Source organism: Ceratotherium simum, chromosome 31, assembly GCF_057802395.1.
Source record: "Ceratotherium simum simum isolate JZ-2026a chromosome 31, ASM5780239v1, whole genome shotgun sequence".
NCBI classification, from domain to species: domain Eukaryota; kingdom Metazoa; phylum Chordata; class Mammalia; order Perissodactyla; family Rhinocerotidae; genus Ceratotherium; species Ceratotherium simum.
This window is the reverse complement of record NC_141930.1, coordinates 3,592,044-4,745,476: the sequence shown is the minus strand read 5'-3', so window position 1 is coordinate 4,745,476 and position 1,153,433 is coordinate 3,592,044. Positions and strand designations below refer to the sequence as shown.

The window sequence follows — 1,153,433 nt, the reverse complement described above, 5'->3', positions numbered from 1 at the left end:
ATGAGAGGAAAGAGTGAGAAAAAATAAAACAGAAGATAGAGAGAGATGATCTAGGAAACAAGCAAAGAAAACAAAATAAAATAAATAAAGTAGAGGAAAGAGCACAATGCAAGCAAAATACGGGAGAAAGTAGAAGAAAACCCCTCAGAACTGAGATCCTATATGGTCTTGTTAAACCCACCCATAACTTCAACATACTCTCTTTTTTTATCATTAAACAATGTAGTATATTGCTAAATAAAATTTTAGTGTTGCTCATTAGCAATATATTGATCTCTGAGTAGCTATTACTCCGATCTAAAATAGAATAGAATAGGCACTGATTTACTTTTTTTAAACTGTAAAACTGTTTGAAAACATGTCAGTAAATGCCCGTCTTACTGAGTAGTGAAGGTTGTACTATTTTTCATGGGTGAAGAAATTGAGACAGAGAGTTATGCTCACTTACTGCATTAATTAGGGTAGGCTAAACAACTCTAAAAATAGACTCTGAAAATATAATCACTAAAACAATAGAATTTTGTTACTTGCTCACGTAACGGTTCAGGACAGTTATTCTGGGTTTCTATGTGCCTCTCTTGCATATGGTGATTCAGTGCCTAGGCTTCCTCCATTTTGGGTCAGCCTCTCCCACGACCTTATCATCTTTTGCATCACATTTAAGAAAAAGAAGAACATGGTTGAAACATAGGTATTCTCTTAAAAGCCCTGGCCTGGAAATAATTCACGTGCCTTCTGTTCACGTTCCATTGGGAAGAACATAACCACATGGACACACCTACTGGAAAGGTCTTCCTAGACATGAGTTTACTTGGCCTTTCAGCAGCACCTCACATCAATGACACATCTCTCTGATGATCTTTGTTCACTTGGCTTTTAGGATTCCATACTCTCTTAATGTATCCCTATCTAATTGACAATTCTTTTTCAGTCTCCTTCACTGTTTTCTTCTCTTTGACGTCTTCATATTAGAATTGTCTGGTACTCAACCCCTTAATCTAATTGTCTTCTCCATTCATAATCCTAAATCATTTGGTGATCTCACCCATGTTTGTGGTTTTATATATGATATATGCTAACAACTCCCAAAACTATCCAACTCAGACCTCTCTCAAGAACTCTAGGCACTTTTTCTCCAACTGTACACTTAACCTCTTCACTTGAATATGTACTGTATATCTCCAAGTTAACATGTCCAAAACTTAACTGATATCCTCTCTTCTTAAACCTGCGCCTCCTAATGCCTTCCCTAACTCAGCTGTTGACAACTCCATCCTTCCAATTGCTAAGATCAAAAAACAATCCCTGGGGGCCCGTCTGGTGGCGTGGTGATTGAGTTCGCATGCTCCACTTCAGCGGTCCGGGGTTCGTGGGTTTGGATCCTGGGTGTAGACCTACACACTGCTCGTCAAGCCATGCTGTGGTGGCATCCCACATGCAGAATGGAGAAAGATTGGTATGGATGTTGGCTCAGAGACAATCTTCTTCACCAAAAATAAAACCAGAATCCCTGACTTCTTTCATTTTCACATCTGAGATCCAATCCAAGAGAATGTCTGTTTGATTCTACCTGAAAAATATGCAGAATCCCAGCATTTCTCACCACTTCTGCCCATCTCAACTAGTCTAATTCACCACCATCTCTCTTCTACATTATTTCAATAATTTCTTAAACAATCTCACTGTGTCTAGGTTGCCTCCTACAGCCTATGCTCAACACACCAGCCAGGGTAATCCTTCTAAAAAAGTTAACATTTTAATTGAGATTATTTCACTGCTCAGCTCAAAACCCTGCAAATCTCCCCTTTTCACTGAGAGTAAAAGTCAAGTTATTTACAATGGCATATAAGGCCCTGACCCGTTTTATCTCTCTGATCCTTTACTAATGCTCTGCTCTCCCTCTTTGACTCCCAATTTTGCCCTCAAAGCTTCTTCCTTGTACATAACACCCTGTGGCCATATCTGAAATGGACATGTGGGAATACATTCTCCTGGAGGGCCATCCTCTTTTGCAATTCCCTTCTGCTGGTGGAAGCTTGGTAGCGTGAGGATAGATTTCAGGTCTGAACAGTCACTGGCTTTTTAGGCAAAGCTCATGGTTTCTTTGGCAGTAAAATTCCCTCAAAATTTGGTAGTTCTCTGATATGTTTTGTTTCTAGCATGTCTTGTGTGCTAGAGGCACAACCCAATTTCTTTGTCTAACAAAGAAATTAGTTATTTATTTATTAGTCCCACCATTTTTTTTTTAACCTTGATCTGCTGTTGGTTCTCCCTAAACTTAATGGTGGCTACACCCTGAAGCTATCTGAAATAATGAGCTTAGGTTTTCCCAACTCCTTAGAGCCCCCAGTTTCTAGGGTCGCTCTTTTCTTCCCTTTCTTTGCAAATCTATTAATTCCCATCTAACCTCATCTCCTATAATATCTTGCTGAAAGCTGTCAGCAGCAATCAACAGATGGTGACCTTCTCTGTGTTTTTCTACCTTTTCCCATAGATCTAAAAAAGCTCAACACATACTTGCTCTGCCTTCTAAATTATCTCATATGACAGTTTTATCAAATGTTTACAACAACTTGAAAGGATTCTCTCACTTTGTAAACTTCAATTTTTTTTTTTGCACTCCCTACCAGCTAAACCAGTATCACGTCTTGTAATCTTGTTATGGCAACACCCACCACCCGGTACAAATTTCTGTATTCTTACGAGTTACAATGAAGGCTGACTTCCTGTTCATATGAAAGGCAGGGCAAGTATTCTAGGCGACTCGTCTCCATGTATTGATTCAACAACCTAGACCATTTCATATTTCTATTCTGTTAGTCCATTGGGATTTCATTGTCATTTGTATCCAGAAGACAGAAGAGAAAGAAAGTACAGAGAAGACGCATGCTCTCTCTTAAAAGCTCTGGCCTAGAAATGACACATCAGTTTTGTTCACATTACACTTGAGAGAACCCGGTCTACATGTACTGTAAGGCAGGCTGAGAAACAGTCTATCCATATATTCACTACTATCCTATAAAAATGGAAGAGGATGGATTTTGGTAGAGAGCTAGCCATCGCTGCTGCCATTATCAGTTAAATCTTTGATTCTTAGATGCTAAGAGGAAATAGAAATCAAATGCCTCACTTTAGACACTTGTAATAATTGTGCTTAAAATAGGCATAGTATAAAATTCTAAATTTAAAAAGTAAATGGACAAATAGCTAAAATATCAATAAATGAGAAATTATAGGTTAAGTATATCCCATGTTGAAGTATTTGCATTAATAAAATAAATATTTTAGGAGGAAAATAGGCTAATAAAAATATTATTAAATTACCTCTTAAACTATCACATTAGGAATTATGGTAATAATTTGGAAACCATAGACATAATGGGGACTAAGTCCCAATTTTAATAATACATTGATTCAAAAATTAGGAGATAATTTAAAACATTTTGATATGTGGATTTTCCTTTTCTAGACTAAATTAGGATGTTTCTAGTAATAAATAACGTTCATAGAAAATTGAATGGTTCATAAAATTCTCATAAATTATTGATATTATCTCATCTATTTTCTAAATATGGAAATTTAAGATAAAGTAACATTTCCTGTATAATTTAAATTATTTTCCTTAGATATAAAGTGGGTAAATTTGAGACACAAGTAGAACTCAAGAAGTTTATATTATTTTAGTCCTATGCACAGAGGAGACATTTCTTTAGATGAAAATGGAGCATAGAGGTAACGCATTTTATGTCATTGCTAAATTGAGACTCTAGGTGAGATTCTCATCTCTAAAGAATCCTCGGTGAAAATGTACAATCTTTGAAAATCAGCCCTTCCAAAAGAGGAAATGTTAAAGCCATAATCACATCAGTGAACTCACTTTGTATTGAAGTTTACAGGTTCATCTAACTTCATTAAGTTTTTTTCCCCTTATTATTGCTGAAACAGAAAGATGGCAGGTGAATGTAGAAATTAATCCATTAGAGTGAACATGTTTCCGTTTCAGAGTATGTTAATTTCGTTTCTACTGTGTCAGCTTTAATTTGTCACTGAACCTAAAATGGGATAATGGCGCCAGCGTTTAAGTTCTCATACGTAGTCGAGGTTTTTCCTAGTTTTATAAAATTACATTTAGATTCCGTTGACACCGCTTAATGTATTACAAGGTAACATGTGTTGAGGCTTGGCTCCCAACGTGTCAAATTAAATCAAAATATAAATTAATTCAATGACAACTCTGAGTTGATATTTGCTTATTATGCTGTAAATTGATTTTGTGTGGAATCCCTGCAATTTAACCTAAAATTATATCAAGTACCTTTTCCATAAAAGAATTATTTGTTTTAATACCTTGGCTGTTCACTGTGCCAAACAACAGATACAATGATGCTTTATTTTTTGGAGGGGGAAGGAGGGAGCTGTGCAAAGATGGAGAAGTGAAGACAACTGCTAATAACCAGGGCTAATTTCAAGGATTCTATCCTCTCTTAATTCACTATGAACAGTCAAGATAGAATAAAACAGCTTTGAAAATTAAGAGCATAGAGATTTTAATACTCAAAATATCTATTTTTCTATATCTGTAACTCTAAGGTATTTGATTAAAAGATACTTATTCTTAGGAAAAATATTTTTTTATCAGTCACGTCTTAGTATAAGTGAAAACATCTCGCAAATAAAGTAGTTTGTTATGATAGGCAGGAAAAGAAGGGATCAAGGCAGAAGAGCTGTGATATGAACAACTGAATGTTTATTTGGAGAATGAATGAATAAGGAAGGAGTGAGTGAGAATAAGAGCAAATAGATTTTAGCAGTTCTGAATCCTCACACCTTTCAATCACACATTTTCCTTCTTATTGTGTCATCTACCATATTAAACCATTTATTTAGGATAATTTAGTAATTAATTCCCATTAAAGAATATCTTTGACACATCGCCCCACGTACTACAAAATTTAGGTGAAAAAATCATCTACTCAATATGTAACAAATAAAAGTCTCCTAGGAAATATTTTCAAAATATTTTTCACTATTAAATATTTTACAGTATTTTGTTTAAAATAAATTTTTATACATCTATTACATTTACATTCTTGACTATAACCAAATACTAAATGTCTGTAACATTTTATAGATTTAGATTTTCATCCTATATAACTCATCAAAATAGCTCAAACTAATTAGATTTCCCTTACTTCAGTTGTTAAAATAAAGTAGTACATTTTATTCACACTGATCTTACTGTCAAAAGAAATCAAGAACTGTATAGAAGCTGTGTTCAAAGTGCGTCAAATTGAAAGACCAGAAAATTCATGTGAATGTTACTTATGAAAATTCTTGGGCACTAGGACGAATTTCCCAAGCTCATCTATTTGATGAAATAGTCCTTAAGATCTTATATTTTTATTTGGGGATATATTTCTTTTTCTTGCTTAAATGATCTGACCTTTATTCTTGCTATCTTTGCACTGAATTAAGAAAAATAATATGGAATTTCTTATTATCTACTTTTTCACTATATTTAAATCTGCAAAAACATCCTATTTTTGATATCCTTTTTCATAATTTTCCTGTGAATCCCATACCAAAGAAAAGGAAATTAAAATTCAAATCTAAGAGTATTCATTACAAAAGTGAGAGCTGGGCAAAGAACTTGTTGTATTTACAACTCAGAAATATTTTCTAAAATTTTTACTATTTTTCCCATCGTTGCACCATATATACAATAGTTGTATGGTTATGACCATCGTAAATTATGAATATTTTATTTTCTTATCTTGAAGATGATATTTTAATTATAAAACATAATACATTGTTGTGGTAAAAAGTTAACCTCTATTACTACTCTGGAATATTTCTTACAGTCATACAATAATTTTATCTAACAATTTTAAAAATAAATAGTATGGAAATATTTATGCCTCTTAAAAGAAAGACAACATCAAATACATAAAGATTAAACAATTTAACTTTTATTTAGATTTGGAAGAGTTGAGGTATTTGATGAGTTATGTTAGATAAAACCTAATTCTTCATGAATGCTAACCAATGCAAATATATCATATGTTATGTATGGATAAATAATCACAGCAAAGTATATTAATTGAATGAATGCATTTAAATACTATTTTATCAGCTGCATAATTACCAATACATTTTTTTTTATCTTTAATGATTCTTCAATTCACATGCTTTTTAAATTAGTCTTTTTGGATTATCTAGATATAAAATGATATAACTTGGAATAATAATCGTGTATCTTTCATATCTCTGAATCCAGTTTCACATATAACTTGCTAGATTTTCAGGCCAATATTAAATACCATATTGTTGAGGGTCTAAAATATACTTTTACATGTTTAACACTTCTAAAATGTAGATGAATCTTTTTTTTTTTTTTTTAAGATTTTATTTATTCATTTTTTTCCCCCCAAAGCCCCAGTAGATAGTTGCATGTCATAGGTTCACATCCTTCTAGTTGCTGTACGTGGGACTCGGCCCCGGGTTGGACAGAGAAGTGGTGCCTTGGGGCGCGCCCGGGATCCGAACCCGGGCCGCCAGCATCAGAGCGCGCGCACTTAACTGCTAAGCCACGGAGCCGGCCCTGTAGATGAATCTTATATTTGTTCTATACATTTAATGTTACTATTTTTTAAACTATTATTAAATTGAAGGTAGTAATTAAACTTTATATCTTAGAATGTGAGCAATATGATAATTATAGTAGTTATAGCAACATTTTTTCTCTCCTGTTTTTAACTTGAGCAATTCTAGTCACTCAACTTTAACTGCAATAATACTAAAAGCTAGCGTTTATTTAGAATTTACTATGTACAAAGGATTGTTCTAAGAGCATTATGTTTATTAACTTATTTAATCCTCAAGAAAACCCTAAGAGGACGTACTATATTTATGCATATATTTCCAATGAAGAAATTGTAACACAATAACTTGCTAAGGCTTATGCAGCTGGTAGACAGTAGAATTTGGAGATGGGGAGGATTGACAAACTGTCTTCACAGACCAAAATTAATCTCTATGCTCTCTAACCTTCTTAGTATAACTGTTAGCTGACAGTTTACTACAAATAATCATTATTCTGTTAAAGCCATACTGCTTAATGCCTAATTCTTTAATGACTCTTTTTCTTTTTAAAGAAAGGATGAGTTTTAGCTTTTATCAAATCAATTTCAACAGGTATTCAGTAATCATATAAATGTTCTTATTAGTCATATAAATATATTTTATTATTGATTTCCCTTTTGTAAACTGAACAATATATCTAAGACAAAAAAAACATTTTTAGACAAAAATGTGGAAATGTGCTTCATGTAGAGCATAACGTTTACCAAAGTGTTTTATCGATTGTATCAGTACTTTTATTTATGTTAATATTTATTATTTATGGTGTGTTTTTGCCTTCATTCATTTTATTCTTACTTTCCATGGGATTAATATTTATCACCTTTCATCCACTCTGGGAATAAATTATTTGGTTGTAGGATATTATTCTGTTAGTATATTGGCTTTATTGCTATTTCTAGAAAAGTGAAATATATATACCATTATTTGTTCCAGCATTATCAGCATTTACCCCTGGTTGGTACCAGTTCCTGCCAGGGACGATATGAACTTGCATACAGGTCTTCATTTTGTTTTTTTACTTTGAAATATATGAAATATATAAAGCATGTTTATAACAACTGAGGAAATTCTACTTTTTAAAGATATTGTACCTCTTTATCCAGGAAGATTATATTTCTATTAATTTAATAAACTTTTATTATTTTTATGAAAAGCTCACATATTTATTCTATTGATATATTTTCCAGCTACTTCCAGTACAAAATCTACTGACTTCTGTATTTTTTTGTATTCATCAGTCTTACCTAATTCTATTTCTAAATTTTAATAACTCACGTTTAGATTTGGGTAGGGGGAGATTTCGATGTAAGCAATCATATCTGCTGCAAATAATGACAGTTTTTTTCATCCGGTGCATTTCTTGTAACTGTTATTTCCTTTTACTTGTCTAACTGCAATGGCTAAAACTTATGGTACAATGTTGAATAATGTGGTATATGTTGATATCACGGTCCTCTTCATGATTTTAAAAAATACATTCACATATCACTTTAAAGTATGCTTTTTAATATCTTTCTTCATGTTTTTTAATGACTTTCTCTTCCTAGGTTTCTTTATTATAAATGGACACTATTTATTTTTACTTTTTTGTATATATACTAACGTATTGACGTAACTTTTATGCTTTACTCTTTTAATGTAATACATTGCATTAAAATATTTTCTGATATTAAACAAGCCAAGAATTCCTGGAATAAGTATTCTTGGTTATTATATATTCTGGTTTTGTTTAGTTTTGATAATATATTGTTCAGAAATGTTGTAGCTATGTTTATCATTGAGATTGGTTTGTGATTTCATTTTTATCCTGATGTCTGATTTTAGTATCTAGTTAAATCCAGCATCATATAAACTGACAAGTGTTCCCTCTTTTCTATTCCCGAGAAGAGACTGTAAAAGTAGGAAACATCTGTGATATAAATTTTTAGAATAACTTACCGACAAAGCCAAATGAACTTATTGCTTTGAGAGATTTTGAATTCCATATTGAATTTATTTAATAGCTATATAACTTTTCATTATTTCTATTTCTTCCTGAGATGGCTTTTGAAACTTACTTTCCCTAGGGAAGTATCCATTATATCTAAAATTTCAAGTTTATTGGCATGATTTCAAGTTTATTGGCATAAAATTATTCATACTCTAAGTATATGTTTAGTTTCTCATACAAGTATAGTTCTTCCCCTTTTTTATCCTCTTTACAATTTATTTGTGACTTTCTTCTCTGGCTTATAATTTTCCTTCATTAATTTGAGCTAGTTGTGTGTCTTTTTTTTTTTTTTTTTTTTTTGTGAGGAGATCAGCCCTGTGCTAACATCCGTCAATCCTCCTCTTTTTTTGCTGAGGAAGACGGCCCTGGGCTAACATCTGTGCCCATCTTCCTCCACTTTATATGGGACGCCGCCACAGCATGGCCTGCCAAGCAGTGCGTCGGTGCGCGCCTGGGATCCGAACCAGCGAACCCCGGGCCGCCGCAGCGGAACGCGCGCACTTAACCGCTTGCGCCACCGGGCTGGCCCAGTTGTGTGTCTTTTATTAGTTGTTTCAAAGAACCAACTTTTGGTTTGGTGTATTCTACAGTATGTCTATTTCCAATCTCATTAATGTTTATGTTTATTATTTCATTCATTTTATTCTCTTTTATCTGTTTTTCTTTTTCTTACTCCTGAAATTAAATGCTTAGCTCATTAATTTTCAACTTTTCTTTATTTTTAACATGAATATTCAATATTATATATTTTTTCCTCTAAGTACCACTTTAGGAGCATTGTCCATATTTGATATGTGAAATTTTAACAATTATCTACTTTAATAATTTCTACTATCAGTTATATTTTTTAACTCATGAGTTATCTAGAATTGTTTACTTTTCTTATTTCCAAGCATACAAACATTTTCTTGCAGTTTATTTATTGTTGTTTTTTAAATAAATTACTTTATCTTCAGGAAATCTGAAATTTGTTGAAACTAGCTTATTGATTTTGAATGTGGTCAATTTTAATGAAGAGTTCCATATGTGATTAAAACAAATGAGAATTTTACAAACCTTTGCTGCAATTTCCTTTATGTGGCTATTAAAAATAGAAGCAAATTTATTTGTAAAGAAAGATAAATTAATGACTTCTTTAATTCATTATTTTTTAGGTTTTGTTACTTGCAAATAAAAACAATCCTAATGAATGCAATCACAAAGTGATGATAATGAACAAAAAAAAAATGTATCTTCATCTGTGGCATGGGACTTAATGACTCAACAATTTTACATAATATGTAACATGAACTTTCCATGATGCAATTTCTCTGAGTTTCACTATCTGCATTTTTAAAATGCTTTTATACTTCACTTTGGTCCAAAATAGCAACTCTATGTCATGTCATGTCTTCTCAAGACATGTTAGTACTGTCAAACAAACGTCTTTAGCTAATATTGGTTACTGTTATATTTTTATCATGATATTCTACTTGAAACACAGAACTAGTGTCCAAAGTCGGGTTTAGCATTTGTAGGAATAATATCAAATATCTTTTATAAATTCATTTGTACCCTAAGAACATTTGTTAGCCAAACTGGTTTACATATTTGAAATAAATTGTACATTAAGGCCAAATCATTTAAGTTTCAATTTGAGTAGATACTATTATTAGAGACCAAAGGTGAAACGACAAATAAGATAGCAGAACTGTCCTAGAATGATTCTTGCCATTTCAGTTACTGGTAAGTATAGTAGTTTATCACGATATCTGAACTATTGGATACTCAGTTAATATCAGTTATTCTCACCATACTGTTTTTCAGACATTGTTGATCATTGTGACAAAAATCCATGGCCCGAAGAGTGCAGAGCAATCCTCTGTCACTGCAAATAAATTTATCAAATTTCAAGAAAATTCACTTAAAACTTCCATTACCACATAGGCTTGTTCTTGACATGATCACCAATGTTAGAAGTGAAATCAGCACGAAAAAGCAACTTGGGTTTGTTTGAACGGTAAGAATAACTCATTTGGGCAAGCAATGTTTTATTCTCGTACATTTTATTGTGTATTATACATGCAAGTCTCACAGTGAAGGAAGGTAGGAAATGAAAAACAAAGCTGGACTTCAATTAGCTGATTTGCACTGATAATACAGAGCAATTATAAATAATGGAGGCATATCTTGGGCAAAGATATTATACTTATAATCATCATATGTATCAAAGAAGCCAGGAAATTCACAAAGAGATGTACTAGAGAAAATCTGATATATTTTTTAAGATTTTTTCCCCACTTAAAGGAAACCAGTCTACATCATATACCATATTGAGAAACTGTACATATTCCTGCTCTTTCTGCAGTCTGTATATTTAACACAGATGTATAGACACAACAGTCCCTGTGCACTTGAACTTGTATCAGCCCTAGGCTAATTTATTGTGGTAGATTGCATTATTTTTCAAAATATGTTCTACCTATTCCTGAACTCTAGAAGTCAGTTTTGACTATGTGACTTTCCTTGGGCAATAAAATGTGACTGGAAGTTTTGAGTGTGTTCCCAAGAAGAACTTTAAGAGTCATTGCATTTCCAACCTGCTCTTTGCTCTTTCTTCTCAGAGCTCACAATGGCCCAGATAGAGACTAATCCATCTCCCTGAGTCCCAGAGTGAAAACACGGAACTGATCCACAGCTGGACCTCAATGGATATGTAACAAACAGGTGACTGCAAGGCATTGCCCATTCTTCTCTTTACTAATAGGAATATTTATTGCAGTTATCTTTTCCCTTTCCAACATTATAAATTAAGTCTGTAGATGATATAACTCGTCATTTTAGTTCAGAAAACTCTAGATCAGAAGAATCTACATCCAAAGTCAATGTAGAGATCATCATGAGACCCTGACTTTGAGCTGGTGCTGTGATGGATAAGACTTTTAAGTTCTCTCTCGGGGAGGAAGTGAGGGTGTTTTACATGCAGAAAGAAAGTAAATGAATATATGTGATGGCAGGAATAAATTGTGAAAGAATATATTATTGTTCACATTATTTACTATTTTTTCCTAGTGGAAGATAGATCATTTAAATGAGTACAAGTAGCACATATCATTTCTAAACAGAAGCTTCAAGATCCATCATGTACTACAACACTTTCCTTTCCTTCTGCCACAATAAAGCGCTATCCCACTTAGAGACTGGTCCATCAGCTGAGGACCTAGATAAAGACATGTGCAGCAATCCTACAAGTAGCATGGGATTAGTATGTAACAAGAGTGAAAAATAAATATTCATTGTTGTAAGACATTAAGATTCTGGGGTCATTTCTTAATTGCAGCATATTTTAAACTAAGCTGAATTATAAATGCACGAAGTAATCAAAACCCAGTATTCTGGGAGGGAATTATCACTTTCAGGTGGAAATTGAGTACTCAGCCTCAGGAAGAACACAGATAAGAATATTAAGATGCATATATCACTTGCCTTTGCAGTTTAGTCTATCTTATCTTTGATGATTAGTTGATCATGGATATATGGACAATTTTTATATGAGAAAGATTCATATGGCTATTTTCCTCCGTATGTCTTCCCAATCTTTTTAATTGTTTCTGTTTCATTTTTTTAAATCTTTTTTGAACTTAACCCATGTATGCCCAAGCCAACATCATTTTTTACAGAGAAAATTTGGCTAAATATCAGATCCAGTCATTCAAGACAAATAATTAGAACAATATTTACAGAAAGCAAAAAGAGAATTTCAAATCATCAGCAGCCATTTTTTTAGTGGAAACCTAGAAAGATATATCCTTGAATAATGTACTGCTTTGCTAACCTAAAAATATAATCCATTGAGACATGATAATCATACTTCTTAGAGGGATATTTTTAGGATATCTTAATCAGCTAACACATATTAAGCTTCTAATAATCAGTAATGTATACCTGTTAACATTTTTATCCTAGTGCATGGTGATAGAGTATGTGATATAATCATTTTTCCATAAAAAATTAGTGCTTTACTATAGTTCTTTAAATGTATAAATGTAAAAAAGTTTACAAAAATGTATCTCTATGGGCCGACCCAGTGGTGTAGTGGTTATGTTTGCGCTCCACATTGGTGGCCCGGGGTTCACAGGTTCGGATCCCAGGCACAGACCAATGCACCACTTATCAAGCCATGCTGTGGTGGTGTCTTGTATAAAGTTGAGGAAGATGGGCACAGATGTTAGCCCAGGGCCAATCTTCTTCAGCAAAAAAGAGGAGGATTGGCAACAGATGTTAGCTCAGGGCTAATCTTCCTCAAAAAAAAAAAATGTATTCTCTAAAGATTTTTTATTTCTTTCATCAAAAAATATATTGTAAGAGTCTAATATGTGTAGGATACACTGTTAAATGCTGGGAATTTCTAGAGTTATAAGATACATTTTGCTCTTAAGGAATACTTAGCATCTTGTGGGTAAGACAAATTATTTTTTAAGGGAAAAAAATGTTATAGCCTAACATGTAGAACAGGTTTAATGCCAAGTAATTGATACAGATAGAAAGTTCTACAGGTTTCAAAGGAATGAGCGATCTCCAAGTATAGGCAGAGTGAGTAAAGATTTTACAGAGGGAATGGAATCAAGCGCTATTTGAAGGTTGAGTAGTATATATATAGGCAAGTGAAGTACAGAGATAACAGCTTTTTTTTTAAAGAAAAAGCTTGAAGTTAAAGTGATCATCACATTTTTAGGAAAACTCAAGACCTACTTTAGTTAGGACAGTTCATTTGTGAAGGGGAAGAATAAAAAATAAGGAGTCATTGAAAGTTTTTATAAAGGGATGACATCTAAAACAATATGCAAAGATAAGAAGTTAGACTTTAAATATAGATTTGGGAGTCATTATGTAAAGTCGTGTTTATAGAAGTCAACACCCAAAGGAGTGTGTGAAAAGAGAGAGAGATGGAGACCTATTATAAAGAGTAAGAAGAGAATGCCATTAAAGAGACTGAAAAGAAACTATGAAAAGGTGTAAGAGGAATGAGGAGAAGATAATTTCAAGAATTTTAAGGAACACACATCTCTGAAAACTATAAGAAATTGATGAAAGAAATTGAAGATGACACAAACAAATCAAAAGATATACCATGCTCATGGATTTGAAGAATTGATATTGTTAAAATGTCCATACTACCCAAAGCAACCTACAGATTCAATGCAATCCATATCAAAATACCAATGGCGGGGCTGGCCAGGTGGCGTAGCGGTCACGTTCACTTGCTCCACTTTGGCGGCCTGGGGTTCACAGGTTCGGATCTCAGGCTCGGACCTATGCATCGCTTATCAAGCCGTGCTGTGGCAGGCATCCCACATATAAAATAGAGGAAGATGGGCAGAGATGTTAGCACAGGGCCAACCTTTCTCAGCAAAAAGAGGAAGATTGGCAACAAATGTTAGCTCAGGGCTAATCTTCCTCACATACACAAAAAAAATACCAATGGCATTTTTTATAGAACTAGAACAAATAACCCTAAAATTTGTATGGAACCACAAAAGACTCCAAATAGCCAAAGTAATCTTGAGAAAGAAGAAGAAAGCTGGAGGTATCACACTTCCTGATTTCAAACTAGACTACAAATTAGATTTGTAGTGTTGATTTAGATTACTACATATGGTAATCAAAACTGTATGGCACTGGCACAAAGACAAACACATAGATCAATGGAACAGAATGGAGAGCCCAGAAATAAACCCACGATTATGTGATCAATTAATCTACGACAAAGAAGACAAGAATATATAATGGGGAAAAGACAATCTCTTCAATAAATGGTGTTGGGAAAACTGGATGCAAAAGAATGAAACTGGACCACTTTCTTACACTTATATTCAAAAATAAACTCCAAATGGATTAAAGACTTAAGCATAAGACCTTAAATCATAAAACTCCTAGAAGAAAACATAGATAGTCAGCTCTTTGACAGCAGTCTTAGCAATATTTTTTTGGATCTGTCTCCTCAGGCAAAAGCATCAAAAGCAAAAATAAACAAGTGGGATGGACTACATTAAACTAAGAAGTTTTGCACAGTGAAAAAAAAATCAACAAAACAAAAAGGCAATCTACTGAATTGGAGAAGATATTTTCAAACTGTGTATCCAATAAAGGGTTGATATCCAAAATATGTAAATAACTCATACAACTCAATATCAATGAAACAATCTGATTAAAAAATGGGCAGAGGACCTGTAGAGATATTTTTCCAAAGAAGGCACACAGATAGCCAACAGACACGTGAAAAGATGCTCAACATCTCTAATCATCAGGGCAATGCAAACCAAAACCACAGTGAGGTATCACTTCACATCTGTCAGAATCACTACCATCAAAAAGACAATAAATAACAAGTGTTGTCTAGGACGTGGAGAAAAGAGAATTCTCCTACACTGTTGATGGTAATGTAATTAATGCAACTACTATGGAAAACAGTATGTAAGTTCCTCCAAAAATTAAAAATAGAGCTACCATACAATACAGCAATTTCGTTTCTGAGTATTTATCTGAAGAAAATGAAAATACTAATTCAAAAAGATATATGCATCTCTATGTTCATTGCAGCATTATTTACAATAGCCAAGATATGGACGAAACCTAAGCATTCATTGATAGATGAATAGATAAAGAAGATGTGGTATATATACAATGGAATATTACTCAGCCATAAAAAAAGAATAAAATCTTGCCATTTGTGACAACATGGATGACCCTAGAGGGTATTATGCTAAGTAAAATAAGTCAAACAGAGAAAAACAAATAGAGCATAATTTCACAAACATATGGAATCTAAAAAAGGAAACAAATAAACAAAACAAAACAGAAACAAACTCATAGATACAAAGAACCAGCTGGTGGTAGCCAGAGAGAGGGGGTTTAGGGGATGGGCAAAATAGGTGAAAGGGATTAAGAGGTACAAACTTCTAGTTATAAAATAAGTCACAGGGATGTAATGTACAGCATAGGGAATATAGTCAATAATATTGTAATAACTGTACAGTGACATGTGGGCACAGACTTGCTGTGGTGATCATTTCTAATGTATATAAATATTGAATCACTATGTTGTACACCTGAAACTAATATAATATTTTATGTCAATTATACTTCAATTTACAAAAATAGTATGAAGTTTCCATCTTAAACTTGGATTAGATTCTGTGCTAAATATCAGCATTCTGGAACGTATTGAAATATTCCAGTAGGAATTATAGACTGAAAGGCATTTTTTAGCCTGGAAGTAAGCAAAATAGTGAGACCTAACCAGAAAGCGTTGGGCTCCTGACTATATATGATGTCTACACTACTCCATCCTGTTTTTACTAAAAATAAATATTTTAATAAACTCATCAAACTGTAGAACTTAAAAAAAAGAAAGAATATAATGGAACACAATTTTCAAGAGTGAGACATCAACAGTGTCAACACATTCTAACATCTTATACAAGGCAGGGGTAAAGAGCAAAAAAAGGTAGTTAAGATGTGCTTAGAAAATCAGTAACAGCTACAGATATGATGAGTAAGGTGTAGTCAGGATGATGAGTGGATCAAATAATGGGTATGAAACTCATTAAATTTTAAAGATTGCAAAATGGTTAGACTGTCAGTTATTCCCTATGGTGGCTGCCACCTGGTTACCATCAGCAAATAATTGTTGGAGAGTGGAGTGTGGCTACCTTAATAAATTTCATAACTGCAGAGTATACATTTAAATTTATATTTTAAATTTATGTCTGTTTATTAAAGTAATATGAATTTGATTGTGTAAAAATGAAATAAGATTGTTAAAAATCAAATATAACATTATCTTGACTCAGCCCTCCACACATTCACCTCTTGTAACTGCTTCTCCTGGTAATCACTCCCATATTTCTAAATAACATATTTACATTGCTATTTCCTGCTTTATCAACTTAGTAAATGAGGTTGGATTTTTTTTTTGGTTATGTTGTATTCAGCCAAACACACTTTATCTGTTACCCTCAGCATAATTAATCACCAAATTTAGATGCATTATTACTTAGTTCTGGTACATTTAAATAATGCTACTTATGTTTTTTATTTCTTATTCCATAGCATATATACAGTATTATTGACATTAAACATTAATATATCAGGATATGGAGATCGTTACCCTTCTAACTTTCTTTCTTCTTTCTCCCTTTTCTCCGATACTGTCAAGTGTACGTTCACTTTCAGATCGGCAAGGTTGATCACATTAAATCAGTAAAATTAGGTTCTCTGCTCTTTGCTTTAAGTTGATTTTAAAATTTGAAATGAATACATTTTCCTGTTATTATGAGCAATAAAATATTGATTATTGTAATGTTGAGAATTCTATCATTACAATTCAAGTCTTAGATGGTTTTATTTGTTTTTCTTGCAGTTATTAACTGCCTTTAAGAAGACTTAATCTATTTGCTTTTTCCATGTACTCTTTATTTTCTAACTATACCATTATGCTCTCTAAGTCTATGGAGATCATCTTCCCAGAACAATCTTACTTTTTCCCCCAATCTTGACATTTAAACCTGCATAACAGTTTCATTCTGGACTTTGTGTCATTGCTTTACTGGTTTAAATCCACTTTTTGATTTTTGTTTATTCCCTCTTTTTTGCTGAAGAACCTCTTAAAATAACATGCTAAGATAGGATGCATGATAAAAAAGCATTATGATTTCTTAAATGTCTAAAAAGGTTTTCATTCAATCTTCACACTTGATTGATAATTTCATTAGGCATAGAATTATCAGTAGAAGAACAAAGAACATTGGAGGCATTCATCCACTGTCTTCTCACATCCACTGTTGCTGAAATTTTGAAGTCAGTCAGTCTAATATCCTTTATTTATAGGTGATCTGTTTTGTTTTTGACTTGTTTTGTTTTTCAGTCGGGAATTTTAGGTTCTTCTCTTTAGCCTTAGAGGTCTCAACTTTCTCAATGTGGTAAATAGGTACTTGAGTCTAAATCGGTTTTCAAATCTAAAGTATTGTGTTGTTTAGCCAGGGAAATTCCCTGCATTATTTCTTTGATAATTTCTCCTTATGTTTTCTCTATTCTCTTTCTCAAATACCAATTAGTTGGATGTTTGACTTCCTGTTTTAATTGTCTACATTTCTAATTTTTAAATAATATTTCCTGACTTCCTTTATCTTATTTATTTGTGGGATATTTCCTTTTCCTTATCTTCCAAGCCTTCCACTGAATTTTAATTCTCACACTAAACATTTAATATCATTCTTTTTTGTGTTATAATCTTCCCTGTGTTATTGCATCTTATTCTTATTTTTTGTATTGTTTCTTCTTGTTGAGATACAATATCTTCCCGAATCTCTCTAATGTTACAAAGTTAAATTTTAGATTTTTTAAAAATGTGTTTTTGACCCCTAAATTATCACCGTTACACCAAAGTCATTTTGTGTGCTTCAATACATTGGGTTCTTTGATATTACAAATTTTTGTCTAAAGCTTTGTAATCTTTAGTTCTAAGAATGAGACAATAAAGGGCTGAGTGTACCTTCTAAGTAGTGTACATGGCTTATCAATTATTACTCTCAATAGGATGGGGACCTCATGCTTTGGGACCCTAAAATAAGAATACTCTGAGGCTCCCATGTCCATACTAATTACCTTAGTTCTCATCAGAGAGTTCATTCAGTTTCTTTAGTGAGGAGTGAGTGGTGTTAAATGACTGAAATGGAGAGAGGTGACTACTTAACCATTCCCCCTATTGATTTGTAATTAATCCCCTCATTTTCATCCCCATTCTTTAGTTGGCATGTCAATCAGCAACCCCTTCCCTCAACCCAAGTTCAACAAAGCACTTCTGCCATCCCCTTGGCTACAGCCTCCTACATACTTATCCCAGCCTCCAGCTTTGACTTCACCAGGCACTATTCCTCAATTTTCTTTTAGAACATATTAAGAAGGTTGACATTTTAATCTTGGTCATCAATCTCATTTCTTCAGTGTTGTGAATTTAAACTTTTTTTTTTTATTGGTTTATAACATTGTATAAATTTCAGGTGTACATCATTGTACTTCTATTTCTGCATGGATTACATCATGTTCTCATGTCCACCACCCAAATACTAATTATAATCCATCACCACACACATGTGCCCAATTATCCCTTTTGCCCTTCTCCCCCCCACCCTTCCCTTTTGGTAACCACCAATCCAATCTCTGTCTCTGTGTGTTTGTTTGTTGTTGTTATTATCTACTACTTAATGAGTGAGATCATATGGTATTTGACCTTCTCCCTCTGACTTATTTCACTTTGCATAATACCCTCTCCATTAATTTCATCTCACTGGCATGTCTGAAGGAAAGGAAGTTAAAAATGTGTGCTCATTCTCTCTCACTGATCCAGCAATACACAGTTTCCATTAATAATTTTTTAAAAGGGTGACAATAAAATGAATGATGATTTAATTGACTTTATTGGAAAAGTGAAAGTATACTTTGGCTACAATATACGACTCAGTCTTGCAGACCAAAATGATCTAGAGTGCATGGAACATTACATGTCTTTAATAAATAGGTTTTATTTGCTAGGGGAGTTAACACTTCTTTGAATCTTCTTCTGGAATAAGAAGGTCAAATTAGCAAGGAAAGAATTTCTTTTTATTTTACACATGTTTTTGGCATTATATCTTATGTGGTACCCCAAAAGCAGTATTTCAGTACATGACTATAATCAGGCTATAGCGTCTTTCCTTGCCTTGAGGACCACCCGAATAGATTAGAATGATGTAACTGGTTTTTCTATATGCAACTCTTAGAGTTAAGTGCTTGGTCAGAGCCTTCCTGTCATTATTCCTTTAGCCTATTTTTCTCTTTGTTAAATGTAGATTTGAATATGCATTATAAAATAGTGTAGGGTTTAATGACTTTCCATGACCTCCTCCACTCCAGTCCCACGTCTGCCCCTCCCAGATGTACCCCTGAGAGGTCTAAAATGCTAGAGGGCAAGTAGTTCTTACACACCAGGCTGTTATATGGCTCCTTTTGTAAACTGTTTCTTCTCTTGGATTTCCTTCACTTGATGCTCCACACTCCTACACACTTTTCCCTCCACTACTTGGAGAGCTCTGTGCTCAAAACTCAGCTCAGGCATCGTGGTACAACTTCCCCCAACTCCACCCCAACAGACGTCCCATAAAACAACTCCAGTGGCTTTCTCTGATCCTTCTCCCTCTCCCACACTTCCTGTGCATGTCTATTCAAGGTCCCTACTACATGGTGGTGAATATTTTTTTATGTGTTTATGTGTATTCCAGCCTCCCTTTTTAGACTATAAGACATTGGGGCTAATAGTGGATGCACATTAAAATTAGCTGGATAGCTTTAAAAATTAGGTAAGTCACCATGTTCTGGGATGGGGCCCATAAGATTTCAAAGCCCCCCAAGTGATTTCATGTGCACACAGTGGGGAGAACCACTGTCATTAGACCTCAGGAATAGGAACATGTTTTATTTGTCTTTGAAACTTTAGTCCCTGATACAATGCCTAAGACAGAGTGATTAAGATACTAAAAGGATACAGTATCAGCATATCGAATTTCATTAATCAAAATAAATAACTTCAAAATACACTTTAAACTTCTAATATTTCAAAACACTAAACAGTTATATTTTATCAAGCAATTAAAGTTCATATTTGAAAAATGCTTCTTGAGATTATTTAATGATGATCCACACAAGTTAATCCATGGAGAAAACATTACAGGAAAATAAGTATACCTAGCTTCATATGTGTATATTGCTCTATGGATAGCTAACTGTACACAAAACCAGACACACATACACACACATACACACACACTGATAGAGCTAGATTGTATATACCATTCTGGTACTATGGGTTCTCACTAATCAGGTTTTCAGAAATTAAGTCAGACTGCTGTGAAACGTGATTTAAAAGACGCTGATAGAAACTAAGTAAATATTAAAGCGTGCTGTCATAATGGGATTAGTTATATTTTCCCATCACATTGTTAAAATAAAAATAGAGAAAAGGAGCAAATAGAGACAGACAGAAATAAGTAACAAACAAAGGAGATCTCATCCTGAATTTACGGCTGGAGATTAGCACTGCAGGTAGACTAAGGTTTTGCTAAAGAAACCATTAGCAGAAAGCTTTGGATTCTATTGCCTGACACTGGCATTGAAAGAAAAAATACATATGGATAAACTGATGGACTGATAGCTTTATTTCATACAGAAAGCAGATCTCCAGAAATAGATTCTAATTCAAAAGAGTAGAAAAGTGTTTTATTTTGTTTTTTTTTGTTTCTGTCAGTAGCCATCTCAAATCCAATCTCTGGATAATAGAGATTGTTATAAAATGTTTTAGGTTATAAAGAAAGCATTCAGCATCCTTATCTGAGAGAATCTAGTGTATAGAATTCTTTGTAAAAGTTAATTTATAACATACTAAGTCACAGATTCTACTTTGGAAAAAAATTAAAATTGAATATTTGGTAAATGTGGCATGAATTACTTGAGAACTCAACACAAATAACTTGATGTCTATGTCAGCAGTTTGTGATGTAACCTAAGTGTCATGCATGTGAATCTCCTTATAAGGGCAGCCATGTTTGCCCTCACCCATGTCTTAATAATGACATCTTGTCATGTGGCAGTTCAGCCAAAGATAGGTGTTCTGCCCCATTAAAAAAAAAATCCTCAGAGGGTGCCCTTTCCGCATCAGGAACAGAAGAGTAACTTTTGATCTGGCTAATCAATAGGATATCTTTACATCTGCAGTACACTTTTCAAGGAACAAAAAAGCTTTTGAAAATATTTGTATTATCAGGTATGCACCTGCCCTTTGTCAGTAGTTCGGGGATATGTGGACATGAGACATATCAAAGAAAAATTATGCTGGTGAGAGTGTCAAACGGACAAGGCATACTTCATTCAAGGTTGTTGCGATGGGGAGAGAGACTGAACTCAACTCTGCTGAAGCACAAGGCAGGAAGGAGGCTTTTTAAGCACTGGGGTGAGCTGGTGGAAAAGTACTGGAGAATATTAACTGGGAAGCTGATCAGTGTGGTCAGGCCATCTGTGTTTGCTAATTGCCACTTATCAGGGTTAGGCTCCTACACTCTCACAGAGCCTGGGAGGTAGGGGGCGCTATCTCCTTTAACGCCATCAGTGGGATGGCTCCCAGGTCCTTGAGAAAGACCCAGGATATAAAACTGGCAAACAACTGGAAAAAGATTGACGTCACAAAGGGGCAAAGAAAGAATTTATAATTAAAATTTTTCTAAAGTAAATGGTCAAAGAGAGAGGTCAGGGTCCTATAGTCAGGAAGAAATCCATCTAAAATTTACTCACACTGAGGCAAACTTTTAGACAGTCTTGATTAGATATAAAGCAAAAAGATTAACTTTCAGGGTGCTGAAGGGTCTGTTACTGTTATTTACCAAGGTTGAGTATTTGCACAGTTCATCCACCAAGTGTGGGCAACTGCCTGGGTTCAAATCCCAGCTTTGCCATTTACTTATCATTATTATTATTATTATTACTTATTAGAATGGAAGGAAAAAAATAGTAAGGCAAAACAATGGTAGCATTTCTTTCCAAGTAAGAACATTGTTTGATTAAACCGCGCACCTTGACAGGACATCTAGATTATGGAAGGATAAACTCCAGTGTGGGCAGAGCGTGAAAAGAATTAAGCAGAAGCAAAAATCTTTTGCTGAGGTATCTGATGTTTCTTTCACAGCATAGAGGATAGGAGTAAAGTCTTGAAAAGGAGAAACAGCAGCAGAGTCAGAGGAAGTGAAGGGAAGGCCCTGAACCTCGTGGGGAGCATGGAGCCTGAAGAGAACAGTGGTCAGTGAGAAATTGCTGGGGGCGAGGGGCACAGAAGGAGTTTGAAGAACAGGCCTGTCTATCAATCAGCTTTCAATTGTTTGCAGTTCTGGGAGGCAAACTCTCCTTAGCCTCTCCCTGGCTCAGTAAAAACCTGCTACACACAACCGTCCTGTGAGGGTGGGGCTTCAGGGAAATCGGTGAATCGGAAGTAAAAGAATCGTCCTATTATGTGAAAGAAAAGAGAGGGAGAAAATGCAACAGAGCAGGAATTTGGAAGCACAGGTGGTCTACCACCACCAGAACCCCACTCCCACCCTCTTCAGAAACACTGGAGGATGAAATGGGAAGTGGAGGCAGTGAAACTGATTATTCCTTGAAGGGTAACACTGAAAAGACACTCAGGCAGCTGACAGTTGGGTTGTATGGAGACCAGGACAGTAATCTACTGGGCAGGATTAAAGTATAGATTTAAATAGGTCATGCAGGTGCCTAGTGTCCAGTCGTGATGAACTATGTTGTTATTATTGCTATTATAAGTGTGTGATTAGGAAAAAATAGCAGGATTCATTAATGAGATAGTTGGTAAAGATTGTGAATGCAAGTTGTTCATATAAAATCAGAGAAAAGGTTTTTGTACATTTCTATAAAAACTTGCCATAAGATTTGAATTCCAGTATACATTAAGTGATATGCTAAAACTTTTGTAGACACAAATGCAGAATACAATTTCTACCATGGCAAGTACGTATCAAAAGTAGATTCTGCACTCTCAGATTTTAAGTAATCGTATGCATATGTTTTACTCAATCACCAAACTTAAGGATTTAAATACATATTATGCTATAGTTCCTACAGAGGTAATAGAGCTCAGATCCACTCTCTAGTCCTTGCTTTTGAGCATTTTTGACTGTATATTTTGAAGGTTTTTTTAGCAGCCCCCAAAATAAGTAAGGTATACAGCTTATTGATTCCTTCATAACAGGCATTGTGGTTACATATATTATGTAATTTCACATTCATTTATTCATTAATTCAACAATTATTGAGAACTAACTATATTTAAAGGGCAGAGAAAATACCTATCCTCAAGAAATTTGTTATGTAGTGGGAAAGACTATTAAACAAATTATATTTAAACAATAGCATCTACTGTCTTTTAGGAAATATATATGTTTGGCTCTTTGTTTTAGAGGAAAATATGAACTACCACTAGATTTTCCCCCAAAAAGACATTGATTCATACACTGTTGCTGCTAATGTTATTTTTTTGAGAAACTCAGTTTGAGACTTCCTGGATCTGAAGAAAAACCTCCCATTTAGAGAAAGAGAATTCTTGTGAGCAATTTGGACACTCTGTAGGCTATACAAATGAGTGCAAAAGCCATCATTTCATCACACGAAATTTACTGTTGAGATAATTTAAAAGGTAACCATTTCAGAAAAGATGCAGTGCCATTTCCACTAAGGTTTCTGTTATTCAAGAAATAGGTACGCACTTGCTGATTTCATCTAATAGATTGTTCTATACACTCTGTATATTCTATTAAGTTCTGTACTGCTGAACTCTAGTCATTCTAATTTAATGATATTCATCTAACAAAATGAACACAAGGGGGCTCATATTTCAGTTAAATGTCCACTGAAGACAAGGCCTGTACCTGTAGAGTATGTGCTTTATATTTATACTTATCTCAACATGCTGTATAGAGGTCTTAAATATTAATTCCTATGATTGAAAATACACACAAATGACAAGTTAGAATGTTAATATTTTGCGTAACAATTATAGGATATTTTCTTCACAAGGAAAAAAAATTATGTTTCTTTTTTTAACCTTGTGGTGAACATCTACATTTGTTAAAGATGTCATTAAATAATTTCCCCTCTTCTTCAGGGCCTCCAGCTATTCATCAGCCTTTGAGGAGAGAGGGTGGTTTAAGCCTAACAGCAATAGAGTTAAAACAATATGCTAAAGAAAGTCAATGTAGGAACACATGAAAGCCATAAGGTGTAGAAGCAAAGATAAAATAGCTCTCTCTTTCTGGAAAAGAAAGAGGCAAAATAATTCAAGAGAGGACAAGAAGGGAAGAGAAACAGCAAGTTTAAGATTAAAAATGAAATGCATCACGCATATAAATGTGTGGATCAGAAAATGGGATGGCAGGACTCCTGAATGCTTGATCTACAGAAACAGCAAAAGGAAATTAAATGTTAAAAGGAAGAAATAAGATAGTTTGCTTTAGATTATATACTCATTTAAATCATCTGCTGGCTATATTTCCCAGGTTCTGGTTTTCTGGGGACACAGTCTGTTAAAGAGTTTTTCAAGGTCTCACTCTGTGTATTCTATAGGATTTCCAACACTTTTGAGTAAAGTTGAGAGATGATTGGATGGAAGCATTTTCTAAAATTATATACACAGACACGACTGTGTGTGTGAGTGTGTTGTGGGTGTGAATATTTAACTTTTAAATTGCCCTGAAGATACTCACTTTAAAGTATTTATATTGCTTAATGTTTAAGACAACTCTATAAGACAGGCGCTAGTCTTCCTATTTTAAAAATTAAAAGTCTCAGGAAGAGAGGCATCAAGTAAATTGGTCACAGTTTTAAACAGCCAACAGCTGAGGGGCTGTTATTCGAAAGCAGATGATCTGATTTCAGAAGCCCTTCCCTTAATAACTAGTCTAAATGTTACCAAACCAAGTGGGCTCGCCTCCTGGTGGGTTAAATAAGACTCTACACCAGTGGAAATTGTCTCACAAACTAAAGTGTATTTGCAGCAAATAGGAGACCATGAGGAATCATTTCCAAGGTCACGGAATACCCAAACAAAGGGAAGCAGGAACTTTTATTTCATTTGGGGAATGACTATTCAAAAGAGAGAGGTGGGTATTCACTTGCACAGGCTCAGTGGGAGAACATGCTTCCACATAATGAGGCCTAGGCTCCTCCTGGAGAGATCTTTGCGTTAAAAATAAGGCAAAGGTCAAGGGCGTAGCTCTTGTGGTGAGGCTTGGTCAGTTTCAGGATGGTTGGTGGTTACATCTCCTTAATACACAAAAGGAAAAGAAACAACTTGGAAAAACAGTTAATTGCTTCCAAACCCACCTTTGAGTTTCTCCAGTCACCTAGTCGGTCACATAAATAGACTCAAAAAAAAAAAGACAAACAAATTTTACTGCAATTGATTTTCAACATATGCATGGCCTTATGATTTTATTGATATTAAACTTCAATATTCAATATTTTAAAATTTTTAAGTATTTTTCTTTCTTGCAAGATTCCTAAAAGTTTTTGCACTTTACTGCTCTACTTTTTCTCTTAAAAGCATTGTCATTTCAATGGTATTTTAGTTTATGTAAAAATATGATTAATATTGAAATAATACATCAATGCTCATGAATTCTATAAAATCACAGAAAAGGAATATGAGAATTTAATATATCTGTAGAGTCCAAGTCACAGAGAAGTCAATGTTAGTACCTGAATAGACTTACGATCTCTTGAGATACAAAATTGAATTCATTACACTCTAGACTGTGAAATGATACAATTTTTTATGATCATGAAAGAGCTATTCATCTATTCATTGGAACCCATCTATACAGCAAAAATTGGGCATTGACCCCTAACAAGATTAAAATGTTAACTATAGAAAAATAAATTAGCTATGAAAAAATATTGTATATACACATGTAATTTGACAGCAATCCTTGCATCCTGTTTAAAGCAAATATTCTTATTCAGAAACTTTGTTTTCTATGGTGTTCATCATTCACTCAAAAGGGTGCATTCATTCATTCATAATAGGTAATTTGCAGCTGAAATGGCTTTATTTAGCATGTGGTTTTCTGGAGGAAAAAGTACTCACATTTCAGAGACCCTTTAAAATCGCAAACTATGGCTGAAAGCTGAAAATATGTTTAGATTCTAGGGTGGGAAATAAAGAATATTCTGGGAAACAGCACACAAACATGCAGTTAGTCAAATAAGGTCCACTACATCTGATATCAAATACAGTATTACCAAATCAGTTCAAAAAAGTAGATTCCACCTCCCACAATCGTGAAATAATTAATTAGACAGTAAACAATATTAAAAGGAAATATAAATAAGTTTTATATGCAAATACGAGGAAGAAAGGATCACAAAATCTTACAACTAGGAGAATAGTACTTCCCTTTATAAGGATAATTTCAATGAGGTATTGGAAGAGAAGAACATATTTCAATGTATTAAGAAATAAACGAACGTTGAGAAAATCAAAATCAAGAAAACAGGTTCATCTAGAATTTTTTGTAAATGTAAAGAGTGAAATAGGGCAAAAGCTGGAGGAAGATTCATCAATTTTGAATTTTTTCTTTGTTTTTTACATATAATAGACTGAGCCACATATAAAATGATTAGAAGACGTCACTGGTGAGAAAGCATTAAGACAGAAGAGGGAAATCGGATGAACATGGAAGTATGACCACAGAGCAGAAATGCAGATGTGGAATTCTGTGGACTCTCAACCCAGTGAAACAATCATAATTATTAAAAAAATAACCAACCATTTAAAGACTCTGGAAATTGCCCTAAGAGTATACAGCAAATAGAGAAACATTTGTTCAAGAAAATCTATTAAATCATGGTTAAAAAACAGTGAGAGGGCCGGCCCCGTGGCTTAGCGGTTAAGTGTGCACGCTCCACTACTGGCGCCCCGGGTTTGGATCCCGGGCGCGCACTGACAGACTGCTTCTCCGGCCATGCTGAGGTGGCGTCCCGTATACAGCAACTAGAAGGATGTGCAACTACGACATACAACTATCTACTGGGGCTTTGGGGAAAAAATGGAGGAGGATTGGCAATAGATGTTAGCTGAGGGCCAGTCTTCTTCAGCAAAAAAGAGGAGGATTAGCATGGATGTTAGCTCAGGGCTGATCTTCCTCACACACACACAAAAAAAAACCAGTAAGAGTCTGTGGCATTTGAGGCATGACGTGCTTCCTTTCCCCTCCACAGAAAAACGTGACAGAAGATCTACTCCATGTGGTATGGAGAACTTGAGTCTCCCCCACCACCAGCCCGCAGTCTAGGGCTTTAGTTCCTCTCTGGGGTGGCATGGCACCAGAATTTCTCATGCTCATCAAGCCCATGTAGCAGAGTGCCTATTCCAGGCAAGCACACTCAAGAGGTCTGTAGTTTTCTCTCCTCTCTCCAGCCCCCACATGTTCAGAGGAAGCTCTACACCACAGTAGGTCAAAAACACTAGACCCTGATTGTCCTTGTCCCGTAACAGATACACCAGGTGAAGATACAGTCAAAGAGAGCCCAGCCAAAGGCAAAAACCACCATCACTCATGGGGGAAGAATGTGTTAGGGTAACTGTGCATGCCCAATCTTGTAACCTTTAAGGAGTCACATGAGAAGCTGCACACAGTGTAGAAATATACCCAAGTCACTAAATACATAAACAAACAAACAAAAACACAAGACCTGAGGGAAGAGAGTATAGTATCCAGATAACATTTTACTACAATATATTATCTGAAATGTCTACTTTTCATCCAAAAAATAATATGAGACCTGCAAAGAAACAGGTAAGTGTGACCCACGAATAAGAAAAAAAGCAGGCAACAGAAACTGCTTTGAGAGGCCCCCTGTGTCAGACTTAGCAGACAAAGACTTCAAGGCAGCTATTATAAATATATTTTTAAAACTACAGGAAATCATTCTTATATATAAGTAAAGGAAGGTGTGATGTCAATACCACATCAAATTGAGAATATCAACAAAGAGATGTTTTTAAATACTTAAAAAGAACCAAATGGAACTTCAGGAGAAAAAAATACAATAAATGAAATGAAAAACTCAACAGGCAGTACAACAGTAGGTCTAAACTGGCGGAAGAAATCACCAGCAAACTTGAAGATAGACTAATAGAGATTATATCATCCAAATAACAGAGGGAAATGAAAGATAAAACAGAGGGAAAGAAAGGAGGCAAGCATCCTACATATGAAGTAGGGGAAGATGGGCACGGATGTTAGCCCACAGCCAATCATCCTCAGCAAAAAGAGGAGGATTGGCAATGGATGTTAGCTTGGGGCTAATCTTCCTCACCAAAAAAAAAAAAAAAAAAGAATCAAAGAACAAAATGTAGGAGCTAAAACTGCAAAACTCTTAGAAGAAAACACAGAGGTAAGTCTTCATGACCTTGAGTTTGGCAATGAATTCTTAAATTTGACATCAAAAGCATAAGCAATAAAAGAAAAAAAATTGGACTTCATCAATCAAAATTGAAGTCTTTTGTACATTAAAGGACACTATCAAGAATGTGAAAAGACATATATATCTGATAAGTGTCTAGTTATCCAGAATATATAAAGAACTCTTACAACTCAACAACAAAAAGACAAACAACCCAATTTAAAATGAGCAAAGGACATGAATAGACATTTCTCCAGAGAAGATATAAAAATGTCAATAAGCAATGAAAATATGTTCAACATCACTAGTCATTAGGAAAATGCAAATCAAAAACAAATGAAATAGCATTTCATACCTAGTAGAATGATAAGACAAAAAAAATTTCTCTGAAAAAAAGGAAAATAAGTTGGTGAGGATGTTGAGAAATTGGAAAACTTCATACCTGGCTGGTGGGAATGTAAAATGGTGCAGCTACTGTGAGAAACATCTTGGTGGTTCCTCAAAAAGATAAACAAAATTACCATATGCTCCAGCAATTCTACTCCTAGATATATACCCCAAAGAATTGAAAACAAGTATTCAAACAAATACTTGAACATGACTATTTATAGCAGCTCTACTCAAAATAGCCAAAAGATGGAAACAACACAAATGTCCTTCAACTGATAAGTGGATAAACAAATGTGGTACACTGTAATTGATTGAATAGTGTCCCCCCAAAAAATTCATGGCCGCCCAGAACATCAGAATGTGACGTTATTTGGATATAGGGTCTTTGAAGGTGTAATTAAGTTAAAGATCCAGATGAAATCGTACTGGATTAGGGTAGTCCATAAATCCAATGAGATATATATCCTTATAAGAGACAGAAAAGGACACACAGAGAAACAGACAATAAGATTATGTGAAAACAGATGCATGATTAAGGTCACACAGCTACCAGCCAAAGAACACCAATGATTACTGGGAGCCACCAGAAGCCAGGAATATACAAGGGAGAATTCTTCCCTACAATCTTCAGAGCAAGCATGGTCCTGACAACTGGATTTCAGACTTCTATCTTCCAGAACTATGTGAGAATAAATTTCTTTTGTTTTATACTATCAAGTTAGTGGTAATATGTCGTGGCAGCCTCAGGAAACTAATATATGTATATCTATACAATGAAATATTATTTATTCATACTGTCATTCTGATTCACTTGTATTCTTTTATGTCTCGGTGAGATACATACAGTAGAGTTGCAGCTACATTGATGTACTTGCTTATAGTTGAAAGTCAGTAATCCAAGTTTAAACCACATTAGCAGTCAATAATGATTGTGACTATTTGCCAGACATTTGTGGATTGTGACTATAATCCACTTTAAATTTGAGTGGATTCTGTCAAAAATCTGTACATTCATGGAAGTGTTTTATACGTTTGCATCATTTGATATTAATAAAATTTTCTCAACCAAAATTTGCCATAATATATCAGCCGTCTGATAATTTGTATGTGTTATAGAATAGGAGCCAATAGATTAATAATAAATCCTGCCAGTAAACAGTTTTTCAATTAATGTAGTTTAGAGATAATATGAAAAAAAAATCTCTGTTAGCCGTTGGTTCAAAAAGTTCCCTCATCAATTTCTTCAGTAGATTCTTTTTTTAAAATAAAAGTTGTAGGGGCCGACCTGGTGGCACAAGTGGTTAAGTGTGTGCGATCTGCTTTGGCGGCCCGGGGTTCGCCGGTTCGGATCCTGGGCGCGCACCAACGCACCACTTGTCAAGCCATGCTGTGGCCGCGTCCCATATAAAGTGGAGGAAGATGGGCATGGATGTTAGCCCAGGGCCAGTCTTCCTCAGCAAAACGAGGAGGATTGGCAGATGTTAGCTCAGGGCTGATCTTCCTCACAATGAAATAATAAAATAAAATAATAAAATAAATAAAAATTGTATATATTTAAGGTGTACAACATGATGTTTTGATATTCATATAAGTAGGGAAATGATTACTACAGTCAAACTGATTAACATATCCATCTCTTCACATAGTTACCTTTTTTTTATGGTGAGAGCACCTGAAATCTACTTCCTTACCAAATTTTCAGTATACAATACAGTATTATTAACTATAGTCATCATGCTGTACATTAGATCTTCAACTGAGGTTCTTTCTAAGACAATTTCCTGACATCTGCATCCTCTTCTCTTCCTGTTTCAACTTCCCTGAGGTGAAAATATTACATCAAAAGAGCCCAAGCATGATAGGAATGGGGATAGTTTAAACTACATGGAAAAATCTAGACGAAATCATCATTAGTCTCTACCTTGCAGAGACTTGTTGGTAACTTGCAATAACGTCTATAAATGCTTGCTTTGTTTCCACATACCTGCATGGTTTCAAGATCTTGCCCACCTCACATTTCCCACATCTTTATTACACTGCTCTCTGGAGAAAGATTTTCAAGGTTATCACTAAGACATCCTTTTGGGACTGCCCAAATACCCATGTTATTTATTAGAGTTCATTGGATAAGGAAGCACTTGTACAAGAATGAAAGAAGAATTCAAAGTTTCTACAAAGCAAATTAAAAAGTCAAAATATATTACCCTTCTTTCTTATTCACCATATCTCCTGAGAACAATGAACAGTGGTTTAGGCCCTCTAACTACAGTCTACAACCACTGCAAGCGAAAGCCAATTTCGTATTATTCTTCTTCAAGGTGAGAGTAAGTCATTGTCTACCTTTATACTAGGTGAAGAAGATGAGAAAGAGCACGATTAATAGTAGAAGTGAAATTTCAAATAGGTTTTGTGTAAAATAAAAAAGAATAATGCCTTTGAAACTCCCCCTTGCTAAAACAGTTACCCGCTTCTTGTAACCTAGTTTACATCTATCATTTTATTTGAATTCGAATCTTAAAATACATCTTTGGTTCATACAACCAGTGTGAATATCTCCACAAACTCCGGGTGTGAATACAGTCAGCGCTCACACATTTTTACAATGAGTTACCCGACGCCCCACACACTGTGGCAGCAGCAAAGGGGCAGGAAGGCAGAGGTGCTGCTGCACCTATGCAGCAGGGTGAGCCCTCAGGTCTGACTGGTCTACCCTGTCCTGCTTTTCCTGCCATGTAGTGTTCCTGTTGAAGCTTCGCCCTGCTCAAGGGGAGCAGACAATGCTCTCTAACCCCTCACCCCTGTTCAGACCCATGCACTGGCCTTGAAGTTTCTTGGGGGGAAGTATTCCCCTCTTTCAGCACTGAACTTAGCCTAAAGTCCGTGGATGACTTCCCAAGGTAACAGCTTTTGTTGTGAAGCACTTTTAGGTCCCATAACGCATCCTTTTAAGGTAAAAGCTGGCACAGGAAAGCTGGCAGGTCTGGGTAGGATAACTACCACCCAGTGATGGAGCATCATTATCCTCGCCTCCTTCTCAGGAATCCACCAAATAGAGAACAGTAGCTTTTTCTTTTAAAGACTCAGAAAACAACAAGACCAACAATAAATCCTTGATTTCAATCATCAGGCAACTAGCCTTCTACCAAGTCTCTAAGTGAAAATATCTTCACTAATTTTCCCAGCTTTTCTTACCATTCTAAGTGAGTCTAACTCCATTTCTATGTGGGAGAGTGAGGTAGTATCAGAGATTTCAAAATTACTATTATTATTATTATTATTTTTATTTTTTGGTGAGGAAGATTTTCCCTGAGCTAACATCCATGCTAATCCTCCTCTTTTTGCTGAGGAAGACTGGCCCTGAGCTAACATCTATTGCCAATCCTCCTTTTTTTCCCTTTTTCTCCCCAAAGCCCCAGTAGATAGCTGTATGTCGTAGTTGCACATCCTGCTAGCTGCTGTATGTGGGACGCCGCCTCAGCATGCCCGAACAAGTGGTGCATCAGTGCGCACCTGGGATACGAACCCAGGCCGTCAGTAGCAGAGAGCGCGCACTTGACCACTAAGCCAAGGGGCCGGCCCCCATTCTATATATTTTTAACAGCTTTCTTGAGATATAACTCACTTACCAAAAAATTGACCCATCTAAAGATTACAATTTAGTGTTTTTTGGTATATTCAGAGTTGTGCCACCATGATCACAGTCTAATTTTAGACCATTTTTGTCTCCCCCAACAGAAATTTCATACCTACTAGAACTCTCTCCCCGCCTTCCACTGCCAGCCCTTGGCTTACTATCTATAGATTTGCCTATTATGGACATTTCGCATCAGTGGAATCATACAATACGTGGTCCTTTGTGACTGGATTTTTTTCAAATAGGACAACTTTTTCAAGATTCATCCATGTTGAAGCATGCATCAGTACTTCATTCTTTTATTGCTATAAAATGGAAAATATTCCATTTTATAGATATACTACATTTTGTTTGTACATATATTAACAGATGGACATTTGGGCTGTAATGAATAATGCTGCTAGGAACATTCATGTACCAGTTTTTGTGTGGACAATGTTTTCATTTATCATGAATTTTCTGGAATTGCTGGATCAAATGATAACTCTACGTTTAACTTTTCAAGAAATCGCCAGGCTGTTTTCCAAAGCAGCTGCACCATGTTACATTCCCACATGCAATGTTCTCACCAACACTTCTTATTATCTCTTGTTTTTTATTTTCTTTGTATTATTATAGCCATCGTGGTAGGTAAGAAGTGGTATCTCACTGTGGTTTTGAATTGCATTCCCTGATAACTAATAACACTGAGCACTTTTTGTATGCTTATTGGCCATTTATAAATCTTCTCTGGAGAAATGTCTATCCAAATCCTCTGCATATTTTTTAATTGGCTTATTTGTATTTTATCATTGAGTTGTAGGAGTTCTGTATATATAATCTTATACATATACAATGATATGAGTCCCTTATAAGACATATGATTTGCAAATATTTTCTCCCATTCTTTAGGTCTTTATATTTTCTTGATGCATCCTTAGAAGCACAAAACTTTTAAATTTTTATGAAAATCAATTTATCTATTTTTGCTTTAGTTGTTTGTGCTTCTGGTGCTGTATCCAAGAAGTCTTTGCCTAATCTGAAGTCACAGAAATTGCTGATTTCTTCTAAGAGTTTTATTGTTTTAAGCTCTTATGTCTAGGTCTCTGATTCATTTTTATATAATTTTTGAGCCCAGTGTGAGGAAGGGTCCAACTTACTTCTTTTGTATGTGTATATCCAGTTGTTCCCATACCATTTGTTGAATTATTTGCCCATTGAATTACCTTAGCACCCCTATTGAAAACCAGTTAAGTATAAATATGAGTTTGTTTCTAAATTCCCAATTCTGCTTCATTGACCTATATTACTGTTGTTATGAAAGAATCACATCGCCTTGACTACTGTAGCTTTATAGTAAGTTTTAAAATGGTTTGGTATTAGAGTAATACTGTGTTCCTTCCTTCTACTTTTTTGAAGTATATATGAAGAATTGGCATGAATTCTCATTTAAATGTTTGGTAGAATTTACCAGTTAAGCCATCTAGGCTTGGGCTTTTCTTTGTGGAAGTTTTCTAATTTTGAATTCAATCTCTTTCATGGGTCTATTCAGATGTTCTATTTCACCTTGAGTAAGTTTTAGCAGTTTGCGTCTTCCTAGGAATTTGTCCCTTTCATATGAGTTACCTAATTAGTTGCTATCCAGTTGATAGTATTACCTTAAAACCTCTTTTATTTCTGTATGGTTGGCAGTAATGTCTCCTCTTTCATTCCTGGTATTCAGAATTTGTGTTTTCTATCTTTTTCCTTGGTCAGCCTACATAAAGTTTTGTCAATTTTTTTAATCTTTTCAAAGAACCACCTTTTGTGTTTTTTTAAATTTTCTGTTGTTTTTCTATTTCCTATTTCATTCATTTCTGCTCTAATCTTTATTATTTCCTTCCTTCTGATTGCTTTGAGTTTAGTTTGCTCTCATTTTCAGTGTCTCAAGGTAGAAGGTTAAGTTATTGATTGAAGAGCTTCTTTTTTAGTACAGATGCCTATAACTATAAATTTACTTCTAAGAACTGTTTTATCTGTTTTCCATATATTTTAGTATATTGTGTCTTCATTTCATTCATATTTCATCTCAAAATATTTTGTAACTTCTCTTGTAATTTCTTCTCTGAGCAACACCCTTCCTTTTCAGTAGAGCAGTTAATTACCTCTGGCGTTGACCTATCCTTAGAGAGGAGGAGAGGGTGGATGGGAGGAAGACAAGAAGTGCTCTGAGATTCCACTAGGATTCTCTTAGTGGGATCTCTGAACCAACTGCACACTGAACTCTAATGTGGTTCTAAATCCTGGGTGCACTTTGCTTTACTTTCCTTTATCTTTCTCAAGTCTCCCTTGAAATACGTGTACTTTTGATCTGCTATCCACACTCTTTTCTCTTCTCTTTTGAGCCCTAATTTTCTCTTTTGCTACATTTAAGCCTATCTTATTTTAAAAGAGTATGTATTAGGAAGAAATTAAATTTGTAAAAGTGTACATAATTAGTAAATTAAATTAGTAAAAGTAAGTTTGGAAAAGTGTCTATCAACTCATATGTATATGTGAATATACATGTATGTGTGTGTCAATATACATGTATGTGCATATATGTGGATATACATGTATGTGTATATATGTATATATAACTTTTTGTAAAATATATTTAACTTATTCAGCCCAAAATAGAACAGAATATTAGCAAATGTTTATTTATGCTTCTAGGACCTTATTTAACTACTGGCATTTTATTCTTTATAAAATATTGATAACATATTGTTGTATCATTAAGAATGTAGCACACACAGGCATAGTAAACAAACATACCAAAAAAGCCCACAAAAAACAGGAAACTGTGGTATAAATTCTGGGCTGATAGCAATATCGTAGTCCCTGGTAGAAGTTTGATATTTTCTCTCCTTGAACTGAACTATCACAAAAGACCATCTAGTTCTAGTTTGGGTCCATATTTCAAGTAATAATAGGAGTACTTTCAATGCTTTCCTTATGTTAGTAATTATGCATGTACTATCTTATTCAATCCTTACAGAAATTCCATGAGGTATGTGCTCTCCATATTACCATCTATTAGAGGAAGATTTGAACTTGTAGAGATACTTAAGCAACACAAAACACAAGCACTCAGGTCATGAGTTACAGAGCTCAGAGTGCCTGCCTTCTCAAGGGGGCTTGTAGCAAAGCTCTCTGGCTCAGCCAGAATCTATTACCATTGGGAAGTTAATGATTCAAGAGAAACATACATGATGTGAGCCGTGGTAGACCCTGTTAACACTGTTAAATGGTTGGAAACATGTTCTTGCTGTCCACTACATCTCCTACTCTCTTTCTCACCCTGATATCTCAGACAGCATTGTTATCAACCTACAGCAATGGTCATTCCAGGTAAAATGACTAGCTATTATTTGAGGTTCCTTAAAATAAAATGAGAATCTTGGTTTTTCTGAAATAACAGCATGAGGCAGAAAATTCACTCATCAAACTAACCACAAATCCCTAGTGTAGAGATACACATGGTTTTGCTGCCTGTGTCTCATGGAGGGCACAGATAAGACAATGTTGAATACATAGTTGGCAGGTGCATTTGCCTTGTATTCTTTGTGACATTTTATTGGCTCTCATTTTATTATGGGTAAAAGGGTAATGTCCATATAACAAAAAATGGCAAAAGAACTTTTCCTCCTTTTACTTATGCTTTGTTCTTTCTTTTCAAACAAGAAAATCGTAAGAGGTGTCTCCAGTTCAAATGAAGAATTATATATTGCAGTCAACACAGGATAGTAAAGAAAGAGCTCTGTATTTTTTTTTTTGATGTTTTAATAGTTTTTAACATTGTGAAATTTTGGGTTGTACATTTTTGTTTGTCCATCACCATATATATGTCTCCCTTCACCCCTTGTGCCCACCCCCCAACCCCATTGTCCCTGGTAACCACAATACAGTTTTCTCTGTCCATGTGTTGGTTTATATTCCACATATGAGTGAGATCATACAGTGTTTGTCTTTCTCTTTCTGGCTTACTTCACTTTACATAATACCCTCCAGGCTCATCCATGTTGTTGCAAATGGGACAATTTTGTCTTTTTTATGGCTGAGTAATATTCCATTGTATATATATACCACATTTTCTTGATCCAATCGTCAGTCGAGGGATGCTTAGGTTGCTTCCACTTCTTGGCTATAGTGAATAATGCTGCAATGAACATAGGGGTGCATAAGCCTCTTTGGATTGTTGATTTCAGGTTCATTGGATAGATTCCCAGTAGTGGGATGGCTGGATCATAGGGCATCTCTATTTTTAAGTCTTTGAGGAATCTCCATACCGTTTTCCATAGAGGCTGCACCAATTTGCATTCCCACCAGCTGTGTATGAGGGTTCCTGTTTCTCCACATCCTCTCCAACATTTGTTGTTTTTTGTCTTGGTGATTATAGCCATTCTAACATGTGTGAGGTGATATCTTAGTGTTGTTTTGATTTGCATTTCCCTGATGATTAATGATGTTGAACATCTTTTCATGTGCCTATTGGCCATCTGTATATCTTCTTTGGAGAAGTGTCTGTTCATTTCCTCTGCCCATTTTTTGATCGGGTTGTTTGTTTGCTTGTTGTTCAGTTGTGTGAGTTCTTTATATATTATGGAGATCAACCCCTTGTCAGAAGTATGTTTTGCAAATATTCTCTCCCAGCTGGTGGGTTGTCTATTCATCTCGATTCTGGTTTTGTTTGTCCTGTAGAAGCTCTTTAATCTGATAAAGTCCCACTTGTTTATTTTTTCATTAGTTTCCCTAGTCTGGGTAGGCATGTCATCCGAAAAGATTCCTTTATGACCAATGTCAAATAGTGTGTTGCCTATATTTTCTTCTATGAGTTTTATACTTTCAGGTATCATCTTCAGGTCTTTGATCCATTTTGAGTTAATTTTTGTGAATGGCGATAGCAGATGGTCCACTTTCATTCTTTTGTATATGGCTGTCCAGTTTTCCCAACACAATTTATTGAAGAGACTTTCTTTTCTCCATTGTATGTTGTTAGCTCCTTTGTCAAAAATTAGCTGTCCGTATATGTGTGGTTTTATTTCTGGGCTTTTAATTCTGTTCCATTGATCTCTGTGTCTGTTTTTGTGCCAGTACCATGCTGTTTTGATTACTATTGCTTTGTAGTATGTTTTGAAGTCAGGGATTGTGATGCCTCCTGCTTTGTTATTTTTTCTTAGGATTGCTTTAGCTATTCGGGGTCTTTTGTTGCCCCATATGAATTTTAGTATTCTTTTTTCTATTTCTGTGAAGAATGTCATTGGGATTCTGATTGGGATTGCATTGAATCTGTAGATTGCTTTAGGTAATATAGACATTTTAACTATGTTTATTCTTCTAATCCACGTGCATGGGATATCTTTCCATTTCTTTATGTCATCATTGATTTCTTTCAATAATGTCTTGTAGTTCTCATTGTATAGGTCTTTCACCTCCCTGGTAAGATTTCTTCCTAGGTATTTTATTCTTTTTGATGCAATTGTAAATGGTATTATCTTTTTGAGCTCTCTTTCTGTTAGGTCGTTATTAGCATACAGAAATGCAACTGATTTTTGTAGATTGATTTTGTACCCTGCAACTTTGCTGTAGTTGTTGATTATTTCTAATAGTTTTCCAATGGATTCTTTAGGGTTTTCTATATATAAAATCATGTCATCTGCAAATAGTGAGAGTTTCACTTCTTCGTTACCTCTTTGGATTCCTTTTATTCCTTTTTCTTGCCTAATTGCTCTGGCCAAAACCTCCAGTACTATGTTGAACAGGAGTGGTGAGAGTGGGCAGCCCTGCCTCGTTCCTGTTCTCAGAGGAATGGCTTTCTGTCTTTCCCCATTGAGTATGATGTTGGCTGTGGGTTTGTCATAAATAGCCTTTATTTTGTTGAGGTACTTTCCTTCTATTCCCATTTTGTTGAGAGTGTTTTCCTAAATGGATGTTGTATTTTGTCAAATGCCTTCTCTGTGTTTATTGAGATGACCATGTAGTTTTTATTCTTTGTTTTGTTGATGTGATGTATGACGTTGATTGATTTGCGGATGTTGAACCATCCCTGCATCCCTGGTATAAATCCCACTTGATCATGATGTATGATCTTTTTAATGTATTGCTGTATTCGGTTTGCCAATATTTTGTTGAGAATTTTTGCATCTATATTCATCAGCAATATTGGCCTGTAATTTTCTTTCTTTGTATTGTCTTTGTCTGGCTTTGGTATGAGGGTGATGTTGGCCTCGTAGAATGATTTAGGAAGTGTTCCATCTTCCTCTATTTTTTGGAATAGTTTGAGAAGGATGGGTATTAAATCTTCTTTGAATGTTTGGTAAAATTCACTGGAGAAGCCATCTGGTCCTGGACTTTTATTTTTTGGGAGGTTTTTGATTACTCTTTCAATCTCTTTACTTGTGATTGGTCTATTCAGATTCTCCATTTCTTCTTGGTTCAGTTTTGGGAGGTTGCACGAGTCTAAGAATTTATCCATTTCTACTAGATTGTCCAATTTGTTGGCATATAATTTCTCACAGTATTCCCTTATAACCCTCTGTATTTTCGTGGTATCTGTTGTAATTTCTCCTCTTTCATTTCTAATTTTATTTACTTGAGCCTTTTCTCTTTTTTTCTTAGTAAGCCTGGCTAAGGGTTTGTCGATTTTGTTTATCTTCTCAAAGAACCAACTCTTTGTTTCATTAATTCTTTCTACTGTTTTTTTGGTCTCAATTTCATTTATTTCTGCTCTCATTTTTATTATTTCTCTCCTTCTGCTGACTTTGAGCTTTGTTTGTTCTTCTTTTTCTGGTTCTGTTAGGTGTAATTTAAGGTTGCATATTTGGGCTTTTTCTTGTTTGTTAAGGTGGGCTTGTATCGCTATGAGTTTCCCTCTCAGGACCACTTTTGCTGCATCCCATATGGTTTGATATGGCATGTTATTATTTTCGTTTGTTTCCAGATAGTTTTTGATTTCTCCTTTAATTTCATCAATGATCCATTGGTTGTTCAGTAGCATGTTGTTTATTCTCCACATTTTTGTCACTTTCCCAGTTTTTTTTTCATGGTTCATTTCCAGTTTCATAGCCTTATGGTCTGAAAAGTTACTTGTTATGATTTCAATCTTCTTAAATTTATTGAGGCTTGCTTTGTTTCCCAACATATGGTCTATCCTAGAGAATGTTCCATGCGCGCTTGAGAAGAATGTGTAGTCAGCTGTTTTTGGATGGAGTGCTCTGTATACGTCTACTAGGTCCATATCGTCCAGTTTTTCATTTAAGTCCACTATTTCTTTATTGACATTTTGTCTGTATGATCTATCCATCGATGTAAGTGGGGCATTAAGATCCCCTATTATTGTGTTGTTGTTAATGTCTCCTTTTAGATTTGTTAATAGTTGCTTTATGTACATTGGTGCTCCTATGTTGGGTGCATATATATTTATAAGTGATATGTCTTCTTGGTGGAGTGTCCCTTTTATATTATATATTTCCCTTCCTTGTCTCCCTTAACCTGTTTTATCTTGAAGTCTACTTTGTCTGGTATGAGTATGGCAACACCTGCTTTCTTTTGTTTGCCATTAGCTTGGAGTATTGTCTCCCACCCTTTCACTCTGAGCCTGTGCTTGTCTTTAGAGCTGAGATGTGTTTCCTGGAGGCAGCATATTGTTGGGTCTTGCTTTTTAATCCATCCTGCCACTCTGTAACTTTTGATTGGAGAGTTCAATCCATTTACATTTAGGGTAATTATTGATATATGAGGGCTTAGTGTTGCTGTTTTGTCACTTATTTTCCAGTTCTTTTGCATTTCCTTTGTTTCTTGTCCCATTTGTTTCGGACTGCCAATTCTGTTTGGTTGTTCTGTCTTATGACTCTTCTAGTTTTCTCTTTGTTTATCATATGTGGTTTTGTTTTGATTATTTGTTTAGTGGTTACCTTGAGGTTTGTGTAAAAAATCTTGTGTATGAGATAGTCCATTATTTGATGGCCTACTATTTCCTTATACTAAGTCAATTCAATCACGTTCTTCTTCCCCTTCTAAGTCATTCTTGTTATACCTTATTCTGTCTTGTGTTGTGGCTGTGAGTTTACAGTGATGAGGTTAAAATTATTTTTGGTGAATTCCTTCCTTTGATCTTTGATTTTGGTGTTTAAGTGGTTGCTAACCTATTCCAGTAAAGATCTACTATTTTTCTGAGTTTGTCTACCTATTTTTCTCTGTGCTCCAAGCTTTGTATGCCCTTTCTCTTCTTTTTTCAGGCCTGAGGGCCTTCTTGAGTATTTCTTGTAGTGGGGGTCTCGTGGCCATGAACTCCCTTAGCTTTTGTTTATCTGAGAAAGTTACTATTTCTCCATCATATTTGAAGGATATTTTTGCTGGATAGAGTATTCCTGGCTGGAAGTTTTTGTCTTTCAGTATTTTGAATATATCATTCCAGTCTCTCCTAGCCTGTAAAGTTTCTGTTGAGAAATCTGCTGAGAGCCTCATGGGAGTTCCTTTGTACGTTATTTTTTGTTTTTGCCTAGCTGTCCTTAATATTGTTTCTTCATCATTGACTTTGGCTAGCCTTACCACTAGGTGTCGTGGAGAGGGCCTTTGCCTGTTGACTTATTTAGGTGATCTATTGGCTTCGCTTAGTGGTATTTCCTGCTCCTTCCCCAGATTTGGGAAGTTTTCAGCTATTATTTCCTCGAATAGGCTCTCTGTTCCTCTTTCCCTCTCTTCTCCCTCAGGAATACCTATAATTCTTATGTTACATTTCCTAATAGAGTCAGATATTTCTTGGAGACTTTCTTCATTTCTTTTTTTTTTTTTTAAATATACACAATTTTTATTTGTTAATAATACTTGAATAAAGCTGTGAGCTGCTCCCGGCGGCCATGAAGCTGGCAGCTTGTGAAGGCGGCGTTTTTCCTCTCCGGAAGGGAGTCTCTGCCTCTTCTACCCCAGTTAGGATTGTCCGTTGTTGCAGGAGTTTCTCTTACCCAGTTTTCAGTTCTGTCTCATGGGTAATTTTTCCACGAGTAGTTGTAAATTGGCTGTGTCCACGGGAGGAGGTGAGTTCAGAGTCTGCCTATGCCGCCATCTTGACTCCACCCCCTCTTCACTTCTTTTTAATCTTAGTTCTCTCTCCTCTTCCATCTGGAGCATACCTGTATTCCTATCCTCTAAAATTCTAATTCTTTCCTCCATATTGTCAGCTCTGTTCTTTAAAAATTCCAGATTCTCCTTTATCTCCTCCATTGTGTTCTTCATCTCCATCAGCACTGATTGGTTTTTCTTTATGATTTCAATCTCTTTTGTGAAGAAACTCCTAATCTCATTGAATTGTTTGTCTGTGTTGTCTCGTATTTCGTTGAGTGTTTTTATGATAGCTATTTTGAATCTCTGTCATTTAGGTTATGGATTTCTGTGTCTTCAGAGTTGGTTTCTGGATGTTTGTCATTTTCCTTCTGGTCTGGTGATTTCATGTATCTTTGCATTGTGGTTCTTGTATTGGCTTTGTTTTTCCTCATCCTGGAAATCTCTGGTTGCAATTTCCACCCGCCGCCACTGTGTAGGGGTAAAGGGCTGTATGATCTGAGCCTCCTGCGCTCTGCCATGGCTGTTCGCTGCGATCTTCAGGTCGCTTGGTCTGGTCTGGTCAGCTGAGCTGCAGGGTCCAGTTTGCGGAGATGGTAGGGGCGGTGTCTCCCTTTTGCCCACTGGGTCCCTGGCGTGGGGGTCTTCTCATTTGCCCCTCGTTATCTGCTCTTCTGGGTACTCAGATATTGATGGTACCCTGTAGCAGTTCTGAGTCCTCTATGTGAGAGTTTCCCACTGGCTGAGAAAGCCCAAAGAGCTACGGTTTCCCTGCAGAGGGCCACTCCTCACCCCTCTCTGGGAGCCGCACTGATCGAGATTGCTGATCTGATGGGGAGGGAGAGGAGTTCTCCTTGCCTCTCCCCACTTCCTCCAGGGGCTCAGCACGGTCCACTCTCAGATGTGTGGCTGTGTGGATCTTTCTAATCTTGCTTTTCACTGTCTAGGATTCCATTGTTGGTCTGTGTCTGTTCCTTTTGTTGTGTCTTATCAGGGGAAGAGTTTATGGGAAAGCTCACTCCACCATGACGCTGACGTCACCAAGAGCTCTGTATTTTTATATTGAAAATTATTTTATTTTTGGACCCAAAATATTAAGTGGTTTATGAGGTTCTAGGATGATTCACAAAGTAAATAGAAGATTGTAATTTTTCTACTTTATGATCTATTTACTAGTTGTAAAGGATTAACATCTCCAAATTTTACTGATACATTTTAATTTTTTGTGACTCTCAAATGAACAGCTTATGCGATAATTCATAAATGACAGAAATGTTTTGTGGTTAAAAAAAGAAAGACACCAAGAATGAGATAATTATGTATCAAATGGAAAGTATAATGGGAATTCTGTCTGAATAAAAACAATATAAATCCCATTACTTGTTGTGCTTAAGAATATGAAAAGATGCATTATGATGAAAATTATAATTTAATTGTGCAGCTAAGTAGCAGTATTTCTTCATACATAGTCAAAGAGATAAATTAAGAAAAAGCTGATTAAGTCCTAAAAATTAATCAGTGATTTATGAGGATGAGACAGGAGGATTGGTGCACAGCAGTGCTACTGAATGATTATTACAAGATTCTTTACAACCAAAAGGGTAGCTATTCCTTAAATAAGATTTACAAAGTGGGAGAGCAGGATAAAGAAGTGTATGCAAACAAAGGAAATAAACAGATACTGCCTAGAGGATTATTAAAAACGGATAAGGCACTGTGATCTAGTGATGCAACAGCATGTAAATCAGTCTAAGGAATTTCATCTTAAAATGAAACTTCTTCTAAAACTGTCAAATTGCCAGTAAAATTTCATTAAGATTTTTCAGCAACATAATATAATTTTTTGTAGTATTACAATGCAACAGATTATTTCTTCCAAGTAGGGAGACAGGGACCTGAGAAGTTAAGTTGACAAAAGTGAATGTCTTTGAAATCTTTAGAGGGCCAGTGCAGGGCAAACACCACAATTCTTTAAGAAGTCTCTCTCTCTGAAGTTCATTTATGTTTTCCACTGAGAAGACCTGAAATATTATTTTGCTAATATTGATTCTCATATAAAATATATGTCATTATTTTTTTGGTTCTGACACTAGGTAAGGATGCTTGGGGTGAAAAATGTCTAACTAATTAAGTCATATTTTCTCAATTTTTACTTTTAAGTGGAGTTCATTCCTAACACTTTTCTCATCTGAAGAAATGTAAGAGGCATTCATTTTAATTGGAAAAGAAATTTAGCTCATACAGAGTTGGCGGATGTACAGTTTTACTGATTACTTTTTTTTTCCCCCTAAGAAAACTGGTTACATGGTTAAGCTTAAAGATCAAGAAAGAGCAATCATTATGAGGCTGTTACATAAAGTTATAGCAAAGAGGTCAATTCAATAGAAAAGTGAGTTCACCTCACTCAATAAGTACAGCTTCTTTCTACCGTGGGGAAAAAACAACAATAAACATGTCACCTCACACTGTTAATGACTGTACATACTGTTAGAAATAGACTTGCAAAAGCCAAAATAATCAACCAAACTAAAAAGACAGCTTGACAAATGCGAGCATTTGCACTGAGAAAAAAAAATCATTTAAGCAAATCTTTTCTACAAGGTGGTTCAGTTTTAATGAGAGCAGGTGAGCGCTGGTTGAATGACCAGATGCTGTGATGTGTTTGCCTTGCTAGGTTAGCAAGCACTGAAATCCTAAAGTCACAACAGAAGCAAGTGACAGCACACAAATTAGTCCAGAGTCTGGAACAGCTGACTCGTTGTACCTTCTGCTACACTTGACTTCATAGGCTTTGGATTCAGAATAATATAATTTTATTCAAATATTCTCCTTGTGGAAATGAATGTCATCCTAAAAGTTAAAGAAATTAATAAAAGGAAGATATGATTTTGCCCTCCAAAACCTGCCGAGGTTTTAGAAGCATAGCTGTATCTAAGTAGGCAAAGTGAAATTGAAAGTTAAGAAAATTTATCTCCCTAACTTAAGGAGAAAATTTCCTCTTCCATTAGAGGGAAAAGAAAACATTTCAACATGACTGATTCAGGCTGAATATCTATATTGTCCAGATAGCTGCTTCACCTCACCACACCTGGTAAAGACAGTGTTTTGGCCTTGGTGTATTTAACATACATCATTAAAATTAACATGTAAATAGTGTTCTAGGTTTTTTAAGTCATACATCCAAGACAGACTTATCAGCTATTTTTCAGTAGGAGAAAGAAGGTTTTTGGAGATGATTTTGAGGATTATTTTGGTACTAGCTGGCAATCAAACCAAGCAGAAGTCTAAATAATGGGCTTTAGAAAGCGAAGCTCCCAGTTTCTCTTACATATCATGGGAAGATAGCATGAGGGTTTAGTGGAAGACTGTGCTGTGGAGTGAAACACGGCCCCAGCGGAATCAAAATAGCTACCATTTACTGAAGATCTGCTATTATGCAGGAACTGTGCTATATTTAAATAATCTTAGATGTTAAATCTTAACACTTTTGCCTCAGTGCCCCTGTAGAGTTGAGTGTACTACCAACACAAGAATAGCACAATGGATTTCTTTCTTGTATCCAGCTATACGTTAACATTTGCAAAGAGCCTAATTTATTATCTAGTAAAGAATAGTCACTTGATGGATGGTAGAAATTACTATATTATACTTATTTAACTTATTTTTCTTCCCCACTACACTGTACACAGGAAGTGCCATGTTGTATTCATTGGTGCGTCTCTAGTGCCTAGCATGAACATGGTAAATGCTTAATAAATATTTTTGAATGAATGAATGGTTATTTTGTTTCTATTACAAAGAAAATTGAAGGAAAGTAGAGAGGGAGTAAAAGAAGAAGAGAGAGAGAAAGAAGGAAGGAAGGAGGAAGATTCACTCCCCAAAATATGAGTATGTTGTTTGTGCCAGTAAAGCTGACTCAAATGGACAAGCATAATAACACGATGCTTATGACTATACAAATATGTCTCTTTAAGAACACAGTTGGCTTCTCTTTCATGGAGGAGCTCCGAGGTGTAAAGGTATGTTTAGAGGTAGCAAATAGGAAAATGTACAACATTGCTCTAGGAGAGTCATTGGACCCTTCAAGCAAGAGTCTGGCTTACCTGGGTCTTTGAGCCAGCAAAGAATTATAGGGGTTCACCCCTCTTGCATTAACTAAGAGTGATTCCAGGGGACTGCTAATGCAGACTAACAGAAGCATCTCCCCCACTCCAAGCCTCCTGAGTCATGAACGACCCTCGTACGCCAGTGAAAGCAATTTTGGCTTTTCGTCTCTGACATAGTCTCCCTCCTAAAGGGAAGATGTTAAATTAATTTTGTAGATTAAATGTCATTTAGAGTGAATTTGTTTGTGTGTGTGCCCTCAAAGGGTTTCAAAGAAGGGCTTGTTTAATAAGTGGAAATAATAAGTAAATAAAATGAACAATCTAATTTCCATCTTATAGCTAAGAATTTATATATCTGCTCCTGTCCAGCCATTAAAAATGAAGTAGTTAGCTCGTTAGTGGAGTACTGTGGTAACATGGATAAATTAGAGGTTAAGATTAGGTCCAATGGTAACCACATTGGAGGTTAGTATTTCAAGTACTATGCATTAAATGTATAAAAGACTCTGCACTTTTCTGAAATTAACCAACATGCCATGTGTTGTCCAAAGTAGGATATATATGCCTAGATCCTAAATACATAGACATTATAGCAATATTTACAAAGATCTTTATCAAAATAATATCTTAGGAATTATTATTAATTTGTATATTGCCTCAACGTTTCAATATCCAAAATTATCATAATTATCTTATGACCACTAGGTAAAACTACATCAAAAGTACATTTTTTAGTTTTATTTTCATTAAATTAATACTTCTGTTTCAACAAAGCTCTTAGTATTTTTGTTTTGAAACACACTTCAGTTACTAAGAAAAAAGATTTGCGTTAGTTTGATTTTTACAAGACATATTAATATACATGCTTTCTTTTTTTTTTTTTTTGTGAGGATGATCAGCCCTGAACTAACATCTGCCAATCCTCCTCCTTTTGCTGAGAAAGACTGGCCCTGGGCTAACATCCATGCCCATCTTCCTCCACTTTATATGGGATCATGCCACAGCATGGCTTGACAAGTGGTGCACCAGTGCGTGCCCCGGATCCGAACCGGTGAACCCTGGGCCGCCACAGAGGAGCGCGTGCACTTACCCATTTGCACCACCAGGCCGGCCCCATACATGCTTTCTTTTTAAGTGTAATTATAGATTTAAAAATGCAAAATAATAGCAACCAAACAAAAGCCTACAAGGCAAGTTTTTACTTAAACCTAGAGGGAAATTAACTGGAGCTTGTTTTGAGACAAATTAAACAACAAACAAACATTAGTGTGACCTAGAGTGGTTCAAATACTCAGAGCTGTAAGATTGAGTCTACTGCCCAGGGTCTGATCATCCCACCTAAGGGAACATGTGTTGGCACCGGAGAGGTGGTGCAGGAAGCTCACAAAAGTTACAGATTATCAGGCAATCTGATGCAAGAAAAATACCAGTCTTACAGAAAGATGGTTTGGGTTTTGTTTCTACTTAAAATACAAGGTATTGGAGCCAGCCCGGTGACATAGTGGTTAAGTGCCTGCGCTCCGCTTGGGCGGCCTGGGGTTCACAGATTCGGATCCCTGGTGCAGACCTATGCACCGCTTATCAAGCATGCCGTGGCAGGCATCCCATATAAAATACAGGAAGATGGGCAGAGATGTTAGCCCAGGGCTAATCTTCCTCACAAAAGTAAATAAGTAAATATTAAATAAATAAAATAAAATGCAAGGTATCTAGGATCAGTTTTGAGAACGTGCATATCCCTTCTCCAAACGTGTATTATAGATCCTGTAACAGGTATAGTCCTCACACTGCCAATATCTTCTGATCCTTTGGTTTAAAACCACAAACTATTAACAGATAAAATCTGTCCTTAATATTCTCTCAGTGAGTCATGTTTTGAAGCTGATTTCCTCCTTTCTACAAATGATAATCAATCAATAAAAATTTCAGAGCAATTGCTGACTCCCATTTCTTAAACCCAGTGAAATGCTAATCCAGCTGGTTGACCGTAGGTTGTTCCCATTTTCCTAGTTTTTCTCAATAATAAACTTCTTGACAATATGCCTTGTTTGGAAAACACGTAGATCTTCCTTCAATGAGTAACATGTAAATCTCAGCACATTAGCCTTTTAATGCCTAACATACTTATTTTATTTTACTTACACGTGTAAGCTACATCAAAATTACTTTGAGAAAATAAAGGATAAATAGGTTTTAGGATAAACTAAAACATGTCTTTTCCTACTGCAATAATTTAAGACTTTCATTTCTTTTTCCATTCTATTGAAATGTATGTACATGAAATTCCATTCCATGAAATATACAGCTCTCAGCCTCACTCCGGGGCTCATATAGAGGGATGTTTGAAGGCTAATGGTAAAGACGATGGAGAGACGAGCTCCACTTCCCTCCCAGTGAACATGTCACATACTCATTTCTAGGCCTGGCGAACTTAGTCCCAACGGCACATCTCCCCGCTGAGCCCACGCCTATATGCTTATTTTTCTCTTGGATACTTTTTATATTCCAGGTCTGTCACAAATATTTAAAAGAGCATGATTCTTCTCAGAAATGTTAAATATGACTTCAAATTTTTGTGTACTAAACATTCATAGAATGCTCATATTGGTTATCTTTTTTCAAAAGTGTAAAATTTGCAAAAAGAAATGAGAAGGGGCAGGTAAGAGGCTTTTATACTACTTCTCGTTGTTGGTTACTCTTTCAAAACTTCAAAGGGGTGTGAATTGGTGTGGTCAGGAGAGCGCGGGAGAAACGGTGTGACTGCAGTAGCAGGCAGGGGAGAGGACAGCGTAGTCAGAAGCAGTAAGCTTTCCCAATGGAAAAGGTTAAAGCAATAAAATGTGACCTAGGAAAAGACATGGAAATCAGAATGCACAGCACTGTTCTAGACGGGAAAAAAGACTTTTTGTCAATAAATTGAATATTAAATAGGAAAATAGAAAGTATCATAAATACATATGGAAGAAATAGGATTTGATACTTAAATATTGTCCAAATGGAGCCTGCGACCTCCTTACTAGGATGTCCTGGAGGCAGCTGATTCAGCTCTGCGTGTAAAAGGGATAGGTTTGTGCAACCTTGGTCAGAAGCAGGCAGAGATAAGAATGGATTTCAGCAAGAGCTGGCATGTTTGCAAACAAAATCAGAAATGAGATGGGTAGATCTCGACTGTAAAAATGGCCAGCAGCCAAATGACAGAGAAGTCAGGCAGAGACACGAATAGGCCAGAATCAGAGACCACAATTAAGATAATTCATAATTTTGTCACTGAGCAAAAGGTGTTGACCAAGTTCTACTTCCACAGAAAGATGATCCTAAGTTTCATTTACTATTATTTTCCTAGACCTAACACAACGCTGGAAACTTGGCGGTGTTCAATACATGCTCCTTAGATTAAAATTCCATAGTAAGAAAATGGAGTGAAGGCACGCAGAAGCAGAAATACACGGGAAGAAGACTAGGAATACAATAAGATCGCTTTCTCCGAAAAAGAGTTGTAGACACGATCTAAACCACTGTAAATCCTTATGGATATGTCATTTGACATCGGCTTTCCACAGTAACTGATCTCTAATTCTTCCTTAGCATTAATCTGACCTTCCTGATTTTTAGTTGAGCAGACAATTCCCCAGAACGCGTTATGAGACAATTCTCCATGGGTCTTTCATGTTTCTGCACATCTTTTCTTCCAGACTATCATTTCAAAGATGTTTGAGTAGCAAATAGCCTTGGAAGAGAGAGATGGACTCTCCCTGCAGAGTAATGGACAGATTTGTCTCCCAGCGAGGTAATAAAAATAATGTCTTCCTCTGGGACAAAGTTTGGGCAAGTGTTCTGGGAGTCCCCTTATAAGGTTGGGGTTTCCTAAGCACAGAGTTCCTCAGCTGTGACACAGACCCACTGTGTGCATTGCATCCACGTGGGCCCACATATGTGTGTCCCCCGTGAGCTCTGGGGAGCCAGGGACACTAATGCACACAGAAAGCTCATGTGGCCTGCTCTGCTGTGAGTAACAAAGTCCATTGCCTTTCTCCCGGAGTCTCATGTCTCCTGCCAGCATTTATGAAACTACAGCAGGCTAAATATTAGCTTGGAAGTAGGCTCAAGTCTCAGATACATCACAATTTTTGGTGGAATCAAGACTGTATTACCCAGTCTCACCTTCACTTAAGTAGTGACCATGAGACTAACTTCTGACTAATGGGGTTCCAGCAAAAGTGTTTTTTGACTTTCAGGACATGTCCTTGTAATTAGACACCCATATAATTTTATGACTTTCAGGATACGTTTTCATAATTCGAGACAGGCTTCTTGTATTCTTCCTGCTGGAGGAAATGTAGATGGAAGTGTTGAAGCTTCAGCATTCATCTGAGAACACAATTGACGTTAGGAATCAAATCCATGCAGTACTGAGCAATAGTATAGGTTCCATGGTCTCTGAGACGATACAAGATTTTATAAAATGCATTACTATAATTTTCTTTTTTTTAAGCTCTGCAATGTGCCGTGTCCATCATCTTGTTAAACAATGACCACTTATGAAGTCAGTAACCTCACAAAAACTCTATGCAAACATTACTGTAATCCTCATATTACAGATGAAGTAAATTGATGGTTATCAAACTTAAGAAATTTGGCCACCTAGGAAATGCACTCAACAGAAAGTATCACACAACTAGCAAATGGCAGTGAATTAGAAAACAGCAGGCCTGGGGTGCGAACTGTCCTCCTGAAGCTGCCAAACACTATGTCACCCTTTAAGCTCCAGAAGGGCAGGGAACATACCTGTTCATTCCACTACCATATACCCAGCACCTAGCAACATGCCTGAAACAAACTATGTAATCAATAGTAGGTAATCCATAAATATTTATTGAATGAATTAGGGAATTAAAGTCACTTATTCACTCTGACCCTCAGCTTCCTCATACATAACACCAGATAACAGAAATCTTGCAAAAATGTTTTAGGATTAGACATAATACATGAATAAGTTGTGCCATATATCATGCACCCAATTAATAGTTGTTGTAATTATTAAGCATATGTTAAGAAAAGGGGCAGTTGATTCACTCTGTTCTTCTAATCTCTAATGACCAATTTTGCTTCCAAAGGTTAATTATAGTAAACATATTAAACACAGAGAGACCCTATTTTATGCGTTTAGAGGTGACATATAAATTATAAGGCCAAATGTTGCTACATTAAAGAGATGTTTATAACTGACATAGGAGATAAACAGAGTGGATTGGATTTTATTGTCATTGCTTGTTTCATTTTTCACAATGGGTGAAGATCCTTTAAATACCACTCAGGTCAGAAATTGTCTTCTCTGTAGCAAATGAGAGATTATTTAGCCCTTACACAACGGTGAAGCCTAGAGATGCATACATTCCCAAACAGCTGCAGCACACATAATTAAAATGCACCTGTTGGTTGACAGCCTGCATTTGCCTTACCTCTAGCGTTTTCGTGGGCCTGATTTTAAAAAGCAAGTAGAAATAATAAACTATTGCTAAATAAATACAACTGATGAACAGTCTAAACCCAAATCTCTAAATATTGACCAATTACAGATGGAGACACTGAGAACTCCATAGATAATCTATCAAATCTAACATAAAGAAAGGGTCATTGCAAGATGAACAGAGACAGGTCAACATGCGATATAGAAAGGACAAGGGTGAGACAGAACTGGCATGATTAAAGAACAGGATCCTGTTGGAAGCAGAAGAGAGACAGTCCCTCTGTCCTTTCTGGATAAGGGCTTGACTAGGGACATAGTGGGAAAGAATTGGGTTAATACCAAACAAAAATCCTCTGGAATTATTTGTATACCTAAGACTTTATGTTACTGTATATAACTCAGCCAATAGTGTGAGCTCATTACTTATCAAAAAAGTAAAATATTAATAATTTTGTCCTTGTTGAGGTTTCTATAATGACCCTTTCAAGAGGTTTCCTAACAATAAGTACCTGATGCTAATTGTCACAAATGCTAATTGTCATTAAGATTCTTCCAAATAAGTTCTAGAGACCCAACATACAACATGGTGACTATTTATTGTATACTGGAAATTTGCTAAAAGAGTAGATCTCAGATGCTCTCACCACAAAAAAAAAAAGTGGTAACTACGTGAGGAGATGGACATGTTAATTATCTTGACTGAAGTAATCATTTCACTATATATATATATATACATCATGTTATACATCTTACATATACACAATTTTTATTTTAAAAAATAAAAGTTGAAAAAAAAGAGATTCTACTAAATATATGGGAGTACTATATTAAAAAGCATCCCTTATAGACGGTGACTGAAAAAGCCCTTCCAAATTGAGAGTGTCCTTTCTTGGTAGACATAGGAGAGATTTTAGGAGTTTCAACTAGGAAGAAATAAGAAAGGATATATCTAACACGTAAACAGATATTTTAGATTATTATTTGGTATTTCTTTTTGAAATTACTCCCTGTCTGGCTAAGTAAACCATAAATCACAGGATATATTGCTATAAAATTAATACTTTAAAAATAGGGAGAGATTTAGTAGTTCATTACTAGAACATTGTAGACCCGATTCTCCCTTACATAGCAGGTATCATATATTATTGCTGGTCCTATTTCTTGCTACAGATTTTATAACTATTTTGGGATATGGTCCTATTTCAGTCAGATTTAAACTCATTACTACATGCACTTGGCGTAAGAGAAATTATCTGTCATCTTACATTTGACAAGATGTTCTGCTGGGCTGTATATTTTAGGTTCAAATATAGACTCTGTCGTTTTGAGTCTTGTCTAGTTGGAATAAGTAACTAGGTGGAGAATACTGTATTTGTTTAATGCTTTACCTATAACTATGGCTAACCTAACATAGTCATTGATATATTTTCTTTGTTTCAATATGTTACGTGTTCAATTTTCTCACTATTTCTTACACTAGCTTCGATGGATGCCCAAACTTAAATGCACACTAATCATTGTTTAGGAAGTAGAATCCACATGTTCCATATCAGTATGAGAGCTGAGACAGCTGTGTTTTGGACTACACGCTCCATGACCGGTTCTGATATTTTTGTAAGAGCTACTATTTTGGAAGGCATCTTATGTATAAATGATCATCACGCGGCTAAAGGATGAAGTCATTTCAAACTACAAGGTAGGAAGAAAAAGTAATCTCTCCCCCCGAAGCCAGTTCTGCAAGTGTTTAACAGCATCATTGGCTATAAAATCAAATCTATTTCCCATGCTTTGTTCTTAATACTAGTTTTTACTTTTATTTAATTTTTCAGAATTGTTAAAATTTTGTATCTCAACCAATGGCATATCATCAATCTTCTTTTATAACATTATTCCCCAATTTTTAAATATTAAAATAAATTATAATAAAATTTACGTCCTTCCTTAATGAAACTTCTGACCTATTTCTTTCTGCCACCATGGTGTCTTCTATTTTAATAATTATTGAGTTCTTCCATATCTCAGGCAGGAAAGGCCTATTTCTTTTTTTTTTTTTTTTTTTTTTTTTTTTGTGAGGAGGATCAGCCCTGAGCTAACATCTGCCATTCCTCCTCTTTTTGCTGAGGAAGACTGGCCCTGGGCTAACATCCGTGCCCGTCTTCCTCCACTTTATATGGGACGCGGCCACAGCATGGCTTGACAAGCGGTGCATCAGTGAGGGCCTGGGATCCGAACCGGCGAACCCCGGGCCGCCGAAGCAGAGTGCGCACTTAACCCCTTGTGCCACCGGGCCGGCCCCAGGAAAGGCCTATTTCTAATATTTCTTATGACAGTATCGTGAAAACAAAACAAATTGACTCCAGTATGATTAATCTAATTCATCTTAAAATGGGATTCAGATCATAATTACAAATTAATTTTCCAAATCTATTATTTAGCAAACAAACCAATTATATAAAAGAGGAAAATATTCTAACTCTTACAACTCCTGAATATACATCATGGTGAAAATATCAAAATTTAAAAATGACAGCATCAAATTCAGATCATTAGTTTACAAGGGAAAATATTTGCAAGACTATTTTAAGACTATCACAAGAATTGAGCAGTATCTAAATCAGGGCCAAATATTGCCAATATGTGTGAGTGTATTTAAATATATGTATATGTTTGTAAAACTAGACTTGCCACGCTGTTGTTGTTTCCTGGTGGATAATAAGGAAGAAATCTCTGCAAAGTAGTCAGACAGCATTGTAGTGACATAGGAAAATGACATTGGCTCAAAAGTGCTGGGGAGAAAAAAATTGTGAATAAATATTTAGAAATTCAACAGGCAAGGTGAAATATAATAAAACACTGTCAGTTCTTCCTAGCAGGTTTTGATTGAGTGGGAAGTTAGTGATCTGGAGATGTGTTTTGACTAGAGCAACCAAATAAGTCTCGTCCAAGCTCAGACACTTTTGAGAGTGAAAATGACCACTATTAACAATCACACCAGGACAATAAGTACATCCCAATTAAACAAGGTAAGCAGACCACCAAAGCTAGCTGGATCGTTTTTAGAAATACTAGTAAAAAGCAGCTATTAGGAGAGGCTGGGCTGGCACCGTGTGAGGCCAACTCAAGTGCTGATGAGATACATAGACTGCACTGAAAATATATATATTTTTAAGAAAGATTTAATCCCATTCCACAAATTAGTTAAGATTTTACTCCAACATAATTTATAATCCATCTACTGATTACAACTACATGAAAAGTGATTTCTGGATGTTTCCCTCCCATTTCCATTGACACCTTCCTTCTCTCCACATTAAATGTCAAACGAGAAGCTAAGGAGGAAAATGTGGCTGAAAAGGTATCCGTAATTTTGACCTATTGACGTCACAATCAGAAAAAAGAGAAGCCACAGCTTCATAGACGAGCTTCCAAGAGAGACTGTGCCTCATGAGAAATCCTAAGTGTGCTATAAAGTGGCTGTTGAGTCACTTTTGATCAAACAGTATAATCTGAAATATTAACAAGTTTAATAATAATTATTACTATTTATTATTAGTATTGATAAGAATAGCTAACACAGAAAGTATTTAGTATGTACCAGGAACTCTTTCAAACACATTAATTATATAACTGCTTTAAATCTCATAACAACCTTGTGAGGTAGGTATGAATATTACCCCCATCTGCAGATGAAAAAAACTGAAGCACAGGGAGGTTATATAATATGCTCAAAGTCACACGACTAGTGGGTATCTGATTTGGGATTTGAATCTAAGCACTTTGGATCTAGAACGTTCACAGTTAAATGCCAAATAACAGAATTGTGGTTGTAAAGGCAGACTTGTCCAAAGACAGAATAAGCCTCCTGCTTACATAGAGAAATTGCAATAAATAAAGAACACATAGGAAGGGTCTTTCATTTGATGGTTAGACAACACAATATTCCTGTGAGGTCTGTTCATGCCCTCTAGGATTTTAGAATTATAAGAGATATTGTCCAACATTAAGGTAAAAAAATATATACATATATATATAACATTATGTATATTTAATATATTAGCAAATGACATAAAATATATATATACTAGCAAAAGAGGAAAATGGGGCCCAGAAAATATGAGATATTCCCATACTTACAGTACAGGTTAAAGACTAGAAGTTAGTTCTGATTATTAGCTTTTTTTTTTTGTCAATATAGAAAACTATACTGCAACTTTCACTTTTAGAGGTTATTGGCATATTTATGATTTAATATTAGCTTTTGATATTGACCACTAAGCAAATAATTTAATATTTCTGGATTCTAATTTTCTCATTTGTAAAATGGGTAAACTATTTCAACCAATTTCACAGCAAAAATTTTACAAATAAAAAATGCTACATTATTTTTTTTTACTATTACTTTTTACTGTGGAGCATAATATATATATACTAAGGGAACAAAATATGAATGTGCAACTCAAAAGATTGTCACAAAGTGAACCTCCATCCAACCACCCCAGAAGTTCAGAGGCTTCACTCCTGTGAACTCCTACTCATGATCCTCTCACTCGCCAAATGGAGCTGCCATTCCAACGTCTAACAACAGATTTTACGGCCTGCATTTGAACTGGGTGGGAACGGAATTGTATGATGTGCCTTCCTGGATTGGCTTTCTTTGATCAACATCATCTCCTAATTAGTTTCCCTTTCAGTATATTATCCCATTGAATGAAAACAATACAATTTATCCGTTATCCTCTTCATAGACATGGATTTTTTTCTGGGACTATTACAAATAATGCTGCTATGAACACTCTTCCTCATGTTTCTTTCTCTATGCTTGCACTAATTTAATTTGGAATTATTGGGTCATAGCGTATCTGTTGTTCAAACTTAGGTGATAATGTTAAATTCCAAAGAATATTTAAGTTGTTGGGGCTCTAGCAAGCCCAGAACTTCTTAATTCAATCAAAGATTGAGATAATGCAAAGCTGGGTTTCAGTCCTTGTGAGAGAAGATATATTTCTAATTGACTCTCACATGGTTGGTTCTTTATGCTACCAAGAGAAAGTTTTGTTGTTTTATCAGGGTTCCTCCTCTTTGGCTGACTCTAAATCCAAATTCTTCCCACTCACAGTCCTTGTATCATTCAAAACCACTGCTCAGCTTTTGAGCCTATCAGCTATTTTTTTAGGAACCAGCAAATTATTGCATAGAAAAAGTTCGCTCCATTTTTGATCTTTTCTCTCTGTGCTTGCAATGACTCATTCCCTTAGTCTCTTGGAAGCTCTTTTTTGTCTTCAATCAGATTTACCTTTTAACATAATTTTGTTTAATTTCAGCAGGAGGTTTTGTCTGAACCACCTGGTCTACAACTATGAGAAGTGGGGATCTTCAAGATATCAATATTTAATGGCAGCAGTAATACAGACTATCAGAAGTAATATAGAAGAAAAAAATCAAATCAATAAAAAATATAATTTATTGTATGAAGTGCTACTTGTAGGCATTCACAAAGAAAGCAAAGAAAAAAATACAAAAATACAAAAACAAAATGACTAAAGAAGACTCATCTGAAAGAAAAAAATGGAGAGTCAAACATAAATTATGAATATGCCAAAGTATCAGGCAATTGGAAAAATATATATAGTTAAAATTCAAAGAGAAACAGAAAACTCTGAAAAAATATATGATTTTTATAGGCAGATAGAAATGGCTCATCACATTCTAAAGTAAATCAATTAAAAGAAATCTGCATCGGGGCTTGCCCAGTTAAGTTCCCACCCTCCGCTCTGGCAGCCTGGGGTTCACGGGTTCGGATCGCAGCTGCAGACTTATGCACCGCTTACCAAGCCATGCTGTGGCAGCGTCCCATATAAAGTAGAGAAAGATGGACACCGGATGTTAGCTCAGGGCCAGTCTTCCTCAGCAAAAAAGAGGAGGATTGGCAATGGATGTTAGCTCAGGGCTAATCTTCCTCACAAAAAAACAAAAAAAAAAGAAAGAAAAGAGATCTGCATCTATGCACATATTAGTATTATCAATTATAGCTTGCAAATCACAATAAATAAAACAATATGTTTCCAATATGCAATAAAACTTGAAATTAATGAAAGTTATCTAAAAATCCAGTATCTTTCTTTTAAGCAATGTGATAAGCATTCCTAATGTTAAGTAGAAATCAAAAATGCAATTAGTCATTAACTCCCATCCAGTGGCATATATGTCATAGTTTATGGCATATAACCAAAGATACATTTAAAGGAAAATTGCCTGCTTTGACGTTATCATTGGTAATAGGGAACAATGAAAAGAAATTGCACCTTCACTACAGGAAGATTATGATGGAAAAACAAGCAAACAAGAAGCTATTCATAGAGATCAATTAGAAAACACGAAAGCAAGAGAAAGCGTTAAAAATTAGTTCAAGCTACGGTTCTTAAATAAACTCACACACACATACACGGAAACAGAGAGATTCAGAATAACATATTTAAAGGAAAAAAGAAAGAAGGGCAAAATAGATAAATTAGAAATGAGGAAGGCAATATATTCTCAGATATAGAGAAGATTTAAAATGAATTAAAGGACATACAATGTTATATTAGTTTTAGGTGTATAACACAGTGATTTAACATTTATATACATTATGAAGTGATCACCACAATAAGTCTAGTAACCATCTGTCACCTTACAAAGTTATTACAATACTATTGACTATATTCCCTATGCTGTACATTACATCCCTGTGACTTATTTTATAACTGGAAGTTTGTACCTCTTAATCCCCTCACCTGTTTCGCCCACATGGGGAGGTGGGCGCCCTCCCTGGGGACAACCAATTTGTTCTTTGTATCTATGAGTTTGTCTCTGTTTTGTTTTGTTTGTTTTGTTTTTTAGATTCCACGTATAAGTGAAATCGTATGGTATTTGTCTTTCTCTGTCTGACTTATTTTATTTAGCATAATTTTGTATGTCAACTATACTTCAATAAAAATATGAATAAAATAAAATAACCAAAAATAAAGGATTCTTCATCCAAATAAATAAATAAATAAAAATAAAATGAGTTAAAGGATTGAAATTAATATCTATGCTAATATCATTGACATTCTCCAATAAATAAATATTTTTCTATAAATAGTAATTAATCGATTTATTTGGGAAAAGGTGAGACCAACAAGCATAAAAGAAATAAAGTTAAACCTTTCCAAGAAAATCAATGAGATCAGATGATTTGAAGGTGATTTTTTTCCTAAATCCTTCAAAGAAGTTAATTCTCATGTTACATAAGTTGTGTCACAGTGTTAAAAAATGATAAGATGCTAATCAATTTGATTCAAAAGATACAAAAACTGACCAAGTATTAAAATGATAGTATTTACCAATGTTATTTTCAAAATAAATGCAAAAGTAATAAAATAAAATATTGGCAAATTGATTTTGACATTCTATTTCAAGAGTTATACAACATGACATTTTGGACTCATTGCTTAGGAATGTGATGATGGCTTAATATTAGTAAATTTAACTCATAAATAATATCAATATGTTAATGTAAAACATCATCATCTGGGTCAATGACAAAATACATTTTTTTCTCAAAAAAGATCAACCATTGGTGGAAATGTAAAATGGGACAGCCACTGTGGAAAACCATATGGCGGTTCCTCAAAAAATTAAAAATAGAATTACCACATTATCCAACAATTCCACTTCGGGGTATATACCCAACATAATTGAAAACTGGGACTCAAACACATACTTATACACTATGTTTATATCAGCACTATTCACAATTGCTAAAATGTGGAAGCAACCCAAGTGTTCATGGATGCATGAATGGATAAGCAAAATGTAGTATGTACATGTAATGGAATATTATTAAGCTTCAAAAAGAAGGAAATTCTTACACACGCTACAATGTGAACAAAACTTGAGGACATTATGCTAAGTGAAATAAGCCAGTCACAAAAACAAACAAATATTGTGTGATTCTACCTTTATGAGGTACTTAGAGTAGTCAAAATCATAGAGACAGAAAGTAGAATGCTGGTTGCCAGGAGCTGAGGCGGGGGGAAATTGAGAGTGATTGTTTAATGAGTGTAGAGTTTCAGTTTCAGAAGATGAAGAGTTATGGAGATGGGTTGTAGTAATGGCTGCACAACATTATGAAGATATTTAATACGACTGAACTGAACACTTAAAAATGGTTAAGAGGTGACGGATGTTAACTAGACTTATTGTGGTGATCATTTCACAATATATACAAATATTGAATCATTATGTTGTACACCTGAAACTGATATAATATTATATGTCAATTATACTTCATTAAGAAGAAGACAAAGAAAAAGACAAATATAATGTTACATGTCAATTTTATCTCAATAAAGAAAAAATGGTTAAGATGGTAATGTGTATTTTACCACAATATTATTTTCTAAAAAAACAATATGTAACAAGAATCAAGAGAACATAGTTTTGGGTTTTAAAAAAACTAGATGTTTACACAAACATTCATACCACTCAAAAATAATTTATAGTTTTAATATGATCTCAATCGAAAATGTCAAAGATTTGTGAGAATCTAGCAAAGTAATTTTCACAGTCATTTGGAAAAATGTATTTGGAATTGTAACCCCCCTCCCCAAAATAATGAGTAGGATGTGTAGATATCTTTATTTGTTTTCTGCTGCTGCATAAAAAATAGCCCCAACCTTAGCTTCATATAACCCAATTTATCATCTCACAGCTTTGTGGGTCAGGCATCTGGGCTGAGTCCTCTCAGGGTCTTGCAAGGCTGTAATCAAGGTGTCAGCCAGGCTTCATTTTCATCTGGAGATTTAACTGGGGAAAAATCTGGTTCCAACCTCATTTACTTCTTCATGGTTAGCAGGAGAATTCACGTCTCTCCAGTTGGCTAAGACAAAGTCTTATTTAACACAGCATAATTAAGGTAGTGAGATCCTTTGCCATACAAAGTATCCTAATCAAGAAACTAGCATACCACTACCTCTGCCACGTTCTACTCTACTGATTAGAAGTAAGTCTCGGGTTCCACCCACACTCAGGAGGAGGGAATTATACAAGGACACAACTTTTTGGGAGTCACCTTAGTGTGTGTCTGCCACAATATGTGCACTAATATGTATTACTAAGTAACAATATTTACAACATAATAGACAATTATAAAAGTGAAACAAAATATAAAGTTTAGCAATTAACTGTGTGTGTGTAAAACAATTTAACATATGGTAAAGGCAGCATTTAATATAGAGTGCAGCTAAAAATATTTATGTTTGTATGGATCATGAATCATTGAGTTACATAAAAGACAGTGGGGGAAGTAGGAAATGACCTTTCAGTTGTTTCTGTGTCATTATGCACACTCTAACTATACCTAGGCAAGCAATTCTCAGCCCAGCCCCATCTGCCTTATAAGTGGAGAATTTTCTCAGAATCTCATAGTGGGTCACCTTTCCATCATAATTTTCAGCACTGTTGTACATGACTGAATCTGTGTGTATGGGTGTGAGTGCATGTACACGGGTATTTTAGTGGAAACTATTAAGGATTGCATTAGTGCACAAGCCAATACAGATTTCTGACTCTCAGAATTTTATACTTCTTTATCCCATGGTAATGCTCTATACAGAGAAATCAAAAGTCCTTAAGAGCTAAAATCACTGTGGACATTGTCAACATTGGAATAAAGGTCAATTTAATGCAGTTTATAGACCCAAACACATTTTTCTGTATTCTGTTTGAAAAAAACTCCTAGTAGACAACTTACTCACTATCGAAAGAAGTTGAGAAGTTATGGAACGAAGAGGTAAATAAAGTTAGCACTAAATAAAACCATAGAAAAAAATAATCATAGTAACAGACTAAAAACTTTATTTTAGTCATCTTATTAAAATTCTAAAATTTCCTTTGTCCTTAGCAGTTTTATTTAAATATCTCAGAAACGGCAAATTTTTTCTATCATTGAGTCACATAAATACAGCCATATTCAGTTATCTCTTGATTTCTCAAAATCATGATAGAAACAAGCGGCAAAATTATAGAACATTAGCATTCTCACAACCAATTGACAATGCACTCTAGAAGATTATAGCTCTAAAAAATGAGACCAAAAGTAACAAAAAGATTTTAAGAAAATGAAATTGATCTGCAAAAAACTTAATAAACATATAATAACATAAAAAGCAAGCTTTATAAACATAAAATATACAAGTAGAAAAATATATAGCAATGGGGAAAAAGAGGAAGAAAGTAAATATTTTTCTATTTTAGGTTATTAAAAATTATTTTCATAATATTTTTATTCAATTGTTTCATTTTCCTCATAAAAACAATGGAGAGATTTGTCATGTAATGTTTGTAAAGGATACATTTCAGTTGTAGTTTAAGTATATTCCTTCTAAGTTCTGCAAACATTCTAAGTTCTGAAAGTCAAAAATAAAAAATGTTTTTGAACAATTAAATGTTTCCAAAAATAGGAACTAGAACACCTATTTGGAACAGATTATGAAACAGATTATGTTTTTTGTGTGTGTGAGGAAGATCAGCCCTGAGCTAACATCCATGCTAATCCTCCTCTTTTTGCTGAGGAAGACTGGCCCTGAGCTAACATCTATTGCCAATCCTCCTCCTTTTTTTTCCCCAAAGCCCCAGTAGATAGTTGTATGTCATAGCTGCACATCCTTCTAGTTGCTGTATGTGGGACGCCGCCTCACCATGGCCAGAGAAGCGGTGCGTCGTGTGCGCCCAGATCCAAACCCCAGCTGCCAGTAGCAGAGCACGCGCACTTAACCGCTAAGCCACAGGGCCGGCCCCACAGATTATGTTTTGATTTGATAAAAAAATACATGTGTAATCCACTTCAATCACAAAACATAAAAAATAACACCACCAGCATCTTCCAAAAAATTTTTAAGATTATAAAAGCATTTGTAAGGGAATTAATTGTAAAACATCTCTTTTTTGGAAATATCAAATATTTACTGCATTTGTAACCCAAAAAATACATTTAGAAGGAAAAAAAATCACAAGACGCACTCAGAGCAGCCTTGTTTATGTGAAGTGGTGATGTTGGTTTTTTCAGAGTTAATACTTTAAACTTAAAAAAAAAAAAAAAGCAAAGCCTCCAAAAGCCCAACTTTCTGGTAACCCCAAGTCTTCAGACGGTGAGTGCAAGAGCAAGATTGAATTTCAAAGGATGATATTTTTTCCTTTCATAACCCCAGATTCCGATTACGGGCAAGAACAGGACAATTTAAAAGCCAATCTTAAAAGTCACTTTAAAGAACAGCTGGCAGGTGAAACAGAAAGTACTCAGTTGTGCCCAGCCAAAATGAGCATCACATACCCATATAAAACATCCGTGCATGGGGACACAGCTAGTCTAATCCATCTGTTGTTGAAAAATATATAAATACAGTAAAAGAAGAGGTGAAGTCAATGGTCTGACTCTCCCTCTGAAGAAGCTTCTCCGCTCCACGTTCTGTGGCAGCTGTTCTAAACTGATTCAACTGGCCTCCCATTCATTTTTCTTGCATTTTAATTTTAGTTTTTTTCATGGGTTTTTCCCTTGTGGAACATGGCATATTTTTCTGATGACTTTCATGTTGTTACAAATGTGATGTCAGTGTCATTAAAATATCAGTGGACAAAAAAGGCAGAGTAAAGCATAGTTTAATTTAAAATTAATCTAGTTTTGAGGCCGGACCAGTGATGGAGTGGTTAAGTTTGTGCACTCTGTTTAGGCGGCCTGGGGTTCACAGGTTTGGATCCCAGGCATGGACCTACACACCTCTCATCAAGCCATGCTTGGTGGCGTACCATATACAAAATCAAAGAAGATGGGCACGAAGTTAGCTCAAGGTCAATCTTCCTCAGCAAAAAGAGGAACATTGGCAATGAATGTTAGCTCATGGCCAATCTCCCTCACCGAAAAAAAAAAAAAGTCTATTTTTCCACAAATACTGCCCGAGAAAAAAGAAAAATCTTGTAAGAGATACATTATCTGTTTTACTAATGTGTAATCCTGGTTAAACATCAAAGAATAAAATTTGATAAGGTGATTTATGGCTTCACCAATAAAAATGTACAAGTGATCACTGGTAAATTATCAGGATAGCTTATCAAACATTGCAATTAATGAAGCCTAGATAATCCTCATCTTATTTATTTATTTTTGAATAATTTATGTACTTATAATCATTGTTGCCTTAGTAAAACAAAATGCCAAGCAGAGTTGATAGCAGTTAGATACACAGACCACGATTCAGAATTGGGCATTGACTTGATCCAGAAATTTGAATTTATCACTCATCCATAACAGATAAGCTTTCAGGAACTAGTTAGTCAGACTCATAGGAATTTTTACCCCATTTCATTGGGCAGGTCTCTAAAGGAATAGAAGTCATTTATTTAATTACTCAACATATATTTATTGTGTGACTGTTGTGTGTATGCTAACACTGGGGAATATTGTTGACTAAGAAATATTCCCACCTCTCAGTGAGTTTATAGTTTAACAGAGGAGGATAAGGAAAGAAATTTCAGTTCAATGTCATGGCATACATAACATTCAAAATTCCACCTCTTTATTGTGTCTATAAAAGGCTTAAGAGTTTTAGTAATTAGCAAAATCAATATAAGAAATAAGTATGATGAGTCATTCATACAGAACTAAAATTCACTGAGGAGTTACTAATAGCAGAGTGACCTTCAGAACGAGATAAGGGATAGTATGACTTTTCGAAGCATTGATCAGACTTCTCCCTAATTACTGTGTGTCATTGTATCTGAAACTCCAGATGACAGTGACCACAAAACAAAAGCAGCACGGAAGTTGTGCTAAGTGAAGGCTGTGATGACGCGGTGCACCAAATCTATTTTTTCTTCTATTTTTAGGGCATTTATACAGTCCCCAATTTTTCCAATTTAATAAACATTCTTGTATATGCATTTTTGTACTTATGCTATTTTCTTATAACAAAAAGTTATATGTGGAATTTTTAGGTCAGAGAGAATATACTTGGAAAATTTTGACGGATATGGCCAGATTTCTTGAACAACTGTGATGCTTAACTCTTGTAATGATTATATGTGGAAAAGCCTATATTTCAGTTAAAACTCTATGCTCAGTAACTGCACTGTCCAGTATGGTAGCAACTGGCCATAGAGTACTATTCAAATTTAAAATTTAATTAATTAAAATTTAATTTCTTAGCGACACTAGTCATATGTCAAATGCTCAATAACCACGTATGGCTAATGGCTATCATATTTGATATGAAAGATATAGAAAATCTCCATCATCACAAATTTCTATTGGACAGCACTGTTCTGTGATGGTTTTGTCAATGTTTTTAGCCCTTTTCTGTCTGTTCTACTAAAGCAATATTTTGTTTTATACTTTTTTTACTAAGGTTGAACACATCTGTGCTTATTTTTTTTACATTTTAAAAAATCTTTACAAAGTGGAAATAGGAACCTATGACTTTCAGGTTTCATGTATTTTCCAGAGAGAGTTTATTGTTGTTCTTGTTGCGTGGTAAAGGTGATGATCAAGATGTTTAATTATGAAAAGATAACATAGTTTTCCTTTTGTTTCTGAGTTTTATATCTTAAACCGTTTTTTAAACCAAAATTTTAAAAATATTTTTTTAATTTATGTCTTTGATAGACCCAGAAATATGTCATGTGATGTATAAGGTAGAGAACTAACTTTTTATTTACATACGGCAAATCACCTGTCTATGTAACATTTTTTGATTAATTCTCCTTATGCCACTGTTTTGAAAAACTCTCATTATAACTTCCTAAAATATCAGTTCTATCCAGATCTTTTTGTAGACGCATAAACCTATTACATTCAGTTCCACTGGCAAGTCTATTTTTGCATGTTGTTAATTTGTGTTAAATAATATAGTTTTATATTACGTTTCAATATTTAACATCTTATTCTTTGTCTTAAATTTCCTAGGTATTTTCCCATGTTTCTTTTTGTAGGTGATGTCTGGAATAAATTTTTCATGGTCAAAAAATTTTTTGAATTATTTTTCAAATATTAAATTTGAATTTAGGAATGTCTATCTTTTTCTTAGAATGTTATATTTTATCAACCAGTTACATTGCATGTCTCTATATTTACCCCTTCTTTCTTCTTTCTTGGTAGAATGGTATGTCTTTTCACGTAAATCCTATACATTATTACTAAAATTTATTTATAGCTATATCATTACCATTAATACTATTGAGAATGGTTATTTCAATCTTATTTTCTAAGCAATTATTGGTGATAAATTTTTAAATTACTGATGTTTGTACATTCATCTTGCAACTGACCACAATCCTGAACTATTTTGTTGATTTTGATAGTTTTACCTTGATGTTTCTCTTTAATGCACATGATCATAACATCTGCAAATAATGATGCTAGTTAGAAAAATTAAAGTTCCCCTGGACTAAAGTCATTTTTGATGAGGTTGATTGCACTTTCTTTGTGCTTTGGCCCCTCCCCTATGGAATTAGCCCAAATGGACCATCTTCTCAGTGGTATCCTCTTGCCTCCAGATCTAACTCATCTGGACTAGGCAGCACTGTCCCATGTTGGAGTAAAGCCTGGCCACCTTTAAGAAACTGGCTTGGAGCAAAATGGCAAGAAGCAAGCCCGTGCTTTACCTTAGAGCCTCCTAGGAGCCATTAAATGCTGTTTACCCACAGTGAGAGAAGGAACTCAACGTATGACATATCCCATGTATTTCACAGTCTACCCACGCAGCCTTCACTAATCTCTTCAAAACAGAGAAAGTTGACAGAATATGTCAAACTTTCTTTAATTTCCTTCCTGGAAGATTGTAATGCTTTCCCGGGAAAGGAGGTTGTGCATCAGTTCCTAGTGTCTTCATCAATTTACCTAGAGGATTTTGTATCTGGCAGAATATTCTTGAGGTTGCGATTTGCTACCATCTCATTTTGCAATTTCATGGCTGATGAATTCTTGTCTTTTTATTATTTTTATTCTATTATCGATTTTATTCTATTATCTCCTCCTCTTTTCTTTCTAGACTTGTGTATTTTTGGTCCGGGAGGGCAGATGGTCTTATCATTCTCAGCTTCGCCTCTGACACTACAGAGTTTGGGTATTTACCTAAACACAAAGCTGCTCCCTCCCCGAAGGGCTGTGGAGCTGTGTGTAATTCCCAGCTAATCTCCAGCAGCAGTTTAGCATTTCCAAGAGTTTTCACAGTTACACACTGTTGTGAAACCAAAGAGAAATAAATGTAAAGTTATTAAGGTTTCAGAATGGTATAAAAATTTTATCTAAATGATGACTACTTTGTGCTTCTAATCATGTTGATAAGAAGATATCTGGAAGCTCCATGGGGTCTTCAGCCTTAGAGTCCTCCAGCGCTATTAATATTCTTTTCTACATCATCCGTCCGGGACAATAAATCTTGTTACTGTTTCCACTTCCTTAAGAGTTCTATCGCAGCTGAAAGCCTCCTGGGGTAGACAGGGCAGACGAATAATGATCCCCATTTTTAAAAGCCTTAGTCCCAGGCAAGATTTGGCTCTGTGAGGATCCCCACCAAGACTGATTTTCATATAGATGAAGAGCTTTTCTTATTCCATGTCCAAAGATGCAGCGGTCCCCAACCTTGCACATGCCGAGGAGTGCGTACATACCAAGAGGATTTTCTTACATCAACATTTTCCAGTCTGGAATTTGAGCTCGTGATAGCATCTTCATGAGAGACTAGACTAATAATCACAATATCACTGTGTATTGGAAGCTATGACAAAAAAAAAGGTGATGCAGAATAAAGTGGAAATTGATGATTAAAATTAGACTTACAGGGGCCGGCCCCATAGCTTAGCAGTTAACTGCGCACGCTCAGCTACAGGCAGCCCGGGTTCGGATCCCGGGCGCGCACCGACTCACTGCTTGTCTGGCCATGCTGAGGCGCGGCCCACATACAGCAACTAGAAGTATGTGTGCCTATGACGTACAACTATCTACTGGGGGCTTCAGGGAGAAAAGGGGAAAAAAAAAAGGAGGACGATTGGCAATAGATGTTAGCACAGGGCCGGTCTTTCTCAGCAAAAAGAGGACGATTGGCATGGATGTTAGCTCAGGGCTGATCTTCCTCACAAAAAAAAAAAAAAAATTAGACTTACATAGTGTTTTAAAATATTATTTATTGGTATTCAAAAATACAAAGATGTGGTTGGATTCCTATTATTTAAAAAACACTGAAGAGCTCATCTTTTTTATGCCTACACAGAGGCCAAAGCAACCAGAGTCATGACCAGCACAGGCATTTCAGTTACATTAGCAGTCGGTACCAATCGCTGTAGCTAAATCAGTCTTTCCATGATCAATATCAGTTGTGAAGATGCAAAGTTTATGTGAATTCTCAGGCTACAGTCAAATAGCCAGGTAAATTAGATAAATATCAATGGAGTGATACTATTAATAACAATTGTGAACTTGTTCTTCCATTATAATTTTGTTTTTATTGGATTAACAGGCTAATATGTAGCTTAATTTTAATTAGAAAATAACTTTTTAAGTTTTAAGATTATTCAAAAAATTATCTTAAAAATGATTCATTCCGTTTCTCCCCACTTCCCTCAAAAAAAAAAAGAATAAATGCATTACCACCCATATCCACCACAATTATAATGATGCTCACAGCTATGCCTGAGGCCCAGAGGAGGATGCGGGGAAAAGAAAGCAGTTTATTTGTAACTGTGATCAAAGTGTTTAGGCGTTTCCTTTACATTCGACATTCCATTTCTGTTATTACTTATGATTTCTCAATATTTGAATGTAAACAATATTGTGATTTTCTGACAACTAAATCATTATTTTCCTTCATAGTTTGTAATATCTCGTCCAACATTAACAATACACCCTGCCGTTAACTGTTGTGAGTGCATCTAAATACATTCATTGGCATTTGTTCTTAACATCACGTTTTATGTAATATAGACAATGTTTTTGAAACCTTCCTAAATATCTGTAGAATTTAAGGAGCTAAGGTTGAAGCATTGCTAAACATCTAGCAGCAGGACGTTGTGTGCTTCTGGTCTTCTCCGGATGTCTTTTCTCTGATCGGCAGCCTTTAAGATTCTCTTTGAGGCAGCAGAAAAGAGAGATCCAATAAATTGCAAAATTGAAGGGCAGAACGAGAGCAAAGACGAGGATTTCTATCAGCATTGACTCTCAACTCAAAACACTATTGTTTGGGAAGTCTGTGTATGTTTGTGCAATGAAAATATCTGTTCTGTAGTGATCACTGGTCAGTATAAAAGTAACACATGCACACACATGAAACATATTTATGCTGTACATCATACAATAAGACAATTTGAATACAAATTTAGGGTATATAGTACAAAGACAATCTTGAGATTTAAAATTTTGAAGTTACAGGAAAGGTCATATACTTCTTTTTTTAGTGTTATAAATTGACAAAGCTAGTTAGTGGATGGGCTGGAATCAGAACACAAGCCTTCAGATAGACTTGTTGTGTGCTTCCCGCTACACGATACCCCTAAATATGCAAGCAGGACCCAGGAGAGAAACGATCTCTGCCCAAAGAAAATACATTTTCCTCATACCGTACTCCAGATTTCAGAAGAGGAATTCTTTTGAAATCCTGGTAACTATGAAATATAGATTTCTGTGTTCATGAAGATATCAAAGTCATTGATTGGGCTTTCTTTGTAAAATTGTAACAGAATAATAAGGCCACTCTACAAACAATGTCAAAGAAAAGTGTGTTTTAGTTTGGACTGTACTTACTCTTGGATGAACCTGTCATTAAAGTGTAATGTTGACTCTTCACTCACTGCTTCTGAGCCTGCCACGTTTCTAAAGATGTGTTTCAGATTGCACCAATGTTTCTTTAGTACTTTTTGTTAATAGTCAATAATGTCAAATATTTTTGTTAATTAATACAATGAAAGTTCTTTAATATATTTTCACTCTATGTTGTATTTGGAAATAACATGGTTTTTGCTCACTATCAGATACTAAATTTAAATAAAAGATTGTATTGTTGCTTTTGACACTTAGTCACTGACTAAAAAAAGAATTGGCCATGATATGGCGAGCCACCAGGAATAATACTATGTGGTGTTTAACTTTATTAACTTTCCTTTAAACAATAATGTTGTCTGAACCTTTGGTGGCTATCATTCAATGTTCTATATCCATTTGTCATTCATCACTTCAGCAAATAGTTATTGAGTATCTAATGCAGTTTTCATATGTGGTTTGAATAAAGATTACAAAAATCGCTGCTGTCAAGTCTCTCATCATATATTTTAAGGCATATTTGTCCAGAAGGTGCTTTGCTTAAATGTAGTTAAACACTCTGGGTTAAAAGAGAAAATATATTTTTTAATATTTCATAGTTCTCAATTTTATTTTTAATATTATATAGGTCTACCTCCACATACTGCTCCTTGCTTTGGAACTAAAGAAAATAAATCTATATTTGAATGGCCAAGTCTCTTTCCTGTACATAACTTACAATAGGCATTAACAGTCTTATCGGGTGACTAGTTCAAAACCAGGTCCAGTCTCTTGCAAATTACTTGAGTTGAGGCAGGTATATCAACTATTCCAAGTTTCTGTCCCATTTTCATATTAATATTCCCCCACCCATAAGATTATTTTAAAAGCATTTCACAAGCAATAATGGCTGCACGTACTGGAGGTATAATAATAACAATAGCAATAAAATATAATGAAAAGACCATATCTAATCTAAGATCCACTGATTATATACTTTATACTTTATACTGAAGGAAATGTAATCAAGTTTCAAGTTAACCACCCATTACCCTCTTTCTTAGAATGTTGTTATTCATTCTATACTTTTTAAAGATTGTAGGTGTATGCTGCACCAATATGTAGCAGATATATACAGAAAATGATTATTTCTAAGTCAAATATCAGAACAGAATGACCTTGAAGTGAAGTGAAGTTCACTCTGAATTATGTGACTAGTGAAAAATATATGCCCATATTTTTAGGATTGACTATCTGAATATACAAATCTAGAGACATTTGAAAATTATTCCTTCTGCACACCAATGCTCTTTATGGGTATAGGGTTAATGAACTATTTGTCGAAACACTAAAAATCAGTCTATCCAAAATTGTCACATAGATGAAAAATGTTTGGTAATGACTGGCTTCAATGTTTATACAAAATTAGTAACATAATAAATTGAGAATGAGGTAGCAAAAACTGAAAGTGAGTATTGTGATACATTTGAAGTGAGAAGATAAAAATATTAAAACATTTTAAAAAGGGAATATTTATTATTTCTAGAAGAAAAAAGATTTCATGAAAAATAGAAATGCAATTATATAATACTAGTAAGGGTCTCAACTAGAAAATATTATCTATTATGATATCTGTAAGGGCAATAATTTTTTATGACTTTTTTTCTAACTTTGGTAATTTTTAACATTTGTTTCACATTTTTTATCAAAGTATTGTATTTTTCACCTTTTTAACTTTTTTTAATTGTGGCAAAATACGCATAACATAGAATTTATCATCTTAACCATTCTTAAGTTTACGGTTCAGAAGTGCTGAGTATATTGACCTTGTTGTGCAAACAATTTCCAGAACTCTTTTTATCTTGGAAACAAAAACTTTATCAAAAAAAAAAAAAAAACCCAGAAAATAATAATATAATATAGAGAAATTAGAACTTTTTCCACTGTTGGTGAGAATGTAAAATGGTGTAGCTACTATAGAAAACAGTATGGGGGTTCCTCAACAAATTAAAAATATAATTACCATATGATATAACAGTTCCACTTCTGGGTATATACTCAAAAGAATTGATAGTAAAGTTTCAGTGCTACACCCATGTTTATAGCGACATTATTCAAAATAGCCAAAACGTGGAAGAAACTTAAGTGTCCAATGACAAATGAATGAACAAACAATGTGATAGACACATACAACGAATATTATTCAGCATTAAAAATAAAGGAAATTCTGATACATGATACAACATGAGTGAAGCTTGAGGACATTATGCTAAGTGAAATAAGCCAGTCACAAAAAAGACAAATACTGTATGATTCCATTTATATGAAGTACCTAGAATAATCAGGTTAACAGAGACAGAAAGAAGAAGAGTGCTTCTCAGGGGCTGGGATAAGGGAGGAGTGGGGAGTTGTTGTTTAACGGGCATAGTAGTAGAAGAAATGGTTATGAATGATGTGTACTCTCTACTCTTAGCATAATAAAGATGTTGCAACTTTAACCAAATTATGAATGACTGAAGCAGGGGCATACGGTGGAGAATCAATGTATTCTTTTCTAAGGGTGAGGCTCTTTTCATGGACCTTAAAGTATTATAGTATTTCTTCTTCCAAGTATTATACTAGAGATTCATAAAAAAGAATGACTGTGATCTCAATTAAATGCGTCCAGGTTGTTGTGCCATTTGTTACTATTCATATGAGTCCTGTAATTCTCAATTTTCTCTACTTTATAGTGAGAGTTAATAATGCCTTTTCAGAATAGAGTTAAATAAAACTATCTTTATTTACAGATGACATGATCTTGTATATAAAATATCTAAGGGCCCACTAAAAAATTTTTAGAACTAATAAACAAGCTCATCAGGGATGCATGATACAAGATCAACATACAAAAATCAATTGTAGGGGCCAGCCCAGTGGCTTAGTGGTTAAGTTCATGCCCTTCACTTCCGCGTCCCGGGGTTCGCAGGTTCGGATCCAGGCATGGATCTACACTCCACTACTCAAGCCACGCTGTGGCAGGCGTCCCACATATAAAGTGGAGGAAGGTGGGCACAGATGTTGGTCCAGGGGGAATCTTCCTCAGCAAAAAAGAGGAGGATTGGCAACAGATGTTAGCTCACCAAAACAAACAAACAAAAAGTTCAATTATATTTCTATACAGTATCAATGAATAATCAAAAAATGAAATCAAGAAACAATTTCATTTACAATGGCATCAAAAAATAAAACACTTAGGAATAAACTTAACAAGTGCAAAGCTTATAACCTGAAAACTATAAGACATTGCTGAAAGAGATTTAAAAAGACTCAAATAAGTGGAAAGAATACCCATGTTCATGTATCAGGAAACTTAATATTGTTAAGACGGCAATATTCCCCAAATTGATCTATAAAGTGAATGCAATCTCTATCAAAATCCCAGCAGGGTTTTTTTTTTTTTTTGCAGAAATTGACAAGGTGATCCTAAAACTTATACAGAAATGTAAAACAATCTTCAGAAAACCAAAATGATATTGAAAAAGAACAAAATTGGAGGACTCACACTTCTCAATTTAAAAACTTATAATGAAGCTACAGTGATCAAGAATGTGTGGTTCTGGCATAAGGATAGATGGATATAGATAGGTAGATAGATAGAGATAGAAATATCAGTGGAACGGAACTAGGAGTTCAGAATAAAATCTTACAATAATGGTCAGTGAAATTTTGACAAGAGTCTCAAGACAATTCATTCAAAAAGAATAGTCTTTTCAACAAATGGTGCTAGAACAACTGGATGTTAACACGCAAAATAATAAAATTGGACCCCTTCCTCCTGCCATACACAAAAATGAACTGAAAGTGAATCATAAACATAAATATAAGAGCCAAAACTATAAAAGTCTTGGAAGAAAATATAGTAATTAATTTTTATGTCCTTGGGATAGGCAGTCTTCACAGATATCACCAAAAACACAAGGGACAAAATAAAAAGCAGATAAATTGGACTTCATCAAACTTAAAAACTTTTGTGTTTCAAAGGATATAATCAAGAAACTGAAAAGGCAACGCAGAAAAATGGAAGACTATGTTTTCAAATATAGGAATATTTATAATACATAAGGAATTTGAATTTATAATATAAATAATTCTTATAACTAAACAATAAAAAAGACAACCCAAATAAAAAATGGACAAAGCATCTAAGTAGACATTTCTCCAAAGAAAATATACAACTGGCTGATAAGCACATAAAAAATGCTTAGCAACACTAATTGTTAGGTACTTGCTAATGAAAACCACAAGGAGATACCCCTTCACATCCACTAGGATTGATATAAGCAAAAAGAGATAATAACAGATGGAGGCAAGGATATGGAGAAATTGAAGAACACATAGACATCTTATAGAAATGTAGCTCAGGGGCTGGCCCAGTGGTGTAGTGATTAAGCTCGTGGGCTCCACTTCGGTGGCCTGGGGTTCACAGGTTCAGATCCCAGGTGTGGACCTATGCACCACTTATCAAGCCATGCTGTGGCATTCATCCCACATATAAAGTAGAGGAAGATAGGGACTGATGTTAGCCCAGGGCCAATCTTCCTCAGCAAAAAGAGGAAGATTGGCAATGGGTGTTAGCTCAGGGCTAATCTTCCTCACCAAAAAAAAAAAAAAAAGAGAGAAATGTAAAATGATGCAGCCACTTTTGAAAAACTGTCCAGAAGTTTCTCAAAAGGTTAAACATACAGACACTGTGAACCAGCATTTGCACAGCTAGGTATATACTGAAGAGAAATAAAAACAAATTTGCACACCAGTGTACATAGTAGCTTTAGTCATAATAGTGGAAAAGTGGAAACAGACCAGATGTCCATCAACTGATGAATGGATTAATAAAATGTGGTAAATATACAATGGAGAGTTGACTGTGTTTAGTTACTTGTGTCCAAAGAGTAGGCTATGAAAAAAAGAGAAAAAAAATAAATATACAGTAGAGAAACTTGGCAAATACTACCCCGGCCAGGTGATTAAGGGAAACACGATCAGTGATAAGTAATGTTGACAACATGTACTCTTGTTATGTTAGGAGAAATGAGCTTCACTTCTTTGGTATTCTTACTAAAAACCTATGACCCTAGCCTAATCATGAGAAAAACCTCAAACTAATCCAAATTGAGGAATATTGTACAAAATGCCTATTCAGTACTCAAAACTGTCAAAGTCATGAAAAACTAAGGAAGTCTGAGAAACTGTCACAGCCAAGACGCACCTAAGGAGACATGACAGCTAAACGTAATGTGGTGCTCTGGAAGGAATCTTGAAACAGAAAATTATGTTAGATAAAAAGGAAGGAATCTGAATAGAATATGGACTTTAGTTAATTATAATGTATCAATATAGTTCATTAATACTAACAAATAGACCATACAAATATAAGATGTTAATAATGTAGGGAATTGGGTGTGCTGTATTCAATTAAATCTGCTGTTTTTCTGTAAATGTATAAAGTTCTACAAAAGCAAGTCTACTAAAAAAAAAATCTCATTTATAGTTGAAAAAATGTTACCTAATAACAATTCTAATCAAAAATAAGCATGAAGCCTATGGACAAAATTGTTTACATTTATTGAATTAAATAGATGGCAAATTTTCTACATTGCTTATAGATGAAAATATTCAATATCTTAGGTTCTCTCAAAATTATTCTGTTAAATCAATGCAGCCCAATAAAATTCAGTGTTTTTTGCAAAATTTGAAAATATCTCCCTAAAATTTATATAACATAGAGCCAATAATAGCCAAGACATTTTTAAGATAAAAAATTGTCTCTATTTTATTTTAAGACAAAAGATGGAGTATTTCAAACTGTAAGAGATCATTAGACTAATGAAACTGGATAAAGAAAACAGATGCAAACCCACAGTTTAATGGAAACTTTGTGTATGACAGTGGAAGCATTACACATCAGAGGAAAAAAAGATGAATTATTCAATAAAATGTGCTTGTTTAATTGGAGGTCTGTATGGAAAGAGATTAAAATATACCCTTATCTCATACCATGTTAAAAAAAATATATAAACTCCAGCTTTAACTAAAAACAAAAATAGGAAAAGAAAAACTTTTAGAAGAAATTAAGATATTATCTTCATAATATTATTAGTGCTGAATATAAGAGTTTTTTAGCTTACATTTGATCAACCCCACCACCAAAAATAAAGAAAAGTCAGAGTTAAGTATATATAGTTGAAGGCATCAGAAAGAACCAATTTAGCCATGTCCAAAAATGTGAAAACCCCGAAGAAACGTGAAGCACAGATTTGTGAGACCAGTATTTGGGGCTAACCCTCCTCTCAGGGCCCTTGCCCTCCTACGAATCGCAGGACGGACATCTGGGAATCTGAGCAGCCCTTGTAGCCACCTTACAGAACTGGAGAAACACAAGCTGGAGTTAAAGACCCATCGAAGTAGAGGCACTCTAGCAAGGAGGCCTGGATTTAAGATGGGTTTCCCCAAAGGAGTAAAGACAAACTGGAAATAGAATACCCCTCACAGAAAATTAAACCTCTCACTGAATCACCTCAATTCTTGATTTTAATAGGGATACTTACCTTTGCCTTAGCTAATATATGTACTCTGATTGATTGCTTATTCTTAAATGACAAGTAGGAGATAATCTCCTGGGTCTCTAGGCTGTGAACATTTAATGGCAATTTGTCTGCACGTTGATGAATATCCACATTACTGATACAAGTGCACACTAGTTTTCCAGCTAACATCTTTACTAAACAAAAGCTACTAGCCATAAATTTTAGGGCCACATTCTGACTTCAGTGGAATAAAGAGAGACCATCTTCCCAGTAGTGGTAAGACGTTTCCACTTGGGACAGAAATCTTCTAACCCACGCGCAGAGGTTAAGTCCTTGGTGTATGATCAGTGTCAGAATGCTCATTTCAGTGGCTCTTCTTACAGATTTAGAAGCATTTGGCATAAGGCTTTACTTTGTAAAGCTCCATACTTTCTTTTAATTACTTTAGTCCTCTGTTCACTGAGAATCATTTTGAGTCCTGACATCGTGGCAGGCATAATGCTTTTTACTAGGGACCTCAAACCTTAAGACCTCCAGGTACCACTGAAAAGAGGCATAAACCATAATTAAGGGGAAGACAATTCAGCCCTAAAGTCAAATTCAACAATCTCCCAAAAGCTTTCTGCGACAACTGGACTCACAATTCTGAGACGGAGTAGAAGGGATTATAATTCCTTCTGCACTACCTTAAATTATTTAGAGCTTCATGTGACATAAAGATGTCACTGCACAGTGAGACTACTTTGCCTGCTTCATTCACTGAATGAACAAACAAAACCAATTTAAAAGAAAAGAGGAAGTTTAGAACGTGGAAAGTAAAAAGTACCTTGCAAAGAAATGATTGAATAAAACTAGTCCATTATCTCAGAAAAATGGTTGATTTTTAACAAACTAAATTTAATTAAATGATGCAAAAAATTAATTTTAATGAGACTGCAAGAAATCAAAATTAATAAAATAGTCACACAATTATGATACACAAATATTCCATGTTCTATATAAATTTAAAAATTGTATTGTCTGCTATGCTTAAAAATGTTGTGATGATGATCTAGTTAAAGATCAAGTGTTTTATAAACGTTCAAGTAATAAAGTCCTAATTTTGAAAAACACTAGCTAGAGTATCTGATTACTAATATTAAATGACATTTCCTGGTGACACTAAAGAATGTAGGTACATCCATATGTGACCGTGACACTATGTCATTACTAATACTGATAGCAACTATTCTTAAACTTTAAAAATTTTGTGATTTTTTTGAGTATAAAAAGTCATTTTAATCATCGTATCTTTGTCTTTTTATTACCCAACAATGACTACGAGGAAAAAATAATTTATTCTTCTAGAAAGTGTTTCTACTTACACACAAAAATGGTGAATTCTGTACCTTCTGTACCTGATGTTATTTTGCCCTAGAGGTTACAAGTACTGGACCTTACATTGTGCCCTTAGACGATTGTTATGATTATTATCTTGAGCTCCTTTAATTTTGAAAAGAATTGCCTTTTAAACAATGTCATTTTATAAACAAATTCAAACTTTAATAGGTAATCGCACGGATAGCTCAGAAAATCGCTCTGTGTCTTGAGAGCCCAGATTAAATCGGTTTACAAATTAAAGGGGAGGGAGCAATTAGACAGCAACCCAGAGAACATTTTAAAAATTATTATATCTTTGGTGTCGAAGAAAAAAACAAATTGAAAATGAGTTCTGCCTTCCAAGAAGAGGCTGTTCTCCTTTTGCACTTTGGTTCTGCTGTTTGTGGCAGCTCTTTGGGCCCTACTCTTGGCGGCCCCAACCCCAGGTTTAGATGCCTCACTGGAGCATGTTTTAGACATAGAAGCTGTACTCCCTTCTTCTTTGAGACTATGGCCCTCTTGCTTTATTAGAAAATAATTAAGACGTTCAAAATTAGGTTGGAGGGTTGCCAACCTTTCCGTGGTTGCTTAAAGGGCAATGATTTGACAACATTTGTAACTAGGGAAACATTAAGGAGAAGATGCACAAAAGATGCACTTACATTTTCATAAAAATAAATTCTAAATGTAGTTACACACAGAAAAAGTTTTTATAGCTTAAATAATCTACTAAGTAGGAAACTAGAACACAAGCTTAATGCAAGATAGTTGGATGTTCTTATTTAGCACCAATATTGTTGAACTTGAGATTTTTTTGTTCACTTGCCAAAAATATCTAGTTTTCTGAAGTAAATAAACTTGATAATAATTCTTTTGATGGTCAGAATCATAGAAGAATTTAATTTTAAAGTGAAATCAGAAGAGAAAATTTCAATATACCTTATATAAACAAATGTATATAAATTATTAAAATAATATCAAATGAAATGTTAATCATATCCTGTGTTCTTTGATATTTCACAGACTATAGTTGTGTTTTCTTCTATGTATTCTTTATAAAATTAACGTATGAGTGAATATTATTGTTGAGGTTTTTTATTAAAATCATAAATTTTTTTCTCAGTTTCTCCAGATGTTTTTGTTTATTTCTCAATGTGCTATGTCAAATTCAAACCCCCTGGTTTTTGATCAAGATGATAAAATGTACATAATTATAAAATTTAAAATATTAGAAAGATATGAAATATATTTAATTAAATGATTATACTTCCCCCATCCTCAACATAGCGGCAGGATATTCTTAAAGATTATGACACTATGAAGCAGTGCTTTAAATAGATGTTAAAGTTACAGATAATTATTTAGCACTATCACAAGTCATTCTTTATGAACTTGGAGGACTCATGGATGGTAAGAGATATGCTAAAAATTGGAATTTGACCAAAGGAACAAAGGCAATACAATGGAGTAAAGATAGTCTTTTCAAGAAGTGCTACTGGAACAACTGGGTATCCATACGCCAAAATAAACAAATAAATAAATCTAGACACAGACATTATACCCTTCACAAAATTAACTCAAAATGGATCATAGACCTAAATATAAAATGCAACACTATAAAACTCCAAGAAGATACCAGGAGAAAACCTACATGACCTTGAGTGTAGTCATGCCTTCTTAAATACAACACCAAAGGCACAATCCATAAAAGAAATAACTGATAGGCTGGACTTCATTAAAATTAATAACTTCCACTCTGTGAAAGGCAATGTCAAGAGAATGAAAAAACAAGCCACAGACTAGGAGAAAATACATGCAAAGGACTATAATCCAAAATACACAAAGAACTCTTAAAACTCAACAATAAGAAAACAAACAATCCATTTTAAAATTTTAAAAATGGGCCAAAGAATTTAATAGACACCTCACTAAGAAAGATATATAGATTGCAAATAAGCATATGAATAGATGCTCTACCTCACTTGTCATCAGGAAAATGCAGATTAAAACAACAATGAGCTACTACATACTACACAGAATGGCCAAAATCTGGAACACCGACATCACCAAGTGCTGGTGAGGATGTGGAGAAAAGAAACTCTCATGAATTGTTGGTGGGAATGCAAAATGGTATAGCCACTTTGGAAGACAGTTTGGTGGTTTCTTATGAAACTAACATAGATTCATCCCTCAGTATGCGAGGGGATTGGTTCCAGGAGCCCCTGCAGATACCAAAATCTGCAGATGCTCAAGTCCCTTAGTTGGCCTTCCAAGTTCACAGGTTCCACATCTTCAGAGTCAACCAATCAACCAGTATGGGAATATTGTACTCTTACCATACAATCCAACAATCATTCTCTTCGTTATTTTCCCAAAGGAATTGAAAGCTTATGTTCATTCAAAAAACCTGCACGTGGATACTTATAGAAACTTTATTCATAATTGCCAAAACTTGGAAGAAACCAACATGTCCTTCAGTAGGTGAATAGATAAACTGTGGTACATCCAGACAATGGAATATTATACAGCACTAAAAAGAAATAAGCTATCAAGCCATGGAAAGACAAAGAGGAACCCTAAATTCATATTAATGAATGAAAGCAATCAATCTTAAAAGACTACACACTGTATGATTCCAATTACACTACATTCTGGAAAATGCGAAACTATGAAGATAATAAACAGATCGGTGTTGCCAATGGTTGGGAAGTGTGGAATAGGCAGGGCATAAACAATATTTAAGGCAGTGAAAATACTCTGTATGACACCATAATAATGGATACGTGTTATTATGCTTTTATACAAACCCATAGAATGTACACCAGCAAGAGTGAACCCAAAGGTAAACTTTGGACTTTGAGTAATTATGGTATGTCAACGTAGGTTCATCAACTGCAATAAATGCACCACTCTGGGGGAGGATGTTGTTAATGTGTAGGGGCCCCATGTGTAGGGGCCAAGGACATATGGAAATCTGTGTATTTTCCCTTCAATTTTGCTGTGAACATAAAACCACTCTAAAAATGTCTTAATTTCTTAAAAAAAAGGAAATCATATTTGTGTAATTAGTGAATACAAAGTGATTACATTTCTTATTCTAGACACTTTTATTTACACACATTCTAGTTTCTCTCCACATTCTCACCTCTTAGGATGTGATTTCCAAAGCTGGATGACAACTCCGGGTATGATCCTCTAAGGCTATGACATATGTCAAAAATAGTGTTTCTAAACTTGTTTTAAGCAACCTTTCTGTTTAGTCAGTTCAGGCTGCTGTAACAGAATACCACAGACTGAGGGGCTTATAAACAGCGGAAATTTATTCCTCACTGTTCTGGAGGCTGGCAAGTCCAAGATCAGAGTGTTAGCATGATGGTGTCTGATGAGAGCCCTCTTCCCGGTTGCAGACCTGACTTCTTGTTGTGTCTTCACGTGGTGGAAAAAGATCCAGAAAGCTCTCTGGGGTCCCCTTTATAAGGTCATTAATCACATTCATGAGGACACTACCCTCATAACTTATTACCTCCCAAAGGCCTCCACCTCCTAATACCATCACACTGAGGGTTAGGATTTCAAAGTATAATTTGAGGGGGTGGAGGACAAACATTCAGTCCATAACACTTACCTTGAGAAACCCAAATACTTCCCCCATTTTTAAGTGCTATTTGACATTCCAAATACATTATCCTGAATAACTAAGAACAAAAACAATTGCAAAAAGTCTAACTTTTATATCATCTCCAGATCCCAGATATGCCTCTCCCTAAAATGGTAATATTCCTTGCCTTTTAAGAATCAAGATCTAAAAACACCTTGAGAGACAGGCTTTCTCACTTAAATATAACAAAGTAAATATAAAGGTACCACATATAAGTGAAACAAACACAGAAAGAATTCTAATGATGAAAAAATACATGATTTAGTAACACCTATGTTGATGCCCTCCTAATCCAGCTTTATCCTTACATAGAATGTGGACTGTTGATGGACCAGGACTGCAAGCACATTAGGAACTGGCTACAAAAGTTAATGGAGTGTCCAAAGAATCTGCCTCCATTTGTTTAGTTTCTCAGAGAGAACAGCATCCAGTATGCAGGAAGGTGTATCCCTATGGCATCCTTAATATTCTTTCTGTAATGTTTAACTCATGCTTATATCTAGGCAGCCTGGTGTGTAGTTTTTCCCTTCGTGCTCCAGTCCTTGGTTTTATTTCTTCAACAGGCCGTAGGAAGGAAAGCTAATGGTTTGTGGTTTCACTTCACACGGTCTACTTTACACTAGCCAATTTTACTTCAGAATAATAATATTAAGGCAGTATTATTAACTACATGTCATAGCTGAGAAGACTGAGTCGAAACAAAAGTTGAACAGATACTTGTTGTGTTCTCTCTGAATCAGGTGCTGAGCACGACACAGGGAGTTGTGAGGAAGAAGTGCTGACTATGCTCAAGGAGCTAATAGATTTAGGGAGACAAACAGGAAGTCAGGTAATTCCAATACAACGAGGCTACTGCTGTGATACAAGTAGGCACAGAATATTATAGCAAAGTACAGAAGACATTGTCTTAACCCAGCCAGCAGGGCTCTAGGGAGGGCAATTCCTGAGTTTCGTCTTGAAGGCTGAGTAGGACTGAATCAAGCAAATGAACAAAAATTCCTATCTTTCCCAAAGAAAAGACACTATGGGAAGTATGATATTTGAAACTTCATCCTATATATGTGTGTGCATGTATATATATACATATACATACATACACATATACATATATGTATAATTGAGTATGTCTCACATAGAAAATGTCATGGAGATGAACATGGAGACATGAAATGGAGATGGAAAGGACAGATAGGTTATTAAGGTTCAAAGTGAAGGCTTCTGCGTGTCACGCTAACAGATTAAATTTTATTTTATAAACGAATAGAAAGACAGAGACAGTCAAATTTTTAATTTAGTTATGTTACTATGCAGAAAAAATTTGAGGAGGTCTGAGGCTAAAGCCAGTGAAACCAGTCAATAGATTAATATTAATAGTCCAGGCAAGAGATGGCAAACGTCTGAGTAGTGAAAACCAGAAATGATGGAAGGAAGGGAGCTATTTAGGAAATATTTAATAGGCTAGATTCATTCTGGGATATTAATTAGATGAGGATTCCGAGGAAAAATAGGACTTGAGAATGACCCACCGGTTTTACAGTTGGGTAACTGGGTGAGTAGTGGTGCCAATACATTAATTAGAAAGCATATGGTATTGTTTACTTTTTAGATGTTTTGAGTTAGAGGTAATTGTGGGACATTGAATTATTGACATTAAAATTTAGACTTATGGCTTTGGGACCTTCAACAGATGTTAGAGCTGAAAAAATAAATTTGTGGCTCTAAACCTAAAGAATGTAGTTAGAACACTGAAAGATGTCCTAACATTGTAGTTAGAACATTTAGGGATAGTTTAAGAATGTGAAGAGAAATTAGCAACAGCAGGAATTCTGGTGTATAACTTTTTTATTGCCACAGGTAAAACCATCCCAAAATGGATTAAAACAAAAATGGTAAGATGCTTTTCAAATCTCTGTGGGTTAGCTATATTTTTCTTCTGGCAATCGTGCCTGGGCTCACTCATGTGGCGGCATTTAACTTACAGATCACCTGGACGCTGGTCTCAGGTGAAACACGTGAGTCGACTGGGCTCTATTTTCTAAGAAATCTTTTATCACAGCATGCTTCTCAACATTTCAAGAGAGTGAAGGCTGACTCTGCAGTGTCTCGGGGCCTAGGCTCCAGATCTCAACAATGTCACTTCTACCACATTCTCTTGGTGTAAGCAAGACACAAAGCTAGCTCAGATTGGGGAGGGGAAATATACTCTACTACTTTTGAGAAGAAGCTGCAAAATATTGTGGTCATATTTTTCAATCTACCACATCTGGGAAACACCAATATATAAGTATAAGACATAGAAAGAAGAGGCTGAAAAAAATGAAACACAATTATCATAAGTGTAGAAGAATCATAAGAGAATTATGTCAGGAAGCCAAGGGAGAAAGAACATTCTTTTTAATTTAAGGGTTGGTTAACAGGTCAACATTCCTAGAGAGTTAAGGTACCGCTTGACCTAATAAACAGGTGTGACTATAGATGGTCCCCCACTTACGAAGGTTCAGCTTACTATTTTCCCACTTTACCATGGTGCTAAAGTGATACGCATTCAGTAGGAATCGTACTTCGAATTTTGAATTTTGATCTTTTCCTGGGCCAGCGATAGGTGGTACAATACTCTCTCGTGGTGCTAGGCAGAGGCACTGAGCCGCAGCTCCCAGTCAGCCACGCCATCATGAGGGTAAACAACCACTACACTGACAACCAGTCTGTACCCATACGACCATTCTGTTTTCACTTTCAGTAGAGTACTCAGTAAATTACATGAGATAGTCAACATTTTATTATAAAATAGGCTTTGTGTTAGATGATTTTGCCCAACTATAGGCTAATGTAAGCATTCTGAGCACATTTAAGGTGGGCTAGCCTAGGCTATGATGTTCTGTAGGTTAGGTGTATTAAATGCGTTTTTGACTTATGATATATTCAACTTATGATGGGTTTATTGGGACGTAACCCCATCGTAAGTCAAAGAAGATTTGTATTAGATCTAGTAATTAGAGGTCATCGGAGAACAGATTTAGTGGCAGAGTAGGGATAAAAGCCAGTTTGAAGTTTATTGAAAAGTGGATGAAGTAAGAAATGGAAATAGTCATGTTACATTATCCTTTCTAGAATTTTAGACGAGGAGAAAGTAGAAGGAGATTCAGAATCATATAAGGCTTGTATTTTTTTCAACGGGAGAGATATACCTACGTGCTTAAGAAAAGGAGCTAATAGAGAGATAAAGATTGGAGAGAGGTGGATATGAACAAGGATATAGAGACAGAAGCAGGGGAGAGTGATAGTACTGGAGTTGAAGAGGAAGAGCGATGAGAGGAAAAATGAAGAGACAGAGAGAGAGAGAAAGAGAGACAAAGACCACAGATAGAAATAAGCAGATACACACAGAAACAGAGACACACAGAGAAACAAACTCAGAGAAAGAGACACAGAAAGACAGAGAAACAGAAAAACAGATAGAGGCATAAAGACACTGAGAAAAGACACAGAGCGCCACATACACAGGCCCAAAGCTATAGAGAAAGACACAGGGAGACATGAAGATAGAGAGAGGCATACACACAGACTCTTGTGCCGTAGAAAGTCAGAAACAGATAAAGAGAGGGATGGAGGCAAAGAGAGATGAGACAGACACAAAGACAAAGACACAGTAACTGACACAGAGAATAAGAATAAACGGTTTCCCGAACCATTTGGAAAGGTTCGGGAATTGGGAGGAATGGGCACTGACAAGACCAAGGATTTCATTTCTGAAAATAGAAAGCAATTAGAATGAGTGCTGATACGTGTAAATTTACAGGAGTTGAGGGAAAGAAACACAGAATTCAAGTGTGATAGCCTCAATATTTTGGAAACGATTAGGAGATAAAATCTTTCTGCTGAAAACAAGAGACCTTGGGAGTTGCATGACAGCAGTGGTGTTAGCCAAGGGTGCATGTTACAATCAACTTGGAAGGTTTCTTTGAAAACACTGTTGCTTGGGCCCAACCTTCAGATTCTTATTTAATTGTTTTGGTGTGAGCCTAAGCGTCAGAAAATAAATCTCCCTAGGAGACTCAAAAACACAGGCAGGCTTAAGAATCCTTAAAAATAGCAATAAAGTTTTGGAATCATTCCCATGAGTAACGTTCCAGTGAGCAGCCCACGAGAGAGGGAGAGGATTGTTGGGTATATTCACAGCCCTGTGGAGATGGGACCTCCTCAATAGATAATCACACTACTCTACCTGGTCATGTGGGATTCTGTGTTAGTACTCAGCGGCCCAAGCCGAGAAGACGAGGAGATCATAGGATTATCTAGCAATGATGAGGCCAACGGGGTGCAATAGAAGAATCTGATGAGACGTAGTGAAAACGAAAAACAAAGATCTAGGTTTGTTAAGGAAGGAAGCCAGAAGTGTCCGGATAGAATGGAGGAAAATAAAGGAATTATGAAAGCGTAGCTATAAAGTAAAAGGACCTGTATGGCAAGGGCACGTTTGAGGTAAACATACAAAAGTTTAGGCCTAAAGATGGGTGATGGAGTTTAGAAATATCTAAAGTGCAACAGCTCTGGGTCCAGGGTCTGGAGTAGCTGGACAAGGTGAAATGGAGGCAAGGATCAACTGAAACTGAGGAGATTACAGAACTGCATCTGCCATGGTACAGAGGCCACCGACATTGAAGATAATGTCACTCAGGACAGTTTTTGTATTCAATAATTTAGGGATATTAATAACAAGGGAGATTAAATAATGGTTTGGAAACCAAAATAGAAAACTGAAAGAATGTGGCTAGATTAAGTCCCTTTCTTAAGATCATGAAAATAGCTGTACAGCACCTAGATCAGGGCCTGGTTCATAGTAAGCACTGAATAACTATTAGTTGTTATTACTATTACTATCATCATTAAGAAACAGCCAACACCAAATCTATACAACTCAAAAGTACGTGTCTTTTCAAATATACGAAGAAGTTTCGTTTCCTACATTATAACTATCCCCCAACCCCGACCAGTTCCCAGTGAAGAATAAAATTCTACTCTAAACTCAGCAAGTTAGCTAGAGTTGCTAACATAAAAATCTTTTCTGTCTCATTAAAACATTCTGACATGCAAACCTCTCAGATTAATGGAGTTGGTAAAGGCCCGGCTCTCCCCAGGGAGCCCTTTCTCTCAGCCCTTTCACTAATTACTACTGTTATAACCACAGTGACCTCAGGGAGGCACTGCTTTTAGCATTCTTACTTGGGTGAATCTAGGCCGATTAGAATATTAAACATCTTCTATAAAGTCTGGAGAACATCCATCAACAAATAGCATGCACAGTCAGTGACTCACAAGCCTGGCGCAGCAGAGTCCTGGGGAGATTTGAATTCTAACGTTTAGTGCGAATATCCAAGCTCATTTCTGATCAGCCCCTCAGGAGAGCAGATCCTTATGAACTCAGCTTGCCTGTGAGCTGAAGATCAACTCGGAAAAACACTGCGTTAACTCCAGGTTTTGCAAACTTGCTAATCATAAGAACCACCTAGGGTATTTACTAGAAATAAAAAATAAAAGTCTAGGCCTTTTTCCTGAAAAGTATTATTTAGTACCTATGAAATTGGACGTGGGAATCCATATTTATAAGAAGAACCTCCAGGTGATTCTTGTGATAAAGCAAGTTTGGAAAACTCTGCCCAAACTAACTTGAATCAATAGATTCTCGCTCTCCTCATCCAGTGAGGATTGCAGGTCTCCTAGAGCTTTGCTGTTCAAGGTGAGGTCAGAGGACCTGCAGCACTGTCATCACATAGAAGAATTTTAGAAATTCAGAATCTTGGACCCAACCTCAACCTAGTGAATCAGAAGCTGCATTCTGATAAAATCACCAAGTAATTAATAGGTTCATTAAAGTTTGAGGCTAGAGAGACTCCTGCCTAGCTAAAGAAACCAGTCTCTGCTCACCTCCAGCCAACTTTAATTTGGAAGACGTCATCTTTCCTTTCCCACTGGGGAGCATTTCCTGATTCCCGTTAGCCCCTCTTCTACAGGGATGCACCGAACAAGCTTCCCATATCTTTTGCTACTCCATCTTGGATAGGCTTTTTCTAACCCAACCCCCTAACCAACAAAAGTTGAGAATAACCATTGACCCACTTTCTTGGGTGATATTTCTCCTGAATCACCCACACCTCTGAACAGACAATACAGTTAGGACTAGGGAGAAGCTATGGAGAGATATATTCCAACTCAACTTTAGAAACAACCAAACTAAGAATCAGAGCTGTCCAGGGATGGCAAAAGGCAGATATCAGGGAGTAACTGTGAGTTGTGCTTCAGAGGAAGCTTCAAAGAACATGCTGGAAGACTATCTGACAGAATGCCGAAGAAAAGATTCCGGAACCTAATGTAAGGTTATAATTTCTTACTTTTAATACCTCTGCTAGTCATGATTTTCTTTGCTTACAAGATGTTAATATGTAATATTTTCATATCCTAGAAATTAATAAGATTATTCTTTATATCAGCGTTTTCCAAAGTCTGTTCTACATTTATGTTTATGTAATGTTATGTTTAAAAAATATGCGATAATTAAATAAGTTTCAGAACTAGTCATTGAACTAACAAGTTTTCATTATTGTACTTCTCAGAGCCTTTAACATCTTAATGTTCCTTGTGACTTTCCAAGGTGAGGACAGAGAATGCAGTGTTTTTCACCGTTATTTAACCATAGATTACCTTTTTTACAGAACTTCTCATAGCAGTATGTTCTGTGAAACACAATTTGGGGAATGAAAATACATAAAATATAAGTCCTCAAATGCATGAAATCCAATATTCTCTGCCACGTTAACGTGGGAAAATGATGCCGCTAATAAACATATGTCATCACAATGATGCAGTTTGTGACATTTTAACTTCCACATCTTTTAAAATATAAGGTACCCCGGTTCTATTAATAATCTTAGTATTTCTTCACCTAAGCTTTGCTGCATTTCACATGCTTGAAACACTAAAAAAATAAAATATTGCAATTTTTCTCCTTTTATTTCAAAAATGGAATTATTTAGGATATAAAAATGTGTTTTAAGTTGTTGCCATAGCACCAGGTGGTATTATCTGATTTTATTTTAATTTGGTAAGTCTGTGTTTTTATTAATGGCTATCAAAACAATCACCAAAATTGTAGAAAAAAATGTATTTCAAATCTAGGGTGTCTTCCTGGAGATAGATGCTTTGCCTGATTCATTTACATTTGAAAAATCTGACCCTTTCCCAAATTCTGCCATTGGTATAATAATTCAACAGGAGCTTGTTGCTTGGCAAAAACTCAAACTATCCTACCGGCCTCCATATTTGATGATGACAAATAAGGTATATAATGTGTGTATACATACAGGCGAATACACACAGGCACCTTTACACACTACAACCTGATGGGGTATTGCCAGTCCAATCATGTGGGCTGTCCTAATGATAGATGCTGATGATTGCCCAATTGCATCAGCAGCTGCCATTGGAATCTATTATTGAGATGGCTAAAATAGTCACATTGGCTTTACTGTGTTCTGGTCATTTCATGTTTATAGCTCAGCCTTTGCAAAGTCACTTTAAATGGATTCGAAATAAGACCATTTCTTCAATCAGCCTTCCTGACAACTAGTTCCATACTCCATACTGATGCAATAAAAATATTGTCATTTTTCCCTTTGCACCTCAAGAATGAAATAACACATGCTGTATAAACATTCTGATATTGAGATAATTTATCATCCAGAAAAGAATGAGATTCCAATATTACTTTGAAAGAGATGAGGAACTGCCAATGTAAACAGTCAGAGAGAATTCTCATTGTACTGAATCAGAATCATCTGAGCCCTTTTGGTGTTTTTCAATCCACATTTTACAAAGTAAATACACACTTAAATTGGTTATAATGTAAAATTGAAATGTATAATTTTGAATGGCCAACACATTATGTTTTTAAAAATCTATTTCCAACTTGAAAAATCTATTGGAAAGAAATTTTAGAGATTCCTTTAAAAATGAATTAGCTAAAATAATTTCAATAATTAAAACAGTGATTTAGAAGTTTATTTTGATAACACTAGAATACTTGATAACTCCAGTGCCCAGTTTCCTGGGAAACAGAATTACAGTTCAAATAACAAGAAGTGTATGAAAGCTATAGTTATGTCTGAGAACAGATCCTGTCTATGAGACCAGGGTTTGGCATATTGAGTCATGGTGTCTGTACATAAGCTATGCATATTAAAATAATTTTACCTTTTACTATTCAGGTCTGTGGCATGGATCCAATCATTTTAATTACCCAGAGATAAAATCAAGTCCATGCTACATCAGTTGCTTGAAAATGTACTAAATTGTCTGCCTTCTATACCTTTTTCTCTCCCATATCTAGTGCCTGAACTGTATTAACGTCCACATTAAGTTAGGATTTTTACTGCCTGCGTTTTCCTGTTTCCTCAGACCCAGTCTTGTGTTTCTAAGTAGAGACACTGGTTATCAGTGTAGGATAATGTTAAAGACGGAATGCTTGTGTCCTCTCAAAATTCATATGTGGAAGCCCACTCCCCATTGCAATGTTGTTTGGAGATGGGACCTTTGGGAGATAAGTAGGTTTAGACGGGCTCATGAGAGTGGGGCCATCATGATGGCATTAGTGAGTGTCCCTATAAGAAGAGACACTGGAGAGCTGAATTCTCTTTCTCTCCTTCACTTCTTCTCTCTCTCTCTTCTCTCGCCATCCACCCGCAAAGGCCCTTACCAAGAATGGAATCAGTCAGAGCTGTGAGAAATAACTTTTGCTATTTAAGCCACCCAGTCTACGGTATTTTGTTATAGCAGCCTGATCTGACTAAGAGAGATAGTGAGAAGAAAGAAGAAATAGAAAAATTATGAGCCTTGAGTTACATAGTCCCAAGTTTTCATTTCAGCTGGTCCACGTACTCTTCTGCCATTAAGAGATTATTCTGCTAGACCTCAATTTTTTATTTGGAAAATAATAATAATAAATACCTAGCTAGCCAGATTGTTCTGACAATCAAGGTAGATAATATACGTGAACCACCTTACACATACAAACTGCTCAGTGTGGGAGGTGTTGCTCTTAGGGCGATTTTTTTTCTTCATCTAATAATTTTTTGCCTATCTTTTATTTATAATTTTATGTTTTATTTTTGAAGAGTCTCTCTAAAGACGTTTAGTTGGATTTTTAAAAAATCAATATGAAATTGTGTGCCTTCTAAAATAAGAGATTTATCATTTAAACTTACTGACATAATTTATCTAATTGGCCCAAGCCCTGACACTTTGTTTTATTATTTACAACTCATAAATTTGGCTTTTATTATGTATGTTTTCCAAGAGAGACAATGCTTTCTTCGACTTTTTGTTCACCAGTGTTTTAAATCTTTTTCATTTTAAATCACTTTTCATTATTATCAAGTTTTGAAAAACATTTTTAAAGTAATAGATTCATAGCCATAAATATAATATATCACCAAACAAAATAGTACAGTATATTAATACTAGATTTCATTCTGGGAAAGGAGAATTCTGCTTTAGGAATTCAATATCGTATGTGACTACTTGATAGTTTTAAGGAATAAGAAAATATATAGACATCTTGATAAAACAGTAAAAGCTTTGGACAAAAATTTAACAATTATGCTTAGTAGGAAAAATTTAATAAATCAGAAAAAGGAAGAAAAGTCTTCATCTTGATTAAGACTTCCTACCAGAAAACTATGGCAAATATTGTGGTTATTGTGAAGGAAAATCAGGAATAAGATGATGAAGGACGCCTCTAGTTCATTTTGTTCTGAAAGGTCAAGCCAGTGGAATAAGGTGAGAAAAGTAACAGATGGTACAAGTACAGGAAAAGAATAAAATACACTGCTTTTACTTACAAATGATATATCCGTGCACCTAGAAAATCAAAGACAACTAATTGAAAATTATTATAAATAATAAGAGAGTTAAAAAAACTGTTTTAAAAATCAACAGTTAGGGGCTGGCCCGGTGGTGCAAGCAGTCAAGTGCGCGCACACCATTGCAGCGGCCCAGTGTTCGCCGGTTCGGATCCCAGGCACACACCGACACACAGCTTGGCAAGCCATGCTGTGGCGGCGTCCCATATAAAGTGGAGGAAGATGGGCATGGATGTTAGCCCAGGGCCAGTCTTCCTCAGCAAACAAAAAGAGGATTGGCAGATGTTAGCACAGGGTGGATCTCCTCATTAAAAAAAAAAAAAAAAAATCAACATTTAATAAAAGTACTTTTCTTATATCAGTAAAATAGAGATAAATAATTATAAAATGTATTGGATAAAGGTCAAATTTGTAATAAGAAATGAGAGTGAAAAACTTAAACATTCCCTCCTTACATAAAAAATTATTAAAGTTAGGCTAAAGAATAAATGAGTAAATGGAAATACTGTGTTCCTGCTTGAGAAAACTCAATTTATCAAATGATAAAGAAATGTCAACCAAAATTTTAAATGTGTGTGCTTTTGATCCAGCTCACCACTTCTAATACTCAACAGAAGAAAATTTGCACACCTACATACCAGGACATTCAAGCTTTGCTTGCGTTTTCAAAAGATTAAAAAAAAACAACAACATAGAAATGACCTAATTACATCAACAAGGTAATGGCAAAGAAGGATTTTCACTCCTTAAGCCATCAATTAATGCATTATGTGCGCAGTAAAGGATTAACTTAGTAAGTCTTGGTGGTGTACACCTTGTACATTATAAAGACAGGCTTGGCACTTGCCCCCAGCTCGTAGAAGGTAGCCTCTGAGCCCCTGGAATGCCCTGCCTGATAAGAATGTCTTTGTTTCCATGAGGGCTTTGGGCCATGGGATGTGGTCTATGTTAAGGACGTGATATATTGAGCCACATGGTGTCAGCTTAGCCTCCGGAGGGGATAGAGCTTCCCTGGTTGGGAATAGTTTGTGTGTGTTGTCCATCTTTTCTTTTAATTCATTTCACCCCTATTTTCATCTTAGCCACTGACTTTGAAATTCATTCTTTTCAGTATTTTTTTAGCTTATATTTTCCATATAATTGCTGTTTTCTGCTTCTGCTTCACAGAGGCTATGTGCTTCTAACTCATAAAAACACAAAAAACAAAACATCTTCTTAAAAAATTTCATCTCTACAGTCACATGAAAAGATGTTCAATATCACTAAATGTTAGGGAAATGCAAATCAAAACTACAATGAGATATCACCTCACACCCGTCAGAATGGCTATAATTACCAAGAAAAGAAATAACAAGTGTTGAGAGTCATGTCAGCAACATGGCGGAGTGAGCTGTTCCCTTTATCTCTCCCTGTTTGAACTACGACTAAGTGGACATTCATTGATCAACAGAGGAAACCCACACAGCACGGCACAATGCCTGAGAGACCCACACAGCTACACATCTGAGGGTGGATTGACTGACTCTCCAGGAAGTGGTGGCGATAGATGAGCACTCCCTGATCTTCCCTGGCAGCCCTGTGCATGTGCACGAAGACTTTCCAGCCTGGCACCAGCACCCACAGTACCGCTGCACCCCACAAGTGGGAACCCACCCCGGGGGCAACTGTAGGAAGAGGTGGCAGCAGACCTTAGCCCGCTCGTGATTGCTTCCTAGGCAGTGGGGGAGCCCACCATGCCCCTGTGGCCCCACGGGGTGGCCCTGGTTCAGTCCCCATGAGGAAGCCCCTCCCACCAAGCACAGCAGCCAGAGGGACTGCAAGAAGAGGCAGCAGCAGATCTATGTGCCAGGCGAGCACATTCCCAGCCCAGGCAAGTGCCCATAGTACCGCTGCACCCCAAAAGTGAGAACGCACCCCAGGGAAACTGTACGAAGAGGTGGTGGCAGCACTTATCCCACTGATGATCGCTTTCCCGGCAGTGGGGGAGCCCTATGTACTGCTGCAACCCCAAAGAGTGACCCAGGCTCAGTCCCTGCAAGGAATCCCTGCTCACCAAGCACTGTCTACACATGTGACCGAACACTCTCCAGGCCAACGCAACCACCCATAGCACCCCTACAACTTCTAGTGGATGGAGTGAGATCAGAAACTCAGGTCCTGCTTCCCTCTAGTGGTAGCATGTGGAATCTGCCTAATACTACCTAATGTAGTAATGACCTAATGCTATCACAAATGTGCTGACAAAAGATTAGTTCATCAAACACCATGAGAAACTACAGCAACAATTCAGACTAGAAGGAAAATGACAATTCTCCAGAAACCAATCCTGAAGGCACAGAAATTTACAATCTAAATGACAGAGAATTTAAAATAGTTGTCATGAAGAAATTCAACAAGTTACAAGAAAAATGAGAAAGACAGTTCAATGAGCTCAGGAATAAAATTAATAAGAAGAAAGAATACTTCACAAAAGAGATTGAAACTATTAAAAAAACAAGAGGAAATTCTGGATCTGAAGAACACAACTAATGAAATAAAAAATAATCTAGAATCCTTAAAAATAGAGCTGATGTTACAGAGGAAAGCTTTAGTGAGCTAGAGGTTAGAAATATAGAAATGCTACAGGTGTAGGAGGAGAGCGAACTATGATATTAAAAACATCAAGGAATTCTTTGACAATATCTGACTCAATTAAGAAAAGCGACATAAGGATCATAAGTATTCCAGAGGGAGAAGAGAGGGAGAAAAGAGTAGACAGCTTGTTCAAAGAAATAATAGCTGAGAGCTTCGCAAACCTTTGGAAGGAACTGGATTTACAAACACATGAAGTTCATAGAATACCTAAATACATGAATGCTAAAAGACCTTCTCCAAGGCATATAATAGTAAAACTGGCAAAAGTCAATGACAAACATAAAATATTAAGGGCAGCAAGGCAGAAGAAAATAACCTCCAAAGGAACCCCTATCAGCCTTTCAGCAGATTTCTCCCCAGAACCCTTACAGGTTAGGAGAGAATGGAATGATATGTTCAAAACACTGAAGGACAAAAACTTTTAGCCAAGAATACTCTACCCAGTGAGACTTTCCTTCAGATATGATGGAGAAATAAAAACTTTCTTGGATAAACAAAAGTTGGGGGAGTTCATTGCCACTAGACCTCCCATACAAGAAATGATTAAAGATGCCCTCACACCAAAAGCAAAAAGGCAAAGGTCTACAAAGCTTTGAGCAAGGAGATAAATAGATAGACAAATCAGAAAACTGCAGCTATCTGTCAGAACAGGGAATAAAATACTCAATTATAACTTAAAAGATAAAGGGAAGTAAAGAATCAAAATAACTATAAACACATCAGCTTACTCACAAACTCACAACACAAAACAGAATAATTTGTGACAACAATTAACTCAGAAGGGGAAGAGGAAAGGGATGAAATCTGCTTAGGCTAATGAAGATAAAAGGCTAGGAGAAAATGGACTGTCTCACTTATGAGATCTTTTATACAAACCTCATGGTAACCACTCAACAAAAAATCAGAGCAGTGGGGCCCGCCTGGTGGCGTAGTGCTTAAGTTCACACAATCTGCTTCTGTAGCCCGGGGTTCAAAGATTTGGATTCCAGGCACAAACCTACACACTGCTCAAGCCATGCTCTGGTGGCATCACACATGCAAAGTGGAGGAAGATCCACACAGATGTTAGCTCATGGACAGTCTTCCTCAAGCAAAAAGAGGAAGATTGGCAACAGATGATAGCTCAGGGCCAATCTTCCTCACCAAAAAAAAAAAAAAAGAAAAAAAGAAGAACAGAGCCACAATTCATACAAAAAGAGGAAACTTCCACAGAAAGCCACCAAAATCAAATGGCAGTCAGAAATACAAAGGAAGAAAAAGGACAGAAACATAGGACAACCGGAAAACAAGAGATAAAATGGCAGTATTAAGCCCTCATATGTCAATAATCTCTCTAAATGTAAATGGATTTAATTTTCCAGTAAAAAAACACAAAGTAGCTGGATGTATTAAAAAATAAGACCCAACAATATGCTGCCTCCAGGAAACACATCTCAGCCCTAAGGACAAACATAGGGTCAGAGTGAAAGGATGGAAGACGATACTCCAAGCTAATGGCAAACAAAAGAAAACAGGTGTTGAGATACTTATATTAGACAAAGCAGACTTCAGGTTAAAAAATACAATGAGAGACCACGAGGGGCAGTATATAGTGATAAAAGGGACATTCCACCAAGAGGACATAACACTTATTAATATAAACGCACCAAAGTACATAAAACAACTATTAACAGATCTAAAGAGAGACATCAAGAGCAACACAATAATAGTAGGGGAACTTAACACCCCACTTGCATCAATAGATAGATCATCCAGACATAAAGTCAACAAGGAAATAGTGGATTTAAATGAAATGCTTGATCAGATGGACTTAATAGATATATAGAGAGCATCCCATCCAAAAACAGCAGAATATACATCCTTCTCAAGTGCACATGGATCATTCCCAAAGATAGACCATATATTGGGAAACAAGGCAAGCCTCAATGAATTTAAGAAGATTGAATCATCTCAAGCATCTTTTCTGACCACAATGCTATGAAACTAGAAATCAACTGCAAGATAAATGCTGCGAATGTCACAAGCATGTGGGTCAATGAACAAATCAAAGGAGAAATTAAACACTGCCTGGACACAAATGAAAATGAAAATAAAACATACCAACTCCTATGGGATGCAGCAAAAGTGGTTATAAGAGGGAAATTCATAGCAATACAGGCCCACCTCAACAAACAAGAAAAATCTCAAATAAGTAATCTTAAACTGAACCTAACAGAACAAGAAAAAGAAGAATAAAAAAAGCCCAAAATCAGCAGAAGGAGGGAAATAATAAATATTAGAGCAGAAATAAATGAAATAGAGACTAAGAAAACAGTAGAAAGGATTAATGAAACAAAGAGATGGTTCTTTGAGAAGATAAACAAAATTGACAAACTGTTAGCCAGACTCACTAAGAAAAAAAGACAGAAGGCTCAAATAAATAAAATAGAAATGAAAGAGGAGAAATTACGACAGATACCACAGAAATACAAAGGATTATATGAGAATATTATGAAAAACTATATGCCCACAAATTGTACAACCTAGAAGAAATAGATAAATTCTTAGACTATACAGCCTCACAAAATTGAGTCAAGAAGAAATAGAGAATCTGAATAGACCAATCACAAGTAAAGAGATTGAAACAGTAATCAAAAATCTCCCAAAAAACAAAAGTCCAGGACAAGATGGTTTCTCTGGAGAATTCTACCAACCATTCAAAGAAGATTTAATACCTATCCTTCTCAAACTAATCTAAAAAATTGAAGAAGACAAAATACTTCCTAACTCATTTTATGAGGCCAACATCACCCTGAAATCAAAACCAGACAAGGACAACACAAAGAAGGAAAAATACAGGCCAATATCGCTGATGAACACAGATGCAAAAATCCTCAACAAAATACTGGCAAACCAACTACACCAATACATTAAAAGGATCGTACACCATGATCAAGTGGGATTTATCCAGGGATGATTCAACATCTGCAAATAAACCCATGTAATACAACACGTTAACAAAATGAGGAATAAGAATCACGTGATCATCTCAATAGATGCAGAGAATGAATTTGACAAGATCCAACATCCATTTATGATATAAACTCTCAACAAAATGGGTATAGAAGGAAAGTACCTCAACATAATAAGGACATATCATACTCAATGGTGAAAAACTGAAAGCCATCCCTCTGAGAACAGGAAGAAGATAAGAGTCCCCACTCTTGCCACTCCTATTCGATGTAGTACTGGAGGTTTTGGCCAGAGCAATTAGGCAAGAAAAAGAAAGAAAAGAAATACAAATTGGAAAGGAAGAAGTGAAACTCTCATTGTTTGCAGATGACATGATTCTATATATAGAAAATCCTAAAGAATCCATCAGAAAACAGTTAGAAATAATCAACTACAGCAAAGTTGCAAGGTACAAAATCAGCTTACAGAAATCAGTTGCATTTCTATACACTAACAATGAACTAGCAGAAAGAAAAGTCAAGTATACAATCCCATTTATAATCACAGCAAAAGGAACAACAAAAAGAACAAAATATCTAGGAAGAAATTTAACCAAAGAGGTGAAAGACCTATACACTGAAAACTGTAAGACATTATTGAAAGAAATTGAAGAAAACATAAAGAAATGGAAAGATATTCCATCCATGCTCATGGATTAGAAGAATAAACATATGTATAATGTGCATCCCACCTAAAGCAATCTACAGATTCAATGCAATCCCAATCAGAATTCCAATGACATTCTTCACAAAATGGAAGAAAAAATCCTGAAATTTACATGAAACAGCAAAGACCTCAAATATGCAAAGCAATCCTTAGAAATAGGAACAAAGCTGGAAGCATCCCAAGATCTGACTTCAAAATATACTACAAAGCTATAGTAACCAAAATAGCATGGTACTGGCACAAAAACAGACACACAGATCAATGGAACAGAAATGAAAGCCCAGGGGCTGGCCCAGCGGCATAGTGGTTAAGTTGGTGCACTCTGCTTTGGTGGCCCGGGGTTGGCAGGTTTGGATCCCAGGCACAGACCTACACACTGCTTATCAAGCCATGCTGTGGCAGCGTCCCATATAAAGTAGAGGAAGATGGGATGTTAGCCCAGGGCCAATTTTCCTCAGCAAAAAAGAGGAGGATTGGCAACAGATGTTAGCTCAGGGCTAACCTTCCTCAAAAAAAAAAAAAATGAAAGCCCAGAAATAAAACCACACATCTATGGACAGTGAATCTTCAACAAAGGAGCCAAGAACATACAATCGAGAAGGGAAAGTCTCTTCAATAAATAGTGCTGGGAAAACTGGACAGCCACATGCAAAAGAACTGAAGTAGACCATTATCTTGCACCACTCACAAAACTCAATTCACAGTGGATTAAAGACTTGAATGGAAGACCTGAAACCATAAAACTCCTAGAAAAAAATATAGGCAGTACATTGACATTGGTATTAGCAGCATCTTTTTGAATACCATGTCTACCCAGGCAAGGGAAACAAAAGGAAAAATTAACCAATGGGACTACATCAGACTAAAAATCTCCTGCAAAACACAGGAAACCATCAACAAAATGAAGACAACTCATCAACTAGGAGAAAATGTTTGCAAATCATATATCCAACAAGGGGTTAATTTCCAAAATATACAAAGAACTCATACAACTCAACAACAAAAAAACAAACAACCCCATCAGAATGGGGCAGAGGATATGAACAGACATTTTTCCAAAGAAGACATACAGATGGTCAACAGACACATGAAAGATGTTCAACATCCTAATTATCAGGGAAATGCAAATCAAAACTACAATGAGATATCACCTCACAGCAGTCATAATGGCTATAATTACCAGGACAAAAAACAACAAATGTTGGAGAGCATGTGGAGAAAAGGGAACCCTCACACACTGCTGGTGGGAATGCAAACTGGTCCAGCCACTATGGAAAACAGTATGAAGATTTCTCAAAATATTAAAAATAGAAATACCATATGATCCAGCTATCCCACTACAGGGTATTTATCCAAAGAACTTGAAATCAATGATCCAAAGAGATTTATGCAATCCTATGTTCATTGCAGCATTATTCACAATAGCTAAGACCTGTAAGCAACCCAAGTGCCCTTCTATGGATGAATGGATAAGGAAGATGTGGTCTATATATACAATGGAATGCCAGTAGCCACAAAAAAAAAAAAAGACAAAACCATTCCATTTGCAACAACATGGATGGTCCTTGAGGGTATGCTGATAAGCGAAATAAGCCAGACAGAGAAAGACAAATATTGCATGATGTCACTCATATATGACAGATAAACAAATACATGAATAAAGAGAGCAGGTAGTGGTTACCAGAGGGGAAGGTGGTTGAGGGTGGACAAAAGGGGAAGGGGGCACATACACACAGTGATGGACAAAAACTAAACTACTGGTGGTGAGCACAATGAAGTCTATCTAGAAATTGATAAATAATAATGTACATCTGAAATTACACAATGTTATAAAACATTATGATGTAAATAAAATAACAGAAAAAAATGAAATAACAAATGTGGAGAAAAGAGAACCCTCATACACTGCTGGTGAGAATGTAAATTGGAACAGCCACTAATGAAAACAGTATGGAGATTTCTCAAAAAATCAAAAAACAGGAATACCATACGATCCAGCTATTCCATTACTGGATACTTATCCAAAGAATATGAAATCAATAATTCAAAAGGATATATGCTCTCCTATGTTCATCGCAGCATTACTCACAATAGCTAAGACATGGAAGCGACCCAAGTGCCCATCAACTGAAGAATGGATAAAGAGGACGTAGTATACATATATACAATGGAATAATATAAAAATAAATCGAATACAATAAAAAAAAAGGCAAAATTGTGCCATTTGCAACAACATAGATGGATCTTGGGGGCATTATGCTCAGCAAAATAAGTCAGACAGAGAAAGACAAACACTGCACGATTTCACTCATATGTGGAAGATAAACAAATACATGGATAAGGAGAACAGATTAGTGGTTACCAGAGGGGAAAGGGGTGGGGGGGGAGGGCGAAAGGGGTAAAGGGGCACATATATATGGTGACGAATAAAACCTAGACTATTGGTGGCGAACACCACCAATACAGAAACTGATACATAATAATGTACACCTGAAATTTACACAATATTATAAGCCAATATGAACTTAATAAAATAATTTTTGAAAAATTACATTGAGATTTGCTCTTCTAATTCTTCAGGATAAGCTTTTAATTTCATTCTATAGCCTCTGATGAAGGCCATATTATTTTGTATTTTCTTCCTCAAATTAGAAGAGATTTGTCCAGACAGGGGGTTCACTAATAAATGCTAATATGACTTTCTACTTATTCCATTTTAGATCCACTCTGGTGTGAATAAAAATATTCTTGTGAAGTCTGCACACAGAGGGTAGGTTGTTTTCAAGGACTTGCAACCTTTTTTGCAGTGCCTATGGGCATAGCCTTCAGTAGAGTGCTGCTAAGTCAAAGTAGAGCCCCCAACGGCTCCATGGCTGGATCTCTCTCTGGATCTCTCATACGGTGAATTGATGGAAACACAAAAGACACTAATTATGCACTGTGAGCAGGACTCTTCCTTTGCCCACCATGACACACCCAGCCGTCCAAAACCTGCACACGGAGAATTTCACTATTTGAAATAGGACGCAGTGATTCACTCAGGTTCTATTGTTTTTCAGTTATCCACATGAACCATCAAATGAAATGCTAATGTAATTTGGGTCAGGAAAACAATACTTTGGGTTCTTCTCCAAGCAATGCCAACGCGATAGATGTTTGACTAGACCTGACTTGCTGGAAGAATCTTTGAAACAGCACCAACACAGCATAGAACAGACATTCTTTACCTCTACTTATTTTCAGGACAGTATGTTTGGATTTGCTGCATTACAAATGGCAAAACATAAATGCATCTTCAATTTCAGAAGTCATTTCATCACTAGAAGTTTTGTAGTTAGTGGAAAAACACTTCAGATTTTGCCAATCTGTTGACTCTCAAAAAACTTCACGGGCAGTGCTGTTAAAAGTTTTAATCCTCTTTCCTTCCTCATTAGGTATGTTAGATGATAGTTGGTTCAGGCTAAGAAAGAAACTGCTAAGGAGATATCATTTTACCAGAAGTCGCCCTTACACTGTTTCTAACAAAATAGAAAATATATTTCCACATAATAAATGGAGTAATTAATGGATCATCATTTTAAGCTTGAAATAGATAAACATAATTAAGCCTTAAAGTAATCGGGAAAGAGCTAAGAAGTCACCATTCCTTTCCAGGCTGTAATTGAATCAAACACACTTAATGATAACAAAATTATAGAAGGTTCCACATTTACAACCTCTTAACTTCTAGTATTGCCAAGGAAGGCTCAAAAGAAGAGAGGAGGCAGAAGGAGGTTGAACTAATTAGAGGACATACTAATTACTATGTTGATGTTTCAGCACAACTAGCTCACTAATAAATAGCAGAGTCCAAGCGCATGCCTACGATTTCATGTTGTCTGAAAAATCTCGGTGAATTTTCAAAGACACGTTTAGCATCCTTGTAGATTGCCTATGACCTTGTTAATTTGTAACAAAGCATCTCTAATACATTTATTTTAAAGTTTTCACCATTAAAAATTTTGTGTCTAAAGACCTGGGAGTTTGTAGCACACATGTTTTCACCTGCTGGCCTTGATGCTGTATGGATCCTGGACGACCCTCAGCATTGATACAGCAGAATTTGATTTCGTGTTTGTCTTCCTAGCGCAGCTCTGGTATTGACCTCAATCTCTTGTTTTTATTGTCCGTTAATTGGTATATACCCATATTTCTCTTGAGATAGGCATAAACCAATTAACTTCAAGTGTTTTGATGCAAAACTGATACTTTTCTTAGGCTGACAACTCTTGAGTACTTTGAATTGATCTGATGGCTGACATCAGAATTTCTGCAGACCAGTACACGTCTTCTCCAGCTTTGAGTCGTAGCTCGGTGTTCTGGAAGAACCTTGGTCAAATTCCCCTGTATGGAACTAAAAAAGACAGGACACACCCTCTCCCCCAACTCTCAGTATACAATTGATTTCCCCTCCTTCTTCAGAAAAAGAGTAAATTAAAATGTGAAACTACATAGTAGAGTAGACCAGAATAGACTCTGAAGCCGGGTAACTTCACTCGGAACGCTAGCTCGGTTACTTAGTAGAGAAGTGATATTGTACAAGATACTGAAACTTGGAGCAATAATAGAACTGACTTCATAGGATTGCTGTGATGATTATACGACTTAATTAGAACAATTATACTCGCAACAATCTGGGGGAGGAATTGCTTCTTTCGAAAACTCTGCCTGGTTGATGTTCTCATATAAATAATATGGAATGCAGAAGGCTATGCCCAATGGACTATCTTAAATAAAGTCGTTGTCCTGTATGTTATCTGTACACATAATTTTTGTAAATTAAGGTCAATAAAAGAAGTCAGAATATTTACCCTTTTAGAAGCAGGAGTCCAGTAGTAAGCAGAAACGAATAAATTTGTTTGCCTTTTCCCGTAAAAAAAACAAGTCCACATATTTAGGATCTTTTGAAAAACTAATCGTTCAAGCAGAGAGCTGAAATTAGTGTGGACAATAATGAGTTGCCATTTGCTTATTCACTCATAAGTATTCACTGAGTGCCTATTATGTGCAGAGCATTATTCTAGGCACTGGGGATATAAGACTGAGCAAAGCGAACAATTATCTCTGATCTATGGAACTTGAAAATAAGTGATACAGTTAAAAATCAAAAAGTAAAGTTAAAAAGTAGAAGAGGATTATGAGGTAGAGGGGTTTAGGACATCTGGGGGTGAGGTTACAATTTAAATAAATGCTCAAGGCAGTCCTTACTGAGAAGGTGAAATCTGAGAAAAGACCTAAAAGAATGTTTTTAATATCATTCTAATTAATGAATAAAGGGACCATTGGGGTGGACAGCTAAAAACTTTTCATAATCCTGAAATGTTGCCTAATTACTAAGTCTGGAGAAGTAAATAAACCCTGATTTTGACAAGGACCTAAAACACTTAAATAAATAAATGTTAATAATTTAACATCAGAGAAGGGCTTAGTTTTGTCTTTTCTGGGTACCAGGCTGTTGACAAAAATTGTCATATACAATTCCAAGCCTGGTTTCTATCATCTGTCTATCTAAGCATCATTCAATATAGAAAGATTATTTTATTTTAGACGATACAGGATTATCAAAAAAGATAACTGAAATAGGAACTACACACATTTTTTCAGAGTTAACTTAGGCTTATATGTATATTTAACCAATAGTGCAAGATCTATTGCTGAAGCTAGGACATGAATGCTAGACTAACTGAGGAAATACATTGCATTATAGATCTATTCCTTCTGCTGATTGCCTTTATTAATTACTGTCCCATGGTAAGCTTGGTCTCATCAATGTTTATCAAGCCCTTATTCTCACTCACCAATCAAGAGCTTGAAGAAATTTTCCTATGAGTGCGTTTTATCAATCGATTACTATGTGAGTTGATCCCCACAATCCAGTTTACAACAAGCTGAAGGCCTGCTTCCTTACACTCCCATGAGTGGATCAGTTCTGCTCCAGCCATTTCTATGAATTAGAAATGCTGAATTTTGCCTCCTTAGTGGAGCCAGGAGAGCATGACCACTTTGCACTCAAGTCAGACAGAATTTTGACAGCGGCGTTTAACACACAACCCAGCTGTGTAAACTTGGGCAATTTTTTTACCTTGTCTAAACCCAAGTTTCTTCCTATATAAAAATGGGAATAAGAATATCTACCTCAAAGGATTATAAAGAGAATTAAATAAGATAAAGCATATAAAGTTTAGAGCAGTGCTTAAAACATTATTAACGATCTATAAGATTAGCTCTTAAAAATTTTTGCTAAATGCTCTTCCAGACACACTCAAATAAAACCCACATGGGAGAAATCAGGTCTAGATACCTCTGGTATTCAATCTGCTCCTCAGAGCAGTATAGTCTCAATTGTGAACATCTTTCTTGAGGGGTTGTAGAATTCCTAGGCAGCCCTCGAGTTCAGTCTATAATCATTTCTAAGAGACAAGGGCACTGGATAACCCTAGTGAACATGACTACCCAGAACCAAACCAAGGAGTGTCACTTCAAGCTTACTAGTGAACTGAAATGAAAGGAATTAAATACAATAAGAAATTCTTCCCTATCTCAAATATGCATCCTGCTGTCACTGTCAAAGAAGAAATGTTTTTAGATGACTAAACCGACCTCTAGTATATGAATAATTATTACATAGAGAATAATTCAGAGCTGTTTTTTGCTTTAACAAAAAGCAAAACAAGAGGAAATAGACCTAGTTTGTAACATCAGGAGAGGTCATTGGAAGAGAAATGGAATCTCACACATTGAAAATCTTTAAGAGGCTGTCTGCCTCATTATCTCGGGTGGCTTAGGCAAAGCCACACTGTGGATGGAAGAATGGATCACATGCCCACATCTCTCCATTTCTCATTCTGTGCATCCATGATTCCACAATTGCACTTTCAGAGCCACCATTCAGGAGCAACATGAGAGGACATTAAAGTTTCTCCTAGAAAGAGATGATTTTCTATACAGGCGTAAAAATAGATCCAAGAGGTAGCTAAAGATTTTTAGAAGAAATATGTGTCCAATTTATATTTCACTTTCTAAAATTACAAGTCCACATTACTAGTTACTAGTAAATAAAAATTCACCAAGAAGTAAATTTGCTAGCCTAACTTGTTCTTTGGGAATAATAATTGTTTCCAGATGTTAACATTACAATAGTTATAACACAGTGTAGTATTATACAGTGTGACTTACAAAGAACAGGTACTTTTTTCTGTTTTAAAAGTATCACTAGCTCCTCTTTTCCTAGAAAATGTCCCTTATGAGTAGTAATAAACCACAGCCACCTCTAAGTTATTAAGTGTAATTGTCTGCTTTGTGGAACATTTGACCCATTGTTTCTTCTTCTCATTCTTCAGGATATTTTCCATTTTGGCAATTTTACTACTCATCCAAAACTACCCCAGTGGGTGAGCAGAGAAATAAAAAAGAGATAAAATATCCAACAGGTAATTGGCTCCTTTTTAACAGTATAGGAACAGTTTGATGGAGCTTGAATACGGCTGTTAAAATGAAGTTTGAAAATCGCCTATGATTGACAGAACACCTTCTATATTCAAATGAATTACAACACATGACCAAGGTTTGATTGTATTGAACTATAATTAGGTGTCTGCTTTATGTGGGGACTTTGCTTATCACAGATCATTCTTGTCACAAATTTTTTAAAATTCTGATAGTCTCCAAATATTTACATATAACCTTTATCTTTTAGCCACTGAAACCTTGTCCCCAAATGATTCTTATTTAAATTTAGTAATAATCACACCAAAGAAGAAATAAATTCTCTCAGGATTGATACAGGTCTTCTGTTTTCATCGAAAACAGCCAACAGCACATTCTATTTGTTCTTCCTTCTTTTGAAATAATTCAAGACACTCCCCAAGGAATATTTTTCTTTTCCTCAAACTGATACACTTCACTTTGAAAAATTTACTAATTTGAACTTAAATTTGCTTTCTTATGAGTCCACTCCCAGTCCACTTCATAATGCCTATAAACTGCCGCCTCTAAGAACAGAGATATTTGTGGTCTCCTGAGTTCTTGTTTCAGCAAACTATGCACATTCAGTTATTTTCATTTTTATTCTTAAGTCAATCCCTCCTGCTACTTCTCTTGTATTGCTCTTTTCTGATTTCCATCCTAGTTTTTATTTTATTTTCTTTCAGAGACAAGAAGTCAACGACATATTTTAAACATCTGCCTGGAGCTGTGCAAAAAGGTTCAGTGACCTTCCAGTTCTTTCCTGAAGTGACAGCTCCCCACCGCTTCCTAACAGGATCTTTAATAATGTACCAAGAATTCAATAGAAACTCATTCTAGATGAGAAAAAAAGTGTGAAGGGGACAAAAGGCAATTCATTTCACAACAGTCATTGAGAAATTATTTTTCAATCCAAAGGATTGCAAATGTGAGGATCTGATCTATTGGAAAATATCACTGAAAGAAAAGTACTAAGGAATATTTCCAAGCCTTTTGTCTAAAATTACTAAAAATTATTGAATTTGTGCCTAGAATAAAAAATTGTCTCTACTCCTTTCTTCATCTCTACCTAAAAGGTAAGTAGGTAATAAATTTTAATGGTTTAGATAATGCCTAAAGATACAGTTTATGCAATATAACCATGGCTGGAATTGGCTAGTTTGTTTTAAAATATCTCCTTTCATTGAAGTCAGAGTCACAGGTGCAATACCTTCTTCTCATGCCCTACCTCTCACACCCACACAAACACACACACACACCCTTTGATACCTTTCTCTAATGCAAACTACTCAGAGTAAGCTCTTTGATAGTAGAGACTTTTTAACTCATAGTTGTATCCCTTAAGCCCAAATAGAAGTGTAAATACATGTTGACTCAATTAATTAATTACTGAGTGAAAATAAGATAAATTGGATCAGACTATATGGATGACCAAGGCTAAAACCAATACTAAGACAGGAAGGAAATCATAAAATATTTTTTAAAAAGTCACCACGCATGTTCAAAGCCTGAGTCTAGAAATAATGCTTCTCATCTTTTTCCTTTCTTTTCTTTTGGAAAACATTAAACCCAAAGTATTACGTACAATTATAGTCTTCTGTCTTTAAAGCTCCCTCCTCTCATTAAACCTCAGAAATATAGGCATCTTACCTATTTAAAACAACACAAAAAGAAGTTAGTTACTGCAAGTTTATTCTAGAAAGTGTCATCATTCTCCTCACTAAGCAGCCCCTAGACTTTGTCACCTATCGTGAACAGTCTGGTAAATCTCACGCATGTGGGGAAAAACTGGCAACCCAGAATAAAATAAATATACTATCAAAATTTGCTAGAGGCTTAATTTTTTAAAAATCATTAAATATCTACCATCTTGGAGATGACTGAATGATCCATTGGAACAGTGATATCTATAAAACAATATATAGTGGATTTCTCAGAATAAAATTAATTTCTCTTGCAAATCCCTCATTAGTGCAGAAGTTCACAATCTTTCAGTGTTTTAATAAAGACAATTCATTCCTTTGACCTCTCTGTGATTATTCTCCTTCATAAAGAATGCTAAAAATAATTTGTATTAGCAAAGTTCATGTGACTTTCTATCTTGGACTCATTATGGATATATTAATTTTTGGAATTTTGGACGCTGATTTCCAAATTATACCAGATGATGAGTTTTTTATATCATTTGCTAACGGCCCCCTATGAATCCTAAATATTTTCTCTGGCAATCAGATAGATAAAGTTCTACTCTTTAACTTGAACGCCCTTCTATGGTACACTTGTCTCTCTCGCCTCCCGTCCTTTGTCACTGTTTTGTCCTTTTCTGATGCTTAAACCTTCTTCGGTCCTTCGTTTCAGGTGTAATTTGCAGCATGCATTTCACGCTTACTAGAATTCTCTCTTTTAAATGGTCAAACAACATAGTTTTAATTTTATTCCTTAATTTTTGTCCCCAGAAAAGCCCTTTTGCTTATAGCAAAGAGTGGTTACTCCTTCCCCTTCTAATTCCAGACTCTTGACTTGGTGAATCAAAACTGAAGCAGCAGCAGAAGCCTCTTGGCTTCTGTCACTCTTGATCTCGAGGCTAACACGAGCTGGCTCGAAGCTAAAATGGGCTTGATGTGGCCATGCCCGTCAGAGATGAGACTACGAAGCTGCACCTGTGTGTGGAATCTCTTCATGATCAGTACATGAATTTCATTCTAGAAACCAAGATAAAGTTGGCTAAGAAAGCTAACGATATTATAGTTTGTGGATTAATTTTTTTAATATGTGTTTTGTTTCCACATGATTACAAGTATTAAATTAAAACCATGTAAGGAGTAGAAACTTATAACCATCAGGTTTGTTTTTCCCTAATTTGAGCAAGTAGCATTTTTGTTTAGACGATATTGCCTCAAGGCCAAAGTTTCCCTTTCATCCTTCTAGTTCTACTCTATGCATCATTGTTATTTTCTATTACATTTTTAAAAACAAAAAGCTGATTGATATGAAGATTTCCCTTGATAATACTTCTTTTTCCATTTCCTGAGATTATGGTTTTAAGGAAAGCTGTGATATTTATTAAAATTTTTTAAATTTGATGCTTAAAATATAGAAAATCATAACATATTTTACATGGATCTATTTCACATTTTCCATTATTGAAAATGAAAAACTTAAATCAGATGCTTACACGTGTGTATATTTATATCACGGCTATTAACCATGATGAATTATGCAAAATATTTTAAAATAACTTCACTTTTACTTTTGTTTGGGGGAAAAATTTAAATTGTTTTACAGATAAATAAAATCAGAGTATACTCTATAGAGTAGAAGCATTTACTAATTCACAACAAATACTGGTACCTTTGAAGGGCATAATAGGGGCTGTGCTAACAAGTTGGATACAAAATTGGAATCTAAGATTTTAAGTATAAAAAATGCATAACACATCACAGAAAAATAAGCGAAATCACATTAAAATATATAAAGGGTCCAGGGTCAACCTGAGATGAAAAATTTGTCTTTCAGAGGAATGTGTTAGCAATAGAAGTACATACAAAATCAGCAGTGGAGAGCCATGTCTTGGCAGGGCCCGTGGAAACTCTGTCCAAGGAGATGGCTTCTCTGCCAGAGACTCAATCACACCAGGTCGTCTGGCAAACCCAGTCCTCCCGTACTCAGACGCCAATGAATATCTGGATCATAAGGCTTTCCCATGCTGCTTCAGCAAACTTCTGTGTATAATTTGGCTTCCAATGTAGACCTGCTTTAAGGGTTATTGTGCTGGCATGTTCCTGTAAATGTGCATGTCCACATGATAGCTCTATTTCTTTTTGGGAATTAGAAATTGGCAGTTGACAAGCTGGTCTTACGTATCATTTTTTGCGATGTATAATTTGAGACCGTACTCTGATGCATGGTAAGGGCTAAAAGTTATTCGTTGCATAAACGAATGAATAAATAAGGGGTAAATCCACATGCATTGCGAAAATACGATTAATATTGTGAACCTGTAGATGTGAGGACCAGACCAAGTGAATTCCCCACAGTGTAAGATGACACGTGAGACTTCTTGGCAATCTGACCGCCATCTTTGCCTGGCAGCACATTTACCTCATGCAGTGTTTTTCCTTTAAACTTTAACAAATGTTATCACTGTCTCTGAGAGCCACAAAAACATTTTTGTATTTTCCCATAAATAAAGAGAGAACAATACCTATTCTAAAAACAATTAAATATAATGAATCAAAAATACACATTTAAGTGTGTTCTCTTCCAAAACCCAGCTTTAAAGGTATTTTTTATAGATATAAACCCACCAGGTCAAATATAACAGTAAAAGAGACAATAGAACAAAAGTTTAGAATCTGAAGGCAGAAGAATAAGTGGGAACTAATTTAGAAAAAAAGAAAAATCAAGAAAACGGAAAACCTGCATCTAAAGCTAGTAATACAGGTAAAGCAGAGGGTAAATTTATTCTGCAGAACTTCTAGTAGGCCTAGAAGTAGATGGCAAAGGGCTCCTGGAAATAGGAATGAAGCTGCAATAAAATTAGGAAGGCTGGCAGAAAGTCTGTTTAAGAAGCAGTTAGGCCTCCCCACAGACTCTCTCACCCACACCGTGAGGGTGGGTGATGGCACCTACCCCCCCGGCAGAAGATTGAAGTTCGATTCTCTAAAGAGAGTAAATCAGTCTGAAAAAGCTAACCCAAATCTATCATAAACAAACACATGGAGACAGAGATTGGATTAGTGGTTACCAGAGGGGAAGCGGGGAGGGAGGAGGGCGAAAGGAATAATTCAGCACATGTGTGTGGTGATGGGTTGTAATTGGTATTTGGGTGGTGAACATGATGTAATCTATGCAGAAATAGAAGTATAATCATGTACACCTGAAATTTATACAATGTTATAAACCAATGTTACTTAAATAAACAAAAAATTAAAAAAAAAAAAAGAAAGCTAACCCAAATCTATCATGTCTCTAGGCTTCTCTCTGTTTATAGAAGCTACCAGTTGTGATAAAGGAACAAGTTAAACAAGACTACAAAGCACAATCAACCAATTCCAGTATGTAGAATATTCTCTAGTCTAAATAACCTGGTTTCTCCAAAAGTTCAATGGACCAAAAATAAAAAAGTGGCAGAATATTATTTCAGAATGAAAAAGAGTAATACACACAAAAAAATAAATGAAATGTGTGGAGTTTAGGTCTTGATTCAAACAAACCAACTATCAAAAGGAATCTTTAAGACAATGGGGAATATATCAATATATTCTAGGTCTAGGATGAGGATTCTGAAGCTATATTTGCCTAATAAGAAGATTACCAGAAGTGGAGGAAAATAAATAATAGATTTAACAGCAGATTTATAATTGTGAACATATTTACCACAGTTTGAGATAATGGTCTAAAACTAAGAAGATCCAAATAAAAATAAATATTAAAGCATGCAATTAAGTTCTTAAAAAAATAAGTAAATCATGTTGAAAAACAAGTTATGTAGTTATATTTGAGTTGATCTGAGGACCAACATCAGTAGACATGTTTGAGTTGGATGCCCAGAAAGCTAATGCAGTGTTATCCTTCATTAATAAACATATCTTCCCCAAATGAAACATTTAATATGTGTTTCATTATACTCTGGTCAGATCACATCAGCAATACCTCCCTGAATATAAGTACTTAGTTCCTACCAGACTGATTTTCTCACTTTCTGCTAAAAAGTCTATGCTTACTTCTTAAAAGTAAAGTTTCTCAATGTGGAATTTACAACAGTAAAATACACTCTTTTTTAGTGTGAAGTTCTATGATTTTTGCTAAGTGCACCTAGTTGTGTAGTCACTACTACAATCAATACATAAAACTGTTTAATTACTACAAAAATTTCTCTCAAAATCCTTTTAGCCACATCCCTCCCCCTCCCCCAATTCCTAGAAACCAACAACTTGTTTTCTGTCTCTACTGTTTGTATTTCCAAGAATACCGTATAAGTACTATGTAAAAGTACGTAGCCTGTTGATTCTGGCTTCTTTCACTTAGCGTAATGAACTTTTTTTTTTTTGCATGTATGAGTAGTTAATCCCTTTTTCTATGGTGTAGTATTCCACTGTGCAGATGGACAAGTTTTTTTATCCATTCATAATCAAAGGACATTTGAGTGGTTTCCAGTTTGGGGCTATTATCAGTAAAGTCGTCATAAATATTCACGTACAGATTCTTGCATGAACATGTGTCTTTATTTCTCTAAGATAAATCCCAAGAGTGGGATTACTGAGTCATAGGGTGAATGTATATTCAACTTTACAAGAAATTGGCAAACTGTTATATAAAGTAATTTGGGATTCCCGCTAGAAATGTATGAAAGTTCCGGTTGTTCCATATCCATATCAGCACTTGTTACTGGCGGTATCTTTGATTTTAGCCATTCTGTTAGGGGTATAGGGCATCTGATTGTGATTAATTTGCATTTCCTTGAGGACCAATGATGCCGAATGTATTTTCATTGCTTATTTGCCATCTGTATATTTTCTTTTGTGAAGTGGCTGTTTAAATCTTTTGCTCAATTGTTAAATTAGTTTGTTTTCATATTATTTAGAGTTGAGAGTTCTTTATATATCTTGAATGCGACTTCCTTATCAGATTTGTCTTGCAAATATTTTCTCCCACTCTGATGGCTTTGTCTTTTGATTTTCTCAACAGAATCTTTTTAAGAACAAAAGTTATTTATTTATGAAGTCTACTTTTTTCATTTTTTTTAATAAATTGTGCTTTTGGTGTTGTATCTAAGTAATCTTTCTGTAACCCAAGTTTACCAATTTACTGGTTTTTTTTCTAGAAGTTTTATAGTTTTAGGATTTACATTTAGGTCTATGATTAATTTTTTTGTTAATTATTTTATATGGTATGAGGTATGGGTTGAGGTTTATTATTTTACATATGGATGTCTAATTAGTCTACATCATTTGTTGAAAACACTATTCTTTCTCCGTAGGATTGCCTTTGGAGTTTTGTTGAAAATTATTACCATACATATGTGGGTCTATTTCCAGATTCTCTTTCTGTTTCATTGATTAACATGTCAATACTTTCACCAATACCACACAGTCTTGATTACTCTAGGTTTATAGCAACTCTTGAAATTGGATGGTGTGAGCCATCCAACTTTATTCTTCTTATTCAAAGTTGTTTTGGCTATTCTAGTTTTTCTATCTTCCTTTCTTTTTTTCTGTTCTTTTTTTCTGGGTTTTTTTGTGTTTTTTTTTGGTTTTCGGTTTTTGAGTTCTTTAGTTGATTCCTTTGAAACCAATGTCCTAGCTATCTTAGATAGCAAATCTTAAAAACATAGCTATAATCCCACATCAGTCATGAGGTCTTTGTGAGTGACTTTAGTTCTGTAATATTTTGTGACTTTTTTTCTCACTTGATACATTACCTTCCTATCAGGCAGCAATGTACCGGTCATAGTTCCAGAGGTAAACAGAAGGCACATTCTGATGGAATTCCAAAGAGACTAGAGAGATGAAAGCAAAGTTAGAGGACTCAGCAAATGTTTCGGCTCTGGGGTACTAGTAAATCGAGTGGTAAGCCTTCACCACTCCTTGGCCTGAAGGAGTAAGCGGAGGAACGAGTGTTATCAGAACCCAGCAATAATTAAGATCAAGTAAGAGGGGCTTCCCAGCTGGAGCTGTCGTCACAGAAGTGTTCAGCTACTGCTGCAGACTATGCAGGAAGGAAGTGGAGAAGAAATAGCTGGTCCTCTTTCTCCTCTGTTCTGTGATCCTCTGGCTACATCTCCTATTACCTGAAGCTTACTAGAAACAGGGAAAAAGATGTTCAAATATGCAGTCCAAGGAAGTAAGCACCCAGCGAGCAGCTCACCATGGAAAAGGGCAGACAATGGATCTAGAGAGCAAATGGAGAAGAGCAGCCCAGTAATCTGTTCCGTCCAGAACTCTGACTCAAGCGTGTCTCCACAGCTCACAAATTGCCAAGTTCAAAACAGTAATATATTGTAATTATACATCATTTTAGAGACTGCAGAGAAAACCAATGATCCAGTTAGAGACCATTTTGCTTTTTCCCATCACAAAAGCTCTGTTTTTTAAATGTACGAATATTTAAAATATGATCCATAGAAATGATATCATAAATATGATGATAATTAGAAATTTAAGCAGAAACTTTGAGATTACTTTTCTACTCATTCTACTTTGCTTTTATACAATGAGTTGCTCTTTGCATTATTTTCCATTTTCAAGGCTGGCTTTGGTCTCTGAATCATCCCAGAGTGGCTGTTGCTCATCAGAATGTAATTACTTACTTCTCCGAAAGCTGACATCTGTTTCTGGGCCAGTTATTTTCGGTGATTCAGCACCCCTCATCACATGAGCACTTCTACCTTTGCCCACTTTATGCCTCAGAATAACCAGAAGAGAAATAGTAAGTGAAATCATTTTGCTTCTAATTTGGTGTTAATAGGGCCTTTCCTCATCAAGCCTCTATTTTACCAAACTTACAAGATGTACCTATAAATAAATGTCCCCAGTCCATTGTATATAAGCAAGTTGCAGAGTTTCAGCATATGTTGTACCTTCTCTGTGTCTCATTCTCCACCAAATCCCATCGCATTGGAGCCTTGGTTCTCCTCTTAAGGGGGGTTTGGGGGGAAGAAGTGCAGGTAGGAAGCACTACTTTCATTTCAAGCTGAGACCTGGCTACAAACCAATGCATCTTCATGGTCCCTTAGTGAGGGGCTGCCTGTATGTGTATGGAGGGAGCAGAGCCCTGAAAAGGCAGGAAATGAGGAGAGACAGAAAGAGAACAGATATAATTAGAACTGATGCTACATTTAATTGAAAAAGAAAATGAGGGCTAGAGTAAGGGAGCAAATCACATTTACTTACTGGAAAAAATTGAAATATGGACTAACAAAATAAAATCATAATATCATGTCTATTTGAAAATATGTATTATTTAAATTTTACCAAGTGATTTCTGGTACTTATGACAATCAAACCATGCTACATATATGTGCATGAATAAAGGCTCTTGTGAGAAAAAACCTTTTGAATATTAGTGCTGTAAAGCCCTCTGTGATCACTGCAAAATGCATCAGGTACCTAATAATCCTTATATCTAGTGGACTAATGAGTTTGCAATCTTCAATTTATTTTTGAAGGAAATTGTGTAAAAATTATGTCAAAATTTATATTTTATATGAGTTAATACAAAATTATATACTTTGAGCTGAAATTTTATATCTAGGATGTTAAACAAAACAATTGGACCTATTTTTCCGATTACACAGCTTGTGTTTTGTGTTTGAGGTACCACATTTATAAAGGTTTTATCTGTCAGTCCCCACACTATAGAAATGTTGACAATAATACTTAGAGGCAATGATTTTCAAAATGAAAGAACAAAATGAAGACTTACTACATGTGCCATATGATCTGGACTATTCAGCATCAATGCCTTATTTCATTGCCTAATATTTCTTATTTGTATTAGCAGCCAAAACTTTGTATTAAGCATACACAAAGGAGCTTATGGAAAAATAAACAAACCAAAAAGAGAAGAAAGAAGAAACAAAGAAACATGGTTCTTAATTTCCAACTTATGAATTAGTTGATAATATCAATGTGATAAAACATATAGAACATAAAATAAGAGAAATACTTGATTTAGAACCGATTGCATTTTTAGCATATATATTTCATGGAAATTGTGTTAAAAGCTCATTTTTTCCTATTGCTTTAATTGGCAACTTAAAATATACATAATTCAGGATTATTTAGCCTATATACATAAAAATGTATGATTGGCAATATTAACCTGCTGTCTTATTAAATTTTTTAATACTTCATATTATGTCTTACATTGACAGATAAAAATTATATTGCTATTGATCTTTGGTATGCTGTCCTAATGAATTTTTATTGCTTCCTCTGTCCATTCATACATGACATCATTTTATTCATTACTTGGATGATTCTCTGTTGAAGCTCTTCTTTAATCTTACCCAATAATTCATTTAAAATTTCCCCCTCATATACATGTATATAAATGTGCTAAAAGCTCAAACAGAAGAAAATACTCTTACTTCAGTTGACTGAAGCTCTAATTATTTTTCTCCAGGAGCTCTTGAGCAATCACGTTCAATCTTACACCCTAGTGCAGTATTACTGCCATACAATTTTGTAAGCCTGAACTACTTAATACATATCTACCTAGAAATTGCAGAATCTTGCTCTGTGATAACTGGGGTATTTCACATGCTTGTAAGTGGCAAGAAACTTTTTACCTTCTTTAAAAAATGCTAATAGCAAAAGCATTATATGAAATAATAAATAAAATAAATGGAAAGAAAGAGGAAAACTGAAAATGAGAAAAAAAGAAAAATTCAGATCTGGGAAAATAATCAGATAACCCGAAAAATGAATTTAAAAATCAAACCAATGAGTTAATAGATGAAATACAGTTTAATTTCAAGTGAATATTTAATTGAATGTATTGGTAACTGGGATGGATTATATTAGCCAAAACTACCACAAATTTGGTGGCTAAAAACAACACAACACCAATTAATTATCTCCTGGTTGTGTAGGTCAGTGTCCTGGAATAGTGTGGCTCAGGCAGTTCTCTGCCCTGGGTTACACGAGGCCAAATTCAAGGTGTGGGCAGGTCTGTGTTCTTTTCTGGAGGTTCTGGAGATGAATCCTTTTCCCAACTCATTCGGGTTGTTGGCAGAATTCAGTTCCAGAATTTCCGGTCCCTGTTTCCTTGCTGGCAATCAGCTAGGGGGTTGTTCTTAGCTTATTGAGCCATCTACATTCCTTGGCTCATGGCTATCTTCTCCATCCTCAAAACGAGTAATGGAGGGCTGAGTCTCTCTCACACTTCAAATCTCTGATCCCCTTTTCTGCCTCATCTCTCCTCTCTTCCAGCAGGAGAAAGTCCTCTGATTTCAAGGGCTCGTGTGATTAGACTGAGCCCATCTGATAATTCAGGATAATCATCCCATTTCAAGATTTCTAACCTTAATCCCATCTGCAAAGTGCCTTTTGCATGTAAGGTAACAGATCCACAGGTTTCAGGGATTATGATGTGGACGTCTTGGGGGAGTGACGGAGCATTAGTCTCAATCGTGTTACCTACCTTTCCTCCAGCCTTCTTTATCTCCACTCCTCTCATGAATCCGGGCACCACAACCCACCGTTCCCCATAAAGGAGTGACAAGTTCACTTCCACCTTTGTTTTATTCACGCCTTCACCTGGGCCTGAAATACCTTTCTCACTATATCCTGCTTGTTTTCACCTCTCTTTTCTTTACGGCTCCAACTCAAATTCTACCCACTCATTGAATTCTTTCCTGTTTTTAGACCTGCAAATTCCATATCTGGAAGAATTTATAGACCTCAATGAGACTTTGGGTCTTTTCTTAGAATATAAAACCTTCTAGAGAAACAGCATAATTCAAGCCCTGAACTCAAACTGCCTGAGTTCAAATCCTGATTCTGTCACTATCTTAAAGTATAAGTCCCAGTTTCTCTGTTTACAGCAAGTGGCTAATAATAATACCGATCTCTTAGTTTTTGTGTGTTGGTGGGAGGATTATTGAGACAACACACTTAGAATTCTTAGAACCGTGCCTGCGAATAGTAGACCCTCAATGATAGTTATTGTTTCTATTTTATGTGTATCTCTAACAAATTCTCAAGGGCTACAAAAGTTCCTGAGGCATCAGTTAGGATACAAACAGTTTCAGCTGCAAATAACCGAAAATCTCTCTCAGACTGACTTAATTAATAAGAAAATGTACATTTGTACGATATGGCTGCATTGTTGCAACTATATCAAGAAGATTGATGCTACTGCAAGGATCATATTTATACATCATAACTCAGCAAAACGCAAAGGAAGAAGAGATACTATTGTTTTCTATGTCTTCCTTTTTAGGATGTGGAAATTTTTTCCAAATGCTCAAAATATACTTTTCATATGTTATTGGCCTAACCTATTTCACATACTCATTCCTCAACCCCTGGGTCCAGAAAGAAGTTTTCTTTCCCTAAGGCTGGATGGAGTTGGTGGTGGAAAAGGAGAGCTGGGATGGAAGGAAGGGGTGGGGGGTACCTTTATAAGACAGGCTTCTACCCAGAAGGAAGAAGTGGGAATGATTGCAGGGTAGACAACTAACATGCTATCTTCTACTGCAAATATACATTTATATCGCTTTTAAGTCATAGTATCTGTGATTACGTCCTGCATAAGGTAAGAGTTCTTGAAGTATTACTAATATTGGTGTTGCTGATGTTGAAATATTTTAAATAATATACAGGTTTTGATTAGCTCCAACAACATCCAATTACTCATTTTGTAGAATGTTTCATATTATTCTAATTATGCATTGATTTTATAACGTGTTAAATTCCTTACAAATAAACATGAATCTTTACAGGCTTATTTCTTGCAAGTTGATTCTTGTTCCCTTAAATATGCTATTAAAAATGGGGTGACATGAAATACACAGTATTGAAGACACAGGTTTGTGGCTCACAACAGCAGCCCCCATTTCATCTCAAGTCGCAATGGTTCCTTTGTGTCACTCCCTCTTTCCTCATTAACACACAAAACATACAATCTACAGCCCACCGGTAATACATTAATTGATTGACTTGACTTTACCCTTCTTTCAAAGTTGAGTGGGAAAATTATCCAAGGGGAAAATATTTTTCTCATTCAGACCCTTACTCAAACAATGGCCAGCCCTTTCTCCTCCCTTCATTTCTCTTGGTGAGAAGGTATTTCTGGAGTTCAGGCGGAATGTGCTCCACTTACATTTCGGTGATTTCGCTATTTTAAATCGAAAGGGCAGAGTGGAGCGTTATGCCTTCCTTTGATCCTTTCCCATCTATACTATTTCTAGCTTAAATTCCTTGAGAAAAATGCCAGGTATTGTGCCATTTGCTGTGAGAAATATAAAGGGGGTATGATATATACTCCTGGTCCTTAAGTAAATTACAGCATTATTATGGAAGCATCATGGATATACATATAAGTAATTTAGAAAACATTTATAATAGTATATAATTTTGTATTAAATAGATGATACTAAATGTATAGCTCGTAAGAGTTCAAAAAAGGTAGAAATTATTATGATTTGTACAAATTGAAAAACTTTGGAATCAAAATGTGTTGCTTTAATACTTTTATTCCTTAGTTATTTTGTATGAACTAACACAAAGTCTGCAATAAAGACTGTAACAAAATTTTAGAATTTTCATAATATATTTGGTTACATAAAAGAATCCTATATTATATGCCAATTTCAAAAACAGTATTGGGTTGAACAGCCCAATATGAGACTTTAAAAGAATAAAACATTGAAATAATTTTAAGAATGAATCCCTAGGTTTTCAATGTAAATGTTTAATAATTACCCATGCAAACTAGACTTGGGAATAAATGAACATAATGCAAAAATAGAAATCAAAGTTAAATATAGACATTGCTTTGAAATCTCAAAATCCGCTAAAATCATCAATTATCTTTATTTGGCAAAGAGAAGGCAATAACAGTAAAATGCATATCAGCACCAACTGTGATGTGAAATTTAAAGCTCTAAAACTCCATTAAAATCAGCCTGGTAATGATGTGCCATATGCACTGATCCACAGTTGCCGGAGGATCCCTAACCTGTGGCTTCTTTTTCTCTGTCACATTACCTTGTAAATAAGAATGAGTTGAGAATGTTTGCTTAAGTATTCATAAGATTGTACATAATATAAAGGTTGATGATTTTGGCAATGTATATTTTTCTTCTTGCCTTGTGACATACACTATATATCTGTGTTAATTTGGCACATATGCTTGTTTCCAAAGTAAATTTTAAATATAATGTAACAAAAGCTATTCATATAGAGTAAAACAAATTAGTCATTCTGACTGCTAATTTATATATGCATTCTGGTAAGGGAGCTGGTTTAATCGGATGATTACGGAGGCCTATTAATCAAAGCGCTGATCAGAAATCCTAAGAAAATGATCCATATTTCATCACCATCTTCCAAGGCACCCACTTCTTTACACTTCCGTATTGTTCACCTTCATGAATAATTCAGTGCCTTTTCTCTTTTCCTTATACTTACATCTCTTTCATTAACACCTGTGAAAGTCGAGATTTTATACTGAAGGTAGAAAAACCTCCAGCTCTAGCTGAACGTTTTCAATTTTTAGCTCAGAGAAATTATTAATAAATAAGCTCTGGGTCTATGAGATAAGTAAAATAACACTTTTATTTACATGTTCTTGGCAAATTGATTATTCACATTATTTTCCTTTTCCAGGCTTAGTGGTTTGTCCTTACTAAATAGGTATGCTGCCACTAGGATTTTCACAGGATGAGAAAACTATCTTTGAAATAACTACTTAACTGCACTTGAAATTTTTAAGGCTTCATGGATGAAATTTCATCTCCACCAAGTTAATTGACCAATCATCCATATTGTGAAATACATTACACATTTTTAGGAGTCTGGCACTGCTTACTTTTAGAATTAATTCATTAAAATTCTCTGCTATCAAGTGGCATAATCATAGGAACCTTAAATTGTATTACTTGAAGATATTAAAAGTCAAATATTCTAATCTCACATGACATTTCTCCTTTCTCCCTCTCTTCTTCCTTTCTTTCTCTTAGACGAATTATTCTAGAAAACTCTCATCTTTTTTTAAAAAGGAAAAGGGATTTGAATCAATACTGGCTTTGTCCCACTTTCTATCCACCTGTTTGCTCCCTGTCTTGCATTATTTTTTTCATTCTGAAAGGATCAAGATGGGAAAGCATGAATGTCCACTTACAATCACTTGGGGAAAAATAAAAGCTTGTTTTTGTTATATTATTTGCACACATTATAATGTATAACATAAGTCAACACACTTTTTCTGTAAAGGGCCAGCTAGTAAATATTTTCTACTCTGTAAGCCATGCAATATTTGTCTCAAGACATTTCTATCATTTCAGCACAAAAGCACTCTAAGATTATATACAGATGAATGAATGTGGATGTATGCCAATAAAACATATAATTTTCAGGGGCCTGCCCAGTGGTGTAGTAGTTAAGTTCGCGTGCTCTGCTTCAGCGGCCCGGGGTTCACAAGTTCGGATCCCAGGCACTAACCTATGCACTGCTTATCAAGCCATGCTGTGGCAGGCGTCCCACATGTGAAGTGGAGGAAGATGGGCATGGATGTTAGCTCAGGGCCAATCTTCCTCACCCCCCAAAAAAACAATATAATTTTCACATATCAAAATATTTTAATTAATTTTTGTAAATTAAATCTGAAAATATCTAAAACAATAATATCTAAAACAATAATATCTAAAAATATAAAAACCACTTTTAATTTTCTGTACCAAAATAAGTCTCAGGCCATATTTGGCTTGCCTGGTGTAAATTCCCTGGTATATAATAATACATATAATGGCTTCTAGTTATATCATGATTAAGATGAAAAACAATGAGTACACATGAAATAATATGCCCAAATCTCAAAATTTTTTCACGTCTGTGTTGCCTATTTGTGTGTGTATCTTCCTGCCTGATAAGATGTTATAATCAAAATACAATTTATATCAATATTTTCTCAAACCGTAATCATAATGGATGTGTCGACTCTGCCTAGTAAACATCTACAATCAATTCATATGCTCTGTAAATAACTTGTAAATATTCTTAGGACAAGGTTAAAACAATCCCTGCTAACTTCCTAATTTCCAGCTCCTGATCCTTCCACCTGAAAGTGCAAAATCTCTTGAACTGTGTGCATTTAGAGGTGCTGGCACTGTTATAGGTCCAAATCCGTTCATTTGTCTGTCCCACCTACAGACCCTAGAAAGACCAGACTAAGTATCTGTGATTCTCCTGAAGGATTGCTGTTAGACACTGTACTCATTGGAAATGCTTCCTTGATTATATTTTTAAAAGCAAATTTACAGCTCAGAGGAAAGTTCCTTTAAAAGAGTTTGTTTTATGTTTGTAAGTAAGCTAACTTACTTTTGCAGTTAAGGTTGTATATATTTGAATCACCGTTTCTTGTTTCTGGCTTGAATTTTTTTCATTTATTTAAAATGTATGTTTTAGGTCACAAAGAAACAGCAGCCTTTAGGGTTTTGTGTTTGTTTTGAACTTTATCACCTCTTTGCTATCAGAAACGTGATAAGGTGGGTAACCCTACGTAAAAGTTAGAGCAATTTTGCCCCCACCTAAAAAATATGAAATATATGAAAATATATTTCAAGGTAATCCATCATGGGGGTAGAGAAACATTTTCAGTTATCTCACTTGACCCTTATACTTTATTTATTTTTTTTTGGAATATTTTTATTTATTTTTATTTTTCTTTTTATTTTTTGTTTATTGCAGTAACATTGGTTTATAACATTGTATAAATTTCAGGTGTACATCATTATACTTCTATTTCTGCATAGATTACATCATGTTCTCCACCCAAATACTAATTACAACCCATCACCATACACTTGTGCCAAATTATCCCTTTGGCCCTCCTCCCTCCCCCCTTCCCCTCTGGTAACCACCAATCCAGTCTCTGTCTCTCTGTGTTTGTTTATTGTTGTTATTATCTACTACTTAATGAAGGAAATCATACGGTATTTGACCTTCTCCCTCTGACTTATTTCACTTTGCATAATACCCTCAATGTCCATCCATGTTGTCACAAATGGCTGGATTTCATCTTTTCTCGTGGCTGAGTAGTATTCCATTGTGTGTATATACCACATCTTCTTTATCCATTCATCCCTTGATGGGCACTTAGGTTGCTTCCAAGTCTTGGCTATTGTGAATAACGCTGCAATGAACATGGGGGTGCGTGTATCTTTATGCATTGGTGTTTTCAAGTTCTATGGATAAATACCCAGCAGTGGAATAGCTGGATCATATGGTAGTTCTATCCTTGATTTTTTGAGGAATCTGCATACTGTTTTCCATAGTGGCTGCACCAGTTTGCACTCCCACCAGCAGTGTATGAGAGTTCCCTTCTCTCCACATTCTCTCCAACACATGTTGTTTCCTGTCTTGTTAATTATAGCCATTCTGACAGGCTTGAGGTGATATCTCATTGTAGGGGTTAATCCCCAAAATATATAAAGAACTCATGCATCTCAACAACAAAAACCTAACAACCCAATTAAAAAATGGGCAAAAGACCTGAACAGACATTTCTCTAAAGAAGATGATATACAGATGGCCAACAGACACATGAAAAGATGTTCAAAATCATTAACTATCAGGGAAATGCAAATCAAAACTACAGTGCCCCTTATACTTTAGAACAGAAACAAATGTTCTTTATTTCATGTGTGCCCTGACTTCTGTATATTTTAGATCAGCAATAGTTTTGACAATGGCAAACTTCTATGACTAAACTTAGGATGGTAGCTATATATAATCGAACAACGAGAAATAAGGTCTCTCCCAGACTTTGACACATTCTATCCTTTTTGTAGGTCAGTTTGATTATAATATCAAGCCAGAGCAAGACCGATTTAGAACCATTTACAATAAATACACAGCATTTTTGCTTAACACAGATTCAGCCTCAGGTGCGTGCTATATTGGTACCTCTTGCCAGACATAGTAAAGCTACCTTTAATTGAACCTCACGACTGATGGTCTTTCTATTCTGAAAAGAATATGACTGATTTACTATAACAAAAATTTAAGCATTTGTTTTATTATATAGATCAATTGGAAGTAAACTCATCTTCTACCTAAATTTCTAGATTAATAATGTTTCCACTATTAACTAGTTTTATTTCAGATTACATCAGAATTCTCTTTTCTTACTTTATGTTTTGTGAGAGACTTATTATTTTTAGCCGCATAATGAGAAAAATGTGTTCTTGCCATGATTTCAATACATATTGAATAAAGTGTTTTTAAACACAAATGCACATAAAACAAGGTTATGTATTAGTTGGTTGGTGAAACTCTTGTGACCAGATGCTGCCTAGGAGTAGTGGTTCAGTATTCACGAATTCAGTGTTTACAATGACTTTATAAAACATGACTGCCACAAACAGAAATCAAAGGTACGTGTAGAGGGCTGGCCCCGTGGCTTAGTGGTTAAGTGCGCGCGCTCCGCTGCTGGTGGCCCGGGTTTGTATCTCGGGCGCGTGCAGAGGCACCGCTTCTCGAGCCATGCTGAGGCCGCGTCCCACATACACCAACTAGAAGGATGTGCAGCTATGACATACAGCTATCTACTGGGGCTTTGGGGGGAAAATAAATAAATAAAATAAATAAAAAATCAATAAAAATATGTACATGTAGAGTCAGGGCCAATTTTAATTCTTCTATGCGTAAAAATCATACGCTGGCTGATGTTGCTGACATGTTTTAGAAATGATAAACGACTAGAAAAAGTTGTTCTATGCAAAGTGGAAAGCAGTTAATTCGCAGAGAGAATAAGGAACAAAGAGACTAAGTATGTCCAAATGGAAAGAAAAAAAGAACATGGTTGGACATGATTTTCCAGTTCCCCTTCCAACATTATTTCCATATGACTCTTGATCAAGACAGCTTTAACATTCCCCTCAACCTGACTTAACTTTAGACGGGTTTCTTCCTGACTATAGGCCCTGGGCCTCCCTTTTCATGGAATATTTACTTTAGTAAATTTGCAATGGTAAATTCTTCCTCTGCCCCTTTGAGATATAAATCTCCCAGTCTCTTGCCAGTTTTACAACCCAGGAGTGTCTTTCTCAAAGACCTGAGAGTCATCCCTTTCAAATGTAATCACCAAGAAAGTGAGTGCCCTTATCTCTCAGTCTCTGTGAGAGGGTAGGAGCCTAACTTTTATCAAGATCAATGCCAACGAGCAAACACAGATGGTCTAATCATGACCAGTCTCCCTGCTGATGTCCTCCAGCACTTTCCCACCAACTCACTCCGGTGCTTAACAACCCTCCTGCCTTCTGTTTCCCCAGTTTGAGTTCAGTGTCTCTCCTTTATTTCAACAGTCTTGAATAAAGTCTTCTTTGCCTGTTTCACTTGCCTGGTTGAATTTCTCTTTGACATTCCCCTGCATCTGTTTTACTTGAAGTAGGCGTGAGTGTTTCTGGTGGCCGACAACACACATACACACACGTATACACTCTCTCACACACACTAGAAGGAGTAACGCAGTAATAAATTATTTCAGGATAGGGTGTAGGTGCTGATAAAGAGAGTCTTGTTTATTTTTCCCCCATGGAAAAAAACATCCATGATTTCAAAGAAAAATGAACTTGGTGGGAAGAGACAAAAAGGACAATCCATTCATTCAGAAGATCAGTTAATTTTTGTCTGCTACAAGTGCTGTCTCCTCCCCACGAATAATGATACGTGATTCCATTTGGAAAAACCTGAAAGTGTGTTATATTTTGCTTCTTAATGTATTAGGTAGGTGTACCATTTATCCTCTGCCATAATAATGTCGAGTAACAGAGAACCAAAATGCGTCAGTAGCATAAAACAATGAACATGCGTTTGGCTCATGTGTTTACAGAATTCAGCTGATCCGGGCTGGGCTCGGCTGATTCAGCTGCCCAGTAGAGGTCAGTAGGGGTCAGCTAGGCAGCTCTAAGGACCTGGCCTGGTCTCATTCACATAACTAGGGGTTTGTAAAGGATGTCCTGAGCTGAAAACTCAGACAATTTGGCTCTGTTCCATACATATTTCATCCCCCGACAGGCTAGCTCAGCCCATGTCCCCCGGCAGAGGAACAAAAGGCAAGTGGAAATGCAAAAATACATTTCCAAGTCTCTTTTGGCATCACATCAGCTAGCATAACATCTGATAACATCCTATTGAGCAAAACAAGTCACAAGGCTAATCCACATTCATGGCGGTGATGGTAGTGGTTGAGGGTAGGGAAGATAGTGAGAGACTGCAAGTCCCGTGGAAAAGAGCATGAATACAGGGAGGGACAGAGAATTGGGGTCTTTAATACACTTGATCTACTAGAGTAGAAATATGTTCTCTCATGCCTATTTCTGCTACCCTTTTTAGGTTTACGGTGGCCCACATTATCCCAGTGCTTGGAGGAAAAGCAGCTAATTACTTTGCAAATATATTTACACATATGGTTTCAGTGTAAATTCTATGATCCAAACTATCCTCTACTATGTGATATGATGAAATGCTGTATTTCAAATATATAATGAGCATGAGTCTCGGAATAATGAATTCTTTCACTCTTGGTTGAAATTTTTTCAATGTGCTGGGAATCTTTACTAGAAGAGGGAAGTTAAATATTAATAAAGTTCTCCTTTTGATGTATTTTAATTAAACTTGGGGTAGTTTTACATTTCACTTTAGCCTCTTGCATTATCTCACATTTTTGGGAAAAATTAAGGCAAAGGGCACACAGTGTTCATGTTTTATTAAAAACTGAAGCAAACTCAGTTAGTAGATGTTCAACTTTTTGCAGCACTATTAAGTGAGAACAAGTAACAAATCCCTGAAGCAGGGCCCCCACTCTTGATAAACCCACCATTGCATCTCATTTTAGGCAGGATTCTGTGTCTTTTCTTTGTTCACAAACAAAGACACTGCAGTCCAATTGTTTGTATTGGAGCTAAAATTATACAGATGTTTGATTCATTGTAGTCCTTGATTTTCTCTATCATCTTGCATTCTTGTGGGGCCGGCTAGAGTGTAATGCTTCCTAATGGTAATTGTCCTTGTCAGTCACAAGCAGCTGGTGGAAAAAAATTCATTTTGTAGTCTTTGAATTTCCCACTCTTTTACTTGAATTTATTTCAAAGCACAGTGGCAGACATGCTAATGGGGAAACTGGCATAAAGCAGGAAGTTTCCCCAAAACTCCAGATGTATGACTAGAAAGGTAAAAATTTAGAGACCCCACACTTCAGAATATACAATAATCTGTATTTTACTCTTTCTGCAAGAGATAGACATGCAAAGCATTAATTTACAAGTCATCAAAGAGAGGTTTATGTGGACGTTATCCAGAATTTTCAAATACTTTTGAATTTCTGGCTAAATTAGCCACTTGGTCCACTAATTAAATAACCACATCTACTAAGAAGCACACATGCAAAAAACAATCACCATCTCTGGACTATTTTGACCCTGAATTTGGGTTTGAGAAGAGAAAATTCCAGTTTCCTATCTTTCTCCATCATTACTACTCATATGATTGGGTATAAGCCTCTTCCATCTCTGAGTCTCAGTTCATCCTTGATATGAGTTAATATGATCTACTTCTCAAGGTATTGCAAGAGTTATAGGCAAAGCATACACAGGTCCCAGCTCGGTGCCAGATAGACTATTAGCATCATTGTCGTTATTATTAGACTTTGGAAGTCAAGAATATCTGTACAACACTAAGAATAAATTCAGCTTTCTAATTGATTGAAGCCCCAGATTAGCTATGCAGTGGCTAGTCACAGATTCTACCCACGTTATATGTGCAATGGGTTGGGTATTTTTTTTAGGGGGCTGCGATGGAGTGCGAGGTATTTTTGATTCACTTGATAAATTAATAATCTGGATAATTTAGGCAAAAAAACAACCAGCAACCAGTCCTAATTAAAGTGGTTGAAAATTGGTTTCTTTGATGAAAACGACCAAAATGAGAATGGTCTTAGAATCTGCCCCATGGGAAAGAATTGTGTTTAAAAGTGAGTTCTCTATGGAAGAAGTTCTTTGCAGCCCGGAGTTTTGGCTAACAGAGGTAACTTTGCTTATTTTCAAAATAACATGTCAAGATATATGAAGTTTTTATATACTCAAGTTGATTGAAAATGACACATCCTGTTGAAAGTGGAAAACATTAAATCATATTCTCTAGTCATAAATTTACTGTTCATAAGGAAAACTATTAAATTATATGAAAGAGTGACAGGGTAATCCTGGCACCAGTTGTCACGTCTGGGCTGTAAGCACTGTAAAAAAAAAATTGATTGTTTTTTGTATGTCTGTGGGGTATTTATAAAATCTTGTGGAATTTGGAGTTGTCTGAAATTACAGTAATATGCTAGCGGTAAATATAACCTAATCCCCTCTATTTGGGAAGTGCCATGATAGGCACTTCCACACACATTATCTCCTTTGGTGAGCTGGTGAAGCTAATCTTTTTGTTTACAAAAAAAGCAGTTTCTATAGATAACATCTTTGTTGAACAGCAAGATTTTTTGAATCAAGATGGTAGAGCAGCTCACTTGCTGTGGGTGCATTTGTGATTATCACATAAAGTAAGATACAGCAAGCAGGTATAGTTCACGTTAAATTATAAATTTCCAAATTTTGTTCTTTATTTTTAATGTGTACACAATAAAAAGAGTGGACATTACAGAAATTTAATGCTAATGTTTCTTTTTAAAATAAGAAATACAATACACATATGCACAAAATAATAGTCTCTGCTGGAAGTCCTAGCAAATCACTGATCCCAAGCATAAAAAGACAACTGTTAACCAACAAGTTTACACACAAACAGGGCTAGACTCAGAATATTACTGACTATCATAGAGTAAAATAGCAGATAAATGGTTTTTAATCTCAAAGAGCAGACAAAGTACAAAAGAAATAATACTAAATATTATATATAATATTTGGGTAGGTTAGCCTGAATACTCCACCTCAGTCTCCATTATCAGATCATGGCTTTTCTGCTGCCAACACCATGTACATTATGTTTTATTCTATTCTTATTTTATACACTCTTGTCACCCGCACCAGTCAGATCAGTGCAGTGGGCTCCCAGGTTCTTGGTCCACAGACACAAAAGAATTGGAGAGCGGACACACAGCAGAAGTTTTGACAGAGGAGGATTTATCAGCAAAGCGAAAGTACACCCCCAAGGGGAGGGGCGGCAGGCTCAAGGGGAGTAACTGCACCAAAGCTGTGCTTGTCCGTGGCTTTGGAATGTTGAGGGGGGTAGTGTCTTGGAAGGTGGACCACCCAAGGCTTTGTCTCCACCAACACGTTGGGAGGGGGAGATTTTTTCCTTACATAGGCATCTCCAGAACTGTCATGGCAGTGATCCCCTGCAAGGGGGATCAAAACCTCTATGCAAATAAGGGTATAATGAGGCTTGGAGCTGCTCTCTGTCAGGGTCAGGGGAGTGCTGCACATCCAAAGAGACGCTGCCCGGTAATTGGGAGGCTGCCCCTGGTGGAGTGACCTTGCTCCCAGCTCAAATCTATCTTCCTGCTTATCTCACTCGCACTGTGATCCCATCGACTCCCCTGGTGGCTGAAGCTGATGGCTCTGAAATCTAGAATTCCATTTCCAGCTCCTCTCCCCATCCCAACTCTGCATGCTCAGGATCCGACTGTTTGCTGGACATCTCTATTTGGTTTTCCAACAAGCAGCTCCATCTGACTACGTCCCAGAAACTTATCCTTTCTTTATATTCTTTATTTTAATTAGTGACCCTCTTAGGCACCCATAACGGAGACTGGAATTTAACCTGAAATTCTTTCAATATGCTCAATATCCACCTCTTAAATGCCTGTATTTTCCTCTCTATACCTATTACAAATGGTTCCTTAGTTCAGATCATCATTATTCTTGTATGGTTTCATGAAATACACGATACTGACATTTATTGTGTAATGCGATTGCTTAGCTGTGCCATTTGAGTGGTTGCAGTCTGTCTTTAAAGTCTGATGGTAATTTGAAGAAGTTGCCACAAGATGGTGTTTTCTTCTTTTTGGTTGATTAATTATAGACCTTTTAAACCTGGACTAAGCCATGTAAGATAGGTATGATTTATGAATTATATATTCATCATTGAAGGACTCATTATGATGTAGTCAATACGTATACATACAAACTATGAGAGAATGTACCAGTTAAAGTAAAATAGTGAGGAATATGATATCCAGGTCTAAGTCAGTGTTTTCAAAGTTTTGTACCCGATCTTGACTTGTTGGCAACATTGAGCACGGTAGTCCACATACACTACTAAGCTTCAAGGAGATTCTGCATTCTAATGAGAGGAACTCTGTCAACCAGATCATAATTTTACCTGCAGGGAGAAAGCAGCAGTAAGAGCTGATAAATTAAATTAGTTTCTAGTTTTGAAACTTTTGACTCTCTTAAGTTCCATGATGCCATAAGTTCCTGGGTCTTTTGTATTCAATATTCTTTTCTCCTCTATTGCAAATTTATCAGTTCCCAGGACTGTAATTTCTACGAAGATGACTCTCCATTCCAAAGCTCTAGAGTCAACTATTCTTTCTAGAACCACAAACACATTAAGATAAACCTATTTATTTTTCAAAACTCAATAGCTTCTCTTTACAACCTCAGATACGCTTATTTCTATAAAAGTCAAAACATAAAACTTCTCTCTTGGATAATTCCTCTTTCTCATTCTGTCCCTATCCACACATCGATCCAAAAAGATGTCACATTTTTAGGATTCTGTTTTGTTGCCTGAAGCTGTTCCTTGCTCTTTATCCTCATGACTTTAGGGCTTCATTTTCTATCTTCCAGCCCCTGAAGGCATTTTACTTTACATATATAAACACTCATATACATTGCACAGAAATGCACGCACACATGTACATACTTTTGTTTTTTGAAATAATAACCCCATATATACCTGTCAGATAATAGTTATAATATATTATGTATAATATATAATACAATAATGCAATATATATCTTGGTACATTTGTATCAATAGATAAAAATTTGTGTTTATGTCAAAGAGCTCATAGTCACTTTTTCAATTAATACATATAAATCTATGTCAGTCTTTATTACCTTCATGTCATGACATTATATGAATGTGCCATAAATAATTTTGATTTTTCTCCATAATGGACATTTAGGTTGTATCCAATTTTTTCACTATTACCAATAATGATATAGAGACTATCCTTATAAACATGTCTATACATGTTTATACAAGGTTTTTTTCCCCCTGTGAAATGGAATCTTATGTTATCAACCACTTGGGTTTGTACTTTTAAAATTTTTGTAACTACTTCAAGTTATCCTCCAAAAATGGTGCAATAATTTGCCTTATTAGCAAAGATAAGGGATTGCGTATTCTCCCATATATTTAACAATAAAGATATATATTTCCTGAACTTAGCATAAACTGTTATATTTTAAATTTACATTTATATATGTTTAGCAAGGTTCAACAACATTTAATATATTTATTGGCCATTTTTATTTCTACCTTGAATTTCCTGTTTATACCCTTTGCTCATTTTTCAATTGATTGTTTAAAATCTTCTATTCCATTTATTTGTAGGAGATTTTAACATAATATGTGTATATTTTGTTATTGTTCAAATGTCAATTCTCTCCACCTTTATCATAATTACTAATTTTATCAAATAGTGTTTCTATTTCCTGATTATACATACCCTTTTTGCTTCTCTGAATTTTCTTTTACAAACATGATATTTTTGTAATTAGGAAAAGAAAACATAAAATATATATATATACACACAAATACAGATATATTCCAATACATATAGATGTCTTTGAAGAGGTATTTAATAAAATATGATACACCCATAAGGTAGAATAATGTGCAAACAACAAAATGATGTTGTGGGAGTGTAATATTGTTATGAAAAGATGTTTTTAACAAACTGTTGAGTGAAAAAATGTTATAAAACAGCATGGCAAGAACTATCTACTTTTTGTCGTTTTTGTATAAAACAGATGATCGCATATGCATAGACAAAGTTAGGAAAAGCAAAAATCACCACCTCAAGGAAAATTATTTTTTATTATCATTATATTTTATACATATTTTAGTTCTTTTTATCTAATTTTTTTGGTATACATTTTTACTTTAATTTTCTCTTACATTTATATAAAAGTTAAAAGATATTAAATTTAAAAAATTGTTCTAAAGAAAAGTTATACTTGATATTAGTAATTATTTTGGACACATAGATGCAGGAAGCAATCACAAATAATGTCACCAAGATTCAAGTTCTTTCTAGGAATAACCTACTCAATGTTAATAAATCTAGTTATCCCCAGGTTCAAAGGGAAGATTTGAAGATTGGCCACAAAGTTCTGATACAGATGAAGCATGGATGGTGTTAAACGCATCTTGGAAAGGAGCAATCTGGGAATGGCATGTTTATGCTTCATTAAAAAAAAAAAAAAAAAAAGTGTTTTCCTTCTGTTACTGGCTTTACATCAAACACATAAACATGTCAACTCACCCCAGTAGAAGTGGCTCTTCTGAACTCAGCAAGTCACTTGGGGTTCACTTTACCTGCCAGGAGGTAAGTCCCTTTGCCTTCCCTTCTGTGCCATACCCTAGTCTTCCAGAAACTGCCCCCTACAACATTACAATGTGCAGTTCAACTGTCCTACGGTTAGAGTCTATCCATTGGGTCAGACTTAACTTGTTTCTCAAACTCTTCCTCCTGATGGAGGGTTTTCCATTACTGTGTTGCAGGGTGACTGTTCTCCACAGTTTAGCAACTCACATTTATTTGACTTCAATAAAATAAGCATTTACTCTTGAAATTTTGGCATGACTTTAACCTAGGATTTCCAGGTAAGTAAAATGTATTTTTTAAAAAGAGCCAAATCTATTTTTGTAGTAATGTGCACATTTTAAAAATATATCGACCATGTCAATGAAATTTAGAAAAATAGATACACAAGAATTTCTAGACACAAAATATATTTAGATGAAGTGAAATCCTCTTTATTTTTCATTGTGTTTTCACAAAATAGATACAGGATAGACACAGCAAAAGAGCTTTCCAGTACTCTTATAAAAAACATGTCAACCATGTTGTATACAGAACACCTCTATGGATGAAATGATAGTTCAGTGAGGATGCTGATTCAGTCTGTAGCATTGACAGAGACTGCCAGCTAGGGTACCACTTGCCAACTGGCACCTATTACACTGGCTTTTTCCCCTTACGATAATTGCTTATCAACTGGGAATTTCATTTATTCATTGGCACCATAAATTTAACTTCAGTTTATGAGGCAAGCTCTAATACCTCCAGAATTTTTGTCAATAAAATTATTTGAGATTTTTCACTAGACTAGTGTTTGAAAACATGGCATTATTGGTTGATTTTGTTCCTCTTCATTGCACTAATTGTTTATAAAAATTACACTCCATAAGCTTTTTGAGGAAACAAATACTTTAACGAGCACATCATTTTAAAAATTGAGGATAATTTAAGTGATGTAGGAGCCCAGGCACTAGGAATTTGCCTCGAATTGTTTTAAATGTATCATCCAGCAATCATTATTTCACTAAGTTATTCATAAGGAAAATTTAGAAAGATCATGATTTTATTTATGTCTACTCAAATGTGATTTAAGGACCCACTAGGCGACTGGTAGGAAACTTGCTTGTGCATAACCCCTCCCCCACTGACCACTATGCAATACGTTGAGGAGTTCTGCTACCACATGTACTGCAGGAGAGGGAAGGGGTAGAGGCAAATAATGGCTCAGATCCAGGATCCTGCACTAACTTGAAGCAGACTTCTACTACCACTGTGGGAAGAGTGAGAATCCCAAGAAAACTCTACCTCTGAGGCACAGGTGCAAAGGCCTCCAGGCCTCACATTCTGCATAAGATAATAGCAGCATACAACGGAAGAAAGATGAAGTCTCTGGCACACCGCAGATAACTCTAGCAACAATAAACCCAAATTTCACTCACCTTCAGATTGACTGACACAATACTGACTCTCTCCCACTTATGACAAGAAAAAGAAACAGGTATGCATATTTCTAGATGTAAGTATTAATCACCTCAGCCTCTACTGTTCTTTTACTTACAACGGCTAGCATTCCATCAAAAATTATGAAACATTTACAAAAGCAAAACACAGGAGTATAACTCTGGCCAGGAAGAGAAAACAGTAAAACAAAATAAACAAAACAAACAACAAAAAAAGTAGACCCAGAGACAAACCAAAATGTTGAAACTGTTAGATAGAGACTTATGTAGCCATGATTAATATATTAAATCATGTGGGTACAAGGTGAAAAAACATGCAGGAACAGGGAATTCAAGCAGAGAAATGGAAGTGTTCATAAAGAGTCAAAAGAAAATGCTAGAGGGCCGGCCCCATGGCTTAGCGGTTAAGTGCGCGCGCTCCGCTGCTGGTGGCCCGGGTTCGGATCCCGGGTGCGCACCGACGCACCGCTTCTCCGGCCATGCTGAGGCCGCGTCCCACGTACAGCAACTAGAAGGATGTGCAACTATGATATACAACTATCTACTGGGGCTTTGGGGGAAAAATAAATTAATTAATTAAAAAAAAAAGAAAATGCTAGAAAGGACAACCACTATATAAGAAATTAAGAATCCCTTTGATAGAATTATGATACTTGACAAAGCTGAGGAAAAAAATCAGTGAACTGAAAGAAAATTCAATGGAAAGTATCCAAACTGAAATAAAAAAAAGGAAAAAAACAACAACAAACTAGAAGATTCAAGAGCTGATGGATAATATAAACAAGCACACAGGTAATTAATATGTTATAGAATAGGTAACACCACAACCAATCAAGTTATCCTAATTCACATTTAGAAAGCTAAAATCAAAAATAATAATAATTATTTTCAAATTATCTCTAACATTCACAAGATAGGCCATATTCTGGGCATGAAAACAAAAGGTAAAAAAAAAAAACTAAACAAAATCATGAAGTATTTAGGTTGAATATCAAATTAGGGCTGTTTGACTATTTTTGACCTAGAAAAACAGCAGTTTCATATGGTTCAAAATAAAAAAGATGCATCCTCCCAAAAAAAAAAAAAAATGAAATGAAACTCAATAAATTTAAAAGGTTGAAATCATTCAAAGGGTGTTCTCTGAGCATAGGGGCATTAAGCTATAGATTTTTACAACATGATAATTTCCCAGAAAATACCTAGAAAATTCTGCAATGTTTAGAAATTAAACAACACACTTCTAAAGAATCCGTGGTCAAGAAATTACATAGTGAGAGAACATTCTAACCAGATGGATCAAGAAAAAATAAAGAGAGAATATGCAAGTCAACAATAGCAGAAATGATAGAGGGAATATCGCTACGGATTCTACAGACATTAAATGGATAATAGGAATATATTATGAACAACTTAATGCCAACGAATTCAACAACCTAGAAAAATAATCAGATCCCTTGGAAGACACAAACTATCTAAACTTATTCAAGAAAACATCAGTAACCTCCATAGCCCCATGTTTATTAGATAAATTGAATTTATAGTAAAAAAAAAATAATTTACTACAGACAAAATTTCAAGCCCAAAAGCCTTCACTGGGAAATTCTACGAAACATTTAAGTAAGAAATAAAAAGTCAATTTTACACAAACTCTTCCGAGAAATAGAAGAATAAGGACAATTTTTCAACTCATTTCATGAGGCCAGCCTTAGACTGGTACCAAAATCACAGACCTTACAAAAAAAGAAAACCATAGACTACTTTTCCTCTTGAACATGGACACAAAAATCCTTAAGTAAATTACAGCAAATTACATCTAACAATATATAAAAAGGACAATACATCTTGACCAAGTAAAATTTATTCCAAGAATACAAGGTTGATTCAAATTCTAAAGTTTTATTCAATGCATGCCACCATATCAAAACACTACATATTGAAAATGTTAGAAACATCACAATACATGCAGAAAAAACTTGATAAAATTTAATGTCAATTTATGTTAACACCAAGCAAACTAGTAATAGATACAAACTATCACAAACTGATAAAAAACATCTAGGATAAAAATATAGCTAACATCACACTAATAATGAAACGTTGAATCCTTTCCTACTGAGTATGAAATAATACAAAGGTACCCATACTTACTACTTCTATTCAACATTAATGCTGGAAGTCATAATGATTTACACAACGATTATTTTTCTTGCAATATGGCAAGAAAAATAAATTTGGAACAGAATAAATGAAACTATCTTGTTTCATAGACAACATGGTCATCTATATGGAATAATCCTAAGGAATATACAAAGAAAGGTACTAGACGGGCCAGCCCAGTGGCACAAGTGGTTAAGTGCGCATGCTCTGCTTCAGCGGCCCTGGGTTCACAGGTTCAGATCCCGGGTGCGCACCGACGCACCGCTTGTCAAGCCATGCTGTGGCAGTGTCTCATATAAACTAGAGGAAGATGGGCATGGATGTTAGCTCAGGGCCAATCTTCTTTAGCAAATAAAAAAGAGGAGGATTGGTATCAAATGTTAGCTCAGAGCTGATCTCCCTCACAAAAAGAAAAATAAGAAAGGTACTAGAGCTAATAAGCAAGTTAATCAATTTCAAAGGACAGAAGGTCAATATACAAAAATAAATTATATTTTTATATGGTAACAATAAGTATCTGGAAATTTAAATATTAAAATAATACCATTTAGAATGGCATGAAAATATGAAATAATTAGGAAAATTTGCAAAATATCTGCAAGACCAGTAAACCGAAATTTGCAGAATGTTGCTGAGAGACATTAAGGAAGAGCAAAATATATAGAGGTCTATTCTGTGTTCATATTTCAAAACACTACAAAATATTAAGATATCAATTCTTCTCAAATTGATCTAGAGATTCAGTGCAATCCCAGGAGGCTTTTTTCTGTAAAAATTGAGAACATAATGGCAAAAGTTATATTTAAATTCACTTCCAGTTTCCTGTCCAACATGTAAGGAGTTTGGAAATCGCTACTCTGGCCTAACAACAAGCAAAAAGCTAAGCACACTGCAAAATAAACAGCTCTTCGTGGATCCCTAAAGAGGGAGCAAACACAGCATAAACCACTGCTCCTAAGATTAGACAGATAGACGGGTGAACGGAAAGTGTCACAGCTTACAGGAACAGAGATTTAGGAAGAGAAACCACCATGGGGATCAGTGCCTGGGTAGGAAAACCTGAACTATAGTTGACAAATTGCTGGAGGTTCAGTACGGATAAGTCTGAGAGTTAAAAACTTCAAGGGGGCCCCGTTATAGGGAGGTCCACACAATATTGTGAGATTTACCTCCAGGACCTTGACCAGTTACCACAGAAATGCTGGAGAAAAATCCTCTCATTCTTCCATTAGGGAGAGGGGAAATGGGGCTATTTGGAAATACACTAGAGCACTCTGTTCTTAACAAGGCCTTCTCTCAGGGGAAACTAGTTAACCAGAGCCTGTAGACTATTATTAGAGCCTAACTGACCCAGAGGAAGGGAAATACCCAACTCCAGCCAGCTTATAGCTTTCCACATGGAAAAAGGGAAATACCCAACTTCAGCCCACTGTAGCCATCCTGTCCCACTTAAGGGGGGAGAGAAAACTGGAAAACTCTTGTGAAGTTAACAGTCCAGAATCATAGACTCACTAAAGACTGAGACCTAATGATAGGACTATAGAACCTTTCCCTCACACCACACCTCACTATCACATTACTAAAGGCCTATTTACAGCAGTTCCTTTTACCCATACATCATGTTTGGCTATCAAGAAAAAAATTACGAGGCATACCAAAAGGCAAAAAACAAAACTTGAAGAGAAAAAAACAAGCATTGGAACTAAACATGGCACAGATGTTGGAATTATCAGATTGGAAATTTAAAACAACTGTGAATACTAAGCAAAGAGTTCTAATGTCTGGATTAAGTAGACAGCATGCAAGAACAGATAGGCAATGTAAACAGAGAGATGGAAATCCTAAGAAAGAACCAAAAAGAAATACTAGAGGTCAAAAAACCGTAACAGAGAAGAATAAGCCTTTGATGGGCTTATTGCTAGACTGGGCATGGCTGCGGAAAGAATCTCTGAACTAGAGGATATATCAATAGAATCTTCAAAAACAAAAACCAATGAGAACAAAGACTGAAAAAAACAGAATATCCAAGGACTGTGGGACAACTATAGATGTGTAACGTATGCATAATGGGAATACCAGAAGGAGGAAAAAGAGAGACATAAGAAATATCTGAAAGAAAACCAACTGAGAATTTCCCCAAATTAATGTCAAACATCACACTACAGATCCAAGAACCTTACAGAACCCCCCCACCCAAGCAAGATAAATATCAAGAAAACTAAACCTAGGCACATCATTTTCGGACTGCAGAAAGTCAAAAGTAAAGAAAATATCCTGAAAGAAGCCAGGGAGAAAAAACACCTACAGAGAAGCAAAGATGAGAATTACATCCAACTTCTCCTCAGAAACCATGCAAGCAAGAAAAGAGTGGAGTGAAATATTTCAAGTGTTGAGAGAAAAAAACCACCAACCTTGAATTCTGATACCTAGAAATAATACCTACAATAATACCTAGAAAAATTATTCTTCAAAAGTGAAGGAGAAATAAAGACTTTTCAGACAAACAAAAATTGAGGGAATTTATTTCCAGTAGACCCACTTTGCAAAAAATGTTAAAAGAAGTTCTTTAGAGAAAAGAATAATGATATAGATCAGAAACTCAAATCTACATACAGAAAGGAAGAACATCAGAAAAGGAATAAGTCATAGTAAAATTAAAACTTTTATTTTTCTTATTCTTAATTGACCTAGTAGATAAAGATTTGTTCAAAATAATAATATCAACATTGTATTCGATTATGTATACTTATGTATATATCTTATGGACATACATATGCTTATGTTTGCTTATAGATAAGTGAAAAGAATGATAGCAATGATATAAGGGAGAGGAAGATGGAAACACAATTATTTTGTTATTATAAGATAATCACACAGCCCTTGAAGTAGTGCAGTGTAATTTATGAGTGGACTTGGATTAGTGGCAAATATATAATGTAAACTATAGCATGACTACTAAAAAAGGTTAAAAAAATGTATAACCAATATGCTAAGAAAGGAGACAAAATGGAATCATATGAAGTGCTCAAATAAAACCACAGTAGGTAGAGAAAGAGTGCAAGACAAAGTTAGGAACAAAGAACAAGAGAAAAAAAATAGGAAACAGTAATAAATATGGTAGATATTAACTGTTCTATATCAATAAACACTTTGAACCTCAACAGTCTAAATGTAACAATTAAATGGTGGAGATTGTCAGAGTGGATTAAAAAACAAGACCTAACTATATGTTGTCTACAAAAAATTTACTTTAAATGTAAAAACACACGTAGATTAAAAGTAAATGGATGGAGAAAAGTATATCATGATATGAGTAATCAAAATAAAGCAAGAGTATTGACAGTAATTTCAGGCAAATCAGACTTCAAAGGAAGGAAAATTATCATGCACAAAGAAGGGCATTACATAATAATAAAGAGGTTGATTTCCAAGAAGACATACAATCCTTAACCAGTATGTGCTAACAATAAAGCAGCAAACTATGATAGCCAAAAACAAATAGAATTGCAAAGAGAAATAGATGAATGTACTATCATAGTTGGAGACTTCAACAATTCTCTATCAGAAATGGAAAGATCTAGCACGCAGAAAGTCAATAAGGACAAAGTTGAACTAAACTATACAATTATTTGACTGGATATAATGGACATCTATAGATTGCTTCATTTAAAAACAGCGAAACACATACAACAATTCACTCTTCTCAAGATCACATAGAATATTCACCATGATAGACCACATTCTGGGCCATAATATGTACCAAACAAATTTAAAAGAATAGACATTATACAATGTCTGCTCTCAGATCATAATGAAATTTAACTAGAAATGAATAATACAAAGACAACTGTAAAATCCCACATATTCATGAAGATTAAAAAACACAGTTATAAATAACACAGAATCAAAGAAGAAATCTGAAGAGAAATTTAAAACTATTTTGAATTAAATGAAAATGAGAACACAACTTATCAAAATTGGTGGTATGCAGCAAAAGCAGTGCTTAGAGGGAAATTTATGGCATTAATGCATATATTAGAAAGAAGAAAGATCTACAAGCAGTAATCTAAGTTTCCACCTTAGGAAACTTAGAAAAAGGAGAAAATTAAATCCAAAGTAAGTACAAAAGAAGAACTAATACAAATAAGAGCAGAAACCAATGAAATTGAAAACAGGAAATCAATAGAGAAAATCAACAAAACTATATGATGATTCTTTGAAGAGATCAATAAAATCTATAATTCTTTAGCCAGGCTAACTAAGAAAAAAGGAGAGACAATACAAATTACTAATATCAGAAATGAAAGAGGGGGGCCAGCCCCGTGGCTTAGAGGTTAAGTGCGCGCGCTCCGCTGCTGGCAGTCTGGGTTCAGATCCCGGGCGCGCACCGATGCACCACTTCTCCAGCCATGCTGAGGCTGCGTTCCACATACAGCAACTAGAGGGATGTGCAACTATGACATACAACTGTCTACTGGGGCTTTGGGGGAAATAAATAAATAAATAAAAATTATAAAAAAAAAATAACTAGAAATGAAAGAGGGGACATCTCTATAGATCTTATGGACATTAAAATAATAATAAAGTAATACTGTGTACAACTCTATGCCCACAAATTTGATGACCTGGATGAAATGAACCCATTCCTTGAAAGATATAAGCTGCCTAAACTCATACGAGAAGAACTAGACAATCTAAATAGGCCCATATCTGTTGAAGAAATTGAGTCAATAACTAATAACCTTCCAAAACAGGAAGCACCAGGCTTAAGTGGGTTCACTAGTGAATTCTACCAAACATTTAAGGAAGAAATTATTCTAATTCTTTACAATCTCTTTTAGAGGATAGAAGCAGAGGGGCTATTTCCTAACACATTCTATGAAGCCAAGATTACTTTAATACCAAAACCAGACAAAGACACTACAAGAAAAGAAAATACAGACCAATATCTCTTATGAACATAGATGCAAAACTCCTCAACAACAAATAGCAAATGGAATTCAACAATGTATGAAAAGAATTACACAACATTACCAAGTGGTATTTATCCTGGTTATACTAGGCTTGTTCAGCATATGAAAATCAAATAATGTAATCCATTACATTGACAGATTACAACAGAAAATCACATGATCATATCAATAGATGCAAAGCATTTGACAAAATCCAACACCCACTCATGATACAATCTCTCAGTAAACTAGGAATAGAGGGGAACTTTCTCAACTTAATAAAGACTATCTGCAAAAAAACCTACAACTAACGTCATGCTTAAGGACGAAATTGAGAAATTTGCGAAACTCCAAGCTTTCTCACTAAGATTGGGAACAAGGATAGGATATCCCCTGTCACAACTGCTTTTCAACAACATATTCATTGTTCTGGCGAATGCAATAAGACCAAAAAACGAAATAAAGGTTACAGATTGAGAAGGAAGAAATAAAACTTTGTTCACAAACGACATGATCATCTATGTAGAAAATCTGGAAAAAAATCAACAAAAAACTCCTACAACCAATAAGTGATTCTGGCGAAGTTACAGGATACAAAACTAGTATACAAAAGTCAATCACTTTCCCGTATATCATCAATGAACAAGTGGAATTTAAAATTAAAAACACAATATCATTTACATTAGCCCTCAAAAAATGAAATACTTCAGTATAAATCTAACAAAATATGTACAAGATCTACATGTGGAAAACTACATAACTCTGATGAATGAAATCAAATCAGAACTAAATAAATGAAAAGATATTCCATGCTCATGGATAGGAAGATTCAATATTGTCAAGATATCAACTCCTTCCAATTTTATCTATAGATTCAATGGAGTCCCATTCAAAATCCCGGTAACTTACTTTGTGGTTATCAACAAAACTGATTCTAAACTTTATGTGGAGATGCGAAAGACTCAGAATAGACAACACAACATTGAAAGAGAAAAAGAAACTTGGAGGACTGACACTACCAACTGTAAGACTTACTATAAATCTCCAGTCACCAAGACAGTGTAGACCATTGAAAGAATAGACAAATAGATCAATGGAACACAGCAGAGAGCCCAGAAATACACCCACATAAATATAGTCCACTGCGCTTTGACAAAGGAGAAAAGGCAATACAATAGAGCAAAAATATTCTTTTCAACAAATGGTGCTGGAACAACTGGACATCCACATACAACAAAAAATGAATCTAGACACAGACCTTATACCTGTCACAAAAATTAACTCAAAATAGATCACAGACCTAAATGTAAAACGCAAAACTATAAAACTCTTAGAAGACAACATACGAGAAAACCTAGATGATCTTGGATATGGCGATGACTCTTTAGATACAACACCAAATGCATGATCCATGAAAGAAATAATGGATAAACTGGACTTCATTAAAATTAAAAACTTCTGGGGGCCGGCCCGGTGGCATAGCAGTTAAATTTGCATGCTCTGCTTTGGCAGCCTGGGGTTTGTAGGTTTGGATCCCGGGTGCAGATCTATGCACCACTTATCAAGCCACGCTGTCTTGGCATTCCATATAAAGTAGAGGAAGATGGGCACAGATGTTAGCCCAGGGCCAATCTTCCTCAGCAAAAAAGAGGAGGATTGCAATGGATGTTAACTCAGGGCTAATCTTCTTCAAACAGAAAATATTAAAAACTTCTGCTCTGCAAAAGACAATGTCAAAAGAATGAGAAGACAAGCCACAGACTGGGATAAAATTTGCAGAAGCATGTCTGATAAAAAAAACTATTATCCAAAATATACAAAGAACTCTTAAAACTCAGCAATAAAAAATTTAAAAACCCCATTAAAAATTGGCCCAAAGACCTTAACAAACACCTTACAAAGGAAGATATGCAGATGGAAAATAAGCATGTGAAAAGATGCTCCACATCATGTATCATCTGGCAAAAGCAAATTAAAACAATGAGATACCACTACACACCTATTAGAATGGCCAAAATCCAGAACACTGACAATGCCAAATGCTGGTGAGAGTGTAGAGCAACTGGAACTCTCATTCGTTGCTGGTGGGAATGCAAAATGGTGCAGCCACTTTGGAAGACAGTTTGGCAGGTTCTTTCAAAACTAAATATACTATTACCATATGATCCAGCAACTGCACTCCTTGGTATCTACCCAAAGGAGCTGAAAACTTACGTGAACTCAAAAACCTTCGTGTGGATGTTTATAGCAGCTTTAGACATAATTGCAAAACATAGAAGCAACTGAGACATTTTTCAGTAGGTGAATGGATAAATAAACTCTGGAACATCCAGACAATGGCTTATTATTCAGTGCTAAAAGAAAATGAGCTATCAAGCTATGAACAGACATGAAGAAAACTTTAATGCATATTGCTAAGTCAAAGAAGCCAATCTGAACAGGCTACATACTGTGTGTTTCCAGCTGTATGACATTCTGGAAAAGGAAAAATGATGGTGACAGTAAAAAGATCAGTGGTTTCCAAAGGTTAGAGGGAAAGGAGGGTTGAACAGGCAGAGCACAGAGGAATTTTAAGGTAGTGAAAGTATTCTGTATGATACTATAATGGCGGATATATGTCATTATACTTTTGTCCAAACTCATAGAATGTACAACACCAAGAGTGAACCCTCATATAAACTATGGACTTTGAGAAAAAAGGATGTGTCCATATAGATCCATTAACTTTAACAAAGGTACCACTCCAGTGGGAGAGGTTGATAATGGAGGAAGCTATGAATGTGTGGGGGCTGGGTTTATGGGAAATCTCTGTAACTTCCTTTCAATTTTGTTGTGAACCTAATACTGTTCTAAAAAAAATAGAATCTTTAAACATACATATATATATATATATATATATCTTTTTTTTTGCACTGAAAATCATGGTTCCTAAAGACTTTAGCATTTTGATTTACTTATATTCCTAATAGTTTCATATAAAATGTTAATATTATTGCTAATGATAACTACTGAATGCAGTTTAAAACATCTTTGCAGTTTAGTTTTTATCCTTTGACTATATCCTGCTAAGTATCCTAAATCAAAGTGCTATGTTATACAGTTACTTGAATTAATTTTGTTTGTGTGGTAATGTATATACATAAAATATAGTGCTAGGATACAATTAGCCATGGTGTTTGTACATGTTTTGATTAGCTTTTATTCTCAAATTTCTTTTCAAAGGTATTTTTATAGCAGACATACTTGCAAGGTAGAAATAAAATCTCCCTCCAGGCCAGAGGGTAGAATTGTTTGTTGACCAGGACAATAAAGATAATATTGTTCTCTGGGCAAAGTTTGGGCAGGTTTGCTAGCGGAGCTCGTATAAGATCTGGGGATTCCTAAGCTAAAGTTTCCTCTTCTGCAGCAGAAACCTACTGTGGGTGCTGCATTCACCTGGTCCCCTCTGCCTCACAAGTGCCTTTACGGGACTTGGGAGGCAAGAACTGATGTAAACATGATGCTCACGTTTCTTGCTGTGCCATGAATTATGAAGTCCTTTCCCAGGAGCGTCACATCTTCAGCCAGCATCTGTGAAACTGGGGCAGTCTATCTTGCCTAAATCTCAGATCCTTCACAGCTCTTCGTACAACTAGGTTCACTGTTTTCAGTTTGTTCTAAGTTTCATGTATTTCCTTTCCCCTTTTTGATTTAACTTTGCTTATATTTGAAATGAAATGTTGACCTGGTGCCAAAGTCAGATCTATAACAAGATTTCCACTCATGGAAATATTGCTTTCATCTTTGTCCCCATCCATCCAACTTTTTCTTTCCCTCTTTCTATAGGTAAGCATTTTTATTGGGGATTTTTGTGGTTGTTGATTCTTTATTGTGTTAAGTAGGAATATATATAAATAAAGATTATAGATAGATTTGATTAGATAGACAGATAGATAGATAGAGATGATAGATATAGACCAATGCCCACGAACAGACTTTCCTGAGATCCTGGAATTAACTGTAATAGGGCAATGGGGGATTTGAGGAACAATAAGAGATTGGCTAGTAAGAAGTAAGGGCCAAGATACAGATTTTGTTACAGAGGGAATGTCCATAGCTCACTAAATGGCATAGAAGCCCCTGTAGTGTCATGCCAGTAGAACTTGCTGGAAACTTGCCCTGGAGTTTCAGGGTTTGCTTCATTCAGACCCTATCCAACTATTTTCTGGGTGTACTACCCCACTCCTAAAAAATCAATATATAAAATATGAGCGGCAAGTACAGCAGTATGGTAATAAACTAGATCTCTGGGAAAGAAAAAAATGACAAAAAGTTCTGATTGTAGCATTTGCTCCTTTCCCTGGTGTAAATACTCCCACCATGGGGAAAATTTCAAGCTAACAACGTATCACTGACATGGAGTTAGATGTACAGGGGGCTGTACTGAACACAGGGTAACGCACAGAAACGGCTCTTCTGGTCTGGTACACTCTGGCTCCAGGAAGCCACTGAGTTGACATCCAGCAAATCATCTTGTTTAGAAATTGCCTTTCTCTTTTCATTTGCTTGAGGGCAAAGCTGCCCACAACTTACACTTGACTCTCTTCAATAATACGAACTTGAGGCAGTAGGCTGTCCCTTAGGGGTCCCAAAGTACTTGGTTCTCTTGGGGACGTAGTGTGTGTCTACTCCAATCCAACCAGGACGATGGTGATACGTTCACTCTAAATCCTATGCCCAAAACAGCCACCAGGTCCTGATCTTTTCACACCTTCCTGCTCATGTTCGTTTTTACATGACATTTGTTTTTATTCACCTTGTTTCCTACAGCCTTCCTATAATGGCCTGGCTCTTTTTGATGGTCCTCCCACTACCTGCTCATTTCAGACTCGCCCAATTCTTTTTTCCCCAGATCAGATCCTTCTTGGTTCTTGCTTTTTAAACTGTACATGGGCTTATATTGTCATCTCTTTTTTGTCAATATCAGCCTGTAGATCACAATTTATGTCTCCAATTATCTGTACATTTCTCTTTTTACCTACTACTTCTTCTCTGAGCATGCCACGCCGTCTGTGCCAATAGCAATGTATTATAAAACTATGACTGCAACGTGACTATGTTGTTATGAAGGCAAAAGAAATTACAGATATAAATATATAAAATGCACAGTGTAGATATAAACGTCACATATATGATAGAATTTGTATTTACTGAGAGTGTATATATATATCCTCTATATGACTCTATGTGACAGACTTTATAAACAGTAAAATACTATAAGGATTTTAATTGTAATTGCTAAAATTATTTATTAATGTAAAAAAACACTCAAGAAGACAGTGTTTTTTACCAATACTGTGAGAATTCTTGCATTTAAAAACTAATAATCTTTACAAAATTGGTTTGATAGATACTTTTCCACTGAGTCAATACACAAAAATATAAAAAATGAAAACTTCTCCCAACAAGAAGCTCAGTGAAGATTTTAAATGCTAAATTGAAAAAAAAGCAGAATTTGATACTTTAAAGCAGTATAATAAAACTTTTTTAATAATATACTACTCAAATAAAATGCTAGATACACCCTAAAATGTTAACAGTGGTTTTTCACAAAGTTATAGGATTGTGAGTGATTTTTTTTTATATATATATATTTTTTTTTTTTGCATTTTCCACTTTTCCCATAGTGAGCATGTATTACTCTTATAATGAGAAAAAAATTTTTTAAATAATGTCCAAAATTACATTTTTAAAAGAATATAATCAAGTCAATTTAGTTATTTCTTTTAAATACAATTAAAGTAGTAGAAGGGAATCATGGTACATTATTTTTAACACAAAGAAAAGCCATTTCTTCTTCCATTAAGTGAAAGGGCTGATTCAGCCATTAAAAACATTACGAGGAAATATCAGAGAATAACAAAAGTTTAGATATAACACATCTTAAAGTCATAGGGAACTACAAAAAGATTTTACAATTAGCAAATTTTGAAAAGCAGGGGGAAAGATGAGTCAATGAAGTGTTCAGACTGCTCTTCTGAAGCAGAGATTTTCAAACGCTCTCTGGTCATGGACCTCCTCCTTCAAAGGAGTCACACCCGGAGACCTGAAATACAGAGCAGGAAAATGGCCAGCGGCCATGGTGGAAATAAAGATGGGGCAACCTAGCTGCAGCCCCTTCCTTGATACCTCTGGGGCACAGTCTAAAGATCACTTTTCTGAAGTATAGACAAGAGCAATAAAATTAGAACTGAAAATAATAACAACAAGCAAGCCCGAGTGTATATAAGTATTATTTAATACTATGGGTATTAAAATATCCCAAATCCGTGCAATGAGTCTGTCAACAGTGACAGAAAAGAAAGGAAAAAATCAAAAAAAAGAAAGTATCCAGGCCCCAGAAGCTTACCCTGGCTAAAGGGCAGAGATTTGCGCTGGCAGCAGTTAATGAAAAGACGCAAAATGCTGTGTTGCAAGAAAGCAAAAAAAGAACACATTTTCATAATCACTACCTTACAGGAAAAAAACCTCTGATTTTGAATACACAATTGTGTAATACAACTGTGGTGTGCATAAGGCACCAAAAGAGCAAAATAAGGTTTATAAGTCTTAAAAGATCAGTTTATTCATTGGAAACAGCTTTATGTACATAATATACAATATAAAAACTGGCACAGGCAATTGTACCACAAGATCAAAATTAAGCATGACATTTCTATAGAACGCTAGATTGAAGAGGAGTAAAACCAATCCCAAATAATGTAAGCCAGGTAGAATGTGCTGCGTGTAGTTGTAATTAGTCTGTTGAATGAGTAGGATTGACAGGAGGATTTAGAAAAAATTTCTCTCCCTTTGCCCATTCAAACCCTTTCTGCGGGACAGCTTCTTCTCCTGCCTGTGGATGAGAACTAGTGCAAACCCAATAGCTTTTTCACTCATTCTCAGATAATTAAAAGGTGCCCAGATTCAATAATTGGTATACCTAGTCCTGTATAACAAAAATAAATAAACGCCAACTTTCATTTAAAGGTAAATCTCCAGTTTAGGTTCAATATCTTGTATCTTCAGCCCTTTGTTTTTAAAAAGGAAAGAGAAGGAAAGGAATGAGAAAAGGGAAGCTTGCAGAGGAGAGGAGAGGAGGGGAGAGGAGATGAGGGGAGGGGAAGAGAGGAGAGGGGAGGGAGGAAACTGGGGGAGAGGAGGGGAGGGAAGTGGAGGGGAGGAGAGGGAATGGGGGGAAAGGATGGGAGGGGAGGGAAGCGAGGGGGCAGGAGAGGAGGGGAAGGGAAAGGTAGGGAGGAGGGAGAGAGGAAGGAAGGGGAGAGGAAAATCTCCCATCTTCTTTTCAAGGTAAAGCGCCCTTGGACCTGCTTCAGGCCGGCAGGTTGAACGTTGAGCATCCTTAGCTGCATTTCTCTTTCCTGGTAGTCAGCTCCCCACCCCAGCTCTTCAGGCTGCCTCTGGTGTCCCCACGGCTGAAGAGGAAGAGGGAAGGGAAGGATAGATAAAGGAAAGAAAAAGCCATGCTTGACCAGCGTCAATCAAATCTGATCTCCATTTCTCATGACCTGACCAGAGGTTTAAAGCCGACTCTTTTTTTCTCCTGGCAGCTTTCCTTTCTGGGTCGTACTGACTGCAGCTGCCATGGGAAGAGGCAACCTCCTTTTTGTCTTGCTGCTTGAAATTCCCCATCAGGGTCTGTGTTTGTCCCCTCAGCTGACCAGGACACTATTTCACATCTGGCTCGGAGGAGTCACGCACTTTGGACCGCCCATCAGTGCAAGCAAGTTAATCCCCACAGAGCCTGTTCTGTGCTGTCCCGGCTCTCTCTGCCCCTCTGACCTCATGTCTCGTTTGACTGTGAGCATAATTCAGACATTTGTCCAGTGGGCCTCCCAGACTCCGTGTGACACAGTCAACTCTCACAGCAGTGTCCTCCTGGAATCTCCCCTCCCCAAGGCTTGGGGTGACTACTAAGCAAATTCTGCTCATCCCCACAGGGGAAGGGGAGGGGATCATGTCACAGTACTCTGACAACTTATCTGAAGAAATCCCCTCACTTCACTTCAACTTCAACCCTTTAATACCTCAAGTGGATGACTGTCTACAAAACCAGATTCATCCCTCTCTTCTGCCAGCACCACCACCTTACTGGAATGTGGGTGTACTTATCACCCGAGTTTTATATTTGCCTGTTGAACTTCAGCCAAGACTAAGACAAAAAGAGGGCCATTTTAACATCCTATAACATTAATTAATGGGGCAAAGGTGATTTTCTTCCCGTGCACATGAAATACAGCTCCCTCAGTGGTCCAGAAAATCATACGTGAAATGAAAACACGATTATAATGATAGAGAAACCTGTAATCGGATGAATCCCTTCAAAATATCCAAGAATAGCTAGATTCACATATATGATCCAGGTAAAATAATAAACCATTTCATCAATATAATTTATTCTAATAAACAATCCAATACAATAAAGGGTGAAGGGCAAAAATTAAATTAATTGAGCAATTGTCTCCCTGAAGGCAAATTATAATATTCTCTAACACACCTCACCCCCCCACCCCCAACCCCCACACACATACATTGCATTGATTAAACTGATGGTTGTTTCTTGTGATTTGGAAATGGATAAGAGCATATAAAAGATTCTAAATGTTTCTTAAGCTTTGCATAATGACTCTAGTACTTAGGAAACCACAGTAAAACAAAACCAAGCACAGTATATGTATAGAAACAAAAGTGAAGTGGATAATTGAACCAATTATCGTGAGCAGTCTTGCCTAATTTGCTAAAATAATCCCCCAAATTTCCAGATAATAACAATTAGAGGCTGTAAGTATAAAAGGTCTAGAGAGAGGAGTCATCTCAAACCAGGACTCCACTACTTGGCAATGAAGTGCTCTTGTTTTTTTTGGGAAACCAGGCTTTCTTATTTTCTGTTTAACGTGTAGTTACAGAAGGCGAGTCTCTTCCTCCGCGAAGAAACACTAACGAGCATACGCTAAAAGAGCTGAAGTCTGCTAGGGTGATCTGAAGACGCAGGGCAGTCTTATCCCTTGGTAATGGGAAAAAATACTTTATATTTTCTGGAAATTTTCCCTCCAGGCATTGATTTCTCTATTGTTTATTCCTCCCTCCTCATCTCCCTTCCTTTGTTTTCCAGTGAGTTGATCTGAGTACAGAAGGATGTTGGAACACGTTTTTTTACAAACTGTTAAAACATTTTTAGATTAGTTTTAGATTCTCAGAAGAGTTAGAAAACTATTTCCCTTACACCCCTCACGCAGTTTCCCCTATTGTAACATTTTACGTTACCAAGGTACGTTTGAAACAACTAAGAAACTAACATCTGCATGTTACTATAACCTCCACTGAGATTTCACTAGTTTTTCCGCTAGTCTTTTTCTGTCCCAGGATCCCATCCAGGGCACTACATTACATTTAGTTGACATGTCTCTTTAGTCTCCTCTCGTCTGTGACAGTTCCTCCGATTTTAGTTGTTTTTCATGACCTTGACAGGTTTTTGAACACCAGTAACATATTGTGTACATGTCTCTCAATTTGGATTTGTCTGATGTTTTTCTCACTGTAAGTCTGGGGTTAAAGGTTTTTAGGAAGAATATCATAGAAGTGAAGTGCTCTTCTCAGAGCCTAACAAGAGTACCTGTTATCAACGTGACTTATCACTGCCAAAGTTAACCTTGATCACTGGCCAAGGTCATGTTTGCCAGGTTTCTCCACCGTAAATTTAATTTCCTCTTTTCATATCCTATTCTTTGGAAGCAAGTAATTCTGTGCAGCCAACATTCAGGGGTGAGAGAAGTAAGGAAAATACATTTTAAAGTGCATAATTGTCCTTAATTACAAAGTAATCTTGAGTCTGATTCTTCCACTGAATGTAAAATCTGTAAGTTTAGCTGCATCATATTTTGAGAGGAAAACAGAGCAATTCCATGTAGATTTTCATATCGTTTCAATTCAAACATTTTTGCCTTCTCGCTGGTTGATACTGTGTGTGTATGTGCTTATTTATGTGTCTACACACACAAGAAATTAAGGTAAATATTTCAAACATAAATTTTTTAATATTTAAAGGAAACAGTGCATTTATAAACGCACAATACCTGATATATGACAGTAATTTGGCATTACACCAATAGTCTTGAGAGCTGAGTATACTTACAAATAACTTATCCCAATATTTAGAATGAGCCTATATTTTATATCACATGGATTACTATTAGTTAATATCCATTCTTTGTAGAAAAACAATGGAAAATAAAATTAATATGAAGAAAATTTAAATTGCCCATGATCTAAATGCATAGATTTGTAATGACATGTCATCAGCTATACGTACTCATAGTCTTTCTATTCAAAATGCCTTTCAGAATGGTTGTACCAGTTTATATTTTCTCCTGCAAGACAGAGAGTGCACTTTTCTTTTAAAGGTGTTGCAAAAATCAGTCTTTTGTTCAAACCTTAGGTAGACTTGTCATAAATAATTAGAGAAATATTCTCAAGCTTACACTTATATAAACTGTGATGCATGTATTTGGCATAGACTTTCCTCTTGCCAAGATAATTTTTCCATTACCCATGATCCATCAACTGGATTGTGTGAGAGAACAATAGCAATATTGCCCACGGGAACGTGGAGGCAAGATTGGCAGCTGAAAAAGAAACTATTAAAATGTAACATATTAGAACACCTTAAAGATACAGGTTACCTTTCAGTGCGGAATAAGATTTTTCCATAATTTAATTGAAGATAATAGCATTCACTTATACAATCAATATTGAGTACTTACTACATGACAGTTACTCTTCTAGGCATTTGAGTTTAAGAAAAATTGCCTGCCCTTTCAAGATCATATTGCAGCAGATTATTTCACAGGCACACCCCAGAGTTATTTAATCATCAAGCAAACATGTCTTTGTTTGACTTACTATTTACTGTTGACTAGAGCTCAGATTATGTGAAATTACTTGGTACTTGTAGACTTTTGTCTAGAAGAGATGCAAATGATTATTTTCTGATAGAATGTAACTCCAACTTTATTATTGTATTGTCCTGTAATACATTAACCAGTTTTGTATCTAAGCTATCAATACTATTCCTTCTTCAGTGCCTAATATACTCAGTTTCTTAAATGTGTTTTACTAACTTTACCACCCTGCTAGTCCTCTCATTAAGGAATTGAATAAATCTTTAACACATTGGTTTTTTGGGGGAGGGGCTTGTTTTTTGGGTTGGGTTTTTTTTTTTTGGTGAGAAAGATCGGCCCTGAGCTAACATCTGTGCCCATCTTCCCCTATTTTGTATATGGGATGCCACCACAGCATGGCTTGATAAGTGGTGCGTAGGTTGGCACCTGGGATCCTAACCTGCAAACCCCGGGCCACTGAAGCGGAGCATGAAAACATAACCACTACACCACTTGGCTGGCCCCAACACATTGTTTACTCAATATTGTTTGCGAGTCATTTTACTATGACATGAAGATACATTAGTGAGCAAAATAGTCAAAAAAAAACTTGTGCTCTTGTGAACTATACTGTGATGAGATAGAAACAATACAAAAACAATTAACATATATTGTGCTAGAAATTGATAATTATGTAGAGGAATAAAGTAAGAAAATAGGATAAGGAATGCAGGAATGGAAATTGTAATTTTAAATAGAGTGGTTAGGCAAGGCGTTGCTGTGAAAGTGATGTTTGAAAAATATTTGAGGGAAGTGAGAGGACAAGTCAGAGGAATTTCTAAGGGAAGATCATTTCTGGGAAGGGAGCACCGTGTTCAAGAGTCCTGCAGTGGGAGTATTCCAGGCACGACGGAGACAAGCTAGGAGACCAGAAATACATGGGGGCAGAAGAGAACGGCAGTATAGACTTCAGATTTTTACTATGATTGAGAGGGAAAGCTACTGGTGGTTTCTGAGTGTTTGCTGACATAATCTGATTTCTTTTTTAGAGGATCATTCTAGTTGCTCTGTTAAGAATGGATTGTGGGGTCAAAGGACAGAAGGAGGGAATCCTTTTAGGAGGTCATTGTAATACTACAGATGAGAGATGGCAGGGGTCTGGACCAGTGCGGCACTGATGGAGGATGTGAAAAGTATTCTTGTCTTAAGTATATTTTGTCATATGTGAAAAAATAATATGTCATATGCAAAAGGGATTAATCAGTCTGGCCAAATGGAAAAAAAAACAGAGCCAGTGTACCACGGAGTCAGTATTATGTCAATGAGCAACTGAGAGAGAAAAGCATTTCTTCCCCTTCTGCAGGATTTTCCTTACTGTGAGGAAAGGTTTTATGCCACTCTAGTTGAGGAACATTTTTACAGTTTTATTTTATGATTACAATACATTATTATTATGGAGCAATGGAAAAATACAGAACAGTATATACAAATTTTTGAAACAATTAATATCTGAAATGTTCCTTATCAAGGATTAAGTCAAGCAACAAAACCTCCACGTACTGTGATTTAGGCTAGTAGCCCTGGGACCCTGGGAGAGTATATTTTTTGGAGGGCGTTTTGGTTTTAATTTTAAGACATTTAATCCTTGTGCAAATAATATGTTACTAGAAAGAGAAATATATAAAACAGTTAAAGGCAAACCTTCCTTACTTGAAGCTGCCATTTGGGAACAGGAACCCCAATTGTTTAGGTCCGTTGCCTCTGTCCCAATCTTTGATGAGTCTCCAGGGATAGCCAGGGCCCAGGAGAGCATGGCAGGGTCTCTAACAGAGCATCACCTCACGAAACCCAGATAAACAGATACTTCCATTTGAAAGATATATGTTCAGTTATATATTTTTTCACAATAAATTATAGGTTAATAAAATAAAGTCAAAAGCAAGAAAAATAAATTCAGGGACACTCCTGAACTAGTCCTCTTTCTATTTAGCATTCTGAATAAATTCACTTGTTCTAAGAGTTTTAGGAAAGGCCGTCCAGTCAAAGGAAACCTTGGGCCAGGAGTTGGGACACTAGTCCAGTAAGCCAGTCCAAAGAACACTGTAGATTTATATTTCTGGTTCACAATGATCTCATTTGTTAAACTAAGTTGCAGGATCAGAATAGACTACTTACAAAATATTTCAACCACTTCCTCAAGAAGGAGTTGAGCTTTTGGATAAGATTTTTTAAATAAAAATAAAATATTAGAAAGAAAAGAAAAACATGTTTACTTAGTATGTGCTATGAGGCCTCTATTCTCTCATCCATCTCCACGTGTACAAAATACTATGAGATTAATGAGCATACTTTATTCATAAATGAAGAGCTGAGAGAGGGAACTTAACCTTTTAGAATGTCTATTAAACATCTAGCATTGATCTTATCAGATTGTGATCAATCAACATCATTTTCTTTGACTATAGTTTAAAAGTAAAAATAATTACAAGTTTTAAGAAGATCTTAGGACATATATTTATTTTAACTTAGTACAAACCACAAAGATAGACAATAAAAATTCACCCAGGAATCGGCCAGCGTTCACAATGTATATAGGTGGTGGATTGGTTTAAATAAAACCGGGTTATCTGAAGACCAAGTTCAGCACTTTCTACAACTACAGAAAATAGGAGACCAACTCAAAATAACCTCAGCAAGGACTAGAGACCGCTCCTGTGGCCTCTTTAGCTATCTCTTCTTACCAATAAGCCTTCATCCCACTTAACTGTCTTCTCTCTTTCTCTTCAAGCCACAAAATTGCCATCAACCCTATTGCTCTCTTCTTATCTTAACATACGGGATCTCCAGCCTTCCTCCCTCATCCCCACACACAAACTCAGAGTAGATGCATGCACTTTCTTAAGGAGCATCATCACCTCATTCTCAGCATCTCCTCTGCACACCCCCGCAATTTAAAAAAAAATTTTAACGACCTCCCTAGGGACTCATCTTTAATAGACAGTGGGGATTATGACTAATATTTAAGATTTAATGTTTTGTCCCTGTCACTTATATTCAACAAAAATAAAATCATGCAGCATACTTTGTAACCTACTTTTCTAGTTATAATTGTTATTTCCCCTATATTATTAAGTATTTTTCAACAACATCGTTTAATGGCTACCTATTGTTTGCCATTTATGTTGTCTCCAATGTTCTTTAATATTCGAAGGTTCCTATGTAGTCATCCTTTAAGTCAACTCTTTGATCACATCCGTGATTTCTCAGGAAAAATTCCTAGAAAATAAATTTTGGAGTCCAAGCACATAAACATTTTTAAGGCTGTTAATATATTTTACCAACATTCCCTCTGAGAAGTTTATTGATTTTGATTTTATTGCTTGCTAAAATGTTTTCACTCCTTTTATTTCTTGGATCTTATTTATCCAAATCATTAGTTTGATCCTGGACTGGCGTAGTTCCTTTTACACTTTACGGCAAGCTTTATTTAGGCACTTCTCCACCTGGATTATAGGTCATAATTGCTCACTTTTTATTTTACTGATACTTCGTATAGAAGTGTCTAAATCAGTTAGATTTGGCAGCTTACATGCTGTAGGTATGGAAAATACTAAAGAGTATTTCTCACTGCCTTCTTTATGTTTTTTTTCCCTCTTTTTTCCTGGGATAGCGTTAAACTACTATTTCAGGCTGCACAGTCAGCTCTGTGATTCAGAGATTCAGCATTTCTGTTTTCAACAATTGGACAGTAACCATTAAAGCCTAGGTCGCATAATTATGGAAAATTTTGCCAAAGTAGAAATTTGAATGGTGGCAATGTGAGTTTGGGTTGGGAGTGAGTCATTTAGTTAATGCATCTGCATCTCTCTGCGAGTTTTATTCACTGGAAGGCTCTTCTCTGGTATCTCTAGGGAAGCACTAATTCTTTTTTACTGTGAGAAATAGGGCCCAGAAAAAAATTCACCTAATAGAGTTGGAGTGGAAACAAGAGACAAAACAATAAGTTTCAAAAGGTTATGGATATTGTTGAGAAAATAGAAGTTTTGGTTAAATAAAGTGGCAGAAACTCTAAATTTGGTTGTGGATCTTATCTAAGCTATTTTTACATTCAGAGAAACCAGAGCAATTCTTGCCACTTTTCAGCAAGAGCATTGACTATATCGTGCATCAATATAGAGGTAAAGTCTGAGAGAGTATAAAAATTACTAACTTATGTTTTGAGAATATTCACAGCAAACACCTACCTCTTGAGGAAAATGCAATTCAGGTAAAACCCAGGAACCTGTACAAACATTTCCACAAAGGCTCTGAACACAATATTATTAGGAATAAACATTGATGTTGAGGGCCCAGCCTGGTGGTGTAGTGGTTAAGTGTGGGCACTCTGCTTCGTTGGCCTGGGGTTCACAGGTTCGGATCCCGGGTGCGGTCCTATGCACCACTCATCAAGCCATGCTGTGGCGGCATCCTATATACAAAAGTAGAGGAAAATTAGCACAGATATTAGCTCAGCGACAATCTTCCTCAAGCAAAAAGAGGAGGATTGGCAACAGACGTTAGCTCAGGGTCAATCTTCCTCACCAAAAAAAAAAGGTTGATGCTGAGAATTTTAAGAAGAATTGAACAGAAGAAGCAGCTTTAGCCAAGTCCTCCCAAGACAAAAAACTTCACAGAAGAGAAGGTCCAGAGGCCAGAAAAAATACTCAATGAAGACAAGCCTGTTTGTATTATAAGAAAGTGCCTTCCTGACCAGGCAAGCATTTAATCCATGCACTGCTCAGCAATAATCATCATTCATCACCACTGATTCTCTTTGCTGCCTCGGAGAAGTTCAGAGTTAGGTTACTACAGTAATAGTGTAATGTACTGTGGAGTTTATTTTAATGGCAGAATTAATTTTAACAGCTTTATAAATTACTTTAGTTCTGTATTTATAGAACCACTAAGGTTATAAAGGGGTCAGTCATATTTTCATTTATCCTTTACTGCATTTTTAAAGGAAATTATATGTTATTTTGGTATGAATGAATTAACAGACTCCAAAAGCTCTAAGGGTGTGGCCCTCAAGAATCTACTCTACTCTGGAACATAAGTTATGAGCTCCCTACCCTCAGCTGAATCTACCGGTATATACTTAACTGAATAATTCTCCCCAACAACTGCCTTCTCATGGGAATCAACAAATTCTGAAAAAATCTAAACAATTTTAAAAAGTAAAATGCTGATTAACCAAAGGTAAAACCAGGCTTCTTTGTAAGTACCACCATTATTTTTCTTTTTCATCCATCATGCTCTCTTGTTTTAAGTACAGGCTGTGACCAGCCAAAGAAGATATGAATTACAGAACCCAAATAGCTCCTCTCTCCAATGTGTAAAGTGTAAAAATTATATTTAAAAGTATAAAAGGTAAACCCGCTTATCAAAGGGCAATAGGAAAAGATGCTCTATGATAATTAGATGTTAAAATACTTAATATTTTATATGATGGCATCTTAAACTAACGTTTGAATTTAACTGAGATATTTTCTTAAGAATAATTACCTCTAAGACTATGGATTCTAGAAAAATCAAAATACTGTCAAACATATTTCAGTAAGTAGCAAATGAACCTCGCTTGCAACCATAAATCATTAGCCTTTAATCACCAGCCAATTTCTCAATAAGCTCATTGGTATGGAAACTCTAAGATACTCAAAGGATAGTTCTTGCCTATTGGGCATGCATGGTTGGCTTGCGTGTTTAATTACTGTTTATGCATTGGCAGGATCCAGGCTTTTGTATGTAATAAATAGAATGCTGTCACAGTGTCCAGATGGTTTTAGATGCAAGGCCCAGGGAGCATGTTTGGAGATTATAGGACTGATTCATTCTCTGTTTGCACCAGTTCAATTGTAAAAATCATGTAAATAGTATGCACATCAAGAATTCTGCATTATGGAAATAAATGTACTGCTATACTGGTCATTTTGAATGACATTTAAACTTTTTTTACCATCAGAAAATTTGAAGAAGTTTTGAAGCAAAATTAATGTCTTTGTTTAATATGATGTTCTTTTATTTTTGAAGGAGATAGGGAGACAATATCTACCTAGGGTCCAATCATTACCCTATAAAATGGGCTTTTCAAATAAATGAATATATGAACAGATGTTTTCTAATAACACCTCAAAACAATCCTTTCACATATTAAAAGAAATTCTCATTAGTCATAGTAGAGTTCTTAGTGATAAGTTGTAGAAATAACAAAAGTATATCTGCTGAAACACATTTTCTCCTGCTCCTTTTGACTTACTTTAATTTCACATTATAATAGTTTTAATGACAGGACTATAAAATAAAAGTGAATTAAACAAAATGTTTACCTACTGATAATTATTTATTTTCCTAATATGATTTATTTTTGGAAAATTCAGATCCAGATTGTTAAATTCAACTTTTGCTGAAATAGTAGAAAACTTTCGACATAAGGATATCCCAAAATCCTTCAATATTGTTCTAATTGGTTTGAATCATGAGTTTGCAGCCACTCGTATGAAAAGGAGGAAGATAAGAAACTTAAAGTTTTTTTTAAGTCCTCTTTTATATTACTGGGTTGAGGACTAAAGTTAGAATAAACTGGAAAAAAAAAAGAGAGAGAGAAAAGCCTTTCTTCAATTTCAAAGCCTAGGAGAATATTTTTATCCAGGAGTCTAGAATTGAGCCTTCATAGGTGTTTGCTGAAAAAACATTATAAGAAAGAAAATTGTTCCAAAACTAGTCTTCGACAGAATTTGTGAATTGATATGATCTATTATCCCTTCTGGGAAGTAATTAGTATTCCTGATAAAATGCTTCAGCAATTGTATAAGAGATGTCAATAATTTCAGAGTCACTTTGGAAAACCTCCCCACTTGTATGACATTCTTGGGAGGAGCCTAACCAGTCTTGAAGAGACTGTGATCTTTAGCCAACAAGCATTTTTAGGGAGAAGGAGAATACAGTTTAATAATGAATATCTAGCTACCCTAATTTCCCTATAAAATGTCTTTATGATTTGGCAGGTTTGAAATATAATTTTAACAAGTGGTCTTAACTGTTTGAGAAATTGCATTAACACTTCTTAGTATATCTAACCAAAGGACCAGTGAAAACCATGGATCAACTAACAGAGAAGTAACATGTTTGCATGAGAAATAATAGAAACAAAACAGTGAAACAGACCCACACACAAATGGCTGTTTGATTTATGACAAAGGCAACGTTGAAGTATATTGGGTAAAGCATGCTATTTTTATTAACAATGCTGAATCAATTGTATATCCATATGGATAAAAATTAATCTTGATCCCTGTCCCACATCATACATAAAAATCTATTCCCTATAACCAACAATTCCACTCCTTGTCATATACTCAACATAAATGTGTTAATATATTTACCAAAAATATGAGAAAGAAGGAGTGATGTCAGCACCATGGCAGAGTCAGCTCTTCCCTTAGTCTCTCCCTGCTAAGATACAGTGAAAAGGACATTCATAAACCAGCATAGGATGTTCACACAACAGACATCTGAAAGATCCATGCAGCTAAACATCTGAAGGTGGAGGTGCAGGAGCCCCCAGGAGGCAGTAGAAGGAGGTAAGGGGATCTCCTCTCCCTCCTAGATCTCCTCTCCCTCCCAAATGGCAGCATTCTAGGACGTGAGACCTTGCGCAGCAGCTGGCATGCAACTCTGAGAGGAGAGGGGGAAAGGACAGCCTTCATGGGAATGGCTTTGCTCTCAGAGTTGCCTTCTAGCCCATGAGAATGCTCTACACCAAGGAGGCTAAACAGTCACAGGGGCATCTTCACCAAGTCCAGCCCCAGGAAGGCAGACAGCGAGTGCAGAGCAGGAGTGCCCAGGATCGCGTATGTGAAAGAAAGTGCCCCTCCCTCCCCTGCCTGGTGCACTAGCTTGGCCAGTCAGCCAGAGGAGGGGACTCCTGCCAGAGCGCCTGTGTGCCTCCATGTGTGAAACAGCAGCGGATGGGGGCAAACACAGATGGGCCCTGTCAGAACAGCTTCCAAAGGACAGGCACAGGTGCCAGGGATCATGGCAGGCTCAGAATACAACAGCTCCTGTCCCCACTCAGTGGTGGCAGGTATAATCTGTGACCAGATACGACCACTAGGTGACGGCACAAGTCCACCATAAAATAGAATGAAGAGGTATATGAATACACCAGACCAGAAGGAAAATGACAAGTACCCAGACATTAATCCTGAAGGCACAGAAATTTATAATCTAAATGACAGAGAATCCAAAATAGTTATCATAAACAAACTCAATGAGTTACAAGTAAACTCAGACAGACAGTTCAATGAGCTCAGGAATGATATTAATGAACAGAGGGAATTCATCAGAAAAGAGATTGAAACTATTAAAAAAAATCAGAAATGTTGGAGATGAAAAACACAATGAATGAGATAAAGGAAAATCTGGAGTCCTTAAATAATAGAGCTGATATTATGGAGGAGAGAATTAGTAATTGAGAGGAAAGAAATATATAAATGCTTCAGATGAAGGAGGAGAGAAACTAAGACTAAAAAGAAATGGAGAAATTCTCCAAGAAATATCCAACTCAATTAGGAAATGCAACATAAGGATTAGAGGTCCTCCAGATAGGAGAACACAGGGAGAAAGGAGCAGAGAGCTTGTTCAAAGGAATAATAGCTGACAGCTTCCCAAACCTGGAGAAGGAAATGGAATTACATGTAAATGAAGCTAATAGAACTCCTAACTACATAAATGTAAAAAGACCTTCTCCAGGGCATATATTATTAAAACTGACAAGAGTCAATGACATAGAAAAACTATTAAGGGCAACAAGGCAGAAGAAAACAACCTACAAAGGAAAATCTATCAGGCTTTCAGCAGAACACTCAGCAGAAAACGTACAGGCTAGGAGAGAGTGGAATGATCTATTCAAAATTCTGAAAGACAAAACTTTCAGCCAAGAAAACTCTATCCAGTGAAAATATCTTTCAGATATGATGGAGAAATTAAAACTTTCCCAGATAAACAAAAACTGAGGGAGTTCATCCCCACAAGACCCCCCCCTTGCAAGAAATGCTCGAGAAGGCCCTCATACCCAAATGACAAAAAGAAAGGGTTTACAAAGCCTTCAGCAAGGAGATAAATAGATGAACAAAATCATAAAATTGCAGCTCTCTATCAGAACAAGTTAGCAAATGCTTAATTATAACATTAAAGATGAAGGAAAGGAAAACATCAAAAATAAGTATAATCACTTCATTTTAATCACAAACACAACACAAAACAGAATAAGTTGTGACAACAACAACTTAGATGGGGAAGAGGAAAGGGATGGAACCTGTGTAGTCTAAGGAAATAAGAGTCTAACAAAAAAAGGACTATCTCATCTACAAGATCTTTTATACAAACCTCATGTTAATCACTAAACAAAAAATCAGAACAGAGACACAAATGATAAATGAAGAGAAAACTGAGAAAACCATAACAGAGAACCACCAAACTGAAATGGCAGTTGGAAATACCTAGCATGAGAAAAAAGGGAAATACAGAACAACCAGAAAACAAGTGATACAATGGCAGTATTAAGCCCTCATATATCAATAATCACTCTAAATGTAAATGAATCGAATTGTCCAATCAAAAGAAACAGAGTGGGGCCAACCCCATGGCTTAGCGGTTAAGTGTGCGCACTCCGCTGCTGGCGGCCCAGGTTTGGATCCCGGGCATGCACCAACGCACCACTTCTCCGGCAATGCTAGGCCGCATCCCACGTACAGCAACTAGAAGGATGTGCATCTATGACATACAACTATCTACTGGGGCTTTGGGGGAAAAAATAAATAAATTAAAAAATTAAAAAAAAAAAAAAAAAGAAACAGAGTGGCTGGATGGATTAGAAAACAAGATCCAACAATATGCTGCCTCCAGGAAACACACCTCAGATCTAAAAACAAACACAGGCTCAGATTGAAGGGATGGAAGATGATACTCTAAGCTAACAACAAACAAAAGAAAGTAGGTATTGCCATACTTATGTCAAGATAAGTAGACTTCAAGATAAAAAGGCAATGAGAGACAAAGAGGGACAGTACATAATATTAAAAGGGAAACTGCAAGAAGAGGACATAAACTTATACATATATATGCACCCAATACAGGAAAAATAAAGTACATAAAGCAACTACCAATAGACCTAAAAGGAGAAATTAACAGCAACACAATGATAGTAGGGGACCTCAACAGCCTGCTTAAATCAATTGATAGACTATCCAAATAGAAAGTCAACAAGGAAACAGTGGATTTAAATGAAAAACTAAACCAGATGGACTTAATAGATATATATAAAATATTCCATCCAAAAACAGCAGAATACACATTCTTCTCAATGCACATAGAACATTCTCAAACATATACCATATTTTAGGAAACAAGGCAAGCCTCAACAAAATTAAGAAGATTTAAACATTATCAAGCATCATTTCCAGCCACAATGCTATGAAAAAATAGAAATCAACTACAGGAAAAAAGCTGGAAATGTCACAAATATGTGGAGACTAAACAACATGCTACTGACCAACAATTGGATCAGTGAAGAAAATAAAGGAGAAACCAAAAAATATCTGGAGACAGATGAAAATGAAAATAAACATTACCAAGTCATATGGGATGCAGCAAAAGTGGTCCTAAGAGGGAAATTCATAGCAATACTGGCCCACCTTAACAAACAAGAAAAATCTCATATAAGCAATCTTAAACTACATGTAACAGAACTAGAAAAAGAAGAACAAACAAAGCCCAAAGTCAGCAGAAGGAGGGAAATAATGAAAATTAGAGCAGAAATAAATGAAATTGATACAAAAAAAATAGTAGAAAGGATCACTGAAAATAAGAGCTAGTTCTTTGAGAAGATAAACAAAATCGACAAACCCTTAGCCAGACTCACTAAGAAAAAAAGAGAGAAGGTTCAAATAAATAAAATTAGAAATGAAAAAGGAGAAATTACAATGGATACCACAGAAAAACAAGGATTATAAGAGAATATTATGAAAAACTATATGTCAACAAATTGGACAATTCAAAAGAAATTGATAAATTTTTAGACTCATACAGCCTCCCAAACCTGAATCAAGAAGAAATAGAGATCTGAATAGACCAGTCACTAGCAAAGAGATTGAAATAGTAATAAAAAACTTCCCAAAAAACAAAAGTCCAAGACCAGATGGCTTCTCTCTGTAGGATAGGTATTAAATTTCTCTATCAAACATTCAAAGAAGATTTAATACCTAGCCTACTCAAACTATTCCAAAAAAATGAGGAAGATGGAATACTTCCTAAAACATTCTACTAGGCCAACATCACCCTGATCCCAAAGCCAGATAAGGACAACACAAAGAAGGAAAATTACAGGCCAATATCGCTGATGAACATAGATGAAAGAATCCTCAACAAAATATTGGTAAACTGAATACAGCAATACATTAGAAAGATCATACACCACCATCAAGTGGGATTTATACCAAGGACACAGGGATGGTTCATCATCTGCAAATCAATCAATGTCATACACCACTTTAACAAAATGAGGAATAAAAACCACATGATCATTTCAATAGATGCAGAGAAAGCATTTGACAAGATCCAACATCCATTTATGATAAAAACTCTCAGTAAAACAGGTGTAGAAGGAAAGTACTTCAGCATAATAAAGGCCATATATGACAAACCCATAGCAAACATCATACTCAATGTGGAAAAACTGAAAGTCATCCCTCTAAGAACAGGCATAAGACAAGTGTGCCCACTCTTACCACTCTTATTCAACATAGTACTGGAGGTTTTGGCCAGAGCAATTAGGCAAGAAAAAGAAATAAAAGATATCTGAATTGGAAAGGAAGAAGTGAAAATCTTGTTGTTTGCAGACAACATGATTGTATATATAGAAAACCCCAAAGAGTCCATCAGAAAACTAGTAGAAATTATCAACAACTACAGCAAAGTAGCAGGGTACAAAATCAACTTACAAAAATCAATTGTGTTTCTATACTCTAATAACAAACTAACAGAAAAAGAATTCACTTACAATCCCATTTACAATCCCAACAAAAAGAATAAAATATCTAGGAATAAATTTAACCAAGGAGGTGAAAGACCTATACAATGAAAATAATAAGACAATATTGTAAGAAATTGATGATGACATTAAGAAATGGAAAGATATCCCATGCATATGGATTGGAACAATAAACATAGGAACAATATCCATACTACCTAAAGCAATCTACAGATTCCATGCAATCCCAATAAGAATCCCAATAACATTCTTCATGGAAATAAATCAAAGAATCCTAAAATTCATATGGGGCAGCAAAAGACCCCGAATAGCCAAAGCAATCCTGAGAAAAAAGAACAAAGCTGGAGGAATCACAATCCTTGACTTCAAAATATACTACAAAGCTATAGTAATCAAGATGGTACTGGTACATGGTACTGGTAAAAAAACAGACACACGGATCAATGGAACAGAATTGAAAGCCCAGAAATAAAACCACACATCTATGGCCAGCAAATCTTTGGCAAAGGAGCAAAGAACATAAAATGGAGAAAGGACAGTCTCTTCAATAAATGGTATTGGGAAAACTGGACAGCCACATGCAAAAGAATGAAATTAGACCATCTGTTTTCGCCATACACAAAAATTAACTCAAAATGGATTAAAGACTTAAAGGTAAGACCTGAAACCGTATAACTCCTAGAAGAAAACATAGGCAGTACACTCTTTGACATCAGTCTTAGCAGCATCTTTTCAAATACCATGTCTACTTGGGCAAAGGAAACAAAAGAAAAAATAAACAAATGGGACTACATCAGACTAAAGAGCTTCTGCAAGGCAAAGGAAACCAAGAAGAAAATGAAAAGACAACTCACCAACTGGCAGAAAATATTTGCAAATCATATATCCAACAAGGTGTTAATCTCCAAAATATATAAAGAACTCATACAACTCAACAACAACAACAAAAAAACAACCTAATCAAAAAATGGGCAGAGGATATGAACAGACATTTTTCCAAAGAAGGTACACAGATGGCCAACAGGCACATGGAAAGATCTCCAACATCACTAATCATTAGGGAAATGCAAATCAAAACTACAATGACATATCACTTTACACCCATTAGAATGGCTATATTTACCAAGAAAAAAAACAACAAACGTTTGAGATGATTGGAGAAAATGTACCTTCATACAGTGTTAGTGGGAATGCAAACTGGTGCAGCCACTATGGAAAACAGTATGGAGATTTCCCAAAATATTAAAAATAGATATACCATATGACCCAGCTATTCCACTATTGTGTATTTATCCGAAGAACTTTAAATCAACAATTCAAAGAGATTTACACACCCCTGTGTTCATTGCAGCATTATTCACAATAGCCAAGACATGGAAGCAATCCAAGTGCCCACTGACTGGTGAATGGATAAAGAAGACATGGTATATATATACAATGGAATACTACTCAGCCATAAAAAAAGACAAAATCATCTCATTTGCAACAACAGGAATGGACTTCAAGGGTATTAAGTGAAACAAACCAGAGAAAGACAAACACCACAAGACTTCACTCATATGTGGAAGATAAACAAATACATGGGAAAAGAGAAGAGATTAGTGCTTACCAGAGGGGAAGGGGATTGGGGGGTTGGCTAAGGTGTAAAAGGGCACATTTGTATGGTGACAGATAAAAATTAGACTATTGGTGGTGAACAGGATGAAGTCTATACAGAAACTGATAATTAATGCTGTATACCTGAAATTTCACAGTGTTATAAACCATCATGACATCAATAAAGTAATTTAAAAAAGAGAAGATTCTCATTGCTGCTGACATCAGAAAATCCTGGTAAAGAATCCTACTCTGAAGAAAGTAGCACACACCTAAAGGCAAATTACCCCTTGTTTAGAACAATGGAAATCATTGCAATCACTTGCGATAAGAACTTCCCTGAACCAAACAGACAAGTCAAATTTGCAGAAAGAGGCTTGTAGATGAGGCATGGTGAAGAAGACCAGTCTGTGAGGAGACCTATGGCTTCCAAGATTTGTTGCGTGGAAGGCATGAAGCCTAAAAGATCTCTCTGCCTCTCTCTCTCTCACATACACACACACACGTGCGCGATCTGTGTCACAGAGAATTCTTACTAGCCAGAAACTAAACTTTATCCTCTTCTCAATATAAACATCTTGCTCCAAGAAGAACACATCTCATAGAAAGGTAAGTAATAATCACAAAGAAACCAAAAGGAATATAAGATGTCCCATGACAAAAGAAGAAAGAGAACATAAAAGGCAGATGGCAAGTAAAGAACGTTAGCCAGAAAATTCTCTTCAAACAGTAAATGAAAACTATGCCCATAATATTGTCATGGAAGTACAAAATAATACAAAAAGTTGAATTTATAAAACAAAAGACCAACGCAGAGATATAAGAATTCAAGAATAATATAGCAAGACAAGAGAAATAAACCATGAGCCAATAGAACTCAACAGAAATGGAATTTAAAAAATCAAGCTAAGTGGATGTGACAAATCCTATAACCTATCTGACATTGGCTAGGATGACAGGACAAGTCTTCAAAGAAGAGAAAAAAGTTAATATAGACCTTAAAGGATGAATGGAATTGAGTTCAATCAGAGGAAGAAAAGAAGTCCAGTCAAATATAACATGTGCAAAGGCATAAATGTATTTTCTGGGAGCTAAAAATGGTTTTCTGTATCTAAAGTACAAATATTAGGGAGAGAAAAATGATGGATGGGACTGAAATTGTAGATAAATACTGGATTATAGAGACTATTTTATGCCATGCTCATAAATGTAACTTCACCTTATTAGTAAAGGGGACACACTGGTGGTTTATATAAGAGGATTAACATGATCATTTGTATTTTAGAAAGACCACTCTGCCAGCAGTGAGGGAGGTGGATCGATTGAGATGAATATAGGGGGCAGACAAAGAAGTGAGAATAATGGTAATTCCTTTCAATAATCTAGATAAAATATAATGTCATAATTGTAGATTATGGCTGTGGGGATAGAAAAGTGTGGGGGAAAAATTAAGAAATATTCACTAAGAAATATCCACAAAACTGCTTGGCCAATGGAATACAGCAGGTGAGGAAAAGGGACACTAGACTCCAAGTTTCTGAATTACTTGAGTGGTTGAAGGACATCACAGCAAACAGTATGGAAACACTGCAGGATATGCAGGTTTGCTGGAGGGAAGCAGGAGGCAGAGATGAGTCACCCATAAGTGAGTATATTATAATAAACCATATAATCCAAATAATTATTGGAGTCTAATCAAAGATGATACTATACCAAAAGAGGAATACCAAAAAGATGTTGGCAAATTTTGGCTGTTGTTAAAATAAGGAAATCATCCATATGTTTTCACGTCAGATTTCATAAAGAATTTTTATCTAGCATGGTTTTAAATGCCTTAAAGTACTAAAAATCAACACAAATCGTATGTCTCTCAGTAGCTCTAAATGCTCAAAGGAGAATTTGCACAGAAATTAGATAATTTTGAAAAGTCAGTCTTTAAGGAAATCAACCTAAATTACTGAAATCATGTTATAGACTTGGTTAGGAAGCATGAGTACTCTCTACTTAAGAAAAATATTACCTTTCTTCTTTTCTTTCTAAAGTAATGGGTCCTTTGTTGCTTTGTCATATCGACAGTCCCAGGTAATAACAAATGCTTTTCTATTTATTTCAATCTTTTCATTTAGCTTTTACTTTCATGTTGACTAATATGATGGATATAATGCAGATTTTCTGTTGTGTTATAGCAATTTGAGGATACCGGCAACATCACTTAACAAAATACTGTGAAATGTTAGCACCAAGTAAAGCAGGCAGGATTTTAACACTGCAAAAGAAGTATAAGAGGACTTTCTGTTGACAAGGTACCACTGTGATGCTCTCCATTAAGTTGTACCACATTTCTTTATTTACCTGTAATGTTTCTTGCTACTACATAATGAACCAGGCACTATGCCTTTTCTTCGTTTGAGCCTTTCTTTAAATGCCCTTTTTTTGTAAGCGATTTGATTATATTCAGTTTCAGTTCTATTTGGCTGTTTTTGATTTTGATGAGATTTCTTCCTATGTGGTTATGAAACACATGACTTCCAAACAGATAAATGTTAATATAGTTCTTACATGTAAAGTCACAGCACAGAAAGATTTAGGGCAGAAGGGTATGTGTGACAGCTTTAACATACTTCATTGTAAATAGAATGAGGATGGTATGTATGCAGAAAAAAACCAATGTTCCTAATCACCCAGAGACCTGTGCCAGTGGCCATGGGATAAGCAAAGTTAAACGAGGCAACCTTTGCCCTTGTGAAATTTATCATGGACTTGCCATGAAAAGCAGGTGCTGTGGACTGAATTGTGTCCCTCTAAAATAAATATGTTAAAGCCATAACCTCCGATATGACTGCATCTGGAGAAAGGGTCTTTAGGTTATTAAGATTAAATGAGGTCATAAGGGTGGGTCCTAATCCAGTAAGACTGTGGCCTTATAAGAACATCTTTCTCTCCCTACCATGTGAGGACACATCGAGAATGTAGCCATCAGTAAGCCAGGAAGAGAGCTCTCACCAAAACCCGACCATGGTGGCACCCTGATCTCCGACTTCTAGCCTCCAAAATGGTGAGAAAATAAATTTCTGTGGTTTCAGCCATCTAGTCTATAGGATTTTGTCATGGTAGACTGAGCTGACTAATACAGCAGGTTTACAGTTACCTACAATCCAAGCAGGCTGCAATGCATGTCCTAGGAGCACCTGGGAGATGTTAATTCTGACTTGGAATACATGGGACAGAGTCAGGGGGAAAAAGAAGATGCTTTTGTAGTGATCCTTAAAAGATGAGCAATATTTCTATGAGCACAGATCATAAAGAAGAACGTTCCAACTGGATTAACTTGAACAAAGACACAGAAGTATGAGGTGTGTAGGGGGAATTATGGGTCGCTTGAAGGGTATGTGTATATGGGGAGAAAAGCAGAGGTGCAGAAAGAATGGAGAAGTGTATAACGTAAGATGAATGGGGAGAGGTGAGTGTTGGCATTTTGAGATACATCATAGCAGCCCTGTCTTACCTGCCAATTTAGAATCAATTTAAAAATAAGATAAAAACCTAAAGCAGATGAACAAAAAATAAGCATATTTCTTATTGATGAAGCTGATAACAGGTTATGTGAATCATATCTTGAGGTTAAAACCTGGCTTTATCTCAGCTTTTGTATGCCCCAAGCTCTCGGTACCATTTCTTTCTGCCACAGCTTTTTCTCAAGTGGTGGGAATAGAGCCATTGCTTGACCTCCTCCCTGTTCCTCCACTCCTCTCATGAAGTCCCAGCCTACCACAATTCTGCTGAGCCTTGTACATTCTTGCTTCAGGTCAATTCAGCCAAGATTAAAACAACCCCTTCCCTGTGGTTAAAGCTGCCATTAGCTGAAATGACATACGGAAGTCAAAAACCACATGTGACCAAAGGCTAAAAAGTGTCTGTCCAGGCCATATCAGGTAAAAGCTAAGTATCATAGACCGTAAAAACCAGTCGCAAGCACAATATGGGCTGCTACACACCACCAGAATTCTAACCTTACATGCCCGGCCCAACACAACCTTGATTTTCAAGTATTATTTTGTTCCCCAAATTTTACTCTCGTTTATTCCTCAAGATTTCAGCTCAGTGCAGCAGATGTTAGGGTTTTGAAGAGGTCAATATAGAACACTCCTCTTTCCCTCACTTGAGTTCTAAACCGAAGATGAAAGAAAAGTAAGACATACTGAGATTATTACTAGGAGTGTAACATATATGCAGGCAAGTAGGCGTCTTAGTACTGATGCCCAGAATTAGACATTACCCACCCAGTCGTCAAGAACTGAGCTAGGCTGGAAAGAGCTGAATTGCCAAGTGTCGGAGTAGTCAATCAAGACAACAAGCCAAAATGTAGCAGGCCGTGAGTCCGTTACTGCAATAGTGTAAGCAAGAGGCTCAACAGGAGGCCGTGCAGGCTCCCACAGTGTTCCGTTCTTCCCCATGAAACAGCGTTAGGTGGGTCAGCACAATGCAAGGATCCTTTCACTGCCAAGGGAGCCCAGAACGTTTTATGGACCCATGGACCAGAGGGAGAGAGAAGGAGAAGGGCTAAGAGCGGAAAGAACTGAGTACTGAGGCAGAGCGGAGACAAGTGCTGCGTGGGGAGGGCAGCTTTCCTCCACGATGCCTGCCAGGTGAAGCCTTTATAATTGCCTATGGTCAGGCCTGAAGCATCACACGTAGGATTTGGACCAAGAGCTGGGCTCCTCACTAGTCCCAACAGAGCTTGACCATCAAAGAGTTCTCCACCCTCTTCATCTGAGGGCATGTCCCTGTAAAACTCCAAGTACGGAAAAGCGCGTTTCTCACAGGTAGGGGAGAGGACATAAAGGCGCTGTGTATGCATTCTATTTTTCTCTCAAACTCCACAACAAAATAGGTCCCTCCTCTGCCTAAGGGAAGATTCAAATAAAGGAACAGAAGGAGGCCGGTAATTGAACATTAGTGGAGAACTCCAGAATTTTTAACTTCGATTTCCATACAGATTTATTCAAATCTTTTGACCAGTGACATTTTATGATTAAACATCAATCAATAAATAAACAAGATGCTCACAGATATCTATAATTATACAACTTTGAACAAAACGTTACCACCCAACGTGGGGCTTTCTGCTCGCTGCGAGACATGCCAATAGCCAAGAGGCAAGGTGGTAGGAGAAACAGGACTTTTTTATTACAGCTTGCTAGCAAGAGGGAAGATGGCCGACTCGTGTCCAAAAGAACCATCTTAAGGGGGCACGAAAACTTACAACATCTATATAGGCCATTGGGTTATTGGGGAGGGGGTGAGGAATGTTGACCCTCTGGTGTTACAGATGGGGAGTGCCCACACCAGATCTTTCAGTTTTCACTGATGATGGCTATCAGCATAGGCTCTCTGTTCAGGGGTCATCACATTCCTAAGGAACTCAAAAAAACAGAGTTATCATCTTTTCACAGCTGGGAGGTACATGCACAAACAAGGGCCGTAAAATCTACAGAGCAGTTAGACCCCCTGGAGGGTGCATATCCAGCTGGGTTAGATTGTCAGAGGTCATTCAAAGTTACAAAAGAGTTTTTCTTTCCTACAATGGCTACCTTCATGTCAATCTTGTCTTGAGCCGGTATCAAAAACATTTTATTTTTTTAGATTTTTAGTTTTTTCCTTTTCCTCAGATTTTTGGTATCGTGTAAAGTCAAGTCAGCTTACCAAAGTAAGAGGAGGATTCTGGAAAGAGGGCAGACAAACATACAGAGCAACTAGAATAGTCAAGCAAAAATACATGGACAATATGTACATTTAAAAAAAATTGACAACATACCCTCATGATTAACAAAATGCAAGCAGGGGGGGACAGACCCCTGATACTATCTTTGCATGAGAATAGGACAAGGAAGCAAAGGGGCATCGGATAAAACCTGAGAACTACCAAGTAATCAACAGGTACTTACATGAAAACTCAGCAAATCATTTTGAGAAAGCAGCTGAAATTGGGAGGGTGTACACCCCGGAAGGGAGAACAAGGGGTCTACGATAAGATCCAAAGATACAGAGTATTCTGCATCCTATGAACTCTTGGAACTAGTCTAATCTCTTTTCCATGGCAATAATCCATGCTGGGGAGAAATTTCTGTGACTAGAACTCAAAATAGAAATAATAGAAGCAAAAGAAAAAAGAGGTTAGGTAAAATCGAGGGAGAGCAACAACCAGGAGCTCTCATAAAATAAGTTGCTATATTCTTTATCTTTGCAAAAACAGCAGAAGAGAGAAATTTAGCTTCATGAAGTTAGAAATGCTATCTTAAAATTTCATAAAATTAATTTCATAGAAATAAAAGCAACAAAAATGACTCCCATACAAAATTATTATAAGAAAGAGAGAGACTAAGAAACAAAATGAAAAACATCCATAAAGACAATGAAATCAGGTCAGTGGAAATGTCAGCAAAACATCAATACATCCAACTCGATCAAAAGACAAAGGAAAAGTCATTCAAAATATGAAAGAACAACTATAACTCAAAAATGAGGTGACAGAAATCAGAAAAGAATTAGAAATAAAAGAAGCAGTTGTTTCTGAAATAAAGACTAAAAAGAGCAAATAACCAGGCAGTAAACATCTTAAGGGAAAAAGAAGATGGAAAAAAAAAGAAGAAACATTTTACAAATCAAAAAGAAATAATCAGGATTTTATATCCAGTCAAAATACTGTCAAGTAGAAAGGTTGCAACAAAGTTGTCATTAGCATGCAAGGTCTCAAGGCATGTTTTTCCCATGAGTCTTGCTTAAAATCTACTAAAGAATGAGGTTCATACACCCAAATGACTGCAAAGACTTTGACATAATGACTGGTTGTGAGAATTACAGAAATAGTGATTTACCTATAGAATCAAAATTAACGGAAGATATAAAGGAGTGAGTATAAAACGTATTGGCTGCAAGTTCTGAAGATGAGTACAATCAACTATGAATAAATAGGAGAGAATGGGTAAAGCATTTGCAAAAACCACTTTTTTAAACTAAATTGGTGCTAATGTTCGTATTATTATTCTAAAGAAGATTCTAATTTTATCATCCCCAGTACCCTTGCAGTTCAGGCCTTCAATGTGGGGAAGAGGAGATATGCATGTAAAAAAGAAAAAGTTAAATTTTACTGACTACGAATAGGAATTTCATATAAAATCAAAAGGTATTTTATTTTTAAAATATCTATAAATCTATGTCTTCTTCTGTGTACATGTCTATGTTTATGTAGAGAGATGATAGCTAGTTAGATGACAGATACACAAATAGGGGCTGGCCCAGTGGCATAGTGGTTAAGTCAGCTCGCTTCACTGCGGCAGCCTGGGGTTCGTAGGTTCAGATCCCTGGCACGGACCCAGGCACCGCTTGTCAGGCCATGCTGTGGCAGCGCCCCATATAAAGTAGAGGAAGATGAGCATGGATATTAGCCCAGGGCCAATCTTCCTCAGCAAAAAAAGAGGAGGATTGGCAACAGATGTCAGCTCAGGGCTAATCTTCCTCACAAAAAAATTAATGAATAAAATAAAATAGATACATAGATAGAACACACATATATAATTTCTAGTGCTGTTCGTTGGAAAATTCTAGAAACAATGATCAATCCATTAGGAATGACAATCCTTTGCCCAAATTGTGATCTCTAAATACCGTCTCCAGCTAAAAGGAAACAGGGCTACTTGGCTAATTTCGGGTCCGAGGCAGGAAATGTACAAGATACTATTTTTCTATAACGTTGCCAGAGAAGATCATTCTGATAACAAAACATCTGAGCAGAGATGTAATTGATGAGGGAGAGAATAAGCTGGATTTCTTGGAAAGAAGATTCCAGACAGAGCAAAGTCCGCAGGTGGAATTGTGTTTGCTGTATTGAGTAAAAGTAAGGAGGTCTTTGGGGCTGCAGCTCAGTAAGTGCTGGCACGAGTGATAGGAGATGGGCGGACGCTGTGGAGATGGGCCAGATCATGAAGGACTTTGTAGACCATTTTAAACAGTTTGGTTTTTCTCTGAGAGGAATAGTTCACAGAATTATTTTGAGCAGAGAAGTAACATGATCTGACTTCCATTTTAGAAGAATCACTCTGGCCACTATGTTGCATTAGATTATGGGGGGAAGAGAAAAAGTAAAACCAGGGAGACCAGGAGGAAGCCTACTGCAGTAACCTAGGCACGATGCAGGCTTGGACTTGCATGAGAGAGAAAGTGGTGAGGGGAGATGGTGGGATTCCAAACACCTCTTGAATATACAGTCAGCGGGTTTTGTGATGGTTGGATATAGGGTGTGAAAAAAAGAGAAAATTAAAGACCATCCCAAAGTCCTGGACCTGAGCAATCATAAAAAGGGAGATAGCAATTCCTGAGATGATGAAGACTGAGAGGTGCAGGTTATGAGAGGAAAAACCAAATGTTAAATTTTGCATAATTGTTCACTGTCATTATTAAAATATATTTGCTTTAAAATTTTCTTTTTTTCCCACTGCTGTATTTCATTAAAAATTGAGTCAGTCTTTGCAAAAGCATCTTTAATGTCACAGGCTTTGTGAAAATAAGGGCAATTTTTCAATCCATCTAACAGTTTTAAGAGTATGTCACCTTCACTTCTATCTGAGTTGTGAGAAATAGCACCTTTTCAATTTTAGGTCTGATTTTGTCCATGGAGATCTGATCCCATATACATATAATATTAAGACAGTTTCTTGAAAAATTTGTCTTATAAGTGTGAATATGTGATCTCAAAACATAAACCACTTATTATACCATAATAAATCCTAATACAGTTCTATAAAGTGGTCATTAAAGAAATAAAACACTACTTGCAATGGAGATATTGACACCAGGAAAAAAAACATTCAAACTTGGTAAATTCCTTTGACTGTAATCACAGCTAATGATCTCATTTAAAATGAACATTGGTTTTGACTGAGGTCATTTTAGAAAAGTGTGTCTTACCCAAATAGTATCTCTTGTCTAAAATAAAGTAACTGTGAAAGTACATTTTAATATGAAAGACAAGAAATGGCCATTCTCATGGTGTAAGGTGATATCTTAGTGTAGTTTTGATTTGCATTTTCCTGATGATTAGTGATGTTGAACATCTTTTCATATGCCTATTGCCCATCTGTATATCTTCCTTGGAAAAATGTCTGTTCATATCCTCTGCCCATTTTTTGATCAGGTTATTTGTTTTTGTTGTTCACGTGTGTGAGTTCTTTATATATTATGGAGATTAACCCCTTGTCAGATATATGGTTTGCAAATATTTTCTCCCAGCTGGTGGGTTGTCTTTTCATTTTTATCCTGGTTTCATTTGCCTTGCAGAAGCTCTTTAGTCTGATGAAGTCCCACTTGTTTATTTTTTCTTTTGTTTCCCTTGTCCAATTAGACATGGAATTCAAGAAGATCCCTTTATGACCAATGATGAATAGTGTACTGCTTACATTTTCTTCCAGGAGTTTTATAGTTTCAGGTCTCACCTTCAGGTGTTTGGTCCATTTTGAATTAATTTTTGTATATGGCGAAAGCAGATGGTCTACCTTCATTCTTTTGCAAGTGTCTGTCCAGTTTTCCCAGCACCATTTATTGAGGAGAATTTCTTTCTCCATTGTATGTTCTTTGCTCTTTTGCCGAAGATTAGCTGCCAGTAGATGTGAGGTTTCATTTCTGGGGTTTCAATTCTGCTCCATTGATCTGTGTGTCTGTTTTTGTACCAGTACCATGCTGTTTTGATTACTATCACTTTGTAGTATGTTTTGAAGTCAGAGATTGTGATGCCTCCAGCTTTGTTCTTCTTTCTCAGGATTGCTTTAGCTATTTGGGGTCTTTTGTTGCCCCATATGAATTTTAGGATTCTTTGTTCTATTTCCATGAAGAATGTCATAGGGAATCTGATTGCGATTGCATTGAATCTGTAGATTGCTTTAGGTAATATGGACATTTTAACTATGTTTATTCTTCCAATCCATGTACATGGGATATCTTTCCATTTCTTTATGTCGTCATCGATTTCTTTCAATAATGTCTTTTTTTTTTTTTTTAAAGATTTTATTTATTTATTTATTTTCCCCCCAAAGCTCCAGTGGATAGTTGTATGTCATAGCTGCACATCCTTCTAGTTGCTGTATGTGGGATGCGGCCTCAGCATGGCTGGAGAAGCGGTGTGTTGGTGCACTCCCGGGATCTGAACCCGGGCCGCCAGCATCGGAGAGCACGCACTTAACCTCTAAGCCACAGGGCCGGCCCCTCAATAATGTCTTATAGTTTTCATTGTATAGGTCTTTCACCTCCTTGGTTAAATTTATTCCTAGATATTTTATTCCTTTTGTTGTGATTGTAAATGGGATTATATTCTTGAGTTCTCTCTCTGTTAGTTCGTCATTAGAGTATAGAAAGGCAACTGATTTTTTTGTAAGTTGATTTTGTACCCTGCAACTTTGCTGTAGTTGTTGATTATTTCTAACAGTTTTCTGATGGATTCTTTAGGGTTTTCTATATATAAAATCAGGTCATCTGCAAACAGTGAGAGTTTCACTTCTTCATTGCCTATTTGGATTCCTTTTTCTTGCCTAATTGCTCTGGCCAGAACCTCCAGTACTGTGTTGAATAAGAGTGGCGAGAGTGGGCACCCTTGTCTTGTTCCTGTTCTCAGAGGGATAGCTTTCAGTTTTTCCCTGTTGAGTATGATGTTGGCTGTGGGTTTGTCATATATGGCCTTTATGATGTTGAAGTACTTTTCTTCTATACACATTTTGTTCAGAGTTTTTATCATAAATGGATGTTGGATCTTGTCAAACGCTTTCTCTGCATCTATTGAGATGATCATGTGGTTTTTATTCCTTATTTTGTTAATGTGGTGTATGACGTTGATTGATTTGCGGATGTTGAACCATCCTTGTGTCCCTGGTAAAAATCCCACTTGATAGTGGCATATGATCTTTCTAATGTATTGCTGTATTTGGTTTACCAATATTTTGTTGAGGATTTTTGCATCTATGTTCATCAGTGATATTGGCCTATAATAGTCCCTCTTTGTATTGTCCTTGTCTGGCATTGGTATCAGAGTGATGTTGGCCTTGTAGAATGTGTTAGGAAATGTTCCATCTTCTTGTATTTTTTGGAATAGTTTGAGAAGGATAGGTATTATCTTCTTTGAATGATTGGTAAAATTCTCCAGAGAAGCCTTCTGGTCCTGGACTTCTGTTTTTTTGGAGGTTTTTGATTACTCTTTCAATCTCTTTACTGGTGATTGGTTTGTTCAGATTCTCTACTTCTTCTTGATTCAGTTTTGGGAGGTTGTATGAGTCTCAGAATTTATCCATTTCTTTTAGATTGTCCAATTTGTTAGAATATAGCTTTCCATAGTATTCTCTTATAATCCTTTCTATTTCTGTGGTATCCATTGTGATTTCTCCTCTTTCATTTCTAATTTTATTTATTTGAGCCTTCTCTCTGTTTTTCTTGGTGAGTCTGGCTAAGGGTTTGTCAATTTTGTTTATGTTCTCAAAGAACTGGCTTTTTGTTTCATTAATCCTTTCCACTGTTTTTTGTTTTTTTTTTTTGTTTGTTTCAATTTCATTTATTTCTGCTCTAATTTTTATTATTTCCCTCCTTATGCTGACTTTGGGTTTTGTTTTGTTTCCTCTTCTTTTTCTAATTCTGTTAGGTGTAGTTTAAGATTGCTAGTTTGAGATTTTTCTTGTTTGTTAAGGTGGGCCTGTATTTCTTTGAATTTCCCTCTCAGGACTGCTTTTGCTGCATCCCATATGAGTTGGTATGGTGCATTTTCATTTTCATTTGTCACCAGATATTCTTTGATTTCTCCTTTAATTTCTTCAATGATCCATTTGTTGTTCAGTAGCATGTTGTTTAGTCTCCACATCTTTGTCACTTTCCCAGCTTTTTTCTTGTAGTTGATTTCTACTTTCATAACATTATGGTCAGAAAAGATGCTTGTTATGATTTCAATCTTCTTAAATTTATAGAGGTTTGCCTTGTTTCCCAGCATATGGTCTATCCTTGAGAATGTTCAATGAGTGCTTGAGAAGAATGTGTAATCTATTCTTTTTCATTGGCGTGCTCTGTATATATCTATTAAGTCCATCTGGTCTACTATTTCATTTAAGCCCACTATTTCTTTATTGACTTTCTGTTTGGATGATCTATCCATTGATGTAAGTGGGATGTTAAGGTCCCCTACTATTATTGTGCTGTTGTTGATATCTCCTTTTAGGTTTGTTAATAGTTGTTTATGTGCTTTCGTGCTCCTGTGTTGGGTGCATATATATTTGTAAGTGTTATGTCTTCTTGGTGGAGTGTCCCTTTTACCATTATATACTGCCCCTCTTTGTCTCTCATTACCTTTTTTATCTTGAAATCTACTTTGTCTGATATACGCATGGCAACACCTGCTTTCTTTTGTTTGCCATTAGCTTGGAGTATCGTCTTCTGTCCCTTTACTCTGAGCCTGTATTTGTCTTTACAGCTGAGATGTGTTTCCTGGAGGCAGCAAATTGTTGGGTCTTGTTTTTTAATCCATCCAGCCACTCTGTGTCTTTTGATTGGGGACTTAAATCCATTTACATTTAGAGTGATTATTGACATATGAGGGCTTAATGCTGCCATTTTATCTCGTTTTTCAGTTGTTATGTATTTCCCTTGTTTCTCATCCCGTGAATTTTGGACTGCTAACTCAGTTTGGTGGCTCTTTATGATGGTTTTCTCTTTATTTATCATTTGTGTCTTTGTTCAGATCTTTCGTCTGGTGGTTACCATGCGGTTCGTATAAAAGATCTCGTAGATGAGATAGTCCCTTCCCTGATAGCCTCTTATTCCCTTAGTCTAAGCAGCTTTCATCCCTTTCCTCTTCCCTTTCTCAATTGTTGTTGTCACAACTTATTCCATTATGTGTGGTGAATTTGTGGTTAAAATGAAGTGATAACATTTATTTTTCATGTTTTCTTTTCCTTTATCTTTTGAGTTATAATTAAGTGTTTGCTAATCTGTTCTGATAGAGTGTTGCAGTTTCTGATTATGTCTGCCTAATTATCTGCTTGGTCAAGGCTTTGTAAACCCTTTCTTTTTTTTCAGGTATGAGGGCTTTCTTCATCAAATCTTGTCGGTGAGCTCTTGTGGCAATGAAGTCCCTCAGCTTTTGTTTATCTGGGAAAGTTTTTATTTCTCCATCATATCTGAAGGATGTTTTCACTGGATATAGTATTCTTGGCTGAAAGTTTTGTCTTTCAAAATTTTGAATATATCATTCCACTCTCTCCTAGCCTGTAAGGTTTCTGCTGAAAAATCCGCTGAAAGCCTTATAGGGCTTCCTTTACAGGTTGTTCTCTTCTGCCTTGCTGCTCTTAATATTTTTTCTTTATCATTGACTTTTGCCAGCTTTACTAATATATGCCTTGGAGAAGGTCTTTTTACATTGGTGTAATTAGGAGTCCTGTTGTCTTCTTTTACATGTAATTCCAGCTCTTTCTCCAGGTTTGGGAAGTTCTCAGTTATTATTTCATTGAACAAGCTCTCTGCTCCTTTTTCCCTCTCTGCTCCCTTTGGAATACCTATAATCCTTATGTTGCATTTCCTAATTGAGTCAGATATTTCTCGGAGAATTTCTTCATTTCTTTTTAGTCTAAGTTCTCTCTCCTCCTCCATCTGAAGCATTTCTGTGTTTCTATCCTCCAGATTGCTAATTCTATCCTCCATATTATCAGCCCTGTTGTTTAAGGACTCCAGATTTTTCTTTATCTCATCCATTGTGCTTTTCATCTCTAACAATTCTGTTTGGTTTTTCTTTGTAGTTTAGATCTCTTTTGTGAAGAATTCCCTCGATGCAGTATTTTGGTTCCTGATTTCATTGAACTGTCTTTCAGAATTCCCTCGTAGCTCATTGAGTTTTCTTATGATGGCTCTCTTGAATTCTTTGTCATTTAGATCATAGATTTCCATGCCTTCAGGATTGGTTTCTGCGTGCTTATCTTTTTCCTTCTGGTCTGGAGTATTAATAAATTTCTTTATACCATTTGATGGAGTGGATGTGTGCCGGTGCATAGTGATAGTTTCTGGATGCAGGTTCCAGCTGGTGCCACTTGGGGAGGGCAGGAGCTATGTAATCTGAGCCCACTGCCACAATCCCTGTCATCTGTGCCTGTCCAAGCCTGGGTCACTCCTTGGGATCTCAGTGGCCCTGTGGGGTCTCCCACAGAATGGGAAAGTAGTCATGTGGTGGGCTCAGGGCCACCGTCACTTGCTCCCACAGACTCCGGGGGTTGTGTTCCCTGCTTCTGGGCACAGCAGTCCTATGGGTGTTCACAGCAGCCAGGAGCTTGTTTGCCCAGACTGTCATCTCAGCCACCCTCTGCTCCTAGGTCACACCAGCCATTGTACTTGGTGGGCGGGACTTCCCCTCTGGCACTGAGCCAATGCCAAAGCCACTCCCTGGGACCAGGTGAGATTGTGAATTCTCCCACCAGATGAGAGTGTGGTCACATGGGGGCTCAGGGCTACTGCTGCCTGCTCTCACAGTCCCACCAAGGCATGCTTCCCCACTTTGGGGCCACAGCAGTACTATGGGTGTCCACAGCAGCTGGAGCTTGTTCACCTGGACGGGGTTCCCAGCTGCTCTCTGCTCCTAGGTTACACCAGCCATTGTGCTTGGTGAATGGGACTTCCCCTTTGGGACTGAGCCAAAGCCACTTCCTGGGACCATGGTGGAGTTGTGGTTTCTGCCACTAGATGAAAGAGAGATCACATGGGGGCTTGGGGCCACTGCCACCCTCTCTCACAGTCCTGCTGAGACACGCTTTCTCCCTTTGGGGCAGCAGTAATATGGGTGTTCATGGCAGCCAGGAGCTTGTTCGCCTGAGTAGCAGCTCAGCTGCCCTCTGCTCCTAGGTAGCACCGGCTTTTGTGCTTGGTGGGAAGGGCTTCCCCACTGGGTCCAAGCCTGTGCTGCTCTCTGTGGGCTGCATGGCCCTGAGGGCTCCCTTACTAGACGAGGAAGTTATCACATGGGAGGCTCAGGGCTGCCATCACCTCTTTCCACAGTAGCACTGAGGTATGCTCCCAGCCTCGGGGCCAGAGTGGTGCTATGATCGCTCCAGCCAGGAAAGTAGTCGCACACATGTGCTGGGCTGCCTGGGGTCCAGAGGGTGCTCACCTATCTCCACCACCTCCTGGTGGGGGGAGTGGTAGTCCATCCACCTTCAGATATACAGCATCTCGGGTCTCTCAGGCATCCTGGTGTGCTGTGTGGGTATCCTCCGTTGATCGATGAATGTCCTTTTAGTAGTAGTTCAAAGGGGGAGAGACACAGGGGACAGCTCACTCCACCATGTTGCTGACATCACTCCCTGATTTACACTATCTTTAAGATAAAGACCTAAATCTCTAAATGCTCCAATGGCCCATCAAAATCTCCTCCCTACCAACTTCTCCTGGTTCATTGGCCTTCTTCAGTTCCTAGAAAGCCACCTGCCTCAGAATCTAATGTCTGCTGTGGCCTCCATCACCCGTCCTTCCACCTCACTCTCTCTCTCCAGTGAACTCCTACTCTCCTTTCATAACAACACTTGGTCTTTTTTCAAATAAAGATCTGTCATAGTGACAATAATATACTTAAATTTCTCTGATATACATTGAAGGAAAATCCTTATCATTTTCTTTGGTTAAATAAATTTGGCTGAATAAACAAAAATGTTCACTTAAGAAGCAGAAAAACGATCAAGAAATACATAATGCTAAAACAGGATGGTAAATTTCTGATAGCATCAAATAATTTTATGCATATTTTTCCAAAAATATTTTAAAATGCTAATTTTATATATTTGTCAAGGGAGATAATTAACATTGAATAATCAATACCAATAGAACAACATCTAAAAACCCCAGCATGAGTCACAGATAGTTTAATTGACAATGTTAATTTAAGTCCATAAACAATTATAATAGATGAAAGTGCAATAATCAAACAAATTCAGGTTTGTTTTTCCTCCATAATTGGTTGGCTTAACTAACCAAAGGAAGATTGGGTTTTACTTCTGACTCCAGTGACGTTAAGCATTAGACGTGGAGAAGTCAAATCAGTAGAGCAAAAATACTGAAGAGTGACTCAGAGGCCATGGTTGCTAAGAGTTGAAGAAAAAATGGTGGGTGACGAAGCCAAGATAAGAATGCCAACTCTTACTGCAAAAATGGTTCTAGGGAGAAGAAGAACACTATAATGCTAGATTAGATTGTAGGCTAAAGAGGGTCTTTTTCTTCTTCTTCCTCTCCCGCTCCTCCCCTCCCCTTTCCCCTCCTTCTCTTCTCCCTCCTCCTTGTCCCCATCCTCTTCCTCCTCCTTCTCCCCCTCCTCTTCCTCTCTCTCTCCCTCCTACCCTTCCTCCCTCTCCACCTCCCCCTCCTTCCCGTCCTCCTCTTCTCCTCCTCCTTCTTCTTCATCAGATTAGATACATTAGCTTGAGGATAGTTACAAGCTAAGAGTGCTAGTGTATAGATGGGTTGAAACTGAAGATGTGAGGGGCATTATTTGAACTGATATCATCAGAGGAGACTAGAGAGGATTTAGAGCACAGGTACAGTGATAGGTGTCAGACAAAGCTTAAGAAACATCAGGTTTACAGCCAAGCTGTAGAAATCATTAAATGAAGGTAGCGTAATGAATTGAGCACCCATGAGGTAGCACTTATGAGAAACTAGGATAGAAGAGTAATAAAGAGATGTGACAAAGAATAATAATGTACAGTTCTTTCCTTCAACACATTGGTAATATTGGGGGGAAAACAAAAGGAAAAGGAGAAGCCTTTACTATGTGGCGGGCCCTGTCCTGGACTCATTAAGTGCGTCATCTCACGTAATCCTGTAACCTCCTGAAAGGGAGCATTGTTATCTTCATTTCACAAAGATAATGATCCTGAAAAAGATCAAATAATTTGCCCAACTCACAAAGCTAGTAATTGACTGACTTGGGATTCAAGCCCAGATCTATTTGAATCTAAAACGTATCCTTTATCCATTAAGGTACACATTTGAAAAAAATGCATCAAACCCTAAATGGTCCTTATGTCCTCATGATGATCAAATATGTAGAAAATTGAACATTAGACAGTCGGATTTCACGGCCTTTCTGCCAAAATGAGATTGGTTGGTATGAGTAATCATATTTGTTATTCTGATTGCTTGGACAAAATAAAGTTTTGAGTATCAAAAGGCCATAAACAAAGTCATTTATATTAGGCATAAATCAAAATTGTAACAGAAAAAAAGATAAATTATTTTACAGACATGATTATGATATTTAAAACTTGTACATGTGCTCAGACATTTACATACTGGAAATATTTTGCAAATTAAAGAAAAGTAGAGTGGGGGCAACATCCAGCTTCTGCTAAAAGAAGCAAAGTTTTCAATACAAATTCAGATGTTTGGCAATTTCTCTAATTTAGTGAGAATATAAGCCATTCTTTTGATATCTAATGTGTCATTGTGTCCTTCATTATGATGCTAATAGCATTGCTGCTGTTGGTGCTTGACATGAAGCATCTGGTCCATTTGGACTGAGCTTCTGAATTTTCCCTAACAATACATGCATTAGGTCTCAAGCACTGCTATGTGTGCACGCTTATTGAACGAACTAAGGAATAGTAATTTGCATGCCTTTTCTGTTTATTCACACTTATTTTAGAATTTCTCAAACTAGAGTCAGCTTTCTAAATGTCTGGACACAGTCCTAGGTAGTTATGGGGTGGGAATTTTGAAAATCTAGAGGACAAACTGGTGACGACGGCAAGAGGGAGGCATAGGTGGGGTGACCACACAATTTATTAGCTCAACTGGAAGATGTTTTAGAGCAAAAACACTAAAATGTGTTGACACCAGCTCAACATGCCCTAACTCGGACTTGCCAAGGGAAACCAACGTGTAATTCCAGACTAGCTCCAAGTGACATGAATCTCTGAAAGGACCCATGCATCTCTCAATCCACCTTTGCCCTATCTGCGTCCAGTCTACTCTGCATATTGATTTGTCTGTGTTCAGTTGAACTCAGTGTCAGAAGACAGAGAAATGAAAAGAAAAATATTTTAGGATACCTCAGGGAAAATCAGCAGTTTAAGAAATTTGAAACCATTATCAGACTGTACCTTTCTGGAGGATAATAATGTATCTGATTTTATGTTTTTTAATACTACAATTCTTTTCACAATAGGAAACAATTAGAGACAATGGTGGTTATGTCATTATTAATTATTTAATTAACAAATATTTGCTACTATGGACTACAACTAGTAGCAGCTACTATGGTGATAGGAGAATAAATTAGATATAATCCCTGCCTTCACAGACAAGGGCAAAAATTTGTGATTAGTTCTACAACAGAAGAATTTAATGCATTTTAGATTGAGGATAAGTAATTGTACAGGCACTCAATAAAGCTGATTAATTCACAAAATAATAAACAAATTTTTCAGGTTGTGTATTAATATGAAATATTGAAAAGAATTAACATTGAAAATAATTTGTTGAACTCCCTCAACTGCTTAACGATATAGACTCTTCTTGGCTTATCACTAACTCACTGAGAACCTTGAGTTTACAACAATAAAAACGACACAAATGCACAGAATGCTTCAGAATGTGGTCTCAGCGATTTAAATGAACACAATTAGGTTTTATTCAATAAGAATATAATACTTAATGCATTTAATCAAATGTAAGGATCACTTGGCAATCTCACCAGAAATGTAAGTCACTGAATAATATGCGGAGTGCACCTAGCAGCAATGAAACTTTTGAGACCAATAACAGTATTTCATTTGATGCATCCAACACCTAAGATGTAAGCAAGGAAATAAAATTAAGTCAAGTAAAAAGCACAGTGTTGTTGTTTTTTTCTCTATTCCACACATATATTTGTTTAAGAGAGATCATTTTAGGGCCGGCCCTGTGGCTTGGTGGTTAAGTGCGTGCGCTGCGATGCTGGCGGCCCGGGTTCGGATCCCGGGTGCGCATCGAGGCACCACTTCTCTGTCCAGCCTGAGGCCGAGTCCCACATACAGCAACTAGAAGGGTGTGCAGCTGTGACATACAACTATCTACTGGGGCTTTGGGGGCAAAAAATAAATAAAATCTTTAAAAAAAAAAAAATAGAGATCATTTTAAAGGGCCATAATTTCCTTTGGACATAAACACTTCCAAGAATGAGATGGGGATGTCACACATTGGTAACCAAATTTCACAGGATACAGTACAGGACAACACTCAAGCAATTTTTGTATAAATTGTGGCACCACAAAAATAAAAGTACCCTCCCATTACTCAAAACAGGCTCACATTTCATTTAATAAATGCAAAGAGAACCCTTTCTGCATTTTTCAAAATTTAATTTAATTTAATGTTTATAGAAAAAGTAGAGAAAGTCAACAGGATTCTCAAGTCACATAGCCTCTGCTTAATCCCAAATCAAAACTTATCTGTTACCTAAAAATGTATGGGGTCTTCCTTGAAGGGTTTCTCAGACTGAACCATCCCCTAGAATTTAGAGAACACTGTTTATTACATTTATATATCATGGGACATTTCTGGTTGATAGACAATGTGAGGTGCTGGATCATAAGTATTATATAGCAAACTATCTAAGACCAGTGATAATATCTGGTTTGCTGCCTACATACCTGGGTATTAATTACCTAAAATAAATGGTAAACAGCTAAGGTAATGGATGATGATATAAGGTAATTTTATGTTCTTCCCAAGTGGTTTCTCTCCCATTGTCTCAAATTACACAAATCATTCTAAGGTACAACTCAAGTCTCTCTCATCACAATGCCACCTATATATTCTGACCCACAGTACTTCTTGTATCCACACTCTAATAATTATGGGTGCTTACTTTTTTGGCTTGGATGATTTATACTATCATATGCTTATTGAGTGTCTTCTGAATACTAGACTCTTCTTGGAAGTGAGCTCACAGCATTGAGCAAAACAAACACAAATTCCTGCCCTCATGGTGTTTATATTCCACTGGGAGACACAAACAATAAACAACACAAACAAGTAGATTATAGCATATGTTAAATGGTGATAAGCATTAATATATAGCATATATTAATGGTGACAAAACCACAGGCTTTCCAGGACCAGTTTGACTGACCCCATCTTATCAACAGAGTAATTAAGAGTGAAGAACTGAGACCTCTTGTCCAGTTCAGGCCAGTTGAGACCACCAACACATCAACTGGGCTTGCACAAATGCTTGATGAGTGACATTTTTGACGTCAAGGAGCTAAACACTCCACCCCCAGATGACAGGAACACTGCCATTTTGTGAACATGCATCCTATGAAGAGGCATGAAGCTTGACTACACTTGTGCAGATCATCAATTACCCCACTTCTCCTCACCTCCAATCATCTATCGCCACACTTCAGCCTGTCCTAGCCTACATCCCGTAAATTGTGCCCCAAGTCCTGGATCGGGGAGACAGATCTGAGGGCACACACTCCCTGTCTCCCTGCAGATCGATCTTGCAGAATAAAGCTAATTTCTTGTCCCAAAAGCTGATGCCATAATAATAGCTTTTTTTTTTAATGTGCATTGGTAGGAGAACCCTATTTGTGCAGTAACAGTGAGGTTATGGAGGAAAACAAAGCCTGCAAGAGGACTGGGAAGTATTGGGAGAGAACTGTCATTTTCAATAGGATGGTTACAGAAGGTCCAAAAGAGAAAGTGACATCTGAGTAAAGACCTCAAGGAAGTGGGGAGCATGCTGTGCAGTGCATAGGTTGACAGGTGTTCCAAGGGAGGCAACAGCAATTGCACAAGCTGTGGGGCGGGATTGTACCTCTCCTATTCCAAGAACAGCAAGAAGATCCTGAGCTCATGTGGCCTGAGCAGAGAAAACGAGGAAGACAGTGGAAAGAAACGACGTCAGAGAGCAAACAGAATGCAGACCAGGCAAGGACTTGTAGATCAAGGCAAGGGTGTGTTGTTTGACCTGACTTAATTCAACAGGGTCATTCCAGCTGCTGTATTGAAATAGTCTGAAGGGGTAAATGAAAAGACAGAAAGACTTTGGCTTGTAGACTCCCCAATGATTTTATTGGACTCATGATTTTTTGAGCACTGATGAATTAATTATCTCACTAAACACTCACAGTTAGTATTTAATAATTGCTTTATATTCATTACCTGGCAACTAAAACTTAAAGTACCTAATATTGAAGGCAAGCAGAATTTGCTTCACCAAAATATGTCTCTTTGGCATAAGAATTATCTTGAGTTGGTTTTTTTTTTTTTTTTGGTGAGGAAGATTAGCCCTGAGCTAACATCCCTTGCCAATCCTCCTGTTTTGCTGAGAAAGATCAGTCTTGGGGCAACATCTGTGCCCATCTTCCTCTACTGTATATGGGATGCCGCCACAGCGTGGCTTGACAAGTGGTGCGTCGGTCCACACCCAGTCTCAGAACCCCCCAAACCCTGGGCCACTGACACAGAGCGCATGAACTTACCAGTTACACTACCGAGCCGGGCCCTTGCACTGGTTATTTTTAAGAAATAGCAGACGCAGGAGAAACTGAAAAAGAGTAGAAGTTACCCCTTTGTAACAGAAATTTACACTTAGAAGGGAAATCTCCATCTGTAAGGGCGTTTCCCTCTCTGTACCAGGAAGAGGAAGATGACTAAAATTCTAAAACTGTTATCACTGGAGAAGGCAAAGACTTAAATTTGCACAACAACCATACCCTTGTTTATAGTGCTTTGCCTGATAACCTGCCATATCTGGTTCCTCCACCCGCAACATCTTCTTTTGTCTTTAGCTGGAGATGGTATTTAAGGTGGCGGCTTGCGCCATTTTGAGGAGTTACTCAGTTTTCCTGTGTGTCTCCCATGTTTACAGGAAGTATACACGTTATTAAACTTTTGTTGTGTTTGTTGTTTCTCTCCTGTTAATCTGTCTTTTATTACAGAGATGTCTCAGCCAAGAACCCAGAAGGGTGGAGGGAAAATTATTTTTCTCCCCTACAATATCATTCCATTTTCCTGATGTGGAAACTGAGATGTCAAGAGGTTAAGTAAACTGCCCTAAATCACATAGTAAGAGACAGAGCTGGAATTTGAAACCAAACCACCCAAATCTTGTTATACTTACTCAACAGCCTTCCCACACCTCTGCTCACCACTGATGATTGTGGAAAAAACCAACCTTGAGGTGAGAAGGACAAAAAGAAACTTTCAAGGTATGTTTTTACCAAGGTATAATTATTTTTATGATTAATTATTCAAATTTTTAACATTTTTTACCATGTCAGCCTTCTTCCTTCCACCATTTATAAGTTTAACATTTTGCTTTTACAGGTTTCAGATTTCCTAAGGGGAAGCTAAGTTTTTACCAGAAAGTCTTAAAATATTCGCTGTAAGAATATTGCAGATGCAGAGGTGTTCTAAAGCAATTAGCTGAGACCAAAAAAAAAAGAAAGAAAACAGTTAATGAAAACTTTGAGTCATTCAAGTCTATTTTGCCTCAAGGAAATAGCAAAAGATTTCTAGATAAATCACTTAGAGAAAGATGACAGGGGCTAATTCAAAAGGTTTTGAGTCTTCCCTGTAGTTCATGCCAATTTTGTTTGAAGATTAAGCTCTAATAATAGATTTCAATCTCTTTGGGCCTTGAACTTCTAATATTCGTTAATTCTCCTCAAATCTTTAAAGCGTGGATTTCTCACCTAGCATAGTGTCTAGCATTCAGTAGGCTCTCAATAGATAGCCGTTGACTGAATCAACGGATGAAAGAACAAATGAATTATTGGGACCAGACAATCCCAAACTCCACTCAGTCTCCATATGTAGAAGAGATTTTACATTCAATCCTAGTTAACTTTTCTAAAGAAAAAATAAATTCCAATATCAAAAAACTTAGAATTTCCTAACATTAAAATTCTGCCTGTCATAAAGGTATGAGAAGTTTGTTTTTCCTCTGGATAAAGCCAGTTAGCTAACATAGTCATCCCCATTACCAGGTTAAACTATGCATGGCAAAAGTGCTCTCAAGTCCTCTTACTTGAGAGCTAGTTATCATTTGTCTTGAGAACATGTGTGGAACAGGCTGTATCTGTTTGGTTGTATAAAAGGGAGAGATTCTTTCTGCTTTTGCAATCTTAGCAGATTACCTACGATGCACACTATTTTCTGGTTTGATGTTTATTGAATAATAAAACTCTTTTATTTCTTTATTATTTTTGTGGAGACCTTTTCTGCATTGGGAGAGGATTTTGTTTTTAATTTTATTTCCCCAACACCAGTTAACTGAGAAAACACATATCTATTATCAGGACAGCATTAAATTACGGTGATGTAAATCATTCATTCACAACCAATGCTTGGTGTAGCAGGAAGACTCTCTAGTTATTAGCCAGGAATTATTTTCAATTTTTTTATTGTATATTTGGCCTTTATAAAATATGAAGGAATATACAAAGAGAGGTAAGAAATATAGCAAAATAATTTCAAGTAATTAAAAAGCTAAATGATAGAACATTTTCGTCATTTCAGTTAGGCATCTGCCTAAGCATCCTAGATAATTAATATTCTAAAGTTTGCATGGTATAAATAAATCAATAAAGTAACCATTATGATACCAGGTGCAAAACGCTTTATCCATCAATTAATCAATGCATTCACTGAATACTGTATTTGAGTGACTAATGGGTGATAATCATTATTCTGGTCTCCGTATAGGATGCATTGTAATAAAATAGAATTTTCTAAAACACCTGAGAGCATTAACTGTTGAGTGTGGCAAACTGCCTCTCAATTTGACCAGTGTGGCTAGGAAGAGCCTTGGCCTAAAGAGACACAGACCGAACTGAGCATGTTTTATTTGACCAAATTCTGAGTATCAACCTCGTGCACAGAGCTGATTCCTTCTACTGCCTCTTCCCTACTTATTCCAGGAGGAATACAACCTGTGATAACAGCAGAGACATTCTTTTTCTTATCATAAACTAGATCATCAACATTGGTAAAAATATTGTGCTCCTGCTGGAAGCTCATTGTGCTTTCTCATTGATCAGTCTGCACTCTAGATCCAATAGGGATTCTGCCTTGCTCCCTGACTTACTGGCCAACACCTTTGAAAAGTAAAATGATTCATTAACGCATGAAAGCCAGATCCCATGACCCTCAGACGCTGGTTTCTTTAGAATAAATCCAATTCAATAAAAAAAAATCTATTCCTGAGGCCAGCCCGGTGGCAGAGTGGTTAAGTTCGCACGCTCCACTTTGGCAGTCCGGGGTTTGCAGGCTCAGATCCTGGGCACAGACCTACGCACTGCTCATCAAGCTGAGCTATGGTGGCATCCCATATACAAAATGGAGGAAGATGGGCACGGATGTTAGCTCAGGGCTAATCTTCTTCAGCAAAAAGAGGAAGATTGGCAAGGGATGTTAGCTCAGGGCCAGTCTTCCTCACCAAAAAAAAAAATATATTCCTTTTCTAACAGAATTAATATTAAATTACATGATTTTTTATTTTGCTTTACCAATTGTTCAGCATTTTTAAGAACAAGGAATACAATACTTAATTCAAATATTTTGTAAATAAATAATACTATGTACCTATAAGATTTTCTTGTGTTACATTTTCTCCTCAGCATAGATTTTTTAATCATCTTTGAGCAGTGATATAGTCATAGCAAAAGAATTTGATTATTTCCACTCCATAAGATTTTGTTCCATATATCTCAACTACGTATTTTTCGTGTGAATAACATTTTTATAATTTTGTATGGCATAATAATATACTTTACTGATTTACTTTCTACTGAATCTTTGCAGTTTTATCAGAATACTAACTTTAAAATGTGCATTTAATTTTTTGATATGATAATATCTGGCACAAAAGTTTAGAATATGAAAATTACTCGATAAAGTTTCATCTTTTAAGTCAGTAAATTGATGTAAAAGTACTCATATAGTTATGTAACTTGATATTTCATTCATTTCATTTATTTATTCAACATATATTTATTGAATCACACATGCATTCGTTTCATTTATTTATTCAACATGTATTTATTGAATCACATGTGAGCAAAAGACTCTGGCGGGTACTGCCTATGTTGAAATTAAGGCAATAAAAAGAAAAGTCAATAGATACGTACCTACAGGCTTGCCTGAGGAAACAGAAACTTGAGAGGAGAGAAAGGTGTCTAGACCCTAGTCCTCAATTTTGTACAGAGAAACCTAGGTCATTTTGAGACAATGATCTGCCTCTAGACAACATGTGTGTGCAATCAGAACTACCGCAAGCAAATGTTTATGGATTTATAATTTATGCTGAGAATATCTGATCTAATGATCCTAGTGATTTTTTTCTCTGTTAGTGAAGAATATTTAAGCAATTAAATAATGTGAGATTGTTTTGATACCATGGCAAAGCAAAAGGAATATGACAATTCTAAGTGCCACTATCACCAAATTGGACAGCCGGAAATACTCCTTCACCAGAGGAAGAACAAGATGTGCTGTGTGGTGGAGAGAAGGAGTTTTAGAGCCAGACACACCTTGACTCAAACCCCAATTCTGGTCTTTATTACTAGGGAGTCTTTAGGTAATCACTTTTTCCGCCTGAACTTTCTCATTTGCAAAATTAGTGTTTCTTGTAAAGAAAAAATCAGTCTGATATGCAGAAAAACAATTTACAGCATGACTGAAGTTTCTCAAAAGGGTACGAAAAGAAAAATTCTTTCAAAATATACCAAAACAAAAAAGTTCTTAAAATCTGTTTTCTTTGTCTTTGAATATTTTAGAGGGCAGTGCCTCCTGAGGGATGTGCAGGGCCCTGGGGAAATATTTTTTGTGGGTCCCTGCCAATATAAACAATTTATCTAAAATATGTAATACAAAACTCATGGGTCTGTATGAAGTATAACTATGTATCAAGGAATATCCAGACTAGTGGGTAGAGAAAAGGGATTACAGATTTGTTCATTCAGTGTATGTGAAGATCCTTCCTGGTGTTCAGGCACCTGTTTATGTCTAGAAATCATTTCCTCCTGTTCTTTAGTGTCAAATGTGTCGTTACTAGCTCATTTCATGTTTCTCACCATAAGAAAAAGGTAGCGACACTGTTATTACTCATAGTGCCCTGGCTTTTTGTAACCTGTTTATATTGAAACAGTTTAGACCTTCTTGCTTCTACAATTCCCTAATACTGTTCACTTAATGCTGGTTACATCCATACTCATGATTCTGGGTCATCCGTCATGATGTCTGTGTGTATTGGTTTCCAATTGACTTTCTTATACGTTATTCCTATGCTCAGGTCCCCCAAATGCAAATCTTAACCAGAGAATATAGAAAGAAATGTGAAAGATAATTCATTTTCTGATCATGTTAAACTTAGTATTGTAATTTTATAAACTAAACATAGAACACACCTTCCAGCCATGATTTCTTTTGAAATCTTTAGATGGCAACAACTGCAAACCTAGAATTTCATCTCTTTCAGTGTGGGCCATGATCTCTTTAGAGATTTATGTAATAGCTGTGACATGGGCATCTTCCATAGCACTCAACAATGAAACAAATGTTGAAAGAAAGGGCTTTTCCACCTTCTTCAGAATCACAATGGAAAACTTGTCTATTTCATTAGCAGCAAGCTTATTGCAATATGTCACACTGAGACAAAGGCACTGATGTGAAATATGTAGGAGGTAAGGCTGAAATCCAAATTACAAAACAGACCATTTCTTTGAAATACCATCAGTGATCAATCTACGAGCGCTTAGGTAATATTAGAGGAAAATGCCAGGCAAGCATCAGGTGAGTGTGCAACATTGTCTAAGACTTTTTACCATACAGGGATCCTGAGCTATGGGAATCCGGAACACAGTCTAATCCAAAATACTTAGCTGAAATAATATAATATAGTCCGTTTCAATTAAAGATTAAAACCAGGTCTCACCCGGGGTAGAATAATTTCCAAAAAAGCGGAAAATTCTTGCATTGCTCAGTGAAGCCCTAGCTTATCAATTCTGACTTATTTACGGGCATTGCTCTCTTTGGGTCCACAGGGACTTTGCGTCTTTGTGTCTCCAGCAGATACCACAGATCATGGATTTGCCAAACAAATCCTAGATCATTAGAGCTGACAAAATCATCTAGGGAAAGGAAGAAGCCTGATACTTAGAGAATGATCACTACATGCCTTGATAAGGAGAATTTTATTTTGTTTATTTTTCAAAAAACATAAATAGATAGATATTGTTATTTTCATTGCATTCAATTCTCTAAGCTGAAGGCCATAGATGAGGTTTTCATCTTATCAAGCAGGAGTTCAGCATTTATGCTGTGGCCAGGTGATCAGGTTCTCACCAATGGGATGTGAGCACAGAGGATGTGTGTGATTTCTGCCTCACTTGCTTAAAAGGAAATTGCTTGCCCTGGACATGTTCCTGTCTCTTTCCTTTATTCTGAGCTTTATTCTTTATTCTTAAAAATTTCACCACATACATAAAATTAGCATTCTTATCTAATGACCAAGTGTCAGAGACACACTGCAGACCCAGAGACTAGTGGTGATCCTTGATCCTAAGAGAGAGATCCTTGGTCTCACAATGATCTTGTGAAGTAGACATGCCCACAACCTAGACATGCCTGACACTTAGGTGAAAGCGAAGACAAGTGTCATCTTATTTACACCACTGTATTTTTTTTTTTTCATTCTTTTTGTTACAGCCACTTACCCTTTACTTTTCTAATTAATACAAGTGATTTTGTTCCTGGATGGCCTAGCTACCTAGCATTGGCTTTGAACTTGTGGAACTCTAATGGAATGTGGTGTATACTTTATGCTTAATGCTCATTCTCCATTGACTAGATTACCTGCAACTTCAATATTATGCCATAACATGCTGGTGCACCTATTTTTGTTGATCTATAATTAGAATATGTGAAACGTGAGCAAACCTTGCAAATGGAGGTAATTATCACAAGAATTGTTCAAATGGTCTACATTGTTTACAGCAAATCTCACAAAAAAATTCAGTATTTCTGTGTGTGACAAATACTAAATTCAAATCTGTTAAGAGTTGAATCTTGAATCCCATTGCTTTTGGTTTTTAACAATCACTTTGAATTCATTCAAGAACTCTGTTTAGCAAGTAGGAATTTTATATATATTTTTACATACTTTACATATTTTACATATCTATATAATTACATAGATATGAAGTTAAGAGAAATGTTTTGGAAGACTTCAGCCTTAAATCTTCAAATAAGCAAATGTACATACACTACATACAAAATAAAAAGAATATATATATAAATTTTTCATGATGGATATTTCATGTACTTGGTCCACATAGGCACCCCCAGAAACCTACATAGAAGCCACTTTTGTGCTCTGACCTGGAGTTGAAAAATTTCACCACATATGTAAAATTAGCACTATTATCTAATGACCAAAGGCTCCAAATTCCTACCTTTACAATTATCGCTTTTAGTTATCATGCTATTAGTAGAATTCTCCTACTAAATCTGTTGCCTGGCAGAACTAGTAACACAATAACAAAATAGAAAGTATGAAGGAATGAGACCAAAGAAAGATAATTTTGCTGTTGACAGGGAAAAGGGTAGAGTAGATGGGGCCAGCTGAGGAAAACCAGATCCAATGAGAGGGATGCTTTGGTTACCTAAATGGGCAGGCATGAAAAGAAACTGATACACAAAAGCACTAAGATGAGAAATAAAGGAGGAAAAGGGATGCTCAAGCTACATTCCTCCTGCTTCGCAGAGCTTTCACATCACAAGATACCAAGACACTTGCTCTGGACAAGCCTCTTACAAGATCTATAGCTGACCTCAGCTCCCTGTATTTATTCTCCTGGAATAATCACTTTGTAAAAGGGAAGAGTGATCTTAAGGGAGAGATTATAGCTAAAAAGATTTTGTCCAGGATATCCAGGAAGGATCAGTCTTTACAAGGTTAGGAGTTAATCTCTGCCACATACCATGTCTCATGGGTGGGACAGCTCTAAGGCTGTAAGCATTCTTGATCCCTTTAATCTATCTCTGCTCCTTGCAAGTTATAAGAAATTGTTTTATTTGAGACCGTCTCAGATTTGTTATTACAGGTGAGATCTCATTTCCTAGTTTTCCTGAATTAATCTATAGATGAGATGTGAAAAGAATAAATAAGGATGTGCTGGGAGAGGGTTACACAGATATGAAGTTAAGAGAAAATGTTTTGGAAGGCTTCAGTCTTAAATCTTCAAATAAGCAAATGTGCACATACTACATACACAAGAGAGGTTTCTATTTGTTAGATTTTAATAAGAAGAGGGAGGAAGAGAGCGAGGAGGAAAGGGGAAGAGAAGTTCACATTTGTGGAGTGAACGCTTACTTGTTACATGTTCTTCACACTGCATTAAATGTATACCACTGTTTATCATTTCCTTGTTGAAGACTTTCCTTGGTTGTGACCATCTCGAAATTTTTGAGGAGTATTGGTCAGATATGTTACCGAATGTACCCCAGTGGAGATTTTTCTCTGGTTAGACTGTGGTTAAGGGTTTGGGGGAGGAAGACCACAGGCAAAGTGTCATTCTCCTTACATCATAACAAGGATACATGCTCTTGACACAACTTATCGCTGTTAATGTTGACCTTGATCACTGGACTGAGTTAGTATTTGTCAAGTTTCTCCATTGCAGAGCTACCGTCTGCCCCTTTGCATACTGAATTCTTTAGAAGGAAGACACTATGTGCAGCCTGCGCTTAAATAGTGGGGACTATGCTCCCCTTCTTGAGGACAGTGTATCTATGTAAATTATTTGGAATTCATCTATACTGGAAATTTGTCCATTCTTCTTCATTTATTTATATGTTCAATCATTTAATCAAGTCAGTACGGACTCATGGATTTTTATTTTATGCTCTGGGTTATAATCCAATACTATAATTTATTGCTCAAATTTTTCCATCTTTGGCCATTGCGAGCTCTTTTCTTTGACTTCTGTGTCCCTTTGACTTAACTTCATCAATGTATTGTGAGGTTGTTTGCGGGTGTTTCTTTTTGAGCACTTCCTTACTTCCTGGCACTACAAGATGCTCCAGGATCACTTGTATGTCCCCTGCTCCAGCCCTAGGATCAGTCACTTTTCCAAGGAGTCCTGGTTCTTTTTATTGGAGAATGGCATTAGAAACCAAGATCTGGGTGCTGTGTGGACTAGCCCTTTTTTGAAATCTTGACTATCTTCATTCACCAGGCACTGAGAGCTTCTGGTCCAATCTGTTATTTCAAATTATTCTGTGCCTGTCCCTCAGACGTTGGTATTTTTTATCCACAATCCCTGCAGTTCACATTCTACAAGCTATTTGAGGGATTTCATCTATTTTCATGCCTTATAGTACCATCTGTATGCTTCTGGCTCCCAAATCTATCCCCCGACCTTCTTCCTGAGCTAGTCTCCAACTGCCTGATGGGCATAAATGATTGAATTCCACAGGTGCCTCAAACCAGACATTCCAAAGCTGAATTCACCATCTTTCTCTCACCAAATAGGTTACTCTTTTCCTACTCTCCATTAATTCCAGCATCCATCCAGCAACCCCTGAGTCACCAGAGTCATTTAAGTCTCTTCTACCTCTCTCATTCTGCCTCCCACTCAGCAGTCAACCCCTGTTCATTCTGCCTCTTGAGATTATCAAATCAACTTCCTCCTTTTTATTGCTTCACCTTCCTTAGTTCCAGTCTTTCCCAGCTCTCACACGCACTATTGCAAGTCTCACTGTCTCCGGTTTTGCCTTCTCAAAAGCATCCTCTAACCTGAGATCATGAGGATTTGTTATAAATGCTATTCAGACTCTATAGTTCCTCTGTATATCATATACCTTATACCATCAGACAGTAAAAAAAACAAAAACAAAAAAAAAAAAACATGGGCCTGTGTTTCTTTCATTATTATTGTTCCAGCACTTGGCACAAGCCTGACACAGAATAAAAGCATATACAAATAAAACATCTTGACCACACCAATACTCCAAATTTTTTATTAGCACTGTAGCACATGCTAGAGCAACAAAAGTCTTCAGAAGAGGTCTCTCAAGGTCTACCGAAAGTACTAAAGAATGAATTTCAAAAGTAAACATCAGCGTGACAGAGAGTGATCATAGAATCAATATAATAGCACTTTAAGGAAAACTTGATGATCAAAACGCAATGCTGTTTCTTTGTGCAGTTGTCTCTAATTGCTATGAAGCAAGGCTTGATGTAATACACTCATTTTTTGAAGCTACAGAGAATTTGTTACTACTAATAAAGAACTGAAATATGTGAATGATTTGCATGTTTGATAAATTAAATTTTCTCACATATCTATAAAAAAGTGTCTGTTTTACTTATTTCTAAGGTAATACATTCTCTTGAGAGGAGGAGTAAAGCTATGCTTAACGGTTAGCAAGCTGTTGACCCTAGGGAGTGCCGCATGCATTTGCACAGCCATCTTGGATGGAAAATCAGAGAGGCAAGAACTGCTTCTCTGCGTACCAGCAAAACAGAGCTGCCGCTGAGGTCTTCAGGACGACAAACTGCTTTCACCAACCACATCAGGCCAACTCAACATGATGGATCCCTTTCGTCTGTCCCTAAGGGATCACTCATTCATCCAAAATATTTACTCAACGAGCATTTACTCCAATGTGTGCAAAGCACCAGACTAGTGGAATTCCATGCCGGTAGTCATTACACACGTCATCCTGTTTAAAACTGGACACTCACATGTGTAACAAGTGTGCTTTCCATTAGTAAGTATGATTTATGCCTTAGCAAGTGTATAAATAACCAAAGTGTGTGTATATGTGTGTGTGCCAGAAATTTAAAGAATACAGAAATAATGCCATGAATTAATTCCAATATTCCACATTCTATTCTAGACCCCATCACTCGGCTTACTAGCAACTAGTATACTATGTTTATTTTTTTGTTCTATCCACTAATATTGTTTGTGACACAATTCAGAGTATAGAGTACCCCTCTGCTCTCAATGACTTTAGAATCTAGTTAGAAAGATAAGACTCTCTCTCTCTCTTCCATACAGACACACAATCACACACAGTGACACATATTGTTAAGTAAGGAGGTAAATCAAACAGAACAAAACAGTAGATATCCAAAATGAGTGGTATACATAAAATATTTTACTATCTATTTTTGCCTAGTGTGAAAATGTCTGAATGGATTTTCAACAAATTTCAGGAGTAGGTTTGGGACAAAGTACAGGCTATGTGGCATTCATGGAATTCACTTTGGGATGCCCAGGTGGCAACTCAAAGAGATCACAATAACGCCAAGAGCAGCTGAAATGGAAGTACAAGAGGCCCACGTGGATGCTAACTGCGATAGACCTGCCATACCAATAAGACAATTTGGGCAGAGAAAACACCGTTTTCAAACATAAGCTTCAAATGAAAAGTCACTAGGGCAGGAGCTTCAATTTGTAGGTGATGGTTTGTAATTGAGCTGCATCTTACATAGGGAGCTGTATGACGTACACTCCAAAGTAAAGAGCAACAGGGATTCACTTATAACTATTGTTTATAAATTTCAAAACAATATTGTGAAGGTCAGCAGACTGTTAAGTGTAATGGTTTCAGCTAAAGAAGAAATTGCTGTTTGCTAATCTGATCAGAGGGAAGCATTAGAATATGATTTTAATCGAATTTGAGTCTTTAGAAATGTCTATGTTTTGGGTTAAAAAGTAAAGCGTCTTAAGACAAAAAAAAGAGATACAGGGAAATAACTGGTTTTGAGTGCAGAATCCCAAGCCAGACCATTTTCCTCAGTTATTACACTGACGCGTTGGTGATATCTTAGCTTAGACTTCACTTCATTTCATCTCCCAAATCCCCAAATGTCAATCAAGCAGTTCCTTACAGTTCACTTCTCCGTGAATCCTGCTGCTTAAAAAGGGGGGTACATTCCTCTACATGGTATAACTTCTCTATATAAAATTCACCCAACTTCTGCTTCATTGAAAGATCATGTGACCCATTCCTTTTCTCAAGACCACACTGGATCCATTCTTACAACGCTCAAATTTAAAAAAAAAAAAAAATCAAACAAAATAAAATTGAAAATCCTATTTTAGTTGCTTTTCTCCCCTCAGGCATGCATTTTCTTTCTGTACTTTCAACTCTTTCCTGACCACACAGAAACTAACCCCTCTCTGCTATTTTCCCTTTCTGGGCAACTACTTGATAGGTATCATTTTTCAGTTCACATTAGTTAGGGAGCCCTCCTTTCATAGAATATTCTACATTCTTCTGCCAAGGTGTTGCTTTTAATTTTATAGGATTTCTTCACCTTAAAATTATGTGTGTGTGTGCATAAAATTAGTTTGGGCTGCTGTGCATTATAAATATCTAAAAGTAAAAAAACTTGTTACTGCTTTATAGTAGCTCTCAGGTTAGGGAGGCATAAAAAATGCTTTTTCATAATTCTTGTTTCGTGATGTTCTCAGGGGTTCAGTTTGAGCATTAAGTATTTTAAAATTGGTGTCAGTATGATTTATATCCTTGATTTTACCAACATTTTTATATCTTATTTTCAGCATCATAATACAAACCCTATAAAAATATCAAGAATTATAAATATTAGCCTATTAAAATAAATATAGACATTTTGTTTAAAGTTACTACATAGACATTATAATGTATAACAATTGAATTAAAGAACTCGTTTTTCAATGACTAAAAAGATAGGTTTTTTATAAGACAGTTTTATTGTTTCTTTACAATGCAGGAAAGTGTATATTTTCATATCATATTTTTTACCTTAAATATGTTGACAATTAGTTTCTGCTGACAGGGGGTAGAAATACTTTTCTCTTTTGATAAGTGAGTATCCTATTTGAGAAGAGCAGATTTACTTGTTTCAGAGAATTATGTGAACAGTTATATTCTAATTATGATGTTAGTCTGCATCAATAATTTTATACTCTAACAAATATCCGTCTTAACATGTCAATATTGCTACTGTTTGCAAGTATTCTAAGTTCAGTCTTTGCTTAGCATGTGCATTCTTCTTTAAAAAAAAAATTCCTAGGTCCGGCCCCATGGCACAGTGGTTCAAGTCCAGCATGCTCCACTTCAGTGGCCTGGGTTCGCATGTTCGGATCCTGGGCGTGGACCTTCACCACATACAAAATAGAGGAATATTGGCACAGATGTTAGCTCGGGGCTAATCTTCCCCATGCAAAAAAAAAGAGAGAGAGGAAGATTGGCAGCAGATGTTAGCTCAGAGAAAACCTTCCTCACCTTAAAAAAAAAAAAAAAATCCCATTTTAAGAAGTGATTCATGAAACCTACTGATTTTAAGTCAGTTTTATATTGCTACCTGCAGGTTGCATTTAAACTGACTATCAGTATCATAAACTCAAAGAATATGCTGCTTTTTGAAGAGATGCAGAGATAGGCAGTAAAAAAGAAAGGAATACATGAATAGCAATGCAGTTCACCGTAACTTACATCCCTCTTTAGGAATTCAGGGAGAACAAAGAAACAGCATTTAAAACAAAACACGAACAAAACCTTACTCATATCTGATGATTATTTTTAATTTACAAAAAAAAAATCTTAAATATTTCTAATCATCATAATAGTAATTTTCCATCATTTTTCATTTTTGTAAATAATCTAGTTTACCAGTTTCCATTTATAATTAACTTCTAATTATCCTTAGCAATGGGAAATTAGTATAAAACAGAGAAAATAAATTGGTAATGTTAAAATATCCACTTTTAACCATTTCTTTATTCAACTTTGACTAAAAAAATGCTTTTAGCTATTTTGCTGAGTTTTTAAAATTTCTTCCCCCAAATTTTCTGCAGCATTCAGACTGCTTCTTTATTGAATAAACAAATATTAAGTGCTAGTATTGCAGTTCCTGCACTGTACACCATGAATCTAGTTAAAAATTCTCAAAGATACAAAATTCCTGTTCTCATTTCTCTGAGTATCAGATAATAGATTTGTATATTTGGCAAACACTACTAGTTGCCTTAATAATACCTATTTTCTTCTTCTTCTTTGCTATCAAAATCTTAATTGTCTTAAAGTACTAGTTAAACGTAGTCACTTTCCTGTATTACCTTTTGCCTTTGACCTTCTCTCCTTTCTCCTGACCTGAAGGCAGCTAGGATGTCTGGAGTAGGAGCAGACATCTTGGTACCAGGACAGTGAAAGATGCAGTCTAGGCATAGCAGAGAAGACTCAGAGAAAACACTGAGTCCTTGAGGACTTCTGTAGACAATGCCCAGCCCTGGAAAATTGGGCTGTTGAAGCAGGATAGGGTGAGGGGGAAGTGGCAGCAATCAGACCTATAAATCATTCTTTGCTGCTATTAACCCAATCCAGGCACAAAAATAACTTCCTTTTTAATAGAGATTCTGAAAGTTTGGTTAGAATCCTTAAATTTTCTTAGGTAACGTCTTTTTTGTTTTTGGTGAGGAAGATTAGCCCTGAGCTAATATCTGTTGCCAATCCTCCTCTTTTTGCTGAGGAAGATTGGCCCTGGGCTAACATCCGTGCCCGTCTTCCTCTACCTTATAGGTGGGGCACCTGCCACAGCATGGCTTGACAAGCGGTGCACATGTCCATGCCTGGGAACCCCGGGCCACCAAAGCAGAGCATGCAAACTTAACCACTATGCCACCGAGCCAGCCCCAGGTAATATCATCTTTAATATGATACAAACATTCATTAAGACCCTTATGAGTTAATTTTGATTTAGGCAAAAGCATACTAAAGAAACCTTTAAAGTTTGCTTTCTTGTTCAAACTGCAAAGTATGAAGTTTATAGATATCAGATTACGCCATCTGCAAACTTAAGCAAGCTAAGTTAATTTTCTGGTTAGAAAAACGTAGTTTGGGTGCATTTAATAATTCCCTTCTTATTCTAATTGGATAATGTCAATCAGTTGAAATAAAATCTATTACTTTTCTAAGAAGTGTTTGAAGTTATTTTCACTGCCTGCCCCCACCACTGTCCAAGAAAGACAGCACAGGCCTTGTTATTCATGCCAGCTTTGGCGCTGTTTCAATTATCTCGTGGTTCAGGGAGTTGTTGGGTTTTAAATGGATACTCCCGCTATGGGAAATGGCTGCTGTTTTTCACCATATTTTCTTTTATCATCCGTAGATAATTAGTTCTGCCTGACAAAGCACATCACAAGGGACAACTCCATAGCTTTCATAAGCATCTCAGCAGTATCTTCCTTATGGCTAATTCTTCCTGAACCTGTTTAAAACTGCTTCATTATAATTATTATTCCTCATCACTCGTCCACACTATAAATATAGGCAGTATTAACAGTATATGTAGCAGATATCAGCATGTCATCTATTCAATGCTCCTAGATATTTTCGTAGCAGGAAATTGAAAACAAGCTTATTCTTCTGACACACAGCGTTGATACTCATACACCACCATTGGAGCCCTGAATGATTATTAATTCATCTTAAATTCCTAAATATATTACCTCCTCCCACTCTTTACATAAACTGAGTTAACATGAAGGATAACAGTTTCTCTCCTTCACATAAAATATCTGCAAATCATAAATGAATATCTCTGAGTACCAGTAAAATACATTTTTAAATTCTAAGATACTATCAAATAAAAGATGCAACATTTTTTAATGAAAGTTTCTCAAGAATGGAAAAACTTCTGTATTAAGTATATACACCTGTTGTGAAGTATAAGCCAATTAAAATATGCTAACATGTGAAAATGTGCTTCTTATAATGAAACAAATATGGTAATAACATTTATATACTGAGTTGATAATCACTTTTGAAAAAAAATTTATTGACGTATCTGTGCTCTCTACTTAAATTCTCTAACAGCTCTTTTTCCGTTTGCTCCCTTCTCTTACTTTTGTCTTTACCTCTAGATTCCTGAAACTTTAGTCCCTGTGTTCTCTCCAGGTATTTTCTTTGGAGAGCCCATCCATTCAAAGACCTTCAACTCTCAAAATCTATGCCAATTACTTTCAAGACTCTGAAGAGACAACTGGGAAATTTAGCTTATAAAAAGCACATTTTTCTTATTACCTACTGAGTAATTCCGTTTATATATCTAGCTGTCACTTCTAGCACAATATGTCCCCAAACTAACTTAACAACTTTTTCCAACACACATCGCAACAATAACTTATCCTCCTGCCTTTTTTTTCTTAAACAATGATACTTCTGTTTTCTCAGGAAATAAGTGGCATCAAATTGTCTTTTCTCTTTTCTTCTCAATCCTCCAAAATCTGGTTGCAAAGTCCTCTCAGTTCTCCCCTTAACACAGCTCTAGTGCCACTGTCACCACACTCGTTGGTTCAAAACCTCAAGAGTTTCCCAGGTGAAATTCAAAACTGGCTCCCATAAGAGGGTGAGGAGAGACCTAAGAAAGAGGCAGACACTCCAGATTGTAGGTGGCAGTTTTAATAAACAAGGGAACTTACATATGAGACTTGTCTTGGGCGGCCACAAGATAAGTACATCTCTGCACCTACCCCCCAGAACCTTAAAAGTTTGTATAGAAGCCTTAGTGGGGTGCAGTCATGTATACTGTCCAGATGGTCTCAATAACACATTAGTTTCTCAAGGCTGTGTTTTTGAAATGGCTCCCAGTGCGGGAACAGGGGGCAAAATGTACATTGCAAAGACTGAGGAAGAGGTAAGGAGCCTCTGATTGCCCACATCCAGCTCATATGTCAACCACAGTCACTTTCTCTCCATGACTTCCTCCAACAACAGTGGTGAGGTTTCTCCCTCAAGCATGACTAGCAGTAACAGGCTCCTCTACAGCTATGCTGTTCAGATTACACCATTTTCACAAAAGAGATATTTTTAGAATCTTTCTAATGCTTTTCTTCTGTATCATCTACTTCAGTACAAAATCACTTCTCTACTTTGAACACTCAGCAACATATGCCTCTCCTGACCACTCCTGCCTCCTTGAAACTTCCTAGTCTCCTTTGCATTCTGACAGCTCCTTTGCAGTCTTCTCAAATGGTGGTGTTCCTTAGGAGCTTGGTAAGAGCTTCAAGCCACGCTGCCTGAGTGTGAATTCTGGCTCTGCGGAATGGTGTGTGACCATGGGCAAATCACACTGCCTATCTGTGCCTCACCTTCCTCATCTGTAAAATGAGGATACTAATGATATCTCTGCCATATGGTTTGATAACTTTATCTGATTTTACCTATATTTGTTAGCTCTAGTTTAGATCTCTCTTCCGAGCTCCAGATACATATTTCCAATTATACAATGGAAATTTTCACTTGTATCTTTCACAGACATCTTCTTCCCTCACTCTCTGATCCCTCCTCCCTCACCTGCCCTCTCCTGCCTTCTCGATACTTCCTCCTACCTTTTAAAACTCTAAATTATCCTAAAAGGTCTAGCTTGGCTGTAACCATAATGTAAGAAATAAGATCATGTGCTGAGAGAGAAGAGAGCAGTGGAGGTGTAAAGGACTTGAGTTGAATGGGAAAAGAAGATTCCTGATGCGGAAAATGGACAAAAGAGAGAGAGAGCAATCGCAGGCAGGATTTTTAAAAGGCCATACTGCTGCGATTGGAGAGCCTTCATCTAGTGGCATGCACTGGGCATAGTGACTTGCTTCCTGTATCTTTGTCTTCCCAGCATCAAGCACGGTGTAGAGAGCATTGCAGGTCTTAAATCAAGCTCACTTCCATGAGCGAAAGAAACACATGGAGAAGCAAAAAATAAATGAATAAATAAATAAATAATGGTATCCATGCCTCTGAAATGTTTGCTCCCTGGCATTGCAGAGGGTCACAAATTAGCAGCATCTATAAAAGCAATCTAGCCTTGGGTAATTATTACCAGAAATAGAAGTTTCATAATACTGTTGAATTGTTATTTGGAACAGGCATCTTGCATTGTTAAAAGGATAATGATAAGTAGTTTCCTTCCATAGGTACATGGATATGGATACTTCTGGGAATGCTTTTAAGCTCAACATCCTGGCAGATCCTTAAGAATACAATTCTATTCAAAATCAGAGCTGTTTTTCGTTCGGCCTACTTATTGAAATAATTACCCTTAAAAACGTTCAGTCCCTTGCTGCTCTTTTTCGTCTTTGCCTCTTGGCAAGATTCTGGGTCTTCATAGAATGCATAGCCAAATCACCCAGTGCTTTTTCAAAAAAATTGTACCTATCTCCTGGTACCTACCCTGCCTCACACCGCTTTGGAGAAGTAGCCTGGCTCTCCAGCTGAGTAAATATACATGGCAGGCCCTGAAATTTCACAGAGAATATCGTTTCTACTGCATGAACGCCTGGTGTCTAAAGCGTACAGATGTCTATTCAGCAACACTCTCTATCAGCATTTCAGGCACGTGTCAAAGAATTCAACCATGATTGGACTATGATCCAATACTCTGGAAAAGCTTGCCTGAACATCTGATATTTAAGAATGTATAGGGAACACACAAACTGTCCGTTACTCCAGGTTCTCAAAAACTTAAACCTGTGTGATTAGAGTATAGAAAAAACAAACAGAATCCTGCAGAAATGCTTTCACTGAGTTGAGATTTATTATTAGGTCCTTAATTTTTATAGAAAGAAAATATAAAATATTTATTTGCAAATTATTTTGTATTTATTACATAAGAATCATTACAAAGATATAAGAAATAAACTCCTTTGAGGTCTCAGCATTATAAGTTAATCCTCCCTGGTCAACTCGTCTGTTTCCTTGATCAGTCAACGAGAACAAAGGTTCAGAGGGAAATTTAATCCCTTGTTAAGAAAACTAACTCATGCCAAATACCTGGTACATTAATTTATCTGTAACTTTGAAAGAAATTTTGTTTTATTTAAAAAAAATCAACTTTCTTGAAATCATGTTTAAAAAAATTTAAAAGAATGAAATAAGATCAATAAGCAAAGGTTTAGTTTATATTTTAGTCGGAATTTAAAATACTGAGAATATTTACCATAATATGCATTGATTCCCTTTTAACTAAATTTCAGATTTGAATAAAAACATCCAATTCTGAATTTTTGAATGCCTTTATGAGCTGTATTGTTAATGTGTCCTGGAGAAGCAAACTGAAGCAGAGTAAATTTGAGTAGATTTTAAGAGTCACATTAATAAAGTTTCATGGATGAGATTATTCCATCAGTTTTACCTATTGTGCATCCTCTGACCATGCTTGAACAGGTTAAAAAGTAATCCTAATATTGGTGGATAATTTGCAAGTATTCACATATTGTACAGTACCAAAGTAGCATTTCTTTAACTCGGAATAAATTTATTTCATAAAAACAAATGCATGTCTTTACAATCGTTATTTAAATTGTGCACAGCTTACAGGATATGAATGAGCATATTGTATAAGTTTTAATAGTCTATCTACCTACCTAATCTGTTTATCTAGTTGAGTGTTATACTTGCCAATTCATTGTCATATCCACTGGAATTTTGTTGTTGTTGATGAGAAAAAATACATTATAAATAACATTTAAATCAGTGTAAAATTATGATGTATTATGTTTCTGGATTCTTATAAAGGTCCTTATCCTGAGTAGAAGAGATTCTAGCTTTATTGGTAACTATACTCAAGTCCAGGAACATTTCATCAAGCAACAGAGCCGTTGTCTCTTCCCAGTAGGTTGCTGGAAGAAAATAAAGGATGCATTAATTTCTTTATTTCTTTTTTTGGTGAGGAAGATTGTCCCTGAGCTAACATCTGTTGCCAATCTTCCTCTTTTTGCTTGAAGAAGATTGTCACTGAGCGAACATCTGTGTCAGTCTTCCTCTACTTTATATGTGAGATGCTGGCACAGTATGGCTTGATGAGCCGTGTGTAAGTCTGCACCTGGGATCTGAAGCTGTGAGCCCCAGGCCACCAAAGCAGAGTGTGCGAACCCAACCACTACACCACTAGGCCAGCCCCAAGAATACACTACTTTTTGACAAAATTTTATCTACAAAATCCCTCCTCCCTGCAAAAAAGTAGTGTATTCTTGAATCAGGTATTTAAAATTTAAATTGCCACCCTTGTTTCTCTTTGTAAACTTTCACTTACTGTACTATAATATTTTGATAATAGAGTTTTAAATTAATTGTGCCTCCAGTAAACGTCTGAAGAATGTTTGTTGATTTCTTCTTATAAGCCTTAGAACATGATATATCTTCTGTTGTACAAATGACAAAAAATTACAGATTATTTTTACTTGTAAGAAAAACTAGTATCAAGTTTCAAGATTAAATTTTGTCTGGAATTTATACATTTCTATCTCAATAATACATGCTGTTCAACTTTTAAAAAAAATTAGTTACTATTTTTTCTTAAAAATAAGCAAAAAATGATGTATAACAAATTTTAAGGAAATCTTTTTATAGTTATGTAACAATAGAGAAAAGTCCTACATTTGATTCTATGTAATTTGTAAAGATAAATGCATCTGAAACAGGCACAAGGACTCATGTGACTACTTGTAATGAATGGCATACTGCTTTTCTGTGAGGTGACGCTTAACCGGAATGTTTGTGTATTTATAAGTTTGTAGTTTGAAATATTCATATTTTTCCCATTGGCCAACTCGTAGTTCATTATACTTTTATTTGGAAAGCCTGTGTTTGATCTTCGCTCTTGTTTTCTCTGGAGCTTTAGATGAATAAAATAACAAATAATTTACTACCCTGAAGCCAAACAGCCAAGGGCTGTGATCTTTTCAGATCTTAACAAGTTTGACCCCTCTCTACACTGAGGAGGGAGACGTCCATAGGGAAAAAAAGAATCTGGAGCATACAGACATACACACATCACATACATAATTGACTGCTTCTTAAAATCATTTTTTATCAAATGTCTATTCACACATTTGCTACAAATATACAACAGATTTTTATTAATTAAATAAAAGTAAAAGTCAAGCATTTAATGTATTAATATGTGGTATCCCCTCCTCACGTATATACACCAAATATGTATAATGGGAGATATAAGAGATCTGATTTCTGAGATAGACAGAACAAAGAGAGAAGAGAATGTTAAAGGAAATTAGGAATATAAAACAGAAAAGTTATATAAAAGCAATCTATTGATTGTCTCAATGAGACCAAAAAAAGAATCTGGAAAATACAGCTCTACACATACCACAAATTACATTTCCTATAATCATTTTTAAGGAAATGTCTATTCACACATTTGTTAGTACCAAAGTTGTACGTAAGCAAATACTGATGATTTAAGGGTTCAACTCTACAGTAAGAGGCTTCCAGAGCATATTGGCACGTGATTTGTCATCATAAAATCATTCTACTCTACGTATCTGGCTTTTGGAAACTCTTAATTTCATTCCTAAAAAAAGAAATTTTGTTTTCAAAAGGTAAGCTTCCCGTTAGTAGAAATAAATAACTTACTAAATTTCATGGAGATTAGAAGTGCCTCTTATTGACAGGTGCCCAAGACTTGATAATAACAAACTAATCTCATGCATTCATCTCTTGAATGCTATCAGCTTTAAGCAAACAACAAATGAATAACCTTTACCTCGAAGAAAAAATTTCAGAGTTTAAGTTAACATTGATATAATATTAATTGATAAATTAATATTGCTAAAATATATATCATCTCTAAACCCCAGGTTTTTAAAATTAAAACACGTAAACAAAGAGAAAAAATCAACAGGAGAATCATAACTGTAACTGCACAACTATACCATTGACTATAAAGGAGCTATTCCATACCTCCGAGTCTAAGATCTCATGGGTAGACAGTAGAATTCCAGTTTTCTCTCCTACATCTTCAAGATTCTTCTCCTTAGGCAAAATTAATTTTCCAATGAAACCATATTGTCTTCTATTACCAGCCTGGGTCATTAGGGTAAATAAATCTCTTGATTTTTAAACACAAGTGAAGATAGCTCTTCCTGGTTTTCTGTCTCTCTTTTTAAAAATGTTACTTCCTCTGGTATAGAGTTTTGTTAACCTCAGCAAGATTGTTTTCTCCTTTTCAGGCAACATTTAGTTTCACTAAAGAAACATATTGTAAAGTCTGCACTATTTTTCTGATGTACTTTTTGTCACATGTCTTTTAGGACTCCTCTGTGCGACCCAAATCTCTCCAGTGTTTGCACTTTTACATTTCTCATGGATTTTTCGGGAGATTTTCCAGGCCCCCCATCCAGTGCTCTTGGTCTTACAATTGGCCTTCTTCCTTCTTTCCTTTCTGTCTTTATTTCCTTTCCTTTTTTTCTGTTCACCTCCATTCCCATCCCCCCTTCTCCTCTGTACTATTCCCTTCCCCCGCACTCTTCTACCCACTATCATTTTCTCAATTTCTTAGCTTTAGTGACAGCACTTTGCCATTGAAATTGCTTTTGCCGTTGTGTGGTATTAGTGTTGTGTCTCAGGAGAGATGGAAGCCCTCTGCTGTTCCATGTTTTGGCCCCATGTCCCTGGGCAGAGTCTTTCAGAATCTGTTTCTGACTATGAGGACTTCACAACAGTATATAGGTCAAGCACCTGAAACACAGTAAGTAGTTATTCAATAGCACATATTTTTCCTTTACGATGCTCCTCACTTGCTTTTTGTTTTGTTTTGTATAAACTCTCTTTTTTGTTCCCTTCAGGTTTCTCATATGCTGCTGTTAATACATAACAAAGTGGTTTTTTTTTTTCCCGAGGAAGATTTGCCCTGAGTTAACGTCTGTGCCAATCTTCATCTATTTTTCAGTATGTCAGCCGCCGGCACAGCATGGTCGATAACCTAGTGGCATTCCACGTCTGGGATCCGAACCCATGAACCCGGGCCGCCGAAGCAGAACCTTAACCACTAGGCCACCAGGGCTGGCCCTAAAGAGTTTTAAAACTTACTTAATATTTTTAATTTTAGTACCTTTTCAGAGGCCTATTTCTATCTCTAAGATTGCCACATTTTCATTTGTAACTCTTCAAATCTAAAGAGATATCTTGGATAAATTTGCAGCTTCTAAATTTATAAACTGATATATTTTACATTCTCTTTAGAGCGGATGATTGGCAGATCAGTAATCAATGAATAGTAACAAATGGTGCAGAACACTGAACACGTCATGTGCTGCTCTTTTCCCTCTCTGTGCCTGACGTGTATTTATCAGGAAAGTCATCACAGCTTTCTGGTGTATACTCTCTGTCACTTTTGCCGGGGGTCACTTTATTGCAGAACTACACTGGATCTATTTAATGCAAAATAAACACATTCACACTAAGAATATTAGTAGGCATATTAATTTGTTTCAAATTTATTTTCTTAGCAATATACATATTTTATTAATTTTATATGGAAATAAATGAGTGTAAATACATCATAAGAAATTTTGATGTATACTTTATTCTACATATATGAATTTTGGGACTCCATAAAATAAATTATGTGAAGAGTGAAATAAGAAATATTAAAAATTACACTACACAGAAATTTTGATAGTTCTTTCTTCTTTATTTTACTCATGCTATATTATATTATTACTGTTTATTTTCATATCTTCTAATCACTTTTTTTTGACAATTTGTACAAATTATTTGATGAGTTTTGGTATTCACAATTCCTCCAAATAGAAATATTGGCAAAAGTAAAGAAAATCACCCAAACTTGAAAGGGAAGCATAAGTGAAGTATGTTCAAATGCAGGGATAGGACACATAATGAAAAAAAAAGTAAAATTAATCAAAAATAAAAATCACTAAGTTGTGAAAAAATTATCCAGCAAAACAAGAGAAAATGATTTGAGGGGATTGGATGTAAAAGGGTATATTTCAACCATGATATTGTAGCACATAATTTCTAAGTATATATGCATATGTAAAAACCATATATATGCACATATAATTCATGTATTTTTGACATTTTCTAATGGAAAAACATTGAGATTATGTAGCTTAGATTTCAAAATAGATTTTTCCTCAATCGTCATTATTTGTCTTCTCTTAAATTTGGTATACATTTCAATTATGAATCCCCAGGTCTTACTGTAGAATGGATACCAAAAGGAGCAATTCACAATTGTAACTTTGCTTTAAAAAGTTTCTATAGTTAACTCTGGAGGATAAGACCAGGAAGTATATGACCACATCTTTTGCACAGATTTTTGCTAAAGAAAAAATTAACCCCTTCATCTCCGCTTTTGAAGGTTTATTTCCTCCTCGTGTTTTATGGAATCAAAAAAGTTAATGAAAATATATGTACTCCCACTGTTATTTGTGGTGAATAATATAGCCAAATCAATTCCCACAAATTTATTTTAGATTTACTTGCTTTATTTAGAATATTATGCATTTGTTAATTGGTGTCAGTAACAGTACTGGAGAATACTTAGTATCTTTCATGTAATTTTTTGAAATATTTTATTCTAACTGTAAAACCAGATAAAATTTTGGTCCAATCCCACCTCTAACGTGTACTAACAATGGAATCCTTGGCAAATTGCTTAAATTCTCTGACTTTATTTTCCTAATCTGTAGAATGATAGTAATATCAACATCATAGAGCAGTTGCAAGAATTCAATGAGAGGCTACACTCAGTAAATACTAATTCTCGTCTTCTAACTTTGTTTGCTCTTGGTTTTAATGTGATGACACAACCTAAAAGATGAAAATGGCACGCTGGAAATAAAATAAATGGAATATTTTGAGCACCACACTCTAATTATGTAAGTAAACGGGAGAAATGCAGAGAGGATATTGATGTCTTGCTTTTTCTTCAGCAGAGCTGCATTTAACATAAAGGGGAGTCATTTTATTGAATAATAAAAGCCTGACAATCACTGTGATTGGCTGACGGCCATTGCTGCAGTGTAATTCTAAACAGCTTGTTTTTCAAAGTTCTTCTTGAATAACTCTTTAGAACCCCAGCATTGCCCAGCCTGCTTGCAAGGTTCAAAACTCGTTTTTAAAGTGAAATTTCTCACCTTTGAATCCTGCTGTGATATAAGAGATGGAAAAAAATGCATTGAAATAATATGTTCTAAAATAATTAAAATCAGATATTTTTTGACATGGAAGGAAAAATTTGGAAAATTTAGCAAACTAAGGTTTAAATGGCAGACAAAATGAACTCGTGACTCAGAGAAGAAAAGACCACATGTGAAGAGATCTTATTAAAAAAAAAAAAAGAAGCCCAACGGGTTTTACAGTGAAAAGCACAACATTTGATTTGTGTTATCCAGCTTAAAACCCTGTGACTTCTGAATAGAACTCAACAAGATTTCCAAGTTACCAAATCCACTTTTATGCATTCATCTTTCCCAGTGAGTATTTCTAATCAGCAATCTTCACTAAGTGGGTGTAGAGTTGGCAACTCACCAAAATAAATATTTAATAGTATTTTAATATTTATTTTAAATCTCTTTTATTTAAATTGTGGATCAATACTTTATTTGGCCAATGAATGCCGCCCAGAATGTTTGAGAAACACATTTGCTGTTGCAGCTCTCTGCAATGGACGTGTATTTAATTTTCAGAATTGCCCAGGTTAGATCATCTCTGATGGAGGCATTTGATCTTAAACGTCAACATCGGAAGTCTTGAGAGAAAGATCGGGGGCAGCAATCTGTGAACAGCAGAACTGTGTTAATTGCTCATGCTCAAACAGAGAGATGCCAATTAATTCCAGACAACCCGGATTCAAAGCAGCAGAGGGAAATGATCCTCATGTGAGTATTACACAAAACTGAAGAAAAATAGATGTGTTCCAGCGCCCCAAAAGCTGATTCTTGATCAGGCAGCAATAGAAGAATCTCAACGCACCCAGCGATTGGCTGATGGAATCTTGGTTCAGGCGACAGGCATCCTAAACCAGATGCTAGGTGGAGAAATCCCTCTCTCACCCTCACCTTCAGAATCCGCGGCTCAGCCACCTGGGCTCCCGCGGGCGGCGCCGCCGCCTCACTCCTGGCGCACGTCTCCCCCTCTCGACCGTCAAGTGCGCACTCCCGCGCCGACAGCACTAACACAATGGACTCACTTGTTTCCCTTGCACCTCTCCTTTGACTTCCAGCCCCAGCCCACAACTTGAGCAAGAGGCAAACAGGAGCCTCTTCAGCCCTGGAGCACTTCCAGACCGGCTGGGCAACACGCGCGCACACGCAGACCAAACAAACAAAGCCTGGCCCCCGAACGAATACATTAACGCCACCCACGCCCCCACCCATCGCTCTGCCACCCGCAGAAAGAAAGCCGGGACGGGGTTTCCTGAACGAGAGACGTTTGGGCTTGCAAACCGCAAACATGCCTCTCTCGTGACAGCAAGAGAGATGCTGCGCGTCCTGATGGCCATAAGATTGCTTTTACTGATCCCGTGACAACGCCCCCAGGATCGCGCTGAGCCAGGTTCCCCGAGAACCGCGAGGGGGAAGCGCAGGTGTAGGGAGAAGGAAGGAGGGATGAGAAATGGGAAATCAGAAAAACAAAACAAACAAACAAACAAACAATGCCTGCGTTCAATGGGGCTTTAATAGTGAAACTTCGGGAGAGAAAGGGATGCGCTGGGTCCCCAGGTAACCACGTTGAGATGGAAAATAGATGGCTACAGAAGCAAGTGGCAGGCAACGGCAACTTCGAGGAGAGCAGCAAGTTGCTCACCTCCTCCCAGGCGCCTGATCAGCGCCCCCCCCGCCCCGAGCCGCCCCGGCACCCGCGCCCCCATCGGAGGCGGCGCGGGCGGCGGCGACAGCAGGGTGGGCGGCAGCGGCGCGCCTCGGGCCCTGCCCGCCGTGCGTGTGCGTGTGCGTGTGCCCAGCCCCCGTGAGCGGCACCTGCTCGCCGGGCGCGCAGCGCAGGCCCCCTCGCCGCCGGTGCCGGGCCCCCGCCGCCGCCTCGCCAGCCGGAGCGGGGCTCCGCGGGCGCCTCCTCGCCGCCTCGGTCCGTCCCCGCCGCCTGCGAGTCAGCCTGGCCCCCAGTCACGTGTCCGCGCCCGAGGCAGAGCCGGAGAGAAAAAACCGCGCTCCCTTCCTTCTTCCACCGCCATACTGTATTTTATACCAAATCTCATTTTTATTCCAACATTTTACTCCCGCTCGGTGAGTACCTTCCTGGTGGCATTCTTGTCCTCTTCTTCTTTTTTTTTTTTTGTCCTTTTTTTTTGGTTTTTGTGTTTTTTTTTCTTCTTTTTTTTTTCCACTTCTTTGATTATTGTTTATATTTGGGAAAGCTGGACGAGCATGGTTTTGAGCCTTTTCCTGAATCCAAGTTTTTCTAGCATGCGATGGTTCTGTAGACGAGGCGCTGTGTCCGGGAGTCCGCGGCGGCCGTGCCGGTGGGAGCGACTCCGGAGTCTGGCAGAATATGCAACTGGTTTTATGGAAAAACAGCGATGTGAAGTATGGTGCCTATTTTTTTTCCTTTGTAGAAATAAAAAGCATGTTTCTAACTCTTTTTTTTTTTTTTTTGGGCATACTCTTTTTCTCATAAGATTTTTGTAGAGGTGGGATTTTACGGCAGTGTTTACAAGTTTGTGGCTTTGCAATACAGGTACAAACCACTGAGCAAAAAAGATATTAATTTTCTATTTTTTTGTGCCCTTTTTGGAAGCCGGTGAGAACAAATTCGTTTTTTTCCCCTCCTGTTTTTGATACCCATTGATAACATGAAACTTTTCTTGCAGCTGGTTACTGGGATTATTTTTACGCAAAATACTTTTTTCCTCCTTTAAATTAACTGACTTTTGCACATCCGACTTTTTTAAAAAACCGAGATAATTTTATGATAGATATCCTGATATCTATATCTATATTATCCCTTCTTTCTCTCCCTCCCCTCCCCGTAAATCAATTTTCAAATGATGGCAGTGGAAGGTTTTTCTGGAAAAAAAAAAAAAATGAAGTGCGGTTTGGTTTCCTTGTCAACGGAGGATGAAGTGAACAGCTGAGCAGCTCGCAGAGAGCAGGTACTTGGTCCCCTTGGAGGCGTTTCCCGGGTTTGCAGTGGCAACACTGGTCCTGGCAAAGAGATCTGTGTGTGTGTGTGTGCGCGCGCGTGTGTGTGTGCGCGCGCGCGCCTCCGGGCAGTGTCCGAGCCCGCGGTGGGGAAGCCGTGCCGGGAGCCAGGGAAAGCCAAAGTCTGTCCCCTGCCTCGGGATCGCGTTTGGATGCGCGCACAATACTGTCCCTCCCTCGGCTGCGCCCAGGTCGGCTCCGCGGCGGGGGCGTCTGCGCGGCCGCCGGCGGGCCCCGTAAGTTCTCCGAGGGCCACTTGCAGAGCTGGAGGGGCGAGGGCCGAGGATGCGCCCGGGCGACGGGGGGGAGCGGTGGCAGGGGCAGCATCCTCCCGAGGGGCTGGCTCCTGGCCACGCGGCCCGGGAGCTCGAGACCTTTCCAGATCCCCGAGGATGGCACGCTCGACTCCCGCTCCTCCTCTTGGCCATGAGTAAACAACGCAGTAGGTCTTTCCCAGCCGGCTTGGCTTGTTCCGAAGGATTTTGCTTTCTTAGCGGTGCTGCCTTTGGATCTTTCCTTTCCCTGTTGTGTTGCTTTGATTTTAAGTGCTTGCTGGCGTCTTCCAGGAGGTGGGGAAATGGTTACTTGCTACGATGGTCAGTTGGGTTTAATATTGAGGACGAAACTGTTAGTTTGCATTAATGAGATTACACCCCTAAGGTACAAAATTAGCCTTTTATTTGAGTTTTAGAGAGACAGTGTTTGCCCTCGTTTTAGCCACCTGATGGTGGTTCAGTAGTTATCCACTGAGAACTGGGCAGAGGACTGGATAGGGTTGATGATGGTGGTGGTTGATTTCGGTGTGGTGGCAGCGTACAGTGCTCAGTGTTGAATGTCTTCTGTGGAATTTTATGATTGTCCTGTTGCATGTTTCCAGTGTAATCTAGCACTACTTTCTGGAGATGTACCAGTTGGTAATAAAAGGCCTTTTCTGCAACTTAAAACAGTGACAGAGTCTGCTGGAAAACTTGCTGTCCCAATAAATTTCGTCTCATGCGTTAAATCTTAAAATGTGGAGGGTAACTATTATTTAAATGATTTGATTTTGAAGCTTTGATTTTCTTTCTTTTTTTTTCTTAAATGAAAAGTTCAGCCTTAAATTTATCATGTGTATATATATAATTTGGATTCTGTTAAAACGGATATAAAGCAAATGACATAACTTCTTACCTCTCTAAGTTTTCTTCTAGGTTACCTATAGACATGAAAACTAATTCCAACATACAGAAGGGCCGGTAACAGACAGGTTGATAACATATTACACTATGGCCTTTTCAGGCAAATATTTCTCTAAGTCTGTAACCTCAGTTTGTGGAATGAAAAGTTTTATGCCTATATTTCTTTACTTTTTGTAGTGAAAGAGTTAGGAGTCAAATGATCCTTTATCTGTGGAAGATTAAAATTTATTGTAATATCTAGAAAGCTATATTTTTTTATTCATAATGAACTCTCTCATTTTAAAGGTCTTTAGAAGTTGCCGTTTGAGTTATTTTTGTACTCACAGTGGCTGTTCTCTGTTAAGGAAGTCCTGTTGCATTTATGTAGTGAAGATAGTTATGTCCTGTCTGTGGACTTCCAGATTTCATATCTTGTAGGGCATACATCTAAGATTTGACACAAATATAATATTACTAAGATTTGATTTTTTTGTGTGTGTGTAGTGGGCACATTACTAAAATGTAGTCTTTCAATATGGTTTAAACAGCTAAAAAAATGTTAAAAAAGGCACTTACAACATTCTGTGTTTTTTTTTTTTTTATCATTTTTATCCTAGGAATGTACATAAGTAGAAATCTCATTTATTTAAAATGCAAGATAATGCATGTATATTTCTTTGCAGGTTGTAAGTCATTTAGTTCTTAGAGAGAGACAGAGTAAGTGAGAAAGGAAAAACTTGAGAAATAAACCAGAATTTGCACTAAGGACCAGTTGCTGCCCTAAGGGGGTGTAGTTGTGTCTTAAGAAGCTGTACTGTATGATGTTTCCAAATGAGATTGAAACCATAAGGAGGCAGAAGACGACGTTCATAGGATTTTAATGTGGGAACAAATGTGTAGTTGTACTTTGAATTCTGTAAATAAGGATCATGCTAAGCATCTTTAGTCATCTTAAGTTTTCGTTGTTGATTATATTATATATCTAGGTTACATTTCTATCTATTACATTCAGATTTTTGAAATTTCCCCCTCCATGAATCATATGGGGAATTCTACAACTCTTTAAACTGGTCACCTATTCTATGAGTTTTTTGGTGTAAAATATTTGAATGTGGTCTCCTAGAGTTAGCACCGCCTACTGGTTTCTCATGGAAGAATACTACTGTTCTTTCATTTAGCAAGCAACTCATCCAGATTCTGATCAACTTAATCATGCAGATTATTTTCAACTGCTTATTGAGAGAAAAAAATTACTTTGCAAGGAAAGAGGGCTTGGGAGGTGAAGGTGGGGGGTGAGGGAAAGAAGATACAGAAATTGGCTATTGGACCACTAACTGACCTTAAGTATTTTATTATCTGAATTGTGACAAAGAAATCATCACAAACTTAAAACAGCCTGTTAAATTTCTTAGAACTTTTATATGGGATGCCAAAATTTGGATATTTTGAAAAATCCTGGATTACTGAATTAATTTTAGTTTCTTTCCCAGTCTTGAACATTGTAGAGAAAGAAAGCTGCAGTTAAGAGTTCTGTCTTGAGTGTGTGGTCTGTCCAAGCGTTTTTAAAAGAAGCAAGTTTCATCATTAAGAATAAACATTTAATTACTTCTTATATTTATTCTTACACAGATATAAGCTAGCAAGTAGCACACTGATTTTTTTCTCAGTATGCATGAAGCAGCCACACTGGTGGTGTTATATATAAGGGGGAAAAGTTTCAAGCACATATTTATCAAGGTACTCTTATATTCTTAACTACAAAAGATATATAGCCTTTTTTAAAAAAAGATAGTTTATTTTCTCTAATTTTTATGAAAGGCTAGTGGTTTAAATAGCTACTATATTTATGCAAACAAACAATGCCTTTAGAATATAAAAATAATGCAATAGGAAAATAATGTGCATGCATTTGATATACCAAAAAGATTATATTTTCCTAGTTAAAAGAATCTTGTGCTATATGGATAACTGTTTCTTAAATAAAATAATCACTTTTCAATGCAGTTAGTAAAAAGCGTGTGGAAAAGCTCCTATGTCTGTTACATCCTTGCAAGCATTGCACTTGAGTAAAAGTGGGATGGTGCTTTGTTTACCTTGTACTGATACTGTAAGCAGCTAATGATACAGTGCATCAAGTCAAATCAGACTCTACGTTGGAACCAGAGGAGAAGTGAAGTGGATATTTAGCATTGTTTGCATGAAAAAGGGAAATTGAAGAAACTATTTTAATTACAATGTAATTAATTTATTCTCCTCTCTGACTTTTGAAAACTTTTATTTTTCAATGATATGTATTAAAAAATACAGTTATTTCTTCACTTCTTTTATCACACATCGATGAAGAAAATTCTATTTTGTATAACAAAAGTGAGGTCATGATGAATTTTATTCTTCTGTTTATGGCACTCAGGAAAGTAAATAAAAACTAATTTAAAAAATTCCTTCCTGATATGAAGTTACTGTTACCGTTTTCTTCTTGTTTCATTATTATGATTTCTTCTTCTGGTGACTTGCACAAATGCCTTTAAAATCCTGTTTTCATAATTCAGGATGATTTCTTTAATTTAATAAATTTCTCTGCAATAATTGACAGTTGCAACGTAAACTTTCACATTACTGACAAGGAGGACAATTAGTTTTGCTACACCATGATTTTGAGAACAATAGTTATTAAATAAAATTTAACTAAAAGCTAATTTCTGAGTGTACCCAAAGCTAGTTACACCTTTAACAACTGTTAATAAATATAATATTTGTCATCACTCCTCTTTTTATTGTTAAATTTGACCTGCAGAAAACATATATCTAACCCAGCTATTGCCAACTTTTAGTAGTTTTGCTTATTCTCACAGCTTTTAGATTTTCAGGAAAATAATTGGGGAATTGTTTTTGTTGTTCATTTGTTTTGTAAGACTTATGTTAAATAGCAAAATTACATTGTGGAAAATTGATTTTGTGTTTTTCTGATTCTCCCCCGATTTTAAAGTTGTTTGCTTTGCATTATCTTGCTGTCTTTTGGGACAGAATCCTGGAAAGTATGGAGGTGCTGATTTCTTTGTTCTCTCAATTCCCAGCCAGAGAAAGGGCAGTGAGAGAACCTCAGTTAGTGTTTAGGATAAATGTCTTCTGCCCTGTCCTTGCAGACTGCTTAGCTGGGGTCGAGACTGCAAGATTTATTTCTTGGGCCACGTGTCAATCTAAATGGAGAGGAGAATTATAGTGGAGAACATGGAAACCCTGTCGTGCTTTTCCGAGAGATGAAATAGAAGAAGGCATGACTGAGCACTAAGAAACACCAGAGATTTTATTTGCATTAATATGTTTTGTAAAATTACATCTAACTCATCAATTACTTTTTTTTTGCTTAGAATAATATATTTGAATATTTTGTCTGCACTTTAACAGTGGAAATTAATTGCATTCATACATAATCCATGTGTTCAGAGAAATGTTATACACATTTTAATAGCCATATGCTAAATTATAACAGGAACAACATATTTTTGAGTCAGTTTGGAAATTGTTAACAGGCTGGAGTAGGGAAAGGCTGTTTTCCCATTAAATCAAGGTGAGAGGAAAAGAAAAGGAGGGCTGATGTTTATTGATATGCCTGGTGAATGCACTTGCATTTGTTTTTCCCCTCCCTGAGGAGGTAGTATCACCATTATTTTGTTTTTGAGGAAAGCTGAGGCTTGGAGATATAACTTGATCAGACCACAGGTAGTCAAGGGGTAAGTGACAGGAGGGTCTGCATTGACACCTCCTGACCCTCCTCCCTTCTGTATACCAATGTTCCATTTGTGGAGAGGAAAATTTTTGTTGTTTCATTTAATATAAAACAGTATATATATATATTTATTCTTGGTACGTTATTTAAAATGACTCTAGTTTGGCAAGTTTTCACTAGTGTTTTGCTGTGGCCAGAAATAACAGAAAATGGCACCATTTACCCAGACTCTTCCTGGTCCTGAAAGGGCCTTCAGGTAACCATGCCATTACACATCTCTCTAGGACTATAGGATTTTTCTGAAGAGAGCCCAATACGTGGAAATTTGTGCTCTGTGGTGGGAACAAAATAGACAGTTCTGTGTCTGCAGTGGCTCTGTAGAGGCCCTGGGAAAAGCACTCAAAAAATATTTACTTACTGAGTACAAAATGTAGTCTCTACTCTTGAAGCTTTTCCAGTGTGATGTGGAAAATTAGACTTTTGCACAAGGAAAACTAAACAGCCAATTCTTTCATAACACATCAAGTCTATAAATATAGGTGTCTCTTCTGTCTACCAGCATCTCGCTATCAACATCATTTCCACCTCAGAATTTCACTGTTACACATATTTGGATGTGACATTTTTCAAGCTCATTTTATCTGTTTGTTAATAAGATAAAACGCATATAACTGTAACAGGTTATTTTAGGATGCTATTTTTAATTGCCTCTTCAAATGGATGAAAAAGTCTTCCATTAATAAATAGTTTCTTTGAAACTTCAAAAAGTGAATATTTTCTAATAAAGGATGGAAAACATAAACCACATTGGAGACAGTGTGAATGAACATGATGAAATGGATTTCAAAGATGATGGTAAATCTGTAAGTCCTTAAAATCAGTGGATCTGGAGGCCACGATGAAGGGAGTATTAAGGTTGACTTTGAGTTTTGGAATCTGGATATCTTGAAAACTAGTGGGAGAAAACCACTAGAAAATAAAAATATCTAGAGGAGAGCCTGATTTGATCGGGGGTGGGAGAAGGGTTCGGTTTTGGACATATCACCAACTTCAAGTTCCAACATTAACTACTGGATAAAATGACTGACGTGCAATTGAAATTTGGGTCTACAGCTAGAAAACACACTGAAAGCTAGAAAGAGATGCTACAAAATTAGCTACATTAGAACGTTAGGAGGGAATAACTCCGCTAAAGGCAAAAATTTGGGAAACACCTGCATTTTCCTGAGGGGATGTAAAAGGATTTGGTTCAAGGCAGAAAAAGAGCAAGAGGAGGATGGGCACTTAAACTTAGGAGAGTGTGTGTGTAAAGAGAGAAGTATTGTTGAGCAGGGCGAATGCTGCATAGGCTTAAAGGAAGGTGAGGCCTCAGGAAGAGGTCCTTGAATCTGTCATTAATAGTCGTTAATTTTAAGAAGAAACTAAGTGAATGAGACATATTAGACTTGAACAAACGAAAAGGCAGTCCATGATTCTGGATATAGTGTGACAGCAGCATAAAGAGGTCAGTTCCCAAGATTGTGTGTGTCAACGTACTTGTGTGTGTGTGTGTTTGTGTATGTGTGTGCACGTGCATGTAACGTGATCCCAATAGGAAGAACAGTAAGAAGTTGTTCTGGAACTAGGTAAATTGATTTTAAATTATATATAGAAAAATTAAAAAGCAGGCATGGCCCAGATAATTCTGAAAAAGAAGAGCAAAGAGGGGGCTAATGTATCAGATATTAAAATATACTATAAAGCTTTCTAAAATAAATATATTTACTAGCTCTGTCTGCTGAAAAGGCTTCCAAGCAGTGTCTCTCCAAAAACAATGAATACTTCTAGTGCACAGATCATGGCTTCTAAATACCATTTCCCACTCAAGGGACAGAGGCCTTTAGAGAATTGGCTGATTCCCCAAGTATGGGCAGAAAAAGTAGAAGATGAGCCTGGGATATCTCCCTGTGCCAGAAAGCAAGGAAATACCCCAAAACAAATGAGGTTGTATGAGCCTTATTTGTAAACTGTTACCTAAACGGGAGCCAGCTTGAAAGGCCTTCCAGTTGTCAAATTCAGATAAACTTGAACATCAAGAGTTGTTGGTTTGCAGGCTCGGGAGTTTCCTGGGTGAAATTGGAAACCGGTCTCTGTACTGTGGGCGAGGAGAGATGGAAGAAAGAGGCAGGCTACTCCAGATCGGTAGGTGGCAGGTGTAGTAAGCAAGGGAACTTACGTAGGAGGCTTGTCTTGGGCATCTGCAAGACGAGTACATCTCTGTTCCTGTTTGCCACAATCTTAAAAGTTTATAAAGAGGCCTTAACTGGGTTCAGTCATGAATTCAGTTCAGGTGGTCTCAACGACACTTTACTCTCTCAAGGCTGCATCCTTGAAATGGCTCCTAGTGGGGGAATGGTGGGTGGAATGTACCTTCCAAGGACAGGGGAGGGAGTGAGGAGCCTCTGATTGCCCAGATCCAGCTCTCAGGTCAACCCCTGGTCATGTCCTCTCATGACCTCCTCCAACAAGAGTGACTATAACCAGTTATAAAACATTGAATAAAGTAAAATCCATAGTAATACTCTAAATAAAAATTATAAAAAAGGAAAACAATTCTGATAGTAATTAAATTGAAAGAAATGGTTAGACTGCTTTTTAGGAGGAGCTCTTTTCTAGTTGATGAGGGATAGCTCTTCTTTACAAAATAATGTGAATTAATAAATGTAAGAAATGCTAGAATTAGAAAATTACTGTTTGTAACTCCCAGTGAAATAAATGATTCAGGCAAGAATCATCAACAGGTGCTAAAACCATCAGTTGAGTATTTTGGGAGATAATGTATTCTCATGGTACTCAAGTATGACTTCTTAATTGCATCTGGCAGTCACCTTGTTAATAACTGAGTGATCAGACCCAGCATCATTAATAGACAGCCTGACGCCATGAGCCTCCTGATGGATGCAGTGTGAAGTCTACAGCTCCATTTGTGAAACATTGTTGCCAGAACATTTAAGCTGAATCTAATAAAACCTGTTTAGACTTCTAGTTTACAGAAAAATACAGGGAAAGAGGAATAGGTTAAACTAAACCATGAAGAAATAATCAAACAAATTCACAAGATTTAGTATTCTGCACTGAAGATACCAGACATGTGGCCCAGTCTCTTCAAAAGTCATTGTCACTGTGGAGACTTTTCTAGAGTAAAAGAGACTGAAGACAACCAAATGCAGTGCTTGAAGCTTTATTTGATCCTAGTTAAGAACAAAAAAGCAGGATATAAAAGATCAAATTTTGGTAGAATTGGGAAAATTTGCATATGGGCTAGATAATAAATATTTTAAGAGATGCATGCTGAATTATTTAGGGATAAATGCCACGATGTCTGGAACCTAATTTCATGAGTCATTGTAAAGTGTGTGTGTGTGTGTGTGTAAAGCAAATCAGCATTTGTTAATAATTTTTGAATCCAGGTAGTGGTTGTGCAGATTACATTGTATTACTCTTTCAAATTATCTGTTTGAATTTTTTCAGTAAAAGTGTTGAAATTTATTAGTTGTCATTGAGAAAAAATATGCACATGAGGGTTAAATAGAAGCAGAAGTCGAGATGTCTATATTTATGGTCATATGGGGTCTTGAAGATATGAAAGCAAGAAGTAAGTGAAGTTTAATGTTAAATTGTGGGAATGAAACGTTACTCAAGGTGGAGCTGGCTGGTTGGCGTAGTGTTTGAGTTCACCCGCTCTGCTTCAGCGGCCTGGGGTTCGCAGGTTTGGATCCCGGGCACAGACCTATGCACTGCTTATCCAGCCATGCTGTGGCAGGCATCCCACATATAAAGTAGAGGAAGATGAGCACAGATGTTAGCTCGGGGCTAATCTTCCTCACACAAAAAAAATTTTACTCAGAGGAGTAATATTCTTGAAGGAAGGATATATTTTTAAGCCAGAATAAAGAAAATCTGAGTGTGTATTCAGTGTTTTCAGGATGGTATCCGCTAGCACGAAGAGATGGAGATATAAGAGGGAGGAAGGTCATTTTCAGGAGCAAGTTTCAGAATGTTCTAAGAAGGTTGATGTGATCAATAATAGTACAAGAAGAACTTGGTCACATCTTAGAAGTGGAAGGAAATTGAATCAGTTCCTTAGTTCATTTTATTCATTATTTATTTAGCCTTATTCTGGAGGATGGGGATTCACTGGTGAATGAGACTAATAACGACCCTGACTGCAGGGAGTTTGCAGTCTAGTGGCGACTTTTGTCTTCCCAGATAAGTGCAAGGTGGTATGTTGAGATGAACTGGTATGGGGAATAGCAGCTCGGGGAATGTAGCAGAGAACATGCAAGAAATCTAAAAAAGATTCTAGAGCCATAGGGAGGAACGTGGCAAAATTAACAACAATCTGTTGTCACTTTAGTCAACACAATTGCATCCCTTTCTCTAGCAGCACTTAACAGTCTGTAATCTGAATGGGTCAAGCAAACAACTGAGGTTTACGTGATTGGGAGATTAGCAAGGAGTGCCTAATGTAAAACAAAGAGCTGGGCTTTCTGGAGATAGTGAGCACATGGTAGAAAACACTGACCGTAAATCTGGGCTGGGAGAGGGGGCAGGCGCATCTCCAGGAGAGGAAGAAACTAAGAACAGGTGAGATTCGAAAGGCTGAAGGTCAGGATGAAAACTAATAGGAAGTTCACTGTTTTTAATAGAATGAGAGAGGTCCAAGGATGGATGGTTTTGGTCAGAGGAGGATGTTATATTTCTAGATTTTGCAAGTGGAGCAGAGTCAAGTGATGAACAAATTTTAGAGTTTGGGAAGACATGTAGCTAACTAAGGCAGGTGCTGCTGATGTTGAGAAGTTAAAGTGTTGTGAGGAGAGACTGAGTGTTAAAGGTGTAAGTTAGAGAAAGGGGATTATTTAAAATCCATATTTGCATGACAGGGAAAAAGGTGGAAAGGAAAACTTTAAAATGAGTGCTAGAAGTATCAATGACATTCCTGGAGGTTTATGAGGAATCGATGCCATAAAGGAATTTTTTTTTTTTCATGTATGACTTCTAGGATTTTAGTCCTTTCTTTTGGAGCATTATGAAGAAACCGTAGAAAAGTAATGTGTGTATTTATCTTGTTTGTGTTTGATTAGAATTTTCAGGTAATACAGAAATAAATTCTATGGAGGATACTGCAACCCAGAGTTGAGTATGGTAAGGAAGTCATTGACCAGAACCAGGGAAACTAGTATAGGATCCTACAATTAAATATTTTTTAAGTATGACAGCAAATGATTGGGATTTAACAGGTTAAGGAATGTTTGTTAATATATTTTGTCGTCTAGTTCAAACTTTTTTTTTTTTAATCAGAAGTCCAGTTAGCAGGTAGATGGACAGTGGCTGTTGTTACTGCTGGTTCTGTTGCTGCGTCTGCTGCCACTTCACTCCATTTATAGATCGTCCCTTCTGGACCAGACTGACTGCTAAATGCTTAATCATGATGTGCCTCCTCTCTGTAACACGAGGAAGAATATATTATTATCCTAGACAGTAACATCTAGGAGGAAATTGAGGATCAGACAGGTGACTTGTCACATATCTCAGTGCTGTCATATGGCTGAGTGAAAATCTGAACCCAAGCCTTTTTGGCTCCACAACTTGAATGTCCACCTCTGCGCCTTGTTTAAAAGATGGAGAAAAAGAGATACTATGATTGCTACATCAATAAGTCAGTGACATCTATTTAATAAAATAGACACACTCACAACAGCTCCCTGTGTATGGAAGACTTAAAAACACACAGTGCTTTTGTTTAGAACTGGGCTGCAGTAGGTTCCCATTCTTGTCCTTTTCAGAGTCTTCTCAGTTTCTGCTCTGGTCATAATTGTGAGATTTCGAACACTTCGTCATTCATTCTGCCACGATTTGTTGGGAATCTGCTATATCTAAGTCACTGTGTTTTAGGAGATCTAAAAAAGTTTAAAAACAGAACAAGATACAGGACGTACCCTCATGAACTGATCATTTACTTGGGGAGGGAAATGGTGCCCGTGAAAAGTGACAATGCGTAGAGTTATCAGAGTTAAGAAAAATGGAGATGATTGTTTATGGTTATTTAGATTATTAAGGCACGGGAAAAAATGTGGAATGCGGTGCCTCCTCCTGTTCTCCAGTGGTTTGTGATGTCCTTGGGTGGGGAGATTTGACAGTACTTGCTTTACACTGTGTTCCAAGTCAGGGATCTATGAGAGCATACGGGGACATGTGTAGTGGGAAAAGTAAAAGGGCCGAGGAGGAGGACACAAGCAACAAAAAGACTTAGAGAGGGCCATCCGGAGGGAAAATTGGCAGATGAAAAGGAATGATAGATTTTTTGAGGAAAAAGAGAGGTTAGCAGTAAAGAGAGAGAATTGATATTAAGTGTGTGATTGGGTTTATACACATTTTATGTGCTAAAATAGAGTCCATTGGTTGGGAAATGAATTTTATTTTGGAATATATTAAGATTACTCAAAGTTTCAAATAAAAATATCTTATTTGAAACTCTTAAATACTATAAAAAATATAAAATGAGTTCAGAAATATCTATGCTTTTAGATTTTTTAGATGGACAACAATATAGCTTTATTAATAATTTGGATTAGGTGAACCAATAGTATGAAAGTATTTTGTTTAATTTCTGAACCCATTCCATCGTGTTTTCACTCTTTGAATTTTAAAATTGCTAGATCTTCTCTCCCTATTCCAGACCTCTCCCTTGACATTGTCACAATTCTAGGAAAAAAAAAAAGAAAGAAGAAAAAAGAAAGGGCAGAAGAGGGGAGAGGGGAAGTAGAGGAGGAAGGGGGCAAAAGCAACGGCAAGACGTTCTCTAGATCAGCACTATCCAGGAGAAATGCTGTATAATGCCAGCCATGAAAGCAGGCCACCACAGATCATTTTAATCTTCTAGAAGACGCATTGAAAAAGTAAAAAGAAAGAGACAAAATTAATTTTCATTATATATATATATATATATATGTTTTTGGTCAGGAAGGTCAGCCCTGAGCTAACATCCGATGCCAATCCTCCTCATTTTGCTGAGGAAGACTGGCCCTGGGCTAACATCCGTGCCCATCTTTCTCTACTTTATATGGGACGCCACCACAGCATGGCTTGATAAGTGGTGCGTCCGTGCGCGTCTGGGATTCGAACCTGTGAACCCTGGGCTGCTGAAGCGGAGCGCGCCACTTAACCGCTGTGCCACCGGGCTGGCCCCCCATAATATATTTCCTGTAACCCAATCTATCAAAAATTATCATTTCAACATGTAATTAATATAAAACTATTTTAAAATATTCTACATTTTTTTGTACTAAGTCTTTGAAATCCACTTTGTATTTTACACATAGAGCACAGAACTAGCCGCGTTTCAAGTGCTCAGTAGCCGCATGTGCTAGGGGCTACCTCACGGGAGGATGCAGATCTGGAGGGTCAGAGGTTTCAGGACTGTGTCATGTTTTTAAATTCTTGTTGGCCTCTTGTTCCTTACCAGAGATTAGCCGAGATATATTTCTAAAATACTCTCTGATTGTCTCAATTTTAGCTTTCACTTTTTATTAAGAATCTAAACTCAAGTCCATTGAAGTTCATTTTTGCTAAAAAGTGATCTGCAAATATGGTCAGTATTTTGCGGAAATATTAACATTTATTCAATAAATGCTTCTTGAAAATCCGCTTTTTCACCATTCTCTGTGTCATGAGAATGGAGCTTTCAGTGAAGAAGGGACAGACAGGGATGAATTCTGTAAAAGGTAAAAATAAAGTTCAGGGTTAAAATGGTATCTTATTTTGTACTAAATCAGAGGATTTATTTCCTTATGTAATTCCACTCACAAAATATGACTCATAATAAAGTGAATGAAATCAAACTAATATTTAATGACCTATATGTAGCATGACACAGTAACTGAAAGAAACATGTCAAGTTTATGGAATATTATGATTTGTGTAATCTCCAAGATTAAAGAGATTTAGTATCTTTGATTAAAACTTATGAATCACCAATCTGATGGGGAAATATAAGCGTTGAATTTTGTTTCATTATCTCTCTTTATTTGGTTATTTTAGAGCTGAGCGTATGTCAGTATTCCCTTTACAAGGTGTGTCTTTGTGGTGAAGGGAATATGATCTTGTGAATGTGTGTGAGCCAGTGGGGCAGGGAATTAACTGCTTATAAACAGCTTTATGAAATAGTATTAGGTGTCTAGTTGCTGTACAGAATCAGATTAGAAGGAGTCATTCTCATTCTTTTTTGCACATTTATTTGATACTGTGTCTCTTTGTCCCTAAAAGATGCGTGACATTATTAAATTTACATAAATTTTACTATGAGGTAGATTTCCTGTTTTTGATACCCATGAAGGGAGTTCGAAATGCTGAAAGCATGTTACTTCAAGATTTGGGGTTCTGAGTTTTGGACTGAATGTGCCATGGTCTTCATTCAGACGTATAACTACATAGCTAATTTGTTTCAAACTATTAATGAACCAGTAATATGTTTGTTTCCTTCATGTCAAAAATGTTGTGAACTTAATATCTTTACTTATAGAGTGAGCATTATATTGATCTGTCTATCAGATCTTCAACTGGGGGATTATTCCTCAGTTCCTTTTGATCTGTGGTAAATGAGAGGCAGTTTACTATATCTAGCAGAAGCTTGAAATTCCATAATCTCAGGTTAGGTTTATATCATACCTGGGAGGAAAGATAGCTTTGGGTTTGTTGCAAGTGAAAATAAATTGTTTGGCCTTATAATTTTCTTTAAATAAAGAGCAGGAAGTGATATAGAATATTATTCATTCTCAAAATCCAAATTTTTAATTTTATACTTTTTTACATGATTTTCCTCCAAACAACTAGATTGATGCACATATTCTAAATAAATGCATATCTTTTAAAAAATGAAATGAAAAGGAAAAATTCTGAAAAAGTCTTACAGGGAAGCACTGTTATTGTGCTAGTGTTGATATTGAAACTTTAATCACACGCTAGCGAGAAGATTCAAAATTGCATCCCCCTGTGTATTCATATTATTTGGTATATAACCTTTCAGTTTTTGTTTAGATAAGTAATGATATAATTTATCATAAACACTTGTAATTATGTAATACATTGTATAATTTATATAGTTTACATATAATAATCACATAAATGTATATATATAATATTATAGTTAGAACTTTTCTTCACTTAAAATATACATTAAACACAGTCATTAACTGTTATTTGCAACATAATTTTAATGGTTATATAGTATTTCACTGTAGTAATGTACTTTGCCATACCCCATTGCAAATATTTTAGTTGGTTCTTTTCACTCTTTCTTTTGATTGTTATTTTAAATAATGTGTATTCCCATACTTAAATCTTTTTGTGTTTGTATTATTTCAATGTTGTAGCATGATATACACTTTTAATTTATGTGAATTCATACATTCTTTGGTCATATTTTTGGTGAAAACACAAGTGTAGCGCTTCACTCAGTGTTTAACCATAAATTTGTCTTCTTATGCAACAATGGCAGAAAAACTGACTGGGTTGGACTTACTTATAGATGATGTAAAAAACATGAAATCGGGCCGGCCCTGTGGCTTGGTGGTTAAGTGCGCGCGCTGCGATGCTGGTGGCCCGGGTTCAGATCCCGGGTGTGCATCGAGGCACCACTTCTCCATCCATCCTGAGGCCGAGTCCCACATGCAGCAACTAGAAGGATGTGCAGCTATGACATACAACTATCTACTGGGGCTTTGTGGGGAAAAAATAAAATAAATAAAATCTTTAAAAAAAAATAAATAAATAAAAAACATGAAATCGTGTGTAAGTAGTATCTGATCTGTCGAAGGTATTTTCAGGAGCAATTTTTACATACGTATCATGATGACTTTAGAACCTAACTAGTAGGAAATAGGCTGTGCAATTGCATTTTGTAGAATATTTTTCTTGCATAGGCAGTGACATTTTGAACATTTAATTAAAAAATTTACCAAACATCTTTAAATGTTATAATGATTTCTTAATATTTTCACCATCTATGTGTGTGTTGACTTTTGAATACTGTGGTTGCTTAATAGAAAAAATAACACTTTTTTTGGTAATATATCACTCATAGGTGAAAATTACTTGAAACATATAACATAAAAATAGTATTATGTGGGAAAAGAGTAGAGACATCAGAGCTCTTTTTTTTTTTTTGAGAGGAATATCAGCCCTGAGCTGACATCCGTGCTAATCCTCCTCTTTTTGGTGAGGAAGACTGGCTCTGAGCTAACATCTATTGCCAATCCTCCTCCTTTTTTTCCCCCAAAGCCCCAGTAGATAGTTGTATGTCGTAGTTGCACATCCTTCTAGTTGCTGTATGTGGGACGCGGCCTCAGCATGGCCAGACAAGCCGTGTGTCCGTGCGCGCCCAGGATCCGAACCCGGGCCGCCAGTAGCGGAGTGTGCGCACTTAACCGCTAAGCCATGGGGCCGGCCCCAGAGCTTTTTATTAATCATTTCCAGCAACGCAACAAAAGAATGTTAGTTATTTTCAAAAATAAAAGGAAATGAGAAGGATGCTCCTGGCATTTACCATTTATCACACAGGTGATTGGGTTTCTTACCTGCCACAGGGAGAGTGCCTGGTGCCGTGAATCTTTTCTAGAGAAGAGAGGCTGTACATGCATATCCTCCTTTTAAGTCCTGTTGAATTGCCAGGATGACTAGAGTTTGCTGAAAAGAACCATTTGGTGTCCTGTTTCATGTATGTTTGTGTGTGTGTGTGTGTGTGTGTGTGTGTGTGTTGCGTGATTCAAAATAGAATTCTGGAAAGTCCAGGAAAAAAATGATAACTTTTCCAGAAGATTATTCTAAACTAATCTTACTGGAATTTTTAAATGCTTTTCTTTCATTTACTCATGGGTTAACTAGGGTTTTTTTCCATCGCATTGTTGATGGTGGTAGTAAAACATGGTGCCACTCAAAATATAGTCTGTGGCCTCTTGGTTGCTGGTTGGAGACAAGCAATTGAGGCTTCCCTAGCAATTTTACAGAATAATTTTATTCACGTTGTATGTCTTTAATTTTTTTCCTTATTTTTCTAGCAATTTATTTTTATTGTATTTTATAAAATATTGGTTTAGGATTGGCTGGAAATATAAAAAAGGTCATTCACCACAAACTGCTTGAGAGGCACTGGTACAAAACATAGCACATTGCACTTATGCATTTTTAGTCCTGTCTAGGTTATATACTTCTTAAAAATAAAGACTGTAATTCTGTCAATCACCAACTTACGTTCAGTCATTCATTCATAAACACTTATGAGTTGACATAGTGTTAGTTACTGATACACAGAATGAATAAAACATTGTCCCATTCTCAGTGGTTCACAAGCTCTGGGGAGACTCACTGTATGAGGGTAGTTGCTCCAGTGATTGTAGATTCAGTAACCATTCCTAGAATGTAATTGTATTATTTAAATGAATATGTGTGCGTGTGTGTGTGTGTATATGCATATACTTCATTGTATGTATATATGTGTGTGTGTGTGTATATATGCATATACTTCATTGTATGTATATGTGTGTGTGTGTATATGCATATACTTCATTGTATGTATATATGTGTGTGTGTATATATGCATATACTTCATTGTATGTATATATATGTGTGTGTGTATATATATGCATATATTTCATTGTATGTATATGTGTGTGTATATATATGCATATATTTCATTGTATGTATATATGTGTGTGTATATATATGCATATACTTCATTGTATGTATATGTGTGTGTATATATATGCATATATTTCATTGTATGTATATGTGTGTGCATATATATGCATATATTTCATTGTATGTATATGTGTGTGTATATATATGCATATACTTCATTGTATGTATATGTGTGTGTATATATATATGCATATATTTCATTGTATGTATATGTGTGTGTGTATATATGCATATACTTCATTGTATGTATATGTGTGTGTGTGTATATATATGCATATATTTCATTGTATGTATATATGTGTGTGTATATATATGCATATATTTCATTGTATGTATATATGTGTGTGTGTATATATATGCATATATTTCATTGTATGTATATATGTGTGTGTATATGCATATATTTCATTGTATGTATATATGTGTGTGTGTGTGTATATATGCATATACTTCATTGTATGTATATGTGTGTGTGTATATATATGCATATATTTCATTGTATGTATATGTGTGTGTGTGTATATATATGCATATATTTCATTGTATGTATATATGTGTGTGTGTATATATATGCATATATTTCATTGTATGTATATATGTGTGTGTGTGTATATATGCATATATTTCATTGTATGTATATATGTGTGTGTGTGTATATGAACTCACAGTGTTGTTCGTTTTATAAACCTCTGGCATCATATGTGAATTGCGTAAAATTTCAAAAGTAATTATCACAGGCAACTCTTATTGCAATATTCTTATAATTTAATCATTCTGAATAAAAACAGAGAAATATCATGATATTACTAATATTCTCTCATAGTTCACCCAAAAGATCTGAGCAAATATCAGAATCATCTGTTGATGGATAGAGCTCCAGCTCAAAAAGAAAAGGAAAGACAAACACCAAAAATTCATCTTTTTTCTTTTCAGATTAAAATATCTGGAAGAATATTGATAAATTAAAATCTATAAATAATGTTTTGTGGTTGTCAAAATAAAATATGAGGAAATGAGATATTTTTTCGTCTTTACAAAGATTACACATATTTTGACTCGGTTCCTGTTGAACACATACAAACTTGCATTGTAACTACACATGTTATTACTGCCCGTGGATACATATTTTTACGAATCTCTGATCCACATCAATTTTGCCCGAGTGAAGTTACTTTGCTTTACGTTTGCCCATTTGTTTGTTGTTTGTTTTTACAAAAATGTCATCTCACTATACTGTGTTCCGCAAAGTACCACTGTGATATTTTGTTTTTCCATATTTGGTGAATTCTTAAATATATCTGTTTTGTGCATACCATATGTTCAACTACTGTCTCACATTTCTTCATAAAGCTTATATGGGTATTTCTATAATTACTTCCAAAAATAATTCTGAAGAGATAATTTTAGTAAGCAAAGAGGGTGTTCAGTGTTACTAGGTTTAGAAGATAATATATAATAGTTATTTGAATTCTTACCGTGGGCTAGTTATACAAATATGCCTAGGTCTCTGAAGTCCGTTATTTTTATTCCTATTTTATGGATGATGGACTGGAGGATCAGAGGGATTAAGTTACTTGCCCAAGGTAAGAGGCCTAGTAAGTAGCAGAGCTAAAACTTCAGCCCAGGTCAATCTACTTCTGAAAGCCTCTAATGCTGAACCACTAGGTTACTTTCATCTTGTAATATATGCTATATTAACTAGGATTTGATTATTTATAAATATGACCCTTTGTCTTAGTCTGTTTGGGCTGCTATAACAGAATACCATAGACTGGGTGGCTTATAAACAACAGAAGTTTATTTCTCACAGTTCTAGAGGCTAGGAAGTCCAAGAGCAAGGTACCGACAGATTCAGTGTCTCATGAGACCCCCTTTCTGGTACATAGATGTCTGTCCTCATGTTGCATTCTCACATGGCAGAAGGGACAAGGGAGCTCTGTGGGGTCTGTTTTATAAGAGCACTAATCCCATTCATGAGGGCTCGACCCTCATGACCTAATCACCTCCCACCTCCTAAGACCATCACGTTGGGAGTTACATTTTCAACATATGAATTTTAGAAGGACACAAACATTCAGTCCATAACACCCTTTCATTTGATGTTGATTGTTTTCCTGCCTGATAAAATGCATTTGACACTTCAGAATGTCTTCAAAGCCATTGACCTCAGATCATGTTCTCAGTGTACAGTTACTGAACCTTTGCTACCTGGCCCAAGCCAGCTAAAGTGACAACACTTTATAAATTATAAAGACCCACCCCCCTTATGGCTGTTGTCTCTGCCATCTCAAGGGAAAATAAACAAATCAGGATAAGGAAGGCCTTGTGGCTGGAAATCAACTGCATGAAGCCCTTTTCTGTTCAGGAATTAAGCATTGATCTGTTTGAATTGGAGAGGACTCCAGAAATTATAACCTGAAAATATTGCCCAGTCCTTCTCCAGCAGGTACACAAGGTATTAAAAGGAGAAGCCACTGCCAGTCTTTCACCTGGAGGTTTTGTGTTTTCAATATTCCTTGACTTCCAACTGAAGCATGTTACTTGAAGGAACAAGAAACCTAAGTTCAGTATATCTTTGGGTGTGTGTGTGTTAGAAATAGCAGTGCTTTTCTCAAACACTAAGTTAGCAATAAAAAGAACAAAGGAAAATCTGTGATTTCAAGGCATTTATCTTTGTGAGTCTGCCTTGAAAAGCATGCACAGAGAAGGAGAAAGAAATAGCAAATTATAAGTTCTAATCAATTTGGCAAATAAATGATGAGTATTATGTTAGTTTGCTAGGGCTGCCATAACAAAATACCACAGACTGATGGCTTAAACAACAGATATTTATTTTCTCACAATTCTGGAGGCCAGAAGTCCGAGATCAAGGTGTTGGCAGGTTTGGTTGTTTTGAGGCCTCTCTCCTTGTCTTGCACATGGCTGCCTTCTTGCTGTGTCCTCATAGGTCTTTCCTCTATATGCACACATCGTTGGTGTCTCAATCTCCTCTTATAAGAAGCCAGTAATATTTGATTAGGGCCACCCATATGACCTCATTTTGCCTTAATTACCTCTCTAAAGTCCCCATCTCCAAATATAGTCATGTGCTGAGGTACTGGGGGTTAGGACTTTACCATATGAATTTGGGGGGCCACAATTCAGTCTATAACAGGTATTATTCTAGAATGTTATCTACTATTCTAAGCACTGTGGGAAGTAGTAGGATATTACATCACAGTTCTGGCTTTCAAGAACTTCACAGTTCTGGGTGGGACAGGGTAAAATATCCATAACATGAGTGTGTGAGGGACTTCCTCATGGTACCTAAAATCAGGTGACCTCATTTGAGTAGCTGGGAAAATGTTCTTTACTCAGTCACTCGAAAGCTACGCGTTTTAAAAGGGTACTTTTCTTATTAGAAAATGTAGTTATTTCATTAAGGGTACATACATGACACAATGGAAAAACAGTTCAGTGGGAGCGTATGATTGAGGGTTGAATTAATGGTGTAAACATTCAATTAGAGGACAGTAAGAATTCAGTCTTTCAAGTGAGGAGTTTAAGGCATCAGTGGGTAGAATAACTGATTGGTGCTTTGGGGAGAGGTCAAGAGTAGAGAGAATAAGTCTGGAATTGTGTATCTCAGTGGAGGAGATAACGTGATAATTGAAATGAAAATGGATGAATGTGAGAATAAGGAATCGTAGGCAGGAAAGAGCTCCTGTTATGGCATTTACGCCCAATGTTGGTGAGTCAAAGCAAGGCAGACCAGTGAGGAGGTTGGAAAGATCGTGTAGTTCTGTGGAAGTGGAGAGAGAGATTATCCAGAACAAGAGGTCTATCAAAGTAGAGTCCATCAATGTAGAGTTCACAGTTTACTGTTTAAAAGTTCATAAATGCATTTAACTTGTAAAAGTGTTACTGAGAGTGAAGATTGTAGCCACAGAATCATATTAGCAGCTTTCAAATATAGATCAAGGGCACCATTTTGGGTCAACAATTTGCGTTTTCTTTATGTGTGGCGGTGCACATATCCCAGGATGCTCTGTAAGTAACACTGAAGACTGACTGACTACATGATGCTTCTTTCTGTAGAGTATTAAATTGTGAAATAGGTAATGAAAGTATTTGCATGAGAAAGTCATCATTACCACAGGAACCAAAACTTTTTAGAGTTTGAAATTATTTTTTTCATTGTCTTTACAAGATATTGGTTTTTAAGAAATAGGGATTTTCTGTCTTTATATCAGATAGACTAACAAATTAGAAAAATTGTCGTAAATTATCCTTTTGTCTTCAAAACATGATTAGGACATTAACCTTCTTAGGCTTACTGCCAGAGCTGGAAGGGCTTAACTGTGGATGGTAAATATTTTAACTAGTCGGTGATCAGCCCTGTTATTTGTAGCTGTGGTGGTTCTTAATCCCTTCAGGAGGAGTGTGAACTTTCAGGAAGGCGGGTTCTCAGCTCCTGAAGGATGGAGACCCGTGGAAAGGGTCTCAGCTGGCTTTGAACCTCACTTTGCACTTTCTTTCCCTGAGCCTCAGTTTCCTCATCTGTAGAAAGTGGTGCTAAGTTCCTTTGCCCTGGCTATTGGAATGATTGACAGAAAGAAACACTTTAGTGTTATTAAAATATATTATTGTTATTATTTCTTATTTAGATGTCTAATTTGAAAAAAAATAAGGATGTTTTTAGCAGGAGTCACAAGGCTGAAGAGGGTTCTTTAACGTGGCTGCATGAAAGTAGCAGCCCTGTCTCAGTATGAGCCCTATTGTGTCTGCCAACCCAGGGTAAAAGGGAGACCTAAGAAGGAAGGAGGCCATTTAGTTGGAAGATTGTATTGGCTGCATGAAGCTCCCATCCCTTTGGGAGTTATGAGACACTCTGCTTTAATTTTGAATTGGAGAAGCTTGTGTACACATACACACAGACACACAAATAATAATAATAATGATAAATAGAAACATTGAAAAGATCCAACTAACAAATAAGGAAATTATCCCCCCCCCAAAAAGCTGTGCATACAAGATATCACAAGGAGATGATTTTTGCAGGAGGTGTTATCTTTCTGATATTCTCTGACCAGCAGCAGATTCTCGTGCCATTTTCAAAGCAACACTACTGGCGACAGAACAAAACGTAACTGCTGGCTCTTTGTGAGTCCCCTTCATTGACCACTTTGTGGCCCCAGTTCTAAACTCTATGAAAGGGCCGGCCCCGTGGCTTGGTGGTTAAGTGCGCGCGCTCCGATGCTGGTGGCCCGGGTTCGGATCCCGGGCGCGCACCGAGGCACCACTTCTCCGTCCATCCTGAGGCCGAGTCCCACATACAGCAACTAGAAGGATGTGCAGCTATGACATACAACTATCTACTGGGGCTTTGGGGGAAAAAATAAATAAATAAAATCTTTAAACTCTATGAAAGCTTTTTGGTTTCGATCTGGTGTATTGTCTGGACCTTTTGAATCAGACACATCTGGACATAAATACTGGTTTTGCGTCCTCACCTCTAACAGCTTCCTTTTGTCATCTGGCAAGTGGGGGCACTCAGATCTGACTCTAATGGCTGCTGTGAGGATCACCTTGAATAAACTGAACCACCACATGACAATGCTCTCCATCAGTGATGGCTTCTTTCCTTTAACTCAGTGGCCTTCCATCCCATTTAGAGTCACCTGGGAGTTTTAACAAAATCTCAGCGCTCTGACTGCAGCCTCCAGACTCAGATTCATGGGGATGTAGGGTAGAGCTTGGAATTCTGCATATTCGCAGTTCCCCAGTTTATTTTAAGGTGCTACCGGGATGGGAAGCAGTGCTGTAATCCTATCAGGTAAATCAAAAACAATACAAAGTGGGGGGCTGGCCCAGTGGCATAGTGGTTAAGTTCATGTACTCCACTTCCGAGGTCCAGGGTTTGCAGGTTCAGATCCTGGGCATGGACTGATGCACCGCTCATCCAACCATGCTGTGGCAGCGTCCCACATACAAAATAGTGGAAGATGGGCAGAGATATTAGCTTAGAGCCAATCTTCCTCAGCAAAAAGAGGAAGATTGGCAACAGGTGTTAGCTCAGGGCCAATCTTCCTTGGCCCCCCCCCCAAAAAAAATTACAAAGTAGATTTAACATTCTGGTGTAGAGTTCCATCACCTTTCCACCCCCAGCTCTGTGTGTGTGTGCATGTGTGTGTACGTGCATGTGTGTTCCAGTATAATGACTGTTTCTGAACAGGCAACTACCATTTGTTTTGTAGGATATGCTGCTGCTTTGAATTTCTGATCTTATTTACTTTTGGTTGACAGCTTCTATAGTGTGATTATGAATTAATGCAGCTAGTTTTCTCATATGGCAAAACCCACACAAAGGCATTTATTAAGGAAGAGTGGTGACATCATTGGAATAAGTATCTGTCTCTGCAGCTGACAACTTTGGATTGACAATACACACGTCAGGGTGGATATTCTGATATGCTCTACAAATTAATCTCGCTTCTTTTATGCTGTCTAGTTTTATATCTTCAGAATTGTACAAGCTTAATCATAAATGTACATATATGTATGTGTATCTATAATTATATAAATAAGATGTATATATATAAATTTATACATATGTACATATTCACATTATTTAAATTATTGTTAGAGTCCCTGTATTGACAGCTGATAAGCCTTTAAGTCTTGTATTTAGCATTTTGATAACTGATATTCAATACATTATAGATTTCTCAAAATGGCTTTTTTTAGCAACCTCTTTCCATCACTGTAAGCATCAGTAGGGCTAGTGCCAGTGTGAGCTGCTTCTCTTTCTCGATTAGTCGGTCATCCGCAAAAACAGTATCTCATGAGCTTCCAAAAAACACAAGAAGGCTACCATGATGTAAACAAAATATATACAAGCACTTATGCAAGAGTCCAGGCAGAAATGAAGTGTAGATCACCTGCTGATCTGGATCATTCCCTCTACCAGTGCAGAAAATGGAGAAATGTTCATAATATGCTGTGTTTTGTTTTATTCATTGGCAGAATCCAAGTTGTAAGGTCATGGGCCACCTCAAGTTTACTTTCGAGTCTGCTGAACATGTTTTATTACATTTTATTTTCACAATCTTAATTCTTTTAAATGAGACTGTACCAGTCATGCTTGTATGAGAGACACGTGTACATGGATTACTCATTTCACTGTTTCCGTAAATTACCTCAGCAGTAGCAGCATCATAACCAATTTTGTGTAGCTAAGGTGTGCTGGGCGGTAATATATGTAAGACCAGCATAATCTCCATGTTGCTTATATAGTTGTAGTGAGCAATAATGCAGTTGTGTGTGATGCTTAAATGTTGGTTTCTTCCTGAATGTAGTTTATCATTTCATGATTACCAATAAAAATCAGCACCAATTCCTGAATACCTACCATGTGCCAGGTACTCTTAGTCATTTCTAGTATTTACACAATCCCTGAAATGTAGATGTCTTATTAACCCCATTTTGTAGATGATGGAACTGAAAACTTAGGTCAGGTGCCCATGTCACTCAGCAAGTAGCAGAGCACAGATTTGCAAATATGTCTTCTGACCCTCTGCCTGACCTCTTTCTTGACCATCATACCATTTCATCTTCATAACCTCAACTTCAGGATTGCTGTTACTTAAAGATCCTGAGAAATAGAGTTCCGGAAGCCTCGTAGTTAATTCTCTAACAACTTGTCTTGATTTAAAATGCACGGCTACTAGCTTTCCCATCACAGCTTGGACTGGGGCCTAAAATAGTCTATTGAGTGTTTGGTTGTATAAATGACTGCAGCAACTTGCCCATCTTCTCCATCAAGCTACTGAATAGTAATGTAATTAGATCCAGCACTTAGATTTTGTTCCTCCCATGATGTTTTTATCATTTGGTGATTAGATTACAATGTCAGTGATTAGCATGCATAGTTTCCCCACTCTGAGCAATAAGCAACTCTGTTCCATGTTTGAAGATGGCTGCTGGGTTAATGCAGTAACTGCTTGTACCTTGATCCAAAATTATATACTGATGAATGGTGGTGAATTCCAGGAAATTCAGGAAACTGATTTGTTGGCTGACATCAAGATGTGTTATGATTTGATATGGCTGTGTATAAATGTTTGCACTCAATCAGAACCCTGGGAAAATATATTTAGAATATAGAAGAGAGAATTCATGGAGCTGGAAAACCATCCCAGGGGAGAAATCTATGGAGACGGTATAATAATAATAGTAATGGTAATAATAATAATAATAGTAATAAAAACATTATCAAGAACTTATTTAGTACTTGTCTATTGCCAAGCTGGATTCTAAGCACATTGCATGTGTTCACACCTTTAATAATCACAGTAACCAGTGAGGAAACTGAGGTGTGGAAGGTGAGCCCAGGTTACAGAGTGGCAAAGCCAAGATTGCAGCTCAGGCGGTTTTATTCCAGATTCTATGTTCTTTTTTTATTTTCCAACAGCTATATTGAGGTATTACTGACATATAAAAACTGTATATATTTAAAGTATACAACTGTATGTTTTGATATATGTACACATTGTGAAATGATCACCATGATCATGCTAATTAACATATCCATCACCTCAAGATTCTGTGTTCTTAACCATTGTGAACTCTGCCTTTCAGAAAACCTCATGTGGATGTAAATGTAATTCTGAGTATAAAATGCAGATTTAATTTACATGAGGATTTCTAGCACAGAGATTAATAATTCTGAAGATAAATTTTTAGTAAAAATTATATTTTCCATGTAATACGATAGTGTTTCCTGACAAGTAATGGAAGTTTAATTTATTTCACATTGTACTTTTTTTGTGTATGAGGAAGGTCGGCCCTGAGCTAACATCTGTTGCCAGTCTTCCTCTTGTTTTTTTTTGCTTGAGGAAGATTGTCCCTGAGCTAACATTAGTGCCAGTCTTCCTCTGTTTTGTGTATGGGACACCGCGACAGCATGGCTGATGAGTGGTGCATCAGCGCGTGCCCAGGATCCCAACCTGCAAACCCTGGGCCGCCCAAGCGGAGCGAGTGGACTTAACCACTATGCCACCGGGCTGGCCCCTCCCATTGTATTTTTTAACATGAGAAATGCCATTCTAGTCTTCTGTCCTGCCATCACGATATTACCATCTTTTGTTTCTTTATGTTTTATATTTTCAAAACTGTGTCCAATGCACAAGTTGATGTGATGCCCACAATTCCTTTGTGTTTTGGGGGCAGATGTTGTTTTCTTAGTCTGTTAATAAAGAAATTAATCATAGAGACATGTAATGAGTAACACAAAGTCACTAGCAGGAGAATCCGAGGCTCAGCATGAGAGCACGCATTCGATCTCTGAAGAAGCAAAGGCTATCGCATCTTCCAGATTTTGATGAGATGGTTTCAGGCTTCAAGGTTTTAGTTCCGTGTGTGGAGCTGTGGGTGGAATGCAGGCAGCATAAATGGGGTAGAGGGGAGTTGAGAACCGCACAAATAGGAATGTTTCCATTGAAATACAAGACATAATTTCAGTATCTCACTGCAATTATATTGTTTGAATTTACAAATGTATGCTTGAAAAAGATCAGTGTTCTCTTAAACGTGCTTTTCTTTTCATAGCCTTTTCATATTTTGAAACAAGGTGTTCCATTGGCGATTTTTCTCATGATGAGTTTCATAAGAGATTTAGGTATGTAGCAGAAATGACATTTCAGTAGTAATTCAGTAATAAGATAAAGTTCTCCTTTTATTTTAAGTCTATCAGACCCAGTAGATTTCTTTTAACCTCTAGAAATTGTTCTTCATAACGTGCCTCAAGAATTATCTGTGTTCCCTTTCCCTTACTTTCTGGGTTATTCTCAGAATAGAGATGCAGTTGGTAACTGTCTTATTGTGTGAAAATAGATTTATGCATATAATAAGTTATTTTATGTTTACATTGATTATTATTTTGAAAATATGCATCAGTTTCCTTTTAAAGGATCCCCATTTTTCTTAAATTTATTTTATTTGGAATAACTGGGTTACATTTTTCCTCAAAAGGAAATTATGTTTGTGTGGGTGCGTGTGGACATGCATATTTTTGGTTCAAGATAAAAGTAATCACAACAGTGACATAAAATACATATTAAAAACCAACTGTAATAAATCCCTATTTGTCATTTTCAGAATAAGTCCTTGACATCAATTTCATATGTTTCCCATTAATTACACTTTGAGAAATATAACAATTCCATATTTGTATTTGGATTCTGTCCTCAGAATATGTATTTGAATGTTCAAAATTGGCATACATACACCATGGATAGTTATGTATACCATAATTATCAATGTATGTATCATAAATGCCCTCAATATACCTTGTTAGTGTAAGAATGATTTCCTTATAAATAAAAGTATGGACTTTTCACTGATATTATTGGAAGTTGAATGAAAAAAATGTTCTGCAGAATTTAATAAAAAAAAATTGTTGTTGTTAAATTTCCCCTATTTTTATTTCTAAATTGTTAACACTACTTCACTTTGCTTTGTCTTTAGCTAATTTAATTTGCTATTGCTGTGGTCTGTTACTGTTATCAGTTGTCACAGCCTGTACCTAATACTTGAGGCCAGTTATTTACAGAATATGCTAAATCAGGTCATATTACAGCTGTTACCCTTGAGTGGAAAAGATAAGGCAAGGTAATCAGACAGTAGGTAAATCATCTTTGAATAATGAAAATTGATAAGTTGCACATAAGAAATTTGTGTAATTTCATATATATAAAATAGGCAGTAGAGTTGTGGGTTTTTATGGTCAAACTTTATTTCTAATAATTAGATGCATTTATATAAATTGAGAGGGAATGTGTCTTTGTGCTTTATGAAATTTATATAAACTAAGTGGAGGAAATGTACTCCATTTGCATACATTTTCATATTTGGCAGGAATGCAATCACATATTTACCAAAAGGGCCTATTTACCTGAATATTCCTAAAATATGCAGTAATAATTTATTTTGCCTTTTTAGCTATGTGTTAAAAGCTTCAAATATTGTGAAAGAAGTAATTTAATACATCTACCATAAGAGCCATGATAACATATATGTATGTACACACATATATATATGTTTGTATAAATGGCAGGAATTAGTTGAGACATTTTTAGTGAATTGTATGGTAGCCCTCTTTCCAGGAAAAAACGTGTTGTGATTAACTCAGCGCTCCTCGAGGGGTGGTCTGCAGGACACAGCCACTCCACCAGTTTGTTTTGGGTCTGCCAGGACATGGAAACTGAGAGTTAGCATTTATGAATGTTTATAGCAAAGCGATAGAATAGTTTTTACCTATTGAGTCCGATAAACATTTTGGCTTATCATTTTGTATGTCATGTTTTGTTTCATTTTCCTAGTAATTAATTTTTATTTTATTAGTCCACAACAGGTTGAGAGGGGAGAAGGGAAGACTGGTCCTTCATTACAGATTTTAAAAAGCACTGATTTGTCTGATTCATGAATCCAAAAGTTCAATAGCACAACCAAAATGTGACACAAAATTTAATATTATTAGTGTTACTGAAAATACTGTACTATTTGAGTAAATGTCATGTCCATGATGATTTTTTGACATATAAAATGCAAAAACTGGCATTACCATTTGAATAACAAACATTTTATCGAAACGGTCATCACCTAAATGGATGCTAAAATGGATCCTTTCTGTTAATAAAGAAAATATTTAGACCTTATTATTCATTGATTCTGAATGATGAAAATGATCTTATATTAAAAATACTATTCATTTAAGGGGGATGAATATATTAAGTACAGATAAATTGAAATTTTAATTATATATGGAAAAAAGTCCTAGTCCCTACTTATTAATTTATCTCCTTGGCAACTTGCATCTTCATTTTTCTTTTCCCTGTCTTATAGACAATGGCCTGTTTATCTTTAAACTATGAGTCAACTAATCCTTCATTCTCTACTTCTGAGGATGTTTGGTTGACCTTTGTGATTTCTGGGTCACTCCACCCACACTAACACATCTATCCCCAAAGCTCACAGAGAAGAGCACAGACAAAGCATCTTTAAAGAATGTTCTTCAAATGACCTATTTGAATAACTAATATATGCACATATGCGCATGGGGAAAAAAAAAGGTACAAAAAGGTATAAACTAAAATTTAGGACTCCCTTAGCATCACTGAACCGAGTCCCTGGAAGAAACTACTGTAGGGCCCCTACTTGTGTGAGATAATGTAAATACAGTCTTTCCTCTTGTCCTCGGGGGATTGGTTCCAGGACCCCCATGGATACCAAAATCCTCAGAGGCTCCAGTACCTTACTCCACCCCTGCATATCCGTGGGTGCAGAACCTGCGGATACGGAGGGCCGACTCTATTCTCCCACGAAAAGACATATACTCACAAAAAATTCTTTATGAAGTCAGAATTTATAGTCTAGAGAAATATTTGAAAGTAAAGCATTGCTTTCGTAAACAGCGCCACTCATTTGCACTTACTGTTTGTCAGGCGCATTTCCTCTCCTCCTGCGATGCTGTGACCCAGGTGTGGCTGTCCCTATGGTGCGGATGGAAGCCAGCCTTCCACGTTGACGAGTCTGTAGGGATGCCGGCTCCTGAATCTGAGCCTTGGCTAGTTTGTTCCTGGAGTCTGTACAGAGATTTTGACTGTGATTTGATATACACATTTCTGAAAAATCTAACATTTTGCTACATTATGCACTACAGTTTATAGGGCTTATGGGGAAAATGGACCCAAGTTTATATAACTTACGTCTGTGTAACTAGACCATGAAGAAAAATATTATTTTAATAAACGTCTCAGCAGAGTTAAAGAGAAATGTAAAATTACTAATAATTAAAAAGTAATAGGACAAATGTAAGAATTTACCCTAAAAATGGTGAAAGTGGCAGGTAGAGAGGGAATAAGGAAGGGATAACCCTGGGAAGGATGGAGATGAGGAGAATGCACGAAGATCAGGAAAAAGCACGTAATAAGCACGTTCAAGACTGAGTAGCTGAGCCAAGAGGATGAAGGAGGCATAATAAGTTACTGCATTCCTGCTGCTTTCGGCTGTGCTAATGGACTTCGTGTTCGCCTGCGGCTACTTGGTGGCACAGACCCTTAACTTCTTGGGAAATATTCAGTACAAACCAGTGCTATCCAACAGAAATTTCTGCCAGGATGGAAGTGTTCTATATCTGCTCTGTTCAGCACGGGAGCCGCGTGTGCTAATCAACACTTAAAATGTGAATGCTGTGACTGAGCAACTGAATTTTAAATTTTATTTAATTTTAATTTATTTACATTTAAATAGTTACATGCAGCCAGTGGCTACCAAATTGGACATTTCGGGTATAAACCAACTGATTTCCGCCCTATACTAATAGTGCACTAATCCATTTGAGCTAATTCACTTTCCAGATGGAGATGGTGCAGCAGACCAGACTGGTCTCCTAACTGGTATGCTATGTTCCTGTCCTGAAATAAAATTGGAACTAGCCCACATATATATGCTGCTAGTAATTTAACATCTGTGATAATAACACAAAGGGTTGTAGTGGGTTAGAGTCCTAGTAAATAGAAGCCTACTCATCACTGAACGCAGCTTAGCCTCTGAGCTTGTGCAAACTTTCTGTATCATTAATATGTAAATCTTACCTTCAGTAGGTAAGCTCTTTCAGAACTGTGATTGACTTACTGTGTCCTTGTTTCCCTGTGGATAACCGTTCCAGATAAGCACATTTTGCATTTTAATTTGCTGTGTGAGTTTAGTTTTTAGAAACTACTGTGCCATTTAAGGTCAATATTTTTTATTAGAAAAAAGACTATTATAATTTCCAAAATAAAAATTGTGTAGGAAATGCGTATTGAAAATTAACTTTGTAAATACCTTAAAGTATTTAAAATACACTAAATATTAACTATATTTGAAAGAAATTATCTTTACTTGAAGTTGTATGTGAACATAACATTATTTTAAATAAAATAGTTAACAAAGGGGATGACACATTATGCAATATTGAAGAAACAGGCAGATATTTGACAATTAAGGCTAGATCAGCTACACACTGAGAGGGAAACAATTATGAATTAAAGTTGAGAACATGTTTTTAAAACCACTCATATCACAATCATATGTGTATTGTTTCATGCTTGGACAGCTTGATCTGTATGTAATAGAAATTCTCAGACCCACTTGAAGAGCAGAATTCTTGGAAAGATTTTGTAGTAGATCATCCTGGTGCCACTATCTGATCTTTTGGAAACATGCCTGTCTGATGTGCTCTGCATAATCAGGCTGAAAAATGATGGTTGAGGATAAAACTGGGATATTCTATAAAGTAGTTCTCATCGCTGACTCAATAGTTTAAGTATTGTGTTAACATGTTTTCTTAAGAAAAAATTAGACTCTTCAGAAGAGACGTTCTAGAACATTTTATTTTACCATTTGTGAAAAGTATAGGCAAGCCATTTCTTGAAAATTGTTAGACTAGTCATAGAAAATTTGATTTAAGCCACTTTCCAAGTTGATAACTGAGATGATGATAGTGCTTAAGTCTTTGTGGAAAGTAGGTGGGAGACATAACCTTTTATCATTGGAGAGAAGCTAATCAGGGTAGTTAGGCAATCCCAGTAGAAATATTGCCCAGTTGATGTCCTGCAAAAAAGATAGCTTCCTGTCCATCATCAAGTCTAAGAGGCCTTGGAATGTAAGATGCATCATTATTTTATGTACTGTTAAGGGGGAAAATGCTGTCAATTAAACTATGAGGTGCCCTCAATTGTATGACATAGCTTGCTTTCAGAGATGTCAAAAAGGGAAGAATATGTACCTAAGATGTTATGAAATAGGGTAATAATTTTTATCACAAAGAATCCCCTGGTGCAATAATTGTTGGAAATACTGCACACTGATATCAGGGAGACCTTCATGGCCTATGGGTTAGAACTCCAATGACGTTTCACTCCCTCTAGAGAATGTTCCTAAGTCCAAATCTGATTCAGATGTCCCTCTGGGCCCCCACAGCACCTGTGCACAGCTCCTTGGAAGCTTATACCAAAGGTCCATTTATTGCTCTTCTGTACCTATCACATGATTTCTAAAGCCTCTAGAGCATATGGTAGACTTTATTTAAATGTGTAGCATTGTGCCCAGTTGATGTTTGGTGCTAAATGACTCTTTCATGTGTGAATAAATGGATGAATAGTGAACAAAAGGGATGCTGATATAGTGGCCACAACACCAAATGATGTTCTTCCTTTTAAACTCTTCCAGTAGACTAACAGTATGATTTTCCCACGTCTGAATCCCAGTGCAGTGACATTTTCAGGTTATCCTGGAACCTGGAGAATTTAGTGCATACCCTTGGATGTGATATCAGTGTAAGGCCTGGAGTTAATTACAGTGAACATATATAAAAAACTAGGAAAGAAAAGTTGAGACTGTGTAATTTATAACTTTTGTGTTTTTTTTCAACATAATGACCCACTTGCTAATTTTCACTCACACTTTAAATTAAGTGTAACTTAAAAATGAATAAGATACGTCTGTATTTTTTCTTAACAAAATGGAGAAAGCATGCTTTTTTCAAAGGAAATGGATGAAGATGCACAGTGCAGCATAGCAAAAGCGAACAAAAGGAAATAAAAAGAAAATCTCATATTGAAAATTGTGAAGTCATAGTAACTGTAATGGGTCTAACACAGAGATTAGGATCTATGAGGTAAGGAAATAAGGATATGGGAGGCAGAGGATTGCTATTATTCCATTCTCCTACAAAAGTAATGATAAGAGAAGACATGTAGACAGGCAAAGAGGAATCATGACATTGGTCCAATATTCTTTCTATGACTGGAAGTTTCTTTAAAACTAAAGAAAATGGGGTCTTCTATATTTTGGCTAATAACGACACAATTCGATTTCTTAGAGGTCTTGATATTCCTAACCTAGTCATCTAAATGCACATTTGACTGGGGTACTCTGGAAAGTTTGGACACCCTCAGTTGCATAATGTGGATATGGTCATCCAGTTCTTCCTAACAGGGTAGCTAATTGTGATTACATAGTATATCGATTACTCATCTCTTAAAAATGTTGTGTAACTACTTTAAGAGATTAATACTGCCACTGTTGTAAACAATGATATAACCATAAGTACTTTAAGATTGCAAAAACATGTTTGTTCCATATTTGTATATTCAGTCATTCAGTTTGTCATTTATGGAAGTGTAATACATTTGATTTGGCTTGATATAACATGCCTGATTTTACTGTGAATCAAAAGCCAGTCTTTCTCTACATGGTGAAATATGCTATATTTTTGTCCCTGATACATTCACAACTGGAAAGCAGATATTCTTGTCTGTAACACTAACTTTTGGGAAGTGTCATTCATCCTGGAAATAATTGACAGAGAGCTCATTGTTTTATAAGACTTTTTTTAAAGATTGTGGTAAATGATATTAAAAAGAAGAGAAAACATAACCCATTTCCAAATGTCTTCCTGATTTTTACATAAGAGCATAATTTTTATGAACGCATAATGGCCATTTTGCAACAATTTCTGTATTAGCCAATATTTTATTTCCCCCAGGTGTTGAATCTACCCACTCACTTGAGTTTCTTTTACAGTGTGTTTCATACAATTAAACCAAACAAGCGGAACAATTTCTGTAAACCACAGTCCGGAAAAATTAAATAGAATTTGTACATAAGTGATTAGAAGTACATTATTAACATAACTAAAATTTTTTGTTTCCTATACTTCATTAAAATTTTTCTCAAATGTGTTCACTTTATTAATCTAAACTGTACTTAGTAAACCCCGCTAAACTATAAATAATTTAAAAATATTCTACTAAAATATTTATATCATATGATATTAGAATGTATCTTGCTGAACCCTTTACAGAAACGCTATCTTCAAGACTTTCAGATGAGGTAAAATATATAAAAATCAGTGTTTCCTCCTGATGATATGACTGTAAAAAAAATAATAATCGCTATTGCCTCGGAGTAAGTAGACTTTGAGATTCATTAACTACCTTAGTTTTGCTTTAGCTGTTAATCTGAGAAGGCATTTATTACTGTGCAATGTACAATATTACAATGAAATAGAGAATAGTCATTAATTAATTCTATTGGGAGATTTTGGTACCGCCATAAGCAAAATTTAAAAAATAAATTAATTTTATAGAGAAATAGAAAGTAGAATATGCACATAATGTGCACAAAGAAAAACAGAACTGCAAGTAATGATTCTCATGTTCATAGAGGGATTAGTAGTCGTAACTCAGGACTTCTTCACAGGAATGGAGGTGACAAGGGATAGAATTTGATGGGGAGGAAGTCAGCAAAGCCTGGCGGTTAAGTGTGTGAACTCCGAGGAAATCTTGGGTTTAGACACTTGCTGTGTTGATTACTAGCAATGAGATGTTATGCAAGTTACTTTTCTTCTCTAAACCTGGGCTTCATCAACATGTCATGGAATAAAGATAGTACCCAAAAGAAGGTGTTTAAAGAATTAAACAAGGTACTGTAAACAAGTGCCTTGCGTTAAACAAGGTAATATAAATGTTCATAGTAAAGCTAAAAAAATCTTACCTAGGGCCGGCCCTGTGGCTTGGTGGTTAAGTGCGCGCGCTGCGATGCTGGCGGCTCGGGTTCGGATCCCGGGTGCGCATCGAGGCACCACTTCTCCGTTCATCCTGAGGCCGAGTCCCACATACAGCAACTAGAAGGATGTGCAGCTACGACACACAACTATCCACTGGGGCTTTGGGGGGAAAAAATAAAATAAATAAAATCTTTAAAAAAATCTTACCTGGTATTATTAGATACCGGAAGTCCAAGTGATAGAAATGTGTTTTTCCCAATCATATCATGATACAAAAGGAAATCTAAATTAAGGTGAGAGGGCCGGCCCTGTGGCTTGGTGGTTAAGTGCGCGCGCTGCGATGCTGGCGGCCCGGGTTCGGATCCCGGATGCGCATCGAGGCACCACTTCTCTGTCCATCCTGAGGCCGAGTCCCACGTACAGCAACTAGAAGGGTGTGCAGCTATGGCATACAACTATCTACTGGGGCTTTGGGGGCAAAAAATAAAATAAATAAAATCTTTAAATTAAGGTGAGAAAAACGTAACACTGCTTCTATTACGGTGTCCGTATACTTGGATGTAGGAGTGCAGCTGGAGGGGTAGTGTCTGTATTCCTCGGATTCTGGTGCACCCCACCTTCCTGCCAGTCTTGTTTTTTAACACTAAGCAGGTGATTGCTGTGTTTTAGACATGACCTTAAGTAGTTATTTTTGTCTACCTATAATTTAACTATCCATTTTTGTATGTAGGTGTAGTATGACTGTTTTAAATATTTTGTGGTAAATGGATACTGTGCCTGTGATATTGGGCAAGTGAAATAAGCATTGCTTAATACCTGTGTAATGGGTACATTAATATTATCCCCCCTTGAGTTTTTTGAGGGACATTTGAGATTATTTTCTGAAATAGTACATTGTAAAACATAAATGGTATGCAGTGGTAAGTAATTATTATGCTTACAACACTTAAAGGAAATAAATTAAAATACTTTTTCAAGTACAAGTTGAAATTTACCCGTATAAATCAATAAAATTCCAAATTATTCATTGAACACCTACCATGTTCAATCCTCTAGGTTACATCTATGCTTTATTAAGAGACTAATTAACTTTGTTTATTCAACAATGCATATTTAGCAATACTTGTGTTAACCAGGGATACAGAAGCAGGTATGTAACCTTGACCCTGAATTAAAGTGCTAGTGGTGAGTACTATAATAGAAGTAAATGCAGTGAGGCATAGATACCTAGGCATGGGTCTTACTGATCAGAGGGTTTCCTGGGAGGGTTTCCTGAAGACAGTGATGCTTAAATCAGGGTGTGCAGAGCAATTTACTTTATCTTATTTAGGAGATAAGGAAAGGAGAGCACATGTCCACCTGTACCATGGGAATTTATGACTAACATTATTTTATGGGCTCAGTAAAACCTCCCTGAAAGGATGTATTCAATCACTTCGGTAGTAGTAATCTGGTCCCTGATGTCTAAGAGGTCCTTGAGGCTTCATATGCTACTGAGAACTAACTAGCTTCTGATGTAACAAGCCAGGGGTAAAGGGATGGGGGAAAATGCTGCAAGAAGACCAAGTCTTTGGTTGTGAGCTGAGGGTGGTGTGATTGGCCTTGACACACATATCCAGTTCAAATGAATCCTTGAAAAGGGACCCTTGTAGGAACCCGAGGAGCAGAGGAGGCCTTACTGTAGTATCCACTGCCTGCCACATCCGCCTTGGAGAGTTCCTCCATTAATGGAAGGCTGTGTCTTCAAACTTGAAGTGGGAATTTGGGTAACAGGTAGGTTGGAGGAGTCCTCTTTTCTCTCTCTCTCTCGTTCCCTCTCCCTCTCTCCCCGCTTCCCTCACTACCCCCTACCCTCCCTCCCTCCCTTCCTGTCTCTCTCTAAATGTCTAGATTTTAATATTGAATGCTCTTTTGGCCAATGAGGTTATGTTGGGAGGATGTTGATAGGCTCTTTTCTCTCCAGTTCTGGCTAGCTCAGAAGTGGTCACCCAGAATGAGATAAAGGTCAGGTAAAGCACTTGCCTCTCTGACTCTACTCAAGCGTGGCAGGGTAGTATGGGCAAGGACTGAGGTAAGAGTTTGGGATATTCACAATTGGAGAAGCAAGAGAGAGCTAAGCAACGCTATGTGAAAAGAAGACAGGTAGCAGGTGGCACATGGTTTGCGTGCCTGCATTTCTACCCTAGCCTTGGGACCCACAAATATTATGGAAGATCCAGCCTTCCTGTAAGTGTTCCTATCTCACTATCCACCCAGTTGCTCAAGCTAGACAGTTAGAAGTTATTAATTCTTCTCTTTGCCTTCCCCCTTTTATCTAATATTGTACAAGTCTTATACGTTCTTTCACGAAATGGATCTTGAATTTTTCCACTTTTTTTCCATCTCCATTGCCACCACCCTAAGCCAGGTTACATCATTTCTGGTCTAGATTTACTGAAATAGTCTCTTAACTAGACTTCATGTTTACACTCCAATCCATTCTCTACATAGTAGTTAGGCGTGGTCTTTCAAAAATGTAAATCAGAGGCTGGCCCAGTGGAGTAGTGGTTAAGTTTGCGAGCTCAGCCTCGGTGGCCTGGGGTTCAAAGGTTCGAATCCCAGGCAGGGACCAACACACCACTCATCAAGTCAGGCTATGGCGGTGTCCCACATACAAAATAGAGGAAGATGGGCACGGATGTTAGCTCAGAGCCAATCTTCCTCAGCAAAAAGAGAGAGATTGGCGACAGATGTTAGCTCAGGGCCGGTCTTCCTCACCAAAAAAAAAAAAAAAAAAGAATTGTAAATCAGATCATGTCAAAAGTTGGCTTAGCCCTCCAGCAGCTTTTCATGACACTTAGAACAAAATCCGAATTCCTCACAGTGACTTAGAAGGCCCAGCCTGATTTGGCTTCTGCTTATCTCTCCAACCTTGTCTTGTTCCCTCTTGATGACTATGTTTTAGCTACAGAGCCTTTTCAGTTCCTCAAAAAAACGTTATTTCTGCCCAGACTCTTGGCTGTTTCTCTGCATGGAGAGTCTGCCCTTAGCTTTTTGCGTGACTAGTTTCTTCTCATCTTTGATGTCTCAGATTTTATTGCCCCCACCCAGAGAGGCTTCTTTGGTCTCAACCTTGTACGGCTTCTCCCGCACCCGTTTTTGTCTCTCACAGCCCCCTGTGGATGTCCTTGGTAGCACTTAGCACAATCTAGACTGTGTGTGCTTGTTTACTTGTCTACTGTCAATTTGCTTCTTTGGAATGAATGCTCCATGAAGACAGAAACCACTCTTTTTCTCTATTCTATCTTTTTCACCCAGCCCTGTGCCTGGCCTGTGTGCAGATGCAATATGCTTTTGGAAGAATGAATGACTGAGAAGAAATGAGAAGTAGATTTTTTACTGAGTTTAATAGGAGTAGAGGAGCCTATTGCTATAGGTAGTAGCATATCAAAAATATAATTTTGGGACTAATGTATAGAGGGTTAGGAGTATTTAGATCAAAGAGGTATTGCATTTCTTCAGGTAAGATCTCAATCTTTACATCTTCACAAATTTCATATGTTAATTCAGATTAGAGCTTAATATTTTATTTAGATATTTGTTGAGTATCCAGACTTATATTCACACCTTCATTTGTCTTTATCTATTTCAATCTATTCTTATTACTCATTAAAAATAAAGCAACTATTACTCAACCCATCAATCAAAATACAAAGAATGTAACTAAAAGGAGACATAAAATTGCCCTACTTAAATTTTTAAATTTGGGAGAAATTATCATTCATAAGTCTGTTAAGAAAGTATGATAATTCATGCATGTTTGCAGGGACTATTTTGGAAAATAGATTACCTTGTGTGTAGTAGGTTAGATATTATTTCATGAAACTTGATTCAGTTATGTCGTTTGTACATATCTATGTTATCTGTCTATATTGGGCCTCAAGAAAAATGTATTTCTAGAAAGCATTCTGATAAAAAACATTTAAAAGCCCTGTTCTAGGTGCTATCATTCTAAAAACTTTGTGTCTAATTCTTGCTAGCTCCGTATCATGTGGAGTTTCATTGAGAGGGACTTCAACAGATATTTGGTTGCAGGTATAACCAGAAAATGATAATTTAATCAGTATTTTCCAAACAAAAGTTATGTAAGCTTTTTTTCCATAATTACAATTTTTTATTTAATTTTTAAATTTTTGTTTTTTGGTATTTTCATCTGAAAGTCCTTTTGTTGTATCAGAGTCACACTCTGGGATGATGTTTTCCCCAATCAGCTCTTCCTCCCGACTCCTGTTACTGTGAAGGAATGGTGTCAAGTTGATAAGAATTAATTACGGTTACAATAGTTATGGGCCATTAGGCACCATGCATCAAGTCTTAGAAATTAGTTTCATTATTGTAATAGTGATTTAGAAAACAATTTTTCCTCTCTGATTTTTTAAATTATTATTACTATCATATGTGACATTTGTGTGTACGTTTATCAAATATTAATCAAGGAACTGCCTTGTGCCTGCTTCTGCAAGTTAGAAGACGTCTTCCTAACCCACAGGGAACACGTGTTTCCGCGGAGAATACAGACTGGTACACAGAGAGCTGTACACAGTGGGATAAATGCTCCAAGAGGCACAGTATGCAGCTATAAGGGAGTGAATTGAGGAGACACTCCCTCATTCTTGAGTATTCAGTGAAAATTTCTTTGTCCTGAAAGTGTTATGTAATCTGAGACATAAAGGATGAGTAGAAGTTAGCAAAAAAAATGTGATTGTGGTAGTTAATGTTCTGGTCCTAGAGAACAGCATAGTATGGGGAATGAAGGCGGAGGAGGGCCATGAAATGGAACAGCAAGAGAAAGCCAAGTTAAGGAATTTAAACTCCATTCTGGGTGTAGAGGAGTTTTCAAGTGTATGAGAGAGCACGTGCAACGTCACCAGCATAGAAGAACTTTGATAGTGCTGCTAATCCAAGTACACTTGACTATGGCTGGGTTAGCACTAGACTTGAGAATAAGACTAGCACTGGACACAAAGGGTATCAACTGACAAAATTCTGCAACTTCTGCGTGCAGTTGGAAATGGTAACAACTTCAGCATTTAGAAGAGGAGCTCCAAAACTGTCAGCTAAAGGAAGCACCTGTATTTTCCTCATGGAGGTGGGGAAGGGCAATCATTTGCTATATGAAGTGTAAATGACTCAGCAAAGCTTCATCTTGTACATGCACACACACACACACACATACGCTAGACATATATAAAAACTTGTATGCCATTCCCATACTGTGGATTTTCTCCTTCTCCAGGAGTGGAAATCCTCCATAGAGGATTTCCTCTAAAAGGCTCTTAAAACTCAGGTCCCAGATCTTGCTGTAGTTTCATCTCATGCTATTCATTCATTCATTCATTCGTAATTTGAATATATACATACATTCAGTCAGTCAACGATTCAATTATTCAGCCATTTTTGGGGCAAAATTTATAAAACAAGGCATATTTCCTGGTTTCTTTGGTAGGCACAATGATCTGAAATGTAGTTCTCTGTCCTTGAAGAGAAAATAGAATGTGTTCAGAGTCATCATGGAAGTGTACATAAATTCCTCTGTGTCTTCATGAGGAAAAGTACTGGGATTTGAACTGAGTTTTGAAGATTGAGCAAGATTTGAATATGTAGGATGTGCAGCAGAGGACGAGCAAGTGCTAAATGCACAGAGGAGAAATGCATGTTCAATGGCAATAACCAAGTTCTCCTCGTACTGCTTCAACCAGGAGAGAATTTGGAACTGTTTATTCCATAATATCAATGTCCCATTCGGGTTCTTGAGCCTCACTTACTCCAAGAGCAGTCCACACTAACCTAAACACCTTTTTTTCCATTCCTGTCTATCATAATTATTTGTATATCTGCTCATATCTCTCACTAAATGTTAACATGACTCAGGTTTAAAATCGGAGTAACTGGAGAATAAATAGGGACTTGAAAATCGGGAAAAAGAATGGATCTTTTAGAAGAAAGAGAAATTATAGTTAAAATGAACTTTGAGGTGTTCCCTGTTCAACTTTCTCCTTTTATGGGTGAAGATGTAAGTTATGTGACATCCGGGGTTGATACTCTTGTAGTGGCAGCACTGGGACTAGAACTCATGGTTCCTGACTTGCAGCGACTTTCTTCCCATGATAAGAAAATCTGATTATTTAATACAGGGTAATAAAACTGCTTGCAGAATTAAAACCTGAGAACTAGAGTGTGATATAAATGAAATAGACAATTACTAAAATGATATTTACATATTCCTTTTTTGGTATGCCACTCCTAATTTGATAGCTGGTAGGACATAAATAACAAATAAATGAAATAATTTATACTTGACTAAACAAAATTTAACTTAATACAGCCCACAGATACAGGGTTTACTGTTAATTTCTATTAGTGCCAACAGACTACATAATGATATAGAAATTGCTTCAAATTCCTAATTTTTAAAAATATATGTGTAATAATTCATAGTTTTTCTATGGTAGCTGATTTAATTAAGGACATTTGCATTTTGTTCAGTAAGTTAAATATTTTATAAAATTTACAAGGTAATTTATACATGAAGAGTTATTTCCAACCCCAATAACGTTATTTAATATTGTAGAACAATTTGTGAAAATGACACATCTATTCATTTAATTTGTGTGAGGAAAATAATAAAATAATATGTATAAACATAACTCACATTTCCTTAAATTTAATATATTAGTGAATTTCATGAATTATCTTATGAATAATTTGAACAAATGCAGATTTTAGTATTTAAAAACTTATTTGCTTACATAAGTTAAAATATAAATTAGTTGTATAATATATTATTCTCTAGTTATTCTCCTTAGAAAGATTTCTTACAAATCCTGAAGAAATGGAGGTTTTTTTCAATCTTCATAGTAGTATAGTTACTACTATGGACACTAATTAATACTACTTATTACTATTTACTACTAATAGCTACCATTTTGGGGACATATTTTATGCCCAACACTGTACTAAATCCTTTACCTACATTATCTCATTTAATTCTAATAATATTCTTGCAAGTTTGTTATCATTATCTACATTTTATAGATGAGGAAATAGAATCTCACAGGGAATAAGGAATTTACTCAAACACCCGTTAAATATAAGAGGTGGTACTTAAGCCCAAAACTCTCTGATTGCAAAGCCTGTGCTCTTAACTTCCGTGGTAAACAGCCTTTATTCAGTCCATACATATTTCTTGAGCCTCCATATACCAGCGCTCTTTCAGATGCTGGGGATGTGATGATACATAAGAAAAGCTTTGGCCATTCTAGCCCTTCTCCAAGAAGAGAGGCCATTTAAACAAACAATTGCAATGGAATCTTACAGATGCTGTGAGAGAAAAGCGTAAGGACATAAGAAAATGGTGCGGGCATCAAATAAGGTGCTTTGTTTCTACCTAGGAATTTCAAGGAAAGGCTTTGTATAAGAAGGGATGCTTGAGATAAGACTAGAAAATAAGAAGCATTGGATGGATGAGAGAGGGAAGGATTGTCCAGATTTGGGAAAAGATAAGGAACCATGACACGGCATGGAGAAAAGTATAATTTTCAGATTGACTGAAGCACGAAATAAGGCTAGAGAAAAAGGCATATATATCAAACTACTTTATATCCAATAAGGAAGAGGTTATAATTTATTCCATGGTTATTGTGATACTGTTGATGATTTTATAGAATTGAAAAAATAGCCACATTTTTTCGGTATGATCACTCTGGATATAATGTGCAATCCATGAAAGGAGGCCACGCTGGAGCGCAGACTACCAGTGAAGAGGCTATGACAGTGGTTCAAGATGAGTGGCAAAGGACATTTTTAAAGACTGTAGTTTTTGTGTTCTTAACAAATACTTCTTTGGCTGTATGCTCCTAAGTAAATTTATGGAATTCTGTTTATTTCTTATATCCTTAAGTTATATGCTTATATCTGCAAATATTTTCATAGATATTGGATTATCATTAAGTTCATCAACCTCTAGGTAGTCTTTCCATCCTTTTCAAATACACTGCTATTGAATAACTAACACATTACAGGCCCTGTCCATGAGGAGACAGTTAAATATCCCAGGATTCTGGGCCAAATCTCCTCTTCCTTATCAGGAAATTGAGGTGCAAATTAGGAAACTGAGAAAAAGTAAAACCATATGGATTTGTCAAACATATCTAGTATATAGGTATTTAGTATAAGATAAAGGTGACATTTCAGATAATAGAAAAGGCAGATACTCCAAAAGAGGCCTTGATAAAACCAACTACTCATTTGGGGTGGGGGGAAAGTCTGGTGAGTACTTCACTCCTTATTCCAATATGAGTTCCAGATGCATGAGAGGTTTAGTTGTAAAAACAGAAACAATGAAAGTACCAACACAAAATTTGGGTGACTTAGAATGTAGAGGAGTTTTCAGTAAATGATACCAAATACAAAAATTCAAAGAGAAAGGAGAAGTTTGACTACATAAAACTTTAAAATTTTTCTACTGTGAAAAGAACATGTACAAGTTGAAAAAAAAAATGACTGTGAATATTGTTTTCAACATAAGTGAGATGTGAATGGTTAATATGGGCAATAAAATATGCAAATATATTCAGATTTGCTAATCTAATAAATGCAAAAAATGGTAATGAGATGTAATTTTAGCCTATCCATTTGAAAACTGGTTTTATTTAAGTTAACAGTATTCAGTGTTTTTCTGAGTGTATGAAAATGCGCACTTGAATGTACTGTTTGTGGGGATATAAATTGGTGTACTCTCTCTGAATTGTAGCTAAGTAATATGTATGGAAAATGTTTAAAAAGTGTTTATATTTAGCCATATAATATATATACCTCAAGGAATGTACTCTAAAGAGATAATCATACAAGTTAATAAAAATAATGTTGAACAAAGGTGTTTCTGTACAGTTATTTTTACAAGATCAAAACACTTGAAACAACTTTAATTCCTATCAGGAAGGGACTAGTTAAAAACTATATAATATGAAAATACAGCCATTAAACGTGGTAAAGTGGATTAATATTTGTGGACCTGGAAAATCCCTTGACATGTTGTAGATATCTCTTGGCAATTAGGTTTTGGGTAATTTCTTTCTTTTCCCAGTTTGGGTTTTTATTTATGACATATTTTTATAAACAGAGAAAAATAAAGTCGTCTCCATTTTGTAGGAAAAACCTGATGGATTTGGTGGAGATGTGCTTATTACTGTGGCAGGTCTTGGGTCTGCGCAAAACCACGAGACTATCACAGATGTAAGACTAATTCCAGATCCATCAGCTAAGTGGCTCAGAGCACCTAACTCACTCCAGCTTTGGTCTCCTTTAGTTTAGGAACTGAGTAGAATTAGAACTAATATTTGAGTTTCAGAATTTTGAGACAGCAGAAACAAGGACTGACTGTGCTTCCGTGTTACCATCATGCCACCTTCATTTTTCCAGTTATTCAACCTCAAAACACTGCGATGTTCTATGATGTTTCCCTTTCTTTGTCTTAGTCACCCTCACTGCTTACCAAGTCCCATTAATTCTTCCATCCATTCTTTGTATTCCACTTGGACCAACACCATCCTGTGCTCATGAGGCACGGACTTTCCAACTGGTCTTGTTTTCTTCCTGTCTCTTTCTCTTTATGCTAACATCACTGCCAGAGTAATGTTTGAAAATGGCGTGATTCAGCTCGAACTCTTTTAGTCATTTCCTATTACCTACTGGAGAGTGGCTTCCTTTCATTTTGTGCTCAGTTGTAGACTATGAAACTTTTAGTTGGGCAGCCATTGTGCCGTTGATGTACACCTGTCTGTCCAGTTTCATTTGTCTAGAATATCCTGCTGCGTGTTTGATTACCTTGCCTTTCTCTCCTTTTTTTTTTCTGACAGCTCTTTTACCATTTTATTTTTGTACCTTTCTCTGAAACAAATTGCAAACAGAAATATCATAAAGGAAAGCTAGATAACTCCCCTAATTTTCAGTGCATTAGGGATTTTTGGAAAAATTCCACAGTTAAATTGCTCATGTACTCTCAAGAGTCTAGTCATTGCTAATTAGTCCTTTTTGCTTGGCCATTTCTTCCCTTTGGTGGGTGGTGCCATTTGTCCATTTGTCTTTTGATTCATCTGAAAAAAAATGTATTCTTCCTTCTAAGAGCACTATTAAATATACCTTTTATCTTTTTTCCTGTTCTGTCTGATAAAATGACATGTTTTTGTCTCACATCTCTGAAAGAAATACATCATCCTGCAGTTTCTTCAACTAGATTCCTAGGCTTGAATGCCTGATGACCAGGCTAACACTGGAATCACGTCACATAGTTACCATTTCTTTTTTGTGATGAGAACCTTTAAGGTCTACTTTCTTAGCAACTTTTAAGTATAGAATATAGTATTATTAACTATAAGCACTGTGCTGGGCAATAGATCCCCAGAACTTATTTGTGCTTTAATCAGAAGTTTGTACCCTTTGACCAACATCTGTCCTTTTCCCCCTCCTCCCGCTCCTGGTAACTACCATTCTAGTCTTTGTTTCTATGAGTTGGGCTTTTTAGATTCCACGGATAAGTGAAATCATGCAATGTTTGTCTTTCTCTGTTACGCTTATTTCACTTGGCGTAATACCCTCAAGGTCGATCCATGTTGTCATAAACAGCAGGATGTTCTTATTTTTCGTGGCTGAGTTGTGTGTCTATTATGTTCCATTGTATATATATACCACATCTTCTTTATCTATTCATCCATTGATGGACACTTAGGTTGTTTCCATGTCTTGGCTATTGTGAATAATGCTGCAGTGCACGTGGGAGTGCATATATTTCTTTGAATTCCTGTTTTCATTTCCTTTGGATATATACCCAGAAGTGGAATTGCTGTATCATATGGTAGTTCTATTTTTTATTTTGTGAGGAGCCTCTCTACTATTTTCCTTAGTAGCTGCACCAGTTTACGTTCCCACCAATAGCACCCAAGGGTTCCCTTTTCTCTACATCCTTGCTAACTCTTGTTATGTCTGGTCTTTTTGATGACAACCATTCTCAAAGGTGTGAGGTGATATCTCATTGTGGTTATGATTTGCATTTCCCTGATGATTAATGATGTTTAGCACCTTTTCATGTACCTGTTGGCCATTTGAATGTCTTCTTTGGAAAAATGTCTATTTAGTTCGTCTGCCTTTTTTTTAAATTGAATTGTTTGTTTTTTTGCTATTGAGTTTATGAGTTCTTTATGTATTTTGGATATTAACCCCTTATCAGATATGTAATTTGCAAATTTTTTCTCCCGTTCTGTAGGTTGCCTTTTCATTTTATTGACGGTTTATAAAATTTGCAACATCTTAAAATCAGTTTTCTAAGAGGACATGTGATCTAATTTTGTTAAAGTATTTCCTGAATTTTAAACATTTTAGAAATAGTAGAAATGTTTTACTCTAAGTGGCCTTTTCTATTTTGTCTATTTTGAACATTTTAGGAAATTTTCATTCGATGTTTGCATTCTTCAACATTTATTTTCATTGAATTATAAATTTTACTTTTAGTTAACTCTAATGCAGTTTCATTTTAAGACATTTTTATCAATATAAAAATATTCAGAAGAGGTTGAAATACAGGTGAAGAAGTCAGTTAGGCAAATTGGTTTAGGGGAACGGAACTGCTTTAGACACGGGTGTCGATTATCAGTCTCCCCTCTCCTACAGTATATGACTTTGGAGTGTGCCCTTTTTACTTCATATACCAAAACTAAGGTCAAGAAACAATCCTCCTCCTTTCCTTCTCCCTCCCTGCTCCCTATCGCCCTCCTGCCTCTGCCCTTTAAAACAGGTTCACTGAACTACTTTTCTCTTCTCTGAGGCTAACAGATATAATTAGAACATCACAAAATAATGACTTTGATATTTATAGTTTTAGTGTTTATACTTAGAGGGTTACCCTTTCATCAACTTATTAAATTATTATTTCTTCTAGAATGTTCTATTTTCCCAAACATCCTTAGAATATATTTCACTATTAATTATTTACTGGAGTCCCCTCCAAGTTCTGGAAGAGCTTCTTAGTTACATAGTCTGTGGATATATCTATGGACTTAATTCACATAAGGGGTATCATTTTCTCATTTTAATAGTCTTTTCATGATCTTTATTTTATGCACTTTCTAAGCTCTTGGCTAAACAAAGTTCTCACGACCATAGCTGGTTTACAGATATACCTCAGATGGACAGTTATGACTCCTGAAGGGTAGTCATAGACAACTTTAATTCTGAATTTTGTATTGTCCCCCTGAGTTTGTATTCGGCTATTTGTGTTTCCATAATTTGAAGACCATTTAAAATTGTGTTGCTTAGAAGATAACCTCCTAAAGTTTTGCAAGATTTTGATACATTAGGCATGGAAGTCATAGAATGAGAACTCCAAAAATGCCATTAACTGTCTAGACTAATTTAACTGCAGAGGTGTCTCCTGGCGCTGGCAGTGTGCATGATTACTGTGTAACCATTCCATCTCCATAAATAAGGGAGCTGCATGACTTGGAACTCTTTGGCTAAGCGCTAAGAATGCTGGGATGAAAGAAAAAAATATGTGAGAAAAGTAACATACTTACATGAAATACATAAAATGTGAGAAAATATGTTTTTGAAAATTCTTTTTATAGTTTATCATATATGAATTACCTACATTGCTGCATGACTGCTTTGGCTTGAGGTCAAAAAATGAATAAGACTTTGTCCTTATCTTAGTGGGGCTTATAGCCCCCTGTGGAAAACAGGCAGGCTTAACAATAAGTAATATTTACTCTTTTAATTTAAAAAAAAATTGCTATTATGGAAATTGATAAAGGAGTGAACATTTCTAGGCTTGGGGGTTAGAAATATTGCATTGGAGATTGTCTTATGGTTCTAAATCCATTTAGTTATATGATTATGAATAAAAAGGCTGATGTTTTGAAATTAAATATTTGATTTAGAAATAATTGTACAAGAATGATGTAAAATATGGGAATTTACATTTTGGATATCAGAAATTACTTTATTTAACAAACATAGAATCCATTAAATTCATTTAGGAAGGCTAAAAAAATTTAATCAAAGTAGTTTAATCTTCTGACTTACCATTCTTTGGTTCCTTGTGGGTTTTCTGTGCTGGAAATAGAACCTGAGATGAAGATGAAACTTTGTGTAGATAACAGATTCCCTCAATAGTGCATTTACTCATCCTCTTTGCCTGTGGTCAGTGTATAATTTAGTTCTTTGGGGGCCATGTGGTGAAGGTCTGTGAAACACTTTACCTGCTTTAGTGTTATGATGTAGCTGAGGAACAGTTAAACCTAGATTGCCAGTTGTGACTGACGCAGAAGTAGTCAGATAGGCAACTTCAGTTATGAATTTTAGTGTGTCCTCCTCAATTTGTATTAAACCAATTTTTGTTGCCATAATTTGAAAACAGTGTGAAGTTGAGATGGCCAGAAGATAGCCTGAGGATGTCTAGCAAGATTTTGATATAAAAGATATATAAATCTTAGAAGGAGAACTCCAGAAATGGAATCTCCAATCTTATGGCTTACTGCGTCAGTGATGCTGATATCTCAACATAGCAGCTGATAATTAATAGTACTTTTAGTAAGTACTGTATTACCAGTTCAAATTAGATGAAGCTAGATTGATATGAAATGCTAAATATTATCTGATGCATTTCTTAGATATTACCAACATGATTCCAGTTTATTAAAACTGTTCTTATGGCTGTGTTTCGTTGTTTATTATGGCATTAGATAGTTTAGTTGTACCATGTGCATCCAGTATAATCGACCTGAGTAATATATTTTGCAATGTGTAATATATTTTGTAATACACACACACACACACACACACACAATGTATATATGGCATGTTTGGGAGGATGAGAACTGCAATGCTTCTTTTAGTCACATATTTACGAACAAGTTTTTGTTTATGCGTCTGTCTTATAAAGTTACTCAGGATAAAAAAGAAACAATGCAAACAAATGATTTATAGTAATCAAAGTTTATGTTAGGCAGATGCAAGGAACTGAGTGAGAATGAATTGTTTTTTTCCATCAACTGAACACTTACTAAGAGTTTCGATTCATAGGCTTTTCGCAACAGAAAGACCTGGCCCCTAGGAGGGTTCTCTCAGGCTGTTTGTTGCCATTCGGGGGTGAGTGTCCGGTAGAGTTTGAGCCTGCCCACAATGGGTGCCTTTTGTATTGTATAGTGATTCTGGCCTAATTCAGGTGATCAGGTTGCCATTTTATGTCTGTGTATGCCAGGCACCAGGGTTTGTGCCGAAAGGAAAAGAGACGTAGCAGAACTTTCCACATAGTGTGTCAGACGCAGATGTTGGAAGGACTCTGCCTTCTGATCACTCAGTATACTTTTCCAAACAGTATTTTCCTACAGTAACTTCAGTGATAACATTTCACCATGTCAAAAAACTCAGAGAGAAGTAATAAAAATGCAAAAGAAAAAGCTGGAAACAAAAGGAAAATGGTTCCAAGCTTCATACATGGGTAGAAGATAAAATAAAGGGAGATGACATGTACTTTAATAAAGTTTATTATACTTAAGAAAATACTATGGTGTTGTGTAATGTACTTAATTAGCTCCTAATTAATAGGTAAGCCTATTTGGTTTTTAGATGGTAAACTCTCTAGGTTCCTGCAGGATGATGATGCCTGTCTAAATTTGGTCTCTCCGAACATCCTGAAAAAAAAAAAAATCAACAAAGAAAGCAAGTAAAACTGCTATAACCCCTGCGTCCAGAATAACTAGGAGACAATACTACAGACTTTAGTATACGTCTACATGGGAAATCAGTGACATGATATCTGCAGGGCCAGTGCCAGAGCCCCTGCTGGACTGGAGCGTCAGGTGGAGACTCAGCAGTGAACAGGTGAGTGCAGCAGGATCCTGCTGGTGGCCAAACACAGACGAGACCACTCCCGGGAAAGAGGGAGAAGGGTTGAGAATCCGTCAGGCAGCTAGTGGATGACAGCACGGCTGCTGGAGCATCATCAAGACGGATCATAAAGGTATACAGAAGCAGAGGTGGCAGTGCTGGGAAGACACTGCCTCGGGGAGAAGAAAAGAGGAGGAATCGCCTAGAGGCTGAGAGGTGAAGGAAAGGAAAGAAGCAGTGGGCAGAAATTAAGGGTATTAAAGAGAGGGAAAAGTATCATGAAATCATACTGTCAACCCAGATAAAGAGGTCAGTTGAGGCAAGCTCAAAAAATAATGAGTTTATTCAAGAATAGCAGAGGACCACAGGCAAGGCCAAAGAGACAAAGGGAAGGGCAGCTTTTATTAGGTCTTCGGTGGAAATTGGGGAGGTTTGTTTTGAGTAAAAGTTCACTGGAGAAGAGCACGAGTTCCAGGTTGTGGTGGTTTCTCATTGGCTGTAGCCGTGGTTAGCGCGTTGTTTCTGGGGCGGGGAGAATCTTTCCTTTTCTTAAAAGCAAGAGATGAAATTCTCATGTGAATAATGTCCTCCCCTGTACCAGAGGAAAAGTTACATTTGTATCATGGCAGATAAGTAGTTGAGACCCAGAGAATTTTATACAAAGAGTTCTATACAAACGGACCTTGTTAAAATAATTCTGATCTTCCTTCCTCCTGCTGCTTATGTGGCTGCAGTGAGTGGTACCTGCCCCTTCAGGGCTTCCTGACTCCCTTTTAAATGAGGTTTTCCTTTATTTATTTTCATAATATGATGTATCATCCCTTTCTGTCCAATAGTTAATTTAAAAAAGTACACTTTATTATACCAAAGAAGAAGATACTCAAACAATAATGACAAAAAACTTCAAACCATTCACTCCTGTATAGAACCATTTTCTTGTTGATGCACAAAATCTCAAGAAAATTTAAAATGAGTAGAAAACATCTGGCAGCATCCAAACTACATCACTATAAGAAGAAAACAAAAAATCAGAATATTTTTAATCTAATGATTATACTTCCCGAATGCCACCCACAAAGCAGAAGGAAATGTAACGTTAAATAAGTATTATTGAGTAAGCATTTGCATGTGTGAAAGAGCACTCAAATTGGAAATTTAAAAACTTAGAATATGAATGGGCAAAAAAAACGAGAATATGAAACGAGTTGATAAAAATCAGGAAATTTGAGAAAATAGCATTATTTTAGGAAAAAAGACTAAAATTTCTTCCCAAAATGAAAGTAATTGTAAAATAGCTGTTAAAATATGAACCTGTAAGAAGACATTCATTATAATCATGACATAAATCTGAAATCGCTTGTACATCATTTAGTAAGATTAAAGTATCTTAAAGGAAGATCCACCCTTTCTCCTTCATACGACTGTAATCTGTTATGAAAAGTGAGGGTACGTTTTTTTTTTCAGACAGTCTGACATTCATTAGTGAGTGAAAAATTGGGAAATGTTTATAAAATATCTCTGTGGTGATTCCCAGAGGTTGATCCTATGCATATTACCAGAGAAACTGTTTTGTTGCAAATATTTTCATTGCATGGAATTTATCTATATGTGTGTGTATATATATACATATATATATATATTTTTTTTCTCTCTCTGTCCAATAGCTATAAGTTTCTTGAGGGCAGGCTCTGTCCTTTCATATTTATATTTCTGTTTCCAGAGCTTTTCACAATGCCACGTACATCCTAGGTACACGTGTTACCGTTTGCTCCATGAACTAGAGCACGTATCAACCAACAACTGCTTACCTTCTAGCAGGGGGACTCATATTTTTAGTAGAGAAGAAGTTTTGTTTTTATTATGTCTTGAAATTCATGGTGAACCCAATGAATCAGACCAAAGAGGGGTGTTGCCTGAGTTAGCAGGGAGCAGTGGGGAAGATGGAAGAGTGAGGAGGTCTTGAAGGGCAGTGACGGGGTGAGAGAGAAGACGTGGGAACCTGAAGGCTTCTCCCGTGGGGCCTCGTGGGCTTGTCACATTCTGAGTGGGCACAGAGAGGCAGCAGCCGGAAAGCAGAAGCACGGTGGCAGCTGCTGCCTCTCAACCTGCTAATTCCAGATCTCTCATCAACCGTATGAACTCCACGTAGTCTAGTTTTCCGACAGTCCATAGCGTGCATCTTGTTTCCTGTTAGCAGTTGTGGCTCAGAGGCCCTGCTGCGAGCCGTGGGCTTTCCCTAGGCTGTTGAAGCGTTAAAGGCGTCTCCTACCACGTCAGACACCAGACTCCCCTGTTACATGCAGCAGCTTCCTGTGTTGTAGATGCTGGGGAGCAACACAGCCAGACGGCGTGAAGCCACACGCACGCGTTACGGTTTTTCCTCTTGTTGTGTGGCTTGACAATTCTGTAGTTAATAGAAAATGTCTTTTAAAAAATTAAGATGTTGTCGTGATAGAGAGCAAGACCAATTTGCACCAACTGAACACTTATATAGCTTATAATTCATTCATGAACCACTCAAATTAAACATTCTGGTATTTTCTCATCTCTAATTGATCCTCTTCATGCATTGAACCATTAGGGCATTTTCTAATTTCAGTGAAACAGTAAAAATATCATAGTCAAATTAGAATATGCTTATCTGGTGAAAACTTTAGATGATGCAGATAATAAAAAGATAGCTGTGTTGTGTTTACAATGTGCCTGGCACTGCCCAAACTTTACATGTGTCAGCTCATTAAGTCCTCTTGGCAGTATGACATCGTCATTGTTATTGTTCCCATTTTACAGATGAGGACAGTGAGGCACAGTGAGGTTAATAACTCACTTAAGATCCCTCAGCTAGTAACTGCCAAGAGTCACACGAAGGCAGTCTGGTTCTGGTGTATGTGCCAGAAAACTGCATCATATTTGGTACTGTCTCCTCAAAATGGATTTTATATTGAAAAAGTGACAGATGAACAATAGAAAGCCAATATTTTAATTCATCGTTGAAGAATTTCTAGTAGTGATGACTAAGTTTTCTAATGTTATTTACCAGTGTCTGTCAATATTATTGTAGACAGACTAATTTAAAGTTAGATATTTCCTAAACCGGAATTGAGACAAATGAATAAAAAAAGAATTTCCCGTGGTTTCTGAATTTAGCTAAGTTTTAAGGGTATAAAATTAAATGGCAATGATATTTTTGATCAATTATCTTCATTTAAAAATTAAATAATGTGAAATTTGGATTTTCCAGAAAATTGTTCTATCTAGAATTCTCTTTAGTTCCAATCTGATGTGTTAACTCTCTTCCAAAACTCTAATTAGTGTCAATTGAGGTATTGCTGATTTTGATCCCCGGCTTCCTGATACCTAGAATATGGAAAGACCTGGCTTCTTTCCTATAATCATTTCCAATCCACAGATATTCATTGAGCACCTACTAAGTGCAACATTGTTGCAAAAAAGTAAACCTCTTCAGAGAACAGGCCCGATGGTAGGGAAGTCTGATTCTTCCAGAAGATCGAAAGGATGTCACAAAGTGATAACGTGATTCATTGCCACGTGAATAAAACAGACAGCAAGCACTATTGCGTTTCTGAGGGAGCAGAGAGCTCCTCAGACCTGACTTCATGAATAATGATGTTCTCATGGCAAGACTGGCTTGAATTCAGCATTTATGGGAAATTTTCAGTCAGTACTTGCAAAAGTCTTTCCAGCTAAGCTACAGACTTTTCATTTTAACAGGGAACAGGAGAAAGAGTGGAATTAAGAAGCTCAAATTTGAGAGCCAATGATACCCCAGGAGCAGCATTAAATGTTTAAAAAAAATGTGCATTTTTAAATTAAAGCAATACATAGAAATACCTTAAAAATAAAACAGTAGTAATAGGCTTATAAAGAAAAACAGCAGACACCACTCCGATCCCTCTACTTCTCTGTATTAAAAGGGAAAAACACTTTTAGATCCATTAAGTATTTCTTTTAATATTTACCTGCATATAGTAACATAATATAGGTATGCTATCATATATATATACACAGACACACACACACACAGACACACAGAATATATATATTAGGATATGATATTGTGATTTCCTATTATAATAACCAAATGTATGCACATACACACGCAAACTCACAAGTATGTATGAGTAGATGTGTGCACACACACAAATACTTCCCATCCTCACATTTTTCCCAAAACTTTTAGTGAGGTGCATTGTCAGTAGGATTGCTATTATTTCCCTTTAATATTCTTTTTTCCTTCATGGTCCCTGTTTTCTCCTGGTTTTATTTTTCTGCTTGTTTCCATTGGTCTCTCTTGGGAGGTTCCTCAAATGTCTGGTAATCCCTGGTTATGTTCATATTTAAGAGTAAGGCACTAAAAGCTCTGTGTGCTTGGGGTGGGGGTTGGAGAATGAAGAGAGGATGAGCAGGTTGACAGCTGATGAGTTTCCTAGAGGGTGATCAGTGATCTGGACTAAACTCTCTATCTAGATCTTCCAAGTATCAGAATCCACAGAACTTTTCCTTGAGGTTCGTCAGATTTTCCGAGTGGAACACTCTGGTTTTCTAACTGGGAGGTACGCACCCCTCTGCCATGTTCTGGAAGCTCAGTGAGGGAAGAGAGCTGAGGGCCCCGGTGTGAAATATGTAGACTTCACTAATTACCGCCCCCCCCACCATTTTGCTTCATGGCTAATTTGCCTTATTCTTCCCCTTGCTGTGCCTAATGTCCTCCACTTCAGGGTCTCTTGGATTTTAATTCTCAAGAGATAACCCCCTTTGCAGGATCGAGTAGTTGTGGTGTAGTGGCCTGAGGGGTTGTTACCTGGCTGCATGAGTTGGAGTTCTGCATTCTGAATTGGGGGTTCTGGGGGACATGAATCAGTGTTCCCTCATTTGCTATTTATCTTGGAAGTCAGATGCTATTTATCTTGGAAGTCAGACTGCCTCTACTCTGGTGGCTCACTTGCCGTTCTTCTAAGAGCTTCCCAACAGCTTAAAGGGGTGTGATTCTCTTATTTGTTGTTTTCTTTCTCCTTTTCATTTTGTTCATGTAGTTTAGGAAAATTTTGTTCTTTACTACCATCTTAGTGATTGAGGGGCAGGGACAGGAGATGAACGAGCATGTTCAATCTGCCACAATGAAATAGAAGCAGTTATTTTTTTTATAGCTATTTCTTATAAGCTTCCCAGTAAGCCTGTGAAGTTATCCCATTTAACATATGAAGAGATCAAGATTCAACTAAGGTTAAATAACTTAGCAAAGAGGTTTGATTCAAAAGCTTATACTTTTCCCCCTGGTTCCCAGGAAGAAGAAAGGAACATGAGAATACAGGATTCCAAACTTTATAACATTAAGGACCACTGTTTAATATTCCCTTATATTTTTTGCTTCATATAATTTTATCTACTGTGCAAACTGTATATATGAAGTTATACACCATTGCATTATTTTCCCTTTTTATGTTCATCCAAAAACAGGCAAGTTTTCTGAACAGCGTGAGTAGACAGAGTTGTCCCACAAATCAAGGGCCTCCTTTCTTCCAGTTTTCAATATCATTTTTATACTTTCCTGTAAGTCATCCTGAAGGCCATCAGACTTCCACTAACAGATTTCTTTTCGAAACCTTTCTACCTCTGTCCACCATGCAGCCTCAAAGCTGCTGAAACATTTTTAGTTTTTTGTTAGGGCAGCACCTCACTACCAGGTCTTAGTTGTGTTTGCTGCTAACCCAATTCCCTCACAGCCTATCAGCTTAAAACAAAAATGGTCATTTAGTGTCTCTCACATTTGTGGGTCATGAGTTCAGGCAGCACAGGAGGTATGGCTTGTCTGTGCATCACCGTATCTGGGGACCAGCTGGAAGAATCAAAGCTTGGGAGCTGGAATCATCAGAAGTCTCCTTTACTCACTTCTGAAGGTAGATGCTGGCTGTTACTTGGGACTCATGAAGAACTGTGAAGGATCTGAGATTGTACTCAACGTGTAATGGATCGCAAACGCTGGCAGAAGATACAACACTCCTGAATTAGAGACAAAAGACTTCCTTCCTCAGGGCACAGCAGGCGGCATGATTTTCAAGTTCACATCCTCACTGTTGTCCTTAAGACCCATGGTGGGGCGGCACGGAGAGACTCAGGTGGATGCTGCACGTGTAATGGGTGGACAGCACAGCCTGGGAACCCTGAGCTTAGGAAACCCCAATCTTTTCAAAGGGTTGCACGCAAACTTGCCTGAACTTTGTACTGGAGGGCAACCTGGTCTTTATTATTCTCTTGGTCAGCAACAAATCGACCTGGCTGCAAAGGGAGACACTATCTGCATCTCCCAAGGTTGTTTGCTACACAAACATCCTTGGAAAGAGTATTCAGAACAAAGGACAGAGTCTCTGCTCATAAGATGTGCAGAAACACAAAAGACCCATTGGGAAGTTTCTCTCAACGCAAGAAAGAAGAGAATGGATATTTAAAAATAGTTAGCAGCGACTGACACACTGCCTATTAGGGCAAACTGAGTTATGAACAAATAATTTTACTAAAGTATAATAAGTAGAAAGGAATTTGGATTTCTTATATTGGTGGCCTAAAGGCAATCTGGTAAATTCTGCTCATGGGCTTTGATTCAGAGGAGGCTTCAAATAGAAAATGCTTGAAGGGAGCAAATTAGGTGCTGAGGAAATCTTCACACACTTACTGTCATCATTGTCATTAGCTGTTTGGGCAAATGCAGATGACTCATCACATCTAAGAGGCTTGAGTAGTTTTGGATGGCAAATTTTCTTAAGAACATTTATTAACATTTAAGTAAATGTTTAGCCTGGAGAAGGGTAGACTCGGGAGTATGCATGATGCCATCTTTAAATAATCTGAAGGAATGCTGTAGGGTGGTGGCGAAGGAGGTGTAGATGGCTCCAGAATGCAGAATCAGGATCAGCGAGTTAAGATTATGGGGAGGCAGATTTACTCTCACTACAAAGAAGAACCTTTTAATAATTAAAGCACAGCCCGGGAGAAATCTTAATTGACAAAGAGAAAGTGCAGCTTTGAAAGCAAATGCAGAGAGCTTCACAGAGAAGAAAGCATGGAGGAATCCAGCCCTGAATACTGTAATGTCATGTGTTGGTGTTCAGAAGCTAAGGTCAGATAGCAAAATGGTAGCAGTGGCGGTGGCCCCACAAGAGAACTGCTTTTTATAAGAGTGACAAGCATTTGTCCAGTTTAAGTTAGACAATGAAAGACTGAAGAAGGCCGAGTGCCCTGAAGTTAACTGGCAAGGACCATTGTGTCCCCGCAAGAGGTAGATGACAACACCTGGGAAGACAGTGGCAACTGACTCCCTCCCCGCTTTTCCCTTCCTTTTCCTTTCCCTTCCTCCCTCTCCCTTTCCTTCCCTCCTTTCCTTCCTTCCTTTCTTTATTTCATCATATAAGAATGTACTTTGTGCCTGGCACTATGCTCACACCAAAGGTTGCAGTAAGGAACAGAATTTGTAGTCTTTACTTTTGAGAAACTGACAAGTTAGTGAGAGAAACAAAACAAATAATATGACTGCAAATCATAAATACTCTGGAAGAAGTAGACAAGGTGCTGTATGGAAGAGATTTACAGGGGAGAACTAAATTATACTGGGACAATGGAAAAGTTCCTCTGAGTAAGTGGTATTGAAGCTGAGCTCAAAAGCCAAGTAAGAGACTGCCAGGTAAAGAAAGCGCGGACTGTCATAGAAGACATGATGGGAAAGACCTTAGCACATTCAGAACTGACAGAAGGCTGCCCATGTGGCTGGAGCAAAGCTGATGTGGGGAAGTGATCTGAGATGAGGTTGGAGAACTGGGTAGGGTCTGAAAGCTGAACTTTGCCTCTGCTTGGAAGCCTGATTGGTGGTGATTAGGTGTGCAGGGGGATGGACCTCCAGGTGGTTATTACCACCGTCCAGGTGGGATGTGTTGGTGGCACGGACTAAAGAGCTGGCTTTGGAGGAGGAGGGACATAGATGGATGCTTTTCAACACTGATGAGTAGAAGAATATACCAATTCTTCAAGAAAAAGGACTGGTCACCCACCAACATTATTTTCTAATTGACATCAGTTGCCTATGGCCCTCGGAAAGCATGGTGGTTGAGAACACAGGCTCTGGAGGGAGCCTGGTTGTGTCCAGATCTTAGCTCTACCACTTAGTAGCTGCCTGAACTTGGGCGGGTCCTGCCTTCAGATCCCTCATCTGTAAAATAAGCTTTGTAGAAGTACCTGTTTTATAGGGTTTGTGAGATCTCAAAATCGTAACGATGATTTGTGGAGAGACACCACAGGCAAAATACATAAGTTTCTTTAAGGAAGTTTACAAGAACTTAACTGGGTGGCGATGGTTGTGCAAAGCAGGGGACTTTCCACCTTATCTCCATTGGGTGAGCAAGTGTCCCACGCCTTCAAGTACATCGAATGTGCCCTCGCGTTCACGTGACGCTTGGGTCTTTCTTGATATTTCCTTGGCCAAGCTTCCGTGATGCCTTAAACCCTTTTGGCTTGTTCCAGGGTTTATGCATTGGTCATTAGGTGCATATAACTGGGACTAGCAGTCCCAGTGTGTTACTGAATTTTTATCAAGGATAGCATACCAGGTGTAGTGTCTTTTAACAGGTCAAAGATTTAAGTCTGTTTGAAGTTTATTCCTGCAACTTTGTGCAATGATTTAATGAGGTTATTTGTATAAAAAATGGGGCCCACATCTGGATAATTGTAATGCACGATAGAATGCAGCCCTTAATTATTAGTGGATTGTTAAATACATCTGTGGTTTAGTTTTAGTTTTTCTAAATTCTGTTCTAAATTTCTTTTCTAAAAAGAATGTCTTTTGTTATTTTCCAAGGACCTATAATAAAGTACCCCTTCAAGTGTGATAATCCAGACATGTCTAAAGGAAGTGAACCAGCTCACCATCTGCTCACAGTTCTGCTATTTAGGCAGGGATAACAGTAAAAACAGTCTGCCAGAATTTCAGTTATGCAAATACAAATAAACAGTGGAACCCAGACTATCCTTGCTTTGCATTAATTTGTAAGTCTTAAAAACAATACTCCAATAGAAACAATCCCTCTATGTAATATTGTGTCGAATGAATATATTTCATAAAAGCGCTTTGTTCAAAGTTTCAAAATATAAACAATTTTTGTGCTTAAGGTTACTGAACTAATAAATTATAATCATATTAATAATAACAATAATAATCATCGATAAGGAGCATGTAGATTTATTCCTCCCTCAATTTGCTTGGGGGTACCTTTATGTACTTAAGAAGAAAAAATAGGACCACCAATTTATGTGCTAGGTACCAGAATATCTGACTGAGACAAGTTTGGTTGGTTACATCAGCCTGTCTTCAGGATGCTTATAACGAAATTGGCCAGGTCTAGGCTTACAGCTTGAGGAACGATTCGGGGGGCTCCTGGGAGTCATCAGAAGTAAGGATTAGCCGGTAATGGTCCTCCTCAGCAACTGTGTCCAGCAAGCCTGGACCAAATAATCTGCTGACAGGCAAAGAATGCTGTGCCTTTCCCAGCGAATAACACCTGATATATCCCTCTTAGTACACCTAGGAGCTCTTGGTTGTCAGAATTCATACATCATTAATGATCATTCTAATATTGTTTCCCCAGAATGATCACAACAGTAATTTGATCCTCTCGTCTCTTGCTGCTCATACATTCTGCTTCTGCATAGTCCTTAGTCATCTTGTGTTCTCATCCAGAACTTTCTCTGCTGGTGATAGATTTGTATTGTGAAGCTGCAGATGGGCAAAAAATGCTTCCTTTCAACCCTCTCTCTGTTCTGATGTTATCAGAGATTTTGAGTTGAGAATCTATAGAGTGAGGAGACAGGGAAAGAGAGAAAGGAAGAAATATCACTTTGTAGTCATGTCTCTCTTTTATATATTTGTTTATTTCATAGTCATGGAGGGACTATTTCCTGAGCGATAGTCGTTATTCATTGTGATAAACATAAAAGACACAACATTATGAACAACAATGAACTGTGCAGACCATATTGAAACAGCTGAACATAAAAATATAAGAACGGAGATATTTTAAAAACCTGGTATTACCAAATTGAGGTAAGGAATTAAAAGGAGTGCCTGGAATTTGACAAATTAAATGTAAAAATTACTCATGTTCTTCCTTTGCCTTACTAGAATTTACTGTAATTATCCAGGTACAGTTATTTGACATCTGTTAGGATTTCTCTCAATTTTGCAGTTACTTGGAAGTGGTAGAAGAAATCACACAAACGTTTATTCCTCGTCTATCTGAGATCCACATCAATGAGGGACATATACAGCACTAGTCTCATTTAAAACTTTCTCCTTAAGATACTCCAGCAACCTAACTTTTATCAATAAGCTATTAAAATTTAAAACTTTGCCAACACATTTCTGAGAAACTAAGTGAAACTTTTACTTATATTTTTTAAGAATTCTACTATTTTTAAAGGTCAAAAGACAATGACTTGGGGGCCAGCCCGGTGGCACAAGCGGTTGGGTGCACGTGCTCCGCTTCCTCGGCCCGGGATTTGCAGGTTCAGATCCTGGGCGCGTACCGACACACTGCTTGTCAAGCCATGCTGTGGCGGCGTTCCACATAAAGTGGAGGAAAATGGGCACGGATGTTGGCTCAGGGCCAATCTTCCTCAGCAAAAAGGGGAGGATTGGCATTGGATGTTGGCTCAGGGCTGATCTTCCTCACACACACACACAAAAAAGACAATGACTTAAGGAAGTGATAAAAGGTGAATATGGAATCCTGTATAGTCTTAAAACTGAGTGAGTTAAATATTTGCTCTGCATTTTATAGTAGACTAAACTGAATTCTAGAAAATCAGAGGAGGCCACTAGATTGTTTCAAAGCCGGGACCAAACTCAGGTTTCTTGATGTTTTTAGGGAAGGTCCTTTTCCACCCTACTGTACTACATTTAGAAGAAGGTTCTAAATCTTGAAAACATTTCCCAGAAAAAGAAAATATGAAAAATAATAACACCTGGATTAATTTATTATTATTTTTTAGTTCAGAATTTTTTATTTATACACACATAATTGAGCTATTAATAACACAATAACAGGAAAATATAAAAAGCTAAATTTTTTAAAGTAAGGAAAATGTTTTGAAAACTAGTCCAAAAATTTATAAAAATATTAGTACAGAATTTGTGATTTTATTCTTATTTTTGATAAGTTTATTACAAAGTCCAATGTCTTGCTTCATTAAACAGCTAAGGTAAGAAACTGAAAATCAATTTCCCTACATATACTTTTTAATTTTAGGGAAACAGTCTTTCTAGCACTGAAAAATTTTAATATCATGACAGTTGAGTAGCAGTTAAAATCTTGTTCTGGAATTAAAAAAAAATTTTTTTGACTTCCAATTCCAGATAAGCAACTGAGCAGTTGGTACAAAGCAGAACTTCAGGTATGTGCTGTCTTCTTGTTTCATATATATTCTGTTTAATTTATATTCAAGTTTAGTGTGGTAATGTTCCAGTTTTAAGTGACTTTTTCCTGTTAGCCTAGAGAAATAATAGCTATTTTTGGTATTGTTACAGACAAAACTTTGCTTAATATATTAATTATAGGAAATTACAAGATAGAAATATAGAATTATGTGGATTTTACTTAGAAAAAATGGGAACAAACAGTATACACATACTGCTGAATTGCTTTAAAAAAATCACATACAAAGTTTAGTACTGTAGTCAGTGCTGATTTTCCTTAGTTTAAAATGTGATTTTTCAAACAGAGCCTGCCATATACTTTCTCAAAGGCTTTTACCACAGATTTATCAGCAAGTCAAAGGAAAAATAGGGTGGAATGAATAGAAAATAGAGTGCCAAGCAATCCAGTTTCCACTTCCAACCTTAGTACATTAGAAGGTAACCATTCTAAAGTCAGATTTTGAAACAGTATCTCTGCCTTCTACTTCTTCTCGGGCTTAGCATGTCAGATGATTTTTATATTTTCTTTGCAAAGCTATTTGCTTCTAATTCTCCAATATTAAATACTCTCTCAAAGTTCTAAAAGGAGCAATGTTGAAAGAGCGTTTCCTGTACACAATATGACAGATAAGAAAGCTCTAGGTAATATTTCCAAGTTGTTTTTACCTACTGGTCCTTTTTTATTTCACCACACTCTTGTAAAGATGGAGATTGGGAAGATATTCTCTTTATAGAACTGTGAAAACTGAAGCAAGTAACATTTAAATGATGGGTTTGTCCTTGTACACTGTTGAAGGGAATATAAATTGGTGCAGCCATTAAGGAAAATAGTATGGAGGTTCCTCAAAAAATTAGAAATAGAACTACCATGTGAGCCAGCAATCCCACTTCTGAGTACATATCCAAAGGTAATGAAATCACAATCTTGAAGGGATATCTGCACTCCCATGTTCATTGTAGCATTATGGGCAACAGCCAAGCTATGGAAACAACCCAAGTGTCCATCTATGGGTGAATGGATAAGCAAAATGTGGGAAATATATAAAATGGAATAGTATTCAGCCATGAGAAAGAAGGCAGTACTGCCATTTGTGACAATGTGGATGGACCTTGAGGGCATTAGGTGAAATGAAGCAAGTCAGACAGAGAAAGACAAATACCATATGATCTCACTTAGGTGTGGAATCTAAAAGAGATGAACTCATAGAACAGAGAGTAGATTAGTTGTTGCCAGGGGCTGGGCAGGCAGGTTGGGGGAAAGGGGTGATGTTGGTTAAAGGGTACAAACTTCCAGTTATAAGATGAATAAGTTCTGGAGATCTGATGTGCAGCGGGGTGACGATGGTTAACAACACCGTATGATATACTTGAAAGTAGCTAACAGAGTAGATCTTAAATGTTCTCACCACACGCACGCACGCACACACGCTCGCACGAAGGTAACTGTGAGGTGATGGGTGTATTAACTAACTTTATTGTGGTAATCATTTCCCAATATGAATATGTACATGTATCAAGTCATCATTGTATTTTACACCTTAAACTGATAAAGTGTTATAAGTTGATTATAGCTCAATAAAGCTGGGGAAAAATAAACAGACAACAACAACAAAAAATGATGGGTTGGCATCATCGAGGTCCTGGAATGCAGACCTCAGACCAGAACTCGGAAGCTCTGCTGCTCAGATCAAATGACCAGACTGTTTTTGTGACGATGTCGTATCAGGATACAGAAACAGATTTAAGGTGTTAGTATATTTAAATTGAATTTTGGTAGTAATTTACTTTCATTGTCAAAGAGTACAAGTTTCCTGGTACAAAATGTGTTAACTGTTACAACAGTAAAATGATCTACTCAATACCACTTTAGGAATTAGTGGTCTGGTGGCAGAGCAACGTGGTTAAGGGCTGAGACTCTGGGGCTCCCTAGTTGGCATCTGGTCTCCGCCTGTATTAGTTGTGGGACCTTGGACAAGTTATTTTATCCTTCTGTGTCTTAACTGCCTCTTCTGTAAAATGGGAATGGTAAATAGTCCCTTCAGCCTGGAGATTTCAGAATGACCACGTGAGTTAATACACACAGAGCGCTCGACAGGGCACTGGTGTGTTGTGTTATGTGAGTTAGCCGTTCATTTCTGATAACATTCATCAGATTTTGTATTATGTTTATTCATATTTTGCATATCTGTAGGCTGCAGAGTCTCCCTGTGGTAAGAAGCTACAGCAGGTTATACGGAAGTTCATTTAATAAACAGGAGGGCTGGGAATTCTGGTATATGAGAGGTAGGCACTGCTTTCAAGGAGCTTACAGACTAGTAAGAAAGACAGAAGAACCGAGCTAACGGCTGCGGTTGGTGAAGTGTTAGGGGAACCGTCTGTGAAGGTTGCTATGCCTGCAGAGAGGGGGATGTGGAACCAGTGAGGGAAGAATTCCTTAAGCCTGGAGCCGGGCTGGGCTCGTGGGCCGCACTTCACTCATCCGCTGACTCGGCCCTCATTCATCCGTTCCCCCATCTGTTCAATATCTAATGAGTTCCCACTGTTTTACATCAGAATATTAAATTGTGATTTAAAGAAAATAACTTCTCTCCTCTTCTGGAGTCTGGAGTTTAGTTAGGTGGACTGATACTAAACAATAAATATATTATGTAAAAAAAAATTCCACTTTGACTGAAATTAATATACTTGTCTTTGTGTGTATATTTAACATTACCCTTCTATCATGTTTTCTTTCAAATGGTTTTGTTCTTTTTTTTTTGGAAAGAACATATAGTTGATTTTTATTTTCAATCTTCAAACCTTTGTCTTTTAATAAGGGCATGAATCCATTTACTTTTGCTGTCTCAGCTGTTAGACTCTTAAATTTAGTGCTTTCTTTACTGCTTTACTGTTTAGCTTGTTTGCCTGCCTGTTTATTTATGCATTTGTTTCCTTCTTTTGATATGTGGAATTTATTTTCATTACTGTTAGTTTTTCTCTAATGATTTGGAGAGATTTAGCTTCTGTTAAAAACTCTTCTATTAGTTTCATTTTACTTATTAAAAAAACATACTTGAATCTATGCTTCTCTATTAATGTTAGTAAGGAAATTATATCAGCTCCTAGTATACAAAATGAGGGAATTAGCACTCTTTACTTCTCCTGTGCCCTCAAGCACTCATTTCACAGGTTTTGTTAATATAACATTATATAAAGTTAACTGTTATGTTTTTATCTTTAAGTCACAATTATATTTTGTGGTGTAACATATTTAAGACAAACATTGAGAGAAACCGTTATATTTCACTGTTTTCAACATACTCGGTCAACACTGTTAGTAAATCATGTCTTGCCTATTATTACAGTTTGTTTTATTTCTAGACAGCTGGTGCTCATATTTGGGCATAAATTTTTAAGAGTGCCATGAAGGTATTCTATCAGAAGACAAGTTCTTTTGCTTCAGACGTGAATCACAATATTAACTAGTTATAAGATTCTCTATAGAACACAGGTTAAAGAAAACTCACAAATGTCTATAGGGTTCAAGCTATAAATGTAAATCGTGGTGTGCCAGATGTAAGGTAACAGATAAAGCCTATGGCGAAATGGAGAAGTGCAGACCTATTCTGAAGGCATTCATATTCAATTTATTTTTAGGCAGAGAAGAAAAAAGAACTGACTGTAGGCCATGTTTGGCTCATGGATAGCTAGTGTTTCCATAGACATTGCCTGTAAGATTTTTATAATTTGGTGGTGAGGAGGAGAAGTCTGAGGCAAACATGATTCCTGATGTACATGACCTGATTTTTCTATCTGGATTTTTTTCTCCCTTATTCCTTGAAATAAAGAGAAAAAAAAGTTCCCTGGAATAGGCTGCTTCTGTTTTTTAGTAAAGTTGAAATATAATCAGTAATCCCTTTCGATGTTCAAACTCAGGTTTTGCATAAAATTATTTTACTTTTGAATGTTATTTCCATGTCATGAGTTCTGGTCTTTTCTTTAAGACTATCAGCGCCCCACTTTTCAGTTTCTTCTGTATGTCTTTGTTTTCCCTGCCTTCCTGGAGAGTCAGCTCAAGTTTGTCGTTTACATTACGGATTCAGTTTCCTGCGTAAGGACCCTGTTGTTTCGCTTCAAATTCTGATTTCAGTTTTACCATTTTACTTACATTTAATGAAACTTCTTTCCTAATCTCCTATGCCTTTTATATGATGTATACTTACCTCTCAACCACTTTCACTATCCTTCTTAAAAATGTGTGTGTGTGTGCGTGTGTTTGTAGCCTCATGTTACTTCATTTACTGTTGAATGACAAGAGGTGTTTCCATGCCCGGTATTTGAAGAGGAATTGATTGGGAAAGACAGACTGATTGTCCTGTCACCGAGCCCCCTTGGGTGCTGTTACAGTGCTTTTCTTGGATCTTACATCAGAAAAGTTCTTTATGTATAAATGTTCTAGCCGTATGTTTTGGATCCTGTATTTGTGTGCTTCTTGTGGGTCTCTTGAACCAGGAAATCTCTCACCCACTGCCTGGCTAGTAAAGTAGAATGTATTCCTGGATAATTTAAAGCAATATTTCTTCTGACATCATTGATACAGAAAAGCTTTTCTCTCACAGTTTATCTTGGTTCCATCCCTTTCTACTGCCAACTCCCCATTTCAAGATGCAGCCCACCATTGCCTCTTTACTTTGGCCCAATCCACATTGCTTTTCGGGAATTAAAATCCCTAAATGGAGGAAAATTTTATTGCCTATTCTTTTGTAAGTAGGGTGACCAACTTATCCCAATTTGCCCAGCTCTTACTGGTTTTAGCACCGCAAGTCTCACATCCAGGGGATGTCCATAGCTCTGGGCAAGCTGGAATGTTTGGTCACTTTATTCACAACCCATGCCAGCTTTTAGTGAACAGAAAATTTCAAATTTTCTCGAGGTTCTGTTCCTTCCAGTGGACCATGTTCCTTTTTACCTCCATTGAAAATTATTTATCTTTTTAGTAGCAACGTTAGTCAAGTTGATTGTATCTTATGTTGTTTATATTTTGAAAGCAATGACCTACTTTTTGTTTTAAAAATATAAGTTTAATTCATAATATTGAATCTACTTGTTCAATTTATGGGTGTCTTTCCAGCCTAGGCAATTCTGATGCTTGCCTAGCCTGTGCTCAAATGATGCAGACAGGGAAGTACAAATGGAAAGAATGCGATGGGAAATTTGGTCCCTGTGTTGGTTAATTTTATGTATCAGCTTGACTGGGCTAAGGGATACCCAGATAGCTGGTATCTGGGTGTGTCTGTGAGAGTGTTTCTGGAAGAGATTAACAGTTGAATTGGTGAGCTAAGTAAAGCAGATGGCCCTCCCCAATGTGGGTGGGCATCCTCCAACCTGTTGAGGGCCTGAATAGAACAAAAAGCCCAAGGGAAGGCCAATACACTCTTTCTGTTTGAGCCCGACGTGCATCTCCTCCTGCCCTTGGACATCAGTGCTTCCTGGTTCTCAGGCCTTCAGACTGTAATTGAGACTTACACCACTGGCCCGCCTGGTTCTCAGGCCTTTGGATTCAGACTGGATTATACCACCAGGCTTCTTGGGTCTCCAGCTTGCAGATGACAGATTATGGGATTTCTCGGCCTCCATAATAGCGTGAGCCAATTTGTATAATAAATCTTCATATAGGATATATGTATATATCCTATTGCTTCTGTTTTTTTTGGAGAACCTTGACTAATACAACCCCTCAACTAGCTGTTTTAGAAAAGTCTGTGGGGTCTGCAGGACCTGTGATCAGTGAAGCCCTTGTGCCTTTAACACTGGGACATGCGTTGGGAAGAGGGATGGGTAAATTCTCCTTTATCTGGTTTAGCCGCACCCTCCTTCCTGAGGGCTCCAACTGCCTTTGGTTTTTGAAAATGTGTCCTGAGTTCTAGAATATCAGTACTATGGGACTTCTAAAGTGTGCGTGTGATATGTGTTAAACGAAATGAAAAAGGAAAGATATGTCAATTTTGTATCACAAAATGGTACGTGCCTGAACTGAAAGTCTTAATTATTTTTAAAACTTAATTCAAAAAATAATGAGGGGCTGGCCCGGTGGCGTAGTGGTTAAGTTCGTATGCTCCGCTTCAGTGGCCTGGATTCACGGGTTGGGATCCTGGGCGTGGACCTACGCACTGCTCATCAAGCCATGCTTTGGTGGTGTCCCACATAGAGCAACTAGAAGGATGTACAACTGTGACATACAACTATCTGCTGGGGCTTTGGGGAGAAAAAAGGAAAAAAGGAGGAAGATTGGGAACAGATGTTAGCGCAGGGCCAATCTTCCTCAAAAAAAAAAAATACTTAATGAATACCTTCTATATGTAAAGTACTGTACTGGAATGTGTAGGACATAAAACTTTAGATGCAGTCTCTGCTTTCCAAGAATTTCCCTTATAGTATGTAAGAGTTGCCAAACCCAGATTATTAGACTCTAAAGCCTGGGACGTCATGTAAAAGTGATTTAAAAGTGCTGGAAAGAGATTATTTCTGGTTGGTGGAGATCATAAATTTATTTAAGATCATGTTAAAAGATATGTTGAGGGCCGGCCCTGTGGCTTGGTGGTTAAGTGCGCGCGCTGCAATGCTGGTGGCCCGGGTTCGGATCCCGGGTGCGCATCGAGGCACCACTTCTCCGTCCATCCTGAGGCCGAGTCCCACGTGCAGCAACTAGAGGGATGTGCAGCTATGACATACAACTGTCTACTGGGGCTTTGGGGGGAAAAAATTAAATAAATAAAATCTTTAAAAAAAAAAAAAAAAAAGATATGTTGAATTTAGGTAGACAGCATTGGGAGAAGCATATGAAAACCTTTAGTCAGAATACACAGAAGTGGGTAAGATCAGGATGTATTTGAAAATTCAAAAGAAGCTGAGTTTAACTGATGCCTCGGGTCATTGATGGAGATTAGTGCAAGTTATTCTGGAAAGTTCCGTTAGGACCAATGGGTGGAGGGCTTTGAGATCTAGACATAGGGGTTTGACTTTTTTTAATCACCTGAATTTTTTAATAGAGAAACTCTATTTACATTTTTATCGATAGAATGTTGCCTAACAGTAGACACTCAATAAGATATTTATGTAAAATGAAGTGATAATAATATAATTGCAGTTGCAAATCTGGAATGGCTCTGTATGTGCTTAAAGTGCACTTACTTTTTTTTTCAGAAATTTCATTTAAATTTGTCAATACCAATTTTATGAAAATAGATGAATGAATGAGATATTGCATATAATTTCACTGTAGACTAAATTAGAAGGCTTCTCCCCCTTTTATCATCGGGAGGATAAATAAGGATAGCACTTAACAAAATTATTATCATTATGAGTAAGGTTTCATTTAAAAATATTTTGAAAGTCATAGATTGAATATCATGAAATACCCAGTGTCAGGGCAAAAGAAGCAGTTTGCCACAATTACACGGGTCCACTAAAGGCCAGGGCTGCAAAGGGTATGTCTGATTACTGGTGAAGGGTATAATTATCTCCGAGGTTGAGAAGGGTGAAATGTTTGGCTTGTTTGCCAACATCTGTCAGCTGTTTCAGGGCGCCGTGTTTTCTGTTCTAGTTTTTAAAACGCCTTAATACAATATTCTCCAATGTGCCAGGCAATAGTGGAGTTATGTGCAAAAGTATATGCAGGTTTTTCTTTGTGCGTATGTTCTTCCACAAAGAAGAACATTTCTAATTTCTGAAAAGGATCTTTTATTTGCCAGCAGAAATCTGTTTTGACACATTACAGTTTTCACTAAGTCAGGGTGTGTTTTTTAAATCAAACAGCAGGTCAAGGGTTTCCTGTGTAATAAGTGGGAGTGACTTACATTAGAAGACATTCTCTGACATAAAACAATGTCCGAAGGTCGTGCTGGCTGTCCTGAGGACCTGGAGAGTGATCTTGGCTCTACTTGATGTTCTCATATTGTCTACTTTCTTAAAAAAATGAGATCTTCCTGCAGCTGTGGTAGAGAAAGTGAGCTGGATTTGGGTAACAGAAACTTACCTGCATCAGGGAAATCCTACTTATTGACTGTATAACTTTCAACATGTGACTTAACCTCTCTCTGTCTGTCTCCATTCACTTTGCTTATTCTAAGGGCCTTAAGTGAATTATTTATGTAATTCTCAGAGAACTCTAGGGAGTAGGTACCGTAACAGTCAGCCCCACTTTCTAAATTAGGAAATGGAAATACAAAGAAATTAAGTAATTCACCTGGCTGGATAGCATGTAAGCCTAGGAATTGAACCGGGCTTCTGTAACCTTATCCACTTTCTTCTTTACCCAACACTGTCTACTTTATAGGATTCTTTTGAGGATTAAGTGAAATAATGCCTGAAGACAGTAGGTGTTTATTAAATGATTTGTGATTCTGAATATAAACTTTTGGGAAGTAGAGATTTTAAAAAAGGGGTTATTTTTTTTTTTTTTGGTGAGGAAGATCAGCCCTGAGCTAACATCCATGCTAATCCTCCTCATTTTCCTAAGGAAGACCGGCTCTGAGCTAAGATCTATTGCCAATCCTCCTCGTTTTCTTCCCCAAAGCCCCAGTAGATAGCTGTTTGTCATAGTTGCACATCCTTCTAGTTGCTGTATGTGGGACGCAGCCTCAACGTGGCCAGAGAAGCAGTGTGTCGGTGCGCACCCGGGATCCGAACCCGGGCCGCCAGTAGCGGAGCGAGCACACTTAACCGCTAAGCCACTGGGCTGGCCCAAAAAGGGGTTAGTTTTTTAACAAAAAAAAAATTATGCTTTATAAAATAAAGAAAACTTTCGGGAAAAAGATTGTGTGAACAATCTGGCCAGTAAGGTAATTGGAAAACATTCAGGTGGTTAGTAGAACCCCAATTGCAGCCTGAATTACTTTATGGAGCATTAGGTCACAGATTATTGAATCTTAGAATGATAGAGGAAAATTGACGCAGGATTTCATTGTTTTTGCCTATTTAAATTCCAATTACCAAAGGCTATGCCCGGAGTTGAAGGGTCATACTCAGAGCAATGACACTTGGAAGAAATGAAGACCCACCTAATTATTTAATGGGACTGCCGAATGCCAAGTACAGCCATAAAATGCTAAAAGTTCATAGCAGGCAAGTCTTTTGGTGTCATGAATTTTCATCACCATCATCCTGGTGATACTAACATATGCCTTCTAACACCCGGTCAGAAATTACATCACGCCTGGTTTGTGGTCAGTGGGTGGTTGGTTAGGATTGGCTCCAGGGCAGTAGGCAGTAGATTCACGTCACACCCAAAGCATCTTTTCTCTGATTCCATCAGCTTTCCTAACTGGATAGATACATTTCCTGAATTTGCATTGGCTTGATTTTCCCAGTAAAGATTTAAAATAGAAAAACATGTTTGTTAAGGATATGGATTTGTGGGTATTTTAAACATATTTATTATTTGGGGACCAAGGTATTCTGTGAAAAAAATTTTTAATTAGACATCATTTCTAGATGAGACTATTAGGACAAAGCTGCCTTTCAGCAAGTTGGATAGTAACAGGGAAGACGCGGGTGTAGAGAGTGTATGTTTTGGAACATTGATTTTAGAGTCCTTGTTGAGTATCTATGTGAGAATTCTGGAAGTTAACTAGACATATAGTTCTAGAACTTACAGGAGAAATAGTCACTGTAGACATTGCTTTGAGAACCACCAGCTTGTTTGGGGCCTGAAGTGTGGGAGCTGAGGCAGCCACGTGCACAGTGTGTTGTTTCCCAGATTTTGAGTAAGGTGGAGGATGGATTGCGATGATGGGGTTTCTTATGGCCTTTTTCTGCTATTTTTTAAATCATTGAATTTGATGAGCACACAGAAAGCGGGTGGGTTTTTCAGGATTTCAGATATCATCAAAATGAGTGGCATAAGTATTGTACTTGATGAAAAAATCGGAATTCAGTTACTTTCATTTGACTGGAATCAGTGTCTGAAAACAAAACGAAAATTTAGAGGAAGAAATATTAAATTTTACATTCAGGTTGAAATGTTAAACACAGCCCTACAGAAAAGATAGCAAAGCTAGCCTTTAAGAGGCTTAGTTTGAAGGTAAACTAGGTGTTTTTTTGTACACAAGTGGCTCGTCCCTTCTGCAGCTCCCCTCCCCCCACACAAATGAACAAGTTGCAGTACTGGATTGTCTCAACAAAAGACGTTGTCTGCAAAATTTGTGTCTAAGTGTTGGTTTATTGTTTCTATTCCTCTTTCTCGTTCTTCTTCAGATCTGTAACCTGTTTAGAAAAATGATGCCAGTTGGATGGGCGATGAGTGGATCTGTAACTTAGGTACTGCGAAGTTAATGCAAAGACTGTTTCAGAAATTTTTACCAAGATGACGTGGGGAGCATATTAGCTGCCTGCAAATAATTGAAGGGTTGTTACTGTTTATCTTCCCACGTAAATTCACTTTTTTATATTTCTTCACAAACTTATTCCCCTAATCATCTTTCAAGGCTCAGTTCTAGAAACGCCTTCTCTGTGAGGCCCCGCCTCATGTTCCCAGGTGGATGGACCACTCTCTCTCTTTTGTGTTCTCTTTGTGTCTCTGCCCCATCCTTAAAGCCTGACCACTGCCCACATTGAAGGAAGTTAATGTGTTGACATGTTTGTGTCTCCACTAGACTGTGAGGGATATAAGAGCGTAGACCTTGTCTTACTAACGTGCACCATTCGTATCTGTAGCCCGAGTCTTTGTTCAATTCCTGACAATATGCTTTTGTGCTGAATTGGACTAGGTGTGGAATAGAAATGTTCTGTGATGCTCTGGAGGAAAGAAGTAGGGACAGAGGGCAGAAGTGACAAGGACACAGATGATTTAAGCTCATTACTAACAATTAGAGCTGTCTGAAAACAAAATGACCCGCCTTTACAATGTAGGTCAAGCACAAGGTGAATGATAATGCAGAAGAGATGTTGCACAGCCTGACCTCTGAATTCCGTCCAACTCCCGTGTTCTCTGCCATACATTGTGCTCATGTGTCATTAACTACCCTCTTGGGTTGTCTTCAAAAGTACTTTCATATATATTATCTCATTTATTTGAACAAATTCCCTGTGATGTATGTAGGGACAGGTATTATCACTCTAATTGTGCAGTAAAATGAGGCATAAAGAAGTTCAGTGACTTGAACAGGGATATTCCGTCAGCATTAAATTTGAGATCAGAATGTCGCCTTCTTCATAGTAGTTTAGTAATTTGTTTTAAATAGGATGTCTGAAATTATCTGATTCGGACATTTGGAGTATTCAGATATTCATTGAGAAATATGTTTTTTCCTGCTATGCTTTTATTCATGCTTAATTTAAAAAAAAATGATCAAACCACTGTTTGTCTTTTTCTGGCCACTTTTTTTGTGTGTGTGTGAGGAAGATCGGCCCTGAGCTAACATCTGCCAATCCTCTTTTTGCTGAGGAAGACTGGCCCTGGGCTAACATTCATGCCCATCTTCTTCTACTTTATATGAGACGCCGCCACAGCATGGCCCAACAAGCGGTGCGTCAGTGCGCGCCCGGGATCCGAACCGGCGAACCCCGGGCCGCCGCAGCGGAGAGCGCGCACTTAACTGCTTGTGCCACCGGCCACTTTTAATTGTCGTGCTACTAGTGGTTCTGCACAGCCAGGACCACAAGAGAAAACCATATAATATAAAACAGTGCCCATGAGGAAGTGCGTGGTAACATGCCACACATTTAATCAGTCTGGGTGTGTGACAGAAGCCCCCAACTGTGAGCACACATGCTGCCTTCCATGTTGGGGCCCCCAGGGGTGGGGCCCAGGCTATTGCAGGTCAGGGGTCAGATCTGACAGAGATGGCTGGCTTCAGTGCATGTCCTGGAGAGGCTAGAGATGGAGAGGAGTCATCGTGAATTGCATTAGACACCTATTATGCATTTTATTTTATGTTCTACCTGGGTTCCCAGTCTGGCGGCTATACAAGAAGAATTGTGCTTAAAGTTACAGATTTCCCAAATTAGGGTTAAATGGCATATGAGGAAAGTAGAGGGATCATTTCAGTTAGCTATTTCTATGTAACAAACTGCGCTGGAACTTAGTGCCTTAACACAACAGCAGTTCTTTTTCTCATGATTCTGTGCAGTGATGTTCCTCTGATGGTCTCAGATATGATCCCTCAGGAGGCTACACTCATCTGATGGTTGGGCTGGGGTTTCAGCCAGAGCCCCTTAGTTCTCCCCCATGTGGCCTGCCCAGACGGCTAGCTTCCTGTCTCACAACACGGTGATCTGAGGGTTCTGAGAAAGAGAAATGGAAAAGCTGGCAGTCCTGTTATGGCCTTGACTCTGAAGTCCAGGAATGTCACCTCAGCCACCTTCTGTTGATTAGAGCAGCTCCCCCAGCTCAGAGTAAAGGGGAAGACAAATCGACCGCATCTCTGGATGGTAGGAGCGGTGTGTGTCAAAAGGATAAAGCGGATTGTTGGTGGCCATTGTTGTATACAGCCTATCACAATGACAGACCAGGAAAATAGAAACACGCAGAGAGGGAAGATGTGGGTTTGGAATTGCAATGCTAATTTATCAAGATCATAGAAACAATCACCTAAAAATTATATGAATGATGCTTCTCTGTACATTGATTAGAAGCCCTAACAAACAATCCCAATTTTCTTAGAGTTAAACAATTTGTCATTAATTTTGTTGTTACGATTATGCTTTTCCTATCTGTTTAGTTATTTTTGTAATTTTGGGGTGTGATAAACATTTTCTGAAATATAGCAGATGATATTACTGGGAATGCAAATTTCTATCATCCATATATTGATTATTTAACTGGGCTGCCTTAAGATACTTCAATTATGTTTAAATATGATCAGTCCCACTGACTTTTGTTTAACTGCAGTAAATTGTTTCCAAAGATTCATTATAATTATAATTATAATGCATTACTTAGTTTTTGATTGATTACTGAATTTTTTTCAGATAGAATTGGACTAATTTTTGAATAGATTTTTAAGTCAAATTCCTTAACAAATATCTAACTTATTTATAAGTTCTCTCAGCAAAATGCTGAGTCCTATTTGCCTTCATTTACCACTTATTGATTCATGTATAACAAAAGTTCAGTTTTCTCTGTATGCTATTTTGAAATCTGAAAATATGGCTCTACAATATTAGTCCAAAATGTTTGGGCTTGTTTTCATTAATTTTACCTGGATTTATTTATTTTCTAGGCATTTGATGTTTGCATATTTCATTTTTAACATATGTCGTATTGCTTTAATTATTTATGACATTAAATAGCCATCTTAGTGATTTTAAGATGTATAGATTGCTTTTTTGAGGCTCATTCCATCAATTCAGGTTTTTGTAAGTTTAAAAAATAAAATCCATAAGTTTATAAATTAATTGCCTGGCAATAGACGTCACATAATAAAACACTTGACAGAGTAAATTTTGTCTCATTACTTATTAAACTCAAAGCTATATTTTAAAAAATTCTTCTATTTCATCACTAACATCCTTAGAATATTTTCATGGTGATAAAGCCAGCCCTTCTCAGTTGATAGAAATTTGCATGACACCAGTAACTGTAGGAGTCCTTGTTCCAGATCAGAAGGTTTTGATAAGGTTCTCTGTTTGTAGATGTTATTAATTTCAGTGTTTCAAGCCTAGTCCTCTGCTTTAACATTTCATTCTGGCAACTGTGTTATTTCACTAGTGGAGAATATAGTGTGCTTTTTTTATTGAGGCTTTTATATGCATAAGAGTGTTTGTTCTGACTCACACTGGAGACTCAAAATAACATTTCCAGTTTACTTATGAGCTAAGAGTATTTACAAATCTGAGTTGAAAACAGACAGTCTTTCAATGTGTTTATCAAAATGTTTATAATTTCTTTTTCTGGTGACATCAAATAATAAATATTGAATAAAGTCCAAATCTGTTTCTTGACCATTTCTGTAGAGAAAAAGTAAACAAAACTGTAATTTATTGGCTTTTATAACTGTTTTTTATATTGAAAGATAATACATATTTAACAAGTATAATTTAACAAATTGTCTTATCCTGGTCTGTGAAATAACTACCATGATTATTTTTTTATAGATTTTTGAATTGGTAAAGAGAAAGAAAATGTTTCTAAGTTCTTAGGTAAATTGTGCAGAGCATTCTGGAGCAGTAGTTTTCCAACCTTTTGGCGATCTATTAATGGGTCATGAAACCAATTTTTTAGGTTAAATTCAGCGTTTTTAAAAGAGTGGAAGAGAATTGACTATAATAGATTAGAATAGAAAATAGCAGAGTACAGCGGTGCATAGTGAAGAGTAGAAGTTTTGTGAAAGTTTTATTCATTTATATGTAGTCCGACACTGCGTAAAGTGTGCCTCTAGCTGAGGGTCGTGGTCAAATCACTTTGAAAGCCACCTGTCTGGAGGTAACTTTATTTAGTTCTTCAGTAACAAATTTAAGCCTTACTGTTGAACTGAAGTTAGTGTCTCGAACTGTATTTTGATGAAACAAAGATTACTTTAAAGATGAGTGATTATTAATTAGAAAAAGTATGAAATTTTGGTCTTACAGGTTTTAATTAAATATTGGCCTACTGTATTAGATGCTTGTCTTTAATATTGAAATACCTGTGACTCATCTATTGACTTACCTCTAAGTTTTCAGTTTCTTCTTCATAACCATAGGACAATTATCAGTCATTCTTGAAGTATTTTGACAGGAAACTTCTCGTTGATAGAAGTAAGTGTGTTGATTCAGAGGACAGAATCTTGTATTGTTTAGAAATAGTGAGGTTCTATTAATTTTATGTAATCATGACTTGACAAGCTACTTTCAAAATGAGATCATGTATATAAGAAATCTATGTAGTAAATAATGCCAATTCTCCAATTTTGAATAGAATTTAAATCTATTTTATGCATAAATGTCTGTAGTTGTTAATCAAAACTTGATATATTACTTTGGTATTGAAGACTGTTTTTTTATTTTTAGCAATTAGTCATTCATGTATTTATTGATCATGCCTTGGTTTAGCATTCTGCTAAAGTCCCAAAGGTGTTATTCTTCCTATATGAAACCAGCATTTTAGCTGGGGAGACAAATAAATGCTCATGAAATTCATGAGCTCCTCACAGTCAAATGATGTATATTCATATTTATAACTGTTACATCACCAGCAGTTTCTTTAACAAAACCTCAGTATTGTTGAATGAATGGATGATTGAATGAATTAATTGAAATAATCTGGGGAAAACTGTGACATTGCTCATGAGTTTATCATGTAGTCTGAGGAGGGATGAAATCGTATGAGCTCAAGTCATTTGGAAGAGGTTCTGAAAGAGATTGGACTACAGTTGAATTTTAAAGGCGAGAAAGGGATGTGTTCTAGGTTGGAGAGACTGCGTGAGCAGAACTACTGTCATGAACTGGATGTGTTTGTAAAGCCTGCCCTTCCCTACCTCTTTTCTCTTTCCAAAGGAAAACAACTTTGATATCTAGGTGATATCTAGGCTTTGACATCTAGGTGGTTGTGGTAGGCAGAATAATGGCACCCTAAAGTTGTCTACACACTAATCCTGAGAACCTACGAATGTTACCTTACACACAAAAGGGACTTTGTACGTGTGGTTAAGGAAATGGACCTTGAGATGGAGAGATAATCATGGACTATCTGGTTGGGCCCGAACTAATCACATGAGTCCTTAAAAGCAGATAAACTTTCCTTGCTGTAGTCAGAGAGAGATGCTTGACAGAAGGAGGAAAGATTCAAACTATGAGAGAGACTTGACTCCCATTACTGGCTTTGAATGTGGAAGAAGGAGCCGTGAGGCAAGGAATATGGGTGGCCTCTAAAAGCTGGGATCCATCCTCAGCTGACAGCCAGGAAGGGAAGAGGGATCTCAGCTCTGCAGTCACATGGAACTAAATTCTCTCAACAACCTGAGTGAGCAAGGCAATGGATCCTCCTCCAGAGCCTCCAGAAGGGAATGTAGCCATGTGACATCTTGATTTTGGCATGGTGAGACCTGTGTCAGGCTTCCGATACACAGAACTATAACATATTTGTGCTGTTTAAGCCAGTAAGTTTCTGGTAATTTGTTACAGCAGCATAGACTCTAACGCAAGGATGGTATGTTTTGGAACACCACCTCTTCTCTTTTTGCATCTCTTTGGAACAGAAGTGAGCGCTGGACCCAAAGGCATCCGGTCCACAGGTTAGCCAGTGTATGCAAACTCTAGCTTACATAGGGTCGTATAAACTCGTCCCGGCTCAATGGTAGACTTGGCCAATTAAATTCTCTCTGTTTCTTTCTCTGGACTTTGTACTAGCATAAAAAGGAAAAAAGTTGATGATTTGTGATATATGTTGTAGCTAAAAGATCATGAGGTAAATCAGGGCTGAAAGCCTTGATGGTCCAGGTGCAAGATATGAAGTAATGGAAAATAAGAAACCAGGAGCCACCAGAGGATGGTTGTCAGTGTAGAGACAGGAATCAAGCAGGCGTGCAGAAAAAAGTGGAGACCTCACAGTCCTTGACGTAGAGACGGATCGGTGGCCCCTTTGCAAGTTCCGGACCCCATTTTGTACTCCGTATATATTTTTCCAATAGACTGCTTTTTCCTTTAAATAATTTAAAGGAGTCATCTTTATTTAAAACCCAACAAGCCTAAATTATACGTGAACATTGTCTGTGAGTAGCTTTTGAAAAAGCCGGTTAAAATGGTTTAATGCGGAGAATTCAGAAAGAGGAAACTGTGCCAAGAAGGCAGAAAGAGAAGAGATAGAAAGATGGAAAAATAACCAACAGAACCTCAAGACTTCCTTTATGAAAGCACATGGAGAAACTACATTTATGGTGGGTAACTTGTCCCAGGCCAGTATCATTTTATAGGAATAATAAAAGCAGGAGAGGAATGCACGATGAGTAGGTTCCACAATATCTTAGGCATGAGGGCCTCAGTAGCTCTCTCAGTCAGTTCGCGGTTCAGGCAGCTGAAAATAACTCCATGACTGGTTTTGATAGGTACCACCTTTTTCCTAGTTAACCAGTCTTGAAATCTACCACTCACAGCCTTCTACCCACTAACATAATTTTTTTTATCAAGACTGGATATTGCAATCTTTGAGTAGTTCTAGTTCTCATTTTCATCCCTTTCTTTTTCCTACAGTCCTCATCCTGGCCTGATCATGTCTTGATTTGCCAACTCCATGAGCCTCCTTTCTCTCGTCTTTTCCATCTGGTCTCACCTAGATAGAGCACCACAATAATCATTTAAAACTCCTTATGATCTTGTTGCTTCCTGGGTCAAAAACTTTAAATGGTTCCCTGATGTTTGTAGGCTCCTCCGTAGTATAGCTTGCAAGGTACTCAGCAGCCTGGTTTTAACTTTCATTTGTCATGCCTCATATCCCATTAGACTTCTCCAGAAATCATCTTCACCAGCCAACTTGGCTCATTCCGAGTCCCCAGAATATACCTCTTGGTTTTCTGCCAGTGTGGTTCTTGCCGGTCTCTTCCCTCTCACCTTCAGGGTACTCCTTGGCGCGTTCTGCCCAGTCAAACCCTTGTCCTCTGTTGTTTAGTGTCTTTCAGACTACGAAATGCTTTGCCTCTGGAATGGATTGTGCTTCTATTCTTTTAATAACGAGGAAAAGGAGACTTCAGAGCTCCAAGAGAACAAGACCAACAATGTTATATTTCCTTTCTTCCCTATCCAGTGCAGTGTCAGATCATAATAGGATTTTTCCAATATCACTTTCGTCTTTAGTCCTGAAGGTGGGAATCTGCACACATCAAACTCTCCTAGACTGCAAAGCTTGGTGGACAGATCAGGGTAGCCCTCTGCCCAGGAGTGTTTGGACCCCTTGTTTTTCATTACTTTCCCTGGGACAGAGATGGAGAGCTCCTGGTGAAAGCAAATGACAACCTCAGTAGGTGAATGCCAGTCCTTTCAATTGGTGCAGGAAACAAAGGGACACCTGTCTCCCTAATCAGGATTCAGGGACTTACACCGGAAAGAGTATAAACACAGGGCCTTAAGCAGCAGATGTGCTCATTATTCACTCTCAGAGCAGATCTGCGGGAATCTCACAGGAAAGGGCAGAGTGATCTTGTTGGCAGTCTTGGTAAAGGAAAGTGATCATCATCTATTCCTTTCATTTTTCACAGAAAGGAAAATTGTTTCATGGTAATCTATGAGTTTCAGGACCCAGTTGATTATTTTCCTGAGAATCCCTCAGAATATCTGGGTCTAATTCTTAATCCTTTGAGCTCTATTGCCTAAAATTTCCTGAATTCTGAACTCCCAAAACCTATAGTACTGAGAGCATACATTGATGATTAATCACGGAGTGGCTGATGTCACTTATTTTTCACCTTTCACTGTTATTTAAATTGTGTATTGTGTTTTAATATCTATTTTTTGTCACACCTCCTTAACCAAATTATAAGGTCCTTGAAGGTAGCCACCACTGCATGTTTTTTGTTGTATTTCCAAAGGTGAACACCCAGAGCTTTCATTCAAATAATATTTACTGAGCATTTACTATGAGTCAGTTTCTCTCATGGACACACCCACATCTTGCCTATGTTAGGTTCTTTTTCTCCTCTCTAGAATGCCATTTAAAAATATCTGTTAGCGAGAAGACAGACCCAGAAAACTGCAGCCAAAAAAATTGCTTGATTATTCCTTGAATGTTCACTGATATCTTTGCACTGGATACTGAATATCTTATATTATACCTGATTGGACCAAAATATTTCAGAGTTTAGGCTCAACAGCTGGGAGCTGTTTCTCACCAGGATATACAGAAACTCCATCACTGCAATGAAGTCAGAGTGGAGAGAATTCCGTGCATTTTGACTGTATCAGATGGGAGGTGCTCTGTTGCTGCATTTGCTTCCCTAAAGGCTTGCTACCACAACTGCCAGTGTTTACCACTGTCAAACTTACTCCATTTTCTCAGGATATTAAAAAAATGGATAATAAGCAGAATAGTTTCAAGTGAGGATTGCAGAGAAAACTTCGACGAGGATCCCTGAGAATAACTTAAACAATTTGTGGCAGCTGTGAACTGTAGGGCTAATCGTATGTGAAGTGAAGCTATCAGAAATAGGGTACATCTTTTTTAACAAATGCTTCAGGAGATTGGGACTCGAAGAGATAGTCAGAATCAGTGAGGTGTTATTCAAATAGCTGCAGTCATAAACTGATGACAACATTTTGTCTGTTTATAGGGGCCATTTGGAAGGCCATCAGTCTTCTGCCTCTTTCAGCCATACCCGTATACTTGTAAATCATAATCACCTCCATGAGAGGCATCACTCTTAAAAGCAATCTGTAATCCAACGTATAATGTGTATAATATGTGAACCTCTCATATTACAACACAGAAAAATGCATAATACAAAACAAAGCTCCAAAGAAATAATAGGAAATCTCAAGAAGTGATGTGGGAACCCACAGGCGAAACAGTAAGCAAAGGCAATACTGTGTCCCAGGGGGTATCAGTTGAATGCGTGGAGGGGGACAGGAGATGTGGCCTGGGCTTACATGAAGTAGGGGCCTAAAACTGAGGCCCCTTCCTAAAGCTGGGACCCCCTAGTGAAAGGAGGATTAGAAAAAGTCTGCCCTCTGTCCAAGGAAACTGGTCATCTTTCAGGCTCTGAGTTGAAAAAAGATTCTGTGGGAGATTTCAGTCCCCTCCACATGCATGAATGTGGAGTCTGATTTAAACACCACTGCAGGATGTGGAGATCCCAAAGAGAAACAGCTGAAACCTCCTGAGACCGGGGGAAGCAAACATGAAACCTCCCTGCAGGGATGTTTCCACAAGCCTGGGGTAGCAGACTGTCACCAGAAGATGGAGAGAGAAAAGGTAAATTTGAAAAAACGTCATTTTCAGACGGAGAGTCTGCCCTCCAAAAGACATCTGCTGAACGAACCACTGAAGGTTATGCTTCAGTGCAACGGAAGTTTGAATCCAGGAAGAATTTCTCACAACTCCACAATAAAAAGACAAAGAACTCAAATTAAAAATGAATAAAGGATCAGAATAGACATTTCTCCAAAGAAGATAAACAAATGGACAATAAGCATGTGAGCAGATGCTCAACATCATTAGCCATTAGAGAAATACAAACCAAAATCATAATGAAATACCACTGCGTACCCACTAGAATGGCTATAATTAAAAAGACTGATAATAGTAAGTGTTGGTGAAGATGTGGAGAAATTAGAACCCTCATACATTTTGGGTGGGAATGTAAAATGATGCAACCATTTTGGAAAACAGTTTGGCAGTTCCTCAAAATGTTAAACATATAGAGTTAACCATATGACCCTGCATTTCCACTCCTAGGTATATGAGAATTGAAAATATATGTTCACATAAAAACTTGGACATGGCTGTTCATTGCAGCATTATTCATAATAGCTAAAGCTGGAACAACTCAAATGTCCATCAGCTGATGAGTGGGTAAATAAAACGTGGTATATCTGTACAGTGGAATGTTATTTAAAATAAAAAAGGAATGAAGTGTTGATATATGCTACAACACGGATGAACCTTGAATCTTGAAAACATTATAAGTGACAGAAGCCTCTCATAAAACCACTTATTGTATGATTATGCTTATGTGAAATGTCCAGAATAGGCAAATCCCAGAGAGAGAAAGTATGTAAGTGGTTACCAGGGGCTGGGGTAATGGGGAGTGAAGACTAACTGCTAATGGATATGGGGTTTTGTTTGGGGGTGATGAAAATGTCTTAAAATTAGACACAACTCTGTTGAGTTGTGGAAAAAAAAAAAAGCAATCTGCAGTCCAGTGTATAATGTGTAGGTTCAAATACATACAAGTGTTTTTCAGGAAATCGTTGGGGGTAAACTTGGCCTAAAGTAAAATAAAATCCAGTAAAATAAAATAAATAGTAATATTAATAAGGGAAACTAATAATCAATGTATTATTCTGTAGTTTATTATATTGCTTTGTATTTTATTTCCTTTCTATCCTTGTTTCCCTAAACCATAGGAATATCCACCTTACAATTATTACAGTGTAGCAACAATTTTCAGTGTTAATTGGAAGTAAAAATGTAGAACAGAGGCCATCCTGGGACTACTCCTTTCTGCCGAGTTGGTTGTTTTGTTTAGTCTATCCAAGCAATTTCTGTAATGAAGTATTTCTGCTAGCTGTCATGTCTGTAGCCTTCTCTAACCAGAAGGAAAACTGGGTGGGTCCTTTGCTGTCTCACATCCTAATGAACTTTCCCTACTTTGTTTGTTTGGCTTGTGAGTTCTTCTAAGGCAAGGGAAGCATATTATTTAATAGGGATGGGGAAAAAAAGGCTTGAATTTATGCTATAATCTGTTAGCATGTATAGTCAAATTAAGGACATTTAAAAAAGTCATTATAACACTCTCACTGCTACATATAATAAATCCAGAAGATGAGAGAGTGCTAAGTATTTGGTACTGAGCATAAATGGTGGAATCACATTGCATTTACAGATGTAGTAAACTGCCAGTGTTGCTGCTTCTCAGGGGATCACTATGAGTTTATAACATTCTTTCTCTTGATCTTTTACCTCTTTGAAGAGCAAGATCTCTTATTTTACACTGTAGGAATTATATAGTTAATATGGGAAGGAATGACTCTACTGCATAGTGAGATTAGAAGTATATTGATGAATACAGATGAATTAAAAACTAATTAGTTTGAAATTTATGGACTGGTGGCCACTTATGCCATGACACGTTGAATGCTCTAGTAAGCAACTGCATTATTCAACAGAAGTCTTAGTGAGAGTGATTGACAGATGTGGGGATGCAGGTCTCTTGTCATGAATACAGATGGAGCCAGAGGGAGCTTTTGTTCTCTAGTTATTATTTAATGATTGTATCTTGTAAAATATATTCTTTAATTGTTGTCTGAATTAAGCCTACTTGTTTGGGCTTTCTGTTCTTTCAGTTTTCATTCTTATGTCTATTTTAAGTTCTTTAGGAATTATAAACCACATGTTGTCGATGACGGGAAAATATAGCCCATTAAGTTTAATAATAGTTCAGGCTGATTAGCAACGGCTGAGTAATATCAAATTGACTTCAGTAATGTATTTAATGTGCACCAACAATTCTAATTATTATTTTAAGAAAGATCATCAACACTGCGTGTTTATGATTCAATACGATATGCATGGTCAATAGTTTTTCCTATTTTTATAAATATTTGTTGGGAGACGTGGGTGTTAGTTAATACTTGTTGAATCATAAAAATAAAAATCCAAACATATTATTGGAAAATTAAAGAAAATAATAATGTAGACATTTAATTGAAGCACATTTTTTGGATCATTGACACTTGAAAATTATAGCAGAAATGTTTATCTTGATCATTTCCAAAAGTTTTTAAGGGTAAGAATGCAAATAAGCTAGTTTTTTTATTGCATAATTTTACTGTTAGAAAGCCTCAATCATAGCCAACTCTTCCTTGTTCATAATAATATTGTTGTGTGAAAGGACCACAGACTCAGGCATTGGCATTTATATGTCACATCACATGTAGGCAGCAGTGACGCTCACCCGTGAAGGATTGAACCACGAGAGCCCAGTTCCTTACAAGTCGGAAGAGCAGACTGTCTTTTGTGCCTGCATCTACCAAGACCTCCTCTAGGATCTGCCTTGTGACCAACTAAGGGAGAGCAGAGAGCTGGTCACTCTCTTAGGAGGAACAGGTGGCACAAATAGTGGTCAATGGGAGTGGCGATGCTGGAACTCATCATAAAATAACAGATTTCAAAGATGCTATTTGAAAGGTTTTTGATGACTGACCTATGACAAAAGCAAACATAGATTTGAATAGAGGTTAAATTGAAATTTTGAAAATAGAGGTTAACATTTGAAAACATAAGTCTTCAGAATAATTGTTCAGAGAAGAAAGGGGATGATACCAACATTGAAGAGCTGTAAAGGAATTCTGGTTTGTTTAAGGGAGTACAACATTAGTGGGGGCTGGCCCTGTGGCTTAGCGGTTAAGTGCGCACGCTCTGCTACTGGCGGCCCTGGTTCGGATCCCAGGCATGCACTGACGCACCGCTTCTCCAGCCATGCTGAGGCGGCGTCCCACATACAGCAACTAGAAGGATGTGCAACTATGATGTACAACTATCTGCTGGGGCTTTGGGGAGAAAAAGGGTAAAAAGAAAAGGAGGAGGGGCCAGCCCGGTGGCGCAAGTGGTTAAGTGTGCGCGCTCCGCTGCGGCGGCCCCGGGGTTCGCTGGTTCGGATCCCGGGCGCGCACCGATGCACTGCTTGGCAAGCCATGCTGTGGCGGCGTCCCATATAAAGTGGAGGAAGATGGGCACAGATGTTAGCCCAGGGCCGTCTTCCTCAGCAAAAAAAGAGGAGGATTGGCAGATGTTAGCACAGGGCTGATCTCCTCACAAAAAAAAAAAAAAAAAAAAAAGAAAAGGAGGAGGATTGGCAATAGATATTAGCTCAGGGCCGGTCTTCCTCAGCAAAAAGAGGAGGATTGGCATGGATGTTAGCTCAGTGCTGATCTTCCTCAAAAAAAAAAAAGAACAAAAACCAAAAAACAAAATTAGGGGTCTCTTGACTTGAGTTTTCAACAGACTACTTGACATGAAGTTCATATATATATACGTGTGGTGTGTGTGTGTGTGGGTGCGTGTGTGTGTGTATCATTTTCACATATCTTTCTATAAACTATTATTATGCAATGTACTGGCCTAAGGGTGACATTGTAATATTATAATATTCATATAGAATGTCTCATTTGACCTTATTTATTCTTGATTATTAGTATTTAAAATAAGAAAGTAGAAGAAATTCCTTCCACATTTCTTAAAGTTTTGAAGATACGAAATTAAACATTTTTAAAATTTAAAAGTAGTTTTTACTCCCTGAGTCTAACAAATCACAGTGAATGAGTTAACTTAGAGGTAGATGAAGGGACACCACACATGGGAGTCCAGTGTGTGGACAATCTTATGGAGCTGAGGTTTCCAACCCTGCCATAAATTCATAATGTTACGAGGAATATTATCTCTTCTTTCTGCGCTAAAGTTTTCCTTACGCAGTTTTTAAAAATTACACATTTTTTGTTATAATGCTATAAGAAATCCATTTTTGCTATAGACCTCACAAGATTAAAGTCAATGCTTTTAATTTTGTCTCTTTGGTATGCTTGTATTTGTGTTGAAAAAGTTGTATCTTCCTATTCAAAATTTTTATGTCAGACTAGGTCACAGAATACACACACATGCACATATATTTGAAACTAGAAACAAACAATTCAGAAATAACTTTAAAAATCAAAAGAAGCCCATTCACCATAGCATCTAAAAGATGTAAGTGTAAAAAACTAAAATTATGAAACTTCTAAATGAAAACTTAGTAGAGTATCCTTGTAATGTAGGGATTAGGAAGAGATTTCCTAGCGTGACAAAAATAAAAAACGATAAATTGAACTTTAAAAAAATTCAACATGTTTGCTCTTCAAAAGACAACATAAAATAAAAAGACAAGCTAGAGAGTGGAAGAAAATATTTGCAAAACATGTATCTGAAAAAGAACTTGTATTCCAAAACATATAAAGAGCATTTTTTTTTTTTTGGAAGGAAGATTAGCCCTGAGCTAACATCCGATGCCAATCCTCCTCTTTTTGCTGAGGAAGATTGGCCCTGAGCTAACATCCATGCCCATCTTCCTCTACTTTATATGGGACGCCGTACAGCATGGCTTGACAAGCGGTGCGTTGGTGCGCGCCTGGGATCCGAACCTGCGATCCCCACGCCGCTGAAGCAGAGCACACGCACTTAACCACTACACCACTGGGCCAGCCCCAAAGAGCATTTGTTTTAAATGCAATTTTTTAGAGCTGTTTTAGGTTTAAAGTGAAATTGAGAGGAAGGTACAGAGAGTTTCCATATACCCCCTGCCCCTACACAGGCATAGCCTCTCCCGTTATCAATATCACTCACCAGAATGGTACATTTGTGGTTTTTGTGTTTTTGTTTTTTCACCAAGGATGAACCTACATTGACACATCATAATTACTCAAGGTCCATAGTTAACTGTAGGGTTCACTTTTGATTTTGAACATTCTAAGGGTTTGGGCAAATGTGTAATGACAGATGTCCACCATTATAATATCATACAGAGTATGCCACTGCTCTAAAAATCCTCTGTGCTCTGCCTATTCATCTCGTCCCTCCTCACTACCCACCCCTGACAAAAACTGATCTTTTTACTGTCTCCATAGTTTTGCCTTTTACAGAATGTCCTATTGTCACTATCATACATTATATAACTTTTTCATATTGATTCTTTCACTTAGTAATATGCATTTAAGTTTCCTCCATGTCTTTTCATGGCTTCATAGCTCATTTCTTTTTAGGGCTGAAGAATATTCTATTGTCTGGATGTACCACAATTTATTTATCTGTTCACCTACTGAAGGACATCTTGTTTGCCTCTAAGTTTGGGAAATTATGAATAAAGTCACTATAGACATCCACGTGCAGGGTTTTGTCAAGACAAGTTTTCAACTTCTTTGGGTTAAATAATGGAATACTACCCAGCAATAAACAGAAGGAACTACTGATATATGCAACAACATGAATGAAACTCAAAAAATATTATTCAAAGTGAAAGAAGCCAACCACAAGAGACTATATATAATATTGTTTCACTTAGTTTGAAGTTCCAGGCAAGGCAAAGCTGTAGATACAGAAAGCAGATCTGTGGTTGCCTGGGGGTGGGAGTCAGAGTGGAGATTGACTGTAAATGAACACATGGCAATTTTGGAGGTGATGAAAGCCTTTTAAAACTTATTGTGGTGATGGCTGCACAACTGTATAAATATCCTAAAATGGAACTGTGCCCTTAAAGTAGGTGAATTTTATGATACTAAGTTAACTCAGTAGAGCTGTTAAAAATTACTAGGCTACCCTCAAAATGAGATTTTAAGATTATTTTCTATTATTAGTGGAAAAAGTGTATATATATTTAATTAAAAGAGAGACATTGAAGGCAAAAGCATCCATCTGGAGAGAAGACAAGGAGTACCACCTGTTGGATTTCAGAGTGGCTTTCATTAACTTGGTAAATTTACTGTGATGGAACATCTGGGTGAGAAACCTAATTTTATCAGCAAAATGAGAAATATCGTTGTCACGTGGGTCAGAATACTAGTGTACATATAACTAGTTTGTTTACAACTGTAAACAGAACTACATAGCAAGCGAAATGACAATTTAATTTATAAATCATCATGAAAATACATTGGGATATTTTGGGGAAGAAAAGAGGCAAGAATTTCAGCCTATATGAGTGGCTTATAAGCTACATCGTAATCAGAAAATTTCTTGATAAACACAACTTAAAACTAGTGCAATTAAATAGAGAAAGGTGATATTTACTGGTATCAGCATAAAACAGCTTATTCACCCTATTTTGCAGCAGGGATGGCCTTTTCCATGGCCACCCAGACCCCTCAGATAGATGATATAGATATAAATATAGCTATCCATACAGATATGGATAGAGATAGTTATGTTCATTTGCTAGATTGACTCCTTTCAGTCTAGCAATTATTCAGGCCTACTTAGGCGGATTTGCATTTTTCAGCCCTGAAAATTAATTTGTTGATCATAATGTTTTATAGTCATAGGGCGAATTTGTTGCTTTTTATATTAGTTATCTATTACTCTATAATCAAAGCTTAGCACCTTAGAACGCCAAACATTTATTATCCCAGTCTCTGTAGATCAGGAATCTGGGGTCTGGATGCCTCTCTGACTCAGGGCCACTCAGAGACTGCAATCAAATGATCTCAAGGCCCTAGTGGGGGAGCATCCACTTCTAAGCTCACTCACATGTGGCCCTTGGCCTCAGGTCCTCTCTGACTGTTGGCCAGGTACCTGCCATGTAGGCCTCTCCACAGGGCAGCTCGCAGTATGGCGACTGGCTTCCCTCAGAGCAAGTAAGCAAGAGAACAAGAAGAGCTTCCAAGTGAAAGCCACAGTCGTTTTGTTACTGATCTCAGAAGTAAATCCTGTTGTCTCTGCCACACCGTATTCAATAGAAATGAGTTCATTAAATCCCCACTCGAGGGGATAGGATCACACAAGGGCCTAACTACCAGGAGATTGGGACCACTGGGGGTCACCTTAGAGGAGGCCTACCACCTCTTTCTTTACGTGCTTTAGTAGAACTCTCACTTCAGCTGCTAGCATTATTTATGCATGTCATTGATGGTGAAAATATATAGTTCCCACAAAGAAGGACTGAATTAGATGTAGTAGGTGTAAGATTCTTTTATTAATAACTTTATGGCAAAAGCTTTGTCATTAAAAATCAGACAGTATAGGGGTTGGCCCAGTGACGTAGTTGTTAAGTTCACGGACCCTGCTTTGGCGGCCCAGGGTTCGCAGGTTCAGATCCCGGGTGTGAACCTACGTGCTGCTTATCAAGCCATGCTGCACCAGCATCCCGTATACAAAATAGAGGAAGATGGGCAGGGATGTTAGCTGCAGGACAATCTCCCTCACCAAAAAAATAAATAAATAAAAAAAATCAGACAATATAATAAGAAAGGAGAGAGGAGATATATTTTGTTTGGTGAGGGGGGTGAGAGGTAAATAGCATAAGCATCATGCTCCCGTGTAAATTGTTACCATCTGTTTTTTATTTAGCATCAGTCTGTTGGAGATGTAAGAAAACCAGGAACAAGTAACCACAGAAGAGACATCTTGGGTGTCCCCCTTGTCTGCTGCCTCTGCATTCCTTTCTCTTTCTAAAACATATAACCACTTTTTCATTAGTTAATTGACAAGAAACACATTTTTTCCCCCATCAAGCTGTTACGAAGCCCCCAAAATCCAGAGTCTGATCAAATGCCAAGAATGATGTTGTTCTCAAATATGAATATGGAATGTGAATTTAAAAAAATCTTAATACTGAAATGTGGTGGTGGATTGGTGGTGGTGGTGGTACATGCGTGTGCCTTAGTTTAGTAAGCCATGGCTAAATGTTACAAGTCTGAGAAAAAGGCCTTTAATTTTTTCTCCATAATAATTTTTTTAATGATATTTTATTTACTGTTATTATCTTGCTTTGCTGTTTAATATGTGTATTATTAAAATATAATAATTGAGAAAGAAAATACACTAGTGTTCTTTCTTGGTTAAATTCAGGAAGCCTAGCTGTGTATTCTGTATTTAGTACTCTGCATAATCTGTACACAGGATCGTGATAGGAGGCTTACTCACTTTTAGGTAATATTTAGCTAAGTAGCTAAGAAGAAAGAATAGCATTTTTGTTCTCTAAAGTAAAACTAAAAGCATAGATTTTTGTATCTATGATTTCTTTTTTCAACACTAAAGCAAATCAAAAACTTATTTTTTTAAAAATCTCACGGCTGATTGGTAAAACTGGCTGACACTATGAGAGACACTATTCCTTTGGTCTTGATATTTTTGTGTAATTCGGGAATTTTATGTCTTTAAGTCATGGAAATCCAATTCAAATGAGCACAGGCAAAACTGAGATTTTATTGCAAGACTCCTGTATCACTGAAGAGAGGATTAAAAGACAGAACTACATGAATGTCTAGAATCCTGCCAAGACTCTGTCTTATCTCTTCTCACAGTAGGTTTTCACCATATGGCGTATGAGAGACACAGTCTTCAAAGATCCACGACTTAGATCTCTGCCACCAGAGTGAAAAATCCCAGAGATATTCTCTGATAGCTCTGGGTTGGGTAAGGTGTCCACCCTGAGATCAGTCACCCGTGTCCAGAGGGTCAAGATCCTGTAATTGACCCATCAGCTACAACCCAGCAGGTGGTGTCATACACAAACATTATGAAAGTTATAAATCAACTTCTTTTGGCCTTTAAGCCTAATATATTTTTATAGAGAGTTCTAGTTAGTCATTTTTATGGAGAGTTCTATTAAAAATATAACAAACTCTGTCTCAGTTCTCCATGCTTGTGCTGGAACTCAAGATAGAGTAGAAGGAGGAACAGTTTTCAGAGGAAGGGAAGAATGCTGGGAAAGTAAAAAAAAAAAATGCCATTGCCCTCTCCAAACCTCTCATGTTTTTGAAAACTTGGCCTGCTATTTGATGAGTCTGTTGTGCAAATATATTAATTCCAATTCAACTTGCTAATATAGTATCTTATAACTCTCTTGGGAAGTGGAACATGTAGGTACATGAGTTGGATACCAGTATTAAATTTAGACTTCTTATGCAAGTAACTTAAATGTCCAAAGTCAGTACTAATTTTTCTCAATTGAACATTCATTTCTTTCTCAAGGATAGCCTTTGGGAAGATAAAGTAGCCCATCTAGTCAGTTTTTCTAATTTCTTAGCAAGTTCTTTACAGATGTCATGCTTGAAATGAGTTAGCTAGGAGTCAGTGGCCTTGAGACAACATTGTATTTTGGTTCTATAAGGCAAAAATTAAGTTAACTTGAGCAAAATAATTTTAAAAATTTGGTATCATTCACCTCACACTCACTAGCCTACACTCAGTGGCATGTAAGAAATCATATTGTTTTTTCATCATTATGCATTTGCTCTTATAACAGCTGTGCCATTTCTATATATTATTTATATATGTACATAACCTTTGCAGTCAAAAGAGCCCATTGATAATAAGCTGTTTTGTTTTTTGTGTCTGCGTTAATAATTTATGATGTTTTGGAAAGGAGATGAGCTGTAGATACTGACTTTGAGTCTAGCCCTGCCACTTATTAGCCAATGTGACTGTGAGTGTCTTACGGTCATGGAGCCGTATACTCAGCTGCATTGTTGGGAAGGTTAAGTGCTATGGCATCATTGCAATAAGCATGAGGCATCTTTGTGGACCGTGAAGGGTCTCAGCTAATGTGATTTCCCTTCCCTATCTTTACTGACCCTCGCTTCCACAACTCTTCACCTCCTTGCATTTTACAAAGCACTTTCTTATAATTTGTGCTTTTTGAATCTTGTAATTTCTTTATGTGGTAAGAAAAGAATCTGCCATCTCTATTTTGCAGTTAAGCAACGTGAGAAGGTTGAAAGTAGTAGACATTAGGTGTACTTCTGGAAAGTTTAACAGAAGACATCTGAGCAAGTCATCCTATTACTCAATCTTTGTGTCCTTATAAGCAGACAACAGTGGGGTGAAAAGGAATTTAAGGAGAATCACTGAGGACAAGGAAGAGATGAGTGTTAAATTAGGTATGATATTTACAGGTTAAATTGGACTAAATTTACACTTGCTCTAGAAATCCTTCAGGGACAGGGAAGCGTAGTAACTAGAGAAAACACAAAATGATTTAAGATTTGTACCCCAGTGAAGTTTAGACTTTTCAATAAAGCATTCATAATTACTGGATTAGAATCTTATGTTAAAACACACGTTTATCCTCAGCAATTTTTTCCCTAAAGAATAATGGCAATGCTGACATAACAATGAAGAAAGCGCACAGATGTTGGAAAAATGTTCACCTCTGTGTCTTTTTGTGCCTCTACTACCTGTTCTCCTTACTCTTTCAGTATTTACGTAGCACTGACTATGTTTGGGACACTCTTCCTAGTGGTTTTTGCAGCCAATAAGATAGACAAGTTTTACACACATATTAGGGAGTTTATATTCAAATTTGGAAAGAAATTTAGCAAACAAATTCAAAAATGAGGCAGTTTCAGGTGGCGGTAAGTGCTATGGAGAAAATGAAAATTAAATGTTTTACTTTCCTTTTGCTCTTAGTGGCTCAAAGCAAGACAGATTTATTCTCCTACAGTTCTGGAGGTCAGAGTTTAAAATCAAGCTGTCAGCAGGGCTGTGTTATATCTGGAGGCTTCAGGGAGTGTCTGTTTCCTTGCCTTTTTCATCTTCTAGGGGTTCCCTGCTTTCATTGACTCATGGCCCCTTCCTTGCATCACTCCAATCTCTTGCTTCCATCATTATATCTTCTGCTACTGATTTTGAACCTCTTGCTTCTCTCTTACAAAGACCCTTGTTATTATGTTTGGAGCCCACTCAGATAATCCAGGATAATCCATCACAAAATCCTTACTTTAATCTCATTTGCAAAGTCTCTTTTGCCATATAAAGTAACATGTACCCAGATTCTTGGGATTAGGTCTTGGACATCTTGGGTCAGAAACTTTTTTCAGCCTACCAAGTGAAGCTAACTGAGAGAATGATCTAGAATGGGCGAGGCACCTTCATAGAGGGTGATCACAGGTGATTTATCCGAAGTGGTAATAGTTGAGCTGAAGGCTAAATGCTGAAAGAATATGCATATAAAGCTTTTGTCTATGGTAGACTACTCTTGATGTACAACATACATTCCTTGCACTTGACGGCCATTTTATTAGTAGAATTAAGATTGATCAAATTGTTATATAACATGTTGTGGTTACAATTTCCTCATTACCAGGAACCAGTGTTGACAGTCTTTGGGAGTGGGAGAGAGAAACAAATCTTGAGCCCTAATAGTTGTAGTGGTGAGTGGAAGCCGTGAATTATACAGGTTCAGGGATCACACTGTAGTGGCTTTCTCTGAAAATAATTATTAGTACATATCAGAGGGGAGAGTCTATTGATTCCTCATAACTCCAACGTTAAATTTGAGTCTCAATCAGGAATATACAGTAGTATTCTTCCATTTGCCCTTGAAAACTTTAAACAGCAAAATATTTACATTAAATTTCAGCAACTAATGATATCTCGGAGGGCCCTAGATAAGAATTGCTCATAGGACAGAGAACAATATATCAAACTTTACACATAGAAAATATTAATTTAGAGATATATTTAAAAGTTTAATTGAGGGGGCCGGCCCCGTGGCATAGCAGTTAAGTGCGCATGCTCTGCTGCCGTCGGCCCGGGTTCAGATCCCAGGCACACACCGATGCACAGCTTGTCAGACCATGCTGTGGCAGTGGCCCATATAAAGTGGAGGAAGATGGGCATGGATGTTAGCCCAGGGCCAGTCTTCATCAGCAAAAAGAGGAGGATTGGCATGGTTGTTAGCTCAGGGCTGATCTTCCTCACAAAAAAAAAAAAAAATTATTTGAAAGGCAGGATGTCATATATCCACTTACTTTCCCTGAAACACCAAAATATACAACGCTCTACCAAAGATTTTTACTTTTCTAGTTTACATAACAAAATATGTTTATATTTCTAATCTAGGGAGTTGGAAATTTTCAAATGGAAATATCATAAGAAACATGTAATATGTTTTTATTTCTGGATTTAAAACCAACTCATTTCTGAATTTAACACCATACACATGATGAACACCACACAAACTAAATAATGGTCCATGAGATTTCAAAGACCCTGACTTTTCTTTGCACTGATCATGCTTCCTTGAATTTATCATATCTCAGCTTTGAATTCATTGTACCCAGAATTGTACTGGAGCATCCTAGGTGATCCATACAATTTCTTGGGGAAAATTTAGATTGAGGTTTCTTGTATATATATATATAAAGTATATATATATATATATATATATACTTTAAATATATATATTTAAAGTAGAAGAGGAGTAGTGTGTTCCCTTCCATAAGTGGTTAGTCTACACGAAAAAAAATCATTTGGGAGGAAATAATATTTTTTGCTGTGATCCCATGAGGTAAAAACAGGAAGAGCTTTTTTCGCTTAGGTTTATTTTCCAGCTTTAAAACTCTGGCTGCTGTGAGCCTGTGTTTTCGCACGTTGATGTGTATGAGGAGGAGGTGTGTTATCACCAGGACAGAGGCTTCTGTGGGTGAGAAGTCCACACTGATGGCTGTGCCCCACTTTCATTAGCACTGAGAAGGGTGTTAACATGCTTATAAGGAGATTTTTCATAAGCTTGAGTCCTGACTTGCTTCTAAGTGTTATTCTGGATTGAAGACCCCACTTGTGGTGGGAAGTCTAAGAGGAGCAATTTCTTAAAACTACTTGGGACACTGCAATATCCTAAATATCCCTGGAGAATTTCTAGATGTACGAACAAATGCAAGGTTCTTTTCTTTTTTTTTTTTTCTAACATTGATTTAATCATGTCAATTTTGCTCTCTCTCTTAAGTATCATCTTCCCTTGGAGGGAAAAGCGGGATAGGGTATTTCATATTTCCTTATCAAACACTATATCTGTTTGAGTTACTTATTTTTCTCAAAAGTTGATTTAAAAATGTAGGGTTTTACGACATATGAATGAAAGAATTTAGCACTGTAAGCCAAACATAACTCCCCCCAGAGTGTCCTCTCCTGAGCGTGTACCACCGTTTAACTTCACCCCCCCTGACGTTTGCTCTACTTCCCTTCCCAGTGTTCTCTTCTTCAAACTCTAGCGTGTGAATTATCAAATGGCTTTTGGAGAGCTCAGCAGGAGCTAGTCTGCCCTAAAGGTCCACCTCTAAACTTTCCTTCTTTAATCTATCCACCTGAAAGTAATAAGAAAATCATAAGAGCCGTTTCATATATATATATTTATATATCAGGTAATTTTACCCTCTCCCCCCAGCCTTGTTTGAAAGCCTCCAGTGACTTCCCATTTCACTTGAACAAAACCCTGAATTCTACCATGATCTAGCGCCTGCCTACCTTTTTAATTTCATCTAAATGCCTCTCTTCTCTCTGTCCTCTGTGCTTCAGCCACGGAGGTATCCTTTCCGTCGTCAGAACCAATGCCAAGTTCTTTGCTGCCTTGTGAATTTACTTAGGATGTTTCTTCTCCTTGGAAATCTCTTCTCCCTGTTTTATATGTGTTTGCCTTCCTTTTATCCTTCAGTCTTTGTTTTAGGAAGTGCATTCTCAGAGAGACCTTCCTCTCCTAGGAATTTTGTCTAAGTGGCTCGTCTCTGTTATCCTCTGTGTGCATTGTACGGCATATATACACTATATAGTACTGAAAAATATTTTAATTATGTGCATATGTATTTGTTAGGTTGTTTATAGCCCCTCTTTCTCAGTAGATTGTAAGTTCCACAAAGTCAGAGACCCTCTCACTTTCTTCTCTAGTATATGCCCAGTGCTTAGTAGCACGGCTGGCACATAGCAATTGTGAAAGCATATTTGGATGAATTAGTAAGTAAATAAAACAGTATTAATTTTTTTCTTTCTCCTCACTCTATACTGTCATCCCTTTCAAACTGTGAACTTTTTGGCTTCCTGGGAGTAAAAAGGCAGCAGGGGTGGGGGGTTGGAGGTGGCTCATAACTCAAAGGTTCATCCTTCAACTGCACAAAGACTGGACCACAGTTTTCCAAGGTCCTGTTTATTTATTTGTTTTGCCATTTTTACTGAGGTTTTGGTATTGATCAAAGGAGAAAGCAGTTTTAATGGCTGAGGAGCAGACATCCAAGTAAGAGATAAAAATAAAATATATGAGGTCACCAAAATCGGGGACGGTGTAGAGGTCACACACACTTTATGGGCTAGACCAAATACCAGAAGGGGAAATTACAGAATTCTTATTTATTTATTTTTTTTTAGATTACAAAAGTGAGGTGAGCCAAGAAAACCATTGGAACTTGGCAAAATGGAGCAGAGCATTCAACTCAATGTGAATTATGTGCTTCAATCCTGGTTGGCACAGAAGTTAGACATCTCTCCTTCCTGTTTCTAATAATAAGATAATATACATAGAAATGTGGTGTGTAGTAATTACAAGTGTAGCTGTTGGTATTCTAGCTAACTCCTTTTTGAAGAAAAAAAAAGTTTAGAGAAGAGATTTGGAAAGAATTTGTGTTACAAGGAATAAGATAATGATGTACAAATTTTGAGTTATGTATAAAAGTGTTAACATGAGCCTTCTATTGGATACTTGGCCTAGGCATGGCTGACCTGCTGCTTTCTCTTGACTTTAAAGTCCTTGTGGGCAAAAATCACGTACTTGCACGTTCGTGCTATCTTCCTGCCCTGCTTGTCAACAGCACTAGAAATGACACAGAAGGAGTCAAAGATAAAGGCAGAAAGCTCCCTCTCGTGTTAAAAGATAGTCTCATGAGGAGAAAAGCTGTTTCCTCTGTTCCCTCTTTGTTTGTGGGATGCTCGTTTGAGGACATGATCCTGGAGAGGTAGCATCCATCTTGTGACCATCATGTAATTAACCTGTGGAAAAAATTCCAATATGATGTTGCAGTTGATTAAAAGAGGCTAATGCGGTGTATCATGTTGATTGATTTGTGGATGTTGAACCATCCTTGCATCCCTGGAATAAATCCCACTTGATCATGGTGTATGATCTTTTTAGGGTATTGTTGTATTTGATTTGCTAGGATTTTTGCATTGATGTTCATCAGTGATATTGGCCTGTAATTTTCTTTTCTTGTGTTGTTCTTGTCTGATTTTGGTATCAGGGTGATGTTGGCTTCATACAATGAGTTAGGAAGCTTCCTCTCCTCTTCAATTTTTTGGAAGAGTTTGAGAAGGATAGGTATTACGTCTTCTTTGAATGTTTGGTAGAATTCACCAGGGAAGCTGTCTGGTTCTGGACTTTTATTTTTTGGGGGGGTTTTGATTACTGTTTTGATCTCCTTACTGGTGATTGCCCTATTCAAATTCTCTGTTTCTTCTTAATTCAGTTTTGGAAGGTTGTATGATTCTAAGAATTTATCCATTTCTTCTAGGTTATCCAATTTGTTGGCATATAGCTTTTTGTAGTATTCTCTTATAATCTGTTGTATTTCTGAGTTGTTTGTTGTAATTTCTCTTCTTTCATTTTGGATTTTGCTTCTTTGAGCCTTCTCTCTTTTTTTCTTGGTGAGTCTAGCTAAAGGTTTGTCAATTTTGTTTGTCTTTTCAGAGAACCAGCTCTTGGTTTCGTTGATTTTATCCATTGTTTTTTTAGTCTCTGTTTCATTTATTTCTGCTCTGATTTTTACTATTTCCCTCCTACTGATTTTGAGTTTTGTTTGTTCTTCTTTTTACACTTCCTTTACGTGCACTGTTAGATTCTTTATTTGAGATTTTTCGTGTTTGTGGACATACGCCTGTATTACTATAAACTTCCCTCTTAGAACCACTTTTGCTGTATCCCATAAATTCTGGAATGTCATATTTTCATTTTCATTTGTCTCCAGGTATTTTTTGATTTCTCCTTTTATTTCTTCATTGACCCAATCGTTGTTCAGTAGCAGTTTGCTTAATCTCCATGTATTTGGGGCTTTTCTGATTTTCTTCCTATAGTTAATTTCTAGTTTCATACCACTGTGGTCAGAAAAGATACTTGGTATTATTTCAGTCTTCTTAAATTTATTGAGACTTGTTTTGCGGGCTAATGTGTGATCAATCCTGGAGAATGTTCCATGTGCATTTGAAAAGAATGTGTATTCTTTGGTTTTTGGATGGAATGTTCCATATATATCTACTAAGTCCATTGGGTTTAGTGTGTCATTTAAGGCCAATGTTTCCTTATTGATCTTCTGTTTGGATTATCTATCCATTGGTGTAAGTGGAGTGTTAAAGTCCCCTACTATTATTGCGTTACTGTCTGTTTCTCCTTTTATGTCTGTTAATAATTGCTTTATATATTTAGGTGCTCCTATGTTGGGAGCGTAGATATTTACAAGTGTTATATCCTCTTGTTGGATTGTTCCCATGACCATTATGTAGTGCCCTTCTTTGTCTCTTGTTATAGTTTTTGTTTTAAAGTCTGTGTTGTCTGATATGAGTATTGCTACCCCAGCTTTCTTTTCATTTCCATTTGCGTGGAGTATCTTTTTCCATCCCTTCACTTTCAGTTTTTGAGTGTCTTTAGGTCTGAAGTGTGTCTCTTATATGCAGAATATATATGGGTCTTGTTTTTTTATCCAGTCAGCCACCCTATGCCTTTTGATTGGAGCATTTAGTCCATTGACATTTAGAGTAGCTACTGATAAGTATGTACTTACTGCCGTTTTTAACTTTTTTTCTGGGTATTTAGTAGTTCTTCTCTGTTCCTTTCTTCTCCTCTTGCTCTCTTCTTTTGTGGTTTGCTGGCTTTCTTTAGTATTATTTTTGGGTTCCCTTATACCACATTAACAAAATGAAGAATAAAAATCACATGATCATCTCAATAGATGCAGAGAAAGAATTTGACAAGATACAGCATCCATTTATGATAAAAACTCCGAATAAAATGGGTATAGAAGCAAAGTACCTCAACATAATAAAGGCCATCTATGACAAACCCACAGCTAATATCATCCTCAATGATGAAAAATTGAAAGCTATCCCTCTAAAAACAGGAACCAGACAAGGATGCCCACTTTCACCACTCATATTTAACATAGTATTGGAAGTTCCAGCCAAAGCAATTAGGCAAGAAAAAGAAATAAAAAGGATCCAAATTGGAAAGGAAGAAGTAAAACTTTCTCTATTTGCAGATGACATGATTTTATATGTAGAAAATCATAAAGAATCCACCAAAAAACTTTTAGAAACAATAAATGAACACGGTAAAGTTGTAGGATACAAAATCAACATACAAAAATCAGTTGCGTTTCTATACACTAACAACGAAGTAGCAGAAAGAGAAATTAAGAATAAAATCCCATTTACAATTGCAATTAAAAGAATAAAATACCTAGGAATAAACTTAAGCAAAGAAGTGAAACATCTGTACACTGAAATCTATAAAACATTGATGAAACAAATTGAAGAAAACACAAAGAAATGGAAAGATATTCTGTGCTCTTAGATTGGAAGAATTGAGAAAGTTAAAATATCCACACTTCCTAAAGCAATCTATAGATTCAATGCCATCCCTGTCAAATTTCCAACAACATTTTTCACAGAAATAAAACAAAGAATCCTAAAATTTATACGGAAAAACAGAAGACCCCAAATAGCCAAAGCAATCCTGAGAAAAAGAACAAAGCTGGAGGTATCACACTCCCTGATTTCAAAATATATTACAAAGCTATAGTAACCAAAACAGCATGGTACTGGCACAAAAACAGACACACAGATCAATGGAATAGAATCAAGAGCCCAGAAATAAACCCACGTATCTATGGACAGCTAATTTTTGACAAGGGAGCCAACAATACAATGGAGAAAGGAAAGTCTCTTCAATAAATGGTGTTGGGAAAACTGGACAGCCACATGCAAAAAATGAAAGTAGACCATTATCTTACACCATACAGAAAAAGTAACTCAGAATGGACTAAAGACTTGAATGTAAGACCTGAAACCATGAAACTTCCAGAAGAAAACATAAGCAGTACACTCTTCAACATCGGTCTTGGCAACATATTTTCAGGTACCGTGTCTGACCGGGCAAGGGAAACAATAGAAAAAATAAACAAATGGGACTACATCAAACTGAAAGGCTTCTGCACAGCAAAGGAAACCATCAACAAAATGAAAAGGCAACCTAACAATTGGGAGAAGATATTTGCAAGCCATATATCTGATAACGGGTTAATCTCCAAAATATATAAAGAACTCATACATCTCAAGAACAAAAAAGCTAACACCCCAATTGAAAAATGGGAAAAAGACTTGAACAAACATTTCTTCAAAGAAGGTATACAGATCGCCAACAGGCACGTGAAAAGATGTTCAACATCATTAACTATTAGGGAAATGCAAATCAAAACTACAATGAGATATCACCTCACACCCGTCAAAATGGCTATAATTAACAAGACAGGAAACAACAAGTGTTGGAGAGGATGTGGAGAGAAGGGAACTTTCACACAGTGCTGATGGGAGGGCACACTGGTGCAGCCACTATGGAAAACAGTGTGGAGATTCCTCAAAAATTTAAGAATAGAACTACCATACAATCCAGCTATTCCACTGCTGGGTATTTATTCAAAGAATGTGAAATCACAGATGCGTAGAGGTACGTGCACCCCTGTGTTCATTGCAGCATTATTCACAATAGCCAAGACTTGGAAGCAACCTAAGAGTCCATCAAGGGACGAATGGATAAAGAAGATGTGGTATATATACACAATGGAATACTACTCAGCCATAAGAAACGATGAAATCCAGCCATTTGTGACAACATGGATGGATGTTGAGGGTATTATGCTAAGCGAAATAAGCCAGAGGGAGAAGGTCGAATATTGTATAATCTCACTGATAAGTAGAAAATAAAAACAACATCACATAGAGACAGAGATTGGATTGGTGGTTACCAGAGGAGAAGTGGGGAGGGAGGAGGGAGAAAAGGATGATTAGGCACATGTGTATGGTGCTGGATTGTGATTAGTCTTTGGGAATTGAACATGATGTAATCTATGCAGAAATAGAAGTATAATGATGTACATCTGAAATTTACACAATGTTATAAACCAATGTTACCACAATTAAAACAAACAAACAAAAAACACAGGTGCCAAACAATTAATTAATTAATTAAAAAATAAGAGGCTAGGTCCTTGTATAATCACTGAACAACCCTTGGAACCAGCGTAATTTTAGTTATCAGTTAATGTTCTTATGATTTAGGCCACAGTTAGTTGGATTTTCTATTATTTGTAGCCAAAAGTGTCCCTTAGAGATTTATTGCTCTTATTATCACCCAGGATTCTGGGCTTACCCAAGACAAGGGGGGGGCAGGTAGCATATCTAAAGGATCCAAAATTTCCTCAGAGATGGAAACTTGGAGCATATATGATGTCACATAATTCTCATCATTAGTGAAATGACTGATACCCAGAAGTGAATACATATTCTAGTGGAATAATAATAGGTGTTGGTTATATTTATTAAATGGAGCATTACTTCTAGACCAGTTAAAAAATTAAAAAAGATTGCAGGATAGCTTATTAAAGATATCAATTAAAATAGGATATTATTCTATAATACACAATGTAATTTTGTCTTAAAGGCTAAAGAAAAGATAGAACAACAAATTAAGTAGCTGCGAATAGTTGCCAAAGTAGGCTTTAGAGAATTATTCCTGTGTTATAATAAAATGTGGCTAAAGAAAATATTACAATGAGAAGCAATCCCACTCATTCAATGACACGCATAAAGTCTTTCCTTCCCCAGATTACCAGGTGTGAAAATATCTTATTTAGTAACACTATTTTCTTCCAATTTTCCATTATGTAAAAGGTTAGTTATTCTCAGAAAGTCAAGCAGTAACGCAGAAAATTGTTCTGTTTCAATGATTGTTTTTTAGCTTCTAAAATCATCTGTAGTTCAACGTTAGAGAAATGTATAATGTTAGGCTATATAAAATTCATTTTTATTCCCTTATAATAGTGACATTGGTGTTTTGTTAAACAAGCCACTGCATTTCCATCTAAGTAATGAAATGTTTAGATTCTTAAATACATCACTTAGAAATATTTAAGGACCAGTTATGTAGCTTTCAATTATTTCTTATTTACAGGTGTTTTTGCCATTCTATAACAGAATTGTTCAAGGAGAGCTCTGCAGGAAAATAGAGAGATTTTCAGTGCAAAGGAGTCATAGATCGTTAACAGTATTTAACCTTATTACAGTGAGCCTGGGCATTCCCTAGAGATTTTTAGATGAAAGGAGTCTGTGAAGTCATTAGATGAAAGAGGCATGGGTTAAAACTCATTTGGCAGAGACCCTTCATATACCCAGTAATGGCAGAAGATGGTTAAGGCCAAGCTCTCTCTTTATACCTAGTATTTTTTCCATTATCTTAAAATATCTACTTTGCATTATATTAATTGCAGTGAAAGATATAATAATTTGGAAACCTAAAATTAGTGTCATTTCTAATGCTAGGAGCATATTCAACACAAGGCCTGTTTGCCTGTCTGTATTCAAACTGCAATATTCAAGTGAATTCCCTTCTCTGAAAAAAAAAAAAGTGAAGTACAAAGGAGTGGAAAGTGGAGAAGACAGAAAAGGAGAAATGAGAGGAGATAAACATAATTGTATCTGATGTTGGAAAGCAAAAACTTAGTAAGTTCCTTTGTTTTTTTCATTCCAACACATTTATTTAGTCTCCATAAGATTCCGGATACTGTATGAATTCCAAACGTAGCTGTCTTATATCGAGCTGGGAGCTTTGACCAAACCCATCATAACTATGACAACTACAATGATTCATTTCAATGCCACAATTCAAAAATCTTACAAGAGCTGAAAGATTTAAAAAGTCATTTAAGTGTATATTCCAGAGAATACAAAATATGTCATGTGATTTAAGAGTTATCATTAACTAATAATGCATGGAGGGCTAATCGTTAGATGATAAAACTGTTAGTACGATCTACACTTGACCCCGCTTTTTTAAGATGGGGAACTGAGCCTAAGGACAAGCATACTAGTGGGGGACAGATGATGAATAAACAAAAATAAATCATATATGTGATGAATGGTTATGAATGCTATGGAGCATGGAGCTATGGGATGGAAGTTACCTTTTTAAATAAAGAGGTGACTGAGAAGATGCTATTTGATCAAGGCCTGAAGGAGGCAAGAGAAAGAGTTATATGACTATTTTGGGAAGAGGATTCTAACCTCGGGGACAGTAAGTGCAAAGAGCCTGCGGTAAAAGCATGTCTAACATGTTGGAGGAACAGCAAGAAGGTCCATGTGACTGATGGGGAGTAGGTAAGGCAGAACAGTCATGGGAAATGCGCTCACACAGAATAAGAGGCAATTGTACACAAAGTTGAGGACCTTTTCTTTTACTGAGTGAGACTGGAAGTTATTGGAGAGTTTTGAGTGGAGGAGTAACATGATTTGATTTAAATTTTAAAAGGATGCCCATGTGTGCTGTGGTGATGGAAGTAGCCAGACCACTGAGAAGCCTATTGCAATAATAAAAGTGAAAAAGTGAGAAATGATGGTGGTTTAGACCCCAGTGGCGTGGTGACAGATGCTCAGATTATACAATGAAGATTTAAGTGGTAGATTTGTTGACAGTTGGATTTATGGTATGAGAGAAAGGGTGGAGTCAAGAATGACGTGAATATTTTTGACTTGTGTAACTGAAAGGATGGAGGTGCCCTCAGATGGCACAAATGTGTCTTTTGTCTGACCATGTTTGGTTATGTGCAAGCAGAAACAAAGTATGGTGAGAGCTAGATCCAACCAAGAGTGACTTTTGCTATGTTAGTAAGAGAGGCAAGGGAGATGTTAAGGAGTTGGGTATATATGCAGAACAAGTTATGATTATGATGGACCAAACCATTTAATATGGATAAGTAAAAAAGGTGAGGATGTGATGGAGGTGGGAGTGGATGAGGTAGAGATCACATCATGGAAAAGAAGAGGTCAAGAACCTATGCGGGCAGGTTATGGGGAGATCATTGAAAACCAGCAATTACAAGTTAGTGCTGGAGAGAGTAACAGTAAACCAGGAGCTGAAATCCTCCAGGAAGAGGGGAATTAACCAGGTGGTTGGTAGATGAATGAAATAATGGGAGGTCACGGGTGAGTTCTGATTACATGACATTTAAAAGAGGAGATTTTGAGAAGAAAGGGGGGAAATGTACTGGAAATGGCAAAGAGAAAAAAACCCTATTGTTTCATGGGCTGTGGGAGAGAAAACAACCACCGTAACAGGGCTCTAAGTGGAGCGTTATCCTCAGGGGTACAGGGGATGCAATTAGAGTAAGAGGATGATGGGAATATGATGGGAGAAGAGAGTGTGTGGGTAAAGAATTTTGCTGAGAACTGAACATGAATTCTAGGAGAGCCAGTGGTTTCAGAATTGGAGAGTGGTGGGTGATGGGGTCAATCAGGGGAAAGTAGACAGCTGTAAAAGGTTATTGTTGGGGTTGAGAGGTGACCTTGGAAACTGGGCTTCTTGAGATAACTGATGGATAGGAGTCCTCACTTCACTCAGTACTGAGGTTACTGAGATCAAATCATGTTACCATCAAATCTCAGTTACCACAGAACTGTGCAAAGTGGGGACTGCTGATTTCTTGAAATAAAAGGAATAAAGAGATTAATCTGGCTTCAGTGGGCAAATGAAACCAACAGGCTGAGTCTCAGGTTGGAAGTTAAGCTAGTGTGCACGTGGAAATAGTAAGCATAGTGTTGGAGGTATGCAGGGCACCAAAAGTATTGGTTACAGCAGTGGTTCTGTAATATTTCTGCAAGTTAGAAACATCTGGAACCTTTAAAAAATCCCGATGCCCAGGCCACACTCCAAGGCATCAGTATTTTTTAACATTCCCCAAGTTGACTCCAATGGGCAGCCAAGTTTGAGGACCATCGTGCTTCAGTATCTCTTAATTCTATGATAGTCCAGTCATGGAAAGCATCTGTCATGTCATCATTGCCGATTTTCTCTTCTTCACCTGTTATCTGTTCAAACTGTGACAGGGCCTCATTTTTCATTGGTTTAGTTTGCTATATAAATAGCTGTAGAAGTCACATTCATCAATCACATTGAATTCTGTGTCTGTGGAAGATTTGTAATGTCACATTGTGCTCCTTTGGCATTTAGTTGCATATTATTGTTCTATTGCATTTTAACGCCCTGTTTGAAACCACATTAGCCAACAAAGATGTTGACCTCAAGTATGGGAAGAGATGCAAGATATTTTCATTTTACAATTTCTTTGCTTTCTGCAATAAAAACCTGCGTGTGGTTATATGTAAGAGGAAAATATTTTTCTCTGATGTATTTTATTTGCTTCATAATACTTATAATTTTTTTAAGCAGTTAGTATCATTGAACATTTAATGTTTTTTTACTATCATAAATCACACTTTACTAAATACAATAATGCATATCATTTTATGCCTTCAAAGCAAAAATTGCATTGGACAAAGTTAAACAGGCAAGGCAGGTTTTATTTAAAGTTATCACAGTGGTGGAGAGAGAGTCTAAGAAACAAAGGGCAGAATTTTTGAGCACTGGGGTGAGAGGGAGACCAGAGGCCATCTGTGTTTGCTAATTGGTTTCTCTCAAAGGAAAAGTAAACTTTCTTTTATCTTTGTGACAGGAGGTAGTTTTATAATTTGGAGCAAGGCACCAGTAGAAGTCAGGTTCCTACCCTCCTACAGAAACTGGGGGACGGGGGCACCATCTTCCTTGATGTTTACATTTCAAAGAGAAGGCTTCCAGGTCCTTGAGAAAGATCCTCCTGGGTTGTAAAACAGGCTTTTAAAAAAGATTTATATCTCAAAGGGCAGACAGAGAATTTACAATTGCAAGTTTTCTAAAGTAAATGCTCTAAGACAAGGGAAATTAGAGCCTAGAGTCAGGAAGAAGTCTGTCTAAAGTTTAGTCAAGCTGGGAGAAGGTTAAGGTTATTTTGATCAATGCACACTTCAAATTATTTCTTTAGGAAGAGTTGTGAATTGCTAGGTGAGTGCAAGAATGCTTTTAAAACATTTGATACATATTGCAAAATTGCCATCAGAATTTTTTTCTATGTATACTTTCACTAGTTAGTAGAGTATGAGGGTTTCCATTTTCCTATGTGTGTGCCAACATGGGTTTGTTAAAAGACACTATTTCCAGCTTTATTTTTATTTTGATCAATTTGTAAGTGAAGAATGGAGTATCACACTTTTGATTACCAATGAGATTAAACTTTACAAGTATATTTATTCCCCATTTGCAATTCTCCTGTTGGGAATTGCCATTTCATGAAGTTTTTAATTTATGTTTTGTAGAGTTTATATTATTTTTAAAAGAAACCTGCAGTGTCATCTTGCTTAAGGGTTCATAAATGGGAGAGAAATCAGTACAATGTACCAAGAGCTGACTACAAATCTAGGTCTTTCTCTTTTCCCTGAAAATTTCAAACTTCAGTTTTCACTGGATTCCTTCGTTGTGAATAAGAACAACTGCAGTAAGAGAATATGTTTAGTTTGAGGATGTTTTCTTCACTTTTGCTTCAGGCAAAAGAAATTGCTGTGTCTTGGCTTTAGTAAAATATTAGACAATGACATTTCTGTTGCATAGAAGACAGTCACTGCTTGTTGGAGGGAGGAAGGAGTGGCTAAATATTTTACAGGATACATGAAATGACAATCAAAACTCTGACTAAGGAAAGACAAACCTTCCTCTCTGTGTCTCCCACCCTTTCCCCCAGCAACAACCACCCACCCACACTTTAACATACCAAGATATGTATCTTATGTGTTTCAACTTGTTATATCAAATATTCTTGGTTGTAACACATTCATTGTCATCTCTTGTTTACATACTTTTGTCTTTTTAAGAGTCCTCATCTCTATATGTTCATTAAATACTGCAAGCTTCAATTTTTCTCAGAAAGAGCTATAAATCACTGGAGAAAAGTAGTACATTGAAATGTAATTCTACTTTTGACGTCTTCCAGATCTCTTTCTTTTCTGTGTCTTTTACTTTTATTCTCCTGTCTCTTTCAAATAATTAATGCATTGATTTGCCTATTGTGAAATAGACACTATTCTTTAGGGTTGAAATACTGAAATGACCCTGCAAGCTGATTACATATAGAGGAGACAATCAGACAAGCATATAATTTCAGTGCGGTGTGTTTAGACATAGGCTTCAACAAAGGTAGAAACTGTGTTGGGCCGGCTCCGTGGCTTAGCGGTTAAGTGCGCGCGCTCTGATGCTGGCGGCCCGGGTTCGGATCCCGGGAGCGCCCCGAGGCACCACTTCTCCGTCCAACGTTAGGCCGAGTCCCACGTACAGCAACTGGAAGGATGTGAACCTATGACATACAACTATCTACTGGGGCTTTGGGGGGAAAAAACTGAATAAATAAAATCTTTAAAAAAAAAAAAAAAAAGAAACTGTGTGAAATAAGGGAAGGGGAGAAACTAAAGTTTATCAAGTGCCTTCTAACTGCCAAACCCTAAGAGAAGTCCAATCTTATTTAAATAAGGAGCACTGTAGACTCAAGGATCCTTGAGAAACACTGTTTTATATTTAATTTTGTCTTCTCAGAGTTTACCATGGAACCTGGCACATAGCAGGCATTAAATAAATGTTTGCTGAGTGGATATATAGAAGCTTAGGAAGTGAGGGGCATTGAATTTGGTCTTAAAGGATGTGTAGAATAAATGAGCATTTTTTAATCTAAAATTCTTTAATATAGTATACAAGTTTTCATAATTTTATGGATATCAAAAATATTAGTTGAATTATATTTCTGTCTATAATAAATATTCATTATAAAAATGTTGATTTTAAATCATTCTAAAGAACTAAAGCTGACATTTTATTGATTAGTTAATAACACAACTTTATTGCTGATTGAGAATAATGAAAACTAGTAAAATACTATGTGATGTGTGTTAATCATGAAAATTTTCTTATTGTAAATATGATAGGCACCCAGTTTCAGGAAGGCTTATCATTTGAATGGAGAGGGCCTGCCTTTGTAAAAATGACAATTTTGGTCTCAATTCATAAACAATAAAATGGCATTATATCTTTGTAGAGCCTCAGGGAAGCTAATTGATAATAACTTATGCTTTCTCTAATGAGCTGTTGGTTAGATGAGGAAAGATATTATCTTAAATTTCTCGTGGTTCAATGCCAAGAAAGTAAATAAAATAAAATTATAAATATATGTAATCTACATTTATAGGGATTATAAATATTATGTAATGCATATATTAGGAATATATATTGGTTATATATATGGAGCATATATTTGGAATATACATATATGGAATATATGTGGAATGTATATGTGGAACACATACATTAAATACATACATATGTGTATCTGCGTACACTTTGCAGTTCCATCTACCCTAGAACCCCCAAGTTACAAATGGATACTATTCTATTCTCCTCATATTGCTGATTTGAAAGTTGAGTCTCACAAATTTTTCTTACCACCATGAGATTGTTAACAGAGAACACTTGGTTAAAACACCTGGCCTCAGGCCCCATTGAAATAGTGCCTTATTCAGCCTTCTGTTTCCACATCATGTTCCTATCTTTTGAACATTGGTAATGCTAATAAATTTCTTCACTGTTAGGTTTTTACTTAATATGGTAATGGAGAAAACGAAAAGAGGAATTGAAAAGAAACACTTCTAGATTTAAAATGCAAGAAAAGAATTAACTATAAATACCAACAAACTCACCAGTAAGGGAAAATTTAAAAAGAAATAAAGAAAAAGAGAGAGAGAAACAAAAAAAGAAAGAACAATTGTTGATTGTGAGTCTCTATTAATGAACATTTATATGGCCGTAATGACAGAATCCTATGTCACCTGAATGTCAGTTGCCTGGGGTTCCCCCAGATCCTCTGGTCTTGTGAGGTTATTCTTCCTTTAATATGTAAGTAAAATTTAAGTAAGTTTCCATCCCAATTATTATAGAAAAGTCAGCATTTCCCCCACACTAGCTATAGGAATTCTTGTGATCTACATTTTTCCCAGTCACCTCTTTGCCCGATTTCACATTTCCACTGAATTCCCTGCCTTCTGATGTCTTTTGTACATTCTGTGTTGATGTAAACACTGGCATCATTTTTCTCTGGTTCTCCAGATCAGTCATGATCACAAAGCTCTTGAATGTAGCAGTCTCCTAACATTTTGGGTAGTACAGCATAGAAACAATAAGACAGTGATTATTAGAAGATTATTAGAATGCTAATCTTAACCGTCTCACAGTCATTCCCCCTCAAGGAACTTTGCACAGCCTGTCATTTGTCATCAGACATTGGTGCCCTCATGGCCTCACCTTGTGTGAGAGTCACTGGGATTCACCCTCCCCGCCCTGTAAGCGTTGAAACCTTCCTCCTTGTTTCACCTTCTTCTTGTACCTCTTTGCTTCTCGCATTTTATTATGCATAAAATTCAGTTCTCTGTTTTTCCTGTTTTATGCCCCAAACAACCTGTAATCTTATTTTCCTGAGTAGTCATCCACCCTGGAGAAAAATTGTGTTCCTTTCTCGGAAGGCACATTGTATGATTTCTCTTGTCCTTGCACGAGAAATTGTAGGGAATTTTTTCCCTCTCCAATCTATGTAAGAAAAAAAAATTTAAGTCCTTTATATTCTACTTTTTAATTTATTTTCTACCTTTTTCAAAAATAGATACTTAGAAAATGTCATTGGCATTTAGGAAGAGCTTAAAGATACTAAATGGACAATTTAGCGTGATTGTAAGTAGCGCTGAAGGAGATAAAAGTGAATTGCGATTAGATAACCAGGTATTGATCTAAAGAATGAAAAATGAGAGATGTAGAAGACTGTTTTTTAAAAAGTGGCAGGGTTTGACGGTGAATTTCCTATGTGAACTAGATTATGTTGTTCAGGAATGCTTGCTTATTGGTATCCTCAATTTCATAAGAAGACATCAGAGCTCAGTTGACATGAGAACTCTTGGGTGGGCAAGGAATTCATCAATTTCTATTAAAAGCTTGACTGAAAAATTAGTAGTTCTGAAGCATATGTGGCAATTCGTTCATCTGGAAGCTTCTGTATTTTTCAAATCCTGTTGTCAAAAGCTGGCTCCTGTGGGAAGCAAGAGGGACCCCCAAAATGAGAACAAATAAAGGCAGGGCTTGTTATCACAGTGGAGTCAGCCATCACCACTTGTGTTTGGCAGAGACTCAAAGGCAAATGGCAGTGGGGAAGCTTAGAGTAAAGAACATCTAGGAAGGTATAGTTTTGCTCTGATCAGAGGTTGTTGGCATGGGGAAGCTGGAGATGGGTTATCTGGAATAGGGGAGGGAGGGCATCTTTTGTGATTGGTTGGGGAAGGTATTTGACTTTCTCTGGTTGGTCTTGACTCAGAAGCAGGGCCAAAAGTCAGGGAAGCTGACAGTCATTGACCAAGTCCTGACCCTTCTGAGGTGGTTGCTGCAGAGATCGTGGGTCAGAGTTCTGTTGTCATATATGGTCTTCCTTCCCCAAACATTGCCAACAGAACCTGCTGGTAAGACAAAGCTGAGTTTATTGCTTATCTGGTTGAGGGAGAATGCTACCTCACAAAGCTTTGACAGTGTTTTGGGGTGGGGGAAGTTAAAAGTCAGAATTTGTTGAGCATTGGAATTTTGATTTAAGGGGAGTCTCCAAAGTGGGAGAAGGGTTGATTAAAGTTGAGTAAGGATAAGGATAAACAGTCCAGGATTGGTTTAAGCAGAAAGGTAAGGATTGTGAAGTGAGTGATTGAACTGCCTGTCGATGGTTTCCACTGAAGAGATCTTTAGGGTGGTTCCTATATGAAGAGTCAAGCCATCTGCTTGGGCAAGAGACTCCTGGAGAAAGAGTCATGCTAACGAAGGCAGAGCAGGAGCAAATCCATGTTAATAAAGACAGTAGGTGTGGTTTTGGTTCTCAGTGTGCAGGCTGAGTGATTGACGAAGCCCAAATCTTCTTTGTTCCTCTTAGATGCCATTGTCCTGTGTTGAAGGTTGCATAATATATGAAATAGCCTTGTTAAATTCATAGTCACATTTACACAAAGCAATTTGCCAGAACTGTACACTGCATCCCATTTCAGGGTAGTGTTCTCTGCAAATACTGTCTGTTCCACATAAAGGTCTCCCATATGGGTCTAAGAATCCTTGTGTCATTTGGAACTTGACCTTGTTCTTCACCTTGTTTGGTCCTGCTGATGACAGAAGGGACACTTTCTCTGGGACAAAATCAGACAAAGAAGTTTGCATATCCGAAGCGTGGTAGTGTGAACTATGCTTTCTTCTCCAGCTCGTACCAGGAGACTTGGAGCTGATGGGCAGAAGCCACTGAGGTGGGAAAGCAGTGCTGGCTCTCCTGACTGGTGGCAAGATAGGTATTGTCCTCAGGGAGGGGACAGGGCAGGTGGCTTCAGAATGTCCACGAAGCGGATTTTTCATGAAGTTGTGTTTGCGTGACAATCATGCATCCTTTTTTACTATATGTGTCTTTCAAGTAACTTGAAGAGGTATTATCCTCAGAACCATAACTTAGCATCTACTACTGGCTGAATGGATGTTTCCTACAGAGGTAGTAATTATTCAAGGTGTGGAAATTTCCCTAATGATGAACTCAGATCAGAGAGTTCAAAGTCAAAAGATTCCCAGGCAACCAGAGTATGGTCTTAGTGAGCCATGCTTTTAATCTCATACTATATCCCAGGATACATCTTTCCTGGGGCTGTGACATCTTACCCTGTTCTTTTTTTTTTTTTTTTTTTTTTAAGATTTTATTTATTCAGTTTTTTCCCCCCAAAGCCCCAGTAGACAGTTGTATGTCATAGGTTCACATCCTTCTAGTTGCTGTACGTGGGACCCGGCCTCGTGTTGGAGGGAGAAGTGGTGCCTCGGGGCGTTCCCGGGATCCGAACCCGGGTCGCCAGCATCAGAGCGCGAGCACTTAACCGCCAAGCCACAGAGCCGGCCCTCTTACCCTGTTCTGCACATTCATTTTCACCTGCACATTCATTTTCACCTTCCCTAGAGAAGGCCCCAGGCTCCTTCTGTTAATTATTCCATCCGGTTTCCAGAGCTCTGCATGCAAAAATATGGCATGCTGAATCACCAGAAATCCTCTTTTATCCATTCCTTAGGGAAGGAGACATTCTTCTCTTGCATTTCTTTGACTGAGAGGTACACCATTAAAGAAACATGTAGGAAAAATTAAATGTGCTCCAAACTTACCTGGTTCTTCTGAAATCTAAAGTAATCGGTAGTTTCTTTTGCTTAAAAAAAATCAATCAACTGGGTAATGAGCATCTGGTAGTGACACTCGCACACTACTGCACAACTAAATGAACATGTAATGTTGATCAGCTGATTATTGTACTTTGATTTGTTGCCTAAAGAGTTTACAAATGTTGGCATTGTTGCTTTTATGGAGTAGATGTATATCTTATGGGAGGGCCTTTAAGTAAGCAACTTAAATTCTACGCACCACAGTGTGGAAGAAATTGGAAGACTGTGGATAAATGTGTTGTCAGATTAGAATTAAGAGAGTACAGGTAATTTTTACTTTGTATGGTAATGCAAGACCATAAAAATGACTGTGCAAGCTGAAACTATGCAAAGCAAGCTTAGTAATCCACAGGGAAAATTATGATTGCTCTGTGATCTTTAAATTTTTGTCAAAACATCAAAAACTCTCTTACTCTAAGTTGTAAATGTATAAGGAAATAAAAAACTGCGAAACTAATGTTTATTTAGTATACTGTAATTTAAAATATTAGAAACATTGAGAATTAAAGTGTTTTATTTCTTTTAAATAACTTATTATAGTTTGAAAAGTATTTGCCTTCCTCTTCTCATCATATAGCTTATGATACTGAGTGAACATCTTTTCTCTGCCTTGGCAAGTTGTCATATTCCTTTCTAAGTCTGGATCAGGATCCAATATTTTATCCATTGCACTTGCCATATTGTAAAATATATCTGAGAGTTTCTTTATCGGAAGCTGGGGACTGGACTATCCGAGAAGGTCAATGGAAAGCCATTTAGGGTTATATGTAGGCAGAGAAATGAGATAAGCAGCTTTGCATTTTTATAAAGGTGTCTGTGCAGCATTTTAGAAAATTGAATGGTGTTGAGGAGGGGCACTAGGGTCTGGAGGGGGTTTAATTATGAATCAAATGGGAGACAGGAGAGAGGGAAGAAGAATTAATTAATGCAACATATAAGGCTTAAACAATAGAGTATATGGACATGCTGTGCATTGAGGCAGGAAACTTAACAGGTTTGTGTAGTAAAATGATTGTAGGGTCAATTGGACCCCCGGAATTGATATGCATGAACTGATTTTACAGGAATGAAGTGGGTTTGGGAATTCTGGAAAGAGGATATTTTTCTGCCAAGATTCTTGTGGGGAGTGTCAGGGATGATGGAGAGACAGGGTATCTGCTTCTTGACTCTGCCCTAATGACCAGGTCAAAGCCTTAGGAAAAAAAAAAGGAGGTCTGTAAATAAAAGTAAAACATGCTTTTCCATGAGGGCCTCAATGACACAGGTATCAATGCTACAGTACACAGGTGACTGTGTTGCCAGGGTTTGGGTTAGCAGTGTTCTCACCATTCCTGTGTGAAATAAAATCTGGCTCTGGCGCAATGAGAAGTGAAGTCAGCGTGTTTGGCTGCTTAAGGGTGAGCAGCTTTTGGAAAACAGGAAAGCACCGGGGGAGGGGACACTGTTCTCTAAAGAGCACTGGCAGGAGACCTTGCTGGAGGGAGTCCTCCAGCTTCCTTTGAGGCAGTGAGCTTCCATAAGGATGCTGGAGCACAGGAATAAGAAATGACTGGTAAAGAACTTCTATCGGACAGCTGAAGGACTCTCAGAAATAATTTGGAAGACTTTGAGATGGGGAATCTTAGGTCTTGTACATATGTAGGTGGGAGTCTGTGAACCAGAGAAATTGAATATCAATACTAGTATGATTTCATTTATACCAACATTCTGTTGAGGTTAGGGAACATGCAGGGTACATTTTCACTAGTAATAATACATTAAATTATTCTCTACATGTATCTGTCTCTTTTACTAAACTGCAATCTGGTGGTTGACATAGTGACATATTGATGTTTCTTTCTTTGTAATAACACAGACCTGGCACTAGAAACAAAATAAATAAATGCTAGCTCAATGAATGAATAAATGAATGAATTATAGACATAATATATAGTTGTTATTCAGATTACGTTACTTATGTTGGATAAAATGTGTTGTCTATCATTTACCCTGCTTAAGACTAAACTGTGTGAGTTAGAATTTAGTAATGAAGAGATGCATTACAAACAATACAAAAAACATTTCCAGATAACATTTAATAGCTTTACAAGTGTGTTTTAATGAACTTTAAAATGTAGCTTCCCCTGTAATTGCTGACAACTGTGTGGTTGTAGGTTGAAGATCAGGCATGCTTATCAGAGGTTCTATTGACTTATACTCGTTCTATTTATTGATTACTTAATTAGTTTCCAAGATAGCTAATCAGAGAAAGATGTGGGTATTTAGGAGTCTTTCATTAAACCATGCTAAGAAATTTAAAACAGAAATGTGTGACCTGAAACTAAAGCTTAGTAACGGCAGAGCTCCTGAGGACCCTGGATGTAATGTAACACTCAGTCATGAGTAAAATAGTTACAATTTAATATTTCTATTTTCTTCTTCAGAATAACAGTGTTTTCTTTTTGGTCCTTTGGATGGAGAAAAATATCGCCTGTACACATCTATGGTTGTATGAGTATTTCAGTTTCCATCTGAATCCTAGATTAGCAGAAGTAAATGCACATTTCTATGGCCTATATATATATTAAACATGTGTAAGTTCTGACACTTTTTCTTTTCATTAGAAATATATTGGTAAAATATGAAATTCATCCTGTCTTTTTCATGTTTTAAAGTTGTATTTCTAAATCCAAATCAATTTTGTATTTCTGTTCAACTATTTACTGACATAATATAATATGTTAGTGAAATCCTTTACCTACCAATTATTTAACTTCAGTTACCTTCTTTTGAAAATGAGTTCTCTCCCTCTTTTTTTTTTTTTTAAAGATTTTATTTATTTATTTTTCCCCCCAAAGCCCCAGTAGATAGTTGTGTGTCATAGCTGCACATCCTTCTAGTTGCTGTATGTGGGACGCGGCCTCAGCATGGCCGGAGAAGCAGCACGTCGGTGCGAGCCCGGGATCCGAACTCGGGTCGCCAGCAGTGGAGCGCGCTCACTTAACCACCAAGCCACGGGGCCGGCCCTCTCCCTCTTTTTTAAATCAGTTCAAAACCACTAGCATTTTACAATCTTATTCTTCTCTGTTCTATGTCAAATGAATTCCCACAGATATTTTACGCTATTTTTGAAAAAAGGAGCAACTTCTAATTTTCTACTCTCTTACAAGCACACAAGTTTTAAAAGAAAAGTCAGAAGATTATTTTGCTTCTTCAACATTAGTGTGGATTTGATTAGATGGTTTGCTGCCCTATTTTTCTTAATATTAGAGTTAATCACAAGAAATCAGAATAGATGAGGTTGTACAATAATGAAAGCAAAATTTTAATGGTGTGTGATTAACTTGAGGTTTGAACTATGTACACTGAGATAAGAACATTTATTCTAGAGAATTCTAGATGCTGACTTGACTGTGGTAAACTCATTAAACAATTTCTCATCTGGGAATTTTTATGGACTAGTGATGAAGGCTTTTATTGTCAAGTCACATTGTTTTTTTATTAAAACTGTTTTTCATATGACTTTTAGAAAACAAAAGTTACAGAGCTGATTTGTGCAAAGTACTTGCGCCTAAAAGAATGGGAAATTGAGATGATGAAACTAGAAGACAGCTTTAGTTTTTCTGTTTTAAGCTTAAAACCTAGGAGTTATATGAACTATTGAGTTAAAAAAAATGCCACTCATTTATTCATTCTTTCATGCTAGCATATAACCAATATTTATTAAGCATATAATATTTGCTCATGTGAAAATCAAATCAGAGATCATTTTGTTTCAGGGTAAATTGTTTTCGTTTAAAAATTCTTAGCATGGAGTAGTAATACCTTTAGCTCTCACTGATTCCTTCCTTTTTTTTTTTTTTGTGAGGAAGATCAGCCCTGAGCTAACATCCATGCCAATCCTCCTCTTTTTGCCAAGGAAGACTGGCCTTGAGCTGACATCTGTGCCCATCTTCCTCCACTTTATGTGGGATGCTGCCACAGCATGGCCTGACAAGCAGTGCATTAGTGCGTGCCCGGGATCCGAACCCAGGCCACCAGCAGTGGAGTGCACACAGTTAACCGCTATGCCACGGGGCCATCCCCACTGATTCCTTCCTTTAATAATTCATCTAGTCATTCAGCTGATATTTATTCAGCAACAGATGCTCATTTACATAAAATAAGAAACATTATGTTCAGGAATTGGGGAGATGACAAATACATAGTTATTTAGGAAATATGAATAAGCTTTAATTTAGTGGAATATATACGGGGGCAATTAGGAAAAAATCTGTATAGATTTAATTGCGTGAAATGTGAGGAAGGAGAACAGAAATTGCGTGACAAACAAGCAAATGAAAAAAATTTACGTTTTCCAACTTCCTTGAATTATATCCATTTATTTTCTTTTATTTATAGATAATTTAGGAGCATAAATTGGATTCATAATGTGTCATTTGTCATATAGTTTATTAAAAAGCTTGTATTCTACCTTCTAAACACATTCCTACTCTTCCTCCATTAATGGTAAGGAAACTACACTTGTTGGTAATTGAATATAATAGTGACCATTCATTCTAGGAAGTAACATAGTCTCCTTTACTGAATAGTTCATCACCAGTGGGATGATTTGGGTTGGGAAACTGAAGGTAAAGTAAAATGTTAATGTGAAATGACGAAAGGCTTTCTACAACTGTAGGGGAAGAAAACAGAAGAAAAGCACGTAGCTCCGGTGTCTTAAGGCAAAGAGATTTTCAAAAACTAGTAACCTTTATCAATGGCAAAAATTATTCCAACATTGTTCAAAATAAAACTTAGATATCTATGACTATGCCTAAATTGGATTTCTTAAGCAAATATTTTGGCTGTGATGAGTTTTTTGGGACACTTATAAATGATAAATGAAAAGAAAAAATAATGTTTCTAAAGTTAGATAATTGATGGATCTGCTAGCTATGTTGATTCTGGAGCCCTGTTTACTTGGCTAAGTGTTTTCAGACCATCTTCTAACAAGTATAGCTCAACCTTTGGTGTTGCAGCGGATACGGTGGCGCTCCTCCTTGACCCTTCTTAGGGCGAATGTGCCCATCCCCAGTTGCCCGGAGTAGCAGGGGCATCTCACTTCAACTTCAGGAAACTGCCTGGGCCAAGGTTAAACCTCATCTCAGGGGACAGCCTCTAGCCAGCCACTGACAAGCTGATGCAGGAACACAAAGGCCTGGCCCCTTGCCTCAATTCAGGACAACTTTGAAGGAACTACCACTGCCTGACAGTGAAGAGCAGGGGAAGTGACCGCTCAGCCTAAAAGATGTGAGGATTAAGGGTCTTGGACAAAGATGAAGGACAAAGCCTTCCCGTAACTCTAGGAGACTTGTTCTACAAAAGCAGAATCCTTACTTATCCTGAGGAGAGCAAGGTGAATTACTAGAGTTCTCTGCCCTGGTGCTTAAGATCAGCATCAAGAAAACTGGGGAGAGACATTGTAAATTACTCTGAGGGAACTTTTTCCAGTCTTAGTGCGTTCATCATAGAACATGGAAAGAGACTGTCTGAAAGCCTTCTAGTTCCTTCTTTCTTGAGTGGATGTGAGAAGAGTGACAAGTTCTATCATAGTAACTTTGTGAACAAGGCCGACTTAGCTAATTCCTTCAGAGGCAGCAACTGAAGCTTGAGGCCGCTAGTGATTGGGGGACTCACATTGGCAGCCGCCAAGATGTTTTACAGTCAGTACAGAGGTAGGAACCGTGATCTTTCTGTGAGTCAGGATGAACCCCTTTTGGGAATTACACTGTGCATTTATAGGGAGAGTAGACTTGCCTTCCTCCTTCCTTGTTGATTCAGCCACTTATGGGTACACTTCACCCCGTCTATAATGTAATAAATCAATCTTAGTCTAAACCCATCTGGACAGGCATCTTTGCTTTAAAACCTAGGAAAATGCAAACAGTGGGTCTTCACTGAGTATCATGAGTCAGGGCTCAAATGGAGAGTTAAACTGGATCCTACAGAAAATTAAAGAGAGATTAGAAAGTCTTCCTTCCCTTCTCAATTCTAGTTTATGTGTTTTTACTCTTCACAGCCAAATTTTTTAAAATGCATAACTATATATATATGTAAATTAAATTCCTTCATTGAGTAAAGTAGTATTAATTAAAAATGACATTCAGGACAAATATTTCTTCTTTCTCCTTATGAAAATTACTCAAGGCCAGAAGGAGAATAGAAAAAACCTTCTAATTATATTTTTGGTGATAGTAAGTTAGACGGGCTGCCAACACGTGCAGAGGGAGAAGAGGTGAATGAGGAAGAAAGAGGAGTGGGGACCCTACGGCCACACGTCTCAGAAAGCCAATCAGTTCACTCTTCAAAGATGCAGAGCACGTTCTGAGACGTAAGACCAGATCCTTTATTTGAAGAGGTCAGAATGGGGTGCATTAGCTTGAGTCAGGAATCTCCCAGAAGATAGTTTGTTTCCTACAAACAGAGAGTGGGGATAAATAAAGAATATGTACTCAAGCCACGTTTTTAGGAAAAAGTCTGTCTCCATAGCAGGGGAAATAAGGAAGTCCTTTTGTGAAAAAAAAAAATAGTTGCCTCTCTCCATTAGCTGTTAAGAAGTAAAGGCTAATTGAACTCAAAACTCTGGGTCAAGAAAAAAAATAATCCCACTTATCGTGGACCATAACTCTGATGTCTCCTGAACACAAACCACATATAAATGGCTCTGCAGGGAAAAACTCAGAAACTTAAAGGATGAGTAATCAAAAAGGAATCAAGAAAATGTCTATACAAAGATTCTATAAGAAAAAAACCCCCACAATGAAATGAAGATAAAAGGCAGAAAACAGAAAAAAGAATACTTACAAAAAATAAATATGGCCACATAGAAGATAAAAATTTTAACCATTGTGCCAGAAATTTAAAAATCTTATGCATCTATGAGCAAGTATCAAATGTAGAGAAACAAGAGCTCACGGAATATGTGGAAAGATGAGAGACCTGTTATTATTACGTCTTAAGTCTGAAAATCTGCAACAGTCTTCCCTCCCTCCCAGGTTTTTTCATGCCGTTGATTTGTTGAATGCTGGCACTTTCTTGGTCTTTTCCTCATGTGGTCAACAGAAGGTTTCAGACAATGAGCAAATGGTCCTTAAATGGTTTGTTGACTACAGATGTCCAGTCATGCCACCCAGAGTAAGGAAGAAGGCACTCTACTTTTCCCATAGTTTATTCATGGTAGGCAGTGAAGCTGTAGCAACCGCCACCAGCCAAAAGTCATTGTGAGAGGCTGGTGATTGTATTACTCCATGGATTTTAATGATGCATCCCAATTTTAGAGATGTTAAAATGTGAAAAAAATGTGCATCTTAAAATTGACAGAATATATTAAAATGAACTGTCAGGGCCGGCTCCGTGGCTTAGCGGTTAAGTGCGCGCGCTCTGATACTGGCGGCCCGGGTTCGGATCCCGGGCGCGCCCCAAGGCACCACTTCTCCGTCCAGCGCGAGGCCGAGTCCCACGTACAGCAACTAGAAGGATGTGAACCTATGACATACAACTAACTATCTGCTGGGGCTTTGGGGGGAAAAAAATGAATAAATAAAATCTTTAAAAAAAAAAAAAAAAAAAAAAAAAAAATGAACTGTCAAAACCAAGAAAAACACCTGTGATATAAATAAACAAAAATGAGTTACGTATAACTGTTAAAAGAAAAGAAAAAGAATGTTGTGTGTGATCACAAATCAAAGCCCAATTTTGTCCTTCCAACAACACATACTTCTATATTAAAGTGATTCTTAAAGATAGATAACATAAGCATGATAAAAAATCATGAGCAAAGATAGACAAAACAAATGCCAATAAACAGATATCAAGGGTTGTGACCATTATACAAAATGTTGAATTAAGGCCAATAACTAACTGCTAATTGACATACAATTACAGTGTAAAGTATATATGACACAATGAAGGTAAAGCACTTACAATTATTTTATAAACAAACAATATAGCATAAACATCTGTAAAAGCAAAAACCATAGGAGATAGAATTAAATAGAACAGAATCACATTATTAGTAGAAAACTTTAATTTACCTGGCTCAGTCCATGATAAGTTAAACAAAAATAAAGAATATCTAAATAATGTAATTAGGTAGGTGTATTAAGTTAATATTTCTATACTGCTATAACCTAAAAAGATCAAATATACCTTCTTTTTAGTATCAATGGAAAATTAATAGGGATTGATAACATCTTAGATTATAAAGACAGTCTCAATTAGAAAAAACTAGCAGTAGTGCAGAAAACATTCTCTAGCACATCAAAACGAGAAATTAATAACAACATTAAAAAGTAAAAGACTTGGACCACTTTGATATTAAAAACAAAACATAGTCTGTAAAAAACTCCTATTTGAAAAGTAACTAAAATAAAACATTGTATCGGCCGGCCCCGTGGCTTAGCGGTTAAGTGCTCGCGCTCTGCTGCTGGCGGCCCGGGTTCAGATCCTGGGCGCGCACCGACGCACCGCTTCTCGGGCCATGCTGAGGCCGCGTCCCACATACAGCAACTAGAAGGATGTGCAGCTATGACATACAACTATCTACTGAGGCTTTAAGGGGAAAAAAATAAATAAATAAAATCTAAAATAAAAAAAAATAAAAAAAAAAATAAAACGTAGATATTCTAGAAAATAATAAAATGAAAATGTGCAGTTGGAATAAAGGCAGCAAAACTCAGAGACATATTCACACACACATTTATATTGGTAAAAAACTAAAAAGAAATTAAATAAATTAAGCATGTAATTTATGAAAAAAATGGACTTATGAAAAGCAGGAAACATTAATAATGGTAAAATTGGGAAATGAATTGAAAAAAAAAAAAAACAATAAAACTTCTTAAAAAGAGAAATCTCAAAGCTAGTTTTTTGAAAGAAAAAGAAATTAAAACAAATTAAAAAAGGAAAAAAATTAAGCAAAATGGAAGAATGCACTGTGACCAAAAATAAATAAATAAACAAATAAATAGATACCAAGGGGGAAATAATCATACATAGAGATGAAAATTTTAATATACACATATATTATTTACACATACATATTTACATGTATTGTTGCATGTATATTACATATTTATATATCTGTATATAATAGTGTTTTTCAGGTATACAGTCATCATCTCTGCAAATAATGATCAGTTAACTGGAAAACACATCAAGAAAATAAACTGAAAAGTTATTATAAACAATAAAAGAATTTAGCAAGTAAAATAAATAACTTTTTCTATTCACAAACAACATTGTTTAAACATAAAATGGTAGAAAAGACTCCTTTTTACTCTACTAGTAAAACCAAAATACTATAAATATACCTATAGAAATGTCTAAGACCTAGATGAAGGTTATTCTATGTACCTGGAAGATTGAACTTCCAAAAGAGCATTTATTATCTGTAAATTAGTCTCTGAAATTCACATGATCCCAGTAAAATACCATGGGGATTGTTTTCGTAACTGATGGCATAATTTCTAAATAATAAGAACAGAATAAGTAGCTAAAAGAAAAAAATCTGAAAATGAAGAGTAATGAGGCAAAACTAGCCTTACTAGATATTGAGATTTATTTTAAACTTCAATCATTTGAGAAATGTGGTACTATATATATATATATATGCATAGAGAGATTCTTGGAACAACAGCAAAAACAAAAACAGAAATAGAGCAAATACGTATGGGGATTTAGTATAAAAATAAAAGTGAAATTCAAATCTGATGGATTATGCAATAAATGATGTTGGGACAATCTTGTATCTACCTGGAAAAAAATAAATTGGGGACCATATGTAATACCTTAAACCTTCAGCATTCCAAATTGAGCAAAAAATATATATATAATGAAAAGAAATAAGAAACCAGAAAAATATTAGAATAAAATTGATTATATACACACATATATGTATTATAACATGTAAATGTGTGTATACATATATGTATGTACAAGGCTTTTGTAAGTATGATACAAAACTCAAACCCAGTTAAAAACATATGTAAAAGCATTTAAAAAAAATTCTGCAGACACATTACCATAAGCAAAATACAATGACAAAAATTACAGACTGTGATATATATTTTTCTAAGATATATATAGAGAGAGCTTAATAAGTTGGTAGGAAAAAGATGAAAAAATCAGTAGAAAAAATAGGCTAAAGATATGACCAAACAATTCAGAAAAAATAAATAGCTCTTAAACATCTCAAACGGCTTCAAAATCACTCTCTGGCGTGTGGTTTTGAAGAGGCAGGTGCGTCATGCATAGCTGGAAAGCACTGTGGCAGCCGTTAGTGAAATTACCATGCACATCTAAGAATTTTCCTGTGGATACATTCCCATGTGTATAAGAGGGTATAGATTAAAATTTATTCACTTAATATTATTTGTGATAATGAAACATTATCACATGTATGTTTACTAGTTTTATACCATCTATATAAAACTCCTTGTATAAAAGGGAGGCAAAGAATACTTATACATATTTGTTGAATATGCAAAAATATATACCTAGATTTGTATAGAAGAGACTGATACAATTTGCAACTGATAGGAAGAGGAATTACAATTCTGAGAGAGAATGGTATGCTGGGAGACAGTTCAGTGAGTGCCTTTTTTGTACCTCCTGAATTTTGAACCAGGTCATTGCCTTACCTTAAACAAAATAGTGAAAAGAATTTCAGAGGAATCTAAGCATCAATCAAAATTGGTTGAATTAGCTGCCCGATTTCTTGTTAATCTAAGCCCAGTCAAATAGACTTTGCTTATTAAAGTACAATGAGGATTCCTGTAACCCTTTTATGGATGGTAACCCAAGAGCAGAGGATAGTCCATTAGCTGCATAGTTTATAGCCAATTCTAAATATTTAATCTGAGTGAGAAATTGACTACATTCTGCTGTCCCACTGCCTGGCAAATTTTTTTTCTGAATCAAGGACACAAATATTAAAATTGTATAGAATATCTCCTTGAATTTTTAACTTTCATGAAAATCATAGGTTGCCTTGATAATAGTTCATTAAAAGTTGGAGTAAGACTTGGCATTTAGCACATCTGATGCTCTTCAGTCCAATTACTTGGCGAAAATATAAGGAATCTAATACTTTGTAAAATTACTATTTTCAGTTTGGGGAATTGCACATGAGCGTGAGTACTGATGTATGTAAAACTTGTGTCTTCCACTTTTCGTTAACTAAGGCCCAGATAATCATACATTTAGGAAGTCCTTTAACCTCATGTTTCTATCAGAATTTTACCAAAGCCGTCTTTACTCTGATTTCCCAGAAATTACTATTACTTCTCTTGCTAATCAATTTACTCTTTGGTACCTCCATCCTAAGTCTGCCTAAATGCCTGGTTTGCAATTTACATTTTCCGTTTACAGAAATTCTGGCTGAGAAAGACATGGAAAAGTACTGGTGGTGTTCCTTTCTGTAACAATGTTTCGTGAACTTGGGAGCATTCATTAGACTTCTCTCAAAAAGTATGTGTGTAATATCATGCTCAAAAATGAGAAAGATAAATTTTACTTCTATACGTTTTGTCAATTATTAACGTTTGTGTTAACATTTTATTAGTTGATACAGAAAATTAGGTAGGAAATTAAAAAAGGTCATTTTTAGCCATTACACGTGGGTTCTGGCAAGTATGTTAAGGGTAAAAGCAAAATCTTAGTGATTTATTATTTTGTCCTATATCCTGTCTACTGTTTGCTTAAACATTGTTAAATTTAACTGTAGCTGTTTTCCTAGTGTCTCTATTTATTTTTTATTTCAGCATGTTCTCATTCTGTACCCGTAAATTCAGTGATTTAAAGTCAGCATCTGTCAAGAATTTGAAATTTAAGAGACTACTCTTTTGTACATCTAGAATCTTTATCAATCTCTATTCGGACTGGGTGAAAAATAGGCACAGAGAGGGGCCTCCCTATTTCAATAGAAAAAATAATTTACTAAACCCTTTTTAAATAAAACATAATTTGAAGTTACTAGAGAGCTTCATTTTGTGTGTGTGTGTGATCATTTGCTAGGCACGATTTTAGTTATGGATCTGATTAGTTTTGAACAGCACACGTTAATTAAAATTTAATAACACTTCATTTAATTAGGTTAGGTATTCTCAAAAGCACTCCAAAGCTAGATTTTATGATTCATAGAAGCAAAAATACCCACTTCTTACTCAACATAATCATCACATGTTAAAAGAGATATAGTGGGAACAGCAGGGATGAAGCACATACAAATCAGTACCAAATATTATTTTGTGATATTTTAGCTACACATCACCCTTAGCTCCTAAATTAACTCATCTTTCATAGTGTAAGATACAGTATGAGATTGAAAACACTGTGTTAGATGCTGGGGGCAAAGCAAAGATGAATAAAACAGCCTCTGACCACAAGGATATTAAATCTAGTAGGATTAAACAAAAGGAGTTTTATGATGGCACGTTAGAATTTCCGAAGTAGAGGCTCTGTAATTCAGCAGCGGAATGTGGGTCTTTCCCATCTTGCTGCCCTGTTATCTTGACCTTGTTTTCTTGTTCCTCATGATGTCAAGATGGCTGCCTTCGTTCTGGGGTCGTGTGGCAAGGTTTGTGGAAGAGGGGAGGAGGAGAGATGAGATGTGTTTTTTTAGCAACGAGGAAATATTTTCAGAAGCCCTCAAGCAGATTTCCCATCATATCGTGTCGGTCAAAATCATGCCACACCCTGTTTCTAAGCTAATAACTAACAGAGGGAATGGGTTTGCCCTGATGGGCTCACTGAAGCACGTGGTCCTGTCAAGAGGGGTTTCAACTGAACAAAATTCAGGCCTGTGCTAGTGAGGAGGAAAGGGAAAGGGGATGGATCTTGTGTAGGTGACTATCAGTGTCTGCTTTCTTACTGACGATTTTTGAGGGGAGCAGTGTCATGTCAGAACCGTGCTTTTTGTCTTGGCAAGTGAAGTGTAATTTGGCACAATTAGAAAAGCACAGTCCTAGTTTCATGGAAGTCGGCTATTTTATGCTCTCTTTTCTTCTTTCCTTCCTTTCTTTCATTGATTTCAATTATTAAATATTTATATCTATCACAAATCCTTGCCTTTTTTCCTCTTAAATATCATTTCCTTTCGTCTTGACCTTAGTCTGTTACCATTATTTCTTTTGTAGACAACCAAAATAGCTATAAAACGTTACCGTAATCCACTATCAACCTCCTGCGATAGAAGTGGCTACATTATTTGTAAGGCAAGAAGATGCAAGGCTTTTTTCCAGAAATTATTACATCTTTAATATGGCAACAGCAGAGCATTAAGCCAAGCCTGTGGCCCTGTGGAACTGCGCAGGCCACATGGCCATGAAACTGGTCCAGCTTTACAGTTTGTGCTCCTTCGTATCCCCAAAGAGATCTTTCCTATTGCTGCTAGGATGAGAACCTACATCCTTATATGAGCTAACTCTTACCAGCCTAATTCTCCATCTCCATCTACAACGTGCTAGCTCCTACTCTTAACTCTCTGGTCTCCAGCCATAGTATTATTTTCTTTCACTGCCCCTCTTATAACCATGTCACTGGACATTTGCACATGCTATTCCCTCTGCCTGCCCCTCCGTTGCTGTTTATCTTTCAACTCATACCATTCATCACAGCCTCTTAAAAACTTCACTGGCTTCGTAATTGTGGAAAACTTCTATCATGGGGTGCTCCTCTGTTGTAGCAATTGTAACATTTATAAATAAATGTATTCTTTTTTTTTGCACCCTTTAATTTTGTTTTTACCACCTTACTGGCCATCTGGTCAGGAAGATCAAGTGTTTTTATTTGTTGATTAAAACCTTGCTGCCTTGCACAGTACTAGGCATATAAAAGGGTCTGAATAAATACTCAGCAATTGAATGGCAGTGTGGGCGTGAGGAGAAGAGAGTGGAGAACAGGACAGACCCAGTTTTTGCCATCATGATGTTTATGGTGTAGACAAACTAACAATGAGATTCTACGAAGCTAATATATCAGTTTCATTATCTGTAATATTTTTAAATATTTTAAATTAAGTCAATGAAAGATGGTTTATTAGTATTTTCCTCTTTGTGAAATCTTATAGTTTTTATTTGTGAGAATAGAATGGCCTGCCGACATGTGTTGGTTTTGTTACCGATAAAACTGTTCTGCTCAGGAACGGCCATTAACAGAGTTAAGTGAATTGAAGTGCTTAGCACACTCTGCACTGATGCTCCACCAAGAACTGTTCTCTTAAGTGAATTTGAAATATACATATGCTTCCCCATGTGGCTGAGTGTCAGCCAATTATACCATTGCATCAGGAGCAGGAACATGGTGTTTGTGTGGGTATCTGGAAGAAGGTTCATCTCCCTTCTACATTCATAGGATAAGAAGATTAATTCCACTTATATTTAAAATGGAGAAATTGTTATGTTTACTCATAATGCTAAGGCTGTCTTAAGTCAACTGGAAAGAATTTGTCAATATTTTGTCATGATACTGTGTCTTCATAATGAATATAGATGGTAAAGTTTTTCTGAAAATGTTTGACTTTTCCAAAGGGTCAGATTTGGCCATTTGTCTGAGGTAGTTTTAATACATCTATTAGGAAGACTCTAAACTGCATTTATGTTGTGAATAGCTGGCCAAGTGCACAACCTTCTCTCCTGCTAAGAAGTTGGAAGGGTTATGTTCCTTTTCATTGTCTGTGATAGCAAGGCAGAGGGAGGGCTGCCTTAAGTTCTCGGGTTGTGGCAGATGCCAGCAGACATGCTCGAAAGTCCTTTGCTGGTCATCTTTTAACTTCCCATTCCTTTAATCATAGCTAGGAGACAGGTCTTGTAGAAAGTTTTGATATTTTACAAATGTAAGTAAAGCTTTTATTAACATTTTTTGAGTCATTGGTGCATAGAAAAAGCTTAGAAAAGGTGAAGCTATTTGAGGTGAAGAAACACGTTTTTTTCCATCCTTTCATCACTTAAATATATTAGAATGTGTTCCTGTTAAACTTCCAAGGAAAATGTATCTTTTGAACTGTGTTAGTCATAAAAGAAATTTTTTTCAAAGGTACAAATTCTCTAAGGTAATTTGTGAAAATGGAATTCAAACATGTGACTAGTTTTGTTCTCTTTCTTGTTCCACAATTTATTTTTAAATATATATGTAAAATTCTTGCATTATACTTCAAATACATAAATGGTGTCAGTATACATAAGACTTTAAATAAAATATTTTTCATTTTAAAACATAAGCTGGGTAAATGCTTTCTCCAAATTCGAATTCCAGTGTTTATAGTGGAAATTCAAATTTCTGTAGAAGTATTGGTTTTATAGGAAAGCACACACATATATCAAAGTCATAATAATGATATCAGAATCAGATTTACTATATTTTGCTTAGGTTCTTCGTGAAATGCATAATACCAACTGTAATATGAAATAAAGCTCAGACATTCTGAGCTCAACGTTTTCCTGATGCATTCAGTTTGCCATTCCCCTCCCCACTCTCTCTCTCTCTGTGTGTGTATGTATATATATATATGTGCACCATGTATACCTACACGTGCTTATGTATATATGGTATATACATATATATGTGTGTGTATGTATATATGGGTGTATATGTATGTGCCACATACATATATATATAGAGACAATACACACATGCAAAAAAATCTATATCCCACTCACAATTTATTTCACTGTAGTAAAGTTGCACTCCATACATAATTATAAATTTATATACATATTTGTCTTGTGTGTTGGCTACATAACACACTTAAATGCAAATACAAAATATGTAGAACTTTATATTTGTGGTTGCTTTTGAAGTCAAAATGAAATGGAGTTTATTGGTGGGTTCAGCAAATGGTTACTTAATATCTGTTACGTGTGGGAACACAATGACCTTGTTCCTACTGTTGGTATCCAGGCTTCTTTTCTCCCAGTGCCTTTCTGTGTATCTATTTTTTTGTTTGACTTAAACGAACTAGAGTTAGAAAAATAAAACATGATTTTATATTCTTCATGGTTCCAGCTAAGATTATTAGGAAAATTTTATTGCTTTTTACAATAAAAAGCTCTGATTATTGGCTAACTTAAGAACTTCCAGGAGTAAAAGGAAAACTGGTGCCCTGCAGTTTGCCATGAAAGTAAGACTTACTTAGACTTGATGACCTACATGGCACCATTCTTCAACTTCTTTTCATTTTTTGAGATGTCTCAAAATAGCTAAATTTCCTAATGAAATGTCATTGTTTAAAGAAGATTATCATTTGTATGGCTATGAAAAGCTTTTTCTTGGTACAGTAACAGAGAGAAGAAGAAGGGAAGAAAGGGCAAGTAACGAGGAAAGGAAGAGATTTAAAAGCAGGAATGAGACTTGTGATTTTAACTTCAACGTGTAGTGATCTTGGAAATCATTCCTGCCCTTACAACAACAAAATGCTGAACGAACTGAAAATCAAGGGATTTTCTTGGACACATCAGAGAATTGAGGTCTCCTGGCAAACTGCCATGCTGAAATCTGGAGAGACAAGCTAATCCTGAGGCACGTCCAAGATCGGCCTACCTGGGGCATAAACTGGTTAAGGAACACTTAAATGGTAATTTTCGTGAATTGGAGGCTGTAGACTAATGTGATTGTGGAAAAGTTCTGAGGGGTACAGTCTTAGGGGGTATCCCCATATTGTCCTGGGTTTTATCTCCTGAGGAACTGAGAAGGATCGTCTCATGGTTCTGGAAGGGAGAGGGGAGAAGTAATTGTTATGAAATATGTCCAGAGCATTCACCATCACAAAGACCAGCTCTCCAGGGGGAAAGACCTTACTAGAGCCTTGTCCAAAATCGGAAGGGGGTTTCTTCTACCACAGCCCCTCTAGACTTCCGGTGTCACCTGCAGTGGTGGAGGGTACTAAGAAATCCTTGTGAAGGTCACAGTCTGGGGACATAGGGCCACTAAAAGACTGAGACTTAATCATGAAAATGTAGAACTCTTCCCCTTCTCCACACCTTACCACTGTGCCAACAGATCTCCAGTATAGTAAAATGTATATATATATATTGCTATATCCAGTATATATATATATATATATATATATATATATACTGCTATATAGTCTTTATATAGCTGAATTAAAAGGTTATAACTGAAAGGGCTTCAAGCCACAGATTTAGATGTGAAGGAATGGAGAAAGATATGCCGTGCTCAAAAGAAAGCTGTAGCAGCTGTTTTAATTTCAGACAAAGCAGATATCAGAACAAGGAAAATTATCAGTGGTATAGAGAGTACAAAGAAATTCACTAGTTTGTAAGTGACAGAGGCAGGAATCAAAGCCAGAGGCCCTACTTTAACCAAGACAGGACTTTGTTGACACTGCAGATATGGGGTTAAGGCTACCTTTTATGAAGCTGAGCTCATATCTAGAATGGATGGCTCAAATCTGGAATGGATTTATTCATCAGTATGCATGTACAGGGTGACCAGTGCCTGGTAATGTATTCCCATTTTTTCCAGATCCTTTCCCTAATTGGTCTCCAGCCTCCCTGACTCCAGCCCACCCTCTTGGTTCTCACATCTTCCTCCCCTTTGCTATAAATCTTATTTTCCTCTGCAGATCAATTTAGCGCTACAGGGATGTTGTCATCAAATACCCTACATCCATCACTTCATATGATTTAAAGTAGTAAAAAGGCTATTATAATAAAGTTGGTGACTTTGCAGGTAGAAGTTGCGAGTATCAACTGTTCTTGGGTAATGGGACCAGGATTGGGGTAGAAGCTAGATAAAGGAGGTGATTAAAGTAAGAAAGCCTTTTCTCCCCCTAAATTGTGACAAAATATCCCTGAAAGCAAAGCTGTGCTGCAGTACATTGCATGATTCTTAAGGGCAAGGTCTGTAACTTATTCATCTCTGACGCCTCCAACTTGGGATTTTGTAAATAAACGTTGTTTTAATGTCAGATGTTACAATCCTTCATAATCATTTAAAATAGTAAAACATGCCTCAAATTTTAGGAAAGGCTCATAAATATCTGATAAATATATTGCATACAAAATTAAATATATTTTATACAAAGGAATGTGGTGTGTTATTCATATAACACATAAATAATATAACTCTGTTTTATCATAAATTTGGCCTACATCTAAAAGGCTAGTTATAAAAAACATTTCTATTTTCTTGTTCCTTTAAATTTAAAAGTTTGTTAGAAGGTTTAGATGACCTTGGTTTCTGAAACTGTGAATAATGCTTTCCTTTGATCTCAGTATATGTCCCTTAACAAACAAAAAGTCATTCTATTTCTTGGCCTAGAGTTGAGCTCTTTTAAAAAAAGTCTGTTTTCCTCTTTGCAATTCAATGCACAGTGTTAAATTGATAAATCAGCACATTAGTAGGTAAAGGCGCTTGAAATGTAGTTCTAAATTAAATATGTTCAAATAAACCAAATGAGGAAAATCATGGACTGCCTATATGACCACACATACTAAATTCCAGGGACTTACCACAAAAGGAAGTTTCACTTATATTCTGATTTCCATCATTTATCATCAAACAAGTGTTTTGTCACTTAAAATTTTAAACATACCATCTTACAACAGATGAGTGCCACAATATGACTTGTGCAGCAATTATTCTGGTAATCACAGGGTTGGAATACTAGAACGTGTTAAAGGAGATTGGAGTGTCACTACAGGGGTTATGTAATCATCTTTTAAAATATTTTCTTTTTGAGTCTCTTGTGTTATATAGTTGGATCATTTAATATAGTTAATAGCATATTGGAAACAATAGGTCTGTGCTGCAGTGAATTTTGAAGTATGCATGTGTGTGTGTTTATGATAGTGGGTGGATTGCGAATGATGATACTTTATCTAATAAACAAGTATTTTAATGCATTTAAAGATCTGTTTCACTAATTGGTTTAAGAGTAGTAGATTGGTGATTAGCTATTTAACTAAGAAGACTGGTTATTTGTTGACTATCTTGGTTATTTTACTGTTGAACTAATCATATGTTTTAATGTCATATATGGTTAATTCCCTTTCCTTCCCTCCATCTTTCCTCCCCTCCTTCCTATGACTGTGGATAACATTATTCACAGTTTATACTTCAAACAAGGTGAACTTTGAGTGGTAGTGTAGTTTAGAGCCATTTACTAGTGACCTTTCTTAACCATTCCATGATTCCACGACTTCCTCATTTAGAGCCAAACTCATCGAGTTCTTTTGAACATTAAAATTCTCAATATATTGAGAATCAGTTCAGTGGAATTTCATCACAAGGATTGTATACCTTTTGGAATCTTTCAAGTACCTATTTATATTTTTTTCAGTAAATAATTGTTTTTCAGTAAACATTTTACTTAAAAAAATTAATTTTTGGTTACCGATATGATGCTTTTGTTTTTACATTATTTAGTATTACTACTATAGAACTATTAGTGCTTCTCTAGATCCCACTCCACAGATCAGTGAAGGTAAACTTCTGTAAGATTTCTCACTTGGAGAAACCAGTTGTCACCGCTTTACTTCCTAACTGGATTCTGAAGGTGTTAAATTCACAATTTTGTCACTAACATGTGCCTCCTGCATAACCCATAATGACGTGCTTTCATCAGGAAATGTTCCTAAATATTTCATGCAGAGGAGCTTTTTGCCATTTACCTCCTGCACTGTTACTTCCTGTGGAACTCTTAGTTCTATGAAGCTCGGATTGAACTGTGTGTACATACTTCATCTATGCCCAGATTTTTAATAACCCTTCTCATTGTAGCATAAGGATTGCTGTCATAGGGGGAAAGGAGTGCCATTTCCCTTTTTATTTCCTATGTCCACATTTCTGTGGAACTTGCAGTGGAGGTCACCGGGTCCACTTTTATAGATTCACTGTTATGGGGAGAGAACGTCTCACAATTCACTCTCGAATACTACCTTCATTATTTCTTTGTCATCAAACAGTGTATTTTCTTTTAATCACCAAATGATTCTCCTTTCTTACATTCTTGATGTCCTAGTCCATTTCATTCACTGAATTTTATATTTCCCCTTTCCTGGATAAATTTAGTGGTTATATTGTTGTCTTGACAGCCTCTGCAGTGACCACAAAATCACTCTTCAAAACTGATGAACAAAACTGATGAAATATCCTGAACTCACTTCCTTGATATCCTCAGCTCCCCTAGCTTTTGATGTTCCTTCATTTCAGCCACCAGTGGCAATGCCAAGTCATGAAGTGTCATCACTCAGAAGTCCTCCACCTTCAAGTTGACAGTCTCAAAGATAGACAGTGACCATTGTCTGTTTCTTTATTTTCTTGACAGGTAACAAACACTGAACCGACAATTGACAAATTTGAACCTGATTTAACCATCCTGTATATTCTTCTCCATTCGTCCACCTCTGTTCCTAAGCTAGAGATGAAGGTTATTTGTTTCAGTATTGCCCCGTTAGTATCACAAGGTAGCTTGCCTGTTGGCCTTCAAAAGTTCTGCTTTGCGAACACCATTCTTCTATATGGGTAGCAAGTGACTTGGTCTGTGTCTCTTGGAGAAAAATACAAAGAATAAAAACATTTGTGGCCATTTATTTATTTAGAAACAGTAAGTAGGTAAGAGTTATTGCAAACTCCTAAATTTGTTTCATATTAATAATTTAATATACATATATGATTGTATACATTATAACGCCGTATATGCATATACACGTATAGTGCCATACGTATGTGATTGTATAAATTATGATGCCTGGTTTTCAATGAAAATTCTGTTTGTTTATGACTCTAATCCTTAGTATGCTATTTTAGACAACATCTCTCTTCTGGTCCATTTTAAACTGTATCAGTTTCTAGCCTTTCTGATTGCTTCTCTACTAATGGCCACTTATTGTCCTAATTGGACTGTTCGCTTCCTTTTCTAGGAGATAAAATTCACTTGTTTTCTCTTCGCACTTAGCTAATTGCTTAACTTTTTCTAATTGAAATAATGTTTACAATAGGGACACAGTTGAAAATTTTGTTTCTTTAGCTTATGCCTTAAACATTTAGATGTTTTTATTTTAAAATAATATCATAACAGGAAGGAATATTTTAAATTACTATACCAGCCCAATAAACAGATATTTTCATATTTCTGTAGTAACATATTTTAGGATCAAAACATTGGCATTCGGGGGCCGGCTCTGTGGCTTGGCGGTTAAGTGCGCGCGCTCTGATGCTGGCGGCCCGGGTTCGGATCCTGGGCGCGCCCCAAGGCACCACTTCTCCGTCCAGCGCGGGGCCGAGTCCCACGTACAGCAACTAGAAGGATGTGAACCTATGACATACAACTATCTGCTGGGGCTTTGGGGGGAAAAAAATGAATAAATAAAATCTTAAAAAAAAAAAAAAAAAACATTGGCATTCGGTATATTAATTATAGCTATATTAAATTTATTTTTATATAGTTAAGGTAAAAATGTAATCCTACATGACAGACATCAAAATGAGAGTTGTTTAGGGGCCGGCCCCGTGGCATACCGGTTAAGTGCACGCACTCCGCTGCTGGCGGCCCGGGTTGGGATCCCGGGCGGGCACTGATGCACCGCTTGTCAGGCCATGCTGTAGCGGCGTCCCACATAAAGTGGAGGAAGATAGGCACAGACGTTAGCCCAGGGCCGGTCTTCCTCAGCAAAAAGAGGAGGATTGGCATGGATGTTAGCTCAGGGCTGAGCTTCCTCACAAAAGAAAAAAAAAAAAATGTGAGAGTTGTTTAAAACCATAATTTTTTTTCACATGACAACTACGTCCTTTCCCTTTAAGGGTCTGACCCGGAATTTGCATACATTCCAGTGTCCAGTGCTGATCCCACTGGACAGAACTTACTTGCAAGAGAGGCTTTAAATACAGTTATTTTTCTATGCAGCCATGAGCTTGGCTTAAAATAGAGACTCTACTACTAAGGAATAAAGTGTTAGTGGATGTTGGGAGGCAACTAGCAGTCTCCGCCTCCTGTGTTAATAAGAATTCTCCCTTCATATTTCAAAAAAAAAATACTTTGTTGAGCTCCCACCATATGCCAGATCCAGAGAACTTAAACATGAATGGAATATCTTTACCCCAAAGTTTATAAGAAGTAGTTGTGACAGGGAGTGGTAGAGCATAGGAGTAAAATGCAACGTAAACTCAGGAATGGGGGAGATTAACTCAGTTTGGGGTGAAGAGGGGGTTGAGAAACACTTCAGATAAGATTGGGCATTAGTAAAAGAATTTTAATTTAAGTAGAATTTTCCGGGTGAAGAGTGGGCTAAGACGTTGGTGAAGGTAATGAAGGGTAACAGAACATGCCACTTTGGTATATTGATTATTTTGAGCTATAGACACTTGAAAGACAGCAAACGCAGGTCGAGATTTTCTCTGCACTCTCTTTATCTGCCTGAAGAGAGATCCACCAAAAGGAACTCACGTATCAACAATGTCCTTCCCAGAATTTTCATCAACCAGGCAAGATTGACTCTTATCACAGCAGAGGAGGCTAGAAGTCCACACCACACCCTGACAAACTTTGTCACCATCATACCTCCCATCTATTCTTCCGGGAGCCCATTCACCTTTCCTAAAATTCATTTACCGTTCTCTAAGAGGCCTACATCCTCCGTCCCCTTTCCCTATTAAGATAATATTTAATCCCGAATTCTAAGCCACCGCAGGGAGTTACTCATTTTCTCCTCAGTACCTCTCTTGTATACGTGAGGCATACGTGTTAATAAACTTCTGTTTCTCTCTTGTTAATCTGTTTTTTATTACAGGAGTCTTAGCCAAAAACTCAGAAGTGTAGAGAGAAAAGTATTTTTCCTCTCCTACAGTAGTGAGATGTACTATGAAAACAAGCTATGTTATGACATGGCGCAATATAGAGAACAGGAATAAGTTCAACATGGCAGTACGTAGGGAGTTAGTTTGTAGAGGTAATGTGGTAGGAGATGCATCTCAGCCTACAGAGGTATCTTGTGTGGTGTGAGGAGAATGGCCATGTATGTTTGAATTTCATCATATACATCAGGGATCCACAAATGAGGGCCCATGTGCCAAATCCTGCCTGCCACCAGTTTTTGTAAATAAAGTTTAATTGGAACACAATCACAGGTACTTGTTTACCTTAGGGATCTATGGCTGCCTTCCTGCTCCAATGGCAGAGTTGAGTAGTTGTGACAGATACAGGAAGATCCACAAAACCTGAAATATTTTCTAGCTGGCCCTTCACAGGAAAAGATTGCCACCTCCCCACAATAAACAGCGATTTCTCTTTGGAGGTTTTAAAGCAGTAGAAACTCATTAACGGGAGCTCTTTTAAGAGAATGTGGAATAACAACTTACTTATTTTGGATATCTTGATAAAATATTTTTTTGTTTTGCTTTGTTTTTGTTTTATTGTTAATAGAGACTATGCTTGGAGATTAAAATACAACAGAAGCAGAAAAGCAGGCACTATAAATAGTTTGTTTCCTGCCACTGGGGAAAGCAATTCAAAAAGGATTAAGTAAAGAGTTTGCCAAAAAGGTGTTAGAGTTTGCTTAAGAAGGACGAACACTTCTACATTGAAAGAATGGATGGGCTTTGGTTGCTATTTTAATTAATGCTTGAGTTTGTCTTTCGTTTAGAACTTTCACAGTAACATTAATTATTGGGAATCATCTTGGCTATGTGCCTTGTCACCTAACACAATAGGAGCTGTTACAGTAGAGCGGTTCTGGGCCATGACAAATACTGAACAACTGCAGAGAACGTTTGGGTGAGCTCACCCTCTGTAGACCTAGAAATTTGTCAGTTTTCAGAATGACTTCTTTCAAAACCAAGTTACCCCAGGTTTTCTTGAACTTGAAGCTCTTTAAGAGCTCTTCATGAAGTTGTCATAAGGTATTAATGCACAATGAGCATCACTCATTAAGTCTACATTAATCTGTCAGACATTGTATTTCAAATAATTACTGCCTATTGCGTTACCTTTGTCCTCTGTGAGCTTTAATTTCACACGTCAACAGCAATCGCTTCGGCGTGCGATATTTGTGGATACAAAAAAGTCTTGCCGTGGCAAATGTGTACTTGAACGATGATGCCTTAAGCCACGAACTCTTGCACTTTTGTTTGCTTCACATATTACCATATTCTTTCATGGGGTTTTAAGGTTTAGTGTCACTTGTGTAATTTTTTCTATTCCATTGTTGTAAATAAAAGTATTTTCTCTTTTATTAATGCAGTATAAATCACTGTTACCTGTTATTAAATAAGCCGACTTTGTTTGAAATCCTGTGTTCCTCCCGATAATTTGATTTCCCATCAATTCCTTGCTATAGACAATCATGCTATAGAACAACCTTTGGTTTTGTATAGTGAGGATGTGGGCTAATCTGATGCCTTTAGATGCAGCCATGAGTCTTTCTGTTTTCAGTGAAGCACTGCCGTGTTGGAAAATATATCGGATAAATCCCTTCAAGACTTATTTTAAAAGCACTATTTCACAGTTAAAACATGAAAAACAAACTGGTAAATAAAAAAAAGTATATTATCATGAGTATGTAAAGAACTCATAAATATCATAAATAAAAACTCATATCTCAATAAAAGTTAAACAAAAATGTTGACATTCAATTCACAGTGTTGATACAAATGGCTAATAAATATGTGAAGAGAGACATAACCTCTATGGAATAAAAGAAAGGCAAATGAAAAGCCTAATGAAATAGTGATATTTCTACTTCTACTCACTATAAATGTGAATAAAAAGTATTAGCTCCAATAGTGGCTAGCATCCATAAAAACATAAACACTCTAATCTACTGTTCACAAGTGTACAGTTCTTAGTCTTTCTAGAAGAGAGTTTGGCTATATGTACCACATTTTAAGTGTTATGCCATTTATATACACATTTTAGTAATTTTGTAAGAATTGATGCTAAGGAAATAGTTGAACAAGAGCATAAAGATGTATGCATAAGAACTACTCATGACAGCATTGTTGGTGCTGAGAATAAACTAGAAATAACCAAAGTTGTCATCCACTGGTAATTGGCAAAGTGCTATACGGTGCATTCATCAAATGGATGTTATTCAGCTACTATACTATAAATGAGTAAAAGTAATAGTTTCTTTCTTTTCCAAATACTCTTCCCTTTGCTTCCTTCACAGCATACCTGTATTTGCCTCAAAGTCTGTGGATTTTGCCTCTCTTTGAAGGCTTATCCTCTCCTAACTAGCAGTTAAATTTTGGATTTCACAAAGTTCTCCCCAAGACTGACTTTCCCTCTCATACTCTCTCCCTCACTCATATTTTTTCAAACTGTGGGTGGAGACCCAGTCATGAATCATGAAATCAATACAATGGGTAGTAACCAATATTGTAAATGTTTATTGGAAGAGAAATAGCGTGGACAAAGGTACAGAAATGGTGGTATGTTTGAGGAATTTCATGAAGTTCTATAAAACTAAACCATTGTGTTCATTTGGACAAGATCTAAGACTTGAGTCTGGTGAGAAAGGCCATACAAGGCATTGTATACTGTGCAAAATTGATAGTATTTTATCTTGAAGTGATGAAGAGACACTGTTTTTTGTGTGTGTGTGAGAAAGATCAGCCCTGATCTAACATCCATGCCCATCCTCCTCTTTTTGCTGAGGAAGACCAGCCCTGAGCCAACATCCATGCCCATCTTCCTCCACTTTATGTGGGACGCCGCCATAGCATGGCTTGACAAATGGTGCATCGGTGCGCGCCCGGGATGTGAACCTGGGCCACCAGCAGCGGAACGCGTACAATTAACCGCTACACCACAGGGCTGGCCCTGAGACACTGATATTTTAAGCTGGATTTTATTGAGGAATTTAATGTACTTAACTCTCTTTATAAACAAGAACAGTGCATATTTATTCCCTTTACTGGAAGTGTACATAAGACGTTCTGACATATCCTGATGCCTAGGACGATATCCAGGCTCACCAAAACATCTTTGCAGAAACTGAGCTTATATCAAGAGTCTTTGAGGACCTCTTTGAGCAACTAGTCACCATATTCGTCACGGTATTTTCAGGGTTGTTGCATTTATAACAATCATCTATGATCTTTACTATTAAAGCAGTAGCCCAGAGCATGTATGTCTGAGTCACAGAAAGAAGAATGCTCATCTTATCCTGTGCAGCTATGATATGTGTAAACTCTGGAGCCACAGCATCAAATTATCATAATAATCCTCATATCATTTAGATGCAGTAAAGTTACCTTTTAAGGTAGCTGCTATATTGGACTGGTTATAGGACTCTGTGAACTTGGACTCCATTTCTTTCCTGAAGCCATCTTCAAAAGTCCCATATAAGTTTGTTGTTCGTTATGTATCCTGGTCAGTGCTGGTGAGTGCTATGCTCATATGTTGGCAGAGTCCATAACAGGGATGAAGGAGGACTTTGTGAATAAGAAAAACTTATCTGAAAAGCCTATGCAAATTAATTTTCTCCCAAAATGTTTGTCATAGAAATAAATTTAGCTATGAATAAGCGGTGCAGAAATAGAGTTGGTCAGTTTATCATTGTCTTATTTCCTCCTATCAATGACAACATTTGAATAAATTCTAGAATGTATTACACATGTCCTGACTTACTGAGCATAATATTCTGTAGACAACACATAGTTTCCACCTTTTCTTGATGATTCAGAGTCGCCATTGTAGTTTTGCAAGCCATAATACTTCCTTAAATTTATATAATGCATTATAGTAAATAGGTATATGATGTATTATTTGAATCACGTGAAATTACATGTTTATGCTATGAAATTCTTAAAATAGTTAAATCAACCCCATGCTCCAACATTTTGGGGTTCTCGAAACTATAGGTTTTCTGCCCTCAGTGTCTTATGGGATTTTAACTTTCTCTTAGTGCTGTAGGCAATGTGGCTTTCTCAAATAATGCCTTCCTTGTAAGGAAAGGACAATGACTTTTTTGCGTTAACACAGAAGGGCATTTTGTTAAAATATCAGTCTGCAGTGTCATTTCACTTTGTTTTTTTGAGCCTTCTGGGGCTGGTTGCCTATCACATACCTTTTTTTTTTTTCTCAAGAAAGTACAGAAGGCACATCGGAAGGGGTAGTGTCTGAGCTTGAGAAAAGGGAAATGAAAGGATTATACAACGTTTGATCCAGTGCCCATCACTTTTGTATGTATATACATAGTCTGATTCAAAAGAAAAGACAGAAGACAAAGGGGAAGGAGAAGATGCTCAGGAGAAATGTAAATAACAGGATTCTACAAGGTTTGATCCTATAAAAAAATCAAAGAAACAAAAAACAAGTAACCAATCAGTGAGAGAACAAGCTAATAAAGAGCAATCTTAACTCTATTTATGTTTAGTGAAGACCATTGATCATAGTATTTCAGGTTCTTAAAGATTTCCCCTTTTCATTGTCTCCAAGTTTATTATTTTTAAACTCTTCCCTATTTCCCTATTATTGCTGGCTGCTAGTGTCTGTCTTCCTAGTGACCTTTAAAAGAGGATCTAAGAGCTGAGAAAAGACTCTAATGGAGGCATGCCCAGATAATGGCAGCAAAGACAGTCCCCAGAGGCCCTTCTTTGGATTCAGAAAAGAGCCAGAGGGGAGGAGGGGTGACCTGGAAACTAAACTGAGATCCAGAAGTGAACTCAGACAATTAAATCTTACAGAAGGTCCCTGGGTGATTTCCCTAAAAATATATCAGCGGTCCTGTTATTTCATGCCACTTAGGCATAAAAGCAGACTGTATTCTAGTACCTTCCTAAACAAAGGAGCAAAATTTCCAGAAGAGGAGAGGAAGACAGAAATACTTAAATATTTTTATATCTCATACCTACTTTAGACTCCATTTACCTTTGGTTAATTGTATGCTACTTATTTGTTTGTTTTTGCTTTTTAAAAATTTTTTTCCCTGCCAGGAGAATGACCTCAAGCTTAACTTTGAATTAACACTTTTTAAAAAATTATTGTGGTAAGAATGCTTAACATGAGATCTATCCTCTCAACAAATTTTAAGTGTACAATACATTATTGTTGACTGTAGGTACAATGTTTTCCAGCAGATCTCCAGTGGTTATTGTCTTACTGAAACTTTATGATAACTCCCCATTTCCCCTTCCCCCTGAATTCACATTTTAAATAACCAATTCATGGTCCTGCCTTTGTCTGCTATTGTTGGACCTTTAACTATATTGTTTTAGTTGTTTGATCCATCTTTCGTGAATATCAGTGAGATAACATATGAAAGTGCCCAGTAAAGAACCTGACAGGCCAGAGGTGCCCTTTAATATTAGTGATCTTCTTGTAAATAAAACATCCTGTGTTAGCCACTATGAAAACTCTTAAGATGAATTAAAAACAGAGTCTGTCCTTAGAAAGTTCTCAGTCTATTAGGGAAAAACAATACATGCATGTTAATACAGTCATGCACCACATAACAACATTCCGGTCAACGACAGACAGCGTATACAATGGCGGTCCCATAAGATTAGTACCATATAGCCTAGGTATATAGTAGGCTATAGCATCTAGGTTTGTGTAAGTTCACTCTATGATGTTCACACAATGAGGAAATTGCCTAACAACATATTTCTCAGAATGTATCCCCATTGTTCGGCGACGCATGACTATAATAGTTAAAATAGAAAAATCTTAGGAGGGAGCCAGATAAAGTCTTTTGACTTTTGACTTTGAAATGACCACTCATTGTCTACCCCCATTTCCCTAATAACACTTTATGCGGATTTTCCTTATCTTCCTTATCTGGCTGGGTCAGCAGTGGTTACCTCCCTAATACATATGAGTTGGTCTAAAAAGCTTGCAGACTCTCCTTCATTTCGAGAAGAATTTCTGACATGCTACAGCTAATTGAGTCAAACAGCTTATGTGGGAATTGAAGGTTATGATAGCTGTCTTCGGCAAAGTCAATGGTTGCATACTTTTAGATAAGGTAATGCTCTAGAGTATACACCTCAATAGTAAATATTTTTTTTTAGAATTTGATCAGAGAGGCTAGTCTAAGGCTAGTCTATGTTATTTAAAAAAAAATAGATTTTAGCACTTTTCGCTCACCATATTCAACATTTTAAATCATTTATGTATTTGATCACCAGAAAAAATAGTACCGGCCCGTGGAAAGTTGAATTCATCAGCCTTGTCTTTATCTACCTCAATGGAGCTGCTCTCGAGCTGTCTGGTGTTCACACGGGGGAAATCTCATTTCCTGATTGCGTTTGGTTCCTGACAAGCTGCATATGTTTTCATTTTGACACCAGCATTCTGCATTTTAAATTCCATGCTATTTGCATGGACATCTGGGTACATATGGACAATCTTTGACTTACTCTCTCCACACTATCGCAGAATTAATTATCTCTGCGTTGACTCTGGATATAATGGGAACACTGAGATTTTGAGGAAAGAATTAGTTTTTACACCATTCTTCTAGAGTTAAAGGCATTAATCACAATAGCAAATTTCTTTTTAGATTTATATTTAAGGAATGTGACACTGGTGAATGGTAGCGTGTGGGATAAATGTGGAAGAAACGTTTACAGTGTTTTCATCCTGATGTCAGCATCATAGAATATGTTTTAATTGGCTCTTCTCTACTTTCTACTGCCCTTTAATTGATACCATGGTCCAGGTAAAATGGGTCCTTTTCACCATCATTTTAGACTTTGTTGTAGCTGTCTCCAGTCTGGTTGATTAGTGGAATTAGAGAGTTCAGCTTTGATATTTGAGGAACTTAGTGAAAAACAAAACAAATCCAGCTCACTTGTCTTGAGGAAGAAGTTTTCCCTCTTGCCTCTTTTCAATGAATTGTTCAAAACAAAACAAATCAAAAGCAAAACATTTATTTATGTCTAGAAAATGTAGACTTAAACCCCCTAGTTTCTGATTTTTTGAAATATATTAAGAGTCAGGAACAAATGGCATTTTAAGTCTTGGTCAGGTTAGTGAAGTCACATGCAAAATAAAAATCAGAAGTGATTACCTTCAGAAGTGGGGTCATATCAAAAGAAAAGTTGACTACAAATATGACATTGTCTGCATACATTCAGATGTAATACATCATTTGGGGGAGATAAGGGTGGACCGTTAGTTTTGGTAATGACATTCTGCCACAATCACCTGAGGTATGAATTTGGTGAGTGGGCCTGTGGATTCCCAGATTCTGACTGACTAATGAAAAATGTTTTTCCTCTAGCTTTGTATTCCCAAGTCAACTGCCTTGAACCCTGTAGACTACAAGTTAGCATCTGATTGCTCCTTCATATAGCACAGTTGACTAAACTTCATACTGAATAAAGCATTCTACGAAAATGTCCTGTCTCTAGAACACTCCTTGTACCACTCAATCCTGTAAATTCCTGTCCTTGCCAGTGCTTACCTTTATTAACTTTACTAGTATGGTCCTCTTTGGTTAGGCTCAGAGTGATTTTGTTTTCATTTTTAAAGAAGAGCCAACAGTTCTTTTTTATTTATGATAGATTCCAAATTTTGCTTGGCTCTGTTTCTTTAGACAGGCACCTGTTATGGGCTAAGGAGTTTGAAATCAGTATAGAACTCATATTATTCAGGTTTTCTTAGAACCAACCTCTCAGTTCTACTGCAAAATCCAATATTACAAATATGTAAGGCTGACTTGTCCTCTTCAGCCTCATATCCTCCCACCTGCCTTTGTTGTTGCCTTAGTCACGTGGACTCGTTTCGAATTCTCACACTCATTTGTCTCTTTACTCATGCATGGCCTCTGTATTTACTCTTCCCTCTTTCTGAATCGTCATGTCCCAGATGTTTGAATAGCTGCTGCTTCGTGTTATTCAGAATTAGGCCCAAATTAATCTTTTTGCCATATGTCCCCCATCTAATTGCTTCACTGTTTTATTTTTCCATAGCGCTCAGCACTGTCTAGACCAGTGCTGTCCAATATGGTAGCCACGAGCCACATGTAACTATTTAAATTCGAATTCCTTAAAACTAAATGAAATTAAGAATTCAGTTTCTCAGTCAGTCACACTAGCCATATGACAGGTGTTCAAGGGCCACCTGTAGCTGGTGGATGCTGTATGCATAGCACTGATCTAGAACTGCTATCTTCAGTTATTCCTTTTCTCTTTAATTGTCTATTTATTCTCTACGGACACTTCTCCCAACCCGCTTTTTGCCACTCTCAACTAGAATATAAAACCCGGGAAAACTGAGATCTTATTTATCTCCTTCACTGGTGTTTCTCCAAGCCAGGAAGAATTTGACAAATAGTAGATTCTCAGTGAACATTTTCTCAGTAAATAAATTAATGAATATTAAAGACCAGAATGAATGGGTTTCAAATGTGCTATTCCAGAATATCGGTCAACCTTTAGAAGGATGTTTCTCAATATTCAACTGATTTAAACATGAAAAACATGTACTGTAAGTCTTCTAGTTTAGTTTAGTTTTGACCTATTTGTCTTGGATTCATTGGAAAGTAACACTTCCTAAAGAGTTAGATGTTCTATGGATGTTTTCCTAAGTTTGTTTATTTGTTTATCTTTATTTATTTATTTTTTAAATTTTTTGTTTATTGCAGTAACATTGGTTTATAACATTGTATAAATTTCAGGTGTACATCATTATACTTCTATTTCTGCATAGATTACATTATCTTTAATGTTACACTCATTTATACAGGATTATAACTACATCCCTCTCCAGGCTAAAATCTTTCCAAAGTATCTTAGTATTTTGTTGTCACTGTTTATTTTGGTTTGGTTTGGTTTTTAATCATTTTCTGCTTATAAGTGAGACTGGGCATCTTATGTTTGTTAGTCATTTGTAGTTTCCTCTGATCCAGTTTAACTTCTTAACTCCTTTCAAAAATTCCTGTGGACTGAGGAAGGAGATCTTTTGTTGTAGTTGTTGCTGTTGTTTAAGGAAAACAAGAGTAAAATATTGTTAGGTGTTAGGAACTGAATATTTTTGTCTCCTCAAAATTCATCTTGAAAACCTAACCCCCAATCTGATAGTATTTGGAGATGGGGCCTTTGGAAGGTGATTAGGGTTAGATGAGGTCATGCCGGAACATTTCACTTTGGAATGTGTGAGTACACGCCCCACATTGTTTTGTTCTCTGCTTTTGGGGCATCAGCAAAAACTGAGACAGAAACAAGCCGGTGTAACACCCAGTATAGTGAGTATTTCCTCCAAAGGCAATGAAGTAAACCTTTGGAGCTCCTGTCCTCCTAGAGAGAGAAACAAATGTATAGTTTAATTTCTAATGGGAAATCCTTGTACTCAAGTAAGAAGACCAAGACTAATAATCCTAATAGTCTGACATATAACATGTGTGGACATTAACAAGAGTATAAAAACATTCTGTGGAACTTGCCGTATTTTTAGGATTGTTTGGTTACACTGCTGTCTATATAATAGTGGCTTCTCTGCATGGAGTACAGGAGAATTTTCTCTGTCTTCCGTTCCAGGAATAGTTTTACTTCTCTTGACTAGCTAATTATTTTTTTAATATTATGGAGACTACAGTTGACTATTTTCCACTTGTGAAGAATGCTGTATCCGTTGGAGCTAATATGGTTGTTCACCTCTAGAAAATGTGCAAAACTTCAAGATATATGTTTTGTCTAGATACGACCCAAGCTTATTTTATTTTCTTTCCCTTCTTTTTTCTTTGCTTGCATTTCCTCACTTTTCTCTTCACTTATAGCCTCGCATTTTTAAACAAATCATTCTGACAACAAAGTAAAGCATACATAAATTTATTGGAAGGATAGATCTTCATATTTTATTTCGTATCAGGAGAGAACCTCATTCCCACTTTCTACATGTTTTAGGGACAAGGTAGGATATTTTTAAAGTATATAAAAAGGTAAGTGTTCTCATATATCCTTTTAGCGTGGTTGGGGAATCATTTAAAAATCAGACAAGACAAATCTGTAGTTATTAGGAGATTATCATGGTTCTTTAGATGATCAACTCTAAAGATACAGGCCTTCTTTCTTTTTCATGGTTTTAAACAGCTTCTGAGGACGGTTTAAATAGAGCCACAACCATAACTGCAGCTGACACTGAAACAGAAAGTGAGGGCCACCCATTAAGAGGTCCGGGACTGAGACCTGCCTGTGGTGTGCTGTGGAGCAGAAATGATGCTGCCTGCACATTTAGCAGAGCCCAGGAGAGCAAGACACTCCATAGACACAAGTTTGAACACTACTACGTTTACAATGGATTAAATGTAAGACTGAAATCTACACACAGCTTATTGTTTGCTATCTCATTTGTTTTTATTTGGGGATAATTATACTGTGTGTGTGTGTGTGTGTGTGTGTTTGCACACGTCTGTGTGTGTGGTTTTTTTAGTTGGCTTACTGTTGGGTTTTTTAAAAGTAGAGTAGTATGTTATAGCAACTGGCTGTGTCTGATGTCTGATATACTTTGAAAGGCTTAATTCAATTATTACATTTTTACTTGAAGCCTACATCACAAAATCACACACAATGGAAAGCTAGACTGTTACGATTCTATTTTCACAAGTATTTGAGTGCATATTTGATTTGTTTCAATGTTGTTAGAAAATTAATATGGCATTATTTTTCTGATGATGTTTCCCATTGGAGTCTCCATAGAAATGGGGCTAATAATGCCAGCTCATTCAAGGAATATAGCTTCAGGAATTAATGTGTTTTTTTTTCCTTTATATTGAAATGGTAGTTTTCTAATAGAGATGCTGATTGTTGTGCATTCAGATATCTTTAAAGGAATACTTAATTCAGAATTGAGTGCAAAGAAGCTACAGAAGATTATTCATCCGTGTAGGTACAATTATATTGTGGTAGATAATGGATTTGTGTTATTCTTAATATCTATACATGGCTACAGCGAGACTGAAGTTGTTTTTGTAACTTTTCAGTACATTGAACGAAAGGAAAGTATGACAGTAGAAAGCATCTGATAAATTAAATGTGACATGTTTTTTATCCATATAAAATGGTTTCTGAGCAGCTGGTAATTGCGAATATTTCAGCAGTCATTTTTGATGTGGAATACTTGTTCTGTGTTCAACACTAATGAGTTGTGAGTTGTACTTCATCAAATTGACAGTTTCCTTACTTTTGTAAATAGGCTTCTGATACACCTTGTAAAAGCTGGTAAAAGAGACCCAATTCACCTTTTAAGCACATGGGCTTTACTCTTCTCTCTCTCTCTCTAAGTTTTACCATCAACTTTTTCTCTAAGGGAAGATACTATAAAGAAAGGCAGGCATTCACTAGGTCCTCAGTAAATTCTAGCATCATGCTGGGTGCCATAATATTTATTATCCATTGGATAATTATCATAGCTCAAATCAGCTTAAAGAAAAAAGTGAAACTATGTATCGGCTAAAATAATAAATGTGTGCACCAAGAAATTACAGATTCTTTAAAGTGTTTTCAGGGGGCCGGCCCCGTGGCTTAGCGGTTAAGTGCGTGCTCTCCGCTGCCGGCGGCCCGGGTTCGGATCCCGGGTGCGCACCGAGGCACCACTCCTCCAGCCATGCTGAGGCCGCATCCCACATACAGCAACTAGAAGGATGTGCAGCTATGACAGACAACCATGTACTGGGGCTTTGGGGGAAAAATAAATAAATAAAATCTTTAAAGTGTTTTCAGATTAAATACTCGTTTTTAATATAAATTATTTTTAGAGAATAAAATATACTTTATATTTCTCCAACTTTTTAAAAGTTTAAATAATATTTTCACAACACTAATCTTCGTAATAATCCTGTGAAATGAGAAGTTTATGCACGATCGCATTCTATGGGTGAGGGAGTTACATAGAGATGAGTGTTAGTCATCACGGGGCAGACTCCTACGCTTTCATACATAGCAGTGTTTTCACTAAGAGAGAGAAAGAAATTAATCTAACCGTACTAGGAACATGGAAGCACGTAGAATAAGAATTACCCAAAGAGAACTAGAGATGTCAAGATCAATTAATCAGGAAGTATGTTTTAACAAATCTAAAAGGCTGTAATTGGCTGTGGTACTGGAATGAAAAAAACACCTTGGAACTGATTATTATTAGCGATATTAACCCATCTCATTCTCTGGGGGAACGTTATATACTAAGATTTCTTTTCAAACAAGCAAAATATTATAAACTTTGAGTGGAGATGAAACTTAATGTTCAAGTTGTAAGCTGAGCTGGTACAGCTGCTGCCAGCCTTTCAAATCAATCAGCCCCCTTTGATCTGTTTTGCACTTTGGGTTTCTATGTAATATTTCCCGGGAAAAAAGAGGTCTGCCTAACTAACACATTTTCTGACTGCCAGTCATGTATATCTTCAGGCAAACTTCCAGTGATAATAATTTAGAATCTGACTAATAGACATAATCATGATGACACCTTATGCTTTTATAGAACATTGCTATTTCCAAGGAATTTCATTTTGATGCTTCTGGAAATATGTCAAAATTGGTAACCTGCAATCCCTTCTGAAACAAAAGCCTAGAAATTCTAAATAAAATGTAAGAAACTTCTTTTATAAAGGCACAGATGAGCTCACAAATAATTAAGGGATATCTTCAGAAGCCAAAAACCAAAAGAACACCAAAGTCCAGGTGGGTCAGAGATGAAGGTGGGGTCAACCCAGGGCTAAGGGGGGGTTGGGTTGGATTTCAGTCCAGAAGCTTGTGATTTCCTAATTGCCCACGTGAAGAAAATTGCAACTTAGTCTAGTGCATAAATTGGAACCACCAAAAGACTGCGACCTAGAGGGACTAGAAAACAATTCCTCCATCAGCACAGGGAAATGACAAGGAGACTTGCAGTTAGCTGAAATCTACTTGTGGCTCTTCCTCGTCCTGCCAGCAGGAAGACCTAAGGCAAGTGCGGTGCTTCTCCATGAAGTCGCTCTTTCACTTTATGAGACAGTTATCATTGTCTCTGCTACACCTTGGCTTTCCTAGATTAAACATTCCCATTTGATTCAAATGTGTTTATGTGGCATAGTCTTTAGTGTTACAAAATCATATTAACCTTCCTCTTACGTTGGTTAAACGTACTGGTTAACATGTAAAAATGCTGTGTTCAAGTTATAGCTCTTTTGAGCCCAATTTCTTTGACTCTAAAATTGAGATAATTGTTGCTTGAGACATGGATGAGGTAGGTAGACATGCAGTCCCTTCACAGTTGGCACATAGTAAGTGCTTCATTTTTCCCTTTATATTTGTCTATAGTACAATATCAGTATTGCTTTTATGTCCCTATAATCCTCTTACATCAGTGTGCACCAGTTGTAAAGAAAACCATTGTATGGATGCACTTCACTTACCTTAAAGTCACTTCAAGTCACTCTTCAATAATAATAAATACCCATCATTTGAAAGTGGTTGAAAGAGTTTTTGGAGTCAGCCAGCCTTGGGTTGTCGAGTTCCACCTCTTAACACTAACTTTAATGGGAACCTGGAAAATTCACTTAACATCTTTTCCTTCAGTTTTCCCGTGTGTAGAATATAGTAGACAGTAACAGGTCATACGTCATAGAATTGTAATGAAGATTTAATTAGGTTACACATGTAGAGTGATTAGCACAGAGCATGGCACATAATAGAGGTTAGATGCTATTATTATCCTTATGGTTATGAATACGGGCAAGAAAAAATATTGTTAACTGGACTGAACTGACAAGTTAAATGAAATATAAACACACACAGACACACACACACACATTAAAGTCGATATACTGATAGGAGAACCAAACTGTTACTCAGGAAACCATTACTCAGAAAATAGAGACAAAAAAAGAAGAGTCTATTATAAAGTCAGGCAAATTCACGGTAGCAAAAATTTTAATAATACCTTGACAGTGAATGAGGGTACAGAACACTGTTTAAAAAATATTGATACATAAAACTGAAAAAGCGTAGTCCTCCCAAGTCAGTTCGTATGAGAACAGCCAGGCCTACACAAATGAATTGCTGTGAAGGCATCAGCACAGAGATAACAGAGGAATATTTAATACATTTCACAGAAAATGAAAATTAAACAAACCAAAAGCTTTGGCATTTAAAGGAGCGAGTTTCCATTATCTAAAGAAATCACTGAAGTAGGTGTTTATTTCCAAATGATGATGGATAAGCCAAGGGTTTCCATAATTGCTTACTGAATAGATAAATGTTTGACCTAGGCTTCATATGCCAATTACTCCTGAATGTGGTTCACTGGGACTCAGCTAGCCAAGGTAATGCAGATTCATCTCATGTCACTTCTGCATGCCTGGGTAATATTTTGTTTCAAGTTGTGCTTTGCTTTGGTTTCCTTTGGTATATCAGTATATTACAGAAAAAGAAATGATCTGGATGGGAAAATCTGATGAAGCTGGTATTTTTGTAGAAAAAGGCCTCTAGCTTTTTCTACTATTTGGAATTTGAAATAAGGGTCACAATGGAAATATGCAAATCTCTCAAATGCAAGAAACTCGGCAAAGTGACATAAAGTGCTTAGCCATTGATCATTTGGTAGGCATCATAGAAATAAAGAATTAGATCACTCTGCATTCAAAGTGGATCACAAATTAACAGCTGTGAGTCCTAGTATTAAAGAATAATTTCTATCCAAGGGGGGTGTATTTCAAAAATTTAGTTCTATAGGTTACCTCTTAATGAAAATTCATGGGAAAATCCTCTCACAGAAAGGGACAAAGGATATTTATTGTCAATAGGTTGATGCTATTGACGAGTTGTACTCACAGTGGTATGAAATATTAGTTCTGTCAGCTTCTTTGAATTTATGGGACTTTTGCGGACCTTCAGCAATGCGGATAAGCCTTGCTGTGCTCACTCAGAATATCGGATACATCCTCCTTGCACTTTGAAAAGCAAATAGAGTACGTACATTTATCAATCCTGACATCGATCCTTTTCTACCTAGCTCAGCAAAGAATAGTCTAAATAATGCAAAATTGAAAAACTGGAAAGCCAAACTGAATAAGCAATCTTATATTTTATAATTGAAATATTTAAAGATATAAGCAAATTAAGTAAATCTACTCTGATTTAAAGTAATTATTTTTCTTTTCTTAATTCTCTCTCTCTGAAGGAACTACATATAAACAGATGAATAACCACAATCTGATATATTTTTGCAATTGAAAATAAAACAGAAACAACTTACATAGAAATTTACATGTCATTGTATAGAAGCTACACTGGGATATGGCCATTGGTTTATTGATCATGTTTAGAAAAATCCTGAACGTGTCTAATTTCACATTAAAATGATTAGTCCTACTTAAAATTTGTATTTAGCATTAAGAATGTGATCTTGTGTACCTGGAATTTCATTTTTCATAAAGCCATTTGCCACAGAGGAAGAGAACTTTGAAATGGAATTTATTTCCACTTCAGTTCATATTTTATAGCAATTGTAACCGATGATCTCACAGAGGAATATATGATTGAGCATAATACAAATTAAACTATTAAGAAATGCTTGTAATTCTGACAGTTAATCAAGAAAAAACATTTTTTGTTGTATAAAAGTTAGAAAACTGTATTGTTCTTCAAAAGAAATACTCAGTAACCATACTTTTAAATTCTACAATTTTCTTTTTCTTTCTTTTTTTAAAAGGGTACTTTATGTAAAGTAGGGTAACACACAAATACTTTCAAAGGCCAGGCAGAGGCCTAAGTGAATAAATGACATAAGTGGGGAATGTGTAAGAGTACGACACCAGCCTGGTTGTAGTTTGACCCTCGTAACACTTGCCTCATTATATTTACTATTAAAATTGCTTGGGAGGCAAAGAGAATATGTTCGTGGGGTGTCCTGGGCTGGGTAAAACCACCAACTACAGCTTCCTATTTAATGTTAACTCAGAAGATGCACCCACATCCTGTTAGCTCAATGGTACTTGTATGCTTTGCATTAGGAAATACTAGCCTCTTCCCACAAAGGCAGTTTGGAAAAATGTCATCATAGAAGTGAAATAAAATGCCGTATAATTACTCTACTAACGGGTGTCTATCTCAGTCTCCTCCTTTCCAGTCCATACACTTTACACTTACCCCAATATTATCTTTTGGATACACGGATCTTTTCACATCTTCCCTAAGTAATTAATGAATATAGTTGGTCGAAATGATATCACCTTTGAAGTAAAGTCTAAACTCTTTTTGAATGTGACCAAAATCTTTTAAAGTGCCTTCCAGCCAGTTTCTCTCATCCCCACTTCTCCCTGTCTGCCCTCCTTCCATGTTCTAGAAATGGAAGCTCATTCATTCACTTACCCACTAGTGGAAACCGAGCACCGATGACGAGCCAGGCACCATGTTAGATGGTGGTGTTAAAAATCAGTGAACCAGAAAGACCCCATCCCATTCTTGGGGACCTTTACAGAAGCCAGTGAGGATGACAGATGTTAACCCAACAATTGTCATTGTGGTGAGTGCTATGGAAAAGTTCAGGTACCGGGCACTGTGCAGCAGTTTCTAAATTGACTGTCATACTTCCTCTATCCGCCCTTCCCCTCTGTGAAGCCTTCTCTTCACCCTCCAGCTTGCATTAATTTTCCCTTTGTGGGACCACCATGGTGCCTTCTGTGCATATCTATCGTTTGGCTTCTCCATAATTACTCTGAATGCAATGGTTTGCTTGCTTGGGTATTTCCATCCTGGACTGGAGTTTGTTAAGGGCAAGTGCTTTATTTTATCTTCCTTTGTAGCCACAGCCCTTGGCGAGGTGCCTGGCTCTACAGTAAGTATTCAGTGAATATCTGAGGAATAGAATATGGCATTACTTAATGTTTTTAAATACATAAATAAATATTTAAAGAAATTAACGTCCAGCATCTGACTAGATTTGCCAAATTCAGGTGATTATACAACGTTAGATGCTTCTGTTTATGGTGTCAACGATTGACTGACAGGCTGGCCTTTCTTTAAACACAATTTCATTGCTCATGTTGATTTTTGTGTTACAAATGGTTACCATTTATCCTGAGAGTATATTTATATTTACAGTAGGGATTTAATAAATATGTATTGCATGAATGAATGAATGAATGGTTATTCTTGTTGTAGGGTAAATGGATACATGAAAGTTTCTAATGTTACCTTCAGGCCTGAAATTTTTATGCCAGCATATTGATTATATTGGAGACTTGAAAATTAATGCAGTCCATAGCTCAAAAGTAAACATGTCAGAATACGTGAGAGTATACACAAAAATTCTAATAATAAGGAATTAACGTTTATGAAGTATTTGTAAGAAATGAGCGTGTTTACTACTGTAATATTTTTTAGCCTCTCCATCTTGTTATTAGTAAGAACTGTAAGCTCTTGACTTTTTTGCTTTGCTGTCCTTCCCATTTCTTTTCCATTTCTTCATCTTCTATCCTCTGACACCCCATCCATATCAGGTCTGTGGTATCTCCAACCTTTACCATGTTAAGGTTTCTCTTTCCTTCTCTAACCACTGGTGACTTCATTTTCTGTCTATTCCTACTTTAACTGTGATTCTGGGCTTCAGAGGAGCCTTCCTAATTTATCCTCTTTAAGGTGAATATCCTGTCCCTTGTTGATTAGTTAGAATCTGTTCCTATTTAGGTTTTTTTTTTTTTTTTTGGTGAGGAAGATTGGCCCTGAGCTAACATCTGTGCCCATCTTCCTCCATTGTGTATGTGGGACACTACCACAGTATGGCTTGATGAGCAGTGCATCCGTCCACGCCCAGGATTCAAACCTGCGAACCCCGGGCCGCCAAAGGGGAGCACGCAAACTTAACCACTACACCACTGGGCTGGCCCCATAGAATCTGTTCCTGTTTAGTTTTGATCTAACGCATCCTTCTTCTTTTCTCCAAAACTACTCTTTACCTAGAGGTTCACTTTGGTTCTAATCTAGGCAAGGACATAGGTCCCTATTGTCTCTTTTCTGAGCAGACAAAATAAAGTATGCATAAATGCGTCCACATCTTTTAGTCCTCCCATCATTCGTGTCGCTTCCCATTGACGGGAATTAACAAGTCCAGCTTCTCTGCAGAGGGTTAGTGTCTGCATCTTTGCTTTTTCGTTTCTGTTGCCAAATTGACTACCGAGTAAAGAGCTCACCATTGGGCATCGTTGTGCCAGGCCATCTTGTCAGAGGCTGTGGCTTCTCCAGCGATCAAGTTTGCTGTCTGAAGCTATGACTGAGCTTGAAATTGTCTTGCGTGCATTTTTCCCCATATCCTTTGTCTCCTGTTCCTCCGTTTCAGCTCACCTTGCGAGAGCTCATTGGACGTCCCACTGGCATCCGTTCCTCCCAGGCCGTTTTGCAGCTAGATCGCCGTGAACGTCACTCTGCAAAGCTGGTTAGTTTACCCAGTCAGTTGTCCATTTAATGTACAGAAGTGTCTGGGTAGAACTGATCAGATCGTTGCACAATGCCAGGCAATTAGACCACCAGGAGCTATTACTGCTTTATTGACCTTCAGCATTTTTCTGGAGTTCAAAAGGATAAGAAAACCATGTTCCAGCAGCTTCTCAAAGATATTCAATTTAAACATCGAATTCAATCCTACCAATATTTATTGAGAACCAACTTATTTACAGGTTCCAGGTCTAGGGAAAAAAAGTTGTGAGAGTGAAGGTTTGCGGTGTGTGTGTGTAAGTTAACACAAGAAAAGTGGAGAGTTCTGGCAGTCCTGGTCCACTCACTTATGGCTAGAGTTGCCCTCACCTGTGGGCTGAGTCCTGCCCAGCTCCTCAGGCAACCTCACACAGGCTGGGCAGAGAAGAGCAGCCCAGCACTGCAAGTGTGGATTTGCTGCCCCGCGCCCTGGGATCATTGTGTCTAAGATTAGTGTCTCGGCTCTCCCAGGTCAAGGAAGCAACCACTCAGAGACCATGTTTCCTGACTTCTCGTGGGTTTGCCTTCTTACCTAAGTTTTATCGTATTTTCAGACCACACTAGGAGGAGAACCAGGACCTAAAACCCAATTTATTTGCTAAAGATTCCAGGTACTCTATTTAGTACTTACCACCTGCCCCTCTCTGGGGCGAGGTCCACAAATTAGACAATTCACCCAGAACTATGCTGTTGCCCCTTTCTCGTCTGTGTGAGAACAACTTGTACTGAGGGGTCTGCTAAGCACTTTGCATAGATTATATCCAGTTCGCACAGTAACGTCATACATGACAGTTTAAGAAACTGAACAGGTAGGAGATCTGAGCTACAAACCAGCATCAGTCTCTGACTTAGTTTTGGGTACCATGAGTCCTCTAGAACCCTGTTGCTACACCCTCCTGAGCAGAGTGGACACCTCCGGTTAGCAGATCAATCATGTGTAGTTACCTGAGCTTCAAATTCTGGAGTCTGCCTTGATATTTTTTCTCCTCCCAACTCAATCTTGTAACCCATCAGTATCGGTCATTGTTCTTCATTGCAATCAACAGATGCAGGCTCTGAATAGCAGAGGTGTTCATTATAAGGTATTCGGTAGCTCACAGAATAGGTGGGAGTCCTGTAGAACCAGGCTTGAGGCTGTGTCTTCGGGAGATGAGCTCAGAAGCATGCCACAAGAGCATTAGCCCAGAAGCTACTGTGCAGTAAAATGGAGGAATGCCCACCATCCCAGTGAGGTTAAGTCTGAGCCAAGAACTTGACCTTCATTTGGGTCACTATTGTCCCTGACGCTGTCACCAGGAATATCCAGATGCCACTGCAGAACCTCTAAACCTCCAACAGAAATAGAAGCTACTTCCTCTCATTCCTGTTCAAATGCAAGTGTTTCTTGATCTCTGGAGCCTGGATCACATGTGGGCATCCCAACTGTAAGGGAATTGGGGGAATCTCATGTTGGGCGTCGGAATTGAAATGATGAAACTCATGTTTTGAAAATTTCTTCAAGCACCAAAGGGTTTTTCAAAAGACAAAGTCCACCACAGTTGGCTAGCCCTGTGACTTAATTACCCTGGTATACCCCCTACTCCAAAAATCTCCTCCAGTCCACCAACTCACAGTGGTCTGAAATGCAGATCAGGCCCCAAATGCAAACTTCAATAATCATTTGCTCTACTGCAGAACCATGCAGAAGCAGCTGCAGTTGAGTGCTCTTGTGCAAGGCTTTTTGTAAAATGAAGAAATTGTTTCCTAATATTTGCCTGTGAATTCAAGTTTTAAATTTATTTTTCTTGTTTTTATAATGTTCTTTTGAAATCTATATTGCTCCTCTTCACCCAGTACTACACTGATCTGCCTGGGACCTCTGAGATGAAATAAATGTCAGTCAGTCAGTCAGTAAGTAAATAAGTAAGTAAGTAAGTAAAAACAAGTCATGGGTACATTGCTCCAGAATCAGGGCACTAGTAAACTTCACAAAGGCACATTAATCAGAGTGCTGCACGATTTACAAGGACAAGTGGCCCCTTCTCATTATTATTATGATAATGTTGCCAAATAATCAAAACACAAATAAAACTCTCCAGTGGAAAGTAGCTAAGAATAATTAGTGGCGAGGAGTTTTGTGGGGACTAAAATGCCATAATTAGAAGGGAGGATTTGGAGCACTATGTGAAGGAGAGGGATTGATAGGTGAGTTATTTTCTCTGCTCAGGAGAGCTTTTTCAGCTGTCTTTGTTCAGTGGTAAAATGGAGTTATTTTGGAGTAGAAAATGACCCTGAGCTCTAAGAACCTGGGACCTCTTTGTGATGGTGGGGGGCTTGTGTTATGGAATGGTTTTTTGAAATTACGTTGTTAATAGCAAAACAAACTATCAAAAATAATAATGATGGAGCCGGCCCAGTGGCATAGTGGTTAAGTTCACGTGCTCAGCTTCAGTGGCCAGGGGTTCGCAGGTTCGGATCCCAGGCGCAGACCTATGCACTGCTTATTAAGCCATGTTGTGGCAGGCACCTCACGTATAAAGTAGAGGAAGATGGGCACGGATATTAGCCCAGGGCCAATCTTCCTCAGCAAAAAAGAGGAGGATTGGCTACAGATGTTAGCGCAGGGCTAATCTTCCTCACCAAAAAAACAAAAGCAACAAACAAAAATAATAATGATAAACAATTTATTCCTTTCTGTTTGGTCTGGGTTACCCTTCCTTTGAACTTTAAATCTCATACAATATTACATTAAAGTGAAACGTTTATTTGATACCCTGTTGAAATCAGTTCAATACTGAATGATAATTTACTGTCACCTAGAATCTGATTAAGTATTTTGTTTAGAATGTTCTAAACTGATTAATTACTAAGAGGAAACAAAATCTGAATTCATTTGCCCGTAATCCTTTTCTAAAAGTGATCATATTGTGTATTTATATTCACATGGTTTATTCCTCAGGCTATTTCTTACTGTTGTTTACTTTGAATGTGAATTTTGTCTTTGGATAGCCATTGTAAAGGGTGACTAACTCTTTATGATTTGTACTTAGCGTCACAGAATCCCATGATCCAGAGGGGCTTTTCCACCTCTCTGGGTGACTTGTATTTGCTTCTTCTACATTGCTGGCCAGTGAATGATTGACTTGCCTCTGCAATACCCCTAGACTGTGGCCAGCTAGCTACTCTTGAATATAGCTCATTTCATCTGTGGATTGTTCTCTCTATTTGATAAATCTGAAATTTTATTAATCTGAAATTTTTCTCTTGGCAGCCTCTTCTCATTTGTCCTAGTTAGTTGCCTTAAGATTAGTAATTTTTGTTTTCCGTTTTTTTGCTATCAGGGCATACTATGGTTGCTCCACAACTTTGTTGGAGGGTATATAAAGTGCTTGATAGTGCAGAAATACACATGTGCTTGTATATTCCTAATAATAAATCTGTCAGCATTTTCAATACATTGGTCCCATTTCAATTTAGTTATGAAAAAAAAAAGAATTTAAGTTTATAGAGACTAAATGGGATGGGAGTGAGAGTTTGCAGGGTGACCTAGAGAAGATAATTTCACAGCATGCAATAAGGGTTAATTTTTATACGGAAATATGCATGTATAAGCCTGACTCTTACCCTGCAGTGGAGAGGAAGCTGTGCAGAAGGTTCTTTATTGACCTTAAAGCAAGTTGATTTGAAGAGCTCCGCAGTTAAGAAAGCTTTATCCCCCAATATCTTTTTAATTGTTCCTTTGTAAGTGGAAATACTGGAAGGTTTTCTTTTTCCCTCAATTTGCTGTTCCAGAGCTAGTCACACAAATCCTCCTGTGCTGAGTCCAGAGGAAAAGAGCCCCCATGTTCTTGCTTTTACCCAGTTCTTCCTCTGGTTATACTCCTGAGTAATGTAGAACCTCTGAAAAACTGAGGCCCCTTCAACAAGTTGCTGTTTTTTATTATATTCACTTCATTTATATAAATTGCACCAGAGTTAATGAGTAGGAAATTAATAATGAAATGTAATCAACGGTGATAGAGAAAATAAGCATTGAGAGTAAACAAATCTTTAAAAAATCCCAATAGATACAGTTCAAATAAAATTAAGATATTTGAAAGGCCAATTGGTATGCTTTTGTGGTACCTGTGGCGGGGTACCACTTTGATTCCCATTTTATAAATGAGGGAACTGAGGATCAGACAGCTTAAATCATTTCCCCACAGCCACATGACTAGCAGGTGATGCAGACTAGGTGATTGGATTAAATGTGGAGTTAGGTGGCTGTTAAAAACTTTTAGTGAAACGGAAAGGGAACTAATATCTGTTGAATGCAAACTCTATGACAAGTAACCTACTCTCATTTGATGCTCAGTTATTTCTCCTTCCCACCCTATGGGTGAGGTATTAGCATCTCCATTTTGCAGATAAAGAAGCAAAGGCTAGGAGGAGTTAAGCCGTTTTCCCACATTGCCCACTTGGTGTAGGCAGCAAGGCTGGCATTTGAGCATTGAGCTCTGACGGCAGAACCTACGCCTTTTCTGCTCTACAAAAGAATTGTAAACTCTTTTAAGCAGGAAGATACTTTATTTGAATAAACTGTCTTGCAAAAACCCAAGCTGGTTAAGGTGCCCATCACTTAGTCCCCTTGGTGGGCCATCCCCAGACTTTGCCAGGGGACCCGGGGGTCTGAAAGCGCCCACACTGCCGTGCTGCTTCAAGCCAGTCCAGCCTGTTAGAGTTCACAATTACGGATAATTTCACAGGCCCACACTCTGTCTTAACACATACATGCACGGTCCTCCCATATAACTGTTGTTGATGCAACAAGTATTTATTGAGTACCTACTGTGTGCCAAGCTGTCTTCTAGGTATTGGGGAATATAAAGACCACGTTCTGGGCCTTTGTAGAGTGTTCATGGTTTCCACTGTCATCACTACTCCGTTGAGTCATTTAACATACTGTCTTGGTTATATGTGTACAAATTCCGTCTCCTACTAGATTCTGTGCCTCTATGGGACAGAAATTGTGTTTGATTAGTTTTTGTTTCTCCCACAGACATCTACCACAGCAGTATTCCCAGAGCATCCCTTCTTTTACGTTTTTTTCAATCCTAGGCATATAACATACAGTTTCATAAAATCCATTCCTCCACTTAAATAGATTCCAACTGTGACAATGTTTATAATTTCCCATAGCTTGAAATTTCATGAAATTTCTACTTTTAGAAATGCAAATTTGCAACTAATCAATGAGTCGCTCAGAAAGTATGATTCATTCTTTGGTTGTAAGGCCTTCTGAGATTGTTAGAAGGTGTGAGACTGAACATTGACTGACTTTCTAACTTAAGAAAAACATTTCGACCACCTAAAAAGAGTGGGTTTCTGAGCATTTGTTAGGGGCCTGGGAGTTGTTCCTCCGAGTGGGGTTATCAGTGCTGAGTAAATGCTTTTTTTCTTTTTTTCAATAAAGTCTTCTAAAATGAAATGTATTTTCATTCCTATTTGATAGTGTCATAAAATATCTTTGTTCTCGTTAAAGCTGTTATATTACAAAATGATCATTTTACATAAAAGGTTTTCAGTTTTCAAACGCAAATATATTTGTTATTAAATATTCTAGGATATTTTTTGAAAGTCTGCAGTTACTGCCAATGAGTAACCATGGCAAAGTGCTTTTGCGTAGGTCTTTGCGTGCCTGAGGCAATAACTGTTTTTTAAAAGCAAAATTTTTCACATGGTCCTTTTCGTTTTCAGGATTTATTTATTTATTTTTCCAAGCTTTATTGAGTTATAATTGGCAAAACTGTATGATATTTAAAGCGTACAACATGATGATTTGATACATGTATACATTGTGAAAGGATTCCCACCCATTAAGTTAGTTAACATATCCATACCTCACATATATATTTTTTTCTTTTTTGGTGAGAATATTTAAGATCTGCTCTCTTAGCAAATTTCAGTTATACAATACAGAATAGCGTGTTATCAATTATAGTCACCATGCTATACAGTAGATCCTCAGACCTTATTCATCTTATACTGAAAGTCTGTATTCTTTTACCAACCTTTCCCTATTTCCTCCACCCCCCAGCTCCTGCCCTGGCAACCACTTTTCTACTCTCTGTTTCTAGGAGTTTGACTTTTTTTTTAAGATTCCCTATATAAGTGATTCCATGCAGTATTTGTCTTTCTCTGTCTGGTTTATTTCATTTAGTATAATGCCCTCCAGGTTCATCCATGTTGTTTCAAACGACAGAATTTCCTTCTTTTTTAAGGCTGAATAAGACATTGTGTATATTATATAATGCATGTTATATATACCGCACTTTATTTATCCATTCATCCATTGACTGATGCTTAGGTTGTTGCCATGCGTTGGCTATTGTGAGTAACACTGTTATGAACATGAGAGTACATATATTTCAAGATAATGATTTCATTTCCTTGAGATTTATACCCAGAACTGGGATTGTCGGATTATAATATAGTGCTATTTTTAATTTCTTTTTTTTTTCTTTTACCTATTTTTTTTTCTAATTTTTTGTTTATTGCAGTAACATTGGTTTATAACATTGTATAAATTTCAGGTGTACATCATTATACTTCTATTTCTGCATAGATTACATCATGTTCACCACCCAAATACTAATTACAACCCATCACCACACACATGTGCCAAATTATCCCTTTCACCCTCCTCCCTCCCCCTTCCCCTCTGGTGACCACCAATCCAATCTCTGTCTGTATGTTGTTTGTTTATTGTTGTTATTATCTACTACTTAAGGAAGGAAATCATACAGTATTTGACCTTCTCCCTCTGACTTATTTCACTTTGCATAATACCCTCAGTGTCCATCCATCTTGTCACAAATGGCTGGATTTCATCGTTTCTTATGGCTGAGTAGTATTCCCTTGTATATATATACCATATCTTCTTTATCCATTCGTCCCTTGATGGGCACTTAGGTTGCTTCCAAGTCTTGGCTATTGTGAATAAGGCTGCAATGAACACAGGGGTGCATGTATCCTTACGCATTGGTGTTTTCAAGTTCTTTGGATAAATACCCAGCAGTAGAATAGCTGGATCATATGGTAGTTCTATCCTTGATTTTTTGAGGAATCTCCATACTGTTTTCCATAGTGGCTGCAGCAGTTTGCACTCCCACCAGCAGTGTATGAGAGTTCCCTTCTCTCCACATCCTCTCCAACACATGTTGTTTCCTGTCTTGTTAATTATAGCCATTCTGACAGGCGTGAGGCGATATCTCATTGTAGTTTTGATTTGCATTTCCCTGATAGTTAATGATGTTGAACATCTTTTCATGTGTCTATTGGCCATCTGTATATCTTCTTTGGAGAAATGTCTGTTCAGGTCTTTTGCCCATTTTTTAATTGGGTTGTTAGTTATTTTGTTGTTGAGATGCATGAGTTCTTTATATATTTTAGAGATTAAGCCCTTATCAGATGTATGGTTTGCAAATATCTTCTCCCAATTGTTAGGTTGTCTTTTCGTTTTGTTGATGGTTTTCTTTGCTGTGCAGAAGCTTTTTAGTTTGACGTAGTCCCATTTGTTTATTTTTTTTATTGTTTATCTTGCCCTGTCAGACATGGTGCTTGAAAATATGTTGCTAAGACCGATGTCGAAGAGCGTACTGCCTATGTTTTCTTCTAGAAGTTTCATAGTTTCAGGTCTTACATTCAAGTTTTTAATCTATTTCGAGTTAATTTTTGTGTATGGTGTAAGGTAAGGGTCTACTTTCATTTTTTTGCACATGGCTATCCAGTTTTCCCAACACCATTTGTTGAAGAGACTTTCTTTTCTCCATTGTATGTTCTTGGCTCCTTTGTCAAAGATTAGCTGTCCATAGATGTGTGGGTTTATTTCTGGGCTTTCGATTCTATTCCATTGATCTGTGTGTCTGTTTTTGTGCCAGTACCATGCTGTTTTGGTTACTATAGCTTTGTAGTATATTTTGAAATCAGGGAGTGTGATACCTCCAGCTTTGTTCTTTTTTCTCAGGATTCCTTTAGCTATTCGGAGTCTTTTGTTGTTCCATATAAATTTTAGGATTCTTTGTTCTATTTCTGTGAAAAGTGTTGTTGGAACTTTGATAGGGATTGCATTGAATCTATAAATTGCTTTAGGCAGTATGGACATCTTAACTATGTTAATTCTTCCAATCCAAAAGCATGGAATATCTTTCCATTTCTTTGTGTCTTCTTCAATTTCTTTCAGCAATGTTTTATAGTTTTCAGTGTACAGATCTTTCACCTCTTTGGTTAAGTTTATTCCCGGGTATTTTATTCTTTTTGTTGCAATTGTAAATGGGATTGTATTCTTAATTTCTCTTTCTGCTACTTCGTTGCTAGTGTATAGAAATGCAACTGATTTTTGTATGTTGATTTTGTATCCTACAACTTTACCATATTTGTTTATTACTTCTAAAAGTTTTCTGGTAGATTCTTTAGGGTTTTCTATGTATAAAATCATGTCATCTGCAAATAGTGACAGTTTTACTTCTTCCTTTCCAATTTGGATCCCTTTTATTTCTTTCTCTTGCCTGATTGCTCTGGCTAGAACTTCCAGTACTATGTTAAATAGGAGTGGGGACAGTAGGCATCCTTGTCTGGTTCCTGTTCTTAGAGGGATAGCTTTCAGTTTTTCACCATTGAGGATGATATTAGCTGTGGGTTTGTCATATATGGCCTTTATTATGTTGAGGTACTGAGGGCTTGTTGTTGGGTGGGGCCAGTCTCTAGGGTGGGCTGCCCACCCTGGCTGAGCTGGATTAAATCCATGCTCTAGCGGGTGGGGCAGACCCTGGGCTAGCAGGCCCCAGGGAGAACTCCAATGGCGTCTGTGTTAGCATGCCCACACTAGGCCACAACAATGGCCGCCGCCAATGTCCCAGTCCCTGGAGAGGTCTCACCTCTCACCGAGATGCACTCAAGGCCTATCAGGTGAGTCTCTTTTCACCAAAGGACTGTGCACCTTTCTTACTGGTGATTTTAGGATGCTTTCTGAAATGGGTGAGTTTGCACGCAGGCCCTTTAAGAGCCGGTTTTAATTTCTTTGTGAACCAGCTTTTCTGGCGGTGCTCCCCTATGCTTTAGTAGCAGGCAAAGGCAGATATTATGCCACTGGTGTCGATTGTGCTGGGTCCACAAAATGCCCCCAGCGGGGGCGCTCCCCGGCTCAGGGCCCCGCGCCTCCAGGGAGGCTGCGTACCTGTGAGCTGCTCCCGGCGGCCGTGACGCTGGCGGCTTGTGAAGGCGGCGTTTTTCCTCTCCAGAAGGGAGTCTCTGCCTCTTCCACCTCAGTTAGGATTGTCCGTTGTTGCAGGAGTTCCTCTCATCCAGTTTTCAGTTCTGTCTCAGGGGTGATTTTTCCACGAGTAGTTGTAAATTGGCTGTGTCCGCGGGAGGAGGTGAGTTCAGAGTCTGCCTACGCCGCCATCTTGACTTCTCTCCTATTTTTAATTACTTGAGAAACCTCCCTACTGTTTTCCATAGTGGCTACACGAGTTTATATTCCTACCAACACTGCACAAGGGTTCCCTTTTCTCCACATCCTCGCCAGCACTTGTTATCTCTTGTCTTTTTGATAGTAGCCATCCTAACAGGTGAGAGGTGATATCTCACTGTGATTTTTATTTGCATTTCCCTAATGATTAGTGATGTTGAGCACCTTTTCATGTGCCTGTTGGCCATTAAATGTCTTCTTTAGAAAAATGTCTATCTGCATCCTATGTGCCTTTTTTATTTATTTGTTTTTTTGTTATCAAGTTGTATGAGTTTCTTCTAAATTTTAGGTGTTAATCACGTGTCAAATATGTGATTTGCAAATATATTCTCCCATTCCGTAGGTTGCCTTTTCATTTGATTATGGTTTCCTTTGCTATGTAGAAGCTTTTCAGTTTGATGAGGTCCCACTTGTTTATTTTTGCTTTTGTTGCCTTTGCTTGTGGTGTCAAATCCAAAAAATCATTGCCAAGACCATTGTCAAGGAGCTTGCCCTCTATGTTTTCTTCTAGAAGTTTTACTATTTCGGGTCTTACATTCAAATCTTTAAACTGTTTTGAGTTGATTCTTGTGTATGGTGTGAGATGGGGTCCAATTTCATTCGTTTTCATGTGACTGTCCAGTTTTCCCATTGTCATTAATTGATGAGACTATCCTTTCCCCATTGTATATTCTTGGCTCCTTTGTCATAAATTAATTGACTATATATGTATGAGTTTATTTCTGGGCTCTCTATTCTATTCTGTTGATCTATGTGTTTGTTTTTATTGCCAATACCATATTGTTTTGATTACTATTGCTTTGTAATATAATTTGAAATCAAGATGTGTGATGCCTCCAGCTTTGTTCTTCTTTCTCAAGATTGCTTTGGTAATTCAGGGTTTTTGGTAGTTCCATACAAATTTTAGGATTGTTTCTTCTATTTCTGTGCAAATTGACATTGGAATTTTGATAGGAATTGCATTGAATCTGTAGACCATTTTGGGTAGATATGGACATTTTAATAATATTAATCCATGAACATGGAGTATCTTTCCATTTATTTGTGTCTTCTTCAGTGTAGTTTATCAGTGTCTTATACTTTTCAGTGTATATTTCTTCTCCTTGGTTTAATTTATTCCTAAGTGTTTTATTCTTTTTGATGCAGTTGCAAATGGGATTGTTTTCTTAATTTCTCTTTCTGATAGTTCCTTATTTGCATATAGAAACGCAACTGATTTTTGTGTATTGATTTTTGTATCTTGTAACTTTGTTGAAATTGTTTATTAATTCTAACAGTTTTATGATGGAGTGTTTAGGGTTTTCTATATATAAGATCATGTCATCTGCAAATAGAGACAATTTTACTTCTTCCTTTTTGATTGGATGCCTTTTATTTCTTTTTCTTGCCTAACTAGGACTACCAGTACTAGGTTGACTAAAAGCAGTGAGAGTGGGCATCCTTGTCTTGTTCCTGATCTTAGAAGAAAAGCTTTCAGCTTTTTACCATTTGGTATGATGTTAGCTGTTAGCTTGTCATATATGGCCTATATTATGCTGAATATATTCCCTCTATGCCCACTTTCTTGGGAGTTTTTATTGTGAATAGATGTTGAATTTTGTCAAATGCCTTTTCTGCATCTATTGAGGTCATCATATGATATTTAGCCTTCATTTTGTCAATATGATGTATCACATTGATTGATTTGTGGATGTTGAACCATCCTTGCATTTCTGGAATAAATCTCATTTGATCGTGGTGTATGATCCTTTTAATGTATTGTTGAATTTGGTTTGCTAATATTTTGTTGAGGAATTTGCATCTATGTTCATCAGGGTTATTGGCCTATAATTATTTTCTTGTAGTATCCTTGCCTGGATTTGGTGTCAGGATAATGCTGGCCTTGTAAAATGAGTTTGGAGTTGTTTTCTCCACTTCTGTTTTAGGGAAGAGTGTGAGAAGGATTGGTATTAATTCTTCTTTAAACTTTTGGTGGAAGTTCACTGGTGAAGCCATCTGGTCCTGGTCTTTTCTTTCTTGGGAGGTTTTTGATTACTGATTCAGTGTCTTTACTAGTAATTGGTCTGTTGAGATTTTCTGTTTCTTTATGATTTAGCCTTGTGAGGTTGTATGTTTCAAGGAACTTATCTATTTCTTCTATGTTGTCCAATTTTTTAGCATATAATTGTTCATGGTAGTCTCTTATGATCTTTTGTGTTTGTGTGGTATCAGTTGTAATGTCTTCTCTTTCATTACTACTTTTATTTCTTCACATCCTCTCTCTCTTTTTTTTGGTAGTCTAGCTAAAGGTTTGTCTATTTTGTATGTCTTTTCAAAAAAATAGCTCTTAGTTTCATTAATCCTTTCTATTTTCCTTTTAGTCTCTATTTCATTTATTTCCATTCTGATCTTTGTTTCTTCATATGGTCCTTTAAAGGAGAATTCATTGTGGCTACCTGAAGAAATTATTAGAAGCAATGTTAAAGATTATAATTTTATACAGTATAATAATAATTTTTTCCTTTGAACTTAGTGAAAACCACCTTGATTGAGAATAGTTTGATAGAATTTTCTAGTTTCTAGAAGGCATTTTACCAAATTTATTGGACAAACTTTGTAATCCTACACTCCTGCCCTAATGGATGATGTCCCTTAAAGTAAAACATAAAACCAACTCTGGGAAGTTCCTATAAGTTTTTACTCAATGCTTTTGGTGTGCAGTGGGGTTGGGATTATCCACCATACACCATGAAGCAAACCTCCTAAGAAATCCTTTTCCTACTCTTGCTCTCCAGGGTCACCTTCATCAAGACAGCTTTCTATAGCCATGACAGCTCAATTTCTCCTTAGTCTCTTTTTCAAAATTTCAGCTCTAGCTTTAGGCCTTTCTCATTCCAGTTTGACCCTCTTCTCCCCCGTTCTTAACTTTTCTTTTTCTATGGCATGTGATTCATTCTTGTGTAAATCAGTTTAGCCTCTCAAGGCTTCTTCTAATTTTTCTCTATATTAAATTTCTAAATTGGTACAAGAATCCTTGGAGCTAAGCTGAGCAATGGAAGAGTCCTCCTAAGAGGGTGCAGATAGCCGAAAGCTGTGTCTATTTATACTTTGGTATTTTTGTGCTTATCACAGTGAGAGTTTCAGATTTTAATTTACTTTTGGTTAATAGTCCTTTGGGAAGGCCACACTGATAGGGCTTCACAAATGGCTTTACTTGGATAAATTTACCACCTTCCAGGGAAAAGGCTTCAGCTTTTAATGCATCTTGATTTTTGTCAGCATACCAGGGGTGCTTCTATCTCATACTGATCACAATTATATGAGACCAGTGTGTAAAATCAGAATAATTAATTTGTATTGGCAAATACAATTTTTTTTTCTTTGCTGAGGAAGATTCGCCCTGAGCTAACATCTGTTGCCAATCTTCCTCTATTTTTTATGTGAGCCGCCACCACAGCATGGCCTCTGACAAGTGGTGTAGGTCTGCGCCTAGGAAGCGAACCCAGGCCACCAAAGCAGAACATGCCGAACTTAACCACTAGGCCACTGGGGCTGGCCCAGGAAATATAATTTTTAAGTGGACCACACTCTTTGTTTGATATGCCACGTTCATTTCCTCCCTGAGGAAGACCTAGGCAGAGCCAAATTTTACGCTAGGAAAATTGTTTGCTATGTCTAGAATCAGAACAAGGGGGATTAAATAGTTCATTCTTCCATTCATTCTACCAGTATTATTTGGTCACTTAGTCTAAGACGAGGGCTCTGCAGGGAACTAGGACTATAATGATAAATATGTCATGTCAACTGCCCTCACGTTGCATATTTTGGTGGGAGACAGCACTAAAGTGAGAATTACAAAAACTAATTTTGAAGGAAAATCCGTGTTCAATGAGAGTGAATAACTCCTGGCTGAACGAATATGTGGGTTAGAAAAGGCTTTTCCAAGGAAGTGATAATTTAAGCTGACTTTATCTGAAAGTGACTATGAATTAGTGATGAAAAGTGAGTTTGTGTGTGGAGTGCTGGTAGTGATCGTGATGGTGATGGTAGAGGAAGAGTTTTCCAGGCAAAGGGAACAGCGTGGCTCACGTACAGATTGTGGAATTGATTTTATATACCTGGTTAAGGATTTGGGCTTTGTTCTGCAGCAAGAGGAAGCTTTTTTTCCTGAGACGACTAATGTGATTAAATTTATATTTTACAAAGGTAAGTCTGTTATGGGTAGAGAATATGATAGAGGGTGAGGGAGATTCAGAAGGCCAATTAGAAGGCTGTAGCAGAAAGTGCAGATAGAATGTGCTGGTCCTTTGAAAGAGGAAAAAGAGAACTGTAGATGGATTTCCACATATTTATGAGGTCGGAGCAACAGTATTTAAGACTGATTAGATGTGGGGGATGGATAGTTATAAAAATAACTCTGAGGTTATTGGCATTAACAGCTGGGCAAATGGTGGCATGGAGCAGTGGATGATAACCAGATTTGAACGGAAGACGTTAAATTCAGTGTTGTATTAGGTGCAACTAATTTAGGCTGCAAAAAATCTAAATAATGGTCATTTAAACTGTGTAATCTTCCCTATCCCCCCAAATCAAGAAGATTGAGAGAGTAGTTCCAAGGGGTCCGTTGCTTCAGTGGCCTTTTGCCTTTTAGGCAAACCTTGTTGCCTCATTGTCACAAAATGACTGTAGCAAACATAATGTTCTTGTTGAAGGCTGAGGATGGAAGAGTAAAATCTTAACAAACTCTCCTCTTATCCACCCCGCTTTTTTTTTTTGGTGAGGAAGATTGTTCTTGAACTAGCGTCTGTTGCCACTCTTCCTCTATTTTGTATGTGGGATGCCGCCACAGCTTGGCTTGATGAGTAGTGTAGGTCCATGCCCAGAATCCAAACCCATGAACCTCGGGACGCTGAAGCGGAGTGCGCAAACCCAACCACTACACCGTGGAGCTGGCCCTTCTTTCCCCTTTGAGAATAAGCAATAAGCAAAGGTTTTCCCCCGAGACTACCGGAAGACATCCTCGTAGGTTTCCCCTGGTGTTGGCCTCCCGTAACTGCAAAGGATGTTGAACGTTTGGTAAAAGAGAAAGTTATCATCACAGTTGGCTTAGAATAGTGGTTCTCAACCCTATTAGACACCAAACTCCCTTTTAGTAATCTGAAATGAAATTCATAGACAGTATAATTTACCTATGTGTATAACCTCACAATAAAAAATATATAATGCTCTATTCGTCATAAAACAGAGAAATAAAAGAATATGTAAATGTTTAGGCCCGATTCCAAATGAGATAATTGGTTGTTTGCAACTGTATATAGAATGGGGTACATGATGTTTGCAGAAATGTGTAGAATCACCACAACACAGTAGTGGTGATGCAGACGGACACATATGTGCTATATTGGTGTCACAAACAGAATGAGTGGCGTTGCTATCACCTTTTCTAAAGTGTTGAACAACTCTTGGTAACACTGAATAAATCCAACTACAGTGTTTTCTTGATTAGCATGCCAGTTGCAATCCTGGTGGCAATCGAAGCGTGCATGGAATGCAGAACAATTCTTTGATGTGTACTTTTGTCCCTCACATTGCAGGAAGACACTCCCTGGATCCCACCAACCTATGCCAGTAGCACCCCTAATCGTTGTGACAAGCAAATTTCCAGGAAAAAAAAGTGTAATTGGGACACTATAGATCAGAGTAGAAATGTAAGATCAACTGAAGGCAGAGAAAGATTGATCCCTGGTTTTGAGTGACATCTCATACATTCCCACAGCTATTACAGATATTCACTACAAAGTTAAATTAAAGGTTACCCTATTCTAATTCTTCTTATGTGTCTAGCCTAAGGAGTCTGATTAATTCTGTCCAGGATAACTCTAATTGTAAGGTTAAAGTTTTCTTGGGAAATCTTGCTCAGTACCTTAGGCACTGGGGAAGTGTATCCTAGTGATGTCAAAGTGCATTAAAAAAAAACAACTTTGAATCCAGTTTTTCAGGACTTTCAGTGAAATACCTAATTTATATATTTGCATCTCTAGAAAACTTTGTCATTGTTTTAGTATGTTTTCTTTTAAGTTATTGGCTGCTGGCTATTTGCCCATTAGATATCAAAAGTTAAAAAGTAGTTAATCTTGAAAACCGTTAACTGCAAAACAACAAGAAATTAATTACTGTAATAAAGGTTGCTTTCATTAGAGTTTAAATGTCATTTTTTTTTTCCTCTGCTACATGAAGGAAATAAGAATTTTGTCTGCGATCTGGTTTTCCATTTGCATGGACAGCTTAATAAAAGAAAGGAAAATAATTTTGAAAAACATAGTATTCTTAGAAGCCATTCAAATTACATTTTGCATTTAAGGTAAATTAGGACCATTTCACCAAGTGAAACAGTTGCAAATAGCAAATAGAAATAGATGTTGAAAAATGCATTAGCTATTATGAGTCATATTTTATTAATCTTCATTTTGAATTTTTTAGTGAAGTCATTGGTCTTAAAATTTCTTAATCCTCTTTAAAAATTCAGTTTTGGTAAGAAATGATCATTTTGTTAATTTATCAAGCAAAAATGAAACATTTTGGGAGTAGGACTTACAGTGGAGAGAGAATGCCCCAGAATCATAGCTTTTAGGCAAGAAGAAAAAATTGCACGTGTGTGTTTGTGAGTGTGCATGTGTGTTCCATAAAATAATAAAGAAAATGCCTTTATGAATGTGTGAAATTATGTAGCTTATTGCTATGAGATTTGAGATAAGGGAACTATAAAGTAGGATTGATTAGCAAAAGATTAAAGCAGAGATTAGTGAATGATGGATTAGCAAATGATGAGCATGGTTTTTAGCAGGGTCTTGAAGGAAATGATGGATGTGCGGTGGCGAGAATGCTGAGAAAAATATGGAGAAAATAAAGCAGTCCTGAACTGGACATGTAAGAATGGCTTGGCTGTGCTGTTGAAACTGCGTTAATGAGGAGTTGAAAAATGCTTCAAAATATGAATGTTAAGAGAATGAGGAGATTGTGGGTTTAATGTCCCAGATTCAGGTGACAGAAATGTAAAAATCTTCTAGAGATGCTTTAGGTAGGAAGGTGGTGTTACAAGCACTGTATGCAAAGTAGTTTTCATGGTGTCTTATTGGAAAAGGGCAAGGTTAGGGGGATCCAGAACAGATATGAAGTTGTTGAGGGAGTTCAATCATGAGGTGACCAAGGACTAGATGATTAGACTGCTGATAAAAAAAATATAGACGATAGAAGTAGAACCTGGTAATAAGAAAAATGAAATGATATTTATATGTGTGTATGTATATAGATAGATATAGATATATATACCTATATATACCCATACTATTTAACCATGTTAATCAATTTTATTAACTATGACTTAAAGCAAGTATTATTTCTCCCCATTATTTTTCAGTACATAACCCTAATTTTATTTCCTTAAGGATGGGGGTGGGCTTGGGGGACTCTGAATTATAAGGTAAAGATCCTTAAATTATTTTGAGACATGGTTTTAAAAGTGCAATCAAACTCAGACGAAAATTTCCATAATTTAATGCTGTTGTCTTGTAGGTTTCTACTGAATCAGCATAAAGCAGATTTGTGAAATTAACCATATATCCTTGCAAAGTGAATAGAATGAAGGATTGAATTAGCTACTGGATTGGTAATGATTTACTAGTAGATTCAAAGATAAATTTATTGTATCAAAGTAAGAAAACATTTATTCTGTTTGTAATTCACTTGTGGATTTAATATTTAAATCTTTAATGTCTTTAACTATCTCCAGGAACCATTTCTTTTATTTTAGCTTAAAATAGAAGCATTTTTAGTCATAGCTAATAATCATACCTGTACATTTTCATATTTTGTCTAGTCACTTTGAAAATACTAATTTCACTAAAATAATTATATAATAAAATGAAGACCAAACTCTCACAGTTTGTGTATAATAAACTGACATGTTTAGAATCCGAATTAACTCCTGCAGTAACAAGATATGCTCTGAGAGGAAAATAAACTCCTCATTTTTGTAAAATTTAATAATCTCCAAATAAAATTTCTAATATACAATTTTATAGGTGTATTTACTATACCTGCACTGTGCAATCCAGTAACAACTAGCCACATGTCTCATTAAATTTAAATTAATGAAAATTAAATACAATTAAAAATAGTGTGTGTTCGTCTCTTGCTGTGGAGCACAGGAGTGCTATGTGAATAATCTTTGATCTTTAATTTAGAGTTTACTTGTTGCAACTAGTGCTAGAATTTGGAAACCCCATAGTCTTGCCAACTATCAAGAAATATTTTCTGAGACCCTCCCAGGTAAGCACTTGTGCTGGACCATTCAGGTGAACATTTTGTATGAACCCAGTAAAGGTTGCTGTGAATCTTCTAAGACATTGTATTCACTTAAAGACTTCTTATTTGTAAAAGACTGCAATATTCAGGAACTTTCTAGTGAAAGAGACACTGAAAAGTTCAAGAAAGTTTTCATGAGTTACTCATGCCAGTGAAGATTGAAGGTCAATGAATAAGACAATACAGTAAGCCTCCACTCTTAATCTTGACTACAAATAGCACAAGAGGAAGCATAGGGCGCAAAGATACTCTAGAATAAGAGATTTTAGTTAGATATAAAGAAGTGTTTCCTGGTGTGGAAGTAATTGCACACTGGGAGGATTTATTGAGTGAGGTTGTGGTATTTTTGGAAATCTTTAAAAATAGAATACATTCCCATCCCTCTAGGGAGGTATGTGATATGCCTGCAGGCATTGAGTGTGGGGATGAATTGGATTCATTGCCATGGTTTTTCCACACCAGCAATTCTATGAATCTGTAGAGGACAATAAAATTGGATAATTCTCACTGTGTTCTTCAGGGAGTCAGGTTTCCAGACTGCTTTTTCTAAGGGTGAATCAGTGCCAAAATATTGCATTCAACAACTTTTCAAATACCAGAAAGAAAAAAAAAAAACCCTGAAAAATACGAAATGTTAGTGTTTTGCCACTTTAAGAAGCAGTGTTTCGGGGCCGGCCCTGTGGCTTGGTGGTTAAGTGCGCGCGCTGCAATGCTGGCGGCCCGGGTTCGGATCCCGGGTGCGCATTGAGGCACCACTTCTCCGTCCATCCTGAGGCCGAGTCCCACATGCCGCAACTAGAAGGATGTGCAGCTATGACATACAACTATCTGCTGGGGCTTTGGGGGGAAAAAATAAAATAAATAAAATCTTTAAAAAAAAAAAAAAAAAAAAAAGAAGCAGTGTTTCTTGAGGTAGATTAGCATTTCCTATCCTCTAGAAAGAATGAAAGCACCACTAGTGCTAGTGTAAGCACCACTATTGGAAAAATCTCGAATTCCTATTATGCTACTGAGTCGAAGGAAAATTGTATTTACTGTGATTTGAAAATACATATGAAATAATGATCTGTGCCTTGAGTCTGGATGACAAAATTAGTTTTACACATTTGTCAATCTGTGTGAAAATATTCCATCAGAATTACACGAGTTTGGTGCTCCAGCCCCTTGGAATTTGTTCCAGCACTCCAACGTTCAAGCCTGCAGCCGTGCTGGAAAAGAGGCACCGAGGTCAGAGCCACAGAGAACCAAGAAGTTGGGAAGTGGCCCACTCACACTCACCAGGGAGACACTGAAGGAGCTGGGCGAGAGGAAACTGGGGCAGTAGACCTGAGAGCTTGCTGCCTTGGAGGCTGGCAGGGCTGCGTCAGAGTTGCAGCGAATCTAGTAGTCACACGTCATGTACATCAAAGAAGAAATCCAGAGCCACAACTTGCCTGAAAAGCCAATGACTGTTTTTTCATCCATTGATGTAATTTTTAGCCAGGTTTAAAACGGAAAGCAAAAGCAAGACAGGCTGAGTCCTACTTTCAAGGCAGAACTTGGGGGAATCAGAAATCAAAGGCTGGAGGCAGGCGGCGTTCTAAATCTGCAGAAACCTGTGTTTGAGAATAGCTGACCGAATAAACAAAGGAAACTGACACTGGAAGGAGAACATTCTCAAGGGAGATGCGTAGGTGAGGAAGTAAGATAAATGGTCTGTGTGAGGCTTCACCAGAGAGAGTGTCCTTTAATAGGATGTAGCAGAACAAGACCCTGCTTTGGGGTTAGACACACACAAGTTTATTCTCACACCCCGGCTCTATGATTCTGAGCAAGATACTTAATCTCTGTCTCCTCGTCTCATAAATCCCAAGAATAATTCTTATATTCCAGGTTGTTGTATTTAAAATCGAACAATTACTGTGCCTGATAATGCAGTAGAGAAACAATGAATATTGTCATGTTGAAGTTTCAGTGGGTGGGAAGAAACTTGAGCATTTATTCATTGCTTCATTTCGTCATTCATTCAGTAAATATTTCTTGAATGTACACAGAATGCCGGAGAGTGCTAGAAGCAGAGGATACAATCAGGAGATAGTGTATTTGTTCTTAAGTTGCCTGACCATGGTTAAGCTTTCCTTAGAATACAGATCACTGCTAGCAAAGTATGAGCACAATTCTCGGTATACAGAGGAAGGCACCAAGAATTAAGTGAGGTACAGGGAGGAATTGCAGCTGAGTTGGGTGTTTGTTCTTACTGGGGTGATAATGGTTTTAGGCACATCAACATATCATGTGTCCCTAATTATTCCCTCCAGAGGGATTTCTTCTTCTCTGGTCATAGCACTTTAGCCAATTGAGGAGCTACTATAGGCTTTCATATACTTTTCTATAAAAATTATATCAGAGTTTGAGTAGGAAAGCAGAACCACCATAAGCAATTTAGACTAGGGCTTTTATTTATTATTGGGATTAAACATTACACAGTTATATTAAACACTGGGAAAATAAAAGTCTGGAAAGAGGTGATTAGAGGATCAGGAAAAAAACACTAATTAATGGTGAATAAGTTCTATGGGAAGCTGCTACCTGTGCATGTGGTGGTGGGCATTAAGTCACTGAAGCTCAGCTGGGCAGCTTTATCTCTTTTGCTTTATCTCTTTAAAGCAGAGATAAAGCAAAAACAAGCCAGGATCTATGACCACAGCCTGGAACCCAGAAGGACAAAACTGCAACCTACCAGGACAAACTGGAAGCCACATCTAAACTCAGTGTTGTTGGTTATCTGCAGAAGAAGCTGGTGGTGTTCACCAGGGGTCTGCAGATGCACCTCGCTCAGGACAGAGAAGCTGGAAGAGGATGAGGAGAAGGGTGAGTTTGGATGAACTACCAGTTTGGCTGCTTTCCTATGCCAATAATGAGAGCCATCAGATCAGCCACAGTGTGAGTGCATGCAGTGGCTCCTGGGGCCCTGCACAAACCTCGTGAGGATAACGAGTGATGCTTTACCTGTGCCTTCCAGATATCCTGCTTATTCCTGTGTGATGGACCAAACCCAATATCACACAGGAAAGGGAATTCTGGGAAATTTAGTTTTTGGCCTTGCTAGGTGAGCACAGTGCAAAACCACCCTTGAGAAGAGGGAAGCCCTTTAGTATCATTGTCCCGTAGACCAACTCTGTGCAGGGTGATTCCATTTAACCCTTTCTGCATCAGTGATTCTCAAGAGGAGGAGGCCTTGGGAAGAGTAGAGGCAGGTAAATAAGGAGAGGCATCCAAGAATCCCTTGGGGAGCATTTTCTAACTGCTCACCTCTGCTTCTGTTTCTCCCCATCCCAACGCCCTGAGATTTTAATTCTGGATTTGGGTGTAGAGCAGAACTCACCCTGCTGCCGCCGAAAAATCACAGCACAGCAAGTGACCAATGCTGGTGGAAATGTGCTCCTTCCATTGGGTATGTGCCTGTGGAATAGAGATGAGAACCACTGTTTTGTATTACGTAATACTATTTGTTTGTTTTTACTGATGGACTCTTGGCTCCTTAAAGGCAGGAAGAGTCTTGTGTAACTTTTCTTCTGTCCTACGTACTCCCCTACAAGTTATATATAGTCTTCTTATACAGTAACTCGCAGCTCTCAAACTCAGGTGCCCTCAAGGGCCAGACATTCAATTCAAATGTGCGACCAAAGAGGGTGGTGGGGGCTGAGTGTAGAACTAGAGTAGGCATTATTAACCTGAAGCCATTAAAATGGGGGGGAGGTGGGAGGAAGGGGAGGGAGAGGGAGAGATAGAGAATGAGGGAGGTTGGTAGGGGAAAGATCAAACAAAATGCATATTCCATTACCACCTGCCCCACCCCCTAGTATAATTACAGCTGGGGACCTTTACACCACAACTGCCATCACTTCTGAGAAAATGGTGGAGGTTGCCATTTTCATATACAAAATTTACTTCTAATACTAGGAATATAAGGTTCACTCAATGTGACTTATATTAAGGAATCAATTATTGTGGATTATACTGTGACCAGCAAATGATGTTCATAAGCAATACAGATATATAACAGTTTCAACAATAACTGTCTAATGAAAAGTAAAATAAAAATATTTTAATATTTCAATGAAGTAGCATATGACCTACTAAAAAAGGTTTTTGTTGCAATTTTATCAATATAAGTTGGAAAAATAAGAAGTATGTTAATACATAACTTTGCCTTATTCTTTCCCCCCAAGTAATAAATTATTAGGAGTTTAATAACATTAGAAGTGTGATGGTGACGTGGTATTGAATAAAATGTCATCTAGTATTATGATTAAATTAAATTACTAAAAGAGTAAATGATACTGAATTAGTTATTTATGTTAGTAAAAATTCTGTGTTGTGATAAAAACTTATGTTTCATAAATGCTAACATAAAACATTGCGTTGCATTTATTAATTTTATAAACAATACTTATTAGGAAAGTATATTCTATACTAGTTCTTTAGTTCTTAATTTTTTCTAGTTGTTCAAATTAAGCTTTTCAAATGTTGCTAAAGTATTACATCAGAAGATTAATTGAACACATTTTAAGAGAAGATAATGTATGACTCAGAAAAGTCTACCATATATGGGTTTGAGAAATTTAGAGAAAATCTTATTTTCAGCTCCAAAGAAATAGTTTTTAATTGTTTTTAACTTAACATATGTCCCGCCCATGCATTTCAGTGCACAGCCCTCATCTGGCCGTAAGAGGCACCATTGAACTTTGATAGGTAATAAACCAGGGATGACAACTGACGTGGTTGGTGCTTTGAAGGTGTTTGCTGATAAACAAATAAATGAATGAATAAGTAAATATATGAACAATTTCTACCCTTTGATTGGTTACCTAGTCTTCCTTTTAATGGTAAACTATCTGCTAGTCAGTTATTAAAATAAGTAGCTGTTTGGGAGTTCTGAGAGATATATATATATGTATGATGCACTTTCTACTTTACATAAGGTTCCGCCAGTCTTTTCTTACATATCGAAGACACAAATACTTCACTCATATATTCATTCAATAGTTTTCTCATTTCCAGTTAGACACTACTTGTTTTTCCTTTTCAAATTGTATTAATAACCTATAAATCAGTCCTCATCTGTAGGATGAGACAGATTTACAGTGTTACAAAACTAATGTTGGCCACAAAATCAATACATTGCCTACAGTCTATAAGCTATTTACATACAAAATTGATGTTAGTAGTTGTAACCCAATTTATATCATAAATAAAAGGATAAAAAATTGAACAATTAAAAAGAAATTACTGGCTGTGAAACCTACCATTGATAGTGTCTAGAAAATTAAAGTAAGTGTATTTTATGGAAACAGTGAGGTACATAAGATGGAAGAAGCATAAAGCTTTAAGAGTCAGTGAGCCTGGGTGCTAAATCAATACTGACATTATATTAATCAGGGTTCTTGTTTGCAAGCAACAGAAAGCAATTATGGGTTTTAAACCTAAAAAGAATTTTTTGGAAGGAAATGGTTAGCTCATAGAATTGGACAGAAGGCTGGAAAATTGACAGAAACCACAGACTTAGAAATCATTAGGAACCTAAGGCATCTATCTGGCAAAATCATGCCTTTGGATTAATGGCTAGGATGTCCCTGCTACTGGTACTGGACCCCACAGTGACCCCACTGACACTGTTGGCCCTGACACCACGCATAGATGCATCACTGTGGCTGCTGGTGTAGTCGGTTCTTAACTGCCCTTAATTCTTTGATCACTTGCTATTGATTCGTAGTCCCAGGTGATGTCCAATGGGTGACCTGAGTCACATCTTTATGCTCTGATGCCTGGAGTCAGAGAACAATTCACTGGAATTTTCAGGTTCTGCTGTGAGAGGTAAGACCCTACCTCTAACCAAAACACGTAGGAAGGCAGAGTCTCCAAAATCAGAAGAGGATGTGTATGTATTAAAATGACAAGTGAGCACTAGAACCATTAAAAAGTTGTGTGATCTAAGATGGTGAATCATTCAACTTCTTTGGATGTAATTTTTAAACCAGCAAAGGCCGAAAAATCGATAATGTCTACCTTCATACAGCAGAGGTTTTAAGTTCAGTTAGAAAGATAATGCAAGTACTCTGTCCAAACAACAACAGGAGCAACTGATGAGGATCTGAACCAGTGGGAGTGAAATGGTCGAGTGTGAGGAAAATTTTTACACTATTTGATAACTAACGATATCAGAGATGGAAGAGGATGCTTATGAGATGTTCGGCCAGGGTAACTTGGAGGGTAGTCAGCTTTGTATCTGGATGGTGTGTGCTCGTGTGTTCATGGGTTCAGCACATCCATTAACACCATAATAACAGCTAGATATTATTACTTTTAAGGCACATTTTCACCAGAGTGGTGAACAGGATGAGAGAATCAGTGTAGTAGGAAATTGACTCTGTGTGACACGACATAGTAATCTTTCAGGTTATTTACAGCAGAAAATGGGGCAAACTATGTTGTGGAGTTTGGGGAAAAACATTCTATAGAAATTCTCTTGAAAACAAAGCCACCTACATAGCAATTGGAGAGAAATATATCTTGTTTTCTCATAATACCATTATATGTTGTTTCATATCTTTCAATATAGTTTACATCTGTCAGAAAAAAAGTCACTATTTTTCAGATGCCTTAAAAAGTCCAAAGGTTAGCATCAGCGTAGAAGTACTCCGATATTTTTCAGAATCTTTTGATTTTAGCAAATTGCATTACGAGACGTAACAGGCTCTCCTATACTTTTCTTTTGATAAGAAATAACACTTTGATAGCACCTCTCATCCCAGACTGCTTCAGTATTATCATAATTGTCCCCTATCCTTTTGCTTTATCTCATCATTTAGTTTAGGTGTCTAAGCAAATAACTAATATTGAAAGGTCTCAAACCACAGTGGACTAGAATTTTAAAAAGCCAAGTTTCATTGATGGAAAGTTTTAAAAAGAGATTCTAGATCCACGCTGTCACCAACTCTTTGAGCTTAGGAAAGTCACTTTTTCCTCCCTTTTTCAGTTGTCTCATGTGGCAATGAGGGCATGTCCCAAATGATCTCTAAGGTCACTCTCATCTCTAAATTGACGTGATTCTATCACACCTCTCCTTACTTCAACAAGCCACAAACTCGCACTCTATGCAAAAGGTGCATTGAGTTGATGTTTCTTGACATATCTAACTCTCCTGTTAAGAATGTGCAGCTGTGAACGGGAAGTTAAAGTGTAAGAAACACAAACTTCCATGTGTCTGTTGGGATAGGTGCTATCTCACTCTCTCTTTCAGAAAGAGAAATATAGATACAAGATATAAATATAAATAGATCTCTCTGTGTATTACATGTGTATTCTTAAATTATGGTACACATAATTTATGAGTATTTATATTTGTGCTATTATAATTCTGATACACAGTCCCTTATCTAAAACCCATAGAGACATGTTCTGGAATTTATAATTAGAAAAGTAGAATAATGCATATTCCATGTTTTGTGTAACACCTCCAGGAGCATTTGGTCAGCAACCCATAATCAAAATATTTCTACATTGAAGTATATTTAATATTCATGAATAAACTTGGCATTTGAAGTTTTATAATGTACATGTATTACTTACAATAAAATAAAAATACCATTAAAAAAAGAAAATAAACAGAATATCGTGTTTAGAAAATACACCTTCAAGGTTTAAAAAAAAAAAAAACTACAGTGGCCTCACATCAAGTTCATGCTAAAGTTGTCTGGCAAATTAGTTTAGATCAGACCAGGTTTTGCCATCAAATGAATTAAAACCTTTAGTTTTAAGAGATGTTTTGGATTTTAGCTGTGTGCATAATGGATTTTGAACATGTTATGTGAATGTTTTGTCTGACTAGAAACCCCCTCTTTTTGGAAGCAGCATTTGGGTTCGCTTCTGCTTCCTGGTGTCTACAGGCCACATGCTTTGCTGGACACAGTTGCTTGCCCACCTGTGGGCCTTTATCTCCAGCTAGGACAATCATATTCTTCCACGGGATTTTTTAATTCGGGCAAAGGCCTGAGCACACCTGTCACTTTCTCTCTGGTGGCAGAGGTTTGAGAGCTGTCAGGAGCCATGTTTCTTGGCTTATGGAAATCGTTTGGCCACATAGAGAGGGAATGAGAGTAGCCTGTATGGAGACGCAGCAGTGAGAACTGGAGAGCGTCCTGTCAGCACTGCAGTCCCTGGTTCTTGTTCCTGAAGCATCCCATTTGCAACTCTCACCTTGCCAACATTTTTATGGTCCCTGTGGAATTAATGAACCAATAGATTTCCATTTACATATAATCGTTTGAGCTGAGTTGCAGTTATTTTCATTCAAAAGAGCCCAAACCAAGAATAGAAATATCTTTGTTTAGCTGCAAATATTCATTTTTATATTTGAGCACTTCCATTTGTCTTCCATTCCTGCAGAGTAACCCAGGTGCCCATTAATCTCTAAATGGCATGCCTTTTTAATCACAGGTAATGCTATGGTAACAAATTAACTCTGAAACCTCCTTTGCTTAACCCAACAAAAGTTTGTTTCTTGCTCACAGCACATCTAAGTCAGCTTGCAGAGAGCTCTGCTTCACATGTCACTCATGGGCTTGAGTGACAGAGGTTCCACCATCTTTTACCTTCACCATTTGGGGAACGTGGCCTCCTGGTCACTGTTAGAGGAGGAGAGAACTGAAGGATCAGCACTTGCACTGAAATGCGTGGGCCATGAGTGACACACTCCACTTCTGTGCTCAGCCTGTTGTCCAGAAAGAGGCAGTGACTCCATTGGCTGCAGAGGAGGGCTGGTGGTGCTGAGTGTGGAGAGCAGTGCTGGTTACTTAGTGAGCGGCATCCACACTGTCCTCTTGGAATCTAGTAAAGTCTAGACTGGAGAACTGGCGTCAAACTTAACAATTGTGATGGACAAAACATTTTTCTTTGAAAAAAATTAATTGATGGAAGTCAAAGGAAAGGAGATTGAGAGCAGCCTCTGTGGGAGGCTGTGTGCCAACTTTCTGTCAATAAGTGCTTCTGATTGGAGCTGTGGTTTCTGCAGATCGTTTCTCCTCTGACTGTGAATACTCCTCTCAGTTCAGTGCAATGCTTTCCTACAGATCTTCTGATCTAGATTTAAAGGATGGAGGAAGAGAACTTGGGGATGGGGGGAGCAGATTGTGGAAACATTTGAGAAGGATTTCTTTCTCCTTTAATCACTAGTTTTACTTTCACTCAAGCAATTACTTTAGACTGTCTTAAATCAGGAGTATATTTATTTTGAACCTTTTAACACTGCAAATGAACTAACTGAGTTTTGCATTCTAAAAGAAGAAGGAGAACAAATGATACCAGTGACTAGGAAATACAATCTCTCAGGTAATGCTTCAGTTTAAGCAGTTATGGGAAAGTGCTCTCCCATTAAAATACATTAGCCTATAGCAAACCATTAAAAAATTCTAATGAATCCTTCTCTTCCCAAAGAGAACTATTTAAGCATTCAATCAATTAATATAATGGATTAAAATAGAACATCATTTGGTGGCACAGTTTCAAAACAGAAGGATGAGAGACATTCAGATAGTGAACGTTCAACACAAGCTGTGATTTCAGCAGGGAGTCTTATTTGGCCTTTCTTCATTTTAATTCCATCAATTTCAAATTTTATTCACAGCAATGTGATACAAAAAATTCCAACAGTGATGCTGTACAAAACCCTGCAAGTTTCGAATAATTTTGGTCTTTGTCACCATTTTGTTTCTAAGGATATGCATTTATATTCTTTTGCTAGGAGGAATGACTCAGTATTTCTCCCAGTGAGCATTGAAGGTTAAGTTTTAAGAGCCAATGAGTATTTGGTTTCACTGTGTTTAAGGACAATACTACTTATCTGATTTAAAATGGTTATGAGTAAAAGTTTGGGTAAGTGAGAAGACTAAGGTGAATTACCTAACCTCCTGAACCCATTGCTTACATAATAGGATTGTCAAGAATAAGAAGTTATTACTTTCACATAAATGAAAGGTGTTTTCAGAATAGTTTGAACTAATATGGGAAATTACACACACAACCAGACACACACACACACACACACACAACCTTACACACATAAAGTGGTGTTTTGTGTTTGAGTGTATACCGACCATGAGTCTTGTAAATGAGGAGCCATGTGCTGTGTTCATTTAAAGTAGTCTTTTAGAGTGGAAAGGGACAGAAACAGGAAGAAAGGAAACCAAAGAAGGTTCCAAGCTGTGAAAGAGTAAGTGTGCTGCGAGTGAAGATCAGTATAGAATCTTCAGTAAAGCTAGATGCGGGTGGTTAGCGCCGTGTGTTAGAACTTGAATAAGTACACAAACGACAGATGGATAGGTGCTCAGAAATATGTTCAGTACCGTAAATGAGCAAACATGTAGAAGCTTGGCGGCAGGGTGAGAGCAGTACAGTGTGTTCACTTCGTAGGAATACGAGGTGAGGATTGCTGTGTGGTCGATAGGTATAGAAAGCCTCAGATTATCAGCGGTGGCAGAATTGCCTTGTTCCAGAGATATGAGAGAAAGAGAGTCTCAGTAATGAGATTATTATTATCATCTGTGGGTAAAAATCCTCAAATCCTGCTAGTACTGAAAGATAAAATAATTAGGCAGAGACAACCTGGCCTGTGATGTTGAGAATAGGGATTAATTGTGCTAACTCCCTTTTCCTCGTAATCCATTTCTCTCATGCCTTCTCACAGAAGCCCATTGATTTTGCGTTATGTTTAGTTTCTTAAAAGTCTCCCAAAATCTGTACACCTGCTGTCTTCTCCATCCCCTGTTACAGGAAACTTCTTCAATTCCCATTTATTTAGTCTTTACCATGTCCCAGAAGCTGGGCTAAACACAATGTATTTAATATTATCTGATTAAACAAATTGGTGATAACAGGCATTGACATTATTTTATTCCTCACCATGAAACATTTCTGTGGACAATATCCTAGGAGGGAGATGTTTAGAGATGTTTAATGTAAGATATTTAGTGATGTTTAGTGACGTTTTATACCTCTCACTCTTCCTCCCCACCAAACAAACAAAAACCACAAAACTACCCATAACTTATTATTTCCTCATTATATTTCTATATTGGATCTTTTATGATTGTGACAGCAACTATAGAGAAAATAAAAATTGGCAGCAACTGAAGTAATTTATATATAAACTGTACTAGAGATTTCAAGACTTAAAGAAAGAAGAATAACGTTGGAGACAGGGTACCTCTTGATTACTAGTGGAGGAAGTCCAGTATTCCTTTACAGATCCACAACATCAAATAAAAGTTACTGGGCCCATTTTCATGAACATCCATGACTGGAATCTACCACTGTGGCAAAAGAAAGGCCAGGTGTTTGCCTTCTGTGAACCCTGGCAGGTGAGGGGCAGACATTGACCTACATTCAACCCATCATAAGCATCCTCTTGGTGTTCGTTTAGTCTGGATGTGTCATTAAGAAACAGGAACAGTTTAAAATCTATTCCACAACAGCAGCCTGCGTACAGTAGGGGAGGTGGGAGCCATAGAGCCAGAAGCAGTTTAAAAACACAGTCTTCATGAGGCAATCTTGGCTGTGGAGCTAACCAGCAGGCTTCCTTTGATTTCTAAACATTTTCAAGCCAGAATCACCCTCATTCCCATTGATTCTACGGGCTGCCTATCTCCTATCCATTTAGGTCATTTTCTATTCAAGATATCCAGAGTCATTTTCTATTCTTTGTTATCAAGAATCTTGACTGCCAGCCACATACAGTACCCAAATACTGTAGTGGATACAAATTGTCCTAGTTTCCGCTGTGAGGCAAGTCTCTAATGAACTATGTGATTCTTTGCTGTTGTGAGCTTCTTAAAGTTTAGATTTATAACTTATCATATTTTTACTGCTTCCAGCCTGCAAGAGAGCAGTGAGCACATAGTGATGTTTAATATATACCTCTTGAATGAAAAAATGAAGTAGGTGTTTTATGCTAATTCAATGGAAGTTTGATCTTCACAGATTCAAAGACTAAAAACTATTTATAAAACGCACTGAAGCCAGTAACATGAAACTATAGAGAGAATTACTTAATCACATCTTTGTGAAAATTGAGCACAGGGATGTTAATGGTGCAACAGTGGTATGCAAATGTATGCCACATGCTTTACTGAGGACTATCATTTTTAATGATTTTGAATCACTTTGCTAAAAAATATTGTAATAAACAGTAATGAACATTTAACCTAATTTGCTGAAGTAGATGTAAATAATTTATAAAGACAATGTCATCCAACAAAGGACTTTGAAAATATCTCAGGGTGAAATGTGAAGTCCTAAGCCAAAATGTATTCACTACTCTGTACAGTGGTCAATGTACCAGAGTCCTGGCTGATTAAACAATGTGACTGCCATCCATCAGGGCTCCAAAAAAGACTAGTAATTTCCATTGTCTTGTCTTACAAACTGATGGACTAAAAGATGCAGAATAGATTGAGGAAAGGTGATAGTTTCAGAAAGGGGAAAGCTTCTAGAATGCTCTGAAGGAATAAGTAAATATGTTTACAAGGAAAATGTACCATACATAATGTATTTGCAGCTTTAAGAAGCCCTTTATAAAGGGTGAACACACCAAAGACCATTTAAAATTTAAGTCGCCGTAGGATGGCATATTTTGTCATGGGTAGAGAATTGACTTAGAGGCAAGAAACAAGGGGTAAAACTTCTTCGCGTGGAAAAATGTGGACTAAACCTCAGTACTGGGAACAGTTTCATTTTACATTTTTACAAAGGATCTGACAAGAATGTATGCCCAGTGTAATTTGTAATTTGGCAGATAATACTAAGGATTTCCAGGTGTGCCAGAAATATTTCAAGTGGATCTGAGTGAAGAAAATAAAATTGTATTTGAGTTTTATTGTCAACAAATGTGAGATAATGCTTTGGAAGCAAGTGATATGTGTAAGTCGGAAGGTTACTGCTTAGCTGCCTATGTCAGGGTCAATTACTCACACATAGTGGGGCCTATGACAAATAGTACGACAAAGACAGAACCCCCTGGTCATGGGGAGGCTGGCACATATAAGGCTTGGCATCTCCCATTGAGGAAGCTGGGTACTTGTCAAGTTGTGAAGATTGAGCCTCACATGACTGGAATAAAAGAAATTGAATTACCGGAACGTGGATACAACAGAGTAGCCAGATCAGTGGAGAAACAGGCCAAGGTTGGAGCAGCAGTCACTGCAGATTCGCTTCACCCTGATGTTCGTGAATTTCTTCATTTCTTATTCATCAAGAGCATCTTCCTATCTTTCTGATTAAAGTTCATCTTGTCTGACCGTGGGGGCCAGCTGCATTGTGCCATTCAACATCATTGAGCCTGACCTGGGGAGAAGCATCTGGGCAACTCACCTTACCCTGCTGGAATACTATAGCAACCTTAGACCTCAGATATGGAGAAAAAGAATACAGTGAAGCTGAATAAGAGCCACTGAAATGAAAAAAAAAAAAAAAGACTATGGTTTTCAAATGAGAAAAGCATGCAAAAATAATCTAAAATATAGTATTTTAGGATTAAGAGGGAGAAAAGTTAATGAAATTATGGCTGGTACTGATAGACTACACCCAGATATATTTTCCAAACTCCTGGAGTGATTTGTGAAAAAATAATACATCAGTGGATTCTAGACTCTTGAAGTATCATGAGTGGTGTCAGATAAAAGTACAGTTTATTGAAGGGCCTAGGAGTCTGAATCCAGTGCCCTAAGGGAGTTCCATGAGCAGGCAAGTTTGGACACTGATATATAGAGTGTGTGTTTAATTTGTGGCTCTGATAACCCTCAAACTGTGGTGCAGGCTGGACAATAAATACAATCTTGAAGAGTTTAAATAAATTAATAGATGGTATAGTTATATCCATAATGGGCTATTAAGGAAAACTGCATGTATTGCTTTGGCAAAAAGCCTAATTGTTTTGAGGTGACATCAATAAGGGCAACTATGTTTTCCCACAAAAGATTTTTCTCTGTAGATAATCCATCCTTCACAGTCGGCGGCAATAAGGAATTTGTGCTCATCTGCTCTAAAGCAGGCGTGGAGCCTTATGTCTTTAGGAACAGGTGTGTTTCGGTTTTCTTGAATTTGTGCGACAGTCCTTTTCCATGCTAACACTTCTCGAAGCATCTTTATATTTTATCCATCCTCTTCTCAGATACACCCTCTTATCCTAGGAACTAGGGAAATAGGATTATCGTCATGTGAACAGTTGTGAATTCACATCTTTCCAAGCAAATGTCAAAACTCTCAATCCTCAAAACCGGGGTTGGCTGACCTTATCCCTAACCAGAGCTCCCCAAAGTTTTCAAGATATGAACAAATGATAATTACTGATGTTACCGAAGTTGTCAGTGTACACCATCTTGAAGAAGAAATAATATGTGAGGATGGTGAGTGAATATTTTCTTATGGTTTATTTAAAGAATTTAACAAAGAAATAAGATTAGTGACTGAATGATGGTGCCCATTTGGTGTTTTTGAAGTAATGTTTTAATATAGTCGCTTCTTTCTAGGACACGTTATTTTGAGAAGTTCTTGTTTGGAAACACGAACTGAGTTTTGTTCTTAATTATCCTTAAGCAACTGTAATCAAAAATAGATTTCCACTTAATTTTACCTTCCAGGTAATGATATTTATGCTCACATCCCTTTACACATTCTTAGTTCTCTGTAAACTGCAACATAAAGTTTAAAATGTTGTTTAGCCATCTGATTTTATCTCTGGTGCTTTGAATTCCCAGTATTAAAACAACTGTTGGTCATGACTTGCTCTATTTAACTCTTTCAGTACATAAAACCTGTGATTAGACAAATTCTTATTTCCAAAAACAAATGCGCATTTGAGAGTTTAATTTCTTTGTTTCTTTAGTATTTTGTGTCTTGCTTAGACATATCACAAGAAATAATATATGTACATTTAAAATTCAATTTCATAGACACCAGCATCCCTCTGAGAACAACAGATGAGCTTGGGAAACTGGAGAATTGGCCTTTGTAAAATCTCACTATGGTTGTGGTTGAGTTATTTATTTATAAAACGGGCAAAAGACTTTACTCATAAACAATAGCTTTTTGTAATAGCGAACAGAGTCCAGAATTAGGATAATCATGTGGTTTCCACAAGATCCAGCTGACTAGCCATGTTGAGATGGGAACTTCTTGCCTTGAGACACTTCATTTGGCTTTTCCACTGATCTGCAGAGCAAAATAAAGCTCCTTACCCTGCTTTGAGTATGCTATAATATGGTGTATGATTACTTTAGCGTCATAGTTTATTGCTTCAGTAGAATTCATAGAATTTTCCTATTTATTGAGCGCTCGCCACATGCCAGATAGGTGCTCTAGCTCTGTATTTCTGTTTTTTGATCCTTTACATGAACTGCTGGTGGTCTGTGAACTTGGACTTCAAGTTCAGTTTTGCTCTTGGAAGCTGCCTGTTGTCTCAGTACCTGCTCGACTGTTGATTGCTGCCTGTTTTCGCAGACTCAGCTCTGTGTTCTGTGGGTATGTCCACACCCCTTTCTCATTTAGATCAGGCTCCAGCCAGGAACAAGGAAATTTACATCTGAGCAGTACATTAAAAGAAACAAAATTCTAATTACCTCCTTGGGAAATCTCACTGTAGGAGGCATTGGGAAGATACTTAGAATTTTGGTAATCCTCCAATGGATTAGTTAATGATGATTATTTAATTGTAAGTATTATCGATAATAATAGTGTTGAGAGAGGTGATCAAATTAGCACTAGATTAAAGTGTTTTTCATGGTTTTAAAAATGTAGTTTATGTCACCTTGACTGATTGCACAACTTTCGCTTACATACAGTGAGGTCAATAGTTATTAAAGCTGTGCATGCAAGTACTTGTAGATAAAAGAGTACTACTTCCTAGTGTTCGTATTACTCTGTCAGCATATTGATGTATATTCCTGATATCAGCTTTAATAATAAATGCAACTTGAAATAAACTTAGTGATAATTTTAAAAATTTCCCATGGGTGCCAACTTATAAAAGATTTTCATCTAAACTGTACTCTCCTACAAGATCTGTGAAAATATGCCTTTTATTTGCTTTAATGCTGGTTGATTAATGTTAGAAGGTTTACACTGAGAATTTTCATGAATAACCTGATTTCCCAAGATGTTTAGCTAGTTGTGTTTTATCCGTTACTCCATAAAATGATGAGAAATATTTTTTTTTTTTTGGTGAGGAAGATCAGCCCTGAGCTAACATCCATGCTAATCCTCCTCATTTTGCTGAGGAAGACCAGCTCTGAGCTAACATCTATTGCCAAACTTCCTCCTTTTTTTTTCCCCCAAAGCCCCAGTAGATAGTTGTATGTCATAGTTGCACATCATTCTAGTTGCTGCATGTGGGACACGGCCTCAGCATGGCCGGAGAAGCGGTGCGTGCCCGGGATCTGAACCCGGGCCGCCAGTAGCAGCAGAGCATGCGCACTTAACCACTAAGCCCCTGGGGCCGGCCCAAGTGATGAGAAATTTTAATGCTGGTAGTCTATATGCTTCTCAAAATATTAGATGATGTATTACTGTAGAAATAATATGCATTTTGGTGTCAGGCCTCTGTGAGAATTCTGACTTTACCCGATTTGATGTTGTACAGGTTACGAATTCCTCTAAAACTTTGGTTTATTCATCTGCAAAATGGGGAGAGTGATGCCTATTTCATAAACTCCCTCACTCCTCACATCCAGTCCGTTATTGAGCCCTGTAATTTCTTCTCTAAAATCTATATAAGAGGCATAACATTCCTGAGATATAAACCAATGTACTTTCTTCCTTGGTAGTTTCTAGTCCCATACTTCTACATCAAGAGCCACCTCTGGGGCCGGCCCCGTGGCTTAGTGGTTAAGTGCGTGCACTCCGCTACTGGCCGCCCAGGTTTGGATCCCGGGTGCTCACCGACGCACTGCTTCTCCGGCCACGCTGAGGCCGTGTCCCACATACAGCAGCTAGAAGGATGTGCAACTATGACATACGACTATGTACTGGGGCTTTGGGGAAAAAAAGGAGGAGGATTGGCAATAGATGTTAGCTCAGGGCTGGTCTTCCTCAGCAGAAAGAGGAGGATTAGCATGGATGTCAGCTCAGGGCTGATCTTCCTCACCAAAAAAAAAAATAGCCACCCCTGTGGAAACTTTGCTGGAGAGTTATTTTTGCATTACGTAGTGGATACTGTTTCTTTCTAAGTTCATTAGGCCATGAGGCTTCCTGCCCCTACGAACGAGGGCCAGATGATATAAGATAAATTTAGATTGGATGGGAAGAAAAATAGGAAAGCTTGTTCGTTTTTCTCCTATAGAATGTAGGAAAAAAGAAGTTAGCAGCCAAGCACATGTCTCTTTCTGTTTAAAATTCTAGATGTGGAAAGGGGTTAGGGAAAAGCCAAAAGCAGCAGGTGCGTGTGTCTCCTGTTATAAACTTGGGACAAGCCTGCAGCTGCACAGGATAGGCCAGCATCCATGGGGAGACCCTAGCAGAGTAGAAAAGCAGTATTACAAAATGTTTAAGAGAAGAGAGGGTCTAAATTAACCATCCCAGCGTGGCCTAGAGGGATGCAGACGTTTCTGTCTGCTTTGTGGTGGGAAGCATGATACATGCATTAGGAAGCAGTGTACTTGCATCAGGGCCTCCGTGATGGAGCATGAAGCGTGTCCCCTACAGAAGCTGAGGGTTGGGCAGCTTTGGTAGCAGCTGAGGGAGGACATGGTTGATTTCAGAAGGTCCACCAGTACCACCAAGAGGCAAGTTGAGTCCAAATCAACAAGAAGAGGACCTCTGGGTCCTAATATTCATGATACAGCAGAACAAGAGTCCATCGGGAACAGATCCCAGTTAGAGAAGCCAGGAAGACTCCCAGGGACCAGGTGGTGGAGAGATTCCAAAGGACAGGCCAGGCCCTGCCTCCTCTGCCCTAGAGGAGAGCGTTGAAGCATCCTTCTTCACCCAAGTCACGTGGTCCTGTAGTATCTTCTATCATTTTAGAGTTCTACTATTTATATCTAGGTCTTTAATCCGCTAAGATTTGTTTATGTGTCTATATCTGTATGAAGAGTAGTCAGGATCTAATTTTACCTTTTTCCATGTGGATAATTTCTTGTTCTAGCACCATTTATTAAAAAGGCATTTCTTTCCGTATTGAATTATAATCCACCACTGTCAAACAGTATTTCTCTTCTAAATTATCTATATCTGTCTGTCTATCTATCTATCTATCTATCTACCTACCTACCTACCTACCTAGCTACCTACCTATCTACCTACCTACCTATCTATCTACCTACCTATGGATTCTAATCTATTCCAGTTGTCTATTTGTCCATCCCTATATAATTCGGTACTCCATGTTTATTTATTGCCACAGTTTTAAAGTTAATCTTGGTATCTGGCAGGGAATGAGCCTTACCTTTGTTCTTTTCTTCAAAATTGAAATGTCTGAGCTCTTCTTGGCAGTTTACTCTCTTATAAATTTTTGGGTCAGGTTCTCTAATTCTGTGGGAAGCTTTACTAAGATTTTGATTGAAATTGATGTCAATTTGTAGATAAATTCAGAGACAACAGGAATATTTGCAGTATTGAGTGTCCTCCATCCAACAATATGCATAACACCCTCACACTCTTCTTCTGGTCTGCTACAGTCCCTCAGTAATATTTTGTGAATTTCCAAAGAACAGCTTGTGCGTCTTCTGTTGGGCATTCCTGGGCCCCTTATTATTTTGTTGCTATTGTGAAAGGGTGTTTTTTTTTTTTTTACCACTTATTCTCCCAAATCAGCTGTTTCTGGTATGAAGGCATGTTATTGATTTTATGTTGATATTTCACCCAGCATCTTGAGATTGGCAGCAATCTCATAAGTTCGGATACTTTACTGATTCTCTAGGATTTAATGTGTAAGCAAATTTATAGTTTACAAATACAGTTTTGTCTCTTCCTTACCAATTTTAACATTAATAGAAGTTTAGATAGATGGATCGTTATTATATTCCTAATTTTATGGGAATGTTTTTTAAATGCGTCCGTGAAGTATTGTGTTTACATTTTTGGTAGCTATTCTTTATCAAGTTAAGGAATTTAACTTCCTTTCTTTTCTAAGAGTATTTCTATGCAATAGATGTTGTATTTTATTCAGTATTTTTTTTTCCTTTTATTGAGATTGTTACGTGGTTTGCCTTTTTTAACCTATTAAATGAAATGTTACTTTAGTAGATTTTCTCATGTTGAAGCATACTCTGGTGACCCCAACTCCCTTCCCATTGTACTCAAACTGCCCTAAGTTTACCTGTGACCTAATTACTAGGTCAATTAACCTGTTTTCATCCTTCATTCAATTCAATTTTCTTGGTGCATCTAACATTGCCTGCTGTCTTCTTGATATAGTTTTCTTCATTAGTTTCTGTGATACTATTTTTCTTTGATTTTCTTTTTATCTGCCTGATCATTATTTCTGTGGCTTTTTTTTCTTGCCATTCTCCCCTCTAAATATTAATGAATTTGTACATAGGAAAAAACTAGAAATCATCTTTTGAAACCTTAAAGGCCTGATGTTAAGGATTACATACGTTTCGTTGATGATTGGAAACATAATCTCTGTCTAGTGCAGTTATTGAATGCCTCTAAATTATCAATCAATTATATGAGAAAATTAATATCATCAAAAGTTTATTTTTTTGCATTAGAGATATTTCCACTCTTCTGTCTCTATAATGACTGGGAAAATCATACATAAGAATGTCACTAAATGAACATGTGCTGGTTAAAATACATTTGGGATGAGAATAAAATATACGTTCTTTATCAACATTAAACCAGCACTACGATAAAAAAAAAATACAGCAGAGAAGTTTTTTTTTCTTGAAATATGATTGACAAATCTCTTTTGAAATAGTTATTCTTAAGATTGTCTAATTTTTTCCCAAAGTTTTACATTCCCAAGTAAGTCTTCATCTTGCAAAAATCTGTACATAGTGTATACTGATACGTAAAGAAAATGCATCAACTAAGCAGATTGTTCAATGATGGTTTGGATTATCAAACATTTGCCAGTTAAATTCAATATTACTGTATAAATTTAAAGAATTAACTGAAATTAACATAATTTATTTGTTCTGTTATTAAGTAACCAAAATTGTAAAGTTCTTTATGCTATTTTTTTTTTTATTTTTTTTTTTAAAGATTTTATTTATTCATTTTTTTCCCCCCAAAGCCCCAGTAGATAGTTGTATGTCATAGGTTCACATCCTTCTAGTTGCTGTACGTGGGACTCGGTCTCGCGTTGGACGGAGAAGTGGTGCCTCGGGGCGCGCCCGGGATCCGAACCCGGGCCGCCAGCATCAGAGCGCGCGCACTTAACCGCTAAGCCACGGAGCCGGCCCAACTTTATGCTATTTTATATGCTTATTAGGGTAATTGTAATTATTCATTTTTATTTAAAAATTAAATGATGTTAAGCATGCAGTGGTTGATGAATATAATAATATTTATCATTGAATTATAAATCATCTTGCCTCCAGCTGCCAACTTGAAATGCCAAGCAGTTCACTGATCTTCATATTTCATGTAGTGTTGAAACCTTTATGGTCCCTGTGCTTCCGTATGGAAAACAGCAATACTCATCAACACTTTATGCCTCGTGAAACAAAAGGCGTTATTTCATTTGTGAGATTCTTTTGTAATAAAGACTGATCGAATCTCCTCTCTTATTTTCTTTGTAACTTTAAATGATGGTAGGCAGGCAGAAGTCCCCATTGTGGGTGTTTATTTGTTTTCTCCGTGGTAGTAGACTGACCACAAGCTCAGCGAGGGTAGGCGGCAGGTTTATCTTATTTGCCCTTATAGTCTCAGTGCTTAACTAATGCATGGTTAGCATGAATGAATGCATTTATTTTCAAATATTTTGTTTTTACCTTTTTGGATATAATTCTTAATTAATATGATCCACCCCTAAGTCCTCATTACTGCTTGGTGCCTGAGGGTGTCAGAGCAATATTAAGGCATGTTGCCTCCTGTCAGAGGCCTTCAGTGTTACTGAAGATACAGGTTAATGAATATGGATCAATATAAGGCATTACATATTTAAGATCTTACTTGAGTATCACAGAGTATAAATCATGTCGGTATTCATAAAAGAGGACCTTCCACAGAGAACGAGAATTATAGAAGTGATAGTTGAGTAAAGCTTAGGGGAGAAATATTTGCAACAAACAGGGAACCTTTGCTTCCCACATGTTTGGAGCAAGACATTGAGGGCTTGGGGAAGGAAAGATCGTAAAGCAGTGGAGGGGCTAGCAAGACCCAGGACCATTAAAAAAGAAAAGAGAGTGTTTGGAAATTGGGTGGCATTTGTATGTTGATAATAAATGATTCCAAAAGGCAGGTAAAATGCTTTTTATTGTAAGGAGTACAAAAAATAGGGATCTAATGATTAATGATTATTTGTGAGGAAAAGAATCATTGATGGTGTATTGCAGTAGCCAAAGTAGATTGTAAGTTGGATTAACTGACGTACAGTGTGGAATTGAGAGAGGGAAGACCTGGATTTAGGTGGAAACAGCAGGAATGAAAGGAAGAAAAAGATGAGGTGATTGATTTCAGATAGGTAAATGAAAAAGACATGAGCCAACTAAAACTAAGTTATCATACTTGGGTAAAGAAATGAACTGAGGTTCTGTAGTTAAGAGATAGGAAAATTGAGAGATGAGGGTTAGTTTTTGACATATGAAATTTGACATGATAGCCAGATACTTATACGGAAATGTCTGAAAGAAAGACTAAGGAAGCTACTTAAAACTATATTATGCAAAATAATTGCCCTGTCCCACCTACCATATCAGATATACATACATGTTCACACAGTTTATTCTCTTTAATTGTGCCTATTTCTTCTAGAACATTTCCATCTACAGATTTTATTTAGTTAGTTTTCACTAATTCTGATTTCTATAAATTATTTTATAAATGCTGTAAGTACATCAGTAGGCTAGTGTAGATATCGAGAAGAGTGAAAGGTTATACACTCATTTTAAATACAAAATTACCTATTTGAGAAAGATATAAAGGTTCCTTTTCTTTAAAACGGGGCTGATAATTCTTGCCCTACCTAGCTCAGAATTGTTGTGAAGATCAGAAGAGATGATGGGTATGGAAGCACTTTGAAAACTAAAATCCTTTACAAATGTAAGTTATCATCATTATGATTATACAGTGCCCTCTACATGAACCTGAAATCATTTTCAATTTTCATCTATCATGTCACTCTTCTAATTCCTGTAGAGCATGTCCCACAAGATTTTTATCATAGAACTCTTTTAATCAACGACAAATGCATTTTCATGAAAGCATAATATTGTTTCTCTAATATTCTTTGAACTCTGGATGAGACTAATACACATTTCAAGGACCATTATACTTCTGAGAGTTTTTCTCTATCTCTTTCATTTTATAGCTTTCTTTTCCCCTTTTTACGTGGGTGCAATGAAATGATTTCATCAGGTAAACTACCATGTAAAAATTTAACTGTCAATCCCATCCTCCTTTCCCCTAACTTTATCTTTTCCCACCACTATGTGAATCTGAATTCTCTGATCAGCACCACCCATGGGCTCCACCAACTGGCACCAGCCTGTCCTAGGAATCAAACCAGACATTGAAGGTATTGTAAGAACATGGCACCGTCAGCCTCATCATTTAGTGCAGCTTGGAAGTGGGGCTTGGTTCCAACTAGACCCAAGAGCTGTTGTGTCAAAGAAAGTTCTTAATTTTTCTTAAGTCTTTCTATGCTTCTCCCCCATCCATCCCTTCATCAAATAAATACTGCCCCAATGCTTGCAGTGTTTGTTTGGCCATTGACATAATAATAACAACAAGAATGGCACAATTCCATGGGTAAACACAGATTTTATGATTAACATCTCCTTCCACCCACCACATCCAGGAAAGTAAAGCACATACTTCAGTCAGCTTCTCTAGATGTGCAGTATATATTAAAACATTTTCCATGAATATGAGTAATCAAATGCTCTATTTAAATTAAAATTGCTATTTTTGGAAAAATATAGCAAATTTAATTGTTATAATACTGGACTAATTTTACTTTCCAAACCTCTTAAAGAATAGAAGCATTGCTGATTGGAATATGAAGTGCAAGGAGTTAAATTGAATCAACTTCTAAGAACTATATAAATCAGTTTTTGGATAAACCAAATTTTAGATATGTACTGTTATTTTTTTGAAGAAGTCCTTATAAATCATCTAATCATATGAGAGAAAGAAATTAGAATAGAAATGAACCTTAGGTAATGTTCTTACTTCATCTACTCTATGAAGGAATCATTTTAGACCAAAAAGGACAGGGATTGCGATTCCCCATCCACCTACCTTCAGTCCTCAATTCTGGAGGGCTTCTTCCTAGTTTCCTAGGTCCTGGGAGGAGTAGCCACATTGTTCTGGACCATTGCTTCTGTCTTCATTCCTTGATACTGCTTTCCTGGAATCTTCCACATGCCCTCTGCTCAAGATTGACTCTCTTTGTATCAGAACTTGACTAGACAAGTCCTAAGTTGATGCAGCCCTTTGTCCTCTGCATCATGGCTTTCCTAGCTGCACCTGTCAGGGCCAGCCTTTGGTGTTAGATCTCGGACATCCCGCAGACCACACCCGGGAAGCTGGCCTGTGGCTGGCCCTGAGCTCAACTGACAATTCATGCTCCTCATCGAAGTCTATTAGCCAGGTCCACCGTGCTTCCTATCTCAGAGGGCAGGGTGGGGGACTGACTCTAGGACAGTGCGCCACATTCTTCCCACTGTATCATTCTGCTGCCTAACAAGAGGCCCTCATTATGTTTCACCCTGATGATTTTAACTCTCTCTCTTTTTCCTGGCACTTATACAAAGAAGTGCGAGCATCCACTTAGGGAAGAGGGCATCCTGTGAGAGCGGGGTCTTTTCTGATACTTGGATTAGGTCACCGGGTCACTGCAGATTTATAGAGAAAAGAGAAGCGCTACACTTGAGAATTTGCTGTAATTACCAGAAGCTCCAAACCTGTGATTACCGTTGCTACTCTGAGAACTTCAAGAGAAGCCTCCTCAGTTAGCCTTTGCCCTCATCCATCTTGACTTTCTTGCCATATTTCTCTACTTTCACCTTTGTTAAGATTTATAGTAGAAATAGAAATTTAAAAATCCAGCTGAAGGTTTTTAGACTAGTATAAAGAATATATATTTTTTAAATTTATTTGATGCCTAACATGCTTCAAAGTCAGTATAAAGAATATATATTTTTTAAATTTATTTGATGCCTAACATGCTTCAAAGTCAGAAGAGAAATTTCAATGGTGTTAATATACTTAATTGTTCATTTTAACAAAAATTGAAGAGAGTCAACCGACATTTTCAGCATTTGAGCCCATAATATAAGATTTATGTACTCCATTTTTCCAACATAAGACTTCTTTACTCCATTTTAAAGATGAGGACATTAATGGCCATCGCAGATGAGGATAGTGGAGGTCAGAGAGCTCATAGCTTTGCCTGATTCCACGACGGCAGACTGTCAGGCTGCAGTACCGTACTTCTGGGTTCTGTGTAGAGATCCCTACATGGCAGTGACGAGTTCCTTGCTTAAGTTCACACCTTAGCTCCACGTTGTCTTCAGGGTAAAGGAACAAGGAAGATTACAAGGACTTTCATTGTGTCACTCCATCCTATAGCTGTGTTCTCTTCTTGCTACTTCAGCCATTCGGAACCTCGTGTAGAGCCCATCATTTGGAAATTTTATCCTTCTTTTTGACCTGGATAACTGACTCCTAGTTTGGGGGCATATCCTTTGGGAAAGCATAAGTGTGGTCCTAGCTGGCCTCAGATGACATCTTGTGCAATCTCCATTTGAGCCATTAGTACCGTTAATGTACCGCTCTGGTTCCCTTAGATTAAGCTTCTGATGGTAGAGACTGCTTTTTTCTTTTTTGTTTCCTCTTTTTCTTCATCTATAAAATAAACATAAGAATAGCTACCTTGGAGATTTATTGGGAGGATTAGAGGTAATGCATGTAAGTAAAGTAACTGACAGTGCCAGAGACATGGTAATAAAACTAACAATAACTCATGTTTATTAAACTCATTTTCTGTGTGCCAGCTACTATGGTGGGCATTTACCTTGTATTATCTGTAATCCTTATGTAATGATTTTATTCAATAGCCTGAACCCAAAACCAATAGAAGCAGAAAACACTTTTACATTTTTTCTTCAACCATGTTATCCAATCTTCTGACCCTGCAATCTGATACATGTTAGGCAGAGGCCATAGTTTTTCAGACCTTCAGTTATAAACACAATTTAATTTCAATAGTTAACATTTATTTTCAGTTAGTAAAATTTCCAGGCTATCCTTAATTCAAATAAAATTCAAAACGTCTGCATTCCCTCCAGTTCGGGCCCGACACTAGCCCTAGCCCTGCGTTTCAGAATAGTTTTTGTCTTCACTAGGATTTTTCTAGTCTCTCACAGTAATCGGTACCTCTGTCATTGGTGGGAGCTGGCTGCCTTGTGGGTTCTCCTTGTAGGCTCTTTAGGGCCCTGCCTTCTCCCCCATAACACCACTATTTGGGATCTCAAATCTCTGACAGGCGACATAATGTGTTTTCGCTGTCATCCAGCTCCAACACACAGCAGCCAGTCCCACCACCTCCTTCTGCTGGGGTTCGCTTACCTCGGCAGGTTATTCTTTTTAGTAGGATCCCATAAAGACAGCAAATTACTTTCTGTGGGATGCACTGAGCCCAGAGGTCCTGCAGGCATGCTTGTCGTGCCAAGTAATGGACTGTAGGTCTGCCTGTCTGCTGTCTTCTCTCCTTGCTCTGCTCGTATATAGACTGCTCTGGCCAGCATCCTGCTTTCTGAATTCTCCAGGAGGGAAAGGGGCAGTCATCTGAATGTTCATATGTTCCCCCAAACTCTAGCGGCCACATGTCAGCTTGTTGCAGAATCTTCTCATCACAGTGGTCATGCAAAGATTGGCCTGCACATTTCTGCAGCTCAGCAAGCCTGTGGTCGGAATTGAGACACTAGTCTCCTGTCTCAGAAGTGCCCCACTCCCTGTGGTCGGAATTGAGACACTAGTCTCCTGTCTCAGAAGTGCCCCACTCCCTGTGTTACTGAACCAAGTGGGCTCGCCTCCAGGTGAGTTAAGTAAGACTCTACACCAGTGGAAGTTGTTTCACAAAGTAAACTGTATTTGTAGCAGATAGGGGACCATGAGGAATCACTTCCAAAGTCATGGAAGCCCTGAACAAAGGGAAGCAGGAACTTTTATTTCGGTTGGGGAATGAGTATTCAAAAGGGAGAGGTGGGTATTCACTTGCACAGGCTCAGTTGGAGAACATGCTTCCACATAATGAGACCTAAGCTTCTCCTGGAGAGATCTTTGTGTTAAAAATAAGGCAAAGGTCATGGGCATAGCCCTTGTAGTGAGGCTTGGTCAGTTTCAGGATGGCTGGTGGTTACATCTCCTTAGTATACAAAAGGGAAAGAACAACATGGAAAAACAGTTAATTGCTTCCAAAACCACCTTTGAGTTTCTCGAGGTGCTTAGTCAGTGACACCTACTCTTAGATCTCTGGGAGCTGGCCCCCTTGGAAATGTGTGCAGAGCATGTGTGCGGGAGAGCAGATGAGCCCGGACCCCTCCCTTGGATGATGTCTCGTTGCCTTGATGACTGTCTCTCTCAACGCGCTCCTTAATTCTGCTTTGATAGGCCAGATGAGGTGTTGGGTTGGGAGCCAGCTTGGCTGCTGGTTAGGAAACCCTAGCAGAGGTGCCTTGCAGCTGCTCTTGAGAATTCTTTCTCTCATTGTTTTCAATTTAGGGCTTTAGCTGAAATGTTTGAAGTAACAGGAAAAGCCCTGCTTCACAGCTTGTTGTATATAAAGCCCTCACTTACATCTGAAGAAACTGTGCCGCTAGAAGTTACGTTATTTTTCTGTGGCCACTAAACTTATTTAGTGAAGGTCGAAACCCAATTTGCTTCTAGGTTAGTCTGATCCCAAACTGACTGTTCTGTTCACTGTGCTGTTCACCTGAGAAGGGGATTGTTCCATTGTTTACCACTGGGCACCTACAAGTTGAGATAGACAGCAATGGCGCTCTTTGGGATTCATTCTAGATACTTACAACCTAAAGTGGAGCTTAGATGCTGTAGGCATATTGAGGCTTACCCAGCTTAATTGACTTCTGCATTTGTGCTGGTAACTATCCGTCTTTTTCCCCCAGTAAGTGAAGAAACATGTGATATAGCTAGTGCTGTGTCTAGCTCATTGTGAGAGTTCAATAAATATTTGTTAAATGAAAGACTGCAGAAATTCAAGTCAGCTGATGCACCTACTCCTAGAGAGTAGTGGCGGCTGTTGAGTTTTGTCGAGTGCTTCCATTGTGTAGATCTCAGTGTTGCTCATCCATCCATCATCAACCCTTACATTCGAGGAAATGTCTTTAGCATTTTTATTGGATGATAACACGTGTCTTATATGCAACTGGGAAAAATACCAGGCTTTTGAAATCAGCCTTATTGTGTCAGAGTTGAAAATTTAATCAGCGAGAACCAATTTAAAAGAGCCAAGCTGGAGCAAAATCTAGAGACTTCTAACCTTAAATGCAAAATCCTTTTCTGCTTCATTATAGCCTCAACTTTCTTTCAGCTTTTAAATTAAAAAAAAAAAAAAATGCTGATAAATGGCCACTGCAGAAAAGCATAATATAGTACAATAGTTATTTTTCTCTCGATGTTCAGAGGGAAAAAAATCGGGATAAATCCCAGGGATCTTTGAGAAATTTTAGAAACTGTTGTCTCTTTCAGGTTTATTTATTAAAGATCAATTAGTAAAAATGCCTCTGGAAATATTTAGTCCTTTTCTTATAGACAATATCATTTATTCATAGAATCTATTGAAGAGATTTACGTATAAAATTATGAGTGAAAACCAAAAATATTAAATTCAGCTACAGTTGCTTTATATGGTCTGATATCTTTACACCTAGTGCATTTGCAGCACACGTCAAACATTTACAAACACATCTCTGTATATGAGATTCCAGAAAATGGAAAACTGTAGGGAGAGAAAGCTGAGCAGTGGTTGCCTGAGCGAATCCGGCAAGAGGCTTGATTGTGAAGGGGCAGAGGAAGCTTTTTCAGGAGTTGGAAATGCTCTAGATCTTGATGGTGGTGGTTACAGGAATATTTCCCAGTTCCAAAATTTATCAAATGGTATACTTAGAATGGGTGAATCCTTTGTATCCACATTATTTTTCAATAAACCTGGGGGAGTGGAGAAGAAAAAAATCTTTGTTACTGAGTTTAGGCCATTTTACTTGTAATATTTTTTATTCTGGTAAAGTGGATAGGACCATGGTAAGCTGTCTACTTCAACTATGTTCTGCATGGAATGATAATAAAATCTCAAGTTCAAATTATCCTAAAAATCATTTAGTCTAATCCTTCCTTCCTTCCTTTGCTCTTCACTTAGTTAGTTGGCATTAATGAGCAGCTTTCTGTGTGCTAGTTGCTGGATATGTGAAGTTGGATAGGGCATAGTCCTTGCCTTGGGGAAGTGTATTAGTTATCTATGGCTGTGTAACAAATCATCCCAAAATTTAGTGGCTTAAAACAACACATATTTATCCCCTTACAGTTTCTGTGAGTCAGAAATCCAGGAACGGCTGACCTGGGTCTTCTCTTTCAGAACGTCTTACAACGCTGAGGTCAAATGTGAGCCAGGCCTGAGATCTCATCTGAAAGCTCAACTGGTAAAGGGTCTGCTTCCAAACTCACTGATGTAGCTGTGGCAGGATTCAGGACCTTGAGTGCTGTTCGACCTACTGCCTTAGTTCCTTGCTGACTGTTGACTGGAAGCTGCTCTCACTTCCTTGGCAAGTGACCCTCTCCCATGTGACCCCTTCATCAAAGAGTGCAGAATGAGAAGGCAATAGAGAGAGTCAGTGAGGAAGATGGAGTCCCAGTCTTTTCTAACACAATGATAGAGATGACATTCCCTCAGCATTGCTGTGTGCTCTTTGTTAGAAGCAAGTTCCTCAGGAGAAAGGAATTAACAAGGACATCGACACCAGGATGCAGGGATCATCAGCAGGTATCTTACATGCTGCTTACCACAGGAAGTCTAGTTGATTCAACTAACTCTTCAGACTTAATCCACCAAGAAGCCATCTAGCAAGTGCTTCAATTCTTTCATTTTACAGAATAGTGCGTGAGAGTGGGGGCTTTATAATAATCAGACTCTTTATTTAACTTCTGGTTCTACCCTTACTAGCCATCGGTCTTGGAATTTATTAAACTCTTTAAGCATCAATTCCATCACCATAAAATTGTGCATACCTGATAAAGTGGCTACAAAAATTAAATATAAACTTAATAAAATTAAATAATAAATATAAAGCTCTGAGCATGGTACCTGGAAAACAGTAAGCATTCAATAAATGTGAATTATTTTGTTATTATCCTTGTACAAATCTTATTCCTGACCTGAAATCTAGCTCTCTGAAACTTCTTCTTGTTGAGCATAGTTGAAAAACTTGAGGCTCACTGATCAAGTCATATTCCCTTTCAAATGCTAGCCCTGCCTTTAATTTACATCAGAAGACAGCATATATGTTGCCTTCCTTTTCTCCTCTCCTCTGCACATTCCAGGCTTTTCCTGTTTCTACAAATGTTCCTTATGTAACATGATTTCAAGCCTGCAGGTCACTTTCTTCTTGTCAGATTATAAGCCATTTGTAAGTCATCACACAAAACCGATAAGAAATGTCAGGTATAGTTTATTCTACACAAAAGGGATTATTATTAGATAAATACAGAAATATATAAATAGATTATTAATAATAGCATGGATCTCCTATCATTCTGGAACAATTTGAAGTAGTTAGATGTTAACTAACACAATGATATTCATGAATGTTCTTCTTGAAAATGATAGTAGTTTACAAATGATCTGATGGGGGATGTTAATATTATTTAACATGTATTAAAAGTTTTAAAAGCACATGTATTTTTTTAAAAGATTTAAATATATCCATTTTATGTAATATATTGCTTTGTTATTCATAGATTAATTATCAAGTAAAATATTTCACTTGTGCTTTAATAGTAATTTTTGCAAAAAGTATACTAACTGTTCACAAAGTCAGCAAGTTGTTAGACACATGTTTGAGCTTTTCATATGCACGTAGATTAGGTCCTAGATCGGATGCTTTTGAATTATCTTGAAGTAACAATAATATTTATGGATTATTTTATTTGAAAATTTCTCCTTAAGATGATTGACTTGTTTCATTAAGGACTTCTTTTAAAAATACTAGCATATATTTGAAATGAGACTTGTGTAAAAAACCATTTATTTAGTTGTTAAAAGTTGGTTGAATTCCAGGTCTGTGTGTAATATTTCAACTAGTGATGTTATTTATTTATTTATTTTTGGGGGGAGGAAGATTGGCCCTGAGCTAACATCTGTGGCCAATCTTCCTCATTTTGTTGAGGAATATTGGCTCAGAGCTAACATCTGTGCCCATCTTCCTCTATTTTGTACGTGAAACACCGCCACAGCATGGCTTGATGAGTGGTGCATCGGTCCGTGCCCAGGATTCAAACCTGCAAACCCTGGGCCGCCGAAGTGGAGTGCACGAACTTAACCACTATGCCAGCTGGATCGCCTCAACCAGCGATGTTATTTTGCTTTAAAAAGTCTGGAAAGATAAAAGTAGATTTTGTCTTTTAACATATAGCTATCTCAAATAGTTTCATTCATTTGCTCATTCATTTATTCATTCATTCAATAAACATTAAAAAGCACTTATTTTTGCTCTAGGTACTGAGTATCCATGCACTTGCAGACCAGAAGGGGAAATTAATGAAAATTGCTTTGATATAGATAATTGATCTTACCTATATTTGAAATATCCAGTTATTCTTAACAGAGAGTAGCAACTCAGAAATTTACATATTTTAAAAATTTATCAGTAAGCTTCTTAAAGTTTTGTGAAATATGGTTTTAGAAAATATTACTTTGAAAAAATCGGTCACATTACAATTATTGAGATTGTCTTCTGTGTTTGTTTATAATCAAGCCATCTGGGGTCTAATATCTACTGTGTAAATACTTCTATTCAACAGTTAACTTAGTTATTACAACCTTATTGTAGACAGAATAATGGTCCCCCAAAGATGTCCACCTCTTCATCCCCAGCACCTGTGAATAGGTTATCTTACCTGGCAAAGAGACTTTGCTGATGTGATTAAGTTAAGGATCTTGAGATGGGAAAATAATCCTGGGTTATTTAGTGGGGCCCAATGTAATCACAGGGTCCTTAGAAGATGAAAGCAAGAAGATCAAAGGGGGAAGAAGATGGGATGAAGAAGCAGAGGTTGGATATGCTTTGTACACGAAGGAAGAGGCTCCAGCCAAGGAATGTGGGCAGCCTCTAGAAGCTGGAAAAAGCAAGGAAACCAATTCTCCTCAGAGCCTCCAGAAGGAATGCAGCACTGCCTACACGTTAATCTTAGTCCCATCGGACCCATTTTGGACTTCTGCCTTCCAGAACTGTAGAATAAATTTGCACTGTTTTAAGTCTCTAAGTTTGTGGTACTTTGTTAAAGCAGCAATAGGAAACTAATACAGACCTACACAGCAATAACACTTCAAATGGCCTCTGTGTCGGTAATTTAATAAAAATCACAGCTTCATTTACCAGGTGAATCACTGCAGAGATCTTACCTATTAGAGCAGAACGTGAAACCTTTTCATTATTTCTGGGGAAACACAGGTAGGATAGCTGCTGACTCAACCTGTCACGCCAACCAAGTCTTCAAGGGGAGCAAGGCCACATAAAAGCAAGTGCTGGTGGAACCTAGGCCAGAGCCATTACATTTGTCAATTGTCATAGCGTCTTTTTAACTGAGTCCCCAGATGCCCCTGGAATTTTAGGAAACAACTTAAGAATAAAGCATTTGCATGTGAATACTTGAGATGCTTCCTCGACTGTCACACGTTCATGACGGAGCCTCTCCTGGTGGGAACCTGTGTGGTGCTCTTTGCATGTCCACTGCAGACACGCAGAAGCTGAGCCCTGTGCTGCCCCTCCTGTGTTCGGGGAGTGTTCAGTGTTACAGAGACCGATGCTCTTTTGTATAGAGTGAGGGGAGAAGCTGTAAGAGCTTCTATATGCCTTTATTTTTGGAACTAGAGTTCATTAAAGCTTGCTCTGGCTTTCTTCACTGCCATCTTTCTTCCTTCTTATGAATTATTCAGCGCAGATTTCAGTTGAGGTAAATAGTCTGATTTGAAGGTTTTTGTATCTGGATTTAGATGCAACGAGAAGTGTTAAATGCTCAGAATTTTAAGTGTACAGAGTGGCAGAGACTCAGCTATGAAGATGGAAGACATTGGCTGTGAATGCTCTGGGGCTGCTGTTGCGACTCCGGCTTGGTGCTATTAGTCATTCTGAAGTAGGCAGGCATTATGGTGCCTGCAGTATAAATCAGACTTTACAGAGTGCTCGGTCCCCATGCACTGGGAACATTCTAATCCACTTCTCAGTTAACAGAACATTTTTTGATTTTACAAGGTAAAGTTTCCCTTTTTTATTTAACCTTGCCCCAATGCATTATTAATCTCCATTATTTTTCAGGTATCATATACCAAACAACAAAACATTTTAGCCTACATGTTTCTCTTGGATAAGATGAAGTTTTAAGTTTTTTTTTTTGGTGAGGAAGAGTAGCCCTCAGCTAACATCTGTTGCCAATCCTCCTCTTTTTGCTGAGGAAGATTGGCCCTGGGCTAACATCCGTGCCCATCTTCCTCTACTTTGTATACGGGACGCAGCCACAGCATGGCTTGACAAGCAGTGCGTAGGTCTGTGCTAGGGATCCAAACCTGCAAACCCTGGGCCGCCAAAGAGGAACACGGCGATTTAACCGCTACGCCACTTGGCTGGCCTTGAGGTTATAAGTTTTGAGTTTTTGTTTCAACAAATAATGTGAAAGCTAAGAAAACCTATGAAACATTTCACTTTTATAAAACTCAAGGTAAGCCCAGTTTCTTCCTTTATAGTAATCTCTTCCTTCGATTCTGTGTCTCAATTTTAATTTTTTAAACACTTAGCTTGTGGCGTTACATACCTGAAAAAACGATATGTGAAACACATGGCTGAAAACCACATTGCTTTGGAACTAATGGGCAGAATTGGTTCAGTGCAATGTAGCACATTTAAAAACCAATCCCAGGAAACCTTATTATAGTTCTGTCATCTGCTACAATTCACTTCCCTAATGTCAGTTTCTGTTAAAGCAGTCTACATAAAATTATGTTCGTGAAATTATGCCCAGGTGGTACTGTTTTTAGGCATAGATTTTATTCATGTTCTCTGCTCTAAAACACAGTTTCATTAGCAGCGGGGGTTTCATTTACTAAAAAATAATTAACATTTATTAATCACTATATGCTAGAGCATGTTCTATCTAGTTTGTATGCGTTAACTAAGTTCATGCTCACAATAACTCTACGATATAATTTCTGTTAGTATCCCATCTTATAGCTGGAAAGTTGCTTGCAGAACACGGTCTTCAATCAGTTTGTCTGACATCAAAGTCCATGTTTTTAAATACTCAGTCAGAGATTGCCAATTCAAACATACTCAGAAAGGCTGATTTGTGAAGTTGCTCAGTATAATGCAATATGGCATGATGGGGACTGCAGCAAATTGTTCACAATTTAAATGCATTTACATTTAAACTACACACCGGGCAACCCATGCGTATTTGTATGCTGTATTCAGCTCTCAGCCCTCTGGTTTTAAAGTCTACACAAAGCCACACTGCTTTCAAAAGCTTTCATTTATATGCATAATTATTCCTTTACTCGTTTCAATCTTATTCAAGTTTTACCAGGGAATGTAAATATGTAGAGAAGAGAACTACTTTGTCCTATTACCCTTTCATGGCAAAGGCCTGCCCATTAGCCCAGTCATATGGTCTGTCTGGTCTTAGGACAGGATCTGAGCCTGAGGGAGATATTAAAATCAGGGGAATGTTCAGACTCAAAAGCCAAGGGAAAATTTGAGTTCTGAGGAGGGCACATAAACTGAAGGAGCTAGAAGAATGTCTTAAGATCTAGCATGCAACACTAGTTGTCTTATGGCTCTGAATATGAGAGTGATGGCAGCTACTGAAGGGAACCGGGGCAATACTTCTAAACCAGCTTGGTATTTTGTAGGTGACTGTCTCAGCCATGGTGTAAGGCAGATGTGGGTCATTTTTAAGGGAGATGGGATGAAATGTATGTAATTTTTGCATGTAAAAATTTAAAGACCAACAAGTTGCTTAAATCCTCTAAGAAAAAGCTATGGAAAAGCTGTGTAGGTACCATTAGTTTCTTTAAGCTTGAAGTCCACTTAAGGGATTTTCATTGGCCAGGTGTCAACCAATAAAGAAAGGTAGGGAAACATTTGCCACTTTTTTCATTATTTAAGGAGGAAATATATTTTTGTGTGAATTAACACAATGTTTCAGGATAATTTATATTTAATTAAGTTGTCCCTTCTCAAAAATCTAATAGCTCCTCATTTTAGTTGCTGCAGACATCCTTAATTTGATGTTATTTACGTTCTCTGGTCTTTAATTTTCATGAAGCTGGGTGTGTGATTTATAAGCTTTTTTTCAGTGGATGTGCTGATAAAATATGAAATTTGAAAATCACGGAGACTGTGCTTGATCAGGTTCTGGTCAGCTCTAAAATTCAACAGGTCAACAGTCAGTTGTGACAAGGCCCTTCATTACCTGGTAACCCTTTCTACCATAATGCACTTAATGCCCTTTCGTTTTTCTGTTCTATTGCATTCTTTCGCAAAAGGAATTTCTTTGAATTCTTGACTCAGTGGTTGGGTGTGGGGAAAGCTTCCTCACCACTAGGGGGCATTTGAAAACATCTAAGGGAATTCTGTGTTTTCTCCATAACCCAAGGAATAAAGGGGGCCCTGCTACTAGCATTTAGTAGCCAGAAATCAAGGATGTTAACGTTTTGCTGTAGATGGAAAAATCTTCTCATGCAAAAGGTGAATAGCAGCCTTTTTGAGAAATATTGTAGTGGGTCATGTTCTTGCAGTTTGCAAAACACTGCAGTAGAACTGATTCCTTTTCTGATTAGGACTTTCATTTCTCGGTTTGCTCACGCTCTCTGTCTCGAGCACCTCTCCCAGGTACCCTGTCGAAATCCTCTTTGCTCTTCAAGGCTCAGCTCAGATCTCATGTTCTTTGTGAAGTCACTTTTAAGCCTCTCACTTCACTTAAACTCGGGGATCTTTGTCCTTCTTGATGGCCCTTATGTAATCTCTCTCTGGAACATAAGCTTGAATAATCTCCAAAGGCATAGGCAACTTGAGAAAAATGTTGCTCGCTTTTTCATTTCTGCTTTTAACATCAGGTTTGGCAAAGGGCCTTGTAGATGGTCAAAAGATATGGCTTCTATTTTCTTTAGTTTTATTTATATTAAATTGATCCTCCTATAAAGAAATAGACAATAAATAATGAAATAGTAATGACTCGTCCTCACTCACAAAAGCATCACCATGTTCAACATGTTGCCTAAGATAAGCAAGCCTGAGACCTCCACCTAACTTTGTTCGTTTGTGGTTAACTCACTATAGGAACTCCATTGAGAGTAGAATATGAAACCTGTTTTTTAATGTCCTTTGTTGTTGGTTGTCTTGAATCCATGACTTAAATTTCAATATATAGACTACCTAATGGTAATAAAGGTTTTTCTAGAAAGAAAGGTAGTTTACAGGGCTTCTCTAAAAAAATTTTAAAATATATGATTAACTACCTACCAATTGACTGAAACAAGACCGGGTCTCATTGGCCCACTGCCCTAGTTCAAACTCAGTAAAGGAGTCAACACTATTCTGCAGCCTGATGATCTGCAGCCTGTTAAGAAACAGGGAGTGTTTGACTCCTGTCTTCTGTTGGTAGTGAAGGTAGCTGCTGCCGATATCATTTCCAAGACTTACATCTGGAAACTACGTGCTCTTTCATATTTTCAACTCCTCTCAAAAAGATTCATATTTCCTTTGGGTTATAGTTTTAAAGATGACTTTGATATTAAAGTTTTAATAAGAGAATAGAATTGTTTCTTTCAATATACTAGTCTATTTTTGTAGGATATTATTTAAAGCCATAGATAATGAGGAGACTATTCTAAATTTTAAGTTAGCATAATGATCCATACGTGTTTTCATTCTTGATGGGTGATGGCCATAAGCTAGAAAAACAAGGAAAGGGAATTACGGACTTTTGCTAAATATGAAGGAAGCAAGGTGATTCTGTGGCATTTAAGACCTAAAAGAAAAAGAAAAAAGTTCCGTTACCTACGTCTCCTATTTTATTCTGAATTTGCGTCAGTGTTTTGTTTAAGTAAGGGAGTATTGGATATGTGTTTATGTTTTTTAAGTCATATTCAGGACATTGATTTTTCCACATTCTTAAACGGCTACATAAATAGTGTGAATGTTGAATAGCTGAAGTAACACTTCTGGAATTCTATATGTATCTAAGTGTTATGTATGTATATCTAGGTGCTTATTATTGCTTTTTTTCCAGTTAGAGTGTGGATTTCCAGGATTTAGGAAGTCCAGTTGTATTTCATCTTGAGACCTTGGGTTGTAGAACCACTTTGAAAATCAATTTGGTAATATGAAGTCATGTAGGGGTGGTGATGAAAATAAATGAAAAAAAATTCTATTACTTTTTGTTTGGTTTACTAAATAACATTTGGGAATATAATATTAGGTAAATATATTCAAATATATTCTGAATCAGAAAGTGCTGGGTAAGTACAAAATAAGAGGTGGCACTTCTGGGCATTTTCTTATGATATAATATCACCATTTTGAATAAACTGTTTACACAAACATATGCATGCTGCCTCTTACCTCGGAAAGTGAAAAACTGAATACTTATATTAAGTTTATATAATCAGGAAACATTTTGACCACCATGGCCTTAGAGTCTAAGGCATGTTGAAATAAATAACATACTAATGCTCTCTAGAAGCATTAAAGAACCTTATGCATTCAGTACTTGCTGGAATTTGTCCTTTTCGGCACTGAAAGGAGATGATGGGTGATTACACTGTCAAAACTTCCAGTCCTCAAGTATAATCTTCAAAGGAGTGCTGGTGCTGACATAGAATAATTTTAATAGACTTTGAAACATCTAGAAACAGAAGAAAAATTGCGCAGTAGCAAGGAACATTGCCAGTATAATTTTTTAAAATTATTTTATTGAGGACATATTGGCTTATAACATTGTATAAATTTCAGGTGTACATTATTATATATCATTTTCTGTATAGACTGCATCGTGTTCGCCACCAATAGTCTAGTTTTTATCCATCACCATACGTATGTGCCCCTTTATCCCTTTTGCCCTCCCCCCACCCTATTCTCCTCTAGTAACCACTAATCCGTTCTCCTTATCCGAGTGTTTATCTTCCAGACATGATTGACATCATATGGTGTTTGTCTTTCTGTCTGGCTTATTTTTCTTAGCATAATGAGATCCATCCATGTTGTTGCAAATGGCACGATTTTGTCTTCTTTATGGCTGAGTATTCCATTGTATGTATATACCACACCTTCTATGAGCAGTGCGTAGGTCTGCACCCAGGATCCAATCCTGAGAACCCTGGGCCGCCAAAGCAGGGTGGGCGATCTTAACCATTACGCCACTGGGCCGGCTACTTGACCATTTTTAAGTGTACAGTTCAGTAGTGTTAAGTATATTTTCATTGCTGTGCAACAGATCTCCAGAACTTTTTCATCTTGCAAAACTGAAACTCAGTACCCATTCAATAACAACTCCCTATGTCCCTCTCTCACCAGTCTCTGGTAACCACCATTTTGCTTTCCATTTCTATGACTATGACTACTTTACATACCTCATATAAATGGAATCATACAGTATTTGTTGTTTTTGTGACTGGCTTATTTCACTGAGTATAATGTCCTCAAGGGCCATCCATGTTGTAATATGTCACAGTATTTCTTTCCTTTTTAGGTTTGAATAATATTCCATTATATGTTTTTACCACATTTTGTTTATCCATTCATCTGCTAATGAACATGTGAACTACTTCTATTTCTTGGCATTGTGAATAATGCTGCTGTGAACATGAGTGTGAAAATGTTTATTTGAGACCCTGTTTTCAATTCTTTTGGATATATACCAAGAACTGGGATTTCTAGTTCTATTTTTTAATTTTTTGAGAACTAACATACAATTTTTCTATGGTAGTTGTATTATTTTAAAATCCCACCAACAGAGTACAAAGGTTCCCTTTGATCATTTTTTAATTGGGTTATTTATCTGTTTGTTATTAAATTGTGATAGTTTTTTAATATATTTCTAACACATTTCTAAATAAAACTACTGCATGGACTGATACAGTATTTACCTATTGTTATGGTTAAGAGTGTAAGCTATAGTTCTAGAATCAGAATACAAACTCTGTGGCCTTGGATAAGCTCTGTAAGGTCTCCATCCCTCCATTTCCTTTTCTATGGAATGGGGATGATAGTAGTACGTACAGCATAGGTTTCGTTTGAGGGAGAAATCAGGCGTGGCATGAATGGCATGCAAAGGAATGCCTGACAGATGATAAATCCTCAATACTTGTTACTTATTATAATTACCAATGTTTTTCTTTCAGATATGTGTATCAGCTTGTTTTTACAACTTGAATTCTGTGGTATATTTGTACATCTTCTTGTAAATTTTCAGTGGTAAATCCCTTTACTGGTTTCTGTTCTTGTTGAGCATGGCTGGGGGTGGGAAGATGGCGCCACTGCACAGCTTACTGCGTTCCCTCATCACGCTAATACAGAAGACATAAACAGTTTTATTTTTTAAAAACTTTCTGTTATGGTAAGTTTCAAGCATGCAAAGGTAGAGATAATGATTGAAGGAACCCTATATACCTATCACCAAATTCACCAATGATCAACAGTGGCAAACAGTGTTAGGATAAATAATTTACAGAGATAATGAAAACATCTTGACTCAGACTGAACAAGTTCAGTATCCCATGGATTTTTATCTACCTGTTGGTGTAATAAACTTCCCTATGTCTCTGTCACAAAGAAATATGTTTGCTGATGTTATTCTGTCTTTAGACAGAGGGGTAGGGGGAACACAAATTATGTGAATGTAGAATCAACTTTTACTGGAAAATGAAATTTTAAATTATGAGTTTCTAAAATTGGTTTACTTTGCAAAACTGGTTCTATTAATAAAACATGTTGATATATTTTTCATCATCGTAATAATATTAGCTATAAATATTGTTTGCTTACTATGAATCAGGCCCAATATCATCTCAATTCTCACAGAAACCCCTATTAATTAAGAAGTACCATAATTATCATTATGTAGATGAAGAAATTGAAGCTTATTACTGGTTAATAAATTGTCCAAACCAAGTGATAGGACTTGAATATAAATCCAGGGCTGTCTCCAGACCCTACTCCTGGCCACTATGGCATATCTCAAAGCATTTTACAATCATTAGCCTAATAATCCAGGAATAAGAAAGCTATGAAATATTACTTTATTTAAAAAGGAAGTTTTTGATGTATTTATCATTTTAATTATATAGTCATGCATTGCTTAAAGATAGGGATATGTCCTAAGAAAGGCTTTGTTAGGTGATTTCATCATTGTGTGAACATCTTAGGGTGTACTTGCAAATACCTAGATGGTATAACCTACTACACACCTAGGCTATATGGTGCTAATCTTATGGGACCACTGTCCTATATACTGTCTGTCATTGACTGAAATGTCATTATGTGGTGCATGGCTGTACCTGCAATGATATCACTTTAAAAACTATGTTATTTTGGCTGGGCCAGCTATCACACTAATAGACTCAAATATATGTGATGGCACAAAACAATAGAACATTCTTTCTTATTCAGTTTGTCAGCAGGGGGTGAGTGAACAATTGTCCATTCAGCCCTCCTCTGTTCAGTCATTCAGGAGCCCAGGCCTGTTGAGGCTCTTCTATCTTCAACACCTGGCTTTTTGAAACGAAGCAGTTTGCAATAGGTCCATAATGCATCATCTGCCTCACTGGGCAATCCCCAAAAAGAGAGAAGGGTGAACAAGTCAAATCTCCTTGTAAGCAGGCTGACTAATGACAGGCTTCCTAGAAAACACTACGCTGGTGATATTTACTGTCAGGAGAGGTTTTTGTTTGTTTGTTTGTTTTAATCTGTGGAATGTTCCTGGTCTGAGATTGGCATGCAAATCTATGAATTTATGGAGCATATCTCCCTGAAATATGTCACATAAACTACATAAAAATTGAAGTATAACATGTAGATGTTTCATGAATAAAATCTCTCTTTTGTATAAGAGATGACTTTGTTTATCACTTAAAAACTCATGTTAAATCTGGGCAAGAGTGAGTCCTTAGGTGGTCCTATCCTTTGCCCTGCTTTGCCTTGCCTCCTGGTATCCTGGAACTTATCAGTAAGACTTGATATTAGATGAGATCTGTGATCTTGGGGGTCTGACTCAACAGTCCAGAGCTTGCAGTGTTGGCCTGGTGGGTGCAGGAAGGATTCCCCGTTCCAGCCAGTGTAAAGGGCAAAAAGCTCATAGGAGCACCCAGGAAAGGATTTTATTTTATGGCCTGGAAATGGTGCACAGTCCTTGCTCAGGCATTTGCGTCTGGAACTCAGCCATGTGGCGTCATACCTAATTGCAAGAGAGCCTGTGAAATGTAGTCCAGCTGTGGGCCCAGAAAGAAGAGGCGAATGTGGGTTGGGCGAGTTGCTACCAGTTTGTTAAAACTCATTCTAGAAAAGTAATTAAAATATTAATGGAGCAAAGCTAGTAGGTAGAAGAACCAAGATAGGGACATGCTTCTAACTACTATGGTGCTTTTCAAAGCACTTGTAGCCATCAGTCAAGGAATCTAGGAATAAGAGTGTCATGGAGGTAGGGTTGCCGGATTAAATACAGGACACCCACACTACAAGTGGGACGTGCTTGTACTAAAAGCTCATTCAGTGTTTACTTGAAATTTAAATTTAACTGATGCCCTGTATTTTTATTTGCTAAACCTAGCAACCCCACAAGTAGAATTACTATGTAAGAAAAAAAAGAGAAACTATTGATTATGCATTAAATTTTTCTATTAATATTTGTAATAATATTACCCTTGAATGCTTAGCACAGTGGTGTAATTAACCATAGCCATCCTCGCATGGAAAAAGTAGTGGGATAATTCTGTTGATTATATTATGGGGAAAAAGTGTATGTTTAACTTCCCTAAGGGAGGATAAGACTAGGATTAGAAGCCATGTCCACTCATCACTAGATCATGTGTAATCTTGCATAAACTAATTTTAATAGAAAATATTTTAACAGAAAATATTTTAACATTTGAAATTACATTAAATGTATGTCAGGACATATTTTTGTATTTCCGTTGAGTTCCTATTTACTCATGTATGATATGCATTATTTTATCCATTATATATTCAAAATTATTTGAATATTACACTAGGTATTATAGGACATATAAGTGAAAATTAACCCTAATTATCTCTGATTCTTTACAATGGAATAATTTATTATCAAAACTGGACACTATTGAGAGGGAAAAGGATGCCCTTAATAGTTACTCCAGGACAACAGGTGACAATGGGATAGTATTGACCAAATGGGGACAGATAGTCATTCCGGTGGGCCACCTTATTTTAAGCTTTGGGATCATAGAATTTTAGAGGAGGAGAGCTATCATAAACCTCATTTAGTATGGTCTGATTTTATAGACTAAGAAATCTGAGGCCCAGTGAAAATAAACGATATTTTCTGTAGGTTAATGATTCCATTCAAGTTGATGGCATTTTTTAATGAGTAGTGATTGATATGACACTTTCTCCATCATTCAGCGCCCTTGTGTTGGACCCACGATCACTATATTCTAAAACAATATTAGTTTCATCTGAGGCTCTAAAGGCCAGAATTAAATCTGAACACATTAACAACAGATATCTGTATTCATTCCTTCAGAACACAAATTCACTTCTTCCAAACCTATTAAGAATTAAGTATGTGTTTCATGAAGTTTTTATATATATCTATTTATTTACTTCATCTTATAGTCCAGACTGTCTTTTCTATATTCTAATGACTCTATGCTGTTGTAGAACAAATGGCTTGTCACTCTTTGACAGCTCATGGAGCTGAACCAGGAAATGGCCAAGCCACAGAATCTCAGAATCTGCCATTAATATGGTCTCTGGTAAAGGTAAGAGCAGAAACACATCTCCTTTGGTGTTTCTAGAGGTAGCTAAATGTTATTTTCGCTTGAAGTTACTGTATTAATCTTTGAGTGCCTACTTTATGCCAAACACACGTTTTTAATTGTTAAACAGGAAAAACACTTTCTGAAAATTTAATTACTCCCAAGATTACATATATTTAAACTTTCTCTTTTGTTCACCGTAATGTAAGAGGAGAGACAGTATTAGGTGATGTTAAGATTCTGTACTCTAGAACCAGACGGCCGGGGTTCAAATCCTGATGCTATAACACTCCCTAATTTGCGAAACAGGGACAGGTTTCCTAACCACTCTGCTCCTCAGTGTTCTCATCTTTGAAATGGGATTTATAATATTAATAACTGCATGATCTTGTTAAAAGAGTGTTCTGTCATATATTAAGCACACAATAAATAAACTTTCATCATTGTATTATTTCTTCCCAACAAAATAGATCCTTCTTTTCATTGCCCTGTTAGTTTTGCTTTATTTTTTTTTTAAATATAAACTTGTAAACAGTAAACTAGTTAAAATAGCAAGACATTGTTTGCAATATGTAGTTTTTTAATTAATTTTTAAGGTCAAATTTCAAAAGAGAATGACCCCTTTAATATACTACAGTGATATTATATTAACTTTTTGGGCATTTTACACATTAAGTAAAAAACATGATTTCTTAATAAGAGCCATTTCCTCTGTTTGATGACAAGTTCATTTATTTTATCATTGTCATCTTCCTAACTCATAAAGAAAATATTACTCAAATATTTAAGTTGGAATTTTCAAGTGTATAATATTAAGAATGAAGTAGGAGAATACAGTTATTTTCTACTTGAATTCCCAGCTTGTGATATACAAACAAAATAAGAAAGGAAATAAACTCGAGGATGAACCTTGTTTTAGTAAGTTATAGGGTTTCTACTGAAAGTGGGAGATATTTCTTCTTTCAAAAGCACCCAAGATCAATAAATGGTCTTATGCTGGATTTAGAAACTAAGATAACAGTTTTTTCAAAATTTGCTTAAAGATGAAATAAACACTGTATAGATGAGAATTTGGCAATAATCAGAACAGAATTTTTTTTCCAAAAGATATATCTCGTTTACGGCATAATCAATTCACATAGTTTATATTTGACTTTTGTCCATACTATTGTCATTAAGAATACTTACTCCAACAGCTGTGTTTTTCACTCTCATGCCTGAACTGCAGAACGTTATTAGAAAAAATGAGAAGATCTTGCTAATGGCGTCCACTACCTATGAAGTTTCAGATTAGCTCTCAGCTGATATTTCAGTCTTTCTTTTCTTTTTTTCCTATTTTTGAGTGACTTCATTTTGTAGTCTTTTCAGTGGCTTTTCCAATATTTTACTCTTCCCCTCGGTTTTACCACTCTGTTTCTATTCCCTTTTTCTCTAACCACGTGATCTCGAGCCCTTCAGTATGGGGGTCATTGAACACATTTCACTTTTTTCCTGGTTTTATTCTCTAGAACAAGCAGTTCATATTCAACAGTTTTCTCCAAGTGTCTGTTTGCAATTTACTTTAGCAAGCACGGCCCTCACCATTGTGAGGATTAAATGAGATAATCTGTGTAAGCATTTAGCATAATGCCAGGCACATAATAATGATGGCTATTCCTTCCCTTTTTCCCTATTAAATAGTGGGTAAAGATTCAACCATGGATTATTTGTTTAAATACTTTTCTTTTAGTTAAATTATTTGCCTTTGAAAATAAGGTACTTTTCCAACTGTTGGAAATTGCCATGTCTTCTAATATCCAAAAATAACTGCATAAAATAGTGGTTAGGAGCAAGGGGGCAGAAGCCAGACTCCCTGGACTCAAATCCCACCTTTGCCACTTACAAACTGTGGGACGAATATCCAGACACTTAAACTTGCCTCTGTTTCCTCATTGGCAAGGTGGGGGTTATAAGAGAATCTATACTCAGGGTGGTAAAGAGAAGGAAGTATGCTAATATATGCAAAGTGCTTAGAAGTGCCTGGCACATGATGAATACTCAAAAATGGTACTATTACTGGTTTTACAATATTTAACATTCATTATTTCAGCAAATATTTATTGAAACCCTATTAATTCTTTTTTTAAAATTTATTATTATTATTATTTTTTTCTTGCGGAAGATTAGCCCTGAGCTAACATCTGTGCCAGTCTCCCTCTACTTTATGTGTGGGTCGCCTCCACAGCATGGCTGACAAGTGGTGTAGGTCCATGCCCAGGATCTGAATCCATGAACCCAGGCTGCCAAAGCAGAGAGCACCAAACTTAACCACTACACCACAGGGCCAGCCCCCGAAACCCTGTTTATTCTTAATGACTATGATTGGTTTTAGATTACAATGACAATTAAAAATATATTCCTTTAAGTCGAGAGGAAAAAATATTAGTGAAATAAATACAAAAATACAAATAAAACTACAAACTATATCAAGACCTGGGAAGGAAAGTGGCAAGTGGACTGAGGGATCTGATTGAATCTGGAAAATCGAGCAAGTCTGAGATCCTATGGATGAGAAGGTTCTCACTAGAATTTGATTTAATTTTTTCTGATAGAGGTAATGTTTTGTTTTCTGAATATAGTAAAAGCCAAAGCATTATCAATGTTCTTTACCTGATAGTTCACTTTGATTCTCCTTCTCACGTGGATCCGAGACTGTCCCTCACTAAGGAAAGCAGGACATTGTTGGTCTAGGGAGATTTTACTGTGGGTTTCATTTCTATCACAAGTGAATTGCAAATCCCAAATGCTTCTACCTTCTAAGATGATATTAGTGGTTGTGATACCAAGGTCCCATTTTACTCCATTAATAACTTCCTAATTATAGATTCCTTTTCCTTTAATTTCAGCCTTTATATTAATGATAAAAGTAATCTGCAATCTCTCTCAAATAACGTTTATTCTAAAAGCAATTAAGTAGATATCTTCTTGGCTTCTTAGAGAGAAAATAGATTTAGACATGCAGGGAAAACTTTGTCATTAAGGGGCCAGGTAAGTACAATTCCCTAACAGTCAATGCTACAAGGAATTCGGCTCAAGTGGAGGCATATAGTACAAAGTAAAAGAGATTTTGACCGCAAATTCCAAAGGGCACTTGTAATTGTTAAACTTACCAAGAGGTTATGAAAGCAAAACCCTACAGACTTTGGAGGATAGATGGCAAGTTCACTAAAAGGACAGGAGAGAAGAGGAAACAAAAAGAAAGAATACAACAGAGAAGAAGCAAGGGATTAATAAAGGTTTTGCTAAAGAAGAATTTACTATAATGCCTTTCTCACTGTCATTTTATGATACTAATTATATGTATATATTACTAATTCTATAAATACTAAGTATGTAATTATATACATAATTGAAATGGAATTTTTTTGGGTTCTTCAAAATGCATTGTCAAAATTCGAAGTCTCCAACAAAACTGGTCATTTTAAGATACCTAAGAGCAAGTTCTGGGAATTTAAAAATGTTTAGGTACTTTTTAAAGTTTCAGTATATTTTTCACTTATATGTTTCCCAATTATCTTTGTATCTTGTGCAGCATTTTTATTAATGTAAAGAATTATAAAAGAATATCATGTATATTTATTTAGAAATATTTCAGTTTTTTGGGGAAAAGTAGGTGTTATTCTGACTGGACATGATATGTTTACAGATAAAGGACAAAAAAAACTTCCCTTTCTTACCAGACCCAGCTATAGTGATACCCAATTTCTATATATTTAGATGTGTTTTGGATGACCAGCTTAATTTAGTTGGGCATTCCAACATCTTTCTCTATATGTCTTGCATATGAAAAGAGAGAATTTATCTCACTTTGCCTTATTTTTTAATCATTCTCTGGAATATATTCCTTGTAGAAAGGCTTAGATTTAAAGTTGTCAAACACGGTTGATCTTCAATTAGAAGATTCATAAAAGTGCAAATTGTTATAACTTCTATCTTATGCTTTACTCAAAGTGAAGGAGAAGTGCATAAAGTTTTATATGAATTGAATAGATAATTTTCACTTTACAAATGATTTGCATATAGAACGAGTATTATTGTGGAGAGTTCCTAATGTAATCAAGATGGGTTTCTTGTTTCCTATTTTGTCATGAACCATATCTTTCATCATTAGTGTGTAGCGTAGATTTTGCTGGCTGGCGTATATATTCGAATCTTATTTTTCTTTGTATGGCATATATGTCAGAACGGTTTTCTGTTTGTTGAAAATCTCATTACAATTTGCTGGGGATTTTTTTAGATTTTTTAATCTAACCTCAAATCCTTTTTTTGAAATAAAGGAATCTAAATATGAATTAATAAAAGCATATACTTAAACAAAGCTTCTAGTGTATTCAAAAGAAAAATGGTCTCACAAAGTTACTCCCTTTTGGTCCCCCCATGAGATTTATCATTTTCTCCTAATCTCATAATGACACTTTACTAATTTGTAAATTTTCTTGAAAATCATATTCATCTCTGTTAATATAAATTCTGCATCAATCGATGTTTATTCTTTGTGTAAAGAAAATTCAACCTTTTTGCTATTTTTATTCACTTTTGATCTCTTCCTGATGGTCATACTTCTATTTTATTATTAGTTCATTAATGTGAATTTCCCAGGAGAAAGTTTGCTAAAAATAGCCTCTCTTACCATATGTGACTGTGGCTCAGAAAGTTTACCTACATCTGTGTTTCGAACCACTAAATGTCTTTGGTTTCTGTTATGGCAGGTGAAGGGAAGTAAATGAAGAGGTAGACGAAATATTTTCATTGTCTGGTGCAGAATAGAGTTAGATCATCTATTATTCCTATGTTTTTGTGCTTTACACTGTGATTTCATTGAATCTAAGATAAATTTTGAACACAGTTGATGTGCAGATGTATTTAAGATTCGACCTGGTAATTTAGAAGTGCTGGTACCATTTTATCACTACAGGTGAAGTTCTGAATATCTGGAAAGGAGTCATTTTTGTTTCTTTGTCTGTTTGCATTTTTTCATGACTTGTTGGTGTTTATACTTTATTTTCCCTCAAAATAGTAAAAATGTTGTTGTGGGAGAGAGGTCTGTATTCTGGGAGAGAAGTCTATACTGCAGCCCGATTATACAGCCCAGGGAATCTGGAGTAAGGGAGGTCAGTCAGTGCTGGTTCTCAACCCTGAGCACGTGGGCACCATCTGGAGCTCTGGAGACACAGGATTAGATCTAGACCCTAGACACACTCAAATCCAAGACTCAGGGTGGGTCCTAGGCAGCCATAATTTCTAAATTCATAGGTGATAGTGATGGACTGTCAAGACTGAAAACAGTATTTCACGCATTTAATCCTCAAGAAAGAATATAAGGATTCACATGGTTTCTTACTAGCAGAACTGAAATTAGAATTAGGCCACTTGATAGTCCCTCCATGATAACATACTGTCTCTGTTTTTATTTATTTATTTATTTTTTTGGTGAGGAAGATTAGCCCTGAGCTAACTCTGTTGCCAATCGTCCTCTTTTTGCTGAGGAAGATTGGCCCGGGGCTAACATCTGCGCCCTTCTTCCTCTACTGTATATGGGACGCCGCCACAGCATGGCTTGATAAGCAGTGCGTAGGTCCGGGCCCCGGGATCTGAATATGCGAACCTCAGGCCGAGGAAGCAGAGAGTGTGAACTTAACCGCTGTATGCCACCAGGCAGGCCGCCTGTCTCTGTTTTTAAAGAATGGAAGTATTCTATTTGTAGACACATTTTTAGTTAAACCAGAAACTTGGTATCCAGTTTCGTTGCTTGGATCCAACAGCCTATTCTGCAATTCTGACTGAATGATTAAATTTCCCTGTGCCCGAGAGGCACTGTGTCCTTATGTGCAGACCACATCTAGAAATGAAAAACTGATATTTTTGTATAGTTAACAGAAATAAATTACTGAGTTACCCTGGCAGTATCACTTAATTACTTAATCTTAATATGCGTGTATAGAATTTTCGTGTATTTTTATAGGAAATGCACTGATTCTTTGTTATTAACACAGTTCCTTCTCATTCATTCGAAAATTGTTAAAACTCTAACACATCTGTCAATTCTCTCAAATACCAACATCAGACTTTTTTAATGCCAACTAAAATGAGTGAGTAAGGATCATTTAAAGATAAGTTAAAATTTTTAGGTGTCTTTGTATCAATTTACTACCTGTTTGGCACTTTGAGATTTCTTATATGAGAATGTCCCTCTGGCAATGAAAAAGACTCCTGTTCTTCATATATCCACTGAGTTTTTATTACCTCAATATTTATTGAGCATCTATTATGTACCAAGTGCAACTTAGCAGCTGGGAATACAAAGATAAGCAAAATTATACCTCATGCTGGGCCTCATTACACATACAAACTACTGGTCAAGACAGACGTTAAATTTCATACAAATAAATGTAGACCTCAACCTGTGACAAGTGCAGCAATCCAGGGAGCTAACCTAGTCTGTGGTAGGAACGGGGTGGACAAAGGACCAAGAGAAGGTAAGGCTTCCCTGAGAAGGTGGCACTTCAGCAAGCTCCAATGATAAGGAGACGTTAGATAGGCAACGAGGATGGATGATGGCTCTCATATGAAGAGAGAAGAGTAAATTCAAAGATTTGATACTTTCAAGGACTGGAAGAAAAATGGAAAGTGGAAAGTGGGATTTTTACAAGTATTAATTGGAACCATTTTTCATATGTTTTTATGTAGTTACTCTTACCTTTGTATAGGAAATGTATTGAATTTGTGAGTTTAGTTTTACTGAAGGTCATCAAAAACTAGGATGACCATTTTCCTGATTTGCCCTTGTATAACTGTCCTAATGTACACTTTTCCAGACTTAATTATTAATAGTGACCTTTTTACTCTCAAATGTGTTCCAGTTTGGATGATACATTTTATGGTCAGTCTATCTAAAATGAAAGCCAATACTTTTTACTCAATCCTTAGATCTAGTTACAGAGAAAGGAATTTTTGTGAATGCATACCCTAAGAAAGCACAGTCTTCTTAGCTATTGTTTTGCACAGTTGCTTGCTGTAGAGCAATAAGCTAACAGCCAACCAACCAACATTTTTACTTTTTCCCTCTCTTTCTTTCTTTTCTTATTCCTTTTCAAAATGGAGCCAATATGTATGGAATGTCTACACTACGTCTGGCCAAATGCTAGGCAATGAGTATCTAGTAGTGAAATAGGCAGGAACTAGAACGAAAAAAAGGGAAACGATGAATTTGAGGAAGGTTTTGAGAGAGCATAGGAACAGCTGTAATATGTGCACTGGTTAGGAGAAGAAAAAAAGGATATTTTTAGAAGTACTGTGGGAGACTAGTGTCCTTTTCTTGGTGTTTCAAAAATACGAAGGGAGTCTGTTCTTCTTGATTCTTCATGCCCAAAGCTCCAGGCACCAGCTTGGCAAGGCAGGGCCCTCTTTGGAGGGTAGAGCTTAAAAAGTGCAAATTACAGTCCTCATGATTCAGTAGATGGAGGAAAAATGGCGGAAACACCTTCTTGTAGAGCGTGGACTATTTTCTTATGATGGTGGCACTACTTTTCTCGGGGATTGCAACAAAATTCAGGGGGCTGGCACGATGTCATAAAATCAGATGGAGACACCCAGCCCATGGTTGAGTAGGCACAGTGTGAGATTGCTGCCTTCAGAGATCAAGTTGGGAAGAGGGTATGCATTCTCTCTATGCTGAATTCCCCATACTTAAATACCCTAACGGTGTCTCCGGGAGAGGAGACAGGCAGGACGTGAGCCCACATCAGAGACACACTTCATGTGTATGTTTACATCGCTCTCCTCTCCAATTCTTTCTTTTCTCCTCTATTCCAGAGATCCCTAGTACTTCTCCACTGGGAACACACTAAAATCCTAGCAAGTATTTTTAAAATTCTGTGGGTTGTCTCAGAACCTCAGCTTTTGGAAATCAAAAGCACAGAATTTTGCTTTTCTATTCTGTTTTTTTTTTTTTTTTTGCAGTAAAAGCACCATCTTGAAGACATAAAGATCTTTTTCCCCCCACTAAGTGGCTGAATGGGGGATGATCAAGTGGCTTAAAGGAAATATAGGAATAGAAATTCATCCTGTAATTCATCACCCGGTTTCCTGGCGGGTAGTAATTGCTGACCTCTTCATATTCTGGTTAAAGTCCCCAGCTACTCACACTTGACAAGATCTGTAGTGTCTGATACAGGCATCCTCTTGCAGTGTGGTGGTTAAAAATATGGACTCTGAAGTCAGAGGGTGGGGTTTGAATTCTGACTGTTATTTACTGATTATGGGATGTTGAGCACATTATTTAACCTCTCTGTATATCTGTTTCCTCATCTGTAAAATGGAGATAATAATAAAGCCTTCCTCATTTATTCTGTTGGGAATAGAATGATGTAATTCGTATGAAACACACAGCACAGTCCTTAGCATGTATTAGGCACTAAGTAAATGTTAGCTAGTGTTGTAAATGTTTAATGACAACTTAATTTGCATGCTGTCCAGAAATGTTCCTGGCTGACTAGAATTAGTTTAGCAGAAGGAGGGGAAAGTCTGACCCCAAACCCCCTGCTCCCAATAGAAATGAATCATTCTGTTGCTAGAATGCAGTTAAGACTCTAAACTCCACGTTTAGTGCTTAACTAAAACTTACATTCACTTGAATATAAGTGGGACTCTGAATTTAGTTTCCTGGTTTTATTATAATTCCATTAAGATCATTAAATTCAGTAAATTCAGTGTCTGTCTCCCTCTAGAAACCAACCATTTGCTTCTTTTGTTCTCCTTACCTCTTTCACAGAACTGACATCCTTCAGCCTTCTCCATTTTATCACCTGGAACTTCATTTCAATCTTAAGTAGCCTCCCTTGCATTGTCTTAACGTTTTCTTAATAATTTGCAAAACTTTCTTGTGCTAAGGACAACCTCCTTCTCTCCTTAACACATCACTTCCTCTCTGGTGGCTGCTGTGCTGTCTCTCCATTTCCACCTGTGGAAATGTTGAGGTGCAAAGAAGATACGGTGAGCACCTCAATTCCCGTTGCTGCTTTCCAGCTGTTTCAGTCCGGCCCCCTTCTCTGTGGCCAGTGCTCTCCAGCCATGCTATGTTTTATTTGTTCTTGTGTCCCTCTGGTAGATTCATGGAGACTTTGCTTTGTGGCTCACAGTCTTCCTGTTCACCATAATTTATGCCATCACTAGGGCACCTTCCTCAACCCCTTTGATACCAATGTCCGTTAACTCTGTTTTGCTTTAGCCACCTCACTGTTTGTCATCACTGCTGACTCGGCTTCCTTCCTTCTGCCTGGAACTCACTGTGCAACCTTTCCACCTTCTTTACCCTGTTCTGCACCTGTACCATTCTCCTTCAGTACTGGCTTAATCTCCTGATTTACTTGTCTAGTCCTATACTGAGAGGCCTATTACAACTGCTAATACGAATTTATATTAACTTTTACGTGTTCTTCAGCAGCTTTTTGTCTAATTTTTCAAAATAGCAATTCTCACCTTTTCTCTCCAGCTAATTATCAAACTTGGTATCCTATCCTGACTCCACTGGAAGGATGTCACTGTGAAGGATCTCTGGAAACGTGATCAGCCCAACAGTGGGATCCAATTGCAACATCAGTTGTTAGGAAGCAAGATTTGTGTGTGTGTGTGTGCGAATGTGTGCATGTGTGTGTGCGTGTGTGGTGCTTGTCAACAGTTGACAGAACCTGAGGTGACAAGTCAATGTGAGTTTGGTTACTGCCATTGCAACATCTGTGCAGCATCACTTGGGGCATTGGAACCAGGAAATAAAATGTACATGTATTATCCAAAGTATAAAGAAATCGGGATAACAGTATATTCTGTTACTTCATCTTTCACTGAGAATCTCTCCAGATAGCTCCTTGAGCTGAGATCCAGGGCTATTTTGCTAATATTAAAGGCCCATTTCCCAAGATAAAAACCAAAGGAGGGGTATCACCTCCGATATTCAAAATGGAGAACACCATTTCGGTGTTTGGGAGAAGACCGAGTGTTAAAAAGCATTTTAACACAATGCCATACATCGTCATTTGCCTCAGCTTTAGAATCGCCTCTCAGCCAGACTCCCAGCCTTTTGCTTCAGCCCCTCCAGTCCGTTCTTCTCGCTGACGCCAGGGTCTTCTTTGTGTAAAGCAAAACAGATAGTGCCGTGTCCCTATCATACTGTATCTAGGAGTGGCTCTCAAATTTAAACTTCCATAAAAGCATCTGGGGAACTAGGTAAAACAATGATTTCTGGACTGCAGCCTACAGATTGAGATTCTGAGCTTTGCCCCAGTAATCTGCATTTTAATTAAGCATTCTGTGTTTCTCTATTGCTACTGCTCTAAAAATCACGTTTTGAGAAAACATTGAGCTACAGAATGATGTCCAAACATATTTACATGAAACAAAAGACCTTTCACCTTCCGTTCTTTAGGATCATTTTCTGCCATCTTTCCTTCCGTATCCTGCCCTTCCGCCTTAGGTGTTACTGGTCTTCTCAGGTTCTCTCTCCACTCTGTATGTATGTATATATATACATATACATACATACGTGCATAAAATGGTTTAATATATTTTAAGTTTATATTCAAATTATTTAAAAAATGTAGAATTTTATAGAATAAACTCTTAATTTGTTAATTATTATTTCCTTTTTTTTTTTTTAACATATTTTTCTTTCGCAAAGCTCATATCAGACTAAAAAGATTCAGGTGGCCAGATGGTTATTGATCATGAGGGCTTTTGATTCTGTATTCATAAAGTTTGCATCATTTCTAAGGAGCCTCACACATATCTTGGCTTCATTCTAACATGGGTTATGAAAAATTGGTTTCAATTCAGATTTAGAGTTTGTGATTTACATTCATTTGTCTTTTATAGAGTACAGCTGGTCAGAAATGGCTCGTGGTTAAACAAAATCTTAAGCACAGAGTTCTTGTTCTAAATGGATTTAGTCAGCCTTAATCCAATTAAAGATTTATCTCTTTCCTTGACCCTTTGTCAATGCCTTTGCCTATTGCTTCCGGAAATTAAATTAGAAATTTTATTATAATATCTGTGTCATTTTCTATCCTTTATGTTTATTTACTCACACGCACACAGACACACATAGAGACACACACACACAATAGGCTCATGAGATGAAGGAACTCAGAAAGAAAACATATGTAAATGGAAAGTTACCTGTTATAATGTAATTACCAGGGACCCTCTACTTTAATCTCCTAATTTATCTGACAAACTAGAAGTTAAATGTGGAAGAAATTAAGTGTTAATTATGCCTACCAAAACATGACAATTTATAATTCATAAACCTCGTTTAAGGTAGGACACACAAACACTATTTTAAGGGAGAAATTGCCTATTGTTCAATTTTTCTTCTTTTATACATTCTCTTGGACTTTTTTTTCACATAAAAGATTTATAGTTTGGTTTTTTTTTTTATGTTTGTTTTAAGGTAATTTATGTCCACTTTTCTTTATCCAAGAAAGCCAAGCAAAGCGAAACAAAACCAAAATCCTTTTTGATAGGAAAAGGCAGAGTGCCTGAGAGAGAGGTGTAAGGAAGGGGCAAGAAGCAGCATATTCTATGGTTTAATGCTCCGGGCTTACAAAAGCGTGGTGTTGGAATGGTAATTGGATTTCTGAGCATTGCTTTTGAGAATAGACTGCTTAAATCATTGAAAAGGAAATCATTGCAGAAATGCAGCAGTGAAGAATGGCACGGGCTGTTTGAGTCCTTACAAAACGAGAATAACATAAGGAACAATGAAGAACTGGTTTAGTGCTGTTGAGATTTGACATCTTTAAAAACCTGATATTGTAGCTGTAGTTTTGATCTTTATTCCTTTGTTGAATAAAACCCCAGTGCATTTTGGACGAATATCTTAAATGAGGACTGAAATAAATGAGACCTTTTAAATGCTTTTAGAGGAAAAAAAAGAAACCACATTTTTTCCCAAAGGCTGTATGAAAAATAGATGTGGACGGGTATACATCTCTATTTTTAGTTTGTTTGACATGTTTACCTCTGAGGGAGTTGAATTTCCATTCTTAAAATGTTAGAAGATCCCTATATCCCTAAACTTTCATGTAAATGGAGTGTCTGGCAAATAGTAAGCATTTAAAAATTATTTTGATGTGCTAGGGGAGGTGTGGGGGTTGGAGGTGGGGCAGGGGAAGGGCTGGGCATTAGCCTCTGAAAATCTCCAATTATGTTTCCCATCAGCAATTTTAAGTAAAACATTGCATTTACTAGGCAAATAGAGTTTACGACATGTCCCCAGCCCTCTTTTCAGCCATGCCTACCCATTACCCATGTGTTTCATGAACATGGGCAAGACTTTTACCTTCAGCTAATTTACACGTATTGCTCCTGCCCCAAATTTTAGCATTTTGCTCTAAAAGAACCAAGACGAAAAAACAAGAGAACATACATTTCTGGGAAAGTTTGCTAAACAAATTGTACCATTTTTCATGAAGATATACCAAATAGATTTTCACTTATCCCTGTTAAATTTGCCTCGGAAGAAACATTTGTTGAGCGTGTTCCCTGTGCTAGACAATTAGCTGGTTACCTTAATCATATATTTAATGTATTTCTCACAATAATTTTTTCTTTATTTTACAGTGAGAGAATGAAAAACTCAGATAGGGATAAAAATTCCTCAAGGACACCATAGCTAGGATTTCAATCCAGTTCTAGCTGACTCAAAAGCATTTCATTTCCTCTATCATGCAGTCATATATTTTAAGCATTAGTTATATTTGAAGACAGCTTTGTCTTTGGGGAATATTCATTGCTTTCTGGAGATTCTTTTTATTTCTATACTCTGTTGTTAAGTTCAAATGCAGATGTACTCTTTTTGTTCAAAGAGGAAAGAAAGTCACTTACAAAGGGGTAATGTGCAAAGATTCCTCTACCGGAGACCCACCTTAATAGAGACAATGAAAACTGCTGTAAGAAAACCCATGAGTGCCAGTGGTTTATTCTGGTGTAAAATTTGAAATGATTTCATGAAAGGATTTTCAGGAAGGAAATTTTCGAAATTAGAAGCTTCATGTTTTATCTATGCACTGTCATTCCAGGTCGGGGTTTAAGTGCACAGATCACCAACATTAGAGTTACCTATTTGAAGCAAACACTCAAATACAATTTTCTCTTTTTCTCAAAGAATATGTTTGTGCTTCCTCATTTATCAAAAAATATTCTGAGGTATAAAATCAAAATCATTGGGCTATGGAAAAAGCCATGCTATTTAAAAAATCGTCCAGCACAGAGCACAAGTGTACTTTTTAAATAAAGTTATGAATAATAGTTTTGAGTTTTTTCATATCGTGAGCATTATTTATTGTAAAATTTCCTCGCTAGATGGCTTCAGAGTATATGAGTAAAAATGTGTAAATTACTGCTGACTGTTGAGGCAGATGAAGGTGGTGAGGAAAATGGGCCTCTACTGTAACCTTTTCTAACTGGGGTTAATTTCACTGTTTCTCACTGTCCCCTGGGATGGGCCAGTGTCTGCCACACCATCGAGGCAGGATGTAATGGCAAACGGTGTGTGAGCCCCTTCGTCACTCAGCTGGGTTTTGTGATGTCCCGTTGACTTCTTGTGCGATGTTTAGCTTGTCAGTGAATCTGTCTGCGTATGAGTTTCTCTTCTGCAAAGTGGGGCATTAACGTCCATCTCATAAAATTTGAGGGGAGAATTAACCAACCAATGCGATATAATAGTGGTAGCTGGCATGTACTAAGCACTCAACAGTGTGTCCACAATCCTCTTATCTTTACAAGCATTAGCATATTTAGCATCCACAAGGTATGTCTGTTAGGCTACGTCCTTGCACCGATGTGGAAACCGAGGGGCAGAGGGGGAAGTCACACGGCAGAGAACTGTCAGAACCAGCACTGGGAAGCCAGGCATTTAACTCCACAGACCAAAGCACTGTACGCGTGACCAGTGTACTATGCTGACTCCCACCACCTACAGCACACTCAATTTCTTTAAAACATATCTCTATCTGTCTGTCTATCTCTATCATCTATCTATCTCTTTATCTAGTTATGTGTTGAATTATGTCCCCCTAAATGATATGTTGAAATCCCAACCCACCTCAGACTGTGACCTCATTTGGGAACAGGGTCGTTGCCGATGTAATTAGTTAAGATGAGGTCATACTGGAGTAGAGTGGACCCCTGATCCAGTATGACTAGTGTCCTCATCAGGTGACGTGAACAGAGAAAGGAAGACTCCGTGTGAGGGTGGGGGCAGAGATGGAGTTATGCGACTGCATCCAAAGGAGCATCGATGAGTGTGGACCACCACCAGAGGCCAAAAAGAGGCCAAGAAGGACTCTACCCAGAGTCTCAGAGGGATAATGGCCCTGCTGATATAGGGATTTCCGACTTCTACCTTCCAGAACTGTGAGACAGTAAATTTCTGTGCTTTAAATTCCCTATTTTGTTAGTTTGTGGCCTTTTGTGATGGCAGCTCTAGAAAACTTAATATATCTATGTAATATAAAATATATATTTATAGTATACATAATATTTATATTATATAATGTATATATAACTGTGAACAAAATGTCAGCTATAATAATCACTCAATAAATGTTTGCTCCTGTCTTTATATAGATTAGTACTATAGGAATCTGTGCTTATGGGAATCTTTTTAAAAAGTCAAACATTTTCTATATGTAATTTTCTAAAGTTAAAAATCTGTAGAACCTTGGAATTCTCATGTACTCCGTCAGGAAACAGATAAATATCTCTGTAGACAGAGGTGTTTCTTTTCCCTTCAGCCAGGTGACAAATATACCCAGAACTTGCATTCATAATTTCTACAACTCTTAGAATTTATGGCACTCATGTGAGCATTTAGGTCTATACTGCCGTGTTGTGTTTATTTTTGTTTCATATATGTTATTTTCTTGCTGTATTTAGATTGTAAATTCTTAGAGGGTAGGCATTATATTTTGTACTTTTGTAAAATATGTGACACCTAAAACAGGATGATGTTTACACGTGGTATATAATATATATTTTGTTCAAATTCTATACCATGACAATAACTATTTTTCCATCTCTGGTATTCAGATCAGGAATTTGTATGTGGGAACCTCCATTGTTCAGCTTAATGGTGTCTTCTATTTTCAAGCAGAACATGGCAGGAAAGTATATTATTGTGCTAAGGCTGCCATAACAAAGTACCACAGACTGGGTGGCTTAAGACAACAAAATTTTATTGCCTCACCATTTTGGAGGCTAGAACTCGGAGATCAACATGTCGACAGGGCTGGTTTCTTCTGAGGCCTCTCTTCTTCCCTTGTAGATGGCGTCTTCTCCTGTGTTTTCACATGGTTTTCCCTCTGTGCCCTGCTGTGTCCAAATCTCCTCTTATAAGAACATCAACCATATTGTATTAGGACCCACCCTAATGACCTCATTTCAACTTAATTACCTCTTTAAAGACCCTATCTCCAAATATAGTCACATTTTGAAGTCCTGGGGGTTAAGACTTTAATATATAAATTTCGGGGGACACAATTCAGCCCCAAACAGAAGGCGTGAAATAGCTTATGTCTGTACAGATTTTTAGCTGAGGACCTAAGTAACTAGAAAGCCCTTGAAATCTTTGAATGTAGAATTGATAAGAGTAGCTAACACTTTTCTTTAAAAGCAAATTTAGTACCATGCCAAGAAAAGTCAAAGTGTAATAGTGACAAAACTGTTTCTCAACCTGGTAATTTTCTTGAGATAAGAAAAGAATATGTATATTTACCTTATTTAAGAAATTTGAGATTTTGTTTTTGTTGATGTTTAGTTTGTTGAAATACCTTACTAAACTGGCAATATGTGTTTTGATTTCAGTGTAGTAATCTCTATTATTTCAAGTAATAATTTTAAAAAAATAATGAATGGGAAGGAGATAAACTGATATTCTGAAGACACTAACAGATATTCAAAGAATATGACATGACCTCTTCCATTGCCCCAACCGGATTTTAGATGGAATGAAAATGCATTAGCCTCTTGAAGGATACACTGTCTCTATTTGAGGAACTCTGAAGAGTAAGAAAAACAGATAGTGTGGAAAAAAAAGAAAGCTTTTACATCCTTTGATGTGTAGGATTCCGTGATTCTATGAATCTATGGTTATTTCTCTCTGACCCAGAGCTTAACAGCCTACACCAATATTAGAATTCATAGCTATATCTAATTCAAATTTATTTCCATACGTGAGAAGGGATGTGATTTCCTTCTTCTCTAAAAAACGTCTTGTGTAGACATAACATTATCACTCTGTTATTGGTGGAGATGTTACAAATCTTGGATGAAAATTTTTTCTCAAAGTGAAAATTTATGGTGCTAAGTATATCAGTTCACATCATACAATATCTGAAAAGAAGAAGATTAAATAATAATTTGTAGTTTGCAGAACTTTCAGAGCAAATAGAATAAAATCTCTTATTCAGAAGGGACATTTAATGGATTCCAGATACATATATTAATATAATTAAAGTGGTGATGTGCCACAATTAGTTCATACTACCCACAGTGTGACAAGATTGGGACATGTGAGGTGCTTTACTTAGGTTTTGTTATTTTTATCTGAAAATATCATAGACCTTCCCTACATTTTCCTTGTTTCCCAGGAATCGGATATTCAGGGCAATCACTACCATACTTACCAGAGAGACTGTGGCTAGTCTTTCATCCCTGAAGTCTATTAGCTCTTAGTTCTAGAACTGGCCTTTTCTTTCACTCCTGAAAACTAGGCATTAACTGTGTTTTAAGTCCAGGATCCACTCTTCCCTAATCCATCTTGGCACAGTATCCCCAGGACTCACTCCCTTAGAGCTGTCTTTCTGCGGGGAGATGCGGGATGGAAGGAAAGGATGCTTCCTTCCCTGGAAGCATGGTTGTTGTGGATTAATAACGTCCTTCCAGCAGTCATAGGAGACGTTTTTTTCCAACTTGCTTCCTTTCCTCTGATGTGCCCTCCCCACTGTCCGGGTAGGACTGTTCCTGTTTGGATAACATAGGGGATGTGTCTAGATGTCTCCAACTCAACTGAATGCTAATTTCAAGGCTAGGTATACATAATACAAGCATGAACCATGATATGACTTTCTTAGTGTGCACTTCGATGTAAGCATTGTTTTAGTTTGTTTTTTATCTCATCCTTTTTGTGGGCTTCTTGTGACACATAAGCTACTTGTGTCATCTGTAGTTCTGTTTTCAGTATTTTATTTTTCTGCAGCACGGAGGCTAGATTAATTGTGATTAATATTTTGTTGTTTTTCATATATGTGTGATTTTATTTTGTTCATAGTTTGCATTTGATCTGTACTCCTAATTTTAATAATTAAAACACAGATGACTATATTAACATTTCCTTCAGCCAAATTTAATAACTTGTCAGATTCTTGCGGTCACACTTAAGACAAATGTGTTTTAAAATGTGTTAACATATAGATTTCTTTGCAAATAAAAAGTCATTTGATTGGCTATGCTGGATTTGTACTTGATAATCCTTCACTCTTGCATACCAATAATCTTCACTGTCCAGCCTAAATTTCAGACTTTTTAAAAGTAGTGTGATGCATAATGATATGTACAGTCCTAACTACTTTCAGAAACAAAATTTAAATCAGTACGGTAATATAATAGAATCACTATTAAGTCAATATCTGCAAGTTATGTTATTTTACATTTGCAAATCATTATAGTTACGGCAGAATATAGGAACTTACTATGAACTTTTATAAGAGAGAAAATTCTTACAGCATTTCATATGTGAGCAACTTTAGATATTCAAGTTTGAGGGAGGTAATTTGGAGTATTCAGTTGGCCAACACTAGTGATATTTATTTTCATCTCTTTGCATGCATACTTCCTTCAAGGACTAAATAAATATATATTTGTTAAGGTCACAGTGATCCCTCTTATGACATCTAAAATTTTGACACGTCCCTAACTCTGAGAGAGACAAGATAGTGAGGTGATTGACAGCAAGAGCCTGAGTTCAAATTCTAGCTTTTAGAACTTCTGAGAAATGGAGATAAAAATAGTTTCCGCTTCCTATAGGACTGTTTAGGGGGACTGGATCAGATAGTGGGACACGGCAAGTGCTCAGGAGTGAAGCTACTCTTATAATTCATCTGCTGTTTTCCCACCCTCCAGCAAAGACTGATCTTTTCATCCCTATAGTTTTACCTTGGCAAGAAGGTCATATAAACATAAACTCACCACATGTAGTCTTTTTTAAGTATTGCTTCTTCTTGCACTTAGCATTTGAGATTTATCCGTTGTGTTTCATGTCTCAATATCCATTTCTGTTTATCCTGAGTAATATTCCACTGTATGGATGTGCCACAGTTTATCCATTCCAGACTGAGGGATATTTGAGTTGTTTTCAGGTTTGGGCCATTATGAACAAAGCCACTACAAATATCTACCTACAGGTTTTTAGGTGAACATAGGTTTTCATTGAATGGTTAAATCTCTAGGAGTGGGATTCCTGGGACATATGGTGAATGTACGTTAAAGAGTAGAAGGATTTCATCGTTTCTTATGGCTGATGGGTTGTAATTAGTATTTTGGTGGTGAACATGATGTAATCTATGCAGAAATAGAAGTATAATGATGTACACCTGAAATTTTTACAATGTTATAAACCAATGTTACTGCAATAAACAAAAAATTAAAAAAAAAAGAGTATAGGGAGAAAAACTATTTTCTAAAGTAGTTTTACCATTTTTCATTCTCACGAGAAATAAATGAGAGTTTCAAATTTTTTTCACTTAGTGTTATCAAGATTTTGTCTGTTTGTTTATGTTTTGCAATTCTAATAGTTGTGTTGTGGTGACGTACTTTTTTTAAGAAAAAATACATTTTCTTCAAGCGTATTAAAATATAAAATGTCTTCAAATTAACTTGGAATTCTGAATTTGTACATTTTCTTTAAAGAGAATTTCACATTTTCTCCCTTCCTTCAGACTTTTCTGGGGGAGAAGCTTTGGCTGGCTCTTCAGTTTCATTTTCTAGGGGTTTTAGAAGGTACTCTGAGATCTCTGAAGATTTAAAATTACTTAAGAAGTGGTTGCTGTCTTCAAGTTGCTCATAATTTATTGGAATTACTGAGGTAGAGCCCTGAATATAGGCCTGAGCAGATGTAGGAGAGAAGCCACAGTCCAGTCCCACAATTGAATGGGTGAATTTTGTTGATTGGTCCACGGATTAGAAAAGTAGGTGTGATGTTTATGACAATAGGGGAGAAGAGAGCATTGAAAGATCATATTTGGAGATTCAAAATTACCTTCATTTTTGAGCTAGCTACAGTAATATTTATTCTTTTCCAGTTTGTTAGAACCCTTAAATATGAACAGTGGCGTATTGAGGTCTATGGAGCAGGTGGAATAGCGAATGCAGGAGATAGAGGAACTGAGAAAGGAGACCTAGACAGTGCACTGAATAAAATCTAAGCTCTGTGCCATCTTAAATGGACAAATTCTTTTATGTTATGATTTATTTAAGCATCAATAATATTAATAAAAATTTTGATAGTTCATCTAAATTCAAAAATTAAGAGTTTTCTTTTAACGTCTTCTAATTCGCCTCCTCACCTCCCTACCCATCACAATTCATGTCCCGTGATAAGCACTGGGGCCTTTTTCGGGATAAATGGGCTTTCACTTGTGACTGTCGTCCTTAAACTGTTGACTCCTGTCCTTAGAATGGTCTGGTAGTCATTTGTGGGGGTACTTGGTATGGTAAGGGATAGAGAGCATCTTCCACTTGGCTTTGAAAATTCTTCTCTGGGTCAAAGTACACCCAAATGGTTTTCTCATAGTCGGATATAGGCTTGTGTTCCTCTGACCACTATTTAAAGAAAAACTGAACATTAAGTAAAAATACAAGAAAAAAGAAATGCTTTTTAAAAAACTGCTATTTTAAACAGAAGGCAATGTCACTGAACATTTGGATATAAGAAAGCAGCAAAAAAGGCAAAAAGAAAGAAAGGCAGGAAAAGCTATGGAAATGCATTTGAGATGTTTGTTACTCTGTTACATGCTTTTACTTTTCAAACTCTTCTAAAATTTAAATTTTCTTCCCACACTCATTTTTGTATAAATATGAAAAAAGACTATAAATATACATCATTGTGATGACACAGCTAAATTTAAGTGCTAACAAAATATTTTATGGATGCCCTGTTTTTAAATTGGGATCAGTTTATTTTAGCTTTTGCAATTTGATTCTAATTAAATGCTTCAAATTTGCATGCTGCATATAGAATCTATTTTCCTCAGTATCAAAACCTTTATAGAGCTTTTATTATTGGTTCATCCCCTTGTTTCTCATACATTGACTATTTTTGCTTGCTCTCTACATATTAGAAACTATAAAAAGCTCTGAGGACACACAATTGAATAAGACCTAGTTCCTAACCCCAAGGTGCTTAACCGTCACATGTGGGGTGAAGTTTCCACGGGAGCCCCTGTTGTAGAAGAGAGACAGAGGTTGAGTCAGTAATTTCTGGGCTGTGTTGAAGGATGAATAGAGTGGCTTTCCTGTCACAGGAGACTGCATTCAAAGAGATGACAAAGTGTTGAACTGCATGTTTGGATGCCGGCTTAGGGAGGGGGATATTCTATGCACTGTTTTTGTATTGCAAAGATCAAAGCAGGGGATAACGGAAAACAGCTGGGGTTTGGTCAGGAAAGAACTTGTATGTCATGCTGCAGTCATACCTGTCTACCCAGCACTTACTGAGTGGGAGTCAGCATACTGTGCTGGTCAAGTTTAGAGGACTTTGATTTGTGGAGTCAAAATGTCTGGCTTCCAACGTTGGTTCTGACGCTTCTGTGCAGTGTGACCTCCCTTTCTGTCCATCAGGTGGCCTGGAAAGGGAGGTGGCCTAACAGACATACCTTATAAGGCTATTGTGAGGGTGAAATATGCTAATGCCTGTAAAGATGAGAAGATCACAGACACATCATCGTTAAGTACTCAGTACAAGCCAGCTACCATTAGTACATTACTATATTGGTCGGTTAATTCTCCCTGCAATTTTTATGAGTTGAGAGTTAGTAAATGCCCTGCTTTACAGAAGAGAAACTCATACTCAGAGAGGTTAACTGACAAGCCTAACCTCACTCAGGAAATAAATGGTACCACCTACAAAGCAGCGTTAGAGGCTGTTTTTTCCTGCAATAAGGAAATAACTTCAGGGAGTATTGCTTCTATGACAATCTGAACTGGAGAGTCATGGACCCTTGTTAGGTAAGAAGCCCAAAATGAAGACAAAGAGAATGACTAGCATGTCCTAGAGATTTTTACCTTTAGTTAATGTGTGGGAACTCCCCTGTCACAGCCTGCAGCTCTCTCTAACCCAGGAGGAGCAGTAGAGCTGGTCGGTTGCCTCGTGGTGCAAACGTGGAGTGGGAATCTGTTCACAGATGAAGAGCCTGGCGTATACGGGCTTCATGCATGTTCACTCACTCTCCTCATGTAAACCCTTAGTTCCCTGCTTGCTAGAGAGTGGGTGCTCAGGTCAGGTCCTACGATCACAATCTCAGTGCCTGTGGGAACCAGGCAGACACTGAGTGAAGCAGCCAGCTTAGTTCCATAATGGTTTCTTAAGTTGGTTCTTCGTACGCAGAATGAATTCTTTCTTTGACTTTTTCTTGAAGGACACAGTCCTCGTGTTTAACTTTAATTTTTCCACTTTTGATATTGACTTGGATATAAAAAGTGCTTCACTTTCCTCTTACTTCTATGCTAATAAATAAAATAATACAAACTCGATGATGAATAACTCAAAGGCCATCGAGTTGGTAGAGAATGGTAGGTACGCTGAAGTGGGGAAAACCTGCCACACCTAAGCAAACATACTATGTAGTTCTGCCTCATTGCTGATGGATGAAGACCTAATATTTTCATTTTTATAGTTTTTCAATGGAAGCTAGAGGAGTGGAATTTTATGTTTTATCTTATTTTTATGTGTGGATAAATAATTAAAATGAAAAAAATACAAAACAGAACAATGCATGGGCCATCAATATGTGAGTCAGCCAAAAGAAACACATTGTTGACCCCTCAGCCAGCTCCCTCTATCTAGGTAAGGAAAATACTAGGAGAGTTTTCATCAGAAAAGAGAAATGTTTAGATTTGCATGCTAGATAGATCATTCTAGCAGACACATTTGTCTACCTGTGTTATCACTCTAGAGGTTGCAGTGAACCCATGAAAGAAGATGAGATTTCCAGAGACATAGGTAAAGTGGAATAATCAAGGAGTCTGTGGTTGAATCTTGGGCATAACCAATAACGAGAGAGAAGCCCATGGAAGAAACAGAAGGAATGCTCAGAGAGGAGAAATAAGTTTAAGAAGGAAGAAGCATCATAAGCTTCAGAAGGACCCAGTAAAATAAAGACTAAAAAAGTCCTTTAGTTTTGGTAGCTTGACTTCACTGGGAAATGAATACAAGGAGTTTTGGTAGAATGGAAGAGTTGTAGTGGCCAATGTATGTTACTCTTTTGAGAAATTTAGTGGAATTAGGTATCAGGAAAGGGTTTATTTTTATGAAAGAGACTTAAAAATATTTATTATCAGGGAAATTTCTACAATGTTTACTCTAAAGGTGGAAGGAAACTGAACTGTCTTTTATTAGCAGTTACCAAATGCCAGTTTCGGATGTTTCTGGGTTATCTCATTAATTCTCACAACCATGCTGAAATGTAGCTAACCATCCTTCTGTTATAGAAGAGGGAAGCTGAGTGTCACAGAAGTCTCACATCTTTCGGGAAGTTACATGACTTGCTATCTACCCAACAGCTGTTCTAGAAAGATTTAAGGTAATATAGACGGATTATTTAGTACGTGATTAGGAACCAGGAGATAACTAGTCTCTACTCTTCTCTTTACAGCACATTACCAATTTTTGTATTAAAATTGTTACACATTTTGTTTGCTTCTTACATGTCATAGTTCTAATTTTGATTGGGAAGTAAATCGTCAAAAATATATTTTTTTCATTTTATAGTCGGAAAAACTGAAAGAGAGGAGAGATGACTGCTGGTATTTAATACTATTTTATATTTTGTTATCAATAGTGGATTATGCTATAAAATTCACAACTTCATATTTAGTCAGGATCAAACTACCTTCTTTTCATTTGTTTGCAATGTGTTTGAATTAATTGGAAAACATGGGCTCCCTCTTGTGACAAAATCAATGATTTTAAATGCTTTTTTTGTGTGACAAACTAGATCACCCATCTATGTTCTTTTAATAGTTTTTAAATAGTATTATGTATAAAATTAATTAATCATTTCATATTCCTCTTTTCTCTGATAATTAATTCTTCCAATTTTTTAAAAAAGAGACCAGTATTTGATTCCAATTTGTGTTTAAAAATGTATGTAATATTTTCAAATATTGAATTTCAGAGTTGTGTTGAAAATATCAAGAAAAAGAGGAAAGAACAAACTTGACTTCCCTTCTTCTATATGTTAGATGTGCTGTTAGATGTTTTTGAAAACTCTTCGGAGAAATTAGATTAGTCCTTGTAATCTTTTCTGATTGACTGGCGCTCCAAGCTATGCACATAATTTACTTTATGTTCTGTATTTCCCTGTGTTTGGTAGGTGTGCTCATATTTCCTAAAACATGTAGTGTCTCTCTGCACACTGTTCATGCGTACTGTCTCTACATTCCTCAACGAAGCAGCATGCACATTGACCTACTGGGAATGCCCACGATGAGAAGATCTAACCAAGAAAGAATAAAAATTACAGTTATTTTTGAAATGAAAGATTATATGCTGTGTGTCTATGTATCCGTGTGTGAGTGTGTGTCTGTAAGAGAGTGTAGTGAAAAAAAAAAAGAAAGAAAGAAAAACATTTAGTAGTTATATTCACGGACCTAGCTCTGAAAGGGTCTTTTAAGGGCATCTCAATATCAGGCTGTGAATTAAAAGAACTGGATTTAATCTTGGCACTGTCATGAACTACTTACATGGCCTTGGGCAAGTCATTTTCCTTCTTGGAATGTCTGTTTTCTCACCTATATAATAAGGTAATTGGACTAAATCAGTGCTTTTCAACTTGTTCTCTGCAGGAACGCATCTGTGGGAAATGACATATTTCCTTGGATCACTTGAGTATTAATTATTAAGACTATGTCTGTGGGGTGATAGAATAGGGACTTGGTGGTGGCACGGGTGAATATAAAGACATCAGGAGTGAGGGCTGTGAAAGCAGGGCATCCCCTGCTAGTTAATAATAAATAAGCTACATTCCCAGTTTTGTTTTCCAAGATTTTATAATGGCTTAAACATTTTGGCAATGCCATGCTGGTAGTTAGTGTGAGAGCCAGGACTGGAATTTTAATCTCCTGTTCATATTATTATTTTTTTATTTCTATCATTCACAAATGGCCCAGCATTTTACAGGAATCATAAACTATATAGGCTGTATATCGCCCACCAACTTCCAACACTTACAAGGCAGGGCGTGGGCTTTCCTTTCCTCTCCAAGTTCTGTGTGTCAGTCTACTTTTTCTTGCACAGGCCTTCTTCAGTCATTCATGTTACTTGTGTAACTCCAAGAGGCACTTCAATTTCTGGCCCTAACTGACATGTTAGTGTCTACTTTTCATTACCCACGTCGCTGGTGTTGCATTTTGCCCCGCGAACTTCAGTGCCACCTGTCCCTACTCAGGTAGAGCCACGGGGGGCAGCTGCCAGGTTCTTCACCTGCTCAGGAGCACACTCCACTTCTGAGTCTTCTTGTCAGGATCCCTACTCTCCTCTTTCTGTCATGTTCCTGGGTGTCTCTCCTTTTTGAGTGATCCCTGTGTGGACGACTTGCCTTGCCTTTGAGTTTGCTATTGTTTCTAGATGCCATATCTCAGAGCACACCCCGGTCCACTATCTGTGGCCCACAGACCAGTCCTTCCCTTTACCCTACACCTTATCCACGTCCCGATTCGTCTGAGAGAGAGGTCAGTGAAGCAACGGCAATGGGTGGCTGGATCCTGATACTTCACGCTCTGTCATTCATTCATTCTTCTTTTAAGCTAAAAACATTTATTGAATGACTACAATGTAATAATAAGCTCCATTTTGCATCAAGAAATTTGGAACTAGATGAAGACCCTCTGTGGGAAGCCCAGGACAGAGAACGGGTTCTGATTGTTCAGGGACATATGAAAAAACGAGATGGACATGGGTATATTGGTGTGGACGGCCAGAGCTAAAAATGCATGCATGGTTTTGTTCATTCGGGAAAATCTATTGTTTGCCTTCTGTGTGCTGAATACTGTTTTAAGATTCTACTGAGAAAGACAGACACAAAGGAAGTGAACGCATTCTAATGTACATTATATTGTGGGTGGTCGTGGTAGAACATACAAAATTCTGTGTGTGAGCAGTACCAGGAGCCCTCATTCTGCCTGAGCTTTTGTACTGAGAGAAGGATTTGGTATGGCTTAATATATAAATGAGTTTGTATGTAAGTGACCAGAGTCGGTGTCAATTTTTTGTTGTTGTAGTTGTTACAATAGGTAAATTACTAGGAAGGGGCTCCATAGGTGGAAGGAGGGACCTTCCATTTATTAGCAACCACCCTCCAGCCCAACCACCCTACCATACTTACCTAGTTTCTTGTCCTAAGTGTTATATGGGTTTGTTTGTGTGCATGTGTGTGAGTGTGTGTGTGTGTGCGTGTGGTAGGCAGAGAGTTTAGAGGTTTCCTGTTTTGGTTGTTGACATGTTTGAATTGAGGGAAAATTTCCATTTGATGACTTGTTAAAAGTAATGTTAATTTTAAAAAGTTTTTTTTTATTTTTTGCCTCAATTCAGTTTCTGGCTCCCTACATAAACAAACAGTTTATGAAGAGAGATGATGAACAACTTTCGCACAGGTTTATTCACACTCTAGAATTTGTGCTCACTTAAAGCACTGCTAGAGGCTGTTGTTGGTTTTCTCTGTAATAGGAAAATAACTTCAGAGTATTGCCTCTGTGACTCTCTGATTTGGGAAATTACTGACCTTATATAGAATGAAGACAAAGAGAACAACTGGCATGCCTTTCCTGAGACCTGGGGATCTGGACTTTAGTTAATGTTGGGGAACCACCTTTCACAGCCTGAAGCTTCTGTCTAACCCACCAGTGAGCAGTAGAGCTGTTGGCTGCCTTGTGGTGTGAACAGGGCCTGGAATCTCATCACAGATGAAAATCTTAGGATATATGAGTTTCATGCACGTCTACTCTCTCCACATTTAAAACCCTTAGTACCATGCCTGGTTCAGAGTGCACGCTGGGTCGTGATAGTTCCCTTCCTCTTCTCTCTGCTTTGCATTCTTCCAAAAGAAATTGAGGATCTGAAGTGCTGTCATGGGCCACTTTATCCTCACATGCAATGATAATATACCAGAATCCAGCGAACACGTGATCCAGTCCCATCCAGATGGTGCAACCAGAATATTAAGCTCATAGCACAGGGGTCGTGAATTATTTGATTTTCTTCCTGGTCTCACTGTTTTTATGCTAATTGCAGAATGATCTCCTCTCAGGAGATTACAAAATAAGTCCTTATAAAGCAGAACTTTGCCTCTTCTAAAGTATGTCTGTGTTTATATTGATTTTTCTTTTTTTTTTTTTTTTATTAATTGCTATTTTAGTTCAGGATAGAGCAGGGCTGTGGGAGGTGCCGTCCTCTTCCCAGATGCAGATGTGGTCGGCTTGGCAGGCTCCAGAGCAGAGAGGGGTGTGATGTTCCTTGATGGTTTCTGGAAAGAAACAGCGTGTGATCCTCTTTGAGTGCTGCTTGCAGAGCTCCCTCCCATGTCTCACAACCCTTTCCTTTACAGTTGTCTTCTGTCTTCCACCATAAGCGTCCCCACACGCTCTTCGGCTAAACCCAGGGGCCGAGTAAGGGAGTTGCCACTTTAGCTGTTCAGTGCCGTGCTGCTGCGGTCCACAGCCTTGGTTCCCCAGCTCTGCTCCACCTGAGAGTTTCTATTTGGGAACTCGGAACATGAGCGTTTTGAAGCTAAGGTTCAAAATCGATGCATTGTCGTATAGTGGTTGTTAATAAATCTAGACTGAATAAAAAAAATAGACTAAATTAATTTTTTCCCAAAAATATCCTCTCTCCCCTGATTGATTTACATTATTAATTTTATTCTTCCACCTAATCTTTAGAATTTGCTCCTAACATGAGGAGGCGCTCAGGGGAAGCAGTGTATAGAAGTGTGTTGATACATATAATTTCTCTTTTTTGCCTGATTGTTGCTTTTAGCAAATCCTAGAGGAAATAGTTAAGTAGCTATCTGCCTTTAGTAGACTGTGTGATGCTCAGGGCAGGGACCGTATCTTACTCGTTTTCACGTCCCATGACACCAGCTTGTGTCTGAACTTGCAGGTGTTCAGTAAAGAATGACTGGATGAGTGGTATCATTGTTCAGATTTTTTTATATCTATGAAAAGTTCTAGAAGTATTTTAACTTATACATATAATTAAAGCTTTGGCTATCACTCCAGAAAATACCATTTAAAATGGTACAGCATAAGTTACTGGATCAGGATTCTGTAGAACTAATAAGGTCACTATATAGTTTGGTTCTGATGCAGTTTACATATATATTAAAGAATGATTACTAAGAAGATGACTGCTTTAAAGAGCCCGGGAGAACCGGGAAACTTTTGACAGGGGAAATCAGAAATGTGCAGTCCAGTGAAGAATTAAACTACTGGGAGTAATAATATGGGCTGATGCACTCAATATAGCAGTAATGCCCTCTGAGAAGGATAGGAAATAATTCAGTTCCTCCAGGCTGCATGGAAGCTAAATACAGTATAACAAGAAATAGTAGCAGTACTCATTACGTCTGATTGCTAATTACCCCTTTGAATGATTCAGTTATGCCTGCAACTAGATAATTAGTTTAGTAATTTATGGCTGCAGCGCAAACTAGTATTTTAATTTTCGCAGCACAATTTTCACAATACCTACAGTTCAGATAATATCTTTCTTTTTTATTCAATTTTAAATTGCTTTTTTGAAGGCCTATAAAAGAGCAAAAATCCTTGCATTTTTTTCCCACATGCATTTCATGCCAAAGTTAGGCACTTTATGGAATTTTATTTAACTTTCAACTGCAGGAAAATAACACCTTATTAAGTCCTGTTTCATTATGCTTAATTTTTCCAATTTTCTTGGCAAAAGGGGTGAAATTTTTTAAAAGATTCTATCAAGTGACTCAATTTAACAGCTGCCAAATTTCGTGTTCCGAAAAGACATTGAACATTTGGTAAGCCACCTTCTCTTCTGACACATTTCTGCTCCGGGCAAGAGTTCTGTTTATGTCTGGGTATCTTTTCTCAATACCTAGGAGTAGCCAGCTGAGTACAGCTGTGCCCACTCCCACCAAATTCGAGGTGGTGCATACACAGGTCGAGAACTATCAGATCGTAGGAAGATTCTAGTGTTGTCTCGTATTCCTTTCGGAGTTGATGTGATTAATTCTGGTCAAAGAAAGTAGAATTGAGTCACTGAGTAAATTTTGGCCTTGGATCCATTTCCTCTTGATTCCACTTGCATTCCTCCGAAATTCCAGCTGCCTTGCTGGGATTTATAGTGAGATAAAGGTTATTATCTTAAAACATTTGGTCATCTTTCATAAACACTTATTTTTAGTTCAACATTCTCATCAGCCTTTAGGTTACGTCCCAAATTCACATAGTGGTAAGAAAGTAAATCTGAGAGAGAAAGAGAGAAATTGATATTATGATGTGCTAAAAAATTCTGATTACTCCAATATAATTTCAGGTCTGCTGTCCAAAGGCAACATTGATCAATTAAATTCACATGACGATTTCAGTTTAATTATATATTTATTTTCTTTATTTGTGTACATAGTGGATACATTTGCCAAATTGCTGAGCGATGTTATGAATTAAGATTTGACTTAAAAAGGTGCCTTATTTAGCTTTTGGATTATGAGGCTTGAATTCTGAGTAGCTGATAGAAAAGGTGCAGCTTTAAGATCAATGTAATTAATACTGGGTAACAAGAAAATGCTTAGAACAACAAATTTAAAAAATCTCATTAAGTGCTTGGTTTTACCATCCTAACATATTAAAATGAATGCTTATAATACTAGTTGACACTACTGGACACATTGGCCTTGTGGCTAAGAGTTTTTAGCCAGCATCTCAGAATTAAGAATATTTGGCATTACTTGTCACTCCCCTTTGCTTTCTGCTTGGTACTTTGTTTTTTCCTGTAATACAATTACAAAATGCCCAGGGTTTGTATTTGCCATATTTTTCTTGTACCCGATATTTACCAGTGCTGGATCAGTGTTCTAAAGGGCAGCCCTGACAGGGTTATTTCAGTGAACATCAGGCTGGTGTTTATTACAGACTGAATCTCTGCCCTTTATTGCCAGCAGTCTTACTTGAAATATGTGTTCCTTGACCCATTTAATAAATGGTTCCTCATAGATAGGGCACTGCAACTCCTCCTTTTTTCTATGGATGCTCTATAAAAAAGTTTCTTACCCATAAGGCAGTCCGTCTAACCATCAAAGCATCATATTGACCTTTCCAACTTTGTTCAGGGTGACAGTTGGCTGGTTGTTGATGCTTCTTTTTTACCTAAGTTGCTAACTGGAACTCTAACAGAATTTTGTGCTGTCAGAGTCTGAGGCCGGTCAACTGTCTTCAGATTTGTAGTTCATTCATTTTAACTTATTTCACTACTAATTGTTTATATCCTAATAAAATGCAGCTGTAACAAAGTATATAAATGTATAAGTAAGTTAGAGACAAAATTTACATGTGGGTAGATTTTTGCCAATATTATAAAGTCCAATAATATCTTTTTGCCTATATTGTGAGAGTATTTTGGTTCTCCTCCCACTAGTAACAAATGAAGTAAATGTTGGTTATCAATACAGATATGGTATGTCAATAAATGAACTAGTTGTTGCTGGAACTCTTTGGAAGAAAGATACTATAAATCTGTGTTTCCATTGTCTCAGCCAGCTGAAAATTTTCAAGAGTTAAAGAAATGTCACGGCTCTCACAGTTGTGTTGTTCACAGAACATTATTGTATGTGGTGTTGAACTTTTCCTGTATTTTTCTACACTTCTTTCTTGACCTTTATTTTTCTAAATATAAAATAAAATAGATCATTAGATAAAAATATCTAAAAGGAATGAAAAATTTTCTTCTTTGCATTTCTGTTTGTGTGTATCTATAATTAAGACATTTTGGGACATTTTCCCTCAGAGGAAAAGTTAGTCCCTTTTCAGACCTTATAAATTTGATTTACAGGGACCACCTTTATCTTATTTGAGTACACTGCTTAAAATAGATGCAGTACAGTATTTCCTGCTGGGTCTTATCAGAGCTTTTAAAGAATTAATTAGACTGTCATAGAATTTGATACTTCTGAGTGCAAAGAATTCTCCTCATAATTCCTTGATATGTGATATTTTACATTATATTTATATGAGTAAGTAATATTTTACACACACACCCTCACACACGTGCATGTATGTATACATACATGTACAACTGGAGTTCTTGGCTATTTAAAAGTACAAAAAATCCAGAGGTGCTTAACAATTTCCTAAACTAGAGACTCTTCACTATAGGTACTTCAGACATGATATTTATGGAAGTAATGCTGTGAGGGAGCAGTGAGTGTGGGTATAATGATTGGTGAGGAAGCAACATTTTATCATACAATTTATTTATATGTCCTGTTAAGTTCATTGAGCTACATACCAAGAATGCATTTTAGGGGTAAGGAATATAAACGAGCAAGCCAGAGTGCATGCCCACAAAGAATTTAAAATCTAACAGGAGGGGGCCGGCCCTGTGGCTTGGTGGTTAAGTGCGCGCGCTGCGATGCTGGTGGCCCGGGTTCGGATCCCGGGTGCGCATCGAGGCACCACTTCTCCGTTCATCCTGAGGCCGAGTCCCACATACAGCAACTGGAAGGATGTGCAGCTATGACATACAACTATCCACTGGGGCTTTGGGAAAAATAAAATAAATAAAAAAAAAAAATAAAAAATAAAAAATAAAATAAAATCTAACAGGAGAGATAAATGAGCACATATAATTTACAAACAGTCAAAACAAGAGACTGCAGTCAGAGAAATATACTCAGAGTGCTGAGGCAACGTGGAGAAAGGAAAGGACAACTAACTTATTCTTGAACAGTTGTCTTGGACTGATGCTGATTTTCTCCTTATTCAGGGGCATGGTGTCAATGACGTGAGCTTATTCAGAGACGAATTAAATAAGCCTGATGGTTTCATTAACATTATCTCAAAAGAGTTTCATTGACTTAAAAAAAATCTTGTATACTTTGGGAGCATGTAGGTAGGTATAAGCAGAAAAAGAGAACATTTTGGAGCCTTAAGTGGAAATGAAACTTGGACTGACTTTCTCTTGGAGAAATCTTGTACCATTTTATTTATTTGTTTGTTTGTTTATCCTATTTATTTGTTTGTTTATCTATTTATCTATCTATTTATTCATTTTTACCAGACCCAAGTATAAGCTAACTCAGTCTAAAACATAAAAGGCTGGCAGAAGTTATGATTCGGGTATAAAATCTTAGGATTAGATATATTAAATGAACTTCATGTGCTTCCAGAATTCCAATGTCAGAAGTAGCTCAACTGGTCTCAAGGGAGGCTCAATGCTTCTACCAAGAACAACAGGAATATATTGCGATGTGAGGGTCCTGTCAGGTGGGTACCAGCAAGAAGGCGATGGAGCCTCTTCCACGTAGGGAAGACAGTAGGACAGAATGCCTGTCCAGACCAGAGTCACATTCTAGAGGCGCAAGGTGGGGGCGGTGCAGCCAGCGTCAGGTAGATACACAGTTAGAGATCTAGAAGTTCTGTGTTTATTTGGGGAGATGGGGCAAACCTTCTTGAAAATCTGATGTGAGCTTTTGAACTCTATCTAGAAAATTGTAAATACACACAAACTGTTGTCTATAACTTCATGGGCTTCTTAGACTACCTGAAACCTTTGCCAGGTTAAGGACCAGTGGTTTAAGTGAGGGCAGGGATAATGGAAGGAGGGTGTTTTCCTGCAGTTTATAAAGAGCCTCATATCTCAAATCAGCCTGAATGGTGTTCGAGGTGACATCTTTGTCCCTGATGGAAACAATGTTAAAACAATGAGCTGGGCGCCTGGGACTGGAGGTCATTCAGTTGACTTGGCCACAGGCACTGGCTGAATCTTTGGTGGCACCTCTTTGAAGCTTTCCTTCAGTTGGCATATTCTTTGTCATCTAGTTTAAGAACTAATTCATACATCTAATCCTTCAGGAAGCTCTCTCTCCTTTAACATTCGGTGTTGGGTACCTTTTTTATACCATAGTACCCTTCCATAATAGAGTCACAGATTTTTTGGAGAATGGGCTGTGTCTTATTCGTTTCTGAATCCCTGTTCCCAGCACAGTGCCAGGCACATGGGAGGTACTCATGAAATCTTCATTTTATGAATGAATAAAAACCAACAGTTGTGTACAGCAGGTTTTGCTCCGTGCTAGAAACTAAAAGACTCTTCACAGTTTCAGGAAGGCCAAATCAATGCATAAAAGAGTCGTATAACCTGAAACAGGTTATTTTACACGGCTTGAATTGGGATAGCTATACACGGTATAATATAAAATGCTCTGCCATGCAAAGGGAAGCAAAAATGAGCCCAGCATTGCACGGAATTTGGGAACGTCGATTAGGAAACAATTCTAAAGCGGAGGCCTATTGTGTGAATAAATCTCTAGCTGAGTTAATAGGTCTCCCCTGATTGTTCCGTAATGTCACTTCATAACAGACTCTGCTTTGTGCATGTTAACCCTTTTTTTCTCATTGAAATTGTTCGGCGCTCCAGGACTGGATAAGGCATACCTTGAGTCTGGTATAAAAGATAAGGCATTCACTGTGGAATACGAAACCAGAAAAATGGGATTATTTTCTTCCAACAGGAAAAAAGAGATCATTATGAGAGGAGAGGAAGCCTTTAATCAGAGCAAGGAAGAACAAGTTCAAATAGAATAAATCTGTGATTTAGCCATCTTCCGGAAGTACTGATGTTTGCTCAAAGAAATACCTCAAATTGCTCAGATTTTGGTATTTGTTGAGAAAATACAGTATTTTATAGGATTCTGGACCATTTTCTTCGTATCAAAGAATTATGTCATTCCAGATTTAAATATCAAAAAATAGATTTAACCTAAACCTGATAGAAGAAAAAATCAATCACAAAAACCCACAATAATCAAATCTCAAAAGCTTCTTTATATTTACTTATTTTCTGAAATATTAATGTTAGTTCAGTTATTCAATCTCTTGCTTTTAGGAGCTCTAAGTTAACTGGGCTGAAATTGTCCTTAAAAGTCCGTTTCTGTATAAATTTCCACGACTGTTTTATCATCGTACTTGTAATCTTAGAAATTTGTTTGTCCCCAAAGCAATTTACATGAGAGCTTACACATGGTCAGTTAATCTAGTCTGATTGCCTAAAATCTTTCTAGTGGTACCTCAGTTCCAACCTGTCTTCATCCGTGCTGTTTCCTCTGCTTAGAACCCTAACCTCAACCTCGACTTTATCTGATAAATGTCTAACCCCCATTTATCCTTTAGAACTCAGATCAAGTACACCTTCTCTCCTGCTTCAGTCTCTTTCAGATGTCTCTCCTCTCTGTTCCTTGAGCAAAGTGTGCACAACTCTAAAATACAATTGTCTCTTTGCTCCACTTTGGCTCCTTGAGACACAGACAGTGTGAGAGGCTACTCTCTAGAGCCTAGCACAGATGTTGGACTATCGTTGATTTCAGATGTTTTTCGGTACATTAATGGATGACTTTTCAAGCTCCAATCTTAAACCTATTCTAAGCACTTTACATTTATTATCTCATTTAGTACAACATCCATCTGAACTTGGTATCACCATTATACCCCAGAGGAAGCCAGAGGCTACTGAGGTTTAGAGAGGGTAGGTTACTTGCTGGAGCTTAGACAACTGGTCAGGGGCACAGTCACAGTAATAATCCTGGGCATCTGCCTCTGGGGCACATGCTCTTCCTTGTTGTGTGCTCTGTTCCCTAACCTGATTATATCTTTGAAGGTATTGGATTATTGACCTTCTTCGAAAGAGAACAGTGAATGCTCATTGCTTATCATGCATGCTCTAAGTGTTTATTAACCTCTTTCTAGCCATTAATTCATTAAATATTTATTGCCTGCCTACTATGAGCCAGGCACTGGGAGTATGCACATGAGTAAGATACACACTACAGGTGAGGGAGATTCATAAGGGCAAAACATATCATTTACATTCTATTTTGTTGATGTGTTTTGTTAGCATTGCATCATAGGAAATTTTGGTCTACATTACTTCATCTTAGAATAAGTACAATTACATTACTCCGAAAAAATTTTTAAATTTCATTCTCTGTCATTTAGGCATTTGACTCTGACAAAGATATTAAAGTACTTGTCATAGTGAATTATCATAATTGTCCTTAATAGATGCTAAATTTTAGGAGTTGCGTTGAGCATCCATACATTTCTCTGCAATACACAGAGTTTATAAAACTATTAGAAAATAAAAGCACTAATCTAAGGGTAAGAATGTCTTTTTTTTGTACTGACAATGCAAATGCTTATCTAAAAATACCTGATTTTATTCTCTTTTTACAGCCACACACAACTTTAACACTTCTAGAATCTTAGTTTTCTTTCCGATTGTTATTCTGAAGAAGAAGTGGAATACAGGGTTTGGAAGTTGTATTTGCTCTGCATTAATAAAATCAGTAAAAGCTGTTTCCCCCTCACCCCTAAATTACACAGCAACGACTCACGGAACAGATAAGGGATCTTACAAGATGTCCTTTTTACAGGCACTTTCTAAACCTAGCTCTGGGTAATATAAACATTGGAGTCTACTTTTAAATTTTTAAATACTCCTTGTTGGCAGGCATTTTGTTTCCATTGATAGCATTTTCCTTCCCTGAATTAACTGTGATCTAGTGGGCCATTTCACTCTTTACTAAAGGTACTGCAGAGTTCTAACCACATGTAACATGTTGTTTTGCAGTGTTCTAGAAGAAGGATATCTTAACATTTCCATGTTTAGAAACATTTCTTCACAAGAAAAGAATCACTTTATAATTGTGCTGTGGTATGACATCACTGTAGATTTATATAACTTTGTGGCTTGTGTGTATTTTATGCATTCTCATATATTTTGTGCCTTGTCTTATTTCATTACCCCAGTTATGGGACTCACTCAGCTATTGTTTATTTCTAATGTCTTTTTGTCACAACATTAATCCCACTCTTTTATTTTTTTTATTGATAACAAACATAATTTTATGCCAAAGTGCAATTATGATTCTTCAATAATTCAGTAATTTTGCAATCTTTTAAGAAAAAATATTTTAAAAAAAGAAAGAAGAAAAAGATTTAAAATAAGTCTTCTAAAAGACAGCCTTGACTGTATCAGTATACTCTTTTACATCATTGATGGAAACACTTATTAATTATGACCAAGTGGTGATATTTTGAGATTATAGGTGGTAACTAGGCAAGATGCAAGATTTAATGCTCTGTTCAAATTTTTACTGTTGAAAATATGACTGAAGGGTGTATTTGTGCTGTTGCTCAGAAGTTACTTAGCTCCTTTAAGCTTCTGAGGTATCTATCTATTTATCTATCTATCTACCTCACCTTCCTGCTAGGATGAGTAGTATAATTAAGTTAGGTAAGATATATTCCAGTGGCTGGTTCTTAGGAAACAATAAATAGTAGGTAAAAGTAATTCTAGTTTAATTTGTCCTTTTTTAATCCATGTATGGTGGATCATGGTTGAATGATAATGCTTATGGTTACCTAAATTTGTATTCTTTTCAGCCTGTCTCATTATTTGTACATGCCTTTCTCCTCTCTGCTCATCTTGAACTAATAAAATTGAATTACTCTTTTGAACTGAATTTTAGGTCAGACAGCGTTAGATTTTCTCTCCTTGGTGTTTAAGGAAAGAAACTTGGTTTTTGCTTTTTATATTATTACCACTTACAATGTATTGAACTTGTTAGGTAACTGTTTGTCTTCTGAATTACACAATGACATCCACAAGACACCAAACTCTCTTATGTATGCTTTTAGCCCCAGTGCCGAGCGTAGCGTCTGCTGTGTAGTAGATCCTCAGTAGGTATTTTTTTAAACTGTTGAATAGTAAACAGTATAAAAGAACTTAGGCATCTGCTCAAAAATTAAATTTTAGAGCCAAATAAATTAACATCCTGTTAACGTCAACTTAATTCTTTAACTTGTCAGGAAATAACATTTGAATTGTTTGAAATAATCAACTTCAACTGTACTTCTCTCTAATAGTTCCTTGCATTGTGAGAGTTGATATTTTTGTTGTTTAAATGATATGAAAAATGTTAAAGATGATAAACATGTCATCCTGCATCTTAATATCCTGGCCCAGTGTAGATAGTTGTAGAAATTTCCATATAGATAAAACCATGAGGTCACAAAAGTACAATTCTGTATTTCTAACCATGGCTCAAAATTAAATCTTTTCACCACTCATTTTAAGGAACACTGTTAAAGTTCTATATCATATCTAAAATTGTTCTTATGTTTATTGTTGGTTATATCAAGTCTTCAGTCTTGGAACAGAAATTCATTTCTTTTCCAAATTTGGCTTCACATGACACTGTTATATGCTTTCTCCTAGTATAGAGCTGCTCTGTTATCTTTCCTTTCTTTCCTCTTAAGGAAAAAGATGCATTGAAGCATTTGTTTTGAGAAAAAAGATTTCAAACTTTTAAAATACATTTCACAATCATATAAAAAGAAAAGTTAGATCAAAGTTGGAACCTACCGGTCTTTATTATGCTACTTTAAGGTACTGATAGGAAGAATGATATAACACATAGGAGTATTTTAGTTAACTTGAAAAAATAAAAATAGGATTTTATTTTACTTATTATGGCACTAAAATATAAAATCTTAAAACAATTTTGATAAATGGTTACTTATAAAGCCATCTTATAAGCAGATGAATTTTTAGCAGATCACCCTCTACTCCAAATAGCGCATATATATTTATTTTTTTTAAATGAAGTGAGAAAGCATAAGAATGAAGATTTCTCAGGGGAACAAAAGTCATTATGATCAATTAATTTATTATATTTTCAAATCAAAGCATCTGATATCAGAAACTGTTGAGATACAGTGAGAGTAAGATGTAAAAGTAAAAAAAGATAATAAGCCAAACAAATACAAGCCAGTTTGTTCATAATATTTTATTACATATTTACTGAGCTTCTACTCTGTATGTAAAAGCTCATGGAATAGATGTATACATAACAGATGATTGTGTATGGTGTGATAAATGCTATGATTGACATCTACAAAAGGGTCCATGAGACCATCTAGAAGGGACATCTAACCAAGACTGAAGGGTCTAGGAAAACTTTCTACAAAATGTTGTGTCCAGGGGCCGGCCCGGTGGCGTAGCGGTTAAGTGCACGCGCTCCGCTGCAGCAGCCCAGGGTTTGGATCCCAGGCGTGCACTGGCGCACTGCTTGTCAAGCCGTGCTGTGGTGGTGTCCCATATAAAGTAAAGGAAGATGGGCACAGGTGTTAGCCCAAGGCCAATCTTCCTCAGCAAAAAGAGGAGGATTGGCAGATGTTAGCTCAGGCCTGATCTTCCTCACGAAAAAAAAAATGTTGCATCTGAATTGAGTCTTGAAAAAGTAGGAGGCATAACTAGATGACAGGAAGGAAAAGGAAATGTATTTCAAACAGGTGATTAAGAGATTAGAGCAAATATGGCAAATCAGGGAATTGTGTGGGAGTATAAGCTGTAGGTGGAAGTGAAGAGACTTAAAAATGAGGAGACAGCAAGAGTTCAAATCCTTAAGGGCTGTAGGTCAAGTTAAGTTTATCCTAAAATCAATGGGGAGTCATTCAAAGACGTTAAGCAGAAGTGCCAATGTCAGTCTTACATCTTTTTCGTTGGAGGAATGGAGGCAAAGATGTTTGTAACCAAGGAGAGGAGGAGCATGGAGAGAAGGGAGAGAATTCACCCTTTGATGGCTTCCATTTTCTCTATAAATAAAGTGCTGAAATCGTCTCCTGTGAGTGAGGAAGAACGGAGTGGAGTAGCATGTTTATGGAATGTGGTGAAGACTTAAAATATCAAACGTGGGGTAATGAGACAGAGAACTGACCGCGGGAGCTGTAAGAAGTGATTGCTGTGCAGTGTAGAACTTCCTCTTCAGTTTGTCACCGCACTGGTTCACATACTCTCTCCTTTCTTGCAAGTCTGTGGGAAAGGCCAGAAAACACTGCCAGCTAAGTCCCTAAAGCACAGAAATCTTGGTTTTTATGTTGATTTGAAATTTAGGTTTTACCAGATACAGGAAACAGGAACAAGGGTTAAAACTTCTGGAGAGCAGCCAAAGGGATGAACTATGGGATCTTGACTAGATACAGGTGGGAGTGAAGATAGGATGGAGCAGATAGATTAGACATTTAATGCTGAATAGTCTAGAACATGTGTAGAAGGAACAAGGGTATAAGAATCTTGAAAGGATAGAAAGGTGTGTTGAAAGTGCAGAATATTGGAGTTTAAATTTTTTTTTTTTTTTTGTGAGGAAGATCAGCCCTGAGCTAACATCCATGCTAATCCTCCTCTTTTTGCTGAGGAAGACTGGCCCTGGGCTAACATCTGTGCCCATCTTCCTCCACTTTATATGGGACACCGCCACAGCATGGCCTGAGAAGCGGTGCATCGGTGCGTGCCCAGGATCCGAACCTCGGCTGCCAGCAGCAGAGCGTGCGCACTTAACCGCTACACCACGGGGCCAGCCCTGGAGTTTAAAATTTTAAAGGTGGAAGAATTCTGGCAAAGTCCAAGAGATTCACCTGAAAAACAATTAGAAACAATGATATAATTTCGTAAAAGAGCAAGGTGAAAATTAATTTAAACAATCAATAGTCTTAAAGCATCTCATCATTTTCACTTCTAGGATTTATTCACCAGAAAGTAATTTAGGGTGGCACAAATATTATTAACAACCTAGGATGTTCATCAGAGCCTTATAAATAATGGCAAATGATTTCAAACAACTTGGAAGTGCAATAACCGAGGAGGACTTAAATAAATTATGATAAATGAAAATATTTGTGGAAGAATAAATTGGTAGAACCTTTATGGAGGCAATTTGGTCTTGTCCATCAATTTTAAAAGCAAATACCATTCCATCAGGAATTCCACTTCTATGAGTTTGCCCTACAGATATATTTATACACATGCAAAATGAAGAATGCACAAGATATTTTGTTGCTACATTGTTTGTAGGAGTTAAATGCCCATCTGTAGGGAACTGCATGGGCACATTATGGCACGTCCATCAAATGACAGATTATGAAACTATAAAAACTAACGTGAAAACTCTTTACTGATGCGAAATGTTCTCCAAGATACGTTGTTAATTTAAAAAGAAAAACCACAAGGTTCAGAACAGAGTTTGTGGTATAATGCCATCTATATAAAAAGGGGGACCGTCCATGCATATATTTACATATATATGTATAAATTATTTTCAGATAAATTCATAAAAAAATGATAGCATTAGTTGCTGGTTGAGAAGAGAATTTGGAGGGTGAGGGGGCCATACATGGAGAAAGAACTTTCATAGCATTTCATTGTATATCTTTTCATTCTTTATGAATTTTGAATCATAAGAATGTATTACCATTTGGAAATTTTAAAAAATCAAACTACTGATGTGATAAATCTTAAGCATAAAAGTTATTGCAAAATTTTATTTTAGTGTCTTGGAAATATGTTCAAAATAGTGAACTTGGGAGTAGGGGAGAGAAAATTACTAGAGTATATATATACTATTAACATAATACAGGCATAGTAAAGTGATAAGCAAGTACACCCGAAAATATCAATAGTGGATAGAACAGGTGGTAGGATTGGATTGCAAGCAATTTTTATTCTCTTCTTTTTGTTAAAGTGCATTTTGAATATATATCAGATATATACATTTGAATATATATATCAATGCATATATATATGCATTATTTACATTTGGGTAAATTGGACCAATGTATCATTTTTATTTTATTACTAAAGGGGAAAATATTTTTAAAAAATATTTATAGATAATCCCTGAAACTCCATTCTTTCAAATGTGGAAACCATGTTTTAGATACTTTGCAATAAAATTTAATAAAGATGAGTGCGAGATCATCTATAACATCATTCATTTGAATAAATGGCCAGTCCTGTGACAGATGTACCTGCTAAGAACTTTATTTGTCACTTCGAATAAAATATATTCACTGATATAAATTAAGAGAATATTGCAGGATGAGTCTCCAAGAGAAATCTAATGAAGAGTAATATAGATTGTTAGAAGGCCCACATAATTCACAGCTAAAATGAATGGCCATTCTGTTTTACATCTTCAGCATAATTGACAGTAAAGAAGTGACTTACGTTAAACATTCAGATAAATGAGCATATCCTGTAAGAACAGTGTCTGCAAAATCTTGGTTTCAGCCAGAAGCTAGGAATTTTAGTAAAATTATAAAATAAAATCTGAAATACCTCTGTATTTTTTCACTTGCTAGTTCATAAGTCTATTAAATGTATAGTCATTAGAGAGATCAAAAAACGATGATAGACTTGTTCATGGCATAAAATAGTTGTTTTTAAAAGTTTATATTGAATGCATCTGTTGTAATTTGGATTAGATTCTTTGAAATATCTTTTAATTGAAGATTTTTAGAAACTTTTGTAAACTCCTAAGCACTAAGATTATATAAACGTTCATCCTCCTCTCCTCGTCTCCACTATTATTAGCATGATGCATTTTTTACAATTGCTGAACCAATATTGGCATATTGTTAATAACTGAAGTCCATAGTATACATTAGGGTTCACTCGTTTGTTGTACATTCTATTTGACAAATGTCTGATGCCAGGTGCCCACCATGACAGTATCATATAGAATATTTTCACTGCCCCAGCAATGCATTTGCCCAAATCGCAACACCGTTTTCTGTTCCTGTTAGTCACGAATGGAAGTTTTTGTAGCTCCACTTTCTTGTCAGCATTTGGTGCTGTCAGTGTTTTGGGTTTGAGCCATTCTAATAGCTGCATGGTGGTATCTCACTAGTGTTTTCATTTGCATTTCCCTGTTGACATACGATGTTGAGCATCTTTTTATGTCTTATTTGTCAATATCTTATTTGGTGAGGTGACTATTGAGAGATTTGCCCATTTTGTAATTGGGTTGTTTGTTTTCTTATTGTTGCGTTATAAGAGTTCTTTGTGTATTTTGGATACCAGTCCTTTTGCAAATATTTATTTTCTCCCCGTCTGTAACTTGTTCCATTCTCTGACCGGAGTCCTTCACAGAGCAGAAGTTTTTATTTTAATTAAGTCCAACTTATTTTTTTTTTCTTTCATGGATTGTGCTGTTGGTTTTGTATCTAGAAAGTCATTGCCAAACCTAAGGTCACTAGATTTTCAACTATGTTGTCTTCTAGGAGTTTTATAGTTTTTCATTTTACATTGAGGTCTATGATTCATTTTGAATTAACTTTTGTGAAAGGCATGAGGTCTCTATCTAAATTCGCTTATTTGCACCTGGAAGTCCAGTTGTTCCAGAATCATTTCTGAAAAAGTCTTCATTTACAAAAGTATTTTTCCTATTTTATTTCTTGACTTTCTAGTCCCACTCACAAATTGCATAGCTTCAAGCTCATTTCTACTTTCTACTCCAAATTCTCTCCCTACTATACCACACTTTTAGAAGAAATCTTCCGTGTTTTTCCAACCACTTGCCTAATCCAGGAATCTCTTCTGTAGCATCCCTGACTTGTCATCAAATCTTCATTAAGGGGTGGGTGACAACTTCGTAAAGCAGTCCATCCCTTTGTTGAATAACCCAAGTTATATTTCACTCATTCATTCAACATATATTGCACACCCACTGTGTGTCGGATATTGGACTAAGAAGTTTTATTATACTGAGCCTAATACCGTAAGATCCCCGTTCCAATCTCTTGAGAATATACAAACATCTATTTCCTCTTCTATATCATTGATGTTGATGTATGTTAGAGTGCCTTTCACTTCCTCTCTCAGTTTAACACTTTCCTGTTCTTTCAGACATCCCTAATGTGACATTGTCAAACCTTTTATCAGGGTGAAATTTCATTTTTCTGTGCTCCTCTCAAAATGTTATTTACTCAGGGATAAGCATATTGCTCTGGAAGTTATTCATCTGGTGTAATGCACAATAGTCTACTTTCTATGACCTGGACAATATCCTCTGTTAATTAAACCTTAAATCATTGGTATTTTTGCTGCCAAAATGGCATAATGCACCATTATATTAAATTCATTATGAAAATAACATTTTCCAAATGGTCATATTAAATATTATTATTTTTTTATTGATGTTTTAATAGTTTTTTTTGTTGTTGTTTTTGTGAGGAAGATCAGCCCTGAGCAAACCTCCATGCTAATCCTCCTCTTTTTGCTGAGGAAGATGGGCTCTGAGCTAACATCTATTGCCAATCCTCCTCCTTTTTTTCCCCAAAGCCCCAGTAGATAATTGTGTGTCATAGTTGCACATCCTTCTAGTTGCTGTATGTGGGACGCGGCCTCAGCATGGCCGGAGAAGCGGTGCATCGGTGCGCGCCCGGAATCTGAACCTGGGCCGCCGGTAGCGCAGCGCGCACTTAACTGCTAAGCCACGGGGCCGGCCCCTTAATAGTTTTTTTAACATTGTGAAAATTTGGGTTGTACATTTTTGTTTGTCCATCACCATATATATGACTCCCTTCACCCCTTGTGCCCACCCTCCACCCCCATTGCCCCTGGTAACCACAATACAGTTTTCTCTGTCCATGTGTTGGTTTATATTCCACATATGAGTGAGATCATACAGTGTTTGTCTTTCTCTTTCTGGCTTACTTCACTTAACATAATACCCTGCAGGCCCATTCATGTTGTTGCAAATGGGACAATTTTGTCTTTTTTTATGGCTGAGTAGTATTCCATTGTATATATATATACCACATCTTCTTGATCCAATCGTCAGTCGAGGGACACTTAGGTTGCTTCCACTTCTTTATATACTATGGAGATCAACCCCTTGTCAGATGTATGTTTTGCAAATATTCTCTCCCAGCTGGTGGGTTGTCTGTTCATCTTGATTCTGGTTTCGTTTGTCTTCTAGAAGCTCTTTAATGTAAGTCCAACTTGTTTATTTTTTCTTTAGTTTCCCTAGTCTGGGTAGGCATGTCATCCAAAAAGATTCCTTTATGACCAATGTCAAATAGTGTGTTGTCTATATTTTCTTCTATGTGTTTTATAGTTTCCGGTCTCACCTTCAGGTCTTTGATCCATTTTGAGTTAATTTTTGTCAATGGCGATAGCACATGGTCCACTTTCATTCTTTTGCATGTGGCTGTCCAGTTTTACCAACACCATTTATTGAAGAAACTTTCCTTTCTCCATTGTATGTTCTTAGCTCCTTTGTAGAAGAGTAGCTGTCCGTATATGTGTGGTTTTATTTCTCGGCTTTCAATTCTGTTCCATTGATCTGTGTGTCTGTTTTTGTACCAGTACCATGCTGTTTTGATTACTATTGCTTTGTAGTATGTTTTGAAGTCAGGGATTCTGATGCCTCCTGCTTTCTTCTTTTTTCTTAGGATTGGTTTAGCTATTCGGGGTCTTTTGTTGCCACATATAAATTTTAGTATTCTTTTTTCTATTTCTGTGAAGAAGGTCATTGGGATTCTGATTGGGATTGCATTGAATTTGTCGATTGCTTTAGGTAATATAGACATTTTAATTATGTTTATTCTTCCAATCCACGTGCATGGGATATCTTTCCATTTCATTATGTCATCATCGATTTCTTTCAATAATGTCTTGTAGTTTTCATTGTATAGGTCATTCACCTCCATGGTAAGATTTATTCCTAGGTATTTTATTCTTTTTGATGCAATTGTAAATGGTATTATCTTTTTGAGCTCTCTTTCTGTTAGTTCATTATTAGCATACAGAAATGCAACTGATTTTTGTAGATTGATTTTGAACCCTGCAACTTTGCTCTAGTTGTTGATTATTTCTAATAGTTTTCCAACAGATTCATTAGGGTTTTCTATATATAAAATCATGTCATCTGAAAATACTGAGAGTTTCACTTCTTCGTTACCTCTTTGGATTTCTTTTATTCCTTTTTCTTGCCTAATTGCTCTGGCCAAAACCTCCAGTACTATGGTGAACAGGAGTGGTGAGAGTGGGCAGCCCTGCCTCGTTCCTGATCTCAGAGGAATGGCTTTCAGTCTTTCCCCGATGAGTATGATGTTGGCTGTGGGTTTGTCATAAATAGCCTTTATTATGTTGAGGTACTTTCCTTCTATTTCCATTTTGTTGAGAGTTTTTATCATAAATGGATGTTGTATCTTGTCAAATGCCTTCTCTGTGTTTATTGAGATGACCATGTGGTTTTTATTCTTTGTTTTGTTGATGTGATGTACCATGATTGATTTGTGGATGTTGAACCATCCCTGCGTCCCTGGTATAAATCCCACTTGATCATGGTGTATGATCTTTTTAATGTATTGCTGTATTTGGTGTGCCAATATTTTGTTGAGGATTTTTGCATCTATGTTCATCAGTGATAGCGGCCTGTAATTTTCTTTCTTTGTATTGTCTTTGTCTGGCTTTGGTATCAGGGTGATGTTGGCCTCGTAGAATGATTTAGGAAGTGTTCCATCTTCCTCTATTTTTTGGGATAGTTTAAGAAGGATGGGTATTAAATCTTCTTTGAATGTTTGGTAAAATTCACCAGAGAAGCCATCTGGTCCTGGACTTTTATTTTTTGGGAGATTTTTGATTACTATTTCAATCTCTTTACTTGTGATTGGTTTATTCAGATTCTCCATTTCTTCTTGGTTCAGTTTTGGGAGGTTGTATGAGTCTAAGAATTTATCCATTTCTTCTATATTGTCCAATTTGTTGGCATATAATTTCTCATAGTATTCTGTTATAATCCTTTCTATTTCTGTGGTATCCATTGTAATTTCTCCTCTTTCATTTCTAATTATATTTACTTGAGCCTTTTCTCTTTTTTTCTTAGTAAGCCTGGCTAAGGGTTTGTCGATTTTGTTTATCTTCTCAAAGAACCAGCTCTTTGTTTCATTAATCCTTTCTACTGTTTTTTTGGTCTCAATTTCATTTATTTCTGCTCTGATGTTTATTATTTCTCTCCTACTGCTGACTTTGGGCTTTGTTTGTTCTTCTATTTCTAGTTCTGTTAGGTGTAATGTAAGGTTGCTTATTTGGGCTTTTTCTTGTTTGTTAAGTTGGGCTTGTATTGCTATGAGTTTCCCTCTCAGGACCACTTTTGCTGCATCCCATATGGTTTGGTATGGCATATTTTCATTTTCATTTGTTTCCAGATAGTTTTTGATTTCTCCTTTAATTTCATCAATGATCCATTGGTTGTTCAGTAGCACGTTGTTTAATCTCCACATTTTTGTCACTTTCCCAGTTTTTTTTTCGTGGTTCGTTTCCAGTTTCCTAGCATTATGGTCTGAAAAGATGCTTGCTGTGATTTCAGTCTTCTTAAATTTGTTGAGTCTTGCTTTGTTTCCCAACATATGGTCTATCCTTGAGAATGTTCCATGCGCACTTGAGAAGAATGTGTAGTCAGCTGTTTTTGGATGGAGTGCTCTGTATATGTCTACTAGGTCCATCTCGTCCAGTTTTTCATTTAAGTCTACTATTTCTTTATTGACGTTTTGTCTGGATGATCTATCCATTGATGTAAGTGGGGTATTGAGATCCCCTACTGTTATTGCGTTGTTGTTAATGTCTCCTTTTAGGTTTGTTAATAGTTGCTTTATGTACACTGGTGCTCCTGTGTTGGGGGCATATATATTTATAAGTGATATGTCTTCTTGGTAGAGTGTCCCTTTCATCATTATGTATCCCTTCTTTGTCTTTCTTAACCTGTTTTATCTTGACGTTTACTTTGTCTGATATGAGTATGGCAACACCTGCTTTCTTTTGTTTGCCATTAGATTGGAGTATTGTCTTCTACCCTTTCACTCTGATCCTGTGCTTGTCTTTAGTGCTGAGATGTGTTTCCTGGAGGCAGCATATTGTTGGGTCTTGCTTTTTAATCCATCCTGCCACTCTGTATCTTTTGATTGGAGAGTTCAATCCATTTACATTTAGGGTAATTATTGATATATGAGGGCTTAATGTTGCTGTTTTGTCACTTATTTTCTGGTTCTTTTGCGTTTCCTTTGTTTCTTGTCCCATTTGTTTCGGACTGCCAATTCAGTTTGGTTGTTCTGTCTTATGACTCTTCTAGTTTTCTCTTTGTTTAGGTTTTGTTTTGATTATTTGTTTAGTGGTTACCTTGAGGTTTGTGTAAAAAATCTTGTGTATGAGATATTCCATTATCTGATGTCCTCCTATTTCCTTATACTAAGTCAATTCAATCACTTTCCTCTTCCCCATCTAAGTCATTCTTGTTATAACTTATTCTATCTTGTGTTGTGGCTGTGTGTTTATAGTGATGAGGTTAAATTTATTTTTGGGGAATTCCTTCCTTTGATCTTTGATTTTAGTATTTAAGTGGTTGCTAACCTATTCCAGTAAAGATCTGTTATTTTTCTGAGTTTATCTACCTATTTTTCTCCTTGCTCCAAGCTCTGTATTCCCTTTCTCTTCTTTTGTTCAGGCCTGAGTGCCTTCTTGAGTGTTTCTTGTAGTGGGGGTTCTCGTGGCCATGAACTCCCTTAGCTTTTGTTTATCTGGGAGAGTTACTATTTCTCCATCATATTTGAAGGATATTTTTGCTGAATAGAGTATTCCTGGCTGGAAGTTTTTGTCTTTTAGTATTTTGAATATATCATTCCAGTCTCTCCTAGCCTGTAAAGTTTCTGTTGAGAAATCCGCTGAGAGCCTGATGGGAGTTCCTTTGTATTTTATTTTTTGTTTTTGTCTAGCTGCCCTTAATATTGTTTCTTTGTCATTGACTCTGGCTAGCCTTACCACTAGGTGTCGTGGTGTGGGCCTTTGCCTGTTGATGTATTTAGGTGACCTGTTGGCTTCGCTTACTGGTATTTCCTGCTCCTTCCCCAGATTTGGGAAATTCTCAGCTGTTATTTCCTTGAATAGGCTCTCTGTTCCTCTTTTCCTCTCTTCTCCCTCAGGAATACCTGTAATTCTTACATTACATTTCCTAATAGAGGCAAATATTTCTCGGAGACTTTCTTCATTTATTTTTAGTCTTAGATCTCTCTCTTCTCCCATCTGGAGCATATCTGTATTCCTATCCTCTAAAATGCTAATTCTTTCCTCCATATTGTCAGCTCTGTTCTTTAAAGATTCCAGATTCTCCTTTATCTCCTCCATTGTGTTATTCATCTCCATCAGCACTGATTGGTTTTTCTTTATGATTTCAATCTCTTTTTTGAAGAAACTCCTAATCTTATTGAATTGTTTGTCTGTGTTGTCTCGTATTTCATTGAGTGTTTTTATGATAGCTATTTTGAAATCTCTGTTGTTTAGATTATGGATTTCTGTGTCTTCAGGGTTGGTTTCTGGGTGCTTGTCATTTTCCTTCTGGTCTGGTGATTTCATGTATCTTTGCATTGTGGTTCCTGTATTAGCTTTGTTTTTCCTCATCCTGGAAATCTCTGGTTGCAATTCCCACCCGCTGCCACTGTGTGGTGGTAAAGGCTGTGTAATCTCAACCCCCTGCACTCTGCCGTGGTTTTTCCACTGTGATCACTGGTTCGGATCGATTGGTCTGGTCTGCCGCAGATCGCTTGGCCTGGTCTGGTCGGCTGATCTGCAGGGTCTGGTTTGGGGGGGGCTCTCGCTATTGGCCTCTCGGTCCCTGGCGTGGGGGGCTTCTCTGTTCACCCCTCCTTATCCTCTCTCTGGGGTGCTCAGATGTTGATGGTACCCTGTAGCTGTTCTGAGTCCTCTGTGCTGGAGTTTCCCACTGGCTGAGAAAGCCCGCAGAGCTATGGTTTCCCCACTGAGGGCTGCCCCTCCCCTCTCTATGGGAGCCGCCAGGACCAGGATCGCTGGTCTGAGGGGGAGGGAGAGGAGTTCTCCTTACCTCTCCCCGCTTCCTCCAGGGGCCCAGCACATTCCACTCTCAGATGTGCAGCAGTGTGGATCTTTCCGATCTAGCTTTTCACTGTCTGGGATTCCGTTGTTGGTCTGTGACTGTTCCTTTTGTTGTATCTTATCAGGGGAAGAGTTCTCGGGAAGGCTCACTCCGCCATGACGCTGATGTCATATGGGCCAGGCAGTGTTCCAGGATAAAGGGATATGGCAGTGAACAGGAACAAAAGATCCCTGTCTTCATAAAGCACCATTCTGGGGTTCCGAGGGAGAGGAACACGGATGCCGCAGTTTTCCCAGTCCAATATTATTTTTTAAGTGTGTAAAATCTCAATATGATGAGATGGCTTGAAGGAATGTAGGAGTCGGAGACTAATTTTAATTGACTATTTTTAATTTAATTGAACATTATATCAAGGTATCCAAAGAGGCCATGTACTATAATAGGAAAAATGCTGGATTTGGCATTGAGAGACCCAGATTTAGAGTATATCTGATACATATTAGCTGGTTGTCCTCAAGTAAATCATTTAACTTCTTTCAGCATCAAGTTACTCTGCTGTAAAATAATGACGATAACAATGCTTGCCCCATCTATCTTGTAGTGAGTTTTGAGAAATTAATGTGGAAACATATATGAAAACAGTTTTTAGATAAGGTTCACTGAAGAATAATTTACATACAGTTAAAATCACCTTTTTTAGTGTACAGTTCAATTAGTTTTGACAGATCATATGGTTACATATGCTTCACCACAATCATGGTATAAAACAAGCCCATCACCCCACACATACCCACCACACTCTTTGTAGTCAACCCCTAGCAACCCCTAGCAATCTATGTCTGTATAGTTTTGCCTCTTCCAGAATATTATATAAATGGAATCATATTTGGTGTGGCTTTCTTCACTTTTCATAATATTCTCTTAGACTCATCCATGGTGTTGTATTTATCAGTATTTGTTCTTTTTTATTGATGTATGAAGAAAAGATGTTTTTAATTGTATTGAAATCCAATTAATCTATTTTGAGGAAAAAATTTCTTTCATAAAAAAATTATTATTAAGTTACTTGGTTGAATAAAAGTACACATCTATTTGCATAAAATATAGACAGTAGCATTTTAACAGTTCTCTTAAGCCTGCACCGTGATCTTAGAAATATTTATCTATTTCTTTCAGATGAAAACTGAATTCCCAAGGCCATAGTTTTCAAAAAATATAACTTTGTAATGTTTGTAGTCATAGAGTTTGAGATGAAATTAGAAACAGGAGGTGGTTTTCCTGAAACAGGTGGGATTGAAAGGCCAAGGTGTGACTGATTGTGTGGGATTTTTTTCCTGTTGCCAAAAAAAGCCTTTTTGAGCTGAACAAGAAAGGTATAAAATTAAAGTAATTGCACACTTCGACTTTGAGTAGCAACGTGAAATCTTGCTGGCAATTTGATGTTTTACTGACATCGCGGCCTGCTAGCCTGTTGTGAGACACAGCAGATATGAATGCTGTGTATTTTCCCCAATGATTCTCTGAATGATCTTGGGGAGTAGCTCTTAGGAGATGCCAGCGGCGTGCCGGCAGAAGGCCAGCTTGCGTTCCAGAGCCTGCCTCTTCAAATCCGAAAGTTATTCCATGCCCTGTTTTTTGTTTGTTCCGAATTCACTAGTCATTGTATATAATTATATGTTAGAGGGATGATTACAGACCAACGAATTACAATCAAACTTGGCTTGTTAGCATATAGAGCTTCGGTTCTTAATCACGATCGTTTAAGCAGGAGCTCACCCTCCCTGAAATGCAGATGCTGTGTTCCTATCATTTGGACATCCTCAAATCAGACCCTGTTGATGTATCACAAAGAGCATTTTGGTGTCATCTGTTCATCATTGTCACTTTTCTGTGACACTGGGCATTGCCTCCTGGCTTTAAGATCGTTTGTGAAACTGGGATAAATACATGGCCAGTGTATCAGAAGTATGATTTCTCCTAAAAATTGTGCTATTTTTCTAATTGTTTTTTAAGTAGAAAATTAAATTACACCACCTTGGTGAAAATATATATTGAATTAGTGTATTGAAAAGTTATTGCTATAAATGGAAATATGCATTTTTAAAATAAAGCTTTTGATTGAGGCTTTTTAGTATAAGACAGAAAATAATAACAAGGGTTAGAAGTTTCTCAGTCTCCCAAATGTCACATCTTCATAAATTAGGAAAATTAGGATTATAATACAGCCAACATTCTACAAAAATCAACAAGTAAGCATTTTATAAAGCAAACCTCATTTGAAAGATGCAGCATAAATCTTAACTGTGACCTTGGGCAAATTTCTTAACCTTCGTAAGCATCGGTTCTGCATCTGTAAAATGAGAATACTAACCTCTCTCGAGGGATTTTATGAGGCTAAAATGCATTATATTGGTAAAGTTCTTGAGATAATTACTTGGCTTGTAAAAAAACACTATGGAGTGTTTTTATGTAAAAGAAATAAATCGGGCAATTCTGGCAGTACACTGAGTTACAATACTTGGACAATGACACAGGAATTAGAGGCTCAGTGTTTGTCTGTTACAAGGAACTGCAAACTTAGCAGAAACACTTCTATGGCTTTATTCATGATTGGTTCTTTAATCTTTATCCTTTTATAAAACTATTCTAATAGTTTACTCTGGATTGGCTAATTTCTCGCCTACTGCTAATCCCAGTAGCCACGTATTCAGTAGGACTTGGGAAAATAGCTTTCCCAATTTGTTCCTTCATTTGATATTCATTCCTTCATCACTTATTCAGTCATTCAGAACCTACTGTGGCCTTGGCTGTACAAATTTGTGTGTATAAGGTTAGCTGCCTTTCTTTTCCTCTTTTAAGGGAGATACCTATATGAATTTTTATAATACAAGGGGAAAAAAGAAGTTTGATGGCAGAAGAAAGATGAAGATAAAATTCCCCGGGGAGTTCAGAAGTGTGGTGCTGTTGGTTCCCTCTAAGAGAGGGGGAAGGCTTTAAATTGAGCTGAAGGAATGGTAGGTTTGGGACACGCAGAGAGACAATTCCAGGCAAAGAAAACTGAGAATGAAGAAGTCAAGAAAAGTATCTTAATGTTTAGGGAGACAGCCCATTTGAACAGAATATGTAAAGTACAGAAAGAGGCTGGGGGAAATCAGGTTGGGAATACAGTTAGATCAGGTCACAGAGAGACTTGAATACAAGGGAAGGCCTTTTGCTGTATTCACTGGACAGAGTGGGGCCTTCCTAGGGTGTGCACTCAAATCTGAAAAAAAAGTAGACAAGTTCAGATCTTTTAGTGACATCAAGCTGGCCGCCATTTTGAGGTTGAACGAGGATGAAAAATATCTTTTCACTTGTTCATTCTTACTTTTCCAAAATCTCTCCTTCATTCTAACAGCTCCAAAGATATTATTGTCTTCAGGAAGCTGTTTTATGGGGGTTGCCTCCTAGCTTACTCACTTACAAGGGTTTATTTTAATGGAATTGTCTCTGAAACTGTGCTGCAAAACTCTTCTTGTGGCATCTGTGAGACCACAGTCCTTGATTTTCGTGAGTCACAGCTTTAGTACTCTGTCTGCCAAAAATGAGGAAAAAATTAGAAAGCTTTAAATGAATCTCTTGTAGTCTGTGGGGAGGGCGAAGGAGCAAGTGTGTTCAGTTTCCTTTAGAATAATCTGTGTATTAGTAGTTTGACTTATTTTTGTTCCTCTTTTGCCTTTGGAGCTGCCTTATTCAGACTTTTTTAAGAATTAAACTCTCAATAGGTAATGTAATATTTGTGCTACAAATTCTTAAGATGAATCTAATTTAAATTGTATACTTAAAAACGAAAGAATGTCAAAAAAAAAGTTTTATATTCAGCAGATAATCCAGTTAGGTCAATAATGTTAGAGTACATTTGAATCTGCCAGAAGGGAAATGTTAGATTTTAAAAGCTAATAATAATGCTTTAATAATCTTTAAAATACTTTTGTGAAGAACTAAGTGAAAAATTAAAAGTGCATGCATGCAGTTAGCCACGTTTAATAGAAAATACTCAAATACGAATTAAATTTACATATTACTTTTACTAATAGATCTCTCTTAAATTATTTTTCAAACTTTAGATGTTTTAAAGAATGAAATCTTCCAGTTTATTTAATATTTTTCAGTTTTTAAAAAAATAGTCCTCTGGGGCTGGCCTGGTGGCATAGTGGTTAAGTTCGTGTGCCCCGCTTTGGCGGCCCAGCGTTCACGGGTTTGGATCCCTGGCGCAGACCTGCGCACTGCTCATGGGGCCATGCTCTGGTGGCATCCCACATACAAAATAGAGGAAGATGGGCACAGATGTTAGCTCAGGGCTAATCTTCCTCAGCAAAAAGAGGAGGGTTGGCAATGGATGTTAGCTCAGAGCCAGTCTTCCTCACCAAAAAAAAAAAAAAAAAAGTTCTCTTGTGATAAAGTATTTTCAATACAATGTCTGGCATCCCATGTATTTAACTTTTTTTGTGTAATTCTGTATACATTTCTTTTTAACAACATCTTTTGAGTTGTCATTAGTTAACTATTAGAAATCATTTTAAGTTGAGAAAATCTTAACATTTCAACCTATTAGATGAAATCAGTCCTATTTCAAGAAATGAAATTTTCATACATTTATAGGCTTCAAGCCATTATTCTTTATCTTACATTTGTTACCTTGCACTGGCATAAGAAACCTGCATATTATGCAAATAATTTTCTTTTATATGAAGTGTTGGGGTTATTGATATTAGTATTTTAAATACTATTATCATTATTAAGCATATTAAGACTAATTTTTAAAATCTCTGCCTCAAAGAATAAAATGGAATTTGATTTATTCATATGAAATTCGTGTTACTGTTACTTCAAGTGACTTCTAATTCAAGGAGTTATTGTTTCTGATGTATTAAGTGGCGTAGCCATGAGAGTCTCTTGATTATGAGATATGGGATGAAATAAAAGATGGGTTTATTTGCTGTTTTGGTAATTGACTTACTGCCAGTTTCACCTCTGTAGGCACCATCTTTAGTAGAATATTTAAAATGGGAAAGAAATGGAGGTTTACTAGTAAAATGAAGTGTTGACTAAAGATTATTTCAAAGTGGAAAGGTTAAATCGGCTGGGAGCAAAATTTTAACAGCACATTCTTTCCACTTAGTAGCTCCATGCTTGTGCCTGTAAAAGGTCTTATTGTTATTTTTCCCAAAAGTTTGGAAATCTTTGGAATTGTTTGAGTGAAAAGAAAAATCTTTTTAAGAAAAGTGGTAAGAACTCTTTAGGGAAAAGTAAATTTCTGAGTATTTTTCCCTACTAGAAATGTGTGTTAATTAGTTACAAACTATTTTTATAACGAAGAAATGGGGTAAGTACATGTTTATGAGCAAATTGCAGGTGCAACAGTACATTTTCTAGCTCTTTAAAGTGTTGTGTATGTGGAATACGTTTGTCCAATGGAATTTTGAGTTCTGTAGGTTACTACCTAGGAAATATTTTTGCCATTGTAGAATGTAATAATCTCTCAGGCTTTATCTTGATTTTCGTCCTGAAAGTGACAGGGCCAGTCTCATGGCACTGTGAAGAGACATCTCTGCAAATGTACTTCCTGGAAGTGCTTTTGCTGAGGAAACTTCAATTTTTAAAAGTATCTTTATTCATTAGAGTAAGTTCTGTGGGGTGAGTGTGATATACACCATACTCTGCTATCTATTTCTTTGAAATAAGGAAATAGATAAATCGCTGATGTAAAGGTAACTGCTTTTTAAAGACATTTAAAAATGTATAAAACAAGTTTAGACAGATTGGAAAAGTGTCTAATATAAAATTTCTGAGGACAAATATCTCTAGCTTAGTGAAGTGTGAGAAAGATACAAAAATGTGTTTAGACATATACTAATGAGAGGGGATAAAAGTTTCTTACGTTTTATGAGGACAGTGAATTGTGATAAATTGTTAGCTGGTAAATTAGATAATTAGTGTTAAAAGAAATTTCTGGGGCACAAGATTTTTTTTGTACCTTGTGGCTAAAGAAATTATTGGAGATATGGTCTCTAGGATTATTTTCATCCTACTGTGGTTACTATTGTCTTATTACTATGCAGTGGATCAAGTCTGTTGCTTATTGAATGAATACTTTGAAGAAAGTATATTAGGTTGGCATATTCTAGGTCAAATGCATGATATATAAAAATACTGACTATTTAGTCAAAGGAATTACAATACAGAAGATTTATTAATTTGGCATTAAAGTTACTAAAGGATGCAAGGTAAAATGTAAATCACTTTAAGAGATCAGTAGGATTCTACTATTAACAGGCATTTATTCAGTAAATATTTGAGTTATTATTAGTATCGGGGATGAAATGGTGAATGAAAACGGAAACACCCCCTGACTTCCTGCATCTTACAGTCTCAGGTAGAGGTGGTGGAGGGGGAGACATACAAGACATAGACATGAAACAGTCTATATGGAAAATCGCCAACAAGGAGGGGTAGGTGGTGGCAGAGGGCTGTGTAGTGGGGGTTTTTGACCTAGGTGGGGAGGTCAGAGGCTATGTCAATTAAAATGTAAGATGAATGTCATCCTATTTCATATATCCAATTGATTATGCATATCACAGGAAAGTTAACATTGAATCATTTCTAGATAATATTTTTATCTTCCACAAACAACCTATTAAATAGCGGAAATACTTTTCAAGCTTCCACTTCCGTAGAATGCCTTAGCTCTTGTGGAAAATATGTCTTGCTTTCTAAAAAGGTCAAAATCAAGAAAGATAAAGTATTTTATTCTTCATCTGGTTTTTATCTCATCAAATTGCTATTCTTTCAGCCCTTTTATCATTCTTCCCTTGAGGTTAACAGAGAAGTTTACTTGCTAATAATCTCTAAAGATTTTGAGCCAATGCCTTATTCCCCCTGATCCCTGAAGGTTCTTGTCTCACGTTTACTCTCTTCCAATCCATATTTATCACTAAGAGTATCTTTATTCCCTCATTGCCACATTTCTCAAATACATTTACTCTGTTTATAAAGATATCCGTGGAACCAGAGCAAACACATTTGTCGTGCTCTCCGAGGCTTCTGAAGTGCTACTGATTTGTGGAAAATGTTGGAGCTATGCAATGATGCAGCAAATGCAGAAAGAGCTGCAACTTTAGAGAGAAGTTTGAATTCAGTTTTGAACATTTGCGGTTTGAAGAGGTCCAGTAGGTAACGGCAGTAGCTACACGTAGACTTCGGGTGTCAGTACATCTGTAGCGGAACCGATTCTGTAGCGTTAGATTTTTATGTGGTAATTAAGGCATGGTTTTGGAAAGTGAGGTGATTCAGAGACACTGTTGAATAAAAGAAACACAGGAAGACCTCAGTGCTCCTCACACAGAGCACGAACATTGTGATAAAAGATTTGGGATCATAATATGCCACTCTTTTTGCTTCTGTCTGATTCACTTATCCCTTTGTAAAGTACAAATCTTACTCCTACTTTATTTTCTAGATTAAATCTCAACTCTTTTTGTTCTTATTGTCTACACGATGGCTATATTTGTCATTTTGACTTAACTCACAGATGGCCTTCTTCTTTACATCGTTCATGTATCCGTGTCTTATTTTTTTAACCGAATTGTCAGTGTTGGGAGACAGGGTATCTCCTTTAGCATCTAACTCTGTGTGTTTCTCACCATAACCACTCTCTGGATGTGTCTAAAGTTAATAACGATGACCTCCAGTTCCCTGGCATAATCACTTTATCCAATGACAAAAATACTAAGCAGGTTTTTGAAAGTTGAATTTCAGTGAAAAGAATTGGATTACAGCTTCATAGAAAGTGATTTTTAACATTTCATCTTGATACTCAGAACAAAGACAATAATATTTCTAGCATTATTTCTCATAAAATGACTCGGTGATATCCTTAACTCCCTTCAGGGTTCAGAGGAAGATATGACACTTGTCAAATAGGCTTAAACAATAATTGCATCAGATCAGACAAGTATATCAGAATAGAAGCTCCTTTTTTCCATAGGTAAGAAATAGTTTTCATTAATTTTTTAATGTCTCCAACTAAAATGTTTGTTGGAAAAATGAAGTTTTAAAAAATTTCACAAATAAAACAATATATTTTTTTCTTCTTTAAAATTCCCTTCTCATTTCTTTCAAGCGTGAAGTTTCGGTGAGGCAGTGTCTGTAAAAGCCTTTGAGATACAGAATATGTATTAGTGTTGTGTATTACTTATATGATTTAAAAACCCAAGAGTTTTATATATGTTTATATGTGTGTCACTCATTTATAGTGATTTTTTCCTTAACAAAATCCACCTCTACACCCACTCAGAATATACCAATTGAGCACTACTCTGACCATAAATGCATCCTGGTTAAATAGGTGAAAAGATTGCCCCTGATGGTGAGAATTTATTGCCAAATGGAGGAAAGGCAATGATGAATAAATTAAAAATACAGCACAGTATAACATGTGCTCTGACTGAGGGAGGTAACTGAGTGGCATAGGAGAATGGACAAGGAAATCTAATCAAATGTCTAAATGAAAATAACTGCCATAGCCAGTTTTCTATGATAATCACTTTCTGCACAAACAAAAATACTAAGCAGTCTATCAATATTGTCTACATATCAGAATCATCTATTTTTGCTTTAAAAGTCATGGATGCCAGGCCCTACTCTTAATAAGATGAAACAGAATTCCTGGGGATGGAAACTGTTCCTCTGTAATTTTTAAAAAGCTCTAGATATTATTTTAATGAGCTCTCTAATTAGCTTACCATGCTTCCTGTTTGCCCAGGACAGTCTTGGCACATTCTCTCTCTTTCTCTCTTTCTCTCTCTCTCTGGACAGTTTCTGCCCAGAGGCTCTCTCCTTCAGATGCTCTCTTCAGGCTGTGTGACCACCACCTCCCCATGTCCCTTCCGACACTACACACAGGGCTCTGCACATCCCTGGTAGATTCCCCTTAATCTCATACACCTTTGTAAATAATCTCTCTGTTAAACTCTCCTAAATTACCCCAAATTAGCTGTGCCTTCCTTTTTCTGAAGATCTTGATTGTTTGTCATCATTATACACAAATGTTACCTGACGATTGGTTACTTAAAACAAAGTTCCTGTTTTGGATGCAAAATCAGTCTCTCCTGATTCCTCCTGTAGACATTATAATCAAAGATGGGCAACATAGCGTAAAAAAAGAGAAAGTTTGGGCCAACTCTTTTATTAATCTTTTGTGATGGCAGGAGATTACTTTCCCAAAATGACCAGCACCTGTGTTTAGGATTCAGCTAGTGCCTGACATTCCAAAACTAAGGATTAGTTTCACCTTGGGAAGCGATAAATGTAATCATTTTATTTCATATCTTTAAGATGGTTGATCAATTGATAGTTTTTGGTGTCTTTGTTCTGGAAACTAGTATTTTGTTGGCATAATTAATGCCTATTCCCTCTTTTTTTTTGCTTTGTGAGGAAGATCAGCACTGAGCTAACATCTGATGCCAATCCTCCTCTTTTTGCTGAGGAAGATTGGCCCTGGGCTAACATCCATGCCCATCTTCCTCTACTTTATATGGGACATCGCCACAGCATGGCTTGACAAGCAGTGCATAGGTCTGCGCCGGGGATCTGAACCTGCGAACCCCGGGCCACCGAAGTGTCGTGGGCAAAACTTACCCGCTACACCACTGGGCGGTCCCCCTGCTTATTCTTATAGGAGAGAAAACCTAGTTCAGCAAGAGGTACGCTTACTCTTTTCCAGATTACTTGGCTACTACTTATACTGTTGCCCCCTCCACCCAAGTCTGATTTCTAGACATTAAAAACAATGTGTATCATAGTCCTTAAGTAGTCTCAATAAAAATCCAGCTGTTTTCCATTTGAGCTAGTCTTCCCAGAGTGGATCACTGAATCTGCTGAGAATTTGGAAACATTAACCACTTCAGATCATCAGGCATCATTTAATGTCCAGCACTTGTTATAGACTAAATTTGATTGAAGCTGGAAATTGCATCCTGAGATTTGAAATTCAAGGCTGGGTTAAGCAAATGGATTCTGATCCATAGTAGCATCATAGACAAATCTTACTGAGAAAAGAGAGAGAGAGAGAGCATACTGGGAACTATTGTTATTTCAAAGGAATTGATATCAATTAATTCCTAGATATTTACTGAGCACCTAGGATATGCCCTGTTTGAAATAGTTAACAATATTTTTCAATTTAACTATCTAGCACCTATGAACTAGTAGATCAGCGAGGCCCAACTCTTGACCACTTGCTCCTATTGTTGTCAAATAAGAGGCTTTGATTATTAATTAATTATATTTAAAGCTGAATATAAACAATAATATTATTCTGAACTGTTAAAGAGCTAGCCATCTAATGTATATTCTAAATTTGGAACATTATGAAGAATAACTGGAAAATATAAAATAGAAAGGTGCCCTTTAATTGTGAGTAACTCGGGACTCTGACTCATCTTCACTATCAAAAGGAAACTAAAATGGGTTAATGATCTTGAATTTGACTGTACATTTGTGCTTCTAATGATCTTGCCTCAGCGAGGGAAAAAAATGCTTACTTTAAGAGCTGTCTACAGGATTCCCTTAGGAAGACAACTGTCTTTATTTAGGATTGCCCCTTAATGAGTGCCTTTGGCTTTGTAATTAAGGACTTCCGTGCACATCCTAGATTGGATAGAGTAGGAAAAACAGATAGCTTAAGAGCTTGGTGGGAGAAACTACTCTGCAGAAAGATATACAGAGAGAGAGAGAATTTTTGGAGAGAGAATTTTGGAGGATGTAGGCAAATAAGTGAAAGAGGAGATGGGGAGAAGAAAGTCAAGAAATGTAGTGATAGGCTAGGGTTCAAAATAGAAAGAGAGTGTTGGAATTCTTATTGGGCTCAAAAGAGAAGCCATTTTCTGGAGATCCTAGTAGAAGGTATAAGGACCAGTGATAGCAGAAGTGACTTCTATATCCCTCTAGATTGCTGATTCTGAGTAATAAAACACAGCTGTGAAAGTATGCCCAAGGTAGATTTAGTAATCTGGGTTGTAATTAGTTTTCTTTGCAACTGAAGGATGGCCTTATAAAGTGAGGATCTAGTAAAGTAAAGGTGCTTAGTGCAAAAGGTTGAAAGTAAATTAAATTACTTCCATATTTCTGTAATTTTTTTTATATTAGTATAATGTTTAGTATCATCTAAGTTTACAGATCTCTGAACATATTTGCTACAGATTACATACTTTGTTATCAAAGCCAATTATTATGAAGAGCAGAAACGGAGGCGAGTGTGAAGCAGAAGGAGGTGTAGAAGTCTTGGGAAAAGCAAGATATAAAGGAGAATTAGAACTCGAGAACAGTCAATCTGTAAGAGATTATTTGTGCCGTCAACACATCCATCACCTCCAAAAGTTTCCTCCTACTCACTTTGTTTTTTATACATGTCTCCAGACTCATTAAGTTATACATTAAATATGCACAGCTTTTTTTGGTCAATTATACCTCAATAAAGTAGTTTCTAAAAAAAGATTAATGACTATTGTACATTGTATTTTTCTAAATCTCATTATTCAATTGTTTGCTAGATTATCTGGAAATACAGTTGCATTTTGTCTATAGACTTTGCATCCTATAATGTTACAAAATTGAAGTATTAATTTTCTAGATTTTTTGGTAACATTTATAAGGATGTTTTCTATAAACAATGGTGTCGTTATGGATGATGACCATTATACTTCTTCCTTTCCAATCTTTATGCCTCTTATTTCTTTTTCTTGGAGTATTGCACTGTCTAGAAATTCCAGTGTTGAAATAGAGGTGGTAATATCAGACATCTTTTCCTGGCTCCTTCTCTTTGGGGAATAAGGATTAATACTTCACCATTATATATGGTGTAGATTTTTCATAGGTGACTTTATCAGATTGAGGAAGTTCCCATCTATTCCCATTTTGAATTTTATCAAAAAGATATTTTCGTCAATATTCACAGAAGTTCTGTTTATACTAAGTAAAACCTGGAAACAATCCAAATATCCATCTATAAGAGAATGGGTCAAAAAATTGAATGGATAATAAAAAAAGTGATATATACATACAACAGAATACTTAGCAATAAAAAAGAAAGGAACTACTAATAATGTACCAACATGGATAAATCTTACAGGGATTATGCAAAGCATAAGAAACTAGACAGAAAAGAGTTAATATTTCATTCCATTTGTATGATGACCTAGAAAAAGTACAACTAATTTATGGAATTAGAAGTTAAAAGATGATTATGTGAGGCTGGATAGTGGGGTTTGACTGGGAATTGACAAAAGAAGAAATGGGTGAAGCGTTTTTGTTCTTTTTTGTTTGTTTAAATAAATTGACTTAAAAAAAATAAAGTCAGTGAACTCAAAAAAAATAAATAAATAAAAATGAACATACCTGAGCATGGCTTGATTGACTCAAATTTCCAGTAATATTCAAGTTAGGTCCTAATTCTCAGAATTAATACATTTGCAAATTTTTAGGTTCCAATGACAAATATGCTTAATTTTTTAAAGAAAAATTTTAGGATTCTGAATTTGACACTACTTTATCAGTTCAATTTATTAATGCTTGAAATTGAAACTCATACAATTATATATCCTTAGATAATCTCTAGTTTACCTTTTTAAAATTCATAATAATTCTTGAGCATTAGTCAAAATGCTGAAGTTTGACTCTAGGACTTAAAATCTTTACTGTAAATATGTTATCAACAAAATGAGTCCGTTAAATACAACTGTTCCTGTGATTCAAAAAGGCAGTGGTCTAGGGGGCCAGCCCCATGGCCTAGTGGTTAAGTTTGGCGTGCTCCACTTCGGTGACCTGGGTTCAGTTCCCGGGCATGGACCTACACCACCTGTCCATGGCCATGCTGTGGTGGCGACCCACATACAAAATAGAGGAAGCTTGGCACACATGTTAGCTCAGGGCCAACCTTCCTCAAAAAAAAAAAAAAAAAAGGCAATGGTCTACTCAAGAACTGCTTTGTCATTCCCTATACAGAATAGACAAGCATCTGATGTTGGCTGAAATATAGACTTATTGCAATAAAGAAAGGAAGGACCAGAATCTAATCTTCCTTGGTTGTTTTAAGACCGACCCCATGGAAGAAGCACACGCTTCCCCACTGATAATCCAGGTATCGGAAACAGTCTAGTCCCCTAAGTTTCCATTAAAAAGAAAAGACAGTAGAGTATTCTGGGGTGATAGAAATGCCCTATCTCTTGCTTAGGTGGTGTTGTGTAAATGTATACAATTGTCAACCCTCATAAAAGTGCTAATTTTTAATGTATGTAAATAATACCTAATTTTAAAAAGAAAAAAAAAGACCAAACTGAACATTTAAAAAGGAACTGTGTTCTAATATTGTTCTAAAAATTTATATCCAAAACTGTGTAAGGAAAATTGATAAGTTTATTCACTAGTGGTTTTCTTCGATTAATATATGCTTATGCTTTACTTTAGTACTTAAAACCATAAAATTAAAAAATAATAAGTTAATTGGTAGAACCACATTATTGAGAATAGAGGAATAACATCTTTTTTCTTTTTTTTAATTTTCCAAATGAGGATAAAGGCAGTATCCCATATTTGATAGCATTTATGGAAAAGGTATGCTGTGTAACAAAGTTATTTCCATCTTTAATCCTATGGTCTGTAGTAAATGTGACTTGCTGGTGTGGTTACAATGATTATTTAGCACAACCAATTTATTTTGTTTGTTACTTTTTTGTGTGCTCATTTATGCTCAAAGAATAGTTTTGTTTCGTTTTTTAACTCTTAAATGATTCAACTGTTTATCTGTACTCTTTTGCAAGCAAGTAGACTCTTAAATTCCACTCAACTTTCAGCAACCTCAAAAATCTCCCTCAGTCTGTAATTGCCTACAGTCAAGCTGCTGAAAATACTCGTGTAAAGAGACCAGCAGGACATAGACAAGCATAACAAAGAGCTGTGTATGTCAAGTTGTATGTTTTTCAACAGCGGTTCACAGTACTTGCTTTTATTTTTAAAATTGCTATAGAAAGTTGTGTGTCTGTTTTATCTCCTGCTCTTGTAGATGTAAGATGATCTCCACTAATGCACACATTACTAGAAGAATTGCATTATAACCAAATAATTTGGTGTGGCATGGCATGAGTTTTAATAGTATTTGCGTTTTTATCGGAAATAATGACACCCTTGTAGGTCACTGATTCACTGTCGATAAATGGAAGTCCTAAGCAGACACATTGTGAAAATAGTTTGATTTTGTGCCTCGATTGGTAAGACACTTAATATAAGAAGTGTATTTGAAATTATTTTTCTGTATCGTGTTTAAATTAACATCCTTATGTAAAAGATAATAATTTTGTGATTCTTTCCTGTAAGTATACCTTTAAAAGATCTTGAAAATACATAAACCAGAGAATTAGAACAAAACATGGCATTCAGTATTCATAGAGATTTAGCATTTAAAATAAAGATAAGATTATTTGTTCCAATTTCTAATTGCAGATTTCAGTGTTACCTCTGAATGTGATTTTATTTTCCTCTGATTTACATACTTGCATAACATGGTGATGCTCTGCTAAAACTCTGAAAAGGTAGACCTTAAAATTTTCATCTGGAGATTTAGATATCCGATTTCCAAACACTAGAGTCCTCTTCGTCTTCTCCTTGAGATGTAGAGTATGAGTTGCTGCTGCAGTGTAGACCCTGTGAAGTCACTGAAGACCTCTGAGTGCTTGTGGTGCATCAGGCTACGATACTGTGACTGATTAATAACTTTCTTAGGATGCTAATACTCTGAAAATTTCAACGTCATCTTAATAGTCCTCTGCTCTCTATTTAATAACACAAATGATTGCAAATCACTTAAATAATGTGGGCTTTGTCCTTAGGCTTAATTCCATCTGTATGCAACCAAGCAGGACATCATCAGCTCCAGGGTGGGAAATGGGATAATTGATGAAAGGATGAGGTGATTAATTGGGAGGGCAGTTATCATCAAGAAAGAACAGAGAGATAGAAGCTATTATATTTTTGCAAAGCTGTTAGGAGTCAAAACAGACTGGATTGGAATTGAAAGACATTTCTAAACAAAAGCCTGCCGTTTTTACATGCAATGTTGTTTTCCCAGACAGAATATACAGTTTTACTTTGGAATATTTCATATCTTCTTTCATTCATTCATTTTTTGTATTTTCTGTTCCTGTTTTAATATATAGGTCTCCTTTTGGATGGATGTTATTGAATTACATCAATTCGGAGATGTAAATAATTTTTCCATTTTATTGTTTCCAAAATTAAGATGCATTTTTAAATTGACGTGTGTTCGAGGCAGCTTCTTTTTCTGCAAAAACTTTCGAGTCGACAGGTTTTCTTGAAATAGATAGCACCTTAGAAATCAAGAAAAAAGGGTCATTCAATAAACTCATTCATTTAACAAATATTTATTGAGCACCTGCTCTGCCAGGAATAAGGCTAGATGCTACGAAAGCTGTAGCAAGGACAGACAAGATTTCAATCTTCTTAGAGGTCTTGAAGATAAAATAAATGTGTAAACAATTAGATTGAAAGAACAAGTGCAGAGGCAAGGAGGTGTGAAATGTCACAGGGTACACAGGGAATGAAGAGTAGTCTGGTAGAACCGTAGTGTAGGGCAGTTTCTCTCAAACTGGAGTAATGAACAGAAGGCTCCAAAAGGAAAGAAATATCTTGCCTATCTGTAGTTTTGACTTATTATTTTTATATGTGTATTATTTGTTTTATTCTACAAGAGTCCAAAACATATTTATTTGTTAAATATGAACAAAATCACAAAACCAATTAAAATCTAATTATCGACATTAATATAAAGTGATATGTAGGTGTTGTTTTGGAGCATGGTGACCTCCAACTAGGCAATGAACTACTTTTTTTAGCTGAGGAAGATTCACCCTGAGCTAACATCTGTGCCAATCTTTCTGTATTTTTTAATATGTAGGCTGCCAGCACAGCATGGCTGCTAACAGTGGTGTAGGTCCGAGCCCAGGAACTGAACGTGGGGCTGCTGAAATGGAGCACGCTGAACTTAACCACTAGGCCACCGAGGCTGGCCCTGAACTAGTTTTTTAACTAATTTTTTGACTGATCTGTGAATTGGATAGGCCCATATAAGTATATCAAAAATGACATCATTAAAATCGTGACTAACAATGGCTAGTATAATTGAGTGCATGTTATAGGCCGAACTGTGTACCAGCTTTTTTCCAGGTGATGTCTTAGTTTTGCAAAGACTTTTTCAAGCAGCTTTGTGTATATCTGATGGATGTCCTCTTCCTCTCTGGTTGCCCCCCTCAGGCATCTTTGCTGATTTATCCTCTTCTCCTAACTTCCTAATGTCTGAGTGCTTTAGAGTTCCATCCTTGGTTCTATATCCTCTATCCTTTGGTAATCTCCTTTGGTCCTGTGGATTTCATTTCCCTCTATACGCTAGCAACCATCACCTTTCTATATCTAACCCAAACTTCTCTCCCATACTCCAAACTCATGTATTAAGCTACCTAATTGATCTCACCACTCATCTCATACTCAACATATCCAAATTTGAATTCCTGATCTTCTCACCAAACCTGTTTCTTTTATAGCCTTCATCCTCTCAGTTGATGACAATTCTATTCTTACAATTATTTGGGACAAAAATCTTAGAGTTTTTCTTGACTTATTTTTTCCTCTCATCTCAGATCCAAAGTTGTCCAGGAAATTAAATGGATTTACCATCAAAATGTATCCAGAATGAAGCCTGCTCTCACAGCCTTCCCTCTTGTCACTCTTGTCCAAGCCACAGTTATGTCTTGCCTGTATTTTGCAATAGCCTCCTAATCAGTTTCCGTTCTTCTATGCTTACTCTCCCATAATCCATTACAATGCATTCTCCAGAAAGCTACCAGTGTGGTTATTTTATCATGTAGGTCACTCCTCTAACGAGACAAAAAAAGTTGTCTTGAAAAAGTCACCCTGAATGAGAGTCAAAATTCTGACAATGGCTTACAGGGACCCGTGTGAGCTGCCCCCTAACTCTCCATGTTATGGAGCATGACAGCAGTGTACCTAAAATGTGTGACACACATAGTGGATTGTTGTTTAAGACCCCCTCCTCTATACAACAAAATATGTTGAGTAATAACCATGAAGTGAAACAAGTAATGATAATAGCCAGGCAGAAAACCCGCACAGTGAAAATTTTCTTTTATTGAATTTTGCGTATCTATATTCATGCCACTAAATATAATGAATTAAAAAAATAAAGCAAGTGTTCAGTACAAAAAAGCAAAACGTGATGCTTAATACTTCTAAATTATACTAATACATTTTTTGAAAAAAAAGAAAACCTCATACCCATGTTTTAGTTGGTTGCAACAATAAATAGTAACATTCTGTTTTCCAGTTTTAATTTCTGCGAATTTTCAGTGACTTTGTCCAAATTAGTCTACTTTGTATATTCACGTTCAACAGACAATGTGAATAGATTTGTTAATATGGCTATGCTCATAGTTGGTGAGAGAACACGTTATTAGTTTTCATTTCAAAAGGTATCTTTCACATGAAACAAGAGATATACACAAAAATAGAAAACAATTAACATAAGACTTAATTTGAAAGAGATGCATAAAAATCCCATTTCGCAATAAATTCCAGAAAATTTACGAATACATAAAAACAGCAAGTAATTACATCAAATGATGGAAGTGAAGTAACTCAAATTCACTTTCTTCCTCTTTATAATCGCGGTATCATTCTTGTTTATATCTAGCCTGCTGTTTAAGGGTAGGGATATGTGGTAACACAGGGGTTGGAGATACGAACTGTGCCTACAGTGGGTTCAAATGACACAAAAGTTCACAAATTTACTCTTGAAAGTAATGATGTCTCAGAGACTGTATAACAAAGTTGTCTGAAATAATGTCTATGTAGAATACAATATTTTTTTCTTTTTAAGGCTAGATAATAAAAACAGGACAATTTGAAACTTACAAATAAAGCATTAAAATGCAAAACTGACCAAAGCAATTGTTTCGAACTTAGACCGACCAAGAATGTTTTCAGAGAAAGTATTTTTCACTGACGCTGGTTAGAATTGCCTGGGCCCTGGTGTGCTCCTCTCACTGCTCTACCCTTGGCAGGCTGCTGGATTGTGGGACAATAATAAGAAAACTGAGATAAATATGCTTCAATAGCGTTCTTTGGATATATTTGCAGAAGTCAGGTTCTGCTTCACTGCTCTTCTACTGTGGCTGAATATTTGATATACAATAAATGTACACTGGAACTGGTGTTTCATTAATAGAAAAAGACCTTTAAATTGTGAAATTATTTCCCAGTCTTTTATTATAGGACAGGGGTCAACAAACTGTGGCCCACAGGTCAAAGCTGGCCTGCTACCAGTTTTTGTAAATGAAGTTTTATTGAAACACAGCCACATTCATTCATTTACATATTGTCTATGGCTACTTTTGAGCTACAATGGCAGAATTGAGTACTTGAAACAGATATCAAATGGCCTGCAAAGACTAAAATTTATACTATCTGTCCCTTTACAAAAAAAATTGCAAACACCTTCTCTATTACATTTGCGTACACAGAATTAGGTGTTAAAGTTTACTTTATAATGAATTTATTTATTGAACTGTGTTAGTGAGAAACAGAAAAGCAAATAAAATTGATCTAGTTTGCCTAGGATGTATGCAGTAAGTGATTTACTGTCAGAGAGAAGTGTTATTGAGGCAACAGTGTTTCTTAACATGACTGTGAAGCCAACAGAGGGAAGATATTTATGTCCATGGAGTGAGATTATGAAACATTAACTCCGCATTTGCATTAATATTGGAACCAAAATAGCATTTGTAGAGAAAGGATGATTGAAGCGTTAGCATCCGTGCAAGGTAGGGTAACAGGAAATAATTTATCATGAGATGATTTATTAACTTCACTTTATAGAGACAGTTATTTTCAGGGTACAAATACTTCATATCTGGAAATGATTGCAACAAATGTAATTTTTTTTTCCCTTCAGCATAAGTTGTATTACCTGCTTCACAAGTTCAGTGGTGCAAATATGGTTGAATATTGTACTTATCCAATTAATTGTATGAGTTATCACCTATCCACTTTAGAAAAAGCTTCTTATCAACTTTTTGAGGCCTCGTCAACATCTAGAATTGCTATGGTTTGGAGGCTTTCTTAGTCTAAAATCACACAGATGGATAGTTGGGACTCAGTACCCAAGAGGTTCCCATTTTCAAATTTCATTCATAATGATTTAAATTTGCATTCAAATACATTTCTAATATTCATTCATGTTTTTAGAGATCCTTCATATGGAGAAAGGGTTCCATTTATCTTGTGGTATTTTGTAAACAGAACTGAAGACCCCAGGAGGAGTTATGAGGATTCAAAACTTGGAAAAACTTTTCCCAAAATAAGAATAGCTTTATTGTTTCCCCTGATGATATAAGTAATACATGATAATTTTTAAAAATTAAGGAAAGCATAGGTAAGAAAATAAAAATATCTGAAGTTCAAATACAAAAATCTTTTTGCTAACTCTCACTCATCCTGCCTTTTGTATAAATAGCCCCACGCATACTGTTGAGGAAAATGAGATCATGTAATTCATGGCATTTTCATGAGAGGTAATTGTAAAAAAATAGCCTTAAAAAATATGGCTCACTCATTTTTCTCCCCCTTTGCCTTACACTCTCTAACCTTACCTGTCCCCAAACCAAATAACCAGAATTAGTGATATTGTATGTCTGTCTAGACCTTAGAATCCTTTTAGTATTTTCTCTATCATATTCTAGTTCCCAGGGATATAAATGAGGAAACCTTACACTATCTGATTATTTCCCTGTAAGTTACTTGTTTTTTTGTCTAGAGGTCATAAAATCTCTGGACCTTGACTGGGATATGGCTATGTGTACTTTTTGGGGAAAAAAAATTCCTGTCTGGAGTTAGCCTTTTTGTGATGCAAAATTAAATCTTTCTTTAAACTAGGGAAATTTTCTGTTCTTACCTTTTGACTTGGTGCTCCTTCTCCGTGAGTTAATGTTTTTCCTTCTAATGTGACTTGTATTTGCCTTTTCTGTCTCCTGGCTTGTCATAACCTCCTCATTGTTGTGTTTCCCCTGATTATTTTTATCTTTTGTACATGTTTGTTATGTGTTTTGAGATATATTTTGCTTCTTGGGAGTGAACAATGTTTTGTCTTTTAGTTTCTGAAGTCCTAAAGGCTTTATGCTGGATTTCTCATTAGGGGGCCCTTCCTTCCTTCCTTCCTTCTTCCCTCCCTTGCTTCCTCCCTCCCTCCCTCCCTCCCTCTGTCCCATGAAAAGAAAGACATGGAGGAAAGTTAAATACATATTACTAAGTGAAAGAAGCCAATCTGAGAAGTCTACATACTGTATGATTTAAACTACATGATGTTCTGGAAAAGGCAAAACTATAGAGACAGTATTTTCCTTCCTTCCTCCCTTCTTCTTTCTCGCCTCCCTGCCTCCCTCCCTTCCTTGTTTTCCCCGTGTGAGAGAGTGGTTATCTTTCTCCTGTAGCTACTCTACTAGGAGCCCCCTATTCTAGTACTCTTTCCCCCCCCAGTTCTCAGGTCTCAGGCTCTTTGTTATTCTGTCGTATCTTCTCATGTCTTTGGTAGTGCGTGGAGCAGTTCAAGCTGGTGGGAGGCAATGAACCGACAGATGGAGAAGGCGCGGCACTGTCTTCTGGTGAGGTACCAGCCCATAGGCTCTCTGTCCCCCACGGAGCAGCCTCTAAGCTGCCAGGTCTCTTTGGTCTCAAGGCGTAGACCAATCTCAGGCTCAGGGATATGGCAGACCTCAACCTACTTGGGCAGCTTTCAAAGCAGTTCTTACCAAGCCAGGGACACTCAGTCATTTCTCCTTTCAAGGGGTGGGCTGCCAGGGATGGCCATGCGAGCCGTGCATGGCTCCACTGCAGGGGCCACCAGGCCTGTAGATTATCATGACATTGGCGTCTGTAATGCTGCAGCCCTGTCCTGTGGGCCAGGAAGAGTTGAATTTTCACCTTGGGCCACTCTGCTCCATTCCTCAGCATTCCTGAGTGGGTCACAGGGCAGCAAAGTCATTCTCCCTATGCATGCAGAGTGCAAATCCTCCACACACACATGGAACACTTGCATCTGTTAGTCTTGTTCTGGGTCTCCCAAGAGAGTTTGTTAGATTCAGTGCATGGTGGGGTGGAGCTCTGGAAAGTGGCCCTAACATTTTCTCAGAATCACTTTTTATTTTCACAAGAACCAAAGAGGAGAGCTCCAGGAAAAAACTTTCTACTATCTAGTGATTTTTTTTTGCTGAGGAAGATTGGCCCTGAGCTAACGTCTGTGCCCATCTTCCTCTATTTTGTATATGGGATGCCTCCACAGGATGGCTTGATGAGTGGTGAGTAGGTCTGCACTCGGGATCCGAACTTGTGAACCCCGGGCCGCTGAAGCAGAGCACGTGAACTTAACCACTATGCCACTGGGCTGGCCCCTCTAGCGGTATTTTTATAAAACAAATTTGAATGGCTTATAAAATAAGTAGATCACTACGATCAGAATTAGTATTATAGATTTTTTTAAAGACAATTTTTTTTTAGGGTGGTTTTAGGTTCACAGCAGAATTGAGAGGAAGGTACAGCAATTTCCCATATACCCGCTGACCCCACACATGCATAGCTTCATCTATTATCAGCATCCCCCACCGGACTGGTAGGTACATTTGTTACAATTGACAGACGTACACTGATGTATTATAACCACCCAAATCCGTAGTTTACATCACTGTTCGTTCTTGGTGGTGTACATTCTGTGGGTTTGGACAAATGTATAATGACATGCATCCATCATTATAGTATTACACAGAGTATTTTCACTGCCCTAAAAATCCTCTGTGCTCTGCCTATTCACCACCCGGCAACCCTTAGCCATCACTGATCTTTTTACTGTCCGTATAGTTTTGCCTTTTCCAGAATGTCATATAGTTGGAGTCATACAGTATGTAGCCTTTTGAGATTGGCTTCTTTCACTTAATAATATGCATTTAAGGTTCCTCCAGGTCTTTTCATGGCTTAATAGCTCATCCCTTTTTCACGCTGAATAATATTCCATTGTCTGGATGGATGGCAGTTTATCTATCCATTCACCTACTAAAGGACTTCCAAGTTTGGCAATTATGGTTACTTCCAAGTTTGGCAATTATGAGTAAAGCTGCTATAAACATCCATGTGCAGATTTTTGTGTGGACATTCCTTTGGGTAAATACCAAGAGAGCGTGGTGGCTCAATAATATGTCAAGAATATGTTTAGTTTTGTAAGCAACTGCTAAACTGTCTTCCAAAGTGGCTGTACCATTTTGCATTCCTGCTAGCGATGAATGAGCATCCCTGTTGCTCCACAGCCTCATCAACACTTGGTTGTCAGTGTTCCAGATTTTGGCCTTTCTAACAGGTGTGCAGTCTTACAGATTTTTGATGATGGTCTCTCATGGATGCTGTAGAATTGATTCCTAAGTTGGGAAGCAATTGGTCCTATAGCACTTCTAGATTTCTTTCAGTTCTGTGTTTCTATTAGAGCATTAGATCTAATCCTTCATTCTTACTCTCATGTTCCTCATCATTTTACTATTTTTTGTGAAATTATGGAAAATAAGAGATGAAAATTTATGTTACCCTAGTTTTAAAGGCAAAATTTTTGATACTAACAAAGCAATTTCCTGGAAGTCACACAATAATTCTATTATAGAATCTGTATTTAACTGAGAACTATAAACAATATACTCTTTTTTTAGTACTCTAACATTGCCACTTAACAAAAACTGAGAATTAATTTGATAGAATGCAAATTTTAAATATATTGTATAATGTAGTGAGGGTTTTTCCCTTCTTTTCCACTTTACTCTTTCAATTACACAAGTAATATAGACCCATGCTTTAAAAAAATAAAATAAATGATATATAATGAAAAATAACTTTCCATTCCAAACTCAGAAGAATAACTCTGCACTTGGAAGCAGCCACTCTTAAGAAACCTAACTTGGGTATATAATTCAAATGTATAGCTATAGCAGAGCTTTTAAAAGAGATTTGATTACAAAATATTTTTCAAATATTTAAATACTGTGTTATATCCATGTTCCCAAAGCAAACAAACAGAAACTACAATAAATCTTCCTTACTCTCTGGATTACGTTCAAACTCTTTTGCTTAGCATTCAAAATCTGCACAGTGTGACCTTAATTTATCTTTTCAGCCGATCTCCAAACTGCTTCTTTATAAGTATGTAATGCACTCATCAAACTGAATATTCTATGAAGCTAGTCATGTTTTTTTAATCTTTTGAAATCTCTGCTCTTTAACTAACTATTCAAATGCCTGCATAAAGTGTACTGGATACCGTAAGGAGATTATGTTTTTCCCTCCTGTGAATACCCATGATACAAATGGGTACACATTATATAAATGAATGAATACATCTTTAACAAGGCATTACACATAATAGTTTCTTGTGTTATATTTGTATTTATGGTTATATTTGCCCTTTAATAGATTATAAACTCCCAGAGGGGTCCCAGTACTATATATTTTCCACACCATAACTCCTACTTAGAGTAGACATGACATGCATTCATCTTTGATGTATGCAATAGAGACTAAGATGTTCACTTCAGCTCCTCCTTGCGGAACAAATTTCTGTTAAAAATACTGACCTGCAAGTTAGCAAATGGTGCATACTTTATATGCTTTTTTTAGATGTCTCTAATGTACTACACGGATTCTGTCTTTTTACAGGATAACTGGAACAGTGTCAGAGGGGTGTAAAATATTTTGAGACATTGTGATAGTTTATTAAGAACTCTGTTGATTTAAAAATTTTTATTTTCTGTTTTATATTCAGTGTTCCTTAATTTCCGTTTTGAAAATAGCCATCAAAAGATGATATTTTAAACAAATATATCTCAAAATAAAAATGTACAATTTCATAATTTTCCATATTTATGTGGCATATGGAAGCTTTTAGGAACAAGTAACTAATTTATTAATACAAGGATATGGTATTTGGAAATTGTTTTAACTATCTCAATGATCTTTAGTTTCCACTTATCTTCACTCGGAAAACTTTAGGTACTCACCTTTTTTTTTTTTTTTTTTTGTGAGGAGATCAGCCCTGTGCTAACATCTGCCAATCCTCCTCTTTTTTTGCTGAGAAAGACTGGCCATGGGCTAACATCCATGCACATCTTCCTCCACTTTATATGGGACGCCGCCACAGCATGGCTTGCCAAGCAGTGCGTCGGTGCGCACCCGGGATCCGAACTGGCGAACCTCAGGCCACCGCAGCAGAACGCGCGCACTTAACCACTTGTGCCGCCGGGCCAGCCCCGGTACTCACCTTTTTTAATCTTACTTTTTAAAAATGTAAAATTAAGTAAAGTTTCATATTTTCTCTTCTGTCCATTTGTAACAGTTGGTTCTATTGCACCAGTATGAATAGAAGCAAATGCATAAGGCATCTCTTCAGAAGAAGCAGGGATGGGGAACCATTGGGTTACCAGTTACTGGTTACTACTTAGTATTGTGTAATGGAAAGATAATAGATTTTGATGGTAGACAAACAGACCACTTTTCCACTCACTAGCTGTATGCTTTCGAAAAAGTCATTTAACTTCTCTGAGTTTCCATCCCCTTATTTATAAAATATTTTATATAGTTTGCTGAGATCATCTGCCTTTTCTATTAGAAAAGTTGCCCTTTGTGGTAAAACAAAGGATTTCAGTTAGTGAGACTATTGATAGCAGCAAAAAAAGAAAACTATACAGAAATCATTATTTTGGTTTTGTTATTCCAGGTTTAGTCATCATATTAGTTTATATTGGGCCATTCAGACCCCAGTCTCTTTTGCATGCAAACAAGCAAGGTAGTGAAAGGACTGATTATATATGAAATATCAAAAATAGTCATGGTCTAAAGTTTGCAAACCAGTTAGTACTGACGCCAGGTGTTCAGTTTTGGGTTGGGTGACTGCATTTGAAATGCCGTAGATTCCTTCAAAAGGAAATTTAACAAGACTGACAGGATCTTGTCCTTTCCAGCGTTGTTTGGATGCTTCTGTAATGACAATCAATTCACAATCACGGCTTTATTGGCACAATTCTCTAACCAAGCAAATGAAGCTGAGTATACAGTTAAATCATTTCAAGACAAAACTATCAGTCTCAGAATGAACCCTCTTAGTGAAGCAAACCTTAGATTATCTATATCTATGAAAAAATATGTGAATACGTTCTTATATATGAATATCTATGAACATGTATCTAACTATATATACATACATATATCTAAATATATATACATATATACATCCACCCTGACTTAGCTTTCCAAGAACACTTCAAGTCACAGTCAAGCAGATTTAAAGAAGTATAATTGCAGTTTTATCTTCAACCTTCTCCCACTTTTTAGCATTTATTATAGGTAATCAGTGTAGTGTTAGGACAGTTTTGATATTTTTTCCATGGTGTTAAGGCCCCCAAATCCAGAAAACCAAAAATCTTCCTCTCATTCCTGTTGGAATTCCAAAAGAAGCTCAACACATGAAGAATAACTGATAAGAACTCAAATATTCGTTAATAATAGCTCCTTGAGCACTCAATGTTCTAATTCAAAGCTCTGGAAAAACTAGGTGATAATTCCACCTAGGTGCCTGGTCTAAGATGGGGCCTCTTCCCACCCATGAAAACCTCCATCCAGATCTTGGGATCCTCCCACCTTCTGGTAGTAGGTGGAGAACTGTAAGTACTGCAGGATGGTATATAAACTCGTCTCTGGGGTCACTACTCTCAAACGTGTGTGTAGAGGCAGAACAAGAAAGAGGGAACCTACAGAGCATCTTGTGAGGCCTTAATCCACTTTTTCACTCACATCCACAAAACAGGGAACAGAGTGTTGTTTATACCTCTCACAATGTGGTGACGACACCTACTGGTAACTGTGGCTAGTTAGATGACTTAAAATCAATTCTTAAAATAGTTAACTTAAAATAGTTAAACCAGTTTAACTATTCCTTCCTGATATGTGTGTGTGTGTAGAATGGAAAGAGTGGAGTTTGGGTAGGAAGTTAACTTTTCTACCCTTTCGTAATGTACTAAACTCTTAAGATGGTATAAGTAAGGATAGCATTGCAAAGCTTATTAGCAGTGGTTTCTTTCATCTATATCATGCACACAATTTCAGAAGAGGAAATAAATGATTTTGAATTTTGTTTTTATTTTTGACTGGTAAAGAAATCATCCCATTCCTATTTGCTGGAAGCCAACATAACTCCACTGTAATTATTAACCACCAAGAGCCACGTGATTATCATATGTCCTTGCAGAAGCTAGTGTAGTAATACCCAGACATATAAATTAGAAATTCATAAAAGAGTTTCCTTCTCCAAATGAATAAGCTCTCTTGAGTTTGCCTGTCGTAGACTGAGTATCATCACCCTGGGATATTATTTCCATTATATGATTAGCTCTTCAAAATTCTAACTACTTTGGTGAGCAATATCAAGTCCTTCTTTTCATATTCAGTGTCATTTTCTGTAATTGAATTGAATAACAACCGTTATTCATAATTCCATTAATTACTTACTTTGACTAAAAAGCCTCATTGCAACTACTAATAGATCTCCTTTTAGGCCTTGTTAACATGGCACCTCAAATAAAGCACTCGACGCCTGATAGCAAGATGTACTTCTAACCTTCCTAGTATTGAATGTGCCCATTAATAGTACTTTTAACCTCTAGTCAGGAAAGTAGGAGATGATGGAATTGCTATATATTTAAGTTTAATCATCAAAGCTTCTTTGGAGCTCTATAAATTTGGTTCTTATTCACATCTGGATGAAACTGCTTTTTTCCAATGTATTCTTTTAAGAGAAACAGGGTAATGATGATACACTTTTCAACAAACTGTTACGTATTATCAAAGATGTGAAAGCAAACCATAGCCACAATACTGAGAAAGTTGCGTTGTTATATTTCCTGAGAAGATAGGAAGAACTTTATGTAATTCCCCAAAAACAAGTCCAGAAAATATCTAGTATGATAATTATATTCAAAGCTTTTTTTCTTTTACCTAGCTATATTAGTGAACTACTATTTATTCAGGGGATAAAAGGTTTTTTGCTGATTTTTTTCTCTTCTAAGCTGCCTTATCAGTGCGTGCTTCATTAGCCAAAACTTTATTAAGTATTTACTATGGGAACGGTCTTGTGAGTAAAAGGCAGAAATACAATATGGAGAATAGGCAACCAGCTTTCTTAAATAGCTAGCTTACATTATGGTGGAGGGGCTTATCATGATTTTTTTTTTTAAATCTCTTCTTCAAACTAGACATTCCTCCTTGTTATCAATAGAATACTGGTTTGGGGAAAGCAGGAGTAAAATTGAGTTAGTGATTTGTGAGGTTTATTAGCAAATCTTAAAGAAACAAAATGATGACCACAATCAAGTAATTAACATATCCATCACCATGGCCTCACCTAGTAACCTCCCCCCCCCACCGCCATGCCCCATCTCCCTCCACCCCCCCTCCACTTACCCACCCCAGCCATGAGAATGCTTGTCTACTCTCTTAGCAAATTGCAAGTATACAGCACAGTATTGTTAACTATAGTCACCATGCTGTTCCTTAGATCTTTAGAACTTATTCATCTTGCATAGCAGAAACTTTGTAGCCTTTGACCGTTATCCTCCCATTTCCCCCTCCCACCCAGCCTCTGGCAACCGCCATTCTACCGTTTGCTTCTATGAGTTTGACTATTTAAGATTCCACATATAAGTGATATCATTTCACAGTGTATGGTGTATGTGTATATCAAAACATCAAGTTGTACACCATAAATATATACAGTTTCTACTTGTTAATTATATCTCAATAGAGCTGAAAAAAAAAGAAACAAAATGGGAGACACTGAAAATCGTTAATACTATCTGAGAATTATTTTTTATTCAAATTATATTTACCCATATTACCACCTTTTAACCAAAGAAACAGTTGTGTGTTTTAAGCATTGAACACAGATGGTAGAGACCTGTTGTGTATTGTGCTCCTGTAAGTGGGATTTAGGGAGCTCCCAGGCAAGAAAAACCAATCCAGAAGAAATCATGGTGTTTACTCATAATTCTAGGGAAATGTCCAAGCTTGGGCTTAAGTGAGGGATCATAAAACCCACTGGCATCTCCTGATTTGAGAATTTATAAATAAGATGATTTTTAAATAATTTCTTTTCTCCTACATCCAGGATGATCTAAAGCAGTATAAATTTATCACCATGTACGTAATACTTAAAACACCTTTTTACAAAACTGAAATATGATGATTTAAAAAACCTAATTTTTAAAATGTTGCAAATGGTTGCTTTTCAGTGTCTTTTAGAGTTGCAGTGTTTATTTTGCAACCTTTTTTTCTAGCCTTTTGCTTCATGACATCTGGTAAACGTTGCTGATAATCAAGGCTGCATAACTTACAACATCTACAATCAGTATGTAATCAAATCTGATGAAAAAACATTTACACATGCTTATTTCATTCCTATATATATATATATAGATTTTTTTTTAATGAACTGTTTTTAAGTGCTGCTATTAACATCTTATCCTGTAGCTCTGGAACAGGGAAATTTCTTTTTGTTATTGATGTCCTGGCCTGAATGGGAATATTCAAAATTAATGTGGTACTCATGATGGCAATTAAAATCCAGGTCTTTATGTTCTATTTTCTTTGTCATTGTCTCCAATTGAATACTGGTTTGGGGGTTAATATGGATATTTGTAGGAAAACCTGCATTCTGAGGCGTCACTTCTAAATACTTGGCATCCAAAAAATGTTACCAAATGAAAATTAATTGCTTTTCATAAAAAAAGGACATTTTACAACACTGTGTGATCATGTTAAAATAATGACTGGCCTCACTAATGGAAATTAAATGTGGTGCTGGGTCTCTGACAGTGTGGCCTGGGAGCTAGGTTTGCATGTAAAAGTGCAATTTCTATCCCCACTGAGTCAATTTTGATTCTTAACATCATTAGTTCTGTCAAATAATTAATTTTGTTGACAAGACTAAGTTGAGAATATAGAACCTCCCTCTCATATATTATAATTATTTGGAATGACGAGATGATGTTAAACAATAATCCTCAATTCTGGCTGTCAAACTTGATCAGATCGTTTCTTTTACTACCTCTGAGATTCATGTCAATAACCTTGAATGTAACATATAAGTCATCATCTATCTATAATGCCGTTTATATAGTAAATATTTTAGATTTTAGTCATTGAATTTGCTTTGTGTGTGTGTGTGTGTAGGAAAGGTTACTGTTTTTACAAAACACTGCAATTCCCCAGGAAGTAAGTTCTAAGCCAGTTTTCAAGTTTTAATATACTATTTTCTGAAACTCTTTAAAATGGTGCAGTTATGTAAATTGTTCTGTTTCTTTTGCTCTCCGAAGTTAAATAGCATTTTAAAAATACACACTATTTGCCCTTCAAATGTCATTACACATCCAATTTAACTTCCTTCATAGATATTTTAGAACACTAGAAATAATGAATCATGTCTTAACATATAGTCACACATACACACAATTTATTTATTAGCCAACATAATTCTTCACAAAACTGTGAAACTTTGGTGATATTCCAATTAAAATCATCAAAATACTTGCTATTTAAGATTATTCTGTAAGTTCATGGTCCGTGTAATAAGACATAAACATAATATTTTTCAGAATGATCATTTCCTACAGACTACATTAAAACCAATATACTTAAACTGAAAACTCACTGGGATAAATATGAGTGTTCAAGAGAGTTAGATTATATTGACCTATTGATATATTAGTCTATTGATCGATGTCTGTTTTTAAATCTACATTTCTCTCTGTGTCTCTCTGTGTCTCGCTCTCTCACAAACTCAGAATCTTTGGGAATGGCTCCCAAATTGTAATTAAAAAAAAAACAACAACAGCTCCTTAGGTTGTCCTTTTGTACAGCCAGGAGTGGAACCTGTTGATCTGGATTCATAAATTATAGAATTTTACTCAAGAATTTAAAAAGGAGCCTTAAGCAAATGAGAATATACCAGCCATATTTCCAGAAGGCAAGATTGACTATGGTGAAGATGCAGGTTTTTTCCCCAATTGTTAAGTTATAGTTTGTGTAGCAATCCAATCACATACTAATTTTTTAAAACGATGTGGCAAATGACAGATGATTCTGGAGTTATCTAAGAGTAGACAGGCCTGTCTCTGTGTGCTATTTGAAAGGAAATGCAGTAAGGAGAGCAGCTCTGTTAGACATTCACACGCACACATAGCTGTGCATACGATAATGAGCGCAGCCCTGATGTATATAAGAACATATTGTATCCCACAGGATATGTTGCAGCCCATTAGCTAAATAGATGATTATTTAGTAAATGGTGTTAGAATAATTGGCTGTTCTTAGGGGAAAAAATCAGATGGAGTTTCACTCAACGTGATGAAAGTCTATAAATCCTATACAGCCCTTGACCAAGTCATTTTTATTCTAGGAATGTATAATTAGGCTAAAAAGTAAAATGCACAAAGATGTAGGCTTAATTACTATTTGTAATAGAGAAAAAATGAGCAGCTCTAAAAGTCCAATACTAACTAAATTATTATGATAGAATATAAATTGTAAAAATAAAATACCAAATTTTTATTTGTAAAACATGATTAAGAAATACATTATAAGGAAATATGATAGAGTTAATTATATTATTTTTGAAGTTGTTTTTATTCCTGTGTGTTTTTAGTTTTCTCAGTTTCCACATTTTTAAACAAATATGAATTTATCATGAGATGAAAAACAAAAACAACTTATATCACATACTATTTATAGGAATTAATTTATTCACAAAAGCCTTAAATTTCACTGAATATCATAAATTTACCTAGAAAAATAGCTTTGAAAATTTTGCTCTATATGGAGACTTAACATTGAAATGCCCTTTTTCTTTAATTAATCTGTATGTTTAGCTCCAACAAAGACCCATACCGTTTTTTTTCAGTACTTCTCACTTTGTTTTATTTAGTTGGTTGGTACCTCCAGTGCCATGTTGAATGGAAGTGGTCAAGGGGAGCATACTCGGATCATTCCCAATTATATAGGGGAGAACTTCAAGTTCTCACCTTTAAAAATGTCCAGCATTGATTTTATTTCCAGCTTTATTGAGATATAATTGACATATAACATTGTGTAACTTTAAGGTGTACAATGTGATAATTTGATACATGGATATGAAAGATCTACTCTTTAAAGAAACTGGAAAAGTAATTAAGAGTATATTTTGGGGGCTGGCCTGGTGGCGCAGGTGGTTAAGTGCACGTGCTCCACTGTGGCGGCCCAGGGTTTGCCGTTTCGGATCCCTGGCGCGCACCGACGCACTGCTTGGCAAGCCATGCTGTGGTGGCGTCCCATATAAAAAAAGTGGAGGAAGATGGGCATGGATGTTAGCCAGGGCCAGTTTTCCTCAGCAAAAAAAAGAGGAGGATTGGCTGATGTTAGCACAGGGCTGATACCCTCACCAAAAAAAAATAATAAAAATAAAATACTTCAAAAAAGAAAAAAAAGAATATATTTTGAAGAATGAATTTAAGAGAAAAATTTGAAAAGTAAGAGTATTAAAGAATCTTTTGACCCATTCGTTTTAATATCAGAATAATGAGAAATGTTGGCAGAGCTATAGAGAAAATATTATTGACTAAAATGGAAATTCCAAAGTAATATCTCATTATATGTGGGAATTTAATATGTTAAGAGGCCTCATTTGTTTTCAATGGAAGAAATGATAGTATAGTCAATAAATAATATTGACATATTTGGCCATCTGTCTGTAAGAAAACAATTCTACCTCTAAACCTATAAAAATAGTGAAAGCAAAGCAAACCAAACCAAAAATAACCAGTAGATTGTAAAGATCTAGAAGTAAAGATTAAATAATCAAGTACTAGAAAAATATAGGAAAATATGCATTAATATATATATTATATATTAATCAAGACATGAAACCCAAATGATTTAAAGGAAAAGATTAATGTATCTGATTTCATAAGAATAAAAATTCCTTGCTGATAAGTCACCATTAAGTCAAAATAAAAAGAGAATCTTAGGAGATACTTAAGTAAAATAAAGAATTACTATGTTTACTGTGTAAAGAACACCTAAAAGTTGACAATACAATACAATTAACCCACCTTAAAAAAGTGGAAAAATGATGCTAAAGGCAATTCTAAAAGGAGAAAAAGCAAGTGGATAATAAATATATGAAATTATGTTAAAAGTCATCAATAGAGAAATGGAAAGGGAAATAACAATGAGCTCTCCATTTTATCCATCAGATTAGAGCTTGCCAATTAAAACTTTTATTATTAAGCTTTTAATATTAAACTTTTTAAAATATTAAACTTTTAATAATGTTTAATGCTTTTGTGGGAATGGGGAAATTGATATCCTCATGTTTTTGGTGGAACTGTGGATTGCTATGAATTTTGATTTTGGAGGTTAATATTGCAGTAGCTAATAAAAATTGAAATATGTATATAATTTAACTACGTAATCACTTTTGATATTTTTTCTGTGTAAATAAAAGCACCAATATCTTAAGCATACATGTATCAAATATTTTTAAAATATTGATTGCAATTGTTTGCATGGTGATTGTATAAGGGAATGGTTAAACAAATTTAATCTGTTGTGGGAATTATTATGCAAGATTTAAAAAGGATGAGTCACTTTGTATGTACTGGCCTAAAAGGATGTCCATATTACATTGTTCAGTAATATAAGCCAGTTGCAAATAATGTGTATGATTCAATGCTCAAATGTGTTAGGCAAGTTATGGAGTACAGTAATGCATCACTTAACAACGAGGATACGTTCTGAGAAATGCGTCGTTAGGTGATTTCATCATTGTGCAAACATCATAGAGTGTGCTTACACAAACCTAGATGGTGTAGCCTACTACAGACCTACCTATATGGTGTAGCCTTTTGCTCCTAGGCTGCAAACCTGTACAGCATGTTACTGTGCTGAATACTGTAGGCAACTGTAACATAATTATAAATATTTGTGTATCTAAACATATCTAAACACAAAACACGTGCAGTAAAAATATGGTATAAAAGATTAAAAAATGGCACACCTGTACAGGGCACTTACCATGAATGGAGCTTGCAAGACTGGAAGTTGCTCTGGGTGAGTCAGTGAGCGAGTGGTGAGTGAATGTGAAGGCCTAGGACATTACTGTATGTTATGTAGACTTTACAAACACTCTAGACTTAGGCTACACTAAATTAAAAAAAGATATTTTTCTTTCTTCAATAATATACTAATCTTAGCCTATTATAAATTTTTAACTTACAAACTTAAAAACGTTTTTAACTTTTCGACTCTTTTGTAATAACACTTAGCTTAAAACGTGAACGACATTGTACAATTGTACAAAAATGTCTTCTTTCTTTATATCCTTATTCTATAAACCTTTTTCTATTTAATTTTTTTTTTTTTACGTTTTATACTTTTTTATTAAAAACTAACGCACAAACACACGTTAGCCCAGGCCTGCACAGGGTCAGGATCATCGATATCACCGTCTTCCACCTCCACATCTTGTCCCCCTGGAACGTCTTCAGGGGCAATAACACACATGGAGCTATGATAACACATCTCCTATGATAACAATGCCTTCTTCCGGAATACCTCTTGAAGGACCTGCCCGAGGATCTTCTTGAGGAGGTGTCACCCTTTTCAGAAGTATGTCCATGGTGGTTTGCTTCATTTTGGTTTTTTTTCATCACAGATTTGCTTGTAAGCAGATAATGCACCACGGACATTTCATTCTATTAATGAAAACCTTTTGATGTTGAGGTCTGTATTTGCAAACTTTTTAAGGAGCTTATCGAGGTCTGCAAAAGCTTCTGCTAGACCCTTCATTGTGAATTTTCTTGAGGGTTCTTTTTTTCCTCTGCAGTTTCCTTTTCTCCAGCTGCTTCTTCAGCTATGCGTTCGTGTTCTATTCCAACAATTCCTCATTAGTCAGTTCCTCATGAACCACCTCTAGTAGTTCCTCGATGTCATCCTCATCTACACCCAGGTTAAAGTTATTTGCTGTTTCAACCACAGCCTTGTTTTTTGCCACCTCCTCATCCTTGGAAAATCCTTTGAAGGCATGGATGAACCTCTTGAGTGTCTTCTTCCAGATGCCATTCATACAATGCTTGGTGACATCACTGCAAGCTCAAACAAGGTTCTTGATGCAGTCAGTCCTTCCAGAATTACATCAGTAACTTCTTGCTGTCTTCCTCAGTTGCAGCAATAGCCTAGGAAGTGGTCCTCCTCAGGTGGTAGGCTCTAAGAGCTGCTATAACTCCTTGATCCATTGGTTGGATCAAAAGTGTAGTGTTTGGAGGGAGAAACACTGCTTTGATATTGGGATGAAGATCACCAATAAGAGGAGGATGTTCTGGAGCATTATCAACAATAAGCAAAATCTTTAAAGGTATGTTATTCTTCAAACAGTACTTCTCCATTTCCCTGGCACAGCAATTCAGGAGGGCGTCTTGGAAGAGGAGCTGGGTCATCCATGACTTCTTACTGCTCCTGTAGTTCACTGACAGTATGTGCTTACTGATATGCTTGAAGGCCCTGGGGTTCTCCCTGTGCCAGATCACAAAGGGTTTAAGTTTGTAGCCTGCAACATTGCCCCCAAGCAAGACTGTTATCCTGTCCTTAAAAGCCCTGAAACCTGGCATCGACTTGGCCTCCTTATGGATGAAAGTCCCATCAGGCATCCATTTACAGATTAGGGAGTTTTCATCCATATTGAATATTTGCTCTGGCAAGTAATTTACCTCCACAGTCAGCTTATCTAGAGTTTCCAAAAATTCGTCAGCTGCCTCACATGAGCACTCGCAGACTCACCACTCACTTTCATGTTATGTAATGAGCAACAATTCTTGAATCATTTACACCACCCAGAGCTAGCAGTAAATTTAACATCATAATCGTCTCCAGCCTTCTCTTTCAATATCGCAAACAAACTTTTTGCTTTGGCCATGATTGTCATGGTGCTGAGAGGGATATGCTTCTGTGTCTGATCTTCAATCCAGGTCATTAGAAGTTTCTCCACGTCTGATATAGGTCTTTCTCAAATGTTTATTAGTCTCATTGCCTATAATACAGCAGATCCTTTAACCAGCTTTTGTCTCTTCGTTCTTGTTCTTCAAGATCATAGCTGTGATGGAATGGGACATCCTGACTGGCAAGCAACTTATTTTCCACCTGTGTGGTCCTTAATCATTTTTAATTTCATTTCCAGGTCAATCACTTGATGTGGCCCCTTACTGGCAACTTTAGCAGTGGATTTTGTATGCTTAGGGGCCACGATGAACAAAACAACATAAGATTAAATCAAGCACAAGAGAAAATGATGCAGTCAAGAGACTTGGTAAAAACGAGATGTATGAGGATGCTGCCAACGTAACATAGCATACTATTTTATAGTAAATTTTTTTTTAATAAGTAGAAAAAGTACACTCTAAAATAATGATAAAAGGTATAGTATAGTATAGCAAATACCTAAACCAGTAATATAGTCGTTATCATTATCAAGTATTATGTACTGTACATAATTGTGTGTGCTATACTTTTATACGTTTGGCAGCACAGTAGGTTTGATTACAACAGCATCACCACAAACATGTGAATAACGCCTTGTGCTTAAGCCTTTATGACAACTATGACATCACTAGGCGATAGGAATTTTTCAGCTCCAATATAAGCTTATGGGACCGCTGTCAGATAGGTGGTTCGTCGTTGACTGAAACATTATTATGTGTGCCTGAATGTATACAGAGACAGACACACAGGCACATGAACATACAAAGTAAAGTTATATCAAGTTCCAGATTTAGTCAATCAAAGATAAAGAATAAGTACAGAGAAGGAGTGGAGGCGGCATACTGCTGCATATACTCCCTCTGCCCCAAAGCCATGAGCTGGGAGGTTGGAGAGGCTCAATTATTGCTACACTTGCTCCCCTGCTCATTTAAATCACCAATTGGGAAAAAGTTAACCTGTCAATCTATTTCATGCTGGGTATGGGAATGTTACAAATATTGAGCTCTCCTGTTTTATGGGGCAGATTCAGTACAAGCAGCACCTCATTCTCGTCTGAGGGGAGAAGAGAGTCAGATGCCACATGTCCGTGAACAATACGTCTCTTCAGCCTCTTGGGATTCCCATTGACCAGATTCTGATTCCATACCCTTTAATTTTCTTGATTCTAAAACAGAGTTCCAACTGGGCTCCACAATTCCTGTAACGTTCCCCTCTTCCATTACATTTTGGTGCCTAAAAATTTGGTACATTCTTATATATGTTTTGTGTATGTTTACAGGTGCTTCAAACAAGATGGACAAATACACATTAAACAAGTCGCATTTTATCATTATATACTGCCCCTCTTTGTCTCTCGTTACCTGTTTTATCTTGAAGTCTACTTTGTCTGATATAAGTATGGCACCACGTGCTTTCTTTTGTTTGCCATTAGCTTGGAGTATCATCTTCCATCCCTTCACTCTGAGCCTGTGTGTGTCTTTAGAGCTGAGATGTGTTTCCTGGAGGCAACATATTGTTGGGTCTTGTGTTTTAATACATCCTGCCACTCTGTGTCTTTTGATTGGAGAATTCAATCCATTTACATTTAGAGTGATTATTGATGTATGAGGGCTTAATGCTGCCATTTTATTGCTCATTTTCCAGTTCTTCTGGATTTCCCCTGTCTCTCGCCCCGTGTGTTTCAGACTACCAATTCAGTTTGGTAGTACTCTAGGATGGTTTCCTTAGTTTTCTCTTTATTTATCATTTGTATCTCTGTTCTGATTATTTGTTTAGTGGTTACCATGAGGTTTGTATAAAAAATCTCGTAAATGAGATGGTCCATTTTCTGATAGCCTCTTATTTCCTTAGACTAAGCCAATTCCATCCCTTCCCTCTTCCCCTTCTAAGTTATTATTCTCACAACTTATTCCAACTTGTGTTATGAGTTTGTGTTTAAAATGATGAGATTATATTTATTTTTTATGTTTCTGTTCCCTTTATCTTTAATGTTATATTGTTTGCTAACCTCTTCTGTTAGAGAGCTGCAATTTCCTGAGTTTGTCTACCTATTTTCCTCCTGCTCAAGGCCTTGTAACCCTTTTCTTTGTTTTTTCAGGTATGAGAGCCTTCTTGAGCATTTCTTGTAGGGGGGAGTCTTGTGGTGATGAACTCCCTTAGATTTGTTTATCTTGGAAAATTTTTATTTCTCCATCATATCTGAAGGATATTTTCACTGGATAGAGTATTCTTGGGTGAAAGTTTTTGTCTTTCAGAATTTTGAATATATAAATGCACTCTTTCCTGGCCGGTAAGGTTTCTACTGAGAAATCCACTGAAAGCCTGATAGCTGTTCATTTGTAAGTTATTTTCTTCTGCCTTGCTGCCCGTAATATTTTTTCTTTGTCATTGACTTTTACCAGCTTTACTACTGTATGCCTTGGACAAGGTCATTTTACATTGATGTAATTAGGAGTTATGTTGGCTTCTTCCACTTGTATTTCCAGCTCCTTCCCCAGGTTTGGGAATTTATCAGCTATTATTTCTTTGAACAAGCTTTCTGCTCCGTTCTTCCTCTCTTCTCCCTCTGGAATACCTGTAATCCTTATGTTGCATTTCCTAATTGAGTTGGATATTTCTCAGAGAATTTCTTCATTTCTTTTTAGTCTTATTTCTCTCTGCTCCTCCGTCTGAAGCATTTGTATATTTCTGTCCTCCAAGCTGCTAATTCTGTCCTCCATAATATCAGCGCTGTCGTTCAGGGATTCCAGATTTTTCTTTGTCTTGTCCATTGTTTTTCATCTCCAATATTTCTGATAGGTTTTACTTTATAGTTTCAATATCTTTTGTGAAGAATTTCCTTCTTTCATTGAACTGTCTTTCTGTATTTTCTTGTAACTTATTGAGTTCTTTTATGATAGCTATTTTGAATTCTATGTCATTTAGATTATAAATTTCTATGCCTTCAGGATTGATTTCTGGATGCTTGTCATTTTCCTTCTGGTCTGAAGTATTAATGTATTTTTTCCTACTGTTTGATGGTGTGGATTTCTGACTCCTCATAGTGATAGTATCTGGTTGCAGCTTCCACCTGCCACCACTGGGTGGGGGTCAAGAGCTGTGTATTCTGAGCCCGCTGTGATCCATGGCTCCCTTGCTCACAGCGGCTGCTTTTCTATCATATGTGCAGGTGCTCTGGCTGACCGGCTGAGCTGGAGCAGCGGGCAGGTGGAGGGGTGCTTTCTTTGGCCTGTTTAATCCCAGGTGCTTTCTCGCTCTGCCCTCACTGTCTGCTCTCCTGGGGTGCTGGCTTGATGAAGACACCCCCGCAGTAGCTTAGTCAACTCTGTGTGGGGCTTTCCCGCAGGCTGTGAGGGAACTTGGAGAGTGAAGGTGTTCCTGCAGAGGGCCGCCCCTCCCCCCTCTCCTCTGAGACCTGCATGTGGTCCAGAGCCCAGGGTCACTGCCGTTTGGGAAGGAGAGGAGGTCTGCTTACCTCCTTCGACTTCCTCCAGGGTGGTCCAGTACCTCCACGTTCAGACATATGGCTGCATGGGTCTCTCAGAAGTCTTTTGTGTTGTGTGAATGTCTTCTGTTGGTATATGGATGCTCTTTTTGCTGTATATTAGTGGGGGGAGTGTAAGGGGGAAAGCTCACTCTGCTATGATGCTGACATCACTAAACGAGTCACAATTTAGGGAGAGAAGCGGTGCGTTAATAGTGGAAGGCAGGATTAATTTTTATTTATACATTTTTCTGCGTTGTTTCACTTGTTATATACTAAGAATTAATTGTATTATTTTTGTCAGTTAAAATTTTTTTCAGGAAAGGAAATAGCTAAAATAAAAAGAAACAAAATAATATGGAAAATTTTGGATGATTTAATATTAAATGAAAAAAATTGAAAATTTCATGGGATTGGAAACAGTTTTAAAATGGTAACTTCAAAATAGAAACCATAGAGCCAGTGCAGTGGCATAGTGGTTAAGTTCACGCTCTCTGCTTCAGCCGCCTGGGGTTTGCAGGTTCGGATCCCAGGCACAGACACATGCAGGCAGCATCCCACGTACAAAAGAGAGGTAGATGGGCACATATGGTAGCTCAGAGGTAGTCTTCCTCAGCAAAAAGAGGAGGATTGGCAATGGATGTTAGCTCAGAGCCCGTCTTCCTCACACCAAAAAAATAGAAAACATTAAAAACTATCAGAGAAATTCATTAAAATTTTAATAATAGTTATTAAGTGGTAAGGTTAAGGTTCATAAAAATGTTGGCATAGTACAAGGTGCCTGGAAGCACTGAATATATGGTGGCTATTTTTATTTCTATTGTCATTTTTAGTTATGTGCAACTATCATTGCTTGTTTTTCTATTTTTTGTATCTTCTTTAAATTCTTTTTAGCATATTCAGAGCAGAACTCCATAATTACTATTTTAATGGTAGCAGTGACAAAGTTAGCTCTGATAAAATTGACCATGACATTAGAATGGTACTATTCTCCGAAAATTCTGGTTCAGTTCATTTCTATGCACCATCGTTACTTTTCCTTTACGACCAACTCTTGCAATTAGATCACTGTGCTGTCACTAATATCTTAAGTGTTGACTGTGTATCCAGGTATTGTAATAATTGCCTTCATCTCCGTTCCAGCTTTATGAGAAAATTGATACCATCATCCCAATCTTACAGACACGGTAAATGAAGGCGAGGGAAATTAAATAACTTTCTCATAGACATAAGCTGAGAAGAAATGATGCTTCCATTTGAACGAAGGCCACCTGACTCAAGATTCTATGCTTTCAGTATTCTCTTCTTGCCTCGATCTATAACTTAATTCATAGAAAATTGGATTTTTCCAAGTTTTGTCTCTGTCACTCATTATTACAAAGTTTACAACTCAAATTATTGTTTTCTAAAACACTAATAATCAAAATATTTTGTGAAGTATTAGGTTATTAGATTTTCTTTCAGGTTTGGAAATATATTTAGTTATGTCAAATAAAATGATTTTTCTTATGAATAGGAAGTTAAGTATTTAGTTGTTCTAAATCTCATTAGAATTAAAAATGTTTTTGAAATTTAAGTAAAATAATATAATAGGTCTCACTTTATCCAAAAATGTGATTTCAATTATTCAGCAGGTTAAAACAAGTAAATCTACATTTTCATAAGATACCCATACTGTGTGTGACTTTTAAATAGTTTAGTTGAGCTAGAATTCAAGAAAGATTTTACCTGGTTGAAATATCATTTTTAGATTGAATCCTTTCAGGCTAAGTCAATCTGCTCTTTAAATTTCTGTGATACCAGATATTTTGCTCTCTTCTGAAGGTAACAAAGGTAATAGATGCTTCTACGTCTGAAACCTGTCACAAGGCAGAGCTCAGTTTATCCCAGAATTGTATATACTTATGTAGTCAGAGAAAAGCTGTCATCTAGCTTGTATTTGTCTAGAAACCACTGTGCTTGGACAAAGTGTCTAGAACACACTATAGAACTAGGTTGTCTTTCATTGATGAAATTAATGATGGTGGAATTTGCATTTTCCTCCTCTGTTTCCACTCTGCACTGTCCCGCTCCCATCTCCTTTTCTTAAAGAAAAACAAAAACACTCTAGAATTACTAGGATACTATCCCCACAGCCTATTTATCCATTAGATCTAGAAATGTAATTATTTCAGTGTATGATTCTGTTTTGATTCATCCTTATTGACTGCAGGTGCACAGAATTGAATTAATAATAATTCTCAGTTTGTGAGACAAAGGCATCATTGGTCCACGCGTGACCCATTTTATTCTCATTAATTATTTAATTATCAGATACCAAAATCTAATTATGGATTCTTCAAGTGTGCAGTTCTCTCATGATGCAATACACAGAAATTGTGGCAGGGTGGGATAAACTAATAGACTTCCAGTCTGAAATTCAGGCTGTGGCATCTGGTTAGTACCTTGTAATTAGGAGGAAATAAAAAGGTCTCTCTAAGTACAAAGTATATTAATTTGCCATCAAGGATGGATTGTCAAGTCTCATTAAGTGCGTAGGGTTTTTGTTTGCCCCTTTGTCACTCTGTGAGACAGGAGATAGCCCTAGTGACTTTACAACTAACAGAGGTTTATTTTTACCTCCAACGGCAGTGCACGTTTGGCACAGAGAAGGTCCTACCCCGCATTCGTAGAGGTGAGCTCTAGCCAACGACTTTGGACACTGTTGTAGACAGTTACAAGCAGTTCACTTGAGTTTATATTTTACATAGGAATTACTAGGTCATGATGATGGTATATTTCACAATTAGCTGAAAGAGAATTGCAGGTTTTTTCTCTGGTAGGCCTTGTGTACAATGCCGATCCTTTCTGAAGGAGAAAAATTAAGGATATATTTTACAAGTTGATACCTGGCAGTAGATTAATGACTAACATTTCTAAGACTCTGCATCCAGGAATTTAAATAAACTTGTTAACTTGATGCATTAGAGTCAATGTGCTCTTGTCACTATCATTGTAAAGGGAAATGATTCAGAGAAAAAAATTAAAGGAAAGCATGTTAAATGCATGGAAAGGTCTTATAGTACTTCAGAAACACTATTTTTTAAGATTATTATCCCTCAGAATAGAATTCTAATACCAGGAGATGTTCAAGTTCACATACCTTGAGAAGAAAATAATATCCTCTAATTCATGAACTAGTTAAGCACTTTTCCAAGTGCTTGAGACCTTCACTAAAATAATAGTGATTGAGTTAATTCAATGGTTTACACTAAGATGCATCACAAGTAGAAGGAGCATTGTAAGACGTAAGTGCTACAATAGGTGTTAGCTGGGCTGGGACTTAGCCCTGTAGTTCTATGATCAACGTCACTGGACACTTGAACCTAGTTGCTTTCTATGTAAACAGCACCAATGGTACACGTCCCATCTACTTCACAAGGTTATTATAAGAATCAACAAGATAATAGTAGTTAAGCATTTTGTGAGCTTCAAATTGCTATATAAGTACAGAACATAATTTAAATGAAAAATCCTGAAAGGAACCATAGTATGACAGATATGCTGATTGTTAACATTTATTAAACTAGTATTATATGCTAAGTACTGTACGAACTATCTGTAATATTTTTTTAAAAGCTGAATTTTTCAATGTTTGCCTTATGCTTCGGTTTTATTTCATACAAAGATATAACCCATTCTACTCAGAGGAAATCAAGAATGCAGAGAAGTTAAGCATTTTGCCTCAGATCATTTCTTAGGCTACTGCCGCTCCTGTTATACCAGTCTGATGGTACATTTTAAGAATTCTAATAATAAAGGAGTTCAAAAAAGTCTTTTCAATTCAGGTAGGCATATTTTACAGAATTTAAGGATTAATTGTAACTAGATTTTTAAAGTAGGCTAAATATCAATGAACATGTAAATGAACATGATAATGACTATATTTCTTTAATAAATAACTAAATTTGGGATCCCAAAAATGTTTTTCTACTTATACATTTGCTTGCCTAAATACTTTTAGGAAAAAACATATAGCATGTTGATTACATATGTATTATGTTATAAAAGGTATTTGGTTGAAGAAAGAGAAATTTTTGAAAACAATACAATTCCCTATATCCTACAGTTTATGGTCGAAGGGAGTTATCTGCCTGGATGGACACATCTTTTGATGTGCAGATCACTAAGGTTGATGCTAGAGCTTCAAGGCAGTGCTTCCAAGGAGAGATCATCTAAGAACAAGAAGGAATAGCCTTAGATTAAGTGCATTTGAGTTGCTCCTCTTCCTTGTTGAATCCTCCAATATTGAAATTTTGCAATGAGTTGTGCTACTGTGTGAGGCATAGTAGCATGAGGGAATGGAATGAGGTAGGCATTGGTCTGAATCCAGACTCCGCTATTTCATAGTTGGGTCACCTTTGACAAGTTAGCCTCTGTGTGCATCATGCTGTTGATCTGTAGAATGTGCATAATACTACCTTGCTTGTCGTATTTTTACATTCAGTGATAACTTATGAACTATCTAAGACAGCGTTTGACAAGTGTTGGAGCCCACCAAGGGGCAGCTGTTGATAACCCAGTGGAGAACTGACAGGATGAAGTCCACCTAAAAACCTTGATAGTTGTCTTGGTTTTTTGTTTGTTAGTTTCGTTTTTCCCCTTGGCAGCTCTTTCTTTTCTTTTTCTCTTCTTAATTTTCAAACATTTAAGAGGTGTCATACTTCTGTTTTTTTGTTTATTTGTTTTGGCTTTAAACCTGTCTCTCACTGTCATTTCTTTGCTTGGAGGTTGTAACTTCTCACCAACCCACCCAACATTGACTCTGCCTCTGCTCTGTATTAGCACACTGTCTACTTGTGCAAAGCGAAACAGACGTAAGCCCTGACATTGTTGAAATAGTGCTTTTTTTTTTTTTTGTGAGGAAGATTGGCCCTGAGCTAACATCTGTTGCCAATCTTCCTCTTTTCGCTTAAGGAAGATTGTCCTTGAGCTAACATCTGTGCCACTCTTCCCACTATTTGATATGTGGGATTCTGCCACAGCATGGCTTGATGAGCAGTGTGTGGGTCCGCACCTGGGATCTGAACCTGCGAGCCCTGGGCTGCCGAAGTGGAGCGTGCAAACTTAACCACAACGTCACTGGACAGGCTCCAAAATAGTGCTTTCTTAAGTGTTTAAAATGTACGTAATTACTCCAGATAATAGGGATTAGTTTTCCCTTGCATTTTGGTCCTTACCTTAGTGCCTTAGTGAAGTAACTTAGCAGCCAGAAGACAGTATTTAACAAATGGTGGGTGTCCATGGGGGATGTGGCTGCTGATTCTCATTGAACTTCTCAATGCACAAACTCATGATCTTGGGCCTTTTCTTGAGCTCTCCTCTTTGAGATTTGATATCAGGAAATGTAATATCTTGTTACATTCAAATAAGATTTCAATAGTTTAGTTTTTAAATTATGCATATATTCTACAATTAACTCTCTTGTTGAGAATCACTATAATTTATATAAATTAATTGTCTTATAAAATACAAAATATGGAAGAAACTTAATATTAATGAAAAGTTATCTAATATAAACTCCTTCTTTGAAGATAAGAAACACCAGTGTGTGAGACCCACCTAGGTCTTCTGACTCACTTTAGCTTTACAAGGTAAAGTACAATGCTTCTAAAAATAGTAGCATCTTTAGGAATTTGCTGTTATTGAAGAGTCGTAAGAACTATTAATGTGTTAAGAGCTTTTGATTGTTACATTTTGTTTGATCTCCAGTGTTTTTAAAATTTAACAATAGGCATCAGTTTTGTTTCTGTCTAAGAAGAGGCATGATGTGCCCTCAGCCCAATTCTAAGCAGCCTTTGTGTAGTGTGTGATTGTAGCCTACAGATGTGGGCTATCCCAGAAAGAGATAGGGTTTTGCAGGTGCTACTATTATTATAGATGAGGAAGTCCCCTAGAGCCCTTAGAGTTCTAGCAGATGATCCCCCTAGAAGTGGCTGTTATATGTAAAGTGTTTTATGGAAACTTAGAGATAATCGGATAACACTACAAATAATGCCTGCTGAATATGCAGTAGGTACGAATGTATCAGCACTCTTAAAAATCATTTTGGCTTCTGGACTTTCAAGCCTGTAAAGCCTACTTATGTAGTTACAATACCTATGTTTTTCTGTATAAATCTTTGCAAAGTCAAGGTCATTACTGTTTGCGTTTATGACCCTAAGTGATATTCAATTTTATTTTACCGAATAAACTACATAGCTATCAACTAAACAATAACTACATATAGTGATAGCTATTATTTCTAAATATACTTCAGTGAAATATAAGCTTTTTCTTTATACAATGGAGAGAATCACTCCCCATCCAATTTTTTTAAAAGCTCTTCTTTCCTGTTTGAATCTATTGTGTATCATGAGTGCTAAAATGTTTTCATAAAGAGGAATGTTTTTATACACCATTTTAGAATAATGGGATCCATTCCAAATATGGAATTACATGACCTTTAATTCAGTACTGAGCATATATTCCTTTCAACACTGCTCATAAAAACTGTGAAGATGTTTAAAAACATACAATTAGTAATAGTAGTCAAAAGTATTTCTTACATATCTCTGGTTCTCAAAATTGTGCTGCTTCTCTTTCCAGAAATGATAATCTCCGCCAGACTGTGTATTTCAATCTATTTAGTTTACATATATGTTTAATTTACATAGGCTTTTCTATTTGATGTAGATGGTTGGTCATGCCAGAAAGGACAGAAATCAGTATCTTTGCATGTATAGGACAAATATATATATATATATATATATATATATATAAGGATGGAATAATTTTTTAGTTGATACAACACGGAAAATAGATATTTCTTGCTAATGAGATAGGACAGAGCCTTTTACAAATGTTAACCTATCACAAAGATTTTCTCCTCCAAAAGAATCTCTGTCCGCTTCTGTCAGGAATGTTGACCCAACAAAATTCATCATACAATCGTTGAAAGCAATGGATTTACCAATGAATACTGTCTTATAAAATTATCTCAAAATTACAAAAAGAAAATAATCTAGTTGTTATTTGCCTGTTTGGGGAGTTGGAGTAATAGAGTTGATATAGATGTATATATTTAATTCAGTTATTAAAGAACTAAAGAGAATAGTAGATATTTATACACCCATTCATTTACTTTTTAATCTTCATTTACAAATTTAAATGAACTCAGTGAAAGTTAAGCACCTAATGTGTTCAAAACCCTGAGCTAATTATATGACAGTTAAAATGTATATTATATATACACACACACACACACACATATAATGTATAATATATGTCATCTCTGCATTTAACTTAAGAAGAAAATAAGAGAAGCATGAAAGGATAGATATAGGCCATAAATAGTTCACTTTGCTCCTACATATTTTTCCCTAAAATTATGTATACAATCAAACATACAACCAGTTTATCCCTGCTTGCAAAATGTTGTATAACTCATTGACCAGAGATTTAACTATCTTAAATGAAACCATACCCTGGAGAAGCTATTTTGTTGCTTATATTTTGGAGCTGCATGATTTACCTCAGCGATATAGTTTGAAATATTTTAAATAATAATATTTAATAAAGTCTGAGGTAAATTTATATGTGAAGTTCGTTTTGAAACTCTGCAGTGACAACTCTTCCGAACCAAATGCATGTCTTTCGAACCAAATTCATGTCAAGTCAAAGTTGAGTCTCTTTAATGTGAAGAAAGGATAGAAGACCTTTGCTGCAAGACTATATAAAGCCAGAGACTCAACACCATTCTCCGCTTTGCGGGTCTAAGTTTCGCTGGGTGTCAGGTCCCCAGAAGAATAGCCCACTGCAGATTGCATCCCTCTCCAGAGTAGGGTTCTCTTCAGCTGTGGATCCAGGTTCCATGTTGTTCTGAGAGATGCAGAGCCATGCTGGCTACATCTCGTCATGTTGGTTCAGTGCCGACATTTGTAAATTATAAACCATTTCTGTCAGTGTTCGTGTGTGCAATTTACCATGTGCGTATTGATTTCCATCTCATCCCAGAAGCTAACAGGAACTCAATACAGCATATTTCTAAATAAATACAGCAGTGTGCATAAAATTGGCCCATCTTTGGAATCTGACCTTCCCAGAATATCACCCTCATAGACTATTTCATTATTTGTAGCAGAAATTGTAGCATTGTTGGTAGCAGCACCTCAAATTTGTAGGAGAAATTTCTAACATAAACATTTAAAAAGAGCCCTGGCCACACTGTAACCTGAATACATGACATGTACACTCTAGATGCAGCTTCGATCCACATAACCATCCTGATCCCTCTGAAGGCTATTGAAAGCTTTGCTTGCAAAATCAAGGACTCAAAGAGAAGATGCATGAAAATGAAAGTCATTTTTGAAAGTATGTGTACAGACCAAAACATCAGGACTTCTGTAACATTAAGTCCTTACTATGTATATGCCAGTGATGCTCAAGGCTATGTCATAATACCAAAGGTGAGATACCTGTAGAATCACGATAGCTCATGAGTACATGATAAATATCAATCAAGGCTGTGATATGTCGCTTGTTAATTAAAACCTCTCCAGTAGTTGATTCACAAAATCCCCTTTTGAGAACAATGTGCTAAGTTCAAAATTACAATGATCTCAGGTATAATATTATTGGAAGCTGTGTCATATCTCCAGAGGACCCTGCAAAAGCACTTTGGGACCTGATGTAAAGCACTAGAAGTTAGAGTCCAAATCCAGCATCAGAGAAGTTATCAGATTACCAGAAAATCACCTGAGAACATGGAGGTATTGAAAGGGGAGATGTAATGTTCCTTGGATCAACTCAATGTACCTGAAAATAGATAAATATAATTTTCACTGAAGAAAAATAATCTAGGGCATGAATTTCTAACCTATCCATGTATTCTGAATAATAACTAAGCTAGCACATTTCTGAATCTATTCCTATGTGCCAGATACTGTTTAGCGTTTTACTACATCTCTTTTAAGCCTCTTAATAGTCATGTCAGTAGTTGCTATTACTATTCCTAAATTACAGATGGAAAACTGAGCATCAAAGAAGTTAAATAACTGCTCAAAGGTACTCATCTAGAAAGACGCAGAGCTGAGATGGGAATCCTTGTTCGTATACCTCTAAAGATAACATTTGTAAAAACAAAGGTATGTTTCCTTCCCCAAGTCTGACAAGTTATACTAGTTACGCGAATATTAAAACCTAGTGGAAAGTCTATGTGGAGACTACAACCATCTAGTGAATTAAGACACCTAGTGGCATAGTTATACTTACAGTCAACCCTCTCCTTGCTATTATTTCTGGAATAAGATCTTAACAAATCTTAACTTTTACTAAGCTTATAAATAGGTGATCATTAATAATAATCCTAAAGCTTTAATTCAGATAAGGGGATCCATAATTTTTAATTTCTACATTCCCTGGGATTTTCTGTTGTTTTGTGGAAATTCTGCCTTATATAGTTAAGGGGAGAGGAGAATTGGAAAGTCTTGGATATCATCAAAGACTACTGCATCAATAGGGATAGGATTTATTCCACCAAACAGAAATTATTTTCTGAATCAGTTATTTGCAATACGTGGATTGCCAGATGATATCATTTGTAACACTGCACCTGCATTCATTGCAGTTGAATTTAAGGAATTTGTAAACAAGAACTTTATCTGACCTAGACATATAGTAGGCATTTTCACTATATCATTTTTATTGCTACTTAATACAACCCCAAACATTCAAGTTTGTGGAGGGAAATTCACCATTGCACCTATTGTAGGGCGTTTATTTATATTTAAGAGAGTACAGAAATTTCAGGGGATTGGATGTGGGATTTAAAACCTTTCACTCTAAGGCCAGTCTTCCAAAGCTACATCACTAATGATTGAAAGTTGTTCGCCTCTGCAGGCAGTTTAGTAGCCTACATGAACTCACTTAGTGGTCTGAATTTAACTCCTGAGGGAACTGTCGTGATTGACAGTTTGAACAAAGAGGACAACAGTGGAATGGCTCTGTTAATGAGTAGTGAGTGAATTTCTCCTGTGGGCATGACAATGTGTTCCTCCTGCAATTTAGCTTTAAGTGGCCTGAGAGTTTTAAAAAGGGGAAAGATGTTTTATTCAGTGGAGGAATATGGGGGCTAGAGCAGAGTTTTATTCCAGTGAATACACAAGAAGAATCCTCTTACTATTTATCCATTGCTGGCCTCATATAATACGTCAATTAGAAATGAAAATTAGGATGCTTTCGCTTCGAATCTCCATATTTACCTTATTAAACTTCATTAATGTGAACTCTGTCATGCCATTTATTATTGTGTGACTCACAGAAGGTGGCAAATACAAATTTATATGTTTTCTTCTCTACTTTATAGTATTTCAGGGAAACTCTAGTTACAGTCAGTAAATTGGTGGATCTTATAAATTCTGAGGAAAAATTTATCAGAACAATCTCTGGGCATTCTCAAGATACTGTGTTACCTGGAAATCTTGATATAATTCTTATTATAAATCACAGACTACATCTTAGCAGTCTGTGGCTATTCCCTTCAGCATAATGAATAGTTACGGTGGTGAAGAGGCCTCTGAATATAGAACCCTTGGACAGTATAGTGATTGGTCTCTTCCTTAAGTAACTTGCAACACTTTTCTGGAAACACGCTTTTCCTCTTTCCCAGAGGAAAAAAGGTGGAACTCTCTCCTTACTACCATTAAGTGAATGAATATTTAATAAGCACTTAAACCAATGACAGGTATATAATAAGAGCTCTGCGATTGTTAAATATGAAATCAGGGGCCGGCCCTGTGGCGTAGTGGTTAAGTGCGTGTGCTCCGCTGCTGGCGACTCGGGTTCGGATCCCAAGAGGGTGCACCGAGGCACCACTTGTCAAGCCATGCTGTGGCGGCGTCCCATATAAAGTAGAGGAAGATGTGTACAGATGTTAGCCCAGGGCCAGTCTTCCTCAGCAAAAAGAGGAGGATTGGCATGGATGTTAGCTCAGGGCTGATCTTCCTCACAAAAAAAACAAAAAAATATGAAGTAAGTGTTGCAGAACCGCTTTGGAGATAGGTTTAATGATTTATAGACCGTCTTTTAAAATTCAAAATCTCCTAAATGGAACCCCTTTTAGCAGTGTTTACAACAGGCATTATAAAAGAAGAGTTACGTGACAAAGAATGAAGTGTCACTGGTTATTTGTTACATACTTTACTCTGACTGCGTGGTCCCATCCCACTAAGGGATCTTTTCAAATTGGTCTTGGTTTCTACATGGATGGGATTGACCAGTCACAGACTAAGGTAATGGTGCCTCCTGGTCCATGGCCCTCTGCCAAATAGCAGTCAGTGCCAAAGGGTTGTGTCTGTCCTGGATGCTCCATCCCTGGTACTATAGATACAGCACCAATCACACCATCTCCAGTGACTCAGAGGCAGCTTGTTTCTTGATTGTTCCATTTCTCAAGACCCTTATAACACAAGTGAGTACTAACCCTGATTGACCTATTTCCTCCAGTCAAGTAGGAGTCTAATTATTGTTGATTTGACTTTTCTGTATAACTCAATCTTCTGCCTAGGTCATGTTCACCAGTGGAAAGTTATCTTGGAAGAATAATTACAGTCAGTATCTTAGACAACTTGTGTTACTAAAAGTTCTATTTTGCAGAGGAGAAAGCTTTTAAGAATGTCTCAGTAAATTTCCTAGAATTATATCAATTTGTTCATATTCCAGAGAATATGAGTGTACCTCAGAATAACCCCATGAAGTGAATACTTTTGAGTTTAACTACCATATGGTTTTATTTCTTTGGATCTTGTTTTTAATTTAAAATTGATGGTTAATTTTCCTTATTTGTAAAAATTTCATTGGAATATTTTACATTGAATGTAGTGATCAGATAGATAGACAATGCTTACATGATCCCTGATACAGTAGATACAACACCAGTCACAAAGTCTCTAATTGCTCCAAGGAACTTTGTTCCATTTCCCCAAAACTCCAAACACAAGTGGGTTCCTACCCTCGGGTGATGTGAAGGTCTATTGACTAAATTATGTCCCCTCAAAATTCATATGTTGATGTCCTAACCCTCGTTGTGATATTATTTGGAAGTGGGGCCTTTGGGAAGTAATTAGGTTTACATGAGGTCATGTGAGTAGGACCCCCATGATGGGGTCAGTGTCCTTTTAAGATGAGGAAGAGAGGCCAGAGCTGTATTGCTCTCCACTATGTGAAGACACAGTAAGAAGGTGGCCATCTGCAAGCCAGGAAGAGAGCTCTCACCAGGAACTGAATCTATTGGCACTTTGATCTTAGACTTCTAGCCTTCAGAACTGTGAGAAATAAATGTCTGCTGTTGAAGCCCCCCAGGCTATGGTATTTGTTTTAGCAGTCCAAGCTGACTACTGCATGAACAAAGAAAGGGGTTGAACTGGTGATATGTTCCCTACTTTACTCCTGCTGCTTGGCCTGGCCTAGCCAGTGTTCTTTCGCGATTTCCACATGGATGTGTTTGACCCCTCACGAACCTACATGGTGGTCCCGTGTGGACCATAACTCTGCCAAATAATGGTGGGATCTTCAGCACTTCATTAAATGCTTCCCAAGAGATGGTTTAGCACGTATCATTACTCCTTGTTTACAAAATTTCAATCATTTACTAATTTATATTTTCCAAAATAATTTTAATTCAGTTTAACACAAAAGTTGATTAATATTGCAAATTCTTAACTAAGTTTGAAATGTTGACTTACCAATATCCATTGATTTCTAATTTTATAGTTATGATTGCCAATACAAAATCATTAACTTTTTGTAACTATAGTTAGTACATTATCTATACCTATATATTTATTTTTACTCTCCAGTCAGCTACTTAATCTCAATCTTCAGATGAAAAATGCTTATTTCTTAGTAGTTAATGATTCTATTCAAATGTAATCACTGTTATTAAGATATTTTAGCTAGCATTGTTTGCTTTACAAAATTAATGCCATTCTTATTTTTATATAGTAATTTTTTCTTTTGCTTATAATACTATATTAAATTTTCATGTTCTACCTTGAGCTGTTGGATGAAATACTATTATTTGCCTAATTTTTAAAATCTTTCTACATCCTGTGCGGTGGCATTTTAAACCATATTTTTTCCTAAAATATCTCATATTAATCAATTTTCTGTGAAATTTATCTATCACCTTCATTATCAGTGATTCCTTATTAAGAGCAAAATATTTTATGTCTTTAAATCTTTTTACATACAAACTAGTAGCTAAAAAGGAAAATGGAAACTGGGTTTCTAGGTTCTTCTATGGAGCTATTGCCACAATATTATACTCGGTGCCTGGAGCACGCAGTTCAAAAAAGTATAAAGAATAATTAGATGTGAATATGATTAATATGTTTCCCAAAACTTTGTGAGTAGGAAATTTCAGCTTTGCTCTGAATATTGTTTGTAGTTGTGGTAACTGAATTGCAATAGTAAGATAGGAAGGCTGCTGAAGATCAAGACTTTTACCACGTAGTGTCTTTAGTTTCTTTATAATCAACCATTAAAATCTTTAATAAACATTGAGCTCATACTATTGTAACACCAATATATTAAAATATAATATGTAGATTTAAAAAAATGTGCATTTAACAAAGGAAATCAGGATAATTCTTATTACATTTTTAAATAGTGATGACTCTGTTGTTTTGCCTGAAAAGCTCCAAACATGAATTCATTTTTCTCTGTATACGAGGGAATTATGCTGTTTCTGTTTATTAGCACCAGCCCAGCTAAGCTCTTAAACAAACTTCATTTACTTCTTTTCAGAAATCAGAGTATCCCTCTCTTATTTAGCTCGTGTTCTGCCCGTTCCTCCTATTCAGCCTAATGAATCAGAAAATACTGTGAATATAGTAGCTAGGGAAGAGCTGGTAGGCAGCAAAACAGCCACTCCTGGTGGGAGTGGAGAGGTAGTCCACCTTTCTGGAAAAAAGCTGAGGATTGATAACTAAACTAGAGTTTTTTTCCATCTCACTTAACCCAGGAATTTCAATACTTGGAATTTATCCTTACTAAATTTGCCAAAGTATTCATCTGAGTTGCTTTTGTGATCTGGAAAAATCGGAAACAAGCTAAATGCTCATCAAGAGAATGAAGAAAACGATGGTATAGCTTTATTACTATGCAGCTATTTAAGTTATGTCCACTAAGATTATTTAACAACATAATAAAATGGGTGTTGAAATAATAAGTCATGGCACTTGGTATGTAAATTATGATGGTTTTTTTTTTTCTAATTTACAACTTTTTTCCTAAGTGCTAGAAAGAAATGACAAAGAACATACACCAAAATTTTAACAGTAAATATCTTCAGATTGCGATTATATTTTTTCCTTCATATATATATATATATTACCTTTCATATATACATATTCCCTAAAAATCTTTACTTTTCAAAAGCATTATTTGGCTTATTTCAGGAAGCAGTTTGAGGATTAAGAATTGAATCTTTGTCATAATTGTGATAGTTATTTTTATGAATGATAGAGGTGTCACCAAATATACTTGGTGATTTCCCCATGGCAAATCGATATCAGAAGATTTTTCACAAAATAGCATTTATGATGCTTAAGATCTATTGAAGAATTATCACTGCCTTGGTAGATATAAGTTATATCTTTGTAAATTATAGAAGGTTTTCTGAAGAATAAATTCAACCTTTTCCTTGCATAAATACATTAGTTTATTTCAATTCTGTTTTTCACTTTTTCTAATTATAAATCTAAGCAATTTTATACCAACTTGTTTAATGAAACAATTATTGAAGTACGTGTAAATGAGTTAAAACTAATTTGGAAAACAACTGTCTCCTGCATACTGAGAAATTAACTGTATGCCTGTTGAATTCTTATGATATCCTTTAATGATTAATTCAAATACCTTCTGCTTCAAGAAGTTTTCTCTGGTCTTCTCAATTGGGTATGATTTGTCTCTTTTCAGAAATTACAGCTTTAGATTGTATATCTTGCAGCATTTGCTGGGTTTTACCTTACACTCTATTACTTATTTGAATACTAGCTCTAGATGTCAGCAGATGATAACTTTTAGGGTACAGTCTGTTCTTTCTTATTCATTTTTGTATCCCTTTAATCTTTTCCCAGGTTCTTGAATAGCTTATGTATTAATATTGCTGCCTGACTTTCTTGAATACCTGGGTATTTCTTGTTGTTATTATTCTTATTTTTGTTGTTCATTCATTTTCTGGTGTGAGTGTGTCTGAATGAATTAAAATTTAGATTGGAAATTCAAGACCACGAAATCAAGAGAGGGGTAGAATTTCCTGCCCTGTTAATTTTGTCTGCTTCAAAAATGTTTTCTCTAAAATACACTTGAACGTTGCCTTTAATTCGTAATTGATGTAACCCTTTTAGATTTAAAGGTAGAAATCTCCTTCAAACACAAATAAAAAGGCTTTATTTGTTCTAAACACATTCTTTATGATTTTACAGAGCATTCACTATCTCAGTCTGATATTTCCAGAATGCAAACCCCACTCTTAAATTAGTCCTCTTATGACAGCTATTTGAACTTTCTATTTGTTCTTCTGAAATATATCTAATACCATCATATCTTTGGACCAGAAACATACCCCCAAAATACCTAAATAGCCCAATTATTTCTGATTTGTATTAACCTAGGTTTCTAAAAGACCCGAGTCCTGTTAGCCTTTTTGGGTAGAGAAATCCACTAAAATATTGCTTTAATTTTAATTGAGTAAAATTAAAAATTCAGTACCTCAATCACACCAGCAACATTTTAAGCCCTAACAAGTCACATTGGGTTGTTGACTACCTTTGTGGATAGTACAGATATTGTAGAATGTTTCCATCACTGCAGAAAGTTCGATGGGGCAGCAGTGGTTGGGTTTATCTTTTACCATGCAGCAGCTTTCATGGACACTTGACACTAGCTCCCTTCTAACGTCTAACTTCAAAACAAAGAGACGAGTTCTAGGTTTAGTTGCATTTTCACTGAAAAATTCATTTTTTCCTTGTCATTTGTTTTGTAGTTATAACATCTTGTTCTCCATCTTTTTTTCTTACAAGGTAAGCATTTTTCCAGTGCCTGAGAGCTCCCTGATTTTTCTCTTTATCACTGGTTTTGAGTAATTTGATTATGATGTGTCTGGGTGTGGTTCAGTGAGATTCTTGGATCTGCAATCATATAATGGTCATTACATTTGGAAGATTTTGGCCATTATTTTTTTGAATGTTTTTGCCCTCCTGGAAATGTAGATACATGTATATTAAACAGCTTGATACTGTCATGTAACTCACTGAGGCTCTGTTTATTTTTTTCAGTGTTTTATCACTATGATACATTTTGGATAGTCACTATTTCTGCAACTTCATATTCACAAACCTGTTCTTCTGCAGTCTTATCGCCTATAATATCCATCAACTGTATTTTTTTATTTTAATTATTGTGGTTTTCATCTTTAGAGGTTCCATTTGATTCTTTTTTATATCTTTAATTTCTTTCTTGGTTATGGGTCCTATTTTCTGATTCTTGGGATCTCTAGGAGACTTTGACTGGATGCTAAAGATTTTGTATTTTATGTTGTTGAGTATCTGAGTTCTATTTTTTTAAAAGAAGTGTAGTGCTTTGCTCTGATAGACATTTAGATTGTTTTTGGTTTAGTTTGATCATCTTGGGACTTGTTTTTAAGTTTTGTTAGGATGGTCCCAGAGTACCTTTTCTGTAGGGACCATTTATCCCCATTACTAAGGCCTGGCCCTTCTGATGTCTAAACTTGATACTCCAGAGCCAATATGGACTCTGCAATGTTGCTGGTAGGAATTGAATGATTCTCAGCCTCTTTTGGGTCTGGGAACTGTTCAGCTCACAGATTTCTAGTCACTTTTTAACCAGCCTCTTAGAAGGTCACCCTTTGCAGGCATATCCTAGGAATCAGCATAGATTCAAGGGACCCCTGAGACCATTTCTGGAGTTACTTTTCTGTATAGCTCTCTTCTCTCTAGACATCTGCCTCACAAATTCTTGCTTCCTCATATATCCTGAACTCTGATCTCTGTCGGCTCAACTCAGTAAGACCCCAGCTCTGATTTTGGTTACACACACACACACACACGCATGCACACACATACACACACACACACACCAGGTCTGTGACCTGAAATATGCTTTCCAGGTAGAAAGCTGGGCTATTCTAGGCCTTACTTTGTTTCTTTTCTCTCAGATGTCCTGGCTATGCACTGCCTGTGGTTTAGTGTCTGAAAAAAAGTTGTTTCATGTATATTAGCCTGGTTTTCTAGTTGTTTGAGTGGAAAGGGTTAATTTAACCCCTGTTATTCCGTCCTGGCTGAAAACGGAAGTCCTTCAACGGGTGGAAGATTCATGTAATGTGGAAGCACAAGCTAAATACTACACTATGAGTTAAAGCTTGATTTTGCAGAAAATGTTGAAATGATAATGACCAACACTACGACAAAACTCTTTCATTATTGTAAACACTGATAGAAACTGGCAAGTCAGTCTTTGTGTGAGAGATTAGACACATATAGATTTTCAGGTGATTAAGGTCGTTAGGTAGAATTACACAATTGGCAGTTTGGAGTTAAGTTATGAGAGTCATCTATATAGAGTAAAAGGATGGAGACAGAGGAAGTGTGTTGACATTTACAGTGAGAATTCAGAGTACAGCTATGTCCTCATATTAAATTAAACTCAGAGTTGCTGTCAAAGACAGACCACTGGACTCCATGGGTCTGTTCCAATCTAATAATTTTTGTGTTTGCATTTAGCTAACTTATCCCTGTCCAGGAAATAAAATGTCAACCATAAAAGTTGTTTATTCTTGAAAGTAACTCTATGATATATCTAAAAATATTTATCACATAAGAGTAAAAAGAAAATATTATTTCTATGGATTGTGTTACTGATGTTGGCCTGGAGTGGTAAGAAAGATAACCACCAATCCATTCTGGAGCCAAAAAAATGGATTTTTAGTGTATTTTTCCCCTCAGTGTGATTAAAATACACTAGATTATATAAAGAAGCTAAATATTTGTTTAAAATACATATATATACACCTTGATTTTTCTTGTTTGAGTTGATTCTCAGAGAATTTTTTTGTCTTGGTATGCAATAGCTCAAGTTGCAAAATTAAAAAGAAATTATCAGCTTTCCTTTCCTTCAACCTTCACCTTGAATAATTCATAAAGAAACTATTTAAATGTTGCTAAGCTGAAATAAAACAAGGCAGCAATATAATCCTTGTTTTTAATGATGCCATAATGTTTATGTGAATAACTAAATGCTTGTGAAATCAGCGTTCATTGTAAAAATATATGTATAATGGAGTGCCCAATATTTAGTAAAATTTTAATAATCCAAGATGTAGTAATTAATAGCATAATTTGAAACATTTTTATGTTACTTGGTTGCTCTTGATTTCAGAAGTAGCTGGTTTAAGTGCATAGTGAGTAAATTTTCAAGCACATCCAATTCACATGCTTTAAGATTTCCACCTCTTTAATGCTCAATTTAGAAATGTCGTTTAAATTATTTTTTAAAAATACGATACACATTAATTATTTTTATAGCGATATAAAGATTTTTTTAAAAGATTTTAAAGATTTTAAAAGAGAATCTTCATATAAAAATATATTTGTCACTGATAAAACTTATCAATTAGCTAATGTTCAACAATGATCATCAATGTCAGAGATTGTATCCTTGTTGAAATTTTAGTTTCACCATATTGGTTTTTTTAAATTGTTAGGCACTTTAGAAGATGGTGCCTGGCAAAAAAAAAAAAAAAAAAAAAGATGCTTAATAAATATTGTTGAATGAATGAATTTTTAAAACCTTAAAAAAATAAATCTATAAGTGCTTGAGTACTTAAAAATAAAGGTTTCAGTGAGTTGAATTAAGCACAATTAAAGACTCTGCCAAGCTCAGAAAACAGTTTTTAGAAATACTTGCAGTCCTTAGGCAACACAGGAGCCGTTAGTTAAATGAATTTAAAATGACCTTAAGAATAGAAATTTCAACACAGATACCCCAGGCTACTAATTTGCTGATCATTGATGAAAACTAGCTACACATGCTGCTTTCTTTTCTGAAGCTGACATTTGATATTGGTGGAATGAAACAGAATGTACAGAATTAATTCTGGTCAAATCCCTTGTTTTCAAAATCATGTTTTTCTTATGTTTCTCATGTTATTTTCTAATTAAATTTTTGATTTTTAATACCTTTTTTTTCTCTTCCACAGCTTTTAATGGACTGAATTGTTAGTTTCGGATAGAAGAGTTCTGATAATGAAATAGCCAATATGTCTGCCTTTCACAGAAAATGTAGAAATAAAAATGCATGTTCTCAACAATAAATGGAGATTACAGTACCATATTCCATCGTCAGACCTTAGCCATACTGGAATTTCTTTCTCGTTGATAGAATAAGGGGGCTTATTCCTTAAACTTGCTTCTGAAAAATTGATAGACTTAAAAATTTAAAAAAAACTACAAAATATTTAGTCGTTATGCCAGGCTGAATTTTGGATAAATAAATCAGAATTTGTTTATAACTATATACTAAGTGATGAGTGTTTTCTTACTGAATTTTGCAATGCAATGTTCAATTTTATATTACTAAATTTTCTTTTCAAGAAAATCAGTAATACTTAGGGATTTGAAGTTACCTGGTACGCTACTGAAAAACTGTTAAAAGCCAGTGGTATCCATTGAATCTAATTATTTTCCCCTTGATTGTTTGTTATTTTTTCTTTAAGGATTAAAACAAGGTGAGCCGACCATGACTGGCAAAACACAGACCAGCAATGTCACCAATAAGAACGACCCCAAGTCCATCAACTCCCGTGTTTTCATCGGCAACCTAAATACAGCCATTGTCAAGAAAGTTGACATTGAAGCCATTTTCTCAAAGTATGGAAAAATAGTCGGATGCTCAGTTCACAAAGGTTACGCCTTCGTACAGTACATGAGTGAGCGACACGCAAGAGCTGCGGTGGCCGGGGAAAATGCCAGGATCATCGCGGGCCAGCCACTCGGTAAGTCATGCTCAGTTAGGGATTTCACATTACGTTCCAGTCTCTGCACATATCTGGATGTGGTCTTACTGTTTAAAAGCCAGCACTACCGTAATATTGATCTCTTCCTTAACCAATTATAGTGCTTGTATATTTATAACTTATATTATTTTCTTGTTCTCATTTGTTTTACATATAAGTGTCTTATTTTCTATACACATTTATAAACAAGATTGTAGGGGAGGAAGACAATTCCCCTACCATCTAGGTCCTTCTGGCTGGTCTAAGAATTAAAGTGACATGAGACAGAATAACAGGAGAAAATAATACAAAGCTTTATAACTTGTATGCAGGAGAGAAACTCAGAAAAACTGAGTAACTCTCCAGAATGGCCAAAGCCGCCACCTTAAATACCACTTTCACCTAAAGACAAAGGAGGATGCTGGGGATAGTGGCTTGAGGCTTCAAAGGCGATGAAAATGCAAACATTTGTTAAACAAGTATTTGCTGGGCCAGCTATAGAGGATGTTATCTTCTGGTGCTAACTCCTTCCTGGAACAGGCCTTCTATCTTAAATTCTTTTAGACAGTTAGGAGGAAGGGCAAAGTTTCTTTCAGAGTCTTTTGTTCTTAAAAATAATCAAGCTGAAGGGACACATTTTGAGGTGGCCAATTCTGATCCCCTACAAGATCAAGTCTGCTCTGTAATACTTGTTACTTCCACCACCCCTAACGGGGCCAGACAAATAAAAAATATGCATCGCATTTAACTTCATTTAACTTGAAGTGGTGTCTGTCTTCCAGAAAACACTACGCTAAGCAAAAAAATAACTTTGAATTTATGCATATAGCATTTGCTCTGAGAGGCTAATCTATTTTCCTCATTTCCTGTTTTTATTTTTGGGGGAGAAGGGATAGGAAATAGCAGAAGGCAGTAAATCTTGAGAACTGGAAAAAGAATATAACGCCCTCTTTCTTATCTTGTCAGGAATCTTATACATCGTGCCTGGTCAATCATGCATTAATCAGATTTATGTCTAATGTCCAAGGAATAATGTAGTTTTTTCAAAGAAAGGAGAAAAATATAGTCAGAAGTAAAATGAAAATACTTAGAAGAAAAAGTTTTTTAATAAATATGTAGGTAAAACATAAAAATTAGACTATTTTTCTACATGAGGAAAAAGTAAAATTAATACATCCTTGATGATTCCTTAATTTATATTTCTCGTCCTGTCCAGATTCATATATTAAACTAGTTATACAGTGTCTTCTCTTGGACATCCAACAGACATCTCAGCTTTATATGCCCAGAACAAAATTCTTTATTTTTTACACCCCCAACTTCTTCCACCCCCAGGCTTCTCCATCACAATAAATGGAACCTCCCTTTATCCAGTTTTTCAAACAAAAACCTGGGCTCGGTGTTAACCCTGATTTTTGTCTTCCCCCTATGCTCCAAATATAATCCATCATCACGTTTGTTGCCATCAATACATCCCAAACTCAATCACCATTTAAATCTGTACCAATAGCCATCTCATACAGGCCACCGTTATATCTCAGGTGGACTTCTAGAATAACCCCCTAACTGGGCTGCCTCATTCCACTCTTGCCAGAGTCCCTTTAGAAATGTAGATGAGATTATGCCATTAACCTGCTCTTAAACCTCTTACTGCATTTCCGTCTCACCCAGAATAAGCTTTATATCCTACCTACAGGGCCCCACACTACCACACCTTCAGCTCCATCTTCTTCTCTCTGCCTTGTCCCACGTTAGCAATGCTGGCCATCTTGATATGCCTCAGACAGTCTAAGATTGCTCCTTCTCAGAGGCTTTGGATTGCTGTTCCCTCTGCTCAGAAGACAGGTCTTTGCTAATTATTTGGTGCCTGCTTTATTGTGTGCTGTTGCTTGAATTTTACTTCCCCAGAGAAGCTTTTCCTGACCAAACTATCTAAACTAGAAGAGTCTTCTGCTCTCTTACCTACGCTGTCTATTCCATTATGGTACTTTATATTTTTTTCATAGCTTTCTTCAGTATCTGGAATTACGTATTTTAATTTATGATGTTACCCCTATCATGTCCACAGACATAAAGGTGAAGGAGCATATAAAGGAAACAAGCTAAAAGCATAAACAAATCAAGTTAGAAGAGTGTTAAGAATATTGTATTATCAAGTTATATAACATAATTATGAAAATGTTTGGGAAGGTGTGGGATTCAATACAATGAGGGTGAAGTCTGAGGTAATAATCTTGAGGAGAAAAAGAGGTGTTTTACATAAGTTTTTGCTATAGACCCATAAATAATCATTACCATATAGGAATATAGTTTTTATTTACATTTCTCCAATTCATTTTTATATATTCTAAAGAGAGATAATGCTTTCCAAAAGACATTGGGAAGTTTTTAATTTGTCCCTTTTTGTTTTCCTTAATGTCCTCATTCTACCTGTTTACTTTGCTATGGGAATTTTATGATCATTTTTGTTTTTCTTTCTAAGTTGAAATTCTTATTTCAGGACCACATCTGAGCCAATATCAGAAAAGTACCCATTTATTGCCTGTTATTGTTATGAAACTAGCACATAATCATAGAAATACATTTACTTATTATTTTTTAAAAATTAATTACCAGGGCCGGCTTAGTGGTTAAGTGCGCACGCTCCGCTACTGGCAGCCAAGGTTCGGATCCCGGGCACGCACCGACGTACCGCTTCTCCAGCCATGCTGAGGCCGCATCCCACATACAGCAACTAGAAGGATGTGCAACTATGACATGCAACTATCTACCAGGGCTTTGGGGAAAAAAAAAAAAGGAGGAGAATTGGCAATAGATGTTAGCTCAGAGCCGGTCTTCCTCAGCAAAAAAAGGAAGATTAGCATGGATGTTAGCTCAGGGCCAGTCTTCCTCAGCAAAAAGAGGAAGATTAGCATGGATGTTAGCTCAGGGCTGATCTTCCTCACACACACAAAAAGAAATTAATTACCAATATAAGGTCAATTAAAAGTCCAATTCACTTACTAGTGAACTATAGCTAATTTTCCAGAATCTTGTTTCCTATTACCGCTCAGTTGATTGCTATCCTTTTGAGAAGAATGCAATGGGGAAGGAGAAATAACCACACTAAAAATTTATTGCCTTATTTAGAAAATCCCAAGGGAAAAAATGATGACACCAAATCACTATGCTTTGAGAGGCACAGATTTAAGTTGTGCTTCTAATAAGACACCATTCCTCATTCCCAGTCTTTCCTCTCGGATCCTCTCTTGGTTGTATCCTCAGGTTAATCTCTGGAGCGTGTATCTTAATTGGCCATAATCACACCTTCTGCCAATCCAAGGCAAAAATTTTTTTCTTTTAGTTGAAATCTACTTTTTCACTACTTGTGTCTAAGCTGAATATCTTTTCATACAAAGCAATTGCTTTATAATTTAATTAATAACTTTGCTTTTCAGGTCAAGTGTCGGAATATACCCACCTTTTCTTAAACCACATTGCTAGAAATTCAAGCAAAGGCTTGTCTCCCAGTTGTTCCTTATAGGGAGCTGGTTGCTCAGTCAAGTCTTGAAGAAGACCCTTAGTTTTTCACGAGATATACCCATTTCTTGCTTTAAGTACTATACAGTCATGCGTCACTTAACAACAGGGGTACGTTCTGAGAAATGCGTCGTTGGGCAATTTCATCGTTGTGTGAGCATCATAGAGTGTACTTACACAAACCTGGACGGTATAGCCTACCACACACCTTGACTCTATGGCGCTAATCTTATGGGACCACTATCATATATGCCATCCGTCATTGAATGAAATGTCATTATGTGGTGTGTGACTGCACCTTTGTTTTTAGTAACAGAGGAAAACTTAGGTTTAGGTAAATCACTTGCTTCTTGAGTTTTTTGACTCTCAAATAAACCCTTTATGATTTGCAACCCCCACTAAACCCTACACACCCTTAAGTTGAAGTGAATTGATGATGGATCAAATAATAGACAACTGTCATAAGAAATTGATATTAGCTTCATATACCACAAGCTGTCTAAGCACACTTCTTTCCCTTTAGAGCAAGGAGGAAATTAACGTTGATTAAGCCATGCACTGGGCTAGTACTTTACCCATATTATCTTATTTGATCTCAATGCATATTCAGTATCTTCTACATAGAAACAATCTTTTCTTATCACTACATGTTTAAAAATATTTATATACAATTTAGAGATTAGAATTAAACATCAGTAGTACCAGAAAAATTAAACATCATAATGTGAGTTTTTATAGTTCTGTGGAGATTATAGATATATCCTTAAGCTAAGAATAGGCTATGCATGTGATGAAACCTGGCATTTATTAAATGGAAAATATTAATAGCTATTTTGATTCTGCAAGTAAAGGGGACACTGAAGGGTTTTAAGTTGGGAAGTAATATGTTGAAATTCTTTTATTGAAAGAATAATCCATCAGCAGTTTGATGGATAGATTAGGGTAATATAAAACTAGAAACAGGGACATGTGTTGGGATCCTGGTGAGAGAAGTTAGGTTTCAAATTGTGGAAATGAAGAGGGAAAAATGAGGAAAATGAGGTAGGATCGATAGGCTTCAACAACTAGTTGGCACAATGGGTGATGAAAGGACAAGACAGAAGAATCAAGAATCATTCCCGTATTTCTGGGTTGAGTTTTCTGTTGGATAGTTTTGCAAATCACTAGGATGATGGAGAATGATTTCCCAAGGGAAAAAGTTTTTCATGTAAGACAATGAGTTCAGGACTGAATAGATGTATTAAGGTTGGTGTGAATGCCTGAGGATATCCAGGTGTATGTATTTAGTAGAATCTTGGATACACAGGTCCGAGCTAAAAGGAGAGATTTGGACTAAGAGGAGAGATTTGAGAATCATCAACACAGACAGTGTTAAAGCTACAGAAATGGATAAGCTTGCCAGGGAAAGTATACAGAGTGAGGAGAACATTGGCTGAAGACAGATCTGTGGAGAAATTTTTAAGGCAATAAAAAGAACCTTTCTGATAAGCCCTCTGCAAATCTAGATCTAAATAATTTCTACACAGCTATTTGACAACTCTAAGCTGTAGTTACCATGGTCTTCCTAGACTTCCTGCATGGGATAACTACTTTCTGAGCTGTAGAGTCCTTAAGTCACTTCCCTTAAACTGCTAATGATTTCCAAACTTCCAAGGCCATATGTGCAAAATGTTCTTATTGGTTCTAATATTTAAAAATCTTATTTATGAGAGCATGGTTTCTTTCCACATCAGTGTCTTCTATATCCAGTGCCATCTGCCCAGCTGAGTAGCAGAGAAAACTTTATCTACCTTGCCAAGTTTCATTATCTGCCTCTAATAAAACCATTGGCATAAAAAGAAATGTTCCTCAGACCAATTGCAAGTCAACCATTGCAGACCCAGTCAGGGTAATTTTACTCACTCGACTACGTTAGTACACCTGAAAGTTTAAGAACAAGGATTCCATATATTTGTATTATAAAATATCCCATCTCTGTCTGGAGAAAACATCTTTTATCATGAAATTATCATCAAATTCTGATTTGAAATTTTAAATAAGTATATATTTTACATTCTTTTCAAATTCATATAAAATGAGAAATAGTTTTAGAAATTTCTGAATCCCACCTAAAAATTGCAGTGCATGGAGGAACTAAGGGAGTTAAGAAATTGGAGCTCAAAATACTGGAACTCTAATCTGGATTCTGAAAGTAGGTCCCAGTCTAAGGTCTTGATTAACTACGTTGACAAAAATTACTGAATTCTATACCATAACAAATAAAAAGGCACCTTGAATTAGTTCAATAGTCCATCCATTTTATAACATGATAATGAACCCAAGGAATGTTTTACTGAAGGAAAAGTTGGTTTCCTGACCTTATTTCTCTTAAAGGCATATAGCAGAGAAGGTCCTAGATATTTTCACATAGGCATCTTTGCAGTAGACACCTTTGCCGCAAACATTTTTGCCTCCTAACTTATTGGCCGTAAGGCAATTTTGCTGTAAAAGATAAAATAACAGAAAATAAAAGAGGGACATTAAAAAGGACATGATGAAACATGAAAAATAATGAAATTAAAAACACTTTATTGCAAAATACAAAATATTTGAATACATTTAAAATGTGTGTAGATTCATGGCAATACTGTGCAAATAACTAATTTTATTTTGTGGGTTGTACCTAAGCACTTGTGTTCAAAGTCTTTCATTGATAGTATTATACGTACATATATTGTTTTGCTTGTTGATTCACCTGCTTGTTTGGCATCCATTGCGCTTGTTCATTTTTGCTGAAATTTCTTCCTTCTTTAAGAGAGGTATCAGTTTCCAAATACTAGGATGCGTATTGGTAAGTGAGCTTTGTGTTGTGTTGTGAAAAACCTTCTACACTGTTGTTTCTTCTTGGTGTATTGTCACGTGTCTGTCGGTAGATGTTCCATTGTTCTTGGGAAATGTGGAGCGATGATTGATATAATATAGAAATGGGAGTACTGCGTCAATGGAGAAATGAAACCAGACTCTCAACCAGCTGAAACCAAACCGTCAATCAGTTATTTTATCTTTTACGATAAAATTGCCTTACAGACAATTAGTTGTGCAGCGAAAATGCTTGCAGCAAAGCTGTTTATGGTAAAGAAGCTTAGGGCAGAAATACCAGACACAACCACATAAACTAATAATTAAGGTGGTATTTTTTCCCTTGAGGTTAGACTCCTGTATACTTTTTACTCCAGAGCAATTAAACAAAAATACTTATTTCCTCAAACTGCCAAGAATGTCTCCTTTTATTTTTTTTTTTAACCTGTGATGAAGGCATGTCGTAGACGTGATTGTGAGGGAGGCATATTTATTTTGGGTGCCTTCCTCCCTCATTTCTATGCTATGTTCTTTAACGTTTATGCCTTTCTTTCTTTTTTTTTTTAATTTGTTTATTTATTTTTTCCCCCAAGCCCCAGCAGATTGTTGCATGTCATAGCTGCACATCATTCTAGTTGCTGTATGTGGGACGTGGCCTCAGCATGGCCGGAGAAGCGGTGCCTCGGTGCGAGCCCAGGATCCGAACCCGGGCCGCCAGCAGCGGAGCTCACGCACTTAACCGCTGAGCCACGGGGCCGGCCCTGCCTTTGTTTCTCAGTTCGCAGTTCACTCATTCAGACTTTGGCGACATGTGACCTCATGCCAGGCTGTGTGCCCAGGCTGTGACACTTTTCAAAATCACCCTCACTTCTTTTTCCAGTTGTTGTCTCCTCTTCTCATTCCCAGGCAACAGTTGGCTGCCTGAGGAAATTTCCCTGATAAATACCCTTTATCATATGTTTGGAGATTTGATAATTGAATACATAAAAGGATTTCAAATAAATACACTGAGTGGAAAGGTGGATTGTTGGTATTGCTGCCTCCCAAGCACCCTTCGGAGCATACCCTGTGGGTATTATACGGAAAAGGAAACTTGGCCGACACTTAATGTAGTTGCTTTTATACATTTTCAGTTCTTCAGCACATCTTTTGCACCACAGTGGGGAAAACATATCCATTTTGATCCCTGGGTTCCTGCCTTGAATATGTAATGGAGGATTGCTAAATCTTCAGTGGAAAAGAACAGTTGATTGCATTTTGATCCACGTTACTTGGGGATTCCTACAAAATCAGAATCTGGCAATGAGATTATTCTGAATAATTTTTGTAGAAAATTATCTCAATTTGGTTATTTAATTTATTTTAATAAAATTTAAATTTAAAAAGGTGAAATACTAAAATCTCCTCTTAATATTTCATTGAATTTGGATTGTAAGTTTTGTCAATATTGGAAATATTTATTCGTTGCATTTTTAATCTAAATTTAGTCATCCCAACATTTTCTTCTCAAACATGTTATGTGAAAGGTGAAAAAAACTTTTTAAATGTTTAATACTGAGAATTTTTTTATGAAAGGTCCTTTCATAAAGTGTCCTTTTGTACCAAAATATCATGCAGAGGTTGGAGACGAAGTCTAGATCAGTGCCAATTTCTACTGATTACACTGGCTTGATTACACACATGCTATAGGTAAACATTCGTAATGTCTTTATTTTTAGATTATTTCACTGTTATGCTGCTTGCAAAAGACAAAATTTATGAACTTAAGAATTCAGTTATTCATAGTAGGAGGAACCCAACACAAAAACGTAATTTGTCTATAGAGATCATTCTCGCTCTAAAACCTGTATACAGATTCCCATTGTTGAGGAGCAGTCTAGCTTAGGAAAAGAATACATAAAATAGAAAATTAAATTAATTGCATTACATTATAAACATCTTGCAAATGCTGAAGGAATTCAAAGGAGGGGCAGGATGAATAGAGATTGTTAATTTTAAAGATTTTATTTATTTAATTTTTTCCCCCCAAAGCCCCAGTAGATAGTTGTATGTCATAGCTGCACATCCTTCTAGTTGCTGTATGTGGGACTCGGCCTCAGGATGGACGGAGAAGTGGTGCCTTTATGCGCACCCGGGATCCGAACCCGGGCCACCAGCATTGCAGTGCGCGCACTTAACCACCAAGCCACAGGGCCGGCCCGAGATTGTTAATTTTAAATTAAATCTAGTTAATATTCTTAATCCCGACCATGAATGCATTGGTAGAAAGGAAGATATTGGAGAGCGATGCTGAGTAAGGGTAAAGAAGAAGAAAACAGACAAATGCTAGTAACGATCCATTGAGCACACCCTAGAAGTGATGGATTTCAAATGTGTTTTTATCCTGAGCTACCATTTTTCATCCAGAGTGATCTTTTCAAAATACAAATCTAATCATGTCACCCTCTGATAAAACCTTTCATTGATTTCTCATTGTTTTCAGAAAAAAACCTGAAACTCTTGTGGTGGCCTATATCATTTGTTTCTTGCTCATTTGCATACTTACATCATCATCCTCTTAGCCTGGCTCAGTGCTCCATCTAAATTGACTTCTATAAGTTCTTTGAACAAGTCATCTTCTTTCCCTCACCAGGACCTTTGCACATGCTGTTTGACTCTGTAGAATGTCTTTCCCTACTAAGCTCCCCGCCACTTCACCTCACTTCCCTTCACTTGCCTATTTATCCTTCAGATCTCAGATCAAAAGTCCTTACTTTAAGGAAACCTACTTGGGTCCCTCATACGTAGTTAGAATGTTTTACTTCCTTTGTGAGCATGTATCTTCTCTTCATTTATATTTTATATTTACTATTTTGTAATTAGTATCTATTCCTTCTCCCTCTAGGGTCAGTTCCTTGAGAGCATTTACTACATATATTTATATTAATCTTTTCAGCACCTAGCAGAGTGCTAACACTTCCGTGGCAAATGCTCAGTAAGTATGTGTTGGGTGAATGGTTGGCTGGTTGGAGGTACAGATGGATTTCACTAAAGGGCTTTTCTCCCATTGAAAAGAGCAACATGAGAAGACAAAAACAGAGAGGAAGAAGGAGGAGGAAGAGGAAGAGTAGGAGGAAGAGGAAGAGGGGGAGAAAGAAGGAGAAGGGGCGGGTTGCAAGCTCCCTGGAAAGCAAGTAGCTACAGTTTGGGGTTGCTGTAAAGAGAAGGCACTGTGCCCTCTGTGTAGGGTGACTAGTGTCAGGGGGAAATTCCTATCTTCACCCCTCTTGAGTTCTTATGGCTGGACTAATAATAAAATTGACACAAGACCAGATTAACAGGAGAAAAACCAATTTAATACATATGCGTTGGAGATTGTAAAAATCATGCTCTTCGAGATGGGCAAAGCAGGCTGCTTTTATATCTTTTCATACAAACAAATGATAAATTTGTGAGGAATGACAGGACAAAGAATCATAGATTTAGGGTACATAATAAGAGACGAATTTAAACAGAGTTTAGGCTCAAGGTACTAAATTAGTAAACTTACATATGCTTTTATTTACCAAAGATAACTGTATATCATGTTAACTTGAAAAACTTTGGAATACTTGGATAATTTTATATCATGTTAACTTGAAAAACTTTATTCTATTTAGAAATAATTTATATAAGCACTTACTTTAAGTAAACAGAGCTCTTTAAAAATCAATTTTGATAAAATCATCTGGAGGTAGAAAAATACCATATTTATAACATACTTACATGCACATAGACAGACAAAAACAGAGATCTTATAGCTTATAATTTAAAATTTGAGCCATGAATCAGGTACAATACAAAACCCTCTAGGTTATAAATAATAGTGTCTCTAGCATATAGAACAGGTTAAAGTTAGCTACTTAAAAGGTTTTTATTTTAATATTTGTGGAGAAGATTTTTAAAATTCTTATTTGCCCTAGACAAGGAGGCTGTGAATTAGATTTTGGGCAAGAGAGCCTTTCTAACAGCTTGCATTTTAAAATGGAATACTTTTCGCTTTCTTTTTTCCTTTAAACTCAGGTTTTACCAATTGAGGTAGCCAGGCTTAGTTTCAGGTGATTGTGGGCTGTTATCTCCTGAGGTGGTTATAGTCCAAACACATGAAAATTTACAACTTCAAAGGACGGAGAGAGAATACTGCAGGCTTCTTTTTCCTAGGAGTTTTGGGATAATTGCTATAAATTCTTCCTGCCTTTCCTAAGTGCAGGATGGTTGTACTTTCAATGTCCTGATTTTTATTTTTAACATATAGCCAATTTAAAAGATCTATCGTCTGGCCATTGACAAGTAGGATCTTAACGACTCAAACCAATAGGCCTTTTATGGCTTAACCATGGACGTAAGAGGTGTCCCCAAAAAGGAGAGTGCCAAGGATGCAGCTCTTACCAGATCCCAAACTTCACTCCCAGAGGATAGTCTAAGAAAGCAAAGGCCTTCATTGCACAGGCAGTAAGATCAGTGTAGTGAAAATGGTGTCTCTGGTCTTCACAGGAATATGGGATGCCTCCTGTCACAGACCCGCTAATCTGTGACACTGGGCAGGCACTACTGGAGTGGAATTTTTCCAGCACTAACAAGCAACAAAAGTTGAGATGACAAAAGTCCCTTATGGACTGGGACCCCTTATGACAAACTCCCCTGAGAGCTGGCACGGCAAGACAAAGAGAGTGCCTATTGTGACTGTGTGTCTTGGAACTCCAGTCTATATGATTGGCCACCAGCTGCACTCCGTAATGCACCTTCTGGGTGATGGAGACCAGAGAAAATATTTTCACTGGTCACAAAGCCGGGGTCTCAGGACGTAGAACAAGATGGAAGGAAAAACCGCCTCTGTTTTTCACGTGAGGACCCACAGCAAAGGTTGTCTAAATAGACGTGGGTCTGGTCAGAATGGGGAGTGTAAAACTCCCCACTCTGTGAGTCTGGCAAGAACAGCAGGCTTATAAAGGGCTATTTCTGCTGTCCTGCTCTGTGATTCTTCCTCCTTATGACAAATTACACAACAGACAGAGACAAAGGAAAACAGTGATTGTCTGTGGGAGGAAAGGATCAACAAAAATCAAGAGTACTCCTTTAGAAATACCAGTCGCTAAAGTCCCAAGGAACTGATTCCACAAATATTTTCTCCTGTTAATCTAAATTTAGAGAGACAGAAAAAAGATTGTCATCACTCTCGTTCTCATCAAATCCCACAGACAGAGATCTAGAAGGCTGACATGGTAAGAAAGCTTACCTTTTCTGGATGGCTTCTGTGTCAGATGTCCCAGGATCTCTTAGCTGCAGCACTGATGGAGAGAAAGCAGTCTCCTAGCTGATGACTCTCCTGCCTGGCTCGCCAAAACTGTCAGGGAGGGGCAGATATCCCCTGCTTTTATCCCTCTTGAGTTCTTATGGCTAGATTAATAATAAAGTTGACATAAGACCAGATTAACAGGAGAAAAAACAATTTAATATGTATGTATTGGACATCATAAAAATGATGCTCTTTGAGATGGGCAAAGCAGGCTGCTTTTGTATCTTTCTACACAAACAATAAATTTGTAAAGAAAGACAGGACAAGGAAACGTAGGTCTGGGTGTGTAATAACAGGAGGGTAAATAGTTTAGGCTTGAGTTAATAAATTATTAAAAGTAACCAGGTTTGCTTATACGGGCTTCTCAGCCCTGAATTCTCTAGCTATGGTAATAAGGGTGTCTCTCTCCTGGTATGCAGAGGGTACCTTTCACATGTGAGATTTATTTCCTGCTTTCAGGGAGAACAGAGAGAGGAGGGTCAAAATGCCCCCTTTTTTGTTTGCATTGGCTGCTTATCAATAACTTTAATTCAAAATAATCAATATGCCATTATAGAATATTCCGAGGTGGCCTGCCCTGGGCCATAACACTAGGTATTCAGTCTCTCTAAAGTCACACACCTCAGAGGTAGCTATTCAATAAGCCTGATTTAATTTTTTCTAAATATAATCCAGTCTTTAATAAGCGTGAAATATTAACACACACATATTTTATTCAAAGGTTATAGAAAATGATATAGTAGTTTAAAGAAAGATTTTATTCATGGAAAACTTCCTCTACATTCCTTAAAATGACATCCTTTCATAGTTTTCTCTTATGAATAGCTGGATATTTGCGTGGTAATTCATCATTGTCAAAGCTTTTTCAAGCACAGATTATCTTCTTTGATTCTCACAACAATGCCGAGAGGTAAGTACTATGAGTATTTATGCCCATTCTTCTGGCTAGGAACTGAAGCTCAGAGAAGTTCACTTGCCTTATATCACACAAATGGTGGTGTAGGATATCAAACTCACATATCTGACCCTAATTATTTTCACTATTTATTCTTGCCAGCAATTCTTTTCCAATCAGTATATCAGTAGAGTGACTATAGACTTTATCATCCAAACCAGGATGCTTCTGAGAGTGAGAAGGGATGCTATTAATGATTATACTGTGACATCAGGCTTAAATCAGGATGGTCCTGGACAAACATGAATGTGTGGTTCTTATTATCTATTGCCTTTGTACTTAAGTAAAGTGGACTTATTAACTTACTTGATCGTTCTCATAGGACAAATATTGTCTAGTATATTAGTTAAAGTATGCCAGCCTCAGTATCAGATAAACACTGACATTTCAGTAGTTAATACAATGGAAATTTATTTTTTCCTTCCATACATTTATTTTTGCCTCACGAACAGTGACCTGAGGAGGAGATGGGGTGGGGCTGGAGGCTCTCTTCTATTTTACCCAGGGACCAGGCTGTATGAAGTTCTAACAGCTTTCAGTGAGTGGCTACCATGGATCTGGGAAGAAGTCAAACCAGCAGACAGGTGAAAAGAGAGGGAGGATGATGCTCTGGCAGTTTTGCAGTTGAAGCCTGGAAGTGGTGCTCATCCTCTCTACCTACGTTCCATTGACCACACCTAGATGCAGGTGGAGCTGGGCAGCCATTCCCACCAGTAACCGTGTAAGCAGGAAGAATATAAATCTTCAGTGGGAAGTTAGCTTCTTTGCCACATGTAATTGAATGACTTGGAGAAGTTATTCACTAAGAATTCGTTTCCTAATCTGTAAAATGGAAATAGTGGGGCTTAGTTCACAGTGCAATGCAGAATTCATGTTTATACAGTGCTTAGAACCTTGCCTGCATATGGTACATACCTTGTGGTAAACATTTCTACATGGGGATTTCAGACTCTGAAATCATTCTAGTGCTATGAGAAATCCTCTTTTTTTGGCTGCACCATGCTGAACAGATTCTGAATAGATGGTACAGGCAGGCTATGATAGGAGAGTCAGTAGTTTCAGGTAATTACAGGTGTGATGGGAGATGACTCTAGGGAAGGAGTGATTTAAAATCAGTGTTCAAAGGAAGGGCAGGTATGGAAAGGTAATTCCAGGTGAATGAAGCGTTATACCTGGAGTCCTAATTCGGACAGAAGAGAATAAAGCCCTTTGGGTGAAGAAGCGGGCTCCTGGAGAAAAGTGGAGGGAGAGAGATTGATTCCAGGCTGTGGAGGGTCTTGAATGCCATACTGATGATTCCAAGTGTGTAGAAATACTTATGAGATTGTATTTGGTGTAATGAAGACTGACTTCAAAAGACTATCTTATATTAGTTAACTATCATCTGACTTGCTGTAATGTTTTAATTATGTAACATTATTTAATATGCACATTGATTTCCTCTTACTGTTGGGATATTCTTCTTCATTCATTTGTCAAATAATTATTAATTCTCTGTTTCAGCCAGGACATCAGCTTGAGTGAGGTCCTCTGGGAATAAAGATTACACTCAGATGTAGTGCAATTGTCACCAGCTACTTGATGAATATTTTAAATTTATTTATTTATTGTTGTTGTAAGATAATTGTCATTAAGTAATATGGTGCCTGTATTTTGCAGTTTTGGGTGAACTGTGTATAGCGATACATGTCTTTAGAGCAGTGTTTCCTAACCTTGGCTATATTGAAATTTTGGGCCTTTGTTTTGGGTGCCAGTCCTGTGCATTGTAGGATGTTTAGAAGCATCTCTGACATCTACCTACTAGATGCCAGTAGCACCCACTCCCAATAGCAACAACCAGAAATGTGTCCTTATGTTACAAAATGTTCTCTGAGGGGCAAAATTACCTCTGGCTAAGAATCACTACTTCAGAGTAATCATAGCAAAATAAACTCCATTAATTCAGAAATGTTATAATAGTTTTAATCAAGATAAACTATGTGAAAGCAATGCTTTGAATTCTTTTGACAATAACTCATAATTTATAGTCAGGATAGATCTTTTCCAGTTATCTAGAAAGCAAAACTCTGTGTGTGCATTTCAGAGCAATTACAATAATGTATTTATGACCATAGCTTGCCACTTGTGTCACCAGTTTGTTTTAATTCTTAAAAAGACAAAAACACCAGAAACAAATTGATCTATCGATACAGTTGACATGTTTATGTGTTTACTGATTGTAAACAAAAAAAAAAGCTTTTTAAAACAAGCCCTACCTCTTCACATCCTTAATATAATGTCTTTTATTGATGTGATTTTTTTCATTAAATCCTTCCATTCGAACATTTCAGATCACCACTAGAAATTATGAAGAAAAAGAAAGGCTTGTAAAAGTGCTAAGTGAAAGATACTGTTTTCTGAGGCTACTCAGATGCTCAAGATGATGTTCAAATATGTACTATTCAATAGTACCACTGAGAGCCTGTTACAACAAAGAAAGTAAGAATTGCGTCATCCCCAGTTGATGTTTTCTCTAAGAAATACATTAGTTTTACCATTGCATCCGTCCTGGTCCATTTGGGTAACTATTATTCTCCTGCATACGTCTTCAGGTACAAATGAGATGCAGTGTGTGAACGCCTAGTAAGGACAGATTGACAGAGAGCCTGGGCTGAAGTGATGAGTACAGATAATCATTTTGGACAACGTCGTCTATTGCAGGTCCCCTTGAGACGTGCACAAACCTTGTGGGGGCTTCTGAGTCGTGAAAATCTTGTAGAAAACATCCAAAGAATGCTGCCAGTAATAAAGAACACTTCTAGCAAGACACCATTGTATAAACCTATTACCATTTGTACTGAAAAAAATATAAAAAGTTTTCTAGCTTCTGCCTCAATCTCTAAAGAACATATTGTCATCATACTTTCTCAACTTGATAGTTTGACAAAACTTCCACTTCCCAAGATATAAATCAGAAGTTAATCCTTCAGCTAATTAGAACATTTGCTGCAATGAGAATATGAAATTTGACTTAGTAAATCTTTGCATTTTTCTTCCTTTGAAACTATTTGCCATTCTTGCTTTCTTTCTCCACTAAAGAAATGTCCAACACATTCCTTTATTTTAAACAATCAATTTTCCAACAAACTTTATGTTATCCAGATATTAAAGTGGTTATCAACTGCAAAATGTTATCTTTAGATGACCATTATATTTGTTTTCAAAAATCTATTCACAAGGCTGCGAAGGATCTTCAATGGTATACTTGATTGGAGGTGTAAAGAATTATTTATGAGATGGTGTTTAGTATCTGTCATTTTTATTTCCTCTTTTCTGTGGTTGACAGAAATATGTTGCCACTCTAAAATAGTAGATTTTAATAATAACATTTTTATGTATATGTCTTTTCACTCATCAGCCTTCTCAAAGAAGTTCAATATTCACTCTATTACATTTGAAAAATTATCTTTCCAGCATCCTTCTTGGAAGCTAGATAATTAATTAAATTAATCCTATTTTACAAATAAGGAAATTCTATAATGTACTGAATGTTAAAGAGATCGTGGTTTCATGAAGACAAAAGTCTTGGAACTTCCTTGTAAGATTTTTCAAAGTTACTGTAAGTTATTCTTAGTTTTACTATCCAAAAGTATACATAATAGCTGGTAATTGTTTAAGAAGTCTTCATCCTTTTCCTCCTTCCATCTTCATCCTCCGTTGTTTACAGATAATAAGTATTAAAAACAGCACTCTGTGAGCTGCAAAGCGCAATACACATTTTGGTAAATTAAACAGAGCTACTTAATATGCTGTAAACAAATGCTAATTAGCAAACTTCCACGATAGAGTGAATTATAGAACTAACGGTCTGTCAACCAGGGAGATACGTGGCTCCACATATGATAGAAAGCCTGGGGGATTTTCTTTATGTCTCTAAAATTGGTTATTTGACTCAGTCACTGAACCTGAATTAGTGAAAGCAGTGGTAGACGCTGTTCATCAGCAATTTCTTCACGAAGACTCACTGGAAACTCCTGAGCAACACTTAGAAGGATCGTATAGTTCTAAATTATTCCCTAGAACAAAACTGGACATAATCATAGATAAAACTCAGTACCTCAAGTTATCCTTTAATCTTGTTAATAAAATGTCTGAAAGTCACTTGTGAATTGATTTCAGAATACTGTACTAATATGAACATTTATTCTTTCAACAGTATGGAATTGTGGAATGTGTTAGATGCTTGCCAACAGATATTAAGCTCTAGAGGGGCAAAGAAACGCAGTGCCACACCAAAATAAAAGCAAAGTAAAGCAAAATAATACAATACAATAAAATAGGTGATTCCCCTTGGAAAATATTTTAATTGTGGAGTAAAATATGTATACATAAAGTAACATGCAAATGAAGATGGAAAATAGAAGGGAAAGCATGATATAATGCAAATCAAGTACCATAAAAGGATAAATTATTGTTAAGTTTTTCAGGGCAATTGCAGAGTAAAATATGTGTGTATGGAATAACGTACAATAGGAGGTGGAAAATAATTAAGATGAAGCATATTGTAATGCACACCATCCAGTGCTGCAGGAATTTTGAAAAGGAATACACTATTGTAAGGTTGTTTAGAGAAGGTCTTTCAGGAAATATAAGTTTGAATTTAAAGAGCTTGGAAACAGTCAATCTAAAATACGTGGCAAAAAATTAGAATATTAAACCTCAAGAAAATTTTTAGATACTGCAATTTCTAATTTATTTGAATTGTAACTAAATACAGAAATTGAAATTATAGCTTCCAGTGTTTGTGAAAGATGGTGGTTAAGATCACAGTCTCTGGACGCAGGCTTCCCATGTTAGACTTCCAGCTTTCCAGTTCGGAGCTGCGTAATTTGGGGCAAGTTGCTAAAGGTCTCAGTGCTCTTCCCTTGTCTGTAAAATGGAGATAATCTTAAGACGTCCTACCTCACAGAGTTGTTGTGAAGATTAAATGCATCAATATGTGTAAAATGCTTAAAACATTGCCTGGGACATACAACATTCTATAAAAACCAAAGGCAAGTAAAAGGGCGAGGCATCCTATTAAGTGCTCTTGTTCTATGGTTCTCAAAACCTACAGATGAATTCGGAGACGTGGAATCCTAGTCCTAGATTTTCAGCTTCCTGGAGGTGTTGAGCCTGTCCAAGAATTGATCCTTTCTGGGCTCTGTTTTCCTCATCTGTGAGGAAACTATGGCTGTGAATCCCCAGGGAGGCCTCACCTCCATTATGGTTTGTGCTATTTCTGTCCTCTTGAAGAAATCTTTGCCTACTCCACGGTTATGAAGACATCCTCCTGTGTTTCCTTCTAAGGGGCTTTTTTTGTTTTGTTTTACGATTTACATTTGGATTTTAATAGATCTGGAGCTGAATTTTTTGTATGGTGCATGTTAGTGAACAAATCTACTTATTTCCATATGAATATCCAATTAACTCCATTTTTTGAAGAAACTGTTGTTTCCTCACTGCCCTAAAATGTCAATGTGGACATAGAACAAGTGGTATATTATATATATGTAAATATTTATATATATTATTGACTATATTTTATATACAATTATATATAGAATTTTTATTTAATATCAATTTATGCATATAATTACATATATGCTATAGATATTATACTATAAATAGTACTGATACTCCTGTAAATGGCAACATTTTGGACATTTCATTTCCTAATTGTTCATTACTGGTATATTTATTGATATACTCACAGATCGTCTAAATTGACTTATTAATTCTAATAGTTTACCATATATTTTTTGTATATTCTGCGTGTACTACCAGGTCTCTTGCAAATAATGGCAGTTTTATTTCTTATCTTCCAATACGTATGCATGTCCTTCCTTGCCTTGTTACATTGGCTAGTTTCCAAAATAATATTAAAGAAGAGTAGTGGTAGCAGACATATTTTTCTCATTACATGAGGCACTTGTCAATATTTTGCTATTATCATTCACCATAGGACTTTATTTTTGTGGAATATCCCTATCAAATTAAGAAAGTTCTCCTTATGTTTCTAGTTGACTATTAATTTTTACTGAATTATATCCAATTTTTGCTATATATATGGAAATGAATATTTGATTTTTCTTCTTTATTCTGTTAATGTGAAGAACTACAATTGATCTTTGAGTGTTAAATCAATTTCACACTCCTGGAATCAATGCAACATGGTAATGAAATCTAGTCTTTTTTTCGTTTTTACCTCTATGTTCATGACAGAGATTGGGAAATTGGCCTGTAATTTTTTTTTCTTGTTATGTCCTTACCTATTTTGCTATAGAGGAGATGCTGACCTCATAAAATGAACTGGGAAGGGCTCCTTTTCCTGTACTCTGGAGGAGTTTGTGTGTGATTGGTGTCACTTCTTGATAGATATTTGGAGAATTCACCAACAATACCATTTGGGCCAGGAGTATTTTGTGGAAAGATCTTTAATACAGATTCAATTACTTTAATAGACATAAGACTATTTAAATTTTTTAAATTATTCTTGTGTCAGTTGTGGAGAGATAAGTTTTCCAAGGGATGTGCTAATTTGATAGACATTTTCAAATGTATTAGCATAAAGTTGTTCATAGTATTCTCATCCTTTGTTGTCTTATGGATCTTTAAGTGATGTCTTTCTGTCTTCTAATCCTAATGTTGGTAATTTTTGCCTTAACTTTCTTTCTTTTTTTTTTTTTTTTTTGATTTTTTTTTTTATTTATTTTATCTTTTTGCCCCCAAAGCCCCAGTAGATAGTTGCATGTCATAGCTGCACACCCTTCTAGTTGCTGTATGTGGGACTCGGCCTCAGGATGGACAGAGAAGTGGTGCCTTGATGCGCACCCGGGATCCGAACCTGGGCCGCCAGCATCGCAGCGCGCGCACTTAACCACCAAGCCACAGGGCCGGCCCTTAACTTTCTTTCTTAGTCAGTTTGGTCATCTATTCAGATAACCAAATCACATCTTTGTGTATTTTCTCTATTGCACGTTTATTTTGGTGTCATTACTCTGTAATCTTATCTTTATTATTTCTTTTCTTCTACTCTGTTTGGTTTAGTATGCTACTCTTTCTATAATATAACTTCATGGATGAATACTTAGATAATTGATTTTCAGCTTTTCATGTTTTCTAAAATGCGTTAATTCTAGAATCCTCTCTGAGCATAGCTTTAGCTTCAACTTGCAAGTTCTAATACATCATACTTTCAGAATCAATTAGTTAATAAATACTTTCTAATTCACATTGATATTTCTTCTTTGATCCATTGGTTATTTAGAAAGTTTGTTACTGAATTTATACTTTTAAAAATTGATTTTAGCTTAATTTCACTGCAACCAGAGAATAAATTAATTAAAATTCAATACAATTTTTTATAACTGTGTATGCAGTCAGTTTTGATTAATTGTTCCATATGCAACTGACAGTCTATGAATTCTGCTGCTGTTCTGTGCAGCCTTCTTTGTGTCAAAGGGGCAAAAATTGCTAATTGAATTTCTGTGATCTGCTGTATCATTATTGATTTTTGTCTTCTTTTCCATCAGTTATTATGAGAGAGAAATCATGATTATGGATTCATCTTTTTAGTTATTTTAATTTTTACTTTTTATGTTTGAAGCAATAATATTTGGTAAATACAAACTTGAAATTATTGTATCTTTCTAATGGATTCTTCCTTTTATTAGTATGATCTCTCTCTCTCTAGTAATTGTTTTTGTCCTAAAGAAAACTGTTATCTAATCTTAATATAGCTGAACTCACTTCCTTTTGATTAATGTTTGTATGGTATATCATTTTTCATCTATTTTAATTTCAGTGATTCTGTGTCTTAATATTTAAGACATACTTGTAAGCAAAATATAACCTTTTAAAAATACAGTTTACCAGTGTTTGTCTTTTAATTAGAATAATCTTTTCACATTTAATTACTGATATATTTGAATTTATATCTACAAGTTTTCTATTTTTTCTTTGTTCCATGGGTTGCATGTTAATTTTTCTTTCTTGTCTATTTTAGATTAATCTTTCTTTTATTATTTTGCATTTTCAATTCTATTAGCTTGTAATATACAAACTTTTACTCTTCCTGTAGAATTACCCCAGAGACTGTGGCAGAGACCCTTGATTCATTAGATACTGTATATTGTCCTTCATACTACTTCCCTGATAATTCTAGGTGCATAAGATACTTTAAATTCATTCACTCCCTTACCTTTTGTGTTACAATTGTCATGAATTTTAATTTTGCATATATTTTGCTTCGTATCTTTTCGTTTTATTTTGGAGATTTTTGAGCGTATATAAAAGTGAAGGGAATAGTATAATAAACTATATGTATACATGACCCCATCTTAGCAATTAGCAGTACACAAGAATATTATTTTTTCTAAATCACAACCATGTCCTTCTTACTCCCTGTATTGTTTTGAAGCAAATCCCAGACATATCATTTAATCTGTAAATACCCCAGTCTACGTATATATATAATACGATTTTTAAAGAAAACGTAACCACAATATCATGATCTCACCAAATATAATTGGTACAGCTCCTTGATATCCATCTAGTAGTAATTCCCTGTTTTCACAATTTCCTTTCTTATAATTTTTATAAATTAATTTCTTTGAATTGGAATTCAAATAAGGTACAGAGATTGAGTTTGTTGATGTGTCCCTAAGTGTCTTAATATATAGGCTTTCCTAATACATTCCTCATCTCCCCCTCATTTTACCTGTTGAAAGAACTGGGTCATCTGTCCTATAAGGTTTCACAAGTTCTACAGTTTGGTGATTGCATCCCTGTGGTATCATTTAACATGCTTCTCTGTTCCTGGTACTTCCTGCAAATTGTTGTATCTAGAGGCTTGATCAGATTCAGGTGGAATTTTTAAAGATTTCTTCATGGGTGATTGTATGCATTTTCATCAAAAGGTACATATCTGATTTTCTCTCCTTTTGTGATGCTAATAGCCACTGAATTTGGTAATCTACTTCTATCATTTTTCTTTGTTTATTAGCTGTAATTATTCTAAAAGAGAAACTTCTTTTATCATGTATTTGGTTGCCCCGAGTTATTATTATATAGAAAAAAAGAGGATAACATTCTTTCCCTATATACTAATATTCAAAAGTAAAGTGGTTCCCTAACATTCTCTAAAGATTAAAAATGAGTTTTAAAAAATAGTTAATTTTATGAGCTCAAGAATTAAACATAGATGATGTGTTTCAGTCCCTTGCAGTTGTAATTTCAATTAATGGTCAAATTATCCTGACTTGCCTGTGGCACCATATTCACATTGTTTCCTAGGTCATTTTGACATAACTTTAGTAGTCTTTGATAGTTGCTCTTATTTCTGATATGACAAAATGTTCCAGGATCATAATTTCCTGCCACATACTGGGAATCAGCCCGTTCTACAAAGAGCTCTAAACCATTTGGTGGGAAATGTTATTTAGACCCAATATTCTGGTTGCTAAGGGGGCTCATTGCTACTGAATTTTTGCTACGCTTGTTTCAGTAGTCAGAGCTAGGATACACACACACACACACACACACACACACACACACACACACGAAAAAATCATTCCAAGTTTATACAGATACTTCCTATTAACAGTCGCGACTACAGGAATTTTAGTTAACCTCATCAATCTTACATCTACATTTCCTTTCAACATTGCCAGAAATCTCTCTTCTGAACTATACTTTTTAATTACTCATTTGATCGTCCAATAATGCACATATAAGAGTCTTAGAAAATCATTATCGGCAGCATCAACACCGTTATGATTTCTGAAACTAGTTTAATTTTTTTCATAGAGAATATTTTACTAGGTAAAAATAACAAAATTATTATGCTTTAAAGTCACTTGGAGTGGTTCTTCTCTGTGAGGTTATGTCATCAAGTAGATACCCAATTATAATGTTTGATTATTAGGAATTACTTTCTTAACTTTATCGATGTATAAATGATATACAAAAAATTTGCAAATATTTTATGTATACATAATGATGAGTTTGGACACGTGCAAACATCTGTGACACCACTACCACAATCAAGATACTAACCTTATTCATCACCTCCAAAAATTTCATGTTCTTTTGTATGTTTTTTTTTTTGTGGTAAGAACACTTAACATGAAATCTATCCTATTAACATATTTTAAGGTGCACAATACCATATTGCTAACTATAGGCATTATGTTGTACAGCAGATCTCTAGAAGTTATTCGTTTTGTATCACAGAAACTTTATACCCATTGAGCAAGAATTCCTTACTTCCCCAGCCCTGAGCCCCTGGCAGCCACCATTCTATTCTCTGCTTCTATGAGTCTGACTGTTTTAAATACTTCATATAAGGAGAATTATGAAGTATTTGTCCGTCTGTGACTGGCTTATTTCACTTAGCATAATGTCTTCAAGGTACATCTGCATCAAACTAAAAGTCTTCTGCATGGTAAAGGAAACAATCAACAGAGGTAAAAAGGCAGCCTAGGGCCGGCCCTGTGGCTTGGTGGTTAAGTGCGCGCGCTGCGATGCTGGCGGCCCGGGTTCGGATCCCGGGTGCGCATCAAGGCACCACTTCTCCGTCCATCCTGAGGCCGAGTCCCACATACAGCAACTAGAAGGATGTGCAGCTATGACATACAACTATCTACTGGGGTTTTGGGGGGAAAAAAATAAAATAAATAAAATCTTAAAAAAAAAAAAAAAGGCAGCCTATATAATGGGAGAAAATGCAAACCATCTTTCTGATAAGAGATTAATATCCAAAACATATAAGAATCTCCTACAACTCAATAGCAAAAAAACAACCCGATTAAAAAAATGGACATAGGAATTGAAGAGTCATTTCTCCAAAGACATACAAATCGCCATAGGTATATGAAAAAGGGCTTAACATCATTAATCTTCAGGGAAATGCAGATAAGAACCACAAAGAGATGTTATCTCACACCTGTTAAGAGGGATATTATCAAAAAAAAACAAAAGATAAAAAATGTTGGCGAGGATTGGAGAAATTGGAACCCTTGTACACTGTTAGTGGGAATGTAAAACAGTGCAGCCACTATAAAAAACATACGGAGGTTGCTCAAAAATTAAAATAGAGCTATCATACAATCCAGCAATCCTACTCCTGGATACTTATCCAAAAGAATTGAAATCAGGATCCCAAGATATTTGCACTCTCATGTTCATTGCAGTATTATTAACAATAGCTAAGATATGGAAGCAACTCTATGCCCATGACACATGAATGAGTAAAGAAAATGTGGTATATATATAAAATGGAATATTATTCAGCCTCAAAAAAGAAGGGAATTCTGCTATGTGCTTTTCTTAAGCTTATTTTGTTTTACAACCATGTACAATACTTATGTGATTCCAAAATCAAGATAAAAGTAAGATATATTCAAAGCAGTTTATCTTTTGCTCTATCCCCTGTAACCAATGCTCTCTGCCCCACTTGTCATTTTTTAAAAAATAGCTATCTATTTATCTATGTATCTACCTATCATCTAAGATCTAATGTATCTACCTGTATACCCTCTGTTTTAGATAAGGATGACATACTAAAAATACTTCTGTCTGTTTCGTTTTTACTTAACAGTCTATTCCAGTAACAATTCCATATCTATGAGATGCTCTCATTCTTTCTTACAGCTGCATAGTACATTATCGTGTAGGTGTTCCGTGTACCATAGTTTATTCAATAAGACCTCTGAGATGGGCATTTGAGGTTTCTCAGTCTTTTCCTATTGCAACAATGCTACAATAAATAACCTTGTGACGTGTTCTTTCATATTTTACTCAGGGTGCTCTGGGATGGATTCCTAGAAAAGAGAGTGCTGTGTCAAATAGTAAAAACATATTACATTTTGCTCAAAATTCCCAAATATCTTACCTATAGATCTTGTTCTTACATTCTGTCTGGAAGTGCATGGCAGTGCCTTTTTCCCACAGCCTCACTAAAAGGATATGTTCTAAGACTTGATTTTCCATCTGATGGATGATAAAGGGCAGCTCCTATCATTATAATTTGCATATCTCTCATTATGAGTGATGTGAGTTGCCAATATTTTTGCTGTACATTATTTTTGTTTTCATTTTACTTGTGGAAATTTTTAAAATAACTGTTTAATTAAATTCATTAATCTTTTCACTGTTACTTCTTGAGTCACATTTATATAAAATTTTTCCACTCCTAGGTTCTATAAGAATTTATCCATTTTTTTCTTCTTATGAATTTTTATTGTTTCTATTTATTTCTCTGATCCATTTGAAATTTATCCTGATGATATTGTAAGGAATTGGTCCAACTTTACTATACTCTGTATGACTATCAGGATATATAATCATCACTTATTTTAAAATCCATCTTTTCCTCAATGATTTTAAATCCTGCCTCTATGGTATACTAAATTTCCATGAGCCACTGGTTCTATTTTTGGATTTTCTTTCCTGTTCCGTTGGTCTGTCTGACTCAAAACCTGTCGGTTCTAAACTGTTTTCATTAAAGGAGAGTATGTCCTGACATCTGGTAGGCCATGTCGCTCCTTAACGCTCTTCTTTTTCAAAAATGTTCTCTCTGTACCTGCTAGTTCTCTCTTTCAAATGATTTTTTCATTCAAATTTTCTGAATACAGAAAAAAATATTTTTATTGGGTTTGCTTTAAATCGGTAAATTAACGTGGAAGATTTACTTTTTTGTGGTGTTGAGACTATAACCAAGCGTGTGGCGTGTACTTCTCTTTGCCCAGATCTACTTTCATCTCTTTCAGCAGTGTTTTATAGTTTACTTCACGTATATTCCTCACATACATTTCTTGTCAAGTTTCTGCTTTAGTATATATTATTTTAATTTTGTTAGTATAAATGGAGTCTTTTCTTACATTTTATCATTTTTCTTATCTCTTGTAAGTAATTTTGTTATATATATAAATACTATTTTTTTGATAATATGACAATGATTTACTTTACTAAATTCTGTATTTTTTAAGTGGTCCTGTCTTTTTTAAGTGGCCCTATTGATATTTTCCAGGTGTCCAAGGATATAATCATATCTGAAAATAAACATGTTTTGTAGCTCCATTTATAATTATTATTGTATTTTCTTATCAAATTATATTAAGCTCCAAAAGAAATTTAAATATTATTGGAAGTAGTGAATGTTCTTGTGTTACTCCTGATTTTGTGGGAAATTTTCTTATATCCCCACATTAAGATTCTGGTTTTGAGGATGGAGTTTATGTTTGTGTGTGCGTGAATGTGTGTGTGTGTGAGAGAGAGAGGAATTTTAATGTAAATGTGTACTGAATTTTATCAAAGATCTTTTTAGCATCTATTGAGATGATCATATGACTTTTATCACAGCTCTATTAATGTGATGTATTTATACAAATAATGAATTTCTTAATATTACATCATCCTTGCATTTACTAGAATAAACCAAACTTGATCATGTGTTTGGTATTGTGCTGCTGGATTCTGGTAGATGAATTTTAGAATTTAGAATTTTATGCTTTTATAAATGAATTTGGTTTTTTGAAGAATTCTTGGTCAGATTTTGACAATATTATTATTATTATTATTATTATTATTATTATTATTATTATTATTATTAGTTAGGAAGATCAGCCCTGAGCTAACATCTGCCAATCCTCCTCTTTTTGCTGAGGAAGACTGGCCCTGGGCTAACATCTGTGCCCATCTTCCTCCACTTTATATGGGACGCCGCCACAGCATGGCTTGACAAGCGGTGCGTCGGTGCGTGCCTGGGATCTGAACCAGCAAACCCCGGGCCACCGCAGCAGAGCGTGCACACTTAACCACTTGTGCCACTGGGCTGGCCCCTGACAATATTATTATACTCTGTGCATTATATGAGTTTGGAAGTATTCCTTCTTTTTCTGTGCTTGGGGTAGGTTAAGTAGGTTTGAGATGATCTGATCTTTCAAAGATTTGGTAGGATTCCCATGGGTATCCTACTGTGCTTGGATAACTGTCTGTGTTCAGAGTGTTTGGGTGTAGGTGTAACTCTTAAATTACTTTGTTTATATCTTCAATAATAATTGTGGTTTCTCACCTCCCCCCACCCTCTTAATTTTGATCAGGATAGTTAGTTCTTTGTCTATTTTATTGAACTTTTCAAAGAATAAGCTCTTGGATTTATTTGTTTTATTTTTAATTATTCTTTACAATTTTTCTTTTTCCTAGCTTTTTAAGTCTTAGTTTTTATTCTTAATTTTGATTTTTAAATTGATAGAGGTTTTTAGTGTTATTTGTGGCATTTCATACTTTATCCTTTCATTTTTATTTTCTAAAATTCTGTAATTTTACTTTACTCTTGGATCCAGTTACTTAATATTCTCTTTTATTTCTAGGAAGACCTTTTCATTGTTATTAATTTCTTGTCTTATTGAGGTTTTCTTTGTGGCCTAAGATGATGCCATATTTTGATGAACATTCATGTGAACGTCCCATGTCAACTTCAAGAGGTAAAGTCTCCAGTATTGTTTTTTATAATTTTATATATTATAATAATGTCTACCTTGCCTATTATGTTATTTAGGTCTTCTATACTAATTTTTAAATTCTCACCAGGAGTACTTATCTATGTTTCCAGTGGTTTTTGTTGTCTGAAATTTGACTTTAGCAGATTCCTCAGGAAGGCTCATGGGAATAATATTCCCTGAGTTACTGCATTTTTCCTCAAAGTTGTGGCTTTTATCGTTGAAGGTCAGTTTGACGTGATATAAAATTCATGTTTTACCTTTGCTTTCCGTGTTTCTTAAATACCTTGTTGCATGGTCTTCTGCTGTAAAGCTTTGCTGTAGAATTATGATGACTGACTTTCTTTCCATTATGAGTGACTTGGTGTTTCTGATTGAACGCCCAAAGGATTTTTAATCAATGTTTTAAAAGACACTTTGGCTGGACTACCTGTTGGTGTCGGCTGTTTTGGGTCAATTTTCCCAGGTATTCAGTATGTTCTTTTAATACATATTTTCAAGTTACCTTTTCTTTAGAGATAGTGTTCTCAAATTATAATTTATAGTTATTAATTTACGTTGTTTGAGGTTTCTTTGTTATCTTCTACGTCTATCACTTTTTCTCAAATTCTTTGTATCTTTTTTCTTCACTTATTTTTGGCTTTTAAAATTTACCTCCTTTCCACCTCTATTTCTATCTGCTGTGTGTATTTTTCATATGTCCCTTATAACTTCGATTTTCTTTATGAAATTATTTTTTCTATTATTTCCAAAATTTCCTGAGTTCTGTCACATATTTACAGATATCTACTCCACTCGCCATATTTCAGAGATTTTCTTATTCTGATTTGTGGAGTTATGTCATAGCTTCTATAATTTCCTTACAATTTTTAGCTCATTTCGAAATCATAGGTTATATTTGTTTTGTTTGTGGCCGTGTCTTTCTGCTGTGCTTTTATTTGCAGCATGAATATTTTTTCTTCCTTATTTTATTTTATTTTCTCTTAACATCTATTTTGGGACTTACGTGTGGTCTATTTCTGTTTCTCATTTTAAAATGAAGTCCCTTTTCTAATGTTTTTAGAAGAGAGCAGTGGGGCAGACTAGGTTTTCTAGTTTCACAACTCTAGAATGCTTACTTCCGTTGCTTTCACCATGTGATTTTAAAACGTGGCCTCTTACAATTTGGGATCTCCTTCCCATGTTCTCTCCCTCAATTTTATCTGAACCATTTCTTTTCTTTTTTGTTTCACCCTTATTGTGCTTTTCTGTTAAATTTAAAATTTATTCTCTGCAATGTCTTTTCCTTGTGGCATTTTGCTTGCAATTAAAAATAATTGCCAAATAAATGCCAAATAAAAAAATGGCATTACTGGTTGTTAGTTGAGAGGTTAAAAGCTGAAAGCTTCTCTCAAACAAAAATGTTTCCTCAAAATTCAGACTCTTCTTACCCACACGTTGGATAGTAAGAGCCTCTAAAGGTTTTGGCTGCTATTTCCATCCGGACCTGTTTCATTTGCTAAGAGTAATTACTTGTAATGCTGGAACATTCCTGTTCTCAGAGCCATCAGAAGCCCAGTTATGTTTACCCTCTTCCTCCCACACAGATGCAGTAACACTGGATAGGACTTACGGCAGGTGATGATTTCTCTCCACGTACTTGCTCATTCTCGGAGGTTCGTGGCCGTACCTTTGTCAGGAGCTCAGCTGAGCTGGAGAGGGCTGAGCTGCAGGATATCAGAGTAGCCGATCAAAACAGGAGCCGAAATGGAAGTGACAGTCAAGCCTTTCATCACTTGCTGTGATGGTAGGAGCAAGAGACTAAGCTGAGGGAAGTACCAACTCCTCCCTGTTCCATTCTTCCTAAGGACTGAGATGGCGGGGGAGGGTCAGGGGGTCAGCACAGGTGTGGGGGCCATCTCACTGCTGAGGGAGTCGTGAACAAAAGGCTCCTGCCGTTTTCACATGAAAAGATGTTCAACATCACTGGTTATCAGGGAAATGCAAATCAAAACTACAATGAGATGTCACCTCACATCCGTCAGAATGGCTATAATTAACAAGACAGGAAACAACGTGTGTTCGAGAGGATGTGGCGAGAAGGGAACCCCCATACACTGCTGGTGGGAGTGCAAACTGGTGCAGCCTCTATGGAAAACAGTATGGAGATTCCTCAAAAAAGTATAAATAGAAATACCATATGATCCAGCTATTCCACTACTGGGTCTTTATCCAAAGAACACAAAAATACTAATTCAAAAAGATATCTGCACCCCTGTGTTCACTGCAGCATTATTCACAATAGCCAAGACTTGGAAACAACCTAATAGCCTATTGATGGATTAATGGATAAAGAAGATGTGGTATATAAGTATGTAGTGGAATACTACTCAGCCATAAAAAAGATGAAATCTTGCCATTTGTGACAACATAGATGGACGTTGAGGGTATTATGCTGAGTGAAATAAGTCAGATGGAGAAAGACAAATACCATATGATTTCACTTATATGTGGAAGATAGAAAAACAACAATAACAAACACACACGTAGATATAGAGAACAGATTGGAGGTTTTCAGAGTGGAAGCGGGGTGAAGGGAGGGTAAAGGGGGGCATTTTCACGGTGAGGGGTGGAGACTAGACTTTTAGTGGTGAACACAAGGTAGTGTATACAGAAGTCGAAATATACTGATGTATACCTAAAATTTATGTAATGTTATAAACCAGTGCTACCTTAATTAAAAAATAAACAAAACAAACATGCACACACACAAAGGCTCCTGCCATTTTATGTACTCAGGGGCTAAGGGAAGGGCAAGGGGGTAGGACTAGGTGTGGAAAAGTATTAGATACTGAGTCAGAGGTGAGAAAACTGTCTTCGAGTTTTGCTACCTCCCCCCTGACAAGGAGCTCTTGGCCGAGACTCAGAGGAAGACATCTGGGGAAGGTTCCAAATGAAGAGACTTCTGAATGGGGATGCGTGGGCTAGGAATGCAGATATACGTAGGAGCGTGGCTGGCCGGCGGGCCCTAGTCCTTGACTGCAGCTCCCTTCAGAAACTGCCAGGCTTGTGCACCAAGACTGGTATGGGGAGGGCAGCCTCCCCTGTGAGGCCTGCCAGGCAAAGCCTTTGTAATTGCCTGTGGTTGAGCCCGAAAAGCACACATAGAGTTTTTGGCCAAGAGCTGAATTCCTCAACCTTGTTAATGATATTTGTTGTATATGTCGTATTTGGATTTTTCGTTTCACCATCCTAGTCGCTCTGTTTTTATGGAAGTATTTGTAGAGATCAAAATCCATGCCGTCACCACCAACCTGCTTGGAATACTCTCTGCATATATTTTAAGGAACGTTAGATTATGTTTTTGTTGTTCCGTACAGCCAATAACCATTAATGTTTACCCGGATATCTACCCTTCCTGTTATTCATCATTCCTTCCTTCTTTGCCGTGTTTCTCTCCGAAGAACTCCTTTTAGTATTTCATTAATATTGCTCTGATTGTAAAAATTTCTCTCAGTTTCTTTTATCTGGCAATCAATCTGTCTCTCCTTTTCCTTTGGCTTCCCTTTTGAAGGTCATTTTCACAAGCTATAAAAACTAGGTTGGCAGTTATTTTCTTTCAGTACTTTAAAGATGCCAAAGATGTCCTACAGGAAATAATAATGCTATTTTCTAAAAATTGAACAGTCTTACTAGCATAGTGATTAAAGTTTAATCAAAATATGTGAACAAAATATTGCTTTATGTTCCTCCCATGGTATTGAAAATATTTATAGGTTCTAGACTTTACATAGTATTATAACATTCCTTGCTTAACCACTTAATCATTAAAAGTGAACCTAAAAATCTGCCTATGTAGATTTAGTTAAATCTTAGTTTATTCTTTTCCAAAAAGAAACTCATATACTTGATTTATTATATATCTTTCTAGGTTACTTTGCAAAAGTGGGTTTATAGCAGAAATAGTATGGGCCTTTATATCATTGAGTATAAAAATGATAAACGCAGAGTTTCTAGAAATACTGTTATTCTGAAAATTTTCTCTAATATTAAAAATAAAATAAATTAAGGTTTATTATAATAAATAAAGGCTTTCTAAATTTCTTAGTGAATTTTTACCTTTTTAAAATTTACTGGCTCTGAAACATCATGAAAGAAATATAGAAACAGAAATTGTTTTTCAAGGTAAGGAAATAATTATATCATTGCAATGGAGTCCAAGTTGTATAACATCACTTATGATATAAACATAACCTAATATTTAAAAGAAAATGAAGCACAGACAAGAATTTTCAAAGCTACTGATATTTATACAAACCAAAGAGGTACTAGCAAAGGAATATGGCATTTCTTTCCCAGTTTTTCCACTGAATGACTCTGTTTTTTATTAAAATAGAAATTTTACTAAAATTAAGTTTATTATATTTAGTGTAATTTCCTGTTTTATTTTTTTCTTATTGAAATTTAGAATTCTACCAGATAAAGTCTAGAGAAGAATACAAATGGTACATGAAGTCAGCCTTTTTGAAATAATTATAACAGAAATGTCAAGCTTTTTTGTGACAATCTAACTTCTCATTGTTTCAATTAACAAGTTTTTTTAAAAACAAATGATTTGTTGATCAGCCTAGTTGTTGCTGATTTGAATCTCAGAATCATTTAAATCCCGATCTAGCTGTAGTCCTGGGATGAATAGATTATTTCATATATATGTGCTGGATGAAAGAACGTGGTATAAATAAGAGAGGAAGTTGAGATGGTGAGTTAATTAGGTGAGGCTTTTTCTCTATAAAAGGTGACTTTTGAGTTAAAATCTTAAGTAATTAATGAGTTGGTGAGCTGAAGATAAGTACATTCTATTTAAGAGGAATACCTTGAGAAAGGAAAAACTGTAAGAAAATTCAGAAGTGGATAATATGTAGAGAGGTACTTAATAGCAGTGAGTGATTACACTGGAGAGCAAGGAAAGGTAAAGCTAGATAGTGGGGACATGTTGAGGGCAGAGGGCCACATCCAGGTTATTCATGGTCGTGTCCCCATCTCCTAGGCTAGGGCATGGTGCTGAACAAATATTTGTTGAGATAAATCCATGTCATTTCTTCCATGGTTGGACCCAGATAGTAACTGTGTAAGTGAAAAGGAATCATTTAATCATTCATTTATCCTCAGCTCTGCTTTGAATGCCTACCGTAAAGCGAATAGAACAGCGCCCCGTTCTACAGATCTTCAGATTTTTCTGGAGGCTACAGAGTGACAGAAATATATATAATTTTAGTACGTTTTGATAGGTTCAAAAGTGGAGTGATGAATAAAGTAGGAGTAACTCTGTCAGGACCTTTAGGAGAGGCAGTTTTATGACTTGGTCATAGGATATAGAAAATGAAAAAAAAAAGTGAGAGAAGACGAGTTTGAAAATCACTCCAAAGCTCAGCAGAACTGGGACCAGTGTAGTTTCAGAGAATTCTAGGAAAATAGAAATAAGATGGTTATAGTTCCACTTAAATTTAGAACATATTTTTTGTGTGTTACCTACTATGTAAACTGTGGTGAGATGTGTATTTCTTTGGGAAAGGGGATGCAGCGATGGTAGCTGTGTCACAGTGGGGTCATTGTTGGTGATTTTCTAGGTCCATCTGTCTTCCAATATGGCCTCACCCATGCACACATCCTGTTCTTGTAAGATAAAGCAACCAGCCCAATTTTACAGATGAGAATAGTACCATTCATAAGCCACAGCAAACAATCCTGCTCTGAAATCTGTGGCTGCTTTCTTGATGCTGCCTGGTCTTACAATCTTGGCTGTTGTTCTAACCTACTCTGATTTTGGATCTTTGTTTTGACTTTGGCTTCCTACTTAGACCCACCTTGTTCTTCGTATTCCAACTGCTGATATCTTGTTGCAGCTTAATGGGGTAGAGGGCTCGTGTTGATTCAATCCCATTCACCAGCCTCATGTTTAAAATATTTCCATGTAAGAAGCAGCTTTTGAAATAGGCAAGTTTTTATATTTAAAGAGTCCTCAACATAAGACAGAGTGATAACAGAGACGTGGCTAGTGAATAAAGTGGTTAAAGATGCTGGGGTAGGAGTGGGGGTCAAAGGGCGTGAGAGAGAATAGAAGTCCATACAGGGGTGCGTGCACACACACACACAGACACAGACACACAGATACATACATAAACCAGCTGCATGAGGAAAGAAGAAATCTTAGACTATTATTTGAAAAAAAATTTAATATTACCATATACAAATGTTAAACAATTTCAAATTCATGTAAATTAAAAGCAATCAAATCTTAAATAATTTGCTGAGAAAAAGACACCACTCCTTCTTGCCCAGCGTGGAGGAAAGGCCAACGGCGTGTACTGGTGCTGAGAAATTGTTTCCTGCAGAGCTTGCCTCGGAGCCTCACGCCGCCCCTCAAGTGAGGCGTGTTTGGGGGATTGAGCTGTGTACCTCAAATTGTTTCAAGGCAAAAATAGCAGAACTAAACCTTAGAAATGTTCCTAGAAGAGTATCTAACAAATTACTTAGTAACTTCTAAAGAGAATTAGAATAACCTTTTCTTAAGGTGTTTAGATCACCATGAAAATTAGTAGTTTTCTGGCCTCTGTGCCTGGAAAAAAAAATGAATGGGAATTTAATGAAAATCGGGTCGTAAACCCAAGTAAAATCAAGGTATAGGTGACGGTGGACCTTTAAGAAAATTAATGCTCTTAGCCGTTGCTGCCTAATTTCCTTTTTTATATGTGTATCTATGTTAGTAGATATTTATACACTATTAGCCTAGTCATAGGAAGTGGTGGAGACAGAAAGAGTAACTATTGTACAAACATTGGCTGTGAGATGATCATCTTTCCAAACACATAACTATTTTAAAATACTTTAGAATACTAAATTAAACTCTAAGAAAAGCCTTTAAAACAAAGAAATAGTGTGACATAATCACATTCTTAATAGAGTTTTATTTTCTCATATTCCTTTAATTCTCTTACTGAATTGAAACTTAATAGGTTTCTTTTAGAGACTTGATTATCATGATGCAATAGCAGTTTTATAATAAATTAAGTAAAATTAAGTAATCATGGCTGAAAGACATGTATTCATGTTTGTAGGCAACAATGTTTTATCATTAGCTGAAATCATCTCAATATTTTTCACTTTAAGTTAATTAGACTATCACACATTTAAGAAACTGGAAATGTAACAATTTATTGCAATTTCTGGCAATTCACTGTTTCGTTTTTCAGCCAGAATGTGTTCACTAAAATGTGAAGTCCATCTTTTGAACAGAACATAGTATTAAAGTGATGGTGTTAATTATCGTCTAGTGTTTCCGTTCTACATAAATATAAATATTACACATCCGGTTACCAAGTATCTTTGTCTATGCAAGGAACATTATCAAACAAGCATAGACCAAAGAAGCAAAAGTATAAAACGTTCCAAGTTATATTCCAATCACTGTTGCTGTCAATCAACAAATGCCACAGAGATTCTAGACACGCGGTTCCAATAACACTTAGAACCATTCTGACCCATCATTTTCTCCAACAACAGGTAGCTCCTGCCTCAGAAGAATCCTTTCACCCACATGTTCCATTTCCTACCACAAACTAAATTGTGGTCGTTTCCATCCCCGTTTCACTAACTCCTTTGCAACAGGTCCTCGTACACAACAGTATCTTGGCCCCAGATAAATCCAAGTAAATCAAAGGTAAATGTCTAAAGCGTTCTTTAGGCCAAACGTAGAATTTTTGATAAATTATTTCTTCAAAAAAGAAAAGTCTGGCAAAGTGTCAACTTTCATAGTGTGAATCCTATACTTTTGGACCATTTGAGTAATTTTTCAAGGATAATTTTGAGTCTATACCATTTTTTGCCTTTATGTGCTATCTCTAGATCCTAACTGTATAACATGTTTACTCCCCTGTATTTATTTGTTTAACACTGTCCTCCTCATCTAAACAGTAACTTCCATGACAGTGGGGGCAAACCTCTGTTGTATACACACTGGCGCATTCCTGATGGCTGCCACTAGCCTGTTATGCATACATGTTCATTCATTGGGCTCTCGATAGGTCCTGGAGAACCTCACTAGGCTGTTCTATGCCACAGATTCATTGGAGGACATCTCTCTCATCTCTCTCACCAACTGGTACAACTCCATTCTGGGAACCCCTTTCCTAACCAATGAACATTTGAATAAATAAAAGTAATGCTAAGGTTTGGGTTAGAAATTTCCATTTAGTAATATATTCTAAGGTTTCTTTTAGTTTGTTGGAAATAGATTGAGCTTCTCAAATGTGGCCTCTTATCTTCTGGAAACAGCCCCAGGCTCAACATGTAGAACATCTCCTAAGTATGTGAGCATCGTTGTAGCCTGTATGACATATTCTCCATTTAGATATCTCAACAGTGTATACATAACAATCAAGCTGCTGGCTAACAGCTTAGAGTGAAATAAATATATTAACATGTAGAGACTTGCACTAGAAAGAACAGGTCAAGGGTAGTGTATATAGTTTTCACTGTTTTGAATGATTTGCTTTTGTAAAAAATTGTGAACATTAGTAAGAACGTCAGAACTTAAAATGACCTGCTCACTTGGGCTTGCCTCTACAGCATGTTTTCATAGAATTTTTGCACTCCCTTCCCAGATTAATTGCTTTCCTGTCATATACATTTGCAGGAACTATGTGACAAATGATAAAAACAAAGTAAGGTCATTTTATTTGATTAAGGACAAGAATGATTTATGCAAAATAGCATTAAAAATGACTATTTAAATTGCACATTACCTGTACTTTTCAGAATTAAAACAGAGGGGTGTGATGTATAGAGATGATGGATGAGGGAGAAAAGGAAGCATATTAATGTATGAAGTAGCTAAAACTTCTAAAAGGAGATTCAAGATTTTTACATTAAGTACCTCATAGAATACCTAGAATAAAGCTCTGAGATAGATATTATTAATTTATTATCTTAGATGGAAAAATCAAGGCAAAGAGGGTTTGCTCAAACCCAAACAGCTAGTGAGCATCAGATTTGGAGTCTCATCAAGGCTGCTTGATTCCAAAGACTGAGATCCTGGCCGCCATGAGCGACTTGTACAAGACAAGAGAATTATTTTTATTGTTGAATCACATTCCTAACACTTTCTTTACACTGGCAATTTTTGTAACCTTGGTCTCAATTTTTTTTCTTTGCTGAGGAAGATTTGCCCTGAGCTAACATCCATGCCAGTCTTCTTCTATTTTGTATGTGGGTCTCTGCCACGGCATGGCCACTGATGAGTGTTGTACGTCCACACCTGGGAACCGAACCCGGACCACTGAAGTGGAGTGCACTGAACTTAACCACTCGGCCATGGGGACGGCCCTATTGGTCTCAGTTGTTGACTCCTTCCACACCCTTGCCGTGACTCCCTGTAGGCAGAGTATTTTTCCACCCTGTTGTGAGAGTTGCTGATGAAACTTCTTTTGACTAATTAGACATTGAGGGAACATGATAAATCCTACTTCTAAGGAGAAGCTTTAAATGCACTCACATGGTTTGATTTTTCCGCTTCTGTTCCTGCCCTTTGTTAAGACTACACCGTGTCTTGAGTCAGGCTGCTCCTTCAGCCTGAGTCTTTGAGAAGGCAATAGTGCTGATCTGAACACCGACCACACCGACCACAGCCTGAGCAGAGGCAGAACAGCTGAACTGCCGCCGCTGGCATATAATTTGAACGGGAAGCAAATACTAAAGCCATTAATGTGTGGGGGTTAGTTGATGCCCAGCATAACTTAGAGAACCTGATTAATTCATTTATCAAGCAGCTAGGAAATAGTCTCAGATCTAACTTGATAATTGGTAGCATTTTTTACAATAAAAAACTAACTTGTCACAATTCTTTTTTCATGTGTATAGAAAGCAGAAAGTTGTTCTAGCAATATATTTTAATGCTACATAGACAGACTACTGTTTTTCAGCATAGTTTGGTTGTCCTGATGTCAGGAAAGGGCTTCTATGAAAATATATATCCCCACTATGGTATTAGGTGATAGAAATTCATTCATTTTGTTTAAGCATTGCTTTCTCTATGAAGGCAGTTTTTATAAATATTCCTAGAAGTGGTTGCTCATTCTGTGAGCGATGCTTTCCTGCGCCATGTGTTCATCATAGTAATTTTCTCCGTGATTGGACAGGCCTGGGGTGGACCCAGAGCAATCAGTAGTTACTGGATGGAAGGGAAAGGAGAGGAATCTGAAAGCAGAGGGAAAAAGTGGCACAGGCCGAGAAATAAAAGGGTTATTGTGACTTCCTTTATATCACTATCTTCATTTTATATCACAATCTGCAATCAGCAAGTGTATTCTTAGAGCTTTAGCATTCTCTGTGAACATTTTGTTGTCTTTATTATGATATGTGAATAAGAATGATACATGCATAATCTGAATCATATAAATGACCACCTTTTAATTGTGTATATCACACAATTTCAGTGCTAGAGTTTGTAAAAATTTGTATTTACAATGGAGTTGGCACCAAGTATCACGGTTATAATTTCCTGGGCTAATGAGAAAAGAACAAATACTGATGTAATATACAGGCCATTGTTACATTTGAGTGAAGTTAAATTCGCAAGACTTCAAGTCCACTGCCCAAAGGAAGATTTTGCAATACTTTAACAAGAAAAGCCGTATAATGCAGTCATTAGGAGCATAGCTCTGGGGAGTAAGATAATGAAGAAGTCTAAATGACCTGCGCCATACAGTGAAATAATATGTTCATTTTATAAGCTGAGATTTAGTTTCATGATACAACATTATCCATCACATTAAATGAATGTTGACAGTTTGAATTTATTGATATTATGGTTTTAATTTTATTTAATTTATGTCAGTCTTATTTTATATGTATAAGTTATAAGCATAAAGAGTCTATACTTAATTTCATATAAAGAGTTTATACGTAGCTTCATATTTACATGTTTTAAGTACTATAATAAATATAACCTAACTCAACACTGAGGTTTGCAAGAATTTTGCTTTTCCCTTATAGAGTTCTACTCATTACAAAACAATACTATTTTTAAGGTATAAATAAATAAATAAATGTATATAGTATATATATATATAGAGAGAGAGAGAATATGTATATATCCTTAGACTTATGAAAAGAGAAAACTATCAAATTTCCAGGTGAGATTCTCAAGTGATTTTACTTTATAAATTTTCCCTACTCTAAGAAGCAGAGCATGGGGTAGAGAATCTGTGTTGGGTAAATGAACATTGAGAGAGGATGCGATTAGGAGTCTTGAATCCATAATCTACTCTACTCTAAGGAAGTTTGGGAGGTGGTGGTGACACAGCCTACTCTTGACAAAGCTCTGTTTTAATTTTATGTGAATTATGATATCTAATAAAAGCAGGCAAACTAATGATACATGAGAAAATATTTTTTTGTTTGAAATCTAGAAATCTCTGCTGATGAAATTTAGAATTCTTTAAAGATAGTCATCCAGTTCACTGCAACAACAGCAATAAAAGGCTTTGATCACAGTCACTAGTGTCTTTATGCCAGGATCTGAGAATATTGACATGCACTCCAGGTGCTTATGTTCTCATGCTGAATAAAGAATTCCTTGTCCTAAGTTCAGTCCATCCTTAACTGTTGACTCCTTGGCTTGCTGTGAATCTAGCTGCTGCACCCTTCAACCCAGGTTGGTCTTTTCAGATGTTCTCCTGCACAGCTGGGTACCCACTAGATGCCCTGCGGTGCTCTGGACCACAGCCCAATCCCACCGGAGAGCTCAGGAGTGAGACTCCTTTGAAATATCCTCTTCTTCCTGAAATAGTACAGTTTGTTCATTGGAATATCTGAGTATTTCATGATGTAGGGGAGGCAGAAATTTTTCTCTCCCCTTCTAAGTTCTTCTGGCTGGTCTAAGAATTAAATTGACATGAGATAGAATAATAGGAGAAAATCAAACAAGTTTAATAACATGTATACATGAGAGAAACCCCAGAAAACAGTAACTCACCAAAATGGCCAAAGGCACCACCTTAGATACCCTCTTCAGCTAAAGACAAAAGAAGATGTTGGGGATGGGGGTTTGGGACTTCAAAGGGGAGGAAGGGAATTCACATGGAGATGGAAAAGCAAATGTTTGGTAAACAAATGTTTTCCATGCCTTGTAGAGACAATGGGACATGGGGAGGACTTTGATCAAATGGGCCTTGCTAGGTTCCTCCCTGTCTACCACACCTAGTTTATATTATACTGTAGTTATCTATGGTGAGAGCTCCTTCCTGGGACAGGCCTTCTATCTTAAATTTTTGGGAGCAGTTAGGGGGAAGATCAGAGTTTCTTCCTGACTATTTTGTTCCTAAAAATAGTCAAGCCAAAGAGATACATTTTAGGGTAGCAAATTCTCTCTGCTACAGTGAGTAAAGTACACCAGATTCTGAGTGTGATCATTGTAAACTATTCTTCAAAATAACATTGGATACAGAAATTTCATGCACAGAAATTTCTTCCTTGAGGCTGATCCAGCCAATGCACCTGTTTTCCTGACCAAATTCCCCTTGATTATAAGTGACACAAACTTTTATCCGTGGAAAAAAATGCATCAAACCTTTTTCCTCTTCTTTCAACTGCCCCTTACGATTTATTTGAAGCTGTTGTTTCCTTATGAAAAGATATTACTGCCAAACTGACATTTAAAAGGTGAGAAGTCACTGTTCGTGAGCTGGCCTAGTTGTTTCATTTAAGGACTTTCTTTTACTTGTAAAAGATTGGAGTATTTCTTGTATTCCATTTAAGACTAGTTTTCAAAAATTTGTTTTGGAATGATAGTTGCTATTTCTGTTAGATGAAATGACTTCTGTAGGTTTAATTTATTTCCTAGTTTTGCAATTATCAGGGTTTTTTCTTTTTTTTTCTTGAGTTTATGTTGACCTATATATACTAAAATTTGAATTTAAAATTTCTGGCTGCTGGAGATGAAAGTTCTCCTGCAGAGATAATTAGGCAGTATGGATGTAGTTGTCCACACATGCTGTAAATTTCAGTGAAGATTGTCCTCTGTAATTGCTTTTAGCACTGTCTGATTTTCTCCTTGGCACCATGCTTTGAGTTTAGCGGCACCTGAAAGACATCATTCTCTTCCTCCTGAAAAAATTTGCGAGCCTTTACCCTCTGCACTGTACCGAGACTGGGAAGGAACACAGTAGCAATCAACAATAATGGTAACCTATAAATAATATAATAATATCATGTTAAACATTAATCACATTTTTGTGTAATTATAATCATATTATTTTCCTGAAAAATAATTGAATCTTCATTACCAGAGGCCCAAAATAGCACTTTCCATTCATTTGTGTGGCTCTTCATCTAACATTTTTGTGGAAATTACTGAGCAATGTTTTCTATTTATTTGGGAAAAGATGATAAAATAGTAGTTTTATCCTTATATTGGTAGTTTGATTAATGAAGTGTTTTTTTGCAGAAAGTTTATAAGTATTTAAGAATTATTTTGAAATCATAAAAATGCACAGTGTGAAGACATATAGAAATAATTGTACTTAGGAGCAAGAGTGGAATTTTCTTTGAAGCAAATAGGAATTTTATTTAACCTCCTATGCAACCACAAAATACATCTAAGGATAATCCCAAAAAGCAGAAATAAGATCCTTTTTGTCTTTTATTTTTTAAACTTTGAAGCCATCAGCATGGCTTTTTCTATAACTCATCTGGCAGTTGGGAAAATACTTACATCTTTTCAAATTAAATTTGCATTTCATGCTGATTTATTTTTCATGTAAATGTAACTTTAGCTTATTATATTGGACTGCTATTTTCGTTAATAATAGGAGCATTAGAAGTGGTGTAATAGAATGGGAAAAAATATGTTACTGCAATAAGGCAACAATCTGGCTGATAAAAATACTGTTAATGGCAGTGATAACTTATCTCAGAGTATAGGTAGCTCAGTTTGGGGAAAGTTAGACCTCACAGGATGTGACCAGGCTGTGGTTAAGTATTTAAAATAGATAAAATCATGTTAGAGCAGGGCGGTGACACAGGTCAGCTGTGGAGGGGCAAGACATGGGAGGAAAGGAGGCTGCTCGGAGACCATGAGGGTTGGTGGTGAGTTCCCAGGGAGCTGTAGGGGCTTAATGAGCGAGAGCACTGAACCCAGTGGCATGAAAGCAATATATTAGGGTTTTTTAAGTTGCCTGAAACAGATAACTTAACTCTGGCTACCTAAGAACGAACAGAATTTGTTGGACAGCTATGTGGGAGCTTCGCATATCCCTGAGGAGACTGGAGAACCAGACATGGAACACAGTAAATCCATAGGGTCTCTAGGGTCTAAAGAGCATGATGCTTCCTGGACTCTGGGGGCACATTTTCAGTTTTCCTTCTTATGCGTGATTCAGGTTATAAGGAGAGAGCATCTGCCGAGCTTGGGTTACCCATCTACTCTTGGCTAGAGAAAGGCAACACCTTAAATAAAGCTCTCACTGGGGCTATAAAAATAGGAGAAGAGGCAATTTCTCAAAAGAAGAAACTGCCAAAAGAAGATGAAATGGATGCTAAACAACAACAACGAATAATAATTAATAACGATAGTAACAAAAGGTAGAAACTGTCTAATGCCGTGGATAATTCTCTAGATATCTAACAGCTTCTGAAGGAACAACAGAACAACAGTAGAGGCATCCTAGTGTGGGATATAATGATATTTTTGTTAGGGAAGCTACCATGATCATTCATTCATTCATTCATTGCTGTTTCAGTTTCTTAATTGTGATTACTATTTTCAGCAAAGCTTTTCTTCCCCTAAAACCTGATGCTTCTCTTTGCCAAAGAATCATCTTCTGAGAGACTCACCTCTTATTCTGCATTTGGAAAGATTTTGGCTCAGACTAACACAGTTTAGGGTAAATCACTGTATTGGTGGCAACTGAGACTGGAGGCCAAACTTCAGTTGGGAAGAGAGGACAAGGTGGGCACAGATGCTTGGGGGTTCTTCACAGAGGGGCAGACCATTGCCCTGTTATCCGTTTGGAGAAGACATTCTAAGAGAGAGTTTCAGGTCCGTCTGAGAACTTTTAGATTCAGTGCTCTTGGCTTGATCAGTTAGCTATTCTCTCTTTCTGGATGTCTCTCGTGATGAAATGGATGTTTTCTTCTTTCTTCCAGAGTTTGTGCCTATGCGGCAAAGGAATCATCTTTGAGGTTGAGTGAAATAGGGGAACTCTGAGATCTTAAAAGTTTTATTATATTTTTCAGAAGGTTCTGCTTTTCTTCTTTTAAGAAGTCTTTATTAAATACAGTAGGTCAAGCATTGTGTCAATTAAAGCCAATCTCTGGAAATCTAATGCTTCTTAAACCAGGGACCCAACAATAGTAGTGTTTAGGATTGCATATGCTGCCTATTGCATTTTTTTCTTCAATAAATGGTGGTGATATGAAAAAGATTATGAAACCTCTCAGGGAAAATACCAAAGTTAATGAATTAATTAATCTAAGTTTTTAATTATACTATCCTAATTAGAACTAGGTATACATGAATACCTAAAATATATGTAAAAATTAATATCTAGGTAATGACTCTAGTAGAGAAAGAAAATTAGCAAACATACAAATTGTGTTTCATTGTATGTTTCTCTTTGCAAAGCTAATTGCTAAGGAAACCACCTTAGTTAAGGTCATTAGAAAATCATCCAGGTTCTTTGAAGTATTACTAGAGCCTGTATCTATGAATTATTTTCAACTAGGTCTTTCAGATTTTTTCCCAACAGTCATTCTCTGATTTCTATATGTAAGATGGCTTTATCTGCTGTCATTTCACAGAGGCCCACAGCTATGCCAAGCTTCAGGACCTATAGTTCAATTTAACTTTCAAGTGTTTGCTCATCTGCTCTGCTTATGTTAGTGATTAAATGTGCAAACTCAATAGCCAGATGCTCTTGGATTCAAATCTTGACCACACCAGTTGCTAGTTGTGATTTTGTGAAAAAAATGCCTCCAAGTTTCCTTCTAGCTGCAAAATGGGGAATCTAAACAATACCTGCTGCATGCATGTAAAACAGTTAGCTGGGTTCTGGTACGTGATAAGCATTGGAAAGACAATAGCCATTTCTACATCATTGTTCAGTTCAACTGGCTTCTCTTCTTACAAAGTCATTCTGGAAGAGTTCCATTTGAATGACCCTTGTTTTGATCTTGATTGATTGGACAGCCATAGAAAACTCATATGTCTTGTCATTCAACGTTCAGTAGAATCCCTCTAGAAGATTGGTTACAGTCAGTTCTTTAGTTTTGTTTGCATTTTGACCTAATAGTCCTGCTTTTTGTCTCCTATTGTTTGATTATGAGGAATATAATTATGCAGTGAAAAAGAACAGCATTCTATGTATTTCCTGAAGTACCTTGGTATTGCGTATAGTTTTCCTGGCACGGGGTTATTTGCAATCTTGACGTCCTTTAGACCTAGGAGTGACTCAAGTGTTTACAATACAGTTATTTAAAGGCATTAGATAACCCTTAACTGTAAGCTCCACAATGGTGTATGCTAATTATTCTCTAACTGACACATTATGGCCCCACCCCAAATGTGCTTGACCCTCAATGGCAAAGGCTAGGGACAGCAATAAAAAGTTATTGCCTGGCACAATTGTCTGTAACTCATACCAACTCAGAAAAACCACAAAGGGAATGAACTGCACCATCTCCCAGCATCAGAGTTCAACAATGCAGCAGTGCAGAACGTCAGAACAAGGGAGGCCATTCTGACATACTTGGTTTATACCCTCACAATCTACAGAGGCATTCCAGGCACACGTGGTGCTAAGGATGTCCTGTAGCTCCCAGGTCCTATGCAGCGCCTCTGCAGTATTTACCCTCCAAGCCCTCCCCCATGGCTTCTTCTCACATCCCTCAAATTTGCCCAATTCCTTCCACCAGAGGAGGGCTTGTCAGCTATCATGTGACTCCATCTCTGATTGATATTTACTTTATTTGCATATGGTTTTACTCATTGCAACATCATTTACATAAGGAGAGAGAACTGTAGCTGGCCATCAGAGTTAAAGCCTGCACAGTCCTTTCTGCCTCCCTGGTCAACTTCAGCCATGACATTGAAGCTTTCTATTTTTAATAGTATCAAAACCTTAGAAGCAAAACTTGTCTCGTCCACATCTTCCTATATGGTTTTGGCCAACACATATACTCCTAAATTCACCACTTTAATATTTCTACTAATACACTTATATTAAAATAATCTACAAATCATTTCAAAGCAAGCAGAATTATGAGATTATTTCTTTACACATTCTTTAACTAAATTCAATTTATATGCATATTATGTAATCTAATGAAGTCTCTTAATCTGGTAAAATATATTTCTGAATCTCTCTTGATCAATATTGACTATTAAGGGTTGCTAGCAGTGCCTGTCTTGCTCACTGTTAAATCGCGATCACTTAACTAAGTGCTTGGCACATAATAGATTTTCAGTATGTGTTTGTTGATTGAATGAATCAAACAACTGTTCTAGAATGTGTGGATATTTTCAGGATTTGGGTTATAGCAATATTTAGAGGATAGACAGCATTGATCACTTCATCAGCTAATAATTTATTTTTATAGCAGTTCTTATTAAACAAGCAAACAAATAAATAAACATTTGAGGCATCCATGCCAGTTGTCTTGAAATATCCACAGCAGCATTAGCCTGCTAAGTTTACATATTATTCTGTATTAGGATGAGGCCCAATCAAAGGTTAGGACCTAGAACTGGCATGGAGAATGGAGTCCAAGATGCCAAGAATAATATCAAAATGTAATGGGAAAAAAAAAGAATTTCAACCAGTTGTATTTTTAGGGGTTCCAGCAAGTGGGCAAATGATGGTAATAGGAAATTCATGGGGAAAGGGTCTCAAAAATGAAACAGAGGCAGGCAGCTTTCGCAGCGGCCACTATTGGGCAGTGGGCCGGACTTGTGACCCAGGGGCCTTTCTGCCCTGCGTGGAGGGGCACAAGCCCGCAGGGCACTTAAAGAGTTGGGGAAGGAGGCTTAGGAAGATGGAGATAAGAATAGACCTCCTTGCCACTTTTCTCTTTACAAATCACTACTAACTACATTAACTATCACCTTGTTATACAAAGTGTGGTCTGCAGACCAGAAACATCTACCCCGCCTGGGAGACACGGGGCCCAACTGGAGGCCTACTGAACCAGTGTCTGCATTTTACTAAAGTCTCCAGGTGATTCTGGCGCACATTGAAGTTAGGGAAGCATCATGCTAATCTCCTGAGGTGGTCAGAGACTGGGGATACCATGCAGAGAGGCCTGGGGCACAGGACTTAATCACCATATGTGCATTGACGGAGCCTGTGGCTTTATAGCGTAGAGTCCTTGGGATATGAGGGTCAGAATGCCTGGAAAGAGCTTGGCCTGCAGAGAAATGTCACTTCTGGGAAGGAATGTCAGTCACGGTTACACAGGCAGTCTAGGAGTACCTACCTGGTGATTGGTTTGTAACAGATGAACTGCACAGGGCAGCCGGGTCTCTACTGGCCCTGAGGATGGGACAGTGCTGGCCTTGGCATCAGGGAACCCTGAGAGCAGCGAGATTTCCTGACACCTTCAGTGGAGGCCTGGTGGCTCGCCAGCTGGTGTGTTACAGGCCCACAGAAACGGATAGCGCAGTTATTTCTATGTAAGATTCTATAGCATCTTGACCCGATTCTCGTAAGAAAATAGGCTCATGAGAAAAAACAAAAACACAATGCCCCTCAGAGTACAGAGAAATTATACAGAGGATGCACAAGAAAAGTAATCACCACGGGCATCCTCTAAGGAGAAAGAACGACGTGAAGAGGAAGACAGTTACTTTCCCCAAACAAAGAAAAATAATAAAAGAAGCAATTGAGGGATTCTACTGCATAAACATCTATACTAGAAGGACAAAAGCAGATCTGAATATAAAAATTCGGTAAGTGAATTAAAGAAGACGACAGTAACTGCTAAGAATCAGATTATTATCTTAGAACATCTAGAATAAGAAATATTTCAAAACACAAAGTGAAAATGTACGAGGTAGAAACCATAATGGAAGAGATAAGAGACAAGACATTCTAAGGTAGCACTATATAGGAGTTACAAAGGAAAAGTTAGAGGTGGAGGAAAATCAATACATAAAGACATAATAGAGAAAATTTCCGAGTCTGCATATTGAAAGGGTTCCAGGAAGGCTTGAATACAAAAGACGTTACTTAGACATATCCTGCTAAAATTCTCAAAATACGAACCTTAAAAAAAAATGACAAGCTTTCATGCAAAAATAAAAATAACCTAGAAAAAGAATAGTCTGGCATCATGCTTCTAATCTACAATGCTAAAAGCAGGAAGACAATAGAATAACATCTACAGACTGTCAATGAAGGAAAAAGTTTATGAGCTAACAGGTATATATTGTCAAAACACCATTTGTCTGTCAGGAAAAAACACTGGCAAGAAGATAAGGATTCAGAGACTATATCCATCCTGTACCTCATTTGTCAAAAATACTCTTAAAATTACCGTGTTAAAAGTACTCTTAATGATTCAGAACACAGACCTTAGAAAAGGAGAAGGCAGGTGCTAAGGAAATGGTGGTGAGCAAGGAAACTTGCATAGTTCATTTGTGTGCATGTGTGTATATGTTTGTGTGTGAATCTAAGTGAATAACGTTAGAGTGACTCGGAATTTGTAATAGAATTGCTAAATACAGATTTTTGTGATAAAAGAAATATACTTAAAGAAAAACCCAGTAGTTGTAATTAAGAGTTGTAAATAATCTGAGTAAAGTCAAGGCCTTGGAGGAAGACAGTTAGTAAGTAAAGCTAAGACCTTCTCCTGTGGAGAGGGAAGATGAGAGAGAGCAGTGCAGAGGTGAGAGCATTTTAAAGTCTGTGGAACTGGGAGAGAGGAGAGAAGAAGGGGGGATAGGGTTCCTTAGGAGGTGGGGGAGGGTGGATATAGGTGATATTTTATTTTATAAAATAGAGAAATATGTGTTTATGATAGTGGAGATGGGGAGTAAACATCTCATGAAATGGAAAAAGTAACTGCATAAAATAGTTATCAGCCAGCAGGTGGTGCCTCTGATGTCAGCCACGAGGCCAAAGTCCCGTTATCCCGAGTAGGACTGGAGTAGCGTATAGGAAGATTTGATGCCAAGAGTCAGAGGGTTGTGTTAGAAGTACTTAAATTTCTCCTGAGTTGACAGTGGAGGCAAATGTTTAACATGGATGTTAGTCAGTGCCATTTGATATTCTAATAATCACTTGATAGCTTTAGGATTATAAAACTATGAGTACTGTTTTTATTATATTTTTCCAGCAATGTCTGGTAATTTGAGGTTTCTTATTTTTTGGATTCTGGAATTGGAGCAAGTATTTTCATTATTCATCATTAATGTGAAAAAAATAGCCTTTTTTAGCAGTGAAAGTTATCAGATGGCTTATCAGATTGCTTACAGTTATGGCTGGAATCTTTGAATCCACATCTGAACTCACTCTGAACACATCCAAAATGATTGCAAACTTCTCATGGGATTGTTAGGACTTTCCTTTCAACTGTAAACTGTTCCTCTATGTGATTGTTAATCTCCTAGGTGCCAATCTCTACAGTTTAGCTTGGCCAGTCAAGAGACTATATTTAACTCATCTAAAGGTTCTCAGAAAATAGAGTATGCATGCCTATGTGATGTAACTGTAGATGATCACAATTTCTTCATCTTAGTCTCAATTTCCTCATCTATGAAATGGGAATAATGGTTTAACTGTGAACAGCCCTGGGCAATCTGAGTCAATCTGTGTCCTCACTTCTGGGTCTCTTTTCTGCCTCCAGCTGCTCACTCAGGATCTCTAAGGCCCCAGAGGCCAGAGGGATAGGAAATTTCTTCAGTAGGACTGTGTCGGCGTCATTTCGTGACTTAAATCCTGGCTCTAGTCTACTCCAAGAGATGTATATCTTCAAAAAGAGGAACAAGAGGTGTCCTTATTGGAGAAAACCTAAGAACGGTGAATGTATCCATTTATTCACAAGTTTATCACAAGTCACAGAACCACGTGGACGTACTTGGAGATAGGGATGGGCATGGTTGATAAAAAATGGAAGCTTTTCCTTACTCCACAGTTACCATTATTATCACAGCAATTTCATCTAGCAACCCCACATGATTATTAACAAACTCAAGTCTCTTAAAATGTAAAATATAGGTATAATCTCATGGAAACTGATATTAGAAATAGAAAATAATTATATATGATTAAAATAATTATGTGTTCTTCAATTTGAAATCTTTCAAATAGTTGTTTAGCATTTGGATAGGTGTACTCTTTCCATATTTAATCTGACTTTCTTGGAACAATTTTGTGCAGAGATGTAACTTTAGGTTTCAGGGGAACCTAAGAGAAAACTCTGTGCTTTATCTTAGAAACACCAGTAGTTTGGGACAGATTTAGAGCCTTTAGTGTAAGCAACAGCTGAGTGATTAAATTGGGTAACTTCTTTTTTTTTTTTCTAATTTCCCAGCGGTCAGTATGTTGCAGTGAACTTAAATCTTTTCTTTGTTGTTTTTATGTGCAGGAAATTGCTTCACTAGAAATAAACATTCTTTTTCTTAAACTGTGGTTAAAGATAATGTTTTAAAGGGATATCTCTGTGTTATTTTACTTTTTTTTTTTTTTTTTTTTAAAGATTTTATTTATTCAGTTTTTTCCCCCCAAAGCCCCAGTAGATAGTTGTATGTCATAGGTTCACATCCTTCTAGTTGCTGTACGTGGGACTCGGCCTCACGTTGGATGGAGAAGTGGTGCCTCGGGGCGCTCCCGGGATCCGAACCCGGGCCGCCAGCATCAGAGCGCGCACACTTAACCGCTAAGCCACGGAGCCGGCCCTGTGTTATTTTACTTTTAAGGCTTAAGATATTATGAATCTGTTGCTTATTTTAATAACATGATTCTGTATATATTTGAGAGATGTACTTATAGATTTTTCCAAATGTTATGTTTAATTGCTTTTTTATTTTTACATTTGTGGGCCATGATTTTAACAATATAAACAGACTTCAGTATGCATTCAGAGGTTCCTACATTTTTACATTTATGTGAATGTGTATTTGAAAATTGACCTGGAAGAAATGAGAATATATCTATACAATATGAAAAGAAAAAAGGTCTTCACATAAACTACTTTCAAGTGACTGGGTGTTATCTTATAGTTGTCTTACCTCGCTCATATTTAATTCTTCTAACTATGTTTGTTCCATCAATTCCAGCCTCAGGGTCAATATAATTGATGAAAAAAGTCGTCCAAAAATATAAGTTAAATAGCTCTGCCTTTCTCTTTCATCTCTTGATATAAGTCTCCTTTTAGTATGTGCTCTTACGGACTCAGAATAATGAATCTTAGAAAGCAAGAGGATATTAGATCTCTCTAGCCCAGTCTCATACACAGTGTAGAAATGCCCCGTATTGTCTGTTACAAATGGTAATTAGGCTTCTCTTGAACACTTTCAAGAATGACTACTAGCACTGTGAAATATATCCTTGGACTAAACTTAAATCTGTATTTTTATAATGTTTACTATTGTCCTAAGCTCGCCATCTGCATCTTTAGAGAAGCCTAAAACCTTATCCATATAATATCCATTAGATATTTAAAGACTGCTATCGTTGTCCTATGAAAGTCTTATTTTTTCTCTCTACTAAAAAGCCCCAATCCCTTCAACATTCTTCCCATGAATGGTTTCTACACCTTTTGTTGTTTTACTGCTTGTCCTTGCCTGATTTCTGCCCAGATTGTTGGTAACTTTTGTAAACAGTGGGGATTTTTAATATATAATGACTTTTTCAACTATTGTCTGAACGCTAGAAAGGAAGGTTTTGCTAGGGCCTGAATCTCTCTAACTACACTTTATCATATTTATGTTAATGCAACCCAAGTTTAATGGATGCTAACTTAGCAATGCTTTATTTTACATTGTAGTGATTTTTCAATCAAAAAAATATTAAAATCTTATTCATATAAAATACTATTTAGGCAAGTGCCCTTTCATGCTGTGTTCATGCAATTTATTGATCTGAATGTAAAGCCAAGGCTTCATATGTATCACTGCTGACATTCATTGTGTTAGTTTTGTTTCATAGTTTCCCTTCAGAAAATTCTTTTAAAATTTGTATTCTATTTTCTAATATATTAGCAAACTCTCCCAGACTTGAGTCACCTACTTTCTGGTAACTAATGAGTGGGACAGTATTACATTATATCCTAGAGAGTCTCTCCAGGACTATATAAATTATGTATTTAGATGATAGGTTAATTAATACTGAGTGCAAAATTTCAAAGACTTACAAATACACCAAACTATATGTTTATATAGCCAAATTTCTCTAATGTTGCCTATTTAGCTAGCACAGGAAATTTTATGAAGTATCTTGCCAAATCCAGATTTTCAATTTCTGAAGCATTTAACTTATGTACCATTTCTAGTATCAAAACAGGACATATTTATTTTAGTATCATTTAGTCTTACTAAACTCATGCTAGTTTCTAAAGAGGATTCTTATGATTAAGTAAGATTATGTTGTGTATGAAAATGTTTTATAAATTTTACAAATACTATGCATTATAAGGCGTTACTAAGGGTTAAAAAAAGATCTGTTTAATAATAATCTGTTCTAAAATTTTTCTCGACGGCATTAAACATTCTGATCAGGAGTTTTATAATCTTCAACAGCTCGTAGAAAGAGAACTAGTAAATAATAAATCTCAGTAAATGCTTATAGAATGAATGCATGAATGAATGCCTGTAGTTGGTTGTGATGAAGTGTCAACTGAAGCACGTGCCTTGGGAACCCATGTGGTAGCTTCACTTGGCCAGTATGACAGTAGGATGACTACAAGGACTGTGGTGTGGGATGGATTCTTTTGAGTGCACTAGAGGGATAACAGAGAGAAAATGACAAGCTCGAGCATGTTAACTCTCAACTTAAATCACTATTTTAGAATCATAGAGCTTCCATAATAGTCCTAAACTAAGCTCTTCTTTCTGGTAGCTACAGGGTTGATATTGCTGAAAATCAAACACAAAATGTAACTGTGTGGGCTGCTGTATTACAATGCTAGTTAAATTCACAGTCTCAGCAAATTTCTCTTGTGAAAGTTAGGGCATTGATTGATAAAGAATGGGACTCTCAATCTTGGAGTAGGTACATCGTTTTGGGTGCAGATGAAACTGACAATATTGAGCTCCTAAATCACATGAGACTCCTATCTCTTTGAGAGTAGCTTTCCTTCCAGTATCTCAGGACACTAGCCTTCTTCTGCTTGAAAACCCTGTGATAGCCTCATCAGGAGTGAACATCTTGAAAGAGGATGTCAGTTTTCAAGACCTACACTCTCTCTTGCTACTAGACCTGTAACTAGGATCAAATCTCAGCATGTTCCAAGAGAGACAGGTACATAATATCACCCAGGAGGGAATAGCTTACACACCAAAAGAGTTGCAATTCTTTGCAAATATATGTTGACAAAAACCTGAGGAATGAATGGGGATGAATTTTAAGGATGTTTGACCAAGGAGAGCAGAATAAAAACCCAAATATGGCTGAATTTGTTGATAAGGGTGTATCTGCTAGAGATTCTGGGGTTTTTTAATTTAATTTTTAAAATTTATTTTCATATTGAAATATAATTACTATAGAACATTGTGTAAATTTAAAGTGTAAAACATGTTGATTTGATACATTTATATATTGCAATATGATTTACCACATAGTGTTAGCTGACACCCTGTCACATCACATAATTATAATTTCTTTTCGTGGTGGGAACAATTAAGGAGATTCTGTTTTTAATGTGTTAGCTTGTGCAGCGGGAGACGGCTCTGAAAGATTACTTGGTTCATTGACTTAAAGTTGGACTCTATAGCAGTAGCCTACAGTTAATGAGGTTGACGTGCCAAAGCTACTCTGACATGATGTGGAAGAAAGAATCCAAAGATTTAGGGAGTTAGAAATTCTGGACTGGACTTATCATGTGCATCTATGTTCCATGAGAAGGCCCAGAGACGTGGCCCTCAGTAAGGCATTGAGAAATACGTTATTTCTTGAAAAGCTCTGTGGTTACTCTCCTTTCATGGCCAGGTATGACTGTAGGGCAGGATTTTTTAATCTAGGCACTACTGACATTTTGGATAGGATAATTCTTTGTTTTGGGGGGCTGTCCTGTGGATTGCAGGATATTTGACAGCATTCCTGGTCTTTACCCTCTAGATGCCCGTGTTACCTTCCCCCAAGTCATGACAATCAAAAATGTCTCCAGATATTGCCAGATGTGCCCTGGAGAGAACAAACTTAATCCTGGGTGAGAATCTCTGTTCTACACGGTAACATCTGTATTAATTTCCTATTGCTGCTGTAACAGATTTTCAGAGATTTAGTGGTTTAAACCAACACGAATTTATTCTTCTACATTTATGGAAGTCAGAACTCTGAAATAAGTCTTACAGGGATAGATCTGAGATATCAGCAGGGCTGCTTTCTTCTTTAGATTCCAGCTGAAAATCTGTTCCTTGTCTCTTTCAGCTTCTAGAGACAGCTCATGGCCCCTTTCTCCATATTCAAAGCCAGTAGCATCTCCTCCCTCCAACCTCCTGTCTCTCTCTTCAAAGGACCCTTGTGATTATGTTGGACCCACCTGGATAATCCAGGACGAACTCTCCAAATCAGGATCCTTAACTTAACTATATCTGCAAAGTCCATTTGACCATGTAATGTAATGTATTCACAGGTTCCTGACATTAGGATATGGACATCTTTGCAGGAAGGCATGGAGGACATGATTCAGCCTAGTGCACTACCATTAAAATGAGTTCCCTGATTTCAGTGGGGATCATAGGATCTCACAGAAGCAGAAGCCCGTGGCAGCATTTAATTGCCAAAGACAGGTGGGGGCATCTACTCTAAAGCAGGGACATATAGGCAATCAGAACACCTTGGCCCATGGAAATTTTTGGAGGTGGTAATTGGTGATGGTGTCCTTAGGGCCAGAATATGTGGGTAAACTACTAGAATATCACTTGGTTTATATCACTGAAAAAGCTCTGGGTCTGTAGCCGTAAACCTGACTTGAGTCTCCACAATGATGAGCCGTGGCTTCCTGCTCCCTTTCCTGACCTATGTCAATTCACAGATCCAGAGTCCCTTGGGTTAAGGGGAGGCCAAGTCCCCTTGAGAAAGTACCTTGCACCACTGAGACAAGGATGAAAGTCTACACCATAAATCTCCCTCCAATCCTTCCTCTAAAGGATGTGGACCGTTTACATAAACCACATTTGAGTATGTAATTTCGACCATTTACAAAGTGACCCACCAGATTGCTAGTTTTGAGTGGAGACCAGAGGAAGAGAAGGCTCTGCAGCACATTCAGGCTGCAGTGCAAGCTTCCTTGCCACAAAGGCCTCATGATCTAGAAGATCCAGTAATGATACTTGAAGTGTCTATGGCAAAGAGGATTGCTGTACAGAGCCTCTGGCAAGCAGACCTCTAGGTTTTGCACCATATATATGCATTCTTCTGCAGATAATTACCCTCCTTTTGAGAAACAGCTTCTGATTTGCTATGGGGCCTTGGTAGAGACTACTGAATATCTAATCATGGGACATCAAGTGTCCATGTGGCCTGAGCTTCCCAACATGAAGGGGGTGTTGGGCATGGGCAGCAGTAGTCTGTCACGAAATGCAAATGGTGTAAAAGAGATGGAGTTTGGGCAGATCCAAGAAGTTCTGGAGGGTAAAGTGATTTGCAAGAGCAGGCATTTCAGGTTCCTTTGACATGAACCGTGTAGTGACTATAACTAACTAGGTATTTTAAAGAACATCTGAAGCACACCTCTTTCTGAGGACAAATTAACTACTGAGTTTTCCTGAAGCTACTGTTGAGTATGCCTTTATTTCCAGCCTGATGCAGTGAGGGAGATTTAGAGTCACATTACTGTGGGTTCAAATTTTAACTTGGCTATTCACTCCCACTGTGAATCTTGGACAATTTACATAACTTTCAGAGCTACCTCAGTTTCCTCATCTGTAAAATGTGAGTAATACCACGTGCCTCAAAGAATTATTAAGATTAAATAAAATAATTTGCATGAAGTAAATAGAACAGCACACAATTATTAGTTTCCTTCTTTTCATTATCCCATCCCTCCCCCAGTAACTGAAGATGAAAAGGATTAATTGCCTTGTGCCTTAGTACGTTGAACACAAAACCAATTCATTTGAATTAGGTCAGGCAAAAGTTCTGTCATTTGGCTACTAGTATCCATCCATAATGGAAGTATTATGGTGTGTGTTTTTTCACAGGGACCATTAGACTGTAGGCCATTTGGCTGTCTTTAGAAGAAAGAATGATGATCTCGAATTGCATAGAACATTTCGTGCTTTCTCATGCCATATCCTTTACTCTTTGCCTTTTTAAGAGAAAGTCCTTCTGCAACAAGAGAATTTTTAAGCTATGTCCTGATGATATTCTGCTATATTGGAACAAAAAATGACAAATACCCAAATAAATTCACTCTGTGAAAAAGTGATGGGGCAGGGATGGGGACTATGAAACAACAAACAATTAAAATATGTTTCTGGATTAGGAACTGAATTAAACACTGAATGACTAATGGTTTTAGAAAGATATGGCAAAACCAAGGATTTCTTTTTCCTTCCTTATATATGCTAGAGCCACTTATTTTTCTGTTTGATTCACATTATTCTTATTATGGAACAGCAGGCACTTTTGCTTCCCTTAGCCGTTTTATGCATGTACTACAAATGCATAGTGACTCTGGATGTCTGTTCAGAAATAATGTAACCAAATGAGACCTCATGCCCATGATTTTTCAGATGGCTGCAGACCTTTGTGGTTCAATTATCTAAATTAATGAAGGAATAGAATCAGACAGCTAATCTTGAGAGTGGATAATCCAACATCTACTGGGTAATGTAGGATTTAAAAAGATTGAAATAAGAGCCAGGCGATATAGCTATAGTTTTTTGAAAACAGTAATTATTATTATTATTATTATTTTGAGGAAGATTGGCCTTGAGCTAACATCTGTTGCCAATCTTCCTCCTTTTTTCCTTTTTCCTCCACAAAGTCCCTGTAGGTAGTTGTATGTCATAGTTGTGCATCCTTCCAGTTGTAAAACTAGTAATTATTTTTGAGTAATCTTTTTAAATTATTGAAACTCACTGGGCCTCAGTTTCCCCAACTCTTTAAAATAAGGGAGTTAACACTATTTTCTACAACCAAGATACTCTCGAGTCTGTGATTTTATTAGATTTTTCCAAGTGACTGTGTTCGTAGATTTGAGTATAATTTCCTCATTTACAGCTTCTTTTTAAACTCCTCCCATCTCCTAGAACAACTTCCTATTCTTCATTTTCATTGATATGGAAAGAATCACGTCTTAGAGTGATTCAAACTCTCAGCCTAAGAATTGACCATACTGCTCTTTCCTCTCATTTTTCCTCGTGACTCTCATAGGACTGAGAGGCCTATTAATGGTTTAGTTTCGAAGGCCTTCTCCGGTCTTTCTGGGCTACAGAGTGTGTTAGAAAGAACACACACTTAGGCCATAAGGAGCCTTCAAAAGGCCTATAGTAGTAAAGTGTGTTATTATTTGCACAAAAAGTTTAAACTAATGTTTACTATAGGTATAATAAGTGAAAAGTGTTTTTGCAATGTAGAGGTTAGTGGTTGTCAAAATTTGGGTAGTATCAAATCATAGGTTATATTTTTAAAGGCCTGAGTCCCGCCCCAGAAGGAGGTACTTTGGGTGGGGAGGGATAGATAGTTGTTGTTTTAACAAACAGGCTCCCTAGAAGATTCTGAATCATTGAAATTTACCCATTGCCATACACCAATATTTACAGCCTAAATATCAACACATCCTCCCTCTTAATTAGAGTGATATAATGTGTTCTCTAAACGGGGGCTCATTTGAGAGTGAGAGAGAGAGCTCTCTTCAATAATTATTTCAGTACAAAAGACATAAAACAGGACTTTTAGGGCAAACCAGGGACAACACTTAATGTATAACCTTTTTTGTAGGACCATCCAAAACTCAAAATAGTAAAACTTCTTTAAGAGAAAATTGGGAAACTTTCTTGTAAAAAGGAAGTAAGTTCTTTTTGAATCACTTTATGTAAATATCTCAAACTGTGTAATATTTTCCTCAACACCCCTCCAACTCATATTGTCTACATGGTACAAAGCTAGATTGTTTTGAGGATAATGCAGGTTTCTGAAAACAGAATATGAATAGCAAGTCACAACCTGGCTTGTCTTTTAATCCTTCCGTTAAATTAACTATTTGACATATTGTGGAAACAGACCTAGAGATTTCTTTGTTAGTAAGCAAGGCTTTATAGGGAGATAAAAAAAGATTCATTATATGGTCATTTCTTTGATCAAATTGCAATCAAATGAATGAAATTGAAGTCATACACATGAGCTAAAGTAGGTTGATGTTATAAGCAGAAGAAAATCAACATTAAATTCATGCTGAATAAAGACTTCTAAGGAAAAAACTCAGTAATGAATGGATTTACCTGGGAGAAGGGAGTTTTAATAAACATTTAAAGAGAAAGAGAGAGATAGTTTTCAGATTAAATAAGAGAAGAAAGATATTTCAAAAAAAATGCAGGGGCCGGCCCCAAGGCATAGTAGTTAAGTTCGCGTGCTCCACTTCGGCAGCCCAGGGTTCGCAAGTTCGAATCCCGGGCGCGGACGTACACACTGCTCATCAAGCCATGCTGTGGTGGCATCCCACACGTAAAATAGAGGAAGATTGGCACAGATATTAGCTTAAAGCCAGTCTTCCTCAATCAAAAAGAGGGAGGTTAGTAACGGATGTTAGCTCAGGGCCAATCTTCCTCACTAAAGAACAAAAAAGCAGTAATAAGTGAATGTGATCAGCCTCAGAGATGTGATCTAAGCTTTGCTGGTTGTGATGGTTAAGTTTTGTGTCAACTTGGCAGAGCTGTGATGTCCAGTCACATGGTCAAGTACTAGTCTAGATGTTGCTTTGAAGATATTGTACATGTGATTAACATCTACGGTTAGTTGACTTTCAGGTAAAGGATGTTACCCTTGGTGATGTGGATGGGCCTCATCCAGTCAATTGAAGGCTTTAAGAATGAAAACTGAGATTTCCAGTGATGTCTGACTTACATAATTTCTAATGAGAAGACTGTGGCAATCTTCGCTCCTATGTACAAAATATGTATTTTTTTCCTCTGATTCCCTTTAAAATTTTCTCTTTTTCACTGATTTTCAGCAATTTGATTAGGATCTGCTTTGATATGGTTGTCTTTTGGTTTATCCAGCTTAGGCTTTTGACTGGTCTTGGATCTGTAAGTTGATAGGTTTCATTAAATCTGGAATATTTTTCAATTTTCGGCTTTCCCTTCCTTCTTGAACTCCAATTCACGTATGTTAAACATCTTGATATTTTTCAGCAGTTTACTGAAGTACTTACCTTTTTTTTTCATTTATTTTTCTCTGTGCTTCAGTTTGAGTATTTGCTATTGCTGTGTCTTCACTGATCTCAGAGTACTGTCAAATCAGCTACTAATGCCATCTATTGAGTTCTTCACTTCTGATATTGTATTTTTAATCCATTGGGGTTCATTTCGGCTCTTTTATATACCATTCATTTCCTCTTCATTATATTTATGTTTTCCTTTAATTTTGCACCTACGTATGATATCTCAGAGAGACTCCTGTGCAGATTTTGGATCTGTTTATCAACGTAACTCCATTTTCTCTAGTCCTTTCCCTAGGTATCACAGCTGCCTCAATTTTCCCAGACATATATCCCTGCCTCCTCAACTCAGAAAGCCTACTGTTTCTGCTTCTCTGCACTCCTCCCTGCCTTTCCTGCACAAGGATCTGGACAGAGCCCCCCCGGCAGAAAGCTGGGATGGTTATCATAGGATTCTCTTCACGTGTTTCCTTCTTCTCTGTTCTCTGTCCTGTGCTGTCTGCTGTCCAATGTCTGATCATGTTTGTTTCACATATATTGTTCAGGTTTTTAGTTGTTTATGGCAGTAGGGCAAGATGATTTTAGTAACTCTGTCATAGCTGAAAGCAAATTATGCCTTATTTCGCATTTTTTAAACCATCAATAAAGTTAAATATTAGAGTATGTCTCCATTCTTCTGTCATCAGACTAAAACTTGATTAAGAATTCTTATCATGTTCTTTTCTTTTGTGTCCATAATTGAATCATAGTTGTTTATGTGGCATACCAGGTAAAAGTCCCTGGAATGCAGAAAATGCTGGCTATTTTCGCCCAGTGTCATGATAATCACAATAAGGTTTTGCTTTAATTTCACTCTCTTGATGATGCAGAAGTCTACCCCCTCAGACTTGTGAATTAAAAAGGAAAAAAGTTGACTGTGGTTAATAATAATATTACCTTTTTTTTCTGCAGTAGAAATTAAAAGTCTTTTTTGTTTATTTTATTGCTACTGAATCTCCCATTAAAGTCTCATGTATGTCTGTTGCTGATCTATAACTCAATACTAAATATGTGTGTCTATTTTTTTATATTCAAATATAAACATAGAATATTGTATTTTAAATATATGCCTTTATATGAAATAGTGAAAGCTCATTTAAAAAATCCTTTAAAATGTAACTAAAGATAGTTTGAAAGACTCGCTTCCCTCCATAGAATCTCAGAAGGGGTACAATTGTTTTGCCTGAGTTTAGTTTGAGAATAAATTTTTCCATGAAGCAATTTACTTCACATTTTTAGGCATTAATGCTGGTCAATAATTGTCCAGTGCAGCATGGAAAGTGTTCTCCCTCACAAGATGGAGGAAGACAGTTCAGTCAATAAAGGATCATTCTTTGGGGGCCTGTCTTGCTGATGCAGCAAAAGTTCATTGTTAATGCACAGGTCCATCAATGAGAACCTGTGTGCCATAACGGATATACACGTGGACATTCCCTTCTTTTTATTAATCAGGTCAGGGCGATGGGAGAGAATTCTCTCATTGCATATCCAAGAGTCTATATTTGAAAATTAAGATAAGTGATGTCAGAAACCTAAATCTGATGATTGCTTCTGAGACAGCAAGAGACGGAAGGCAGGCCCAGCTTTGGTTCCCCTACAGTCTTTAGAAATGGGAATACCTGACGTGAAACAAGTGATTATTCTATTTACGTCCCGAATTGTAAAACAAAAAGAGTATTTTGCAATAGTTTATCCAATAGTTCACCTTAAAAAGGAAAGTGTCACAATCATATATTTGATCATAAAATAATCTACCATAAGGAGCAATCAGTGTATATTTTCTTCAATCATTTACTTGTCGGTTTAAAAAAAAAAAGACTCATTAAAACTGTATATTTTAGACTGTGAAAGTGAAAACTTCATTTACGTGCTCTGTGAAATTCTTGTTAGTTTCTTCTTTACCCTCGAAATATAAATAACACAAGCACTGTAGTATTAAGGAATATTGTAGATAAGTTATAAGTATAGAGAAGACTTTTTAAAGCTTGTGTTTTGATTACTCTAAATAAAATTCAGTTCCACTGTGAGATATTTATATTTAATTTCAGATTTCATGGGAACACATGCTGAAATTTAGAAAACTTGTGCCAACTTTTATTTTGCCTGTGCCTGCAGACAAATCCGTGGCTGAATTGGGTGGCAGATGCGTTTGTTTTTTGTGACCAGAATTGCATGCCTTCAGGCGAGACGTTTGCTCTGCGGGTTGACACAGGTGCCACCACTGCCTGTAGCTGTGTGGCTTGAGGTTAAGACCACAGTCTCCAGAAATAGACATCTTGAAACTGAACCCCACATTTGCTCACTGAGTGACCTTGGGCACATTACTCTATGCCTTAGTTTATTTATGTGTAAAATGAAGAGAATCACAGTATCTACCCCACAGCAGTTTGTAAAGGTTATATGAATGTATATATATTGCTTGAAACAATATCTGGCATATAGTAAGCCAGCAACAATTGCAATAGTACCAGTAGCAGTAATAATAATATCTCGTCTCTCGACAAATATATTTTACCTGCCTGGCTCCTGAAGACCTTTGAATTTGTGACAGAAGCTCTAAACCTTAGTCAGATTTTTACACTGTTCCAGAACATAATGGCTGGTGGTTGTTGGTGGAACTCTTGGCCAATCTGCTTTCTTGTCTAAAACACCTATTTCTCTTTTCGTAATCCCACCGTGTTGACTGTTTTCTTGTTCACTGAACTTTTGACTGTACAGAGAAGCTGACAGGTGTCTTCCCAGAGGTGACACCAACTGCTCCACACAGCTGTTATCTGGCAGTTTTCAGGTATTTCCGGGAAGAGCGCGTGACGGAAAGGCCATCAGACAAGCAGGCCAACAGTTGCTCGTGGCATAATTACCCACCTCTAGAGGGAAGGAAACAGTCAATCTCACAGTTTTTAGTCAGGCTGACGCTATCCACCTGTTTTGCAAGGTACAGTCACAGAGTTCAATAGTTGATTGACTGACGCTGAGGAGGAAAGGCTAAGTGTCAGGCTTTTACGATGACGCTGGAGGCTGCTCTCCAGCAGCCTGGGAGGCAGACTGAAGTCTGGAATTAAGAGTGACAGAGGAATGGCGAGCGGGAAAGAGAAGACTGTGTTAGCTGGAAAAAAGAAATCAGCCCGTGGTTAGAGTCTGCCTTGGTTTTGATTAGGGGTAGAGAGGCTAAAATGTATACTGCTTTATCTTTGCACAATTATTTCAACATTCAAAAGAAAAAGTTCCATGATTTTACCAAAATAAAACTTTAACTCTCCTTACTTTTGAAATGTTAATCAAAATTCCCTCCTTTTATTAACAGTTCCCAAGATATTGAGATTCTGTTTAAAGATCATTTTATTTATTACATTTTTATCACTCTGGTCTCTGCTTTAAGAGGTGTGAAAATCTAGGAAAATATAAGTAAATTGCATGATAAGAGGTTGGAGGGTAGAGAAAATAAATTTAAAGTTGATGAGAAAATAAAGAAAATATGTGAAAACTTTTGATTCATGGTATTTTAGTGTACAAATAAAGAAATGAATTTAAAATAATCAGAATTTTAAATAGTGCAACAAAATAGTAAACAAAGCATCCTTACTTTAACAAAATTCAGCATCTCATGAGACACCATTAGCTTTCTTGTGTGTTTCTAACACCAAGTCTTTTCCCCCCTTATTTTGGAATGACAGGCAATTAAAATTCATATATCAGTCATTTGGGTTATAGAAGTCATTGGATAAACCAAAATGTTTTCTTGCTTTTTAGAATTGGAAAAAATTGTGGGAAGATGAGAATTATTAATTAGATTCAGTTCTATTTTCTTTCATTAATAAGTATCTAATAATTTTTAAGAAAGAATAATGGTTTAGTCCAGTTCTGTCCAATACATATACCATGTGAACTGCAGTTAAATTTTAAATTTTCTAGGAGTCAAATTAACAGAAACAAGTAAGAAGAAACAGATGAAACTACTTTGTAATGTATTTTATTTAACCCACTATCCAAAATATTATCATTTCAACATGTAATCAATATAAAAACCATTGAGATAATGTCCAAAGTATTATTTTAGTTGTTAGTCAATATAAAATTATTAATGAGATTTTTTTTTTATGTCTTTTTTCATACTAAGTTTTCAAACTCCGTGTGTATTTTACACTAAGAGCACATCTCAGTTTCATCACTAGCCATACGTGGCTAGTGGCTAGCTAACCATATCCAATAGCACAGATTTAGACAATTTTACCTTCATTTCATTCATTCATTCATTTTGTCCTTGAAATCCATAAGTGAAATATTAATTAAAGGAAGATGTATTTTTCTGGTCTATATTACATACTAAACTATATTTTTAAGTTCTATTTGGTAATATTCTATTTTCAGCTAAAGAAGGTATACTGTTAGAGGTGTACCTCAGGTGTATCTTATCATTATCAATATTGTTAAAATTATGAAAAACATTGTTCCAATTGCTATTGCTGCATAACAAATTACCAAAAATCTTTTCAGGATAAGACAACCATTTTATTAGGCTCACAGATTCCATGGTCAGTTTTAAAAGGGCAGAGCAGGAGTCTCGTGTCTCTAATACACACGTTCTGGAGCCTTGAATGTGAGGCTGGAAGGCTGGAGAATGGCTCAGTGTCTGGGAACTGGAGTCCTCTGGAATCTTTTTCATTCACATATCTGGTGCCTAATCTGGGAGAACTCGAAGACAAGAACTGCCAACTGCAGCACCCACATGTGGCCTCTCTGCAGCCTGCCCTCCTCACAACATGGCGCCTCTGGTTAGCTGGGCCTTTCACAGGGGGGCTCAGGGCGCCAAATGCAGGTGTTCCAGCAAATAAGACCCAAGTTGCGTTGCCTTATAGGACTTAGCCTTAGAAGTCCCACAATGTCATTTCCACTCCTTTCTGTGGTTACAGGCAAGTCATTAAGATCAGTCAACATTCAAAGGGAGCTGACATAGACCTCACCTCTCCATCTGAGTGTCAAAGAACTTAAGAAAATGTTTCAAAACTACCACATAATTTTGCTTTCTGAAAACTTGGCTTCCCCACATCTGCAGTTATGTGTGATCTATGATTCTTCTCAGTCTTTATCTATTGTAACTCCAGATGTTGAATGTACTCAGAGATTCATCAGAGACTTCATGTCTGTATGCCCAGAGTCTGGCGTAATGTCACCTTATTGCACCCATAATTTATGGAGTTGTGAGGGTGGCATTAGCTGATAACATGGTAAGTATTCTGCAGAGGCTTGGCACACGGTGTGTGTTCAATAACTGTTAGCTTTAAGTGTCTTAGAGAGCCATTCCCATAATGATCAATCTCTCTTTATGTTCCAGCTCTACGACTTGCAACATGCTTTGCCTTGATTAAGTTACTTGAATTTTCTCTAAATCTCTGTTTCCCTGTAAAAGGAAGGGCATAATAGTCCATTTTATAGGATGTTAATAGTATTAAATGGAATAATCCATATAAAATGCTTAATATAGTGTCTGGTACACAGTAAGCAAAGTATTTTAAGAAACTTTGTCCAGAAGTTTTAACTCTGACAAATTTCTCCATGGATTATTCCGTGGAGAAAGGACTTTTAATCAAGAATGTGGAGGAAGAGGTAACTAATCCATTCCAATCAGTAGAGAGAGGACAATTCTGGAGTAGTTTAATTACGCTATATTTTATCACATAAGATTATTTGTGTTCTTGAAATAGTCTAAGACTAATCAAATCAAGTGAATTTCCAGATTGATATTAATCATCACTGGGTATCTATTGAAAACATTTATAATTAGTTAAATAAAATTAGGATAATAAGGCATCTTCTTACATGAATGATTCTTACCTTAGTGTAGAATGTTGAGAAAAAAGAATTCCACACAAAGCTTCATTGTGATTTCCCTATCTGTATCTCTCAGTACATCCAGTCCTTTTTAAAAGGCTAAGAAATTGCTGATGGTTTTGCTTTTTATATACATTTAACCATAACTTCATACTCCAATAATGACTATCAGAGTTTAAAACTGGTTAATTTTACCAATAAAGATTGAAGAGTGCTTGAATTATCCTGGTAACTATTGCTATAGCGAATGTAACTTGGACTTTTGTTCAAATTTTACTTTTATTTTCTAAACAGTGCAAAGGTATAAATCCATAAAGAATCATACCGTCTTGGAAATGGTACACCAGCCTGGTGTGTTAACTGCAGCTCTTTCCCCACTCTACAATTTAACTGAAAAAGAGAGCCAAGCATCCCAATTATTGTTAAAGGAGCTCTCGCCCATCATTTGTTCACATGGCCCATTTGATTTGTGTTGCTACAAACATGTAATGTTTTCTGGAACATTGTTATTTCCTCCTATTTATAGTTCACAGACAATGCTAAAAAACTGTTTAAAAATCTAGAGGAAGCTGTTTAGTAAAAACATCACTGAGGTAAGAATTAGGAGAGCTGGGTTCTAGTCCTTTCTCAGCTGCTAACAAGGTAACTGATTTTGAGCTCGTCCCCAAGCCCTCCAGACTGGTTTGATGTATAATGGCTGGTGTGGTCTAGAATCTATAAGGGCATTTACCTACAAATGTCTTTGATTTCATAAAATATGCTGTAGATTTGTCTTATTGTAATGACCGATATTAAATATATAATTTTTTATAGACTAAAAGTTACATATAGTTTGGGATGCTATGAGACACTAATTTAAATTTCCTTTATTCCTAAGTAATTGATGGCATTCTTGACTTATTTTCTGACTCTATCATCTCTCTGCACACTAAGAAACATTGAGCTGCCTTAATAACAGAGATCAATAATAGTGATTTGGTCCTTGATTTCCTTGTCCCTGTATTCTACTTTTCTGGTAAAAACTGATCGAACATTTTCTTCATCTTCTGACAAACAACAGTGCTCTTTTCATGAAGTAAAATAACTTTATAACTCAAGCCTATATGGTAAATTAATCTACAACGAAGGAGGCAAGAATATACAATAGGGAAAATACAATCTCTTCAATAAATGCTGTTGTTAAAACGGGACAGATACAAGCAAAAGAATGAACCTGGACCACTTTCTTACACCATATACAAAATTAAACTCAAAATGGATTAAAAACTTAAATGTAAGACCTGAAACCATAAAACTCCTAGAAGAAAGCGTAGGTAGTAAACTCTTTGACATTGATCTTAGCAATATTCTTTTGGATTTGTCTCCTCAGGCAAAGGCAACAAAAGCAAAAATAAACAAATGGGACTACATCAAACTAAAAAGCTTTTGCACAGCAAAGGAAACGAGCAATAAAACAAAAAGACAACACACTGAATGGGAGAATATATTTGAAAATGATATATCTGATAAGAGGTTAATATCCAAAATATATAAAGAACTCATAAAATTCAATGTCAGAAAAACAAACAATCCAATTAAAAAGTGGGCAGAGGACCTGAATAGACATTTTCCCAAAGAAGACATACAGATGGCCAACAGGTACATGAAAAGATGCTCAGCATTGCTAATCATCAGGGAAACGCAAATCAAAATCACGAGGCGGTATCACCTCACACCTGTCAGAATGACTATTATCAAAAAACAATAAATAACAAGTGTTGGTGAAGATGTGGAGAAAAGGGAACCCTCATGCACTGTTGGTAGGAATGCAAATTGGTGCAACCACTATGGAAAACAGTCTAGAGGTCCTCAAAAAATTAAAAATAGAACTACCATATGATCCAGCAAAACCACTTAAGGATATTTATCCAAAGAAAATGAAAACACTAGTTTGAAAAGATATATGCACCTCTATGTTCATTGCAGCACTATTTACGTTAGCCAAGGTATGGAAGCAACCTAAATCTTCATCTATAGATGAATGGATAAAGAAAATGTGGTATATATACAACAGAATATTATTCATTCATAAAAAAGAGTGAAATTCTCCCATTTGTGACAACATGAGTGAATTTAGAGTGTATTATGCTAAGTGAAATAAACCAGACAGAGAAAGAAGAACATCATATGATTTCACTTATATGGGGAGTATAAAACAAAATAAAAAAGAAACAGACTCGTAGATACAGAGAACACATTAGTGGTTACCAGAGGGGAGGGGAGTCAGGGGAAGGGCAAAATAGGTGAAGGGGGTAATAGGTATAAACTTCCAATCATAAAATAAGTAAATCATGGGGATGTAATACACAGCATAGGGAATATGGTCAACAATATTGTAATAAATTTGTATGGTGACAGATGGTTACTAGTCTTATCAGGGTGATCATTTTGTGATGTAAATAAATGTCAAATCACTATGTTGTACATCTGATATTGTATATCAACTATACTTCAATTAAAAAAAGAGAAAATAAAATAACTTTATAGACTTCTTACTCTTCAGTCCACATGTGAACTGAGTGAAATCAGAAGTGTGGCTGGCTAGGCTAAGAATGCTTCCAGAGTGTCGAGTTTGAAGGTTTTTCAAATTAATTGTTGAATTCCTGAATATCAGTAATAAAATCAGTTGATGAAAACTGTGTCTGTGTGTAGTAAACTTTCTTCCTATCTACTTTCAGATCATACAATGATCTTTAAATTGTTTTATATTTCTGGAAAAATGAAGGAAACATGCTTGAATAATTGTAATATTTATCCTCCCCCCAAAAAACTTTAACATTTTTGATGAATAGTATATGCTAGGCATTGCTTGGAGGCTAAATATCTTGCATTATTAAATCTTTGCCACTCTTGTGATATAAGCTATTACTGAAAAGTCAAGAAAATAGGCTTAGAAATGGTGAAGTTATTAACCACAGTTATTCATCTGGAAAGGTACAGAGCCTGAATATAACGCATGATTGCAAAGTTTAGCTTAACCACATACTTGATGATAGTATATATATTTTTACTTGGAAAAAAAATCTGGGTGATATCAGAACAGATTATATGGCAGAACACATACAGGGGAATTTATGGAAACAAATTTACCACATTCACATAATTTCTTACCTTTCTTAAATATCTTTGGGGACTGAATATTTAATAAATATTTTAGAAATTAAATATATTTATAGGGATTTAATCATTTTGGATTATTTATTACTATTGTTTTAAAAAGTTGTTAATATTTATGTATTTTCTTTCTAGTTTCTCCTTCCATGAAATAATATCATTTTGCAATCACTTGAGATGTGCAGAAGCAAAAGAAACTTGACTGAAAGTTGTGTTAAAGAGCTGAGATCCAAGAGTTGAAAAAAAACGAAAGAAAAAAAACAATGACATAGAAATAGTAGGTCCACTAAAACACATCTCCTTTCCATCTCCAAATACCTTCTTAGGATCATGGAGAAACTGCTAGACAGGTGATTTTTCACTTCCACTAAAAGCTTTTTATGCACATCTTTCCCCAGAGCCACTGTGTTCAGTGCCGTGTTACTCAGCGTCTAGAGTACTGCAGCCCTTGTTCCTGCCCCACTGCTTGTTCAGTGATTAATTTATGCGGGGTCCCTCCTCCACTTGAGATGCTTGAGTTAATCTTCTCCCAGAGTGTGCACTTGAGTCCTTCTGGTTGTTGTAGGGTTTTTTTGACAATGGTGATGAAATTGCATTAAGCAAGTTAGAATCTCTCCCTTTTCTCTTAAGCGTCAGGTATTGATGTCTGCGCCACGATGTCACTCGTTCTTTTCCTGAATGCATTAACCTTCATTCTCTGTGTTTGTGTCTGGTCTGTCTGTCTAATTCAGGATAAAAGCCCTCTGGGAAAAGTCTGATTCAGTGCTGTGTACATTCTAAAGTTACTGCATGAGCTCAGCAAACGTTTATTAATGAAGATAATTGTCAACGTTATTAGCGGATATTATTGATTCATATTAGTGATAATAATATGCATTGATTACTACTGGAAAGAGGTAACTAGGTCTAAGTTTCCTTAATGAGGGAAGTACGGTTAATGTGTGTGTGTGCGTATGCCTTATGCTTCATTTAAATATATTTTAATCTAAAATAATCATGAAGATAGGCAAAATACATGTAAATGTTGTTTGTCTTGACATTTGAGTTGATTTAGAAAATGCCTTTTATTTGTGCACTAACATTTTGCCAAATGCACTGAGTAATCTGCTACATATTGGAGACAAAGGAGAAGCAAGAAATAGTCCCTGCATTGGTCTTCAAGTTGGCCATCGTGCAGGGTACACAACAGTGAGCAGGTGCTTGCTGTCCTGGGTGTGGAAGGCTGAGATGCTGGGTCAGGTGTGGAAAGGGGAAAGGTGTGGGATCCCTTAGGAAATTTGCTTTTTAGGATACTTTCCTGATTCTAGAAGGGGACTAGCCTTGTTGAGCACTACCATGTACCAGCCAAATTTGAGCTCCAGAAGAATCTTAAGAGGTATTTCATTTCCATTTTCGTGTGAGAAAACTGCAACTTAGGGTAGTTTGTGGTTGACTCGTCCAAGGTCACAGAGCAGAGATTTGAATCCAGGTCTGCTGTACCCAAAGCCTAAACTCTGTCTGTCTCCTTCATGACTCCCAAATAAAGCCTTAAGATCCAAGCAGTTAGACAGTTAGGAAGCCTTCTCTCATTTGATATATTAATGGATGTATAATCAACCTATAATTTGAATAATTGATAGTTATTATCCATAAAAGAATAGCAACTAATATCTAAATGCTTAGTCTCAAGCTAATATGGTAAAGGTGAGCTGGAAAATCATACTGAGTAATGTTTTCTTTTCTTTAAAAAACTGTCTATTGCAAGTTTCTAGGGCTAAAGGTAAATCTAATATTCTTCTTATTTTTTCTAAATATATCTCACGACCTGATAAAACTCTGGACTTATTGGAGAGGCATGTTCTTTTTTTATGCTTTGACCCAGTATTGTTAGAGTACCACATAATATATTTTTGCGATCCCTACATCACTGTAAGAAAATTAGATAACTCATTTTCGTTCAGTTTGTCTGGGTTAAAGAGCAGCATTGGGGTTTCAGCTGTCCAAGCCTGAGAAATGGATCTCTGCTGGACGCGTCATTAAACACAACAGTTAGCAACTTCTGCACAGGCTCCAAGTAGCAGCACTCATGCTGGAGGAGAAACAAAGTACGAATGTAGCCCAGGTAAATGCTCATTTGTTTTTACTGGATGTTGCATTTTACCTATTCATAGAACATAGGGTTATGGACTAAAGATACATTAAAGCTGGATCTTTTCTTCACTCATTCTAATGGCAAAACTGAGATACAGCATTTTCAGCTAAAGGTTAGAGTATCAGATTAGATTTTCTATTAATTTCTAGATTCACTTGAGGTTGCAAGCTTCCTTTTTTTTTGAATCTGGAATAGCAAGAGAATATGTCCTAGAGAATCCCTCACTTCTTAAGGCGTTGATAATTGACTTTAACCTATGGTCCATTCCCTCTTCAGAGGGACACATTGAATTTCAGAATGCTTTATATTACTTTTTAAATGTCATTTTAAAATATCTGTTCCTCAAATTGTGTTCCAGGGACACTTGTTCCATAAGATATAATAGTAGTTTATGTAGAAAAATGTGGTGTTGTGTAAACAAAATTAAATAAGTAGTTTTTTTCTATAACGCTTTTTAGAACTGTTCATCACCCAGGGGTGGGTTATAGTATGCAACATTTCCAAACTGATTTGACTAGGAAAGCTTTTGTGATTATAAACAAAATTAAGAATTTTCCGTGAAAAACACTACATTACTCATACTATGCCATAGTTATTAACTGAGATTTTAAATTAAGTACTTATATGTATATAAAACATAAGGACCAGTAGAATGGGACTTTCTGTATGTCTCAGATTATTGCTGAAACTCCAAAAATGAGAACAACAGGTTATAACTAGTCCACAATCTACTAAGAATGGCTAAACACATTCACAGTAACTGAGTACTAGACAACAGACATGCTCAGCATTTTTTAACTCTCCTTCAACCCATGTAAGAGAAGGCTAGAAATTGAACAGGATGGTGGCAGAAAGCCATGGAAGTAGAGTTGTCAGCCTCATAGAGAATATTACATCATTTCCTATGCCCACTTCTCCTATTCCCCACCCATGCCACCCCCCTCACCACACACACACACACACACACACACACACACACACACACACGGGAGGGGACCGCCATTCTCTCCTCTAAGCCAAGAGAACCACTTTCAAAACTTTGGGGTCTCCTGAAATATCCAGAGTAGCACAGGTCTCCTTAGTTGATGAAGTGCTGAGCTATAGAAATGCGTGAAGACTAACATGTGCATTTGAGAGACGCTCAGCAAGATAATTCTTAAGAAAGCTTGACGTGGATCATTAAATTAAGAAAACACAGAGATTAGTACTTGATTCTCATGCCTAGGTTTTTCCAAACTGTGGACAGTTATGATAAAAATAAAAGGGGGGGAGGAGATGGGATAAGGAACGAGGTCTGCATTTCTGCATTTCCAGAATATGTTGAATATATGATTTTGCAATGAACCACGTGGTTCAAGCAGTCTCAAGATGACTTGGGCACAAGAGCTGCTTGATAGACAGAAAAGAGCTGTTAAGTTGTGCCGCTGGGAACGGTTGCTGGAGGTGGGAAGAGTTTAGAGCTTACCTAACCCACGTAAGGGGACTGTGCAGTACTGTGGGTGGGGAGTATTTTACAGGGCAGTGTCTCTGCAAAAGTCACAAATGCCCCACAAAAAAGCCAGTGTTTGTAGACGTGCCATAGTGGAGGGCCTGATAGGCATCCAGTATTAGCCAAGGGAGAACCACAGAGGAGCTAGTACGTAAGACTTTTGTTCATTTGCCCAAAATTCCTCCTCCCTTGCATTGACCCTGGAAAATACAGAAGATAGAGATAGAAGGAGAGCTAAAGACTAAGCCACGCTTCCTTCCCCAATGCGGGTCCAGGAACCACAGTTTGGGTGTAAAATGAAGGGAAAAGAAGAGCGTACACTGGATGTAAATGTAAACTTTAAATTTATTTAGGACTGGAGTTATTAATAACTAAGAGTTATTTTTCTTTTTGTTTTTGTTCGCTCCCCATCCCCTTGATATAGGACGTGTTCTAATCATTGACAGTGACTGTAAAGCTAAAGGATCTGAGAGGGATTCCCCAAAGACCTTATTGAACATAGGGATTTGAGAAAAATAAAGCTTTTTTCTAATTTATCCTATTAGATTCAGCCTGTCCAGTATGCCAGTTACAGACATTATGTTTAATTTCCTTGTGATTAATTTCATGTTGAATTATCAAGTTACTGTTTTAGTTAAAATAATACAAATTTACTATCTTCAGATGAGGTTAATTATACCACAATCTCAGAAGTAGCATGTATTTCATATACAGGTACATAATTTATATATAATAGTTTATGAAATATTAATGAACATAATTCATTATGAAAGTATATATATTTTATAATATCAGATTATGTATCGGGAAAATACTTTTAAACAGCTAATATTGTATTTTATTATCCTAATTCATAGCTAAAAGCCCAATTATTGTATTAATCATATTCAGCTGATCGTATCTAGTCATGTCAGAACCAGAGGGCTAATGGCGACTTAAATTAACTCTCTGTGTCAAATTTTAGGAGAAGAACAATAAGAATGCCAAAAAGGGGAAAAGAAACATATGAATATGAAATAAACTCAGACACTCGGTATTGTAAAATTGTCAAAAAGTTGTATGTAATATTTTTATATCATGTACCTGGTGGCAAAGCCACGTCATCATATTATCTGTACATTGAGCATGATAAATTGATTGTGTTCTGATGAGAGGATCTAATTACTTAGAGAAATGAAGAGGGCATCTGAAAGCTCTTTGGCTCCAGTGACCATACATTATCATTAATGACACTGAACCCTGTGTGGTTTAACTTCTCTGTTCTGAACAGTTTGGAGCACACAATCTTCCTCATTCATTTCTTTAGAGAAAGGTCAGATAATTAATTTAACATCCTCCTAAAAATAGTAAGGGGCAATATCACATGAAATCATACAATGGTGATCAGAGGTTTTGAACTTCAATTTTTTTTTCAGTCCTTGCTAAACATTCGTACATAACAAACATTAAGCTTATACATAATCTTTGGTTCAACATATAATTGCAAAACTCATTCAGTAATTTCTGTAGCATATCTTGTGATCCTAAAATTATGTTGTAACCTGGCTATAACCATAAAACAGAATCAAGATTCAAAATTATTTCCACAGGCTGGAATTCAAGGTTAAAATCAGTAAGATGAGATTTACCAGGGGAAATGAAAACTTGTGTATTTCAGCTTAAATGATCATTTGTGCAAATATAGCATAGGGTCACATATGCTGAGAAATGAATAGCTGAATAAGAGCCCAGTTGAGGGTGAGAATATCGCACAATATTTGAAGGACACTCATGTGGAAGGAGGATTAGAGCTGTATGCAGGTGAAACTATGGAGTTTATCTTAGTTTTTTTTGTTTTTGTTTTTAATTTTTTTATTATTGATGTTTTATTAGTTTTTAACATTGTGAAATTTTGGGTTGTACATTTTTGTTTGTCCATCACCATATATATGTCTCCCTTCACCCCTTGTGCCCACCCCCCAGCCCCATTGTCCCTGGTAACCACAATACACTTTTCTCTGTCCATGTGTTGGTTTATATTCCACATATGAGTGAGATCATACAGTGTTTGTCTTTCTCCTTCTGGCTTACTTCACTTAACATAATACCCTGCAGGCCCATTCATGTTGTTGCCAATGGGATGATTTTGTCTTTTTTATGGCTGAGTGGTATTCCATTGTATACATATACCACATTTTCTTAATCCAATCGTCAGTCGAGGGACACTTAGGTTGCTTCCACTTCTTGGCTATAGTGAATCATGCTGCAATGAACATAGGGGCGCATCAGCCTCTTTGGATTGTTGATTTCAGGTTCATTGGATAGATTCCCAGTAGTGGGATGGCTGGGTCATAGGGCATCTCTATTTTTAATTCTTTGAGGCATCTCCATACCGTTTTCCATAGAGGCTGCACCAGTTTGCATTCCCACCAGCTGTGTATGAGGGTTCCTGTTTCTCCACATCCTCTCCAACATTCGTTGTGTTTTGTCTTGGTGATTATAGCCATTCTAACGGGTGTGAGGTGATATCTTAGTGTTGTTTTGATTTGCATTTCCCTGATGATTAGTGATGTTGAACATCTTTTCATGTGCCTATTGGCCATCTGTATATCTTCTTTGGAGAAGTGTCTTTTCATTTCTTCTGCCCATTTTTTGATCGGGTTGTTTGTTTTTTCGTTGTTCAGTTGTGTGAGTTCCTTATATATTATGGAGATCAACCCCTTGTATCTTAGACAGTTTTTAATTCAGGAAATAACATGTTAATACCCAGAGCTATCAAATATGGAAAAGACTGCTTTGCAAGATGGTGAGTGCTTTCTCCCTGGTGTCTTTGGATACTTCCAAGCAATGACTATGTAACTATGTCAGGAAAGTGGATTATATAAAAGGCATTTTTGCCATCAAATCTGAAAGAAATGATTATTTCACTTCCAAGGTCCCTTCTGATTTTAAGATTCCTGGATTGTGTTTTTTTCACTTATATAACCCATCAACTCTCTCATTGACATTTATATTCTGTCTTATTAATTATAGGTATTTATGTAAATGTCTAGTTCCTTTATAGATTTTTTTCCTATACAGAGAATTCCATAAGATTAGTAACTACATTTTAATTATACTTGTAGGCGGTCCAGAAGCACATGCCAAATATTTAAGTATATTATGAAATTAATATACAATAGTACTTTCTTAACACCATGTAAGAGAAATATTTACTATACTATTAAAATAACGTTTTCATTCCTTTCAAGAACTGTGAAGAGTCTGAGGTTTTACCCAACTTGCATGCTAACAAGCTAGCCTGCCTCAGTTTGATGGATGCTGACTGAATACCCAAGATTGGTGGGTCAGAGGATACCCCAGTTTCATGAATGTTAACGAAAGACCCAAGACTCCTGGCTTAGGGAGAAAGGACTTTATTACTCACACTAGAGCAAAGATCATGAGCATCAGCATATGAGTCAGTTCCCCTTGCCACCAGATCTCAGGAAAGTAATGCAGATGGGCCAAGATGGCGCACACATACCCCGTGGATTGCATGACAGGAGAGAAATCCAAGCTTGTTTAGAGAACTCCAGATCGTTTATAATGGTAGTACCATGTTTTCCCTCTGCTCCAGAAGGAGAACATATCTCTATCATCCTAGGCTGTTTCCTCTACAAATATCTTTGGAAAGATAGTTCGAAGAAAATTTAGTTAGTGCCTCTCATAAGACATGCAGAAACACAAGAGACCCATGGAGAATTGTCTCCCAACAATACACTCATAAAGTGCTTCTACATTGTGCACTAAAAAAGGCAATGTTTGAGCCAGACTTTGGTGTAGCACTGTGTGACAATGATGGGAAAAAGAATGAACATGGAAAATAAAATTTACAGATCTAATGCATCAGAAGTGACCTCAAGACTGTGAATTACCTTTAGATAAATAATCCGTACCTAGAATCTGCAGTGGCTATCTACTAAATCTCACGTGGCTTTTATTTATTGTTAGGACACCTCTGGTTTTATCTTCACAATAGTTTATTTCTTCTTTGTTGTTTAGTTATTACTTTTGTACCTTTGTTTGTATTGTAGCTCTTATTTTACTGGCGACAAACGTGAGCAGCTAAGCAGTGCATTTTGGGGGAGCCAGTGATGTTAACCAGGATATGGGAGACTTAAAAAAAAAAAAAAGAAAAAGAAAAACCATGACCTGTAAAACACAATTTCCAAAAACACAGGTCCTCTATAGACATTTCTGTAACTTCCATACCTCAGAGACCAGCAGTTCTATTTAAAAGCCATAGGAAGATGATAGTAAATATTATCATGAAAGTATACAGGGACAGGACTCTTTTTTACTTTATAGTTTTAGAAATAGTAAGTTTCTTTTAAAAAATAACAGTGCTCACTCTATTCATAAATAACCAAGGCTTTCATTCTTTACTTTTCCTCTATAGATAGGCAAGGTTTGTAAATTGAAACAGATCTGACTATTTAGGATGTCCGAAATGTATGATTTAAATTTCTTTAAACTCCTTGGAACTTTTTGCTATAAATAATCCCTAATTTTAATCTCACTGAATCTGTTGTCATCATTAACATCAAACACTGCTTATGAAGGACTTAGTTGAATGTGGGCCTTTGAATACTATTGAGCAAAGATAATTAATGCATACTAACAACAAGTAGATGATTATAATGGGATATATTATCCAGATATTATACTAACTGGAAGAGAGGAAATATCCAATAACTATGGTTGAACTCAGAAGACTGGGTTTATGAGGGCAAAGAATAAAATTTACAACTTTCAGAAAATGTTTCAATGATCATAAAAAGAACTGCATACCATATTTTCTTTATTAAATTTGTCATTTCTGCCTTCCTCACTCTGATTTGCACACAAGGATAAGGATATTGTCCATTAATAGATAAACATTGTCTGATCTAATATACACAATTTTAGCCCACGAGCTAATTGAGAATCGCTGAGACATGCCTCTTGGGGGAATGTACCGCCTTGGTGATTTGTGAGACTACATTAAGAGCACCAACATTAAACTCCCTGTTACAGTATCATATATGACTGCTTTTACACATCGTCTACTTAGAGTAAATTTTTAAATGTACTTATTTGGATCTTATCCTTTCACTTTTGTATAAGAATAATTAAGTGAATATCCTACTCATCTCAGAAGAAAAAACGGTGTATTTATACGCCAGCCCGAGTTTTCAGAGAGGCCCTTGTCCTTTCAGTGTAACAAGGTGTTCTGAGCATGGACGCTGGTGAAAAGAGAGCTGGGTGGAATCCTGACTCAACCCCTAACTCTTGGTGCTAGCTTCAAGAAGTTATTTAATCACTCTGATTTAATCTTCAGTTTCTCCTGTTTAATGATGACAGTATCTACCAGATTAGGGTCATGCATATTAAATGAGACAATATATACAAAGGACTGAGCATAGTTCCTTGCACATACTAACTATGTGATTTCAGCTTTTCTGGGTGTCGATTTCCTTAACTCTAAAAATAAGATTAGACTATATGATCTTCATGGCCTTTCCAGCTCTAACTTTACATACAAACTGTGCCCTCTGTTGGATTTTTACCTGGGGTTCCTCTTTTGCTGTTGCCTATTGTTCTGCTCAGTTTTACTATCTTTCTAATGCAATTTTTAGATCCAGTGAGTATATAAGATCTAGGGTCTAGAACACAGATGTACGATCATGAATGTATTCCACAGCCTCATGACAGACATCTAATATCCAGACAGGGTTTGTAAGGATTTTTAGTGCATAGTCTTGCTACTCTCCTGGCTCTATCAAAGTTCACCTTTGATAACTAGCTCAGTGATGAGGATGAGAGAGAGAAAGAGAGAGAGAGATTGAATTCCATCACATGAATTTTACAGCTTGGATATTACCGAGATTATGATTGCAAAGGATGAGGGATAGGATATGACAGAAACCATAGGTATCTAACGGAATTACAGTTCCAAGATACAGACCCTGTTTCCACTGAGAATGGCTCTTGTCATGCAGAAATGCAGCCCGTATCTGGTAAAGGCCAACTGACCAAATGTTATTAGATAGTAACTCAATTGTCTCCTAAAATCTAGACATTATCTGATACTACGTTAGACATTTAAAGTAGTTTAGAAACTCTTTTTCAGCATGCAAAATAGCAGTAAGTGGTGTCTCTAATATCTTTCATGAGAAAATTACTACAGAGCTAATTTAGAATTTATATGGGAGGCATATGACTCAATAATTACCTATTTCTATAAAAAGTATACCCATTTTCTTTGAGGTTGTAACTGTAGGTGTTTTATTTTTTTAGAGGGGAGTATTATACACATACATATAAGTATTATAAATGACCTCAGGGCCACTGTACTATGCAGAAGTTCTGATGGTTTCTTCCCTTGTACTCCAATGTAGTTACAAATTTTGTACTTGAAGTAGATAATCATTGATATATCTGATATATCCCTTTCACTTCACTAGATTATAACTAACTAGAGAACTGTCTTAGTCATTGATATAACATTAGAACACATAAAACTCCATCATTCATGCCACTGAGTACATATGTGCTGAAACAAGATGAAGTTGGACACGATTTTCTCTATTGATCTAAAAATTTCAAAACTCATCTTAATATCTCTTAAATGGATATATTCCTGTCTCTTAGAATGTTTCTGCAAATTTTATATACTTTTCTGATAGAAAAGCTGTCTTGGCTTCTCCAAAGCATCTTAAGTGTTCTTCCTAATTTGGGTCTATGGGGTTCATTTGAATAGCATCGAGGCTTTTTTCCTTGGCTATAATCAAAATACCCTGAGTATCTTCTATCTGAGCAGGTCAGCTAGTCTACGTCTCTACTTCCGTGACACAGGAAATGCACCTTCCCTCTTCAAAAATCTTATAAAATATACCTTCCTTTATGAGGCTTTCCTGAAATCCTCCAGATACAATTAGTTGAACTGTTCTCTCTAAGCTAACAATGTTTTGTGAACACTTGTTATAACAGTCATCAATTTCTCTTGTAGTCTGTCTTTGTCTCCTTTGTTAAAAGTGGATTACCTCGTTCCAACAACAACCAACATCTCTTGGTTATGCCATCATGAGGGTGCCCTCCTTGAGTCCCCTACATTGAGCATATTACTTGGAGTACAAGGGGCGAACAAACCACAAGCTCTCTCATGCTCACTTGCATCCAGCCCAAATGATACTGAGCAGAATAGAGTGCTATAAAAACTATCACCTACAAAATATCATTTCCAAAGTACCAGCTCCTCTGTTAACATCCCCTATATTATTCCCAAGGGAAAGAAATATTTTGCATTTCTCAGAATTGGCTGAGGTTACCACCATGAGGTTGCAGACTAAACTGCTTCTAAAAATGCTTATCCTTTACCATGCCACCTAAATGAAAATGGATCTCTGCATTTTAAATTATTTTTATACTAAGGAGAGAGAAAGTATACGAACATTTGTTATTTTGTTACTTTCAAAATGTTGACATAAATTATAATTATACAATAAAAACACTTTTCCCTGTGATATCTTTAATACCATCATTTAAAAAACTGTATTTCTATAAGTTTCAGAGTTCCTGAAATGAAATAGAGTCCTTTGAAAGAAAATTGAGGCCACAGTGGATTTATTTTGTACATCAGATATGTCACCTTTGGCCACTACATTAGTTTCCTAGGGCTGCTGTTAACAAAGTACCACAAACTGCGTTGCTTAAAACAAAAGAAATTAATTTTCTCACAATTTTGGAGGTTAGAAATCTGAAATTAAGGTGTCAACTGGTGTTGGTTCCTTCTGAGTTTCTGGTGACGGCCAGCAATCCTTGATGTTCCTTGGCTTATAGATGCGTCACTCCAACCTCTGCCTTGTTATCACATGGCATTAATTATCCCTGTGTGTCTCTGTCCCTTCTTTTTATAAGGTCATTAGTCATATTGGATTAGAGCTCACCCTAATGACCCCATTTTAACGTGATTACATCTGCAAAGACTATCTCCAAATACAGTTGCAATCACAAGTACTAGGAGTTAGGACTTCAACATATATATTCATATCAAATATTTATGTATTATCACATCAAACATTTATGTGTTTGGAGGACACAATTTAACCCCTAAAAGGCGCCACTCAAAAGTTAAGTCAGGGTTTATAATTCTAGCCCCAGAAAAAGACAGACACTGTTTGAAATTCATAGCTTTAACTATACTAAAAAGCACTATTGGGTCTTTTCAGGGTCGTTTATCTATGAGTATTGGTATATCAGTTTTGTATTAGGAAAACATTTGGGCATAGCATACATTATAAACAGAAAAACTATTTTAAATTAAGTAGTAGGTTTTATAGGAAGATCAGTGAACTTGTATTCTAGACACTTGATTTTGCAGTACAGGATGCTATTGACAGTATGAATATTGAAACCTAGGCTAGTCTCTTAACCCCTTCTATAGATTTTCAAAATGTAATTTAAGAAGGAAGTCCAGGAAGATGCCTATAATACATAATGATATATTGATTCTTTCTTAACGAGTAAAACTTTGAAATTACTTAAAAATAAGAAAATCTCTATTTGAACCAAGACTTCCCCCAGATAAACCTATGGGAATTCTCTGCTGGATATCTACCGCTAACACCCAAGAGAAGAATGGTTTCTGCTCGTAAGATTTGGAGATTTTCCCTTTAATTCTTATTAAAGATCTTTCTGAATAATGGCATGGCTTTATAACACACACTGAGAGTGTAGACGGTGGAATTGCAGACATCTTTATTTAAAATTTTCTGTTAGCATCTTCCGGATTCATAAAATAGAGACAAACTTATATTACATTATGTAGTAGCAAGAGTGGTTCTTGTAATGGAAAACGTGGAAAAGGAGCAGATTGGTATATGTGACACACAGCAAGAATTCAAGGGAATGGGAAAAGACATATTGCTATAATTTTTGGACATTGAAAAGTTTTTAAGAAGCTAGTAGAATCCAGCTTGTTTTTTATAATAGCTTTTTGAGATATAATTCACATACCATACAATTCATCCATTTAGAGTATACAATTCAATGATTTTTAGTATATTCACAGGGTTATGTAATTATCACCATAATCCATTTTAGAGCATTCTCATCACCCAATAAAAGAGACCCCATGCCCTTTAGCAGCACCCACTCCCCATTCCCCATCCACCCCCAGTCCTAGCTGTTTTCTGTCTCTATGTATTTGCTTATTCTGGAAATTCTCTATAAATGAAATCATATGAACTGTGGTCTTTTGTGACTGGCTTCTTTCCCTTAATATAATATTTTCAAGGCTCATCCATGATGTATCATATGGATATACCACATTTTATTTATCCATTTATCAGTTAATGCAAATTTTGGTTTTTCTGCTATTTGGCTATTATGAATAATGTTACTGTGAACCTTTCTGTACAAGTTTTTGGGTGCACATTGGTTTTCATTTCTCTTGGTTATATACTTAGGAATGGAATTGCTGAGTCATGTGGTAATTTGTTGTTTAACCTTTGGAGGAACTGCAAGACTGTTTTCCAAAGTGCCACCATTATATATTCCCACTAGCAATGTATAAGTGTTTCAATTTCTCCACATCCTTGTCAGCATTTATTATTGTCTGCCTGTGATTGTAGCCATTCTAGTGGCTGTGAAATGGTATCTCATTTTAATTTGCATTCCCCTGATGGATAGGTAATGATGTTGAACATCTTTTAATGCACTTATTGGCCATTGGTACATCTTCTTTGGAGAAATGCTTACTTTTATCCGATATATGATTTATAAATATGTTTCCCCATTCTGTGTGTTGACTTTTCACTTTCTTGATGTGTCCTTCAAAACACAAAAATTTTTAATTTTGATGAAGTCCAACTTATCTATTTTTTCTTTGGTTGTTTGTACTTTAGGTGTCATATGTAAGAAAACATTGTCTTATCCAAGATCCCTAACAATTATGTCTATGTTCTTCTAAGAGTTTTATAGTTTTAGCTCTTACATTTAGGTCTTTGGTCCATTTTGAGTTAATTTTTATACACGGTGTGAGGTAGGGATCTAAACTTATTCTTTCTGCTTCTGTAGTTCTTACTTTACCTACAGTCTAATTCAAACTCTCTCCTGTATATCTGATCTCTACCTCATGAATTCTGCTCACTCATAACTTCTGGTTGCTCATAGTTTCTGCAACTCAAGCCTTCGGCTATTTCATATTGTCTGAGTTCTGACTTAAAGATTCTTGGCTTCTGTTCCATCAACTGATAAACGTTCTCCATGGATCTCTAATCTCCAGTTCAGAGTCCTGAAAAAGGAAATCTGACTGATACTAAACACTATGAACTCTATTTTGGTAGAGCTTTTGAGAAGATCCCCAGCAGCTTATCAGTTGGCTTTTCTCTAGTAAAGGCACACACTTTGTGCATTTACCCTCTAATAGGGGATCATATGAAATAGAATATGGACACTTAGTATGTTAGATATGCAGCCATGTGGCTTCTCACAGAGCAGAAGTCATGGACATGTTAGAAGGTAAGCTTTAGAAATTTCAGGCATTTGTGGTTTTACATATCCAATGTAAACCACTGACTACAAATCATTTATAATTTCATAGACTGTATTTTTTCTCTCCAAGCTGATTCATTTCAAGCAGAGGCCAGAATAGCTTGTTTGTTCTTCCCCTTAGTCCTAGGGGAACACTGAATATATTTCTTTGGTTTGAGATGTAACTTTTCCTTTACAAAGTGAACATCTTCCATCATAGCTGCCTAAGTCCAGGTCGAGTCTCTCTACCTTCACCTAGATTGAACACACCCCTATGTGCACCACTCTTTCTCAGAACCTTCCCATCTACTGTTCACGTTCCTCCTCTACATGGCTGTACCCCATGACCCACTATTATTTTTCTCACTGTCCCATTCATGGTAGCATTTGTGCTCATTTTAATGACTCTTGTTGCTTTTTCTTTTGTTTTTCTTTTTTTTCTTTTTTTGTGAGGAAGATCAGCCCTGAGCTAACATCCATGCTAATCCTCCTCTTATTGCTGAGGAAGACCGGCTCTGAGCTAACGTCTATTGCCAATCCTCCTCCTTTTTTCTCCCCAAAGCCCCAGTAGATAGTTGTATGTCATAGTTGCACATCCTTCTAGTTGCTGTATGTGAGACGCAGCCTCAGCATGGCTGGGCAAGTGGTGCATCGGTGCACACTGGGGATCCAAACCTGGGCCGCCAGTAGCAGAGTGCACGCACTTAACCACTAAGCCATGGGGCCGGCCCTCTTGTAGCTTTTTCTATGTCAACTCCAACCATGTTTTTTTACAGATCTTAACATTTTCTACTTAGCTTCCTTTACATCCATATCTTGACCCTAATCTTCATTCAATTTATATATCTGGCTTCTAATTTTTCAGCCCACTTTCAGTATCATCTGTCAATCAACCTAATACTTAAAAAGCATATTATCTCTAAAATATTTATTCTCACTTAATAACTTAACTGTTTGTCGGGGATAGAAAGAGTCATAGTGCAATCTACAATAGACAAAATAGGATATTTTGAGCAATATAATCATGTCTGACATTTAATGATGTACTAAAAAAACTTCTAGGTTATTAAATTATTCCTCATAAGACAAAAAGGTCTTCTCTTTTTTGGTCATAAGTGGAAACTTTTTAAGGATTTAGTTCATAATAGGATTATATTGAAATTCATATAACATAAAAATGAACATAATTTGTTATAATATTCAGAATATTTTTATTGTTATTAATAGCAATGGGGAGCAAATAGCTGAAGCATTATACTTTACCTAAAAAAATGTGCAAACAACAATAAACCTGGCAATTTTAATAGAGAATAAGTTTTACTTTTATAGCACAAATCATTATTTCTCCTGTCTGCCACAATTATTACTTCAGTTAAAACCAAATGTGCTTTCGGCTAACATAGGAGAGGAGACATTTTCATGTTAACAGTCCTGAGATTTTTTTTAACCTAAATGATTCCAACCTATTGATCCTAGATCCAGATCTTCAAATAAAACTGATTTATTTCATTAAATGGAATATTTAAGCCAGAGAAGTCTATCAAGTTGGGGTTTCAGCCTGAATGAACCACCTCCATTTAGAAAATTGATCTTCCAGTCACACTTTTATTAACCTTGAGTTTTTAGAGCATGGCTGCTTTTAAAGAGAGAGAGAGAAAGAGAAATCATCTCCAGTAACATTTTATATCATTGACAGGTTAGAGACGAGACATTAGAGATAACTAACTTTGTGGTATATAACGTCCCTGCACACAAGCAAAATGAATAATGCTCTTATTTAAATACGCAAGCTAGATAACATGTGAGGCAGCAAGGAGGAAGTAAGTGCCAACGAATAGCTACTAGGACACAGTGCATACTGGTAACCCTAAAAAAGAAAAAAAAACCCTCTGGTAAAAATAGTAACTCCTCAGTGATGACTTTTATGCACCAAATTATGATATCTCTAAGTTAATAAATTACTGAACCATGTTTATGAACAGTTGGAAATGTCCCTGGGCAAGCAATTATGTGTCTTGCCTCTTGACTCGTTAAGGCATTGTTGGGATGTGATTTACCTGGATCTACAGAATTTGGTATTCAGAATTAACTGGACACGAGGTGACCATCTCAATCTAAGCAGCTTTCAAAGTGCTAGAATATTTACCAGAAACTAATAGATTGATTAATGAGGCTGTTTGCTGGAGTAGCTGGAATGCATGTTTGAAGCCCAATGGAACTAGAGTTGAATCCTAGCAGCAGCACTTGACGTTTTGTGTCTTTGGGTAAGTTTCTTAGCTTCCATTACCCCTTTAAAGTGCAAATAATATGGCTTTCATGGATATGTATGTTAGAAAAAATGTTTGTAACTGAGCTTTCTAAAAGGGCGTTGCTCTATAAATGGTGGCAGTAAAACATGAAGCGTAACTGCCAAGGGCCGTTGAAAATTCCATCTTCCGGCAACAGCATTTGTTTCTCTGTAGAAAATCACAGGGAGTGAAATTAAAATCAGAAGATTTCTTTTGGTGCCCGAGAAATCAGAGCGAGAGGCATTTGCACCATGAGCCTGATGTTTAAGGTATGCATCTCCAAAGTAGAAAAAAAAACAAGTTACATGAAAACTGAGCAGGCGTGGTCTTGAGCGAGGATAACCCTTCCAGGGAGCAAGGTTGGAGAAACTCAGACATCTTCTTCCCAAACCACTCATTCTTTCCTTCTGGTCACCACATTCCAAGTGACACACAAGTTCCTTAGACACTACATGAGAACTTGCTCAGATAAGAATTTCTGAGGCATTCTATTAGTTTACTATCAAATGGACAAAATCGGCTATGCAAATTGTAACACCTAAGTCATCACGTACTATACTAAATTGATCCATATTTTAGCTCTTTCAATTGTGTGTTTTTTTCTCAGTGACTGCAGTGATTTGAATACCATGTTTCTCTTCTCTCTGGCAAAGTCTCATTATGTACGCCCCTCTGATACCTGGTCCTAAATTCTCAGGAGAGTCTGGTCTGGTGCCATCAGTTTTCCAGGGTTAGGAGAAACAATCTTGCCCAGCAAAGAACACCTTCTTTCCTCATACATTTTTGTTAAGCAGTGCCTCTTGCCAATTTAAGTAACCCGAAATTCATTGGCCTTAACTGCTTTATTGTTTCTGATTCCCCCTGTGGCCAGAGAGTCTGGTGAGAGCAAGGATTACAATGAAGCCAACCTAACCCAATTACAGAAGCAGAAGTGAGTTACTTTTCCCATTGTCTCTAGTTTTTCTCCAAGCGACTCTTTGATACCTACAGGCACATGTATACTGGTCCCAACTCCTCTGGAGAATTCTTCATCACCCAGCTGGGGGAATAGAGAGGAAAGGAATCCCTGGGTTTACAAGCATTTTTTCTTTCAGTGATTTTCTTTGGCTTGCCCTTGCCCTAGCTTCCTTCCTCCTGCTCTTCGCTGGGACTTGTCTTGTGTATAGCAGCTAGAGGAACTCATTGATATCAACGGAGCGGAAAGGGAGAGACTGGTAGAGTCACCTACAGAAGCGGGATGAGAGCGGAAGGTAATAGAAGATAAATAATAGTAAGATGGAAAACAAGAGGCTACAGAGTCAACAAACTGGGTATCAGCTTCAATAGGAAAATGAACCATTTTAAAAGCTGGCTTCTCTGAAATAAGAAAATTTGAAATAAGGCAAGTTGCCCGGGACAGTGAAGTATGTTCATAAATATAAAATCAGAGAGAACAGGAGAAAGTTTTCTAAAGTAAGGAAACATGGCTTTAGTTAGTCCAGTGGAATAAGGCCTTGATCTCCACGGCTCTTAAGTTTCTTAGAATTCTCTGAATCTATCATTGTATGCCCTAAACTGGACCCTCTTCCCCTAATTCTCTATAATTTTTGGTGATACCACCATCTACCTAGTCATTCACTCTAGAAACTTGTATATTTTTTGTAATTCCCGCCTTATGTTCATCTCTTAATTACCAAATTCTGCTGATTTATTGCCCAAATATTCTTGATTTTTCCCCTTTCCTTTCAGTCTCTACTACCAATATCCTTGTTCAGGCTCACTTAATTCTCATAGTGAGTGAATGAAATAGCCTCTTCATAGGTATCTCTGACTCCGGTCCATCTCATTCCAACCCGTGCTCCGTAGATTTGGCCAGAGTGATGTATCTAAACAAGGGTGAGCAAGCGACACAGCTTGTGAGCCACATCTTACCTGCCGTCTACTTTTCTATGACCCACACACGAAAAATAATTTTTACATTTTTAAATGGTTTTGAAAAAAATCAAAGAAGAGTAATGTTTTATTACACATGAAAATTACATGAAGCTCAAATTTCAGTGTCCACACATAAAGCTTTATTGCAGCCTGGCCACGCTCCTTTGTCTACTTGTTGTCTGCTGGTGTTTCTGCGCTTTACCAGCAGAGTTGAGTAGTTGCGACAGGGACCATAGGGCCCATTAAGTCTAAAATGTTTACTATCTGGCCCTTAGCAGAAAACGTTTGCCCACCCCTGCCCTAAAGCATAAAGATGACCCCATTGCTCCTCTGCTCAAAATCTTTTAGTGATACTTCATCACCTGCAAGATAAGCCTCGGCTCCCGAGCATGACACACTGACCTCGGTTTTCTGGGCTCTTCGACTCTCCAGCCTCAGCCTCCTTCGTGTTGTTACCTTCTGCAATATTAACGCCCGGCCTGGGTTCCTAGTGTCAACTTACACAAACCCGTTTAAAGAGGAAAAAAGTTTATTTGGGATCAAAGACTTGAAATCCATGTAGCAACGATTCAGGCTGAAGCCCGAGTAGTGTCCCAATTAAACAGTGAAAGCAAGGGGTTTTTAGGAGAAAAGGAAGGAGATAATTACATGAGTGGAAAGAGGAAAGAAAAAAAACTTTCTATTGGTGTTAACAAGCTAAGCTCCTCTTGGCTCTACCTGCTTGGTTGTTGATTCTGTCTTCACAAAGTCCACATTCGTCAGTCTTATGACCAGGATGTCCATTCCCCCGCTGACTTCTCAAACAATTGCTTGTAAAACAATTACCATTTTGGCCCAGTCCAAAGGTTTGTCCCAGTCGAAACTTAAGACACAAGCCAAGCGAGGCAGTTCCCTGGAATGGCTGCTCCAGCTCTATTTTAAAACAGCTCCTCTTACGTCAGTTTTCACACTGGCTTGTCTCCCTGGAATGCCACACTCCTCCCTTTTTGTTGAGGTATATGTTTCTCATCCCTTTAGAGGGAGCGCTGGGGTCGTCTCCTCCAGGGAGTCTCTCTGGACCTCCCCTTAGAATGATGCGGCCTCCCTGACTTCTGCTGTCCCACGTGCCACATTATTTTATGAGCACTGATTTGTGTGTGTGTCTGAGTAGCAAGCTCTGGATCTCAAGCCCATTGGCTGGAAAAGGGTCTTGTTTATTTTTCCATCCCTAGTGAATATCACAGAGACTCACACTTAATATTGGCTCAATCAGTGTTTGTTGAATAAATTAAAAAGCTGACGTATAAGTTAATTGACAATAGGTTTAAAAGAGAGCTTTAAAGATTTTATTTATTCAGTTTTTTCCCCCCAAAGCCCCAGTAGATAGTTGTATGTCATAGGTTCACATCCTTCTAGTTGCTGTACGTGGGACTCGGCCTCACGTTGGACGGAGAAGTGGTGCCTCGGGGCGCTCCCGGGATCCGAACCCGGGCCGCCAGCATCAGAGCGCGCGCACTTAACCGCTAAGCCACGGAGCCGGCCCTAAAAGAGAGCTTTAAATATAATTATAAAAAATTCTATAAAATTTTAAAAAGTATTCTATAACAAAAAGTAACATTAAAATTATTTTCAAACATTTAATTTTGATATATCATTATAAAAATATATGATTTTCAGTGTGGGGACATTGCAGCAAGAAATATATAAACTTAAGCTAATTTCTTTAGATGCAAAAATAAATTTCTATCGTAGGACTGGATAACGCATTTAATAAATATTTAAATAACTCAGCTTTCCATTATCCCTTATTATCATGTGTCAGTGGCCATTAAAAATTTCATAAATGTGCTATGATTATAAATAAAGAAAATTAACGATTCCTGTAGCTGAAATATTTTATATGCAGAATCGCGACTAGAAGAAAAGATTTAGTATGGTAGCATTAAATTTCTGGATGATACTTTGCATTTATTTTGTAAGTCAAGAAACTATATTGCAAAATAAGCCACTTCCTCCCATAGAAGTTAGTAAAAGAACCACAGTAAATGTCACTATTTAAATATAATAAAATGTCATTAAAAAAAAATCTAAGATGATATATATCTGTTAAACTTACTACTATGATTAAAATTTACTCAATTATTGAAATTAAAAAGGAATTACTTCCTTTGATATCTCTAACTAGGAAAAAAAACATCTAATGTTAAAAGTGTTTTATCGGGGCCAGCCCGGTGGCGCAAGCGGTTAAGTGCGCGCGCTCCGCTGCGGTGGCCCGGGGTTCGCTGGTTCGGATCCCGGGCACGCACCGACGCACTGCTTGGCAAGCCATGCTGTGGCGGCGTCCCATATAAAGTGGAGGAAGATGTGCACGGATGTTAGCCCAGGGCCGTCTTCCTCAGCAAAAAAAGAGGAGGATTGGCGGATGTTAGCACAGGGCTGATCTCCTCACAAAAAAAAAAGTGTTTTATCATTCATTACTTTTATTGCACCTTCCCTCCACAAAAGCATTTGGATTGATTCAATTACATGTAAATGTATGTGTATGTGTTTCTTAAACAAAGGAAGCTTTGCTTCTGATATGAAAAAAAAAAATTGTGTTTTCCTGAAACTAATTGTTCCAAAAGGAACACTCTGCTTTCATTGTTGCAGAGTGATGTGAGAAATTGGTCCAGGATTTAACAGGATATATATATTATTTCTTTTGTCATTACCTGTATAACCCCATTAATTTTCATGGCCTGATCTAATTTGATGATGGTGTCACTTTCTGTTTTGAATCTAATTTTTACGTTGCCCATCTTTGGCAAATTGATGAGTAGTATCCTCAGCACATACACTTGTGGGTTTTCACAGGTTTTTTTTAATCACTATTTGACTTATTTATTCCCAAAACTTTTGATTTGAAAACTTGCTTTTATTATTTTGCTTTAATATTGGTTTGGTTATTTTGCCTTTTTTCTTTAAAAAACAAAGTAGCTAGTGTAATCTTTAATTAAACTCTGTCCCCTAAGTAGGACTCATCCTTAGTTCATCAAATGTAATCCTTTTTTTTAACCATGTGAAATAATAGCATCTCTCCAGGGGCTGAGCTGAAGCATTTGGTTCTTTTTTGAACAGACAAATCAGGGACTGATTGTAAGCTATTTTCTACATTTTTGGTTTCTGCAGACCCTTTCTCTCAGCTGGACTTATTTAGTTTATCTAGTGACCATCCACTCGCTGGTATTTGCCCGCTGAGCACACACTCTTGCTTTTGCACACTGTGTGGAAAGGTCTGCTCTTTAAGAAGTTAATAGGTAAAGAGAAGTTGGTATCTGAGGCAAAATGTTTTCCCAGGAGGACCTTCATCGCTGACATTTGCTTTCCTTCCAGATTTCACAGTCTGAATTTGCAGGCCTTTGGGGCTCCATGCACAGCCCATCTGTTGGAGCAGACCTATGCCAAGATGATTTGGATATGACTGAGACGAATGAGGAGGGAGTTTGAAAAAATTACTTTCATAACCATTTTTTTTCTTTTAATGCAAAACCTCTCTGTTGGAATGAACATGATTCCACCATCCTGAACAAACTGACAGCATGATATTAGAAACAAAAATCAAGCAGAGCCTTTTGAAATGTCCATTTATATTGAGAAAGGTGTTAGATGTAATGTTTTGTGTGTTTCTATTCAACAGTTTGCATCCTCATGCTGTTGTCAGCTTGGTGCGGTTGGTTATCATCAAGAATTTAGTTAAATTCAACAACAGGTTCAGGAAACATTTAGTGAGTTGCTATAACATATGAAGCAAGGTTATAGAAAATTTTAGATATAGAAAGATATCTAAGATGTGGTTCCTTCCCTCAAGAAAGTTCGTTCCCTTCAAAAAGGCATGGCAGAGCTAAGAGAATAATGTAAATGCATTTGATATATCCAGATAGGATACTATTGATATTGATACCAATTATATCTTGGTTCTTCAATTATATCTTATTACTTCACTAAAGTGCATTATATATTATCTCAATTTAATCTTATAACAAGTTGTCCCCATTTTACAGGGGAAGAGACTGGAGATGCAGACAAGTGATGGCCCAGGTTGGATAGGTAGTCAGGAGTGTAGCCTGGCTGTCTTATCCCCAAACCTATGATATTTACCATTCAGCTACAAGGCTTAGTGGAAGCAAAGACAGAGAACGGGAAAACAAAAATGTGTTCAATGCTGTGGCAGATGAATACCTCCACTAGAGATGCTTTTACATCATTTTTACCCATCATCTGTACATCATCATCATCACCCCTTCTCCCTTCCCTAAACACAGACACAGAGCCAGAGCTGCTGCCGCTATCTGGCAACATGGGAAAAAAACCAAGAGAGTTCCATAGACCTTGGCTCAGCTGAGTTGATAACCATCAGTGGCAGCTGTCTTTCTCCACACTTATTATTAAGTGAGAAGAACAACACCCCGTCGGTTGAAGCCATTGTAAAGCAGGTTTCCTGTTATTTGCAGCGGAACAGAAATTTAAATAACAACAAAATCCATCTGGAACCTAAACTTCTGAAGCTATGGTGCTCTCGTCGTTTTCCTCCTTTTGTACATTTCCGCTGGCCTTGATTTGCATGGCTCTACTTATTCTCGATTTTGGAATAAGTGGTTAGCTCGCTGCATTTCTTCTGTAGACCCTTTCCTTCATTTCCTTCCTCTCAGTGCTATTCCCCAAGGTTCCATTCTCTTCTTTTCTCCAGCTTTATTGAGGTATACAACCTTGCGTAAGTTTAAGGTGTACAAAGTGTTGGTTTGACACCCTTGTCTATTGCAGTATGATGACCACATAGCGTTACTAACCCCTCTCACCTCATGTAATTCCCATTTCTTTCTTGTGGTGAGAACATTTAAGATCTACTCTTTCAGCGACTTTCCAGCATATAATACAGTATTATTAACTCCATTCACCCCCATGCTGTACCTTACATCCCTATTTCCCACGCCCAAGTATTGTTTTTCTGATTTCATTGAATTGTCTTTCTGTGTTTTCTTATAGCTCATTGAGTTTCCTTAAAACAGTTATTTTGCATTCTTTCTCAGGTATATCTCAGATCTCCAGTCTTTGGGATCAGTCGCTGGAAGATTATTGTGATCCTTTGGTGATGTCGTGTTTTCTTGATTTTTCGTGTTCCTTGAAGTCTTGCGTTGCTGTCTTTGCATATGAAGTGGCAGTCACCTCCTCCAGTCTTCACTAACCGCCTGTGGGAGAGAAGAGCTTTCCCTCAGCCCTAAGGCTAGGGCTTCTGAGGCTTTCTCCAGCCATCTGTGGATGCACCTGCTCCATGCTTCTTGCTGCCTCTTGTGGCAGAATTCTTGAGCTTGTATGCCTTTTCTCTATCCTGCAATGCTCAAGGCTGGGTGCGGACAGCCTCCTTTTTGTTTTCCAAAAGGTAGAATTAAAGCTCGAGTCTGTGGTCTCCCCCTGGCCCACAGATTCCACCTGGCTTTTTGTGTGTGCTCGTTAGCCATCTGCCAAAGCTTGCTCTTGCCTTCCAGTATGTTCACAGGAAGCTGGCTACAGAGTAGGGGGTTGGGTGGGGAGGTGCACAGAGCGCTGGGAATGTCCATGGGCCAGTTGGGGGGAATCTGCAGGCGAGGTGTCCCCAGCGGCTTATGGAGTCCACAACACAATTAGTTGGATCCATGTCCTTTTAACGCCCTCTGAGAGTCCTATCTGCCACTCTCCCAGCCTCTTCCTGCCCCTAGTCCTGCAGCTCACGATTCAGTACTCAGGATGAGGCTGGAAAGAAACGAGCTTCTTTGGCAGTGTCCCACACAGCTGGGGGAGCTGGGCACTTACTCATGTGCTCTCACCTCCCCCCTGGGAGAAATCAGGGCACTGCAGGGTCCACAGCCAGGACTAGGTCTGCATGCTTATTACCCTACTCATGGGTGAGACTCCTCCTGGGTCCCTTGGTGTATGGTGCTGGGTCCCCTGGCACCCACAAAGGCACTCTTGTCCATGGATGGATACTGAATTGTCATTGTTGAGGGGGAGACAAAAACGAGATGTTTTATTCAGCCATGATGCTGACATCACTCCCGAGTTTCCATGCTTGTCTTCTAATTTTCTCACTACATACTCTCTGAGTTCACTCACCCCTTGTTGTCAAATGTATTGTTGCCATAAAAGTGTCCTAACCATGCCATCAGATGCATTTGACTCCCCAGCATATATCCTAGCCCTTTCCCCTGAGCTCCAGACCGAAATACATCCAACAACCACCTCAAGTTCAAAACACTCAACATCTACTGCTCATCTTTCCATACAAATCATGTTTTCTTATCTACTCAGTTGCCCATGTCAGAAATCTAGAAGTCCTTTTAGACTTCTCTACATTCTCCCCTTATTTCCTGTCAGTCACCGAATTCTGTCCATTTGTAGTAACTCTTGGGTCTATTTATTCCACCTTTACAGCCACTAACTGGGCCTAAGCTCTCACAGCACTTCTTGCCTGAATTACTGCAGCAGGCCTTGGTGGATCTCCCTGACTCTGGCCTGCCCCCCTCATTCCAGTCAATTCCCCTACATTCTTCCCAGAGTGATTTTCTTTTTTTTTTTTTTTTTTTTGAGAGTTGATCTTTTTTTAAAGATGCTTCCTATTTTTTTCTTTTTTTGAGGAAGATTGGCCCTGAGCTAGCATCTGTTGCCAGTCTTCTTCCTTTTTTCTCCCCAAAGTCTCAGTCGATAGTTGTATGTCACAATTGTGCATCCTTCTAGTTTCTCTATGTGGGATGCTGCCTCAGCATGGCTTGATGAGTGGTGTGTAGGTCTGCGCCCAGGATCCGAACTGGTGAACCCCAGGCCGCCAAAGCAGAGCATGCAAATTTAAACGCTATGGCACCGGGCGTTTAAAAACCCCAGAGTGATTTTCTGTAATAAAAATGCATTGGTGCTATGTGTCCACTGAGATCCTTGGAGGATTTTCCAGAGTTTTGAAGACTTACTGCAAACTTTTAGCATGACATTTCTGATCTCTGCTTTGTTATCTAGTCTTCTCTCTGGCTATCCTGTTCCTTGCACTCATTTCCATTTCTCCACAAAAGAAATAGTTCCTAAGCTTGTGATACGGGTGAGAGCCAGACTAGCTGCTGCAGTTACAGTCTTTTCCTGACCCTCATCCAGCTTACAGTTGAGTGGGGGAGACAGACAACTTAAAAAGTCAACAAAATGGGATCAGCCTCTGGTTAGTAAAATACAAGAAATAGATTTCTATCATTGAGAATAATGGCGGGAGAGAGGATTTTGTATTGCCTGGTCTGTGAAGGTCTCATGGAGGAGATAAAATTTAAGTTGAGACTTAAAGGATGAGAAGAACTCAGCCACATTAAGTGTTGAGGGTAAGAATAGCCCAGGCATAAAGAATGCAATTACAAACGTCTTGAAGAGGTAAGGAGTCTGGCAGGTTCTAGAAATTTTGAGAAGGCCAATGAGGGAAGAGAATAAGTAGTGGGCGGGATGGTGCTAAAATGAGCTATTTGTAATTCCCCCCGAATGTGACATACTCTCTATTGCCTCTTCTTTGTACGTGCTTTTTATGATTATTATTACTATTATTATAATTAATATTACCTAAAAAGCTTCCTTCTTCTATGTTTGTCAGGTTAAATTCTAATCTTCTTTCAAATTCCTTTGGGAAACAGGGGTGAGTACCCCGTCTCTGTCTTCTCATCTCACACTGTGAATAGCTCTGACGGCAATCATCCCGTTCTAAAGTAATTACTTGTTTGTTTCCACCATTAGACTAAATTCCTTATAGGCCTATCCTGGGACTTATTCATCTTTAAATCAACAGTCTCTAGCAGAGAGCCTCGTATATAATTAGAACCTGATAAATGCTTATTGGATAAACAGATGAATGAATGAAGAATTGTGACTCTTATTGTATGGTAGTTGAGAAAATATGGAAGGAGGAGGGAGAAGGGGGGGGAAGAAGGGACTCTGCTGCAGGTGTGAGGTTTCCCTTGGCCTCGCAATCACGCCGTGAGGGGAGGGCTGTCCTCCTGCCACTTTAGAGCAGAGGGACAGAGGCGAGAGAGGTCAGGGAGCTCACCAGATTGGCACCTGAGTAGGTGACAGAGCTAGGATGTGACTGACCCCTAGCCCGGCCGGCTGCAGAGCAAATGCAGCCCTTATTTTGAAAACTAGACTTAAATAGTAAGTGATGCTTTCTCTGACATACTTGGACGTTCGCACTGTGGGCTACAGATATGTTCTTGCTGCTATTATGATTTGATTAAATCTAATATCTGTGTGGCTCGCTGCCACTGCATTGGGGTCTCTGCTAAAATGTCACCTCTTGAGAAATGCTTTCCCTGAGTCCATGTTAAGACAGACCTCACCGTCCCTGCTGTAGACCGTCTGTCACAGCTTTTTATGTTTTATTATTATTATTTTTAAAACACCTGTCCCTACCTGGCATTTTCTATTCATTTGTCTACTCTTTATGAGAGCAGAGCCTCTCGTTCAGAACCTGTGTGGAACCAGTGACTTGGATGAGAAAGCTAATCCTCAGCTCCTTCTTCCTTCACAGTTTTCTCTGACCAATTAGAAATAAGGTGGATATTTTTCTCCTCTTATGAAATAGAGTGCCTTTCTCCTAACAGCACAGCTTTAGACTCATCTATTCAAACCCCTCTAATGATAAATAATGAATTTCCATGTCCTCCCTACTCAAATGTTTTATTCTGGGTTGCTTGTATGCTATGAAAGTTGGGAAAATACGCTAAGTAACATGAGGATAATTGTCTGTCAATACAGGGTCTCCATTTTGGCTGTCTTTTTGCTTATTTCAACCACTTTTATCCTAAACCTTTGCTGCTTACATAAAGGGCACACAGTAACACATGCAAGAAGGTAAATCTGAGTGCCCTCCGTGCAAATGTGAGATTGATGTGGAATACACTGACGGCTGTCTGTACCCCTAGTGCCAAAAATAGAGTCCCGTTTTATTGCTTCTACCAGCAGGGTGTACTGTACTTCCTTGCAAGAATTCCTACATACTTCTAATTTGAATTTCTGCAAGGAATTTAAGGCATTTCTACAAATATATTGCAAATACAGGGAGACAGACCACACACTCTTTAAGAAGTTATTGTCTCTGAGATTGTAGTGCATTTTAATAGGGTTGATTTCCATCTATTCTTATTCCTTACCTTAACCTCATAGGAATTTGAAATCCATCGATGTGTCACATTCTGGATTTGTTACCAAGAGAAACTTAACTGTCAGGTTTCCTGTTCCCTTTTAGAGGATGAAGAATGCTCTGTAGCTTTTACTTATTATACGTGATAGATGAAGGAAAACAACGAATGCAACAAATGGTTAAGACAGAAAGGTAAATCTTTGAAAAGCACTTTGGTGCCACCATGTGGTGAAGATTTGGTATTTTCGAAACTATCTTGGGATGTTGGACTCTTCAAACATTCTACTTGCATACACAATTTTTGTTCCATTACCTTCCTAAAATCTAGCTCCCCATTATCCTTGAAAAGGTGAATTTTTATTATAAAGTAAATCAAGGGAAGTCTCAGAAATTGATTTGGAGAACGTTTAACTTTTCAAGCAAAGTGCTCTTTCTCTCTTTTTTTTTCCTTTGAATGTGAAGTAGAGGGGAAGTCTTAACTTACAAACTTCATTTAAGGATTTCCAATAAAAGAACAGTATCTTTGAACTAAATCAATTCCTCTTACTTGGATTTCCCTTTTAGGACACAACCTCAGGCGTGTGTATCTTCTGTGTTCTAATCAAAAGAGCGTCATCCCTCTGACTTTTTTTTTTATTTACAAACATTAATATGGCTTATTGGGAAGTAGAGATTATTCTAAGGAATTCACAAAAAGTAACATTTAATCCTCTGGGCAACGCTTGGTGGTAGGTACTGTCACCACGACCATCATCATCATCATCCCCAGATTCCATTCTTTACCACTGAGCTCTGCTCCCTCTTCCATGGTAGACCCCTCTGCACTGCACATTGCCCGTGGATAACCTGCTGCCCATTTCCATCAGCCTCTAACTTCTGCAGAATCTCTCACTTACAATCTTCGTTCCCAACCTACAGGCTCAGCCCTGTTCAGTTCGTTAGGTGATCCCAAATGGGGTAGGTGGGTCCGTGTCAGTAGCCACAGTATCATTCTGTACACTGAATCCATTATTAGTCCTTTTGTTTCAAACCTAGATTCTGCTGTGGCAGGGACAAGCCCTGTAAATGCTCAGGTCCACCGGCAGTCTTATTCTCCCTCCCTATGCTGTTGGGCAGACCAGCATGAACTCTGCCTCAATAACCTAGCACACCACTTCCCCACGGGGGAGAAACACAACCCTGTATTCTGACCTCCTCCAAGAGACTGAACTAGGATGGCTGTGGCCAGTTGACATCAATCTTTCTATTGAAATGCCCCCACTGCCAGGTTAAACCTACCAGGGCTGAGCTTATGTAGCTGGAGCCCTTTGCGGAGTTCATTAGTCTGCAGGTACTCCCTTACAAGCCAGCCTCAGACCCGTGTCCATTCTGCTAGCCCCTGACCCCCTCCTAACTCCTCCTCGGCACATGTTATGGAGATCACAGTAGGTTTCGAGCCAAAATTGGCCCAGTTTTCTCCATTGCTCTCTGCTGCGAAACATCCCCACTTGTTTTGTGTGCTTCCCTATTCCCGTGATGCTCCTGGACCCTCATAGACACATCAGATATCTTCCTTTTCTTTATAACGCTGTTGGCTGGTATTCTCCATCTTTCCCAAAGCTTTCTCTCGTAAATTAACCTGAGGTAGGAAGTTTACTTCTTTCTTCAGTCACGGGAAATAGAATATACCATTGCCTGCAAAAATCCCTCAATTATTTGAGCAGGAACATGCCATAATTACTAGTAACCTTGCTCCTCAAAATAACTCCTAAATTTAGTGTTTTGTTGCATGTGTGTCTGAAATCGTGGAATTGAGAAAGACTGAGAGTGCTTTTTTATGTATTTTTAATTAAAAAACACAAGGACATAGCTTTAGAGCCTGGTACCATTTGGCGTATACAGAAAATAACATGAAGTCCTGAATAATTTAGTTGAATCTTATTTATTTTAATTCTCCCCTGAAGGTACCAATATATTTTGTTTTTCTATGCAGAAGTGAAGGGTCTTTCACTGCACACATGTAGCTCAAATATGGCTGATACGTGCTTCTAAATGTTACCTGACCTGATGGAGCATAACCAGGGCCTCTTATACACGGCCCTCCGTTTTTGTACAGTTAATAGAGGTTGTCTTGTGATAATGCATATTTTATTGCAAGAAGAGTATTTAAAAAGTCTAGCCATTGAAGACAAATATGCTATACATATATATATATTTAAGGCCATTATATAAGGGGGAAAAACTCAGTGTGGTGTACAGGAAAGATCAGGAGTCACAGAATTCAGTTCCAATTCTGTTCCTGACTATATTAATCACTTATCAGTATTTTATTTCAGTGAAAACTTTTTATGTTAATTGGGAAAATAATGCTGTCCTTCTGGAAGTGGTGTGTCACTGGTATGTGTGTGTCTGTGTGTACGTGTGTGATTCAAGATGATAAATCTAAAGTGTCGTACATGTGACTGCTACATTTTACTTATTCTATAATTTCTTAAACTTTTAACTCAGTTTAGTAAAACGAAAACAACATTTCTGGCGCTTCTTTTTTTTCCTTCTCTAGGTCTCTCCCGATTTTTCTCCTCCCGCCTTCTCTTCTGTTCCCCTTTTCTTCCCTCTCTTTTCTTTTAAAAAGCAGTAGAATATGAAAAAGAAGCAATATGTATCACATTTTTATAGACCAACTGCTTAACTTCCTTTGACCCTCTCTGGTCAGAGTATAGATATGATTTGCAGTAATTTGATACTAAATTTAGGAACGTTTGTACTGGCAATTTTGGTTGGAGAGTAATTAAATATGATTCAGATCCTTAAACTGATTTTTAAATTGCAAAAATACATCTCTTATGTTCCAGATTAGAGATAAATTAGCAAAATATTGATATCGCAAAATGGTAACTGAGGAGGAAGGCGCCTTAGCAACAGAGGAGAAAAGACAGTGGCCAGGTCAGCAGCCTGGGTGTGTGCTGGGCAGGTCACTGGCTGACCATTTTCCTCCTGTTGCTGAATGATGTAAAACAGGGATATCAGCTCTTTGCTCTGCCCAGCTGATACAGGTATTGTGAGAATGAAAGGAGACACACAGTACATCTGAACGGTCTTTAGAAACTGTGACGTGCTCTAACAATATAGTTATTTATGAAAGTGTTGAGAAAGGTGCAATTTAGAATATGTTTTTCCTCAATATATTAAGAGAAACTAACAATTTTCTTACCTTTTTCCCTAACACATATGACTTTGAGACTTTCATGTGATGCTGTTTTATAATTAACACAAAGAAATTTATCCATGGCTTCAACAATCCCTGCTCCTTCTAAAATTCCATTTACCAGAGATTTTGAAAATATCTCTGCTTTCGGTTTTTTTTTTAACAAAATTTATTTTATATTTAAAAGAAACAGGCCTCCTAAGGCTGTTTAACTCCTATTTAATTTAAATGTACACCTAGCTAATGACTGTTTGACTGAGTAATCACCTCATAAAAAGCACAAAAGTAATTTATGCTGAAAGATTGAAAGATTGGTGATAGACCAATTTTAAGGAAATATAATTTTATATGCATATATACATATACACATAAATATAAAAATCATATAAAAAGTGAAAATGTGTATTAATTAAATAATTTCCAAATCAAAATTGAGAAGTATTAAGTTGGCAGACAGTTAAAGATGGCATTGAGACCCCAAAAATTGCAAGCCACCAAGCAGTAGCCAAAATAAGAAACTATCCAGATTGTTCCGAAATGGTCTAGCAGATCTCTTTAAGTGACACAATGTTGTATAAATGTTTGCTGTTGTATAATACTGGGGCACTTACTAGATCTGGAACTAGTGTTTTGGGGGCGTCATATTAAGACCTATAGTTTGAAGCCTTTTTTCTCAGTATGGTTATGGATGAAGCCAATTCATACACAAACACTTGACCAATAATATTTCTTCATTATGCTAAGAAATTTTCTAATTTACAAAGGCTGTTTCAGCAGGCATATTTTTATTTAAAATTTGAATCAGGTCAGCTATCCAACAGTTTTCTCAAATGTGTTCTAACATCCCCTGAGCCCATAGGTAGACAGAACCCCCAATCATTGTGTAAGCCCCCCGCTCCTCTGTTGTGAAACTGTAGAAAGCAGGGTCGTTCAGTCAACTGAGCAACTGCTTCACCTGCCCCAGACTCTGAGCTTTAGGGAGCCCCACGCTGTCCTCCGCCCACTGTTGATCTTCTCACCTGCTGAGGAATCGGTAGGTCCAAGGGTGCGTGCATACTCAGAACCTGTCTCTTTCTTCTCAGTAGGTGTTTCTCAGACTTTCAAGGGGGATGGACCAGTTTTCTCCCCCTACTCTGTTGAGGGTCAATCCTTTGATAAAATACAATAAACAAAAATTCCTAGAAAGATAAAATTTATTTTAAAAGACATTTAAATTTCAAACTTCTAATTGTTTCGTCTTCACATCAACAGACATGAAATTACTCTATCAAGTTGCTGTGAAGTTTCTTAGCTCTTACTCTCAATTTTTGTACATATGCCCTTGAGTTCCAGGAACAAAGAGTTTACAGAGAGCAGCTGTCCATGGACACACATTGAGTAGCACTTGGAAACCACAAGACCCCAAAATTCCCTATCCAAAGGCCCCAAGCCAGCTCCAAGGGCCTGGAGCCTCTCCTCCAGGTTCATTATCTCAAGGATGTTAAGGAACCCCTAAGCCCAAGGGGTAGCCCAGGAACAGCTGTTGGCTGGGGCTATGGGGCTGTGGCTGGAGGACTGGGTCTAGAAGGAGAAGAGAGGGGCCCAGGCCCCCAGCAGTGCCTCCTTTACCCACTTACCCCCTCCCTGCAAATACTGCAGTCGGGCTGGGATGGCATTGCTGTTCCGTCAGTGCTTCTCTGCTCCTGGGGGTCCTGCTGCTGCCCAGCCCCGGGGTCCCTTGGGTCCAGTCCCCCTGGAAAGGCGGTACCAGTCCTGTAGTTCTCGCCTGCCCCCCCACGTCGTATTTGCCCGGGGCTGCGGGCTTTCACTTTCTGTGCACTTGTTCCATGTTCCCATCGAAGGTTATTCCTGTTTCCTCCCTGAGAATGATCCTGTTAAAGGACTAGCAGCTTCTTAGAGGGAAATAAAGTGTGCTTATCTTAAATGCATAGATTCCCAAGATTTTTGTAGGAAGGACACAGGTTTTCTGTTAGCTGCTCTAACAATTCATTGCCACATGACCTCTGAGAAGTCTGTTGATGACTCTGGTCCTGGACGCAGCTCTGCAGCGATTCCTCGGTTCAGTTTAGTTCAGCGGGGACGTGATGTGTGCCTGCAGTGGGTCAGGCACCGCACCGGGTGCTGGGAATATACACTGCATAAGCCCAAGCCCAGCCACTCAAGGCGTGTACAGTCCAATTGGCATTTTTAGAACAGATATGGGATCTGAAGTCCAGAGAGTTGAGCAAGTTACCCCAAATCTCACAGCTACTACGTGGGAAAAAGAGCTTCAGACCAGGCCTTTGGCTCAGAGTCCAGTGTCCTTTCCAGTTCACTGTTCTTCCTTCCAAGTTCTAGCTTCCTTCCTTCCAAGCTAGCAGAAATTTCTGAGTTTTGTCAGTCTTTGCTGCCTGCTGTATACAACCAAGGGATCTGTGTAATCAGGAGGTTCTGCCATGTCTCTTAAATCCCTTCCAGTTTCTAGAAGGCCTGGAGTAGAGGAAGGAGTCAGGAGGCTGGAAGTCACACACCTCAGATTTAAACTGTGTGTCTTACTTTACATTTTCTCCTTTCAACTTAACCTCTCAATCTCGGTTTCCTCATCTATGAAATGGGAATCATGTCTACTTGGTAGAGGTAGCATGAGAATTAAAGATAATGATTTATGTAAAAGTAACTATCACCAATACTGCCTTATATTAAGAATGCAGTAAATGAAAATTCCTTTTCCTTTCTCATCCATTTCTTGAAACCCAAACCCTTGAACCCATTAGACGTAAATGCACATGTTAAAAATATTTACTAGGAGGTACAAATTCACTATAACTATCACCTGGTTTAATACTGGATTTTTTTTAATCAATAGACTGTTTGGGGGAACAATTTTAGATGTACAGAAAAAATAGAACAGACACTGCAAAAGTACCTATATAATCCCAGTGCCCCCTTGCACAGTTTTCCCTATTATTAACATCTGATACGTTTGCTGCAATTAATGAACCAATATTGATACATTATTATTAGCCAAAGTCCATAATTTATTCAGATTCCCTTAGTTTTTTTTGTTGTTGTTGTTTATTGTGGTAACAGGGGTTTATAACATTGTATAAATTTCAGGTGTACATCATTATACTTCTGTTTCTGCATGGATTACATCATGTACTCATGTTCACCACCCAAATACTAATTACAATCCATCACCACACACATGTGCCTAATTATCCCTTTCGCCCTCCCCCCTCTGGTAACCACCAATCCAATCTCTGTCTGTATGTTTTTGTTTGTTGTTGTTATTATCTACTACTTAATGAGTGAGATCATACGGTATTTGACCTTCTCCCTCTGACTTATTTTACTTTGCATAATACCCTCAATGTCCATCCAAGTTGTCACAAATGGCTGGATTTCATTGTTCCTTATGGCTGAGTAGTATTCCATTGTGTATATATACCACATCTTCCTTATCCATTCTTCCCTTGATGGGCACTTAGGTTGCTTCCACGTCTTGGCTATTGTGAATAACACTGCAATGAACAGAGGGGTGCGGGTATCTTTACGCATTGGTGTTTTCACGTTCTTTGGATAAATCCTATCCAGGATACCACATTACATTTAATCGTCATGTCTCCTTAGGATTCTCTTGGCTGTGACAGATTTTCCTTGTTTTTGATGACCTTGATAGTTTTGAGGAGTGCGGACAGGTATATCATAAGATATACCCTTCTGTTGGATGTTGTCTGATGTTTTTGTCATGGTTAGACTGGGATTATAGGTTTTTGGAAAGAGGACCACGGAGGTAAAACGCCGTTTTCATCACATCATATCGAGGGTCCATACTATCACCATGTTGACCACCGATGGTGGTGACCTCTGCCAAGTGGCTGAAGTAGTGCTGGTCAGGTTTCTCCGCTGTAAAGTTACTCTCCCGGAGCCCCTGTTTGTACAATACTCTTTGAAAGGAACTCATTATGCACAGCCCATACTTGAAGAGTGAGGGATTATGCCCCTTCCTCCTTAGGATGGAGTATCTACATAATTTATTTGGAATTCTTCTCCTGCATTTATAAATTTATTCAACTATTTATTTATATCAGTATGCTGTCATGGAGCCAGCCTGGTGGTCTAGCGGTTAGGATTTGGTGCTCTCACCACCGCAGCCTGGGTTCATCTCCCGGTCAGGGAACCACACCACCCATCTGTCAGTTGTCATACTGTGGCAGCTACGTGTTGCTGTGATGCTGAAAGCTACGCCACGGGTATTTCAAATACCAGCAGGGTCACCCATGGTGGACAGGTTTCAGTGGAGCTTCCAGACGAAGACAGACTAGGAAGAAGGACCTGGCCACTCACTTCTGAAAAAATTGGCCATGAAAACCCTATGAATAGCAGCAGAGCATTGTCTGGTATAGTTCTGGAAGGGGAGAGGATGGTGCAGAAAGACCAGGCAAGGTCCTGCTCTGCTGTACACAGGGTCGCTAGGAGTCAGAATCAACTTGACTTCAACAAATGGAGTCATGGATCTGTATTTTATTTTGGAGTTATAATCCAATATTACTTTCTTTATTTTGTTGCTCAAAGTGTTCCGGCTTTGGCCACTGGGAGCTCTTTCAGTTGGTTCCTGTGCCTTTTGACATACCCCATCAATGTGTGTGTGTGTGTGTGTGTGTGTGTGTTTGTGTGGGTGTGTGTGAGGAGGAGTGTTTGTTTGTTGTAGCATTTCCTTACTCTCTGACACTACAAGATGTTCCAGCCTCATATTGTCTGTTTCCTGTCCCAGTCCTAGAATCAACCATTTCTCCTCTTTCTAATGGAGAACGAAATTGGAAACTAAGATCTGGCCATAGGCGTCTCGTTGCTTCTTGTTGAGTGCCATTTCTTTTAGACATTTGATTTTAATGGCCACATTCATGGTGTTCTTTTATCACAGTTTATTCTACCTTGCAGAATATTGAAAATGATATTTTAAGAAGAGGCCATTGAGTGCTTTTTGGAAATATTTTATTCACATAGGGTTTTCCAGTAAGTGATTTCTGGTTTGATGTGTAGAAAGTGTCAATAACTTCCTATAAGTTATTATGTACATCAAAGAGGTAAAGTGATTAATTTTATAGAAAATAAATGCTGATATACACATTTTTTCCATTTTGCCAACACTGTGTTTTTCCTCCCAGTTGTTTTCTGGGACTGAGGGGGTTCCCAGAACTTGAGACTTTCAGTTTTAACACCAGGAAAGTCTTGAGCAAGCACTGACAAGGTGGCCACCCTGTCCATGGCTCTTATAACAATTATAATGAGGCATTAGGCATAGAGAGACTTAGATAGGGGCGTAGGTGTGTGTATTTACATGTGTGTGTCTACACACACACATGAAAGTTGGGATCATATCTGAATATTTTCATCACAATATCCCTTGCTGAATGCCTGGTTCACAGTAGGCACTAAATAAATATTTGTAAATTAAATGAATGATTGATTATATTAATTAATGAATCTATAACAGGTTTGATTAACGCAATAATTATATGGTTGAATAGCCAGTTAAGTATTTGCATATTACATTTCTGTTTGTAGAAATATTTTTACCTACTTTCTCTTTATTGTAGTAGTTCATTAGTCCACATTTTCTCTATGCCGTTGATATGTTGTAATGCTGAGGATAATTTAGAAACTTCAATATTGTAGCCACATCTGTAGTGGGTTCATGTTCCCAATAATACAAAGCATTATCATCCTGATAGACAAAATATAGGATTTGCATTTGTGAGCTTGAACATTTTTTCCTATATTTATCTTTTTATTTTTTTATATAAATTTGTTCTTCCTGTTTTTTGCAATTTTTGTCTTTGTGTATTTGTCTTACTAATAAGGGCTCTTTCGGAGTAATGCTATTAGCCTCTTCTCTATCATACACTGAACTTTTTCTCTCAGATTGTGGTTTGTCTTTTTTGCCACATAGAAGATTTCTATTTGGGGAAATTTTTTTGGTTTGGGTAGGCAAATATGTTTATTATTTCTTTATGATTTGTGGCCTTGGTGTCATTAGTGAGACTTAAAAAAATGCTATTTGTTACAAAAACAGCATCAAAAGTGGCCCAGGTGGCTGTCTGTGTATTACCAAGTCACGAGTACCCAGTTATATCTGTTCCTAAAATGGCAGAAGTCACAAAATCAGGGCAGAAAACCATTGTTAGGTTGTGATAGTTTCCCTGGGACAAAGTCTCCCATTCGTAGGCTGAGCGGTGTCATCTATCAGCCTGCACAAGACCACTCATGCATTTTATACAGCCAATAAGCAGCCCTTGCCTGCTATGGGAAGTAACTCTGAGAAAGAAAATAGATCAGCCTGTGACTGCACTCCTGAAAGGAGACACGCAGGGACTCTAAAAACTTCAGTATTCTTTTTGGCTTCAGTATTCTTTTTGAGAGAATGTGCTTTTTTTATTTGAGGTATCTAATTTTCTTTTGTTTTTATTACAACAATATAGAAACTTTTGGTAAATGTACAAGGCTGTGCTACTTGGGAAAAAGTACAACGCCGTGCTGCAACTGCTCTGTGTGGTTTGGTGCAAAAGGGAAAGTGACAAAAGTCATTTAAATGTCCTCTGAATAAACAAGAGATAAAAAGAGTAAGACAAGTTCTGTTCAATATGTTTGGAACAGCACTGCTAATGTCATTTTAAAATGCATGCTTATGAATCCATAATGACACTGGACAAAGAAAAACTTGCCACTGCATGTAAATTGCTTGTATTTTATGTAACTTAGTTATGGTAGTAACATTTACTGTGCAAAATGGATTATGTTCCCTCTTTCCTTTGAAGGTGGTTGCAGAGTGTGCTTGCTTGTGAGCCAAGTTCGTGGAGTGCAGAAGCTCCTGGAAAGATTAGGGGCATAAGAGTTGCTTTAGGTAAAGAAGTTAATCAAATGCTGGAAAATATAAAATATGTAAGTAAACAGGGAATTTCAATATAAAAGATTTAAAAATGAGCAGAGTTGTGCTTGTCTTACAGAATTACTGTCAAAAGCTCCAAAGCCTCTATTTTCATAAGAACTTAAAATGAATCCTTTTAAAACTATCAATTTTAGCTCAAGAAACGCTTAGTTGCAAACACAGTAGAAACATAAAAGATATACTTCTTTAAAAATAAACATCCCTGAACTTTTTACTGCGTATTGATTCTTTCAGGAAATCAGTGAAGGAGCTGCTATTGTTATCCCCATTTTAGATGAAGAAATTGAGACACAGAGAGGTTAAGTATGTTATCTGAGGTTACACAGTAACTGAGTAGATAGCAGTTCAGTGTAGATAATTGGTAACTGGGCCCAATAAACTAAACTATATAATTATACCTCATCAGGCTGGGAAAAGAATTACAAAAGAGGTATATAACTGAGCCACTGACTAAAAGTATCTTCCTAGCTTGTCAGATACTATTATTTCTGAATCATCAAAACTGCATTTTAACGACTAGAGACACTCCCTAGAGCAATGATTCCTAAATTGAATTGTATAAAAGAATTACTGCATGAAAATACTATTAAAAATTAGGTTTCCAGGGCTGCAGCCCTAGAGATTCTGAGCTAGTTGGCCTGGGGGGAGGCTGGTCGCCTGTGTTCCCAGGTGGGTTTGTTGCAGGTTGGACTGGGCTGGTCTGTTTCCCAGGGCCTGCTGTCACAGGCAGCTGGTGCCTTATTGAGGAGCACAGGGAAACTGCTTACGATCTCTCTCTGAGTGAAAGAGGGATCTACGTTACTAAAAAGGGCAAGAAGAAACTCACTTGTAATATTAGACGAGCAATATTCATTAAAGCAAAGTGGAAATGCATTTGAGAGTGAGTCTGGCAACACTTTAAGCCTCTGAATATCCTTGCCAATAGTCGCAGAAGCAGCCAAGTGGAAGTAGTGAGGCCATCCTGTAATAATAATAATGCTAACCTAATACTTATGAACAGTCCTCCTGTCCCTGTCACTGCACTAAGTGTTATACACGTATTATTTAATTTAGCAACTCTTACCATCCCCATCCTGCAAGTGAAGGCTCTGAGACTCAGAGAAGTTATGTGATTTGCCTAAACTCACACAGGAATGGGCAAAGCGAAGACGCGGACCCATTTCTGCTCTGCCTCCATCAGTGCTTGTCAAAACAGCGTGCACACCAGCCCTCTTTGGATCTTGTGACATGCACATTCAGATTCAGAAGGTCTGGGTGGAGCCCAGGAGTCTCCCGTTCTGAAAAGCTCTCAGGCTGTCAATGCTTCTGGTCAGAGCCAGCTACATGGTTTGCAGGGTCCAGCGCAAAATGAAACCGTGGGGCCTCTGGTTCAAAAAGTAATAATTTCTAAACCGCAGAGCGTTGAATCAAGTGCAGTCCTTCTCAGCACGGGGCCCTGTGTGCCTGCCCAGGCCGCAGGCCCATGGAGCCACACTGTGGAAATCACTGTGACATATAGTCGGTCTGTCTTGCTCTGGATCTAGCTAGTGGACGGGAAGGCAGGGGTTCTAAATTCACACCCACCCTCTAAGGCACGACTATTATGAATATGTGTAATGCCGACCTCATGTGGATTCCTAAATCCTTGCAGTGCTAATTTAACCATTATTTTCAAGTCCCTCTTCTGTGAAATTAATTTACTGTGACCCCTTGGCAAAGCACTTGCTAATCATGAGGTTATATCTGCATAATTATTCTTAATAGTATCAATAATTTAATTTAAATGTTTGAGTTAAAACCTAAAATGCATGAATTAATCAGGAGAAGCCACAGTGAGTGGATATTATTGCATCAATAATAAAATTGTGGAGGGAATAATTCAAGACAAAAGTTGTAAAAGTGAGAATGGGAGCTTTGCTGTTGCAGGAAGGAGAGGAAAGATGTTTTGACGCCACAAAGCGGCGAGAGCAGTGGATGGCAACCTAGAGGGAAGCAAGGGAAAAGCTCATCCCAAGTTATATTTCAGCGTGAAAGGCTTGTTCAAAGTTTATTCTAGGAAGAATATAGAAGTGCTTGCTTGATTGGTAGTGTCGAATAAATCCCAAATGTGCTTTTCTTTGAGCTCAGAATTCACTCTCAGATATGAGCATTTATTATTTACTGGGCCAGATTATGTTCCAGGCACTGAAAAATTTTAGAACCTAATCGGGGCAATTGAACTCTGAGCAGGCTTTACAGAGTGAGGCATCATTGCCTGGAAAAATGGCAGCAACAAACCTGGGGAGGAGAAGAATGTCCTTAGGGTTAGTGTGTCCAGGCACTCAACAGAGTCTCCTGGGCATTAGTATAATTATTCTAGGGAAGTCCCTTTCACAGGCCCTAAAACAATTCCCTGTCTATTTTCCTTTGTTCTATGGAAAAATCAGAGCACCAATGTAGTGTATAGACACTGCCAGGGTAAAGTCTTATGGATCATGAAAAGCTCATGTAGAAAATAATAAGAGAGAAAGGAAGCAGAAATACTTTTTAGTTTGAAAAATAAACATCTCCATGTGTCCAGTCCTAAGATTTGAAATATATATCCCAAGTTGTTACCTGTATGTAAAATAGCTCTTAGCAGATTGATTTATTAGTGTAAGATCTGAACTCTTGTTCTGAAGAGTAAGAATTAGATAGACTCTGCACCTTTCTGAGATAGCTGTGTAAAATTGTAAGGGGTATCTCTTTTTAAGGCATTGTACATGTCACATATGCTTAAAAATCCAAGACGCAACTAACTAAAAGTTAGTCATGATTATAATATGCACATTTCTCATACATAAATGATAATAATGATGATAAGTCCAACAGAAATTTAATTGTGGCCCTGAATAAAGAAATTGCTCTAAGCTGTATTCCATTGTCAAATATTAGTTCAGTTCCATTTCTTGGCTATGACGTGCTGTCAGATTTGTTCTTTTACTTTATTGTAAACCTTCAATGGGAGCGGGCTGCTCACTTGGTAAAGAATTAATAGGTCAAATTATAATATTGTCTAAAAGCATGAAACATTATTTTGATCTAGCTGACCACATGAAATAATGATTACTACCCAAATTTAATTGTAAAAGACATTCCTTGCTACATGTAGGAAGTCTAGTGGTGAGGGTGGATGTGTTTATGAAATTAATAAATCCCCAAATTGGCATTTTAAAAAATATTTTACTCCATAGGTCTCCCAATTGCCCAGTGGTATGTCACCAACGCTAATCAGAGTTAAGTTTGTGTTCTCCTATATTGAGATCATTACCGACCTTGATAAAAGTTCTTTTAGAGGAATGTGGGGAGGGAATTCTCAATTGGAGTGCCTGAAGGAGACACTGCAGGGTGAGAACATGAAATCAAGGATTACAAATAGCTCTCTGAAGGATTTTTTGTTGTTCAGTAAGAGAACACGTGAGGGCAGGAAACAGGTTGATGTCGAGCATATTGACATGGAGTTGCGTGTGCGAATTCCAGCTGTGCCACCAGCAGCTGCATTTATGTGCCTGCATTGTCTTAATCCTGCCTGGCTTTACCCTCTGAATGATTTGTCAGTAAAGTTCTGAATATCTAAAGAACACAGAAAATTGACTCCCGTTCTCTACCGCTGTTGTATTAGTTTCTGACCACACGATGGAGTCCTTTCTTCACATTTCCTCATACTGATTTTTCTTTTAAGAAAATCCATCCAGGTGAATACTATATGTAACAAAAGACATTTAAACTATTAGAATATTCCTCCGAAAATTCAGGTTCCATTTGACAAGGAAAATGAAAATTGATTCAATGAGTGTTCACAACCAGTCACAGATTATTTCAGATGAAATTTGAGATTGCTGAGAAATATTAATTTAGGAACATCGATTTTAATAATTATTAAAAGAGACACTGAAAAAGCATAAATATATAACTGAGAACAGAATGCTGTTTCACAGTGATTAATTTAATACAAATTTTGTAAGTCTGAATCAAGTTTTGAATTTATTTAAAATAGGTGAATGATTGTACACAAGCTTATTATCAAGTTATATCATATGTATGTTTTTGCCAATTTTTAATATATATGACCAAAGCTTATCAGTCTTTGATCTTTCAGTAGTGTTTTAGAATAAAATAATAATGATAGCAACTGGTATTGGTGAGCACCTTACAGTTTGCTATGTTTTCACAGGCTTTTTTTCAAGTGATGCTGAAGGACCAAGAAAATCCTTATTCCAGGGAAAACTTAAAGACCTCACAGATTCTGGACAGAATAAAAATTGGTACCATGACCTCCCTTCACCTTACATATTTATACCACCCCCGGTATACCCTTGTTCTTTAACAATGTATCTTTAATTTGATATCCTAAATATGTTACAATGCTTTTAAATTATTACATCAGTAGAAGCTTCATGAACCATGAACCATGTTCATGGTTCTTGTCATTTCTGGGCTGGATTGAATGACCTAAAAATGGCTTCTAAAATCTTAAATTTAGCATTCCTCTCCCAAGTTCAAAGAATCCCATTTTTTCTCATTAAGTGGTACAGTCATTTTGGAATGATCCCTCTCCTAGACTGTGATACTTTTCTAGTTCTCTGTTCAGAACCTGGGTCCCTGACATTCTTCTCATAGGTGGCATCTTTGTGTTAAGGCACTCTTTGGAGGAAGCCTCAGTGGTGATACATGCATTCTTAGCCTCACTGTCACCCAAGGTTCTTCCCACTGCTCTCTGGACAGAAGTCTCATTGAATTCACTGACAGTGGCCAGGTTGACAAATTAATGGACAAATTTTAGTTTTTATCTCTTAGGGTCTCTCACTGATACACATGGCATTTCCTTCTTCTTACAGCACTGTATTCTCCTAGGTCTCTTGCTATGTTCCAGGCCACTCTTTCTCAGTTTTCTTTTCCCTATCTTCTTTACTTCTGACACTGTATTCTGGTAAATACCAGATTTATCTCTCTAGCTCAGACTTCTCTAAGCTCAAATCTTAGTGCTAAAGTTGAATAATGGCATGATCATCCATCTTCTCACTTGTTCAAGTCAGAAACCTGATGCCCATCCCTGATTCCCCTTTCTCTTTAACGCCCATATCCAAATCCAATCCATTAACATACCATCAATCCTATTTCAAATTGTACAATCACTAAATGAACTTCTTTCTATTTCCATTGCCATCAGCTGATCCACTCTGTCATTTCCCACTTAGACTGTCATATTGGCCTCCTAATTGGTGTCGTGTCTCTCTTCTCCCTCTTTCAATCCATTCTTTAGAACCTCAGTCCAAGTCATCTTATAAAAATATAAGTAAACATAGTGTCATTCATTGTGTAAAACTCTCTAACGACTCACTATTGGATACAGAATAAAATCCTTACTGCTTACCTATTGATATGGTTTGACTGGTATTTACCTCTCCTCCCATATCTCCAGTCACCCTTCCCTCTTCTCATCGTTCTACAGCCACCAGCCTTTATGCATCTTCTCTGCTCACTGAGTACTTCCTTCCTGCACAGGATGTACCAGGATGCATTTCCCATGGCTCTTTCTCATCTTTCAAGTTTCAAATTAAGTAATACCTCTTTAGAAAAGCCTCTCTGACTACCCTATTCCATATGATCTCTGCTAGACTTTATTGTTTATCTTCTTTATAGTACTTGTTAATTTGTTAGCATTTGTTTTTCTTCATCCTGAAGCACCTTAGAAGGTAGACCAACGTGCTTTTGCTCCCTACAGCATTTAAATCCTACATAGTAGGTGATTATTAATATTCACTAAAGGAGTGAATGAATGTATTTTTGTAACTGTAGGCCATTTTTGCATTTGTGGACTATTGTGTAGCCCATACAACAGTTAAATTCTGAAGAAATCACCATGGAAAGTGACAAGAGATCATGAAATTTTATTGACAAATGTTTGGGGATAGGGTGCTGATATGGAGGATCATCTAGCTAGGGTGCTGCTAAAGAAAGCCCCAGTGGGGAGAGGGGTAGAGAGAGAGGCCCAATGGAAAAGACAAGTAGCATTTTGCGTGAGAATCCACATCTCAGATTGAGATGCACATGAAGGATATTTTGGTAAAAATAGAAAAACAAAAACATTAATGCTGAAAGATCCCATTTCAGTCGTCTGGCCAGTAAGAGAAATACAGAAGATAATTTTCTGAAACAGATGACACAGCTGGCGTATATATAAAATATAATTGCAATTATAGACAGCTGAACTATTTCGATTCCTGATTGGCTCAACAAAAAGCAGAGCATTTGATTATGTCTGGACCTGGACTCAGAATTATAATACATTGGAAGTGACTACAGAAAGAATCTAGCCTGCTATTGAAATTGAATCCTCTCAATCCCTTCCCTAGTTTTTCTCTATGCATAAATTACCTTCTAATAATATGTAATTTATTTATTTTACTATTGTCCATCATGCCTTATTAGTGTGTATACTCTAAGAAGGCAGGACTTTTTGTCTATTTTGTTCACCCCTACATCTCCTGTACCTCAATAGTAGATACTCAATAAACTTCTGTTGAATGGATAGAAATAAAAATGAACAATATTTTACCGGCCGTGTTGGAAAATATTAAAGAGAAAATAATTGTGAGAGTGTGGGGAAAATACTTCAAGAATGTGCATATACTTAGGCTTAAACACTATTTCTGGAAAGTAGTTCCCATCCTAGGAAAATAAGAGAGCATACAAGGATGTTCATTGCAACATGTTCATAATAATAGTAGATGAAACCTAATAATCCTCAATAATAGCAGATTCATTAAACAGATTCTGCAACATCCATGCATTGCAAACCTAAGCAAACAATAAAAATGATGTCAGTAGGATGTAAAAAGGTTTTGCATACATTTCTCAGTGAAAACTAAGCTCGTATGGCAGAACAGTATGTATAGTATGTGTAGTAATATGTAATAGGACCATATGTTTGTGTGTTTGTGCATGTCTGTGCATGCACACAGAGTTTCATAGACTAAATCTTGAAAGGTTATATAGTACAATGTTAAAAGTGGTTATCTAGTGGGATTATGTATGATAATTTCCCCCCTTTTAGGTGTCTAATTGTTCTACAATGAATATGAATTTTGGAGTGAAAATAAATGGTTGTATACTTTTAAAAAAGAACCTTTAATCTAGAAATGTTATCAATAATTATACTGAGGTCCAAAAAAGCTAAATGACCTCTTAAAGGTCATACACATCTTAACTTTCCTTTGTAAGAGAGCTATCTCTGAGAACCTGGGAAAAGGGATAAGGACTGGGTACTCCAAGCTTAATTCTAATCACCAAAACAGAACATCACCTAAGTGAAGAGAACTTTAGGAGAATCAGACAATGCCATTTAGAATTTGTTCCAGCCGAGATTAGCATAGAAAATTTAAAAAGAAAAAAAGGAAAGGTAGGATCTTAATTGAAAATATAATGCAGAATGGGTAGAAGACTGTGGAAACTGAAAATTCGACACCACAAAGGTTCTACTGGTTAGGAACAAGGGAGCCATTCTAGACACAGCTTAGCTACACACTGTGCTTTCCAATGAACTCAGAACTGGGACCCGACTAATGTGAAAGGATGGGTTTGTAACCCAGGACAGATAGATGATTATTGCCGGTGAGGCCAAATAGCTTTCAAAATCTTTAAACAAGAAAATGACCTAAGCTCAAACAGAAGGAACTATGATGAGTAAGTTTGATTGCTAGGAATAAGCATTTGTCTAAAGGAATTTTTGGGACACTTTTATGAGTTAGATATTCTGCCAAGCATTGGAGCGTCTATTACTACTTTGTTAAAAGTTGAAAGCGGCAGAGATGAATGACACAATCCCTCTTGTACCTCCACATGTTCCTCAGTGAAGCTCAGCTGCAAATGAGAAAGTGTAAGAACTTGATGTTGAGGAAATTGAAGGCCAAAATGTTTTCTTGGCTTCTAGTTTCCTTATTAAACTGGAAAGTGTTAAAAGAGAGTGGTAATGTCTGTATTCCCAGTGCCTAGCTCAATGGCTATGGCAGCATAAACACTGCATAAATGTCTGTGAAGGAGAGGAGAACTGCAAATATTATCAGAAAAAAGATAAATATTTTAATAAGTCCATCTGCATTTCCAAGGAATTAAATTCTATAATACAGGAAGAAAAACTTACACACGAGATTAGATTTTTTAAAAACCAAGGGGCTTTGGGTGCAGGCCAGGTGGTGTAGTGGTTAAGTTCGCACGTTCTGCTTCGGCGTCCCTGGGTTCGCAGGTTTGGATCCCGGGCACGGACCAACGCACTGCTTATCAAGCCATGCTGTGACAGGCGTCCCACATACAAAGTACAGGAAGATGAGCACGGATGTTAGCCCAGGGCCATTCTTCATCAGCAAAAAGAGGAAGATTGGCTATAGATGTTAGCTTGGGGCTAATCTTCCTCAAAAAAAAAAAAAAAAAACAAGGAACTTTGCATAGTATTAGAAGATTGAAACATAAATGTTTGTATTATCAAGAGCTAAAATGAAAAATGATTGCATACTGTTTTCATTGCTGTAGCTTAATATAATTTGAAATAAGGAAGTGTGATGCCTCCAGCTTGGTTTTTTTCAAGACTATTTTGGCTATTTGGGGTTTTTTGTGGTTCCCAATGAATTTTAGAATTAGTTTTTCTATTTCTGTAAAAAAAGTCGTTAGGATTTTAACAGAAATTGCATTGAATCTGTAGATTGCTTTGGGCAGTATGGACATTTTAACAATATTAAATCTTCCAATTCATGAACATGGATTGTCTTTCTATTTATTTGTGTCTTCTTTAATTTCTTTCATCAACATTTTGTAGTTTTCAGTGTACAAGTCCTTCACTATTTCATAAGTTTATTCCTATGTATTTTATTCTTTTTGATACTATTATAAATGGGATTGCTTCCTTTTTTTTTTCTTGCTGGGGAAGATGTGCCCTGAGCTAACATCTGTTGACCATATTCCTCCTTTATTTTTGTATGTGAGCTGCCACCGCACATGGCCACTGACAGATGAGTGGTGTGGTTCCGCACCTGGGAACCGAACCCGGGCCACCAAAGCAGATTGCGCCAAACTTTAACCACTAGGCCAGTGGGGCTGGCCTTCATATTGCTTTCTTAATTTCTTTTTTAGATAATTTATTGCTAGGGTATAGAAATGCAGCTGGCAGGAAGACGGACATATAGACCAATGGTGCAGAAATAAACCAACATATATATGATTGACTCATCTTCAACAAGAGTGTCAAGAACACACAATTGAGAAAGAATAGTCAGTCTCTTCAACAAATAGTGTTGGGAAAACTGGATATCTACATGCAAAAGAATGAATTTGGACCATTATCTTATACCATACACAAAAATGAACTCAAAATGGATCAGAGACTTAAACATAAGACCTGAAATTGTAAAACTCCTAGAAGAAAACATAAGGAGAAGCTTCGTGACATTCATCTTGGCAACGATTTCTTGGATATGACACCAAAAGCACAGGCAACAGCAGCAAAAATAGACAAGTGGGACTACATCAAACTAAAAAGATTCTGCACAGCACAGGAAATAATCAACAGAGTGAAAAGGCAAACTACAGAATGAGAGAAAGTATTTGCGAATCATATATCTGATAAGAGTCAATATCAAAAATATATAAGGAACACCTTCAACTCAATAGCAAAAAAAAATAAAAATAATAACCCAATTGAAAAATGGGCAAAGGACTTGAAAAAATAAATGTCTTCTCCAGAGAAGACATACAAATGACCAACAGGTATATGAAAGAGTATTCAACAGCACTAATCAGGAAAATCACAAACCAAAACCACAATGAGATATCACCTCACATCTGTTAGGGTGGCTATTATCAAACAAATGAAAGATAATTGTTGATGAGGATGTGGAGAAATTGGAACCCTTATACGTCATCAGTGGGAATGTAAAATAGTGCAGCCACTATGGGAAACATATGGAGGTTCCTTTAAAAATTAAGAATAGAACTACCATATAATCCAACAATCCTACTCCTGGCTATTTACCCAAAAGAAGTGAGATTAGGATCTCAAAGACATATTTGCACCCCTATGTCAACTGCAGCATTATTCACAATAGTCAAGATGTGGCAACAACCTGAATGTCCCTTGGTGAATAAATGGATCAAGAAATTTCGGCATACGTAAATGGAATATTATTCAGCCTTAAAAAAGAAGGACATCCTGCCATGTGTGACAACATGGATGAACCTGGAGGACATTAAGCTAAGTGAAATAAGCAGTCACAGAAAGACAAATACTGCATAATTCTACTTAGATGAAGAATCTAGAATAATCAAACATAGAAGTAGAGAGTAGCATGGTGGTTGCCAGCAGTTGGGGGAAGGGGAAAATTGGAGTTGCTGTTCAACGAGATGAAGTTTCAGTTATACAAATGATTAAGTTCTAGAGATCAGCTGTTCTACATTGTGTTTATAGTTAACCACACTGTATTGTACACTTCAATATTTGTTAAGAGAGTAGATCTCATGTTATGTGTTCTTACCACAAGAAAAAAATTATTGCATAAGCAACAGATTGATGAACTTGATGCTAATCCCAAGTAAAATTCTAGAAGGCATACATTTGTTTTAGGAACATTCTGGAAGAAAAGTGGTGATCATGAAAGGACAGCATGAAATCACTAACAAGCCCCACACCCCATTTCCTTTTCTGATAGTGTCACTAGGTCGATAAATTTAGTAAATGCCTTTGTAACATCTCTGCATTTTAGCAAAGTCCAATTGATTTTCTTTTTTGATTACTGAAAATCTAGTAAGATCCATATTCATATATATATACATATATATAGAGAGATGTCTATCTATCTATTGAGAGAGAGAGATATATATATATGTATACAGGTTTCCCCTGCTATCCAAAAGTTTGCTTTATGCAACTTCACTTTTACGAAAGACAAACACTAGTATGTACTTATTTTTGCTAACCAAAAGAAATTTGAAGAGGATTTTCACTTTTATGACAAAAAGAGAAAATAGCATTCAGTGCTTGTTTAGTGGTGAGCGGTTATAGAGACCACATGCACCCTGAGCAGCGAGTGGCGCTGCCAAGCTCCTCCCCAGGGAAGTACCCTCAGCATCTCAGCATCCAGCTGCCATGGCTTTGAACTGTGACTGTGAGCATCTGTGCTTTATCTCAGTTTATTTTGACAGGTTCCTTTTTGGGTCTAGGAACGCTCAAAAATTTTTCTCATATAGATTAGTGGTAACTGCTTCTTTGCTTTAGGCCATTTCGGCTGACCAAGGTTTTCATAGAAATGCTCCACTTTTGGACAGCGAGGGAAATCTGTATGTGCATACTGCATACTTGTATATGTGCACACACATGCATGTACAAACACACACAGTCTACTATTATCTTCATGTTTCTGTCCGAACTTTACATTCAGTATGTCCCAGTATAGTATGACCTTGACTTATTCTAGCTGAAAGCAACGCTAAATGCTATTATTTTGTAAAGGGCTGCACAGAGACTATTTGAAAGATGGTTTTGTGGAAAGCCTCATGAATATCTCCAAACAGGCATTATTTTGAATAGGAAATGAAGGAAAGCATTTCCCAGAGAAATATACAGTATTTTCATCTCAGTGGCATTGAGTTCCCACTACGCACACTTCACTCCGATGGCCTTGAATAAGTAACTGACTCAATATGATCCTATTTTCAGAGCACAGCTCTATAATGTCTTCATGCTGTGTGTATCACATTTCCATTCAGAATGGAATAGATTTCAATTTAAATATCTATCTCACAAATGTTTATGATAGTAACTGTAATTGGTTGCACTTTTTCTGGCCATAAATTGGAGAGCTGAGCTATAGATTTAGAGTTAACATAAATTAATTTCTTTACTACGACTGATAGAATTGGGCATTTTTTCCCCTAGTATTGTCTGTGGTTTTTAGAATTCTAGAGACTTGGTCTTGAGCGAATGTCCATTTAATGCACTCTTCTAGAGATATACTGTAAACTATGTTTGTGTTACTTCAAAATATCCTGTTTCAGCAATAAAGTTTGTAGCTAGATGAGGTGACAAGCTGATGACCCCCAGATAGAGTTTGGACCATAGGAGATGACGGCTTATCAGCTCAGGTCAATACAGTGGAAACTGCATCTCCTTTGCTCTCTTTTCTTCCCCTTGTTCTTTATTTTTAGCTGCACAATTTGAAAGAGCCAAAGATAGCAGTTCCAATAAAAATCACATATTCAAATTTATTTGGCATTTAATTGAAATACAGCAACTTTACAAAACAACATCTTGATTAATTTCATAGATAAAAATTCCTTTTGGTAAAAATGTTATTTCTTTTTAGTTTAGGATAAGAGAGAACAATACTGCATCATGCATGTTTGAAGCAAGAAAATAACCAACAACAGCAACAACAAAGAATTAAAAAACAAGCTATGAGTCAATACTAACTAAAGATTAAATTTCATATGACATTTGGGACATGAAGACCAAACAACTTATTTTTGCATAAATGCTAACTTTACTGGTCATATCATTCCAAATTAGAGCAGATGAGTGTGTCTGCGTCTCACCTGTTGTCACTGTTAAGACAGAGGCGTCCGGGCCTCATAGAAAGAGTCAGAGATGATAATCAGTCAAACCTCGATTTGAATCCTGGCCCCAGGATTGGGGCCAATTTACAAGATTTACAATTGTTTTGATTTGGGGGCAAGTTACTTAACTATTTTAAGCCTTGTCTTCAAAATGGACTTACAAGGAGGGTTGACTAATGATCAAATGATATAATGAATGTAAATAACTTAGCACAGTTCCTGCCAAACAAAATGCCTCGTGAATTACAGTCGTCCTCGTAGCTGTAGTTGTAAGGGTTGCAGATGAGACTGAGCTTCCGCCTGACAGTGTTCACTTTAATATTAGGTTAGAATGTTTCATTATTAGATATTTTTTTGTGCGTGATTTCCAAACTGAAATAAGAGTACACATATAAATAATATAACACGCTCTAATCACACAGATTTATGTGCTGCCCCTAAACATTTCCTCTTCATTTATGCCTCTTTCCTCCATGCTTTTGACCAACATCCTCTGTCTGCTGGCCATCCTCTTCCCCGGTCTTCATGTCTGCTTTTCAAATCCGAGCTGAACCACTATATCTTCCATGAAGCCTTTTCAGATATTACAATTCAACTAAATCTATCCCTCTCTGCCATTCCCGAGTATTTTTCATTTTCTTAAGTTTTTAAAGCTATTTTTGAAATGATTGTCTGCCCCATGAGACTGTGAGCTATTGGAGCCAAAACACTCCATGTTCTCAATTTTATATTCTCCAGGTTCCTAACACAGCCTCGTGTGCTTAATGCATTTATTTGTTCGCCACGAAATTTTCTAGCCTTTTCTATTTGCAAGGCACTGAGGATACAACAGTAAGCAAGACATCCATAATAATAGGTAATAATAACAAATAAATGTTTATTTGCAGTAAAGATTTTACTTTTCTAGTTGTCACATTTCTAGCAGCCTCTGTAGTCAGGAACACAGCCATGGACCTGAGGAAAAGGGAAAAGTCTCTGAATGCTAATGAAAACAATTCTCATACAGACCATGACTGACTCTGTAAGAGGCTCAGCACTCAGGTCAGAGTATACTGACTTAGTAATATATGTAAAATTAAATTAAGAAATTCATATATTAGTCATCTGGTTTCCACTGGCAACCATCAGTCCTCTCCGGGTCCAGGGACCATAGATTGTAATCAAGAGTGGGTGGGAATCACTTGGAACAGACTCGATGACAGCGTGATAAAGTGTCAGCAGTTAGGGATGATACAGAATAAATAATAAGAACGGCAAGCTGGGCCTTTTAGTGGGAGAACAGCCAACTCAGCCCATGTCAATAGACTCTGAAGGGTTCCTACTGAGTAGAAATAAAGTAGACATCACCAAGGATGAGCATACCTTCAACAAACAGTCAGTCCTTTTTGGCTATAAAACTATTTAGCATCAGCTAAGATGAATGCAATCATCATAACAAACAGGTCCAGAAACTAGAAGGGGCCACAGACAATAACAAAGAACCACTGGGCTTACACAGGAAATGATGATCATGGCAGTGCCTCCAAGTTGAGGACACTCTAAAGTGTGTTTGTAAGCTGTCTTGACCAAAATAAGAATTCTAGAACTACTTAGGATTTTTTTCACACGTGGATAAAATTTTACTGAGTATGATATTATAGATAATTAAAAGACATATTCCATATATTGGGGAAATTCAGCGAGTCAAGACCCATGTTGATTGAAGCATCACTTGGATTAATAATAGACAGAACTCAGCTATGCATTCAACAAAAAGAACAGTGGGGATAGCAATACTCAGGCATAATAATTCCAAAATGCCTTCTGTCTAATTTGAGATTGTATTCCTTGTGGAGCCTGGAGTTGGGATTATGGCATAAAATGAGAAGAGGATTGCCGTATGTCTGGCTTCCTGGAAGTGCTTAGCAGTACTAAGAGGATATTAGCTTTAGATTAACAACGGTCAAACTCATATTTCAGTAGATATGTTTAGTTGACAGCTGATTAGACAGTTGAGCTCATCAACTAGGGCTCAATTTGAGATGCAGTTGTTGGAGTCATCAGCATATAAATTACAGTTGAAACATAGAATTAGGTACACACATCACCAGATGGAGTGAATAGAGTGTGAAGGCAGGGAATCTTCTAGGATCAAAGTTTAAACAATGGGAGAAATTCAATAAAAAACAGAAAGAATGTTCGAAGAGGTAGGGGGAAACCATAGTTCTGTGTATCACAGAGAGAGAACTCCAAGGAGTTGGGGAGGTCAACACGTTAAATTGACAACCACTCCAATGTTCACAAACTCATTCTATTGATACCCAAATGGTGGGGAAATGATAAACCACTATGTTCCTCTAGGTTGGTTCCACTGCGTTTATTGAGTTGAAGCCCTTTACCCTGTAAATTACACTCACAATTCTGTTTCTGAGCCTGGAAAGTCTACGTGTTTATATTCATCATGTAGTTAGGGAGGGCCTGCTGTTTGTGAGATAATGGTGGTATAAGGGTATATGAGATAGTTATGGTTCCTGATTCCTGCCATTACGAAGTGTACATCCTATTTCCTGAGGGTGGTGTTTGTTGAACATTTATAATACACTAAGCAATGTGCTAAGTACTTTATATACATTTTCTCATTTAATTCTCACAACAATTCTACTAGGAAGTATGTTATATTATTATCCATATTTACTGAAGACAAAATCAAAAATTGAAAGAATATTTAATTGCTATGTTATGCTTGGAGAAGATCTAAGAAATCCAATTATCTTCTGCTTTACATCTCTTCCAATTTTTTATAGTAGCTGTCATGCCTTCTAAGTGCTATCTTCTACAGAAGAGCTAGTCCTATTATGACAAAATATTCAGGCCTTTTGTTTTCCTGGATAAGTTTATCAGGATACGCTATATATGCACAACGACTTTTTCAAAAGCATTTTTGGATATAGTCTTTCAATCACAATAGAATAATCACTTCCCGTATTGTGGAAACTCCAATGCTACTGATGTTATATTCAGCTTTTTAGCAGTTATATACCCTGTTGAGAGATTTAAATAAAAGTCATAAAAACCTCTAGCTCTTCTCATATAAAGTAAAATTATGTCACCTTGTCCTTGGATATGAACGATTTTGGGGTCATTATTTCTTTAGGTCTAGGAGATATAATAAAATGGCATTGAAAGGATAGATCTAGGAGGGACCTTATTCAACATGAGGCTCTTATGATGCCTAGAATATATGTATTCAATACATTTTAGGCTTGCAGGACATTTGGTCCTGTCCAAAACGTCCATAAGAATATTTGGCCCATCCCAAATGGTTTTGGACAGGACCAACTATCAAGGACCTTTTGGCGTGGACCAAATATACTCACAGACACTTTGGACAGGACCAAATGTCAATGACCTTGTCACATGGACCAAAGTCTTAGGACATTTTAGACAGGACCGAATGTCTGCTAATCTTCTCCTTGTAGTTTGTTATGTGCAAGCAAGTTGTTTCAGTATCATGGAGGAACCCTTCCTGTGAGAGATGTGATATAAGTAGGACAAGTTAAGAAATATACATGTTTCATTTATAAGAGTAACGCTATCTAGAAGAAACTCCAGTGGGAGCTCTCCCCTTGTGCATCTTGGCTCTGTCAGTTGGGTGATCTGTGGGAGGGCAGCATCACTGTATCATCTGTCTGGCTCGCGAGCCAGTGTGTAATACATTCCCACAAGAGCAGCATTTCACTTCTTCCTTTTATCATCATCCAAATGTTTCTCGCCTTTTTTCTGCCCACTGAGTCTTGGATCGTTTACAGGTGTTTATCTTGTTGATAAACAGGGCTATTCCACACTTACTTTTTAGATTGGTTTCTTTTTCAGGAAGAAAATCCTTCCACTGCCATAAAAATCTATCACCCAGAGTGACGTGTATTTTTTTGGAATGTGAGGAGAGGAAAAAATCTATAGCAGTATTAAAGTGCATCTTCAAATCTATTTAAGGATGAGATAATATCTTATGTTCCTCGCAGAAAAACACCCTCACAGTTTATTTCTCACTGTTTCATTCAAACGGAATGGCTGTTTATCCTGACTTTCTAACTGTTCTGCTATTGCTTGTCTTCATCTATGCGAAGCTTGAGTTTAGTGTCATATCTGAAAGTTAAGATAGGAATATAGTCGAACTACTTTACTCTTAAGAAAATACACATAGAGCTATGTATATGCTTGTTAAAATTTAATTATAGTATTAAAGGTTTCTATACTTCAAGTTCCAAAATTCTATGTTTATGAGTCTACCATGGGAGAAAAAGTATTGTTTCATTTGATGTTATTGGAGTGGCTAATCCACATTCCAGAGCGTCCTAAATGTACCAATGTACCTAAACATCCTGAAATGTTTGTAATACTTTTCCGTAGACTTATAGGCAGTGATAATGGGGAAATGGAAGAAAATTGAGGCTAAAGGAGAACCATGTATCTCAATACTGGTCACTGATATATTTTATGGTTGCTTACCACATGTGTTTTCTTGTATATTAATCCATTCTTTTAACTTATGATGGGTAGTGAATGAAAGGCAGGAATAGAAGTACAGTATGTTCCATGGTAACTAAAATACTCTTGAATAAAACTGTGCTTATTCCTTTCTTAAATTTTACTACAACTCAATATAACAATGTTTCCAGTAAGGAAGAGGGGAAGTTGTAGAGAATGCTGGAGCGCCGAATTGCAGGCATTTCATCTCAACAATGGGATAAGATTCCATCGGTTCAGTTTTTGTTTTCTCTAGGATGGTTTTGCTCTTTCAAATCAATATTCCCACATATTTAAGGACATCAGGAGTTAGATTTGCAACTATTATTATTATTATTATTATTAAATGCATCCAAGGGTCAGGTGACTCTTTACTAGGAGATTTTTATGCATTTTCTCCTACTCTCACATCAAGCCTGCAAGGACATTATGATTCCCATTTCACAGGGAAGAAAAACAGATTGTTTATTTATTCATTCAACAAGTATTTACTGAGCATCTACTATGTGCTAGGCTTTATTCTAAAAATTTGGTATACATCAATTAAAAGCAGCTAAAATACTTGTCCTCATGGGCTGACATTCTAGTAATAAGTTTACTCATGTATTATTAGACATAATGTCTATAATTATTAGACAATAATTATTGCCTATATTGTCTATATAATATATGTCTATAATTATTAGACATAATACGTGAGTAAATTGTATATTAGAAGTTGATGCATTCTTTGGAAAAAAGAAAAAGTAGAGCAGTGTAAGGAAGATCTAGATTGCTGGAATAATCATAGAGGAATTTTAGCATTATGAAGTGTCATTTTTTTTTCCTCATTTAATGTTTTTGGCTTATATTTTACTTTATTTGGCACCAGGATTGCAAGCTCTGCATTCTTATGTTTAATCTCGTCTAGTAAACCTTTACTCATTCTGTTGGTTTTTAGCCTTTGAAATCACTGTGTTTTGGGTTTATCTCATGTATGTAACATCGAGTTTGGTTCTGCTTTATAAGCCACTTTGAAAATCTATTTTTTATTAAATACGTATTAGTCATGTTTACTGACGAGTAATATGTTGGGTCTCAATTCTGTCATAGTATCTTATGTGGTAATTACTGTGTGTATTAGGTCATCTTATTTTTACTCTTTTTCCTCTCTAATATTTTATATGTCCTCTTTGTTTTTGATATTGTTTCTTTAATTTGTTTATACTATATTTTGGTATTTATAAAGGTTTCTATTTTTGTTCTGGTGGTTATCTTTGCTTTAATATTTATACAATGATCTTAATTCTCCTTTTACTCTCTCTTTTAAAAGTTTACTATCTCTTCTGTCAGTTTTATTGGTATCTTTCAACTGCTACATAATACAGGTGCAATAGGCAATGAACTAATTCTACTTTCCTCTCTCCTTCTCATTTTTTCTTTGTTTCATTCTTCCACTTGTCAAAACATATCATGTTTATATAGTCTTCTCCCTGTGACTAAGACTTTTTAGTCTTAGTTCTTAGTTTTATAATCAAATATATAGGGCCGGCCTGTGGCTTAGCGGTTAAGTGCGCGTGCTCCGCTACTGGCGGCCCGGGTTCAGATCCCAGGCGTGGACCGACGCACCGCTTGTCCTGCCATGCTGAGGCCATGTCCCACATACAGCAACTAGAAGGATGTGCAACTATGACATACAACTATCTACTGGAGCTTTGGGGAGAAAAAGGGAAAAAAAAAAAGGGGGAGGATTGGCAATAGATGTTAGCTCAGGGCTGGTCTTCGTCACACACAAAAAAAATATGAAATGGTCACCGTCAATCCTTTTGGGAGAATTTCTCCAGTCAACTCTTGATTGAATGAAGCTCATCCTCTAGAAGATTTCTCCAGGATGGCATGTGTATTCTCTGAGTTTTTGCACACTCAAAATTGTTTTTTCTATTGCTTTGACACTTGAAGGACTTAGCTGGTGTCAAGATTTCTTTGTTTCTTGAAAATGCTGCTTCATGCTGCCTTGCTTTATATTTCATTTCGAGAAGTCTGATTGCCTACTTTTCGTACCTTTGTACTCTATCATCTCTCTGCCTGGAGGTGCTGAGGATGCTTTATTTTTCGTTAAACTCTATTAGTTTTGCTCAGATATGTCTTGGAATTGCTTGTTCTAGTTCAGTTTGTCCTGATACTCATTTGTCCCTTTCAATGTTCAGATTCAGGTCTTGTTTTATTTTCTAGAAAGTTTTCTTGGATTATAGTTTTAAATATTAGTTCCGGGCCAGCCCCGTGGCTTAGCAGTTAAGTGCGTGTGCTCTGCTGCTGGCGGCCCCCATTCCGATCCCGGGCGTGCACTGATGCAGGCTTCTCCGGCCATGCTGAGGCCGCATCCCACATACAGCAACTAGAAGGATGTGCAGCTATGACATACAACTATCCACTGGGGCTTTGGGGGAAAAATAAATAAATAAAATTATTAAAAAATAAATAAATAAATAAATAAATAAATATTAGTTCCATTCTATGGTTTTGATTTTCTTAGTCAAGGACTCCAGACATACAGATGTTGGACATCCTTTGCCCATCTTCCATTTCAGTCACTTTCTGATCTCTTCTATTTTCCTTTTTTATATTATTTTCATTCTTCTGGTTGATTTTCTCTTTCATCAAGGCCCTTTATAAAATTTTCACTTGAATCCATTCTCTCTTGGACATCTTATAATTTAATCTTTATTTGTGGTATTTAATCTGTTTCTTCTAGCTGTTTCCTGAGTTCAGTTAATTCCCATTTTATTTCTTCCTCTTTTTAACCATTTCTGCTCTCAATTTTTGTATTTCTAATGCAGAGTGTTTTAAAATCATTCCCAAGGGCTTATTTGAGGATATTTAGTTCATTTGGTGTGTTGTGTTACAGTTCTCTTCAGTTTTTTGGTGGGTTTTGTGGGGAGAGTTTTCATCAGCTGAAATGCTTTGATTCACTTTCACTGATTTTTCGTCATAGTTTTGTATGGGTGTAGTCTGCTCTTTTCTGTTCCTATATACTTCCTATTTTGAGAGTGCCCACATGTTTTAGTTCTGCCCTATTCCGTATAGCTTCTTTTATGAATAGTGTTTTTGATGGCATTGTGGTGAGTGGAGAGGTTGGTGTGTTTTTTTCTCTTTTGTTTCTTTGGTTTCTTTAATTTTCTCCTCTTGTTTCCATCTTTTCCTTCACAGCCATATATACAAGTTGTCCCTCCCCATCTTAATTCACTTGCTTCCTTCTTTTTCCCCCAAGCAATGACTCCCTACAGTTGCCACTTCCAGCTCCACTCGCTTTCCCTTAACCCAGTGCTGTGAACACTGAGTCCTGACCTGTGGTCAGTACGTTGGCAATGAGTATTGAGCTTTCTCTCTCTACTGATGGTTTCATTTGGGTTTTATCTAAGTCATTGCCACTCCTTTACTCTTTTTTTTTTCTGTGAGGAAGATCAGCCCTGAGCTAACATCTGTTGCCAATCCTCCTCTTTTTGGTGAGGAAGATTGGCCCTGGGCTAACATCCATGCCCATCTTCCTCTACTTTATATGTGGGACGCTGCCACAGCATGGTTTGATAAGTGGTGTGTAGGTCTGCACCTGGGATCCGAACCTGAGATCCGAACCTGTGAATCCCCGGGCCACCAAAGCGAAGTGCATGAACTGAACCACTACGCCACTGACCCAGCCCCTCATCTGCTCTTTTTAACTGAGTCTCTTAAGCCTCCCCTCTCTCTCCCTCTCCACACCCACAGGCTTGCAGGGCAGGCATGGAAAAGCTATTGGAAAGTTTTTCTTCTATGGGCAATTTGAGGGTCACTGCATTTTCTGTTTCCTACTGTTGCTGAAGGTGTGGATCATCTGTGGTTTTATTTGCTCTCCTTGTTAGTTTTATAGGTTTTGGGGGGAGAGTGAGTGACGAGATTCAAATTCAGGCAGCCACCATTGTCCTCCAAACGCATAGACCATAGGGTCACAGAGGACATTTTAATGAGAAAGTTATATTAAAGAAAGACTTGAAGGCAATTAGGAAGTTATTCATGGGGATTTGGGGGCAGAAACCTTCCAGGCAGAAGAAACAGCGTGAAGGTCCTGAGGTGTGAGCGTGTCTGGCACGTCGGAAGAACAGAAATGAGGGGGCTGCAGCGGACTGTGGATGTAGGGAAAAGAATAGGATTAGAGGTCAGAGAAATAAGGAGATGGGGTATATTTGTAAGAGCTGAACTAACTTGCCTGAGGATTGCAGTTGGGGGAGCTGGTTTTCACACCTGCATCTGTCTCCATGCCTTGTGCTCTTTGCACAATATAGTGTTGGTATTCATAAAGAGTTTAATGAAGTTCGTCCATAATAAAACTGTAGCCCAGAATCTCCAATTTTGGGCTGATAAAATAATCTCCCAGTATAGAAGTGTGATAGGACTTTGTGGACCCAACTTATCTCTGTTATTCACCTTTCCCTTGAGCCTGTCACGCATTTCCACTCTCCTCTCTTACATGCTTCTAGGAAAGTAGTGAACCCTCTCAATACGGAATTTAAAACAAATAGCCCTTTACATTATACCTTTATACCTTTAAAAAATGTAGTAAATACAACAACTGAGACAATAAACCAAAGATTTATTACAAGCAAAAGGGAAACAATGAAGTAAATACTACCACTACTACTAAAATCCATAGTACTAACATTATGTAGTGCTTACTATGTGCTGGGACTATTATAATTGCCTCACATACAATAAATCATTAATTCCTCAGCAACCCTAAGAACTAGGTGTCCTCTCATTAATCCTATTTTAAAGATGAAGAAATTGAGGCAGAGTTAAGCAACTTCCCCAAGGCCTTCCCCGACGTTTAGATGATCTGGTATATACAATAAAGATTTCCTGTCCTCAGGATTCCCCTTCCTGGATCCAGACCTCCATCCAAGTGCAAGTGTACATATATTATCTCTACAGAATCTATTGGACCATGAGAGGGAGGTTAAGTCCATTCTTCTACTATGTTTTTCCTATATGACTATTTCCCTCTTGCCTTCATTCCCTGATAATTGACACTGTGATGGAATCTTCTTTGTCATATAACTCCACCACTTCCTTAGCAAGGGGATATGTTCTTCCCTTTTACCCACAAGAAAGAAACTCTACAGCATTCTTGCTGGAAATAAACTGGGGTAAGAGTGTGGGTTTCTTTAAAATAACCTAGTGGAGATTGTAAAACCTCTCTTCTGTGTGCTCAGTTTCATTTTTCTAATATTTTTGTTTCTAGTTACTAAGTTCATTGAAAAAGACAGGAAATTTTGATCTCTCTTTTGTTTTGTCTTATGGTTCACTAGATACATGCTCTCTCATCATGAGCATCTGGGACCATCTGAAAAAGAAAGATGAGTGAAGGAACCTTTTTCTAAGTATATTTCATTTAAGGCCTCAGCATTAAACACTATTTATTCAAATAAATGAGTCACTTAGGCTTTTAGGCAACAAACTCAAATAAATGAATGAATGCATTAGGTTAAAAGGATGCGTAAAATTGTAAGCTGATAATTAAGGCACAGGGCAATGTGTGCTCTAGATAGATGCAGGAGGAGCACAGAGACCCATGTTCTCTACGTCAGACAAGACAGGGTGGTGCATCCCGGTCCCCCCTCTTCCCATGTTCTATCAGAGGAATGTCAGGCTGTGGATCTCCTTCCTTGCATCGTGAAAGAGGGCATTATAGAGAGCTGTCAAAGATCCAGGTATCTACACAGTGACACCTACACACCTTTACTGAAGTCACAAACGAGAGGGAGCATTTCCTACGTGTGCCTAGTACATAGAAGTCATTCAGCAGAAATGTATTGAACTTGGAGACATGAGTGGTCACAGAGGAGCACTGTAGGTGCCTCCTTGTTCTAGTGAATTTAGGGGGAGTTCAAAGAAAAGACAAATTTCTTCTCTTGCGTGGCTTAAGTTAGCATGAGATATTGGAGACGTTTTTGTTAGGCACAGGATTAAAATGTCATAGCTCGTGGCAGTAGAAGAGCATTTCAAGAGTCCTAGATTCAAATCCTAGTTACACCACTGACTAGATATTCACTCGCTTACTCATTCATTCATTAACAAATGTTTATGGAGCACCTGCTCTGTGCCAGGCACTGTTCTGGTGCTGGGATGGCAGTCATGAAGAAAACAGGTAAAACTTCTTGTATCATGCAGCTTATATCCTGTGGAGAGACAGAGACACGAAAAAAGACACACTAGTAAAATATAAGTATATTATAGTAGTAATTACTAAACAGTGAAAGGGGAAATGAAGTAATGTAGAGGGGCATGGTGTCAAAAATCTTAGGCGGGATAGCTAGGGAAAGACTTGCTGAAAAAGTGACATTTGAATTAAAAACCTGAAAAACATGAGGGCTTCATGCAAGATGTTTAATCTTTCTATGCTTTTCCCTCATCTATAATTTGGGGAAGAATTAAATTGAATGCTCCGTGTCAAAGTGTCTAACTAAGTAATGGCACCTAACTGGTGTTCTTTACAAAATTGTCTTTTTAATGCCCACGTTCAAAGTTAAAACCACAAGGGATTGTGTCAATGGTCCTCCAGCAGAGTTTAAATGCTTTTTTGTTTTTTGAAAAGACATTCGACGGAGCCAGTTAATCTTGGGAAGAATATTTTGGCCTCTGATTAGACATTTCAGCATGAATATCACTTGTGGAGGGGGGCTCCTGCAGACACATTAAAGCAAGTTTTCATTAGTGATTAGAAGGCAACAGCAGATTCCAAGCATGCAGTGTGAATTTGCTGCTATATCTGAATGCATCGACTGCTGTCAGTGTCGATGGCTCAGACACTCATTTTACTCAGCACTAACAAAAAATGAGGGAAAAAAGTCTATGTTTTATTCATTCAGTACTAATTTGCATGTGGTTTGATTAGAAAGTAAAGCCATGCAGTCAATAGATGGTGCCAGAGATTTGGTTCTTACTGCAAGGCCAAAATTAGTTTGTTGATAATCTCTTGTGCAAGGATTCTGACTTCTTTTCTCTGCTCGTGTTAAATGTTTCTCATACATGGGGAATTATTAACATAAGAAAATCTAGAACTTTATGTTAGATTCACATTACATACATGGAGTGGATGCTTACAAATCTCTTCAAAAAATGTTTAAATGTGTACATTTCAAATGAGTTAGAAAGGAAAGAATTTAATTCTAATGTTTTATAATCATAAGATAAACTTGTTCAACAATTTAGTAAAAATATTATATACATTATTTGAATATATATACAATGTATAATTGAATTATGAATGTATATGTGTGTGTATTTATATATACACACGTATGTATTTTAATAATATTGGAATAGCTTTTATTTATATATACACACACATATATATTTTAATAATATTGGAATGTGTATGTATTTATATATATAAACACATACGTATTTTAATAATATGGGAATAGCTTAACAAAAATTATACAGGAAATACATGGTGGTTTCATCTTCCTATGAGAGGAAGATTCATCACCAAATCTTTTCTGTTGGGATGTTCTTCTGGATGGGGGGCACCATGTCTTAAATCATCCATCAGCCCTTTAAACATAGTGACAATACATAGTGCTCATTCATCCAGTAAATATTTGTTGAATTAAAATCCCTTATAGTGATATCTTGTTTTCAAGATCTCCCACCCTTTGTATTATTTTTATAAAACAGTTTAGTAATTAATTAATATTCAACCTTTTCTTAAATATACATAATGATTGTGTACATTTTATCCAAACTTTGTTACAGATCCTTTCAGATCATGGAATATATGAATTTTTAAATCCACTTATAACAGTGCCAGGCAACATGGAAAGCACAATATAAATGTTGTTATTACTATTATTAATATAGTTAATATCATTAATATAGTTAATAGTTATAATATGATTAATAAGATATATGGAACCACAATGTTAGATTCTTATTTCTAGGCACAAGCAGTGAAGATAAAAATATGTATTGTATCAAGTGAATTCTAATTATAAGGCAAATAGGAAAATTTATTGAAACACAGAAGTGTACTTCAAACTCCAAGTTTTGGCAGCAGTTAAGTTTAGAGCTAGAAACAAATGCTTTCCATGTCATAAATGCAGTTTTGACGTTATTTCATCTGAAAAAGTTTAAAGTGCCAAAAATAAGCAACAGAATATGTAAATTTGTCATTTGAAATACATTACAGACTATGTAAATTGACAAAAGTTAAGATGACGACTGAAAATTATGACAATTTCATAAAACATTATGTTATGAAAGATAGTTAGAAATAGACATTTCAGTAGAAAGATGGGGAAATAATAGTAATCACTGAAGTCAATTTTGGGAGCAAAGTAAGTATCGTATTAAGCCAATTGTGGAGATGTGGAGCGGAATGTCAAATTATGGGATAAGCCTGGGAAAAAGCAGGTTGATTGGATTAAGGTGATTTAAAAGAGTAGAGAAAGGGTCTGAATAGCTTGAGTCTCAGATAATAAGAATATGTCAATAAGTCTTTGTATAGAAAGCATCTTAGAATCTTTTGCCAGCACCCTGAAATTTGTATTTGAGGTGAAAATTGAACAACAATGTTATTCAATCTCAAGAGCCTAGAGTGTCCCATAAGGATTCCAGTCTCGTGTTTACCCATAGGAATCTGAAATGTAAAGCAGTTTAGTGCCAAATGTGTTTCTACAAGTAAATACAGCATTGGACTGTAATTTTACGAGGAGGGGAAAAATTTTAATTTCTTCTACCAAAGAAACTTTCGTTATCAAAACTTACCATTTTAAATCATCAATCTGATACCTAAAAACTTAGAAATTACTTCTCTATTATGAGGTTCATCGTTCTAATATCAATACTATGGATACTATATTTCATGATTCCATCATTTCAATTATTATGATTTTAGTTAAAGAAATAAGGATAACACAATTATTTATGCCACAGTGTGCTCAGACCCACTTCTGGTTACTCCGATACTCACTGAGTAACTATAGTTCTATACTTCTATGGCCTTAGAGTAACTTAGCCCGGGAAAGTTTTATAATATCCCCTTTCAATAACTTCTACAATAATTGAACATAATTCTTTCCACCTCCCATCTTTGCTTAGATCCCACTCCTAAAATGGCTGTGTATTGGACACATATGTGTTTTCATGTGAATAAATCCTCCCAAGCAACCGTGAGTTAGGTGTTATAACTCCTCATTGTGGGTCTAAAACAGCCTGTGTAATGTGTTGAAACTTATAAAGGGAGTCAGAGGTAAGGCTGTGATGCAATTCTAGATCTGCTTAACTCTAAAACTCTTGTTCGATCTACCTCTGGGGCCCATATATTCTGGTTTTCTAAGACGGTTCTGACTTATGCTATTCTGGGTTAGCATTTGCCTTCCACCAAAGTGTCCTATTTTGGATGATAAATTATACGGTTACTCTAGATCCCACTAAGAAACCAGGATTATTTAATCAGAATTCAGACATTGCATCAATTCACTACAAAGCTAGAAATGTGGTTTCTACTTTCAGCGCTTAAAAAAAAAATAAAAAAGAGAATCTGAATATCTGTTCAAGTTAGTGTCTATAAGACATTTTCATAAATATCATTGTGTCCACCAATTAGTCCAACACTGAAGACAAACAGGATATGAAACTTGTGGGTGAGTACTGAAGGTTAATATTAGAATTTTTTGCATGCTACAAATATGCTTCCTTTAGAAAGAATTTGTCCCTGGGTAAAATTCATTAATAAAGGATACTCTTCTTCGGGTGCTTATAATTTCCTGCCACTATTTTTTTAATTGATATACAACAAAATAGGTTGTTTCTTCAGCCAAGAGAGTTTTAAGAATATCATAATCAAAATAATTATACACAAATATAGACAAACTGAGAATGAGGTCAAAGTCCTTAAACGGCCTGTAGAGCCATACACACACCCTCAACCCAGACTTCATCTCCATGTACTCCCCCTTTTGCTCATCTGCTCCAGCCACACTAGCTTCCTTGCTCCCCTGGAACATATCAAGCTCCCTCCTCCCACAGAACCTTTGCAATTGCTGTTCCCTATACTTAGAAATGCTTTTCCTTCTGTGATCCCCAGGGCTTCTTTTTCTCCTCCTTCAGGTCTTTGCTCAAATGCCATCTTCTAGTGGAGACCTCTTTAATTGATCTAAAACAGCAACTCCCCCATTCTCCACACCTTATTTTTTTCCCTACTTTAATCTTTTCCATAAAACTTGCACTTTCTATCATACTCTACTTATTTTTTATACTTATTCTCTGTCTTCTCCCTCTAAAATGTAAGCCCCTTGAGAGTTAAGCCCATTTTGTTTTGATTTGTTTGGGGAAGGGTTTTTTGGGTCTATTTTTTTTTCAACAATATTATTGCAATGTTTAACACAGTGTCTGGCATACTGTAGGTCAATAAATATTTGTTGACCAAGAGAATGAAGAAATAGATTATGGATATGCTGAGTTGCAGCTTAGAGATGGTGCTTGGACTCTCTTGTTGGGAGTATGTTTCAGAGATCAGCAGTATGATCCACAGCAACAGCAACCCCTTTTGGTTACTCATGTTGTTAGCGATCGCTGAGAACCAGCAATGGTTAGCACTTTATGTACTTGTATATTACCAAAGCTCACAATAATGCTACAAGCTGGATATGAAGTTAAATAATTTGCCTCTTTCTCAGTTATCAAAGGGTAGAGGGGTCAATTCAAAACCAAAGTCAGTTGTTTGTTTTTCCTGTTACAATGGGACATGTTTGCAGTGTGACCAAATCTAAAGATGTAGGACTGGTTTTCACTCCTGGATTGTGGACCCCGCAGTGTTACACCAGGTACACTTGAAGAGCTGATTTCCAGGGGCCTAAGACAGCTTTCTTTCTGATATTATTGAGGTTTTCATTTGCTAGGCAAGTTTTAATCAATGACTCTATTGACAGCCTTGAAAAATAGTTGTTCCCTTGAAATAACTTTTTCCATTTATAGGAATATTACCAGTCTCATTGAGGTTAATCCATGAAGATGAGAATATGAAGGGAACTAATATCACCGACTGATTACTGACTGTGTGTTAGGCACACTCAGTCCTCATTCAAACCTTATGAGATATTAGTATGCTGATTTATAGTAAGAAAACCAGATTCTAGAAACTAGCTTCACAATGCTTGGTGACTAATAAGCATTCAAAAAGTGTTAGTGCCTTTACTTCCTTCAATACCTCTTAGATCTCCAACATCCTATTATTATACTTGAAAAATGAATGTAAACATATAAACATCCAAAATTGAATGTGGATTTCCTATAAGTTAGGGGAATTGTGAAAATTAAAGAAAGAATTATCTGTGTATTTTTAAACATGCTTTAAATGCATATAAAATGAGTAAAACTCATTATATCTTAAAATGCATTAGGTTTAAGGAACCATATGAGATAAATCAATTGACTGTTTTCCCATTAAATATCTAAAGTAGCCGGGACAGTTTTCTCTTCCATTTTGCTTGACTCTGATTGTAATTTTATAGCTGAAATCATTCTAAAACACATAGGACAATGGAAAAATGTTTTACGTGGCAAAAATGAGCTCGCTTGAAGCTGCTGATTCAGATTTTAGATAATGGGAAAAATTATTTCAGAGACCACATTATGAGAGTGCAAGAAATTTCAGCGGCTGACACCGTAAAGATTTTCACTGTACTTTTAAGGGATGCTAAAAATCTCTAGGCCTCAACAGACCTAGCATATAGTGACAATCCAGAAATTGCTCTGCCGTTTCAATGGCAATTTCTTTTTTGAACTATATAATTGATGTTGGGTTTTCTTCAATCTCTTGTGCCCTCAAAAATGGTCTAGAGCAGTGCCTGGTACATAGTAGTCACTTATTAAATGTTTGTACATTTGTCAAAATGGTTTCCTCTTAGTGGAAAACAAAAAAGTATGCTCTCACAGTTAAAATTTCCATCAACTCGAAAGAATTGCATTAAAAGGAAGTCTCTCTGCCCTGAATCCCAGTTCTGCTGCCAAATGAAACCAACTAAAGTTTCCTGGAAGACTTCAAGCTGGCAGGGAGCATTCATGTGGATACCTGCTCCCTGATAATACTACATTAGTAAAAGGGCTGAAAAGGGTATCATTAGCAAGTTTTACAAAGAACAGAAGAGAGTCCATCTGCAGATGAATGCCTTCAACAAATTTCAAGAGGACAAATTTGGATGGAAGAAAGTTGAGTGAGAAAATAGAGGAGAGCAAGTCTCATGCTGAAACAACACTGTAATGGAGGGGCAAGGGTCACTTGAGGATGTCTTTCCTAAAAGTGGGGGAATAAACCAAGAAAGAAGGTAGGAGATCCAGGAAATTGTGGATCTAATTCCAGATGAGACTGTACAACAGGGCTAGAGAAAGACCAGCCCTGGTGAAGTAACCCCACCAGATGGAGGAGGGGCTAGGGGAGGGGGATTCCAGGGGGAGAATATCTCAAACAGGGAGGGATGCCTTCATTTAACTACAGTGCTGTTCTCTTTGCTTTATGAAGTAATATCTATTTATAAATAGTATTTCTCTGTATTCACTCCTTCTCCCTCTCACCCCTGGTAATTATGAAAGTGTATACACAGGAAATTGTGGATAAGCCACATGGTTTCAGAAACAGCAGGAGATGTGCCAAAGACAGACAGAGTCATCAGTACTAATGATCACATAGAAAGAGGTTCCAACAATTTGTCACAAGATGATGGATCAGGCGATAGCCCAAGAGGAGACCTGACCACCCAGAGCTGATGCCATCTGCTGGGAGATGAAGCCTCTCTCTGTGACCCTAATCATTATAAAAAGATACAGATAAGGAAAAGTGAAATAAATAGTGTTATGGACTGAATGTTTGTGTCCTGTTAAAATTCACGTGCTGAAGTCCTAACCCTCAGTGTGGTGGTGTTAGGAGGTGGGGCCTTCAGGAGATAATTAGGTCATGAGAGCTCCATCCACGTGAATGGTATTAGTGCCCCTATAAAAGGGACCCCAGAGCGCTCCTTCACCCTCTTTCCACCAGGTGGGGATACTACGAGAAGTCAGCAATCTGTAACCCAAAACAAGGCTCCCACCAGGACACAACCATGCTGGCACCCTGGTCTCTAACTTTCAGCCTCCAGAACTGTGAGAAATAAATTTCTGTGGTTGAGAAGCCACCCAGTCTAGGGTATTTTGTGATAGCAGCCAGAGCTAAAACAAATAGAAAACTGAAGTAGATGGACATTCTGTGGCTAGGACTCTTCAGATGCGGTAGTGAAACGGGGAGGCACTGGGAAAGGAGTTGGGGCAGAAAAGAAAAAAGAGGGGACTTGTTAAATCTTGTTAAACCAGATTCTCCTTTTGGCCTTATGTATCAGTTTGTAGCCAGACATGGGCTCCCTCAAGAGATAAGGGCTCCCCAGTAGAAAAAGAGTGAGTGGAGGTCTTACTGGACTGACTCTGACTTGTCTCCAGAGAAGACAGGGCTACAAGCGGGTGACTGAGAGACAGCACCTGGTGAATTTTTCTCTAGGACCAGTGGTTTTAGGCTGCACCGCATTCTGCTTATTGGCCTGTCTCCAGGTTACTGGCGGAGGTGCTAGTCAGACTAAAACAGTGTTGTTGCAGGTTGAGTTCACCAGGAAGCCAACTCTGAGATGGAAGTCAGTATGACGATGCTGGAGGGTCTAGGCAAACTTTGTCAGAAAGGAAATATAATAACCAATAGGCTTTACATAGCCACAATAATATACACATTCATGGTGTTTTCCTTTTATATTCAACCTGTTGACATGCAGAAGATTGATGGTTATAAGACCAAATGCATTGGCTCCTCACATTAATAGTCAAAACTTAAAATTTTAACTGATGTTTGCGGGTAGAAGGTGGAGAGGAGAGACAGAAAGGGTAGGGTGACAGGACGAAGTGAGAAAGCAAATGCCGTCTATAATAATGAGACAAGAAATGGAGGTTTAACTGTATTATTCCTTTACCTGGTTACCAACAGAGGAATAAAAATAGATACATGACTTTATTGAAAGTAAGGACAACTGAGAAACAGTGATGGTGTAAATGACCTATCTCATATGACAGTAGGAAGTCAAAAGATGTAATTGGAAGTAGCTAAATCAAGGGAAGCCGTAGAATCGCATTATTTAGAGAAATGTAAGAAACCACCTGGAGGATTTTTTTAAAGCTGTTAGAAAGTGATTTTTCCTAAGGATCAATACCAAAAGTAGAGAAGAGCGAGGCAGAGAATGATTAATTTTATTTATTAACCTTTCACTCTATTTAAATTGCTAAATATTTATACATGCAAAGTGCCTTTAAATTTTAAAAGTTTCTTCTATATGTTTCTAGAAATTGTCTATGCGCATAAAAGTACACTTTTGATATACATACAATCATTCTTGTCCTGCACCTATGTTATTGATACTTTTTTGCTTATTAGCTTATTTGTTACTCCAAACTACAGTATTGAATAATATTCCATAATTTATTTAACTAGTACCCAATAGGGGATGTGTAAATATATTGTAGATTTTCTGAAGATGTTGAATCCATATCCCTTCCCACAAACAGTATACGAGAATGCCTGTTTCTTCTTCTGTCCTTTGTTAAAAATGTATATTTTACACATTTTACCTTTATGATGGGTAAAAAATATGTATTCTTATTGATTTATGTGCATTTCTTTAGTTATGAATGATATTAGCACATTTTCAAAAGCTCATAAGTTTTTTTCTGTGATGTATATACTCACATTCCTTGATATATGCTTGAATATTAGCTATTTTCTTATTTGTAAAATTTCTTTCATATAATAAAAATTTATCACATTATCATAGTTTTTAATCTTTTATTTGCGTTGTGACCATTTTTTATTTGTAACTTTAAAAATCATATGTAGAAAGAACTGTGTAGTCTGTGTAGTATTAGAATGACATCAAACTAATCAAACTTAAAAAAAGTTTTTGTCTCTGTGTGTCTTGTGGGGACGCTCTTTCTTAATCTAAGATTATAAAGAAAATAGAACATATTTCTTCTAAGAACGTTGTGATTATATTTATATCATTAAAACTGTGACCCACTTGAAGATATTTTAGAGTAAGAAATAAAGTATTTTTTTCTGTGTCAATTTAGTTGTCCCAACATGATTTATTTCAATAAAACATCTTTTCCTTCTGATATGCAATGCTACTTCATAATGATATTAATTAGATTATTGTGAAGCAATTTCTGAAATATCTCTAGCATTTCATTTATATGTATCCGTACAAACACTAGTACCAACTAGTTTATATATCATAGCTTTATGATGTGTTTATCTATTTTAACATCTGATAGGACTTATCCCATTCAATCTTATTATTTTCATTCCCTCCCCGCCTGCCCAAAATCCTCTCTGTTCTTACATGTTTATTTTACTACTTGATCTGTAGATCACCTTGTCAAGTTTCCCAAAATAATGTTCACGTTTTTCTGCTTGTTTGTTTGCTTTTCTGGGGAAAGGATGTATTGTGTTGGATTTATAAATGAATGTGATCGAACGCATATCTTTACAATGTTGAGTTTGCCTATCCAAATATAAAGGATATAGTGCCATTTTGTCAAATATTCATTTGGGGTTATATTATAGAAGTTTCGCATCAATAGTCGTAAATGTGATTGGTCCGTAGTTTTTACTTGTTTATTTTATAGTTGTATCTTTATCAGGTTTTAGTTTCAATGGTATGTTGAAGTTTTTAAAAGAAGCTTGCAGTGTTAAAGTTTTTTTCTAATCTTCACAAGCTCTGGATCAGGTTAAATAATAGAGAAGCATCATTGCCCTGGAAATTTGGTTGGTGGTACATTTGAAATCATATAAGCATGACATTTTACAACTTTCTCAGTTCCCTCTACTACAGTTGTCCTGCCTGGGCTTAATATTCTTTCTATAGAAAAAATACTTATTCTAAATTTTCAAATTTATGTACATAGTTTAAAATTGAGAATTATTTTAATTTTCTCTTTAATTATTTCTCCCATTAATATTTCTAACTTAGTGATTTATTCTGTTGTTTCTTAATAAGTTTATTAAGTAGTTTGTCTATTTTATTAGTTCTTTCAAAGAACCACATGCTGGATTTACATATTAGTTCTACTACATTTGTACTTTCTAAATATCGTTAATTTCTGTCTTTTTAAATTTTTCCCATCTGTTTCATTAGATTTATTTTACTTATTTTATTTTTTGCTTACTAATTATCTCATTTAATTTATATTTTATTATTTAGATGTGTAGTATTTAAGACTATGAATTTTCCTGTAGTGACAACTTTGACCTATATCATAGACTCCGATTTTTAGTGTTTTTTAATTATTATATTTTAGACATTCTATAATTTTGTTTTTGCTTTTCCTTAGATTACAGGTTTTTATCTTAAGATATTTTTCAAAGAGGATTCTATTTTTTAATTTTTTATTTGATATGGTCATCAGAGAATAAGATATATGTTTGTAAATTGTGGAATTCACTGATGTTATAACTGGGTCTTAATATAGAGCAAATTTTGAACATGTACCCAAGGGAATTTGAAAAGAAAGTGTATATTCTATTTTTAGGGTATAGAGTTAAATATATTGATATACATCTAAAATGCCTTACCATATTAACTATGCTATATATATGTATATATATCCTATACATTTTTACCATTTTTGGCCTGCTTGATATGTCATAGATTAAGAAATCTGATTTAAAATCACCCACTTCTCTGATAAGTCTATTTCATTCTGCTACTGTTTCTCTTTCATTTCTGCTTTATGAATTTTGGATGACAAATCTTTATTGTGGATTATACAATATATGTAATCCTGTCTTATTTAATGATTTGGCCTTCAAGTCAAACATGATTTTTATTGTTGTAACAATCTCTCCATTCTTTTTGTTTGCATGTATCTGTGGTGAAGTTCTAGATTCTCTGAGTTATTTTTTTATAGGTATCGCTTTCATTTATGGCAATAGTTTTTTTCTACGTATGTTTCTTTCGTTACATACGTTTTTTGAGAAACAAAAGGGAGCTTTTCCAAAGCAAATGGTCATTTATTTCTCGATTTTGCTCCTTTTCTTCCCAGATAAACTGGCCTGGCCAGCATAGAAAGAATTCTGCAAAACTCCTTTTTTTCTCTTTTCCTTGAGCTGGAGAGAGCTCTACCTAGTCATACTCACATTTTTATTTTACTTATTTATTTATTTAGTGGACCCATATTCCTTATAGTTGTCCAAATTTAAAAGTTGCTTTCCTCATGGTCTTACAAGACCTTCAATTTTACTTCTCACAGGAAACAAAAAAGTCAATCCAGAAGAGAAGTTTGGAAACTATGAAACCCTTGAGTCAACACATGACCTCTTTTCTAGCTCCTTAACTTCACTCGATTTCTTCTCTTAAATGTACTCACGTCTCTCAATCCATAAAATATTCCGATGGCTTCTCATTGCTCTCAGGATAATGCCCAGTCTCCTTCACATGGCTCATCATGCCATTCGTTATGGAATTGTACTTTCTTTTCCTACCTTGCTTCTGAAAACTTCTTGCGCTCTATGCTACAGTCACACTTACATATATTTTAGCTCCTTGATCAGTTTATGGATCTTATTTGGATCTGTATTTGAAAAGTGTATAAAGAAACATATTTTTGAGACAATCAAAGAAATTTGACTAGTATCTGGATTTTTTAAATTATAGTTATGTTTGTAGATGTGATGAGAGTAAGGTGGTTTAAATGAACAAATCTTATCCTTTAGATATACATGCTGAGATACTTATGGAAAACATGATATAATGTCTGGATTTGGTTCAAAATAATATGGGATTGGATAGTAGATAAAACGAAGTTGTTTTGAGCTGATAATTTTTTAAGCTGGATAATGTGTGCATGGTATTCATTACATTAATCTCTTGACTTCCATGTATGTTTGAAACTTTCCATAATAAAAATAAAGAAAAACACAGGTCTAGACTACAGCATCTGATTTAAGCTATTTTTCTGCTCTCTTATATCATCAAATGAGGGATCTTACTGAAAGGGACCATCTGGCAACAAGGCATGGAAAGCAATACTGGACCAGATTTTGCTTAATCTATCCAGTATTTTCTGGAATATGGATGTGTTTGGTCTTAGCACACTGAGAACCAGCAGCCGCCTTAATGGCAACACGCAATAACAGATTTTGGATCTGTATGTGTTTTCGTAGTAAAACAAAGGTAACAAACTTTGATTCTGCCAACCATGGTTGACTCTATTTTTGCATTAGAATTAGCTTTAGTACATATACCCAACCACAACATATTTTGCAGTGCTATGAAATACTTGTTTTTCTCTCTATTGGCTTCATAGCTGGTGTCACCTACTTCTTTTTTTTTTTTTTTTTTGGTGAGAAAGATTAGTCCCTGAGCTAACATCTGTGCCAGTCTTCCTCTACTTTGTATGTGGGTCACCACCATAGCATGGCTCGACCAGTGGTGTAGGTTTGTGCCCAAGATCCAAACCTGCACACCTGGGCTGCCAAAGCAGAGCGTGCCAGACTTAACAACTCTGCCATGGGGCTGGCCCCATGTGTGACTTACTTCTGAGGAGCACCAGAGTGAGGATGCTCTCTTGAAAAAGAGCTTTCATATTCGTTCACATGAACAAAATATACATATGAAGTGAGTGTGCATGTGTTCACACACACAGAGACATATGGTTATCTCTCTGAGCCAGGCTCTGGACTAGGATCTGAGGCTGTAACAGTGAACCCTGTACTCACAGGAGGTTAGAGTTTGGGAGACAGAAAGGGATGGGAAGGCATTAAAAACAGATACAGAGCAATTCTTCATTCTGACCCACAATTGTATCTCCTCAAGAGCTTAAAAAATTCTTATCCCGTCCAAAATCAAATGAACAAGAATCTCTGGAGATGGGACAAACTCTAAGGGTTTTTAAAATTTCCCCCAGTGATACTAATGCATAGCAAGTATTGAGAACACTGATAAAGAGCAAGCTTTGCCAGCCTTTATCTGAAATCAGATAAAAAACTGTGGTTTTTTTTGTCACCTGTCTTCCATTGCTTCCTGTAGCTCCACACTCCCAGATCTGGCAAGGTGAAAAAAAGGAGTTACAAAGCTAAGAGAAATAGCAAGTTGATAATGCTTGGAGTTTATTCATTTATTTATTCTGCAAACATTTATTGGGTACCTAGTATGTACTGTGTGATGGGCACTCTGGTAGTTGCCAGTAATACAAAATTACCAAGACAGTGTCCCTGCTCTATCTATTGGGAGAGACAGGTAAATAATCTGATTACAGACCCTAATGCTAAGTGCTGAGTTATGAAGATAAATTTCAATTAGCCAAGGAAAAATGAGGAAGTGGAGTGGGTTTATTCAAACAGAGGAAAGAAGTCTCCCTCTCTTTTTTCTGTTTTTTCCATTTAATTCATTTATGTAAGAAAAATGGGTGATTTGTCCTATGAAATTATTCATTTTAATCTTCTAATTTTTTAAGTAAATTGTTCCCACTGCTCCTGTATTTCCTATAAACTGCTAGTTAAATCTAGAGACTTGATCAGATTCAAGTTTTGGCAGGAATACTTCATAGATAGTGTTGAGTACTTTCATCAAGAGTCTAATGCTCTCTGTTTGTCCCTCTTTTCGGATTTTAGTGACCATTTATGCTCGTTGCCTAAATCTAGTATTTCATCAAGGACTCCAAAATGGTGATTTTCTATTATTCGTAAATTTGCTGTAATATTTCCGTGAAAAGAAACTTTCTCTGATCAACTCTTTAGTTATGCTGCAATACTGTGGGTGTAGGAAAATCAAGATAAACGCTTGATTCTTTATCACTTTTCAAAATAATGAGTTGGTTCTTTAATATCATTTAAAGGTGACTGATGAAGCATTTTTCCCACTATCATTAGGAATTCATTGTTTTAAATATTTAATTTTTTGTGTGTGTGAGGAACATCGGCCCTGAGCTAACATCTGTTGCCAATCCTCCTCTTTTTGCTGAGGAATATTGGCCCTGGGCTAACGTGCGTGCCCATCTTCCTCTACTTTATATGGGACTCTGCCACAGAATGGCTTGATAAGCGGCTCGTTGGTCCACGCCCGGGATCCGAACCTGAGAACCCCGGGCTACCAATGCGGAGCACAGGAACTTAACCACTATGCCACCAGGCCGGCCCTAAATAGTTGATGTTTTCAATCTATTATGGCTACTTTTTTTTCTCAAATTGTTTCAACTTTAATCAGTGAGAAACACCTCAAGTTGGCTCCAAAGAACTTTAGACAAGTTCTGAGTCATCTCTTGATAGCTTCTTTGTTTCTGGTGTGATAGAATGTAACTGACTTACCTCGTACCTTTCCTGATCCACGCCTGAATCAGCCAGTCCTTCCAAGTACCTTAGTGAGAAATGGTGTATAGGGACCCATTCCGAAGCTTATGCCCGTATTCATATAAACTGGAGAAGACGGTGGTGCTATTCTGAGAATGAATGAGAAGAATGGGTATTTCCACATAGGCTGTGGAGTGTGTGGTGCTGTGTGAGGAAATCGTGCCTTAGAGACAAGAATTCCTTCCTAGGCTTTCTCACTGCTATATTTAAACCTTCTAGGCAGATATGTATAGGCTTTCTGTCCTTTCTTCCATAGCTTACCTTTTGGATGAAGAAAAGGCAGGTGATACTTGCCAGCAATTATTTTATAAATTACTGCCACTGCATATCATGGAACCCTGTGTCTGTCAAGGTAGATGATGATCAGAAAATGTTTATTGAGTAGTCACTATGTTAGATACAGAGGATTCAAACATGATTAAGACTTTATTTCACATTGTCGTTCAGCTTTCCATAGTGTTTCCACTAGTGATGGATGCTACGGGGGGAGCCCAGAGGAGGAAGTAGTAAATTCCTCCTGAATGAAAGAAAGAAGTGTTCATGGAGTAAGAAGTTTTTGAGTAAAGATTTTGAAAGGAGTAAAACTCTGGTGTGTATGTGTGCGTGTGGGGGGTGTGGAGAAGAGGGTGTAGGATATTATTTAAAACAGAGCAGAAGGAATAAAGTCTCGATCTCAAAGTTGAAAGGACAGTTGGTCCGTGTGGTTGCAGGATAAAGTGCCTGGGTGGAAGTTCGAATATTATACTGAGAAGACACTTTGGGTCAGTTTATTAAGGCAATGAGGCCACTTACAAAGTTACTATCTCAACTTGGGTAATTCCAGAGGGAAATAAGTAGAGAAGCAGATGCTGAGACACTGTATAGATAGAGCAGTCATCCTGGTGAGTGAATGTGAGGGATGATTTAAAGATGACAAAGTAATTTTGTTTATGAAGACTGATATTACAGCCTGGTTGATAATGGGGTGAGACTAAACCAGGGTAGTTAGAGCTCAGGAGGGACTCAATAAGACGGAGAATGATATTAAAGAACTTATAAAATCAAGCACCATAAAGGAATCAAGAAGTAAACAATCGAGAATCAGAGAGACTCAGTAATAGATGAGTTATTTGGCAGAAGGACTGACTGAGGTTAAGTGGCTTGTTCAACATCACATTCATTCATTCATTCATTCATTCATTCATTCATATGAATGGATATTCACATCCATCCTTTCACATTCTTTCTGCCAGGGTCAGTCTTCTCAGCATAATATTTGAACTCCCACTCAGGCACTTTATACTGCAAACACCCTTTCAACTTTGAAATCACTGTAATATTCATGGAACCGTGCTAGGTGCAAGAAACACAAAGAAAAGTGAAACTTGGTCCTGCCCTTGGAGCTGTTACAATATGGTGGTAAATCACCACTAGCAGGTGACAGAAAGCTGGGATTAGAAGCCAGACCTCTGACCTAGCGTTGATTTTGTCACACCACCCCTACTCTCTCCCATCTCATTGGGTCCTCTCCTCACTCTTTGACTGTAATTTAAGCCAAAGTTAACACGGTATTTGCCCACTTTTGCTAACCGTTGATGTTATAGCTGATCGTGAATAATCTCTGTGCTTGGGCAGGGTCATGTGGGCCTTGGGAGTGTGTCAGAACACTTATGTGCTTCTGAGCGTGTTTAGGATCAACTCTGTCCAATGCCAATGTCAAGGATTCATAACACCTTTTCAATATAATATGACAGTTCACTCGCCCTCAAGTACCGGGCGAGCTTCCATCACCAGTGGAGTAGGTATGTCTGACTTTTGTGCTAGCTCTGAACCATAGATTAGTAAATGACAAATTCTTAAAAAAAAATTAAATAAGCATATTTATTAAACTTAAACTTCATTTATTTTCCATCAAACACTAACTTGAAATATTTTACTTCTTAATGCATCTCTGTGAATAGAGCAGTTTGCAAACTAAGAATGTGCGTTTAAACTAATTCTTAGTCCTTTAACTCTCTCTTTATGTTCATCTTCCTTCATTTAGTCTTAAAACACCCCCAGGCGGTCGGTGCTAACTCTTGCTTATTTGACGTAAAAATTCTTGAGAGCTTGTTCCTCTGCAGCGGGGTTTGATTTTTCGCTTTAAGGCGTCTTCTCTGTTTCCCACTGACGAGAAAGAAAACCCCATCTTCTTCTGTCTCCTACACTGATCTCCCACCGCTGTTGGGAACCTGGTTATGGACTTCCTGCCCAGGATCAGTTCTAACCTTTTTCCCCTAAGAAGACACCTAAAGGACTTCATAGGTCTTTTGTTTTTGTTTCTATATTTTTCCCATTTAAGGAATTATTCATAATTCTTTCTGCCTGGAGTTCAACTCATTTTGAACACAGTGCTTGTACACCAATGAACAATTTCTGATTGGACGGTGCCCTTAGAAAGCCTTCTGGATGAAAATGTCAGAGATCTCATTTTTCTCAAAAAGAGATGATTGTAAAAAAATGTGAGGATTTTAGTAATGCATTTTTACCAAGAAGTTCTGGTTTCTAGAAATGTGTTCATCTAATTCTGTTGGACACATTTGCAAAGACCTTGCTATGCCAGCTTGATTATGGTCTCAAAAAAGAGTTACAGAATTTTTAGAATTGGAAGAGATCTTAGAGGTTGGACTGTTCACATCTCTCATTTTTCAGGTGATTTCGCTGAGGCCTACAGAAAGGTGGGCACTGCTGGATAATTTAGGTTTCAGTGGAGGGCTGGGTTTAGACCTGGATTTCCTCTTCCCTCCCCACTGCTCTCTCTCTTTGTACTACATTCTTCAACATCATCACCTCCTCCTGGAGTTCTCTCTGGCCTCTTCCTACTTCTTCCACAGGCCAGATTGTATAGCCGGGTGATTACACAGGACTTTCTAAGTACTGAAAAGTTAGTTCTTATTATCATTATCTCATCAAGACTGAATAATCCTGGTGGATGGGATAATTTATCTTTTTCTCCAGCATTTTTTTGTTAGTATATACTGAAAACTCAATAAATATGCCTTAAACAAAATAACCCCATCTGCCTGTTAGCGTGGTCTGTTCTTGCTTACTAGGTCAAGAAATCCAAGATTACAGAAAATTTTAGATTTTCTTCAAAGTAAACACAGTTTGACTTCAATTTGTTCCTTAGATCTAGTCTTACTTATTTTTACCTAAAATTTGATTATAAGAAGGTATATGCCAATATTTGAGATGGAAAAAAAAAGGAAGTCTACTTTTCAGCAGCTTTCAGTTTTTAAAACATAAATATACTCAGTTAAATTGAAGGGAAGGATTTTTAAAACATAAAACCCATAGCAAATAAGATTTATTGTACTTCCCATTCTGAACGGTTTAAGAAATATGTGATTCTGAAAGTTTAGTAAATAAATATTTCAATTGAAAATTAACTTGATTTTTTCCATGAACCTTCTTAGATAGGCTTATTAAATGTTTTTATTTTTTAATTATAATGTAACACTGGATAATTTAGGTGATTTCAGAGATTGGTATGAGGAATTTCTTTTTTCAAAAATATGTATTCAAATATAACCAATTCATCAATTCTGTTGTTTTTCCACTAATGTTTTTAACTAAGTTTTCTTAATAAAGGCTTACAAAATACCTCTTAAATATAAGATAAAGGGGAAGTGAATGGAATTGCCTGGTTCCTCAAATATTAATTTAAAATTTACTTAAAACTACAAAAATTACCACCTAAAACTTGGGGAATATTTTCAAAACTAAATTACAAACTGAAATTTTAGAAGTTGATATTTGACTTAGGGAGCAAATATTTGATGATATTCATGCCTCAGATACAAATATTTTCAAATTCATATATTTTCTTCTGCAAGGCCAACTTTGTCTCCTCTGTCGAATCCCTTAATATTTTACGGTTATGGATACTTATAAAAAGTCTGTCTTTTCTAGTCCCCCCTTTTCCATTAAATGTTACATTACCCAGGCCTTTTTGTTGTAGTTTATAGGCGTTTATAGGTATGATGGTGATAGGAGATGTTACTTTTTTTTTGCTGAGGAAGATTAGCCCTGAGCTAACATCTGTGCCAATCCTCCTCTATTTTGTATGTGGGTCGCTGCCACAGCATGGCTGACAAGTGGTATAGGTCCACGCCTGGGATCTGAACCTGCAAACCCAGGTCACTGAAGTGGAGCACACCGAACCTAACCACTACACCATGGGGCTGGCCCCAAGATATTGCTTTTTAAACATCCTTACTTGAAAATATATTTTCCCTTTTGGAGTTTTTCTGATCCATGAAATCCCAAAGACAAGGAATCACTGATCTAGAAATGTGAATATTAAATTGGGGTTGCTTATACTATGATTATATTAGAAGTGAAGTTTATTCCTTCCTCCAAATAATCTGTGGTATTTTGTAGATGTCCATATAGCAGAAATAGTCTTATTTTGTGGCCTGCATGTACATATACAAAGCTTGATTGCAAGCATAACACTTTTCTTCCTATGGTTTTTTTGCTGTTGTTGTTGAGGAAGATTAGCCCTGAGCTAACATCTGTGCCAGTCTTCCTCTATTTTGTGTGTAGGTCACCACCACAGGATAGCTTGATGAGTGGTGTAGGTCCACGCCCAGGATCTGAACCTGTGAACCCAGGCTGCTAAAGCAGAGCACACTGAACTCAACCACTACACCATGGGGCCAGCCCCTTTCTGTGCATTTTTTATGAAGCTGTTGCAATCAAAACCATGTCCTGTCACTCCCAATGTGCTCCCAAATCCCATGTCCCAAATAGCATTTAGTCAGGTGAGCAGACGGAGTTTACAGTGAATCCATGAGATATCTGAATCTATCTCCATGGATTTCAATGTGCTATGCTTAATAGAAGATGACCATTTAAGGTCCCCACTCAATCGTAACCCAGTGTTATGGATTCTGTTAAGCTAAATAATAGCTAGTTATGCCACACTTATGCCCCACCCAAATGACTGTTGAGGGCCTTCTGCGCTCGAAGTTATGGGGGAACACAAAAATTAATGCAGAAACTGTAATCCTCTCAAAATGTTTTCAGTTGCTTAGGCTTGATTGCATATACATGGATAAGTGTAATGTACTCTTACACTTGGGGGAAGAAATGAGGGGTCAAAGGATGGAAGATGCAGAAAAACTTCATCAAGATGGAGGCATTCGAGTTAAGCCTTAAAGACTTAACTTATTTTTCTCCAGCTGTTAATATCTTGGATAAAATAATGTTTGATTTTGATTTGTCCTTATTAAATAGACTAATCAAGAGTTAAAATTGTTACAGTAGTGAAATGCGTTATGAACAGCATGGTTCAGTTATTTTCAGACAGTACTAAATCTGGATGGGAGATGATATAAACAGTTAAACCTGGTCAAGGTACTGCTTGTAATCTTAAAAGGAAATAAAAGAAAGTATGATAAATGGGAATAAGAATAGATCACCTACTAAGAAATGGTATGTGGTAAGATAAAGAACAAATAATTTGCCTCTATCTTAATAATCACAGCAAAATACGTTTTTCAGAGACTTTTTGAATCAGAAAATTGTACCTACAACATATTCTATCTAACAATTTAAACTGGTAATAAACCTGGAAATAGAAAAGAATAAAGATTGCTTCTGAATGGAAAATGCTTAAAACCAGCAGTATTTATTGATATTTTGTGCAATAAAGGAAAATAAAAGATGCAATTACTTCAGCTTCTTTCTCAAAGTTGTTTTTAAGGAAAACTTCTTAGAGCAATGGCTAACCTGGCTCCCACAAGAGATGACTTTTTTATGACATTTTCAATGTACCTTCAGTGCATGTACTTCTAGTCTAAATTATTAGCCTGAACTACTTTCACTTTACCCACTTCAGAGAGCATTTTTCAAGAAGTAAACACATAGAGCACAAGTGGAAAATAAAGCCACTTTCTCTTTCTCCATTTATAGGAGGTTGAACTTCTTTGGATTGCTGGAACTATAGATTTTTCAGAATGTGTGCTTCAGAGTGAAGTCAAGTGATATTACTTTTCTCTCAAATTACAAGCCAACTGAAAAAGAATCATTGGTTTTAAATTCCAACTATGTTATAAGTTATACAGAGCACCTTGCTTTGCTTGCTTTTTTTTTTAACACTGTCTGTATGAGAATGGACAAATTCTAATTACTACGGCTGAATTGTCCAGCTTTATGGATTACCTCCTGTGCCCAGGACCACCTCTGCCTACATAACGTGGAGCGTTTTTTAGTACAACCAACAACAGATGTGTGATGAATTTAAAAAGAGGCTACAAAAGGTCAGGAAAATAATTTGAATCTACTTCATCATGGAATTCCTTCTTGAGTCTCTTTCTTATTTTACCACTTCCTAAAGAAAACTAATGCTAAACGAGTATTAGTGCATAAAAGAAATAATAGTAACAGCTGTCATTCATTGAATACATGGTACTTGTGCCAAGTCACTATGCTGGGCACATTTGGTTGTTTATTCAACAAATATTGAGTACTCACTATACATGTGGTAGTACAGAAGGAATTAGGAAAAGGAAGGTGATCACTACCCTCAAGGAACTTATAATCAAATGTCAAGAGATGTGTCTAAGGCAATGAGAAAGATATGCAGTGGGAATTATGAAAGCATAGACTAGCCTGAGGCAAAGCTTTCGGGAAGTTGAGGATTGAGCTGCATATTGAAGGATGATTAGAAGATTTGCACATAAAGATGAAGAAAAATGACATCCCAAACAGAGAAGTTGTGTGGACAGAGTTTTGATGAAAAAACAGTATATGTGTTTAAGGAGCTATGGAGAATTTGGCATTTGAGAGGTGGGGACTGGCAAGAGTTAAGGCTGGGAAGGTGTGTAGAGCTAAAGTCATCAAAGAACTGGTATGACATGTTAAGAGATTTAAACTTTATCCTATAGGTTTGGGAAGCCAATCAAGAGTTTCAAAGGTTCTGCATAGACATATCTTATACACATGTCAGGGGAGAGTTTGTATTTATGGGGATGTATTAACTAGAACTGCTGAAACAAAATACTATAGACTGAGGGGCTTAAACAGAAGAAATATATTTTCTCGAAGTTCTGGAGGCTGGGAAGTCCAACACCAAGGTGATGGCAAGGTGGGTTTCATTCTGAGGCCTCTTCCCTTGGCTTTTGGGGGGCCACCATCCTGCTGTGTGCTCACGTGACCTCTACTTTGCGCTTGAGCCTGGGGAGAATGAGAGCAAGCTCTCCAGTGTCTCTTCTTCCAAGGACCCTAATCTTATCATGAGGCCCCCATCTTTACCACCTCACTAACCTTAACTACCTCCGCAAGGCCCCATCCCCAAATAACATCACATTAGGGGGTAGGGCTTCGATATACGGATTTGATGGGGAGAACATAAACGTTCAGCCCATAACAGGAGAGAAAAAAGCTATTGTAGTAATAAAGGGGAGGGATAATGAGGCTTTCAGTCAAAGGTGGTACGATACATGGAAGGAAGGAATAGGAGAGCACTATGCAGTGAAATCAATGGGTTTTGGTGATTGATTGCTTGGAGCTGAGGGAGAAAAAGCAGTCTACTTTTTTCCATCTCTGTTGTCACCCATCAACTCCAAGCCACCAGGTGAGGCTACTGCACTAACCTTTATGGTAGCTTCCTCCCTGCACTTCACCCAACTCCCACCCATTTTCTACACTGCAGCCCCCCCAACCTCCACCCCCGCCACCCTCCTCAGCACCCTCCAGCCGTAATGATCCTCAAGAGCTTCTTTGAAGTATCAATTCTTTCCTGCTTCAGGGCATTTGCAGATTCTACTGGAGAAAATAGGTAAGTAAACAAATAAATGCCAGCCAATATGCTAAGGACCACTGAATCACAAAGGGGTAAGCAGCTAATGGGAATACAGTCGGTTTTGCTATAATGCAACAAACGCTTTTTTTTTAAAAATCACAGCACTATGCAGAATTGTGCAGTACAAAACCACAGGACTAATGAGAAAATTGGGTTTAGAACACAACATTCAAAAATTTCCTCAGTGACATATTTTTTAAAAATTATATTATTATAGTAAAAATGGTAGGATTGTCTATCTATATTGACAGTTAAGAGATATATAAGTAATCCAATACATGGGATATTTTTGCCTTAAAATCGGAAGTTTGCTTGTGGCACCGGAAGAGCTGCCATTGTGAGTTCCTGCGAGGTAGAGAAAGGACAGCGAGTTGAAATCAGAGGGAAGGCTGTAGCAGATGCAGATGGATGTGGCACATACACACAGTGATTTCCTCACGGAGGAGATCACACAAGAGCATCCTCAGATTGTTCCCTTGTATCAATAGCTTTGGAACGAATTCACGTTTTCAAAACAAGCGTTATGGCAGAACTGAGTACAATTGTGCCTAGGGAACAATTGTTGGGAGAAGCATCACAAAGGAGGTAACACTTGAACTGAGTCTTGAAACATGAAAAAGTGTGTACCAGTGGAAAAGAGGGAAGGGATCTGGGCAAATAGAACAGTGTGCATAGAGGGGCCTAGGGTATGAAAAAGAACGTCATGTTTGGCAAACTACCCAATGTCTGATTTTCCTGTGTTAATCCGTCATATTGTTTCTTTTTTGAAATTATTTTCCTCATAGTAATTGTTTTAATTTGCCGCCTTTTCCAAACATTTGGAATGTTTTATTTCTCATAATTTGGGGAAAAATGACTTGTCTTCGTTTGATGTTTAAAATCTTCGTTATATACATGTGCTTTTATTTTTGTGTAATTCACCAGATAACGTGACAACATTGTACACATTTCAAATGCCTTCATTCCTGACAACTGAATTGGCTTTGCCTTAATGTTAAATATTACAAGTAGTCCTTCCAGATCCCAAAATAAGGAAATATCATTCACATGCTTGAAATGACTAAAATGGCAACTTTATAAATTCTAATCCAGGGATAATCATGTTTTCATTTTATGTGTATTCTGAAATATTACAAACTTAAAGGCTAAAATTAATATTGGTTATAATTTTAAATTCAGCCAAAGAAATATTGCTCCTAGGGGTTTAATTTAACTTAGTCTATTACAAGTTAATAAAATATAAGATGTGTTCTTGTAGTACATGGATTCATTAAATCAATTAGCAATCACTTATTAAATGCCCTCCATGTGTGTAATACAATCTTTGGGTTTGTGATTCTATTTCATTTCAATTCATATCATGTAATTTCCGTTGCTCCCTTCTGTGCTGAGTATTATGGATATGTTCTCAGAACACTCCTGATGAAAGCACACGGAATGGAAAAAAATACTTCAGTGAAAAATAACAATATTCTTTAATTCACTCAAATGATTGTGTTAATTGATTTCCTGATAGACAAGGGCCTTGTTTTTCCACTTGGATGATCAAATTTATTTTAGAGTCTAATCCTTTGAGGACACTGCAATCTAAGTTTTTCTGTAACTTACTACTTCACGCTGGTAAATATCTTTACTACATGGAGCAGTCACTTGAAATACAGGATATTGTGATAATGAAAAAATATGTTGCATAATCAGCAAAATCATTGAACCTATTCAAACTACGTGAAGTACATTGTCTCCTTTGGAGTTCCATGAAGTGTTCTACAGAAATATTCTAAGTGCTTTTATTTTTTGAAAAAGTTCTGCATTATTTTAGTGTTCTGGGTATTCATTTACTCTCCAGCCACCCCTCGAGGACACTTGTTCAACTGAAATCTCTGTGATAGTTACTGTAGTGACTCTTATTATCTAAGGACTAGTGTGTAGGTCCTTTGATTCTTATTTTCCTTTTCTGTTCTCCCACTTGCCCTTTTGCTCATTTCACTTTACTCACTTTGCTGGTTTTGGTACTTTGCAGATGAGAATAATATGAGAAAGAATATAAATTCATATCAGTTAATTCTGTTACTCTTTATTATGATGCATCAAAGAAAAGACAATAAAATGGATAAATGAGAATTTTAGGTATTTCATTTATTCAGCTTATCCCTCCAAATCCCATTGATTAAGCTACTTCTCTATTCCTTATAGTTTTTTTCTCTTTTCTTTAACTTTAGAATGAATATTTGTAATGTAAAACAATTCTAGATAAAACTTGCCTTTATGTTTTAAATAATATGTCATGTTCCTCAGAGTAGAATTTATTCCGAAGAGACCTTGGAATCCTATCATCTAACAATGGTAGGTGACAAAATAAGAAGATACAAGTAAAGTCAAGTACACGTCCAATGATAAGATGCAAGTAGAGTAAATTAGAAATCACTGATGTAAAAGAACAATTATATATTTTTTAAATTACCTGCCATTATCACATACAAATAATGTAGAAGATGGAATCCGTCTTTAAGTTCTACAGCCAAATATTAAATAATTAAAACAAATCCAGGAAATGGAGAGGAGAAAGTGGATGGTGCAGTTGAAAGAACTGGATTGTGAGGACCCAGTTTTTGGAGATAGCATCTGTTATTTCATATATTTAGAAAAATTTATCAGTGAAGCTACGTCAGAGAAATGTGAATCTACAGGGGAAAAAATGACATAACTGCTTTAGAATGGTGTGATTGCCAAAATCCTTATCCTTGTAAAAGTGATTTTTTGAGGTTAAAAAGGAAAAGAAATCTAGCATCTGTAAGCATTTTACGGTTATAACATTTTTACAGGCAAGTTAAAGCACTGTTTGGAGCATTTCCACATGGCTGGAATTTATTAAACCTAAAAGTTAAAATTACTTTCTTCGGTTTTATTAGAGTACAAACATTTTGTATTGTTTTTCTGGATAACTTTATAAAAGATCTAGAAGTGATAAATGTGCTTGTGATGAACTGCTCCAGAAGGAAAGCCGAAGGGACCTTGGTTTCTGTCGTATATAAAAGTCTGGCATTCGGGTTTTAAGGAGGGTTATCTTTCTCTACACATCTCTCTTGAGATTGAATCTGAGACATTCTAACCATCTCTGGCTCACTGAAAGTACAGATTATGTTTTAACTTTCTAAATCTCTTTGCTGGAGGAAAATTAAATTGTGCATTCTAATAAGAACAGTTTATTTTCATCAAGTAGTTGAAGTGAGAGTGAATTGAGAAAGGGTCCAATATGATTCAAAAATGAAGAGTAAGACCTCCAAATGATTATCTGATTATATCCCTTCCTAAGGAATTATCACAGCCTTGTTTAATTTAAGAATGCTTAATATTAAGCGCACCTCCTAAGCTACAAATAATGGCATTATTTTTCCCCTCATAGTCTGGTGTGGAGATGGTGAGGCCTGTGACAGAGAGATGCTCCGAGTGCTATGAAAACCACAGAGGAGAGTGGCTCTAACTCTCCTGAGGAAAGACAGGGAAAGGATATTCCACACAGAGAGAAAGTACGTGCAAAAGAAGCGATGCTAAAATCAGTGGAATGGTAAAATATAGTCTATATTTTCTCTTGTGCATAGATGCAAAAATCCAAACAAGAGCAAAATATTAGCAATTCAAATGTGGTGACCCATAGAAAGGCTAACATATCATGATCACATTGGGTTTATTCTAGAAATGCAGGTCTGGTGGAAATTTTAAAACCAACCAAAATATTTCAGAATAAATAAGAAAAAATTATATGCATCAGTAGATGCAGAAAAAATTTGAACAATTCAAAATCTATTCATGATAAAAGCTCTAGAAAATAGAAGGGAATGTCTTTAACATAATTAGGAGTTTCTGAAAATAAAAATATATCCATACAAGAGCAAAATCATACTTAGTGGTGAATTATTGAAAGTATTTGCCCTGAAATGAAGAGTGAGAAAAGGATGCCCACTTTCACCACTGATATTCAGTATTACACTGGAGGTCATAGCCATTGCAGAAAGGAATAAAAACTATCTTTGTTTACAGATAGCTTGATGGATGTATAGAAAATCTAAAACAATATAGATTGTTTTAATCAATTAGAATTAGTTTAGCAAATCTAAAAGGTCAGTATGCAAGGTCAATTTTTTCTATATAGCATAAAAAGCAATAAAGACATAGAAAATGAAATTTTAAAGGCATATAATTTAAAACAGCTTTCAAAAATTCCCATATTTCAGAATAAATGTAATTGAAGATGTGGAAGACCTCTACACAATCTGCAAAACCTGTTCATAAATTGTAAGATCTACTATTAAGATATCAATTCTCACCAAATTAATCTATAGATTCAATGCAGTCCTAATCAAAATTCCAATAATTTTAAAATCAAAACTAACAATCTTATTTTAAAATTTAATATGGAAATATACTCATAAAAACACTCTTGAAGCAAAAAAAAAAAAAAAGGTAGACTTACACCACTAGATATCAAGACTTACTATCAAGTTACAATAATTAAGGCAATGTGTGTGGTAATGGTGCAAGGATAAAACAACAGACTCATGGAAATGAATATATTCATTTCCAGAAATAGATTCATGCATATACGGTCAATTGATGTGTAACAAAGGTGACACTGCAGTGTAGGAGGGACAGGATAGTCTTTGTAAACTGTGTGGGATAAATTGGATCTTCATAAATTAAAAAAAAAAAACTGAAAAAAAAAAAAAAGCACTAATCTTGACCCCCTACCTCACACCATATAAAAAAAGTAATTTCAATGATATTGGAGATCAAAATGTGAAAATAATAAAATTTCTGTAAGGAATCATAAGAGCATATTTCATTATCTTGGGGAGTGCCAAGCTTTCTTAAAGAAAATAATAGCCACAACAGGAAAAAATTGAAAAATTAGACCTCATTAAAAATAAGAACTGTGTTTTTCAAATGCATCATTTAGAGAGTGAAAAGCAAGCCACAGTGTGTGTGTGTGTGTGCATATGTGTATATATATGTAAAACAAAGGACACCTACAAATAAAATTTTTTAAAAACACTGAAAATTCAACAGAAAAACAGAATAACTTGAAAGAGCACTTCAGAAAAGAGGATATACAAATGAACAAAATAACAATGGTTTTCAACCTATTCATCGTTAGGGAAATGTAAATTAAAACTATAGTGATATTTCATACACACACCCCAGAATGATTAAAATAAATACACTGACAAATGTTGGCAAGGATGTGAAAGATCTAGAACTCCCGTGCATTGCTGGTGGGAGTGTAAATTTGATGTAAGCACTTTGGAAAACATTATACAGCTACAATAATTAAAGCAAGGTCTTGTCATAGCTATTAAGGTTGATCACACATTACCTTATGAATTAGTAATTCTACTCCTAGATATAAATATATGCCCCCTAAAAACAAATATATATGTTTACCAAAAGACTTCTACAAATATATTCATAATAGTATTGTTTCTAATCACCCCAAAGTAGAAAACACCCAAAAGTCCATCAACAGTAGAATGGACAAAAAAATTATAGTGTATTAATACCATCAAATACTATGTAGTAATGAAAATAGACTATTATGACACCCAACAACATGTTCAAAGATCACAAACATAATTTTGAAGCACAAGAAGCCAAATATAAGAGTATATAGGGTATAATTCTATTTATGTAAAGTTCAAAAGCAGATACAACTAATTTATGGTGTTTTGAGTTGGTGTGGTGGTTAACTTTGAGAAGAGGTGACTGGGAAGAGACAGGAAAGGGACAATTTCTTGATCTGGGTACTGATTGCATAGTGTGTTCACTTTGTAAAATGTATCAATCTTCACATTTATCCGCTTTACACTTCTCTGTGTGTATATTATTCTTTAATATAAATTTTACTCACATGAGTATTACCTACAGAAGTATTAGTCTGGGCTTTTGGTGTCATGTTTTCAGTCATTGTCTTCCCAGTGGAAGTGGTAAACATTTTTATGAGCAAAGACTAACTTGTACCTCTTGTGCAATCCATTGGTACTGTTCCCATGGATTTAATTAATTTAATGGAAGCCATTAGATACTTTATAGTGGAGAGAAACATGACAGGATTTTTGTTTTAAAAATGTTATCACTGTTATTTAGAGAAATTGCTTAATTTTCTCTGGTTTATACTATTTGAGGTAGAGTAATGCATCAAATGGACTTATTATGACATTTCTTATATTCCAACTCACCACAGATGATGAATATGATGGGCAGGCATATCATCCCTTCCAAGCTCTTTCTAGCATCCCTTGCTCTGCTTCACAACCTGGGAAGCTAAAAATGCAAAGCGTGAGCCTTCTGGTTTGCTGATGTAGATTGTAACAGGCATAGCGTGGTTCAGGAGCTAGCTATTTTTTCCTAATCCTCAAGGCTTATTAGTTGTAGCCATGGCAGTGGTAGCATGATTCTAAAATAGACGGCTAAAATCCTGCTTTACACTCAGAAAGAGGCTTCTTGAGCGTAGAAACGGCAGCAGCTACTCTGGCTGCTCAGTTCTGCGCTGCAGCTTTGAGAGCCTTGATGCAAGCTCAACTTAAAGTCTGTTTCTTCCTTGCTCTCAATGATTCTGTAAGCTAGTTAATGCCTTGTAGTAAATTCCTTTCTGTATAAGAAGCTAGAGGTGAATTGATAACAAAAGAACGTAGTCAGCATTCCATACAAGGATCAAGATTTTTAATTAAATGGATAAACAACTTTTATCCTGGTCTATAGTTAGAGTTTAATCCTAGCCCTCTCATCTATGATCTCATGGAATAGTAACTGAACATAAGTTTTGTCAGTTTAATTCCATCACCACTCTTGAAAACTTGCAAGTAACAAGCTCTACCTTTATTAAGTCCAGTAGCATCCTCCATGTAATTATAAATATCAGGGTCTGCATGAGAAAAGCACCCATCAGGTGTTGTTGTACCACTAAATAGTGAGTCTTTGAAGTTGTAATTTACCTTCTCCCATTTGCTCATTATGCCAGGTCATTGTATTTGCCTGGTGCTCGTGGATCAATGGGTGCAAGGGTCTCCTATCGTATTTAGATTTGTTTAAGAGTTGATTTACTCTCAAAATGGAGTGGAGGGGAAATATGAAACTTGTAACGGTTCACACACACACACACACACACACATACACAAATACACACACTCAGAATCTGGTCTATTCAAAACATGAAGTATTGGATATCATGGCCATTTCTTTAGTCAAAGAAGTAGAGAATCGTTTCCCTAAAAATCACAAAAGAGGGTATTGGTGATTTACTTAGTTTTCCCTCATGGCATTAAGCCACCTTTAACACTATTTTTTGCAATATAATGGCTATTAAGCAACTTTGTGCATGCATGCCTCTTGATGGATTGTTTCTTATTTGACAATTAAACAAGTCATGTAACATTTTATTGAGCAGCTACTAAGCACTCTTATTGAGCACAAAGAGTGTTGGGCACTATGGGAGATATGAAGCTACCTAAGAAACTGACTCTCTCCTCAAAGAGCCTATACTCTTGTGGGAGAGGCAGACAGAAATATTTACATTTAATTATAAAACAAATCAAACTGTAGTTTGTTGTGGTAGATTGTGGTCAATATTATAAATAAATTATTGTGTGGGTATAGAAGAAGGAGAAACAAATCCCCAAACAAGGGTTTTAGCGAAAGCATTAGGAAAGATGTTTTATTTGAGTTAAAGAAGATAGAAAGGAGGATCTTTCAAAAAATAAACATCATGAACAAATATTATTAATAGACATTAAGTTTATGGAACAAACTAGATCTACATGCTTTGCCCATATTATGGAGTTTAGGGGAAACTAAGATTATGAAAGAAGAAAAGTTGCGGTCAGATTATGGAAGCTCATAAATGTCATGCTAAGAATTTTAGATGTCATTCTCCATTTATTTGGAAGCCACTTAAGCAAGGTACCAAAATATGAGGGAGTCAGAAAGAATTTCTGGTAGCAATGTGAAAACTAGGTTGGCCAGTTAAAAGATTAGAGCTGAGAGGCCTCTACATTAGTAGTGGGGTGATTTGAGTGGAAAAAATGTGGTGATAATAGGAATGGGGAGGAGCAACCTACATGAGAGGGAAATGTTGGTAAATTAGTAATAACAAGACTAGTTATGACAGAAGGAACCGTAGAACAGGACCAGTCATAGAAACTTGAGTATGGTATACCATTCACTCAATGCAGTAGGCAGAATAATGACCTTCTTAAAATGCCCATGTCCTAATCCCCAGAATTGAGACTATGTTAATTTACATGGCAAAAGAGACTTTGCAGATATGGTTAAATTAAAGATGTCGAGATGGGAGGAGATTATCCTGGATTATCTGGATGGGCCCATGTAATTAGGAAGATCCTCATAAGATGGAGACAGGAGGGTCAACATGAGGAAAAGGAGATGTGACAATGGGAACAGCTGTTGAAGTAATGCACTTTGAAGATGGAGGAAGAGGCCGTAAGTCGAGAAATGCCAGCATCCCCTAGAAGCTGGGAAAGGCAAGGAAATGGATTCCCCAGATTCTACTCTGAAGCATCTAGATGGAAGGCAACACTGCCTACAACTTAATTTTAGATTTTTGACCTCCAGAATTCAAGAAAATAAATTTGTGTTTTTTTAAGCCACTATTATTATGGTAATATGTTACAACAGCAATATGAAACAAATAAAGATTTTGGTATCTAAAAGTGGAATGTAGCGGTTATAAACAACTGAAATTCTGGAAGTGGCTTTGGAATTGGGTAATCGCTAGAGGCTGGAGGAATTCTGAGCATGATATAAATCCTAGATTGCTTTCAACAGACTGTTAGTAGAAACATGGATGTGAAAGATGCTGCTAGGCAGGACTCAGAAGGAAGTAGGGAGCATGGTAGAGAAAATCTATGTTGTCTTAGAGAATACTTAACTCATAATAAGCAGACTGTTGATAGAAATAAGGACATTAAATCTGAGTTGAGAGATGCTGGTGAGGGCTCAAAAGGAAATAAGGGACATGTTATTGAAAACTGGAGGAAAGGGGGTCTTTGCTATATAATGGTAGAAAGCTTAGCTGAATTATGTCCTACTGTCTTGTGTAAAGCAGACGAACCATTATGTGGCACGTTTAATACAGGTATGTGGTAAGTGATGAACTTGCATATTTAGCTGAGGAAATTTCCAAGCAATATGTTGAAGATATGACCTGATTTCTTCTTGCTGTTTACAATAAAATGCAAGAAGAAAGAGATAAATTCAGGAAAGAACTATTAGGCAAAGAGGAACAAGATTTGGTGATGTGAAAAATTCTCAGTCTATCCAGACTGCAAAAGATGCTAAGATAAGGAGATTCAGTCAGGAAGACGTGCTCTGGAGATATTGCAAAGAGAGTGGCTGGACAGCCTTTTGCTAGTGCTTTGAAAGGATAGAAAGGCCAGTGTGTTCACTCACACAGAGGGCTCTTGGAGGAGATAGGCATGTGTCTCATGGAGCTTCTCAGCCATCTCTGCAGAAGCCAGGAAGAGAGGTGAGATTATCCCCAAAAGAATTGTGGAGGACCTTCTTGTCTAATGGAGTGAAGCCCCATGCCATGTATGGGAGACCCACAAAGTTCTTGAGGATATTATACAAGCAGAAAGACTGCTAGTTTGAACTGAAAGGTACTGAGAGAGGACAAAATAAACAAAAGCTGCTGGACTCACAAATTTCTGCAGACAGGAAACAATATGATAAAACTCCTCTACTGCAAACATGTGCTACCCTCAAGAGACAATAAGGATGACTCTTCAGGCACAGCCTCAGGCCCAGAGGATAGAACCATGGGCCCAGAGGGCAAAGCTGTGGTCCCAGAGGGAGGAACCAAGAACCACAGAGGATTATTCCCAGACCTTAAAACGTAGTGGAGTTTTCCCATTTGGATTTGGGACTTTCGAGGTGATGAGATGAGATTCTGAACATTGAGTTGAGCTGTAATGGATTGAGACTTCTCAGGATGTATTTCGCACGTGGCATAGACATGACTCTTTGGGAGCTAGAGTGCTGTGGTAGAGAGAATAATGACTTTCCTAAGACGTCCACAACTTAATCCCACTCGTGTATATGTGGAATTTGCGTATATGTTGCCTTATGTGGCACAAGGGATTTTGCAGATATGATTAAATTAAGGATCTGAGAATGCTGGAAGCATCCTGGAATATCCGGGTGGGCCATTGTAATCACAAGGATCCTTACAGGAGAGAAGCAGGAGAGTCAAAGTAAGAAAAAGGAAGTATGCCAATGGAACCAGGGTTGGAGTGACGCACTTTTAAGGTGGAAGAAGGGGCCATGAGCCAAGGAAGGCAAGCAACCTCTGGAAGCTGGAAAAGGCAAGAAAACAGATTCTCCTCTGAATTCTTCAGAAAGAATGTAGCCTGGCCAACACCTTATTTTGAACTTCTGATTTACCAAATGATGAGAATAAATTTGTACTATTTTAAGCCACTAAATTTGTTAATTTGTTACAGCAAAAGTAGAAAACCAATACACTCATTCATTTCATAAATGAAATGTAGAGCAGCGAGTGTATCTCAGCCACTGGGCTGGCTGCTAGGGATATAGTAGCAAATGAGATAGACATAGTGGATTCTAGTTTTATGGTATGTTGTAATCTGGCCGGAAAAAGAGGAAGAGAAGCATGTTTTTTGCACATGTTGGATTTGATATGACTTTTTTTTTTTTAAGTGGGGAAGATTGGCCCTGAGCTACCATCTGTTGCCAATCTTCCCCTTTTTGCTTGAGGAAGATTGTCCCTGAGCTAACATCTATGCCCCTCTTCCTCTATTTTTCTATGTGGGACTCTGCCACAGCATGGCTTGACGAGTGGTGTAGGTCCACGCCTGGGATCCGAACCCGAGAACCTGGGCCACTGAAGTGAAGTGTGCCAAACTTAACCACTATGCCACCAGCCTGGCCCACATGATATGACTTTTGAACATGTGCATGAGTATATTTAGTAATAACAGCTAATGCTTATGCTAGTCACTGTTCTAAGTACTTTTTATATATTAACTCATTTAATTCTTATAATAATCCTGTGAGGGTGTTATAGACGAGGAAACTTTTACAGATGAGAAAACCGTGATATGGATGTATAAAGCCACTTGCCCCGGATCACACAGCTGGTCAGTGGCAGAACTATCATCAAATAAACCAAGCCAGTCTGTCTCCAGAATCTTGAGTTTTAAAACACCTTTTAGCAACTCTGCAATTTGGATCTGTAGTTTTACATATTTGGATCTATAAATATAAATTTGATACTGGTAAGGAAAACAAGAAACAACAATGGCATAGAAGCCAAGGAATGGAGTTTTCAAGAAAAAGATAATAATTAACATTGTCAAATGTTGATTAATGTCAAGTAGAATGAGGATTAACCAGAAATGCCTTGATTTGGTATTCTTAACATAAAAGTTTTCTTATTACCATTTTCTGAAGTCGTATTTATTAACCACTCTCTCTCAGTAATATGTCAGGTTTTTGCACATATTTTTTCAGCAGTTTATTTGTTTCAGCTGTTTCAGTATATTTGGACAGCTGTCACTAACCCATTCATGTCATGGGCACCAACTCACATACATATATCTTGGCTAACATTTCTATGATGCCCTCTAGGACAGATATAATTTATTCTGCTTCCACTGAAATTTCCCAGGACGTCTTCTCCAATGATGTGCATGGAGTTAGCTCTTGTCAGATACTTATTGACACTGTTACATGGCTTTCTATCACCACTCACTTCCACTTTTGCAGAACTAGAACCAGCACTTAGAGTGTCAGAGTACTGAATACATTTATCCTCTTTGATACAGACAGATATTTTAATTGATATTTTCATTAAAACAGTCTTTTTAAAAACGTTTGGATTCACATATTTATCGATTAGTAAACAAAATTTCAAGATTAGGACCATGGCTATTTTATATTCCTCTGCCCCCTTGTATCTTGTGCAAATACATACTTAATAAGTATTTGTGGAATGAAGTGATGAGGCATAGAATTCTCATTACTATTGTCTTAATTTGAGTAATGAATTGTTGTTTGGAGTATATTACAAACTGGTAACAAACAACACAAGAATAACTTCTATCAACATTATTTGTTGGATATCAATTGTGTACTGTCGTCCACTTTGTACATCAACATGTTCCTAGAAGCTTTCCACCAATCTCAGTAATTCTCCCATTAAAACTTTATGGCCACCTGTGACTCTATTATTCCAGCACTCCCTCCACAGCACTCATCCACACAGCCTCAGAGAAGAGCGGACCAGCTTACTGTCAAGGGCTGTTTTTTTGTACATTGTCATAGGACCACACATGTGCTTTCAGACCACCTATTTTTGAGCTTCTAGAATATATTCTTTCATGTTGTCACTCAATTAATTTCTGTATTCCCCGCTAAAATAGAAGCTACATGAACGATCGTGTCTGTTTTTGCTCATCATTGCATTACGTAGATGGCACAATTTGAGTGCACGAAGTATATGTATTGGACATACGAAAAAAAATAAGGTTTAGATTAAATTTTAACAAGGGATCATATGTGGAGTCCTAAACTTTATAATAAAGAATCAAGTTAATCTGATCCAGGTGGGAACATAGGTATTTATGCTACTGGAAATACAAACCATCAACTCCCCCAGAAAACACTAAAAGCAAAACATAAATTTTTTTCTTGTTGAATCAGGATCAGGTAGTTACAGTCTGAACTCCCAGTTCCTTTTCTGTTATACTATTTTCTTACAAACATTTCCTTAAGTAGTCTTAGAAGTTAGGAACCAAAGGTTTCTAAAATTGAATAATCACCTCTCCACATGCCGTATTTGTGTTCATATTTTGTGATCCCCCTAATGACTCATTTAAGTATTTACTGCACAGTCCAGGTGAGCTTCCTAAAGCTTTCCAAGGCATGATTGAAAGATAACATGAGATTTACTGTTCACCAGACTAAAGGAGATGTTTTGGAAAATAAAATTTGAGATTCTTTTTCCCACCCATAGTTCCTGTTTCTGTATGTAAGGCCATTTAAGTAAACATCTAGAAACGGTTTTTATAACGAGAAGAGAGTCGTGAATTTCATTTACATATTTACTGTTCACATACGGCTGTGCTGGTAATGGCAAATGCAGAGTTTATTCAAATAGTCGTCTTTGAACACACATTCGAGGGCAAAGATTATCCAGGTAGTTCTGAGGCCTTTAGCAGACACAAACACACACAAAATGAGGATTGGAACTGGATTCCTGAAATACCCTCGGGCTGTATAATGCTAAATTATACCTGAAAATTCAATCTATTCAACTCAGCAGGCTGAAGTAGCTCATCAATGTGATAATTATAACTAAACATGCACAGGAAAGGAATCAGGAGAACAGGACTGCTGTGTATACTACTTTGGTAGGCTGGCTGAAATGAATTCTATTAATATATAGTTAAGATATTTTATGCGTATTTTACATTGGAAATGATTAGAAATTTTGGAGTAATAATTTTGATGTTGTCATTAGGAATCAAAATATGCTGAATGTGATCCATAAATAGAAATTCCTGTTTAGCTAGTATGTTTTAAAAGTCCAAAAAGAATCAGATATCTGGGGGCTGGCCTGGCGGCGTAGCACTTGGGTTCGTGTGCTCTGCTTCCGCGGCCCCAGGATTCGCTGGTTTGGATCCTGGGCGTGGACCTGCTCACCGCTCAGCAAGCCGTGCTGAGGTGGCATCCCACGTAGGAGAGCCAGAACTCTATAACTATGGTATACAACCATGTACTGGGGCTTTGGGGAGAAAAAAAGAGGAAAAAAAAAAAAAAAGAATCACATATCTTAGTGTTGGTCTTTGTCTATTTTAAATACTATATTTTTAAACCATAGACAAACCATGGTGATATCTAGTCCAATATTTTCAAGATTTTATGTGTGTGTGTGTGTGTGTGTGTGTGTGTGTACTTAACCTTCTGACCTAATTTTATCTATTTTTAATTGGAAACTTTCTCTGGGTCCTTCTAACACGTTTGATTCATTTCCCTGAAGAACATTCTCTGAGTCCATACTGGACCTTATGTTAATACAAATATATCACATGCATTGATTAGGCTCCTAATCTGCCATTACATAAATATCTTTAGAATCTTTGTATATGCATCTCTAGAATCCTTTATTTGGAGTACACAGGATGAGTGAAAATCAGAATGCATTCTATATTGAAATCTTGTATATGAAATTTGTTCCCTCATTGTCTCACACATTAAAAGCAGTTATATTTTCCAAAATAATAGCAGTAACCTCAGCAATTCAAACTGAAGTAAAATCCTAGATAGTGTTCTCTGTTCTCTGCTGTTTTCTGAGTTTGGTTTCATTGTCTAACATGTATTTGTTCAATACATATAATATAGTGGGATCATGGATTGGACATGGCTTTGGAGTTCACATACTTGGATTCAAATTCCAGGTCTGCTTCTTGCCAGCTTTGTGAACTTGACACTTGAACCTCAGTTCCCTTATCTGTAAAATGAGATAATAACTTCTTCCTCACATAGCTGTTTTGAGATTAAATAAAGTTATGTTAATTAAAATACCTGGCACAAAGTAAGCACTTAATAATCGTTTGTATGATTCCATTCAACTTCTGTAATTAGTCAACTATTTTTAAGTAAAATATCTCATATGTATTTCTATTGCTTATGTTATGAAACTAATGTTGGTGGACTCTAGGGGTGATGATGCGAAATGATAATATTCAGTCCTAACCATAATAAGATATACTCTTTAAGGGAGAAAATACAAGGAATCATACAGCAAAGTGCTAAATCCTACGGTTCAGCCTTTTTTTAGCATCTTGTACTTATTCCCTGCCTCATACCAGAATTTGAAGTGACTTACTCTCCACTTATACTCCACTACCATAATTATGATATACATATTATTTATAGATTATATAGATATAATTATATAGATAAAAGACGGCAGAGGAATAAACAATAGAATAAAGGGAAAGACCAGATGCTCTAGTGTAGAGGCTAGAGAGAAGAGAGTCAGGGCAAGTGTGATGGAAGAAGTTGACTGAGATTGAATCAGCCAGAAAAAGAGAAAGGCAGCACCCTGGAAAACCAGCACTTTGTGCAGTAGGACTTTTAGCACTTTATTTCTCCATGGAGATTTGCTACCCCTGCCTTCCTCTCCTTCAGGTGCGACTTGCTGGTCACCACCATTGCCCTGCATCTTCTGTGCTTCATTAAGGATCTTCTCCAGCTACAGTCTGGCCACTGGAGTATGACTCACTCTCCAAGCACTCCCAGACACTGTTTTGTTAGGTAGCTCTACAACTCACAACGCTGTGTTTTTTAAGATAGGTAGGTAGGTGGATGGATAGATAGATAGATAGATAGATAGACAGATAGATAGATGATAGACAGATGATAGATAGATGGATGGATGGATAGATGGATGGAAGAATGGATGGATGGATGGATGGATAAATGATAGATAGGTAGATGGATGGATAGATAAGATTGATCGATAGAGGATACATAGAGAGATGATAGATAGATAGATAGATAGATAGATAGATAGATGATGGATAGATGGAAGGAAGAATGGATGGATTGATGGATGGATGGATGGATGGATGGAAGAATGGATGGATGGATGGATGGATGGGGGGAAGGAGGGAGAGATGGGTGTATGGATGGATGAATGGGTGGATGGAAGAATGGATGGATTGATGGATGGATGGATAAATGATAGGTAGATGGATGGATAGATCGATCAATAGATGGATAGATAGATAGATAGATAGATAGATAGATAGATAATAGAGTATATATTTCTTACTTTGTAAATGGTTATAGTGAAATTCTACACATAATTTTCATAACCATAGAAACTATTGTGACTTTAAGGATGTTTTTAATATCTCACCATTATTCCTTGTGAACTCTGTAATATTCCTCCATCTCAGGACACAGTGGAGATGCTGTGTCTGAGACAGAGTTGTGAGCTACTGAGGAAGTGTTTTTCATAAATGAAACACCTCCAAGGAACATGGTACAGTGATTCCCCCTCATCATGCCCACCCCCAGTGAACACTGTTATTGTGTACGTATGTCTGTGATGTAATTTGTTACAGATGCAGTACCTTTTATGTGGCTGTCATCCCAAAGAGCCTTCGTACTTCTTTACATCTAGAATTGCTACATCTTTAGTAACAGCCAACATGTGTTAAAATATTTTGAAGTGAGGTAAACTATTTACACAGGCATAAATAACTTGCTTCAAACTTTTAGTTATAATCTCTAGGAAATTCAAGGTTAATTTAGTTGTATTTGCATTAGTCTTCTTTTAAAAAAAATTATTTTAGTAACCATTAAGTATTTGGACCTATCCAAAGGATGTGATTAAAAAGATAGAATGCCATTATTCTGGAGGCAATCCAAATTTATCCAAATATAAATGGGAAAATAAGACCACTAAGAACATAAAACTAAGTCTGAATAATCAAATTTAGGCTAAAAGAAAAGAAAGATGAAACTGAGATAAGACGGAATGGAAACCCCAAAGAAAGAGAAGCAGGCAAAAGCAAGAATGCTCAAAAACAATTACCACTAGGGAGATTCAGTGAAAATAAAATCAATTTAATGTGAGTTTAAAAGAAAAATATTTTAACTGTGTTTAATACTTGTAAGTACTAAATATTTTTAAATTTTAATGATTTCAAAGACTTCTTTGATATTGGGAGCATAAGGAACTGGAGAAAGTCCAAACAAAGGAATAAAGGCTTAATAATTATAGCTTACAAAAAAATCTTAGAAAAGACTTTTCCAGATTCATAAAAACATTTAATGAACCAAACTGAGGATTACAGAATTGACTTGGTGTTCATTTCTCTTTCAACAACAGTCAAGTATAAAGAAGCTTCATTCTGGAAATTTTTCCGTCATTTGAACCAATATTACAAATGAAAACGTGGACTGAACGTTAGGAGGTGTTACGTTTCCTCAGATTTAAAAAAGAACAATGATAAATATGTTAGTAAAATGAGGTACTAGATGAAATAACAAGAAGATTTTTTAATATGATAGCCACTCAATATTTTAATTAATAACTACTTTTAGATTATCCACTAACAGGAGAGCACTTGACTTTGGGCAAATAGATATGGGTCCGGTTCCAGAGGTATTAGGCAAGACAGCAAATCACTTAATATAGACAGGTACAGAAGATGTGAATATATTGTCTTAAATTGTTGAAAAGATGGATTGGATTTTCTGGGGTTGAAAATTATTTGGATGTTATCTCTGAAAGGACCTGAGGAAAGGACTTTTGTCAAGAACGTATAAGGATTGTACTAGCGAGGAGATGTTTCGATAAAGAAGGCGGAGTTCCTATCTGAGAGGAAAAGAGGCAGAGTGCCCACTGGGACAGCTGGCGTGATAACAAGGGGAGGTACAGAAGATTTGTACATGGTGCTGTAGTGATAAGAATGACACAAGAGAAAGGTTGACTGTAGGTAACTTTCTGTCAAACCTGAGATCAGCTAACCAAAGGAGAGCTGAAATACTACTCATAGCACTTTGGGAAATAATTTCAGAGCTGGTGTGTTCAGGGGGAAAAGCCCTGGGATACGAAGGGAGTCCTGAATTGAAGGCCCTGCTGGAGGTGCCTGGTTCAAGTGCTGGAGTTTATCCCCCTCAGGCCCCTTCCCTTTCCATCCAGCAAACTGGTAAGAGCTGTCTGTTGTGGACCAGACCCCTGTAGATGAAGAATTCTGGCAACATAGCTTCCTTACACCTTTTCAATTTTAACGTTTTATTATTCTAGTAACTCTCTGAAATATAGGTATCACACAGTTCAAGTTACATATTTCTACACAGTCTACATACTATGTTTTGATAAAATTCTTAGAAGTTTTATCAAAACCAACACTTATTGTAATTTTTAAACCAGATAAGGATTTCAGAACTCCGGGTGGTCTAATAATTTTGTACCCTTCGTGTTCTTTCAATGTTCTTTCAGTGCTTCACTTGAAGGAAAGGATGAGGGCTGGGCATGGGAGGAGAGGGGTGAGGTGACGCGTATGGGAAAGGCAGTCACCCCTGCTGCAGAGGGCAGCAGACCTCTTGTCCCAAGAAGTTGCTATGCTTCTGAACTTGAATGTTCCTGCCAGCAGCCAAAGATCTGCAGTTAATTGCATTCGGCCCTCTTAGAAGCTATTTTAGCACCACTAGTTGTTATGGAAACATGTCCCTTGTGGGTCCTCATCCCCTGTTGCCTAAACAGCTACAGAGAGCGTCCCTCAACCTTACATGGCATGTTACATCGCACTGGCTCTGGAGAGAGCTCAGCCAGTTCAAAGCAGGGCACTGCCTCTTGTTCTCTGTGAGACTTAGAACAATTAATCTCTCAGCCTCATTTTACTGGAACATAAAATGAGGACGATAATAATAAAATGAAGATGATGATGATAATAATAAATCTATCATAGGATTCTTTTCGGTGTTCAATGAGTAATGCATATAAAACTCTTGGAAGAGAGCCTGGCACCTGACGTGGACTCCCTAGATGAACGTGAGCTCTCCTTCACCCACTCAGTGTTCACTCGCTGTGATGAGTTCCAGCAAACATCATTCCCTTGATTGCAGTGCATTGCCAGTGACATTATGGTGACCCTTTTATGTAAGTCTTCCAAGCAGCTACCCAGGGCACTGCCCCTTAAGCCAGTCCTAAAATCACATTTGTCTAGTTCCCAATAAAATGCTCTCAACACGACTATGTAAGTCATGCGGTGTCCCTGAGTGTTACCTGTGCTTGGCCTCACTTGGCTGAAGTTGACGCCTTTCTAAAACGCAGGTGGGGACAGCTGAGTAACAGAACTGTTGTGAAGATTATCGGACATGGCGTATATTTGGCACAGTGCTTGACACCAGCAAAAAGCAGCGTGCTCACTCTCTCTCTCATTCACACACACACACACACACACACACGTACACACACACACACATTCGTTCCTTCTTTTTCTTTCTGTTTGTTATTCTCTTACTGTTAGAAGGCATCTCCTCGGGCTGGCCCTGTGGCTCAGCGGTTGAGTGCGCGCTCTGCTGCTGGCGGCCCGGGTTCGGATCCCGGGCGCGCACCAACACACCGCTTCTCCGGCCGTGCTGAGGCCGCGTCCCACATACAGCAACTAGAAGGATGTGCAACTGTGACATACAACTATCTACTGGGGCTTTGGGGGAAAAAAGGAGGAAGATTGGCAATAGATGTTAGCTCAGAGCCGGTCTTTCTCAGCGAAAAGAGGAGGATTAGCATGAATGTTAGCTCAGGGCTGATCTTCCTCACAAAAAAAAAAAAAAGGCATCTCCTCTCTTACTTTGCCAGATACTTTTATTTCTAGCTACTTTCTTCCATCGAAAAAAAGGAAACACGTTGATATAATCATTTGATTTTAGATGAGAACTCATCCTTCCCAATTTGTCAATACTTACTGAATTTTGTTTTAAATACTGAGTATAAAGATTGACTCTATTAAAGAAAATCACAATGCAGGGAGTAGACAGGGAGATATTTTATGAAGCAAGCAGTGCTTCTTTTGGCCTCTGAAATTATAGGCATAGAGCCTATTTTAAAGACAAAACAATTCTATTCAGTCTGGATTCTTGAAGAAGGTAGGGGAAAAAGAAAAATGAGATGCCTGGACCTGTCCTCTCTCTTCAACTGCCCTTTCTGTCCCTATGTCTACATTCTTCCTCTCCATTCCTCTGTCTGGAAGTTCCCCAGGATCTGCTTTACCGAGGCCTTCTTGTGTCCCTCAGCCACTGCCCCTGCCTCACTCTCGTCTTCCCACCTGTACTCAAGAAGTTGGCCTTCATTCATCAGGTATAGTTGATGGTTTAAAGCCTTCCAGGATTTAAGCCACTAGGCCATCATATAGGGTTCAAGAGGGTATGGTCTCTATGCCCTGAGGTTAGAAAAGTAATGTGGGAAGGGATTGATACGATCTAAATCCCTACATGGAACCTAAGAAGTTCAACCTGGTACAAGGTTGGGAGGGCAAAAGTAAGCCAAACACCAATGAGTATGAGTCAGGATATGTGTTTTAGCATGTATCTGTGTATGTGTGAGATGAGTGAAGCTTGGTGGTGGTGGGGGGGGTTTGCTGTATCTTCACACCTGTGAGTATATACAATTTCATCGAAATCAGTGAACTCATTCAACTTAACCTTAGGGCCAAAAGATAGATGTGAAATGACAGGTATTTGCTTTAAGTAAAAAAGTAACTAGTCAATAAGCATGAATTTGGCTATCGTCTGAATTCATTGAAAAATAATCTGTGGCTGTATTGTCTTTATAATTTAAATTTGTTTATAAAAAGTCATTTTTTCATCAGATATTTGCCGAGAGCTTACTCTGTGCCGGGCACTGACTGCTCTCTGGACGTACATCTCTGAAGAAAGGAAAGCCCTGTCCTCTGGAAGCTTATGTTCTAATAGGCAGAGACAGACAGGAGGAAAACAAACAAGCAGATGCAGACTATTTCAGGTGATTGTAAAGTGCTGGGGAGAAAAATGAAGCAGGTAAGGGGTTGTGGAATGTAAGGTACGTTATATGCCATTCAGAAAAGGCCTACTTATTTCATTTACTGAAGTATTTTAATCTCACTATTAGAGAAACCCAAGGAAAATCCTTCCAGTGTTTCATGTTGTATGCAGCTAAATACAGATATGACTATGCCTCGTGGTAAGATACACCCATAGTGGTCTTTGACAAAGAGTCTTACTAAACAGTGCAGTTTGTTAGTCAAAAGTCAAGGAAACTGGGGGGCTGGCCCAGTGGCGTAGCGGTTAAGTTCGCATGTTCCACTTCAGCAGCCCAGGTTCGCTGGTTTGCATCCTGGGCATGGACCTACTCACCACTCATCAAGCCATGCTGAGGGGGCGTCCCACACAGAAGAGCTACAACTCTACAACTGTGATATACAACTATGTACTGGGGCTTTGGGGAGAAAAAAGTAAAACAAAGAAGAAGATTGGCAACAGATGTTAGCACAGGGCCAATCTTCCTCAAAAAAAAAAAAAGAAGCGTTGGAGGTCGAGTCTTTAAAAAAATAAAATCAAGGAAACTGGACAGGAATACTGCTGAAAACTTGTTGAAATGCTATTCTTGATGTCTGTGATTATGAAATGTTATAATTAGTTAAGTAACATATTCTTGACACTGAGATAATCTTTATTGAGAAGAGTCGTGGAGATGGTATCTCCTGCTATCAATAAGTAGCCTGAGTTTGTTAACACTAAGAAGGAATTTTGGCAGTTGAAAATGTCTTCTGGCGGCTCAGTGGTGTAGTGGTTATGTTTGCGTGCTCCGCTTTGGCGGCCCAGGGTTCGCAGGTTCGGATCCCAGGTGCAGACCCACACACTGATCATCAAACCATGCTGTGACAGCGTCCCACATACAAAATAGAGGAAGATGGGCACAGATGTTAGCTCAGGGCTAGTCTTCCTCACCAAAAAAATAATAAAAAAAAAAAAGAACATAAATCCATTTTGGGACCAGTGGCATAGTGGTTAAGTTCACATGCTCTGCTTCGGCAGCCTGGGGTTCACAGGTTCAAATTCCAGGCATGGACCAACACAGCGCTCATCAAGCCATGCTGTGGTGGCATCCCACATACAAAAATGGACGACGATGGGCATGGATGTTAGCTCAGGGCCAATCTTCCTCACCAAAAATAAAAAAAAAAGAAAATGTCTTCTGCTTTTGGCTGAAACTTAATGCATAATCAGAAGGTCTTATTACATAGAAATTCAGCACTGGTGTATAAATCCTTCTGTATTTTAAATAAAAACTGCATTTCAGACACCCTAACTAGCACAGAGAGATGTGAAATCATACACTCTTTTGGAGTGTTGGGGAGGGTAGTGTTCCTGAGCTTCTGCTGGGGGCCAGGCATTGCTCTCAGAGCAGAGAGTGTGACATGAAGACAAAACTTCTACACTGTCCAGTTGAGGTGACAGTGTGGAACATGCTCAGATAAGGATATGCCCCAAACACTATGACGATAGGGGTCCAAGGATTAAAATGAGGAGGCAGCAGTGAAGATGTGAGAGCTTCATGAAAGACTTCTTTGAGGAGGGAACAGAGTGCCTGGCACACAGTAGGTTCCCTGAGCCCCAGTCCCTACTGTGTGCCCCTTCTATGCTGGGGATGTAATGTGAAAACACGCGATTCCGGCTTTGCCTGAGAAGCAGTTTGAGGAAACAGACAAATCTAAAAGTGATCATTGCTTTAATAATTGAACATACAAAGCGCATTGGGAGCACAGAGAAGGAAAGAATTTGGCAGTTTCAAAATAAAACACAGATCTAAATATTCTAGAGTGGCTAAAAGACATATGAATCCAAAGGATAGTTTCTAACTTCTGTAAATATCAAACAAGGGTTTTTATATTTCATTTTTAGATTTTCAGTCTTACTGTTCTTGCTAAGTCTATGAATCCATTAATGCAACGTGCTTCAAGCAGAGCACTTGAATAGTGCAGATTTTATTAGAGAACTTAGGTGATACTGGTTTTGGGGAGGTGAAGGAAATACAGTTTTCTCTAGAAGATTTGCATGAGATAGAGTGGTTACAGGCTGTAGCATCTCCCCTGTAATTTTATGAGAATGGTATTACCCTGGCTTTCACTGTGTGATTGCTGGTTACCTTCTGTCAGCCAGCAACAGTCTTACTGCAAAGCGGGAGCTCAACCCGTCTCTTTGTCTCCGTGGTCAGAGCAATTACTTCTTAGAAAGTCGGATTTTTTCAGAATGACCATGTACAGGAGCAAACGCAGACATCAGAGATGTAAGTAAATTCTGACCCAACTTTTTTGTCTGACTGTGGTGGGAGAAGCCTACTTGATTCTTAAAAGACTAATCATGACTTGTTCAGATATATCCTGGTAGTAGGAAAGATATTGTAGCTTTTTTCACCCTAACCTTTATCTTTGTCCCTGTTTCATGCTTGAAAGATAAGGGGAGAGGGGATAATTCACTTGTTACTATGGAAACCTTTGGAAAGGTTTACAAAATCAACAGAGAAACAGATCAGATGCAATTTCAGTCTAGCTCAGCATCCTTCATTCAGGCATGATCACTGGATACTCCTCTCTCTCTCTCTCTCTCTTTTTTTTTTCTCCAGAGTGCTGGGTTTTCTTTCCTGAAAGTCTATCGAAAGGTTTTGGAAGCTAGCCTAAAACTTCTATTTATTCATCCAATTTCAATTAGACCTCTCAGGGGAAATAAAACAGTTCAGAATGGAGGGGAGAGAGTTAATTGTAAATGACAAGATGATATTTAACAGGATATTCATTGCCCAACTTCTTGGTCCAGAGCATATTTGGAACATAATTCACTACAGGCACCATTACAAAGGGTTAAAAGGAGTCATCTGTAATCCCCCCTAAAGGAACAGATTCTGACTGAAAAAGAGCAGCACGATTACCCTGGCTTAAAGTCCAGAACAAAGATGATTATGGATCTGAAAGCCATTAGGATTTAGCTAAACATCAGAGAGTCTTGAAATAAAACTGTGTTTTATGATAAAGCAATATGCCTGTCATGAAATCTTTCCAATCCCATCTCTCTGTAGTAAGCCCAACTCTTATCACTCTACCTTTTCTATTGTCTAGAGTAAATATCGCCGTAGTAGCCCAGTGTATCCTGTCCCTGATTTCATTCACCAGCTTAGACAGGTAACTACAACTTGTTCTATAGTCAAAGTCTGCACTTTTTCATTATTCCTTAAGATGTCTTTAGATGTTATCAAATATTTTAAAACACAGAAAGACTATCAGCAACAATTACTCTATCAAAAGGCCAAAATATGATAGAAATGTCCTATTTTTTGTGTGATAATATTTTTTTTAGTCTATTTTCACCTAAGACCTGAATAATAACATTTCTCTTGTTCAGAGAAGTTTTATGCACCACAGGAAGCTCCGAGGGCCAGGACTGCCAGTTTGATTCTGTATGCCTGATTGCCTTTTGATGCCATTCTTTTTTGTGATTGAGAAACAACATATGATAACTGCTACTTTTTTCTTATAAAAATGATGGGCTCAAAGTCTACCAATATATTGCTGATTAATTTCCTTGTGATTTCCTGCCACAAGAATGAATCTAAATTATGCATGTGCTTGAGAACAATCTTGCACCTTTGCTCCTGTATCTTTTATACACGCCCTCATTTTTTTTCCATATGGGTAATCATCACCTTAATGCACATGGCAAATAAAAGATTCACAGAAAAATTGTACTGAGTCTCTTCCCATAAATGTGCTTGCTGAAGTCTGCGATTAAGCAGCAAGAAGAAATTGTGAATTACAGGGGACAAGTCAGAAGATGTGTAATTATACAGGCATGAACACAGTAGGGTGTACTGAATGGTTTAGTTAAAAAAACCTAATGTGTTACTTATGTTTAACTGTATCAGTTAGCTGTATTATATTGCGTAACTGTTTCTATATTCTAATCATATAAAATATTGGAGAGCAAGAAGATAATAAAATTAAAGCATATAGAAAGCTTAGCAATAAAAGAAAATAGAATCCTTAAATGAATTTCTATCTTACAGTAATAATATTTGCAAAAGTGGAATGTAATTCAATTGTTTGCTATCCAGTGGGTATTAAAAAAATATCTGAATTATCCCATCACCAAAATCCACTTCATTTCCATTCTCAGTCATACCTTTTATGTGTGTGTTTTTGATCTTGTAAAAGGCATAAACTAACCTGGAGGCAGTTGTAATCCAATTAAGTCAATAATTGCACACTTAAAATCTCAATGTGGGAAAGAAGGAAAGGGTCCTTAGGATTTTCTTTAAACCTGAAATAGTACCTAAATAAACTTTCCAATTCCCTCATTCCCTAAGGATTTAATGTAATATCCTTTAGTAAAAATAATACAACTTTCTTTTAGAGGACCCAACGAGAGAAATAAGAAGGGTGTGTGTGGCTATGCCAGGGGCTTGAGGAGAGGGAGAGCAAACATACTTGCAAAAGACATTTTAAAGTATAAACTGCACTAAGCCTTTGGAAATTCATGTGGGACTCTTAAATCCTTTCCCCACTCGTGTCTAGATTGGTTATTTATAATTCCCTATAGAGGGGGGGGGGGCAAGAAGTGCTTCTGATGGAGCAACCGCTATGGAAAACGAAACAGCTTCCGTGTTCATTCAGATAGCAGATCTCACCTGTGCATAACAGCATAATGACTTTCAATTAGGTGCAGAATTTGTTGAGCGGTGTTAAGAAATGTTTGCATATGTCAAACATCGATTTTGCCAGAGCCAAACAGGTAGAAACCACTTAAAGAAACTCTAATATAAGTAAATCTGCTTTTACAAATTAGATTAAGGTGGGAATCATCATTAGTATAAATAACTTTTTCCTTTAGAGTTTAAATACTGAATTTTTTCATATGAATGACATGAAACTATTTATTAAAGTGTGCAGTTTATGTTTAAATTTTCAAAAATTCATCTTATGCATAAAACAGGGTATACCTCTAACCTCCTTTGCTGAAATTCCGGATGACCTTGAGAAAACATTTTTTGGTTTTTAAAGGAAACATAAAGATAAATTCTTAAGGATGAATATGTTTTTGAGATACAGACTTAGAGAAAAACTAGAGTAGAATCCAGATGATATTACGTATAGAATTTTGAAAATACCACAATCTCCATACCACACAAAGAAAACAGTGTGCATCTACTTTTAGATATGTAACATCTCATCTTATTTTACTAAATAGGAACAGATACTCATTTATGGTTGCTAATGAAATGTTTGGGCGGTCTTATCTATCTTATTATGGAAATCCTTGGTGAGATCACTTCAGAAACCTGAATATCAGCCATCGTCCTCTACCTGTAATCTTGGCCAATGTCTATTATCTCTGTGGGTTGAAATTTCTTCTTCTATAACATTAGCAGACTGTACAGAGACGATGTTTTCTACAGTGTCTTTCATCTCTAATTCTGATTGCTTCCAGAACATGGGACTCCTCATGTAATTCTCCTACTCAAAGACATTTGATAGGTTCTCATTACCTAGACTGGGCTCTGGGCTCACGTGGTTCAGATCCATGTCACCATGGATTTACTGCAAGGGGGCTTAGTGTCCATATGAGCATTAATCATTGCCTGTATAAAGATGAAAAACATATGTATATACACATATATGTATATCATATACATGTACATATATACACAAATACTACTTTTTGGTTCTAAAATGATATATTTAATAAAAACAAATGTATTTAAAAGGTGGTACTAAATTTATAATAGCTTTTAATGCTGTATATTTTATTATTTTTTTAAAAACAACTATATCACACAGGGGTCTAATTATGTTTCAATGTTAAAAAAAAGAAGTGTTCTCATATTCCCAAATGTTGGGATCACTGAACTGGAAAATGAAACACAAACATGACCTTGTAACACAGACGTTTACATCATTGTCACTCACTGCATACTTTCTTTCTGATACCACCTGTTCTAGCCTGTATCAGTCTACTGGATTATCCCCCAAATTCATCATAGACTCTCTTAACTCCATGCCTTTGCCCACACCTCTTGCTGCTAATGGGTGGTCTCCACCCATGTCTTCATGCATAGAAATCGTCTCTGGTCAAGGTTTCACTCAAATGCTGCATCCTTTATAAAGGTGTCTCCAGTTTCCAACTCAAATTTCTCTTTTTCTTCTCTCTCTTCAGATGATGTATTTTAATTTTATTTACACTTTCTATGTTCTGTCTTATATATTGAAAATTATCTGTTTATTCTAAATTATCTGTTTATTCTACTAATTTTTCATGTGAGGTACCTTTTATTCTTGTTTGAAGCATTCTCAGAGCATAATACAATGCTCTGACCATAACAATCCATAACTGTCTAGTGAAGTTTATTCACTTAAGGAAATATTTATTGATCATCTGTTATATTACTTTCTAGACACTCCTCTAGTGCTGTTGCTATGGCAATGAACAAAACAAAGTTCTATTGGAGAAGGGAATATGACACAAATAAATATATAACATGCCATGTGATGCTAAGTACTATGGAGAAAAATAAAGCAAGTAAAGGGGAAAGAGAATTTGGAAAGAGGGGTGGAGAATTGCTATTTTCTGTAGAGTAGTGAGGAAAAGCCACTATAATTAAGGTGACATTTGATCAAACACCAGAAGAAAACAGGGGAGCAGGCTCTGCTTCTTCCTGGATAGTTCCACCTAGAACAGCATGTGCAAAGTCCCTGGGGTACTTAGGATATTGGAAGACCACAAAGAAGGCATTAAGTGGAGTTAATGTGAAAAGATATGAGATCAAGAAAGCATCAGGGGCATTGGATGGGTAAAGTAAGACATAGAATTTAATGGAACAGTATATTTTATTTGTAACTTAATTCAGATATAATACGTATTTACTAACTTTTAAGAAACACTATCCATACTTCTAAGTGACTCATGCAATATTTTTATTAAAATGACAGTTGGGAGAATGATGTTTTAAAATCATTACACTTTATGCTAGGCAAAGCATCTAATCATTAATTAGAAGAGAATCAAACTGTGATCATCCAGAGGTCAGAAAGATATTATTTGAACAAGAGTACTTTCTGATTTATCTTCTTGTAAATATTTTTGTATTCTTGATATATTGACTTTCTCTCTCTTTAAAAATCGTGCTATGATAAAAAAATAAATTAATAGTTTGATAGAATTGTTGTAAAGCTTCTTGAGACGTTGGCAGGAAGAAACAAGACTGCTGCCAGTCTTAACTGATGTAGAATTGGTGTCTTAGCGGTCAAGATAGATAATAGGTTTGATGTTCTGTAATTGCTGGAACATGAGTTGTCTAGGCTATCGCATCTTTATTACTACATTCTATCTTATACAAACCTTTATTGTAAGTTTTTTTGGAAACTATTACAAGTTGCATAGCAAAGATAAAAATGGATTATTAGACAAATATTTATATTGATACCATAGGTAATTGTGAAGATAAAAGTAATCATTGATTCAATTCCCAAATTATTTCATATCTCAAATGTTGACACTATTACAAAACCAGTTGAAGAGCCATATGATCTGGGTTTAAAATATTTTCTGTAAGTTTACACTGAAAGAAAATGATTTGAGGCTTAATAGGTAAGGCTCTCTGGAGGCCACTATTAAATTGAATTCTTGAATTCTCTATTATTGATGCTTGTTGGGAATTCTAGTCTGACATTTGAAATCTCTTCAGTCTTTTTTCTCTCAAGTTCCAAATATGAATTCTAGAACTGGTATAGGTTGAGAGCTTGGAGCTTTGTCCATTCCTGCATGGAATCATGTCTGCATGGATAGAATTGGGGCTGTCTGACTGAGCGCGCTCCACAGGATCACAGTTGCCAGTTTGGGAGCAGAGATGTACAAAGGCTGCCTGGCGACACTGCTGGTACAGATTGAGCTTATGTGGAAACACATATCAGTCTGCCTCACATCCTTAATCACTTGCTTTCTTTGCTTTTAGAGTCTCCAGCCTGGGACTAGCTCCACTTGCCAGGACACTTATTCATTTTTTTTCTCTCTCATGATCTATTCTATGTGTTTTTCTATTTAACAGTGCTCCCAAGTCAAAGGTCACTTTTGTAAAAGGTGAGCATTTGTGCATTTTCTCTTAACTTCTCTGTTTTCAGAAAACAACTTGGCTATCATATATCACCTCATCTTTTAGTCTCTTTCTTCTAAGAATCTGTGCTGTATTTATATCTAGACCTATGTAAAAACCATGGCATTGACTCTGCCCCCAGTTGTTCAAGTAAATGTTCTCTACAGAATGTCATTTATCACTCAAAGAATGTTACCGTTAAAAATAATGTGGATTTGTATTTATTTAAAACAAATGATACATGTGAAGCAACGAGGCTCTTAGCAAAGTCAGATTGGTGTGAAAGTAGATATCAATATATCTCTTTGAAATACTGTCATAAATGCAGGGATTTTTACATGATTTGAAGAAAAGATGACCATTCGCAAGCATTGATGGAGAGTGGGAAGATACAGGAAATTGTCTCTGTATAGTCTAACACCTCCCACCTTTGGAAGCTTACAACGGAACTTTCTTAAAAACCGTGATCTGATATAGTTGTGCTTTTTGGAGAGTCTGTCTATTTGGTTGAGCCACATTAAATTGTCATTTTTGTAAGTCAAAAGTGGCAATTTCATATGGTTAAATCTAAATACCAGCTATCACAAAAATCAGCACAAAAAAGGGTCGGAGGACAGAGAGATGGAAAGCCATCACACCAGCACTAGTTGGCATTAGAAGTCAAGGGCATTTCTGGTTAAACTGAGGATGAGTACTTGATGTATTAAAAGAACAGAATTAAGTAAGGGAGTGTATTCATTATTGCTCTTTAGGATCTGTAAGATTAAACCTTCCACAAAGAAATAGAAAGTGTATTCAGGCTTATCAACATAGAGTAATTAGATGACATATTTTTGCAAGTGACACATCTAACTAGACTTTAAAGATCACTAAAACTTTTCTAGAAATTGCCTACCACCCACCAAACTTAAAATGTTTATTATAAAAATTTGAATTCTGCTTTTATATGATTTTATCATTAGAACTTTGCTTTTATCCAAATGGAAAATGAGACAGCAGTAAAGGAATTAATAATAATACCAAAAACCATAAAAACAACATTTGACATTTATTGAATTCTTATTATACGCCAGGTACTGTTTTAAGCATTTTGTTATATGTGACTAATGTAATTTATGTAATAGATCAATAATAAAACAGGTAAGAGCAATAACTTAGTAATCTGTGGCACTTTTTTATTGCAATTTCAAAATGTTATTTATAATTTTGATATCTAGTCTATAGGAAATTGGACACACAAAGTTCGATTAAAATATGTATATTGACTAGGATGAAAGAATAAGCTTATTTGTCCCCTAAGGAAACTAAGTGATTAACTTTATGGGCCAGCCCCGTGGCCTAGTGGTTAAGTTTGGTGCGCTCCTCTTTGGGGAGCCAAGTTTGGTTCCCAGGTGTGAACCTACAGTACTCGTCAGCGGACATGCTGTGGCAGCGACCCACATACAACGTAGAGGAAGAGGGCACGGATGTTAGCTCAGGGCGAATCTTCCTCAGAAAAAAAAAAAATAAAGAAATTAACTTTAAAAGGCAAAATATATTGTTTGACCAATATCCCTCTTCTTTGAATCATATAAAAACAGAAAAAATCTCCTGAGGAGAAGTTTTACATGTATATGCAAATGAAATATTCACATATGAATGCATTTGCCTGTCTCCTCTGCAAAAAGATAAAAGGTTTCCAGAATTTAGAAAAGCAAAGTTCTCTGCAATGATGTAGTAATCCGTTGTGAGTCGTTACGCTCTTCTTGGTCTAGAACAGCTAAATTGTTTGGCATAAACTTTAATTCATTTTCCTTTCTGTAGTTATTGATTTTCTTGGCATTATTTAGTGACTTGACTCTCATTCCGACTATGGAATTTCTGACACCTTTAGTTATATACCGATACATTATATATGTGTTAATGCTGACTCAAAGTCTTAATGGTCTCATATCATTGACATCGTATTATCTCTGGATCTTCATTTGTATTTGAAATAAAAATAAAATCCACATCTATTTCCTTAAATTTATGGAGTGTGAAGCATATATTTTGGTACTGTTTCATGCCTTAGGCTCCTTGCCATTGGAAAGTGTTATAAGTATATTTTATATTATATGATTCTTTTGACCCTTAGTGAACTTGAAACTGCCTTAAAGGAACAGCTGGATGTATTTCCTTAAATAAACACACATTGTTCTTCAAATTGCTGGTATCTGTCTTCCTAATGGGCTCCTCAGGCAATGGGAATCTTGACTTTGAATTCACCTCTGCTGGGTTCATGTAGATGTCTGTTTTACACCTATTTTCCCCCCATATTTGAACAGTGCATTTCAACTCCAGTTTGTTTTTAAATGTACAACATAGAATCATAACCTATCCTTTACCTGTACTCTCAGATTATAATATTGTTGGTATTTTATTTTATATAATAATTAAATATAACAAAAAATATCAAAATTATTTGACACCTGTAAATGCATACAGACTACTGGAATGTTTAATACTATCTAATTTATAGTGTCAGTAATTAATGAGAGGCTAGTTCACAATTAAATAAAAATACACTTACACAAAATCAGAAAACATTTCTTTTTAATTGGAGTAGGAGGAAAAATTCATTTACTTTGTCACTTCTGGCTTTGCTGAGGTAGTAAGGGAAAAATGGCCACTTGAATTTTAAAAGTGATCATAAAATTTTTCTCAGCACTGAATTTGTCCTCCCAGAGCTATTATATGAAACTCGCCTTTTTCCAATGATCATTTCTAACGTAAAAGATACACTCAACTTTTATTAATGGGTACAGAATCGCCCAAAGAGACTGTAGCAATGATACTCTATGAAGGCTTCTAGAATTTGTTTGTTTATTCACTATTTACACAGAAATATTTTTCAGATTATTCACCATGCCAGTTTTCCAGAACCCAAGCTAAATTTTGAGAGAGGATTCTATTTGAAGGGACATGAAAATTTATTTGAAATTGCAAGAAAGACAAATCATGTAAAATTCTATGTTAAAAATATTGTTTGTTACTTGGATATTTAGGAAAGAAGTTAATAAGCAAGAACAGGAACAAGATATAAGAAATTGTGCCATGAACATCATAGATATGTTTGTTCCCGGGATTCTCTTTGGGGTCTATGGAAATTGGTCTCTGGAAATTGGAACCATGCTAAATTATCCAGTTTTCTTCTACTAAAAACAGTTGTCCATCAGGTTAAAGACACTATAAATTGTTTTTGTCCTATGGAAACAGCCATCTGACATATTCAGTTGTTTGGGGAGATACTAATCATTAGCAATACCATTTCTCCTAGATTACTACTGACAGTAATTAAATCAACAGTTGTAGTAATTTGCCGTATACTTCAAGCCCAATTAAGTGCGTCTTGCTTTGCTTATCTGGCTGTTAAAGGATAAAGTGGCTTGGGGCCCAAAATTCTCAGTAAGTTGCCCACCTTACTGATTTTTACCAACATTAACTTAGGATTAGGTTGCAGCATATAAGAAATATTTGTTGTAATAATCTTTTTCCGAAAACATGTTCTAAATATTGTAATTCGGTGTTATCACGTCAGTTATGACAATATAACTTCACTTTGGGACCAGGATCATTAAATCTGGAAATGTATAAGGTATGCTGCAATGACTCTATATCCCATTAAACTTTGTAACTAACGTTCCGATCACTGGTATAGACGGCTACTTGAAATATGACTGTCAAACGATTCTTTGTCCTTGGAGACTTTCCAGTGCACATTTTTTTATACATTGCTGTAGCTTTTTATGTACTTAATAACAGTATAGCTTCATAACAAATACTTGCCATTGCCATATTTATGTGGTAATAAAAGCTAAAGATACTCTTTATGAAGTCATTTATGGCCTTCAGTAATTATTGACTTTTTCATGACTAATGCAAAATGGTATGACTTAAGAAAAATTATAAACTTCTCCCCTATGTTTATTTGTCATGACTAACATTTATAGAATCTTTTTGGTTGTTATATCCTGGATATTTTATTATCTTCCATCTAGAAGAGTAAAATAGTAGAGCTCTCCAATCAGGTTATTATCTAATTGTTAAGATTTTGTTGTATTTATTGGATGGCAGTATATATCTCCATCACCTGTCCTAATTTAAATAAACTTTAACTGCCAAATCTCCTGAAAAACTAAGTCTAAAGGCCATTTCAGTTGACAAGGAAGCATCGTCACTTGATGTTATCAACTAAAAGTTTTATAGATTGCTCATTTCAGTTATTCAGTTTCTACATCAGTATTAATTGAAAGCCAGAATATTATTTATCCAACTAAACTTTATTACTTAGTTGTTATAGTGAACAGATTCTTCAATCATTGTGTAAAAGCCTATGTTAAGAAAGCATTGTTTAATTTTATGACTTTAAGAAGACTTACGAGGCATTTCTCCATCAGGTATTCTCTTATTTTGCAGAATCATTTCTTGCCACCCCACTTGCGTATTCCAGTTTAATGTACAATAAATACTGAATTTTCTTGCTGTTCTCTGAGGAATTCTTTCCATCATTAGCTCCTTATGTTGCTTCTTCTATTGAGAATATTCACCTCTCCTATCTTACTTAATTCCTACTCATCCTTCGGGTGCCAGCTTAGACAGTCACCTCCTACTGATTAATTTCTCTAAGCTCCTCATGGCTAGAAGAGTTGTCTTTTTAAGTATTCCTTTGTACACTGTGTGTGCCCTCTGTGTAAATTATAATGTATCCAGTCATTTGGCTACAACCTTAGAAGACAGAGACCGATCCCTTTGTTCATCTCTATGTCCCCAGCATGGTCGGGCACCAAGAAGCCCTCAATAAATAGTTGTTGAAGATTGAAAGGAATAGATTGTCTAACTTACGTACCTGTTTCAGCAACTAGAAATTGCAGTCAATTGCTCCAAGTGAATCACCATGATATAGTCTATTGATTAAATACCTTTTGTCTTTTTGTATTCACGAATATCCATGGATGATGTTTATCAGCTAAGGCCTTTTTGGTCTCAGCTTCTGAAGTTATTTTGTCTACTAAAACTCTATTTCTTAAGAGGTATTAAAAGCAATCTAAAAATATTTATGTCCTGAGTAATTTAACAATGTTTACCCAAAATTTAAAGCACACTTTGGAAGTGACATGAAATGCATATGGTGGCTTTCTCCCAAGGACTTCTGTTGCACTAATCGTTGAGCAACTATGCTAGTTTCTGGTTAATTTAATGCTTCCAGATGTTTGTACTATTATGTTTTAAGAACTGAAGACTTATAGCTGATAACACAGTCAGAATTAAAATCTGCTTCTCCACATTCTCAGTTTTTTCCTCCTATCCAGGGTTGGCTCTGCTGCTAGGTTTCATTATTGCTTAAATCAATTTTGCATCAGGTAGAGGAACAAGTTGTTTGTTTCTCCACAGATTTGTAGCTATTTATCTCAGCAGTAACTCAGTGATTGATTTTTTTCAGACCTTAACATCACAAAGACACAGACTAGGAGTAACTTGAACCAAGTCCAGAACACACTGGCTGAATCTATGGAAGTTAAGGCTTGATGTCATATATAATAGATCTGTGTCACTAATTTGTTATGCCACTTTTAAATTTTGGGATATAATTAGAATGGTCATATAAAGTAATTTTACTGCCTACTTTCTTCTCTTCTTTCATTGCCCTTTTCATTATTCTTGCTACTCGGTAGTGGTATCAACTGGAAATTCTTGAATTGTAACTAAAAGTGACCTCATTTCCAAAGCATTTAAAGTTATTGTAAGTGAAAGCTCTCTCAAGAGCTTTCAGTGTTTCAAATAGGTGGATGTACAATTTGTGTCAATAATGAATATTGCACATTTGATTGGCCTGAATGGTGAGCACACAAACTTTTTTCTCAGCACTGGCAAATTTCTGACATAAAAGCTTAGAATGGAACAGTTGAAAAGAAGCTATTAGAGTAATGCAGAGACTCTGAAAGGATCTCCATGCTACACTTTTTTCTTTTCTGAGCATAATTGAGATTTCCAAGAATTTTTACTGAGGGGTCATTTTATTTTCTGGACTTTGTAATTGAAAAAAAGATGAAATTGTCAGAGGAGCAATAAGGAGTTCAATAAAGAATTGAAAGCAAAATATTATATGCTTGATAAATTTATCTCAAGCTTCTTACCTGAGTTGGTTAGAGCACCAAGCTAAAGTATCCAAGGTCACAGATTTGAGCTCTCTGTGGCATGCATGGTTTACCCTCTTTCTGATTCATGGACCACTATGGCCATCCTGCCCAGCCATCCTTCGAAGGATCTGGTTCCAGGATAACACTGGACGAAAGAAGGAAGACAAACCAGACTAGGGCCAATACACAATACACATCAGAACTACAATGTCTCAAAGTGAATATACTGCAAGCTTTATGGATATATATTATTTGTGTCATATTTCTTGTGATACTTTCATATACAAAAGAGAACACACTTATGTTTGAATAAACAATTATTTGTTTCATTTTAACTTATGAATATAGTGAAATGCAACCAGCTTAACTTTCTTTTTGATCAAGTGTCAAGTTCACATACTTGGAATTTCATAGAATACAAAATATCTACAATTTCAAAAAAGGCTTGTTTTACAGAGGGATGGTAAATTAGTCTCAATATTTTTATTATAGCTTTTTCATTAACATATCAGGCATAAGTTAAATTTTAGATAATTTAAAGGATACTGACATAATAAAGTATGCTATTGTCTTTTCCCACAAGGCGTTCAAATGAGTGTGACTGAATTTCTCTAAGAAATTTTGCTTTACTTACCATGAAAGAACCTGAGAAGCTAAGATTTGTTTCATTGAGGAAGACTTAGGATGGATTCAAGTACTACTATGAGTAGAATTAGTAGGAAAAGTTCCAATTTTATCTAGTTAGGATAACAGCATGTCATGGCATCTTTCTTAATAAGCATAAATGTTACACTTCCACTAACAGTGCAAACCACAAACTACTGATTTGCTTCCAATTTGAATCTAAAGTTATCATGTTCCTCGCACTTAATCACAGTGTTTCACAGACTTGAATCAGATTAGACAGAATTGTCAGGACTTTATTCTGATTCCATGCTTCACTTTTTGTAAAGGTAACCTAGCAATCACACAGAATCAAGCAAAAAGACTGCAGGGTTGTCTAGGCTAACTTCCTCATTTCATAGAGGAGGAATGGGTTTGTCTCATTGCCCATCAGAAATGATGACCATAAAAGTGCCTGCCCCCCTTCCTTCTTTGGGAGACTAGAGGTTTATTCAACACTAGTTATTTCATTAAAAAAATAATAATAACTTTATTACTGAAAAGTTAAGGTTTAATAGGAATCCACATGATAGTATTTTTCTCTTCTATTTAAATAACTAACATCAATTTTCAAGTAGTTCTTTTTGTTATTGCAATAGTCTAGCTTCCTATTTACAGCCACTTTTTCTATGCTCGTCAATCCCCCCCCAACCCTTTCTTATATGCTTTTCTGTCACCCTTTATTATCTCTATTAAAGTGCTCATGACATTGTAAATTATATTTCTTTCTTTGCGTAACTCTCTCCAGGAAACTATGATAACTAAAACTTGTTTTTTTTTAAATCTTATATCACCTTACCTGGCTCTGTGCCTGGTTCAGGGTAGGATCTCAATGAGCGTTTGATGAATGAATTCACTAATATTGTTGAGTCTCTGGCTTTAGTTTTTTATCTTCCACTTTTATTATATTTTAAACTCATTCTGCTTACGTTCAGTAACGTAGATAAATTAACACATATATTTACTTTTCTAACAGGATTGTACCTGAGGGAGCCATAACATTATTGGCAGTTTCTAAAATTGTGCATGGCTACAGAGGTTGTTTAGTAAATTCCTTTTCGTCGTTGCCAATTTAACAACTATTCCAAATAATTTAATAAGTTTACATTGCCTATCTTTCAGTAACTATATAAATAGCAGGTTTCATATCTGAATTAGAAATCATTCATCATCATTTATTCTCCCCGTTAGAGTGCTAAGCACATTTGTTAAAGATATTCAGTTAGCTATCTATTTGTCTATGTTACGGGAAAAATGTCCAAGGCTCTTGACCTACTACTCCAATTTCTGGCAAACTTAAAAAGTACTATCTTTGATATCTCCTCGTTCTCTTTTGGCCCAGAGCCTCAGGCTTTGATTGAAGACTTCTAAAGGAACTTGTTTTGGCCTCTATCTGTTACTTGCCAAATCACTTTAAAACCAAGCCAAAAAAAAGAAAAGAAAAGAAAAGAAAATCCTCTTCCACATTATATCAATGTAATAACCAAAATTCTCAATTATTCCTTTGGATCTTATTTCAGCATTTCCCCCACACAGTGCACATTACGTTGTTTAAGATTTTACAGGCAGGTTCCTTATGTCCCTGGAATTTGCACTTGGAAGTTCACCAGATAATTATCAAATCAATAGTCCATAATTAAACTCTAAGTCGGTATATTTCACAATGCTTAATTAATCTTCCCCATTGGAAAACTTCAACGCTATTTTCATAATGAGAATAGTATTACGAGCTCTAAAAATATTTTATTTTGTGATCACCTATTAATTATGAAGCATAGCTGTATTCACTTTTATCCTTAGTATACAATTAACCTGCTGTTTATCATGGTCTGAATTTTATTGTGGGTAAGGTGGTTATATATACTTTAATTTTATATATTTAATGAATAGTCTATAATTTTCCCACTGCCTAAGATCTGTCTAAACCAGTACTATTTTTTAATCATCTGAGTACAGCTGTTCTTCAAGTGTGTTGTGTCAAAAGTGTCATCTTCAGGGCCAGCCTGGTGGCGTAGTGGTCAAGTTCACGCTCTCCACTTCTGGCGGCCTGGGGTTCGTGGGTTTGCATCCCAGGCGCAGACCTATGCAGCACTCATCAAGCCATGCTGTGGGGGCGTCCCACATAAAGTAGAGGAAGATGGGCATGGATGTTAGCCCAGGGCCAATCTTCCTCAGCAAAAAAGAGGAGGATTGGCATCAGATGTTAGCTCAGGGCTAATCTTCCTCATAAAAAAAAAATAAAAAATGTCATTTTCATCTTTCAGGAAGTGTCTCAGGCACAGTTTTTTTCGTTCTAGATATAATTGCTAAGGTCATTAAATAATATATGAAGATACATTGTCACGACAAAAGACCAACCAAGAGTGGATAGAGGCCACACTTGTTTCTTTTTCCATTACTGTAGAAATTTGATTTGTGATAATGGCAGTTAATTATTTTGAACAATGAATCCAATCAACCTAGTCAGTTTACCAAGGCAAAAGGATAGTCTTAAATGTGAACTTTGATAAGATTGGAATGGACTACTAAAAGAGATTAATTAGCTTGATGCATGCTTTAATCAAAGCAGGGTTGGTGTGCCCTTTAGTAGATAATACATCTGTTCACACATAAAAGAATGATGTTTCTTTAAAACACTTAATTTTCAGTTCCCTTAATAACAATAATTTTTACATTAGCAATGTTCTAGTTGAGTGCGAACATTATGTGGTATATGTATGAGTCCTTCAATTTAGAAAAATGAGTTACTATGAGATAATAAAACTGCCAGAACGCAGATACGTGAAGCTCATAATGAATGATACAGCTTCCTATATGCTCTGCTCATAAACATTAGAAATGATGAAAAGCTCAATCTAACTGTAAGCAACCTGCATAAATATATTTTATGATTTTTTTTCCCTGGATGCATATAGGAGTAGCAAACACATTTAATAATATTGAGCAATCTTAGTTTGAAATCATCAATATCCTTTGCATTTAAAGTTAGGATTATGAAAATAATTATGCTTTACAAGCACGTAGGGTTATATTTTCATTGGCTATAAAACAATAAAATATTACCACTTCACAAAATTTTAAGATTAAAGTATTTATTATTAAAGTAAATCCAACTATGTAAAATAGTCTTAAAGCAACTTGAATATATAAAATTAAGAAATCTTTAAATAACCATCATTTTGAATAATTGCATGTATAGACAAACCTGCTCACTGGTAACATAATTGATCCAGATTACACTTATATAACTTTCTTTTTGGAGATGTAGTCCTATGTAGTGTCTTTCTTACAGATAATGTTTAAAAAATTAGGGAAAGTCCAAAAAAGATGTTTTAGTTACTACCTTGCAGTTTACTTGAGTATTGTGGACTATAACTAAAAGATAATCATTAACCTAATATGATTTGAACTCTATTTAGACTTTCAAAAGGGATAAATAACACAGCAATAGACCATTTCTAACAATAATACTTATGAAACAGAATTTGGCTTAAATCCATGTTTGAAAACAAAACATGCAATACCATATCAAATATCCAAAAATATATATATATGATCTAGAAAGAATTTACTTTACTACTCATGGTATAAGAGAAGCAATTTCCAAGAATTTGCTCTATTTTTCTTGCTCTCGTCAAATTTTACCAAGTCTTTTTCACGGGTCCGGCTCAAGTTACTTTTAAGTAACAAAAGCATTAAATTCATTTACATATTTAGCAAACATTTATTCAATGAGAAATGTACTACTCTAGGCCTTGTAGGCATTGTGAATATCCATGAGGTCGTCTCCATTCTCAAGAAGTTCACACAAACACAATCCAAGGTTGTGCACAAAATTCCCTTATAGTCTTGTAAAAATAAGATTATTTCTGCCGTAATATTTAAAACTGGAAGGACGGGTAGACTGTTGGTAATGAGAAGAAGGGAGGAGAGGATAGAATGAAAAAGAAAAAGAGACTTGGGAGATACTAGGTGTTTTTAGAGAATGAAGAGGGGTTAAGTTTATCCCCAAGTTAGAATTCCCCTTGAATAGCTCTACTGGAAAGGGGGTTCTGAGATTTAAATATAAATAGACATCAGATTGGAAGATCTTCAATGGTATACTTAGAAGTGTGACATTCTTTCTATGATGATATCAACTATTGAGTGTCTCCTAAGATGTATGAGGCACGATTCTAAGCATCTGAATGTATTATCTCAGCTGACTTTCCCTCAAGCCTATAAGGAGCTATTATCTCCACCTTACAGAAGAGGACATCAAGCCTTAGAGACACGCAATAAGTTCCCCCCAAATTGGTGAGTGCCTGAGCCAAAAAACAAAAACAAAAAAAAACAACCCTTTTTGAGTCCAAAGGCCTAACTCCTCACCGTAGTTCCATTCCATATACCCTCAACGAGGAGATATGAACGGTTCTGAGCAGGACAAGGGGACATGACAAAAATAGTAGTTTAGGAACATTCATCAGACAGGACTGTGTCACATGATTTGGAAGTAGCAACACTAGAAGCAGTGACACATATTATTCATCTTAGTAGAGGAATAAAATTATAAAAGCCAGTAGTTGGTGGTGGTAATGAGAATGGAAAGAAAAGGGCTAATACAAAAGAGAGAATGAAAAGAATCCTTGAGAGATGAATGAATGAGTATGTTCAGGAGTAGGAAGAAGAAGGGGGAGGAGGAGAAAGAGGACAGAGATGCTGATGGTGGTGGGTGGGTGGGGGAGGAAGAGGAGAAAATGGAGATGGTACAGGAGAAGAAGGTACAGGAGAAGAAGGTACAGGAGAAATCGGGGGCAGAGGAGAAGAGGAAGTGAGAAGGGAAGCAGGAGCATTTATTTGCTAAAAAATCCCATTTGACAAAAAGTGAACTAAGCAAGTAAGCTACGTAGAATACTTTATTACTTTTCAGGACAACTCGATGTGTTAGGTGTTGTTATCTCCAATTAGAAGAAGCGGAGACAAAGGCTTGGAAAGCCTCTCTTGCCTGTGGCCACAGAGCCTGCAGATATGAAGCTGAGATCAGCACCCACCAAGTTGGATGCGGGAGCTGGTGCTCACTTGGCCTTCCCAGTAACTCTGTGTAGTGAGCAGGGTGGGGTTGTTAATCCTCTTTTAAGCATAAGGCTCAGAGGAGTATTTTACCTGAAAGCATAGAGCAAGGTTTTCTGCTTTAAAAATCTTCTATTCTGAAGTACAGAGAAGCAACACACATAATGATTATGCAAGCAATATATCTGATAATCATCTTTGAAGCCTCTTTCTCCTTCGTCTTCCATCTTTAATCCATCACCTAACCTCACTGATTTTATCTCTTAAATTGTTCTGTAATCCATCCACTCTGTCCACCTGCACGGCTACCTAGCTATTGCAAGCATTAGCTATGTTGTATCTCGGCTGCTGCAGCAGCCTTCTAAAGGGTGCCTCCCACATCTGTTATTTGCATGGTGCAATTTGTTGTTTATACTCTAGCCAGGGTGATGTTTTTAAAACCCAAATCTAGTCTTCACATTCAGCTCCCCAAAATAAAACTAAAATAATAATATAAAACACCTGTAATGGTTTCTATTGCACTTAGAAAAGACCAAAGTGCTTCAACGACCTAGAAGGTACCTTACAGGCAGACAGGTCCATCTCTGTACCTTCAGCCTATTTACGTGTAGCTCTTGCACCTCAGCCACACTGATGTCATTTCCCGTCCTTCAACAGTCTAGGACTTCATGCTGTTCCCTTTTGGAAAATACTCTGCAGTCTCCACCCCCACTCTCCACCCTTTCCTTGTTCAACACACATTTCCTGTCCTTCAGACCTCAGGTCAGATGTAACTTCCTCAGGAATCTTCCTTTATAGGCCCTCATAGCTCTCCATGCTTTTCCTACAGAACCCTCACCTCTGCTGGTAAATTCACAGGTGTGTTTCTTATTTAACATCTGTCCCTCCTGTTCATCTGGAAGTGCCGTGAGAAAGGAATCACGTGTTTTGCTCACTGTTTCATCCCTAGAACCTGCACCCAAGGTAGAGTAGATTTTCAGTAAATGTTTGCTGAATCAACCGTGAATGATGAATAGCCCTGTCTGTGTTTAAATTCTGGCCCCTCCATTTACTAAATGCATGGCCTTGGGTAATTTTCTTAAACTCCACAAGCTTTTTTTTTCCCCCATCAGAGAAAAAAGGATAGTCATAATCTAATGAGTAAGATTATTTATATAAAGCTCTTAACATATACAAAGTACTTAAAAAATAGCTATTGTTATACTACAAAATATCAGAGATCCCAAAGAACAAAACTAACATTTATTGAGGGGGAAATGCCTTACTATAAATTAAATAAAAATAAAATACATTTTAATGTTGAGGTAGTGCCTAAAAAGGAAGTAACGTGTATAATTTACTTGACGAGGCTAATTTTATAATCATGATTTTTAAATGCTTACTTTTAAAATTAATATGCATTTTGCCCTTTTGGGGCCCAGAGTCAGATATTAGTTTTTGGGAAAATCAGAATGACAAATAAAAATGGAGACTGTGGCCCACTGTACTATTAAGTTGTTTTTTTTTGGTACACTGATGCTTACAGCTATCAAGTAAATGGAGACAGTGAAGAGCATTTAAATGGACCACCAGCTTACGGATCCAGAAGCAAGTATAAGGCAGTAAACTTCATGTTATACTCAGTTGTAGTCCTGTCATCTGTCATCTGTATGTCGTTTGTTTCAGATCCCTAGGATATACTTTCTCCTTCACCTGTACCATACAAAAATTTCCTCGTGTTACCAAATTAGGAAATTAAACTAGGTAAAACTATAGGATTCCTTAATATTCTGACACTCCATTGTTTTACCTCTAATCTACTACCCTGTCAAGTAGAGTTCATCAGCACAATGCTTTATGTGAAGATATATAATGAAAAACTATGTAATGTTAGTGTTAGTACTGGAAATAGAAAGATGAAGTTAGTCCTAAAGACGGAGGAAGTGGCAACATAATATGGTGGCATTTATAGGAAAAGAACTAAATTTTAGTCTGAACTTTACAGTGCTGGTCTTGGAATCAAGTGGGCCAAAGTTGGAATCCCTCTCTGCCCCCGCCAGCCTTTTTGCTCATCTATGCATTGGTAATGATAACGGGATTTACATCATGTGTTTGTTTTACTACGTGGGAAAATATCTGTACAACCCTTAGCCCTGTGCAGAGGGCACAGTGAGCCCTTGATGAATGGGAGTCAGTATTGAAACACCTGACCCGTCACCATCAGCCAACTCCAGAGATGCGAATGATTTGCCTGCACATAAGGTGTCACCCACCTCTGGATTAAATGTTCAAAGGAGACTAACAAAAATAGTAAAAAAGACAGAATGAATGCTTGCTATCGCTGCAAAATAAATGTGAGTTTTGACCTACATACAAAGTATTTTTTTGTTTGAAAATACACACAGTCATTTTATTTGGGGATATTGTTGCAAATAAGTCTTACTCTTTGTGTGCGAACCATATGATTTATGCACACAGATTGTAACGTACAAATTCTGCGTAGTCTATTTGAATCAGCAAGTGGGCAGCCAGATTTATCTCTGCTTATCCTTGAATAGCTTCCGTTGTTAATTCCATTTTCTATTCCTCTTTTGCCTATCACCACTTAATTTAAATCTCTGATAAACTAAATGGAATAGTTTTTATAGCGGAAAAAAAAAAATTTTTAATCATCTTTTTAAAAGATTATAATTGGCTAAAACAATGATTTTGGTTATAGTGTCTGTTCTTATTAGTTTTTACCTTAAGAGAACATTTATGCCAAAGATCATTTTTTTTCATTTTTAAGGTATAGCCTTTAAAAATCTTTCAATTACTATTTCTTTATTGTTAAAATTGCATAATATAACAGAGTTATATTTTGAGTCTTGTGGATGGAAACATTCAGCTGTGAGAGCAAAAAGATTTATGTCATTCAATATATATATGAATAGAATTTTAGAAGCAATATATTTAGCCCTAGAATGCCAAAATGCATCCTATTGTTTTGTGACATTCTGTTCTTGTCAGTCACTAAAGACATGCTGATTATTCTTATATGAATGATCTAATCTAAGTGTCTGTATCTTGACTGTTCTAACTGAAAATAGCACTATCTATGAAAAGGGAAAAAATGATGTATGAGGTATTCATTAACGTGAATGCTGAAGGTACAGATAAATGTAAAAACATGGATAGAGTGGGAAGTATATAGTGAAGTAATTATGATAAGTTACACCAAGGTACCCAGGAAGACAAATGGAAAGAACCAACATTAAATAAATTAATTTCAAATTAAACACATGGGTTTGAATAAGACTCATATAAATATGCTGTTATAAGTTATGACCTAACACAATATGCTACACAAATATTATATATAGCATATATATGTGTCGGTGTGTGTATATATATATATATATATGTATATATATATATATATATCTCAAATATCTCATTTATCAGGAAGTTCATTGATATTTTTACTGGCCACAAATGGGCAGAAGCAAAGTTGTGCTTGTCATGTTGATGGACTATCCATTACCACCTTAGACCCTTCTCAGTACTAAGAGGAGGCTACCCAAGAAGTAGCCTGGACATCAGCAGCCTAGATAATGAATTTTGGGCACTTCTTCCTGCAATGCTGTTGCAAGTTGTTCTTGCCCTGTATTGTCCCCAGGACCTAGAACAATGTCTACCACATAGGAGTCATGCAATAAAAATTAATGAAGGACAGAAGGAGAAAAATCCTATCCAACTCAAAATACTTGAGTTCCTTGAGTTAAAAATCAATAGAACTTATAGACAAAGAATTTTAAAATTTTCCTCTCACTATATTCTACAAACTCTACCGTACATGGCTTCTGAAACCAAAGAGAACCAAGTTTAGCTATGTATCAGTCATGCAGTAGAGTTTCCCGTATGCCAACAGCCAACTGAGCGTCAGCCCATCTGCATGTACTCAGTCTACAGGACTGAGCCTCTAACCTGGTGGTACATGCATGCTCCATGTCCTTTCTTAGGCTGTCATGCTAGTCTGAAACCCAGTCCACTTGACTGAAACACTGACAATCTACTCTTTTTATTAGGACCCCTACATGGGGAGGTTCTCTCCAGCCATGAATTAGGCTTCTGGTTGAACTCGAATCAATCTTCCTAAAAGGAGGATGCTACCATCCAGCTATGAGTAAAAAGCATCCCCTTTCCTTAATATCCAAACACTGAGAGAGAAAAGACAGGTTCAGAGATGGTATTCAGGATGTCTGCTCAGACATTGCAATTTTTATTTCTGACCATGCTCTTTGGAGACTAGCCTTTCAATCAGTCCCAAAATATTACAACGTCAAACACGTGCAATTATGACACATTATTTCCTAAAATATTCATCTAAAACTGCACTACTCAAACACTAACTGTAGCCAGACTTGCGTAGCGATGTGAGAGACATAGGAGACAGATTTGATCCCAGTTAATTTCAATTTCATAGGGAACAAAGAACTACAATAATGAGCAAACTATTCTAATTTAAAAAGTTTTTTTTCTCGGTGCAGTAAATATACTCGTATACTGGGAAGAGGTAATGTTGTTTCCAAAGATACCTGAATTCCACATCAGCACAAAAAATATGTGTTAAGATCTGTACAAACAGCCCTGGGCTAGGGGTTTGATCCAGTAGTTAATGTGCTGCATCTTTTTTGATAAGAAGATGACAAAAAATCTCATCTTCTCTTCCTAGCAAGTATAATTTGGGAGATTACTAAAAACAAGTAAACGATAGTGTAAGATAGAATATAGCCCAGTGGAAATTTTAGTTAGTATTCCTGTGTTATAGAAGCTGAGAAATTGAAAAATTTTCATGGGACAGATGAAATATGAACTAGACATGTAAAGTATGTAAGAATAGCTTGGGATCTCAAAACATCAGATTTGTGAAGTGTCTCATCATATTTCCTATTGTCTACCATATGTGATGTTATTAGGTAAACATTTCTATTTCCATTGAACTATAATTCCTCCAAGCAACATGCTTGGAGGGCCATTCTCAGGTACCTCACAATTGAATTTGTTTGTTGATTCTGAATTACATGTCCCGTAAGAAAATATTCACCCATTTCTTCTTGAGTATCCAGAGTTGCTTGCTATGTCCATCTAAAGCTCATTTACTTGATGTTTGGAACAGTTATTGTTCTTATTGTTATCTACTTCATGATAGATATGAAATTATCCCTTTCCCAACACCTGATGTGAAAATATGCTTAAAGAAATATTTCACGTGTTTTCTTTTCTTAAGTTCTATTCAGCTCGTCTCCAAATTTTGAAAGACCGAGAGATCCTAATATTACTACTAAAATAATGCTACATTTATGGAGCTCTTACTTGCCAGGTTCTATACTACGAATTCACATTTTACAGATGAAGAAACTATGGCTTAAAGAGGTTAAGTAGCTCAAAGAGGTATAGAGAGAAAGCCAAAACATGGAATTTCTGTCTGGTCCCAAATGCCATGATCTAAATCACCACACATTTAGGCAGAACTATTTTTAAAACTAGGGATCATTGGGCTGGCCCCGTGGCTTAGCGGTTAAGTGCGTGCCCTCCGCTACTGGCGGCCCAGGGTCAGATCCCGGGCACACCCGACGCACCTCTTCTCCGGCCATGCTGAGGCCACGTCCCACATACAGCAACTAGAAGGATGTGCAACTATGACATACAACTATCTACTGGGGCTTTGGGGAAAAAAAAGGAGGAGGATTAGCAATAGATGTTAGCTCAGAGCCCGTCTTCCTCAGCAAAAGAGGAGGATTAGCATGGATGTTAGCTCAGGGCTGATCTTCCTCACAAAAAAAAACAAAAACAAAACTAGGAATCATTGCAAAACTATTAGTTGTTATTATTAGCAGTTACACTTAACTTTTTGTTACAGTAAACTTAAAGGTAAATAAATACTTAATTTCATCTTAACTCATAAGGTATGTTAACAAATATAAGTATCATATTGATTTTATTTTGACCTTTATGCAACATTGCTCAGTATTAGCCTATGTATCATTAATAGTCAAACTTTTAAGGGAGATATTTTATGACCTTTTTTTCCCTTCAGCCTGAATAATCTACATCTGGAGATTTCCCTGTATAACTAAATGTTATCTCAGACTTTTATATAATATACATAGACTAGTGCTTCTGGAAGGCACACATAACAAGTAAAGAACATTCTCATATGAAATGTCTGTGTCTAATTCCAAGATAATTAGACTAATTTTCAGATCCAGTTTGTGAAAATCAATCACATATTTTCATTAAAAAAATATTGATTTCTTGCTCTATGTCAGACATTGTGATAGGCGTTGATATGTGGTCAAATTAGATATGATTCCTTCTCTTGATGAACTTGCAGCCAAATAAAATATTCAGTAAATCAATGGTTGTACTAGGTGCCATGATAGAGGGAAGCACAGAATGTATGAGAGCCAAGGAAGCATCACTCAAATCATATAGTGTAATTACAGAAGGCTGGGAGAGGTGTTGCATGAGTTGAGTTTTGAAGAGTAGGAATTCAGAAGAAGAAAGAGGAGAAAGACATTCCTGGTGGAGAAAACAGAGGAACGGCGTGAAGAAGTACAAAGACGTTCTTAAGAGAGATGGTCGAGACTAGGCAAGAGCCAGGCTATAATTCACTTAGGTGCCAAAATAAAGATCTGAATGCTATCCTGACATCTATGAGAAGTCATTGCCAGACTATTAGCAGCAAGTGAAGATAGCTCTTCCAAGCACAGTTAAAACTTGGACTTGCACCATTGTCGAGAATGCTCTTAAAGATATCTTTCATACCCTTTGTTATTTTGTATTTTTTGCCTTCTCCCTAAATGGAACAGTCATTAGGGAAGGCGTAAGCCTTTGCAGCTACACCTTGAGCACAGCACAATTGTATATTGTTATCAACACGAGCATCATAGATAACAAAATATTACTCTACAGTAATTGGACATAGTTTAGTAGGCTATGAACCGTAACTCTGAATATCTTGACATTTGTGTCCCTAAGGTCTTGGAAATAACTGTAACATTATAGTAAATGTAGTTAAGCTTAATGGAATTGTCTACCTGTAACTACCCAATGGAACTTAATTGTAAAATTAAACATTTATTCCTAAACTAACCAGTCAGTATGAAGCTGATTAAGAGATGAAAGTCCCATAAAATAGAAACTATTTTATTAACATATGAATATATATCATGTTTTTGAAGATGATGTGGGAATTGCCAGCAAAAATCTAAAATTAAATAATGGAAATGTTACAATTAATTAATGAGTCTATTATTAAGATATAATTTTTACTCTGAAAGTTTAAATTTGTATGTTTCTTCTTCCATGGTTCCCATTGAAAATTAAGCTCATTGGGATGATTATACTTGGCTAAAAATGTTCAGGTCTAATGCTATGGTTTTATTTTGTAGGTTCATAAATGGTTATCAAATGCTTTTGTTGGTTCATAAACAATTTTCAAATGATTCCTATTGTTTTACCACCAGAAAGAGAATTGTCTCAGATGTTAGTTAATCAATTGAATTAAAGAGCTTATGGTTAATACAAAAGAAACTAGGAAAAATTAAAATCAAATAGAAGCATGTCAAATAAGATAATTTAAACAAACAACTAGATAAATGCTAAGGAAATGAAGAGTATAGACATGAAGAGATATGAATTAGAGGGAATTTTTCAAGGAGAAATATTTTGATCTATGTCTTGAAGAAAGTAATGGAAATTATTGAGCAGGAAAAGGTGAAAATGATATTTCAGGTAGAAGAAATAGTTTTGAACAAAATCCTAAAGGTAACAAGTAGCAATGTATTTAGAGGATGGATTAAAGTGATTCACTTGAAGGAAGTAGATGAATCATTTTTAATAATAATGAAACATCACTTTGGAAAAATGCAACTGAGAAGTATTAGTTGAGTATGATTTAATGGGAATCTTTAAACTTTGATACAAAAAACAGTCAAAACTAACTGGGATGCCATAATACAAACAGTGAAAAGATATAAAAAAAGGATTGAAGTAACATATATAAGATGAATAGAATAAGAAATCCAGGTATTAGCTCAGGTGTGTGTTGTGATGGGTTTGTTTGAGAGCGGTGCCTACAACGATAGAAAAGAGTCAGTGTATCATGAGAGCTTAGTTCCAAGGTAAACTGGAGAATAAAGAGAACTGAAGAATAAGTCTAAGAATCATGGTCAAGTGATGTGAAAAAATTGGGAGAAGACGGCAGTGTTAGTGCTTACGAAAGAGCAGCTGGGAAAGGTATCTTTAGGGAAGGAAGACAGCTTAGTTTTCTACTTTATACTTTAGGTATGCATAATGTCCCTCTGAAAACAGAAGACTTCAAAAACTAAGTGAAAGATTTTGAAAGATCTAGATTTATCCATGGGAAGAGTTCTGAACCTTGGAGAGTCAGTTACTCCTGCAGTGTGAAGCCCTGAGAAAAAAGAACAAAAGACTAAGTACTGAGGGTAGTCGTCAAAGGTCAGGAGAAGAAAGGACAAAGCTCTTCTCGCTCACCGGTAGCAGAGTAAAAGCAGCCAGCGAGAGAAGAAATTATACAACAGAGAGACTATAATTTATTCTAAAAAGGAAGTCAGTGACTTAAAGGAAACATTTTAAGGTTTCGTTGACCTGCCCACAACACATTCATACATTTCTGAACTTGCATTATAACTCCAGAGGTTAAAAAATGAATCACCAAAATTGAATTGTATAGTGTGTGAGGTTGATGGCTCTGCACAAATGGCTGAGAAGTTTCTGTATTGTTCCAGCACAAGCTTTTAGTAATTGAAAGCTCTCCTAGTCTTAGCTCAATGGTTCAGTGATGACAAGTCCCTAGAAATGCATAGGTAATGAGAGGATTATGTTCCCAATGTAACTGAAGTGCCAGATGACACCCATTGGGGTTGCTATTATAATTATACACTAATATATTATGTCGTCTGAGGGCTGAAGAGTCTTGCAAAAAACATGAAGGAAGGAAGAAGGGAGAGAAAGAAGGAAGGAGGGAGGATGTTTTTGTATTTTATCAGGGGGCCATCAGAGAAAGAGTTATGGTTTATCAAACCATAGTCCTCAAAACAGACTTGGGGAAATGGTTATTTTAAAGGGATCTGACTCCCCTCCTACCTATCTCTAGTACATCGCTTTAGTGTCATACCCTGGATGAAACTCAGCAAAGGCCTGGAAAGGAAAGGACATCATGGCTCATGTGGTACTTGGAAAAGATGACGATGACAGCACTGCTACCCCTCTGGGACACTGCTTGCATTGGTCTCCTCCAGGCTGGCTATCCATCACTCCATTCCCACTGTCTGTTCCTCAAGAGTGATGTTCCAGAATGCCTTTGTAATTTACAGAAGAAAATGTCACCTTGAAAAGAAAGAGAATTTGCCCCATAGCATACAAGCCCTCCCGTAGTCCCTCCTTGTCAGAGGAAAATATTTAGTTTAATGAGATTTAATTTTTATTACCTTCTGTACTGTATATTCTTTTAGTTGCTAGCTGACTAAAAATATGAACCAATATCATCTAAGGTTTGGAAATTAGACTGGCCTGTTATTTCCAAGGGCATATTTTTTTTCATTTTGGTTCTCTTTCCCTTGAGCCTGGGGGTGGTGGGGAGGGGAGGCTGAAGATGAGGGAAGATAAAAATGAGGTGAGAAGAAACAAACAGGAAGTTTATAGTCATATAAGGATTAATGTTTTAAAGAGCTCGAATGTCCTTGATAACATATTACAGGTTTAGATAGAGAAAACACTGGCAAGGCTCTCGACAGGCGTTATACGTGACAACCTTATAAATTTAATGGATAAATGTCCAGTATAATATCAAATACCTTCATGGACAATTGGTTGGCATTTTTATATATAATAGCAAAAGTTTCTGCCAACAAAAGGAGTCAGCATTCAGATAATACAGTACTTTTGAAAAATTTTTGAATGCTAGCCCTGGTTGCCTAGTGGTTAAGTTCGCATGCTTGCTTCGCTGGCCCAGGTTCGGTTCCTTGGTGCAGAGCTCCAACACTCGTCAGTGGCCATGTTGTAGTGGTGGCTCACATACAAAATAGAGGAAGAATGGCCACAGATGTTAGCTCAGGGTGAATCTTCCTCAGCAAAAAAAAAAAAAAAAAAAAAGAATTTGAGACATTTCAAACTAACATTAAATTTTATTTTTTTCTGGAGAAATGTCCTTAGCAAATAGTATAGAATTATAAGCATGGGATAAATGATCAATAAATGAAAAAAAATTATAAATATTATTATAGTTTTAGAAGTTAATTGGAACAAAAATATTTGTTAAAAAAGGTTAATCCTAAGAAGTTAAGTATATGCAAAAAAAATACATCCACATAATTGATTCCCTTCTTTGTCAAGTTCTTTCAGCTCTCTGCCTTCAGTCACATGTGTCATAACTGTGGCTCCAGGGAGCGAGAAAGATCTCGAGAAAACTGGGACAGGTAAGACACCAGCTCCTACAGGTCAATGATTTTGATGTGCACCAAGCATTAAAAGCAAGGAAATGCAGGTATAATGGAACACCCCCCAAGGGAAAATAATATCTTTCCTAGATAATAAATTACACGTTGGTCCTGATGAAGTGTTACAGAGCATTAGGCTGCCCTTCAGCAGTCGGATTAGGTTATCCATCAGGCTGACTTGTGCACATATAGTTTAAATCAGGAAAGAAGAGAGAGATGTCCTAAATTCTATGTGCTCCTAAGGGGAAAAATAATTGAAAGCAAAAGTTAATGCTGATTATTGACCAAGTGAGGTCACTGAATAACATTAAGCTTGGCATTATTCAATTTATCCATCCCTTTTCTGGTGCCTGATAGAGTTATTTCTCTTCTGCTATTTCCCGGCAATCCCAAGAAAATAAATTACAGTCACAGTATCTACTAGTTTTTAAAATGTATTCAATTATTTTTGTAGCACTTTTGATAGCTGTAACACTTGCTAACTTAAGACAAATTGACTGCAAGATTAATGTAATCATTTCTATAGAAAGCATTTCAAAGCTTTAAAATGACAGCATTCTAAAAAAAGATAGTGATTCCCTGACACAAGATAAAGCTAAATGGAGAAGTTTTTTACTCTGTGTTCTTTCTCTGCTTCAAAGGTCACTTTGTATTTGCATTCTACTCCTTACTCCTTCATTTGAAACACTTGGGCCACAGTATCAGAAAATAAAAGATATTACCAAAGGAAATGTCGTTTAGCATTCTTGCTGATTATCTTCCCTTCATCAAGCGAAAAGTGCCTCTTGTGGAAACACTGTCAATTTATGCTCAATTTGTGAAGCTATATTGGTCTAAGGAAGGGGTTGTAACATTTCAGTCACCAATTTTATTCATACCTAGAGAGTTACAGGATAGGACTAAGTGTTAGAGAAGCTGCCACCACTTAGTCTGCGGAAGAAAACCCTGAGGAGTAACTGAATGGCTTTAAGCTGATTGAGACAACCAAGAACATCTGGTCACACTTTAAGTGCTGTGACAAAAAAGACGAAGACAGAGGGGCCGGCCTGGTGGCATAGCGGTTAAATTCACACGCTCCGCTTCGGTGGCCCAGGGTTCGCAGTTTCAGATCCCAGGCACAGACCTGCGCATCACTCATCAAGCCATGCTGTGGCGGCCTCCCATATACAAAAAATTGGGAGGATGGGCACAGATGTTAGCTCAGGGCCAATCTCCCTCAGCAAAAAGAGGAAGATTGGCAATGAATGTTAGCTCAGGGCCGATCTCCCTCGCACACACACAAAAAAAGACCAAGACATAGGCTGTCTAGAAATAAATATGTACTTTTTTTTAGTCAACATCAAAAGGAAATTAGAGATAGGAATATTGTTCAGTCTTAAAAAGGAAATAAATTCTGGCACGTGCTACTACGTGGATGAAGCTTGAAGACGTTCAACTTAGTGAAATAAACCAGTCACAAAAGGACAAATATTGTATGATTCCACCTGTACGAGGTACCTAGAGAGGTCAAACTCATAGAAACAGAAAGTAGAATGGTGGCTGCCAGGGGCAGGGGAGATGGGGAAGTGGGGAGTTATTGTTAAATGAGCGTGGAATTTCAGTTTGGGAAGATGAAAAAGTTCCAGAGATGGATGGCGGTGATGGTTGCACAACAATGTTAACTTAATGCCAACATCCGTAATTCTAAGCTTAAAGCTTCCTGAAACACCCGACCATACAGATGCTGATCCCTACCCGGCTGGACAGGTGCAAGGAGGCAGTCTGAGCCCCACTGTGTGATGCCCGGATCCAAACCAAGTGTTGTTTGTTTTGCCTAAAAATGCTGCTGGATTGAACCAGACATTCTCCTGCCATTGTCTCTCTCAAGCAAAGCGGGAAGCCACACTTTAAAGAGACAAAGAATTTTGAGCTTACCCCAGCCCATGCAGAGTGTCCACTGCTCGACCTTTGTGGGGAAGAAACTAGATTGCATTAAATTGTACAACAATCTCGTTGAAAACACACCTCAGCCTGTCTATCAGTCAAGTATTACTTGTGAACCACTCTTTGAAAATCGCCAATCTAAACTACTCACAAAAAGATGAAGATTATTCAAGGTTTTTTAAAAGGAGAGTCACTAACTCTGATCCAGAATTGCCTTCCATTTTGCTGATCTGAAATTAGAACAAATCATTCCATTTGGAGGAGCAGAGATCTAGGATTGGTATCAGGATGGTGGTCCCGATTCAGACCTTTTCAACTTTGTGGGAGATGATGAAGGGTAGATGATGATATTAAAACCTTGAAGTACAGGCAGTTCTGCTATAATGCTTGTTCTGAAACTGTGCATTTGTTCCCAAGTAATTGATCTAGCAAGGAATCATTTAAGCGTAGTGTGAATTTTCTGCTTGTGTATACATGAGTTCATCTAGGAGAAACATTAGGTGAGCAGAGCTGAACCCAGCTGAACCCAGCTTAATAGGTTCAATCCCCATCCCCAAACACACACACACACACACACCTTGAGCATCCACCAACTACCTCAGTTCACTGGACACCTTACTCCATCCCTATCTGGAGTTACAACCTTCCCTTTGATTTCAGATCCCCCTCCTTCAACCAGTTCCTATTAATTCACAAGCTGCAACCCTTCCAAGACCCACTCCTACAAGAAAATGTCAGGTCTTTTTTCAAAATAAAGTGCCATGGTTTTTGTAGTGCTTATGTATCTCTTAATGGCTTAGCATGTGTAAAACTGTACTATCATTTTTATTAGGAATTTTTTTAAACGGATCACCGATGAAGTTTTCGAGTGCTCTGCAACAACCTGAATTTTCCGCCAGCCCTGTGGTTTTTATTGTGCAATAGCACAGTGAAGTTTAGGGACACGTATGTGCCATAACAGAAGTGACTGTGTTGTGTAAGTTGGGTGGCAGATTTGCTCTCCACTGCTCAGTAGCACAAACAAAATGTGGCTGCTTTATTTTTCTACAGTTATCCAATTTTCTTCATGAGGATCCCACTTGCTGGGTAGTATATAGAATTTTACTCTCGTGAGGCATCTCTTATTTATGCAAGGAATGACCTTCTCTGACCTCTCCTTCCAGAACCCAAAACAGAAACTGGGCAAAACCCCTGTAATTCTGTCTTTTCCTTCAACCCAGTTATTGGATTTATGATGTTTATCTCTCACTACCTACCTCCTGCTTCCATCCCTGTCTCCTTCTTCCCATACCCCTTGGGGCTAAAAGTGTGTGATTTCCACCTCTATATTTTTTGACTTGGACCTCTCTTGCATATTATTCCTCTTACAGAGGCAACTACCTCCTGTTTCAGCCAGATTAGTGGAAGCGCTAGCCACCTCAGGCTATGGAAGGACCTAGATTGAGTCAGCAGGGTGTCTCCTGATATGTACTAAGAGTAAAAGAATAGAGGAAATCCTTTTTTCTCTCACCAAAGCCTGGCTCTCAAGATTATTTTCTAGCTGCAGTCTCAGAAATCCTACTCTGGATCTCCAAATTCAAAAATTGACTTTTTTCCAACTTGTATTCCTGCAATAACAATTTGAATCCTCTCAGAAGGCAACAGATAACTCTCACAGGATGGGAGAAGTCACTCAAAAGGAAATGTAAAATAATAATGAATTTGTTCAGCAAATATTAGTTCTATCACAAGTATATGAGCTTCTCTTTGGGTTGGCATAGGTACAGTACTTTACATCAGAAAGAAAAATTATGAATATTGAGAAAAGGATAGAACTCTGAAATTTTAGTGGTGCTTTGAACACATTGAGGAAAGTCTTACATTTCTCAAATTCTTGGATTCAAATCAGACGATTTTGCAAAAAGTAACTTTCTACTCCAGAAAGAGCACAGCAGTTTCTTCATCAAGTCATAACCCAAGCTTGATATTCGGTGAAAAGAGAGTAAGAGGATTAGTCATCCTCCATAAAGAGGAGCTCTGTGGCCTTTTTATTTTGTTGGGTTAGACCACCAAACACAACTCTTGAAAGACATTGTTTTTTTTTTTTTGCTGAGGAAGATTTGCCCTAAGCTAATGTCTGTTGCCAATCTTCCTCTTTTTGCTTGAGGAAGATTTGCCCTTAGCTAACATCTGTGCCAGTGTCCCTCTATTTTGTATGTGGGTCGCCACCACAGCATGGTCTCTGATGTGTGATGTATGTCCGTGCCTGGGAACTGAACCTGGGCCGCTGAAGCAGAGTGCACCGAACTTAACCACTAGGCCACGGGGCCGGCTCCAAGGCATTCTTTCTCATAGCTTGTAGGTAGAAAAATAAATTCTATTTATTCCCTGATAAGAAATTATGTAAAAATGGTCTAGTTCTGCCAAGATAGTTCAACAAGAAACTAGCTCCACTCATAAAGTTAAAGGAATGTAGAGAAATCTGTTGGAAAATACTTGAATCTCATACATTCAACAACAATACAGTCATTTAAAATAATTAGTAAAATTTACTTAATAACCAAATAATAGGCTACCATTTTAAGATACTTAATGTCTCACTTGAGATTTGTATGTAGATATTTAAATGCTGTTTTTTTTGTGTGTGTGTGAGGAAGATCAGCGCTGAGCTAACATCTGTACCAATCCTCCTCTTTTTGCTGAGGAAGACTGGCCCTGGGCTAACATCCATGCCTATGTTCCTCCACTTTATATGGGACGCCACCACAGCATGGCCTGACAAGTGGTGCCTCGATGCGCGCCCGGGATCTGAACCTGGGCCGCAGGCAACGGAATGCGTGCACTTAACCTCTAGACCACGTGGCCGGCCCCTTTAAATGCTATTTTTTATTTAAATGAATATTCAATTTATTAAAGTTACACATTTAAATCTTAATTTTCTTAAGAATTTAGGTTCATTCATCTTATATTTTTAAATTCAATTTATACATTTGGTAATTGTATTAAAATAAGAATAATTACATGTTCTTTGATTAATGTTCAACTTAATTCTCTTTTAAGACATTGAATTTCACTATGGGGAAGAGTTAAACCCATTTACAAACAGTTAATTATATTATCTTAAACACTTATGACATTAAATATATAACTTTAGAACTTATGGTTTTCTCAATATTTTAAATGCTTTTCCTAGGCAGTTCTCATAAATATTATCAAATTATAATTATTATTTCAAATACCTTAAATAACACATTAAACAGATTACACTAAGTATTTTAAACTTAGGAAAATAATAGTAATTTGTTTTACTATAGTAACTTGATTTAATTTGTCATTTTTCTACTTATTCTTTAATCTTTTCAGGGTTTTAAAGATAGTTACTTAGGTAAGGAAAACAGAGTTACCATTGTAGTCAGAATCCAAGCCACGATATAGATATTTATCTCTTAATCACATATTGGAGCCCAAAGGAAAACCTTGGACCCTACATTCTTTCAGGTGCTAACCAAATCACAAGTAAACACCCTGAAACTTTTCTTAGAGTTGATTTCCAAATGCTAGGTCAAAAATAAAAGCGAAGTCCACATATTTCAGCTGAGAATTACTCTTACTTAGTAAATCACTTGTTCTCCTTGTCCCATTTTATCTTAATTCCTTTAAACTGTTTTTAGCTGATTGGGTAGGAAAGTATAATTCTGTAACCCCCCCTTAAGTTTCAGGTAAATTCCAACACAACTTGAATGTATTCATCTAATCTTCTTACTGCTTGAGAGGATTCTGCATTCTTTTCATATTTTTTCATCTTCCAACTCTTGGCCATGATTCAACAGAGAGTTTATTAACATAAACGTAATATATTTGTGGGTAGAAATGGTAGGTCTGGAGTGGAATGTTAAGCACAATTTACCTAAATGTCTAATAAAATGTGCATCTTCCAGTCCTCATAGTATGAGCTTGAATAATCTTTGTATAATATGGATGGAAGATGGGTAAGAGAGGAGAGGAGCAGCTCAGATGAAAAATGAGATCTAATTCTAGCCTAGCTCCTGTATTTAATCTTTGGAAAATCTCTAAGGACAGGATGACCTATTATTATAATAATCCTGCCCCATGTTCCTATATCTGAAATTCTTTGAGTTACTTAAAGAATAAAGGAAGCAGTATATTGACTTTAAAGTTTTTGAAGCCCATAGCTACTAGAGCAAAAAAATGTAGCTTACAGCAAAACATCTCTTTCTCATGTCAGCATTCTACACGAATGGAACACTTCAAATAGATTGACTTTGCATCTTGACTTCAAACTATGCTAATATTTAGTCCTTTGATCAGAATCTGGAATCTGTTACTGGTTGAATGCAAATGTTTAATTAGTATTTGTTTAATAATATATAATTATGTAACCATAATAGAAATTTCTCAAATATTGTTATCAATACAAGGCATTACTATTTAACCTATTAATTGTATTTGATGTAGGTTTTGATCTAATGAAAATATCATTAACCAGGCATTTTCCCCAGTTTTCTCTTATGTCCTTTGTCTCTTTTCTACTTTTCTTGGTAATCCTCAGTTGCCCTAACATCTGTTTCTCTGCAATTAACTTGATCATTTTTGGTTTTGCTACTTTCTGAAAAGAGAATTCTCTGTAGTGACAGCAGCACTGCTCTGGGAATTGAACTGCACAATAAGTTAACCTCCCCATTGTCTAATAACTAGTTAAGTGAGGCAGTGAAGTTAAAAAAAATTTATATGCCAAATGTTCAAAGAAATGTAGATTAAAATCTACACACAGGAATTCTTTGATAACAGATAATGGGAGTTGTAAGAAAATATAAGTATTATTACCTTTTCCCAATGTTTGTTACCCAAGACACTACCATTGTTTAAAACCTTTTCACTTTTCATCTACATTATTTTAATAGTCCTTAACTGATCTCTCCATCTGGTGTATTTGCTTGTAACACTTTCCCTACAGTCTTGTGGCCATATCACTTTACTTTAAGTGGGAGGAGAAGGGAAAAAGGGACTATAGACACTGCCTTCTTACATATCTGACCTTGGAAAAATGTTAGTCCTTTTGTAGTTATATCATTCTGCTTTTCAGCCTATTTTATGTGATCATGATAAATGTGAGTGATGACCTAAAAAGGCTTTCTTAACAAGGAGTTCAGTCTCTGGTAAGACCAGGTCTTTGGTCTGATACCCAACTAGAGGCATCACTCCAAAGTGTTCTGATGTGTGTGCACATTTTGCCCCCATGTTGAGACAATTTCAGGCAAGCCTATGGCTACAAATCCCAACTACCCTTCGTGGATAACCCATACTTGTTGTTAGTGGGCCCGAGAAGAATCTGGATTTGAATTATGAATTCAAAGAGGTGATTCTTGGCCCTCTCTACTTGACCATCCCATCTTACCTTCTTCCCAGTTCCCTTTCTCCTCTGCAGGTAGCACAAGGAGGATCAGACAAGCTGAGTGATTATGTAGTCATCTAAAGGTGGAGCTAAATATCAGTCTTCCTTTCATGTTGAAATCCTTACACTTTATGAGTGATTTTCTTGGTATCTCCTGCCCTTGGATTCAGAGATGTATACCAGTTGGGTACCACTTTCTCTTTTCTCAATGTGAAGATGAAAGGAGCGGATAGTTCACAAGTACTGCACACTCCCAAAAGGCAACTGTCCCCATCCCAACATCCCAACACCTCATCTTTTATTGAATGGGGGACAGAGAAATAAGGAGGAGGGAGGGGTGCTAGATGGCACCACCCAGTAGGTGGTAGGGATGGTAGGGGAGGTAGATAATAATAATAATAATTACTATTATTATTATTATCAATAATTAAAATAATAATAACTATAACACCAGCTAACCATTGAGTGCATTACATGCCAGGCTCTCTCCAAGTGTGTTACACATATTAATTCATTTAATTATGAATTATGAGGTATTACAATTTTTTTTTTTTTGCGGGACAAGGTTAGGTAATTTGCCCAAGTTTTCAGTCTAGTCAGCGTTGGAGCTAGAATTTGATTCCAGGCAGTCTGGCTCCTGAGCCTGGTTCTAAGATTAGCTAGGAATATACTGATGCTTAGGCACCAAGGGACATTGACACAACCGTCGAGATGACCTAGGCAGAGTGCAGATGTGCAATTTGAAGGAGCTTTTGGGACAAGGCAAAACTACATAATTATGCTCTAAAGCTAGGAGAGAGGGGATGGATCAGAAGAAAGTGCCGATGTGGCCCATCAAATCTATGTCGATCAGATCTATCTCTATGTATCTAGGCCCAGTCCTCTCTGCTACAAAAAGATGCTATGTCTCCTAAACCAAGTAGCAGGCTTTTGTGCGTGAAAATCATTGTTGACCCCATATCTGTCTTTTCTGTCTCAACTACACACATGAATAACATCTGTCAACAGAAGCACCTTCTCAAGTCTTCAAGGACACTGATATATAGCAGGCACTTTAAATCTCAATAGTCTCCTCCTTTTGTATTTACCGTATCACTGGGTCCACATGTTGAACACACGCTGCAACCATAAATAAACTGGACTTCGATTCAGTCTTGAGACGTCAAACTGAAATGTTTAAGTATTTTCATAGAATTGGCCAACTGTTGTTTTTACTGAATGAGTAGATTTTGCAACATAGTTGAATTAGTGAGCAGGTGTATGAGTATTGTGTCTGCATGAAACTGGCTCTTTAAGAAATAGGAAATGATCTGTCAATATTATGTTACTTTATAATATTGAACCACATATATTTTAAGTATTAATACAAAGGTAATAGAAGAATTATGTGGCCACAGTAGAGATCCAAGAAGACTCTAGTTCTATAATATTGTGACTAAATTTGTATTCCACTTAATCATTCTTGACTGCAAAGGTTTTGTGACTTGACAGCTATTATAAAAAAAAGTAAACTATGGCATATTGTAAAAAAAAAGAAAACCTGTTACTGAGTGTTCTTGACATTTGACAACGCCATTAAGCTAAAAGTATTGAAGACAGAGTTTTAAATCATGTGAGCTGTGGTTAAGCTGGACTTTTCTAGAAAGGTTTACAGAAAACTTGTTATAATTTATTGCTATGAATAAATAGAGGCCACATACGTTTTTCTGAATTTTTGAGATTAGTAATATACTCATAAAGTATAAGGGACATATATTATGTGGACCAATATACCACGGATTTATTACCCCTATGGCCCCACAACCACACGCCACCCCAAAAAAGATAGGAATATTTGAAATATGGAGTGATAAAATGTTTCAGACATGTTTTCAGGTGCCTGATTTCTGATAAAGAAGAAAAGAAACAAGTAAAGTAAAGAAGAGAGGTTGGAGATAGGGAGATAGAGCTTTAGTGATAGGTGGCCCTCAAAAGGAAGGGAAAAGATTATGGGACTAGCACACAAAACTACCCGGACTTCAGTGAATCGTGTAGGGCATTGTCACGATTGTCAGTGGCAGTCCCCTTTCCTTTCCCATAGATAGAAGCTGAAACATGTTAAAACATTCTAATGAAAGTTAAATCCTCGTCATGAACCACACGTACAATTGCAAAATGCTTCCTTTGCGGGCTTTGAATTGCCACCTTTCTAAGAATAAATGCTGATGGCTTAATGCCCTTTTATTTATGTACATATTTTAGGAACCCACTAGTAACACATGTCTATCTTCCCAACAATCGGATTATTAACATAATCATTTATACAGCATCACCTGCTGGTCCTGGAGTCCCACTCTGAGGAGAGAAGCAGTGTGCATCTTTAATTATATTCATATTTTAATATTCATATTGCTGATGACGTTTTCTTGTCATGATTTATTATCTAAGCTTCATATTCGAGGCAAAGGCATTATAAGACGCGTTTTAAAAGGTTGTTCTATTTTTTCATTAGCAGAACTAATTGATTTGTAGATGAGCACATTTTCCTTTACATAATGGAAGCATATTTTGATTACTCTGTGAATAAAATCACAATTACTGTTCTCTTTTTAAAGTGTACAAAAATTGTTTTTCTTCTTTACGAATTTCTTACTTGATTTAGGGACAATGAATGTGAACTCAACCATTCTTATTTGAAATTTCCTCTGGTGCTACGTCTTGTCCCCTTCCTAATTAAGCAGTGATGACATACGTATTGACACACCAGCAAGGAGAATTTAAATTAAGGAGGAAAAGTGCTTCTGAGGAGTAGCATTCCATATCCTCTATGTAGCAATAAGGACCTAATCTGTTATTGCTGAATATGAATAGAATTTAGAAATATTTTTAATAACATGAATATTGGACTCTATACTGTTAATTAAACTCAGATCAGTTGTGATATCAAATTTCACTGTAGCAGTAGAGGCCATTACAAAATAAAAGTATATAACCCCTATCCACTAGAAATTTCCTTAGGAGTTAGTTTCAAATGATAAAACTAGTTCTGAAAATAATAAAGGACACTGATTTATATAAAAGTACAGTTTTCCCTCCTGCAACATTTAGGTATGGCAATTCACTCAACCTCACGGGGAAAATAGCCCTCACGTGCAGTTTCTGTATCTCCTTTATATTCGTACATGGAGATGATTTACATACTGGTCAATATTAAGCTAGATTCGGGGAACTATATTTTAGCAATTCAGGAGCAATGGATTAGATTAACTAACACTTCCATTTAAAAGAAGTTGTGAGCACTGAGTTTGTTATCTGAATGTTAGTGAAATTAAAAATGAAGACAAGGAGAGGACCTGGTGCGTGTCGTGTAGTAAGTATAGTGTGGCTAGTACGTATATTTGGTTAGCCGAGACAAATTATACTCATAAAGGAAAAAAAAAATGTGCGATTTCAATAATCATATTCAATTTGAAATTCAACACGAAAGTATCATGAAGTAAATGGTTATTTTCTTTATTTAATGGATATATATATATAAATATATTAGGCTGGAAGTCATTAAATTTTCTAAATTGCAGTCTGGAGAATATTTCTATATAGCAAAGTAGAAAACCCATTGATTAATCTCAGTTTGTGGCATGCTTTGTTCCATTAAGTATATACTCCAAAGGAAAAGCAAAATATAAGAGAAGAAAGAACAAAGGAAAAAACTAGAGGTTAATTGCCTTTGTTGATCTCAAGTAGTTTTGACAGCTCTGGTCCATTAAAATATGTGTAAAAGTGGATGAATGTATTCTTAGTAAAACTGTGTGTTTTGAGAAATTTTATTCTCAACATTGAGGTTTTAATTCCATTTATAATCTGACTAATAAAAGCTGACTAAAATGTATTTATGGAAATATCAGCTTTTATTGCATACATTGGTACACTAAAAATATTGGATGATTTTCTCATAACTTTCCAATGGAATGTGCACATTCACATCAGAGTTTATCTGGAAAAAAGAAGCAATATTCACCTAATTAGCATTTTTTCCTTTTCTGGTTATTTTCTCTCTTTTGGTAGGTAGATAAAAACCTTAGAGTAATTGTATTAGTTACCTATCACTATGTAACAAGTTACCCCAAAGTCTTAACGCCTAAAATTACAAACATTTATTATTTCACCATTTTTCTGGGTCAGGAATCTGAGAGTAGCTTACCTGGGTGGTTCTGGGATAGAGTCTCTCACAAGGCTGCCAACAGGGGTCAGGTGGGGCCACAACTATCCAAAGGTTTGATGGGGGAGGATATTCCTCCATGGTCACCCATGTGGTTGCTGGCAGGGCCTGGTTCTTCACCATGTGGCCTCTCCACAGGGCGCCTGATGACATGGCAGCCAGCTCCCTCAGAACGAGGAAGAAATCCAAGAGAAAATGAGAGTGCACCCAAGAGGGAAGACAGTCTTTTTATAACCTAATCTAGGAAGTGATATCCCATTTTCTGCCACATTCTATTCATTAGAAGTCAGTCACACATTCTATTCATTAGAATTAAGTCCAGCCCACACTCAAGCTGAGGTGAATTACATTCTGCTTCTTGAAGGAAAGAGTATTGTATTAGTTTTCTACTGCTGCTATAACATATTGTCGTAAACTTAGTGGATTAAGACCATACAAATTTACTATCTTGGAGTTTTGTAGGTCACAGTCCAGCACAGTTTTCACTGGGCAAAAGTAAGAGTGTCAGCTGGGTGGAGTTCCTTTCTGGATGCTCTTGGGGAAAATCTGTTTCCTTGTCTTTTCTAGCTTCTAAAGTCTTCCCACAATTCTTTGCTCATGGCTCCCTTCTTCCATGTCCAAAGCCAACAATGGTGAGCTGAGTCCTTCTCCCATTGCATCACTCCGACCTTCTCTTCTTCCTACCTCTTACAAATTTAAGGACCATTGTGACTGCATTGAGCCCACCCAGATAATCTAGGATAATCTCCCTATTTTAAAATCAGCTTAATTTCTCTTAGCTGTGTAATGTAATATAGTAACAGGTTCTGTGAATTAGGGTGTGCACGTCTTCCAGGGACTATTATCCTGCCTGTGACATGTAGGAAAGAAATTGTGGACATATTTTTTAAACTAACACAGTAATCAGTCAATATTAAATAACGCCCCTAGAATCTACGTCCTTCCCAAATACACACACTCAAGATCCTGTCCCTTCTGAATATTCCTCAAAAGCTGCTAAGTACGAACCTATGTAGCAAACTCCTTGCATTAGTTATTCACTATCCAATGGAGATAAGCATCTCTACTTGTGGCTGCCGAGAGCCAGAGGATAAAATTTATACTCTTAAAGCAGGATCAGGTAATGGGGTGTAGTTGAGGAAGGTACCTCTGTGGTCAGAAAGAATCTAGTTTGAATGTGTGTTCTTCCAGAATACTAGCTGAGCGGCCTTGTACACGTTACTCGTCTCTCTTGCCTAAGGCTTTGCTACCTGTTAAATAGGGAAAGTAATGTTAATATTGCATAAATATTGTGTAAATTAGTTTATAATTCAAAAATTTATTAGTTATTTAGTCTTCTCTGTTGTCCAAAACCTAGTATATTTTTATAAAATGGCTACTATTAACCCCACTACATATCTGTGATATTAACTTTTTCCTCCAATGTCCATAAATCACTAATAAACAATATTTCTTTAAAGTCATATTCTAGACCCTCCAACAATGATTTGTACTTCTGAGCTCCTAAGACAGGTACCTAACCTAGACATCAAGAATTCCTTTTGAGGAAAAAATCAAAAATAGAACTACCATATGATCCAGCAATTCCACTTCTGGGTATTTATCTGAAGGAAACAAAAATCTTGAAAGATATCTGCACCCCCATGTTCATTGCAGCATTTTTCATAGTAGCCAAGACATGGAAACTACTGAAGTGTTCATCAGTGAATGAATAGATTAAGAAAATGTGCTATATATACACAGTGGAATATTATTTAGCCATAAAAAAGAAAGAAAACCTGTCACTTGCAGCAACATGGATGAAACTTGAGGACATTATGCTAAGCGAAATAAGTCAGATAGAGAAAGACAAGTACCGTATGATATCACTTACATGTGGAATATAAAAAACAAAAACAAAAACAACCAAGCTCATGGAGATAGAAAACAGATTAGTGGTTGCCAGAGGCAAGGGGTTGGGGGTGAAAGGTGGGCAAAATGGGTGAAAGTGGTCAAAAGATACAAACTTCCAATTATAAAACAAATAAATCATGGGGATGTAATGTACACTATGGTGACTATGGTTGATAATACTGAACTGTATATTTGAAAGTTACTAAGAGAGTGGATCTCAAAAGTTCTTATCACAGGAAAAAAATTGTAACTGTGTGTGGTGATGGTTGTTAACTAGACTTATTGTGATGATCATTTTACAATATATGTATATATCAAATCATTATTCTTGTACATGTGAAACCAATATAATGTTATATGTCGATTATATCTCAATAAAAACAAATAAATAAAAATTAAAAAAAATTTTCTTATGACAAATCACATATTGTGCTGGCTTCCCATCTTATGGGCAATTCCTAGCATAATAGTCTGAAAGCCTTTTAATAACAATGATTAATGGTTTTATTCATAAATTTTTAATAGGCCAGATACTAATTTATCTATGTGTCTTTTGATGTTTATTTATTTTTTTGGTTTTTGTTTGGGTTTTTTTGTGAGGAAGATCAGCCCTGAGCTAACATCCATGCCAATCCTCCTCTTTTTGCTGAGGAAGACTGGCCCTGGGCTAACATCTGTGCCCATTTTCCTCTACTTTATATGGGACGCCGCCACAGCATGGCCTGACAAGCGGTGCATCAGTGCGCTCCCGGGATCCGAACCCGGGCCACCAACAGCAGAGCGCATGCACTTAACCACTACGCCATGGGGCCGGCCCTAGATGTTTATTTTAAATCAAAACCCTTATTGTTGCATAACCTATTAAATGAAAACTGTGAAATTGATGACATTATTTCTAAATGGTATTGTAAATTTATTTTAACAATTTAACATTGAAGATAAAATTTTGTGATTTTTGCAGTGACGATATAAATACAAATTTGGGTGGAACACAGCATGGTGGTAAAAATAATATTCTTAGTAAATTATGAAACCTATGGAGCAGAAATGTACTTGGAGTTGGTTATGGTATATAAATAATTCATAATTGCATCAAACAAGCTGTGATTGTCTACTAATTTATGCAAACTGAACTGTATCACATTTTATAAATATTTTCATGTTTATACTGTCAAAAAACAGAACCATGAAAATTTTCGTGATGAATCCGATTATGAACTAAAAAGAAAACATTAACATATTATTACAGAATCTCCCTCTTTGCTGCCTATCATCAAGTGAATTTTAGAAGTGTTTTAGCTTTTCAAGAACTGCTTTGTAAATCCTTTAAGTTTTGGTTACATTTTGTTCAAAATTAGTTGGAAATCTCTAACCAAAATGTTCAGCAAAATTCAGAGTTTGAAATTTTTAAAGAATTTCAATTATTAAAAGTAAATCTCATAAATGAAAAGACAAATTCTTACAGAAGCAATGAATAGAGTAAATAAATTAAACAATGAGAGCTCTAAAGGTATACAAGATTTAATTCTGATTTTTCTATTATAATGCCTTGGTATATCTCAACTTGAAGGAAGAGTCTCTTGATGGATCTCCTACTTATAATTAGTTATATTTTGTACAGAATGAAATGAACTTGAGAATGCCTGTGGGTGTATGGCTTTTACATTTTATGAGACATTCAAAAGAATATTAAGACATTTCTGAAAGGTTGTATCTTATAAAAATATGTCAAGAAAAGACAGTACCTATGAAAATATTTGGGCTGATATATTTTCACATATCAATACAAAAATAGAATTGAGAATATTTTCCACTTATAATTGTCTCTGAGCTTATCATTTTCCTCAGCACCTTTAGAAGTATTTTCTCAATTAAAAATATATTTGATGGGGCCAGCCCGGTGGCGTAGCAGTTGAGTTCACACACTCCGTTTTGGAGGTCCGGAGCTTGCGGGTTCTGATCCCAGGCATGGACCGATGCACCACTCGTCAAGCCAGGCTGTGGCGTCATCCCATATAAAGTAGAGGAAGATGGGCACAGATGTTAGCCCAAGGCCAATCTTCCTCAGCGGAAAGAGGAGGATTGGCAACAGATGTTAGCTCAGGGCTGATCTTCCTCAAAAAAAAAAATATATATCTATATATCTATATATATATTTGCAAAGCAGAGTTATTTGAAAGTGTCACTAATGTCAAAACTATTCATAATAAAATGCAAATTTAAAGAAAACTTGAGAAATTTTGTGAAAATTTAAAAATATGATGATTGAAAAAATAAATTTTAGATAAAAACGTAGGTGACACAGGATATGAGATGATTTGTTAAATAAACTGGTGAAAGCACCATGGAAAACTACTCGATTTATGTTATTTTTAATATTCAGCTAATCAATATAAATTTGTTTTAATTTTGCTTTATTCCAAACAGATTTATTAAAAGAATTTTGTTTTTTTAATTTTTTTTGATTACCACTCTTTATAGAACCAGGGCTATAATAAATCAATTTGTTGATCAATTAAATAAATTTTCAATGTTATATAATTTTAATGACCTATTCACACTCAGGAGCGACCTATTTAGATACTAAGTTGTGTGGTCACCCTAACCATAACCTTGTTCAGGACTCTACTGTTTGCCTTCGACAGCCATGTTGAGTCACAGAAGTTCTGGTCATACATTGACTAATTCATTGATTAAGTCTTTCATGTATTCAACAAACATTTATTAACCTGCATATATTAGGCAAATCTTCTGGATACTTTGAATATATTTGTGAACAAAACAGACAAAGATCCCTGGCTTCATGGAGCCAACAGTTTAGCATGGGGGGGGTCACCTAGCAATAAACAAGGGACCTAATAAATAAATAAATTGTATATTGTATGAGGAGGTTATAAATGCTTTGGAAAACACAAATTAAAGCAGGGTACTGGAGATTCTGAGTGTTGGGAGTGTAGGGAAATGAAATGTTGCAATGTTAAATAGGCGAGAAGATGACATTTGAGCAAAGATTTGAAGGGAATGGGGAAGCTAACCCCGGAATTGTCTAGGAGGAGAGCAAACTGCAGGCCTGGAGAGAAGCAGCAGCTAAAGCAAAGGGCAGGGATGTGCCTGGCATGCTTGAGAAGCAACAGGAGGACCAGGTAGCTGGAGGGGAGGAAGATGGGGGAAGGTGGTAGGATGTGAGGTGCCAAGGGCGAGAGAGGGAATGGGGCTGGATACAGAGAGCAGATGCGTACAGGTGGCACGATTTGAAAGTCCTCTAAACAGTTTTGCTTAAGCAATATCTGGCAGGGTTTTTCTCTGATTACGTTTCGTGTATCCTTTTCCTTAGCTTAGCTTGGCTTTATTAGTGAGTATCAGCTATCCCACTTCGCTCCTGTTTTTGGTGAAGGATCTTACATCCTTTGTATCTCCTTGATTTCTTGCTGTGTCTTTCAGGTTTGCATTCTCGGTCAGAGAGCTGTCTGAAGTTTTGCTTTCTTATGGAATTCTTAACAATAAGATTGAATTTAATGGCTTTCTACTTAGATTTTATGAAAAATTAATCTTTTTAAAAAATAAAATTGACATATTTGGCAATTTGCCAGTAAATTATATAAGTCTCGTCAAGAACAATAGATTTATTTGTTTTTTATTTTTATTTTATTGTTTATTTATTTTTATTTTTTGTCCCTGAGCTAACATCTGTTGCAAATCTTCCTCTTTGTGCTTGAGAAAGATTAGCCCTGAGCTAACGTCTGTGCCCATCTTCCTCTATTTTGTATATGGGATGCCGCCACTGGGTGGCTTGATAAGTGGTGCATGGGTCCACGCTGGGGATCTGAACCTGAGAACCTGGGGCCACTGAAGTGGACTTAACCACTGCCCCACTGGGCCTACCCGGCAATACTTATTAGCTGTGCTATCCTATGCAAATAACTTATGCTTTCTCAACTTCAGTTTCTACAAATGAGAATTGACAATACCACAGCACAATATTATTGTGAGAATTATTTTTTAATGTGTGTTAAAATATGACCAACTGTTAGATGATATACAAACACTAGCAACTATGATTATCGTCAAAGTTGATGTTAAGATAGCATTATTCCATTCTAAGCCTTTAGAAAAGCATTTTTCAAATTTCTTCCCTAAAAGCTTTATTTTTCTGCTCAGAATTCTTAATATTTTATTTTCAAAACACTTAAAAAAATAAAACCCTTAAAATATAGTTGAAGGAGGGAATTTAAGCTAAATGTGTTGCGAACCAATGCTTCTCAAACCTGAATGTGAATAGAAATCACCTGAATCTTGTTAAAATGCAGTTTCTGATTCATTAGGTCTGGGGTGGAACCTGGATCCTGCATTTCTAACAGGCTCCTAGACAATGCAGATGCTGCTTGTCTGCCAACCAAACTCTGAGTATCAGAGTTGTATACCACTCTCCACGTAAAATGCATTTAGCTATTTGTGAATTATAAAATACCTAGTACAGTAGCTTTGGTGTTTTAAACGCTAAATACAGTCACCACGAAAAAGACCTGAGAAAATAAAATCCGTATATACATTTATGAAAAGAGAGAAATGAGACAAGGAAAGGAATAGAGAGAAGCAATACCCAACTCGAGAGTCTATTTTAATTAACTGGTGGAAATCTGAGAGTTCTCCAGGAAACTGATAATCCAGACTGTTGGTTGAATTTTACTTTCCTTAAGGAGTATTTTTTCCTCAAGTATGAAACTAAACAAACTCCTGGGATGCAAAGAAATTAATAGTAGTGAACATATTGCTAAGATTATTTTCCACCAGGTATTTTGGTCTTAATTATCATAACATTTGTCTCCACTATTAACGTCAATAGATCATTTGTAAAATTCTGAAGCAAGGTCTTCAATGTACTCAGGGTGCTTCTGGTGGGCATTTATCTGAATTTTATATTTGATTCATTTGGTTTCTGAAGACTTTATCTCTTAAGAAAACATATTGTCCTTCATTTTTACCTTTGTGGAGCTAAAGATGTTCATGGAACGTAGAAAAAAAATATTCGAAAAATTTATCCAAAATGATACAGGAGACAAATGATAGAAAAAAATGAGACAAGTAGAGAGCTTTAGGAATTAAATTCAAATTTGATGATTATTACCATTTGGTGTTTGCTTTGTGACCTGTATGAGAATGTGCTTGTGTTCTCTGCTAGATAACTTTAAACTAGACATTGATTCAACATGCACCAAAGCCACAAAGTTTCAAGTTTCATGGCCACTTATGCTTCAAGGCAAATCTAAAGTATTTTGACAGTTAGCTAATGGGATTTTTGATGGGAAAAGCCAAATAAAACAAACAAACAAAAGAACAGAAACAGCTCTCTGTACCTCAACGGATAGAGCGGAGGCTTTTGAAGAGTTTGCTGGTAGACGTGGGTCTACGAACCTGCCGACATTAGAACCGGTGTCTTGGGAGGAAACCACCTTAGATGCCAAGAACAGATCCTTAAGGGCATCTCAGCGATGGAGGATGGTGCACCGTGTTCCCAAGGTGTGAAGTCTACATCTCTACTATGACGTTTGTCACATCTGCTATAGTTAGCTGCAGGTTTCTCTTTCTCTGTGATGTCCTGGAGCACACAGACAATGTTCCCATCCATTTGCCCAATACCTAGCACCGTACCAGGCATGTTCTGTATGTTCAATAATTATTTGATCAATGAAAATGAACAATTTGGTGCATTTTTAATTTTCTTCTTAACATAACTTTTGAGCAAGGGTATAGAAAAGGGTATTCAAATATGCATGCCCACTTTTCTTACTTCAGTTTCTATTGGGGAAAAAGCTGTTTGAATCTAAATAAGTCACATACAGTGATCAGACTTACCAGGTAACTAGTAATAATTTCAGGTTTCCACTTTTATTTGTCCTTGCAGACAGAACCTGGGAGCATAGAGCATTTTCTGGTAACAAATGGGAACCTGGCCAGCCAGCCATCTTTGCATTAGCATTCTAATAACCAGAGGCCAACGCGCCATAGTGCTGTGTCAGAACTAATTTATGAAACTAGGTCCACAGGCTCATTAAAATGGTCACAATTCAGTGACTGCCCAGTAAAATTAGACTACAGTTTCATTCCCATAACGGTGAGTATTTTAACACACTATTAAGGACATATTTCAAGTGTTAAAACTAGCTTTGATTCTGCAAAGGGAAAAACAACAAGATTCTGTAAATGGGAAACCATTTACTTTTGTACAAAATTGGCCCCACTCTCAGCTTTAGGCTCAAAATGCTTCAGATGTTGATATTTTAGAGCACCGGGTGGCTGTACTTGTATTTGCCAATCTGGTGCATTTTGTCCTCAGAGTGAAGGTGCTTCTGGGCAGCTCCAGCAAACTAGAGGGCCGGGAACCCACCCGACCAAGGCGGCTCAGCTGCGAGTCCAATGCATTTCCCCCATTGCTACCAGACAAATCTCCCTACCGCGCTTATTTAATCATCCTCCTCCCCCCTGATGCCCGAACTCCTAGACACGCAGGGTCCATTGCTTTACAGGCTGCTTTCCACAGCCACACCGGGAGTGAGGGGCAGAGAAGGCGTGACATCCAAAACCTGGTTAAGAGCAATGAGTTAGTAGGGAAAGCTCTGAACTGGGAGTCTGGTGTGGCTGACTCTCATCTCCCTCAGGGCAGGGGCAGAGTAGCCCCTCTCCCGCTAGTTCGGTGCCTGGCACACAGCCGTGCTCAATAATAAAGGCGGTTTTAGTGAACTGAGTTAACGATATTATCATGACAGCCATTTAATTTCTCAGTATCTCAAACATCTATATATGTGATGTGGGAGTAATGGTTCCCACACTGCTTATCCCACAGCATTGTTCTGAGGATCTAAACTGTTAATAACTGCAAAAACACTTTTTAATGGTATGGTGCTTTTACTGGGGTAATGTATGGTTATATTCATTCACTTGTCAAACATAGCAGACTATTTTCTTTATCTCCTGAATTTCTAGTCCATGGAACAGTAATGAACCCCTAAATCTTCTAAATGTGAACAATAAGAGACTCTGAATGACTTTTCCTGGCAGTCTATATGCCATCGCTGAATTATTTAAACTTTTGTTTAAACCTGGGGGAGGAAGCAAAACAAAAATTCCCAAGAATAAAGATATTACTGTTAACTAGTTCCTTTAGAAAAATGTTTCTTTTAATTCCTTCCCCATCTAAATATAACATTGGTAACATGGATGCCTTATTATAACGTAAGGTAAACGTCACTTTGACATCAAGCTTATATCTCTCTAGAAGTGGCAGATGCCAGCAGGGGTCACTAGTGGTGGAGGTAAGTAGCAAGTGTCTGTTTATTGCAGCATTGTGAATAATATGTAATTAAAAGATTAACTTGGAGCCAGCCTGATGGCGTAGTGGTTGATTTCGTGTGCTCTTCTTTGGTGGCTTGAGGTTCGCAGGTTCGAATCCTGGGCACGAACTGATGCACTGCTCGTCAAGCCATGTGTGTTGGCGTCCCGTATAAAAACAGAGGAAGGTGGGTACAGATGTTGGCTCAGGGCTAATCTTCCTTAGCAAAAAGAGGATTGGCAACGGATGTTAGCTCACACCCAATCTTCCCCCCCACACACACAAAAAGATTGAATTGACTTTCCAAACGAGGAAATTCCAAATTGAATACATGGCAAAGAAGTAAATGTAAAATATTTTTTTTCCTAAATATTTCTGGGTATCTCATAAACCAGTGGTCTGGGGGAGCTCTGTTTTGCTGGCTGCTAACAGAAGTGCCATCCGAAAAATACTCTGTGTTCATAAATATCTGAAAACATTTGAGTTAAACACTATTGAATTTTTTTTCCAGAGTCCTATCCTTTAATATGCAGTGCAAATATTCAAGAAAGGGATATATTAGAGCATTTTCACCAAACTTATTTTACTACGGTATATTTGGCAACATACCTATTAACATCTTTTAAACGTTGTTACGTTGTTCAGATAAACGGCCCTTAGGAAGCGTGCTGACAAAGTGCGTTTGGTTAGACACACTACCACCCATGCAAGCATAACCTTCTGGTTGGTATGAATTTAATGGACCAATAGACTCATTGAGCCGCCACTGGGTAAACAACACTGTGAGGGATGCTGAAGGGCATAAGAAGTTGAGTGAAATTATGACTGCCCTTTAGAAGTCCAGAGTCAAAGGGAGCAATCGTTCAGTAGTCAGTACCATTGGAATGACGGAAGAAAGTAAAACGGGGGTGCAAAGAGGGAAAGGCACATCTATTTGGGTGTAGAATTGGAGGTATATTCCCAAGAGTCACAAGCATGAAATAATACAATGCTGTTACTATCATCCTTAGTAGTATGCTAATGGGAATTGGTCAAATAAATATATTCACATGTGTTGGCTATCATTTCTGAAGATGACACTTTGGGACAGTACCTGCCTCCATTTGCCTCATCTCATTTACCTCAAATCAGAATAGTTTCAGCTCATTGACTTTTTTCAGTTCTGTAACTTCATAGTTATTTTTGTCATGGTATATTGACATCGCTTATTTAGTTTAAAAATAAAGAAGAAAACTGATTAATTTTTTTAGAACATTTAATACATTTTTAAAGTAATTTACTGTGAAAAGATGTAGTTAGCGGCTCAACGGGATATTTTTCAATTGTTTGAATCTGAGGTTTAATGTTAGAAGTAGTACATTTTTTTTCCTAGTATTTTTTGGTGGTAACTTGAAATATTGAAACCTCAAAGTAGACACGGGATCTATTCTATGAGCCTCTTAGTTGGTGCTTTGTTGTTAGTGCCGTTGAGTTGATTCCCACTCCTAATGACCCTGAGTACAGCAGAGTGGAACCTTGCTGGGTCTTTTGCACCATCGTTTCACCTTTCCAGCGCTATACCAGACAATGCTGCACTGCTATTCACAGGTTTCATGGCCAATTTTTTCAGAAGTGGGTGGCCAGGTCCTTCTTCCTAGTCTGTCTTAGTCTGGAAGCTTTGCTGAAACCTGTCCACTGTGAATGACCCTGCTGGTATTTCAAATATCGGTGGCATAGCTTTCAGCATCACAGCAACACACAGCAACCACAGTATGACAATGGACAGATGGATGGTGTACTTCCCTGACTGGGAAACAAACCTGGGCTGAGACGATGAGACCGCTGAACCTTAACCACTAGACCACCAGGGCTGGTGTTGGTGCTCACAGAGGTTCACAATGCAGCGTGATGAAATACAAGTACCCTCCCCACTCCATGTGGAGGTCGGCTGTCTCCAGTCGTCTCCCAGCCCAGGTAAAGCTTTAGCTCTGTCTGCTTTGACCCTATGACTGGGAAGGAGGGGGGAGTTCTTCCACAGAGGTGTGATGTGTAGAGCACTCAAACAGAAACTCTTCAAGAGACTTCTTTTTAATGTTGCTTGCCTAGTTTTTCCAATCATTTCTACAAAAATATGATTCTTAATAGCCAGGTAATAGAGTCCATCAGGTACATAGGTACATCTACAGGTACTTCTGCATAACAGGTAGGAATTTAACTAGGAGTGTTTGGAATCTCCCAAAAGAATTTGTTGAGAAGGATTAAACCCACATCCTTTTTCGAGGATAATATAAGATTTCTAAATACTAGTATTTGGTATGAATCTGTTTGCCAACTCAAGAATTTAAGAAACAACACTTTATTTTCTGTATCTCAATGTTTTACTCCAAAGCTGCTATCTTGTGAGACTGGCAGAAAATTGAACCCTCGTCATTCTTCCTCTTGCCCTCCCTGTGGTGACTTACATGGGGCCAGGACAACCAGGGAAAGAGGCCTCGGGAAGGCTCTCCATCGTTGACCATGACGTTTACTGCTAAGAAACCATTTACTCTGTTTGGATGGTCCCTTCAAGGCCACCAGCTCTTGAGGCATGAGAATCTGCACCTTGGCTTCCAAATAAGCTGGGTTTTCTGACGACACAATTAAATCTTGTATTTATCAAGTTCAATACAAAGGAAATGCTCGTGCATCCAGACCTGGGCAAGGCTTTGTGATCACTGATTAACTGGGCTCACTGCCCCCTGTCCCTTCTCCCTTGACTACGTCTCTGTCCACTAACAGCAGATTTTGGATGATTTTCACTGTAGCAGTGAAAAATATATAGATTTGCATATTTAAATATAAGTGTTCACACATTCGAAGGAAAATTGTGCATTTGAACACTATTCAGTCTATCAGGAACAAAAGATTTTCTTCTGCATTTCTTAATACCTTTGAACAGAGGCTGATGTCTGGAAACACTGAGTTTAACAGCCTTTCTCGAAAGGCTTTGCATTGCATGTATATGCCATGAAACTCCTAAGTGTTTTATTTATTTATGAGAAAAAAATTACATTTTCAGTTCATAAGTCATGGTGTCTAAGCTAGAAACATATACACTGTGTCTTAGGACAGTTCATGAACGTGTACCCTCTACCGTCATTACAGAGTTTATCAAATAACAGAAATCTGTGTTTGTTTCACTTGCATTTTGGTTCCAACCCTGTCACATCGGAAAGGTTCAGACAGCCTCCATCTTGGTTGTGCCTTATTCCAAATCATACAAGAGTCACTGTCTTCAGTATTCATTCTCAGGACTGTCCTCTACTCAGAACCCAAGTTATATCCCACTGAAATTAGATGTCAAGTTCAAATTAGGGTCTCTAGTGAGATTCTCACACCCAGTAATCCACCCTCCTCCAACTGCTCTTCTTTCCTACCTTTTCCCCACTCAGAGTCTCTGCTGAAACCACGTGTTCACCAAAACCCACTGCCTCTGACCTGAATATTTACAATACACAACTGACAATCTTTGTTCCCATTTTTTAAAAATTCTTTATTAAAGTATATGCAAAATAAAATTTATGGTATATTTAAGTTATAAGGAATGAGGCTGTGTTGTAAACCCATATTCCCACTGCCCAGTGTAAGAAGTAGCACATTGTGATGTACTGTCAATCCCTCTGGATGTCCTTCCCACGTCCTTCACCTGTTTCTGCTCCTTTAGAGGTGACCTTCATCCTGAATTCGTTGTTTATCTCTGCTTGCTTTTCTTTAGTTTTTTTATTACATATATTTTCCTTCCTATGCAATATATTGTTTACATTTCTATTTTAATTTACGTGAAAGGATTCATTCTGTCAGTGTTTTTCCATGACATTATTTTTTGCTCCATGTTATGTTCCTGAGATTCATCAGTTCATCAGTGTAGTTGCCTGTGGCTCTAAGTCTTTCTCTCTCCTCTTTTTTTAACTGTTGTAAAGTGTTCCATTTTGTAAATATATCACCTTTATCCAGTTACCTGTTAGTGGATATTTGTGTTTTTTCCAAGAATTTTTTCTATTTTAGTGTACTGCAATGAACATTCCTATACATATCTCATGGGTCACATATGCAGTTCTTTAGGTGCATACCTCCTGGTTCATAGGGATTGAGATTTTTTTTTTTTTTAAATTTTTTGTGAGGAGGACTAGCCCTGAGCTAACATCCAATGCCAATCCTCCCCTTTTTTCTTGAGGAAGAGTGGCCCTGAGCTAACACCTGTGCCCATCTTCCTCTACTTTATATAGGATGCCGCCACAGCATGGCTTACCAAGCGGTGCGTCAGTGAGCGCCTGGGATCCGAACCTGCGAACCCCAGGCCGCCAAAGTGGTGCGCACGCACTTAACCACTTGCGCCACCGGGCCAGCCCAGGGTTTGAGCATTTTAAGTTTATTAGAAACTGCCAAATTATTTTCCAAAATAGTTGTAACAATTTATGCTGGTACTTGCAATGTACACACATTCCAGTTGCTTCAAAATATCATTAACTCTTTCTATTAGACTCTTAATGGCTCTCACAGTGTTTAAATTTGCATGTTCCGTTACTAATGAGGTTGGGAATCTTTTCACATGTGTATTCAGCATTCATATTCCCTCTTCTATAAAGTGCCTTTACTAGTTTTTTGCTCAATTTTCTATTTGGTGGTTTGTCTTTTTTCCTATCATATGAATGAGGTCTTTATATATTCCAGAAACAAATGCTTATTCAAGGATTTCTTCATCCAGTTTGTGGCTTTTCTTTTCATTGTCTTTATGTAACTATTGATGAGCAGAAATTCTTAATTTTAATGTAGTAGAATTTATCAATCTTATATTTTAAGACTAGTGCCTTTTATGTTTGGTTTAAGATTATCCTTCCATACTCTGACCTCATAGAGATATTCTATTATATTGCCTCCTAAACATTTATATTTTTGCCTTTCACATTTAAGTTTTTATTCCAATGGTAATTGATTTCTTGTATGGTGTAAGGTAGAAGTCCAATTTCATATTCGTCCTTGTGGGGAACCAATTGTTACAGCCTCAAAGATCTATCCTTGACTCCCTGATCTGCTATGCCAGCTCTATCATGATCCAGGTATCCATACATGTGTGTATCAATTTGAGGGTTCTCTACTCTGTTCCATTGGTTCCTTTTCTACCTTTGTACCAATACTATAATTACTATTGCTTTAAAATAAATCTTAATAGGGAAGTTTCCCAACTTTGCTTTTTTTTCTCAAGTGTATCATGGCTGTTTTAGACCCTTTGCTCTATCACATAAATTTTAGAATCAACTTATCAAACTCCAAGAAGACATAAAAAGAATATTTGAGGATTTTATTGGAATTGTATGCAACCAATAAATCAACTTGGGGAAAATTGACATATTTATTATATCCAGTCTTCCAATTTCTCTGTATTTATGTAAGATTACTGTAAAATCTTCCAATACAGTTTTATAATTTTCTCCATAAACATTTTAAAAATTTTGTAATATATTTATCCCTAGGTACTGCACTTTTATACTATATAAATTACGTCTTTTAAAATTATATTTAAAAGTATGTATTGCTGTGTAGAGATATGCAATTGAATTTTATATATTGGCTTTGAATCCAATAAACTTACTAAACTTTCTTATTGATTGTAATAAACTGTGGATGCTTTGGAGTTTTTATGTTATCAGCAACTATGACGGTTTCATTTCTTCTTTCCCACTTCTGATATTGTTTTCCTGTCTTATTTCACAGACTAGGATATCCAGGACAATGCTGTACAGAGATGGTGACAGTGGATGCCCTTTTAAATTCCTTGATCTTAAAGAAAATGTGTCCAATATCTCACTATTAAGTATGGTGTTTTCTATAGGTTCTTTGTAGATATCCTTTATTAGGTGGAAGGAAGAAGTTTCCTTTTCTTCCTAGTTAAGGATTTTATCACATATGGATGTTGAATTAGATAATCATATGTTTCATATCCTTTAATGTGGACACTGTGTCCTGTCCCCTCCGATCCACAGAAACATGAGAATAATGCTCAAGTTCTAGCGTCAACAAACATCTTCAAGGAACAAGCCAGGTTCAGTGTCCCCTTCCATCTGAGTTCCTGCTTTCACCCACATGTAGGCTTCTGTGAACTCCTTACTTTCTTGCTAGCTCAATTTTCTATTTTTTAAAAAGAGATACATTATATTTTATATGGAAATTCTGGTTGTTTTCAGGGTTGGTTGGCTCAGTGTATTGAGTCCACTGTACAAGACATGGAAGTCTTACTTTCTTTTCTGTCAAAATAATGTCCCTCACTTCTTTCAAAGCTTCTCTTGAAGTTTGCTTTCTTTAGATTTTCCTTTCTATTATCCTTTGGAAATTTTGACTTCACTTTCCAGTTGTTTATGTCACTTCCTAAACCTTTGCCACTCAACTTTCCAATTTCTTAAGAGTTTTACACATTTTTTTAAAGATTGAGTTTGGCCAGTTGTATGCATATACTGTTTCGTCATCTACTTAAGCATCTTCTTGTCTTATTTTAGGGACTTGATCATATTTTCAGTTCATGAAGACAAAGGATGTGCTTTCTTGTTTTTCTGACCATCCCAGAATTCTGTAACTGCACATTCCAGTGGCTGAGTGCTTTTTGCAGTTCTTTCGGTAAAGCTGGTATGTTTTACAACTTCACCCTTCTGAGTCCTTTTCTACGTGGATGGAAAAGATATTACTATGGGAAATTTAATAATTTCTTTTACGAACAAAGCTGAGTCCCATGCAATAGCTGTGCAAACTGAGACATTCCTGGCAAAAAATCCAAATCAGAAGGATATCTCATTTTCTCTCTCTCTCTCTCTTCATTTTTAATAAACATTACTGATTCCTCTTACCTTGCCTGAATATTTTCTTTCTTCATAGCATTTATCACCTTCTAATATGTTATATACTTTGTTATTTATTATGTTTGCCGCTTATTGTCTATCTCATCCAGTAGGACGTGAGTTCCACAGGGCGTGGATCTAATCTGTTTTGTGCATGACGAGTCTCACACAAGACCTGCCTAGACAGAACAGGGGCTCCATAAATACCTGTTGAATGAATGAATGGCATTTAACACTTGCATAGGCAAATGGCAAAAAGGAAAAGAAAACTCTATGACTTGCTTTTCTCAAATGGTTTAATATTTTCTTAATCAGTGCTGTTTATTTTATGCTTTTAGATATCAACATGGCAGGGGAACCCAAACCATACAGACCAAAACCTGGAAACAAGAGGCCCCTTTCTGCACTTTATAGGTAAGTATGCGAGCACTGTTTCACTACATGTAGTTATGAAAATTTCTTGCTACGTTGAAAGGCAATGTAACCTATAAGGCAAAAAACATTTTGAAGAACAGTCTTCACTGGCATACAATACATCATGCATCACTTAAAAACAGGGATATGTTCTGAGAAATGAGTCATTAGGCAATTTTGTGATCGTGCCAACATCATAGAGTGTACTTATGCAAACCTAGATGGTATAGCCTACTACACACCTAGGCTGTGTGGTACTCATCTTATGGGACCACTGGTATATATGTGGTCCTTAGTCGACTGAAACATCATTATGCTGTACATGACTGTACAACAAAATGCTGACGGTCAACGTATAAATATATCACGCAGCATTGTCAGGGATATTGGATGCCTAACTTTCTCATCTCTGCTTAAACAATCCACAAGATATTTTTCTAATAAAATCTAATAAAAATCTCTAATGATTCTACTTGGCAAGTGGTGGAAAGTCAATATTTGTTGACTACTGAATGCAATGTGCTGTAGGTGTTTTACATACATTGTTTAATTTAATGTAATTTTTACAACAATCTTGCAATGTAGATATTGCTATTCTCATCATACAGATCAAGAACCTGATATACGATTTCTTAGAGATTTTCCCTAGGTCACAGCATTGGTAAATGATAGCGCCAATACTCAAACTCATGGTTTCTGCTGCCACACTGAATTCTTTCCACTTGGTCATTCAGCCTCTTTTGTTACAAAGCACATGTATATCTCTCTTCTCCAGAGAGATATATCTAATTCCTTTAACCTTTCCTGATATACTTCGGTCTGAGTCAATCTAATATTCTGATCTTTTCTCTCTGCATGCCCCAATTTATCAGTGTCCACATGTATAATCTCAATTCCAGGTGGCTAGAGTAGATTATATTTAACATCTTTATTGTTCTGTATATACTGCCATTAGGTTTAAAAAAATCCCTTGATTTGGGGAAGAAGACCAGAATAATTCATGTAACTTTTGGTTCCATGAGTTCTTTAAAAATAGCCACTTTTGAAAAAAAAAGTCATGTTTTGCTGTTAAGCCATATGTCCCACTTCATGTACTTTTGCCATTGATTTTTGTACTGTGAGTGCTGACTTTGCACCCATCTCTATTAAATTCCCTTTTCTTAGACTTAGCCAATTGTTCCAGGCTATTGAGCTCTCCTATCATCCAATTTATTCGGTCCTCTCTCAGATATGCATCGTTCCATCAGTGTCCACGTCCAAAGAGCTAATGTAAGTGTCTAGCAAGGCCCTCTTTTTTCCTGATAGCGTTTGGATAAAGGAGAATTGAGTTATACATGTTAAGATTCATTATGTTCTGATATAGTATAGTAAGAAGAGTTCTCAAAAGATAGCTTGGAGGCATTTCCTTTTCTTTGTTCTCTGAAAACTAGCACATCTCCTTCTCAGCCACTCACAGCCTCATTTCCTGAACTATAAAACAAGAGGGTTGGAAGTAGATGAGTTCTAAGGTCCTAGTCACACCTAACACCCTAGGGCTCTCTAACATATGACCGTTAGAGACTTTAAAAGATATATATTGGAAATATAACTTAATTGCTCTCATTATTTTGGCTGTCAATTTAATTTTAATAAAAAATTTTATATAAAAATGGAAAGCTACAGGACTTAACAATGTTGATAATTGGTCATGAAGCAGTATTGATGTTAACGGTCAGAGATAAAGTCCCCAACAAAAAGCAAATGATACTTTCTGCACCTTTTTTTGAGGTAAAGGGCAATGTTTATAAAACTGAGAAATGCAAATTATTTTTTGGTCAAATTTATTTTTAAATGTATCCATAGAGCTGCAGCTAATGCAGAACATTTGAAAAGTCATATTTTCAAATATTATCAAAACAAGCTGGCAATAGCTTTTCTTCTCATCAAAGAGTTACTACTATCTGTGTGATGATGTTAATTTTCATATTTTCCCTGTTCTTGGAGTGTTTTGATTTTTTTATGAGAATAGAAGCTTATGACAAGAAGCAAATGTCTTAACTGTTATTTCTCTATTACTAAGTTATGTTGAATTGTGAATTCAAAAGAATTAGAAGCAGAAAAGTTCATTTAAATCTGGTATGTTGTATACAAACCACATTAGTGGGGAAATGCTTATTTTTCCTGTTTTCATCTGTTTACACAAATGAAGGCTGAGGTGCACTGAAATTTCAAAATGGTAACAAAGAAAACAAAAGAGAATGAACGTGCAGCAGAGGAGGCCCTGTTGTATACCCTTTCCCATTCTTATGGAATGGGAAAGCTTATTAACACCTTACTTTTATGTAGACAAACTGCGTTTTCGTGGCCATTATTCATCTGTTCACCACAGTACTCCACAAGGTTGGTATTACGTGCTTTGCTTTATAAATGAGAAAACTAAGTTCCCGAGACAATACAGGATTCGCCCGAAGTCGGGTAACGAGGTTAGGAACCGAACTCTGGGTTTCAGCCTTCAAGTCCACTGATCTTGCCACTAGATCACAGCTCCCCAAATTCTCTCCCCTGCTACCAGCTAAACAATACAATTATAAAAAGCAGAGATTCCTGCCCACCCGAACCACAATCAGTTATATTTCTGGCCATGATTTCCACGCCAGCAGGTGGCAAAGACTATACACTATACACAGCATAAGAACAAGAGTGACCCCCTATTTGCGTGATCATAGGGCACAGATTTTGAGCATCAAGTTCTTTATCTAATATAATAGTTGCATAATTTTCTTGACAGAATACAATTGCGTAATTAAGATGAGAGCACGTGGCTCGGCCGGTGCAGGGAATGTGGTAGCAGCTTGAAAGGGCTGGATTCTGCTTTCCCACTCTTTGCATTTTTGGGTCTGTTTCCTCATCTGTAAAATGAGAGAGCTGGAATAATTTCATTTGCTCATTCATTCATTCATACATGCAAGACATATGTACTGTGTGTCTACTATGGTCTAGGCACTGTGGTAGCTGCTCTTCTGCAAATGACACAGAAAATACCAAGGCTGCTTGGCAAGGAGAGAGCACAATGAAAGAAAAGTGGAATATTTTTATGGCTATTGATCACCTCTGATTAGCCTTCATGCTCTAAACTGCCATGTCTCCATCTCTATTCACTCCATTGGGGATGTAAATTATCTGCTCTCAGACTCTCTTCTTTACCTATGTCCATTTTATCTCCATCATCAACCACAAAGTAGTATTTACATGGAATATCCACTGAGGCATGATTTTGTTTTGTTACTTCTTTTAATGGGATTTTTAATTTAGCCAAACAACCTTCACTAAGTGTTTATCGTGTGCCTTAATTAACATGGTATATATAGAAGGCACAAAAATTTTTTAAAAACGTAGAGAAGCTTCAGAATATTTACTGTCTTATGCATGAGTTAGATACACATATAAATAAGGAATGTAAATGAAGTATGCATACAGTTCTGTAAGAAAATAAATGAGAGTTACTGATTCTGCCTAGGGGAGGGGAGTGAAAATCTGGATGACAATCGAGCCTGCTTCTAAATGAGCAGGCATTCATTCAGCAGACAAAGACAAAGAAGGGCATGCCACCAAAGAAGACATGTGCCGGGGCAAAGGCACAGAGATAAAAAGAACATCTCACGGTGGGAGCTAGGATAGCCTACTTGGTGGAGAACGAGTGACTGGAACGTCATGGCAGCCTGGGGTGTAAGGATCCATATGCCTGCTTATCAGCTTAAGGAGGTTTGGCTTTTATTCTGCAGACAACAAGACACCATTTGAATATGGTGAGTGATGGGAAATGGAGTGTAAGGAAGGGTGAGAGTCACAGATATGTCCCAGGTTTCTAGCTTAGGCAACTGGGGGAATGATCACGTGGTTCCGATAGAAGAAATAGGAAGGTCATGGCAAGCAGCAGCAGGCTCAGGTATAAGGTTGGGGGAAGGAAGCAAAAAAGAAATCATTCCAGTCTTGGACACAAATTCCTGAAGACACACAATTCATTAAAATAGCACTTATACTAAAAATGTCTCCTTTTAGAGGCTATTTGTAAATGAAACATAATTAATCATTTGTGAACCTTCCATAAATATTAGATCTACTCCTAATGGTGAAGAGCAAATCCATTCTCTAGGGAAAATATTGTAATTTTTAATAAATTGCTGCTTCAAATGTGCTATGTACTAACACAGTGTCTATAGTGTTCTAAAATAATAATTCTCCCCCAGGAAGTAACTTTCCCAGAATGCCAAGTTCCAATTAATGCTAAATAATTGCTAAATGAGAATAATTGTGTGATGGTTTTGCGAATGCTTGTAAAGGAGACAGACCTTTCCTCTCTGATGTGAGTAAAGCCAATAAGCAGAGAACAAAGGTACTATTTATCAGAGCTGAACAAGTACAGGTTTTCATTCACGTAGAGGAGCCCTCCCGTCACAGGGAGCACAGCTCAGTAAGACACGTAAAACATACAGTTTCATCCCACTCACTGCATGGATATTACTAGGTATCATGCCCAAAGATGGTTTTTTGGCTGTTATGCAGATGCCTTTCATAGCAACCTTCCCACCCCACACAGATGACCGTAGGAATTAAGATTGTTACTGCAAGTAACTTCAAGGCTCCTTAAGATTGTCAAAGGATAACCTATAGTGTCACCATTATAAGATCATCACAATGGTGGTGGTAGCCATGAATGTGGGTTGTATTATGAGAACTTCAATGAACAAAAAATTTTCTGAGCGTGGGCCAAGTAAGGTGACTGCAGCAAAATATCTCTGGTGATTTGTTTACCATTGGACCTACATGAGTTCTCTTACCATTCTTTATGGTGACTCTGGAACATCCTCAAGTGACCCAAAATGTCCCTTACAACCTTGGCAATAGAAACAAAACAATGGAAGCTAATTTCAGGTAATGGTAAATAGCAAAAATCAAATATAGAGGAAAAGTACCCTGGACATTTCCATTTCGCTGACTTGTTCTGTTTGCTGAGAAATTTTTACTGATTAGAAATGTTTATTGATTATTTTATATATTTTATGTCTCCTTTTATGATATCAAGGGTAATACACATTCACTTTCGGAAGCTGAATACTTCCAGTGTCAATGCCTCCCTTTGCACAGGTACGGGCTTCCGTTTCACCTACCTCGCCAGGTGGGCCCACTCAGAACACCATCTAAGAATAGACCCCGTGGTTTTTGAACCAAGTGTGAGGAGGAGAGGGAAACGTTACTCCTACCCCCCTAATGCATCTGTCCTTCTGAAACAGACACAAGCCCAGGCACTGACACGCCTACAAGGTTCAATTGGAAAGTGTGTTGTTGCTGGGTCTGCGTAGCAAGTGCAGTCTCTTGTAGCTCCAGATCCAATCTTTCCTGGGCAATCAAATTACTGACACGGAAAAGTGGGGTCACCAATATCCACAAGAGAAAATATTAAAAAAATGTCCACTTCTAAAACTCAAAGCTGAATATCCATACATCCGGGTAATTGAGGGTGAGTTCTCTTTAATTCACACTTCGCAAAGGAACACTGAAAGGCTGTTGAACCAGAACAGGTCCCACTCACTCACTTTGTTGATGGTTTATAATCGTGCAAATGTTTTATATGAGTCTGTTTGGTGGAAAGAGTGTAAGGCAGGCCTGGCTCCTAAAATCAGCACTGCATTACCAGTGGTCTGAACGTGATCTCTTGTTCCTTAGCTTCCTCAGCTGCATACAGGAAGGATAAAAGTTTCCTGAAAGATGATATATTTAAGGAGCCTGGAACTCATAGATGCTCTACAAATTTTAGTTATTCTCATTATTATGATTATTCAAAGAAAAAGATCTATAATAAAGTGTTTTAAGAAGTAATTTTAAATGGGCCTTGAGCTATGATAATGTTGCTAAAATTCACAGTCGACTAAACAGGTTAACATTTCCTATAACAGCCTACAGAAGAGATTTTTTTTTTTAAAGATGATATTTACTTATAGTACGTCCCTCTTATTTCAACAGTAAGCAAATGTAATTTATAAACCTTTTAATTTAAAATGTTTAAAGAAATGCTGACACAATACCCATTAAAATAGTTCTGCTGCAGGCAATTCTCTGCTAGGTTAAAGAATGGCCTCTTTTCAGTCTTCTGTTATGTTTTCAATGTGTAAATATTCATGAATATCTTCTTGCATATGGAAAGAACACAGCAGCAGTAAAAGGAGACTGGGTGGTGCAATTCTTTAATGCAGACAATCCATCTCAAAGCCTTTTTGAAACATGACAGTTGTATTGGTTTGATTTGAGGTAATTTATGATAAAATCAAAGGAAGCAAACCATGCAACCAATTTTAAAAAGAGGTAAATAATAAAGCCAAGAATTAAGTGAGAGCTGGGGGGTGGGGTGGGCAGGTAGGATCAGGCAAATTATACTTAGAAAACTTATGTAACAATAAGGCATTTCAAGTGAGCATCAAACTCAGCTATGAGATTCCTGGCAGTCAAGGCTAAAAGGGGGAGCGTGATGAATTATGTGATCATCTATTAAAAGAGAGTACTCCAATCTGTGATAAGAAACTATTGTTTTCCCTAACTCTCCCTTCTGAGAGAAACTTATCACATATGAAACCATATAAACAGCATAGTAATACTACCCTCAGTAGCAGTTATACAACACACACACATACATACACATACACACTCATGCACACAAAATATTTTTAAAATAATGGAATTTTTCTTAGGAAGTCTCTCAATGAAAGCCAAGGATAAACTGCATTAGAACAAGCCACGTAGTCTTCCTTTCTGCTTCTCACATGGCATTTCACTGTCTTGTGACAAACTGCATGAAACTCAAAAAGAGTGATGTTCCCAGAAGGCTAGATCTACATGGCAGCCCAGGTTTAAATGACCCACATAGCTGCATTCTGAGAGGAGACAGAAGGCAAGAGTGGGCTGACCCCTTGGTTGGCTTGTCTACCCAGCCCCAAGGACTGGAAGAAAAAGACTATGCTTGGATGTTTATAGCCTTTCACACAAGGACCTGTTACTTGATACCCCTCCTCTGGGGTGGCGAGAAATGGAAAAGCAATGGTAAACCTAGCATGGGATGGAAGAGGCTGAAATTTCACCTCATCCTCACAGTTGGCAGGTGCAAAGGAAGATGCAAATTTTTTCTTCTAGTTGGTAATTTTACTGTACTTCAGCACTGCGTAAAATAGTTGCTCTCTTTCATTTGGGAAAACAGGGTTTTCTGTTGAAACAAAGCCTCCTCATCAGCAGGACTCTAGTGTCATGGCCTCTTATGCTCTATGCTCTTTGTGTCTCGCTTCGTGCTTTGCATCATGGGGTGTTCAAGTTAGAGCACTGACACTAACACTGCCGGTCCCCACCGGGGCGCAGGGGGATGGTGGGCATCCTGCATTGCTGGGTCATTGTGTGAGTACTCCCTGTCTGGGAGGAAGGTGCTTTCCAGATTTTATCTTCCAAAAGATAATGCCCTTGCTTGCTCACAAGATGGAGTGTCTTCACTGTCAGTGCTGATTTCATCATTTTGTTTTTTTGGTCATTATCTTTAGATCCGGTGACCTGTTATTTTAGGACAGCCCTCGGCAGAGAATTTAGGGCCTTGAACTTCCAAACTAGGATATATTTACAAGTTGGTTGTTTTTAATTTTGAAGAGTTAAATCATTCCTTTTTGCCCTCCAAGGGCTCATATCCCTTCTGTCTTCTCAATCTACACATTAAGTCCAAAATTCCAGGATATGTTCCCCATTCCACAAGGCTACAGAGAAGGGAGCATGAAAGAAACTGAAATGTATCCAAAGTCTTATTTTTAAACAAATCAATTTAAAGACTAAAAATTCTTCCGTGTGGGAGTGGTACCATCTCTTTACACTGTTTTTAATATAATTAAAAACAAAATCTTCTCCCAACCCAGAAATCCTCTCTATAAAGATAGTAGAGGAAAAAAACCATTTTTAAAATAAACGTTAACCCAGAATGTGATAGGCATCATAGGTAATCTACTCAGAAATCACAGAGACAGAAAGAAATCTCACCCTTTAAATAGCGAAGCAGATATAGCCCATTCCATATATGTTCTCAAGGTAAACAATAACTAGTCCTCAAGTAAGAGGATCTGACAGCACCATTTGCCATGCATAGTTTATCATAAATTCACCTTAATTGGGGTGACCATCTTTGTTAACAAATTGACAGTTGGCTTTATCCAAAGGAAAATCAAACTTCTCATATCTTTATGACAGGTAATAGTTTGCAACTTGGAAAACCTAAGTTAGCCTCCTACCCTCCCACAAGGGTAGGGGCACTACCTCCCTTGACACTTACATTTCGAAGAGATGGCGCCCAGGTCCTGAGAAAAGACATCCATGGGTCATGGAGGGTTATCTAGTCTTCAAAAGGGTTTAGGTAAGTTTCAGAAAGAGAAGAAAGTCCTGACAATGACAACTTTTCTAAAGTGAATGCTCAAAGAAAAAGGAGGAGGGAAATCTCTTCCCTTATTTTCAAGAGGGAGTATTAAAACAAGTTTTTAGGCTTTTGTCTCCATGTTTATTTATTAATTTTTTTTTTTTTTTTTTTGGTGAGGAAGAGTGGCCCTGAGCTAACATCTGTGCCAATCTTCCTCTGTTTTGTATGTGGGACGCTGCCTCAGCATAGCTGGATGAGCAGTGTGTAGGTCCATGCCCAGGATCTGAACCCACAAACCTCAGGCCGCCAAAGCGGAGTGTGAAAACTTAACCACTATGCCACTGGGCTGGCCCCTCAATTTCTTTTTTTTTTTTTTTTTTTTTTTTTATTTATTTATTTATTTTTTTTGTTTATTGCAGTAACATTGGTTTATAACATTGTAAAAATTTCAGGTGTAGTATCTGTTCTTATCAGTTTAATACCCTCAATTTCTTTTAAAAGTACAGTTGAGAGTGATGTTGAAGTGCCGGCTCATGTAAGATTGAGGAGCAGTTCCTTTTATGGTACCCCTTCCCCAGATGTTTGTACCCCCTCACTGGTGGCTCCCCTGAAGCCCCAGGGCTTCTCCTGTAACGTTCCCATCACACAGAGAGGGATGCTTTGTGACCAGACTGACAGCTTATCTTCTAACAACAGGAAAAAAAACTAGTAGTAAGAAAAGTTGTCATGATATAAAGAATGTCTGAGTCCATACAAAACGAGGAGAGGAGAAAAGATGAAATGAATATTTATAATATAGATAGATGTGATTGGATTAATGAGAAACCAACAGCTCCTCTTCCTCTGTCATCTTTTCTCACCTTTATGGTGCGAATGATTTTTTCAACCACATGGAACTATTTTATAAAATTAACTAATTCTATTATCTTTATAAAAATTTATTTTCCCCTGGTCAATTAAAGTTCAAAAATACTCATCACAGGGGCCACCCTGTGGCGTAGCGGTTAAGTGGGTGTGCTCCGCTGCTGGCAGCCTAGGTTCCGATCCTGGGCCCGCACCAATGCACCGCTTGTCAGGCCATGCTGTGGCGGCATCCCACACAAAGTGGAGGAAGACCGGCATGGATGTTAGTTCAGGGCTAGTTTTCCTCAGCAAAAAGGGGAGGATTGGCATGGATGTTAGCTCAGGGATGATCTTCCTCACAAAAAAAAAAAAAAAATAGTCATCACAAATTATGAGCTAATAGAAAATGTTGAGTTATAGATAGAGTTTGAAGTTCTAATTATGAGCAAGTTCTGCACAGCAAAAAAAGTGGTTTAAAGTTTCTGAGCATTGGTTGGCTTTAAATATATTAATTAGAAAATAATCCACAATTTTTTTGTAAACATTACATAAACTATTTGGTGTCTTTGCAAGAATAATGCTTCTGATTGAATTATAAGGACTAAAAGTGAAGCTAGAAATGCCTCCTTTTTCGATGTCGAGACAGATGAGGGCAAAAAAGCAATATAGTCTCCCCAGGTCATCCATCAGCCAGGGGTGATGAATACTTCTCACGAAAATTAGTTCTTTTGGAAATTAGTGAACTCTGTTAAACTTTCAAAATTTCTTTCTAGTGGAATGATAACATGATTGATGATTCATCCTTATTGGCACTGTTAAATATCAGATTACTCAGAGTACTGAGGGATCTTCTTCTACATCCGAGTGCTGACGTATATTTTGTTTATGTTTACTGTAAGGTAGACTCACAGGACAAGCGGCTTGGTGTGAGCTCAGCATATTACATTCCAAATGAAACTGAGATGATACATAGTTTGCACTTTAATCTTTGTCTGAAATATCTTCTCTCTGGCAAAATCTCTGCTTGTGTGTCAGAATCACTCAGTCCTGAAAGACATCAGTGGGCATTAGAAGGAGCCCTGGATTGAAAGTCAGGAAACCTGCACCGACTTCCTCTATGTGCTACCACCTGCCCAGCCGACTAGGAGATTATAAGCAATCCAACCTCTTTTAAGCCCAGTTTTCTCATAATAACATGAAGGAGCTGAGATAAACCATTTCTTAGTTTATTCCCATTTCTAACATTTTGGGATTCTGCTATTTACTTTCTAATCCAGACACTAAAGTAAGACATAGGTGCTTCAGTAACGTGTTTATTCCTTTTTTCCGTCAAACTCTATCCATTATCTTAAAATATTCATATCTTTTGACTAAGTAATTCTATTTCTAGAAGTATATCTAAGAAAATAATGCTAAATGTTTAAGAATGTAAAAAAAAAAAAATGAAATTATTCCCAAGATGTTCTGTGCAGTTTTATTTATAATATTGAGTCATCTTATCCAACCCAATTATTATGCAATAATAGATATGGCATGTCCGTTAGATGGACTGTTCACAAAGTGTTCATAATGACATGGGAAAAGATTTAAGATTTGAGTAGTGAAAAAAAGCAAAATTATATAAACAGCACATATCACAGTATCTAAGTACAGGCATACCTCATTTTATTGCACTTCACTTTATTGCGCTTTGCAGATAACTGCATTTTTTACAAGACCCTCCACCAGGAAAAACATTATGACTCATCCATTGAAGGCTCAGATGATGGTTAGCATTTTTTAGCAATAAAGTTTTTTTTTAATTAAGGTATGTACATTTTTTAGACATGTTCTTGCACACCTAATGGACTACAGTATATAGGGCAGACATAACTTTTATATGCCCTGGCAAACCAAAAAATTCGTGTGAATCACTTTATTGAGAAATTTGCTTTATTGCAGTGGTCTGGAATGGAACCCACAGTATCTCCAAAGTATGCCTGTGTATTAACAGCATTTATTATATAAACAGACGATGGAAACTATTTAACAAATGAAACAAACATATTCAGAGAAAAAATAGAGATCAAAATATTGGCTATAATTGTCCAGACAGTAAGAATATGGTTGATATTTTTCTTGTAACTTTAATACCTATTGCAAATTTTCTTTAATGAGAATTTTATAACCACAAAAAAAAAAAAAGAGAGAGAGAGAGAGAATTAAAAACCGGATTTTTCCAGTGGTGGATGAGAAACATCGCACAAAAGCATATGCATGCAGGCAAGAAGGAGGACTTTTTGTGGTTGGTGTTGTAGAAAATCAGATTATTAAATTAAACAGATACAGCTGTTCATCTTTAGAACTAGACTCCTGTAGTTACCATGGTTATTAGAAAAGTTAATTTTCTAAAAGGGCAGCTTCATTAACACTCGTCTTACAGATCAGCACAGGCCAGGAGCCCTGTGCGGAGAGGCAGTTACTGCCAGGGCTAAGTGCCGGAAGTGGCCTGTCCGTCAGAGGATGCCACATCAGGATTAGGAGCTCGGCATGCGGGGGGAGTGGAAGGAGCCCTGTGCAGGGGGAAAGCAGCTAAAGTCATCTCATCTCCAAAAATGGAGAAGTCAAAATTTATGAGCCCTTAAGTGGTGCAGTCAAATAAGTGATCAGGAATGCATGGTGATGGCATTTCCTCTGACTGCGGGTTAGTGAGCCATGAATACGACAATGGCGCCTGCCAGACAGTGACTGTTCCTCGTTGTATTTACTTCAGCCAGCTTTGCTGCTGCCGCTGCTTTGCAGGGCACAGCGTAGAGAGCTACAAATAGTAACAGAATAGTTTGAACGAGGCCCAGGTTACAGCCTAAGGTACGCAGAGCATGGGACATGGCAAAAAGAGAGGGCACGGGTTCTGTGTTCCTGACTCTTAACAGAGGGAATCTATGAATGCAGGACAACCAATGGTAATGAGTCTGAGTACAGTAAACGCATCAGAATGCGCTTTTCATGAAAATGCTACAACAACCAATAGCTGAGTTTAAAAAGGAGATAGAGGACGACCCAAAAAATACAGAGAATGATGTGTGAAATAGCATTTCGAGTTGGATTGCTTAGCAACTGTTATGGGCATTTTAAGTCCTATTCTTACTAAAACTATCCATGAAATTATGGTGAAGACATTATTGTAGTATTGTGAGAATTCTAGAATGTACGTAGAATTGGAACTTCTAATTTCTTGATTTGCTGAAGATTGTCTTTTTCTCTCTATTTTTTTTTTGTAACTTTCTATTACCTAAACTCAATATAGCAAATCTCAGGTTTAGAGGGTTGAGAAAAGAAACATTATATGAGCAGTATTTGAAAATACGAACTAAATGGAGTGTAAAAAAGTTGAAACATACGGCAAGAAAAAAAAGATATTATGAAAGAAAGAAGTATTATCAGGCATCCATTTTAACTGAAAAATCAAACATTTTTAAAAATATAATGCTGAAGAAATAAAAGGCAAGAAAGAATAGCCTTATGTGTAGATGAAGCGCAATGGGGACAGGCTCTTATTAGACCGACAGTCTATACACAGTCTGGCCAGAGAAAGTTGCCATCCAGTGGCCCAGTCAATGAGCCACAGGTCCCTGGCCACAGACCCAGATCCAGAACAAAGCTCCAGTCCTGGGCTATTGACTGAAAAAGACTGGAAAGGCAGCTGCGCAACGCAGTCAGCTGGTCTCCATGACGGATCTCGGGGTAGCAGCCATTAGAACTTATTAGGAGCCAAGACAGAAACCAAATTTTAGAGACAACGCAAATTGGTAGAGACAAGAATGAAGGACAAAATAAATATTTCACGTGGGGTCAGCCCTGAGAGCCTGTCATGGAATGATGGAGCCTTGGAGAGGATTTCTGATCCTAGCAACTGTGATGGACCACATGTTCTCCAGCCTGGAAGGATGACTTATCTCTAAGCCTCTGTTAAGAGAGCTGGCTCAGGGATTGACCGGGGGCAGCCCATATTAGAGACTCTCAGTGGACCTAGTGGAGGAGGAGGAAATACAGATTCACTAATATAGTCATTTGTCAAGTAATTATTAAGCACCTACTGGACACTGTTTTGGGCACTGAGGATATGTCACTTAACAAAATAGACAAAAGTCTCTGACCTTGCCTTCAGGGTGAGGTAAGTGATAATAAACAAAAGTGAACAATTAAATTAACCATAAGTTAGAAGGTAGGAGGTGTTATAGGAAATGTAAAGCAAGGAAGGAGGGATAGGGAATGGGAAGAGGAGGAGTGTTGCACTTTTGAATAGGGTGGTCTGTGAAGACCGGGCTGAGACGGAGATGTTTGAGCAAAGACTTGAAGGAGGTGATGAGCGGGTAAGCTTCTACGTGGGGGAAAAGCCTTCTGGGCAGAGGGACTAGCAGCATACAGGTCCTGAAGCAGAAGCATAGTCATGAGTTTAAGAAAAAGCCAGGAGGCCGGTGTTTCCAGAGTGAAGTCAAATGAAGCTGGGGGCTGGGAGGAGGTACGAGGATGACGGTAGAGATATTATGGGGGCACCAAATCACGTAAAGCCCCGTGGAGCACTGAAGTTCTTTGATTTTTACTCTGAGTGAAATGGAGAGCTTTTGGAAGGTTTTAAGCAAAGAACTTACATTCTGAAAGGTCATTTAGCTTTATGGTGAGAACAGGTTCTGAAAGAATGAAGGAGGATCATGGGGAAACAGGCAGGAGTTTATAGTGACTCAGATAAAGTGGGAGCAACTGAGATGAAAAAAGTGGTGATGTTATGGATATATTTTGAAAATAGAGCCAAAAAACTTACTGATAGGTTGAATGTGAACTGTGAGAGAAAGAACAGAGTCAAGGATATTATTATCTACTGCTAGATAAAATTTACTGGCTTAAAAAATCATTATTTGCATATTCTGCAATCTGGGCTGGGTTCGGTTGAGTGGGTCTGCTCTATGTGGTCTCCAGGATGGCTTCTGCACTTACATATCTGTACCTCGGCTGGAAGAGCTGTGGTGGCGGAGCATCTTTCTCCGCGTGGTCCCTCCGTAGGGTTAGCTTAGACTTTATCACAGCACAGCGGTCTCAAAGTGATCAGAGTTTTACATAGTGACTGCGTTCAAGAAGGAGGAAGAAGCTGCCCGTCCTCATAAAATCTGGGTTGAAAGTTCCGCAGTGTCACATCTGCCACATTCTATTCATGAAAGCAGGTCACAAGCCCAGTCTATATACAAGCTGAGGGGACACAGACGCCACCTCTTGATGGGTGGAGGGAAGGAGTTGATGAGGGCCATCTAGCCTCCATAGATGTCTCCAGGGTTTTTGGATTGAGCCTCTGGACTTACCAAGTTGCAATTAATGAGATGAGGAGTGCTCACAGTAGAGGTTGGAATAGGCCAAGGTGGGTGGTAGAGATTAGGAGTTGACTTTGTGGACATGTTAAAATTGAGATCTCTATTAGACATCTGAGTGAAGATGTCAAGTAGACAGTTGAATACCCAACCTGGAGTTCAGGGAGAGGTCTGCACTGGATGTCCTCATTTGTGAGTCGTCAGTATGTACACGGTATTCAAAGCCAAGAGACTGGATGAGAACAAACACCAAAGGAATAATGAAACATAGGAAAGAGAAGAATTCCCAGGACTGAGCTCTAGAACACACTAATATTCGAAGTCAGGAGCTAGCAAAGGTGACTCAAAAGAAACAACTAGTAAGGTACCCCCACTGGGGCTGGCTGGTACGAAACCCAGTAAAGAAAATGTTTTCAGGAAGAAGTAATCAGCTGGGTCAAGTGCTCTGCAAAGTTCACGTTAACCGATAATTCACCAGTGGACTGAGCATTGTGGAGACTGTTGGAGACTTTAACAAGACTGTGTCCATCAGGGTTGGGGTCATGGCTCAATCCTGCAGTTAACACAGGGAGCAGCCCAGGACGGGGTGGGACCTGGGACTGTAAATCCACACTCATAAAATGGCTACAGTTGCAGGGCTGGAGGGACACTGACATGAAGCCAAAAGGCAGCCCTGCCAGTCAGGTAGAGCTTCCAATAGAGTCCAGGAGGAGGCAGTATTGAGTAATCCGGGCAGATGATTGGCATCACACAGTTTTGTCAGCATGTGGCAGTTACGGTCATTAAATTCTGACATTAAGTGCCAGGATTTAATTTTTTCAAAGAACAGGGGTCACGGTGGGGAGCTGAGTCTGGAAGGGGCTGAGGTTACCAAGACAGGAACTCAGGCAGGAGATGAATCTGCCAGACAAGTCTGTCACTGGGAAGAGGGCGGAAACACAGGTAAGCAAAACATGTGCAAAAATGAGTTGTTGTTCCCCAACATGGTAGGCGTTAGCTACAACTTAGGCTGAATGGGTTTCAAGTGTTTTACTAAGAGAAGGCGGAGGAGAGGGTGCGGCTGCCCCTGGGACCTGAACGGGTAAGAGAATGTGGGGCACAGGTGAAGAGTGTGCACTGGAAGGAGAGGGTGAGGGAGGCTTGTGAGGACAAAGGTCAACTGCTCATCTCAACCTACACTGGCTAGCCCTGTGAATACGTGTGTTATGTCATTTAGCACCATTTACACTCTGCACAGCTTATTATCGCTGGCATTCAAAAGATTGCGCAGAATTGTATTGACTCTGATATCTTTATTTAAAATGGAGGGGAAAAAAGATAAATGACATCAGAACTCTGCAGAGAGCAGGACTGCGGATTGAGACCTGAAAATGGATAACCCTGTGCTTACCTGCTTCCCAGTCTGCGCTCCTGGCAGATGCCGTTTCTCGGTAGGATTTCACAGCTGTTAGCAAGTAACTAAATAAGACAGTTGAAAGAGACAGCCGAGCAGCTACTTGCTAGTTTTTCTTAAATTTACTTCCTTTTACTGCATAGGTTTGGAACTGAGATGAGCAAATCTTCCAACCAGAAAATAATTGAGTTTGAAAGACTCTCTTTCCAGAAAATCGTTTTTCTTATTGTAATGGAAAGATCCACAGAGTTGTGTGCACTCTCTTCCAATGTGGGGTGTGGTGAGGTTAATTCTGGAATCATAGTGGAGAAAGGTGATATTCTGCCTTGGCCTGATATCTACCATGCCTATCTCCAGGGCTGTTGGAGAAAGCAGTTCAGGTCTCCCGGGAGAATCTGCCAACGGGTAATGATCTCTCTTGCCAGGAGGTTCTTCTTTATACTTCATAGCCATTCCTCTGGCTGCATTTCAATCCTCCGGGTAGAGTTATGAAAGAACGTTACAGCCGGTCCCAGGAAGTTGAGCCCTGCAGCCTCGATTTCCAATGTGGCGAAAGTCATAACTGTGAGTGTCAAGGCTGCCAGTGAGATTCTTGGTTGATGCAAGAGCCATTCGTTAACCTGTCCCTGGAGTGTGGAGCACAGACGGTGGTAACTGCAGATGGAACTTACCCAGGGGCCCGCTGATAGCCTAAAGCAGGGATTTCAGTTGGGCAGGAAAGCCCTTGGAAAAGGTATCACAGGAGGGGAATAAGGGGAATTCTCTGCTTTTTACCCCAGAGAAATGGAACCTATTGTAGGCAAATCCCACCACCGGAGTGAAGGAGCCTGGCTGTCCTCATCTTTGTGGTAAATCTGATGCTCTTTTAATGGCCAACAATAGCATACAGGAAAATGGTACAAATATACTATAATATTAAGGACTCAAAGTCTTAATCAGATTGCGTGAGTCATCATCGCACTGTATGACTTTCTAGCTTTAAGATCTTGGGAAAATTCCTCAATCCCTCTCTGCCTCAGTTTCCTATGTATAAAATAGAGACAACAATGGTACCAACTTCACAGGGATGTTATGAGGGTTAAATGTGCTAAAATGTTTAGAATAGTGTGTCAATTCAAAATATTGGCTATTATCATAAATGAGACATTAAGAATCTATTATTATTCGTACACATTGGCATATGGACTGTATGTCTAGAACCCTAGGTTCTGCTGCATACGTTATACTTCTTTATTCCTTTTGTAAGTTTGAGCAAATTCTATGCTTTCTATTGGCACAGAGTTGGTAAATACATATTTGGACACTATTCTTCTCTTTTCCTTCCTATTTCTGTGGCAGACTTAGGTTGATTACAGCCCCCTACACCCTGAATCCTGGGTAGGTTTTAGAATTCTTGTCAATACTTTGTTCCCGGCAGCCACCATCAATTAGTCAGAATTGACATGAAAATTAAAACTTATTTGACCTCTCAGCTTTCGAGCACACAAGCTTTTAAGGAAATGATTATTCCCACTCTCAGCCACGTCAGACTATCCCATCATGTCTCACCCAGAACTCTGCTTTGCCACAAATTTCTCAATGTAGTTGATGGGACATCACAAAAGGCCACACTTGGGATCATACTTGTGCATCTGTCATAACTCTACACCCTTATAGGAGGCCACACCTGGAAAGGGCTCTGGTTGGCACGAGAATGCCCTATGAGTGACTGCCCATGGTCGGTGGACAACGATGTCTTGGACTCTTATTCTACGGAAGACGTTGACTGACAAGTCACCCTCAGTCTTCTTTGGGCGCATAGAGGTGGAGAGGTTGGTGCCTGTTCAGGGCAGTCTTCTCCCCATTCATGCACCAAGGAAGCTTGTTCTTCCTAACAAGCCTCTTGTCACCGCAGCAGGAGCTCCGAGGGTGCGTCTCCTGGGCATTTAGGCCCTGGATGGCCAGTGCAGAAGCCTGGGCTGCTTTTGCTTTTGTTTTTTCTCTTCAGGTGAGGAGAGGAGAACAGCCGAGAGAATAAGTACCACAGATAGATTCTGATTTTCACTGGATGTCAAAGAACTCACCTGCCGTTACCTGTGCATACCCTGTCCCTGTTACATAAAGAAGACTCTCATGTGTTTGTTTTTTAAGTCTTTTGGAAACGAATGAATTTTTAAGAATACTGACAGAATTGTGTCATTTTTTAATATGCAAAATGTTCAGTAAAGGAAGAGATCTAAGAATCACATAAGAAGTACTTATCTTTGATCAAAATCATCATCTTTTGCTCACATTTAATCGTTTACCTTGAAAACAAGCCTGTTTAAATCAGAAGGCCTTGGACTGATAGAAATGTCATGTGGATGTGTTTATATTACAAATGGCTAATGAGGAAATGTAGAATAAATTTTAAATATCAAAATAAGGTTCCTATAATCCTTAAGAAGGTTATTAAGCTATGTGAGAAATAGCATATCAAATTATTTCGTAAATGAGGAGCAATTAACTCATCGTGAGTTAACTCTTGCTTAACCTGGACCTGACTCATGCCCCATATGGGGCCAGATAGACCAGAGGTCCAGCCAGCATAGCATTTATTGTGTTCTTTATCCTTTCTTAGAGCATAATGCAGAGGCTAAAAGTATAGACTTTGGAGTCAGGCCTGTGGTTGAATTCAGACTCCATCACTGTGCTGTGTGACTTTGAGAAAATTACTTGATCTTTCTGAACTTTAGTTTTCTCATCTGCTGTTATCAAAATTACGTGTATTAATAAGCTCTGGTTGTGGTGACCATTATTATACTCTCCCAGGCTTTGTGGAGAGAGGGTGGGGCAGATAGGAGTCAGCCACACTCTTCTTCTCTACATAAAACGTCTGCACCCACGTTTGTCTTTAAAACACTATTTGAAATGCAGATAAAGAACAATCCTTTTTGATAAAAAAAGTAAGCAGTAAAAAATTCCTCCATCACTTTAATGGATTAATTCATTCCTTCCTAGGTTGACAAACTAGATTTAAAACATCACTAGATTTCAATACTAGTTTTGGCCTGAAAAATCAACTCTGATCTGTATCTGAGAATGTAATGCTGCTCCAGTTCTCTCCCTTTCTAGCTTAGGTTATGCACACATGAGCTACTTCCAGAGAGAAATCTTCTTTTCTTTATTTACTCCCATCTTCACAGAACAGATTGAAGGCCAGCAACATAGATCTGGACACAGAATTGCTCACTCAGTCCACATTCGGGGGCCTCTGCTGTGTGCTGGGTGCCATGCTGGTTACAGGTCAATACAAATGGCTGAACAGTTCTCCTGCCCCTTTTTGAGCCTTGTATCTACACACATAAAGAGATGTGATCCCGTATCTCTCTCCTCAACCGTTTTCTTCCCATTCCCCACACTCTCTCTGGGTGCCCACATTCTCTCCATTGATGTGATATCCTAACTGTGCATTGACGACATGACTCCTAAGTCTGTATTTCCAGCCCAGATCTCTTGCCTGAATTCCAGACCCACATTTTCATCTGTTGTCCCTGCATATCTTCACCAACACATGCCAATATGATTCATTAATATATAACTGCTACACCAACATATTCCCCAACCTAGACTCCCTATATCTGCTAACTGGCCCTGAATCCAGGAACAAGGATCAGAGGACTCATGGATAAAAAATAATAATAACAATGTTGGCTAACATTTATTAAGCATTTATTTATCTATACATTTATTCACTTATCTAATTAACTTAGATATCTAATGTATTCAGTTATTTATTATCTAATTCTCACAACAGCCCTATGAGTTAGGTCTGTTATTACCTCCATTTTGCAGATGAGATCATTGAGGCACAAAGAGGAGTGCCCTACTTTTCCCAGGCCACACAGCCAGAAGGTGATAGAGTCGGGACTAGAATCAGGCAGCCTGATTCTAGAACCTGTCCCCTTACGCCCTTTGGTGCATCCATCTTAAATGTAGGTCAGGGCTTGGGTTGTCCTTGCTAAAGAGAATAGATCAGAAGGTAGTAAACAGTGTTGCTGCTCAGCAGTTGTAACTACAAAATCCTATAAATATAGTAGGGCAGCAGACTTACACGGCACTTTGGATTCGTAAAAAACCACTAGTCTCACAAAACCAAGGCACTTGAAGTCATTTCTGCAAAAAACGTGGTATATGCCAAAGCACAGGGATGTGAGAAAGGAAGACGCTGCCCAGACAGTGAGCAGTTGGCTCAGCTTGGCTGGAGCAGGGACTCTGTAGGCTGAAGCGGGAGCAGGACAAAGCCTGGGAAGATGCACTAGAACCAGGCCGTGAATGAACCTTTAGTTATATTAAAGGATTTGGACTTCACTCTGTAGTCAAAAGATGGAAGTAGGGGTGGGGGAGTGGGGCAGGGGAAGCTCATCCGACAAAGTCATTGCTGAGAGCCTCTTATGAAGTAGGTATGAATCCGGGTACTGGAAATACAGTGAGTTCCTACCTTCAAGGGCTCTGCAGTCTGAATAGGGAGCTTGGAAAATACACTGGCAATTTTTAGTACGTCGTGATTAAGTGTTACCGGCTGCTGTGAGAACAGTTATGAAGCACTGCTGACCAACCTCTGGTGCCTTACAGGAAAATACTTCCTAGAAGCACTCGGAGATTTGTAACGAAGGAAATTACATGATCATATTTGTATCACAGAAAGATAGTTCTTTTAGTATATATGGCTTTTCCAAAGAAATACTAAAGAAGGAAGGTCATTGAGGAGATTATTCTAATAGCCCACATAAAAGTTGATGATCACTTGAACTGTGATAAGAATTGAGAGGTGAGAGCGGAATGAAGAGGCTTTTGGCAACAGAAACAACAGAATTGGGAGGATCCACTGAATGTGAGTGTTCTTGGAAAAGAGTTAATGAAAGATTCTAATCTTTCTCATTAGGGCACCTAAGTGGCTGATTATACCGTTGAGTTAGTGATAAAGAAGGAACAGCAGAATGAGGGAGGAAGACAATGAATTTGGTTCGGAACATGTTCAGTGAAAGGCACCTATGATTGGAGATGTATGGTGGGCAGCTATGGCCACGAGACATAAATAGAGTGATGCTAGAGACGTAAGTTTGGGAATATCCAGCATGTCAACTCAATCTGAAACTAGATGACATTTCTCAGTAGAGCACAGAAAGTATAAAGAGAGGAAATGTGACAGTGCCATAAGGCACGTATAAGAAAAACAAAACAAACAAAAAACAAAATAAATTGATGAGAGGCAACACAACATGTGCCATACAGCACATAAACTTGGGAGCCAGAATGCTTAAACTCAAATCCTAGCTCAACCACTTGTTAGCTGTGTGACCTTAGGCAATGTACTTAGCATCTTTGGGTATCCGATTCCTCATCTGTAAAATGAGATCTACCTCAGTGGGTACCATGACGTTTAAATAAATTAATGTTTATAAAGCATTTTGAATAATGTCTGGCCCTTAGTAAATACAATTTAGTTTTTCTGTTGTTGTTGTTAAATACAAAGTATTATAAATCCTTTAGCCCCGAATATTGATCTTCATTTTGCATTCTTTTTTATATCTTTATCGTGCCTTATTTTCCTGAAGGCTATGGTTTGTTAATCTTATTCTACTCCTAATTCTGGTGAGTCCTGCATGAAGCATTATTAAATTCACTACTTATTTCATGTTGAAAGTAAATCTTAGGGAAGATAAAAATCAGTCCTTTTCTTTGCAAAACAATTACCTTATTAAAAACTCAGAAAATTTCTCTCTGGGCATATCACAATGTAATCATCTGATTCTAAGAATTAAACTGATAAAAAATCTTTTCCAAAGGGATGTTTCTCCTACTGTTTTTCTTCTTTTACATGTTTTTTTTCACTTTTCAGGACTAAAATAACAAAAGTGAGCTTTTCATATATTCAAGCAGTTTCTGCTCTTAGAGTTACCACCTATCTTTGGCATAATCATGGCCATCAGGGTCCACTCTGTGCCAGGATCTGTGCTAGTCACTCTGAATACATATTCTCATAGTCTTCACAGCAGGCCTTTGAGTTGGCTATGATGTTTGCTATATAATTAGTGATAAAAATCTAAGAATCTCTGAACCATCTCAAAGCTATGGAAGTTGACTCCATGTAATGAACCATGACTGAGCAGTTGGTTACAAAGCAGAGCATCGTTCAACATGGGCCAGTTGTCACTTTCCTCTGCAGTGTGTCATCATTTTGAGGATGAGACATGAGGTGGGCTGGCCTGGTGGTGACTCCCCACCAAGATGTCATGCTCTACTTTATCACTGACAGCGCTCAGGAGTCCTGGTACTTATGTTTGTCTTCAGTGGCTTAGGGTGATGAATGAGTAACCATCTTTCCTTTCTGCTCAACTCATAGAGCATTATCAAGCACCTCCCACATGGGATCACCCATTAGAAGGGTTAACACAGAACTGTCAGGAGTTTTTTGCCTAGGCAGAGGTGAAAGTTTAACGTTCTTACCAGTCTGAATGAAACTGTAAGTTAGCCTTTTAACCCAGGACTATTGTCCTGAGAATACATCATAATGATGGAGATAGTAAGTATTGGAAGCTCAGAGATAGGACTGTCACTGTAAGATGAAGGTTTCAGGATTCGCTTCATGAAGGAGCTCGATTGAGATAAGCTCAAAAGATAACCAGATCATGCATAGGGAAAGGAAAGAAAAAACAGTATTCTGGTATAGAAATAGAGTGCTTAAAGACACCAAAGCAAAGCTAACCCAGATTTGTTTGGGCAATAAATAGACAAGTTTCCCAGAATGAAGTGGTTAGTAAGAGAAGTGATCAAAAACAGCATGGAAAGCTGGTGTGAGGCATGTTTGTGAAGAGCTTTCAAATGACAAGCTAAACAGTTTGGGCATCATCCTAAGGTTATTGAAATTGTCAAGAAAAGTAGGGACATGAAAATAGCATTTTAGGGGAATTAATCTGTCAGTAGGGTCAGAGACTGGATTCGTGGTGTAGAGAAGGAATTCAAATTATTCTGAACTTCGAAGTCTGGGAGAATATTTTGATATATATTAAAACAAAGAATGCCTATTTTGAGAGGTTGTTTCTAATTCCTCCCAATAATATAATCATATTGCATGCGATGGCACACTTTCTTCTGTAAAGACCATATAGAAATATCTTAAGATCATGGACATACAGTCCCTGTTACAACCACTCAACTTGCTGCTTTAGCACAAAAGCAGCCTTAAACAATATGTAAATGAATAAGCATGACTGTGTCCCAATGAATTTATTTATGGACACTGAAATTTGAAGTTCACATAATTTTCACGTGTCAGAAAATATTATTATTCCTTTGATCTTTTCCAACCATTTAAAAATGTAAAAAGCATTCTCAGCTTGTGGGTTGTATAAAATCAGGTGGTGAGTGGGACTGGGCCCATAGGCAAGAGTCTGCAAACCCCTGATTTGTAGAACATCAGTCAGAACTCTCAGTCCTATGTCATTTTGAAAACTTTGAATTCTCTTAAGTCTTCAGTCTTCTTAAGTCTTCTATAGCTCATTTGGGAGGAGACGGTTGAAGTGGTGAGTGAAATGCTAAAAGTCGAAGAAGACAACTAACTAGTTAGTAAGACTAACCTTATTAACCACTGGGATCAGTGTGGCAACATTTTCCCCTATACACTCCAATCCAACAGCTGCTTGTCTGAAACCTTCAGAAAAAAGGAAAATCAATCCATAAATACTGCTTCAAACACATTCTGAACTCAGCATTTTAGTAATCACACAGGGAAGGCAAAAGTGGGGGGTCCTGCTTTTACTCTTGTTGTTTATGATCCTTAAGGAAAGCGGTATGATGCAGTCCTTAAACAAATGGTGCAGGGGGCAGCACTGAAGGAAGCTTAGTGCGAGACCAGCGTGTCGAGTTGGATGCAACTGTGAGCAGAGGGTTTACATTTGGAGAGACAGGCTAGGCTGGGGTAAGGAATGAGAACTAGGCTGGGAATCGAGTACAGAGGGGGATGTGGAAGTCACATAAAGGAAGAGTTGACGGAACATTGCTAACTGAGATGTGGAGGATGAAAAAGAGACGAGTCAGATATTAAGTGTTTCGGAATTCTTTCACCATATTATTCATTGCCACTAAGAAGCATGCAGCAGTGAGAGGCGAGGGGGACAGCGTAGGCAGTGGGAGGGGGGAGCTAGGAGGCTGGAGGCTAGCACCTCACCCACGAATCACACACGTACGCTAAGTCTGGAATATGTTAGGCTGAAATTGTTGGCGAGTATAGAGAGAAGGGGTCCCATTAATACCCACATGTTATATGTTTTTCAAGTGTTATTAGATGGGAAATAAGGGAGAAGTGATATTGTCACGATGTTGACAGTCCCAATAAGTAAATAGTCTCCGGCACCACATTATAAAGAACCCTCTCATTTCTTCAAGGAAATTTCTTTGGATCATTTAGCACTGGTCATGTCTTAGAAAAACAGGCATATCCAAACATATTTCACTATTTATCTTCAACTTTTTTCCCTTAATTCTGTTTACTTATCCATATCTTAAATGTACGGGAAAAACAAACACACAATATGGCAAATAATTTACATGGAGGTATGGATAATATTGGAATTCAGGAAAGGAAAAGGTTGCGTAAATATACACCTCCAACTCTTAACACCAACTATCGGTTTCCTCTGCTTCTTCCCTGCCTGCTGCTGTTCAGAGGGGTTGGTAGGGCGCCCGCTCCCTGAAGGAGTCCCTTCCTGCTGTGATTGTTCACTCCAGGCGTCATGGCGTGTGGCAGAGACCATGTCAGCTCTGCCCATGAGTGGACCCAGGCCTATTTCTCATAAGCTATTTTTTATACACAGAGAATGGAATAGAGAAAAGAGATTATTGCCTTCATTGTTTAAATTCATAGAAAAGTCAAGTTTTTTGGCCTAATTCTAAGACAGTCGCTTCAATTATCCACTTCAATATGTAAAAATAATCCGCTAGTGCTCACTAAATGTTTGTTGTGGAATTAAATTTCCTGCCATTTTCCTACAACTATTTATATATAAATAAAATACTTTAAAGTATGAAAGCTTCTTAAAAATTTTCAACACCAGGATTTGGATGAAAATCTGCTCACTATTTGCATCCATTTCCCCCATAACCATATGTTTAAGAAACTGGTGTGAAAGTAAAGTGGCCAGTTTACAACTAGTGGCTGGTCTCCTTAATTATTAATTTGGAAATATTTAGAAGTGGATCTTTTCCTGATTTATTTACCTTTTGCAAAGCATATGTGGTTAATTTATGAAATCAGAAAGTTAGCTGGAAGCAATCCTAGCCTAATATATAATGGGCAAAGCAGGCCCCAGACGGGTTTTGAATTGGCTTGCTCAAGATGTCACAACTAAACAGACACCAGGATTACAGTTCTCCTTTACTATGTGAGGACATACAAAAAATACCTGGTTTTTAGGAGGCACCAAGGAGGCAGGAGGAGCCTAACCTGTGGCCTGACTCCCCCTGCCCCCTGTAGTGTTCCTCCCATAAATGACCATGAACCGTATGCTGCTTCTCTCTTCATTGCAGAATATTTACTGGAAATAAATTATCCAGCCAATATGTAACCAAATACATTACAAATTACCTCACTACTACAGCCACCACAAACAGATATATCAAAACTTCTAGAAACAGATTACTGTAAAAAAAAAAATTGAGTGCAAATTAGAATTAGACTAACAATGTTAATATCTTCATGTATCATTTAGATTATACGTTCCCATTCCAAGTCTGTCTCATTTTATTTAGCCTCTGCATTAATCCAGCCAGCATTTGAATTAGTCCAGATTAGGTCTTCATATATTATTTTTAGCTTTTTACTGATGCTAAATTGTGTATTTTCATCCAAACACGTAAAGTAATTCTGTCAGATTCCTACAAAAGCAATTTTTAAGTGTACAGCAAGTTGTTATGTTAAAATAAATTTTTCATTTTTTTTTCATAGACTCGAGTCAAAGGAGCCTTTCCTGTCTGTTGGGTGAGTATATGTCTAAATATTCCAAATCTCAGTTCTTTAATTGATTTTTAATTCAAATTAACAAGGTCCTCTGAGATGGTAGTTTGAGTCATTTAACCCATGTTCAAAGTCATAACATCATCGGATGCATCATTTCCTCAGCAAATTTGCTATCCACATTTTATAAAGACTTCACTAAAATGCTCCCTAGGCTGTTTTGTGACCTCAGAAATTCAACTAATGAATGTATATGAAATCCTGTATCCTCTGTATAAGCCCAAAAGGTGCACAGTGATTATCTATATTCTTATCATGTAAAGATATGCTCAGATTGGTTTTAAAAATTCCTCTGAACCACAGCTTCTCTATTCCTAGTCTGTCTACTCATTTTTGTATTGTTGCCTTTCAGTCTACTCTACTCATTATTTCTTCTGTCTTTTTCTCTGTTTCTGTCTCCAAAATCTACATCTACCTTTTCTCCTTTTCCCTCATTTCACTTTTTTTTCTCCACTCCACTCACACTGACTGTGTCTCTGAACACAAAGCTGAGGAACCCTGAAGCAGGTTCAGTAAGATGAACATCTGGCTTCTCTGATGGTACCATTCTGAGTCACAACACATGTTCTAATAATAATGTATTATTGACGAGAATACACATGTACTATTTTCAGCATTTAACTAATTAAGAATCAGCAAAGTTGTTTTTACTGATCTATCAAATAATACTTTGGCTAATACATTAAAATGTAATAGGTACTTTCGCATGCTCAGCATTAAGGTTGATGTTGTAAAGTAGCAAAAATGTTGGAAGATATGCTGTCTAGCTTAGAGGAAATCATGCTGCATTTGATGAGAAAAAAAGTTACATATAGGCAGTCACTATACTCATGCTTAATGACCAGAGACATGCGATGAGGTTAGATTTTTAAATGACCACATCAGTTTTCTTTTATTACTTTGCGGCCTTTGAATCTTTCTGTCACTCCTTGAGTAACGTAGTTCCTTCTCCCCTTCTGCTCCTCATAAAAGTGTTTCAGGAAGCCCTTTGAATCACAAGAATCAAAATAATGGTTATGGATGCTGGGAGAGAAAAATGTAGTAGATGCATTTATTGGAGGACTTCGTGAAAAATGAAAGGTCAAGTTGATCTAGTCCAAAAAAATCGTTAGAGCGTGCTTCTCTCCTTCTTTGATCATCAGCTCCTATTGTTAGAAATCCTGATGCCTGAAGAAGTCTTTTATTTTGAATGCCGATCTGTCGTGCGCTCAAGTCAAGGGGGCTGAAATAGCTTCTCTTCATGCCTCACTTAACACAGTTTCTCTCCAGCATTTGCTGTTCTCTCGACGACTTTGAGATGGAATGTATTTTTTATTGCATACCTCTGTTTTACAAGGGCAGACCCTAAGTAATCTTCGTTTTAAACTTATCAGGAGTTTAGAGCTCAGTGTTAGAGCCCTGAGAAAAAGTTTCCAAAAAAGAATGATGTATCACTCAGCAAATAATCAAAATGGGAAAACTGGCATGGCCATGAGAAGATAGTGCGTTTCTTAGATGTGTCTTCTAAGTAAAGTGGGGTAGAACATGCAACCCAAATGGTTCTGCTGAACTGGATATTTTAATTTATAGCTAAATTTCTCCATTCCCCTCCAGGAAAACGATTTTAAACAAGATTGTCCAAAAGTATGTATGAATCTCTCTCCTGACCCTGTTCAGTAAGAGGATAGGGTCTTATTGAATATAATGAACACATATGAGCCTACTAGGCAACAGGTAGTCTACTATAAGAGCCATTATTCAAATCTGTGACTTTTAATTCAGTCACTTGCCACAGGGAATAAATGCATGAGGTATGGTCTATGGTACCAGTTGACATGTGAGTATATAACATTGAGTCTTGCTAGGACCCTGCACACCTCACTTTCGTTGATTTAAATTCTGTGTTCATTAAAAAAATTATATTAATGAATAAATCAATGCTAAATATTGCATACTTCAGTCCATTGCCTGTAAGTGTCTTAAAGCACTTGTGAATATATGCTTCTAGAAGTGGCTTTTACCCTCATAGGCTCCAAAATTTATAAGCCGACTGTATTAGTTTAGGCAGTTACTTCAACTCCCAAGGCTGAGATCCTTATTTGTGAAATGGAGATAAAATAAGATAATTTAGATCAAGTATTTGACACTGTTCTTGGCACATAGGAATTGCTCATAAATTTTAGCTATTATTACAGTTCTAGAGGGTGTAGTCATGTAAAATACTCTAAAAAATCAATCAGAGAGCTCTGAAATAGTTCAGAGAATAAAGCTGCAATTTTACAGGCTTTGCTTTGAGTTACATGTGGAAACCAAAAGAAGTTTTTATAATGGAGAGAAAAAAATAAAAATTGTGAATGGAATAAGCTATCAAACAAGATGAGTACAGATATTCTGTTTCACACTTTAATGACGAACACCAATAATTGTCATTTAAATTTTTAAATGGAAAGACATATTGATAAATTTTTAATGTGCATCTCTTCTTAATATAAATTAGGGAGAAAAATTACTCCTTTCATAAATGTGCTACCAGGAGTTATGAAATAAACCTTTTAAATGTAACAACATAAACTCAATTGGAATATACCAATTAAAAAATTTGTCACTGAAAGTTATAATACAAAGATAAATTTGCTTACGGAAAAAGATCAGGGAATTGTGAAAGGAAGTTAAGCGAAATCTCAGATCTCAGACCTTCAACTACACACTGATATAAGAGGAACTTCCTTCGTATGCACTAGTAAATGATTAACACAATAATATCATTAGGAAAAGTAAAAACTAAACTTTAGCCTAGAGAGAGCCATGCTTGTTCATCCCAGAGTCTCATTTTGTTCACCCAGCATAGGTCAACAGATGCAGGGTTTTCCAAGGCTATCTGAGCAATTCTGATACCAGCCAGGCCTGGAAACCACTGTCTACATCATGCTTGAATCTTCCCACATCCTTTCCTTATGTGCACACACAGGCTGTCCTTATAGACATTGACAGTCTCTGAAATCTCAGAAAATCTTTGAAATATAGCTTCCCGTAGTCTCTCCCTGTTTTGGGTGAATATGGTGGAGGTGGACACACTGATCTAGAACTGTCTTGGAGTTCATCCATCAGAGACCAGGATACACGTAGAGAGACCAGAAGGTGTGCTGTGGAAGCCTCAGTAGTGTGGAAGGAGCACACTGCCTGGGCTCAGGTGCATAAACACTCATTCTGATGTTGTCCTAGACCTAAGGCGTGGACTATATTGAATTTTAAATTATTATATAATATAATTTAAATATTTAATAAATAATTTTATTAGATATTAATAAAACGTTTTCTATTTTAAATTATTATAAATATATTTTGTATAAATGTAGAATTTATGTGTAATATATGTTACATATATAAATTTATTATATAATAAAATATATTTTTATTATAAATAAAATAATTTAAATAATAGATTTAACAATTAAAATTCTTTCCCATCTCACTCACCTAACAGTAAAATCAGTTAACCAACCTTCTTTTTCCGCACAGAGCTTAGGCTGGAGTGCTAAATGAGTACTAAATGGCTGATATTCTACTCGTCCTCAAAACATTGCATTTTAGAGCAATTAAGAAAACTGTCTTGGCAAATGCTTCCTTTTATGTGGCGTCGGATAGATTCTGATTTTGGAAACAAGCTGGGAGAAAATAGGCATCAAGTTTGCCTTTAGAAAAGTGAACAACAACCGAGTGATCGTCTCAGTTAAGATTCTAAGATATAAATCTTAGTTTAAAACCAGTCTTGCCTTGAAAAAGGTTTTTATAGCTTTTTAGTAAAAAATACAGATGAGGGGGGCCCACCTGGTGGTGTAGTGGTTACATTTGCACGCTCCGCTTCGGCGGCCCGGGTTTAGCAGGGTCGGAACCCCGGGCGCGGGCCTGCACGCCACGTGTCAGGCCATGCTGTGGCGGCGTCCCATATAAGGTAGAGGAAGATGAGCACAGACGTTTGCCCTGGGACAGTTTTCTTCAGCCAAAAGAGGAGGATTGGCATCAGATGAGAGCTCAGGGCTAATCTTCTTCACTAAAAACAGAAATACAGATGAGGGGAAACACAGCTCCTGCTCATTTGGTGTGAGATTCACAGTGTAAGAGGATGTGTCAAGACAACGCGTGAGTTCTCTTCAAGCTCAAGTGACTGTCGACACTTTGCAGACGCGGAGCCACTTGAAGAATATACTCAAGGCACCAAATGAAAATTTCCATGTGAATTTTTTCTTCTTACCTCTTCGGCATGAAGTTGACCTTTTTAAAACAAGACTTTTGATATGAATCAGTCATATTTTGGAATTGAAACTTTGATTCATACCAGTTTTTAACTTGATGAATTGTTGCATGTGGGGCTTTATTATGAGAATGATTATTGCATGGGTAAAAAGTTTTTTAGACTTTTCCCACTGTATTAGTATAATTTAAATACCTCAAAATAATTTAAAACTTATATTGATATAACTCAGAATATATTATTTCTCAGGCTTGGCTGAGAGACATTCAAAAACACATCAAGGATAAAAATAGCAAAATTATTATATTTACCTCCATTGAGACACTGGCTCTATGAGTGAGCTGATGATGGCCTTGCCAAGCCTGGATCTCCTGCATCCTCTGAGATGTGCTGGACCTCTTCCACTAAGTCCAGACAAGAGGGAGTGAGCACTGCCAGGGGAGCAAGTCTCGCCCTGCATTCAAGACAGAGCCTCACAGAACTGCTCACAGCTGTATTTTGTTAAATGGTTTTCCTTGGGGAGTATTTCCCCCTTTTCTTTCCAGTCTTGGAACTGAATTTAGATCTTCAGTATTCTTCTGCTGTTGTGAAAAACGTTATCAGACCTAGACAGTCCTATGAGGTCAAAGATTCACACTATTTTACTCTCACCCAGGTTTTGTACGAGACTTTGTATTTAGTAGCAGATGCTATACATTATTAAACTACTAGCTACCTGTTTTAATAGCCTAAATTCTGTAATTTGATTTCCTTGGTTTGAATCTCATTCTGTTACTTCCTAGCTATGTGCCTTGAGCAATTTGTTTAACTCCTCTGAGCCTCCATTTTCTCACCTGAGGTAATAACTAACTCTTAGGGCTGTCATGAATGAGATAATATTGCAAAGTGCTTAGAGCAGTGTCTGGAACATAGTAAACAGGAAATAAATATCAATTATTATCAATATTCTGTGTAACAACTAAGTTATAAATCTTTCCTAAAGGAGTAAGCTCCACTGAATTACAGAAATTCCAATTAATTGAATCCAAATGCCTGAATATTCTAGAAGTGTGGTAATGGAATTGAATTCTGGGAATAGAAGTTCAGAAGAAAGTGAAATCAGTGCAGGAATGAAGGATAGCCTCACTCGGGAGATCTTTGAGGAAGATAGAAAAAAATTAAAAAGTAGCATCAAGACAGGAAGATAATTCTGGAAGGTACTTAGATTTATATAAAATATTGAGTACAATATTAAAAACTTTAATAATAGCATGAAAAAGGGAAAGCAATACCAATTTAGGGATAGTTCTAGTAGAACATCAAAAAGTAAAAACAGAATTATATGACTGCTCTAATTAAGAGGTTGTCTTGATTTAGGAATTGAGAAGTTGGAGAAATTGGCCAGATTGTCAGGAAAATTTTCAAGATAAAACGTAGGACCTGAGTTTATCCTCAAGGTGAGGTAAGAATTCAACAGGGAAGTATTAAGAGTAACATTCCTGGGAGAAAGAATCTGGTGAGTGGCAGCAGTGAAAGGAAACTGTACCAAGCATATCACACATCCCCGTCTAGCAAGCTTGAAGGTTCATGAAAAGACAGAAGAGAGATAAGATGAATAGTGGATGTATATTGAGAAATTATATGAATGCAAGGAGCTTCCTTTTTATTCTATGAATTCAGTAGAGTCATTGTATATTGTATGTTTGTTTCCTTGTCTGTTTTGTTTTTAACTGAAGAGTGATGTTATCAAAAGTGAGGTCATAGTAAGGCCACTTCGAAAGCTGTTGCAATAGTTCAGGCATGACTTGAAAAGACTCAGAAATTGAGCGGAATGAAATCACCTCACACCTGTTAGAATGGCTATTATCAAAAAGACAAAAGATAACAAGTGTTGGTGAGGAGGTGGAAAAAAGGGAATCCTTGTACGCTGTTGGTGGGAATGTAAATTGGTGCAGCCACTATGGAAAACAGTATAGAGTTTTCTCAAAAAATTAAAATAGAACTACCATATGATACAGCAATGGCACTTCTGGGTATATATACAAAGGACATGAAATCAGTATCTCAAAGAGATATCTGCATTTCTGTGTTAATTGCAGCATTATTCACAATAGCCAAGATATGGAAATAACCTAAGTGTCCATCAACAGATGAATAGATACAGAAAATATGATATGATATATATGTGCATAGATATATACACACATATATATACATACACACTGGAGTATTATTCAACCTTTAAAAAGAAGGAAATTCTGCCATTTGTGACAACATAGATAAAACTGCAGGACATTATGCTAAATGAAATAAGCTAGACACAGAAAGACAAATGCTGCATGATCTCGCTTATATATGGAAGCTAAAATAGCCAAACTCAGAAACAAATAGTAGAACGGTGGTTGCCAGGGAGGTGAGAGAAATGGGGAGACAAAGTTTCAGTTATGCAGGTTCAGTAAGTTCTGAGAATCTAATGTACAGCGTGGTGACTACAGTTAATAATACTGTATTGTATACTTGAAATTTGCTAAAAAAGTAGATCTTAAGTGTTCTCACCACACATAAAAAAGTAACTATGTGAGATGATGGATATGTTAATTAGCTTGATTGTGGTAATCATTTCACAATGCATACATATATCAATCACATTGTACACCTTAAATATATACAATTTTCACTTGTCAAAAAAAATAAGATCTCAAAAAGAAAAAAGAATGGAAAGGAAATGCCTGATGAGGTATCATTATCTTTAAGTGAGTGGTGGAGAGATGGTGGGATCATGGTTACAGAGTGACAAGCTAAAATCCAGGTGTAGTGACAAAACTAAGATAAAGTTAACCAGAAACTGTCCCTAAGCTGTAAACACACCCATCTGACGTCATGGAATCACTGATGGCCAATGACGGTGTGGTTTCAATTTTCTCTAGGACTCCAGGGAAAAAGGGATAAGGGGATAAACCCAATTTTCCTTTCCTAAAAATCTATTCTTTAAAATTTTTTCAGACTCAGTGTTACCACAAAATTAATGATTCCTTTAGCCACTGTGCTTGTGTAATGTTTTTCCCGAGGCCCTCCAGGCTCCTCCTCTGGAGGGTGCGCAAAGTTTCCACAGCGCTATTTTTGTAATCGAAAGCAGTTGCGCTTTGAGGCTCGATGCTGCAACTGTAATCTTAATTTATCAACCTGCCACTCAGCGAAATGCTGTAAAAACAGTTGAAAGCTTAAACCCATCATTTATTTCTGCACCTGTCAATGGCACTCTTCTGCACTTGTCAGAATCATTTAAACTGCGCTGTGATGGCATATACAATATCACCAATAAATTGGGTAATCAATCATGTATGTATATATTTTGACAGTGGTGTCTTGAATGCATGGGTTCCAGGACCCATTTTTAAGAAGCGAGAATTCATTCCTCTTCAATAATAGAATACGGTAGAGTCATCAAAAACAGTCTTCCTAGTCCTTACAATTTAAAAATGTCTTAGGAAACAGAGGGGCTGATTGTGACTGAAATGGCTTTTATTTCTTCAGTGAAATGTTCTCCTGAGGGAAAAGGAAGTAATTGCAGATTATAGCAGGCAGGAATCTAGTGTTACTTGGAGGGAAGAAAATACATAGGACCATTAAGTAGATTTATTTAAGTTCTGCTTTTAAAGAAAGCAGTGGTGCAGGACTTTATAGCTGATGATATTTCAAAAGAGTGTTATCAGCACTTCCACTACTATTTAATCCGTTCATATAATAAAGTGTCACGTTAAGCCAAATGTCACAGTTCACATCAGTTTTACTTTGAAAATTGGTATCATTATATACCATAGGCACACCCCCCAAATCTGGATGAGATTTTTGATCATAATAAATTAAGGCATTTAAAAATCAATCTATCATTTGAGATATATATGCATATATGTATAGAGAGAAAAAAGCACCTATTCAATTATTAAATCCATTCAACCCAACAACAAATCTCATGTCATACGGGCTATATGTCTATTTAAGATAAAATGTTGTTAAAATCATAACAAATAATGATGGTTAAATAATCTAACTCTACCCTGTAAACTCTTGGCCCTAGCAATCCTTACTGCTTAATTATTATAAAAACGCAAGTCTAATGAGAAGTCCTTTAAAATCTATGGAAGATTTATGATCACTTCATATCACACAATTCTGAATTAGCCAAAATAATTTATAAACATCAGATACCCATACATAAGAACATAAACAACTAAACTTGGCATATATAAAGCCTCTTTCATAAGAAGAACTATTCTTAAGTGATGTTACGGAATCAAATTAAAATGTCCAAAGCTTTGACAGGTATATTAATTTATACAACTGCCATTGTTTTCTCATTTCCACCAGAACTGTTTTCAAGGAATATGAGATTTTTAAAGTGTCAGTCGCATCGGAAAGTATAAATGTATACTCTGACTGATGAAAGATATATTTATTGAACGCATATGTGAGTGAAATAGAAATGGTGGCTCAGATTACTTAGATGTCATATGCAGAAATACTACATAAAGAGAGTACTATTGTACTTAGATGTCATATGCAGAAATACTACATAAAGAGAGTACTATTTATTCCATTTGAAATAGGATCTTGGTCTCATATACTTTTAAAATCAGTCTTGAAAACACTCACTCACTAGGAATAAGTATGCAAAATAAATAAAGTGCTTTCATTTCATTCGTTTGAAATCAACCCACCTCTAAGGAAAGAAAACTAATTAAGCTTACTTGAAAACAATCAATTCTTTCTCCTTTTTTTAACTGCATAAAATATACCTAAAGCTGACTTTCCAATCGAATCACATTTGATTATCTAAATAATTTCCTGGCAGTATAAACAGAGCTCTTCTTATAAGGTTCAAAGTGTTGATTAGCCTTTATTTTCTTTGTTCAATGAGTCTTTACTGATTCTCATGTAGAGAAAATAGATACTATAACTCTTTTAATACTATACAACTGAGGCACAGAGATATAGTGTAATCTCCATAAAGACACAGAGTGATGGCAGCCGTTTTGGAATGGAATCCAGCCTGGGGCTTTTGCTTAAAGAACTGCCAGTTTCATGCATGCTGACACTTCACACTCTCTTCTGAGTTTCATATTCCTTTGAATCATCATGAACATCTAAATAATAGCTTTAATTATTCAGGAAAATAATTATGTACATAGAAACTTATTTATTGCTTTTAGAGGCATTGTGAAATCCAGATTTGCATCATAAAAGTACTGGCAAAGTTTTAAAGTCTCACTCCCCAATTAAATTCTGTTCATTCAGCCAAGAAGGACTCATCTTTATCTCATCAATCTCAAAATGTGACCTTTTCAACACTTTTAATGACGTCTTCAAAGTACAGAATACTTTTTGATTCAAAAGGTTTACTACTTAACGCTGCAGAACAAATCAGTGATCACCGTGTAATCGATAGCTGCCAAATATTAGCAAAAGCCAGACATCACTTATGCTTTAAGAGCTTATCAAGAAAAAAAATGCATTGAGCAGCTATAGTTGACAGCAGTTTGTCATGCCAACTAAAGTAGATATGAAAATGAAAAATCAGCCTCCAAATGTTTCATGTTTTTAGAAACCTTATTATTTCTTTGGTGAAAGTTTTACTACATCGTATTCAGAATTTACCATTGGAATCTGCAGGCCACGTTCAATTTCAAAATGATGTAACCGTGCCAGTGGTTTAATTCAACAGTAGGCAACCCTTGACTATAGCATCCCCTTAGCTTCAATGAAAAGCATGCAAAAGATGAAACACTTGATGAGACTTTAGCCATTTCTTCCCGATATTGGCTAAATTATCATATCATACAAGTGGTATTTCAACGAAGTATATGTTGTAGCCCAATTGGATACTAAAAATCTTGAGAAAAGCCTTCTAAAAAGCAAGGCTCTCTAGAGAAGTTATTTTAAAAATGTGGTCCCTAATCTTGGGCCTTTGAGTATCAACATTAATTTCCACAGGCCCATGAAAGGCTAAGTACTCCAAATTCCCATGTAAGACCACTAAGTCACAGCTTAGGGGGCTGCCAAGAAATTAAGGCATTCATTTCCTCAGTCACCAGGTTTTGGTTTGAAACTCTTGAGAAACAATTTGAAAGCATTGCTGCCCTTTGTACAATGAACAGCTGTCCAATTTCATTAAGTACATCAATTCATTATTTGAAGGGCACTGTGTGTATGCAAAATACTGTGTGTAACAGTGTCAGCTGCTATTCTAAACCAGCCAACTAGACAGGAATAGTTTCATTACTGTGATTGAATATTGAACTTTCCTTCCATATTACAAAGATCACAACACCAAATTATCAGTGCTGGAGAATTTAGTAAAGTATTTAGAGACACTTATCTTTGACAATGACAGATGAAGGATGGCACCAAATTATATAGACTTAAATGTCAAATATGTTGAAAAATTCTGCAATTCACATTATTTTTGAGAACATTGTTAATTGCTTAACATGTAAACCTTCAAGGTGCAAACCAGGGGTTAAATATTAGAAATGGATGTTATGATGCTATTTCATTCTAATCAAGACTTCATTTCCAGGATCTTTATCTTTATTTCTGAATATCAATTCAATTATATTTGGATGAGATTTATTCTGTACAAATTTCTGTTTGAGTCATCTTGCTACACGCAAAGCAAAATACAAAGGTGAACTAGACCAGTGTTTCTCATAGTGGATTCAGTAAAAGAGTGCCAATCCATCCATGAATTGTTTTTTTACCAGTTTGTGACTACTGAAGTACAGAAAGGAAGAGAAAGCATTTAGAAACTTTTATAGCATTTTGATACTGCTGTGACATCCAAGAGTATGATTTTGTATTTTATGAAATTAACAGCCTGTGATAGATTGGAAATTTTAAAAATAGCCTGGTCCCTCACCACAATAAGTTGAGAAGATTTGGACAAGACTTTTAGTCTTTGCCTTCAAGGACGTTATCATCCAATGAAGAGAATAAAAACAAATAAGCTGGTATCTATAATACAAAACATTGCTTGGTAACTCTAATCTCCTAAAGGAGATAAAATAAAAATGGGCAAATATCTGTAATGTAAGGCATTACTTGATAACTCCTGAAAGACAGGTTGTAAACAGAAAGTTGTGGGACTATTAATACATGATGGGACACGGTCAGGCAGGTTTGGTTTCTACTCTGGAGATAGCTATTAAGACCATTTGGCTGCACCAAAGGATATCTTAGAAGAGACACTGAATGACGTAACTGAAAAATTATACGAGCACATCAAGGGAGACTGGAAAGCACTGACTATGTTTCAACCTTTCTTCAACTCCCTCTCCCCTCTCCCCTCCCCTGCCTCCTCTTCTCTTTCTTTCCCTCTCTCCTCTTCCTGTTCCCCGACTACTGTCTCTCTCTCTCACTCTCCTTCTTTTCTCCCCTCCTCCCTCTCCTCCTCTTCCTTTCCCTCTCTCTTCTTCTCTCTCCTCCTATTCTCTTACTTCCTCCCCTCTGTTCTTCCTCTCCACCTCCTTCACCTTTCTGCTTCTTTTTCATTTTCTTCATTTTAAAAATGTATGCCTTCAAAAAGGAGCTTTTGTCCTCTTGTCTGGACCTCAGTGGCCCCTCTTTGCTTTGCAATCGATTTCACCATTAGAAGGAAAGTTAGTATATGTGAAATGTTTACCAGGTGCCAGAAATCACTTAGTTCCTAACACCCTAACCTGTCCTCTAGCTTCAGTGTTGAGAAAAAAACTACTACCACTATCTCAGTGGCCTATAGAAAAATTAGAGTAACCCAAAAATGCCATTATTTTTTAACATTAGACCAGGATGAGACGTCTCTTTATTTAAGACTTAGCAGTTTATCCTCTCTGAGGAAATTTTCCCAGAAGACCTGGAGATACTGACATTTTGTAATCCCAACAAACCCCTAGGACCCTGCCCTATCATAGTCCAATGAGATCTCCAGTCAACAAGCCCTGCACATGTACACACACAGACACACACAGACACACACACACACACACACACACAGCTTCCAGTCAGGTTTTTGGGGCCTTGCTCTGAATTATGACCAACCAGCGAAGGATCACCAGATATCCAAGAAAATACTCTCTAACATGAAAGAAAGAAACCCCAGAGAAAATCAGAACTTCACAGAAATAAAGGGAATATAGGGAGTATAAAACTAAACTAAATAACCAAACAAGAAAAATCCTTAAAACCTATAATTACTATCCCTAGATTTAGGAAAATATATCATATCTATGTGAAAAGTATATTATTAAAAATTAACATATGGTGAAAATGAAAATTTATTAGAAACTAAAAACATTATAGCAGAAATGAAAAATTCAATAGAAGTTTGGAATATGAACTTAAAAGATCAAAAAGACAAAGAGAGGGAAAGCAGTAAAGAAATGACTTAAAAGTAATTAGAGACTTACTCCAGGAGTACAATATCAAGTAGTAGTTGTTTCACAAAGAGAAAACAGAGGATATTATCAAATAAGTAATATGAGAAAATGGTCTAAAACTGAAAGATATGAGTTTTCAAATAGAAAGGTACTCAGCACAGTGAATGAAGGATGACCCAAACTAAGGCCGATGAATTGTTACAGATAAGAAGAAGAACTTAAAACTTCCAGTAGAGGAATAAAAGCCACATACGAAGACTAGGAATCAGAGTGACATCAAATTTCTCAACTTTAGAAAATTGCAAACACTGGAATAATTCCTTCAAAATTCTGAGAGAAAATGATATCCAACCTGAAGACCCAGACTGTTAATTCCACCAAACAGACTATCAATCAAGCATGAAGACAGGAAAAGATACAATCGACTCTTGTTATTTGTGGTAGTTATATTCTATAAAGGCCCTACAACTACTGCCTTAGCAAATACTGAACCATTACTCCTAGAGGAAATACAGGGTTAAGTTCTTGTGAGCCTCTGGTCACATTTTTATTAACCAATTGATACATAACCTTGCTTTATGTGTGTTTCTGTTTAAAGCTTATTTTCTATATGTTGTTGATTCATTGACATCGAACTCATAGCCACAGCACTATAACTCACGCCTGAAGGAAGCTCATCCAACGTACGTATTTTCTCCCTAAGGCACATACAGCCTTCTTGTGCTTAGGAACACTAGACGGTACTGCAGCACTTTGGTTGGGGGCCATTTCAAACAGCAAAGTCACCAACAAAAGGTACAAAAATACAGAAGACGTGGCACTAAATAGACCATGAAAACTACACTTGTTTATGGTGTGAGAGCTGAAACAAGAAGGCACTGCGTCGCCATGTTCAGTCTCAGCTGGGAATGTGCTACTTTGGTAACTCAAATTTTTTGCCACTCTGTGCATGTCAGTGAATGACCTTAAAAGCACTGAGAGTATTGACTTGGGGGTTACAAATAAACTTTGCAAATTCCCAAATATGAAATTCATGGATAATGAGAATCAACTGTATTTTGAAGAGAAGTCTCAGGATGATAAAGAGGACCAGTCTGGGTTCCAGGACAACTCCAGGAAGAATGAAAAAATTAGGCCGTTAATAAATACCAAGTAGACAACAATTTTTACAAGAAGGAAATGTAATCATTGCACAATCTATTGCTCGACTATAAATAATATTTATGTCATCATAACAAAGTAAACACTGAATATTGACTTAAAACAGAAGAGAATTAATGAGAAAAAAACCTATGGAAACCAACGAAAAAACTCTTAAGTACAAGTAAACAAAGCAAAATTCTGAGGGTTCAAAGAGAACTCATTTCTCTGAATAAGATTTAATTCTATTCAGAATGAATAGGTGATCAAAAGGTACAAATTTCCAGTTATATGATTAATAAGTCCAAGAGATGTAATGTACAGCACCATGACTAACTGTATTATATATTTGAAAGTTGCTAAAAGAGTAAATCTTAAAAGTCCTCATCACAAGAAAAAAAATTTTAATTGTATGTGGTGATGATTGTTAACTAAACTTATTCTGGTAATCATTTCAAAATATATACATATATCAAATCATTATATTGTACACATCAAAATAATACAATGTTATATGTCAATTATATCTTAATAAAAAACGATTTAACTCTATAAACTGATGAGTATTATAGAAATTGTCTGTTTCTTCTGCTCAATAATGCTGAGAAGGAAAGTACTTCTAAGAAACATTAGTAGGTTATAATTAGAAGAGATTAATCTAGAAAATATCAGTTGACTGTTTAACAAAACTCCAGATTCAATACAATGCCTCCGGTGAAGCAGTCGATGCCAGATATGATACTATGGGAGGGAGAGAAGCCAATAAATGATATTAGGAAAAAACTTGATGAATGTTCCCTGAGGAAAATAGACAAAAGTGACAAAATGAGAAGAAAAATAAATGGATGACTGTTGATTGATTTTAATCTATAAATAATAGGTATTCCCAAAGAGAACAATTTTACAGAGCATTAAAGAGTCAATAATGAAAGGCAAAATATAGTTCAATGTTTTTTTTTAAAATGAAGTTTTTAAAATTTTAAATGTAAAGAAACCATAGGTATCCATGTCAAAAAACTTTTAAAAAGCAAACTTTGGGAGCAAAAATAAAGTTGGACTCAGTTTTCCCTGTGATGTGTACTGCTGTGAAGACAATAATGGAGGTATTTTTGAGGGAAAGAATTCTGTGTTCAGCTATGTCGTTTTTCATGTATGGAGGTCATAGAAAGACATCAAGAGGAAATATGCTGTACCATGTATGTAACCCAGACAGAATTCTATCAAGGTAGCTGCTGACCTGGTTTGTCTACCCTGGACGCTAGCATTGCAAGGATCAACTCAATTTGTAAAAATATGTTTAACAATTATTTAGTCATGTTCTTTAAGCTGAGGACTTCATGAAGAGGACAACACGATTTGTTGAGAGAATGTCTCTGGGAGAAAAATGATAGTGGTGGGAGACTATCTCTTGTAGAAACATGTAATCTAGGGATAAAAACTGGCATCTTAATCAGTGGGAATAAAAAAGAAACCACAACAATAATCTATGTTTATACGTGAAGGTAATAATTGACAGAGCGTGCAAACCAAATCAATAGGAGTGGAAGAATTATTCGATATGCCATTTTTGCTTCTATACTATTTGTAGGAAACATGCATCTTAGGTAACATGTGCTCAGTGCAATATGAATTTGTAATAAAAAGAATATAGAAGACATATATGAGTAACTAAGCATTTGGGGAAAATGGGCAATTTAAAAAAAACCAAGTACATGTGCATAATGAAAGACAAAGTTTAGTATAGTATATAAAGATTTACTAAAGTCTTCAAGACATTTTTGAATAATGGTGATAAAAGCTATCCTCCTAATTTTAATTTAAATGGTTTTGCTATTTTATATTAAGATAACAATTCTTTCTTGTTTGGGGGACATACCTATTATATCTAAGTAGTTTTACTCTTACTATTTTGCTTAGAATATATTACAAGGTATGTCTCTGAAATTTTATCAAATGCCTCTTGAGCATCTACTGATGAAAATCATACTTTTTTCTCCTTTCATTTGTTTTTGTGCCAGATTACGCTGATAGATTTCCAGACCTGAGCCTGATATTAATTTCCTCTCTCTGGTGTACTTTGCCTTATTGAATTGCCTTTTACTAGTGAGATTAAGACTGAACTCCTTTCTTTTTCATCTTTCGTCTTTAGCAATGAGCACACCTAAAGCTATGTTTTTCTGAGTCAAGTTCTTACTATGTTCCATAGGTTTTGGAAGAAGCGTTCTTTTTATTTCTTTCTGGATAATATGAAAATTCAATTTTGATTTCTTCTTTAATCTGCATTTGATTGAGGGAGTCAAAGAGACTAGAACTGGTGCTAAACGGAAAGGGAGCCAGATTCAGGTCACTACCTTCCTAAAACCTGTGTGTGAAGAGCTGAGTCTCACATTTCAACAATGTAATTTGATTTTAATAAAATCATGAAATTCCAACTTGGAAGAAATCCCAGGACTATGTAATGCACTAATTCTCTTCTCTACAAAATCTACAAATTGCTTTCAGGCTCTTCTTGAGGCACACGTGTCTGTTAAACTGTGTTGTGCAAGATCATACAATGTTTTGTCAGGGTATTTTCCTTTTTATGATTCTATTCTCTTTCCCAAACTATGAGACGCTCTATATATTTGGAACTCGTTAGTCTATTTCTTTGTTACATTTAGCAGTATCATTCTTCCTTGTAATTACCACTCTTTAATACTTGTTGTGCTTTCTGGAGCCATGATGAATAAATTCAATGCCTCTTCCACCAGACAATCTTTCAAATATTTACACAGTTAGCTGCCTTCCTTCCCAAAGGCTTTCTCTAGACCAAACATCCTTATTTAATTCAACCATTTTCATATAGGGTCATCATTTTGAGACTAATTACCATTCTAATTTCTTTCATCTGTATGCATTCCAGTTGGCTAAATATCCTTCTGAAACGTCTCTGAGATACACTAAACTAAATATTTCCAGGGATATCTCAAAAGTGAAAGACCTGTGGAATTATTATCTCCTTTTTTTAAAGAGACTACATTCCATTTAATGCCTACTAAGATTTCATTAGCTTTATGGTAGTGTTATCACAATCACGGCTTATATTGGGCTTGCAGTTGACAAAAATACGTAAATATTTCTTAAACCAATACCTGGTAAACCATAGACAATGTGGTTTATGCTCTGGACTTTATTTGGTCATATTGATGCCTTGGTTGTCTCATTTATAAAATCAGGATAATATTAGTACTAATTCATAGGATTTTTAAGACAATTTAATGATCTGATAGATATAAAACACTCAGAACAGTGACTGATAAATGCTAAGCATTCAGTAAACGTTAGCCGTTAGCATTATTATCATTATTATCATCCCTTTTGACATCACTCTCAAACATTTCTATAAGCTAGTCTCTGCCATGAAGAACATGAGCAGATGATATATTTACCCTTGAAGGAAAACTTTAGAAAAATCAGTATAATCCAGTAAGTTAAATAATAATAATAATAAAAATATCAACTACACAAGCTATGAAAAATGTTCATTTATAAATAGACAACCCACACCCTTTGACTATGTGTCACATATGGTCATTCTCAAACATGTAGGATACAAGTATGCCTAAAGTGGGTTGTATCAGGCAAGGGCCAGTCAAGAAACAGGAGACAGAAACCACACCAGTCACTTTAACAGGGAAAATTTAATATGAGGAATTATTAACTAGTAAAATATGGTTAACTAGTTAAAAAGCATAAAAGAGACCGCAAAAGAATATCAAAATAGAAAATGTAGGGAACAGCTCCTCCTCTCTCTGTGGCTGAGGGAGAGCATCCAAGGAAGGAACAAACTTGAAGAGCCTCTCCCTCCAAGGCTGAGACTCACTACCCATTAGAGAGCATGTGGCTGCAGCCTACTGGATGGCACAAAGGTTTGTTAGGGTGTTGGCGGACTGGGGATAATGAATAGGCACCCTCTGCTGGGGTGTCAGTGAGCATCTCTGGGTCTCTCATATACTGCTGACAGTAGTGACAGAGGAATGGGAAGTGCATGGGAACCTGGAAAAAGAAGCCCCTTCCTCTTCTATGCCTTGCAGTTTCCTCCAGCGCCCTCTAGTGACAAACCCCAACATAGTGGCGACTGGCCAAGGAGCCATGTTCACAGGATCCAGCTCCATTAACACAAAGCAAGAGCGAAAAAAAAGGTGGACTTAGACTGAGAGGCAATAAATTAATATTTATTGGCAGAAAGGTGTAACCCAACATAGCAGTTGTAATGGTGTAAACCTTCTAATAGTGATATTCAGGTGTTTGAACATTCTAATATAGACATTCTTTCTACATAAAACGTCTATAAAAATTCTAATGTAGACTTTTCCTACAAAAAGTAACAACTAAAAATATTATAGCAGAAAGTTTTACAGACATGTACCGTTCAATTCAAAAACTATCTACTGGATGACTACAAACACCCTGCCTTTTTAGAGCTCACAATCTAGTGAGATACATTCATGAATGGTCAGTTAGGATATTAAATGTTCAGGTAGAATTCTGTATGCATAAGAGGCTCTAAGAACAAGATCTGCCATTTATGACTAAATTCAGTTAAAACAAAAAGATGGATAATACTCTACAGGGCTTTGACATGAGTCTTCCTGGAATATTTTACTCTGAAAACTTCAGTGTCAAGAAATTCAGACAAATTAGATTAAGTTCAAAGAAGGAAGATGGGAATGATTAATGGGAATAGAGAGATTGGTTCGTGAAGGGAAAAGCTTCAGAAATAAATCTATATAGATTAGCTAAGTGACAGGAAAAGCAGAGAGCTGACAAGCCTGAGTCAAATGTAAATACAAAAAGGCTATAATCAAGGAATAGCATGATAAGTGGAATTTCGTCTAACTCAACAAACTTTATAATTGAGGAAGATGTGGGCTTGAGTTAGGCGTTTAAGAATGGATACATATTCAACAGAAAGAAGATCCAACATATGTTGGCAGACGGAGAGCTGGAGCAAGGCCTCATAACAGGAAACTTGCTTTTGAGCAACCAGTTGAGCTAATGCAGCAGACTGTGTAGAAATGCAAGAATATCTCTGAGAGCAAGGAGCTTTTCTGTGCCACATGGAAAGTAGGTGCTGGGAAATGGTGAATGATTCATAGAGTAATTGAATGAATTGTTAAAGAATGTTGGAAAAAGAAGCTGCATTTTGGGGAGTACTCAATATTGACGAGTCTGAACATTACCTTGTAGGCTATGAGGAGTAATTGAAGAGTTTGTCTTTGTTTTTTTATTTTTGAAATTCTGTAAAAAGAATGCTTTCAAGTCACTAGCAGCATATATGATGGGTAGGAGACATGGAAATACTTGGGACCAGGAACACGTGTGTGGAGACCATTTCACTGGTCCAGGTGTGAGGCTGTATACTAGGCAGGTCTTCAAAATAGCTAGATGTTTGGTTCTCCTATTTTCACATTTGTAGTTCTCTTACCAGGTGTGTCATGCTGTTTGTGAAAAGTAAATTTTCGTTTTCATTGTAGCTTTATCAAGTAATCATGAATTGAGGGGAATCATTTTTTTTTTCATTCATTCTAGACCAGCCAGAAGACAGAAGTGAAAACTAAACACAATTTTGGAATTCCATGTGTAAATATCCTTCCTAACAGAACACAGAATACAGAAGGGTAACAAGCATGCCCCATTCATGGTGATACTTCCAAAATCAGAATCCTGTGTTCTTTCAGCCAGGAAAGAGAAAAATAATTCTCTTTTTTTTCTCCTCTTTCTCTCTTGTTCCCAGAATTCAGTCTTCACGCATCCTTGTATTAAAGTAACCATCCTTTAAATGTGTGAGACAGTAAGCTTGACTCACAGCAAGTAAGAGACCAGAACTCTTAAATGGGCTGGATGGATTATTTTAATCTTTTGAACTTCATCATTTTATCTTCCTGAGCTGTCAGGTCCTGACCCACAATTAGCCAGAAACTCTATGAATGTGCCATAATCATTTAGGTTCCTGTTAGCCTCCTCCCCCGGTCCAAAGGTCCTTGGTAGTAAACTGAGTATTTTGCTAATGAAATTTAGACTAAATAGCTTATTTCACTGTTCTTGAATTTTGAATATATGTGTGTATATGTACCCACTACACACACACACACACACACACATAGACACACACACATACACATAGACACACACACACATAGATACACACACACACATACACACGCACACACATAGACACACACACACATAGACACACACACACACACTCCCAAGTAAATTTACAGATTTATACATTTTCCCTAAAGTGAAAATGGACAGATTTTTGTCCACGTATTTTCTTGGCTAAGTTTATAAATCTCTTCAACTGGATAAACTCTGACAGTTGGAAACTTACACCCAATTTTGTGAGAAGTGACAAACAGGATCCCGTAGTGCCTCTGAGGGCGCTTCTGACCTCACCGGCAACCTTAACTGTGGAGAAGTAGGCGCTGGAAATTCAGTCAGTGAGCCTACGTTACATCTTCTGCATTCATGACGTCCCTAGGTATTCTGAAGAACAACTGTGCTGAGCAGAGAGAATAAACTTCAGGAGGCCCTGTTCTCCATTCTTGTTTCGTAATTTTCTACCTACCCACAGTGCTTGACCACCTAGAAGGACTCCCTTTTGGACATTCGCTTGTCAAATCCCTGTCCTTTCACAAGGACCCGTTCAGATGCCATCTCTTCATGAAGCCTTGTCTAATCCCTGTGTCCCACCAACCACATCCTATTTCTTCCGCCTATAAGCTCTCATAGCAGTTTTTATTTCAATTTTAGCATTTATCAAATTCTGCCTTGAATTATGGCCGTATACGTATTTGTCTAATCCCTTGGTTTTGTTTTTTTTTTTTTTTTTTTTGCTGAGGAAGATTGTCCTTGAGCTAACAGCTGTGCCAATCTTCCTCTATTTTGTATGTGGGTGGCCACCACAGCATGGCCACCAATGAGTAGTATAGGTCCATGCCCTGGAATTGAACCCAGACCGCCAAAGTGGAGCACGCTGAAATTAACCACTAGGTCACGGGGCTGGCCCCATCTAGTCCCGTGTATTTCTATTGACATTCCTTGAGAATGTCATGTTAGAAGCCATGTGCTGCTGATATTTATTCCACGACTCCTAGTACTGTGCCTGACTTACAAAAAGTGCTCAATAATTTATTATTCAATTTAATTTAGGGAGCCAGATATAGTTATTGAGAAGGCTCCAGTAGTAATTATTATTGGCAGGAAATCTGTTAAGAAACTGTTAAAGTGTTCCCTCCTTGTGCTAGGAGTTTATTAATATTCTTCAGATTATATTTTAATGAAGTTCTGTGATGGAAAATAAAAAGAAATACTTTGGTGTATTAGTCTGCTCATGTAAAGCTGGTTTTATGAATTCAAAGGGATTAGATAAAATTGATCACATATATTGTAATATCCAATGAGTTGTGATTTCTTGTTCTATAAATTAAAAAGTTTAAATGAAATTCCAAAGAAGTTACTTGGTCTCAGTTAATCTTCAGTAATAAAAGAAAGAGTGTGAGTGCACAACTCTAAACAATTACTTTACTAATTATGATTTCCCCTAAATTTTGAAGGAATCTGAGCCAATAAAATAAAGGTACATTGAAAAGTAGAATAAAAGTTGTAAAAGTGTACCATATTTAAAAATTAGAATAGAAATTATTTATTTGTGTTAAATATTCAAAACTATTGTTTAACATTTTAGAAAATTGAGTACCTCTCCCTAGCCACTGACTATGCCCCTAAATGACAAAAACGTTAACATTTACTGGACTTAATTTCCTCCTGGACAATGCCCTACACAACTAATTTATTATCATTTTTTTCAATGACCTGAGAACCAGAGCGTCATATAAAATTATGGCAATGAAAGTTGCAAAGGTTCCTCTCTCAGAAACCAAAATAGATTAGCCCATGAGCATAATGGCACCACTCTTAGTTTATGAGGCGGGAAAAGGGGATCATTTATAACTTGAAAGACAAGTTTTTCCTGGCAATAAAATTCCAGGATACATAAAATACCTAATAAACCTTGGGCTGGCCCGTGAATAGTGGTTAAGCTGGTGCGCTTCGGGGGCCTGGGGTTGGCAGGTTCGGATCCCCAGTGCGGAACGATGTACCGCTTGTCAAGCTGTGCTGTGGCAGTGTCCCATGTAACGTAGAGGAAGATGGGCACGGATGTTAGCCCAGGGCCAGTCTTCCTCAGCAAAAAGAGGAGGATTGGCAACGGATGTTAGCTCAGGGTAATCTTCCTCACCAAAAAAAACGAAAACAAAAACCTAATAAACCTGAATATGACTCTTGGAAATGCCATTTTTGGCAGTTAATTTCAAATAGAGGTTCACACAGAAAGAAAGAGAGGGATTTTTGTGAAAGAGAGAGAATCTGGTGGAGAAAAAAAAGACAAACAAAGAATTGAGGAGGGCGGCAGGAAGACTGAAGAAAGCCGAGGGGACATGGATCAGAATTGCCCTGTGGTGATCTCTGTTCATCTCTTTGAATCTCTTCTTCTTCCTTGGAAATCCAGCTTGATTTTCCAGCTTGTGACCTAACCCACTACGGCCATGACATTTCTGCTAAAAGCCTAAACCATTAGGACGAAAGCAGACTTGTTGTGATTTCCAAACAGGTCTGATGGTGCTTTTCATTTCATTCTTAACTTGACAGGTAAAATGAGTTCATGATGGCAGGCAGGAGGACTTGGAGATCAAACAATTCAAGATACTTAGCTATAACTTGTTCTTGTAAACATGTCTTAGCATCAGGATGGAACAAAAAATAAGCAGATTGGACAAGGTAAATTAAGTAGCAATGGAGGGAAATAAAAATGTATTATTTTCTTTTTTCTCATTCTTTTTTTTTTTTTTTTTGTGAGGAAGATCAGCCCTGAGCTAACATCTGCTAATCCTTGTCTTTTTTGCTGAGGAAGACTGGCCCTGGGCTAACATCCGTGCCCATCTTCCTCCACTTTATATGGGACACCGCCACAGCATGGCTTGACAAGCGGTACATCGTTCCGCACTGGGGATCCGAACCTGCAAACCCCAGGCCGCCACAGCGGAACTCGCGCACTTAACCACTTGCGCCACTGGGCCGGCCCTTCTGATTCATTTTTAAATTTCCAGAAGGCTGTTAAATTATTGAAGTATTTCCTAAAGGTGTAAGACACATCACTGTCATCCACATTAATAACACATTTATTAATTGATCCATGTGTCATATTTTCTTCTTGTAATTAAACTTCGCTGTCTGAGGTTATAATGTATAAAAAAAGTCTCAGAAAAAATATTATTAAACAATTTAGTCACATGGCCTTCCTCTGTTTATTTGGTTACATCTGAAAATACTGAGAATTTTCTTTGTATCAAAGTTATTGTCCCATCAAACAATAGCTATTTAATGCATCTAAAATGTCTAAGACCATGTCTGATACTTAGTAAATGCTCAGTTTTATCTGTTAGAATCAGTAACTTCTCAACATTATTTTATTATTACTTTATTATTGTTGTTATTATTAAATTTCTGATTGCTAGGCACTGCCTGGAGAATGAAACTGGGAAACAAATATCTAAAGGATGCTTGGCATTTAGGGAGCTTACAAAGGAAGAAAGGACATATATAAAAATTAAGATGAATTTATACATCTTTAAGTGTTCTCATCATCTTGTTGATAAACCTTTAAAATGCTCTCTTTAACATGGAGGAAAAATAAAATTACATATACTAAAGTATTAAGATTATTAAGCTTGTTTAAATTAACAAATGTATCAAGAAACATGACACAATAGAATCAGATAAACGTGTTTAAAGTTCACCTCTAAGAAAACTGATAAAATACATTCATTGAGTGATTACCATGTACCAGAAATTGTACTGTCCCATTTTGCGGATGAAGTTTAGAGAGATTGAATAGATTGTCCAGTGTTGTTATAGGCTGATTGTGTGCCCCCAAAATTCAGATGTTGAAGCCCTAACTAACCCCTAATACCTCAGAATGTGACTGTATCTGGACATAGGGCCTTTGAAGAAATAATTAAGTTAAAATGAGGTCATTAGGGTGGGCCATTATGCAATATGACTGGTGTGCTTACACAAGAGGAGGTTAGAACACAGACAACCCAGACAGAGAGACAACCATGTGAGGACACAGCAAGAAGGCAGCCATCTGCCACATAAAAAAAGTGGCCTCAGAAAAAAACAAATCTGTTGACACCTTGATCTTCAACTCCTAGCCTCCAGAATTGTGAGAAAATAAATTTATGTTGTTTAAGCCACCCAGTCTGGTATTTTGTTAGGGCAGCCATAACAAACTAATACATATATTGTATCTAGTTTCAAGCTCCGTCTCCTGTTCACATCTGACCTAACTATTCTGCTGTCTCCTCCTCCTCCCTTGACTTCTATAAAGATTTTATTTATTTATTTATTTTCCCCCCAAAGCCCCAGTAGATAGTTGTATATCATAGCTGCACATCCTCCTAGTTGCTGTATGTGGGAGACGGCCTCAGCATGGCCAGAGAAGCGATGCGTTGGTGCGCGCCTGGAATCCGAACCCAGGCCGCCAGCAGCAGAGCGCGTGCACCTAACCGCCAAGCCACGAGGCCAGCCTCTCCCTTGACTTCTAAATTCTAGAGGCCAGCCTCCCTTCTTTCTCTCTACACTCACTTCTAAAGAAGATCTCGCTTTTTTGTTAGCTTTATTACCATCAGCATGCTCACAGCTCCCAGATTTATTTCCCCAGCAAGCCTTCTCTTTGGGGATCCCCTCGGTTAGATGTCCAGTTACCCCTGAAAGTGTTTCTTGGCTATATCACGGGCATCCAAATGCTATCTTGCCCAAAACTAATTCTTCTAGAACCTCCTCCTCCTGACCTTTTCCAGGTCAACAAAGGGAAACACAATCTCCCCAGCTTCTCAACCAAAACAGTGATAAATCCAGTTGAATCTACCTCCAAAACATGTCTTGAATCTGTCTTCACCTCTCCAGCTTTTCTGCTGTGGTGTTGCCTAGGACACTGTTATTTCTTGTCTCACTGAAGGCAGTAACCCTGGACTGGCCTTCTCGCTTCGTTAAATTTATCAAGGTTTTTCCTGACTTGTGCCTTTGTGCTTTCTGTTCCCTCTGTCTGTCGCTTTTCTCCCCTGGCTTTTGATAGGACCTTTCTCATCCTTCAAGTTTCCGGTTATATGTCACTTCCTCAGAGAGGCCAGCCCTGAACATTCTCTTTAAATAGTTCTCCCCCTCTGTTTTTTTCTATCTCATTCATTTCCTTCTAAGAATTTCCTGCTTAAATCTTTTTTTTTATTAAATTATTTTCTGTTTCCATCACTGTCAAAGGAAAATTGCACCAGACAAATTAAACAGGAGAGGAAGACTTTATTCAAGACTATTGAAGTAGAGGATAGAGGTTGAACTCAATTCCTTGAAACAAAAGGCAGGGGAGTTTTTAAGAGGTGGGGTGAGCTAGTGGGAATAGTGGGGAGACCGGTCAATGTGATTAGGCTGTCTGTGTTTGCTAGTGGGCTCTTATCAAAGTTAGGCTCCTACCCTCCCCAGAGACTGGGAGATAGAGGCCCTCTCTTTCTTGAGGATTACATTTCAAAGATGCTCCCAGGTCCTTGAGAAAGGCATTCCTAGGTTGTAAAACCGTCAAGAGGCTGTGAGAAGATTTACCTGTCAAAGAAGCAGAGAAAGAATTTACAGTTCCAAGTTTTCTGAAGAAAATGCTCCAAGAAAAAAGAGGTCAGAGACCTATAGTCAGGAAGAAACCTGTCTATAGTTTAGTCACACTGAGGAGAATAGTAAGGCTCTCTTGATCACCACTAAATCGTAAGATTCATGATTAAAGAAGAAACTATTTCACTTCTACACCTAAACGCCTAGTATAGTTCCTGACACACATGTCCTTAATAAAATTTTGACAAATGAGCATATGAATGACTATGCTACTAGATACTTACCTGTGTTTTCTAGAGTATTTAACATCTCTAGACCTCAGTGTCCTGTAAAGGCAATAATACTCAGCATCTTATAGCTTGTTGCTAAGGTCAAATCAGATTGTGTGTGTAAAAGCACCAAGAATAGGGTTTCAATAACTAGAATGTTTCCTTCCACAGATGCCATGATTTTTAACAAACTCTAAACAAAATTCTTAAAGTGATGCACTATTTCGGTCATCTTTTTTTGCTTTGCTTTGACTGTTGGAAACCTCATTTGTGCTATCCAAACATGAAAGCTATTGTACATACATTTTTATTCTACTAACATATTTTCCCCCACCTTATTGAGCTATAATTGACATATAGCATCGTGCAAATTTAATGTGTATGAGATGTTAATTTAATACATTTATATATTGGAAAATGATTACCACCATAGCATCAGCTAACACCTCCATCACATCACATAATTATCATTGCTTTAGTGTCCATCAATGGATGAAAGGATAAAGAAGATGTGGTATATATTTATATGTGTGTGTGTGTGTGTGTGTGTGTGTGCAATGGAATATTATTCAGTCATGAGAAAGAAGGAAATCCTGCCATTTGTGACAACATGAATCGACCTTGAAGGATTATGCTAAGTGAAATAAGTCAGATAGAAAAAGACAAATACTGTATGATATCACTTATCTGTGGAATCTGAAAAAGCCAAAGTCATAGAGACAGAGTAGAATGGTGTCTTCCAGGGGCTGGGGGGTGGTGGAAATGGGGGAAACATTGGTCAAAGTGTACAAACTTTCAGTTATAAAATGAATAAGTCTGAGGATCTACCAACATATTCTTAAAAAAAAATAATTACACATAAGATACAATGATGATTACCCATGGCAAATGTGAGTAAAAGTAGCATTCTAACAACAGGGTTTGGAACGGGTGTGTTGTGTCCCTTGTTCTCTGCGGAACTAAGTGTATCACAATGAAAGAGGTGTATATGCTGCGGTATCAGGAAGGTTTTGAAGTGAAATTTATACCTTCAGGTTTGGTGGTAGCCAATAGGTTGTCTTTGAAATCTCTCAACACAACATCATAGTTGTGTCTACAGCAACAATATAAACTAAAGCATAAAACATTACTACTGTAAGTCTGTGACTGTCAGACGAACGTGGCTATTTTTGCTCTCAGTTTAGGCAATGGCCTCATTGTCCTCCTGGGTTTGCACAGGTGGATACAGCAGTGATGCTCTGGCCAGACGATGCTCAGTCTTCCATCTAGACACTCACCTGGAGGAGGTCTCCACTTTGCATTTCAGAACTTGAGTTTACACTCAATGTGTTGCATTAGACAGTGTTGGAGGCAGAACTAACCCTGTCTAATAGGCTAGATGTGCTATAGCAGGCTTTTCCCTTCTGAGGAGATAGAAATACATTTATCCCTAAATTCCCAGAAGAAATAACAAGTCCTTCTGAACATGTTCTTTCAATTTTTGTAACATAAGAATAGTTACAAACTAAAGGACTGTTAAATTGATCATTTTGGGGAATATAAAATTATGTGTCTGTTGTAGTTCCAAAAAGTGAAACACAGAATTACTATATGATCTAGCAATTCCACTTCTAGGTCTATACCCAAAAGAAATGAAAGCCGAGACTGTAACAAATGCTTGACACCAATGTTCGTAGCAGCATCATTCGCAGCAGCCAAGAGGTGGAAACAACTCAAATGTCTATCAACACATGAATAGACAAACAAAGAGTGGTTATATCATTATATATTATATATCTTATTATTATATACAATGTTATATTATTCAGTCATAAAAAGGAATGAAATTCTGATACGTGCTACAAAGATAAACCTTGAAAACATTATAACTTAAGCCAGATTAAAAAGGACAAATATTGTATGATTCCACTTATATGAGGTGCCTAGAATAAGCAAATTCATAGAGACAGGAAGTAGAATGGAGGTTACTAGGGGCTGGGGGAGGGAGAGTGGGGAGTTGCTGTTTAATGGGTACAGAATTGCTGTGTGGGATGATGAAAAATTCTGAAAGTGGACAGTAGTGATATTTGCACAACATTGTGAATCTACTCAATGCCACTGAATTCTACACTTAAAAATGGTTAAAATGATAAAATTTATGTTATATATATTTTATGACAATAAAGAAATAAATGAACTAACATTAAAAATAATTACTCCCATGTAGCGCAGATACCGCATTCATCATGAGATTAAGTTTCTTCCAGGTTGGGGAGGGTTGCAACCTGTCATGAAAAAAGCTCCAGACGTAGATTCAGAAGGATTTTTCCCCAGTCTCAGCTCTGTCACATACTAGTGATAGAAAATCTGAGCAGGTTACTTAGGTCCTTTGCACTTTAGTCTTTTCCAGTTCCAGCATCCAACAGAGCTGTTTTGAGGACTAAAATTAAAAGGAAATAATGCATATGAAATGCTTTGTAAATTCCAGCAATTGTACAAATGGCTGGGGGCAATTTTTATTAAATATTCCTTTAAGGAGCTTAGTTTTACTAATCTTATCACTAAAAAGCACTTATTAATTCCTATTTAAATACCCTAAAATATTAAATTATTATTGGTAAGATTCAACCAAAGTGTTTTTTTTTCTCTCTGTATTGAATCATAAGATTTTTAGAATGAAAGAGAAATGCAGAATTTCTGAGGAAACCACATTCCTCTTTACCATTCCGATAGTGAATGGGCTACTAACCTTTCCATTTATATTATTTCCATACCTCTTGTTCATTGTTTAGCCTCATTGTACATACCTTAGGAAGAAGATATAACTATATTATATCTTGTCTGGAAAAAAAATGATCTTCATTCATAATTAATTACTTCTTTTTAAACTATTTAAAAATTTTATTTTATTACCTGCTCTCGTCTTCCATTCCAAACCATACAAACCATTATCAGCCTCTGTATTGTCAGACATATAAAAATAATTTGCCATGGCACTATATCCAAGTGGACGTTATCTTGTAAAACCCTTTGGATACATAATTACATTGAAAAATAGATGTTTTAAAAGTAACAAATTTCTTGCTGTAACGTCATAAATAAATACCAAAATTAATGTGGCTGAAACAAATGTCAACTAATTTTTTGTTTCCCTCCTTAGTGGCTATGTCTTTGACTATGATTACTACAGAGATGATTTCTACAATCGGTAGGTAAATTTTTCATCTTTGTTTCCCTTTGAGTTAGATTATCTTTTAACTATTTTGTGTAGTTTATTCATAAGTATTCTTGATTGATATGTTTAAAATAATATTTTATAGTAAAAATTTAAAAAATACTTTACTAAGTCCCCCAAAATATAATATAGACAGATTTTCCTATTTTCATTGGACTTACTAAAGGATAGCTACGTCTTGGACTTTTAGGACTTTGGAGGTGCTTAAGCCTAAAATTTGGTTTCTGACATTTGGATGATATTGTAAAGATTTGATTAACCAGTATTATTTTCCAGGTCTATTGTTGACTTAGAAATCTTCAAGACTGAGCATTTTGTAAACTCAGAAAATGACTCCAACCTTCTAAAATACATCTGCTTTCATATGACACATTGAAAATGCTATATTGGTTAGATTTGGTAAAAATTACAAATAGTTCTTGCTTTGCATGGTAGTATGGGACCAAAAAGGAAACGATGCAAAGTGATGTTAATAATCAGTGGAAAAAAAATAAGATTCTCCATGACCTTTAAAAAGGTTCATCAAAACATTAAAAACTCTCTTACTCTCCGTTATAAGTATATAAGGAAATGCGGTAAAACTAATAGTTATTTAGTACATTGTATTTTAAAACAGTAAAAATATTGAGAATTAATGTGTTTTATTTCTTTGTAAAAAGACTTATCTAGAGTAGCTTGAACAATGCTTGCAAACTTGAAAAAACTGTTTGTAACAGACATTTTAAATAGGGAAGAAACTTCGTGATCCCTTGTAAGGGTCTCGTTCCATTTGCTCCAGGCACACGGGTCTGTTTTCAGTTCCACAAGAACACCGTGCTCCTTCCTGCCTCAGGACCTTCCTCTGTGTTGCCCTTTCTTTTAGACCTCCATCCACCATCTAGTTAACTTGACTTCATCCTTCGCATCCCAGCATGAACACCACTCTCAGACTCATTGAGGTTCCTCTGTTCCCATCTCTCAGCACCCAGTACTGTTCCTTCACAGCACTTCTCCTGGTTTTGAATGCTGTGTTTCTTTCTGTGATGGCAGTATTTGAGTCACGTCTGCCTTCCTCCATGAGGACAGGAAAGATGCTCAGTTTTGCAATTCGTGTTATTAATTCATCTCCTTAGATTTAGAGATTTTGCTTTTCCTAAGGTCGCACAGTTAATTAATGACAAAACTACAACTATAATCTATCCATTTAGATTCAATAATCAACTGTATGAATATGCAAAACAGAAGAGGAGCAATATCAGTCTATGGAGTTAAATAAAAGGAAACAGCCTTACCTAAATGGAAATCAGACCCACAACCATACCTTCATCACCACTATGCTCAAACTACTGAGTTAAGTTATTTCACTAGTTATCCCTTTATGACCAAATATGAATTTTTAAGGATGATTTTCTCAAATTTTTATAATTTCTACAAAATATAATATTTTATTTTAAATATTAAGTAGCTTGTAATCACTTGTTCTAAAAATGATGTGATGAGCTGGCAGCATTAAAATAATCCCATTTACTATTAAGATAACATTTGGATAGCCTTTATACTATTGGAAAATTTTAGTTTTTGAAAATTTTAAAGACATTTTCTAATATAGCATTTTTTTTTTCAGGATGCAGAACACTGTCCTAATTGTTATGAATAAAGTTTTCAATTAATATATATTGTCTTTTCGTTTGTCAGTATGAAACTATTTTAGTATTGTAATCTCTAAAGTGTTTTCTATAATATGACTTCCTCCCACATTTAAAGAATTTCCACCTAAAATGGAGTTTGGTCTAAATGACAGGAGACCCAAGTTCTGGTAATTAATCGTGTAATTTTGGGCACGTAGTCAGGTTTTCAGTTTTCTCATCTTTAAAAGGAAGCCAAGATCTGCATTTTACTGTGTATGAATTATAGCTCAATAAAATCACTAGATAGATAGGTTGATTTATTGATTGATAGATCGATCTATCCCTGTCAAAGAGCCAAGAGCCTTAATCAACTAAAAAATTATAGAGCCTGAAGCTTTCAGATGCCTCTCCACTACACAAAAACCTAACTCTGAACAATTTCCAAAATCATTTATTTGTCTTATATAAAATCTGTTTGGCTTATAAGTGTGCAAAAGATCAGTATGGTTGTATTGCTAACAGATTGTCTGAGCAGTCTGTGCTCTCATTAACTTTTCCATTTATTGCACTTGGCTACCAGTGGTATACTTGGGAGTTCCCTGTGAACATAGATTCCTGTGAAAGGAAAACAGAATGGAGAGGCCAGACAAGATAGGAAGCTTACAAAGACAGTGCTAACAGTTTTAGCCACAGTAATTCCTCGTAAATTACATCCTGCTCATTTCCTCTCATTTTGCTAGTGATGCAAACTTAGGCAAGTTATTTAACATGGCAAAAGCTGTTTTCCCCTCCATGAAGAGAGCATGAAATTAATTCTTGCCTCATAAGATTGTTCTGAGGATCAAATGAAATAATATATGTATAATGATCAGCATTATGCTTGGTATATTTTTAGTGCTTAATCAGTTAACTGTTAATGACAGTTAACAGTAACTATTAACAATGATGGTGAATGTATTTCTTACACTGATATTCATGTAGTAATGTCCCTATGACTCAGAAATAAGCTGGTTGGTCAGTTGTCATTCCATAACAGTCCATTGTAACACCTCTGGATGATTCTCTTTTTGGTTTTCCTTCTGCTCCCAGAGCATTCCAGGTGCAGCCAAACACACTTCCCTGCAGAGAGACAGCACTCAGCTCTTTCCTTTAACCCCACACTGCTTTGTTTTTGGTCAGGAAAACAGAAATTGCATAGTTATATTTAACAGGGATAATTGTATGTAAAAACTTTCTAACTAGGAATTAAGGAACTGAAAAAGTGAAAAGAAAATGTTATGGTCTAATGGAGTTAGCAACCACGGGGAGCAGCTACCCCCTGTAAGGCTGGGGAAACGGAGGCAGAGGTTGGGATTATCAAAATTTAATGTGGAAAAAGGAACTTGCAGAGCTGGAGCTGTGAGGAGGAGGTTCCGCTCAGCTAGTGCTGCTGTGTCTGAGCCCAGAGGGAGACCTGTGGGGCTGGAACCCAGACCTCCAAGGTAGCATGAAGACACTCTTCTGCAGCTGTTGCCAAATTACTCAAACTGGATTCAGCTGCTGCTACTGGAATGAATGGGTGCTGCCGGGATGAAGAAATAAGGCTAGAGTAGTGCTGACAAGAACAGGAAGCACCCTGTCTTCCTGCTCCAGCCTTGCAGTCTCGCTCTCAGGTCCTTTATTGGCTGAGCCTAGTAAGGAGCAGCAGGCCCCACAGGAATGTGACTTACAGAGTCCCAGCCCCAGCTGTAGCTAAAGGTGGGCCTGAGGCTGTGAGATTATAGCTTAGTAACTGACATGCATCCACATCATATTGTTATCCGATTTCTGCCAGTTTGGCGATTCTAATGTAATTGGGCAATTTTCAACCCTTAAACAGTTTTAGCTTAGAAAACTTCTTTACACAAAGTTCCATCTTTTTGTGATTGTTTTGATACATTGACTCACCAGTAACTTTTCCAAAGACTAGTTTAGTGTCTATCCATGGTTTCAGAGATCATGAAGAGTATCACTAAATAATAGACTTGAGTGGTTATTCTAAACTTTCATATTTTTATATTACACAAAGCATTGTCCAATGATTTACAGCATTTAATGGTATTTTCTTCTAAAAGGTCAAGTATGACTCGAAATGAAGGACATTACGTGTTATTAAAACTAAGCATAAATATTTATACTCTTCCAAGTAAAGGACAAGGAGATGTATATCTAAAAACATATTGACTCCCCCGGGGAATGTTTTCAATTGCTGAGATATTAGCAGTTTTAATCCAACTTTTTTTCAATACTGTCAAGAAGAGCACTGAGCAGTTTATAACCTCCAGTAATGAGTAAACTTTCGTTAATAGAGAAAAAGAAATGCCAGAGGTGCTATACCATATAGAAAACATACACTGTATACATATTAAATGATTCAAAATGGGCATTGTTCAACGCCAGAACCATTTGGCCTTGTATATATTAACAGAAGAGAAGTTACTAGAGTTGCAATGTTAATGAAAAAAACTCTAAGTCAAGTTGCAGTTGTCTCAGATTATTGATTAGTAAAGCACAGTATATATTCATGAATATTGGAAAAACATATTAGCAAGATGCAATGTCTGTTTCATTATGCAAATTTAAGTTAGCCTCTGGTAGAATGGTATTCCACTTAAAACATTTGCAAATTACAGCACGGTACAGTTGACAAAGGGTATGATTTGGAGTCAGAAGACATGAGTTTCAGGCCTGTGTGCACATGTTAACTGGTTAAACTTGGGCAAGTCACGTCATCCCTTTCTCGTAAGTTTTCTTCATGGGCAAAACGGCTTAACAATACGCACATTACAGAATTATAAGAATTAAATGAGAGAATAATTTTATTGATTTATAACCTTACAATTGCTATTTGAATGTATTAACGTTTTAATTACCCAAAGCTGTACACAAAATATAGCAGATAGCAAAGTTGTGCAAAATATAAAGACTACACCGAGGTCAAAATATTGCAAAAAAGATCTTTCAAGATTTCAAATAGCTTGCCTTTAAAAGCATGTTCGAGAAGCATTTGCACAATATCCAGGGAGGGAACTTCACTGAAAATCTCAGAAAAGTTTAATGATAAAAAACAGAAATAAAAATTATTCATTTATGGGTCTCAAGTGAAGTGTGCCTTTAAAAATTATTTTCTGATTCAGTTGTAACCAAAAGCTTATTTGAAGTCAGGGTGGAAATTATAGACAGATTTTATGAATTTTGAGTAGTTCTAATAGTGTAGAAAACAGATATACAAGTAGGATATAAGAATCATTCATGTGGATTTCAAATATATCCTTTCTTAAGAATGAATAGGCATTTTAATTTGGTTTTATAGACTATACATCTGTCAGAAGTTAAGCATGCTGAAGAGGAGAGTTCAAGGCTGAATCAAGACACAGGGAAAGATCTTCTCTGGTCCTCTGGTCATTGATCTTCACATATGTGCTAAAGGGCCCAGTGAGAACGTGGCCCTGAACTTGTTCTTAGGTTTTGGCTCTGGGTGGCCCAGGTATTTAGGCCCTAGTCCAGACCACATATTTCTGTTAGATTAACCACATAGTGACTAGAAGTTTTGATTCATAAGTGGGGAAAGTGAAGATCTCTTTTCATGAAGGAAATTTAAAAGAAAAAAGATAATTACCAATTCTTGAAATCACTGTTTATCTAAAATGAAAATTTAGTGTTCAGTGACAAAATACTATGCAAATATTACATTTTCGAAAGTTTTTCTTGAATTTTAAAATCACATTAGTTGACAACGGAAAATAGGCATTAAGTCAAAAGTCCACGAGGTACTGATTTATTAGAATGGAGTGTCTCTACTTGAAAAATGCAGGACAGCCATTAAAATAAACATTAGGAAGACAATTTAGCAGGCTTGAGAAATGTTTTTAATATAAACCGAAGAGAATTAGCTAGAATACATGACTGTGCATGTATTATGTTTTCACTATGTGAAAAATATGGATACCTGGAGAAAAAAGATTAGAGAATGATGGTAGTTATTTCAGAGTGTGAGAGTGGGAGTGTGTTTTTTTCTAAACCATTGCTTTATTATTGTTAAAGCCTAATAATAACAAACTTTTAATAAATACAAGCATTCAAAATTATATTCATTTTATATGTCAATATGCCATTATATTCCCTTTGTCCAAAAAGGAGTTATTTTTTAATAGCTGATATCCTTATTCTTCCTAGAGACAAGTTATGTTTATTTTTATCAAGTAAATTAATACTAAAATTATTTACCAGTTTTTAGCTTTTTCTAAGTAATAAAATTCCATATCCAGATATTATTAAAGCAAACAAAATTCCAGGCAAGAAATGGGCACAGGAAAAGTAGAAATATTTATTAGATAAAACAAATTAAATCCTCAAATTTCCTCAATGGGTTGCTTTTATTAAAATTTGACTATATTTATTTTATTTACTGCTTGAGACTAGATCTTTTAGAGTTTTTATTTTAAAATAGACCTTTGGGAAGAGGGAATTATGTTTGGCTTCATTATAAACCATTATCTATTTGACCAGTAAATATTAGGGGGAAAACAGTATTCTTATTTCTTTGAGAGTTTTTATTTTAAAATAGGCCTTGGGGAAGGAAAAATTTTGTGTTTGGCTTCATTATAAATCATTATCTATTCGACCAGTAAGGTAGTAGAGGAAAAACAGTATTCTGACTAAGCAATATTAGGGAAAATGAAGAACCATTAAAGAAAAGGAGAGGGAATATAATTCTAAGAATGGAAAGAACAAAAAAATAGGAGGAAGGAAGAAATTTCCAGCTTTTAACTGACTTTTGAGATTTGGATTCCACTTAATTCTGTTGGATTACAATCTTTGTTGTCAGTCTGTAATCTTTAATGGACTATTTCCTTTGTCTTGGCGGTATGTGCCAATCTAATATTTTGTAAAGGCAAAATTTCTTTGATTTGCTGTAAACAGAATTCTGATGAGAAAGCCAATGCTTGTATCTCCTTCACATGCTGCCTTTCACCTACTTCCCCGTACATTTAGAAGAACCCCTACATCCCATCTTGCAATCCCAGGAAACCTGCCCCCCTTCCCATCCTTATCTTGTTATGTTTTAATGCATTAGGATAATACCCAGTCTTCCTTCCTTTCGTCTCTGGTAAATTTGCGTGCCCAATCAAAATTAAGAAACTCTCCAACTCCATTAAATTTTGCAAATTAAAAAATTATGCTCTCATGTGAAATGCCATATGGTTGTCCCTCAGTATCCACAGAGGATTGGTTCCAGGATGCCTGTGGATACCAAAATCCCCGGATGCTCAAGTCTCTTATATAAAACGGCATAGTATTTGCATATAACCTACACACATCCTCTCATATACTTTAAATTATCTCTAGATTATTTATATACTTAATTTAATTTAAATACTATGTAGATAGCTGTTATACTGTATTGTTTAGGGAATAAATGACAAGGAAAAAAGTCTGTACATGTTCAGTACAGACACCACCATCATAGGTCTTTGATACACAGTTGGTTGAATCCCTAGATGGGAAACCTGTGAATACAGAGGGCCGACTGTACCTTTCTTTAGTTTTGTTTTATAAATTACATATCACTTTTAAAAATTTAAATTCTGATACTGCATATCTTCCCATTTGAGTGGCAGAAAAAATTGGAAAAACTTACCTGATTCCTTGATGAGAAAGGAGAAATCTCTGTTTGAAGCAACTCCCCAAAATATTCAGAGAACAAGGGCTGTGCTGCATAGGAATTGACAACAAAGGACACAACTCATACTGAGTATGTTCCTAAAATGTACTAAAAGTACGTCACAAATACAAGGAACAAATGCAGCTCTCTTTTCTCAACATACGATCAGGCCTGGCCAGCACTGGAGGCTCTATAATCCTTGGCTGGAAGAAACAATCGACATATTGATAAACATTTCAGTTTCCTATAAAGTATTATTGAATTACATCGTAATTGAAGTAGCAGTGAGTGCGGTGGCTTTACTTGCCCTGCATTTTCATTATGGCGCTCTTACATCATTATATATTTTAGTAGAAATTTTCTTAACCCAATTTATAGATTAGCTTATTTAACGAACCTGCTAAATTGTAATTTCATGGCCTGGGGAAATGGTCCCTCCAAAAGAGCTTGCTTCTTATGCCCTGGAAGAGATGAGTCAATGGCCATATTTTCTTTTCCCTCAGTAGCTTTGGGTATCGTAGCTCATGAAAAGTGCCTTCGTGTTTTGGTTCACTGACTTAAGGTGCTCTGTGAATTCAACTTGTAAATAAGTAATGTAGACCCTGTTTTGTGATTGAAATGAGGGGCAGATTTCGTTGACCTTTGGATTTTCCCGCCCCCAGTGGTGTGGATAATATTCATAACCCTTCTCAGCCTCATCCTGCCTGTACTCTTTGAAGTCAACTATAATGTGTTGACATCCGTGACTGGCTCTTTGCTGGCGGTTCTCCGGCACTAATGGACTTTGCTTATTCGCAGAGGATGGCACTTCTCTTGAACTCTGTCTCATTTCATTTCTTTTCCTCTCCAGACAGCTCTTAGTTTCTCCCTAGCATGTTTCCAAAATGCTTTGAACACTTTAGCTCTATACTGTAGGAGACATTCCTTGTACAAAGTTTTGCTTTAAATGTGGTTTATATACTACTTTTTTCCCCACAGTGTCATAGTTTTAAATGTTTCTGAATGAGTATTTGAAAACCAGCCTATCTTAATTGTTATTATATTTTATATATTATTTCCCAAAAAGGGATTATCACATTTTCATCTGTATGTGTAAAGAAGATGTAATTTTATGAAATAATCTATTATAGAAAGTTTTTTTTTATTTTCTTCCTGTTCTTGTCTCACTTCAGACTTTCATATTAGATTATTTTTATTGACTGTTTTAAAGCAATTATGAGAATGTAATCCATATAACGATGTCACAATAAAATATGTAACAATCATTATTTTAAGTCAATAGTGCTATTTTCTTTATAGTGGATAATGTAATAACACATCTGATTCACTGGCAAATAGATTTAAAAATAAATACATAAATATATCTTCATATTTTTTCTCTGACCTTTTATGCTGCTCAAATGTGCTAAGTCATGCAAATATTGGTTGTCTGTGTGTATGCAGTATAAATAACATGAAACTTTTGAATCTATGAATTACATATTTATATAAATGAGTAAATGCTCTTATACTTTTATTCCTTTCGTTGTTTAATGGAAATGCATTGATTGTGGTAAATATCATTTTTTATTTTTTAGCAAAAATTTCTAAGAGTTTTATCGATATTCTTTTTTGTTACAGAAATATTCAATAGCTAACTATACAGATATCTCTAGTCTCAATCTGCACATCTAGCAAATTGTCAGAATAGTAGAAAGATATCCTGATACATATTTCCCCCAGTACTTTAGTCAACAAGGATTGTCCTCCTACTGGAACCATTTCATTCAAACTCTGTCTCCTCCTTTCCACAGTCAGAGGAGACTTTGATTACTTAAAAAGTCTTTACTTTTTAAGAGATATGGCACCATATTCATTTGTGTCTCATAACTGTTTTCTTTAAACTAGTCTTACTTCTGATTTTTTTTCCTTCCAAGCTGTTTTCTGATTGGACAATAATAATTTTATTTGCTTTGTTCCTTATTCTGCATGACCTTTTCCTCTTCAAACTAGTGTGCTAGTAAGCGTCTGATGGGTAAGAGGAAGATTTCTGTTCCTAAGAAGGGTAAATCTGTTAAACCACGCAAAGATATATGCTTGGGAACGAAGGTCAGAATAATTTCAACAAATTGCACCATACTACTGGAGCAAAGCTCTTTGTCCTTTCATGCCTTAAAAATGAGTTCACACTGGACAGTCAGATTCTAATGTTCAGAAACCATAGACTATTTTAGCAGCCTATTTCTTTAGTGAAAAATGAATCTTCTAATAAATACCTGTGTGAGAATAACAACAATAACAAGAACATTTATTGACATTTTACAAGGCCATTCTGTTGATCATTTCACATATTTGATAGAACACTTGGGCACAAACCAACTCTCAGCTCCATCTGTGTTTTGTGAAGGCTGTTTGATTACCACGGGCGTGTGCCTCCGCCTCCCAGGGCAGTAATCCCGCTGAAGCGTCCCAGAGTGGCTGTGACAACGACCCGCAGGGGAAAAGGAGTCTTTTCCATGAAAGGGGGCTCGAGATCTACTGTCAGTGGGTCTTCCTCATCAGGCTCCAAATGTAAGTAATCTTCCTTATTTTATTTCCCTTTTAAAAAGGTGGGGATAATTGTCATTGCTTGAATGCCTAGATTCAATAAATTAATCAAATAATTATGGAGTGCTTGCTATATACAAAGTATTAGAGAAACCTAAAATGGAGGAGAGCTGATGTCTGCTTTCCACCACACTGTATTTCAGGAAGTGACACAGACACAAACATAACTAACAAAAACCCAGGACCAATTTGAAAACAGTTTTATCAGAGCAAATAACGTGCCCTTGACTCACTTAGCTCATGACATATTCTAGTCTGGAAATGGAAAGTTGCTTTTAGTGAAGGAACAATTCCATTTCAGAAAGGAAGTACATATACGATCTTTTCAAAGAAAGATTATGCAAAATTACTACGTTTTGAATATTTGAGCATTAGGATAATTAAGATAGGCAAACAATATAGTAGAGGTATAAAAAACATAACTTACCATACTATTCTAAATTATTATGAGTTATGTGTCTGAAAGTATATTTAATGTCATAAAAAATAAAATATTTACATAATTTCACATTAGTTAGTAAAAAGTAGAGATACAAACTTTCCAACTAAACAGACTGCTAATTTTTTTTTTTTTTTTTTTGTGAGGAAGATCAGCCCTGACCTAACACCTGCCAATCCTCTTTTTGCTGAGGAAGACTGGCCCTGGGCCAACATCCATGCCTATCTTCCTCCACTTTATATGGGACGCCGCCACAGCATGGCCTGCTAAGCGATGGTCACTGTACGCCCGGGATCGGAACGGGTGAACCCCAGGCCACCGCAGTGAAGCGCGCGCACTTAACCACTTGCGCCACCAGCCTGGCCCAACTGCTAAATTTTTTTTTTTTTTTTTTTGTGAGGAGATCAGCCCTGTGCTAACATCTGCCAATCCTCCTCTTTTTTTTTTTTTTTTTTTTGCTGAGGAAGACTGGCCCTGGGCTAACATCCGTGCCCATCTTCCTCCACTTTATATGGGACACCGCCACAGCATGGCCTGACAAGCGGTGCATTGGTGTGTGCCCGGGAGCCGAACCAGCGAACCCTGGGCCGCCGCAGTGGAGCGCGCACACTTAACCGCTTGTGCCACCGGGCCAGCCCCTGCTAAATTTTTATATAGACTATTTCAGAAAAAGTCTAATTTGTTATTAGAGTATTATTGCTAAGGAAAGGATAGCAAAATTTCCTGCTTTCTTTGACATTACATTCTATTAGAGAAGAGACAGATAATATGAAAATCAAAATACGAGATGTTACACGGTAGATCATTGTTATATCAAAGAATGAGGTAGAAGAAAGCAATAGAGAAAGTTGGGAGCATTGTATTTCATAGGATGGCCTATGACTACCTCTTTGCAAGGTGACATTTGAGCAGAGACCTGAAGGAGGTAAGGGAGTGAGATAGTCAGTCTGAAGCTGTCAAGGGCAGAACATTCTAGGCAGAGGGAATTGTCAGTGCAGAGACCTTACACTGGAATACTCAAGAAACAGCAAGGAAGCCAGTATGGATGCCCTAGAGCAAGGGAGGGGAAATAAGGCTGGAAATAAGGTCAGAGAGGTAGAGGGAGGGCGAGTTCCCCGGCAGCTTGGTAGGCCACTGTAGGGACTCTCTAGTTGCTCTGCATCCCAACCCTTTAAAACAAGTAAGGCCAATACTGTTATCCCAATTTTATCAGTGAGTAAACAGAGAAGGTCACATTGCTAGTAAAGGGTAGAGCCAAGCCTGGAACCCAGGTCTTTTAATTCTCATACCCATATGCTGTCTACTACAGAACACTGCCTTTTACCTTAGCACCGTCAGAAATATGAAGAAAGAATCACTGTTGAAATACTTTGCTTTTATGTGAGAATGTGCATATTATTATCAGCTCAGGAAGCAGGAAGGCACTGATGCTTCTGATAACTCTAACTAAAGTTTGGTGTGCTCAGCATTTGAATGAGAATTTGACTTAGCTGATATAACCTAAATAGCAAATTAAATAAATTTACAGTTCTCTGTGTACTTACCCATTTATCTACTTATTAGGTGGATAGATAAATATGAATCTCCTTTTTGAGCCTTAGTAATAAAAGAAAGTGAGTTTCTGCAGCAGTCTCTAAACAGAGTCTTATATGCTCTCAGATTATAGTCAAAAGCAAAGAAAATTCTCAAATGTGATTCTTGCTGTAGAAAATTGAATGTTGAATTGCCTGCTAGGTTTATAGAAAACTTTTTCTACAATGGTAATATCAACTTAATTTCAAATAAAAATATCTTAGGCATCTGTGGATTCTTTGCCCTGTGGTCACTTTTAAGACAATGTTTATCAGTAGAAGCATTATTGTCATTTTGGCCATGGCAGTTCAACATTGTGTAAGAGTCTTCTGAGCTTTGCGGAACATTTAGGATCCCTGACCCCCAGACCCTAAATGCCAGTAGCACTCCTCAGTCTTTGTAACAACTCTAAATACGGTGTCCATTTCTAAGTGTTCCCTAAGGAGATGGTACCACCCTGGTTTAGAACCACGGTTGGTGGCCATTCTCCCTCAAGTGCAACTAAGACTCAGCCACTTGATTGCAGTGTACCCCAGGGTCACAGAGGAGAGTCGTAGTTTCCAGAAATTATTTTAAGGGCAGTGTCTTAATATTCAAATCACTAAGTTGTTTCTGGCCTTTTTATTTTTTGATTTCTAGTTTTCTTGGATCATGGAGAGAGAATGGGGATTATAAAAAAAATTTTGAGAATCTTATTAAGAATTTCTCTTGGTTCTGTACTAATTGGATATTCTCAATGGACATATAAGCAGAATATACTTTTTGCTTTTAGTATAGAACTGTGTGTGTGTGTATTCCCTTGTTCATTGTATTGCCCAAATCCTCTGTAGACTAGCCCTTTTGTGGCAAATTGACGGGTCCAATTCTGAAAGTGATTATTTAAAGTCCTCTGCCATGATAGCAATTTTATGAAGTTTTTCTTTCTCTGAGGTTTTGTTTATATCCCATTTTGCTTGGATGGTTTTTATATATTGGTTTACAATAATAATAATAGAAAAAATAATAGCTAAAACTTTTTAGTGTTTATGACAACTATTGTTTCAAACACTTTACATGTATTAACTCATTTATTCCTCATAACTGCCCTATAAGTGAGGTATTATTACATTCCCATTTTACAGGTATGGAAAATGGAGCATGGAAAAGTTAAATAATATCCCTAAAATCACAGGGTTGTTCAATAACAGAGCGAGTGACCACAGCCTGGTTCTGGAGTGTAAGCTCTTGAGTCTGTGCCCTTTTCAATACTGCCTCTCTATAACTTCTTGGACAATGGTAACTTTTACATTTATAATGTAATATAATATCCCATTTACTGTTTTTAGCCTTGAATTCTACTTTGTAGAATTGGCTGATACTTGGATCTTTTGCTGATAGGGCTTTCTTGCAGTTTTCATTTCCCTGATATATCCCTTTATTTTCAGCCTTTGTTTGTGTATTAGTTTCCCAGGGCAGCAGTAATAAATTACCACAAACTGAGTGGTTTAAAACAGCAGAAATTTGGAGGGAGAAATCTGAAATCAAGGTGTCAGCAGAGCTGTGCTCTCTCTCTGAAAGTTCTAGAAGACCATCTGTTCCATGTCTTTCTCTTAGCTTCTGGTGTGCTGGCAATCACCGTTCTTCAGCTTACAGATGGACCACTCCAATCTCCAATCTCTGCCTCCCTCATCATGCGATGTCTTCTCTGTGTCTCTTCTCCTCTTCTTAGGAGGACACTAGTCATATTGGATTAGGGCTCACCCTAATGACCTCGTCTTGACTAAGTCTGCACAGACCTATTTCCAAGTAAGGTCACATTCACAAGTACTGGGGATTAGGACTTCAACATATCTTTGGGAGAACATATTTTCAACCCATAACACTGTCACTCTATTTTTGTATATTTCCTAAAAACAACATATATCTGGATTTTGTTTTTGAAAGCAATATGAAAGTCTTTGTTTTTTTATAGGGAAATTTAACTCTTTTACATTTATTTGATTAAATAATATATTGGATTATCTTCCTTCCATCTTTATTTCAGGTATGTAATTTATTGTTCCCTCTTTTTCCTTTCCTTATTTTTACTTGCTTAATGAATTTTCTTTTAATTCCCAGCTCTTCCACCACAACTGCCTTAGTTTGGATCTTCTTTTAGGCTTCTCTATTTCATTAGTCAATATATTAAGATAATAAACAGTTATAGATAAATCTATATTTATAAATTAATCTCTTAAAACAAAACAATAGCTATCCTAACTCCCATCCAAGACATGAAATTTAGAACACTTTTACTTCATCACTGCCTCTACACCAGCCACCTTACCCCTCCAGCACCACCCCCCGAAAAACTCAGGTTTTACACACAGACAGTAAGGTTTTACTTCTCAGCTTTCGTTACATCTCTAGACATTATATATCTTTTTCTTTTTCAAGTATTTTGTACCTAGTGCTTATTTGCCAACCTCCAGTGTCTGTCACCAACAGTACACATTAGGACTTAATTTAAAATTGTTTAAGATTTATTATTTACACCTGTTCTCCTTTAAGTCTTAGTTTTTAGGTGGCTTCTAAAGTAATTTCCTTGGGTAACTTAACAACATAATTTCTCAATCTCTGCATGTCTGAAAAGGTCTATTTTTCCCTCACATGTGCATATTTTGACTTCATCTAGAATTAATTATATTTCTTTTCCCTTTAATACCCTAAGGACATTGTTCCAATGTATTGTCACCTCTAGTGTTCCAGATACTGATGTTTGTATCATTCTTTATTCTTTGTTAGCATTCTCTCCTTTCTCTCAGAAACATACAGAATTTTCATTTTATTTTTAAGAGCTCAGAAATCTCAGCAAGATACATCTAGAAATGTGTCTTTGTATTAATTTTTCTTCAGACTTTATGAGCCTTTTGAAAATGAAGATTCTAGTCTTTCTTACGTGTAATCAGTGGAAAATGTTCTCCATCTCTCATTTTTTTCCTTTTGACACATTTGCATATTAGGGCTCCAACTTCTGTCTTCCTTGCCTTCTCCGTTTCTGTTTTTCTTTTTCTATTTTTATTCTTTGTTGTGAGATAGTTTATTTCTACATTTGTTCTCCTAAAGCCATTTTTTTAAGCAATTTCACTACTAACAATTTTTTATTCAGAAATCAAGTTTTTAGTTCTAGAAATTCTTGTTTGTCATCACTTCTGTTTAAGAGTTGCCATGACATTTTTTTATGTAGGTATAATTGACATGTCACTTTACATTAGTTTCAGATGTACAACATAATGATTTGATATTTGTGTATTTGTGAAATAATCACCACAATAAGTCTAGTTAACTTCCGTCACCATACGTAGTTAACAAATTTTTTTCTTGTGATGAGAACTTTTGATATCTACTCTCTTAGCACCTTTCAAATATATAATACAGTATTATTAACTAGTCACTGTGCTGAAACAACTAGTTAATGACTTATTTATTTTATAACTGAAAGTTTGTACCTTTTGACCTCCTTCACCCATTTCGCCCACCCTTCATCCCCCACCTCTGACAACCACCAATCTGTTCTCTGTATCTAAGGGCTTGGTTTTCTGTTTGGTTTTATTTTAGATTCCACATATAAGTGAGATCATATGGTATTTGTCTCTCTCTGACTTATTTCACTTACCATAAAGCCCTCAAGGTCCATCCATGTTGTCACAAATGGTGAGATTTCCTTATTTTTTATGGCTGAATAATATTCCAATGGATATGTATATATATATCTTATAATATATATATATACCACAATTTGTTTATCCATTGATTTGTCAATGGACACTTAGGTTTCCATATCTTGGCTATTGTAAATAATGCTGCAGAAAACATGGGGGTGCATATATCTTTTGGAACTAGTGTTTTCATTTGCTTCAGAGAAATACCCAGAAGTGCAATTGCTGGATCATGTGGTAGTTCTGTTTTTAATTTTTTGAGGAACCTCCATACAGTTTTCCCTAATGGCTGCACCAATTTACATTCCCACTAACAGTGCACAAGTGTTCTCTTTTTTCCACATCCATGCCAACACTTGTTATTTCTTGTCTTTTTGATAATAGCCATTCTAACAGGTGAAAGGTGATATCATATTGTGGTTTTGATTTGCATTTCACTGATGATTAGTGATGTTGAGCATCTTTTCATGTTCCTGTTGACCATCTGTATGTCTTCTTTGGAAAATCTCTATTCACATTTCTGCCCATTTTTTAATTGGATTGTTTGTTTTTTTGTTGTTGAGTTGTATGAGTTCTTTGCATGTTTTGGATATTAACCCCTTTTCAGATTTATGATTTGCAAATATTTTCTCCCATTCAGTAGGTTGCCTTTTCATTTTGTTGATGATTTCCTTTGCTGTGCAGAAGCTTTTTAGTTTGGTAGTGTCCCATTTGCTTATTTTTGCTTTTGTTGTCTTTGCTTTTGGAGTGAGACCTAAGAAATCACCAAGTTCAATGCCAAGGAGCTTACTACCTATGTTTTCTTCTAGGAGTTTTATGGTTTCAGCTCTTATATTCAGGCCTTTAATCCATTTTGAGTTAATTTTTGTGTATTGTTTAAGATAGTGGTCCAGTTTTATTCTTTTGCATGTGGCTGTGCAGTTTTCCCAATACTGTTTATTGAAGAGACTGTTTTTTCCCCATTGTATATTCTTGACTCCTTTGCCATGGCACTTTTATTAACATTTTCTGACACTGCTTTGCATCCATAGTATCCACCTTTTCTAGTTATTCGCCTCACCTCCCTGCTACAAAAAGCTACGCTCCATTAATTGCTTGCTTTCTTACAGAACTCCCCAACATCTGTGCACATCAAGCTGTTTTTGTCTCTCAGATGGTGAGAGACTAAGAGCTCATGAGATTTCTTACGAAACTGAGTGGGAGTTATCTGGGACCTCTCTTTTGACATGTGAAAATGGCTTTTTGTTTTCAGATGTAAACTGAGGTAGGCCGTCCACCCAACAGTGCATCTCCCCTCAAGCAATGCTTCTGGAATCAATGGAACCCTTAGACTCTCCAAGGATTATATACTACAAGGGGCTAGGTATAGCTCTTCTCTTCACTCTAAGAGAATTTACTAGACCCCTCTACCCCTTCCCCACCAAACCAGTGTCATTCTTGCCTGGCTTCTAGTAGAGATTAGCTCTTTTTCAAGGAGCTGTGTATTGCGTACTTTCTCCCACCCCAACATGTAACAATGCTGTAAGCCCGTGCCCCCACCTTCTTTCAGAGGATGTGGGGTCTTAGGAATATGTGGGTGCTCTTCCTGCTCCCATGTCAGCCATGATTTATCATATTTTGTTTGATAATTTAATTTAACATTGTTGTTTGGAGGTTGAATTACCCAAACGTAGAGTGTACTCATGTTTCTCTCCCTCAGAAATCTCCAAATATTGAAACATCTAATGACTTTTTTCTTACATTGGAATCAATAAATAAGGAAGGGATGGTTATAGAGAAGCAAATTGCCAAAGTCTCCAACTTGGAGAAAAAATCCAAACTTACATTACAGTTTGTCACTGAACTACATGTAAGATAAGAATCTATTCTTCAATCCAGAGGTGGAACCAGTAGTTTAATTTGGTCTTGTCTTTCTGGTTTTGTGATAATCTTGAGGGAAGGCTGAGTCTGAAACTGGACTTCTTAATATAAACCAGAGATGCTTTGAAATAAATCTGGTATATTTTATTTTTTAGCAGCCATCATTTGAAATTGTGCATCCCAGAGTACCTTGATTACTCTGGAAAGATGTAGATAAGTAATAGGTAGAAATATTAGATAAATTACTCGATGAAAATCTTTTGTAAGGACCATCTTTCAAAATAATTATTTGAATAATTATTTGAACAATATATCAAATTTATTCAACATTATTTGAATAATAATTATTTATTGTAGATATATTAATTCTCAAATTGTATTAATTTTAATAAAATTATTAGTATAGAAAAACAGACTGATCAATTCTATATATGTTTCATATACTTCTATACATTTAGAGGTTCAGTTGCAAAAATTAACTGTACATTAGTGTTATTTTAGTGAAAAATAAATCTAAACAAGATTTAAAGATAATTCACTGGCTAGTGTAACTAGAATCATGATTGCTCACTCTCTCTAAAAGTGTATTGGCAGACTATATTATATATGCATATAAATGTATATATGTGTGTATAAATATTCATTATTTGATAGTACTTTTATAATTAGCCTGGTGACTGGAAATAATAATTTTCAAATTCAAATCACAAATGACATATTTGAGTGAAGTGTAAAATATACTGTGTTAATATTGGCTTAAGTGAATGAATATTTACTGAGGCATATATCTTGCTTTTTTATTAATAGCTGTTTCCCAGTATTTAATGACTTGGCAAGTTCAGAAGAGGAAATTAATGTTATAGGTTGGACAATTTGTGATTTCTTATTGCATAATTTTTGATATGACTAAATTCCACTGAGGAGAAAAACCATATAAAGAAAAAATATATTAATGCAATAGTTTGCCAAAGTTGAGTACTCTAAAGTGTTTAAAATGGATTGCTCTTTAAAAAAACTAGATTACCACTAGGTATTTCTGTCCCATTTCATATCAACTTGACCTAAAACTACAATCAATTTGTCTTGTGCCACATCATGGAGTCATAAGACAAAGAAGATGTGATGTTGCTAATAAACACTTTACCAAAGAGAAGACATGAACACCTAGGAGCGTTAGCTGTAGTTTCTTAGTAAAAAAGTCAGTAACCTCTGAAAAAAAAATTCTGTTAAATCAATTTCTTTAAATCATTAATTTAAATTCTAGTGTCTAACAAGAAAAATCCTAGTAAGTTTTGACGCCCTCGGGGTGCTGTCAATGCACTTTTGATGACAGAATAGGTGACAGACTAGGCAAACATCCGGAAGCAGTTAACAGGAAATTAAAGACAGTTCAATTCAATTCCAGCAATATTTGTTGAGAATTTATCTCTAACCCTAGGGAACTGTTGTGTTGGACTTTTTCCCCTAAAGCATGTGATTTAAATATGGAGATAGAGCATCAATCAGAGAAACAATGTTAATATCCAGCAGAGTGTCATTAAACATCCCATCCATTGTGTTGGGCCAAGTAAATATTCTGCTTTTAGATTTTAAGGAAAGAAATTAGTGTTGGCCAGAGGGGTTATAAAAGGCTTAATGGAGGATATTGAAGTGAGTTTAGAAGAGTAGGTGGATTTGGAAAGGTAGAATCAGAGAGACTCCTACTTTCCAGGAGACAGTGTGGGGGTAGAAAAGAGCAGAGGCTTTGCTATCGGATTGCCTGGGCTGGAACCCATGTTCCACAACATACCACCACTGCGGCCTTGGGGAAGTCTTTTAACCCCTATATGCTTCTATTTTCTATCTGGAAAATGGAAATAATAATACTAAGTATGCAATAGGTTGTTGTGGGAATTAAATTACTTATTTAGCATATGAAGTGCTTAGGTAAATATTGGCACATAGTCAATGTTCAGTGAAGTTATTATTATTATTGTTACTACTACTACAGGGTATAGTAGTTAACAGCATGGGATATGAAATTACAGTAACTGGAATCCAGTAGTGGCTTTCTGTATTTTGGGGCAAGATATTTTGCTTGCTGTACCTCAGTTTTCTCATCTATGAAATGGGAATGATAATCTTACTGCCTTCTCCATAGAGTTGTTGTAAGGAGTAAATGAGCCAACACATGTAAAGCTCTCAAAACAGTGTCTTGGATTATGAAAGCCTTAATAGATAATAAACTATGATAGTAATAATAATAACTGCTATTATTATTATTATTGAAGGCCAAGATTTATTGCTAGGAATGTCAGTTAAGAAACTGAGGATATTATGATTAAGCAAAATAAAAGACAAAGTTGGGTAAGGGAATAATCAAAAATTGTGAAGAATATTGAAGAGTTTGAATTTCATCTAGGACTGAGGGAAAAGACTCAGCAAAGTGCTACCTGATCAAAATGATATTTTAAGAAATTTATGTGGCAGGTGTATTCGTTTGCTAGGAATGACATAACAGTACTGCAGACTCGGTGGCTTAAACAACAGAAGTTTATTTTCCCACAGTTCTAGGGGCTAGAAGTTGGAGATCAAGGTATCAGCCATGTTGGTGCCTTCAGAGGGCATGAGGGAGGCGTCTGTGTCAGCCCACTCCCCTTGGCTTGTCAATGGCTGCCTTCTCCCTGTGTCTTCACATCGTCTTGTCTCTCTGCGTGTGTGTCCAAATTTCCTCTTCTTATAAGGACATCAGTCATATTAGATTAGTGCCCACCCTAATGATCTCATTCTAACTTGACTACCCCTTTAAGGCGCCGTCTCCAAATGTAGTCAACATTCTGAGGTACTGGGGGCTTCAACATATGAATTTGCAAGGGAAGACATAATTCAGCCCATCACATGGGGGCTATATGCCTATAGCACCTAAACAAAATGTGGAGGTCTTGGCATATCCTTTAGCTCTTTTTATTTGGAGAGCCAAACTCTTGAATATTATTTAGTTAAGTGATTAATTGAGGATGGTGAGATTCTGGCCCATTTAGCTCATCATGGTAAACACACTGAATTTCTTGAACACACATGGCTTCGCTATCTGAACATTGACTAGCACTTTGTGTAAAGAGAGTAATAAATCCCTGCTAAAATCACAACCTAATATTTAGATGCACAGCAGCCCAACCAACACAATTACAATGTATTTACAATAAATAAATGCATTTGTGAGCATCTCTCCTTGGCTTTTTTTGCTAGGGTTTAATGTGGCTCATTCATATAGCCAGATTTAGAAATATAGACAGAGAAAAAGTCAAACAGCAAAATGTTCAATAAAATTCTCTTATCAATATAGCTTATGAGCATTTGAGATGGTTTTCTCAGTTCTATTGTAGAACTTATGTTTTTCTTTGTGCTCCACTAACAGTTCCAGAAAGGGTCTAACTTTTCCTCTGTGGGATTATAAAAGCATATGGGCATAAGTCCTATCAATAAACCTTAATAACATTTCTTACCTCTGCTTTTCCTCTTCTGCTCTTTTCCTAGATTAGGTCCTAATAAGCAGAGCCTTGACTATTCTAATCATCTCTTGACTAGTTTTCTTAACTCTACTGTCTCCTCCAATCCTATTAATTCCATGCCCAGCTGCAGAATTATTCTAAACCAAGTGCTTTGTCAATTCCTCACTCAAAATTTAAAATTACTACCATTTAGCAAATAAGAATCAAAACTCTTCAGTGCACTTCAATTCCCAGTCCCCCCCCGCCCCTTATCTTAGCTTGGTTGAGCATTTATTTAAATGTTTGCAAACTCATGTTCATGTACCTCCATCTGAAAGCCCTTTCCTTTGTCTCAAGATGTGTGTTATCAACTGTATTATCTTCTTATATACAAATAAGCATAATTAATAATTTTACCTGTCTTTCAGGCTCAGGCAGGACCACTCTTATGAAACAAGTATGGACCCCTCTGTGCTACAAGGGCATCATCTGTCCTCTAAAGCCAAACCAATTGTTCACCTTCTTATTATGCGACTTAAGCCCTTCTGCTTCCTATTGTAGTTATTTGTATGCACATCTAATCTCTCCATTTGAGATTATAAATTCATTCTTCAAGTTGCTTTTGCATTGCACAGAGTATACTATTAAATATTTGTGGAATATGTGTCACCAATATTATTGTTGCTTTTTGCATTTTACTTTTTGTTTTTCATACATTTCATAGTTGACTATGAGCTACAGCTTTAGAAATGCTATGACTCAAAGGAAATTGTAGAATTTATAAAGAAGATTACAGAATATCTTGAGTTAGTGAAGCAAGGGGGCAAATTCTAGCCTACACTCCAAGGTCTAAAAGCCAGGGTATTGATGTGTATTTTCAAGCTCTGTAATTTAAGATTTGCTACTTCCTTTCCTTAAGAGACCTTTTTGGCGTGCTAAAATACAAAGTATCCTTCAAGTTGCAGTTCAAAGACCCGTTCTCTCATGAATATTTTCATGATCAGTCGTCTAACCCCAAGAAAACTTATGTCGTTTGTCTTTGCCCACATGGGTGACATAATTTCAATTCCTCAGCACCTACTACATGACTACAGAACTGCCGAACTAATATTCCCGAGATGAAATAGACATGACCCCCAAGTAACTAATATTCCATTGACAAAATAGACATGGTCCTTCATTTCCAGGCTCTTGCAGTCTGGTGAGGGAGACCAAAATGTAGGAAATGCCCAATATCAAGTGATATGTGCATTTCACCTATTCGTCCATTATTTTACATATTTTATGTTCCTATTATTTTACATATTTTATGTTCCTATGTGTTATAAGACGTTGCTTAATGTATGGTTATTGAATCAAATAATGTATTCACTCTCCATTTGATTTTCTCTGTCTAAAAATATATAGAAAGAATTGGTATAGATGCATATAGACATAGGTATTTTTAATACACACATATACACATAGACATATATATGTAAGTCCTTTTTCTAGGAAATTCCATCCACAGGGGTGGTAACTGCCAAACTATATTGACATATATAAAGGGAGAATTACACCAATTTGTTCAATTTGTCTTATCAAAATCCTTGAAAGTCTGACTTTTGAAAAATATTTACAAAGCTGACAAATTAGCTTCTGCATATTAAACTGGTTTAATATATCTGAATAAGAGGAAAGGAACAGACAGAAGCAAAAGCAGACAAATTGAAGTGATAGTGATAAAGACTTCATAAAATCCACTTTACAAAAACCAGTGGTCATCATTTATTCTGGATGTGACTAATTTAGAAATCTGTGGTTCCTTAATTCATAGCAGAAGAAAGAACTAAACCTGATAATCATAATTTTCACATCAAATGAAGCCACATGGCACAATAATGAGTCTACAGCTTATTGTTGAAGACCTAGGTTTGAACCTGAACTCTACCTGTTCAGATTATTACGTTACACAAAGTCATGATATGACTTTGAGAATGTCAGGTAAATATTCAAATTCTCAGGTTCCTTATTGATGAAATAGTGTATGTAAAAGTGATCGATAAATTAAGTTCTATGCAAATTATCTTTTTTTATATTTACATACATAATTTATTCAAAGGCTGGGGAATAAATAAAAAGACAAATATAAATTAATGTGAATTATTAAATATAATATATATTTATAATATGTAATATAATATATATAATATAAATAAATAAAATATAAAGTAATGTGAATTATTGTTAAAGTCCACATGGTTACAAACACTTTTAAATTTTCTAAATAGTCCATAGGAAGCATGATGTTGGTGAAGGAGGGTATATAATTATTTAGACCAGGGTTTCCAAGCCTTTGCACTGTTGACATTTTGCTCTGACAATTCTTTGGTGTGGTGTGGGAGGCTATCCTGTATCTGGTAGGATGTTTAGCAGACCAGATACCCACTAGATGCCAGTAACACCACCATCTCCAAGTCTTGACAATCAAAAATGTCTCCAGACATTGCAAAATGTCCCTGCAGGGCAATATTACCCTCTGTTAAGGACCACTGATCTACACAGTCAGCTGAAGATTCTTTATTTGTCCCTGAATAGACTTGACCCATAGGTGATTAAAATAAATTGAAATATTTTCACCACACAAATCAGAAATGCACACATTTTTTGATATAGACAGATGGTGTCGTCCCATGTGCCTAATTTCCTTTTTGGATTATCTCTCATGTTGCAGCAAAAGGCACAGATATCATTTTGTTGACTGTATCGGAATGTAATAACATTTATCATCAAATCAATAAACTCTTTGGAGAGAGCAGGTCTGAAATGATTTAATGTGGCTTCATTTTTTTTCTAACTAAATACTACAGTGATGGTTTGGAAAATATTTAAGATTATCTGTACACTGTAACCTGACTCCTAGTTTCTCTAATATCGCTCTTGCTTAAAAGCAATCTAAAGTAATTTATTCTAGGAACTTTGTTATTCTTTTTCATTTATCATTTTGCTGATCTTGAAGAATAATTCTAAATTCAAGCCCTATAATCACCCACAAAAAATAAAATATTATACTCAACTGGATAACCAAAAATTTTTATTATGACAATATGTTTTCTTATGCCTATAATTTTTTTTTGCCAAGTTTTTTATTGTAGAATTTATTTAGAGGAAAAGAGGAGGAGACATTTTTCCTTTGAAGATAGTATTACTGATGTCTTCGAAAATACCTGTTATGTTTGTATACTCATCTACTGGGGCAAACTCATCCTATATATTAATTTAAAATACCATCTCTAACTGGTTACTCCTGACTTTATTGTTCTATCTTTGATGTGTCCCGTAAACTCCAGGCTCATATACCCAACTGCCTACTTATCACTTGTATTTGGATACTAATGGGCATCTCACTATTAACGAGTCTAAAACAAAACTTCCGATTGTCCCCCTACAACCTGAACCTCTGGAAGTCTTCCCTATCCTAGCAAATGGCAATTCCATTTTTCCAGTTTCTCAGGACAAAAATCTTGGAGTTCCCTTTGACTCCCCTCTTTTACCTACACGTTATTTTTTTTTTTTTTTTTTTTAAAGATTTTATTTATTCATTTTTTTCCCCCCAAAGCCCCAGTAGACAGTTGTATGTCATAGGTTCACATCCTTCTAGTTGCTGTACGTGGGACTCGGCCTCGCGTTGGACGGAGAAGTGGTGCCTTGGGGCGTGCCCGGGATCCGAACCCGGGCCGCCAGCATCAGAGCGCGTGCACTTAACCGCTAAGCCACGGAGCCGGCCCTACCTACACGTTATTTACCATCCATCCACAAATGCTTTCCCCTCCATCTTTAAAATATATGCAGAATCCCTCTACTTCTCACCACCCAACTGCTAATACCTTGCTCCTATCCAGTCTCCCCTCATCTCCCCCTTGAATTATTTCCACAGTCTCCTTAGTGATCTCACAGATTCCACCTTTGCCTCGCTACAGTCTTTTCACAGCACAGAGTCAGAAGAATTCTCTTCAAATGTTGCAGTTAGCCCCTATATCACTCAGAGGAAAAGCCACAGTACTTACTTTGGCCAAGAAGACTCAATACAGTCTTCTCCACATCCCTTCTCCCTCTTCTCCACTCTCCACCTTACCCCCCAACTGCTTGTGCTCTTCTCCCACTTGCTCATTCCCCTCCAGCCACAGCAACCCCTTTCTGTCACTAAAACACACCAAGTATACTCCTATCTCAGACCATTCCTCTGCCTCATATATTCTCCCGTCCCACCACCCCTAGGTAGTCCCATGACTTGTTTCCTCCCCTTGAGACTTTTGCTTAAATGTCACCTTATCAGTAAAGCTTTCCTTGACTACCCTATGTAAAATGACAAATCTCACTCCCTAGCCATGTCTTCCCTAACTTCTTGTCTGCATTATACACACACACATACACACACATAAAACATGTTTGTTTATTGTCTTCTTCTACCCCTAGATGGGAGTTCCATGATTTCACTGACTTTGGCCTCTCTTGTTCACTAATGTATCCCCAGCTCCTGTGAAGCAGCCTGGCAATAATGGGTCTCCATAAATATTGTTGAGGAAATATGTTAGACACTTGAGTTAAAAAAATGAGAGCAGTTCCTGCTTTTGTCAGAGAAAGAGACATTTAAAGAAATGATCATTCAAAGTGTCATCTGAAGGAAGCATGGGGGGGAGGAGGAGTTTGTTAAAGAAGAGGATCAAGGGTTGATGATGACTTTACTGTGTAGGCAACATCTGAGCTGAATATTTAAGAATTAAATGGCACTCACCAAGTGGAGGAAATGAGAGTGTAGGGCAGACCATAAAACAACAAAAACAAGGGTATGGATGTCTGAAAACAGAAGACACTTTCAAGAGATGATGAATAGTTGTAACTAGAGCCTAAGATAATTAGCAACACAAGCAGAAGAAGAAGCAAGGGAAGGTAATTTGGAGCTGGCTGGGAAGTAAAGTAATTTTCTCAAATCCCAACATTCATAATTTTTAAATTGCAAACTTCATAATCTTCAGTAATTAGATATAATTTTCCCAAACCCCTAGCTTATCTACATTAGGGGGCTTTCACACAACAATTGTATAACGGCAAGCTGATTGAAAGTATTCAGTATTGTTCTTAGTAAAAGAAATACTCTTGACTCTCCCTAATACTGTTTATAAAAATAAAGGCATTATATTTTATGCAATGTATCTTTAAAGATGAAGATTATGGATTTTGGAGAATTGAGGTGGAATTGGGAAAAAATGCAAAAGGATGGTTGCCAAAGTCATGTGTTCTTTTATTATTCTTTCATCATTGTGCTTCTGATAAAGAAAAAGCATATTTCCATGCTGATTTTCTTTTTGTACTTCCTGTTTGCTTATCTGTTTCCCCTTTAGATAGTCAACTCCAATTTAATGCCTGGCACATTCACAAAGCTTTCAGTAAGATTTGTTGCTCTGGTTGAAATTGGTATGCAGTGACCGTACCTACATATACACATACCTACAAATTTTCTGGTATTTGCTAATTTCTTACTGTGTTTAAGACATTGAGATAAGTTTTATTAAGAATACAAAGAGAGAGAGAGAGAAAAGGGAAAAGGAAGGAAGGGGAGTAGGAGAAGGAAGGAAGGAAGGAAATAAAGAAAAAGAAGAATTGGATGCCCTCTCTCTAATCAAGAGAGTTTGAGTGAGTCTATAGAATCAAGAGAGTCTGTGGTGGGGTAAATCCATTAATGTTTTACTTCAGACAACTGTCTAAAATTCCTTCCTTTTAAAATGTTATATCATCAGAGATCAGAATAATTTATTAATCAGGAATCTGAATAATTTTTCGTGGATCTGGTTTATGATAAGAAGAGAGAAAGTTTTCATTAGATACTAATCTGATTTAAAATCTCTTTTTAAAACTGTTAATATCATTTTTTAATTAAGGAGGACAGACTTCAAAGCCCAGGAACTCAGGGTAAGCATCAGGGGCCTCATCAGTCAATAAGAGGAGAAGGAGCTTATTAAACCACAGAAAACATTCAAAAGAGGACTTCTGAAATTCTTCAATGCCTGATCAGGTCTTCACTCTCAAGGAGCTTATAATTTAATATGAAAAATAGAATTATAATTATATATAAATTATATTTCCTTATAATTTAATAAGGAGAAAGCAACAAGCAGTATGTGTCTAGCAGTAAAGGTGAGATGCTATTAAATAGATTACAGGTGAGAGACGCACCCTCCAGCAGGTCAGTCAGAGAAGAATTCATAGGGGAGGCAAGACTTACACTAAGCTCTAAAAGGCGTGTAGGAGTTTGATAGACATATTTGGGGTAGAGAGAGTCTTTGCTGAGATAGACATGGAAATAATAAAAATAGTAATAATAATAGAAATAATAGTATCTCTGCTTCTACCATTTATTGGGCCTGATGATGTTCTGGGTGTGGTACTAAGTGCTTTATGTGCATTATCTCATTAAATTCTTATAATAAGCCTCTAAGGTAGAGGATGGCAGTTTAGAGATGTCAAACCTGAATCTTAATAATGTCAAGTGACTCCCCGAGGGAATAGATATGCACTAGAGTCTACCTGGTTCCATGCGCTATGTGATTCAGCACTAAGCTGTTGTGTGCAAGTGAAGAGTAAGCTTTGAGAAGGAATGGAAGATACAGCTGGAAATATACTTTGGAGCAGAACTTGAATACCAGTTTAAGGAGTTTGGTTTCTGCATATGTATGTGTGTATTCTGGCCTTTTTCCTATAGAAATGGGACACTCTGGAAGTTTTCAGTAGGGAAGTCTTATAACATAAATATTACTTTGAGGGCACTGTGCACTAGGCTGGACTAGCTGAAGGCAGAAGCCCGATTAAGAGTGCAATGAAAATGGACAGGGGAATAAAAAGATGGGGAAAAGAAAAAAAGAGAAGAAAATAGACTCGGATGCTTTGGATCTAATACTCTCCTTAATTCTGAACTAACTTTTATTTTGGAAAAATATCAGAAATCAAAGTTGCAAAGATTTTAAAAATTCTAAATTTAGAAATCTATAGTAAAATATATATCTATTTTGATGGAGTAAGTGAAAACAGACAGGGGATTAATGTAATCCATGGTGCAGTAAAGAAATTGTTCACAGGAGCAAAAAAAAAAAAAATGTAGATAAAAAGCAAAGAGTTAGAGAGAGAAGCACATCAGACGCAGAGGGGGCTCATCCCAGGAATTCCATCTGAAGACCAGGCACCACAGCGCAGAACCAGACCCAAGCCATAGAGAGTGAGTCCTACTGAAGAGGGGGAGAAACAGACTACAGCCAGCAGGGCCAGGTGAGTGGCAGCCTTCCCCCAAGCACCGCACTGAAGTGCGGTGAGGAGCAACCTCCACAGCTGCTCAAGCAGCAGCCCAGACTATTTGTAAGCCCTGCTTTGCAGAACCTTGATGAGCATTTGCCACTAGCCATTCCGAGATTGGAGCTGGGCAGTTGGCACAGGGCTGGAGACCGATTCAGCATTTCCTGGTAGGGGCCAGGAAAGAGCCGACAGAGCCTGTCTGGATTACATCCTTGTTGTCCCTAAGCTTGAAGAGCATTAACTAATTAGACCCAAATTTTATAATGATCTGGCTTTGGTCTTAAAAGTTGAGACATGAGTCTAGACGTAAAGGAAATCTTGGCTTCCTGGACTCTTATAAGTTCCTCCTTGGTGAGTCCAGGTTTTTGGTTGGTTTATAATGTAGTTTCTAAAATGGGGTATTGTGGGTTTTTTGTTTTTTTAAGGAGATAAATAAGTTAAAATTAGTCAACTGCATTCATGGGCTGAGGAATGGCTCCATGTACTAAGAAATATATTCTATTACTTTCCAGCCCCAGTCCCCTTTCTCTTGCACTGAAATCTAATGTTAGACAATAAAATATTTTCTATTAAGTTTGATAGGTTTAAGTAAAACTACATGACATGCTTCCATCAAAGGGAATGAAAATCATTCTTCAAAGCAGAATCAATTTGCAATTGTGACAGATGACGCTTTTCAAATTAAGCTGCAATTCAACAATGGCACTTTGATGTCTTTGAAATAATTGACGTTAAGGAGCAATTCTCTATTTTAAACTGTGTTCTCTCAGTTTGGTTCTTCATAATAGGAACACTCCACAGGGTCCCTGATCCTTGCAGTTTTTATTTTGCAAACTGCTTTGCATCATGAATAAAAATCTGCTTTTTATAAAAAATTTCTGATTTTATAATCAAAAATGACTTCTCATTTTTATATTGGAAAAAAACCTGTTCTTCCTTTGAGCAATTAATGTATATTGGTGCATAATTCATCATATATATTATATCATATATTTTAGTTGACAAATAGCTCTGTTTCAAGCATACATAGATTACATTTAGTTTTTATTACTTGTAAAAAATTTCCTGAAGACTAAAGAATCAAGCTAAACTCTCAATTTCTTCAGAAATTTCTGGGTAATATCCAAGCTGAGATCATTATAAACTTCTAAGGAAAAGTGACAGAGAAGAGGAATAGGTTGAAATCAAGATCTGTGCCCCAGATCTTGAAGCCTAGCTCTCTCCTGAGGCGTGGATACCCCAAACCCACCTAGTGAAAGCCCGTGGGCAGGCGTAGCTGTTCTATAGGCTTTAATATCTTCCTTCTCTGATTATTGTGGGTTCATAGCAAAGTTTCCAGTGGTTCTCAGAAAAATGAGAAAATAACAACAGGGCAGTGAATTTTTAATAAAATAAACATATTTCTTTTAAAGGATTGTCCTTTATGAGATTTTACTCTTCTTAAGCCCTTTTCTTTACAAAATAATTATAGTTGGTGGTAGGATGTGTATTGTTGTTGTTCTTATTAACATCTTCACTTGGTAAAATGTAAAGTTGTCAATCTTATGTTAGTGCCCATTTTTTTTTTTTTTTTTGAAACCATGCTAACACTGAAAATCTGGACGGGGAACCACTACCGTAGAAAATATCAGTGGGAACTTCAGTGAATTTCATTTCCCTCCAGCCCCAGGGCTGAAAGAGAGCCGTGCACAACCCATTGCTTCATGTTTAAAAAAAGAGTAGGGAAAGCAGCAAGAGTTCAGGAGGTTGGAGAGAGTTCTCTAGCATCTAAGACGTTTCTTTAGAGGATAAATGTTATACCCTGTTTAAACCACTAAGGAGCTGGATCAAAAATATCATTGACTGCTAAAATATATATTACAACACAGTCCTCAAAGTTGTATTAACGTACCTGTCATGATTTAATCATTCCTCAATCTGAATCCATCTTACAGTGCAGATTTACTCTACTATTTGCCAAAAGTGAATTTAGCGTTATTTAGTTGTTTTATAAAATATTTCTAGATTCTTCTATCCCTTGGCATAGCCTTCAGTGAAAAGATTTAGTATCAGATGCTCACATCACTGAGAATCACTGGAAGTAATGAGAAACTGAGAAGGTTGAAAAGTATCCTATGTGGTTTGACACAGTCTTAAGGAAACATGGGTGTCTGTGCTTTAGGTTCTAAGTGAGTCGTAGTGCATTTGACCTTCTGTTGTTTTCTTTCCCTTTTCCCCTTTCTAGTGAAATCAGATGAGTTACAGACAATCAAGAAAGAATTAACCCAGATCAAAACTAAAATTGACTCCTTGCTAGGGCGCCTGGAGAAGATTGAGAAGCAGCAGAAGGCTGAGGCAGGTAAGTGAAAAGGATCCGTGGGCCACAGACATGTCGGAATTAAGCCAGTGAAGCTGTCAATCATTGAGACAGAGCAGGTCCAGGGGAACATTGGCAGAGTTTAATAGAGTTTAATACAGAAACGCGAATAAAGTCTTCAAGCCTAAAGTTGCAACAATGGGACTTGATTTTTTATTTTTTAGAGAACATGAACCAATTTGTCTAAAATTCATATTTTTAAAAAAAGGAAAAGTATTTTGACGGTAATGATAAGTAATAGTTGGATCATAATTAAAAGTTTATATCTCAATATCAAGAAAGCCTTAAGAAAATAAAATCAAGTAATGGAATAATACTGTCAGCCTGAAATAATATTCATATTTCATTAAATTAACTGTAGCAAAATTTAACAGATTTCAAAAACCATGATTACAAAGCCCAGCTCCTACATTACTGCAACGCTACGAACACTTCAGTACCTGGTCTCAGGATCCTCAGCATCAACAGTATATCCCTGGCCACCCATGGCCAAGTCATTTGAGGACATCCTTTACGACTTAATGTCCTCTCTCCTTTGAATTATCGGCCCTGACCATAATTCAATTCTAATACAATTCTAGTGTCCTTTTCATGCTGCCACAGATATTTTTAAGCTGGGATAAACTTAGAGATGAGCGAGTGCGTAATTTGAAAGTTGTGCTCTAGAAGGTCTTAGATGCCTTGGAGGCTCCTTGGAGATGAGATGAGAGTTAGAAGGAGACCCAAGAGGTACATGAACTCATGCCTCCTCCAAACCCAGCCCTTGCTCCAGCCAGTATAGCTCTACCTCTATCTGTTTTATATATTGAGATTCAATATAAGACTTAATTTGCTAAAAGAGCATTACTTTTTAAAAAATAAATAATAACAGTCGTGAAAGCCATTGATCAAATCCAACCTCCTCACTTCACAGATGAGAAAACAAAGGTTCAAGGAGGTAAATTGATTTTTCCATAGCCACATAACTAGTTTATGATCAACTTAGGTCTCAAACCCAGGTCTTGTGAGTGAATCTAGTACCCTTTCCAATTTATAGTCTCAATCTCAGGTTCCACCCAGGGCCTGGTCCCAGGATTTCACTGAAGTGAGTCTACCTGGGTAACTCCTAACTGATGAGAACCAGTTGGGATCCAGGATCCTTGAGCTATAACAGAGCAGCCTGCCTGTTTGTTGACTGTATCCCTGGGGTGAGGACTACAGCTGACCTTCTGGTGATGAGGCATATAGGGCTCATGAATGAAAAGAAGCCAAATGTGAGGTGGTAGTATAGCATGATGGGTGAGAGAAATAAATTCTGGTTCAAATCTTCACGTACCAGTGACTTAGCCTCAGTTTTCTCATTTACAAAATGAGGATATTGATGGCTCCCTCACATGGTGAGAAATGAATCAAGTGGCATATGTAAGTTACATAGCACAGTTCTTAACACAGAGTAAAGGCCCTATAATGGAGCTATTTGGGGTGGGTAGTAACACAAACATATATAGACAAATGAACATTTCTTACTACTTTTATGCAGCTCATTTTTAAAAAACACAAGCCATATACCTAACACATGGTAGATTCTCACTAACATTTCTTAAGTTAATGTGGATGAGAAATGATAGATAAAATTGAATCATTTTTATTAGAAGTTTCTATTATAAATATACTCTGTACTGAGAAAAGATATGCTGCCTACACTTCTTAATAGAGAAATTTAGATTTTAGAAAGTTTTTTAAATGCTGTCTATGGCACTAATCTAAAGTGTTGCTGTAACTGAAATATCCTGTGATGTTGCCTAAATCAATATTTCCCTTTGAGGAACTTCTGTGAAATTTGTTATGTAAAACAACCCTTACAGCAAAGGACTTTGATAACCAATTTGCGCGTCAGTTTAAAGGATTATGGAGAACTCATTTAAATATAAATCACCTCAAAGAGAAAAATGTGGTCCTTATTCCATCACATTATACCTTCCAGTTTCCTGCAATGAATAATACCTTCACGTATCTTCTTGGAAGATCCTCTATAAGCGTAACACTAAATTTCAAAGCTTGCATTTTATTTTCATGAAAGGCTGTCACCTTATTTTTTTATGTGTTTAAACTCTCTCAGTCATGAGACAGTTATTTTTTAAGTGATAGGCTTACTCCTTTGATATTTACGTCTTTCTTACTTTAATATGTCAGGAAGAAAATGGAATTATTTAATTTGTAACTTCATGCTCTTAGTAATTGTTTCCTTAACAGTATTCATATTCGTGGAGCTAAGATGATCATTTTCTATATTTTCTTGACGAGCAGAAATCAGGGTTCTATGGAAAGAGTCAACCCTGTGTTATGGAAAGTGGAGAGAAATATATTAAAATTCTTAAAAAATACTTACTACCTAATTATTAAATTTAAGGGGGCACTCATGTTAATGTTTATTTGGTTGCAAGCTAATTATTTGGTGGCTAACATTTACTCTTCGTTATTACTCTTTTATACATCTCTCATTCCCAATTTACTCTTAGTCGTTTGAGGATAAGGGTTTCCAGCACACAAGTAGTGGCAGGAAGGAGGTGGAGGATCATAAACAAAAGGTGGGGAAAGCCACACGGCATGGAGCTTGTCCTGAGTTCAAGGTTCATAGTATCACTTTTTGTTTGTTTGGAGTAAATTCCTAAGCCATCAGGAGTAATTGTAATGAAGTATAATTACTTCACTTTGGATCTTCTATATCTTAAACTGCTTCTCATAGATATTTGTGTGGTGTCCTGACTCTTCCTTTGAGATTGTAAACTTCCTAAGAACAAGCTCATGCCTTCTCTTCCTTTTCTAACTCTTCCCAACACCATGTGCTGTGTACCGGGCACGAGTTAGCAAGTCATTTAACTTCTATAGGTTAACAGAATTTTAGCTGGACAGCAGATGCAGAGTGTACTGGACTTAGCACAGCCTAGGACTCGGAGTCCAGTTTTAACCACAGAACTCATGAAAGGCTCAGAATTGAAGGGGTCACATTCCTCTGGAAAAGAGGATAAAAATGGCTGAAAGTCTTTTGAGGAAACAGATTCCTGTATCACCATTTGCACATGTCCCTGCCCTACTAGAAGGCTGAAGTTTCCTCCAGAAAAGCTAACATCATAAATCTCAGGGCTGGTGGACAACAAGCAAATTTGAGAGCACTTGAAAACAAGGAGAGAAGCAAAAATTTACACAATTACTACAGAAATTTCAAGCATTTTCTTCCCCCTTGGCTGCCAGACTACTGGCAGGACACTAGGAGAGGTTTTAATTGGGAATATGAGCAGCCCAACAGGAAAGAGTTGAAGATGCTGATGTGGGTGCCCCCCCAAGGATATGGTCAACCAGATCACTCTGCAGAACCAATATCCCCTTATGCTTACAAAGCTACCCATCAGTATTTTAATACCCCACTCTTAATATGAACAGACAAGGACCACCAGATAGTAGAAAACATTTAACATAAAAAACAAATACCAAGAAAGAAAAGAAAAAGAAATTGGAGGAAACAGAGATTGTGCAGGAAGAATAAAACTTCAAAATGAAAAAAACTGAAAAACCATTAATTAATATCCTAAGAGAGAAAGAGAAGATACTGCATTCATGAAAAAAGAACAAGAAATTAAAACTGAGTATTCAGAGGCTAGATAAAAGACCTTTTAGAAATTAACGCATAATAGCACAAACAAATAACAATACAGGATTGGAAGACAAAATTGCAGAAACTCTTCCAGAAAACATAGGAGAAAATAGAGATGGAAAATAGGAGGGAAAGGATATGAAAATTACTGGATGAATATCTGAATAACAGGGTTTCAGAAAGAAAGGGGGATGATCATTCAAAAAAAACTTTTAGGAAAAAAAATAACCAAAACTGAATATTGTTAACCAGACTGAAAGGATCCACTGAGTGCCTGGAGCAATGCATGAAAATAGATACACATCAAAACATATCATTGAGATATTTCAGAGCATGAGGATGAAGAGAAGATCCTACAAGCTTCCAGAGAGAAAGGAAAAGTGAAAGAACAGCTATCGTGTAAAGAAGCAGGAATTAGAATGCCAGTGGGTCACTCAGCAGCCACACTGAAAGCTAGAAGGCAGTGAAAACATGTCCTAAAACTTATTTACAACCTACAATCGTATACTTAATACCCAAACTATTAAATGTGAGGGTTAAGTAAAAATATTTTCAGACATACGAGGCATCCAAAAATTTACCTCCAATTCACCCTTTCTCTGAAAAGTACTGGAGCATGTACTTCACCAAAACAAGGAGTTTAACCAAGAAAGGGGAAAACATGGCTTTCCCAAAGCAGGGAATCCAAAGGCGAGAGCAAAGGGAATCCTCAGGATGGTAGTAAAGGAGATCCTAGCGTATGAGCTGTTCAAGAGACCAGAAAGAAATGAGTCCAGATCAGAACTGCTCACAAGTTCTGGGAGAGACCTTTTCCAGATGCAATTGACAGAATGGCTAATGAGTAGGAAAATGAATTGGTGGAGATGAGATTTATACATCTAGTTGAGGGAGGTAAGTTTGCATACGTACATAGAGAGAAATACATGGAGAACTAAATTTAAACAAACAGACAACCTAAGGCAATTTTTAATTCCAAAGAAAATAAAATATTGTTCAGGAAAGAAAAATTATTCATTGTATACTAACAGCTTAGCTGCACAAAGCATTTATATAGTTAAACCTACGTAAAAATTAAAAATTGATCTATTCCAATTTACAATATAACCCTCTAGGGAGATAGGAAGTGAGTAGGAATTGTGTGACAGAGAACTTAATCTTCAGCCTCCTAACCATGGTGTCAACAGATAGTGCACAAAACTAACCAAGAAGTAGCAATATAAACACATTATTTAGAAATATGAGGACATATGTTTAAAAGCATCAACCAAGTAAGTGGAAAGCCTTTAAGAAGCTGGAAATGGTGAGCAGGTAGGAACGGAAGACTGCTATTTTTCATAACAAGTCTTGTAGAAATATTTGACTACAAAAAGTAAATATTTTAAAGAAGCTAAATTTAAGGAGGAAAAATGAGATCGACTTGTCTTTAGCAACTAGATCAAAACTTTTCCAGCTCTTACTAGAGAGCCTCCTACGGCTATCCCTCGGAGAACTGTAAAAGAAAAATTGCACTGGACACTTGTTGAAAATGACAAGGAAGACTTTCTTCAAGACTGTTGCAATAGGGGATAGAAATTGAACTCAACTCTGCTCAAACAAAAGGTAGGAGGGTTTTTAAATACTGGAGTGAGCTAACAGAGCAGTATTGGAGGACGTTGGTAGGGAGGTTGATCGATATGGTTCGGCCATCTGAGTTTGTGAATTCACTCATATGCAAGTTAGGCTCCTGCTATCCCACAGATACTGGGGGGCAGGGGTCCTATCTTGCATGATGATAACATCATGAAGGGATGGCTTCTATATCTTGAGAAAGACATGCCTGGGTTGTAAAAGATTTACAACTCAAGGGGCATAGAAAGAATTTACAATTGCACGTTTTCTAAAGTAAATGCTGTAAGAAAAAGGAGGTTAAGGGCCTATAATCAGGCCCCTTTCTAGAGTTTAGTCAAGCTGAGGGGAACAGTAAGGCCCTTGGTGATAATTCAATCACAGTCTTTCAAAATGAACTCTTTCTCCTCACATCCTCATCTAAATGTACTCTTGCCTCCGTGTCTTGTCTCTGTCACATCCCCGTTACGTGATCCTGTCAGTCAAGTGTCCAACCTCAACATCATCCTGCAGTCCTTCTACAGCCGGTGTTGCAACATCTTACCTCTGGTGTCTTTTCACTCCACCCCTTCTCTCTATTTTCCCAATGCAACTGCCAACACCCGAACCCTCATCATCTCTTGCTTTCTGTTGCACTCACCTTATTTTTTTTTCAATTATCTTATTGAGGTCATAATGGTTTATTACACTGTGTAATTTCAGGTGTACATTATTATTTATCAATTCTCTGTATAGACTGCATCATGCTCACCACCAATAGTTCAGTTTTTGTCTGTCACCGTACATATGTGCCCCTTTACCCCTTTTGCCCACCTCCAAACCCCCTTCCCCTCTTTTAACCACTAATCCGTTCTCTTTATCCATATGTTTATCTTCCACATATGAGTTAAATCATGCAGTATTTGTCTTTCTCTTTTTGGCTTATTTCACTTAACAACATACCCTCAAGGTCCATCCATGTTGTTGCAAATGGGACGATTTTCTCTTTTTTCATGGCTGAGTAGTATTCCATTGTACATATATACCACATCTTCTTTATCCATTCATCCCTTGATGGGCACTTGGATTGCTTCCACATCTTGGCTATTATGAATAATGCTGCAGTGAACATAGAGATGCGTAGTTCTCTTTGAATTGTTGATTTCAAGTCCTTTGGATAAATACCCAGTAGTGGGATAGCTGATTCATATGGTATTTCTATTTTTAATTTTTTCAGAATTCTTCATACTGTTTTCACCACCTTTTTTTTAACAACTTTATTGAGGTATACTTTATATAGCATAAAATTTACCCATTTCAAGAGTACAATTCAATGACTTCTTAATAATTTTACATAGTGGTGCAACCATCACAGCAAATTAGTTAGGACATTTTCATCCCCTAAAGCATCACCGTTTAGCTGGTCTCTCCACTTCTAGTTTTTTTCCTTTCTAAGTCATCTTCCTTGTGCCACATAGATTTACACTACTAAAACACCTAAGGCCCCAGACTTAGGATCAGACATAACTAGGCTCACATCCTACTGGAGACCTAGTCCCAAAACTTACTAGTTGAATGAATTTTGGAAAGGAAACTTATAAATTCATAAAATGAGGAAAATAGTATCTATCTCTTAAAATTATTGTGATATTTAAATAAACACAATATCTCAGTAAGTTTCAAATGATTTTTATTGTATTTGTGGTCACCTCAACAATCCAGGGTACTTCATGTGAACAACTTGGAGGTCATTTTCTCCAGGAATGTACTGATGTAACTGATATTTTCATCTAAAAGCATTCCTCCTATGTAACTTTCCTGATGCTCATTTATGTCATTGTTAGTAATACCAGCTATAATAAGTTTCATCTTTCTAAATGGCATTTATTGGAATCCTTGAGTTAAATTCATATTATATGCAGGTGTTTTAATGTAGAATTTTTAAAAAATACAGTTTATACTGATATACAAAAATGATGGTTCTTGGATACTAGTTTGGCTCTACTGAATAATGTGACCGTTTTTGTGTCAACATTCTTTCCAACCATCTGCTAAATACAATTCAGCTAGCAATTAGCTAGCAATTAAGCCAGCATGTCAAAAAACTTAATTGCCAACTCAACCAATTTTCAGAGTTATATTAATAATAATAGCTATGAAGCAAACTGAATTTAATACAAATGCTTTGAACATAAATCTTAACAATTCTAACTTGTTTTATGAATCATATATAGCTTTTGAAACAGAAATGAGATGTGCAGAAAAAATATTTGAATATGAGGATAGAAATTTAATATCAAATTCTTTCCTTTCACGGCTTTTGAGAGCCTGGGGCATTTTCTCTTAAACAGAAACACCTACCTATCATTTGCACTTCTTTTCCTTTGGTAGCCACTGTTTGCCTCCAACATGTGCCCCTAGCTAAACAGACTTCTTTATTCTTGAATTTAAAGTTGTCTGACCACTGGAGAGATTCAAAGCCGTCTCCTGGTGTGTCAAGTCAGGCCTTTCTCAAAACAGCCCAGGCTGTGGAGTCAGAAATCCATAAGTGGGAATTCCAACTCTTGCACTTATTAACTGTGTGACCATGGGCACCTCATGGAAGGTATGTATGCCTCAGTTTCCCCATCTGCAAAATGATAAAGGAGCCTACCCTGCAGGATGTTCAAGGCCTCAAGTTAATGAATGCTGTGTGATCAGCACTTTGTAAGCACTCACTAACTTGCAGCCATAATCAACTATTGAAATCCATAATTTACATAGTATCAGACATATCTTTTAGTCATAAACTGCTGGCTTGTTGGTTCCTAATATACTCTTTAAAAAATACATATAAAACTAACTCACTTTGCTCACAAAGAAATGCTCTGGTCACCCATCACTCTGACTTGAAGTCAGCAGAGACAGCAAAGATGCCAGTGTTCAAAGGCAGCTCTCCTTTTAAGCACTTGAAGACTTCACATTGTGTTTTCCTCCTGGAGACTTGTCAGTGTAAACACGAACAATTTTCTGCTAAGAAACTCTCAGACCACACATTTCACTTTGACTTAGCGCTGTGGGTCTGTCATAGAGAATGTGGCAAGGTTTCTTGTAACTTCTATTTAGATTCATATTTTTGCTGCCATGGTGTCAAATTCAACAATCAATTTGATTCTGTGAAAAGAACTGGGCACCCAGACATTTATTTTCATTTCTTAGTTCCACAACAATTCATAAATATATTCAACCAAATATTTAATTTGCATGTAAGGCTCTGAGTCAGCCATCAGGGTTACAAAGATGAATAAAAATGTTTCTGCCCCAAAGTAGAGACATAAATGTGTGTGCATGTGCACACACACACACACCCCTCCCCCACATACACACGCTCACAATAAAAAATATAAATGATAAGTAGAAAAATAATTATGCAGATAAAGAGAATGTTACGAAGTTAAGAATAACCTAAAAAATATTACTCATTTTTAGTAGAAGTAAAATTAGATAAGTAATCAAAAAAAAATAGAACAAGTTGCCTTGTTTCTTTCTATTTCAACAAGATAATTACTAGATCAAAACTGTTTGTTAAACTGTGAACCAACAGTTTAATAAACAAGATTTGGTTTCATGATTTTGTTTTACTGTGGGATTTTGTTCATGGAAACTGTCTTTTTACTGATTCTAACATTTCCCATTGAAATGATGACAAAAGTCTATGATGACCACATGTACTAAAGCACAGGCTGATCATATTTCTGTTAAAGTCGTATGACTTGATTACCATTGTAATTAAAGCTTTTTTCTCAATCAGATAATGTCTTCCATGCATTTAGCTTTCAAGTTAATGAATGGATGAATAAGGATGAGTTACAGGGTTTTTTGCAGTTAACTATATTAATACATCACTGCCTTTGAAATAAGCCATCAGAGGAATTACATGTATGTTGTATGTTAATACAAAAAACAGAGAGTAACTTAAAACACTATGTGTATCTAAATATAGAAATGAAGGGGCCGTGTCAAAGCCAAAATTGTCCTTGTAATATATGATTCTTAATGATGGATAGTGATGAATTATTTTGACATGGAAAATTTGTCTACAGCAATCAAGTCATTAATATAGATTCAATTCAGGAACTATTTTGAGCCTTTTATGATAATATGTTTGTGTGGCCTTTATGGTTTAAAAAGCACATTCACCTCTTTTTCTTCATTTGAGCACACAGCAACTTTCTGAAAGGTGTTATTTTTGTGCTCGTCTCTTAGAGAAGAAAATTACAGTTAATAGGATTGGTAATTAACAGAAGTATGGATCTCAGATACTATATCCTCTCTAACACCTTGTATTATCTCTTCTGTGTATAAAACATTCAGTGAGAAGTACAGAGCACATCAAAATGTTTCTTGATAACTGACATGTATTGCAGGGTTCACGTTACAGAAGACTGACATCTATATTATTCCCTTTGAGTGTGACAATGACCTGTGAATCAATAGCTCAAGTTTGAAGGAAACTTAAACACTAATGAGAAAGAGCTAAGACAATGGTAGCACTAACTACAAGACAGCATTTGATCTGGGCTTTGGTTGATCAAAGCGGGGGGAGCACATTCAGCTTGGAAGATCAGGAAAGTCAGCCTGGATTCCAGAGATCACTGAAACAAATTGATATGCAAAGCCCAATGAGGACCGCGCGTCTTTAAGGTCTGGCCCTGTGTGGATTCTCTGAAAATCTGCCGTGCTTCTTTGGCCAGAGATTTTCTAAAAGAAAAAAAGAGAATATTACTTTCAACATCAAAAAGAGACGGTTCTTAGACAGCAAATATTTCTGAAAACGTTAGAGAAGAAATGGATATGTCAGACCAAGTGAATTACCAATATAATATCAATTTTAAGCAAAAGTCTATTTGTATGTTATAACAAAAGAATAAACACAGTGACCTAAAATTGAGAAAGTTTGGCTTTAGGAAAAGTTGTAAGATTTGGAACATTTTTCACTGTATAGAATAATAATTGTCAAGTCCCCAAACTGCATTCCTGTCTCTTTCTTGAAATACCCACACCAGGTCCTGCGAGCCAGGGCATTTGAACAAGCAACATGATGACTTAGGGTAGCTAGAAGTCAGGGCATCATGTGGTGAGTACAAAAACCACTCTGAGGAGAAAGCAAAGAGTTAAAACCAGAATACCAAATCCACTGTGTGGTCCAAAGGGTCATCGATAGTAGAGGCAGGAGGGTGGAGCATAAGGTGTGATTAATATCAGAGGATTGAAACTTTTCAGTGCTCAAACTTGTCTGCCCATCACAGCTTTTTCTCAGTGGGTGCCGGTCATAGATGTGTAGGTCGGTCAGCCTAGGTTAAAAGTCTAGAATTGTAGAGGGCAGTGATATATGGAAGGAAGATGAGATGAATAAAACCTAGCAATTTTTTGTTTGTTTGTTTTGGGGTTTTTCGTTTGGTTGGCTTTTTTTATTGAAATATATTTGGCATATAACATTGTGTACAATTAAGGCATACAACATGTTAATTTGATACATTATACAGTGTAAGACGATTGCCACTGTGGCATTAGTCAGCACTTCTATCACATTACTTAATTATCTTTTCTTAGTGGTTGGAATAATTACGTTCTAGGCTCTTGGCTAGTTTGATGACTATAATACAATATTATTGTCTGTATTCACTAGACGGTGCATTAGATCTCTAGGTCTTATTTACTGCTCATTGCAAGTTTGCACTCCTTAAAAAGCATCTATCTGGTCCACCCCCCCAAACCCTGGTAACCACCATTTCACTCTGTTTTTATAAGTTTGGCTTTTTTAGATTCCACCTATAAGTGATATCGTACAGCACTGTCTTTCTCTGTCTGACTTACCTCACTTAGCATAATGTACTCTGGATCAATAACAGTTAGCTTCACGGTATTTTTGATTTGTATCTCTTGCCTAATTTGCCTTCCTTTTAGTCCACGTAGTTGGATCGTTGTCTCTAGATTAAACCTTTTTTTTTTTCTTTAACATGCTATTTCCCTCCTTAATATGGATGATAATTTTCTAAATTTACAAAAAAAGTCTTGTCTAAGTTTCACAATAATCACTTTATAGTCTTCATAGGACTTTCTATGCTAAAAGTTGTGTAGAAGTCAGATAAAGTGAGAGAATTTATGCTACTTTACTTGCTCCCCTCGTACACTTGTGTCTGCAGATGAAGATAAAAAGCATAACTTTAAAAGCAGAGTTTACGTCTTCACTACATTGATTATATTGTTATATGGAGAAAACTGAAGCTAACAAGTTGATAGAAAAACATCAAGGAGTATATAGTCTGTGTCTATATATGTGAACTACATGTGAAGAAAAAGAGCCTAGGTTTCATCATTTTAAGATGCCTGTAGTAATATTTTTAGCCTTGGTTGGATCTACCAGCTCTTCTCCTCTGAAACAGAGCCTCAGCCCCACAAGATTTTCCACTGTTATTCCCTTATCTTACCAGGCCTCTTGTTTCTGTCGTTGTTACGTTGACATATTCACAATAAGGAGCATACTGTCTCTTCTTTGTATTAAGAATATACATATATGTAGTCCTTCAGAGTTTGCAAAACATTTCCCAAATATAAGCTCTGTTAATCCTCACAGCAAACCCCAGAGGTAGGTATTATTATGAAAGCTTTTATATGGATGAGGAGAGATTGACTTAATATATTTAAAGGACCAAGTAGACAAAATTTAGATTCAACCCCAGTGCGTGTAATTCCACCAGTAAGTAACTAAGCTAGAACTAGAATCCTGTCCTCTGACAGAGGGCCAGGGTACAGCCCTGTCTCATTTTCAATACATAAACTTTATTATTTGGAGAATTAAAATGTAATTATAATTATACTTATAATTATATAAGTGACTATTATTACAATTTTAAACAGTTTAAAGGAGAGGATATCTGCTTATTTATACATCATTTTTATCAGTTTATTGATTTACATATTAGTTATGTTTGAAAAGATTTGTACTGAGTCAAAATGTATATATCAACGCTTATTTTCCTTTTAACACACTTTATGAAAAAGACTAGGAATGAGTACCCCCAAATTTTTCGGCTCTATAAACTATCTTTATTGCCATAAAATATAAATAAATAAGCTCGAAATGTAGCATCTTTTAAAACTCAAATCAAATAATGGGATGATAATCTGATAAAACAGCAAATGATCAAAATGAGTGAAAACCACCCAGCTTTTGAGATAATCAAGTAAACATTGGGATAAGTTAAAGAAGGAGGTATGTAAGATGACTCGTTTATTCAGTACCCAATGCTTCTTGATATTTTCGCAGGAGATGAAAACCAGCCACTAGGGGAAATAATTAATTATGTTGTCAGCATAATTCCCATTTGGGTGAATTTCTGTAAATGCACAGACCCTGGTAATCACAGGGAATTCTACTGATGTAGAATGTAGCTGCATTTGTTGAGCACTTGTTATTTGCAAATCACTATACTAAACACTTTGGTTTACTGCTCCACACCCTGAAAGGTAAGAGGTGGTTACCCCAGTTGTGTGGATGAGAACACCGAGGCACAAGGAGAGTTAATCATTTCGGCTCTGCACAGCGTCACAAAGCTAGTAAATGATGAAGCTCGCCATTGAACCCAGGCTACCCAACACCAGAATTTTATCCTTAACTGTTGCAGTTAACCATATCTGCCAACAGAATTTTGACTCCAAAATTTCAAAGGATTGTTCATGTAGACAGGTTGTCCTTAAGGCATTGTATCCACTCTTCTACTTTTTTCTCAGTGAGTTTTTGTCTTTTTCACTTAGGTTTGAACTTGTCAATGAGCTTCCTTCATCCTCTTTCCTTGAGTGAACAAGTTCTGTATTTTATCTGATTTTTGCCCTTTGTTTTTGCTGTATTTTCTCCTCAGAGAGAACATCCTGACTAGAAATGATGATATATAGTCAGAAAGATCAGTATATTTGTGTAGATCTTTCTTTATATACTAGTACCATTTGGATTCCCTAATTTTTGCTAATTCCATTAAGAAATAAATATGCTTGCATGTAAATGCACATAGATATATGTACATAATTTACTGACTGAATAAATTTGACTGAAACATAATATTACCTTATCTTTCCCACACCCTTAATAGTACATAGAGTTTACTCTTTCATAGACTGTTTTTTCATGGTTTATCCAAATGGCTCATGAGCAACCCAAGGTAGTAGTCATTTGCTTTTTCCCCCCCCAGAAGCTCAGAAGAAGCAATTGGAAGAGAGTATAGAGCTGATCCAAGATGAATGTGTGTCAGAGAATGCAGATCACTCTACAGAGGAGCCTGCTGAAGGAGGGCCAGATGCGGATGGAGAAGAGATGACTGATGGGATAGAGGAGGACTTCGATGAAGATGGGGGTCATGAGCTGGTAGGAACTAAACATTTGGTGTCCACACCCTTTGGTAACAGCACCAGCATGTTAGCGTCTCATTCATCCTAAAACAAAGATGAACTATTTGGAGCTTATTTGTTTCTTTTACGTCTATATTAAGGCAACATCAGTGCAGTGCTTTGCACACGATAAGTGCTCGATACATTTTTGCTAACTCAAAACATGAGGTAGTAAATGAGTAGACAGCAGAAATATTATATATGAGGTTAGTTATATTTAAAGTTCCAAATGAAAGGTTCTCTTTCCCAAATGCTCCACCATGAAAGGAATCTTGCTTTTGTGCAATTACACGTGAATTGTTTGTGGATATAATATCCTGGTAACAAATGACCGTTTACTGGAAAACACATGGCTCCCCCTCTTATTTCATAATGTCACTCACTGCTAGTAATTATCTATACTAGTTGTATGGCCAACAGTCCTTTCTACAGTCTGCTCACTAGGATGACCCTTTGAGGTATGGCCAGTTCACCATCTTCACTGCCTGTGCTGCTTGACAACCAGTTTTTATGAGTTAGGGATTTAGCCAGACTTCCTTCTTTACAGGTTTTATTTTCCCAATGTTGTAATCATTGTACTGCTCATTTCCATATGTCCTTTCTTTCATAACCACACCAGGGACTTGGTAAATATATGCTGATGAGGATGCTATTTCTCATATTTTATCAACCATGAAATTAAATATACTGTCTTAAAAGGATTGACTAATAAAAATGATGAGAGGGCAAGTGCGTTTGTGTTTTGCCAACTCTCAAATATCTGTGGACTGATCACATTAAACTTGACTTATCCCAGGGAATATCAGATTCCAAATTGTTATAATACTTACCGTTACTTAAGTAATTTTCTCGTGGTGATAGTTGCTTTGGCATGGTAACCACCCTATCAGTAGTTTCAGTTATGGAACTCTCTGTTGATTTTTAACATTCCAACTCTGTTTAAATTGCATGGCACTTTCATTTAAACTTTTCAAATAGGAGCCTTTAACAACCACCCTTATTTCTACAAAAGTCTGCATCAGTTTGAAGGACTTAAATACCTGGTTTTAGAATTGTTTTGACTTTAGGAAACCTGAACAGGGCTAGAATGAAGGACTAATAAATTTCTCCATAGACGGGACTTTAATTCAACAACATAATTTCCTCAGCTCATTCTCATCAGACTTGTCACCATTCCATTGAGACAGCTCTTGTCGAGGTGTCTGGATGCCTCCACATTGCCATGTTCAATGGTTACCTCTCTGTTCTTATTTTAATTTACTTCTCAGCAGAATTTGGCTGAGAATTGGTTAGGGGAATTCTGAGAAATTCTCCTAACTTTCCATTTGCTTATTCTGAGTTTCCTGTGCTAAAACTTTCCCTCTATACTCCCAGTTTAAATATTGGAGTAGCCCAGGGCTTTGTCATAGGTCACCTTCTCTTTCTACACACTTCTCCAAGGTGACTTCATTAAATACCGAAGCTTTAAATATTATCTATAGGCCAAAGACTTCTGAATCTATATTTCTATTCCTGATCTCTTCCTGGAATTATAGACTCAAGTAGTCAGCTGCCTATCCTCATAGATTCCAATAAACAGCTGATACTTGACATGCCAGAAACATTCTTGATTTTTTTTCCAGCCATCTTATTCCTTCCCAGTCCTCCTCATTCTGATAAACAGCATCACCATCCACACAGTTGGGGAAACCAAAAAGGCTAGGATTATCTTTGATTCTCTCCAACCTTCCTCATTAATTCTAACTCCCAATCGTAGCCCAAAGCTAGTTACATCTCCACTACAGCTAAGCTTTCTTGCTTCAGCCCATGCAATCCATTCTCCACACAAAAAGCATATAAATTTGTATAAATTATACATCAGATAATACTACTCCCTTGCTTAAAACCCCACAGTGCTTTTTATCATAGTGAGAATCAAAATCCTCAAGTGTGAGAATGTAAGTTGTGATGAGGTTGGGTGGAGGATGCCAGTAGAGAGAACTTGGTGAAGAGAAAGGGAGAAAGTCCCCAATGCTGAAGGGAAAGGAATCTAGGGCACAGGCGTGTGGGCTGACCTCCGACAACGGGAGGGACACTCTTCCACTGCAGCTGACTGCAGTAAGGCTGAGGATTTGGTGGCAGGCCTTTGGGGGAGTTCAAGCGCAATCTATAAGTCAGGATAATAACCTCTGGGGAGTGAGCAAAGATGGACAGGACCACAGATTTGAGGAGAATGGAGAAGATTTCAAGAAGCTAGTATGGAAAACATAGAAGATCACTAATTTGGAAAACATATCAAGATTGACAGCGTCAATAGGTAATTGAGGTTAGAGACCAAGAATTAATAGAGTAATATTTTGCAAGCTTTGATGTGTATCAGAATTACCTGGAGAATTTGTTAAAGCAGATTGCTGTGTCCCATTCTGAGAGTTTCTGATTCAGTATGCTCAGTGGGAGCTAGGAATTTGCATTTCTGATAAGTTCCCAAATCCTGCTGCTGCTGCTGGTCTGGGGACTGCACTTTGAGAACCACTGATATGGAAGCGTCAGTCAGCCCAGCTGTGGGATTTTCACCATTGCTTTTATCAGCCCTGGTGGAAGCGTGGAGAAATCTAACAGGTCCAGAGTTGGACTTTTGTCAGAAAAGTGCAAAGAAAAACTATAAATAAAGGGAGTTGAGGAGAGTAGTGAAAAGAGTGGCTGACTAGATGGATGATGGAATTGAACTTGAGCAGGGAAGGAAGGGAACACAGGAGGGGGCTGAGAAGGGGAAAATGGAGACACAAAGGGAATAAAAGTCCCTATGCTGTTAAGGGCCAGAAGCAAGGAAATTAAATAAATAAGGAAAAATTGAGGATTGTACTTAGAGATTGAGATATTTCAGAGGTGTGACAGTTAGACGATGAGAAGATCCATGGGAGGGGGTGATGGAAGTGAGATCAGAGCAAAAGTCACTGCATATTGTAGAATTCAAGGAACTGAGATGCTCAAATGCAAGATGGGTCATCTAAATGAGCATGAAATCACTCCAAGTATCAGACAGGAAGGGAAAGAGTAAGTTACAAAAGTCAGCTGCCATGAAAGAGACAGCATAGCCAGTTTTAGTCCCAGGTCTGTCACTATCCAATCCAATCGAATCACCTTAAACAAATAAATTTTCCGAGTCTCAACTTTCTTATCTGCAAAATAGTAAGATTAGATCAGAAATTTCTAAAATCTATTCTGTTTGATATTCTCTCTAAGTGAATCTGTGTTCCAGGAACACCATGTCTGAAGGAGCAAGGGCTGATCATGAAGCCAAGGAATAAATCCAAACCGTGGTGTTTGTTTTACGTTCTAAACACACAGAAAGTGACTGATTAGAACTCTTGCTGCCTAGAGGTGCTCAGGTTTCTTCCCTCAACCCTTGCATTATAATTGGGGGCTCAGGGAGCTAAAGAATTAAATCCTATTTCTATCTCATTTTCTTTGTACAAATTGGAAAACAATGAATGAAGATGTTTAATACTCAGTCCTTGAAATCTAAATGGAGACTGCGGAGTCTGTCTTAGGGATTGGCCTAGAGAAAATTCTCCAGTCTGGTGTCCACTGTTTTCTCCTTTCCAGACCACATGAACCCAATCATCCTTGGTTCCCAAAAAGGAAAGTACGAGCATAAATCTTCTCTTTTTGTCATAATGAAGGGCATTAAAGATTACAGGTTCAGCAAGGATAGAATATAATTAGGTTTTTAGCACGTGCAGTAGGAGTCAGAAAAGGGAACTAGTATCCACATGCCCCGGCGGCTGCTCAAAGAAAATCTGGAATGCCATTCCAAAAGAATGGATGGGAAATAAGAATTAGATCTGAAGCAAGTGAGAACCAGCAAAAGGAGCTAGTGGGACAGCTGTAAGTGGTCGCACCCCTTGTGGAGCATGTGAGAAGCTAAAGGCGTGAGCACAGACTGTCTGTACATCGTCTAGTTCTAAATATCCAGTTAGTGAAATTGATTTTCATGAAGCAATTCATTCAACTAACGTTTGGCTGCCTATTATGTATGACAAGGTGCTACAAAAGAAAGCAAAGATAACGAAAACTATTGCTTTTATGTGGAATGCAATGTTTAAGTTAATGGTTCCTTTTCTCAAGTAGCTTAGTGTCTTATAGATAAGACTGATTCCTCATGTAAAGAATAACAGACTTGGACTTGATAATTTATAAGAAGGCAAACAAGGGTAAAAATCTATGATTCTATATTAATCTATGCCTATATATTTCATTAGTGCATAGAAATTAATATTTGAATTTATTTAGAATTGAACTCTGTATTGATGCACTATGCACACACTGTCAAACCACTGCCTTACTCCTGTTTGTAAATAAATCTATTAGCAAATATTTGTTGATTGACTACTAATGAATGGCACTGAGATTTTTGCTATGAGAATAAAGAAGGAAAATCATATTTCTTCACTCAAGAAGGCTATAAATTAACTGAGGATAAAGACTACAGACAAAAGATACAAAGCAGTATATTATGGTAAGAACCATATGAAAGACACAGTTTATAAGTGAGGAATCACACGTAGCTGAGATGGTCAACAAGGTCACTGGCAGAAGTGGGATTAGAACTTTGCCTCAGAGGATCCCAGATGAAAGGAACGGCATGTGCTAAAGATGAGGAAGGAAGATTCAAATCATCCTTCATTGTTCTCAGGTCATTTTATAGAAAATACACTAAGATCCAAAATACATTAGTTATTTCATATGATAGGCAGACAGGTAGGTAGGTGCGTGGGTGGATGAATGGATGGATGGATAGATAGAAGAGAGAGAAAAAAGAGACAGAGAGGGAGATTTTTTGATAAAACTACTAGAAACTTCACAAATAAGACATTTACCTTTCAAGCTCTTTTATTCTCATGTTTATATCCACCAAAATTGTAATGTAACATTAATCTATGTTAATGTATAAAATAACATAATCCAAAATAAAAGTAGTCTGTGCCATAATGGAAATAATTTAGAAAAGTAAGTGCTTAGCACCCTGCTAATTGAAAAGGACACATGAACTCTCGCAGGTGTATGACAGAAGATGAGTGGAAAAGGCCTCTGTTCATTCCAGGACATTACACGGCTGTCAGATATGTTATGGGGCCTTAGAGAGGCTATTCAGGGTTTTCAAAGCAGAGTTCTTGGTTAACTTACGTCCACATACCTAAGGTGCTTGCTGAAAATGCTCACATAGATTCTGATACAGAAGAGCCCAGGAATCTGTGCTTTTATCAGGCTGAAGTTTGAAACTACTGAGTTAAACCGTCAGTTCCCAAAGGAAACTAGAGACAAGCCAAACATATAAATGGATTAAGAATTTGAGCTCTTTTGAATTCTACTTGTAATTACGTTTGCTTTTGCTGACTGCATACAATCAAATCAGGCAAACCCAGTAAGAATCCACAGTAGAACTTCCTGGCTGGATTGTGGGGTACTTAGGCATGCAAGCTGAGTACTACGTGGTAATGCATCTTTCAGCATTTAACAAAACATTCAACTAAGCAGTGAGTCACCTGGGCTTACAAGCTATTGAATTTCTCTGCACATTTTGGAAGGCCTGGACCGCAAATACTCTCTGTAGATGAAGGGAGCTCAGAGCAAGTATTCTGATACACCATTGAAAGACTGGCATGCATAAAGAATTCTGATCAATATTCTTGATCTTTCTTTATGAACAAGACTGAAAAAGTCTCCTTTGTTTTGAAACTTTTTGTTTCTTTCTTAATGAAATCCTTCACCATGCTCTCCCTTGTCAACCATGCTTCTATCTCTTTTTGTTATCATCATTTGGACTGAATGCCAGCTAGAGGACAAACAAGAACTTGGGCGAAACGTTCCCGAAAGATGGTGCCGACGGAATTAGAGTTATAAATCATGAGGAAGCAAGAAAGGAGTTACTTAACCTGTTTGATTTCAGTGCAGCATTCAAAGACCTTGTCTTGAACTCTGTCAATCCATCATATGCTATCTCCCCTATCCTCCTGAGAACAGTTATTAAGGGCATAAAGAAAGCCTCCGTCCGTAATCTGGATGGAGTGAGAGCTAGGATGAATGGTCATGGTGCGTGTGTCCTGCAGGTGACCTGGCCTGGGTGACCGGCTGCTAAGGCACAAATGGCCAGGCCCATAAACAGCTAATTGGCCAGCTCTTCTCAACAGCAATGGAATGTGGCTCAGCATTTGATGTGAGGCAAAGGTTGTGACGACAGATGTCTCTGCTCTGCCTTCCACCCTGGATCCTTCCCTTCAGGAGCTCCGACCTCTCCGTAACAAGTGTTCTTCCTAGTGAATTTCAGACTTGCTCTTCTTGGCATCTCTCTTGATTCCAATCATTTTTATTTTCAAGAACTCTGCCTAGCCCATTAGAGTAAACATTTTTTTCTCAGGCGTTTTGATGGCTTAGTTGTTGTTAAAACTATGAACTCTGGGGGCTGGCTCGGTGGCGTAGTGGGCAAGTGCATGGGCTCTGCTTTGGTGGCCCTGGGTTCATGGGTTCGGGTCCCAGGCACAGACCTACACACTGCTCATCAAGCCATGCTGTGGTGGCGTCCCAGATACAAAGTAGAAGAAGATTGATGCAGATGTTAGCTCAGCGACAATCTTCCTCAAGCAAAAAGAGGAAGATTGGCAACAGATGTTAACTCAGGGTGAATCTTCCTCATACAAAAAAATAATAAATAAATAAATATAAAACACGACCTCTGTCTGCAGTCTGACAGAAGCCATTCATATCGCCATGACTTTCTGCAGGCTACTTACCTGTGTCATCACTGGCCTCAACTTTTTCGCCTGTAAAAAGGGATAGATAGTAATATATGCCTGACCAAGGATAGTTATGAGGAGTACAGGAGGTAACGTCTAACAAGCACATGCCTGGTGCAGAGCAGACACTCAGTTAAAAATTTGCTAAGTGTCTCTGGTTTTGTTGTAGGGCATTTGTATCTTTTTATGTATTTTCTGTTTACTGACCCTTTAACTTTATTCATTTAATTTTGTTAACCCTGGTGTTTCCATGCTTATCCAGGTATGGTATACATTAGGCCATAGTTATATTCATAGGAAAGGTCTACTAGCTTCATATGAACCCTTGCACAGCTGCAGGACCTTGGCGCCACCCCCAGTCTCTCCCAGTTGTTTCCAGAGCTCCCAGGAAGGGTCCCAGCCATGCTCAGGAGCAGGTCAGATGATGGTCCTGCTGCCCGGCCACCGCCTGCTCTCCCCTCAGGGGTGCAGCCTTGCCCCAGCCTTTGCTGCTGCCGCAGTGAGAGAACGTTCCTCTCTGCCAACAGGGCTGCATCTTCTGCTCCCAAAGATGCAACACCCACAAGATGCCTCCAGAGTAGGGTCTCTTCAGGTCTCAGGGTGAAGCCACACCAGGTTCCACACTGACACTGGGAGAATGATGCCCCATCCCCAGCTCCAAGTTGGAAGCTGTCACCCAGAGCCCAGAGTAACACAGCTTGAAGCCTAAACCCATAAAGTCCACCATCAAAACAAGCAGCCACTTGAACTGCTGCCTGAATATTTACACCACCTCCCTACCTCTGCCTTTGCTCCTCTGCACATTGTTCTCCAAACTGCAGCCAACTTGGTCCTCTTAAAACTCAAACCAGCCCATGTCACTGTGTTTCACACTCTCCAGTAGCTGCCCACCTCGCTCAGAGCAGAAACATGTGTCCTCACAGAGATCTCCACAGCCCCACAGGATCTGGCCCCGTTCCTCCTGTGATCTGGTTCCAGATTCTCTCCCACTGACCACACAGCAGCTACCCTGGCCTCCAGGCTCACACCTCTCTGCCCCCACCTCAGGGCCTTGCCATTTGCTGTACCCCAGAATGTGGAGAACGGGAAGGTGGAGTCCAGATCAGACAGGGCTCTGATGCCGCACTAAATGTTTGAAGTTTATGCCATAAATTTCATGTAGGTAAATTGGGACTTGCCTGTACATAAGAGAGAATTAAGATAAGATGCAATACAACCTAGTGGTCTGAGGCACGTGTTTCTGGAGAGAGATAGAAGTAGGGTTTTCAGATTTAGCAAATAAAAATCAAGGACACCCAATTAAATTTGAATTTCAGATAACCAATGAATAATTTTCTAATATAATCATGTCCCAAATATTACATTGGACATACTTGTAACAAAAAAATTATTTATCTAAAATTCAAATTCAACTGGGCTGCCTATATTTTATCTGGCAACCCCACATAGAGATGGGTTTGAATACAGGGCTTGAACAAATTATTTAACTTCTTTCACCTCTGTATTGTCATCTGTGAAACTGGAATACTAATACCCACTTCATAGGGCTCTTGTAAGAATTAAATGAGATAATTCGTGAACTACATTTAACAAAGTCTCTGGCCCAAGGTAAGCAGGTAGATTGCAGCTATTGTTATCATTATTGTGATTACCATTATCATCTCATTGTGCAGGTGAAACTTTCAGTAAAACATTACAACATTTCTGGCAACATAATCTTCACATGGAACTTTGAGTCTTTAAAGGCTCTAGAGATTTGAATTTGTTAAAAAGCACTTCTTATTTGATAAGAAAGCCTTCAGGAAACAAATGTAATATTCAGAGAAGAATCATAATTTGCTTTCATCCTGTTAAATTTTTCTTTGATTTTATACTTGCTGGCTTATTCAATTCAAAAGCATTCCTTTTCAAGTTCCCTTCTTATGAATTTTTTTAAGATAACACTAACTATAGCCTGTGATGATATATGGCTTTTATTTTAGTTTTTGCTATAGATTTGCTGCTGGCTCATATGATCTGGTTGCCAGTTTAATAACAGATGGTCAATTGTGGTTTTAAAGAATCCGAGCATGTGAGAAGTCTTAGATATCACATTTTTTTTAGTCATCCAGACACTCATTCATTAAAACAACAACCAAAACAAATTTTTAATAAAGTAGTGGAAACTCAGTGATGTGCCAGATAATGTTAGTTGCTAAAGATTCAAAGAACGAGGCATAGTGGTTTCTGGTGTGATAGAGCTTTCATTGGGCAGAAGAGGGGCATGCTGGAGCCAGAACAAATAAACAGATGTGAACAAAACAGTGTGACAGGTGCAATTATCCCATGAATCATGGCAGGAGAGTGGGAAAAGTGACATGACAGAGCAAGTGAATCTGAACAGGCTTCACAAAGGTTGTGACATTCGAGCTGGTTCTTAAAGAATGAAAAAGCATGTGCAAGGAAAACAAAGGTTTAGATAGCATTCCCAACAGAGAGAAGAGAATATACAAAGAAGAAAGACTTGAAAGAATTTGTCTGTTGAGAAGTTGGTTGGTTAGTTTGGCTAAAGCTATGGTTCTCAGAGGATGGTCCCAGGACCAGAACATCGTATGATGCGGAAACTTGTTAGAAATGCAAATTCTCAGAAAAGCAAATTCTCAGGCTCTAGCCCAGATTCACTGAATCAGAAACTCTGGGGGTTGATCCCAGACATCTATGTTTTAACAAGCCCTCCAGGTCTTTCTGATACCTACTGAAGTTTGAGAATCTCTGGCTGGGAGAACATAGAATCACCGAGGGTGCTTTTTTATAAATACCAATGACAGGGGCCTCAAGCCATAACAATTAAATCAGAGTCTTTGGGGGTGAGGCCTCAAGCAAGTGTCCAAAGATGTGTTAATATGTAGCCAGAGTTGAGAACTGTTGAGATAGAGCCCATGTACATGAAGAAGGAAGGGCAAATAGATACTTCATCAAAAAAGAAGTAAGCACAAGAAAACTCACTCAAAATCATTAGTCTTCAGGAAGATACAAATTAAAACTACAATAAGGCAATACTGCACATCCCCCAGAATGGCCAAAATTGACTGATATAATCAAATCTTGGCAAAGATGTGGAGTGCTGAAACTCTCAAACATGGTTGGTAGGTGGATACAAGGTTACAACCATTTAGAAATGTCTGGCAATTTCTTGTGAAACTGGACATAATGAACCAACGATTCAACCCTTAAGTATTCCAGAGAAATGAAAATATATGTCTACCATGTAGCTATGTAAGACGTTTATAGCTGCTTTATTCAGGTAGCCAAAAACTAGAACCAATCCATCAGTTGGAAAATGGATATACAGTGCGGTATCTTCATACAATGGATACTATTCAGAAATGAAAGGGAACAGACTACTGATAGACTCAACGACGTGGACAAATCTTAAAAACATCATGCTGAGTGAAAGAAGCCTTGTACAAAAGCATAGGATATTGTGTAATTGCATTTAAATAAACGGAGGTTGCCTGAAGGGTCATTGACTTTCCTGGAATGTCATTCTCTTCCTCATCCTGGTGAACATCCACTTTTATTTCAATTCTCAGCTCTAATGCCACACCCTCCAGAAACTTCCCTGATATTCCCAGTTAGAGTAAGGGCGTCCTTCACAACTCATACAAAACCCTCTTAGGACATTCAGTTCGTTGCTGCTACTACTTTTAAAAAATGTCTATTTCCCCAACTAGACTAAAAACCCCTTGCAGGCTGGGTGGTCTCTTGGTTTGGGATCCCTCATACTTTGCACCATATCTGGCATCTGATAGAACCTGTGGGGATGCAGGAGGTGGGAGATACAGGGATGCTGGATTACTTGACGGTCTTTGACTCGTTCTATCATGCCTCTGTGTACGAGCTGTCCCTTCTACCTTGAATACCCTTCCCTCCTCTTCATTTTGTCTGACTGATCAACATATCCCGTGTCTTCAAGACCATTGTCACACGTCGTGAATCCATCCCTGACCAAGGCCCCAGCCTCCCCTGGACACGTTTGGGTTTGCTTCTTTCTTTAGACCATGCTCTGTACATATCTTGTCATCCTTAACCTGCTGTATTATAATTAGTGATTTCCCTTGTTTCTGGCTCACTGATTTGTGAATTTCTCAGGGCTTATTTTATTTGGTATTCTTCCTTAGGGTGGTGCTTAGCACGTGCTAACTTTAATGAATATTTGTTAAAGAAAGAGAGGAAACTGTCCTCAGATTACCTCAAACTATGAGCCCCCTCATCATTTTTAAGCACATTTTATTGCCTATTGTAATCAGATTGTGTTCTAAATATTACTTTTGTATGTGTACCCTCTGTGATTTAGAGGATTATTATACAAAGCAGAGAAGGAAATAGTTTTCGTTATAACTTGTTCTCTAGGTCATTCAGGCAGCAACCTGCATTTTAAAGGCACTCAGGAGGAACAACAGAAGGAGGCTTAAAATCAACATGTCAAAGTCAACACTGCAGTATTGACTCTGTTGTGTTGGTTTTCAGTGGTTCTGAATTATTACCTCCCATGGGTGATAAAAATACAAATTTGAAGTAACCTGAATTTAGTTAGCAAAGCTAGAACACCGTGTTATAAAACAAACTGGAAAATAAGCCTCTCTCTCACTCCCAATCTGCAATTTTTAGGCCAAAAAGTACACGGAAAGCTGAAAGTCACAAGTTCGTAAGAAAATGAACTTCAGAGAATTCAGAACTAATGTATGCCGAGATAAGTACTATAGATGCTATGATTCCACCTGCAGCTGGGAGGGTCATGTGGTCGTTAGAAATGGGCTTTCGAGCTCAGGGTTTTTGAGATGTGAAAAGTACCATGGTGGACATGCAATTTCCAAATTGCCTCTAATGATATCAAAAGGCAGGATAATAAATCTAGAATATAAGTCCAAACAAAATAAAATATTTTCACCATCCCAGAGTTTCTATACAGAGAAAAAAAAGAGGAAGAAAATAGAGAGGTTCTGAAATCCTTTAAAAATGAGAGGTAGTTCAAAAATAAGCCTTAAATATACAAAAACAGGGGGAAAGAGCTACTTCTCTAGAAATGCTATAATGTGCTAGAGAAAAGGGGGCAATCTGAAGTATTAATGTTGTCAGATTTCAAAAGGCTGGTTATGAAAGTTGTTAGAGAAATAAAACAATCTTGTCACTAAAAAGGCCCTTCCTTACTAATATAGAATAGAAAATACATTTTTTTGAGTAAACATGCACAGATTTACATGCATGTAAGGTAGCACCAAAGTGACCACAATGTTAATGTCAAAAAAAAAAAAATTTCACTGGCTGGAGTTAAGCAAGTGAAGAAGACTTTATTCAAGACTATGGCAATAGGGGTCAAGACCATTGCAATGGAGGAGAAAGATTAAACTCAACTTCTTGAAACAAAAGACAGCAGAGTTTTTGAGCACTGGGGTGAGCTAGAAGACATTAGAGGGGAGGTTGGTCAAGGTGATTAGGCCATCTGTGTTTGCTAATTGTCACTTATCTCAGTTAGGATCCTACCCTCCCAAGGAGACAGGGATATAGGGGGCGCTAACTTGCTTGATTATTCCATTTCAAAGGGATGGCTTTCAGGTCCTTGAGAAAGAAATACTTAAGTTGTGAAATTGGCAAGAGGTTGGAATATTTACACCTCAAAGGGGCAGAGAAAGAATGTACAAATACAAGTTCTCTAAAACAATGCTCTAAGAAAGAGGAGGTCAAGGGCTTAGAGTCAGGAAGAAACCTGTCCAAGCTCTTTAGTCAAGCTGAGGAGAATGTTAAGGCCATCTTGGTCATTACGACAAAATCTCACATATTTCATACAGAAAAGCAGAGGAAGAATTATCTCCCCAAGAGACAAGAAGCTGAACCTCACAACAATCTCTTACACAGCTCCTAAGAGATCTCAGAGTTAATTCCAGAGCTATGCTTTTACGTACATCAAATTAAAAACAAATATGGACTTAGTAAGGAGATGCTTTATTTGAAAGGATTGTTACAAGGGAGGATGGGACTATTGCAATTGAGAGCCTTGACAGTAAGATCTGTAAGTATCTCACGAGTTAGGCTAATAGGGTTTTTCCCTTTATAGAGAGGAGTAAACAAGGCTAGAACCAACTCCATGTGGGGAAGTGGGGGGGAAAGGATGGCACACTGAATAGTAGATCAGGTAATGATCTACCCCGGGGCCAGCCTGTTTTCTAGGAGGGGACCTTCCAGAGAGGCTGTATACTGGCTCAGGCTGATGGTTGGGCCAAAGTTCAGAGTCCTGGAAGAAAGAAGCTTAACCAAAGTTTGGTTACTATGCATTTTATTCTCATTGATGAGCAGGGAAAAAACAGTTCAGCTAATATTTATGAGACCAGGAATGGGCATTTGGAGGGTCTGTGAGTCTAGCTGTGTCACAGGTAAACAAGCAGGCATGAGTGAGTCTTATCTAAATCTTATGGGGAAGGATGGGTCTTTGCAGTGAGCCATTTCCCACAATAAAAAGGGTGGAATGCTGGGGAGGGGGTGGGGAGGAGTTCTTAACCCTTACTGTTTTTCAGGATCACAGGGCTCTGGTAAAATTCAACACTATCACATGTCTAAAGGTTATTTGTCCACGATCTTAGATATATCTCTACACTGTAAACATTGGAGAACTGGACTACAGTCATGCACCACATAACGACGTTTCAGTCAACAACAAGGGACCACATATACAACGGTGGTCCCATAAGATTATAATGGAGCTGAAAAATTCCTATCACCTAGTGATGGTGTGGCCGTTGTAACATCATAGCTCGATGCATTTGTCACTTGTTTGTGGTGATGCTGGTGTAAACAAACCTACTGCATTGCCAGTCGTATAAAAGTATAGCACACACAATTACGTACAGTACATACTTGATAATGATAAATGACTACATTACTGGTTTGTGTATTTACTATACTACGCTTTTTTTCATTATTTTAGAGCATACTCTTTCTACTTATTAAATAAAATGTTTCCTGTAAAACAGTGTGCCGTGTTACGCCAACAGCAGCCTCATACATCTCATGTTTACCACGTCTCTTGACTGCATCATTTTCTCTTGTGCTTGATTTAATCTCATGTTGTTTTGTTCATCATGGCCCCTAAGCATACAAAATCCACTGTTAATGTTGCCAGTAAGAGGCCACATCAAGTGATTGACCTGGAAATTAAAAGTGATTAAGGACTACAAATGTGGAAAATGAGTGATAGTTATTGCTCGCCAGTCAGGCGTATCCCATCCACCATAGCCACAATCTTGAAAAACAAGAACAAAGCGATGGAAGCTGTTAAAAGATCTGCTCCACTGAAGGCAATGAGATATTAACAAAAATTTGAGGAGGGCCTATATCAGACATGCACAACTTCTAATGACCTGGATTAAAGACCAGACACAGAAGCATATCCCTCTCAGCATCATGACGATCATGGCCAAAGCAAAAAGTTTGTTGGCAATGTTGAAAGAAAAGGCTGGACCTGACTACGATGTTGAATTTGCTGCTAGCTCTGGATGGTTTAAACGATTCAAGAATTATTATTCATTACATAATGTGAAAATGAGTGGTGAGTACTAATGTGAAGGCAGCTGAAGAATTTTTGGAAACTCTAGATAAGCTGATTGTGGAGGAAAATTACTTGGAGAGCAAATATTCAATATGGATGAAACCTCCCTATTCTGAAAACGGATGCCTGAAAGGACTTTCATCCATAGGGAGGTCAAGTCAATGCCGGGTTGAAGGCTTTTAAGGACAGGATAACAGTCTCGCCTGGGGGCAATGTTGCAGGCTACAAATGGAAACCCTTTGTGATCTGGCACAGTGAGAACCCCGGGGCCTTCAAGCATATCAGTAAGCACACACTGCCAGTGTGCTACAGGAGCAGTAAGAAGTCATGGATGACCCAGCTCCTCTTCCAAGACACCCTCCTGAATTGCTCTGCCAGCAACCTGGAGAAGTACTGTTTGGAGAATAACATACCTTTCAAGATTTTGCTTGTTGTTGGTAGTGCTCCCAGACACCCTCCTTTTATTGGTGACCTTCATCCCAATATCAAAGTGGTGTTTCCTCCTTGCACCACCTCTTTGATCCAACCAATGGATCAAGGAGTTATAGCAGCTTTTAAGGCCTCCTACCTGAGGAAGACCATTGCTTAAGCTGTTGCTGCAACTGAGGAAGACACTAAGAAGACACTGATGCAATTCTGGAAGGATTACAACATCTACAGCTGCATCAAGAGTCTTGCTTGGGCTTGGGATGAGGTCATCAAGGAGTGTATACATGATATCTGGAAGAAGACACTCGAGAGGCCTGTCCGGGACTTCAAAGGATTTGCCAAGGATGAGGACATTGCAAAAGTCAACAAGGCTGTGGTTGAGATGGCAAACAACTTTAACCTGGATGTGGATGAGGATGACAGTGAGGAGCTCCTAGACATGGTTCCTGAGGAATTGACTAATGTGGAGTTGTTGGAAGTAGAACAGGAACACACAGCTGAAGAAGAGGCTGGAGAAAAGGAAACTGCAGAATAAAAAGAAAACCTCCAAGAAAATTCACAGAGAAGAGTTTAGCAGAAGCTTTTGCAGACCTCAAGAATCTCCTTAAACAGTTTGAAAACACGGACCCCAACACCGAAAGGTTTTCATTAACAGAGAGGAATGTTCCTGGTGCCTTATCTGCTTACAAGCAAATCTATGATGAAAAAAAGAAACAAACTAAGCAAACCACCATGGACATACTTCTGAAAAGGGTGACACCTCCTCAAGAAGAGCCTCAGGCAGGTCCTTCAGGAGGTATTCCGGAAGAAGGCATTGTTACCATGGGAGATGACAGCTCCATGTGTGTTATTGCCCTGAAGACCTTCCAGTGGGACCAGATGTGGAGGTGGAAGGCAGTGATATCGATGATCCCGACGCTGCGTAGGCCTAGGCTAATGTGTGTGTTTCTGTCTTAGATTTTAACAAAAGAGTTTACAAAGCAAAAAAAAAAAAAAAATTAAATAGAAAAAAGCTTATAGAATAAGGATATAAAGAAAGAAAATATTTTTGAACAGCTATACAATGTGCTTATGTTTTAAGCTAAGCGTTATTACAAAAAAGTCAAAAAGTTTAAAAAATTTTTAAAGTTTGTAAAGTAAAAAAGTTACAGTAAGCTAAGATTAATTTATTATTGAAGAAAGCAATTTTTTTTTCATTTAGCATAGCCTAAGTGTAGAGTGTTTGTGAAGTCTACCTAGTGTACACTAATGCCCTAGGCCTTCACGTTCACTCACTGACTCACCCAGAGCAACTTCCAGTCCTGCAGGCTCCATCCGTGGTAAGTGTCCTATACAGGTGTGCCATGTTTTATGTTTTATACTGTATTTTTACTGTAGCTTTTCTATGTTTAGATATGTTTAGATACACAAATACCATTGTGTTACAGTTGCCTACAGTATTCAATACAGTAACATGCTGTACAGGTTTGTAACCTAGGAACAATAGGCTATACCATATAGGTAGGCGTGCAGTAGGCTATACCATCTAGGTTTGTGTAAGTACACTCTAGGATGTTCACACAATGACAAAATCACCTAACGATGCATTGCTCAGAATGTATCCCCATTGTTAAGTGATGCAGGACTGTAATCCCTAATGGGATTTATCTCTATATCAAAGGTTGGAAGAAGGACCCAGATTCACTAGACCTCCAAAGAGACACTCTAAGAAAGGAGGCAAGGGATGATTGGCCTTTTTTGTCTTTTTGCCTTTTTTTAAATGGAGAAAAGCATTTTCATTTACTCTTACAAAGTACAGATATAAGTTTAGCAATTCAGTTCAAAGAAGGATTATTTAGGTTTTAGATTCAGATGGGCTATAGGGCCTTAGGCCAGTCCCTGACTCTGAGGCTCCCTCCCACATCTGTTAAAGAAAGTTTTGCAGGTTACTGGGAGGATTAAATAAGACCTTGTTTATAAAAATCTCTGCTGTAAGCATAGATGTGTGGCAAACTTAATCTCTTCCCTCAAGTAATAAAATTTAGTGAAAGTGCCAGTTGTAGAAAATTTTAATAACATTAAGGAAAAAATTTAAATGATTTTTTTACAATGTCCCTTATAACTTTTGTTGTGTTAAAATTCTGGCATCTTTTATTAGCAATCTTATGTCACATCAAGACACTCTTTTGAGATCATCTCTATTGAGCTGAGCTATAGGAGTTTGTAGGCTAACACAGAACCATCTGATATCTCTGAGAAAATTTACAGTGATTTCAAATTTGGAGAAAGTTATTTTCATTTCTATGGGGACACAAAGAAGAAATGAACTGGTCAACCAATGAAAGAGGGTACATAATTATCCTATTTAGGGAGGAGGATTTTTCTGTCATTTACTTAGCCATACCTAATCAGCCTTGACACATTCTAGGCTTTTGTGTTTTAGTCTTTGAATCTCACTCCCTCTCCATCCCCAACCCTCACCATTGGAACCTTGGTCTCCTCACATTGATCTGTACCCCAAAACTAGATCATTTATCGGTAGGGATTCCCACCCAAGTGATCTAACACCTGCACACACATATGAAGAGTTCTATGGAATAGAAGTGTCATATTCTGGCTGCCTAGGAGGTAACTCCCTTTGTTTCATTAAGGATGAGTAAGATGCTACATAGTGATATCAGCAACATAGGGTTCTTAAAATAGCCCACACATATGGTTTGCTCAGAATGCTTATTTTTGTTCCAGATGGACAAAACCCATCCCATAGTTCTGATGTTGTCTAGCCAAGCATCATTAAATCAATACCTCTTCTAAGATTCTGAGAGGCAAACCTTTTTCTTCGTGTAAATTATTACCAAATCCCAAAGGGCAAAAACTGTTGGAAAGAGGGTCCTAGTGACATTAAGAGTTTTATGCCACAGAAACAGCTTAGCCTAGATATGTGTTTTTCCATTCATGCCATTTTTATTCAGGCAGCCAGCAAATACTTATTAAATGATCATTATGCACAGACACCTTTCAAAGCACTAGTAAGAGGCAGTGAATAGGAAAGAAAAAGCCTCTTTTTGGGGTGGAGGGTGCTTCATTCTCAGATGGAAGCTTACAATCTAGTTAGAGACTTACATTCGAAAAAGTATTCTTCTATCTGAACATATTCCATAAAACTAACACAATGGCTAGAGTGTTCAAGTCATTGTCACTTGCTTGTTCATTGTTAGGCACACCTACTTTGAAGAAGTAACACCCCTTCAAATTGTTGCTTAAATTTGAACTTGCCAAATAAAACGTCTATTTGGAAATCACTGAAGAAAATAGAGGTGATAAATTTAAATAGAGGGCCTATTAAGAGTAGATAGTATAAGTAAATTTTGTTCACCACCACTAGTTGACCAATGCTTTCTAAATTTCTAGGTTTAAGGAAACTAGTATTAATACAATAAGTGATGTTTAAAAATGCTACCATTTGCACAATATTTTTAAGAAATAAAAGTAATTTGAGCAAATGATGTAAAGCATAAGAGAATCAACAGAAAGAATTTTACCTCTATAAGAAAATAATTCCAAAAGATGTGAACACGTGTACTTATGAGTATGCTTAGCAAAGCTTATTACATATTTTTGAAAATGTTTCCATTTTTCTGTCAGCCACTCATGAGAAAAAATAATTCACTGATTGCCTAGTGGGTGTAAATTTACTTCATTTGACTTTTAAAGGATCATTTTAACTAGAATTATCTCCAGTTTAGGGGGAAATGTAAAGACTCTGGAAATTGCATTGGTTAAAAGGGCATTTTATAAAATGGCACTGTAACCACGGAAATATCATTTGGAGTCGTAAAATTTTAACCACACTCTGTCTAGGTTCCCTTCCTGGTTTCTAATGCTGCCTTTGTGCACCCTGGCATTAGATGCACGTCCATGACACTCTGGTGCCCCTTCACTGTGGACTGTTTTCAAATGGACACGTGTGTGGGTGAAGACTACAGGCTGAAGCCCAGAGTTCCAGGTAGGGGGCTGTTACATTGGGTTAACTCGGTGAAAATGAGTGTCTTAAAGCCCTCCTACCTCTCTTTATATTCAAAGACTGCACATAGACATAATTCCCTTCATCCTTTTAAGTAATGAATTTTGGATCCCTGACATAATACTGATATATTCCTTGAATTTTCTGGCACTAACATTATATGAGTACTAAATTAAAAAAAAAATTATCATTTTATCCTTCCAGGTCTACAAGTTAGTAATACGTCCTATTTTCTATAATATTGCATCTATGAAAACACTGGAACCTTTTGTTATATGTTTTCTTTATTCTAAATCTGAAATATTAAGCACAAGTAATATTCTATATGGAAATATCAGAAGCTATTTCTTAGATATATCAAGCAATTCATTCATCTAAAGCATTAAAGTGTATTCAAATTATACAAGATGATTTTCCAACGTCGTATGTACTGGATAGATGAATAGACTTTTCAGGGAAGGGTTTATTATAGATGCTGACCTCCCATTTCCTTTTCCAGACGTGGTTGAACTTAGTGGCCTAAGCATTTTATCTGCCAGATGACTATTAATTTTTTTCAATTTTTGGATTTTTTTTAATGCTCCTATTATAGTTGACTGATTACCAAGTATGTTATATGCATAGGACTTCACTCATCTTTTTTTTTAGCTAGTTTTAAAAATATTGAGTGTGATGAACTTTAAAAACTATTCAGAATAAAAACTAAAAAAATAGATAAAGGACTATGATCACTTGATAAGTATCAGTGCAAGAAATTAGTACTTGAGCAAGCTAAGACAGTCACTAACAGCAGTCTTTCTGATGGAACTAATGTTGTGCCTGCTCAAGCTACACTGAATCTAATAATCTGTGACAGAAGAAATGGGAAAAGGTATGAAAACATTTCATTAAATCAGAAATTGAAAGAAAGGAAAAAATAGCTTTCTTTTTTTCGATTTCATTCATAGCCCAACGGACAGGATCGCAGTGGAAAAGAGATTAATTGTCTAAATGGCACTGACTGGTTACAATTCTTGCCCCGTATTCTGAAAGTTAATTCCTCAGTGCATTTTCATGGACCAGCACAAGGTTTTCATCCAGGCAGCACTGGACTTGCAAAGGGGCACCTTCCAGTTCATCCAACTGCACTGTGGGCCTTTATCACAAAGCAGGCAGGCACTGTGGCTGGCTGTTTCCCGGTGCACTAACACTCTCACAGGCGCAAACCAGGCCTCACCTTCAGCCATACTCTACCTAAGAATCTTCCCTCATAAACCATCGCTGTCTGTAGAATGGCTCTGATTACGGAAAAATCACACGTTCCAGGGTAGCCTGAGATGAAATGAAAGTTCAGGCCTTTGGAAACCTGATAAGAATTCCTATTAACTGGAACCTGATAAGTATTCTGGATACCTTATGCACATTTGATGTTTTCTATCTTGCCTCATTTTTAGGAATACATTTCAATAATGTTCTGTAACATTTGCTAAAAGCAAACTTGGCTAGCCTGTGGTCTGTTGGTCTACTGGAAGTAACATCTACCCCTGCCATTTAAAGCTGTGTGAATTGGACAAGTTGTGGAATCTCCTTGGGCTTTATTTGTCTCAAAAATGTGGAAAAGATCACTTATCTTTAAAAAGGCAGAAAGCTGAGAAAGTAGGATATAATGTATACACACCACACACAGGGAGAGACAGAAAGTATTTTGATTTCATTCCAAGTCAAAAAAATAAAAGAGGGAAAGGAAACAAAACCTTTTCATTTTCACTACCTTCCAGGAATAATGATGAGTTTTTTATATACATCATTTCACTTATTGCCTGAAATAACTTTGGGGAGTTAGGTATTCTACCAATAACTGATGTTAGAAAGGTTAAGTAAGTTCACCAAGGTCATACTGATAATAAAAGGCAGAATCAAGATTTCACCAGGGTCCATAAGATGCCAATGCCCTTCGATATTTTCACGTATTAGTGTTTACAAATTTTATTAATTTTAATTTTTGTTGTACCCTTATGATTTTTACCATATCTATACATCACTGGTAGTATTTTTAACTTAATTTTTTAAATTAAATTGACATCTTTTTTCTTTTTTTTTTTTTCTGTGAGGAAGATCAGCCCTGAGCTAACATCCATGCTAATCCTCCTCTTTTTGCTGAGGAAGACCGGCTCTGAGCTAACATCTATTGCTAATCCTCCTCCTTTTTTTTCCCCAAAGCCCCAGTAGATAGTTGTATGTCATAGCTGCACATCCTTCTAGTTGCTGTATGCGGGACACGGCCTCAGCATGGCCAGAGAAGCGATGCGTCAGTGCACGCCCGGGATCGGAACCCGGGCCGCCAGTAGCAGAGCTTGTGCACTTAACCACTAAGCCACGGGCCGGCCCTGACATCTTTTTTCTTACTTAAATAAGTGTATCTTTCAAGCCAAAGCGCAGTTCATTCCAATAAATGAAAAACAAAGTATCTTTTTCCATAAATAAGAGGTATATTTAAAATAAGTATAATGAAAAGATGAAACATTTCTTTTTCAATTTAGCTTGGTTATTTTCATATGACAAATAAACCTTGAGTTCCCGTTCTCTCTGTCTCTCTCTCTTTCTTTCTCTGTCTCTCTCTGTCTCTCTCCCATTAAAAAAATAGACAGTATTAGAGAAATGTCAGAACCAGCACGAGCAGAAACTTTGTCTGTAATGCAATCAGAAGAAGGGGAAGAACACCGAGAAGGGTCATTTTCTCACTACGCCAGTCAATGTTATTTAAAGCGTCTTCCCACCTAACGTATTTGGGGCGCCTCTGGCAGTTGGCACACCACTCTGGGAACATGAGTTCAGTCGGGCTGACCTGCTCTTCACGCCTGAGGAGATGATGGCTCTGAGTGACATTCTGATCAGAAGTCTCCCTCCCACAGTCATTTGCCTCCCACGATTTTCTGCTTGAAGTTGGCAGAAACTCTGCATGCAAATTGACCTGTTAGATCACATTAGAAAAGTATCCCAAATTTTACAGAATTTGATACCTCAGAATTGATAAAAACGAAAGAGCGTTTTCATGCAGTGTATTCCCAAAGCCCTGAGAATCTCAGGAGGCAGATGGCCCTCTGGGTCACCATCCATCGCCGGCCACTGAGAAGCCCTCACCTTGCCTCTGTCCAGGACGTTTTAAAAAATGCCAAATGATTTCCATCAAAATAGGACATTGCCTTCTCAGACCTCCTCAGTTTTCAGAGGAGAAGTTTATGATATAATACGAAGGACACTTGAAAAGGTTACAGACATAAATGTTTTGTATACATTTGTTTCTGCAGAACAGGCTAATTGTCCATGAAGAAGCTGCCAGGCTGGTGCCAGATGCTCCTGGGGTAGTTAATAACTGTCTTCTTTAGAGGCCTGTTACTGCCTTTTGATGGATGCAAGGGCTCAGCATTACTAGGTGATATCGCAGACTATGTCCAAAGGGAATGGGAAAACAATTACCTCAGAAACACTGAAATAGATAAGACTGATTTTGCATAAACACTCTATGTATAGCACAGGAGTATTTGAGCATTAGCTGCAAAAATTTTGCTGTTCAGGCAAAAATGATGTTGAGAGCTTACACGTGATCTAAACTACTTTAAACAAAGTAGGAGAGGGTGTATATGGCCCAGTGTTTAGGAGTGAAGACTAAAATCACAAAGCTCTGGGTTAGTTTCAGCCACAAATGAAGAACGATGTAACTTGAGCAAGTGACTTACCTCTCTGTGCCTCAGTTTCCTTATCTGTAAAATGGGGATATATAGTGTCACTTTCCTGATGGTGTGGGTGTGAATAATAAATGGAATAAAACACTTAAAGTACTTAAAAGAGTGCTTGGCGTATAGAAAGCGCTCAGTACGTGTTAATTTTTAACCAAATAAATCAAGGCTATAAGTTTTACTGTTGAGAAAAAAACAGTGACAAAAACTATTTAAAGAAGCCAGGTTAGTAAGGAGAAGATGCCAGTTTGCTGTTCTTTTTAACAATGGATTAACGAGTCTGATCTCCCATTTTAACCAAGAGAATCAGACACTCATAGTTTTCTTTCAGCCAAGAGCTAGCTAGACTTCAGTAACAGAATGAGAGGCAGACAAGGATGTGCAGATTTAGAGACAATGTCGAGGCAGAGAGGCATCCAGGCCCCACAAGTCATAGCACGCCCCCACAGCACACTGACATAATGCTCTGGATGAAGAGGAAGACATTTTTGGTGACACTGGAAATTGCAATCAGTCGTGAGGTAGGTTGGTACATGAAATTAGATGTGTAAATTCTGAGCGTGGCATAGTTCTATTTGTACTGCAACAGGAGAAAAATATGGATTTTTCTGTCAAACAGAAACTGGAAATAAAGAAAAACACAGCTATCAGAGAAAGATACGCTTTTTTCACTTAGTGATAGCATAAAACCCGTGGGCTGGAAGAAGTTAACGGCTTAAAAGATATGACCTAATATCAACCGAGGTACCTAAAACACAATTAGTCACACAAAAAAATTTCATAATTAAATGCAGTGATAGGTGCCATGTGTTATTATACGGAAATAAGGCAGCTTTCAGAGCTCAAGACTAAAAATCTGTTACTTTCCCTGATTTGAAATGATAAGGGTTTGAAAGGTTCTGAAGTAAAAATATATGAAATAAGTATGAATTCTACACAAAAATTAATGACTTGTCTAATAATAGTTTGAAAGTACTCTCTTTTAATCACATGCATAGCTTCTCATTTAAGTACCTTGATTGCACCTCATTCCTCTAAAATTTATCTGTGTGCTAAACAGAAACAATTTTTGGTCCTATAAAAAATACTTAATATTATCAGTTTTTAAAAATTATTCTTAACTTTACTATAAGAAAAATTATGTTAATATAAATTTAAAGAGCTTGAAATTTCATGATATTTATATGAAAAGTAATAGCTGGCAAACCAGGCCCAATTATTCTTACGTTTTACCCAGAATTTTAAATGGTTTCAAAATTTAAGATAAATTTAATTTTCTGGTCTTTGAGGCCACGTTTGATCTCCACGAATACTGATGCTAAACAAGGACATTTTTCTTTGAACTGTCTCAGTAAACATAATTGAGTAACTATATCTGGAAGTAAATTAAGTTGAAAAAGTTCGGCCATATAATTAATTTTTTCCTATGTGAGGTATGCTATTTTTTTATGGTATATAAAGTGATAAAAATGGAATAACCGTGTATTGGGTTCTGATAAAAGAACCCAAATGGGTTCAGCCAATCAGATTATCATACTAAAATATTCAATAACTATTAGCTATTATTATTGCTTTATAGATACATAGGTTTTAATAGAGCTATAAGGAGGAAAAAATGAGATAGAAATCCAGTTACAAAATGGCATTGTCCATCACCCCCTAAAAATAAGCTAATAAAGTCCAATTAAAATTTATTAAGGCTGTGTGCACATAGATAAGTAAATATTTGCAATTCTTCTTTGTGACCCCGAAGCTAATTCCCTGTGCTCTTTCACTTGCCTATGTTGTTAGCAGCAAAATAGAATCTCCAAAACAGTGTCATAGGTGCCTTCCCCATCAGCTTTCCAAAGCTCATCTACCAAAACCCCATTAGATAAAATGCAGCTCCTAAGGCTCCAACAAAGTGGAAATGTTCTGTCTACAACCTCATCTGAACCATTATTTCCCCCGTACCTCCCACCAAGGAGCCGCATTCTTTAGAAGAGGTTCGTCGGGAGAGCATGTTGTTGCCTACCTTCCGACATGGGGCATCTATTCTGTGATATTTATTTCAAATCATGTATTTATTTTATTGTGGCCTTCAGGAAAGGGCAGAATAATGTGCTTCTGGACTGGATCTATTTTACCACTTTCAAGAAGACTCTGGGCAAGTGACTTTCTTCCTTTGTGCCTCAGACTTTTCTTCATTAAGATGAGTATTTGTCAAATGGTGTAGAAATAATTTATAGTTTCAGATGTACACTGCAGAGGTAGGATGTATTACATTTATGTGCCAAGTAATGCCACACAATGTTTACTCAGCAAAAAACACCAGGGGCGGGTGACACAACAGAAAGCCGGGCAGACACGGTGCCCTTCCCCCTCAGCACACAGCACCGTCTGGCGGCGTGAGTCTTGTGGATTTCCAAAGTCACATCCGATGAATAGATGATGGTACAGTATTCTGTTCACGTCCATAAAGTGTGACTTACTAGAGGAGTCTGATTATAAAGGAAAAATCTCTTCAAATAAAAAATTTGTTTTCTGATTTGGGGACAGATTTGTTCACAGAAATCTTCTAGGAGAAGATTATTTAGCTTATGCTAAATTATTTCATCAATTTATTGAATTAAAATGCTCCAGGCTCTCATTTATCTTGATCCAAACCAGAATGATCATATAGCTGATACTATTTCTGAGTTCTATATTTTCTTATAATAAAACAAGGAAAATACAGGTAAGTGAGCTGATATCCAAAACATATTTCAAAATGTTTAGTCTAAAAAGTAACAGCAGAGCATATGACATAATCAGTCATATGTAAGACAGATAAAGTCCAATTTCCACTTCCTGCTACATCTGTTACAATTATGGGATTTTTTTTTTATAATCATGGTAATCCAAGGTTACAAGACTCTGAAATCTTTTCTGACTCATCCAGGATTCTATTTCTATTATATCCAGCATAATTTGAGTGCTAAGAGTATTTTGATAATATTCCAAAGCTTTAAGCATTAAGATTTTTTTCAAATTAACTATATTTCTCAAATATACTGATTTTAAAAGACCAGGGGTTTATTAATAGAATAGTAGCGTAAGTAGTTCTTCACTTTACTATTTCACTTGCTTTCTCAGATTAATTTTACTCAATTTTAAAATTGAAGCTATTTTATTATATTCTAATTCTCTGGCTGGTGTATACAGTAAACTTAATTAAATTAAATGAGAATTGTTAACCATGACAACCCTTTCCCAGCTATTTTGGATGATCATGAATGAACTATATAATTTCCAAGGGCTTTTTAGATTAAACCTCCAAATCAATCAATTCTAAATCACATTTTGCTGTTAGGTATGAAATCATTTTTAAAATATTTCTTCTTGTGGTGCCGAAACTAATTATCCAAAGAACTGTAGGAAGCAGTGAAATGTGTGAAATTTCAAAGTTCATAATAATCTTAGCATTAATCATCCTTTGGCTTCTAGCACTGGAATTAACTTAAGCGATTTGGAGTTTTATCCTAAAATTATCATCACCATTACCAGCCTTGGGAGTAACTAATGGTTGTTAGACACTATGTATTTAGCATGAGAAATCAGAAATCAATGCATGATCAAACACAAGTTATGTGCCAAATAAAATTACTATAATTTATCCATTCAGCTAGTCAAATATGATTGTCAGTGAGCCCAAAACACTCAAAACACAATCATAATTATCTTCAGAAAGTATCAGGGACTAATATGGGAAAAAATAAGAGAAATTCTAATATGTTAATGTATGCATAACAGAACACCCAAGTTTTGGTAAATCATATAATTTAGCAATGTGATTAAATTTTTTTCAGTGTTAAGTTAATTAAATTTTTACCCAGACTTTAAATAAAATTATGTAACCCCCATTAGATAATTTTACTCTAAAGCTAAATGTTCTTTTTTCTTAATCGAATATATTTTTACAACATAAAAGGTCTCCTTTAGACAGATGCCTAAAGCAAGTTTTTAATTAAAATGGTTTTGAGTTCGTTCAAGATAGAACTTTAAAAACAAGATCCAAGCAGATCTGCTAGTAATCAGGGAAAGGCGGGTGGTAGGTTATGTGCAAATCCCAGTACCTTCCCAGTAATTCCATCTCCTTTCTCTCACTCATGCTCAGGGCACCAGTGTATTTTCACATCCCAGTTGAGCTCACCTGTGCTAAAATCAATAATGTGCCCAGTCTGCCTCCCTCCTGTCCTCCTTCCCACAATCGGGTGGAACAGAACATTGGGGAAAGCACTGGTCCCAAATAAAGCAGGCTGGGCTTGATTTAGGTAAGACACTCACTCTCTGATCCAAGGATTAATGAATAATATGAGAATGACTCTTGCCCAGCAACCCACCTCACTGGATTGTAAAGAAAATCAAATGAGAATAAATATATACAATGGTTTATAAACTTCCACACACTATACAAATAAGAGTTATTAGATGGTTGTGGCCCCTGCCCACAGTCTTAACCCAGTCCCAGATTCTAGGAATAACCCAAATAGTCTCCACTTGGAGCGAACTAAGGGAGCCTTAGCTAAGTAACTCAGATGCCTCTGACTGTGAGACGTTCTTGCTGTTTCTCTTGCTGTAAGCTTATTAAAGTTGTTCTAGGCTCCTTCTAACAACTGGATCCTACATTATTCCTGGGAACAAATGGGGTCCCAAAAATAAATGCATAAATTAATCAAAACTAGTAAGTCTTATTCGTCAGATTCCTGCTTTCATGTTCTATCTAATACCCATCCACCTCCCCCCTGGAGTTGATCTCTGCCTTCCTCTCTCTTGCCACCTTAGGAGACCTGCCCTGAATCCATATCCCATAGCTGAGACCCTCCTAGTGCTTTATACCTATCAAATTCTGCCTGGCTGCCTGGTCTGTCACCACACTCTCTAGGTTTGTCTCAATATATAGTTGAGATTTAGATTCAAGGTAGCATATTCTTTTCTAAACATGATTATCTACAAATGGAGCAAGGTTCCTTGTGAAGTGAAGAGTTCTGTATCCCTGAGCCAGTAAGGCCAAAGCTGCATACCCATCAGCCATGATTACCAGAGAAGGCAATGCTGCTTTGGTGGAGAGGTTAGACAAGATCGCTCGACAATCCTAGGTCACTGTTCAACCGCTCTGCACTGTGGTCCTCTGATGCTTCTGGAGTGACAATAGAGGGAACAGTGTATCGCTCCTGACATTTTTGCATCTTACCACACTAAACAAATTACTCTTTTAATGAATCCAAAAGAAAAGACACTATTTGCCTCTTATTTGAATATTATTTGTGATTTCAATTAAATAAAATGTACTCCAGAAGCACAAATGATCCATGTGTCTAGATGTAAAACTGTTACTGCACTAATGTCCTTGTTAGAGATAGCAGTAACTAGATACAGGAAAATGATGTAGTTAACTCTGAAAAGAGTTTTTTAAAAATCGCATATGGTAGGCCATGTCCCAAACCAAATATCCGTAAAGAATATGGTATTTCTAGTTGTAATCTTATACTAGTTATCACACTATTTTCTGTTCAATATCAAAAACTCTTTAGATTGTGCCTGTAAGTCAATCTCATAAACTAAACTAAAACAGGAATGACGCAAAAGCTTGGCAGTCACTATATAATATTTGTAGGAACACAGTTTATTTTGATTTGGTAAATAAAGTTAAATTATTTTAACACTAATTTTGCTTTCTTTCCCCTTTTACTTTTATGCTGGTTTTATGATTTTTTTTTATATTTTCATTCAGTTTTAGGAGAGGAAATAAAATATTTTAGGATTACTTATGTAGTAAATCCTATGATACTATAAAGAATGACTGATTTTCACAGTCTTTTCATCTTTTCGTTTGGTTGTGACATAACTAAGCCCATTGATTTGGATGTTTGTGATCCACTATAGTATAAACAGACCTTTTGTCTCGCGGTCATACTTATTTCATGAATGTTGAGAGACAGATGGAGAATAGAATAAAGACATGGGAATTATGGGGCAGAATAATGGGTGTGGATTATAAAATTGAACTGTTAGGAATTAGAGAGAAAAATAAATAAGGAGAGAGAAAGCCAGATGGAGACAGGAAAGAAGCAGTGAGGGTGACCAGGTAGCACATCCAGAAGACACTTTGCTAGTGGAGTCATGAATTGCCAAGAATCTCTATACAGTCATGTTTCGCTTAAGATGGGGATACGTTCTGAGAAATGTGTCGTTAGGCGATTTCATCATTGTGCGTATATCATAGAGTGGACTTACACAAACCTAGTTAGTCTAGCCCACTACACACCTAGGCTATATGGTACTAATCTTATGGGACCACCATTGTATATGCAGTCCGTCATTGACCAAAATGTCATTATGCAGTGCATGACTGTAGTTAATGGCAAGAATTGACCCAACTTAAGTTTGGTGGTGTACAAGAGAACTGAAGCAAGAGAACTCCCACCAAAGTAACTATGCAAGTGAATACATTAAACATCCATAGTTCCATGGGTGCTGATAGAAAACTGGAGACTCCTGAGACAACAGGCAAAAGAAAAAGCAGTTGGAGTATCAGGGTAGTCGCACTGGTTTCCTGAGCCCAAGACCCAAGTCCGAGATGGAAGGCCAGGTGGGGCCTGCGTGCACAGGAAAGTGCACCACTGGACAGAGACCTCATGTTTAGGAAATCCGGTTATCTAGCAAGCAGTAAGCAAGCCTGTTTTCTGTCCAGAGGGAGACAAGATTTATCACAGAACTACATGGTACATTCCTGAGCTAAGTTACCTCACTTCTTAGCATTGCCAACCAAATAAATCATCCTGAGAAGTGGCCCTGGGGAGAGAACAGTCAGAGTTTTGTGATGTTAGCACACTCAGCAAGACGTGTAGGAATGCAGGAGGCCCACAGAGGACTGACTCTCAACAGAGAAGTGAAACGGTTCTCGAAGAGGGGGATGCTGGGTCAGCATCACTCAGGAACTGATCAGAAATGTGATTTCTGGGCCGGCCCCGTGGCTTAGCGGTTGAGTGCTCGCGCTCCGATGCTAGCGGCCTGGGTTCGTATCCCGGGCGCGCACCGATGCACTGCTTCTCCAGCCATGCTGAGGCCGCGTCCCACATACAGCAACTAGAAGGATGTGCAACTATGACATACAACTATCTACTGGGGCTTTGGGGGAAAAATAAATAAATAAAATTATAAAAAAAAAGAAAAGAGAGGCTTTACTAAAAGGTTAAAAAAAAAAAAAAGAAAGAAATGTAATTTCTTGGGCCCATTCCAGACCTAGTTGTCTTAGTCCATTTGGGCTACTGTAATGATATGCTACAGACTGCGTGGCTTATTAGAAACATACATTTATTTCTGAGAGTTTTGGAGGCTGGGAAGTCCAAGATCACAGCACCAGCAGATTCGGTGTCTGGTGAGAGACCACTTCCTAGCTCATAGGCTGATGTCTTTTTGCTGTGTCCTTCTAGAAGAAGGGGCAAGGGAACTCTGTGGTGCCTCTTTTACAAGGTCATTAATCCCATTTTTGAGGGCTCTGGCCTCATGACCTAATCACTTCCCCAAGCCCTCCTTCCTAATAGCATCACATTGGGGGCTAGCATTTCAACATACGAATTTTTTTTCAATTATTTTATTGAGATCATAATGGTTTATAACATTGTGTAATTTCAGGTGTACATTATTATTTATCGATTTCTGTACAGACTGCATTGTACTCACCACCAGTAGTCTAATTTTTATCTGTCACCATATATATGTGCCCCTTTACCCCTTTTGCCCACCCCCTAACCCCCTTGCCCTCTGGTAACCACTAATCTGTTCTCTTTATCTGCATGTTTGCTTATCTTCCAGGTTTGAGTGAAATCATGCAATATTTGTCTTTATCTGTCTGGCTTATTTCATTTAACATCATACCCTCAAGGTCCATCGATGTTAGTGCAAATGGGACGATTTTGTCATTTTTATGGCTGAGTAGTATTCCATTGTATATATATACCACATCTTCTTATCCATTCATCCATAGAAGGGCAGTTGGGTTGCTTCCACACCTTGGAGGAGACACAGACTTTCAGACCATAGCACCGGTGACTCATAAATTCAGCAATCTGAGTGTAACAAACCCACTCAGTAATCCTGAGGCCCACCAAAGTTTGAGAACTGAGAGTATAATGGAAAGAATTCTTGATAGCAGTCAGGATTCCAGATCTAGTCAAAGCTTCCACCAACCACCTAGGCATGTGTCTCAGCTTGTCTGGGCCTTACTATCTTCACCTATAACAGGAGAGGGTTAGATAATTTCTGATTCCTTATTGCTGAAATTTGATGAAGTCCTATAATCCTTGACATGCTGTGTTATAAACATGGCCTGTATTAAAGACCTTGAAATGCGCATGGCAAGTATTGGCAAAGCCGGGAGAGATCAGCTAGTCCAAGGCAGGCCCACAGGTTTCATTACCATCCTCCACAGTCCAGAGTCTGGGGCTAGCTTCATGGGCTCACAGAAGCACGTGACCCCATGCAGGGAGCAGAACAGTACCTCAGAAAAATGTGGAGGGCTGGCCCTGTGGCTTAGTGGTTAATAGTGGTTAAGTGCGCGCGCTCCGCTGCTGGCAGCCCGGGCGCGCAGCAACGCACCGCTTCTCTGGCCATGCTGAGACGGCGTCCCACATACAGCAACTAGAAGGATATGCAACCATGACATACAACTATCTACTGGGGCTTTGGGGGAAAAAAGGAGGAGGATTGGCAGTAGATGTTAGCTCAGAGCCGTTCTTCCTCAGCAAAAAAAAGAGGAAGATTACCATGGATGTTAGCTCAGGGCTGATCTTCCTCACCAAAAAAAAAAAAAGAAAAATGTGGAGTAACCAATCTGGAATGGGTTGGCATAAAAATCTAGAAGATCTGCTTATGAATTTATAGTAAGACCTATAACTGAAAGAGATCCTCTGTGTCCTCTGGCCTGAGCATTCTCTTCCAATAGGCAAACTGCTAGGAATTATAATCAGAAGTTTTGTTTGGGGAGCACGGATTTAGAACAGAGAGTTGATTGAATGTTCTGAGATTGCCTGTGTCCATGCCTATAATAGGAATATACCTGTCATCACAGGCCAGGTTCACCTCCAAGGCGTGGACAACTTCTCCTGTGGACAGTCTGTGAATGGGCACAACCAAGTTGCCCTCCAAGACTCTTGCTTTTCTGGACTTGCAGTGCCAAACAAGCCTTCCTCAGATCAACACATCTTTTTCTTTGGCTGATTTAATAAGCTTCAGTTATGTTCTAGTCAAATCTCACAGACCCTGAAACCTTCTGCGTCTCTTAAGTGACATTGCATAGTCTCTACCCCGATCATTTAAGTTTTGATTTTAGAGTTAAAATCTTAGAAGGCAATTTGATTATCTTCTATCCAAGTTTATGGCAAGTTATTACACTTTTGTTTTCTCCTGTGTTTCCTGCCTACCCCCACCCCACCCCTGGTACCCTAAATGGTCATCAACCCAAGGATGGAGCCTATCAGCTCCCAAGAATTATGTAATGGAATACTGGCCTTCATTTCTAGCCATTCTAGTGAGTTACTACCATCTTGTTTTTCATTTCATTGTGTTTTTTCTGATGTGATTCTTTTAGCCTAAAAGTATAATCAATTTTGGCCCCAAGAGCTTATTAATAGAAGTCAAGTTTTAACTTATAATGATAGTAGCCACCAGGAATCTGTTTACATTATTTAGAAATTTTAATTGAATTGAATTGTATCTCATTTGTAATAAGGGATTTTTAAAAGCCCAGTGTCTATAAAAGTGTATTGTCTGTAAAAAGTAAATAGCTAAAGAATTATTCAATAAATATGATCAATGTAACAACAAATATAGAAAATTTCTGCTCACAAGACTCTACTTTTCTATAAAATGTTATAGAGCCTCTATTTCTTTCACCTTTCTTGCTTTTATAGATGCTACCTAAAAATATAGATTATCTATATTTCTCTAATTACCTGCTAGTTATAAATCTCAATTAGAAAAAAAGATAACAGAAGCATTTCTGATATTAAAGAAGTCACAAGACTTCCTAAAAAGTATGGTTTTTTTGGTAGAGCTGTAAACAAGGCATATTTACTCCACATATTGTTGTATCTAATTTATTTCAAATATATTAATGCATTAGGTTCAAAATTAAATGTGCTTTTCCTGTAGATTACTACTATCCTTTTCATCTTTGTCAAATAGAAGTAAATTGCTTGGTTCAATAACATCTAGGCCCATCTGAGTGGCTCTTTTTGTTGTTTTTCATAAATAGGAGAGATTGAGAGTTGAAAAAGCATTCATCATCAGGAGAATTTGTTTTAAAGGCATCCAGCTCTCATGCAGCCAGTAGATAAATTACCCACTATTCAAGAGAAGGAAAGCACAATTAGTTTCACATTATGCTAAACCAATCAGCTCCTTAAGAGACTGTCATTCTTGAGGAAAGGCAGCAAGAATGTCATAGTGGTTCCCTTTCTCCCCGGCCTTTAGAAGAAAATAGCTAGATGGTCTATGGAAAGCTTGGTGAATATATTTTTCTATTGTTTTTAGATAAGGAGAATTATATTCATGACTTGTATCCATATGGTTAATAACACCTACTTCACAAGGCAAAGTTAATGAAGCTCTCGTTTTGTACTAGTGATGGGCGAATGCTCTGACGCTGTAAGGCAAGGAAGTAAGACTTCAATAAATTATTTCCAAACCTACCTTTCCTCTTCCCAGGATCATTATTTTTATGTAATCATTTACAATCAAGCAGCAAAGGAGGGAGAAAAGAGAAATCATACTAGGGGTAATGGAATATGCACAAAAAATCTACAGGCTGTTTTTTCCTTCTTAACAAAATGGATAGTTGCTAAACAACCACTCATTACCTCTTTTGAGAGGAACAGGATGGTGTAAGAATGAACTAAATTAATGTCATCTGCCAGGACTTAACCTGAAGAAACATAACGATTAGTCAACTTTACATTCACAGCTGCTGCGGCATTTAAACATCTTCCATCTGTAATAAGAAAGCCATCAGTGGAGGCCTTGGAGGGAAGGTCTTTGCAATCATATTGCAATCATACCAAGAGCCTTACTTCCTTCCTGCTTACAAATGTTATCAATCAAACCCAAAATCACAATGCCTGATGTTTACATCTCAGCAGCATTCTATAGAGTGAATTCAATTTTATTTCTTATGTTATTCATTTTCACATTGATAATGGATCATTTTTGGAATGTACATATAGGAAACATACAAACCTCCTTTACACCACACAGGAAGGAGCAGACCTATGCCTACTTTGTACCGTAACCTCAAAACTCTGGGCTTTAAAGACTAACTCTTGCCGTGTACATGAATACAGCTTGGAACCGAATGAAGAACATATTTGAACCACATTTTCGTTTTAAAAATACATATATGTGTTACCAGTGAGTATACAGTATAGGTTGGGCGAGAAGGAAGAGAAAAGGAAAGAGGGAGAGAAGCAAAAAGTAAGAGAGAGAGAGAATGTCAAAATATCAAAATGTACTTAGGAGGTACCCATAAAATTTCTTTCCTAGGGATATGAGTTTTTTAATGTTTTTGACTGGAGAATAGACTATTAAAGACATAGATATTATTTATTTTTAGTTGTTTGATTTACAAAAGTTTTAAAATAAAAATTGTGGGGCATTTACTATTAGGATTATATTTATAAGTATACCAAGTTTTACAGAGTACTTCTACGAGTCCTTTGAAAAATGGTTGTCCCAAAGTAGTTAATTAAATGTATCCAAACATTGTAAATTTAGTATATTTTATATTGTGCTTTTAAGTACTTCATTTGTCTGGTTTAAACAATAAAAATCTTTCTGAGAATGAAATAATTCTTAAAATCTAATAAATTGGATATCAATATGATGACCTAAAGTTTTCTGAGCCTTTTCAATATTTTGCAGAACATAAGATTTGGATGTAAGATTTCAAATCATAAAACCGAAATCCTATGTCTTAATTTTTTAATTGCATATTCTAACCTGAAATCACAAGACTGACACATTAATAGACTAAACTCTCTTAAATAACACAAGCAATTATGGTATTAAATGTTCACAGATGTTTTTTCTTAACACAAAATTATTAGTGCCATGGTTTCTATTCTGGTAAACATTTTGTATTTAATTCTAAATCTTCCTAGAATTAAAAGATATGCACTCACTGAGAAAGACTACATCCAGGTTAACTGAAATGATTGAGATGTTTATATTCTTTTTTTTTTTTAAAGAGTTATTTATTTATTTATTTATTTATTTTTCCCCCCAAAGCCCCAGTAGATAGTTGTATGTCATAGCTGCACATCCTTCTAGTTGCTGCATGTGGGATGCGGCCTCAGCATGGCCGGAGAAGAGGTGTGTCGGTGCTCGCCCGGGATCCGAACCCGGGCCACCAGCAGCGGAGCGCACGTACTTAACCGCTAAGCCATGGGGCCGGCCCGAGATGTTTATATTCTTGAGTGTGAAAGTTGCATACCAGTGAAGAAAGAGAAAGTACCATCCAGGTTCATTGAGTTCCTTTCAACCAGTGATCTTGGCCAGGCATGAAATCTGGAACCGCAGATATCCAGAGCAATTCTCACCACCCCAACTGCCGTACCATCTTTTTCATAATCTCTATATCATGGGCCTCAAAACTTTAGTAAAAGGTCAATTACCTAATTCTCTGGTTACTCATACGAGTCAGCACTGTTGGAAGAGGCAGTCTGTGCATGCAGTCTTTCAGCTCCCACTCAGCCACACAAGAACAGGCCTGGAATACTTCCTTACCCAGAAGTAAAGAGCCCACACAGCCTGTATGTCTTATCGCCTTGTGTGGAAATATCTTAGCCTGTTTCAAGCTAAATGAGTGTTCCTTTGTTCTGCTTAAAAGTGTAAGTCCAGGAGTCCTCCTACTGCAGCCGAGAGAGAGAGACAGAGACAGAGACACAGAAAGAGAGAGAGATAGACACACAAAGAGAGAGAGAGAGACAGAGAGATACACAGAGAGAGAGAGATGCACAGGCCAATTGCCCTGCATAGGCTTCCAGGGGGACTCATCCAATGCTTGACTGAGTAATGTTTTCCTTGACAACTCTGATACCAAAATACAATGGACTGAAATGTTTAGAGTCCTCCCCTGGGAGTGCCCAGTGGTGCATGATATTCTGCTTTCTCAAGATGACTGATACAAGATGGTATGCTCCCCAGCAACTCCCATCCAAATCGAGACTTTGATTTGCATGATTTGACTCTTAAGACATATACATAGATTTTCCATCTAACTCCAAAAAACCTTTGAAGTTGGTGAGATAGTAGGTGTAATTGTATTTTTTAGCTGAATAGAAAGGCCTTGAACTTGATAGAATTCTAAGATAAATAAATGCCTTTCCCCACCACTGAAATCTTCCATTATTTTATCTTCATCTTCATCTTCGTATTCAATTTCGCAATTTAATTCTTCAACCAATTGAATTTGGGCTCCTCTATGGTGTTTCCGGCTCATAGTTGCACCCTGAGCCTTTCACTGCCCCTAGTGCTTCTGGCTTTCTTCTTTTGCAACCAAGATTGTGTAACTCAGATCAGAGAGCTGTATTGGATTTTTCTTCCATCCTAGGTGCAAAAGGCTTAGGTCTGCACTGTTCAAAGCCTCTTACAGGGGAAAAATTTTCTGTGGTAACTCTTGTTAGGGACAGCAAAGATTCATGAGCAACTCACTTCTTTTTCCATAGCCTAGAACTTCAAGTCGTTCCCCTCTCACTTGACAAGAGCTCAGGTTGAAAAATAATTGCTGATCTCAAGTAGTAAATCAGCTGGATTCAAAAAAAAGCATAACGATAGAAATGTAAATAATTTTAGTATTGCCTACAAAAAAGGATCTAAGAACCTAAAGTTCTCAAAAGTATTTTTCCTAAAGGTCTAATTCTTTTTTTCTGTCTCCTGATTTAGCCTTAAAATTTAACTTATGTATATACATTCTATCAACAATGAAACATAAATCTCTGTACTTTTTTCTTTTTTCAGTTTCTACAGATAAAGTGATCTGAAGTAATGAATACTGCCACAAAAGCAGAAAAGAGAAACTGTGACAACCCCCAGAAATGTGAAAGGAGGCTTCTTACTGGATTGCAACATCTTTGGTTCAATTTATATACAAACCCAAATAAATAAAATGGACAGAATTGTTCAATTTTAGAAATTCCATTTCTTCTATGTTCTAAGCTCTATAATTGTCAGGTTTTTATGGTTTAGATTGTAAATGTGTTTTCCCCTTTGCTTAATTATGTTGGTTTGTTTTATTAAGTCTTAAAATGTGAAGGACATTTATGAATGGTAAGGGAGACACTGTATACAAATGTATATTTGTAAAAGCTATTTTTATGATTAGCATGTTTTACTGTTGATCATATATAAAGTCAGGTGATATTGCAATTCTATGTTTAAAGCTTATTTCCTACAGCCATGGAAGAAAAGATACATGGTATGCTAGTTTTTATAATTTATTTTTAGTTTATAGTTTAAAGTACTTCAGATCTTAAGGATAAAATACTTGAAAAGGTTATATTTCTGCCCTCTATAAGCACCATTTTTATTAATAAAGAATGCAAATATTTCAGATGTGATTTAATAGTTAAAGGGCTGTTGGTTTGACCTGTGATTAAACTGAGCGTTCTCTGCTCAACGGAGAGGAAATGACCCAATTATTACCCAATACTTCAGTCTGGGTAGGAGATCCCATGGACAGGTTTTAGTGCCAAAAAAGGTGAGGACTACATTGGCAAGGAAAAGATTGTCTTGTCTTTGGATCCAAAAGTTTAAATTAGGTCATACATCACTTCATTTCATCTCCTATTACCAGGAACTCGCCATTCCCAAGCATTGCAAGTGTTTTCCAGATGCTCTTAGCTGTTGTCTTGTGCTGTGGAAATGGAAGAAACCATCTCCACAGACTGTAGGAGAATTCAGTGTATAATTTCTTAATAAATACTGTTTCTTTTAAAACAAAGTTGGTGTATATCTTTCCTTTGGGGTGCACTTAGTTTTAATATTCAGTTTGAGCTTTTTATGTCACTGTAATGCCACAAAATCAGTGCAATAATAAAAGCAGCATAGGTTTACTAACATGTATATGATATGTTCTATATGCTCACACTTTTCATGGAGTGACTTGTATTCTGGAACAGATTAATTTGCCATTGTAAGGGAGGAAAAAATATTCCTCTATCCTCTAGTTTCTTCTGGCTGGTCAAAGAATTAAACTGACATGAGATAGAATAGCAGCAAATCAAACAAAGTTTAATAACATGTGTACATGGGAGAAACCCAGAAAAACCAAGTAACTCACCAAAATGGCCGAAGCCACCACCTTAAATACCATCTTCAGCTAAAGACACAGGAGGATGTTGAGGGTAGTAATTTGGGACTTCAAAGGGAAGAAGGCAATTCACATGGAGAGGGAAAAGAAAGTGTTTGGTAAACAAATGTTTCCATGCCTTGTAGAGACAGTGAGACATGGAGAGGACTTGGATCACATGGGCCTTGCTAGGTTCCTCCCTGTCTACAATGCCTAATTCATATTACACTATAGTTATCTATGGTGACAGCTCCTTCCTGGAACAGGCCTTCTATCCTAAATTCTTTTAGGGAGTTGGGGGAAAGGTCAAAGTTTCTTCTTGAATCTTTTGTTCTTAAAAATACTCAAGCCAAAGAGACACACTTTGAGGTAGTATGATCCCCCCACCATATAATAGAAAGCCACACAGCCCTCAGCCCCTGACAGAGGTCAACCTCGAGCTTACATTTCTAGAAGGCATATTTTTCATCCAAATATAGAATTTTAAGTATATATTTCAGAATAGAAAGCAAAACTACCTCAACAGAAGCATTCATGCTCTGGCAGACTAAAAGCTGACAGCCAAGTGACTGCAAGCTCCTTATTAAGGAACAGAGAGACAACTTGTGATGTCACCAAGAACACTTAGTGAGATGAAGGCCTCCTTTTTTCAAAGAAACTGAGGAAAGTCTAAAATCACCCTTGGTATGTTTTCTTATTTTTCTATTTTAATTTCTTTCAGGTAATTTATCTTTTTTCTCTAGGTCTTTCAAATATAAGCTCATGAAAAATTGTACAATTTCCTCCCATAAAGGTTACCAAAAACAAAAATTCTGAAAAAAAATTAAAAATTTGCACATTAGAAGCTAGGGTCTGCATCAGGAACGTACTTCCCTTTTAAGGAAATATGAAAACCATAATGTGGTACACTATTTTTGATGGCCATAATGAGTAATGGAGAATTTGTGACTGCCATGATTGGATCCTGAAGCTGAAAAAAACCCTGTATATGGGTCTATAAGAGAATAAAATCAGCAGTGATTTCTTGGATTTCTGTCAAATAGATATATTTGCCTATGATGATCTGATGCTCCAGAAAGAAAGTGTTTGCAGGTACTGAGTATTAGGAAAATACACATGTGGATATTTTTTCTGACTTGACATTTGTCTGCCTCATAGTATTCCATAAACAGTGTAGCATTTATAATCTGGCATTATCATAAATTAAGAGTTTCATACTTTCCCAGATGTTCATTAACTATTCTCAATGTAAAATGAATCATTAAAATGTATAAAATAATTCTTTGTTATTGAACTTAATTTTGTCCACCCAGGCCTTGAAGTATGAATCCATGAGTCTTTCCCTTTATTCTTTACCCATTTCTGGCTTAAGAATTTCTTTTGATGACGAAGATGGAATAAAATATATACCAGATCAACAAAGTATAGATTGTTTGGAATTATAATCCGTGGAGGTTTAGTTCAATAACTTAAAAGGAAGCTTTTAAGAGATGAGGAGGAGGAGTATGGAATTCTTCTGACTCCAAACAACATCAGTCTCATAGAAAAAAAAAAAATAAAATGCTAAGGGAAAGTAAAGGGGCATTACTTGCTGCATTCAGTTCAAGAAAAATATGGAAAAATAGGCCCACTGCTTGGGAAGTTAGGTAAACTAGTCACTGGTGACAATGTGAAGGGGAAAGTACCAATTTTGCTTCCATCTTCTTCAAGAAAATAATAGTTTTCAAAGCAGGAATACACAACAAAATAAGATAGAAATGAAGCAGAAGATAAATCAAGAGGGGGCTCTTTTAAATGTATTAAAGCTCAGAGAACAGGAGTTACAAATGCAAATACCTATGGACTATGGACAGCTGATAAGAAATATAAATGCAAGAAACAGGCATGAAGCAAGTTAGTCAACATTAAATGCAACCGTGCCGATGAGGAATGAGGAGACAGCCAAGTTTCAGTTCCAACTGGCAGCCTGATTCAGAAATGTAGACCTGGATTGGCCAGGCTTCCTGAGTTTTCAAGAGAAGGTAGACATCCAGAGTTTTAAGTGAGATATCCTATTTTCTTTTGTTTTGTTTTAGCATGAATCTGAAGATGAATGAAGCCACACCTGTGATTTGTATATAGGATTTAATAGTTGTAAAACTTAAAAAAATAAATTCACAGCAGTGAGGAACAACAAATTTAGGATTATCTCTGGCGAGAAAAAGAAGGGAGAATAGAATAGATGTATTCATTAACATCTGTAATATTTAATGTATTAGGAAAAATATTTGAATCAAATGTTTTGAATCACACAAGTATCAAAGGTTAGGGTTTGATAAAACTTGAGTGTCAGTTACACTAGTGTTCTTTATATTTTCTCTACGTTGTTTTTGTAGGCTTAAAATACTTCATAATAACAAAAGTAAGTAACATATCTTAATGTTCACACACAGGTAGATGTACATATTGATGATATAGAGATGTGGGTCATATAAGTAGCATATATAGAGGTAAAGATTTAAATCTTTGGATCCATTGGAAGTCTGAATGTTTGTGATCTACCTTTTCTAGAGATGTTCAGGTTCCTAGAAAAGCATATGCTTTAGAGAAAGAGAGGTGCACTCCTCTAACTTTCAAAGCCATTCTTACAGAGGAGGAATTTACAAGTGAATTTCTTATTTGTTATTGAAAAGGCTTCCTATCGGCCCTTGAGATATATAGAACCACTCTAGGAATCTAAATATGGTTCATGGGAGAATTTGGGGTGCCTGAGCCTGCAAAATGGTCCCCACGTTTATCTGCTGCATCTGTAAGAATAAGGACTCTGCCTTCTCTATTTTTGTATCCTGTAAAAATGGTGCCTTGTACATAGCAGGTTATTTCTCCATAAATGTTTGGAGAATTAAGTGAAACAAGATATGTTCTGGGTTTTTACTTTATTATAAAAAATTTTAAAAGCTATAATTTGTTAAGCAACTACTATGTACTGATGGGGAAGCAATCAGCATCTAAGCAATGAGAGTCAATCAGGAAATCCCACCTGCCCTTCTGATTGCAAATAGAAGACAGGATAAGTGTATGAGCAAAGGAAAAAATCGACATGAGATATATCAAAAATAAACTACATTATATAGAAGAGGAAATATTTCATTCAAGATTACGAAAATGATCAGACCTCTAAAAATATCTGTTTCATAAAAGAGGAGAATATTTTTTAAACAGTCATTCTGTGTGTTAGAAAGAAAAGTACAAGACATTGAGACCTTAATAAAATTTGAGCAGAGACAGTTTAGAAAGATCCAATCTAAAGGCAGATACTTTTTAAATTAAAAAAACAATAAAATTAAAGAAACCCCAAAACAAAATAATCAAAGTGAACTTTATACTTCAGAACATCAAATAATTGTTATAGAGAACAAATTTAAGAAACTTCCATATATTATAGAGTAAAAGTAAAGCGAACATATAAAAAAGATAATGTTAAACACCGAGGACAGAGAAAGAAGATCCAACATAAGCATCACAGGTGATCCTCAGGAAGAAACAGAACAAAAGGAAAACTTATGAAAATCAGACATAATTGAAGAAAACTTTTGACCTGAGTAAAAAGACAGATCAAAAGCCTCACCTTATTCTCAGAAATCCTAATTTTATAAGAAAATCCAACATTACTTATAGAAAAAAATAGAAAATTTAAAAATAAACAAACAACAAAACCGAGAAAGTTCTCAAACCGTCTCTCCAAAATAGGGAAAGCTGCAGCTCTGATTGGAAAACGGTTATGCTCAAAAGTGCTGCATCCAGCAAACCTGCACTTAATGTGTGAAGGCACCAGTGGAGCATCTCAGAGATCTATAGACTCAGGCATGTACCATTCATGCTGAATTCCTAGAAACATTTGGAACAATATACCTGAAGATGTTATACCACAGGACTTCAAAAAATAGAAACAAAAATGCAAGAGAAATTTATAGAACAAATACCTAATGATGACCACCGAATTCAATAAATCATAGAGTTGCATATAAATAGTTGTTGCAATGATATTTATAAAATGAAATATAAAAATAGCAAACAAAACATTCCTAAAAACATGATTTACATGTAAATATAATTGTTTCTGAACAACAGCCTGCTTTTATACTTCCAGATTGAGTTAATACAATTGATTAGGAGAGGACAAGAGAATAAAATGTGTTAAATGCTTCATCCCACATAGGTCTATTCACTTAACACATAAGGATGGAGCGTCCATTATGTGCCAGGGATTCTTCTAGGTCCTTAGGTTACATCAGCGAACAAAAGAGACAAAAACCCTCAGTCTTGGTGAAGCTTATGATCCAGTGTGTCAAGTCTATATTTATATAAAGGTAATCACTAATAGAATTAGAAACAATATATACCTTACAAGTTCTCAAAGATGACAAAATCAAGCATGACGTTGTCTGCACCCCAAAAAGAAAGAAAGAAAGAGAGAAAGAAGAAGGAAAGGAAGGAGGGAAGAGGGAGGGAGGGAAGGAAGGAAGGAAGGAAGGAAAGAAGGAAGGAAGGAAGGAAGAAGGAAAGAAAGAAAAAGAACAAGGGAGAGAAGGGAGGGGAAGGGAAGGAGGGAGGGGAGAAGGGAGGAAGGCAGGCAGACAGGCAATAGAATGTGAAGCAAAGTATTTCGTTAAATGTCTAAACAGAGAATGAGAAAGTATCGTTTAAAACAATAAATGAAGATAAGTTAAACCCCCCTATCGAGTGGCAAAAACAACCAATATTGGGCTAGCAATATCTGTGATGTGCTTCTTAGAAGAGTCATAAGAAAAATAATATTAAAAAATTAAAAATTAAGGGATAAATTAAAAAAACATTTCAAATTCAGAGGTTTTGAAAATGTTACCTATTAAATATTCAAAGAACAGTTCATTTCCTTGCTGTGAAATCCATTTCAAGACACAAGAAAAGGACCTGAATCTACCCAATTCATTTTATGAAGCTGCTATGACTCTCATATAAAAACTTGACAAAAAAAGTAACACCTAAACCCTAAATATAGATAACTCGTCAATGTAGATGCAAAAATTTGAAATAAATAAAAATACTAGCATAAAAAAATCAGCAAAATATAAAAGATGCTCCATGATCAAATAAGGCTTCACAAGAAAAATTCACACATTCTCACACACATACACACTTGTGCCTGTACACCCATGCAAACACACACACACACACACAGAAGCCTACATGCATCTTAAAACAACATTCCACTTCATACTGAAAAAAAAAGTCACAATTGCACTTGCATTTATTCTAACTTCTATTTCTAACTTATTCTAGAAGAGGAAGCTAGTGCAGTAAAGCAAGAAACAGAAATGAATAGTATGACATCTGGAAAGGATGAGAACATTTTTTGTTTGGATAGGATGTGCTTATCAACCTCTAAGGCCCAAGAAAGTAAGAACAAACACTATTAGGCTTAATAATGAATTTAAAACATCTTTAAATGTTTTAAAATTTCATCCAATGAAAGTAAAAACTTATAAAGCTTTGTAATATATAAATAATAACTATGGAAAATATACTGAAAAATATTCCACTTTAGAATGTTAAAATACTTAGGAATAAGCTCAATAAGAAATGCACAAACCTACATAGCACATACCAGAAAATTTTATTCATGGAATAAAAGATGTGAATATATGAATAGGTATGAGATGTTCCTTGGTGGTAGGTTTGAAGTTATAAAAAAAACAATCCTTTGTATGTTAATTCAACATAAATTTTTCCCTAAGCCGCAAAGATCTTGTTCACTTCTTTGGCTTAATGCCATTTTATAGGCTCATGAGTCTCAAAAGTGTACTTATAGCCCTGACCTCTCATTTTGCACAGCCAACTTCTCATTGGACAGTTTCGCTTGGATGTCTCATAAGCATCTCAAACTTAACTCTTGTTTTCCACCTAAAATGGATCCTATTTCTAGAGTACCCATCTCTGTAAAAGGCACCTCTATCTACTAATTTACTAAACCAAGAAACATAGGAGTTTCTAGATTTCTTCTCTCTCACCTCCCACCTCTATTCTCCCACTACATTTTGTTGCTTCTACCTCCAAATATACCCTGAAACTCTCTCCTTTTCTCAATTCCATCTCCAATATTCCAGAACTCACCTCCTAATTTATCTCCTTACTTCCACTCTACCTGTAGCTCCATCTAAAAGTCGTCTTTTTTAAATGTCAATGTAAATTGCTACCCCTTTATTTAAAAACTTAACATCTCAAAGCCCTTATCATTATGCGTGAGGCTCTGCATGTCTAGCCCAGCTGACCTCTCCTGCCTTTTCTATCTGTTCCTTCAACACAGGGGCATCTTTTGCACTTGAGGCCCATGCTTTTGCTAGTCCCATGTCTAGAATTCTCTCCCTCCATCTCTTCATAAGGCCCACATGCACCTGTTCACCAGTTTTCGACTTAAGGGTTAATACCATTCTGAATGAGGTCTCCCCCACTCTCTGCCCTAACCCCATTATTCTTTATCAAAACACGTTGACTGTTTCATGGTACTTCCTGATTTGTATTTACGTACTTTATCATTTTACTGCCTGCCTTTCTGACTAAATTGTGGGTCTTGAGGAGAGTAGGGTTTTAGTCTGTTTTCTTCACCACCCAGCATCTTCCTCAGTGCCTTGCACATAGTAGAAAAGCAATGATAATATCAATGAAATTTGTACTTTAATGGAACTCTTGTTTATTCTAAATTCCATCTGGACCAATAATAAATAAAATAAATAACAAATAAAAGTAATAATAAACAAAAGAATTTCAAAGGAAAGCAATGAAAGAAGGAGAACTTGCCATCTCATTACAATAACAATTAAACCAGAGTGTTAAGAAATCAAAGGGAAAAAAAAAAGGGAAGAAAAAAAAATGGCAGACAGGTCTTTGACTAGATCACCCTAGAAAGACCCTCTTACATATAAGAACATTTAACAAGAGTATTTATTATATCATGAAGATGGTACAATATTTAATAAATATGCCTGGAGCTATTATTAGAGTCCTTTTAAAAAATATATAAAATTTAATAAATTAAAAGTTTACTTTTAGAGTTAACATTTTTAATTAAATTTTATAAACATCTTGTTTAATATCTTAACTAACACTATTCCTTCTCTGGATGGAGAACTTCCTATGCATAAAAGCAACAAGAACACACAAGGGAAATGATTTTATTACAAAAAAATTGAACCTCTGTAAGTCAATTATATCAAACAAACAAGAAGTTTTGAACATTTAAAATTAATATCCTTAATTTGTAAAAAGATCCAAAGGATAAAAAAACTTGAAGTACGTCAATAGATATCTGGACAAATTTGCAAAACCTGACAATCAGTCTTTCCGTCATCACCAGCTAGCTGGAGACAAGGATATTGTTTAAGGTCTCCTGGTCAGCAACTCCTTCTGGAAGAGGATATGGCCTTGCTAATGATGTGTTTGGCTCAGGAACCAGGTTACCTCCATATTTGTCCATATAATCTTGTAGGAAAGTTGTTACTATGATTCTTTAGCAGTGGTGACATAATCCTGAGTATAACAGAAACTGGTAAAGTGATAATTCTGTGTCTTTCTCACCTCTGGAACAACTCTATTATCATCCATGAGTGTAGTGAAAAACCCTACAATCACTAACCCCACAGGGGTTGAGGACTGATGAGAAAGTTGCATGGAGACACATTGCATCTGCTTCTGCTCAGTGTAGTCATTTCTTTTCCGATAAATTCTGCACCCTTGGCCGGACCGGAACTTTATAGAAGTCTCTTTTGACTAATCTATATCACAATGACAATACTGCAATGACTACATAGCTAATAAACATAGGATTGCAAATTAAAGTAACATTGAGATTCTGTTTAACAACCATAAAAACAGCAAATATTGGAGCATGATAATATTCAGTTGCAGTTAGGAGGTAGTGGGGGTTAAACTCGGAAATTCTTATATTTAAGTACTCCCATAAAATGCTAGTGGGAGTATTAATTGGCAAACTTTCTGAAAATGAATTTGACAATATATCCCAGTATGTTTTAAGAGCATTCACAAATTGTATACTCATTAAAATTATAACTATGAAGAAATTCTCATGACATGGTGGAAAATTTAGGATTAAGGAAGGATATACAGGATTACTTCACCCTTATAAAGACAAAGTTGCATTGAGAAAAAAGTTGTAGGATTATAAATGATTTTTTCTTTGTCTTTACACTTTTCTGCACTTTATTGTTCAAGTCTTGGTAACTGGAAGATGGTGTTATCGTTTACAGAAATGGGTGAATCAAGAAGAGATTGGGAGAAAGATCATGTATTTGAATTTAGACATGTTGGGTTTTTGCTACTATCAACACGCAGTGTGAAATCTCCTAGCACGAAGTGGACGAAATATCACAAAAATTGGCAGGACTTAGAGTGTTGTTTTGGAAGTCATCCAGAGAAACATCATGGAAAACTGAGGGAATGAATGAAACCTTCAATGAATTGAGAACAGAGAAGGCAAGGGGCTAACCTCTTGAAATCTTACCAGCAGAAATGGCAGTGGCAGAGAAATTGGAGATCAAATAGAGAGAGATGTGCCTGCTGTATCCTTACCACCTGTATTAGGAGTACATGTTGGTCTCACTAAGCCAAAAGCCTTCGTATGGAGCCCACGGATGGTCATATTATAATATCAGTGCAACTGGAGTAACTGATAGGAGAAAGCATAATCAGCAGACTTCAACTTGTTAAGTTGTTGCAGGTATTCCTGTTTTTGAGATGAAGCCCCTCCCACCACCATTAGGGACCCAGCAAAAAGTGTTTCTTAATTAGTATAGATAGCAATGACCGCTTACCCATCAGCTCACACCCTCTCTTGGTTGATCTGTCTTTGACTCTTAGCCCTCAATTCCTGCTTCCTGATTTCCCTCTGGAAGCCATTCAACCCTCAGGGTTGACCTCGTGGAGAAAAAGACCTGATTCCCTGGTGATCAAGGCTGAATTAAGGGATGGAAGCAGAAGTCAACGCAATAAGTCAAAAATCCATAAAATGTGCTAAAGTGATTTGTTGGAAGTGGAATAAAGATAACATTTTATTTACCATGACTTCTCTTGAAAAGAGAACTGTCTGGAATTGGAAGGATTATTATGATCTGTCTCTTGGGCTCAAATAATACCAGTAATAAAGGATAGGGGGATGGAATCCTATTAATTCAGATCTTTTGTTCTGTTCAAGGAGCATTTAAACTAGGGTTCAAACTCCAGATATCCTTCTCCATTCTTCTTTTGTTCACCTTCATATCAACGCACACACAAATGCATACACATACACAATTGTGTCAAAGAGATCTTTAATGGCCAACTATTTTAAAATGTCCAAAATTATTATCCTGCCCCAGGCTAAAAGCCTACACCACCTAAAGGATCTACTCTATAGGTAAAACCAGCCCTATGAAAGATATACGTATTCTCCCTGCTTATTTTGGTCATCAATGATATGCGAAATGACCTGAAATCTGTTCAAAATAAGTCCTCTAAATACCATCATGCCCACAACACTATCCCACGTTCCAGTGATCTAATGCAAAGCTCCTTTTCAAATTGAGGCTGAACGCCTTTGGAGGAAGGCCATTCACGGCTTTGAAAATCTTCTAGGAGCTGTTGAATAGCATTGCTCCTATTTGAGCCAGACTAATTTAAAAAGTTTAGAAAGAACAGTCCCATTCAGAGCCACTCATCCCCCTCAACTTCACTTCTCTCTGATCGCCTCCAAACAGACAAACAGAGCATCTGAGATTAGCATTGCTGTCAATTTTCTGTTCCAGTGAAAGAAGCTTTGATGTAAAAATCCTCTCTGGAATCATAATTTTCCTTTATGCATTGTGTTCTGATTATGTTATTTTTAGATATCTTAAAAATTCTAGTTTTAGTCTTATACTCGGGAGAAAGTATTATTAACTTTTTAATGATTTTTGTTTGTTAGGCGCTAAGGCCGAAGGCACCTGTTCTTTATTGACAAATAGAAAAAAATATGGGGCCACTGTCATTGTCTTTTGACAATTTATCCTAAGTCTATGTAGAAGATTGGCTTTCTCTTTAGCTTTCCTGAATTATGCTTGCTAACGCATTCAATTCCTTCCTGACAACTGTAGGATTCAAAGCAATTCAAATGAGATTAGTTCATTGTGGTTAATACAAAAAGGTTTATCTTCTAAAAAGTGTCAAAACTATTATCAAAACTCCCAGAAACCAAATGCATTTTTACTGACCTTTATTCAATTTGATACTTTCTCTTTTACCTTGCTCTGCTGACTAACTGGCAATGCGGTGCAAGTTACTCAGCCTGGCATTTAAAAAAGTCCCTTTATCTTTTTGGTACATTTTCAATTTATTAGTCTGCAACCCTCTCCATTAAATACAATATAGATTCTTGCCATGTAAATGTCTCTAATGCACAGATATGATCACATCACTTTCCTTATTTTTTTTAAAAAAAAAGAATTTACATTACATTTTAAAATCTGGATGACTTGTCATTACCTAAATACTCAATCCAGCATTTAAGGTCCAGAGTGATCTGGAACCAACATACACATCTGGCCTTCTCTTTTCCTACTTCCCTCCATGTAGGCAAAACGTTGTTGGCAAAACAAACACCTTTAGTCTCTCTTTCGGTAGAATTAAACAAATATTTAAAATATTTACAGAATATCCACTATAACTTATACACTATTCTGGCTAGAAAACCTCTCCCTGCTCTGGGAGCTGCCAATGCTCTTAAGCCCCGCCTCTCTCATTTACATTTAACAAAACTATGTATGTGCATATGCATTTATATGCACCCCATTTCACTAGGATTTAGGTGGGTACTGTTTATTCATTCACTCATTCATTTAATACACGTTTATGGAGTGCATCCTGCAGACACAAAGGCTAGTAAGACATCTATGTTTTTGAGAATTCACAATCTAAGGAGATTGACAGAAACATAAACAAATGAGTAAAATACCAAGTGACACTTTTTTGTGCTTTCTCGGACGGTTGTGCCAACAGAGCTTTCCCTCCCTCTGAGGGATGAGGAACACACACGAGCCAGACATGGATCACCAAGTGGGAAAACTGCACACAGCCTGGCTCCCGGGATCAATAGGCGTCTCCTGGTTGGGCTGCTCGTTCGTGTTCTCACTGATGTGTAGCAGGTCTGGGGATGCTGTTTCAACTCTCCTCTTAGGATCCCATTCTCATTCTCGTCCTTTATATGTGGTTTAAGCACAACCTATATATCTAACTTCACTTTAGACGCTGATGAAGTTCACCTTTCATGCCGTTCATGGAGATGCAGACCCAAAGAATAAAACATGGATTATCAAAAATCTATCAATAATTTCAATACTGCAGTTAAGAAAAATTTTTCTAAGGCTAAATTGTGTCCAACTATATTTTATTGTCTTATTAATGTCATTAGTAAAGCTCATTGATTATATACAATAAACTAGATTAAACATTCATTTCATTACATAGTCAACAAAAGTTGACTCTTTCGAAAGTTTGGATATCTGGGAAATATTAAATTTCCTCTTTCCCATATGTCAATCAAATTGTCGTTTTTATTTTTATATGTAACTTACATAGAGCAACTAGGCTTTTTTCAATGACCATTTATTGAACACCTGTTGCATGTAAATCTTTACCTGATGGAAGAATGCTGAAGAGTAGTTCGAAGCAGAATTCAAGCTATAGCCTCAAGCAAAAATAAAATAAGAAGGGCTTTTTCCAATTTGGCTTCTAGAAAAAGGGCTTCCCTTTCTATGTCTGCTTGATACCCTGAAATAGATCTGTCAGGAAAGAAATCCAGCTGCTACCTGAAACAAAGGAGTAGTCAAAAAAGATCTGAAGCAGTCTGAATGCTCACTCCTGAAAACCCCAAATATATTACAGAAGACCTCACAACTGGGAAGGCCCTAGGATGGCTCGGTTCAATCACGTTCAGCTCAGCTTGCTCACCTCCCAGGATTCGGAAATGACAGTTTTAGCAAGTGTTAGGGAACGTTGAGGTAAATGCCTTGTGACTCCTTGGGAGGTTTCACATTGAGGCAGGTCTTTCCAACACAGACGGTGTTGAGGAGTAGGTCTAATTATGAGGAGTAGGTCTAATTATGAAGCAAAACGATATGTGAGGTGCCTATTTTTGGTGGATTAATAACACAAGTCATCATGTAAAATGTTGTTTTTCTTCATTGCAACTACCTCAGCACAAGCTACAAGCCTTGGATCAGCATATGTTTGCAAAGTAGTGACTGGGCTCCAACTACTTTTTTTTTTTTATTAGTTCCAAGAAGCAGCTTCTCCAGTCCATACCTACCAACACAAGTTTAATAGGCAGTGTGAGAAATGAAAACTGCAAGATTTGAGAAGATATGTGTTCTCATAGAACCTGTGCTGGTAGATACGTGATGTCTGGAGAGGAGGGTAAATGTAAGAATGGGAATTCTGAGGAAATGTGAGAGCAAAGCAGGCTATTCTTTGTTTCCTTTCCCGTCCAGCTCGCAGCCTTTCCTGGGACAGTCCCCAGTGAGCTCTTCTTAGAAGTTTAGGAGTATCTGTGATCAGGAGAAAGCTATTCCATTCTTTAAGCTTTTGTAAACATCTTCCTAATGAGACTGATGTCAACATAGCATTCTTCTGATTCAGACAGAGCTGTAGATGTTAGCTGGGGGCATGAGTCAAATTATGGCCAAAACACAAGCTCACTAGGCAAAGGGAAGTGCTCCTTTTGTGTCTGAAGCTTCGTAGAAACTTTCATGTTAGAAAGCTGCATGGACAATCGGTAGGTCATCCAGAAGTCACCAAGTATAGCCAGCATCACATATTGCCCATGCCAAGAGTGTAGATTGCATGGACATTTGAAGCCACGCAGAGATAGCAACAAGCATGTCCAAGGGCATAGGAAGGCCTCCTCCATTCCTTGCCCCACCCTAACTTATCTAAGGCTTATCTGTGTATGTTCTGCCTGGCTTATAAGCAACTCAGAGGAAGAGAATGGGAGAGGAATTCCAGCTGAGCTTTGTGAGAGCAACTGACTTAAATAATAATGCTTAAATATGGCAGACGAACCTTTGGATTGGACTAAGTACTGAGAGATAAAAATTAATTTTCTGCTGCTAAGAAGACATAGGGACTCAAGGACAACAAAAAATATGTTCAATTATAAAATAAAATCCCACGTTTTCATTTCTGAGATTTATAGTCTGTCAAAACCACAAACACTATGATAATAATATCTAATTTGTCTACCTTGTATACAAGAATCTTAAATGAGGTAATCAGAGAGGGTTCAACCAGTGCAGTCTCTGAAATAGAAATTACCTGGAGGGAGTATTTTAGGCCAGATTTCTTGAAACTATAAAATGATTTGGTGAGAAAGTGAAAAATTAAATGAAATGAAAATTATTCTTCCATAGAATATAGCTATTTTAAAGATAATTGTATTAAAAATTTTAAAATATGGTGTAACAGTTCTAATATTAATTTCCAAATATCTCTATGCTAAATTATTTGTTAAAATAACTTGTTCAAATATTTATTCATTCTATTCATCAACTCATTCCATGTATTATTATGAGGCATCAAGACTATATACAAACTATAGTGACATAGTCTTTGCCTGGATGGATCCTGTGGGCTGATAAGGAGATAAATATGTACACACATAATAAAGTGTGATAAATGCAAGTACAATAGTGAATGAGGTGTAGTGGTAGTACAAACTCAGTTTAGATTGGGACTGTTAGAGAAGACGAGCCAGGTAGAAAAGGAGACAACTGGCAGTAGGAAAACCTATGGAGGTTGGCAACAATGGCATTTCTAGGGAACTGTACAAGAATAAGGATAACTTGCATTTGGTCTGTGTGGCACTTCTATGCTTGTCTCCAGGGAAGCCTGGAGCCGTAGTACTGACCCTTTGATCAAGAAAGGAATAAATTGGGGCCAACTCCATGGCATAGTGGTTAAGTTCAGTGCATTCCACTTTGGTGGCCCGGGTTCGCAGGTTTGGATCCTTGGAGTGGACCTACACCACTTGTAAGCCATGCTGTGGTGGTGACCCACATATAAAGTAGAGGAAGATTGGCACAGATGTTAGCTCAAGGATAATCTTCCACGAGAAGAAAAAGAAAGAAAAGAAGGAAGGGAGGGAGGGAGGAAGGAAGGAAGGGAGGAAGGAAGGAATAGATTATATAAGCCAGTAACTAAAATGTGCTGCTTAAAATCCGAAACTCCTCGAGACACTCTGTATTAGCTTGTCTACATTGTTTACTGAAAATGAATAGACTTCTGCTTCCAGCCAAGATGGGGTAACAGGGATTGGAACTAAAAATCTGACAAAATATATGAAACGACAGCTTTTAAGACATTGAACATAGCTAAATAAAGGACAGGGATCCCTGAGGTAGAGGAAACAGATGAGGCAAGTCCTACAATTTCGCCATCTTACTGTCTGGAGACAGTTTCTAGGTGGTGGGAAGGAGGGGGAACCCAGGCAAAACCCTGAGCGAGTCTACCTGAGTTGAAAACGTGGAGCTAGGAGTTCAGGAACGCCGAGACAGCTGTCGTTTATGGAGCAATGTACAGGACAGGCAAGAGCCGCGCAGAGACAGAAGTCCAGAGACCATCAGAGCTTCTTCCTTGAGTCTGAGTTGAGTGCTGATCAGCACTTGCATATGAGGGAGCTACCTGGGTTTTAAGAAGAACCACCCAAAAACGGGACAGGCCTGGAAATCTCAGAGTTCCAGGAATAGTACCAGTACCCAACTGTCACCGTGGGAAATGTCATAATTCACTGGATATTAGTTACAGTATTAAAAAAGATCTTAACTCCACCATGGGGAAAAACGAGCCCTAGAGTAAATGCTGCTCTGGTGCCACCTAACAAAGCTTAAAACAAGACCAAAAAGATCAAACTGTTTTCTGACATTGAATCAGAAATCATCAGGCACATAAAGGACAGAAGATATGATGTATAATGAGGAGAAAAATGAATCAATTGAAACTGAACCAAAATGATACAGATGATAGAATTGGTAGGCAGGGACATCATAACAGTTATTATAGTGTATTCCTTACTATCAAGAAGCTTGAAGAAATTTGAATGTGGTAAGTAGAGACATGGGGGATATTTTTAAATACTCAAATTAAACTTCTAGAAGTGAAAAAATACAATGTCTGAGATGAAAAATATATCAGATGGGATTAACAGCAGATTAGGTATGGCAGGAGAAAAGATTAGTGAGTTTGAATTCATATCAATGGAAACTATCCAACATTTTCATATGTTATAAAAAAGGATAGATTAATAGTCTGCACCTCGTTTAACCAGTTACGTAGTCTGGTTTTAGCTCCGTGTCCGTGAATGGCTTTAGCTACATGACCAGTGGCTTATAAAATACCCCACAATAAACTTGTCCATTGGCACCCCTGAGACCAACATATCTTATATTCTCTTTGTGGTTCACAACCTGAAGGTAAAGCAAATCTTGTGCAAAGAAGGAGCCCTGTGGGCTGTACCTGGAAGTTTCACACCTCTCTGATATTTATCCACAGATATCTTTATCTTTCCCCTGCTATGCCATATCTTTTATCTTTATTAAAGTCTTGCATGAATATACTCCGTGTAGTTTTGTGTTCAACTATATGACACTGTGTAATTGCAGGAAAATATACAGTTTTTTGAGGAAGTAGATTATGGTCAATAATAACATGATAATTTAAGGTGGGGTGAAGGAAAGACAGAAATGGATTGGATTTCTGTGTTTCTTGTATGGGAATAGAATGAAACTTAAGAGAGGCAAGATAGTGAGGTAGATGAGGATACGGACCCTAGGGTCACAACGCCTCTGTCTATTTCCTAGCTGTGTGACCTTGAGCAAATTGTTTGTCTTTTCTGTACCTTAATTTCCTCATCAGTGTCTGGCAAATCTGGCAAATAGTAAACACTATAGGAATATGTGTTATTAATTTGACTCATTTCTACCCATAGGCTCACTGGGGTCTGAAAAATATCCCTACTATATTAGTTTTACTAATTAATAATATTATCCTTAAGATTTGGATTAGATATTTATTCTAAAAACCAAAATCAAAATAAGAAAATGATAACAAAGAAGATTGTTTGTCATAGTGAATAAAGTATCTTTTATCTCCAAATCTTTGACTCTCATACAGTTATTTTCTAACCAGTAAACATCAATTTTTAAAAAGCAATTTTTGTCAGCAGGCCTACATAGAATTGATATAGGCTTCAATAAATTAAATACTCATTTTTTACCTTAAATAATGTAAAAACAAATGTATTTAGAATAGAGTTATAGAAAATACTCTGGAATGAATAAAGAAAGAAAATTGAACAATTCTTGGGGAGAACAAAGCAATACAAGGGTGAAATAAATCTCTCCCTTTAAATCACTAAATACACTTAGAATCATCTACTGTATTTTGGATGACTGCAGAAGGAAAGGAAAGACACAGATTAATTTGTATTATTATATTAGCCCAGAGTTTTTGAATATTAGTCAGTCATTGCTGCCTGCTTCACTAGCTCAATTGCTTATCTATGTACGTCAAGTTGTTAACACACTCACGGTAAATTTAATACTATTTCTTAATTTCAACTGTAAGGAGGTCAATAGAGTTTGCATTTTAAAACAAACTGCCTTCAAAGCACACTTTGGAAGTGAAAAATGCTAATTATAATTAATAAAAACATAATTTATTAGAGAGTTTATTTAGAGAGAGTGACAGAATGAGTCATCTTGGTCAAGAACTGTGAAAGTTCTCAAGTTTTACTCTAACAAGTTAGCCTGTTACAATTTTACTGTTATTGACAGAAGACACAAGACTCCCGGCTCAGAGACAAGGGACTTTTTATTACTTACAGCACAACAAGCAGTGTGAGCTTCGTGTTTGTCAGTTTCCCTTGCCTCAAGTTCTGACAATGAGTAGGGGCCCGGGTAGATGCTGCACATACAGTCAGCTGTGTCACAGCTGAGGAACCCTAAGCTTAGGGAACCCAAATCTTTCATCAAAGCTGCAAGAAAACTTGCTCTTTGCCATCAAGGGAGCCACTTTTACTATACTGGACAGTAAGAAAGTCCACCCTTTGCTCTGGAGAGAGACAATATGTCTATCTTTCAAAGCTGTTCCCTACACACACATCCTTGGAAAGATAGTCCAGAACACAGGCTGTCAGTGCCTCTGCTTGTAAGACATCCATAGACAAAATGTACCCATGGAAAAATGTCTCCCAGCAATCCTGTAGGATATTTTAATATCTTTCTAATTGTCTACCTTCCATTTTGCCCAATTAATTAAGTATATTGGTTGGATCTCAAATGAAGATGACATAATTCAAAGTGGGAAACAAAGGCAGAACCTGACCCATGATCCTGTTCTGTCACCATCATGCCCCCTCTTCTCTGCCTCTATGCACCACATCTGATCAGTTCTTCAGTCGCAATTAGCATTCCTACAATGAACATTAGTTTTGACATATTGTCAAAACTCCGGATGCTTCAATCTTCTACCCACTGCAGTTATGGTCAGGGCAGCAGCAGAAGGAGGCAAGGCCAGGGAAATAATGGTGGCATCTATGGAGGAGATTATGGGAAGAGATGGCGGCTAAGGCAATGGAAGCCAGATGACAATAGCTGAAGGAATGGTGGCTGAGCAAGGTAATGGACACATTATCAGCCTTCATCTAACTCCCAGATGATAAATAATGAGACAATGAAAAAGGAGATATAAGTAAAATGCACAGTGTATCATATGATGTGCACTTCCTGGTGATGACTTTTATCCCTCCTATGACAATGAAAACTTCTACTGCAGAAGAGTGTGTGCTTGACGTTATATCACTGGGTATTCTCTGGACAGAGAATATGCAGTGGGCATGCTGGACACCGTAACTACCCAGCATAACCACTGGAGATGAACCCTTCAGGACATCAGGTCTAATCTCCTATTTGATACAAGAATCCCCTCTACAACACCTGTCAAATGATCATTTGGTTTTGTTTGAACAATTCTGATGCCAGAGAGAGCACTATTACAATTCCCTAAAAAACACCTTCATACACCTTTATTTTAGACATTTGTGCTCAACATTTTGTAAGACAGATTCCTAGAAGAGGAACTACTGAGTAAAGGAGCATGCACATTTCACGTTGATAGCTACTAATAAACTGTGCATACACGTAAACATAAAAACACCTGCTGTACTGATTTACATGATTTGCGTGGCAGTCACAGGGAGCTAGATTACAACTCAGACTCAGAAAGAATATTCTAATAGTTCAACCAATTCCACACACATCAATTTACTTTGGTTTAGATAAGTATTTAAAGAGGAGATTGGAGAACTTCTGGTTATAGCTCTGACATGTAAAAACTCGGCAGTCATCACTCCCATCTTTACAATGAGAAAAGAGCTAAACAAACTAACAGGCCACAACTTTTCTTAGACTCACTGGAGAATTCAGGTCACAGGGCAAACCACCAGTCCAAAATCTGGAGAAAGAGGTAGATACCAAGAATCACAGCCAAGACCAGTTTACCTGGAGAAGCCTCTGCAACCATAAACTGGTAGGAACACTTGTTGGGTAACTTTGACTAATTGCCGGAAGCTGAGTGTAGAATAGCATGAGAGTGAGAAACTCGTGGGGGCCCAGTCTTAAGGAGCCACTCTTTCGTGGGTTTTACCTCCAGGAACCCCACCAGGTTTTCAAGATGAAGATCTGAAACAAGTCCTGTTGTGTTTTCAGCAGAGAGAGGTGAAATTAACCATTTGGAAATAGACCCAAAGCAGTCTTGATAACAAAGACCTGTTCTCCAAAGAAAATGACTTTACAAGAGCCTTATTTATTTGGATGAAGTGCAATTAGCCAATTCAGCTCCCTCTAGACCGTCTATCTCTCTTAACAGGAGGCAAATAATGGCTAAGAAACATGCTTGAAGTGAGTCCAGAGACTCAGCCCACCAAAGATTGAGATTTAATCATAAGATCATAGAACGCTTCTCCTCCCTCATATCTTACCACCACATCAGCAGAGCTCCAGTATTATAACAGTGGATTACAATGCAAAAAGTTGCAAGACACAGACTTTAAGAAGGAGTACTTAGGGAAACCAAAATATAAAAGAGAAGGAAAAAAAATACAGGGCATTGATGAAGCCTCTGACAACTACAGCTACAGTCAACATTAAATACAGACCAGCTCCTCAACAGAGTAAGACAAAACCTGACGCTAATGGCCTATTGACTTTAGTTCCTGTTGCTCAATACTCCAAGTCTGAGTCGCAACAAAAAAAATTACAAGACATACTAAAAGGCAAGAAAAAACACAATCTGAAGAGATAAAGCAAGCCTCAGAACCAGACTCAGATATGACGGATTTTTGAATTATCATATAGGAAATTTACAATAATTTTGATTATTATGTTAAGGCTTCTAATGGAAAAAAATAGACAACTTGCAAGAACAAATGGATAATGTGAGCAGAAAGTTGAAAGCTCTAAGAAACACTCAAAAGAAAATGCTATAAATTGAGAACACCATAACAGAAGTAAAGAATGCCTTTAATGGGCCCATCAGTAGAATGGAGACGGCTGAAGAAAGAATCAGTGAGCTTGAAGGCAAGTCAGTCAATAGGAACTTCCCATGAAAAGCAATGAGAAAAAAACAGAAAAAAAAAAAAGAACAGAATATCTAAGACTGTGGGACAATTACAAAAGACGTAATATAGATGTAATGGGAATAGAAGAAGGAGAGAGAGTCAGAAAAGATATTTGAAGAAATAACGGCAGACTATTTTTCAAAGTTAATGAGACACCAAACCACAGATCCAGTAATCTCAGAAACTACCAAGAAGGATAAATGTCAAAAGTATTTATCCTAAGTATATACTATTCAAACTACAGAAAACCAAAAAACAAAGAGAAAGTCTTGAAAGAGCCAAAGAAAAATAGTGCCTTACCTATAGAGGAACAAGAATAAGAATTACACAGGACTTCTCATCAGAAACCATACAAGCAAGAAGACTGTTGAGTGAAATGGTTAAAGTGTTGAAAGAAAAAACCCACCAACCTAAAATTCTATATCCAGTAAAATTATCCCTCGAAAGTAAAGGAGAAATAGGCTTTCTCAGACAAACAAAAAAGAATTTTGTCACCAGTAGACCTGACCAGCAAGAAACGTCAAAAGAATTTCTTCAAAAAGAAAGAAAATAATAAATGTCAGAAACTCTCATTTACATAAAGGAAGAGCATTAGAGAAGGAATAAAGATAAAATATTGTCTGTCTTTTTCTTAATTGATCAAAGAGATAACTGTTCAAAGCAATAATAGTAACAACGCATTGAGTGTTATAGCATTAAGTAAAATGAAGGACAACAATGTTATAAGGGATGAGAGGGGGGAATTGGGAATACTCTGTTATAAGGTATGCACACTATCAATACAGTGGCATAGTGTTATTTAAAAATTGACTTAGATTAGTTGTAAAAGTACATTGAAAATATTAAGCCAATCACTAAAGAAATACTTAAAAGTAGTACAACTGATTATATTAAGAGAGAAGGTAAAATAGAACAATAAACAATGCTCAGTTAACACCAGAGAAGGCAGAAAAAGAGATGAAGATTTAAAAAAGAAATAAATAGCAAATGCAATGAATATAAAACAGTTACAAACATGATAAATATTAATACAACTATAATAATAATCAGTTTAAATGTGAATTGTCTAAATATACCAATTAAAAGCAGAGATGGTTAGAGTGGATAAATAAGCAACACCCAAGTCCATGTATCTAGAAGAAAGTCACTTTAAATATAAAGACATAGGTTAAAAGTTATAGGATGAAGAAAGAGATATCACGCAGACACTAATCAAAGAAAGCAGGAGTAGCTGTATTAATTTCAGACACAGGAGACTTCAGAACAAGGAAAGTTATCAGAGGTGAAGAAGGGAGTTACATAGTGATGAAGGGCTCAATTCTCCAAGCAGACCTAACAATCCTTAGTATGTATGCATCTAATGACAAAGTGTCAAAATACTTGAGGCAAAAACTGAAAGAACTCCAGCAAGATTAGACAAATCCAGTATTATAGTTGGAGACTTCAACACCTCTCTTCCAGTAACTCATTTAGATGCAGCAGGCAGAAAATCAGTAAATATATAGTTGAAATGAACAGCACCATTAATAAATTGGATGTTGACTTTATGGAATATTTCATCCAACAGCAGCAGAATACACATTCTTCTAGAGCTCACATGGAACATTCACCAAAATAGAGCACATTTTGGGTCATAGAACACATCTTTAAAAATTTAAAAGAATAGAAATCATATGTTTTCAGAAGAATAAAATTAAATTAAAAATCATCAACAGAAAGATGCAAATCCCAAAACATTTTGAAAAAAAAACCCCACACACTTCTAAGTAAAAAATGGATCAAAGAAGAAGTCTCAAAAGAGATTTAAAAATATTTTGAACAAAATGAAAATTAAAATATATTTTATCAAAGGTAGTGGGATGCTGTGACAGCAGTGCTTAGAGGGAAACTTAGCATCAAATGCATATATTAGGAAAGAATAAAGATTTAAAACAAATCATCTAAGCTTCCACCTTAGGCAACTAGAGAAAGAAGAGTAGCAGAAGAAAAGAAGTAATGAAAATTAGAATAGAAATCATTGAAATTGAAAACAAGAAATCAACAGAGGAAGTCAATGAAACCAGAAGCTGGTTCTCCAAATGATTAACAACTAGCCAGGATACACAAGAAAATAAGAAAGAAGACATAAATTACTAATGTCAGTGATGAATGAGGGGTTATGGTCACTACTGACCTAATGGACACTTAATAAGAATTGGAACTCATAAGTAATTATAGCAAAGTCACAAAATACAAAGTTAATATACCAAAGTCAATTTTTTTCCTTATACCAACAATTAACAACTGGAATTCAAAATTAAAAACACAATACCATATATATTAGCATCAAAAATGAAATAGGTATAAATCTAACAAAATATGTACAGGATCTATATGTGGAAAACTATAATGAAAGACATCAAATTTTTAAATGATGAGGGAAATCAAATAAAATCTAAATAAATGGAGAGATATTCCATATTCATGAATCAGAAGACTCAATATTGGTAAGATATCAGTTCTTCCAAACTAGATCTATAGATTCAACATAGTCTCAATTAATATTCCAGGACATTATTTGGTGGATATTGACAAACCGATTCTAAATTTTATACGGGAAGGCAAAATACCCAGAATAGTCAACACAGATACTGAAGAAGAAGAACAAAGTTGGAAAGCAGACAATATCCAACTTCAAGACTTACTATAAAGCTACAGTCATCAAGATAGTGTGGTATTGGTGAAAGAATAGACAAATAGAGCAATGGAACAAAATGGAAAGCCCAGAAATAGAATCATACAAACATAGTCAAGTGATCTTTGACAAAGATGCAAAGGTAATTCAATGGAGCAAGGATAGTCTTTCAATAAATGGTGCTGGAACAGTTGGACATCCATTTGCAAAAAAAAAAAAAAAAGAATCTAGTCACAATAGATCATAGAACTAAATGTAACACACAATCTTAGGTGTGAGATTAGAGCAGCTAATGTCTAAGATCTAATCTGAAAATCAGCCCATGGTTCACACTGGCGGAACACCAGGAAGCTCTCCAATGTGGCAAATCTCCAGTGTGACTCTACTGGCCCTGAGCCTTCCAAACACAGTGTTTGACACAGGGAAGTCTGACGGCACCAGCTGCTCTCTAGGACCACTCTTAGCTGCTACCCTAAAGCACCGTCCCCATGTCCTGAGTCTCTGCAGAGATTTACTGCTGGACTCTGCTGTCCTCTGCCACAAATATTGGCACTTCCGTTATTCCCTAAGATGGCCTGTAGCCCACTATAACCCTCCACTGGTAATCTCCTCATATACATCATGATTTTCCAATCGGTAAAGATGTCTTCCTTTATGTCTGTAGGAGACGCAGCTGCAGGTAAGAAAATCGATTATTTCAGGCATAACTGCCTTGGTTGTGGCTAGAAAGCTTCACAAACTTTAAAGGAAACAGCAGTGTTAGCTCTAACGAGCCTTTTTCCCCGGTGGACCATCGTATCCTACGTGCTTTTCACATTCCGTGGTTGGTTGAGGAAGCACGATGAGGTAGTGGAAGATTGGGCAGGTCATGGTCACTACTCAGGGACAGGTGTACACTTCCCATCATTTTTCCTCTTTTGCAGCCCTGGATAAAGCCTCTCTCAAACATTGGTGCATACTCGATGCATATTCTCTACAGTATAGCTGTCACTGCTTTTGTCCCATGGAGGAATATGATCACTGCATGGCCTCTCCGGGCCACGTAATTCAGCAACGTCCCTTCCCTGCTCATGACTCTTGTATAAATACAATTTAGCCTCTTTGTGCTTCTCCTTATCACAGAAAGGGACCACCAACAGCACCAAGTCACAAAGGGCTTGTCACAGTGCTAAGCCCATTTTGTCCTTGCCCCCAATGGCTACCCATCCCTCAGAATATGGCCATCGCGACCTCCAGGGAGTGCCACCTCCAGGGAGAAGGGTAACCCGGGCCTGCTCTCTGGCGGAGACATGGATGAGCTGACCTGCCTAGGCTCTCCTGTTCTTTGCCCCTTGAATCTAATGAGTATCTACTTCCCATTGTTGCTTTCTGAACAGAAGTTTCCCAAATCTGACTGTTAATTTCTTTAGGAATCCTCTTTATAATTCAGCCAGTACACCACTTTCAGAAAAGTTTCTCAAAATATGATTTATACTCTGCACGTTTTCTACCCCATGCAAAAACTTTCATTGACTCTAGAAGGCTGGAATCAACGTTCAGACTCAGCCTGGTATTCGTGGTTTTCTGCTGTAACTTTATCAGTGTATTATCCACAGGCCTTTGTATGAATTCTCTAAATCTGGCCAACTTGTTAATGCCACATCATCAGAACCACTGTGGACTTCAGAAATCACCCAGCCTTCCTAGATCTCTCGGTCCAGTGGTCCTCTCCTCACTGCTATCATTGAATTATTATTTTGCATACGTCACAGAACTGATGAGCATGTAAGTCTTATGATTTATCTAACTAAAACAAAAAGCAAGACCTCCAGCAGCAACAGAATCTGCAAACAGCGTCTCTGAGAAGAAATGGACTGTAAACAGAGGTTAGGGTCGGAAGACATTTTAGAAATCCGAGTTTCTTCTTTGTCAATTTTCTAGTAGATTGCCTTATATTGGTAAATTTTTTTAAGGCAACAGGTGGAAAGACCCCAAATCATATTTTTAGGATTTTTATATGTATATACTCTATTGTTAAGCTCAGGTCAAACATCACTTAGTCTCTGTGCCTTTCCCTGCTACTTCTCCACACAGTAAAAATCATGTGCTCTCTGGTCTATGTCCCCACAGCACTTTCTTCCTACTTCTATTTCAGTTTCTACGCCTTAGTTTGCTATTCGTGTGTTTATAGTAATCTGTGTGCTCCTCATGACGTTAACATCTATTTTTTAACCTCTTTTTTGTTCTTTGGAAAGACGATCCTTCTTAGTATTATCTTAGATGTAAATAAAGAAAAAGAGTCTAACAATATGTTGCTTATATTATACGGCCGTAATAACATGTGGTACATAGAAAGGAAATGGGGAAATTCATCAGTGAAATACACCTAGTTTCAAAGTAAATGATATCTGAATGTATTTTAAATAGAAGGAGAAACTACTAATGAGACACAAAATCCATTTTTAACAAAAAGGTGTCACTTATTCACATGAAATTGTGTGCTTTCTGTTCTGTTTTATTGATTTATTTTTGCAAATTGAGGAAAATATCTCTTTAGGCAAAACTTCTTAGCATTAAGAACTAAATTTAAGAATTAACTTCACACGAATCCGAACATACAGAGTATCTCATTTTGAGTACAATGAACTTCTGTTGATGGTCATCGGAGGAATTTTCCCTGAGTCTCATCCCCTCCCTCCACCCACCTGGCACTGAACATCAGCCCACTGGCTTCTTTCCATCCCTTATACGTATTTCTTTCGGAGTTCTTATCACAACGTGTTTCGATTATTTGTATATACTTCTGTTTCCCGCACTAGATTGTGAACTTCTGGATAACAGGGAACTTGTTTTTTTTATTCCTCTATGTATCCTCAGCATCCAACATAACACAGGCACATTTAAAAAAGAAAAAGTGAATGGACCGAAAAAAAAGGAGTTTGTGCTAAAGTGCCATGGCATTTCAATACTTATTAAAAATTAATATAACATTCAAAAATTCAGACTAAATCTGATTTAAACCCATAGAAGATATGCAAAGTTGTTTGGTCTCTGTATTTATTTATTTGTTCATTCATTCACTTATTCATTTATTTTTACCAGATGTGATTAAGCGTCAAAGATTTCCAGATTGGAAGCCAGGTATCCATCATTTTTCAGCTACACAAGTCATTTTCTTATATGCGTTTCTGCCTGAGAAGGATAAAATGCATTTTGTAGTTCTAATTGAGCTGATGAGATTTATATTCCTGACAGCTAAAATACATGTTGCCCTTTTTGTGTGTGTACTTGCTTCACTGAAATCTAGCAAATAATTTGTTTAAGAGACAGACTTCCAAAACATAAAACTCCCAGATCTTTTGACTAGGTAATTGTGGAAAACATTTAACAAATCATTAATCATTTTATAATCACTTTACCAAATAGCATATTATAAAAAGTCATAAACTAGAATTAGCAGAATGTTATCATATTCTTCTGAGAATGCTATTTTTTGAGAATGGGCAACCACCCACTTCATTATTAAGTTTACAATCTAAACACAGAGACACTGCAGATTTCAGATCTTTGATTTAATGACAGAAAATATATTCTGACAAATAGCAATCTCTAAGCTGCAATAATTAATTTTCCAAATTTAAGTCCCATAACAAACTTGCTGTGTTTACACTGTGAATATGAAGCAATGAAATGGATCTTTTTAACAAGCATATCAGAACGTGTGCATCTAAAATGTGTGTCACCATTCAAAATAGTCTTCTTGAGACATTTTTAACTTATTGGAAGAATGTTGCTATTCCTGCAAACATTTATTATGGCGATAACAGAGATACGTTTATGTTAGGCTGACAGCAAAAGGTAGGAGTGATTGATTTTACCTGGGTTTTTGAGGAAGACTTCAGAGAGAGTTGGCATTATGCATGGTCTCACAGGATAAGTAGTTTTCTCACGCACGTGCATGGCAAATGCGAAAAAGAATTACAGAGAGAAGAAGGACTGGGCCTCGATAATTATCACTGGTTTGGGGCGATTGTGTGAGACTAGGAGTGGAAGGCTAAAGGAGATGGGGCTCAAGAAGCAAGGGAAGGCAAGGTCCCTGAAGGCCTTGTATATCATGCAAAGAAGTTGGGAACTAACCTTACACATAAGAGAGTAGCGCAATGGGATTTGCATTTTAAATAAATATTCTGGGCATAACACCGAGGACAGATTATAGAAGTATGAGGGTGGAGGAAAGATCAGTTAAGATACAAGAGAGAGCTAAAATACTAGTCTGAGTGAGAATTGATTTGAACATTATTTAGAAGGTAGAATTGACGAGAGTTAGTGACATGTTACACAACCAGGATGGAGATGGAGTATCAAATGACTCTCAGGTTCCTGGCTTGCGTGATTGGGAGGTTAGTGGTACTACTAACTAGATAAAGGAATACAACAACAGGTCATATGTGGGGAAAGAGCATTCAGATTTGAAGATGTTGAGCTCTACGTGTCTGTGGAATTTTCCAGGTGAGTCAGATTTCAACAGACTGATCTAGTCTAGTGATGTGAATATACGAGTAATGAGGATATATATATAGTAAAGGAAACCACAAAATAGATGAATTTGCCCAGAAATCAGATGAAAATAAGCAGAAAGGAGGATCAAGAAGGGATTAGAAGAGAAGTGTAGTATTACAAAACAGACAAAGGAGTAAGCAGCCAGTGGGTAGGAGGAGATCTAGCAGTATTATGTCTTAAAAGCCAAAGATTAAAGGCTCAAGAAAAAGGAAGCGATAAGAAGTAGTAAAAATTATTAAGCAATGTGTTGTGTGCTTCTTTCTGTTATTTTATTTAATTTAACACCTCTAAAGCAAATGTTTCCCATGCTTACAGGTGGATGAAGTAGGCTAACTTGCCCAAGGGCAACAATTCACAAATTGTGGAATCAGGATTTGGACTGAGATCCACCTGTCTCTAGGACACACAAATGCTGCCAGTAGCATCATAGCAAGAAAGAGAGGAAGACGTACATCGCATGTGATAGTTAGAGTATAATCAGCGGAGTGAGCAGAACGATGAAAATGAGGAAGTAAATCCAGTGCTCGCTGACTTCACTTTCGAGAGGCTTAAGTCCTGGGTTTTGGTGAAAAGAGATCCTAGGGATAGGAAATTTTTTCTCCAAAATTAGAGGGCCTAGATCATGTTGATGAGAAAGAACCAATAGAAAGGGAGAAGTTAAAGTTGCAGAACAAAGATCAGTAAAGAATTAAGGTCTTTAAAAAGATAGGATGAATTGAGGTTTAGGACATAAGGTCAAAGATCAGCTTTGAATCTGTACCTCACTGTGATCTACAGATTTAAGGGATATCATTAGAACCATAATTCCAAGTTCTGTTCTCTTCTAAGTCGATCAGAAATACCCCATTAAAAAGGGGGAACAGCTAATGGTCAAAAGATTTGGGGAATTGCTAGATAAAATAAAGATTCTTAAGAACTTTACAGAGACATTAACACACTGATGTGTATCATGAACACCTGTAATAACAAGAAATGGAATATATAGTATTTGCCAAGTGTATGTAATCTCAGGAATTCTTTACTTCTCTTATGACATCCATTGGTCTACAGCAGACAGTTGGAGAAATGTTACACCAGAGCGTATGCTTCCCAATTCTGTAATGGAGATCCCATTATCCGCTATAACAAAGCTCCAAAGAAAAACTTCTTCCCGCACCAATTTCCAACTAAAGGCTTTCCTCCGCGGATTGAAACAAACTCAACATAATATATTTAATTAATACTTGGATTAATTAGTTTCCTTGGAGAAGCAGACACCAAAACAGGGTTAGATATGCAAGAGATGTGTCAAGGGAAATGCCTGTGAGGGAAAAGTGGGGAGGAGCCAGAGGAGGAGAGTAGAGCCGTGAGACGGAGATGCAGGTCTGAGCCCTGTGACAGAGAGAGAAGGAAGGGGAGATTGAAGTAAAGAGTCTCAAGCTACAGATCTAAGAAAGTTTTGTCCAGGCCAATGAGGTGTCCCAGAGCCACTTACACATTAGAGGAATCCCACAGAGAGAACCTGTCTTCTTAGCCCTGCCCCTTTAGTCACTGGGGGAAGAGTCGTCTATGAGAAGCGTGGCCTTCATGTGCATGCAGTGGTGGGGCCATACAAAATCTGGGTGGTGCCTTTTCGTGGATACCACAATCGACCCTGCACTGCACAGCTCTTCCACAATCTCCGTGGATCTCTCTTCCGGAGAGGAAAATTTTGAAAAGGAATTTAGTGGGACAAACTACAGCCATCATTGCTGTAGCTGATCTCAGAGCCACCACTGATACTTATTCCCTCTCTCCTCTACCATTCATTCTAAATTCACCTCACTCACACTTGTAACCTCGGCAGGTCTTGGTGGCTTTCCTGATGGTATGACCCCAACTTACATCCCTGAGAGGTCTGGATCCTTGATAACTACACCCTTCTCAGTCCAGGGTTGCTGCGTGTGTTTGTTGACGGGTACGATGGAATAAGAGAGTACCAGGAGGAACCCACATGAATTACCTGGGTTCCAGAGTATTCCTCGCTATATAAAAGCAGCCCACCTCCTCCTACTGATCAAGGTCAATCACCCCTTCCAGAATGGTGACTCCTCTTCTCATCTTCTGGTCCCTGGACACCAGGAGTCTAAAGTGCCCTGGCAGCAACCATAGCTTGATGTTCATTAAAGCCCTTGCTGTGTTCCCTGGCAAAAGTGTGCCCCCCTGGGGAAACAGGACCTCGAACCCTGCAGAGGGAAAACTTACGGGGATAGGAAGAATAAATTCCCCAGTGCTCATTGGGAGTGATTGTAAGGAGGGCACTCCTGCTTCTACCTCTTGTCTCCTCGATCTCTGCATCTTTCCTGTTGGGGACAGAGCACTGTATAACGGTCTCTGGTTTCATGTGTATACTACATCCCGAAGGATGGCATCCCATCTTTTCAGAGTGTTTCCTCTGAGCTGGCATTTCAGCTTTGCCCTTTGAAGGCCATGCCGGTATTCTATGAGGCCAGTACTTCTGAATGGTATGCCCTAATACAACCAGAGGATCCCATAGACCTGGCCCGCTCTCTTGCCTTCTTCCCTGTGAAGTGGGTTCCCTGGTCAGATGTTCTGCTGTGTGGGATTCCATGCCTAAGGAACAAGCATTCCATAAGCCCCCAGACAGTGGTCTGGCTGAGGATCTGCAGGCAGGAAAGGTAAATCGCACTCAGAACTGGATAGAAGGGACTCGATGTGGTCAACTTGCCACCAAGTAACTCATTGGTCTTCTTGAAGAACGTTGCCATTTGCAGGGGAGTGGGACTCTGATTGTTCTGTTTCTGACAGGCTGGACATCTAGAGGCAGCAATTCCTAAATCAGCCTTTGCAAATGGGAATCCACGCCATTGGGCCCAGGCAGAGCCTCCATCAACGTCCCGTGGCAGTGCAAGTTTGGGGATGGACTCAGAAGAAAGTGAAATTTCCCTTCAGGAAAAAGTCACCAAATCATTTAAATTTACTTCTGTCACACAGAATATCCTTAGAATGTATCCTTATTTGATCCTGAGCAAGCTAGTAAACACAAATTATAAATCTCTATGAGTGTTCTCATCTAAGTTCTTAATTTTGTACCTGTGTAGTAAACAGTTCACAACACACAGCTTTCGCAATTTATGTGTGAAAATTATTCAGCAATCGTGTGTCCCAGGTTTCCTGTGGCAGTCCAGATCTCAAGTAATTCTGTCCTTTTCACAAAAGCAACTCATTTAATGTAAAACTCAAATTGCATACTGTCTCTTCAATCTTGAAAAGGCTTTTTATTCGTACTAAAAGACATGTAGTAGAGTGTGGCAGCCTGGACTCATACAGCCTCTCCACCATCCAACCATCCAACCTCCGCCTTGGAGTCAGAGGGCACCAGATGAGTTAAGGGCAGCACAATGAATTGTCGCAATCATTTTGAAAAGTATTGTGGCAACATCTATTAAAATTAAATACACACACACGACTTTGACCCAACAAACCCACTCCACACAAAAATAAAACCATCAGTATATAAGGAAATATGTCAAAGAACATTTACTGTGGTACTGGATGTAATGGCAAATAATATGAAAAACTGGAAATAACTTGAATACAATCTCAGAGGAATGGCTAAGTAAATTATAGTAATCCAAATCCTGGAATGGCAGCTATTGAAATAAGTATTTAAATGGATTTCCACAAGGTTTTGGTGTGAGAAAAAAGTAATGACAGAAAAAATCCAACATATGTATATGTGTGTCTCCATATATATTTGATTTATGATCGTGGAGAAAAATACACAAGGATACATGCTATGTTATTAACATCAGTTACTTTGAAGGAGATGGATTGTGAATGGAGGGAGCATGAAGGAAAGGCAGAGGGAAGAACTACCAAAAAGAATGGGGGAAAATATTGCCCCAAAAACAAATTGCATGTATTTTACAAGGCTATAGTAACCAAAATAGTGTGGTATTGGTATAAAAACAGAAACATAGATCAATGGAACTGATAGAGAGCCCAAAAATAAACCCATGCATCAATTAATTTTCAACAAAGGAGCAAAGAATATGTACTGAGGGAAGGATAATCTCTTCAATAAACAGTGTTGGGAACACTGGACAGCCACATGCAAAAGAATGAGACTGGACCACTATCTTACACCACACACAAAAATCAACTGAAAATGGATTAAAGACTTGAATGTAAGACCTGAAACCATAAAACTCCTAGAAGAAAACATAGGGAAAAATATCCTTGACATTGGTCTTGGCAGTGCTTTCTTGGATAAGACTCCAAAAATCACAGGGAACAGAAACTAAAGTAAACAAGTTGGACTAAATCAAATTAAAAAGCTTCTCCTTAGCAAAGGAGACCGTCAACAAAATGAAAAGGCAACTTATGGACTGGGAGAAAGTATTTGCAAAGCACATATCTAGTAAGGGGTTCATATCCAAAACGTATAAGGAACTCATACAGCTCAATAGCAAAAAACAAATAACCCCATTAAAAAAAAAGGGCAAAGGACCTGAAAAGACATTTTTCCAAAGAAGACATACAAATGGCCAACAGGTATATGAAAAGGTGCTCAACATCATTAATCATCAGGGAAACGCAAATCATAACCACAATGAGACATCACCTCATACTTTTTAGGATGGTTATTATCAAAAAGCAAGAGATAAATACCCGTGAGGATGTGGGGAAAAGGGAACCCTTGTAAGTGTTGGTGGGAATGTAAACTCGTACAGCCACTCTGTAAAACAGTACGGAGGTTCCTCAAGAAATTAAAAATAGAACTACCATATGATGAGCAGTTCCACTTCTGGGTATATATCCAAAAGAAACACAACTATTATCTCGAAGATATATCTGTAATTTCTGTACTCCCATGTTCACTGCAGCATGATTCACAATAGCCAAGGTATGGAAACAATCTAAGCATCCATCAATGGATGAATGGATAAAGAAGTTGTGGTATATATATAACGGACTATTATTCGATCTTAAAAAACAAGGAAAGCCTGTCATTTCTGACAGCATGGATGAAACTTGAGGGGATTATGCTAAGTGAAGTAAGCCAGACAGAGAGAGACAAATACTGCATGGTATCACTTATATGTGGAATCTAATAAATAATAACAATAACGTCAAATTCATAGAAACAGAGAGTAAAAAAGTGGTTGGCAGGGGCTGGGAGGTGAGGGAAACAGGGAGAGATTGGTAAAAGGGTACAAACTTTCAGTTATAAGATGAATAAGGTCTGAGGATCTAATGTCTAACTCGGTGACTACAGTTGATAACTTGCTGTATTGTATAATTGAAATTTGCTGAGAGTAGAACTTAAATGTTCTCTCTCACACACACAAAAGTAAATATGTGAGGTGACGGATGTGTTAATTAACTCAATGGGGGTAATCCTTTCACTCTGTTACATAATCATTGCCTTGTAGACTTTAAATATCTTACAATTCTATTTGTCAATTATGCCTCAATAAAGCTGAAAAAACCCGTATAGTATGTATAACATAAACAACTTTACAAATATTAAAGCATGATAAAAACACAAATAAAATAAAATGACTACAACAGAGTAGTGAATTTTTTCTAGTATACCATATGGCCAAAGAAGTCTCACAAGTCATTTCTGATCTTTTGAATGTTTGTTTTTGCACGCTCATCGAAGACTCTTGCAGAGAGGAGAAAGGAACTGGCGGAGGGCTGGAATGGAGATCTGTGGGGCGGGTGGTAGTCTTACCTAGCAACAGTCTTGAGGCTAACCTGAAGAAAAAGGTCTCCTTAGACAAAATTAACCACAGCTCAGTTTCACCTTCCTTCCTGCTAGGGAGACCATACAATTTATAGTTCTAACCAGGGCCTCTTGGAAAGAGAAGGGGGGTGCTATATTTACTCTGGGACAGCAGATGTATTCTAGGATCACCCCAGTTAAATCAGGACATACGATCACCCTAATTACTCATCACCCTATGAAGAACTATGCTCGGAACTGGGGATGGGGCAGACGAGGACATCGGAAGCTACAAAAAGCAGCAAATACAAGTTGCCCTCAAAGAATTGCAAACTGAAGAATGGGGGAAAAAAAAAGTAAGTCTAAAAAACAGCTCTAGATGTGACCAGAAAGAAACTTAAGAAGCACAAATGCTGCAGGGATGATAGTCAAGTGGAGCTAACCAGGAAAGCCTAGGAGAAACTAGTAAATTAAGTTGTTCACCAAATAAAGTGTACCACATTGGAAAATGTTTTTTCTCGGGAAGAGTAGGACAAATCTTTCATTTTTAGATTTTGCTTTGTTGCCGTAGATGCTGACCCTAATTACAAACTTCACATGTGGGTGAGATCAGAATAAAGTACAATCCAAATGTAGACCTCCAACTTCCAAAAAATAAGAAACGTAGAAATAATGAGTGGTAGTGGGTGAACTCATTTCTAGCTTCAGACTAAACGATGAACTAGGTTTTTATAATACAAGTACAATAAAAACTTTATGTTGTATACAGAGCAACCAGCAATGTTTCCCCTTTTGATTTTGCATCTTCACTCTTTGGTTGGTACATGAAATTTTTACGTTCAATTATTGAATAAGAAGGTCAAAACCTATTCTATAAAAGGTTATGTCAATACTTGTAAAACTTTGATATGCATACAAAACTCTTAGGGATTGTGTTAAAATGCATGTTTTATACAGCATATCTGGGGAAAGACATAAGTTCTGCATTTCTAACAAGCTCCCATGTGAGGCTGAAACAATGGTTTGTGGACTGCACTTTGTTCTTCTAACACCCATAAGTATATAACCTACTTTTTGGCATTATAACCCAAATCCAAGGAAATACAGACTAATCCGAAACATTTCTAATTATGATTTCACCAATCACTCAAGGAGCTTTATAACAGATAGATGACGTTCCAACAGATGTGGGAGATACTCAGGGATATGTTTGTCTAATCAGGTCCTCAGTGGTTCTAATGTCCAGGCAGTTTGGGAACCACTGCCTTAAATTAAGGTTGAAACAAATATGATAACACCAGAATATTCACATAAAACCTGGATAGCAACTTGACTTGTCTCTGTTTACTACAGAGTAAAATTGTTCACTCTTCTACACCATCAGTTCTTTTTACAAGCTTTGAATTCCCATGAAAGAATTAAATGAGGTCCTTAGGGCCAGCCCCATGGCTTAGCGGTTAAGTGTGCTCGCTCCACTGCTGGCGGCCCGGGTTCGGATCCTGGGCGTGCACCGACGCACCGCTTGTCCGGCCATGCTGAGGCCGTGTCCCACATACAGCAACTAGAAGGATGTGCAGCTACGACATACAACTATCTACTGGGGCTTTGGGGGAAAAAATAAATAAACAAAGTTTAAATGAGATCCTTAAACATTCGATGCAGAGGAAATAATATTATTTTCCAAGTAGAACGTGAACAATGTACCTGGGAACATATTCCCTTTAAATGCTCTTGAGTCCATAGCAGGAGCTGTTGTAATATTTCCTCAAGTGGGTGATGCAAAGTTTCCAGTTCAATTATTTTCATTTTAATCCACAGCTTTATAAGACTCAAGACTGCCAAGTATACAATGTATCAGCATGTGCCATTCTAAGTGAGAAAAGGAATTTGCAAATATCTTTTTCTCAGCAATGCTTTTTAATTATTTTCCAAGTTTCCTCTGACAGGTGGAAGTATTCCAGGACTTCAGAAGGGCTTTGTGGTTCAAATCAACTTCAGAATGCTAAAATGGCAAATAAGCCAAATTAGCTTACATATAATTGGTTCATTGATTATAATATTAATATTATGTTATTTTGAACAATAACATCTACTGATTTTTGAATTCCTGAACTAGGCTCTATGCTAAAAATATTATCCTCACATAAATTATCAATTACAGAACTAAGAACAATAATGCAAAATGGCTAATACTAGAACCACTTTATGAATAAGGGAAATGGGGCTTAGAGAAACTGAGCATCTTGGTCTCTGCCAAATATGAGCCCTTATTTTAACCCATACCTACCGGTCCCCTGAAGCTCATACATTAAAAAAATAGTAAAACACATGTGAATAATTCACAGGTTAAAAAAATCATAATGAATAGTATTAAATAATTAGAACTCCTTGTAAAATGCAGCTGAATTAATACTTAGAGGATGAGTTATAGGCCTCCATATGTTAAAATATAACAAATATTAAGGATTAAGTGATTCTGGCCCCTCACATTGAATGCTGTTAGAAAATATTCAAATATCACAACTCAGAGTGCCAACTGGATCCTCTGTTATATCAGCAGCAAATGCTAACTCACATCAAACATGCCATCCCTAGGAGGCTTCTTAAATGTAAAGCTTATGTTTTAAATGTTGTAGAGGTTTTTGTAAAAGAACGCTTCCATACATTACAGTTGAAACAGGAACCAGTTGACAAGTTGTAATTTCTTATTCACCTATAAATCAAAGCCATATAATGCAGCATCTGCCAAATGCAGAATCTGTTGACAGTCAAGCCAGGACATTTCATGCTTGAAAGTAGGAAAGTAGGCTTTCCCTCATTAAAGACATGATGGCATTTTGAGGGAAAGTCACCAAGGATGCTCCGACGTGCAGCAATCATGCTAGTACATATCTGCAAAGAGCGGAGGGCTCCCAAGGAGCCCAGCCTGCTCAGAAGCGTCAGTACGTAGTTTGATTAAGGATCCAGGAAATGATTTTTTCTTTAAATTGCTTCACCAATTGGATCTTGTCACTAAAAAATACTACACCGATAGAACAAGAAAATACTGTTAAGGGGGAAAAAATGTTACATGAATGCCTTCTACATCAACTCAGCCCCAAAATATAAAGTAATTCATGGGGAAAAATGCATCTTAAAGTGCACGGCCTGACATAAAGTTGACCTACAGGCAACTATTTGTTCATCGGAATTAAATAGGAGTACAAGAAAACAGAGAAGAACCAAATTTCTCACCAAGGTGATCAGAAAGTTTTATAAAGTCCAATTTCTTTTGTCTAGATATAAATGAGGGGCTCATGACCAAGAAAAAATAGATTATTTTTTTCTCCTATAAATATAGGCAATTCACTACAGTTAATGATCTAATTATAATACAATGTGTCCTTTTAGAGAGAAGATATTTCAATTATTTATGTGCTTTTCTGCATGGCTAACATTATAATATAAAGAGTATATTAAGTTTATCAGGATATTATACTGTTGCTTTCATAAGTGAAATACTATAGTCCCCGAGATAGTAGAAATAAAATAACCTAGAATGAAATAACCCATATGTAGATTAAAATAGAAGCTGTGAAATTGAAGGCTCCCAGATATTAGAAGAAATGATGTCATTATAAAGTCCTCAGGTTCTCATTTCTCGGAAAAGCTATAATTATAACCTTATCTTTTTAGCGACCAATTACAGTATTCAGGGTATTTTCTGAAATAAATGCTTTGCTATTTTTATGACTTATCTATCTGTATTTCCAATTCCAAGAATAGAATTCTACAATACAGCCATTTCCATAAATAAGAAGTCTGAAATAAATGACACTGTTCTACCCAAACACAAGTACAAAACCTTTACATTTTAGATGAAATGTAAAATAGAAACCCTTTATTAGCATAAATAGAATACTTAGATGATAACCTTGATATCTCTCCAATTTGTCAAATTAGGTCATTAGCGCCTCCAAATTGACAAGAAACACGTTTGCCTGTGCCACAGAAAGAAAATTGGCCAGCTTTTCTAATGAGCTAGTTCCCTGCATTACAAGGAAAGAGTAGCTGATTTGCATTCCTCAAATATAAAGGTTTTAAACATCTTATTATTCTATAAAGGATAACTTTTCCTGTACAAACTTAGTTCTTACTTTCCATTTTTGTTACTTAACTGGACATTCACAATGTAAGCGCCACTCTCAGTGTGTGTGCATGTGTGGTGGTGGAGGGGGTGGTGAAACGGAGTGTGGAAGGGAAATGCAACAGCATCCTACAGAACACCCTCCTCTGACACTTGCCCTGAGAAACACCACCAGAAGTAGTGTTCAGTCCTCTGAAGCGACCGTTGTTCTCATGCCTCACCCCTGAAATCATTTGGAGAATACAAAACAGAAGTGTTACACAACCTCAGTAGAACATGCTTGATATTTGGGTATCACTTGAAAGATGCTGGACCATCACTGTGAAAAGTCACACATATGTGCGCCAGCTACCTGGCAATGGATATGAATGGATCCCACTCCTCTGAAGCACTGGGTTAGGAGAAAAGCGTCTCCAACTCAAGGCTGACATAATCTGTCGGCCTTCACGTTGAAGAAATGAATGAAGGTCTGGTGAACCAGCTTAGAAAGGGGGTCAGCGGAGTGTTGGAGGAAAAATGACCTTTAAAACCTAGAGTGCCTCTGACCATCTTTATCTGGATCCTTCCTTGCTGAAAAAGTCCTGCCTAATTTAATTTTTTTTTTTAATTTTTTGCTCCTGAAATCACTTATTCTCTCAACTTTTGTGTTTGTTCAATGCACAAAGACTACTTTAAGTAGTCCCAAACTGAAACTGATGTTCAAATTACTCTTGGATTATAGTTTTTTTGAGTTTCTCAACAATGTTATTATTGATATTTTGGGTCAGATCCTTCTTTGTCGTATGGGGCTGCCCTGTGCATTGTGGGGTATTTAACAGCATCCTTGGCCTCTACCCACTACATACCAAGGGTAATCCCCTCACTCCCTCAGCAACTGTGACAACCAAGAATGTCTCCAGCCCTTGCCAAATGTCCTTTGAGATAAAACGGTCCCTCCCCTTGTGGACCCCTGGATTAACCTGGTTTGTTTTTTCTTTCATATTTGTAATGGAGATGCAAAAGAAATAGGCTATATAAACACTCAGATAGAAAAACAAATTAAACCCCTTAACCTGAGATAATAAATGTACTCAGAGGAGTTTTCCAGGATGTGAGTAAACCCCAGCCTGTAAAGTTTTGGGGAATAGTGATGTGATGGTTAATTTTATGTGTCAACTTTACTGGGCCATAAGGTGCCCAGATATTTGGTTAAATATTGTTCTGGGTGTGTCTGTGAGGGTGTTTCTGGATGAGATTAACATTTGAATTGGTAGACTGAGCAAAGTAGACTGCCGTCCCTAATGTGGGTGAGCCTCATCCAATCAGTTGAAAGTCTGAATAGACCAAAAATGTTGGAGCAAGAGAGATTTCTTTCTCCCTGACTGCCTTCAAATGGGGACGTTGGCTTTTCCCTGCCTTCAGACTTGAAGTGAAACATCTGTTCTTCCTGAGTCTTGAGCCTGATGGTTTTTGGAGTGAAACTACATCATCGGCTCTTCTGGTTCTCAGACCTTCAAATTCAGACTAGAACTACACCACCATCAGCTCTCCTGGGTCTCCGGATTGTGAACTTATCCTGCAGATCTTGGGACTTGTCAGCCTCCACGATGGTGTGAGCCAATTCCTTATAATAAATAAATCTTTTTATTATATATATATATATATATATATCAAGAAATAAGAGACATAAACTGCAAGAGAAGCAAAAAGTTTATTCTGGGTCTCAAGAATTGCAATTCGGGAGACATAGATTCGAGTAGAAATTCGAATGTGCTCTGATTACAGGAGAGGAGCTCAGGGTTTCTATGGTAAAAAGGCAGGATGAGGTGACTCATATTAAAGAAGAGTTCATTGGTGCTAGGTGAGGTGAGGCTAGGTTTGTACTTCATAGGTTGGCTTGAGATTCGGTCATCTGGCAAAAGGCTAGACTTGTACTTCATTGATTGGTCAGCAATTCTGTCGTCAGCAACGTCTAGTTTCATCAGTCCTTACAGACAGGACATTCTTGTCCTGACTGACTTCTTGGAATGTTGGCTGTTTGGTCCAGTTTGGAAGACAAAGGAATCAAGACATGCAAGGCAATTCCTCTGATATAGCTGCTCTGGCTCTTTTTTTTAATATGGCTCCACTCACGTCATATTTCATATATATACATATATATATCCTATTGGTTCAGTGTGTGTGTGTGTGTGTGTGTGTGTACACACACACAAACAAATATGTATATACATACGCATCCCATTTGTTCTGCTTCCCTGGAGAACTCTAATACAAATGACCTGATGTTTTTGGGGAAAAAGCAGGGAAGAGGAGAAGAAAGGACCTGGTTAAGCATCTTTACTCAAACATGAAATCTGGTCCACAAACGTACGTTCAGTTATACTCTCTGAGGTAAGCAGTGCCAGTGCTCACTTTCTTTCTCACAAGCTGGATGTGAATATAGGCCACTTTACCAACTTTCCTAGTCTATGAAATAAAACACTCTAATCCCTTTCATGTAACTTCCCCAGATCTCCTTCTTATAATTCCATTAATTTTGTAATGAAATTTTACTTCTCTTTCGTGTTCAATTTCTGAATCCCTGCAGAACTCTGCCCTCCTCTTGTAGCACAGAGTTAAAGTTGAGAATTACGTTTCAACGATTCCCCTCCTTGTGTGTTTCAAGGTTAGAATTGGCCAACAGAGGAGCTTGGACAAACCGTGGAGTGTTGAAGTGACAATCTTCACAGTCAGATATGGTGACACACAGCTGCAGGTAGGTCCAGCAGGTCCCAGTTTATCCTTCATTCCACATCCAGTCTTTTTTCCTTGCTGCTCATCTTGTTGACTGACAGTGGCTCCCAGCCCAACACGACTGCTCGACTGCAGACACACACAAGCGGGAGCCAAGTAGAAGCAACAGCTTCCCATGCATTGCCCCGTGAGCCTCCCCCTTTCAGTTCCACTTTGGTGACTAGATCTGGTTGGTTTCTCAGATGAACCTGGTAATGACTCTTTTTCTGAACTTCCAACTCCCCTTCTGGACCTTCCTTTCCCCAGACCCTACAGTTGTATAGATCCAAATCCTATAATAAATCCCTCATTCAAAACTCACAGTGACTCTGCTCCCCTGAGTGAACCTTAACTGATATATATCCCACCCTCCCAATGCTATATTTGAGAATATGGTATAACTCCCAAAAATGATGTCTCAATCAAGAATCTGAGCGTTTCCTAGAACATTGCTTCACATGTGTTCACGATCAGTTTCCTAACATTCTTTTCCTTGGATTCTTGTTATGGATTGAATTGTGCCCCCCCAAAAAAAGATATGTTGAAGTCCTAACCCCCAGTACCTCTAAATGTGACCTTATTTGGAAATAAGGTCTTTGCAGATTTAAAAAAGTTATGAAGTCATTAGAGTAGGCTCTATCATAATATGACTGGTGTCCTTATAAAAAGGGGAAATTTGAGGATGGATAAAGAAGTTGTGGTATATATGTACAATGGAATATTATTCAGCCATAAAAAGTGAAGAAATCCACCACTGATTTGTGACAACATGGATGGACCTTGAAGGCATCACACTAAGTGAAATAAGTCAGACAGAGAAAGACAAATACTGTGTGATCTCATTTATATGCGGAATCTAAAAAAACACCCCAAACCTCTAAACTCATAGAAAAAGAGATCAGACTTGTGGTTACCAGAGGTGGGGGTAGGGGGGAGGGAGAACTGGAGCAAAATGACCCCTCACTTCACTTCAGCCTAAAACCCATCTGCTGAACCTCACCTTGACATCTTCTGAGAATGACTGAAAATTGAAATGTCTATACTCCTCAGAAGAAACTATGCTCCCATCAGTCCCAAGCGTGTGCTCTATCCCTGTGCCCTCACAAAACAATGTAATAGTACAGTTTTCAAAGTCTAGGTTAAAAAAATCTGGGAGTCCAAACTCACAGATTGTCATCTGGTAGTGATATAAAAATGACCAAGATATGATAAATTTTAAAAGCATATTATTAGTGAAGAATGACTGAGTCAAGGCCCAGGACAGGACAGAAATTCAGAGAAGAAAACGAATCAGGAAGACACCAGATCTGCCAGTGCCTTCATCTTGGACTTCTCGGCCTCCAGAACTGTGATAAATAAATGTTTGTTAAGCCACCCAGTCTATGATATTTTTGTCCTGGGAGCCCAAAAGGATATTCTTTAGGCAAAAAAAAAAAAAAAAAAAAAAAACATGTAAGAAAGAAAGAGACACAAGAAGGAATAAATGAAATGAAAATAGTAAATATGTCGGTACACCCAAATGAATTATAAGTGTATAAAATCTTTTTAATGTCTTAAGAGGTTTAAAATATAAAGAAAATTAAAACAACATGGCAAGAATAGAACAGAAGACAGGAGAGGGTTAGATTAGAACTTAAAATGTTCCAAGTTTCTTGACTGAGAGAGGGTAAAAACAGCAGTTATCATTAGAAGAAAAGTGTAGCAGCATTATTTTTAAAATAGTCAAAAAAGGGGGCTGGCCGGGTGGCCTGGTGGTTAGGTTCACACATTCTGCTTTGGCGCCTGGGGTTCGAAGTTTCGGATCTCGGGCATGGACCTAAGCATCGATTATCAAGCCATGCTGTGGCAGCGTCCCATAGAAAGTAGAGGAAGGTGGGCACGGATGTTAGCCCAGGGCTAATCTTCCTCAAAAAAAAAAAAAAAGTCAAAAAATGAAAACGACCCACATTTGCAGCCATAGTAAAATAAATTGTATATATTGGTATATTGATACAATTTAACACTATACAGCAATGAAAGTAAGTTGACTGTAACCTCATCCAACAATGGGAATAAAGCTCAAAAAGTTCATGTTAAGAGAAAGAAGCCAGACACAAAGAACATATACCCAATAATTCCATATCTATAAAGTACAAAACCAGGCAAAACTAAATTATGGCATTAGTGGTTATACTTAGGCAGTAAAACTACACCAGAATATCAAAGGACTCATCATCATAAAATTCAGAATAGTGGCTGCCTTTGGGTGGGAGGGGTCGTGATTCAGAGCGAGCCTGCAGGGGACTTCTGAACTGCAGAAGGTGACAACGTTGGATGTCACGGCCCTTGTGGCCACACGTGCTTGCTTTGAGACATAACGTCAAGGCGTATATTTTATTTTCCACACTTTTCTGTATATATTTCACAATCAAAATATTTTTAAAATGCACTTTATAATGCAAATACAATAAAGTACAAAACCTATAATAGAATGTATTATAGGTTCCCAATCTTCTATGACAATTTTTATGTACATACATACACACATTTAAAACACTGGAAGGGTTTTTCTCTAAACTGTTAGCAATGTTGTTTGCTATTTCTGGAGGTGAGTTAATAGGTGGTTTTTATTTTCTTCTTCACATTCTCCGTGCTTTCCAAAAGTTCTTTGATGAACATGTGCTTCCAAATGTGCATCTATGAGAGGAAAATGTTACAATTAATTTAAGCGATGTCATAATGAGGAACATTTATATTGCTTTCCATTTTTTTCACTCATAAATGTAACTATCCTTCTACATCTATATCTATACCCTTAATTGTGAGATAAATTCCTAGAAGTTAAAATACCGGGTCAAAAGTCTAGATATTTCACATCTGCTAGGTACTGCCATATTGGTATATAAAAATATTTCCCCATAACCTTGCAAACATTAGATTCTGTGGTAGCCTGAGTAACGGCCCGCAAAGATACTCAGACCCTAATCCCTGGAACCTGTTGAATATTACTTTATATGGCAAAAGGGATTTTGCAGATGTGATTAAGGATCTTGAGATGAGGACATTATTCTGGATTATCTGGATGGGCCCCAGATATAATCACGTGTCTTTATGAGAGAGATTTGATATAGGAGTAGACATGATGATGGAAGCAAGGCATCGGAGTGATGTGAGGAAAAGTCATGAGCCAAGGAATGCGAATGGCGTCCAGCAGCTAGAAAAGGCTAGAAAGGAACTCTCCTCAGAGCCTCCAGAAGCTAGGAACCAGCTTGCTGACATCTTGACTTTAGTCCAGAGAGACTGATTTCAGACTTCTGGCCTCCAGAATTGTAGGAGAATAAATTTATGTTGTTGTAAGCCACCCAGTTTGCAGTAATTTGTTACAGCAGCCATAGGAAACCAATACAGATCCTATTGCTTTTAATTTTTGCCAACTTGATAGTTTAAAAAATTATCTTGTTAATTAAATTTTTTTTGGTATTATCGGAAAAGTTGGGCATCTTTTCTTATGATTTTTTTCTTTTTTGCCATTGGTGTTTTTTCTATGATTCCTCTGTTCACATCCCTTGCCCTTTTTGGTATCAGATATTATTGCTTAAATATATTCTTTATTTATTCTTCCCATTTCTTTCTCAAAAAAATAAAGTATTTTGACTGAGAATCCTTTGAGAGGGTGGGGCCCTGTTACTCATGATAGATGTCCCTAAAGCTAACTGCTTGCCTGAATTTTGGAGAGACAATGAGCACAAATTGCCCATTGCTGACCACTGCATTTATGCAAAGCCCACAGACTAATATTCCACCTCCCTGATACCAACGGTGTCCTCGTGCCTCAACCAGCCCTATGCCTACGGATTGGTAGACTCATTGCTGTGGTATATGGCCGGCACCCAAATAGAACTAAGGAAGCTATCATTGTTTTCTTTGTTAAAATTTATGTCCTCCCTCAGCTCCTGGACTTCACATGGCTGCCTTTCCTTCCCAAGTCTGCCTCTGGCTTCCCATAGACGTCACGAATGCCGCTATCCCAGACTGAGCTCTGACTTACCTGGTGGCTCTCACCATGGACCAGGTGTATCATTTCTGTGGCTTTTAAAACAAACGTGCTGGAGCCCCACCCTAGACTCCACAATGATAAAGTCATACGGTTACCTAGCCCTGCAGGCGACTGTTAGGTGTTATCCCAGTAATAATATGTCCGTACTCCTTCTCCTGCCCACTCTCGTCCAGTCCTTCCTGTCCCCAGTATTCTTCTGTAGCACAGGTGCTTGTAACTCATATTCCTGCCAGATAAATTCCCTTCCCACCCATGGGAAGTGAACATATTGGACAATTGTCAACAGCTGTGCAGGATGCATGCCATGACCTATATATCTGACTTGAGCTTTTTTCTGGAATATGAAGCCATGTTCTGTGTTCTCGCCTCTACCCTCCATGCACCCAAACCCTCTACCCCTACTGCTCACATCTTACCCCACTATGAAGTTCCTTGCCCCTTCCAACTGCTCCACACCCCTGCAGATAACTGCATCATGCCAAGTTTTATGCTAATATGATTTTACCTACTTCTTGAGGTTGTTAAGAAGGAAAAAATATGGTAATGGATATGGAACTGTGTACATTTAAGGTATGATTATTTATCAAGTTAGTTGAACTTTAAGTGAATTTATACTTGAATGTGGTCTGAATGTATAGTTCTGATTGTAATTCATTTCAAGATCTGGTGCACACTCTTATTTCCATTATTAATGAAATGAGATATTATATCAAAGAGAATTATATCAAGCCTTCAGTAAAATCTGATTGATGTCAGGTGAAAGCCTTTCTATTGAAGTTTACTTAAGTAAAGGATCTATGTTTTACTCACTTTGCTCTAAATCAATCAAGTTATCAAGGACATAAAATATTCCAAGCACAAATTAATACCTCATAAGAGAGGCAGTTTGAAAAGGTAATCTGCTTATATAATCAATAGAGAACACTCCAAGGCAGTATTTTTATAGTTTTAGAGGTATTCAAAGTAAATTTTACCTTCATCCAGCATTTCTGAAGTCCTGAAGTAAAGTTTTTTTTACAAGGTAGATTAACGAAAATAATCTAAAAGTGAGTAATTTTCTCAAATATACTGAAATACTATTATCTTAATTCTCAACGCATTTCTGAGTGAGTAAAGTTATTGGAATATTCAAAAGATAAGATTAACGATATTCTACTCTGTCCTGATGGCTATAAAGTAATTCCAAAACTGGGCTTCGTATCATTATGTCTCACAAACTAAAATAAAATATACATATAGTAGAGTTGGTGCACTGTATGTGTGTGTGTGTGTGTGAAAGACAGAGAGAGAAAGAAGAGAGAGAGATGCCCAGCATCCCTTCCTTTGGGAAATGACCCCTCATTCAGATCATTTGTCGAGATGGGGTTGACTTCCCCCAGATAATGTCTAATCAGAGCTCTCCCTGGTATCTCTCCAAAGCCTTAGGAAAAATATTTACTTTCTCCATGATCTTAAGCTTTGAGAGTCTTGTGAGGCCAAAGCCTCTGCTGGCCATTTCCCAACCTCAGAGAGTCTTTCTGAAAATGCAGCCAACACAGAAATAGAGAAAGAGAGAGAGAGGGAGAGAGAGAGAGAGACAGATAGAGATAGAGATAGAGATAGAGATAGAGATAGAGATAGAGACAGAGATAGCGAGAGACAGAGAAATTGAACCCTATATGTATTAAGTAATCACGTCATATAATTGTAATCATGTCATACAGGAAACTCTGATACTTTTAGTATACTTTGTATTCTTAATGAATTCTGTTTAAAAATACAGATTGCAGTTAATAAAGTCCTAACTCTTCATTATGCTCGTGTTATTGGTCTCAGGATTTCTATTGATATATTGATACCAAAACAGCGTTTCAGGCTATGGTCCCTGCTAGAAAATCATCATCTCCCGTCTGAGTTTCCAATCATTGCTGTTCCTCTTACGTCAACCTTTTGAATAGATTTGACTTTGTGGGTGTCACCTTGCTGTCCTAAAAGATCATCCAGAAAGTTTCATTGAGTCTACTCTGATAAAAATACTCATTACTTAAAGCTCTCTGTGTAATTTACATCCACAGCTAGGGTTAGCACTTATTTTGATAGTAGACTTCCTTTTCCAGAGGGAAGGAAGGAATTCATCTCGTATCTTTTGTCTGATAAACGATATTTATTACATTTCCAAAAATCCATTCTCTAGTACTGAGGCTGTGCAACCAAAACAACAAAACAAACATTTCCACAGGTGAAGAGCAACTTTGGGTTCCTCCGTTTTCCGAGAATAACCTACATTCATGGGGATGGTACACCGTTTTACCAGAACTTTAGTGCATCTCTCAGATTTTCTCTTTAACAATCGAGCAGTACTTAATAGAATTTTGAATATAATTTATCATCATAAGGCCACAGATTTTTTTGGCTTAAGGAGAGGATAGTACGCAGTCACCCTTTCCAAGGATTAAAACTCAACTGTTTACTAGTATGTGGCTCTCAGATTTTAAAACTATTCAATCATTCAGTTCTAAATTCAAATTCTGGGGTTTGGAGTCATGCTTTTAAATAGCAATGTGAAAGTATTTTGTCCCAACGCTTGAAATATCACCAATTTGAATATTTGGGATGAAAATTACCAGATTGTTTACAAAAGCAAAGACTATTCCTGTGGCAGAAAAACAGTCACTTTAATTTTATTCCAGGAATCCATGTGTCCAGCTAAAAATCAAAAATTTCAATCTCCCCTTGCAGCTAGATAACTAAACTATGTGACTAAATTTGGGCCAGTGAGATGTTACCAAAAATGTCACATGGGTATCCCTAAAGGGAGGAGATAATCTCTCATTTATTCTATTGTTTGTCTGGAATATAGATATGATATCTGGAGCTCCAGCAACCTCCTTGGATTATGAGGGGAACTTGAAGCTAAAAACCACATACTGAGGTACAGAGCAGAAATACAGAAACCAGGATACCTGATGACATAGTGGACACTCTGTACCATTCCTGAATTGCTAACTTCTAGGCTTGCTGTATGAGAGAAGGAAATAAACTTCTATCTTTTTAAGTCAATATTATTTGTGAGATTTTTTTTTCTGTTTGCAGTTGCAGCTAAACCTAATCAAATATAACGATTTTCTAATTTCTAACTGCAAACTTCTCTTGCTAATAATACACCAACAGTTCTATGCAGTATTAGGCAACATTACATGTTTCAAATCTCTATTCCCCATATCTCTTTCCAAATTCTTTAGTAGCCAATATGAAGAAGAGACAGAAATTAATCAGTGAATTGAGACTATACAGAAGCTTCACAAAACAACAAGGATCGTGTTTATGTGGGGCAAATACACAGATTGTGATAAACACAGCATACATTTTTTTTTCAGGCTCTGGCTTCTTGACAAGTATCCACACAAGTCTGTGTGACAAACTATGGAAACTGACACAGTCCTGCTTCCCCAGTGGTAGGCGTGTGCTGAAGTTATTCGGGTTGGGGTTAATGGGTCTCCCATCTAACTTTTAATTATGTATCGGTTAACAGAGGGTGAAAGTTACTAAAAGTTTTCTTTCTTGTGTGTCTTTCTTCTTCCTAAGTGTAAGAATTCCTGGGCCTCTTTCTCCTACTTTTTCCAGCTTCAATACACTATTTCCTGGAAAGTCTGTTGTCATTATAACCAATGGTCTTGAACTGGGGGGGAGAAAGTGGTTTTTCAAAACATCATTCAGGACCCTTTTTCTCAGACTGTAAGCCAACTGGCATTCTGAAACATCAACTTGAACAGCTATAAGTCATCAGTGTAATAAAATACTTTTTATAGGCCATTAAAATTCAATGCTCAGGTCAAATAAAAAATATGCACATGTAACATTTTTTCTACGTAACTTTTTAAAATCCTGGAACTATTTTTTTAATTGGAAGAAAAAAGATATTACATTATCATCCTTTCCACTTTTCAAGACACTTTATTTGAAATAATTGACCTAGAACCCACTGTAAGAATTTTTCTTGGGCATTTAAGGCTATATAAGAAATGCTATAATTTCAGAGCTCCTTCCAGTTGTCTATATGATGAAAAGTAGAGGATGGGTGGAGTAGATCCTTCGGTACACAACAGCAGCTCAGTTCAAATTATGGTCTGCAAAGCCTTTCCCTGAGATACTTTCAGGGAATCTGTAAGGTCAAAAATATTTTCATAAAACTACTAAGTCATCATTGATCTTTTTCACCGTGTTGACATTTGGACTCTGATGATGCAAAAAGCAAAGGTGGGTGAAAATGTTGACGTCTTAGCCTGAATCAAGGCAGGGTCACCACGCTGTACTACTTGTTTTCTTCCCCTCAACACGCTCTCAGTTTAAAACAAAAAAATTGGTGGCTACCAGAGGGGAAGGGGGGAGGGAGGAGGGTGAAAGGGATGATTAGGCACATGTGTGCGGTGATGGGTTGTAATTAGTATTTGGGTGGTGAACATGAGAATATGATGTAATCTATGCAGAAATAGAAGTATGATGTACACCTGAAATTTATACAATGTCATAAACCAATGTGACCACAATAAACAAAATCTCTTCAAATTAAAATTTGTCCAAGGGACAATTTTAGTAATTATATATTTTTGAATTAATCATCCTTTTCTTTTATACTTTAATAAAATTTCAGTTAGTATCCTCAAAAATAAAATAAAATAAAACAAAAATAGTTTCACTTAAGAATGTCTTTGATTATGTGATAAAATAATTTCTTTAAATATTGAGAATTTGGGGGCCACTTGATCTGCCACTATATGACACTCTAATAATGATTTTTCTGATGAGCTTGGTGGTGCTATTAATACATATTATTTTTTAAGACTGTACATGAAGTGCATCACCATTTGGAAGACCTGCATCACTCAGTGAATGTCATTTTCCAAACGGCCAAAAGATGACGTTACAAAATGATGCATGGGGAAAAAAAATCCATTCAAAGTACAACCTAGGGTGTGGATTTTAGTGAAACAGTATGAAGCTCATTAACGTGGTTTTAGATTCCACATTGCAACTAACCTTTAAGAACCCACCACCTGTTGAATTTTGATGTAATGTCAAAAAATATCCACAATGATTGGAGAAGGCTATAAAAATACAGTCAGTTCTATTTTAATGCATGTTGTGAAAATTCTGAATTTGTTCCAACGATAACCAGTAAGTGAATACAAAAACCGGCACCCAGCTGAAGCAAGCCATGTACAAACCCACGAAACACACCCAAGCACACGTCTGGCGAGGATACTGAGCCACACCCGTCCACCTCGGTGCTACAACGTTGCCTTCGATTTCACGTCTCCCTCTCGCCCCCACTACGCAAAGGCTCACGCGCTGCAACCCGCCCAGCTGCCAAGGACTATGGCACCAACCCTCCCCTCTCTTTGATTATCCCCCTTGCTTCTCAGCCTATCTGGTATTTTTCCTCTGTGTTCTGTTCCCTTGTCTCTTTTCATCTCTCTTCTCTTGTTCTTTTTCTTTTTTCTCTTTCTTTTTTTTTAATATTTGAAAAATGCTTTATTCTCCTGTATTAAAGAAACATATATGTTCTTGCTATTTTGCTATTCCTTTTTTTTATCTTTTCATCTTTATTAAGGTATAATTGACAAATAAAATTTTAAGATACGTAAATGCACAACAAGATGATTTGATATACATATGCATTGTGAAAGGATTCCCCCCACTGAGTTAATTAACACATCCATCGCCTCATGTATTTACCTTGTTTTTTGGTGAGAACATTTAAGTTCTCCTCTCAGCAAATTTCAGTTGTATACAATACCGTGGTGTCACCTATAGTCACCATGTTAGATGTAAGATCCTCAGACCTTATTTATCTTATTTTTTTTTTTTTTTTTTAAAGATTTTATTTATTTATTTTTTCCCCCCAAAGCCCCAGTAGATAGTTGTGTGTCATGGCTGCACATCCTTCTAGTTGCTGTATGTGGGACGCGGCCTCAGCATGGCCGGAGAAGCAGTGCGCCGGTGGGAGCCCGGGATCCGAACTCGGGTCGCCAGCAGTGGAGCGCACTCACTCAACCACCAAGCCACGGGGCCGGCCCCCAGACCTTATTTATCTTATAGCTGCAAATTTGTACCCTTTTACCAACTTCTCCATATTTCCCCCACCCCCCAGCCCCTGGCAACCACTTTTCTACTCTCTGTTTCTATGAGTTTGACTTTTCTTTCTTTAGATTTCACATATAAGTGATGCTATACGGTGTTTGTCTCTGTCTGACTTATTTCACTTAGCATAATGCCCTCCAGGTTCATTTCATTTCTCTCTCTGTTTTGCTCTCTCCTTGTCACCCTTAGGTTGGTGGGCTGAGAGCTGGGGAAGTGGGCCTGGCGGGAGAGCAGACACCCAGGTTCACAAACAAACTTCAGATCTTCTCAAGGTGAAGTGCTGTATTTGTTGTAGAATATCTTCATTTCTTAACTCTTTCATGTATATAACGGTGCTACCATTTTCATTAGATTCCTATCTGTTTTTAAGTGCTAGGTACTTAACCTCATTTTCTTATAAGCCCAGTGGTTTTTATAGCACCATTTTATGAGCTTAGTACTTTTTAGGAATGCACATGTGCCATTATAGCAGAATTGACTGTGCTCTTCCCAGAGCGTTTTCTTCACGTACTTCTTCAAATACTTGCTGTACTTCATAAATTCATCCAGATTTTCTTCATATACTTCAACCAAACACCATATTTCCAACCTTGAATGTAGAAGCAGAAATGAGAATCCACTGTCTTCTATTAAACCAGACATAAAGAAAATTTGTGAAATTGTGCAATGCCACCATTCCCACTAAAATTCTTCTGTTTTGGAAAATACAGCTCTTTTTCATAAAAACATTAACTGCAATGGGTTTCTTAATGTTATTTTTAAATGAATTAACATATAAATACTGTTAATATTTCTCTTAATTCCTGGTAGGATAAATATCAATAGATATAACCCACATAAAGAAAAGCTCTTTAGGGCCTTCAGTATTTTAAGAGCATAACAAGTTCTTGAGATCAAAAAGTTTAAGAACAGATAGGTTAGAAAAACACATGTTTATAAGCCTTTGATTATAAATGACAACGTCCTGGTTGAAACAAAGTATCTACATTGCTCTATATGCAAAAACAATACGAACATTTAGTTTTCCTACTGGTAGGGGAAGAGAAAGTTTAGTCCGTGAACTTGGGGTGTTACGGAAAAGGTTTCTGGTTATTTTGGGTGGAAATAAGCAAGAAAACAAGAAAGAGCTAGAACAGCATGGAAAAATGATAATAAAATGTTCAGAAAAAGTCCAGAGCAGCTGGAAGGAAGACTTGAGAATTCAAGCTTATAGGCGACAATCAGGACATGCAGTCCCCCCAAATCCAACCCTCGAAAATCCAACCAATACAGGAGGATTCTATACTTCCTGTGATAAAATGCAAAATAAGGACACAAATTATTTTATTGGACATTACAATAGTATTGATCCCAGAAAGCCAGAGTTTGAGGTCACTGGTAACATGAGAAAAATAGTTATGTCTGCATCAGACATTCACTTCATCTCATTGGCATCTCCTTCCCTTCATTTTGCTGTATCTCCTGTACCAGATGGGAAGCCAACCCATTTCCCAGATGATACCGAGGGATAAAAACTGAGAGGAAAGCCAAAAAGCTTTGTGTTTGCTTGTGTATCTAAATGTTAATCTAGTTTGCCGACAGGCTTTTACCTTTCCTGAGTCTCAAAAAATAACATAAAATAAAATAAGGCAACAGGAGTTGCCCTTTCTGCCAATGGAATTATTCTTGATTTACATCTTTGTCCCTTATTCTTTACGAAATGCCTCTTGTTATAATTCCGTCGAAAATGACCCTGGTAGTAAATAGAAATTGGGGAAATAATTTATGCAGAGAACATCTGTCAAATTGTGTAATTTCCATTTTCTTTTTTGGGAAAATGAAATATTATTATAGGAAATTGAATTATCAATTTCAACCCAATTAAATAATATTATTTTTAAAGATGCTTTTAATTTATTAGATTTTTTTTACAATTAGGTTTTGACTATTTTAAAAAATATATTTAAATATGTTTACATTAATGGGTGACCTTTTTTCTAACAAAATGAATCCTGATGACAGCTGACAACCCTTGCACATCAGTTTTTAGACAATGTAGTTTTTAAAAATTAAATCACTCATTTCATGTCATTTATAAAAAGAAATAAAAACAGCCATGGACATACACACACACAATTACCCACTGGATAATACTAGGTGAATACAGACAAATTCAGTGAGGCAGGATTTTTTATAATCCTTAATGAAAGGTTATTGCTGGATCATTTTGGAGTTGCTGGCAGCCCCCTACTCCCGCTCACCTCCCATTTCTACTTTTTGATGGAGAATTCTCCTCTCTTACCCTGAAGATGGTAATATAATCATTCCAATCATTCTACCAGGACATCACTTTCACCTTGAAAAATTGGGTAAGTTATAGAGATATCTATCTAATTATCATTGTTTCTGGGGGGGAAATATTAAGGTAGTTTGTTTCCTTCTAGATTCAGAGACCAACACATTATAATAACAGGCAATGCTAGGCACGATAAGAAAAAGGAAATACCCAGATGCACAGTAGTACTAGCTTCTCAGCAGTTGCTAAAAGTAAATAATTCCCAGAACATAAGAGCATGTCACTCTTGATTTTGCGTATAAGAAGAGGAGTCAGGTGTGAACCCAGCTCCATGGGTGAAGAACATAGCTCTTCTTTTCATTACTATTATCAGGAAAATGAAGCTTAGCACATTTCATTAGAAAACAAGACGTCTCCTTTTGATGAATTGTGAAGTTCTGAACTGTACTGTTATTTTGGCCTTCAAACTAGAGGCAGATTCCAAACAGCAGCTATTTACCGTTTCGAGAACCTCAGATGACAAGTGGCGTATAAACAGGTGTTGCTATTACTGTGCCTCTGAAATCATAGCATTGATGTGCAAGACTCCAGGATAACGAGTGTTCGAAAGAGATGTTCCTGCTCTGGAGAACAATGCTATTATTAACTAGTGGATTTTTCAAATACGTTTTATAAAAATTAATCACTTTCCAGCATCTTTTTGAACTTAGCAGTAACCCTTTTTTGTGCTTTAACCACAGTTTTTCTTATTCTCTCCTTTTTCCCAATATGAGAAAAGCTGTGGTATTGACTCAAAGTTTGAAATCCTCTGACTCAGGTCTATGAACCTAAACCTCAGCAAGTTTCACCAGCTCTTCAAGTAATAACACTGAAGTTGAGGGTGGGAAGACCTGTCAATATTTCCCCAAGTCTAAGAATTGAGCACAGTCAGTACTGCAATTCCTCTAAGTAGATCAGTAGGTAACCTGTGTCACTACCCATCTGCTTTCTAGGATCACACCATAAACCCGTTCTAGTCAAGGGCAACAATCATGGCAGGTGGTAAACGAGAGCTTGTGAAACAAACTTTGGGATTTCACATTTCTTTTCAAATAAGAAAGAGGAGTAGTGTATGAGAAAGCCAAGAAAGTTGGGTAATCCAATCTCTATTTGGAATTTAAGAATTAATTTCTAAATAGGACCAACTGACCACTGTAGTCTTTGGGGAACCTGGGGCAAGAGTAACATAGACTTATGTGGCACACATCTAAATGTGTTGAGTTACAAATCAAGCCAAATAAACTCTTAAGTAAAGTGGGTTATGTCCTCCTAACTTTACAGTTCTTGGACTTCTCAGAAAGCCACCCAGGAATGTAGCAGTGTAGGAAAACCCAGCCCCACATCACACCCACCCTGGCTCTTGTTCCTGGCAACCCTCTCCCCACTTCTTTGTACTTGGCTTTGTTCCTCACCATGAAGAGTCTCATGCCACAGAAATGTCTATTGCAGTCTACACATCCACGCTCTATCTACATCCCTCATTCTGCAACCAGCCATTCCTCAGCCACCCCTTTGACCAAGGGATGTACTCACCATTGATGCAGTTCCCCCTTTGGACCAGCCTCTCATTAGTCTTCCCAGAAGCCAAACTCAGGGGAAAAGACACATGCAGATTCTGCAAGCAAGTTCAACATCATTTGGGAATGGAATTCTTGGGTCCCAGATACTCAGAACATGCTCTAGATGGGGTGATGGTGCAAGAACTCATAGGCATGTCCCATTGGACCCAAGGACTCTTTGACCCATGGAGAATATCACAGCCAATGGGGAACCAGAGCAGGGCGAGGGCCCTTCTTGTGTGGATGTAAAAGTGGTATTGTAGATTAGGATAGTTTATTGAATTTCTAGAAGAATAATCATGTGGGTAATATTATTAGATTTTTTTTTTGTGGGTCCTTTTTATGTCATGGTATATTCTACTAATCAAATGGCCAATGAGTGGGTCCAAGACAAGGAAATTTGAATTTAAAAGATCAGGAATGCGGGACCCAGAGAAAGAGATGAAAAATCATTGGCAACATCCACGGACACCACCATTTTCTAATGATGTCAGTTGTCACATAAGAACATGGAGCTTCCATCACCATGCAGCTGCCCTCCAGGAGGTCTGCATACCTGTTCAGAAAGATGCACTACACTTGTGCAAATCTGCTTCACTTTGGATGTAATCTGTCACAGTGGAGAAAGTAACCATTCTCCAGTACTGACCAGTACTCAGCACTAGGGACCCAAACTAACTCAGAGGAATGAGCTTTTGTTATCTGGACCATGCCACTAAATAAAAAGTTTCAAAAGCTGAAAAGAGAACAGCCTATATAGAAATGCCTGGGGTGAATTGGGCAGGTAGAACTCTGACCCCACACACTACAGGCAGAGGATTTCCCTGACTTAGCAGAGTGCCTTGTGGCTGTTGCGTCCATAATTTATGAATGTTCTGCAGAGAAGTGGCATTAAATCTCATCGTCAAGTACTGTCAGAACAATGTGTCTCTAATGCTTTGTGCTTCTCTTTGTCATGACTCTCTGGCTTTCTTCATTGTTGGCCCTCAGATTCCCGGGGCCCACATTACAGCTTCACCTGTTCACCTCCACAGCAGACCCAATCATGACCAGCATCTCACGACAGATCTGGGGATGTCTTGCTGCAGCAGAACACCACACATTTCTGAAATCATCAGCTGTAAGAAATGCAGGACCTCAGCAGCCACCTACCCAAATCCCTCATTTTACAGATGGACAAGGTGAGAACTAAAATTTATGTGATATGTACTTGATCACATAGCTTGGGACTGAACTCCAAGGGAGGAGAAAGGAAAAGGAACAGAAATAGCTAATTGGTAGCTATTAGTGTTTGATGAGTATGTGCAATGTGCTAGGTACTTGACTCAATTTAGTTTTTAATCCTCACATCAATCATGTAAGTTGAGTATCTATTGATCCCATTTACAGATGAGGGAACAGAGGCTCAGATCAGCTAAGTGATTTTTCTCATGTCACAGTGCAAGTGAGTGGCAGAACCAGGACTCAAAGTCTAAGTTCTTTCCACCACACCAGGCTGCCTCTCATACTCTAGACACCTTTATGTCCCCTACGGTATGTACGGTGCACGTAGTGGGCATTCATTAACTATCTGTTCATTTAAAAATAGGCTTAGACAAAGCAGAATAGTAGAATGGACAACTTGGAACTCCCTTTCTCTCTGCTATTGACACTGTGATAAAGATGGGGATAAACCAGATTTGCTCTATTCAGTTCACAACAATTTGAATAACAACTCACCGTGCCTTCTAGTTACAAAGCATTTTCATAATTCTGAGCTCAACTGCCTGTGAAGTCATTGCCACTATTCTCACTCCCATTTTTAAAATATGAAACTGAGGTTCAACAAAAGATTTTCACAAACATGCTCCACAGTCACAAAGGTAAGTGGGAAGCACTTAGGAACTTAAAAATGAGTTTTCTGACTATACATCCAAGCTTTTGAAGAAGGTAATTCCTTAAAAATTCAAGGAGTGTGCACATACATAGAGAGTAGTGTCTTATTAATACTGGTCTATGAATATACATGCATTGTGCGGAAAATGGCAGAGAATTATGACTCTGATCTACCTCAATCGCTTTGAAGCATTCACAGAAATTTAATCTGTTAATAATTGAGCTTGAGAAGGCTGGAGCACTTGGCAAAATGTACTATTTCAGTGTCACAGATGAGACAAGAGCAGGCTAAGAAGCTCATTAATCACTGCTTTCCTCTTGCTGATTACAGAAAAATAAGACACTCAGCACTGCTAAAATGGGCTACAGAATTTCTTTCACAAAACACACAATCCTTGAGTTCCCTGAAAGACCATCTTTGAGTCATGATTTAAGTCAAGTATGATTTTTTCAGCGTTTTCTTATTAGTAAAGCTATGTAAACAATATTTTAACAAAGAGATTGTAGGTTGATTTTCACACGTGATGTTTCTGTGGATGTATCATTTTGGCTTAGATGAAAGCAAGCAAATAAAAAGATGAATCACTTCGTCTAGCTATCTCCCCGCCAAATCATTTAAAATGCCATCATTTAAAGTACCAATAAATGCTTCTTCCGTAAATCCACGTACAAAACAACAAAAGGAAGAATAATACATTGAAAGAATTTGTTGCATTTATTAATGTGGAGTGGTAAAAATTCTTATAGTGTAGGTGTGATAATAGTGTAATATGCTTATGTGGCTGTGTTTTTAAAAATATCAGAACCTGTATTTCCAAATAAGTGTTAGCCTTCCTCGAACCTTTTGGAAATAAGGTAGAATATAAAAGCACAAGTGAGCAGTGAATGATGCTGTCAGCTCACCGTACACAATCCTGTAACACTTCATTGTTCAAGCTGTTTCTATTCCCCTTTTAGAATTACTGTCAAAGTCTGTGGCACATTATTTAAATGAATGTGATGGTGGCAAGTGCTTATCCTTTTGGCAGGCTTTTATTTTTGGAACAATAAAAAAGTCATTTGTTTCCAAGTCTAGTAAGAATTGGGAATCTGTGGAGTTATGTTTAGAAGTCTACTCCTCACAATCAAATAAATCTTAACTTGAGAGTTAAGAAAACAGTCTTAAACAGAATGCCAGTCCAGACCTTACAGGTGTGGGTTTTCACCATTCAAGGGGTTTTATTGTTGTTGTTCTCTCTCTTTCTTTTTATTTTTTTTTTTTGGTGGGGTGAGAGTGGTGGAATGTGGAGGAGGGGGTGTATTAGCGGTACATTCTTTCCATGGTCTTCTATCCAAGGAGAAAAAGCTATTTAAACATATAGACATTTCATATCCTGATTTCTAGGGTCGGGATTGTAGGTTAAAGCACAAATATCTTTCCTAGTCACAATAATAAATTCTGGAAAAGAGGCACCAAATGGATTTTCTGGGACCAGTCAAGGAGTTTCTCGATTAACATTTCCTAAATTCATGCACCTAAAAACAATACCACAATTTTCTGGTGAATGTTCCCTAAAACAAGACTTGTAATATTTTAAAGTAATTATGAAGAATGTGATAGCCTAAGATGAGAAAAAAAAAATAGCATCTCTGTTTAAAATTTGATTTGATTTGGAATTAAATCACCCATTCATTACAATTAGTAGTAGTTGGATTATACTGTATATTTGATCCTTAATACAGTAAACAAAAGCTGTCCATATGAAATAGTCCTAATGAATATAGACATTTCTGTTTTTCTAAAAAATAGTGATATTATCTTGGTCTTTATTTCTATTTGCAAAGTTTCTGGGGTCCAATAAAAGATTCTTTGTTAGTGTGAAAATCTTCTTTCCTTTAAAAATAAATATTGTATTATTGACTCTCAATCCAGAGTATAATTGCTTGGCCTCTCTGTGATTGGTGCATGATACAATAGCTCTAGAAAATGTTCTTTTTATTCAACAGCATCAACCAATGGACCAGGATGTTGAATAATTTGAGATATAATTCCACAGAAATTTGAGAAAAATGAAAATTTTAATGACAAATGATAAAAATGAATGTAAATATATGAAAAAAACAAGACTTTAATATAATAACTTCTATGCTTTTAATATACTTCCATCTGCTGAACAAATTTTTCCTGCTTAATATTACTTTAATGCAAATACTTTTAGGTTGAGAGTTTGGAAGATGGCAGCATAGGAGGATCCTGAACTCACCTCCTCCAACAGATGCAACAACCTACAACTACCCGTGGAACAACTTCCTCTGAGAGAGATCTGGAAACTGGACGAAGAGAATCTCCACAACAGGAGACAACAAGAAGAGGGGTGGAAGAGGCAGAGATACAGCTCTGTTGAGGGAAAAACCACACCCTAGCCACAGTGCTCTACAGTTAGGACGATCTCAAAGGTATGAAGCTTTTCCCAGAGGAGCAGAGGACTCAAACTCCACATTAGATACCCCAGCCCTTAGATACAGCACAAGAGAGATGAGATCCCCAAATACGTGCTTTGAAAACCAATGGGCCATGAAGCCGCCATACCAGGGGCCTACAGCACTTGTGCACCCCCAGGCCTAGCAACCAGCCACACTGGAGGCCTCACTCACTCACCAGTAAACCTGCAGCAGCTGTGTGATGCCATAACTTGCAGCCAGCCATGCAAGGGACTTGCCCTGCCAAATAACATGCCCTTAGCAGCTGCACATGGCCAAGCCTCACCACCAGCCAGCCTGGGGGCCAGCCCAGCCTACCTATGCATCTGCAGCAAAGCAGCCTTGCCACAACAGAAGGGCACATGCAGCCCACATAGAGGACACACCTGGAGCATTTGACATGGGTGACAATGAAGGGTATTACATAATGATAAAGGGAATAATCCAACAAGAGGATAGAACACTTGTAAGTATCTATGTGCCCAATATAGGAGCACCTAATAACGTAAAGCAAATGTTGACACACATATAAGGAGAAATAGACAGTAACACAATAATAGTAGAAGACTTTAACACTCCATTTACATCAATGAATAGATCATCCAGACAGAAGATCAATAAGGAAACATTGGCCTTAAATGACACATTAGACAAGATGAACTTAACAGATACATACAGAATATTCCATCCAAAAATTACAGAACATACATTCTTTTTGAATGCACGTGGAACATTCTCCAGAATAGATCACATGTTAGGCCAAAAAACAAGTCTAATAAATTTAAGAAGATTGAAATCACATCAAGCATCTTTTCTGAACATAATGGTGTGAAACTAGAAATCAACTACAGGAAGAAAACTGGAAAAGTTTTCACAAACATGTGGAGATTAAATCTCACAAACATGTGGAGATTAAACAAAATGCTACTGAACAACTGTTAGGTCAATAAAGAAATCAAAGGAGAAATCAAAAAATACTCGGAAACAAATGAAAATGATAATATGACATACCAAAATCTATGGGATACAGCAAAAGTGGTACTAAGAGGGAATTTTATAGCAATACATGGCTACCTTAAGAAACAGAAACAATCTCAAATAAATGGTCTAACATTACACCTAAAGGAACTAGAGAAAAAAGAACAAATGGAGCCCAAAATCAGCAGAAGGAAAGAAATAATAAAAATCAGAGCAGAAATTAATGAAATAGAGAATAAAAGTACAGTAGAAAAGATTAATGAAACTAAGAGCTGGTTCTTTGAGAAGCTAAACAAAATTGACAAACCCTTAGCTAGACTCACTAAGAGAAAAAGAGAGAAGTCTCAAATAAATAAAATTAGAAATGAAAGAAGAAAAATTACAACAAACACCTCAGAAATTCAAAGGATTATAAGAGAGTACTACAAAAAGCTGTATGCCAATAAATTGGATAATCTAGAAGAAATGGATAAATTCTTAGAATTATACAAACTTCCAAAACTGAATCAAGAAGAAATTGAATATCTGAATAGGCTAATCACTAGGAGGGAGATTAAAATAGTAAGCAAAAACTTCCCAAAAAACAAAAGTCCAGGATCAGATGGCTTCCCTGGTGAATTTTACCAAACATTCAAAGAAGATTTAATACCTATCCTTCTCAAACTCTTCTAGAAAATTGAAGAGGATGGGACATTTCCTAACTCATTTTATTAGGCCAGCATAACCTTGATACCAAAGCCAGACAAGGACAACACAAAAAAGAAAACTACAGTCCAACACCGCTGATGAACATAGACACAAATATCCTCAACAAAATATTAGCAAATCAAGTACTACAATACATTAAAAGGATCATACACCACAATCAAGTGGGGTTTATTCCAGGGATGCAAGGATAGTTCAACATCCACAAATCAATCAATGTGATACATCACATTAACAAAATGAAGAATAAAAATCACATGATCATCTCAACGGATGTAGAGAAAATATTCAACAAGATGCAGCACCCATTTATGATAAAAACTCTAAAATGAGTATAAAAGGAAAGTACCTCAACATAATAAAGGCCATATATGACAAACCCACAGCTAACATCATACTCAACATTGAAAAACTGAAAGCTATCCCCTTAAGAACAGGAACAAGGTAAATATGCCCACTTTTGCCACTCTTATTCAACATAATATTGGAAGTTCTTGCCAGAGCAATTAGGCAAGAAAAAAAAAAAGGTGTTCAAATTGGAAAGGAAGAACTAAAACTGCCACTATTTCCAGATGACATGGTTTTATACATAGAAAACCCTAAAGAATCCACCAAGAAACTGTTAGAAATAATAAACGAATACGGTAAAGTTGCAGGGTACAAAATTGACATACAAAAATCAGTTGCTTTTCTATACACTAAAAACAAAATAAAAAGAGAAATCAAGAATACAATCCCATTTACAATTGCAATAAAAAGAATAAAATGCCAAGGAATAAATTTAACCAAGGAGGTGAAAGATCTGTACACTGAAAACTATAAGACATTGTTGAAAGAAATTGAAGAAGACACAAAGAAATGGAAAGATATTCCAGGCTCATGGATTGGAAGAACTAATGTAGTTAAAATGTCCATGTTACCTAAAGCAATCTACAGATTCAATGCAATCCCTATCAAAGTCCCAATGACATTTTTCACAGAAATAGAACAAAGAATCCTAAAATTTATATGGAACAACAAAAGACCCCAAATAGCCAAAGCAATCCAGAGAAACAGAATGATACTGGAGGCATTACACTCCCTCATTCCAAAGTATACTACAAAGCTATAGTAATCAAAACAGCATGCTTCTGGCACAAAAACAGACACACAGATCAATGGAACAGGACTGAGAACCAAGAAATAAATCCACACATTTATGGACAGCTAATTTTTGGCAAAAGAGCCAAGAACATACAATAGAGAAAGGAACATCTCTTTAATAAAAGGTGTGGGGAAAACTGGACAGCCACATGCACAAGAATGAAACTAGACCACTGTCTTACACCATACACAAAAATTAACTTGAAATGGATTAAAGACTTGAACGTAAGACCTGAACCATAAAATTCCTAGCAGAAAATATAGGCAGTACGTTCTTTGACATTGGTCTTGCCAGTATGTTTTTGAATATGCATACTCAGGCAAGAGAAACAAAACAAAAAATAAACAAATGAGACTAATCAAGCTAAAAAGCTTCTGCAAGGCAAAAGAAACCACCAACAAAACAAAAAGACAACCTACCAATTGGGAGAAGATATTTGCAAATCATATATCCAATAAGGGGTTAATATCCAAAATATATAAAGAACTCACACAACTCAACAACAAAAACGCAAATAACCCCAGGAGCCGGCCCCATGGCGTAGGGGTTAAGTGCGTGCGCTGTACTGCTGGTGGCCCAGGTTCAGATCCCAGGTGGACGCCGACGCACTGCTTATCAGCCACATTGTGACCGCGTCCCATATAAAGTGGAGGAAGATGGGCACAGATGTTAGCACAGGGCCAGTCTTCCTCAGCAAAAAAAGAGGAGGATTGGCATGGATGTTAGCTCAGGGCTGATCTTCCTCACAAAAAAAAATACACTTGGGAGTTCATATGCATGAAATGTGTTAGGGCTGATGGAAACCTTTTCAGGTTTAGATGATGATGGAAACCTTTTCAGGTATTAGAAATATATTTTTTTGAAGAGCTCATTAATATGGGAAAAAATAAGTATTCAACTACTTTGAATGAAAAATGTTTTTGCGATTTGTACAAAGAAGAATTAAACAAAACCTGCATTTAAGGAGTTGCAGCAACATTTTTAATGTTTGGAGAACATGAACATTTAGAGAAGACTGCTGTTTCCTCACTCTTGTTGTAAAAGAAGCCCATGGCCAATCCTGTTTACAGGATTTGTTTACTAACCCAGAAGGGAAGAAAGAATCAGAGACTTCTACAACTGGAAGAGACCTTAGAAGTCATCCAGACAAATAGCTTGAAGTTTTCCAGACAGATGCTCTTCTCATTTTCCCTTAAACACCTCCAGTGACGGAATACACTCTGTGCCTCCTAGAGCATCATATTTCATTTTAACAGCTCTTGTTTGTTCTTTCTTTCAATTGAGTTCAAATCTATATCTGTAATTTCCAACCCATTGCTCCCTTTTCTTTCCTTTTCCAAGTGACAGCCCAAATCTTCTCTTTTTCTGGCCCAATTCCCCCCTTTTTTTCAGTTCTTCCTTATGTAACGTGATTCTGGATCCTTTTGTCATTCTGATGAATTTTCACAGTATATCCTCCACTTTTTAAAAAACTGTTCATCCTTAAGTGTGTGGCTCCAAACCAAAGACGGTACTCAAAGAACTGTTAATAAATTGCAAAATAAAATAGTACTGCCATCTTTCTTGATCCATATGTCATGTTTTATGTGAATAACGTATTTATATAAAAAGACTAAATGTGATAATTTCATGCATACATTCAAAGGACTATGTAAAAACTCTGTGTATTAAAAATATATATTAGGGATTTGAGACTGGAAAAAGAGAAGATCAGTGGAATCAAGAAGTAAACTTTTGAGACATTTGAGAAGGAGGCTGCTGAGATGGGAAAGGTCTCCCTCATACACCTCCCTGAGCTTTGGGAAAATGTCTGGGAATGTGATATCACCATTAGTATCTCCCTGTGGAAAACCGGAGACCTACAAACACTATGTGAGCCACACTGATGGCATAGGACATAGAGAATTAATATTAATAAATTGATCACATATACCTCCTTTTTGTTGCATCGATAGCTGGTACTTCAAGGAATATTGTTCTAGTTTGTATGCTTCTTGAACATGATTGTTGCTGTTAGCAAATATATTCCACCAAGCCACTCTAGAGCCTGACAAGACATCAGGAAATTGTCAAAAGTGTCAGCAATGACTTTAAGAAAGCTGACTGCAATGCATACAGGTAATAATCATCCCAATTTTCTTTTCAAATTGTGACAAAATGCTGGAGCCAAGGTCTGATATTCTTTCACTCTTGGGATAAGTTTTGGATTACATCGTATCCCCAATTTAGCCAATTTACAAAATCTATTGTCTATTCTCCCAGAATATCTTTATTTGAAATAAGCCATTTCTATGGGCTTTCTGTGGAGTAGTGTTCTTAAGATCAAGCATGGTGCTTACCTTTGGTCCAGCCAAATGGTCAACTGAAGTGAACTCTGATAAATAACACCATGACAGTGTAAGCATGGTTAGTTCACCAGGAGACAATATGCGCTTCACTCCTGAGAATGTGTCTGTGAAGTGGCTGTGACAGCAAGAATGCCCACCAATGGCAACGGCTTGCTCCACTGCACCAGTCGGCACCTGAACCACCCAGGCCATAGTAGAGCTGGTTCTGTATTCGCGTTTGATTTCATATTCCTCACACTGCTTACAAGTCTACTTGGCTTGAGGGGAAGATGGCCATCTTGGTAAGAAACTGGGAGAAGGACTCAAATTTTCGAAAGCAGATGATGGTTCTGATGTTGAGACTTTTCATGTAAATTAATGTGTGTCCTGTGTGTGTCAAGGCATTGTCAGGAAGGCTGCAGGAGATGGCAAGAGACAGTCTTCCAGATCTCCAGCCAATACAAGCTAAACCAGAAGAACAACCTCAGAAATGTTTATCTCAAAGGACCATTCAAGCTTGATAGTATAAAACAGAGGAATGATGACAGTATACCATAAAAATTAGAAGGGAAAAATGTTTGTGGATCATTTGTTTTGTGGTTATTGTCAGTTTTGAAATCTGTATCTTTAAATGGAAACAACTTAATAAAAATATCTGTACCAGATTAGAAAAAATTATTTTGAAGATTTTCAAAAACACAATAGCAGAGAGAATCACATAATGAACCCCCACATACTCATCACCCAGCTTCAATAATTATCAACATTTTGCCCTTCTTGTTTCATTTATTCATTTTCTTGTTTTTTACTTTCTAGGTTACTATAAAACATACACATCATATGCATCTGTAATTGATAGCTAATTTCTTAAAAATTTGAGAATGTTAAGACAAAATGTAATGGAATGTAAAAAAGAAGTATTATAGGTAAATATTGGTAAATATTTGCATGCATCATTCCATTTGGAAAGAAAAAATTTCAGATGTTGCATTTTTACTATCCAAAATATCTAATAGCAAAAAGCTAATATCTCACTTCAAACAAACAAACAAACCATGATTAGATTATTTGCCATGCTCCCATGACACATGCAACATTTAGAATTCTAGATAGGTTTTAAATCACATGGTAAATTCTTCCAAACAATAACATAGTTCTTTATCTCTATAGGAGATAATTCTGTAGCAACGTTATTTCAAAAACTCTACTATTAGTCTTTTTCTTTGATTACTGTTTTTTGTTGGAAAATTGGTGCATTTAATATAGTTCTCCAGCTTATCTCAACATGTTGTCCAAGGAGAAAAATTTGTAGATATAAGAAGTCCATTTTCTATTTTAGGAACAATAAAAGTAACTGTGTGTATATACACACACACACAAACACACTGTTATATAGGTATGTATGTACATATATATTAAGATGTATGTATGTACATATATATTAAGATATATATATGTATACATATATACATCAAGATAAACGTATCTTCTCAAGAAGATGTACACATGTACCATGAAATATGTATGTATATTAAGAAGATACACATATATACACACACAGTGTCTTCTTGAACGAGTGTCAACATGTAGCACTTCTGTTCTGCTCTTGTTGACATGCATGGTTAGGATATCCAACAAATTAGCAACCGGGGGACACTCTTGGGCAGCATGCTTCTCTCTGCCCAGCCCGATTTCACCCTGTGCCTTCCCTGTCACTGTGCTACCCTGGCTGCCCTTGCCAGGACACCTGTGCCTTCACCTGCAGGCATCCCGTCTGGTGAGGTGACAACCCCTTCCAGTTGGTGCACCAGCTACAGTCACCCTGACTGCATGCACACGCCCCTCGCCTGTGGATCATGAGTGGAGCTTGGAGACAGGCCTACACCAGCCTGGAGGTGGAGGGCAATGTGAGGATTCAGAATAGAGAGAGGCAGACTTTGAATTATATGCTGTATGTGTTTGTGAAAATTTGCTGAATGGACCCATGGTTTAAATTACATATAAAAGGAAATCTGAAAAACAGCCTCTTTAATTCTGAAATTCAGTTAATCAATGACAATGGAGTTTCCAAAGCTTCCAAAGAAATTTTTTAAATCGACGCACACATAAAAGGGTCTTTTCTTTAAAATGGTGTGATTTCACACTTATTCCGAAATTCCCTGTGGCTTCTTGTGATACAGAAACTCATCTGTAACATCTTTCCTCGTTCTGCTCCTGTGTTTCTTTCCCAATGATTAATGGCTTTAAAAGGGAAAAAAATCTGTTTCACTCGAAACTACTTTCTCCAACTGGTAAAAAATATAAAATTTTACTTTGCAAATCATTCTCTGCCCACTCATCTCTTTTTTTGCAAAATTTATCTACTGTACTAAAAAAACATTTTTAAAAAAATCAAGTTCAAAAATACAATTATAGCTACTTAAAGACATATTTAGTTCTATAAAGAATCTAGAAATGACAGGTATTTTTAAAAAATTTTTCTTGTTTCTCCTCAAAGAACAATAACTTTTGAATTTTATGCACAAAGCTCCAAAGTTATCTAACTAAAAAAAGATCAGGAGACCTTACTGTGAGACACAGCAGCCACAAAACACGTAATCGGAATATCAGCATGCTCCTTACTCAGACGGAGTGGAATGAAAACGCGGTGACACAACAGTGCAATCGCTCTTCCCCACCAGTGCAGTTTGCAAACAAAATTTTTGACTTCTTATAGATTAGAGAAAATGCTTAGTCATAAAATACATCAATATTTTAAAGGTTGCAGCTACATACGGAAACCACTTGGATGTTTTCCGTTATGACTTTGTTACCTGGATTCCCTCCTCTTCTCACAAACGCTGATTTACTGAACGCCCGCTGTCTTCTTGCACATCTCTGTCCACTAGGAATCCTTCCCTAAATGCTTCAGCTGTGAATGACCATCCTCTTTCTGGAGTGCTTATTGAAAACTAAAATTTTGTCAAAAAAAGCAACAGTTAATGATCTACCACTTAAAAATTATTAATCGTTTTACGTTGAGTATGTGCATCATTTATACATAACCTCTATATTACCATTTCTGAAAAGAGTCTCAACATTCATTATAAGAGACTCAACCTAATACTGTTCAAAGTGGTTTTATAGCACAACCTATCATTTAATATCACCAATAACTTGGATTAATTTTTAAGACTTGATCAATAAAGATTTAATCTAATAACCCAACTTTAACTACAATGAGTGGATAATTCTTAATATTAGGAATTCAGTAATCATTGAATGTTGTAAAGTAATGAGTTACATGCAATCGATTAGAACCATTTAACAATTCTTCCAACAAATGAGCATAATGAAGGCCCACAAGAATTTATTTTTGAGTTGTAAGTAATGAAAAGGCAGACAGTGCTTTCTTCATGGCTTTCAACAATATATTTATTCAACTCCTGCCAGTAAAAATTATTCTTTCTTCAGTATTCTAATTAAAATTCCATTTAAGTACTTAATCCTTTTAACCTCTAAGCAATATGTTTCCTTAATGTGTATTTCTACATTCAAATTATTATTCAGTGTAATGCGGTTATGTAGTCTCCCAGTGTAAGGTGACGTTTGCTTGCTTAGAAATAATATATTGTTTTTGTGTATGGCAAGATTTCAGATGTGCATAGAGCCTGGAGCCCAATTAATCTGGAGGAATGTTTCTTTGAGTATCTCTGTCTTTTTTGGTAAGACAAAGAGAAATAGTTAATTTTTGTCTTTGACAGATTATCTTCCTTATGAACATTTTGGTTTTTTGATGAATATAATTTCTGTCTGTTGTTACTTAACCACTCTGGACCTCAGTTTTCTCATCTATGAAATGAGAATAGCAGTGGTTCCTTCCTCATGAGGCGTCGCGAGCATTAAATGTGTTGATACATATAAAACACTGTGAACAGCGCCTGGCACATAGTGAATAAATGTAGCAAGTATTACTGCTAGTTGTGGTGGCAGGTGAAAGTGCTACCACAAAACAAAATTGGTGGAAATAATGCTAAAGAATCAATATGCCTGATTTTTTTCCCCTACAGGGGCTATAGCAATGAGTGGCCATTTTGCAGACAGACAGTAACAACAATTTGGTGATTTTTTTCACCCTCTATGTTCCATGAGGAATCCAGGGTGAAATAAAAATTCAACTTGGGTGTATAAAAGTACTTTTTTTGTTCTTTTTATTATTATTATTTTTTATTGAAGTAACATTGGTTTATAACTTTATATAAATTTCTGGTGTACATCATTATATTTTGACTTCTGTATAGACTACATTGTGTTCACCACCAAAAGTCTGACTTCTATCTGTCACCGTAAAAATGTGTCCCTTTACCCCTTTTGCCCTCTCCCACCCCACTTCCCATCTGTAACCACCAACCTGTTCTCTGTATCTATGTGTTTGTTTGTTTGTTGTTGTTATTTTATCTTCCACACATGAGTGAAATCACACGGTATTTGGCTTTCTCCGTCTGACATATTTCACTTAGCATCATACCATCAAAGTCCACCTATGTTGTCACAAATGGCAAGATTCCATCTTTTTTATGGCCGAGTAGTATTCCATTGTATATGTATACCACATCTTCTTTATCCATTCATCAGTCAATGGACACTTAGGTTGTCTCCAGGTCTTAGCTATTGTGAATAATGCTGCAGTGAACATAGGAGTGGATAAGTCTCTTTGAATTGTTGATTTCATGTTCTTTGGATAAATATCCAGAAGTGGAATTGCTGGATCATATGGTAGTTCTATTCTTAATTTTTTTGAGGAATCTTCACACTGTTTTCCATAGAGGCTGCACCAATTTACATTCCCACCAGCAGTGTATGAGTGTTCCCTTTTCTCACGTCCTCTCCAACACTTGTTATTTCCTGTCTTTATAATAGCCATTCTGATGGGCATGAGGTGATATCTCATTGTGGTTTTGATTTGCACTTCCCTAACAATTAGTGATATTGAACATCTTTTTATGTGCCTATTGGCCATAGGTATATCTTCTTCGGGAAAATGTTCAGATCCTCTGCCCTTTTTTTGATGGGGTTGTTTTTTTGTTTGTTTGTTTTTTGTTTTTTTGTTTTTTGTGAGGAAGATCAGCCCTGAGCTAACATCTATTGCCAATCCTCCTCCTTTTTTTCTCCAAAGCCCCAGTAGATAGTTGTATGTCATAGTTGCACATCCTTCTAGTTGCTCTACGTGGGACGTGGCCTCAGCATGGCCAGACAAGCGGTGCATCGGTGCACGCCCAGGATCCGAACCCGGCCGCCAGTAGCAGAGCGTGCGCACTTAACCACTAAGCCACAGGGCTGGCCCTCTTGTAGCTTTTTCTATATCAACCCCAACCATGTTTTTTTACAGATCTTAACATTTTCTACTTAGCTTCCTTTATATCCATATCTTGACCCCAATCCTCATTCAATTTATATATCTGGCTTCTAATTTCTCAGTCCACTTTCAGTAACATCTGTCAATCAACCTAATACTTAAAAAGCATGACATCTCTGAAATATTTATTCTCACTTAATAACTTAACTTTTTGTCAGGGATGGAAAGAGTCATAGTGCAATCTACAATAAATTAGACAAAATAGGACATTTTGAGCAATATAATCATGTCTGACATTTAATGATGTACTAAAAAAACTTCTGTTATTAAATTATTCCTCATAAGACAAAAAAGTCTTCCTTTTTTCCATCATAAGTGGAAACTTTTTAAGGATTTATTTCATAATAAGATTATGGCTTAACCACTAAGCCACGGGGCCGGCCCCCCGAGTGTATATTTAATCCCAAGGAAGGAAAGGGGTTAATTTGAGGATGTGCTGGTGTTCTTTTAGGCCACTGTTAGAGCATCGATGAAGAGCAAGATGGTTAAGAACACCATCTTTGGCACTGAACAGACATGGGTTCTCGTTCAGGCTGTACCATTGACTTAGCTACGTGAACTCCTGCTCCTGCCAACCAGTCTTCCTGGCTGAGCCCATTTCTTCATCTGTAAAACACAGATATCGTTGCTTATCTTGTATTATTATTATGTCAATAGAATAAGATAATGCACGCAGAGCACCTATCATACCGTCTGACGTATAACAATCATTCAATGAACGTTAGCTGCTGTTGGTGCTGCTTCTGCCCCTGTTGAAGGTCAATCAAAGAACATGAAGTAAGTTTTTATGTTGTACAAGAGCTCCAATATCCAGGAGTTCCCTGATATTCCAGTATTCAGCTGGGTAGCAGTTCTCACAAATTAGAAAATTTTCATCTTTTGCTTCACCTTTATTTTCAATTTTATAACAAATTTTGGATCAATGTAATAAAGAGGCAAATTTCCAACATGAAAAATTTCCAAAATTGATATCATGGTTATATTTAGACCTGATATCATCATCATAAATTTGAAGTAGCACATTATGCTTTTTACCCATGTGTGACCTAAAAGTCATGCTTGCCCTCAGAATGTGCTGATACACATAATTTGCAGTATTTGTCAAAGTAGCATTGCCATATATCATGAATATCAATGTAATTAACAAACATTAATAAGGTTCTATTTTACTCAAAAAGCAGTTATTTTATTAAGCTGAAAACTTTTGCCCAAAATTTCTGCACAGTACAGAATAGAAGTGAGATTTCCTGGTTTCTAAAAAAGTATGCATAGCCACATGCATATATTAATGAATTTACGTGCAGAGGTTGAATAGAAAAAGTTTGAAGCAGATATATTGTCTCTGATTTTAGCAGAAATATTTCCCAAAGAATTGTGAAAATTTTCAGGAATTAACAATTTGCCACAAGTGAACATATTAAAATTCTATATTGATATAAGATTCATCACATTTATATATATTTTATACTTTCATCAGCATACTAATTATTCCCATAAACCAGAGGCAATAAATGTATGTTGTTTTTTTTTTTAATTTTATTTATTTATTTTTTCCTCCAAAGCCCCAGTAGAGAGTTGTATGTCATAGTTGCACATCCTTCTAGTTGCTGTATGTGGGACACGGCCTCAGCGTGGCCAGAGATGTGGTGTGTCGGTGCGCACCCAGGATCCGAACCCGGGCCGCCAGCAGTGGAGCGCGTGCACTTAACCACTAAGCCACGGGGCCGGCCAAGGAAATTAATTTTTTTGAAGATACTCCTAGCAATAAAGAAAGCATAAGGCAAGAGTTGCTGGGGGCCACTCTTTATTTCAAAACCTGAAATAACACCATCACAGGGGAAACCAGAATAAAGAGACAGAGAAGAGAGACTGGGTCCCTGGATCTAGCCTTGCCTGAACCTAGACCTCTACCTGAGCTCATTGGATGCTTGAGCTAATAACCACTCTCCTTTCTTTTTAATTTTAAAAATGAATTTGTGCTGAATTTATGACACAATCAAAAGTGCTCCAACTAATACATTCCGTTGGTCTTGACTTCATTTTCCTTATCTGCAAAAAACTAAATAACCTTGAAAATCCTTTCTAGCTCTCTCTCTATATATTTCTATATCCCTTGGCCTCAGTTTCCTCATCTTTACACTAGAATATAGGACTGAAGAGTCTTCAGGGGCCTTCCAAAGCTGATAGCTATGATTCTTTGATTTTGTACAGATCATGATAGAAAATGTCCTCGTAAATTCTTTCTATCCAGATGACCTCAGAGAATGTGGTAGATTGGGACCAGCTCTTTAGCACTGCCACCTGATGACTGTGCCCTTCAGCTGTGCTTTTGCCTTTCTAATCAACAACTAGGAACAAGTGCAATTCCATAAATTTCAGAAACGATGTTTCAGGTCTGGAACATATAAAATTAAAATAAATAAATACATTTCAACAAACATTGACTCAACATCAGCGAGGCACAAGTCCCTATATAGAGCATATGAATGTGTCAAACTGCCATCTCAGAATTTTAATCTCATGAGGATATCATATGGTTTGTGCTATAAGAAGATGAAAAAAGAAGGTAATAGAGGTAAGTGACCTGAAGGCCACAAATGCATGACAGATTCTGAGGATATTAGAGGGAGTGTTATAAACATGAATTTTAAAATCTACGATGGGGTAATGTCACTCTATATGGAGAGAAAAACATGGCAAAGGGCGATGCAGTGATTTGTTATGGAAGATATTTGAGGAATAGCTGGAAGGTCGCTAGGAGAGGGGCACAGATGTGTTCAAGGGACGACTAGGAGTAAAGCTTAAGAAAGTAGTTGTATGTCATGTTTTAAAGGAGCTTGAAATTCAGTCTAAGCAAGCAGAGTGGGGAATGGATTGGTGGTGGAAGATCAGAAATGGAAATACTGGCGAGGATGTAAGATTAATATGACGTCATGAGGACCTGACCCAGGGTGACAGCAGTGGGAGGACTGGATTAAAAAAAGAAAACAGATGCAAGACACATTTCTGAGTTAGACTCCACGAGGTTTGACAATTAATTAAATTTGTTTTATCAAATAGGAGGAAGGAATTCTTTAGGATAGAGAAATGTCATCTCGAGTTTTTGAGCACAGATGACCATAAAAACAGGTGTACTATTGAAAAAAAAAAAACAGAGGAAGGCTAGCCCTTATGGCCTAGTGGTTAAAGTTCAGCATGCTCCACTTTGGTGGCCCTGGGTTGGTTCCTGGGGGTGGAACCACACCACTCGTCTGTCAGTGGCAGTGCTGTGGCGGCGGCTCACATAGAAGAACCAGAAAGACTTACTACTAGAATATACAACTACGTACTGGGGCTTTGGGGAAGAAAAAAAAAGTGAGAGAGAGGAAGATTGGCAACAGATGTTAGCTCAGGGTGAATCTTTCCCAGCGGAAAAAAAAGCGCAATGCAGTCAACAACATCATAAAAAAAGAAAAAACAGAGGACTCAGGAAGAAGGGCTTGTGTGTGTGTGTGTGTGTGTGTGTGTAGGCGGGGAAGAATATCTTAAACTTATATTTAGACATACTAAGGTTAGAGTTCAGAAGGAATTCTGGTTAAAGATACCCAAAATATAGCTAGAAATAAAAATTTCAGTCTCAAGGGAGGGTCTGTATATAAAGATGCAGGGTTTGGAACCATCTTTGAAATAATTGTTAAACTCATAAAAATAAATACAATGGCCAGCTAGTAGAATGTATAGAGAGAAGATTAAGTGTAAATCTCTGAAGAACACCAACTTTTAGAGGATGGGAAGAAAAAAGAAGTCAGTAGAGGAAAAGAAGAGAAAGAATCCGAGAGCAGAGGGTGTATCAGGGCGGGGCAGTGTAGAGAAGCCAAGATAGAAAAGCATTTCAGGAAGAAAAATCAACAAGGGAAAATGCGTCCCAGAATCCAAAGGAGTGGAAGGATGGAAAATAGCAAAGACCATTGGTTGGACCACTTGGCAGTTGTCATTGATCTTAAGAGAACTGTTTCAGTGAAATGCCGAAGACAAAAGCCAGAGAAGGAGTAATGAGGGAGTTCAGGCAGAGTTCACGGTCTCCTCTCAAGAAATCTGTTACAAAAGGGAAGGCGAGAGATAGGAAGATAGCTTAAGAGGAAAAAGGTCACGGGAAGCCGTGTGTTTATGGATGGAGGGAGGACACGTGGTGAAAAGGAAATATTTAAAATGACAAAAAGGAGATATCAATTCAAAAGGCAAGATTCCAAAGTCAAGGGCCCATGTATCAGGACACAGCTGTAGGGATCATATTTGGAAAGAAGGAAAAATAATTCTCCCTCAGGTGGGAATAAATTATCAGCAGATGGGGAAAACAAGGAATAATTTTATGGCAGAGAGAAGATAAAGTCCTATAAGCTGTCACTTAGGTTCTTATTCTTGATAAATAAGATAGAACTACATAGAGTGACCAGCTCATCCCAGCTTACCCAGGACTTTTCCAATTTTAACACTGCAAGTCTCACTTCCTGGGAAATCCCTCAATCCAGGGCAAATAGAGATGGCTGGTAACCATAACTGTCAACTGAGTGTTGCTCATTTCATGAGGTGTGGGCTAGTATTTGTTGAGATTAAGGAAGAAATTTTAGAACAATTTTATGGGGAAACTTGACAGGAGTCGATTAGAGATAGATAACTAGACTCCTGTGCAACATTGCTGGGCTATTGTGTATCTTACTAGATGACAGGAATTTGTAATGTCATTCAGGAGGGTCTCATCTGCACAGGTTCATGCTCAGCAGCTCAGGAGCATTGAGAAAGTAAAGGAATGGATCTTGCAGTGCAGTTTAGGGAGTCTCTTTTAGTTTGTTGTAGATAATGCATCTAGATTGTTAAGGTTGTTTTCAAATTTGGGAAAATGTCAGTTTCTTTTACATGTGAGCTGGAAGAGTTTGAAGAATTTTCCTCAGATTAATTTCTGGCTCTGGTGATTTCTCACGGGTTCCTCTCCATTACCTTCCTTCTTGTGTTGAGCACCAAAGGACACTTTCATATCACAGCACGACTCCTTGCCCTACATCTTCCTGTCATGATGCTCAGTGGGTTGGCGCAGTTGGTTGTAGCGTTCCTGGAAGTCACTCAGAGATAGCTAGCAAAAACTTAACTGTACACAGAAGTGACTGTGAACCAAGTAATATTATTCCACTAAAGTCAAATAAAAGAATCCACAGGGGCCGGCCCCATGGCTTAGCGGTTAAGTTTCGTGCGCCCCGCTACTGGCGGCCCGGGTTCGGATGCAGGCATGCACCAACACATAGCTTGTCTGGCCATGTTGAGGCGACGTCCCAAATACAACAACTAGAGGGATGTGCAACTATGATGTACAACTATCTACTGGGGCTTTGGGGAGAAAAGGGGAAAACAAAAAGGAGGAAGGTTGGCATGGATGTTAGCTCAGGGCTGATCTTCCTCACAAAAAAAAAAAAAAAAGAATTCCCCAGCTCATCTCCCTCAATGGCAGATCCCAAAATTGCCTGTGACCATTGCAACACCACCCAACATGAGAAGTGTGACAAAAGAGAGTCAGAATGAAGAGAGACCACTGTTTTAACCAATTGCAGTTAAAGTATCCTACTTTTGCAAATTTTACAAAAATATACAACCTTCTAACACATTGATAAGGCCTCTCCCTGGTCCTTGGAAGGAGTTCATGCAAATGAGAGATGCTGAAGGTTCGTTAGCTTATCCACACATCTACCCCAGTGCACCAGGTTTGTGGCCAATACTTGGAGTAATGCTGCCCTGCAGGTACATACAGAATTTACAGTTTGGCCATATTAAAAGTTCCTGGTTCCTAAAAGCACGTAACTGTTTTATGCCTTTATACATGCTGCTGCCTCTCTCTCTGGAGAGCTTTCCAGTGAATAGCTTTCCAGGTGGAAGGAATACGAATTACAAAGTCCCTGGGGTAAAAATATGTTTGGTGAATATATGGCAGGTAGGGTGTGTGTTGAAGGAACAGCAAAGACGCCAGTGCTGCTGAAGAAGAATGAGAGAGCAGGAGAGGAGGATGACATGGAGTCACAGAGATGACCAAGCTGTTCCTTGGGACCGCATAGGCGTTGCAAAGGCCTTGACTCACTCTGAGTGAGTTGGGAAGCCAGACAGAGTTGTGAGCAGAGGGCTGAAGGGATCTGACTCACAGTTTTCAAGTATCACTCTTTTGAGAATAAACGGTGACTACAAGGGCAAGAATTCTAGGTTATTTACCCTAGAGTTAAGAGTGGTGAGGGAATAGTATTTTAAAGCTGGCAGCAGATTTCCTCTTAAGAAGAAAATGTTTGTTTAGAAAAATAAAGCTCTCAAGACAATTGCCAAAATGGCCAAGACAGACGTGGAGAGAACTAAATTTTTCTGCATAATAGAGTTGGAGAAACTTTGAGCTCTGGGGTCTGGGTGAGAAGGAGATTAATGGATGGGGAGCCCTTGGAGAGAGTGGAGCAGCTCCAAGGCAAGAGGACAGGAGATTCAGGAACAAAGCTTTCTGTAGTGAAAAGAGGAGAAAAGAAAGAAAGAAGAAAAAACTCTTCAGAAGAAAATATGATATATTCAATTTTGGAACATCCAACACACTATTCCAAGATATAGGAAATCCTTCAGAAAATAAAACCTAACACACGCAAGTGCCTTCTGTGAGTAGTATTTTGAGGAAATGAACGGAAAGGGAGGGCTCTGACAATTTGCGGTTGGCTTGAGTGGAGAGAAAAGATCAGGAATAGAGGACAAGATGTGAGTACAGCCAACAACTCGAGAAGTATAAGTAGAAGCAAGAGAGAACCATAGAAAGACTTTCATGGGAGAGAGGCTGGATATCTCATCATGGTAGGAAGGATTCAAGACATTACTATTTAAATAGCAAAGGAAGAGTAACCCTAACACTGGACTGGAGGGAGGTGGGCAATAATCAGATGTAACCAGTGGGGTTGCGTTTGTATTCACAGTGTGCTGTGCATAATAATAAAAGGTTGGAATGAAGAAATCCATCAACGTTAAGGAATGGAATTCATTTACGAAATAAATTTTGAAATAACAAACCATGACTTTTTGCTGGGCAGTGATAATATGATATATAATAAGTACATATCTGAGCTTTATGGTCATTATGTTTTTACTTTTCAAGCTAACATTTATTTTGAGCTTACTGTGTTCCAAATCCTGTGCTGAGTGCTTTATAAGAATTCTATGACCTAGGTATCGTTACTACCCATTTTATTTATTTATTTATTTTATTTTTTTTGGTGAGGAAGATCAGCTCTGAGCTAACATCTGTTGCCAATCCTCCTCTTTTTGCTGAGGAAGATTGGCCCTGGGCTAACATCTGTGCCCATCTTCCTCCACTTTATATGTGGGACGCCTGCCTCAGCGTGGCTTGATGAGCAGTGTGTATGTCTGTGCCCAGGATCCGAACCTGTGAACCCCAGGCCGCTGACGTGGAGCACGTGAACTTAAGCACTATGCCATGGGGCTGGCCCCATTACTACACACTTTAAATACCAGAACATCGAGCCTTAGATAAAGTCTCTTGCTCAAGGATGTACAACCATGGGGGTGAGAGGGGGTGGGGAGGAGGGATGGAGAGCAGAGCCAGGATTTGAATTTAGGGCGTTGTGGATTCCAGAGCGCACACTCTTAATGACGCCCCTATATACTTCTCTGTCACGTGTCACAAGTTCATCATCATGTTTCAGCTCACAAACATGCCATTAATTCCAAACATGGAAGAAGTGAATCTATTTGGGAAAAAGTCCTAATAGCTATTAAAAGGTACAATTGGAGGATATTCAAATCCTGTCAAAAAATTAACAAGTGTTTGCACTACAGGAAATCTAAATATCGTAACACAGAAGAAAAGTGGACAAAGTGACCTCATACCATAAAATTAAAAAAAAAAAAACAAAACAAAACACGGAGTCATTAAGCTTTGAAGATAAACGTTTTCTGAACATTTATTTGGAGTTCCATGTCCTCAGTATAGCTGTCTTACAAGTCTAATCCCAGCGCTGATGCTATGATTAGTGTAGTCTGGAGACAAGAGAACTAAAGATTGTACATTTCATGGTATACATAAGAGGAGTTTTAACCAACATGTCTTGCCCAAGGTTTTTTTTCTTTTTCTTCTTAAAGCTGCTCCTAAGATAGATTCAAAATGATGACTCAGCCATCCTGGGCTTGTGGAAGACTCACAAGTGTAGTGCAACATGATTAGATAATCGGGGAAGGGACAAAGTGTCAAGAAGAGATTAAGAAGGGAGAGCCCGGAGATGCTGATAAGACCCAAACCTACACTGGCAATTTTTTGTTAACTTGAAAATGCCACATCTTATAAAGTAAGTTTGAAGACGTAATGAGTTTTTTGCCCTTGAAATACTTTTTTTGGATGAAATTTAAGTAGTTCAAGTTTTATGATATAATTGACTCTATAAGGAAGGAAGAAAAGATCATTGAAAATTAATGAGTGCCCAGTATTTAAGGAACTTCTGTGACTGCTTGCCCCCAGGGTTGGCAGCTTTCTCCTAAAAGCAGGGCTATTCTCGTATCCTTTTCTCTCATCACAAGCTCATGCAACACAGCTATGTGCACTGAGCACAGGAGCCTGTCAAACACCCAGGAGACTTTGGAAATGTTTGTCCAGCTAACACGTGTTGATTGGGCATCTACTATGAGGGAAGCTCTGCCTCAGAACTTGAGATCCAAAATGAGGAAGACACAGTTCCTGCCCTTGAGTCACCCACAGTCTAGAGGAGGGTCAGACATGCAAGCAATCAGAACCGATACTCAGCTAGCGTGCACCAGACGATCTTCCCACCTGTTTACAACCGTATCCCTCCTGTTACGTTAGTGCCTATGCCAAAGTGGATATCAAATATTTGTAATATCATCCCGTAAGCAATTACAGTGCAATGTGTAGTTTGTATGTGGTATGGTCTATATTAAAAGCACATATATCATGCCAAAGAAACAGAGAGAAAAGATATTCAGCACATCTTAAATTGAAATGGAAATGATGAACAGCCTCACAAGCTTTGTGACACTCTCTCCAAACATGCCAGCCCACAGTGATGTTTATGAAGAAACATAGATGTTTACGGTTGTAAGGGACCCTAGAAATTAATGAGTCAAACTTCCTCCCTTTACAGAGAAAGAGATGGAATCACAAAATGCTTCAGTAACTTCCCACCATCACCCACCTAGTTAAGATCAGAGATGGACTGAGAATCCAGGTCTTCTCATTTCTCGTCTCAGAACTCTCTGAACTGCCATTCCACAGCTAGTCAGTAACACGCACTGTTGTCCTTACCTGATCCGACATTGTTTTATGCTCCTTGCCCTGTCTTCCACGCCTTTCATTTCTCACCTAATGACTAACGACTTCTCCACTGGAGTGGCACGAAGACTAGAATTAAACACCTGGGCTTAGAGCCATGAGGTCAGATCACTGTTCTGCCACTTACTAGCTCATCAGCTTGCAAAAAAATGACCTGATTCCCCTAGATCTTAATTTTCTCCTTCAGAAAATGGAAATAACCATGCCTGCACTTTTGTGAGATTTAAAATAAACTGTGCAAATAAACCTTCTTTAGACTCCTTGCCTTCAGACCCTCCCTCCTCCAGTCCATTCCCAAAGTGATCTTTCTAATACAGAGCCAGTCAAGTTATTCCTCTGCCGCAAAGGGGAAAAACTAAACATCTAGACATAGAATATAAAGCTCTTTATAACCTTGAGTCAACCTTCTTTGTAATCTCCTCTCTAGTCACTCCCCACACTGTTCTGTGTCCCACTGACATCGAATGACGTGTTCACACTCCCCAAATACACCAGGCTCTCCTACGTCTTTGTTTTGCTTGTTCATTTCCACTCCCTGGTGTGTCCTCTCTCTCTAGATCCCCCTCCCACTCATAGATTTTTCTACCTCCCTAATTTATCCTTAAAGACCTTGCTTCAATGTCTGACATTTTTTACAACTAGAACGTATTCATGTACTACCTTTGTAATTAAAAGACCAAATAAATATTCTATTCCAGAGACAAATTTATGACCATATTTAAATGTCACCTTTTCTGTTACAATTTCCTGACACCCCTTGCTCATTTAATTGTGTTTCTATGGTAACTGTGTAGTTTGTACCTTCCTCTATTATTAATATTATAATAGGTTACGTCATAAAGCAGGCAACATGTCTTATATCTCCCTCATCACCAAGCACAAGAACTAGACCCATAGAGAGTGCACAAAATATACCTATGTAAGACTAAATAACGTGGAATCAGGGATGCGTAAGTTACTCTTGGGCAACCCAGACCAGGGCACATGTTAGAGCTTTTCTCTTCCAAGGCAGGAAACAGAGACAAATGTCAGAAGACCCAGTTTAGATTTCCATGCAATAACTTAACAGTGATCCTCCTCCTCTGAAAACTGTCATGTGCCATGTTGTCCAATACAGCGGAGAAAACCACTAGACTAGCCTCGCCTCTAGAACTGTTTTCTTAGTGCCTGAAAACTTGTAATACTCGATGTGCTTTTTAAAAGGCAAGCTCTAGGATGGTTGACTAATTTCAACTAGGCACTATGCACACTCTTTGGGTACGTGATACCTGTGGAAAAGCAGTATTAGAGGAACTGATGGCTTGGTTCTTGTTCTTCTCAGTGTGGATAAAAAAATATGGATAGCATACTGTTCACTGATAATTTTTTAAAGAGGGTATAATTATGAATGTCATATAAATATTAAATGAACACCTCTCAAATATATTGTTTGACTCATTAATTCTTGAGGAAAACAGTAAGATGTTACAATCTTTTTCAAGGACAATCCAAAAGCAGAGAGAGAGAGAGAGCTATGTTGAAATAATAGATTTGATTAAAACATGAAAAATTGGACAGTATCAATAGGACAATAATCAACTGCATCTCCGTGGGATACAATTTGCTTTTCTATGGAAAAGAATCATTCACATCATTACCAGTATTCTCCTACTTATAAAGTTGTACAATAGCTTTAGAGCTACAATATATAACCTAGAAGTGTGTGTTAGACAATGCCTAATTTTCCATTGAGGACGTGCAATAATCTTTCTCGTCCATTTCTAAGTCTTTCACAATTTTTTTCTTATAATATCATTCTAATGCATTGATACATTAAAGCACTAATGCATTTTCTATAAAAACAATACTTCTATAAATTTAGCAGCAAAGCTTTTTTCTGAGTATTCTACTAAATATTCTGATGATTCCTCAACATTGCCTTATAACGACATGATCTATAAGGTAGAACAGTGTCTCCCAAATTACTTGTTCATAAAATTTAATCAGGGGTGCATCTTAACATTCACATTTCCAGGTCCTTCCCTGGAAATTCTCATTCAGTAGGTATGGAAAGGGACCTGGAAATAAGTATTTTTCAATAAGCACCGTACATGATTTTTATGATCAGGCAGGTTGTGAAGTGTTTAACGGAAGCAAGGCTGAAAATAACACAATAACTAAATATAGTTTTAAGTATCCTTAAATTAATTAAACATTCATTAATTAAATTTGTATTTAACCCAAGAGGCTTGTCAAATATTTTTTTCTTTTTTGAAAAGAGCGTCTAAATTCATTACCACTTATTGTCTTCTAGATCATTTAAGTATTTTACCAGAGTATGAATATTAATTGCATCTGAAGCACCTCCCTTTTAACTTTCAAAGGTCCCTACACTATCTCTATATTTTCCTTATCTTCCATTGGATAGTGTGATAGCATCCTTTGAGCCACCAAAATTATAGCAAAATGATCAAGCACAATGAACTGAGGTCAGTCACCAGGAATAGCAGAGACAGCGATTCAGCGAACCCTAAAATATTAGCAGATGTGGGGGAGAGGCAGAGCTGAGATCAGAAGAAGGAATGATGTCTGCATTTGAAGAGCAAACCCAATAGCAGATTTTGCGCAAGTGCACAGATGGGCTGGAGGAGAGATTTAAGAAACAAATATGGTGGATCCAGATAAATTCCCAGCACAGCATTCTTCAAAAAGAGACTCTTTATTCCCATAACAAGGGCTCAATCTCAGCCAGCACACACCAGTACATTGAAATATTTTTATACTACTTGGTAAATGGTTACCATTCTAAGTCTCCCATCCCTTCCTCCCAGCCAACCCAGCATCTAGGAACTGAAGGGATAATATCTGACACAGCAGAGGACCCCCCAAACCCCACCCCATCCCTACTGCCAGCAACCATTCTGATTGCTTTAAGCTCACATCCTACTGGTGGTTAAATACTGTGATATAGTCACAGGATGCCTCCACTGATCTTTCATGGTGCTCTCAACCAGACTCTTGAAACTACCAAAAAGAAATCCATTTTCTCCTAGAAAAAGGAGAATTTGTGCTGATATTCCAGCGTTTGAATCTTTATATCTTATTAACCCGAAAACGGTAGCCGTATCCTTACATTTATATGGTGACTTTAAAATGAGATAGTGCACTAAAAAGGGGCCATAGTTAATTCTTTTGCTAATTCTTAACTGAAAAATATTTTGCTACTTCTTTTCTGCTAGTTCCCATGCAGCTTCCTTCTACATACTTCTAAGAAGTGTTCAAAAAAATTTATCGGACATCTATTTATCTGTAAGGGACTATGGTAAGTGTTATTATATTTAAACATAGACCTAAACAAAGCAGTAAAATTTAAGCAAGAAAATTATCTATCACACACTAGTGTAATGTTTTTTTCTTTCATGAGCCCGTTGTGTAACTCTTAATTCCAGTTTTCTCTAGGAACTCTATGTTTCTTATTGAAATGGCTGGGCTTTCTCATTAAAACAACTCATGCAAATTCATTTACACACCAGCATATGTGTGTGGGGAATGGAATTAGTGAGTTGCTTACACCAGATGTCTAGGGGCAAGTCCTGTTTCTTTCATTAGGACCTGAGAAAATCCTTTTATAACTCTTGTTCTCAGAGTCTTCCCATGAAAATTAGTATATGGTCAAGATTAGAGTTTTTCCAACTTTGTAGCAGCATAAAGCATGCTGCAAACAAAAAGTTGCACAAAAGCTCAATAGGTACGCAGGGTTTCTCCAGTGAAAGGGGAGGGGAGGCAGAGCATTGCCAGAGTGAACCCTCATCCGCTTCCCAGGCAGCTCTGAGACACCCTATAGGAACAAGATTCCTTAAGATTCCACAAAACACAGTGTGAAATCCATGAAAAAGATGATCACTAAGATCCTTTCCAACTCTAAAAATTCTATGAAAATTCTATAATGTGTTCCTACTGCTTGAATTGTTCAACGAACTAGACCAAATGAAGTTGCAAATGATGAAGGCTAGACTACAAGGGCAACGTGATGTTATCCATAATGTAAGAGAAATGACAAAAAGGAGGCAAAGTTATACCATTGTAACTCCTTCTCAATCCTTTCACATCTCATGATGTGATCCACAGCAAATATCAATTGAAGATAAAGTAATATTAGAAATAAACAAAATAATCACAATATAGGCCATGCTGACTGTGAGCATTTAGCTGTGGTGCTTAATATATATATAAATGTATATTCATAGATTCATAAATTATATATCCAAACATCCATGCCTACTCATACATGCATTATATACTCATACATTCATGAGTATTCCTCTTCCAAAGTTTCCTTTGGTTGTTTCATTTTGGGGACATCTATGTCCCTAACTAGATTCTAAGTTAGATCCCCAAAGCCAGTGCTTCTATACGCTAGATTTCAATTATTCCTTAGTGATCATCACTAGTCCAATGATTTGAACAACTTGAGAAAAGTTGGAAACTTTACAAAGCTAATCCGTACTGCACAGGGTGACAAGAGTTATCTGTCAAAAATATAAACTCGATCACGTGATTAGTGTGCTGAAAACACTGCATAGCTCCCCACCTCCGCTAGACTCAACATGAAATCCAAGACCTCTCATGATGTGGCCCCTGTGGACCTCACCAGCCTCATCTTGTCCCCCTCTCCTCTGCCTACTTCTGCTCTTGAAGTGGCAGCTTGGCCTTCCCTCAGTTTCATGTTCTCTCCCGTGTCATTGAGACCTTAATTACACATCCCTCAGCCTAGAAGACACATCTCTTCAGTCAACTGCTTTAACAGTCTGTTCATCCTGTAGACTTCAGCTTGGGCCTCACCTCCTCAGAGAAGCCCTCCTTAATCAGTCTGCCTTAGGTATCTTGACACATATTCCAAATAGCATCTTATATCTTTTCACAAAACTTTGCATATTTGATACTGTTTAATTTATCATTTGTAATTATTTGTTTACTTCCTGAATTCTTGTTGCCAGTAAATTTCATGTGGACGGGGCCACATCCGTTGTGTTTATCACTAAGCCCCAGCACATCGCATAGTACCTGGCATTTGGCAGATATTCCCAAATATTTATTGACAACAAAGAACACTTAGAAAATTTACAAATTTCTGAATCATCCCTTAATGGCTAGTAGTGGTTTTAAACTCACTTTCTATAACTAAAAAAATATTTAAATTTCCTTTTGTTATAAAAGAGTTTATGATGCCTTCAAATTTTTGAACTAAATGGAATGTTCTGAATATGTATGCTTTTACAGAGCCATCTAGTGTCCATTTTGTTTAGTGAAGCTAAAAATAATGAAATACCGTCAGAAAAACCATAATATGCTGAATAGTGAAGCATGCATAATCGCCGTCTGGCAGTAGCAATTTAATGCAACTGGCCACTTGAATGACTTTTTTTTTTCCTGAGCTACCTCTGCCCATATAGACACTGTATTAGTCATTCTAGAATTCTGGTAACTAAAATTGGACGAGAGATCTCTGGTCAATGTGGTATATTGAACAAATGTGCAGCTACCAGCTCCCTCCTGAAGCCCCACTAAGATGACAGGAAAGGAATAAAATATGCATGAACACATAAGAACAAAGAGAACAGGATGGGAAACAACAACAGATAAGAGACGTGACCAAATTTGGACCTTAGAAAGAAAAAGAATGAGTGGTAACTGGCATTGCAATTGGAGAAAACTGAGAGATAAGGAAGACCATGGGAGAAGCCAGTCAGAAGATGAACCTTAGAACATTTCAAAAATTGAAGGCGCTAGTAAAGTTACAACCCTTCTCAAGAAGCTCCTGTGGGATATATACTCCAGCAGAGTATAAATCAAGAAAAAAATAAGCATTGTATCCAGGACACAGAAATCTAACAAAGGAAAGAGGTAAACGGAATTCTCAGGAAGATCCAGAATGGAAGTCTCAGGACTCCAGCTGTGAAGTAAGCATAGAAAGCAACCAGTACAAACAGGGGCGGAAGGATGGGGGTCTCTAAGAATTATCTCGAGATGAAACAAAGCACATCTATTTGGATATATGGAGAGGACACTGCAGTTGTGCCAGAATATTGGGGAATGAATTAGACATAGGTACACGGAAAATTTAGAACATTTTTTTAAAAGACAAGAAAAAATATATACACAACTAATTGCTCAGCTGAGACTCATATTTAAAAAGTAATAATAATGTAAAAACTAAATATTTATTTAATCAATTGTGATATAACTACATTGAGAAGATGGGAAGAGAGAAAACACTGGGGGTGGTGGGTGCATGTAAGAGAGCTAAATTTCTTCAGCTAAATATTTTAATATCTAAACTGAAAAATTAAAATACATTTTAAAAATTAAAATATATAAAACAAAATTATACATTTAGAAATATAGAGACAAACTCAGAAAAGAACAGAAAGTGGTTTCCTCTGGGAGAAGGAATTAGTAGTGGATGGAAGTATGACTGCAGACATATTTTTTTCTTACATCTTGGCTTTTAAATTATGTGCATATATATATAATATGAATAAAAATGTATATCTCATATATTTTTCTTTCTTTTCGTGCTTTCCCATTATGCCTTCCCAATGGGAATACATTTTCAGGTTCTATCTAAAAGGTACCAGTGTCGATAGCCACATTAGGTTTCATTTGGAACTTTGATCATATAATACTGAAAAGAAGAGCTCTTCATATTTTGAGACACGTACAAAAGACCCCTCACCACTTTTGTAAAAGTTCCCCACCAATGGTTGCTTGAGTGTACTGGCCCATTTGTTCTCTCTGTGGGGATGTTTTTGTGATGTCTGGCATCACAAAGCATTTGTCCCAAAAGAGCCACACATCATCCTCGTGCAATTTCCTACCAGATTTTTTCCCAATAACTCTTTTAAAATTTGGGGCAATTGCTGGCATTTTATAGTAGCCTCTTTGAATCTGTCTAAATATTCGGCTTCTCGGGGTATTAAGTGGACCAGTACTTTACAGAGGGCTGCCTGTCAGGTGTCATCAACCATCAGCCAGAGCATTTCTTTTAGCCTTGAGGTATGGATCTATATTTTTATGATGGTCACATTTGTAGAAAGCATTAAAGCCCTTAAAAGTTCTTAAATGGGTTGATCATTTTAAATTGAGATTCCTCCAGAGGGTAAAGGAAAAATCTCCCATTTTTACAGCTTTCCCAAGTCATGGACTGCTCCAAAGTCAGACCTGCCATCAGTGTATATATTAACTCTATAATTAGCACTTGCTGGTTGTCAAGCTCTGGTGAGTGAGACAAGTTCCTCCAACCGGGCTGATTTTACCTCTGAAAATGAGTCATATTCTAGGCACCAATCAGTCAAATGCGTTTCTTGTACATCTCATGTCTTGGGTCTCCTCAGCCTAAATGCTGGGCTGCCCATCACTGTAACCTGAAAAACATGTATTTCCCAGCAGACGACAGGTTTGGAGGGTTCTTTTCCAGAACGAGACTCTCATGGGAAAAAGAAACAAGACAAGCCTAGGTACGGTTTTTGTAAGATTTTTGTTAAGTGACCAAAGGCAAAGTGTGTCCAAGGATGCCATTCTAAGGAGAACCTGAACTCCTCAGCTCCCAGGACTGACTTGAAGAACAGACCTCACGGTACCCATGCCCTTTCTCTTCTCTATGAATTTCCTGTACTAGAATCACAACAGATAATGACAACGATAGACAGAGAAAATAGTATTCTTGTTACTAAAAAGGCAGTTTTCCACCTAGGAAAAAAATTTCAAATCTGATAATATAATCAGATGATTCTTAAAAGAGATCTGATTTCCTAGGAGATAATTTAATTTAGCATTTGGGAGCACAACAAAGAGTAAGTCATAGGTCAGACCGAAGGTGAACCCTATCCCACTATTGCAATCAGAGACACCTGCAAGTGGGGGCCTCAGGGAAGCTCTGTGCAGAACACTGATTTTGAGCTGAGGGTCTTGGGCTGTGGCAATGAGGGCTCTTATACTGATCCTGGTAGAACTTCCACATTGTTGAGTTCCCATAAATACCACCAGAGCTTAATCAAGCAAAGTTAATTGATTAGAATTTACTGCAGTAAGGTAAAATTTCACTTCGATTATTTTAGAAGATACAGAAAAAGGTGATGTGCTTTGAAGATCTCCAATTTCTGATGCTAGCATCTCTCTCCTTTTCAAAAAAATATATACCTTGGGGGCAAGTCCTCTGACCACATATTTGAATCTCTTTTAAAATTGTCATTGATTAGGAAAGCGGTCTTTCTGTGAATTCAGACCTATACGTGTCTAGTCACATAAAATTGTGCAAGACAAGACAGCCTCGTGGCACACTTTCAATGCTAAACGAAATGCCAGGTGCAGCCTCAAGTTCCCACACTGGACACATGTTGTTATCATCACCTGCTGGTCAGTGAATGGTGACATAACAAGTAGCCACATAACCTGCCACCCAAAATAACAGAATTTTACTTTCAGAATTTAAAATTTTAGCATTTTCCTTTTTCTTGAATATTTTGCTTTTCCGACTTTACAGGTATTTCAAGGAAGGTATATAGAGGTGAGATACTGTTCCTAAGTTAATGTTGAAACAAATTTCCTATTACTCTCATAGCAAGCTCCTGGATCACTTTAATAGAAGGATATCCTGATATTACTAGCAGCTTGTTAAATACTAGTTTTTAGTACGTCAAATGTACTCAGTCAACTTGTGGGAATAGATCTGAGAGAGAAAGAGAGATAGAATATGGAGTTTTCAACCTTCGACCATTTCTTTTCATACAGAATTCACTGAGACAAGGCACAAATATCTTAGTAAATTTCATTTCAAACAAAAATTCATTATTCACTTGGATCCCTTTTAATATGCTAGCTAATCTAAATATTTTCTCTCTAACCTTTCCAAAATAAGTTACTGAATTAATTTCTTCCAATATTTATCAAAAGATAGAAATTTTAGATTGTATCTATTGTAAAATTTCAATTAAATCGAGTTTAGAGAAAACTGATATTTGGGGCAATATGGCTTAACAACTAACTAAATATCCTGCCGTACAATGTAAATGTAGATGTCAGAAGTAGGATAAATACCTTTAATAAATAAAGGAATAAATATCTACTTGGAAGTTGTGTATGTGTGTGTGTGTGTGTTTTATTTTTTTATTTTTTTTTAATTTTTTGTTTATTGCAGTAACATTGGTTTATAACATTGTATAAATTTCAGGTGTACATCATTATACTTCTATTTCTGCATAGATTACATCATGTTCACCACCCAAATACTAATTACAACCCATCACCACACACATGTGCCGCATTATCCCTTTCACCCTCCTCCCTCCCCCCTTCCCCTCTAGTAACCACCAGTCCAATCTCTGTCTGTATGTTGTTTGTTTATTGTTGTTATTATCTACTACTTAATGAAGGAAATCATACAGTATTTGACCTTCTCCCTCTGACTTATTTCACTTAGCATAATACCCTCAATGTCCATCCACCTTGTCACAAATGGCTGGATTTCATCTTTTCTTATGGCTGGGTAGTATTCCATCGTGTACATATACCACATCTTCCTTATCCATTCGTCCCTTGATGGGCACTTAGGATGCTTCCAAGTCTTGGCTATTGTGAATCACGCTGCAATGAACACAGGGGTGCATATATCTTTACTCACTGGTATTTTCAAGTTCTTTCGATAAATACCCAGCAGTGGAATAGCTGGATCGTATGGTAGTTCTATCCTTGATTTTTTGAGGAATCTCCATACTGCTTTCCATAGTGGCTGCACCAGTTTGCACTCCCACCAGCAGTGTATGAGAGTTCCCTTCTCTCCACATCCTCTCCAACACATGTTGTTTCCTGTCTTGTTAATTATAGCCATTCTGACGGGCGTGACGTGATATCTCATCGTAGTTTTGATTTGCATTTCCCTGATAGTTAATGATGTTGAACATCTTTTCATGTGTCTGTTGGCCATCTGTATATCTTCTTTGGAGAAATGTCTGTTCAGGTCTTTTGCCCATTTTTTAATTGGGTTGTTAGTTTTTTTGTTGTTGAGATGCATGAGTTCTTTATATATTTTGGAGATTAACCCCTTATCAGATGTATGGTTTACAAATAACTTCTCCCAAGTGTTAGGTTGTCTTTTCGTTTTGCTGATGGTTTCCTTTGCTGTGCAGAAGCTTTTTAGTTTGATGTAGTCCAATTTGTTTATTTATTCATTGTTTCTCTTGCCCGGTTAGACATGGTGCTTGAAAATATGTTGCTAAGACCGATGTCGAAGAGCGTACTGCCTACGTTTTCTTCTAGAATTTTCATAGTTTCAGGTCTTACATTCAAGTCTTTAATCCATTTGGAGTTAATTTTTGTGTATGGTGTAAGGTAAGGGTCTACTTTCATTTTTTTTCATGTAGCTATCCAGTTTTCCCAACACCATTTGTTGAAGAGACTTCCTTTTCTCCATTGTATGTTCTTGGCTCCTTTGTCAAAGATTAGCTATCCATAGATGTGTGGGTTTATTTCTGGGCTTTAGATTCTATTCCATTGATCTGTGTGTCTGTTTTTGTGCCAATACCATGCTGTTTTGGTTACTATAGCTTTGTAGTATATTTTGAAATCAGGGAGTGTGATACCTCCAGCTTTGTTCTTTTTTCTCAGGATTCCTTTAGCTATTTGGGGTCTTTTGTTGTTCCATATAAATTTTAGGATTCTTTGTTCTATTTCTTTGAAAAATGTTGTTGGAACTTTGATAGGGATTGCATTGAATCTATAGATGGCTTTAGGATGTATGGACATCTTAACTATGTTAATTCTTCCAATCCAAAAGCACGGAATATCTTTCCATTTCTTTGTGTCTTCTTCAATTTCTTTCAGCAATGTTTCATAGTTTTCGGTGTACAGATCTTTCATCTCTTTGGTTAAGTTTATTCCTAGGTATTTTATTCTTTTTGCTGCAATTGTAAATGGGGTTGTATTCTTAACTTCTCTTTCTGCTACTTTGTTGTTAGTGTATAGAAATGCAACTGATTTTTGTATGTTGATTTTGTATCATGCAACTTTACCAGATTCGTTTATTACTTCTAAAAGATTTCTGGTGAATTCTTTAGGGTTTTCTATATATAAAATCATGTCATCTGCAAATAGTGACAGTTTCACTTCTTCCTTTCCAATTTGGATCCCTTTTATTTCTTTTTCTTGCCTGATTGCTCTGGCTAGGACTTCCAATACTATGTTAAATAGGAGTGGTGACAGTGGGCATCCTTGTCTGGTTCCTGTTCTTAGAAGAATAGGTTTCAGTTTTTCACCATTGAGGATGATATTAGCTATGGGTTTGTCATATATGGCCTTTATTATGTTGAGGTACTTTCCTTCTATACCCATTTTATTCAGAGTTTCTATCATAAATGGATGCTGTATCTTGCCAAATGCTTTCTCTGCATCTATTGAGATGATCATGTGATTTTTATTCTTCATTTGATTAATGCAGTGTATTACGTTGAATGATTTGTGAATGTTGAACCATTCCTGCATACCTGGAATAAACCCCCTTGATCATGGTGTATAATCTTTTTAACGTATTGTTGTATGTGATTTGCTAGTATTTTGTTGAGGATTTTTGCATTGATGTTCCTCAGTGATATTGGCCTGTAGTTTTCTTTTTTTGTGTTGTCCTTGTCTGGTTTTGGTATCAGGGTAATGTCAGCTTCGTAGAATGAGTTAGGGAGCTTCCCCCCCTCCTCAAATTTTTGGAAGAGTTTGAGAAGGATAAGTATTAAGTCTTCTTTGAATGTTTGGTAGAATTCACCAGGGAAGCTGTCTGGTCCTGGACTTTTATTTTTGGGGAGGTTTTTGATTACTGTTTCGATCTCCTTACCGGTGATTGGTCTATTCAAATTCTCTACTTCTTCTTGAAACAGTTTTGGAAGGTTGTATGATTCTAAGAATTTATACATTTCTTCCAGATTGTCGAATTTGTTGGCGTATAGCTTTTCATAGTATTCTCTTATAACCTTTTGTATTTCTGAGGTGTCTGTTGTAATTTATCCTCTTTCATTTCTGATTTTACTTATTTGTGCCTTCGCTCTTTTTTTCTTGGTGAGTCTAGCTAAAGGTTTGTCAATTTTGTTGATCTTTTCAAAGAACCAGCTCTTGGTTTTATTAATTTTTTCTATTGTTTTTTTAGTGTCTATTTCATTTATTTCTGCTCTGATTTTTATTATTTCCCTTCTTCTACTGATTTTGGGCTTTGTTTGTTCTTCTTTTTCCATTTCCTTTAGGTGCATTGTTAGATTGTTTATTTGAGATTTTTCTTGTTTGTTGAGATAGGCCTGTATTGCTATAAACTTCCCTCTTAGAACCGCTTTTGCTGGATCCCATAAATTCTGGCATCTCATATTTTCATTTTCATTTGTCTCTAGGTATTTTTTTTATTTCTTCTTTGAATTTTTCGTTGACCCAGTCGTTGTTCAGTAGCATTTTGTTTAATCTCCACGTATTTGTGGCTTTTCCGATTTTCTTCCTATAGTTGATTTCTAGTTTCATACCGTTGTGGTCAGAAAAGATGCTTGGTATTATTTCAATCTTCTTAAATTTATGGAGACTTGTTTTGTGGCCTAATATGTGGTCAATCCTGGAGAATGTTCCATGTGCATGTGAAAAGAATGTGTATTCTTTGGTTTTTGGGTGGAATGCTCTGTATATATCTACTAGATCCATCTCTTCTAGTGTGTCATTTAAGGCCAATGTTTCCTTATTGATCTTCTGTTTGGATGATCTATCTGTTAGTGTAAGTGGAGTGTTAAAGTCCCCTACTATTATTGTGTTACTGTCTATTTCTCTTTTTACGTCTGTTAATAGTTGCTTTATATATTTAGGTGCACCTACATTGGGTGAATAGATATTTACAAGTGGTATATCCTCTTGTTGGATTGTTGCCTTGATCATTATGTAATGCCCTTCTTTGTCTCTTTTTACAGTTTTTGTTTTAAAGTCTATTTTGTCTGATATGAGTACTGCTACCCCAGCTTTCTTTTCATTGCCATTTGCATGGGGTATCTTTTTCCATCCCTTTACTTTCAGTTTGTGTGAGTCTTTAGGTCTGAAGTGTGTCTCTTGTATGCAGAGTATATACGGGTCTTGTTGTTTTATCCAATCAGCCACCCTATGCCTTTTAATTGGAGCATTTAGTCCATTGACGTTTAAAGTAGCTATTGATAAGTATGTACTTACTGCCATTTTTTATCTTTTTTTTCCTCAGTGTTTTAGTAGTCCTTCTCTGTTCCTTTGTCCTTCTATACAGAATTGATGGTCTCTTTAATTTGACCTCTGTCTGAAAGCTTTACTCTTTAACTCCCCTCCTTTCTCATTTTATGTTTTTGGTATCATATCTAACCTCTTTTTTGTGAATTTGTATCCATTACCCTCTTATCATGGAAATAGATAATTTTTCCTGTTTGTGGTCCTCTCTTGTCCCCTTAAATGAGTCCCTTTAACATTTCTTGTAGCACTGGTTTCTTGGTGACAAACTCCTTTAATTTTTGCTTGTCTGGGAAATTTTTGATCTCTCTTTCCATTTTGAATAATAACCTTGCTGGGTAGAGTATTCTTGGCTGTAAGTTTTTTCCTTTTAGCACTTTATATCGTGCCACTCTCTTCTAGCCTGTAAGGTTTCTGCTGAGAAGTCAGCTGATAGCCTTATGGAGATTCCTTTGTATGTAACTTGTCCTTCTCTTGCGGCTTCTAGGATTCTCTCTTTATCTTTAATTCTGGACATTTTGATTATGATGTGTCTTGGTGTGGGCCTCTTTGGGTTTATCTTGTTTGGGGATCTCTGTGCTTCCTGTACCTGGATGTCAGTTTCCTTCCTTAGGTTAGGGAATTTTTCATCTATTATTTCTTGAAATAGATTCTCTGTCCCTTTGTCTCACTCTTCTCCTTCCAGGACACCTATAACACGGATGTTAGTGTGCCTGATGTTGTCCCAGAGGTCCCTTAGACTGTCCTCACTCTTTTTCATTCTTTTCTCTTTTACCTGTTCACCTTGGGTAATTTCTTCTAGTCTTTCGTCCAGCTCACAAATCTGTTCTTCTATATCCTCTACTCTGCTTTTGAGTCCCTCTAGTGAATTTTTCATTTCCAGTATTGTATTCTTCATTTCTGATTGGTTCTTTTTTATATCTTCCATTTCTTTGTTGACATTCTCACTGAGTTCATCTATTCTTCTCCCCAGATCAGTGAGCATCCTTCACGCTCTTTGTTTGAACTCTCTGTCGGGTAGGTTGCTCATTTCTGTTTCACTTAGTTCATTTTCTGGGGTTTTGTCCTGTTCCCTTTCTTGGAATGTGTTCCTTTGCCTCCTCATTTTGTCTCTTTCCCTGTGTTTGTGTCTACATATTAGGTAGGTCAGCTACATCTCCTGCTCTTGGAGAGGTGACCTTATATAAGTGTTGCCTTAGGAGGCCTGCAGTGTGCTTCCCTCAGTTCTCAATGTTCCAGGAGTGACTCCCATGTGGGCTACGTGTGTCCTTCTGTTGTGGCCTGTTTGCTCTCCCTGTAGGCACCCAGGGAGGCCGAGTTATGCTCCTGGCCAGCTGTTGTAATGCTCAACTGCTTGTAGTTGTTGTGGGCCCTTCAGTCTCTTTATCAGGTTTGGGGAGCCCCAGCACAGTTGGCTGTAAGTTCTAATACTACATTTGTGTTTCAGTGTTTCTTTTAAGTGAGTAGGCCCCCAGCGTGGCAGGTTATTAGGCTCAGGGGCTTACAATTGTTATAAGCCTCCAGCCTTTTTGTCTCTTGTCAGCTCTCTGAGGATTGCAGCTGGGTGGGGCTGGCCTCAGGCACGGGAGCACCTTATTGTTTCAGGCTTTGGAAGGTGGGGCAAACCCCCTGTGTGGGTCTTTGAGATGTACAAGTCTTCTGCAGCTGACAAGCCCCGCCGCCCACAGGTCCACACACAGTCAACACAGTCCTGCCCCGTGTGCGTGCCCTGACCTCCTGAAGTGGACCCAGTCTCTCCAAGGGGGAGCCCACACTCTCCACCTGCTCCTTGTGCATGCCCTGCCCCACTGAAGTGGGCTCACTTGCCAGGCTGCAGAGAATCCAGTCACCAATCTATGCAGGCCCACAAGTTGCCTGAGGGCTTGTTGTTGGGTGGGGCCAGTCTCTAGGGTGGGCTGCCTGCCCTGGCTATGCTGGATCAAATTGGTGCTCTAGTGGGTGCAGCAGACCTGGGCTAGCAGGCCCCAGGGAGAACTCCAATGGCATCTGTGTCAGCACGCCCACACCAGGCCACAACAATGGCCACTGCCAATGTCCCAGTCCCTGGAGAGGTCTCACCTCTCACTGAGATGCACTCAGGGCCTATCAGGTGAGTCTCTTTTCACCAAAGCACTATGCACCTTTCTTTCTGGTGATTTTAGGTTGCTTTCTGAAATGGATGAGTTTACACATGGGCCCTTTAAGAGCCGGTTTATTTTCTTTGTGAACCAGCTTTTCTGTGGGTACTCCCCAATGTTTTAGTAGCAGGCAAAGTCAGATATTATGCCACTCGTCTCGATTGTGCTGGGTCCACAAAATGCCCACAGCGGGGGCGCTCCCCGGCTCAGGGTCCTGCGCCTCCAGGGAGGGCTGCGTACCTGTGGGCTGCTCCCGGGCAGCCGTGAGGCACTGTGGCTTGTGATGGCAGCATTGTTTCTCTCCAGAAGGGAGTTTCTGCCTCTTCCACCTCAATTAGGATTGTCGTTTGTTGCAGGAGTTCCTCTTATCCAGTTTTCAGTGCTGTCTCAGGGGTAATTTTTCCACTAGTAGTTGTAAATTGGCTGTGTCCGCGGGAGGAGGTGAGTTCAGAGTCTGCTTATGCCGCCGTCTTGACTTCTCTCCTGGGTGTGTGTTTTAAATAAGTTCACATTTACAGAAAAGTTGTGAGGATAGTAAAAAGAATTCCAGTATAGCCTTCAACCATATTCACCAACTGTTAACATTGTATCACCTTTGCTTTATAATTCTCTCTCAAATATATAATCATTTGAGAGTCTACTATAGATATCTTGTCCCTTTACCTTTAAATTCTTCAGATACAATTCCAAAGAAAAAGGGCATTCTCATAAACAGGTACAACAACTTAACAAAATCAGGAAATTTAACATTAATACAATGCTGTTATCAAATATGCAGCCCATATTCAAATTATACCAATTGTCCAAATAGTGTTCTTATATCATTTTTTCCCAATTGAGGATCCAATCCAGAATCACACATTGCATTTATTTGTCATGTGTCTTTAGTCTTCTTAAATCTAGAAATTACCTCAACCTTTTTTGCTTCTCATGACATTGACATTTTTGAAAAGTATGGTCACTTTTGTAGAATGTCCCTTAATTTGGGTTGCTCGGAAGTTTCTTTGTGCTTAGATTCAGGTCATGCATTTTGGTAGGAGTAAACACTAGCTGTCAGTTGTTCCATTACTGGTTAGGTTAGTTTTGAAAACTTGGCTAAGACAGGATCCTTCTGTTTTCTCCAACATAGCTACTATTTTTTCCTTTGAAATTGGTAGATAATATCCAGGGAAAAACTTTGGAAATGTTAAACATTCTATTATCAAACTTGCACCCCAATTTTAGCAGCCATTGATCATTCTTGTCTGAATCAATTATTACTATGATTGTGGCAAAATTATTTTTAACTTCATTATTTCTTCTAATTGGCAGTCTATTGTACAGAGTCTTCAGATCTCTGGTGTAGGCCTGGATCCTTGTAATCAACCTCTCTCTGAAATGTGAAATGAAACAAAAAAAAAATATATAGCTCTACTTGGGTTTACATCTGATTTTATAGTATTTTCTTTTAAAAATTTAAAAGTTCTTCCAAGATAAAGGTGAAGTCCACCAAGCCTAATGTTGGTAATGAACAAGTCTAATACTTACTTCATGTTAAACATTAAACGCCAGCACAGTCCCTTTTTAACTCATTTGTAAGTTTTTGTGTTCACCAATTCACATGACTCGCAATTTTGAAAACATATTAACTACAGTATTTCTGAGAAACAGAAAAATCTAAGTAAAATAACATGTTTCATACAAGGATTTATTGTCAAAGCTCGGGGGTCTGAGTGCTATCTAATTCCCACACTTTACAGATGAGGAAACAAGGTCCTCAAAGGGACAAATTAACTATCCAAGGTCACATCAAAAACCAGTAACAAAACAGGCCCTGGAGCAGAGACCCCCTGTCTTCTACATGTTAAATTATCTACAAGGCATGATAATTAACAAAAATACAATTTCCTAACACAAAATGGTTAAAAAACAAGCTGTCATGTTTCTCTTCAGATAGTTAGGTCTTTTGAGAGCTAAGCAAGCAAAAACGATCATGACTAATGAGCTTTCGAAAACTATTAGAATTGCAAAACCAGTGAGTACCAAGCTTCCAAAATCTAAAGGACATTTTCTGAGAAGCAGACCTTTGATTCAGTAACATAATAGCTGCGGGGACCTTTCTGTCCCCCAAAGAGGCATTGAATACTCCTCACTCAGTGAGAGAACCACCCCGCTGTCAGGGTTGCGTCTTCAGTGGTATCCGTGCTGCCTGCTCTTAGCCATGGGGAGATGAGGACAGCTTTCCTAGAAGAGGAGCACAGTACTTGGTTCAGGAAATCCTGACGTTCTGTGTCTTCTGATCCTCCTACCGTCTCAGCATGAGGGGCCTGCAGAACTGTGCTGCCAGCTGAGTTCATTACCCAGCCGTTCTATCCCTGGTGTTCTAAAGTACACCTCCTAAGATAGGATTTCGTTTGGCCATTTTGGGGTCTTCAGGAATTTTGATTGTTTGAAGCTTGAGGTCACAGTTTCAGTCCATATGGGGACAGCAGTCATCCACTGTATTACTTTAACTGGAATTGTGCTCAGTTATAGGATGAAACAAGTTTGGAGCAGGCTTGTGAATGTTCTCAGTGATGACACTTCTGAAGCCTCCAAGAGTACAGAAGCCTTTGGACAAGTCTCTTCATATTCACATCTGGAGGTCCTGGTTCATACAGCAGGGAAATATATTTCTCTGAAATATATAGTTTCCTTTCTTCATTCCTTCATTTACTCAAAAATGTGTATTAAATGCCTACTATGTGCAAGGCACTCTTCTAGGAGTTGAAGATACAGCAGTAAACAATTGGAAAACGTTATCCCTTCATAAAACTTATATTCTAATAGAATCATAGATAGAGACAGGCAACAAAAAATCAAATAAATATATAATGTGTCAGGGGACGATACTTGCTATAGCTATACATTGAACAAGTAAGGGAAATAGAGTGACTTAGTCAGGCTACTTACACAAAGTGCTCAGGGAGAGCTCTCTGATGAGGTAACATTTGAGCAATTATCTGAAATAAGGAACTAAATCGTCAGATATCAAGGGAAATGCCCTTCTGCAAGACGAACAGCATGGCCCTGAGTTGGGAATATGCCTCGCGAATCAAAGATCAATAAGAAGGTCTTTGTGGCTTGAACAAACCAAGCCAGGGGAAGAGAGGTAGGAGATGAGGTCAAAAAGGGAGAAAGGGAGAGGTGGAAGCAGAATTGTGCAGAGTTTACAGGTGATTGCAGAGACTGGCTATTACACTGAGTGAGATAGTATGACTGTTGAAGCTATACGATCCAACTTAAGTATCAAAAGAATCTCTCTAGCTGTTGTGTTGAAAAGAGACTGCAGAGAATCAAGAATGGAAGATAGGAGACCAATTAGGAGCCACTTGTAGTAATAATCAGTGGTGCATTAACTAGGATAGTAGCTGTGGGGGTGGTGAGACAGGATAGGAACCTGTTTATATTTGGAAAGTAGAATCAACATGATATGCTGACAGAGTAGATGTGGGATATAATATAAAAGAGTCATCATGGATGATTTCAACACAATAGAAAGGAATGGGTTCCATTAATTAAGATGGGAAGACAACTGATGAGCTTTGGGAGGTGAAGAGAAAGATCTTGAGAAAGAACAAAGCTGGAGGCATCATGCTTCCTGATTTCAAACTATATTACAAAGCAACAGTAATAAAAACAGTATGGTATTGGCATGAAAACAGACATACAAATCAACAGAATAGAGTAGGGAGCCCAGAAAGTAAACTCATGCATATATGGTCAATTAATTTATCACAAAGGAGCCAGGAATATACAATGGGGAAAGGACAGTCTTTTCAATAAGCAGTGTTGAGAGAAGTGGACAGCCACATGCAAAAGAATGAAACTGAACCACTATCTTACACCATACACAAAAATTAACTCCAAATGGATTAAAGACTTGAATGTAAGACCTGAAACCATAATATTCTTAGAAGAAAACATAGGCAGTAAACTCCTTGATGTTGGTCTTGGTGATAATTTTTTGGATTTGACACTAAAAGCAAAAAGAAATAAGTGGGACTACATCAAACTAAAATCTTCTGCACAGCAAAGGAAACCATCAAGAAAATGAAAAGTGAGCCCACTGAATGGGAAAAAATACTTGCAAATAATATATCTGATAAGGCATTAATATCCAAAATATATAAAGAACTCATACTGTTCAATAGCAAGAAAACAATTCCATTAAAAAAAAAAATGGGGCAGAGGATCTGAATAGATATTTTTCCAAAGAAGACATACAGATGGCCAACAGACATATGAAAAGGTGCTCAACATCATTAGTTATCAGAGAAATGCAAGTCAAAACCACAGTGAGATCTTACCTCTCATCTGTTAGAGTGGTTATTATCAAAAAGACAAGAAACAACAGGCATTGGTGAGGATGGGGAGAAAAGGGAACCCTTGTTTACTGTTGGTAGGAGTATAAATTGGTGCAGCCACTATGGAATACAGAATAGAAGTTATTCAAAAAATTAAAAATACGACTACCATATGATCCAGCCATTCCACTTCTAGGTATTTATCTGAAGAAATGAAAGCACTAACTTGAAAAGATATCTGCACCTGCATGTTCATTGCAACATTATTTACAGTAACCACACATGGAAGCAACCTAAGTGTCCATGGATGGATGAACGGATAAAGAAAAGGTAGTACACACACACACACACACACACACACACACACACACAATGGAATATTATTCAGCCATAAAAAAGAAGGAAATCTTGCCACTTGCAACAACATGGACGGAACTTCAGGGCATTATGCTAAGTGAAATAAGTCCAACAGAGAAAGACAAATAACATATGATCTCACTTATATATGAAATCTTAAAAAATTCAACTCATACATTCAGAAAACAAATTAGTGGTTGCTAGAGGCAAGGTTGGGGGATGGGTGAAGGGGCTCAAAATGTACAAACTTCCAGCTACAAAATAAATAAATCATGGGGATGTAATGTACAGCCTGGTGACTATAGTTAATTATACTGTAGTGTATATTTGAAAGTTGCTAAGAGAGTAAATCTTAGAAGTTCTAAGCACAAGAAAAAAAATTGTAACTCTGTGTGGTGATGGATGTTAACTAGACTTCTTGTGGTGATCATTAACAAATATACAAATATCAAATCATTATGTTGTACACCTGAAACTAATATAATGTTATATGTCAATTACACCTCAATAAGAAAAAATAACAGAATGTTCTGGCAGATTTCAAAATGATTGCTTTCCTCTTCCTCCTACTGGAAACGTAAGGGGATTTTTCTCTGATACTCGCTGGGAGGACCTGGTAGAACTGCTCGAGGTAAAACTCACAAAAGTGTGTGGGCCCCCACGTAACTGGGTGCCCCTGGAGTTTTATCTCTCAGACTTGTCCACATAGAGCCTCTAGCGATTCATCAACTATATTCTGGCTTTCGTATCCTGGTATGGTCCTTGCAGATGACTGCTTGTGAATTTCTGCTCAGGTAAGTTGTGATTCTCTGTATCTGCCTGTTTGTCTCTCCTGTTTGGGGGCAACAGCTTTCCCTGTGACCTCAGCGCTCTGACAGATCCAAGAGTTGTTGATTCTCCTGTTGGTTCAGCCTTAAAAGGCTGTTGCTAGGACGAAGCGAACACTTCTAAGCTGTCTACATGCCACATCAGAAATCAGAAGCCTTGATGTAATATATTAATTACCTTCCTGAGTTCCTTAGTTTGGGTGTTAATTTACAGTCCAGAGTCTCTTTCTGCTCCACTGAGCTGTTCAAATGGTTCAAGGATCAGCATCCTCTCCTCCTGCTAGCAGTACTGTTTGACACAGATTTTCTGTACAAATCTATTCCCTGACAGGATGAGGGCACATAGGAACCTTCAGCCCAAGCTCATTGCTTTCTCTATCTCCCAAAAGTTTCCGGTCCTTGAGACCAGCACGTACATCACCTGGATCCAAAAGAGCTGGATAATATGCTTTCAGGTTCTCCTTCTAACCTACACGTATCCTTTCCACACTCTTCTACTCTCTATTTTTTTTTTCCGTCACTCTATCTGGCTTTGGTATAAACAACAAAGAGAAAATATAAAAAGGGACCACACTTCATCCGCCACCCTCATTTCCAGCCATAGTGCTTCACATGCAACTTTTATTGTGAAAACAAGATCATTTAGAGAAAGGAGACAGGCAGAGTGTGTGCAACTCTAAAATTTGTTCTAGCGTTCCATGCTGTAAGAAGGAACATAGACCACTAGACCAGAGTAAAATAAGGGCCTCAAAACACATGCTCTCCTAAAACCCAGTATAAATTCCTCATCTGAATTACGGAGTGACAGTAATAAAAGAATTTACTTTGTTATCTTTTGTGTGACCAGCTGTGCGACCTTCTTTCTCACAGGCGGGATAGAGGCACTGGCACAAAGTTCACAGACACGGCCACTCTGTAGAATGGTGTATAGTCTTTCTGTGTGAACTGATTCTGAATGAGGATAAAAGTTTCCTGATCATCTTCCCCACCCTCAAGCTATGGATGTTAAACAATGCCAAAAGAATTTAAGGTCCACTGTGCCATTATTATTTTGTACACTGATGTATCTAGAGCACCTAAAACAACATACATTTTAGCAGTTTATGAATATTTGTAGAACGATTGAGTGGACGGCAGAGAGGATATTGGTTTAGTATACCAAAACTTGGAGGCAGTGTTCTGGAGATACAGCTCAAAGAAGCACTCTAATAATGCAAAATTTAAAAATCCATTTTAATAGAGTCTGACTCCATTTTGATGTTTGCTGACAGCTTTTAAGCCTCATGACTCCCTTTCCCTTTCTGCCCAACATCTGGGCAAGCTGATAAGAAAGGCTGGTGTTCCCTCCATCGGCACGAACAGGAACTTGGAATTACACAAGCTGCATCTCATTCAAATGGTAACTCGCATCCCAGCCCTACCCCCTAACCACCATAGAAACCCAAGCTAGTAACTCCTGCCTGCCCTCTCAGGACATTTTTGGACCTGCTTGGGACCCTGCCCTGTCCCCACAAGAAGTCTCATTATGAGAATAATAAGCACTTCCATGCTCTCTTTGTGCATACGTGTCATCATCAGTCTTGACATCTGAACCAAATTTTGAATAGCGGGAGTGGGGGATCCACCCCATCTCAGTAGAGCGGCTACATCTTTGAAGATTAGTTTTTTATCCTCAAAAAAGAATCTTAGTTCCATAATATATGCATGTTTAAAATAAACACTTCAAAATAAATTTTGAGTCCTTAAATAAATTCTTCAAAAATTTTCCAAAAGTACTTCGAGTGAAATTGCCACCTCAGGAAGATGGATAACATGTATGCCATGTCACCTATTCCCTGGCATACAGTTATTTCAGCAATGAGTATTTCAGTGTGAGAGGTATAGATGCGATCCCATTCCATTAACTTATAAATGAAGGACATTGATGCAGAGAAAACAAAGGGAAATGTTTAAGGTTACACAAGTCAGCCTGAACAGAGATCATACGACTCCAATATGTCAAATATTCCCCAAATCTAGTTTATTATTTTTGTTTTCATATACCTAACACAACATCTAATGCAATCAAGGAGTTTCTATAAGGTATTCAGAAGCGTGGTCAAACATAAACACCAATTACAGATTGCTATCTTAGGAATTAAAAATATAGAGACAAAGGGAGAGTATCGAGTAAACAGCTACAAAAGGCAATGAATATCTTTTCACGTGCCTGTCAGTCATTTGTATATCTTCCTTGGGAAAATGTCTATTCAAGTTTTCTGCCCATTTTTTAATTGGATTGTTTGGTTTGTTGCTCTTGAGTTGTGTGAGTTCCTTATATATTTTGGATATTAACCCCTTATCAGATAGATGGTTTGAAAATATTTTCTCCCTTTCCATTGGTTGCATTTTCATTTTGTTGATTGCTTCTTTTGCTGTGCAGAGTTTTTTAGGTTGATGTAGTCCCACTTGTTTATTTTTTTGCTTCTACTGCTTGCACTTTTGGTGTGATATCCAAAAAATCATTGGTAAGATCAATGTCAAGGAGCTTCTCTCCTGTATTTTCTTCTAGGAGTTTTACAGCATCAGGTCTTATGTTTAAGTCTTTATCCATTCTGAGTGAATTTTTGTGAGTGTTGTAAGATAGGGGTCCAATGTCTTTCTTTTGCCTGTGAATATCCAGTTTCCCCAACACCGTTTATTGAAGAGACTATTTTTTCCCATGGAGTGTTCTTGGCTCCTTTGTCAAATCCCAGTTGACAGTATACGCATGGGTTTATTTCTGGGCTTTCAATTCTGTTCCATTGGTCTATGCATGTTTTTATGCCAGAAAAAGAACTATAGACTATTCCCAAGGAGTTTTGCTTGTAACTGTAGTAATATGTCTAGAGATCTTCACAATACTGTTCTCACAGCCAAGAAATGAATTAGAGTCTAGTTACCTGTTTGAAATACCTGCCTGCACTGACACAACTTTCATGGTTTATATTGTCATTGAGTTGTTTTTGGCTTTTTGTGGCTTTACAGAATTATTTATTTATAACTAAAATCATAAATCTATATAAACATGTATGTAAAAATATATAAAATTTAATTTCAATTAATCTATTGTTTACTTAATTATTTAATTAATTAATTCAAGTGAATAGCTGGGTGACCCCAGCAAATTATTTAATTTTTTATCCCTTAATTTCCTCATCTATCTCTACTATATCATGAGGTGGCCGATTTGACTTAACGAGTTAATGTAAGTGTTAAACGTGGTTCTCAGCACATAGTAGGTGTCATGTAAATGTTGGCTATTATTAGTATTACCCTGTTGAAGCTCAAAGCCAGTACATAAAAAGTCTTGGTTTATATACGTCTTCCCTAGACAGGAGCTTCTGGAGGATGAGAGTCAGTAATTCAACAGATTTACTGAGACATACTGCATACCCTGAGCTGGACCAGGGAGCAGGGTTACAATGGTGGACGAGACCCAGACCATGTCTTAGTCATCCTGTACATGCGTTGATTAGCACAATACCTGGCAAAAAGCAGATGCTCAAAAGAGTGTGCCCTCAGCAGTAAGTAGCTGGAAATATAGAAAAAATAAATCATGTCGAAAAGATGAATCATGTCCCTATAAGAATGTTGACAGAGGAAATGCAAAACTCTAAATATGTGTACCAAGGGATCTGCTTGTTGAAAAGTCCGTCTAGTTTGCAACTAACTGCAAAATGTTTTCAAAGAACCCTAGAGACACTGAAGCACTCTGTATATAATGTAGATAGTGAGAACTAAAATAACCAGATTATGAAACTAACAATTATGGATCCCTAATATACATTAGGCACACTACTAGGAGCTTTTTATTAGTATTTGCTCTATAGATAAATTACCTCATTTAATCCTACTGAAGAAAAAAATAAGGTAGGGAACAAGATGGGGATTATCAGTACCATTTTTAAAAGAACAAAATTGAAAATCAGTAAGTTAAGTACATAGATTTGCTAGTAAGTGGCAGATGTGTGTGATTCAAACCAAGATCTGCTCACAAATGGCACATGTGGTTCCAACCTTGCACTCTCTGTCATTCTACAAACTTCTTTATGGTACAAAGTTAAAAAATTACTTCTTTAATGGTCAAAATGAATGAGCTTCCATATCCATAGAAGAATCTTGAATTGGAATTTTTTCTCTCTCACTCCCAATTAGCTGTGTCTAACTTGTTGTGCACAACTTTTTAAATGCTTAACGTGTAAAATATTTTAACTCTAATATTAAGATCTCAGAAACTTTAGTTCAATTAACTCACAGGTTAATTTTTTTTTACTATGTTAGGTGCTGTAACAAAATACATTTGGCTAAGAGAGGAGGAGGAGAGCAAAGTGCTTGACTATAAGAAGCCTGGCTGAAGCCTTTCAGAAAGACAACAGGGTAAAAACTGTGAATTAGTGTCAGCTTTTAAAGCAAAGTTTCAGATTTAAGAAAATGAAGAAAAGGGAGAGTACACAGCTTCAAAGGGTAATAGGATATTTCCACGGAACAATTTTCTTATTCAGTGTCATAATAGGTGCAGGGATATTTATTGCCCCTAAAGGGGTATTAAAATACTCCTCGCTCAACGTGGGGGTCTCCCTAAGCATTTGGGCTGCTTGCGCCATAGTGTCTATGATGGCTGCCCTGAGTCACGCAGAGCTGGGGACCACCTTCCCTAGAAGTGGAGCCCAGTACTGTTTCCTCAAGAGATCCCTTGGACCCTTTATTGCTTTCTTCTACATCTGGGTCAATCTATTTAGTGCGCCAGCAGGCATTGCTGCACGTGGCTTGTTACTAGCAGGGTATATCATGCAGCCCTTCTATCCTGGATGTTTCGTTCCTGAGATGCCAAAGAAATGTTTGGCGTTGGCCATTTTATGGTGTTTGGGAATTCTGAATGCTCGAGGAGTGAAAGAAGTGGCTTGGTTTCAGACTGTCAGTACCGTGGTGAAAATGACAGTTCTCTGCTTCATCTCCATAACCGGAATCGTGCTGCTGGTGAGAGGAAGGAAAGAGAACCTCGCCAGGTTTGAGAACGCTTTCGATGCCGAAGTTCCAGGAGCCTCCCAGATTGCAGAAGCCTTCTTACAAGGATTATATGCATACTCAGGCTGGGGAGTCCTCGTTCGAATAGCAGGTAAAATTAATTTTTAAATTATAAAATCTACCACTAGGCTAAAAACACATTAACATTCAAGCACCTTAATTCTAAGAAAGAAATACTACATCGTTTTGATATGATGTGTTTCTGTCTTATTTTATCAGGTGCGTGGAAACACATTAAACCCTCTACAAATGTGGCTTTCCAACATTGGAAAGTGAAATATTTTCCAGGCATTTACAATTAAAACAGGGGAACACAAAACAGAAGCAGCTTAAAGACCCCATAGCAATTGCACTTTTCTATTGAGCAAATATTTTAATAGTCTATATTTCCTAATTATAACTGATTCTTATCAGAGAAAATATTTAAATAAGAAAATATAAATTAAAATAAAGATTACTTGCATGTACACACACGCAAGGATCACTGTACTTATACTCTAATAACTTTATTTTACTTAAAGTACATAGAGAGAATTTACAATTATTATTAAATATAAATGGTTTTTGATGAATACACAGTGTTCTGTCATATGAAATTTGACTATTACTTAAACATTTTCCCTTTGTTGGATCCAGAGCTGTTTCCAGTTTTCCACTTTTACGTTTTATACTTATTGTTGCAATCAGCATCCTTCTACATAAATCTTTGTGGATTTCTCATTGCTTTATTAGAAAAAAATCTTGAAATGATATTACTAAGTGAAGCATATAAATATTTAGAAATGTGCTGAGAAATTGCTTTCCAGAAAGTCTCTACAAATAGTTCTTTTAGTGTGAATTAAAATGACTACACTTGGCATTATTATACTTTTTGTATTCTTTTGTTATTAGATTTGTGGAAATCAAATCTCAGTGTTGTAACTCACTTTTTCTTCGATTACTAATGGGAGGAAAGAGTTTTGCAATTGTTCATGACCATTTATATTTCTTTCTTGTAAGAATACAGGCAAATATTTTCCCCAGTTTGTTCTTTGCTTCTTATTTTTTTCATAAGATTTTTAAGACTATAATTTTAATACTTATAGTATCAAACTACGAATATACTTGAAAAGTCTTTCCCCATCTCAAGATTTAGATAATATATATCTGTGCTTCTTTCTCTAAATCTTTGTGGTCTTACTTTTACATTTTACTCTTTCATACATATGAATTCTTTTAAGGGAGTTGTATAGTGTGAGGTAATAACATAACTTTATATTTTCCAAATAGTTAAACACTTGTGTTAATCTTGGTGTTGGCAATATATACTCAAGTTTAATCCCAGTTTTATCTAATCTAGAGACTTAATCCAAAGAGTGAAAAGAGCAGGGAGTCTACACTAACTCCTAGAATATTGTGACCAGATTAACAGATCAGCTATTCCAATCCTTCATTAACGCGTAGTTACAATTCTACCAAGTTGGCCACAAGATAGGGGAAGGTTCCCTCCAGTTCTCCTGGACTACAGTTCAGGGTTTCTGAGCTGTTCTCTTCTCATCCAAGAGGCTCATGTTGAGTATCTCAGGGAGACAGCATTGAAACCTCAGAATTTAACACAAATCTGTTGCTACTAGAATCAGTAATTCACCTGGGACATGGTAAATAATATTCAACAAAAATGAGCTCCTTCCATTTGCAGAGTCATTTCTTTTTCTTATTATATGTTATATTGAAACCACTTTCAAATGTTATAGAATTAGTCATTTTTTTATGTTATGGGTTTTTTTGTTTTTTTGTTTTTTTTTTGCAGGAGAGCTGAAAAACCCTGGTGAGAATATCCCCAAATGTCTGATTACTGCACTTAGCCTTGTAGCCCTGACCTACCTACTGGTTAACATTTCCTACCTGGCAGTCCTGACTCCAAAGGAGATCATGTCCTCAGGTATGGCTGCACAGAACCAGAGGGAAGACACCCTCCGTCCCGTTCTCCCATTCTCCTGGGTGTTTCTAATATACAGTGGATCTTTTTGCATACCTTAAGAGAATTATGCTATATTGGTTCATGTCTGGATTATCTATTTATTTATGTAAAGTTAAAAGTTTAAAAGGTCAAGCAATCTTTAATTTTGAGCTTATATTAAAGAGTAGGGGCCGGCCCAGTGGCTTAGCGGTTAAGCACACGCGCTCTGCTACTGGCAGCCCGGTGTTCGGATCCCGGGCGTGCACCAACGCACCGCTTGTCCCACCTTGATGAGGCGGCGTCCCACATACAGCAACTAGAAGGATGTGCAGCTATGACACACAACTATCTACTGGGGCTTTGGGGGAAAAAAAAGGAGGAGGATTGGCAATAGATGTTAGCTCAGAGCCGGTCTTCCTCAGCAAAAAGAGGAGGATTAGCACGGATGTTAGCTCAGGGCTGATCTTCCTCACAAAAAAAAAAAAAAGAGAGAGAGTAAAGTCTAGCAGCAGAAATACGGAAAGCACCAAGAACTGGAAAAAGACAAAAGGCAGAACACAATATTTAATTTAATTTAATTTAATTTTTTAAAGAAGATGGCCCTAATTATCTCTTGCCTGCACTTTTTTTTCTTTGAGGAAGATTGGCCCTGAGCTAACATCTGTTTCCAATGTTCCTCTTTTTTCTTTTTTTTTCTTTTTCTAGCCCAAAGCTCCCAGTACCTAGTTGTCCATCCTAGTTGTAGATCCCTCCAGTTGCTCCACGTGGGACGCTGCCCCAGCATGTCTTGATGAGCTGCGAGTAGGTCTGTGCCCAGGCTCTGAACTGGCAAAACCCAGGCCGCCAAAGTGGAATGCACAAACCCATCCACTGCACCACAGGGCCTGCCCCAACACCATATTTTAAATGGAATAGAATAGAATAGAAAATATGAGACTATCTATCAAACCCTTAGGATATACTCCTTAAGGACATCGTGGGTGCTTTGGGTTAACATCTGTCCCCAGTAAATATAAGTCATATACTTTGTCTCCAGGCATATCCCCAAAATCTATAGGGGATATGGAGCTTGAATACTTAACTTTTCCCATTACTGGGTATGTGAATCCTTCTGCAATATATATCTGTAAGTATACAATTTTAATTTACCACAAAAATTATTCATATTTTCAAAATCTGTTTTAATTACTACCTTATAGGTAAAGAAACTGCATTGTTTTGCCTTAAAAATAGGCAAATTGAAAAAGCCTCAATTCTCAGTTGAACTTAACATATCTAGACAAATATATAAAGTATATACTTTTTAAATTCTGCATTTCTAGTTATCGCTGGGCCCTAAAGGTAAAGGAAAATCAGTAATAGCTTCTCACCAAAAAGAAAAGGAATAAAAAGAAAACTAAGTTGTTATACTATATCCAAGCTTGCTGTTCCTTGGTTATCTCAACTCTCAAATGAGATGAGTATATTATTTGCACACCTTAGTAGTGATAATCAAGTGTGAAAATATGCGTGAATGTACTCTGGAACTGCTAAAGCTATGAAAAGAGCATAGCTTAATGAAAACAGCCAAATGTTTGGAATGAAATGACCTAATTGCAAAAATTGCCTTTCAGACACTGCAGCTTTGTGCATTTGGTAAAGATTCAATGACTCTTAGTCTCAATTTTCATGTCAGTAAATTGGGGAGAAGAAAAAACCCTCCGCCCAGGGTTCGCCAGTTTGGATCCTGGGCATGGTCCTACACACCGCTCATTAGGCCATGGCTGAGGCAGCGTCCCCCATACAAAATAGAGGAAGATGGGCAAAGATGTTAGCTCCGAGTTAATCTTCCTCAGCAAAAAGAGGATGATTGGCAACAGATGTTAGCTCATTGAGACACTTCTTCAGCAGGAAAAAAAAAAAAATAGCAAACAGATGTAAATACAACGATACAGATGTAAATACAACAAGCTAGATTGTCAGATTGGATAAAATCATCAATCCAACTATATGCTGTCTAAATGAGACACTTTAGATTCAAAACCATAATTAAGTTTAAAGTAAAAGGATGGAAAAAGATACACATGCAAATAGTAGCTGCAAAAAAACTAGAATAGTGATTATTAATAAGACACAAAATAACTTTAAGACAAAAAAATTACTAGAGACAAAGAAAGGCATTTCACAATGATAAAAGGTCAATGTATCAAGAAAATATAACAATTATAAATATATACACACCTAATAACACAACCCGAAAATACATGAAGCCAAAATAATGTAACTGAAAGGAGAAACAGACAATTCAACAATTATAAAGATGTCAGTACATCACTCAATAACGAGATAGAAAATCAATAAGTATATAGAAGATATGACTAGCACTGTCAATCAAATTGATCTAATCAACATTTACAGAACACACCACCAAACAGAAGCAGAATACACATTTATTTCTAGCACATATGGAACATTCTCTAGGATAGACAAAATAGTAGGTTATAAAGCAAGTCTCAAAAAATTTGAGAAGATTTATATCCTTCAAAATATTTTCTTCAACCACAATGGAATCAAAATAGAAATCAACAACAGAATATAATTTGGGAAATCCCACATATTTGAAAATTAAACAACACATTTTTTTAAATAAACCATGGACCAAAGAAGAAATCACAAGACTCTTAAGAACTGTGAAGTGTCTGCGATTTAATCCTAATTGTGAGCTTGTAAGTTAGGCTGGCATAGTTTCATGGATGCTGGCAATGGAGACAAAGACAATTTATTATTCATAGCAATAGCAGTGCTAAAATATCATTTTTATTCTGGTTCTCCAAACCTCAATGCCCATAAGACAAAGCAAAGAGGCCCAGGTGATACTTGCACATGACAGTAGTGGAACTCCAAGCCTAGGGAATCCAAACCGTTTATAATGAGCAGTAAGTATTCCTTCAAGAAGAAGGTCCCAGGAATGGCTCTGAAAGGCAAAAGATTCTTATTGTCCTCCTATCTCCATATTTTCCAGAGTCTAAGATGTTTCCTCCTGGGAACCCACAATGGACAAGGTACAAGGACTCAGCAAACAGTGTACTCAACCAAGTGGTCATTATTCTTACAATCTAAGACATGTCAATCCAACAAGAGAATCCAAGTTCATGAACCAGAGTTAATTTTGAATTTCCTGTGGCTGGGCTGCCACTCAGAGGCTATACGGATCAGGCGAGCTTGGGGTTGCTGTGTGAGGAAAGGAAGAAGCATAATAGCCAGTAATAATCAGGAAAGCCTCCTGAGTTTTCAAAACAGGTCTAGATAACTCCTTATCCCATTCTTCCTGATCATTACCCAGGGAGCAGCCAAGAGTGGATGATCATTTTCTAGGGATGGTTATATTCAGTGACCAAACTACTTGACTAAGTTGTGTGGACCAGAAGAATGTAAGGGAGGCAGAGTCAGAAATATTTTCATGTTGGTTTTTTAGGAAGCCATCCAAACACTAAACAATATTAGATGTCTTCAAATGGTAGGAAATGTGGAAGATCCATTGAATATCTTTGCCTGCAGCACATTGTTGAGTAGTGTTTGTGATAAAAGGTGCACAACTGTCATATTTTGAATGGCCAAACACTTAACATAGATTAGCTTCAAGGGCCACAGTGATGTGGCCAGATGGGCTGATTGAAGTGGAGCAGTTACACCAACCTGAAAAATTTGCCAACAGTTGTGGGACGTCACTCCCAAGAGAAGGTCAAAGGTACAGTGTAATCAATCTGCCAGGAGTGAGCAGGGTAACAATCTGTGCAAGTGGCATCCCATATAGGGAGACAAATGGTCAAATTTTGGCAGGAGTCATAGTATGGCATTCAATGTTAGCCTCTGTATCAAAAATAGAGAGTCCTTTTTTTTAATGTCCAGTATGTGATGGTAATTGTGTTGCCATGTCCCATAAGATGATGGATTCAGGCATCAATCATGATGATCTGGATTGTGCAGTATCAATCAACAGCTTGATTCCATTTATTCTTATCAGAGAAGGGGCTCAGTAGACAGAACTTAAGGCTATTCTCATAGCCCTGGTCAATTCTCCTCTTGATGAACTTTGCTATATTTCTACTGACGGGATATTGCCAATGGCTTGGATGTTTGGTCTGTCATTTGTAAAATACAGACTGAAAGATTAAAGACACCCATTTTTGGTGCCATTCTATGGAAACAAATCAAGGACTGCTGACTGAACCATCTGCTGATTGGTTACTCGTGTCCACTAAGTAGGATATTCTTGTCTGTTTTCAGTTCTGCATAGCTGGTGCTTAGACTGAACAGCTGTAGCAGTCTAGTGGACACCATAGGGTTTCAGCTTAGCCAAATCATCAGTGGGTCACTCCCAGACATTTAAGGGAACTCTTGTGAATAGAGAGCCCCCATTGAAGCAGCAGCTCTGCTTCAGTTGGCAAATTAGGATCTAGCTGACACTTTTTCATGCAAAGCCAAGATGCCACTGGGCCAGGCTAGCTACATTCTTGAATATATCATTTCCATTTGAAGAGAGAGACTTGTTGGGATCTTCACACTTATTAATAGTTGAGTCTGAGTTGATTCACCCCAAGATGAGAATACCAGGCCGGTGAGTCACAAGGCCTCCGTGAGTCAGATGTTCGGTTTGACAACAACACAGTAGCAAGCTAATCTTTGTTTTTCAAAAGGGGTATACCTGGTAGCTGTGTCAGGGAAGGTAAGAGTCAAAAACTTCAAGGGCCTCCTCCAGCTATAGGCTGCCTCTCTTTGCCAGAGGATACAATAGAAAAAAAATCATCAATCACAGAGACTTCTAGGTCAAAGGAGTAGTTGTGGTTGTGGATCCCCAAACGTAGACAGTGTGCCCCAGCTTGCTGGACAGCTTCCAGTACGGCGTGTTGATTTTTTCCTCACTCAAAGTATTACTGCACAAAGGGCACCATCTGCTCACCACGAGCCAAAAGCCAATTGTCAAGAGGCAAGATGGTGGAAAAGAAAGGGCAATTTATTACAGCTTGCTAGCAAGGGGGAAGATGGCCGACTAATCAAAGAACCATCTTCAGCGGGCACAATATCTTACAACAGTTATATAGGCCAGTGGGTTATAGGGGAGGGAGTTAGGAATGTTGACCTTCTGGTGTTACAGACTGGGAGTCGCCGCATCAGATCTTTCGGTTTTCATCGATGATGGCTATCAGCATAGGCTCTCTGTTCGAGGATCATCACATTCCTAAGGAACTCCAAAGAACAAAGTTATCATCTCAGTGCAGCTGGGAGGTACCTGCACAAGCAGGGGTCGTAAAATCTACAGAGCAGTTAGATCACCTGGAGGGTGCAGATCCAGCTGGGTTAGTTAGTCAGAGGTCATTCAAAGTAGGGTTTCTTTTCTACAACATGGCTTCCCTCATGTCAACCTTGTCTTGAGCCGGTATCAAAAGGACACTGATCTGTGGGTTAGTGGATACAGATGACTAAGCAGAATGCCCAAGCGAGGCACGTACTATCTACAATACACAAAGAATCCATAAGGTGCCGGGTCTTGTTTTAGTAGTAGGTGACCAGAGATAAAAGATTTTTTCTTGACTACACGTGGATTGAGTGTTGTGAATCTGCCTACATATTCCCAAGAAACTTGACTTGGCAAGCAGTACCCTGAGTTTTGTTGGGATTCATCAGCCTGTTGGTGAGGTGTGATAATAGCACCCCAGGTCTGTTGAGACTGAGGCTTCTGACGTGCCAGCCAACAGGACATGAACTCTACAGGATATCAGAGGGCAGAGGCGCTCTTGTACAATCCTAACCAACTGGAGGCAAATAGCAGGGAAGCTTAGGAATCCCCAAGGGAATACTGGAAAGTATATCAAAGGCCTTTCCACATGAATGTGAATTAGTCTTGATCTTCAGGTGCCAGTGGGATAGAAAAGAAGTATCAGCGATGTCCAAGACAGTTTACCAAGCGGCATCAATCCATACCATGGTTCCAGTTATAGTCACAGCATCTGGAACAACCAGGAGCAACAGCTGAATTCAGTTGGCAGTAGTCCACTGTACACCTCCAGCTCCCTGTAGCTTTCGTCACTGGTCACAGAGTAACGCTTGTATTGAGTATTGCATCGTTCACTACCTCTGCTGCCTTTAAGTCCCTCATCAAGTCTGTGATCTTTCTCCTCCTGAGATTCTACATTGTTTTGTTGAACCATACAAGGAAGGAGAAGGAGACGAGTTTGGGAGGAATTTACATGTCCCACCAGCACTCTCTACATGCATCTCTACCTGAACAGGAGAATCGTCTCTGGACTTTTTGATCCCTCATAGGACAAGCGTGTAAAACATCAATACTAGTAATACATTCAACAGTAGAAGCCACAAAATATAGTACATTGAACTGGCCCAAAGGGCTTTATCCACAACGGAACTTCTGAGGACAGAGGCTTCCCTTCCCCACTGTGAATTCTACCCAAACCCTCTTAGCTGAATCTAGCCCTACCCCACGGGGCCAGATTTGTTGATGACTTGAGAACCTGTATCTAACAAGCCTCCAGAAAGTTTCCCAGCATACTTAGGTGGGTATAGCCTTCAGGTCAGGGAGACCTCAGTCACACTCTTAACCATCTTTCTTCTCAAGATATCCAAGGTTGAGGAAGAGGGGGAGAGAGGCCATGGTGAAAGAGAGAGTATTTTTGTGCCATTAAGTAAGATACATTTTTTATCTTGAATTAACAAAATTGCCTCCAGAAGAAACAGAATATCTGAATAGATCCATATTGAGGAAACAAATTGAAGTCACAATTTAAAATCTTCCCCCAAATCAAATCCCAGGCCCCAGTGGCTTCACTGATGAATCGTATCAAATATTGCCACTCCTACACAAACTCTTTCAGAAAATAGAAGAGGGAAAACTTCCAACTTATTTTATGACACCAAAGCCAGAATAATTCTTTTCACAAAATAGAAAATTACATGCAAATATTACATACAACATACACTGCTGTATGAACTACAATGCAACAATTCTTTAAACACTAGTGAATTGAATCCAGCAACATATAAAGATGATTATACAACATGACCAAGTGAGGTTATCATCAAGGTTGGTTTAACATCCAAAAATCAATTAATGTTTTACTATATTAATATAATAAAGGACAGAAATCACATTATAATGTTAAGACATTCATAAAAAGCATTTGACAAAATCCAACACTCATTCATGATTTTAAAAAACTCTCAAAAAATACAGGGATGGAAGAGAGTTTCCTCATTTTGATGAAGGGCAGCTACAAAAACCCACTGATATCAGCCCTTTGTCTTTGCTACAACTATAATTTAAAAATTTTTTAATTAATTAAAAGATTCTATAGTGTGAATTTTATATCAATTATATAATTAGTGGCTTTTCTAATTATTTTTTTACAGATGCTGTTGCTGTCACCTGGATGGATAGAGTAATCCCTTCCATGCAATGGGCTATTTCAATCGGTGTTTCTGCCTCAATATTTAGCTCCCTTAATTGCACTGTATTTTCAACATCAAGGATATTGTATGTAGCAAGCCAGGAGGGTCAGCTACCTCTGATCCTCTCAACTCTCAATATCCACTCCTGTCCACTTGTCGCTGTGATTCAGATGCTCATCTTTGCCTCCATTATAACTATTCCCTCAGACTTAATCCTTTTAATAAGTTACGTGGGATTCATTGACTGGATTCAACTTGGGCTAATGATGATGGGTTTACTTAAACTGAGAATCCAGGAGCCCAACCTACCCAGACCTTATAAGGTAAATCAAAGCCCAAAAAGAAAATAGCCCCTTCATCTGTATAAAGAGCATTTTGTACTCTTAATACTTTTTTCTTACACCTGTGTGTAAAATCTTTCCAGCCCATTGTGAGCCCATTTTAGAAACATTTGATCTAGAATATGGATTTTCTATTTATTGGCCCATAAGTGTCTCAGACCATTTTCAATTTGAAATCTCAGGAGAGAAAATGCAAGAATGGTCCTTATTAGAAAAGGCAGAGGATCCTTAAGAACTTTTTATACTGTGGCAAATACAACTGGTGAAATCTGAGTGAAAAGGGACCGTATGTGAGGTGTATAGTGTTTGCACTAGATCTCAGTGGAACAGACTGACCACTGTCCAGGACCAATGACTATGTGAGTGTCCTCTCAATGGTACTTCTATAGATTATCTCCTACAGGAACTAGGCTTACCTGATATTTCTCCGGCTTCTCAACTCAAATGTCTATCACAGGATAAGTTTCCACCTTTAACGGTCACTATAGAAGAGGTACATTCTAGGTATTTGTGAAGGACTGCAATTTCAAAGTCATTCATCTTTCAAAAGCTTACCTCAGAGGCAGAATATCTATGGAGGATTAACTGAGGGATAAGTATTCTGTTGATTCCTCAAATCGCTAAAACCTCTCTCTACGTTAACTGTATCTGAAATGCTTCATATGAACCTGTGGAATAGTTTTTTTTTCTTCTAATTGTCTGCTAAAGCCCATCCACCTATATTGTGGATTTAACCAAAATATTGTGTTTAACCAAACAACCTCTGGCTCCTCATTCCTATACTTATCACAGAGAGAATATTAAGTGATATATTTTCACATTATGCAACAGTCTTTCTCTACACAGATCCACTGAAGAAAATTCTTCGTAATATTTCTACCAGGAATACTTGTATTTCTAAGCATCTCATTTAGTTTTCTTTACAGATCCTAGACTTTAGTAAGATCCTGCTTCCCTTTTCATATAGGCTGCTAGAAAACTTAAAGCTAACTTAGTGGTTAGTAACTAACTTGTAAGTAGGCTTATGGCAAGAATACCCTGATGTCTAGCATTTATTATTGTTAGGTCTATACGTCTTTTTAAAACGAGGTAGGTTTCAAACCAACCTTGTTTTGTCAATAAACCATACTCTAAAAGCAATCAAGGGCCCCTTTTATGATGTGCCTTGTATCAGACAAAAGGAGATAGCAGAACATCCACAGGAACACCTCATCCATGAAGGTATAGGGGTGGACTAGAAGGCAAAAGAAGAGAGCAACACAGTTTATGGCTGAGATTTTCAAACTTCAGTGTGAAAAAGAATAACTTTGGGATTTCTTTCATAAATTCAGATTCCTGGACTTCCCCCCAGGGGATTCTAATTCTTAGGGTGAGGACCAGAAATTCACATTTCAAAATTGAAAAAAATGAAAGATAATGATAATTTTCCATCTGAGTCATTCAATGATTCAATAATATGTACTAAGAAACCACTATGTGGAAGACATTAGTCTAAACACTTTAAGGATATGTAGATGAATTGACCATTAATAATGCCATCAACAACTTCATAGTCTCTCAGTCAAGAAAAGGGAGTTACACAAAATACAGTAATACAGTAATAATCAGTACTATTTAATTGAGCATTTATTGCTTTCAGGTACTGTATATATATTCCTTAATTACACATATGATTACATATATATATATATATACACATACGTATGTATATACTCTTTAATTGTCCAAACTACTTTGACAGACAGACCTTGTTAAGACCCATTTTAATGGAAAAGTGAGGATTAGAGAAAGTGAATCCACGCCCTGTGGTCCTTCTATGCTAAAAATGTGCTAAAAAGAAATTATATGTAGGTAATACGTTAGGTTACATATAGATAGTATATTAGGTTAAGGTGCAGAAAATACTAATTTTGACATTGTCTGCTTGAAGATAGAAAAGTTAGAAAACTTATAGTGAAAAAATGCTTTATGCTAATAGTATGGACTGTTTCAGAATGTCTTCATCCAAGAGATTTGAATGAGCAAGGGACAAGGACCATGAAAAAAATCAAGAGTTCAGCAAAATGATGAAATTATTAAGTAAAAGCCTTCAGTTCTGCTGTTTCACTCCCCTATCAAGATTCCCAGCAAATGACTGTCTCTAATATAAAACTGATAAATATTTTTTATTCTTTAAACCAACTTCCTCAGTATTTAACAAATGTTTGTAGATAAAAATTTTTTACATTATTATTTGTAATAACCTCCAAGTCCACTCTAATACTAATCTATTTTTGTTCTCAGGTACGTTTGCCATTTGTATTTGGAACCATGGCCATGTCTTTGTTCTTGGTTTTGACACCCATCATCAAGTCTCCTAAGATGCACCATGTCTATGTTCTTCTTTTTCTCTTCAGCGGACTTTTGTTTTATTTGCCTTTTGTTCACTTTAATTTGAATTCTCCATATTTCAATAAGATAACTTGCTTTTTACAATTACTATTGAATGTTTCACCTGGCAATGACACTGATGAATGTATTTCAGCAGAAGGAACATTACAGAAAAATCCACCTGAAATTGCAGCAAAAAAAGAATAAGTCATTCATACTTGGCAAATGATTGATTTATTAAAAGCATCTTTTTCAACCAGAGTAATACTCCTTATGTATATGTATACACCTGCTGCATGTGTGAAACACAACCAGCAGAAGATACCTAATGTCCACCACTTTCACATTTCAATTCTCCTATTTGTAACTACAGCCTTACTTCCCAAATATAGCATGCTGCACCCAATCCCCCGAGACTGGAGTAGATGTCCCTCTTTTGTGCACTGATGCTTCTGGGCTTATTATGTCATAGTCCACATCTTTTTAAGTTGTCAACTTACTTAGCTTTTTATTTCCCTAAGGACAATGAGTTCCTCTAGGAGAGGGATCATTCATCACTTCTTTTCATTTTTTATCTCATTCATTCATTTAAATTTGTATACTCACTCGCTAAGACAGTATGTGGATAAGAATAGACATCTTATAATAATGTCTGAATGCATAAATGGATGAGTGAATAAGTGAATGACAGGAGGTGCACAGCACTTCAGATGACATCTCACTCAATACTCTGCCTCAGCTTGGGTTCTTGGCAGCACTTCAGAAATATCCTGTTACTGACTGAAGCTCCATGTTGTGGGATGACTGAGGCTGGAGTGCTATATAGAGATAATACCAAAGAAGAGTCTACACTAGTTCTTATCAATTACTTTTTCCCTTTCACACCTTAACTGATTTGTCTGAAACTGGTCTTGTCACTATGACTCTACTAGTGTCAACACAAATGGAGCCACTTGTATTTATCACACTGGTCACTGCTGACCTGACATCACTATTCTAAACACAATTGCAAACCACTTTTAGTGAGAACATTGAAAGAATTAATACAAGATGAAAGTGAAATCCTAGAGTAGAAAAATAGGTATCAGAGAACCTAGGCTGAGAAAAATCTATGGACAATTAATACAAAACTGGATCTAGTATATATGCTCGGACTGGCTTCCTACAGGAATAAGACACGAGAGTCTTGCAAGTGAGTAATACATCAGAGCCCATCTCCTCCTTTCAATTGTTGTCCCAGTGAGGTTTTTGGCAAAATGAGTCTGGCAAAGAAATTCACAAGTAGCAGGTATCTGAAGGGCAGGTAGTCTCCATTCTGTTTGAAAGTTGATTGAAATGCTTTAGAATCCATGCCTTTGGGTTAAAATTTTGATGTTTCATAACGATAACTACGGAGTCTGGTTTGTAGAACACAAGTCAAAGGAAAACACCACGTATGACACTTGTTGCGGACTCAGAATAACTTAAGGCACAAGGCTGGCAGATTACTGATGGCCTTGCAGATTCTGGACAGCCCAGGAAGATATGTTTGGCTTTGCATGGGACAGGTCAGGGCTGGATGAATCTAGAGTGCCACGCTAGAAGGGGGACCTGCTGGTCTACACCTCACATTTTTATAGAGAGGATAGGAATGGGTAGGGATCATTGGACTGTAGAAAGACTCTGAGCCTGGCAGTTAAGGTGCCAATCCAGCAGGCATGAGCAAACACAAACTAGTCCAAATACAAATCCTAGTCCATTGCTCCATGGTTCCCCTCGCCCCCAGATCTCATAGCTGATTAAAAAGAAAAGGAGATGTTTAGAATTGATATGGAATAAAAAGTTTGAAAGAGGCACTTTTCCATTTAAAATTCCCTTTAAAGGGGCACTCCTCGGGTTTGTGATATGTCCTTCCCTGGTCAGAGTCTTCCATCCCACCCATAAGAAGCTGGCCCGTCTTTTCCATGGAGTAGTATCCACAGAGTTATCCTCCATCGGGACAAGGGAAAGCCCCCAGCCAAAGAGCAGGCATGAAAACAAAGCCAAAATCATCATCATGACCTGAATCTCTCATTCATAGGTAACGTCTATAGTACCAAAGCACAAAGGAGGAATTCATTTCCTGTGGTCATTCTAGAATTCAGGGATAATAGTCACTAAGGATCCCATGCTGGTAAGATTAATATTACATGAGATTCTCCATCTTTTCAGTATACACGCACCAGGGCATGTGCTTGATGATCCCTCTGGGGGTTTACTGGATAAGGCCTGGGTCCAAAGTGAAAGAACTCTAGTCAAGGTATGGGGTGTTCTCACACCTGGACTAGGGTCCACATTGAGAAACTGTGACAAGGGCTTTAGGAGCCAAGAATTCAAGTAGCCAGAAGGAGCAAGAACAAATGGCTCTAATCCTTAAAGGTGAATCCTCCTAAAGGATTCTCCCAGTCTTCCATTTATCCTCTGTCTCCTAATTGTTGCCCCAGCATGCAGAGGTCTTTGGTGTTATCTCCTTCCATTGGTCAGCCCTTTCCTCAAAGCCCCCTTGGGTGCCTTTTTCAAAGAGCCAGAGTCAAACTGTTTTGTCTGAGGAAGCATCAGCAGGGATTCCAGTCTTCTGGCCACCCCTCTTCTTTGCATCCCATCCCTTTATTTCCACCTCAGACATAAACCGGAAACTTCTTGGGTCTTTTTATTTTGTCTCTATCCCTGGAGCAGAGCACATACAGGCCTAGAGAGCAAACCATTTTCTAGTGAAGGGGCAGAGCAGTAATGGACCGCTCTGGAGCACTTCACGTACTATCAGCAGCCTCATAATCCCCAGGTTTCTTTTGTATGGAAGACCCACTGCTCCAGAGCTCCAGTGATCCACAGACATAGGTTCTAAAACCGTCATGTCACTGGCCAGCCCTACTTGGTCAAGTGGCCTGCCCTTGACTCCAAGGGGAATGTTTCCCAACCCCTGGATATCCCAGTTGGCAATGGTGCTGCTTCCAAAAGGCCATTTCACTAGGAAAATGAGTCCACATTTATGCCTTTCAAAGTGCACAGGTCAAAGCCACTAATGACACAAGCCACAGTGCAGGCTCAAAGAAACTTACAGGTACAGAGCTGTGGGGTTCATGAGGCTCCCCAAACCCTTAATTTCCTGTGAACAGATGTGCTTAAGCCTGGCATGGTACCAGGGCTATACTCCAGAGAAGGGGACCCTAATACTCTAAAGATTTATACATTTATACAAGGAAAAATGGGAGCAGGGACCATCTAAACAGGTCCAAAGCTTCTGAGTTGGCAATGAGGGTTCTAGCATTCCCTTTAAATTCGACCTCAATGAAGCAAATATAAAATTTGCTCAGCAGAAAATTAAAGAGTCAGTCCTTTTATCTCTATCACCAACCAACCATCAAGACACAACTGAACAAAAAGAATAGTACTACTGCTGCTTTTAGCATTCGGTCAACTAAAATTATTATACTATGTAATTATGATGCTGCATATTGACTGGAGGCTATGAAGATGAAAAGAGGCATCTAAAAAATCAATGTAAAACTTAGTAAGAGCATTATAAACATGAACACTTAGCAGGTTAACTGTTTTGAATAAAGATCAAGAGAAAAAATTTTCTATATATGGAAGAGATCATTCAAAAATCATCCATCTGGCCTTACCTGAGATCTCTCTGACAATTTGACTCATATTTCTAACATGTAGGGAGAAAACAAAATGGTATAATGATTTGAACAGAATGGAACCATTTTGCAAAATTTCATTTGTGGAAAAATAATTTTAAGATCTGAAAGAAAAGCAGGTCAAATGACATGTATTAACCTTCCATCATGCTACTTACCGGGAAAGGGTTTTTAGCCACTATGAGGATAGAGTATAGAGCAATGGTTTAGAGCACAAAATTTAGAATCAAAAGACCTAGGTTTAAATCTTGGATCCGACATGGTACGTAGACATTTGAGAAGTTATGGAAGTTCTCTGAGCCTATTTACCCATCTCTAAAATGAGAATAATAATAAGATCAATTGGAATAAAGATTAAATGAAATAATTCCTGGAAACTCTTTAGCATAGATAGGCATAAAGTATTAATATATGCCTTTATATCTTTTTGGAGAGTCCACAGAATAAGAAAAAATGTGAACCTTTGACTTTTGAAGATTAGTACTATATTGATTCCATAACTTTAAGCAGACAGGAACATCAGAGTTGGACAAAACTAATTTACTTGGGCCATAACACAGCATGGCCAATCATTCCGCTGGTCGGGTTCCAAGCCTAGTTATCTTAAGCAGGAAGAGCCTTGACAAGGATGAGAATGACAGTATTCTGGCCTGCCCAGTTCCTGAGGCAACAGAAACAAAAACAGGAATGTATTCACTATCTTCAATTCACCAGCTAGGAAGATCTAAAATAAATCCTGCTGTTAATTAAGTCCAGAGATACTTGCTGGGCACATTATGGGACCTCTAATTTATGCCTGCCCATACCCACTACTACGTTGCACTCACCAGATCCCATTCCCTTTGCAGTGGCTTTAGTGAGGTTCCTAGTATAGCAATGCTAGGTATATTCATTATTTATTACCGTGTAACAAAATACCCTCAAAATTTAGTGATTTAAAGCAACAAATATTTGTTATCTCATATTTTCTGTTGGCTAGGAATTTAAGAGAGCATTAGCTGGGAGGGTCTGAATCACAGTATATCATGATTTCAGTCAATATTTGGGCCAGAACTATAGCCATCTGAAGGCTTGACTGAGGCTAGAAGGTCCTCTTCCAAGATGGTGCACTCATAGGCTTTTGACAAGAGACTTTACTTCCTCACCAGATGGTCTCCCCATAAAGTTTCCTCGTGCCATGGCCAATGGCTCCGCCAGAACAAGTGATTTGAAAAAGAGACAGAGACAGAGAGAGGGAGAGGGAGAGAGAGACTGAGAGAAGGGGAAGGGAGGCTGGACAGAAGTTTCACTGCCTTTTGTAACATAATCTTATAACTGACGTATCATCTCTTCTTCTGTATTCTATCATCACACAGACCAACACCAGTACTAGCACAATATGGGAGGGAACTACAAAGAGTGTGATTACCAGGAGAAAAGGATCATTAGGGACCATCTCAGAGGTTCACTACCCTACTCAGGACCTACCTGAGTTACGGGAGAATACAACACCCATTACTACACGTAACTTTGTAAGGTATAAACCAAAAGACCCTACTTGATCACCCCTCTGTCACATGCCCCTTCACCCACTGCACTCCAGCCACAAGACCTATCTTTCAGTTCACAAGGACACCAGGTTGTTTTTCACCTAAGAGGCTTTGCATATGCTCTTTCTTCAGCCTAGAATTCTCCTCCCTCCCAATCTCTGTCTCTTAAATTCTCAGTCTAAATATCACTTCCTCTGAAAGGTCCTTCATGATCAAATTATGTCATCAGTGATGTTTATAATAACAATGATATTGGTAATATTTACTAAGTGTTTACTATATGCCAGGTACTGTTCCAAGAACTTTTTATGTTCTAATATGCTTAATCCTTACAACAACCCAATGAGATAGGTGCTTTCATTATCCACACTTTACAAAAGAACAAACAGACATAAAGAAGTAATTTTCTTAATGCAAGAAAGCTAGGAACTGGTGGAGGATTTTAAGCATAGAGTAACTGAAGTTTCCTGAACAAGAGGAGATGGGAATGAGAGGAGATTGGAGAGATAGTCAGGAAACTGACCTTGTAGAGCCTCATAGACTACGTAATGTTGATGTTTTATTCTAGGGCAATGGGAAACCATTGGAGAGTTGTAAGCAAGGGATATGATCTGATGATTAAAGTAACATTTAAACATTTTTTAAATATAAAGAATAATAATATTAATAAACATCATAAAAACTAAAGAAATTAAACACTACAAATATAGTTGAAGAGCCCTATGCAGCCCTCTCTTCTCATTTCCCTTACTTACCCCCAGAGGTAACCCTTATCTTGAATAACACTATATTTTTTCTACATATGTATGTATTCATAAATAATATATGGCACTTGTTTTTAATATTTTAACATTATACAGTTACGTACTATATATAGACTATATACATAGGGCAACTTGCTATTTTGTTCAATTTTGTCTTTTAAATATACACATATTATCACTAATATTTCTAGTTCATCCATATTGACTACTTTGTGATATTGCATTGTGTGAATTTAGTAAAATTTATATTTTCATTCTCCTATTGATGGACATTTACATGGCTTTAGAATTTTTGTGATGACAAATAATACTTCTATGACTGTTCTTGTACATTTATCTCCGTAAGGTAGGTCATAGACATAAAAGGATTTAAAAACAATAGAAAGGAAAAACAACACCAAAACTGCCATTACCTACAGACTAAATTGTTATCAATATTTTAGAATTATTAAGCAAATAATTATTAAGTAATAAAGTTGAGTCTAAAATCCATTATAAACCAGAAACAAACAGTAAGAAAATGTTTAGGGGCCGGCCTGGTGGTATATTGGTTAAGTTCGTGCACCCCACTTCAGTGGCCTGGGGTTCGCAGGTTCGGATCCCGGGCATGGACCTATACACCGCTTATCAAGCCATGCTGTGGCAGGCACCCCACATATAAAGTAGAGGAAGATGGGCATGGATATTAGCTCAAGGCCAATCTTCCTCAGGAAAAAGAGGAGGATTGGCAACAGATGTTAGCTTAGGGCTGATCTTCCTCACCAAAAAAAAAAAAAAAAAAGGTGTTTAAAAGTTAGAATTTACAAGTGAAAATAAACACAATGTACCTCAGCCTAAATTTAAACAAAAATAAATAAATAAAAGGACATTAAGATTTTACTTTTAGATAAATACTAAATGCTTTCAGAGTATTCCATCTTTTTCTCTGGAGAATGAATTGGGTAAAGACAGGAGCTAAAGCAGGAAAATGAGTGAAGAGATTTTTCTCATTACCTAAGAGAAAAATAATGACTCAGAACAAGATATTTGTAGTCAAACTGGAGACACGTGATCAGATATAGGTATGATTTGGAAATAGAACCAGGAGGACATGGTGATGGATTGGATGTAGGGAGTGAAAAGTATCAAAGACATTTGGATATAGTTTTGATCGATTGGGTGAGTAATAATGAAATTTACTGAGGCTTGAGATGAAGAGACAAACTGAAATGGTAGCAAGAGTTCCACAGTAACGCATCAATATTGAGGTTGCCTGTTAGGTACAAGTAGATACATCAAGTAGAGACATCTGCTTCCAACTCAGTGGACTAGCTTGTATCAAAACAACTTTCCCACCAAAAACAGTAAAAAAGCTATATAAAATATAAAAATATCTATTTGAAAGAATTAGAAATAAATCAAAGGAGCAAGGGCTTAAGGAGTCAAAATCCTGGAGAAAAAGGAAACCCAGAGAGCTGAGCCTGACATACAGCATCACTTTTCCCCTAGAAGCATTTGACAGTATGTAATTGGTAGAGCAGAAGATACATCAAAATAAAATAAAATATCTAGATAGAAACATGGAGAGAGAAATAAAAGATGGAAATACAGAAAATAGAATAAACATGTAATACGGGCAAAAGTCTAATATGCTTCTTAGATATAATTTCACATCCATCAGATCAGCAAGAACTTTAAGTCTGACAATACTAAATGTAGGCAAAGATGTGAAACTGGGGTCTATCTAATAAAACAGTAGTACCATGTGAATGAGCAATTCCACCCTTATGAATATCCTAGAGGAACTCAAACATGTATCCAAGAAGAAATGGTAAAGGATGTTCACTGCTGCGCTGAATTTAATGGCAAAATAATGCTCATCAAAAGGCCAATAGATACATTCAAACAATAGAAAACTGTAAAGGCACCTCCATTCTTCCCGTTGCCAGGCCAACATACCTTGGTCAATCTTATTCGTGTCTATCTCTCACAACCCCACATCTAATCCATCAGCAAATTCTGTGGGGTCTACTTTCAAAATATATCAAGAATCCAATCACTTCAAACCTCCAATGCCAATATTCTTGTCCCTAAGCTTAAATACTTGCTAGTCATATGTACTTGGAGTGCTCCATGCCCAGCTCCCTTTCTTAAGTGAAGCTCTAATCCAAAAACTACAAGTTACACCAGAAATAATCCAGACAGCCAGCTATAGCATACTTAGGAACATCCTTGGATCAGGAATCGGTAAATAGAAACACCATCAAGACACTCATTTTTCTCTAGCTGCAGTAAGTTCAACTAAGGGTAAAAATTTCCTCAAGTTTCCCTGTGTTTGGGGAAAATATTACCTATTAACTGTTAACCCTTTCATTCCACACAAACATCACTATTACCATCACCACCATCACCATTCATCAATCATCACCAACTGACATACTATACCTTTGTGTTTCTTGTGTGTTTACTTTTCTTTCCCTGACTAGGATACAAAAGTATTTCTGTCTGCCCTGACTAGACTATAAAAGGTCTTTATCTACTTTGAGCTTTGCACAGAGTAAGTGCTCAATAAATATTTGTTGAATAAAATAAATACACCGAAACAAAAACAAATCACAAGTTAATTTCTTTATAATTTATCCTGCTACAAACAAATAACAAATGAATATATGAATTAATAAAAAAAATTGGATATATTAATACCTATGTAGTTGCACAAGATACATATGTGATTTAGAGACAGTAGAGGCCTAAACACATTTATTCAAATTGTTTTTCCCTTAAAGGTGAGGAATCATTTCTTTGGTAGCTTTCCAAATTTTTTTTCTTTATCTTTGACTCCTTTGGTGTTTAGAAGCTTGATTATGATGTGTCTTGGCATGAATTTCTTTGGATTTATCATGTTTAGAGTTCATTCAGCTTCTTATATCTGTAGGTTTATATCTTTTGCCAAAGTTGGGAAATTTTCAGCCATTATTTCTTCGAATATTTTTCAAGCCCACCCTTTACCTCCTCTTCTCTGGAACTTCGATGCCACAAATATTAGATCATCTGTAATAGTCCCACAAAAATCACTGAGATTCCATTCTTTTTTTTTTTTCAGTTTGCTTTCTCTCTATGGTACAGATTGGATAATTTCTACTGTTCTATTGTACAGTTCGCTCATTGTTTCCCTGTATTCTCCATTCTGCTGTTGAACCCATCCATTGAGTTTTTAATTGATTATTATATTCTTCAGTTCTAAAATTTCCATTTTGTTTCTCTTTATATATTTGATTTCTCCACTGGGTTTTCCTACTTTTTCATTTCTTTTAAGTATGTTTGCATTTGCTTATTGAAGAATTTTTATGATGACTACTTTAAAATCTTTGCCAGATAATTCCCAAGTCTGTGCCGTCTCAATAATGTTGTCTGCTAATTGTCTTCTTTGTTCAAGTTGAGATTTCCCAGGTTCTTCGTATGATGGATGATTTTCTATTGTATCCTGGACATTTGGATATTATATTATTAGACTCAAGATCTTATCCTGGAACTAGAAGCTCCTAAATATATCTATTATTAGATTGGATTATGTCTATCCACAGGGGCAATATTGATCTCTAATTATAATAAAAGAATGAGTGTGTCCCCAAAGAAATTTTTTCATGTGCAACCTAATCTATACTGCTAAAATGTCCCCCATTGATCTCTGCCTCCTTGTACTCATGCCCTAAGGTACTCCCCTCCCCTTGATTGTGGACTGAACTTGTGGCTTGTTTCTAATGAATAGAATACAGCAAAAGTGAAGGGATGTCATTGCCAAGATTATATTACAAGAGACCTTGACTTCTGTCTTGTTAGCTCTCTCGCTTTCTGATGGGTCAAGCCAGATGCCACATGGTGACCTGCCCTATGAGGAGGCCCACATAGAAAGAATCAAGTAGGGCCTCCAGCCAACAGCTCATGAGGGACTGAGGCCCTTAGTCCAAGAGCCTGCAAGAAACTGAATCCAGCCAACAACACAGGAGTGAGCTTGAAAGTGGATCCTTCTCCAGAGGAGTCTTGAGATGCAGTTTCAGCTGCATGATTGAAGTCTTATGAGAGATCTAGAGCCAAAGACCCAGCACCCACATTCCCGACCCACAGAAACTGTGAGATAATGTTGTTGTTTTAAGTCACTGACTTTTGGGGCAATTTTTTAGTCAGCAGTACACACAAGTGCAATTATTAAGCCCTGATAGGTCTGGTCCTCCGATGGGTATTTCACATATGTTACTCACTCAGTTCTATGGAAGAGACTCTATGATAAAATGAAATGATTATCCTCATCTTACATATGGATCAGAAAATATGGATTCAAAGAAATAAAACAACTTACTAAAAATCATTCAGCTACTAAGTGGCAGATGTGGGAGTCAGACCCTGGCCCACTTAAATTCAAAATTTACATTTTTTACATTAATTTACAGTTCCTCCTTTTGGAATATACTTTTTAACGTATTAGCTCAGAGTCACATAATTTCAATGCTGTACCTCCAAAGGAGAATATTCTGCCCAAAACCTCTTAAATATTTCTTTCTTAATTAGCTGTGACTAACTTATTTAGTGGCATATGTGATTTTTCAAAGACGGATTTATTGAGATATAACTCACGTACAACTCACCCATTTAAAGTGTATAATTGGAGGCGGAGTCAAGATGGCGGCGTAGGCAGACTCTGAACTCACCTCCTCCCGTGGACACAGCCAATTTACAACTAGTCGTGGAAAAATTACCCCTGAGACAGAACTGAAAACTGGATAAGAGGAACTCCTGCAACAACGGACAATCCTAACTGGGGTAGAAGAGGCAGAGACTCCCTTCTGGAGAGAAAAACGCCACCTTCACAAGCCGCCAGCTTCACGGCCGCCGGGAGCAGCTCACAGGTACGCACTCTCCCTGGAGGAGCGGGGCCCTGAGCCGGGGAGCGCCCCCGCTGGGGGCATTTTGTGGACCCAGCACAATCGACACCAGTGGCATAATATCTGACTTTGCCTGCTACTAAAGCATTGGGTAGCACCCCCAGAAAACCCGGTTCACAAAGAAACTAAAACTGGCTCTTAAAGGGCCCGTGCACAAACTCACCCGTTCCAGAAAGCATCCTAAAATCACCAGAAAGAAAGGTACACAGTGCTTCGGTGACAAGAGACTCACCTAATAGACCCTGAGTGCATCACGGTGAGGGGTGAGACCTCTCCAGGGACTGGGACATTGGCGGCGGCCATTGTTGTGGCCTGGTGTGGGCGTGCTGACACAGACACCATTGGAGTTCTCCCTGGGGCCTGCTAGCCCAGGGTCTGCTCCACCCGCTAGAGCACCGATTTAATCCAGCTCAGCCAGGGCAGGCAGCCCACCCTAGAGACTGGCCCCACCCAACAACAAGCCCTCAGGCAACGTGTGGGCCTGCATAGATTGGTGACTGGATTCTCTGCAGCCTGGCAACTGAGCTGACTTGAGTGGGGCAGAGTGTGCACAAGGAGCGGGTGGAGAGTGTGGGGCGGTGGCGGAGTGTGTGGGGCTCCTGCCGTGGAGAGACTGGGTCCGCTTGGGGAGGTCGAGGCGCTCACACGGGGCAGGACTGTGTTGACTGCGTGTGTGGACCTGTGGGCGGCAGGGCTTCTCAGCCGCAGAAGACTTGTGCTTCTCAAAGACCCACATAGGAGGTTTGCTCCACCTTCCAAAGCCTGAAACAATTGGGTGCTCCTGTGCCTGAGGCCAGCCCCACCCAGCTGCAATCCTCAGAGAGCTGACAAGAGACCTAATAGGCTAGAGGCTTACAGCAATTGTAAGGCCCTGAGCCTAACAACCTGCCACGGTGGGGGCCTACTCACTTAAAAGAAATACTGCAACACAAATGTGGTATTAGAACTTACAGCCAACTGTGCTGGGGCTCCCCACACCTGATAAAGAGACTGAAGGGCCCACAACAACTACAAGCAGCTGAGCATTACAACAGCTGGCCAGGAGCATAACTCAGCCTCCCTGGGCACCTATAGGGAGAGCTAACAGGCCACAATAGAAGGACACACGTAGCCCACATAGGGGCCACCCCTGGAACATTGAGAACTGAGGGAAGCACACTGGAAGCCTCCTAAGGCATCATTTACATAAGGTCACCTATCCAAGAGCAGGAGATGTAGCTGACCTACCTAATACGTAGACACAAGCACAGGGAAAGAGGCAAAATGAGGAGGCAAAGGAATACATTCCAAGAAAGGGAACAGGACAAAACCCCAGAAAAGGAACTAAGTGAAACAGAAATGAGCAACCTACCTGACAGAGAGTTCAAACTAAGAGTGTTAAGGATGCTCACTGATCTGGGGAGAAGAATAGATGAACTCAGTGAGAATGTCAACAAAGAAATGGAAGATATAAAAAAGAACCAATCAGAAATGAAGAATACAATACTGGAAATGAAAAATTCATTAGAGGGACTCAAAAGCAGAGTAGAGGATACAGAAGAACGGATCTGTGAGCTGGAAGAAAGACTAGAAGAAATTACCCAAGGGGAACAGGTAAAAGAGAAAAGAATTAAAAAGAGTGAGGACAGTCTAAGGGACCTCTGAGACAACATCAAGCACACTAACATCCGTGTTATAGGTGTCCCGGAAGGAGAAGAGCGAGACAAGGGGGCAGAGAATCTATTTCAAGAAATAATAGATGAGAACTTCCCTAACCTAAGGAAGGAAACAGACATCCAGGTACAGGAGGCACAGAGAGCCCCAAACAAGATAAACCCAAAGAGGCCCACACCAAGACACATCATAATCAAAATGTCCAGAATTAAAGATAAAGAGAGAATCCTAAAAGCCGCAAGAGAATGTCAAGTTACATACAAAGGAAACCCCATAAGGCTATCAGCTGACTTCTCAGCAGAAACCTTACAGGCTAGAAGAGAATGGCACGATATATTTAAAGTGCTAAAAGGAAAAAACTTACAGCCAAGAATACTCTACCCAGCAAGGTTATTGTTCAAAATGGAAGGAGAGATCAAAATTTTCCCAGATAAGCAAAAATTAAAGGAGTTTGTCACCAAGAAACCAGTGTTACAAGAAATGTTAAAGGGACTGATTTAAGGGGAAAAGAGAAGACCACAAATAGGAAAAATTATCTATGTCCACGATTAGAACGTAATGGATACAAATGCACAAAAAAGAGGTTAGATATGATATAAAAAACATAAAAGGAGGGATGAGGGTAGTTAAAGAGTACAGCTTTCAGACAGAGGTCAAACTAAAGTGACCATCAATTCTGTATAGAAGAAGTAAGGAACAGAGAAGGACTACTAAAACACTGAGGGAAAAAAAAAAAATAAAGTTAAAAAATGGCAGTAAAGTAATACTTATCAATAGCTACTTTAAACATCAATGGACTAAACGCTACAATTAAAAGGCATAGGGTGGCTGACTGGATAAAACAACAAGACCCATATATATGCTGCATACAAGAGACACACTTCAGACCTAAAGACACTCACAAACTGAAAGTGAAGGGATGGAAAAAGATACTCCACGCAAATGGCAATGAAAAGAAAGCTGGGGTAGCAGTACTCATATCAGACAAAATAGACTTTAAAACAAAAACTGTAAAAAGAGACAAAGAAGGGCATTACATAATGATCAAGGGAACAATCCAACAAGAGGATATAACACTTGTAAATATCTACGCACCCAATGTAGGTGCACCTAAATATATAAAGCAACTATTAACAGACATAAAAAGAGAAATAGACAGTAACACAATAATAGTAGGGGACTTTAACACTCCACTTACACCAACGGATAGATCATCCAAACAGAAGATCAATAAGGAAACATTGGCCTTAAACGACACACTAGAACAGATGGACCTAGTAGATATATACAGAGCATTCCATCCAAAAACCGAAGAATACACGTTCTTTTCAAACGCACATGGAACATTCTCCAGGATTGATCACATATTAGGCCACAAAACAAGTCTCCATAAATTTAAGAAGATTGAAATAATACCAAGCATCTTTTCTGACCACAACGGTATGAAACTAGAAATCAACTATAGGAAGAAAATCAGAAAAGCCACAAATACGTGGAGATTAAACAAAATGCTACTGAACAACGACTGGGTTAATGAAGAAATCAAAGAAGAAATCAAACAATACCTGGAGACAAATGAAAATGAAAATACGACATGCCAGAATTTATGGGATACAGCAAAAGCGGTTCTAAGAGGGAAGTTTATAGCAATACAGGCCTATCTCAACAAACAAGAAAAATCTCAAATAAACAATCTAACAATGCACCTAAAGGAACTGGAAAAAGAAGAACAAACAAAGCCCAAAATCAGTAGAAGAAGGGAAATAATAAAAATCAGAGCAGAAATAAATGAAATGGAGACCAAAAAAACAATAGAAAAAATTAATAAAACCAAGAGTTGGTTCTTTGAAAAGATCAACAAAATAGACAAACCTTTAGCTAGACTCACCAAGAAAAAAAGAGAGAAGGCACAAATAAGTAAAATCAGAAATGAAAGAGGAGAGGTTACAACAGACACCTCAGAAATACAAAAGATTATAAGAGAATACTATGAAAAACTATATGCCAACCAATTCGACAATCTGGAAGAAATGGATAAATTCTTAGAATCATACAACCTTCCAAAACTGGATCAAGAAGAAGTAGAGAATTTGAATAGACCAATCACCAGTAAGGAGATCGAAACAGTAATCAAAAACCTCCCCAAAAATAAAAGTCCAGGACCAGACGGCTTCCCTGGTGAATTCTACCAAACATTCAAAGAAGACTTAATACCTATCCTTCTCAAACTCTTCCAAAAAATTGAGGAGGAGGGGAAGCTCCCTAACTCATTCTATGAAGCTGACATTACCCTGATACCAAAACCAGACAAGGACAACACAAAAAAAGAAAATTACAGGGCTGGCCCGGTGGCTTAGCGGTTAAGTGCACGCGCTCCGCTGCTGGCGGCCCGGGTTCGGATCCCGGGCGTGCACCGACGCACTGCTTCTCCGGCCATGCTGAGGCCGCATCCCACATACAGCAACTAGAAGGATGTGCAGCTATGACATACAACTATCTGCTGGGGCTTTGGGGGAAAAAATAAATAAATAAAATCTTTAAAAAAAAAAAAAAAGAAAATTACAGGCCAATATCACTGATGAACATTGATGCAAAAATCCTCAACAAAATACTAGCAAATCGCCTACAACAATACGTTAAAAAGATTATACACCATGATCAAGTGGGATTTATTCCAGGTATGCAGGGATGGTTTAACATTCGCAAATCAATCAACGTAATACACCACATTAATAAAATGAAGAACAAAAATCACATGATCATCTCAATAGATGCAGAGAAAGCATTTGACAAGATCCAGCATCCATTTATGATAAAAACTCTGAATAAAATGGGTATAGAAGGAAAGTACGTCAACATAATAAAGACCATATATGAGAAACCCACAGCTAATATTATCCTCAATGGTGAAAAACTGAAAGCTATCCCTCTAAGAACAGGAACCAGACAAGGATGCCCACTGTCACCACTCCTATTTAACATAGTATTGGAAGTCCTAGCCAGAGCAATCAGGCAAGAGAAAGAAATAAAAGGGATCCAAATTGGAAAGGAAGAAGTGAAACTGTCACTATTTGCAGATGACATGATTTTATATATAGAAAACCCTAAAGAATCCACCAGAAAACTTTTAGAAGTAATAAACGAATATGGTAAAGTTGCAGGATACAAAATCAACATACAAAAATCAGTTGCATTTCTGTACACTAACAACGAAGTAGCAGAAAGAGAAATTAAGAATACCATCCCATTTACAATTGCAACATAAAGAATTAAATACCTAGGAATAAACTTAACCAAAGAGGTGAAAGATCTGTACACCGAAAACTATAAAACATTTCTGAAAGAAATTGAAGAAGACACAAAGAAATGGAAAGATATTCCGTGCTCTTGGATTGGAAGAATTAGCATAGTTAAGATGTCCATACTTCCTAAAGCCATCTATAGATTCAATGCAATCCCTATCAAAGTTCCAACAACATTTTTCACAGAAATAGAACAAAGAATTCTAAAATTTATATGGAACAACAAAAGACCCCGAATAGCTAAAGGAATCCTGAGAAAAAAGAACAAAGCTGGAGGTATCACACTCCCTGACTTCAAAATATACTACAAAGCTATAGTAACCAAAACAGCATGGTATTGGCACAAAAACAGACACACAGATCAATGGAATAGAATCGAAAGCCCAGAAATAAACCCACATATCTATGGACAGCTAATCTTTGACAAAGGAGCCAAGAACATACAATGGGGAAAAGAAAGTCTCTTCAACAAATGGTGTTGGGAAAACTGGATAGCCATATGCAAAAAAATGAAAGTAGATCCTTACCTTACACCATACACAAAAATTAACTCCAAATGGATTAAAGACTTGAATGTAAGACCTGAAACTGTGAAAGTTCTAGAAGAAAACATAGGCAGTACACTCTTCGACATCGGTCTTAGCAACATCTTTTCAAACACCACATCTGACCGGGCAAGAGGAACAATAGAAAAAATAAACAAATGGGACTACATCAAAATAAAAATCTTCTGCACAGCAAAGGAAACCATCAACAAAACGAAAAGACAACCTAACAATTGGGAGAAGATATTTGCAAACCATACATCTGATAAGGGCTTAATCTCCAAAATATATAAATAACTCATGCATCTCAACAACAAAAAAACTAACAACCCAATTAAAAAATGGGCAAAAGACCTGAACAGACATTTCTCCAAAGAAGATATACAGATGGCCAACAGACACATGAAAAGATGTTCAAAATCACTAATTATCAGGGAAATGCAAATCAAAACTACAATGAGATATCACCTCACGCCCGTCAGAATGGCTATAATTAACAAGACAGGAAACAACATGTGTTGGAGAGGATGTGGAGAGAAGGGAACTCTCATACACTGCTGGTGGGAGTGCAAACTGGTGCAGCCACTAGGGAAAACGGTATGGAGATTCCTCAAAAAATCAACGATAGAACTACCATATGATCCAGCTATTCCACTGTTGGGTATTTATCCAAAGAACTTGAAAACACCAATTTGCAAAGGTACATGCACCGCTGTGTTCATTGCAGCCTTATTCACGATAGCCAAGACTTGGAAGCAACCTAAGTGCCCATCAAGGGACGAATGGATAAAGAAGCTGTGGTATATATACACAATGGAATACTACTCAGCCATAAGAAACGACGAAATCCAGCCATTTGTGACAACATGGATGGACATTGAGGGTATAATGCAAAGTGAAATAAGTCAGACGGAGAAGGTCAAATACCGTATGATTTCCTTCATTAAGTAGTAGATAGTGACAACAATGGACGGATACATAGGGACAGAGATTGGATTGATGGTTGCCAGAGGGGAGGGGGGAGGGAGGAGGGTGAAAGGGATAATTCGGTGCATGTGTGTGGTGATGGGTTGTAATTAGTATTTTGGTGGTGAACATGATGTGGTCCATGCAGAAATAGAAGTATAATGATGTACACCTGAAATTTTTACAATGTTATAAACCAATGTTACTGCAATAAACAAAAAATTTAAAAAAATAAAAAAATAAAAAAAAAATAAAGTGTATAATTGGATGGGCTGTGGGTATATTACATTATTAATTATTTTAACTTGTGGTAAAATATATATAACATAAAATGTGCCATTTAAGTGTACAACTCAGTGGCATTAATTATACTTGCAATGTTGTGCAACCATCACCAGGCATATTTGAATTTCTAAATAATTAACATGTGAAATACTATAACTGTGGGCTTAAAAGAGTTCACAAAATCTTAGAACAATTCACAAGTTAACCATTTTTAGAACAAAGTTAAATGTAATAATAGAATGCTTATGTAAGAATGATAGCTAAATCAAGAAAGCATGTTGCAGGAGAATCATAGGGGGAATGTATAAAAGTTAGCAATCCACATAAAATTTTAAAACTATTTTCAGGATTGAAAAAAAGGAAAAAGGCAAAAGCATGCAACTCTTGAGGGCAATAGTATTCTTCCGTGGAAATATTTTATTATTTAATGGCACAATAGGGGCAGGAATCCTTGTGTCTCCCAAAGGGGTATTAAAATACTCCTCACTGAACACAGCTGTCTCCCTGAGTATTTGGGCTGCTTGTGCCATAGTGACTGTCTCCACCACTCCCCGTCACGCAGGGCTGGGGACGACCTTCCTAGAATAGGAGCCGCCTATTATTTCCTCAAAAGATCTCTGGGATCTTTCATTGCTTTCCTCAGTCTTTGTATCAAACTTTTTATTTATCCCTTAGGAATAGCTGCTCAGACCTTGTTAATATCTACCTATATAATTCAGCCTTTCTATGCTTGGTGCCCAGCTCCACAGCTACCAAAAATATGTCTAGCTTTGGCTACTTTGTGGTCACTGGGACTTCTGAACACGCGAGGGGTGCTAACAGTGGCTGGGTTTCAAACTCTTAGTACTTTGGCGAAGACGATTGCCCTCTGCTTCATTTCCCTAAGTGGGATTGTGCTGATAGAGACTGGGAAAAAGAAGAATGTGGCCAAGTTTGAGAATGCTTTTGACTCTGAACTTCCTGGTGCCTTGCAGATTGCAGAAGCCTTACTTACTCCAAGGGTCATTTGCTTATCCTGGCACATCACCTCCAATCAACATAGCAGGTATATCCATTTCTGAAATACTTTTATAGCAGGCATAAAGTTTTATTTACAACTCTATAGAAAAGAAATATCTGATTCGTTTATTTTGGGCGCAATTTAATCTGCTCCGCACTACATGGATGTAGCACAGTTTAGTCATCATTAAGCCTGCGTATATAATCATTTATCAGAATACGTAGAATTTGGGCCGGTCCCGTGGCTTAGCAGTTAAGTGCGCGCGCTCCACTACTGGTGGCCTGGGTTCGGATCCCGGGCGCGCACCAACGCACCGCTTCTCCAGCCATGCTGAGGCCACGTCCCACGTACAGCAACTAGAAGGATGTGCAACTACGACATACAACTATCTACTGGGGCTTTGGGGGAAAAAAAGGAGGAGGATTGGCAATAGATGTTAGCTCAGAGCTGGTCTTCCTCAGCAAAAAGAGGAGGATTAACACGGATGTTAGCTCAGGGCTGATTTTCCTCACACACACACAAAAAAGAATACGTAGAATTTAGTGTTCTTCATGTCAAGTCCCTTATGTAAAACTTCAGAATTTTATAAAATTTTCAAAAGAAAATTAAGATCACTCTCAGATTTTACTGCATTTTATTGTAGCATTTTTTTCAAGACAAATTGAGTTAAATTTCAATTACATAAGAAATACATTAACATGACCTATTTGTAAAAAACAAAACTATAGCAGATTATATTTTATATATATATATATATATATATATATATATATATCTCCCACCAGCATTAGTAAGATGCCATGCCCTAATTTTGATTTTACAATATTTCTTAGAGATCTTTCCATGTTAGAACTTAGCGATCTAACACATTCTTTTACCTGCTGCATAATATTCTTTAGTATGGCTTTACTACAGTTTCACATGAGTGCATATTTAAAGTGTTTCCCATTTTTTGCAATTGCAAGGAGTGGCATGTTGTCCAAGCTTCCTTGCACACACATACTGCTGTTTCTGTAGGGCAATGCTTCCCCCTCCAATGTCACGGTACCAAGAGAATTTGGTAATAGTTGCACGGCACTCTCTAATAAACAAAAGAATTACATAGAAAACAATTCACTATATTTCATTTGCGTCATAAAATTATAAAAATATTAAGGAATATATTAAATATTGAAGTTCTATAAAACTTCCAAACAAAATCTCTGCAAAAATTTTAATGAGAAACCTGAGCTTGCTCCCTAGATGTAACACTACTATAGACTTTATGCTTGAAATGTCTGTAATATTTTATCAAAACTTGTAATAATAATTTCTTGAAATTCTTGATTCTTGAATTATTGAAATTTTTTATGTTCCCCAGTCAATGAGACACTTTGCTCACTTGTGTAGATTATTAAAAATTTACAACTGATATGACTTTTAGCCAATATGACTTTTTTCAATTGACAAATGTAATGTAAAATTTCTTGCAATAAAATTAATAAATTTTTAAACCAATATCAAGGTTATCCAAATAATGATAATGCTTTAATTTACCTAGCACAATGAATTGTTACAGCAGTCACTTTGCAGCTAGCTTGGACATTAAAAACGCACATGAGTCAAAAATGAAAATATTGAATGTACATGAAAGCAGAGTTTTACAAGTCGCTGCCTGGAACTGCGTCCTCCAGGGACCACCTAGTCTCCCCACTCCCCCCAGCCACTTAGGATTATGGGCCATGGTCCCGGGACACCTGGATCAGATTTCCTCCAGCAGCTTCCCAGGGCCCTTTTCTGCAGTGAGCAGTGGTGGGTTCTGCAAAAGTAAATACCCAGACGTTGGTGCACCTCTCAGCTAAAGTAAAGCATCTCACATGAGCGAGCACAAATGTTCCTCACAGTGACCATCACCTGGAGACACAGCACAAAGCAGCTTTAGACCCAATTCTGTTTGGACCACTCATCTCATTCTCCTCCTACTCCCTGGTTTGATTTGCTGTCAAACCAGTCAAACCTTGAATTAAGGATGAGCATCCCATAACTGCCACTGATAGTAAAATGTGAGTGGCTCCAGATGGAGATGGTTGTGTTTGAAAGGTCTAGTGAAATTTTCCAGATCTGCAGACTATTCGAGCAGCGGTGGGACAAGATGAGTACAGTAATGCTGTCAGATTTTGTGGTCAGTTGAATGGGGCTGGCTATCATAAAAAACACTTTTTTATGTTATATATATATATATATATATATATATATATTAACTTTACTTATAAATCTACAACACCAAATTTAGAGATTTAGCTTCTTGCATGTCAAAATGGGGTGACCCTGTCTGGAAAGAACTATCGCCCTCAAGTTTAGTCCTCAGAATTTCTGATCTGTCATATTCCTGACCAAGTAGAAATGGAATAGACAGCTTGTGTCTAGATTCTTATTCCAGGGCCTCCTAAAGGGACAACATTTAATCCCAAGCACCACTATACATCCTTTATATTTACCTCTGAAATAAGGAATTACATTGGGTCTCAAAGCCTTCAGTGCATCCATCTCAGCAGCAGCCCTTCCACCTGGGGCTGTTCCCTAGGCTCAGTGCAAGCCTGGCTCAGTGATGAAGACATGCTTCAGAACAAACCCAATCTGCAAAGACTCAGAAGGGTGCTTTTGTTTTGTTTTGGTTTGGTTTTTTGTTTATCTCTCAGCATTCACAGAATGCTCTGTCAAAACATCAGCTGAACATGAGCGAAGGAACAGAAATTTCAGTATCATACACAAAGTGTCTTTTCAGATCACAATGGAATGAAACTACAAATAACAGAAGGAAAACTGGAAAATTCATAAATATGTAAAAATCAAACAACACACTCTTAAACAACCAATAGGCTAAAGAAGAAATCACAAGGGAAATTAGAAAGTGACTTCATAACACAAAACTTATGGGATGCAGCAAAGGCAGTGCTCAGAGGAAAATTTATAGCCATAAATGCTTACACTTAAAATGAAGAAAAAAATCAATAACCTAACTTTGCACCTTGAGAAATTAAAAAAAAAAGAGCAAATTAAATCCTAGGCTAGCATAAGGAAAGAATCAATAAAGATTAGAGCAGAGATAAATAAACTAGAGAATAGAAAAACAATAGACTCAATAAAACCAAAAGTTGTTTATTTAAAAAGATCAATAATTTGACAAACCTTTAGCTAGACTGACACAGGAAAAAGAGAGAAGGCCCAAATAACAAAAATCAAAATTGTAAGTGGGGACATTACTACCAACCATACAGAATTGAAAAGTATTATAAAAGAACAGTATAATTGTATGCCACAAATTAGATGATATTGACAAACTCCTAAAGACTCTTAACCTAGATGATATGGATAAATTTCCAGAAACACACAAATCATCTAAACTGACTCAAGAAAAAATAGAAAATCTAAGTGACCAATAACAAGAGACTGAATCAGTAATCAAAAACCTGCCAATAACAACAACCAAAGTCTAGAATAAGACAGCTCCACTGGTAAATTATACCAAACATTTAAAGACGAGTTAGCACTAATCCTTCTCAGACACTTGCAAAAAATAGAAGAGAGAGCACTCCCTAACTGATTCTGTGAAGCCAGCATTACTCTGTTACCAAATTAAGACAAAGAGATCATAAGAAAAGAACATTACAGATCAATATCTCTTGTGAATGCAGATGCAAAAATCCTAAACAAAATACTAGCAAACCATTGAACAAAATACTATTCAAACCATACTAGCATATAAAAAAATGATTATACACCATGACCAAGTGGGATTTATCCCCAGAATGTTCTACATAAAGGAGGTTCAACATAGAGAGATCAATCAATGTAATACGTTGTGTTAATAGAAAGAAGGAGAAAAACCACATAATACTCTCAATTGATGCAGAAAGTCAGTTGGCGAAATCCAAGAGCCTTTCATGGTAAAAACTCTCAAAAAACTAGGGATAAGAGAGAACTTCCTCAACACAATAAAGGACATTTGTGAAAAACCCACAGCTAACATCATATTCACTGGTGAAAGACTAAAAACTTTCCCCCCAACAATCAAGAATGAGACAAGGATGTATGCTTTCACTACTACTATTCAACATTGTACTGAAATTTCTAGCTAGAGCAATCAGACAAGAAAAAATAAATAAAAGACATCCAAATTGGAAATGAAGAAGTGAAATTATCACTATTCACAGATGGCATGATCCTATATTTAGAGCATTCCAAAGAATCCACAACCAAGCTGTTAGAGCTAATATGTGAATTCAGAAAAACTGCAGGGTACAAAAACAAAACACAAAAATAAGTTGTGCTTATATACATGCAATGAACTATCCAAAAAGGAAATCAAGAAAGCAATTCCATTTACAATGGCAGCTAAAATAATAAAATAATTTAACCAAGGAGGTGAAAGACTTGTCTATTGAAAACCATAAAACATTGCTAAAAGAATCCCTAAATAAATGGAAAGACATCTTGTAGAAGATTTAATATTGTTAAAATATAAATGTTACATAAAGCAATCTACAGATTCAATGCAATCCCTATCGAAATTCCAACAGCCTTCTTCACAGCAATGGAGATGTCAATCCCAAAATTCATATGGAATTACAAGGGGTCCCTAATAGCCAAAACAATATCGAAAAAGAAGAAATAAGTTGGAGGCCTAACACTTCTTGATTTCAAAATTCACTACAAATCTACCGTAATCAAAACAGTGTGGTGTTGGCATGTGGATAGACATATAGACCAGTGGAATATAATTGAGAGTCCAGAGATAAACTCATACATCTATGGCCAACTAATTTTTTTTATGTATTTATTTATTTATTTATTTAGAGGAAGATCAGCACTGAGCTAACATCCATGCCAATCCTCCTCTTTTTGCTGAGGAAGACAGGCCCTAAGCTAACATCTACTGCCAATACTCCTCCTTTTTTTTCCCCCTTTTCTCCCCAAAGCCCCAGTAGATAGTTGTACGTCATAGTTGCACATCCCTCTAATTGCTGTATGTGGGGCGCTGCCTCAGCACGGCCGACAAGTGGTGTATTGGTGCGCGCCTGGGATCCGAACCTGGGGCGCCAGTATCGGAGCGTGTGCACTTAACTGCTAAGCCACGGGGCCGGCCCCCTGTGGCCAACTAATTTTTGACAAGAGTACCAAGTCCATTCAATGGGGAACAAATAGTATCTTCAATAGCTGGTGCTGGGACAGCTGGATTTCCACATGTAAAAGAATGAGGTTGGATGCTTACCTCATACTATATACAAAAATTAACTCAAAATGGATCAATAACCTAAACGTAAGAGATAAAATCATAAAAGTTTTAGAGGAAAATGTAGGGGTAAATCTTTGCAACCTCGCAATGAACTCTTAGATATGACACCAAAAGCATGAGGAACAAAAGAGAAAAGTAGATAAATTGGACTTCACCAAAATTAAAAATATTTGTGCATCAATTAGATTATCAAGAAAGTGACAAGAGAATCTACAAAATGGGAAAAAATGTTTGCAAATAATATCTGTAAGGATTTAATACCAGGATACACAGAGAACTCCTACAACCCCTCCCCTAAAGAAAAAAAAAGAAAAGAAAAAAATGAGCAAAGGACTTACATAGACATTTCTCCAAAGAAGATATATAAGTGGCCAATAAACACGTAAAAAAAAGTTCAACATCATTAGTCATTAGGGATATCAAATCAAAACCACGAGATACCGCTTCATACCTACTACAATGGCTATAATCAACAAATGGAAAATAACCAGTGTTGGCAAGGATATGGAAAATTCAGAACCCTCATATGTGGCTGGTGGGAATGTAAAATGGTGCAGCCAGTGTGGAAAACAGTTTCGTAGTTCCTCATAAAGTTAAACACAGAATTACCTTATGACCCAGAAATTCCATTCCTAGATGTATATCCAAAAGAATTGAAAGCAGGGATTCAAACAGACACTTGTATGCTTTATTGCAGCATTATTCACAATAGTCAAAAAGTAGAAACAGCCCAGATGTCCATCAACAGATGAATGGATAAACAAAATGTATATTATATTATGTATAATGTTATACATAATATGTATGTATTGAATATGTATGATTAACATAATGGAATGTTATTCAGTCATAAAACGAAAGGAAATTATGATACATGGAACAATGTGGATGAACCTGAAAACATTATGCTAAGGGAATAAGCCAGACAAAAAATGGACAAATGTTGTATGATTCAACTTATGTGAAATACACAGAATAGGCAAATTCATAGAAACAGCAAGTAGCTTAGAGGTTACCAGGGGCTGCAAACAGAGGAAATAAGATTTATTGCTTAATGGTTACAGAGTTTCTGTTTGGGGTGATGAAAACATTTTGGAAATAGATAGTACTGATGATGTGAATTGTGAAATGAAATTAATGTCACAGAATTATACACTAAAAATGGTTTAAATGGCAAATTTTATGTTATATATATTTACCACAACAATATTTAATTATTAAAAAATTAATAATGTAATATACCAAAAACATTGAATTGTATGCTGTAAATGGGTGAATCATATGGTATGTAAATTATACCTTGATAAAGCTGTTTAAAAAAACTAAAAGGACGGGGCCGGCTCCATGGCCTACTGGTTAAGTTCAGCATGCTCTGCTTCAGCAGCCTGGGCCCAGTTCCTGGGTGCGGACCTACACCACTCATCAGCAGCCACGTTGTGGCGGCAACCCACATACAAAATAGAGGAAGATTGGTCCAGGTGTTAGCTCAGCGCAAATCTTCCTCAGGAAAAAAAAAAAAAAAACCTAAAACTAAAAGGATTAATATGTAGAATCTATACAGAACTCTTATAAGTCAATAAGAAAAAGTCTCAGTAGATAAACGGAAAAGGAGTATACACACAAAAGAAGACTATAATGATATGTGTGTGTATGTATATATATATAGCGAGAGAGAGAGAGAGAGAGAGGGAGAGAGAGAGGCAGAGAGAGGGAGAGACAGAGAGGAAAAGATGCTTAATATCACTAGTTATAAGAGAGATGCAGGGGGCCGGCCCTATGGTGAAGCAGTTAAGTGCGTGTGCTCCGCTACTGGTGGCCCAAGTTCGGATCCCAGGCACGCACCAACACCCCGCTTGTGTGCAACTATGACATACAACTATCTACTGGGGCTTTGGGGAGAAAAAGGGAAAAAAAGGAGGAGGATTGGCAGTAGATGTTAGCTCAGGGCCGGTCTTCCTCAGCAAAAATAGGAGAATTGGCATGGATGTAGCTCAGGGCTGATCTTCCTCACAAAGAAAAAAAAAAAACAACAAAAAAAGAGAGATGCAAAATAAGATAATAATGAGGTATAATTTCACACTATCAGATCAGAAAACTTTAAGTTTGACAACATCAAGTATTGGCAAAGATGTACATTTTAGAATTACCTAATTAAAACAGCAATTCCAAAATTTTAACAAATATTCACTTCAGTCTTAAATTTAATGGCAAGAAATGGGAATTACCATACTACCCATCAACAGGTAAATGGATAAATTAATGTGCTATGTTAATACAATGGAAAATTGTAAAGGCACTTCCATTATTCCAATTGCCTTATCCACATACCTTGGTCAACCTTAATTCCTGTTGTTTTCTCACAACCCTGCATCCAATCCATCAGCAAATTCTGTAGGCTCTAATTTCAACATATATCAAGAATCCAAGCACCTCAAAACTCCAATGCTAGCACGTAATACTGGCTAATCCTCTAGCATCTGGAGAGACGCACGTCTAACTCCCTTCCTTGAGTGCAGCTTCAGTTCAAAAATTACAAGTTAATACACAAAATAATCCAGATTACCAGGTAGAGTATAATTAGGAACATCCTTGGATCAGAAATCTGTAAATAGTAACACCAGCAGGACACTCATTTGTCCCCAAAGGCTACAGTCCTTCAGTTGATATTGCAAGATCAACTGAGGGTGAAGTTCTCCTCCTGGGGCCATGTGGCTGGAGAAATATTTTTCTGTCAACTATTAACCCTCTTCTTCCACACAAACACCATCGCCACCTCTACTACCTCCACCACAATCACCATCCGTCATTCATCATCACTTGACATACTATACGTGTGTGTTTACTTCTCTCTCCTCTATTTTGTCCTGACTAGAATATAAAAGGTCTTTGTTTTGATCCTTCATATAGTAGGTGCTAGATGAATATTTGCTGCATTTTAGAGGGGGTGGGTCCAGAGATTTTGAGGCTGATCAAGGAAAAAGACAGGATCGGGAGGTGATGGTAGCACACACAAGCTTTATTTGGGCCACACTTTGACTGGTTTGCATGTGGGGAAAGTCACTCACAGCCTGAGACTTCCCAGAGGCCATGGCAGGCCACCATCCAGAAGGAAGGGAAGGCAAAAGAATTGCCTGGGGGGCAGGAGAATCAGACAGGGGGCTTGCATGGCTGGGCAGTGTCACCCAGCAGCACTGCAGGCAATTTCTGGTCAGAGAGCTCCCAAGGGCAGCAGTGGATTGGGGTTTTTATTGCCCTGGGCTTATATTACCTGTGGCCAACAGATGTTAAGTGCAGTTTCACGTGATATGAAGCAAGCAAGCTCTAAATGGCTAAAAATATGCTTATTTGAACTATATTTGAAACAATTGGATGTATAAAAATTTGAGCTTGGTGTTGGCCGGCTTTTGAGCCAATGGATCTCAGCCTGCTGTGAAGAAGCAAACAACCTAGGGTCCAATACACAGAGGCCATCTTTGGCTCATTTATACAACATGTGTGAAATGAACAAAACATCAAAACAACTAAACAAAACACAAGCTAACTTCTCCATAGCTGATCCTGCTACAGAATTAATGGATGAATAAATGTTTGAATTAATGAATAAATATATATTGGGTGGATTAATACCTATAGATCAAGATAAATTAGGGAAAGAGTAGTAGCCCACATCCATTTCATACTAGATTGGTTTGCATATATTCTCAGGGCCAGTATAGATATATTAAATAACCCTAATATGTGGGGTAATCCAACAGGTGTTTCACATATATTTTCTCACTCGGTACTATGGAGCTGGTCCTACATTATGAAATTGTACTCATTTATAGATGAGGAAATGTGGATTCCAAAAAAACACACAACTTGCTAAAAACGATGCTGCTGCTAAGTGGCAGAGTGGATTCAAACCTTTGCCCACTTGAATGCCAAGTATGCATTCTTTCCCTGCACCTACAATTTCTTCTTTAATACTCACCTACAAAGTATTATTTCAGAGTTCAATAACATCAGTGTTACACCTCCAGAGGAGACTTGTCTGTCCAGAACTTTTGGAATCTTCCTTTCTTAATGAGCTGTGACTAACTTGTTCAGTGGCATATGTGATTTTTAAAAAATAATTAACATGTAAAACATTTTAACTCTAGCCTTAAAAGAGGTCACAAAACCATAGACCAACTCCCAAGTCAATCATTTATAAAACCAAATTAGCTGCAATAATGAAATGCTTGTGGAAGGATGAGAGGGCTGAATTAAGAGAATATCACTGTTTGGGGAGCCTTCTAGAAATTTGGAAGGAATGTGTAAAAAAAAAAATAATCCATGTGAAGTTTCAAAATTACTTTTCAGGATTTAAAAAATGGAAAAAGGCAAAAGCATGCAACTTCCCAGAGCAATAGGATTCTTCTGTGGAAACATTTTAATATTTAGTGTCGCATAGCGGCAGGAATCTGTGTCTCCACAAGAGGTAGTAAAATACTCCTCATTGAACACAGCTGTCTCCCTACCTGGGCTGCCCGTGCCATAGTGACTGTCATCACCACGTTCAGTCATGAAAGGCAGGGGATGACCTTCCGGAAGCGGCGCACCATGTTATTTCCTCAAAAGGTCTCTTGAATCCTCTATTGCTTTCCTCAGTCTTTGGATCAAACTTTTTGTTTATCCCTTAAGAATGGCTGTTCAAGGGGCCAGCCCCATGGTGTAGCAGTTAAGTGCGCATGTTCTGCTGCTGGGGGCCCAGTTTCGGATCCCAGGGGCGCATGGATGCACCACTTGTCAGGCCATGCTGTGGTGGCGTCCCACATAAAGTGAAGGAAGATCAGCTCGGATGTTTGCTCAGGGCCAGTCTTCCTCAGCAAAAAGAGGAGGATTGGCATGGATGTTAGCCCAGGGCTAATCTTCCTCACACACACAAAAAGAATGGCTGCTCAAATCTTATTACTACACGGCTATAAAATTCATCCTTTCTCTGCCGGGTTCTAGGTGTCCACAGAGTACAGCTGGGGGGGCAGGGAGGTTAGATAAGAGCTGGTGGAGGTAAAGCAACAGAGGACTGTGAAAAAAATAATTTTGTAAATTTATTTTATTGTTTACTTGTGTGAGCAAAGTTTCTCATTGATGATGACCATCAAGAACTTGAAAAGATCATCATTAAAATCTTTTGAATTGAAATTTATATCACTAAGAAACCCTTAGCCAGAGTCAAAATTTATAGTCGTCAAATATAAAATCTTTTTCACTTTCAAAATTAATTTTTGAAATCATATATATTTTAGAATAATTTTGTCAAGGTCCATAAAAGATTCATTTGGGATTCTTATTGTGATGGAATTTTATCTGAAGTATATTTGGGGAGAACTCACATCTTTACACTGATTATAGCTTTCTCCTGATTAAACTTTTTTGGGGGGAGTTCCTTCGGAAACTTTAGTTTTCTCCACAAAATTTTGCACATTTCCTGTTAGACTTACTGTATAGCCATTTACAATCTTTGTTGCTATGTTGATTTAGAAAATCCAAGAGAATCTATGGAGAAAATTATATCCTCTGCAAATAAAGGTAGTTTATCTCTTTTTAAATTCTTAAAATATATTTTTCTTGCTCATGTCTCTAAAGAGAATACTTCTCACATTTCAGATTAAGTATGATGTTTGCTATAGGTGTTCAGAAGATGCCCTTTAATTAAGACACCATCGTCTACTCTCAATTTGCTAAGATTCTGCTTGATTAAAAAAGAATATTGAATCTACCAAATAACCTTTTGCTTCTTTTAAGATAATGATGTTGTTTTTCTTCTTTAAGCAACTAGAGTATATTTTGCTCTTTCTCTAGCTTAACGAGTCTTCCCTCTTTTTTTCTGTTAGTCTAGCTAACAGTTTCTCAATTTTGCTTATCTTTTTAAAAAAACAGCTCTTTTGTTTTGTTGCTTTTTCTATTGTTTTGCTAGTCTCTTATTTTTCTTCAGGAGCCCATAATTTCTTGCTCCCTCTGGTGTCTATCTGCTGAACCAGTGGCCACTGCTCTCCCTCTGTTCCCGTGGAGAAGCCTCACGTTCTGTGCCTTCTCCCAATCTAGCAGGGCTGTGCTGGGCCTGCAGCAAGCCCCCTGTCCCTCTTCCTTTGCTCTTAGCTGTCCCCCCCTCGCCCCCCCGAAAACTATGCCAGTTCCTCTGGCGCTCCACCTGAGGTGAGACAGAAACCAGCAAGATTGGCTCTTTAAATTTTAGAACTGAGTTCTCCTATAGAGACTGAAACCAAGAAACAGTTAGCCATTGATGATTAAGTAGCTAGTAACTAAAGTTTTTTTTCTTCTTTCTCTTTTTTGCAATTACTGAGTATAGCTTTTAGTTGTTCCCCCACCCATTGTTAACTGTGCTGTTCAGGCAATATGCTATCTGACTCCCACTAGGTTCCTATAGATAACATCTCCCTGGAGCCTGGGTCACCATGGTAATGGGTATTTGAGCTGTTTTTCAGGAATCAGGACCCCTTGTCCAGTTGAGACCACCAACCCATCAACTGGGCCCATTCAGATGCCCAATAAATGACCTTTTGATGTAGAGAGGCTAAAAACTCCACCCTCAGATCATGCTAATGCTGCCATTTTGTGAACATGGGTCCTATGAAGAGGCATGAAGTCCTACTACACTTGTGCAGATCATCAATTACCTCACCTCCAATCACCTATCTCCACATTTCAGACCACCTTACCCCCTACCCCATAAATAGCCCTGAGTCCCCATTTTTGGAGGCGGATTTGAGACTTGTTCTCCCATTTCCTCACTTGGCTGCGGTGTGATTAAAACACTCTCTCTGCTGCAATCTCGTCATTTTGGTGATTGGCTTTCTGGGTGACGGGCAAAAACGAACCTGGTTCTGTAACAAGACTACTTTAACAAATTTTGTTTTGCAAATAAAAAATTAGAAGCAAAACTGCAGGTTTCTAAGTATTCATGATAACAAAAAAAGAAAGAAAGAAAAACAGGCAAACAATAGAAATATTAATTCGAGCCAACCCTGATGGCCTAGTGGTTCAAGTTCGGCACACTCCACTTTGGCAGCCTGGGTTGGTTCCCCAACACAGAACCACACCACCCGGCTATCAGTAGCCATGCTGTGGCAGTGGCTCACACAGAAGAACTAGATGGACGTACAGCTAGAATACACAACTATGTACCAGGGCTTTGGGGAGGGGGAAAAATATATTAATTCATCAAACTATCATTTTAAAAAGACAATCAATCCTTAAGTGTTGAGGCAACTCAGATACAACCTACAATTTTTTAACTCCACTAACTATAATATTTTGATTAATTATCATGTGCATAATTTTGGAGGAAAGACCCAGTACACTTACTATCATTACAGCATAATTTGGTTTCTTACATCAGTTATTTGCTTTAGGCAAGACTACAACACCTATCCCCGTTGAAAATCTGTATTTTAATTGATTTAGTTATAGTATTAGTGACCGTATCAGTCATGTAATCCTACACAACACATCGCCTCCGGAATTTACTGGCTTAAACCAAAACCCTTCATTTAGCTCCCATTTCTGCTATTTGGCAATTTAGGCCGGCTTCAGCTAAGCATTTCTGGGCCCATGCCCGCCTCTGTGCGTCCTTAGCTGGGGTGACTTGTCCCTGCCCCACGTAGTCTCCCATCCTCCAGGAGGCTCGCCTGGGCTTGGGCAAACGGCAGCTCCGCAGTAGGAGCCTGGAGAGTTTCTACCCCCACCTCTTATCGGAGGGAGCTGCAGACACATGGCAAAGCACTGCCTAAAGGCAACAGTGTTTACAGGAAACGGTGAATTGTGGCCTTTGTTTGACAGCTAATGACGGACTGTGAAGGTTTTAGTTCAGGATAGTGACAGGTTCCGAGGCGAGATACACCTTTTGTCTCCATTGTTAAATACCCCCGTGACTCAGAGAGCAATCTAACCAGGAGGGCTCCCTGACTTGATCGGGTATTGCTTTCGTACCGGGAACGCCAGCCATCCCTAGAACTCCCCCCGACCTAGCAACTGTGCAGTCACCAGGAACTTCCTTTTAGCCAACTTCCCCCCAACGCACAGCACCCGACAGCTGGGTAAACGCCCCTCTGCTCTTCCTAGCACTCGCCCTGCCGCACGCAATTCCCTGTTTGCTCCCTTGAACCGGGAGCGCCTCCGGGAACGAGAACGGGCGTCCTCTTGACCCTCCTCGCTAAGGAAGCCCTGACATGGGGAAGGCATCGCGCAGAAGCTTCCCGAATCCACGGCAGAGGCCGGGGCCCGCGGGGGAACAACTCCTAGGTCTGTAAGACCCCAGGTACGCAAACACAAACTGCCGTGAAGCCGCCTTCAGCAGCCAGTCACCTACACGGCAGAAACCACACGGCAGAGCCCCACAGGTGACGCCCCTTCACGCCGCAACAGCCTCACGCCGGAAACGCGTTCCGCTTTACGGCACGCCCCCGCGCCGCGCCGCGCCGCCGCCGCCGTAAAAGGGCGGGAAGCCCCTCCGGAGACCGGCGCCCGGCTCTGCGGCGGCGCAGGGCGGGAGTGCCCGGCGGTTGGAGGTCTCGCCCCGCCCCTCGCCGCCTCGGACCGGCCGGCGCCGGTTAAGATCCGCTCCGCGTCGCCGGCCATGGAGGCGCCGGGGGAAGCCGAAGTCGAGCCTGAGGACGGCGACAGCAGCTGCGGGGACGTGTGCTTCATGGACAAGGGCCTGCGGAGGTGAGGGCGCCGGTGTCCGCCCGCCGCGCCCCCTGAGCGCTCGGCCGAGCCCCGGCCCCCCGGCCTGCCGAGCCGCCGCGCCCGCCCTTGCTGGTGGTTCTGCCCCGGGACTCGGGTCGTCCCGGGCCCTGTCGGGTCCCCTCGGGTCCTTCCCTCGCCGGGACGAGACGTGGCCGCCGTGCAGCGAGCGTCCGCCGCCCTTCGGGGGCCTCGCCTCGGCCCCCCGGGCCCCGTCCCGGCGCCGCCGCTGCAGAGCGCCGTGAGGCACGCGTCCGCGTACTGTTGGCAAGTGCTGGCCGTGCCGTGTGCCGTTCGCCCTCGCCTCTCCCTGCAGCCCGGGCTCCTGCAGCGCGCACGGGCTCTGGGTGCTGCGTGGCTGGTTGGTGCCTGCGCACCGTCTCAGGCTCCCCCCTCTCCCGTTACTCTGATGAGCCATGCTGAGCTACGGGCGGGTCCACGGTGGGCTTCTCTGTGCCTTTGCGCGTGCTGTTCGCTTCCGGCGTGCGCTCCTCCCTGCTAACCTTGCTCCTGCAGTGAAAGCATCTTGTTCTGGATCCCGATCTAAAATTTGCCAGAAACCCCAGGAGGATGTTTCTCAAAGGAATATTTACATTTATATTTAATAATTGCCGTTTACCGAAGGTCCTCTATGTGTGCGCATTATGTATATCATCACTAATCCTTGTAACAGTTGTGCAGGGTAGGAATTTTACCAGCGGCAGATCTGAGACTCAGAGGATCTAAATAACTTTGCCATCATGATTCATGCCAGCTGGTGAGGGATTAAGTTCGAATTCAAGCCCGTTTCTGTCTAATTTCACTGTCTTTTTGATACTTTTTCTACTGTATCACATTATCTGCACAATACTAATTTCCAGAAACTGAAATGTATCAGAAAACAAGTGGCTGTCATTAAGAGCATGTGTTAATAGCGCATAAGCTCTGGCACTACATAGTATCTCAGTAAATGACAGGAGCTAGATAATTGGAAAATGTTTCAAACAGTCGCATTTAGGGATTGCTAGTTTGAAATTTAGAAATGCTTTATCTTTTTCTCCCAGGGGTTATTATGCTTCATTCTGAAGACTAAGGGATGAGCTGAACGACCTTATGGCATATTCAAAGTGTTTTTGTGTTTTAATTTTGAATTTGGGATTCTTAATGCTAATTTGGAAGCAAACCAGAATTCCTTGTTTTCATATTATTCCCTGACTGCTGAACTTCTCATTTCCCTGTTGCCAAAGTTGCTTCCTGCAGCTCTAGTGTAGCTGCTACAGAACATAGAACAGATATCCACGACATTGTGTGTCCCGGCCCCTGACTGTACCTCCATCCAGCACCTCTGAACCACGTGCACTGTAGTTTATCCCTGAAGCTGCTGTCTTCAGGAGGGTTTCCAGTTGTAAATAGCAGCAATTGAGAGAATGAAGAGATGAGTTCTGTTTAGGGGAGGTGCGTTCCAAATTTCAACAAGGGAGGACAGACTTTTTCACTAGAAATAGCCATATCGCGTGGTTTCTTTTGAAATGAACTGCATTCTGGGTTAAATAGCCATTGAAGACAGTGAAGAAAGTGAGAGTATAAACTACATTGCCAGAGCTGGATTTATACCGGCTCAGTTAGGTAATAACTGTAAGAACTTGGACAAGTTATTTAGTTTCTGTAAACTTCAGTATCTTTATGATAACTACTGCTTAGAGTTGTGAGGATTAAATGAGATGAGGAAACTGAGGCTTAGAGAGATTCATTCGTTTACTCAAGTAACAGCAAAAAAAGTGGTAGAGTGCAGATTTGCACTGGTGTATTCTGAATCCAGGGCCTTTACAATTACTGCCTTCGCTGTCTGCTGATGGCTTGGTTTGCATGTGGAAGCTAGAAATGCCCAGGGTCACTTGCCTCACGTGAGTGGGTTTATCATTTATATAAATGGTCCAGAATACTGGTTAGTGGTAAGAAGCACTGTACCTTATGGGACATTTCAAGGCTACCACAAATAGGAAGGATTTCATTATGGAATGAGTACAGCACATACTATCTACATGCTGTTTGGTTAATTTTAATTATTTAGGCATGATTTGAAAATCCATTTTTTACTTGTTTTTGATAATGTGTATTTTCGTTTGCAGCATATCAGAGTTGTCTTTAGATTCAACCCTTCATGCCATCAATCTTCATTGCAATAACATCTCGAAGATCGAAGCCATTGATCATGTTTGGAATTTACGACATTTAGATCTGTCATCTAATCAAATAAGTCAAATTGAAGGGCTCAGCACACTGACAAAACTATGCACTTTAAATTTGTCCTGCAATTTGATCACAAAAATAGAAGGTTTGTAAGTGATTTTCATGTAATACTTTGCATAAGGAAGATGATTTTAAGTACATTTTTCTTCTTCCCAAAAGAGTGGAATAAATATTATCATAAACTTTTGAAAACTGACCCTAAAATTCATTATATAAGAAGTTTTCTTCTAGAAAATTTATCAGTTTTTTTAAGTGTTTCTCAAAATACTGATAAAATTGATTTAACTGTTATTAGACTGTAGATTTGCTTCAAAACAGTCTGAAATAATATTGTAACTGTATAGCTCTAATTAATTATTTGAATCCTATAAAGGCTTTTATTTTATTTTAGGACTCGAAGCACTAATTAATCTGACTAGACTGAATTTATCTTATAACCACATAAATGATCTTAGTGGTAAGTAGATATGCTTATGTTTTCTATAATGCTGGATGTTTGCCACTTGTGATGAGTTAGACTGAGCTCAGCATGTTGAAAAACTGAATAATCTGGGGCCAGCCCGGTGGCATAGTGATTAAGTTCACACGCTCTACTTGGGCGGCCCAGGGTTTGTAGGTTCGGATCCCAGGTATGGACCTACACACTGCTCATCAAGCCATCCTATGGCGGCGTCCCACATACAAAACAGAGAAAGATTGGCATGGATGTTAGCCCAGGGCCAGTCTTCCTCATCAAAAAAACAAAAACTGAATAATCCAATTTTTGACCAAAAATCTCATCTAGAGAGTGTGTTTCAGTATAATTCTTTTTCATTGGTGCCAAAGCTACAGCCAAATAAAAAATAGAAATTAAAAATTAGGGTGATCAGTAACAGAAAAACTTGGATGGGAAGGACCTACTTTGGGAGAATAATGTTTTAATCTTAGATAATTAACCAATATACTGTTATATAGAGAGGAATAGTTTCAATAGAACTTTTTATAATGATGAAAATATTCTATATCTGCTGTCTGGTATAGCAGCCAATAGTCAGATGTGGCCTTTGGGCACTTGAAATATGGCTAGTGCACTGAAGAATTGAATTTATAATTTTATTTAATTTTAATTAAATTTAAATTTAAAAAGCCACATGTGGCTAGTGCTACCATCATTGGACAGTGTAGGTATATACCATTCCAAACACTGTTGCAAATTGAGTATTAAATAAGTTTTTTTTTTTTTTTGGCTTTATCATATCTAAGTTAAAAATTGCTACCTATTTTTTAATTGATTAAAGTGATACACTGATAAAATGAACAAAGTTTTGTAATTATTCTTAGAATAATCTGTTAGAACTAGAAAAATTCCTCTAATTATTTTCATAATCCTTAACGGTATTTGAAACATTCTTCTTCTTATTTGTTTTTCTCCCCACTAGAAAAATACTACCCTATGCTAGCTGTTTAATGTACAAAAAAAATTATTTAATTAAAATTCTAGTCCCTACCCTTAAGCTGAAGTAGCAACAATAGCTTAATTTTTTTTTTTTTTTTGGTGAGGAAGATTGGCCTTGAGCTAACATCTGTTGCCAATCCTCCCTTTTTTGCTGAGGAAGATTGGCCCTGGGCTAACATCCATGCCCCTCTTCCTCTACTTTATATGGGACACTGCCACAGCATGGCTTGATAAGCGGTGTGTAGATCCATGCCCGGGATCTGAACCTGCTAACCCTGGGCCACTGGAGTAGAGTGCGCGAACTTAACTGCTACACCACAGGCCGGCCCCACGTATTTTAATTTTTTGAAACTGTTTTCCCCAAAGACGTGAAAGTAGTAGAATTGAGTATTAACCCTAGTTCTGTCACTCTGTGTGATGTTGAGCAAAGTATATTACTCTTTGGATGCAGTTTCCTCATTGGAAAAATGTGAATCTTGGGTAAGACAGTTCATTTATTTACTCAACAAATATTTATTGAGGATCGCTGTATCAAGCAGTGTTCTCTAGTGATGAAACAACAACAAATGGGGAAGGTTCTTATTATCACAGTGCTTTCATTGTAATGAGGAAGAAAAACAAGGTCATGTCAGCCCCTCAAAAAATAAGCAAAAGATTTGAGCAGGCACTTCCTCAAGAGGATATCTTTGAGCGCATGAAAAAAAAATGTTTAGCATCCTTAGTAATTGAGGAAATGCAAGTTAAAACCGTAATGAGATCCACTTTACACCCACTAGAGTAGATGCAGTTTTATAAACTTAGAGTCCAAGATTCTGGTGAAATTGTGGAGCCACTAGAACTTGCGTATATTGCTGGTAGAATTCAAAATGGTACAACTACTTGGAAAACAGTTTGAAGGTTTCTTATAATGTTAAACATACACTTACCACGTAATCATGCAATCCTACTCCTAGGTATTTACCTAAGAGAACTGAAAATGTGTCTAATCGAAGACCTGTACGTGAACGTTTATATGATCATGTAGCTTTTTATATACTCATGTTTATATGATTGTTCATAGTCTCCAGAAACTGGAAACCACTTGTATGTCTATCACATGGTAAACGGATAAACAAATTGTGATACATCCACACAAGAATACTACTTGGCAATAAAAAGGAATGAACTATTGATTCGTGTATCCATTGTTTCTTTTCCCTTGTATTAGCAACATGAATTAAATCTAAAAAGAATTATGCTAAGTGAAAGGAGTCAGACACAAAAGGCTATACTACATCATTCCATATATGTGACGTTCTGACAAAGACAAAGTTACCAGGGCAGACATCAAATCATTAGTTGCCAGAGGTTGAAGGTGGGAGAGAAAATGGATTACATAGGGACACATTGATTGGAGTGATGGAAATGTTCTATATCTCAGTTGTGGTAGTGCTGACATAACTATGTTTCTTAAAGTGCATCAAACTCTACATCTAAAAAGGGTGAATTTTAGTGACTTAATATCAGATAGTGATAAGGAATATGAAGGAAATATACGAGGCAACCTTGTAAGTTCTAATAGATAATTCTTAGAAAGATAATGTATGTTCAGAAACACTTCAATAAATAACAGCAGTTTATATGATAAGAGCATACATAGACACTAAGGCGTGATCAAGCTTGACTTGATAAAGGAGCAGAAAGATGGCTAGTGTGGCTGGAGCATAGCAGATAAGGGGTTAATGTGCCAAGGAAAGAGATGAGCAGGTAAGCAAAGGCCAGATCACATGAAGGCCAGATGACATGCAGCTTCGTAAGCAGGGTCAAAGGTTGGCATATTCCAGGTACAATAGGAAGCCATTGCAGGGCTTTAAACAAGTGACATAATACAGGTTTTTAAAGGATCCCTTGGCAGCTGAGAGTGAGGAATGGATTTTAGGAGGACAGGAGTGGAGGTCAGGTGACCAGTGAGGAAGCGTTGCAGTGGTCTAGATGAGAGGTGATGGAGAGTTGGACTGGGGTGGAAGTGGTGGAGAGGAGTGAACAGAGATGGTTTGCAGGTAGAGTTCATGGCACTTGCTGATGGATTGAGATGAGGAAATGAAGGAAATAAGAAAGATAATTACAGGTTTTCTCGGTGGTAACAGGTGGATGATGGTACTGTTTCCTGACATGGGAAAGATTGGGGGAGGACCAGGTTTAGAGATAAGGGGATGAGAATTAAGGATTCTGTCTTAAGTTTGAGAACCCTATTAGACGTGTGTATGTGTGTGTGTGTGTATGTATAATCTGCAGTTTGTGCTGAGGTATCACAGTTGGAGACGTAGATTTGGCACATCAGTGGTATTTGCAGTCATGAAACTGCAGAAGATTCTGGAGAGCATATGGATAGAGGAGCAGGGCCGGGAGTGAGCCCAGGGGCACTCTAAAGTTGAAACGGAAGAGGAAGACCCAGTAATGGGGAGCAAGGACTTAGAAATGTGATGGTAAATTAAGAGGAAATGCTGAGTGCTTGTAAGAATGCATGACAGGACATCTAATCTTGTAGAGAGTGATCAGAGAAGACTCTGAAGACGGGACAGGTGAGTAGAAGTTAGTGGTAAGGACTGTGAAGAAGATAAAAGACAACCCTGTAAGAAAGACGCGTACAAGTTAGCCAGGTAAAGATCACTGAGGAGAGAAGAGTAACCTAGTCAGGTTGAAGAAATTGAAAAAAAGGGTGAGTAAAGTTGAATTTATGTGTGGAGAGTACTAAACTAAGCAAAACTGTACAATAAGACCTGAGGAAGAGTGTCGAGTGCACCTCAGAATGGTCCTTCCCCTGAACAGACATTTCTCCAGAGAAGATATACAGATGGCCAACAGGCACATGAAAAGATGTTCAAAATCACTAACTATCAGGGAAATGCAAATCAAAACTACAATGAGATATCACCTCACGCCCGTCAGAATGGCTATAATTAACAAGACAGGAAACAACATGTGTTGGAGAGGACATGAAGAGAAGGGAACTCGCATACACTGCTGGTGGGAGTGAAAACTGGTGCAGCCACTAGGGAAAACAGTATGGAGATTCCTCAAAAAATCAAGGATAGAACTACCAAATGATCCAGCTATTCCACTGCTGGGTATTTATCCAAAGAACTTGAAAACACCAATGCGTAAAGATACATGCACCCCTGTGTTCACTGCAGCGTTATTCACAATAGCCAAGACTTGGAAGCAACCTAAGTGCCCATCAAGGGTCAAATGGATAAAGAAGCTGTGGTATATATACACAACCAAATACTACTCAGCCATAAGAAACGATGAAATCCAGCCATTTGTGACAACGTGGATGGACATTGAGGGTATAATGCAAAGTGAAATAAGTCAGAGGGAGAAGGTCAAATACCGTATGATTTCCTTCATTAAGTAGTAGATAATAACAACAATAAACAAACACATAGAGACAGAGATTGGATTGGTGGTTACCAGAGGGGAAGGGGGGAGGGAGGAGGGTGAAAGGGATAATTGGGTACATGTGTGTGGTGATGGGTTGTAATTAGTATTTGGGTGGTGAACATGATGTAATCTATGCAGAAATAGAAGTATAATGATGTACACCTGAAATTTATACAATGTTACAAACCAATGTTACTGCAATAAACAAAAAATTAAAAAATAAAAAAAAAAAAAGAATGGTCCTTCCAAAGGAAGGGAGCCTAGAGCATTCATCCACTGACAGTTCCCCTTTTGCTGAGGGGAGGCCCTGGGGGTGTTAACTTGCTTTACAAGCTCCATTTTGAGGAAAGTTCTGAGGCAGGAAAAGAGAATCAGTAGGTGCTCGGGGTGGCACACTGGCTGTGTGCATGGCCCCCGTCCACCACAGCTGTGGCTGAAGTCGGAGGCTGGCAAAGGAGGTGTGGTGCCAGGGACCAGTGGCCTCTGCCACAAACCTGACTCCTAACATTGCCATGCTCTAGGTAGGCCCTGCAAGCACTGTTACCAGGAAGCTAAATCAAATGGGTGCTATTTGTATTTTATGTTCAAACCAACAAAGTTGACGTATGCTGCAGTGTTTGCTTATGTCTGCTAATCAAAAATGGTGTGTTGATGAGAGCCTGAAGCCACTGTGTATGCCTGTTCTCACGTAAGTACGGGCATTGGCCTGGGGAGGTCATTGTTTTGTTGGAAGAAAACCGAAGCCCAGGAACCTCTGGGCTAAGGCCTCAAGGAGATGCCAACCCTGTGTTTCTTCAAAACAACAGTTGACTTGACTGATACCCTATTCATTAGATGTCGCTGTTTGCAGCAAGTTCTTATTAATGCTGCTCCTTTGCTTCTCGAAATATAACCTATATAAAATTATTTTTAATTAGCTGTTGGAAAAATTACTGCTGTGGCATTAAGAATTTTTTTCCTATTGCAGGTTTGATGCCCCTTCATGGAATTAAACATAAACTTAGGTACGTTGACCTACATAGTAATTGTATAGATAGTATCCATCACCTGCTTCAGTGCATGGTAGGATTGCACTTCTTGACTAATCTTATTTTGGAGAAGAATGGAAAGGATAATCCTGTCTGTCGAGTACCAGGTATGAACAATTAATACTTTTTGTAGTAGTTAATATTTCAAAACTCCCTCATTCTTGCATCTGGTGTTTCTGACCTCTTTTTATTTGTCTGAAGCTTTGCAACTTTTTATTATGTATTTGGAAAAACATAATTGGAAATAAATTAAGACAAACTAAATTGATGTTTAAAGAGGAACACAGGGTGAACAGATAAGTAATTGTATTTAGATAGTTTTATATTTGATAAGTGAATGCCTCAACATTAGATTATGTTGTAATATATTCTTATCCTATGCAGCCATAAAAAAAGAGTTTAGAAGCTCTTTAGCTACTGATACGCAGTTATCTCCAAGATATACTGTTAAGAAAAAGAAAAGCAAGCAAGCTGCAAAACATTGCATCTAATAGGCTACCATTTGCGTTCAAAGGGTAACAAGTGTGTGATTTTGCTGAGTATATGTATATAAAATATTTAGAAAGCTACACAAACAACTGATGATAATGGCTAGCTCCGGTATTGGGTAGCTGGGGATCGGGAAATGTAGAAAGAGTGCAAAGAGGCACTGAGAATCAGGAAATGTTAGGAAAACTTTTTACTGTGTACCTTTTGAATTTTATACCATGTGAATGTGTTAAATTACTACTAAATAAATGATTTTTTTAAAGAGGAAAACTTAATAAGGTATGTAGAAGATGCTGCTGAAATGCCATTAGATGTAATCCAGAATCAATGAGATTGGCAAAGATAAAGCGGACCAGATTGCTGTTTCTAGAAGTCACTTATCTCAAATTGCTTAACCGAGTAGCAGGATACAAATGTAGAATGGGAATGTCCATTCTAGAGATCTGCTCGGGTGGAAGTTGGCTACAGAGGCTCCCATCTGTCATTAACATGCAGCTATGAGGAGGCTTTTCCCAGAATGGAAACCTGTCTGATAGTTCTGTTTCACAGAAGAATATAACAGATTTGAGATCAACTGTTTTCCTAAGGCCGTATGATGGAGTCTCCCAGAAAATCAGAGCAGATTTCAGTTTTCTGGGGAAACCCTTTTCTTGGAAGAAAACCTTACTTCTAAACTTTTTATTTTCTCTGCTAACCCACAAGTTGGGTTTTTTTCTCACAATCTTTTCTCGAGAACTCTAGTTCCTATAGTTTGTACCTTTTTTTGTAATTTAAGGGGGAGCAATGGGGGTGTTTAATTTTACTAATGCTTGGGCCTCACTAGCAGAATTCTGTCTCTGGTTGTTATCCACATCATCCTGGTTTATATTTATACTAATCATATTACAGATAAACGAAGGACTTCTTTGGCTTCCTGTCCAGAATAAATTGCTACTAGTTTCTTGCATTTATGGCTTTAAAGCAATTTTATGAAAGATAAAGCCAGCAGTGATGATTTCAACTTTCTGATCTATATCAGGAGAGTTTTGGGGAAGGTGGGGGGAGCATTTTGTTTGTTTTGCATTTAATGATTACATGCTGGAGGAGGACTAAATAGCTTTTATTTTAATTTGTATTTAAAAAATTTTATTATTTTTATTTTTAAAAAAGCAACTTTTACTAGTTGCACTCTAGGACTAATTTTCTCATTCAGGTGATATATCCAAAAGCTGATAAATTTAGCTTACTCTAGAAACAATTAACCGTTTTTTTTGAGTTTTCACTTTGAATGATTTGTCTCCAAGGGTACAGAGCAATTATGCTCCAGACTTTGCCACAGCTTAGAATCCTGGACTGCAAGAACATATTTGGTGAACCGGTAAATTTGTCAGAAATGAATTCATCGCGCCTGCAGTGCTTTGAAGGTCTTTTGGATAATTTAGTTTCTTCTGATTCTCCCCTAAATATAAGTGAAGATGAGGTATAGTACTGTTTTTTTTTTTTTGTAATATAAAAGATACCTTCAAATTTTAATTAATGAATAAATGTAAATTTAAAGGATTTTGGTTTGTTTCTGTGTCACAGATCCTTGATAGTATGCCAGTGGTAACACCAGCCATCGATGAGGTAGCTCCCTCGGATCAGTTGGCAAGCACACCAGCAGATACTGGTTTGACGTCCTTTATATCTGTGTGTCCATCTTCGGATCCAGAGAAAGTTAATCATGAGAACGATTTTCAGAATGAGATAAAACTTCAGAAATTAGATGATCAAATTTTACAGCTTCTCAATGAAGTAACTGTTTTTCCTATTTTTCTAAGCGATGTGTTTGTTGAAGAAAAAGTAGTTAAGAACATGTAAAATAAAAATTGGGTACAAGCTGACCAACCAGAAACAATCTATATTTAATGAATTCGTGTGTATGTATATTTTTTCATTTCCAGAAATAGGATTGTATTATAGTAGTAGTGGTAGAAAAGGGTACCATACTCTTCATTTTCTTTGTTTCTTTGTTTCTTCATATCTTCATCATGTGATTATCTTGCTGTTCTGCTGTACTTCACATTATTTCCATCCACCCACCTTTTATTTCAGCCTTGAGTAAACTGAGAACTCTTTGGACTCAGTGTTTATCGTCAGGTTCACTAATATCGCCTCATTCTGCTTCTAAGCCCAGCTAGTTAATTTTTTCTTGAGGCTTTGTATTTTTCAGCTGTAAAATTTCCATTTTTTTTATGGTGTCTGTTTCTCTGCTGACTTTTATTTTCATTCATGACAAGCATATTTTCTTTTATATCATCGAGCATAGTTGTATTTTAAAGTTATTGTCTACTTACTTGAACAGTTGGATCCTCTCAGGCTAGGTCTCCATTGATTGCCTTTTCTCTTGAGACTAGACGTGTTTTTCTGGGTCTTCCTGTGGTGAGTAATTTTGGATTTTATCCTGGACTTGGTGAATGTTGTGTTGTGGAGACTGTAGGTGCTGTTATAGACCTCCAGAGAGCACTGATGTTTTCGTTGTAGCAAGCATTTAACTTGCTTTGACTTAAACTGGAAGTTTGTCCCTTAGGCGGCAGTGCATTTCTTTTATCCTTCACTAGGCTTCTGACAGTCTACTCTGTACTATCCTTTGATCCTTTAGATGCACAAGTCTGGGGTTTTTCTACCTGTGTGTTAAGACTCCTTACATAGTACTGATTGGGATATGCTCTCTGGCTAAAAACCATAAAAACAGAAACACCCCATTCTGGTCATTTTTCCAAGTGTCAGCTCCCCACTACGGTAAGCCTGCTGTTGGTCACTTTCCAGGGCCTCCAGATAGTTTTTGTTGTGTTGTTTGTATTTTTCCCAGTTTGTACTTGTTATCTTGAGAGAGTCAACTTCGTAGGAGCTTACTTGTCCCTCCTAGAAACTGAATCCCCTGTCTTTAATTCCAATCGTAACCTAGTTTATAAACACTTGATCTTGTCAAAAGTCATAATATTTTAGGAAATTTTGAAATTTTAATCTTATATACTGAACTGAACTTTTAATAAACTTTTTTTTTTTTATTCTAGACATCTAATTCTTTAATAGATAATGTTCCCGAGAAAGATCTCAGACCAAAAAGAGACACGGATATAACTTCTGACAGTGACTGTGGAAAGAGAAAAGAATGTAATAGAAAAATTCCTCGAAGGTCAAAAATCCCATATTATTCCAAAACTATTCAGACTATTAAGCATCACGGTAAAAATAACAACCCTTTTATAAGGTACTTGTTTTAGTTTTAGAAGCAGAAGTTAATACTGCGGGCTTCTTCCTTAAAGCTATTCCATGGTGATATCCTTTATTTTTCTAATGTCGAAGATTTGACTTTTCAGCCTTGCTGGCTCAGATTTGGTCAGTACATTCATATAAATTTATATAAAAGGATCCCTTTCTCTGTGATAGATTGTCATTACCTAAGTTGTGAAAAGTAGTATAAACACTATACATTTCTTTAGGTTATTTCCTATGTTTTATTCTTTGCAGTTGTAATCGTAAAATGAAACAACCTTTCTTTAAAGAGTTATATGTAAGATCATCTTTAGTGAACTCTGATGTTTTAGAAGAATCAGAAGAGCAGAAGACTGAAATAATTAAAGTAGAGAACAGTAGCTCAGAAGACACCACTTACCGGGTATGATTTAAGAGATTAAGAAAAAGCAAATGTGCATAATCTCAGTTTTAAATACAAAGTTAGTCCCAGAAAAAAAATGCAAGTTTTTATGAGCAAAAAATATTACATGTAATTTTGTTGAGGTAATAAGATTGGGTTATTTTTTCCTTCCTGATTTCCAGATTTGTGTAATATTATTACTTTTGTAATTTTTAAAGAAATGGAAATTATACGTTTATTTAAGATCAGATTTCGGTAAAATCATTTGTTATATGCTTGCAAAGGAGAAAACAGGTCTAAATTTTCAAATTCTTATTTCTTGATGTGGTGGTTCCTAACTTTTGGGTCTCAGAGCCTTTAAATATCTAAGGCGATCTGTGGGTCTTCTCAGAGAAGTCTACTTTTATACATATTCACAAAATGTTGTGTATAGTTTTAGGGTTTTCATGGACTCTCCTGAAACCCAATTTTGGACCCATGGATCCCAGATTAAGAGGTTTTCAAGAATTTTAAAATTCTTCAATGTTTGCTTTAAACATTCTTACGTTTTTAAGAATTTTTAGTCCACGTTGATTTATTTCATATTTTCCATTAACTTGTCTTTATTTTGCTTGTGAAGTACTGGTTATACTTTTGGTTGGAATGGACACTGTCTTACCAATACTATGGTTCCTGTTTAAAATACTTCACAGCTTTCGTGCTATTGGTTTTCTCCCCTTATTCTCAAATGTAGAGGCCTTCATATTGAGAAAAATCATAATAATTATTAAGACAATAAAAATAGAGCCGACATTTATCGAGTGGTTATTATGTGCCACTCGTGTTCTGCACTGTTCCGTATGCTTTACTTCCATTCATTTGTTTAATTCTCACCACAGCCCTTTGAATTAGATGCTGTTATTCCCATATTATAAATGAGACAATTGAGGTGATGAGAGGTTAGGTAATTTTTCCAAGTTCACGTAACACTATTGTTTTCTTTTAGACACTCGTTGAACAACTAGACCAAGAGAGAGAGAAGAGATGGAAAGCTGAACAAGCTGAAAAGAAACTTATGGATTATATCGATGAACTGCATAAACATGCAAATGAAAAAAAGGAGATTCATAGCCTGGCTCTGCTTACCACGGATAGGTAAGGGAGAAGTCTGTAAACACACAGATAACTCGCAAAGAATACTGAACTTGAAACTGAATACTGTAGTTTAAACTAGCTGTAGTATGATCAAAAACAGTGGATGTGGTTTTACTTAAAGGTTTATTGCTTTATTAGCTTGTTGCATAAACGAAGGATTCAGGGTACATTTATTTGCGCCTCTAGGCAGGTGTCAAATAACTAAGTATCATAAATGAAGAACAGCAAGAGACTAGATGGCAAACTTTTCCTATCAAGTGTTGGTTTCTGTAAAGGACAGAGGTTGCAAACCTTTTCTTGAGGCTTTGTGCATCGTATCTGGTCTCTGTCACATGTTCTTTACGATGGGCTACCATCGTACCAGAATGGCCCAAGTTTCTTCATTCTTATGCTTCTGTTTTTCCATCTTATCCATTCCATTTCGCATTTCCCATCTGTTTTTTATGTATTGTATTCTTTTACACAGGTCTGTCATATTCCATTCTGTGAGAATACCAGTTTTCTGAAATTACAATAACTTTTTTCTTCTGGTTCGTGTAGGTAATTATTTCTAAAGTCACGCTGTTCCTCAAAGGGTTATCAGATTTTTTCCATAGCAGTCCTGTTGATTTCTCTCTCTTCTCGTCTTTGAATGAGCACTAGGTTTCTAGACTTGGTATTTGCCGACAAACAGTGTTTGGGAAGTTGCTCTCAGTTCCATGCCCTGTCTGATGATCTGATTATGCAGTGGATAAGTCCCCTTCTCTGATCTTAAGGGTAAATTGGTGTACCCAGCTCCCAGCTCAATTCCCAGGTTCTTTTAATCATTCAGCTAGTAAAGTTCTGTGGTACTGATGGTATATTTTCTACCCTCAGCAATCTGATTCTCTCATGCTTTGTACCTGTGGAGTCTAATGAAAATTACGATACCCAGCATGTGTTCTGTGAGAACCTCTGTAATTATGCAAGCTGGAGTGCTTTGTGCTGTTGCTAGTTCTTCTATCACCACTCACCAACTTCCTGCCTTATGTGTTTTGGGCATTGCTCTCTCTGGATTACTATCTCTGGTACAAGAAGATGCTGGACAGGGGGAAAGGAACAGATGGATCAATTAACAGTCCCTCTGACTACCTCAGAAAAATAGCACTCTTTTTTTTTTTTTTTTTTGCATTTGTTTCTGCTTTATTGATATATAACTGACATATATCACTGTATAGGTTTAAAGTGTACAGCATAATGGCTTGACGTACGTATTTTGTGAAATGATTACTGCAGTAAGTTTAGCATCCATCATCTCATATAGATAAAAAGAAAAAGAAAAGAAATGTTTTTCTGCTAATGAGAACTCCTGGGATTTACACTTTTATTAACAACTTGCATATATATCATACATTCGTTGCATGTATGTATGATACATTCCTAGTACTTATGTATCTTATAACTGGAAGTTGTACCTTTTGAACACCTTCCTCCATTTCCGCCTCCTCTGGTAACCAGAAATCAGATCTCTTTTTCTATGAGATTGGTTGTTTTTTGTTTTAGATTTCACATATGAGTGAGATCATACAGTATTTGTCTTTCTCTGTCTGACTTATTTCACTTAGCATAATGCCCTGAAGATCCATCCATGTTGTTGCAAACGGCAAGATTTCCTCGTTTTTTTTAATGGATGAATAATATTCCATTGTGTATATATATATACCACAACTTCTTTATCCATTCATCCATCCATGGACACTTAGATTATGTCCATATCTATCGTAAATAATCCTGCTATGAACAGGGTGGGTGCAGATAACTTTTTGAGTTAGTGTTTTCGTTTCCTTTGGATATAGTCTCAGAAGTGTAATTGCTGGATCATATGGTAGTCATATTTTTAATTTTTTGAGGAACTTCCATACTGTTTCCCATCGTGGCTGCACCAATTTACATTCCCATCAACGGTGCACAAGGGTTTTCTTTTTTCCATATCCTCACTAACATTTGTTATTTCTTGTTTTTTTGATGATAGCCATTGTAACAGGTGTGAGGTGATCTCTCAATGTGGTTTTGACTTGTATTTCCCTAATGACTAGTGATGTTGAGCATCTTTTCATGTACCTGTAGGCCATTCATATATCTCCTTTGGAAAAATGTCTATTCAGGTCATTTGCCCATTTTTTAATTGGATTATTTGGTTTTTTGCTGTTGTATGAGTTCTTTGTATATTTTGAATATTAACCCCTTGTCAGATAGATGGTTTGCGAATTTTTTTTCCATTCCATAGGTTGTCTTTTCACTTTGGTGGTTGTTTCTTTTGCTGTGCAGAACCTTTTTCGTTTGACGTAGTACTACTTGTTTATTTTTTATTTTGTTTCTTGTGCTTTAGATGTCATATCCAAAAAATCGTTACTAAGACCCATGTCAAGGAGCTTATTTTGTATGTTTTCTTCTAGGAGTTTCGTGGTTTCAGGTCCTACACTTAAGTCTTTAGTCCATTTCTAGTTAATTTTTGTGAGTGGTATAAGATGGGGTCTAGTTTCATTCTTTTACATGTGAATATCCAGTTATCTCAACACCGTTTATTGAAGAAACTGTCTTTTCTCCACTGAGTCTTCGTGGCTCCTCTATGGAATATTAGTTGACTGTGTATGCGTGGGTTTATTTCTGGGCTCTGGATTCTGCTGCATTGGCCTCTGTCTGTTTCTACGCCAGTACAGTACCACACTAAAACAGCACTCTCGTTTGCAGTGGGTACATAGGCAGACAGCACAGTGTAATGATAGATGTACAGAGACCCTGTGACCCAGACTCAGGGACAGACAATGGAAGAGAGAGGATATACAGTAGTCCCCGCTTATCCACAGTTTCACTTTTTTTTTTTTTAAAGATTTTATTTATTTATATTTTTCCCCCCCAAAGCCCCAGTAGATAGCTGTATGTCATAGCTGCACATCCTTCCAGTTGCTGTATGTAGGACGCGGCCCCAGCATGGCCGGAGAAGCGGTGCATCGGTGCACGCCCGGGATCCGAACCCGGGCCGCCAGCAGCGGAGTGCACGCACTTAACCGCCAAGCTGCGGGGCCGGCCCCACAGTTTCACTTTTTGAGGTTTCAGTTACCCATGGTCAACCATGGTCCGAAAACATTAAATGGAAAATTCCAGAAATAAACTATTGATAAGTTAAATTGCACTCATTCTGAGTAGTGTGGTGAAATCTTGCTCCGTCCAACGCAGGACGTAGATCATCCCTTTGTCCAGCGTATCCACATTGTATGTGCTACCTGCCCGTTAGTTAGGAAAAAACATAGTATATATAGGATTTGGTACTATTTGAGGTTTCAGGCATCCACTGTGGGTCTTGGAACATATCCCTCATGGATAAAGAGAGACTACTGTATCTTCCTTTTCTTCCAGAAAGATGCAGTTTTATGAGGCAAAACTTGAGTGTTCTAGGAGTTGTTTTATTTTAATTTATTTCTGTTTGCCTGTAATTGAAATTCCTCCCAGATTTTGGCATTATGTTTTCTCCTGTTTTTAGTTGTATGTGTATGAATGTTAGCTTTATTCTGTATTGTAGGTATTATTTAGTGGGATATTAGAGGAAGCTGTGTCTGGGGCTGCCACCCAGACTCCATTTAATTTGGAAAGCTTTGGGGTCATTTCATCTTTCCTTCCTTAACCTCTGTATAATTGTGCTATGTTTCACATGATACATAGTCGTTGTTGTCTTGAAAATTCAGCTTCAGTCTTTTCTGATTCTTTGGAATTAGATCATCATGAATCCTCATATTCCCTTATGTGACTTGGTAGGATCTCTGTATTCATTGTATCTAATACAGGGTCTGGCATCTAGGTATTCACAATGCTATGAGTATGTGTGATCTCAAAACCTGAATCTTCTCTGCTGTGCTTTTAACAACCTATAAGCTCCCGAATCTTTATTATCCATGCCTCCTTGATGAACAGATCTGTTTGTCTAAGTATCCACTAAAAATGCCTTGCCTACGTTGCTCATGTGTCTTAAGATCGGCATGTCCTTAGGTATACTTATCCTGCTCCCTTATTCTATATTCCTTGTCCTAATAAATGGTGTCCCATCCAGTCAGCCACCAAAGCTAGAAATTTAGGAACTGTTTTTTTGCTTCCTTTCTCTTATATCCCACAGCCAATTGGTATTGATATTCTACTTCTTAAAAGATACTGAACTATCTCCTCTACATCCCCAAAGTGTTACCTTGGTTTAGGCCCTTATCTCTTGCTTAGATGATTGCTCGAATTCTACTGATCTGCAGCTTCTCTGCCCTCATCCACCATATAGTCCACAGAGTAAAGTCCAATGCTCTTTCATGTAACATAGCAAACTGTAGTTCAGAGAGTGGAAGGGATGACCAAAAGACCGGTTTGGAGACCACCCTCAAAGGCAAGAGGAGAGGTGGTAAGGACAAGAATTGGAGAAATGACTGTAGTCTAGAAGTTGATGGATATATGGCTTTTTTTCAATTATGGCTTGGAAATTATAGTAGATACATTTAGGAGTGGCTGCCTTGCTCAGCAGTTCCTTCATGAGGCTGTGTCTTTACTATTCGTTGTCCCCTTTTCAAACACAAGACTTGTGTTCTGTCATCAGCTGCCTCTCTGCCTATAATATTGATCGAGACGTGAGCATCTGCCCCCAGGTGGGGAGACATAATGCCTTAGCCCTATGGCCACAGTGATTGGTGCATATGAACCAAACTGGACTAGTCAGAGCCTTTCCTAGAACTCTTCTAAGTTGAGCTACAGAAAGGTAATCTTTTCTGTTTGGTCCTCAGAGCTATTAGAATGTGATCCCAGAGATGTTTGCAGCCATCCTCCTCTCCCCTCCATATGTTATAAAGAAGCCCACAGTAGGAAAAACTGAAACCAGCCTGTAGGGAATCAGAGATAGAGAGTCCTGATGGTGTTGATGTTCTTGGTTTCAGCAGTCCCTCAGAATAGTGCCACCCTATCCTCTGAATTGGTTATGTGGGTCAATAAATTCTCCCTTTTTACTTAAACAGTCATAATCAAAGGGCTCTCTAATACAAAGCTGGGATCAGTACTTAGTGTCTGGGGAAGATACAGGGAAGTCAGAGGGATCTATTCTTCTATCACTTTTCTCACATAGCTTTTCAAATGTATCCATGTCTGTTCCCTCTGCTAGACCTTGACGTGAAGGATAGGCTGTATCTTAGTCATCTTGCTTGCTTTTAAGCCCACACAATGCCTGAAACAAATTAGTGTTTATAAAGTTTTGCTGTTGAATCGTCAGGTTCACATCAGATAAAGTTTCATTAGTTTATGTAGCCATGTTTTCCCTCTTGACACAGTGTCAGTTTCAGGGATGGGAGAGAGGCATATTGTACTGTTTTTCAGCCACTTTTAATCTAATGAGAGTTTGAAACATACTTCAAATCTTCCTCTCTACTGTAACCTTTAAATTAACTACAGTTTTTATCCGTTTTATGTGCATAATATACTTAAAGCCACATTTGATTTCTGCTTTAGGCTAAAGGAAATTATTTTTAAAGAGAGAAATTCCAAAGCACAACTTGAAGTTATGGTTCACAGACTTCAAAGTGAAATAAAGAAACTAACTATTGAATTAATTAAAGCAAGAAATCAACAAGAGGATCACATTAGACACTTAAGAACCCTGGAAAACGCATTAGAAAAGATGGAGAGGCAAAAACGGCAGCAGCAGGCAGCACAGGTATTTCTGTTTGAGTTTGTCAGTCACATAACTAACACAAATTCAGGGCTTCTATCCTGAAACAGATTCTACCGTTATGTAGTAAATGCCAAAGGTGTTAAGCCATATGGAAAAATTAACTTCAATGTAGCAGTAAGGTAACCTGTGGGATTATTTCTGAATTGAGGCTACTAGCGCTCACAAAGCAGCTGTAAGAGTTGGTGGAAATGTGGCAGGTTGTTGGGCTTGTGCTCTGAGAGAGCCGGTTTTTGAAAGTCTCTTTGGAGGGCTTGAAGGTGTTTCATTTTCATGCAGGCTAAATGGAAATCATCGTTAGGATCTGTGATGCAAGTAAGCAGTAGTTAATGCCCGTGTATGATTCTTCCAGGGCTATACTTTATGTGAGCATAGCATCATTAATTTAATAAATTTTGAAAATCAACTTAGTCCCCTAGGTCCTGTTATTTAGAAGGTACTTTTCTTTGTGGAACTGGCATTAAAATAGAAGCAGGAGAGATTATTATCTAAATACTGTACGTGTGTGTATTTTACTCAGATGCGACTTATCCAAGAGGTGGAGCTCAAAGCTGCAGCTGCTGATACAGAAATAAACTTACTTAGAACTTCCCTTCATCAAGAAAAGGAACAAGTGCAACAGCTTCATGAACTTCTTGCATTGAAAGAACAAGAACACAGGTAAATGAAAAATGTATCAGGAAATATTGACATTTAAAAATAGGAAAGAAAGCTACTTGGTTCTCCGCTCCCCCTCCCCCATAACTAGGCAGTGATTGAGCAGTAGTGAAGTCTGACAGAGTTCACTCGCGCATTAGAATCACTCTTACAGTGAGCGCTAGTGGCTTAGAAACAGATAGGTGACTTGATTGAGGTATGGGCTTATTAACAGTTAAGCTTGATTTTGTATTTCTCCAAACCCAACCAAAAGTCCATCATTGTAATAGGAAGAAAACTGTTTTAATTGACCTCCAAGTAACTACTTGTTAAATTAAGCAGTATTCTTTATTCCTCTGAAGCAGGGGTCAGTGAAGGGCCAGATAGACGATATTTCAGGCTTTGCAGGCCATACCTAACTATACTTTTATAGCTTAAAAGTAGCATAGACAATACGTAAATGAGTGGGCATGACTGTGTTCCAGTAAAAGTTTATTTCCAAAAAAAGGATAGCAGGCCAGATTGGGCCCACAGGCTGTAGTTTGCCAACCCCTGCTCTATAGAGTCCATAGTAATTTGAACACTTTCAGCTAGTTGTCTGCTTACTGCTCTACCAACCAATGGAATTGTATCATTGCCATGGGTTAATTGTGTTTGTTCCCAAACCTGTTTTGTTTTTGTCCTTATACAAATTAAATTTTTAATGTATAAATTGGATTCTGATGCTCTAGGGAGAATTGTCATCATATGTGTGGGCAGGACACCTATAAAAGATTGGGGGGAAATAATCACGAAAATCTAAAATTTTGCACTTAGTTTCCTCTACAAGTATCTTTTAACTTATGGTTCTAGTTTAGAGAAACCAAACTGGAAGTAACAGATTTTGTATTATGGCTTTGATTTATTCTGGAAAAATTCTGGAGAACTCTAAACAATGAACTCATATTTAAATAAAAAACTGGCTCTATATCAAAAGATTGGTGAATAATTTCACACTGTAACTGATTTTTTCTATTAACCAACCACTGGTACCAGTCAGATTGCATTTATTGTATGTCAGAGACTCAGCTGAAGCAGAAGATGCAGTGAAGCAGAACTTGACTTCTACAAATGCACCTTAAGCATTTTAGAAGCCATAGAATCTGAACCATCTCAATGAAGTTAAGATTTGACATACTCCTCTTAACCTCATCACCACTGCATATACAATCAAAGAAAACTCGTATTCTTTCTGTCTCTACCATCCTATGCCCAGTTTCTGGGTTTGAAAGTAAAGAGCTAATCTTAAATTAACAATAGGAACTATAGCATATTTAGTAACTAAAGACCTTTAAAGTTTTTCTTACAGGTAAACAGCATCCTATGATTTTAATTGTTTTTCATTCCAGGAAAGAACTTGAAACAAGAGAGTTTTTTAGTGAAGCTGACTTCCAGGAAGCCTTAGCTAAAGAAATAGCTAAAGAAGAGAGAAAGCATGAGCAAGAAATAAAAGAATACCAAGAAAAAGTTGATGTATTAAACCAACAATATATGGATTTAGAAAATGAATTCCGTATTGCTTTAACTGTTGAAGCCAGAAGATTTAAAGATGTAAGAATTGGCATCTAGCTTTTTATTGAAAACAGCATCAGCAAGATATGGTTTTATGAGAAGACTGCATTTTAGCATTCGAGCTCTATTTACATGTTGGCTATATGACCTTAAACAAATTAAATTCTTAGAGCCTTAGTTTCTTCACATAAATAATAGCTATTCTTCAATGCTGTTGCAAAAACAACAGAGATTATAAATGGTCAAGTAAAGAGAGCACTGGAATGGTGATTGGGAAACCTGAATCCTCTCCTGTTACTATAGAACAGAGATTGGCAAACGAAAGCCCCTGGGCTGTATTTGGCCCACTGCCTGTCTTTGTAAATATCGTTTTATTAGAACACAGCCATGCTCATTTGTTTTCATATTGTCTGTGGCTGCTTTTGTGTATAACAGCAGAGTTGAGTATTTGCCACACAAACCATATGGCCTAGCCGGCAAAGCCAATTATCTGTGAGTTTTATTCTTTTGCTAAAACCCTGTGATTCTAAAAATGAAAGAAGTAAGCTGTTTGCAGAAACAAATATTTTCTAAGTATTTGGAGAACTGCTATTTATAATGCAATTTTGAAATATAGGTTAAAGATGGTTTTGAAAATGTTGCAACTGAGTTAGCAAAGAGCAAACATGCTCTTGTTTGGGCTCAACGAAAGGAAAATGAGTCTTCCTCTTTAATTAAAGATCTGACCTGTATGGTGAAGGAACAAAAAGCAAAACTTGCAGAAGTTTCCAAATTGAAACAAGAAACAGCAGCAAATTTACAGGTAAGATATTGTCACTTTATATTTCCTTTTTAATTTTTTACATCATTTCCTCAAATGTATTGAGATGATTTTAGGAAGTACACAATTATGAACTTTTAAATAATACTAATTGTGTATTTGACGTGAATTGGAAAAGTAATACAACTAGGAGGTTTAACCATGATTTCACAGATTGTGTTGCTTAAACTAAAATAGTGTTTAGGTAAAATAAGTGAATTAATTTTAAGAAACATACTAAGTAAATAGGTGCCAGTTGTATAGTGATACAGCAAAAATTGTGATGGTGACACTCAAAAGGTTGAAGCTCAGGAAATACCACGTGAATTGCTGGTATTAATTTTTTGGTGGTAGTGGTTGTTTTTAGATAGACCCAGCTCTAATTTTTAAATTAATTTCTTTATTGCTATCTCAGTTTTAAACATTATTGATATTTTGCCTGCGAGAACTTACTTCCTGAAAGAGACCTTTAGACTATTGATATAAATGCTTGGTGAGAAATTTTGAGTATTACATGTGTAGTTGCTCTGTTAAGAAATTAGAATAAAATTCAGAGTGTTTAAAGGAGTGCCCTCTTAAAATTTGACTTTTTATTTCATGACCTACATTTATCTTTGTTAATAAAATTAAAACTTTTTCTGATGTAAAATTTAGGAACATTTACTTTGTATTTGCTTAAATAACATTTTGTCTCATTATAAAATGCAAAAATAGACAATAAAGAAGCACTAAAATATAATAATTACTTTGCATTTTTTTTCAATGTTTTTTGGGGGTATACAGAATCAAATCAACACGCTTGAAATTTTGATTGAAGATGACAAGCAGAAGAGTATTCAAATAGAGCTTCTCAAGCATGAAAAAGTCCAGCTTATTTCCGAGCTAGCAGCCAAGGAATCACTAATTTATGGTTTAAGGACAGAAAGAAAAGTATGGGGACATGAGCTGGCACAACAGGGTAAAATTCTCAAATTTTCAAAGGGAAAATACCCCATTCTTCTAAACCAACAAATCTGGGTATTGGAGAGAAAAGGAAGGGCTTAACTTGGGCTAGACACACCAAGAGAGAAGGTGACACTTTATATGGAAAGATAAGTAGGCATTTGCCAGCCAAACAGGAATAAAAGCCTCTTAGGAAATGGGAAATAGTTTATTACACCAATTATGAAGTTACAGCTCTGATTATCTGGTTTTAGTTTTCTTCCCAATATAATTTGGTTACTTTTCTGAACAGGTACACCTTTACAATGCTACAAGTGAGTAAGTCGTAGAAAATAATTCTTTCTTATACAATGATTTTAAATTATTTTACATTATGCAGCATTCAAGTTTTTCTAAAACTGTTGGTAACATTTCTCTTGTGATGCATGGAGAAATGTGAAATAGCATATGAATGAAAACCACTTTAGGTTTAGGTAAACTTACTCTCAGTCTCATTCCCTTTCCCATCACTATAAAGCAAGAGAGATGTACTGTTTTATAGCATTCATAGATCTTTTACTAATTATGAATAGCTAGATGTTGGTCTCAGTGGAGCGTTGCTCATTTGTTCGTTCCATGTAGGAATCTTTGATATGATTTTGTTTGTTTGAACGCCATAACACTTCCAATTACATATGACGTGTCTAAGTCACTTGTTCTTGATGTGTGGCTTTAGGTTTTCAGGTAGCCACGGGTGTTTAGAAGGCTTTGTTTGCTCTTGCCCTTTCCTCTTAATGTGGTGCTATTATACATTTTTTTTTATTTAGTTTTTCTTACTGTATTTTAGATTGTTAAAGTAGATGTTCATAGAATACAAATCCTCCAAGGTCTTCTAAAGTTTGTTACTGATAGTGTTTGTTTCTTAGGATCTTCTCTAGCCAAAAATCGTGGGAAACTAGAGGGTCAAATTGAAAGTTTACGTAGAGAGAATGAATCTCTGCGAAAGGCAAATGAACGTGATAATGATGCATTAAGAATTAAGTGCAAAATCATAGAAGACCAAACTGAAACCATTGGAAAATTAAAACTTGTAAGTTTGACATTTTATTTTGGCAAAAGAGCATATGGCAGGTTTGAAAATCTGTGGATCAAAGTATCCAGTAAATATTTGTCTCAATGAATCTCAACTGTTGTGGAATTTAGGACAGATTAACATGTGTTTTCTTTTATAATATTTGCCACTTTGCTTTTAAAAGTGCTATATGACATTTATTTATTAACTTGAAATTACTTTTAGTTCAAAATTTTATGGAGAATGTTGTTATGGCCCTTTGAAATAACTGGAAGTAGTGTCAATAAAGGGTTAGGAATCACAAGAAAATTAATGTTTTACATGTTTAAAATATCCTTTTAAACCATTGTTTAGTATCTCCCAGTATTGCTAAATCACTTCTCAAAACTATGAGAAACTACATTTAAAAGTATATGAATAGATTGTAAAGGATTCATGCTTGTTCCCAAGGGAAACCATTTTTATTGTCCTCTTCAATATGGCCTGTCTTCAGAGAGAAGACTAACAGTATCTCCCGTGAAGATTCTGCAGAGAAATTTTCTGAAAGTTACCCTGAGCACTGAATCCAGGTTTAAGTCCAGTATTTTCTTCTAGAGATTATCTCTTAAAGTGTAAAAATAACTGAGAAAAGGGTTAAGAAACTTCTGAATGGGATTATCACCCATAAAGTTAAGAACTCTTTCTTTAGAGTAATTCTAACTACCTAAGACTTGATTTTTTTTCATAGTCATTTTTAAGAAACTCCTTCAGAAATTCATCAAGTAAGGAAAATAAGAAACGTGTGTATCACCATGTTGCTGTTTCCATAGCTAGATTTAGGCTATGAATGCTTGAACTGTATTACCCAAAACAGTGACATTGATGCTCACTCAACTGCAGTTTTGGTTCCAGTCTATCTAAAATTTCAAATATATCTGTTATATGTGCCAACCTGCACTGAAAATTATTATTGAAAGTTTTTAACAGTAAGCCTTTTTTCTTGTTTTAAAAATCTAGCCAAGCATATTTTCTTTTGAGTTAAGCTAAATATGAAACAGAAAGACTTGCAATTTGCTTTTAAATTTCACAAGGCAAAGCAGGTAACACTCTCAGTATAATACACTGTGTCTGACTACTTCCACAGTAAGACTGCTGCCTTCTTATCAGTCTCTGAGCAGTTTTGGAAGGAAATGACTAGTAGTGAATGACATAATAGAACCAAAAAATAGATGAGTTTTAATTTTAGATTTTTGGTTAAAAAAAAATTGTTTTCAGATTTTCAACCCAACCTATTTTTTTCATAGTTCAGTTCATGTACTTTAAAGAACATCATATCAGCCTCAAATATATGAGCATTAATGGTGTTTTCCAACTAATCACATAACATACAGAGATAGCTAGGCATAATTTCTTTCATCATAGCTAATAACTTAAAGGAATAATGACCTAATCTACAAAATTTGTAGTTTGATGTTTTCAATTAAGTAGATTATAGTTAGCTTCTGACTATGGAACTCAGAAACAGAAATTTTTTTGAAATTCTGTATCTTCCCCATGTATTATTTTTCTACTTTTTAGTATGTATGGATCACAAGTCTCTGATGCTGCAATGTTATTCTTTTTATTAATAGGAGTATTTCATAAGAATCTTTTATAGCTTTTGTGGATTCCTGGTAATATGTGTCAAGACTGCCCACTCTGAAGTATTCCAGAAGGTCGTGGGGTGAAAATAAACAATTCTGGACTCCTATGCACATGTTGGTCTAGACTAGAAGACTATCTGACATCTTTGCTTAGAATTTTTAGATATATAACACACTGAGGGGCCGGCCCCGTGGCTTGGCGGTTAAGTGCGCGCGCTCCACTGCTGGCGGCCCGGGTTCGGATCCCGGGCGCACACTGGCGCACCGCTTGTCCCGCCATGCTGAGGCCGCGTCCCACATACAGCAACTAGAAGGATGTGCAGCTATGACATACAACTATCTACTGGGGCTTTGGGGGAAAAAAAAAATAAATAAAATTATTAAAAAAAAATAAATAAATAACACACTGAGGAATTGACCACATTCTTTATAGAACTTATGAATCCATACTTACAGTAGACTTGTCAAGTATTTGTTTGTTTGCCTCCATCTTCTTCCCAAAAGGAAAAAAAGGCAAGGTGGGGCAGGGGAAACAGGTAACAATAAGAACTACCAGTTTTCTCACCTTAAGAGACTGATGTCAGTAGTTGGTGTATGGCTCAGCTGTTCCAGAGTCCAGGCATGCCCCGTAAAGCAAGCAGTGTTCATTGGAATAAATAACCCACATGAGGCCTCATACCGGCGAACATTTCACAGTGCATAAGGTGGTTTGATCTTTCTTTCATTATCCTCTGAGTTGTAGTATGCAAGTATAGGATGAAATCTGACTCATAATGCAGAAGATATGATAAAAGGAAGTTTTGGAGCCTCTAAACCCTATTTTCATGCAACAGTTTAATAGTGATGAAATCATACTTTAAAGTATTTGCTCATCCTAATGAAGAAAACACTTCTGTTTAGTTCAGTAGAAATAGCAGTTTAATTTGTGCCGTACATAAACAGTGCTGTGTTGCTGTCAGCCACCTAGAGTTTTCATTCTGTTTCTGTCAGAAAGCGTAGATCTTTTCATATGCAGAATTATGTTAATTCAAAATTTTTATTGTGCTGCTTTCTTTTCCTTCTACTCTCTCTCTGATAATTACTAACTTACTAAAATAAAAAGGATAAATAGAACAAAAATTTTGTCTTAATAGCACTCAAAACAGTAGTGATGTTTCTTATTGATTGTGATGAAAAATGTTCCGTAAATCTTTTCTAAAACAGTTACTGAACATTCGATTTATTTTTTAATCTGTAGTTTTTATAATAATTTTAAACCATACTTAATTAGGAAATGAGACATCAAGGATTCATAAAAATGAAGTACTAATTTTTTTCTTGAAGTGTTTACAGGAAAGAGAGGAGCAAATCAAAATATTACAGGAAAAGATCACTGAAATACAAAAATGTACTCAAGAACAACTTGACGAAAAATCTTCACAACTGGATGACATAATTGAGAAACTAGAAAAACACAGTGAAAGAAGAGAAAAATTAAAACAGCAGTTGAAAGTAAAGGAATTAGAACTTGAAGAAATTAGAAAAGCTTACAGGTATTATACAGTATTTCCCATAGAAAAATAAAATGTAGCTTAATAGTTTCATATCACAATTTTATTAAAATTCTTTCTTCTTGTATTAGCACACTTAATCAGAAGTGGCATGATAAAGGAGAGCTTCTCAGTCATCTTGAAATGCAAGTGAAAGAAGTGAAAGAAAAATTTGAAAACAAAGAAAAGAAACTTAGAGCGGAAAGAGACAAAAGTATTGAGCTACAAAAGTAAGCGTTACGTTCCCAAGTATGTGGGATATCTTTAAACATAAACACTGAATTGATGTAGGTGAGAGATGTAGAGAGAAAGAAGGGCTAAAACCCGTGGACGTGGTTATTTGCCAAGTACTGTATTTCCATTCCATCTAGAAAATGAGAGTAATAATAGTTTCTACCTTAAGTGTGTATGGTGAGGTGTAACTTTTCTGTGTGTGTATTTATGTGTATGTGGCTTGTCTGAGTTTAGTACTTAAACAGTCCCTGACACGTATGTATGAATATTTTGTTATTCCTGTGGTTACTGGTTTCAAACTCTGAATGGAAGCAGCCAGTGATATTGTTGGCTGTTGTGTGTGGAGTTGAGAGGAGGAGGTCCCCGGATTGCTGGGGCAGTGAGCTCCCGAAGGAGCTGGAGCAGATATAGGGAGCAGTTGGCCTGCACAGGCTGAGGCTGAGAGCTGATTTTAAAGAAGGGGAAGAAAATGTGTACCTGCAGGCCATGGCTGTGTGGATTTTATAGAATTTTTTAGAGGAAATGAAGGTTTTATCTCATAAACTATGACTAGACTTGTTAAAATAATTTATAAAGGTGACTGAGTTGAAAAATAGGTAGCATGGTTTAACGATCGGTTCTTGTGTCGAGATATAGAGTGGTATAGATGACGTGGCATATAGATAGTCCAAAAACCTCATATAGAGATAGGTTCCCATTATATCACATCTAATAGAACCTGGAATTTGCTTTCTTATATTTTAGCTCACTGTAAATGGAAAACTGTTAGCATACCCTACAGAAAGTTTTGATTAATAGTACAGTACTTATTTATCTGCTAATGGACACTTTTCCACTTTGCTTTCAACCAAGCACTAATACAGGGACCTTGGCTTGGAAACTGTTGCAATTTTCTCTCCTGCCAGTCAGAACTTTGCAATTTAGAGTCCTTTAGATCCTAAAAGAAACAAGCATTTCCTATATATAGCAATTCCTAAACTTAATAAAAGTCATAAAGCTTGACAATTTTTAGAATCTCTTATTGTTTACCTTGTCATTAGTAGCAAAACAATAAAGACCTGATTTTATACATTAATGCCTTTATGAGTAAAACTGCCATGTATATATATATATTTTTGCGGGGGTGGGGCAAGACTAGCCCTGAGCTAACATCTGATGCCAATCCTCTTCTTTTTGCTGAGGAAGATTGGGCCTGGGCTAACATCCGTGCCTATCTTCCTCTACTTTATATGGGACGCCACCACAGCATGGCTTGACAAGCAGTGTGTTGGTCTGTGCCCGGGATCCGCACCTGCGAACCCTGGGCCACCCAAGTAGAGTGCATGAACTTAACCACTATGCCACCAGGCCAGCCCCTATATATGATTTTTAATATAATGGAATTTTAATAAAATAAGCAAATTATTGTTAATAAAAACATTTTACTTGTATAGCTTTTTATAATATACAAATTTTATAAATTATATAATATATAAATTATATATAATATATAAATTTCTTATATCTTATTTTGAACCCAGCAGTAATTCCATGAGATTGGCAACACAAACAGGATCATCCTATTGATAAAATTGAAAAACTTAATGTAGAGTTTGTGACTTGCCCTTAGTCACATGGCTACTAAGTGTTGCAGCTGGGCATAAAAGAGAGGCTTTTGATTCGTGATCCTAAAGTTCAGTCCGCTATTACTTTGGGCTATGCCAAAACCAGAAAATATGTTCATTATGGACTTAACGTTTTTAATTAAGTTATTCATATTTAATATAAAGGAATTTTTGTTTTGCCTCTAAGAAACTTTTAGCACTAAAATTTTTTGAATACTGTTTAATGTGTCTATTAACATAGGGAAGTCAGGCATAGATGTTTATAAACTTATACCTGCCTATAGTATACACTTCTCAAATTATTGTCCCACTGCGAGTACATGGAGAAAGACAGATTGACAGTGGTCATCTGTGAAGGTGCTTATAAACCATGTCCTTAGACTCAAAATAAATGAGAATCAGAGACCTATAACTTTCAGAGTATGAAAGTGTGACAAACTTTCCCTGATGTTACCCTACCCTGTTCTGTTACTAATGGATTCTGCTGGATGATGAACTACTTTATCTTTAGTTATCCGGGATAGCCCTTCCCTATTTAATGGAATTATGCTTCCATTAAAATATAAATATAAGAGCTGCCATCTAAGAAGAAAAAACATCCTAATTTTTATACACAGAAAAATGGTGGTTTTGTTTTGTTTTTAAGGGATGCAATGGAAAAGCTTCATAGTATGGATGATGCCTTTAAAAAACAAGTGGAAGCAATTGTGGAAGCTCATCAGGCTGAAATAGTACAGCTGGCAAGTGAGAAGCAGAAGTACATTGATTCTGCAAATTTCAAGGTACTGTAAGTAAAATTCCCATTGATAATCAGTATTCAATTGTTATAGCTAAGTAAATTGGATCTTTGAGAATTATAAAGAGAAAAGGCAGCATGATGTAATGACTACATAGATATGAAGAATGTTGCCAAAACTGTGAAGAAGCCAGGCCAAAATGTTGGTAGTACTTATATTAGTTGTAGAATACAATTCTAATGAAACTGGAATTGTCAGTGTGATCCTGATGTGCACCTGATGCCTGATCTCTGGATAGAAACTGCCGTATCCCAAACCAGCCTCGGATGGAAGCCCTTTGCTTACACACAGGAAGATGAGAGTGTGAATGTATTACATACAGTCCATCACTGTCTTGGGAAAAGTTCCTACAGAGTACTTTATTATTTAGGTTCAAGACTGTCAAGTTTATCATTTTAATATCATGAGAAAAGAATGAGTTTAAGGTGATGCTAAATCAGAATCACCTGTGGCACTTTTTAGTACTACACATGCATGAGGTTCCTCTGCAGAGACTTTCATTCACTAAGTCTGGGGTCAGACCTGGCCAAGTTTAAAACTCAGCCAGTGATTCTGATATGATCCCTCTGTAGAGATCCACGAGACTGAGGGGACAGTTGTGAATTTCCATTTGTCCCTGATTTTCAAGTGGCAGTAAGAAACTGTTATATCTGGAGGACTGGAGATTCAGAAATCAGCAACTTGAAGAGTTCAGCAACAGAAAGGGGAAGTGACACTCCGTAAGGTTATGATCAAGGTCGTGTGATTGGCCAGCGTCACCTCCAGGAGTCTGTGTGAAGAGAAATTAATAGCGTCAAATACAGAGAATCCTAGGAGAATGTCGGTTAGGAATAAGTGATAAAATGATCTCTCAAAAAGACGGTAATTTCGAACCACCAAAAGCAGTTCAAGAGCTGTAGCGGGGACTGGATTACAGTGTTTCTTTGGGAAGGGAGGTTATTGCAGTTTTCAGGGTCTGTGAGGACCTGGTGTTTAAGTTGAACTCGTGACTCAGCATGCATAAGCAGTGCAGGACGCTGGAAAGATTACGTCAGAAAACTGGGTTTCTGTCTAGATGTGCTCCTGAGAAGCTGCACAACCTTAAACAAATTTTCTGAGCTCCAAAATAGAGTAAAAATAAATTACCACGTGTTCATCACAAGAACCTCTGAGAAACAGATGATACACCACGTGAGTCCTCTGTATACAGCGTAAACGTTGTTCTCCACGTTAGTATTTGAACAAGGTACATTTTACTAACCTCTTTGCTTTTAAATGAATATCACTGATTATAACGTGCATAAGTTTAAATTTTTGACTTTTTTCTTTCAGAATGTATTTAAAAAAATTTTTTAAGAAACTGAAATGCTGTAAAATTTGTGTTGATTTAGGTTCATCAAGTTGAGGAAGAAATGCGTGGACTTCTGGAAGAAACATACAAGAACAAAAAAGCAATGGAAGAAAAGATTAAGCAACTTGCTTTTGCTCTGAATGCAATTCAGCAAGAAATGTAATGGTTCTGAGAACAAATTTAATTGAAATGGACCAGCAGACTTATTGTAAAAATGATTAAATATTGTAACAGTAGTAACTGCTATGACTTTGAAATGTCTTTTTCTACACATTTCATCTGATTATATTTTAAAAGACTTGTGATCAAGTATTTATTAATTGTATATGTAGGTTTTTATAATAAATTGTTCATAATTATGTGTAGTAGAAAAACCTGTCAAAATAGCTCAACTTAATACACTTTTTCTTGTTTCTGTGCTATACGTTTGGTAATTACACATGTGCCTCCAGCTATGTAAATGAAAATTAAGATTAGTATTTTGACTATATGAGGGAAAGTATTTTAATCATTGTTGTTACCTTATTGTGTTGATGAAGAAATAATTATATTTGTTGGTTGTCCTTTAGTTGATGTAGCGCCATTCTTTTAAAATGCTCATAAATGTAGCCAAAAGTATTTGAAATCTGTGTGATAAGAGATGTGGCATTCTTAAGAAAGCACATGTAGCCATCTCCACATCACTCATACTGACCCCTTTTTTATAATGCATATGACTTTTTCATTAAAGGTTACATTTAAGTTTTTATAAACATTATCTGTTCCTCAAGAGGAACACTTCTGTTCTACCCTCATTTTCTCATTTTCCCTTTTTTTTTTTTTGTGAGGAGATCAGCCCTGTGCTAACATCCGCCAATCCTCCTCTTTTTGCCGAGGAAGACGGCCCTGGGCTAACATCCGTGCCCATCCTCCTCCACTTTATATGGGACGCCGCCACAGCATGGCTTGCCAAAGCAGTGCGTCGGTGCGCTCCCGGGATCCGAACCAGCGAACCCCGGGCCGCCGCAGCGGAGCGCGCGCACCCAACTGCTTGTGCCACCAGGCCAGCCCCTTCTCATTTTCCCTTTTAATCACTGTATATGAAGAGAATTCTTATGTTACAACTGGAAACGGTTTTTTCATTTTATATCAGGTCATTTATTACTGTTTCACCTTTGTCATCTCTTACACTCTCTGTATGCAGAACAAAAGTCTAAAGACTATTCTTACTATTTTTAAAAGAGAATCTAATACCACATTTTTAACTAACAGCTGGTGAACTAAGTTTTAAAAATTAAATGGAATCAGGAAAGATGTAAATGCTTCTAAAAGAGAGGGCCCCATTTCATTATAGGCAGGCTTCATAGTGAAATCTATGGGACAACATCAAACATGCCAACATGTGTAATGGAAGCCAGGGGAGGAGAGGCATAAGAAATATTTAGAAAAATAATAGCTGAAAACTTCCTAAATTTGATGAAAAAGATTAACCTACAGATCCAAGGATTTCAATAAAACCCAGGATAAACACAAAGAGAACCACACTTAGGCACTTTATAGTCAAACTTTGGGGAAAATCTTGAAAGCAGCAATAAAATATGATTTATCTCATGTAGAGGAACAATATGATTAACAGCTGACTTAACCAAAAACAATGGAGGCCAGAAGGCAGTGAATGACTGTCTTGACGTGAGTACAGCCATGTTTGGCTGGTCCATGAACCTACAGCCACCAGCACACAAAGAAATATAAAGCAGCTTTCTGTGTGATGGGAACTGGCCCTTCTCCCACAGAGATAGTTGCAATTTGTGAGATTACAAGACTGGGCGTCCGTGCCGTGCTAGGACACTAACCAAGGAGCTCAATGCACGTACACTACTGATAACCATTTGTGCATGAGAACACCAAATGCTTACTCTGGAGATTACTCATACTATATAAGCTGCTGGAAACGGGGGCCTGATGAGAGTCTGGCCTGTTGGGGGGGACCCCTGCCCAGGACCTCTTTCGATCGGCACTCCCGCCTAGCCCTGTCAGTTAAAGGGACTCTCCCCCGTGTAATGGCGTGGATGTTGTAAGTACCCGGTCTGATGTTTCTCCATCAATCTGATGTTTCTCTTTTTCGATCAATCTGATGTTGTTTCCTCTTTTTATTGATTTATTTGGATGTTATAAGTACCCAGTCTGATGTTTCTTTGGATACAGGTACTTTCTGTATTCTCCATATCTATTTGCTAACTTTCGCCTTTGCCCTTCCTTATATAATAAAGTGTGCATTCAGTCCATTCGTTTGGGTTGGAAAGCTCCTTTTTATGTCTCCAATGGAATCCATCGAACCTCTTACAACAGAAAACAGGATTCAATTAAGGAGATGGCTTTCCTGTTCAAACAAAAGGTAACTGAAACCAAGGTTAAATGTCTCGGGTGGGAAGACCCTCCCTTCTGTGTTTTGGTTTCGGAGTGGACTGGCGGGTCTGGTCTCTGTGAATCTTGGGACATTCAGTTGCGCCGACATAAACCAGTAGATGTCACTAAAGCTTTACAGTCAGTAGGGAAAAAAAAAAGATGATGTTTCTTTTCTCACATGGCGAGGCTAATGTTTGTTAACAGCCTACCACCAGGATGTAGAAGATAGAAACAAAACACAAAAAGAAAAGGTGCTCTTGGGGAAAGAAATTATGGGAAGACATATGCTTATGGTGCCAAAACACAATTGTTACTGTATTTCATGTTGATGCTGCACCCATGATGATATTGCCACCTCAATACAATGTCAATTATGCCAGCAGTTCAACAAATGGGGAGTTCCACACCCCTACCAAGGTCATATCCAAAAGGGATTATTTTCCACCCATACCTGGCAAATAGATTTTATTGGACCATTGCCAAATTCTTGTGGATACACTTATGCCTGCACTGCTGTTGATACATATTCTGGTTATTTATTGGCTATGCCAGCTAAAGTGGCCACCCAACAGAGTGCCATAAAATTATTAGATACAACTAAGTGACACTATGGAACGCCAAGGCAAATTCAGAGTGACAACGGTTGCCACTTTATAGGTAAGTTGATTCAAACTTATACAAAGGAAAATCATATGGAATGGATTTATCATATACCTTATTACCCCAAGTTGCAGGCCTTAGAGAGTGAATAAACGGATTGCTCAAACAATTGAGAAAACTCAGTCATGGCTCATTAAAGGGGTGGCACAACCATCTGAGTACTGCTCTAAGCATTTTAAATAACAGGCCACTAGGCCCTAATGAGACTCCTCTGTCAAGGTTATTACCAGCAAAGATTACGGAAGTGGCACCCGCTACCCATGAGCTTATGACCTTAATATATTGGCCATTGACTCAACCTGCTAAACCACCTTTTCATGCCACGGCCGAAGCGGCCGTGGACTTATCCACTGTTTATTCTATTCAATTGCCCCCTAAGAAGCAGTCTATAGTCCCTACTGGGATAGGGGTACAATTTCCCAAAAACACTTTTGGTTTATTAAAAGGACGCTCTGGACTGGCACCAAAAGGTATTGATGTACTGGGAGGAGTCATTGATCCTGATTACCAAGGAGAAATAAAATTTATATTATGTAATGGTAGTGACACGGTACTAACTATAGAGTCTGGGGAACAAGCAGGACAATTATTGCTACCTCCCCTCCTGGCTCCTAGTGTTTCACAAGGACAACCTCCAACCGAATTAACTAAAAGAGGAAGCAAGGATTTGGGTCTACAGATGGGTGGACGCCTGCAGCAAGGGTGTGGGTGACACACCCTCCCAGTGCGGCTCCCCGCTCGGCAGAAATAGTGGCCCAAGGGCCCACTGCGACACTCATAGTCATATATCCAGGAAGTGAACAATTATATCATGTTCCTAAAAATTCTGTTTCTTTACGTGAATACGTATTCCTGCTATACCCACTATGCTGTGCTACAACTCTGTGTTCACTTCAGCCCTGCACACCAGCTAACGTTTCCGTGGGACGACCTTTGACTCTGTACTGCTGGACCAACTGCTCCACACCAGTGGGACCTGTAGCCTGGACTATTAATGGCCAAGAAGTTTGGTCTCAGAAACACCAAGCAACTTCTCAATATAAAACTATATCTGATCAATCACACAGAACTAATTATAATTTCTCTGTTATCCTGCCTTCTGCTACCCTCCGTGATGGGGGCTGGTATTCTTATATTAAATGGAAGAAGGGGAATCCAGATTCCCCATTTCTTAATGTAAGCCGATTTGTTAGTATCCTTCCTAATGCTATCTTCGATGCTGTGCATGATTTGCAAGATCAAGTTAATAATACTTCATATGCTAAGGGCTTGTTTGATTGGTTACCTTGGGGTTTGGGTCCTTTATTGCGAGATAGTTTTATAATTATTGTGATCACTGGATTCTTAATTCTTGGATGTGCCTTGTGTATTTGTGTATGAAGTTCATTGTCTGTGCATATGGCGTCTTATGGTTAATGGAGACGGCCACGGCTGAAAATGTCTTGACGTGAGTACAGCCATGTTTGGCCACTCCATTGACCTACAGCCACCAGCACACAAAGAAATATAAAACAGCTTTCTGTGTGATGGGAACTGGCCCTTCTCCCACAGAGATAGTTGCAATTTGTGAGATTACAAGACTCTGGGCGTCATGGTCCAGGACGGACTGGCCATCCGTGCCGGGCTAGGGCGCTAACCAAGGAGCTCAATGCACGTACACAACTGATAATCATTTGTGCATGAGAACACCAAATGCTTACTCTGGAGATTACTCATACTATATAAGCTGCTGGAGACTGAGGCCTGATAAGAGTCTGGCCTGTCGGGGGGACGCCTTGCCCAGGACCTCTTTCGATTGGCACTCCCGCCTAGCCGTGTCAGTTAAAGGGACTCTCCCCAGTGTAACGGCGTGGGTGTTGTAAGTACCCGGTCTCATGTTTCTCTCTCCATCAATCTGATGTTTCTCTTTTTTGATCGATCTGATGTTGTTTCCTCTTTTTATTGACTTATTTGGATGTTATAAGTACCTAGTCTGATGTTTCTTTGGATATAGCTCCTTTCTGTATTCTCCATATCTATTTGCTAACTTTCACCTTTGCTCTTGCCTATATAATAAAGTGTGCACTCAGTCCATTCATTTGGGTTGGAAAGTTCCTTTTTATGTCTCCGATCGAATCCACTGACCCTCTTACAACGATGACATATATGAGGTATGGGAAGAAAAGGAATTGTCAATCAAGAATTCTACATCCAGCAAAACTATCTTGCAAAATGAAGGCATGCCAAGACAAATGAAAACAAAATTTATTGCTAGCCAACCTACCTTAAAAGGTGTGTTCAAGTCCTAAAGACAGAAAGGAAATGATACCAAACAGTTAAAACAAATTCACTGGAAGAAATGAAGAATATTGGAAACAGTAAACATGTGGGTAAATTTTTATGTACGAGACTGCATAAATATATTTTTCTTGTATTAGAAGACATCATATAAAGCAATAATTATAACTCTATATTGTTGAATTTATAGTGTATATATATATATGTGTGACAAAAATAGCATAAAGTTTGGGGAAAGGAATACAGCTATATTGTAGTAAAGTCTATTTTACCAGATTAAGTTAATACTAATCTAAAGATGACTGCAATAAAGTAAAATGCATGTTGTAATCCCTAGAACAGCCTCTAAGAAAATAATCCAAAAGTAACAGTTAAAAAATCAACAGAGTAGGTTCCACTTCTGGAATGGCAGGGCAAGGAACTCTGCAGACCTTTTTCCCAGGAAAACAGCCAAAACTGGGGAAAAGTATTTTCAAACACCCATTTAAAGTCTCTGAAAACTGTCCTAAGGTCATACAGAAAATGAAGAAACATTTATTCAATAAAATGTATTAAATCTCTGTAAGAACGGCAAAAACCTGTGGCCCTGAGCCATGACCGTCTCCCCTCACCTTCAGCTCAGCCTGATGGAAATTCCACAATGGATGGCTGTGGCCAAGATAAGGTTTTCTCTCCCCACAGCTCCTCGTCAAAGGATAAAGTATCTCACCCAGGCTGAGAGCATTTCTTACCCCTCCCACTGAGTTGCAGAGGCTAAATTCCTGGTGAGTGTGGCCAAGAGGTAGGGGGCTCTCTTCCTCCACCCAGCACCCACTCACAGGGCAGAAGCTCTTTCTCAGGCAGGGCAGGCCAAAAATACTGGGAACTCAAATGTTTTCACCCCAGCTTGCTTATGCAATAGAGAGTTGACGCTGGGAGAGGCAGGCCGAGACGACCAGGCACTACCTACCCCTCTGCCCAGCTTCTGGAGCAGTGGCTCAGAAATTTTCACCAACAGGAGAGAACAGTGAGCCCCAAATCTCTCCCCACAGGAAATGGCTTTATTTGAAACAAAATGCGAGGAAGTTCAAGCCTAAGGTTGTTCTCAAAAATAATGGAGACTTTTAGTGGAAATGACTAAGAGGAGGCTGGTAGCTATATGAGAGAGCAACAAACTAAGCTTAGCCAGCTAGTGCTTCAGACAGAACCAGTGAAAGTGAGAGCTAAGAAGAGCCCTTCTAGGGTTGCAAGAACCTCAGAGGTACCTCATATACTACAACCAGAAGTGATTGAAGAGCAATTGATGTCCCACAATTTTCTCAGAAACAATGGCGCAATCAGCCAGCAATTAGTGGAGCCTAACAGTTAGGTGTGATGCTAAACTAAACAGACACCTTAGAGTGATCAAGGAGAGACAGCCCTACTAAAACCACTGTCATCCAAAGGTGACGCAAGACCGCACCTGCTGGGGCCGGCTCCATGGCTTGGCGGTTAAGTGCGCGCGCTCCACTGCTGGCGGCCCGGGTTCTGATCCCAGGCGCGCACCGACTCACTGCTTCTCTGGCCATGCTGAGGCCGCGTCCCACATACAGCAACTAGAAGGATGTGCAACTATGACATACAACTATCTACTGGGGGGCTTTGGGGGAAAAAAAGGAGGAGGATTAGGCAATGGATGTTAGCTCAGAGCCAGTCTTCCTCAGCAAAAAGAGGAGGATTAGCATGGATGTTAGCTCAGGGCTGATCTTCCTCACACACACACAAAAAAAAACCCACACCTGCTGATAAGCATCAGAGGTACCCCACTGCAGAGGAGCAGACTTCACTACCACAGTCTACCAAGTTACCGAAGAAATAGACCAGCAAACCACAATAAAACAAGCCTCAGACAGGAAGACAAGTCCACATCCAGAGATACTGCAATATAGTCTTTAAAATGTCCAGTTTTCACCTGAAAAAAAATATATATGTGAAACATGCAAAGAAATAGAATACACAGGGGAAAAAGTAGGCAACAAAAACTACTTGTGAGAGGGCCCAGACTAAGCAAAGACTTCAAAGCAACCATTATAAGTATGTTCAAAGGACTAAAGGAAATTGTGCTTTAAAAGTGAGGGAAGCTATGTTAACAGTGCTCATCAAATAGAGAATATCAATAAAGAGAAATTAAATTTTTTAAAAAATAGAAATTCTGGAGTTAAAAAGTATATTAACGGAAATGAAAATTTTACTATAGGGGCTCTAGAGTGCATTCGAAGTGGCAAAAGTATCAGTGAACTTGAAGATTGATGGAGATTATTCAGTCCAAAGAAGAGAGAGAAAAAAGATTGAAGAAAAATGAACAGAACCTCAGAAATGTGGGTTGCATTAAGCACACCAATATACACAGGAGTACAAAAGGAGAGGAAAGAGAGAGAAAAGAGCAATATATATAAATTTGTATAAAATATATATAATATATAAAATGTAAATTTATAACATAGATATATATTAGAAGAAATAATGGCTCTAAACTTCCCAAATTTGATGAAAGCATTAACTTACAGATTCAAGAAGCTCAACTAACTTCAAGCAGAAAAAACACAAAGACAGCTACACCCAGATATATACTAAAAATAGTAAAAAACAAAGACAAAGAGAAAAGGTAGAAAGCAGAAGGGTAAAAATGATTTATACACAAGGAAACTCAATAAAAGTCAGGGCTTAGTTATCATCAGAAGCAAAAGGAGATGAGAAGCAGTGGGCTGACATTCAAAGTTCTCAAAGAAAAAACATCAACCAAGAATCATCTCCAGCAAAACTGTCTTTCAAAAATGAAGGCAAAATAAAGTCATTCCCAAATAACATGTGAGAAAATGTGTTGCTCCAGGCCTGCCTTACAACAAATGCTGAAGGGGGTTCTTTAGGCTTCAGATCATTTCAGAAAGTAAAGGACCCTAGAGAGTAATTAGAACACACATGAGAAAAAACAAAAGCACTGGTAAAGGTAAATATGTAATTATACAAAAGAGCATAAACGCATATTTATTTTCCTTTCTTCCCTTAACTGATTAAAAAAGCAAATGTATAAAATGATGTGTTATAATTGTATTATTGGGAGTAAAGCATACAGCAATGTAACATTTCTCTCTCAGCACAAAGGGGGTGGGTGGAAGCAAAGCTGTATTGAAGCAAGGAAATAACAGGGGACGGTAACTTGAAACCGTGGAAACAATAAGAAAAGGTAAATATGAAAATTAATGTAACAAACTATAAATATATACTTGCTCTCCTCTTTTCAGCTTCTTAGACATTAGATTACATAAAATAATAACTATAACAATGTATAGTTGCATTTATAACATAGGTGTAACATATATATAACAAATAGCACAAAAAGGGGGAGGGAATAGAGCTCTATAGGAGAAACATTTCTATATCTCATTGAAAGTAAGTTAGTATAAAGCTATTGTATATTCTGGTAAGGTGTATATAATAAGCCCTCGTGCAACTACTAATAAAATAACTCAAAATATATAATGAAAAAATGATTAAAGGAATTAAAATGTTACACTAAAAAATATGTAATACAAAAGAAGCAGAAAGGAGAAACAGAGCAATAAAAACGCATAAAGCAATAAAAAAGAGGAGTGAAAAAGACATAAGACATAATAGAAAACAAAAAGTAAAGTGGCAAAAGAAAATTCAACTATATCATGTATATATATAATTCAACTATATCAATAATTACACTAAGTGTGAATGGATTAAATGATCCAATCAAAAGGCAAAAATAGACCAGATACGAAAACACAATCCAATTATATGTTGCCTACAGGAGATACACTTTCAATTCAAATATATAAATAAATTGAAAATAAAATAATGGAAAAAGATATATGCAAACAGCAACCATAAGAAAGCTGGAGTGGCTATACTAATATCAGACAAAAAAGACGTTAAAACCAAAATTATACTAGAGATAAAGAGAGACATTTTATAATGATAAACTGTTAATCCATCAGGAACATACAGGCATAACTTGGAGATATTGCAGTTTGGTTCCAGACCACCACAATAAAGCAAATGTCACAATACAGTGAGTCACACAAATTTTTTGGTTTCATAGTGCACATAAAAGTTATGTTTACACTATACTGTAGTCTATTAAGTGTTTAATATCATTATGTCTAAAAAAACAATGTACATATCTTAGTTTTAAAATACTTTGTTGCTAAAAAATGCTAACTGTCATTTGAGTCTTCGGCAAGTCATAATCTTTTTTGTGATGGAGGGTCTTGTGAAAAACACAATATCTGCTATCTGCAAAGCACACTAAAATGAGGTATGCCTGTAGTATAATTATTAACATAGATTAACCCGACAACAGAGTCCCAAAATACATAAAGTAAAAACTGACAGACTTGAAGGGAGAAAAAAGTTATTCAACCATAATAGAGAATTCAATACTCCACTTTCAATAATGAATAGAACAATGAAGCAGAAGATGAACGAGAAAATAGAAGACTTCAACACTGTAAACCAACTAGGCCTAATAGACATCTGTAGAACATCCACAGAACAGCAGCAGAATCTGTTACATTCTTCTCAAGTGCACATGGAACATTCTGCAGGACGGATCAGATGCAAGGCCATAAAACAAACCTCGATGGATTTAAAAGTATTGAAATCAAACAAAGTGTGTTCTCTGACCACAGTCAAGTGAAATTAGGAAGGAATAACAGAAAGAAACTTGGGAAATTTACAATTATGTGGAAATTAAACAACACACTCCTAAATAACTACTGGATCAAAGAAGAAATCACAAAGGAAATTAGAAAATTCTTTGAGGTGAGTGGAAATGAAAACACTTTGCCAAAATTTACGGGATGCAGCCAAAGCAGTACTTAGAGGGAAATTTCTATCTACAAACAATGTTAAAAAAGAAGAAATATCTGAAATCAATATCTTAACCTCCCATCTTAAGATACTGGGAAAAGAGGAGCAAACTAAAGCCAAAGCAGACAGAATGAAGGAAATAAAAATTAGAGCAGAGATTAATGAGAGAATGGAAAAACAATACAGACAACCAATGCAACTAAAATTTTGACTTTGAAAAAAAATCAACAAAATTGACAAACTTGAGCTAGACTAGCAAGGAAAAAAAGAGAAGACTCAAATTACTAAAATCGGGAATGAAAGTGGGGACATAATAATAATGATAACAATAACAGCAATAATAATGGAAGTGGAAGGAAACTTTGGGAGTTGATGAACATGTTTACAGCCTTAATGATGGTCATAGTTTCATGGGCATATACTTATCCCCACTCATTGAATTGTATAGATTAAATATGTATAGCTTTTATTTTTATTTTTATTTATTTATTTTTTTAAAGATTTTATTTATTTATTTATTTTCCCCCCAAAGCCCCAGTAGATGGTTGTATGTCTTAGCTGCACATCCTTCTAGTTGCTGTATGTGGGACGCGGCCTCAGCATGGCCGGAGAAGCGGTGCATTGGTGCGTGCCCGGGATCCGAACCCGGGCCGCCAGCAGCGGAGCGCGTGCACTTAACGGCTAAGCCACGGGGCCGGCCCTAAATATGTATAGCTTTTACATGTCAGTCATACCTCAATAAAGTGCTTTAAAAAGAAAAGAAGAAGAAAACAATTCCATTGGCAATAGCATCAAAAAGAATAAAATTTTTAGGTGTAAATTTAACAAAAAAGGTGCAAATCATACTCTGAAAACTACAAAACATTGCTGAAAGAAAACAAAGACGACCTAATATTCATGGATTGGAAAGCTTAATATTGTTAAGCTGGTAATTCTCCTCAAATTTATCTACAGATTAAATGCAATCCCTATCCAAATCTCAGCTAGCTTATTTGCAGAAATTGACAAGATGATCTTAAAATTCATATAGAAATTCAAGGGACCTAGACTAGCCAAAACAATCTTGAAAAAGAAAAACAAAGTTGGGGAACTCATACTTCCTGATTTCAAAACTTACTAGAAAACTACAGTAATGAAGACTGTCTGTTACTGGCATGAAGATGGACACATATATCCATGGACTTGAATAGACAGCCTTCAAATAAACCCTCACGTATATGGTCAAATGATTTTTGACAAGGGTGCCAAAACCATTCAAGGGGGGAAAGAAGAGTCTCTTCAACAAATGCTGCGGAGCAAACTAAATATCTACATGCAAAAGAATGAAGTCAGACTCTACCTCATACAAACGTTAACTCAAAATGGAACAAAGACCTAAGTGTGAGCGCAAACACTGCAAAACTCTCAGAGGGAAACATTGGGGAAAAGTTTTGTAACATGGGATTTGGCAATGATTTTTTGGATATGACTCCAAAAGCACAAGCAACCAAACTAAAAATAGACAAATTGAATTTCATCAAAATTAAAGGCCTCTGTGCATGAAAGGATATTATCAACAGAGTAGCAAGGCCACCCCCGGAGTAGGAGAAAAATCATATACATTGTATATTTTGGCAAATCATATATCTGAGAAGGAGTCAATATCCAGATTATATAAAGAACTCTTACCACAGAATAACAATAAAACAAATAACACTATTCAAAATTAGGCAAAGGACTTCAATAGACATTTCTCCAAAGAAGGTATACAAATGGCCAATCAGCACATGAAAAGAAGTGTGTTCAACATCACTAATCATTAGAAATATGCAAATCAAAACCATAATAAGATACCACCTCATACTCATTAGGATGGCTACTACAAAAAAATTTTTTTTTAAATAACAAGTGTTGGTGAAGATATGAAAAAACTGGAACACTTATGCCCTATTGGTGGGAATGTGAAATGATGCAGCAACTGTGGAAAACAGTATGGCAGTTCTTCAAAAAAATTAAAATAGAATTATCATATGATCCAGCAGTTCCATTTCTGGTTATATACCCAAAAGAATTGAAATTAGGGTGTCTAACAGATATTTGTACACCCATGTGCATAGCAGCCAAAGGTGGAAGCAATCCAACATTGACAGATAAATGGATAAACAAAATGTGGTGTGTGTGTGTGTATATACATATGTACACAATACATATATATACACATAATAGAAGATTATTCAGCTTTGGAAAGGATGGAAATTCTGACACAAATTACAACATAGCTGAACCTTGAGGACGTTACGCTAGATGAAATAAGCCAGTCACAAAAAGACAAATATTCTATGAGTCCACTTATATGAGGTACTTAAAGTAGTCAAATTTAGAGACAGAAAATAGACTGGTGGTTGCCAGGCACTCGGAGGAGGGCAGAGTGGGGAGTCACTGTTTAACTGGCACAGAGTCGCAGTTTTGCATGATGGAAAGAGTTGTGGAGCTGTATGGTGGTGATCGCTGCACAACACTGTGAGTTTACTTAATACAACTGAACTGTACACTTAACTTAAAATGGTTAAGAAGGTAAATTTTATGTTGTGTGTATTTTATCACAATTAAAAATAATAATTTTTTAAGAGCGTTAAAACTCAAAAAGAAAAAAAAAAAAACCTGGACAAAGGGAATGAATAGACGCTTATCCCATCCAAATAAGATATACAAACGGCCAGTAAGTACTTGAAAAGATGCTTATCATCATTGATCATTAGAGGAATGCAATCAAAACTGCAATGAGACAAGACTTCTCACCCACTAGGACGGCTATAATGAAAAAGCAGACGATAATAAGTTTAGGCAATAATGTGGGGCACTTGAAGCCCTCATACACTGCTGGTGTGAATGTAAAATGGTGCAGCCCCTTTGGAAAACAGTGTGGCAGTTCCTCAAAAAGTTGAACAGAGTTACGATACAACCCTGCAATTCCATTCCTAGGTATATACCCAGGAGAAAAGGAAACGTTGTCCACACAAAAACTTGTAAGCGACGTTCATTACAGCGTTATTCAAAACAGCCAAAAGTTAAAAACAACCCAAATGTCCATCAAATGATAAAGGGATAAATAAAATGAGGTATATTCATACAATGGAATATTAATTGGCAATAAAAAGAAATGAAATAGGGGCTGGCCCCGTGGCTTAGCGGTTAAGTACATGCGCTCTGCTTCTAGCGGCCGGGGTGCGGATCCCGGGTGTGCACCAACGCACCACTTGTCCAGCCATGCTGAGGCGGCGTCCCACATACAGCAACTAGAAGCATGTGCAACTATGACGTACAACTATCTACTGGGGCTTAGGGGAGAAAAAGGGAAAAAAAGGAGAAGGATTGGCAATAGATGTCAGCTCAGGGCCAGTCTTCCTCAGCAAAAAGAGGAGGATTGGCATGGATGTTAGCTCAGGGCTGATCTTCCTCACAAAAAAAAGAAAGAAAGAAAGAAAGAAATGAAATACTAATACAGGCTACAACATGGATGAACCTTGCAAACATTATGCTAAGTGAAAGAAATCAGTCATTGAAGATCACCACATATTGTACAATTGAATTTATATGAAATGTCCAGAATGGGAAAATCCATAGAAACAAAAAGTAGATTGATTAGTGGTTGCCATTTGCTGGGGATTTAAGGGGGAAATGGGTATTGAGTTTCTTTTTGGGGCAATGAATATGCTAAAAACCAATGAACTGTGTATACTGTAAGTGGGTGAATTATGTGGTATGTGAATTATATCTCAATAATGCTGTTGTAAAACATCAACAGAGGAATTAAGTGGCACACTAAAACTACTGATTTCAGATGAAAGAAGGGAGTAAAGGAGGAACGGGGATAAAATCGTCTGAGACATGTAGAAAACAAATTGTGAAATATCAGGTGTAGATCCAATAATATCGAGAAGTACATTAAACATGAATGGTCTAAAAGAAGAGATCGGCAAATGCAGCCGGTGAGCCAAATCCTGTCTGCCGCCTGTTTGGGTAAATAAAGTCTTATTGGCACACCCATGCTCTTCTATTTACATATTATTGTGGCTGCTTTTGTGCTAGAACAGCAAAGTTAAATGATTGCAACAGAGACCAGCCCACAAAACCTAAAATATACACTGTCTGGTCCCTTATGAAAAAAAATCTTGCTGATCCTTGTTCTAGATACGCTAATCAATGGTAGAGGTTGTCGACTAGATCAAAAAGCAAGATCCAACCATATGCTGTCTGCAAGAGACGTACTGCAGATTCAGAGACACAAATAGGTTAATAGTGGGGAAAGACAGGCTATGCATTCAGTCATGATAATAATTCCAAATGAATCAATTTAAGACCATAAAACTTTTAGAGGAAAACATGGAAGAAAGTCTTTGTGAACTTGGGTTAGGAAAAGATTTCTTAGACACCAAAAATTATGGTCCATAATGTGATGGACTGAATTGTGTCCCCCTCAAATTCATATGTTGAAGTCCTGACCCCACCTCAGAATGTGACTATATTTGGAGATAGGACCTCAAGAGGTGATTAAGGTTAAATGAGGTCTATGGGTGGGCCACAATCCAATATGACTAGTGTCCTTATAAGAAGAAGAACAGCAAGGATGTGTGTAGAGAGGACAGGCCGTGTAAGGACGTGGTGAGAAGGTGGCCATCTACAAGCCAAGTAGAGAGACCTCAGAAGAAACCAAACCTTCCAAAACCTTGATATTGGACTTTCAGCCTCCATAACTGTGAGAAAATAAATTTCTGTTGTTTAAGCCACCTCATCTTTGGTATTTTGTTATGGCATCCCTAGCAAACTAATACACATAAAATGGATAATCTAGACTTTGTCACAATTAAAAACTTTTGTATACCAAAGCAAACCATTAAGAAAATAGAAAGACAGGGGCCGGCCCCGTGGCTTAGCAGTTAAGTGCGTGCACTCCCCTACTGGCGGCCCGGGTTCAGATCCCGGGCGCGCACCGACGCATCGCTTCTCAGGCCATGCTGAGGCCGCGTCCCACATACAGCAACTAGAAGGATGTGCAACTATGACATACAACTATCTACTGGGGCTTTGGGGAAAAAAAGGAGGAGGATTGGCAATAGATGTTAGCTCAGAGCCGGTCTTCCTCAGCAAAAAGAGGAGGATTAGCATGGATGTTAGCTCAGGGCTGATCTTCCTCAAAAAAAAAAAAAAAAAGAAAAGAAAATAGAAAGACAAACGTAAGTTGAGATAAAATATTTGCAAATCATGTATGCGATAAAGCCCCTGTATCCAGAATATGTAAAGAACTGTTACAATGCAATAAAAGACACCGCGATTTAAAAATGCATTAAATATTTGAATAACATTCACCAAACAAGATATAGACATGGTTAATCAGCACATGAAAAGGTGCTCAGCATCTTTAGCCATTAGATAAATGCAAATTAAAATCAAAATCAAATGCCATTTCTCACACAACAGAGCGGCTATAATCGAAAGGACCAACAATAACAAGTGTTAGCAAGATGTGAAGAAACAGGGACCCTCATGATGGGAATGTAAAATGGTAGAGCCTCTTTGGAAAACAATTTGGCAGTTTCTTAAAATGTTAAGCATAAATAGCAATTCCACTTCCAGAAATCTACTCAAGAAAAATAAAAACACGTCTACACAAAGACTTGTATGTGAGTGTTCATAATAGCCAAAAAGTGGCAACAACTCAAACGTCCATCACCTGGTGAATGATATTTAACATGTAGTATAACAATACAATGGAATACTACTTAGAGATAAAAAGAAACACAATACTCATACTACTACATGGATGAACCTCAAAACCATTGTGCTCAGTGAAAGAAGCCAGATGCAAAAGATCATATATTGTATGATTCCACTTATTATAAAATATCTGGAAAAGGCAAATCTATGGAGACAGAAAGCAAATTAGTAATTGCCTTGGGTCAAGGGTGCAAATGGGGCACGAATGAATCCAAATTGGCAAGAAGGATCTTTTGGGGGTGATGGAAATGTTTTAAAATTGCTTTGTAGTTGTGTTTGCACAACTCTGTAAATTTCAGCTCTATAAAAATCAGTGAATTGTACACCTATAATGTGGGTGAAGTTTATGGTATGTAAATTATGCTGCAATTAGTTCCTTAAAGAAAACCAATTACCGTAAGAAAGCTATATTAATATCAGACAAAATAGACTTCAAGGCAACAAATATTACTAGAGACAAAGATGGGTGTTTCATAATGACGAAAGGTAAACACATCATGAAAATATAATAATTGCAAATGTATGCGTATCTAACAACAAAACCATAAAATACATGAGCAAAAATTGAAAGGAAAAACAGACCATTCAACAATTATATTTGCAAATGCCAATACTTGACTCTCAATATTTGATAGAGCAACTTGCAGAAAATCAGCAAAGATATAGAAGACTTACACAACACTACACACTAACGACTTAACTGGTATTTTACAGAGCTGTCTACTCAGCGACAACAGATTACGCAGTTTTCATGTAGACATGAAATATTATCCAGCGTAATATTTGGATAGACTATAAAACAAGTTTCAATAAATTTAAAAGGATTTAAATCATAAAAAGTGTGTTCTTCAACCACAAAGGAAGAAATTTGAGAAGTCCACAAATATTTACAAATAAATGGCAATTTCTAAACAACCTATGAGTCAAGTAAGAAATCACAAGAACAATAGAAAATATTTTGAATTGAAAGAAAATGAAAATAGAACATGGAAAAATTTATGGGGTGCAGCAAAGCAATGTTCAGAGGGAAATTTATAGCTTTCAATGCCTATGTTAGAAAGGAAGAAAGGTTTCAAATCAGTAATTTAAGTTTCCCTTTTAAGAAATCAGAAAGAGAAGATCCACATAACCCCAGGAGGGAAATATTAAATCTCAGAGCGGAAATCAATGAAATAGAAAAAAAAAAAAAAAAAGCAATAGAGAAATTAACAATCAAAGCAAAATCGGTTCTTTGAAAATATCAATAAAACTGATGCATGTTTAACAACTTTGGGTGGTAGAAAAGAGAGAATAAAAATTACTAAAATCAAGAATGAAGAGGGGACAGCATTACTGACTCTACAGAAGCTAAAACAATTATAAAGAATATGATTAACAACTATATACCAACAAATTAGATGACTTAGTTGAACAAATTCCTAAAAAGATGCAAATTACCAAAACTGACTCAAGAAAAAAATAGAACATCTGAATTAACCTACAATAAGTAAAGAAATTCAATTCCCACCAAGAAAAGCTCAGGTTCAGATAGCTTCGCCAGTGAATTCCACAAAATAATTAAAGAAAAAACAAAACCAATCCTAGCCAAACTCTTTCAGAAAACAGAGGAGGAAGGTATATTTCCCAACTCATTGTAGGTGGCTAATAGTATACTGATAATTTCTGGTGGCCATAAAATAAAAATAACATCTTATAGTAAGGATCCACCAATCTGTACCAGCGATGATGTCTGTGTCATTGTTAAGGGCTGGCTTTGGTGGCCAGATCAGCCTGGATTTCCTCTCTGACCACTAAGAGACTTGAGATTTCGCCTCTGACCACATGGTTGGTGGTATATGGCCATGGTGCTCTCCTTTCCCTTTAATTGTTCCCTGTCCACAACAGGCACTGTCCAGCTAATTTAATTATCAAGGATACCTTGTACCTGTGATGTGCCTCTTTGGACTAAATGTGTCAGCAGTTATTATCTTGGAGCCCTTTTCTCCTTTGGTGGCCAACTATATTTGGTCCAGCTTTCTGTTTTTTCACCAGCCTCTAGATGGCCGACTGGTTATTTCAGGGAAATCCAGGACTCCAAAAAGTCCATCCATTGTTTGTCCACTTCTACTGCCCCCTTCTTCAGAGTGATGATCTAAAGAGAATGCCGACTTGGTATCTATATTTCTATACATTTTTCAGCAACATTTCTGCTTTATCCAAGCCACCATTACAGAATTTATGGATGACTCACTGCACTCCACCGGGAATGTGTTTCAAAGTTATGATTTACACTCAGCTATACTTAAATCACTGAGACCTTCATGGGATAAGAACAAGTACGCTACTCAACAACGAACCTGCAGGGTGAAAGAAGGAAGTACCTCCACGTCAGAAAACCACTGTTTTGGCCCTTCAAAATGATAAAAATACTCAGATTGGGGATTTTCTGACTTCAGTTGCTCTCCCATATTCAGTCCACTCTATACTTCACGTTTACTTGTTCTAGCTGACTCTCTGGAACGCTCGTTGCTTTATTAGCACAAATAGTGCTGTTTTCTGACGGCGTGACTGCCCCCCTCACTCAAGAATATCGTCTAGCATAGATCTTAGAGTTTTTAAGTTTTCTTGGAAAAGTTCTCCTCCTATGACAGCCATCCTGACATATGCCCCCTGATATTGCAGAGGGCAGTAGGCATATTTGCTCACAAATTTCTCCTGCATTCCATGTTAAAATCTTATCCGTCTTACCAGACAATTCTACTTGCACCCCATTCTCCCCGGACCTCCACAATATTTATTGCATTGCCAAGTTTTGAGACACACTTCGGCACAGTATTAGCAGTTCAGTATATTCAGGTACCCATGTGAGTCTCCAAGGGAGAATAAAAACTGCGGTATCCAGAGAGATTTTTACCCTTTGCAGAAAGGGCACTACTGTCCCAATTAGAAATGTTATGCTTATGCATTTTTACAAATTTTATGTACCCAAGACCTTTTTCCATTCTCTGGTTCTCTGTGCAATCTTGTAAAAGGAGAAATCAAGATCTGTAAGTGTCCTCGAATTAATTCATGTACTATTTATTATGGATCATCACATTTCAAATGTTCATTTCTTTGGGATTAACTCATGTGTCTATACATGGGATGTATAGCAACCCACGATCCCCCTGGCAGTAAGCACATATACTACTGTGATTTGATTTTTCATTGATGGGCCTGCTCTTGCAACAGAGCTTGTGCCTAGACCGGAAAGAGTATTCTGGAAAATACCATAATGGTGGCTTATTACAGTTTAGAGATTGGCTACTCAAGGTGTGATCAAGGAACCAACAGCATTTTCATAAATTGGGAGCTTCTCGAACGTGCATATTCTCAGGTCCCACCCCAGACCTACTGAGTAGTGATATGGATGTATGTTGAAGTTGAGATGCTATGGCCTAGAGCTCTCCGCAGTTTGCTTCAGCTTTGCCCCTCTCCATTTAATAAACAAATTAAAGTTCTTATTAAGCATCTACCCTAAATAGGGCCTTTAGGTCTCTCTGCTGTTCCGCTCCTATATAGTCCTCTTACCATCTTCTGCCTGAGTTTTCATCGGATATATGTCCAAAGCAATTCCTTGGGTGTGACCTTCTTAGCTGGTAGTTGGAGTGATTTGCTACGACAGTGCCTCTACCACCTCCAATCACAAATACGCCATCATTAGTGATGTGTGTCAATTATTTGGGTGGCATACAATCATTTGTGGCATACATCATGGCACCATTGTGGTCAGATGGGGCCATGTGACTAGCTCTGGCCGATTAGTTTTGAGTGGAAGTGATGATGTTTTAAACCTCTGAGATTTGGGGGTTTGTTTGTTAGGGCAGCATAATCTAGCCCATTCTTATTGACATATGATCCTTAGTACTATTCCAAATCTCCACTTATTAAAACAATGCTGTAACTTCTGCTTCCAGTTAAGATGTGCTCACCTGTGTTTGGCCATGCCAAATTGGAAACATTATTCTATATGCTCCCTTTCCTTTATTCCTCTGATGCTGATCTATATGTTATACATGAATTTGGATGAGAGTTAACAGTGAGTCCAATTTTCACCTGAACCAAAGCCTGACACCCTCAATTTTCCCGTCCTGACCATTCAGCCATGATATGAGCCATAGCACATAAATATCTAAGTATCTTGGATTCTAAGTGACCAGTTTCAATGGCTTTCTTTCTCTTGCTGTTTAGTCTGTGTCACTTCAGTCTACTGGGGGAAAGAGTAGTTCCCTAATATAGCATGGATATGTACAAATTAGAATACAAGCCAGCTGTGGTTTATAGATATTGTTCAGCCAAATACCAGGCAGCCCCATTCATAAATCAGACAAACGTTCTGTCTGGTGGTGAGCTCAGTATATGGTTGACCTCCATTTGTCAATATAGGTGATATAACGTGGAGGACACTTCAGGATTCTGTGAAATCCTCAGTGTGCACCAAGGTAGCACACACCCCATCAAGCTTGCTTAATTATTACCTTTATTTAATCTTGATTAAACCATTTCTACTAGCTGACAGAGTACTGGGCTCACCTATCTGAGAAAGGGGAGCTGAGAGCCCTCATTTCATAACAGGCAGTTCAGGTCATTGTGTGATAGAGAAACGGGCTCTGTGTTGACCCATGCTCATTTGTGTGTGTGTGTGTGTGTGTGGTTTGACTAGCGATGATTGATTGAAAAGATGTCAGAGGTTTAAAAAATCATTTGTCTTTCTGGGTCATGGTGTGAAAGAAGAAGGGCTGCTCACACTGCAGTAATCCCTGGATCCAAAATCTTGATTTAAAAGTATCTAACTCAAACCTTCTAGTCTTTCAGCTTAGCTTTAGTACCTACAACACGCCAAATTCCCAAAGCCAAGCTATGCTGTCTCCAAGACCGCTGAGCTCCTGCAAGGTTGGGACATCAGGTATAGAGGCTCCAGTTTAGTATCCCAGAGGATAATTAGAAAAGTTCTACCTTCTCTCATCCATTGGAATCCCAATATGTTCACTCACATGGCCAGACCCTGAGTTTTCTGGGAGGATAACAGTTTATCCCCTCTCTTCTTTGTTGTTGAGATCTTAGGGAACAAAGAGCAGTTGCTACCTTTCTTCATTAAACCCTAGTAACATTTAATATCGTTGATGCAGTGGATAAAAGTAATGTCCCAGGTTGATCTCATTGTTGCAAGTCCCAGTAAATAAATCTGTGACAAATAGTAGATGAACCCACATTTTATAGGAGTGAGAGAGTAAAGTTGCTGAAGTTGTGACTACTTAATTCAGTGGGTAGATTTTCATGAAGCAGCCTTGATATCCCATCTGATTTATGATTTGTGGGCTGGCTGTACTTGGGGATTGAAAGGAGATAGAATGGAGAACACTAAATGTGGTTACTTTCTTTGGAGATATGGTATTGCTGCTTATGCCTAATATATGGCTTGAACCACAATGATCAAAGGACATGTGAGCAGCTGAACACATTTTATTGATATAACTGACTCAATTATACATTCCATAAAGTGGATGTAACCACCGTGTTTGTCCAAGTATCTGCTCTGGAATACATAAATATAAGACAGTTGTTTTAGGGTGCCTAGAGTCTGTGATCATTCATTATGGTTCATCATGGTTCAGCTGGTATTCCCAACATTTATTGCCACAGCTTAGGGTCTAAGTCCACAGTCTGACCTGATTGCTTCCCATCAGATAGCTCATACCTTGTCCTTCCTAGAGCCCCCTACCAAATCTCTCACCACACTATCACCCTCTGAAAGATCTGTTGAATAAGGCACACAGATAGCCACCTACAGAGCACAACAAACAAACACCTATTCATTAGAACCAAATGCCTGCACCCAACCTTACCTGAGGGCTAGTTGAGGATGTGTTCAGGCTTTGAAGAGATGGTGGGCATCCTTCCCACAGTGGGACCCCTCTCTTTGCTTTGATACACATGCTGAGAGTGAATTATAGGGGATCAGTCTGTGGGGTCTTATCTGAGGCTCCCAAATCAAAACATTCTTTTCCAAGGGGCTGCTGTGCAGTTTTCTACCAGGACTCCCACCAGGTTTTGGAAGGGCTAAATTTAGAAGTTTAGTTGTTACACCTGTAATTAGACTGAATTTTGCTTTATACTTCCTTCAAGAAGTGTACAAACTGTACTCTGTTCATATACACACAGATCTAAGTAAGCAGGTGATTTATAAATGAGGTTGGATTTTTTTTTTCATTTTATCAAACTCTTGGAAGATCCTTTTATTTAAACCTAAAGAAATGGTTGTTTTTACAACCTTGAGAATCTGGGGTCTAGGTCCAGTGTCATAAGAATCTTTGAAATCTTTCTAGGATTTCTATTACTGTCTGGCAATATTGCCCATAGTTGATAATTACTCCGGACCCAGTCTATGGTTGTATGATTCCTCCACTCCCCAGTCCCATCTTGCCATAGGCTGCCCTTGTAGCCACAGCTTTCAATGGATTATCTTATTTTTGTTAGCCAGTTTTTCACTTTTGTCTAGATACTGCTGTGTTTGTTGGTAATGTACCTGTCTTGCGTTTAAATTCTGTTTTCTTAGGATATGGCTCATTGAGAGTAAGGACATGGTGGGAGACTTTGAGGATCTATCTACACCACTTCTTTCCATTATTTTTAAAACTTCGGCGGGGAGGGGCTTTTTTTTTCTTTTTTGTGAGGAAGATCAGCCCTGAGTTAACATCCATGCCAATCCTCCTCTTTTTATTTTTTGCTGAGGAAGACTGGCCCTGGGCTAACATCCGTGCCCATCTTCCTCCACTTTATCTGGGACACGCCACAGCATGGCTTAACATGCCGAGCATTGGTGCGCCCCGGATCTGGGCCGGGCCGCCACAGCGGAGGGCGCGCAGTTAACCGCTGTGCCACTGGGCTGGTCCTGGGGAGGGGCTTCTTGATTGGCAAGTATTTTCTTCCGAACAGTAGTGAAGAGAACATGGGTTTGTACTTTCCAATCTTGGAATGCCCTTCCAACCCTCAGTGTGAACAATGCTGGCAGGCATCACTCACTCATTTGTAAACACTATTGAACTTGTGAAATCTGTATACTTCCTCTCTTTACTGAAATAATCCAGCTAAAGATTCGGAACTTTGACAGCCAGCTCTTTGTGATGCACAATTGGCTAAAGACTACGAGAGTACAATGGTTTTCTTCCTGTCAGCTAAAAGATAAATCAAGTGTTTACCAAACTTCAATTGATTATGAGCATTGAATCAACTGATGCATTTAAAAATCGGCATGAGGGGGCCAGCCTGGTGGCATAGTGGTTAAGGTGGCAGGCTCCGCTTTGGCGGCCCCTGGTTCCAGAGTCCAGATCCCAGGCGTGGACCTACACACTGCTCATCAAGCCATGCTGTGGCTGCGTCCCACATACAGAGTAAAGGAAGATGAGCACAGATGTTAGCTCAGCGACAATCTTCCTAAAGCAGAAAGAGGAAGATGAGCACAATGTTAGCTCAGGGCCCATCTTCCTCACCAAAAAATAAAAAACTAAAAATAAAAACTGTCATGACATCATTAGTTTTCCCTTCATGATTTTTGCCATATCTTCACACCACCCAAACCACTATTTTCTTAACAGTTTTCCTGAAATTGACTTACTTTTAACAATTAAATACCTTTTTTAGCCACAGCTCAAATAACACAAATGTAACCACTAATTTAATGTCCTGGTTATGTTTATTTTTAATTTTTTCTTAATCCACATTAAATGAATCATGCAAGTATTAAAATCAAAAAAATGCTTTACCATGTATCAGCTAAAAATCATTCAGTGTAACACAAATAGTATGTGTATCACACAATAGAAGAGTCAGACAAATTATGGGATGTTCTACTGACTGAGGAAAGATTCCCAAAGGTGATATTTTTGTTTTTCTATTTGTTTCCATTTCACAAAGCATTTTTTTCAGAGATTCTAAAAGCCCATATTATTTGATTTGGTAATGTACATGGCTAACATGACTTAGTTGGGAGATATCCACTGATGAATCTGAATTTAATTTTTGCTCAATAAATTCTTTAATTTTTTATAAATAGCATACATATAATTACATAAATAATTATTTTTATAAATAAAATAGTGTATTATAGTAGAGCAAGATAGGATGGTACATTTGTTAAGGTGAGATAAGTCTCAGATACCTCTTATCATTATCTTGAGAGATGTATTTATCTATTTATTTAGAGTGCTTTATTTTTCATTCTAGGGAATAGGTTTCCCGGCACTGCACAAGGAACTGAATGAGTGGGGATCATTTATTGGTGAGAAATTACCCTTTGACAACAACGCTTTTGACTTAGAATCACTCCCTCTTGGTGATCAGTTCAAAAATTTTCAACACTCAGTTGACACCAGGTCTTAGTTGCCAAAGAGCTGGGATCTGAGGGTACTGTGTATAAGTTTGTGTCTTAATTGGGGCAATGTATCGTGAACAGGAGGTCTTTATATGATGGCTCATTATTTGGACAAGCTGCCATCTTCCGCTTTGGTGGTTTAGTGATAAGTATTTTTATCTTACTAAGAATTCAAAGAAATGGTGTTATCAACCGTGTTTCCAGTGGGAGAGTTGCTGAGCAACTTGATTTTTCAGGAAGGTCTAAATGACATGCAGTTTCAGTAAACATTTGACCATCTCTGCCTTCCCCGTTTATAAGTGCAGACAGAACACTGTTCATGTATAAATAAATAGAAGCATCCAGCATATACTAGTTGAGTTATTTTTGGTTATAAGAAATTTGGATCTCTTTTTCTTACATTTGCATATGTATGGTTGAAATTCTGACCCCACATATCAGATCATAAGCATGAACTTAATAAAGACGAGAATTAGAATTCTCAATACCACTCTTCAAGAATCTTCAGAGGCAACTCTTTCTTTCTTTCTTTTAATGCTATGTCTTATTTTTCACATAAGTGATCATTCTGTAAGCTGCCTTGATAGGGCAATAAGGCAGAGGAGAAGACACCAAATAAAATTTAAAATCTCTCTAATATGTGTGAGTTATATTTCTATATATACGTCAATGTAATCTGCATTTCCCACTTCTACTTATAGGGTACAAACTTGTGAAGACAAGGTCTTTGCATTATGTATCATATTATTGTACCATGCAGGTTATAGGTAGGCAAAGAATAATGTTGTTTATCATAATGAGAGGATTAATAATCCTTGAAACCTATCTTTTTAACTAAATTTTTTCTTTTTTTTTTACCTAGAAAGTTCAAAGAGGATGTTTGTGTGTTGTAATGTTTGGAAAAGAAAAATAGAAAGCCAGATTTTATTTTCATTAACTTAGAACAGATTAGACAAGGGAGTAATAAAACTGATGGAGGCAGCCTTTTGAGAGAAGTTTGTTAGCTCAAAGGGGACCTGAAAGTTGGAAGTTCAAACCACTTATGACCACTGAATAGACTAACGCATTTAAATCAGTATGCCATCAACAGTGAACAAAACACAATTTGGTTGGATTTCCTTAAATATTTAACTACTATATTATGACACAACTGTACATATTTTAAATTGATCCTGGACTTCTACGAAAACAGCATATGTGAAATTCCACAAATGTTAGACACTCTCCGTCTAATAAGCTATGGGCTAATAAATCATTCTGTTGAATTCGCAATACTTAAGTCCTCCTTCCTACTCCTGAACTGGCTAAGCTGCACTTCCAAAATGCATAAAAATAAAGAAAATATAATCAGGAAAATATAAACAATATTATAATAGATCATATTATCTGCCCAATTAATCCAATGTAATTAATCTGAATTTAACAAAGGATTACTGTCATGCATTTATTATTCCATAGGTCAATGCAATACAGTCTAGTTCAACTGAATTACCAGAATGTATAAAGATCTTACCTACATCTTGCTGATATGATATGAGCCCTAATTTTTTTTTTTTTTTAATAATTTTTTTATTTATTTTTCCCCCAAAGCCCCAGTAGACAGTTGCATGTCATAGCTGCACATCCCTCTAGTTGCTGTATGTGGGATGCGGCCTCAGCATGGCCGGAGAAGTGGTGTGTCGCTGCGCGCCTGGGATCCGAACCCAGGCCGCCAGCAGCAGAGCGCACGCACTTAACCGCTAAGCCACGGGGCCGGCCCAATATGAGCCCTAATTTTTAACAGAAAGAATTCTTAGGCCTTCTTCAGAATTAGACAAAGAACTATGGTAGCAATTGATAGTCTTTTGAGAGTTGTCTCCTTTGTAGCCAAAAGGATACAGAAATCAAAAAGTTGGATTAATGTATTTCAAAATAGTTACTAATATAATTTTCTTAAAGGTTATTTGTAACCTGATTTTTAAAAATCATATTTCTTAAATAATTTCATTAGCAAAAATTTCAAAAAAGATTCAGCAATAAAAGTCAATATTAAAAGGCTTTTGTGTTATCAGCCTCTGATCTTTAGCTGTTTTAGGAAAAACGATAATTCTTTTCATTGTGTTATTCAGTGTTTTTCAAACAGTGACCATGTGCATGAGAATTACCTGCAAGGCTTTGTGAAAAACTCAGATTCCCAAGTCAAATTCTCATATCAAATGTTGATTGGTCTCTCAGTTTTGGATTCAAGAACCTGCATTTTTAACAACACCATAGATGATTTTTCTCATTAAAGTTTGAGAACCATCAGTGCAAGTTATTTTCAGTTTCTCTGACACATATAGGATTTTGAAGACTAATTGAAATGGATGCTAATTTGTGAATATTTTCTAGTTGAACTACAGCTAATTTAAACCAATGAAAAATTCATTGTGAAAAACACAAAACAGCGCAAAATAAATTTCAAGTGACCTATTAGCATCATTAGTAGTATGATAATTGCTTTGCAGAAATCCTTTAAAAACTGAAATTTTAAAAAAACCAACTATTTTCAAAATTACCAAAACAGTTTTTATAAAGTAACAGCACACGCTAAGGAATGAATTCTGTCTCCCTCAAATTCATATGTTAAAGCTCTAATCCCCAAGGTGATGGTATTTGGAGAGGCAGCCTTTGGGAGGCAATTAGGGTTAGATGAGGTCATGAGAATGGGGACCTCACGATGGGATTAGTGTCCTCATAAGAACAGACACCGGAGAGCATACTTGCTCTCTCTCCCTCTGCCTTGTGAGGACACCGAGAGAAGGTGGCCGTCTGCAAGCCAGGAGGAGAGCTCTCACCAGAATCCGACCATACTGGCACCCTGATCTTGGACTTCCAGCCTCCAGAACTGTGAGAAAATAAAGTTCTGTTGTCTAAGACACCCAGTCTATGGTATTTTTGTTATGGCAAGCTGAGCTAACAACATAAATGTAAGTTTTTAAAATAACAATAATTTTATTTTTATCAAGTCCCATCCCTGCATCTATAGCAGAACATCCCCTCTTCAAATTAAAACTAAAACCTTCTTTAGAAACACAATTGTGTTTATTAATTTTATTAATTTATCAATCAGTAAAATTAATTTGCAAAACTTGGTGATTTTGCTAATGCCAAATCACATAGGAAAAACCATTTTCAGATAACTTAAAATTGTTCGAGTGGTTTTATAAACAGAATTTTTCATGTCGTACTTCAGATTTTTAATTCCAAGTTTTGTTTATAGAGTTTTTGGATTAAAATAAAGGCTATCTGGTTAATTAATAATAAAGTTCTGTGCCTATGAATGGGAAACACATTTTTTTTGTAATAAACAGTGTGTCCAGTTTGTATTTACTAGTTAATGCTGCTGAGTATTTCACTTCATTTCAGTGACCCTTTTTTTTTGCCAGTTTATTGTTATTATAAATTAAGCAAAAATCGAAACTTGCTTGATTAATGACTGTCATATGAAATTTTCATTCACCTGATATGCGTTGAGCACCTATCTTATTCAAAGTGTTGTGTGTGACACCAACTCATTTAAAATTTAGTCTTGATTCGCAAGAGTTTGTAATCGAAAGAGAAAAAACTTTTACTCAGATCTGTGTGCGATCTCATCTACCATCAAGGGTTTGGAGCGTCGCCAACGCACAAGAACCTGGGGACGCCTAATATTCCAAATAATACATATGATTTGGTTCTAGGAAGGTATTAAGAACACTGTTCTGAATGCAGACCTGGGGTCTATGGGCGAGTCTTGGCGCAATTCACAGCCTCTCCCTCTCCACCTCAGTTGCTCTACGTAGAAGGTAAGGCCTTGGGAGTGGCTGCAGAAGAGGACCAAACCCTCAGACTCCACGATTCCGCTTTTCCTGTCTCCCGAACCTAAAGAGATGCTCTACAGAATAAAGCCTTGCACTTGGTCCAACTCACGGAAATGTGTGCCAAGAATTCTAAAGCCTGAAAAGAGCAGGGACAGCAGACAGCGCCCAGCGACAAGTGACCGCCGGCTCATCTGCGCGCCCCTACAAACGGAGACGCCGGCTCAGAAGCGGGCGTCCCCGGGCACAGAGACGTTCCGCCTTCGCGAGCCCTTTCTCCTCCCGCGCGGCCGCGGCTCGGCCGTCCCCGGGCAGCTCCGGCGGCGGGGACGGAGGCTGCGACACGCGGCCCGCCTCCCTCCCGCCCCTCCTTCCTCCAGGAACACGCGTCTCCAGGCAACGGCGGCCGCGGCGTCACTTCCTGCCATTTAAACTCGGTCCCCACCCCTCGCTGCCCCTTCTGCTCGCCTCCACTCCCCCTCCCCTCGGTCGGGCTCCCGTCGGCTTCCCGGGCTCGGGAGGGGCGGCGGCCCGGGCCGCGGAGGGCGCCGCGCACCTGTCGCCTGCGGGCCCGCGACCTCGTGCGCTCTCGGCCGGCGCGGGCGCCCCGGGCAGGGGCCGCGGGCGGGGGGCGAGCAGCGCGGCGCGGGGACGCGATGGCGGCGGCGGAGCCCGCGGGCCCCGGGCAGCAGGCGCCGCAGGGGCAGGGGCAGGGCCCGCGGCCGCCCCCGCCGCCCCCCCAGGCGCAGCCCCCGCCGCCGCCGCTCGCGGGTGGCGGGGCCGGCAGCAGCCGGCACGAGAAGAGCCTGGGGCTGCTCACCACCAAGTTCGTGTCGCTGCTGCAGGAGGCCAAGGACGGCGTCCTGGATCTCAAAGCGGTGAGCGCGGGAGGCGGGCACGGGGCGGGCTTCGGAGCGCGGCCGGGAGCCCACCCCCCGCTGCGGGGTCGGCGAGCGCGCGCGGGGCCCATGCGGCCGGCGCGGGCCTGGAGCGGGCCGGGGGAGGGCCGGGCCGGCTGCCCCGACCGGCCGCGTAGCCAACGGGGCCCGGGCTCTCCACAAAGAGCGCAGAGCGCGAGCGCGCCCGCGTGGCTCCGTCGCGGGCGCGGGGACCGAGGGCGACCCGGTGTCCCGGTGGCTGCGCGTCCGCCTGTGGCGGAGGCGCGCGGGGACCCGGGCGCTTGGCCCGGAGACACCCTCGGGATTAATTTTGCTCTTGGGAAGTGATGGTTTTAATAGGCGATTCTAGTTGAGACCTTGTTCCCTTTGTTGGAAAAAAAAAAAAAAAAGATTTTGCCACCTCTTCCGGAGGAAAGAAGAAAAAGAGTGAGCTCTCCACACCCCCCTCCCTGTTAAAATACTAATAGTAATGAAAAAACCTCCTCCTCGTACACTGCTTTTCATTCTCCTGATGGTGAGGAGGGGATACTTGATTTGTGACTTAATTGGGCATCTGATATAGATTTCTAAAAGTGAGATTTCCCGTCTCACGGAAAGGGGATATTTTATAACTTTCACCCCAAGAGGTCGAAGCGCTCAGTGAACTCGCACTGTTTCATGAGAACGTGTGTTTCGTCTTTTACTACAGTTCAGAGTTTCCAAACAGCAACATGCATCACTGGGTTAAACAAAATGACTTAACCGTTCCAAGCAGGGTTTGGAAGGACTCCACGGCGCTGGGGAACAAGAGAGTGTGCTCACTTGAATTAAAATTCAGTGGGCGCACCAAGTTTAAGTAAGAACCAAAGCTTTAAAAACAATAAACAAAAGTTACTAGCGAGTCAGCAGTCACTGCAGACCCCTCCCAGGGTTACCCCTAAATCTGGTCTTACACTGAGGATTAGTCCCAGCACCCAGGGGAGTGCCGGGACGACCTTACCTGGCTTGAGAGTGTGTCTGCACTCATCGAGGCTTGTTACCTAGAGTGAGGGAAGCGGAGGCAGCATCTGAACAGAGCATCCAGTACTCTCTGAATGTAGGAACCTGAGACCCCCAGGGGCCCTTCTCTGAGTGTAGCCCAGGGGGTGAGGAATGTCATTGAATACCCACTCCTCTCTCGTGCTGTAGTAGGTGTTTGGTAAGTGATTGTTGAGTTATCTGAATTGTTTTACTTCATCCAAATGAGGCAGGATGCACATATTTTGCACTTTGGAAAAGTAGTTTCTACTCTCTTCTTTTTGAAGTGTTATTCCTGGAATTTTCCCCCACCTTTGGAAATTCTTTGTTCTCTTTTTTTTTCCCCACAGCCCCTTCCTCCCTCCCAAAAAGTGTTTTATGGCATGTATAGCATTTAAATTGCTAGGAACTAACATGGATTCTATTTAAGAGTATTTAAAGTCGTGAAGTCATCAGAGAAAGGCAGGGATGTTACAAAACATAGCTTGTAACTGCTATTCAAAATCTAGAAACTCACCCGTAGCCTGTGACTTCAATAAGGAATCAGGGAAGTTTGGGGTTTTCCAAATAAAACTGGACTCTGAGGGCTGACTTTGAGGGCTTCTCTTTCCACTTGCTTCATAATATGATGGAACATGCCTTGCTTGACCTTAAATTCTTTGGCTTCCTCCTGGTTCATCTGTGGCCATATAATTGCTTTCCAGAAGTCACAGAGGCTGTGAGTAGGAAGTGGAGCTAATATTTGATAATAGCATTGTTTCATTCATCCTAGAACTCTCCTAGAAGTTCAAAGTAACATAGTGTCTCCTTATATTAATGACTTTATACTTCTAGAGAACAGTTTGAGTATCATTGTTTTTCACATATATATGAGAAATATATGTATTTCATTTCTTTACATATATTTTTCATTTATTTACATCTATGTGTAAAATCTTATATACAAAATTCTTATATTGAAGGGGCTGGCCCTGTGGTGTGGTGGTTAAGTTCAGCATGCTCTGCTTTGGTGGCCCAGGTTCACCCATTCCGATCCTGGGCGTGGACCTGCACCACTCATCAAGCCATGCTATGGCAGTGACCCACATACAAAATAGAGGAAGATTGGCACAGGTGTTAGCTCAGGGCCAATCTTCCTTACCAAAAATAAATAAATAAAATTCTTATATTGAAATCTTTCCAATGATATTTCTTATTGTGTACCACAGTAAAAGATCATTAAGACATTTCTGAAAATACAGTGCATGTTGAAGATGGACTAACACTGACAGTTATGAGTTTCCTGTAATTTGAAATTATAAAATCATATTTTTTCTTATATTCTTATTTCGGGGGGATTTCAGCATAACTTATTGATACTTTTGAGTTATACACTTGACAGTTTTTAAGAAGCAGTTAATGAAACATCATTTTTGTGAATATCATCAATATAAAAAATTATATCAACCTTCATATGCAGATGTCTTGGTTATCCATAAAATATCCAAGACCACATAGATGCTATTTATTTTCTAACTTATGACCCATGCTACCGAAGAATAAGAATGTAATGGTGTATCTTAGTGATGCATTTCTTCTTAGTAATGTAACTAATTGAGGATATAGCTTAACAAAGTAAATCAATTCTAATACAGCTGTTCTGGTATAATTTAACAATCAGGCGGGAATAGAAACACCTTGGAAGTGATTTCAGAAAATTTTATTCAATACCCCCATCCTGCATCCCCACCATATAGTCTCATTTGAGGATGGGTAGTTACTATCTCTTTATTCCAGTGAGATGAGGAGTTAAGTCATGGTCCTTTCAAGCTATGTGGTTTGCCAGTTTATGCTGTTAATAGCTAATATTGAGAGCTTGCTGTGAGCCAGGTATTTTGTATATATTAACTAACTTTATCCTCTTAACAACAGTGGAAGTTCAAGCCTAACATCCCTGTTTCACAGATGAGAAAACTGATAGGTTAAGTAACTTGCCCAGTGTCACCCAGTAGAAAGTGACAGACCTAAGATTTGAAACTAGACCGTTTTTCCTTATTCTCTATGTTATACTTCCTTTCAGTATTCCTAAAAAATGTCAACTTCATATTTAAGTTTTTCATCTATATAACGGCATGAATTCTTTCTTGTAAAGAAAAATGCATGGGTGTTTTCATTCTTCTACCCATGATGGGAGAAAGACGTATTGAGCTCCTGCATTGAAAATGAGGGTATAGATGGCAAATTCCATATTATTTCACAAATTAAACTAGGGAGGGTTCCCTTTTTCCAGAACTAAGAATTTAAAGAACTGTTAGGATAGTCATGACTGTCTATATGTTGTTTTGAAAATTCCTGTTAAATATAATTTATGACTGAATTTTATATTTGCCATTTTGCTGCCACCTTAAACTTTTTAAAGCATGATCAAGATTGCTTATCTCTTTTATTATAATTGTTTAGGTTACAAATGGCCTGAATGATACCTGCGTTAATATGATAAAGTATTTACGGTGTTTCTTATCTCACAGGTCCCTGACTCTTACCCATTTATCTTTAGCTGATTAATACACACCCTGGGAGAAATAAATAATTTAATCTGAGGCCTTAGTTTGTGATATCAAGAAAAGATTTGGTGTCACAGAATAAAGGAAGAATTAGTCTAAGGAGAGATATATGGGTAGAACAGCCAGAGCTTTAGTGCATGCTTAAAAATTCTCAGGACAATTTTACTTCTGAGTATATACCCGAAAGAATTGAAAACAAGGTCTTGAACAGATATTTGTACACCCATATTCATAGCAGCATTATTCACAATAGCCAAAAGGTACAAGCAATACAAGTGTCCACTGACAGATGAATGGATAAACAAAATGTGGTGTGTGCATACAATGGAAGATTATTCAGCCTTAAAAAGAAAGGAAATTCTCACGCATGCTACTACATAGATGAACCTTGAAGATATTATGCTAATCACAAAAACACAAATACAGTATGATTCCAATTATATGAAGTAACTAGAGTGGTCAAGTTCATAGAGACAGGAGGAGAGTGGTTGCCAGGGGCTAGAGGGAGGGGAGAATGGGAAGTTGTTTAAAGGGTGTTGTGGGCTGATTTGTGTCCCCTCAAAATCCAAAAGTTGAAGCTGTAACCCCCAGTGACCTCAGAATGTGACTGTATTTGGAGATGCGGCCTTTAGAGAGGTGATAAAGTTAAATAAGGTCGTTAGAGTGGGCGCTAACCCAACCTGACTGGTATCCTTGTAAGAAGAGGAAATTTGGACATAGACATAGTGATGCATGCCACAGAGGAAAGCCCGCGTGAGGACAGGAGAGGGCAGCCATCCACAGGCCAAGGAGAGAGGCCTCAGAAGAAACCAAGCTTGCTGATTCCTTGATCTTGGCCTTGTAGCCTCCAGAAAAAAAAAAAGTGAGAAAATAAATTTCTGTTGTTTAAGCCACCCAGTCTGGTATTTTCTTATGGTAGGCCTAGCAAACTAATACTATGAGTATAGAGTTTCAGTTTTGCAAGATGAAAAGAGTTCGGGAGAATGGTTGCACAACAATGTGAATGTACTTAAAACTACTGAACGTGTTATGTGTATTTTACCACTATATATATTATATATATATATATATATATAAAATATATAATAATATATAAAAATATATATATAAAACAATAAGGAGATACCACTACATACCTATTAGAGTGGTGAAAATCCAAAACACCGACAAGACTGAATGCTGGTGAGGAGCATTCCTGGAGCAACAGGAACTCTCATTTGCCGCTGGTGGGAATATAAAATGGTACAGTCACTTTGGAAGATGGCTTGGCGGTTTCTTATAAAGAAAAAATATAATCTTTTTATATGATCCAGTAATCGTGCTCCACAGCGTTTACCCAAATGAGCTGAGAACTTATGTTCACACAAAAACTTGCACACAAATGTTGACTGCAGCTTTATTCATAATTGCCAAAACTTGGAAGCAGCCAAGATGTCCTTCAGTCCTGAATGGATAGATAAACTGTGGTCCCTCCAGACAGTGGAATATCATTCAGCACTAAAAAGAAATGAGCTATCAAGCCATGAAAAGACATGGAGGAGGCTTAAATGCATATTACTAGCTGAAAGAAGTCAATCTGAAAATGCTACATACTATATTATGCCAAGGATATGACATTCTGGAAAAGGCAAAACCATGGAGACAGTAAAAGGATCAGTGGGTGCCAGAGGTTAGCGGGGAGGGGGGGATGAATAGGCAGAGCACAGAGGATTTTTAGGGCGAGAAACTATTCTGTATGATACTTTAATGATGGATACATTATTAAGTCATACTTTATTAAATGGATACATCATTATACATTTGTCCAAACCCATAATATGTACAACACCAAGAGTGAATCCTGATGTCAACTGTGGACTTCTGGTGATAATAATGTGTCACGGTATGTTCATCAATTGTAAGAACTGTACCAGTCTGGTGAGGGATGTTGATAGTGGTGGAGGCTATGCATGTGTGGGGGTGGAGGGTATATGGGAAATCTCTGTACTTCCTCTCAATTTTGCTGTGAACCTAAACCTCTCTAAAAAATAAAATTTATTAAAAATGCATAAGTAAAGCTGATCTGGATACATCTATTCCAGAGTCTAAGTATTAAACATCTATTAAATATAAGATGCATGCCTAAATGGAAAAAGAAAATTCTCAGGAGACTAAAGCTCTACAACACTAATAAAAATTGTTACTAACACCTAGGACTAAATGCCTGGCACTATGCCAGATGTCTTACTTGTATTAGCTCCTTTAATCCTCCCGACAAAACTATACAGAGCTGTTATGTCTCCATTTTGCTGATTAGGAAAGTGAGGCTGAAGGAGGTTAAGTGACTTAGCCAAGATCCGCAGTAAATGAGATGAACTCAGGTAGTCTGATGCCGGAATTGATGCCGTGGACCACCATGCTAAGCAGAAGGTGTATCTACCTCCAAAGTTTTGGCGTAATTTGAAAAAAAACTTTATTGGAGAAAAAAAAAAGCCAGCCGTCTCAGTTTTTGCAGTTCTAGAAAGGAGAAATGGGCTTATAGTTGACAGTTCTGAGTTCTTGGTTCCAGTTGCCAGCAGTGTGTCCTTGGGCAAGCCCCACCCTGTACAGTAGTCCCCTCTTATCCGAGGTTTCGCTTTCCAGTTTCAGTTACCCGCAGTCAGCTGCAGTCCAAAAATATTAAATGGAAAATTCCGGAAACCAACAATTCATAAGTTTTAAATGGCACTTCATTCTGAGTAGCATGATGAAATCTCGCACTGTCCTGCTCCGTCCCACCCGGGGACGTGAATCATCGATTTCTCCAGTGCATCCACGCTGTCTAGACTACCCACCAGTTGGTCACTTAGTAGGCGTCTGGGTTATCAGATCGACTGTTGTGGTATCGCAGCGCTTGTGTTCAGGTCACCCTTATTTTACTTAATGATGGCCCCAAAGTCTAAGAGTAGTGATGCTGGCAATTCGGATATGCCAAACAGAAGTTAATGTTGTTCATCTCTTACTGTGCCTAATTCAAAAATTAAACTTTATCATGGATATGTATGTATAGGGAAAAACATGGTATATATAGGGTTCGGTACTCTCCATGGTTTCAGGCACCCGCTGGTGGGCTGGGAACAGTATCCCCTGCAGATAAGGGGGACTACTGTATGTCTTATCATTCAAATGGAATGTTCGAATTGAATAGTTGCCCCAAGGAGGAAGACGGGAGGAAACACCATAACTGGTGGTAGAGCTTTGTCAACTGAAAAGTGCCAGGCGGGGTTTATTTTTTCGCTAAGGTGTATGGTCCCTCCACCCCCACACTTTAAGAAAGGTGGTGGCCTGAAAGGGATTCTGACAGTGTTTCTCAAGGTGTAGACCAAAGAGCAAATGCATCAGAATCTCCTGGATGCTTATTAAAAATAGAGTTTAGTGTCAGACCTGAGAAATCAGATTCTGTAGGGCTAGGGAAGGGGCCTGGGAATCTGCATTTTAAACAGATACCACAGGTGATTTTGAAGCCTACTGACGTCTGAGAACCATGGAGTGAATTTTATTGCCTTTTCTTTTCCAATCTTGTTATTCTAGAATCACTTAGGAGGAGTTAACTTCGAGTAGAGTTGCACCTTTAGGAGGTAACTGAGACTGATGAGAGACTACTCTTGAGAAAATGTTAGAGGTTAGGGACTGAAGAAATTCCCCTTTTATGTGCTCTGGAATAGTCCCTGCTCATGTCTGTGAATTGCAGTTTATTAAGGCTTATAAATCTTACATTACTAATTAAGGGACCTAGTTTGAGTGGAAATGAGAGCTTTGAGAATTAACTTCTATAATGGAATAGATTAAAATCCACTTTTACAGGAAAGTTCCATTTTATTCTCCTTTTAGGGAGAATAGGAAAATTACACAAATTTTGGTTTTAATTTTTAGAACGAGCAAGACCAGTGCAACTGTAGCTGAACTGCCTTCATCATATGTGTCCCAGGGGACCGAGTAATGCATGAAATGATGCTCAAAATGGTGCAAGAGCCTCAACCTTTGGGGCGAGAGTCTTTCCTTGAATGAAGAATGTATGCAGGCAAGAATGAAGAGATTTTAGGAAGGTTCTTAATAAGGGTAAGAATAAGGAGTTTCCAGGCAAGACCCTCAGTTAAGAGATTTTATTAGCAGAGTGCCCGGGTACATTAGTAAACCTTTTGCTGATGTTATACATAATTTTCTTTTCATAAATATGTTATTAAAACTTTAAAGGTAACGTTTAACAGACTAGAAATGCACTTTGAATTGCTGTCTCATTTAAAGGGGAAAAAATAACACAGAAAGCTTAAGAAACCCATAAAAATGAACAGAAGGAACAGCATGGACGCGTAATACACGGAAAACATAGAATGAGTAATACTCGAAACCTGTTAGTTTCTCCAGCACATGAATCTGCTCCATTCCTTGTTCTTTTTAATAAGTTTGTTTAGATGAAAAAATTCAGGCATCTGTTGTTTACAAGAAACGTACCAACAAAGAAAAGGACTCCAAAAGGGCAAGGTATACCAGGCAGAGGGGAAGAGAAATGAAAGTAGGAGTGAAAGTACTCATTTTCAGATAAGATCTACCTTAATATCAAGTGCACTAAGTAATATAAACTGATGTTTTTAAGAATAAGGTCATAATCCAAGGATGAGTGATAAAAGTCAGTGTTTGAACAGCAGCGCCTATCAACATGGATCGCACGTGTATTGGTCTGGATGTGTGTGTTGTATTACACCATTTCTTTAGTATGGTAAGTTTTGGTGTGGTAAAAAATATTTCTTATAAATAAATTGTTTTTTAGATTTTGCAATTAAGACTGACTTTCCCCAATTATTAGCCCATGAGTCTTCCTTTCTGTCTTAAATTTAATGCATTTATAAAAGGGAGGATTTTTTTCTGATTTACTTTTTTAAACTTAAAATGTAATTATTGAAGTAACATACAAATAGTAGAAAAGGTGGGAAAAGATTAATATAGTCTAGGATAAAAATTACCCAGTATGCCACCACCCAAAGAGAGCCGCTGTTTTCAGTTTTCAATTTTACTCCGATTTGTTCCATCTTTTTATAACCGAGATCAAACTTATTTTCCCAAATTACAAACATAATTTGTGATGGCTGCACAATTTAGATCTATCATACTACCCAGAATTAACCATTCTTATAGGTAGTTAAGGTACACAGGTGTTTCTAGGTTTTTTTCCATCTCATTTAACAAATGTGAGTTAACCAATGTGTGCCCCATAGTCCCTTCCTTTAGTAGCTTACAGCTTACGGTTGTGGGGAGAAGTCAGGGAAAAGGGCAGTGACACACTTTTCACACTGTAAGGGAGTGTGGAAGCACGTGCTGAGCCATGGGGACTGGTGATGTGAGAGCCATTGAAGGCTTCAGGGAGCAGGTGGGAGCTGAGCTGGGAGCTGGCACTCAAAAAGTCAGATGACATTGACATATGTAAAATGTGAGGCTTAAATGTCATGTTGCCCCTCCACTTAGAACAACATCCAAATGCCGACGGGACCCTGCCTTCAGGCCTCCTTCCTCCCCTGCACTCCCCTTCCGTGGCTAGTCCCACTGCCCTTCCAGCACGCTCACTTGCCCTCTCCTTTCCACCTCAGGGCTGCTGCACAGGCCTTTCCTTCTGCCTGGAGTACATTTTTACGTACGTAGCCATTTGGCCATTTCTCTAAGTCCTCTGGTCTCAGTTTAAATGTCAGATGCTGTGGTAGGTAGAATAATGGCCTCCCAAAGATGTCCATGTCCTAATTCCCAGGGCCTGTGAATGTGTTCGGTTACATGATAAAGGGGAATTAAGGTTAAAGTTGCTAACAAGCTGGTGTTAAGATAGAGAGATTTTTCTGGATTATGCTGCTGAGCCCATTGTAACTACAAGGGTCCTGGAAAGTAGAAGAGGGAAGAGAAGAGAGAGAATCAGAGAGATTTTTCTGGATTATGCTGCTGAGCCCATTGTAACTACAAGGGTCCTGGAAAGTAGAAGAGGGAAGAGAAGAGAGAGAATCAGAGAGATGCAGCATGGAAAGGACTTGGCCTGACCTTCACTGGAGGAAGGGGGGCGCCATGAGCCAAGGAAGGCCACAGACCCCAGAAGCTGGAAAAAAACAGGAAATGGATTCTTCCCTAGACCATCCAGAAAGAACACAGCCTTACCCACACCTTGATCTTAGCTCCATGAGACCCATTTTGGACTTCTGATCTACAGAATGATAAGATAAGAAATTTGTGTTGTTTTAAGCCACTAAATTTGTGGTAATTTGTGACAGCAGCAATAGAAAACTAGTACAGATGCATTTCCTGACTCTTCCGCTTAATCTCAAGTGGCTCAGTTTGGTTCTCATTTATTCTCTTTGTCAGCAACCTGTTCTTTTCCTTAATACCCTTTATCACAATATAAGATTGTTTGTTTGTTTGTTTGTTTGCTTATGTTTCCCTCTGGACCAGGGCTCTGTGAGGCAAGGGACTGTGTCTTACGTGTTACCAGTGCTGATGTAGCCAGTCCATTGTCAACTTTCAACAAATAGTTGAGTAAATGGATACTTTTAGGTCTGCATTAGATGAAGCAATGTCCCCAGCAAGGCAGCATGTTCCAGAGCCAAGAGGCCAGAGAAAGAAATGGGTACATCTGGGAAGCTGTAAATCAGATGACTGTTGGATTAAGAGAATATGATTGTATTGCAGGCAAGACTACAGGCCTGAACTAGGGTAGAGGCAGTGGAAATATAAAGAGGTGGGGAGATTCAGACTGTGTTAACACTGCAGAAGTGACAGAACTTGGATGCTGAGTCTATAGGAAAAGGAAGAATCATGGACGACTGCCAGGTCCTTGGTTGTTCAACTGCATAGATGGTGGTGATTTTCACTTAGAAGTTATAAAAAGAGGAAGGGATTTTGGAGGAAAGGTAAGTCCAGTTCTGGACGTGTATGAGACACCTATCGGCCATCTTTGAGTAGAGATTTGGCAGCCTGTGGGAGTTATGAATCTGCAGCCCAAGGAAAAGGACCAGGGCTACCAATTTCGTTTGGAAATGATTGGTTTATGAGGTAGGTAAGGGAGAAGGTTTAGAGTGGAAAGAGGAATAAGAATGGAACTCTGGGAAACGCTACTAGTTTAGAAGCAGCAGAGGAAAAGGAGACTGAGAAGGAACAGCTAGAGCATTAGGAGAAAAAACCAAGTGGTTGTGGTGTCACCAAGGCCAGGGGACAGTGTTTTAGGAAGGAGGGCACCAGTTTATATTATCCATTGGATTTAGCAACATTTTAAAACATTTTTGGCATTAGACATTTTGAATTATTTCTGTTTCTGATAATCTATACTATTAATCTATACTGATAATCTATAAGAATTACTAGATGGATATTACAAATCAAAGGATGATAAACATTTTTAAGGCCTTTGATGAATGTTGCCAAATTGCTTTACAAAGCAATATTAATTTATACTCCATTAGCAGCATATAATCGTGACCAGCCACCTCAGCACATCAGTAACATAGTGTAGTGGTCAAAAATGTGCACCCTGGGTTTATATCCTGACTTTACCATGTTCAGTGGCCTTGGGCAAGATACCAAGCCTCACTTTCCTCTTTTGCAAAAATGGGGACAATAACAGTATCTACCTCATATGGTTATTATTACAGGAATTGCTAAAGTGAATTTTTATTTTAAATCACTTAAATCGTGCCAGGCACATGCTAAGTGCTGTATCCAAGTGTGTGTTAGATAAACGATAGATGGATGGACGGATGGGTGGATGAATGAATGGATTGATGGATGGATAGATAGACATAGAATGAATCTATATTGAGTATTTCGATGTTTTCGTATTTTAGAAATTTGAAAAGTGATGAATAATAGTATCTATTTTTTTAGTCAATTTTATAAAGATAATTTGCGTACATTAAATGCTCCCATTTTAAGTGTGCAGTTCAATGAGTTTTGACAAATGCCTATACCTGTAACCACCCCCACCACCAGGTGTGGAGCATTTCCATCACCCCACATAGTTCCTTTTTTCCTTCCCCTAACCAAACCCCAACCTTGCCCTCAGCCTCAGCAACCATCACTCTGTTTTCTTTCCCATAAATTTAAATGGTCTTTTCTAGAGCTTCATATTAACGCACTCAGACGGTATATACGTGTTTAGCTTCTTTCACTCAGCCTGATGTTTTGCAGTTCACCATGTTGTTACCTGTACCAATAGTTCTCTCCTGTCTGTCCCTGAGTGGTGTTTCATGTTATGGGTGTCCTGCACTTTGCTTTTCCGTTCGCCTGCTGCTTCCAATTTGGGCCTGTTATGAATATTCAGGTACAAGTCTTTGTGTAGACATGTTTTAGTTTTCATATTTTTACTATTCCTGTGTTAACTCCTTAAAAGTTTGAAAACTTTTTCAAGAATGTTAACAATTTTTTGGTGTGAAATCCATCTTTTGTCCGTGTTTTAATCTGTCGTCTTCATGCTTTCTTTTATATGAGTTTTAACTATTGAGATAGTCAAATCTTTATCTTTTCGTTTTTATTTCTTCTATAGATTTGACATTTAGCAGTTCCCGGTGAAGGAAATTTTTGACTTTTTGATGAATATACGTGTGCACGAGTGTGTGTGTCTGTTTGAGACAGATGCTCCTGTAATTTGGGGGAATTTTAATCAGTTTTTAGAATAGGCTGTTGGCCACAGTTGTGAAGGAAGCTATAACATGAGAGCTGGGTTTAACTGGGTTAGTCATAATTCACGTTCGCTATAATCCCTTTGAGATTTTTAGGTGTATTTTAAAATCCATGTCCGACTAGTATGTTCTTTCTGAATATGACAAGTCCAAGTATCCTGAAACCACGGTTTATCCTTTAAGTGATGAGATTTTGTCCATAGCTGGGTTTTCTGAATTAGCTGAGGGTTTATATCTGTTAATAACATTATTTCTTATACAGGAACACTTAACCATTTTGGTTTGAAAATTTTCCAAAACGCACTACTCATGTCTTTGTCTTCTTAAACTGAAAATATTGTGCATGATTTTGCTTTTTTCGTAACTCGAGAGAGTCACGATGAAGATATTGTATTTTCTAGAGGTGGTGGCCTTTTCTGAGTATGCTGGCCTACTGCCATGTCCAGTGGCCTCAGCTCTGTCTGCTGTGTGAGTTCTTTGTCCCTTTTAGAGTTTCTCTCTTGTCCCTTGATTGCTGCCAAGGTGCCTCCCCAGTGTCCCTGATGGTACTTCCACTCCTGTGGACCTTGAAATTAAATAGCCCAACTGTTAAGAATCACATAAAAGAAGAAATAAATAGGATCCAAATGGGGTGAACTCCTTGAGTAGTAAAATATGCCTTTTTATGTCTATTTTTGCCCTTCAGAAACCTTTTTTCCTACCTCATTCTGTTCAACTGTGTTCTGAAGTGTTAGTTAGTGAGTTACACCAGATACACAGGGATTCTCTATCACATTCTATGATAACACCTTTCAAAGAACAACGTTTCTTACTACTTCAGGTGAGAAATTGGATCAATAGTAGTGATAATAGGTAACACAAATGTGATGCTTATGATGTGCCAGGCACTCGCCTAAGGGTTTCACACGCGCTCATTTAATCTTCCCAACAACAATGTCTTAACAGTTATTTTACAGATGAGGAAATTGAGGCACAGAGAGGCTGAGTAACTTGCCGAGGGCCACACAGCTAGAAAGTCAGGCCTATCCCAGAGCCCATGGTTGTAGCTTCTATGCCCTACCACCGCCAGGATGATATAAAATGTGCAGATACAAATCCCAGTGGTAGAAGAGCTAATGCATGCTTAAAATTTTGCTCCCATTTGAAAAACTTAACACTTACGGAAGAGAATTTCCAAAGCATGCAGTTGAGAACTTAGGCAAACAATCTCTAGAGCTTGTACTTGATGGATTTAAGAGTTTCACAGGCTTTTCCTACTTAAATAGATACTCATCAAATATCTTCTGTTTTCTTTTGAGTAATCTTTGGTGATTTGAGTAAGACAGTAAAAATGAAGTTCCATTTTAAAAGCTTATGTAGGGGCCCCCCGGTGGCGCAAGCGGTTAAGTGCGCGCACTCCACTGCGGCAGCCCGGGGTTCACCGGTTCGGATCCCGGGCGCACACCGATGCACCGCTTGTTAAGCCATGCTGTGGCGGCATCCCATATAAAGTAGAGGAAGATGGGCACGGATGTTAGCCCAGGGCCAGTCTTCCTCAGTAAAAAAGAGGAGGATTGGCATGGATGTTAGCTCAGGGCTGGTCTTCCTCACACACACAAAAAAATTAAAAGCTTATGTAGAGGTTATTAAAAGTAAGACAAAATTAGAACAAATTTAAATCTTCTGCATTTCAAAGATATTGAGTAGAGTAGCAGGTCCTTTGGGGTAGGGAAAGCCCTGCAGATGTTTTTAGGAGAGATTTCTTGGGGGCAGGCTACTGACTGGGAATTAAAACACGGGTGTGCTTAGTGCTGCTTCTGGAGGGAGCCCCTTATATCCTTGAAGTCAGTTATTATTTATTTTTGGGTATTTAATTTCCATACTGATGTCACGTCCCCTACAGACCCGGTGAAAGCACACAGTGGCCCCTCCAGGAACTCATTCCTTTTCACCCCTACCCTAGTAATCTCTTTTTTTTTCAACCTCTTGTAACACTGTCTCCACTTTATGAGACTATTTCAGTTTTTTAACCTCATTCTACAAGGTGTTAGCCACAGTCCCGAAGCCTTAGGTTTGTATATAATTTTTTTTTGTTGCTGTTCATTATTTTTGAGTAAATAGATAAATAAGTGGAAATGAAGATCTTTCTGCTTTCTCAGACCATTTTATACACTCTAGATGAGACCACCAGTAGACCAGTGGTCCTCAAAGTGCTTGTTCAGTGCAGTTATCTAGCTTGGGAACTTTTGACTGTGCACCACATTTCTTTAAAGTCTTTTAAAATTACAGAATCTCATTTGAAAATGTTTTGTCACGAATTTATTCCATGAGTATATAATTAATGTCAGATTCTACCTGATTATTCATTAGCTTTCTGAATCCGTTTCTTTTAAAGCAGGGAGAGTGATACCTACTTTGCAAAGTGGTCATTAGCATTAAACTGGATAACATCTGGGAGAGATCCTGTTACACAATTATCCCATTACTGGCTTAGGTACCATTCTTCTTAACGGTGGGCTGAAATCAAGCATTCTACATATTAATCTTTATCAGTGTTTGAAATTAGCTAATAATCAGTCCAAGCCTTCTCATGAGCTAGATCAACAGAAAATACCATGTGGCGCAGTTGAAAGTGAGTTCACCCAGTTTTCTAAAATTTTCGTTAAAATATTTTATAGGCAACCTCAGTGCATCACTTGGGTTCCTTTCACCTTATTTTCAGGATCCCATCACTCGTGAATGTGTGTGCATGTGTCTATAATTCATCGATTTTATGTACTGTTTCTATTGCACATTTTTGGTTTGGGATTCTGGCCCTCCTCACTGTACTGTTCATTTCCGACGCGAGGTGGCTGAGACATTGAATGTGCACGTTTTGACGGTGGTGGTCCTGGAAGAGAGTAGAGCACTTGCCCACCTGCCGGGCAGATGGAGAACCTGAAAGACAGGATGTTTCCCATAGTTACTGTTTTTATGTAAGCCCCTTTCAATGCGACATCACGCTCCATCAGAAGAACATTCTTGAACAAATGAGCCACGACTAATCCTAACTCAAATAAAGCTTCCACATGATCTTTCTCCCTCCCAGAGTTACCACTGGGTCTTAGTGGACGTCTGTTAAAGTGAAGGGGTGGGGCTAGAGAATTCTTAAACCCTTTTTAGCACTTATGTGTGATTTCTCTCAGCTCTCCTGGTTTGTTTTTCTTGCCCACCCCTTAAAAGCGTCACAAGCTTTCATTTTGTTCCACCTGTAGACATCACTTTGTTCACCACTGGTGACATTTTTAGAAAAGGACTTAATATTTGGAGGGGAGACCTATTTCTTTCAGAGGACTATGTTTACTTTTCCTGAAAACTTGAGTTGGCGTGGTACAATTAGATGCGTCCTTTATCGCTGTATAGGTCAAATCCTATAATAGCAAACGTAACGTTTGTAAGTAAACTTGATGCATGTACACGTGCATTTATTTAGTCAACAGCTACAGAGGCAGCAGGGGATAATGATGTCCCCACTCTGCTCTCTGCCTGCTGCTTGTCAGCCCCCAGGCCTTTCTCCAGGGCTGGAGAGAAATGCACAATGATGCTGATGGGTCTCACCTTGAATTCATGACCTCTAACTTCAGAAGGACCAATCGTGGGGTCCAGCACTCCTTCTACGCTGCTTGCTCTCTTGCTGTCCTAGATGACTATTTCACACTTTCTCCTTTCTTCCCAACCATTAGCCGTCCCTCCGCACTTAACTCCTCCCCCCGCCGCCCCCTCCACTGATGAGAAAATACAAAGCAACGAGAAGACAATGTCTAACCTCTCCCCCTACCTTGTCTACTCTGGTGCCTGCATCTCCTGACAGGCAGTCTGCTGGACTTCACATATTGCCTGAGGTGAAGCCCTCAGCTTGTCTGATTCACAGCCCCTTCGCCTGTCTCTTTAGCGGCTGTCCCTTCTCTCTCCGACATTGTTAATTATCCTTCTTCCCTGCTACCGGATCATTCCTATCAGCATACTCACATGTTGAGTTAGCTCCCTTCTTTAAAAGAAAAGAGAAAGGAAGAAAAAAAACTTCCTGGGGAGACCCCACAGTTCCCTACAGCTACTGCCCCATTTCTCTGTTCTTTGCCCCAGAACTCTCCACGAGAGTTGTCCACTCTCACTTTCCTTCCACTCTTTGTTGAAATCTCTCCATTAAGGCTTTCAACTCCATGACTCTGCCAAAACAGCTCTGACTGAGGTCACCAGTGATCTTTCCGAAGTCACATCCACTGACGAGGTCTCAGTGCTCGTCTGACTCGCCCTGAGAGCATACTTGGTGTGGTCGCTCTTCCTTACCCTCTTCCCTTGGTTTCCAAGACCCCACTCTTCCTGCTTCTCCTACTTTGGTGGCAGGTTGCTCCCCATTTCCCAGACCTCAAACACTGCAGTATGCCAGAGTGGGCCCTTGGACATCTTCTCTTTCCATGCTTACCTCCTAGGTGAACCCAGTGGGTTCCATCTTGTGTCCTAAAACATCTATTTACTGATGACTGCTGAATTTGTATCTCCAGCTTGGACCTCTCCTCTAACCCACCTGCTCTCGTGTCCAGTTGTCTTTATGATTTCTCCCCTTGGATATCAAAATGTCCAAAGCCAAGTTCCTGATTTCTGGTGCCCCAAACTTGTTCCTCCTGCCATCTTGCTCCTCTCCAGTTGCTCGTGTCAAAAACTGCAGTCACCCTTGATTCCTCTCTCAGGACCTGCTGCTTGCTGTACCTTCAGAATACATCCAGAGTCTCACTGTTTCTCACAACCTTCACAGCTACCCCCTTCTTCCAAGCCACTGCTGTCTCTTGGATGGATTATTGCCCTTGCCTTCTCATGGACCTCCTTTCTTCTACCCAGAGCAGCCGAGAGAACCTTTTAAAATGTGGAGTCGAATCACCATGTGTTCAAAGCCTTCCGGTGCCTTCCCATTTCACTGGGAGTAAAAGCTGAAGTCTCTACAATGGCCTGCAAGACCCCGGTGATGTGGTCCCTTGCTGTCTCTCCGACATCATCATCTTCATCTCCCTGTCTGTTGTCTCTCTCTTCCCCTTCCTCCCTCCTGTCCTCTCCCCCTCCTTCTCTTCCCCATCCTCACCATTCTCTGGCCCATTCACTATTCTGGCCACACTGGCTTGCCTGCCTTTCCTTGAAGGAACTAAGCCTGTCCCCCCACTTCAGAGCCTTTGCCCTTGCTGCTTCTGCCAGATGTTTGCAAGTGTCACTTCTTCCATTCCGTTCAAATGTCACCTTATCAGGGAGCTCTTCTTTGAAAATTCTGTTAAATGTAGCACCTTCCTACATGCATTCCTCCTGAAATAATTATTAGTATGTTATTAACTCCTCTCTCCTCTTTGAGTGCAGGGACTTCCTTCTGTCACTAGTGCATCCTTAAGACCCAGAAGGAGCCTGGCACATCGGAGGTGCTGAATGAATGAATGAAGGTGGTCGTGGTGATTGTGATTCATTGTGTGATTCTATTAAGAAGGGTGAAGGTCTTGGATTCACTTAATAAAAGTTTTTAACAATTCACACACAACTTTTTAAAATACTAGATAAAATATGGTAAGTCCGTATACACACAAACTCTGAATCTTACCCATGTCCTCTGTGATGGTGTGTATGTGTGTGTGTATTTCATGACGAGGCTGTTACTTACCGACATTTAAGTATTAGTTATGCAGCAGACATTGTGCTAAGATTATCCCGTTTAATCCTCTTGATTCAGCATATGTTATTACCCCATTTTACAAAAAAGGAAATGAGGCTTCATGAGTTTGAGGCCAACTGAAGACAGCAAGTGGCAACACAGGGATTGGATCTTGGTGTGCCTGACTCCAGATCCTGACTTCAGAAGATGACGCCTCCTAGACTAAAAGCCTCCTGGGCATCCTTTCTAAGTGGTGTGCTCTGTACACATGGGCCATTTATAATACCTAAATAGAAAAGTCTTTAAGAAATAGTGTTTAGTTTTGGAAATCAAGTTAAGTAGTAATAAATTATAAATGAGATACTTTTTAAAAATTTTGAGCTAAAAGTGAGATCTCATGGCTCTCTGCCTAATGACCTAGAATAGCTCCTGTGGTTGGGTTCATAAAAACTTGGTCTCATACCTTAACCAGAGAGCTGTTGCTACAGTGGTGAACGCATTTGTGTGTTAGTACATAGATACGAACAATGCAGAGCTGGCTTGGAGTGCTCTGGGTTACTCCTCAAGAGGGGCCTCTTCCGAGGAAAGTGAGAAATGGAACCACACTCCCAGATTTTTACACTGAACTTTGCAGTAGACTATTGCTCTTCAGAGAAACAGCCTCAAACTCAAGAACAGAAACTCTATGAAGGTAGATAAAACAGGGAGGGAATTTCTAAGTACAAGGGAAGAGGACCATGCCTGGTCCTACTTTTAATTTTCTGGTTCTCTAGAAGAGATGGGGCCAAGTCAGAGTTGGGGACTCAAAGAGTCTCACTTTCCAGTTCTTCCTTCTCTCTGCCACATCCTACTTGTTCTCCTGGTCCACTGTTTGAGGCCTGGATCCTCTTCCTGAAGACCTGAACGATTGGACAATGGTAACCTGGTATTTTTGTTAGCACCGCAATTGGATCTATAGAATCAACATTTCACTTAAAGTTTCCAAATGCCTGTGCAATGAGCAGTAGCTCTTTGTCACACTTGCTCCCCATGGAAGGAAGGTCCAGATTGCAAACAATATGCTGTCCTGGGTTTTTGTAGGAGCTATTTTTTTACAGAATCAGGAAAGTAGTGAACGCTGCTAGCCAGTTATATGAAGCTAAATCCTATTCATTAATGTAGATGATGTGCTGAATGTTGTCATTAAGGACATAAATGTGTCTTTTCATTACTACCATGAATTTTAAAATGTGACTCCACACTCAAGATAGTTTGTTGTCTAATCCACTCTGACAAAGAGGTGCAGGGTAACCTCTTCTTAGAGGTTCTATTTGTTCTGTTGGGGAACAAATGTCAAAATGTGAGTCAAAACTAAGAGGAACTGGACAGTGTTCTTGAATTCATTCATAACATGACAGCATGAAATATTTTTGCTGATCTTATCTAATGTGAATGAAACCACCAAGCTTTTATATAATATTTGCTAGTACTACAACCTTGTGCTATAGATTTTGATTTCTTGTTGGTTTTATGCTTTGTGTTGAGATGGCATGATTCATTCCTCTGTTTTCATTGTGGGTTTAAAAAATGCAGATAGTGTATTTCAAGGTATTACAGTGTGTGTATAATTCAGAATTTCCCCCCAAGTGTCTTGACTTCATTATTAAAAAATTTGCTGAGATATAAGTTTTCAAAGTCTCAAAAAATAATTAAGGCTGTCTTTGGACAAGACTGAACAGAGAAGTAAGATAGAAAGTGACATGAGTGGGCAATTAGGAGCTCCTCCCCTGGATCAGTCCATAAGGTGACATGAAATAGGCTTATTGTTTTCTTTTATTTTTGTGGGCTTTGTGTCATGACCTCTTCATTTTTTTTTCCATTCCCACATCTGCTGGCTTCTAAATGGAATAATTTCCCTGGTATTTGAGATGTTTGAGAGATGCTTTGAACACACCCAGCCATTGTCTCCAAGCAGCTGACTGGGTCAAATTTGGGATCGGGCCCTCATGCTGTGAACTTAATAACCAACCCTTTTGGCTTTAAAATATGAATTGTAATTTATTTCATTGTTCTTTGTTCTTCCTTTTTTTTTTTTTAAATAGGCTGCGGATACTTTGGCTGTGAGGCAAAAGAGAAGAATTTATGATATCACCAATGTCTTGGAAGGAATTGACCTGATTGAAAAAAAGTCAAAAAATAGTATCCAATGGAAGTAAGTTACAAACCAGCACCCTATTCTAAAATCCTTATTTTTCTTCCCAATGCTCTATAAAACCTGACCTTTCTACCATTTATCTTTCCTAAATCCTCTACTTCAGCTGTCTACTCTGGTCACTCCAGGCCCCTCACTTTTCCCCGGACACACCTCTCTGGGCTTCTGTGTATGGCTCTCCTGTGCTCTCTCTGTTGTTTAATTCACACTCTTATTTTCTCCCTCAAACTACTCATTTGGCACACACTGCATACTGCTTTGTATTATGAATCCCTCTCTGCCTAAGTGCTTAGCTGCCCAACCAACGTCAACTCCTTGAGAACCAGAACTGTCTTATACATAGAATATGTACCTTATAAACCATGGTTGATGGAGATGCATGTTGGCATTTATTAACTGTTGTATGGTGGTAGTTTTGAATCTGACAAATAACTACTTTCTGTTCTGCACATTTATCCCATTTGGCTTCAGTTTTCTCAGTTTTTTTAGCCATAATCTCACCCAAATATTATAAGGCTGTAATTTACTTTCTTAGCATCTCACTCTATGTAATGAGGCTCCCAGGCGTGACTCTTTGTCTTTGACATCCTTTTGGTGCCGCAGTCACCAGCCTGACCTTCCAGAGGACGAAAACCGTTCTAGAACGTATTGAGAGTTTTTGTAATTTGATTGTTCTTGCCAATAAATTTTCTAAGCAAACATGTTCAGAGGTATGGTGTTTAAATTTTCTAAGGACTTTAATGCTTGCTTTTTAGGAAAGTGTAAATATTTTTGTCTTGAATGTATTACTAATTAAGTTGGTTATATTACTACAAAAATTAAGTGAAGTTAACCTAGGTCTGAGACTGAGGATATTAATTCTCATATGTTTTTAAGAGGTGTAGGTGCTGGCTGTAATACTAAAGAAGTCATAGATAGATTAAGATATCTTAAAGCTGAAATTGAAGACCTAGAACTAAAGGAAAGAGAACTTGATCAGCAGAAGTTGTGGCTACAGCAAAGCATCAAAAATGTGATGGACGACTCCATTAATAATAGATATCCTTTTTAATAAGTTGTACATATAGCTATAAAATATGTATTTATATAACATATTCTCCCAGTGTGAAGATCAGTCACTTTATTCTAGTGTTTTTAGAGAGTTAAGTTTTGCAAGTGAATATAACCTTTTAGTTTTATAATATTGTTTTAATAATTTATACTAATATTTTAAAAATTTTACCTTTTAAATTATATAATACATATATTAACATCATTCCTGTGTTGCATTGAGAAAAACACATTTATTTATCTTTGATCTACCCATTGATAGGATGTAATATGCTAGCCAAAGCGTGCTTAGGGGGTCTGTGAATATAAGAAGTCATTGTTAAGTGCATAGGTATATTTAAGTCATTATGCTCAGTCTTCTGAAGTGGTAAATATTCAGCAACTCTCAGAGTTTTGAAAAATTAATTTTGGTTTGAAAACGAAATATCATGGTCCTGCGATCAATCCAAGATATTTTCTGCCTAATATTAACTGAAGGGTAGTACCTTCTGGAGGATGGGGTTCCAAGGCTTGTGTATCTATCATATTATGTTGGGGGGAAAATTAGTGACACACTCCACGTGTTTCTTACAATCACTGTGTTCCCTTAGATAGCTGTGATTCTCTTAATTTGTGAGCTGACCTGTGCTCTTATGGAGCATCTTAACTACATTTATCTTGTACCGTCTCTCATGAACTTTTGACTAATGTACACAATTTATTTTCCGTGTTGTCTTGTCTTTCGTGAACGAGTCCATGATCTCATTTGTTATTCCTTTCTACGGATCAGAGTTCCTGAACAGTTTGATAACCATGGGGGTTTTCAGGCTGTGCCCTGTGGGGCCCCAAGATTCAAAAGTCATTGAACGTAGATCTTGGACTTCGCTGCACGGCTTTCCAAGATTCTGTCCACTCGGAATTCCTCAAACCATGACCCAAGAAGATTCTCGATGTGGAGGCTTATGTGGTCTTTTTCTGCTCTCCCAATAGCATCATTTTTCCCATCACTGCCCTTCCCCCAGAAGCCCCTGTCTCCATGAGGAATGTTTTACATCTCTCTCCCAAGACTCTTCAGATGTCACAGAAATCAAAAGTGGCTTCCTCTCAGAGCAAAGGATGGACACTCCTCTTAATGGAACTTTATTTGATTGTCTTTGCCTTTTCAGACTAAAGACTTCTGTTCTCTTTTATCTGACCACGTGTGACAGCCCCATCATGCATTTGGTCATTTTGTCAAATCTGTCTTCAGATTTATTATCTTAATTTAAATGCCTAGACCTTGATATAAATGTTTTTCCTTAACTCTTATGACAGAACGTTTTCCTATGTAACTCATGAAGACATCTGTAACTGCTTTAATGGTAAGTACTGTTCGTAAATTTTTTCTTGTATTCTTCTTCTCCTCATCAACCTATTTAGTATAAAGTGATTCAAAATTCCCCATGCACTCACCCTGAGTCATTATTCTCAAGAGTTGTTGACATTTTGTCTCATTCTGCAGAGCTGTGTATTCTGTTTTCTGTTCTGACAATAACTGCTTTCCACAGCTTTCCCTTCATTGCCTGCGTTGGGGGTATCAGCTGTCTGTGGGAGGGGCGGCTAAGTCAGAGAGAGATTAAGCCACAATCTCAGAGTCACAGAATCACAGGCAATGACGGAACTTGAACAAGAACCCGGTTCTCGTTGGCACTGTTCATGAGACTATATGCGGCAAGTGTGCTGGTCACAAATGGAACCCAAAGAAAGCATGAGGACAGAGTTAGGTGAATCCATTTTATAACCCGGAAAATTATCCCAACCCTATTCCTTTCCCCGCCTCCACGTTTTCCCCCTGAAATGACAACATAATGTATTAATAACTAAAATGGGAGAGGGCTGTCTTCCCATAATTATATATAACACAAGTAAAATGAAATTTTGCATGCACATTTATATTTAATTATGCATGGGCCATTAAAAGGACAGCCTTGTGTATTATGCACAAAAAAAAAAAAACCCGCCAAACACCTTGCCTGGTGGAATCTGACTTTCCATCTAAGACTGTGTTGGCAATATGTGTGGCCTCATTGCTCCACTTTGCCACCAGTCTCCTGAGCTTTCGAAGAAAGTTTGAGGAAATATTCTTAATCTTCAACTCTACAGAGACTGCCGTGGAATTTGGCTTCGAAAGTAAGCTCACCAAAGCTCAAGATTTCAGTCTATCATATCTAATCTCTAGGATCCCCAGTCATTTAAGTAGTTTAAATATTTCAAGTAAACAGTGTAATTTAATTGAAGCTAAAAGGTTTCAAGAATCTCAGACTTTCCACGAGATTGAGTGAAAGCAAAATTAACTTGAGCTGAATTTGTTAATGAGAACAATAGAGGTAACACTGAGTATTTACCCTGTTCTAAGACCTACTAATACATATATTACCTTGTTTAATCCTCAAAACCAACTTACGCATAAGTTATATTTCCTCCATTTACAGAATTAAGAACCGAAGCCCGGGGTCCCCTAGTCTGGGATTCAAGTCCAAGTATTCTAACTCCAGAGCCCACACTCGCCACTGTATTCCAGGATCAGTAGTATTTTCTAAAATTCTAAAATCTTTCTTTCTTTCTTTTTTTGACCAGGTGATACACTTTTGGCCATTCAAGCACCTTCTGGTACACAGCTGGAGGTACCTATTCCAGAAATGGTATGTGGGGTAACTTTTGTTAAAATGGAGCTTCTGTCTCAGGAGGAACAAATGCATTTTCCGTAGCTGAACATGAACTAATTGTGTGTAAACAAGTTACTGCTTTCAAGTTATCTATTTGAAAGTACTGATATCTGAATTTGGATGTCTTCAGTATTTTGGTAAAATCATAGAAGTAACTGAATGAGTCATTTAACATTTTACTTTTTTTAAATTTTATTTGAGCTAAAAGGTATCAAGGAATGAGTAATGATACAGTCGATAACTTTAAAAAATCAGTCTGACTGTATCTATAACCGGCATAACAATCCTAACTAAGAAAAAAGTTCAGTTTAAGTATCAACAATAGTACGTTGCTTTAAATTAGGACTTTTTAAAAACATTTTCTGACTTATTGAATCAAGATAATTATTGACTCTATACTAGTATAAGTTTAGTGGTTTTAGTTTTTGGATTCAAATTTCCCCAAAAAAACTGATTTGAAAGCTATACCAACCAAAAAAGGGAGTAGAAAATGATTACTGTTATCATCTACCTCCCTCCCCCCAGCCATTCTAGAAGTTAGTATTAAGGCATTTACATTACTGGATTCTGAAGCCTCAGGATACAAATTACCTTTTGAAATGGAGGGACTTGACACTTATATCTCTGTAGGGAAAATCAGTTGTCTTTGTGCTTAATGAATGGAAAAAAGTTTTGACTTGTGAAATACTTGCCATTTAAGACAGCACACTGAAATGACCACATCCATGGCGGCCTCGATGCCAGGGGGTGGAGTCCATATATTTGGAGAAGCCTTGGAGCGCTGATGTGTATAATTACAGTAACAATGGATGGTTGCCAGAATTCTACAACTGAGAGTTTTTGATGATCAGTATTTGAGAAAAGCTTATTTTTAGGGGCAAGTGGTTTATGGCCCTCAATATCCCTTTCTACTCTTGTTTTCTGACTTAATGACTTTATTTTGTTGTGTGGATTTAGTTAGTCCCAAATAGCTTTGTCTGTCCTATTTTTAATGTTTCAAGGTAGCTAGAAATTTTAATATTGATTCATTTGTTTATACCCAATACCTTCAAAGGGTCAGAATGGACAAAAGAAATACCAGATCAATTTAAAGAGTCATTCAGGACCTATCCACGTGCTGCTTATAAATAAAGAGTCCAGTTCATCTAAGCCCGTGGTTTTTCCTGTCCCCCCACCTGACGACCTCACACAGCCTTCCTCTCAGCCTCCGACTCCGGTGACTCCACAGAAATCCAACCCGGCAACTCAGAATCTGCCTGAGCAACATGTTTCCGAAAGAAGCCAGAATCTTCAGCAGACATCAGCCACAGACTTATCTTCAGGTGGGTTCAGAGCCTTTGTTTTAAAAACTAGAGAGGGGAAAATATGAATACTATATTAAACAAGTTGGAGAGCTTTTCTCAATTTGTCAGTTGTGATGTTATTATCTAATACAGGAGGCAAAATGGTAAGCTTTCAACAACTATTAATTTAGTGCCTCCTGTGTGCCCAGCACTGGGACAGGTATTATGAGAAAAATTTAAAACTAGATCTTGTCTTTAATTATATTAATACAGATTTGTTTCATAGGTTATATGTATATATATGTACGTGAATATGTATATTCAGAAATATACAATCAGGCACAATGTGATGTGGTTAAGACTGTGTATAGAACTATGAGTCCTGAGCAAAGGAAAGATATTTAATGGGCCAAGCTTTGCAGTCTTCCTTAGGATTCTATTTTTGGAAGTAAGCTAAATTTGTTCCTCTTCCCCTCCCCTTTTACTATTTACATATGTCAATAAAATGTCAATATTACATATGTCAATAAAAATATTCACATGTTTTTATCTGAGGTGTACTTTGTGACGTTCTTTTATCTCTTAGTAACTCTAGGATATATTATTGAATATGCTCTAACTACCTTTAAGAAAAATCAAACTAGTGTAGAATATAGTGGTTGATGCCTCCTGTTTCTCCATATTCTCTATTGTTGCACTTTTTATTTGGAAAGCTTAGTTTTATAGAGTTGATAAGTGGTCTCAACTCCAATTATTTAGGATAGCTTGCATTCCTAAATTGTTTCACCTGTGAAATGATAAAGAGCTAAAACTCCAAAAATTGGGCAAGTGGAATAGGGACCACACGTCCTAAATGTATACTAACTTCCTTGGCTCTCAATGTTTTTTTTAAAGGGATTTTTTATTTTTTTTGTGAGGAAGATCACCCCTGAGCTAACATCCATGCTAATCCTCCTCTTTTTTTGCTGAGGAAGACTGGCTCTGAGCTCACATCTATTGCCAATCCTCCTCCTTTTTTTCTTTTCTCCCCAAAGCCCCAGTAGATAGTTGTATGCCATAGTTGCACATCCTTCTAGTTGCTGTATGTGAGACGTGGCCTCAGCATGGCCAGACAAGCGGTGCGTCGGTGCGCGCCCGGGGTTCCGAACCCGGGCTGCCAGTAGCAGAGTGCGCGCACTTAACCGCTAAGCCACGGGGCCAGCCCGTTGGCTCTCAATCTTTTTCCCGGGTTACATGGCTAGGGATTTAGCAGCTCCTTAACCATTCTAAATAAAGGAGCCACAGTAGCTATTCTCTCAGTTGTTGCTAAATGAAAGACTTAGTCCTGCAAGTCTAGATGTAGTATTGCAGATAATTAAAAACTCTAGTATTGTACATAATCCAATTTGTTTATTTTTACCTTTGGGATATGTCTCATTGGAATGTGGCATAGGTCTACTGCTCTGGGAGTTCACGATAGTTAAGAGTGAGGCTAAAAAGATCTAACTGGCAATGGACTATTTATCAACATCTTCTTGCCCATATCCTTCCCTCCTTTCCTTCTCCTATAAGTATTTCTATAAGATAGGCCATATGGATGCACAATAGAAAGTGTCATCCTTATAAATCTTATAATCTAATTCTAATCTAATTGGGATGAATAAAGCAGGCAAGCTTTATATGGTTTAGCTTAGACACAGTTAGTACATTGGCTTCCACAAAGCATTAAAAAAAATTCTGAGCATTTAGTTTCAGTATATGGTTTTGTATTTGGAAATAGTAGGGAAAGTAATTTGGGGCCAGATTAGAGAGGACCTTGAATATCAGACTGAGTTAGGACTTTAGTGAATAAACCAGTAGATTTGTGAGCAGGGAAGTGACACGATTCGGACTGTACACTGGTGAGCACAGGAGTAGTGTGACTAGGAGAGAAGATGCTTTTGGTCCTGGGATGCAGAGGAGATTAGAGGCAAAGGAGACTGAAGCTGAGATGTTTGCAGTTATGCAGCTGTGAGAGAACATTAGGCTAAAACAGGGCAATGACAGTGGGACTGGAAAGAGAAATAAAGAATAGATTTGAGAAATACCTTTTAGGCAACATGAGTAGCATTTGATGTGGGAGATCTGGAGATAAATTTAATAGGAGGAATAGAAAGTGATGTTGAAGTCTTAAGGTTGGGTGACTGGGAGAATTACGGTACCATGGACTCTGTATAACCAAGAGTCAGGTTTACAAGAATAGTGATGAGTCTTTGGTCTACATCTTGAGTTTGAAAGTTTAAAAGCCAGAAAGAGTAGGTGCTCATGAAGATGCTCTTTCCATAAAGTTCTAATACTTTAATTTTGTATTGTTAATCAAACTGCCGATGTTTAAATTTAACTGTGTTTAATATATACTGTTTGTTTATTTATTTATTTTGTGAGGAAGATCAGCCCTGAGCTAACATCTGCCAATCCTCCTCTTTTGCTGAGGAAGACTGGTCCTGGGCTAACATCCAGTCTATCTTCCTCCACTTTATATGGGATGCCGCCACAGCATGGGCTGACACGCGGTGCGTTGGTGCGTGCCGGGGATCCGAACCCGTGCTGCCAGCAGCAGAGCACGCACTTAACCGCTATGCCACGGGGCCGGCCCCTATACTGTGTTTAAATATGTGCTGTGTTAAATATATACTGTTTAAATATAACTTCCTTTTACTATTAAAATATATAAACAGAAATGTAACAAAACTTTATCACATTTCTGTTTCCAGCAGGATCTATTAGTGGAGATATCATTGATGAGTTGATGTCTTCTGATGGTAAGTAGTTTAAAATTTTAATAACTACCTTATACATCAATAATGCTTTTCTAGAATTTATAAGTGGCACATGCTTTAAAAGAAATGAAGAACCTATATTTTTTAACTGTTTAACATACTATGATAATTCATGAAAATTCTCCCTTAATAATGCTTTATAGTAAATCATAGGCATCCTTTAGAATTTTTCTTTGCCTGCATTTTGAGGGAAAAGAATCCATAAGGGGTTACTTACCACCTTCACTGAATAAACTTCTAAACTGTTGGCACACTAGCCTTTCACTCCTTAAGAATTTGGCCAAGAGTAAAATGACATATCTAAGTCAACAGAAAATCTGAAAACCTGTTCTGTGCATATCCCTACCACGGCCAATGTCAAGCTGCCAGTGTGGAGTCACTGAACTATGACCAACATGAGCCGTGTCATCATCTAATTTTAGATAATTCCTAAAAATCAATTAGCTACAATATTGTAATTACTTTAATAATTACTTTATATAGTCTTGAATTCAAAGTCCTGGTTCCTAACAAATAGAGACCTAGGAAGTGGCAGCTGTTAAATTAGTAAATGGTACCGTAACCACTTAGAGATTTACTAAACATATCTGTAGAAGCAGAGAACATCAGCCAATGTAAGTCTAGTACCTACTTCTATTCTCAACGTGGTAGCTTATTTAGCACATAAAATACTTTGACCAATTTTTGAATCGTATATTTTAGTGACAGGTTCAACCAATAAAAATTTTAACCTCTCTTTCTCAAGCTAGTACCTATAGTCAATGTATAGTCTTTAAATGAGAATCTTTCAAAATATACACTAAATACAACTCATTAATTGCATCATTACTTTTTTATATTCATTTAAATTCTTGTATAACATAGGAAACACAATTTAACTTGGATTGCTGTATTTGAGTGTTTTGTGTTGAACATCATTACCCGTTAGTAGAAACCGTCCTTAACATGCAATCCGTGCTTTGCTTGCAGTGTTTCCGCTTCTCCGGCTTTCTCCCACCCCGGCAGACGACTACAACTTTAATTTAGATGATAATGAAGGAGTTTGTGATCTGTTTGATGTCCAGATACTAAATTATTAGATTCCATGGAGACTTGGGACTGTTATCTACCTCTAACTGTAACATTTTAGACTTCTTAATAACCTAAGTATTTAAAGTAATGAATGTAACACCTTTTTAGTTCACTGATGCTGAAGTGTTCTTCCCTAATACTTTCCTTCTTACTTCACAAAACTTCAACCATAAAGACAAAGGGCTCTGCTTCAGGGTAAAAAGTGATTAAGTCTCCACCAACCCCCACCCTCAAGTAATTACATTCTGGAATTTCAACTTTTCTTCCAGTTCTGAATCCTTCTGTTCTTTCCTCCTGGAAGAGGAAAGTTAAAGTAGACTGAAGGTCATCGAAAAACAGAAAAGTTGGCCAAGGGCTCATCACTTGTTGTCTTATATTTTTACTGCCACGAAACTGTCCCATTTCTGTGTCCTCCCATCCAGAATTCACTGCCACTTCTAAAGTGAAGGCTGTAAACTAGGCTATACCCACTGTTTCAGTGAACAGATTTTGTGAAGTGCCTTCTGTTTTAGCACTTTAAGTTGATCACATTTTGTTGACTTCTGACATTCCACTTTCCTAGATTATAGGAAAGATCTGTTTATGTAGTTTAAAATGTGCCAATGCCTGTACATTAACAAGATTTTTAAAAATAAAATTGTATAAAACATTTAATTTATTGGTCTTTTTGGGGAATTGGGTGCATCATCAGTGTATTACAACTGAGCCATTAATCTTGTAGCTTCATCAATATTAACTGGTTCATTTTCATGACACTGCTGAGGAATCTGGAAGGAGAAAAGTATTATATTTAAAAATTTAGATAACAATAGCAAACAAAAATGACATATAATGTATTATCCAATTTAATTTCTTCTAGTTGTACCTTTGGAAGTAGAACAATAAATTCCCATATTTAGACTCAATGTTTCAGAGTCTGAGTATGACTGAATATGCTCTGCATATTTCAGAGCCAAGTATACTGGAGAGCCGAGTACTAAAAATTACATTCAACTTACAGGCTTTGAGAATTGGGAGTTGAATTTATTAGCCATAACAACAGGACATGATTTCCACTCACCAGCTGTTTCTGTAGAGGTTCAAGGGAAAGGCCTTTTGAGAAATGTGCTAGTTCCTTTTGTATATCTATAAAAGCTTTATTCACTCTGTTAACTTTTTCCTCGTTCACAATGTTTATCTTTTAAAAAAGAAAAAGAGCATTAATCCATGATCTTAACCATTAAGGATAAAATATATTCTACCTTAATTTAACCTTTATAAACCTAAAAATCTAAACACTCATCAACCCTTCCAATTTGTGGGGATAATTCACACTAAAATTCTTCTACTCCTATTGGGAAATTTTAGACAAAAGGCTCTGGTTTTTTAAAAAATAAGAGTTACGTAGATATACTTCATCCTTTGACTTTATAGGTAGAAGCAGACCAAAGTCTGTGACCACCGTCTTTCTAGGCTACGGTGTGATCATTTCTCATCTATAAAATGAGGCACCTGGATCAGATGCTCTTAGTGTCTTCCTAACAGTACATCTCTGAACCCCTCCTTGACCTTCTCGCCTTCATGGAAGTCCCCGGCAGTCTCCTGAGGACAGCCACCCCTGCAGCCCTCCTCTCTGGAATCTGAAGGGTGGGGTGGTCTTCTTGTCTGTCGCTGCTGCTCCCAAACCATTTCTCCTTCAGAACTCTCAGCCCCTTTGTACCTCAGGCATCTCATTCTGACAGCCCCTTCCTCATTACTGCCACCTGCCAACACCGCGATTACTTGCTCCTCCTGAGAGATCTCAGACCTTGGCTCACTCACCTCTCTCATGCCTGGTGTCACTGCTTAGTGGCTTCAACAAAAATCTACTCCTTCAGGCCTCATCTCATCTCCAGAGATCCCTTCCACCACCTGCCTCAGCCGTCCACTCCGTGGATTACCACAGGCCGCATCATTACCTGTAACTAACTGCACCACCTGTCCCTCTAGTTCACATGGTTTATGAACAATTCTTAAATCGCACGGAAACCTTTTCCCACCAATTTCACTATTTTTCATTTTCATATCCTCACTTTTTCCTTTAAAAGCCGCACAGATTCCAGGACCAACCACTATTTCATCGATCACTTCTTTACACTCTCTTAACCTTCCTTCTCTTCTCTCCCTTCATCGAACTTGCTTGGCAACCTAGTTAAACTCAACTATCGGCCTTTTCCAAGCCTAAAACTGAAGCTGTAGAAGATCATAACTGGTTGACTGGCTTCACTTTAAATTCATGACCACAAACTTCAGTTTGCCATTTATATAGTGCTTGGCAATCTTACCACCTCCTCCTAGTAAGTTAGGCTACTTTCTGAAAAAACTATTTGATACCTTCTCCAACCAGGCTGCCAACCCACAGATCTCCCTCTCTTAGATCTTTTCCATGAGCATACACACAAAGCTTCTAGTACTTACTATCTAAATGAAATGATCTTCCTCAAATACACCAAGCTCTTCCCTAGCTTGGGGACTGTGCACTTGCTATGCTCTCTGCCTAGAACATGCTGCCCCCAGCACTGCCGGCTCTTTGCATTACTAGCTCTTTATCATTGAGGTCTTGGCTTCATTGTCAACTTCGAAGACAATTCTGTATAAATCTGTCACTCCCAAACTCCCATCATATCACCGCTTTCTTTCCTTTTAGCAAAGTCATAAAACAGCTTGATCAAAAAGCTTAACTCAGCCAGTTCATGAAAACTGAAAGATAAATGTTACATTTCTAGGGATTACTATAATTACTAAGTCCTGGAAAGCTCACTCCACCTACTACTTAAACTTGAAAACATTTTCTTTTTTTTTTGTCAGGAAGATGAGCCCTGAGCTAACATCCATGCCAATCCTCCTCTTGTTGCTGAGGAAGACCGGCCCTGAGCTAACATCTATTGCCCATCCTTCTCCTTTTTTTTCCCCCTTTTTCTCCCCAAAGCCCCAGTACATAGTTGTATGTCGTAGTTGCACATCCTTCTAGTTGCTGTATGTGGGATGCAGCCGCAGCATGGCTGGACAAGTGGTGCATTGGTGCGCGCCTGGGATCCAAACCCGGGCCGCCAGTAGCGGAGCACGCGCACTTAACCACTAAGCCATGGGGCCGGCCCCATTGAAAACATTTTCTTCAAGAATCTACTTAACCTTGGTGAAGAAATTTCTCATTTCCTAAATATTTTGAAATAAAAACAAAAAAGATAAACTCCTTTCTTTTCAAATGTTGCATTTTAAGAAACAAAATATTTTATCTTCATTTTACAGGTTTTTGTTTGAGTTTTAGATATCTTCAGAGAAATACGAATTCTGAGGAGAAAAAGCATGGGTGCTCACTGACACTCTATGTCTTGGCTGTGTTAAGAGGTTCTTGAACATGTCTAAGTTCAGAGAGAAGAACTGTTTCCCACAACATGGTTTTTTATGCCTTCTATGCTCTGACACAGCTATTAAACTGTCAGTTGGAGCCTCACATATCTGCAGTTAAAATGCTTTTTACTTTTCATACGTTTGAATTCGAGAAAGGGAGGTTATAGTTCATTTTTTTTTTTTTTAAACAAATGTTTAGAATCATCTTCCCTTTGTAGGAAAGGCTGAGAACCTGTTTTAAATAACAGCATTCAGTTTTTCAGTGGCTTTACTATTGTGCTTTGCTTGTAAACAATAAAGTCCGAGTACTGAACTCATACTCACCTTCTTAAGGTTAGTGGTAACTGGCTTTGCTTTATTTTTAACCTTAAAGTGTTTTTGGCTGGCTATGTGAAATACATTCCTGGACTTCTGCCCTCTTAGTTTGTTCTTGGCCATTGTCTAGGAATGAAAGAAAAGAAGCTCAATGAAGCTGCCCACATTTATGAACTGTTAGTCAACTTAAGTTTTTAAAGTAAAGGTATCAATTAAATCTAAGAAATTCCATCTTACTTCTGATCATTTTTAACGTTCCTGCATGTATCATTTCCATGTCTTTTGCCTCCACTAGATTTCCTGCTGTTTGATGCACCTCCAGTACCTGGCCCACCGGAGGCACCGCAGTCACTTCTGCTGCTTGCGTTATTAATTAATAAATCAACATAACTGTTTTTTCAGCTCTCTGTAGCATCTGACCATGTTAACCATCACCACCCACCCCTCTGCTAGTTGATACACTGCTGTACCCTTCTGGTTCCTACCATACTCTAGGATGGACTCCTGTCTCCTTCCTTCTTTTTAAGAGAAAAAAAGTGCCCCACTTTCTCTCCTGTGCGCACCTCCTCTAATTCAGTCCTTAATCTTGCACTTCCTACCTCCTCTTCTCCCTTAAATTACTTTCACAACTTCCATACCACCTCCATGTGAATGGCTCGTGCCTGAAAACTTTACATATCCTCTTCCTTCTATAGCCAAACACGCACTAAGCCTGTAAATTCTACCTTAGAAACATCTCAAATCTGTCTTTAAGAAGGCATGTGAGGAACAATTTTTGAAATATTAATAGTTAAGATTTATTGAGGTTTTACTGTGTGTACCATAACTATACTAACATTTTATGTGCTTTAACTAATTTACTTCTCACAACAGCACTTTGTGGGAGGTCTTATTTTATCTTCATTTTACAGATTAAAAAACTCATACAAAGAGAATTTGTCCATTGTCACACTGTTAGTAATCCGGGAATGCCAGGATTCAAAGCCAGGCAGACTAGATCCAGAGCTCACATTATATGATATGGCCTTTCATATATAAATAAAAATGCAATACAAAAACATGATGTAGTACTGCCTGGCTCAGGACCTGGCTACTGTGATAGTCCCTAGGTCTGTTTGGTTAGACCATGGGTTGGGGCAAACTATGCCCATGGACCAAATAAGGTCAGACACCTGTCTTCGTAAATAACGTTTTATTAGAACACAGCTATGTCCATTCAATTATGTATTGTCTACGGGTGCTTTCCTGCCACAATTGTGGCTGTTAGGCCTAAAATATTTACTAACTGGCCCTTTACAGAAAGAGTGCCAAACCCTGGCTAAAGTCATCCGCATTCCAGTCTACCCAGCATAGTGCTGGGTAACGAACCTTCCCAGTGTTGAAAACCTTCCATGGCTCTTCCAGTGCATAAGCAGCAGCGTGCTTTGCCGGGCATACTGCCAGAGCCCTGAATCCGGCATAAACCTGTCAAATGTATCTCCTGCTACCCCTCCACACTCTCAGCCTAGTCGACTAAGGGTTTTCTGAAGATACTTTGTACGTTCTTCCTTTCTTTCCTTTGCTCACATTGTATCTCTTGACCCAAATTTACATCCGCCTTCAGTGTCTAGCCTCAGGAAACCACTTGACCCAGACAGCAACGCTTCTGAACCCAACAGTACTTCTACTTACAAAAATGAACACAGCAGAAAATACACGATTATTACAGAAGTAGAAAATACGCACAATAAATCCCCCCCCAATTAAGTAATCTAAAATCCTTCCAATAGTAACCCAAATCCAATCACTCAGCTGGTGTTCATTAATCAATCACTACGTGCCGGGTGTGGTCAGAACTGACACGCACGCGTGTGAAACACAGACACCAGACACATACGGTGGTGCCGTCACAGGCGGGGACACGGGAGGGCCGCCCGAGCTGGGGACCCGAGCCAGGCCCGTGGAGAAGGTGACGCCCCGGCCGGGGGGACAGGGAATTCTCTGACGACCACGTGGAGACTGCGCTGGCGACAGACAGCGACAACGGGCCCCCTGCCGGGGGCTGAAGGCCCCAGGACCGGGCTCCGGGCCGGGCCAGCATCCCGCGGCCGACGGGCTGCCCCAGGCGGCCGACGGGACCGAGCCCGGGCCGCAGGGCGCGAGCGCGCCAGGCCCGCCGCGCCCCGCACGCTCCCCGCCGGCCTGCGGGAACACCTTACGAACCGCTCACCTGACCGCGACCCCTCGCGCGCCGCTCGGGCTCCAGGCGACGCCGTCCGCACGCGCAGGGCCGGGAAGTTCCGGAAGCGCGCAGCCAGTCCCGAGTCCTCTCGCGGGCCGTAGTCCCGCCCACAGGGCGAGGCCCCGCCCACCGAGCGGAGTCGCATCCATTCAGCCCGGGCCTTACGTGGAGCTAAGCCCCGCCCACTGAGATGAGCCCCGCCCACCGCGCGGAGTCGCATCCATTCAGCTCGGGCCCTAGATGAGATAAGCTCCGCCCACAGAGCGGGGCGGCATTCATTAAGCTCGGACCCTAGGTGGTGATAAGCCCCGCCCCCGAACGTAGCCCCGCCCACAGAGCCAGCCCACAGCAGCAGAGCCGCGCCCCCTAAACACGGCGAGGCCCCGCCCACAGAGCGAAGCCCCACCCACCGCGGGAAGTCCCGCCTCATTGGCATTTTTCACTTTCCCAGGGGCTGCGGGCGTCTGCAGGGCTCCGGCCAGCCAGCGGCTTTCGAGCGGCAGCGCGTCCCGGCATCCCGGGTGGGTGTGGGTGCCGAACCCGAAGTGTCTCGGAGGTCGTAGCACGAGCGCCCGGCCTCCGCCGCTCGCTCCCGGCCTCCGCCGCTCGCTCCCGGCAGGGGGCGCTGCGCACCCGGCGGCGTCCGGGCTCGGGCGGCGGGACAAAGGTCTGTGGCTGGAACGGATCCGGAGCTGTGGTCTCCGAAGGGAGCATCTGCAACGAGCGAGAAGTTGACATGCTTTTCTCTCTGCAGTTGCCTGGCTTCAAAAAGAGAATTTCTGACAGCACGGCACAGGCACCAGAAAATAAAATAAAAAATAAAAAAATGTTGCAAGACAAGCATTAGGGAACTTAGAAAAACTTAGAAGAAACACTTTTGCCTTCCGCTTGTGTGTCTGTGTGTCTATTCCCCAATAAGACGATATGGGTTGAGTTTTCTAGAAAGCTGACTCAGTTCGTCGAAGAGGATTTCTCTATTAAGTAACAGTTTTCACATGTTTTTCTACTTATTTTGTTGAGCCACGTGTTAAACAAAAGTAGAAGTGCTCACATTTGTATATCATTTTCTAAGTTACAAGAGTTTAGCCTACATTGTGCTCTAAGTATCGAAATAAGGTCATAATACCACTCCCCTTTTGCAAGTGAGGATGCTACTAAACCTCAGAGTTGGAGCCATTCGCGGGTATGCACACAACCAGTGATTGACAAAGCCGAACTGGAATCCGCGTGGGCTGGCCCTCGGTGAAGTGCTCCTTCCGCCAAATCAGCCCCCGGCCTGCTTCTAGAAAGATGAGCTGCTTTCACAGTAAATCGTTTTATTATGCTTATGTCCATCAGAAAAAATTAGGGAATATATTAGGGAAAGAGGAATAATTACTTATGTATTTTTACTCAAATTTTGTATTCTTTCTAAAGAGTGACTTTTAAAAGACACTTTGAAATGCTGGTTTAAAATACCCATAATGTGTGGGGACAAACCTAAAACGAAATCAAAGCTACAGAAAACCATTAGGTTCCTTCACAGGGCCGGTTATCCACGAATCCTGAGGCAAATAAGGCAGATATAATTATGGTTCCTCAAACGTAAAGTTACTGGTATAGATGCCGACGTCAAAGAAATAGCTGCAATGGAATGACGTTACAGTGTTGATGAAATCTATGGGCCTAGTTTTTGTTTTGAAATGGTGAGATAGAGATACATACACCAAAGAAATGGCATGTTTATACAGGCAAGAGCAGAGACGTCATGTGAGGTCTGAGTGAGGAGGCAAGGATTTCTGTTTTACCTCTCTACCAACCAACAGTGTGACTGTGGAAAAATTACTTCCTTTCTTTGTGCTGCCCTCTCCCTTTCCCATAGGTAGATGGCCATTCAGAGAATATACCCACTTTAGAGAACATTCTTTATTTGCTCAGCCTCTCTTTCTCGGGAACCACTCTTCTCCCATTAAGTGGTCGTGCTTGGGCTGATAATTACCGTCCTCCTCTAGAGATTTTCCAATCAGAGCTAGTGGAGGACACTGTCTTTTGCATTTAGTGTCTTTGTGATGGGATGATGTGAAATCAAGACATCCCCTCCAGCAACTTGCAGGAAGCCTGTCTGCTGTGGGAGAGAATGAGAGCAACAGGACACAAAAGGAAACAGAACTAAACAGTAGAACACAGGATCCTGACGACATCATTTGAGTCCTTGGATTCAGCCATAGATGGAAGAAAGAGGCATCCCTGGACTTCTCAGTTACCTGGGCTAAAAGATTGGGTTTTCTTTTCTTTTTTTTTTTTGGCTTAAACTATCTTTTTTCTTTTAAATCACTCATAGCTGAAAGAGTCTTAACCCTACTCCTGTCCAACCTACTTCACAGGATTGTTGTGCAGAGTTAATAAAATACAAAATATGAAAGCATAAGGTATTACTAAGACAAAAGAAAGAAGCATGTTAATTTTCTAAAAGCCATTTACCTGTGAACCAAATGAACCATACGTATAGAAAGAATTGTATATAGAGAGAAAGAAAAAAAATCTTCAAGTTTTCTGATCTTTAAAAATACATGCAAATATCATATTTCCAGTTTTTCTAACAGTCTTAAAGATGAATAAAATCAGAAATGGAGAAAACATTTTTCGGAAACCTTAGTTTTCCTGCAGAGTCTCAGCAATGCAGAGTTCTTTATACAGATCTGGTTCTCAAAGTACTGTCCTGGAAGCAATTCAAAAAGTAAACAAAGGTAATTAGAGAGAAGAAGAAAATGAGAGCAAGCATAAATAATTACAAACCATCTATAAAACTCGTAGCCCTCTACCAGAACAAAGCCCGCCTTGTGTAGATGGTACTTCATAATAAACTTGTTTCGTCTGTTCAACCTTGTTCTCCCCACCACTCAGTTTCACTCAATCAAAATAGTCTGAATTCCTAGGCTCTGAGGGAGGTCTAAGGAAGTACATGACCATTTCTTCCTCTTAAAGAGGGCACAGTCACCTGGGAGAGACAGATGTATGCCCTCAAAATGAGTATTCGTGACAGAAAGTAGTAAGGACTATGCTAAATGCACAAAAATGTGCTATTTGTGGAAGGAAATAATTCTGAACGCTGGAAACATTCATGTTCAAGTTCTCATCTGCTTCTCTTAGAGCAGAAATCTACAGACAAACCACAGCTCGAAGGCCAGATGTGGCCTTTAGCTTATTTTTGTACGGCCCATGAGCTAAGAGTGGTTTTACATTTTAAAATGGAGAAAAAAAAATCAAAATAAGAGCAATATGCTGTGCCACGTGAGCATCCTATTCCACTCGTATTTCAGTGTCCGTAGGCACAGTTGCACTGGAACGCAGCCACGCTCACGTGTTTGCATGTCGTCTGTGGCTGTTTCACACTGCAGTGGTGCAGTTGAGTAGTTGCGACAGAGACCACATAGCCTGCAAAGCCTAAGATATTCACTATCTGGCTCTTCACCAATTTTAAAACGTTTAATAACTTGATTAACCCATCTTAGAGTAAGAGCAGAATGGTGGTATAAGTGGCTGAGGTATGAGTGTTTTATCCTCAAAGCAATGGGAGGCTTGAAAGCACAAAGGGCATTTTTCTTCCCGGCATTCTAAGGTAGCTAAACCTTCACATAATGAGTGTGGTTGCCTTGCCGGTGATGGTTATCAATGATTTTCATGTTTCTGGACTGAAAATGGAAGTTCCCAGATACATCAAAGACATTCCTACCTGGATCTTCTTAGGGAAAGGAAAAGGAAACGGCTTAAATTTAGGGGAGAAGCTTCGGGAGACTAAGGAAATGGGTGAGGAGAGGGTGGTTAAGGGTTTTATGCACGTGCTTGAGGCTTAGGTCCCTATGGCACATACCACTACAACGTGAGGAGAAGTAGCATGAGCTCCCTACACCAACAGGTGTCACGGAAAGGATGGAGCTTTCCGCCTTCAAACGAAATCTGCACTGTGATATTGAGCATCCCCGCAGCCACTGTGATGGACTGAAGACTAGAGAAAGTTTCCATCTTCTGGGTACCGAGTAAGCCCCCTGCTTCCCATATACTTGAGACTGAGATGGAATTTTTATGCCAAATTAAACAGTGAAAGTTTGGAGCCAGGTTTATTTTAATTTAAAAATTTAAGTTTTATGATGTTTCTGATATGCTTACACTCGAGCACTTAAGAGTTATGATGTTTCTTACACTCAAGCGTTTTGACAGGCAAAAAAGGAGCTATACGCCTTGTAGGAATAGAGCATGACGTGGGAAAGCCGTAGACCCAGAAATGGGCATGCTGTGCTTGTAGGAGGGGAGCAGTCCAACATGGCTGGAGGAGTGGGGGTGTGGAGATGCCCTTGAAGATGAGGCTGGTAAGATGAGCTAATGAAGGGCCTTGACAACCAGGAGAGGTTCATTTTATTTTAATTTTGAAATAGTTTCAAACTTAAAGAAAAATTACAGAAATAATACAAGCTTTTTTTCTGAACCATTTGACAGTAAGTTACTGACCAGAGGCCCCCTTAACCCTAAATACCCTAGTGTGTTATTTCCTACAAATAAGGATATTCTCCTACTTAACAATACAGCCATCAAAAATCAAGAAATGAATGCTGATACATTACTACTGTGTAATCCACAGTCACCATTCAAACTCCATTGATTATCTCTGTAATGTCTTTTATAGTAAAAGGATCCTATTGCATTTAGTTATCGTGTCTCTCTAGTCAAGTCTTATCTGGAACAGCACCTCAATCTTGTGTTGGCTTTCCTGGATTGATGCTTTTGAAAATAACAGTCCAATTATTTTGTAGAATGTTCTTAATTGGGGTTTTTCTGTTGTTTCCTCATCATTAGATTCAAGACATACTTTTTTTGTGTGGGAGGGCAGAAATACCACAGAAGTGAAGCTGGGATCTCATTGCATCCCATGAGGTGGTGTATGATTTTGATTCGTCCCATTATGGGGGATGTTAACTTTGATCACTTGATTAAGATGATATCTGCCAGGTTTCTCCACTATAAAGTTACTCTCTTTTCCCTTTTAGTCAATAAATATTTTTGAAGAGCTTTTTGGAACTATGTAAATATCCCATTCCTCATCAAAATTTATGGGCTAGTTTTGGTACACGTTGATATTTCTTGGCTGAATTAATTATTACCATGATCATTGCCAAATTGTAATTTTTATATTTCCATCATTCCTTCTGTTGTCATAAGTTGACATTCCATTGTAAGTAAAAACTTTCTCCACTATTGTTTTACTTATTCATTTATCTATTTATATCAGTACGAGCTCATGGGTTGCCATTTTGTTCAATGGATTACATTTTTTTATCATAACTTATTTTGATGTTCACTTTGTCTCAGATTAGGCCAGTGAGTGCTCCTACATATACATGCTTTGACCTGTCCCCATCATTCTTTGACTATCTCCTTACTTTTTGGCACAACGAAGCTTTCCAGGCTCATCTTGGACCTATGCTTCCCAAGTTCTAGAACTGGTTATTCCTCCATGGACCCCTGGCACCTTTTAGTGGCAAATGATAGTTAGAAACCAAGATCTCGGATGTTGATGCTCCCAGGCCTTCTCAGTGGGCAGACCTAGACAATATATGCCTGTACAGTCATGGGCCGCATAATGACATGCCAGTCAAGGATGGACCTCATTTACTTCTGTGGTCCCGTAAGATTAGTACCATATAGCCTAGGTATGTAGTAGGCTACATCACCCAGGTTTGTGTATGTACACTCTATGATGTTCGCACAAGGAAGAAATCACCCAACGACGTTTTTCTCAGATGTATCCCAGTTGTTAAGTGACGTATGACGGTATGTACATACTATTTGTTCGTCTCTCTATCTATCTATATACATTCACACACCTCACCAACTGTATTAATTTTTATATGTACAAACCATGAGTTCATGCCAATATTTCCAATTCCAATTGAATACCATAGGGTTTATTTTCGTTTTCTATCTTTCCATCTTTGTAATTTCCTTCTCCATCAGTGAGAAACCTGGCTCCTGTGATTCTAAAGATATGTACTCTTTTGGTTGATCTTCCTGTTTGTAAACAACCTTCCTTCACGGTTGCCACCTCCCCCACCCCCATCCCACACAGGCGCCCTCCTCACCCCCTCTGGTCCTGCACTATCCATTCTGGCTGCTGCCACCTGCAGATATGGTTTCCTCACCCTACTCAGCCTCTGACCGTCTCTAGGCTGCTGCCATCTCCCCTCCCCTATTAAGACCTAATATCTTTTAAATTGAATCATGAAGGAAAGAAGGAGGGAGAGAGAGAGAACGGAGGAGAAAAAAGATGGGAGGCAAGCAGATAGCAGAGCCTAGGATTTTATTCTGTAGGCAATAAAGGACTCCCCTCCCTTCACACCCCCAACACACACACACATACACACACACACAGGAGTTGCATGGCTTTTTGTAGGAAACTAGTTGACAGCGTGAAAGTAGACTGGAGGAAGGGATGGTTGCAGGCAGGGAGGCAGTGGTCCAGGAAACAAATGCTGAGGCCTAATGAGGAGATGGAGCGCCTGGGATGATGGTGCACCTGCTGTGGCTCCTCTGGGTGTCCAATGCATGAAGGACAGCCAGAAAAATGATACGCATTCTGCATTTATGTATAGTTTCTCTGTGGGCCAAATAAATAGTTAAACTACTCCCCATTGAAATCTGCGCTTCTTGTGAGGAGCCAATTAGATCATGAGAATTTTCTTAAGTGATTATGCAAATAGGGAGTCTTTTTTTCCTTTAACCCCTCAGTGAAAGAATAAGAATAAGAATAAACTAATTATTATGTTTGTCTCTCAGTTAGTCAATGCACTCTTCGGGGGCCGGGTCCATTACTCCATCACCCATGTATTCCCACCCAGGATTCCATATTTCCAGTGCATGGGAGATGTGGCGTACACATTTGCTGAATGAAATAAAATTCCCTGAAGGGTAAAAAGCAGGGAAGGAACTGTAGCCAATACACTAAAAATGACCTTCAAGCTCTATCATCTTTAGTACAACTAAAAAATACCTAGAAGAACACTTCTTTTTATTTATCTTCTTGTAGCACTGTTCTTTGGAAGTGGTAGGTGCTTGACAAATATGTTCTTAATTTAATTAAGCAGATTTTATCCAGAGTAATCTCTTGGCCAAATGCCTAGAAATCCTGAACCTGCACTAATTACAGCCATAAAGGAGAGCTTGCATATGAAATATCTAAAGGTTAAGGACAGTCAAAAATATATCACAAAGGCAATAAAAATATCCAAAGGGCACATGAAGTCCTTTCACATTTTTTATGATGCTTGGTTAAAACACAAGTAATGGTTAAAAATTACAGGAATGGTGAAATATTTAGCAGGTGTATGTTTAAAACTCAGAAAATTGGCAAAGGCAAAGAAGGCAGTGTGCTATTAAGTTACAATTCGACAGTCCACATTTCAACAGTGTTTAAAAGCGAAAAACGAAAGGATGCCATGCTTTGTAATTATCCAGTTTAGTTGATAATGTAAACACTCGAGCTGTCTGAAGCTCAACAATGATTTTGTTTTTCGGTTGAAATTGTTATGTTCCGAGTCTACACAGGCTAAAGTAGACAGTTTTCGACTCCTTTCTTTGTGTTGTTTTATAGCAACCCTGTTGTGCTGAAATCCTACTAAGAATTACGTGGACATCTATATTATGATAAATGCAACCAAAAATACTGAGGACTGTAAGGGAGTTCACAAACATTTGGCTCCTTCAAAACTTTTTTTCATTTTGGATTAGAAAAGTCATGAAGAGTCATTGTAGAAATCTGGGAAATTCAGAAAAGTAAAGCAGAAAATGCACGACCAGCAAGTATTGCGTTCTGATGGAACTCAACATCATCTTTCTTTCATTTGGGTAATTGTAATAGGTTCCTGACTCGTTCCCCAGCTTTAATCTCTACCCAGCCCAGCAGCCAGGGGGATCCTGCTGCAATGTTCATCAGAGCATGTCATTCCTAAGCTCAAACTTAGGAATTTGTTCTGAGTGATTCTCCACATCACTCAGAAGAAAAGCCCAAGAACTTACAATGGCTGCAAAACCCTATGTGCACCCCGCCCCCACTGCTTTCTTACTCTTCTGGAATCAGGCCAGAGTGTTCTTGCTTCTGGACCCTTCTGCCTGGAGCACTCTTCTCCTAAATATCTGTAAGGCTCCTCCCTTACCCCTTTCAGGTCTTCTCGCAAAGGTCGTCTTTTCGGTGAGGGCTTCCATGACTACTGTAAAACTGATCCCCTTCTCTGCTGTCCGTTATCACCATATAGCATACCATATAGTTTACTTATTTTGTTTACTATCTGTCTCCTCCTGCTAGAATGTAAGCTCCATAAAGGCCGAGATGTTTATCTGGTTTTGTTTGCTGCTATACTAGTTTTTTAATGCATAAAAAATCATCCCAAAATTTAGCCACTCAAAACAACAGTCATCACTGATTATCTCATGATTTCAGGGGGTATGGAATTCAGGAGGGGCTTGGCTTGGTGGTTCTGGCTCAGGGTCTTTCTTGAGGTTTCGGTTAGATGTTGGCTGGGGCTGCAGTCATCTGAAGGCTTGACTGGGGCTGGGGGATCTTCTTGCAAAGCAACTCACTCATGTGGCTGCAGTTGGTGCTGGCTGTTGCTGAGTGGCCCTGAATCCTCTCCAGGAGGACCTCTCCACAGGGCTATTAGAGTATGCTCATAACATGGAAGCTGGCTGCTCCCAGACTGATGATCCAAGAGAGCAAGGGAGGAACTGCCATGTCTTTTATGACCTAGACTCAGAAGTCGTGCACTATCGCTTCCACTGTATTTTATTAATAACACATGCCAGTCCTGTTCGGTGAGGAAAGGGACTACACGAGGAGTTGAATACCAGCAGGTGAGGATCATTGAAGACTGTCTCAGAAGCTGGCTAGTGCAGCTGCCGTATCCCCCGTGCCTGAAACAATACCTGGCACATAAAGGAAACCCGATAAGTATTTTTGAACAATGAATAAATTTCACCACTCGGATTCTTAAAAATAAATTTATTTGCAGCCTTTTTTTCCTAAGCAAATATACTGTGTTGTTTATTAAAAATTGGAATTTCTATCTAGATAAAAATTTATAATCTGTAAATATAAACAGATATACTTGTTAATAAGTATATTTAAAAATATGGTATTTGATGTCTTTTTAAAATTACATCTTTCTGATATACAATAAGTTATTTCAATCCTCTTCTTAGCATTAGCATTTTTTATTGTTTTTAGAATTTTTTCTGTTATAAATACATTGTGATGAACATCATTGCACATGAATCTTTGAGGGGATCTCCTAATATTTTCTTGGGGAGCATGCCTAGGAATAAGATGTAATGTTATGAACAATTAAAATACTTGATTTAAATTGTTTGGAAACCAAATTGTTTCCAGAAAGATCATATATCTTACATTTCTACCAACAGTGTATGAGCAAGCTTATTTCATCAAATCCTTATTAATATGGAGTGTTGATACTTTTTAAGAAGCTGAAATTATGATTAGGAAGAAATAGCATAAAGACCTTTTAAAAATTATATATCTTTTGTCTTTTGTTTTATGTTGATAGTATAGTTTTCTTTTTTTTGTCATATTAACTGATTGTTTAGGAGTTAACATAGACAAAATTTAGAGGTGAGGGGAGAAAGAGAAAGGCATCAATATGATTATTAAGTTTCTGACTTGTGCAACTGAGTAGGTGGTGGTACCATTTAATGAGATAGAGAAAACTGAGGGACGGAAATTGGGATGAGGAGGAAATAAATAATTCTGTTTTGGATGCCTTAAGTTGCAGTAATTGGATACAGTTCAGTGATTCTAGAGCTGTGCTGCCCAATATAGTAGCCACTAGCCAGGTATGGCTATCTATCACTTGTAATGGGGCTAGCCTGAATTGAGATATTCTGTAAGAGTACAATATACACCAGATTCAGAAGACTTAGTAAGAAAAAGGAATGTAGAAGATATAATTGTGTCAGTTAAAGTTCAACCAGGAGACAAAAATCATACAACATTTTGAACAGGGAAATTTTACTGTAAACAATTATTAACTGTAACAGGGAATAAGATGCTAAAGAGAAGTCTAAAGGATATCTTTAGGGTTAGGGGAGAGTTTCCAAGGAAGGATAAACTTGGAAACTGGCCTCCTCTACAAGGTTGGGATCCAGATCACTGGAGGTGTGGTTGCAGCCCAGTGGATGGCAGAGATGTTCACTGGGTGGCCCAGGTCAGAGCTGGTCTATAGTTGCCGTGTAAGCAGGAAACATTCCTCCAGCGTCCAGTGGGTAAGGCTGGCATGCAGGTGTGCAGAGGGACTCGGAGCATAAGGAACTGACTCTCTGGAAGGGTCATGCAGAGCCTAGAGTGCAGTGTCTGTGTCAGAAGCACCATGGGAAACACTACCCATGGTGCAGGCCACCTGAGGCTGCTGGGCAGGTGTGCAGAGGCAGTTGGGGCATCTGCTTGCCGGCAAGGTGGCATGAGAGCTGGGGTGGACAGTGTCTGCTTCGGGAGGTACAATGAGATGGTCACTAGGCTGGTCGGGGCTGTGAGCTTGCTGAGGGACTGCACACTGTTGGCGTGAGGCTGGACCAGACTGCCCCTGCATGTCCACTGGCACATATCCCCAATAGTAGCCCTGCAGGAGCAAGAAGGAAACAAAAAATGCAGCACACCAGAACCGGGAAACCAGTCCCCCTCCTGCACTGCCCTCCACTGAAAAAAGGTTGGCATTGTGCTGGCTGCAGAGAAGAAATTCTTAAATCTCCATTATCACAGAGCGGGTAACACATGGTGAGTTTAGGGCTGAGAGAGAATAAATTGATAACTGGCAGACTCATTAATATTTTTTATATTGATTCATGTTGAAATAGTAATATTTTGGATATACTGGGTTAAATAAGATATATTATTAAAACAACTTTCACTTTTTACTTTTTTTCAATGTAACTAGTTGAAAATTAAAGTTATATATATGGCTTGCATTTGTGACTCACATTATGTTTCTCTTGGGTAGTGCTGGACTAGATGTCCAAGCTGGGTAGATTATGTCCACAGAATCTGATGGAAATACCTAAGAAGAGAGTGCAGAGAGGGGAGAGATCCTATAGAAAGCCCCAAACCCCTAAAATTTAAACATTGGTGAGATGGTTCATTTTATGTGTCAATTTGACTGGGCCATGGGATGCTCAGATATTTGGTCAAACATTATCCTGGGTGTTTCTGTAGGGTGTTTTTGAATGAAATTGGCATGTAAATCAGTAGACTGAATGAAGAAGATTGGCCTCCGTAATGTGGGTGGGCCTCATTCAATCAGTTGAAGGCCTGAACAGAATAAACAGGC

The 1,153,433-nt window shown here is 37.2% G+C and overlaps 5 protein-coding genes across 14 annotated transcripts; 4 read left to right on the top strand and 1 right to left on the bottom strand.

The window, feature by feature from the left end:
* Positions 1-211,995: 211,995 nt before the first annotated feature.
* Positions 211,996-898,249, top strand: RALYL (RALY RNA binding protein like). 3 transcript variants are annotated; one of them, XM_014795852.2, is made up of 9 exons: positions 211,996-212,823; positions 532,500-532,778; positions 761,500-761,575; positions 787,525-787,557; positions 816,466-816,513; positions 826,217-826,380; positions 846,982-847,095; positions 860,557-860,729; positions 897,290-898,249. In XM_014795852.2, the coding sequence occupies exons 2-9, from the start codon at positions 532,523-532,525 to the stop codon at positions 897,305-897,307; spliced, it is 882 nt and encodes a 293-aa protein (XP_014651338.2). In that variant the 5' UTR covers positions 211,996-212,823; positions 532,500-532,522; the 3' UTR covers positions 897,308-898,249. The 3 variants fall into 3 exon arrangements, with proteins under 3 accessions (XP_014651338.2, XP_087276512.1, XP_087276511.1); XM_087420386.1 differs by having other exon boundaries at positions 212,811-213,108; XM_087420385.1 differs by lacking the exons at positions 211,996-212,823; positions 860,557-860,729 and adding an exon at positions 213,065-213,108.
* Positions 898,250-1,001,730: 103,481 nt separating this feature from the next.
* LOC101399252 (solute carrier family 7 member 13-like) lies at positions 1,001,731-1,014,624 on the top strand. Its single transcript, XM_014795838.2, has 4 exons — positions 1,001,731-1,002,415; positions 1,004,114-1,004,245; positions 1,011,668-1,012,029; positions 1,014,331-1,014,624. The coding sequence occupies exons 1-4, from the start codon at positions 1,001,731-1,001,733 to the stop codon at positions 1,014,622-1,014,624; spliced, it is 1,473 nt and encodes a 490-aa protein (XP_014651324.1).
* A 32,246-nt stretch (positions 1,014,625-1,046,870) lies between these two features.
* On the top strand, positions 1,046,871-1,078,774 carry LRRCC1 (leucine rich repeat and coiled-coil centrosomal protein 1). 2 transcript variants are annotated; one of them, XM_004441141.3, is made up of 19 exons: positions 1,046,871-1,047,029; positions 1,049,156-1,049,361; positions 1,049,668-1,049,733; positions 1,055,102-1,055,269; positions 1,056,935-1,057,110; positions 1,057,215-1,057,424; positions 1,058,687-1,058,883; positions 1,059,144-1,059,291; positions 1,060,256-1,060,404; positions 1,065,892-1,066,096; positions 1,066,632-1,066,771; positions 1,068,136-1,068,337; positions 1,068,915-1,069,100; positions 1,069,881-1,070,055; positions 1,070,945-1,071,108; positions 1,074,036-1,074,244; positions 1,074,334-1,074,471; positions 1,076,726-1,076,861; positions 1,078,247-1,078,774. In XM_004441141.3, the coding sequence occupies exons 1-19, from the start codon at positions 1,046,941-1,046,943 to the stop codon at positions 1,078,367-1,078,369; spliced, it is 3,087 nt and encodes a 1,028-aa protein (XP_004441198.1). In that variant the 5' UTR covers positions 1,046,871-1,046,940; the 3' UTR covers positions 1,078,370-1,078,774. The 2 variants fall into 2 exon arrangements, with proteins under 2 accessions (XP_004441198.1, XP_087276510.1); XM_087420384.1 differs by lacking the exons at positions 1,069,881-1,070,055; positions 1,070,945-1,071,108.
* A 28,070-nt stretch (positions 1,078,775-1,106,844) lies between these two features.
* Positions 1,106,845-1,140,247, top strand: E2F5 (E2F transcription factor 5). 6 transcript variants are annotated; one of them, XM_087420379.1, is made up of 8 exons: positions 1,106,845-1,107,224; positions 1,127,173-1,127,282; positions 1,128,159-1,128,320; positions 1,129,629-1,129,672; positions 1,130,928-1,130,992; positions 1,132,071-1,132,338; positions 1,135,035-1,135,079; positions 1,140,148-1,140,247. In XM_087420379.1, the coding sequence occupies exons 1-8, from the start codon at positions 1,107,003-1,107,005 to the stop codon at positions 1,140,240-1,140,242; spliced, it is 1,011 nt and encodes a 336-aa protein (XP_087276505.1). In that variant the 5' UTR covers positions 1,106,845-1,107,002; the 3' UTR covers positions 1,140,243-1,140,247. The 6 variants fall into 6 exon arrangements, with proteins under 6 accessions (XP_087276505.1, XP_087276504.1, XP_087276507.1 ...); XM_087420378.1 differs by having other exon boundaries at positions 1,106,846-1,107,224; positions 1,135,032-1,135,079; XM_087420381.1 differs by lacking the exon at positions 1,140,148-1,140,247 and adding an exon at positions 1,138,995-1,139,856 and having other exon boundaries at positions 1,106,847-1,107,224.
* Positions 1,136,806-1,142,141, bottom strand: RBIS (ribosomal biogenesis factor). Of its 2 annotated transcripts, none has more exons than XM_087420383.1 (4): positions 1,142,062-1,142,141; positions 1,139,862-1,139,978; positions 1,137,229-1,137,345; positions 1,136,806-1,136,935 (listed from the first exon to the last, which is right to left on the bottom strand). In XM_087420383.1, the coding sequence occupies exons 2-4, from the start codon at positions 1,139,973-1,139,975 to the stop codon at positions 1,136,864-1,136,866; spliced, it is 303 nt and encodes a 100-aa protein (XP_087276509.1). In that variant the 5' UTR covers positions 1,139,976-1,139,978; positions 1,142,062-1,142,141; the 3' UTR covers positions 1,136,806-1,136,863. The 2 variants fall into 2 exon arrangements, with proteins under 2 accessions (XP_087276509.1, XP_087276508.1); XM_087420382.1 differs by lacking the exon at positions 1,142,062-1,142,141 and adding an exon at positions 1,141,729-1,141,906.
* Positions 1,142,142-1,153,433: the final 11,292 nt, after the last annotated feature.

Excerpts from the sequence above, each read along its gene's own strand:
- RALYL (XM_014795852.2), top strand. The coding sequence starts at position 532,523 with ATGACTGGCAAAACACAGACCAGCAATGTCACCAATAAGAACGACCCC. Across the intron at positions 532,779-761,499 it reads CATCGCGGGCCAGCCACTCG|ATATCAACATGGCAGGGGAA; the intron begins GTAAGTCATGCT and ends TTATGCTTTTAG. Across the intron at positions 787,558-816,465 it reads GAGCCTTTCCTGTCTGTTGG|TGGCTATGTCTTTGACTATG; the intron begins GTGAGTATATGT and ends TTCCCTCCTTAG.
- LRRCC1 (XM_004441141.3), top strand. The coding sequence starts at position 1,046,941 with ATGGAGGCGCCGGGGGAAGCCGAAGTCGAGCCTGAGGACGGCGACAGC. Across the intron at positions 1,068,338-1,068,914 it reads AAGCCAGAAGATTTAAAGAT|GTTAAAGATGGTTTTGAAAA; the intron begins GTAAGAATTGGC and ends TTTGAAATATAG. Across the intron at positions 1,069,101-1,069,880 it reads AAACAGCAGCAAATTTACAG|AATCAAATCAACACGCTTGA; the intron begins GTAAGATATTGT and ends GGGGGTATACAG.
- LOC101399252 (XM_014795838.2), top strand. The coding sequence starts at position 1,001,731 with ATGAAGAAAAGGGAGAGTACACAGCTTCAAAGGGTAATAGGATATTTC. Across the intron at positions 1,002,416-1,004,113 it reads AGTCCTCGTTCGAATAGCAG|GAGAGCTGAAAAACCCTGGT; the intron begins GTAAAATTAATT and ends TTTTTTTTGCAG. Across the intron at positions 1,012,030-1,014,330 it reads ACCTACCCAGACCTTATAAG|GTACGTTTGCCATTTGTATT; the intron begins GTAAATCAAAGC and ends TTTTGTTCTCAG.
- E2F5 (XM_087420376.1), top strand. The coding sequence starts at position 1,107,003 with ATGGCGGCGGCGGAGCCCGCGGGCCCCGGGCAGCAGGCGCCGCAGGGG. Across the intron at positions 1,107,225-1,127,172 it reads GCGTCCTGGATCTCAAAGCG|GCTGCGGATACTTTGGCTGT; the intron begins GTGAGCGCGGGA and ends TTTTTTAAATAG. Across the intron at positions 1,128,321-1,129,628 it reads GACGACTCCATTAATAATAG|GTTTTCCTATGTAACTCATG; the intron begins ATATCCTTTTTA and ends TTATGACAGAAC.
- RBIS (XM_087420383.1), bottom strand. The coding sequence starts at position 1,139,975 with ATGGCCAAGAACAAACTAAGAGGGCAGAAGTCCAGGAATGTATTTCAC. Across the intron at positions 1,137,346-1,139,861 it reads TTACCACTAACCTTAAGAAG|ATAAACATTGTGAACGAGGA; the intron begins GTGAGTATGAGT and ends CTTTTTTAAAAG. Across the intron at positions 1,136,936-1,137,228 it reads AACCTCTACAGAAACAGCTG|ATTCCTCAGCAGTGTCATGA; the intron begins GTGAGTGGAAAT and ends TTCTCCTTCCAG.